This window comes from Dermacentor albipictus, chromosome 10, assembly GCF_038994185.2.
Source record: "Dermacentor albipictus isolate Rhodes 1998 colony chromosome 10, USDA_Dalb.pri_finalv2, whole genome shotgun sequence".
Taxonomy (NCBI): domain Eukaryota; kingdom Metazoa; phylum Arthropoda; class Arachnida; order Ixodida; family Ixodidae; genus Dermacentor; species Dermacentor albipictus.
Window position 1 is genome coordinate 16383976 of NC_091830.1, and position 924294 is coordinate 17308269.

The 924294-nt window shown below is 46.0% G+C and overlaps 14 protein-coding genes, 1 long non-coding RNA gene and 2 other non-coding genes across 38 annotated transcripts in view; 8 read left to right on the forward strand and 9 right to left on the reverse strand.

Moving 5' to 3' along the window:
* Positions 1-10068, reverse strand: part of LOC135911496 (eye-specific diacylglycerol kinase-like) — a 655226-nt gene extending 645158 nt beyond the window's left edge. Inside the window, exon 1 of the mRNA XM_065443827.2 lies at positions 9691-10068. Coding sequence (XP_065299899.1) covers positions 9691-9710 — 20 coding nt within the window. The 5' untranslated portion in view covers positions 9711-10068. The remainder of the gene's footprint in view (positions 1-9690) is intronic.
* A 30451-nt stretch (positions 10069-40519) lies between these two features.
* LOC135911495 (achaete-scute homolog 1a-like) lies at positions 40520-505874 on the reverse strand. Of its 8 annotated transcripts, XR_010567361.2 has the most exons (7): positions 505745-505874; positions 489554-489723; positions 363652-363899; positions 239868-240099; positions 132540-132782; positions 74670-74919; positions 40520-40952 (listed from the first exon to the last, which is right to left on the reverse strand). XR_010567361.2 is itself a non-coding variant. In XM_070527835.1 (3 exons), the coding sequence occupies exon 3, from the start codon at positions 498396-498398 to the stop codon at positions 497733-497735; it is 666 nt and encodes a 221-aa protein (XP_070383936.1). In that variant the 5' UTR covers positions 498399-498595; positions 498961-499207; positions 505745-505861; the 3' UTR covers positions 496222-497732. The 8 variants fall into 8 exon arrangements, 2 of the variants coding, with proteins under 2 accessions (XP_070383936.1, XP_065299889.1); XR_010567366.2 differs by lacking the exons at positions 40520-40952; positions 74670-74919; positions 132540-132782; positions 239868-240099; positions 363652-363899 and adding an exon at positions 369706-369850; XR_010567364.1 differs by lacking the exons at positions 40520-40952; positions 74670-74919; positions 132540-132782; positions 239868-240099; positions 363652-363899 and adding an exon at positions 384824-384915.
* Positions 505875-531783: 25909 nt separating this feature from the next.
* Positions 531784-570695, reverse strand: LOC139050691 (RNA-binding protein Unr-like). Of its 2 annotated transcripts, XM_070527307.1 has the most exons (15): positions 570584-570695; positions 567195-567682; positions 564213-564332; positions 562290-562386; positions 561358-561512; positions 560215-560526; positions 559475-559734; positions 555452-555617; positions 552911-553054; positions 548364-548516; positions 547310-547443; positions 545098-545333; positions 542064-542227; positions 541431-541621; positions 531784-535197 (listed from the first exon to the last, which is right to left on the reverse strand). In XM_070527307.1, exons 2-15 carry the CDS (start codon positions 567213-567215, stop codon positions 534873-534875), a joined length of 2478 nt encoding a protein of 825 aa, XP_070383408.1. In that variant the 5' UTR covers positions 567216-567682; positions 570584-570695; the 3' UTR covers positions 531784-534872. The 2 variants fall into 2 exon arrangements, with proteins under 2 accessions (XP_070383408.1, XP_070383409.1); XM_070527308.1 differs by lacking the exon at positions 552911-553054.
* LOC135911494 (NADH dehydrogenase [ubiquinone] 1 beta subcomplex subunit 8, mitochondrial-like) lies at positions 570129-582346 on the forward strand. Its single transcript, XM_065443816.2, has 6 exons — positions 570129-570188; positions 570652-570814; positions 574808-575031; positions 577370-577434; positions 579235-579334; positions 582229-582346. Exons 1-6 carry the CDS (start codon positions 570144-570146, stop codon positions 582286-582288), a joined length of 657 nt encoding a protein of 218 aa, XP_065299888.1. The 5' UTR covers positions 570129-570143; the 3' UTR covers positions 582289-582346.
* A 3438-nt stretch (positions 582347-585784) lies between these two features.
* Positions 585785-681942, reverse strand: LOC139046710 (serine-threonine kinase receptor-associated protein-like). 2 transcript variants are annotated; one of them, XM_070527932.1, is made up of 7 exons: positions 681760-681942; positions 604657-604796; positions 603279-603429; positions 600080-600179; positions 596292-596429; positions 589227-589363; positions 585785-589098 (listed from the first exon to the last, which is right to left on the reverse strand). In XM_070527932.1, exons 1-7 carry the CDS (start codon positions 681818-681820, stop codon positions 588830-588832), a joined length of 996 nt encoding a protein of 331 aa, XP_070384033.1. In that variant the 5' UTR covers positions 681821-681942; the 3' UTR covers positions 585785-588829. The 2 variants fall into 2 exon arrangements, with proteins under 2 accessions (XP_070384033.1, XP_070384032.1); XM_070527931.1 differs by lacking the exon at positions 681760-681942 and adding an exon at positions 607361-607518.
* Positions 607941-608013, forward strand: TRNAF-GAA (transfer RNA phenylalanine (anticodon GAA)). The gene has a single exon. It is a non-coding gene; the product is annotated as a tRNA-Phe (tRNA).
* On the forward strand, positions 631524-644225 carry LOC135911471 (transmembrane protein 45B-like). 2 transcript variants are annotated; one of them, XM_065443777.2, is made up of 2 exons: positions 631524-631699; positions 642752-644225. In XM_065443777.2, the coding sequence occupies exon 2, from the start codon at positions 642804-642806 to the stop codon at positions 643614-643616; it is 813 nt and encodes a 270-aa protein (XP_065299849.1). In that variant the 5' UTR covers positions 631524-631699; positions 642752-642803; the 3' UTR covers positions 643617-644225. The 2 variants fall into 2 exon arrangements, with proteins under 2 accessions (XP_065299849.1, XP_065299850.1); XM_065443778.2 differs by lacking the exon at positions 631524-631699 and adding an exon at positions 637039-637138.
* LOC135911491 (transmembrane protein 45B-like) lies at positions 663149-679569 on the forward strand. 2 transcript variants are annotated; one of them, XM_065443809.2, is made up of 2 exons: positions 663149-663364; positions 678388-679569. In XM_065443809.2, the coding sequence occupies exon 2, from the start codon at positions 678440-678442 to the stop codon at positions 679334-679336; it is 897 nt and encodes a 298-aa protein (XP_065299881.1). In that variant the 5' UTR covers positions 663149-663364; positions 678388-678439; the 3' UTR covers positions 679337-679569. The 2 variants fall into 2 exon arrangements, with proteins under 2 accessions (XP_065299881.1, XP_065299880.1); XM_065443808.2 differs by lacking the exon at positions 663149-663364 and adding an exon at positions 676743-676942.
* Positions 681943-682838: 896 nt separating the features above from the next.
* LOC135911490 (4-galactosyl-N-acetylglucosaminide 3-alpha-L-fucosyltransferase FUT6-like) lies at positions 682839-751510 on the reverse strand. 6 transcript variants are annotated; one of them, XM_065443804.2, is made up of 3 exons: positions 750650-751510; positions 686338-686488; positions 682839-684563 (listed from the first exon to the last, which is right to left on the reverse strand). In XM_065443804.2, the coding sequence occupies exon 3, from the start codon at positions 684535-684537 to the stop codon at positions 683347-683349; it is 1191 nt and encodes a 396-aa protein (XP_065299876.1). In that variant the 5' UTR covers positions 684538-684563; positions 686338-686488; positions 750650-751510; the 3' UTR covers positions 682839-683346. The 6 variants fall into 6 exon arrangements, with proteins under 6 accessions (XP_065299876.1, XP_065299879.1, XP_065299877.1 ...); XM_065443807.2 differs by lacking the exon at positions 750650-751510 and adding an exon at positions 714555-714782; XM_065443805.2 differs by lacking the exon at positions 750650-751510 and adding an exon at positions 706904-707797.
* Positions 751511-755180: 3670 nt separating this feature from the next.
* Positions 755181-832259, reverse strand: LOC135911487 (uncharacterized). Of its 3 annotated transcripts, none has more exons than XM_070526501.1 (7): positions 830887-832259; positions 763540-763692; positions 760599-760916; positions 759414-759533; positions 757981-758208; positions 756569-756703; positions 755181-755724 (listed from the first exon to the last, which is right to left on the reverse strand). In XM_070526501.1, the coding sequence occupies exons 1-7, from the start codon at positions 831824-831826 to the stop codon at positions 755630-755632; spliced, it is 1989 nt and encodes a 662-aa protein (XP_070382602.1). In that variant the 5' UTR covers positions 831827-832259; the 3' UTR covers positions 755181-755629. The 3 variants fall into 3 exon arrangements, with proteins under 3 accessions (XP_070382602.1, XP_065299872.1, XP_065299871.1); XM_065443800.1 differs by lacking the exon at positions 830887-832259 and adding an exon at positions 788422-788543; XM_065443799.2 differs by lacking the exon at positions 830887-832259 and adding an exon at positions 780025-780177.
* TRNAF-GAA (transfer RNA phenylalanine (anticodon GAA)) lies at positions 772756-772828 on the reverse strand. The gene has a single exon. It is a non-coding gene; the product is annotated as a tRNA-Phe (tRNA).
* On the forward strand, positions 784338-794542 carry LOC139050287 (uncharacterized). Of its 2 annotated transcripts, XM_070526510.1 has the most exons (8): positions 784338-784509; positions 785547-785628; positions 786232-786381; positions 788360-788623; positions 790460-790585; positions 791916-792239; positions 793639-793787; positions 794402-794542. In XM_070526510.1, exons 2-7 carry the CDS (start codon positions 785547-785549, stop codon positions 793752-793754), a joined length of 1062 nt encoding a protein of 353 aa, XP_070382611.1. In that variant the 5' UTR covers positions 784338-784509; the 3' UTR covers positions 793755-793787; positions 794402-794542. The 2 variants fall into 2 exon arrangements, with proteins under 2 accessions (XP_070382611.1, XP_070382613.1); XM_070526512.1 differs by lacking the exons at positions 784338-784509; positions 785547-785628; positions 786232-786381 and adding an exon at positions 786528-786600.
* On the forward strand, positions 806827-820103 carry LOC135911504 (uncharacterized). Of its 2 annotated transcripts, none has more exons than XM_070526508.1 (8): positions 806827-807193; positions 809420-809553; positions 809988-810137; positions 811304-811567; positions 812840-812965; positions 814443-814772; positions 815943-816114; positions 818879-820103. In XM_070526508.1, the coding sequence occupies exons 2-7, from the start codon at positions 809430-809432 to the stop codon at positions 816056-816058; spliced, it is 1110 nt and encodes a 369-aa protein (XP_070382609.1). In that variant the 5' UTR covers positions 806827-807193; positions 809420-809429; the 3' UTR covers positions 816059-816114; positions 818879-820103. The 2 variants fall into 2 exon arrangements, with proteins under 2 accessions (XP_070382609.1, XP_070382610.1); XM_070526509.1 differs by lacking the exon at positions 806827-807193 and adding an exon at positions 807672-807800.
* On the reverse strand, positions 821254-829265 carry LOC139050288 (uncharacterized). Its single transcript, XR_011508839.1, has 2 exons — positions 827120-829265; positions 821254-821829 (listed from the first exon to the last, which is right to left on the reverse strand). It is a non-coding gene; the product is annotated as an uncharacterized lncRNA (long non-coding RNA).
* A 137-nt stretch (positions 832260-832396) lies between the features above and the next one.
* Positions 832397-843914, forward strand: LOC135911489 (deoxyribose-phosphate aldolase-like). The gene is made up of 7 exons (XM_065443801.2): positions 832397-832602; positions 832669-832766; positions 832827-832974; positions 833966-834202; positions 835752-835880; positions 841026-841138; positions 843123-843914. Exons 1-7 carry the CDS (start codon positions 832572-832574, stop codon positions 843327-843329), a joined length of 963 nt encoding a protein of 320 aa, XP_065299873.1. The 5' UTR covers positions 832397-832571; the 3' UTR covers positions 843330-843914.
* Positions 843915-850313: 6399 nt separating this feature from the next.
* Positions 850314-865057, forward strand: LOC135911486 (uncharacterized). Its single transcript, XM_065443798.2, has 6 exons — positions 850314-850423; positions 852022-852236; positions 854082-854244; positions 855982-856119; positions 857632-857741; positions 859877-865057. The coding sequence occupies exons 1-6, from the start codon at positions 850318-850320 to the stop codon at positions 860201-860203; spliced, it is 1059 nt and encodes a 352-aa protein (XP_065299870.1). The 5' UTR covers positions 850314-850317; the 3' UTR covers positions 860204-865057.
* Positions 865058-866590: 1533 nt separating this feature from the next.
* LOC135911485 (spondin-1-like) lies at positions 866591-912654 on the reverse strand. 2 transcript variants are annotated; one of them, XM_070527383.1, is made up of 15 exons: positions 912537-912654; positions 910637-910770; positions 908737-908810; positions 907558-907683; positions 904392-904543; positions 903159-903416; positions 898266-898488; positions 892278-892437; positions 888927-889113; positions 887356-887557; positions 879726-879899; positions 874147-874239; positions 871513-871758; positions 867677-867916; positions 866591-866901 (listed from the first exon to the last, which is right to left on the reverse strand). In XM_070527383.1, exons 1-14 carry the CDS (start codon positions 912594-912596, stop codon positions 867732-867734), a joined length of 2274 nt encoding a protein of 757 aa, XP_070383484.1. In that variant the 5' UTR covers positions 912597-912654; the 3' UTR covers positions 866591-866901; positions 867677-867731. The 2 variants fall into 2 exon arrangements, with proteins under 2 accessions (XP_070383484.1, XP_070383485.1); XM_070527384.1 differs by lacking the exon at positions 874147-874239.
* Between the last annotated feature and the right edge of the window lie 11640 nt (positions 912655-924294).

A 924294-nucleotide genomic window follows, 5' to 3' on the forward strand; every position in this document is an offset into this window, starting at 1 on the left:
GGGGGAGGCGCTGTAAAAAGTCGGTTATTTCTTATTTAGCAAACATGCACCTATGCATATTAGGAAATTTTCTAACAGCGCCCTCTGGCATTACATCGAAGGTCGACCCACAAGGTATTATTCGGCATTTATGTCTCCAATGATAATGTAGGGCTTTTGAAGGTGTACGATTGAGCTTTCAAATTCTACTTTGAAAAGATGATAGCTGAGCAGGGTGTATGAAGGAGTAATTGTCAACAGCTTACCAAAAAGCACCACTCTGATTGCAACTACCTCAAGGGGCGTTTGAAGCCGTAAATGCTGGCAGGCGACACCCTCATCAACTATTATGGCGACACCGCCCCATGAGGCGAAAGCGTTGCTATGGTCTTTGCGGTAACTAACCATGTTGGCTTGCCATCTTAGTTTATAAGCAGAGTCGATTGCTTATGTCAGACGTTTTGCGACAACAAATGGGGATATCGTGCGAACAGACTTGCTTTCATGTTGACTGTGTATAACAAGGCACTTGGGAAATGTGTCTTTGGGTTTCATGAAGAAGTTGAATGTCTCTTCGGTGCACCTCCTCTTCAGGGAGCAATCAGGGAGTGGGCGGAAACTTGGACCGTAACAAATGGGGATATCGTGCGAACAGTCTTGCTTTCATGTTGACTATGTATTACAAGGTACGTGGTAAATAAGTCTTTGGGTTTAATGAAGAAGCTGAATGTTTCTTCGGTGCACCGCCTCTTCGGGGAGCAATCAGGGAGTGGGGGAAACTTCAAACCATATGTCGCATCGCTGTATTCGGTAGGAATGCTCGCTGTCCACCTTGGAGCTCAACGTCGGGACGTCACAGGAGCAGAAATATTATATTCTGCATACGCCAGCTGTACGTAGCTACTATTACCAAATAATACCTAATATAACCTAACCTACTATATCCTAATTGAACCTAACCTAATATAAAATACCCAAGGTTGGATAACTACACCAGGTTAACCCTTGCCGCCCAGAGATTCGAATGTGAGAAGTGATAAGAAGACAGGAAAGAAGAAACAGCGAGAGAGAAAGCAAAAGAATCAATAAGGGTACAGTGAAAGGCGACTGCCGATTTCCTCCAGGTGGGTCAGTCTGGAGGTTGTGCGCATGTGAAGAGGAGGGCGAAAAGGTGCGTTGCCTCTGCCGAGGGGCCCTAAAGGTACACATGGCATCGGCTCAACTCCCAGGATCCTACTTTCCCCAGCCACGGCTAAGATGTGCATGACTACAAGCGGGATGGTCCAACCCTCGTGTGTTCGGGTACATAGTGCCGTAACATACTAAACGCCGGCTGACGCAGACGCCCCTGCGGGTATGAAAATACCTTAGCTGGATATCGGTTAAAAGCAAAAAGATAGGTAGCTATAAGAACAGAAGGTGGGCTTTGGTAACTGGCATGTATTTTAGGTTACAACATAGTAAGACAAGATCTAACCGAAAATATTAAGCGCAAGTAGCAAAAAAAGGCACTTCAGCAGCTTTCGCCTTGTAGCATCCGGAAAATGCTTTCACAGGCGCCATTAAAATGAAGATTGATTGATGACGAGCAAACCGAGAACAAGGTAAAAGCAGGAGCCAGCGTTTCAACGAGTGGACTGAAAAAGTGAAAAACACACATCCATTCGTCGAAACGTTGGCTCCCGCTTTTACCGTGTTCTCGTTCTGCTCAGTCTTGAATTTCCATCTCCCGCCTTCCCAGTGTTCTCACAAGATTGATTGATGTAACGCATAGCGGAAACTGGTTTGATTGCACGTAGTTGAATTTCCTTCAACATCTTTATAAGATACAAATAGAACAATATCTTCGAGGAAGACTTCATCTACAATATATGTTTACAAACTACGCCTACCTTCTGCTGAACTACGAGCAGGAAACATATTGCACATCTACGTAAATGCGGTACAAACAGTTTGCGAATACGTATAGACGCTATCGAAAATATACCAAGTGTCAATAAGTGCGTGTATTTACGGAAAAGGCAACATCAGTTTTCCTATGCCCTCGGAAGCTTCTTTTCCCAAACGACTAACTTTCCGCAGACATCTCTATTCATGAAAGAGCTTCGCAACAAGCTCTGACGAAGAGATAAGGAAGCACAATTACTGAAGGCTGGAATATTTTCCCAGTCTTGGCCTGTATGACCATATATCTAGCAAGACATTTAGCGAGCAATCCGTTCATTGCGATCATCCAACTTAGTCTCGCAGTATTGACGCAAACTGATCGTCATAGTTATCCTCTAAGTGCTTCCGGCGGATGTTCTTTAGTTTAAAGCAGTTTCTTCAATTAGACGAATTGCATAAACCACGTGTGTATAATTAGTACACCGAAAATGCGACACGTAGTGTCTTCCATGGCCACCTCTCTGTCTAATTCCAAAAGGTTCAATGGAAACCAAACTTCAAGTGCTTCTTTATGAACAAAACTGTGTTACGCACATCAAGCACTCGTCGTGTGCCACCAAAAATATTTCTTGGTAGTCTAGAAAGTCTAATGGTGCTTTATGAGAAAGCCTAGAGAACTTCCATTAAAGATTGTCATAGACAATGCAACAAAATAAAAGAAGATTCTCCGTCGCAAGCATTCTGCTTACTATAAGTGACAAAACGTTCTCTCGTTAAGACGGCAGTGACTTTGTCGTAAGAGCGATCCATCAGATTAATGACAGAAATTGCTGACGCTACAAGTTTGTTGCGACAACATGACGACAGCTCAGATTACGCAGTTTTTACGGCTGAGTTTTAAGATGCCTCCGTTTCGACAACTCTACATAAAAAGGCGCAATACATTCCTGTCGCCAGCAAAAAAAAAAAAAATGGTTCTGCTGCGTTTCGCGACTACGATGCCCAAAAACAACATGTAACCCTGTACTTTTTGTCCTTTAATATCTGCAGAGTTTCACAAAAGAACCCAGCGCTTAGATGCATGTGCGCCACATTAGACAAACGGCGCAATTCTTGAGGCCATCTGCCTAAATAAAGCACGTGAACCTCATGTAGCTTTTAAAGTACATTACCCTCTATGAATAAAACAATTTACGAGAAGTGCACATGCCAATAACAGATCATGCAAATTTATATTTATATGACCCAATGCTCGATGAGCTGCGTAGACGTTTAGGTCATTTTATAACAATGAAATGGAAAGAAAAGAAAAAGTCATGACATCAACATCTACAAGCCATTAGACGCAGGTCTATGTACCACTGGAGATGATAAATTGGAAGAACCTTTTTACACGGAGAGAATATGCGCACTTAATCCAACACTTCTATTCTGGGTTAAGTTTCCTGGACTACAGGCTTTGGCTTAACAGGAATTTCATTCTCCATTTTGTTTCCCACATTTCTATTTGTAACCCCGCAGTGCAGGTACCTTTCTCCTTCCTCTCGGCAAAGAGAACATCCTTCCCCAGAGTAAGGGATACATTCGCAGTGGTAAGAAGAAAACTTCTCTGTTTTGCCACATGCCCTACTGACAGGCATCATGTCGCCATAATTAAGCCACTCTTCTTATCGCTTTCGAATCCAGGGTGTTCGGGATGTTCCCTCGGTTGTATTATATTTGATGTCTGCAACTGCAACAAAAGCTTTTACTTCATTTGCTAATTCCTCGCATTTCTGTAACAAGTGCAACTGCCTGTGGCATGCGCCTTTAGAGTGATTTTTTTTCGAGATCATTCTCTTGTTACCACTTGACGTTCATGTAGGCCTGACAATATTTTAATACTAGGGATCGCCTTACTACGCCCGTCTTCTGCATATTCGTTGCGTTCACTTTCGCGTGCCGCACACATCAACAATGGGTACGGGCTTCGATGTAAGTAAAATGAGAGGCATTACAAATTCGAAATGACACAGTCAGAGGCCTCGATGCTCATTTTATCGTTCCTATTCAAGGAGCGAGAGCGGCTCACCGAGGGGGAAAGACATTGATTACAGGACGTATTCACCGAAGGACCGAAGCAAGAAAACCGAAGCGTTAAAGAAAAGGGGGACGCGAAGCGGCTCTCTCTCGTAGCAGAGACACGTGACAGCAGATAAAGGAAACATCCGGGCATTTGAGAAGGGGGGGACCGAATGGCCGGGCGGAAATTAAGAGCTTTGTTCGCACGGAAAACCGAAGCACGCATAATCACAGGGCCATGGCGCAGAACACAAGGCGTTGCCAGGGGCAACATCTCTTGTTCCGTGAACTTATTACGAGATTTGTATTACGATTTGTCGTCCGCGCGATGCGTTGACACGGGCACTGGAACTCGGACCAAGAAGCAAATGGATATTCCCGAATACGCGGGTCGTTAAGATTCCTGGCCCAGAAGAGCATTGAACGTACTTGGTCCAAAATAGCCTGACGGCTGCGTACGAACCGCATTGTGGGACACAATGGCACTGAGAACTTCGAATATGGATAAATAACTGCACATTAGCAGGTGATTTTCACAATGAATGCTTTCACCGAGAAAGTACTAAACACCCCATTCGAGAAAAGTGCGTATAATCGAAAACACAGCACTTTCCGTTTGGCCTTTGTTATTGAGAAAGCCTCATCGCCCTTTCAATTCCAAGTTGAAGATGCCAAAGACAATAAATTTCTTGCCATTCGCGATCAATAGCGAGAACAACAAGAGACAACTGGAGGGGCTCGACCTTTAGAAGCAACAATATGAAGTCAACAGAAGATTAAGCCAAGTAAATTGCAGGTGAAAAAATTTTTATTTTAAGGGAAATGTACGATTAATGGGACAATGGCCGCATTTGCAATCACTTCATATATTTCAGAGAAACAAGTGAAAAAAAAAGAAAGTACGGTCTTACGCGCCCTAACCCCACTCTGATCATGAAACCCGCCGTAGTGGAGGACGCGGGAATAATTTTGACTACCTGGGGTTCTTCACGGGGCACGAAAATCTAAGTACACGCGGGTGTTTTCGCATTTCGCGCCCATTGAAATTAAGATAACTAAGTGACTTTGGGGGTTTCACGTGCCAAAAACCACGATATGATTATGTGTCCTGCCGTAGTTTGAGACTCCAGATTAATTTTGAAGACGTGGGATTCTGTAACGTGCTTACTACGCACGGTACACGATCGTTTTTGCATTCTGCCCTCACCAACATGGCGCCGTGGTGGCCGGGATTGCACCCGCGACGTCGAGCTTATCAACCTAGTGTCACAGCCAGCAAGCTCGTGTTCTATACGAGCGTACAGATCAATGAATGTAGAATAAACCACAGGTGCCACAATTTCATACTGCCAGAGGCGTCATTATCAAATGATTGCGTCACTTATGACACTGGAAACGGAAGCCCGTCAGGTTAGTAAGTTCTTGATGAGGGCTAGTTGGTTCATGCTCAGAATTGAGGTGAAGAAGTTTATTTGGCAGTCAGCGCTTTTCTGTGGTCTTTGTTTCCTTGTGTCCTCGTCTTTTTCGCGCTGTTTCACCTCAGTTCTCGTCAGGTTGTACGTTGAAGACGTAGTTATCACCAGTGTTCGATACGCATGAATTAAGCAGGAACATTACAGTTATTTGAAATACATCTAGAGCTTAATTAATGACTACATCCGAGGCATTAGAATGGCTGCCACTTCCAGGCTCTCGTTATTCATACATGAGATTCAACTGAAGCACAATGAATAGTTCAGGAGATATAGAGAAATTAAAGAAATAGGCAAGAACACAGAACAATAGTTTTTACATACACGCAAATGCGCTCTAGAATCTGTAAAAACACACCCAAGCACGAAACAGCGGCTAATATTTTTTTTTTATTTACACAGTACTGCAGGCCAGTAATTTGGCCCTAGCAGGAGGGGCTACAGAGGGTACATACAATGTAACGAAGATCAACAACAACAAAAATCAAGAGAACACGAAGACCGTAGCAATGTTCAACCATTGAAGTTCACAATGTGAGACTCGAGTACCTTCATAAAGTCGGCAGATTCAAAAATCTTTTGGGGCGAAGAATTACATTCAGACACTGTTCGGGGGAAAAAAGCGGACTTGTGTGCGTGCGTCGGTTCTAGCGAAAATTGGCGGTGTTCTAATCGCAGTCAGTGCTTCTTCTCAAGCTAGTCGCAAAGGAATTTGCCATATACCTGGTGCGAATCGTAAGCATCAGGGCCGCAGAGAAGTTGCCATGTACCGCCTCTTTTCCTATTTAGCCCGCTTCCCGGAATACCAGAGTGAATATTAAGCCGAGTGAGACCCGACGTGTCGTCAACCCGCGGTCCTCCTCATAATGAGGCACTCGACGCAATTCTCGTGCTGCCTGTTGGTTGCCCCGTTGTATGTGTTCGCATCTGCGTTGCTTCACCAAAAGTGCAGATAAGCACGAAACATTCTTTTGTTCACTGCGCGAGAGGTGGCATTCATAACAACCTTCATTACGTGAGGTCTAGAGTCTGAAAAAGAAAAAAAAAAGAAGTATCGCGCATGGTCGGGAACGATCGCGACCAGACGAGATACTTCTTTTTTTTTTCTTTTTCCGCGAAGAGAATTAGGCAGACAACGACCAGGATAATGAGGGAAAAAATGTCGTGAATGTGACCTGTGTTGTGAACGAGATTACCGTACAAGGGGGGGGGGGAGGGGGCGGAGGTAACCTTTTTAATAATTTCGTCATCTTGGTCGGAGTCGGCTTACGTATTCGGGTAGAAAACTTCACGGGTCCCACGTACGAGCTAGGAAGGACTTGCAACAATAATTACGCATCATGCCGAGGCTCAAGACAGGCTAACCTTTCCCAGACTTTGGATCTGGGATCCTTTCGTCAAAACAAAAGCAAGATGGGCTTCGTCTGCTGTAGAAAGAAACTCGCTGACGCAACGTTAAGACATGAGAGTATAGTTCATAGCTGGAGGCCTTTGTCCTAATGATGCCGGTAAGAACGAGGACGAGAGGAGAATTGCAGGTTGTACAAGGAATCACAATCTACCGCCGGATAAGTTACAAGAGAACCTCGTGAGGAAAACAAATGTAGAAATAGCAAGGGCTAGCCAAGGTACGCCAAGATGGCTTTGCAGCGTGGTACATCTCAGGAAAAGGCTAGGAGAGATAAGGAGATAAAGCACGGAGCGTCAGGGTAGGTATATGACGGGCCCGTTAATTACACACACATGCAAGACAGAAATCAGTTACATTCCTGACATCCCCCCCGCCCCTTGTCTTTTTACCTCATATTGGGAAACAAGAGTAGAACACTCAACTAGATAGAGATATAGCATTTTCTCAAAAATATACTTAGCCGGCTCACCGATTTCTTTTAGATTTCGTTCTTCTGTGTGTAACGTTAATGCTTTAGAGACACTTGTTATCCTCCTTGTTAAATTTGTTAAACTTATTAGCGGGCACTATATACTTCTGTTAAATGGTAAGGTGTTCTCAAAAGTGAACCAGACGCTGAATTGGTATACTTCGTTTTTTTTTTTCTACTACTACATCCATGATCACCGATAATGCCTATTCCTCTCCGCACTTCGGTGTTCAGGTCCTTGCTCATTGCCAAAAATGCAAGGTTTCTGGCAGCCCATTACCGCATCGTTAATTTTATGATGTATTTCGAAATCGTGATCACAAAATCAATGAAGGATACAATCAGCGCTGTCGGGAGGCATGTGCGCTTAAATTTGCTACGAGAAATTTCCTGGTTACGCATCAGGCTATTTTGAGGTGTATTTTCTTTGACGACGGAAGCAAAATTCGATCGTCGGGCCTATATACTTCGAAAATACACCTGCGTTGTCAATTTGTTGAGCTGGTGTAAAACATCGGCGCCTCTGGAATCCATGGCGCGCTGATTTATCGATCAATCAGTCAATCGGTCAATCAATCGCGTTTAATTCTCGAAGCTACAAAAGGAGATTAGTCGATGTGTACGCTGAAGCACCCGTGTTTCTGTGAGAAGGAATGTACCGGAAGCTCTAAAAAATTCTTAACATGTCCAATTGTTCATTGTGCACTGAAATCTGTGTAAGTTAGATTTTTTCGTATATTACAGTACGCACACTACCGAGGCCACATTCAACACTGAGTAGATAGATAGATAGATAGATAGATAGATAGATAGATAGATAGATAGATAGATAGATAGATAGATAGATAGATAGATAGATAGATAGATAGATAGATAGATAGATAGATAGATAGATAGATAGATAGATAGATAGATAGATAGATAGATAGATAGATAGATAGATAGATAGATAGATAGATAGATAGATAGATAGATAGATAGAAAGACGGACGGACGGACAGACAGACAGACAGACAGACAGACAGACAGACAGACAGACAGACAGACAGACAGACGGACGGACAGACGGACGGACGGACGGACAGACAGACAGACAGACAGACAGACAGACAGACAGACAGACAGACGGACGGACGGACGGACGGACGGACGGACGGACGGACAGACAGACAGACAGACAGACAGACAGACAGACAGACAGACAGACAGACAGACAGAGACAGACAGACAGACACAGACAGACAGACAGACACAGAGAGACAGACAGACAGACAGACAGACAGACAGACAGACAGACAGACAGACAGACAGACAGACAGACACAGACAGAGACAGACAGACAGACACAGACAGAGACAGACACAGACAGACAGACACAGACAGACACAGACAGACAGACACAGACAGACACAGACAGACAGACAGACAGACACAGACAGACAGACAGACAGACAGACAGACAGACAGACACAGACAGACAGACAGACAGACAGACAGACAGACACAGACAGACAGACACAGACAGACAGACAGACAGACAAACAGATAGATAGATAGATAGATAGATAGATAGATAGATAGATAGATAGATAGATAGATAGATAGATAGATAGATAGATAGATAGATAGATAGATAGATAGATAGATAGATAGATAGATAGATAGATAGATAGATAGATAGACAGACAGACAGACAGACAGACAGATAGATAGATAGATAGATAGATAGATAGATAGATAGATAGATAGATAGATAGATAGATAGATAGATAGATAGATAGATAGATAGATAGTACAAGACAGACCGATTTTGTTGAAGGTTCAGGTGGAGAGGTTGGAAGTCCTGCTCATCCATTTCACTCTTGCATGGGCTCAGGCCCACTTTGAGTAACAAACATTTATAAAAAAAGCGCTGACAATTATAAAAAGTTGACGTAAAGGAATTTAACACGCCATTGCTGCTCCACCATTGCGGCTGCCTCACAGGATCTCTTGATCTGACCTTCACCGCCCCCACCTTGAGTCGCTTGTGTAACAAGCCGAGAGCTAGCAAGTGGTTTAACTTAAAGAATTGAGCTGTAGCACTCCTGTCAATCTCTCTTCTTGCCTTTCTTTTCATCGTTGTTTTGTGTTTTTGTTTTAGTCTTTGATTTCCGTCCTCAATTGTGAAATCCTTTAGTTGAGCCCTGATCGTCATTTTACATAATCTTTCTTTCTTCTTCTTTTTTTATGCCCCCCTTTTCTTGCCCACTGTGTAGGTTACCAAACCAGACCGGTCAATCCCCACGCCTTTCCTCTCCTTGTTTTTTCTTTATCTGCCCAACAATTAGTGACCTGCTAAAAAACCTGCATCCCTACGTAAAACACAGGGCTGTTCCAAACAAAACGAAGTCTGCTTGCTCAAGTCTTACCTGGCATAACAGCAGCCCATGACGTCATGAAATTTCGTACAGTTCCATAGCAAGCTCACCCGCAGGTGCACGTCGCATTGGACAAGCGTGAACGATTCGCAGCTGGCTGATGGGAATCGAAGCACAACACCCCTTCCGGAAACACGCGGAAGACCACATCCAAATCACCGCACTCAAGCCGGCACGCGCGCTTCAACAGCAACACGGTATTGAAATCACAGCGTATGTACGTCGCTGACACCAGAGACCCGCCATTGGTGGCCCTTGGGCCTCATTAAGCGGTCAAGAAGCAGCGCCATCTCGCGGATAGAAGCTACACCCCGGAAAATGACTCATCCGTCCGGACGGGCTGTAGAACCGGCCGACGCATACACGGAAGGTGGAACAAAACCGAGCGGCCCGAATAAACGAGGAGATAACGCGCGTATCGGCGAAGAAGACAAGCAACAGTCGAGCCCCCAGGTTGCGTCACGTTTTCGAAGGAACGAACGTCGGCGGGCAACGGGGAGGCGCCAGGTGTGTGGGTGTCACGATCCGTCTGCCTCGCGTATACGTGCACTCGTCTACGGCACACAGCTGTGCAGCGCGTATTTACACGGCGTCTGGGACGGCGAGGGGGGGGGGGGGGAGGGGTTTGAGAGTGCGAAATGAAATAACGCAAGCACACAGGCGAATCCGTTGTGTCCGCCGCGGGGATCGTGGATCGAGCCAGCTTTCAGAACAAACGAGAAGCGGTCGGCCATCGCGATTGAATTTGACACGGACGTACGCGTCCTGTCACGAGGACGCGGCACCGAAGGCAGGCGTGTCATATGCGGCGATTGTCCCCAATGTCGAGCGTTTCAAGAATTGTCGCGGCACGCGTAGGCAAACAAGCAAAATGAACGGAGGCCCTGAAGTTTAATTTAGTTGTCACGTTCGACGTAGCAAGACATTGCCACTGACGGACTAGGAAAGGCGCCGTGGAGTGGGTGGCTGCGGATTAACCTCGGCCGCCTACGGTACGCGTTGGATGGATGTTCTTGCACTCCGACCCAATAGGAATGGGCCTGCTGCGACCGGAGATCGAAACCGTGGCCTCTGGATCGGCACCAACAAAAAGTTGCAGCCACTAGGTACTACGCCAAGTAATGCAGCCCACCACCATATGTCGTCATAAAAGCGCATTTTGTAAAAGATCCACCGAAATTTCGGCTTGCCTGGCAACTAGCGCTTAATACAACGGGTACCGCAGTTCTTGAGAATGTGTAGTGTTAAAAAATGCCCCGCATAATTTTTTAGCGGGCATAAAGTACGCGAAAAGAATCACCCGATCCACGCGAACTTTGAATATTTGCACGGGCACGGGTATGAGAGAGCAGTCGTAACGCTGATCGCTGTTACTCTACATGCAGTGTTGCTCTTGGATTGCAGAGGGCGCAGCACCTGACGCCTAAACAAATGCACGCGATGACCTGGCGTGATGAAATGCTTCCGCATAGATATAGGACAAGGGCAACAGCTATATTATAAATTTGTTCTCCACAAATAAAACAGTAAAAAGGCAAAAGTTCCTTCTGATGTCTTCTTGTGGAGAAAAATGGCGAACGTTTGATTTGGGAAAGCGTCTAACCTGCACAACATTATGCCATAAAAAGGGAGCCTTCCCCAAAGCCTAAAAAGGCCCGCAAAATGAGTACGACATGCGTAGAGAAAACAAACCGCACGGTTAAATAACAAAAATGCTTTAAAATAATGATAAGCCACCATTAAAGGGATTTGATTCTTTAAGCGTTATACAGAAATAATATATATCCTCTTTTCGCTATCAAACTAGTTGACTTGTCATCTAATCAAGAAGGAAGTCCATGAGATATTGTGCAACAGTTTACATTCGCCAAAATCACATCCCAAGCTCATTCGTAGAAAAAAACAATCAATCAATCATTTTATTTCCGTCTATGTCAAGAAAGAGACAAGGCAGCGGTGGATTAAGAGAAATAGATGAGGACAGCGATGGTGGCATTTCTGAGAAGTTCCGCAGCCCTGGTTAATATCGAGCTTCGTGATTCTCCGAAAGGTTCTCATAGGTAACTCGACCTGCTTAATTATGCAACGACACGTACCCATTGTTTAAAGCCGACAAAGCGCGTGGTAAAGCAAGTGAAGCCCTAAGAGAGGAATTCGTGCATGTGGCGTCGTACAATAGATCCCCTCTCATTTCAATCGCATTAATCAACCTTGTCCCGCAGTGTATAAACCGGTCGTCGTTTCCAACAAACATACGACACTCCCATCAGTAGTGTGGTTGTGAACATTCTCTTTGAAGTTGCGATCAACACTTCACGGAATTTTGAATACACCGGCTCAGTCAAACTAGAGAGAGACAAATTATGCGCTGACAATTGCATTAAAGTACACGTGCCTCTGATTCTTGTAATTCCAGATATAATTAGATTCCACACTTCGATCCTGTGACAATACATTGAGTGTCGCTTCGTTCGCACGTGCACATCGAAACTACGGTGGCTCATTTTGGGTGGAACGGTGTCACATAATGTAAACAAAGCTGGATGAAGTACGCACCGTGGACCAACACTTGCACCCATGGTGTCTACATTTACCGCCTTCATTTACAGTATGCGGCACCATTACAGCAGACGTGAACCCTTACTAAGTAGTTCAGATATGCGAACCCCCGTATTGTCAAACAATTCTCGACCGGAAGCTCTTCCTTCACTTCATGATGTTGATGAAGATTTATTGGCATCCCCTTTAAAACGTGGCCTTCACAAATCATCAGCTAGCCTGCTCGATTTTATCGGTATACTGCACTGTACAGATCTCCGTAACCTTTCTTTATTCATAGCCTTCCTTCTTTTGGGGGGGGGAGGGGGGGGGGGAGAGGATGTGCTGAGTGGTCTCGAATTTTCGTCGCAGCATTCACATTGCTCATCTTGTGAATATTTGCTTCGGTATGTTCGTGTCTTTAAATAATCATCTCGAGCTTCAATAGCAGCAAGGCACTGCCATTTGTGTTATCGTACATATTTTGCCTTCTAAATTGCTTCCTTTCTTTCTTGTAAATATCCGCGGTGGTTCTTGTTCCGTTTTTTTTTCACTCTTCGCATTCCATTCCCAGTCCCGGTCTCTGCTTCTGTCGCGTTACTTCTGAAGACCCCTGGTTGTCTATGTAGGCTTTCAGTTACCATGTATTTGATTGCCAACTTTCTCGACCTCTTCCTCCTTTCTGCGTCCACGCCATTCAGGTACATTTACTTGTAGACTTCAGCCACCCATTTTTTTTAACCCTGTTCCTAAGTATTTCTTCAAAACTAATTTTGGCATTGCGTTTCTCTCACGGCACTGCACTACCTCATTCGTGCTTTTAGCGTGGGCTCCCAAAGACAACCAGCCTACTGATATTTGGTTAACTTCAAAACCCGACAAGATATCCGATTCTAAGCACAGAATGGAATTTTCAAATGTCAGCGCTGGCACCATTACTCCTTTCCAGATTTCACGCACCACCTCATACTTATTTGGGGCCCCAAAGTGTTTGATGTTGCATTTATGTCGCTTGACTGTAGGTATGACTTGCTGCCTAATTGACAGGATGTAATTACTAATATTTTCATTAAAGACCATAACTGTGTCATCTGGAAACATCAGCCCGGGACATTCTGTTGCATCATTTATCCATTACGCATGTGTGATAAATCAAACCCTAATTCGCTGTTTTGCAGTCCTCTTTCTATGCCCTTAACATAAAGCGTGAACAACAACCGAGACAGAGAACTTCCTTGATTTAGTCCTTGGAGAATTTCTGCCACTCCTTTACATTTCCAGCCTTCCCATACAATTTGTACAGCGCTGTCTATATGTATATTACTCAGCAGCTGCATGATATTCTCATCTATGGCTTCATGCTTGAGAATATCACGTAACAGTTCCCTGTCTACGTTTTCATAGGCTCCTTTAATATCTAGAAATGCTATAGATCGAAGCATATTCTGAGCTACAGATATCTTTATGCACTGATTCAGCTACAAACACATTATGCTCTAAGCGTCTGCCTGGTCTGAACCAATTTCGTAGTGCCTCCAGTACATCATTTTTTTCCCCTCGTTTTGGAAGTTCACATTTTATGGCTTGCATTGTCATTCTGTATATCAACGACATTACTGTAACTGACCTCTACGAGCTCATCTTATCATTTTTACCTTTGCCTTTGTAGGTAAGTCCCCCTCCCTTTCCCGCCGTCCAACCAGAATTTCCTTAGTTCTAATCACTTGTTCTATGGTAGGAGTGTCATGCTCTTTGGACCGAGGCTTTTCTTTAGCTTTACTGGTATTTTATCAGGTCCTGCGGCCTTGTTATTAGGGACATTTTCTGTTTGTCTGAGCAAACGTTTTCTACACTAAATTTTCATCTCTCAGGCTTCTCTTTTGCTGCTGGATCTGTCTGAGTCTGAACTACGCTTTCTTTCATGCAGAAGTTATCCCCAATAATATCGCTGGTGTACTGCAACGCTAAGAAGGTGTCACCGTCTTCATTCCTGATGGCCGTTTGAGAATATTTATTTGGAACACCGAGTGCTCTTACACAGTTTCAAAGTCTTACTGGTGCCCCTTCGTCTCCTTGACGAATGCGTTCGCTTGAGCATTTAATTTTCTCGTCCAACGAGCTCACTCACCAGCGTTTTATCTTCTCGGTATTGGCTCCATTCACTCACCGAGTTGGGCACAGTGCCGCCTCTCGGCTGAATAAGACATTATGCTTCCCGAGAATCGCCGTGGGGTGCCAGTGAAGCGCAGTAACCACTTTTGTCGACGTGCGGCACTGCCATTCACTTTTTTTAGTGGAGGCGGAGTGCTCAGCGCAGGAAACATTCTAGCACACGGGAGTTGCAGTCGCTCTCTAAGGCATGTCGATTTAAGGAATTTCATAATAACGCTGGCATCATTTTGTCGGCTATTCACACATGTGGACACTGTCCAAGCCTTCTTGTAACCCAGAATGATCTTGAAGCTAGGTAATCTAATAGGTTGGTGCGGAGGTTCCTTCCTCAAATGCCTTCCACTTGTGTATTGTAGCAAACCGGAGGTGCATCTTGTTGCGTGTGGTCTTTCCTTCCCGATTCTTTGCATACTGGGACGTAAATAAAGGAAAAAGAAGCTATGAAGGTCTTCGTAATTGAGAGTGAACGAGGTGTTAGGGTGACAAGTAAAGGTTACTCCGGCTGAATTCTCCTAACAAATGTTTTCGTCCAAATGTTGCACAAGAACGATTTGTGTCACCTACAAATTTTTGATGACGCACTGCGAATTTTGGGGGATGATGATTCAGTGACATTTCCTATAACGAGTTCACTGTAATGCTTGTGTAATGTGTAATGCTATGTTTCTGGGAATTATAGTAGATATATTAGTGTGTCTGGCATAAAACAGGAATTAGAATGGGAACGCCTTGAAGTAAAAAGAAGAAAGCTAGGGCGTAAATTTTTTGGTAACATATATTACGATAAGATTGCTATTCCTAGGGAGAAGTACATTTTTCATCCACACTACTGATCCGAGAGGGTTGATCATAACCATGAAGTGCGTGAATTCAGGTCAAGAACCGATATGTTCAAGATGTCGTTTTTTCCTCACACTGTTCGAGAATGGAATGCTTTATCTTCATTTCTTGTTAATATTACCGACAATGAAGTGTTTGCATTGTCATTGTGACTGCCCTCGTAATATTTTTTTTTCTTTTGTGCAACCCCCCCCCCCTGTAATTTTTTATTTACCCACAGCGCCACTGTGGCGCTGTGGGTAAATAAATAAAAAAATACAAGGCGTCAGTCCTCCAAGAAGAACGGGCTAAATTCAGCACGCACATATCTGTGGGTGTGCCAAGATAAACAACCCGAAGCCCTGAAGCGCTTGTATTTATCTTTCAGTGTTCGTGCACGATGTCTCTAAAGTCGCGCTGCCGCTACAACAAACTCGATTCTTAGTTATCCAATTTAGCCCCAGCAAGCCAAAGCAGAAAGCATTGTTTTCCCGAAGATGCATCTCTCGTATAAGCACATAGATCCTTTCTGCTTTGCGTACGCAAACCGAAAACTTACACTTGGCGTTGGCTTTTACAATATCGATTACAACATGAACCACGTTCCGAGGCAAGTATAGTGAACTTGTCGCGTAACCACTGCAATAATTTCATAGTCAGAGTGAAGGATGAATGCGAAAAAGAGCACGTCCTCTGCACGTAGCAGGTCGAGCACATGCTGACTGAAAAGAAAACCTGCTCTTAAGGAAGTTTCAAGATGAATAATTTTTGCAGCGATCACAGGAAACAGGAAAACAAGGAAGCAAATGCTACAAACGTAGCCGCTCAAGAAATAGATTCGTGCTAGCGTTGAAACACCATAGCGCTCGCAACCTTGACGAGGAAAAGGGACGTGGACATTGAGCAGGGCGTGACGAACTTTGTAGGCATATGGAGGACAGCTGCCAGTTGGACAGAGGTGAAATAAGGCGTAATTGAAAGAACAAGGCTGTTAGTAACCGAAAACAGAGATTGCCCTGTGGCGTACTTTAGATTTCAGTTTTCAATTTGGGAAGTCAAAACAACAGATGTTCCATATCGCTTGTGTTATTTCTGTAGGATGCCGGCCTAATTTGAGACTCTAATGTTTTCTTAACCGCTTTGCTTCCTTTTTTTTTATTTAAACCAACCATTTCGCTATATAAAGCTGATATATTTTATACGAAAAAATATATTGATCAGGCTTCAGGCAGGGCTGGTCCTGACACCTGAAGCCACCTAGGCCTGGAGATGTACAACCGACTACCATGGAACTTGTTTGTCCTAAGTGTCCAGTTCGAGGCTTTGCTGGCGGACACTCATAACTATCTCTGGCTGTGCGGTGGCGCTCGGGATATTAAGGCAAACGACGCCCAGGCAGACTAACGTCGAGCCTAACGTTCAACAGGACTACAGCAGTTGGACAACCGACAGCAAATGCGCGAACTCATTGCTGCAGTACCTGCATCACACAGGGCTGCATGCGTGTACTTGACGTCAGTCTTTCGTTCACTTATTGAACGCCATATGTCTTGCAGCAGCTACCCTGTATAAAAATAAACGGAAATATTTTCTTCTGGTGGTCTACAGTCTTCTAGAACCAGCCAACATTATCAAAGAAGCTGTACGTCAGTAAAAATATTGAATTGAATTCTGGCGTCTTACGTGCTAAAACCACTATTTGAATATGAGGCACGCCATAGTGGCGCACCTGGGATTAATTTTGACTGCAAGGGGATACTTAACGTGCCCCCCAATGCACGGGACACGGGTGTTTTTGCATTTGGCCCCCACCAAATGCGGTCGCCGCGGGTGGGATTAGATCTTACGACCTCGTGCTTAGCATCGCAATATCATAGCCGCTATGCCACCGTGATGGGTGGAAAGAGAATGACATTTAATTTTCTCATCCACTAGTTATTTTGCTTTCAAATAGAACGTTTAGGTCACTGAAGAACAATCTTTATAGACCAGGGCAATTACCTCCACGAGGCTTCAACTGTCCCCGATGCATTGTGACAGGAGCGCCAGCATCGCCATCTGGAACCACTGTTTGAAAAACCAATTCGCCATGATGGCCTCCAAGCATGCTGCGAGACTATTGGCATAGATAGGTTATTTCAATTTCATAATCTTCTATGAGCGTAGGTGTTACAGGCATCATAGCAGCTGCATCGCTTTTACACCGTACATGTGGAAAAAAGTTTTGCCAAGCGATGTACAATGAGATTGCTGCGAGGAATTGTGACGTAATCAACTCATCAGCGTGTGTGGTTGCGACAGATGATGATGATGATGATAATGAGGTGGAGGAGGAGGAGGAGGAAGAGGATATCCTGGTATGCATTGCAAGCTGCACGACATAATAAATTGAGGACGTTAAGATTGAGTACGAAGTGCGTGATTTGCGATCAGCTTCAACAGATTTATTGAGATATTATGCGGGCGTGAAATGCTGGACGTAGCAATGCGCCACCGTTTCACCACGAACAATACAGTCGGTCTTCTGCGAGTCCGATCCGTCGAGCGCACAGATTTTGTTAGCGACCGTTGATGTAAGAATGTTGACATAATGAGCAAAATGTCGTCACAGAAACGGATTCGTTCTTAAAGTTCTAAAGGTTCTTCAAGTTCTTAAACTTAGAACTAGTTCTTAAAGAAATGTCCAGATAAATGAAGTTGTGATCATCTACCAAGTGAAGCTGAAAAAGCAGATGTTTTGGAGCCCCTAAGGGCTCCTTGGAGGCCGCACGATTCCGAAACGTCTGGGCTTTTGTACTCCTCCTTTGTCATCGGCCTCTCCCTTGTAGGGTAGCCAGCCTGCTTCCCTACAGATGGGAAGTTACACATTGGTCAATAAACCTAGCAGGATATGTATTGACCAGTTACCCTCACCACAAAGATTCACGTACTACGTGTTCACGCGTGCGGTAGATACGATACGTCACGCCTGCAAGGCCATGTGTGGTGGTGCTGGTGACACTCCCAGGGTTAGTTCTTGTAGACAGGCGTAAATACCCCAGAAAGTGAACGCGAAACCAGCGCCGCGGTAGCTCAACTGTTCAGAGCACCATATGCGCATTGCGAAAACGTGAGTTCGTATTCCGTCTGCGGCCGGTTGTTTTTTCTTTCACTCACTTTGATTTCATTTATTATTCATTTATTTAATTCAATTAAGAGCTACAAATAGTTTCCCCTGTGCTGTCCTTGGTGTTATAGTTTGTTGGCTCCTGATAATTTCACTAATATATATATAAATAGACCACGCGACCGGCTTCCCATAGTTCACATAGACTTTTTTTCTATTTTGACATTCCTGTGCGAACGCATAAAGTAAACGCGAAAAGCTGCATGTGTGGGTGCGTGACATATAACGGGTTTTCTTCTACTATTCTTGAGAATAATAATTTGCCCGAGGCTAGCTTCTAAGTTGTCTAGTTGTTTCTAAGAACACTGCACGCGTAATAGCTTATGTTTTTCTATAGCAACAATGGCCAAATTTCAGGAGAGGAGAAAACTCAACCGAAAAATTCAACATTTTCAATCTGTCCTGGAGCTATCTGTGCTATATGATGTTTAAGGACGCAGGGAAAGTGGTGAAACTGAACCTCCGGGACAAATAACCATAACAGCACCAAAAAAAAAGTTATCAAACTCTGACGGCGTAACTAAACATTCCATCTTATCTACCATGCTACAGTAATACCTAACGTAACCCGTTTTTATTGTCTCCTGCAAAATGAATAACTTGTTTCGCCTCGCTACGCAATCGCCACTTCCTCATAACAAGCGCAGCAAGCTAGACACAGCAAAAGTCATTTGGAGCCCTTCCTTCGCTCGAACGGCGGGTGAGGGAGTGACCGTTTGTGATTGTTATCGCATCCGGAAGTCAGTTCGTTACACATCGGTCGATTACTCATCCACGTGCCTCTCGAATCGGCCGCCTTATTATGGCGGCGGCCGACTCTGCACCGCTGTCCTGCCATTTGTTTCCTAACAATGGTAACGTTAACACTACTGCAAAGCAAAAGAAACCTCGCTGCCGACGTTCGCTGTTTACGACAGTTACGCTCAACATGTTGCCTTGGTGAATGCTCCATCAATGCTCCATCAATGCAGTTCTGCCAATGTGTGTGGTGCCAACGCGCATCTTGATATCAAGATCGTAAACACACACACACACACACACACACGCACACACACACACACACACACACACACACACACACACACATACACACACACACACACACACACACACACAGTAAGTGAAAAAGAAACGCGGATGCCGCGCAGCTTGCACAGCGATTTTCGTTAACTAAGTTACTTCAGATTCTTGTGCAACTGTGTGTTTTCCATGGGAGCGATGCCAAAGGTTGCCACATGCCCCCCGCCCCCGAAGTTGCTGTGAATGAAGCCTTTCACGAGGAAAATAGTGGACGCCAGCAGGAAGGCACTTATTTGGACTGCACTTGCTGATTCCTAGCTTAGAGTTTGGCCACGTCGCAGATCGCTTTCAAGATACGGCGCCCGCACGGCCGCGCCTTGAGGAGCTGCCACCGAAAAAGAATGCCCCCCCCCACCCCCCACTCGACCCCTCTCTCGCCTCACCACCGCGTCTCGCGCGCGACAGGAGACGGCGCGCTTACGGCCCGCCTTCCTTGCTCGCACACGCGAAACTGAGCCGTGTTCGCCGGCTCACTCTCATACCCTTTCACTCGCACATACAGCATACGTCATTAAAACTTCTTTCTGGGCGAGTTGGTGCATACTTGACATGAAAACTGTTTACAGCGCAAACACATGCAACCACAAAGTATAAGGGAATAATGATAAAATAATAACAAAATAGATAATAATAAAATAATAATAAAAGTTAGTTGACAGTCAGCGCTTGTGTCCTGTCCCTTATACCTTGTGGTTGCATGTGTTTGCGCTGTAAACAGTTTTTATGACAAATACAGCATACGGCGCGCGGCGACGACTTTATCGGCCTTGGACTTTATGCAGAACATCACGGCGACGGCGACGGCAGAAATGCGCCTGCAGTGTTCATGCGATTGCTATCGCAATAAAAAATCAGCCCATACCACGCAGGTTTACCATAGATCTTTGATCTTGTTTTGAACAGTACAGTGTCCTCCGCGTTATCGAACAATCCCTATCTTGGAAGCTCTTCCTCCTCCCGACGGATTTGAGCACACTCCTGCACTGAAGAAGACACTAGCCTCTCAAGAATTGTCGGGGAGTTTCAATTTCTGTCGACAAGCGGCGCTACCATCCGCTTTATTTTCTTGATGGAGAGAAAGTTGACTTCTATGGAGATCATATCTACACATCGAGAGAGCTTACGACAACGCAGACAGGAAATTTCTATGGAATATTCTCGAAGCACGAACGCATATAGCTGACAATTTAGAGGAGCGGTTGGGGTAGTTGTCTAGGGACAACCGAGTACACGTCGAATGGGAAGGCCGGAAATGCAATGGAGTTGTGGAAGTCGACTGAGCACTCGATCAAACAAGTCCTCTGTCTACATTGTTCTCGCTTTATGTGTAGGGCCCAGAAATATTTCCTGCAAAGCAGGAAATGAGGTTTTGACAGATCTTACATCCAAAATTGACATGAGATACCAGAGAAGGCCCCTTGGTTTACTCATGTGATAGTGCTACTTGTGGACAATGCAAGGAATTTACAGAAAGTTGAGGACATAAGTGACAGTAGATTCACAAATGTAGCCCTTAAGTTTAGCACATAATATATTTAGCAAATAATTAGGTTTTAACGGAGACAACTACTGATGCTGTATCAATCTAACACGAAGTCGTAACCACAGTCAAGTAATATATAGATACCTGGAGTTACGCATAAACGAAGAAAAATCCTACTCAAGCGTCCACCAAAATAATCTAAAAATGAAAGTGAAGCGGAATGCAGCACTAATGAAACAGAACACTTTGTACCTGCAATACATATGAGGTGGAGAGAGCAATTTGCAATAGTGCAATGGTGTCAGCGCAAACTTTCACGGATGCGACTCCGTGCTATAATTCAGAAATCTCGTTGGGGTTGGAGATAAACGAGAGTGCGGTGGGACGACTGGCCTTGCGGCGACACAAGGTGACACAGTGCAAGGTGACATAGGTTGGGCTTCTTCTGAAGGCCGAGAAGCGGCGGGCAAGATCAGTTTTGAAAAAAGGCTAAGAAACATGGTATGAGAACAAGTGGCCAGCTAGAGTGCCCACCTACTTGCACCTCAAGAGCATGCACATGGAATGCAGGAACAGGACCAGAAGGTTGGCAACCAATGACAGGGTAACTGAAAATGTAAATAGAGAACGAGTTGTCGTCAAAAGAAAAGGAGAGAAACAGAGGCAGTAAACGGCATGCAAAGGATAAAAACAAAAAAAAACACGGAGGCAACGAACAGCAAGACAGAAATGAAGTGGGAAAATCTGTATGAAAACTGAAAGGGGAGGGCTTTGCTATTTAAGGCTCAAGCTGTCTGCCTAAAGACAACAACATATCGGAGTGAATATGTGCCACAGGTTGGGGCATGTGGGTGCTGCAAGAAAAAGCCCGGAAGTGACTCGGCACGTTGTAATGAAATGCTAAGATACTGGCCCGGATTGACCCATAGAGAATGTCCACCTTTCAGACGCGTTCGAATTCAAAGAATATGGAAATAATAACTGCTCAGCAGTATAAATAACTAAGAAACGGTTAGAGTATAGGTGGAAGAAACGCAGGGAAGGTATTGATAAAACCGGGGTCATTGCAAGCGTAGGTAATGGATAGTATAGTGATAGAAGTCTTAAATACGGAAGATAAGAGCGAGATCGAATAGGCAAGTGGATAGCTAACGATATATGGAGTAAAACCCGTTTAAGTGAAGCAGGCTAGACGACTATTTGTACCCGCCGCGTTTTAAAGGGGATGCCAATAATAACAATCATCATTGAATCAAGGTCGAGTGCGAGTGGAGGAACATTTCGGGATACAGAGGTTAGTTTACACGGCGGTCTACTGTAAATAATAGGATGTGGCTGCTGCTGTTGATGATGATGACGATGATAATAATAGGAGTACGTGCGAAAAATGAACCAAGAAAGCCTTCCTCCTAGTGACATGCATCCGCTGTCAAGCCGTGAGGACGTCAAAATACTTGAAAAGTAAAGTCACGGAGCAAAAAGAATGACAATGGTATTCTCAAACGAAACTCGACTCGAAGCTGCAACTGGAGACGAACACAGCACCTACCCTAGACTAGAGGAGACGCTACGCTTTTCAAGAATTTCCCGTGGGATTCAACGAAGTACATTGACCAACTCTTCCAAGGAATGGCATGGCTATCAAGTTTTTGTTGTTGTTGTTTTAGTCGAGGTGACATACTTGAGTGGAGGAACGTTTCAGAATACGCGGGTAAGAGATATACTGGAGGCTCGAGATTTCTATCAACCACGAAGGCAGCACACATTCAAACTAAGGAAATCGTATAGCGGATATTACCAGCTCTTTTTAGTTAAACGCAGCGTACTGAAGGCACTGGGCAGTGGGCATGGTGCTGGTGTGCTGGTGCAAGAGAAGAAGACGACGAGGAGTGCTGGCTTCCCGTCAGGATATAGCGACGACCTGTTTAGGCCTAGCGCTACAACCTGTAACTAGTGCTGCTAGGCGAACACACCCGTTGCAGTGTAATTATTATTGTAAATAGAAACGACAGTGCAGAAAGGGACAGCATGCCAGTGGCGGGAATCAAGCCCACATTATTCAGCATCATGACGCGTGCGACGCACAGTCGTTGCTCTAAGCAGATGCCGTTCCTCCGGCGACTTTATTTCTGGGGTAGTTTTTTTTTTTACAGCGAAAGCTGTATATGACTAACCTCCCGTCGTTCTTTCGGCGTCCGTCAACAGTAAAAAACATCATGTTTGCCGATCCTGGTGATGGTGCAGAAAGGGTCCAAGCTCAATGGCACATACCCCGGTGGGCTCAGGAACCTGTAACGCGCCCTTGAACTATTCTTGCCGCACGTGTGACCCAAAGGTCCCAGGCACACGGGTAAGAACAAATGTTTTTGTTCTCCATGAACCAAACTATCATCCTCAATGGCTGATACCCCGTAAGCTGCATAAAATGCAATGGCTCATAGCCTCGTAAGACAGAGGCTACAAGCATTTAGCAAAGTAAAGCGAACAGTGCTTAACCTTTTGAGACACTGTCTACACAATTGTGCACAGCAGGATAGGGCATCAATAGCAAAAGCACTGATGAAAGTAATGATATTTAAAATGGTTGTAATACTTCTTGAAACACTTACTATTGGAACTTTGCTGCAATTTGGAATAATGTGCAGAATGTTTTAGCAAAATTAGTGGGAAGGTCGACGGCTGGATGTTTTTACACTTTGTCAGTAAGTTATATGTAGTGGGCTCACTTTCATTGTTTTTCACAATGTCATGCACCAGGCGTAATTTTCAAGTGGCTGGAATAGGGCTTTTGAAGCTTTTCAAAACATGAAATAGTATGTGTTCTCATATTTGATGTTCCTGTAGTGAGCTTTTGCATGGAGTCGAAATTTTGTAAACTTGACAAAACTCGCTAAACAATTGAAAATTCTTTATCTTTTCTGCAGTTGTACACTTTCTATGATTCTGCAGATACATGAAATGTGGTGAAAACAAGTTTTCAATAAACACGATAAAGTGTCGTCTGAAAGGGTTAAGTTCTTTCTAATCAGACATACAACCAATTGAACAGCATGTTGAAAACTGTCATCATCAATGGCTCATACCCTCGTAAACAAGCAAAAAATGCAATGATTTATAGTCCCGTAAGGTCCATGGCTACTTAGCGTGAATTAGCTTCAAGGACACTTCCCCTATTGTCGTTGTCGGTGATTTAAATGTGGGTGTGTCGGTTCCGAAAAGAGAGAGTTTACGTGTTCCGCGTTGCAGACGTATGCCCTGCGATGCCACACCGATCCGGAGCAGCCGACTAGCCGGTGTCGTACGAGCATCGATTTGACATCAAATAATGCGATTGCAGTTGCGAGTAATGACCGATAAAGATAATAAATGAGTGCGCGTACTTTTCGTCATGATGACCACGCATCAAGACAATAAATGAGTTCGTACCATTGTTGAAAATATGGTGTCACCTCCGTGTCGTGTGCTAAACAGCTTCGCTGGTCAACCACCTTTACAGAGTGAAATGGCTCATGATTTTTTTTTCTAAAGTTTGCCCTGTGGAATAAAACGTGTTGTGCGTGGAAGTTATATGTATATAGGTAGTTTGTTATGCACGATGAAATCTCACAAGGTCTTCCTGCAGCATTGGGATGGTAAGCCAGCGCCACTAATTGGGTGGACCACGAGAAGTTCAGAAAACGTAACAATAGTGATTCATTTAAAGAGACTACATCTAAGAATGTCCCCTATAGTTAATTAATTCTGAAGTTTTAAGTGCGAAAGCCACGACATGATTATGAGGGACGCCGTAACGATGGACTCAGGAATAATATCTGAAGTTCTCTCACGGGCACCCAAGGCAGGCCACAAGGGCGCTTCTGCATTTCGGGATTTCGCCCCCGTCCAAATTTGGCCGACGCAGCCGGAATTCGATCCCACGACCTCGTGCTTCTCAACTCAATGCCAAAGCGACTGCGCCACCACGGCGGGAAGAATGTTCCCTGGCACAGCGGACCATCGTCAATTTTCGTTGAGTCTGTGCCGTCAGTCCTCGAACTCGCTTTACGCTAAACAAAAATGACCGGGCAACGTTCCTTACTCCGTGTGGTCAAAGGCTGTTCCTGCGTGTCGCGTTATGGCAACTTTCTCATTAACGTTCGCGAGTCTCACGAAAGAGCTAAGACCAAACGAACGAACAAACTAAAAGAGAAAGCGCAGAAGCGAGCCTCTTCTCGACGTCGTGAACAGGGCGCACATCCGATGACCGACGCCACATCCGCGGGCCAGCCGCTTCATTACACACCGGTACGTGTCTCTCCACGTGCACCCAAGAAGCATCGGCCCTATTATCGACCGAGCCGCCCGGAACGCAGGCCACAGTGCTCTCAGGACAGCAGTCCGCCAAACGGGCGTAGTGTTCCCGGTTTCCTCTCTGCCGTCATACGGGGCCACCCATGACGGTCCCGGAGAGAACCTTTCTGGCAGCGCGATCACCGACTCCGTCATACCTTCTTTTTTTCCCCCTCGTCCTTGTCCTAGACGGTTTCTGTTTCTAATCCATCTAGTCCTACTTCTTTTTCTTTCTTTCTGCTGTAGGTCATGCAGTGCACGAGCCAGAAATGATGTGGGATAATCGATGTCGGGAGAAGCGATGCGTAGTATGCCACGAAAAGACCCCACCCATCCACAAGGCCTGTCACTGATGTTATCCCGACGCTAACGTTAGCGGAGCGTCCGTTCACGTCGGGCCGGGAACTGGCGGGAAAGCGTGAATTCGTGGCTAAAGGACGGGCGACAGAGGAGAGACAGGGGCCCAGACGAGGCGGAATTCGCCTCTCGCGTATGTGGTACGAGCTTAACGTGTAAACAATACGCGGCCATACTTTACCAGCTTAGCGAGGCCCAGCTTGACGCGCTTGATAAGAGATGTGTGCGCAGGCCAGGAACGTTTACAGCCGTGCGGCATGGCATTATAGTTTGTTTGTGCCGAGATACAAAGGATGACGCAAAAATGCGTTTCATTTAGCAGGATAAGAACACGATACAATGAAGTGCTAACTAACGGCGAACAGTTAACAGTAATTAAATGAGCATGAGATCATTTACCGGTGACAACGAAGAAAAAGCAGGGGAGGAAAAAACAGACGATACAAAGAAAGAGCTGTTCTGTCGTCTGCTTTTTCCTTTCATCCCACTTCTGCGATGTCGCCGTTGAGATAGTAACACAACGAGCCCATATATTCCAGCTTCTCAAATATACGGAAGCTCTGTAGATAGGCACTGTGCTTCTCATTTTATGATCGCCTTTTCTTATATACCCAAAATAAAAACATATTCTCCACAACAAACTGCCTCCAAGAACGAATAAGATGTATGTCAGCGCAAAAATCTGTGGACACTTCGCATCGTATAGAAGTGTACATTTTATTGGAATGGCAGGATGAAAAAAAAACAATACTAAAGGCACTTCGCATAAAATTGCGACTGAAAGGGCTTTCTATAGCAAGTAGAGGTCTCTTTTGCACAAGGTGCGGCTGATGTGCAGGCTTTTGCTCATGAGTTGCCCTTTCAGGTACGCGTTAACGAACTATGCGCTAACAAGTGGCAGGTGCAACACCGCATCAGGAAACCGCTTAATTAAACTATATGGTTTTATGTGCCGAAACCACGGTCTGATTATGAGGCACGCCGTTGTGCGGGACTCCACAAATGTGAACCTCCTGGGGAACGTGCACCTAAATCTAAGTACACGGGCGTCGTGCGGCCGTCGTGGCTGGGATTCGATCCCGTGGCCTGGTCCTAAGCAGCCCAATACCATATGCAGTAAGCAACCACGGCGGGTATGATGAAATCACCAAGTTTTGTGCTGCTGATGATGATGACGATTTGTTGGCATCCTTTTTGAAACAGGGCGTTATTGCGGTGCGTTGTCGTGGCGCCATCTAGTATGCATTAGGCGAATGTCAGCTATTGCATCCGTCATTTCAGTTCCCAAGTTTGGTTTTTTTACGGCGTTTTTGCATGTTCTCATTTTTTTTTTTGCTGAGTAGACACGTGAAACAAAACAGGCTTCTGAGGAGATGATAGGAACTAGTGCAAACGTTAAGCATAACTTGCTGTCGCAAGTAAAAGTTCATGTAAACACACATCTCAGAGGCACATATGACGCGCAAGAGGCTTCAGACAAAAGGGGTTTATTTATTTATTTATTTATTTATTTATTTATTTATTTATTTATTTATTTATTTATTTCACAATACAACAGGCCAGGAGGGGCATGAAAACACAAATCATAACACATACATGAAAAAAATGCATTGCATGTGACATACAACCGAACAAAAAATTAAAGGATGACAGAGCAGAAACAAAAAGCAATGACTATTCAAATTTCTCAGAGGATAATTGTTTCTTTCTACTGAAAAAAAAGTTTGAAGGACCTGTTCCACGTCAGGAGAGCGAAAAATCGATTCAGGAATCGAGTTCCAAAGAGCTGTTGTTTGATGGAAGAAACTGTGCTTAAATGAGTTCGTTTTAGCAAAAATAGGCTGTAATGAGTGTTCCCTATTATGACGGGTGCTTCGAGTAGTGGAGTACCTGAGGAATGAGGGTGGAGCAATGCTAAGCTTTCATGTCAAAATTTTGTGAAGGAAGAAAATGCGGTTCAGTTTTCAACGTGTACTAAGCAATGGGATACTATTGTCCTTTATAAGCTGTGTTAGGGAGTCTGACCTTCTGTATTTATGAAAAATGAAACGTACTGCCTTTCTCTGAACGAGCTCTAATTGATAAATATCTTTCTTAATGTGCGGGTCCCAACTTACGGTTGAGTATTCTAGTTTGGACTTAATGAAAGTTTTATAAGCCATAAGCTTAATATAGCTAGGCGTATGCCTTAATTTTCGCCTGAAGAAACAGTTTCGAGAATGCAGTTAAACATATCTCAGAGATATGAGTGCACCAGGCTAATCGGTTGTTAAGAGTTATTCCTAGATATTTATATTGTGAAACCTCGCTAATGTCACCGTTGTGGAGGCAATATTGGTAAAAGCTAACATTTTGTTTCGCGTAACTCGGAGATGCACACTCTTTTCAATGCTTAAATCCATATTCGATTCTTCACACCAGTGACATATTTTGAGCAAAGATTCTAGAAGCAATTGATGGTGTGCTATTGATGCTATTTCTTTATATACAACGCAGTCATCTGCGAACAATCTTATTGACACTGACCATGGGATGACATTTGTTAAATCGTTTATGTATATTAAACACAGCAAAGCTCCTAACACACTACTTTGAGCTACACCGAAAGTAACAGCAAGCGATTCATAAAAGGCGCCATTCACATCAACAGACTCCGTTCCACCACTTAAGTATGCTCGGAACCTTTCTATAAGGTACAGCGGAGGACCAATCAGCTGCAATTCATAAAGCAGCTTTGAATGCGATACCGTGTCAAAAGCTTTCTCCATATCCAGAAAAAGAACATCGATCTGTCCCGAGTTATCCAGCACGCTGAGAAAGTCATGAACCGTCGTAACTTGTTAGGTAGTGGTTCACATTACGTTCCTCAATCCATACTGAAAAGGTGATAGCATGTCCTTTTCTTTCAAAAAGTCATTTATAAAGCGGGCTACGCTGTGCTCTGGAAGTTTACAGGATGTAGAAATAATTGATACCAGTCGGTAATTATTCATGGGTTATTTATCCCCTTTTTTCTGGATGGGTACAACACGAGCCTTCCTGCAATTCTTAGGCAACTCACTGGTTTGTTGAGATGAAGTGAAAAGTTTGGCAAGATGCTCCTACATCTGGACCGCATAACGCTTTCAAAAAGCACTTGGAATGCCGTCAAGACCATGACCTTTCCGAATATTTATTAAATATTAAATATAACTTGCATTAAATGTAGCCTAAATATAACTTGCTGTTGTGCCAAAGATTGCTGTGCGTTATTAGATATCTTCACTGTTGTGTGATTACGAGCTCTCTTCACTCCTCTAGGGAAAACTTCGAATTAGGGCACTTGATGAACGTGGGTGTTCGCCCTGAGGGAAAAAGTCACGTGTTGGAGGATGCACTTTGAGATTTTCATTTTTTTTCCCTCGGTGCACGTACTAACTTGGTGCTCAATAAAAATAATCAAATCATGCTGTTTCCCGTCTATAAATTGCACAGGGAGTTATGAGGCAAGGTATAGTGGAGGGATCCGGATCATTTTCGGCCCAATTTGGGCTGCTTTGCCACATGCATATGAAGCTAAGTACGCAGTTGTTATTGTGTTTCTTCTGCACCAAAATGCGGCCGCTGTGCGATGCAACTGAATGCCCGACCTCGTGCTCAGCTACGGAGCGGCCGCATACGAACTTGGTTGTACCTCCGCATAAAGCGTTACAAAAAAATTTAAATTGTTGAGAAAAAAAAGGTCTGCAAGGTGGTAAGCCAACGTTTGAAAATGAGTGGTGCAGCGAACTTCTTTTTCTTCGTTACCTGCACAAGCCCACTGAAGTCAACTGGTAGAGCTATATGTGCGTGTCTATGATCGATGAAGTGCATAAACCGATTCCACGTTTGGAGCTAGGCGAAAAAAAAAATTTTTTTTTCTACTGCTGTTGTCTCGAGATGGTTGCTCGTTAATCTGCATCCTTCAACGGCAAATATCTGTTTATCAAACTTACTCTTGCCAAACTTGTCTTCAATTTTGAGACGGACTCGTTAAAGAGGATATTTCTTGACACTAGTGAATAAATTCTACCCCAGTGTGCGGCAGCAACCGTTTTATTTTGGGCCCCATTAGAGCAGGAGATTTCTACGCAGCGTCTAAGCGTACCGATAACCAGGGAATAAACCTTAGTTTGAGTGAGCAGAATCGTAATCAATGGACCCGCCGGTGTGCCCGGCTGCTAACGGGCATAATTATGCCAGCAAGTACGCCGTATAAGCGCGTCCGGCATTGTGATTAGGAAACCCGAAATGCTAATGTGCTGTCCCGATGGCACTCGAATCAGAGAAGCGCTATAAACTACAGAGCTGATCGCACATAATAATGCTTCCCCAGCTGTAGCACTGCCTTCCAGTGGGAAGCTTTGCCATGCACGTGACATTCAACGCCCTAATTATTTCAACATGACAATCGTTCTTACTAAAGAATGATTGTTACGTTCCAGGTTACTCTACTGTGACAGCCGAATAATGAATTTTCATGTTAACCTAAACAGTACAGTTATACTGAAATGTTAACTTGCATGAGGAAACAAGGGGGTTTCTCGCGCCAGTTATTTGCGATCGAAATGTCTGCAGAGACAAATACGTGCATATACGTACAAACACTGATATGGTACGTCTTCGCTATCTTTGAAACATGTAGGGGCAATAAAAAAATTCAGTGCATAATTTTTTTTTACTCGAGTATAGTTTGTGAGTTGGCAATAGCTTGTTTGTTTTCTTGTTTTACGTTATGTCGTTTCTATTTTGCGAATGATTTTCAACGCAGGTAGCACTCAATCTGCATTCCATTTATTTCCAACTTGTGCCCGGCAACACGTGCGATGCAAATTGCATGGGCTCCACCACAGATCACGAACAGAGAATAGTCCGAAGAGGGGCAATTCCCTGTATGAAAGTAAAAAAAACCTCTACTTAAAGCTCCAATGAATACATTGTTGCGAAAAAAAAAAGGAAAATAAAGACTTGGGAGGGGGAGTACGAAACCACAGATTGAGCGCTGATTGTCGTTTTGTACTCTCCCTCCCAAGTCTTTATTTTCCTTTTTTGGCGCAACAATGTATTCATGAGATCCCAACCAACTCGGCCAGCAACAAGTTCTACTCAATTAAAGCTCCGCACCCGTGCCGGGGTTTCCTTTCATCGTGAAGTCAGTTTTAGTACTTTCAATACCTACATTAAAGCTCAACAACAGCCAATAATTTCAAGTGGTATGGCATTCACAAAAGCCTTTTACTTAATAAAAAACTCACAGCACTGTGGCACGCGGGAAAGCTGTGATTTAAAGTGGACGAATATTTAAAACTTTACGATCGAAACACGCTCTTGTTGTTGTTGTTGTTGTTGTTGTTGTTGTTGTTGTTGTTGTTGTTGTTGTTGTTGTTGTTGTTGTTGTTGTTGTTGTTGTTGTTGTTGTTGCTGTTGCTGTTGCTGTTGCTGTTGCTGTTGCTGTTGCTGTTGCTGTTGCTGTTGCTGTTGTTGTTGTTGTTGTTGTTGTTGTTGTTGTTGTTGTTGTTGTTGTTGTTGTTGTTGTTGTTGTTGTTGTTGTTGTTGTTGTTGTTGTAAACTTACGTGTGGAGTGGCGGGCAGAACAAAATATTGAGCAACAAGTATACCCAGACCTATCACTTAAACGTAATTATCTCCACACGTTAGGTTTCGTGCATCTCTAAGAGAACAGTTAGCATTTCCACAAAGCTATCTTAATTCCGTTTCTCACTAACTCAAAGTCAAAGGGACTAATGCTGCTTTCTAGCTGCTGAAAAAAAATGAAAAATTGTTGAAGTACTGAGATGTACGCATGCGTGACCCCACAACAACTCACTAACCCCCCCCCCCCCCCCTGATAACTTACCAAACCACACACGTAGATTCTCACGTACAAGCACACACACAAACAGTATCTCTCCCTTTGATGCGCCTAGCAACCACAGCTAGCCGTGGAACAGGAATACGAGAAAAAACCTTTCACTTCCGCAAAGTGCCTCTACCGTTGAGTGAGCATTGAGCACGGATTTTCTTTCAGCAGGAAAAGGTATATTTAATTTTATCGGACGCGTCCGAGTTCCGAGGTTCATTAAAGTCTTCAAACAGCACATTGTTTGTTTGTTTTTTTGCCCCGTCTTCTTTCGCGCCTCGTTAAGCAGTAATCGTAACGAGAAAGAGACGACAAGTATTTGCCCTGGTCCTCCCTCATCTATATTATTCAGTTAAGTACCCCCCCCCCAAGTATTGCTTAAGTTCAGGGGTGTCGAGACGAGGTGACCTAGTTTCACAGTAAGAGCTGCTTTGAAGCTCAAACAAGCTCGAACAGACCTCGGCAGACTGCATGTGTATAAAGGAAAAAGAAATTTGTTGCGCTCAAGAAACGGAAGGAAGCTCGATACAAGCTGGAAATTACTTTGCCCGAAGAATTTTGAGCGCTCTTCATTTGGAAGTTAAAGAAGCAAGAAGTTGCTCAAACAATGAATTCGAACCAGCAAGACTTGAGTGCAACACAATTTCATAATACAGACAAAAAAAGACATATTGCACAAGACCTTGACCCACAATATTAATAAATCGCCAGAAAAATTAGGCGGAAGTGTTACGTTGATTATCCACATAACTCAGCAAGCACAGCACAATCAAGTTATCATTTCAGGGGGACAGAACAAGCTTTTGAACTTAGCGGTGCTTACTCTGCTAATTTAAACGTTACATGTATGTAGTACTTTTCTAACGCAGCGGACAGCGACTGATCATTTGGTCCCCAAATGTCATATAAGAAAACGGGATTGATTGGGACACTGATTGAAACGGGACACTGATTTATATAATCTGGTAGCATTTCGACTACTTTTAATCACGTACACAAGAACGGCGTCTGGCGATATTCGTACTGCGCGTTTTCTGTCATAGGAGGTAACAGAAGTTCTTAGAGATACAAAAAAAAAAGATATGGTTTATCCCTCTTTCATCGGAATCTGTAGAACACAAAAGTGAAACGTGTCTTCACAGTGGGAATGTATATATAAGCCACCGAACATAAACGTGCACATGATAATGACCTCCCTCAGGAAGCCTTGGGAGGCCGTCCTCCCTCGAGCTGACTTGGGAGATCCAGAAGGGTCTCTTAGACCAGGCTGAGCGTACAGCAACGGCCAGTGGAGTCCTGGACTAAGGACCCACCCTTCCCGCTCCCTTGTCTTTCCTAGCTATTAGGTAAAATTTTTCAATCAAAAACAGAAGCCGTTGAATATTTGCTTCGCGAACTCACGGTCCACTGCTGCGAAAGGCGCATGACTGTGGGTCGGCGAGCGTGTTGCAGGTTTGCTCGGCGTGCGGAGTTCTGTTGCCGAGTCACTTCGGCGAAGCACGAGCATTCTAGTACGGTTACGTAGTGTCTTGGGCAGACAGTTGAGTTGTGACACACTCAGCTTCAGGAGTGCGAGTATTACGTTGCACGACAGCTTATGGCTAGGGGTGGCTTTCACGAAATCTTACTCCTTCCGCAGTGGAATGGCCGACAACGCTCTCTGTAATGCCTGTCTTTGCGAGGAGACGCTGGAACATATTCTGTGTGACTGTCCTGAATATAATGTTCAGCGACAGTCCCTGGCATCTGTTCTAGTGGACCTTGACAGTAGACCATTGTCCCTCGACACGATTTTCACATGCCGCCGACAGAAGACATCGCAGGTGAAGGCGACGAAGGGACTTCTTCGGTTTTTGAAAGAGACGGGATTGGACAAGCGGCTGTGAGAGTGATGTCACGTACCATGCCAGATTGATGGACTCCAACGGACGATGTGTGTGTGCTGTGCTATGTGCTCTCTCTTCCTTTCCCCCTTCCCCATCTTTAATCTCCCCCATCCCTCTCCCACGTGTAGGGTTAAGCTAGACTGGTTAACCACCCTACCTTTCCTTCTCCACTTTTTCCTTCCTTCCTTCCTACCTTGCACGACAGCTGGTAGAGTGGTAGAGTCCGTAGCGTGCACCGCGAACGTGCGAAGGCGTTCTGCTTCACGATGGCGTGTCTCTCGCCGGACCGAAGCGAGGTTCGCCCGTCGACGTCGTTGCCCTTCTGCGCCGCTTCGGGCAGCACTTTTGTTAGTTGGTGCCATCGCAAGCGAAGCAGTAGGTGGCGTGTAAGCACCGCTGATGTATGAAGAAGCTGCACTCCGTAGGCGACGAGGTGTCACAGGCTAATCGAACGCGGAAAACAAACCATGTGCGGAAACTACGTCGTCACCGCAGCGGAAGGCCTACACCGCCTACACCAAACTACACCGCGTTGGAGCCTCCGCCACGCTGGGACTACTAAAGCGCTCACTATCGGCGCTCGTTAGTCTCATGATGCGGTACTTCGCTCCACCACTCCCAGACGGGGTCGCCATCCCTGTCAAGAGAGAGCATATTTTACGAGTTCGAGCCGACGTCACCTTCGTAACAGGAAGTTCATGGTGGACCCCGTCGTAAAACACTTTCATGTTAAAATAAAATATATTTATCAACCCCTATGTACACTTTATGCAACACTTTTTACAAACTTGTTGCCCTAGCCACATCAAGCACTTCTCCTGGGTCTAACACTAATGGAGTTCCTACGCACGTGCTGTGACGTGCTTCAGTGTGTTGGTTGTTTCGTGCCGTGGTAAGCAAATTTCGTAATACGGACACCGCAGGCTGAAAAGCCAGATACCGGAACAAGGGACTTCCAACACGGTTCCCATTCAGCCAGCCAAGAATTAAACTCAAAGCGGAGTCCTTCCCGACTCGGCAACGCTCGTTTGAGACAAAGAAAACGGAGTTCATTTAAGTCGATGCAACTGGAGCCAGTAAAATTAAACTGCATTTTTTAAAGATTTAGGATAAAAGGCTTGCTGTGTGTACGAAATGTTCATAAAGATTTGTTCGCGCGGTCTAATACTCGAGTATTCTAGTCGAAATATTATAAATTGGTGTGAGCAACTCCGGCGCTTGAATGGTATGTGACCTACCTTGCATACACGGAACAGATAAACGTGTCACATACTTGAACAAAAAGAATAACTGTCCCAGAAAAGCTGTCAGATACTGCGTAGGCATTATTTCCAGTCACTCATCTTGCACTTGTCGAACAAATGATTGATTCATTCACCGAGGCATGCCAACAGGGTCTGACTGTGTTCAGGATCAAGTTGCAACGATTGCAAATGGTGGATGCTGAAAGTATTGCAATGACCTGTTGCAATTACCTAATGGGTGAACCGAAATAGACAGAATTAATCATATTGGACGAAATTAAGGTAATCGTATTTATTCTGAGTTTGGCTTAAGTAATCTAATACGAATTCATAATGCGATTATTATTCTTGATAGGGCCTAAGTAATGTAATCAAAACAATTGTTAATTAGTCTATGCCATCTTAATCACCCTAATTATTCCTAATTATTCTTATATATTTATTATTTACCAGTCGACATTGTGTTTCATTAACCTTGAGTACCCTTAGTTAATATTGATTAGACTAAGTGGTTTAAACATAATATAATTCTAATAAACCTCACTATATTATTAGCCCTCAATTATTCGCCATTCGACTTAAGTAATCTCATCGTAATTACCCTTAATACCTCTTCAGTACTCACTATATATAGTCATAATCATAAATCTCAGTAGTCATACATAACCTATGCATTAATGTATTAAAGTATTAATGTATTCATTTATTTTTATTTATTTATTTTATTACCCTAAAGGCTATAGTACGCATTATATAGGGGGCATTTCAGGAGAGTGAATATATATAATTTATAAACAATAAAAGTCGAAGAATACAGACAACAAAACAAGAAAAAAAGAAACAGCAAGTTGACTTGAACCAAGGTGCCCAGAATAGCATAGTTTAAAAAATCAACCAAATACATCGAAGACAAGTATAGAACATTTTGTTAACTAACCTTTAAAACACCGATCATAAACACATTAGAAAGAATACTGCATACGTATAGCGTACAAAGACCGTATATGAAAAGAAGACATGCAGATACGGGTTGGCAATGTTTCTCATTCTGTAAATACCCCAGAGCTCTGAGTGAAATATCGAAGGATATTTGCGACGTTGGACGGCAGGGAGTTTCATTCGCCTATACATGAACAGAAAATCACAGTGATGGCGAAGATTCACCTGGCTTGTCCATATAATTGATGTCGCAATAAAGGTGTTTTGGAGACGCACAAAGAGGGTTCTGTTTCCTCTAGCATTGGCTAAGCGTTGAGATGGTTTGAGAACCTCAAAGTACCCAATTTGTTGCGCGGTGATGATGCATTTAGAAACAAAACTTGCCGCAGCAGGCGAACTGACTTCCTATTGTGTCCTTGCATATCTGCGGAGCCTGGTTGGAGGCACCTTGCAAAGTTTGGTATGCGAAATAGGACGCATTCGCATGAAGTTTATTTATTTATTTATTTATTTATTTATTTGTTTATTTATTTAACTTTAATGCGCAAAGGCCTTTACAAAATGGAGTTGGGCGAAATGTGCACCCACTATATCAAGAGAAATGGCAATAATTAATAAGTAAAATAAAAAGAAACCCATCAAAATATGCATACATCAAGCTCTAAGTAACATGGCAAAATGTAAGCAATATATTACAGCACGTGATCATCAAGTGCGAATTTATATGCATCAAGCTGGTCGATCGAAACGATGAAGCTGTGCACAGTGTTCCAATTTCGAGTTGACCGGAGAACAAATGACTAAGTACTTGTATTATTGGTAAGAATAGAACAACGTAATGAAACAATGTGGTGAAGTTCTGCTAGGCGTTCTTTTTCATTAGTTGGGTGATGTAGGAGTCGCAAAGCAACTTAATGCCCACCCGCCGTGGTTGCTCAGTGGCTATGGTGTTAGGCTGCTGAGCACGAGGTCGCGGGATCGAATCCCGGCCACGGCGGCCGCATTTCGATGGGGGCGAAATGCGAAAACACCCGTGTACTTAGATTTAGGTGCACGTTAAAGAACCCCAGGTGGTCGAAATTTCCGGAGTCCCCCACTACGGCGTGCCTCATAATCAGAAAGTGGTTTTGGCACGTAAACCCCATATATTATTATTATTATTAACTTAATGCCCGGTGGTTCTCGCATCTTAGAGCATGCGATTTACTGAAATTTTCGTATGCAAGTGGAATTCAGGTCCTCTTTACTTCATATGATTAAAAAATTGAGAAACAAACTCACGCTGGCCTATAGCCACATCTGCTGTTAATCTTTCATTTCTAGTGTTCCATGAAAGACAAGTAATGAACTACTTCTCAAGAACGGAAAGATATATCGATAAAATTTCTGTATTAATGAAGATCAGCCGTTCTCTGTTGAAGCAATCATTCACCCGATTCGGCTTGGTACGTTCTACGTTTATTTATTCGTACACAGCATGGAAAATAATGGCAGTGCTATGACCTTTTCTGTAAAGGCTGATGGTAGCATGGAGCCCTTTCCTTTAAACTGCAAGAAAATGGGACAGGTGCTGCTAACCATACACCTGTAACCTGTAAAAGAGCACCACGCACTAGATAGCCAGCAAATAAAATTACGAAAAATGTTGAGTGCGTTGTCAGGATAATGACAACCCAGTGCTATACTGACATTAGGATGCCATGGTATACTGGAAGTATCAGGCATCTCTATATGTCACTAAATGTGATTACCGCACGTTTCAACACCTTGAAATATTGCATCTGTGCGTGTGCATTTCTCTTTCTTAGATTATGCATACCGGGTTTAAAACTTTACTAATATGCTTACGACAGCGTTCTTAGCTTCAGTGATTTCTTTTCCACGAAACGTGCCGTATTTTTCTTTAATCTTTACGTCACACTGTTGCTTATGCAGTGAAGATCCAATGCTTAACATGCTTCTGTGTACGGGAGCGATGTTTATGGCATGACGCACTTGAGACTTCAGCACGTGTTCTGGAGTGTTGTGTTTGTAATGTTGGGACGGAGAGGGCTTTCTATTAGATGTACCCGCGGGCAGTTGTATTTGTTGAACTCTCGTTCAGTCGCACTGTATTTTTTCTTGTTACCTGTTGCATTTGCGGCGTTACCTGCAAAAATATTGTGTAACGAAAACGAAGTGACCTGCGTTGTGTACACGCTCTCACGTGTCTTGAAACACCGCTAATAAAAAAATTGTGTTTTCACAAAAACAAAGAGATGCGAATCATTTCAAAGTAGAAGCAACTTTCTTTGACATATCCGTAATCCAGATTCCAGCACTTGAACAACAATATATTTTTTTTTCAGAATGAATGAATAACACATACATAAAGGCAACGATCACATTTTTAAGGCCACTTGTGTCGGAAACAGGCTCTGTACATGGACGGTCGACCTTTTTGTTTTATTACACTTTGCAACATACAAAATCTCCTGCGCACTACTCCGTTCTACAAGAAGTTTGAAACGCTGTCATACGCACGCTATCCGTTAGTTCGTTAGATCAAAGATCAAGAGGTTAATCACGGATAGAGAAGACAAATACCTCATTAGTGGAAGTATCCCGTGAAAGAAGATTATTCCATTTTGTGAACATTAATTTCTGTATTATTTTTTCAGTGTTTTCTTATGACTTATTCGCTTGTACGTTATTCTTGTGTGTGTTAAACATTTTCCTTAGTCTTTTTCTGCATACACAGAGTTGTGTTAATAGTGCATTGAGATTCCGTTAACTCTCTTCGTAGTCCTGGCTAATATTTCAAGAAATCTAGCCCTTGAAGTGGTCGAACATTACTTCATTCAGGGGTAATGAGGATGACAAAATAACATGCACCAAAAAGAGGGCGTGTGGCGTAAAACAATATTAACTTATTCTTATTTGTTTATGTGTGCACGAAGTCATGACACAGCAGAAAGATAACGTGTGCCGCAATACAGAGAAAATAGGTGCTTTGAAAACGGAAGACGCGCCGATGAGTAAACTGAGACACATCGCTGACAGTAATCACGGTAAAAATAAGCGTACTTCAATTCTTATTCGTTCGCTACGGCTTAATTTTGTGTTCTTTGTTCATGACGGCTACACAGACTTTGCTTAGATATGCGAATCACGAAAAACGGAAGCGGAATCAGCAGGACACCAGTAAATGCTTGGATTAATTTTCAAACACGGAAAATCAACGTGCATATTTTTTTCTAGCATCGCGTTCGTGGCCTCCTCGTCATGCAGGACTGAAATGCGACAGTTTGCGAACAATATTTGTTTAAGTACAATAAGCGTTAATACGAGATTTCTTTATGCTTGGAGCAGTGGGGAGAGGAGACTGTGAGCTATATGTATTAAATTCACAACTGCCTCAACTATCGATCACAAGTTAGCTTACATTTTTATGCGCTGACATCCAAACATCACTTCAAATTTATTAGAAAGAAAGGCTAGAAAGAAAATTCTTCTGCCATTATTTTTGGAGTGGACAATTCAATTTATTGTCACTGGATTGTTCAGACATTAACTGCAACGGTCAGTCACGTGACGTTTTCCCTTATATAGCGTGTAGCGCAAGAATGTTGAGGCAGCGATATCACAGAATGCTACACACAAACACAGGGCGTTGCCGGAGTGCCTGTGCCTGTTAAGGTTTTTTTTTTTCGCTTGACACTGCACTTTAAAAACATTTTACATGCTTTGCGCGTGTCTTGTCCACCAGCAATAGTCGCTGTCTGTCTGGCTTGCGCTTCGCTTCTTGAAAACTCGGGGTTCGCTACTTTCCTTTCAAGAATGCTATACAGAGTAACTTCGTAGAGCGGGAGCAAAGGACGATAACGAAGGGCAAATACATAAATATCTTAGAGAGGAAACGACTTCGGTTTAGTTCTTTCGTTTTCGCGCTACGAAGTTGCGTCGTGAAATGCAAACTAGCCCGATCTATAGCACTGTTAAGAAAGCTGTGTCACAATGACAACGTGCATGCCATAGGCAACCTGGAAGTACAGGGCGGGCAAGCGTTAAAGAAAAGAAATTGGCACGTAACTTAGATGACGGTTATTCTTTAGGGACAACGGGATGTAAACTGTTTTAGATTGTGGAAAACACGTATCAGGAAGGTCGAAACTGTACTTCTGCTGCACTCTTAAACAAATGTACTACACCTTTTGAGGGGTATACGACTATTTGCCCCTCAATGGTAATCGTCATCTGTCTTGCTTGCGTTTCCTTTCTTGAAAACTCTGCGCTCACTACTTTCCCGTCGATAATGTTCTGTCATGCTGATAACGCGCATGCCGTTCGTGACTTGGAACTACGAGGCTCGCATCATTAAAGAAATGCGGACAAGACAGATGACAATTATTCTTGTGTGACAAGATACGACCCAAAGCGTGTAAATTTGTTTAAGAGTGTACTCTTAAACAAAGTTTACACCATTTCCGGCTTATCTTGTTCAACAACGGTAATCGTAATATATTTTTCCCGCTTGTTCTTTAACGTTGCGAGCCCGGTAGTTTCAAGTCACGAACGCAATAGGTGCTGTTAGCGTGGCAGAGCATTCTCGTCAGGGTGACAAAGCCTTAGTTCTGTCGCTGTGAGACGGATGCCTATGTCGACCTGGTAGGCTTCCCATGTGCAGGAAGTTAACCATTCTGGCTCTGTAGTCTGGTTGGCTGACGCAATCAATAGTTTTCGCTTGACAGCCCGAATTTCGTTAGATTAAATGTAATCGACTGTTTGAGTTCTAATGCGGACATGCGCCTGGCCCACATCGTCGCAACCTTCTGGATGTACTTGAGAAGTCGGGGTTCTACCTTTATCTTTTGACTTGCTATCATCTTTTTTCTCATACGCCACCTGGTCAATTAATGCAGTATGACATATTCATATTGAAACCTGTCGTTGAAAGGGGATATCTTCCGTTTTGATTTTCCACGTAAACACCTTTCGGGGACTCCAGCGACACGCCCACTTTGCATCCACGTGCGAAAAGGTGAAACAGCCCTCGGCGTCGCCTACCGATGAAAGGGTGCGTATCAGAGACACACCGAAACAGCACGCGCTTACCTGTACGACCGCCTGACGCGACGAGGTGGGTGTTCGAGCCAGGCGCCGTCCACGGTGAGCAAGCGGTCGCAAGACGGTGCCTCGCCTACGTCCTCGTACTGGTCGTCTCCGGAGAGCTCCTCGACGATGATCTGCGGAGGTGGCAATCGCGGAGCCATGGTGAGACCCACTTCCGGCGCGGTTGGGGCCGAAGTGGCGGCCGGTTCCGGAGACTCCGTCATGCTGTGGGCTCCGAGTAGGCGCTCCGCTCAGGTCATTCGTCGCGGTCCTGCAGTTGTACAGAAAGAACGAGATGTAAGCCTGTCAGCTGCTGCAGCCAGATACGCAAAACTATAACGTTGTCCGGAGTGCCAGGATAGAACCTGCAAAATCATCTGCCGTGGAAAATTTCGGCTACGAGCAAAAATTCGGATGGATGGACGGATAGACAGAAAGATTCGGCAAGGGGATAACAGGCTAGAATTTATAGAAATAGAAACAGAAAATATACGTTTGTAAATTGCATTTGAAGGCCAAGAGTTTGAAATTTGTCGGGAATGTGCCCGCGCTGTCTGGAAGAGCTGATTTCAGGAAGTGCTTAAAAAGGTGACCGGTACTTGTTGGCAGAGCTGTAGGGCAATTCGGTCAAGTATGCAGAAAGCTAAGTGCACATATGGCTCCATGTATCACAAGGTATTAACAACTCAAATACCTAAGGTACATGAGTGCTCATTCCATCAGGTTCCATTCCTTTCTAAGGTGAAGTCTTTCCCAGTGAGTTACTACCACTTTTTCGTACCACTTTTTTCCCACAACGGCGTGCCTCATTATCAGATCGTAGTTTTGGAATGTAAAACCCCAGAAATTACTTACACTTCTTAAGACATCACCATACGTCCGAATGTGGGCCGATCCCGAATATAAGGATGCCAAAACATTTAATTGAAGAGTCCGTCGCTCCTCCAACTGCCCTCACGCGAAGGTTGAAGCGGTAGAGTGCCGTGACCAGTGAATCCGCAGCATTCTCTCCCCGTAGACTCTCAGAAAAATGTTCTGTCTCACCAATTTCGATTGAGCTTTGGATCGCCTTCCAACTATTTCTTTTTCGACTTCTGCACATGGGACATCAAACTGACATTTGCCTTCGGGAATCTGTTCACGCGTTTACATGGTTTGCATTGTAATGTTCGAATTTGGGACTTAAGACACAACCGCAACGATATCCCACGTGAGCTCAATTTATTATAGACTAATTGTAGGAGGAAGAAGAAACAAACAGAATAGGCAGGGATGTTAAGCAGAAATGCGGCTTGTCGGTTACCCTACTCTGGGGGACGGGAAAGAGGGAATAGAAAGATAAGGTAGAGAGAGAGGGAAGGGAGAGGAAAGACAAATTGTAGGAGTCATAAAAGCAATCATGGCAACGTGGAAAAGCTGCCAACTACCGACACACATACACACACACAAACATAATATATATATATATATATATATATATATATATATATATATATATATATATATATATATATCGAACATACAATTACAATACTGAAACAGCATTGAGAGTGACCGGTAAAAGGCCTGTGCTACCACCAGTGGGCTGCTGAGATGCTACACAGTAGCGAATATATGGCGTAAATCTCAAAATAACACCCCGCTCAGGTTGGTTCCCGTAGTGATCCTCACATAGAGTTTGCTTCAAACCTTAAAAAGCTCCGAGTGCCCAAGAAAGAAAGAAAAAGAAATCATTTCTTGCGCAGCTGTGTGGTTCTCATGATTCCGATCGAACATTCAGAAAATGGGACATTACTAAATTTGCAATGGAGGGAATTAACTAGTACCGTCAGGGGAATACAAGCAGTTTCGCCGAGCGGAGGCGTTATCTCCAGACTGCACCATAGTTCCCATCGATCGATGCAACAAAGTCCCGCCGCGTCGTTCCTCAATATTGCGTATTCATAGCGGCAAAGCGGCCGTTCGGGCTTTTCTTTTTTCTGCCTCGAGTCACCAAACGCAACCGTAAAGCCCGTTATGCCGCACAACCACGAAGATAAAATATGCAGCCTAAGCCATAACGGTCGATCATTAATAGTTTACGGCAACAACCCGACTCGGACACAAGGATGCCGTTATGTAGGGCTCCCTCAATTCACATCTCGAAGTGCTTGCATTAGAATGGTCTTAATGTTCGCTACATTCCTTCCATACATTACTTAGCGGAACGCGTACGACATAACATCAATAAGAGCGCGTTTGTTCTGAGAACTGGCACATACGATTGTTGAAGAATGGGTATTGGCAGTGCATGAGGAAGTAGGGGCACGGTTTATTATTAGCTACAGTGATTAATTCAGAAACTGGCACAGTATCTACTTTTTTTTTTTAGTCACAGGTTTCGTACGTCAAAGTTGGAACCACCATTTAAAGGAGTGGTAGAAACATACAAAAGAAGTACTAAGCGCGCGTAGCAGCATGAAGTTTACTGGATACGATCGTCTAAATCTACAACACAATATGTTCGACGCTAATGATGTAGTAATCTGGAAATAGTGTTAGAAACTATCACAGTAAGTCAAGTTACACTAATATAAAACCAATAACGCAATTACACAGACTGAACAAATACAACATCAATATCTTCAATGAGGCTGCGCATTTTTGATTGTGCGATCTATTTTTGCCAGTTTTGGCCAGTGGTGACACACACAAAAAAAACAACATGCACATAAAGCTGCAAGTACAGTGAAGATCCTGTTGGCACGATGTGGCTCCATTTCACATTAGGGTGCGGATTATTAGCACACACGTGACCAAATTGCTTGAAGTTCTACCATGTTTGCCAGGATATTGGACGTCGAGCTACTATGAATGAATAGCTGCCCCTTCCTCGTGATGCCTGCTGCCAGTGATTATCGGATGCATGCGCTTTGAGACGGTCAGTCAATTCTTTATTTTTTATGAGAAAAAGCGACGTGACTGACTCCGGAATAAATTATGATTTTTTTAGTCTGTAATTACGAGAGTCACTAATGAAAATGCTCGAACTATCATCCTTCCAATTTCAATTTCTCTTTGGTTAATAGGATATGCTGTGCCTTCGAGAACAATTATTACGACGTTTGGACAATCATTCGCCATCCATCATAATTCATATCTGAGGCGGTTAGACCACAACACAATAAAAATAGCATAAAACTATTAAATCACTGTAGCGGTCGAGACGCATCGCATGACAGTACACGATTACAGAACATCGAGCTGGAGCAATACTATAATCAAAAACTAAGACAGACAACGCTATTCGCTAAACGTGGCGACAGTGTATCAGATCAAGCGCCATGTTCTTATACACTTCTCTTCTATTTTGTAAAAGTTCTACCTTGAAACTGTTACTTTAATTAATTCCAACCAACCAGCCCAAACGTGGACCTTCCTAAATGGAAATGAGGAAATGAGACGGTAAACAGATTCATGACTGCGGCACGTAATTTGTATACCTTGACCTACACTGAATATCGAGTCTCGAAACACAAGCGTTTTTCAACTAGCGTGAGACAAAGACTTCGCCAAACTGCGTGGTCTTACGACCAGGCAAGGTGCATGGTTCCTCTTCAGGACTGACCTGCTCTTGCGCTTCATAACACGCCAGTGCATTGATAGCAATTTCGATGCGCTCATACACCGACTGTGCCTGGAGGTGGCCTACACATTTCACTTCTTGCATAGCATTAAGAAGAGGCCGTTCTCTGCTTGCGCCCGCTGTAACATCGCGGATGCGTCTCTGTAGCACCACCTCATCGAGTGTCCGCTATGCTAACGGCAAGGAGACACCCGAGGCAGCAGCTTGGACCAGCTGGGTAGGCGGGATGTGGATGGGGCTACCCAAGAGAATATATATATATATATATATATATATATATATATATATATATATATATATATATATATATATATATATATATATATATATATATATATATATATATATATATATATATATATATATATATATATATATACCAGAAAAAAAGCAGTTCTGGGTCCGGGTAAATATTCACAGTGAAGTAGACGCGCGTCTACTTCACTGTGATATATATATATATATATATATATATATATATATATATATATATATATCGTATTTAATAGAAACTGGCTGCTCTTGGAAAAACAAAACTATTGTCTCGTACATCACGCTGTTCTCTGAGTGCTCGAATAAAGCGTTTTTGGTCCTCCAACTAAGCGTGTTCTCGGTGTCGTTCTACGCATTCAAAAAATAGCTTCAACAAGTAAGCGAAGATGTCATGTGCCTTGGAGAATTGCAAAAAAACTTCTTCAAAGAGGGGGAATGCTACGACCACCACAGTTGCCCCCACTAAAATTCGTTCACACCAAACTGTGAACAATCACGTATCTTCCAGATATTATATACACCTCAACGTCGGTGCTACGGGCTAGCCATTTCTGGTCAAGGGCACTGACCAAAGCCCATGCTCGCTTCAATGAAATATTTGTAATAATTGCCGGGAATTTTCGAATGAACGTTACTAGTTAATTTTGGTTCATTAATACGTTTACTCAGCGCAATGGTAGACTTGACCACGTCCGAATCTCAATGCGTTCTTTAAAGAACTCCCGTCAATCTCCGTTTAATGCATTTCGTAACTTTTTTCGGCGCTTTTGGAGGCGATAGTTGGAACAGCAGTGTGCAACGACTTTCAGAGACTAGCTCTTCAATCGGCTTATTCCGAGCACGCACAGAAATGTTCTCATCACTCATAAAGTGACTTTTTAGAGCTGAATTTGCACCTTTTATTTCTTGCTTCCTACAATCGATCGGAGATAACATAAGCTTCAGCTTTCGGACTTCAATATATCGGATGTGATGTGAACGAAACCTAGGGATAAATATATGGTTCATCTCTCTCCATATCATCATTCACTTGACAAATATCTGGCTCAAGTTGTTACCTCAATTACTGAATAAAGATCCTTCAAAGCTTTGTGAGATGATTGAAGGCAAAGCTCAGACCCTAAACATATTTGCTTCAATTGACTCTCCTATTTCTTTTACTGTTTCTTGCTAACTCAACAAATTTTTCGTCAGAGTTCGCTGTAAGTACCACCTGACATTACTTTACAGCGACAGCAGCTAGAACTTCTAAACAAAGGTTTAACTGTGTCCGCCCGTTCTTTCCACGACGCTGATGACGTCAATCTCACTATTGTGTCATCGCCATTAGGCCACTCCCTCGTCCCAACCTTTGCCATAGGGCTAGGGAGATACTAGGCCAGGTTAACTCTCCAGTTATACGATAGGAAGACTTGAATTATGATGTCTAAATAGCTGCGGGAGTGCGTGCATCTCGGACGGCCTTTTGCACAGTCTCGTTTGTCAAAGTGAATTTCGCATATCTCGTATCTCTCACAAACTTGCGATTTCAAGAACGCTGTGACGCACACGCTGTCTCTCAGCACATGCCGAGTTTTCTTTTAGATATTTCTAAAGTGGAGTAAGTCCACCTGTAACTCTATCAAGTAAGGCGTGACCAATGATGGGTTTCGAGCTTCTGTCTTCCAGCACAGCTGCCTAAGGGTGTAACCATCACGCCATGATCGCACACATGCTTGTTTCATGTCAAAGTCGCTCTTTCAAAAGACTTCGACAGTTTCTCACCTTCTACTCTCCTGATAGCTATCACTTTGAGATACGGTGTTAGACTGTATTGCCTTCGGTAGCGGCCAGTAATTTCTGCTATATACCTACAAAGCGAGCGGAGGTCGCCTATAATGCTATCGCATTAAAGAACTAAACATCGCTCACTTCCTACATTTGGGATTGACCACCTGCCCCTGATTCAATGAAGAGTCGAGAGCTCGACACTCTAGTTGCTGTGTGCTGTCACGCAATTTTGCATCTAGTCAGTTAGTGCGGGCTTTTGAGACTAACGCGGAGCTTCGGATTGGCGGGGTCTGTGCATGCATTCCGAATGTCACAGCAGGCGTTACTGAAGTGGAAGAGGACGCCGCTGCCGTGGATCGCAAACAAGTTTTTTTTTTTTTTCAAGAGATGGCAGCATCTCCGTTGGGAGAGGCGGCTACGGCCGCAGGGAATGAGGTCAAAGCCATGGCAATCGCTGCAGTCTGCTTCTATATTTTTGTTGATGTTCCTGTCGTATAACACCAGGTCTCATATACATGCAGATTTCGAGGAACTCGATAAACCTTTCATATAGATCGACTTACCGGGGCGGGTAGCTATTCGCACGTATTTTTGCACAGCCTCAGCCGCCGCTTAACTCATCGTACGACCGCGACGGCATGGCCCCCGGCTGTGGAATCTGCGCTTGGCGACACTAAAATAAACGATGCCATTGGCAATTCACGCCGCGTCATCGCCCTGCGGTGATTCGTTCCCAGTTGGGAATGCAAGCGTTCCTCGAAAACTTTGACGCTTGGAGACGGCGCGAGCGAGGACGCGACAGAAACGGAAAAGTGCGTGCGACACAACCCCCGGAGGAACGACAGTAAAGCACTGTGAACGAGCCAGCTAGCAATTTAGCAGCGCCCGAAGGCAAAATTGCTGTCGCGGGAGCTGACGCCGTAGGAAACGGGCGAAGGTGTGTGGGCGTTTTGTGTGCGTGTGGGTGTTGTGTGGGTTGCGTGGGCGTGTGCGAGTATCTGTTATGCGTGTTGTGTGCGTTGTGTGTGTTGTGTGCGCTGTGTGTTGTGTGTATGTTACTTGTGTGTCCGTGCATGTGTGTTGTGTGTACGTTTGTGTGTTGTGTGCTGCGTGTTCTGAGTGTGCGTTTGTTGTGTGTATGTGTTCTGTGTTTTGTATATGAGTTGTGTCTGTGCGTGTGTGTTGTGTGTGCGTGTGTGTGTTGTGTGTACGCGTGTGTGTTGTGTGTGTATGCGTTGTGTGCTGCGTGTTGTGAGTGCGCGTGTGTTGTGTGTGGATTGCGTGTGCGTGTGTTGTGTGTATGTGTTTTGTGTGTTTGCGTGTGTGTTCTGTTCGGGCGTGTGTGTATTGTGTGCGTAGGTGTCATGTGCTGTGTGCTGTGAGTGTGCGTGTTATATGTGCGTGTGTGTATGTTGCGTGCGCTGCGTGTGCGTATTGTGTGCGTTCTGTGGGTGTGTTGTGTGTGTGCGTGTTGTGTGTTGTGTATCCGTATGTTGCGTGTGGGCGTGTGTGTTATGTGTTCTGTGTGTTGTGTGTACACGTGTGTTTGTGTGTGTGTGTTTGTGTATGCGTGTTGTGTGCTTTGTGTTGTGACTGTTGTGTATGTGCGTGTGTTTTGTGTGTGGTGAGTGTGCGTGTCGTATGGGCGTGTGTGTTGTGTGTGCGAGTGTTGTGTGTGTGTGTGCGTGTGTAGTGTGTTGTGTGTGTGTGTGCCTTCGTGCGTGTGTGCGTGAGTGTGCGTAACGCATATCATAGGGTCGTGGAGGCGTATTTGCCAGTGGGTGGAAAAACGCTGTACATTAGAAGGCGGAGGCGTATAATAACTAAATTACGTATCATATACTGCGTTCGAGCAATCTCGAGCAAGCTCCGACGCAGACATAAGCTAGAGACCATCGACAGGACATCCTGGAGTTCATGAGGCGAAAACAGATATTGGAGCAAGGAGGAACTATGTGTTGCTTGAAGTTGGGCCGTCATTCAAGTCACGCTAAGGTTCGTAACAAATGTGTGTCATGATGTTACTCGTGGTAAGCGGGGGGGCATTACGCAGAGACATCATGATGCTGGTTACATGCTTCAGACTTCAACACTGCAGATTCTTTTGTCGCGTAATATCAGACTCAGTTTGCGACTGTACCTTCGATTTAGATACATAAAACTGTGCGTGCCCGAAACGAACTCCTAACTATTATCAGGCTGAATATTCATTGTTAGAGTTACAGTCGTTTATATTTATTGAGAACAACTCATAATGGTGCCTGCATTCGCGACCTAAAAACGTAATGCTTTAGCGACTCGGGGCAGTATTAAGTCCGTGCGTTTTATTTGCAATGTAGGAATAGGTTCTTCCACGGAGGACTACGCCCATACCAACGACTTCGCCTCGAAAATAGCAGCGCGATACATTTTAATCGTCATAGTACTTGCCTACAGCTTCCACAGAGTTGTCTGAAGCAAATTAAACCGGATTATGTTGAAGTGAACCAAGCCGATCCTTATACCGGGAACCAGCAGAAGAGTTGCTAAATACGAGTCCCTGCGTAATTCCTGCGTCTTGCAATGCTCTACGGAAAGTGAGCAATACGACATGTAAAAACCCTAGCAGAGATAAACCACTGTTACTCATTATCCATAACACTTGCTCTGTTTCTCTTGGAATACACTTTTAAGATGCGCGCGACAAGTACTATGCCTCGGGTGCAGTTTGTTCACTAGTCTAATGGTTCGATTTCGCCATGTGGTAAATGTGCCGGCTTAACTTTCATCGCTTTGACACCTAAGCTTTCGTGCTATTACATGTTTCTTCACGGGGGCCGGGGTGGGGGAGTAGGGAGTGAGGGCAGAGATAAACACGGAAAGATTCGAAAACTTTATGTTCATTTATCTGCACATAATGTAATATGATTATTTCTTTATTTAAATTGAGAGACTGGCTGCCACCAAACCAGTTCACATTCCGAGTTCCAAGCTCTCATGCGAGGATGTACCAAAATAGTGCTGTTTTCGTTACTGCGCAGAAGTTGTATCGAGAGTATTCAGTAAAAAATGCGTCAGGGTTTCTTCATAATACGCTTCTACAATTTAATATGTGGGTTTTAGATAAACGTTTAGTATTTTCTCCATTAGGTTGCTACACAATTTCTAATCTGACTTATCAGTACAAATGCTCCGCATACGATCTCATCAGTGCCTGAAAGACGGATATAATCTGATCTAAAGCCTGCCTTGCTGATTTGGTCTTATGCCTAGCTGCCTATACCTGTTCACCAGCTGGCCCTGCAGAACAGTGCAAGTCAGGCGGCCATGTTACATGTCTCTCTCGACTGAAGGGACTGAACTCGGCTCTCGCTAAAGTCCAGTCATCCGCAAAAGATCATTGCATAAAACGATATAGTTTTCATACCACTGCTCACGTAACATTTACTCAAGCGCTACAGCAACATTACCATTATTATAAGTCTTTCGGGATTCATATTGAGTCTCTCCGTTAAAGAGTGAATATAGAGCACGAACATAAAAAAAATTTACAGGTCTTTTGATGATTGGACCCTTGGAGCCCGATTTTGACACTTCCTGTTGAGTTTTTGATGCTATTCGCAAAGCCGAGATAAATTTCACATTCATTTTTTCATTTCTCGCGCGTAGCTTTCTTAGTAGTGCACCGCTCTACACATACCACACACAGCCGCTTTAATAGCCGGAGGCAGTCGGCCAGCTTTTTCCTCATAGACGCCGCGACACGACAGGGCGTATTTGCCCATCGTAAACACTGGCGCGCATGGCTGGGACAACCTTAAGCATACTGTTTGTGCTCGCGATTCGCGAACTCGTCCGCTCGCTCAGCTGGCTTTCCAAGTGGATGACAGTGAAAAGTAACCGAATGCTACCACGTCAGCGCTATGGCATGCCCGAATTCCGCGCTTGCTTAAGACTGAAACGGGCGACTCCCGCTGCGTCTACGGAAAGTTGCGCGGGCAGCTCGCGCTGAGCATTCCCCGGAATGACTAAGTGGATTTGCTGCCGTCTCATTTACCCGTGATTGGTTGCCCGCGGGCTTCTCACTAGCGAGTTTGCACAAAGTTGCAGCGACCGGGTTTAATGGCCAATTCCGGAGAGCGAACTACTAGGAGAAAGGCAAAAGCACGAGAAGAGAGAACACACAGCGCCGACTGGCAACGCCCTCGCTCCTGCGAGCGCAACAGCGCCATCTATCTTGGAGTGCGACAGGCTCGTGGGGATCAGGGCAGTCTCGGACGCCAGCAGTAGGGGGGTGGGGGGGAGGTGTTCGTTGCCTTAGTACGTATACCTCCCCTGCGAAACAAACGGGCCCACTAAAAATAGGGAGTGGGCACAATTGCAAAATTAGACCGTAACCTGCCCACTCCATAACTGTAACCTATGTATAGTCCTGCATGCTTCCTAACGCGTGAATAAACATAACTTACGTATTAGATAACGTCATTTCTGTGGCCCAGTGCACATATACCGTCTGCTGCACACACAAGACGTTTCACGTACCCGCTGCCGCTGCGTCTCCAATACAGACCTCTATCCCCTTTTTTCTTTTTCTTTGCGTATCAGGTGTACGCGGGGCACTTGGGTGCTTTGTTGCGCCCCGTAGAATGACCGCCTCATCTGTGGGACATTAAAATGTGAGAAAGAAGGAGCGGCAATTGATATCCTCGCACTCCTTCAGCCTAAACATCGTTAGCGTCCCTCTTCAGGCGCTGATTAACTTAGTATCGGCACATTTCTTGCAAATTCAGAATAACGAAAAACATCCACCTGCTAAGCGGATTAAGAATTTCCAATTCTTCAGTGTGCTTCCTCAAGCCTAGAGAATGTAGATTGCATGCCAGATTATCAAGTATTTCACGTCTAGCATGCGTGCAGAGAACTTACCCACGCACCCGAAAAAGAAATTATGCCTAACGGTAAACATTGCGAAAAACCATGAAATCAATAACACCCACCACATCACGACATACTCACACCGCGAACAAACACCCGGCCATCTGCGTTCCAGCTCGCCTTACTAAACCACTTTGCATACATTATTCAAACTTGCAGCCATGTTGAAATCATAAGGGATTCAAGTTGCTGGCGACACATTTTGAATATAATTATTTTCGTCACTAATCTTGGTCTTGGTGCACTATCTTGGCGCGAACAGTTGTGCAAACAGTGCACAGAGGGGATATGCCTGCATATGCAAGAACAAAAATAACAAGACATACAGAATAAAAAAAAAACGATTCACGAGTTGAAGATGTTGCTGCAACACCGCCCAGGCAGCATCGTCAGCAGAGCTCACCGATTGAAACTGAATGCAAACACTTGCGGGTTTAAAAGAAGTGCATGCTCGTTGAGGTCAGCTCGGTTTCTGTTGCATCAGGGAAAAGTTTGTTCCCGATATGCTTGCGACAGTAACGACGACACATGGATTAATTAAGCTGGCCGCGGAACAAATCTGAGCTCGTCGATGCGAAGCGGGTGAGTGATTAAGCCGTTAGGGGCTATGCGGCGGCTTTGAGGCGTACAGAATGTTGCAAGATACCCGTTTGCGTGTTGTGGTAACATCAGAACTAAAGAACAGCTAAAGTACATCACTGCAACTTTGCCTTAACAGCTAAAGCACTGAACTGCTGCTGACGAAGTTGTTGGTTTGGTTTCCACTTACCGTTATCTAATAAGGAAACTGCGTGCAGGCATAATCGCGTACATTTAAGTTACTCTCGTTTGGTTGAGATGAACCTATAATGCCGTATACAATACGCGAAAGTTGTTGTGACGTTGCAGCCACCATTTCTCGCTGAGTAAATGCTGTGGGTTCATGTGAAACATCTTCACTTTATGGTAGATGCAAAAAAAAAAGAAATTGTATAGAAACCATCGACGATCATTGTCAATGTAAGCTAACTGCACGACCGATCGATCAATCGAGCAAACGAACGAACGAGCGAACGAACGAACCAATGAGTGAGCCAATAAGTGTAAGTTGGCGAGTGCTAATGCGAGCGGACGAACGAGCGAATTAGGAAGAGGTAGCGAAAAAACGAGAGAGAGCGAGGGATGGAACGTTTCCTTCCTTGGTGAAACCGACCATCGACCATTGCCAGAACATCGACCACCAACCGACCATCGACCGACCATTGAAAACCGACCTCCGACCAATCACGAAAACGACTGAAAAGGCCTAAGACGGTTATTCGCTTTGAAGAGCGACGACCATTACCATCGTTCTACTGTACTCAAACGCGCCGAAATTACGCAAGAGATATAGACATTTCTGACATGCCAGGCTCCAGCGAAGTTATATTTCATGTACGTGCATTATGAAAACTAACTGTGGTATCATAACGCCCCAGTGTTAACATGTCTACGGAGAAGGTTGTAGCACTTGAAGAATATTCAACGGCAGCTACGTGGAATATTACATTCGAAGAGATCTTTCTGAGGCAGTAAAGGGTAACCTACAGAGGTTGAGCTTCGATCCCGCATATCTCTACTGCTCCAAATATTCCCACAGTGTTTGACAGCGCTAACTGCGCTTTTTTCTTTGTCGACAGAGAAAGTGAATCAGCGTAGCTTGTTAACTAAGCAGTAGTACTGACGCTTGGGCTAGTTGGTGCACAATTAATCTCGATGCAATGGCACGGTATAGACAAGTACGCGAAGACACATGAAGAGTACACCGTGTAGCGCTTGTGGTGTAGATTTCAAATGTCTTCGTGTCATCGTCTTTATCGTGCTATTCCATCAAGTTTGCTACGTCATACGCGTACATGCTTTTGCACTTACGGAAGCATGCAAGAGAAAAGAGGAAAATAAAGTTCAGACATACTGCACAGTTGTCAACAGTTTGTCGAACAAGAAACGCCGCTGTGCGGCCTTCGATGCCTTGTGCAGGTATTTTTCATCATCATCATCATCATCATCATCACCATCAGCCTGGTTACGCCCACTGCAGGGCAAGGGCCTCTCCCATACTTCTCCAACAACCCCGGTCATGTACTAATTGTGGCCATGCCGTGCCTGCAAACTTCTTAATCTCATCCGCCCACCTAACTTTCTGCCGCCCTCTGCTACGCTTCCCTTCCCTTGGAATCCATTCTGTAACTCTTAATGACCATTGGTTATCTTCCCTCCTCATTACATGTCCTGTCCATGCCCATTTCTTTTTCTTGATTTAAACTAAGATGTCATTAACTTGCGTTTGTTCCCTCACCCAATCTGCTCTTTTCTTATCCCTTAACGTTACACCTATCATTCTTCTTTCCATAGCTCGTTGCGTCGTCCTCAATTTGAGTAGAACCCTTTTCGTAAGCCTCCAGGTTTCTGCCCCGTATGTGAGTACTGGTAAGACCCAGCTACTATACACTTTTCTATTATATATTTTTCATGCTTGCGTGTTAAATGCCGTCGCCGCACAGAGGGAGAGCACGCTTGTGTTGAAGGTCTACATGGTAACTACTCATCAACGCCATTGCTGCACAAGCTCGCCTTCTAGGTTGGACATCAACTGAACAGGAGAGTGATTTGCAACTAACAGTGCGCACGTACGAAAACGAAATGAACAAGGGCGCCGTCCCAGTCACAGCTAACAAGATGGTTGGAGAAGACGCTCCCCAATGACAAGCAGCTCTTACGAAAAGAAAGCGCCTGGATTCCGAAGTAGGATTGATAAGTGGGACAGTTCGCACATACTATGATATGGGAAACGCGAAGGGCTACTTTAATTGACGCCATCTGCCCCAACTCGAAGACCTTGGCACAAGGCAACCGACGTGTACAATCTTCTGCAGACGTGCTAAGACACGCGACGAATCCGCGAGCCCTTTTACAGACAGTCTGGCTACCTCAGTGACTGGCACGCTGACTTAAGCACGTGGATTGATGATGGCTCAGTACAGATCTTTACTGGAGTGCCTGCGCTATGAAGGGCAGCCCCCATTTATACGAGTTTTGTTTTAATTATTGTATCATAAGGCAAAACTATTTGTAGTGTGAAACGTACAGCAATTAGAGTGACTTGCACTTGTGAATGAACAATTCAATCGTTTCGAAGAAGGAACACTGGAAGTTGATGTTGCTCACTATTACTTTGAAAATGGGATAACCCTGAACCGAATTTTCACCTATGGCTTTTGAGGAAATCTTCATGTCTGCGAACAATACATCATACCTACACCCTCGGCTCATGCCAGTGCAACAAGCGGGTCCATTGATTTTGCCCGGCGTAGCTCGCACTCTGAAAGAGCAGTATGCACCACATCACCGGTCGTTACACTCCCGCGAGTGTAACACAAGAGCTGTTTGAAAAAACTTAGGGCAGGCTTTCAACTCCAGTCATCCCACTCCCGCGAGTGAAACACAAAACCTGTTGAGGGAAAAATATCAGGGTGGGCTTTCCACTAGACAGATGGTCGCGGCAACGGGCGGCAGCAAAATCAATTCATCCCGTCTTGTTTAGAGCCTCTGAGACCTTGCACGCTGTCGCTGCGTTGGCTCTTTTACAGGGCTCGGAGGCTATAGCGGGCCTCGCCTCGTTCAGCCTTGTTTCCAGAGGTGGCGCGACTATACTTGCAAGGGGCACTGTATTGTTCATAGCTTTGCCGCCTTGCTGTTGGATGCACGTGCTGGCTGTGAACACACAGGAGCTATTTAATGTTATGAATGAGATGAGACATGTGTCTCCTGCCGCAAAATTCGAGAGAAGACGCAGTACACGTTAGTGGAACGTGTTGGTGGAGCATTGGCTGGTCAGTGGTGGAGATAAGCAAGGTGTATTTCGATTATTCGTGGGGAAGAATGCAAGCAATGATGAAGCCAAAATTCTTAAAGGCACAAGGAACTTTACACTGTTTTCAATATAGATATAGAGGCAATAATGAAGTGAAAGAATATAAAGCACATATTTGTAAAGTGCTAGACAACAAAAAAATGTAGTAAAGCTTCATAAGCTGACGCAGGCTAACTAATTATTTGTCGCCGTTCCGTTTCAAGGAGGATCCCAATAGACATCATCATCACCGTAACAATGGTGGCCCCGGCCAGTCACTTAGTCGATATCCTGTTTGTAATGACACAGTCCACAGGATGAGAAATTTTAAGTTTTACGGAATTTTTAAAGATAACCTGTTGCAGATAAAATAATTCTATTCCTTGGGCTGGATTATTTGGAGCGGCGGACATGCACGAGAACTTTAAACATCAATTCAACCAATTAACAAAGATTCACTATCTTCTCAATTATTTACTTTACGGCAGCTAGTGCAATTTACGAATTGTACCCGCGATTGCGATTGCAATTTACGAATTGTGTGTGTGCGTGTGCGTGTTTCTTTTCTTATTTTCTTATTTTTTCTTGATTTTCTTATTTCTATAAGTGCACGTTAGCTACTTGTTCCTCTATTGCATATGTATTTCTTGTGTTACGTTTGCTCTCTTACTAGACAAGATTTAATTCTGCAGAAATAGTCCTCAAGCTCTTCGTTAGCCTTTACGTACTTTGTTGCGTTTTCTTTTTCCTCCGAAGTCGTTGTGTGTTGAATGTATGCTGTGGTGCCTACAGTCGGGTTACGGTTGATGTCACCTTTCATATCCAGCATCATATATTATTTTTTCAGATAAAGTCGATTCGTGCATAGCGTGTGGAAATACTGAGCATATTCTTACAGAGTGTGAAAATATCCAGCCAGCGATAAATGTAGAAGCAGTAGGCTTTACAGAAGCGTTAAGATTTAAGGACTATAGGGAAGCCATAAATGAGACTGCCTGTAGTCACTAGTAAACACGACAGGACGATTGGTGGCACTGTAAGGGTTGTGGTCGGCCATGAAATAGATGGTAGCTGGCCCATGCCGTCGTCCGACTCATCCACGCTGAGAACGTTGTTGCAGGGGAGGACTTGTTCTCATGGAGAACGAGGAACATGGGATTTATTTACAGTATCTACATGAGAACGTTACAGTTCATAGGTCTAGCATGACCGAAAGAGAATGCACACTGAATCAGCCAACAACGGCTGCTCAAATACAGTTTGTCCACCCTAGATCCTTAGGTGAGGGAAAACGGCCTTCAACGTTCGACCAATGGCAGCGTCCAAAGTCATCGCAGCCGACTTGCCTTTGAGGGGGAGGGTTTACACAGTCACTTGCGCACAGGTTTCACTAAACATACCGAGGTGAATGGGTTACATGATGCATTCCAATGCTACTATAGGGCACTATTCATTTTGCCTAGCAGCAATTGCCTTGCGAGCTGCGTTGCGCAAACATGTTGCATTCGCGTTTTGTTAGAACACCGTCCGAAGAGTTCAAGCGTAACTCAATACCTTGCTCGCGCTGTCACTGCATAGCCCCTTCGAAAGAAGCTACCAAACGTTTTGTGGAGGGAGTGTAGAAAAAAAGTTCGTACGAGAGAAACTGTCACTGTACAAACATTCATAGAGCGTAACTTACACAAAAGTGCGCTGCACAATGAGTAGTCGCCGTTTAGTGCTGCAGTAACGGTCGTGCAAGTAGGGGATAGCTCCGCACTATATAAGTGAGCAGTCAAAGTTGCTCTACTATTCAAGAAGCTCGTAACAAAATATTTATTTCGTTCGCAGACAAAAATTTTCGTGCAGACTGCTGAGATACGCATTCGGACGCGCACGTGAGTTTCTTTAAACAGTAGGCGGCGTTAAACAACTATTACGTGAGCAAAGGCATTTAGGGTGAGCACAATCTTAATGCTGTCGCAATCCATAGGGTGGCATGGCTTGATTACAGCAAGGAGGTTGCAAGCCCAACTCTACTCGCAACGCGCCATTTCATCACCCCATATTTTAAACCGATAGCGTTGAGGACCCCGTGTCACACAAAATCCGGCGTCGGCACCGGCGTCGGCGGCGTTGTCCTCGTGGCAAAACTCGTAGCTCAGTGGCAACGTCTCCGTCTCACACTCCGGAGACCCTGGTTCGATTCCCACCCAGCCCATCTTGCAAGTTGTTTTTTTATTCATGAAGTGCCTGCTGGGATTTATCGCTCATGGCCAACGCCGCCGACGCCGACACCGACACCGGCTTTTCTGCGACACGAGCTCCTTAGTGCTGTCGCGTTAAAATTCATACCGAACCGCGCATCCCGATAAACGCAGGACCTCCGCGTGACGCATAGGCTTTACTGAACCAATTGAATTTCCCAAGCTAAAATGAGTCAGAAAATTCGTAAAGTATGGCTTACACACAACTTACAGACATGATAGAGAGGAAACATTATTTATTATGCGAAGCATATTACTAGAGCTCAACCCAGCTCCTCAGGCGCGGCGGTGTCCCCTTCAATGACCTTTGACCCCATGCCATACCACGTGTACCATGACGTCACGACAGAGGAGAAACGGGGCTCCAACTCGCGCCGTCGCTCGCGGCGTCGCGGCGGTATATAAGCAGCTGCGCTTGTTTCTAGGTGGCTTTGGCTCAACTCTTGCAAGATGGGCTGGGTGGGAATCGAACCAGGGTCTCCGGAGTGTGAGACGGAGGGGCTACCCCTGAGCCACGAGTTTTTTTTTCTTTATTCACAAAATGACATACATAAAAACACGTTGGACTACTTGGACCAACGTGACAAGCTAAAATTTCTTGAAGTTCACTAATTCATCAAGATTACCCAACCAGTCAGGCGGATCTGCCTGTACACGATATATCTCACGTATGAAAATAATGCTTTCAACAAAATTTTCTCGCGCTGGGCGCGCATTCACATCGGCGTGCGTTACCGCCATCCGTGTCTTCCAAAGACTATGGAGGCCCAGGAGCATTATCATGTCATACGGAAAGCCCTGATGGCTGTCTACCGGCAGGAAACGTATACCCTGTGCTGTTATCGGCAGTTGCTTTTTAAGAGTTCTTTGCAAGACATCCCAATAAAAAATTGCATCCCAGCACTCAATGAAAGCGTGCTCAATGGTCTCCGGCTTGTTACATAGCGCACAGTTGGTCGTCCATGGTACAGATATTCCTTTGTCGGCTATCCATGTTTTGACCGGAAGGGTAGATGTATGCAATTTAAAGAAGAATGACTTTACGCTTGCTCTCACTGGCATCTTTTTAACTCTTTTTAAAACATCTTGTCCTGGGCCTCCATAGTATTTCATTTGGTACAATGGCACTGGCATCATAACGTCAACTAAATCCTTGTAAAGTTTCTTTCTTGCTACTGTGCTCAGGTACTGAAGGGAAAACCGAGCTTTTAATATTCGAAGGGAGTCGACTACCTCTCGCAAGTAGCCTTTAAGCCGGTAGTTTACAGGCTGTGCACTAGACACAATAAATTCAGGCAAAACGCTTTTCAAACGGGTCTGGATCATCGTACGCAAGAATGAATCACTTTGATCTCGTAAGAAGACAAAACGAGAAACAATCTGTCGTAAGAACAAATGCGACAATCCAAGACCACCATGTCGAACAGGACGAAACAAGTTGGTACGGCTGACCCTTTCCCAAGTGGAACCCCAGATAAAAACAGCAAAGACTCTGTGTATTTTCTGTACATTCACACGGGTCATCGACAAAAATTGGAGGACATACCACACTTTGGCAATTAAAAACAAATTACAAACAGTTGCCCTTGCAAACATTGACAAATCACGACCCTGCCATCCTCCGGTTTTCTCTTTTACGCGCGACGTCTCATCCTCCCAGTACTGCGCGGCACTCTCGTAGTGCTCAAGCGGCACCCCCAAATATTTCGGAGGAGACACGGTCCATTGTAACTCCGCAAAGACAGACGGTGTGTTGTCCCAACTTCCATGCCAAAATCCGATGCTCTTGTTCCAATTGATCTCGCATCCGGTTTGCCTGCAATATCTTTTAGCACCGCTTATCGCCTCTAGTACACTTTGGCGATCTGTACAAAAGATTGCGACGTCGTCAGCATATGCAAGCACTTTAACATGGGACGATTCAAGCTTATAACCATTGATTTTTTCGTTACTTATTAGAGATAAACAGAAAGGCTCTAAATAAATTGCAAAGAGCAGCGGTGACAATGGACAACCTTGCCTCACTGATGATCTGAGTTTAATGTTCTCAGTTAGTGTCTTATTCAGCACGATGTTTACTATGCAGTCATTGTATATCATTTTTAGACCATCGAGTATAACTGTGCCTATGTTAACGTGTTCAAGGATACAAAAAAGAGCTTCATCCCTGAGCCACGAGTACGATGCTTCAAAGCGGTACAAAAGTGCCTCTAGTGAATGCGGTGTTGCCTTAGAAACGAGCTGTTTCTAAGGCTCAGGCGTGCGTCGCTTGCTCAGGCGCACATTTCGTTGCCGCGCCGAACGCTGCGTTGCTCGACGCTCACCGCGTCCAATGCGCGGCGCGTAGTCGCTGCGCCGTAGCCCATTGTCTGACACCCCTTGGCGGGTCGACGGGAACGCTGTCGCGTTTCACTCTTGAAGGTGAAGTAGAGTAACGCATGAGTTGTTTCTTCGTCTAGCCGAACCAAATATAGCCAAGCAACAGCAGTTCACCAGGCTAAACAGTGGTTCAACAACTAAAATAAAGGCTAGTATGCTTCGCATCCTGGGTTTAACCTTAACTAAGCCACAGCCATTTTTTTATCAGTCATGAGATTGGGCGACTTCCTCGCAGGGTGGAGCCCTTAGTTCAGGGCCCCATTGGCTCGCGCCACTCTGCGTGCCCGTCGGATCAGCCGTCGCTGCTCCTCCTGGGAGACTGCGCCGCACGCAGTCTCCCAGGAGGAAGGTGAAAGTGAAAGAATAAGGTAGTAGCCCGGAGTGTGTGGGCACTCCCAGGTGCAATGATATACTGTGGGCTTTGCTCCACAATAGGGACAGCATGAGGGATATTGTGTGAGGTGGAAGAGGTGAAGATAAAAGAGGCAGGGATGTGAATTAGTTTGAAGCTGTCGCCACGCGACGGCACCTTCTCGATTAAGGGAATTAAGAGAATGTAGTGGAGGGAAGTGTCTCCTGGTATCTCTGCAATAGTGTAGAGTTTCGGTGTTGTTCAGTGGTTCTGTCGGTGCGTCGAGTGGGTTGGACACCTCTTCCAAAGGCGCCCGGTTAGCGAGCTCTCTGGCTACGGCATTAGCGCGTTCATTACCATGGAGAGAGGCGTGTCCTGGTGTCCAGACGATACGCACCCTGTGTAGCGCTGTGGGGTGTAATGATGTAAGGATGCGGTGTGTGTAGGGTGTCACACTCCCTTGTGCCAAAGTGCTGCAAGCGGCCTGAGAATCAGTGACCACTGTGATAGGTCCATCCGGCGCCGGCATGGTTGAAGCGTGTACGATGGCTAGGGCGATAGCAGCCTCTTCCGCCGTGCCACTGTCCACAGTGTTGAGCGTGGCCGAAGCCCTAGGAATGCCTGCACTATCTAATACGACTAGACATAGGGCACGCCTGTGGGTAGCGAGCGGGCGACGTCGGTTTGTAGGACTGGTGCGTTTGATGTGTCATCGCCAAAGAGTCGAGCCAGGGCTTGTGTTCTTGCCTTTGTTCGACCTTTATGACGGTCAGGGTGCACATTCCTGGGAATTGAGGTCACGTGAATTTTGTTGCGAATGCTAAGCGGAAGAAGTGCGCGGTTTTCCTGTTGCGGTTTTCTCGGCGTTTGGTATCTTAGCCGGGATAGAATGTGGCACCCTTGCATTGTTCGTTGCAGACGTTGCAATTGGCTGTTCAGATTACCTTCAACTAGTTCGCGGATGGTGTTGTACACCCCCAGTCGTAGTAGGAGCTGCGTAGACGCATGTTGAGGTAGTCCCAGCGCTGCCTTTAGTGCCGTATGGAGGAGGGTGTCCATGGAAAGGCACGCCCTGCTCGTTTCCTTGCAACACCGTCCAGAGAGTACTCGCCGTGGGGGGGATGCTGGCTGTCCCATAACCGAAAGTAAATGCAAACATGAGATTACTGCCGGCAAAGCAGATTCGTTGGATTACTCACAACCATCTCACACTCTTAAGCAAAGTTACGCCCTTTGGGGTGTATCTCTGCCACACAACAATAATCGCCATCTGCCTTGCTTGCGTTTCCTTTCTTGAAAACGCCGCGCCCGCTACTTTCCTGTCGGGAATGCAATGTCATGCTGATAACGCGCATGCCGTTCGCTACTGGAAAGTACCGGGCTCGCCGCGTTAAAGAAAGGAAATGCGGACAAGACAGATGACGTTTATTGTTGTTTGGCAAAAGGGTGTACTTTTGCTTAAGAGTGCTCAACCTTCTCACAGCCATTCGCGGCACGCCGGACGCTACCGGCCTGGTCACGCAGCGTGGCGCCATCTCTCGGAAGTGGCGCGAAACCCGCGCCGCGGAACTCACGGACCGCTGGCATTTAAAAAAAAGCACAGGCAACCTTACCTCAGCGCCAAAAGATAGTCGAGCATATGGTGCCATATATCTGTCTTTTAAACGTCGCCACTGGAAATGACAAATTCAACTTCAGCGGACTAGAAGTTGCAGCTTGTATGATATAGTAAACAATTATAAGAAAGAAATCAGACGCAATATTTTTTTGTAATTTGCTGGGCAGTAACTAGAGTATTAATGCGGTCCCGTACAAGGGGTTGGGGGCCAGAGACGGCATTATCTTAAGTTTTGACTGGTTGCATGCACGATCTCATTTTGCGCTCGCAACAATACCGGGATGTACTCGTTTCGTTCTCGCCCCATTCTCGTCTTGAGTGCTCGGATAACTTCTCTGGATTTTGGGTCAAGGTCTCTTGAAGGTCGCCGACGATGGGAGCTAAAGGTAATCCATGTTTAAAAAAAAGAACCAGAAAGCTCACCTTCATGCATAGCGTTCACCGGCAGCGCTTCCAGGAAAACATTACGATTACCTAAGCTGCAGTAATGCGGGAGTGTCGCGGCGACACTTTGGCGTCGCAGGAAGCGTCACCGCCGCTGATAGCTCACCCCCGATATCGTCGCTAGGCCTTTTACGGTTCACTTCGAGTATGTCGCTGATGGCGCTTTGCGCTCCAGAATGAACTAACGGCGCTCCCAAACAGCAATGTCTTGTTAGACGCCTCACCCACTCTTCGCAATAATTTCGTACGAAGAATACCTGCTCGTATTTGCGGCGCTGGCAGCTGAAATACGAAATATTTGAAATGGCGTGCGATCGCACCTGCCTGAATCTGACGTCACTCATGCTCGTAGTTTTCACAAAAATAATAGATTGATGAGGTTATATTACACGGCTTATTTAGTTATCGCAATTACCCACGTAGGAATAACGATAGCCTTCAAACTTTTTTTCAAGGATCTTGCACGTGCCACACCTTACTGCCACGGACAATTTTCTTCTGTTTGTATGACTAAGCAATGCGCGCGACGTCCGTATGGGGGCGCTGTGCATCAACTCAAAACTTATTTATGATAACTCAAAGGGAAGCTCCTTACTTTTCAATGCGAGATCAGGATGCCTTAGAAGACGCACTTATGAAGCGAGATATAAGAAGGACGAAGAAGCATGTGCTTGCTGAGGTAAAGCTTGGGAAACGATGGAGAATGTTTTATTAGAATATGAAGATATCTGCCCAGTGGTCGATTTAGGCACCACTGACCTCCTTGAAGCCCTTGGGTTCAAAGAGAGCAGGGGGAAGCAAACATGTCCGAACTAGAGATTAGTAAGCGGCGATTGGTAGGCTAGTGGAAGAAAAGTATGGAAACGACTAACAATGGAGGCGTGCAGAAACAAAGTTTACAATAGGGGTTCAGAAAGTTTGGTTATGTGAATTCGTCGTTTTTGTTTCTTTATTTAACATAGCGAGGACACTAGGTGATGTAATGACAAGAGCTTGGTGGCGCAACCCAATACCCGTTCCAAAGGGGACGCTCACAACATCTATCCATTCATCCATCTCGCATCCATCCATCCATCCATCGATCCAAACTCCAGCGCTGGTTCTCCGTAGGAAGTAAAGTGTTTTTATAGCGTAGTTTCGAACTAACCTGCTTAAAAGAACCAAATTAAGATTTTGTGAGCATCGGGGGATGTTCAGTGCTGTTGTTTTTTGCTTTCATTGCTGCAGTGCGTTGTTTTGTAGCAGTTGTTTTGCGTTTTCAAGCTCCTCAGTTGAGCAGGCGTCCAGTTCTTAACGGCATTACATCTTGGTACCAAATAGAGCAAATACGCCTTTTTGTTTATTTTGTGATCCCACACAAACATGATATTCACTTTCCTTGAGAAATAGAAGATATTCAGCGTTTGTTTCGATAGTAGACTGTTCTTGCTTAAATATTAGCATTAGATTAAAAAACGATCCTGGTACTACATGCGTAGTAACAATCCATCAAGAAAATAAAAATGGAGGAGAGTGCCTCTGGAATCCGAACATCGAAGGTGCCATGCTGCACCACTACAACAGCATGTGACGGCATCGAGCGGCAGTATATTGAACTGCAAATGTATAGCCTCTGAGATGGCGCATACGCGGGTTTCGGAGGCAACAACGAGAATGCAGCCTTGATCGACCGGTGGTCAGGAGATGGCAGCACCCTGTCAGCTACGGCACAACTTGGCATCGCAATGTTTTATAGCAAAGCACAAAAATGTTGGTGAAGTACAGATTTTTAGATACCTTTAAAATGTGTCGAACCCAATTTTTAACGCCATTTATTCTACTTCTGCGCTTTCAAGCTTTTTTAAAGACGTTAGCACATTTCAACACCTCAATAACGTTGTTTACACACGTTTACAAAGGTCATAAATCCAAATTCAATTTTATTCTCATCTGAAGGATGAGGGCAGGCTCGGGTGAAACATGGAAACGAGCTCATTTATAGACGCGAGAAACAATTATTTTAAAACTAAAAGAAAGAAAAAAATAATGGCTAAGTTATGCGAGTTCATCATCACAAATTTGGACTGGAAGTATAAAAGCTTTCCAAAGACGACATTTTGCCGAAGAATACCAGTGTAGGCAATTAATCCTCATAAAGAAGAGAAAACAGTTATTTGAAATTTACTTTCATACTTTAATTTTTTCTTACTTAATTTACTTTAACTACATATAGCTAATCTAGCCTTCCCACACCAATGAAAAGCTAAAAACATCCCAGAATGATCTTCTAAACGTGACACATTGTCTCGATACGTCCAGCGCTTTGCATGTTCACTTCCTTTATGTCCATTGTCCTTCTGTCACGCTGCAATTTTCTTTCGTGAAATAGCTAATGCAGAGGATGCTAACCATCTTCAGTCTAGTGTATCAAACTGGTGCAAACGTTGGCTAATGGAACTAAACGTTGGCAAATGTAAAGTTGCGAGGGAATCCCGAATAACTAAAAGCATCCGTACATATTAGCTAAATAATTTTCGCTAAGAATTCCATTACGGCACTCACTGCCGCTAATGTGGCTGCATCCCGCTTCTTGCTTGATCAATGCGTTGTAGTGGCAAGGCAGGGATAATTGAAGGATAAGCGATTTCTAAGCTTCGTGTCTGCTGCGTGAGCACCTCTTCTATCGAACTATCACGGCTTCGGCGTGATTGTCTGGCCGGGTTGTAGGATAACTGCAGCCGCCTGCTACAAGCGATTTGCCTCGTCTCCGTTATCACCGGTTCTTGTCTTTTTCAGACACCTGTATATATGCTGCTCTTATTCTGGTAATAAAGATATGGTGGAAGTCCTGCAGTGCTCTTTTTTCTCTGTGCTCTGTTCATACCCTAAACCATTCGTACATTTCGCAGAACGCCGTCATTAACAATCACCAATTAACCCGCCGTGGTTGCTCAGTGGCTATGGTGTTGGGCTGCTGAGCACGAGGTCGCGGGATCGAATCCCGGCCACGGCGGCCGCATTTCGATGGGGGAGAAATGCGAAAACACCCGTGTGCTTAGATTTAGGTGCACGTTAAAGAACCCCAGGTGGTCAAAATTTCCGGAGTCCTCCACTACGGCGTGCCTCATAATCAGAAAGTGGTTTTGGCACGTAAAACCCCAAATATTATTATTATTTTAACAATCACCAACTCACCCTTAGCTTCCACGCTTGTATCGTAGCAACGACAGCTTCCTCAATTTTTTTTTTTTTTTGCATACAAGCGCGACATGCGTGAAAGTTATCAAATGGCATCGATTACGATTAGGAAAGGGCAATCACCCAAAGAAACGAAAAAGAACACAGCTCACACTTGGCGGTGATTTCGCTGCAAGGCTTTGCTGACGTCGACGGAGAAGACTAATCGCTGCAGAGAAGACGATCGTGAGGGCGTTGCCAAAGAGCGCGCGAACTGTCCACAACTTTGTTCGGAGCCTTGCCTCAGAGCATAAACGCATTCTGTCGACAGTCGCAGCTGGCGTTTTCTCTACGTTTTACGTAAGATATAATTGTCTGAGCAAACAAACAGAGCCTTACGCTGCTGGTTACCCCTCGTCCTGTCCACTCCCTCATCACGTCCCGTTTGAAGTCGGGGTTCTTTTCCTCTTTAAACATGTCGGACGAACTGGCCCAAAGTTCCCCCCTCTAGAGCCTTACGTAGTGAGGCTAAAGCAAGGGTAATGGAAACGGTAAGAGTCGAGCCTATTAACCAACCGCACCATTGAAGTCCGGCATACGAAATGCGCGTCCGGGAAGAAAGAACTCTGGCCAAAAGACTCGACGCTCCACGCTTTTGTTGCCGAGAAACACGTTCTATGGAAGGGGACATACACAGAGATTGATACGGACGGAATATATGGGACAGGCGTAAGCAGACAGGCAAAGGAACATCGTTCAAGCACACGTACATGAAAGCATAAAGACATACGCTGCACAACTGAGACTCGCGCCAGCCAACTGCCTTCCCCGAGAAGAGCCCGAAGCCGTAAGCGAAAAAGACCCGGACATCTGGAAAGGAACAAAGAACATCCACAACAGGCTCCAAAAAGCGCAGCCGCGTAAATCTCTCCTCAAAGGGAACGCCAGTCGCATTACCCGAACAACAACAACAACACCGGGAACAGCAGCCACTGGCCGTGGCCGGTACGAAAAATAGCTCCGGGGGAAAATTGGGAGGCCCTCTGTCCAATACAGATGGGAAGCAGATTGCGCCGCGGAAATAAAAAAAAAGAAAGACAGAGCGCGATACATTTGGCGTCTCAGTCTTTTCTGCACCGCCCGGAAAAGGAGGCGACAGACATCGGAGAAACAAGCACACTGGTGGCTTATACAACCTTCAAAGCAAACCTGGTTCCCATATGAGAAGCGAAAATTCGGCACAGGCGCTTAAGACTGCTTGCGTGTAGTAATGCGAAAGCATTATACCGTTTAGCAAAGTGGAAAGTTGGGCTAGTTGGTGAGTGATCATCATACCTTGCTGGTGAAGCAGCGCACTGACACGGACACAGTGAAGACAAACAGGAAAAGACGACACTCGCTGCACTCGCAACTATTTTATTTCTTATAGTATTATATAATTATTATTATTAATATATAATTATTATTGTTATATTATATTATTATTATTATTATTATTATTATTATTATTATTATTATTATTATTATTATTATAAAATATAAACTTATTATATAAATAATTATTATATTATAAATATATAAAATATTATAAAATTATAAATGATGATTATACCGTTTGTATAACTCGGAACGTCGTGAACGTTCTCGTTTTATACGCTCGTGACGTGGCTCCACCTCCTCTCCATTCGCTGCGCCGTCACGTGTCCAATGTCGCACGCTCTAGGCCACGCCTTTAGTCAGCCCAATGGCTGCGACATGACCTGTGCAATGACGCAGGTACTAGGCACTTCTTTAGTCAGCCAGAACAGTGGAGCCACCGAGGCGTCTGTGATATCCTGTTTGAGGGCCTTTTAAATATGTACAGTCTCTGCAAATGATGCAATATTATTTTTCTGCACCAACTGACTTGCTTTGTACGCGTTTACGCGGTGCTGTAATGAAGGCAATATAGAAAAAAAATGCCACCGAGGCGTCAGGGAAGCGCGCATCGTCTCCCACCCCGGCGGGCACGGGTTCGATTACCACCGAGGCCGAAATTTACCAAATTTTCTTTTCAATGCCGTTAATTTACTTTGCTTACGGGAAATTCCCTGAGAAATTTGACCTCCATCCGAGAATTCTGTTATGACTTTTTACTCTTTTTTCGTGCAGTAAGACGTTTTTTGGTACGATCTTTTAGTCACGCCGACACCGGCTGATTTTAGCGGGATGGGGAATATAATGCCTTCGCGTTAAAAGCGTGAGGGCAACCGATGGGCTCGATTTTATCTTAATAACAACTACATGCGAAGCCAATACATGATGGAGACAATTAGTAAATGATAGCCAAATATTACTGCGTTGATTGATTGTAGTGTAAAAGTAATATGGAAAAGAAAAGTGAAAATGGACGAAACGACGACTCGCTGCCGGTTGCGAGCCGAACGGACATCATGCGTATTGCCCGTGCGGCGCTCTACTACATTTTTAAAAAAAATTATTACGTTATGGTATCAATATTGCTAAACTTTAGTAACACTAGAGTGATGTTCATGGTCGGTATTCATGTAACCAGTATGTGTTGTTGTAATGTAACCTCTTATTTCCTACATTTGCTTAGATATTTGATTGTTTCGCAAACGTTTCACGTATTGAATTGCCCTCCTGCTATGGCCTCAGCTGAGAGCAGCAGTATTGAAAAATAAATAAATAAATAAATAAATAAATAAATAAATAAATAAATAAATAAATAAATAAATAAATAAGTAAATAAATAAATAAATAAATAAATTTATTAAAATACTTTCAGGGCTCAAACGAACTACATAAAGGAGTGGGAGGAGAATGGCACGACGTGCAGCTAACAAAAAAAAAAGAAGACGTCTCAGCATTGCTTGTGCTGAGATGGCAGCTGTACGCCCGTCCACCTTTTTGTGCTTTTCCGCAAGTGTACGATATTAGTCGAGCGAGTTCGGAGGCGGCTATGGGGCGGGTCCAGAATGTGCTCGCCAACTGTAAGCCTCACGTTGTGCGCCAGCTTAGGAGCAGGTAACTGGCCAATAAACCCTCCAAATGCTATCCAAGCGGCGTACACAGCTTAGATGTTTACCCGAGCAACGAGCAATAATCAGGAAAATCGAGCGCCTCGACTTTCTGTTCAGTAGCACTGACACGAAACCTTTCGAGATGTTCTTCGATTTCATTTAAGGACCAACGCCAGATGTGAACGCAGCGGTAGTTGCCTTCGTGAAGCTTTTTTCACCTTTTTCTTGGCGCCCATTATCGCTTACCGAGAGAAAGTCGAACACCGACAGTGACATGGGAGCGCGTGACTGTCACGACCTCTGAGGTAGGTGCGCCGACTCTCCAAACTCAGAGTCTGTGTGAGGCGTAAAACTCCGAAGGAATTTCCAAGCAGTAACGCTGCGCGAATCCGCGCCAAAACAGCACAGCGGCTAACACATCCCGCTTCCAACAGCGCAATGCCACAGGGGGGATGGATTTGAATCTTAGCGGCGGTGGAGCCTGAAGCTGCACCTTTCTCCGGCCTATGGAGAAGGGTGAGAGGGTGATGAAGAGTTGTCCTGCACCACACTTGTAGAAGTTTGAAATGGGAGCAGTGAATAACAGTGAGAGTGTGGACTCATATTTGCGCAGCTGGGAAACGGACCGCATTGTGGTCTGGATGCATGTGTGTTGTGTAATGCGCGAATAACAGTGCATCTCGTTTGCGAAAATGTTGACTCGCAGTACTTGCAATAGGGGCAGCTCGCAGCGACTGGACGTCGACAAAACCTAAGCGCCCGTCATTTTTCAACAGGAAGGAATGAATGAGACGCCATCATTGGTGTGCGCGTATATTATCAGTGCCGTCTATGCTGTGTGGAGAAAACAATTGAGCTGGAGCATAATCTATCGGCTTACCGGTGATAACTGTAAACGACCTCCTAGCATTTTCTTATACCATTGGCGGGACAACCTATGCTTCCCCACAAGGATATTGCATGCGCTAATAGCACGCTTTTACCATTTCCGAAGCTGCGTAGTGTCTAAGCTTGGCCACGGGATTGCTCAAAAAGCGTCCCACTAAAATTGTCGCGCCTTATAGCAGATCTCACGGGTCTTAACTAAAACACTGAACTTCGTTGTTTTATTTCTCGTTCTTATAGTTACCTTTACGGTACGAAATTTATGCTGTGATAATGAACATAAACCCGCAAAACTGAGTCTATCTACAGCTAACGCAGCATAGGGAGGCCACAAGCCCAGATAAATTAACGCGCAATAAATTATGCGGAATTCATATCCACTTCGTGCAGTCACATCTGGATGACTAATACGCGTAAAATGAATTAAAATAAGGTTATCAACATCCTTAACCAACAGAGTCACTTATGAAGAACGCTGTAAGGAAGAACTCGGAATTGACCACCGCGTTTTTTTTTTTGCTTTGCTCCTAAAGCGGGGTAATGACTCTTCTTGCATTTTTTCTTTCACAACTTGATATGGCTGACAGTTGTAGACGAAGTTATTCTTGTATGTAATTTAATATTGCAACGTAAATGGAGGCAAATTAAATACATTCACGTCAAAGCTGTGGAAATTAGGGAAAGTGCGGTTTCGGCTCCAGAAAGACGTCCATCTGCTCTGGTAAAATATTTGCTTTCAGAAATGAATGTTTTCATGACTGTTACAACTATGGCAGAGTCATTCTTAAGAAATCGCGATATGGCTGACCTAAACTATAAGGCACCATGCACTTGACAAGAACACTACGTCATTGCGCCAGTATATCGAGCACAGTTACTTTCAAAGCACAATTCGTAGAAGCTGTCGGTAAAAAAAAAAATCGACATGCAAGAATTCTGACACAAGCAGTGCTCCTATGCAGCGACATGCAACAAGCTGATCGTCTTTTTTTTTTTTTTGCAAACGGGTGTCAATTTCGGAGGTGCGGCAGATAGAAGGGGCACTTGGAGTGACGTCACACTGTTTGCAGACAGGGAGAAGTCTATATCACACTGGTTGTCGAGCACGCGTTTACTACTAGCATATTGAAAGTATCGATTCGTAAAACTCACGGTGGTTTCCTTTCACAAACTCAGCGAGATTTGTCTCGTGGTAGCAGTCACAGCCGCGGACAAATGAAACGGCAACAAAAATTACCAAGCAACAGACGTTTCGGAAGTAGTAACTCACGAATTACAATCTGGCACCACCATTTATGTGGTCACAAAGATGGTGCTTGCGATAAGTGCGCAATCCGACGCCATGCCTCGATACATAAATTCGCAAAAGCGAAAGCAAAATAACGAGATTTAGTCAGCCCTGAACTGTTTGTATTTGAAATATACGCAACAATACATGATCCTAAAATAACATAGTACCCGCAGAGCTGCGTCAGAGCACGTATGGGTTAAAAGAAGGTTAATGGCAAGCCCGTAAAGGAACCCCATTTGATTGGTCAGATTTCGTACGAGAACCACAGGACTAATGCGCGAATGGAAAGCCGCGATTTCAATTTATTTCTTTCTATTTAATGCATTATACTGCCACAAACTGTTCTCAAAGCCTGTTACAACTAGTCTTTTGTTCCTTGAAATGTAATGCTATCATTTTTACGTAAAGACGATCATGTTACATTAAATGAAAGTGCTGTGAGTTTGTACAAAGCCTGCTGCAAGCGCAAGCAAAATGTGATACAGAGTGGCACAAAGCGAGTTGGCGCTAATGACACAGATTTACATGAAAGCAACGCAATTTCAACGTGGGCCAACTTTGCCTAGAAAATTAAAGAAAACACTCACGCTGGAACGTTGGCACGGTCACCTTTATGGCCACATTCCCACGACATTAGCGAGGGATGACAGCTTACGCATAGTTGCCGTCGCTTAAAGCGCTTGGAATGCAGACTTCGCAGCAGACTACGTATGTCGGCCAAAATATATGATCTGCGATGCAATGTTTTGTTTCATTATCCCGGATAGTAGCTTCTCGCGATAACTGCAAGTTAGCTCCACAGCGCTGGGTAACTTCCCGCTCTTTCCTCACAGACCACAAAGTACGCGGGTGCCCAGAGCTTGCGGTTCGGTGGGAAAATAAAGGGAAATAGAGCGCATAGCAAGCATAGCGCCACTGTACGGTTTTGGAAAGAAAACACTTAACTTTAGGAGGAAGGGGGGGGGGGGTGCATATTTCCATTCTCGGTTCCATACAAAGAAGCAGGTATGTATAGAAGGAATAAATACACGTACGATAGTGTCCTTATTTAATCGTATTTCGTCACAATATCCCGAAATGACCACATTTGATCCTTCTCGCTTTAATGCTTTCATAGCGATAATGCTATGCTTTTTGTCGTTACTCCTCGCATTTATTCATCTTGTAATAAAAGCAAACATAAACTTAATCGGAAGCCCATTGATATTTTTTTGTGGACCACGAAGTTAGGACACCACAAATTTTATAAGCGACACCTGCACAAGAAGTATTCGCGAAATATTGCTTGATAGAAAAATCCTGTATAATATTCAGTCGAAAGTCAACAGAAACCTTATTGAAGAAAACGACAGTCAAGGAAAGGTAACGGATTTCTCTAACTGTTACAAAATGGAAGGACCACAATGTACACTACAGCAATACTTATCATCGATAATTGTTAAACCTAGTCTGTATTCCCTAGTGAATGCCTGATCTAAAGACCATGCTGGAACCCATCTTCACTTCACTAATAAGGCATCAGGGATAAAGCCTTCATGATTTTCATCAAGAGAAACGTCATGTTCATTGTCAAAAAAGTTCATGCTGTGAAAATAATACTGAAACACTTGAAAGAATTTCCTGATGGATTTATCATTACTCCCGTAATACGGAATTGCAAACAGGAGCTCAACGAAAATTTCAAAAATACACTTTTATAAAAGCATGCACCATAGCCCACCTATTGCGCATGAGCATTTTCTGTTGCAGGCTATCTTACACCACCTAAGCGACCGCAAGGATACTTTTCTCTTTTTCCCCAGAATACTTTTATGCCCCGTTGAAAAGAGCGATTAAGTTGCATGGTATGCGACTAAAAGTGCTCACGACAGCTTTTTCGTTTATGATTAGTGTTGCATTGACTTCAGTCACGCGTGTAGCAAGGTAAATATACCTGGTGGTGAAGCTACCATACCTGTAGAAGCCCATACGTTAAAAACTATGCGGCTCCACGGCAGCCGATGGAGCTTAGCGCCATCTTCGTGACATGGGAACACTTCCGGCGGAAGAAAGAAATAATGTGACGTCATATACGTTAAAACAGAAGCGACGCGTTTTGTTCTCAAAGGCACATGATTTGCTTCGCTGGCCTGCCGCAAGAGCTGCATTTTCAAGTTCCCCCCAAGTCGACACGATGGGGGTCTCGAGTCTTCAGCGCGGAAAGCGATGGTGCAAAAGGTCAGCCGTACGGGTGTCGAAATTGCACCCCTGCATGAAACATACTTTATTTGGAGACCGACGAAAGCTTCGAGTGCTTGGCTCTATCGTCGTACGCCAAGCCCGTTGGCCAGCGCAGCCGCACGAATACAGCTAAGTAAACAATCTGGCGTTCGTAACAGACTGCTTTTGACTGAACAGGCTAAAAAATGACGAAGCCAGCCGCGCCACCAAAGTCAGACAAACGTTGACAAGCAAAACAACAGAACGTATGAGTGGGGTCGTATTGTAACAGGCGAACTTTACAAGTGCGCCTTTCTGCGCGCTTCAAGAGCTGCATTGCATCGCAGGTGGCAGCGGCGTCAACATTTATAGTGGGCGCAATAAAAGAGCTAGTTATTGTTATTTCTTGAGCGAATAAGAGTTGCCCTTTTCTTTCCTCGCCATATGCGTATATAAAATTGATTAGGAAATATATTTTCGTTGAATGAATCAATGCTTGGACTTGTTTTATTTAAAGATCGATCGCTTTTTTCCCCTAATGTTTGTTCCCTCCACACATAGTCGAGCCTCAATCGCAGCTCCCATAACCGCACTTGCTTATGTCGGTTACAGTTGGTTCTGAATGACTTTTCGCCCGAAGCTTCGCGACGTATTCGCATCGACCTCGTGTGTTCTTTGGAAAGCAATTAAGGTCAATGACCGCCATAATCTATAAGCTATGGAAACTCTGTCAACACTGGTCGCTCACACTCCAAGCGCTTCATATACACAGGTAAGTTGACCGGCGCTCTTTTAGGCGAAAGTGCATGATAGGCTCGGCTTAAGTTTGGTCTATGAAACCCAACCTTTATGGAGCGCAAGGGCGTTAAAGTGAACAAGAAAAAACTTGGGCGGGAATGACAGGTACACGTAAAAAAAAGTAAGATCAACATTGCAGATATATACTCAGCTTTTTTTTTTTTTTCAAAAAATAATATGAACCAGTGTAACCTAGCAGCAGCTTATGCAGCATTTCCACGCACATCTTTGCTAAACCGCAAATCATTGCAGAGCAGGTTTCGTGTTCATTTAAATGTGTTTTGTTGGAAAATGCGCAAAACGATTCCCGCATCAAACTCCTGAGTAGTTGAGCACACCTCATTTGCGCGCAGAGTTGTCTTATTTTATTTTTTGGCAACATTTAAATCTCGGTTGAGCATTATATTAACAATCATGAAGAAACGAATTTTTACAAGAAGTAAAAAAATAACTGCAACCTCAAAATCACGAAAACCGGTAGGCCCATCGCTGTGAGTTACACGATTCACGCAAGTGCACATCAACAACACGTTGAAATATTTTTTTGTTATCTGAGGGGAGTTTGTCGTTGTACTTGACGATAGTTTTAGAGAAGTGTGCGGGGTGCCTGTCTTAGATAACAAAAAACTAAACAAAAATAAACACAGGATAGAAAACCGGTTAGGCTAAACTGGTTAACTTCCCTGCCTTTCCTTCTCCCCTTTTTCCTTCCTTCCTTTTTGTTATCTGTATGACGAAACGCACCGACATGATTCAATACAAAAACAGCGTTCCTTCCGACATTTCAGCGACATACTGTTAGAATTCGCAGTGAATTGCGTTCCTTGTGGAATCTGTGGCGCAAAATAATATAATTATGGTTGGTTCCCTGATTTCTTTTACCGCGAGTGCGCAGGTGTTTATGCTTACCAATTTGAACTTGCCTTAAAGTGGTAGGAAGACGTTTAATCAATTTTTATTTCGCGCGTTTCTTAAAAGTGGCTGTTTGGTCTACCTACCCAGGTCAGTTAGCATGTTATTTGTTGCCTTTCTAATGCTTTGCGCAAGTTTCTCGCAATCGTAGCTTGCGTGCGGCACCTTGCTCCCTCTTCAATAACTGGAACACGCAGGCCGAATGCAAAAAAAGATCAAGCATCCAACTCACCGAAAAGCTGACTGTTCTTCACCGGTGAGCTGGAGCCGTCGCACATCGCGGCCCACGACGAAGTTTGTGTTAATTCAGTTTTTCCTTCCAACACACTCAGCACTGAGAATTACGTAGCGTTACCGCCCACCGACAGGAGCAGTTTTCTTGGCGGGAAGGACGCTCTTTACGCCAAGATACACCCGCGTATATCTGTCCTTGATCTGCGGGGAAGACCGCGTGCGCTGGTTTTGGATTGGCTTGCTTCGACCTGCACAATCAATCAATCAATCAATCAATCCATCAATGAATGAATGAATGAATGAATGAATGAATGAATGAATGAATGAAACCTTCATTATTCAAGCAATGCACATGATTTAATGCCGTTAGGATGACAGCTACCAGAAGCGGCGACTTGGTTAGTGATAACGACCAAGAGAAACCAGAAAGAGGGCAGAAAGGCAATTTTTGGGGTATAAAGACCACAAGCTTGGGTTGATTCCACAAGACACCGACTACCACTGCTAGCTGCGACCTTTCGCGTGAGCGGCCTGCTACTCTGAGGGAAACTATGAGCGTCTTGACTCGTTTCAGTCACTGCTGTCAGGGGCCAAGTGGAGGCTTCCAATTCTTCGACAGCACTGCACGATTGTCAGCTGACCGGCGTGTCAGTGCGTTGTAAACATGTGGGGTGAAGAAGTTTGCGAGAAACAGTGCGTGTGCCCAAAGCCTAAGCCGAACATAAGTGCTGTCTGCTGGCCTTTTTCTCACAGAAGCAAGACAGCCGATCAAAGATTGCAAGAACCTGCGCAGCAGGTTCAAGTTTAGTTGCGTCGCAGAATTGTCGTTTATGTTCAATAGATTCCAATGGACGCGACATATATTAGGAAAACGTATTAGGAAAACGACATGTATTAAAAAAAACGTAGCTCAACACAGATACGATCGCTACAAAGGAGCTCCCTTAGAAAGCAATGTCTCGGGGATAAAGGCGGCACCCCTACAACTTCGCTCACGAAATTGAAGAGAGATCTTGTAAAGCAATTGTTAGTTGTCATTACCGGCAAAAAATAATTTTGAGTATTGTAGATGCGAATGTTACGTTTGCAAGAGTGCAGCGACGTTGATATCGATTATGTGTACAAGCAAGAAAATGATTACTCTGTTGAATAAAGAAAAAAGACAGTGCTGGTATTATACCTTATTTATTTGGCAACGTACTCTTTGAGATTTCTTCGATTATTATATTTGCAATGTATTCCGCATGCAACGTTTCTTTTTCAACTTAAGATATTATATAAAAATTACTCTAATAGACGCTTGTGCCGTCACTTCCAAGACTCTTGTGCTTGTCCATCGGTCGGCGCTACAAGTAGCTACACAATTACTAAAGCAACAGTAGGGATGCTTAGAATCTTCTATTATATTTTTTGATGACCCGGAGGCATTGAATATATTTACTCCTGTAAAGACAGTCTGAATCAGATGCACGAAAATGGAATAAGCAGACGGAGGAGAAAATTACGTCCGCTTATAATCGTATTTCTTGCTGCCTTGAAATTGCTGAAGAGATGAGAACGAGGTAAAGGAGAACATAACTGAAACGAACTACATAGTAGGGCTGTCTCTAGTCTCAGGAACTCAACGGAATTCAGGTGCATTCATATAGAAAAATGAAGATATGCGTCGAGACACGCATTGAGAGATGAACATTCAATTTTGAAACTACGCTTCGCCAAGCGCTTCTTGCTTTGTCGATAAGCTAAGCTATGCAGATCGCCTTTCAAGTGCGGATAATAGCTGCAATGTTCCCATTCTTTCCGCTTCCTGTTTCGCAAGACACCGAGAGACTCGACAGTAAACGGAAGGTGAATACTACTGCAAAGTAAAAGAAACTTCCATGCATAATTTCAAAGGCAGAAAAAGTGCAGATATTGAAACCCACAAATGTTTTGCACGCAGCCCAATACGTTTATGGCTTTTTAAAGCCTTCTTGCGCAAGTAAGATAAAATTTCTTCCGAATCATCCTTGCTTCAGCAAGAAGTGCATACATACATACATACATACATACATACATACATACATACATACATACATACATACATACATACATACATACATACATACATACATACATACATACATACATACATACATACATACATACATACATACATACATACATACATACATACATACATACATACATACATACATACATACCGTATTTTCGCGATTCTAAGCACCCCCCTCTATTTTCGCGAAAAAATTGGGGGAAAAATTTGCATGCGAATCTCAGCACCCCCTATTTGTTAGGAAGAGCGCGTAGCCAAGACCACCAAGGGCCCTTCCTCGCTCTGTCATTGAGCAGGAGCTCGAAGACAAATGGCCACGTTTAAACCAAAAATAAAACAGTCATTACGATATTTCTCCGTGAACAGTATGAATGTTTTCTCTAGAGAAAAAAAAAAGAGCGAGTCTATAAAAAGGTAGAAGAGCCTACTTGAAATCTGTAGAGAATATCTAAATTGTCTTAATTATTTTTCCTAAGATATCCACCCCGCAGTTAGTTATAAACAATATACTGCCATAATTGTGTGACCTTCATCGTTGCTACTTGAGAGAGAGGGGCTTTATATTTAAAAGCAGAGAGTGTTCCCGGCGTATTATTTGCCAGCAAGCTACTCTGCGAGGAAGAGGGGAGAGAAAGGCCCTAGAAGAAGGAAGGGAAGAAACTAAAATTAAAATTAACCCGACTTGATGTCTTCACTCTTAGTCCACTAGCCGGATTATACATGTGTCATATTCTTAGCGCTCTAAGCCTAAGAAACTAAAATAAAAATTACCAAAACTTGATAACTCCACTTTTGAATCCAACTTGGCCGAACATAGATGTGTCATTTCTTAGCACTCTAAGCCTATCTGAAGAAAATGAAAATAAGATAAGCCGCTGTCTCTCAATACAAGCGTGCAGACTAATCTCTGTGCAAGCTTTGTGATGCAAAAGTGAAGCGTCGCAAGCATCGCCAGCTCCAACTCCTCCCTCCATCTCATCAATCCTCCCTGGTCGTCATTGATGGAAATGCGACCCACTTTTCAAGGCGACTAATATCGAAACCTTGCCATTATCTAAGCAGAATAAGGCTCTTCCATCTTTCTTGTCACTGGCACGCAGTAAGGTGAAAAAAAAAAACTTGTTGCCAAGGGGCACCGATACAAAAAGAAGAAATCCCACATTTTGCTCAAACCACTTCAACTCCACGACACTGCTTCGCGAAGCTACACTTCGTGTTCGTTCACGCTAAGTGCACCGAGATGCTAAATATATTTGGAGCTCAAGTTGGTGAGTGCGTGGGAGGCCTGATGGTGAAATCGTTGGCGATGCTTTTTTCTTACTTCTTTTTCTTTTTCGCAACAACGCTCCAAGTTTGCCGTGCTTCAGGGCAGCTGAAAAATTACACGTGGCTGATAACGAAATACTTTCGAGCGCGCCAAGCTGTAAAAATGATCCGATCCGATTATTCATGACCTATTGCTTGACGTTCATTTGGTTCATGCTAATCAACTACATACACAAGCGGTAGCACATGTTAGCCAGGAAAGCTATCGCTTGAAATATGGCTGCTGATAGAATATGGATGAATCAACAGAGCTAGCTGAGCACCAGCTTAATGGGAGGGGTGGACGCAGTGCAGCGCAAGTTTTCCCTAGGCCAGCTGACTAGACAGCGTGAAAGCTAATGGAATCTTGGGGTGTGTCCCCAGCTGGTGGTGTGCCTTCAGCTACGGTATTTTGCTTACAATGAACAGTTGCGTTTGCCTATTGCAACTAGCCATTAAACACCGTGATAAATGATTCGCATCTCGAAGGGCAAAGTAAACACTAAGCAAAAAATGATGAAGACAAAGGTGAGCGAATGCTCGAGCGATTGAAGGACACAGTACACAGCAATACGGTTCTGAGCTGAGTAAGCAAACATGTTCCTAGTTAGTGGAAATTTGCTGGGTGTAACAAGCTCGTGTTGTTCTGCTTTCGAAAAAGATAATAGCTTGAGTCGAAAGAAATCTGCAAATTCAGCACTTATGCAGCTAATCCTACATTGTTGCACCATGAGATAGAGAGGAGTGGTTCTTTATGAAGAACGGAAAGGTTGGGACTGTATTCTGCAGCCATTAAGGAAGCACGGCTCAGTGACAAAAAACCAGAGGTGCACAAATGGTCGTGATATACCGCACCTATGTTTGTACAATACGGAGAGTGAAAGAAAGGAAAAAAAGGTAGAAAAGAATGATTTGTAGAGATAGAGATAACGCAGGGAAATCAGCCAGAAAAGGAGCTAGCTGTTTCTACGGCGCTCGAAAGGGAAACAATACGTGGCGAATATGATCGAGATCGTGCGGACAGCGCTATGCCGTCGAAGACGTTCCTAAAGAGCGGTGGCCCTCAAAAAGTACAAAAGTCTTAACTGCACCGGGGCCAAATGATTAGCGGAGACAGTATCCCACAAGAATCAACAAAGTGGACGATATTTCCAATCGTTTCAATTGCACAGGACAATGATTGCCTTTGCGTGTAAAATTGAAGACGTAGGTGCAATGGGCCAATGTTTTTTTAGCCCCTGTAGAAATCGAATGCCGCAACGTCAGCCATTTCAGTTTGTGCTTAATCAGCTTTCGTCAAAGAAACACCAACCACATAAGGGGTGCCTTGCGTCGGTGCAGTCAGGTCGAGATTAAATTTACAGAGTAGACTTCAGACTGTGCCGTCGGGTGTGCCTTATATTTAAGGTATTGCATTCGAATAATGAATTCTGTACAAGTACATGCATACTGTACTGAACTACGGTGCATTGGCTCTAAGTACCACGCGCGCCCAAAGAACCTTAAGCGAGCCGTCGTCCGCATCAGAATCACTTGTTCGCAACCTGTAGGGGATATGATTGCCTTCAGACATGCTCTTGTCTACTGAAATCTGGATAGCGTCGTGCGTATTCAAATCAGAGGAAACGCAAAAAAAAGATATTCGCTTAGTTGAAAAACAACATTATTTAAGGTTACTATAGCGCCTAATATTGAGCAAGTACATGATCTGTCAAACGCATTGCTGAGTGATATATTAATAAATGTCTTAAAGAATAAGTGAACAAGAATAACAAAAGAAAACGTTATAGGTGATTTGTTTCGGCAACCCTGGTCGGCACTAAAAAAGTTTTCACGCGTATGTCACAGTGAATAAGCATGACACGTTTTTCTTTGTTCTGTAAGTGGCCGGCTGCATACATATATTTGAGCGATTTTAATTTGGTCTTTGGGGAACTACATATATTAAAGCCGTGTTTTCACTTATTAGTACCATCAATGTACAGGGTGTTTCAGCGAACACTTTGAAAAAATGTAAAGGTTTCCTGTGGCAGATAGATCAATTCTTGTTCACGAGTTCGTCTACTCGAAGAGGCGCACTTTACTCGCGCAAGAAAAACACTGAAATTACAATTATGGGGTTTTATGTGCGAAAGCAACTTTTTGATTATGAGACACGCCGTAGTGGAGGACTCCGGAAATTTCGACCACCTGGGGTCCATTAACGTGCACCTAAATCTAAGTACACGGGTGTTTTCGCATTTCGCCCACATCGAAATGCGGCCGCCGTGACCGGGATTCAATCCCGCGACCTCGTGCTCAGCATAACCCCACACCATAGCCACTGAGCAACCATGGCGGGTAAAAAAAACAACAACATTGGAATACATAATCTACTAAGTAATTTAAAAATTCACGCATTAAAAATTTAGCTAGTTACCTTATGGCCCATATTTCACTTTACAAATTCTAGTCGTAGAGCTCTCAGGCACTTGGAATAAATGCTCAGGATGACACCTGTTTCAAGATATTATTTCGCGAACTTTGCGGAGAAATCCAATGGCGGTTCATTTACTTTCTTAACAAAACGACAAAACGTCGTTTTGTCGACGTTTTGTCCAATGGCGGTTCATTTACTTTCTTAACAAAACGACAAAACGTCGTTTTACGCATTAAAGCACAAAAGTAACTGGAACGCTGTGATGCATTTCTCCGCAAAGTTCGGGAATTTATATCTCGAAACTGGCGCCACCCTAAGGATTCGCTCCAAGTGGATCGGCCTTGCGAACTCCACGGCTAGAATTTGTAAAATACAATATGACCATAAAGTTTTTAGTTAAAAATTTAATTAGTGAATTTTGCTAGGTACTTGATCGTGCGTTTCAATTTCGTGTGCGATTAATGCCCGCCTCTCCGAAAAGACCGGCTAATCAAATATAATTGTGCTATTTGCCACAGGCAACATTTAAAAAGTTTTCAAAGTGTTCGCTGAAACACCCTGTGTGTTTACATGAGCGAAAGCATAGGCACAAGAACTGGATGTATTCCCAGTTCGTATTATTTGAAAATAAATTCAGACGTTCACATGAAGATGCAAGCTTTAAATAATGAACAGTTGTCGAAGACGGGATGTCGGCACAACCATCAACAACAAGTGGAGATGCTTTGCCGAAAAAATTGTGTTACGGAAGAAAATTACAGCGTCTGAAAATACCCGCAGTGAAAAGCAGTCTGAACGAACATCAGCTTCACAAAGCAACGAAATGTATTTTTCTTAAACATATCTGACTCTCTCTCTCTCTCACTCTCTCTCTGCCATCTTTCTATTTCGTCTCCTGACTCTGCCCGGGCGAAAACTTCACTATAGAGGACGACTTCTAGACAGAATGCATGCGACAAAAAATATTTAAAAAAAATATTTCCCTCGCATAAGCAACGGTCCCAACAGCATTCAGCTATGAAGACGGTGGGAAGCCCTTCTGAAAGACACTGCACTGGAAGCCATTTCTCAAACAAAGCACAAGGGGCTCGTTCACCTCCATCGCGAGTAACCCCGAGATACAAAGCTCGATCAGCCCGTACTAAAATATTCAGACGTGCCGCACAGTCCAAGGACCTTAATGCGACCTGAAGTTAAGCCCCGCCCCGGCTATGCAGCTACACAGAATTGGTAATTCAAGCTCGAGAACGGAAGGCCTACAGCTGACATGTTCACAATGCCTGCAGGAAAATAAATGAAGGTAACGCTATCATGGCCGCAAGTCCTGAGAACCGAAGAAGCCGCTCGCACAGGTGCTCCCAGTGAGCCACACTCCGGTGCCCACCGCGGAAGAATTGGGGTGACCCACGTGAAATATACGTGGTGGACGGTTCAAGCATTCGTGTAACCTTGTTTTTGCGATACCTCTCGCACTGACAAGACAAATCACCAGTCTTCGGCCATTACTCTTGCTCCGAACTCATTTACGGAAAAAGGAGCAGGCTGACAAAAGTGGATGCCGCCGCCTAAATTCCGGAGAACTTATTTGAGATGCACAAAATTTCGTCTTGGCCCTCTCTACACCACTGCCAGCTCTGCCCTCCGAAATACGTTCACCGACGCTGTACTTCTAAGGAAAAATTGACGCCGTTTCTCCATGGGCCTTAGACGCCCAACTTTAAAAAATAATATGCAGTCAGGCAACATAAAGCGTTAATTTCGTTGCATATAAAGATGAAATTATATGCATTGTCGAAGCTGTTACTGAACTTTTTGTAAAAGAGGTTACTGATAGCATTACATAACATCTGTGTCTCTCTCGGTTGCCCTTGTGGGTTTGGGGCGCTTTCTCAGTGTGGGCCTCCGATTCAATCCAGATGTTAGGGCCTCGCGTAGCATGACCTCAGGGATAGGCGTCCCCGTTCATGGCAAGCCACCACCACTTGTCGTGGGCGATTCCCACTCCGAAACAGTGTGCCCCAATCCATGACAATTATGGCCTTGACTAAGCCATCTCTTGGCCTATAGCAAGCACCATCACGTGCCTAAAAGGCTTATGAACAGGGTGTCGCAGCTGAGTTGAGCCAGAGTTTTAAAAAAAATATGCGAAGACCACGCAGCTGGACAGAACCAAGATAGTGTTGCTTGCCGTTGCTCGGAGATACTCAAATTATGTTTTTTTTTCATGCAGCCTAATTCGATGACTAGTCTTAATTATTTATTCAAATTCTCACTGGTTATAGTTAGATGAAAAGTGTCAATGGGCAAATTGCAGAGCGACATCAGAAACTCCTGATACAGCTTTCTGTGGCTCAATGCGTGCTACAGTAAAATGTTTTTTTTTTCGAGCGTTAAATATGCCTGCAAATGCACGTGAAATTGCCGAGCGACTGGACACTCGAGGCAGTTTGCGTGTATTCGCGGGCTTCATTCGCACTGCGAAAACAGAACACTTTTATGTAGCACGTACTGAGCAATAGATAGCTGTATCGGGAGTTTTTCATGTCGCTCTGCAATGATTCCATTGACACTTTTCATCTAACTTTAAGATTTCAGAAATTGATGAATTATTTACGGCCGATTATGTAATTAGGTGGAATGAAGAAAATAATGTGAGTATGTCCAAGGCGACGGCAAACAACATTACCTTGGTTTCGGTCCAGCCACGTGGCATTCGCGTAATAATAAACTCTGGCTAAACTTATCTGGGGCACCCTGCACATACGCTCCTGGGTAACAAGAAGAGTTAATGATTCCCGACCAGCGTGAAGGTGCAGTTTCATACATGGCGACAGTGTCGTTTTTCCAGTCTTTGCAATCACTTCAGGTTGCTTCGATACGCGAAGCACAGCCTTAGAGATCAGTTTCCGTGTCTGTGAGGAGCCATCGCTTCTGGGGGTTGGGGGGAGGGCGGCACGTGGCCTTTACTTATTAGTTATGACTAGTTCGTAGACATTCACTGCATTCCAGTAGCAGGAGACACGAAAAAAAAGTAGACTATCAGCTTTCTTTTCTGTGAATTGCACGCCTTTTTTACTGATCGGTCATGCGCCTGGCTCCATTCAAATTAAGAGCGTTCGATTAGCGGTCGTTGTTCTTGCAAACCGATAATACTGCAATGCAAAAACTCGCAAGCAGTGTAGTTTGCCTGCACGTTAGAGGAGTCAGGTGGTCACAATTATTCAGGGCCTCTCTCCAACCTCTTCAGTCCCTAAGACGGTGTACACTAAAACGAATATTTATTTGTACTTTTTCTAATAATGGGGGTCTTTTCACAGGCAACTCTAAGTCGGTATGAGCTGCAAGTACAACTGGAAAGTTAGAAAAAAAAAGTGCTCAAGAGAAACGACGCATACATGATGAGGCGGCAACATAGCATGCATATGTGCAGCCACTGGTGCGACAGTAAACAGACCCTTGGCGCTGTCACGTGCCGACGACGACAGCGTAATTACAGCTTCTCTTCAGCGAGGACGGTGTGATACTTAGAAATAAATTGCTTTCTGTTGCAGTCTCTGCTGGACGTGACTCGCTCGACTATTTCCGCGCTAATTGGGCGGGCAGGAGAGCCATGAATATTTAAGACGGCAACAAGGCAGCATGCTATACGGGATCCCTGTGTGGACTTGGCGTATATAGGGTTCAAGTATATAGCTTCTTTCTAGAGAGAGAAGCGCAGTTAGCAGTGCACGACCCAGTTTGCGTGTGCGTTCGATAGTGCGCCTGGCATGACCTTGTTTCATTATTGTACAATGACATTCCATATAATGAGGCGAACGTACGTCGCCTCGCACATGTGTCGCCAGATTTTAGAGCCGAAAATGCAGGACGCAGCTTGGCTCGCTTGTTGCCAGCACAAGACGTGAATGGGGTCCTGTCCGGCCCCCAAGGGTGACATGTTTTGTTCACGAATTTCGCAACACGGCATCATTTTACGTTCGAATAAAACTGAAATAAATTGAATTTGGGATGCAAATACATTGCAACATGTCACTTTTGATCGCCCATTTTGCTGGGTTAACTTGATGAATAAACAAAACGTTCATATTATTTTTCCGTTATCCCCCTATTGTTTCCAGAGAGACTCAGATTATTCAATGATGCCACAGCGAATGCGTTGTGGAGCAGGCACGTGTTGGTGGTAAATGCGAAAATGCTTGTGAACGCGAATGATAGCACCTACATCACAGAAATTCTTAGTCACGGCTTCGGCAAAGGAGCAGTTGTGATAGAAAACGTATTAGTTTACCTTAGCAGCTGTCAAAGTAGTTTTGACGAACTCTCGAATGAAAACATAACGAACATGTTGATACAGGGAAAGGTAGCGTCAGGACTGAACGAAAAAAAAAGTACATAAACGGGCTTGAGCCCAAATTATGTTGAAAAAAATTATGCTGCCATTGGTGAGTCATACCAACACTAAAAAAATGGTGAACGACATTGGCAATACGTTGTGCCGGCAAAGTGTTTTGATATTGTGGTGATTATAATCAAGCGTTTTCAGCACGCGCAAAAAAGAACAAGTATTTCTCATTGTTCTCGCAGCACAGAGCTAATTGCTGTTTTAGTATTTTTTTTTCTTGCAGCATCGTTGACAGAAGGAACATGAGAGCAGCGTATTGAGCCTTGCGCAAAGAACCGCAGGGGACATTGCCACAAAATAGATTAAACTTTTTCAGAGACCTTACACAGTTTCTCAAGCAAAGTTATAGGTCACTCGAGCAAAGTCAAAGTGACTGGAGCAAACCTATCAGCTTCGCAGTGAGGATTCGTGTAAATGCTCCAGCCTCATAAGCTGTCGTCAATGGCGAGTAATTTTTCAAGGCGCGGGTTGTGACCAGTGTTACCCAATAACATAAGAATAAATGTTAGTCCAGCAGGAACAAGTCATTCGCCTTTTCCTTCTTCATTTCTTTTCGAAATAATTTGAAGTAGTAGCTAAGCGCAAATAAAACCACGGACACAAGGAAGACAGACAAGGACAAGCGCTACTCACAACTGTTTAATGGAAGGAAGGATAGCGCATATATATATATATCCTCTTGTCACGCATGCGCCTACCAAGCAGAAGAGAAGCCGGTACATGCACATCAAAGGCGGTTGCGCAAGAAGATAAATTCGGCATCCAGTAATGTGATGGAAGGCTCACTCACACATCTATCTCTATTCTTCTTGATAAAGAAGGCCTCAAGAGTGAGCCTGGAAGACGCGTTTAGCTCTTCGACTTCCTCTGTCGGCTGCGATTTTGATTAGGAAACGAGACATTTCTGCTTAGAACGTGATTGCGTAATCAAGTTCAAAGTGTCGTCTGCGTCGACAAGTAAGCTGGTGCTTCCAAAAAGCCACACGCCCTTGCAAAACCAACTTTGTGAGGTGCACTTGGCGTATGTTTTCTTTTTTATTTGTATTTTCATTAGTCTCTCCAGACGACCTACTTCTGGTACGGAGATATGTCTGGCCCAGGATTGCTTCATTTACGAGTACCTCCTAAAGTAACGGCTTCGGGATATAGCGCGAGGGGAGGAGGAAGGGGGAGAGAGGGTGGACTTGGGCGAGATGGTAATACCTTGAGCAGAAAGAAACATACCACTTAACAAAATAGGATTTTCTCGTTGAAAAGAAGCAGTGACCTTTCGCATGAGAATGGGTGGGTAGATAGAGTGTGGAGAAGAAATCTTTGAAATGAGATCGCATCGACTATAGATTACATCGCTTCTACGCTTATTGCTTGAAGAGCAAATTTTGATCTCAGTCAGAACCGAACATCGCTTTTGCCGATAGCCTTCCGCTATTCGTCGCTGTGGCCGAAGCTTACGCAATACTTTGAATTACTTGCCTGGTTTAGCGCTGTGAAGCCACCAAACATCCACAGTCGCCACGCTCCAGGATTTTATCTCATTTATGCAGACATGTCCTCACGTATATGAGAGCAAGTTCACGAATCTTGTCAGTATTTTCTTACCTGTCATAAGTAAACTATAGGGTGAAGTTCTAAGCGGAATGACATTGTGGAACTGAGCGGAAGTATACCTTGCGGATAGTGAACAAACAACACTATGTCAGTATATACTGACAACATATATTCTACATTACCGTTTAAGCGTATTTCATCTGGACGTAATAAGAAGAGTTCGATTGAAATGACATCACAAGTCGGCCGTTTCACTCATTTTTTTTTAAATTTTACTTAAACACGCTAGTACGACGACATACCTGCATCTGTATTCGCGAGCGGCCACTGATGCGATCACGAAGCGAAGACAGACGTCAACGCAAAAGGTTTCCCGCATAGCGTTGTACGCTCAGAAACGACGCTCTTTGTCTAGCTACTACGTCACTCGTAATTCAGGCTCCATCTGCGGAACGAAACCGGCACTCCCGGCGTCCATAACCGAGTATAGAACATGCAGAACATCGTTTCTCAGTTTAAAAAAAAAGTTGCTACAGACATTTAGTTATGTTTCTGTTGACTAATATTGCTTTCCATAAAGTTTATTATGAGATCCAATGAAATATAATATGAATAGTTTTTGGAGGGTACAGGGAAGTTCGTTTGCAAAGTCCACTTTCGGTGGCCTAGCTTCAGTGTCGTTCTGTCTTCTAGCCAATTGGTCGCTCACCGCTAAAAATTTTTCTATCGCCTACGGCGACTCTTGCGTCGATGTCTGTCTTCATCCTGAGTTTCCCACATGTTACTCAAGCGACCTTCCAAGCTAGCTCGATTTCGATATCTCGAAGCCATTCTTTTTTCGAAGGAGGTAGGCTTGTAAAAACCTTCAACCGACATGTTAGATTCGAGTACTAGCTGTGCCAAAATAATTCAGTTTTTCCTGCCTGAAATTAGATAATAGTACACTTTATCCAGAACCTGCCAGGCGTCCGTTCTGTTTCTCCGTTATTACGACGTACTCTTCCTTTCTCGGTTACTCCAGGCTTTCGCAATTGGAGAGTCCTTCCCTTTTCACAAGAACCAGAACAGTTCTTCTTCTTCTCTGTTACTTATTGAACAGTTTTTTCTCTATTCACGAGAACCAGAACAGTTCTTTTTTCCTATTCCCTGTTACAAAGTTATTTTCTATTCATGAAAACCAGAACCGATTTCCTCCCTGTTCTTCAGTGAACATTTATTTCCTACTCATGCGAACCAGAACAGTCCTTCCCTATTTCCTATTGCGCTGTTCTTCGATTCATCGTATGAAAATGATGTGGACTCAGAATTCCTTCCATGCGAATAAATCTCGAAACATATGGTCCAGTGGGAACGCCCAGGAAGTTCTTATGTAAAATCAAATTTACCTCAGATGTCAGAGAATATGTACAATGTCAGGACAGAGGCCTTATAAGCTTTACTGCCTTTAACTTTATTGGTTCTCTGCGTATTCGCGAAGGTAGTTCTGCATTTTTTTCTCTTCGCCGTCTTGTCGAATATCGTGCTCCTCGCGTGGTTTTGCGGTATGTTCACTTAGAATGGTTTTAATGAAAACTGTATTGCAAATCTATGACGGCTAGTCTATTGGTCGATAATACATTGAGGAGGTACACACGGTGTTTTCGTCTTCTGTTCTAGCTTTTGGCCTCATTAAATATTCAAAGCTCTCAGTACACTTCATCGCAACATTACATGTACGCATAATATAGCCCCGCAAGGTTTAATAAGAAAACTGATACTTCTTTTGCAAATCATCAAGTCCGAAGCCTCTAGAGCCACGCTTGGCTCGGTTAAAATTTCACTTATACTTCAGTGCAACCTAATGTTGAAAATCAACGTGGACAAAAGAGATAAGACACTGCTACAGTGTTCTCACTACGGTTCCTCAAGAGCCAATACGCAGCCTCGGAGGCTTCATACCTTCTTCCAGACGATTATAGCAAATTCGTTTATAAAGGTACATCACTCAGTTGAATGAGGTCACAACCCCGAAGTTTTATAACGTGCCAGATCGCTCCTACCTTCCAAACTAGTAGTTTAATACGCACTCTAAAACATGGTGAAAGGAATCGGCTTCTATAAAAACGGCATAAAGAAGTACCTTTACGAGCTGTGTTGCTCAAGTGATAAGGGACGGGTCATGCACAAAATAAGTCGGATGAAAATCGATGAGTACCCCGGTGAATATGTTTTTTCTTTAACTTCATACTTTTCTGTCTTTTTTTTTCGAATGCATATCATGACACTCTGGTCTGCCCTTTCATCGGCCTATCTCAGGAAATTCAGGAACTCAAAGTCTCGAAGTCGCTCACACACACTGGTACTGGACAAAGGAGCTGCAGCCTTCACTGAGAAAGAAATCCTTTTCTTGGATTCACATATCTGTAGCCCCCTTTCTTAATTCAATAGCTCTGCCTGCAAGCTATATATATATATATATATATATATATATATATATATATATATATATATATATATATATATATATATATATATATATATATATATATATATATATATATATATATATATATACATATATATATATATATATATATGCACTGTGTAACTGGTTTTGTTTAATAAAGTTATATACCAGTTTATGATATAGAGTGAAGAATAAGGTCACTGTTGGCGTAGCCCGCTAGATGGTTCGATTAGATTGCCTTGCACCATAAACCAATGGTTGATTCATCTGTTAGTCTATTATACAGCTGATTGTCTTCTGTGAAGTGCAGCAGGGATATATTCCGTGTTGGTCATAACACAGTTTAGTACTATGGCACGCACCGTATAGTACAACATAGTATATCGTGTAATAGTATAGCATATTGTACAGCATATGGCAATTCAGTTCTGCAAATGCCTTCAAGGTAGAGGAAAGTACACGAAAATGAAAAAAAAAAACTGCCATCCAACCGAAATTTACCCCGCAGACAAGGATAAAACCCGTAGCGCTTTTCTTTGTAGCTTCGTGCTGCAATTCGGGTAAATTACAGTTTATCCCGCTCGTTTAATATAGGATAGTACAAGGTAGTATAGTGGGCATCATAGTATAATTCTGGATATACGGACGACTCGGATGCGGCCCCACTTTGAAGAGGTATGGTCGAATTGAAGAGCACATTACTGCGGAAGATACCACAAGACGTTTGGTAAATGCGCAAAATCTGCTGGATGGAAGCAGATTGAAAAGTTACGCCTTGAAGCAGTCTCGCAAAGCGAAAAGGTTACTTCGAAAAAGCAAATATATACTTCAGCTTGCGTTTTATCTTATGAATCAGTCGAATATTTTTCTGAACGAAAGAAACGGAAACCGAAGTACCGATTTTTATTAGTCATATCATAAAAAGTCGACAAACAACAGCACCAACGACTGCATAGGGGACCTTACAAGTACTTGTTAGATGAATATAAAAATAATAATAAACAAATCAAAAGGAAATAATAAAAGACATCTGGCCGCAGTCGGGACACACGAACCCACGTCTTCAGATTGGGCGTGCGATGCTCTTACCACTTGAGCTACCGCGGTGCCACTTCACCATCCACTTTCTGGGTTACTTATATTTATCTCCTAGAACTAACTCTGGCAGTGTTAGCCAAAACCAGACCTTACGGCCTTGACGCCTGTTGTGGAACATCCTCTTTTTGTCGCAGGCGTCACGTGTACGCCATCTTTTTTTTTTTCGGTGAAAGCGACTGGTTAATAATCCCCACACATCGTACTTGAAGGCATCAATGCTGCATGATTCCAGGCCTCGGGTGAAGGGTGAAGGCCCCCGGTTTCCTTTCTCCTCGTTAAATAAATGGCGAGGCCTCGAATCCCTCAGCGTTGATGCCTTCAGCTAGCATGTGTGGCTTTATTAACCAGTTGCCTTCACCGAAAAAAAAATTACGTACATGTGACGCCCGCGACAATAAAGGATGTTCCAAATCATCCGCCAAGGCCGTAAGATGTGGCGTTGGCTAACACTCCCCGGTTTAGTTCAAGTAGATGAACATAAATACCCCAAAAAGTGGATGGGAAAACGGCGCCGCGGTAGTTGAATTGGTAAGAGCATCGCACACGTAATGCGAAGACCTGCATTCGTTCCCCACCTTTTGCCAGTTGTTCTTTCATCCGCCTTCACTTTCATTCATATATAATTTCTTTAATTAAATTATTAATGTTCATGTAAGTTACCCTATACATGTAGTTTCCTCAAAAGATAGAATTTTCCCCTTGGTGTCTTTGTTGGCTTCTTATGATATCATATTTCTGTGGTGTTTTGAAACCTAGAAACGTTCAAACATATGACAACACTTAAGTCACCTAAGCTTTTTTTGGACTCACGGTCAAAAAATAGGACTTTAGAAAAGGCGTACCGACTAATATTTATTATGCGCCTAGCGAAAAATGGAGCCTATAAAGGAGGGGTAGAGTAAAAATAGAAACGCACAAAAATATTTCGGATGATTGGAATGCAGCTTACCCATCTGCTAATTCTGTAGAGAGAGCAGCAAAGATTTATTGACGAAAATTTCTGGCTCCTTAAAATAAGAAAAGCAGCTCTAAAGGAATCGTTTGGGAAATGGGACTGATTCACTGTGCCGGTTAGACAATCTATTAATTGCCCAGGTGTGCTTAATATAGAGGAAAGCAACAACAATAGGAAAATAGGACAGAAACACCCTAACGTACACAAAATGATAAAGATAAAAATGACAAAGATAAAAACCGTGAAATATACAGCGCCGTTCCGCATAGACATAGTTACGATACGTTGACGGAGAAACTTGTGCTAATTTGGAATATGCCAAATTCGGAAAAATTTCGTCTAAGCAGAAACTGTCGTCCACCTCAGTGGAGCCAACACCATAAGATGGACGTTTCTTTTTTCAATTTTAAATTACGCGCCTTCTTTTGCTTTCTTTTTTTTCTGTCCGGAGTGCTGCCTTAACGCGTATTAGAAAAAGGAAAAAAAGAAAACTGAGTTTAAATGCCACCATGTATCTTTCAAGAATTCCAGTAAAACTTTGTAATTACAGCCAGACAACTCATTTCCTATGCTTACGCAAGAAGCACTCAGTGCGCAGCAGAGAGAATGAATTCGACTTAACTTGCTTTTCTTTTGTCTTAACAAGGTACCAGCTGCAATGCGGGAAGGCACTTACTGAGCTCTGCGAAATAGTGTTTCTATTTTTTTTTCATTCTTGTACTAACTGCAAAGATAAAGTGCAAAGTAAGTGCTATGTAATATTGGAAATAGCATAAGGACGTCAATTCCCCGGTTCTGGCGGACAAAAAGCTAATAACAAATAGGCGCTAGCGTAGTAGGCCTTGTCGCGTGTGTAGCTCTTTCACTTACTATTTTTTTCTCCTCGAAACGAAAGAAAGAAATTGAGTGATAATTTTCCGCTGATAACTTTCTGCTGTGCCAAAAACTCATTTCTTGTATTAGAGCACGATCCTGATGAATCCGTCTTGCTAGAAGGAATCTCGTCCCAAGTCCCATTGTTTTAATCTCCCAAATTGCGAGCCAGTCGGCACCAAAAGAAAATGACAGCTAGTAATTAAAACTTCCTTGGAATTCGTTTTCTGTTCTTCTGGTGTCCTGGTTTCGCTACAGAAGGTAATGTTTGGCAACTGCACTGGGTAACATCAAGAAATTGTGTTTCGAAATATAGCTTCTTTTCGTGACGACCAATCTCAGATAAATAAATAAGGCATGAAAACGTTTGCTGGTAGCTTCCTAGCAGAGGAGGACATCAGAATGTGGGTGACGAGCCAATACGATCGTTAGATCAAAGAGCAGAAATGATTAGATAACATTTGTGAGAGACAGAGATGTTAGAAGATTCAGGGATGTAAACTTGACTTTGTTCAGTTTACGAGGCTAAACGTGGGGAGGGGTTGGGGGGAAAAGAGTGGAAGAGAAGACATGAGTGTAGGTTATTCGCACGCACAAAGCATAGTGTATCTGCCGTTTAGCGCTCAGATCTACCGCCTCTATGTACCGTAGAAGCGCTAGCCTGGCTCTTAGGGAGATAGCTTTCAAATTCTTTACCCGTCGTGGTTCCTTAGTGGATATGGTGTTGGGCTGCTAAGCACGAGATCGCGGAACTCAAATCCCAGGGAGGGCGGCCAGATTTCGATGGGGGCGAAACGCGAGAACACCCGCGTATTTAGGTGCACGTTAAAAAACCACAGGTGGTCCAAGTTTCCGGAATCCCCAACTAACAGCATGCTTCTTCGTCATATCGTAGTTTCGTCACGTAAAACCCCATAATTTATTCTTTTCGCATCGTTTACCTCAGAGGGCATGTTGCAGTTGCCGTACACACAAACGCGATTTTTGCTCGATTTCATGTTAAAAATTAAATTATGGGGTTTTACGCGCCAAAACCACTTTCTGATTATGAGGCCCGCCGTAGTGGAGGACTCCGGAAATTTCGACCACCAGGGGTTCTTTAACGTGCACCTAAATCTAAGTACATGGGTGTTTTCGCATTTCGCCCCCATCGAAATGCGGCCGCCGTGGCCGGGATTCGATCCCGCGACCTCGTGCTCAGCAGCCTAACACCATAGCCACTGAGCAACCACGGCGGGTTCTCGATTTCGTGTTGCAGGTATGTGTCATCGTATGGATTATTAGTATTACTACTATTATCAGTAGTAGTTATGGAAACATACAATCCAGCAAAGGAAACAGGGAGGGAGCAAGCTAACAACTGCCACCGAGAGGGGCACAACGCCTGCGTACTCTTTCGGGAGGAGGGAATGAAAAAGGAGAAGCAGAGAAGAAGATGAAAACAGAGAAATAGGTCCAGAAAATAGGAAACAAACAATTGACAGAGACACGTATTGAAGCATTGCCATTTGTTGGGCGTGTTGGTAAATTGAAAGCATATTTAGCGCAGCAAACAAGGACGTAAGGGAGACGACAACACAGAGAAGTCTCTTGTCGTCTCCCTTACGTCCTTGTTTGCTGGCGCTAAATATGCTGACACGTATTGATATCGCAATAGGAAAGATAGTAAGAAAGTTGGGGTTGCGTGCTCGAAGGGGCCTCTTGAATCACAGTGTAATTTCGGCGCGATTCGTTGCGCCCACTTCGTCACCAGTCCTCCGTTGTGGGCATTGTGTGCCATAGTATGAACATCAGCATCGGAGTCAACACATGGGGACCATTTGACAGAGATGGCTGACATTTTCACGCGAAAGGCGTACGTGAGATAGCGAATTTATTACACATGGAGTTGATCAGGCAATCAAGAAGAAAAAAGGCATTGTTGTCCAAATGACAGAGCATCGCGCCTCTACGCTGCAGGACCGATATTCGAATTCCACCACCACATGCTTTTAGAGCGCACCTGTTAGGCGCCTGTGGAAAGAAGAATGATGGGTGTAACGTTAAGGGATAAGAAAAGAGCAGATTGGGTGAGGGAACAAACACGAGTTAATGACATCTTAGTTGAAATCAAGAAAAAGAAATGGGCATGGGCAGGACACGTAATGAGGAGGGAAGATAACCGATGGTCATTAAGGGTTACGGACTGGATTCCAAGAGAAGGGAAGCGTAGCAGGGGGCGGCAGAAAGTTAGGTGGGCGGATGAGATTAAGAAATTTGCAGGGACGACATGGCCACAATTACATTACAGAAGTATGGGAGAGGCCTTTGCCCTGCAGTGGGCGTAGTCAGGCTGATGATGGTGATGATCGTAGGCGTCCGTTCCTGGGTTGAGCGTCGGCGTCCCTCGGCGTAACCGCGCGAAGGCGCTCGTTCCTCTGCTCGAGCTTTCGTCGTCGCCTTCTTCCACAGCTGCCTCCGATGCCGTTCATCATATCATTGTTCCCAAACTGCCCCTCCCTCGGCGAAGGTGCTGACGGCACTGGCCCACTGAGAATCGGTGCGGTGATTTCGGTCTCAAATCCATTGCCTCAATATATTGCGACATGAAAACACGCATACAGCTGCACCGAAATTTCACATAAGGGTGTATCGGAATCTTTGGACACACTTTTCCTTTTTTATAGGAGTGAGGCAGAGTGTGCTATAGCGAGAACACTCCCCCAGCGACGGACCGTCGGACCGACCCACACGAAATCGTGCGACGGTAGGCAAAGAAACTTTCGCTTTAGCCAACACAAAACAACACATTGTGAGGCAGTGCGTGGTTGTTGCCAACTTTGGAGCGAGATTACGCATCCAACTGTTTGCACGCGTAGCTGCAAACTCCTTCTTTTTCGGTGCAACGTTTTGTCGTAAATATTTTGTAAGCAAACTACACATGGCAAACAGGCCTTTTCTCTAGGTAGCTTCCAAATGGCGCAATAGAAAACGTGCCTATTGTAATACATAACGACATACTTCGAAGAGGAACCGTAGCCATGATGCGTGCGGTTATGAACCCCGACTTGACGCATCGCAGTACACCGTTCATTCTCCACAAGGGAGTTCTCTTGAAGACAATGCTTTGCTTCGCGAGTTAGCCCCACTTAACTGTATCGGGTATGTCTGTTTCTAACCTACTTTTAGCATCTTTTGTGGGCTGGTCCAGAAGACAGTCCTGTCCAAACAGAAGCGCCACAGGTGCCGCTGGGTATGTCCCACAGTATGCGCCACAGTATGAGCCCACCGGGTGTGTGAAACTGGGCTCACTAGATATGTGCGACTGGGCCCCGCCTTTATGTGATGACTAGAATTTATAATATTGCCATTTGGATAATAAAGATGATGATGGTGATGACGTAGACGATAACTTATGAGAAAAATTTGGATGGCAATAGAACCTTGACATCGATGGAACGTTGTCACTGCAGCGTGGCCCAGAATAAAGTTCGTGATTCATACCATTTCTTATCATCCTTCTCACCCAAAGAAGGTTTTGTCTATCAGCGACATGAACCATATGTTTAATCGCGTTCTAATTTCTTTATTTCAACAGGCCATTTTCGTGACGCACAAGCAAGGTCTGCATTTAGCTGCAAATCATAGCTGCCATGGCTGAGACACTTCTGGAGGTCTCGATTGTAAATAGTATATATATATATAGTTCCGAGCGCCAGCTCTTAAACATTTTATACCCCTTCAGCCTCATTTATTATGTCCGAAATTCAGAGGCCGTTGTCCAGAGGGAATTAACCGAGAGAGTTGGAAGCCTGCATCGTGCTTCCGGGGCGAGGGGGGCATGCAATGAACGACGGAAAGCGAGAAGGGAAGAGTGTCCACATACGCACACGGCTGCATTCCACGGCGACACTATACTATATCGGGTGACATGCCATCCTTTCATTATACGCAGAGATATGACATCGCAGCGGTGAAGTGCCGTCCCATTTATTAAAGGAGGCACGGGCACAGGGACTCCCTTTATTGCGCTCACTCGAAAAACAATGCGGCGAGCTCAGTTTGCACGGCCTCGACGCCTTCCTCATGCCATACGGCCACGATGGTTCGAACGACTTAAGTACGCTCCTTAAAAAAGTAAGTAATGTAATGCAGGTGCGTTATCTCCCCCAGAAAAGATTACAAAGCATACGACAATAGTTTAATAAGTAGGATAAATTTTCCTGTGGTGGCACTAACATTACATATATATATATAAAGAAATATATATATATATATATATATATGTGCATAGATAGACACACGCTTAACGATAATCGATGCCAAGTAATTGTCTGCCTGAAGCATTGCTAAGTGTCCGCTCAAGAGCTGTTTGAGGTGGTCACGTCGGTATTGGTGAAGAGCACGGATCGAGATTAGTTTTGTGTAATGATTGAGTAGTTTTATTTGAAAAAAGTCTACCGTTGGCACTCATCAAAGCGGTGTTTGATAAAGCTTACGGAGCCACTGCAGCATCGTTACAAACTATTTAGTTTTACATTAACGATTTATGACGTGGCAGGACATCAACCAATGATAAAGCGTAGCTATGACGTCTAGTTGAGGTGAACACAGAGGAATCGGTTGACTTTACTGGAAAATAATCGAGTGACAGTAACGACATATCGAGTGACAGTAATGTAAAATAATCGAGTGACAGTAATGACATAGTGTCAGTAATGACATATAGCTGACATTTTAGGCAACTCTGTTTATAGCCTTAACGAAGAACTGAAAAGAAAGAAAGTTGATAAATTCGTGCACGATGATGGGTAGCGCCACACTGACTGTGGGACAAAAACGCATGCGCCTAGAAATTTCAAAAGAATGCTCGCCACTACTCAAGTGCAATGCGCAAGTCTTTTGGCGTCAATTTGTGACTGAGCACAATATTCGAATGGGCTATGCACACGGAACTAGAAACAGCAGTGAAGGCATGGCCAGCCCCCGGTTATAATGGCCTGATGAAGGCGAAGGCTATTTTGCCAGCCGGCCAGGCCGCTGCCATTGTTTTCCGAGATTCACAAGCAATAATTTTCATCGACTATTGGCAGCAGGGCCAGAGAGTCAGTGGAAAATATTACCCAACACTAGTTAATGGCTTCCGCGATGGGCTGCGAGAAAAACACACACAAACACAGATATGACTGACTCGCAAAAGTTCTCTTTCCTCAAGATAACCCACCAGTTCACACAACCTGCAGTTGCAATTGCTAAATTGCATGAATTAGGCTAGAAGTTCTGCCTTCTCCTCTCTGATCCCTTGATTTGGCTCCTTGGAACTGCCCCGATTTTTCGAATTCATTATTTTACTCAAGATCAAGAAATTATTCTAAGATACGGAAGTAGTAGTGGCTTTATACGAGTATTTTCAAGGCCTCGAGACAGATTATTTTCCCACGGGATTAAAAAATTGAAACACGACTAGAACAACCGTGCGGAACTCCAACGGGATTATGTTACGAAATAACAAAGAAACAAATAAAGGTGCCATGGAAGAATACCACTTCATTGATCTTTATTTTTTTTACGCCAACGGCCTTCGTATTTCACTGTCACTATTGCGGATCCGCGCTGCTCCGGGGCCGGTGAAGGCTTGGAACGCGGCGGTGCCTGATGTCGTCTCTTCAGCCACTGTTGACAACTCTTCATCCGCGGCGATTGCTCAGCTGGCGTTTTGCTGCTGAACACGAGGCCGTGGGTTCGATTCCCAGACGCGGCCGCCGCACTTCGATGGGGCTCGTGCCTTGAGCACTACGAGACCCTTAGAGGAACCCCGTGACGGACAAAATTATAATGGAGATTACCGCTGCTGTGTCTCTCAAGCCCCAGTGTTGACTTAAGGCGTTAAACATGACCAATCGATCGATCGATCGATCAATCAATCAATCAATCAATCAATCAATCAATCAATCAATCAATCAATCAATCAATCAATCAATCAATCAATCACCTTTTCTTACACAGGCATTGGGGGAGGACTTGATGATATCAGTGAACGTGAAGTAGAACCTGTAGTCAGGCAACCGACCACTGAACGGGGCACTTGCTGGGTCCAGAGAGAAGTGCCGATGAGTGACCGCCTGACGAAGAGAAGCTCGCGTCTATTCCATGTAATAGATTAGACAGACAGAGCGAGTCTTGTGTTGTTCTGAAATCACGCTGCTTTTCACGGATTCAGCCGCCCTTTGTAATATCCTCCTTTGTGGCCGCCGCGCTGGCTATGTGCAGTTAAATGTCTCCACCGTAGATAAGCGAAGCGCCAGGTCATAATCCGGACAGGACCAGCATAAGTTTAAACTTGTGCACGTTTCTGTGTCGCACACGCTTTCACCACTGTGTACAGAGTACACGATAAGATGGCCTGAGCACTATGCCTAGTTGTCTGCACCACAAAGCAGAATATAGGAAAAAAGAACAATTTCTTTCTTTTTTTTCCTATATGTGTGGGATGTACATCTGGTGATGGCGGAAAAACTGCCACGAAAGATGTTTTGCACATTTTATATCCTTTGCGTCGCTCCGGAGTCCTGGTTGAGCGGCGACGTATTTTCCTTTTGTGTCCCAGTGAAGGGTACGTACTGCATAGGCGCGGCTATTCTACGCATTGACTGTCAGGCTATAACGGTTTAAAGCAACGCCATAAATAGTTGGACTTGCCTCAATTGGTAAAGGTTTGTAATGGTAGGCATCGCAAAGCTACCGAACGAAAATGTACAACGTAGATTTCAATTTCTTTCGATGTATGCTACTATTAGCCAAAGTTACACAGAAACGCTTACCGTTTCGTAATCGCGTGTCTTCAATAGTATCTACCCCATCTTCCTCTATACAGTGAAGCTAAGTGCACTTTTCTAACCTCTCGAAGCCACTTTACCATGGCAGTGGGATGGTTTTAGCAGGTAGAAAGGCGACCCACAGGACAACTCTGTCCTGTGGGTCAGCGCTGTAGTACGTTTCTTTTTCTGAGTGGTCAAGTCTTTACCGGGTAGAACCAGCACACTGTCATCGTGCGGCAATTGGCCCAGAAAACCGCCCTACGCCACTGTACTATATATATATATATATATATATATATATATATATATATATATATATATATATATATATATATATATATATATATATATTTGGGTGACTGAGGCACTGGATTACCAGTCTAGTGGAAGATTGAAACGTGGGCGCCCAAAATACAATGTTAATTTTTTTTTCATTTCAAATAACTAAATTTTATCGAAAGCATCACATCAGTTCAAGGCGAACGCACACTGAAACGGTTGCCTCTCTACAGGTTCAGGTTCTCGAGATCCTGCAGGATGATTAAAATGTCGAGTCTACAAAAATTTTCAACCGAGAGGCTGCTTCAGCTTACAGTAATGTAAAATGTGCCCAAGCACATTCCGAGTATATCCAACGCGTATGCTTCAAGGGAGTGAAAAAAAGATGAATAAATTCTATTCTGGGGTCTATCTCATCAACACAACAATCTTGTTGTGAAGCATGCTGTAGCGGCAGACTTCGGATTGATCTGACCTCAAACCTAAATCCAAGTAATCAGGAGAAGCAAAAAAATCTTTTTGATTGTTGACGAAATGAAGCTCCGCAGTTCACGACAAACTTTCTGAAGAATATTCATAAACCAAGAATTGGAAAATAAAACTTAACAAATAGATTATAACTTACAAAAACGCAGTGCATAATAAGGAAGGCCATGGTGGAGGGCCATCGGGATAATTATGACCACCTGTTTTTTTTTTTACTGTGTACAGGAACTTCAGTACACGGGAATTTTTACAACATTTGAAAGCTCGCAACGCCTCCGATCATTATTATTAGTATCATCATCATCATATTTTATGTCCACTGCAAGGATTAAGGCCTCTGTACTGCGATTACCAGTTACACCTGTCCTGCGCCAACCGATTCCAACTAGCACCCGCATGTTTCCTAATTTCGTCACACCACTGAACGCCTCGGATATGAAAAAAAAAACTGCATGCTCGAGCTTCACGTGCCAAACCCACGGTATGATTATGAGACACGCCGCAGTGAGGAACTCCGGATTATTTTGACCACCTCGGTTTCTTTACCGTGCGCCCAATCGGTGGTACGCTCGACGTTTTTTTGCATTTCGCGCCAATTGAAACGTGTCCGCCACAGCCAGGATTCGATCCCGCGCCCTCGGGCTTCGCAACGCAGCGCCGTAGCAACTAGGCCAGCACGGCGAGTTGAAAAGAAAAAGAGACCAACATAAATATGTTGTCGCTCAGCAGTAATGCTCAGAGCATTGTCACGCACCTACTCTGGAGGCATCGTCGAAGCCGGCTAGATGTTCATGTTTTTTTTTTCTCGTTCTTCCCCTTTCCTGCCATTGACAGATCCATTTAGGGCTTCACTGCGAATAAAACCGTAATATAAGTGCACACGGAACTGACAGCTGAAAGAATCGATGTAGAATAGCAATGAAAGCAGGTAGGCGGATGCTCTCAACGAGCCTTCGTTCTTGTAAATGCCGTCGCTTGCAGATGCGGACCTTCGGAAGTGCCTCGAGCTTTATACAAGAATCCCGGAAATAACATGAAGCGCGAATGCGAGGACTTCCCATGACTGCTGCAGAGTGCGTTTGTATTTTCGTATATATATTTCCTTATGAAGCCAAGGAAAGCACGTAAGGGAAGTCAGTGCTTTTCGTTAGAAATAAGTAGAATTAGTTATGTAGAGAAGTAAACATTCGGTAATCTTGGCGCTGTCACTAAAGGAAAACGAGAAATGAAAGTTCAAGGTAACATAGCGCGGCGCCAGTTGTAGCATAAGCGATAGCATCGGCATGGCTCATGCGATTCTCTCAAACATGGCCACGGTGACGGTACCCTCGTTGTTACTTTATTGGGTGCTTTTGTTCCACGCACTAAACCTCGTCTTAGCAGTCATAGCAAGCACCACTCACAGTCATAGTGATATATGATAGAAATCCTTTGAACAGGCACTGCGTAGTTGATCTCAGGAGCAGAGGATAAAAAGAACTGTCATCTTGCAGTAACGACTGGCCGAAAAAAGTTATCTCTGAATTGGTCCGCTATTCCAGACGCTTTAAGGCAAGGATACCTCATCATCAATACAAGATCGAATGCCGTATGTATTCTATTGTACCACGATGCCTTTTTTTTCATAAGTATTGTGCGCAACTAGAGGATAGTACCTATAATCGTGGGTAAACAAGGTAATCACGAAACTCAACCTGGGAATTTACGTCGTCTATGCAACGCAGATTGCAATACCTCTTTTTGCTACTGACTAAATGCCCGACAAAGATTTCACCTTGCGTTACGATGAATGCGGCGCCCGCAATCGTGACTACATACATAATTTCAAGCGGAGGAACTGTCAAAGTATGTCGTATCTCTTTTTATTTCACATTTTCATCGATTACGTTTAAAAAAGTGTCGACTCATGTCTGAATACCTTCTTTAGGTTCACGTGACTTTGAACATATTGGATGAACCTACATTTGTGCCCGACATTTAATTGATGAAGTACTGTACTTGAAATTGGAATAAAGATTCGCTTGAACTGAAGGCACTTTGCCTCTGCCAGCTATGGTGGGAAGCCGATGACAGCCTGCTGTTTGAGCTTCCCCATTATCCTGTTCTTACACGCACAGTGACAGACCTTTGAGACAAGAAAACAAAAGGCGAGCATGAAAAAGACCCTCCGACAACGCGACTTGACATGTTAAAAGCTCCCGCAACCGTGTGCATTCCAGATGACTGCCGTGAAAGGAACAAATTCGTTTGCGACTTGGCGCTTCACAGGGACGTTCGACGCAGAAGCGAAAGTTAAACAAGCAGAGTAAAGCTATTTAACATTCACGAGTATTGACAGCATGCCAGATGCATCATGACCAAAGCGCGACCTTCCAACGTGACAATTGTTTTCATATCAAAGTGAGGTTGGAGCACATGGTTAGGAATGACAACTCAAGGAAAAATACACAGGCACCTCAATTCTGCCTCTCGCTGAGCGAAAAGCTCGAAGCATTGAAATACACAAGACTTACACAGAAAACGCTCAAGGGAAAACATTTTTGCATGACAAAGAAATATCCAGCCCTACAGTACTGCAAAAAGATGCAATAAAGCTATAAAAGTAGGAAATATGCATCGTCACATTCAAGGGCCATCATGAAGAGTTGTTCAACGGACGTTCTTGTTTATGAATTATATTGTCACAGAAAACATGCTGCGACCGAACGAAGATTAGCCACGAAGAAACGATATTAAAAATGTGGGACTCGTGAAACGCTTCTGCGTACAAATATTTGCAGCCATGCAGGTGTTTTTTCAACAAGGACTGAAACTGCTAAACCGCGAAGTGGATGAAAGAGCCAAAGAAAGTTGTCACTTTAATAAAATGCATAGCACCTCAAAGGAAGCTCAGACTAACTTTTAGTATCGGTGCGTCAGACACAAGCAACTGATTTGATGTTCTGTGGAAGGAGGCCTCTTGAACTTTGAATTATTATGCGCATTCAATTAGCAGAGTGCCGCACACGTTCGTGCTGTATGTTACGCCCATCTGCTGCTGACGCCTTAGAACTTCATACTTACATTACCGCTTAAAACCTCGTTATGTCACCTTGCGCCATAGTATATGTGTATTCAGGGGAATGTGGGCAGACGGGCTGATGTCGCCACATCCACTCACGTTTGCTTTGAGTTTACGTTGTCGAACGTTGAACTAAATGCTTTCAAGTTACGCAGACAATAACGTTTCGCTATGAATTTGCATTTAGCCTACGGAAACCCACGCAAGCTGCTATAGCATTCCATGTTTGATGAGCTATACGGCTGTTTACTCCTGAAAGGCTTTGCTGCAGAGGTCGACAAAAAGAAGGCTGAAGACGTAATGCAATGCTTTCCTGGAAAAGAAGCTCAACCTAACTGGGGAAGTTGGTGCGCATTTATCTTCAGGACAAGATGCCAAAAAAGAGGGGACGTAGAGAAGCAAACACCGACCGATGAGGGCTGAAGTTTGCCTCCTTTTCTCTGTTTTATGTTTGTTGGCGCTGTGTTCCGAGAATACCTGCCTGCATTTATCTGTCTCTTCGTTAGGCTGAACTTTCTCGAATTTGTGTTTGAGAAAAGCATTTCACAATTTTTTGACAAACGACATTCTTTTGCTTTTATTTCCGTTTCTTCACTAGATTGGGTACCTGAGTGTGAAGCTTTTCTCTAGCGAAATTAGCGCTGAATAATGCATTAAAGTGTTGACTGTTCTGCTAAAGCGAGGCCAGTCAAAATTTACCTAGCACAAACAATGGACTTCACCTGACGCTTTTCTAAAGAGCGCTAGTCATTGGCCTTTCGTCTTCTGGTTTATTGTTTCATCCAGATCGCCTCGACGACATCAAACTTTCAACTGGAACTTTTGTGTGTTCTCATTTCATGCAGTTTCAGTTGTCGGCAATTTCAAAGGAGTAACGCTGGTGCTACGAAGCTGCGTCGCAATAATAGCGTGTAACGTTTCTACACTTGGCCAAAAAAAGCGGGAAACGCACGACAGGCTTGTACACATGAAGCACGTTAATGAGGGTACAGTCAGTGTTCTGATTGCTTGCTACGCTAATGAACACAGTCATCTTTGTGAAGCTGCGCAAGCTATGGAAGGTGGACTTACAAAGCGTGCCGCCGAATGGAGCGTACACAGCACCATTCCTCACCAAAGAGGGCCGTGAAAACTTGCACCCAACAAACGTCCTCCCTTTTTACGATTCCGCTTTGTCGCGCAAGAAATGTGCGTGCGATCGTGACCTAACAGTCAGAGCATCGGTCTGCTGTGCTGCTAGTCAGAAGTTCGATCAGACGTTTGTATTTTCTTTCATAGCTTCGCACAGTAGTGTCACAATGACAAAAAAAAAAGGTGTAGGTCTGTGAAGTGTGGGAAGCCGGTGGCGTGATAAAGGTATCGCTTGATACACCTCAGTGCCAGTAACGGTGGTTTGCTCCGGACCACTGTCAGTTGCAGTTCAGAGACGCAGGACGTGAGCCGATTCAGCTCCTGAACCACAATAGTCAATGCGGTGAACGGGCTTTCACTCATGAATCGGGGACCTGAAAGAGTTGTGACGTAATGGCTAACACGTTTCTCTCGCATTTATCGCTACAGCGCCACTGAATCTTCATTGAGAGAGATAGAGAGAGAGAACTTAAGGAAGGCAGGGATTTTAACCAGTCAAGAGAGTAGTTGGCTAACCTGCGCTTCTCTCTCTTCCCCTTCTCTCCATTCCAGAGGACCGAAACGACGTGAGGCAGAAATCTGCCTACCTCTGAATACCCGGGATGAGCCAAAGACGGCGTCTCATTAAAAAAAAATTATATATTCAGGACCTCACTTAAAATGCATCTTTTTGTTCCAGGATTACTGACGTCACGCGCACTGACACAATGGCAACGAATTCGAGCAGATCATTTTACGCGTCCTGAGCCGGTGGATAGGAAGATCGTTTGTCTTTTGCGAGACTATAAGCTTGTCCAGATGCATTGTATATTCTATAGCGTCTATAGTAACATTCAATAGTAGAGTACCTGTAGTGCATATCTCAGCTGAAAGAAAAAGCAAGCCAGGCCAGTAAAAACTTGGAAATCTCGCGACGTTCACCACACTGCTGTGAAGTTGCTTCAAATTATTAATGTATGGCTAGCTAGCTAAATACCCACATTAGATAGATAGATAGATAGATAGATAGATAGATAGATATATAGATAGATAGATAGATAGATAGATAGATAGATAGATAGATAGATAGATAGATAGATAGATAGATAGATAGATAGATAGATAGATAGATAGATAGATAGATAGATAGATAGATAGATAGATAGATAGATAGATAGATAGATAGATAGATAGATAGATAGATAGATAGATAGATAGATAGATAGATAGATAGATAGATAGATAGATAGATAGATAGATAGATAGATAGATTGCTGCCGCAGCGGCCGGCATTTGATCCCGCGACCTCGTGCTTATCAGCGTAACGCCATAGCCGCTAAGCCATCGCGGCGGGTTTAGATAGACATGAGGAGAAGAAGGAAACGTAAGAATTTTAACAAGAGCAATCTTATTGTTCGCTCCCACTTACGGCGTGGGAGAAGAGTATTTAGAAAAATGGGAGCCAGAAATTGAAAGAAAAAGCGCCGCAGATAGCAATGTGTGCGATCACACGGGTCGGTGAATCATAAAAGGGTTAGTATACTGCTTGTACACCTTTCCTAAGTGAGGATGCGTCAGTGTTACAGAATTAGCTGGTTAATGTATAATTAGCGCATACCCGTCTGAGACTTATAACTGCTCCCTCTACCCTATCTACTTCTTGTGGAAGCTTCAACACCGTATTCGGCGAAAACTCCAAATTAGCAACAAACAAGTACTCCCAGGGTAATGACAATAACATTCAATTCGTTTCGGCCACTGTCCCTATTGTTTATTTTTTTATTACTAACCCTTCCAGCGCTTAACGAGTGGTGACATACGATACGAAGCACGCACCACAAATGTGTGTCAAGGTTGCGGTAATGCCAGAACAGCCGCCCCCCCCCCCCCCTTTTCTTTCCTGTCTCGCGATGCTCATAATTAGGCCAGCCGCAATTGCGGTATCGCGTCTCCGGTCACGTTAGCATTATTTATCCGAGAGACGCCAGCCAGCCCCCCCTCCCCATCTGTCCTTCATTCTCGGCCCATCGTTATACGTTGGACGTGCTGGGCATGGCATGCGGGCGCCGCGTTCCCCTAGCGCTACGACGAGTGGTCGCAGTGGCAGAGCGTCACGCTTACCGGATGAGTCTGTACGTGCCCCGGAATACGGTATCACACTGGCGTGCGATTTTCCAGTTCGGAGTGTTAGGTATAAGTGGCCCGCAGGTTTGTGTCTGGGTCGATCAATCTTTTTTATGAGGCTGCCTCCCCGTTATGGCCGGAATAAGTGCTCGTTATCTCGTTATCTACTGTGAGGTTGAATTCGTTCCTTCTTTATTGCCCGGAGAAAGACGGAGGGAGACGGAAACAAGAAAAGGAAGGACAGAGAGGTTATTCGGAGTACTTCGGATTATTCTCTAACCTGTGCTATAGGAAACGGGATAAAAGGAAGGAAAGACAACATCTAAGAGAGAACGAGGGAAGGAGGAACTGTATCCGGATATGTTAAAGTGCGGTTACCGGTTGACGTCGCGCAGAATCACACGCGGTGTCATAGCATTCAGGGGAGTAGAGGCGCTTAATCTGAAGTAACAATCCTACCTAGCAACCATTGGGGCCAAGAAAATTAGAACAGACAGTCACATCCTCATTAGTTATACCGTAGGACTAAATTCGAATGAACGCTATATCTGCGATGGACCATTTACGTGTATACGTAACTTTGAATATAGAAACACTCTTCGATAAAGTATCTATTGCATATTTACCCCCAAAATTAGCCTGTGGCCATATTAAGTGTGCCTTACACGTCCTTACAGGTGCGTTAGGTGGATCCAGTAGTGTTTGTCACTGAAGTACGTTCGGCGTATTTCTGCACTTATAGCACACAACTCAAGACAAGGACACAGTGAACATTAACCTCGGTTTTCACTATGCCCTTGTACTGTGTTGTGCGTACAGATGAAGTAATGGAACACCGACGTGCCCAAACTAACGTCGCGACGTATTTGGGTTGTTTTTTTGTATGCTTCACCTTACAATTCATCTGGCATGAGCACGCTGAACAGCCAAACGCACGTTTTACTCGCGTCAACAGTCCTTGTGTGTGAGTTGCGCTTCCAGCACACCCAAGACGGCACCGCCCGCGAAGATCGGCGTGTACAATATTCTGGTAACAGCCTCCGAATGTGCTTCCAGAGAATTGATCCGCGCTTTCGCAACAAGGAAAATACATTTCATTCAGTGCCCCTCGACATGGTACTACTAAAACGCAGGCTTCTCGCAGATGTTTAGAACAAACGATGCAATTACGGCCCGCTACCGATCCGCTAAAGAGAATGGCGCAAATGTGTCCATGTTGCAGCACTTCGCATTTACAAAAGACGTGAAAGTCGAAACTGCGATCCAAAAATTATGAGAAACGCTAACTACATAAACAAAGCCGGGAACGCCACCTTTTCTTCAAACAATTAGCTCCACTGACTGTTCTTCAAGTCCCCTTCAGTTATCGTAAGCGTGAACAGGCATGAACAGTTTACTTTATCGCTCGAAGCAGTCGTGTTTCGACGTTTCTTTGGGTGACTGCTTCAATCACACGGCTACGCAGACCATGCACTAACCGCAAACTTAAAGTTTGGTCGCACGAGTTGCGGCATCGTGTGAGACGTCATACCTCTGCATACGTTTAAAATCATTTTCGACCGTGTCAGTTTATACACACTTGTGCTGTGGTGCTGTTTGGTCTGCCTAAAGTGTAGTGTATGCTGCATAGATGGGGTTCTGCGCAAACGTGACACATATCATGCGTGCAAATGTAATAGCCCCCTTCTTTTGTAATCATGTGCCAACGTGGCTGAGGGCTCCATTTTCTAACGAGACGTGCAGTGACTATTTTTGTTGAATTCATTATAGACATAAGGTTGGAGTATAACGAAGGTAAAGCGCGAAAAAATAAGGGGGCTTCTAGAAAACGCCTAGGTCAACAAAAATCACGCGGCCGAAACATGTAATGTTGATAGCCAGTAGTTAATACCACATAAAGAGAAACGACCGAAAGTCGGTCGTTCAGGGATATAGCGTTGCGGCAAAAAAATAGAAAAAGTCAGTTGCTTCGTTTGGTAACTCGGTCGCATACCAATTCACTATTTTCTTTCTTTCAATTTCTTTTGTCTACGGTAGTTTGCCTGACATGGCGAAAATCTTTTTCGGCCACTTGGATATCGTGACCAAAAATTACCGCATGTATTGCGCCCCACCGCTGCCAGACAACCACACGTACGGTAGCGTCGGGTCACGCGTATAAGTAAATTTATTGCGCCGATATTACGTGCCCTACTGAGCACACGTAAAAGGAGCAAAAAATAAGCGTAGTGGTGGGACACCGCAATAAACGTACTGATACGCATGACCATAGAGAGCTTTGTACATTAATTACTAGAGGGACGAACTGTGGCGCTAGTGTTTACGGGAGATGCCAGCAGGCAAGTTCAGCAAGCATGGAAATGATGGGTAGTACATCGACAAACCAAAACTTCGTCCTTCTCGCTTTAAATGGCTTCGCGACTTTGCACAGTGATTTTTTTTTAAGAACGTACCATGTTATGAAAATAACTCAATAAACGTTATTAAAGGTGACTCACGGCAGGATTCGAACTCAGGACCTCTTGCAAAAAAGTGCTACACTGAAACCATTACGCCACGGACGCGCAGACAAACGGGACCACAGCAATTAGCAGCAATTAGACCTGCTTCCAGAGCCAAATTAGCTGCTGTATTAAAAAAATATAAGTTACTTTGAAGTTGAGTCCAATTTCGGTCTAGTAAAAGCGTAAGAGGTGAAGCCACAAGAACATCTGAAGCCCCTAGTTACAAAAAGCAAAGAAAAAAAGAAACGTTGCTGCGATTGCTGACGGCCATTGGATCGAGTGGCCGCCTGTGATAAGGTCTGAGTGAACCCTCTTTGATAACAGATAACAGAAAAAATATTTGCTTTCCCTTTCTGATTGACATTGTGCTAATTGGTTTTTTTTGTGTTTTATATACAATTATTTTAAATGCGTTTCATTTTGTGCTTGTATATAGATATAAAGCTTTTTTTTCGTGTTCATATTACTCTTTTGATCCTAAACTGTTTCTACTAAGAAAGTTGTATAGTGATTGTTGTATTTAATGCACGTATGTTTGCAATGTATGCTATGTATGTCTAATCCGCGCTATTGATATGTGTGTATACTATCTGTATGTTAGATGCTACCGCACTGTTGAGCAATGTATGGAGGACAGGGCCTTAGTCAGGCAGACAATGTACTACCTTTAGCCTTGCCATCCAAGACCTTCACTGTGTCTAAATCAATGCTGAATAAATAAAAATAAAATAAAAATAAATATAGGGCAAGAAAACGTTCCTATATCCGCGATATCCACAGCAGGCTTTCTTTTCGTCTTTTAATCAATTCCTCACCGTTTCCCCTAACCCAGCACAGGGTAGGCAACCTGGCTCAGTCCTGGCTAACCGCCTTGCCTTTCATTTATTCTTTTATCTCTCTCGCTCTCTCAATTCCCGAGAGAAAAGCACTGTGCAGTTCGAGAAGCGGAGTGGAGAGTGCTGCTCTGCGCACGTTAACATAAATGCACCCGCAAAGAATGAGCCTGATCCTTTTCCTGCATCAAAAAAAGAAGAAAAAAGCTGATTAATTGGCATGTCGGTCTTTCTGCTGCACAATCGCCAGTCATCACCATCATCATCCTAATACATGTCCATTGCAAGAACACGGTCTTTCCCAATTATCCTTGTCTTGTTTCAGCAGATTCCATTATACGTCGGCAAAGCTCCTGATTTTAATACACCATCTAACTCACTACCGTCTCGGCTTATCCTTTCCGTTGGAATCCATTCTGTCACTCTTATAAAGAACCCGCTTGTCTGCTCGAGGCATCACTTCAGCTGCCCAATTATATTTCCTCCTCTTACTCTAAACCGGGGTAACGGCTGCGCCCCGCTTGCTCTCTGAATCTCACCGCTTCTTTTCTGTGTCTTAACAGTATGAATTCGTGAATGCCATTCTAAACCATAGGCGCCCCACAATGCCTTAGTCAAACCTTGACAGGTCACACGTAGGCCGCATTTGAAGAGCAGGAGCCAGGAAGGCAAGGCGTGCGTTTCTAACGTCGGTTCAAACCTACTGGCTCACTCTTAGTTCATTCACAAGCACGTGATCCCCACAAAATAAAGGTGACCATGCGCCACATATTTTGAATGAAAGCACATGCTGCGTAGTGAAAGTGACGCCAGCCCTTCAGGTCATGGTTGATGCGCTCGTTGGTATAGATTGCACCAATGACTTGGTAACGACTAGCTTCATTTCCTTTCACAATGGTTGGCTGGAGTGATGCTTCGTTCCTTGTTTTTATCTGTAACCTAAGTGATAAGGCGCGTGCCATAATGTGATAATTCGTATAGCAACTGGAATCAATGCACTTTCGTAAGACAACGCAGGAAAAAGACTGTGACGAGTAAAAACAGAAATTATTTAAATATTGTCATCATCATCACTGTCATCACCCTAATCAAGTGCACTGGAGAAATGAGGCCTCTTACGGCGTTCTGCGCAGGTACCCATTTCCTGCATCAGCGGGCTCGATCTTACGCCAGGCCTTTTTCTAATGTTATCACTTCATCTTACAAATTTTGTGCAGACTGCCAGCCATACCGTGTGTCTTTCACCCTCGCCTATCTCTGCTACGTAATGCACGGCGAGGGCAGCACCACTTCCTCTCAGCAATTTCAACCAGGATTCTAGCTGCCCACATTCACTCTCTCTCATTCATTATTACTGAGAAACTAGTTCCTCTAAAACTTATCACTCAGCCCGATTAAGGTCACGCTGTCTTTCTGTGGAAAAAAGGATCATGACGAACCAGCAGATGTATACATTATACACCGTGTTTCCAAGCCGTTCAAGCACAGTGTGTTAAAAGCCTAGAGAAGAAATACCGAAACTTCAAGAAGGAAAGGAAAGACGCTCCTACCGTAAGATGGGCGCATGCACTCAAGATTGGATTGAAGCCAGCGATGATGGAATAGGGCCATCCATTACGGCCTTTGGTCCAAACCCATCCACGCCGCTTTGGTGGCCACGTCTAACGCAGCGTGTCCCTCCCTTTTAAGAAGGAGCATAGCGAACACCGAGAAAACTAGAAAAAGAAATAATTAGTTCAGAAAGAATTGGCCGGTTATCCTCGTGGGTATGACCCATGTTATTTAGGCAGCAACAGCAGTAAGACCAACAACAAAAACGACAACAATGCTGCTTGATCCGACATTGAAAATTACAAAGATAACGACATAGGGACATGAAGGAACCGATAACAGAAAGAGACATATCAACTGATATTTGTTTGGAAGATGACCAAACATCACAATAGGTAAACCCGTTATCAACTGAGGCTAAACGACAAGAAACAGAATTCCTCAATGCCTTGTCATGTAACTAAAGACACCAGTTCAGCCTTGGCGTTGCAAACATTCCAGTGCATTCAGGAGTTTCATAATGCGAAAAAGTTTCAGTTTTCTCGCTGAATTCCAGGTCTCCACAGTTTTGATGATGGGCGTACACGAATGCTAAATGGCCATGTGGCATGTGGCTGCTTACGCGGCACCCATCGCGTTATTGTGAAGCCCACTACGGGCAGAACCAGGTCAACAGAGATGAAGAGCCTCTGATATTCCACATTACTGAGTGAACGAGGAATAAAATCTGATATCACCTAGTAGACCGCTTCACCTCCCGATGTCTCTGAGATAGAGCGACAGGGAGACTCTTTGTAATCTAAATCGTTTAGTGGTTATTATTTCTCTACATTATTGGGTCAAACATGAGTGCTTTAGATTGGATGGTAATATCTTCGAAAGATCCCGACAACTTTCCTGTATTTTTCCTTTTTGTCTGAAGTTGGCTAGAGCGTCTCTCCCCCTTCCAAAAGGCTCTGGGAGGAAGCAGCGGAGCATTGCATCAAGCCTGGCAGAGCACAAACGTGCCAACAGGGTTCTCCAAAAGCGGCAAAGCAGCAAAGACCTTAATCACGCACGAGCCTGAGTTGGACGCTAATTGCTCGCTCGTCGAGAGGCTCCAGTTGCACGTGCCATGCTCCACCCGTACTACCACACGCCGGGCTTTCGCCCAAAAAGGTCTCTGGGGTCTTCATGCTATCCCGTCCCGTCTCCGCGCGAGCAACCCCATAACTCAGTTAGCAGGCTGGCGAGTCGTCGCTAGATGCATTTTCTTTTGTGAAAGAAATTGCGACTACACGAAGCGCACATGCACGTGAAAGCTACGTTTTGTGAAGGGACCGACCAACGGAATATGTGCTTCAGGATACAAAAGAAGCACAAAAACAGCAAACTAGTTTGGCGGGCGTATGGCAGTCTCAGGAGGTAAAATTAGCTTCAACTAGGTGGATGTTGCTGCAACTACATCGAGGACGCTTTGGCAGCTATTTAACGAAGTTTGGCAGCCTACTAACTGGGCTGTCCCAGGCCACTGAAGCGCAAAGTAAAACCAATAAGCCTAATTTGCACAACAGAATGTATTCAGGCTTGGATATTTCAAATTAGCATATAAAATTTCTGTATTTAGTTTCTGTTCCAGTTTATTGATCCATCAGGGACGTAAGTCTATTGCGGTGTTCTGAAATGAAAAGTACAGTACCAGATACGGAAATTCGAATTGAACTTCTTGTCAGTTACATCGACGTATATAAAGCCAGGGGCATGAATTAGATATAGAAAGACAAGAAAAATACCACGAATAATGAATCTAACACGAACACATTGTCACAAGAAAATTACACGTACTGATGTTACGGAAGACGCAGGATAATGAGAAAAATAGACCATTGTTTTGTTTAATTTGGAATGTTCTATCACAGTGAAGGCTCAGATTACACGAAATCAAATGAAATTTTACACAATTCCGTATGCTATGTTGGAATCGAGTCGCAAACATCAGCTGGAAGGGGTAATAACTGCAGTTCTCAGGAATTGGGGTAAAAGACTCGCAGCCATTGATGTCCGGGAGTATTATCTTTAGGTGGTGTTGTCGACGACACTGCGGATGTGTAACTTTTGTTTGTGTGTCAGATAGATGAAGTGTGCGTGTGGCCCATATTAGTCTGCACAATCGCGCGAAATGAACAAATAATATATATATATATATATATATATATATATATATATATATATATATATATATATATATATATATATATATATATATATATATGTAGGCCTCGTGGGTATTCAGCTTTATCGCAGACTAAGTATCGCGTGAAGTCTTTGAGTACAAAATTTCGACACTAAACGCTTATCTGCGCAGCTGCCACAAAATGGTTGGGTTCAAAGAGAGCGGGACGTGATATCTAAACAATGTATACTAAAGCCGTCAGTAGTGTGTGACATTCCGTTATCGCCACTCCGAGTTGACTGACCGGAAGTGGAACGCGGACCCGGAAGCTGACAATGCGAGAACGTGATGTCAGGTGCAGGCGTTCCAGTGCAGAGCCAACAGGCACGATACATACCACGTTCGGTACACGTTTTAAACCGTGCAATTGTGCTTCAGAAACTTGACTAGAAACTCACCGGGGAAATGGAGGCTGCGTTTTACGACGACAGAGAGATTGTTTCTGGCTGTCCGCTATAACTTGCGTTCACGATTAACGAGAGCTCGCAAGTGGCTTCAGGAATCAACGTCAATAGGAGCAGCATTGAAGCAGCTGCAGTCGTTGCTAGACAGCAGACATTGAAAACATGCTCGTGCGATACGCGTAAGCTTTCAAAAAGTGTGGCTCTGTCATTTAAGCTTGAAGAACGTATACTAGTGATTCGCGGGCGTATTTCGAAGTTCCAGTGCTGCAGTTCGTTCAGGATCTCCGTTGTCTTAGAGCAGAGCCATGAAGCAAGAATTCGGAGGACGTGATTGACTGAGGCCTGTATGCGTAAAGCCATCTTCATAAATGCAGGAAAAACAGCGGCTCAACATGGAAAACCTGACAAGAAAAAAAATTAGTGGCGATGATGTGCTTTTCTTTCTTAACATAATGTAAACCGCGCACTTACGCACTATCCTGTTATCATCTGACTCTTCACGGGTACATCGACGTGACACATGCAACTAAAAAATACTGGCTTCATCTAAAAAAAAGATTTGCATTTTCTGGAATGACGTGCTTAGTTGACACGGAAATGAGAAAACAGGGTGCGGCACATGTCTTATTCTTGTGTTTATCGTTGAGCACTTTTAGTGCTCTTTACTCCCTAAGGTATTCCGTTGGGTTTTACATACATTCTGTATAAATGCTCCTTTACACACTTCATTTCATTATGTGCTCACAAAGAGGCGGATGTTGACAGTGTTTCTGTAGAATTTAGTGCCCACCTTTGATTTATTTTTTAAATATTTTTTTTACTGATACTGCAATATCGATATCGGTATTATAGCTGGGTTTGGAAAGAGAACTAAGGAGTGTCACAACACAGGCAAAACATAAACGATAAAAAAGAAGGGTGCAAGTTGAAGCTCTGCAGCCAGCCTCAGTAATAAAGCATTTGAACAAGATTTCAAGCAGTAAAAATAAAATACAAAATATAGCAATGAAGTGAAACAAAATGCAGTAACACACACTGGGTATTATGTTGCACGAACAACGTCAGTGATGGTTGGAACATTTCATTGTTAGACAAGTTATTCCAATCGGTAATAGCCCGTGGAATAATTGAGTATGTAAAGCAGTCATTACGGACGCGAAAAGGAGTTAAAGTTAGCTGATGTCGTCAGGTCGCATACCCAGACGATAAAAACAAGTAAATGGGTGAGTTAAGTTCTGTAGCGTTCTTTAATTTATTAGTGCGTGAGCTCAGGTCGTGCAGAACGATTTTGCTCAGGTATTGTCGACAGGCCAGTTTTAATTAAGAGAGGTGTTACCGATGTACGTCAGTAATTGTTATATATGTATCCAGCAGCCCACCTTTGGATCCTCTCTACTTTGTTTATGTTAGTCTTAGTGAATGGCTTGAAAATGATAGTCGCATAATCTAAGGTAGGCGAAACAGCATATTTGTAAGCAAGGAGGTGGTCAGATAGAGAGGACAACCATAAAGCCCTTAAGAAAAATAATTTACGAAAAGCGCAACACGTTATGAAATCGCTATGTTTATTCCAGCTCAGACTCTTGGTGGCTCAGAGGCCAAGATATTTATATTCTGTTACTTATGTGTCACATCATTAGTACTGTAATCAAACGGTAAGGCATTCTTTTTGTGGGTGATCCTCACTAATACAGTTTTGTCAAGGTTGATGGACGTTTGCGTTCATAAAACATTTTGCGTGGGAATAGTGATGTGCTGCTGTCCAGCGTCAATCGTCTTGCTTTCGTGATATGTACAGATATTTTATTATATTACAGTGTGAGGCAAATAATGAAATTCCGCCACTTCACTTCTACAACTATAGGAGGTGGAGATAACTTGAATCTTAAATCAAAATGTCCATTGAACTAAATACATTGAGCAAGTTAACACCCTTATTATGCCCTTCTTAAAGGGACAACTTGCAGTTGCGAATTTGAAGCTGTGGAGGCATGTGGTCATCTTCATCAAGTGTATATCATAAGAATGTGACCGCTTTTGCAATGTCTATGTTTAGAATGTGTTCTGAAATTCACAAACACACACTGATTACAGTCATTATCAATTGCGCGCTGCAGGACAAAATTTGTGCGAACGATATGTTTTGCGGCACTTTTCTTGAGACACTGATAACTGAAAGGAAATTTGCAGAACAGTAAAAATGGGTTGGAGTGCATGCGGCAGGCACAACCAAATTATCACTGGAAGCTTACCACTGTCGTAGAAAAAAAAGTGCACAATCACTGCGTCCTATCGGTGCTATCATATGGGGCAGAAACTTGGAGGCTAACAAAGAAGCTCAAGAACAAGTTAAGGACTGCGCAAAGAGCGCTGGAGCGAAAAATGTTAGGCGTAACATTAAGAGACAGAAATAGAGCAATGTGACTCAAAGAGCAAATAGAGATAGCCGACATCTTAGTTGACATTAAGAGAACAAATAAACAGAGCAGGGCAGCCCATGTAATGCGTACGTCAGATAACCGGCGGACCATTCGAATTGCAGAGTGGGTGCCAAGGAAAAGGAAGCACAGTCGAGGATAACAGAAAATTAGGTGGGGTGATGAAATTAGGAAATTCGCAGGCGCAAGTTAGTTTGAGGGGGCGCAAGACATGGGTATTTGGAGGTTGATGGAAGAAAGCTTCCTCCTGCAGTGCACATAAAAATAAGCTGATGATGATGATGGCCTGGAAAAAGTGTTAGCTTCAGGACATCTAGGGTGCCATCGGCGTCAAATGCTCACAGACTACTGTATCTGAGAAACAACTGGACATGTCCACAAGTTTGATGCGTATGCAGTCTGGTATTTGGATTTCCAGACGGTACAAATGTATTAGAACAACACATCTATACGTTATGTTCTTTCTGTAGGGGAGTGTGGCTGGGACAAGGGAGGGGGGGGGGGGGCGGAGAGCTATAATATAAAGCTGCTGGCAAATACGTTTACTCGGAAAACACGATCCGTAAACATTTAACGCTGACTCAAAGCGAACGTGCCTCAAGCAATGGCCAGCCTCAGTACTGTCCATTCCATTGAAGCTCTCAGGTCAAGTACTGAAGAGTAATACCTGAACCTCACATTTCTAACTAGCTACTTTGGCACTAAGATTCGAACGCAATTATTGTGTGCGCCTTCTTCTATGATTCAGCCCACAATGCCAGAATAGAAGTTTCTACAACAGGCAATCTATACATAGCGCCTCAAGCGAATGTGCTTGCTTTCTACATACAGGCCGAAATCGAAAGACCCTATACGCGCGAATCCCCGCCATAGACGCCTCCAACTGATTTATGTATGCAGTTCGAAGTTATTTAGTGCTAGCAAGTAAAATACTCAAGTATGGAGCACCGACGGTTACAGGTTCGCTGCGGCCATCCTGAGCAGTCAGTACCGTAAACGGCAGGAGAGGAAACGCTCGCTCCTTCTTTCTGCGGGGTGAATGATAGTGCGGCATTATTCCCAAGTGCTCCGTCCTCGTTCTCCCGATTCTGCGAGTATATATGGCAAATGAGGCACTATACACGCCCTCCCAGTTCTAATTCTGTAAGAAATCGAGCTGCAGGCAGCAAAGCACCATCAATTTCCAATGGAGGCGGGCGAAATTCTCTGCACAAAGGCGTACTACGCCATGAGCCGACCGTATTTTTTTCACTGCTTTAGTACTTTACACTGCGGTAATGCGTTATTGCTGCCGAGATGGGTGCTCGGCTTCACAAATCGATTTTGGGCGCTCGGGGAAAGTGAGTCGTGCTACGGAGAGAAATATACGTATAAGTTTTGAGAGAAAATACGGTGCCCCGCACCTACGAGCGCAAAATTGTGTTGATTGTACGAGACCTTGGAGGCAACCCAGGCATAACTGCGTGTCGTGAACCCGCTTTAAACACAAGAATTTTCTTTTCTTTTTGCCTCTTTCCAGAAGTTGAGTGTTCGTTGTCGTTTTCTCGTCGGATGTATTTGCGGATATACATCCCAAATGGGACCCCTGGGAATGCGCCTTCGCAAACAGAAAACCTGCTTCTGGCTGCATACGGTCCAACCTAGATAACAATTGGGTCACCTTGTATGTGCCACCCTGTATGCGCCTCGAACAGCCAACTTTGTCACTGAGTGCGTACAATTTGGTATGGGTGCATCCCTGGCCAATTCCCCAATATGAATGCTCGATGCTGTATCAATTACGCCATGGACGCTTTGTTTTTTCCTCTCCGTTACACCATGGACGCATGCCTGGAAAGCTAGAATGAAAGCGTGCGCTATGTCCAAACACGCACGCTTGGCCCGTCGCATAGCAACGATTATAAAATGTGCAGCAAGCACATCTTCTAGATGACGATGAAGAAAGAAGTTCGGGGTCGTGGTCGTCCCAGCAATTGGGCTCTGATATGTAAAGTTTTAATTCGGTGACAATCTTCTTAGGCATACTTGTAAGACCGGTAATTTTTTGGTTGATTTCCCGTAGTGGGTTTGAGCAAGTTTTCGTCAAAAGCAAAAAAAAAAAAGACTGCGTCTCTACTACGCTTCCCACATAAAACTCTTCAAACCATACCAGTCTCTAATGTAGCATCAAATAGGCATCGCCAATATACGAAGATCCACTTCACATTGATTCTAATGTCTGTCTTGTATGTGCAAAAGCACCGGATTGAAGAAGTATCAGATGGAAATCGGTCGTGAGAAGGCATGGACATTTATTGAAAACTATTGTGAAAAAAAGGAAGTATGTAGCTATTTAAATGTGTAACCACGTATAAATCTGCGTGTATGCCTGTGTCCACACATCCGATGATATAAGGGACGCTGACAAACTATATATAGATATATATGATATATACACGCAATGCCTCATGACATGACCTCGAGCGTACCGGAATCTTGGAAGAACGCTAACATAATCCTAATCCATAAGAAAGGCGACGCCAAGGACTTGAAAAATTATAGACCGATCAGCTTACTGTCCGTTGCCTTCCAAGTATTTACTAAGGTAATCGCAAATAGCATCAGGAACACCTTAGACTGCTGTCACCCAAAGGACCAGGCAGGATTCCGTGATGATATATATACATATATATATATATATATATATATATATATATATATATACATATATATATATATATATATATATATATATATATATATATATATATATATATATATATATATATATATATTTGTGTGTGTGTGTGTGTGTGTGTGTGTGTAACAAATGTGCAATAGCTGGTTTCGTACGCGCTTTCCCCAGCAGGGATGCCCACCGCTCCAGCAACCAAGCCACCGGAAACACGTTTGAAAAGCCGGAACAAAACACACTTACGAATGTCCATGGTGCAAGACAGTGCCTTGAGACGCTTGACGCGTCAGCCGCGTCGCAGAACAGTACTTGTAAAATGTGAGCGTACGCATTTTATAGCTGACGAGAAATAGCAAAGTTACCGGACGCCTTCGTCGCTTATAACGCCTCTCACCACACTGTGCCTCTGCGGTGCTGTCCCCACAAATAAATGCTTTCTTCTTTTTCGATAAGGTCGAGGACATCGTGTCTGGTGGTCTAAACCTTTTTATACTTAATGAACCTTCTGCACGCTCTGCGAAGTCAACCGTGACGGGCTATAGACACTTCGTCACTAAAATATGCAGCGTGTCTCTCGTTGTAGTGTGCCATTTTCATCGCTAGCTCGCGAAAACTTCGCGCCCACTGGCTCCCACAGTGCATGGGATCTGCGTAATTGTGTAACGATACGATCATCCGGATATAGCAAAAACGCGCGGAATGGAAATGCGCGCATTCACTAGGAATGCAAGATAAATCATATCCGGAGAGCATTTTCGTATTAAGTTTGCCACGCCACTGCTAATGTTGCTAATAAATAAACAAACAAGCCACACTTACATTTTCGCTTTCGGGCAAGTGAGGTGTAATGTGTTTCGGCAATTAGCGAATGTTAATTGGCCCTTTCCACATCCTTAGCCATTCGCGGATGGAGCCCACAAGATAATCATTAGGCAGCTTTGTGTCACACATAAGGCTGCGACGTAAAAAAGGAAATTCATCTCTTTAATAACTCAGTACTCTTGCCAGCTCTTTCACCGCTCGTCCAACGCGACGACGTCTCTCAAGTAGAAATACGCATCCGCATCCAAGGTTTCGCAATCTAAATGATTCAACAGAGAGGCTGATCTAGGCCTTTGAGCTGTGACACGATAAATTTTTAACGTTGCTTGAACCTCGCAGTCGCTCAGTCAACGTGCAGGGAGGTAACCTTGTCCCAAAATACACTCTTGAACATTAAAAATTCACAGCTTCAATTACTCCGGGCAAAAACGAGGCATCGATTTTCAGCCACACTTGTAGTAACGTGGTAGACCTCATTCAACCATTCACTCCATTTTCTTGCGCTCTTTCGCATTTCAATGTAAACAGTCTATACACATTCAATATATTTCTTTATCAAAGCTCTAGTCGTCTATCATACTGATTATTTTTAGGCCATTTAATGTTATAGATTGTCTCAGTAAGTAAAAAACAAGGCTCTGAAAAGCTACTTCCTTTGGTCCGTTGTGGCTCATAAACTAGCCGCAACTGGCTATTTTCAGAAAGTGTGCAGTCATTAGTCGACAAAAGGCGTTGCACCATGTTTTTGGAAGGTGTACGAAAATAATCTATACAAAAAGAATAAAAAAAAACTAGTGATATCAAAGGGCGGAATGTAACGGCGACTTCGAGGATGACGTAGGCCCTCGTCGGGGCGCGCACGCGCCCAACTGCAGGCATAAATAAAGTTGTCTCCAATCCAATCCAATCACCCCGCATTCGAATAACACGTGATGCTTGTGATTTACTGTTGCCCGATGGATAATTCTAGTAGCATTACCATTAGGTGCTACACGCTCATAAAAGTCAGAGTGCAATCCCCTTTGCAGCAGATTTTCAAACTCGCACTTTTCGTGAACATTTTCTTATTTCTGATAACGCTAATCGACACGAAGATGATAAAACGAAATGTGACATACTCAGCATACTCGGTTCGGAACGATTGGCAAAGAATAAAAACCTTTGGAGCGGCATCAAGCAGAGTGCGCCAGTAATCACCGCTGTATCGCTTTTGTGCCGTAGTACATTATTAATGAACGAAGTTGGCAGCCAAGTGTGTGGTAATGTCAAGGCAACGTGGAAGAAAGAAATAGCGCGGACTTCGCGGCAGGCATTAATAAAACGCATTGCTTTCTCGTCACGTCCAGCATCGAGAGACGCGGCGCTTTTGCTGCAGCCCCGACTGCCCGTGGGCTCGTAACTGATTCATTTTGTTGCTGTTGTTCGAAAGCATTCACTCCACTGTGCTTCATGTTCTTCGGTTATTGGGCTATCCAGCAACATCGACCCCTTCCTCCTCCATATCTCTTGGTGAAGAAGCACAACACCAGAACCGCCACGGACTACCTTTCTCCCTGTACAGAGTGTTTCATTTCATAAAGCCTTTTCATCTTAGTAGTTCATTTATAATGCATTTCATGAGGTGCATTTGTTCCTTGTAGGTGGTGTACAGCATCCGACATCTGTGACGTATTTCCGGCTACCGCAGTCGCTTCCATCGCATGCAACCAGCACGAGCCGAGGCACAGCCTTCAAGATCTGTATCAGTTTGTACAGAGGGCGCCACCACTGCGATGTGGATTTGGACACCACCTATTGAGAATGGGAGCGATTCTTGGTTGCCACAAGTCGCAGGCGTCATCATCGACTTCACGTGACTACCAAAAGTATGAAATATCACTGCAAACATTTTGCATTCTTAAGAGAGCTGGTTTAAGAGCGAACTGTTGATGAGGGCCGGTAATTTGAATACATTTAATAGCTATCATTGTCATACTGTTCTTTTCTGGGTACATGTAGGTTCAATCATTTTAATAGTTTTCACTGTCAAACTCTCCTACCAGATATTTTTTTTCGAGCCTGGTGGCCACAATGACACAGCATTGAATTAGTGGTTTTCTCATTGCAGGTGTACTTCTAGCTCACTGTCATGCACATTCATTTTTTTTCCATTGCCTTAAAGGTAAGGGTGTTCCCATTGGACAACTCAGCACTCATAAGGGCGCAAAATGTTTTCTTCTGTGTACTGTCCAGCAGGAAAGGTGTGAGTAAAAGTATAATTTATTAATGGGTGCATTTGTACCTAGAAAGACAACTGACAGTCAAATCACAATGATATGGCTTGCATGGTCATCGGTCATGGAAATTGATCTCGCAGGTCAATAGCTTCCGGTATATGATACCAAAAATTTGGCAGGCAAACACAGACCCAACAAAAGGGAAACCTATAACACCAACATTGTTTTGTTGTCCGCTTCCACCTTCCTGTGTCCTTGCACGCCCACCTACCTATATTTCTTGGCACCTATCACAACCAACTAGCTAAGCATTTTGTGCTTTAACCTTCCGAATGTTTATATATGTGTCACTGTAGATTCCGGAATGATCACTGTATATAATGAAAAAAAAAAAACTGTGAAGAGGAGGATAGCCGAGTTGGCAGCAGAATTGACAACGCTGTGTGCGAGATGGACTAGCGCTCGTGCGTACATTCCAGGATGTTGTACAGCAGTGTTAGAGATACGCCGACAATCTCATAGAGTTCTGTGTCTTTCACCATTGAACGGGTGGCAGGATACACGTGGAAACGTGGCTAGAGTAGCCACCTCTTGCGCCGAGTGATAACTTGATCACTACTACAGCCTGGGGAAAATGAACGCCAACATAGAGTGAAAAAGTGACACTTGCTAGTACAGAGGCATACATAGAAATTGTTCCATTAGGGATAAATGCATTAAATCACTACTATAGCAGGTGCAAAGAAATTCCCGTTTAATCGGATTCTCTTGCACTACGTTTCACCTTTGTAAAGAAAGTGAAAACTTTCATCAATATGCCTGCAGCACGAAGCTACAAAGGAAACCTTTCCGGGGTGGTCGCCCTACTATCTGAGCTAACATGAGGCTATTAAATCGCAAAGCTCTGTAGCTTCGTGCTAAACTCATGTGGATGAATCTTCTTTCATTTTCGTAAACAGTTTTCCACCTTCCTTTAACCCAGTACTGCCCACTTCACAACAACAATTCCCTCTTCACTCTATACAATGGTAATTCACATGTGTTTATAACATTGATAGATTGTCTATTAACAAATTCTTTTTTCTTCTATAGAAGAATTCTAGACGTTGTGCATAGGCTAGTTTATAGACAGACTTATGGCCTTACAGTTCTCAAAAAGTAGTCTACAAAATGTCTATACACTGGTGTATGGCCAGTCTGTCTTACTGTCCTAAAATTTTTATGCAGTACCGTTTATTGAATGTTTATAGGCAAATGTCTATAGGATCTACTCTTTATATACAACATCGCACTTCTTATTTAATATTTCTTATAGAATGTCTATGAAAGATCCTCAGAGTAATATATACCGGGTCCATAGACTAATTCAACTTTTGTAAGGGTCTAAGACTTGCGCCGAACTGCTTTCCCTTGCTCAATTTTGTTTTGATATTATTAATGATCAGTGCTACCCTCACGTCACTCCAGTGTATGCGAAATGCGGCAAACAAAGTCACATGAAGGCCACTGATGCTCAAATAACAAAGGTAGCATTTCACTTGCTTTTGCCGTAAAAATTGATTGTGACGCATAAACCGTATTTTCTCTTGACCAGAGGATATTCTTCACAATAAAGTCCGTTCATTCTGACTCTGCACGAGGAAAGAAAACGTAATCTATCAGAAAGCACCTTTCGATGATGACGTAAAATACAGACCAATCACTTATTCCCGCGTAACGAAGCAACAAGCGCTACATTGTGTTTTAGTCGAACATTCATAGTTCTTACAAGTCATCTCACCCCTTTTGGAAGGCTGGAAGGTGTAATGCCCAGTCAAGAAACAAACTGTGACCTGTTTTTGTGCACTTCATATTGTTGGACAACCGGGCTAGCTGTATGTATTCAATGAATCGAAGCGCAATTAACGGCCCACGTAAGCCGGGACATGACAACAGCTGCATGACATTACGAGTAAATGCAAGTGTATGTATGTGACCCGTCTACACGATCGAGGGTATTTTAAGAGACTGATTCCTGTTTAATTTTGGTGTAATGAAGGCTTGTTCTTGCATATATAAAAGACATTGATTCCAAGTAAAAAGTAGTGAGCGCGATGTAATCAGGAAAACATTTCGTGAATGTTACGTACTTGGAAAAGAAGTCAGAATAGGGCATACTGGGGTAACAAATAAAAGCTTTTACGCACCAAAAAATCCAAAGTAAATTCGGGCATTGGCCTGCCAATGCCATGTATAAAAGCTTGATTTCTTCTTCATTCGGTGGTATATGACGTGTAAGACACATCCCAGCTGGTGTTTTGTCGGGACGGAATTTTTTTTACCGCGAAGCTGGTACGGGCCAGTTCCCCAGGATCATGTCCATGTGTAGACACAAAACTGCCATCATCGGGATTGGCTCCAGTGTCATTGTCTTCTACAGCTGGCTCGTGGAAGAAGACGACCGGTCCCAGCGGTGGCGGAGGCCCATGTTCGATATTACCAGGGGCCCACATACACAGCTTCGCTGGTCATCCTTCTTCACAGAGTGGAAGGGCACTGAGTTTTTTCGGTATGACTTCCTTCTTCCATGATGCAGAGAGTTTTCCTTGAACCCTCTCTTGTTCCGGCCATTCCCTCGCACCCGTCAGAGCCGACACCGATGTCCACTTGTCTCCCATCTTTTCACCTCTTCTACGCGCGTATCGATTCATCTTACAAGAGAGGCAATCAAGGAGGACGCGGTTTGTCGCGAGTCACCGTCAGCTTTGGTGAAACACAGTACTCAACAAATGACCGCTTGGAGACGTGGGCCGACAATTTATTTCTCCTAATCATTTTCTTGCTTTTTACGTTAAAATATGGTTGCAATGCTTTTCCTTACCCAGTGCCTGAGATAGAGACTTGTCAGTTACCCTGCATAAACTAGAACTTTCTATAAAGGGCCAATGAAAACTGCGCCGCCCTCCCAAAACTTTTATAGAACATTTGTCAGGTTTCTACAGCATTTCATGTCTTCTATTCGCTTTTTATAGATATTTCGATGAGTGGCGTGCATTATTTTTGCAATAGTACCGAAACAGAGTTCACCTTCGTGTGCAAGGCTTTACGTTTGTGCAATGCTTGTGGGGAAAAAGGTAATCTAATTCCCTACCAAAATTGGGCCCACTAAATACAAAAACTAGAGCATGACATTCGCAATTACCGCTGCTTTGTGCCAACCGTATGAACTATACATCTGAACATCTCCTATCTTATAACCCCCTGTAATTCCAAGCCACTGGAGGTTCTGTGCTTTTTTTTCGCAGCACCGTTTCTATTACTTTATGAGACCACTGTATATCGGCTATACACATTGAACAACCTGCTCGACTGTTCGTTTGAATACGTTCGAAAACAAGCTACATCCGTTCGTTCTCATGACATACTGGTGATTGTCAAGCATAAGTTATATGTAAACGTACACCACCTGTTTTGTGGTGCTAAAGGTTCAGGACTGCGCATCAGAGGAACTACAATTACCGGTGCGTTCACTATTAGAAGCGATATCACTGAGTTAAGGTAATCATGCTAGGTGACCTTTGTAGGAGATATGAGTGCGCTTATGCAGGATTTAGGTGAATATATTGAGAACAACAGTTCTCTACTGCCGGATATGTCAGAAAGTTGTAATTATTAACAAGGCGAACAATTGTCATGGAGAGGTAACGTGGTAATGTGGAAGTAGGCAGTCAAGTATCGACTACGCCTTAGTCTCAGAAGCCCTATGCGAAAGGCCATTCCAAATGACGTTAGATGAACATGTAAAAGGTAGCCTGGGTAGCAATCATAATTGTACAGCCTCAAAGTTTGTGGTAGACCCCGATGCATTACATGAACCAATAGCAGCAGAATGCTTAAACATTACTGAAAAGCGAACAGCAGAGATCGCACAGCGTACACAGAAGAAAATTGGGGCACTTCTTCGCACAGCCGCCTCTTAAGGCAAGGAAATGGTAGACGTCGCGCAGCAGGCAATCAGACAAACACGACACAATATGGTTGGAGTAGAAAGAGAAAACCACAGAAGGTGGTGTAACGAGGAAACAAAGTAAGTTACAGAAAAGCTTAAGTAGCCGCCGAGGCATCATAGAGAAGCCAAAAAGATTAGATTGCACGCAGTAGAGATGCTCCTTAGATGGAACAAGTACCGAGAAAAGAAAATGGTGACGGGAAGCTCGCGCAAGAAAAAAAAAATGCGCACAAGTGAATTAAGGGTGCATGACATTTGTAAAAGAGACAGAGGCGCAATAAAAAGTTTCTGGGACGCCGTACGGGCACTAGTAGTACGAACTAATTAGTTCTAAATGTTTATAAGGAAAGAAAATGGTAACGTCTTCAAAGGAGATGACATGCTGCAGTACATGATAAACTTTATTATTGATAACTTCGACAAGAAAGAAAAAGCATAGTTGAGGCTCCACCAGGTCCTGCAACAGAAAAGCCTGAAAGTCCAAAATTTACCATGAAAACTATGACCTAAAAAATCAGCAGAAGATTTCTTTATTAGTTCCGCAGCAGGACTACACATTATCTTATTACATCTAATTAAACAGCTGGGCATCAAGACGAAGGCACAGCTGACTTGTACCAAACATAAATCATGCGTTTAAAGAAAGAAAATCCCAATTGGGTGGCGTGAAAACAGGATTAACCTCATAAACAAGCGCAAAGGTGATAAGGATAAGACGAGCTATAGACTAGTTATAGCAGCACCGCTGATATATAGCATAGTAATGCAAGCCAGAAAACTTGAGGTGTCAAAATGGCAAGCAAAAAAAAATGGCTGTGGCTCAGCTAAGGTTAAGCCCAGGATGCGAAGCATACTAGCCTTTATTTTAACGCGACATCGTTAAGGAGCTCATGTCGCAGAAAAGCCGGTGTCGTCGGCGTCGGCTCAGGCGTGCGGCGCTTGCTCAGGCGCACATTTCGTTGTCGCGCCGAACGCTGCGTTGCTCGACGCTCACCGCGTCCGATGCGGGGGGCGACGCCGCGAGCGACGGCGCGAGTTGGAGCGCCATTTCTCCGCTGTCATGACGTCACGGTGTCACGTGGTATTGAAGGCGACACCGCCGCGCCTGAGGAGCTGGGTTGAGCTCTCGTAATATGCTTCGCATAAAAACATATCTTTTCAAAAGAGCAAAATAGCCTAAGACCAGGCAGACGCGCATAGAATAATATTTTTGCACTAACTCACTGTAGAGATATTTGGATAGGCCAATATTGACCTTTATGAATAGCATGTGCAGATAATAAGGGAGCTTGCAACAGCGGAGACAGGGAATTGCTATGTGATATCCTTTAGCACGAAGACATACATGACGATTTTGTGAATCAACTGAAGAATATATATAGGGACAACCGAGTACAATTTGTTTGGGAAGGTCGGAAATGCAATGAAGGTATGAAGATATGGAAACCATCCCAGGACTGATTTACTGTTCGTACTTTGTGTTAGGGGTGTAGAAAGATGACTGCAAATAAGTGAATTAAATTTTCATTTATCTTGCATCCATTATGAGCAAAGCGTGCAGCACAATTTACCGGGAACGATATATGTGGGCAACATAGTGCTACTGGCCGAAAATGCAAGGCATTTGCAAAGACTTGCAAATAAGTCTGGCAATGAAGCGACAAGTCTAGGTCTTAAGTTCAACACAAAGAAATCTATAGCTATTGTCTTGAACGGAGAGACAAGTGATGACGTCGTGTCAATCCAACAGCGAGTCATATGCATATGCGTAGTCAAGCAATATAACTGCGTTCGTGCATACATAAGCGAAGGAAAGGCCTACCGAAGCATCCACCAACATAATATAAGAATGATGGAGAAGCGGAATGCAGCAACATTGAAACGTAGAACACTTTGGAGATAGAAATTCCCAAATAGAGGAAAACTTCTTTGATATGTATAGAATATTAAAAAGCATTATTAAATATAGCTGGAAAGTGCACAATGTGTGTAAAAAATTAGAACATACTAGACACTGAGCAGACTTAAAAAATCACAAACTGAAAGTTTCTTTACAAACATGAAAGACTCCCTACTATTCAGGCAGTTGAAGCAAGCTACGCACAACTGGCATATTTCCAGTTACTAAATTCGATCAAAGCTTGGTTTTGACATTGTTCTCCTATTGCGTAATTGCAGTGTCACGTTAAGTTTTACTCGTGTCCTCGCCGTACCAATATTTTGAGTTTTGCAAGATGCGAGCTTCGGAAGCTCCTTGATTCGCGAAATTCTCGACAGTTTGGGAATTTACAGTTAATGGCGTTTCACGGTTGTTTGCAGTCAACTTGACCTGCAAAAAGAATTGCATCTAGCATTTTGGGATGCTTTTGAAAGTGCTTATCGCCGCGTTCATTCTACGGTCGCTCTTTTTTGACGCACTGCCCCATAAAAGAGAAGACTCATAAGCCCCCTTTACCATTTAAAACCATATTGGTATACACGGGGACATACGGGTGTTCGTACAAGATTATGGACACAGGGAATATGGTTCGTGCAAACGTTTAAATTGTGTACAAAAAGCGTGTAACTGTAAAGCAACAGAAGAACAGAAACAAAGCGTGTATCATACCTAAGGCTGCTGCAGTTCAAAGTAGCGGTTGTGTTTCTTTGTAATTATAACCATGTACAGCGTAGAAAGCACCTACTATTTAACAGTAGGCAAGCCACATCTCATGAAGTTCAATAGAAGTTCGAAATGTCGTCAGGGTAACTGGAAGAGTATAGGTGGCTTTTGTAGTTTTGTGTGCCATTGCACTCTTGAGATATTAGATTACCTTAGCTCTTTATCACTGCTGAGTGTTTCATCATTAACTTTAACTGAATTGCCGGCTGGGGAAGGAGCAGATCCTACAGTGATTCCATGGTGCTGAACTTTATCTTGTTTCTTTACTGTAACTCTGTAAGTCACAAGCCTGTGGGGATAGTACTGTGGAAAATATCAATCAGCTGAGTCCATTTCTATTTCTAGATGTGAAACGACGAAATAGGCTCAATATATCTAAAGGTGTTCTTTAGAAACGTCTGCCATAAGCTGAAACATATACTTTTGTCCAGTACCTACTTCGTCCTTGTGAAATCTCGCTTCTATTACAGGGGCATTCACTGAACTCAAACCCGGTCAGAACAATTTCCTCTGATCCTGTTGTTCAGGTCTCCTATACGGGAGAATTTAGTCAAAACGAAACGATAGGCGGCGAATATCAGTTGATTATGTAGCTTCTGGTGATTCCTTCACTTCAATAGTTTATACTTTTATATCTTAAGTAGCTTCTCAACCTGTTGTACTCCAACTCGACAATTTCATTACACGGAGCATTTCTCATATGTCCTAAATAATTACTGATTACGTATGCTACACTTCTATCGCAACTGTGAAACAATGCTCTTACAGTAGCAACTTTTTATTTAAGTTTGCTTTTGACACTCTAAACTAAACACATAAAAATACAAGCTGCTGCTGATTAGGTCTTCTATTTCTTTATTACTGTTCTTCAGAATTGCAAGAACCCTTTGCAGGGAAGTAAAATACACCTAAATTAGAAAGAAAGACATCAAAAGAAGAACGCTTCAACAGTAATCAATAATTAATTTCTCTTTTCCACGCATGCCGAAACATTTCTTTCGCGAAGTGCACCGGTGATTCCTCGCGGAAGTACAATCTTACCAAAAGGTCCCTTCTTCCCCTCTTATATTTTTTGTCCGTCCCACAGCGGAACTTTGTGCTGGGTTTTCGCTATTTATTTCGCCGCGAGTAGTGACCAGTAAGCGAATACATGTTTTTTTCTTTAGAGCTCAGCTCCTAGGCGCCCGTTCGTGCGGCGAGCGTCGGCGTAACCGAGCGAACGAGCACAGCGAAGGATGAAAGAGCGAACGCGAAGAGCAGCGGGGGATGAAAGACGCGAGGAGGAAAGTGCAGTGGAACAATGAGGCGGAAAGCGGAGGAGGAAGGTACGGCGAAAGCGCGAGAAGAAAAGCGTTGTGCGGCGACGACGGCTACGAGATGGCGCCAAAGTAATCATCATCATCATCAGCCTGGTTACGCCCACTGCAGGGCAAAGGCCTCTCCCATATTTCTCCAACAATCCCGGTCATGTATTAATTGTGGCCATGCCGTCCCTGCAAACTTCGTAATCTCATCCGCCCACCTGACTTTCTGCCGTCCCCTGCTACGCTTCCCCTCCCTTGGAATCCAGTCCGTAACCCTTAATGACCATCGGTTATCTTCCCTCCTCATTACATGTCCTACCCATGCCCATTTCTTTTTCTTGATTTCAACTAAGATGTCATTAACTCGCGTTTCTTCCCTCACCCAATCTGCTCTTTTCTTATCCCTTAACGTTACACCTATCATTCTTCTTTCCATAGCTCGTTGCGTCGTCCTCAATTTGAGTAGAACCCTTTTCGTAAGCCTCCAGGTTTCTGCCCCGTAGGTGAGTACTGGTAAGACGCAGCTATTATACACTTTCCTCTGGAGGGATAATGGCAACCTGCTGTTCATGATCTGAGAATGCCTGCCAAATGCACCAAAGATGCGCCAAAGTAGCGCCAAAGTAGCGGCTGTCATTTGGGGATGTGTCGGCGGCGGCTGCTGTGAATTGCGCCCACATGTAACCCACGCAGTGCCTCTCGCGAACTCCACATTGTACTCGCGGACAACTTTTTTATGCGAAGCATATTACGAGAGCTCAACCCAGCTCCTCAGGCGCGGCGGTGTCGCCTTGAAACCACGTGACACCGTGACGTCACGACAGAGGAGAAGTGGCTTTGGCTCAACTCTTGCAAGATGGGCTGGGTGGGAATCGAACCAGGGTCTCCGGAGTGTGAGACGGAGACGCTACCACTGAGCCACGAGTACGATGCTTCAAAGCGGTACAAAAGCGCCTCTAGTGAATGCGGTGTTGCCTTAGAAACGAGCTGTTTCTAAGGCTCAGGCGTGCGTCGCTTGCTCAGGCGCACATTTCTTTGCCGCGCCGAACGCTGCGTTGCTCGACGCTCACCGCGTCCAATGCGGGGCGTCCAAGGCGAAGCAGAGTAACGCATGAGTTGTTTCTTCGTCTAGCCGAACCAAATATAGCCAAGCAACAGCAGTTCACCAAGCTAAACAGTGGTTCAACAACTAAAATAAAGGCTAGTATGCTTCGCATCCTGGGCTTAACCTTACCTAAGCCACAGCCATTTTTTTTATTCGGCTATGAAGCGAAAGCCACGGCGGCGAAGCTTCTGCACATGACTGTATTCGTACGCAACGTAGTCCGGACGCGCTCGGCACCGGTGTCGGTTTCGCCAACCTCGCACAACTTCTCTGGGAAAGGCAGATACAATAACTCGGCGGGAATCAGTGTTTATTCCCATACGATATGTACCAAGATCTGAACAGCCTGCGTCGGAGCTCCGAAGCAGCCGTACGGCAACGAGCCACCGGCGCTGCCGTCGGTAGAGCCTGCACAGCAGTCGGCTCTCACTCGTTTCTACGTGCCGATGGTTGTGATTTCCAGTTGGGCTCGCTTGGGTTCTGCGCAGACGCTAGAAAAACTTTTTTTTATGTGCTTCAACAGTCTTTAGTTGCCAAAGTTAGTCAGCAGCCTGTCAGGGGAGTTGATTGTCGGGACAGCAAGCGACGAACACTCATCAGAAGACGCGGGCGACATTTTGCGTTTGATGAATGTGCAACGTGCGACGGTCTCGGGTGTGCCAAAACTCTAAAGAGCAAACTAAAAGATCAATAAAATACCAATAATTGACTGGTGAATGTTACGTATTGTTTCAAACTAGGTGCTGTAAAAGAACAAGTATTCCTTCCTATTTCCCACGTAAGAAACCGCGAGCAAAACTGCGGGACTACTTCCAGCAGCGGCGAAAGACTGCGCTTAGTTTTCGTAGCCTTTGCTTCATAGCCAAGAAAAATCTGCGAGTATAGTGAGGCAGTCTAGCCTCGTTTGGCTCCGTTTGCAACGTGCCGGACGAGAAAGACGGTCCCCACCAGCCAACATATCAAGAAATGAAAACAGGCGCATAGAGCTGCGCTCAAATTTCGCAGTAGGTAGTATCCTAATCCTGGATAATTTTTTTTTTCAATCTTAAACCATGATATCTAGAAATAAATTATTTCGCTATATTGGACACCGCCACTCCGCATTCTAAGCCACAAAAAATCCATATTCCGGCAAATCAGTACTCTGCCGTTATTTTGTTGAATCACGTAGTGCCCCCTTTACTGCCCATTATTTGTCAAAACGTCACCTCAGAGTACAAGCTTACCGCACACGTTTTTTTTTCTTCAACTTAGAAGTGTGAGATTGATACGTAAGAGGGCAAAAATAAAAAACCAGTGCAAGACTATATCATAATCAAGCCTACCTTTTTCGTCGTAAATATATTTTCCTCTGCGTGTACTTTGGAGGTCTTAGTGAGACCGTACGGAGAACCCATAAACTATTTAAAGTAGAATCCAAAACAGAATTTAGGAAACATTTAGGGAACTGTGTATGACGCTAAGGCCAGGTTAGAAAACATTTCCTTAGGAAAAATAAATGTAAAGAAAAGAAAATGTATTTAGAGAAAGAAAGAAATGAAGTGTTAAAAGAATAGGGGATGAGAATGAGTATAAGTGTCTACTTGTTGCCGGCTACGCGTAGAGATACATTTAAGCCTCGGTCAAATTTAGCAGCGAAATTCAGCGCTCTGGAATAAATCATTAACACAGTTTAATCAAGAGCCAACACTTCAGTTAAGGCATAAATCTGCACTAAATTTTACGAACATACCGACACATATCCTTACAGGCATGCACGTCAAAGCCAACACTCGTGTTATAGTTCATAGTTGATTGTATTTTTTTTGTATTTAGGAAAAGGTATTGTTGTCGCACAGCATGATTTTTTTCTTAATAAAACCACAGAAATATAATACTAATTCGCAGGCTTGCATGTGGAATGCTGAATACTTACGCGCAAGATGCCATTACGTAGTAGGTAATGGGGCAAAATGCGGTGTTTGTAACGTAACTTCAGTAGTCCCACAAGGTTTCGTGTTAGACATATTTATCAACGATATTAATCAAAACGTGCTATTCCGCATCAGAATGCTTGCGGACGATTGTACTCTGTATAATGACATAAGGTCAAACGACGGCTGCTGTCAGCTTCAAACCGATTTAAGAGACACAAGATAGAGAGTTCCAAGAAAAGAAAAAAAAACTCATGCTAATATTTTCGTGTAAGCCACTTACCGAATCAGAGATGCTTTTTCAAACCAAGTTTGTAGCCCTGGCTGGCAGGGTGTTTAGGGAGCGTCAGTGCAGCCCGATCCACTATACACTCACTCTCCTACGAACACACAGGGTGACACTTCTATCAGCACCATGACACAGCTACGGATGAATGTGAACACACAAATGAGACCATGTCTGCCACAATTTCAGGTCCCGTCACTGTGAACTTCAATGTTGGCATTGGTATCTTCGAGGTTAAACCTGGAGAGATAACAGAAAAAAAGAATTTGTTGCAATCAATGTGTGCTTCAATAAATGGGCAAGGCTTAGTCACTGCGATGAGAAAGTTGGCAAGTAGCAATCAGTTCTGACGGCATATTTAATGCAAATGTTAGATCATGGATGCAAGGTGTGTACCTAGATAATTCAATAGACAAAAGCTCTAAACTGTTTATCCTATGCACATACTATTATCCTATGCTGGCTTGCTACTTCCAATTTTTTAGAGTAATGTTGCAATACCGGTTTTCGTTCGTGAAGATTGAACATGCTCAATCAGACTATGCACTTGGACGCTTTATGTTTACTAGATAAAGAAGCGATACAAACTAGAGAATAAAATCGTCTATTGAGGAAACTGTTGTGACGGTAAAAGGATTGAATAGTAGCTTTCAAACGATAATATTTACTGATCCAGCACAAGTTGTATGCGATTAGCAGATTGAAGGTATTTTGAACAATCTTCACCGTAGCTGATAGAGCAGGTGTAATGGTAATAGAGTGATGTACCTGACATCATTGTCTACAACAGCAAAACGTTTTTACCCTGCTGGCGGTATAGTAGGTTTAATTCCACATACACTTTATGGTAAACTTAAGAAGAAAAAAAAAAACCCTGAAGAAAAAGTGGACAGCACACATCAGCGGCAAATTAATACAGGTAGTATATACAGTGATCTTGACAATGATCAATGATACGAGTACATTAAGAAGAACGCCCTCTCTATTTATACTTTTCAACTCTTTTTCTTGTGTTCTTGTCTTCGAGATTTTAGCAATATTTCTAGCACCGCACAGTCCTCCGCGTCCAAAGAGGTGAGCAATATTTTGTCTCGTATAGAGATGGGAAGCTCCTGTTCCCGTTACGTCCTGCATGTAGTTTGTCATATGCGCCAGCTTCTCACATGTGCCAAGAAATATGGCAGAGACACTCAAAATTTTGACCCTTGGAACAAGGATTACGTCACTGGGCAAAAAATAAAAGTTTCCTTGCATGAAGCCTTAAGCCAGATGGACTTCCAACAGCAACTTCTGGCTTCACCGGGACCGATGAGACGCCTTATTCGATTACTTCATCGGGTGCACGCTGAAAAACTCGTGCCAGCAAGGATGAGATGTGTTTCGTGACTATGTAAAGCATCTGTGTTTGATGCAACGTGATATCTTGTCTCGTCTTGCCTCGCCTCGTCTTGCCTTTCATTGCCTCATCTTGCCTGCCTACCCGCCTGTCAGTGTGTCTGTCTGTTTCCGTCAATTGCTTTCTATTTATCTTAACCTATGTATGTGCATCGGTCTCTATCTATTTTGCATGAATGTTTTTGTTTATGTAAACGTGTAAGTGTAAGTAAGCATGTCTGTCTGTCTTTTTGTATGTATCTACTTGGCACACCATTGCCGCAAATTTTCTGCACATCGCTACGTGGCTTTTTGTACACGTAGAATACTCAGTTGTAAAAATGTGAAACATAAAAAAGACAAACTCGATAAAACGAACGCAAGAACTGAGAACTGCCACTAAAAAAAAAATACTATTTTATTATGTTTTTTTCTTTCTTTTTGCTCCCCCGAAATCCATTATAGCAGCGTGACAGAGAAGCTAGTAGCCTTTCATGAAATCGATAAGTCTGCCAGTATAAATTAACGCAGAATATAACCCTACAAAGACCTGCGATGCATTTCCGTGGACAAATCGGAAAGAGCAATGATGAATCAATACCGTGTTCATTGCAGGTCAGATTACCTTGCTTGATAGACGCACACTGAGGCAATGCATATCAGGAGACTCTCTTACAAATGCGTTTCGTGTCTTTCTTCTATTTCTGGTTTGCAAGCGGAATCGATGACGTATAGTGGTACCGAAACGAGCACGTTGCTAAAGTAGGCGACGTCGCACCGCAAAGACGTAAAGAAAAAATAAACAAGCGGATAGAACATGCGCTTTGGCTCGAAGTTTCAATAATGAATCCAAGCCACGTATATAACCAATATAGTTCAGTTCTTCTTTGTTGATTTGTTTCTGCCCGGGCGTTCCCTCTCCTACAACAGAGCAAGAAAACTTTCTTTCTGACTCCATCATGACTTTGTATAAGTTGCCTGTCCTCATGCTGCTCTCTATAGAAAGAAAATTCAGAGGGTCTTGCAATAATAATAATCCTAGGTGACATCCTAAAAAGCCACAGCTGATGCGACGACAACGACAAGGACGACCACATAACGGCAGTCATCATCATCATCATCATCATCATCATCATCATCATCATCAGCCTGGTTACGCCCACTGCAGGGCAAAGGCCTCTCCCATATTTCTCCAACAACCCCGGTCATGTACTAATTGTGGCCATGCCGTCCCTGCAAACTTCTTAATCTCATCCGCCCACCCAGTACGATAGTACGGGTGGGCTGTAATGGCAGTGCGATAGGGCAATGGCCGGTACGAGCACCATGCTTATACTTCGCCGACGGGGTATGGAATGCGCAGGGAACGTGTCGTGTGACGCCTTCCTTACGCACGATCAAGTCTCTCGTGCAGTCAATAACAAACGGTATTTATGAAATGGCTGTACAGTGGCCTAGAATATACCCTATAAGTAGCACATACTATGTTGATGATGTATTAAACCTATGGCGAGGTCATGCGAGGTGAGTTAAGCGCATAAAAGTTGAGTTATTCAGGCTGATACACTAAGAGATGGTCGCCGTAGCACTAATGCTTAACCACCTCCCTTAAACGCATGAGCATGCAGGGAATGCTGCACAAAGTGGTAGTGTCGCAGCTGCATCCTCTGGTGACATGCCGTGCTAAGGAACTGATGGGCAGGCGATGCAGCAAATGAAGGTCACGTGGCAAGCTGCCTAGCACGTCACGCAGCCGCAACGGAGGCTGGACCGTTGCAGTCACTCAAGTGACGTTTGATGTCGTTTAATGTTAAGATAACATGATGACGTTTGATGGCTATATGTCTGTACACAACATGCAGCGATAGCCGATGCGCAGCAAGATGTAAACAAGCCCTTTATTTACCCGACGTAGTTTATAAAGAAGAAAATATTCCTTATTCGACTTGAACTTTTCGAATATTCGATTCGATTTGGAGCTTTTACTGTTAGAGCACTTCTAAAAATAATGTACAAAAGGACATATTTGCAGAGGCGAAAACACAGACTGTGCTTAAATGCGGCCCACACTTGCCTTCGACAGCAATGAACTGAAAATGTATTCCTACCAATGGCTGTACAGTTCGCCCTAAGCCATCGTTCTATTATTCTTTGCAGAAATTCCTCGCGTTCTTTCTTTTGTAATTGGCATATATTTTAAGCTTCTTTCACAAGGTGAAGTGTTTATTTATATGTTTACCTGACAGGCTACATCGTTGGAGCATTAAGTGAAGGGGGATGCAAGGTAGCTACAAAAGGAAAGAAAGCATCACCTGTAGTGGTTAACGCAACATAAACAAAATATTAACAAAACGAAGAAAGGCAGAAATGGGGCATCAAGGTAGATAATATTTAATGAAACAAGAAAGAACGAAAATAAAAAGAAACGAAAAAGGTTCGCGATTATTCATAAATAGATATTAATTCGTCCGTAAACTTCTCATAGTGCCGAATGCAAACAACTTCATCGGAAGGACGGTTTCGCTGTTCATTTTCACGCGAATGAATTGCAGGCTGATGAATTGAACGCAATAGTGCTACCAAAATGGAGCGTGGAGCTCCACCTGATTATGTAAACAATGCGATCTGTGAGCATGTCTCGAAAGGGGGAGAGTGGCCGCATTTTGGCTAGAACACATTTCGTGAAACGAGCAAATGGGGGCTGTGCTTGGGCGGTATTCTAAGAAAGGGAGGGCAAAAAATGATTTTGATCAAATCAACAATGGTTTCGTAAGAGCGACACTGGAACTTCTACTGTCATATCCATAGACAATAAAATTAGCGGCGGTGTGGTCCTGAATATATTAAAGAGATTACATTATATGTCTTTCGTCATGGCCTCTGCAGTAAAAAAAAACGGTCAACTAAGCATTGTAGATTTCATAACACTCCCAACATCATCATAGGCATTCAAAATAACGTCTTATCAGAAAATGTCAAATAGAGAAAAGTTCCCCTATGTCACCATATAGCCATCAGCACCTCATCTGCGCTTTCAACGCTGTTCACAGCCGTATCACGTCGAACATGCGATAACGAGGAACTCACGCCGCGAATGGCTGGGGAATGGTGCAGCAAAGTTTAACCACTAATGACGGAGGCTGCGACATTTAATGACGGCGAACCTTCCAAGAAAGAACGAAACAAGCAGGCGGGAGGTGGAAGGCTGTGTCCCCAATCGATTTACGGTAATTGTTGCTGCCGAAAAGCGAAAGTAACAAAAGGCGCATGGAAATCGAGGCGCAGGCGTAGAATACGGCGGTCGTTCGAGCGAAAATCACTTCCATCAGGCGTTGGCGCCTCACACCGCGCCTGTTGGCAAGTTGCACCAACCAGAAGGCGCTACGACCTTTTCATTCGCAGAACACAGCAACAAAGAAGGTCGAGCGGAAAGTCAGAGAAGCTGAATTAATCTCATGGGTGGCGGCAATGGAAAAGAAACCTGCCATGAGAAACTACTTAAGAGGAAAAAACGAAATCAGGAAAGAAAACAATTTATGATAACTCAAAGGGAAGCTCATTACTTTTCGAAGCCAAATCGGGATGCCTTAAAACACGCACCTATAAAGCGATATATAAGAAGGAAGAAGAAGCATGTGCTTGCTGCGGTAAAGCTAGGGAAACTACGGAGCATGGTTTATTAGAATGTGAAGACGTCTACCCAGCGGTCGATTTAGGCACCACTGGCCTCCTTGAAGCCCTTGGGTTCAGAGGGAGCAGTGGTAAAGCAAACATGTCCGCAATAGACATTAGTATGAGGCGACTGGAGGATTGGTGGAAGAAAAGTACGGAAACAACAAAAGTCGGCGACGTACAAAAGCACAGTTCGCAATAGGAGATCCGAAATTTTGGCCGTGGTAGTTCAGAGTGTGTTTTTTTTTCATCGTTTGGCCTAGGTGGGTTATTGGGCAATATGGTAGCAAGAGGAAGACGAAGTGATTCTCGTAGGGACCACTGTTCCTTCGCGCTGCAGTATTTTCGGCTTTTTCCCGTGTTTTACTGGGTGACGCCGTTCCCATTGCCACGGCAATGGAAGTGGAGTCGGCAGAATGCCGCCGCGACGTGACTGCTTCGGCAGGTACCGGCCCGAGGAAGAGAAATTGCCCACCGAGTCAAGCTGACAGCGAGGACACTGCGCTGTACTCCTGCTCAAGTGATGACGCCTCAGATGACGAAGGCTTCGAAAGAGTGGTACATCGCAAGGCCAAGAGAAGAAACATCAGCGGACGGTCTTCATCAAGTAAGTCTACCGTCATGCCACAGCGAAGGCCATCTGCGCACACTATTCTTTTTGTGCCGGACACACGCGCCGACAACCTCAACCGCCTTAATAGACAAGCGATTTCCGTTTCTCTGGAGGCTCTTGTCCCAGGAGAAATCAAGGATATCAGAATTAACACTCGAAAGAACGTCCTGGCTATTGATGTCCATAACCAAAGCGCAATCAATGCTTTGATGGCAGTAAAGCTTCTGGGCAACATCAACGTCCACTACCTCATTCCACAGGACAACGAAACTACGGCTGGTGTCGTTTATGATATTGACACATCGATTAGCGACAGCGACCTGCCAATTTTAATCAAACCTGCCACTGATGGTGTTGCCTTACTACAAGCTCGGCGCCTCGGCAAGTCGACCTGTGTAAGGCTCGTGTTTCAAGGTGACTGTCTACCGTCACATGTAAAGGTCGGACACTTTCGGCATGTGGTACGACCTTTCGTACCCAAACCACTTATGTGCAGAAGGTGTCAAAGAATTGGACATGTGAGCGCTGTCTGCCGAAATACAGCGACATGCCCACGATGTTCCAAACAACACGACACGGACACCTGCCGTGCAACAGAGCTCAAGTGCCCTAATTGTCAAGGCCCACACGTCGCATCCTCAAAAGACTGTCCACGCCTAAAGAAAGAGCAGAAAATCTTGCGGAAAATGGCCAGAGACGGATCATCACACAGAGATGCTTCTGCAGCGATAAGGCGACACCACTTTCGGAAACGAAAGTCTATGACATCCTCTTTCGGTTCAAGGGAAAAGTCTCGTCCGGCAACGCCACCTCCTGTTCCATCTGTCTCCAGTAACAGCACGAATGTCAACGATAAAAGCGGCCCTGCTATTCCTGCTTCATCAAGTGAGGTGTGGCCAGCACTGCCGAAGACATGCCACGCGCCAGAGCCACAGCACATGACTCGCCACTTAACGTCAAATGTCACTTCAGTTGACCAAGTGCGAGACAAGGATTCCCAGGTGATTGCTATGCTCAAATCCCTCACGAATGTCATGCGTCTACTACTGACAAACATGGACACTCCGGCTGCTCGTAGCGCACTGCAAGTGCTGGACGCGTTGACTCCAGTACTTGAAAGCATCGCATAGCACCATGGCCCGCCCCTCGCTGCCCTTCCACAAGGAAGTCAAGAAAGCATCTTTACTGCAGTGGAATGCCCGTGGTCTCAAATCGAGAATTTCAGATTTCAGACACTACGTTTTCGAAAACCGATTTCCCATACTTGTGATTTGCGAACCGAACGTGCAGAATGTTATACGCATTTCTGGCTATGAGGCATTCATGTCCTCTACCTGTGGTGATGTAAGCAAGGTAATCGTATATATTAGATGTGATCTGACATACGTGTTGCACCCAGTCCCGCCGCACGACGACAACCAGTACGTTTGTTTAATTGTGAAAACGAACAAGTTTACGTTCACACTCGTTGCTGTTTACCTTGCTCCTTCACGCGGATTCGACTCTAAACGACTGCACGACGTGCTATCAGCGACACCCCACCCTACGATTCTCACCGGAGATTTTAATGCTCACCATCCGCTTTGGGGGAGCTTGAAGATGGACTCCAGGGGAAGGAGACTAGCATCCTTTGCCACACAGCACGACCTTCACTGCCTCAATGATGGTAGCCCAACATATTTACGCGGGCTTACATACAGCAGCTGCCTAGACCTGACCCTGGTTTCTCGGCGTCTTGAAACAAACGTGCAATGGTTTCCAGACATCGAATCCCGTGGAAGCGACCACATTCCGACGTACCTGAAGATCAAGGGACTATTTAAATGCCCCTCCACGACACTCCGGAGAATTGACTGGTCGGCGTTTCGGTCGCACATGGAGGAAGTATGTCAGCGAGGGAACCATTCAAGTCTGGAAAACGAAATTCAAAAAGCCATGCAAGATACTACGCGTGCTTTTCAGCCTTTCCCGAAATACGAAGAATTTGAAGCCGAACTGCAGCGACTACGAGCAGTTCGCCGGCGGGCTGAAAGAAGATACAGGAGAACCAAATCCATCCATGATCTCAGAGAGGCAAGGCGGATGCAAAAGAAGATTCAACGCCGCATTGACGCACTTCAATCTCAAAGATGGAAACGTTTCTGCGAGTCGTTGGATCCACGTCAGCGATTATCTCAGATATGGAGAACTGTGCGTGGACTTCGTGTATCACCGCAACAGCGTGTTCCCTCGCTTTACAACAAGGTCGCAGCGAATTAGACATTGCCGAAGAATTTTGCTCAAGACTTGCCAGCTCGCAGCCTCAACGCGCCCTTACACCATGTGCCACTCCTGTGCCACGGGACTCCCGCATGGATGTAATGTTTTCGGTGGAGGAGCTTGAAGCGGCACTAGCGACTTGCAGGCGCTCTTCGTCACCTGGGCCGGACGGCATTACCTATGCGGCGCTCGCCAATCTTGGGCAGAATGCACGCCTCATGCTGCTAAACCTTTACAATGAGTCTTGGCGCAACGGTTTGGTTCCACGTGAATGGAAATGCAGCCGCTTGGTTCCACTTCTCAAACCTGGTGAATCACCGTTAAACTTGTCATCGTACCGCCCCATCGCTCTGGCCAGCTGCATAGGGAAAATAATGGAACGAATGATTTTGACGCACCTGGAATGGTACCTGGAAAGTTACAACGTGTACCCAGATGCTATGGCTGGCTTCCGGCGTGGGCGCTCATCCATAGATAATGTCATCGATTTGGTCGCGTATGTTCAACATCAAAAACGGATGAAACGACTCACTGCGGCATTATTCCTTGACATAAAAGGCGCCTATGACAATGTAGCACATTATGCCATTATAGAGGCTCTGATTAAAGCAGGAATCGGTGGCCGCACTTTTCAGTGGCTGTGCAGTTATTTGACTGACAGGCATTTCTTCGTGATGACCGAAGAAGGCGCCACGACTCAACACCAAACGTTCTGTGGAGTACCGCAAGGCGGAGTGTTGAGCCCGACGCTATTCAACCTAGTGCTCGTTGGCCTAGTCAGATGCTTGCCCAACACAGTTCAAGTATCAATCTATGCCGACGACATCTGCATTTGGGCGTCTGCTGTAACACGACTGCAGGTACGAGCACGACTACAAAAGGCAGCTACCTTAACATCACTGTACTTGCGAAAACAGAACCTAGAGCTGTCTTCAGAGAAATGCTGCCTTGTTTCTTTCACTCGGAAGGAAATGAAGCGTTATTCTGTAATTGTCAACGGCCAAGCAGTTGCACATGCACGTAAACACCGCTTTTTAGGGGTAATTATCGACCGCGACCTATCATGGAGCCCGCACGTTTCGTACCTAAAGAAGAGGTTGCTGACGATAATACATCTCCTCAAGTTTCTCGGCGGAAAGTCATGGGGCACATCGGTGCGATCAATGCTGCAGCTTTATAACGCCTTGTTCCTCGGCTTCGCAAGATACAGCCTCCCTGTGCTTGGAAACACCTGCAAAACAAACCTGCGTGTACTCCAGGGACTACAAGCTCAAGCCCTAAGGACGTGTCTCGGCCTTCCGAGGTGTGCGTCTACAGCGGCAACGATTGTCATAGCTCGAGATCACCCAATAACAACGTACTTGGTAACCGACGCTCTCAGAGCGCATATTCGCCACGTTGCCCGACTACCTTCTCACCACCTTGCCGCTCTACCCGCAGAAAGGCCACACGCAGCTATCAGTCGTATGATTGTTGCCAATCGCACCTCATTGCCAATGAACTACATGCCTGCAGCAAGACCATCCACACCTTTATGGCGCCTGCACAGACCTGAAGTACGCCTCACCATCCCAGGAATCACTAAAAAGGCTAACATGCCGTCGTTTGCCCTGAAGCAGGCCACATTACAACTTATACATGAGGTGCACAGCGGCCGCGTACACGTTTACATCGATGGCTCAGTCACATCTGCAAGTTCAGCTGCTGCTGTGTTGATACCAACAAGATCCATCGAAATACAGCTAAAAACGTCGCATGTATCATCAACGACAGCTGCTGAACTGGTAGCCTTGCGTGCGGCTCTCCATTTCATTCAGGAGGAACCACCGCATGCATGGTCAGTCTTCTGTGATTCCAAGGCAGCCCTACAGAGTGTACTCTCAGCACTGCGCCATGGATCCCATGAACAGCTCGTCGCAGAGATCAGAGAAGTACACCATCGCATAGTTGACGAAGCACACGATATCATATATCAGTGGTTGCCTAGTCACTGTGGCATACACGGCAATGATCGAGCAGACGCAGCTGCCCGATCTGCCCATGACGGCGTCAGGTGCGTTGCCATTCCTCTTTCGAGAGCCGACGCAGCGAAAAAACTTGCCGTACTGGCAAACGACCTGACATTAGCTCAGTGGAATTCATCCGATTTCAGAAGTGCACGACTTCATACCCTGGACCCTACTTTACAACTCCGTATTCCGCCCGAACTTCCACGACGCGACTGTACCCTTCTAGTTCGTCTATGGCTTGGAGTAGCATTTTCAAATGCGTACTCCTTTCTTATCGGAATGTCCGACAACCCACTTTGTGACTTCTGCGGGTGCAATGAAACAATCGCGCACCTTCTTTGTGAGTGCTCTCGTTTCAACCCGCAAAGAGCAGTCCTCTCAGCCACCCTAGACAAACTGGACAAGCGCCCACTGACAGAAAACAAGATCCTTGGACACTGGCCTACGCGAACATCAGCGCGATCGGCTATGAAGGCACTGCTGCGGTATTTAAAAGACCCTGGACTTTCTGACAGATTGTGACTTCACTGTGTGACTCAGGATTGTACGGTGCACTGCATCACAGTAGGAACGCCTTTGCGGGCTGCGTGACAGTGCCCACAGAAACAGTTTGTGTGTACGTGCGTGTGTGTGTAGTTTCTTTTTTTTTTAATTCTTCTCCCTCTCACCTATCGCTTCCCCTTTCCCCTCCCCCAGTACAGGGTAGCCAACCGGAGATAATCTCTGGTTAACCTCCCTGTCTTTCCTTTGCCTTTCTCTCTCTCTCTCTCTCTGGTAGCAAGAGCTTGGTGGCGCAACCCACCGCCCCGTTCCAAAGGGCACGCTCGTAATATCCATCCATCCATCCATCGTCGCCCTCGCACCACTAACGCTGTAAAGATTAAAAAATAATAGTAGAAGCAACTTTGCCTGCAGTGTCGACGGGCGCTTCAGGCGGGCTGGTTCAGCCGGCGCGAGCATAACGGGCAGTACAAGTGCTTCCTTACACTTCGTCCATGATGCTTCAGACTGCTTTGTGACATTGAAAATTGATTGTTTTCAGCGAAATATTAGTTTATAAGAGCAACAATTCTTCATGAATACGCTTGAGCGCCGATTGTTTGTCTTACTTTGTTCAGAAGGTGTTAGGGAATGTAGAAAGACAGAGTAATAAATGGTAGACGTTGCAAAAATGTTTCAAGCGCCAAGAACCAAGATTGAGTGAAGATTGTGTGATTGAGCGAAGTGTCCTAGGCATCATATATATGGTAGCCTAGTGATCGCAGCGTCGCAGTTCTCTCTAGTAATATTTGTAGGAAACTGTGTAGCTACCATACCGGCCGCTCGGGAAGCGAAGGAAATGAGAGGCCATTCTTCACCGCTCATCTGAATGTTACCGGGCTTTGCCGAGATCCTGCACACAAGTGCGCGCACTTCTAATACCGATCGCGAACATGCGCGAACATGTGGAAGCACTATTGCCTCGTAATACGCGATCGGAAGTGTCACGGCGAATGTTCGTCGCGTTGTTCGCATTTTGTCTCCCTCACTCGCGTTGCCTGGACGTTCTGGCACCGCTAGAAAGTATGGAAGAGGTAGTCTGCGTACCGATATAGGTGCAGGTGCAGACTAACGTGACTGGAACATCGAGCCGCATCCCAGTGCCCTCTAGTAGCATAGAGGAGAAGGGAGAAATTGAATCCCGCGTAGGTCGCATCCCTGCACTCACAGCGAGTACACACATCTCGCTCTGTTTCTTTACCCGTGCATGGGAGCATTGTTCGCAGCATCTGTGTCTGGACGCTCGCTAACGTGATGGCGCTGATAGTACAGCTGTTTCTATATATTGGGCGCGCTATAGAGGTCGCCGGGATAGATGCGAGGGCAGATGCGGTATTAGCGTCGTCTCACTGGCGAGTTATCAGCCGCGGAAACTGTGGAAATTGCTCCGGTCCACGGGCAAAGGAACATATCGAGAAGTTTGAACTGGCTGTGATCACCAGGCTGCGCGCATATGTGATCCTGTTTCTAGCTTCACCTCTAGGCTGCTAGAGGGTACTGGGATATGGTTCGAGCAGAGCTGCCATGTTGCAAAAGCAAAAAAAAAACGCTGTATCGCCCGAAAGGTGGAAGAGCGACGGATTCTAGTCATGCAGTCATAGTCATACCATTTCTCTCATGCCGTCGTCTCCACTCTGTGGCCTTGCCATCGTCATCACTTCAGAAACGTCAACCCGTGGTCGTCATGCCGTACTCATATACCATCCTCGCCGTCCCATTTAGCTCATTCCTTTTCGTCGTTTTATAGCAATGTTGTCGACATTGAATTGCGATTATGCAGCCGCTGTCATGAAATCGCCGTCATTGCGTTTTATCAAACAGTCGTCATCCTGCGTTCTCTGCTGTATGGTTGCCATGCCTTCATTGTGGCTCCACCACGGTCATCCCAGCTTCGCCAACCGGTTGTCGTCACAACCTTCGTAATCGCATTCTCTCCAAGCCGTTGTCATATTGTCGTCGTTATACCATGGTCATTATTTCACAATGAGCACGTATTTGTCGTCATACCAATGTCATCGTTCCATCAATGTCTTCCCTCTTTCGTCATTACATATTCGTCGTGTTCTCATGCTCGTGGCCATCCTCGGCAGGTGAGCGTCATACCAAAGCGGGGCCATGCCGGAGGCCTTGCCTTGCAGCAACAAAGAGTCTCAGCATGACCGCTACAATTTGGAAATAAGCTTCACATCAGCGATGCGGTGTGTAGCTACGTTGCCTTAATGCTAATCACATTACCGTCGAAAGCCATCGCCAGATGGTTCCTCCCAGAACTTGTTCTTGGGGTCTGTGGCGGTGGCTCATCGAACGCCTCAAAAAATAAAGCGTCGAGAACCCTTCCTGCATGTCACTTGCCGACCGGATCCCACAAATTCACAACCCCCACAACATGACGATGCTATGTTTACGAGCACGAGCAATTCAGTGGTTGTAGTTTTGGCGAAGCACTGCCCACGTGATATCGGCACGCTGACGTCATATAGCGCACTTCCAAAGAAAGCGGTGGCGTCGAGGCTTTATGGGCAGGCAATTTTTTTTTCCTTCCGAGGTAATTCACTGCTTTTCGTTTCCACGCTGCTGCCTGCCTGGTTGCTATAACGACCAGAAGTGCTCTATATAAATGCTCACACAAGGCGCCCCCAAAGTCCTTTGTGTTTGGCGAAACAACCACGACAAATGGACGCTGCGCGTCAAGCCTAACCAACTCTAACCTCGCAGCAGACAAGTCTGCAGGCTTGTTTACCTGGATGCATCACATATGCTGCCAGGTGTGTCCTACAAGTACGTAGGGCAAACGCAGACAAGAGATCATTGTTTTTACATAACATGCAGCCATTTTTACAGTCTATTCTTTGACACATACTTTTATTTATGTACGATTGAGGTAAACAGTGCGTAGGCACGTATAGAATGTGCGCATACATTGTGTTACTGATACACACACACAAAAAAAGTGGCGCTCCATCCCGGCCTTGCAAAAGTGGATGTCGAATGAAGCTCTTGAAAAACACCACTACAACTGCTGAGAGGGTATGCAATGCTTTATTGCTTTGATGTTATGGTAGTAATAGTCATATAAAGTAACGTTAGTATTGGTAATTTTGGTAACGTGGCACCACTGGTCGTATCGCCATTTCTGTTTCCCTTTTGCCACTCCTCGCACTCACGCTGCTCCTAGGGTGCCCTAACTATGCGTTGCCTACCCACAGCGGTGCTATAACAACAATGAGATCAGTTGCGAGGCTGGTTCTTTTATAAACGAAAGAGACGGCACTTCCCGCGTCGCAAGCTGCTGTCGCCACTGGCAGCTTGCGCAAAAGTAATCTTTACCAGGAAACGTATGCGGAGAGATCTACGTGCTTCGTATTGTTATCAGGGGTGCCTTATCATCAATGATGCGGTTCGGATGCTCGTTTCGGGCATCCAATATTTAAACGAATGCTGTACTGCATGCAATATGCGTGATACCATAGAATGCATGCACTTTCCTCTTCTATCGCTGAAATTTTTTTTTATCACTGAAAGCACTTTCTTTTTTTCGTGAGGACGCGCCGCGATAAATCCACACCAACCACAGGCTAACAGCTCCGCTGCAAAATCTTACTCCCAAAAATACTTCCACATTCGCTCCCTCTCAATTTCAGCGGAAGACCTCGGAAAATTGAGAAAAACTGGCCTTAGCGAATGAAAATCACTTGTTTATTCGTATTTCCAAGCACTGTGCAAACGCATCAAATAAGCAACGATTCTTCATTAGGCGCTTTACGCAGTACTCTCAAATAGCAAACAGCAATCTTGCTTGCAACACGGTTTATCGTGAGACGCTGCACTTTTTCTGTCTGCTGTGCCTCAGACGCTGCCCGCGGGAATCCTGTAATGCGTTTCAATTAATCCTCTTAAGCTGCCCAGTACAAATGCCTCGTCTGGGCGTCGTTTGTCCAGCTGCGTCCAGCCATCAGATTTCTCCTTTGCTGTCTTCAACTTGTTCCCCTTCTCTGCAGCAACTATTTTTGCACGCTCAGCCCTCGGTCACAAGGACGAATGTTCGTTCCCTCAATGTTCTCCCAGATACGAGGCTCACACTGCAGAGAACCCCCCCCCCTCCCTTCCTTCCTTCCTCCCCCTTCCCGACCAAAACACGCGCTCATCCAATTCCCTGGCTTTGTTTCTTCCAGACGCAGCGATGTAATTAAGCTGTCATTGCAGCAACCACGTTGGTTAGGGGCTAGCGGGTAAAGCGTACGCCTCGCTGCTAAGAATAGCTTCCCTGGACCTCGTCATTCACGCACTGACCCCAACGCTACATACCTCCTCCACCCCAGCCCTTCTCTCCCCACTCACTCCCTCCCCCGCGCTCCCGATTTGTCCCTAGTTGCTTTGGAAAACCACGTAGTGTGAGACCGGGCAGTGATTGCTCTGCGGCTTGTCTCTCGTTGTCTCTTTTTTGGAAGACTTCGCATCTTGATCCCATTAAGCCTCGAAGGCCGTGGCAACTATCGTCGTTATGTTTGCGTTGATGAAACGTTCCCTTCGGCGTACGACCAGACAATCAACTTGGGGCCTCCCTGTCTTTCTGTCTATGCCGTCGAGTGTTTCGGGTGCAAGACACGTCGCTCATATACCGAGTTAGCTAGGTCAGGTTAACTGGATGATCAGCGCAAAAGCGTGGAAGTGCTGCTTCTTACAATACCACACAAATATAAAGATCACTTCCTCGATGAATAAGGAGGTACTTTAGCACATAGAGAAAGTTGGTATCCAACTCGCACCCACGGAACCTCGCATGCAACACACTTTCCGACAAACAACGACCACGGGGCTCTGGCCCTGACTCTGAACGTTAGTTCTGCAAACGTCCGAAGCCAGCTTTTCCCTAACTATGCATTTTCCCTATATTTTAGTAGGTTTGTGCATAATATGGTTGCTAACTTCGTCATATGATTTCTGTAATTGTAGGTTTTTGTGCTATGCTAATGACTGCAAACATTATATAGCGTCGTCAAGCTAACGTTAGCCAAGCTATTCCGCAAAAAAAAAGAAATAAAGGAAAACGTGGTGCTAGCTACGATCTTAAGACTTTCGGTGCTGGGTCGTTATAAGTATAGTGACGGAACCCCGCATCTCTTAAGATCTACCGGGTTCTTGCGGTATATTTCTTTGTTTTCCGTCGGAGAGCTTCGTTAACGCCAGTGGGGACGCATGGTTGTTTAAATTCATTTCTAAGCTCATTTCAAAACACTCATACAATGAAATCCATGGAAACAAAGTGAAATGATTTTGCAGTGCTAGCTGTATATGCTAAAAACACCACCTTTTCCATGAAGCTATATTAACAGAAGAATGAATCAGCGCGTGTATACTTCCTTGTTCTCAAAGTTGTTTAGCCCCTTGAGCAAATTGCGAAGATTTCACGGAGCCTTATTTGCATAGTGAGGAACATGGGCGTCGGGTCTCCTTAGAGAAAGTAACGGTGTCAAAACTGTTCGCCACTTCACGACACCAATGTAAAAAAAAAGATTAAAGGGCGACCTAGTTAGCCCTACGTGAATGAATGCGAAAGCACTGAGACTACCGCACGAAGCCTATGCTCTTTCAGTCGTCTTAAAATCGCCCTAATTCACACCAAAGGTCGCGGGTATGAGTCCCAACAAAGGTACTGGATTCGAGCGTCTTAACTCTACAAGAATTAACTGTACTTCAATTAACTTCACTCTAATTAGCACCGAAGGCCGTAGGTTCGACTTCCACCAAAAGTCCAAGGCCGTAGATTCGAGTGCCTTAATTAACTCTACCTTAGTGAATTGTGTGTTGCTTAACTTCGCCTTGATTAACGCCAGTGATTGTGGTTGCGACTCAACCAAAGGTAACAGGTTAGAGTGCCTTACTAACTCTACCTTACTTACCTAAGCCTTAACACCAAAGGTCCTGGGTTCAACTCCCACCAAAGGCCGTGGGTCCTACTGCGTTAATTAACCCTATCTTAGTTAACTGGGCGATACTTAACTTTGCCTTAACACCACATGTCTGGAGTTCGGAGCCACCAAAGCTTGTTTGTTCGACTGCCTTAACTAAATATACCTTAATTAAGTGTGCCTGTATTAACTTCGCCTTAATTGACACCAAAGGTCAAGGGTTCGAGTGCCTTAACTAACTGTATCTTATTAACCTTGCCTTAACTAACTTCTCCTTAATTCAGACCAAAGGTCATTGCATCGATTCCTATCAGATGTCGAGGGTTCGTAGGCTTTCTCTGGCAAAGAGGCAAAGCCTTGGGAGGCAAGGAATTCACTTGGCCGTAAACTTTACCTTAATTCCTTTAGGAAGCTAGTAGGTTGCAGTCTACTTCGCAAGAAACGCTACCAGGGCAAAATAAACCGCGACAGATTACAACTTTTTCGTTCTTGAGCGGAGTGAAATAAATCTACGTTATCTTGACATCGCAAAGAAAGTAACGGAGTACTTTAAACCAAGGGGGCAAGAATTCGCGGTGAGAGTATCACTTGGTACACAGCGTTTGCCCAAATTAGCCTAGGGTCAAGTAAATGTCAGTAGTTGTTGAGTGTTTGCGTTCCCTCTTGTCTATAATATTTGTGCTCCGTTGTATCTTACGCTCGTGATATGTTTCACAGAAGTCAAATAATTATTCAACACTCCTGATTCGGGAGAAGACAAATAACGAAAGAAGGAAACAAGAGACAAGTAACTTTTGCAATCCCGGAGTTTAGGGAACGAGGCTCAATGACAGCTGGACCGTTAAATTTAATCAAACGAAACGAGTTCGGCAGGGCAGACGAGGCAAGGGAAAAGATGTGGCGCCATGGACACCAAAGGCAGCGATAAACGGTAAATCGCTTCGGCTTCACTTTCCGATCACGGCCGCTTCGTGTATCTTGCGGTGCTGCTTCGCGATGCCACGTCCCCTCGTCCGGTCAAGACAGCGATACAATTGCACAGGACAAGAGTCGAGCGGAACGTAATTCAATCGGCTCGGGTGATATTCCTTTTCAAGCTGCATCCGTAGCCAGTCCTCGAGGAGGGACGTGTACCGATTGCACTCTAGTTCTCTAGGGGGAAGCCACTGAACTATAGCAGAATCTCATGATACTAAGGAAACTTGCTGGGTGGGGTGCGAAAAGTTCTACTCTGTAATGCACAGGCACAAAAAAAGGAGCTAAACATAAACCCAGTGGACAAGCGCTTATCCGGATAGAGTAGACACTGCGAAAGGAGAGAGAGTGGAGGCTTCTATGAGAGTTGAACAGCTTAACTCTGAGAAATGCCTGGTGTGTTACTCCAGTGTGGAAAATGCAGTAAGAAATTCAGAAGATATCAGGAAACGCTAACTATAAAGAAACAAACCAGAAGCGATGGTAAGAAGAACGATTCATAGATAAATGAACGATAACTCGCCTGGCTGCTGTATGCTAGTGCTACGCTGCTTGCCGTGCGGGAATGCTCACTCCTACAGAAGACCATCTATATCGGCTGCTACTTATTGAGTGCCCCAAACCAAGCTTCGATGCTCAGTGCTTGACCTTTGTCACATGTGAAACTGATTGCTTGAATAACCATTTGTGGCAGCATCTCGAAACAGAACACGGCGCCTGTCGGATAATAGCTGTCATTGGGACAGTCCGCTTGTCGTCCCAAAATCAAGCAAGTGCAGAAGCCCTATTTTCGATCACCCACTTCCAGACACGAATTCACTTATGCACGGCTCAACAAAAATAAAGCATTACGAATCATAGTTGAACATTGCTTCTGATGTGGAACTTGGAAATAGGCTCGACATGTAAAGGACGTGAAAATAAGGGTGGCAGAGAAGTCTAGCCATCTATGATGCTACGTTAGAAACAAAATATAAGCACACGTTCTTCACTAAAGGAGCAAGTCGAACAAACCAAATCCTGCAGGACTTGATAAAGCACTGATCAAGCCGTGGGCGGACGAGGGCAGCACCAGCCTTGGGCGTGCATTTCGACAAAGGAACTTGACTTAGTCAGGGCTGAAGAAGACTATATTCCTGACATAGACAGATGCTCGCGTCAAAACATTGGCTCGAGCCTGAAGGTTTTCTTGTTCAACCGCTGTTGACCACAACGAGTAGCCATCTTCTTGCGACACATTCGTCTTATATTAAGTTCTGTTTCACGGGAAAAAGTGAGAGGAGGAAGAAAACGCTGTGATCACAATGAGTGCATTTCGATCGGCAAGGACGGTTTGATAGGGCCGTTTACTTTTTTCCCCCAGAAAGCGAGTTTGAAAGAATAGGTCACTGTAAAGCACGCTATCACTGCATTATTAATATCCAACTCACATTGATAGATATGATACAATCAGGAAAAAAACAAGAATAAAGCAATAGAGACGATTAGGACACTCCTCCAAATACTCACTGCATACGTGATTTAGTGCTTCACGAAATTAAATAGAGAAAAGGTATAAAGGCCAGTTGTCTATACAGAAATGGCTCCCTATGCTCTATCGCTCCATTCATAAAACTGTTGAAAGTGTTCCTCGTCACAGCAGGGACTATACTCCGTTCCGTACACAGCGGTCAACGCTGCGGAAGCTACGCAAGTAGTTCGGCGATGAAAAGTTATCACTCCGCGCGTTCCGTCTGTGCTTCGCAGCGCACAAGCAGCTTTCGCTCGCGCGAGCATGCGCATGCGGCTCCTAGCAAAAGGTTGAAAAGAACAACAAAAATTTTTTTAATGATCTAAAACAACGCATTAGCAGCCATGTACCACAGTGTGTGTTTTTCAAAGGATTAAATCTGGTTTCATTCAACAGTGAGCCTATATGAAAAAACAGTGGCGCACAATTGCGGTCAAAAAGCATCGAACTATATCCCAGTGCGGACGAAGCCACTGCAAGAAGTCTCTCTAGCCAGAACAGCGTTGACTGCTACGTGCGGAACGGAGTATATTTGTGCGCGAAATAAATTGCGAGATCAAGAACATCGAAGAAAGAGGGAGAGGAAGTTTAATGAAACTGGAAGACGTAAGCTAGGAGCTTGCTGCTCCAAAGCGGGAGACTAACCTTATATTCAGATAACAGGCAATATAAAAACAAGGACAATACAGGACAGAAAAACAAAAAAATCAAGCAAATGAAGTCCAGATCTCATAAATTAAGAAAGTTCAATTCTCATTTGCATGTGAGCTGTACCGACATTCATACACAATCTTTTGTGCGCAAATATGACAACAATAAGTTCTTTTTTATGGTTATACTAGAAAATTATTAGCTTGAAAATTTAACGGTTGAACGCTCACATCTTATTACAAGGCATTGTCAAGAAATCAAAGCCAAACAACAGAAAACAGGTGTCAGTGCCATGATTTCTATACTGAAAGAGCAAGTGTAACATCAGATTGTCCCCTAGTGGTCATAAATACAAATTGTATGGACAGTGTAATCCTACTACTGCGACAATACATGTGTACAGGTTCCGAGTGTGAGCATGGAAGTCATTAGATCGACTTGTGTTATTGCGAGCGTTTCTTTTATCTTGTTTGTTGAAATACTCCCACACGGCAACATTTAATTTATTTAGAGCCATAGCTGGAGTGTTGCTTTTTGCTCTCTCTTTCAAAACCTAGATGAAATATTTCACAAATATTTCGCGAATTTACCTCAGTTTAAAAGAAAATTGCTTTTTTTAATATATGTTCATGCAGCTTCATACATTATGCTGCGTAGGTCAAGGCATAGAGTTTCCTACAACAATCACTAGAGTGAACTCTGGCGCTGCAATCGTTGAGCCATCATGGGAGTGATGGGAAGTACACGAATTTGTCTGATCTTCTGGCTTGTGGATCCAGACGTTCTTGCGGATTCGTTTATTACGCTTTATATGCCTTCATTTTAGTAAATTTCAGCGCAATCTATGCTCTTCAAAATGCTGAAGACGCTGCGAGCACGCACAGTCGTTACTAATTGCAACGATTGAGCTTGTCGATGTAGCCAAATTGAAACGCACCAAGCGTCTCAAGGCACTGCATGCCCGCTATAAATTCACAAGGGCGTTTCACACGCATGTCGATTCATGCGTCCGTGGGGCAATGGTTTCAACGTCGGGCTTCAGTGGCAGAGGACTTGTGTGGGAGTCCTGCCATCGGACAACTTTAATAAAGTTTATGTTGTTTGCTTAAAATGAAGAGCTTACAAAGCCACAACGACGAAGTTTGGGCAAATCCACGTACTTCTGATAATTCCCACGCCGGCTCAACCACTCCCATTGCAGCTCTCGCGGACGCTATCACTAGAGTTCCCTCTGGTAATTTTTGTGTGAAACTGTGTGGCTCAGGGAGGCTGCTGAAAGAGACTGACGTCAACGCTTAGGCATGCAAAGAAAAATTCCCGCTGAAAGATTAAGCACCACGTGATATACGAGCTACGCAATAAGATTGTAAGTTGAACGCCATCCCACTGCGCTACCACACTTAGCCACGTTCTTAATTAGTGCTTGACAGAGAATAGACTTCCGCATGACTGGCAGGGACAAGTTGCCAAATATATATATATACACAACCGCCTTTCTGCTACTAAATCTTCTATCGCTTTATCTCTGGATCCAGTTCGCTTGAGGCTCTAGGAAGGAACGGACAATCGAGCAAAAACGTGGCAAGAAAGTAAACCGTTCCAACTCGCTCGTTCTTCCCTACACCCACACACAAGTGCACAGATACACACATACACTGCAGCAGTGTGTTGAATTGGGCTGGTCGGTTCATGACGTAGGTGGCAAAAACAGCGCGAAGGACAGGACGAAAGCAGAGACGACATAGACAGCACGGCTACGCTGTGTTACGCTGTCTACGTCGTTTCGGCTTTACTCTCGTCTTTCGCTCAGTTTTGACCCCCTTCGACGCACATACGCACACTCTTTGGGCTTCTGCGCAAAATCGCCACGTATTCATGCATTCGTTCCGTGGGATTTAAAAATAACGTCAAATCCAGAAAACAAACAGGAAGGAGTCCCTTCTTCGGCGCCATAAGACTTGTCGTTTTTATTTATTCTAATCGTCTGTCATATATATATTACAACTATGCGGTGAACATATTGAAATATGACATACGGCTGGCGGCACGTTATTCCATTAATTGTCCTGCTTCTTTTATTTTGGCCGTAAGAAGAAGAAAATACAAGCCCCTACTTAAATTATTCTTGCTTAACACGGTTTGCGACCCCTTCAACTTTTTTTCTTTTCAGGTCAATCGTGGCGGCAGAGGTTTGCTGAATTCGCACCATTCTCGCATATATTGAGGCTTACGACTTTAGAACACTGAAAAGACGACAAGGCCAAAGCATATTTCTCCAGAATATTTTTTTACTACTAAAACACCTGACGCTGCCAACTCATTAATTTTCCTAAATCGACAGACACTTTACCTTTTGATGACTACGCCATCTTATTCTCGTTGGCTGCTCCCCCTTCAGCTGTGGGTTCTTGTTTATCCTCCTTTTCCTTTTTTAACCGATCGCCTGATGAAGACAAACTATTTCTAACAAAACAATTCGTAGTCTCCGAAATAATTAATCACTCCGTAGTGCACCCTGTTGGGAAAAGGAATTAGTACGAGTGCTGCAGTGTTCGCCGGCTTCCATCGCAATGTCGTCTTAAAGCGGTAAGTCAAGAACGCGTTTTAAGTGGTAATCTTCATTAAACGAGAGAGCGAGAGAGAGAGAGAAAGAAAAGAAGAAGGAAATGCAGGGAGGTTAACCAGACCGAGTCCAGTTTGCTACCCTAGCCAATAAGCAGCGGTCGAAGTGGACAGCCCACTAGGTGGACTCTTACACAATACACCCCCCCCCCCCCCTTGAGAAAATCTAAATGGACATATTACAATCATGCAACATGTGATTCACACAATGAATAAACGAACTTGTCATAACTGATTTGGTCGCGGCCGCTAAAGCGGCATCGACCTAACCTCCCCCCCCCGCCCCCTCCACGCGCTGCTCACCGGGTCGCTCCACTCCCCTTGACAGGAACCCTGCGAATGTTAGGCTTAGCGCTAAAATAGGCGACAAGAAGAACACGCATACTGTGGAAGTCACAGGGGAAATTATACACGGGTTTAGAGCAGCGCAGCTCGCGTTGTTGGCCGGGCATCGGCGCCCGATAGGGTAGCGACGGCGGAGCGGGCCCCAGGGGGCACGTACTGTAAAGATCCCTTCCCAGCCGAGCTAGCACACGATGCACTCGGGTCGATAGCAGTTCCGGCGTGAGATAGGAGGTGTTCCATTTCCGATGCCAGCCGCGTCAAAGAAATCAAAGCGCGCTGAATGCAACTGGCCACGCTGACTGACTGAACCCGAGACGCTGGATTGTAGAGCGCCCACTTTTCGCCGGTGCACCACAAGTGCACCACGCGTGGTGCGCGTCCGTGCTGCGCCAGACTGTATGCGCACCTTTAGAAAGCACTAACGGCTGCGAACGTTTACAGAGGCTTGGCTTTTTTGAGAGAAAGTTGAATTACTGTCCCCCGCAAGAGCGAGAAACCGAAAGTTCAGAATCGCAACCTGGACTAGAATGCGCTACCGATCCAGTGTGGCGCTGATCTACAGACTACGGGCCCACACTAGACATTAAATTCGGCTTCTTCCCGGAACCTGACACCCCGTATACTTTTGCAGCCGAGTGCAGATGTGGTGGGCATGCGATGTTGAAGCCGGCGAAGAGCCTTCATAAAATCTCTAACAGACAATCATGTCAGGTTGGCATGATTGTCGACATTATTGACGTTGGTAGCCTTGGCACAGCTATGGAAGAGCTGGCGCTCCGTTCTGCCTTTTTTTTTTTCGTGGCCGGTACCTTTTCAGAAATATTCGGTCTTTAGCGACCATACCGAGAAAAAATACCAACTTTTGCGTCGCACGGTTATAGCGAAAAAGGATTTTCGGAGACGGTTAAGATTGGCCTTTAAGAATAGAAATCGATAACATTGAAGCGGCTCTGACTGCTTCTCATGCTCTCGTTCCTCACTACTAAGTAAAAAACCAGCGCATTCACTACGACCCCCTCTAAAAAGCTTGAACCAGCTATCCTTCGTAGCCATTTTGCATTCCGGAGGTCGTGGGTTCGATTTCTATCTAAACCCCAATAGTATTGTCAGCTAAATTGCCTTGTTTGGTTACAAGGACCTCCCTGAGAAATTTGACGTCAAGGCGAATATTCTTTGAAGTATTAACAAATTTTAGGAATTCTTTCCTTCCATCGGGAGTTTTCGCTTACATTCAACGCACGAACAACGCCGGCGACGCCGGATTTTCTGTGCTACAGAGCCCTTAACGCAACCGCTTTAATGCTTGGTAAAGTTTGCCTTGAATGTACTGAAACCCTCTAAAACGAAGAGCCCTCAAACGAGGCGCGCCTGTTGGTGAAGGGCTCCTTACCTGCCACAATTTATCAACAACCATTAGACTCAGCTATTCCGGTCTGATACGGCTCGTTTGTGCCGCTAGGACTGCGCACTTCATTTCATAGGCTTTAATTTTAACGAAGAACATGCAGCCTATACTCCATAAGGCGACATTAATTTTCTCGTGACGAAGTGAATATTTCGTCCGCAATATCGCCAATGTTATTAAGAACGTTCTTTTTTATCGCTTCATGTGTGTGTCACAGTTTCCCAGTTTGAGCAGGCAAAGTCAATACAGGAAGGCGGAGTAATTTATTTTCCTCCAAAACTTACATCAGCATTATTTGCACAATTTGTGCTTGGTGGGTACTTGCACACTTCTTTTATGTGCATTCGCAAACTCGTTTCGGATTCTAATTGATATACTTTATTTTTCAGTTTTTGTACGTTCCGGACTTTGAAAGCTCCACATTGTCAACATGTTTCAACGGAGAACCAATATTCATTTATCATCCGAACATGTACTGGTGTTCAGTTAGGACCAAGAAGAGTCTAAAGCAATGAGAAAAGCCAACCAAAATCATCCAACGCTGTCAATTTTACGAACCCTAACCACAAGCTCGTTTCTTGGAACACTCAGTATTAAGCATCTGTTCATTGTCTCTCTCTGTGGAAGACAATAGCTTGCTGAAAAATGCCTTGCTTTGACCGTCGCGGCAGGCGCTTGCTACGTAAGCAGCATACGCGCTAGCAAATGCAAGAATGACAGCGCCACGGCACCTGAAACCAAGTCGACGAAAAATAACCACCAACAATATAAAATGAGAGCGCTCTTCCAAGCTCGGTAAAGCAAACACCGAAACAATTTTCGCCCACGTCTTCCACAATACAACGGTTGTCTTCAGACTGGCGAAGCTAAGGGACACTGCAATCTGTCAAATATGTCACCTGGAAACACCGAAGTTCTCGCGGTCTCTCATCTGCAGCAAAATCCTTTCATGTGCCCGCGTGTTGGATTCGAAGGCTACAGCATCGTGACAGATGCCTTCATCCATTCATCGCCATCGTGGTCATTAGTCTTGTCATTGTTGTCATCCTCGTCATGACCACTATCACGATCATAAGCTTGCATGTGTACTATAATGCCCGTTGCAGAACGAGGGTCCTTTTAGCGATATTTAATTACACCTATCTGACGTCCACCCACTTCATTGTGCACTCCTAATCTCATTGCATGTAGATTCGACTAAATTAGTGGAAAATTTTGTTGAAAATATGTTGTTGGCGAATAACTAAGTTGGCGAATTCATGAAGGACATTGAGATGTTCCGCTTAGAGAAACCATTGTGCTACGATAAAGATAGCGATATATTGTGACAGTGGAAAGAATGTCGACCGACGGAAGAGGCTACGCTCATATTTTGTTATTTATCTATACAATACTGCGTACTCATGGTCCAAGCAGGGTTGTCGACGCAAATACAAGAAATACGAAGGAAACAGCAACGAAGAAAGCAACAATAACAGAGGCTCAGAAAGATTATTTGACAGTTTTACCACTTGTTTTGATAAGGCAGTTTCATTCACTAATGGTTCCCGAGAAATAAGAAAAGTTAAATAGGTCTTTGCGAGCAAAATATTGGGTTAGGGCGTTTTTATTGTGGTGTCATGTGGGCCTACTAGTTAAGGGTGACAAATATGTTCATACATCTAGCGCTAATTTGCTTTCCGAAAGTAGGGAAACAAATTCTAATCTAAATTTTTGTCTTCTTGCCTGTAATAGGAAATGCCGTTTGCTTGCATTAAATCAGAAGGTGAATCTAATGCTGAAAATTTGTTAAAATAAACCTTACGGCATTTCTCTGTATACGTTCAAGTCAATCAATGTTGCGCTTACTATGAGGATCCCAAACAATGCACGCATATTCCAGTCTTGGCCGCATTCGACGCATTGGCCGCACCATATATGGTGGCACCTAATCAGTGGAACAATTTTACAAATATTTTCGACTTACTTTACAGAACCCAAGTGAAACAAAATTAGGGATGTATGCCTTCAAATTTTCTCATCTAATCACACCATCAAATCTTGTGCCTTTCTCAACTACATTCTTCACAAAAATGCGCGAAGAATGAACGCGCGAAACAAACGACGGGTAAATAAGTGTTTAAAGGCGGCGCTAGTGTCGTATCCTTCTGGACACATAATGCAGGAAGAGGTCAAGAAAGTTGTCAACCAAGTACACAGTAATTGATAGTGTAAATACACAACCGGGAGTCATAAAAAAAAGGTAGTGAGAGAAACAGAGGCGAAAAATTGGACGCACAGGATGAAAACAAAAATTGCCCTAGAGATTTACAAGAACGGAAAGACAGAAATCACCAGGGAAAAATGAATATGATAATGCAAGAGTGAGATAGCGCAAAACCCAAACCTGAGGACAAGAACATACCAGACCAAATATGCGCTGCAGGATGAGGCACCTGTGTGCTGCAAAAAAGAGCCCTGATAACCCTCGGAACATCGCATTGGAATGCCAAGATATTCACTCAGTGAGACCCGTAGGGAATGCCCGCCTTCCAGAAGAGAAGCGTTGGAATTCAAAGAAGATGCAATGATTAACTCCTCAGCAGTCGAGATAGGAGTAACAGATGATTAGAGTATTGGGGGAAATAAAAGCAGGAAAGAAAGTGGTAGAACGAGAGCCATTGTAAGTACAGGGTAATGGCACAATAGTGCGACAGAGGTTTCAAATACGAAAGCTGAGATCCGGATCATATTGGCAAATAGCTAGCTGCCGATAAATGTAGCAAAACCTTAGCAACTCAAACACGGTAGGCGACTGTTTGTCTCTGCCCGGTTTCGAAGGACATGCCGAGAAACATCATCATCATCAACATTGTCATGATGTGATCATGTTCATTGTTTGCGCTGCTATGTTGTATAATACCGTTTAATAGGCGCACCCCGAATTTTTGCGGTTTTCATAACTTTCGGACGTACCCAAATTTAAGCGCACGCAAAGTTTTGAGGGGAGAAATCGGGCCATGCTGACAATTGTCATATATTTTCTTTGACGGGCTATAGCTCTGTTGGCTGTACCCCCTAAGCCGCGGCGCACTAAACTTACTTGGATGCTCAGACTTGTACTCTGCCAGTACTCTGAAACACTGTACAGGTAATCTGTGGCCTTGAAAAACAAACAATTGGGGGAAAATAAGAAGAAAACATGCACATGCAACGCACATGACGTAATCTATGTCAAGTGAAGCTATACTGAAGTAGTTACTTAAATGAAGTACAAACAGCGACAATGCTTACAATTTTGCCTACTTTCAGGTTACGCAATATGTAATCTCATGCAGTATACATGGTATTCCACTGCACAGGTCACAGCTTCATTTGTCACGCAATGCTTAAAATTTTGTTTGCTTTCCTACAGTGCAACGTGTACTCTCATCGAATGTCTGTTCTCATCGAATGTTCTCATCGAATGACACAGGTCACAGCTTTATTGTCTCGAAATTTTTATCTGTAGGCAGTTCACCACTCACAAGATATGAAGAAACACAAACTCTAAGTCAGGCTGATAGTCATTGCGAGGCATATACACAGCTATGTCACAAGTACCAAGGCAATGTGTGATGCTTGTCGAGTGAATCTGTGGTTCCTGTCCCCTCTCCGTCAGTTTTCATTCCTCTATTCCTTTCGGCCCAGTGCAAGGTAGCAAAGGGTAAGTGCGTCTGCTTCACCTCTCGGTCTTTCCTCTTTTTTATTTCTCGCTGGCCAACCGATGCAAGAGGGAACTCCGTGCGAGTGTGCCCTCAGACCCAGACCCACTTCCAGCGGGTCTTCCCAGGTCGGGGCAGGTGCTGCTGCATAGGCTCCGTTCCGGCTTCGTCCTCACACCGGATGTGCTGCAGCGGTGGCGACAGTACCGGCCACGCCGGGAAAGACGCCCTCCATCTCCATCTCCGTCTCCCAACTCCCTTCCATCACTGGAACCCGGCCATCCCACAGCCTCCGCGGACCAAGACGCGCTCCAGACGCCACACAGGTGCCCTGACTGCGACATGGCTACGCGGCCATCCGCAGCCCACCTGTTTGGGGAGTGCCAGTGACACGCTCAGCAGCGGGACCACCACCTGAGGGCGGTGCGAGTGTCGTCCTACGAGGAGTGAATTAGACCGGCAACTGGCTCGATGGATTCCGACAGGGTCATTCTGGACTCGCTCTTGGCTTTCGCCATGGACGCGCAGCTTCTAGGACGGCTCTGAATACGCCTCCCCCCTCCTCTTCCTATTCCCCATTATAGGCCTTCGCGCCATCCCTTAATAAATACATCGTGCCATCATCATTTCTCTCTGCATCTCTCTATCTCTCTCTCTCTCGCTCTCTGTTGAGGGAAGCATCATCACAACAGATGTATCCACAGAAAAGTGCAAGACTTAGCAGGTCATCTTTGAGTATCCTGTACCTCTTGTCTCACAGGAAAACATACCCATTCTGGGTGATTTACCAGGGTGGGGCACATACTCTGCGTCACATACTCAATGGCCAAATGAAAGAATCATTGAAAAAGTATTCACCATTTCATTAACAGATCGGTGTGCATAAGTGGTATTTGTGAGCTGACATTATAGTTCCTTTTGTATAGGAAGTGATTTTGCTCTCACGCAGAACATGGGTGCTCACACTAGGCCAGCATACACGGGTTGTATCAGTCGCGTTCGTTGATGCGTTCATTATAGGCACACATAACCTCTATGTTTATATATATGTGTGGTTTTCGCATTTCTTATATGTATATATATATATATATATATATATATATATATATATATATATATATATATATATATATATATATATATATATATATATATATAGATATATATATATAATAAATGCGAAAACCACACATCTATACAGTCAAAACAACGATGAAACATGCTAAACTGCTTGACGTCATGAAAATAAGCAAACCTAATTCAATGGTGCATTTAGCAAATACGTTTGAGCTCAACAGCATTAATGGAACTTCTTAATTTTAGATACGTGCTGACTAAAGTTAGTTCACTCAGAAGAAAAAACAAAAGCAAACGGCGGCTGTGGAACGCACACTTCGAAACAAAAAAAAAACACATTTACAATATTGTAGAACAATGGCTGCAAGTAAACTAATAAATTCATAAGAGGGCACTGCCGTTGAGGCGTGAAACATTGGAAATGCTCTTAAGTAAAAAGTTACAAGTGGCCGACTAGATTTGCCATGATAAGGCAAAGGTTCTATCATTTATTTTGAATTCACAAATTAATCTAGAGTCACTAACGACATGTGTATAGCAAATGGTGCGGCTTTGCTAAACGTGGGCCGCGATGTTTGAAAACGCTTTGACATACCTGCGCGACGGCTTTTATTTTTTGTTTTCAGCCTATAGCAACCGACAGCCGTTTCCCAACGTAAGCTGCTTACAACCATAGCACATCCAATTCGGGGAGCTTAGAGTTACCCTTGTGGGAGGTTTTACCTTCTACTTCCAGCTAGCTTACTGTGCGCTGCACCCTGGCGCCTCAAATAAACGAGCTGCCTCTAGTATGCCTAATTCTATTTCACAACGGCCGCAGACTCGGGCGGAAGCTCACATCATCCGCACGGTGACGCCTCGTGTCCCAGCACCGCCTTGCCTGCGCCGAGAGTTTCGTCGGCTCAGTCGCATAATCCGCAGAGCATCTTTCGTGACTTCCACTAGACTCTCATGCTATTATGAAGCGGAGTACTGGAGAGTTGTTAGCGCAGTGCTAAACCGTGGTAGGTAACTTGTTCGGCAAGCCTATGACCATCAAGAGCATCCCCCCCCCCCCCTCTTTGACGCTTTCAAAGGACTTTCGCCGTTGCTTCAAAGTTGCTTCTGCCACGTCATGAAAACCACAGCGCTAAACTTCGATGAAATGCCAAGAACAAAATAAAAAAAACGACAGGTACACGAGCTGAATGATATTCACTAAACAGGATAAAAATAGCAAGTTTTGAAATGAAAAATTGCAAGCCCCTTTACTGAATATTAGAATGGGTATGTAACGCAGGTCTAATTAACACGTGGAAGCAGGCGGAGGGGCACGAATGCAACACCAAGGATCTCTACGTTGAGCCAACAGAAGCTGAAGCCAGTACTCGGGCGGATCCAAAGCCACGAGCGAACGCCATGCTGTTTGAAAAGATGGGTGCGCATGCGCATACGTTGTTAGATTGACGGACTGACAGATTTCGTGATCGATTGTTGTTAATTGCTCAAAAGAACAGATTGGCTATGAAGGATGACTTTTACAAAAACCTTGGCCCGTTTGTAGGCATGTTAATTGACAAATACCGGTGACATTGATGGCTGTAGCGCTAATAGCGTCCTCTTAAGGCCATCTCTTCAATCACAAAGCACACCGCCAGATATACAATTTTCGGTTGGGTCATTGACACCGGGATTTAAATAAAAAAGCTAGTTCCACGTATGGCAAATTACCGTGGTTTCACACGACTTCGCGGCAGAAGATAGACAAGTATGTACAGAGTTAGATGGGCAGGAACAGCAAAGTGGTTACATGCGACAGAGCCAGCGATGGAAATGTATCAAACCGCGAAGAATGAAAACAATACCAGAATGCGTCAGGAGACTATAATGAAGAGTGCACTGCTATTCGAAGGCAGTTCAGGATGTCTCAGAAGACAGTGTTAGAGGATGAATTCTGCCATCGATGACTGTGCATTCGTAAGGTATGAAAATATCGCGTTGTACTCACTCAGAGGTCAACCAGAAAATAGTCACCCACGCAAGAGATAAAGCTTGGACATCAATAGAGGAAAAGTAAAGAAGCCTGCGGTGGGAAATAGTAAAATATGGCTGGAGTATTGTGGTGGATTAGCGCGGAATATAAAGTACAGGCTTTGAATCAAGTAGGTTCTGTCAGGTTCGAAGGTAATCTCAAGGGCCGAATAATATAATGTCGCAATATAGGCAAAAATCAAAGCGTTTGGTGGCCACCAGCACGCCTCAAAGGAGATCCCACAATAATCGTCCATCTATGGTACGCGTGATTCTTGGGCGTTTTCATATTCTTCGAAGTTATGTGCCCTTTACGGACAGACCAGAACTCTCTTATACTGAAAACCCGTCGACAATCAGTTTAACTCTCGCAGGTCTACATCTCAACTCTGAGTCTTCAGACTATTCGAAATGAGCATTTTGAAGATATGTACGCGGTCTCCACACACTTTTCTCTCTTTTGTTGTCCATTAGAAGCTGACAAATGGGAAATTAGGTTATAACAGAGCTGACTATTCCGAGGCGCAGCACCTTTTCTCATATTGCACACCACAGGCGGAAAAATATACTGTCTACGCAAAAAAAAAAATTGCAAGCGTCAACAAGAAAAAAATAAAGCCCATTACCAAAAGAAGACCCCCACACTCACACTCGTTAATCGAAGTTCAAGTCCTCAAAAACACTGTTATACGTGCAAACACAAATGTCACATTGTTCTACTAGTTCTTACAGCAAGACGCGGTACGTTGGCCTCACTACCTTCAGGGTGTTCTTGAATTCATTAAGCATAGCGCCGAAACCCAAATGCTGAAGGCACAGATGCACGACACATCGCGGCCACAATGGCAAGTACCAGCAACGGCACACCCTGTCTTTTACGACCACTCCCCGGCAGTGCAAGTTCACATCGTGCCGCTGTGAATAAGGGATGATCGTCCTGTTTACGGCTTCCCTAGTTACAGGAGGATAGGGCACGTACACGCCACTGGGAACCTCGTATTTTCGGAAGCCCATCTAGTGATTGCGGGGGGTAGGCGTACACCGAAGGAGAGAATGCCTTCTCGCGCCGCGTAGAAGCAACAAAAATAATCGAGCTGAGGCGGAGGTGTAATCGACCGAGCCTAAGGAGGAGGAGGAGGATGGAATACATGTTTTACTGCAGACGGGTCAGCTTTAGCATTGGTCTGCATAAGTCGGCCGAGCCTTCGACAGAAGTGTACACCAGGGTCCCAACCCTGGCTAGCTGGTCCCGACCAAATAGATAGAATAAACTTTACTGTCCAACGGATAAGGTGGTCTACCCAGCCCCCCGACACGCAGGTCAGGGGGCGGGTGCTGCGGCCTCAGATGCAGGCTGGAAGGTCTTGGGTCCCAGCAGCCTCTTAAGCCAGTTGGACGAGCCTGAGCTGGAGCTCAGAGTCCGAGCTGCGAAGCAGGGTCTCCCAGGTGTCTCTACTACCTATTTTGTGCGTTCCCCCGGGAGAGTACGGGCACTCCCATATTATGTGGTCGAGGGTTCTCCTCGCCCCACAAAGATTACACCTATCGCTACTGGCCTCGGGGAACATTGTATCATCACATTCGCTTATGGTTCGGACCAGTGCGCCGCTTAACCTCAGCTTTATGCCTCGTTCTCGGCTGCATTGTTGCGGCTGTCGTTAGGCGCGCCAGATGTGCGTGCAAGAGTGTCCGCCAGCTATTCATCGTCATCATCATCATCATCATCATCATCGTCATCATCGTCGTCGTCGTCGTCGTCGTCGTAATTGTCATCATCATTAGACTGTTTTTATGCCTACTGCGCAATGAAAGCCATCGATCTCTATAGTTACCTCTCTCTTACGCTGGCTGACGCCATCGTACAAATTTCTTTTTTATTTAAATTTCGTCACACCGCCTGATTATCTGCGCTTACTCGATAGCACTTCCCTCGTTTTCACACCCATTCTCTCACTGTGATAAGCAATCGGTTATTCACCCGTAGCCTGCCGAACACAACTTCCTCTTAACATCAGCCAGAATATGGGCTGCCCGTGTACGCCTAATCTATGCGCCTACCATTTATCTTTTCGCCATTGTTTGCGCGGTCTTTAACTTCTTCTCGAGCTTCTTTGTTAAGCTCCAACTTTCTGTCCCATACGTTAGGAGACGTAGAATTCAATGATCGTACGTTTCTTTCTTTTCAACAATAGCACTTATTAAGCTGCTCACCATGACTTTGTAAGGCTTGATGTATGCACTCCAAGTCGTTTATATTATTCTGGTGATTTTCGTCTCATCATCTTCATTCGCTGTGACCATCCGTTCTAGATTAACGCTTTATTTTACTGACTCCAGAAGCCAATCCCGAATGCTCGTTTTCTTACCAGGCTTGGAGTGGAGGCAGAGCGTCAGGTTCCTGCGCCCTTAAGTTTTGTAAAGTTTCTACATAGACATAGTGGCCCCATAAGTTTAATGATGCCTTCTTAGGCAAGCGTCTCCTATTCGTCTTCCTCTTTTCCTTTCTTGCAATTTGGGCACTGGCAATGTGGATCGCTACGAGTTTAAGACTACGAAATTTCGATAACAAGAACTTTTCCGCACAATCTGTAATGAGAAGAGTCATGCTCATTCAAATTACGCAAACCGTTACTCTACACAGAAAAACAACCTCCTCCTCTGAGCAGCAAAAGTTTCTAGACGCATCGATAATTTGTATTATTTTTTTAGCGCGTGTCTTCTCTGCAGAGTGCAAGAATGCAATGAGACTCTTATAATGTCATAAAGCATCAGACAACCCAGGTTGCATTCACTGTATTGAGCAAATTGGAAAACGTATTTGAAATATTTAGACGCAGGTTTCGGCACCCGAGAAAATGGTAGCCGGTAGGTTTTTGCCAAACAGGAGAACATGGCAGAATTGATATCACAGGAATCGGAAATGGTTGTGGAGGCGATAGCTGATTTATTCTTCGGCGTGACCTGTGTCTTTCTTGTTTTTTGATGCTAATAAATGGATGGAATCCTCGGTTTACTTAGGCAGCTCAATGTCCCAAAGGTATTTAGCCGTCATGAGGGACGCCATATTGGAAGTCTTCGCGCTAATTTCAGCAACCTGCCTTTGTTTACCATGCGGCTAGAACACAGTACACATTTCGCTTTTGCATTCTACACCCTATCGGCTAGCACCAGCCGCGGGTGGGAACCGAACCCATAAACCCGCGTTCTTCAGTATCGACCATTCAGCCATCACGGCGGTGTCCTTGTCTGTTCTCTATCTATCTATCTATCTATCTATCTATCTATCTATCTATCTATCTATCTATCTATCTATCTATCTATCTATCTATCTATCTATCTATCTATCTATCTATCTATCTATCTATCTATCTATCTATCTATCTATCTATCTATCTATCTATCTATCTATCTATCTATCTATCTATCTATCTATCTATCTATCTATCTATCTATCTATCTATCTATCTATCTATCTATCTATCTATCTATCTATCTATCTATCTATCTATCTATCTATCTATCTAAATATACATTGTCTGGGACGCATGGGCTAAAACCAAATGCAACTGGCTCATGAACGCCCCGCTACGCGTACGTTGGTCAGAGGCGGCGAACGACAAGAAACACAAGAAAACAAAAATAAACGGCACTCAGGCATTCATGCATGCACTCAGGCATGCATGAATGCGAAAGCATTGGGCATCTTTCCAATGACGCCTAGGCCTCGTTCGGATGCTTGCGCTGACGTCCAAAGGGGCCGGCCACAGCTACTGGCTGAGAAGTCGATGGTTCGTCCATCCGAGCCCACAGCAGAGCTCGCAGAAATCACCCCTCACCTATTGGCGTAGCCGCAACGCGCGGTGCTATATATATATATATATATATATATATATATATATATATATATATATATATATATATATATATATATATATATATATATATATATATATATACACAGAGCCCACATGGCGCACGCCTCCTGTTAATCAGCTGTGACCACGTGATCTTCTGTACCAACTGCGCGGACGCCGCCGGAGTTTCGGCTTCGTGAGCCATATAACGCTTTCGCATTAATAAACATAGTGAAAGTTGCCGCTCGGCTATAGTTGGTACGCGATAAGTTGTGCGAAATAGGGGCGCCGCAACGACGGAAGGAAGACGCGCTTTTCTTTCTCGCCTTAGTTCAGTGGTTCCTGCGCGTCTATTACACATCAGTAAACAATAAACTACACAGACGAGGACATCGAGAAAAGTAAACGTCAACGCAAAGTGGCAACTCCAAAAAAATCCCAACTCAACGTGTCCCTAAAGTTTCCTGACAGAACTTTATCAAAGGCTCCCTCAAACTTTCGCAGCTGTGGCAGTGTAAATTAATGAAGACACTTCAATCGCAGCTCGACTGGAAATTTCTGATTACGCGTCAGGGAACAAAACGAGAAAAAAAAAGAGGGAAAGAGGGAGGGATAAACTCGGGCACTCTAATGGCTTCGTCGTGCGTGCACTGAAGCAGGCGCCTCGCGTCTTGTCTCCTTCTGGTACAAAGGAAACGACATTCAAGAAGCGGCGATGAAAAGCCGTCATCCTCAATAACGAGAACGAGGCTTTTTTTCCCGCTCCGTTTATCGCACTTGCGGAGGAAACAAAGCTTGCGGAGCTCGAAAACGACGAGGTCGTCCCCCTCTTCCCACTCTCACTTCCCCTGCCCAGGCACTTTCACCCCGCTTAGCGAAACGTGGGTAACCTTTTAGGGAGAAGCTTTTTTTGGCGGTTGAATTTCTCAGCCTCTGTTTGGTATTGTTTCATTTTTTTTACTTATTTTCATTTTCGTGGGATTTTTGTACGAGACTTTCATGTGACTGTCTCAAGTAGCAAGCTCTGAGTGTAGCTTGGGTAACGTCTTTAGCTCTTCTCATGAAGCTTTATCTCTGCGGTAAAGCAACCTTCTGCTCTCATTACACCAGACTCGACCTTTGGTGCCTCTTCGGAATAACTCTTACATCAGCGATACTATTACATCTAACGCAAAGCCAGTCATTGTCGTAACGAAAGCATTATGACGTGAGAAGTACGCTGCAGTGAATATATTATTTAACATGTCCAGCAAAAACTGCAGGCGGGGTGTTCGATAACTGCTGTGACAAATATTGCTTATTGAGAAGACCCTGCTTGCGGAAACGGAAGTAACGGCCGAATAATATGAGGGAGAGAGTGACTTGTAGCATTGTCAAAAAATATCGAATTTCAAGATCGCCTGCACCAGCCCGTAACCTCTTTTGTCACCCGCCGTGGTTGCCCGCCTTAGTGGCTATAGTGTTGACACTGCTAAGCACGAGGTCGTGGGATCGAATCCCGTCCATGGCGGCCGCATTATGAGGCCGCACTACGGCATGCCTAATAATCAGAGAGTGGTTTGGTCACGTGAAACCTCAAAATATAATTTTTTAACCTCTTTTGTCACGCTCTCCATATCTTTCTGTTTTATCTTTCCCGTCCCCCCGAGAAGGATAGCCAACCAGATACATTTTTGGTTAATGTCCCTGCCTTCTCTGTTTCTTTCCTCCTCCTACTGCTGCCCATATATATGGCACAAAACATCCTTAGGACAGTTGTGTGCATTAGCGGAGAGGAATATGTATATGGGTGCGCATATGATTATGATTATTTCTGTTGGTTGTTAATTTCACGTAACCTATCGTTTATGAAAGTGAGAGTTCTCACATTTTATTGTTGTTTGCTACGGGCGCCTGGGTACATTAAGTTTGTGCACTTATAGCGTGGGCGCGAACTCTGAAATTACTAAGGGCTCGAATGCTTTTGTAACCCATTTTTGTATGTATCTGTCTTAAAGTAAATAAATTAAATTCAAAAATAAAATGTAATAGCGGACAAAAAAAATGATATGGAATACCTTATAACAGATGGAATACCGGTCAAGTATGACATAAGTAACAAACACGAAAAACGATAGAACAGAACCCTGAGAAGTGTGAAAATCATGCACGAATATTTCTAGCAACAAGAGTTAAAGTCGCACGCCTTCATTTCTAAACGGCGACTTCGTTTACCCGTGCGGTGTATGTGCGTGATAGATTAATAGCTCTCTCATGGCTGAACACCTGTCGTGTCATTATTGCTGGTGCGCGTGGGGTTGGTGTTTCGATAACCAGCTGCAGCGCCCGCAATTAGATGTGGTCGTAAATGCGAAGACACTCGCGCAGACACTCGCGCAGTCACACGTCAGTGAGCCTCAGGTGGTCAAAACTGATCTCTAGTCCCAAATTGCCGCCTAGGTCGGGATCGAATTGAGCGTATTGGCACTTTATTAAAACCGCAGAATTCATTTTTTTTTAACATTTCACAAGCTTCCTTGCATTATCTTCAAGTTTTCTTTTATTTACATGCAGAGACCCGGCAAGGTATACGCTACGCCAAAGGCGACTTTCGCTAAATCCCAAGCTCGTTGCATAAGAAACGATAAGGAAGCGAAAAAACCAAGATAATATTCAAAGGCACACGAACAAGAGCGCACAAAGATTGTCTCAACGGGCATCGAAAACACAATCGAGTAACTGTATGCGAACACCCATAACAGAGGAGGGAAATACTCCCCCAAAATTTCTTCATACATACGTAGGCACAACATTACCGCGCGATGAGCTCATTAAGAAGAGTCGCAGTTTCCCCCGACAGGTGAATCATGGATTGCGATAGCAAATTTGTAGAGAGCTATACCAAGTAAGCTTGGTAGTTTTACCGGCCGTATAGACTTGCAAACATTCGCGTCGTAAATATGCCCTGAATATAATGTTCAGAGACAGTCCCTGGCGTCCGTTCTAGCGCACCTTATTTGACAATCGATCATTGTCAGCGGCAATTCTTTTCACATATCGCCGACAGCAGACACCACAGCTGAAGGCGTCGAAGGGACTACTTCGGTTTTTGAAAGAGACGGACTTGGACAAGCGGCTGTGACAGTGATGTCACGTACCGCGCAAGAGTGACGGACTCTAACTGACGATGACGATGTGTGCACTGGGTTATGTGCTCTCTCTCTCTGTCTCCTCCCCATCCTTCATGCCCCCATCCCGCTTTCATGTGTATGGTAGGAAACCGGTTAAGTTTAACTGGTTAAGCTCCCTGCCTTTCCTTCTCCACTTTTCCTTCCTTCCTTCCTTCCTTCCTTCCTTCCTTCCTTCCTTCCTTCCTTCCTTCCTTCCTTCCTTCCTTCCTTCGTAAAGAAATTAACAAGTACACTGTCATGCGCGCACAGGCACACTTGAACTCATGTCACTCGATGACCGCGGAAACTCGCTGTCAAAACGCTGTAGCCAGGAAGCGCGGCAGAAGCGGCGAGCGAATTGCCCATAGTGCTGAGTCTCGCATCATCGCGAACTTAGCGTCGAAACCACAGCGCGTACGAAGCTATCAGCCCGCGGCGCAATTTGTCCACATCGCAGATCGTTTTCAAGATACGGCGCCCCTCGTAGCCTCTCCGTATACGCAGCCGCCGCCACAGTAGCACATTGCTTGTGGCTGGTAGCAATAGCGCCTTTATATACATGCGTGCGGTCCGCTGACAGAGCTTCAGCTCACAGTGGCAGCTCGAGCGGCACATAACGGCACTTTCTTTAACGGTGGATCGGGCGATGTATAGTATATATACATATATATATATATAACCGTCTTCGACACAATTCTGAAAGACGCCGTTAGATTGCAAATCTTATAGCAGTCGTACACAGCCCACTAAGCCTTCAAAAGATGCCAGGTTCAAAGCCAAGACATATTACATATACTTTACACAAAAGCGAGCTCCACCAGTCTTCAAGATTTTATTGGAAAAGAGCGGTATTCCTGGAATGTAAGTTGCCTGCAGTGTGCGTCATCCATTTGAAAGTGACTGTATGTTTTTATTTTACCCGGCAATGTTTCTTCATGCGCCGAACATCACGAGCTTTTTTCTTAGCTGACTTCACGTACATTTATGCGTCCTGTTTGCGGCGTATTGAAATGTCCTGATATTAGGTTCTACTCTCCCACCGGACGTTTCTTGGTGCGCCGTCTTTACTAAGCTTTAAGTAACGTGGTCTCAAGGTCGAACGTTATGTTCTTGTGACTGTCTTATTCCCATAGCATTCCTCATCTTCAATTATGTTTTAGAGCGCAGCTCTTTGGCGTCCGTTCCTGGGTTTCGCGTCGTCGTTGTCGTCGGCGTTGTCGTCGGCCTCGTAACCAGCTCCGCCCCCCTTCGCTGGAGTGGGAGACGAAGGACGCGAGCCGCGAATGGCGGAGACCAATGAGAGCGGCCCCTTCAGTGACGTGCGCGCGCGATGCTGGTGTCATGCGGACCCTCCTTACGGCTCGATGCGCACTCGTGTTTGGTCTCAGCCGATCCGCTCGTTTCGTACTATCGTCTGCTCGCGCCACAGCTCTCGCCCGCACCTGTTTGGTTCTGTTGGGTCGGTCTCGTTCGCGCTTGTTTTGGTTGTTATTTCGACAACAAACGGTTACAAATATCCCTCTAGGCCAGCGCACCTTCCACAACTTAATGCGGTGAGTGTAAGACTCGTATCTCCGCGAATCCCATTCATGCAAGTGCGACGACTGATGCACGGCGGAGGCCAATATGGCATTAAGGGCCCAGTTGTGAACGTCTTTGTGAACGTCTTTGAGAATCAAGCATTGGTGTACCAAGTCGAACATATATCAGTCTATTTCTCCGACCACAAAGCTTCCTTCATGACTGTCAAGAACTGTTAGTGGAGTCTTTGTTAAAGGAATACGTGTGAAAAATTTAAAAAAAATTCTGTGATAGCGCATACATGTGTTGCTCGATTTCTTTGCCTCAATCTATCGAAAAGGTGAAACAGCTTATTTGCTGCGCTCAAATTTCGCATTAGGAAGTAACGTAATCGTCGGTAATTTTTTTTCTTTCATTTTAGTATGTATTGTATTATATATGTTAAAACGCTCAGATGTCGTCACTTAAAGATGCCTGTATCTAAATATTTCGTAGTTGTACTCGTTCATTTAGTTTCACTTGTTCCACGTATGAGTGTCGCTACCGCTATGGTCTTATAAACTGATGCACAATGTTTGTTCAGAATAATAATTTTGTTGTAATTAACGCTTGGACAACTGTAATACCACATATACAAAAGCAACACAACTTTACGATGCAACTCTCAAGGCAACGGGATGAACGAAAGCGTATATAGCGAGTAACGACACTAACACATCTCCTTGATATATGGTGTCGAATCGGGAGTGCAAGCTTGCGTGAGTGTGGCAGTTGACCTATCTTTCGGGCGCGACACCAGTCTGTACGACAGTGGAAACAATTCAAATATTCTGTATGTCCAGGTTTCAGCTGACCGCCAACTATTATGACTTCCTGTCCCCTCCAAACGACTACGTCGGCAGCCAAAGTTCCAGCTGGCGGCACTTCCATAATGCCGACATTCATGTTGATTAGCCGGAAGCAACTCACTTTTCCCTAACCTCACACTACTTTAGCCCTTGTGTAGTTACGTTCTCTCAGCCGCATCCTGCACCTGATCAATTATGTGCAGTGCAGCATAGGCTAGGCCTCGTGTGAACAGCCAGTCATTAAGGACAGTCGACTGCGCGTTTCAGAGTAAGGGAGATCTGAGTCGACGCGCACTTCGCGTCACTAATCCCTTAACTGCCGATGACGAAGTAACTCTTCATTACAACGAGCGTCCTCTGATGCCAATGACGAGATAACTCGTCGTTAACTCCGGCGCGGACAGTCAAGAAGCCTCTATCTTTCCTGGATGGCTCCCGTGACCCTGACCCACACAGCTCGCGCTGCAATGCACGGAATTAGTGAGATGGCGTGAACAGACTCACGTGCCTCGCATTCCCGAAGAGCAAGCTTCGCAGACACTGGGTTCAGTGGTTGGCATCCAGAGCTCGTTACGCTTGGCATGTGGTCGGGCGTGATGCAGGATGCCTCAAAAGGACTGCCACGTATATTCCACGCTGGTGGGGGTTACATTACATGAATCCCAAAAATGCGTTGTTAGGTAGAAGTGCACCTGCGTTTATCATCGTTAAGAGTTTGTGCAAATACCTCCTAATGCCGGCCCCACTCCCGGCTTATAATTTCCGGTAATTATGATGAACATGAGCACATTTGGCATTCCTGCGGGGCCCCTAAAGTCAATAGCGCTGTCAAAAAAATGCGACACACGTTGCTGTCATAATTAGTGCACAGGCAAGTTGGCTTATGGTTATAACGCTCATAAGAGAAGTCGTGCGGATTCCATGTCAGCCTTTCATGGAAAAGAGATATCACTCCGCCCCGTATGCAGGGCCACAAGGATTTACTTAATCAGGGGAATGCTTCAGGCTGGCCGACCGCATTTGCATGCCGCTAATTGCAGCAAATCGCACACGCGCTGCCTCTTATGTACAGCTCACGTGTGGCGCAGCCTTCAAACAACGGGAGCCAATCCAATCCGATGCTTCGTCAGCACGCGATGCGTTGACGCCCCCCCCCCCCCCCCCTTATAAGTATTGTCGTGATTGCTGCGCGTCGGTGTGGCTGCTATGGCCGCCGACTGCGCAAAACAATCGATTGCCCTCGAGGCAGTCCAATCAGCGTTATACTTTCCTGCTTTGTTTTTTCAAAGCCCGTCTGGTAATTACTTTTTGCGCCCCCGCTATAGCAGACGACGCTGACTCAGCGCGAGTGTTTTTCCTCTCGAATGGATTAGAGTAACAATGAGCGTGCTCCAGTGGGGATGCCACTCTCAGTTTGACCTCGTTTCGGAGTAATTAAGCTGTCGAAGAAGACGCCGCGGTCCGGACAGTGCAGGCTTAGGAGAGCATGCCGGTGGTTTCCTGCTACGAAAAAAAAAGTGTGCACAAACCACTGACGATGACTGTGAAGACAAGCGAATAGCTGCAGCTTTTAGACAGAATTCGCTTTCACAGAGGGAAGGATACGCGTGAAAACGTATATTTCTTGCGGTAACGCCATTTAGATGGAATTCGTTGTTTCATTGCGCAATTCCGTAGAGATCAAACCCATTAGCCAGACCATGTGCAGTGGTAGTGGCGCGGGCATCGGCATGAAAATATACGAAAACGGTGGTATGCGACCGGCATCCTCCTCCTATCCGGTCGCAGCTCTTTCTCGCAGCAGCCACATGGAGAGATGGTGGCATAGAACGAGGAGGGCCTGTACTATCCGAGCACTCGACCATGAAGGCCACATGCAACATAACACGTGCACGTGTTCAGCACGTGCGTCTCAAAAGAGCCACTCGACGTCGAACGAAAAATGTGCTCCGTAGCTGTGTCTCTATGGAATGGGCTCTCACACAATCTAGTGCTGACGCGCAATCTATTGATGACGCACCTTCATCTTTGCGTCGGCACATTTGTATCGGGAATTAAGAATCTGGTCACCGAAATGTCAAGCTCGAGAAAGGGCAAACTCCTCAAAGTAAAGCTTTTTCGCTTCATTACATAGCCTCAACATCTGCAGGCGGGAGCTGGGCGTTCACCCTTCGCTATAGAGTGGTACGTATTAAAGAGCGCCAGCGGTAATATTAAGAGTGCAGAAGTGGCTGCCGGTTCCTGGCGAGGCAGGAAGCACATGTGCGCTGTATTTAGGGACTATACACACATCAACTTAAGACGGCTGACCAAAACATTTCCGCACCAGGCCCTGCCCAAGGTCGTCGTACCTCTCTCAGGGTATTATTTTGTCTCCCTTCCATGGCACTATAAACCAGCGCATACAACACAGAGCTGATCAACGTCGTAAATTTTTCCCTCATATATTGTGTAACAGATTTGACCAACCTGTGGCTGCATTTCTATTCAGCCGAAGTGCCTCCAAACTCCACTTATTGAAACTCTTTGGCAGTTTTGCATACGGCATCGCTTGTGTAATCGGTCTTTACGCTCCTCGTTCTCCGTGCTCTCCTCCGATTTGCGGCAAGGATTGTTTTTGGTCCTGCGCGGTCGTAAGATATGCTTTTTGCCAATACTACATCACAAGCATTTCTGATCTCAAAGCCTGGTCCACATTTACCAAATAAATTTATTCATGAAGGAGAAGAGTTAGCTTTAAAAGCTGATTTTATGCTTCTGGCATCCTTCCAATTTTCATTATTTCGATGTCGAATCTCACTCACTTTCTCCACGTGAATCAATTTCGAGAGTAGAGCCAGTTCAAGTTAGCGTCAAAAATTTGAGACTTCCTAACCGTGTTGCTTAAGGGACCTCGCCGGTTTCATTTCTGAGAGAATTACAAGCAGTTCGGCTACAACTTGGAAAATCATTTTTGTGAAGATTCTGTCTGCTACTTATTCTCTCATTATTCTCTTTTTGAGCCTCATCTTTGTTCATGGGCGGTATAATCTCCTATTGCTACGCAAGGGAACCCTGGTAGAATAGGAGGCCATTATAGATTGTTCTACGTGTCTTTATACGTTTTTCTCGGTGACAGTGCTTACGAGGTGGCGTAAACCTCTTTCGCCATACACACACCTGAGATGGGCAATACGACAGCAAGTAGTGCATACTCGCTACTACATGACAGCCCTGTTCATCGGACCGAAGGGTGATACCTATGTGGAAGTTTACCGAGCTGTTTTCACACGGGAACATAAAAAAAAAAGAACTCTGTGGATCCAACACACACGTTAGAATTTTACGTGGAGCGAATCCTTCGTGAAACGGATGACAAAATGCTACAATTTTGCCGATTTCGTTACTGTATCTTTAGCGTAAAGGAAAAGGGCTCGTGAACGTGCTAACGCGCACCCGTGTTACGTAACGTAGCAAAGCTTCTAATGGCTTGTATTGTATTCTTGTTATTGTATTGTATTGTATTGTATTGTATTGTATTGCATTGTATTGGCTTGTATTGTATTATATTCCTTATTTAACTTAGATGTACCAGCCACTTCTTGGCCATTTCTCCTTCGTGGGTGTGTTGCCGAATCGATGGAAATTTTCGACTCTCATAAAACGCGGGGATCGTCTCGAAAAGCTATAGCTGGCCGTTAGCACAATACCTACCGCCCCGCTTCCTGGCACATCCCCCGTTGTGGGCAGGTCCTATTGCACGAAAAATGCTCGTCACCGTCATTATAATCAACACGCCGACATCCTCCACAGATGCTCCTGCTTTCGGACTGAAAACGTGCCTCGATCAACGATGGTGCGCGTTGCTTCTACGTCATGCGCAAGAACAGTCAGGGGTAGGCAGCTCTAAGCTAATCTAACGGAAGAAGAGAGGCAAGAACGTTGAGCTCTCAAGCGGGCAAATAAGGAGACACTACATAATGCTTCGCACCATGAGAATTTACATTAAGAGACATTCGGCATTCTTAAATTTCTTGAGATCTAGCCTACGGCTGTTTTGGGCTATATGTACGTGCTGCATGCATGCGTAACTTTCTTTTTTTTTTCGTAACACATACCACGATATCATTCCTTGTGCACCGGATGCGATCGCGGCTGCCGCGGCCGGCATCGCACCCGCAACCTCGAGCTTGACATCGCAAGGCCACAGACGCTAAGTTACCGCGGCTTGTCAACACGATACCTGAGGCAAGATGACACAAAATCGAAGTGAGACACGGCGGCAGGCGCAAACGCTGACGTCCAAGCACGGGAACCAACTTTACCCGGTACAGTTGCATTATACAGAAGCGTTGCTATAGCACTCTAACGGCTTTTATTTATACGCGCTGTCCATTCGTCCATGTCGAATGCATCGGCTGTATACTGCGGGAGCACAACATGCGGGAAGGGGCCACAAAAACTGCTCCGCTGTACAACACCGGGGTCCGTATACGGCCGACACAAGTATATAGGCCTGTCGAGATGCAGCGAAGGGAGTGGTGCAGGTCCCCAGCGCAATACTCGCAGTCCGAATATAGGCCCCCCGTGGGAGTCTGCGAAGGCCAGGGAAAAGAGCAGAAATCACCTCCAACGTCTCTGCGGAATGCGCCCACACACCGCTTCCAGAGCGACCGTCTTTTGCGTCGTCGACCCCCCGAAGTATACGAAGTATAAAAAAATACTAGTTCACTTTAACCTTTTCTTCCTCCCGCTTCTGAATAAAACATAAATGACATTACCTTCTTTGTTCTGTTTTGCGACAAGTGTGCTGCTGCGGCGACATTCAGGCCGAAAATGCCTCGGCTAATAAATTCGTTTTTGTTCTGCTGCAAGACCAACAGATGTCGCGCTTCTCTTGTCGATACCTCGAAAATGGTTGCAGCATTTAGCTTGATAGCTACTAATGCCCGCACAAGGCATGTAACACACGCCACCTCCCCCCCACCCCCCAGCCGTTACAGACACAAGCTAAGTTACCAAAGTTACGCCTTACACAGTTACCAAAGTTCTTTGAAGCCCTCGTAATGAAAAGAAACGGTATGTCTACAGCAACATATCCTGTGCAATACAAAAGCCATGTGCCATCTAAGCAACGAAACACGAAAGTAGGGAAATAAAGACAGAAAAAAGAACTGTCACAAAAGCCAAAGAAAGACGTACAGGTCAAACATCGAGTGGTCTGCCCCGTTTTTTTTTTCCATTGCGGTCCATTTCGCGTTGACTTGCATTAAGTTTACTTTGGACAAACGAGGGCGGAGTCACACAGACGCCGTCGTCCCCGAAGTAGAACCTGGTGTACCACGATAAAAAACTTTGTGGACTCATAGCGTGTGGGAATGACGCCGAGGCAAATAGACAGTTGACCATAAAAGCGGCAGCGTGACGCGGTCGCATTCCCCAGTCATATTCGCGACGCTGTCAGCGCCGCCCATGCCAGGAGTTCACGTTCAAAAGCAGCACGGGCATTTTACGAGCGCTCCGAGCTATATTTCGTAGGCAGAGGGCGCTTAACTTGGGCCGAAGTGGCTGTCTCTGGTTCGCAGAACAATAATATAGAAAGAAGGGGAGGAGATTACTATGGTGACGGCTTTCAGGCGGCACAACAGAGTTTGCACAAAGACTCGCCGAAAAAGAAAAACAAGATGTTGACATTGTGCAATAAATTACGAATGATAGAACGGGCCCAGGATTTAGACAAAAAAACACAAGGTATCTGGCAGAAAGACGGTGAACGCCGCGGATGGAATGGCAACAAAAGAGCTGCAAAATTTTTGCAGGTTTTAGTCATTTCGTGTTATATACTCGGAGGGGATGGCTCATCTTTACCAAAGAAAGTTTGAAAGCCTTCTTGGTCTCGACAGCCGCAGATTTCGCTATGCAATAGAATCTCGACAAACGGAAATCCGCTAAACGCAACTGCCGCCTAAACGGGGAATAGAAGGAATCTCACGATTGGTTGCGTTTGCGTTAGGGATATGAGCTGAAAACTCCGTTAAGCGGAAACACAATAGTGTACTCCCCGCTTGACTCGAACGAAAGTGTGCGGGCAATCTCGGCGGCATTGCGATACGCACCATTACATGAGCCTTTCCTTGCCTTTCGGACGAGAACCGGCTTATTCAGCATGGTATGGCCGGTTATCTCTACTTTGTTATCACTTTGCCTCCCCTTCCCCTTTCTTCCCAGCGTAGGCTAGCCAAGCGGATTGCCCCATCTGGTTAACCTCCCTGCCTTTCTCCTACTGTCTCTCTATCTTCCTCATTCCTACCTTTCCTTTTCGATTTTTCTCGCCAGTTCTCCACTTTTCTCGCCACAGCGGCTTTTGCTAGACTTTATAGGTCCTCGAGGTTAGTCTGGTTCTGCTGTGGACGTGGCTGACGCTGTGGTTTCTTTGTGTTGGCGACGTCGGTGAGCTGTGAGTTTGTATAGCGTTTCTGATGGCGGCGCGCAAACGCCCTCACAATGCGCTTATACGCTGGCAATGAGTATTAAAGTTATCGATGACTAAAATGATTACTTTTTTTCTGTTCAGTAATTATCTACGGCGCTGCTAGTTCTGGTCAGCGGCTACCTCCAAGTAGAATCTTCGTAAGACGCAGCTTGCTAATCATATCTGCTGCGCCAGTCATTTGCTGCTGGCAATTCAGTATCTGTCCTCTTCAAAAGTACATCTTACGTGCCCTTGATTTTATTCTGTCAAAAAATAGAAGTCCTGATGAACGAAACTTAATTCAATGGTCATTTTAGTTTCTCAATAAGAGGAGGCAGCTGTATATATCGAAGTTTTATTTCATTACTTACTCGTACGCTTTTATTAGCACCTTCACAGAAGGCTAAGCACATCATTACAGATGCACCTTTTCAGACGCTTAACTTTGTCACGATGTCGTGAGCATTATGTTTAATTTCTATGTAATTTAGTTTTAGCAAGTATGGACATATTGTAAAATGTTCAGTGACTGAGAGCTAGTTTCTGCCGCTGCGGCACATATTGAGGCAACGTACTCTTGACTCTGTGAGAAGGTACAAAGAGCGATTTACATAGTACAACAAAAATAGTACTGTTTGCAGACGGTTTTTTCAGTTGTTATGTTTACATCCTCCTTGTTTGACAATTGAAGGGGTGGCCATGGATATCGACCGGCCCTACTGTGTGTGATCAGTGCTGTACCCTAACGCTTCTTCCTTCGAAGATGGGAGGTGGCGGGTTCAAACACCTTGTAGTGTATATTGTGAACCGGTGATTACGTGCAAGTGATTACGTGAAACGGTGATCACGTGCAGCTTTACTTGGCGTCTCATCGTAGAGAACACAATCAGCCGCATAGCGAACTAGCCATGGACGGGGTTTATAATTGTGGAGGCTGTTCGACGTGGCGTCACTTTAATTCCGGCTGCAGAGTTCAACTTTAGTCTTTAGATTTGTCCTGTTGCAGTGTCCTGTTGCTCTCCTTTCCTCTTTACTTTTTGCTCCCCTCCTTCCTATCTTCTATTTCTGTTTGCTGTCACCTCCCTTCCGAAGAGTAGGCAGGCGTTGTGCCCCTTCCGGTGGCAGTTGCCAACCTGCTCCTCGCTTTCCCTTTCCTGTTACCTGTGTATATGTGTTTATGTGTTCAAAACAAATAATAATAATAATGGATATCAACTATCTGCCTAAGAAACAACCGTGTGACGGGGCGCGAAATATAAAGGTCATTTACGCTTTTCTGCCGAATGCACAGATGTATAATTTTCTTCATTTTGAAGCTGCAAAGAAAATGTACTTGAATATTTGCAGATTTTTTTTTCATATTATTGTAATTCTTGGTGTTTTAGACAAGGCAGCCCTGGTTGAAAGTATCGCGATAGAAATTACAGTACCTCTCGAGGCCCGCTAACGCTTCGCGAATTGGCACTGCCGCCGACGTTGCTTGTCGGGCAAGCCTTCTGACACTGCTACAGCGCCACGCGAAGCTTTGATATTACTTTCAATGTTTTGTTTGAAGGCGAAACTGCAAGCGTGGATTTCTTTTTTCGCTTTGCAAGTACCAAATTATCCTATCAGAAGGATTTCTTTTTTCGCTTTGCAAGTACCAAATTATCCTATCAGAAAGTACAAACGAGGTTCCCCACCATTCAAGTTCAGATCGCCTGAAGTTCAGAAAGACCGTAAGTAATCTCCCGCAGACTATCTAACAGAGGGAAGGCTCGGCTGGAGGCAAGGGGAAATTTTTGCGGTGAGAGCCTGGTCGAGTTGCACGAAGTAGTCACGAAAGTTTACAAACATAACGTTTCGAGACAGAGATACTGACTTTAGTGAGCAGATGGAGATGTTAGGTTAAGTAAGGTTAGCTGAGAAGATATGTTGCTTAGGTTAAGCTAGATGATGGCCTGGCCTACTGCTCCACATACTGGGGGGAGAATGATGGGATACAAAGTGGTCACACAGACACATGTCGAAAGCTATCGAGCGGCCCTGAAACTGGTCGCAGGTGGTACGGATAGTAAACGTCAAGCTATAGCGCTATCTAGAATTTCACGGGGCGCTCAATGACGCCAGCGGTCTCCCGTCGGTCTCGTCTCGCGCATCACTGAGGCGCACGCGACGCCCGCCGCGCCGCTTGCGGCACTCATCATCGTGGCGTCGGTTTGAGACGCATGCTGGCTATCGGGGTGCTGTTTATGCTGCGCCGCAAAAGTTGCGTGTTGCGTCAGGCCAAATGTTGGCCGCCCAGATTTTCAGAATACTGTCCAGGACGTTGAGCGCAACGCTAAACCTCGCTACCGCTTACGATGCTTCACCTTCGTACGTAATTACTAAACTTGTTTTTACATAAGCGTTACTTGTAACGACTCCGATGGCAGGAGAGGAGGATGACAGTCAGAATGCACACCGGCGCCTGCGCTGCTCGAGACAATTTCACTTGTGATGTATGGGCTTGTATTTACGACCACCTGCACTACCGCTAGAGATGTACTGGATAACGGCTCTGCTGTGTACGGAATGACGCAACAAAACAACAAACGCCATGCAGATGACCTCAGGTCAACAAATATGCGCCGCGAAGCACATCAGTCCTTTAATAGAGCTAACAGCTTTCTAGAAGCGTTCGTCTATTCGTTTGCACTGACAATCATTGCTGACAGTTTCTGCACAATTTTATTGCGCTAGCAATTACATTGTCCTGCAGGAGCGTTGTTGTTTGCTTGAAAGCCTTTATTGAAAACAAAAAGAGAGGTGGAGCCCTTAAGGGGCTCCGCAATGGGTGGAGTCCCCATTCCGGGACCCCATTGGCATGAGCCGCCAGCTTAGCCCTCTGGACCAAGGCCTTCTGCGCCTGAAGGTCCGAGCAACCGAGCAGCGTTTCCTCCCATTCCCCTCGGGTTGGGTTAGGATTTAGGGAAAGAGCTGAATTTAGCCGACAAGCCCAAACTATGTGGTAGGTGTCAGCCACTTCCCCACAGTATTGGCACTTGTCAGTGAAAGAACAATCGAAATGTTTCAAGAGTGCCGGACGACGACGACGAAGTGTCTTTTCATACAGCGCTGTTCTTTCTAGCTCCGGGTTATTTCTGTGAAAACCTAAGTTCATCCGCTGGTCCTCGCTCCCTGCTCAGTCGTAATGGAAGTGGACGACCCCGCACGTCTGCCGGCGACGGCGGCGTCAGCGGCGGCCGCCTCCAGGAAGCGGATCGGTCAGCAGAGCGACACCGACAGCGAGGACACCCATGTCTACTCTCTCAGCAGTGAGGACACTTCCGATGACGACTTCCAGCTTGTACAGAGCCGCAGAGCGAAGCGACGGAACACCAGGACGTCCTCACCGTCAAGCACGCAAACAGTGAGACAGACACAGCGGCCGGACGCCAATACCATCATCTTTGTGCCCCTGCTTCCCAACGTCAACATGAAGCTACTTAACAGGCAATCTGTGTCGATGTCACTGGAAGCCTTGGTGCCAAATGAAATATCGGACATTCGAGTGAACACCCGAAAAAATCTTCTGGCGGTTGATGTCCAGCATGCGGCTGCTTTGACCACTCTACGCAGCGTAACGGACCTCGATGGCATTCAGGTGCGCTCTTACATCCCTCTGGGATCTGACGTAGTCACCGGCGTTATCTACGACGTAGACGCCGCCATCCTTAATAACGACTTGCCAATTCTTATCAAGCCAGCCAATGATGAGGTCATCGTTGATGTTAAGCGGCTAGGCAGTTCACGCTGCGTGAAAATAGCATTCAAGGGCAAACATATACCCTCGCATGTAAAGGTTGGACACTTCAGACATGCAGTGCGGCCTTTCATTGCGAAACCTCTCCAGTGCCGCAAATGCATGAAACTGGGACACGTGAGCAGCGTCTGCGAAAATCAGGCAGCATGCCCCCGCTGCGGAGAGCCCCACGCTGCAGATAATTGTGGCGCGACTGTGGTGAAGTGTTCAAACTGCGGAGGATCACATGAAGCTTCATCGAAGAAATGCCCACATATTAAGAAGGAAATGGCCATCTTGAAAGAGATGGCGAGAGATCATTCATCTCATCGCGAAGCCGCCGAAAAAATCAAGAAGCGACGTTCACGTCACCGGCGCTCCTCAAGACAGGCTTCTCAAGGAAGGCGCATGACACTTCCTACAACACCACCTCCTCCTCCACCGCCTAGGCCAGACAATGTGGAAAGGACCGCGAAGAGCAAGTCCACTGAGAAGGCCACGTCTGCCGAATCTTGGCCGGCTCTACCAAAACGACAACATTCACCAACAGAATCACAGCAAACTTTCGCTGGACAACCCCCGACGTCTACTGTCGGCGATGTGTGCGACCAAGACAGGCAGGTGGCTGATATGCTGCAATCGCTAATTAATACAATGCGCATTATACTGAACAAGCTGCAAACACCAGCAGCTCGAAGCGCTCTGCAAATACTGGATGCACTAAATCCAGTGCTTGCTAGCATCGTTTAAGCACCATGGCTCGACCAATAGTCCCCTTCCGCACTGAACTTAAAAGTGCGTCGATCTTTCAATGGAATGCCAGGGGTCTAAGGACCCGTATATCAGACTTTCGCCAGTTCATTTTCACAAATCGCTTCCCCATAATGGTCATTTGCGAACCAAATACATCAACTCCACTCAGACTGTCCGGTTATGAATCTTTCGTCTCGTCCACATGCGGTGCGAGCACGAAAGTGATCATCTACATTCGCACGGACTTCACATATGTCGCTAACTCAATAGAGCCTCATGACGACAACCAATATGTCTGCCTAAATGTCCAAAAGAAGAATGTGTCATTTACACTAATTGGTGCCTACATATCCCCAGCGGGTCACTTTGACGGCGAACGACTTAAGAAAATATTACTAATGAACGATGGTCCCTGGGTTATCACAGGTGACTTCAACGCGCATCACCAGCTATGGGGAAGCACTAAAATGAACTCCAAAGGCAGGAGCCTTGCCTCCTTTGCTGCCGACCATGATTTGTGCTGTGTGAATGACGGCAGCCCTACATTTCTGCGAGGCACGACCTACAGTAGCTGCTTGGACTTGACTTTGGTGTCACGGCGCTTTGCCTCGAGCGTCCAATGGTTTACAGACGTAGAAACACATGGAAGCGACCATATTCCAACATACATAACGATTAGAGGAATTGAGCAACGCTCCTCTACTGTGTTGCGTACAGTTGATTGGACAAAATTTAAGAAGGATATGGATGACACTTGTCGGGAAGGCCTCTCACACACTATCGAAGAAACAATCGCAGAGGCATTGAAAACGTCCATGTGCTCGCTTACAAGGTCAACAAGGCGAACATACTTGGACGTGGAACTGGATAGGCTGCGTGCGGCACGCCGACAGGCGGAGAGGAGGTATCGGCGCACGAAGTCCGTCTTGGATCTGAGGGCTTCACGACGCATACAAAAAAAAAATCCAGCGTCGCATGGATAAATTGGAAGATAAGCGATGGAAAACTTTCTGTCAGTCGCTTGATCCCCGAAAATCGCTCTCGCACATATGGAGAACGGTTAGGGGTCTTCGCTCATCTCCGCATCAAAGGAAGCCCTTCGCTGCTCTGGCCCTCTACCAACTTCGCTCGGAACTTCAATTGGCTGAAGAGTTCTGCGCACGGATTGCTGGGTCCATGGCCATCATTACTGACGCAGCATTGAATGACATCCCTGAAGCACGTGTACCAGAAATCAACGTGCTCTTTTCACTAGAAGAGCTAGATGCTGCGTTGGCGACTTGCAGGCGTTCTTCGTCACCAGGACCTGATGGCATCACGTATGCTGCCCTATGCCACCTTGGACATGACGCACGTGATGAGCTTCTCAACTACTACAATGAGTCTTGGCAGAGCGGTGCCGTTCCTAAACAATGGAAATCGAGCCGCTTGATCCCCATTCTGAAACCTGGAAAGTCACCGCTTGAGATCTCATCACATCGTCCGATTGCGCTTTCGAGCTGCGTCGGCAAAGTGATGGAAAGAATGATTCTTGCCCGATTGGAATGGTACCTAGAACGATTCAACATCTATCCGAACGCCATGACAGGCTTCCGTCGCGGTCGCACGTCCATAGACAACGTCATTGACATCGTAACATGGGTCCAAAATCAAAAAAGCCTCAAGCGCCTGTCTGCGGCACTTTTTCTGGATATAAAAGGAGCCTACGATAACGTCGCCCATGAGGCCATACTAAACTCACTTGAGGCTGTTGGAGTTGGTGGCCGGATGTATCAATGGATTCAAGACTATTTGACTGAAAGGCGTTTTTTCTTACAGACCGAAGACGGCCCAACTTCAGACCATTACATCTGCCGTGGTGTGCCGCAGGGTGGAGTGTTGAGCCCTATTTTGTTCAACCTCGTCCTGGTAGGACTAGCGGATTACCTACCGTAGACAGTACATGTCTCAATATACGCCGACGACATTTGCATCTGGGCCTCTGCGGTGACTCGCCCTCAGCTAAGAGCCAGGCTTCAGCGGGCGGCAACCATGACGGCTTCTTATCTCCGACAACAAGGCCTCAGTGTGTCTACTGAGAAGTGCGCATTACTTGGTTTTACGCGGAAACAAATGTCATCGTATCCTGTTACCATCAATGGTCAAGCTGTATTCTATGTTAAGACACATCGCTTTCTGGGCGTCATCATTGACCGCAACCTCTCGTGGAGCCCTCACTGCGTCTATCTGAAGAAGAAGCTAGTCGCCATTGCTCAGGTCTTCAAATTTCTATGCGGGAAAAACTGGGGTACACCAGTCCATTCTATGTTGCAGCTGTACAGGGTTTTGTTTCTCGGACTCCTACGTTACAGCCTACCAGTGTTGTCAAATGCATGCAAGACGAACTTTCGCACCTTGGAGAGCATACAAGGTCAAGCCCTACGCACGTGTTTGGGGCTGCCTCGGTGCACGTCAACAGCAGCAACAATTGCCATCGCAGGAGACCATACAATCCAGACACATGTAGCTGTCGACTCTCTCAGAGCGCACATTCGCCATCTGTCAAGGATCCCCGACCACCATTTGGCCTCCCTACCAGCCGAGAGACCTCAAGCGACCTTCTCACGAGTGATTAACGCTCATCAAGAGTACATACCAGCAAGTTTTACACCGGCGGCGAAGCCTTCCTCCCCCCTGTGGTGCCTGCGACAGCCTCAAGTGAATTTTGATATTCCTGGAATTACAAAAAAGTCCAATCATCCCTCGCCGGCTCTGAAGCAACTTACACTCCTATTACTGCACCAGACGTAGACTATCATGACCGCATACACATAAATACTGATGGTTCAACCTCACCTACCAGCTCAACTGCCGCATTCGTCGTTCCAGCCAAGAACGTTACAGTTAAATTCAAACTGTCGCACACGACTACATCTACATCGGCAGAACTTGCAGCTCTCCATGCCGCAATGATGTACATCACCGAAGAGCCTACAGAGAAATGGGTCGTATTTTGTGACTCTAAGGCAGCCCTTCATAGCATCAAGTCCACGTTACGTCACAGAACATACGAGCAAATGACATCGGAAATCAGGGAACTGCACCACCATGCTCTGGAAAGAGGACACCACATTGTATTTCAGTGGATTCCTGCTCACTGTGGCATCGTCGGCAACAACCTAGCTGACAAGGCTGCCCGGTGTGCCCACGAAGATACAAAGACGCGTCCAACACCTTTGGCGAGGTCGGACGCTGCCAGAGAACTTCGCCTACTTGCGCGCAAGAAGTCCCAGGATCTCTGGACATCAAGTGGCTTCAATTGCAGATTACGTCAACTGGATCCCACGCTACGGCTACAACTGCCACCTAGCCTTTCCCGCGGCGAAGCAACCTTGTTGTGTCGCTTGTGGTTGGGAGTGGCATTCACGAACGCATACTCCTACCGTATGGGAATGGCCGAGAGCCCGATGTGCGACTCCTGTGGGTGCGAGGAGTCCATCGAGCACGTATTGTGTACCTGCCGTCGCTACGATGTCCAACGCCTCTCTCTGCGGGAAACTTTACACAGACTAGACTCGAGACCATTCACCGAGTCAAAGATACTCGGACCGTGGCCACAACCGTCACTGGCTCGAAAAGCGATTCGTGCACTAGTGCGGTACTTGAAGTGCACGGGCTTAAGAGACCGCTTATAGTGTCATTGTGTAAGGTGTCCCTCCCACATGTACTCAGTGCTGACTCTCTCCCTTTCTTCCTCTTTCTATTCCCCTTTCCCCCACCCCCAGTGTAGGGTAGCAAACCGGATGCTGTTCTGGTTGACCTCCCTGCCTTCCCTACCCTTGCTTTCTCTCTCTCTCTTCAAGAGTGCCGGGCACAATAAAGTGTTAGTGAAAAGTCGGATCAAGATTCTTTCATTAGCCTTGCCAAGCCCTTTTGCATGAGTTGGGTATTGGCGATGCCTATCTTTGTAAAAGGTTATGATATCTTCGAATGTAACAAGATAGCTGCCTTCGGATTCCAGGTACTCATGGTCTAACTGGGACGCCTGGTAGATGAGTGTTCGGGCCGTCATGTTTGTGGCTTCATTCCCGGCTAGGCCCTGGTGGCTCGGGGTCCAGAGCGGGCAATGGGGGGTAGGACCAATTGTGCCGTTGCTATAGTTCTGCAATATTCGTTCCCCTAGTGGGGTGACCCAACAAGCTTCATAATTTCGACAAGCCCCACGCAAGTCGGTTATGATATATTGGGACCAGGGGTCAGAGGCAGCTATGGCAATAGCTACTTCTTCTGCATGTGATGAGCCCGAGGCTTTGAGAGTGAGCCCATCTATTTGCTTTTCCTCGTGGAAGACCGCTGCAGCATACCACCCCCCCGCGGCATGGACCGGCCACATCCACGTAGAAGATTCCGTGTTTGTTGGCGCGTTGTCGCCATCGTCGCCATCGTGCTGTCAAGCTCGGTGGCCGGCTCGCGCGTGAAGCATTAGAAAGTCTCTAGAAGTGCGACAGACGCGATGTGCGTTTATCTGCAAAAACAACGAAGCCAAGTGGAGGTACCGTCTCGTTCTCCTATGTTGATAGCATATAGGTGCATGCGCGACAGAGGTGCCGAACGTCCCTGCAAATGTGCAGTGTTTTGTAAAAAGCAGTGGAACTGTGCCTCCCTGTAAGTGTTTTCATCGCGTGCTTATTTTAATTTCACCCTAGTGTTTAATATTGAGCAAACCAAAATACTTTCGCGGGTTGCTACAAAGCTCAAAAAGAGAAGAAATATCACCGCAAACATTCAATGCTCTTCAAAGTCTGCTTCAAAATCCTCACCCTAACAAGGGTACGTGGACGCTGTGTTTCGATGAAGTGCTGAACCGAAAGTACAGATGATGGAACTAAAGAAACGCACCCTGACGTTTCCCAACCTAAGAGTTATGTGTTGCAGGGCAAATAGAACGCACACGCACGTTTACACACACTCACACTTGCAAACCCACTCACACAAACACGCACATACGCACACGCATATCCAAACGTGTCTGGGGGAAAGCAATTGAGCCAGCGTTCCCACACCTAGAACAAGCAACAAAAATTCAAACACCAATTTCCAAAGGGTTTCACCAAATTACCCCCCACCACTGCCTCCACCGCATACAATGGTGAACACCATCAATCACATTCCAGATGAAACAGCCATCACTGCCGGAACTTTCGCTTCGAAGCTCGGGCACATGTGCCGCGTTTAAGCAACAAAAAAGCTCCACGCTGCGGCAAACAGGAGCGATTGCCAACGTGTTCAGAGAGCGACTGCCACAACCTTGTGCTTTCGCGGCGTTCCTTAGGAGGCCGGAACGGCACTGTGAGTGAAGGCAGAAGGCCTGCAGGAAAGCGTAGTGCAGAGAGATAAACGAATGGAAGAAGGCAGGGATGTTAACACGAGAAGCGTTTGGCAGACTAACCTATGCTGCGGGAGGGGTATTACGAAGATAAAGGTGGGACAGGAAGGGAATACACAAGGCGAATGCGTGCACAAAGAACACCACTCAATCAAAGGCGCTCGAGAGGAAAGGTGCTTACAAGGCATGACGAATGCACTATAACCAACAGCGCAAGAAAAGGCGAAGCAAGAAGTGAGAAAATTTACAAGTTTCACCTTATATCTTGCCTTCGTGCGCATGTAATTTAGTAAGCTATATCCAATTAGCCCAAGAAGGTGCTACAGCGAAATATTGCAAAGATGAAAGTGTGCAATCCTGCACACTCTTTTAGGGAGGATGACGCCTTGCTCGCTGCGATGCATCGTCCAGACCACAGCCGCTCAAAGCCTGATTTCATCAAAAACTGCTCTTGAGTAGTCAAGGAACGTCTTGCAGCGTCGAGCAGCACAGTCAGCAGGCAATCTCTGAACAGAGACGTAGAAAGAAGCAGACACACAAAGACAGCACTGTCTCTGTTTGTCTGCTTCTTCCTACATCATCGTTCAGTCACACTTACACATACTATCATTGTTAATTTAGTTATTAATCGAATGTTTACATGTTTATACGGCCGCTAAAGCTACCATCCACACTTAGTACAGCTACCCACTAATTTGCTATCACAATCGGTGCTTCGCCTTTCCGGCGAAACTACGACTTTTTTTCTATAGCTTTGTTTTGTTTCTCAAGCTGGCCTGCGAAATCCAATGCTTGTGTTTCCTGGGCTGCACTTTCATGAGTAAGACACGGGGGCTTTCAGGAAGTTATTTGCATGTAATTACAGCAGCCGTTTATTAAGTGCAGTAAAGTAACGGTGCTCGCTTAATCAATCAGTAAGGTAATAGATTTTTTGAACCGCTTGTATTTTTCTCATTGTAACTGCAATGTTCAGCGCTGAACATTCCTTCGCAGATTCAGGTGCAAAGCGCGTTAAACGCAAAAGGTATGTCGCAGCATTTCACGGTTCAAATGGTATTTCGCAACCCTTGTCGTGCCTCGCCTGATCGAGTTAGCTTTAGCGTTAGTGTATTGTGCTTGAAGTACATAAGGACCTAATTAAACCATCATACGCTTTCTGCTGATAAGCTTTTACGTTAAACGTTCCTTTGAGACAGTTTTTTGTTTCTTCTTTAACACATTCAGGCTTCTCATTCGGAAGCGAAAATTATGAACGAAGGGGAGCACTGCTGCCTTGTGCAAGAGGACACGAGAACAGAAACACAAAAACAACATATAAAAACGCCTAAAGTACACGACATGAAGTCTTGGAATTTCATACTACAGCGGATAACAGTTCACGTTTGACAACGAGAGTTCCATTATTGCCACTTACCTTATTCTGTGAAATCAACTGCACAAGTTATTATGCAGAACGTCAGTGATTATAGAGTGAGTGATCTTTAGTACGGTCAACAGAAGGTAGAATTTCATCAGACCTGAAATGCCTCGCTTATGAAGTTTACGTACGTAACAACCTTTGGTGTTGAAATTTTCAGTTATACCAAGTTACAGTCAAGAAATTACGTGTATGCTTTACCGAATCATAGACGTCACCTTACAGGCTATTGTGGTGAAGGTTTCTGATTGACATTGTTCTCTGCAGACAATATTTGTTTTTCTGTTTTTTACACATTTCGGTTTGATCTGCATATTGTTCTGAATCAATCCTTACAATATTCCAAGTGGTTTGCTAATTTTACATTATTTTTGCGCATGATGTTCTGCTGATAACTTTTCCATGCTTTCCTCTGTACTCTTTCTGGAGCCTTTTATGTAACTTATTGTCTGGTATTACTCTCTGAATTTCTGTTCGCTATTTTCTAGAGATTTCTTTCTTCTTGTGAACATTTACGTTCTCAGAGCACTCTATTTACTCTTATTTCGGTGGAGATGGCTCGGTTGTAAGTCTATTCATTTAGGTGTAGAGGCTTATCCTTCACGTCGCTGTGAATGCAAAGGCCTATGGATTCCTCAAGCTGTTGCTTCCGACAGCTTTTACCGCTATTCTTCAGCCCCGTGTTTTCTTCCGTGAACTGGATAAATTTAATATTAAATTTAGGCCACGCCCTTGTGGGCTGGTGGAAAGGTAACCGCTTTTGCAATGCGTGACAGCTTCAAAGCGCTTCGCTTTGTCTGTTATGCTAATTCTCTTGGTGCAGCCGTTACAACGTACGAGGCTCAGAGTGGGCTGATAAGATTTTAATGAAAGATCCCGAAGTCCCTCATACCCTTTTGTTCTGCCTTATTCACTCGACAAAGTTAGAGGTGCTGGTGGGCTTAATTGTCTGAAGCCTACAGAGTACAATGAAAAAGTGGGATGAAAGCCAGGTCACGCCTATAGATTAAACTTCGTTTTGCTACCGCGGAAGCAAGGAGTGGCTAGGCGCCTTCACTTCTCTGCAGAGTGAAGTGCAGAATAGAAGAAGTTCGGCAGCGCAAATGATGGGGCTGAACCATCACGAAATAGTTAAGCCTACCGAAACAATTAGTCGATTACAGTATTGAACTGAATTGAATTTTATTCCGCAACAATAAAAAGTTACGAGGACAGGTAAAAGCTGTAAAAACAGCTTGAGCAGCCCTGACCCTTTATTACACGGGGAAGCATAAAAGCGTGCGGCTAAGGGAGTATGACTTACTAAGAGGAAAACACTTACAGTAGTTATAAAACGTTGTAGAACGTTATAGAACTACCATACCGAGAAAAAAATATTCTCAGGAACTTCGTATTAAAGTTGTGTTACGAAACAGAAGAATAAAACGATACACTTGAGAGATATTCAACCGAAGAGAGACGGCTTTGATGCACGGGTTTAAGGAACAGATAATCCTAGTACCGTTATAAACGTTTACGTACACAATAAATACACTTTCAAAAAAATTTACCAAATTCCGCTTTAATAACTCGCACAAAAATGAAGTTCAAATTTTTCTCCCGATGGAGGCGAGCTCCAAAGAAAAATCATCACCACAAAATTATCCGCGAAAAGAAAAAAATAGAGCATGCACATCAGCAGTATTATCTCTGCTTTTCTTTTGCTACCGTTAGGTCTCAGTGCCCTCAAGCTCAAACTCATTACAGAAACAGGACCCACGCGAAAGAAGGTTTGCGGCACTTGCGTCCTCAAATTCGTCATAACTCTTGCCGAGTTAGGGTTCAGGAAAATTTGCTCGCTGCATAACTTGAGAGAAGTTAGGGTTAGCAAGTGAAGAATCGATATACTGTGGAATTCTTTAACGTCTAGATTGCTTTCCTTTTTGTGCAAGAAAGTGTACTCAGCTATAGCCTTCTTATTCGTAATATTCATCACTGCGCATGACATAGCAGTTTTCAGTCAATCTTATCTTGCTGTCGCAATCGGACTCCAAAAGGCGGCGGAATGCGTTGGCTATGTCGCAACTCTCGGTTCCACGAAACGGCGATTCGAAAAGTTGGCGTTGATGTACAGAGATCCATTCAGAATCAGTTTCACGAAAAAAATTGGGATAAAACGGCATAAGTATATACAGAAGGAGGTCCTGTAATTGGAAACTGAAATGGGACCTCCTGTGAATGATGACTAGAATTAACATTACAAACAACAATGGCAACATCTAAATTCACGAATAAAGGTTTTAGGAGACAAGGCATAAATGAACAGAAAAACAGCAGATGAATATATTAAACAATAACAAGGCTTCGGATTAGTCAACAAAAGGTGGAACTACAGAAATAGCTTAACAAAAAAAAGTTTAAAAATATGCGGGAGACAAATAGAGAAACAAAGTGAAAGTTAATAATACAGCCCATACTATACTTGGTTGGGAGGTGATGATAATTTATATCCTAAAGCTCTCCAATTATCCCTCTAAGTGGCTCTGCAGCTTGGGCGTTATGCCACTGAATACGAGGTCGTGGGCTCAACTGCCAGTATAGGTGGGCGCATTAACCTGAGTGCAGCACACAAGAAACGACCTTGTACCGTGCCTTTGGTGCACTGTAAATAATTCCCGCAGCTCGTAGTCCTTAACGACGGATTGAATTGTGTAACATATCTGCAGCGCTGTAGAGACAGAAGGCCACATCAAATACACCAGACCGGTACTGGGCGCTTACAGTATCGTGCACATCTAACGAGAGACACATCCCCTCATTGCGCATGCGCAACATGCAGCGGTGCGCATGCAGGATGGCGGGCAATCACCCGAAAGCAAGTGGAATTGGTAACGACTTTGCTTTATAGACTGCATACAATGTGCAGAAGAACAAGTCTAAAGCTATAGCGTTCAAGAGTTGCTATCAGCCCGCAAATTTGACATGTAGGTGATAGGGACAACATAGAAAAAATCGCTAACTATATACAGTCGATGTTTTTTACTGTCTGCTCTCTAACACCCACGCTTCTTAGCACGCCAATAGCATTGGATAACTTCCCAATTGCTCGCTAGATCATCCGTCCACTAAAAACAGTCTACACGAAGTGTAAAAGCCATTAATAGACCATCCTTGATTTACCGTACAAACTCTACTACCTGCCCAGTGCTGCCAACCTATGAAGCCAGTTTTCCCTTTACCGCAACAAAAAATTTCACTACATTTTGCTGAATTGTTTTGCCGAATGTGGTGGTTCAGTTTGTCAAAAGGGCGTTTGTAACCATAGGCTTTCGCGGTAAATTTCATAGTTTGAATTCACTTCTGTGATATGGTTTTAAAATGTTGAACTACTCAAGCCGTTGCACTCAAACATTCGAAAAAATGTTACAGTGCAAGTTGTAGTGCATGAAACACAGCCCCCTGCTTGAAGCCACGCAGGGGGAAGACGTCAGCACCGTTTATGCGTTTCTCTACGTGCAAAACACGCTTAAACAACGAGAGCGCCAAGATTGACATATAAACTTATTGGAACTTTAAGGAAGATTGCAACTAGACCTCCTTTAATGAGTGTAGCAGTGTGAAAGCAATGTGCTACGTCACGACACCAATGTAAAATATGTGCAATAAATTTTCCTTGCATGCAGTGTCCTGGAGTAGCACCACCACTCTTACGCTTCAGAAAGTTATTTTCATAATTTGCGACGAAGCAGGCAAAGAAGCGGCCATGTTTTTTTCTTCCTCCCCACCAAAACTCACCTATACACGTGACCAGAGTTCTTCATACCATACCACTTATAGGCTCAACAACCTCGGACAAAACCTCAGTGGTCACGTGTATAGGTGAGTTTTGGTGGGGAGGAAGAAAAAAACATGGCCGCTTCTTTGCCTGCTTCGTCGCAAATTATGAAAATAACTTTCTAAAGCGTAAGAGTGGTGGTGCTACTCCAGGACACTGCATGCAAGGAAAATTTATTGCACATATTTTACATTGGTGTCGTGACGTAGCACATTGCTTTTACACTGCTACACTCATTAAAGGAGGTCTAGTTGCAATCTTCCTTAAAGTTCCAATACGTTTATACTGAGGTTTTGTCCGAGGTTGTTGAGCCTATAAGTGGTTCCTGGTAAAATTTTAGCGCACGCGTGCATATTCGGTTAATCAGAGCCACGACCTGCTCTGAGCAAGTTGTATGTGTCCACTATGGCGTACATTAGCCTGAGCGGTTTTGCTTGATGTTGTAGCACATTTCTGTTTCGCCGATTGCAGATAAACATTTCGTTCAGTGTAGACATAAATAAGCAGCCCAACTAGAGGTGTAGGACAGCAGCACAGAGGCAGTGCTTTCTTAATGAGCGTAGAACATTCAAACTTCGTCATTTGCTTAGCGAGATTCACTCACTGCATGCGCTGCTGTATGATTTCAAGTCATGTTCCCAAGTCTAATGCGAAGCCAATTTCCAGTAATTGAAATCAAAAGGCGCAATCACGCGAGACGTTGCGTGTTTCGGTCACTGCGACATCGCAGAGTGGTTTTTCAGGTCGCCGACTTTTTTTCTTCCTTCATGTCCTAGCGCAACATTTCCCAATAGATTTCGAGAAGATGTCCTTGTCCCCTAAACAACGTCTAAAATTCCTCGACATAGAGAAATTTCCCGAGGCTTGGCAGCACTGTGCCTAACACCATGTCAGGGATATTGTTTTTTGTAATGAACAAGTTTCCCGAGATCATTATTTTGCTCGTATTAAGAGCAACCGTAATCTTTCTGACACGCACTCGTCAAGAATTCTTTTATATGTACATGGCTTGCGCCTAAAAAAAGCTTTCGTTTGAATTTTTGTGCTCTAAACACTGAATTTTAGGCCGGAAACACTGAGCCGTGATTTTGTCACAAAGCATGTGACCGCGTCTTGGAATAAACCGAAGGATTGCGAATTACTTGGCAATTACGATGGCTCTCCTACTATGGGCACCAAAAAAAAAAATATCGCGATGTGGCTTGTGGGCTTTACGAAAATAACATCAGCGGGAGCTAAAAGGAGCCGTCATCAGTTTGAGCGGCAAAGGCTAGCGATGTGATCCGTTTATCGCACTTGCCGGGCAAACAAAGCGTGCGTAAGGGGCGTGCGCCGAGTCTCCTCGGCCGAAACAAGGATTGGTAGAAGTCAAGGAAGGTCTGAGCAGCGGTAAATGTTTCTGGTGCCAACGAGGTGGCAAAGATGGTGTAAGCTTTTGGGGGTGGCGTTAAGCAGTCATTCCCGAAAAAAAGAGGGGCCGATTAGGGTACGTCCAAAAACCGTAGCCTTGATGGAGCTTGGAATGGAGCAAAAACTGCTGCGCACAATACAAAAGATAAAAAAAAGCCTCTGTGTGGCTTTTTCTCAAGTACTGTCTGTGCACGTCTCTACACCTTCTCGTTTATTTCTCTCTCTTCCCCTTCTCCCTTCCCCCAGCGTAGGGTAGCCAACCAGACCCTTGACTGGTTAACATCTCTGTCTTCCTATATTCGATCCTCTCTCTCTATTTCTGTCTCTCTCTGTTTACTGCGATCTTGTCGCAGTTGTTGGAGAATGGTCTGTCCAGCTTTCGGGTTGAAAACATCGGCTCTTCCGTTATGTGGTTACTATGCGCGTACGAATAATTAAATCTTTGTAATCGAATTGCATACAAATATTTGACAAAAGGTTTATTCGAATATGTCGTTGAATACGGAATACAATGGAATTTCTAAACAAATCAAAATGTAAAATTTACGTGGAGGCAGTCGGTTAAAAAGGAGATTTTATACATTACTAGATGCACGTACGAAGTGCTATTACCAACTACGAGTCTGGTCTTTCTCTCTGGAAACACCAACATGCAGTGTTGTATGAGAGCAAAAAAAAAAGATATTAGAAATTTTGAAATTGTGAGTTCTTGAATCGAATACGAATCGATCACTAATGGCTGTTGCATTCGCATTATAAATTTAGAATATTCGCCCATCAATAACTCACTACTAGCGACAACCAGTTATAGTTGGTACTTAATTAAAGAAACACGTACTGAAATTATATGCCTCGTCGCCCATACAATTGTTTCAATAGAAGAGAGCTCTTTCTTTCCCGAAAAGCGTATGGTCTCTTCTAGAGTACGGCTGCATTTACTTTTGTATATTTAGCTAGTTGTTCTGTGCAATGTAAACAAAAGATTGCGTTATTTATGCATAATATAGTACAAAACTTTGAAGCCAACGACAACTCCTTTTCAAATCAAAGTTTTCTTTTCATAAAGCGTGCAAATTACTCCAAGCAATCTCTCTTCCTCTCTTCAACAAGCCGAGCAAAAAGAACCATTTCTCATGGCACAACTTTTTGTTGTTGTTGTTGGCAGATACAAAAGCGTTGGAGTGAAATGCATTGAGCGGCTAACACATTTGACGCGCTATTTTCGAAAATGTGTTCAACTGTTTCGTTCCGTGAGGTAAGAATCCTTGTCTGTGAACCGGGGCACGCTTTAGCGGGGGAAAAAACAATTTTCCATCTAATCCTTTCGCTACATTTCTTTTTTCGTCGGTATGGTATCTCAGTCTTATCGAATTTCCAAAACTACTTCAAAAAAAATATAGAAGACTGGCGTAAATTTACTTCAACAAAGAACAGGGTTAAAAAGTACGTACTCTTTTGGAGCGGAAAGCATGCTGGCGAAAAATGAGACAAACGTATCAGTTAGAACCGGCAGTAAAACAGCTCAGCTGGAAAAGTCATGAACAGGAATAAAGCAAACCTTCTCGAGGCAGTACTCCTGACGTGACGGGACATCGGCGCGATTTCGCAGTTCTCGTGTGAGATAAGGAAACAGTCTAATCAGGGATTGGCGCTATGCTTAGCCACTTTTGGGAAAGACGCCTATAGCAAGCTAGCAAGCATTTTTGGTTCTCAATACAGCAAATTTTTTCTTTTCTTTTTTTTTCTTTTTTGATTTGTTGGCCTACACCAAATAGCGGGAATGCCAGGCTTGAAGGTATTCTCCAGAGCTCTTCTAAGCCTTTTCGACGTAGAAAATCTCATTACTTTTGGAGCCGTGCAAGATACAGTATGGAAAGAACGTATGAGTTTGAGTGTGCTAACTGTTGTTTGTAATCTCGTTTCGCCTTTCTTTTTGTTCACTTTATTGACAATGTGATATGGAGGGTCTCCAGTATGTGCTGAAATATTTGGCTTTCAAAGACAGCGAATATGTGCCGGAAATGCACGTTAACAAAACGACCACTAATATTTTCATGGCTTTTCGCCCAACTAAAAGCTGTAGCTCGAGCCGTTATAAAGATAACTGCTGAAACATAATTGACATAATTCGGAAAATTGTTGACTCAATTATTTAACAACGGAGTTTCAACAATTTTCTTCATTCACTTTACAGTTATTCAACGTTGTTGTTGTTGATCAATTTCGCGATAATATCATCACTGACAATGTCGCACTGAAATAATATTTAGTAATTATTGAGCGACATTGTGCCAATAAAGTACTGCCATTAAACTAGATCATTAAATATGTATACATTTCATATGAGTTTGTGTGTCGACAGATATTGAACCTACTCAATAGTTCAACAATACTGATGTTGAGTATTTTCATTAGCAACGCCACTGACAGCTTTGTGTTGACATATCGCTGACCATTTACTGAGTCCCAATACGGCCCCACCTCACGGCTTTCAACTATTTTTATGTAACAGTATTTTTGAAGCATTTAAAACTGATGCGCAGGCTATTATTGAACCTTCGTCCCTTCAACGCCTGGTCGCTATATGATAGTTAACTTTAATTTGTCGATCTAGCGTCCCTGTTGCAAGCAGTATTGTAGAAGAGTGCCGCATGTGGTCGAAACAATTTACGCCATTTTCAAAGCGCCGTCAGTTGTGAAGCTGCTCATCGTTCCGCTTGGATTTCGAAAGATAAGAGTTTTACCAAGAGAACTGGTCTTGGAAAATCTGTAAAACAGCATAATTCATAAATTCTATGGCTCCCTTTCTTTCACTCATTGCGTTATGATGTAACACAAACGGCAGAAGATTTGGCAGGACAGAAAATGATTAAAAAATAAAAAAAATTTCGTGCCAGTCAATGCGTCTGCCTTCGACTCAAATCATGCAGCGGATGCCCTTCTCCATAAGAACGCCACACACCTCTCTTTCAAATTACTGTGCGCGATGCGAAGCATAGAGAAAAAGTTTTAACTACTTTAATTTCGTGATCTGTAACCTCTTGCGAACGTCTGCGTATGGAAAACTCAGAAGTGATCTCATGAGCCAGCCACAAACAAAATTTCTGAAGTTTGTTGCACCGCGCCAGTAGTAAAACTTTATTGACTGATCTTAGCAATACCTTAGGATATCGCCTCTAGTGTTTTAGATCTTCGTTGCAACAAAAAAACAATTTCTGTATAGCAGTTCAAAGCTTTGAAAGAACCCAAATCTAATTATTATCGTCATATACAAATTCCGGCCGATGGTGGTTGCATCTGAAGTACAACAACGGGATGTATTCGTCACATAAACAACCCAAATCAACAGTTTCTCCTTTCTTCTTGGCTAAATGAAATGATTAAAGTATTCCTTTATTAAACTAATGGGCTTCTGAGAAGGTTAAGGGTCTCGTAATTGGTTCCTAATTCATTCAAATTTCGGTCGGCTAATAGACCTACAGCGGCGTCTTTCGCTTACGAATAGTAGTCAAATTATAGACGACTTAGAACGGGACGACCTGTTGTTGCAACATAATTCGTTGTGTAACATAACAAATTATAGTAATAAAACCGCAAGTGCATAATTGCATAATTTGACTTCACGCACTTTCAGCGTATAAATCAATAATAAGGATCGGGTCACTGCTGTGTGAACGAGGCATAGAACTTTACAGACAGAATACTACGTCTAGATCCTTGGAAATTTTAAGGAACATTGCCATCAGCTCCTCCGTTTACCCCGTATGTGATGCCGTGAGTTCCAGCATTGCCTTCTGCATGGATACTCAGGCTACGTACTTTTCAAACTTCGTCGCCGTTTCTTTATATCGTTCACCAGGTTATGCTTTCAGCTGTGCTAGTCGTGAAGGAAGGAGAAAGTATAGAAGGGACCATTACGTCACGCTGCCAGCCTTGCGCAAGTTGCCCGGGCAAACAGACGAAGGTGTAGCCGAAGTGAAACACAGACGCACCCAAAATACAAGTTTCATGAAAAGAAGTAACCGTATATTTCTTGTTTCTTCTTTTGATAGCCATCATATAGGTCCATGCGACCAGCATTTCTTTTTATATTTACCTTAGACGCTTCGCAAAATCGTTGCTTGACGCGCTGTTCTCAGGAAAAGAAAAAACAATTATGCTCTTCCAGAGCCGAAGGAAAATACGCTGCTGCGCAAAGCAATCATGGCGAGTTGGTGGGAAGCATGCTGATATATTTCAGGAGGCAGTACTCTGAGGTCGTCATTATGGTGCCCTGCAATGTTAGTGCACCTGCGGAAGAGGACTGCGTTAACCACAAGGTGCGCACGCACGCACACACATACACACACAGAGAGAGAGAGAAAGAAAGAGAAAGAGAGAAAAAATTACCGACGATTACGTTACTTTCTAATGCGAAATTTGAGCGCAGCAAATTGCATGCATGAAGAACACAGTCTGAATTGACACAAGTCCGAGTTGGGAAACGCACACCGGAGATTCTCACGGCACGTATCCGGAAGCGGTTTCACGTCATTTTGGAACCAGAGCCGATCACACACTGAACACACACTTCCAAACGGATTGTCTGTAAACTGTCGCCGGAAAGCATTTGTTGCACCCTGACTGTTTGCGAGCCTTTGTTTGCGTTTGGCCTCGGCCTCGGCCGCGCGAACGGTAGAGTATTCTCTGCGACGGCGATGAGCTTCTGCTTCAGCCTCGCTTACTGCTGGTTGCTCTCGACGGCGGCGATGAGCCTCCGCTTCGGCGGTGCGAACGGCAGGGTCTTCTCGGCGGCGGCGATGAGCTTCTGCTTCAGCCTCGCTTACTGCTGGTTGCTCTCGACGGCGGCGATGAGCCTCCGCTTCGGCGGCGCGAACTGCAGGGTCTTCTCGGCGGCGGCGATGAGCTTCTGCTTCAGCCTCGCTTACTGCTGGTTGCTCTCGACGGCGGCGATGAGCCTCCGCTTCGGCGGTGCGAACGGCAGGGTCTTCTCGGCGGCGGCGATGAGCTTCTGCTTCAGCCTCGCTTACTGCTGGTTGCTCTCGACGGCGGCGATGAGCCTCCGCTTCGGCGGCGCGAACTGCAGGGTCTTCTCGGCGGCGGCGATGAGCTTCTGCTTCAGCCTCGCTTACTGCTGGTTGCTCTCGACGGCGGCGATGAGCCTCGGCTTCGGCGGCGCGAACGGCAGGGTCTTCTCGGCGGCGGCGCTTAGCCTCTGCTTCGGCGACGCGTACTCCTGGATCATCTCGACGGCGGCGACGGTAAGCTTCTGCTTCGGCGGCACGCACCTCTGGATTCTGACGGCGACGGCGCTGGGCCTCTGCTCTGGCAGCTCGTTTAGCAGCAGCAGCAGCAGCAGCAGCAGCAGACGGAGGACTTCCATCGGTTGTCTCGCTCATGGCTCAGAAAGAACTGGCAGAGAATTTCGCAGTGGCGAACGGCAGCGGCAATTTCGGCTCGGGTGGTGCACATATACAGATCCGCCGCCACCGATCTGGCTCTCTGATTGCCACCGCACAGGGCGAACGGCAGCGGCAATTTCGGCTCGGGCGGTGCACATATACAGATCCGCCGCCACCGATCTGGCTCTCTGATTGCCACCGCACAGGGGTTGCATTGGAGGAGGAGCGAAGAAAGGAATTAAGTTCGAGCCGGCGCTTTGACAACCGGAGACTCGCAGGAAGAGGGGGGAGGGGGGCGGCGTGTACACCCAGCGGCAAACGATGGGGGCTGAAGCGCGCGCAGCAAGCGGACAACACGATAAAGGGAGGAGGGAAGAGATAGCAGCGACTGACTGATGCCGCTGACGCCGATAGTGAGTCAACCCCAGCTGCGGAGTTGGTTTCAGGGACAACGCCGCCGATGCCGACACAAACAATATGATACCCTCGCTTCCGCAGCGCTAAGAACCAGGTCTAGCCGTGGGAAGGTGGTCACGTATTCGTCGTCGTGCCGGGGCCTACGTGAAATAACCGGCGCGTCGGCAACTGAAGAGCACCCCATCCGCCACACAAGAACAGGGGGGGGGGGACCCTTTCCTCCTCTTTCTGCATGGCGGCGACGGTGTTCTATGCAGTCACGTTATCTTGACTCTCTAGCGGCGTCAGCGGCATCCAGCGGTATCAGTCGGTCGCTGCTAGCGCTGGGGGGATGAAAGGGGGGCGGAGCTGGTTACGAGGCCGACGACAACGCCGACGACGACGCGAAACCCAGGAACGGACGCCAAAGAGCTGCGCTCTAAAACGACATCTCACGAGTTCTTGCTAATATAATGATGTAATGGTCCTAACTACACTTGCTGATACACCGAATTTCCCGAATGCGTGAGCGGACGCTAGGGATAGGAACATTCGTCTTCTTAAATAAATAAAAGCTTCTCCTGAGTTTCCTTAGTTCTATCAATGCGATAGCATTATATGCCCCAGGAAGCAGAAAATAAGGCGTCTATTGTTATTATATTGATCCCACGAACACCCTCGTGACCAAATCATGACGTCAAGTTCCAGGCGCTGGAGCTGTGAATTCCCTCGGTGAACAGCCACGGCGTCAAACCTGTACCACTGACAAAAATGAAATCAAGCTGCGTTTTTAATTTCAGGTGATTCCTTAGACAAGTCATAATGCTTTCGCATTCACATCACGTGAGGCTCCTGAGGCGACTGTCAAACCTTTTTTTTCCCGTGTGCGTTTTGTGAATAGCGCAGTCCTCTTTGTAACCGTCTCAACACTCGTCCCTATGCTCCCAGCACATTGCGAAGGAAAAACTTTGCCAACCTTCGGTTCTGGCGCACGAACTCCTCTTGCTGTTAATGTGCAGGTTGGAAACCGCAAGCGCGTATTAGTTGTGCATCATAGAAAGACGCTTATGACAAGGTTGCCAATGATCTTGCCCGTGAAAACAATACTTCCTACTAACTCCCCCCCCCCCCCTCCCTTCCCGCAAACATCCGCATTAATGACTTAGGTTTCTGTGATAAACGCAGTCGCTTAATTCAATAAAGCAACACTTCCTAAAGTTAAAGTAGATATCTTGAAAGCCAAAACGTGTCGAGGACATTCAGAACTCTTCAAATATGAACCGCCCTTAGGCAGATGTTTTTAGAAACTTCCACTGCAGGAAATGTGTGACTCATTTTAGAACGTACGGGAAATTTTCATTCCCTGGAAGGCATTCTCAGGTTTTGCTGCTGACGTTTCTCAAGCCTTGGGATTTCCGACTACCGTTTGAGCGCTAAAAAAATTCAAGTCTAGTCTGGAAAATAAAAACAAGTACCGTACGTCTTGTCTGTGAAGATGCAGCACTGTTTTAGTTTCACCAGTTACGTACTTATGCGAAGTATGTTATAATTTCACTTTGGTGCGCTTGTAAAAGAAAATACAAATAATTGACGCAGTGAATGGAAGCACATTGGTAAAGATTTGAAAAAAATATATTGCCTTAAAATGATGAATGCACGAGAAATACAGCAGCGCGTTTCGCCGCTCCACTCTCATATACTATTCACAATGTAATCCCTTTTACGCAGCCTCGCCATCTAAAGTATTTCCCGCCTGTCAGCTTCACATAAGCTGACAGCGCCCTGCCAGATAAGGCGACGTCTCAGCTTAATGTGACACTGACACATGACGCGAGTGAACGGTGGGTACGCGCATATTGTGCGGAGGCAGGATTTCTAGAAAAAGAAAACAAAAACGTGCTCGAAGAATGTATAGTCCCACACGAGGTATTAAAGCACTATCAAAGTTAACAAGTTGTTCTTGCGTTATAAATGATTATTTGATAGAAATGTTAATTTGTCGATTCCGTTAAAGATTGACGCGGCTGAATATGTGAATATTGGAAACTCCTGTGTTACCGGTTGTTCTAGAACCAATTATATGGCCAATGATTATCGATGATAAGATGAGGTGATGTAAGGGAATTCCAGCAATAAAGCACTTTTCGCAAACGTGCATGAATATGCACATGTGTACAACCTTCTCGAAGAAGTATGTGAAGAAATCAATATAGAAAAGTAATGCAGCAACGAAACAGCATGATTTGCGCTTTCTGCTATTGGGCACAAGTGAATAAACTAAATATATGCTAAACACACACACTAAAGAAAGAACGCGCTAAGTGGCAATACGCAGATAAACCGTCACTTTCATTCGAAACGTGCAGATCCTCCTTGTTAGAAATAATCAACAAAAATTGAGTCATTCAGAATAGATTGTTCTAATGAAGCATTACACCACGGAAAACGTTTCTTTGCTGTGCTGTAATGATAATTGTTAATTAGTTACTGTCGCCCACGCACCTTCTTGCACGTCACAGTTCGGAGAGTCAACATGTTATACGCTTCCCCGCGGATGACAGCACGCAGGACTACGCACGCAGTATACAGTGCTTAGCAAATACTTTGCGACATCTCTAACAGTCCTGTGCCGGACCTCACAGGAAGTCCCAACACATGCAGCTACGACACCTAAACCGACTGCAGCACTGAGATGGCGTGCCCGATACAGCCTATATACATGAAATTTTTCTTATTAACCACTGTGGGTTGCTCATTGGATTAGTATTGTACTGTGTAGCATGAAACAACTGGCTTTGTAAACGACAGAACAGTCAAAGAACACTCGGATGCACGTTAAAGAATCTCAGGCGGCAAAAATGGTCCTGTCGTGTCCGCTACCGCGTCGTCTCTCGTAGCGACGTGAAATCGCACCATTACGCGTTATTCAATTAGTCTTCCCGTCTTTCAGAAAGGGTGACCAACTTCTTAGAAACGCGGCGGAATAAATTTAGCGACACGTGCATGGCTTTCAAAACTTTCTGTTAGGTCTTTAAATGCCCTTCGGCCTCGTCATTCTACGAGGAATATTTGCGCAACGAAATGCGTTTTCCTAAATATTGTCGTGTCTTCCGTGCGTGTTCCAATTTGGCCGTGGTGGAAGGAAAGCGCAAAGTACCTCGGCATCATTCGAGGGTGTCCTAGCCAAAGCCTGAAATAGGTGCAAACATATTTTGTCCTTGTACTCACCCAAACAACGTACTTTCTCGTTTTTAGTTTTCAAACGAAATGTATTTCAAGCATCATCGACTATAATGGCTTCGTATACTACTCATCCTCACGCACACCTCTCGCTATTCTTTAGCATCTCCTTTCGAATCCTTCCCGAAGAGTAATTGCTTTTCGGGCAACCAATTGGTTTAAGCATAAACAAACATCTGCTTGCTGTTGTGAGCACACCTTTCTCGGCTGTCTTCTGCGAGAAATATGTCCTTGCAACAGCAACTGTGCACGGTAAACTCTTTTCACCCTCACGGGGTTATAATCGAGCCCGCAAATAATTACCATGCGGCAGCTGGCATCCTGAACACACAAGTAGACTGCTGCTAAGAAAATGGAGCGTACCTTTGCACACAAACTCACCAGCAGCTTTCAGCTCCTAAGCACGCCTTCATGGAAGAAAGCTTAGTAATTGATCCGTGTCGTGGGCTTGTTTAAGTGTACTCGACTGCTCTCGTCTTCAGCGAATCAAACAGGACCACATTTATTGGTTCTTGTTTACCCTTCTTACCCATTTACCCTTCTTGTAATAGCTAATAAACGTGAGCAGTCTGACAATTCCGAAGATTGCACGTGCTTGTGTGGGTCGTTTTTCCACCTTCTCTGTCTTCCTGTCGTCATCCCTCTTCCCCAGTACAGGGTAGCAAACCAGAAACCAGACGTACGCCTGCTCAATCTCACGGACTTTCCGCTCCTCTTTCTCTTATGTTGTTTAAAACATCACAAGGTTACAAGGTTCTACGTTAATTTTTGGTTGTTTTCAATTGAACTGGGTTCGCTTCAGAGCAGGGGAATGTGAGCATAGAGTGTTATCAGTTACTTACGATAACTTGCTATGCAGTATAGGATATTATCACCAGTGATGGCAGCACTTCCCTTTATTTAAGCTAAAGAATACATATCAAAGGTTGGCGTCCTCCAGAAAATCAATATAACCAAAAGCAATGTCAAAATAAAATAAACCAAGTCGAAAGAAATTCTTACATAATTCGCAAAGAATTTATATTATCAAATTCTGCAACCCAACGCATATAATTTGCACGCAATATAGTGCAGGTCAGCAAAAAGTAATCGATAAATAAGCCTTATTGGAACGCAAGGACCGATAAAGCACACAGTTGAAGTGGCCACGGTTCTACTCGTTCAAATACAGAAAGTATATTTCGCAAGAACACAGAAATATGCCAGTAAAAAAGTTATCCGCGCAACACATAGTTTCCAGTAGCTGTTTAGTTACCCGCAATTCCTGACACTTTCCAAATTACCTTTAGGCTATAGCTCCACTCTTTCGCATGAAAAAATTTTGCGGTAAGAACCTGCAGATAGAAGGACAACTAGAAAGTATAAATTATACAAATCGACAGAGGCGCACTATTTCTTCATCCGGTAACGTTGAAGAAAAACTAACAAGAGATTATCATTTACTACACTTCCATGATTTCTTCTACCCATATATCCGTTTACGGTGTTTTTTTTTTCTTTTTTGCACGCTGTCTTGCTTCCGTGCAGCTTACCATATAAGCCTACATACACTGAAAATCCTTACTTCCATTCGATCAAAAATAACTTTCTTTTTCATTCGTGCTTTTTTTTTGGCTAGCGCACTTGTTTTATCATGCCGAGTAAGTTTCGTAATCAATCATGTGACGAGTGGCAGCTTCACAAAACGAGGTTTATTATTATTATTTGTTTTGAACACATATACAGAATTAACAGGAAAGGGAACGCGAGGAGCAAGCTGGCGGCTGCCACCAGAAGGGGCACAACGCCTGCTTACTCTTCAGAAGGGAGGTGATAGCAACAAAGAAATCGAAGATAGGAAGGAGGGGAAAAAAGAGAAAAGGAAGAGCAACAGGACAAATCTAAAGAATAAAGTAGAACACAGTACAGATCACACATTACAACGAGTACAACGATGCTTCCATTGATTGATCCATGCACTCAGCGAATTAATTCTCTGTCTACTCCTGAGGAGATTGGAAACCGCAAAGCGTCATCCAGGGCTAACATTAGCATTGATCACGGCGCTGTAGCCTTTACGGTTTAGAAAAAAATGGCATTCGCGTTCGAATTTAAGTCACGCATGTAAGATTGAACGCGCGGACCATAATTAGCAGGCTTGTGCTATCACTCAACCAAATATGATTCGGGTAAGACGCCGAAACACTGTTGAAATATCAGCTAAATATAGACGAAAACCACGGATATGTTCTTTTTTCTCATGCAACGCTTTTCTTTCGAGCCCTCAATGATTCAGGCGACGGTGTTCTGCTTAATGCCTCAACACAGGCAACCGCGTGCACCGGATGTTTCTACGAAGACCAAGTAATATTTAAATATAGACCTGTACTGAAACAAAAGTATGTTCCTGCGGAGAAGTGTCGCCACCACTACGGGACCACTGGCACGTGGTAATTAGTCGGTAATTAACCAAAAATCAATCAATAATGTATAAACGTTGAGTTTCAGCAGGCTCTTCGTAATTGCGAAATTGAAGCAAATTCTCCGTTCCAGACATGTCAACTTCTGGGTCAAGAAAGAATGCGATTGCCCGCGTAACTGCGGCACGTGGAAGTTCGACCATCACAGTGCGCGAAACGGAAAGTGGGAAGCTGCAGCGAACGCAAAGCCGGGCCCCTCGAGGCGACGTACTGCTTACGGCACCCAGCAGGGGAAGTCATCGCGCTGGTCACCCGCTGCAGGCTAAAATTAAGATCGAGATCAGATAGGCGAAAGGCTAGATGGACAACATGTAGTAAAACCTGATTAAATCAAGCAGGCCGTGGGACTATTCTACCCTACCTCGTTTAAAGGGAGTGCCAATAAACACAATCATCATCGTTATCAATGAAGAGCTCGAAAGGCGTGCTACGGCAGCAGTATGTGCCTCATAGTGGGCGCTTCGGTGTTCGCTCTATGGTTTGTCTCACTACATCACTTCAATGCTAATCGCACTAACGCGATTTTGTGATTGCCAGATCTTCAGTAGGGGCACTTTCGAACTTGTAGCAGTTAACAACAAACAAACAAATGAAACTCCATGCATGCCCCTTTCTTTTTAATTTCACTTGTTTTTGTTTCGCACGCTATAGTGGCAAACCACTTTGGAGTACTGAAGGTCTCGCGATGACCAAGTGAGAGAGATTTATTCGAATTCCGATATTCATTACTTTCTGCCCATGCCCGCAGCAATGATAAACGTGACCGACGTAGTAATTGCTCACTGCTAAATGTTCACATTTGCACAAAGAAGGAAAAAAGAAGACGCTTGTTTGCACGTGGAAATTCCGCCACGCCGTGGAAGTAGCACTCGCGAAAATTAACGATCCCGCATCTGCAGATTCACTTTAAGAACTTCCATAACATTCAGCGTGCCGTCTGCACATTTGCATATTTAATGACGCGCACGTGTACATCGCTGATGCGTGTAGCGAAGAGAGCGCTGTGAATGCTGTTCTCAGCTCCAGGGTGGGTTGCCCTCTTAGGATTTTCTCGTGCAAATTAGCGTGCCAATGTTATTTGCTATGCATGACCATTACTTGACCGGACAAATGTTGCCCAAGAATATGCACAGTGCGCCAACTAAGCCAGGTTTTCCGCTCTCACACAGACCAGCTCATATAACTACGCCTCTCAAATATGTAGTTTTGAAAGTGCTGAACTTATCTACGAATGCATGGCCAGTGCAAGGGGATAATGCTGCTACAGCGCATACACATGGAGGGCTTTCTGATAACATTCTTTTAATAATATAACTGAAGAATTCAAAAGTGAAAGAAAGTACTTCTTTGCAGATGATAACTAAAATTTAATACACAAAGCGTCTTACCTTATTCATCAGTTATACCACATCACCACACTATATATCTAGGCGACTTGACCACTGTTTGAAGGTCAGGGAATTTTCTTGTAGGGGTGACGTCTTTCGTTATTCTTTTTTTGTTAGAACTGTTCGAGATTGGAACAGTTTGCCATCGACCATTGCATATATTACAGAAAATGATGCTTTTTACCACGCATTGAACTAATTTGTTGATGTATTGATTCAAGTTTGTAACCTCCCTGCTGTAATGCCCTACGGGGCGATGCAGGTAACTAATAAATAAATAAATTAATTAATTAATGACCTATTGAGGAAACGAAAAAAATGATACAATATTTCCTTTGCGCTGTTTTAATGCAATGCATACACAATAGCAATATCTCATTGTTGATAGCCTTTTCAATCCTGCCAAGCTGGAAATGAAAAAAAAAAATATTATTTTTCAATGTTTTAATACAACGTTTACGCAAAGCGTAATACACGTTATGTCGACATGAATCTACAAAACGTAATCTTGTACAAGTGGGAAACAGATACTTGCAGAATCTGCGAGCTCGTTCAAAAATTCACGATTGCGCCTTCCGACGAAGCAAACCGGTAATTACGCATACTGCTAAGCAAGTGGGCACAGAAAGGTCACGAATTCTCAGTGCCTCGCATCGACAAAAGACGCCTAAGACGCGCGCCGTGGGACTGAAGGGCAAAACTTTACCAACTACAAAAAAAAATAATAATAAACGCGAAAGTATCACTTTGAATGGAGTGGACATCTTGAAGGAGCAGCGCAAGACGACGACTACAAAAGGCAGGAAACTGACAGGACAGCGCTGAACTCTCAAATAACATCAATAACAAATCGCCCAATTGTCGGTTCATCTACAGAATGGAGTTACGTATGTACGAGTTTGACCAAGGATTGAGTCGAGAAATTTTGATCATCCACTCTATGCAGTGCAGCTTTCTCGCAAGTTTAGGAGAGTCGGGTTACCTGAGCGAGCCAGGAAGCCCAGGTGCACCTGTTCGGCACATGTGACATTCCGTACGACACGAAAAGAGTGAAGGGTAAATAACATATCTAGGCGAAAACTCACGGTACACCTGAGCTACCGTAACGCATAATTGTAATTTCCTATCTACGTTAGCGAGAATCTCCTTCACTATATGGGTACCCCATCTCCTGCTACATGCGGCTCCATTTGTACAGGGTGTCCCCACTAAGTCTAGCCAAAGTTTTGAAATATGCGAATGCCGCGTAGCTGGACAGAACCAAGGTAACGCTGTTTGGGGTTCCTTGCATATACTGAAATTATTTTTTTTCACACTACCTGCTTACATAATCATTCCTAATTAATTACTCAAATTCTGAAATGTTATAATTAGATAAGACAGCGTGAATGAGAAAATTTTACAGCAACGTGAAAAACTCCCGATACAGCTTTCCGTTGCTTGATAAAAATTTTTTTTTCCGAGCGTGAAAAGAACCCGTGAATACATGCAAAGTACCTCGAGCAACCACTCGCGTGGCAATTCAGGACATATATATATATATATATATATATATTGTTACGGTGAAGTGAAGGAAGACGTTGAGTTGGACTAGAAAAAGACGAAGTCTGGCGGTTGCCTGAACGCCATATCCATCATTTGTAAATATAAGTTATTTTACACTCGTGGGCCTGCTTTCTTCCCGCAACATTTTGGTGGAGGTGCGGGGCATTCCATCTCTCTGCTCAGTCCGCCATACCAACACCTACCAAATTTCTCCGACAGCTCGCTCCCGGACGCAAAGCTTTCCACCACTCCGTCGCAACCCAGCTGAATGGCGCACAGCGGATGATAAACCCATCTGTTTTAATTGTTCCGGTATTGGACACATCGCCCGTCATTGCCGCAACCACTGGTCGTCGCCTCCTCGGTGGTCGTCTCCGAGTCACTACAGCCAAGTACCCGACAATCGCACTTTCTCGCCCTATACGCCGACTAGGAACATCAACGCCGACAGTGCTCCACCAAGATCCAGCCGATCCCCGTCTCCGCAAGGTCGTAGGTCCCGTTCGCCTCTCGTTCACCGCTCTTCGTCCCCTTCTGCAACCGGTCGCTTCGCTTCGGGAAACTAGGCGGTGCAGCTCCCGGAGGTGAAGCTGCAACTCCGACCCGGCCCACAAATCCTCTATTGACCCTGCCTACATGTGGAAACCTGCTGGACATTGAAGTCGATGGCGTTCCTGTTAGATCTCTCGTTGATACAGGAGCGCAGCTTTCAGTTATGAGCGCTGCTCTCCGCCGCCGGCTCAAAAAGGTTCTGACCCCCGCCGTACCGTGCACCGTGCGAGTCGCCGATGGGAGTACGTCACCTGTCCTTGGAATGTGCACAGCACGTGTGACCATTGGGGGCCATTATACCGTTGTTCTATTTATCGTCCTTGAACACTGCCCACACGACCTAATTCTCGGCCTCGACTTCCTTTCGAAACACTCTGCCCAAATTGACTGCTCCGCAGGTGTTGTACAGTTGGACCTGCCGCTTCCTGCCGACGCAATCACTTGTGCTCCACACCGCTTATGTGCTGCTGAATTTGCAAGGCTGTCTCCACAGGCTGCTACAAATGTCCTGCTGACGCCCTGTCCTCCCGTACCTGATGGCGAGTACGTCCTGTCGCCGCTTACTGACGTGGTTTTGTCGCGTAATATTGCCCTACCGAGCACCTTAATTCGGATCCGCGAAAACTGCGCTCGCGTGCCCATCCTCAATTTTGGGTTCTCGTCACATGTTTTGCCACACGGTATCGCCATAGCGCATATCACTCCTTTGGAAGAATTTCAGATTTCTTTTTTGACCTCTGAATCCTTCCTCAGTACGAACGGACCTTTGTCATCCACTCCTTCGTACTCGACGCCTGCGGACGATGTTTCTAAGATGATCGCCCCCGACCTTCCTTCCGAGCAAACAACAGCTCTTCGTCATCTCCTGTCATCTTATCGGGACATCTTTAATTTGGACGACCGTCCACTTGGCCAGACATCTGTTGTCACGCATCGCATCAACACCGGTGACGCCAGCCCCATTCATAGGCGGCCATATCGTGTCTCGGCAACAGAAAGGGCCATCATACAGAAAGAAGTAGACAGGATGATGGACAAGGACATCATTGAACCCTCCAGTAGCCCGTGGGCATCACCGGTTGTCTTAGTAAAGAAAAAAGATAACTCGTGGCGCTTCTGCGTTGACTACCGTCACCTCAACCGGATAACAAAGAAGGATGTTTATCCCTTGCCTCGCATTGATGACGCTCTTGACTGCCTTCACGGATCCCAATACTTTTCATCAATTGACCTCCGCTCCGGCTATTGGCAGATTAGCGTCGATGAGATGGACCGCGAGAAAACCGCCTTTGTCACACCGGACGGTCTGTACCAATTTAAAGTCATGCCCTTTGGATTATGCAATGCGCCAGCTACATTCGAGCGCATGATGGACTCTCTCTTGCGCGGCTTGAAGTGGTCTACATGCCTGTGTTACCTCGACGATGTGATTGTGTTTTCGCCGAACTTTGAGAGCCACCTGCGGCGCCTCACAACCATACTCTCCGTGTTTCGCAGGGCTGGCCTTCAGCTAAACTCCTCCAAGTGCCATTTCGGTCGCCGTGAAATTAACATGCTTGGTCATCTCGTCAACGCCGCCGGAATCCAACCTGATCCACAGAAAGTTCACGCCGTGCGAAATTTTCCTGTACCTTGTTCAACGAACGATGTCCGTAGTTTTCTGGGCTTATGCTCTTATTTTCGGCGATTTGTGAAAAATTTTGCGGACATCGCTCACCCTCTCACTGACCTTCTTAAGAAAGACGCCTCTTTCTCTTGGGGACCGCTACAGGAGAAAGCCTTCTCTACCCTGATTGAGCGGCTTACCACTTCCCCGATTCTCTCCCACTTTGACCCTTCTGCGCCCACTGAAGTACGAACTGACGCGAGTGGTCATGGCATCGGCGCTGTCCTCGCTCAGCGTCAACAGGGCCAAGACCGTGTCATCGCTTACGCTAGCCGCCGCCTTTCCACGCCCGAGCGAAATTACTCCATTACTGAGAGAGAATGTCTCGCGCTCGTATGGGCGGTCGCGAAATTTCGCCCGTACCTTTTCGGTCGGAGCTTCTGCGTTGTCACCGACCATCACGCCCTCTGCTGGCTCTCCTCTTTGAAGGACCCAACTGGACGACTTGCACGTTGGGCATTGCGCCTACAAGAATATACATTTTCTATTATATATAAGTCAGGACGCCTGCATAAAGACGCTGACTGCCTGTCCCGCAATCCCGTGGATCAACCGGACGATACCGATGCAGACTCGGACATCAGTATTCTGTCCCTCTCCGGCTTCCTCCACATTGGCGACGAGCAGCGCAAGGATCCTGTTCTTCGAACACTTATGGACCGCCTAAGCTCCTCGCCCAATGACCCGTCCCTTCGGATGTTCACCTTGCGCGATGGAACTTTATACCGTCGTAGCGTTCGTCCTGACGGCCCGGAGCTCCTCCTAGTCGTCCCCAAGCACCTTCGACTCACCGTGCTCCAGCAACTTCATGACGCTCCTACTGCTGGACATCTGGGCGTCACTCGTACTTACGACCACCTACGGCGCCGCTTCTTCTGGCCTGGCATTTATCGCTCTGTGCGCCGTTATGTCGCTTCTTGCGACCTGTGTCAGCACCGGAAGACGCCTGCTTTGCCTCCCGCTGGTTTGCTTCAACCCATTGATATACCTACAGAGCCCTTCTTCCGTGTGGGCCTCGACCTCCTTGGTCCGTTTCCAATTTCCATCAAAGGAAACAAATGGATTGCTGTAGCAACCGATTATGCCACTAGATATGCCATCGCACGAGCCCTGCCAACCAGCTGCGCTACAGATGTCGCCGACTTCTTACTAAAAGACGTCATCCTGCACCACGGCGCCCCTCGCCAGTTGCTGACGGATCGCGGCCGCTACTTTCTATCGAAGGTCGTTGATGATCTGCTCCGCTCCTGTTCTACAGAACATCGGATTGCTACCGCGTACCACCCTCAAACGAACGGCCTCACCGAGCGACTCAACCGCACACTCACTGAAATGCTCGCCATGTACGTCTCCAACGATCACCGCGACTGGGACGTCGCTTTACCATACGTCACTTTCGCATACAACTCGTCCCGTCACGACACTGCCGGATTTTCACCATTTTTCCTTTTGTACGGCCGCGACCCCACCTTGCCTTTTGACACGTTGCTACCTTCCGCAGTACAGTCACCCAGCACTGCTTACGCTCGCGAGGCTATTGACTTAGCCGCCCAGGCCCGAGATGTCGCCCGTCATCGCCTCACAGTCTCGCAAGCTTCTCAAAAGCGACGCTACGACCTTCGGCACCGAGACCACCATTTTTCACCTGGTTCCCTTGTCCTTCTCTGGACGCCTTCACGTCGTGTCGGCTAGTCGGAAAAATTACTGTCCCGTTTTTCTGGTCCGTACCAGATCTTACGCCAACTGTCCGACGTGACCTACGAGATCGCCCCACTCGGTCAGCCTTCCGTGCCTCCCAACTTAACCAGTGATGTTGTTCACGTCACCAGGCTCAAGCCCTATGTCCCCCCAATAAGTGAGGCTGTTTAACTTGCACCGGGACGGAGCTCCCCCACCGGGAGGGTGATGTTACGGTGAAGTGAAGGAAGACGTTGAGTTGGACTAGAAAAAGACGAAGTCTGGCGGTTGCCTGAACGCCATATCCATCATTTGTAAATATAAGTTATTTTACACTCGTGGGCCTGCTTTCTTCCCGCAACAATATATATATATATATATATATATATATATATATATATATATATATATATATATATATATATATATATCCTGGTCCTTTGCTTGACTTCTGTCAAGCAAAGGACCAGGCAGGATTCCGTAAAGGCTACTCAACAATAGATCATATTCACACTATCAATCAGGTGATAGAGAAATGTGCGGAATATAACCAACCCTTATATATAGCTTTCATTGATTACAATAAAGAATTTGATTCTGTCGAAACCTCTGCAGTCATGGAGGCATTACGGAATCAGGGTGTAGACGAGCCATATGTAAAAATACTGAAAAATATCTATAGCGGCTCCACAGCCACCGTAGTCCTCCATAAAGCAAGCAACAAAATCCCAATAAAGAAAGGGGTCAGGCAGGGAGATACGATCTCTCCAATGCTATTCACAGCGTGTTTACAGGACGTATTCAGAGACCTGGATTGGGAAGAAATGGGGATAAAAGTTAATGGAGAATACCTTAGCAACTTGCGATTCGCTGATGATATTGCCTTGCTTAGTAACTCAGGGGACCAACTGCAATGCATGCTCACTGACCTGGAGAGGCAAAGCAGAAGAGTGGGTCTAAAAATTAATCTGCAGAAAACTAAAGTAATGTTTAACAGTCTCGGAAGAGAACAGCAGTTTACAATAGGCAGCGAGGCACTGGAAGTCGTAAGGGAATACATCTACTTAGGGCAGGTAGTGACTGCGGATCCGGATCATGAGACAGAAATAATCAGAAGAATAAGAATGGGCTGGGGTGCGTTTGGCAGGCATTCTCAGATCATGAACAGCAGGTTGCCATTATCCCTCAAGAGAAAAGTGTATAATAGCTGTGTCTTACCAGTACTCACCTACGGGGCAGAAACCTGGAGGCTTACGAAAAGGGTTCTACTCAAATTGAGGACGACGCAACGAGCTATGGAAAGAAGAATGATAGGTGTAACGTTAAGGGATAAGAAAAGAGCAGATTGGGTGAGGGAACAAACGCGAGTTAATGACATCTTAGTTGAAATCAAGAAAAAGAAATGGGCATGGGCAGGACATGTAATGAGGAGGGAAGATAACCGATGGTCATTAAGGGTTACGGACTGGATTCCAAGGGAAGGGAAGCGTAGCAGGGGACGGCAGAAAGTTAGGTGGGCGGATGAGGTTAAGAAATTTGCAGGGACGGCATGGCCACAATTAGTACATGACCGGGGTTGTTGGAGAAATATGGGAGAGGCCTTTGCCCTGCAGTGGGCGTAACCAGGCTGATGATGATGATGATATATATATATATATATATATATATATATATATATATATATATATATATATATATATATATATATATATTGTAACGACGTGGGATCGACGAGTATGCGTAGCAGCACCGCCAAGAAACGCACTTTATCAGTCGTCCAAGGGAACAACAACAACGTCTTCTTCGTTTCCCCTGCTTCAAAACCCGCGCTACTTCAGCGTTGTCCCCACTGGCGCATACCCGCTGAATTATGGTTCTGCCAAATATAGTCGTGTCACTTGCTCCCCCTTTAGAAAAGATCATCGTCCCGATGATAGACGCTTGGAAAGCAGCGGTAAAGAACTGCGCAGTCTTGGCAGTCCTCATAGTACGGCTTCATACGCAGCACGTGAACCACCTCGGGTAAATGCCGTCGGCGCTTTGAACAGTGCGAGCTGTCTGGAACGACTTCGTAGTTGACGTCACTGATGCGTCGGAGAACTATGTAGGGCCCGAAGTATTTGCGTAGGAGCTTTTCAGAGAGCCCACGCTGTCGAATAGGTGTCCACACCCACACTTTGTCGCCGATGTTGTATGTTACGGCTTTGTGCCGAAGATTGTAGCGTCGGGCGTCAATGTCCTGTTGCTCGTGGATTCGCAGACGCGCAAGCTGCCTAGCTGCCTCTGCTCGGTGTATTATCTCTTCAGCACCCGTCTCGTTGTCGTCAAATTCATGAGGGAGCATTGCATCTAATGTTGTTGTAACCTCACGGCCGTATACGAGACTGAAGGGCGTCTTGCGAGTGGTCTCTTGACGAGCCGTATTGTACGCGAAGGTGACATAAGGTAAAACCTCGTCCCAGTTCCTATGCTCTACATCTACGTACATGCTTATCATATCAGCCAATGTCCTATTGAGTCGTTCTGTCAGTCCATTCGTTTGGGGGTGATACGCTGTTGTCTTCCGGTGGGCGGTACCACTTAGACGTAGAACGATATCTAAAAACTGGGCCATGAACGCAGTACCTCTGTCGGTGACGACTACGGCGGGAGCGCCATGCCTTAAAACGATGGATTCCAGAAAAAATCGTGCCGCTTCATCTGCTGTTGCCCTTTGCAGGGCACTTGTCTCGGCATATCTAGTGAGATAATCCGTGGCAACGATTATCCACCTATTACCAGTAGTAGACGTAGGGAAGGGGCCCAGAAAGTCCATGCCTACTTGCGCAAATGGTGTGGCTGGTACGTCAACAGGGTGCAGTAAGCCGGCTGGTTTGACGGATGGCGGTTTACGACGTTGGCAATCCAGACATGTCTGAACGTAACGTTTAACGCCCGCAGTAAGTCTCGGCCAGTAGTAATTCTGCCGAATCCGTGCCAATGTGCGAGTATAGCCCAAGTGCCCAGCAGTCGGCTCGTTGTGGCAGGCGTGTAAGATTTCACGTCGAAGCGGTGATGGAACAACAAGTAAGTAGTTGCTGCCACTAGGCGAGAAGTTCTTCTTGTAGAGGACGTTGCGACGCAAGCAGTATGATGCCACCCCTCTTGCAAAGAGCCTCGGCACGCTGTTGGTTCGTCCTTCGAGGTAATCAATAAGCGGCAGCAATTCAATGTCATCCCGTTGCTGGCGTGAAAGATCGGCAGTATCCACGAGTCCCAGAAAAACGGTGTCGTCATCGTCTTGTGCTGCCGGCTCAACAGGAGACCGAGAAAGGCAGTCGGCGTCTGCGTGCCGTTTTCCCGACTTGTATGTAACAACAAAGTCGAACTCTTGGAGTCGAAGACTCCAGCGTGCGAGCCGGCCGGAAGGATCTTTCAAATTAATGAGCCAGCAGAGGGAATGGTGGTCACTTACGACGGTGAAAGACCGACCATACAAATACGGACGAAATTTCAGAACTGCCCATACCATTGCGAGGCATTCTTTTTCAGTGGTGGAGTAGTTAGCTTCGGCTCGGGATAGTGTCCTACTGGCGTAAGCAATCACTTTTTCGCTGTCGCCCTGCCATTGTACTAGCACCGCCCCTAGACCGACATTGCTAGCGTCTGTATGCAATATCGTCGGGGCTTCCTCATCGAAGTGTGCTAATACGGGAGGCGATTGCATGCGTTGCCGGAGCTCGTGGAATGCCCGCTCCTGGTCTTCGCCCCAAGTAAAAGGCATATCTTCGCGGGTGAGCTGTGTTAACGGCCATGCGATACGCGAGAAATTCGCAATAAATCGCCGGTAATATGCACAGAGTCCCAGAAAACGTCGCACGGCTTTTTTGTCTGATGGAATCGGGAAATTAGCGACGGCGGCAATTTTATCCGGATCAGGTCGGACTCCTTGGCTACTGACGACGTGACCGAGGAACTGAAGCTCATGAAAAGCAAAATGGCACTTCTCAGGCTTCAAAGTAAGACCGGCAGAGCGTATCGCTTCAAAAACAGTTTTCAGCCTTCGTAAGTGTTCGTCGAACGTTGCAGAAAAGACAATCACGTCATCCAAGTACACCAGGCATGTTTGCCATTTGAGTCCGGAGAGCACAGTGTCCATTAGACGCTGAAATGTTGCTGGCGCCGAACACAAACCGAAAGGAAGTACCTGAAATTCATAAAGTCCATCAGGCGTCACAAAGGCTGTTTTCTCACGGTCTCTCTCATCCACTTCGATCTGCCAATAACCGCTTTTCAAGTCCATTGAGGAAAAGTAGCACGAGTTTCGCAACCTATCCAAGGAATCATCAATACGTGGCAGTGGATAAACGTCCTTCTTTGTGACCTGATTGAGCTTCCGATAGTCGACGCAGAAGCGCAGGCTACCGTCCTTCTTCTTCACTAAAACCACAGGTGATGCCCACGGACTATTAGATGGTCGAATAACGCCATCTTCTAGCATCGTCTTCACTTGTTTTTGTATTGCTTCGCGTTCCTTTGGGGCCACACGATAAGGGTTTTGTCGGATGGGTCTGGCGTCGACATCAGTAATGATGCGGTGTTTGGTAAGTGGCGTTTGACCAACTCTTGACGCAGAGGAGAAACAGCCCTGGTACTGCTTGATGAGCTCAAACAGACGGTTCCGCTCAACGGCCGTTAACGTCGGATTAACGTCTACAATAGGTGCAGCTGTGTGGATTGTAGAGGCCGACTCCTGTGCTAAGTGGCAGTCTTGTATTTCTGTCACTTCGTCGAAATAGGCGACAGCAGTGCCTCTAACGATGTGTCGGCGCTCTCTACTAAAATTTGTCAGCAAGAGTTCGGCGCTTCCGTCGATTACATTGATAAGGGCTCTGGCAATGGACACACCGCAATTCAGTGCTAGCGCACTGATGTATTCAGCTACTCCAGTCCCACTTTGCAGGCTGTCACAGCGCACCTGTACGAGAGAGCAACTCCGCGGCAAAAGTATGACGTCGTCCGCGGCAATACGTAAGCGAGGTTGTTGTGGCTTCTCATCGGTGACATTATCCGAACTCGTGGCAAATGTGACGCTTCTGTCACGGATGTTAATCACGGCGCCGTACTCCCGTAGGAAATCCATGCCCAGTATAAGTTCTTTACAACACTCAGTAAGGATGACGAGGGTGACGACGAAGGTTGAACCGGCGATTAAGAGTCGGGCCGTGCATTTCCCGACAGGTGTCATCAACTGACCTCCGGCGGTTCTTATGTTGGGCCCGTGCCATGGTGTCTTCACCTTCCTCAGTTTGTCAGCGACCTGTAAGCTAAGGATAGAAAAATGGGAGCCAGTGTCAACCAGAGCGGCTATTTTGTGGCCGTCAATGTAAACGATAAGCTCGGCGCTGACGATGTCAGTTACGTCTTTCGTACTTCCATTCGTCGTATTCGTCGTTGTGCTGGGCGTCTTTTTCGTCAATGTAGTCTTCACGTCGTCGTTCGTCGATAACGGGGGATGTGGAGCAGTTAGAGTATTGGCAACCTCACCCCCGGAGGTCGCAGCGGCTAGTTTCCCCGTCGAGGGCTAGGCGACCTGCCCCTAGTGACGTCGGCAAAACTGCGACGAGTCGGCGAACTGTAGCGCGCCGGAGATGGAGAAGGAGAACGTGGTCGGGGCGTCGTCGTATTTGGTGGCTGACTGTTCACAGGGGCGTCGTTGTAAGCGCGTCGACCGTCGCACGGAGAGTAAGCATAGTTGGCAGGAAAGCTTGGGTGTTGAGCGGCGCGATAGTTATTCCATTTGCGGCAAACTCTATAGACATGTCCAGCTTCACCACAATGGTAGCACACTGGTCGACGATCGACGGTGCGCCACAAATCGGTTTTCCGACGCTGGTAGTTCGGCGGTAACTCTCCATGGAGCCAAGGAGTGGCGTGCGCATGTCCAAAATACGTCGTTGTTTGTGCTGGCATGATCGGCGGGGTCGGTAGAGTCGACGAGGGTGACGATGTCGGCTCTACTTGTGGCGTAGGTGGTGTTGTAGTTATCGGTGTCAACGGCGTTGAAGTTGCGTTGAGTGGACGGCGAACAGCTTCCGCATAAGTGAGGCGCCGCGGAACGTTGCCGCAGTCTGGCGCTGAAAAAGCTTGCCGGACTTCCTCCCGGACAACATCAGCAACAAAAGATAACGCTGGCGTCGGTTCCGTAGGCGCAACCACAAAGCCGAGCTGCCGAAGCTCTTCTCGCACCACTTCTCGGACAACTTCACGCAGAGACATGTCGTTACTCGCAGCCAGTACGGAAGTGTTCGCCGTCGAGTTGCCCATGTCATGCTGGCGGTATCGTTGATGCAGGGCCCGTTCAATGGCTGTAGCTTCTTTTGTGAACTGTGCCACTGTTGTCGGTGGATTTCTCACAAGGCCAGCAAACAGTTGCTCCTTCACTCCTCGCAGGAGATATCGCAGCTTTCTTTCCTCTGGCATGTCTGGGTCTGCCCTTCGGAAAAGACGGGCCATGTCTTCCGAGAACATAGCAACGCTCTCATTGGGCTTTTGAACGCGGATTTCGAGGAGACGCTGCGCGTTTTCCCTCCTGTCGATGCTTGAAAAGGTATCCAGCAGCTGTGCGCGGAAGTCGTCCCACGTGGCAAAGCTCCTCTCCCGGTTTACGTACCACGTACGAGCATTGTCCTTCAAATAGAAATATACACTCGAGAGTTTGTCCGCCGAGCTGGTCTTATGGTTATACTGGGCGACGCGCTCGAACTGGTCTAGCCAATCTTGGACGTCTTCAAAGGCATCACCATGAAAGCTCTCCGGGACCATAGGATTCTGTAGTGTTACTTGCGATGGAGCTGCGGTGGCCATGTTATTTGTAGGAGGCAAACGATTTCTCGAAGTTTCTTGCAGGGGACTGGACTCGGGCGCTAAGCCTAGCAGGCGACGACTGAAGCGGTGGACAGGTGTTTCGATGCGCGATGGTGATTCCGGGCTCGATCGTCGGCTCCGCGAAGGGGTGCCAAGCATGAAGAATACCCAGCACCTCCACCAGTGTAACGACGTGGGATCGACGAGTATGCGTAGCAGCACCGCCAAGAAACGCACTTTATCAGTCGTCCAAGGGAACAACAACAACGTCTTCTTCGTTTCCCCTGCTTCAAAACCCGCGCTACTTCAGCGTTGTCCCCACTGGCGCATACCCGCTGAATTATGGTTCTGCCAAATATAGTCGTGTCAATATATATATATATATATATATATATATAGTCATATCATCAGAAGTCAACAAACACTGACACCAAGGAAAACACAGGTGAAATTACTCGTGCCTAATAAATGACAGACAGAAACGATGAATTACTGGAAATGAAAGTGGATGAAAAAGCAGCTTACCGCAGTTGGGGAACAATCCCACAACCTTCGCATGACTAATAAAAATCGGGCACCTCGGTTAACCCCTCTCTTCTCGTTCACTATGTATATATATATATATATATATATATATATATATATATATATATATATATATATATATATATATATATATATATATATTATTTGCACCGCAATGGTCATTAGATAACACTGTCCTTAGTTTTAGTTCACCAAGAACAGAACTGTACGATGACTTCCAAATAGGACTCACTCTAGGCCTTTGAATAAAAAGCATCCGAGGACGTCCTGTCCGCAGCATTGATATGCCATGACTGGCGATCGCCAGTTGATTGTTCTTTACAATGCTACCACATCAAAAAGTTTTCTTCGGTAACTCGTCGTAGAGCACGGACACAGCAAACATCAAAGCAAAGCTTTATAGCCCGCGGACGCAGCGCCACGAAATCGGCGCGTTTCTGCAACTCCACGTAGTCCAGTTCATGCATTAGTTTTTTGTTATTACTTACTGTAAAGCTATCCCTCAGCCTACGTATAGCTCTTGCCAGTAAACGCAAATGTCACAAATCTCGAATGGTTGCCGTGTCTGCATTTTTATCTTTACCTTAGCGGGTCTATAAATCATCACTGAAAAGTACCAATGCCTGCTATTTCATTCGCAATTTTTGTCTCCCCAAGGAGTGAACACGATGTAAACGGACCTTTTTTTTCGGTTTGGTTGGGCGCCCAGACAGATGCATTTGGAACACCACAGCACTTTCGTTAATGGCGTTTTGCGCTTCGACTTGATTTATGGCGCCAAACCACGCGAGGCTATCCAGAGGCCAAAGAAACAGCGAAATATATTTTGAAACCATTGTTCGGGACATTTGTTCCCATTTCTCAATGCCTTTGTACCACGAGATCAAAAGTTGTTTTTGAAGCACGAAAAATCGCAGATGAAATATGTAGCTACTGCTGTCGGCTACAAGAATTTGTGTTGCGGTGAAACTTTTGTATTTTGTGTGGATGAAGGTGAAATAGAGCCACCAGCATTTACGTGAAACATAACACATATTGGTGCTTTGGCGTTATATAAATTTGGCCACTGAAGCGCTGCCATGCGAAGCAGCTGTATTTATTTTATAACACACCGTGTTACATTTGAAAGCCATCCCTCAGATCGCTGCATCGTATGCGTTTGGCAGAATGCCATCTTCACCACGCTTTGTTGGTCAAAACATGCTGAATTAGGCAACGAGCTTCGCGGCCGTCATAATCGCTTTTCTTTTTTTCTTTTTTTTTCGAACAAGCGCCCACAGTGTGATACGAGAATCACGGGTAAAAGTTGAAATTTCATGAAGCTTGCTATCAACGCCGTCGATGGTCCTTCAGCTTCGTTATCTTGAGCGGTGTTGATTTTGCAGACATTTTTGTGAGAGTTTCCACGAGTCCGCCAACACTGAAGGTCACACTGACACACCCTGTCATCAAGTCTGCATTACGTAACACTATGCCTTCGTTTACGCCATTGCCAGTGTTTTTGGCAGTTACAATCAGCTCGAGTTTACGTTTTCTTTTTTATGTGTAGCGTTCTTGGAGAGTTCAACCCAGTTTTCTGTCATGCCTATGCGGCAAGTATTTGTTCATCATCGTGGGCCTACCTAAAGATTGTGCAGTCTCAAAGTCTGTGGCAATACCGAAGATAGCGCAGTATAAAAATGTGGGGCGATCCCTAAGATAGTCAAGCCTGAAAATGTGGGCTGATACCAAGGAAGAGCCGTATAATAATGTGGCCCGATCGACAAGCGCACTGGATGTGTACAGCTCTTAAGTAGGTGAGCCTCTTTGATGTTCTAGCTTTGAGAACCAAAGTCAGACTCTCCAGTGTGCCTTGAATAGACTGGATTACAGGCGATTTACAGAAGCAAAGATCTTGGTAGGCTGGCCTTGAGTGCCCAGACTTGAGTGCCCGGCTATAAACATCCTACACCTAATTTAGTGCATGTTAAAGTGCGGTATTGGCTCATGTCGTCTCTCTCTCTTTCACTCCCCATTCCCCTCCCCACGTGCAGGGTAGCAAACTGGACCCAATCTGGTTAACCTCCCTGCTTTTCCTTCTTCCCTTTTCTCTCTCTCTCTCTATTGATGCCAGCATGGGTCACTGTGTGCCACAGTAACAACAAACACCGTGCGCTGCACTCCGCACCAGTTCGGAACACGCTGCATAGGCATTAAGCGTTCGCCGCACAACAATTACATCTTTCATAATAACCACTCTCTACCAAACCCTTGAAGACGTCACATTACGTAGATGTAAACTGGAGCCGAGTCATAATAAATGCTTGCAAGACAACCCCGAAGACACAACATATCCTTCGGCTTGGCCCTTCGCACAGCTCGATTAGGCTGGCAACGTACGGGGTTGGGGAAGCAAATAATAAATGTTCCCCTACCAGAAGTGCAGAACGGTTCTAAAATTTCTCCAAAAGAGTGCTTTAATAGCGAAATTCAAGCAGGCAACATATTTTTTTACAGTAAATAGTGCACTTCAAGACATCCATAGAAATTGAAGACACACGGCTTCTTTACCGACATCGACGTCAGGAACGCTGTAGTGATGGCGTGAACACGTGTTCCAGAAACGGGCAACACACAGCAGCCTTCCCTGAAACGCTGCTTTCTGCAGCTAACGGCAGGCGGCTACACAAGTTTATGGTTGCGCGGCAGCAACTTTCATCCCCATAAGCGCAGGCAAATTTGCATTTTTTTCATACAAACCAGGTATATGGGATACATGCTGCTCACACCACAAACGACATCAAACGAAGTTTCAAGCATGACCTGAACGCCCGCTACACGTACGCGGCCAAGTATCCGCATCGAAACGCGTACGCTCTCAGCGTCGTGGACTCCCGAGGTTGCGAGATAGCATAGGCAACCATCAAGGCACCCAACCCGGAAACGGCTGAAGAAGCGGCAATCGCTCACGCCACCACCACATGCACAGATGCAGCGGTTCTACTGACCGACTCCCAAGCCAATAGTACAAACTTCTTGAGGAGCCACATGTCGACCGATGCGCTCAAGATACTAAAGAGACAAAGCACTCCACTCATGTACACCTGCGTAACGTGGGTACCTGGAGACGAGGGACTAGAGGGGAACGAAGCGGCCCACGCCGCTGTCCGCGAGCACGTCAGCCGGGCTCCCCTCTCCCCACGTGCTCTCCGACCCAAGACAGAAGAGGCGGGCGCCGTACCCACCAACTATTCGGCCATATTGCAACATTACAGGCTCATTACAAGCAAGAGGGTTTCTGGACAAAGAAGCCTACCCACCTTTGGGTGATACCGGGCCTCGCTCCGGACACTGTTTCGTATAATAAACGCTTCTTCACCCTCTTTCTCTTACAAACCAGGCAACTGACTCTACAAATGTTATACTAAACAAAGTCGACGCCAAAATGCCATCCTTCTGCAAAATTTCGCGCAAGAACAGTGCCGCGGTGAGCGGAAAATTTATTTCGAACAGGCGCAGCGCAACATTCAGGAGTGTGTACGTCATGAACAGCAAGGTCCTGTAGTTTGAGCATGTCCGTGTTTCCTTCTCTTGAGGGTAACCGCAGTAAACACCAGTAGTAACCCAGCTCACCTCGTCAGAAATTCTTTATTTTCAAACGTCTGTTTCATTTTCCCTGCTTTATAGAAGCCTTGCATGGGATACCCAAGTTAATGCGCTTATTGCGCAGAAAATACTCTAAGCGATCACTCAAAGCAATAATTCCCCGTTACGAAAACAGGGCGAACGAATGAAACCCTTTGATAGTGCTAAAACAAAAATTCCATGTACCAATTTCCTAACGAGATCCTACATATCAACGGACAGAATTGTGAAAAGATTTTGCCACCCGCCCTTCCTGCGTTAAGCCTATTCATGGGAATAAACTCTGTACTCCGTAGAGCTGATCCATTGAGGGTTGACTGAAGCAAAATGTTTGCAGAATAGGTGCTTTCACTTCGTGAAATTTCGCTCACATCGGCAGCGTGGTGTCGAAGCAATGGGGAAAAAACTAACATTGAAAGGCGTTGAGGCAGCAGCAAGAAACACCTTTTTCTAAACGGCTCTGTTCAGGACATGTTCTTGAACCTGAAAATTGCTTGCTCCCTGAATACCTTGAGCCTTTAGTTAAACAAAATCTGTCTCTTGCTGTTCGATTCCGCGAAATCCTGTTCGTCATCGCTTTTTCGTCCTTTCAAATGAAATGTGTTCTTATTCCTGTGCTTCTTAAGCTCTATCTGAATAGTGCGTCGAGATTGCCGGGTGTTATTCACGGTTGGCCGGGTTTTGCCAGACTCGCAGATTTTCTTCTCCATGTATTTCTGAAGACCTGGAAAAAATAAACATCGCTAGCGAACAGTCATGCGGGTGGGCTCCTTACTTTCCTCGCTCTACGCTCATCGTGGTTAAGGTGTCTGTATTCACTGTCTTTTTTTCTTTTTCTGCTTTCCGCACCTTTGATTTCGACACCTGCCCCATTATGCGCGTCCGTGGATCCTTCATTTTGATCATCTCGTTTTTTTTCCCCCTCTTTCACTGAAACTGCACTTTGCATATCATTTTCTCAAATTCTTCTTTACGAACTTTTTTTAAGCCGATGAAATGAACGCAAAAAGGAATACTCCGTTAAAAGAAAGTACATCTTTTTTCTCTCCCATGTACGGCCACGTCCCCCTTTCGTCATGACAGTTATTTCCATAGCATGGTCTGTCCTTTTTTTGACGACAAACACAGAAATCGAGTTTGTCATAACAACATGCGAGTGAGGTGTCTCGTAATAATGAACGTCTTATTGTTCCACAAGGTGTTTCTGCATGACCGTACATGTTTAACAGACGTGACGGCTTACACATATTCATGAAATACAAGAAAGAACTATCCGTATCCGCAGTGGTTCAAGTAATAAGAATCATAGATATATTACACGGATTTCAATGCATGCTTGGTTTCAATAATTGGGCTTTTTAATTTGTTTTATTGCATAGTGGAAACATGGTACATATCAGGAAGTTGATCCAACTACACAAACGCAGAAAGCGTGCTCTATTGCTCTTTTTTCACACTGCCTGGAAGATGCAGAACGAACTGCACTCCACGCGACCGAAGGTAACCTTTGAAAAGCGAACGCCGACCATTTACGCCTGCGACTTGTTTCAATCTAATCAAGTTGACCTATTGTACGCTTTTCACACAGTCGAGACGGTAGAAAGTGCCTTGACTCAACATCAGGTTTTAAAAAAAAAATGTTCCAAGCTATTCTTAGACACGATGACGAAAACGCAAAATTCTGGAGGCTGCTTGGGAGACAGTGTTGCTCGACTGGAAATTATATCAGTAGGCTGCAGCTGCCCCGATAGTCTGTCTCGGAAACTAACGCTACTATACCATGGACCAAAATCGCACGAAATATGGCTGAAAGGTCAGGGAAACTGAAACCGTCCTTGAAGTGTTCTTGCTGCGAGAACACATGGGATACGAACGCCGTTTTGCCGGATCGAAAGCAAGCCCGGAATGCAGGTGTAAACTAAACGAGCATGTGGGTGAAAGAGTGACGCACGCAAGGTAACATAACGTATACTATACTATTCCCTAATGGTGCTCTCATTTGTATGAAAGGCCAAAACATCGTCCCAGAAATTCGGGTAGAAATAACCTTCGGTCACTGTCCAATTATGCGAATCGCCAAAACGTGTCGCGTATGAGGAATCAGCTGCAGCAGGGTGCGTCTGTCGCGCTTCCATCTGGACACACTTCCACATCCAGCGGCACAGCTGCGGAGTCGGTGGTGCCCGATACCGTGACAGCACGACGGTGACGGCGTTGACGCCCCTCCAGTGTCCACGTGATTGCTATCACAATAAAACTGAGTTTCCATGTGCGCACATGTGATAACTTTTGTGTAAATTTGGTGGTGTTCTCTATTGAAAAACATCAAAACACGGTAACAAGATCGTGTCAATTCGAAAAAAAATTTTAGTGATCACGCGCCGTGTATACAGGCCAGAGTTGATTGCATATGTTATCGTCCTGGTGGTATTGTGCCCCCATCGTCAGCTGAGTTCTGGTTAGTGCTTCTTATCTAGGCCTCTCTAATACTGACGTAACAATGGACTTCACCCAGGACTACGTTCAGCGCGGGCAGATATGTGCTGGCATTTTTCTCAGCTGCCTATCTATTTTGTTGATTTTCCTTCTTTAGTACTTCTTGAACATACATACATGTACATGCTGTCAATGCTGTCAATGTCAATACATACATACATGTCAATGCTGCTGCGCATACACAGAAACGTTGTTCATGTGGTGTGACTATAATAATATTAATACATACATACATACATACATACATACATACATACATACATACATACATACATACATACATACATACATACATACATACATACATACATACATACATACATACATACATACATACATACATACATACATACATACATACATACATACATACATACATACATACATACATACATACATACATACATACATACATACATACATACATACATACATACATACATACATACATACATACATACATACATACATACATACATACATACATACATACATACATACATACATACATACATACATACATACATACATACATACATACATACATACATACATACATACATACATACATACATACATACATACATACATACATACATACATACATACATACATACATACATACATACATACATACATACATACATACATACATACATACATACATACATACATACATACATACATACATACATACATACATACATACATACATACATACATACATACATACATACATACATAACTTTATTTCGAACCTTGCAGTCTTCTAGTTCCAAATCTTCAGAGTGGAGCGCTCTTAGGGCTATTTCTTCTTTCCGTTTAATATGTCTTTCAACTAACTTTCATTTCATATATTCTTTTTCGTGTGCGAATTTTTACGATTTTTTTTCGAAGTTTTTAGGAAATAACGTGAAGGACAAAAATAGTCGAAATATTTTAGGTGCACACGGGCATGCGCAACGCTCAGGCTTCCTTCACTGCCTTGCCGACCTTGCTTTGGCACTGCGCCAACTTCGCTGACTTCCATTTTTTCCCTTCCTTTACTCCCTTCCAGCCGACGTCTCCTTGTCCTCCTTAAAGACGCCCTCAGAAAGCCCTTTCTGATGACCGTGACCTGAGTGCGCTCGAAATGCTGCCCCTCCACCACCTGCCTCGAAAACAAGGTCCGATGCTAGAGTGCCCAACAAGCGTTTGGAGGTCGCTCCTCCGGCAATCTCGGGACCTGACGTCCCTAAATTGGAGGCCCATTCATGGCCGGCTGAGTTTGGCACAGCGTGCGGCACGTTCGTTAATCAACGCCTTACCTCAGCAGTCTGGACGGCGTTCCTTGGAACGAGCTAATAAGAGGAAGAACCGAGAGTCGTGGTTTACGACTACTCCTGAGAGGATGCAGGTACAGCTTTTGTTAGCACTCGACGCCGAAAGGCAAAGCGCGCCAACGCCAGCTTTATCTGACAGACGCCGGCTGCAACAAGGATGCATTTTTCAGAGGTATAAGAAAAATGGGAGAATCTAGTCTGTGTGGATGAAATACCATTCTTCGTGCTACGCACGGTGGATATTTTGGCCACATTAGGACGAATTCCTGGAGGAAAGGAAGTTGCACGATTCTACACGCTAGCTGTATAAGCATGCAGGCATTTTTGCTGCAAATGTTACTGGACACAGTCGCCATTTTCGCGCTCTTGTTTGCAACAATTTCAATGAAATTAACTGGGCAATTATGACATGCGAACAGCTACGCCATTCTGCAGATGAGCATGAGCTCGCAGATTTAATTATAGGTGCCGGACTCATTACCATAAAGGCTTAACGTAAAAACTGTAATGTACTATATATTTGTCTCTGTTCAAACACCCAGGCTGTAAAAACTTATTATGAGCCTTCAACTGCGGTGCATCTCAAAGTAGCAGTGTTGTTTTGTACGTTCCACCGTAAAAGGCGGAAAAAATGAGGAGCAGACGAAGATATGGAAAATGATTTGTCCCTACATCGCGACCAAGCACCAAGCAATAAATGCAGTATTTAATAGAGGTCCAATGCTTTTAGGAAACATGTCGGTGCTCTCAAAGCAGCTCGGTCTGATGGCGGCTGCGCCCAGGCTCCAAGAATTCTGCTTTTCGTGAAAGCGCTGCCGTCGAATTTGTGGAGCGTGGTCCAGCGTCCTGTCCTTTGCGCGACGAAATGAGAGGCATTGGCAGGGAAGGCGTGAAATTGGCTCTTCTCTCGCAGAAGCTGCTCATGTGGAACTTCCGGCCACTGTCGTGAGATGGTTGCTGGCCCACGTTCCCCCACACCGTTATATTTGCGGCTCCACTTTCTCTGTCCCGAACAGGAAGAGACTGGAACGACCTTCCTCGTGACTTCACGCCAATGAAATCTTCATCGGAATTTGTGGTTGCAGTTCCGGGCCGCATTTCACCGTAAATACATGTACAGGACTGTCCTTTTCCACCCAACCATTGCTTATGTAACACACCTAAACGGGTATTGAAGGAATGTGATGTGGTCTAACATGAACATACATTCCTAAATGCTACCCACAGTTATAGGCGATATGGTTGTAGAGCTAGTCCATTATGCCGTGGTAAGCTGCAAGCAAAGCCAAGCCTTATGTGATGATCCTGGGAAAAAAATATAAACGAGATGATTGTAATATGAGCTCAACATTATTGGGTTTATGTAAGCTAGCACTCAAGCGCTTTTTCAACGTGCCTGCTCTTGACAATCGTAACAGAGAGGCAGTCGGCATTCTCAAGGGTAGAGCGAATGGCCTAACATACTGAGTCATTTCAAATGTCCCCGTGATCATGCCATCCTAAAGAGACTGAAAGTGAATTTGTGTCAAGTCTCCGAGAAGTCGCTCGTGGAATCTAAGGCGAAATGTGCTAGAGCGTGCTCAGTATGCAATGTAACAATGATTTCGCAGCAGGATATTAAATTTGGTTTGGACTGGATAGGCCGCAATGATGAAGATAGCGAAGTAAAACCTCTACTTGAACACATATGACATTGTATATTTGCGGGGATGAAAAGAAAAAGCACACAAGAAACATACGTAATGTATTATTAAGTTTGTGCGAATATTGAAACTTTCGAATACTGAAACCAATAATGACAAATTTAATTCGGTAATCGAATCGAAGGTCCCAAATCTTAAATAAGATATTGGTCGAACAGTTGTTCTAATAGTTGTCGAATATTTTAGACAGTCAAGTTAGGGTGATCAATCATAAAAGTGGAGAAAAAATGCGATACGTATCATCCCGGTGGTCGCAGTAGCCACAAAGAACGAGGAGGGATATACTAGAACGCGCGATATGTAGCTCGTGTAACAACACTTTCCAGGATACACCGATGTCATTCGCACTGAGAAAAATCGTCAGTACTCGAACAAAATTGATATGTCCATAATCTTTTGTAAAAGAACACTTCCTAATTCAATTATTTTTAGTTCAACGAGGGAAACGTGTTCACACGGGGAATTTTCTCATTTTATATTACTGGCAACAGCGTCTGTTCATTGCTCAAAAGGTGTTGGGAAAGTGTTCTTACTCGATTCCAATCGCTTATGGCACCATTCCATTCGTATTCGATTCAGTCTCAAAAATAACTGGAAGGGTAGCGATGAGTAATAACAATGCTTTCCATTATAGAGAGCTGCGACTTAACGTAAACTTCATCTTACTTCCTTGTAAACTTGCTTGAGAAAGCACGTCTGAGTGCCATCTTTTGAAAGAGGTCTTCTGTGTAGGGTACCGACGCATAATGGGAAACGGCTCTCCACTGAAAGAAGTTCCAACTCGGAAGCTTTCAAGGCTGATAAGACTGCACTGTTCACACCGAGCTCACAAGCGGAGAAGGTCGGTGACAAAACGTCATCATAAGTTGTCGAGTGCTTGACTTTGCAGTATGGCTATGAGCATTCTTTTGCGATTAGGTCGCAAGTATAACCCATAGTGAGATTCCTAAAGTGTAGGCTTTTTTTTTCAAATGAACCAACTACCGGCAGCCCTCAGCATGAATTCCATTTAGTGATATTCCTGCGGAAAAAAATCTGGGGAGTGAAATATCTTTTAACGCGTATTGCCGAAGACTGATAAGACGGACTCCGTTAGTGGAGTCTTGCGTACACTTATCCTACATTTTTTTTTCACAGTTACTTTTTCAAGTTTTTATACCTACACGGCCTGCGTACGCCAGCAAACTAGATGAATATTTGGAATACCTCCCCTACTTTTCGTTTTGCTTAATTGCATCTATATTTGCGCAAGCAAAAGGATCTCGACATGCCAAAAAGCGGGCTAAACTTATCTGTTATTAGCATAGAGAGAGAGAGAGAGAGAGAAATAATAAAGAAAACACGGGGAAATTAGCCAGGTTGTACCTGGTTTGCTACCCTACACTCAATGAAGGGAAAGTGGACACAAAAGAGAAAAGGAAAGGCGGAACGCGAGGAAGAACAAGTGATGAGAACGCACACACAGAACAGTGTTCACCGCGCAATCAAAGGCGGTCGCAGAGTGCAGTCATCTTCAAAAAATGCAGCTGCGTTTTTGTGGCCCACGAAGAGGATGACTGTAGGAACCATGATGCCAGTATTTTTCTCTTCCATAAATAGCGTGTCAATAGTCGAGCTTAAATGCACGCAATATCTGTCCTTCATTGTCAAAACAAGGGCAGTAGATCAAAATATGTTGTATGGCTTCGTGTAAGTCATGAACACTGCCATGAGGCACTGTCCATATGGGCAATACGCTAGCATCAGCGGTCGCATGTCATTGGCGGACGGGCCTTTGACGGGCCCTTGAAAGCAGGCTGATTCTGAACAAAAGATGTATTCCTGAGTTTCCATCCTTTTATGCGGGGTTCATACAAATTTGCTCACATTTGTGCAATTTGCAAGACAAATTTATTCCACAGATGACTACAGAAATCCCTGCCCCTCTAGGGTCGCAAGTTAGAAAAGTAGTGCTTTCACTTTCAGCCCTTGAATTAACGAACAAACGGACTTCAAGGGCAAAAATATCAGCTTCACAGCAGGGTAAACGGGATAACTAACGAAAGACAGTGATTGTCAATTGGATTCAGCAAACGAAGAACGCCCGCACAACGTTCAAAAACGTAATATGTAGGATTCTAAACGCAATAGGTTTGTTACTTTATCTTATACCATCTGATATCTTTTAGTAAAGACAGACTTACAATAACAGTCTGTCAGATGGTCCAATTCTGCAATATTAGCTCTGGTTATTTGGAGTGCAAGGCATTATACTCACACGGCACATCACAGTGTACATTGAGGTGCTAGCTAAATTAAAATATTCTCACCGTATGAGCATTTAATTACGGATTACCTACTACAAAATTTACACCATGCCTTATTCAAGCCGTGCGCGTTTAGCAGAAATCTGGTATGCAGCCCATGTTTTAAAATGTTCATATCCAAAACAAAAAAAAAGATATTCAAATAAAACTAAGGTGTTGGACATCCCAAAGCCGCACACGCAGTGCGACAGGTTTTTAAAAATTCTTGAGTTTTAGGCGTCAAAATCACAATCCGTTCATGAGGCACCGCCAACCGTCCACAGCTTTTCAGTATAGTGGGCGACTCTCGATTAATTTCGACCAGCCTGAATTCCTTCAACGTGCACCAAAATATAAATACACAAACATTCTGCTTTTCGCAGTATACCGTAATGCGGCCACGAATATATGTGCCCGGTTTCGTCGTTTATGCTTTATTCAAATGTTACCTCTCAACAACTCATTCATCTTTTTGAACATTTCTTGTAGAGGATGCGCAGCGCGAGGCAAGAGGGTTTGACGGCAGCTAGGCGGTTGAAGTGAAAACCATCGCCACCTCGAGCTTCGCCAACACAGGATTAAGGCTTCGTGGAACAGAACCCGGCCTGAATGCGCCTTCGCCACTGACACGGCATACATGTCGCACAACGGGTGCGACGCGTCATTCAGGAGCAGGTAATGTTAAGTGCCCCCTGTGGTCGACATCCCCCAGCGCCTCTTCCCATTTCGTGTGTGAACGTTTCGTGGAAAGATATGGCGTGGGTATTGGAAGAGGCTCGCGTTCTGACGTTCTCGACAAAGTCCTAATTCGTCTTACAAGATGACTCCAGTGGTAATGTATCAGGCAGCCGTCTATCTTGTCACTTTCATCTTGTTTTACGGCGTACAGGAGAATGTGTAGCGACAAACACTGTCATGTCCCCGTGCCATGTACCAGCAGCCGAATGAAGTTGTTGGCGTGCTGTGATTTGTTGTGAGGTGATTTCAGAGGGTCAACCAAGGTTTTGGAACCAATCTTTAGACTCTATACGAGAGTCACTCGTAATTTTAGGCTCCTTACGTGTAAGAGCGGTGTACTCTGCACATTCGGCTCTGTCAAGTTTGATGGATGAGATCCAATGTTTACTTGTAACTGCTTATAAATATTCTATACATAGTGTATTATTTTCGAAATGTGGGGCGGTCTACGGTGTCCCATTTCTTCAGGCAAGAGGTAATGAACACGGTGGCACTACTTGAACAAAGGTTTCGCACGCAAGGAACCCGGCTATATCCGCTTCAGCAAGCAAGAAGAAGGGGTACAAAAAATTATTGGCGTTGCAATAAATGCTAACTGCAACGCATTACACCACAATAATTAAATTTGCATTTGTCAGAACAAGAGCTGAGCACGAGACTTCTGTTAAGTGCCAATGACTTCATTATCCCTTATTTTTTGCGGAGTTGGAACATGAACCTTAAAGTGTATAATAATAAAATTATCAAAAACGTTTCTTGAATTAGCTAACACCACAATGTTCTTTGTCGGGCTAGGTCCGTCTGTTTGAGTAATCGGTGCAGCTTATGCGACAAAAATACAATCTCTGTCACAGGCCAATTTCTGATATGTCTGCTTCGTGAAGAAGAAAATCAATTGGTTACACGGTAGTGGTGAGCGCTACTTATGAGAAAATATGTAAGTGCTTCACTGTTCGTTCACTAGATAGAGGTTAGTTACTGCTTACCTGTAATCACTAAACTGCAAAGTCTTCTACCGAATCTTTCAAAATTGCTCCATCTGTAAGCATTAATGCGGTAAGTTGTCCTAAATAAATAGATATGCCAATATATTTCGTCAATATAACCTGAATCTACCTTCACTACCACGCGGAAACAACGAGTAGAGGGAGGATAAGTGGCTTCTCTCTGAACCCGCCACGGAAAACACCATGAGCAAACATGAGGTAAAACTGGGATGCGCAATCCGTTTACGCGAAATCGATTTCTATTTCACAGGAAGACTACGACATCACCCGTGCCCATCCTAAAGCTCTTATTTCTTTCGTCTCCCTTTTCGTATACGAGCCTTCGTGGCACCATCTGTTCTGTCCTCCGTTCTCGGCTAAGATCAATACCACCGTGTCTCCTTGCTTCTGAGTCCGTGTTTTTATAACGAGCTCCTTGCAGAGGTTCCTCGGCAAAACGAGCCGGTGAAGCCCATCTACTTGCTGTCGTCTAGGTCTTCCGTAACCGTACCGCAGCTCAGCCTGCCTTTCTAACGACGCTTCGGCAGTTACATAGGTCGTTATACGGATTGACTTCCACCTCTGGGAAAGCCTTTGATCCACTTTTGTTTGCTTGTAGAGGCGGAGTCAGTGCCGGTGCTACTGGCGCAAAGTATCCATCGATCCACTGCTGCGAGTTATGCAACCTTTACTTCTGCTCTAAGCAAACATTTGCAGGGTTAACAATGATAACGAAGGCTGCGGCCTGAAGGGCACGTTTACTATCCGCATTTGCTGACACTGGCTTCCACGCTTCCACGTGGCTTCAAGGGAGAAAGCGGGTGCAGCCTATGCTGGAATAACTTTTTGCTGGGGTATTTAGGCCCAAATTTAGGGGTGCAGCCCTTCTTCGATATATTTTTTTTATTCTCCCTCAGCGTGTCGGTGCGACGTACTGAATTCGGCAGAGCATTGCACTTGTTGAGCGAGACGCCACTTCCAAAGACAAAGCGCGAAAAACCTATCGGTGGAATTTCGACGAAAGATCGCTGCGATTGCTGCGATCGGTCCAATGTGCGACCGACCGGTTGGTCGCAGTAGAAAAAAGGGGTGAGGGACAGTCTGCACATCTCCGTCGAATGCTACGGAAATCGCGCTTCTGGCGCTACGAAAATTGCATTATGTGAACCATGCTTCATGCGGCAATCGGGCTCGTCTCTCACGCTTTCTTTTAGACAAGCTGTGCCATCTAGTGACACTGTCAAGATGTTTGTGCATGGCCTCCGAGACCAGAAGTGTGGCGCGCCCATGCCTGCGAATGCTGAGAATTGTCCTTTCGCTTGACGCACACTGAGCGGCACATACTCAGCAAAACCAAGTTGACGAAATTTTAATTGAAGAGCGCACATATCCAGTACATTTAAGGCGCAGATTGTTAAATCTTTCGCGTGAACGTCGTTTATCGAAGAGCGCACATGCCAGCCCATTTTTGGCCCAGCATGCCGAAGTATCGGGTTTCTGTCCTTGAGAAACACTTGGGACGCAGGTTCGATTCGGTTCAACATCGAAGAAATTTAAGGGATCATTTGAGGCGTTTTCATTCTTAGGCTACTTCACGCACTTTGCGGCATTTATGTATGTATGTATGTATGTATGTATGTATGTATGTATGTATGTATGTATGTATGTATGTATGTATGTATGTATGTATGTATGTATGTATGTATGTATGTATGTATGTATGTATGTATGTATGTATGTATGTATGTATGTATGTATGTATGCATGCATCCATGCATGTATGTATGTATGTATGTATGTATTAATATTATTATAGTCACACCACATGAACAACTTTTCTGTGTATGCGCAGCAGCATTGACAAGCTCTGCCTAAATGCAAACACCAATTCAGGCGTAAAGACACTGGGAGGTGTCGACGCAGCAATGTCCCGATCATGAATGCGAAGGTTGTTGCTTGTCGAGGGAAAAATAGTGAGGAGAGCTTTACCACAGATACGTGCGACATATATCAAAATACGTTTAAGGATTGTATACCCTCTATGTCATAAGTGGCACATGCTTGTACTCAGACGATATGCCGAGAATTGTCACATGCCTTGTAACACATAACCACTGGCTCAGAAATTCGGTATCTCAAACTTAAAAAATAAGAAAATTGATGAAGCCATTTAATATCATACGTTAGTTTGTGTCTGTAAGCTTCAGAGTTAATTGTAGGCCGATATTTAAGGGCAGATTTTTTGTAGTGATTTACTGTTTGATAATGCAGAAAGCAGCAAACGCCCTTTTCTGCGCTATTACAACAATACAAAAAAAGCAGGTTGAGGCAGGTAACCATTGTCCCACAATTTATTCTTTTTCAAAGCTATTGCAAGTAACATTCACACGTTGTTAATTTTTTTATTATTCCAACAAAAGATAACGTTGTAAATCTAGGAAAGCAAGTCGTTTTGAAAATAGAATACTACGAGCCCTTACGCCAACAAAAGTCATTTTCCGGCACTTTAGTGTGCTGTTCATGTGTATGAAGGCAAAGCCTGCCTCATCGATTCGCCAGCTCCGCAGCGGTATCGATTCAGACTCCTTAGAAGGCAGTAAACACTGATTGCTCACCCTGTCGAGTACCGTTTGGCTCTCTTCAAGCATTGACTCGAGGGCCACAAGGGATTGAGCACCCAAGCACGTTTTTTTAGACAGCGCTCCCCAGTTCCATCCGCACACTAGCTGACCCAGTTGACGGTGACGTTGACTGTGACGGTGACCAGCTGACTGTGACGGTAACCAGTTGATGGTAACGGCCACTAGTTGACGGTGAGGGCCGCCGGGTGACGGCCACACTATCCAGCATGCCTTTTCAGCAGTTTCTTCCTTTCTACGCCGCCGCGCTTATGCACATTTATGATCCTTCCAGTAAGGCTACAGCTACAAGTGGAAAATTCTTTCAAATATTTTCTGCTTGCTTAAATGGGATGACGTTCCCTGTAGTATCGTGATATATAGAATGTCGTTCTGTTTATTTGGACATTTAATTTTAAGATCATATGACAATAAATACGCAAAATCAAATGGGCGCTGTTGTACGGAGCAATGTTTCATACATTGGTATTCATTATCCATAACATTCTTCCATACGCCTGTACCTGCGAAAATGTTTATGAGCGTAGGACATTGTTAGACATACTTGGCCATATATCAGTTGTGCCACCTACGCATGAGCATCGATTGCCATATTGTAGACAAAGGCGGACGTGCTTGCATATGGGATGGCTTCAGAGTGCGCCCCTCTCTGATATCGCACGGCTGGATGCCTGTATTCAATCTACATGACAAATGAGAACGCCGCAACGGCAACACCAGCAGAACTAGGTTGCTCCTCGTATGTCCATAATCAATCGCGATGGAGGCCGTGTTTGACAGGCAGGCGTTGTTGCTACCAGGAACCCCTGTTGTCGGAAGGCTTACGAGGGCATCAGTGAAACGAGAAATAGTGCTTAGTCTCTGACTTTGAAGATATTTTGCTGTCTAGTGTGTCACAACAGGAACGGACACACCTCTGGCACTTTCATTTCAAAGTGGGTCTAGCCTGCACATAACAGGCTGCAAGATTTATTTCGGCATTTCCGTACTCCGTTCATGACAGTACCACAGGAAGTAAGGCAGACGATAAATGTTTATGTAGTACTTTCTTTAAGTATGTCACAAATAGCTACAGCTTGCAAAACGTTTGAGTATTGTTGAGTTTTGAGTGTTTGAGTATGAATAGTATTGTTCTCAAATTTCTTTTTATTTGCAAGATGAAACAGCGAACTCAAGAAATTGTTTTATTATGTGTAAGCTTAAATAGCTCCGTTTACTAACGCTTCTTCAATATTACTCTGTGTTCCTTCTGTTTATTCTATTTTGATCGTAAACGATGTGGGCCCTCGAAGCGGATCAATTTAGCCGGGATAATGGTACTAGATACGCGATGATTTGCCACATGGGCAAATTCTTAACATGGGCAGTTCTGTTAAAACCCAAGCCCATAGCACGCGCTCTTTTTATATGAAACACGCAGACCAGAAGGAAATATTCACAAAATAATGTAAAGAAAGAACATTCCTCCACTTTTATTCGTATTGTCAAATATACTAAGGTTCCATTTGCTACGCTTCGGTACGAATGGAACTCTATAGCCATAATGATTACATCTATATGCTAGTGATTGTCCTATTGGTTGTGATTCACGGGTAACGTTTCATCGCGACGCAAACAGCCCTGCCCCAAAGCATTTCAACCATCGGCGTAAACCACCAGGTATCACGCCAAGAACTCATTACCAGAGCTGGGAGCCCGATACACCGCTGCCAGTGACGAGATGGAGCACACACGAGTCCCCCATATAGTAAGGATTCAACGTGCGTTTGCATATATTACGAATGCAACCAACCACTACGGGAGTACGTTTAGCCGCTGACCGCAATGAGGTTGTGACGGGATGAGCCGGCAGTTCTCTGGGACATCTTTAGGCCTATACGCTGCCTTCTTGGGAGCCTTTTAAAATGGGGGTTGCAAACGTGTGTCAAGAAACAAACGAAGGAAAGTTGAGTGCACTCCGCTGACGCAGAGCGTTTTCGTGTCCTAAAACGTGAGTGCCCAGATAGAGAAACGGCGTTGTTGGGCTTCGGCACCGTCCAAGAGATGGTGATTTCAAGTTATGAACGAAGCCAAAACGACACCTATAGAGAAATATAGTTTAAAAAGCCTTCAAGTGCAATGGAATCCTAAATACAATGACAAAAGTAAAGCCAAATGCTGGTTACAGCGATGCCAATAGTAAATAGCCTCTGAACATTGATAATAAAATAATAAAGTTGGTTTAGAGTCTTATTGCGTATTCTGTGAAGTGCTCCTATACTTCCCAGCAGTCTGTATGCAGGAACATTTGCAGCTCTGCGTAACAACATGGAGACATGGGTGTAAGATATCAAGTAACGCCTATAGCGGCCGCCTTCAGTTCTGTCGTTACTGTCACTTCATTTGTCGTTGCGCTCTTGAAAGCTCATACTAGTAAGCTTCGGGCTCAGCGCACTCAATAAATCAGCCTCACAAAAACGCGCTCTTTCATTGTGAGGTCGAGCGAGCTCGACGCTAATCTAACTTGCCAGCGGCCGGAGCTTTATGGACATTCGCCTCGCTATCTTCATTTCCAAATAGTTTTCGCAAGCGGGTTGCAACTGTGCGCATAACAAAATACACGACGAAAAAAAACATGGCCATATCTGCTAAACGGGAATGATGTCTCAGGTTATCGCATTCGCGAAAAAGCACGTGTTCCGCGCGCTGTTATACCTGCGTCGCATATCAAGTTTAATAGCATGCAGTGCAGCTGTGCGTTGGCTGTCCATCGTAATAAATTATAAGTGCACGATGTAGACGATGTGAAGAAGTGAACAAGGTGTAACACCGCTTACCGCAGAGTCGATTTCTTTTTCAACCTGCAGTCGAAGTCTTAAACAGCTTCGGCGCAGCACGCTTTCTACGGCACTCACTTCACTCTATGCACTGCAGAGGGCGCTTATTCACCACGGCAAGTGCACTGCCGCTGAGTAGACACGGCTGTGCGACGGCGAAGGCCGAAGTTTGAGGGCACTCTGGGTGGAGGCATATAGGGTCCCTTGGAAGTCTGCTTCTTCGCGCTGAAACCTGGAAAGATAAAGAAGAATAACCTTGTTTTGCCGATAAAAAATTATGGTATTAATGTTTCTACACGATTAGAGCTATCAAGCCACAAAGCAAGAGAAACCGCATAGCTCATCGCATAAAAGTGGGACTAAAATGACGTCATAGCAGGCTCAGGCGACCCTTCACACACGACGCCGCTGACTTACGCATTCTTGCTCATATACGCCGAAGTAGCATGCTATAGGGAAAGTGCCAAACAAATCGATCGAGCATGCTATAAAAGATGCCACCTTAAGCAATCGCCGTTTAGGTTCCCGCTGACAAATTTGTGCTAGCAGTACACAGATTCCGCGTAACCTTTGTGAACCCTCTAAGTCTGCTCTGGCACGGCATTAAGGTGCCATTTGGCTTGCACTTGTCGAATGGCGGCCACTTTCTTTTTTCTCAATTTCGGTGCACACACATACGCCTATTCTTTTTCATTTTCGGACGTAGGACACGAACTAATGCACACGTTACGTTTATGTACAACAAGTACATTTTTCCCTATTATAGGATTACCAGAGGAACATATGACATACAACTGAGGCTTCAGACAAGAGGCTATGCACACCAGTGCGAACAATGAAATATAATTGTCGCACCCAAAATCACGCATTTTCATGCGAGGACTACGCCCAAGTGATAAAAAAAGTCGAGAATACGCATGAGGCAACTCCTTATGGTATTGCGAAACAACCAGGTTATGCCTAGCAGCCCATTAACTTGACATAAAAGTTCACGATATGATTGCACTGTCCATACTAGTAAACAGACGCCGTACGGAGAAACTAGCAACAGCCGATAATTTCCCCTCTGTTGCAACCAGCGAATTCACAAAGCGTTCGAGCAGGCGTTGTGAGGGACGGGCCTGAAGTTTACTCTTGGAAAAACTTAAAGCGTAATAAACACACAGAGGCGTAGAAAAAGAACACACCACACGCGCTCGGTTTGTTCTTTTTCTACGTCCTGCGAGTTTATAGCGCTCTAAGTTCTTTTTTAATAATGCATTATCAACTAGCCCACGTATCCATTCTGTGCAAGTTGATAGTTTTCGAATTCTTTTTCTTTCTTCATTTTCGGGCCCACAGGATTCCTGGACTAGGGACGCCGCCCGCAGTCAGCTCATTTCTACAAATAAAGTTCACTCCTCCTCCTTGTCCTTTGTGACTCGTGGACGTTACGTGAACAAAGCAAAAGGAAGATAAGAAGGCGAACCGAGGGCAGGTGGCCCGGACGCTCGTGAGCTCGGGGCTAAGAGAGAAAAAAGAACGGAGAAGCAGGATTGCTTGGCGGAACGTGCGGGTGAGCTCGAGCTAGGAGGGCCAGAGACCCGCAGAACAAGTGGCACATGCTGTACTTGCTTTCCTATGCGGCAAAAATGCAGGAGACGGTATTTGGAGGTGGCGTGCTGCGCTGTGATAGTGTAAACATTACAATCATCCACAGCCCGAAGAGAGCGCTTGGGGATGGTGTCTCGACAGCCTGCTGGTCACGTATGCGGAAGGAGCACGAAAAAAATGTGCCAGCAAAAAACCTCCAACGCGTGCACTCGGCACCCCCTCCCCCCCCCCCCCCCAAAAAAAAAGAAAAATAAGTGTCGCTCGCGGGAGGAGCGTCTTCGCTACTCAGCGAAATGTGGTTCACACCGCAAATGCATGTACACAATGTATACATACAATTTTATAATAATATTTGTATTACTTACAGCCCCATAACTTAATTGAAGTTTAACACTTCTGTAACGATGCGATGTGCTCTGTGGGGCAATGATAACGCTCAACTCTCTCGGAGATTGTGAACGATGAGGCGCACCCATGCCTCAAGCAGACAAGTGTCGCTGTGTGTTCTGTGGATTACGCGAAGAAACAGCAGTGGTGCACGCAAGGTAACGTTTAATATCAACTCGCCAATCTCGTATTGGACTAAACGCCCAAGAAATTGCGCATTTGCCGCCACCATCGCTGCTTATTATCGTCAATCAAAGCAAACAGCAGACAAAGCTTCGCTTACATCGATTCCCATAGTGCGTGGGATCCGCCAGTTTTTTTTTTTTTTTGAAAGTCCCGTGCTCTGGACGTTTTGTTCGGTTTTTGACAATAGCCTCGAGTTTACCGTTCACGTTCAGCTAATGTATGGAGCGAACCCATCCCTTTGTTCTTTCCCTTACTTGCGCGAGATAACTTTTTTTTTATTGACGCGCTTCTCTCATGCGTCCTTTCTCTCATTACGGCACAAAAACGTGACAAACGTCCTCATCATCACATGGGTCGTCGAATAGAGAGAACTTTTATTCGAACCACATGCGAATAGTCGAGTAGAACGTCCTTCGAATGTCCAATCACATAACAGATATTTTCCTATTTCTAAACAAACCGAAACACAAACTGCTAAGGTCGTTCGAAAAAAACAATAGCCAAGGCTCACTTACGAAATCTCATATGTGAAATGACAATCATTATTGAACGTCCGGCCAATCGGTGGTTGATAAATTAGAAAGAACTGAACGGCAATCGTTTCCGGTGCATCATCACAACGAAAGGGGTGAAGCACAGAAACGGCATTTCATCGGATGCACGTAGAAAGACTTGTTCGTTGAGGGAGCACATTGTAGTATTCTGCAGCATTGAACATCAATTTTAAAGGCACGCAAATAGGGTAATACTGTCCAAATAATAGGTTTCTTTGATTAAATCTGTAAAGCAAATTCGTAAGCTCCGTATAAGAGGAATTCATTTTGAATGTCTCAACATTGCTTAGAAGGAGTTCGCTGCGCTATACTTTTGCTTAGGAACTGGTCTCTCTGCACAGCAGTCGTTGTTCCCCTGCGGCAGAATCGTTAAGAACAGCTACCACTTCGACCTGTCTTTCTCTCTGCAAGTGTCAATCATCGCTCTAAATGTCGAACAGAAATGAATGTTCCACAACCTTGAATAGTCAGTTCTTAAAGCGATTACGAGTAAAACAGCACAGACTCCATTCCATGAGTGGCATAAATTGCAAGTAATCGCACACCCCTCGTTTCGAGTCGACGCCTGCTGGCAAATACGGAAACCAGTTAGCGTCTTACTGTGCACACCCTGCAATGACGCCACTGGCAGGTCTCCTTCAGGTTTAGGTTTGCAATCCCAGTTCGATGTTGGTGTTGTTTCAAACGTTTATTAGGCAAAAGAGAAACCAGAGGCCTCTTGCCAGTGCATCAGGCCTCTTGGAAAGAGGGAAGGGAAAATGGTTTTGTGGTTTATGGGGCAAGAATCACAGACAAAGAAAAGTAAGAGGGTGAAACATCAAACGTAAAAGAGCGTCCCATACTCCATCTGCTATTTGGGGTGGACGTGGCGGATTTAGGAGATCCTTAAACGACTGAGGTTTTAAGTTAGTTGGGGGGGGGGGGGGGGGGTCCACCAGAATGTGTCGTTCCCTTGGAAACTGGGGACAGACCCAAAACAATGTGTTCAGTAGTACAGTAGTAATTGACCGTTGGAACACTTGCGCAGATTTGGTAGATCATGGAGGAAAGTCTGTCGTTTGGCCGGAGGAAGGTCAATAAGAGTCACAAGTTGCGTCAGGCGGACATGCTGGGTGCGTGATTAAGATCTGGGAAGGGGTGTATTATTATTAAGACAAGCTAAATACTCTCTTCGTCGCCTCTTAATAGCTTCCCAGCGCTCATCTTGGTGGTATGCAAAGCGCGAAGGGCATTGCGTACATTAGCGACCTAGGAGGGCATCCGCGGCCACAGGGCCACTGTATGTTCACTCTCTTACCGACCTTAATAGAAAACAATGCCGTTATAAGGGGAACTGATGCCCTCAGCACGCAGCAGCAGCTTTCGTTAAGGGAATTAATGCATGACATACACACTGTATTATATGACTCTGCACACGATCTATGACTGCAGGGTGGATTTAGTAATTATAGGCACAATATTCTGCATATCCTCCTCCTTGCTATTCCTCTTTCCTGTCTCCCTGGCCTTTTACACCTATTCTGCTTTAGCCGAGTCTTGTGCGTCATTGATGTGTCATCAGCTACAGCTAGACAGTTGCGGTGTGGAGAGGAGACAAAGTTATTCCTTTCAGTTTCAATTCTATGGCGAACAGCTTTCTGTCGCTCTTTCGTCCGCTTTCGTGGTGGTTCGCGGCCGGCCTTTCTTCCCCGATGCGAAGGTGCCAATAAATAAGGGCGCATTCGTTCTCTCGCGCAACTGATTTGCAGGGTGACTAAGGGAAGGTGGGCGAGGGTGCAGCGTGACTATGTGACTAAGGGAACGTGGGCGAGGCGTCGGAACTGGAGAAAGACAGAAGGCGTACAAACATTCCTCTCAGAGAACGTCATATATCGGCGGTAGGGTCACCGAATTCTCCCCTTATATTTATCTTTTTTATCTAGACAGAGAGCGATGCCTCTGGAGTGGTGGGCCAGCATCACATTTATTAACGGCGCCCCCACGAGAGGTCGCCATTTATCAAAATTACAGGAGAACAATGGGAAGTCAGCATGATTCCGTGGAAATCAGTCATATATACATAGCTCGGCTCTAATAATTGCTTGAAAGGAATATTGCAGGGTGAAAAAGTTGACGTCCACGTAATTGGTTGCCAAAGAAACGGGATATATTTGTGCTGCTTTTATGACACTGGGAGGGGAGTCGGCAAGGGAGCCGAAGAAAAAGGATTAATGACTGTCTGGAACACGAAGAAGACCAGACACGAGGGCTCTGCAGTCTCAGTGCGGTTCTTCGTTCGTTCGGCGATGACGTCGCTCGGTCATCTTGAAGATGTGTGTGTTGTTTCTGTCTCATCCCCCGTCTTCTCGCAGAGCGGCTTCTGACGAAAAGGCTTGCTTGCCCTCTTTATTTTCCTTCAGATAATTATCATGATCAGCACCGATATTGCCATCATGAGCCGAGTAAAGACCCAAGTTGTTCCCGGATATCTCAACCTACCCACTGAAGCTGTTGTTGATCATGTTATTGTTATGTTTACGACGACGAAATTATGACTGTGATGGAGGTGATGCTATTGTTGTTTTTTTTTTCTCGTCGTGGTCCCTGTTGTTGTTCTTCAAATGCTTTGAGGATGAGAAACTGTGCCAGCACAGGGCCGCTCATTTGAAAAGAAAGTTTCAGAGACTGAGGAACCCGTACCCAGCGCCAAAACGTGTGTGAACAATCGGCGGATATTTTGTAACCATTCTCTCCCCATAACCGTTCGCGTGCATATTTGGTGAAGTGCCTTTATTCATAAAACGCGTAACTAGTCAAGATAGGTGCGATCAAAAGATTTCGACAGGAAAATCGATAAAGAGAAAGGTACGCGGGTAATCACAACACATATGGTGGAATCACTTATTAGTTAAGCTTTCTTCCATGTTCCCTTAATTGCGCTCTCTCCCTCTGCCCCTTCCCCACCTTTCATCTCCCCCATCCCTCTCACATGTGAAGGGTAGCAAACCGGTTAAGCTATACTGGTTAACCTCCCTGCCTTTCCTTCTCCACTTTTCCCTTCCTTCCTTTCTTAATTGGCGTAATTTCTTCTCGGCTTCTATGTTGCTCGGCGCTCGTCACGCAATGCTGGCTCTCGTCCCACTCTGTTACTTTCACTTGCTTTTCCAGACTCGTCTGCTTTTGACGCCAGACTTATTTTCTTCTCTGCAGCTGACTTGTAAAATTTTTCTGCGGCCGACTTCTTCACTCCTTGTCTCTTATTCTGGATGTCTGTTCGGGCGCACATTCATTCTTGGGGACACTGGCGAAGAATGTTCACGTACCATGAGCCTAATGCCCTGCAGCACATAGTGTCCCGTGCAAAGCGTCTATTCAGAACCGCATGCAGTTGCACACGCAAAATTTGAAGTGTGCCATGTCCCTTGTCGTCTAGTCGGGCGCACGCCCAGTGTGACTAGCCCAGCGGTCCAAGTTATTGCGTAATCGGTAAGGCAGCAGCAGTGAGGACCCAAAAAGCGAGGAGAAGAGAAAAAGAGAGCTTTGCTTCAAGAGAGGAACCGCGGCCATGACAGGAGTGCCACTCGTTATCTTTTTCTTTTACTGCCAAAGCCGGAAACGAAGGCACGTTGTGGAGAAATCAGTAGTCAAAAATAAATAAATAAAAATGTAAAGGAAACAAAGTCGGAGGCAAGCGGGCATTAAGCGGGGAGCGTTAAACTACGGAGTAGTGGAGAAGTCAACAACAACAAATTTTAGTCGGCTACAAAGAACTGAAGAATAAGCCGGCAACTGAATTAGCACAGTGTGAACAAAGAAGTTAAGTGAACAAAAATTTGGGGGATAACCTGTGTTAAAATTTTTATGGCCAGAAGGCTGGTGTGGCGCCCTTTCCTCTGTGCCTGACCTGTGAAGAAGATCAGGCAATGCATCAATTTTTCTTGTTGTGTCGCCATATTAATTTTCTAAGATCACTTGGCTTACATTTGGCACTCTGGAACATTCTTTCCATAGGGGCCTCCTTAGTGGGAGTGTGAAATGGAATGTTTACTGAGCCTGGGAGGAAATTTGAATTGCTTCAGGGTGATTTTATTAACTTCTCCATACCTTATTTTTGGTTGATGTCTTCATGAAAACTTTTACTGATTTTATTGATAACTGCAATTTCCCAACACCATCTGAATCTTGACCAATACCATTCAGCGGGTATGCGTTATCATTGAAGGAAAACAAAACGAAACGAAAATAAGTTGACAGCATTCACTGAGCCAATAACATTCAACTACACAGAGAGGAAGGAGAACTGAAGTGACAACACTTCAACAAACCTGAAAGAAACCTTTGCTTATCACTGATTCCTTCGCATGCGCAATATCCGCCAATTTTCTTCGTTCTTAAGTGAAGCTTTCTTCGCTTACAGCCGGACACGCTTGCGTGCACAGATGCGGTTGCAATGTCAGAGTAAAACAATGCAGATATGAGGCGTACCGAAATACAAAGTCATAAGCAATCACAGCACTCAGCCTTTTTTCCTGCTCAAACACGCAAATAAACCATTGAACACGGGGGCAGCCGAATGTAGGTAGATGTGACATCAGCAAAAACTGCAACGCGAACAAGTCAAATCCAGTTAGAGAGATTCTTCGCGTTCTCAGGTAGATTACCATCATCGAGATAACCGTAAATCTGGCTCCGAAGCACAACACTGGAACTGGCCTACCTGTTGCGAAAACCACTGCAAAAGGATTGCGTGCTGTAGCCTGCAGTACTCAAGCACGCAAAAATGGTGGTGGTGGTAACACTTTTTTTTTTTAATCTGACAAATTCGTCGCCTGGGCCTAGGCCACCCCTGAGGAAGTCTACTCAGGTCTACTCGCCGCCTGAAATCGCGTGACAATTTTTTTATTGCAATAGTAAATTGCACTCAGTGATTGCACTGCTTCGTGAAACCTCTTGTATGAAGCTTGATGCATGTCATTAGAGCCTCCGAGACTCGTGATTACGCAAAACTTTACTTGCGATAGCACATTTTATAAAAAACTAGCCCAGTAGTCCATGACACCTCATGTGCCTACATGTTTGTCATATGTATCATGAAAAATTACTAAAAAGATTGCTGGAACAACTGGCAAGGTATCTAGAGCAAGTAGCAGCAAGCCCCGCGCATAAATGTACATGTAAACGCGAAATTATTCTAGATTTGAGGATCAACAGCGTAAACATATTATACTTCGTCCACAAACGAGAGATGCGCTTCATTGATTGAGAATTCCCTGGGAAAATCGCGTACAAAGCTCTTTTTATAATTTTACAAGAATTATCTGTGCCCGCCTCAGAAAAAAGGAGATATTTTTCATATTTCATGTGGTCTATTTGTCGAAAAATAGTAACCCGATACTTCTATGAACGCCCAGGTGAATTCAGAATGAGTCAAACGCTAGTGTTCGTCTTCTATGTAGCCAGTTATAATCGCTGTGTGATTACTTCATTATTTGAACACCAAGTAGCTTGAACATATTACATATGAACACATTACATACCAAGTGCGAACTGTAACAAAGAGCATTACAATGAAGGAAGATGACATCAATAAAATTTGCCCTCACATTATACTGGGCTAAACGAAAATCATTTGACCTACGGAAGTGTCAGCGGTAATGTGTTTTCTTTTACAAGCAAGGCTGCGCAAATGCACGGAAACTAACGGTAAACCATTTATCACTTTACAAGAACCCAAACACGAAATTAAAAAAAACGGGATAGCGGAGCCGAAAATTTGGCTGGATATCGTGAAAATACTTTCTTAGCATTTCTTGCACATTGTCTCCCAGTAGAAAGGCATCAGCGGGCTCCCCAACATTGGACCTTCCCATTTCCGCAAATCTATTTCCTGGAGTGCTTAGCGCAGCCAAGCTGAACTTCATTCACTGGACCGTATAATAAAAGAAAAGTGTAGGTGGAAAACTTCACCCTGCTTTGCTATCTTCTCTCCAACGGAGCCAAATGGTCTGTAACATCAGTGAATCGCCTGTCCCCTCATTTTTTATTCATTTTTTATTTATTTTTCTATTTATTTTTACTGCGCATGGTCCTGGCGGTGATGTCTTTAAAGTCATGGTTCATTCCCTGTGACAGGGAAAAATGTCAGCGCACTTCAGCGATCGCCGATGCTCTCAACTCACACACTTCGAGAGCAGCTTTACTTCCAGTAGACACCTCAACAACTCAAGAACTTCTCAAGAACTACTCTGTCTGCACGGTTCGGTAAACGTCACCCTTGTCCACTATAGTATTGTCTGCTGTGGCCTCCGAGATGCACGCGCAAACGTCCCGGCTCTCAGAGCCTGCGTGTGAAGCGCCAAACCACGTGCAAGTTGTAAAGCGCTGAAATTGCGCTACAACGCAGTCGCTAAACCGTCCAGCTCGCAGATGCACATTACAGCAGGGTCTTCAGTAATTTAGAGCGTTTCTTTTTTAGTTGAGTTCAGCCGCTTATAAAAAATGAGCTTGAATTACTTCGAGTCGACCGCGTCCTTTATAAAACACGAGTAATATTTTTGAATGAAGATATTCGCAAATACTCAGTTGCCAACTACGCCAGAAACAGTATATTGTTCAATGATCACAGGATGATAGCGTGTAGCGTGATGACAATGCGTGTGGCGATATGCATTGGTCCAAGAGAAAACGTCCCGGTTACAGCGCACGTCTCGTACACGGCCCTAAATTGTTTATCTAAAAGAAAGATAGCAGCAAAACTACTCATTCTTTTTTTGTTGATTAGAAACGAGCTAATCAATCAAGTATCCCATAAAGCGTCGTTTGTCCTACGATCACCGACAATACCGCCGCCATGACAACGGAGCCTGAATGCGAGCTAAAGGAGCGTCGTAAAAGAAGAAAGGTAAGCATTTGGTGACTTCTGTTGTCCCTTTCGCAGGAGCTTGGACTTCACCGGCAGCTGCTGCTTCTCTCCGTGTAAACGGAACGGAAGTCGCTGTCTTTGCCCACGGTCTCCTGTGCTCCACGGTAAACAAGATTGTTCAGTCAGCGTCCGCGGAAGACTCGGCTGTGGGCAGCAATGTACAAATGCGAAGGCACACGCTGTCAGATGCCCACGGCATGTTTGCGCCGCTGTCTATTTGCGTCGCCTGCAGACAGCTCCGAATGAGTGTCGGCCCTTTCCGGAAGACTTGTGCTAGTGCGTGCTCAGAAGGCGTGAAGATGCTGTGTATATGGAGACGTCCATTCCTATAAAAGCAGCATACAAATTGAACGCTGAGGAAATGGTATTGGACGTGAAAGCAAAAAGGCATCGGGTGTTTGGCAAGAGACCCAACTACTCTGGTGGCCTGCTCTCCATAAAGAAAGTTATTGCTGTAGAATTGTTGTCATGGGGCTATATGCCATTCAATCACAATGTCAGACATAGTGTTAGCGAGTTCGATCGGCCAACCACAAAAGGCATTTACGAACTGAAAAAAAGAAGCATTGCTCAGGATGGTTTGCTTTGGCGATGATAATATGGAAATGAGACAAAAACTCAATCTTTGGCCATCGGTAAAAGCCGTGGGCATGTCGAGAACAAATGGGAAAAAAATGAATTTGCGCTCTGAGCGTGCACATACCTGAGTTAACATAAGACGACTACTAAAAAATTTAAGAATTTGCTTTATCTCCTGTTTCGCGCAGGTTGCCATACAGCACTTTGTCGAAATTATTCTCTTATCAGCCACACAGTTGATTCATCAAAATTGAAATATAGATCCGTCAAGCAGACCCCATCGACTCCCTAGAATTACTTCAGATTCGTGTCACTAGGCTGAATCTGTTTTCTTTAATTTCCGCACTAGGCAGCGCTGTGTAAATGCAATGACAGCTTAATTATGATAAAGTGATATAATTTTACCACGTGCGCAGAAAAGCTGAGCAGCGTTGATTAGTTTCGTAAGACTTCCATTTATTATTGTCGTTTAAGAAAGGACTGCATTCGCGGAAATCGGGTGTTAGGCGATTTTATTCATTCTTGTGCGGGATGGAAAAATGGGTGGTTATCGTGTTTTACCAGCAAACAAAGGACGCTAACGGCATGTTACCTATATGTATGCTTAGAACCACCCGCCCACTTTCCATTTCCACATGGCAGCATGCGTCACCGCCGGGCATCCTTTGTTTGTCCTGCAAGCCTGTCTAAACAGCACCTGTATGGTGTAAACAAGTTTGTGTTCATTCTCGCGGTTATTTCGATGGCTCCAAGGAGGAGTGAGAAACGAAAATTCTGCCGCACGGGATATCAGCGTTTTCCGAGAACACATGAGACGACGTTACAAACTATGGTGCTTCATTTTATCTTTAAAAAAAATTAACGAACTCTGTTTGGAGAGCAACGGAATATCAAAAAAAAAATAATAGCGCCTTTTGCTGCTCACTATGTTGATACGGCAGATACATCATTTACACTGAAAACAAGCCTGTTGATAAAGCACATATGTGAGTGAAATGTTTCGCTGTCTATGCACTGTTAATCTTAATTCACATAGGTCTTACTAAGGAAGTGGAGCTTATCTGCAGAAATGTACCAGTTTCTTAGAATAGCCTAATAGGAACTTACGAGGAACAAATGAACTCGAACGTCGACTCTTCCTTTGCTTCTGCTTCTTATGGGTGTTACGGTATAGAAATCTTAATAGTTTTCCTCTATAATTTCATTTGGCGGAAGAATATCCCAAAGTGGTTATTGTTTTGCGTTGTGGAACTTGTTTGAAACAAAATTGAAATTTTAGTTATAGAAAGAAATGTAGCCTGCTCACCTAAAGGTATGCTATGTACAAGTATGACGTTAAACTGTATTAGCCAGCTACGCTTTTGAAATAGCCAACACGACAACGTTTACGACACCACACACACAACTGGCTGAAACATTTTCTTTGAGTTTACAGAATTATCTTCTGCTTTTGCTTTCATGTAGGAAGCGCTCTCAAGACGTCGGCGTTGTCAGCTTCATAATCTACCATTTTCAGGTGTTGCGCTGTGGTCTTCTTTCCTAGACGATGCATTCTCAGTCGAAGTAAAATATGTCCACGCGAGTTGACAGTTTTTCCGTGAGATTGACTTTAGTATATCGAAAAAAAAAACAATCTTTCGAACGCTCTTGGTGACGAAGGCACGCCAAAAAAAAAGCGCATAGCACGTCTTCCTTTTCTCCATATATTCGCTGTCAATCCGGATGGATAGTAGAGACGTTAAAAGCAAGTAATAAGGAATGGAAAACATGGGCATTATTTTGCAAGTGGTGACAGCGAAATGTGCGGATAAGTATCACGAGAAATATATTTTTATAAAAATAATGTTGCGAACACCCTTCTTATTCTGAATGCGCTCGACGGTACAAATATACAAATGAAGAGGCGGGATCAACGGTACAATAACATCACGAAATTGGCACCCTACGAGGGCCTATGTTCCCCCATGTAAAATAGCATATAGTGATATAAGGAGAATTTTTCGAGCAGCACCTATAAAAAACTGACAGAAAAAGAAACGAAAGAAAGACAACGGACAGCCCAGCATTGCAAGTTTTTAAAAAAATATCTGGCACTGAACACAAAAACACAAGTAAAGCTAAACATCGCCGTTCTCAATAGCCCATCGTTCAGAACGTTCCGGATCAATCTATAAGAAAAAAAATGTTTGGCTAGTGCTGACGAAGTGAACGATTTTGTTGCTCTTGCAGTTATCGTTGTTAGGTATTCACTATCAATGCTTTCCCTGCCCACCGAAGGTTAGCACGCGCAAAAAAAGGGGGAAACATTTAATAAAGAATGAATAACTAAGACAAGCCCCGTGGCGCGTCTAGCGAGGTGCCTGCTTTCCATGGATTATTTCACTCCACAGCGGGTAAAGCAGCAAGCCGTCCTATTTGTCTTTCCGGTGGGCAGTGGTCCTCGTGAAATGGTGTAGTCGTGAGACGTCATGGCTGAGCTCCTTAGCTCAGCAATGTACGCTTTTCGCAATGCAATAAGGCCGGGACGTGTCACACAGCAAATGTTGTGCTGTGACGCGGTCACCACACGTCGCAGGTGCCACACGTTGGGCCCCTTGGTTTGTCAAGACACTGAGCTGCCAACGAACACGTGACTTCCCCACCGGTGAGCAGACGGGCTCTTATGAAGGCGGAGGCAGACGTGCCGCTAACGCCTGCGTGCGCCGTCAGTAGTGAGGCAAAATAAACCCCATAAAATATCATGTGCAGTCCATGAACTCGTCGCAGCTTAATCCTTGCCGCTTAAATGTCGTTGAAGTTTTCTATAGCGACATTCTCGAAGCCCATCGGCCAAAAAAGCTTGTTCACGAAAAAAAACCATATCATTGGCCCTTTCTCTGCTACCATTGCGTTTATTTCGCAGCATTTTATCAATTTCTGTAACATTCGGCACTTTCCTCAGAGAACAAGGCGAGGTAAATCCGACAATGAATTCGAAGATAGCTCAATTTCCCAACGCAATAAACAAATTCAAACTCTCATTTATAAGGAGAGCACGTTGTTGGGCGAGTCGGTCGTACATACTTAAAGAAGGGAATTGCGCTAAAAAAGACACGGACGAGTAAGACGGTAAAGACGGTAAAACGGTAAGACGGTAAAACGCGCCATTGTTATGCTGTGTCTGAAGGAAGCCCTGCAGAAATCATGTGTTCACCTGGTAAATGACAGCCTCAACAATCAGATTGGCAGGTTGCAGAAGGCTGGTTTTCCCGTTTCCGTCGTGGCTGCTGTGGCAGAGAAGCTTCTGCAAAGCTTGAATCCTAGAACACCTCAAGATGGTGGCGGTCAACCGAAGACCAGACCGGCGGTTCTCCCCTATATTCATAGGGTCTCCCACAACCTGAAGAATGTAGCCAATCGCTACGGTGTGCCGGTGGTATTTTCTGCCCCGCGCAAGTTGGCCTCTTTGTGCCCCCGGATTGTCTCCGGCGAGGAATGCGTGCGAGACTGCACCAAACGTCACGCCACCCAGTTTGTCAGGTGTTCGGTCGGGGTTGTATATGAAATTCCCCTGACATGTGGAAAAGTTTACATTGGCCAGACGGGCCGTTGTATAAATGAACGACTAAGGGAACACAAGCTCTCCATGGTTAACGAAAAAGGGTCAAATTTGCCCTTACATTGCGGCGCATGCCCTTTGGCTACGCCTGATAAAGCATACCAGCCTTTGCTGGCTAGAACCAAAATCTTAAGGCGCAGTCGTAACCAGGTAGCACGTGAACTCGCAGAAGCTTTTTACATTGATAAGTCAGGTGATGATTGTGTAAGCGATTCCAGTATAAATTTGTATAAGAAAGAAAAAACGTTCTTGGCATGTGCGCTTAGGCAATGATTAGGCAATAAGAATCTAGGTATATATATTTGTGTTCCTTCTGAATAAAATCAGTCGCGAGTTTGCGCCCGTCCATGTCCTTACTCGTCCGTGTCTTTTTTAGCGCAATTCCCTTCTTTAAGTCTCATTTATAAAGCCGTTCCTTAAAAACATGGAAGATTAGTTTGCAAAATCCTCACTTATACTTTAAGTTAACCGGCTTTTTGTAGACTTTAGCCCTGTACTGAAATATAAGATTGCCCATAATGTAAAGTGGCGTAGTTGTGATGTGTGCGTGCGAATGCTGCTGCGGTAAATTAAAGAACGCGAACTCATGTTGTGGGCCTTTTTGCCCGCCTTCTGACATACATGCGTTTGCTAACACTTCAAACAGAGTTCAGTTCACGTTCCAGGACCCCACAATTATCAACTTTATAGAAGGTGTCACCACCAAAATATCGCTTACATTTTCCAAAAGTTTTTCTTACACTGAGAACTGCGTCCTAGTGATACGGTTGTGAAAGTAGTACATTTGCCCGTTCACACAATAAGTTATTAAAAATGAATGCCATACAACGGAAGAAAAGTATAATAGTGGGTGCAATGGTTCCTACCTATTAATCCATGGGATATCAATGAAATCTCACTGCACAATTAAACGCATGATTTTCTCGCAAATAAACGAGACTGTCATGCAAGAATTTTCTCTAGCGGTCTTAACCTGAAACAATGAGTGTAATACAAAAATCCTCCATACGAAGCTAACAACTAAAGCAAGTTTTATTTTCTTACCAATATCAAGCGAGTTGAAATACTGACGTTGTTGAGGAAAATATTCAAGGTCTTGATTTATAGTTGTCGCATGGCATGATTATTCTTTTGTTGCTGGCAAGAATCCTCCGTGCATAAGTTATATGTAGCTTCTACAAAGCTATGTACCACATTCTATGATTTTTGCAACGGCATTTTCACGTAACGAAAAACCCGTGTATCCGGCGATGGTAGTGCGGTTTGTTCCTCAGCACATGTGCAAATCACACGTTCGATCGCTTCTATAGCGCAAAAAAAAAGGAAGCTAATCCTGGAAATACGAAAACCATTGCTCATGTTCCAAATGCATGAACATATGAAAATATAATGCTCCTGGAAAAAGAAATATAGTGTTCATTATATTATATCGGAAACTTGCAAGTACAAACAAATAGGTGCGCGCTTACAGTCTTGCGTCTTGCAACAAAGTATTAGAAAGAAATTTAGTGAGCAGCCGCTCGAACCGCAGACGGAGCAACCGCAATCTTAAGCCGCCCCCCCCCCCCTCGCCCAACGTACGCCCACGCACACAATACTTTAGCTAAACAGAGTGGAGTAAAGTTCACTTCTTTTAAAGGCCACTAAGCCCTCACGCGAGTGGCATTCTAAGCAGGTTCTCTGTTTAAATCTCTCTAAGGCAAGGATTAGGCCGCGAAAAACTTTGGACTACAGCTCTCATGGTAAGTACAGCTTCGCAGGGGTAACTTTTTACCGCTCACACCAGCCTTTTAGAGCAAGCAAACATTCATACATGCAACAACGTAAGTGCCTCATTTTCTGAGGTTATTACTCTTGCGTTTCTTTTTGGCTGAGATTGGGCGCAATCTGTGTACTTGGACTCGCTTTTTGCCGTGCAGGCAAAAATAAGTCTCGGCTCAAAAGTGGGCGAATTTCCTAAGCCTAACGCTTTTGTCTCGCGTAATCACGAAACTTCGCGAACTATTAACATCGCCGCACGTCGCGCGCACGCCACCTGGTTCGAGATTTACTGCAAAATAAAATCTCCAGGCCGTGCTTTCGAGCTAAGCCGCTGCACACGACATGTAAAACGTTTTCGCGAGCAGGTCATCATCTCTCCAGCGCGCCGAAATAATTCGTTACCGGTGCTGATGAGGCACGTGTGTCCAAGTGTTTATGAAAGTGATCTGTGTCGTGCGTGCCGAAAGGAAAGAGCCACTGCAGCTCACATCCTTTGGGACTGTGCTAAGAATCCGCATGAAGCAGCAACAATAACAACGATCCCGCCGCGGTTCGAGGCCGCAACGAGATGCTATGACCAAGATGTCCAAACCCAGGCCGTCCAGCAGATCTCGGCGGCCCTCGAAAGGCAACGACCGAGCGAAACCAGAGGGAGGCTGCCACCCCAAAAGAGGGGTAGGCGCGGGCGACCAAAGGGAGTAGTGCGGCCGCGGCCGAATTAGAGGCGCCACACGCCGCGAAGACGTCATGGCCGCGTCACGGTAACGCCTCCCTAACAGGGGAACGCTAACCGTTCTGCAGGCATTCACAACAAAGTTTCTTCACTCACTCACTCACTCACCGCCCGAAACGAAAGCGTCGTGATAATAAATGCCAAAGCGTGTTAGTCTTTCCGTAAACTTATTTCACTTTACGGAAAACCGAAAGACCACGCGGGCTATGCCCAAGAGTCCTGGTGGCATCATTTTGTGACAGTGGCGGCGACTACAAGACACCGAAGTGCAATTGCAACAACCTTACATGTTGAGAATTCCTCAGCAACAGCAATCATCATATGCTTCATTTCTTTTTTTTTTTTTGCTTACCCGTCCGCCGAAACGAAGGTTTACCGCAACAGCATTTCTAACGGATTGTGGTTGCAGAAAGCTTCCTAAGGTGGCGCTTCGAACGCTGCAGCAGCCGTCCACGTCATCAGTGCTCTGCCATTCCCGTAAACTAGAGTACATTTACATACAGGCTAAACTATAGATTTTCACTTCTGTCTACAGTGAAGGCTGTGCGTTGTTGACGTTTTTCCCAGTGACCGTATTTCACCGGCAAACAAATGTTAGAAAGCTGCAGGTCGGTGCAGGACGCATGTTCCTCTATCGTAGCTTTCTCGAACGTTGTCGCCTATTGTAAATAGAAATAAGTCTTCGTCCAATCAGTTTGCGTGCGCGCAGCGAATATTGGTGTACGTTATGGAACTTAAGCGAGCACCAGCGATTACGGTGGAATGTAAGATAGGTAAAGTACGAATAGTCGACGCGCTTGAACTGTCGATCAGATCTCGATGATTGACTATCGCGTTTGCCGGTATCGTTGTGCTTTGAGTGTTGCTCGTTTTCCTGGGCCCGAGTTCTTCAAGTGAATAGCTAAATCCTAACCTCACTTTCTTGGCCCTGCCCTTTTCTTCACCGTCCCGTCAACGTGATAATATTTTGCTGTAAACTAAGGTTGCTTGAAATACAACGAAGACTTGCTGCTTTACTAATAAGGCGATGAAGGAAAGCAAACTGCTTTTCAGAGGCCAAGCAAATGAACCTCCATTAAAGGTATCAGTTTGGCCCACCTGCTTGACTTTCACGATTTCGAAGCACCCCGAAAAAAAAATGATTGGTAGTGGAAGCAAGAGCACACTCAGGAACATGAACTCAAACAGATTTTGAACTAACAGGCACTAGTCCTCATTAGCAAACATGACGATAGAATGGTGAATGTGGAAAATGGCCTCACGGCGAAAGAAGAAAGCGTCAAATTAATTTTTATCGCACTGCTCCAAAAACAACCATTAATAATCGATACTCTCACTAGCTCTCTTTGATGTATTAGAGAAAGAGGTTTGGATGTGTTGAAACATGGAGATGAATGTCAGTGTCATCAGATGTACCTCTCTATGCTCAAGTTGGGCTGTCAGTACATCATTTCTTTTACTTCATGCATGTGACGAGCCCTCACTGCTTTTATTCATTATTGTTGACAACATCAGGAGAGGAGGTTCATTTCACACATGTCTCTTTTAGCACGCAAAGGCCTCCTGGTATTGCTTCGAAAACTCATCAAGCCTGTAGATTCTGCCTGAACACAAAGAAGCAGAAAAGTATACGTTTCTGTTGAAACCAAATAAATAAGTAAAATGAACAAGCAAATGAAATGAACGTGCAGACTTCGAATGCCGTGAAAAAAAAATGCGAGGGGTTAAGCGCAAAATATATTTTGGGGAGGAGGGAATGGCTGAAAGAATGCTGGTGCCCGCATGAGTGCTACGACAACTTTGCAAAATCGTATGCGGGCCATTTCAGCACTTTTCACCATCAAAGCGAAGCAGGACAGGAAATCAATAGAAAGAAAAATCCACAACAACATCGTACACAAGGCAAGCCTTTCGCTTAGCCGGCAATACGAGGCTCTAGAAAGAAATTGTTTCAGGAAGACTGAAAAGTGCCTGCGGATTCCCGCGCTTTTAAGCCTAGCTTCCACAGAAAAGACAACGTATAAATGCCCACGTCGCCCATGCAACTTTTAAACCCCAACACGCCAGACTTCTAACACCAAATCCCAATGATGGAAAGCCCAACAAAACACTCCAAAAAGATAAAAGCAGTGCGGCACCATTGCCTTTCTGAGGCTTCAGGCTAAATGGCTAAAGCGAGCATTCAGATAACAACGGAAAAGTAAAACCGGAAGCTCTAGCACAAAAATCTTATAGGTTTCGCTGAATTCTCAACCACAGCACCAAGATGGCACTTTCAATCACGCCAGGATGCCTAGAAGCATCGGTAGCGCAACTTTTGTGGCCGAGCCCGTACTGTTCTTGCTGTGTTTTTGTCCCAAAAGGCGAAATGCCTGCAGCAGAGGCAATAAGTGACCGCATGGGCCATACGGGAGGCAAGCATTCTCACTAAAGTGTGGATTGCAAAAAGTGCACACGTCAACAGAACAGACGCAGAAGAGGAAGCACAGCTGTATTTCTGGAAGCTAAGTTACAAACAAAATACTTCCACAAACAATCGATCACCTGAACACTTGATTTTGATATTATTTATTTGATGGCGTTCCCAATGGTTGTCCCGTCAGCTTTTACACGAGGTTTCGTCGTGAAATTGAATTTGTTAGGCTATTCTGCAGTCGCTTCTTTTTTTCGCTATATATGCCAACTGAAGAAAGGGAATGAGAAAATTCACCGACGATTACGACACTTCCTAATGGAAAAGTTCGAGCGCAGCTGTTTAGGTTTGTTTAATTCATATGTTGCGGCAAAGAATGTGATTTTTAAAATCATCAGGGTCCTATCGGTTGCAGCGCTGGGCCTCTGCTCGGGCAACTCGTTTAGCCAGCAGCGGCGGACATAGGATTTCCACTGGTTGCGTCGCTCATTGTTCGGAGAGAAAGCGCGAACACGGGAACGCGTGGCATGCGAGGAGCGGATTCTCTACGCGGTGTCTGCGCCGTGGGTCCGAAGCCCACGCCAACGCTTTGTTTCCATAGCGCTCGCCGCATAGCTGGTCGCCGCCGTTGAGCGTATGGCATGGCCGCCATCTTGTACGCGTTCGTAAAGCCGGCGTTCGGTTTCACCTCACGCGATTGTCCGGGCCGCGATACCGGCGCGGCCTGGACAATCGCGGGAGGCTTTTCCGCGGGAGGCGCGGAAAGCCAACCAAACGTTGGCTTTCCGAACGCGTGCAATATAGCGGCCATCATATCTCGTGCGTCATTCCGTTTTCCTCCTCGCCCTTTTACCGTACTCTCTTCCATCGCTTTCCAGGATGAGTACCAAAGGAAGGAAAACACTGTGACGAATGGCAAGAAACTAGTTGCTATGATGAAATCCGGAAATTTTGCAGGCATAAGGTGCCATCAGCTTGCTCCAGGGAGGAGTAACTGTAAATCGACGTAAAAGGCTGAACATGAATGATGACGAATGACGTAGCTATTTCGCCTGTACAAATGAAATAGCGAGCTGTCGACGTAAAATGTCTGCGTAGTTTTGTCCCAGCTATTATTCTTGACAAATACACTGCCCAGACAGTATGTTACCTAATACACAATGCCTGCTTTTGGAGTGCACTCTCTACCATAAAGTTTTCACTTCGATCAAGTCGTCATCACTACTTTAATGCTTCCACAAAATTGTGTGAGCATGCGACCACGTACAACTTCAAAAGCGTGGTAGAAAAGTCATATCATTTGCAAAGACTGTTGGCGCGTTGCATGTGATTACTTCCTGACGACATTATATAGTTGGCGCCTTTAGCCCATTTCTCTTAGTCTTCTAATATCGTGAAGTTGCGGTAACGTGCTGCTCCACAGCAGTTTGTCAAGCGCATGATGTGCGTACTCTATGTGAAGATTGTGCGCCATGCGTCTTCATCGTCCGCATTTGCGATCGATTCAAACGCATCGACTCTAAATCCTCATCATTACGTGTATGTGTTCTATTTCCACATCTCGACTTATCATTTGTGTATCTTAATTTCGCCGTATCATGTGGAAAGGCAGCAAAAATGTTTTCTAACGTGTTCAATATTATCAACTACAATAGGCGAAGTTGGCGTTCAATAGCACGTTCATTTATTAACATGAGGAAAGGCCCCTGCGCAACAAAATATGAGGGGTGCTCTTAGACAAATGATTGGTGGCTCCTTCGTGAGGATTCTATCTGTGACCCACCGATGACAACGCCTAAAGAGGCTCTAAGGAAGTGCTGCCTGAGGTAGGGGTGGCTGCTCTCGGCAGTAGTGAAAACGGCTAGAACAGCTGTGCACTCATTATATGCATTCTACCCTCCCATAGTACAGAAGTGAAATAAATGCTCGAGACTTTAGAAAGATGAGTGTAACACGATATCTGAATCTACACTCATGGTTTCTTTCCTCGTTATCACTTTTCGTCACTCATTTTCGTCCCTCTTTCAGCTGCGTCTATGCAAAGTAGACGGCCAGAACATCCTTGTTCAGGCTCCCTTTTCCTATAATGGATTCTTCAGCCTCTGATGCGGTACATTTGGAGAAACGTTGTACAGTGGTCTCTCCACCTCTGCAGAGTCCTTCTCAGCGAACAATGTCACCGGGTTAAAGCGAACGTCGCGTATCCGACAGTTCTCGACATAACAAGGGAAACGAACTATGCATTTTACATTTCTTGTCAACTTCATGCACGACATGTAAAGTAAAAAAAAGCATAAACTCAAGCGAGTACGCGACTATAAGCTTCGTTAAAAATTGTATGAGCTCAAATAAGAAGACCGGCTGGCAGCCAACAAAATCTGCAATGTGAAAACGCAATTTTGGGAGCCAGGTTACGCGTACACCGACTATCTCTAATGGTTTTTATCCGAGGCGCATGTGCTCGAAAAACTTTCATCCTGTTACTCCGGATGTATCAAATGGCGACGCAGAAGCAAGCAATAAGCGAAATTTATATAGAAATACTGATACAAAGGACGGACGGTACAGGTTATATACAGGAGCCCACAGCCTCCACTCATGCGGGAACATTTCAACATCGCAAGTGAACTTCCTATCTTCGGGAGCGTCAAAAGCAGCTGCCGGTCTCCCCCTCTTCGCGTTGCGCGATACCAAATACCAGAAACACGTGTCTTACAAGCACGGTGAATGGCAATGTGCATGCCACACGGGCTCTCACTCCACCGAAGCCTCGCCGTTATTGTATTACGCATGCTTCACTTCTTTCCATACACTCTCTCGGTGCACTTTGTTCCTCGGGCTTCATTTCGAAAGTGGGCGTCGTCTTCTCTTGTAGGCTTCGATTTTATTGTCCAAAACCGCAGGTGAATTCGCTTTGCTCCGTGAAAGATTAAAATTCACGGAAGAACAGATGAGTGTTTTCCCTATATCCGCTTGTTTCTTTGCACGCACACTTGCAACAGACACAGTTGATGAAAAGCAGTGTCATCTTACAGTGGACAGTCATTTGCGCCGCGTCAGCGATATTTCTTTCAGTGTAATAGCAAATCACACTTGCTGCTTGAAGTGGTTCGAGAAGCATCTTACCTGAAGCCTCCTATGTGTCATATGCTCCCCCGAGATCCCTGTAGTGTTTCATTCTTTCGAACGTGGTTTGCTTGAGATGGCAGCTTAAACTTCGAGCATCCACTGGTTCGCGTCGCCGTATCTGAAGCCTATTGTGTGTCATGCGTAGCCATAAAAAAGTATTAAAATAGTTTTTTGAGAAACACCACCATGCACGCCAATATCTTGGAAGCAACATCTGTTATTATTCCAGTACATGTTGCATGAAGCCACGATATTGAACCGGCGCACATAGCACAATCTTCACCAAGGAGGCAGTGAGTGAGCAATGATTTGGCAAGTACGCCAACGTGAACCTCGAGCTTCCGCTGACGAACAAAGGCCCAAACATACGTGGAACTCCGTAAAAGAGAGACCTGTACTACGTACCGAAATCTCTTATAGCCGTATTCTTATGCGAGGAGCTATTAGTCTATTACTGTTCTAGTTTGTAGGTGGGAACGCACCTAACTGCATAATTTCAGCCGCGCTATTTACATAAGTTAACAGTCATGTACAGTCATGTACAGTGTACAGTCATGGCTTCTGCACCGATGGAACAGGAATCAAAACAAACTGTCGGAACAACTTGGTACAATGTGTATATTGCACTGGGTGTGTGCCACTGTTCAATAAGCCTCTTTTTTACCTTAGAGCGCAGGGTATGCAACACTTGGTTTGCACCTCTCTTCAAAGAACGCGACGCAAAATAGAAATATGTGTCGCTAGACATGTGCCACTCTTTCAATAAATCTTTCTGAGGCTAACTTGGGTCACTGTATAAGCCAATGGATATGTACCACATGTCAGTGAACTAGAGGGTATATTAAGGCGTAAGCCTTTAGTGGCTCATGAGTGTCCGGGCGCAGTCCCTGGTGTGGACGCAGGAAAGCGGAGATCACCGGCGAGGGGAGGAAGGAGGAGAGGCGCCATGGATGCCAGCAGCGCTGTGCGAGTGGGCGCGTGGGGGTCGCACATCGGCGACAAACCTTGCAGCCATGTGGCTGTGATTGCATCCCATGCTCGCGGCCACGGCGGTGTCCGTTCGCAACACAGTTCAGACAACAGCAACAGAGGCAGTCATAGGTAGGCTTTAGCCTATCGCACTTTAGCTCAGCAAAGTGCCCATAGACTTTTACACTGGGTATGCGTTACAATGTATGCACCGCTCTTCAATAGATCTATTTGAATCCGCGTTGGGTCTCTGGTATATTCCACTCTCTACGTTCCGCTCTTCACTGACCCTGTGATGCCAACTTGCGTCACTGGGTACGAGCCACCGGCTACCTCCTGCTCTTCAACTAATCTCTTTGACGTCACATCAGTAGCTATGTGACACCTAGTACGTAACGTTCTTCGGTGGCAAAAAAAGTTGTCCTTCAAATTTCTACCACTGTAGGTGGTATCAAACCTGCGTCATATATAACCAGACAAACTTGACTGAATGTGATATCCGCACAAGCGCCTCGCACGGACTTCACGGTGACCCCGCTGAATGACACAGCGTGTCCAAATGGAAGCGTCGGAGAAGGAGCCCAGCTGCACGCAAGCTCTGTACATGACGCGCCTCCGCGATGGCAACATGGCGTTGTCGCTACAATGCGTTATTGCTCATCGCATTAACGCCAGCATTCATCATCGTGAGATGGCTGCTGCCGCAATTTTCACGCCGAAATATATGAAGGAACATTTTCACACTTATCAAGGCTCTATAGTGTCTCTGTATACGAAACTCGGGCTACACACGTCCTTCGGTGAATGCACAGTATTGGTACAGATGTGTAGAGTAATCGCTAAACTTCCATAATGGCAGTAGGCTGGCGCCCATGAACTATCTTCAGCGTCACATAGCATTCGTACTCACCACAAGGAGAGTATATTGTGCGCTAAACTATTCTGTTCAGTACAGTGTATGTTTAGGCGAGCTCGCTAGGAACTGAAATCGTGAAAAGAAAGAAGATAATACGTTTGTTCTGAAATTAAATTGGTTAGCTTCAGCATTTTTATACATATTGTCCTTTGTGCCTGGTCTCGCTTCTCGTCGCTGAGGGGGGCGTTGGAAATTCCTCTGCGCCAGACTGGCATGGACTTGAATGTATCTGTGCTGTTACTTTTTGAAACACACTTGGATACTTCTGTACTGCTCTCTTTTGGGATCCACTTGAGTGTTTCTAACCTGTTATATTCCTGAAAATTCCCGTTTTGGCACAACGACAATAATGTGTGCCTTGGTACATAGAACTTCCACTATGACTCCCACCGACAAAAATTGGTATTGTTGTTGTTCTTTATTCGATTAATTCTCTGTCTCGTTCTCGTTGTTTAATTATTCCTTTTACTTGAAAGATACAAAAATTTCATCCTCATTTCAAGTCTGCTCACTAACCCTGTTTATTTTTAAAAATAATTTATTAGACTTTGAAAGCCTGATCAAATTGCATTTTACATGTGCCACCTCACGCTTGGCCAGAAATTACCTTAGAGGCCATGCGCCGCAGTGTGAGGTAATCACAACGAGCTTTGTCGTCGTCTCCTACAGCTATTTCATACGCTTGCACAATTCTCAGTATTCGGACGTCATGCGCAATTTTCGTTTCTGCAAATAGCTGCCTCCCCAGTCTTCAAGTCAATTTCAGTTAGCGGGTCATTCGAAGCTGATTCACTTGGGGAAAAGTATTCCATTTAAAAAAGTAGGAACACAGAGCACGTTCTCATTACAAACCAGATTAAAGACGCTTTCCTGCGCCTTCCGTAATGAAAGCAGTTCACAGGACTGAGTACCCGGAATGTCGGGACTAAATTAACGCTTCAGTTACTAATGCATGCTTCCACTCGTTAGTAGCAGAGAGGCCCCGATTCGACGACGGATATTAGAAACACCTTCCTTACGTTTTTATCCTTACCTGTACACTCTAATGAGAAGACGTGTTACCTTTGCCGAGAGCCAACTGGCTGCCCAAATGCATTCACGTTTTCTGAAATATTGTAAGGAAAGTACTATAACCAATGGGGAAAAAAGAATGTGGGGAATTTTTCTCAGTCAATCATGGTCTTTCAAAAGATATTATATTTGGGGTTTTTTTTCTCATCTTTTTGTTGTTATCTCTTCAAGGAGACGCTGAAGCCTATAGAGGGCGTCAGTTTCTCATCTTATGACGCCGGTTGCTCCTCTTTGGAAGTCAAAGAAGCGCAGAGCAAAATTAGCTTTGAAGAAAGACTCAGGAACATGAATGAAAATAAACGGATTGCTAACGTGCACAGGTATCCGTACCTGAAAAGCGTAGACTCGAAATAAAGGAAGAGGTCAAGAAATTTGGAAACCAACTACAGGGCAATTGAAAGTGTAAATCAAGGAGCCATAAGGAAAAAGGTGAAGGGAACAGAGAGAGCGAATTGGATGCAAAGAATGAAACAACACAGAGCATCAAGAGTTACAAAAATTATAAGGAAGAAATTATAAGGGAAAATCTGTACGATAACACAAACACTCAGAACTATTTCAGGCTCGAGCTTGTTGCTTAAGGACAAAAACGTACCGGAACAAATATTGCTAACAAGATGAAACATTCGTATACTACAGCAAAATTCCGCAGACAACGGACTCAGCACATCCTAATGGAATGCGAAGGGTTCCACCCAGCGAGACCCGCAAGTAACGTATACCTTCTTGAAGCGATTGAATTTACAGTGGATGGAAGCATCAACCAAACAGCAGTTCAGAAAAACAAGAAACCCTCAGGGTATTGGTGAAAAAAAGTTGGGAAGAGAATGATATAGCCGGACACGTTGCAGATATAGGTAGCGGTACAAGGTGGACAAAGAAGTTTCAAGAAAGAGAAACAAAGGTTAGGGAGAGGTACACATAAATGCTATACTAGGATGAAAAGCATGTATGGCATACTTGAATAAATCAAGCATGTATGGCATACTTGAATAAATCAAGCATGCTGCCGTAAAAACCGGAATATCGACCGAACTCTTCTTTTGAAATTCTCGGCAAGAAGTGGACCCCGGTGTTTTATATGGTTCATTTTTTTTTACCGGTACATGCCGGAATTCTCTTTTCTTTTCAGAATTAAAGTTTGGGGGCTTGACCTATATTCCGATTCCACCTATATACCGGTTCGTAAGGTAGGCGACTATTTATGATCGCCCCGTTTCAAATGGGACGCCAATAAATCATCATCATGTCTTCGCCAATGCACACAAAACGATGCAAATAAATAACTTCCAAAATAAGATAGAGAACCCAGCGACCACAGATGTGTTTTTCACGTATACATATCCACAAAGAAATACAACAAAATTTGAGTTTTGGGACACTTCATAAAATACAAATGTTGTTCATAAATAAAAATGTTGTACAAACGAGTGGGGGTTCACAAATGACGTCACTTGTGAGTGCTGCATTCGAAAGACAGCACTCGAAGACACTGGCACAAGAGCAACGCAAAAACGGGAAAATAGCGCCTAGCAGATAACACATTAACGTCACTTCTCCTTAGTTACTTGAAGCGCTGCCAGGAAATGCAGTGCACTGTAAGGCAATCGTCAACTTCCAGCTAATAACAATTTAGTCGATTACTTTATGGAAACGTAAAAGCCCGTGTGCAGATGAGTCATGGACATGTAGCAGTATTCCAGTTACGAGCCTACATATTCGTCGCGCAAATTGTCACGACTCAAAATCTTGGTATATCTCACGTACTACTCTCATAATAGTGCTGCTCAGTTCGGACGCATGCACGCACGCACGCAGACGCATGCACAAATCAGAAGACTTCTACATATTACAGAGAATAAGAGCTCAATTAAAGATAACAGTTACTTCATTCAAAGTTACAATTGATTACACCTACCACTGATTTCCTGCGTAACGAAATTTAATGAGTAAATAAAACATTATCGAATATTTTCGTCTTACTTTTCTCCATATTTTCAGGACATCACACGAATCCCGTCAGAACGGACTTACGTGGCTCCTTCATTGCGTCCTCTGCAGCCTTTCACACGTCGTTTACGTTCGCCAACAAATTTGCTTCGAAAACCTTTCATAGGTCATCTTCTCCTATTTCATTGGGAGCATCACTAGCAAGGACATTGAGAAGTCGATTCTTGAATGCGTATGAGAGAAAGGTGGCACTGTAACCTACGAACAATAGACGAGGAAATTTGCAAACAGAGGTCGGCAACTATCCAATCACAAGGGATGAGGCGAATTCAAATCTCACTAAGCATGAACGTCCTGAAGGGCTGGCGCTGGTACCACATATAGAAACGCAGAACCATCACGTGATGCCGAGCGTATACAGTGCCGACAATGCAGGACGCGCGACTTGCGTTTAGGACGAAGAGACAAATACGGAACAATGGGTCTGCCTGTCGGAACACACTCATCTACGAAGCTGCTGCGCGGTGTTGACTGCGTGCGTTAACTGTAATGCACCTCCCGCCCAATTCTGGAGCTCAAAGCTGCGTCGCCTCTTTCAGCTTGCTTCGTCAACAAAGCAGTGGCAAAATGTAATCGGTTACTGAAAAGGTAACTGAATTACAGTGAGCGTTACCGAGTAAAAAAAACGATTAATTTGCAAGCTGTCACTAAACGTATTATATTATAAGTCATTATTGATGTAATTCGTTATGTGCAAGTAGAAAACACACACAGACAAATGAACGCATATAGATACACACGCACACAAACACACAAACACACACACACACAGGCGCGCACTGTCACACAGGGAACGAGGCAGATGAAGAGACAGCCCCGACTGCATGCGTTGCGCGTGCCAATACGCAAATGAGGTACATAAATTTTACACAGCAATTCTAGGCGTGCCTTATAGCGTATACTCATGAAGGACGACGTTTCCCCAGTTGTATCAGTGTCCCTGCGCCTGCGCTGTTACATGTTGAATTCTCGGACTGTGGCCAGTAGGATGTTACCCTGAATACGTCCAAATCGACGGGAATAGCCAGCAAAAATGAGATCGCTGTGCCGTTGCGTTTCGGTCTACCATAGCTGACGTTTTTGCACTCGTGGACAGCAACAGGTACGCAGCAGTACTAGATGGGAGCACCGAATGGTAATGCCACAATTATCGACCAACGAGAACTACGTGAGGATGCCGAGGCATAGTAATGAAAAACTCAGAATCTACGTACAAATGCTATTGTGTTTCAATGACATTAGGGAAACGCGAGAGCCTGTGAGATTTTCCTCCTTGTTGTAGGTAAGAGAAAGTAATACAAACGAGAAAAATTTATATTCAGCTTACGTAAGAGTAAATTTAACTTATCTTGAAGTCCCCTGAGGTAGAGAAAGGAAAAAAAATGGCTGTGGCTTAGCTAAGGTTAAGCCCAGGTAGCGAAGCATACTAGCCTTTATTTTAACGCGACAGCGTTAAGGAGGTCGTGTCGCAGAAAAGCCGGTATCGTCGGCGTCGGCTCAGGCGTGCGGCGCTTGCTCAGGCGCACATTTCGTTGTCGCGCCGAACGCGGCGTTGCTCGACGCTCACCGCGTCCGATGCGGGGAGCGTAATCGCTGCGCCGTAGCAAAGCCACCTAGAAACAGTCTCTGTAGCACGCCACAACCTTCGCTTCTCATTCCAACGAGCAGCTCTGTCTCCAGGAGGCATCTCACCTCGTGAGTGTCTAGCAGAGGCAAGCGCAGCTGCTTATATACCGCCGCGATGCCGCGAGCGACGGCGCGAGTTGGAGCCCCGTTTCTCCTCTGTCGTGACGTCACGGTGTCACTAGGTCAGCCTTGAAGGCGACACCGCGAGCGACGGCGCGAGTTGGAGCCCCGCTTCTCCTCTGTCGTGACGTCACGGTGTCACGTGGTATTGAAGGCGACACCGCTGCGCCTGAGGAGCTGGGTTGAGCTCTAGCAATATGCTTCGCATAAAAAGACAGGGAGGAGAGCAAATGCAGAAAGGTGAATCAGAATAGCTTCCGGTTTGCAATACCCTGCGCATCACCTGAACTCTGATTATGAACATCTATGGAACAAAAGGTGGAAGCCCGTCTTATCCCTGCTGCCGAAAAAAGCATCTACTAAAGTGATAAGAAAAAGACGTTTTCCTACTATAATTATTCTAGCATACCGAGGTACACCATATGTTTCTCAGTAAGGCCGTATTGACGCATAAACACACAGTGGCAATGAAATCAGCAGCATTCAGAAAATATATCAGGGCAAAGCCTACGTCAGCACGCCAGTAAAAATGAAAGCGAGTGCATCATCGGACAGCTATAAATACGTGTAGTAACGTTACGGCACTGACGTTGCATTTTTGCCATTATAGCACAGCGCCGGTGTCCATTAGACAAAACCACGGTGAGATAAATCCAGCCTGGGACATAACGATCATTGACTATTGAACAAACCAGAATCAGCTCAGATGTTACGTGGCACCACATTCGCAGTGAGACATGAGAGGAAAATGCACAGACTCAATGGTGCCTTTACAAAGGCCCCATTTACACTACGCGTGTAGTGCAGTCCCATGGATTAAACACTAGGGGCCGTACAATTATAGTTACGCCACCCTTTCCCCTCCATTTTCGGTGCGAAAGCATCAAACGGCCTATAGAGCTAGAAAGCCGGCGCCTATGACAAGGAAGCGGCACCTCAATTCCCATTGACTGCGACGTCACGTGAGGTGTACGCCTCTACGGAGCACAGCGAACGAATCGGAACATTGAAGGCCGTGGTAGCGCGCCCGGTATTGCGTGAGGGGAAAGGGCATCGCCGCAACGCCACGTCACCGTCGCTCTCGGTAGCTTGCGTTATCTGCGCGCTCCTTGCCCGCTCAAGCTCTAGCCTGCATTCGAAGTTCGCCTGGGTAATCGCTACAAAGAAGGTAATGTACACCAAAAAAAACAGAATAAATTAGAAAGTAAAAACGTTCGTGGTAGTGAGTTTCGAACAGGGAAACGGCAGGGGCATTTCGGCATTTGCGGCATTTCCTAAGGAATATATAGTCATCTGATATATAAACTACTAAAGCAACATTTTTTCAAAACGAGTAAGCATTTTGGAATGACTACCAATTTATAATTGTGTTCTACATTGTGCTCTGTGCAAACTTGAATGTGATCCTTGTACAGCTGTAACCAGGTGTGTGCTACTGCGAAACTCACCTGTAAAAACGCAGGAAACATTTGAAATAGTATTGCAGCGTAACATTCGTGTTATAAATAGCTTTCAAATGTTATAACGTTAGTACAATATCTCTTTGTATCATTATTGTTTTGTTATGTGGCATGCTCTTTTTTCATAATTATACTTGAATGAATCCCAACTAGTCTCAGGCTAGGAATTCGGATGCATTATTGCAATTCCATTTTTTTGTGCATTGTATTATTTCGGTAAAATTCAATGCAATTCAACCTACGGCTCTACACGTTTAGAAACTGAGTACCTTACGCACTGAACTAAACCAGCGCCTCCTAGATTTCAGGCCTGTGCACTCCGCTTTACGACATCGTGCCACTCGGATCGAAATTTCCATTGCCAAGCCCGGCGTTACGAAAACGCTCACGTTAAACACACCGATGCTCCCTCGGGAGCGTTCCCATTAGCTTCTACGGCAGTCGGGCAAGGTATCATGACGTCACCGATCGAAGTGCACTGGCCTTGCCCTGCCTAGGAGGCGTCGGCCAAGCGACTCCACGCGCTCGCTTGCCCGCGAGGCGTTCATACTTGAAGGACCCCTCAACGGCGTTCAATTGAACATTAATCCTTTCGCATTCACAACTCGTAAGAAGTGCTTAGGTGTACTCGATTTTTTTTTATTTTTACTTGCATGCCATCAGGCATGCCCCACGACGTTACAAGAGACCCTAGTAAACAAACTTATTTTGCTATTTCGCTTTTCTTTCGTTTCGTTATTTTCGCAACACACACTCTATTTATTTTTCCTTCTGATACTAGTGATTAGTGGGCGACTTTTACAGGTAACATTATCTCAAAAGTCATCGGACAAAAGATGATGCGGGTGGTGCAGAAAAGCTTATCTATGCAGTCTATTGTCAGTCTATACGTCTTACCATATGACTCCTAGAATTCTGGAAGACATTCTGTGGGCTTACGGCTTTCCATTTGTGTGTGTGTGTGTGCTTGCGTGAAAATTTCCCTATTGACATTTGCAAGCAACCTTGTTCAAAGTCGATGAACGGCAATTCAAGTAATGTATATATACTTCACATCTATCTGATGGCAGTCCATAAGAGTTCTGTAGGAAAAGGGAAAGACCATCATTTAAGTTCAGGTCTATACAGACTGCAAAAATACAGACTACAAACTTATCTCTGTAGGACGTTCTCCGTCTGCCATTTTGTATCCTTGTTCACACCGACCCCGTCAGCAGAGATATCGTACAGCTGCTCTGGCAATTGTCCCTCTTGAGTATTACAAGGGTCAGCACTCATTTCGAGTTCTAGATAATGTCGATAGACTTTAGGTGCAGCCTTCCCACAATGTAGCACACAGAGGTTGCACAGATGATCGTAAAGATGGATTGCTTTTCGCTTACACATTACTTTTCATTTACATGCAGGGACTGCCAGCGACGTAAAAAACAATCTCACATGCACGCAGGTTGTGTCGTAACTGAAACGAGGTGAATTCCATTTACGCAAAAGCATTTAAGTAAACGCGAGTGGTTTCACTCAGATACAACTAACAATAATTATTTTACAGTAATGTAAAAATACAGAATTTCACTTGCACGCAGGTTGATGATTAACATAAGATCAGGCGATAGTTATCTGAATACGGCTATAAGCATTAAAGACATTTGGTGGCAGTACAGTTTACTCAGGAAGCTCGGCTTAAAACATCCAGAGTTCTGTGCCCAATGAAGGTGAAAGAAACATAAAGATGTCGAGAATTTCGCCTACCTCCGCATGCCACCAATAATCTTAGGCAATCCAAGAGGAATCTCCAGAAGCGACAACACTCGTCTATCTCCTACTCCCTACGGAGCTAGAAGTGCACAAATGAGTAATGAGCAACTAGTCCGGGGCTGTGTATACTTCGTGATTGCGAAAGATAAGCCGCAAAGAGGCGACTTTCGCTAATGGCTTTTCCCTCCGACTATGGAAATGACCCCGTCGCTCTTGTTTGCTTTCTGCCCGGGAAAATGACATCGACAATGGCGAGGGAAAGGCGGCTTCCTTATTAAGCACGTCGGCTGCCAAGCAGGGAAGCACGGCGTTTAGCGCCGGTCGCTGGCGAAACAAAGCGGGCGCGCAATTTGCGGGCGTCGCGTATCCTCCTCAACAAGAGCGCGAAACTTGACGGAAGGCGAGGACCGGTGTTTAGCGGCGGTTATTGTTTCCGGTTTCTGGGATGGGGGCGGAAGTAGGAAGCCCGGGGGAGGACGCCCCCCTATCGTCGGAGATGGAAGGACGCCGAATGGAGGCGTAAATTAGGGCAGAAGTGAAGCAGACGTTTCTCGCTTCTCCGAGGTTGGAATCGGGCCAGAAGTGTGCGACCGTACGGACAGACGACTCTGTAACCTCGAAACTTCCACGAAATGTTTATAAGATTCAAAATTCAAAAAGTTCAGCGTCTCCCTCTCTCTTCCACTCTCTCCCTCTCTCGTCGAGAAGCTGGTCGAATGGTTTGTACTGTTTCCAGAGAATGCCAAGAGACGCCATCAGTGGAAAATTTTTATTAGTCAGTTAGGTTAGCCTCGAACTTTAGTGACGAGAGAAGGTTTTCATACTCCAATTTTTGTATTTTCTAAGTTGCTTTTGTTATTTTTTTTTGTTCGTGATCATTCAACGGCCAGGTGCCTCCCAGGCAAATGTAATTCAGTGATTGGAGCCCTCCCCGATACACATTTCGCATTCTGTACGTCCTGCCAGTTAAGAACCAAGCGACGAAACAATTCTCAGCGCTCGCAGGCACCGGCGAGCCACGTTTCTGGTCTCAGAAGCCACGCGCGAACTTCTCGGCTGTGCCACTAGGTGGCGCAACGTGTCCAGAAAGAAGCGCGACAGAAGATCTCGGTTGTCGGGTGACGCGTTTCTCAGCGTCTGCCCGCACCGGCGCGCCAAGCATTTCGGAGTCCACGCGCAAGCTTCGAGGCGGTAGCGCTAGATGGCACCGACTGTTCTTAGGGAAATGCGGAAGTGCAATACAGTACGTGCCTCATACATAACTAGTTTCAACGGTGGCAACACGTTGTGTCGCTGTATTGATTCACTGCTAACGCATCACCGTGGACGGTCATCGCGGGAAGGGTTCTGCCGCAACTTTATGTCTTCCTGAGCATCTAAAATTTCTGAAATTCGGAAAATTTCTCCACAAAGACTTTTCAACTCCCCCGACAACGATTCAGCCTAAAGAATAGTTTATCTCTCAAAAGAGCATGCTGTAGACAAAAATGCACTGAAACAATCCATCTCCTCAACTGCTTTGCGTCTCCGCCAAAACTGGGACTATATGTCGTCTCTTTCAAATGCAGGCAGTTGCGAAAAGTGCCACCAAAAATAACTATGATGTCCAGAACGACGACAGAGCTGCACACGCCTCTCATAAACGGTGGGTGTTTCAGCCCGCGAGGCGCCCTAATCAGGTGGGTGGGCGGCGAGCGGTGGACAGCTCCGCGATGTCATCCACGATAGGCGAACTGACATGTCCTAATGACGTCTGCCGGTGGAGAGAAAAAAAATGGCGGGGCGTCAGGCGGAAATCGATTCGCCGCAAACATCGTGCTTTGCATAGGCGACAGAAATCAAACAAGGGTAAAATGAGCGCCCGTGAACCAAATTTTTCTTGGGCGCCGACGCCTCAGCGTTTGTACGTCAGTCGAGTCCCGTCTCCTCTTGGTAAAGGCGATGATCACGAGGGCGCAGAGCTGGTTAGTGTGCTGTTCTTATCGTTATTATTTTACAGCACTTATCAGCATCAGCAGCAGCCTATATTTATAAACACTACAGGGATCTCCAGCTACACCTGTCTTGCGCTACCTTATTCGTTCTTGTAACCGCCACTTTCCTAATTTCATTACAACGTCTAATTTTCTGCCGTCCTGGACTGCACTTCCCTGCCCTTGGCACCTATTCTGTAACTCTAGTGGTCGACCCATTATCTGTTGTATGGATTACATGGCCTGACCGGCTCCGCATTTTTCTGTTAATGTCAACTAGAACATCAACTCTCGCTGTTTGTTGTCCGACCCACAGCGTTCTCCCCCTTTCTACGAAGTTTAGGGCTCAAATTTTTCGTCCCATAGCTCTTTATGCGATCCTTAACTTGCTCTCGAGCATCGTGTTAGCCTTCAAGTTTCTGTCCCATGTTTTAGCGCCGGTAGAAGGCAATTATTGTACACTTTCCTTTTGAACTTCAGCCGTAAGCTTCCAGCGAGTATTTAGTTATGCCTTCCATAGGCACTCTAATAGATTTTTAGTCCTCTCTAAATTTCCTTCTCATGATCGGAGTAACCTGTGAGTAATTGACCTATATGAAATGACTACTGCACAGACTCTAGAGGCTACTTGGTGATCATGAATTCCTGTTCCCATGCCAGGCTATCGAACGTTACCTTTGTCTTCTGCACATGAATCTTCAACGTTACTTACACATTTTCTGAGATAACGTCGTCACTAATTTCTTGCGATTCGTCCCCGGTGTGCTCGAACAGGACAATGTCGTCTGCAAACCAAACGTTGTTGAGATATTCGCTATTTATCCTCCTACCTAAGTCTTCCTAGTCTAATAGCTTGAATATTTCTTCTAAGCACACAGTCAATGGCATTAGATACATTGTGTCTGCGTGCCTGACCACTTCTTTTTCTTTTTTGGTCGGACTGGGTATGTACCGCTGTTCTAAGAAACACTTTCACGCCAACTTGAAGCACTCTGTTCGTGCTAATCGATCTGTGCTGGTCTTCAATGAAACTCTTTGATGCCATCTTGGGTCATTGGATATTTGCCAGTAAGTGTGTGCCACTCTTCGATGAACGTTTTACACGCCAACTTCAGTCACTATGTAATTGCCACTGAGAATTGGACGCGCTGTAGTGACCAAAAATTAGGCACAACCCATCTCACGGTGGCAATCATTGAATGCGTTTACCATTGAATCAATGTAGCGACTCAACGCATAGCCACCAACGTGTTTACTGCAGTGGAGTTCCTCATTCGGGCTTCCCTAAGAACACAGCGCCATCTAGCGCCGCCACCGCCAAGGCTGCGCGTGGCCTCCGAGATGCATGGCCCGCCAGTTCGGTGCGCGCGAACGCTTAGAAAAGCGTCATGCGGCATCCGGGTTCCTCTCTCACACCTCTTTTTAGACGCGCTGGATATGTGTGACTAGCTATGTGCCACTGGGAACGGGCCGCTACAAGATAACGAAAAAGGTCCCTTCGATTTCTACGATGCTGATCGGAATCGAGTCCTTGTCACAAGGATTGCAAAAGGACAGCAAACAGACGCTTTAGCAGGCTGCACCACAAGTGCACTGGGCATGAGCCACTTTTCAATAAACGTCTCTGACACCAACGCTTCAGCGAGCTGCCCCATGAATGCACTAGGTATGTATCGCCTTTGATAAATCTCTCCCGAAGTGCGGTCACTGACGATGTGCCACTGGGTGTGCGGCTAGCCAGGGAACAATTTTCGGTGTTCCCAGGCACCGGCGCGCCAAGCTTCTAGTCTCGGAGGTCAGGTGCGGACTTCTGGTCATCGCCCCTAGGTGGCGCGTGGCGTCTAGATAGACGCGCGATTGAGGATCCCGGTTGCCGCATGACGCGTTTCTCAGCGCGCGCACGCACCGGCACGCCGCACATTACGGAGGCCACGCGCAGGCTTCGAGGTGGCGGCGACAGATGGCGCTGAGTTTTCTTAGGGAAGCGCAGAAAGATGAGTCCCGCTGCAGTACACGCCTCATACATGACTCGTTTCCACAATGGCACTATGTTGTGTAGCTATAGTAACTCAATGTGAATGAATCAGCGTCGACAGTTATCGGGAAATGGGCTGGGGCATTTTTTTTTTGAGTGAAGGTGTATGCTGTGCAACGCCAAAGAAAGCCTCCCATTGAAACTCATACAAATGTTAGTGGAAGAAGCATTGAAGACGCGCGTTTGCGAGGGCATGAAGGAGTGGCATTCGTTAGAGGCGCTAAATCAGTGTCCGTTATACCAACATTAAGAAGTTCACTGAGCTTCGTCTTCTTTTATCTTGTACTTGCTCTAGTACTACATTCGTAATATCGTCCCACGTATCTTACACGAAGTCGAAAATACGTGAAAAAAAATTCTGTTTACTAAAAAACCTACTTGGAAGGAGATTGTTCACTTCTTCCTTTCTTTTCTTTCGGTGCAAGGAAAGAAAGGCGGAATGGGAAGTCAAGGACAAAAGTCGCATGCCTTTCTTTCTTTGCCAGAAAAAAACGTGGTGTTGTATATACGAAAATACCAGACAAAAAAATCAAAATGGTTTAATGGATTTTCAGCGGAAGTGTCGATGAAATGAAACCTAAACTGTGCTTTTTGACTTGGTCACGCAAATGCCAAATGTCCTGTTTCTGGCGTATTCGTCACGGGTTGGAAATACTTACTCGATGTTTGAAACGCAAACACTAATAAAGAGTCCGTACGCTGCTCGGGAAGGGATAAATAAAGAAGCTGCCACTCCTAGTTTGGGAGCAGCATCCTAAGTTTCGCCCCACTCATGGGTCGTCCAAATTTGTTGCTTTCGCGCTAGTTCAGCATTTAGTTAAAAGCTTATAATGATCGTGATATCTGAGTGGCAAGACTAGTTGTAAAGGAATTTGCCGCGCCGATGAGCATTCTTGAAAAGGAGTTAACAGCAATGCAGTTACGTTTGGTCTCTCTTGGTCCGATAGATCCTCAACAATCACCCGTGAGGCGACAGTTATAAACAAGTGCGCGACTCAAGTAGGCTGATAGCTTTCAACCACATTTTATACTCGTGTTTGAATGGGAGCAGTTTCCTTCAGAAATTTCCTAGGGTTGAAGATTGGGCATACTTGATATTGCATTCTAAAACTGGTACAGTGCAACATAGAAAGGAAGAAACAAAAAGTTAAAAATTAAGCTATGGGGTTTTACGTGACAAAACCACTTTTTGATTATGAGGCACGCTGTATTGGAGGACTCCGGAAATTTCTATAACCCGGGGTTGTTTAACGTGCACCTAAATCTAAGCACACGGGTGTTTTCGCCCCCACCGAAATGCGGCCGCCATGGCTGAGATTCGATCCCGCGACCTCGTGCTCAGTAGCCCAACACCATAGCCACTGAGCAACCACGGCGGGTAAAGGAAGAAGCAAGCCGAGCCGGCCAGATAAAGGAACAGAGCACTGTAACCAGATGAAGGAACAAAGCGCTCTGTTCCTTGATCTGGCCGGTTCGTCTCGTTTCTTCCTTTCTATGTTGCGCTGTAGAAGTTTTGGAAGTCCTTCAGAAAGTTATAACGTGGTGAACCCTCTGGATATCTCGCTTTTTGTTGATGAAAGATACGTCTTCGGCAGATACTTCGATAGAGATTGAAACAACAGAACCTGCTTTATTCGCCAAATTAATAACCATATAACTTTAATGTTCTTTCCGTGCTACCATACTGTTTGCAGTCGCCTTTATATAGTGGGGAAGGCTTCCTTTTTTAACTTGACAAAGTTTTCCTTTTCTTTTCTTTTTAATTGGGGAACAAACCATCTTTGTTATTTCACAGTGTTGTTTCATAACAAAATCGTGGTGGATGTTCTGGTTAGCAAAAGAAAATTCAATTTTAATGCGCTAAACTACACCTGAAATTTTCATTAGCTGTTAAACCGACGCTAAAGGCAGCATTTATTCATACTACGCTGTGTAACTTCTATTTAAATGTATATTTCATTTCAATTATCAAGAAAATATTTACATACACGGCGCAAAGTAAGGGGATGAAACTTGCTTAAATTTGTTGCGCCTTAACCTCGGTGCTCGTACGTCAGTGTCCCCTCACGGTTTTCCTAGGATTTTCTTGTACGCAGGCCGTCCTAACACAAAAAAAAATTAATGATCAGTACTAGCCCTATTCAGTCATTGGTTCCTTTAGCATATACGTAAGTAGCTCTTGGACCTGAGTTGATGTGAAAATTCGTGACATCCCAGCCAGTTGATGAAGCAACTTACGGGTGGCGTAGCCACGTGTCTTTCCTTCCTCTCTTTCTTTTTTTTTTCGTGTGCTCTCTTTTGCCATTTTAGCATTAAAGGCGAGTGCTTTACTGATCCGGTTTAACCAAACACTCCTCGTTAGTGTCGTTTTAGGATTAACGGGCAGACGCGTCCGCGAAATGAGAAATTACCATATTGAAAAAGCATACACATTTCTCAAACTCTTTACGCGTTGATTGGCTTTTCGTGGCAGCAGCTTACGCACCTAATTGGCGTGTTGTGTTTCTCTGTTTTGAGTAATGGTGCGGCATACCATGACAAACGAATAACTAAAGCACGAACGAACTCAAATCTGCGTACGAGGATTCTGAAAAGCTTCTAATTTTAGCTGAAGTGCGCTGTGAAAAAGCCCAGCTGGACCTTCCAACCGTGAAAGCGTATTCAATGGTGGCCTTGTTTTCCATCTCCTTGGAAACAGAGAACCGTCTCGTGCTGAATTTCCATGTATGGCATTTCTCTCTTTCTTTCGTTTTTTATTTTGTTTCTTACTTTCATTCGTTTGCTTTGGGTATAGTGAGCACAGAGCTCACTGTTCAATTCATAGCGCGGTGGTTTGCCGTAATATATCCGCGAGCACACTACTACCGGCTTTCACGCAAGTTCGCTATCGCTACCAGAAGAAAAACAAGGAGGTTGTGTAACTATAACGGAAGCAACGACAAGTTCATAACTTGCTCACAGGCTTTTCGTCGGGGCACGAGGGAGCTAGACCGTGAAGTGAACGTTCTAATGAGAAAGCGCCTAATGCTCACTCAGGCGTTCTGGGAATATTTAACGATCGAGTCTTATTCTTTTCTTTCGTAGCGATGTGTTAAACGCGTGGTTCCTTCTATAAGTGTCTTGGTTATTATTTCTTTAATTCTTGTTCTTTTTGTTGTCCACCTTCGAATAATTTACACAAAGGCACATGGGATGTGAGTAATGGAAATCATGAAAAAATATCCATAAAAAATTCGCCACGGACATGAGTAAGCAGACGTCACTCGAGGCCTACGTTAAAAGAAAAACACTTTTTTTAGGCTAACTAGAAGAGTTTTGCAATGAAGACGTCAGCGTGGAAGTTTTGCATCAGTGCTTAAGGAACACGCTGAATGCTATCAGTATTATCATTATTATCATTAGAGATGATTTATTATCATCGTTATTATCATTATTGATGATTTAACATTATCGTTATTATCATTACTGACGATTTATTATTATCGTCATTATCGCTATTGACGATTTATTATTATCATTATTATCATTATTGATGATTTGTCGTTGTCGTTGTCGTCGTCGTCGTCGTCGTCGTTGTTGTTGTTGTTGTTGTTGTTGTTGTAAACACACAAACATACCACGTAGAAGAACGAGAAGCGTGTTGCAATTATCTGTTAAAGAAGGCTACGCCCACTCACTTGAAGAGGAGCGATAAAAAGAAAGACAGAATAGGAAGAAGATAATAAAATGTAAAAAGAAAGAAAGAGGAAGGTACAACACATCCCATCATATGCCGAGGGCGAGTCTTTTGTAGAAAAAAGTCCAGTCCCATGGTTGAGAAGAATTCGATTGTAGCTTTGTGAAGCTTCACATTGATTTTAAGCGCAACCTTCAGAAAGTAAGGAATCATTAGGTGCAGTTCGAACAAGATTGCGTTGCCAGAACTCGCACAGTAGCGCACACCGACACTTGTCTAAAGTTTGGCGTTTTAACAACTGCTCAAATGATTGATTCCTCAAGCTCAGTGGGAAGGATTCGGCGCAAATAGACGCTACCTTGTTAAGGCTTGCTTTCTGAATGACGAACACGTGTTCCTTCCCTGCGAGCACTCGTTTAATAAAGAGGTAAAAAAAACAAATAGGAAAGATAGGGGGCGACTCCGTATTCCCATCTGCACAACAACTGAGCGTAACTCATATCTCCAGTCTCTGCCTGGCGCTAGTTAATTGTTCACCGATAGAAATAGATTGTGCGGAATTGGAAAATGAACGGAGACTCAAGTTCGGTTGACTTTTTTTATCAAGAAAGTACCCACGTACACGAAAGCACTATGAAATTTGTGACGTCAGACCACAAACGTCAGCACTGTGGTTTAGGCGCCAAATTCAGGAACAGAAGTTCCCGAATATCACCTTCCTGAGTATTATCCGTAAATAAAGAAATAAAGTAGTAGTTTGAGTGGGCCAGTTTCTATTTGTGAAAGCATAATCTTTCTCTTAATGTACCACTACAGCCCTGCGTCCTTCAGATCCCCAAGGCTCCAGTAGATTGGTAAACGAAGGTAGTTGAGAGAGGGAGAGAGAGAAAGGGAAATAAAGCAAGTAGTGCCAAAGTGGGGATGTCAGCCAGACGTGGGTCCGGTTTGCTACACTATACTGGGGGGTAAGGGAAAGCGGGAATACAAAGATGGATGAAGCATAGCGCTAGCACAGAACGCACGAGGGAGGATCCACAAAAAGCACCATAAACTATCGCTGAGGTCGATCCGCATTCAAGTACTGTACTAGCGAACGAGCCACTTTTTGTGCCAGCGACATGTGTGGTCACGGTCCGAGTGTATTTCACTCGGAGAACAGGCTCGAGTCAAGTCGGTTTGAAAAAATAGTGAGGACATATATAAAACAGGTGCTCGAAACAGCCTAGCACTGACAGGAGTCGCACGCCCGGCTGCTGGCCATTCTACGTATGCGGTAGGAGCAATCTTTCGTAGAGGACACCCCCAGCAACCAGCGGCACAGCAAAGTCGCTTCACAGCGGGAGTGATTAAGGTGATTAAAGGTGATTAAAACTTTACGAGATATTAAATAAGTAGTGCCGAGGCACCATGACTTAGTCGCTTTAATGTATATTCACCCGGATGACGCTGCCAGATCGGCCCACGGTGGTGCCCATATATACCAGTACTACAGTCGAGAACAGATGCAGCCCCAAGGCTTCTCTCCCTCGCACGCGAGCTTACGCAGACTATGTGGAACACCCTGAAATTCACGAACGCACGTCTCCACAGATACGGTCCACGTCTGCAACTCCGTCTTCCACCAGGGTTACCACGAGAGGAAGCAACACTTTTCGGTGCCGCCTGTGGCTCAGCGTGACATTCACTAACGCTTTTCTTTTTGCATTGGAATGGCCGACAGCCCTGCTGGTGAAAACTACGGCTGAGAGAAGGCGATCAAGCCCCTCATCTGTGACTGTCTCTGTTACAACGTGTCAAGAAAAGTGCTCGCGACCACGCTCGAAAAACTGCACTATGGCCCCTTCGCAGAAGAAAAAAGCTCTAGGACACTGGTCAAGACGCGTTTCGGCACTCAAGGCCTTGCTCAAGTTCTCAAGGCCTTGCTTAAGTTCTCAAGGGCCCTGTTCAAGTTCTTATGGGCTTGTGAATTGTGCTACCGTCTTTGAAAGCTGTATCAGGCAGCATCGTGTTATTGTGTGAATTTTTCCTAACTTTTTTTCTCTCACCTTTTATTCCCTTCACCCCTTCCTATAGTACAGGGTAAACAGCCGGTACTTACACTGGCTAACCTCCCTGTCCTTCCTTCCCATTTTGCCTCTCTCTATCTCTCTTTCAAGCAAATAGTTTCCTCCAATCGCTCTATGCTTTCTGCTGCCGTCTCTCCCTGTACTTTTATCGATGCTCCAAAAGCTTTCCTTGTTTTCATTGTCCGTTGGTTTGACGTGACTCTTACTAAAAAATCATGATCGATTCCACTCTGTGAGGGTGGTGTACCATCGAAGCTGTTCAGCACACGACCCGGAGATGAGACATAATTTTGAACAAAGATACGAACTCATTTATTGTCTTGATCTGAGGTCATTATTTAATTCGCAACTGCAATCATATTCTTTGATGATGTCAAATTAATTCACGTACGCCGCTGGGTAATCGGTTGAGCCGGATCGGTGTGACATCGCAAGGGCCTGCAACACGGAACGTGTAAACCACTCCGTTTTCGTTACCGACACATCCAAACAGAAATCACTGAAAACGAAAACAGGGGTAATCTCATCGCAGCTAATTTACGCAAATAGAATAGCCACGAACCTTACGAGACTATGAGTGATTGCATTTTTTGCTTGCTTACGGGGGTATGAGCCATTGCTCACGGGGGCATGAACCATTGCTCATGGGGGTATGAGCCATTGATGATGACAGTTTTCGGCAAGCTGTTCTGTATGTTGTATGCGTGATAAGAAAGAATTTAAGCACTGTTCACTTCACTTTGCTGAGTGCTTGCAGCCTCTGCCTTACGGGGCTATGAGCCATTGCATATTTTGCTCGCTTACGGGATCATGAATGCTTATGGGGGCATTAGCCATTGATGATCATAGTTCTTATTGCACGGACCTATAGCTATATACAGCTTCGCTGTAAAATCAAACCCTAGGCCACCCCTGATCCTGCTCCCATCGTTAGGTATAATATACAGATTATTAAATACTTTATCACATCTTTAGAGCACATTAGACCCGACTAGAGTGTAGGGCATACATTGAAGCAAGGGGGCATGCCATAGAAACGATCATGATGTACGGTAACAAACGTTTCACCCTTAAGAGTCTACATACTTCTATACGTGTGTGTGTACCTAGGGGTGTTCACGTGGGCGGCATTGCTCCAGAAGATGTTTTTTTTTTTTTCAAACTCCTTCCGATAAATTGGGCGATTTGCCAGGATGCGGTAGAAGGTGGTTTCGCATGACCCGCACATTTTTTTTCTGTTCCTGCCGCCAAGCGAGACACCGAGAAAACTCGTATCGACAAACGCACGCTTTCAAAGTGCATGCTCTGTCGCCTGTCTCAAAAAACTTTACGCTCCTTGCTTCACAACGGCATGCTACATTGAGCTCATTTTTCCTTGGAGCGCTTTGTGTTTGGTCATTTTTTGCCCAACTCTGAATGATATATCTGGTGAAGTCTCGATGTGTATATTTGAGGAACTGTGTGCAATTTAACTTTCTTTCTTCTTTTCTCTCCTTGACAATTGTATGCAAGCGTGTTCAGCATTCTTTCGATAAATTTGTCGGTGTATTCACCGAAGCCGCATACACTGGTAATGCTCATTCAGCGAAAAAAAAGGTATTTACTGGCGGCTTTCAGAACTCATGCTTGTACTGCCGGAGGAGAACAAATTGGTGTGAGGCGCAAAACCGTTAGGAAACATTCAGCGACAGGAACAGAAAAAAAAGCGTAGTGGGAACTGCACGAGCCATATGTTCCTTCGCAGATGTTGTCCTTCTGGGATAGTGGAACGTTTTAATGAAATTCGACGAATAGAGAAAAGTTATGTTTCTTGCTCAAATATTTCTGCCTGGTCTCCATATTGCAGAAACCTTTATGTTAAACCTTTTCCTTCCGTGAAGTAAAAGAAATACGTGGATCTGGGAAAATTGATCACTGCTTTTTCGCAGAATCAATATTGACATTTTTCTTTGCTTGCTTGCTTCATCTTGTTTGTTCGTTTATTTGTTTGTTTATGTTTGTTTGTTTGTTTGTTTGTTTGTTTGTTTGTTTGTTTGTTTGTTTGTTTGTTTGTTTGTTTGTTTGTTTATTTATTTGCGTGTGTGTTCGCTTGTGCTCGCACGACTATGGTTCGACAATTCTTGAATAGTATATTTGAATGTGCCAGGCATCAGCCATTGAAGGCGTACTCAAATGGCAATTCCGACTTGTTCATTTTTTTTTCGTCTATCATGAACATAAGAACCATCGGAACCACTAAAAGAACACAGGCAAGCATCAGACCACCCGAAATATTTCTATAATACTCGTTTCTACGGACAGGCTTTAGTTCCGGCAGGCTAGAGAGATCCAAAGAAAGGCGTCAGACAGGGAGATACGATCTCTCCAATGTTATTCAACGCATGTTTACAGGAGGTATTCAGAGACCTGGAGTGGGAAGAATTGGGGATAAAAGTTGATGGAGAATACCTTAGCAACTTGCGATTCGCTGATGATATCGCCTTGCTTAGTAACTCAGGGGACCAATTGCAATGCATGCTCACTGACCTGGAGAGGCAAAGCAGAAGAGTGGGTCTAAAAATTAATCTGCAGAAAACTAAAGTAATGCTTAACAGTCTCGGAAGAGAGCAGCAATTCACAATAGGCAGCGAGGCACTGGAAGTCGTAAGGGAATACATCTACTTAGGGCAGGTAGTGACGGCGGATACAGGTCATGAGACGGAAATAATCAGAAGAATAAGAATGGGCTGGGGTGCGTTTGGCAGGCATTCTCAGATCATGAACAGCAGGTTACCATTATCCCTCAAGAGAAAAGTATATAATAGCTGTGTCTTACCAGTACTCACCTACGGGGCAGAAACCTGGAGGCTTACGAAAAGGGTTCTACTCAAATTGAGGACGACGCAACGAGCTATGGAAAGAAGAATGATAGGTGTAACGTTAAGGGATAAGAAAAGAGCCGATTGGGTGAGGGAACAAACGCGAGTTAATGACATCTTAGTTGAAATCAAGAAAAAGAAATGGGCATGGGCAGGACATGCAATGAGGAGGGAAGATAACCGATGGTCATTAAGGGTTACGGACTGGATTCCAAGGGACGGGAAGCGTAGCAGGGGGCGGCAGAAAGTTAGGTGGGCGGAAGAGATTAAGAAGTTTGCAGGGACGGCATGGCCACAATTAGTACATGACCGGGGTTGTTAATGAAGTATGAGAGAGGCCTTGGCCCTGCAGTGGGCGTAACCAGGCTGATAATGATGATGATGATGATATTCTCGTCCATTTTCTCCAATCGCTGTGGTTACTGCACGTTAAGCAGGCAGAAAACGGACCCGTGGCACCTTTCTATGAAATATTATGGGAACCTTCATCATACCTATCTTTATTGCTAGACGGCATCATCTAATTTTCCCCTCTATCATGACGTCACATTAGGGTCGATGACACCGTGACCGGCTTGAATAGTAGCTTTCGTACCTGCTGGATGTCTTCCCTTTACGTGCGAAAAGCGAGCAGTAGATTTTCTACAGCCTAAATCTTAAAATTTTTGTCACTGTTGCTTTAGGGCCACGTGCGCACACTAGTACGCAACGCCTAAAAATAGTGCCCAAACTACAGTTTCTCTCAGTAGCTGGTTGACGCCCCACACTGGACCCCCACACAGACCTGCTGTTCCGGTTTGTTCCATAGCTAAGCTTCTAAGTCGAGAGTTATTCCCGTGCGTCATAGCTTACAAAAGTACCTCAACACTGAGATATGAACGATATATGATGACAACTATGATAATTGATTGGCATCCTTTTCGCAAGAGGGCGGTGTCGAATAGTCACTTAGTTTTATTGAGCTAATTAAGTAAACTATACTTGCTTATCAGTCTAGCATTTCGCCTATATATAAGTATATTCTTTTGTATTTTGCCTAAAACAACCTTGTACAATTACCTATATTTGTAACTGATCGGACATTATCAGTATCTTCCCTGATTTTTTCCCGCAATTGCTCAACGTGTCTGCTGCTTATCTGGACGCCTAGTCGGTTAATGCTTCCATCCGCTTTGAATACCAGTGCTTCTGGAAGGTTGACGTTACCTACCGGTCTCCCTGTGTGAATACATTCGCATTCAACGAGGACGTGATTAGTTCCCGGGATTTTTGCCCCAGTAAACACGTGCCTTATCCGGTTGCGGAGGCAACCGGCTCTGGCCTCAAGCAGCAAGCACTCATATCTCTGTTACTGTGCAGATTTTTCCTTCCGATCTCTTTCTTGCCTTGTAACTCTCAATGGACATATTTGCTTCCTTCCATTGCATGTAATTTACTGTATCTGTTTCCCTCACTTTATCTTTAACGACTCCCGGTTATCTATTCACCCTTCCCATTACCCTGCACTAGTTTGGCAAATTTCTTGAACTCTTCCTCTATTTCCAGCCCCCGCTTTTTTTATAGTAGCAAATATGAGAGCATCATCTTGTGATGCTCACTTACGCCAACCGCAACACATTATAACTACTGTTGGGTTGCGTCATTATACTTGCAGAAAAGTAAAAAAAAATGGAGAATGCTTAAGCTTAGCTTTTAAGAGCGGAACGCGATAGCATTGAAAGATCCCTGACTGCTTCTCCCGCTTCCCGGCAACTGCAGCTTATGTAACCGCAATGTTTACCGGGAAATGCTGGCGACGAACGCTATCCACGAAGGCGAACTTTCTGGTAGAAACGCGGCCCCTTGCGTGGGCCTATTACACAGGTAGTAGACTGCCACGCCAAAAGAATTACATCCTCTTCAGGATTCAAGTTTTGTTTCGCACTTTTATTATTTCAGTCTGACGAGATTGTGACGGACGGTACCGCGGTAGACAGATGGCAACGTGGTAGCTCCATTCATAAGAGCAACGCACATGTAATGCGGAAACGTGCGATCGTGCCCCACCAGCGGCTAGTCGTATTTTCATCCATTTTCATTTGCATTAATTTATCATTTCTTTAATTCAGTTAGTAAGTACTACAAGTAATGTCTTCTATGTTTTCCTTTGTGTCTTTGTTTGTTGGCTTCTTAAGATATATAAATTAAAATGGGGCCCCTCCGTTCCCTTTCTTCTTTGTCAAGAATGTATGACAAGGTAGGAGGAACTTTAGTGACGGAGTGGTGTGGCATTATCGTCCACATTTATCGCATGCCATATAACAAGACGTGGCATATACATACACCTAAACATATAGGAGAATTTTCGCTCACGGGGACGCCGGCGCCGGATGCCGGATTTCTTGCGACATGGGGCCCTTCACGCTGTTGCATTAAAAGCAAGAAACAAGTTAACTATAGCGTAGGGATATCTTGTCCGATGTGCTTGCACCAGCACAAATGTTGAACAACGCCTTCTGAATCCAGCAAGGTCGCTTGCGCGTTTCTTAGGGCCACATATTCTTTAACGGTGACGTCATCCGTGACTAACGCGAAATGTTAATCACGTGTCGTTAGTTTCGTTCGGCGCAACGCCATGAACAGCCATCGATTCAAATTGCTATTTCAAGGCCCTTTTAAGTGGCTGCTCATTCCAGTGACAACGTCACAAAAAAGAAACTAAACGCCGCACGCACTCTAACACCCGCAAGCCGTGACTAACATCTACCATATGTCATGCCAAGTTCCAAGGACTAATGCAACAAGCTAACTGCAGACATGAAATGGACACCTGAAAAAGTTGGCTCCTCAACTTTCTTTGGCCATCCTTCTTCCGCGACAACACAATACCCCCTTGCACCTAACGCATGTGTAGTCATTGAAGAGGATCGCTTTCAGGCATCGTTCCAGGATTGTTTACGCCAGAGGGCAAGTATTAGACAAACAGACAGATATTCAAGTAAGGATTGGTGGTCTTGCTAATTGTTCTTTTCATTTCAAAATGCAAGATAACCTTTCAACAGCACGATACGCATTTCAAAGCGTATCATGCATAGTGGGGAAAATACGGCGATCCTTCTTGCTGCGAGAGCAAATCACGTTACATATGTCCTCCCGTGCATTGCGCGCAAAGCACGGTTATACTTCTATCCACCTAATTTAATACTCGAAGCATTTTCTCGTACTACCATTCATGGGAATGTGCAGTGCATGACATACACTGTCGCGTTTGTCAAGGCAACACGGCATTCGTAACTCGCAAATTGAGTCGTAACTGCCACAGTTCGACACTACAGCTCTGAAGCGATCAGGACAGCGCGGCACATTCAATAAAAGGTACTAAAAAAATTTCAGTAAGCTTGACAGTAGCTATCGCTTTCTCGAAAAGAATCGTTGCCAATTAGTGCCACAAGATTCTACCATCGATCAATTGCGTGTGACGCCGCTCTATACCACTGAATCTCTAAACATGCAGGCCACTGAAAGGAAGAGTACTCTGCCAACGGAGTCGTTACCAGGAGAGGCACGAACCGGCCATCAAACAAAGAGGACTGCGGCACCGTAACGATGCCATTGCCGTAAAAGAGGGTGGCATTTACGCCGCTCGTTGGTGCCCCTAGGGAGCCATGCATTGGGTTGGCAAGTGCTTCGTGAATGGCGCCCCTGTCGTGTGCATCGAATGCGTTTGTAGCGCTGTCCACTTCGTACGCCATGGTTTCACTTGCGGGTCCTCGCGCTTTTTGTCTTTCGTTTCGTCCGAACAACTGGCCATCGGACACGAGGGAAATTTTATCACTGCGTTTCCAGTAATAAGTACGTGTTACATGCACGAACGGTGAAAATTTTAGAATGTACAAGACAGAAGAGGGGCGAGGGAGGGGTGAGGAAAGGACGGAAATGTAACGATGTTAACTAGATGCTGTCCGGTTCGCTATACCTTATACAAGTGCGAAGAGGAGCGAAGAGTGAAGGAGTGAGGCATGAGAAGAAGTCAGATTACTGTCAGAGGTCACGTGCACAGGAAAAGTTACCGAATTTTCACAGTCGGGCAGGGATTTCGGTTGCTTTCAGAAACTCAATAAGCGCATATGTGCCTTTCTGGGCTGGCCTTTAAGTGGTAAGGCACCCAAGGCCTTAGCTTCGCTAAAAGGCCGATCGTCTATAGACTGTTCAAGACACACTGGTGAGTCTGACGTACTTTGTGGAAGCGAAAGTAGGTCGGTAAACTGCGGGAGTACAGGAAATCAGAACAGCATAACAGCACATCGACACAATTGTTCAGTATCCCGTAATTCTTAGTACGTTTCACTCCACGTTAATAAGGTGTCCAATTATACCGCATGGTTCCCCACAACCCAAGAAAAAACACACATCCTCATTGCTGTTAAGCATCCTGCTTGTTTGACTGAGAACGCGATTCCATCATCGTACAGTACACACTCGGAGGATCTTCTATCACTTCTCGTACATGATATCTTTCTTGGAGCTTCATCGTCATGCACTTCTATATTCCTATAAAAACACCATGGGCCCTCATTATTACAACTTTTCTACATTGCGTGATAGACGGTTGTCGTGCTAACCAATAGTCAACATCCAAGAAAAGAAAGACTTGATGGGAAAGCACAAAAAACGACGTATTACTAACTACCCCGAAATAAGTGAGAAAGGCTGTCGCAAAAACCATTTTGACACTATCGGCAGTAGCAGCAACTTTGCAGGGCAGTTACAAGGGCACAGCATTCATGGTAGCAGCCACTTGCAACCACCCTTTTCGAGGGCAAAGGGAGGGGGCGAGTGGGCATTTTGTTTTGTTATTGTAATTTCCTTTTGTTCCTGTTTGTTCTTTCTACACTTTTGTGTTTTTTTCTTGGTTTGTTTCCGGTGCAATCTCCTGCTGATTCGTATTGGGTTTGGGGATTTACCTTGCACTCAGTTTCGGTGTTCGACCATCAGCAATCCTGAATGTGTTTGCTGAGGCGGTACCACAATCGTTTTTCTTTATGTTGTTGTTTCGCTGTGCTTACCTCGAGTTGAACGCTAATGTTTGCAATGTGCTTCACTGCATGCCAATGTTTGACGGTATCTCCCTGTGTCGTTGGTTTCCATACATGGCACAATTTTACTTCTGACATCATGCTTGCAGAACGACATGCCTTGTCGTTCTGGGTATCTCTGTGTTTGTTCCGTGTTTTGCGTGCAAGTACTCTAGAAAGAATCAGTGTGCTCCTTGGCATCACACGACAATTTCGTGAGGCAGGTTCTTCGTCGGGATTGTGTTGACGCTCTTTTAGTTACTCGTTACGTTTATTGATTGCTTAAATAAGGAAGACGACGTATTCTCCGCTAGCCTATTCGTTATCTTATAATTGATACTGAAAACCGTGAACTTCGGCAGATGTCTGCTGCATTTATTCAGGCGCAATATTGCGAGGTCATTCTTATGAAGCCCTCTTCAAGAACGTGGCTGAAATTTCGGCTAAAATTTTCAAGAGACGTGTTTGCATCTGCAATGTCTATGACGGCTACGGGCCCCTCTATACAACGAAATTGCGAGAAAACATTAGCTAAGTATGTGAATTGAATGTGAATGTGAAGCTAAGTATGTATGTGATTGGAAGGTGGGGAAGGTGATTCCACTCTACAAAACAGGTACTAAACATTCCCCACTGAACTATCGGCCTATTTCCTTAACGAGTATACCATGCAAAATTATCGAGCATGTTCTGTCTTCTCATATCGCCAACTTAGAAGAAAACTCCTTTTTTTCTGAGTTTCAACACGGTTTCCGCAAAACATACTCATGTGACACCCAACTAGTATCATTCACGCATAAACTAAACCTATTGCTTGACCACTCTTCAGTTGCAGATCTAATTTTTTTGGACTTCGCAAAAGCGTTCGATAAAGTGTGCCATAGCTTATTAATCTACAAACTGCAACAACTAAACCTTGAGCCTAAAATTCTGTACTGGCTTGAAGTTTTCCTCACTAACCGTTCACAGTTCGTTTCAGCTAACGAAGCAACATCTAATCTGAGTCCTGTTTATTCAGGTGTACCACAAGGCTCCGTACTTGGACCCCTCCTATTTCTCATATATATTAACGACTTACCTTCCTGTGTTTCATCTCAAATTCACCTATTTGCTGACGACTGCGTAATTTACACCGAAATAACTCGCGACGAGGATGTTACCAGGCTTCAAGCTGACCTTAACGCCATTTCTGCATGGTGCAATTCATGGTTAATGGAACTAAACGTTAACAAGTGTAAATTCATGCGTGTATCTCGAACTACCAGTGAACCACCTGTGTACTCCCTTAATAACACTCCATTAGAATTGGTAACAACTTACAAGTACCTTGGCCTTCACATCACCTCTGATCTTACTTGGAATACTCACATCACCCATATAATAAGTAACGCTAACAGAATGCTAGGTTACTTACGACGCGACTTTTCCAAAGCACCTTCTTCCTTAAAATTAATCCTCTATAAAACTCTAATACGACCTAAACTTGAGTACGCTGTTTCAATCTGGGATCCAGGTCAAGTAAACCTAATACACTCACTAGAAATGGTTCAGAATAACTCTACTCGTTTCATTCTTTCTAACTATAATAGAACCGCGAGTATCAGTGCCATGAAATCTAGCCTCAACCTACCGTCCTTGTTATCACGTCGAAAATTGTTCCGTTTGTGCCTTTTTCATAAATTATTTCATCACCCGCTGCTACGCAACAAACTTATTTCTCCGCCTCCGTATGTATCACCCAGACTAGACCACATTCATAAGGTTGACATTTCATTTTGCAGATCGAACGCTTTTTTGCAGTCATTTGTACCACGCACTTCCAATGAGTGGAATCACCTCCCCGCCTCGATAGCCACTATCGCAGATCACCAATTATTCAAGAATGTCATAGCTAACATTGTATAACTAGGAACCTTTTTTTTCATATTGTTCAACCTGTACTCACAAATGCCTTAGCTAACATTGTATATCTAGGTGCCATTTGTTAAATAGTTTTGTTTATACATATTCATATACATAATTTTCTGCACTAATAACTCCTGTTTGTTGAATTTACCCGTTTTTGCTTGTAACCACTCCCCTCTATAATGCCGTAATGGCCCTGAGGGTATGATTAATAAGTAAATAAATAAATAAATAAATAAATAAATAAATGAGTTCCCTTAATCGCTCGTGCTTTGACCCGTTCATTCGAGGATATCGTTTGTTCGCCACGATTACTTATCAACTCATTTTTTCTCAACTAGGATTTCGTTCGGAATTCGCTACTTATAATTTCTTCGGGTGCATTTATAGGCTGCTTGCTTGAGGTACTTAAATCTTTTCAAATATTAGGTCTTTTGCACATGCAAGTTGCAGCGTCAACCTACTGCACACTGTTCCTTCAGAGCGAAGAGAAACTTCTTGCGTGGTAATGGAGGCAGTACTATAGGATACTAGACTCAAGGCTGTTTTTATTTATCTCTCCTTTTCTCTACACATCTTCTATCACTCCTTCTTCTAGGAGTTTAGGACGCCACTAGAAAAGCCCTGCCAAAGGAAGCATGTATTGCCCTTGCAAGAACACACTTGAAGAAATATTGGCTCCAGGCTTCCCTTGTTTTCAGCCTGCTGATCAACTCAAGCCTTCATGTTGATATGAGCACTTTGCCTTTTTTGTTATCTTTGAATAATATTTGGTGTATCCTTGAAATAATCGCTAGCACGGCTATTTGCTGCTTGCAATTCGCGACCCCCCGCCTTAGATTGTAATCACAGCCTTAGATAACATTGGCTTCAACCTCTGTCATAATGCGCTTCATCCTGTGTGCTGTTCTGTGTATTCAGTCTTCTAATGGTGAATATTATTACCTCTATCGGACACTCTTGCTGACTGCCAATAGCATAAACACTTTTTTTAATCTACGAAATCTTTAGGCAGTAGACTCAAACTCTGCCCTCCTTGAAAACGCAGTCACCTGCTGCTTAAAAATGATGCTTGGGCCCAAGTATTGGCAGAAATCACTCTAACAGGAACAACAGCCCCACCGAGGCAATCTTTGCATTCTTGCATGAAATTCAGTACAGTCGATATGTTTGTAAATACTAGTTGGTTTTCAACCAACGACTTTGCAGAAAGCAGCAGAATACTAGAGCCAGGAGGAACTGAATCTGGCACATCTGCCTAGGCCATTAAAAATGACCACTTAGCTAACACCCCTTTAATGTTGTTTGCATTACTCGAATTAGATTCTGAAAGTTTCCCCACAGAAGCTGGTCGGGTTATACGTGTAATGGGCCAGACACACTTTCTCTAAAAGCTCCACTTTTCTAAGATAAAATAAATACTTCGTACAGGGGTGAGTGACGACACAGAAGCTGAAGTCTGAGGCTAAACTCGAAGCACAACTGTATGACGCAAGGGCTTCATCGCCAAAGAAAAGCGACGGGTGAAATGCAATTATGTACCCGTAAGAAAATGAGGGGCTGCATACATCTGTACTTTATCTAATCAACATAAGTTATTGAATTGTGAATTACGCAGCCGAAAACTTACCACAGTGTCAGCATGCTGACCTCGGTCTACTTGTAAGGAGATTGCAGTAGAACCTTGTCAGAATCTTGTATACAAGGTGCTTAAGTGAAACGTGTAACCTAATAAAATATCTGTGGTGTCGACTGGATCATATTTGCAGCACATATTTTATCAGAATGTCTATATTAGTCCTTATATACTGCTCAATGGCCAGATATAAACCTAGAAAGCAGATATTTGCGCTAATGCGAGTGTTGATATTTTTTTTTTATTCTAACAGCAGCATGTCCGTGATCACAGAACCAAGTGACTGTATTTCATTTAGTTCTGGTTCTGACTGCTAATTTTTAAAGCATCAAAATGAATGCACAGCTTATCGTAATGGAAAGCCAAATGGACCATCGTCAGCGACAGGGAGTAGACCTTCAATTTTTTTAGTAGCAAGGTGTAGGTTCTCACAGCCCATTTTTTATGCGAAGCATATTACGAGGGCTCAACCCAGCTCCTCAGGCGCGGCGGTGACCATGAAATCACGTGACACCGTGACGTCACGACAGAGGAGAAGTGGCTTTGGCTCAACTCTTGCAAGACGGGCTGGGTGGGAATCGAACCAGGGTCTCCGGAGTGTGGGACGGAGACGCTACCACTGAGCCACGAGTATTTTTTTTTTTCTTTATTGCCTGTTTGCAGCACAAACCAAGAACACATTCAAACGCTAAAACATGTCAACCACACTTTGGCTAACATTATATATTAAAATCGCTTCAGCTTGATCAGTTCATCAAGAATAGCCACCCACTCGGGAGGCTCACTTTGGGCACGATATATTTCCCGAATATACGCGACACTTTCGATGAAGTTTATTCTCGCCGGACGGGCATCGACATCGGAGTGTCGCACTGCCATTCTCGTTTTCCACAGACTGTGGAGGCCAAGGAGCATAAACATATCGTACGGAACTCCTCCTTCGTTATCGGTTGGCAAATATCGAATACCAAGAGGTGTAATCGGTAGTTCTTTTTTAAGTGTACGTTGTAAGACATCCCAATGAAATATTGCATCCCAGCAATCGATGAAAACGTGTTCAATGGTCTCTGGCTTTTTACAAAGTAAGCAGTTTACTGTCCATGGCACATATATTCCTTTTTCGTCTAACCATGTTTTTACGGGTAGCGTGTTTGTGTGCAGCTTAAAGAAAAACGTTTTTTGAGAGGGTCTAACTGGCATTTTTTTCACCCGTTTCAGTACATCATCTCCTTGGCCTCCCCAGTTTACAGACCTGTACAATGGTATTGGCAACATTGTATCAACTAAGTCTTTATACAGTGTTTTTCTTGTCACAGAGCACAGATATTCCATGGAAAACCGCACACGCAACATACGAAGTGACTCAACCACTTCGCGCAGATATCCCCTAATACTTCCTCCCTTCACATCACTGGTCGTTACAACATATTGCGGCAGTGCTTTTCCCAAACGAACTTGAATTACTGTGCGTAGAAAATCATTTCTCTGATCCCGAAAAAAAAGAAAACGCGACACAATTTGTCTAATAAACAAATGCGACAGACCTAGCCCACCACTTCGAGCTGAACGAAACAAATTTGTTCTGCTTATCCTCTCCCAACTAGAAGCCCATATGAATACGGCAAAAACACGATGCATTTTTTGCACACTTGAACGACACATTGATAACACTTGCATAATATACCACACTTTCGCTACTAAAAAGAGATTGCACACAGAAGCACGTCCAAACATTGACAAATCTCGGCCAAGCCAACCCTTTGATTTTTCACTCATTCTATCAGCTTCATCGGACCAGTACTGTGCGGTATCATTATAGTGCTCGAGTGGCACACCCAAGTACTTAGTTGGCGTTGTTGACCACCGGATGTTTGCAAAGTGAGCTGGTATAATGTCCCAATGACCGTGCCATATGCCGATGCTTTTTTGCCAATTGATCTGGGATCCAGATTGTTCACAGTACTTCTTTGCAAGACGTACAACTTCAAGTACGCTATCACGATCCTCGCAGAAGACTGCGATGTCATCAGCGTATGCCAGTACCTTGACTTCAGAAAGCTGTAGCCGAAATCCTCGGACGTTGTCATTGCGTATCACTGCTAAACAGAAAGGCTCGAGGTACAATGCAAAAAGCAATGGACTTAGTGGACACCCTTGTCTAAGGGAAGATCTGACTGACAGCTTCTCGCTGAGGGACTTATTAATTATAATCTGTGTCGTGCATTGGTCGTAGGCCATTTTGACGCCATCTAAGATTACTTTCCCTACGTTAACATATTCCAAAACAAGAAGAAGAGCATCGTGGGACACACGGTCGAAGGCTTTCGCCAGGTCGAGTTGCAACAAAGCGACGCGTCTAGCGAAGACGTCGCAACACTCTAGAACGCTTCGCGCTACGTGGCTGTTTGTAGTAATAGTGCGGCCTTTTATGCCGCAAGTTTGATGCGGACCGACAAGATTTGTAATGACTGTTTGAAGCCTCTTTGCCAATACCTTCATGAGTATTTTATAATCGGTATTTGTAAGGCTAATTGGCCTGTATGCCCCAACCGATAAAAGCGCCTTGTGGTCATCTGTTTTCGGTATTAAGACCATGTGTGCACTTCTGAAAGAAGGTGGCAATCGCTTATATTTATGTGCCTCAGAGTATACATGCTCCAACACTTGAGCAAGCCCAGGGGCAAATGCCTTATAAAAGGCGGCTTCTAAGCCATCGGGACCCGGTGATTTGCCTAGAGGAAGTTCTTCGATCGCGTGTTCTATTTCTCGGACGCTTATCGGTTCCTCGAGACTGGCCTTTACGTCGTCATCAACGCGCGGCATAAAATTTACGAAACTTGCTTCAAATTCAGCACCCACGTGGATTGGGACGCCGAACAACTTGCGGTAGTGTTCAGTAAAGGCCTGTTGAATCATATTCGAGTCGGAAGTAACCTCATCCCGATAATTAATCTGTCTTATTTCATTTTTCCTTGCGTACCTCTTTTCATCGGCAATGGCGCGTTTGTTCGGCGTCCCATCAACCCACAGTCTTTCCATCCGTGCCCGAATAACTGCTGCTCTATATTTTTCCGTGTCAATAGCTTCCATCGCGTTTTTAACTGCTCTGATTTCATCACTAAATTTTCCAGGTTCCGCACTGTCCATAAAAATCAGAAAATTTAGTTCCTTCTGGAGCTCCTTTTCTTTCATTTTTTCATTGTGTCTTCTAACAGTTCCTACTTCAATCGCGACCATTTTCACGCGAACCTTAAAGTCTTCCCATACTTCTGCCCAAGGTACACTCTCATTACTCAACATGCTTTGAATTTCGTGCTTTACATCGTTTATAAATTTGTCATCACTTAGGTGTTTTTCGTTAAATTTCCAAAGTGCCCAATCAAAACGCGGCTTTTTTGCCTTGGCACCGAGTGCAAACCACACTATACTGTGATCGCTAAACGACACCGGCTTCACGACATAGTTATCGCATAGAGGCACAAGATCTAACGAGATGTAAGCTCTGTCAAGTCGTGCTTGGCTATCTCGTTGATAGTGTGTAAATTGCGGCTGCAAAGTACTGGCCAAAAGGCGACCAACATCTTCTAGGTTGTAGTCATTTACTAAGGTGTTCAATATCACTGCACTCTTGTCCTGCGGGTATTTACGTTTAGCACGATCTTCTGCATGACACACACAATTAAAGTCACCAAGCAAGATGATGTACTTGTCACAACGAAGGTACTCTTCTAGATTCGAGAAAAAACGACATCTTTCATTGATATCATTTGGCGCATACACACATATAATCCTCCATTGTGATCCATTAAAAGAAAAATCAAGAACAATAAAACGCCCACTTTCGCTCACAGTAACTATATCTTCATTTATACCAATACCCCTTCGAACCAAGACAGCGCATCCACCAGACGTGCCGATAGCGTGACATGTGCATATGTTATAATATGTTCTGAAAGGTGTTACCATTTTGTTGGTTTGCTCCTCGCTTTCAACTTTCGTCTCTTGTACAGCTATAATATCGAGTTCATTTTCAACGCATAGTCGGCTGAGCTGGTACTGCCTCCGTCTTGAAGCGAGGCCGCGTACATTAATAGTAGCAACTCGTATTCCCCTCTTCAAATCCATTGTTAATAAGCGGAAAAGGTACGCATAAAAGAAAACCGTATATAATCACACGTAGCACTTCCAGGTATATATACTTAAGTTACATCTACAAGTGCTGACGGACAGAGCAGCTGTTTCGCGACACATTAAAGTGCAGTCCACAAAATACCTTGCTTGAGCAGCGGTTGACCTCCCCGACCCTTCGGTAGCGTTGGGCTCTTGCAAGCTCGCGTCTGAGTGCCTTTGCAGGCACAAGTCCCGACGGCTACTTTGGCGTCGGCGCCGCCGGTCTTTTGTCCGGCGGGATATACGGCGTCGGCCGTAATGACGCCCGGCGCGTTACCACCGACTTTGGCGGCGGTTCCTCGCTGTTCGGTTTTCCAGTTTGCCCGCCGTCGCTTGTTGATTCTTCGTGTGTTCGCTTCCCGACCGCCACAACAGCATTGGTAACGTCCATCGCTTCGTTGTCAGATGATGCCATAGTCGAGACGGCAGGCATTCCTTTGGCCGCGATGTCTTGCTTATGAACGTCGACGGCCGAGACCTTGCTCACAGGTCGCGTAGGCGTTTCTGGCACACCTACCGCTCCGGCAGTCGTTTGCCCCTGCGGTTTCGGTGGTTGTGTCGCTGTGACCTTCACCTCGTTGGCGCTCCCGGCAGAGGCTTCCTCGGCATCCGCTTCGTCCATAAGAAGTTCAGCGCTTTCATCTGCAGCCGCCGGCCCCGTCACGTTTGCGTATGTCCTCACGCACTGCGACTCGTCATGGCCGTGACGACGACAACGGGCACAGCGCGGTACGTGGCAGTCGCGCCGGATGTGTCCTGTGTTGCGGCAACGAAGGCAGAGCGGTGCTCTTCCAGGAATCACCACGAGAGCTTCCTCACCGGCTATCCGTAACAGATGAGGCACGTCGTCCGCCCCCAAGCCCTGCCTCGGCATCAGGGTGACCAGGCGCGTTGAAGAACCTTTATCCTGGAGGCCATGCACCCGCCACCGCTCTCTTGCCACATCCGTGACTCGTCCGTAAGGCGCCAGGGCTTCACGAATGTCCTCGTCCGGCACGTTGTGTAACATCCAGTGTAGCTTGAGGTGCATTGCTTGATTTCCAGGGTCGACGACGATGCATGGTCTATCCTTCACCTTCAAGTCCTTTGCCCGCAGCAGTTCTTTCACTCCGTCACTACTTTTGAAAGTCACGGCCCACACATGACTCATTCGATAGGCCCCTAGGGCGACAACGTCAGACAGCAACTTCATGCTCGACAGCATGTCCCGGAAGTTTTCCGCCCGGTATGGCCTTGCACGCATATCAGCATGCAAAAATAAAGTATTCGTAACAAGTCGCCCTGTTGGTAGTTGAGGCAGTAGCAACTGATAATCAGGATCATCGTTGACAAAAAACCTAGAACCGCGGCCCTGCTGGGCCGCTGATGCCGCTCCGACGGAGCTCATGACAGCCACGTCCGTACACTACAGTGGCCGGAAGTCGACTCCCCCACTGAGCCACGAGTACAACGCTTCAAAGCGGTACAAAAGCGCCTCTAGTGAATGCGGTGTTGCCTTAGAAACGCGCTGTTTCTAAGGCGTGCGTCTCTTGCTCAGGCGCACATTTCGTTGCCGCGCCGAACGCTGCTTTGCTCGACGCTCACCGCGTCCAATGCGGGGCGCGTAGTCGCTGCCCTGTAGCCCATTGTCTTACACCCCTTGGCGGGTCGACGGGAACGCTGTCGCGTTCCACTCTTGAAGGCGAAGAAGTAATGCATGAGTTGTTTCTTCGTCTAGCCGAACCAAATATAGCCAAGCAACAGCAGTTCACCAGGCTAAACAGTGGTTCAACAACTAAAATAAAGGCTAGTATGCTTCGCATCCTGGGCTTAACCTTACCTAAGCCACAGCCATTTTTTTTTTATGTAGATGGTTCATCCTTGAGTAAGACGTCATTTTCCAGGATTTCAAATGAGCTACAGTATTTATTTATTTATGTATTTACTTATTTATTTATTTATTTATTTATTTATTTATTTATTTATTTATTTATTTATTCATGTAGTTATTTAGTTACCTTAAGGGTTTCCAAATTACACAGTGGAAGCGTATATTACAAGCGATAACTTGGAACAAAAAATTTTATGCCGTATTATACATACAACAATTAACACATTTCTGCAAAAACGTAGACGAAAAAAAAAAGAACAGAGCAGTACAAACGCAAGACCAAGAAAAAAACAAAAAACTCAAGCTAACCAGAAAAACAAATGAAGCATCAACAAAAGTACGCAACCAAAGTACGTTTCCATGTACTTGAAAAAATCCTTACAATACGATGGATCTGTGACAGCTGTAGCCCCTACTGAAAGCTTATTCCGTTCAGAGCGAACTATAGGCGAATATACAGGTTAATAGCCCACACTTCTGCTGAACAATCAATCCTAACCATAAAAAATCATATTTAACGAACAGTTCAAGAACATGATCGTTGTACTAGTAAATGTTTCCCATAAAGAGTGAGCCGGGATAATTGACTGCGAAACGGTAAATTCTGAAAAATGAAGCTTTTAATTAACTCTGGTAGTACTGACTTTGCGAGCACAATTGTATATGCTGTAGTGCGTCGAAAGATTCTGCACAGCTAATTCTTTATTAATGTATTGTGCAAACCAGGTGTCAGGAGCGTGATGCATACTCGAATGACAGACGAACGTAAAAGGCGCAAAGAAGCCTGTTAAGGGATCGGCGTGCAACATACATGTTTCTTCGAAGATACCCAAGCGCGCAGTAGGCTTTGTCAGTGATATCGTTCCCTAAACGATTGCATGACAGGCTGCTTAGGTGGAAATACCGAAGTGCTTATGAAATGAAACTGACTCAAGAGACGTGTTATCAAGATGATAGACTGAAAAATTAAATTAAATTATCGGGTTTTACGTGCCAAAACCACTTTCTGGTTATGAGGCACGCTGTAGTGGGGGACGTCGGAAATTTCTACCACCTGGGGTTCTTTAACGTGCACCTAAATCTAAGTACACGGGTGTTTTCGTATTTCGCCGCCATCGAAATGCGGCCGCCGTGGCCGTGATTCGATCCCGCGACCTCGTGCTCAGCAGCCCCACACCACAGCAAGATGATAGCCTGGTCGTTCTTAGTTCTTTCCTCTTAAATGCTCACATCAGCACTCAATGTACTCTCGCGCATGAATCATCGCCGATTATAGTGAGAACCGAGAAGATCAAAATTATCATCCTATAGATTACGTGGTTTATCTAGGCCAGTTGCTAATGGGAGTAATTTACAGAAGAATAATAAAAATGGGTTGGAGTGCGTACGACAAGCATCACCAAATCCTGACTGGGAGCTTACCACAGACGTTGAAAAGACAAGGGTACATTCATTGCATTCTACTGGCGCTAACAAATGAGGCAGAAACTTGGAGGTTAACAAAGGAGCTCGAGAACAAGTTAAGGACCGCGCGAAGAGCGGTAGAACGAAAAATGTTAGGTATTAGGTTAAGAAACAGGAAGAGAGCTCTGTGGATCAGATAGCAAACGTGGATAGCCGATATTCTAGGTCACATTAAGAGAAAAAAAATTTAGCTAGGCAGGACATGTGAGACGTAGGGCAGATAACCGGTGTACAGAATTACACTTACAGAATTGGTGCCAAGAAAAGGGAAGCACAGTCGAGTACGGCATAAAATTATGCGGAGTGACGAAATTAGGAAACTTGCAGGAGGTAGTGGGAATCAACTCACGCAAGGCAAGGGTAATGGGAGATCGCTGGGAGAAGCCTTCGTCCTGCAGTGGACGAAATATAATAGGCTGACGATGATGAAGAAATTACGTGGCACCACATACATCTGGCTAGAAGGAAGAGGGAGGGAATTATGCCGGTTACCTCTTCTCGTTCCGTCCTAAAGATAAGGCGGAAGCTGACAACCAAGAGTGTGGATGAGGGGTATAAAGAGTGTGAATTCAAATTATCACAAACGTCTTCTTGCTAACGCTTCCCGGGCACGTCGCTGGAGAAGTGATCTGCTCGATTAATGTGCGCAGTGGCTGAAGGTAAGAAAAAGAATAGGCAGTGAGCACCAGACAGTGCTCTAGCACCAATCAACCTTCGTCGCGTTCTGAGTGCCCCCCGGCACAAGAACGACATGTTTTATGGCTCCTTTCCCTCAGACCCTTCGCAGCCGACCACGCCCCCAGGCTAGCCTCACCTACTTTTGTTGAGACGAACGAACATTTCTCACTCGCATAGGGCCCTCACCCGATTGCACTCGCCGAGATTGCTGTCCTGCAGCGCCTCTTCTGGGCAATGACAGTCCGCGTGTTCGCCGAGTACGAAGCTATTGCGCTTTTGTGGGCGAAATTTCGAGAGACCATGGCTCTTAATTTGGCACCCATTCTCTTTCCCGCGAAAAAAGGAGCAAAGAAAAGAGGATAAAAGAACAAGCGTGATGAAGTCCACTTCGCTCCTTCACTGTCTCTGTCGTTTTTTTCGACCGAAAGCATAAAAACAAACTTCAGAACAATGACCTACAACTTCCCGTTAGTTTGTTTTCTTGTTAAGAATATTCTTGGTTTCGAAACAAAAAGACGATTTCAAAAGCCACTTCATCCTTTTGGACATGATTTAACCGTTCCTGTTAAGCTATCGTTGGGCTCATTGAGTCTACGGCCATCATGCACTCCCATATAATTTCTACGCGGCTGCATTAGTCAACTCAGACCTTTAGCTATATTTCTTTTTTATTTTATTCTGGTTTGTATTCGACTGTGTTGATTTTTTTTTTCAATGTTCACGGGAGGTCAGGACCACGTCAGGAATTATTGATTGCAAATAATCTTGGAGCTCCTATGCATATATATGCTGAAATAAAACCTGAATCTCAAATCTGACCGCACAGTTTGCAATATATTTTTTACATAGCTACTAGCCCACCTATACGGGGTTTCTTCAGTTTCCTGATTATGCAAATATACTCTAGTTTGTTTATATTCGTGCTACCTGATTCGTGGCCAATAAGGCAGAGTGGTTATGGGTCATCTGCCAGATCTCAGCTCCACTCTACTCTATTCTATTCTCGGTTCTATTCTTCGGTTGAACAAATATGCATTTTTAAAGCAAGTTTGACAGCGCACATATCGAAATCGTCGCCATCCTCAGAATTCGTTCTAAGGTGATATACATAGCATACTTACTAGCTACAATACGTAGAATAAAATATGCGCGTAAAGTAAAAAATAAAAAGGTAATTAGCTTGCATACCTGAATTATCGTAGTAAACATTTTCATCTCCCGCTGAAGTGATCCCCGCCTCATGAAGCTATTTAGATAAATCGTTAATGTTGTTCAATCTGCCACAGGCAATTTTTAAAAATTTGTTACAGCTAAGTAAAACATTCTGCATACGACCTCGGTTTCGTGGTATATTTGAAGCTTGCTGAGCCATTGGCTTGTGCCTCCTTTTCATGAAATAGTGTGAATTTGCTCCCCGTTCCGTCACCCAAGTTCATTTGCTTCCCTAAAGTCTATATGTGCAACGTTGGACAAGTCCTTCAGCATGCATATCACCTGGGCCAGCTACAAGTTCTATCCGCAACCAACAAATTTCGATGTGGAAACGGTTGACTGCATTTGGGGAAAGCAAACGCATTGCTTTCACGGTGCTAGACACCACATGTGGTGCAACTTAGGCTCAGATATGCAAGAAGTGTAAGTCTCTGTTTTTTTTTCTTGTTACCGCCATGTGAAGCATCATTACTAGTCGGTTAGTTACAGCCATGTTGCTGATGACGATGATAGTTTATTGGCATCCCCTTTCCGAGTACCTTATTCAGTTGCGCTCACTCATTCTGGAGTACTGGCCAAGAATGTTCCCGTACCCACTGGTGCTGGCCTTGTTGCACATACAAAATGTCTAAGTTATCTCTTTTGAAACTGTCTATTCGGTTACCCACCCGCTGGAACCTAAACACTGAAACATACCCTGTAACCCAAGTTGGCGTGAAAGACATTAGAAACAGAGATCATACCGAAAGTTACGTGGTCCTCAAATAATACGAATCGGTATAAATAACTAAATAAATAAACAAATAAACATTTAGAGGATGCTTAAGCTTCGCCTTTAAGAGTAGAAAACGATAGCATTCGAAGATCCATGATTACTTCTCACGGTTCTCGTCAACTGTAGCTTAAGTAGCCTTAATGCTTTCCCGGAAACTGTGGCGAAGAATGCTATGCACCCGGAAACTGTGGCGAAGAATGCTATGCACGAAGGCGAGCTTTCTGGTTAGCTCAAGCGGCAGCTGAAAGAGGCCTTTGTCCTTGAGTTTCCTCGTACTAGAATTATGTTTTCTCGTATAATCAAATTACAATCCGACGTTATCATGTCTGTAGGTTGTATGCAAGTCACATTCTACAAATTTTCCGACGCCTTTTCCTTTGACCAATTCGCTTAGTTCAGTAACGTTTATGCTCCACGCGGAGGGCGTCCATGGATCGGAATGATTTTTCTCTCGTGGACATCGCCGCCGGTGCCGACACCGGATTTTCTGTGACACGGGGCCCTTAACACTATCGCGCTAATAAATAAATCTCTAACGCAATTTTATGCTCATGTCCCGATGAGTCACGGAAAGAGTACCCAAAAGAGGAAGGATAGGACAGGACCCAAAAGAGGAACCATACACACACATTTCGCTAACAACTTACTATCTTGCTTACTATCTTGCTATCGCGCTTACTATCGTGCTGAGCCTTTTACGCAGAGCAGTAAGGGCAGTCTCAACAAACCACGAAAACAAGGCACACCTTGGTCAAAAGGAAAGAAGGAAAGAAGGGGAAAGTCCTCGCGCCCACTACATTGTTGTTACAATGCAGTTTTCAGAGAGTCGATTTCTTTCTTGCACAGCTTAAGAGGCGGGATGCTGACACAATCAACGCTCAAGCGGTTAATCTCAGAAGCCTCTAAGATTTCCCTGGTGAATTTATCAGGGTGTTAATGCAATGCTTCGCTCTGCGACAACACAGGGTTACATCCACACTCCCAACATTGCAAGGCAAAGTTTCCGCTGATTGATAGATATTTCACATTAATATTATGCTCTCTAAGCCTATTGTTGGTACGACGGCCTGACTTGCCGGTACATCGTCTTCCACATTTTAACGGCACCGAATACACTGAACCAACACTGAACAATACAATACAATGCAACAATGAACAGTACAAAACAATGAACCAACTAGCCCGTCAGTCAGGCCTTGCAAGCTCCCGATGAGTAGACCGGACGCTGTAGGATGCGCGCACCACACAAAGCAATAACAGCGCACCTTACGGTAACCTTTGCGGTTGCTCTACCACATAATACGAAGTAGCATGCCCAGGGAAAAGTCCAAACTTATGTTTCGCCAGATATCGCGTGTGGTTGGAGGATAAAGAATGAAATAAAGGCGCCTCAGAACTGCACTTGAGCATACGTTTTTGCTGGGTCACCTTGCTCTGCTTTCATGAGTCATTTTTCAATCCTATGATAAATGGTGCTCTGAACGATAAAACTGAAGTAGCTTGAGCCCCGTTTAATTCACTGAGATAAATGAATTTACCCTTCGCGATGACTCCAGCTGATGGAAAAAGCTCCACTGAAGCATTTTCGAACTTTCCATATAATACGGATAAAAGGCGCTTCTAGAAAGGAATTCTGCATTTTTATTTTTCCTTTTCAGGACTGACGCCGGCTAACTTTATCCCAGCAAAAAACGTATCGGAGTAAACCTCGATACTCTTTTCTTTTTGTTCGGGGAATAGTCTGTCTTCATGCAAGTATAATAAGTTGTTCTTAATGCAAGCAAGCAGTCGCTATACATTGGAAATGAGGGTGAATCAAGGCAACTCATTTCATTGAATTACTTTTTGTTACTACGTAGAGCATCAACATTTGAGAGCTCTGCTGCACTAACAATGCTTCATATCAGTTAATGTGCAATGAAGGTCAGAAATGGGAGCGCTCACGGTGTTACGAAATAAGGAAGAATAGGGTGGCTCCATAGAAGTCTCGGCAAGCGAGTTTGAGATCCTGGGAGTTCTGACAGGAAATAAAGTCCCATCATCAGCCATTTTTACCTCTTAACAGGAAGAAGGGGAAAGAAAACAGAAGCTTATGTCAAGCAGTTGGCTCAACTGAGGCCCACAATTTCCAACACAAAGCAGTCATGCGCGCTTTCCAATCCGGCAGATCAAAGTTGTGCAACTGGAGTGGACAAGAGACCGGCTGCTCCTTTTACATGTGAGCAGGTGCACAAATTAAGCATGCGCATTTGTGCAGTCAGATTCACGTATATTGTGGCGAAGAGTAAGCAGAGGAAAAGTTATTGTACACACTACGACATTACGACATTACACTCAAAGCAACACAACGACGTTACAAAGGAACTCTCAAAGCCACAGCTCGAAGGAAAAGTACTATACCTCACTTAATGTGAAAGGTGACCGTACAAATGAAAAAAACACCTGTAAGAATAAAACGCTTTCTATAGCCCTGAAAAGTTCGGTAGCACGTTTGAATCCTGCAACACGTGAAGGCGAAATCCTCCTGCACACTTCGTAATGCTCCGTCTCACATCGTCTCGTGGCTGCTTTCGCAGTTCGGTTTCTTGGGCTCGTTTTCGACGCTCAGCCACAGCTACGAGTTAGGCGGGGCCTGACTCGCGCCGACGACGTTTTTCTTTTACTTTACTTGCATCCTTTCAGCAGGGGACTGAAATGTGTGCTGTTCTGCTTGTCGTACGGGTGATTTCATTGAATGTACGCACCGTTGGCTTCACTTTGCTGAGCGCTTGTAGCCTCAGCGTTACGGGGGTGTGAGGCGTTGCATTTTTTGCTTTCTTACTGGGGTATGAGCGATTGAGAAGGTCACGCGTTATCGTTGTTGATGTTGTTATCGCTGTTGTCGTTATCGTCGTCGTTGTTGTTGTCGTTGCTGTTGCCGTGGTTGACGTTGTTGCCATCGTCGTTGTTGTTGTTGCCGTGGTTGACGTTGTTGTTGTCGTCGCCGTTGTTATTGTTATTGTTGATATTGTCCTCGTCGTTGTTGTTATTGTTATTGTTGATATTGTCGTCGTCGTCGTCATTGTTATTGTTATTGTTGATATTGTCGTCGTCGTCATTGATATTGTCGTCCTCGCTGTTGATATTGTTGTTGTTGATGTTGTCGTCGTCGTCGTCGCCGTCGTTGTTGTTGTTGTTGTTGTTAAGCTCGACCAGACGCCGTGTTTCTGTGCATTGCATGCGTGATTTCAACGGATTTATGCACTATAGGCTTCCCTTTACGCAATTTTTCTAGCCTCTGCATTACGAAAGGGACGAACCGTTGAATTTTTGCTTCCTTGGGGAGTATGATTCATTGCTGATGCTCTTTGTGCCATTGCACTGGACAAGGCGTCTTGTTTTAAGGCACTCGGGAGTACGAGCCACTTAAAGTTTTCTTCCTAATAGTGCATGCCCAACCGTGCCACTGTTCATCAGGAGGTCTGGTTGATCGATGTTAAAAAGGTTAATCAGTCACCCTACAATTGCAAGCGGTCTCTGAAAGATTTATAATAATAATAATAATATTTGGGGTTTTACGTGCCAAAACCACTTTCTGATTATGAGGCACGCCGTAGTGGAGGACTCCGGAAATTTTGACCACCTGGGGTTCTTTAACGTGCACCTAAATCTAAGCACACGGGTGTGTCTGAAAGATTTGACCTCCTTGTCAAAATACCACGATGAACGCGCACGTCTTATTTCTGAACCCTTTCCCATTCATAATAGTGGCGACACATGTATAAGCCTTCCTTCGATTTCTCTCCTTCAGAAAGAGATAGCTTTCCTATCTCATTGATTACAATTTATTGCCCCTGCGCATGCTGAATTTTGTTCCCTTTGTTGGTTTTGTTCGGTTCTTCGTGACAGTGGTAGAGTATATATATATATATATATATATATATATATATATATATATATATATATATATATATATATATATATGCGCTCAGTCCAACAAGCAATAAAAACACTTGGTAGTTAGCACAGTGGTCTGCGTCCTGCTCTTCGTCCTGTCGTTGAGCGCTGTTTGCTGGTCTCAGCCATGAAGCAACCACATACGCACATACCACATACGTACCCTTCTGCTGTCATCCTGCTAACGAGAAACGTAAAAAAAAGAATATCATATTACAACCGAATAGTTTTTCTATGCTATATACAGCAGACCGCCTTGATCAGACAAGCTCAACCCCTATTTGAAACTCCCAGTGAATTTCAACAACGCATAAGGGGAGGTTTAAAGTAGGGCTGGCCTTCGCAAAGCGTGGAATCAATTTCAGAGAAAGGAAACAAGAAGGCGCAGGCGACCTTCTAGACAGTCGTTTTTCAAACTTTTATTGTTTCTCTCCGCTAGCGCCTCGTATTGAACCAGGCGCCTTCTCAATATCAATTCGTCTGGCATGTGCCCCTGCCCATCCGAGATCAATATCACCTTGCATATTTCGCTCTGCCTCGGGTTTTCTATGATGAGGCTCAATTGATCTAGTTTGCAGTTTGACTCTACATTTCTCTGTCTTTTGCTCCACTATACGACTACGCAAAGTTTTCTCTCCTGGCTTCTCCAAAAGTGTATTATATTCCTTTCAGCCTACGTAGCGTAGCAAGGCAGACACAGGTCTTAAAGAAACACTACATGTTGGCTAGCAAATGGGGTAGCCGTCATTCGATTAGAGATTAAGATGGCAAAATATGGTTGGCCAAGCACTGTGTTGAGTTGAGCCGATAAGATGTACTACGAGAACAGCACAAATTAGTACCACGGGAAGGACAGCGCAGTCGAGAATGGCTGTTTGATGGAAGGTGAAGGATTGCAGGCACAGCAGCAGTCAGCTGACTACAGGCTGGGGCGAATTGCTATCACTATTGGAAGTCTCCGCTCTGAGGTGAACATAAATTAGCATCATAGTTATGTTGAAGGTTATGGTGACAAAACGACATTATATTAGGTTATGCTCGACATGTGGTTTCCTGAAGGCCAATTTTCTTTGCTTTTGCAGGAAAATGTCGAGTGTCATAGTCACAAATTGAACACCAAGCTTCTCTTCTTGAGTTATCATGAAAACGTATTTATTATATTTAATTTACCTACCACCTTTATTAGTGCCAGCAAGCGGTGACAAGGCTGGAGGGCTAGAATATTGCGTTACAAGTTAAGCACCACAACGGCAGAATATGACGTCACAGACTTCAGAGCATTTTCTAATATTTGGGCCGTAGTTTTTGGGACAGGAAAAGGCTTCGAAAGAGGCTAGGTTTAGTGTCGTCCTTCTTGTTATGCAATGGAGCCTTTCACTGATAAAGACTTGACTACATTCGAGCAGATACGCTCTCATCTCGTGACGTCACAACTACCTGGTGCGGATACTTCACGGCTGCCTCGTCCCAGTATTTTGTTTCCACGTCTTTTCTGGCTTAGCAAGCCTCTTCTATTCGCTAATTCCCATTCCACAAACATCATTTTTAATACAGCTTATAATCGTATATATGCTGATATGTTTAATGCTTCTATCCTCTCCATCTCTCCGCGCATTCCCGCAGCACAATTCTTGGGGAAGCAAGTCGGTAGACTCAAAACCTATCTATGCTACAAACCACCAAGTTTCAGATAGAGCACACACATTTTGCACTCATTGTTGAGAACCAGCATTGTCCAGGAGATGCTGGCGTAGTGTAAATTTGCAGCTTTAATTTGCTGACTGCGTCCTGTAAGCGGACAACGAAAATGGCAAAAAGAAAGACATTTTGAACGATAACAGGAGCGCGCCTGAAGCACCGGCTGCTTGTGCTCTGTCCATGGTCATGTACGCTGCGATGAACGCATGCGCTCCTGCTTTAACCCGCCGGTGCCCATTTAGATCTGCACGCACATGCCAAAAGAGAGGCGGTGTTTCCTGCTGGCGCAATGAGGGAGTACGCGACGCGGAAAACGGTTTCCAGCGCTCGCAAGGCTGCGTGTTACGGCGAAGTTGGTTGAAAGCGAACTTTGAGCGCTAGTTTCTAATAGTATTGTTTACGAATCCGCAGATTATCAGTCTGTTTCCGTTGCTTATGAAATGACGTGCGCCTGGAATGACATAGGTCGACAAAGGGTAGGCTATGCCACAAACAGAAGAAATAAAGCAATAGGCAAAAAAATGGACGCAACGTTATTGAAACGCTGGGCAAAAACTTGGCTCCGTAACCATGTAAATGAGGGCTGGCATAAATCCGATGGCTTCGTAGCGCCGCACGCTAGCGTCACGGGCGACCTTGCGCACTTCAAAATGCGAAAATGACGTTTCTATACCGTTTAACTTACAAACTTGAAATTTCGCCCACAGAACGAGGCTCTCTCCTTGGTCTAAATATTTCACTAGTTCGCTGTTAGATGCCACCAAAGTGGATGAAGTCCACGCGTAGAGCTCCAAAGAAATGCATGGTCGATGGCGGGATAGAACCTAATGAATGGAACCATAAATAGAATAGAATAGAATGGATAGAGATAGATAGATAGATTAGATAGAAAAGATAGATAGAGATATAATAGAAATAACATAGAATAGAATAGAATAGAATAGAATATAACCATAAATGAACGAGCCAGGGAACACGAACTAAACCTAATGAAAGGTGGCGTGGCACATTTGCCTGCGCACTGCAAGGCCTGCGTGTGCAAACCACGGTTATCTGAGATTAGGATTCTTGGCAGAAGTATATTTCAAACCGCACGTGAGCTGATGGAAGCCTACTATATAAAAAAGAAAGGAACAAATTGCATTAGTGATACATCTATCGTGCTCTATAAATCAGAAACTACATTGTTTGACCGCTGGGTAGCGTAGATCTGTGAACAGCCAGCACATGCGTGTATGTATAAATATATTCTTGGGTCACAGCCCAAAATAAATCAGTTGGAAGTGCCACCTGTGTTGTCTTGGTGTGTCTTTCTTTTGTGAGTGTTCAACTGCGGCAAAAAAACATGTCTTTTAGAGCCTCTTTCTTCAAGCACCACAGCGTGATTCTCTAACCATAAACCACGATCGTCATGCATGCTTCTTTCCGGTACTCTCTGACACATCTGGCGCGTACGACAACGCCACGTACATAGGTCACGTGCCTGTGTCTGGCATTGTTCCGTTATGAGAGGTAGAACTTTACGACGTTGCGTCAGACGGCCCTGACTTCGGGACAGGCCCTTATTTTTCGACATGCGGATACCGACAATGTGAATACAGTCAGCATATAATGCTATAGCATTAGAATGCGCACAGGTCACCACGAAATAAACGAACAAAAATGGGAGAAATCAAAAGATAACGGTTGACAAGCACAACCTGAAGTATTCTTTACCCCTAGGTGGTGACAACTTTTTGTCCGGCAAGTTAATAGGGTGGGCTCCACTCTGCCTGGGTGTCTGCCACGAGCCCTTGGGCTCTGGCGTCGTCGTCGGCCTGGTGGACTGTCCACAGTTGATCTTCTGAGGTTGAGCTAAGCAGCGCAGCCCACCAACAGGCGTGGAGGCTTTCGCTAGAGGCTGTCTCCCCGTTGCTACTCGTCAGCCCATAGCATTCCTCGAGCACATGCTCAAGAGTTTCTCTTGAGCCACATAACTAACATTCGTTTGTCTAATATATCTGGGTAACTTATATTCGACATTACTGGATTACTGTACGTCCTTGTTTGTAGCTGCTGCCACAGGACAGACTGCGACTTATTAAGTTTTTGATGAAGTGGTGAATAAACACACCGCTGCATTTTCTAATGTATTGTTATATCCTTGTATTTGGTCAATCTGTCTGCCCAAGCCCAATCTCCGCCCTCAACTTCTTCGGCGGCCCTTAAGTTGACGGTGCCACTGACTGTCCCAAGTCTGTCGGTTTGTCCTCGAGCCTGATTCTTTCGACCGTCCCCTGCTAAGGTCGGAGTATGGGCAGATATCCATAGTAATTGAACGTTTCTGTCTTTGTTTCTTGCCCCTTTCAATAATACGTGTAGTGCATCCGGGGAGATTCGGCCACTTACATAGTTGCGAATTGCTGCCTGCGATCCGCTGATCATTATGTATGCTACAGTTTGTGTTATTGCTAGTGCTACCACCGTTTCTTCTGCTGGTTCTGCATTTATAGCCGTTATTGTGGCGTTTGTTATACATTGTTTTTTGTGATTGACTACGGCTCCAGCGAATCCTTTCTTGCGTTTGAGTCTAGCTGCGTCTACAAGAACTGCTGCTTTATCTCCTCTAAATCTTTTCTCTATCTCCTTGGCCCTGCTTTATCTGCGTCCTTCATGTTGTGTGGGATGCATTTTGTTGGCGGAGGGGGGGGGGGGGGGGGGGAACGATTATCGTATATCTGATCTGCCTTGGCATGTCCTCTTTTATGCTTGTTGTGTATCGTAGCTACTTCCCAATCTTTCTAATATAGTTATTGCTGTCTTTGTCTTAGAGAATCTTTCATACTGTTATATGCGTTGAGCTTCTATGAGTTCATCCAATGTGCTATGTACTCCTAGTGCTAGCAGTCTTTCTGTACTAGTGCTCATCGGAAGTCCTAATGCCTGCGTATAGACTTTCCTTCTCAGACATTCTAGTTTTTTTTTTTTCTTTTCAGCGGCATACCCTCTGACGTATGATACCACATATACTAGTCTGCTTAGAACAAATGTCACTACCAGGCTTAATGTCTCTTTTTCTCTCATTCCGTTGTGTTTGCTTGTTATCCTTCTGATTAATCTTATTTCTTGAGAGATCGTGCCCTCTAACTTCCTGATTGTTTTCTCGTCGATACCTTTAGCCTCTATTATTAGTCCAAGGATTCCGCTCCCATCCACTTTACGTATTAGTGCTCCATCCGCAGTTCTTAGTTCTATTTCTGCTTCTTCTGGGTCATTCCCCTCTAGGCTATTATTCGGTTTGCCTCCTCTTCGTGTGGGCCTGTATAGCAATAATTCTTACTTTTTTGACAAGCAGCTCAGCTTGGTCCCTTTTACGCATCGTTCTAGTGTCTCTATCGCATTCTGAAGTGTTTCTTCTATTTGCTATCAATCCCAGTAATTGCCCATATGGTGATGCCACCGGCGGATAGGGCGTGATTTAGGCCTTGTATTTTGTTGAGTTTGGTTGCCAATCCGATTAGTGCTAGATTAAAGAGCATTGGCGACATCACTAATCCTTGTGGCGTGCCTGCGCTTCCCATATTTATTTCTTCCGATCCCTATTCTCCTATATTTATTTTTGTTATTCTCCAGTTAGGAAGCCTCGAACATAGTTTGGTGTTCAATCATCTAAATCTGACTCGTTCAACCTGTTGAGTATTGTTGTGTGCGTCATGCTGTCAATTGCCTTTTTATTAATCCCTATAATTTGAGAAACCATTCCCTTTAATTTCATGCTTGTTTCCCCGTTATTGCGCTTGGCCTCTATTGTTAGTCCTGCAACACATCAACGGCTAAATAAATATCACCTGTGCATTTGTGCACTCAGTGCAGGAAAGACTACATCAGTACGGGGGAAAATGATGCAGAAAATAATCTTGTTCACAACGAAGAGTAAAGGCACAACACCGCAGTTATCCTGCGCATCAAGTAATGCCAGCAGACCCAAAACGTATGAGAAAGGACCGGCACAAGCTCACATTTTGTCAGCACAGCAGAGAAGTACATTTAAAGGCTAAGATATAACACACATCGCACCAGGTATATCTTACGCTTGCACCACGCATCAACGGAAACTCCTTTTTCCGCTCTTGAGGCATACACATATAGTAAATAGAAACAAAAACAAAACCAATTGCTATATATATATCAACACTGTAACACATCCTTTCGCATGCAGTGATTTGATGCTTAGGACACGTTGCTGATTTTGCGTGTATTTATATTGTTTTTCTTAGTCTTTCTCATTTATTTTTTGTCTGTGGCATATCTTGCCTTTCAGTGGCCCATTTTCCAGGCTCCTACAAATTAAAAATTTGAGCGCAGCTCTATACGTGTTTCCATTTCGCGATATTTTGAAGCAAAGAATTTGAGAGAGACATGTAGCAGAGTCGGTAATGGTGGAAAATCTGATCTGCGGATCAAGCGAGCCGGCGTTTATACATGGCTCGTCAAAGGTTCCAGTGTGATCGCTGGTGCCGCATGGCTTCCAGAAAGTACTATACAATTCGCATAGCGCATACAATCAGATTAAGAAACAATCTCACACAATAACAACCAAAACAAGCGCGAACGAGACCGACCCAACAGAACCAAACAGGCGCGGGCGAGAGCTGTGGCGCGAGCAGACGATAGTACGAAACGAGCGGATCGGCTGAGACCAGACACGAGTGCGCATCGAGCCGTAAGGAGGGTCCGCATGACACCAGCATCGCGCGCGCACGTCACTGAAGGGGCCGCTCTCATTGGTCTCCGCCATTCGCGGCTCGCGTCCTTCGTCTCCCACTCCAGCGAAGGGGGGCGGAGCTGGTTACGAGGCCGACGACAACGCCGACGCGAAACCCAGGAACGGACGCCAATAATAATAATAATATTTGGGGTTTTACGTGCCAAAACCACTTTCTGATTATGAGGCACGCCGTAGTAGAGGACTCCGGAAATTTTGACCACCTGGGGTTCTTTAACGTGCACCTAAATCTAAGCACACGGGTGTTTTCCGGCCACGGCGGCCGCATTTCGATGGGGGCGAAATGCGAAAACACCCGTGTGCTTAGATTTAGGTGCACGTTAAAGAACCCCAGGTGGTCAAAATTTCCGGAGTCCTCCACTACGGCGTGCCTCATAATCAGAAAGTGGTTTTGGCACGTAAAACCCCAAATATTATATTATATTATATTACGGGTGTTTTCGCATTTCGCCCCCATCGAAATGCGGCCGCCGTGGCCGGGATTCGATCCCGCGACCTCGTGCTCAGCAGCCCAACACCATAGCCACTGAGCAACCACGGCGGGTGAACGGACGCCAAAGAGCTGCGCTCTAAAAACAATAACAGTCGCAGGAAGAAGAACTTTGCCCAGTGATAATACCATTGCCACCAACTCAACATGTAGTGAAACGCATGCCGACATGAATAGTCCGCAGTTACGGTCGAATTATGGAGGCTTCTGTGCGGTTGCACAAGTGGTTTGGCCCAACGCCATAGAGCCATCAATACACAAAAGAAGCTTAAAAAATCAACGGAGCCATTTTAGCCATCATAGTAACTTATAAGGTGCGTCAGGAGCTTTTTGCCGGTAGCCCGTTCGTGACTCTTTGAAAATACTAGTTTCTCGTTCATCTTGCCTCAGTTCCAGCTAGACCCACAATGCGAGTCATCGCTTCACTTCCTCGCTCACAATAACCTCGATTTTCTATAACCCTACAGTGCCACGACCGGCTGCGAACATATTAACGTTATGTTAAAACAAACGCTCCATCGGCTATCCTTTCCTGTGCCTGGCTTGTAACAATCATTCCAGGGACTGACAGAAGCGTGGAAGGTTCTCAGTGTTTATCGGTGCACGGGCAACGCTGCAAGCCCGTCGCTTCCGCCCCATTTTCGGCGTGGCTATTGTTCTCGGTTACTCAGGGGGAATTACGGTCCAAGAGAGGAGAGCGAAAATCCTGCCTCATCGATTCGCATTTCCTCGGGAGTATTGATTCCTCCTGCAAAGGCGGTAATCGGCGCCGGAGTCACATACAGTGTCCATGAAGCGCCCAACCGACAAAAGAAAGAGAGGGGGGGAGGGAGAGCAGGGAAGGGGACGCTTTCTCGGTATGTGGATCGGCACAGTGACTGTTGGTCCGATGGTCGCTGCGCGTTTCTATTGATTTATTTTCTTTTCGTCTTTCGCGGTTATGACCCGCTACATGGATGTGGGGATAAGGCGTTCATCTGCCCAGAATTAGGTCAAGGGTCCGATTGCCCTGACGGCATACTTGAGTTGGATGGATGGATGGATGCGAAACTTTAATAAGGTCCTGAGGCACGCGACTCTTTGCCGGCACCGACTCCATAATAAAAGGTTTGGTACTTGAGTACCAAACCTTTTATTAAATGAGTCGGCCTGCCTAGGTTCGCGTGTCCAAGCGCAACACCTGAGGGACATTATGGAAATTGGCAGTGCTGGCACGCAACGAAGACACTCCTCCATGTTTCCTTACACCTTCCGAGATTTCATGAGAAGTGCATAGAGTTGATGCAGGTGCCCTGTCTGTGTGTGCCTGCGCTGTTGTGCTTGTGTGACCATGGTTGGCGTCATTTCGTTTGTCACCCCGTACATCTTGATTAGCAAGCCAAGCAGCCAGCCAGCCAGGCTAACACCTCCAGGTTCTCACTAAAGTCAGAATTGCATGTGGTCTGCAGTGTGCAGTTGACGGCGCGCTGAGAAGCTAAATGGTCTATTGTTCAATCCCCATGGCCACTTGGTGACCTCTGTGAATTTAATTGTAAACGGTGTGTAATATATAAATGAAAAGAAACGGATTCATTGCGTGGCAGCAAGAGGAAAACTTACAACGCGATTACAACAAATAGAATGTTAAAAGTGTCAGAGAGAGAACTGGATAAACACGTAGACTATCCATAAACGTTTTGAGGCGCAAGTTCCCAGCGAGTCCATTTACTCACTAACAACTTCGCGATGCGAATGCGGCGTGTATATGACTTGCTATGCCTTGTCTGACTGCCAACTCCTGCTCGACGAATGGTCGTCAAATGTCTCACAAACAGTCACGTCTTCACGTCTTGGATAGCCCCAGCCTTCGTTCGAGCGAGCAGTGCAAGGAAACGCGTTTTTTAATAATAATATTTGGGGTTTTACGTGCCAAAACCACTTTCTGATTATGAGTCACGCCGTAGTGGAGGACTCCGGAAATTTTGACCACCTGGGGTTCTTTAACGTGCACCTAAATCTAAGCACATGGGTGTTTTCGCATTTCGCCTCCATCGAAATGCGGCCGCCGTGGCCGGGATTCGATCCCGCGACCTCGTGCTCAGCAGCCTAACACCATAGCCACTGAGCAACCACGGCGGTTGCTCAGTGGCTCAGTGGCTCGGCGGGTTAATATTTTTGTGTAATTAGAGTATAAACATAATAATCACAGTATGGTTAGAAAGCAAACGCCGTCAGCCGCTGTGCAGCTGCTATTGGCAAAACTATAATGGACAAAGCAAGCAGGCCGAGCGAATACTACTCTTCGGTCCTTCAGCAATGTCCTCAAAGTTATTATTGGTAACTTTCTCCCGGAAGAAGTCGCCTGGTTGTGGCCAAGGACCATTCCTTCTCTAGCGTAATCCCGGTAAGTGTTGACGATTGGGAATTGCAGAGAATTTGTTTTATACAAATGCTGATTTATGCAAATGCTGATTTACACGATGAAACGCGTTGCAGGAGGAAGCCATGGGGAATTGCCAGCCGGCACGGAGTACAACCAAGCTCAAGCATCCCTTTCTACTTCTTCCTCTGACTTAGTCTCGCAGTGCTGCCATATTATTCTCCATCGCAGGCGAATCTCGCTGGGCGAGTTCAATGGGGTCTGTGATGGTACTGTTTGAGATGGGCCACATGAACAACTTGCGTGAACACCGATTACTTGCCGCCACTTTGCCGACAACGTGGTTCACATCACTCAAAGCGAGGGAGTATAACGAAGGGTACAGAGCAAGTGGCGAGAAACTTGCGGCACAACCCCTTTTTTGCGGACAGGTGCCCACAACCAGACATAGGTGCAGTGGGAGTAAAGCTGACGGGGATATGCCGGCAATCGTAGCGATATTTGCTGTGGCCTTGTGAGAAAAAAATGGCTGTGGCTTAGGTAAGGTTAAGCCCAGGATGCGAAGCATACTAGCCTTTATTTTAGTTGTTGAACCACTGTTTAGCTTGGTGAACTGCTGTTGCTTGGCTATATTTGGTTCGGCTAGACGAAGAAACAACTCATGCGTTACTCTGCTTCGCCTTGGACGCCCCGCATTGGACGCGGTGAGCGTCGAGCAACGCAGCGTTCGGCGCGGCAACGAAATGTGTGCCTGAGCAAGCGACGCACGCCTGAGCCTTAGAAACAGCTCGTTTCTAAGGCAACACCGCATTCAGTAGAGGCGCTTTTGTACCGCTTTGAAGCATCGTACTTGTGGCTCAGTGGTAGCGTCTCCGTCTCACACTCCGGAGACCCTGGTTCGATTCCCACCCAGCCCATCTTGCAAGGGTTGAGCCAAAGCCACTTCTCCTCTGTCGTGACGTCACGGTGTCACGTGGTTTCAAGGCGACACCGCCGCGCCTGAGGAGCTGGGCTGAGCTCTCGTAATATGCTTCGCATAAAAATTCGAACATACGCCTGTCGATGTGCTTCCTGAGCATGACGCAGCATTTGGGCGATTACAGGGTCTTGACACGCGACAGGTAGAATGGTGTCTAGGAAGCTCTGGGGACTGCTTGCGTACAGCCGAAAGAACGGCGCTTATCCAGTGGCTTCATGCTTGGTACTATCGTACGCATACGTAACAAAAGGTAAGATGGCGTCTCACCTTTTAGGATCAGCGGCGACATACTTTGATATCATGTTGGCAAGGGTTCGATTCGTCCGCTCCGTGAGGTCGTTAGTTTAGTTTTAGTTGTTCTCTGTTTTTTGTTACTATTTCTACGTTTCCGCTTTAAATTAGATATTGAAGTGGACAGTCAGCGGTCAGATAGTTAAAAGGAAAAACCAACCTTATTTTGTAGAACGAGGTCTGATCTCAACATCCTTGTTTACCTACAAAGGTCAATCAAAGCTCTTCGGTATGCCTTTAGAACCAACATATGGCGGTTCAATTAACCCGCTTGTGGTAAAATGGCGACGAAGCATTGGTCATTCACGTAGCTAAAGATGTCCCTAAAATGTAATTGAGTCTCCGAAAAGGCATACTTGACGGGTGGTTAAAAAACTCGTTCAATTTACCAAATTTCTCTCTAAGTTACCCATAGCGCTTGCAGTAAAGTTTGTCAAACTCTGATTTAACACACCAATGCTCACATGTCAGGGATCCCAGTCACAATGTCACAGTAGACTTGATCAGAGGAGGCGTGCTGTAGGCATGGGACACTTAATAAGTTCAAGCTTCGTCCTAACAAGAGGAACAAGCTTAGGACCACCCTTAAGAGAGGCACCCCCACGCGAAAGCTAAAGGTTCCTCTTGAGGGTTTCTGAAAATGGTCTAGAATTCAGTCGCATCAGTGTGGTCTGCAAAGAGTTGCGCTGGCAGTCGTATTGAGGGCGGGTGCACAACACGTGCACGATAATTTCTTCGGACCCACAAATTTCGCACATTGGTGTATCGGCCATTCCGAGACGGAATGAATACGCGTACCTAAATGCCACAGAAACCCATAGGTAGTAGAACCACTTTGCGTCCCCATGAGAGAGGCTATCTGTCACTTTCCGCCATAACAGCGCGTCTAGGGTAAGTAGGCGGCAATCAGAGACACTCCAGAGACAAACTCCTGAAACCTTGTGCTGTTGTGCGAGCAAGCAAACGAAATTCTCTTGCAGCGTTCGTCCTCGTCAGTGGAAATAGAAATGTTCTTGGAACCTGATCACATCACTAGATCGTACAAAAAGGTATTCATGCGCTACTGCAGTTTCTCTTGCACGCCAGCTTCATTTACCGATTGTAGTAGTGTTGTGTATCTATATTGTGTGTGCACAGTACTCTCTCTCCCTTTCTTTTCTCTTTCTCTTCCCCTTTTTCTTACCCCCATTACAGAGTGTTAAACCACAGGCTCATCTGGTTGACCTCCCCTAGCTTTGTTCTTACTCATTTCTCTCTCTTTCTATCTTACCATAAGGGTGTCTACTTGTGATCCATTTCATTCCTTTGGCTTAAGCTAGCTTTATGTTAAGCTTTTTCATAAGACGATGCTGACGACGGCGTGAGCTTTGCGCGCATGCGAACGCACTTCCCTCTTTCGAGGGCAAGCTCCTCTACACAGCCACGGCTGGCCGGTCGGCATTCGTGTGGTCTGAAATAAAGAAATGTGAGGGTGTACAGGCAGCGTCAAAAGCTCGAGGGATCAAAAGCTTGAGGGCAGCATCAAAAGTTTCAGGTCAAAAGCTTGAGGAAGCGCGAAAAAAAGAAAATGAAATGTCATCCCACTTTTACCTTGCAGCCACGACAATACTATGTTGGTCGCGTACACTAGTATGGGCGTAGCGTATTTGAAATTCAGACAGCATGCCCACAAACGTGGCATACTTGAGTAAACTTTTCACCCGCACTCTACATGGATGCGTCGAAAATCAAAACGTGGGCGTTTCGCTTCCCCCACACCATGTGTCCTGGGCCCTGGCGAACTCGCATCGATCTCCCAGAACTGCTCTGCTCAAAGCGACACTGCACTCTTGTTTCTTTCCTTTTTTGTTTTTTACGCGAAGCTCCTCGTGCACTCTTGAGCCTGTGAGTACACGCGAACCTCTTCGAGCTCAAGGAAGCCCGCATCCCGTGTGTAACGAACCGAGCTTCCCGCCGCCGTATCTCTCGGGTCCGACTCGGGCGCCACTGAGACACCTGTCAGCGTCAGAGGCACTCTCCTGAAGAAAAAGCGCAGCTACGTTGCAGTGCTCCCTGTAGTATACACCGTGGGTTGTGTACATGTGCAGTGACTCCCAACCAAGCTTCGATGCAGTACTTTTACGAGGGTTTCTGAACTTGCGCGCGGCGGGAGATATATCCACGCTTCTTTTGCATGCTGGCATGATCGGAAGCTGAGTGCGGTTGGCGGTTTCCGTGTGGCTAGCGTGCTCGTTGGACGCCTGATTGAGTGGTTACTCTCGATAAGGCCCGGTGGGTCACTTTTCTTCTCTCATCGGCGAAAGGGTAGGGCTGAATAGGGAAATAGAAGACGCAGATAAAGACAAAAAACGCGCCGAATTCACGCACATACGCAAGTACTACTACGCAATCAATAACTTTCCCACTGGTCATTCGTTATCACGAAGCTAAAAAAAAGGAAAGGACTTCCCCAACTTCTGGAAGTACGATCGACGAAGAAGGTCTGTACGGACAATGGGTTGATCCTGCGGCAATCCCAATGCATTGGATAGTGACTGACTTTACAAATAAAATCAAGGGCAATGACCCCATAAGTGAAAGTTTATCAAGAGAACGAGGGAAAGATAGAAAGGCCGGAAACACCGTCACGCGATCAGAGTTTTTCACAATAACCACAAACTCTTACAGCAGATGATCACGTGGAGCACAAGACACACCTTTTCAGGCTACAGCCGCTTGTGCGGCTCTCTTGTCCACAAATACGGTAGTAGTGCCTTCGTGGCCATCCGTTGAAATGGATTGCGATGTCAGCATTCCAAAAATGGCTGTCCCTTGTATTGGTCTTAGATCAAAGCATGCTAGCCCTGTTGCGAGCGATCGTCTCGATGCGTTGTAACGAGATCATTCACACATGCCTGCAATGCCTTCTGGGCCCTGAGGGTATTCCAATAAATAAATAAATAAATAAATAAATACCGTTCCAAGGGCCTCCTCGCGACCACAGCCAGAAGAAGTATAGAGTTGTCGGGCATTCCGACCACATGTAGGTGTAAATTCGCTCTCGAAAAGATGACAGTCTTTCTTTACTCCATGGAAATCGTAGTAAGCGTCGTTGGCTGTATTGACCCCGCTCGTCACATTGGAATATGAATGAATGTCTTACTCTGTGACCTTTTCATTCAAAATGAATGATGTTAAGAATGACGCAACAAAAATTCAATCTCGAATGCCTCTGAATGCCCCTGTTTTGCGACTGTATTTAGGGCTCTTACGTTTTTCTGAGCTTCAGACTGCAATTCCTGTTCGCGGCACTGCTTACATTGTAAGCATGTCGTGTTATTTTTTCTTTAGTTTTTCATTTGTGGACGTCGTTATGTCAGCACTTCGGACACGAAGAGCTCAAGTACACATTATATCGGACGTCTGCTACCCACAAATCGGACACTTGTTATGTATTAAGCCTGTAGCAGCGTGCCAAGCCTTTTGTTCGGCTAAGCTCTCTACTTATGATTAACATTTTCCTTCTCTTCAGCGCTTACGTATATTCACGGCTGTTTGCTGAACATCGTTTTATTACGAAAGATTCTTGGACTATGCACATTCTGTACACTGTGGGTAGGCTATGCTTGGGGAATAAAGTACAATGGCCGTGTACGCGCTCAAGATACTATTGTCACTAAGCTAGCCGTTTCGTACAACGCAGTACCAACATTATGAACAGTTTACCTCACATAATCCAAATGCAAAATATCATATATCTTTGTTAATTATTATTTAAATTATGGGGTTTTACGTGCCAAAACCACTCTCTGATTATCAGGCACGCCGTAGTGGAGGACTCCGGAAATTTCGACCAGCTGGGGTTCCTTAACGTGCACCTAAAGCTAAGTACACGGGTGTTTTCGCATTTGGCCCCCATTGAAATGAGGCCGCCGTGGCCGGGATTCGATCCCGCGACCTCGTGCTCAGCAGCCTAACACCATAGCCACTGAGCAACCACGGTGGGTATATATCTTTGTTCACTACTGTACTCAGCAGTGAACAAACTTGTTATTCAAACTCAATAATATAGTCTTCGTAAATAACGTCGGCTTCCTTCGATAAGTTATTGTGAAAGGGTTTCTTTATTACTATATTTTTCAGTTTGTTTAGTGTTTTAGTATTAGCTGTGGACACTAGCGTGGTGGGCTCTGCAGTAGCCAAACTTCCTATTTTGTAGTACTTAATAAGGAATGCGAAATACTTCTGGATAATTCTAATACCCTTGTCCTGCATCGCCAATCTGTGCATCTTCTCACCATACAGAGGTCCCTCTACGGTGCAGCCGCCTTTCTCTAGTGCTGTTTTTCCTCAGTCGCTGGGCGCTATATACACGCCGAGAGTTAATATTTTTCACCTCCAGTTCAGTACACTATTGCTAAACAACTCACATTTGTATTGTAATAAAGTTAGCTTTTAAGTGCACTCCTATCAAACCAAAACATTCACACCCGCTTTTACAGCATCAAAAAAAATTTCAGGTCAGTCGCATTGCTTACCGCTCATAGCTAATGTAAGTACATCGTGCAAAAACCCTAAAAAAATGTTCAGGCAAAGCTGCATTTTGTGTACATAAGTGCTTTCTTTTTTTTTCACGTTATTCTGGTTAACCTCCCTGCCTTCTTTTTTTCTCTTCCCTCGCTTTACATATGAATGCTTCGCTGTCGCCAAGTGATAGTGCCGTAACCTATCATGCCAATATTTTCCATGTCTCACTGCTGCCTTAGTGAGGTGATGTCCATGCGCCAAGGTGTACGGAACCAAGCTTAATAGACCATTACGCACGCTCAACGTGACCATTTGGCAATTTAAAAGCTGATTTTATTTATCAGTAAAGCTAAAGTTGGCATGTATACATTCTATTTAAAAATATATTCTCAAATATTTGTCACATGGTACAAAAACCGCCCCTCGAACACATCCTGTAATTTATTTATTTTTTTTACCCCAAAGTTAATGAGCTGTAGAACAGCTGTCATGTATTCGCTTAAACGCCCTTCAGGAGGCCACATCAATCTTCGTCGCAAAATATTGCTGCAGAGCTTTTCTCCTAAGCTTAAATCTCAGGGGGCTTGATCCCTGGTGGCAGCATCGAGCATGTTAACTCAGCTATCCTTTTTTTATTGTTATTGTTCGGTGAATTTTGTGCGTAGACGTTCGATCCACTTGCGCATACCATTCCGTGTTCGACATCGACGTTGGGCAAGCTTTAAATTGTTTTTTTTTTCTTTTTTTCTTTTTACACAACTCCTGACATTATGCCGGAAACAGGCGAACATGCATTTTTATATCGCTCTGACACGGGGCGGTTTAGATCAAGAGATAATTGCCCGGCGTAAAAAAAAGTAATGAAAGAGAAATCGCAAGTGCTTCACATCGTTTCAAATAATAATGGACGTGCATGCAATAATCGAGGCGCTTGCGAATTTATTGGAGTGCTTAGAGGATATTCAACTTATTTTCTTTATCAGCAAGCCTAGGTAACACTCCCGCTAGAAAGCGATTTTTTCATATAGCTATAGGTCGTCCTAAGACGTTAGAAGAACTCACGTTTTCGAGCATTAATTTGATATTTATACAGACTAGTGAAGAAACAAGGAAAATCATCCTTGCCCAACAACTAGCCGCGCCTTACAGATTCTTGATGTTTTACCGGTTTACAGAAAGGCATAATTACATGAGGAGGGCTAAGGATACAAATCTAATAAGAGCTGCAGCTTCCCGGAAAAAGCGTAAACTAAATTACTGATCGGTCAAGAGAAAAGGCACAATTAATGGTTTGCACGAACCATTGATCAGAAGCAACCATGCCAGCAAAGGCTGCAGAGCAAGGTAATGAGTCGCAAAGTACGCGAAGGCGGTTTACCAGATCCCCAATATGCTTGGCATGCTTCCAAACCGCAGGCAAGCTAAAACCTCATACGACTATGTACACGTAAATCACGACAACTTATGGCTAATGAGCGTTGTAAACATGCGCAGTGAAAAGTAACAGCGCAGTCCTTGGTGCCATTAAGGTCGTCTATGCATAAACGTATATAATGAAGATGTATTTTGTGTCACGTATGCGGCCTCATCAACGAATTTACGGTGGTTTAATCTTTCTTGCTGCACCTTATTTGAATGTTTATTTTGATGCTGTTTAGCAAGAACCTGTTATTTTTTGTGACTGCGGCATCGCAGTGCTGACGCATGTAATTTAATGTCTGCTTCTTTGCTTTTATGACAAGAATGCTGACAAATTGCCGGAGCGACGTCGCAAAGATACCGTTAATTTATCTTCAGTCACTTGTACGATGTTTGTCCGTAATTTAAAGAAGAAACATTCAAATTTAAGTACACGAACAAGGCAAGAGCATGTCAAGTCGTCTTGTTGGGTTAAGGAATGCCTGCCTTGCTCGTGTAAGCACTGTACCCCGCAAGTGTGCAATCTTGAGCGAGATGGTACTCCTCCACGTCGATTACGTTCATAGCGCATGATTGGACTGACAAAAACAACGCACCGGCAGAGAATGCTGCAACATGCAAGTAATCTTATTTGCATGAAGAAACAAATTATTTGACTTTATAATTTTGCAATCAAGCAAAACAATCATCCATTCAGATACGTGGCTAGAGTTGATGTCTAAAATGGTCGATTGTTTCTTTTTTTTTTGCCTTGATTTTGTTTTTGTTGTATCTCGATACCAGTGTACATATTCCGTTTTTCATACAGATAATGATATCTTCGAAATGTCTGCCCGTTATTTTTCTTAAACGACTCGCGCAGTGTGATTACCATTGCCATCACTGGATTTACTTGGCTTGGCCCCATTTCTGCCTGATGGCTCGATATAGCCACGTGACTCGGCACGAACGACATGCCACGCCAAGAAAACGTGGTTCGGTCGGATCGCTTGTTCGCATCTAGCATTGATAAAGCAGACACGCTGTGGCATATCTCGTCTCGATGTCAGCTACAGCAGCCATCTCAGCCCAACCGATGCAATGTTATTTAAACACAGCCGGCTAAGACCGCCAGAGGCCAACCACACACTTTGATCCACTCATGTCGGGTTCATTAATGCTATCGTCTCACCTTCAAGTATATATTTGATTTCGGCTAAGCTGCCGTCCCGTTTACTGCTGAAACCTTCAGCGCCAATGTCGAAAATCTTGGTTGTTTTCGGAAAGCCGACAAGATCTGCCCCTATAAATTATTTTAAGAACAAGAAAGTGTATTCTGCATATTCAAGGATGTTTCAGCCATGCGTGAATGCCTGTCTATTTCAATATATGCAGCATGATATTCCCATGTATCGTGGTGTCAGTCGGGACCCTATTCCTGAAAGTCAGCAAATAGAAACGAAAGAATATAATGAACACGATGCGCGGCCCAACAGTACGGTTGTATGGTTGGTCAATACGGTTATCTGGTGGCCGGAAACAAACACTACCATTCTTGTTCAGGTTTCCTGAATGGTATCACCTAGTTACATGCATACAGATATAGTTGCGTTATAGCCCACTCGTCTACGAAACTGAATATTCTGAGCATGTTCTCCGAGTCTTTTCAGTAATTTAACTTGTTTGTAGATGTGTACACGTTCAGACGTGCTACGGCATTTTTGCAAGTGCTCTTCAAATCTTTATTTTGACTTTCTACCCTTGCAGACAGCTCTGGCACGTTCTTAGACCTTGCTGAGTGTTTCCGCATTTTTCTGTGACGTCTTCTTTCTTTCTTTTTTGTGAGCCCTACAATTAGAAGTTGTCGCTACCTCCCCAAGACGTTCAACCTGCCATTTAAATTCGTGCAGTAATAAAAAGTTCTACTTGTGCGTTGATCTTGCGAGCAGGACGGGGGAAATGCAAATACGGCATGGGAATAACTGCGTTCTTTAACGAAAGACAAATTGCACATGTTCAAACGAGCTGGTACGCAGAAACGAAAAAGAGACCAAATAAATGCCGCCAGTAAAATATGGGAAGCTTCTCTCGCATGCAAAAACTTCTACGTAAATTTAAGCTCCATGCGTGTCTCTAATGAGAACTATTTTCTCGCCCCGTGCTCATCCAGCCCGGAGAATAACCATATTGGAAACTAGAGTTGCCTCATGTGCTTATGCCAGAGCCAACGCTCAGAGCGCCGTTGTAGTGATACAAGGTTTACTTCATTACACCTAAGAGTTCACGGCACCTATACGTAGCGCTGGCTACTCATCATTAAACAAAGAAGTAAACAATAAAACTGAAAGAAGAATACGGCACTGAACAAACAAAAGGTCACAACCATGAAAAATTCACACAATGTGCATACACACTCGAAGTCGGGTCGCATAGGATCGTTGAAGGTAATTCACGACGAAACACCCAGTAAAACACAGTGAAACGTAAAACAAGGTAGTAAAATTCACTGAATAGACAGAGCACGCAAAGAAAGTGCGAGTTCGGGTCACAGAAAGGAATACGAAGTCGGGCGTACAGAAAAATTCAAAATTGGGTCAAACAATTACAGTCAGCTCACAATAGATTACTCAAAGTGTGCTAGGGAAACTTGTCAGAAAAGTAATATCTTCGGGGCAGAAATATCGCTCGCCTCCAGAAATACCTGGAAGTTGACTAGCGCTCACCTTTGTGTAATGTGCGTGTTGGTTTAGACGTACGGCACTTTCGTAACGCGGAACGGCTCACGTTTCAATGATATTAGATTGCATATAAAACGGCGTCTTTCAGTTCGTAGCGGCACGTACGTCTTATATTAAACGTTGTTAATCTTCTTCCGCCCACCCGCAAGTGCATTGCGTAATATAGCGCCAATGACAGAAAACAAGATCCTTGGTACCTGGCCTACGCGAACATCAGCGCGATCCGCTATGAAGGCGCTGCTGCGATACTTGAAAGACATGGGACTTTCTGACAAATTGTGACAGTACACTGTGTGGCATAGGACTGTACGATGAGACTGCGTAAGACTAGGAATGCCTTTGCGGGCTGCGTGACAGTGCCCACAGAAATAGTTCGTGTGTACGTCCGTGTGTGTGCTTAGGTTTTTTTTTCCTTTCTTTTTTATCCTTCTTCCTTTCTCATCTATTGCATCCCCTTTCTCCTCCCCCAGTACAGTGTAGCCAACCGGAAATAATCTCTGGTTAACCTCCCTGTCTTTCCTTTGCCTTTCTCTCTCTCTCTAGCGCGGAAAATTTGTTCGAGTTAGCGCTGTGCCCATAGGTGCATCTTTATGACTTATATTACATAGCGCTTCCTGTATAGTTACAATTTTAGGATCGCGAACTCTTCAGCAGGCACTTTTCCCATTTTGGAACGTTTACTTAACAAACATTACAACAACATGCTGTCTGTGTGATCACTAGGGGTACCTCACGTGTTTCGCTGCAAACCATTGCTTTAGAGCTTCCAAACATTAGATTCTCTATACACGGTTGGCCCTTAACTGCGACCAGGTGGAACGCAACCCCTGCCTGCTTTAGCCCGAAAAAGTGCATAGAAAAACGAAAGTCAGTAAGGAATAGCGGAGAGATTAACAGAAAATGAAGCGGATAAGGAGTTAACAATAGGACAGAGAATAAAAAGAGAAAGGATTATATTTAAAACGAAATCATGTGCAATCATCTGAAAACAGCACAAGAACGACACCCGTTTTGGTGTTAGCTCCAGCCCGGTATACTCATGGTCTGCCGTACTGGTCCCCAAGCTCGCACATAATTATTTCACATCGGCACTCAAAATATTCAGATTGCAGTCGGGAATCTAAACGCATTGCATCCAAAAACAAATCGCCATGGCCACGCTCGGCAGCTTAGGGGAGCGAGGGGCAAAAGCTGTTTGCTCGCTTGCGGAAGTGCGCTGCGGACATTCATGCATCGGCTGGCGCTAACAAAACTCGGGGTAAAATACTAATGAAAATATTTGAAGATGTTTCTTTTCGTTTTGCTCACACGTTGAATGACGATCATAAAAAAAACGAGGTTATTTTAAGCTGTCCGCTCTTGCGTTTGAACGAGAGCCTGAACTCAAGCGACACAAGTTGCACGAGCATGTAATTTGCATGTGCGTCCATCGCTGCTGTCTGCCACGTGCAGCGTGTTTCGCTAATACTTTAACGAGCCCGCGATGACCGTGCATTTCATTGACCGCTCATAGAAGGGAGCGCGGCATAAGCGTGATTCGTTTCATACTGCGCCGGCGTAATGGCTCGGCATCTGTCATTCGCAAATGCATTGTTTGTTTGTTTTGATACTCTTGTTACCATTTTCCAACGCATGCAGGGCGAGCGTTCTGAAATTCTTGTTGATAAAATGCAAATTAGGCCTGCAGCGTGCGCTGTGGGTCTGACGTTCCACAGTGCTTACTTACTAACGATAAAGAAAGCGATCACTGCTCGTGCACGGTGATCAGTTACCGCGGAAAGCCTGAGGTCGAACGATACCTCGGCTAGTCGAAATATTAACGCGATAGCGTTAAGGAGCTCGTGTCGCAGAAAAGCCGGTGTCGTCGGCGTCGGGTGTCGGCGTCGGCGGCGTTGACCGTGAGCGATAAATCACGGCACGCTCTTCATAAATAAAAAGCAACTTCCAAGATTGGCCCGGTGGGAATCGAACCCAGGTCTCCGGAGTGTGAGACAGAGACGCTACCACTCAGCCACGAGTTCGATGCTTCCAAGCGGTGCAAACGCGCCTCTAGTGAATGCGGTGTTGCCTTCGAAACCAGCCGTGGAAAGTTATACTGCGGTGTATATCGGTAATTATGAACATGTAACGTACAGAAGTCACAATTACACGAGTTGCGAAGTGCGTTTCCGCTGCATTTCTTTTGCGCTTTCCGCACACGCAGAGCCATCTTGCGGCAAACACAGAAGACCCCCTCCTCTCAATGTACGGCGCTGCCCCGACAGGAGGCGCGCCGCGCGCGCATTGGGACCGCTGCCAGGCGCGTCGCGGGACTCCCTCTCCCCTGACGACGCTTCGCCGTGCTTCCGGTTTAGATTACTATCTATCTCTCTGCCCGTGCCGATCACGGCGTAGATCGTTTTCCCTCCGAGACACCGAGTTCTTTGGTTCGTTTCGTTCGCTCAGGCGCACGTTTCGTTGTCGCGCCGAACGCTGCGTTGCTCGACGTTCACCGCGTGATAGGTGGGCGCATCGTAAGTGATTGCTGTGCCGTAGCGCATTGTCTTATACCCCTTGGCGGGTCGACGGGAACGCTGTCGCGTCCCACTCTTGAAGGCGAAGCTTAAGCGTCCTCCAATTTTTTCGTATGCCGAAAAAAAAACGCAGTGATTATGTACAAATAGCTGAAAAAAGTTACACTACTAAAAAAAATAATAAGAAGAATGCCAATGGAGAATTGAATCACAGCAAGAGTGTGGCAGCACCTGATCGATATTGCAGACGAAACCGCCCGTGCTGATGAACATTTTCTTAGCGACTCCCAAGGTCACCATACCTAACTTTTATGATACGCCGCCGATATAGCGGCATGAAAATACTAGTGAGATGCTGAAATCAACGAATACTAGAATATACAATTGAAAAAGTCGTCGTTGAAAAACATTTATCTTAAGACACAATTCCGAGCACCCTCTTCAAGCGCCAATAAATGTTGTCCGTTGAAAATTTCGTTTTGCCACATTTATTCCGCCTTCGGCATCAATAAAAACGTAGTGCTGCGGAACAGATTCAGAATTTCCAACACTTAAGTAAAAGCTTTTATGCTTACAGAATGTGGACTTTAATGCAACAAATATCCACAGAAACGTTAGATATGATAAAATCATCAATAGTTGGAAAGCGCCCACTCAACCACTTCAATTATACGCTGGATGTAAAACAATTACCAAAAAAAAACTACAATGAAATAAGTGGAACTGCTACATGATAACATGCTGACACCGAAAGCAAACACACGCAGACATTGCTTGCTCGGGTCATTTTCCAAGCTTTATTGAAGAACCGCGATTGAACTGGTCCGCCGGACAAGAGCTTTTGACAAATGACGTATATACCTTCAGGAAACAACACGAGTTAATGAACATTCGATGTACTGACAGTTTATTCGCTCGATAGCGACTTCCAAATGCCTGCCGATTTCTGATCGGTTGTACCACCTGCATACTAACTCGATTTCCTAGAACACTTTACACATCGTACTCAAATTTGCAGCACAGGTCCAATCACGAGCACTTTGAAATGCTTGCAAAACATTTTAACTGTTGCTACTTTGAACAGTGAATTTGCTTCTTGTGCGTTATTTTGGTGGGCACAATTGTGCAAAAAGTGCCTGGAGGTAGTGGAGGTTGCTAAATTGGTTAACATACGGGAAGCGCGTCAGAAAAAAAAAAGGTAATGGCCACTCGAATGAATGCATCTGGTACAAGAGATCTTAAATTGACAGGCATACTACAACCCGCTATCCAGCGAATAAACTGCTAGTACTCCTAATCTCGAAAGTTCATAAAGTGGTGTACTTTCTCGAAGGTGGATTCGTTATTTGTAGTTATGCGTTACTTTATACGTTATTCGCACAAAGCTTCTGTCCGACACACCCGTTGAAACGCGTTTTTTTTTATAGAGCTTGGTAAATGGGCCTGAGCAAGCAATTAGTCAAGCTGGAATAATTTCGTAGAACGAACCCCCACGTTTGTAAGGCTTGCACACATGCTCTAAAGCAACGCACCACATCCAAAGGATGCCGCCAGTGCAAGATTTCGACGCAATTTTCACAATATTGATTCTTCAATGTGCGCTCCGTGATTCGAAAACTGGGGGAGGGAGGGGGGGTTGCGTTCTGCCACATCGAAATTCGGATGCTGGGACCGGTATTCCAACCCGCGACTTCGTTCTCACCAATGCAACGCGACAGCCACTGAGAGAACACAGTGGGTACTTTCATATTGAACACAGAGGCAAGAGTACTGTGTAAGCAGCGCCACTTGATTCTCAAAAATCAATATGTTGCAATAAAAAAAAACATAGACAATCTCGCACAACGAGATAAGCATAACTAGAACAAGCATAACTAAGGCTGGCGGAACGGCCCCTACAAACTTGCAGCAACTACCTCGTCTTGCCTGAATACCAGTAAGAGCATTATTTCGCCATTTACTCAACTAATAACGCAAGCGCGTTATGAAGTGTGATTAGCTTAATAAAAATCACTGCTTTATACATTAGGTAAAAGTTACTTGCTCGTGGCATTCAAAGTCAGTGTACCGCAGGCTCCCTTGGAGCGACAAGTGAGTATAAAAGTTAAGGTATCTTTGAATCACGAGGCGGTAAAGCAAAAAAATTCCTACTTGTCATAAGTCAGAGTTCGCTTGTCAGTGCGTGGGGGGGGGGGATATTGAAACAACAAAACACACTATGGGCAGTAATTACAATGCAATAAATGCCACTAAAAGAAATCAAACATTGAAAATGGCACAGCGAAGGATCGTGCCGAGACTGATTTTATAATGCGGACCTCAGAGCACCAGAAATCTCAGCGAACTTGGACGTTTTGAATAACATTTGCTGCGAGCAAACAAGATTGGCAATGTCGCGATCGCGTGGCGGTTTTCCAGTCTTTCTGTTTGGCAAACAAATGTCATCTGTTTAACGACGGCTGTTTAGCCGAGCAGATAAGCTCGCATTTCCCTAACGGCCTTCAGCAACCGTGTCATGCAAATTTTGCGCAGTATCTCGGAAAAACTAGGCCGGAGCGTCCATATTTTGTAACATTTCATTTATGCAAGCTTTCATTTGTTTTGCTCTTTCCCGTGTATCATTGGCTTGAAAAAACCGCATGGACCCGCTATTTCGAAGATCGACCACTCTACGGGGCCGATGCAACATAGCGAATAGGATCAAAAATGTTCATTACAAAATACTACGGCCCAAGTCTAGAACAACAATCAAACCACACGGCTGCATCTCGTTCCTGAAATACGTATAGCATTTTTATTCAATTTTCCAGCCGAAAGCGAGTCATATCGTCTTACGGGCAACTCATGCCCGTTTTAAGGTTCTCGGTCGCCTATTGAAGGACGACTGGAGTTCCTAACGAAAGGCTAAGAGACATTGATTCTCTCTAGAATCGTCGAACTATCGACATTTTTTTTCTTTCCAGCAAGGTACGGAACACCGTACTGGCCCAACGCAAGCGCATCATAAAAATACGCATCCGAAACGGTCGACGGAGAATGCGATTTGTACGTAGACTTTTATTTGCTCTCTGCAGTATCTGCGAAGTGGGGGTTTCATTGGGTTTTCGTGTGTGATAGCCTGGGGAAGAAAAGGAATTCTGCTCATAAGCTAAAAAGAGCTTAAACACTGAGACTGGCGAGTTTCCCGAGGCGACTCCAAAAGCATGTCACCCATTGTGTCACACGCTGTAGGAATCATGTTCTCAGATGAACACGTACTTACATTCTGTTGGTTTCTTTACATTAAAGACTTAAAAAGGTACTCTATTTCCTTTTGCAGGCTAGACCCCATTGTATCATTACAGGACGACAATATTCAGCAACCATCGCTTCTCAGTACTGCAGCCCGTGCGCTTACATCTAATATAAGTTACGTAATTTATTCCAAGTACCAAGTGTATTTTTGTTCAGTTTTACGGAGCCAGACAATGTGAAAGACGAGAGTCACGAATGAAAACAACAATCGCAGAGGTTCTTCGTCCGTTTCACAGCTTTTCAGCTTGTGGCGCACGAAAATCACTTTCTCTTTAAAATTTTCGTTCACGCTCCGTGTCATCTGAGCGGGGTGTGGCGGATGAGGACATAGCCTACGTGTTCCTGAACTGACTTCTATATGTTCAGCAAATTCAATGGCTTAGTTTCAAACTTAGGGCCCGGAAAATCACTGATAGTCGCTTGGGACGATGACTGGACGACGGCTAGTGCGTGGCCATGGGAGGACAGATTTCAACGCAGTGATGGCACTTGCAAACAAGCGCAAGTGCCTTATCGAACTACATTAATGTTTAAATGTACATTGCGTCAGAAAATGCGTAAAGTACGACTTACACACAAGCTGCACTCATGCTAGCTACGTATTGTAATACGAATATTTGAGAAAACGTTGCCTGCTCACGCGGTAAGAGAAAGGTGAAGCCCTTTCACAGCTGCTGTTTCGAGGGCCATGCTCATCCTTGTAGGCCCTCCGTCTGACGCAAGTGCGCTGTTGAACTAACTAAATTTCTCGAAGTAAAATGTATCAGGAAATTCGCAAAGTATGACTCGCACACAACGTACAGACAAGATAGCATCGGATTGTAATTCGAATGTGCGAGAAAACACCATTCTGTTACAGGGAAACTCAAACACAAACCCCTTTTTCAGCGGCCATTTTTCAGGTAAGCAACAAACTAGAGACTAACAGCTTCGCTGCAAAACAGGAAATGGCGTTTGTAATATAGATTGGTGGTATGTACGTACCTATTTAGATTGCGGGATAGTCATGTCCGAGTGAAAATGTAATGGGAGCGGAATGATCTCTCTTCCGTGCGCGTTAATTTACTTTTTCTCAGGAGGCACCGCGTGCACGCTCGGGCATGCAAATGCGTTGAAGAAAACGCCACTTTGGCAAGCTCGTTATCGTACTGCACCCCCACCCCACTTTGTGCACCTTCCACGTGCAACGAAGAGTTAGCAAAGTCGATTTAACCACCTGCTCGGTACGTCTTTCCTGCGGTGAAGGCCGATGTGATAAGGCGGGATCAATACGAAATGCAAATTCAACTCAACGTGTGTCGGAGCCCCAACTTTGCTTTAAAACGTAATGATCATTGATTAAGAAATAACAGTTAGTTTGAGTATATTTCTTCAAACAGATAGTAAATTATAAGATTGCGCTTTTTTACCTAGTAATTCACAATTATTTATTCTTTCGTCGCCTTACACCGGCTCTACTTTGGAGGACAGATATGAATGCGTTCGGCTGTGGCGGTTAATGCTGACGCCATCAACGCTGCCACCAAAAGAGCTGTAAAGTTTTCCACATCGTAGATAACCTTCCGACTGAACTCCAAATAGTAGTCCAGAAGGTATTACAGTCGATGACAGCCTGAGGGTTTCAAGGAAGCTTCACCAACAAAAAGGCAGCGAACCTGACCTTCAGCTCTGAAAGAAAGCGGAGCCAGCTGGAGTTCGCTCACCGCTTAATGAATTTGCTGTACTAAAGTAAATGCTAGGCTAATCGGAGAAAGCTACCGGTTGCGGGCTCAATCATGCGTTATCTGTGGCAGAAGAAGCCATAGAATGTGCCTAAACGTTAGGTTTAACCCTGAAACGAGTGACGATAAAGTAAAGCCACTTCCGCGTATAGTGAAAGCTGTCAAAACAGCGAAACTAGTGGTCGTTTTCTCAAGTTTCAACTCGTGTTTAGCGCGAGTTTCATGAAAATGTTTGGTATCGTTGTCGTCGTTTTGCTAGATTCGAGCTTCGGTTCCGGATTGCGCACACCCTTCAGTTGCGTGAGGTTGTGATTAAACCACAGGCGGTCACACACGTTGCAGCTGTGGTCACACTCACGGTCGAGGAACTCTCTCTTGAACCGTTCATTGGCACCCTCTGTGGGAGGAATCTCTCTGCGGCGACGTCTTTGCTCAGCCTTATACCCTCGAATTTGGGGGTTAATTTCCTCTTCTGGCGCTTAGCTTGGGTTGCCTTTTCTTGGAAGGGGGTTTAGCTTACTTCCCCGAAGCTTGGCTCGAGTGGCCAGTCGCGCAGCAATTTCGAGTGCATTTTCGGGCTTCTTTCACGGTCCGAAAAACACTTTTATGCAGCACGTATTGCGCAACAGAAAGCTGTAACGTGAGTTTTTCATGTCACTCTACAATTTTCTCACTGACCCTTTTCATCTAACTATAATGTCGGAGAAGCTGAATACTTAATTAGGACTATATACCGAGTTAGGCTGAATGAAAAAAAAAATAGTTCGAGTATCTCTATGCGAAGGCAACCACATTACCTTTGTTCTTTCCGACTACGTGGCATTTGCATATCCTTAAACTCTGGCTAAAGTTAGCGGGGACACCCTGCATATCCGCCAGCCAATAGCACTCGGTCGTTTAAGTGAATTCAGGCTAGAGGCGTACTTCATCCAATATCGGCGTCCCTCGAGAGCTGCGTTTTTGAGTGTGGAAGTGGAAGGGCCGGGTATTGTGCGGTTTTGTTGGCGGAGGTTGTACTAAATATTTAAGTTAGCACGACGTATACGGCATTGTGGCACTTTGCATGAATTCGTTGCGCTAGACTGATTTGGCGATGCGCTAGTCTCGCATTCATCAAACTGCCGCTACACTCCTCACGGCGCTGTAATCGTATTTGTCTGTAATCGTATTTGGTAGCTAGCTACTAGTGTTTTTCCATGTTGCGAGAGGAATTCATCGGATCGGCCTTTTTCTTTTTTTCTTCACTATTCCAGATTTTCCTGTCCACTGTACAAACACTCCAAAGATGCTGGTCGGGATTTTTTTATTCAAATTAAAATATAAAAAAACGCTATTCTGCGCGGTGGTACTGCAACCGCCAAGTTCCGTGTGTTCTGGCGGTGACATATGGCGACGTTCGGCAAGCATGTCCGCGGTCTCCTAGGAAACGGCAGCGTGCCCAGGTCTACTCCTTTGCTTGTGTAGTTCCTTATATTTTATTTTCGTTCTTTTCTGTTTATTCTTTGTATTTCGGAGTTCCTGTTTTCATAGAGACCGCGCCAGCGCGCACGTTCTCAAGCGGCTCGGACCCCTGTACGCTGTTTGTCCTATTCGCGTGCCGTATTTTCTCGGTTACAGTCCCCTAGCCGATCGTGAATGCTCGCAAACGTTTTACGTCGAGTTGGAGGGTTGAAATTACAGCGCGAATACGCTTATTCCTTCAAGCACTATACATACGTTCGGTCACAAAATTTTAGAGAACACGACATTATTGAAAAATCTGAATTTTTGAAACACCTCGGCGCGTAGCCTCAAACCCGAGGTTTCAGTGTAGAGTAGTTCTGCCAACCCATATAGGGGTTAGATTAGAATTGCGAATGGTTTTCGAGGGCAGTAATTCATATGGTTACGGTGCATTTAGACAGGACCACGCACGCAAGAGGGAGACGACGAGTAAGTGGTAGACTGCCTCCTCGAGCTGTGACCTTTGTATCAGCCTGCGCTATTGCCACTAACTTTTCCCCGGGTAAATATATGTTGTGGAACCTACGCCCTCTAAACTTGCGACTGCACACTTGCGATCGAATGCGTTTCAACATGGCTACATGCGTTCCGTGTAGCCACGTAAACTGCGGAGCGTAAACTGAAGGAGCACAGTGTCCCTCAAACACGCGCGAATGAGAGACCTTTGAAGCGAGCCCCTTTTCTTTAGGCGAAATGTGACCCCCCCCCCCCCCTTCTCTTACCAAATGGACTTTCACCGATGGTACCCGGCACCGCGCGCTGTCTTTTTCATATTTTCAGTAAGTGACATGGCGAAGTACATGGCACTGCCTGTCTAAATTGAAACTAAAAAAAAAAAGCTTTTCAAAAGTTGTATCTTGTCCCTAGGGTTAGGGATTGGGCGAGTTGGTAGTGCATTCTAAAACTGGTACAGCAGAACATAGAAAGGAAGAAACAAGCCGAGCCGCACACTATTCATTCGTAACGTAGAGAATCATTGGGCCTTATGTTAGTCTTTGCGCTGTGATCAGATCTGTAACTGCACGTGAGGAACGCACGACGAGGCATCGTCACACCCTCAGTTCTATACAACAAATTTTGTCGCCGTATTTCATTTCAAGAACATCACAAAAAAAACACATTTGTCGTCGTTTTAAACAAATGAAGCGGTCGCATTCAGATGTGAATGCAGCACATCATCGAGTCCTTGTCACAATATGTTGATCATGCCGCAATCTTAAATTTCTGATACCATGAAACAGGAAAGAGGTGGCTTCAAGGTCGCACAACACTCGAAAAAGTACTCGTACGATTTAACAGGGTAATCCTTAGCGTAGAGGCGTGATCACAGACTACTGGTCACACACCCTGGTCACTTAGTGGCTCCGGCGTTGCGCTGATAAGCACGAGGTCACGAGATCGAATTCGGGCCAATGCGTACCATGCGTTGGTTGCACGTTAAAGATCCCCGGGTGGTCAAAATAATACGCAGTCCCTGACTGCAGCGTGGCTCATAATCAGATCGGGGTTTGGGCACGTATAAACCCAAAATCTCCTTTTTTTCACCGGCGAAGAGTGTAATAGCAGAAGAGTGTAATAAATTTCGCTACAGAGAAACAGTTTCACCTGACAAGTGCATTGTGGTACTTCTGTACATTGTTGTTGTTGTTGATGATGCTGATGCTGTCGTTGTTGTTGTTGTTGATGATGTTGATGCTGTCGTTGTTGTTGATGATGATGTTGATGCTATCGTTGTTGTTGATGATGATGTTGATGCTGTCGTTGTTGTTGATGATGATGATGTTGATGCTGTCGTTGTTGTTGATGATGATGTTGAGGCTGTCGTTGTTGTTGATGATGATGTTGAGGCTGTCGTTGTTGTTGATGATGATGTTGATGCTGTCGTCGTCGTCGTCGTTGATGTTGATGCTGTCGTCGTTGTTGTTGTTGCTGTCGTTGTTGCTGTTGTCGTTGTTGTCGTTGTTGTCGCTGTTGTTGTCGCTGTTGTTGTTGTTGTTGTTGTTGTTGTTGTTGTTGTTGTTGTTGTTGTTGTTGTTGTTGTTGTTGTTGTTGTTGTTGTTGTTGTTGTTGTTGTTGTTGTTGTTGTTGTTGTTGTTGTTGTTGTTGTTGTTGTTGTTGTTGTTGTTGTTGTTGTTGTTGTTGTTGTTGTTGTTGTTGTTGTTGTTGTTGTTGTTGTTGTTGTTGTTGTTGTTGTTGTTGTTGTTGTTGTTGTTGTTGTTGTTGTTGTTGTTGTTGTTGTTGTTGTTGTTGTTGTTGTTGTTGTTGTTGTTGTTGTTGTTGTTGTTGTTGTTGTTGTTGTTGTTGTTGTTGTTGTTGTTGTTGTTGTTGTTGTTGTTGTTGTTGTTGTTGTTGTTGTTGTTGTTGTTGTTGTTGTTGTTGTTGTTGTTGTTGTTGTTGTTGTTGTTGTTGTTGTTGTTGTTGTTGTTGTTGTTGTTGTTGTTGTTGTTGTTGTTGTTGTTGTTGTTGTTGTTGTTGTTGTTGTTGTTGTTGTTGTTGTTGTTGTTGTTGTTGTTGTTGTTGTTGTTGTTGTTGTTGTTGTTGTTGTTGTTGTTGTTAACATGTTACTTAATAACATGTTACTTTGCATTCAATGTACAAGAATACGGGCTTTTACATAATCAGAAACATAGCAGAAATTTCTGCATTAGTTCAGTTTCTCAACAGCAGTCTCAACAGAGTAGACAGAAGACAAGACAAGCATGCACGCACAAAGCGCCGAGACACAGAGTGGGGGACAGAGTGCCAGTACCGAATACCGTGAAAATACGGTACCTCTTCCTACCCTGCTTACCTAGTCGCGCACGTGAACACTCCTGCTCACTTGCAGGACAGGGTTTTAGTGAAGGTTGTTCCTGCCAATCACAAAATCAAGAGAGCTGTTCGTGCTAGTGTATTTGATTTCTCCTTTGTTCATTTGGCTGGGTTATATCGCTTCAAAAAAATTTCCTGCGGTTTCGCGCTCCGGAACCGCGATCCGAATTGTGTGGCACACCGTTGCAGGACTGCGAAATAACTTTCACCACCTGGAGTTCTTCAACGTGCGTGCAACCAATCCACTGCATAAGCGATGCTCTTATCAATTCACCCCCATGGGGGAATGCGGCCACCCTGGTCGGGGGTCGAACCAGCTACCTCGGGCTCAATACCGGCTCAAGGATCACATTTAGCACTGCCGCATCATATGTTTGCGAATGCCGTTTACTGGGAAACCAGTTGGATTCCAACTCTTGCGCGCAGAAGAGAACAAGTGCACCTTGGCCAGTTCCTCGTCATTAATAAAACCGCGACTAAAAAAAAGACTGTCCTTGCTTTGTTTGGAGCTTTCTAGGATCGCGAGTGATATTTCTTCACAAATGAATAGAACGTGTTTTCGACAGTAGAATAAGTGGGTGCTCGCAACATCTTCAGATGTGCATTTTTTTATCTTTCACCCCTCCTGCTCAAAATATTGATTGCAGAATTCTTTTTGAATCTTCAGATAGCAGGATCGTTCGATGCCCTCAGTTCAACCGGGAATATAGGTAAGAGAAAGAAAAGAAGGAAACATATGCCTATACGCACAGACACACACCACACACGCTCGACAGCCAGTGGTTCAGTCCTGCCAAAAGGAGAGGGGTAAAATATGAATGTCTGCTACGCGGATTGTCGGGGCGACAGCGCAGGTTACTGCAATGAATCGCATTTTGTGCGTATTTTTGCAGCATGTGTATATTTCTCGAATCATTGCACTTGATCTCAACGTTTGAGGACTGTATATTACAGACACTTCTCCTTCGAATAGCTTTTGCTTCCTTTACACGTTCTTTTTTTTCTGTCTTGAAAATGTGTTTTACAGTGTATAGAGAGCAAGTCATTTAAAGCGATGGCATCTTTGGCTCTCCACTGGCCCTCCACCGACACATTGCGGTTTGTATGTCTGTACTTTCTGTCTAGACGTTTAAGTTACCTTGAGGGTTACCTTGACATTTGCCTAGAAGTGACAATGTATGATGTCCGATGGCTGCTTTGGAGCCCTGTTCCCCAAACCCCGGGCGTCCGATGCTTTAACCTTAAGGTCATGTGACGCATGCCTAAACAGGTGGAATAATGCCGTGGTTTGAGAAGCTCGGCGGGCTAACCACCTCGCATAGCAACAATTTTTCTTATACAAAGTGAGCGTCTAGACACCGTCTACACCGTCTACACCGTCTAGTATCTGCACCGTCTAGACGACGATGTAGATACTAGTTACGGGATGCGTTCGTGGTTCAAAATCGCGGTGCGTCTCTCATCGCACTTTGGCGCTGTGGCACTTTTATAAAAGATCGAGCATGCCTTGTGTTCGGATCACACATGCTCTACTGCTCAATAAAACGTCTATAGTCACTCGCAACGTGATCTACAAACGAGCTCCTCCCTCAAGAACACAGTGCAGCTTCCCTTCGCCTCTGAAAGAAGGCCGAGCCTGTTAGAATCAGCTAAGGGCACTTTGCTCCACTAATGTAAATGCTACGCTTATTGGAAAACTTGAGCGAGTTGTTTCAAGCTAAAACGTTGGCTATGGCTGAGCAATGTGAGGTCAAAACCACACTTAAAATTTGACCTTGACATTCGGGTTTCAATCTGTAACCGGTGACATAAAGTGATATCTGTACAAAGAGAGAAGTTGCTTTAAACACGTATAAGCGTTTGACGTCAGGCAAATCAGTGAAGCTAATTGGCTGCTGCATCTATGCAAAAAGCGTTCGGGCTAGACATCGTGCATATCACCTAGTAATTGTTGTCACTGACTAGGGTTGCTCTGCAAGATCCACATGGTATGGCTGAGAGACGCGTTCGTCCCGGAAATCTGCGGTGCGTCTCTTGACGTAAGGCGTCGTTTTTCCTTGCTTGTTCACAAAAGCTTCGCGTACACCGACTCCCACACTTCGTGTAACCTGTGTTATATCTTCAGTGTACGCGCAGACTCGATGATTAGAGAGAAAATTTATTAACCCATAGGCCCACCTACAACAGTGGTATCTATCTAATACAATGTATGTTGTACTGCACCTGCAATTCATCACTCTTGATCTGAACGAAGCAAAAGAAACAATGAAAACCGCAAATGTTTTTAAGTGTGGAACGTTGATAGGCATTCATGTGCGGGAACATTTCTGAAAGCCTAATAATGCTATATAGCATAAGCCTATGCCCGATATCGTGAGCAATTATCGCTGCAGTAAACCTAATCCCAAAGGATCACAGGGAGGAGCCTGCAATGCTGCGGTACGCGGAAAGCGAATGGGAGTGTCTTGGGTGTAAACAACAGGACTACGTAATATAGGCCACTAGCGAGGCACGCGAGCTGTGCCGCTCAACTACATTGCATAATCAAAGGTTTAGCCTCCTTAGGCAGCTGCATACAGATAATGTACGCAAATTTAGGCGAAATATTCCTCAGCGAAGTTTTCTAGGTTTCCACTGAGTAGCACGTTACTTCTTTACTTTAGAATACCTATCTGATATTTGATTCAATGTTCGCATACGATTCGAAAATTTCGCTCTTCAATCACCACTAACCATTTGTGTGAAACGGAGGAAGCCGTGTGTGGCGATTGTGGCTATTTCAGTGTGCCAACACGTGCTACAGGTCTAGCTAGCTTGAATAACATCAGTGGTTGTTTTTGGCGCCAGGCAAAAATTAATGTGCAAATATATTTCTGTTAAGTACTTAAAACAGCTAACTTATTGCTGTATTCCATAATGACAAACATTATTCTCGAAGCAAGCGCAACCTCAAAATAGAGCCCATGAGATACTATAGTGAATGTACGCAAGAGTGGCATGCACCATGGCCTCCGAGAGCGGGCAACGCGCGCTCTCTACAGCGCGCCCCACCCCAATCTCTGAAGCCGTGTTTTAACGCAAGCGATTGTGCGTGCGTAAAAAATCGAGTCATTGGCGTTAACGTCTCAAAGCAGCACAGATTCCATGAGACACGTCGTAGAGTTGAATACATTGGTCTTCGACAACCCGGAATACTTTAAGCACGCACCTAAACAAAACTACACGACTGTTTTTCTTTTTTTTTTGCATTACGCCTCCAATGGAGTGCCACCGATATTCGAACATGTGAATTTATACGCTTGTGGTCCCATGCATGTAAGCACTAGAGTAAACCAAAGGATACACTAACAATGCCACCTATCGACAGTGAAACCACGTTGACACAATTCTGCATAATACGCTTTTATGCATAATACGTTTTTCTGCGTGATACATTCCCTCTCCCGGCCAACGTCCCACAGAAGCAATGTATTTTCATATGGTTATTGCGATCGCCTATTCACCTGAAATTGAAGAATACAACTGCAGAAGTGGGCGCTTACTCGTATATTTAAAACTCACAGCTTTATATTCCGGTGTGCTAGCTTAAATAACATTCCAACGACCCATGAATAGCGTGTTGGGATCCAGCCACACTGGAGGAAAACGCAGGCGGGTTGCCGGCGGTGGCGAAAAACTGCTACGGCAGTGCAACCACACCCACTGAGGGTGCGCGCTCCTCAGCTCAGTAAAGAAACGGTGGCTTCTTTTAAAATCGAAACTTCTCTTTGCGAACCTCACCGGGTTTCATGACCGTGGGCGCTGCGGCACGGGTGTTGCCTCGTCGAATAGGCCAACCCATCACAGCGGAACAAGAGCGGTTCCCTGCAGCACCACCAGATGGCGTTCGCGCCGGCATATCCGCTGAGGCGACAGGAAGATTGGTGAAAGAAAAGTAGGGAAACGACAAAAGACGGAGACGTACAAAAGCACAGTTCGCAAAAGGGGATCAGAAAATTTGGGCGTGGTAGTTCATAGTGTTTTTTTTTTGTCTTTTTTCGTTGTTTAACCTGGGTAGAATATTAGGCAGTACACTCTAAGAACAGTTTACACCCTTTGGCTTGCCCCTTCTGCCACACAACTATAATGGTCATCTGCCTTGATGCGTTTCCTTTCTTTATCGCTGCGAGCCCGGAACTTTCCAGTAACGAACGGCACGCGCGTTATCAGCATAGAACAGTTTACACCCTTTGGAGTGCCTCTTCTGATAACGCGCGTGCCGCTCGTCACTGGAAAGTTCCGGGCTTGCAGCGATAAAGAAAGGAAACGCATCAAGGCAGATGACGATTATTTTTGTGTGGCAGAAGGGGCAAGCCAAAGGGTGTAAACTGTTCTTAGAGTGTATAGTAGCAAGAGCTTGGTGGCGCAACCCACCGCCCCGTTCCAAAGGGGACGCTCATAAGATCCATCCATCCATCCATCCGCGGAAGCGGCGGCGCCGGCCGTGCGGGGGAAAGGGAAAAAAAAGCACCCGAAAACTCACCTTCGCGCATCCGTGGCTGCATGATAACGAGTTAGCAAACGCTTCTTGAGGATCGCGCTACGTACGCTACGTGCCTCTGAAACCGTGACGCGTTCAAGGCGTCTGTCGCACTCGCTGGCAGTCAACAACTCCGCTTGACAGGAGGCTCGGTATAATTTGTATGCGCCCGCGCTTGTGTATGTGTGCGCGTACTGGCGCGTGTTCGTGTTTCAACTCATTATGCATTCACACAAAGTTTCGCTGTATGCAGATTCCAACTCCTTGATTCTGCTGCAACGTTCTTTAACTTCAAGAAACAGTTCTTACGGACATTGAAAACAAGAAAGTTCGGCGCGATACTTCAAGTTATTTGAAGTTATGCAGTTATTTCAACCTCGCTGAAAAAATGTGCGTTGGCTGCGGTTCGTGTGGCGTCGAGTGATGCTGCCCCGCATATCTTGTTATGCGGGAAAGTATCTGTCGACGCCACACACAGCTTCGCTATGGCATTCGTTGCTGAGTACACCTGTTTTCATACGTTTTGGAGCTTGCTTTGCGTGATAATATTTTGGATATGTATTAGTTTAGGATAAGAGACTTAGATAAATATGTATCAAGGTCGCGTTGTGAGGTACAGAAAATCGGACTGCTCCTGCCACTGTTTGCACGTTCGTCGCCGTCATCTTTTTCTTCCACATCACTGCCACATCAGTGCCGCCAGCCACGCCAAAAAAAGCACATTTAATTAGGGCACTCGAACCCAGGAGCTTTAGTGGAAGAAAACGAGTAGTAAGAAGTAACAACCCCTTCGAAGGAGAATGTCAAGTAATTTAATGGATGTCTCCTGAGCGCGCAGGCTTACGACATCACCCTCTCTGGCGTATGCTAATGTGACTGCCAATTTTTTCTCTTCGCATGAAAATCCTATCAACTAGATTCAACTGTAGATAGATTCGTCAAGAATATCGCGTAATTATTCTACACAAAGAGAAGTTTATTAAAGAGACACTAAAGGCAAATATTAAGTCAAGCTAAAGTGATAAATTAGTGCTCCAGAATCTCTAAGGTGTCAATAATATCGCAAACAGAGCCTTAATAATCCAGATATTGAGGTAAATGCAGGACATGGTTATAGACTCCCCGGGACATTCAAGTACTTGCCTGATAACGAAAGCACTCCTTAGTTGAATTATGTCACTAGTACTCAACTACTTCTTTAAAAAGAACATCTTTGTATTGTAAGACGAAATACAATATTTTAGAAAAAAAACTAATTAAAGTTACCCTTGACAACGACGCGGGCGGTCGAAAGGTTTCATCTTCGCTCGACTCCGCGCCGCCCACGCTTTTACGTCTCATTAGTTTCGCTGTCCCGTAGTGCGGCGCTGGTTTTGCTGGCTCGCGAAACTCGCACAAACTGCAAGTAGCAGAAAATTCAACTTCCATGTGATGTCGTGAGATGCCCGAACGGTCTACGCCACCTGAACAAAACGCAGCTGCAGCGGCGAATCCTTCGCTCTGTCTTGGCTCGGTACCGCCCTCTGTCGGGCGCCGTTTTACTAATCCGATGGCAGCAAAAAAAGGTGGTGACGGCGTATGCAACGTCACCATGGACGTTGTGGACTATGGACGGTCACCGTCAACCAACCGGGAGACCTGAATTTCAAAAGGTATTCGAACCCTTCAGATGCAATTTTTTCGGAAACTAAGACTTTTCTTAGCACGAAACAAGCGTTGCGAGGTTTCTGAAATGGTATTTCAACAGTCCACGGTGACTTCGTATTTGCCTTTAGCGTCCCTTCAAACCATACGCACCATGTTCACAAGACAAACGTAGACAGAGGAACACTCAGTCAATTTAGTTCTAAATTAATTAAATTCCGGGTTTCCACCTGTCAGCAACACGATCTCATTATGAGGCGCACCGTAGCGTGGGGCTCCGGAATAATTTTGGACACCTGCAGTTTCTTAACTCAGATCTAAATGCACGAGCGTTTTTAATGCGGTAGCACCAAGGCCCCGTGTCGCGCAATATCTGGTGTCGGCGCCGTAGGCGTCCTGTGAGCGAAAATTGCAGTATATGCTTAGGTATACGTACACACCACGCCTTGCTATATGACATACTGTATTTGCGGGTTATATAGCCACACTATTCTATCACTAAGGTGGCTCTCACCTTGTCTTGCGTTCTTGACAAAGTTATTCCTCAAAATTTCTGGAATGACAGCCTACAAACAAATGTCATGAAACAAAACACCGATAGCGCATGCCTTTTATGTTAAATCTTCTCAGTCTGGGAAACAATAAGAGAAACCTGAAAATTATGTAAGTTTTTTGGCGTCGCTGTGAACTATCTCCGGGATCGGCCTACGCAACAGGCCGCGTTTCTACCAGAATGCTCACCCTCGTGCATAGCGTTCGACGCCAGCGTTTCCCGGTAAACATAACGGTTACATAAGCTGCAGTTGCTCGTAAGCGTGAGAAGCACTGAAGGATCTTCGAATGCTATCACGTTCCACTACTAAAGGCAAAGTTTAGGCGTCCTTCAACTTTTTTCAATTTCACCCCAGCCGAAATGTGGTCTCCGTAGCCCAGATCCAACTGGTGACCTCGACCTCAGCAGTGCGACGGCGCAGTCAATAACCTACAGCGGCACGTGTGCAAATGTTACTAAGCAGGATTTGTAACGCGACAGCGTTTGGAAAAATTTATTTCAACAAGAGACAATACGAACACTGAGTCCCAATCACGGCAAAATTCCGCCAGGACGATAACATACACCGAAGCATCAGACAGATTTAGCAGAGTGTTAGCGGCCCGCTCCGCTCAGACCGGCGCATCGTAACAATTTTGCACACGGTTGCCCAGCAGAAGCGCTAGCGGGAACACTGATGCGCTACAGATGCTCATAGCGGCAGCGGAACAAATGATGCCGTTATCGTACCCCACGACACACTTTTGCAGCGTGCGCGGTACGCTAGGGCGACTAGAAGAACTAGTAAGGCTGACGTTGTGTCCCCAACATGGTTTTCAAGAACGTCTACACGAATACATACGTGTCGTGCGTGGCGATAAAATGCCAGGGCCGTAGAGTAAAATGCAGGTGCGTTTAACACTTCTGGTCCACTATTTTGTAGCATGTAGGAAATTTTTTTGCCAATGAAACAGCAGGCGAGTACACACGCGAGACACTGATCACGCTGTATCACGCGGAGCAGAAATCGCATAGCGAGCAGCCGACAAGGGACCAACACGGATAGGAACGCGAACCCACCACAAGAGCGTGGTTGCCCAAGCGCCGCGCGACAGACCCTTTCTGAACTGCCCGACCAGGAGAAGGAAACGTGAAGGGACTGCAAGGACCTAGTAAGCCGTAATAGTGGATGTACAACATGACAAACGTACCATACACGGCCGCAAAATACAGACTGTGCTAAGTACCTTCTTTCTAATAAGGGTAAATCATAACCTTGAACATCTTGAATATTTCGCCTTACATTTTCAAGAATTGAGAGCCACGCCGTCTGATATGCCATCATAGGTGTAATAAAGGCTTAAAATACGAATAGAATCGTTGTCTTGAAGGCGGAAAAGGGGACTTAGGTGTGCCTGTACGAAACCAATGCAAAATTAACGAGATTTTGAAAAATTAGCTCAACATCTGAAATATTTCCGGACTGAGTGAAAATTAGGAGGCTACGGGATAAGCTGTCTTCATTCCTGAAATACACTGCGAAGTCATCGGTGAAGGCTGTAACCATCACAATACTGCTACCGGGCAGTGGGAGACAGCACACATAATGGCCTCTCAGTACTGAGCGCAAAAATGGCTCAAGGCTGAACGCAGAGTACTGGGGATAGAGGGCACCCTGTCGATTCTCATCTCATTATGTCACGCCTGACGAATGAGACACTGTGTTTCGCCCTGCCAGGGACTGAGAATCCCTGATAGTGTCCTATTAAGGCATCAGGCTTCCCAAACGTCGGGTGAGAAAAGCTGTGAAGGTTTTGTAGTCTACGTTGAGAAGCGTGATTGGCCTCAATTCTTCCGGAAGAACTGATGATAGATCGTGCTTAGGTATCAACACAATACGACCGTCACGAAAACTAGACGGGAATTCAAAGTTATCAAACGAGCTGCTGATAACAGACACAAAAGTGGCACCAATATCTTCCCAGAAGGTTAGATAAAACTCTACAGGTAACCCTACCGGCCCTGGGGCCGAGCGACTCTTCATGGAAATTAATGGTGCTTTCACTTTGTGAGCTGACGGTCGTGTACAAAGACCGCTTATACTGCCGGGAATAAACTCTGTGAACGATTATGGCGGCGTATGAGATAAATGCCGCGTGATGCCAAACCAGATAACAAATAGCATCCATAGTTGCCCTGATTTCCTACATGAAGCTTGGCTGGATATTTCGTCAATACTTACAAAAGACGCAGCGCATTAACAAACACAATGAAGGACTCGTTTGCGTTCGTATTTCTGTTAACTAAAGGTACCGCTACATGGAGGCAATGGTCAATATTGTGAGACATACGTAGACCAAGATGGAAGATTCCGCTTGTTGCCTCACTCAGCAATAGGAATCGCAAAACAGAGAGAATGCACTGAGGAAAGGTTTTTGTGTTACATTTTCCTTTCGTCCGCGTTTTCCCCTCTGCTTTAATATTCCTACATATATATAGCAATACGTAATCATAGAGGAGCGTGAACGGGAGACGCCATAGTGAAGACAGAAAATCGATACTTTAGTGGAAGCGAATGCGCACATTCATCCATGTAAACTATGCAACTACAGTGTGCTGCTGTAGATATACGATAATGCACAAGGGCAGACTTACTAACGGGGAATTTGAGAATTTAGGAAGGCTTGCCGTGGCATAGCCTCGCTTCCAGCGTTAACAGCCGAAGCTGTCTGCCCGCTTGCACTCAAGTTCCTCCTACAGTAACATTAGTGGCAAAGTAATCATAGCGACAAGTCATAGCTACGATCAATAAAACCAAGTTGTTGCGAAAGCGAAGCAGGGGATTAGCTGTCGTTGGTTTAGCGCTGGAACGAAGGTTCTGCTTCGGTGGTATACTTTGTAATTTTACTTGCTGTAGCAAATTATACTTGTAGCTGTACTTGTGGGTGTCGTCTTGTCTGAAGCCTCTTTTGTGTCATATGTCAGCAACAAAAAAAAGTGCAGATTCCACGCACTGTGGGGATCGATTGGTTGTTTTGAGAAGCATATTGCGGGTAGCAGGCTGTCGAGCATTGTTTGGGGTTCGGCACAGCACTGCCAGGTGTACGAACATGTTTGCTTAATCGAGCGCGTATGGAGAACGAAGTGGAAGCCTATAGCCGAAGGGTGCGTTGTAGGATATGCAGACTACTCGACGACCAGTCAGGATAGCAATAAGGAAACCAATGGTTTATTCGCGAGAACACGACACTCGAGGAGCCCAAGCGTAGCGCGGAATCCACGCCAAACTTAACTAAACTTGAATCACGGATAAAGAAGACGAGGGCGCCACTAGAGTGTTGTGTGTCGTCAACGGGCAAGTGTGTCGGCATCAGCACCGTGTGTATGTCTTACGTGATGCTTTAGTCACAGATTTATAAAAAGAGTTCTTTTCTTTTAAGCGACGATTTCTTTGTCTACCTTGCCAGTGTTTGGCATGTGGTCACCTGTCTGAACTCCCCCCCCCCCCGGAATAAATAAATATATCTTGTATACGATGGTGTATTTCTCAAGCATGTCCCCTAGCGCAGCAGCTCGACGCTCTACTCAGGAGTAAGCAGCCGCCGACCACTCATGTGGAGCGGAATGACGCGGAAAATGACGTTTTACTTCCAGTCCTGTATCTCCAGTGGCGTGCACGACCACTGTTCCTCCCTCACTAGGAAAATGTTTTACCAATTCCTTTTTTTCCTCCAGCCGTCGAAATCAGGAGGGATCCTATATTTCTTTTATTGCTCTTTCTTATTCATCATTGAGCAGACTGTTATGTTGCTTCAACAATCGCTGCTGAAAGGAACCACACGGACAGACCTGTATGCTTTCAGTCCTGTGTCATTTTTTTGCGCTAGAAGATTACTACGGACTTTAAACATGCCCAATCATACGCTCTTTCAGATCACTGCTGGCCTGCTATACTGGCGTAGAGGCATTAGTGCGAGACTCCCGGATGCTCCGGAGTTTAATTGCAATGACCAACCTGGTGAGTGATGAGGGGCTCTTTAATTGCAATATTCGAAGTTGCGACAAAGAGAGGTAAAAAACTTAACCTGCATAGTTTACACCTGTGGCCGATAGCGTCAGCTTTACCAAGATATAACTTTCGTCCAGATTTAATTTTTTTGCGGCAGCGTAATTATTCTCATAATATTATGCACCTACGAAAACATCGATAATTATGTCTATGCAGATGACATGGATTTCGCGCATTGACGACTGTTTCGACGCCTCATCGTTTGAAAATATTCTATAAACACGTTTACCTTCGATATTTGCCTCTGCGTAAGGATATCATAACACGTTTAAAAGATGTAAACAGGGTTATGACTTCCTGATTCAACGTGAAGCATCAACTTTTTTTTTCCTTTTTACAGCAATGGTTAAAAAATTTTTTTTCTGGTCGTGGTGGTTCCCCGAGCACAAGTCAGATAGAATCTTCAATTACCGATGCGCCGCAATGGCCTGTAAAAAACCAGAACTACCAATCAGTATATTTTACTTCGGTGAAAGAAAGGAAAAACAACAACAATAGGCTTAGGGTACTAATCCCTAAAGCTTGTTTCCACTATAAGCTCGGTTTCCACTATTACCGTCCTCGCAGGCCGTTTCAATCCGTTTCCTTTTAGTGGCTGCCAGTTCAGGTATAGAAAAACAGGAAACAAGGATTTTTCAATCAAAAGTTCCTTCTTTACTTCATTTGCAGTCCTTGGCGTTCCTTTAATTTCTCATATCATCTATGGATTTGCTTGCTTGCTTGCTTGCTTGTTGGCTTGCATGTTGGCTTGCTTGCTTTTCGTTTTTTGTTTGTTTGTTTGTGTTCGTGTTAAGCATAACAGTCGCTGCGCACAAGGGTGTGTTCCAATTATGTCCAGTATCGGAGACAGCCTATGCAGGCAGCCAAGACCGCTTCAAGCCCCGCAAATGGTGCGTATCTCAAGATGTCTGGAAGGCGCTTCTGCGGCGTGACGTCACCTCGCAGCGACAAGAAAAAGTTGCGAAACGCGCACATTGTCTATGTATCTTAACTCACTGCCTCTGAGAACCTATTAAAAACACGACGTAACTTGCGCATAGGAATGCGTGACTGGGTTTTCTTATGCGCAGACGATGTTCCCCTCGAGTTTCAAGGCGTCCTATTTGGACGCCATCTTCTCTGGACAGAAAAGTAGCCTGCGTCGATTTTGACTTTGATTCTGTCTTCGCGAAGCCGTCTTCTTTTACGTCTTCGTCAGAACTGGCACGAGATTTACGGTGACGGCCGTCCGCTTAGCCCTCCATACCATGCCTTCTATGGCGAGTGTTGGAGCACAGCCCACGTGCGTGTATCTGTGCATTATATCACTTACGTGCGCCTGTATGTTTGTGCGTGTGCGCGCGCGTGAGAGGGATAATTCATGAAATGAATATGCATCGCTTTCTAAAGCAAATTAAGCAACGACACAAATGTCGACACACTGAATGCGGGCAAACACACAGTTGGTGTAATTACTCATAACGGGGTCGAGTCGAGATCTGTGACCTCGCATGCCGCCACGAGAACCGACAAAGTGGCCTTTCGCCGCACGACCCACAGACACCTTCTGCAGCAGACAGCTCGATCGCTACGCCTAATAGCAGTCGTGATTAAAAAAAAGAAAAAGAATGGGCAGAAGGAAGACAAAAAACTGGCTGTGGCTTAGCTAAGGTTAAGACCAGGATGCGAAGCATACTAGCCTTTATTTTAACGCGACAGCGTTAAGGAGCTCGTGTCGCAGGAAAGCCGGTGTCGTCGGCGTCGGCTCAGGCGTGCGCCGCTTGCTCAGGCGCACATTTCGTTGTCGCGCCGAACGCTGCGTTGCTCGACGCTCACCGCGTCCGATGCGGGGCGCGTAGTCGCTGCGCCGTAGCAAAGCCACCTAGAAACAGTCTCTGTAGCACGTCGCAACCTTCGCTTCTCATTCCAACGAGCAGCTCTGTCTCCAGGAGGCATCTCACCTCGTGAGTGTCTAGCAGAGGCAAGCGCAGCTGCTTATATACCGCCGCGACGCGACAGCGCGAGATGGAGCCCCGTTTCTCCTCTGTCGTGACGTCACGGTGTCACGTGGTATTGAAGGCGACACCGCCGCGTCTGAGGAGCTGGGTTGAGCTCTAGTAATATGCTTCGCATAAAAATCAAAGTACGCCTAGGAACTGTTTGCTTTCCCGCTTCCGGCTAGTATCGCTAATAAGTCATTTGCGGGGTTACGAATGTCGGCTGCGCGCCACGCCCGCGAACGACAGCCCTCATGAATGTGGAATGAAATGTTTCATCGATCAATCTGCATCGCGTCAGTACTGGCCACCACCTGCCCCGCCAAGGCCCGACGTGAACGCTTTACGCCGGTCCGCAGCTCATAGCTGCTCACATGTGGCAACGCTAGGGCAGCTTGTCGAGACAGGGTATACTTGGGCGCAAAACAGATCGCAGCCTTCGTAGGACTTTAACGTCGTTGGCAATCTAACAATGCGGCCGCGATGTGCGCCGCTGTTCAATTCAAAGTTAATTTGCACACATGCGGCTGCCAATTACACTCGCCCATTTCCGTGTCATCACGGGCAAAGGTGAACTTCCTTCAGTGTCGGTAGAAATCCAGAGAAAAGACGGGGAATGCGGGAGATGGAAATTCAAGACGATGAGCAAAACGTGAACAAGCTCCTGCACGTGAACGAACGTGTACAAGCTCCTGCATTCCCCTTGTTCACGTTTTGCTCATCGTCTTCAGTGTCGGTGTCTCTCGAGAAGTATGTTGCCGAACGATGACACACAGGAGATAGATGCAGTGTTGTTCGGTGGACAGAGCTTCTACGGGACTCTGAAGTTGTTGCCGAGGTTTACAGTCGCACAAACAATCATATCCAAAGAGACTCAAAGCTCCCCCCCCCCCCCCCCCACCGCACTCAAGTCACATAGGAATCTTTGCTTGCGCACTGGAACTTGTACACTGATGTATGGACTGCGTTTTGCTGCGTGAATTTTTTCAAATTGGGTCATTACTGGGGGGGGATAAGCAGCAGTTAAATGTCGCGTTAGCGTGAGGCTAAAAATGCGAGCTGCACTACCAACAAACACTCTCTCCCATTGACTTGAGCAGCACCCCTTGATTGCCTTCTCTCATGCCGGAACCGAGGGACCGGGTCGAGTTCACGTCCTCAGCTTCACCTTCATTTTTGTCCATCTTCTTCTTCTTTTGATTTCTTAAAAGCGCGCCGTACTTCCAGTGGCGGTCTTGCGCTTTCTGAATTGGATGATTTATTGGATGATTTGCAGAAACCCGGTGCATACGGATACGGAAACCCGGTGCATACGAAATCCGATATTGACTCAGGTACAGAGGCACTCAAGGTACACTAATGCAAGAATCCCTTCTTTTGTGTGTGTGTGTGTAATGACTTCCAGCAATTCACGGGCCAGCACTTACCACATTCTTGCTATTACGGGCGCATCCTCAAACGCGGTACACGCAGCCCCACAAAGCTCAGTGGACTGGCAGATGTGATTCCCGTTCTCAATGTATAAGATGTGGGCCCTTACCCATTCGTTCACACAACGGCCGGTTCGGACCACGTACACGCTGCCACAGCTAACAGGAATCTCGTAGATAACACCTTTCTCGATGCAACGTATAGAGGTGTCCAGGCGTGTGTCGCTATTCGCAGAGAGGCTTAGCCATTCGAGACGAAATCCGGACACGAATCCTCGACAGCTCAATCGGTGCCGACAAAGCTGCTGGCACGTTAGCAGTAAGCTGTGGAGGCTTCGTGTCCGGATTTTGTCTCGAATCGCAAAGCCTCTTTCCGGAAAAGGAGCACGCGCTGCCAGTCCACCACCGCGTTGGATCGTGAAGGGGACTATCTAACGAGATTGCGTGCGAGCTCCGGCAAAGTGTAAGCGGGCCCAACCGGCCGCTTTGTTAATGACTGCACGAGGGAACACATTTTATCAATTAATAATTGAGCGGAAATCCCAGCCGCCAATCCAGTGTGCTTCGTGCGGCAGCGTGTGCAGAAGCTTGAGGACAGGCGCGTTATACCAAGAATACGGGATGTGCCTGTCTGGGCATTGCCGGAGGCCTGTTGAACAAGAAAAAAAAAGGAAGTTTCATTTACTAGCGTATTTTTCGTGTCTCTGCACTAGAGCGACTAGCGGTTTTTTGGATAACGGCTTCCTGATAGCTTGTCTGCGCGTTCTGAACCTGCATCGTTTATTATGTCCAGCTTCACTGAGATTATACGTACTCGGTGTCATCTCCTCAAATAAATTTAGTCGCAAGTACGGCGGCCTTTTCTGCTGCCCGTTTTCCTCGCCGCTCTTACCTCGCGTCGCAGCACATCGGATTAGCTGCGCACCGAATGCCCAACATAGTGCTACTCTGGTCCTCGTTAGTGGACCTCGGAGCCCCAACTCCTGAGACTTGGACACGTGCTGCGACGCGCGGTTGACAAAAGCCGGGAGATGGACTTCAACGGAAAGAAAGGGAGGCGCGTTAACTTCCTGCTTCAATTGCATCATCGGTGACAGCTTTAAAAAACTCGGTACACCTCCACCCACAAAACCACAACGCCTGTGCCTTCTTTGCCTCCGCGCTGGAGATCGTATTTCCCGTAAGACGCTGTTATTGAAAGGATTCGACCTACGCCGCGACGTCACTCAAGCAAGCGAACGTAACTGGCTGGCGCAGTAATACAAGTTGTGTTTGAGTTGAATTTCCTTAATTTTTTTTTCTCCTCTTCTTATTCTTTCTCCTTTTATTCCCTTTACCCCTTTCCCCAGCACAGGGTTGCCAGCCGGTACTTACACTGGCTAACCTCCCTGTCTTTCCTCCTTTTTGTCTCTCTCTCTCTCTCTCTGTACGGCAGGTATTTGCTTTTCTGTTTTCAAGTGTGAGCGGCTACATCAATGTAGAAAAATGAAACGCGGGGGAGGGGGCGAGCGGAATAAACAAGGCATGGTAAAGGGTTCTTTTTCCATAAATAATTTCTTTCAACAAGAAAAGCAGCTTCACATATTTTTTAATGTTTTTACGCTTAAAGACAGACCTTTTCTTGGTTTTAACAGAATTGGTCTGTATACGGTAAAGATAAAAAAGATTGTCGATAATACTACGTGAATGAAATGAGATTAGTTCGTCTTGTTACTATTATCTATCAAAAGTCATGCGTACCTACACAAGCACGCGCAAAATAATAGGCAGATAGACATTATATGCGCGACCTTATAAGTCCTAATTTCTGAAAGAAGTTACAGCCGCTCCGCGGCCGAATCATGCCACTCATCGCATTGATATATATCGGTAAAGCAATGCTTGCATGTGTTTTGTAGTGCCGGGTGTCTTGTCACATCTCGTTTGTGATGCATAGCTTGCTTATCTGCACTTGTATGATCGTTTCCAACCACATAGCAGCATTTCACTCTTTCGCACTGCATGTATGCTACAGTCACGAGAGTACGAAAAGTCACTCCTAATTCGACGGCTATGGGTTTGGTCACCGGCGGCGGCAAATTATTTTTTCGCCCACTTTCTTTTTTTTTCTTAATTATTTTCTGTATTTCAACTTCAAGCACAGATCGTTACCCCTATGCTTTCCTTGGCTTCATTGCCACTCGACTTAATACGGTCGTGATTAAAGAAAGTCGAGCCCGAAATGTTGTTCTGGCGCAAGGACAACAAAGCGAAAGGAAGAAGGAACAGAAAGAAGGCCACCGTGCTCTTTCTGTAGCTCCTTCTCTCCGCTTAGTTGTCATTGTGCCAGGACTACGTTTCAAGTATGAGCCATTCATACTAGCCTAACATCGCATTCTGCTGGACTAAAATATAGAGCCCCACTGTTTCCCGCCTCCTCGTTCCTTTTTAGCGATGTTCCCGAATCTGGCAGCCTTGATGTCATTAGGCAGAATATGAGGGTTTATTAGGCACGTGCCTGCTCCTCTAAGGTGACGTGTTACGTGGCGTCATCGCGCAAAAAAAAAAGAAGAAAGCGCTGTTCCACATCCGCCCCTATGACTGTGTAGTAGATCTAGCCCTGACGAGCTAGATCTACTACACATAGAATACCCAAGTTAGTGGACGAATTGATTGTCATCGCTGTCGCAGAACTGGTGCCACATCACACGCATAATGCGGAAGCTGTGGGCTCAGTCCCCACCATCGACAAGTTACGTTTTCTTCCACTTTCATTACTCTTCATTATTCTTTACATCTCAAGTTCAACCGCACTTAATTACTCTTACGCTTTCCTTAGCCCCATTGTCTGTTGGTTTTATGTGGTCCTTTTGGAGAAAAAGATAACATTTGTTTCGGTGCTTTGGCCGCATTCTCTACAAAAACATTTTCTTTTTCTATAAAGCGACGAAAAAAAGCAATCAAACTACGCAAAAAAAGATGAGAAACAGAAAAATGAGCTTATTTAAATTGGCTTTCTCACTAAAAAATGGCTGTGGCTTAGGTAAGGTTAAGCCCAGGATGCGAAGCATACTAGCCTTTATTTTAGTTGTTGAACCACTGTTTAGCCTGGTGAACTGCTGTTGCTTGGCTATATTTGGTTCGGCTATACGAAGAAACAACTCATGCATTACTTCTTCGCCTTCAAGAGTGGAACGCGACAGCGTTCCCGTCGACCCGCCAAGGGGTGTAAGACAATGGGCTACAGGGCAGCGACTACGCGCCCCGCATTGGACGCGGTGAGCGTCGAGCAAAGCAGCGTTCGGCGCGGCAACGAAATGTGCGCCTGAGCAAGAGACGCACGCCTTAGAAACAGCGCGTTTCTAAGGCAACACCGCATTCACTAGAGGCGCTTTTGTACCGCTTTGAAGCGTTGTACTCGTGGCTCAGTGGTAGCGTCTCCGTCCCACACTCCGGAGACCCTGGTTCGATTCCCACCCAGCCCGTCTTGCAAGAGTTGAGCCAAAGCCACTTCTCCTCTGTCGTGACGTCACGGTGTCACGTGATTTCATGGTCACCGCCGCGCCTGAGGAGCTGGGTTGAGCCCTCGTAATATGCTTCGCATAAAAAGAAGATATTCTAGAGTGCGTTACAGCAGCGTGTTGGCTGCAGTGTTACATAAGTCGTGTTCCCAGTTATGCCCTAAGAACTCCAAAAAAAAAGTTATAAGTTCTTTAAGTAATAACTTCAAGCAAATCTGCTGTTTTAGACAGAATACCACTCACTCTAAAACAGATATTTGGTCTATGGCCAACTGCGCGCCTTCAGAAAAGAGCACTTCTTGCTTTGGATAAATTTTTCGAGGACACCAACATTTTTGGAAAATGTTAAGTTTCAGTTTACCTCAATAAGCTAAATGTGGGTGTTGTTCTGGGTTAAAAATTGATTTATGTGGTGATCCTGATTTTTACGCAGTGTGCGATTGTGTCCTGTGATTGCTGTGTAATTACATGTGTTGTGTGTTTGGCTATTCAAAATATCGGTCTTTAATTATGCCATTGTGCACTGAACTCATGCACAAAACTTTGCGATTCATGTACTGTTGCACTGTGTGGTGTCTATTCATCTGGTGTTACTGAGTTCCCTATTTTGTGTCGTTATTCTCTCTTACTATGCAAATTTGTTTCCTGTGCTAAATGACAAGGAGAGGTGCAGCCACAAAGGCACCAACCTCTCCTACTATTCATTCCAATAAAAGAAAGCATAATGTGCTCAACTGCTAGAGCAATACAAATAAGCGCCAGCACCTTATTCTTTTCATTTGTGTTACTACAACGTTGATGTAACACCGCAAGCAACAGGCTATTCTATGACGAAACTTAGCCCGCCAAATAAAGTATCAAAGCCGTCGAAGAAGATACGAACTGTACTACATTGCACTCACTCCCAAAGACTGACGAGATACTTCCTGTGTAAGAGTACATTATACAGTGCGAAATATTTGCATAAGGACACCTGCATATAACCTACCCCGTATTTGTAGAAAAAAGTGCTAGTGAGTTCCCATGGCAACGCCGGTTCCTTGTTTGGAAAGCAACCATCATATATGTCTGGTGCGCTTGGTTAAAACAACTTTCCGGGTGCTTCTGTGTTAAACAGGGAGACAATGCAAATGAACCGCCCCAGCTGCGGTGTGTTCGCTGATGACGCATTACGAAACGGATCTACCTGGCACACGTAAACCCTCGCCTTCCGTACAGCTTTCGAAATTTCGCCTAGATGAAACACGAGACTTAACTCTGATGAATACCTCTCCAGCATGTCTGTTTACCCGGGCCCGTATTCACAAGAGCCTCTGACGCTAGTATAGCTTGAAGCGTAGAACGAGGCGGGGAAAACGTCGGTACACAGCGGTTACCGTTGTCGCACACTGCGACACAGACTCACAGGGGCTGATAAACGAAACAATACATGAGATTAAAGTTATTGTATTTTGTCGTAGATTGATGAAATGGTGTGATCGGGTGAGAATATCCTACCAAAATGACAAGGAAAGTCCCAAGAACAAAGCCAGAAAGGAGGGATATCCGAGGAACAAAACATAACTCAAGCATAGCCTTCTGTACTTATAGAGTCCATTGCTACATTCATAGCCTGAACGGGATATACAGGTAACACGTCAGCATCGGTTCAGTCTTTACGCGAATAACAAAGCACGAAGAAAAAACTTGCATACAGCAGTTCAGAAATCATGAAATCAGTTTCTAACGGAACATTCGAGTGTATGTATTTAGCACATGCCTTCATTTTGTTGAAAATATGCTGAAATACCCGCCGTGGTTGCTCAGCAGCTATGGTGTTAGGCTGCTCAGCACGAGGTCGCGGGATCGAATCCCGGCCAGGGCGGTCGCATTTTGATGGGAAGATATGCGAAAACACCCGTGTACTTAGATTTAAGTGCATGTTAAAGAACTCCTGGTGGTCAAAATTTCCGGAGTCCTCCAATACGGCGTGCCTCATAATCAGAAATTGGTTTTGGCACGTAAAAGCCCATAAAAAGTGCTGAAAACCTTTGCAAGCTCTCCGTCCATCCGGTCGTATATACGTGCTTGCGTGTGGGCCCATGCCTCTTAAGGGATCACCTTAAAGAAATTAGATTTGAAAAGATTGCCAATTACGCTGGTGGGCATTTCTTTATTTTCTGTAAATTTATACGCTTCGACTTCACCCGTGCAACTTCCGAGGATTCAAAACCACTGAAGTAGCTTCAATTTTCTCCAAGATACTTTGAATAAATGTCCGTTCAGTATGTGTACGTGAAGAACTACCCATCATGTCTGTTTTAGCGCGACGTAAAGCAAGACAGTGTATATTTTCCTTAACACCCGTTTCCTTCATGTTCAAAGGCATATATTCCCGCTACAATGTTTTCCTAAATATTAACATCGAGACAAAGAAAATAAAACGCATAAAACATTCATGCCCGGGTTCACATGCGTCATGATCGTTAAAAGTCAGCACTCTAGTAATGCAATCCTAGCCAATGTGCTTTTTAACGTATTTCCCAAAGAATGGCATTCTACGAAAATGAAGGGGCTCTTTAAAGGTCGGGACGTCGCACCGTTAAAGATACGCACCAGCTGCGGCTATAACGCCGGAAAACGGAAGCCTAACTGCTCGTAACGTCCTTACACGACGTATCGCATTAAGTGAGCACTCGTTACAGCCTCTCGCAAAAAACAGAAACAAATTCGTGATAAACCACCGCTGACTACTGATATCAAGAAGCGACTTCATGCAAAAGAACCACGCAGCGATCCAGCTCCGGCGGTAAAGCTTTTTACGTCGTCAAGTATTTGATATGGTCTTCGCCTTGAATGGCCCGCACTGCCGCTTCAGCGGCAACAGATAAGAAAATTTAATTGCGTCTGCTACCTCGCATCTCGTCGTTTGCAGCGGAGTCAATTGGAGCGAGAGATAAACGCCTTTGCCATCGCGGTGAGGCTCTTAAGAGGAAAAAATGTATGTATTTGAGACCCAAACAAGTTTAGTAATAGTGAGTGTAGACGCACGAGTCCTCAGTGCTGTGATGTCGTTTTTCTTCCTCGGTGGTGGCCTTGTTCTGATGATTTTGTCGATAGTTGCGGTTACGCTGGTGGCGGTAGTTGGTTATAGTTTCGGTAGTGGTGTTTTATTAGTGCGGTGGTTGCGGTTGTTGGGTATTTGGTTATGGCGGTTGGAGGGCTCGTGGTAGTACTAGTCGTGGCTGCGGCGAAACTTGCTATGCTGGTTGTACTGGTGGCTGTGGTTACGGTTGATAAAAAAATTATATTATGTAGTTTTACGTGCCAAAACTGCGGTATTATTATGGGGCACGCCGTAGTGGGGGAGTCCGGAAATTTGGACCGCCTGGAATTCTTCAGGGTACGGTGGTCGTGTACAAATAGAATTGTGGTAATAGCTTAGATGGCTCTGGTTACAATGGTTGCGGCGGTGGTATTTGTTTTGGTAGTTGTTGTGATGGTGCTGGCCATGGCGATGGTTGCGAGCTGGTGAAGTTTGTGGTTATGGTGCTTAGGGTGGTTATGCTGGGGTTAGGGCAGTGGTTGTGATAGTGGACGTTGTTGTGGTGCTCGGTGCTGACGTACTGGTGACTGTTGTGACAGCGGTTGTAGTGGAAGCGCGTGTTACCATCGCAGATGTACTGCAGGGATTGGCTTGTGGCTTGCTTACAAAATCAAAAAGTTCCCTGTCGGAGAAACTCGCTGCATTGTTCAGCCTGGTCCGTCGAGGGTGACAACGGCCAATTACCGAGTGCCCTCACTTTTGTACAGTGGCGATTTTTAGGAGCTGTTCACGAACTACGCCGAGTAAGTTGAATTATTCACCCCCATCCCATACCCCTGCATGCCCTGAGGCATTTACCTTCGCATTAACAAAAAAAAAGTTGAATCCGGCACTGAAACTCATATTTCTCGTTATTTTCCGACGTACAGGGCTGCAGTGTCAAATGTAGCACACAATCAGTGTCACCGAGAACGCCCCGTAGAATGCACTGTAAGGCCAAGGACAGCATAGGTTGCGTAAGCACAGCTCACGGCAGGTAAGGCAGGAAGCTGTCAAGTTGGCTGCTTGAATTTCGTCATGTATTTGCAGCAGTAAAGACAAGGCACAACGTAAAAACAACCAGCTCACGTGCTGTCCATTTGATGTTGTAGTAGCGCCTTTAGTGCTGAAAATACATTGAAATATTCACACGTTGTTCTTCGCTGTCACGCACGAGAGCTGTGGTTGCTAATGCAGTGCTAATCGCTGTCAATTGTTTGCACTTTCGAGCGTAATAGTGTCGCCACCTTCACCACATTGCACAACAAGCGTCTGGAAACACAAGAGAACTCAGCCAACATCTTGCTCGACAGCCACATTAAAACACGATTTCAATATGGCACTACTGTACCATGCATAAAATTAATTTATCCCTTTTACTTGCTTTGCAGAAAATCCGTCTAAAATCCGAAACCTGTCCAAAGAAATCAAGCAACGAATTGATAACTCCACAATGAAAAAAATATATATCTATCTCACTCCGTCAAGTGCATCAATTCCTAAGCGCAGATACTACAAACTCACAACGGAATTGAACATTGAAGCACATGGCATCTCAAATTTACAGTGAGCATAAAAGAGACGTCGTGATAAAGAACTCCGTATTAATTTTGACTATCTGGGGTTCCTTCACTAGCACTCAAATCACGATGCACTAATCATTGTTTGCTTTGGGGCAGCGAACGGCAGGGAGTCGAACGCACGACCTGGTGCACAGCATGAAAACGCAACAGTAAATGAGCCACTGCGGTGGTGTTCAATGCTAACAAAATTGATCGGTTGCACAGTGTGCTGAAATATGCCTTTGAATCGTGAGTAATACTTTGCGAAAATTACGTGAGCATGCGGTGCAACGATACAGCGCGCGCTTTAAATTTTATAGTGTCTCAATTTTATGCGCTTCCTACAATGTAAAGGATATATTATATAGAAACGCCTTCTTTTTCCTTTGTTGTCCACTTGGATATTTGTAAACTTGTTCCTCACAATCTCTTATTTGCTGATTCTGCAATTTCTTAAAGAATGTCGAGTCTGTAAGTCAAGATGTCATTTTTACCAGTTGTTAAATTGCCTTTCTCTTTTAAATGCAACAAATTTAATTGAATATGGTGGAATTATTGTTAATAAATTTTTTTCTTCACTCGACATGTTTTTTTTTCTAATAAGGAAATGGCTGTAGAGTTCGAGCAAACGAAATTAAGTGGTTATTATAACGGTAAATGCGACAAAAATGCGTTGGACATCACGTCGCACTACTTTGAGGTCCCGAATACATTATTTAAACCACGTTCACAAGATTACAAAGTTGTTCATGAGCTCACTCGACACCTCCTGCCTTTTCCAGGAACGAAGTGCAGCGTGTGTGTGTATGTGCATGTTTGTGTGAACGTGTGCATTTGTGTTTTGGCACTTGACACTCCTAATGCTCATACATTAAAAGAAACTCGACGCGGTGTAACTTTTCTCCAACAGGTAGAATAGAAGTGAGGCTTGAAACACCACCCCATTCCGGTCGGGGCACAATGCAGAAACAGTCATGTTACCGTGCCTCGTGTGCACACTGAAGGAAGTACTGAAGAAACACCGAATGTTCAAAATTATTCTGGAGCGCTCGCTGCGGCCAGAGGCGAGAGCTGGCCGCGTGTGTAAAGAAAGTGGCCCGAAGTTGAACGCGTGCCCAAAGTTTCCGCTCAATGGTACTTATGGAAGAAAGGTCCAATATAAACCTATAAGAACTTCTTCAACTGGAGGTTACCGCCGTCATTCAACATCAATGTCTTGCATTAGCTTCGGCAATGTGACTGTGGTTTGTTGTGGATCACACAAATCTCGGATGATACGAATATTTTTTTCCAGGTTGCCGCACACCTGTATTACAGGAATTTCACTGAAGAAATCTAAAGGGTCAATAAATTTGCCTCAGGCCGAGATAGAGCAAGTTTCTCTTGTTTCAGTTGTTTCCCTCACTTCCTTGCTGACGTTTGTAGCTTTCCGTTTTGTTTGATCAAAAACTATCACTGGAAAGCAATCAGCCTGTAATCGCTATATATCCTCTCATAAACCGTAACACTGGCTCTGCGCCCGGCTTCACCCCGATGCCATGAATTAATGTATCCTGCGCAGCTCTTTTATGTGCGTATACTTCATTATTTCTCCATTCCTTGCTACGGTAATAGACCACAATGTCTACGTCACATTTCTGCTTTGTCTCAAGCACCTACCCTAAACATTATATGCAGTTGTTAGAATTATTTATGTAGCCTTTGCATTCATTTCTTCACACCTTAATTCGGTGGCTGCACCTTGTAAAGGTGACTAGGGAAGAATTACGTTGCCCGCGTGCAGTTATCAGGCAAGACAACTATACGAAACTATCATGTGGAAAACAAGCCTAAGTGAAATACAGTTGCGTGGAAAACCTGCAGAGTACCACGTGACTGCGCAGCTAAGTGCCATCCCAGAAACTCAACATACCACATACTCAAAGATCTTCCATCTGTTAGGCCGTTAACCGGACGCGTCGCCCTCAGCCAAGTTCACTGACTATATAAGTTTATAAGTTCACTGACGTCGCCCTCAGCCAAGTTCACCACTTGATCACTGGTGTTTACCGTGCAAAAAAACGAATCTTGAATTCTGAGAGACGCTTTAGCGTTGAAGTCTCGAGAATAATTTGGCCGCCTGAGCTTCCTGAAGACTCGCACAACTAATGCTGGCCACACGAGAGTCTTTTCTACTTATCTTTCAAAATATGAAGCGCCAACAGAGACAGCACACTAAGAAAGAACAAAGACAGAACAAGGCGGCTCTAGCGGAAAAACAGGAAACGTCCTGTCCTGTCTTTGTTATTTCTAAGTGAGCTGTCTCTGTTGGCGCTTCAAATTTTGAAAGCTACGAAACAACTAGCCCCACAAGTGTTCTAATACAATACCGTTCTGTTCCCGTTTTTCTTCCCTTCTTTCTTTGTTTCTTTATTTTAATGCGATACGTTATATAGGAAGTTCTCGGCAAGAACAAGCGAGGTCATTTTCAATTTTTCAGTTCACCCTCAAACTGTATTTCCCGTTTAAAAACCTGGCAAAAGAATGTTCTAGTCCAGTACCAGACCTAACACCCGTCGCCGAGACTCGCGCGCATTGGTTCCAATGATTGGACACTGGATGCCATCACCACTCTCCCCAACTGCTCCTGCTCTCAGACTGCAAACGTGTCCCGACCAAAGAACGAGACCATTGCTTCTACGTCATATCGCACACCGTACATCGTTAATAAAATATATCCAGAGAGGGAGATTAAGATGGACTGCAACAATTGTAATGGCGTCATTGGAATCAGACATATGCTGGCGGGGTGTCCCGCGACTCTCCCCAACCTCGTTGAAGAATGGACACAGTGGGAGAAAAGGATTCAAAGCCCATTGTTTCAGGACCAACTAAGGGCCGTCCAGAGGGCCCATGATGTCGCTGAAAGGCTTGGCCTGACATTGCCAACGTGGGAGCGACCCGCCTTGGCTTAAGAAGCCGTGCCTCCGGACCTCATTACAATAAATGTTCTCACACACACACCAGAACAGTCAGTGAGTGTCAGGCAGCGCTGCCCTATTCCAACGGAACAAAAGAAGTAACAACGTTGTGATCGCAAACGCGCAAACACGGAGCCACAGTAAATCTTTTCGTGCCTAAATAGTTCCCCTCAAGTTACTTTCGGCCGTATTTATTTCAGTACGCAGTCATCCGGACATGGCCACTTCGGTGGCAAATTTAACCCTGAACCACGCGCTCTGTAGGCACGGTGGCTCAGCCACCAAACTGCCAAGGTTGTACACGGTGCCAGGTGAGGGAAATTAAACTCTTCGTTCTCCTTTCACGTGGACAAGCTGAAGAAACTAATCAAAAGCAGTCACGTGCTCCCTTACCTTACAGTGCATGCGCCGCAAACGTCTCCTGGACAAACTGTGTTGGAGAGTCTTGTAAACTTCCAGCCTCTTGTGTGTCAGCCTCTTGTGTGTATTCCGGCGTCCACTAACTCACCACAACGCACGCACACGCACACACTTCTTCAACGTAGAGAGGTGGCAAACTTATCCTTGCGAGAAACACTGGCCCTTGAAGTAGCACAGTGGCCTTTCGTATAAGTTCCCGGTGAAGCCGGTGACGTGTATTCCTGGAAGAACCAGAGAAAAGCGATTCGTCTAAGTTCGCGCCCAAGTCAATGAGGCGTTGATAAATTTTGCCGGAACACAGGGAACATTCCATATGAAAATATATGTGTGATTCGTGTTTATTATAGGCACATTTTACAATTAGTCAAGTACTTTCAATCCTTCGATGTTGTACACTTTCTATCACCAGGCTGTCGATGTCACTCACAAGGGACGCAAGAAATAAGGCTCTCATTTTGCAATTTGCCAGAAGCATCGCGGTGATTTCATGTGGCCTTAAAATATTCAGGCAGTGTCATTGCTCTTACAGCGACGCGTCCCCGTATTCAAGTACACGTAAAACTCTGCAATATTCTCATTTGACAATCAATCTGAGTAAAATTTGCGCACAGTTTGAAAATCTCTGACTCCGTATAAACAACAGATATCTCAGTTTTTTAAACAGAATCTTAAAGCATCGGAAAAGGCCAAATTTGACATACGACGGTATATGTTGCGGAACAACTTGCCAATGTTAACGACAGTTTTGCGAACGTTATACTCATAGATCAGTTTTATATTACGCAGTAGTGCATGTATAATACATCAATTGTTTGTCATTTAGTTGCCTCAGCTGGTGTGATTAACAGAATTGTGATGTATTTTTTGTTGCTTAGCTACAGCCTAAGAAATTTCATGTTGTAGTTCTTTATATGCGTAACATTCCCTCTTAAAAGACATACTGGCGATATGCATAGTGTCGGTAGATGTATTTCTTTGAAATGCTACAAACCTATTCGGATTCGGTGTATCCGACACGGAGAAAAACAATTACTTTCTCTTTTCTCGTGTATTTAGACTGCTGCTCATCAGATAAAGCTTCTTAAGCATAGCACTGCTCTACTTTCAAAGCGCGGCTTCACTAGCATAAACTGAAACGCTAAATGTAATGGATAAATTCGGGTACGCTTTTGCACGAGGCATTACTTCATTTTGCAGTGTAACAACGCAACGCTGCCACTCGTTAAGCATTCAGTTCTAGAAAACTCGACGCTTATATAGCATGAATATATAGCGTAAATATTACTCATTACATTATATATCATTAATATTAGATTAGCCTACGCCCTGGTGAAACCTCACACAATGAATAACTCAAGATCAAAGCGTTCACTGTACTTCCCTCTGCGATTAGGTCGACACATCCGCATCCGTATCTCATGCGGGCCTTACATTTCTTTTTTCTTGAGAATGAGCGTTCGATAAAACGGTAATGTTTTTTTTTCTAGTCGACGCCCCCCACTTCTTGCCTCGCGGATAGGCGAGAATTCGAGCGTCGGTAGTAGTCGCTTAGTAGCAGTGCCACGATACCCACCCTTCACGGAAGAAGTTGGGTGTGTGCTTGAAGCGAGGCTGCGATGTGCGAAGGTCCTGCTGGGTGAAGGAGCAATCCAGTAACAGGCGACGGGTAAAACGTTCCAGTCTCACACGACTGTCCCGCGCTACGTACGTTTCGACGCTACCGTTTCTGAAAGGCTAAACGCGAGACGCCACATACGTCTGACCACTGCGGCACCCCAACGATGTCGCTCGACTACGCCTGTCAGCTTACCCGCTCTCTGTCGCGAACGCCCCTCTGAACGAAACGAAGCAACTAAATGACAACAGGAAAAAGCAAACGAACGTGAAGAAACGAAATCGTTTCAGAGAGGATAGAGTGTCCACCCTGCAACAAAACTAAGAAAGCAACAAATGGCAACGGAAGTAATGAAACAAAAGTGTCTACGAAGGGTCGCGAAGTACTCCTTGCATGCAAGATAGCACAAAAGAGAACAAGGGTGCGTACGTCAAAGCAACTCGAGCTGGGAGCAAGAAGTGATCCAGACAAGTCACGCTGAGCTACAAAGGAAGCATCAATTTAGCCCCATTCAAACACCCCGCTAGCCTCTACCACGTGGTCGTCTCCCGTTTCGCCCAACACACACAGCACGCTCCGTGGATCAGCGGTGCCCTAGGTCACGTGACGGCGCGACTCGAGATGCACCAAGAGCTGTGCTTCGTCAATAAACGCTTGTCCTCTCACAAGCAAACGCTGGTCGCTCTCGGGCGTGTTACTAGCGCACGTCGGACGCGCGTGCGCACACACTGAGGAGGAGGGCAACGGTGTCAACAAAGCCCTCGGCCACGGCGAGCAACAGGAACGTCAACAATCCCGTAAGAAGGACACGCGGAACGAGCCGGGGCTTTCGGTCGCCACCGCCACACTGTGCAAGCCAAAGGCAAAACGCTAACGCAGGCCTGCGCGATTCTCGAAAAAAAACGAAAAGCGGAGCACGGGCCCGCGGTCCACAGACCCGGGGCTCGCCGGAGGCCGACTGACGGCCCGGCTCGCTCGAAACCGCGTGGTCGTCACGCGTCGCCGCCGGTCGCCGCGAGGGCGGCGCTGCGAGCGGTTGTTGCAGCGCCGCGCTGCCTCCCAGGTAAGAGGCGAGGAAGCGCGCACTTGCGCGGCCAGCGGGAAATTCGGACTCCCGTTGCGTGGTTCGGGTCTCGCGAATCGATAGCGTCGCTCCCCGAAACATTTACTTCATTTTCCGCGGGCCGTGCCAGTTTGCTTGTTTATAGGCCGCGAGGTGGGACACGGTCGACGGACGCTTGTTCTCTTTCTCGTAAACCGCGTGGATGTCACGCATCGCCGCCGGTCGCCGCGAGGGCGGCGCTGCGGGCGATAGCAGTGCGGCGCCCTTCGCAGGTGAGAGGAAGGGTTCCGCAAGCGCGCGGCTCAGACCCCATGCTGGCACTGCTTGTGAATCGACTCGGGAGTCTCCTCGCTTTCGCTGGCTTTGGTTTTCATTGCTGATTTTCCTTCTTTTTTTTGTGAGTAGGAAAGGAGGCCAGGTGCTGACTCTTTGCGCGTGGCGTTTAATGGAATGCCCTCTCACTGTATAGCAAGGTGGGCCAAGGCCGCATCTCTTGGTAACCGAGCGGGCCGCTGTGCTTCCGGCTGGGCGCGCTCGTTCGCGGCGATGGTGTGTAGATATACGTTGATGCGGCGCCTGTAGAAACTTATCGCTCAATGCATTTCGCAGTGGTTCAGCCTGACTGTTTCTGTCATATGTATTTTGTGCCCTCTCGGGCTTATTCTCCTGTGTTAACCGCACCCTTACTTGTGAGTGTAGCCTGCATCATGTACAGCGCGATGCGATTGATTCACGCATGGTGGCCACTCGTCTTTTCTCTTTAATGTGTCACATACCCTTTCCTATAGATCAGATTATATCAGCTCGAAAGGAATGAACCTCAAGTGAGCACAAATGTGGAAAGCATAGTATCGTGCTGACCCAATTTCAGCGAAAATTCGCGCTTGGTATTAGCAAGCTACATATTTCTTTCTAAACAACATTTTCTAATAGGTCGTTTATACGTCAGTGCCAATGAGTCAGAAAGTCGTAAGCAGAGTCATTGACATGCACATTGTGCGTGTCAACTACACGAACCAAAGGGCTCCGATTCCATCTTCCCGAAGCACACAACAAGCGGCTTAACTTATCGTCGAAGAACAAAGGGACGTCTTCTTGCTCTTTCAACGCGTCGGCTTCACTGGCCTGTATTTCAGTTGTCAAAGTGTACGTGCATGCTTAGGTTCCGAGTATTCTTTTGACATCCAACATTACACTACATTCACTCGATTTTTGATTATTTACACTGCAAGGTTTAAAAGAGTCTCTCTTTCTGCCTTTTCCACGTAGCGATACTGATGGATGCATGACATACACTGACTTGCGCAAGAAATACAAAGCAACCACAGGAAAATTGAGAGCTAAAGTGATTAACAATTGCGCAGCGGTTGTTGCCCGAGTGAAACTAAGTCCCGAAGTCTAAAACCTTAGCTGAAGTTGTGCATTGTTCGACCACTGGGTTGTCCACTATTTGTTTGTCGCCGTTTTAAAATTCAAACCGCTAAGAGGATAGTTTTGTAAGTGCATGGGGAAATAGAAAAATCTTTTTTTCAGGCAGCACTGCACCAATGTTTATGAGGTTTGTTGCATTCAGAAGTAATCTGGTGACGGTTCTGTAGCGAATTCTTGATTTAGGTCGTCAATTTTCTAATAAGAATTAAGAAACGAAGTAATCAACGTTAGAACACTGTAATTCAGCAATGCCAAGTGATATCGCAATTTTGTCAATTGCGTTTAACGGTACATATACAGGAGACAAAAGTGATGCATTATACATTGCTCTCAAATAGACCACTAAAATGTGAGTAGAAAATTTGCAAAACCCTTGTAACCAATTTAACTGACTAACATAAGGTATAAATTGACATATCATATCCGTACACATTGAACGCCCCAACAGATGCTGTTTACAGAACTGTGAGATCTGTTTTTGGTGCAGAGTTAAGAATTTGTAAAGTGCGTACTTCTATGCTTTCCTTTTCGAACTTACAAGTTTCTCAAAATTTTCAATAGGTGAAGCGCCAATAGAGACGGCACACAAGAAGGAATAGAGACAGGACAAGGCGCTAAGGGATTCAGACCTTAAATTATTATTCCGCTTGCAGCAGTCACTACAATTCACCTTTTGCTCTCAACTGCAAAGCTTCACTAAAATCAGCCCAGTATTTGTCCCAAGAAAGCGTTTCAGCGTTTTACATGTATTTGAATAGGCGGCATCGGAGTTGGACCCGAGCTAAAGCTTCCTCGTGAGAGAGAGAGAGGGGGGCAGGGAGGTTAACCAGATATCAGTATCCGGTTTTCTACCCTACACTGGGGATGGGAGATAGGGGATAGGTGAGAGTTTCACAACGGTTTTCGGGCGGCAGCGAAGGGTGCCCCGATGCAGTTCACATCAAATGTAAATGCAACGCAATATGTGTGTTGGAGCTGGGAATTTGCTTTAAAACGTAATAATATATGTTTATGCAAATATAAAGGACACCTTGTCTATATCTCATTTCGAACAGACAGCTTATAATAATTCGTTATTTCTTGTTTCTCGCGTCGCGTCATACCATATCCAAGTTGGAGGCCAGCTCGCAGTATATATTCAGCTATATGTCATCTAGGTCAGATATACCTTGTCCGAAACGTAATGTTGCTCTGATGTGGTGAAAGCTGGCGCCGCAATACGGCAACGTAGTCTGCAGTGGGGCTGTCACTACAGATTTGCCCTATAACGCAATTATTAATGATTACAGAATGAAAATCGCCTTGCGCATTTCTCTCTAGAGTATAAAACTCCATTGCACAGTTTGCTGTCGTTGTCATTGTGGTTGTCGCTGTTGTGGTTGTTTTGTGGTTGTCGTCGTCGTCATTGTCGTCGTTATCGTTGTTGTCGTCGTTGTTTTGCTAGTAAAACATACCTGTTGCTTCTCAGGTCGCATTTCACCGCCTCCACGTTGGAGGCCAGCTAGAAGTTAGTGAGGCAGCCGCGGTGAAAGCTGGTGGCGTGGTCCAGCAAAGCAGACTGCGTGTGTGGGTCGGCGAGGACGCGCGGATTGCATCGGTGAAGAATCACTAAGTTAGCCAGCAACAAGCAGATAGTCGGTGCTACGACAGGGTCTTAGAATTAAGCCGCTTATAAAGCTTCGCTGTTTTTTATGTATCAGTTGCTCAAATTGACATACATCTGCGAAGATCTATTTCTTTTTTCAATCCGCACATGTGGTTTCAATACACTCATTAACACTCGCATCCTTAAAAGTGTGTCGTTCTTTTTTCTTTCTTTTTTTTGTAACGGAGGCACTCTTCCCGCAAAGGTCTCAGTGTTACTATTTGACAGCTCTGTTTTATCGCCCAGAAGCTACAATTGGGCAATGATTGTGGTCTTATTGAAAGGACTCACATTGATTTCGACCAAATCGAGTTGCGTGCACAGATATGTCGGTACGCGGGCGATCTTGCATCCACTTTCACCATGCAGCCGGTGCCGACTTGTGCGCAGCACACAAGGGGTTGGAACCGCCTGGCAGCTGAAGGCAAAAGATGGGTGCGGCGTTGTGGTGGCAACAAGCAGGCCATTGCTTGCTGTGAAAAGCCATTCGATTGGCGAAAAAGCAGTTGCCGACACAGAGGAGTGGTCACGCGGTGCGACTCTATCGCAAAAAATTGGAGGACGCTTAAGCTTCGCCTTCAAGAGTGGAACGCGACAGCGTTCCCGTCGACCCGCCAAGGGGTGTAAGACAGTGGGCTACGGCGCAGCGACTACGCACCCCGCATCGGACGCGGTGAGCGTCGAGCAGCGCCGCGTTCGGCGCGGCAACTAAATGAGCGCCTGAGCAAGCGACGCACGCCTGAGCCTTAGAAACAGCTCGTTTCTAAGGCAACACCGCATTCACTAGAGACGCTTTTGTACCGCTTTGAAGCATCGAACTCGTGGCTAAGTGGTAGAGTCTCCGTCTCACACTCCGGAGACCCTGGTTCGATTCCCACCCAGCCCATGTTGCAAGCTGTTTTTTATTTATGAAGTGCCTGCTGGGATTTATCGCTCATGGCCAACGCCGACGACGCCGACACCGACGCCGACGACACCGGCTTTTCTGCGACATCAGCTCCCTAACGCTGTCGCGTTAAAATAAGTTTAAATAAATTGGGCAGACGCCATCGACGATGGCTGTCATTGTAAGTGAATAGAACATCTTTAAAAAGCCTTCAGCGTTGTCAGGGGAATGGTGCGCTCGAAGGCGCCTATTCGCTGCAACGGGGACCTTTAGTTAGCGTTGGTTGTTTCATTGCAAAATACTGCAGAAACCAAGTCATTAACCAGCACATTCTGTGGCGATGGTTGGGTATAGCTATACATATAAGCTGACAAGCCTCACGTGTATAGTTTCAAACGGCGCAAGCGTCGACACCGAAGGCAACTGTCATCCTCCTCTCCATACCGCGACTGCCACGGGGGAGAGGATCACGGAAGAAGAGAAAAAAAAACAGGCAGCGCTTTTTTTTTATTCGTGTAGGTTCCTTGCTCTCGCATACATATTGTTCCACGGCCTCCTCTCTGTCACTGGTTTGAGAAGGCAGCCTAAATGTCCTGCGAAATTTTGGAGCGCTCATCACGAATCAGCACGTCGCCGACGGCAATATTTTCGCAGCGAACCACGAGCTTTTATTCATCAGTAAGCCTGGACTTTACAATAAGTCCCTAAACGCAAATGAGCTGAGGGCGGAGTTCAGCTGTCACGGCCTTCTCTCAGAGGGGAAGTATGAGCGAGCTCGGGCTTCGCCTCTGCTAGCAAGAAACTGCGGGCTCTCCTTCTCGAGCGCTCTATCACAGTGCATAAACCTTCAGACGTCACAAAGCTCAGGCCCGAGAGCAGTTGTACCTCAAAATAGTTTTTATTTATTTATTTATTTGTACATACTGCAGCCCCATAGGAGGGCTATTGCAGGAGTGGGTAAAAACAGTGTTGAACAAAAATAAAGTGAAATCAACATTGACTCTTACAGCATCTTTACAATCATTTACAAAATCTTACAAATTGTTTTCAACGATTCATAAAAAGCAACGACACAGCAATACGCACACATAAAGTGTAAACTAAACCTGATTTAAATAGTTACATATACTGGTTTTTATAGACAGCAATTTCAAATTCGCCTATCGGGAGTGAACGAACGCAGCCAGGCAAGGAATTCCATACTTCTATTGTGCGGGGAAACAAGCTGTACTTGAAGGTATTTGTACGGGCATAGACAGGGTTAAGATTAAGCTCGTGGAAATTACGCGTGCAAGAAGGCTTGGTGAAAGATATGCAAGCTGTGTTTGAAGTTGAAGTTGCATTGCATTGCAGCACCACTAGAACTGGGGTGCGCGCCAAAGCATTTTGTCGGCCAGTTTGAGAACGCATGTCCCGATAGCGCTGTGCTGCTCAGAGTTAGCTTCAAGCGGATATTGTTTGCGAATTATTCGGCAATCATTAGTAAATTTCAGTATTTGTCTTACGGTAGTAATTTAATATTTGTTAGCCCAATGTTGGTAATTAGCCAATTGTATGAATTTCTACTTATCGAGCATGTCCGCCTCTTCAAGCAATTCAGCTGAGAAAGTATAGTTCTGTTCAGACTGAAATAAAACACTGTACTTTTTTCTGCAGTCGTATTCTGTAGACTACGAAGGCGATTTCGTCTAAGGGATTATTGACACATACTTTCGAAGTTGTAAATGCTTTATATCACGCGTGCGTATTATCATCACACCTAGCCAGTGTGGAGGTTTGGAAACACCTAAATTTTAGTGTGATACTAAAGTTCGTCTCGAAATGTGGGGCTTGGCACCATCGACATTACCATGACGTCACGATGCAGCCAGCAAAATTTGATGATGTCGTACAGTAATAAGACTGGATTTGATGGAGTAGTTGCTTATGAAAAAATTTAATGAATGTGATCCTGGGCCTTTTGGCTCCACTCGCGTGTGGCAGTAGCAGTGATCGTAAGAATGGTGGAGCCATTGTATCATGACGTCATCACCTATCCACCTTCTGGTCACCGGAACTGACTAGTTTTTACGCAAAGATACTTAGATAAATTATTTGAGGGCACTCTGATGCTTCCTAGCAGTTTTTATAAAGTTTAGAAGGCTTTCAGCTTCATTTCCTCAGAAAAAAAATAAACACACACACACTCACACACATGTTGAAAATTTCATTTCAATGCCCTCTTAACTCTTCCACAAAGCCTCCTGATTTTCAGACATTTTGAGGCAATTTCTTCTATCACGACACGGCACAGGTCGGAATATATTCTTGTTTGACAACTAGTATTCCTCGATCTGGCTATTGCTTTTATTTTTCTCGTTATATAATATAAGTAATCTAAAAATTAAATTATGGGGTTTTACGTGCCAAAACCACTTTCTGATTATGAGCCGCGCCATAGTGGGGGACTCCGGAAATTTCGACCACCTGGGGTTCGCACATAAACGTGCACCTAAATCTAAGTGCACGGGTGTTTTCGCATTTCGCCCCCATGGAAATGCGGCCGCCATGGCCGGGAGTTGATCCCGCGACCTCGTGCTTAGCAGCCCAACACTAATATTAGTAATTGCCAAAACCTTTCGCTGCATTTAGATTAATGAGAAATTTTTGTGAAGTAAGAACAACGAGTCACACGCGGGATCAAATTCATTTCTTGCACTAGAAAACTAGAAGATATGGGCTTGGTTGAGACATCGGCACAGACTGTACTTGATCGAAAACAGAAGTGTAGAAGACAACAGTTGAGAAAGCATGTTGTTTGTTCCTCGCAAGAAACGTACAAGACCGTTAATATTTTTGTTGTTGTTGTTGTTGTTGTTGTTGTTTTTGCTGTACATCTGCGCCGACCTTATATGTAAGAAAAGGACGTTACCTAAACGGCCGTGATTGACATTGCTAGCACCGCGCTTCCATACGAATGTGTTTTACTCCACAACTTTCCAGAAGTACGCTTAGGGGGTACATTTTTTACTTGGTACTCTTGGGTACTGGACATGTATGGACTAGAACTATAGCTTTTCGTAGTACACAGTCAAGAACAAAATGCGAAATTTTCTCAGCCCTTTAGCAACGTTGATGGGCTATGAGGCAGTATGAGGTAATAGTCCCCACGGCAGAGTAAGACTCTGAAAAACGAATTTCGGAACTAGTCGGCGCACCTAATCACGTTAAGTGCAGCTCAGTTAACATCACGGCAAAGCAAGGCTCTCTTCACAATCAGAGAACCGTCTCCTTTTTCCCTCACTCTTCATCCAATCAAAACTTAACCCTGTGCAAACAAGAAAAAAAGAAAGGAACGCAACTCTCCCTTCAAACTCCGTGCACAACTTCGGCAGAGACGGTGCAAATGCGGCCAAAATATTTTCCCGACCACGCGTTCCCCAGTTTCAATCCGAAGTTCAAGCCGAGTCAGGCTCACTGCTTTTACGGAGCAGCGCAAACCCCCCGCGGTCCCCGAGTACTGACAAAAAGAATAAGCAAAGAAAGGACGATACTAATTTAGAGTTCCACCAGGGCGGAATAGAAGATTGGAATTCCGGCGTTCCTTCCTTCGACAACGTTACACTCAGCCGCCGTCCTGCCCATTCTCCAGCGAAAACTCTCACCGAAATGCGTAACCTTTCTTTCTTTCTCTCTCTCTCTCTCATTCTATCTCGGTCCGTGTAGTGTGATTGCGATTACAGCCATCACACGATCACGCTCGAAGAGTCTGGTCTCTCTCAAGGTCGTTTCGCCATTATCTCTTAAGCCTCCGGAGTTTTACCGCGTCCTCCCCTAGGTCTCGGTTCATGGCGACTCCTGCGATCAATCACTCGAGACCGTCTCCCGCGTTCTTCTTGAATGCCCAAAGTAATCTGCGAAAGGAGGGACTTCAGGGAGACGCAACTAGGCAACCTGAGCGAGTACGCCCAAGTTTAACTAAATGCGGGTTTAAAAAAGCGAAACAGGAAAGTTTCAGCAGGCTGTGCACAGTTTCCGACCTAATAAACAACCGGGCATAGATGGGTTGGCTGTGGCCACACTAAGAAGAAATTTTGATACATTAGCAGACATAGTGCTTTTTATGATTAATGGTTTTATAAGCACCGCATCAATTCCGGAGACCTTAAAAACGGCGATTGTTAAGCCACTGTATAAATCAGGAAAAAAAGATGAAGTTGAAAACTATAGACCTATTTCTGTTTTGCCTATACTCTCTCAAATACTGGAAAAATTTCTGTTTGATTGCATGACTTCCTTCTTAAAGAAATTTTCAATCCTAACACCAAGACAGTTTGGATTTGTTGCTGAGCGAGGTACTATTACACTGTTAGAAGAATTCACAGATGAATTATATTCTGCTCTAGATAAGAACCTGTATAGTTGTGCCTTGTTTTTAGATTTAGCAAAAGCGTTCGAAACTGTAAATCACGATATTTTATTGGAAAAGTTGTTTCGTTTGGGTTTCAGGGGACCCTTTTTTGATATTATTTGCAATTATTTACAGGATAGATCACAGGTGGTCATGGGCAGTAAAGAAATTTTTAGCGCTCGAAAATATATTACAGCTGGTGTTCCACAGGGATCCGTGTTGTCCCCTCTTTTATTCAATTTATTTATGAACGACTTTCCCACGATAATTACAAAGGCCACTGTTTATCAATATGCAGATGATACAGTTCTACTCACTCGTCATATGCATTATGAAGAAGCAATTAGCGCCCTACAAAATGCAGTCCATAAGGCTATGCAATGGTTTGAAGAAAACTGTGTTTATATCAATGATAAGAAAAGCAAAATCATGTGTTTTCGTAGTCCATTAAAAACTCAAAAAATGAACTTGCCAATATTTCTGCATAATGAACATTGTATTTCATGTAAATGTACTGCTATAGAATATGTGGAGACATTCAAATACCTGGGTATAACGTTCAACAGCGGCATGTCTTGGCAACATCACATGGCGTTTTTGTGTGGGAAACTACGTAGTGTTGCATATTTACTTTTCAACATAAAGGGTTTAGTACCTCTACCAGTCAAGAAAATGATAGTGCATGCACTAGCATACAGTGTGCTGAGGTATGGGATAACGATCTTCGCCTTTTGTACAGAGCACTGGAAAAATCGGATTGATAAACTACTAAAAAATATATTAAGAAATGTGGCTTACGGTAGTACACTTAACGGCAATAATATTTTTCAGGAATTAGGATTTTGCACATTGGAGGGTTTATTTACCAGAACTGTTATTATGCGGCATAATTGGAGCGATGAATTCAAAGAGGCATACGATACACCTCGTTTGTTAAGAAATAAAAAACGTTTTAAGGTACCCTATTCCACTACTAAGTATGGTGAAGCGAGAAGAAGTGCATACATCCCAAAAATATTTAACGATTTGGCCGATGAATTCTTCTTGGCAACTTCGAAAAAACAGTTGAGGAAATTATTGATGAAAGGGTGAAATTTACTCCTGATCTTTACTGAAGTTGTTGATGTGTTTCTCTTTTATGTCATTATCTGTTAACGGGTAATACTACCAAACATCCGTGATCATGTCGTGCTAAGTTTGTGTGCTTTCCGCCTCGGCCATTGTCGCGCTCAGCGCACGCTTTATCAAATAGACAACAGGTGCGGAAGCAACAGGTGGCTGCCGCAGTGGCGACTCGAAATGAAGACGACAGATGTATATTTTGTCATAAACGACCGAAGTTGCACAGGCGTATAGGGAGACAGTGACCACATAGCAAAGTAACCCAACCTTGACGAGTCTACTAAAACCTACCGGAAACCAAGCTCACAGGGCCCAGCCCATCGAACACAGCGTCACGTGTTCAGCCGACTGACGCTGAAAAAAAATGCGGCGGAACTCATCTCCTGATGACTGTCGACGGTAATACGCTAACATTTAATCAACATGGTGACACTACGTATTGCCCCCGTCGAAATGAGTTGAGTATGAGGGACGTAATGCAGCGGGACTCCTCTTTAGCGCTTCTCTAAGAGCTCGCAGGCCATCTAGCGTCGCCGCCGCGAAGCCTGCCGGTGGCCTCCGCAATGCGTGACGCACCGGTGCGTGCGAACGCTGAGAAACCCGCAGAGAGGCAACCAGACTCCTCTCTCACGCTTCTTTCTGGAACTGCTGCGCCATCTGTTGGAACTGGCCAGAACCCCGCGCGTTGCCTCCGTGACGTAAGCATGGTGTGCCGGTGCCTGCGAGCGCTGAGAATTGTTACCTCGCTTGCCGCACACTCAGTGGCCCATACTCCGTGACCCGAATTGGCGAGAGCTTCATTCAAGAGCGTCCCATACCCAGTGTATTCATGACGCAGCTCGCTGAAACGTTGGCATGAAAGGAGTTCACCGAAAACCGGCACATACCCACTGCATTTGTGGCGCAGACTCCTAATGCGTCGCCTTGCCGCCCTTGAGGAAGCCTCGTAATGAGTGTTCTATTCCGCTAAGCATCAGATAAATTCACGGGATCTTGTCAGTGTAGAGGGGCGCATTTCCAGTGGCACATAGTTACCTAAGTTTGCGTCAAAGATGTTGATTGAAGAGCGGCACACGCCTACCCGGTGCATACCCAGTCACCCAAATTTGCATAAAACCTGTTCATTGAATGCCAGCACAGTCCCGTGTGGCATATACCCAGTGCTCGAAAGTCGGCGTAAAAAAGTTTCTTCGAACAGCCTATCCAGCGCCAGGGCTACAGTGATCCACGTCGGCATGAGAGAGCTTCGTGGAATAGAGGCACGTGTGTAAACAATGGCCCGCACTCAGTGACCCTGCTAACTCAGCACAGCAGAACCCATGGGCCAACCATTTAACCAATGACTATCCAGTCACCCAGGTAGGCGGGAAACGGCTAGATACAAACGCAAATACACAGATAGACACAGTTAGACAGGTCCCGGAATGTGCATGGAGTACCCAAACAATGCTAACATTTCAAAAGCGAAGTGGATGGCTTCACGGAGAGTTCGCCTGCCGATTAAGGCTCGCGGCATAACGTAATGCTCCCTCGTTTATTTATTTCCTCCATGATTACGCTGCTATTAAGGACCTTTTTCTTTCGTGAGGAAGCCCACCACTTGCTGTGCGATTCGCACACAGGTGCAGTCGGGTGGTGGACGCCGTAGTCGCTCTGCTATCGCGGGACTGTCCCGCTTGGCGATTCGTGTGGGGTTTCGTGCGTCATGCAGACTTTTAGAAGGGTGGCGTCCCTGATTGTATTTGCGAGGCCTCGGCAAGTAATGCTGCAGATGACGTTGCTCTTTGAAAAAGAAATAAGAAAACGGTTGTTTTGTTTTGACGGTGCACTCCGCTAATGTCACGGTGACTGAGTGCACAGCAGGCGGGTTCGTTCAACTCTTCACCTTGTTGACTCGTTCAAGCCTGCTGATTTCTTCTCTAATTTTTTTTTGGGGGGGGGGGGAGGGATGTCCCTTTTTATCACAGAGTGTCAACTGCAAGGGAAGAAGCAAGCAACTTTGCTTCCACCAAAGGATTTCAAGGTATCAGGTTTTTCCTCTGCATGAATTGAAAAATTCTGCCGCGTCCTAATCCGAATGCTTTTAGATCTTCCTTTGTCGGGTCTGCAAATATATTACAAGGGTTATGCTGGCATTTTAACAAGACATTAAGACGCTGCAGGTATCTAGAACAGAAATTCTTTATATTTCAGACTACACCGAGACATCGTTTAACCTACTTAACTTCGTACTTGGTTTTAAGAGCTTGACACCGTTTCTTGTAATGTTATATAAATAGTAATTTCCATTACCGTTTTCTGAAAAAAATGGTCTTCACATAGCTTGTGACTAAATGTCCCCTGTCGCTTCTGCTCTCAATAAAATTTCAAAAAGTATGTGTGCCTGTGTGCGTGTTGAGGCATCGGAATGAATATGTTAATGAATTCACGAGAACTAGCACATTTAACTTGTTAACGAAAGGCAGCCTTGAAGGCCAAAAGGTTACTTTGCTCAGAATAGTTGCAATACGGAGGCTGGAACTGCATTGGATAATTATGTTTTCGGCCGACTCTGCTCGGGAATGGTGAAACACTTTACGAAATAGTCGACTTAAAAAACCGAGAAGAAAGCTCTCCTGGGGCCTCGGTAATATGCGCCGGCTTAGAATAATTGTCGACCATCTGGAGCGGAACTTTAATTTCCGCCTAACAGAGTGCGAATGGACGTTTTCGTCACCATGCCAGCACATAATTACAGTGGGCTGATGAAACTTGTTCTGATTAAAAAAAAAGAAACATATTTTAGTCCAGACACAGTTAAGCATGCCTATCGTTAAGCTGACAAAGTACTGCTGCAAAGGCTTGATAAAAGTGCACGTGGTTGTTTTAAATGGTTCGTAAAACGCATCGAACTAAAGTCGCGAAAACCGAGGCAAATACGACTAAGGCCTAATGTGTGGAGACGTCTGGCAGGAAGAGAAAGTAACAATCAAACCACAATCTAAGCAAAGCGATGATGCCAAAGAAAAAATATTCGTTAAATCGAGAATTTCACAAAATTGAAAACAACTCAAAACACTCGTGCGAATAGCATAATAAAAATTTGAAGAGAGCTGTGCAATTTTTTTTCCCCGCATGCACAAACTTCAATTTAGTACTAAGGACGCACTGAGAAAACATTGGCTTCAACTCGGTTGCTACATAATAGCTTGCCCCATCTGGCAGAACTGACGTTGACTTTGTAAACAGGAGCGCTTGAAAAACGGGCACTTAAGTAAAAGGTAAGCGGTTCTCCTTAAACGAGCAAGGTACTGCGTTTGCTGTCGCAATACTGGAATCATTTTCGAGGGCATTTCGAACGCAACGGTTATCCTGTGATCTGTTTCTTGGCCTCATTGTTTCTCCTCACTTAGGTAAATCGAGCGATAACTTTCGTTCACTTAATTGCTTCAAAATTTTCAACGCATTAAAGCCCATATTTGTCGAGGAACTGAGAAAATTTTCTGTAAATTGAAAATTTTAGAGAAAGATCATTCGATTTAATTGAGGTAAACTTGAATGCACCTACATTGTTGTATCTGCTGAAGCTGAAGGGGCAAAAATAAGTATCAGTTCTCTTTCTTTTCTTTTCTGGTAGCAAAGCAAATCTAATGTAACTGAATGTAACTTCATAGAAATGCAGGATGCCCCGCGCTCGCCAAAGTGTTAAAATTCCCTCGAACAAAGAACAAGGCTTCGTGCATCGGTACGTCGAAATCTCAAAAGTTCCGTTTTGCGTGTTATGTCCATTCTGCCATGTTCAAATAATTCATATACGTGTCCTCAGTCTCTAGAATCCCGCACTTGGCCCTGGATTTTTTTTCCATAGAGATTGATTGACAGTGTTTCCATTTTAGTAACCTTATCATGAAATTTAGAGTCTTTGTCTGTTTAGTGACAATCTTCTTTTTCCATTTAGCATGCGGCGACATCTTTTTATCGACCCGACAGAAAAAATGGCGATATATTAGCGACTTCAAAGTTAGGAAAGTTGTTTTGGAAATTGTCTTCCACAACACAATTTGTTATTAAAACTTTACATGTTAGAAGCCAAAATTGACTTTATAATGCGAAGCCTCTTTGTCCATGGTGAAGCAATGGTAACTTTCACAGGATTTAGGAATGCGCTCACAAAATTCTTCATTTTTTTACTGAAGCGATTTCAATACGTCTTAGCATTCCTGGTTCTGGGACTTTCACTAAATGCGCTCAATTTGTGAAAATTTGCTAATTTTATGATGAGAATTAAAAGGCAGCAGGTGAAGAATAAGATACGCTGTAGAAGGCGTGCACATATATAAGAGCGACTAGGCTCGTTCGCATGAGTCTGGTCAAACTGCTTCCTTATCGCATGGGTCTCGGACAAATCAGCAGTGTGAAGAGCCTTCAGGTAAACCAAGGGGCGGAAGCGTAACGTTTGAGCGGCATAAAGGTCGCGTAATTTTCAGCTGTCACCGCCGTATTGACATGCGACCTTGTGCGTCTTGCAGAATTTCGCTATCCTGTCAGTAGCGCCGAGAACTAGAACACTTTCAGAGATAATGTGGACCAAGTGGCTTTGCGCGCTAGGAAGATCAAATTGCTCTTGTTATCTTTAATTGTGCTCCATTTGTAACCTCACAGTGAGAAGGTAAACACCGAATTTCAGCTGTCATTGTTCGTTGCTATGTAAGAATAGTAGTAAAGTGACAGACTGCTGGTAAACTCAATGTTTATTCATCTCTCACCTGGACTCTAGACGAACGTGAGACGCGTTGGTAAATGATATACGGCATGCAAGCTTATATAATGCTCTTCCAAAAAGCCTCCGTTATACAAAATTTGCTAGAAAGCGTCAGTGACAGTTTTAGTAACGTTGCAGGAAGCGCTTCTCGTAATTTAGACTTTTGCATCTCTTTAGCGACATGCTTCTAAAAATTGTGGCCGCCCTGATCGATCGATCGATCGATCGACCAATTGATTGATTGATTGATTGATTGATTGATTGATTGATTGATTGATTGATTGATTGATTGATTGATTGATTGATTGATTGATTGATTGATTGATTGATTGATTGATTGATTGATTGATTGATCGATCGATCGATCGATCGATCGATCGATCGATGCATGAGACAGACAGTAGTGGGCGATGTACGATTGATTGATTGATTGATTGATTGATTGATTGATTGATTGATTGATTGATTGATTGATTGATTGATTGATTGATTGATTGATTGATTGATTGATTGATTGATTGATTGATTGATTGATTGATTGAAAGTCTCAACGTGACAGAGAGCGCACCAGAGAATTGTTATTTTGACCACGGGAGGTATCTTAACGTACACCCAGAGCCAATATACACGAGCCCCTTCGTATTCTGTCGCACCCGTCTTCGTAATCTTCTTTCTTTTATATTAGTGCAGGCCAAAGTCTTCGGACCAGGGTCTCCTTCTCTTGAACAACGGAGCCCGACGAAGGCATTCTTGGAACCAACTCATCCAGAAACCGGTACAAGCCGGAAACCGAAAGACAGACCGGAGTTGCCTGCCATTCAATGCGCTTTGGTTATCGTGCAGAGGATATCCTTGCTCGTGGAAAGATGAGCAGTAGTGGGCGATGTACGATCGATTCGGGTAACAATGCCTTCAAATTACCGCCCATTGTCACGTCTGCACAAAGAGCGAGTAGTGGCATATCCCAGGGGCAATGTGCAGAAGCCACCCCAAAGCAATCCTGCAGGAGGTGGTGTTTAAGGAAGAAACACAACCGATTCCACCCGATTCAGCTTACTTGGTACCATCACATCTTGCTTTCCGCGATAGGGGAAGAGGCGAGTTGTATAGCGGAGGGAGACATTGAGTTTCATTTGTGTTTATTTCGTGTTATTCCAACAAAGCAGATGTTGCTACATGGCATTTTCTTTGGACATTGTTGTTGGTTTGCTAGTTTGTCTTGTTCTTTGTTCATTATTAATGTTTTTTTTCCCTATTTCACATATCCTGCTGCCCTTACATACTAATTAGATTGTATATTACACTCATAAACTTCTTGAGGTTTGTTCATTTTTACTTGTTGCTGGCAGGCTTCTTCGGTGTTCATGCCCGACTTTCATCTCAGCTGCCTTGGTTTCCTATGCACTGTGAACCAGAACTCGATAAATGAAAAGAGAGTGCTGTGAGCAAGTGCGTAGCTTCCAGCTCTCCCGAATTTTTAGTAAGGTTTGCGTAAAGTAGACTCTGCTCACGAAAAAGAAATGTATTGAAAAGGTGTCGTAATATGTGGTGGCGTAATGCAAAAATAATGGATACAAGAAAGAAACTGTATTGGTACCCATACCACCCTTTTGTGGCAGCGAAAGACGTCATATTCCAGAGGGGTGCTTGCATCGGGCAACTTTATTCAAGCTAGCTTCTGAAACGCTCAAAACTGCAAGTAGTAATGTCGCTGAAAATGAATGTGGTCAAAGAACAGCATAATCATTGCTTTTCAGTCTCGGTTGTGCCAAGTTCGTTGCTTCTAGTCGGCCGCGTCTAAAGGTAAATCGTCGCTAATAAAATGCACAGGTACCCCGCATAACATGCGTGTTCAGGGCAAACATTAAAAAAGGTATGCAACTGCTACCGACTCCACCCACCATCGCCCCTCGTGGTACACTTCACAAATTTCAAAGTTCACGGCTCGGCAGGTATGCAAGTACAAGCCGAAAAAACTTTATTGCGTAATTGACCAATTAACGAAATTTCTTTGATCAACGTTAGAACTAATCATTTGGGCACAGACTGACATTTGAAAGAAGGAATCGGTCAGTCCTCAGAGCCCGTGAACTCGGAAAATGTATTGATGCGAAAGCGTCAAAAAGCCTATTGAGTGAAAAAGCCGGAGTCTGTCATCCATGGGAGCGAAACGGCTCCTAATTGCCCATTGGAGCGAAACGGCACCTAATTGCCCATTGGCTTCGAAGCGACGTCACGAGCGCACCCAGATGGAGCAGCGCGCGCGAAAGGGCACACCTCCTGCCGGGCTAGCGCGCCAGGTGTTGCGTGAAGGGAGAGGGCATCACCGCGACGCCACGTCACCCTCCCTCTCACCTGTTTTCTAACTGTGCCTCGGTAAGGCCAAACGAAACCGCGCCAAGCGTCCCAACACACTCACTTGCGCGCGAGAAGTTCATGACCAGAAGGACCGCTCCGCGGCGTTCAAGTAGAAATTAATGCTTTCTCATTCACAACTCATAAGAAGTGCTAATGGGACCTCGGATTTTGAGGTTAGCACCAGCTCTGAGACAATAGCCGTCAAATATACGGTAAAATTGATTCTTTTTCCATTTATGTTTTTGACGAAAACCCTTTTTACGTATTACAGGGCAAGAAGAACTGGCAATTCAGCAATTCATTTCGTCGCACAGTTTGGAAACGCACATCTACAAACTGGTGCCGTCCGCAGAATTTGTTCCAAGTGGATGTGCTAGCAAGCTCGCCGGCTAGAATGCGCAGGTTCCTATATGTGCCACACAGTAATCAGCTAAAGAGCTTACTTCGCGAAATATTGTTTCAGTCAAATGTGATTTCGCTTTATCGCGCAAATAATTTCTGTGAAGTTACAATTCATCTGAAGGAATTGAATTGTGCTATTTCAAAGGCGTTTCTTTCAAATCGTGTTCGCATAAATACAGGCCCTATATACGTAACACGCGGCACATAACAATACATAGTGCATGTAAAGCAAACATAAGCACAGGATGAAGGCATAACACAATATCTCTTGAAATAGATAACATCCCTTGACCTGGACAAGTTCGATAGCATATGAAAGATGGCCCCGATTACTTTCTTCCATAAACTATATCACCGAGGTAACTACACAAAACACTAATTAAACTGGCGCTACGTATCCTTCTAAGTATTTGCCACGATTTTAGAGTTTTATAAACGTTTTAAAGCCTCCATTTGCGCCCACTGAACTCATGAAATTTCCTCTTTTGCATTTGGCAATTGACTCGCACACCCTTGCGTTAACTTGCGTTACTAACACTGAGCAGTTTATTCAAGAACTAGGGCAAGTTTGTTCAGGCTGTTACTTGAGAAAACCAGCTAAAAGAATGAGACGCAAACACATCGTGTTTCTTCTTTGCTTCGTGTTCTCGTCTCATCTTTCTTTCGCTGGTTTTATGAAGTTACAACTAAAGAACGTCGTAATAAGCAAGTGAGTGATAGATATGTGCCCACGTTCAGTGGGGTTAAATTTCATGCTTTTAGTGCATAAGATGGCGTGCTACGTTAAATTTTCAAGAGATCCGCATTCCATTTGTATCATGAATGCAGATTTCTTGCATGCACCTTTATGCCCTTATATACGTGTGCATAATTTTTTTGTTATGCTTACCACCTTGCACTGATATATATGTTCCGTGCTTCAATTTTCTTTTTCTTCATTACCTGAATTGGGCCCCCCCCCCCCTTATCTCTATGCGATGCCATATAGGCCTTTAGGGTAAGTACGTGAAACTAAAGAGACAAGCTGTATGCAAATACGCGCGTTCTTTCTGGTGCACTCAGCCGTTGCTTCCCATGCCATGTTCAGCGAGCCCCATTCTACATCGCAACAGTGAACGGAGTTGCCGGTATCGCTTTCAAGACAGATGCCTGGCTTTTCTGATATATATATTTTTTACCTTGCTTGAAACGCGGCTTTCTCCCATCGACGAAGAGAAAAACTAAACCAACATCATCCACGCCTAGGCACACCCGAGAAATGAGATTCATATATATATATATATATATATATATATATATATATATATATATATATATATATCTATATATATATATATATATATACATATATATATATATATATATATATATATATATATATATATATATATATATATATATATATATATATATATATATATATATATATATATATATACGCATTGCCGTGTTTTAGAAAGGGCGAACATATAGCCTATATATATGATGCGAACCTGATAAGATCCTCCCGGGAGGCAGCGCAGTAGCTTCCAGACCTCTACCAGAGCAAGCACGCAAGCACGCAAGAACCGGGAGGAGACGGGTCTGGCAGTACAAAACAAAACAGCACAGAAATGAGAAGGAAATAAACAATTTTGGCGCATTTACATTTCGTAGTAGTAGTTCGCCGCAGTACGGTGTACCCTACGAGGTGTCCGGAGGCTATGTAGTATAGCCCGGAGCGTATTGTGCGCCCAGCAAAAAACTTACATGTTCATCTTAGTGCGACCCCTTGTAAAATGTGATTCACATTGCCTTCAATCTTTTCCAAAATTTAACTCGGAAATGATTGCGTAAAATATACATCAGTATATGAAGTCGTGCTATTACTGTAATATGCATTTGAGTTGTACACTTAATTGGCGTGGTAATATTTGCGACTGTAATTGAAATACTGTCACGTGATTTAGCTTCTTATTATGCGGTCGTATTCTTCACATTGAAGAAAGGTATGTGTAACGTACCTTCTTAGCTTCTTATCGCAAGTACTTGTAACGACTTGTCTTATAAAACGAACTGCCTATTCTGTATTTATGTTTATTGTTCTTGTCATGAACGGGCGAAAAGTGGTGCCTACTGGTATCAGTCAAGCTACAGACCGCATCTCTTTTAGCCCTTGGTGATGTTTCTAGTGCACATCCGCAAAAAGAAAGATTGAATGGAACTGAGTTGGGACTGTATAGAAGTGGGGCTTGAGCATATTGTAACCTTTAGCCTTTGCTATAGTTCGCATTATTTTTACCTTGACCACCATATTGTCAAAACGACGAAAAGCACCGGTAAAGTGTGTTTCGAACAGTGCGAGTTAACACAGTAACCCAGTATATAGCATCCAAAGCATCGAAATGCCTCTCTACAACGCGTTGTTACACCATTATCTGCGATTTAACAAAGAAAAGTTGTCTTTACTAGAATCACGATGAGACGAGTACGCTGTTAGGCAGATCGGGATGATGCTTTCAGCATCTATACGCGGTGTATAAACAAAGAAGTATTTTTTCGCGTTGGTATACCATATAACCCGGGGAGAAAAAAACCTAAAAAGCAATTCCATCCCTAAACTGTCTTCGGGGCTGAATAAAATATAAATGGTGACAATGCCTGCCTTGACGTATATTATTAACACAAGACTAATATTTTATGAGCATGCAAAGAGCCATCCCTCGGATGCTGTCAGACAACCAGCTGACGGAAACAGGGTGCCAATAGACAAATTCTCGATAAGCATTCATCCCCATCGATTGGCCAGAAATGCTCGTAGCCTCCACAGAGCTGCACGCAACTAGCGAAGATAGATTATAGACTCGAAACGTATCGTTTTCCCAGGCAAAGAAAACGCTACCGGCGCTCGGCCCTCGAGGGATACAGACGGAAGCACGTATAAAGACAAGACAAGCCAGTGGCGGCGCCAAATAACACGAAGGCACTCATCTGGAAGCCACCGGAACACGATGCTTTACAAACGAAGATGGATAATAAAAAAACAAGAAGTGCAAGCGCGAGGTTTTGCGTAAAAGGTTGGAAGTCAAAAACAGTGTATACAAAAGCGTCACGCAAGGAATACCGGACCGTAACGACCGAGACGTCCTGACTCGGTGCGAGGAAGCTCACTTTCGCCGCGGGATCGTGTATCCGGCATTTCGGGGGAGTGGCAGGAGTTGTTTAACAGACGGGGATAGAAAGAGAGTCAATGGATAGAAAGAAGTGAAAAGAGTCGAGCGGTCCTGCAGAGGCCGAGTGAAGAGAAGCGTAGACGGTGTATGATATGTCGAATAATGGGAGGAACTGCGTGCAGGACGGACGCGTGTGCGGTTTTGCGAGTACAACGTGGGGTGGAGTATACTGTAGCAGCTGTCGCTTATTTGCACCTGAAACGACCGCTACAGGCCACAGAGCACTGACGAACAGAAACGCAGGAAAGTGACTCAACACTTATTGACCTATTCATTAAAAACAGGTCCGACAATGGGCGAAGCGTGGCTTCACGATAAATAATGTTTTCCTTGTATACGCAAAAGGTAAACGTGGTAAAAAACGTACGATTCATGTTAATATCTTGTTGCGCAATTTTCCCACCAAATACTACATAAGTATTTTGTAGTGTGACAAAAAAGATAGGGAGAGCCTAATGAACACACAAATCAGGACGTGACCCTCAACCAGCGTCCAAACACACTTCTATGGGACGGAGACACACTGTTCTATGTTCGTTTTGTGTATTCCTGCTCGTTTCCCTCGGTATCGAATCCCAACGGCGTAACCATTCACTTGAATATTATACTATGTCATCATGGATATCGAGGTACTTCTCTATCCATGTCTGAACGTCTGCTGGAAGTCCTCAAGACTCACTTAGTTGAGCCTTCAATTAGAAAGCGATGTAATACGTGTCTATCAATAATCTGTTACCTACATCTTCAGTCGAACAAGAAGCCAACAAGCAATAGACACAAAAAGCAAGAGAAAATGCCGGTACTACTGGCAACGATCCAACATTTAATGATTAAGAAGCCGTACATGTATGGTTGCGCAGGTACAACCGCATATCTGCTGTCGCTACATGTTTCTTTTTTTAAACTTAAACAGATAAAATGGCGTGACAGCTCATTATTTGCCTTCGAGAAAATTTCATCTATTTCGGCGTCAACGACAGAGAAATGCACCTAAGACATTTATTGACCTTTCCAATGATATGATAGGCTTCGATCACAACGCGTGTAGCTCTGCCGCTTGTGCGTAAGCAAAATGCAATGCATGCACGCTTAATACGGCGACCAGAGTGAGGTGGGTCCTCGCTTTCCTTTCGACATCGCTGGCGATGTCCTTTAACCGTCCCACGTACCATGACCACACGAAAACGAACGTACACTATATTTCCTAGGCTTAGACATTTTTTTTTCTAAACTAATACCTTGTTGCGAGCGTATCCGGAAATACGTTTTGAAATGCCCACTCTCCGCGGTTCTTCCTGCATTCCCGCTAAATGTTGCCGCCGATCAGCCAAACACTTCCATCTGTCGGTCGCCGGTTGTTCACCCTTCAAGCGGGTTGGTCACAATCAACAAACGAGCCTCGGCTGGATTTAGAAGACGTGACAGCCAACCCGCCGTGGTTTCTTAGTGGCTATATGATGTTGGGCTGCTAAGCACGAAGCACGGCGGTCGCATTTCGATGGGGGCGAAAGCACCCGTGTACATAGATTTAGCTGCACGTTAAACAACCCCAGGTGATCGAAATTTCCGGAATCCCCCACTACGGCGTGCCTCATAATAAGAAAATGGTTCTGGCTCGTAAAATACGATAATTTAATTTTTAAGAGGGTACTGCCTCTCCGTTGTCCCTTATGCATCCGCGAGGCATGCGCAAGCACCGGTAGCCGCCCCGTCCGTCAAGGGCGCGCAGCAGGACACGCGAAAGGGGGCGCCACCCACATGGACACGCGGCGCCCTCTGACGGTGAAGACTCCATTAGTACAGCAGCGACTGGCAAGAGAAGCACACTCTAGTGCTCTACAGGTCGCGTGTCGGGCGCGGCTTCCGTGCGAACTAAGCCAGCGGAAGCCGTCATTAGCCGCTCAGCTCGGAGACACCCCGCAGAGGACCCCCCGACGGGCCACCGTGCGCCTCAATGCCCTGCTCGCGTCTCTGCTGTCGTCGTGGAGCCATTTCCTTCTCGGCTACCTTGGTTTGTGTACGAGGCCTGGGAAAGGGCACCTAAATGCCCTGCAACTAAAAATTTGCGTCTCATTTATTTATTTATTTATTTACCTTGTTCTACCAGGACGACCAGGATTTACCAGGAGCGAATAGTTTTACGGGAAATATACCCTTCAATCACGGTCTGGACGTATGTGTAGGCGGCTCGTTCTTGCCACTTCTGTCCTGTGATGACAAACAAAATAAGAAAAAGCGCAGACACACTGAGCTTCAGGTAATTTGAACCCTACCCGCACGCAACGTGCATCAATTTTGCTTCGATGTTCCGAGGGCTGCAACGCAGGATCGCTTTGCTGAGGGCACTGCCCTGTTCGAAGAGACGTCCGACGTGCTGCTACCCGTCACTAACGACTGAATAAGTTTTCCTTCTTGTTGCGTAATCGCCTGCAGCCAGTATTTAAATTATTCATTAATTAAATTACGGGGTTTTAGATGCCAAAACCACGATCTGATTATGAGGCACGCCGTAGTGGGTGAGTGCGGTAATTTGGACCACCTGGGGACCTTTACCGTGCGCCTAAATCTAAGTACACGGTTGTTTTCGCATCTGGCCTCCATTGAAATGCGACCACCGTGGCCGGGATTTTGATACCGCGACTTTGTGCTTAAGGGTGGAAATGCCAGGAAAAAGAGGTGCGTCTGCTTTGCTAAGCGGCACCTGGGAGGGCGGAGCATGCGCAAAAGGGAACATTTCGGGAACATACTCGAAATAAGCGTCCTCACATTTCTAAGCATCTCCTGCATTCGCGGGTCTGCCAGTATGCTAGATTCACTAATTGCCGCATGATAGCGCAAACGGCGCGCTCCGAACTCATGCCTTCATGCGTAGCAAACACGGCAAGGGGGGTGTAGTACGAGGCATTGTGGGTAGCCATAGAATGCAGATTTGGATATGTGTGTTTGGAAGTAGCTTACTGCATTGACCTTTGAAATTCAATAACACGTCGGCACGCGCATTCGGCAACAGCCAATGGAGCCACCTGGAAGCAGGCCAGACTACATGTCTTACCCTGAAAAGCTCCCTTGCCTGCTCTGGTTAGTCTGCAAATATCGTCTGCAGATCTCATTAGCACTTCGAACAACTTAAACATAAATGTGCAAAATTAGAAATATTTAGGGCGCCTTGGCGTCCTTTAGTCCTGTGTGATACAGTGTTCATATGCTACCCAAATATGCCTGAAACTGCGATGTTGAAATGTTTGCTCCTAATGTATTTGAAAGAAGGGGGTGGGATGTCGAGATCCTCACTCAGTATATCTAAGAAAAAGTCATTGGCGATTACACGGTAAATGCCAAAGAAAGGCGCTATATAGGATTACACCGCCCCTCTTTGAGCTATAGGTCCGGCATCTATAACTTTAGCCGCTTTTCCCACATTGCAAAGTGTTGTTCAGGAACTCAGTCGACAGTTCGAACGAGCTAAACTAGGAGATCATTGGGACAGTTTTTATTTCAAAAAATGACGCCACAATGAACGTAGTCATAAAGGAAACCTTAAAATTCATTATACCAACAGTTTTCAAATGGGAACTCTTCGTGAAAGCGGTTTAAAATTATATATCATAGAAGCCAGCAAATACAGATACTAGGGTCAACGTAGGGGAAATGATTTGTGCTTACTAAGTGAAATAAGGAAACGACAAATTAATGGAAATGAAAGCGGAGGAAAAAAGACAACTGGCTACAGGCATAGGAACCCACGTCGTCCCATTAAGCGCGCGATGCTCTTTGAGAGAACGCGGCGCCGTTTTCTCATCCACTTTCTGGGGTATTTCTGTTTTACTACTAGAACTAAACCTGGGAGTGTTAACCAGCGCCACCACACACAAACCTTGGCGGCGGATGTGGAACATCCTTTCTGCCGCAGGCGTCACCAATACTTGATCTATTTGGGTGGCGGCAACTGGACAATAAACCCTCACATGCTACCTAAAGGTATCAATGCTTCCGGATTCGGGACCCTCGTAATGTAATTCGTCCGTGTTTGTTGGCTTCTTATGATAGGATTAGTAAAAATGGGGTCTCGGTTGCCTTATTTCACATTAATTTATATTGTCACATGGTAGTGACGTATAAAGAACACAGCAGGAATACTGTGAAAGAAACTAACTTTTATTGGGCGAACCTGTGCCCACAAAAACAGGCTACACTTAAAGAACGGCGACAACGGCGAACACAGTGGGCGATCGTCAAAATCTGATCAGTGGGTCAAGCACGTCGGCTTTTATACAGCAGTCGTCGAATGTTCCAGACTAATCGCTGGGACCCGCGTGTCTTCCACAATGCTCTACACCATTCACGTCACGGGTTGAAATCAGATAACACAAGGTTCGGCGACAACCGACAGCGGATAGAAGCATCGATAACATTCCAGGAACTTCCGATACATGCAGGCACGTCCCGCGCTGTGCGATAACATCTGTTAGGCGGCGAAACGTGGTCGCCCGATAAAGACAAGTATACGTGTCAATATATATATATATATATATACACGCCCGCATACCTATGCTCATTCGTTTCATTAGACACTCTTGATGATAATGTATGAAAAGTTATTTAACCGCGACCCCCGGTTGCCATGCAAATATACGTTTGAGAGGCGGTTTGGGAGGTGGCTACACGCGGCACTATGTTGCAATACATCGGTTACAGGTGGCCCTCCCTCCCCTTACCGCCCTGATACACGGGAGCCAGCCTATACTTCGGGAAGTGCTTCACCGGAGACCAGTTTAGAACCGCGCGAAGCGCCCTCGACTGTAGGCGTAGCGCCTCAACGACAGCGGCTCGAAACGGTAGCCCATTCAGGAGGGAAGGGAAGAATACGAGGACGCTCCCTTACCAGCGCTATCACGGCACAGTGGTAAAGTACTTCATTGAAGTTCTTAACGCTCTGCTAGACTGCACCACCTTCGGGAGTTGCAACCGCAAGACAGCGAGACAGTCACGAGAGAGAGAGAGAGAAAAAAAACATTTATTTGAACCATCGAGGTGGTTGCTCTTGAGGTCGAGTGGGTGGTGTCCTCATTCCAGGACTCCACTGGCCATGGCTGCTCGACGTACTTGCTGGACGAGAGCTTCTTGTCCCGCCAGGGTATCGCCGGTCAGCTGTACCTCCCACCGCTCAAATGACGTGCTAGGCGTCTTTAAGTGTTGAGGTTCGCCCGCACCCCCACGAGATGTGGGAGAGTGTAGGGCGTGTGTCGCCGCACCAGGGGCAGATGCCGCCATGTGTATGTGGGAACATTTTACTGTGTGTAGGTTTGGAAATGTGTTTGTCTGAGCCGACTTTCCAAAGAACGCTAAACATATTGCAAAAAGTGGCAGTTTCGTCCGAAGGGTGAAGCATCGACAGTGAGCCGAAGCGTTGTTTCAGTTCATTTATTTGCTATCGGGGCCAGACAGGTACTAGAGAGAGGAGTGGAAATAAAAATAAATAAACAAGACCAACGAAGCAGGAAACGGTCACAGAGAGGCAGCCGACTTGAACGCATCATTATCATCGATGCTGACAACGGAGGCAGGTAAGGTGACTCCAGTCTTGACTTGTTTGAGAAATGACAGCTTCGACGTGCAGGTTGTCCTTACACTGTGGCAAACCAGTTTTAGTTTAGTTTGGCTATCAGTTCGAGCTCACTACTGGCTAAAAATTGGAAAAGGAGACATTCTGAAGTCGGTATTAGCTTATTATATTTCATGGAACAGGTATAGGCGCAAAATATGCAACGTGTAGTACCTCGGACCCACAGATCGAGCTCTTGTTTCATGCGAGAAACATTAGTTCAGCAATGACAGAGGGTCAAAAACCTAGCAGAACGGTTTTGAGCAGATTCTAATGATGGTTCTGACAAGCTAGCGTAAGGGTCACACAAGTCTGAAGCGTATTCGGCCTTAGTCCTAACGAGTGTTGTAATTAGCAGAAACTTTAATTAGGCTAGAAGCAAGACGGAAATGCCTACGAACTGAAATGTTATTTATGCTCACAGTGAAATACTTCAGGTGCATGAAAGAGACTAGGACATAAAAAGTGCTGTTAACTTTCTTAACATGATGGTGAACATGCTTGAGCCACGAGAGATAACTAGTTATATAAAGGTATAAATATTTCAAGCTGCCGATGAACTCAGGAGGGCAAAGGTTAATATTATAACTATGAAATGTGAACTGGTTAATTTTACCAGACATCCGCATTGCTTTACATTTGTTATTTTCAGTTTCGCAGACCGCTTGTCGCACCAAGAGGAAGTATTATTAAAGCCAGATTAAACGACGGACATGTAAAAGTCATAAAAACTTCCCGGTAAAAAAACAGTAGTCAGGAAAGGACTTTATATTGGAGGTAGTGGAATAAGGTAGAGCATAAATACAAAAATAAAGGAGAGCCTCTCGTACAGTCCCCTGATGAGCAGACGATGTTGCACGACATAGTTTAAACTGATGATCATTAATTGACAAATATGAGTCCTAGTCTGCTAGGATAATCCAATTAACTTAAGCAGGCCACAATCGTGGTCAGGTGCACTAAGTTTCAATAAATGTAGAGGGAGTGAAACGGTGTCAGATGCCTTGGTGAAGTCATGAAAAATTCGCTCAATTACCGAGGATCTATATAAAGCGGAGGATAAAACGTTAGTGAAGGTTAGTAATAGGCTATCACGAGAATAATGTTTGCAAAAAAGAACACTGCTGAGGTGCACAAAAAATATATTAGATTCCAATAAAAATTCGCAATTTCCCAGAGGGCGAAGCATTAAGTGTGACAGCAAGGTTTGGCGTTGCGGTCGCATTTGACAGCAAATTGAATTTTATTTGATTTGAGAGAGAGAGAGAGAAACATCTTTATTATTAACATTTGAACGGCGAGAGCAGTGTGGGAGTAACCCTCAGTCCAGGGTCCCTAAGATGATTCCGGCGATGTTTCGAGCTCGTCGTATCACAGCTCGGAGGACCTCGGGAGGTCCGTCGCGGAGGGCATCGTCCCACAGCTCTTTGTTGCGTAGGGGACAAAGGAGAGTTGGCAAGGGAGGAAAGAGGTTTGCAGTGCACCCAATCGTGACGTGGAAGATTGTGGGCGAGCTGCCACAGCCAGGGCAACGATCTGCACAACAGTGTGGGTAGAATTGATTGAGAGAGACAGGATTTGGAAAAGTTGCGGTTTGTAACTGGCGTAATGCCACTGCTTCCTCTCGCGAGAAGGATTGTCGTGGTGCGGCGTGAGTGGGACGAATGCATGTATAATGACGGAGTGTGTCTTTGTAACGGAGCAAGGGATCCCCCCACTCTGAACTAGTCGCTGAAAAACACTTCTCGGACGGTGCTCTACCTAGACGCGGGTCGCACCGGCACCCTTGCAAGCTTCAACATTGGGCCCGCAATGACACCGCAGTTACTGCGCTGCCCTCGGGCAGTAAAATTACATCACTTTCAGGTGTGGATACTGATATTGTTTTGCACTTTTGATATTTAATAAACCGAGAAGATGTAAGATAGAAGGGGCGTCCTGGGAGTGTTCTATTTCATGAACTTTATTTACGCGCTGACATTCTCCAAATACTGAGCACTAATTAAGCAAAGAACGTAAGAGTTGCTATGAGCATCTTTAGTGTAAGATTTGTGTAGCAATAAAACCCGCATATACACCATGACATGGCACACAGCATGCCTCAATATGCACGGGGAGTGATGGCGATGCCAACAGCGTACACTGATTGGAGCGTCCATATAATTGCTAGCGCATTCGAAACAAATGAATACGCTTTATTAAGAAATTTGTAATATATGAAGTGCACAGGCCTGCCGACATGGAAAATTTAGCATTAGTTATAAATTTACAAATGCCATCTACCAATAGAAATCCCACCAGCACCAACCGCGAAAACGAGCTAAAAGGGGCGCAGAAAGCCTTCCACTTTAAAAAAAAAAATGTGTTGTAGAAGGCAAATAGGGAAAGTGGCATGAAGAAGAGCTGCCTCTCCGTTGCCAGGCAACACCCGCAAAGGGAGTTATTGCATGAACATACTCTAAATTAACTGTCGATGTTCGAAGCATCTCCAGAGTTCGCGGGTTCGTCACAATGGTTATTCACTAACTGCCGTATTGTGGCGCAAACTATAATACGGCATTGTGCGTAGCCATAGAACGCAGATTTAGAGGTTTTATCTGAATTGGAGATTAACCAACAGTGCAATGCACTGTGTACAAAGCACCGCTAATAAAGTTTTCTATCGCCAATGGAGCCATCTGATAGCAAGCTTCGAAATGTACGTTACCCTGAAAAGCTTCTTTGATTGCTCTCGTTAGACTGCAAATATCGGCTGCAGATCTAATTTGCATTACATACAACTTAAACATAAATAAGCAACGATAAAGATTGTTAGAATTCCTTCGCGTCCTTTAGTACCTTATGCAACAGTCTTCATATACGAGGAAAATATGCCTGAAACTATGATGTTGAAATTTCTGGTGCTAATGGATAATGAAGGGCTTTTTAGACTTGGAGATTACCATTAAATTTATGTAGGAAAAAACTCACAGCACCACCACTCTGTGAAGGTGGATAACCAGCTAAGCTGTATATAACTATAAAGAAAAGAAATTAAAACAATATAGCACTAATGTGCACGTTGCCATGTTTATTTGTACATACGTTTATCTCGGGACCACAGTAATAATGGCCTAATGTTAGCTATGGTAGACGGCCATGGGCCATGAAGATGTTCTTAGCGAACGTCAGGTTTAAGCACAACCGATGGCGCGTCGGGGAGACATTTGTATTGGTGCAACAATGGAGGCCGAACCTTTCCAAGATAAACGCCAAGAACCACTTTCTGTCGGGACGAGACACATCGACATTAAGGCCACCCACAACGCCGATGAGGCTGGGGAGCACCGGGAGGATCCACCCAAATGTGTTGGTCACAAAGTCGTCAGGGTCCCTCTTTGGCGTTCCTTGATGAACGTATGCGGTGGCGACAACGATTCCGCCTCCACTCTGTACGGCACACACGTCAACACATTCCACGGCGAGTTTCTCACCCGTATTCGGCAAGTCTCACCTGGGACACCTGTAGGACCCGGGTGCGACAAGGGTAGTTCAAGGGCGCGTCGCAGTTTCCCGAGCCCACAGGGCCATGGGCCATTGAGCTGGGACCCTTTCTGCACTATCACCAGGGTGGGCCAACACGATAGTTTTTGCCTACGCACGTCACGAAAGGCTGAAAACTACCTTAAAAGAGCTCCACTGTAAGAATCTGGAGGACGCCTTAGCTTCGCCTTTAAGAGTGCAACTCGATAGCATTCAAAGCTTCTCACGCTTCCTGGCAACTGCAGCTTATGTATTCGTAACGTTTACAGGGAAACGCTGGCGGCGAACAGTATGTAGGAAATCGAGCTTTCTGGTAGAAACGCGGCCTGTGTCCTGGGTCCCGTATGGTGTTGTTGCAAGGAACCGGGCCTGCTGCTTTATGAATGGCAGAAACTCTGAATGAAGGAGTTTGTTTCTGAGTTGTAACGTAGCAGAATTACGTTTTCTCCTATATTCAAATTACAGTCCGACGCTATCATGCATATAGGCTATGTGTGAGTCGTAATTTGTGACTCTGCCGTCGCAGTTTACTTTGAGAAATTCGTTTAGTTTAGCAACGCCTCTGCGCTACACGAAGGGGCTGCCTGGTTCGGAATGAATTTTCGCTCACAAGAGAGTCGGCGCCAGCCCCGGACGCCGGACACAGGACCCTTAACGCTACCTCGTTAAATTATAGATGACAATTTAGCGGTAAATTCCAGAGAAAGGCGCCAGCATTACACCGCACCTCTTTGAACTGCATCCCGGATCCATCATTTAAACCACTTTCCCCGCATTGCAATGTATTCTTCACGAGCTCACTCGAAAGTGAGCTCAAGGCCCACGAATGAGCCAGTTGTTCTTTTACCAAATTATGGCACCGCGGATGCCTTGTAGTAAACGAAACCTTCAAATTTATTTATAATAAATCATTATATGCCCCATTATGCAAAAATCCGTCGGCGGGACCGAAAGATCGTACCAAAAATGGTGGACGCCGCAAAAAGTGACAACACGCGACGAAACACTCCGGTTTACGTCACACTTCTCGGGCAAGTTTTTGTGAACAAAGTAAATTAATGCCTTTGAAAATAAGGTTTGGTAAGTTTCGGTCCGGACAGGAATGCAGTGCCCGAGGCGCCCGCATCCAGTGCTGCTCGTCCACTTCGACAGCATCGGAGATTTATGGGCGCTGGTGGACATGAGAGATGAGCGTAGGCAGCTTTTTCAGCGGCACGCACCCACCACTACTGATAGATGAACTGATCCTCCTCGGCGTAGCCGTGGGGGATACCAGAGGAAACTGTGGCGCCAGTGTCTATAGAAGCTGCCATCGGTGTGGTTCAGCCAGCATGGGAATGATGGGTGGTACATGGGATTTGCCAGAACTTCGTCCTTCTGGCTTCGAATGGCTTCCCGAGACTGCGCAAACTCATCGTTTTCAACAAAGTTCTCTGTTATAAGATAATAAATAAACATTAATAAAGTTCTCCCACGGCAGGATTCCAACAAAGAACCTATAGCCCAGACGTCCGATATTGAAACCATTAAGCCATGGACGCAAGCATCGGCAAGTACTATCGAACACCCTCAAGAATTTCTCCCGGGCAAGCGAGCGCGTTGAGATGCCCGGCGTATTCCGATTTGGCCACCTCGACAAGCTGAACCGTTGCTATTGGTAGCGATTATGCGTGTTCGCAGAATATTCCACATTACATAAAACTATAGATTGCTTTGACATTTGTTACAATGAAGGCAGATAAAGTACAGTAAACAAGCCACAACGTCTGAAATCACAATCACGAAAATCATACAAATCCTGCGTTAACCATCATGGCTATGGCAGCTAAACGATGGCAACGACAGCGTTCCCTCCAGTAATTATTGCAGGAAACTGCGCAGCAAGAGAGGGAAACTGCTCATGGCGGCATGAACAGCACACTGCCCGCTTCGAGACGTCTCACAACGCCGGCAAGATGAAGAGGCTTCAAGTACTCCGCCCCTAATAAAGATAATGATAATAATCATAGCTAATAAATGATATAAGTAAATCAGGACGCATCCTTTCAAGTCGACGTGTATACTGGAATCACTTGTAAACAGCACATGGACTCACGAGCAGGGGGCATCGCCATATACTCAAGGAACAAAGTGTATGTACAATCATAGACCGTTGAATCACAAGAGCACAATGTCACCGACTGTGGTGATGTCTGTGCCATACAAACGAAAGACAGAATTGTATATTCAACGTGTATATATCTGCAGGCACACCCAAGTGTGATATCGAGAAGTTCATGACCACGCACTTTGCATGGATAAGCCGTGGGGACACTAGCCCGTTTATCATGGTTGGAGACGTCCATGTAGACATTTCAAAACCATACAAAAAATGGTTTACTCAGTTTGTGGTATAAAAGTTCAGTTTGAAGTGCCACATCAATTCAGGTCACTCAGCTACTCAGCAACGGTGGTGTATAGATTTAACTTTGGCCAAGATTCTGCTTAAGGTTGTAACCGAATTAGTCGGTATATATGACAGTAATCACAAAGGTATCACCACTACCATTACCAGATTATGAAAATAAATACATGCACCCTGGTCTAACCCTGTGTGATCTGCTACGGCTTCCCTGGTCATTCACCTTCACAAAGTGGAATGGGTCCTCATATTTTTTCCTGCGCTCCTTTCCTTGCAGCAGTTGGGACCACTTTTCGCATCGACGAAACAGTGCTGTACAACAAGGCACTGGACATCACAGAGGCCCACCTGGTAAGCCCGAAGGAAAGGCTACAGCGCATGATGCCCGACTACCTTCTCACCACCTTGCCGCTCTACCCGCAGAAAGGCCACATGCAGCTATCAGTCGTATGATTGTTGCCAATCGCACCTCATTGCCAATGAACTTCCATTGAACTTCCATTCCAATTGAACTTCCAATGAACTTCCATTGCCAATGAAGACCATCCACACCTTTATGGTGCCTGCACAGACCTGAAGTACGCCTCACCATCCCAGGAATCACTAAAAAGGCTAACATGCCGTCGTTTGCCCTGAAGCAGGCCACATTACAACTTATACATGAGGTGCACAGCGGCCGCGTACACGTTTACATCGATGGCTCAGTCACATCTGCAAGTTTAGCTGCTGCTGTGGTGATACCAACAAGATCCATCGAAATACAGCTAAAAAATTACCGACGATTACGTTACTTCCTAATGCGAAATTTGAGCGCAGCAAATAAGCTGTTTCACCTTTTCGATAGATTGAGGCAAAGAAATCGAGCAACACATGTATGCGCTATCACAGAATTTTTTTTTCACACGTATTCCTTTAACAAAGACTCCACTAACAGTTCTTGACAGTCATGAAGGAAGCTTTGTGGTCGGAGAAATAGACTGATATATGTTCGACTTGGTACACCAATGCTTGATTCTCAAAGACGAGATCTATACAAGTGCCTCGCGAGGTTGTCACAGCCGTGGGACGCGTTACGAGCGAGAGGAACGGGATGTTCTCCCGCATAAGTGTTAGGAAATTGCTGTTTGTCTTTATGTCAACATTAAAGTCCCCCACTACTAACATCGGTGTGGATCGATGGACTGTTAATGCGAGTTGCAGGAAGTGCACGACGTCTTTCGTGAGTGCGGTAGCGGACTCACGAAAGCGGTATCAGTCGGTCGCTGCTAGCGCTGGGGGGATGAAAGGGGGGCGGAGCTGGTTACGAGGCCGACGACAACGCCGACGACGACGCGAAACCCAGGAACGGACGCCAAAGAGCCATTTGTGTAGCCAGCCCTCCTCCACAGTCTCTCCTCCTCCCTTCCATCATCCTCCCTCGCCCGGAGAACCGACAGCGCGCATGCGCGGCGGCGGAGCAGATTCGTCGGCGAGCTGGTTACGAGGCCGACGACGACGCCGACGACGACGCGAAACCCAGGAACGGACGCCAAAGAGCCATTTGTGTAGCCAGCCCTCCTCCACAGTCTCTCCTCCTCCCTTCCATCATCCTCCCTCGCCCGGAGAACCGACAGCGCGCATGCGCGGCGGCGGAGCAGATTCGTCGGTGAGCTGGTTACGAGGCCGACGACGACGCCGACGACGACGCGAAACCCAGGAACGGACGCCAAAGAGCCATTTGTGTAGCCAGCCCTCCTCCACAGTCTCTCCTCCTCCCTTCCATCATCCTCCCTCGCCCGGAGAGCCGACAGCGCGCATGCGCGGCGGCGGAGCAGCAGATTCGTCGGCGAGCTGGTTACGAGGCCGACGACAACGCCGACGACGACGACAACGCCGACGACGACGCGAAACCCAGGAACGGACGCCAAAGAGCTGCGCTCTAAAACGTCGCATGTATCATCAACGACAGCTGCTGAACTGGTAGCCTTGCGTGCGGCTCTCCATTTCATTCAGGAGGAACCACCGCATGCATGGTCAGTCTTCTGTGATTCCAAGGCAGCCCTACAGAGTATACTCTCAGCACTGCGCCATGGATCACATGAACAGCTCGTCGCAGAGATCAGAGAAGTACACCATCGCATAGTTGACGAAGGACACGATATCATATATCAGTGGTTGCCTAGTCACTGTGGCATACACGGCAATGATCGAGCAGACGCAGCTGCCCGATCTGCCCATGACGGCGTCAGGTGCGTTGCCATTCCTCTTTCGAGAGCCGACGCAGCGAAAAAACTTGCCGTACTGGCAAACGACCTGACATTAGCTCAGTGGAATTCATCCGATTTCACAAGTGCACGACTTCATACCCTGGACCCTACTTTACAACTCCGTATTCCGCCCGAGCTTCCACGACGCGACTGTACCCTTCTAGTTCGTCTATGGCTTGGAGTAACATTTTCAAATGCGTACTCCTTTCTTATCGGAATGTCCGACAACCCACTTTGTGATTTCTGCGGGTGCAATGAAACAATCGCGCACCTTCTTTGTGAGTGCTCTCGTTTCAACCCGCAAAGAGCAGTCCTCTCAGCCACCCTAGACAAACTGGACAAGCGCCCACTGTCAGAAAACAAGATCCTTGGACACTGGCCTACGCGAACATCAGCGCGATCGGCTATGAAGGCGCTGCTGCGGTATTTAAAAGACACTGGACTTTCTGACAGATTGTGACTTCACTGTGTGACTCTGGATTGTACGGTGCACTGCATCACAGTAGGAACGCCTTTGCGGGCTGCGTGACAGTGCCCACAGAAACAGTTTGTGTGTACGTGCGTGTGTGTGTAGTTTCTTTTTATTTTTTAATCCTTCTCCCTCTCACCTATCGCTTCCCCTTTCCCCTCCCCCAGTACAGGGTAGCCAACCGGAGATAATCTCTGCTTAACCTCCCTGTCTTTCCTTTGCCTTTCTCTCTCTCTCTCTCTCTACAGCGCATGATATCGGAACGCTGCTTCTTGAAACGTCTCGGATATTCCATGCGGAATACCAGTGCACCGTCAAAAAATCCCCACGTGAATACAAGAAACTATGCACGGCTCCCAGATTCCCAGGAACATTCAACCGACCTTCCGCATCGGACGGCGACAAGGAAGAGCGCAGGCGCTCGCGAGGAAGTATGATAATCACCCCAACGTCTTGCACGTAGACGCGGCCAGCGCGGCAAGATAGCAACGCATTCATAACCAGAGTGTTCGACAACCACTGAAACGATAATTAAATGACACTGATTCCGGTTCGAGTGCTGCGGAGGCAGAGGAACCAGCGATAATGTTGTCATCACAACGAGGCCGCACTGTAGCTACGTCATAGTCCTGATGGGCTCTCAGACGTCACGTAGAAATTTTTCCAGGGCAAAAACTTCTAGGAGTGCACATCACACTATCAGTGATGAGACACAATTCTATTCCGATATTCTATTCTAGGCAAGAGACCTTTCGCTGCAATCAGCAGGCCCGGGCCTGCGCCCGAGCGCATTCACATCGGTAGCCGCGAGGGGGATGTGCCTCCCTCCCTGCTGCCTCCCCGTCCCCCTCAACGAACAGATACCATTAACCTAAACGAACATCCTGCAACACAATCGCCTGTCAGAAAGAACACCCTCGACGCGCATAACGGACTCACGAGAGAGGAACCCATTGCGTGGCAAAAACTCCAAACAAACGCACATCCACACTTGAATCTGTACAATGCCACACACTCTCGCTTTATTCTTATAACTGCCCATACCGCAATGAATGCGCAACGCTCTAGCACATGGTATAGCCATGCGCAAGCCCACCAGAGCTCACATCCATCACACGCCCCACCACACGGCAGTGGGAGGCAGCGCCTTCCAGCCACAGCATGATGGACCTGCTCGGACTGTGTCAACCGAGCGAGAAGATCAGCTAAGGTTCTTGCCGGACTCCCACTGCGGAGTCCAGCAAAATGAAAGTCCCACCAACACCAGTAATGAAAACGAGCTAACCAGGGCAGAGAAAGCTTTCCGCCTGAAAAAAATGGCTGTGGCTTAGGTAAGGTTAAGCCCAGGATGCGAAGCATACTAGCCTTTATTTTAGTTGTTGAACCACTGTTTAGCCTGGTGAACTGCTGTTGCTTGGCTATATTTGGTTCGGCTAGACGAAGAAACAACTCATGCATTACTTCTTCGCCTTCAAGAGTGGAACGCGACAGCGTTCCCGTCGACCCGCCAAGGGGTGTAAGACAATGGGCTACAGGGCAGCGACTACGCGCCCCGCATTGGACGCGGTGAGCGTCGAGCAAAGCAGCGTTCGGCGCGGCAACGAAATGTGCGCCTGAGCAAGAGACGCACGCCTTAGAAACAGCGCGTTTCTAAGGCAACACCGCATTCACTAGAGGCGCTTTTGTACCGCTTTGAAGCGTTGTACTCGTGGCTCAGTGGTAGCGTCTCCGTCCCACACTCCGGAGACCCTGGTTCGATTCCCACCCAGCCCGTCTTGCAAGAGTTGAGCCAAAGCCACTTCTCCTCTGTCGTGACGTCACGGTGTCACGTGATTTCATGGTCACCGCCGCGCCTGAGGAGCTGGGTTGAGCCCTCGTAATATGCTTCGCATAAAAACTGGTTGTGGCTTAGCTAAGGTTAAGCCCAGGATGCGAAGCCTACTAGCCTTTATTTTAACGCGACAGCGTTAAGGAGCTCGGGTCGCAGAAAAGCCGGTGTCCTCGGCGTCGGCAAAGGCGTGCGGCGCTTGCTCAGGCGCACATTTCGTTGTCGCGCCGAACGCTGCGTTGCTCGACGCTCACCGCGTCCGATGCGGGGCGCGTAGTCACTGCGCCGTAGCAAAGCCACCTAGACTGTAGCACGCCGCAACCTTCGCTTCTCATTCCAACGAGCAGCTCTGTCTCCAGGAGGCATCTCACCTCGTGAGTGTCTAGCAGAAGCAAGCGCAGCTGCTTATACACCACCGCGACGCCGCGAGCGACGGCGCGAGTTGGAGCCCCGTTTCTCCTCTGTCGTAACGTCACGGTGTCACGTGGTCAGCCTTGAAGGCGACGCCGCGAGCGACGGCGCAAATTGGAGCCCCGTTTCTCCTCTGTCGTGACGTCACGGTGTCACGTGGTATTGAAGGCGACACCGCCGCGCCTGAGGAGCTGGGTTGAGCTCTAGTAATATGCTTCGCATAAAAAAAAACATGTGCTGTAGAATGCAAGGGAGGAAAATGGCGGGAAAAAGAGGTGAACCTCCATTGCCAGGCGACAGCTGGGAGAGCGGAGCACGCAGTATTCGTGCTTTCCTGCATGGTAAACCCGGTGAGGGCTGTATAATACGAGGTACTCTGGGTCGCCATAGTAACACAAATTCGGATGTGTGTATGTTTCGGAGTTATAAGCTTTGACGAATATGTGTCAGTGCCACTGGAGCCAGCTGTAAGCAGGCATCGCAATGCACGTCACCCTGAAAAGCTTCCTTGCTTGCTCTGGTTAATCTGCGAGTATCCTCTACAGTTCTAATTAGCATTACGCACAACTTAAACGCAAATACGATATGACAAAACTCTTACGAGTGCCATCATGTCCTTTAGTCGTCGATGCTACTGCCTTCATATGCCAGGAAAATATGCCTTATACTGTGATGTTGAAATGCTTGCTGGTATATACATTGAAAGAAGGTGTTGAGATGTCGACATTGCCACTCATGTAGGAAAAATCAGCGCCCATTCAGCGGCAAATGCCAGACAAAGGCCCTAGCATTACACTGCACCTCTTTGAGCTAGGTAGGTCCCCAATGCATGATTTAAACCACTTTCCTCACATTGCAAAGTGTTGTTCAGGAGCTCATTCGCCACTTCGAGTGACCTCAAGGTAAGGAATCAATGGGCGAGTTGTTGCTTCAAGAAATGATGGCACAATGTACGCGCTTTCTTAAACGAAACATTAAAATTTATTATGGCAACAGTTCAAATTATTTATACATATATATATATTGTTACGGGGAGAAAAGACGCTTGAGAATATATTTACAAGATGTATACAACCGGCATAAGAGAAGCATACAAGATGGAACGACTATCGGCATTCGCAGTCTTCGTCAGTCCCTCATCATAGCTCGCTCCTGCAGCACCTCATAGCAACATATATATATATATATATATATATATATATATATATATATATATATATATATATATATATATATATATATATATATATATATATATATATATACGCCCACACACCTATGCTTGTCCCTTTCACTAGACACTACTGATGCTAACGCATTAAAAATATTTAACCATCCCCGATTGCTATACAAAATTGCATTTGAGAGGCGGTTTGGGAGGTGACTACTTGTGGCACTATGTTGCAATATATCAGTATTACGTGGCCCTTCCTCCCTTTACCCCCTTGCCAAAGACGAGAGCCAGCCGATGCTTCGAGAGGTGCTTCTTCGGGGACCAGTTTGGAATCCCCTGAAGCACCTGGGACAATATAGAGTATTATAATAGGGGCCCCCAAAATTTTGGGCCCCGAAGAGCTTTGCGGGTGTAAGCGTTCGGGTACGTAAGAGTGACGAGTTTGGGACTAGAGCTTTGAGTTTGCGGATAGCGTCTTGCGCTTGCAGCGCCACTACGTCGTCAGAGAAAAGCTACTATAAATAATGAAATAAAATATATGCTTTTATGATAAGAACAGTAATTTTGACATTCGTGTTCCCACGTTTAACTGCAATTTAAAGGTTCTTCTATTAGCAGCAAGCAATAAGGTGCGCTTAGTTTTGAGCAGCCAACTTTACGTGCCTTCACCAGCCAAGCTAGGCAGTGTTAGGCCTGCGAGCCATTAAATATACAATCTAATTCGTAATCAGCGGCGTCTAATTAATCAATCTTCATAGCACACTCTTGCTGAAAGAAAGTTATAACCGCAGTCACTTCTCCTAGCTTGAGACTTCACGCGTAACCACGAATCAGGCAGGGTTGGTGCTATGTTAGAGCCTCTACTTTAATGAGAGCCGCCATTTTTGTTGACTTAAAGCTTTTGGGGCTCCCGCTAAATCACTTAAATAACATGCCCGATGCAAAACCGAAACACAGTTTGCATCTCGCGCATGCGCAGTTGCTTCGGCGCTATTTCATTGGGCCCCAAACGTTTGGGGCCCCTATTCTAAAGCTATATAATAGGCGCAGCGTCTCTCAACGGCGGTGTCTCAATGACAGCGGCTCGAAACGGTGGCCCATTCAGGAGCAAAGAATACGAGAACGCTCCCTTGCCAACGTTGTCACGGCACAGTACTTCCGTGCACTTCTTGACGCCCTGTTAGATTGCAGTGCCTTTGGTAGTTGCCCAGCAAGACAGTTAGACAGTCACGAGCATAGAGTTTCATACAGTAATTACTACAGGGAACTCTGGCGCATACAGGAGCTGCAACAAGAACGGTTGTAACAGCATAGTAATTATGGGAAGTACATGGATTCGCCTAAAGTTCGTCCTTTCGGCGTCAACCGGCTTTGTGACTTTCTAAACTAGTCATTTTCAACAGTGTGCTGCGTAATAACTAATTACATAAACATCAGTAAAATTTACCGACGGTAGAATTCGAACACAGGAACTCTAGAACAGAAGCCTGATATTGAAACCATTAAGCCATGGACGCATGAATCGACAAGCGAATGCAACGCCTTTATGAATTTATCGCGGGCATGCCGGTGCCTTGAGCCGCTTGGCGCGTTTCGATCTGGCCACCTGGACAAGCTCAATCGTTGCAATTAATAGCAATTGAACGTGTTCGCGGCGTCTGCTGCACTTCGAAGAGCATAGATTGGGCTGAAATTTACGACAATAAGATTTATATAGCATAATATAGAAAGCCGCAAGAACGTCTGAATCCACAAGCACGAAGATCAGCCAAATCCATGTATTTCCCATCATTCCCATGGTGGGCCAACGACTGCAGCGCCAGAGTTCCCTCTAGTAATTATTGTATGAAACTCCACGGCCACGAGAAATCGCATCGACTTTCCAAAGAAGGTTAAACACATTACAAAACGTGGGAGTTGCCCCCGTAGGGCGACGCACCAACATCCATGGATGGATGCAAAACTTTAATGAAGGTCCTGAGGTACGCGACTCAGCGCGCTGCGGGCCACTCCCACGTTGGGACAGTCAAGCCATGCACGACCGCCGCATCGTGGGCCCTCTGAACAGCCCATAGTTGCACCCCGGCATCGGGGCTCTTGATAGCGGATAGCCAGTTGTCCTCATTGATTTGTTCTGTGCCTCATAACGAGGGGCAACCCCAGAGCATATGGTCTAGGCTAGCGAAGTCATTGCAGTGCCTGCAAAAACTAGTGTCATAGGTGTCGGGATAAAGCTTGTGGAATAAAGCCGGGCTGGGATGCGAACCTGTTTGCAATAATCTGAGTGTCAATGCCTGGGCTCTATTTACCTTCTTGTGTGGAATGGGAAAGTCTCTCCTGCCGAGATAAAAGTGCTGCGTAATTTCGTTGTATGTGGTCGATTGATCTCTGTTCTCCATCATAGCACGCTTTATTTCAGCTCTTTTATTTACTCTCGGGGCCACACAGGCGTTAGAGCGAGGGGCGGAAATAAAATGAAACAAACAACACCATCGAAGCAGCACGTGGCCAGAGGCAGCAGACTTGTACGCGAAATTATCATCGACGCTAACAACAGAGGCAGTAAGGTGACTCCAGTGTTGACTTGTTTTAGGAATGACAGCTTCGAAGTGCACGTTGCTCTTACGCTGAGACAAACGAACCTCCATTCGGTTATCAGTTCGAGCTCACCAGTGAATAAAAAGTGAAAAACGAGACATTGCCAAATCCTTATTACTTTATTCCAATTTATGGAAGAGGTGCACGCGGAAAATATGCAACGTGTATTAACTCGGACCCGCCGGTCAAGTTCTTGTTTCATGCGAGAAACATCAGCTCAGCGATGATGGAAGGGATAAATCTAGCAGCTCGGTTTTGGGCAGATTCTAATGATCGTTTTGACGAGCTAGTGTAACGCTCGCAGAAGGTTGAAGAGTATTCGAGCTTAGTTCAAACAGGTGTTTTATATAGCAGAGGCTTTAATTAGGTGAGAATCAAGAAGAGAGTCTCTACGAAGTGAACTGTTAGTTATACTTACAGCGCAATGGCGTCACGTACACGAAATATACTATAGGAAACAAACAACGCTATGAGCTTTCTTAACAGTATGGCGAACACGCTTGCGCTTCGAGAAGTTATTCGTTATCAAAACGTCTAAATATTTGTAGCTGCCGACGAACTCAAGAAGGCAACCGTTAAGATTATAACTATGAGATGTGAACTGGTAATTTTACGGGACAGCCGCATTGCTTTACATGTGTTATTAGTTTCCTAGACCACTTGTCGCACCAAGAGGAAATATTGTTTCTGGAACCCTCAGAGCGTTAGAGGCTCTGAGGGGTTTCATAGGGAAGGCAGAGCCGGATCGGATCGGAAAACATTTATTGGGCTCTAGAAAAGAGATATTCGCGGCTTCAGACGGCCTCTTCCATCTTCTGATGGATTCTTCTGTCCGCAATCACAGGGTTGGTGCCCTAGTCCAAGGCTCCACTGAGTATGGCCAACCCGCGAGCTCGCTCTACTAGGCGCTTTTGGCCGTTCAAGCTTACGCTGGAAAGCATACTCTCCCACTGTTCCACACTCGGGTTTTTAATTTTATAGATAGTTGGGGACTCAATATTTTGACAGGCCCATGATATGTGGTACAGATCTGGTTTCTCTCCGCACCATGGGCACTTAGCCTCAAATTGTGTAGGGAAAATTTTATTCAGAAGGTTTAGATTCGGGAAAGTACCCTTCTGCAGTTGTCGCCATGCAACAGCACCCTCTCTGCTTAGATCCTTATCCGGGAGTGGTTACTTCAGTCTGACCCCTTTCTAATAATTTAGGATATCTGAGTAGCCCATGGGTACTGACTCGGGTTCCTCAAGGCTGGATGTGCCGGACGCCCGGTTGGTATGCCCTCGAGCTATCATATCCGCCTCTTGGTTCCCTGTTATGCCAGTGTGGCCTGGTACCCAGATTATGGTATGCAGAGTATGTGGCGTGCTCTGCGCCCAATTCTGCCGTTTGTATAATCATGGCATGCTGCTTGAGAGTCTGTTATTATTGTTAGGGACCTGCCAGATCAATAGCCCTCCAGTGCTGCCAGAGCCACAGCTGCCTCTTCGGCCTCGACTACCATGCAGTCCTGTAGTGATGCGCTGGTGATCTCCTTGAGGTCCGAATTAACCACCGACGCCACTGCTCTGCTGCTGTGTCTTCCGTCTTTGACAAACATTGCGCAGAGCCGAAATCAGTCGTCTGCGTTTGCACTTCGCCCTTGCAGTCTATTCTACGACCAGAAGGACTAAAAAAAAAGCCTTGGTTGTTTTATTCTTTCGTTTTGCTTTTCTATTGTACTCATTTTCGTTTCCTCGAAACAGGGCAAACCAACCCCAACTATGCTATGCTCGGCCTATCACATTGTATGTCTGCTTGAACGAATGAATAAATTTGAAAACTTGAATGCTGTCTTTTCTGTTCTTTTTTTCCCCTCTCTCCAGGTCTCACAGAGATGCGACGAGGGTCTGTGAGTGAGTACAACACATCGTGCGCCGCCAGCAGTGGCGTTCGTTCACACTCCCACGAACGGTGGGTGTGACTCCAATCGTAAACAACCGACGCCGCTCTCCGGACAAAAATTACTCACCCGCACTGAGGAAAGAAAGAAAGTGGAGAAAAACAACGAAGCCACTCCTGTGGCTTTCCCGCCAGCCCACAATCTCTTCAAAGCAGAACGGGAACGTTCGAATGCCTTTTCCTCCTTTTTGATCATGGTGCCTAGTTTCAGTTTCCCGGGAAGCGCTAGACAAGCTCCTGCGTGCTCTAGTTCGAGCACAACAAACAGGATCGTTCCTTGCCTAGCCCTGTTCGCTCGAGTCCAAATATACCTATACTTTCTGAGCTCGGCGATCGAAGAAGCTACCCTTTACAAAATTTAAGCTCTCTATAGCTTTAGATTGTCTGTATACGTTTTGCACATGACCTTACCTTCTTTCAACCTCGTGGTTTTCGATATATACTGTCTATATACTGCATACAGAGAAAGTACATGAAGAAAAGACTATTTCCTTTTCGATTATTGATGTTAATGACTTCGCAACCGGCTTCCTGCTGGGTTGGATGTCTATCGACTGGAATGTACCACAATCTACTTTTCAATCACTACACGTTTATAGTCATAAGACTAATGTCAACTGTTCGAGATATTATAGCACTCCAGGCTACATCACTATAGACTAATGTCTATAGATTAATGTCTATAGACTACAGCGTACATTCATTAGTATATTGCCACGTATCTGTATTAGGCCATTAGTTTATGGCCATGTGTATTGACTGTAGGCCAAGGTATATATACTTTAGTAGGTAAAACGTTTGAAAGGTAAGTCGATAGGTTATCTACAAATTGTATGCAAATTATACGTTTTATTTCCGCTAAACTGTTTGCTTTTTTTGCCTTATACAACAGATCCCTCACAGCCCATAGCTCGCGGACCTCGTATTGTACATCAAAGCGAAAAGGTTGTTTTGCCTCGTCCTCGCGGTTTGGCGTTCGTCGCCATGTCCTTGTCGGATACACTTGTTGACATATATAGAAAACTTGGGTCAGTGGTTTTGTTATGGCTACGTTCTTGCCGTATAGACCACTTCGCTCTGAGGGTATGTGCCCTAATAGACAACTTGCTGCTGGGGACTGGACTCAGGACCGTTCACCAAGTCAACCATGGTCTGGCCACGGTCCGAGTTGGCCACGGTCAACTCGGACCGTGGCCAGACCCCTCACTGGCACAAAAAGCGATTCGTGCACTAGTGCAATACTTGACCGGCTTAAGAGACCGTTTATAGTGTCCCTGTGTATAGTGCCCCCCCTCCCACTTGCACTCAGTGCTTACTCTATCTCTTTTTTCCTCTTTCTATTTCCCTTTCCCCCAGCCCCAGTGTAGGGTAGCAAATCGGGTGCTCTTCTGATTGACCTCCCTGCCTTTCCTCTCCTTGCTTTCTCTCTCTCTTTCTCTTGCTGCAGGGTGCCGTCTGACCCAGTAGAAAACTATGGGCACACTGGGTATGGGCAACTTGCTATGTTCCACGGGGGAATGTGCCGATTCTTGGCCGATCCCCCAGAATATACGGCTGGGCAAGTGTGACACTAGGGTACTAAAACTTAAATCTACGTAGCGTATTTCTGTGTGCAAACACCGCTCGTCGGCGTAGCCTGTGTACGACTGCAACGAACAGTTGACAAAATGTGCCGACCCACAGTTTCTTAAATTTGTCCGTAGTTCCTTAGCAGAGTTCACGTATTGCATGGGACCAGCAATGTACGAAACTATACGCACATGTGTACAAATTCCTATAGACTGTTTATAGATATCTGTAGACTTTAGAGATCGATAACGATAGTTGTACGCCGCCGACGACCCTGAGGCTCACTGACACGCAATCTCGATCGAAGTAACGACAGCGCTCGCTTTAAGAGTGCGGCGTGGTACCAGCGAATAAATTCATAATTCGTAGCTAAGGCACGCGACTGCATTTTCAAACAGGATTTTGGTTGCCCGGTTATGTTCTGCATATATATATATATATATATATATATATATATATATATATATATATATATATATATATATATATATATATATATATATATATATATATATATAACACTCTTCCAGGGCCGACGCTTTCCACAGCACGCCCTTTTCTCATTTTTTTTTCGACTAAGAAAAGAAATAAATGCCTCAAATCGCGGAATAAAGACAGAATGTATATCGCGAGGGAAGGCAATTCCAAGGTACGTGCGTGCCGCTCACGTCGAATCAATGCAAAGTAGGCTTGCATTAACCTTTCTCGTCAACGTGAGCTGATGTTGGCCCAGACTATGCTGTATAATCGGAAATCTAAACCAGACTTTTACCCAACCCAAACTAAGTACAACTCTAAGCCTTCGCCTTCGCCGAGAAACATGCAATATCATCAATCAACCTAATCGTCGTTCGGTGGGGTCCAATCGCTACATTCTGGCCTCAATGTTTATTTTTACTCCCTTCCAACAGAACTTAATTCTACTAAATTAGCTCGTTTTTTTAGTAATTTATACTGTAGAATCTGTTTCTTTCGATGATAACTTATCTATCCTCAAGCTGTTACTTCACTTGTTTTAGATGCAAATTCACTCTGCTTTCTTTATGTTAGAGGTCACATTCTTACCCAATCCACCATAGTAAGTATGCGCCACTCCCGCACAAGGATCTGCATCTGCATGCCCGTATGCGCCGAGTACTCTCTTTTGATTGGCGAAGAATCAACTCGGCGAGACGGGAAACTTGTCTCCAGAGAAAGTTCTTAACGCAATTCTCACTTCTCGCACAGGCTATCCAACTGCATACGACGCACGTTCAACGCTCGGTGTAAATCCGCCGCTTTTACGGCCCGACACACGTCGTAAAAGAAACCGCTTCCACCCGAATCGTGAAAAACACCACCGCTCACCTCTCCTTTCGAGAACTCCATGCCGCCGTCGAGCCCGAATGACTCCCTGTGGCTCCCAAAGAGACTTCACTACATAACACTTCATCACGTTCTCAGTGCTCTCGACGCTTTCTGCAATATTGTATTTCATTTCATTTTTATGCAAGAAACCAGGGCTCCGTTGCGTGGCAGTTTGGGCGAGTTGGTATGTCGTGACTGTTTTAGGCTTGTAGCGCAGCTCGGAAGAGCAAAAAAGGGAAGGAGGTAGGGAAAGGGATTCTCGGAAGGGAATTTTCACGCAAAAGCTGGTCTGGCAATTTCCGCCGTCTTTAAGCGTCAGGATACAGTGTCCTTAAGTAAGGTAAAAGCTAAGGCTAAGAAACTTTGCAGGGAATGCAACTTGGACAAAGTGTTAAGAAATATTGCCAGCAGCAAGCGAGATCACCTAGAGGTGTTCTTTAGCGCGAAAACGCACAAACCTGACGTAAAAAAAAAAAAAGCGCTCACTCCGTTGCATACACTCTGCCTCAGAGACAACCTGCAGTACAGAGAAGGCCAACGCTCGCGTTAGCCGGTGAGCAACATTGAGCTGGCTGTGTATTCTTACAAAGAAGGGGAACAAATATAGTTCTTTATATAAAATAAGTGAAGGTTTGTGGGCATAAAAGCGTTCAGTAGCATGCTACTCTGCAAGAAAGGGAGAGGTGAGAGAAAGGCATTCGAATAAAAAAAAGGGCAGAATAAATTTTAGAAGGAGTAAAGGAACGAAACTTGGTATTTTCAGTTATTAACATTTCAGTCTGGCTTGTCACCATGACTGCAACACTGCTGTATTTTTTTCACCATGTAGGTTAGAGTCCGAATGACACCTAGAGTTTAGACCGGCAGCCAATTTAGTTAAACTAATTTCGAGGTACGAAACTGTGCGCTTTACATTTGCATTCACGATAAGTGCAAGGTAGGAGGACTCGCCCAATGTGAGCTGCTAATACCTTCCGGGAAACTTCGGTTAAGTTGGCGTCCCGCGTAGGGCGCTTAGCGGCGGTCAACGGAGGAGCCTGTCTTCTTGCTCTCCATATCGGTTAGCTGGCGTTACTTGTAGCCTCAGCAGTGCTGCACGGTTTTGTTGAGACAGAGTGCATGAGAAGACGTTGTGAAGGCTGGACAAGCCTTAACACCAACCCCTTACCCCGCAAACTCATTCAACGTTTGAACACAGTTCAACGTCGACTGAAACGAAACGAAATTCGGAATGAGGTTCGAAAAATGTACGGGGCGATCATAGATACCGCAAATGAAGGAGCTACAGGTTTTAAAAGAAACGTACAAAATTATTCAGATATGGAAGGTTTAATGGAAGTGAAAAGTAACACCGAAAACAGGCTTGGATGTCAAATGAAACGAACGTGCGAAACAGACGCGATAGGTATATGACAGAGAAGAGAGAGAGAAAATAATGCAGAGAAAGGCAGGGAGGTTAACCAGAGGTAGTTCCGGTTGGCTACCCTGCGCAAGGGGGAAGGGTTCAGAGGGATAAAAAGAGAAACAGAGCAGAAGGGGGAGATAGAAAGAAAGGGAGACAGAGACAGACAGAGACAGAGAAAGCAGCAAAACAAGGCGGGACGTTGGCACGTACCCACAATGTATGGCAGATATGTAGCCACGAACTCGCCCATATGGAAGCGCTTCACGTACCTCTCTGTGCATCGAATGCAGGCGAAAGCAGTGGTAAGTGCGGTTGAGTCGCACTTTGCGGAGTTCTGGGTAAACAATCCTCGAATGCGTTAGCGCTCGCACGCGAGACGATGTGAGCGATAGAGCACGGTTCGTAAAAGCCGGCGGTTCGTAAAAGCCGGCAGCTACGCAGACAAAAACTGCGTCGTTCGAGAAAGTTGCGTCGCCTTTTTTACACCATGTGGGCAAATATTCGAATGCGAATGCAATAGTCTGTCATTCGCTGCGAGAACGTGACATTGAAAAGTATTCTGTTTACCCGCCGTGGTTGCTCAGTGGCAATGGTGTTCGGCTGCTGAGCACGCGGTCGCGGGATCGAATCCCGGCCACCGCGGCCGCATTTCGATGGGGGCGAAATGCGAAAACAACCGTGTACTTAGATTTAGGTGCACGTTAAAGAACCCCAGGTGGTCGAAATTTCCGGAGTCCTCCACTACGGCGTGCCTCATAATCAGAAAGTGGTTTCGGCACGTAAAACCCCGTAATTTAATTTAAGAGTATTCTCTTTTTTAATACTCGTGTGATGCCTAACGTTAGATAGACCTGCAAGGCCACCTGAGACATCGGTTGTCAATCCATCCCCATCAGCAATTCTGAGGCAGCAGTCAGAGACAACTGTTTCCTAGGTTACGCGAAGTGCACAGCTTTCTTTAATTTCTTGTGTTTCTTTTGTATAGCGATATCACGCAGTTACATGAATTAGTTTGTTTCGTCTTGAAACTGCCTGTCTAATTGTTATAATTTGTGCCAAATGTTTTATCTCTTTTCTTACTGAACTTGCCGATGTATGCACGCAGCCGTGTTTTTTTTCTTTTCTTTTTTGCACTATCTGTTTTTAAAGAATGAATTCAAATTTTGATTCGATGGTGTGTTAACTGTTATTTTTTGAAAATTTCTCTACAGTTGTACTTTCGCCATTTGAACGCCTCTGTGTGCTCTTTTCGGTGCGTGTGTGCGTGTGTGTGTGGGGGGGGGGGGATTAACGGGAAAAATGAGAAGTTAGCACAAGAAGGTCGTGCGGCCTCCACTTGTTTGACGCCAGAAACAGAAATACATCAGGAGAGACATAAGATCAGAAAAGTAAAAAAAAAAAGCATTATAGAATGGCATTGCGATAAATGCAGACAACAGGAAATGTCCCTCCAGAGAAATACAGCGTGAAGTGGTGCAAACAATGAAGATAAATCAGAGATGCACAAGATGTCACAAGAGATAAACTTGTCAGGAATCCGTCAAAAGTACACAGGCTACTTCGTGCCTTAACCAACGGGGGTGTTTTTATTTTAGACTATTCAAAACCCTAATATAATCGCATGCGGCAGATCGCATAATAGTAGCCCTTGATCTGGATTAGTCAAAGCGGAGGACATTACTTGCATTATACATCGATATACAAAATCGACTAATTAAAAAAACTAATATATCCTCCTAACTAATTATAATACGGCGCATATTGCAAGGTACGAATAGTACAGCCGGTAAGCTTGCAGATACATATCCACTTGGAATGAATTCTGAGGATATCACTTGTTTTTAGGTACGGGGACATCAAAGTTGGGGTAAAGAAAGAAAAATTGGTTTATCCTACACACTTTTAATAAGTGAACAGCGCTTTACGTATTCAAGCACAAGAATATGTGGAACACCCATGTGCTTCATTGCACACTTTTGGAATGAATATAGCGATGCTGACGTCAGACCGAAAATGTGTTGCAAGTAAATTCGCCTTCCGAACTCACCGGTTACAATTCATAAATTGCAACATGTACAATAAATTATTTATTTAAGAAGTTCATTAGTGAATCTTCGTTAACTAGTCGACAATACATTTTGATTCATCGCGCAAGCAATGTGCCCCTTTGAGTAATCCAGCTTGAAAGAAAATTTAATTTGTGTAATATGCCACAGGCAATTTTTAATACCGGCATATGCCTTTCGGTTATGTGGTACAGTTTCTGTGGCGCACAATCCTAAAGTCCAGAGCACGACAGTTCTTTTCCATCCGCAGGCTGTTAGAACTTCCGGCGTATCCTAGCAACTGTTCCAAAGAGCCAGTATGTCGGCGTGGAAGTCGCAGCAACGTACAGCTCTATAACTTTTCTCAAAGTCTGTATATCAAATATACGAACAATGTCATTACCCTCCACAAAAATGTAGTCGCATTTATTCCTATATATTTATCGACAGTATGGCTGACCTTCAAAAAAAACCTTAAGAGGAACGAGTACATATTTCTGAAGAGCAGCCATTGGACGGGGCCCGGACAGCTCTTGGGGTTCTTTACGCTTCACTAACGTGCACGAAAGACTGACAGTGCACAAACGCATGCGCACCAACACCTGCTAATGTTAGCTGCACTGATACAGGACAATTCATACAGAGTTGCATTTTAGGCGCATATCCCCGCTCCATTGGATCTCTCAATAAAGCAAAAAGCATTGAAAATATAAATGCAAGAAATATGCCCAACTATTAATTTATTTATTGACTATGTTTAACGTGTCATAGCAACGCAGGACTAGGGTGGCACTTGGGGTTCTTTCGCGTGGACCTGAATAGGAAATACACGAGTATATATATATATATATATATATATATATATATATATATATATATATATATATATATATATATATGCATTTCGCTTCTTTAAGAATGCGGCATCCCTGGGCCGGCATCACACCCGCAAGCTCAGGCTCTGCAGAGCAGGGCAGCGCCTTAGCCGCAGAGTTACCGCGGCAAGTTGTCTTGGACGCCAAATGCCCCACAGAAAGATTTTGCGAACTCCCGGTGCGACTGACTTCATTCGAGGCAGCGTACTCGTCCGGTAATTACAAGCGAGCCGTTATATGGTCAGAAGGCTCGGGCCTCGAAACCAAAACTATTTTTTTACTCTTACACCGACAACGTCAAAACGTAATCTCTCTCTCTCTCTCTCTCACACACACACACACAAAGAACACACACACTCTCTCTCTCACACACACAAACACTCACTCTCTCTCTCTCACACACACACAAACTCTCTCTCTACCTCTCCGAGGGACCAACAGGAGCTGAAACGGGAGCTGCTGAACGCTTACACGCTTTTCCCGCGCTGTCCAGCAAAAACCGGAACATAGGCACGCGGAAGGGGAGGAAGGAAGGAAGCGTCTCAGAAGCGCCGGTCCCGGAAACCGAGCCGCCCCGCAGTCTCGTATAAGCCTAATTAACGGAGCCCGTAATAACGTCAGCCGTGACGCCACATCGTTTATCAAAAATCCCAGGGGGGGGGGGGGGGGGGTTCTGTCTCGCGCCTGTCGCGCCGCTCGCTAGAATCGTTTGTTTCGGACACCGTGGGACGTCCCTCTTAACTCATCGTAAATCTTTTTTCTTTTCTTTTTTTTCGACCGTTGTTTCGACGCGGTGTGTGTGCCCGCCGTTGAACGAAACAGTCGCCATCTTTCCCGCAAAACGAAACCCATTTTTGCGGCTCGAGTCCGTCGTCGACAGGGCGTCGTTTTTCAAGCCGCGCCTCGAGACGGAACGCGGGCAATCACGGCCGCAAATGACGTCATTGAGACCGTAACGACGTCCGTCGAGGTTATATATGGGACTCGGCTTTGTCGTCCCATCTCTTTCGTATGTAGCCGTATGCGAAAGCTAAACCGTATCGGTGTTCAGCGCTATAAGACCCTCAAATTGGCTCAGCGTTGCGACGTTCTGGTAGTCAAAACGGCGTCGACATACGACACTGTATAGACCCTGCATGCGGAGCAGTTTTGCCCTAAAGGAACCAGACGACACTTTCAGCGGCGCGCCTTAAGTTGCCTAGGCGAAAGCGCAGGAATACGAAACCATTACCGCTTCTGTCCTGCGACTGTGCGATCAGCTGTCGGAAATGCAACTTGGTGTTGGCTAACGCACTGTGCTCAATTCATGTTGCAAAATGTGCAACGGTAGAGCAAAGACGTCTGCATTGGTTGGCTGCAAAAAAAAAAAAAGGGCTGACTGTCATCTTAAGAGGAAGCTTTATTTCGGGTGAACTTATCTGAGTACATGTAAAGAAAGAATCTTTTCTCGGCACCCACTGCACAAAATTAGGTGGATTCATTTAATTTAAAAGAAGAACTTAAAACCTAGTGACTGATGGCTTCGAATGTTTCAGTTAGGCTGCCAATTTTTTATTGAAAATTGGTAAATATCGAAAATTTTCTGAAAGCGAGATTATCAAGTTTACAACTGTGTAACTCAGCAATGAAAAATGGTATCAAAATTGTGAGAACTGCATCTTATAGTACTTCTAAAGCGGATAAAATTGGTAAGTTGCATGTGAATCTGAAAAAATTTACTAATGTGGAAATGGAGCTTTTGCACAACCCTTGCACACAATGTAAAAAATTCACGTAAAATACAAAAAGACACGTCGAATTTGTCAGCTTTCATTGACCTAATAGATGCCGTTTACAGAACCGCGATATCTGTTCTTGGTGCAGAGCTATTATTCTGTAAACTTCGTGCTTCTATATATTTCAAACCTTCAAATTTTTGAAAATCCTTTTAACAAAATTCAGGCCCTAAATCTAAGTCGTGTTTCCACTACACATAATGATTTAACTGTATCTGTCAAATGCAACAGATTTCATTAAAATTGGTTGGAAGTCATCACAGAAAAATCTTTTTTTGTGTTTTACATATTTTTGAATAGGCCGAGCCGCAGTTGGGCCCGAGCTAAAGCTTCGATCGTTTAAGGAATGGAATGAATCTGTGTGGCCAAGCTCCCAAACCTCTGCTACGTAGGGACTGCTTGTGTTGCCGGCCTTTCCCGATGATCAGCTTTCCTAGAGGATGAAAAAAATTCGGGGCATGGCTGATACAATTCTGTTCACGTCAGCTTCACAAAAGATAGCGTTACCCCGTTGTTCTATATGTACATCTCACTACTTGACACAAAGGTCCTTGTTCGTACGAACGGAAGATGGTCCGACTACCGACCACTACACATGCCGAGGCGTTCCCCAAGGTGGTGTTCTAAGCCCTATTCTTTTCAACCTCGCGCTTCTTGGGCTGGCCGAATCCCTACCGGAAACAGTGAGTGTTTCAATCTACACCGACGACATCTGCATCTGGACATCAGCGGTCACTCGCCTGCAGGTTCGCGCACGGCTACAGAAAGCAGCAACACAGGCATCTGACTACCTTCACGCACAAGGCCTTACCATCTCAACAGAAAAATGTGCGTTAGTCGCTTTTACGCGAAAAGCGATGACTCCTTATCCGGTATGCATCAATGGTCAGCCTATCTCCTACAAGAGAAGTCACCGGTTTTTGGGCGTCATTGTAGACCGAGACCTCACTTGGAGCCCTCATGTTGCCCACTTAAAGAAGAAGCTCACATCTATTGTTCACGTCTTCAAGTTCATCGCCGGCAAAACATGGGGATCGTCAGTGGGCTCCATGCTACAGTTATATCGAGCACTGTTCATCGGATTCCTACGCTACAGTTCTCCCGTGCTTGCTAAAACATGCAAGTCAAATCTTCGAGAACTTCAGAGCGTGCAGGCGCAGGCACTACGTGTTTGCCTAGGCCTTCCGCGCAGCGCCTCAACAGCTGGAACCATTGTCATGGCTCAAGACCATCCGATCACGACTTATATTAGTACCGAAACGCTTAGAGCCCATGTTCGTCATGTTTCACGGATGCAGTCAAGCTCTCTTGCGTGCCTGCCGGAACGACGACCACAGGCGTCCTTCTCCAACAAGGTCAGCATCCATCGTGCCTCCTTACCATCGGGTTTCACACCCTCTGCACGTTCAACCTCAGCTTTGTGGTGTTTAAAACAACCTCAAGTGCGTCTTACGGTTCCAGGAATAAGAAAGAAGACCGACCTGCCTACCTTGGCCTTGAAGCAAGCAGCTCTGGATTGTTTGCACACTTTCTACTTTGATCGAATACACATATATACGGATGGCTCTTCCACTCAGACCAGCTCCACCAGCGCAGTGGTTATACCATCACGATCACTAAGCATCCAATACAAGATTTCTCATTTGACAACATCGACTGGTTCGGAGCTTGTTGCCCTCCGAGGTGCCGTTGATTATATTAATAACCAACCGGCTAATCGGTGGGCTATATTCTGCGATTCCAAGGCGGCCTTACAATGTCTTCTGGCATCTCTTCGTCGCGGGTCATGTGAACAACTCGTGTCGGAGATACGAGAAATCCACCATCTCATGATCGAGAAGGGACACGACGTCGTATTTCAGTGGCTGCCTGGTCATTGCGGTATCTCCGGCAACGACCTCGCTGACGAAGCTGCTAGAAAAGCACACGAAGGAGCAACCCTTGTTTCAATACCTTTATCGCGGACCGACGCTGCCCAACACTTAGGCAAGCTAGCGCACTCTTTGACATTGGAGAAGTGGCACACATCTGAATTCACTCACCATCGCTTGCATTCCCTCGATCCCTCTATGCAACTGCGGCTGTTACCAGGTCTTCCGCGAAATGAGGAAACAGTGCTGTGCCGCTTACGTTTGGGAGTCGCATTCACAAATGCTTATGCATTTCTGATTGGAATGGCTGATAGCACGGAGTGCAATGCCTGCGGTGTCGGGGAAACCATAGAACACCTACTGTGCTACTGCCCATCTTATGAAAACGAAAGGCAAGACCTCTGCACAGCTCTCAATCAGCTGGATGGGAAGCCGTTAACCTTGAAGAAGATCTTGGGACCATGGCCTCGCATATCGCAGCTACAAAAGGCCACAAAAGCGCTGCTGCGATATTTGAAAGCGACCGGATTGAGTGAGCGCCTGTGATTCGGACTGAGTGACCGACTGATATCTCCAGTGGACTCTCTCTTCTTTTCATCTTTCCGTCCCCCTTTCCCTTTCCCCAGTGTAGGGTAGCCAACCGGGCTCAGTCCTGGTTAACCTCCCTACCTTTCTTTTATCATTTTCTCTCTCTCTCTCTCTGTCACTGGAGTTCCGCATTTCGTAAACTAAGAATGTGCCATCCACACGTACATCATCATCATTATCATGCTATTTTGATGTCCACTGCAAGACGAAGATCACTCCCAGTGATCTCCACTTAGAAACATAAACACTGTCCGGAGGCACATAAAGCCCCTTAAGTGGAAGGTGTGCGACAGTTCCAAACTTTGGAATAACGAATCGAATATTGTCAAATTCGATTCGGTCTTCGAAACAAATAGCCATAATTCGTAAATACGGATATTTATAGAGTAGTTTCCGAAAATATGAAATCTTTACTTGTGCGAGATCAAACATGAAACTGGAGCAAAGACCATACGTCGCTGAGAGAACCAGAAGTTCCCGGCTAACCCGGAAAAATCCTTAATACTCAAGCAAATGCTTATTTCCTCCCAATTCCCTATTCTAGCTTTTAATAAGCAGCGCGTCGCGGTATGCAATATAATGACAGAAGCTTGCTAACGTTTTAAGTATACTAAGTTGTGAATAGCGTGTTAGGATTAATGTTGAAAACGGCTGCTTGTTATTCGAATTTCGCACTCGAAAAGCTTACAATATTCGATTCGATTTCCACCCAGCACGATTCGATTCGTAATCAATTCGGCCGTGGAAATATATATTCGCGCAGGCCTAACCCCAAAGTCTCTGACGATAATTCAGCAAAACAAACGACTAAAATGAAAAGAAAGAGAAAAACACAAACGGAGTGGAAAGAGCCAGAGGCTAGACAGGAGAAGAAGCGTGACCCTGAAATTCGAAGCCTAAACGACGAGAAGCAATGCAGCCTCGCGTCCCATATAGTGGCGCAGTTTCCCTTCTTGTTTCGGGGGGGGGGGGGGGGGGGGGGAGGTGACTCGAGCACCTCCCCCCTCCCCCCCCCCCTAAAATCTGTACGCTTCTCAAGAGACAAAACGGAACGCGAGTTAATCACGACTCCTTTATGCACGCTGCCTCCCACGAGTGGGAGCGATGCCTTGCGTTCCACTGCACACACCAAAATGCAGCTTCACCGCCACGCCTCTGCGCACACCTACTGAATCACTCGCATCTCCCCCCCCTCCCCCACCCGCTTCCATCCAACCCGATTTAATTTTTTTTTCTAATCTTCATTCCGGAAGTCCTGCGGTCCACGCGCGTTCGGTACGACACATCCGCTGGGAACACCGCAGACAAGGTAGGCTTCTGCGACCACGGCTGCCGATTTCACACCGCAGGAACACACCCCCGTCTCACGGGTGAGCCATGGGAGAACAACGGCCGCGCACGCTATTGATGCGGCCTTTGCGAACGGACGGCTTTAGGATAGCGTTCATGAGCAAGCGCACTCATGAACGAACGTGTGTAGGAACCATGGATTCCGCGATAAGGTCGATGTCCTTCTCCGCCCACGAATGCACGTTCAAACTGAATTTTGTGGTCCAAACTGACCCGCATCGGTTTCTTAGTGGCTTTGGCATTGCGTTGCCGGCACACGAGAGTCGGGGGTCGAGTTCCGGCCGCGGCGGCCGCATTTCGATGGGGGCGAAAATGTAAAACTCCCCGTGTACCGTACATTGGATGCACGGTAGAGAACCCTAGGTGCATGGGCGAAATTAATCCGCAGTCCCCCACTATGCAGCGTTCCTCCAACCAATTCGCCAGCTGTGCAAACGCAAGTGTGAGTAGAAACAGTGCCGTAAATTTTGCGACCTACAGAATCGGTACTCTGGGTTGTTCGCGGTCGCGCATAGAGTCACCTTGCAAGATTTCGTGCGTATAGCAGCGGACGCGAGAGCGTCTACGGGCGAGAGCGTTCGTGGCACTTTGCGATGACAGCGCTCATCTTCCGGTGTGCAAACACCTTCGCAAAAAGTTTCGCCAGTAGCACCAGAGGCTTAAGCGTCCATTACACTGTTGACTCCTTTCCTTCCAAGCAAATCCGCAGCGACGAGCGCAACCATAGCTTCGTCGAGTGCACGGCGTACCGCGGGGGCCACGCCTTCTCCGCGGTCGTCGTCGACCTCAAACAGCATGTCACCAACTGCGTATCAGTCCGCACCGACGACCCGGCGATTGCCTAGCAAGTGGCCATCGCCCTGGCCATGCTCAACAGTGAAAGACGCGTCCTCTATACAGCGACTCGAGGTCCGCAATCAGAGGTTTTAGAGAGCGACATCGTCTCCTAGCAAGCCCTGCTCGTGCTCCGGAGTTGCGAGGGGGACGGTATCAAGCACCACGCGCTAATCTGGTTTCCCGCACACGTTCTACAGGTCGAGGGTGCTCCCCCAGAACCTCAAGGAGTCTCCCACGAGGCCGCGCGCGCGCTACCCGACCGCGCCGGTTCCGGGCAACCGCTTCGCGACAGCGAGGTCGCGGTGAACGAGGACGCTCCCACCACGTACAACCAAATTACCAAGCGTTTTCACCTCGCGCGAAGAGTGTACCCGCCCCCGTCACCACGAACTTAATAGGCCTCAGGCTCTTACCCTCAAACTACTGCAGGCGAAGGCGTACCCTAATCTCAGCACCCTGCAAGCAATTTATACCGAGGTACTTCCCCAACGACGCTCGCCCTGCATGCGGGGACGTAGCCACGCTAGCGCACATGTTCAGGAAGTGCAAGGCAACGTACACAAGCCCCGACACTGCCGCGGCCGCATGGGAGGCGGCCCTCCACAGCCCGTTCATGGCCGAGCAACTCCTGGCCGACCAACAGGCCCCGGGATTGGCCGACAGGCTTGGCCTGACGGTGCCTACGTGGGAGTCGCCCGCTGGGTGCTCACGCGCGTCTTGCAGGACTTCAATAAAGGTTTTCGACCAACCAACCATCCTCCTAGGAGTAACGAAGAAGACGACGATGGCCGGGAGCTTCCGCCTGTGCTTGTCCCGCACATGAGAACCACGTGCGACGTCGGTTGTTCTGGCCTGGTCTGTACCAATCTGTTCGACGCTACGTTGCGGCACGTGACCTTTGTCAGCGACATAAACGGTCCTCAGCGTTACCTGCAGGCGTTCTGCAGCCCCATTGACGTACCCTAGGAGCCGTTCTACCGCATCGGTCTCAACCTCGAGCTTTTTTGTCGCGTTTCACCGGACCTTACAAAGCTTTACTGCAACTTCGTGACGCGAACTATGAGATCATACCACTGGACAGTTTTCCACCGTCTACCCTGTCATCTATCACATATCCCGGTTGAAAACACTTTACCGTTGCCGCCTCCTTGTGTAATTAGTAGTGGGCTTATATAAAAACACTCACAAAAAACGTAAGAAAGAAAAGGAAAAAGGAAGGGCGATCAGGTGGCTGAACGCGTTCGCAAAAGTGATACCGAAACCGCCAACAACATGGCGGTGTAGCACACGGACAGAAGCTCCGTCCACGTATCTTTGGCTGCGCTGCCCCAACAGGTTGTCATGTGTGGACCCCTTTAACCGCGCTGCATGTGGCAGCAGTGCGTTCATGACCCCGGAAAGCTTCTGGTCACGCATGTTTGACATTCAAGCTAGCCAAGCAAAAAGAAGTCTTTTTTTTCTCTTGTATACAACAGGCTAATGTTCTTGATGTATTGAGGTATCAGGATAGTGCCCACGCGTCGAGCTTATTAATGCATCTTTCTTTTTGTGCTTATTAGTCCAAATCACTTGTGAAACGTCTTAAGTGTACAGCAAAACCAGTCAAAGGCTACTGTAACTTCCGTTGCTTTAGAGAACTTATATGGAAGTTTCTTGGAAACTTTCTTTAAATATATATGTTGACAGTCACTCAAGTATCCTCAATCAATTTGAATGCGAAAGCATTGATACTTCTCTAATGAATTGGTTACGTCCATGATACGCGATTGTCATGCATTGTCACGTGTCCTCCACAACTCTACCTTAAACCACCCTGCTCTAATTTGCACCAACCTTATTCCACCTTAATCAGCGCTGATGATAATTTTTGGTGGCACTCGTAGAGGACAACGCCGGATTTTTATGCCTCCTGGGACATTATAATGCTATCGCATTAAAATGGGTCGGATAGTGAGCTTATGGTGGCGTGCGCACAACGCTCGTGCCAGCGTTGGAAGGCAGAATGCTGGCGTGGCTGCGCCAGCGAGGCGACTGAACGCCACCGTTGAAGGTGCGTCGATTACCCTTCGTCTTTCTTGCATCCAAACGCACCCCGGCGTGTTATAGCACGGCCGCTCAATCGAACCTTTTCAAGCGCCTCACAATAACGATGTCATTGAGGAATAAGTTACGTTTAACAAGTGCGTTTCCATTGAGCGACCGTGGTTATAGAGACCTTTTCTACGCATGCGATCCGGGCATGCGCCTTCGAGTGGGACAACGCGACAATTAACGGCAGCGTCAAGGCCGACGGTGATGACGGCGTCTTTGCACCTTGTGCGTCCATGCATGTGATGTCGCTATAAAAGCATTCGAGGACGCCAGGGAAGAGGGTACCTTTAATGCGTTGGCATTAAAAGTGTCGAAGGGGAACCAAATGTATGTCTGTGAAGTGGGAGGGGGGAGGGGGAGAAGGGAAGAAGGAAAGGCAGGAAGGTTAACCAGACTGAGTCCAGTTTGCTGCCCTACACGTGGGGAGGGGAATGGGGAGTGAAACAGAGAGAGAACTTAGGTGTAGGATTTTACTAATTTGCTGATTTACTAAGTTTACTGATACTGATACAGGTACTGATAGCATACAGGAAAGAGGCAGGCGCACATATGCAAACGGATGTGTATTTACAGGAGATACAATAATGGCACCAAAGCAGCAGCCACCTTATATATATATATATATATATATATATATATATATATATATATATATATATATATATATATATATATATATATATATATCGTCACAAGCCCGCTTTTCTGCAAAATCATATTCCTAAGAATACCGATCGTGATACCGCCACTACCACGATACAAAAGTGTTTCGGAGTCGCTCACTATGCGGCGTTTCTGCACGAAGCCACTTTCACAGCCATGCTTGTCGCTCAAGTTGCAAGTACATTTTCGACGTAGATGTTTCTTCAGTGTTTTCTGTAAACACGAACAGTGAAGAGCAGCAGCATAGTATTTGAGTGCTCGAGTGTGCCTTTTAGTGCTGATCATTTCTTTACCTGTTCGCAGCAGCCCACAGGCTCCTCACTGGAGCACCGCGTAATGGTGGTTACATGAGTAATAATGCATATCACGGCAAGTACACTGAACAAGTACGGTGCATATGTCGAGCTAAGCGCAATTATAGCACAATGAGAATACAAGGCATTGAAACGTAAATAGCACATCGTCAACACACAAGAAAGAACTGTTACAAGTAAAACGTTGATGGCATTCTCTATGCCCAAGGATAAGCGAGATAACAAAGCGAAGAAAGGTAGAATTACGCATACAATTAAATTAATGAGAAGAAAAGCATTATGAATAAGTAAGTTCGCCAAGCGACGGTTTTAGAGAGTAATAAGCATATTTTTACACTTGGAATGCACGTGCAGACGGTCACTAAATGCATCGGAATCTGTGCTAGAGACGATTGTACCAGGATGGCTGTTCCATACACCATTTACATCTGTGAATAAAAAAATAAAAGATGCGGTGGCGTCCTTCTAGGAATAGGACTCTACTGAACCTAACGTATGATTTTTGCAATTTCCTTTCCCATTATTATTATACAACTATGTGATAAATATTGCTTTGTCATAGCCTAATTATATCCCGCTTGCTCTGCAATTCTATTGAGTATGTTTTACTGTGTGAAATTGTATTCTTGAATGAGCTGTCGCGTTCAAAAGCGTTCGGTTTGTTCCTTGTGTCTATTGTAACACTGTGTTACTCTGCATTGGCACAATTCTTACCCCGTGTTTTTGTATATGTATTCACGTACATGTATTCTAATTATTGTATGTTATAATCTTTCACTGTACCTTCGACCCCTCTTACATAATGCCTCTAGGGGCCTGTAAGGTATGTTTATTTCAATAAATAAAATAAATAAATGAATTTGTCAACGCTGATAAGAGAGAAATACACGTTAAAGCTTTAGTGATGAGCCGGAGATGTTAGCCTGGCTGTTCGGCTGGCATACTGCTCCAGGTGCTTGGTGAAAGTTATGATTTACAGAGTGATCTCATGAACAGGCAAACCTCATATGCAGTCACACACACACACGTACACATAATAAAAGAAGGCGTAAAAGGTGAAACGGATCGGTGAACATTAAGAGGCGGCGGTGAAATGTCAAGTTTCATTTTTGGTAACGCTGGAGTTGAGGTCATAAGTTCCAGAAATGAACCAGCCAGCCCGGTGTTCCAAAAGTGCGCCCGAATCAACGTTTGATAGACTAACATACGAATCTCAGATAGCAATTTACGCAAACTTCGACGACATTATACATTTAAATTTCTCGCGCAAGTAATGCCTGCCCCTTCGAGAAGACCAACTCATAAACTAGAATTGCGCTATCTGCCACAGGCAACATTTAAATATTTTTGAAACTGTTCGCAGAAACACTGTTTATATAGTAAAAGTGACGGTGCTCCGGAGTAGACCGCTTTCAGTTGCACTTCGCTCTTCGAAGAGGCCGGACATGTGCCGAGTGAGCTTATGAACCACGTTTCAGTGTGGTGTATGCGGTTTGAATCATGTATGGTGTGTGCGGTGACATAGAACATTACGTAATGTGCTGTACTGTGTATAACGCGGAAAGGAGGGTGTTATTCGGGTCCCTCAAGAACACAGGACTTCCTCACAGTTCTCTTCAGGACATTGTTTTTCCGCGCGGGAACCGGTTGTGTAGGAAGGAGGTCTCTCGCCTTCTGTTAAATTACCTACAGGACACGGATTTGGCTTCCACATGGTGAGCTGAGGAGTGCCCATTTGTAATTGCGAGGTCTGTGTCTGATTATGCGAGTTATTTATTTTAAGTGTCGCTACGGTGGAGCAATTGCCGCCAGCAACTGCAAGGCTAATCCCACCAGTAGCCTACAACAACTCAACTCAACTCAACTCTCCGGGACATCAAAGAGGTACGACGCAGTGCTAACGCACTTGTCTAGCGTATATTGCTAAATCACCACGGTACTTTTTTGCTGCCTTTGACACCCCTAATGCCAACGCATTAAAAGAAGCCGACCTGGTCGTTTGAAGTAGGAAAAGCGGAGCTAGCGAAATTCATCAACAGAAAGTAAATATAAACACGTCATAGCAATAAGACACTTCTAATAATAACGCATTTAAAAAAGCAGACATGGTCGTTTGAAGCAGGAAGAATGTAGTTCGGAAACTCCATCAACAGAAACTAAATAAAATGACGGCATGGCCATAAAACACTCTTAATGCTAACGCATTAAAAGAAAGCGGACATGGTTGTTTGAAGTAGGAAGAACGGAGTTAGGTAACTCCATCAACAGAAACTAAATATAATGTGGTCATGGCCATAAGACACTCCTAATGCTAACGCATTAAAAAAAATGGACATGATTGTTTGGAGTAGGAAGAACGGAGTTAGGGAACTCCATCAACAGAAACTAAATATAATGACGTCATGGTCATAAGACACTCCTAATACTAACGCATTAAAAAAAGCGGACATGATTGTTTGGAGTAGGAAGAACGGAGTTAGGGAACACCATCAACAGAAACTAAATATAATGACGTCAAAGCCTAAATTCTGGTACTGCCGGTAAACACTTTAACTTCACATTTCCATCGTGCAGGTTTCCTTTCTGCGCTCCTGGTACGAAAGTCTGTGCACCGGAGTTAACTGAGATTGGCCTCCACGATCACGATATCTCAAAACGTCGTTTCCTCCTGCACGCTAGTATTTGTGCGCATGTCGTCACTGCACAACCGGCCCTGAGCGCAAAATAAAAAAAAAGAGGAAGGGCTAATGAGGCGCGACTTCCCGAGGGCAATTTAGCACTGAGCGGAAGTGATTAGGGTTGGGCCATTTTGGCCGCCGTGCCGAAATCGGCGTTCTCATGCAGGTGCGTATTTGGTGGGACCGGTTAAAGCCAAGCTGAAAAAATATACCCAGTGAACTTAACATCGGAAGTGGGACCCAATCTACTTCGTCGGTATTTGTATCGATTGTGCAACAACGGCTTTGGTTGCAGCGTGATGTCATTTGTCCTGCGAAGTGTCTCTAAGACATACACACACACACAAACATTATATATATATATATATATATATATATATATATATATATATATAGAGAGAGAGAGAGAGAGAGACTGCCCGTTTTAGCTTTATGGTTCCCTGGCGGTGAAGATAATAACGGGGAGAAGTGGTTCATCAACCTAGAAAAAAACAAAAAAAAGCGTTATGGCCACCTCTTGATTGAAGTCCTAGAGTCGGGTGTAAAAGCAAAGTGATTTGTCGTGCAATCATGGCAAATAGTATAGTTCGCAGAAAATCCTCCGGTTGCACTTCAACGCTGTAATGTTCCACTCCTTGCAGAGGAATTCCGAATCCGACGCATGAAAATTCCACATGGTTGGCGTTCTCTCCCATAAGACCATAAGAAAGTCATTGTAAATTTTCCTGCACGTCGATACACACACATAATTGCAATGTACAGGCTGTTTCAGCGAACGCTTTCAATTTTTTTTTAAATCTTCTGTGACAGATAGCACAATGCTAGCCCATGAGCTGGTCTCCTCCAAGAGGTGGACATTACATGCACAAAGAATTTAAATTTATAAAGAAAATTTCGAGGATGCCTGAACTTCACCTTTAAAAGTGGAATACGATAGCATTCGAAGATCCCTGACTGCTACTCTCACTTCCCGGCAACAGCAGTTTGTGTAACCGCAATGCTTGCCGGCAAGCGCTGGCGACGAAGGCTATGCAAGAAGGCGAGCTTTCGGCGTGGTGCTCCTGCTAAGACATACCTCAAGCGGCAGCTGGAAAAGGGGTTTGCGTTTGAGTTTCCGCGTAACAGAATTATGTTTTCTCGCATATTCAAATTACAATCGGACGCTATCATGTCTGGAGGTTGTGTGTAAGTCGTACTTTACGAACTTTATGACGCATTTTGCTTTGAGAAATTCAAGTAGTTCAGCAAGGCTTGTGCGCCACGCAGAGGCCCTGCGTGGATAGAAATGCATGATTCGGGATGGTTATTCTCATACGGACAACGTCACCGACACCAACGCCGGATTCTTTTTTTTTAATCCGAATGCCCCTGAAGGCTCTCCCACTCACAGGAGGGTATTACTTAGGGGGGGGGGGGGGTGCAGTAACGCACACAGATGTAATGAGTATGTAAGTAATAAGTGAGGCCCCTCAACGTTGTCGCCTTAACATGCGGGAGTCTTTACAACGAGACTCCGCGTCGATTCCTGGGCGATAATTTTCTCAACAGATCGGCACGTTCGGTGTCCACTCGAATGCACTGCTGCGAAGGTGCGCGTCGCGATCATTCGTCGCCTCGTCGTACAAACAACCTAGGAACGTTATTTAAGCGTTGCGTTTTCTTCACTCGAGGGCTGCTGATGTACTTCACTTGGCGGAGCCGACGATGATCTTTGAGACGAGAAGAGTTTCGGGACACGGAGATAAGACAACTGCTTGACTTATAGGCGGGCCGTAACGCTGAACTTACAAGGACAATTAAAAATTCTACGGTGGTATAAGTCTTATGAAAGGGATAAGGTTCCTCAAAAATTCTCAGGCACCTTATCCCTGTTTATAACTCTTATACCACAGTGTGTGACTCCACCTGCCAGCCTCCTTGATTTTAAACAGCCCACGGTTATTGCCTAGGCACGAGCGCAACAATTACAACCGAGGAAAAATAGGTTTAATTCCATTATTTCTGCATTTCCAATTTCGTTCCACGAAAAAGCACCACTAAATGGACCATACAAGGACCTTGGAACATATTTTCAAAACCAAGTTCTACTTACTCAGTGGAGCTTATCTGGAACAAATGGCCTAGAGCGTCGGCTGTTCATTCGGTAAGGGTTCTTGCCGTTCTTGCTGTATATCCCTTTTAAAAGTCTTGCACCTAAGTTTCACTGAATGGAGGCTCTTGATCTCGTTACGAGGTTCCATTCACTAAACTAAACAGTTTACAAAATATGTCCCGCTGACGTGGTAGAACTTATGCACGAGGTTAGGAGTGTGCGGTCACTGAACGAACATTTCATCGAGCGTGTTTCCTCTGTATTTGCGCAAAACCCTTCGCTTTGACCGTTGTTGCCAGCGACGTATGACACCATAGAGTTTCCTGCAATTACTAGTAGAGAGAACTGTGGCGCTGCCATCGTTATATCACCATGGGAATGATGAGTAGTAGGTTCATTTCTCTAGTCTCTGTGCTTGTGACTTCAGACGTTCTTGTGGCGTTGCTCATTACGCTCCATCTTTCTAGGTTTTCAGACAATCATATTTTTTTAAACACAGCAAGGCAAAAGTTTCCACGTACATGCATAATCACTGCAAATCGTCCATACCGATATACCATGCCGCCATACCGATTCTGTATGTTCAATATTGAAAGTAGTCTCAAAGCCGTTCGAAGGTGGAAGGCCAACGTCTGGGAAAAATCAACGTACCTATACCCATCACTCAGATGCTGGCCAAAGTATCATCATTACAGCTCTCGCACACGTGAGCTCTGTGCGCGTAACTCTATGCACGACGCATCGCTCGTAGCACGTGCAAAATAAAAAAGGAGGTTTCTCAACCTCCGAGTGTGCCATTCATGCTCGTAACATCACTGTAAGCCAATATTTCACGCATTCAGGTCGGGGCGAACGGCACTCTCGTTACGCATGGACTACGCGTGAGCACACCAGCACTTTTCTTGTTTCTTTTGTTTGTGTGTGTGTTCGTGTGGCAAGGACGCAATGCTTCATGCGTCCATTCAAGAAAAACAACATCCGGGTTTTCCTCAATGGGTCCGCCGTCCTACGAATAAGGTCGCGCGTTTCGCATTATAGGTGTCCCATCGGAGACCAACCGAAGCTGCACGAGGAACCACACAATCGGTCAATTTCTCTTGCGGCGTCGTCATCATTATTATTATACTATACACGCCAGTTCCCACGCGTTGCGTTCGTGATCGCTCGACAAGTAACCACCCCTTCCTCCTGCCTTGGCGTAGACGACGGACCCCGTGACGTCACGCGGTGGAGGCGTATCCATCACACCAGGCCGCAACTCCTCGCAATTGGTCCATTCCGCGCGACACGACAAGGGTATCGACTGACCAATGAGGACAGGTCCCTCTGAGCGGGAGGACGTGCTAGCGGGGCGGAGCTTCGTACGATCTCCGAGACCTTAATGTCGGCCAAGGACGCACGAACGTCGCGGGCGAGAGTGCCGTTGGCGTCTTGAAGAACCCGCTTCCGCTTCCCGGACATGACAAGACAATCGCCGCGCGGGGCTCGTTCATAGGCAACCAGAAGGCTTCCAGCTCGCACGCGGAGAGGTCCGAAGGAGCAGTCAGTCAGCACGCTGCCTGAGCTGACGCATCTTTCAAACGGCCGATTCCGTATTCGGGGGAAAGGGGGGATCGTAATCGACAATTCGTGCGGTGATGAATGGGCCACGCACCGGAGGTCTTCGATGAGGGCGACCCCTGCAAGAGCGACGGCGAAGATGGGGAGGGGGAGTATTCTGTTGTGTTTTCCGATGTGTGCGTTGGGAAACAGAGTCGATTACGATGAGCAAACAATCTTTGATGCCTATCGCCACCGGTCACTTTGCTGAGGCACATTAATCGTGCGCCTCTTGAACACGGGCAAACCGACTTCGCGTGTCTTGCTGTTAAGACGAACTGCACAGTGGCTTTGAGTCTCGTGCGTAGAAGGCGTTTCATTTTTTTTTCGGTGAAAGGTGAAGGATAAGGTATAAAATCAGGGGCCAAATTCATAAAGATTTCTGCTGGTTATTTTCCCCATTGGTCGTCCTCCTCCGCTTACGGTATTGTCCAGCATCAAGATTGGCTAGAAGTTTTTCTTAAGAACAATTTTGGTGTAAGACGTATTTTTGAATACGGGCCCCCAAAATGCAGGCTGTGAGTAAGCAAAAAAGAACGTCACGTTGAGGGCAATTTCGCTTGTGTTTTCTCTCCCCTTTACAGTATTCTCTACAGTGTTTCAATGAGACTAATCCAGACCATGTTTTGAAACTTCACTTTCTTGCAACTTGCTTTACAACCTTTTTTCTCCAAAACACGAGACCTGTTCAGGAATGCTATCACATTTGTTAATTGACTGACTGCTTCTCTTGGAACAACGAAATAATATATTGATGAACAGCTCAAAAAAGCACGTTCGGCTTCGCATGGAATTCATCTGCGCTTCCGAGGCCAAATTTAAGAAGTTTCTCTTTCGTAAATTATTTTTGCTATTGACAAACCACCCCCAATAATTATATATCCAGCATCGGGATTGGCCAGAATTAGCTAGCTTTTACGAGCAAATCTAGATTAACAGGTTTTTGTTGACAAGGGCCACGATGGAGACAAATTAAAAGTCTGAAGAGTTGTTTGCGCAGTCTGAAGAGTTGTTTGCGCAGTCTGAAGAGTTGTTTGGGCACTACCAAACATTGTTTTCTCGTTTGTTTGGTTGTCGTATTGCTTTTGGGCATTAGAGGGGGTGTTGATAAGCACTAAGCCTTTCCTGAAATATATTGCCTAGGAAGGTGTAACTGTCACGCTATTCCACGTAATCCGCCGGGAATTAATTGCGCTTGCGAAATCTGTTCTGCGGCCTCTTTAAGTACGCGCAAATGAAATTCCTTCCGTTCGCTGCAGGTGTGACCACACATTTGCAGCATTAGTTGCCTCACCAAACATTCCCAAGTCATTGTATCTTCAAGTGTTCTCGTGAGATCGGGAGAAAGGGGATCTCAGAAGGAGCCTGATTGGACAAACATGTAGGAGAGAACATCACTTAAAAGCCTACGGAGCTACGTTTTGCCATTATTTCACCTGCAGGATGTGACGGTGCATTGTGATGCAACAGAATTACGATACTCGAGAGCTTTCCTCGACGTTTCTTTCTTTTCGTTTTGCCTGAACTTTCTGAATAAAGCACAGTATTATGCTGCAATGATTGTTGCATTCTGTTCAAGGTAGTCCAACAGCGGAACCCCCTCCTGTCGCCAAAACTTTTGCCAGTCTCCACCAACCTTTGCTCATGGAACTTCTTTGGCCCGAGAGAACGACTGTGCTTTCATCATTAGACTTCGGGTTTGTTTTGGGTTCATAACCATAGGTCACGCCAGCAGGATCGTAACAGTAACACACACCACTTAACAAGGCCCAAGAGTCACCACTCGACTTAAGTGTCTCACTGAGATTGGCGTCTATAACGAAACACCAAAGGGGCTTCGTTGCGACATTGGCGTGTGTGATTTATCTACACACATGTCTAGTCTCTCTCTCTCTCTCTCGCTCACTGCATCATCCTCTCCCCACACGTAGGATAGTAAACTAGACAAATTCTAGTTAGCTTCGCCTGCATTCCTTTCCTTCTCTCTCTCCGTCTTAGTGTGATCCGTTCACGCAACTTGGCTGGCGTGCTTTGTAGCCGCCACTCGCAGTGCTCCTCTCAGCACATCATTCATTCTTAAAGTTCCGCTTGCAATGACAGAACTTCGCTGTCTTAGACTTCACTCAAGAAAATGTCGTTTTCATGTCGCGACCGGCTTCGTAATTTACAGCGATCTCGTACCACCATCGTCGCTGTCATCGTGTCCTCTTCGTCGTTTCTTCATTCATCTGAGACAGTTTGCACAGGATCGCAGGAGGTCTGCACTTACGCATGGGGAAGAGGAAACTCGTGTTGTGTAGCGAATAAGTGCACAGCCGTAGGAATAGGGCAAGCGCGGTCTTTTTTGCTTTTCTCGTTTTTGTAAACCGATTTATCTTATCCTTGGCACGCCGATGGCCATCATATAGGAGCTACAACGAAAGCTCAGGACGCCACCACGAATGAAGCTGAGAGTTCCACATAGAACGTCGCTATCACTGGATAGCTTTACGGTGAGTTCCTTGCGCGGGAAGTACGATGAGTCTGCCCTTTCTGGATAGGCGCTGTCAAAGCGCACAATGCAAACCTGCCCTCCCGAAGTGCACTCTTCGAGGTATTTTCCAGGAAATGAAGCAACAAACAAAACGCTGCTCCAAATAAAGGAAGGGTCAACAACAAACCCGACGAGAGAGTAAGGTACGGTATACGCTCCATTCATATCGCCCACACGGGGCGGCGGCGTTCATCGACGAAGAAGTGCTCGGCAAACACCGATTCCCACACCGCTGCCGCCGATTGCGATATTGCGAAAGCGGAACACCCGGAAATGAGTCTGCACTACGAGGGAATAAGTACGAAGTGTTTAGCCTCGACGCGCGTGTCTTTGCGTCACCGGCTTCACGGGGAAAAAGAAAACGAAAGAAAAAACAAAGGAATCGATTACACTGAATGAGGCGCCCGTTGGAAGTGCGTGCTCCATATCGAATCTGGGCGGGGTGAAGTTCAAATTGAAAAGGAGCTCGAAAGTAATTACGCGCTCTTGTCAACCGGTAGGTGCGCTCGGTCAACACCACGGGCGGTCGGATACGTCTGCGTCCACGGGCAAAAGTTTCAATCTGAAAGGAGCGCAGAGATATAAATTTTTGGCCTCACCTTTTTCGTTTCATTTTTCTCTGATATATATATAGGACCGATCAGCACGTTGTTGCTACTGCAGAATTTTATATTAAACGTTAAAGGGACACTAAAGGCAAATATTAAGTCGAGCTAAATTCATAGTTTAGTGCTCGAGAATCTCTAAGGCATCAATATCATCGCGAACAGAGCCTTAATAATCGAGAAATTGAGCTAAATGCACGACAAGATTAGAGACTTACCCGATGATGAACTACCACTAGTAGTCAATCACTCATTGCACAAAACATCCTCGTATTGTATTATAAGACTAAAAAAATGCTAGCTTGTCCACTTCTATTTCATGTTTAGACAACGGAACTCATTGAAATTACCCTTGGCAACGACGCGGGTGGTCGAACGGTTTCGTTTGCTCTCGACTCCGCGCCATCACGCTTTCGCGTTTCAGTAGTCATCGCGTAGTGCTGCGCTGGTTTTGCTGGCTCGCGAAACTCGCACAAACTGCAAGTACCAGAGAACACAATTTCCATGTGACGTCGCGAGATCCCCCGAACGGTCTACACCACTTGGCCAAACAGCAGCTGCAGCGGTAAATCCGCCGCTCTGATGTTATCTGTCTTGGCTCTGTACTGCCGTGTGTCGTAAAGCCCCTTATACTTCGTAAAGTACTGCCACGCTTTGAAGAATGCCGTCTCCTCCTCGCGCTCTCTGGCCGAGGCCAATGCCGTTTCGCTATTGGCCTAATGGCATCACGTGGGCCCTCACGCCATGCATCAACGCCATTTTTGCTCGAGAAGCGTCTATGGAGTGGCGAGGAGCGCATGTTGGTGCCGTTACTGTGCTCGAGCAGTACAGGCGGCGCCATGGTCCAGGAGGGTGCGTTAAATAGAGAAACGAGGAGGAGTGGAGGCAGAGAAGGAAAGTGTCGCTACTCTACGAAGTTTAATGGGTTTTAGTCTGTCGGACACCGTTTCACTCACCGACGGCTGCAAAGGGCGGTGATGGCGTACGCAACGTCACCACTCCCCCGGCTGGGTGGCGGGAGATTAGAATTTCGAGAAAGGTGTACGGACTCTTCAGGTGCAATTTTTTCGTAAACTAAGTCTCTTCTTGGCACAAAACGAGCGTTGCGAAGTTTCTGGAATGGTGTTTAAACAGTCCACGTCGTCTTAGTATTTGCCTTCAGTGTCCCTTTAACGTATGCACCAAATACCGTAATAACCTTCCTCAACTTTTCACTTGATTAAGTTTCAGGTTTATTTGGCTTGGCTCAATGCAGCGCCCACAGACAAGTGAAGCTGGTGAAGTCGTGGGAAGCTCACAGACTGAAACCACAGCAACATATTAGCAAGTTAATCACAACAAGTGTCAAGATCATGGCTCATACCTATTGAAGTCATCATTCGTCGATGTTTACGTTAAGTGCTGCATATAATAAAGCGTGACTGCCAAAAGTACACTACACTTGTCTATTCTACAAATCAGGACAAAACGCGACGGTACATAACGAAAGCGTCAAACGCAAGAAACTAAGGCATAGATAAACTGCGAAAGCTTCAAAACTTTCGCCAATGATCAGTGAACGCGTGTAAAACTCACCGAATAGAGGTATACTTACGTTTGGCAGCAGTCAAAGAACACCGGTTAGCCATCCACACCATCAAGGCCTCATTTGAATGCGGTAATGCCACTTCACTCTGGTCGACATGTTTCCCAAAAATCTATCCACGGTTTCGTCAACATCTGTGCTGCTAAACGCATTGTCACAGTACACGACAGCGTTGGCTTGCAGAAACAATACCACGCGGTGCGACACTCTCGGCCATAATAAACGAGCGTCAGCCTATTTAGTACAATACTCGTGACTGCGTTCTTATACAGTTATATCTCCGTGAGGCATCTAGCGGAGCCTGCTATACCGGGCCTTGTTTTTTAGTGCCACCAATTTTTTTTAAAAAAGCGCCTGTTACGGCATTTGAAGTAGACTACTCGATGAGACGGACATTACTTCTATGAGAAATCAAAATACATAATCAACTAACTGACAAAAATATCACTAATTAGCTTATTAATTATTTACCTTACGGTATATGTTGCAATTTACAATAATATCTAGTGAATTTGCGAGGCATATCGATTTAGAACGGATTCCGAGTGTGACGCCAGTTTCGAGATATCAATTTTCAAAGTGTGCGACTAACTACATTGGTATTCCATTTACTTATGTGCTTAAATCAATAAAATTGCGTTTTCTTAAATAAAGTGAAGCACTGCAATTTCATCGAAGGTTTGACGACGCCTATTTCGAAGCCGCTGGCAGCCTCAGAATTTTTCCTATGTCGATTGGTGTTGCCAAATTAACTAGCTACATTTTGTAAGTTGCCATATCTGCTGTAAATTATTTGCTAAAAGCCTAATTATATAAATTTCTTATTACTCAATTACGCATTTAATTGCCCGTGGAATTAGTGTGCGGCTCAGCGATGAAATCAGTTTAAAAGTTAAAATTCTGCGGTGTGCCGCAAGTGTTTTTTTTTTCAATTTTGGTGAAGCTAAAAAAAAACATCATATTTACAGCACAAGCCAACATTTATTGAGGACCGATAATGCAGAATATCACACAAAAAAATCATGGGGGCTTTACGTGCCAAAACCACTTTCTGATTATGAGGCACGTCGTAGTGGAGGACTACGGAAATTTTGACCCCCCGGGGTTCTTAACATGCACCTAAATCTAAGTACACGGGTGTTTTCGCATTTCGCCCCCATCGAAATGCGGCCGCCGTGGCCGGGATTCGATCCCGCGACCTCGTGCTCAGCAACCGAACACCATAACCACTGAGCAACCACGGCGGGTAATATATTAAAGGCACTCACGATTATATGTGCAGGCGAGTAACACAGGAACACCTCGTAAATGAGGCGCCGTTTCAGTATATTATGCGCGAAAAACGAAACTTAAACGCATGAGTGCTCACTGCCGCGCGACTGGCCGCTCGAGGCACTTTGCGTGTATTCGCGGGCTTCTTTCACGCTCGGACAAACTTTAAAGTGGCGCGTATTGAGCAACAGAAAGCTGCATCCGGAGTTTTTTCATGTTGCTATACAATTTTCTCATTGACACTTTTCATCTGATTATGATATTTGAGAGGTTGACTAAATAAATAATTAAGGCTAATTATATAATTAGGCGGAATGAAAAGAATAATTTAAGCATCTCCAAGCGACGGCCAACAACATTACATTAGTTCTGTCCAGCTGCGTGAGATTCGCATATTTTTAAATTCTGGCTGATATTAACTGGGACACCCTGTAGGGTATAGACAGAGAACATAAGAACTCGCATAGAGGAGCAGGCTACGTCACTTAAGTAAGACTTTTCAAGCTGCAGAGCGACCTCATGCACCCTCTGAAGAGCCCTGTACATGCGAATAGACTACTTGTACCCACTTAATCCTCCATTTGTGTTTTTAATTAACAATGTTTCATAATATATAATGTAATGGTAGAAACTTGCTAACTCTAAGAATACTGCGATGTGATGTGAGCATCCTTTTATATTAATTATGATAACGGCTATTCATTATTCTAAAAGTATTCGATATTACATTCGCTTCTGGGACTGTTCGATTCCCATTCGATTCGGTCTCACAAATCTCTGTGCGTGCACGCCTAGACAGCTTCGCTTCATCTATGAAACGTCATTTATACATGTTGCGTCCATGTCATTGTCTATATAAATCAACGTCTATACAACTCAAGCTTGTGCCTTCGTGAGTCTTGCGGAACCATAGTGCACCAGACAAGCATCGTCCCGGAAAGCCATGGGTTTAGTATAGAGAGCTCTGAAATGTTACTGGATTGTAATCCTCTGTGACATGACAAGTGTATCCGAGCAACAACATGTATAACACTTTTCTTTCTGACCCCAGTATAGGGCTCCATGTCACGGAGCTCGGTTCGTGCCCAATATAAAAAAAAAGCTGTTAGGCTAGAAGTATCCGCAAGGCCTGGTGCCCGACGACCACGATGTTTGACGGGTATACCTTCGAAGAAGGCGGTAGGCCAACGGCAAAGAGCTCTCATAAACAGAAAGCTTTGTGTGTTCGCGGCCCGTAATCTCGGCCGTCGGTACAGAGCCCACCACCGCAAAAGTCGAGCTACCGCCATGAAAGTCGTGCTCCGCGGTAACAATAGAATATCGAGCACCGTCTTGCGCTCCTTTGTGTTTGCGCAGGCAATTAATAATTAGCTGTTGCTGCTGCTGCTGCTGGCGCTGCATGTCCAACGCCGAACATCTTCATCCGTGCCCGCAACGAGGCGGGGGGCAGAAAAGTGATGCTTATCCGATTCGCACGGGTCCGGGAACAAAACCGTTTTCAACGCTATATCTACAAGGCGTGCGCTACCTTAAATCAGATAAAAACGATGTCGGCGTTGTGGTTGTTACGCTTTATCCCATGGCTCACAGACACTGCTGGGGATGGGAACTGGGGCGAAATGGTTTCTTTCTTTCTTTCTTTCCTTCTTTCTTTCTTCCTTTCTTTCTTTCTTTCTTTCTTTCTTTCTTTCTTCCTTTCTCAGTAATATAGCTGTTTCGAATCTCAGTGTAACACGCCCGCGCAGGCTAGGCCCACATCGTTCGACGGGGAAGCCCCGGCCACGATAGAACGCGAACCATGCTGTAACGTAGCCCTTAATGAAGATATCGCGGCCGGTTGTAGACCGCTATGTGAACAATGCCTGAGCGGGAACCAACCAGAATGAACCAAGTAAAAATTACTTTCGAAGCATGCAGCAGAGCATGGGAGATTCGATGCCCCAGATACCGCGAGAAATGGCGTGTGCGTTTCATATTTCTTATACGCCCTGCATGTTTCTTGCTTGGCCAGGGGAAGAAGCCGCCAGTTTCGCGTTATGCGCTTCGACATGCGTGCCTGGTTGGGGTGCGTATACTGTCTCTATGTATAGTGGCGTACGATGGCGCGTGATTTCCACACAAAGATTTCTTCTCCGAAACAGGTAGTGTCTATACCTCGGCGCCCATGATGTGTTTACGGCTCCTGCAACACTTCCGGTGCTTGTAGTACACAAAAACATGACCTTCGAGATTGACTTCCGCCCCCCCCCCCCATGCAACCCTCGCTGGGTGTGATGTTTGGAGCCCATCTATTACTACAGGGAACTCAAGCGTCGCGATCGTTTACCTACCACGGGAACCACGTACAGTGTGCATGGCTTGGCTAATGGTGGTGTGTGTGATCTCCCGCCACAAGTGTTATTAATCATGCTTTACACACCTTTACATGCGCAGCCTGAAATCAATCAGAAGGAAACTTCACATAGGATAGACCAAGATGTATGCACTGATGTAAGCAGGGTAATATCATCAGCAATATCGAAGGTATAGGAAAAGCAGCGGAAGAATTCTGTACTGACCTGTACAGTAGCCAGAGGAGTCAGGATACCTCCATTAGAAACAGTAACGAACAGAATACAGAAACTCCTTCTTTAACTAGCGATGAGGTCAAAAGGGCTTTGCAAGACATGAAACGAGGAAGAGCGGGCAGGAGAAGATGGAACAACAGTCGATTTAATCAAAAATGGAGGAGACATACTGCTTGGAAAACTGGCGGCTCTATATACGAAGTGCCTATCGACTGCAAGCGCCCAAGAAAACTGGAATGATGCAAGCATTATGCTAATCCACAGAAAGGCATACGTTAAAGAATCGAAATATTATAGGCCCATTAGCTTACTTCCTTTATTATATAAAATATTCACCAAGATGATTTGCAATAAATAAAGGGCAACACTGGACTTTAGCCAACCAAGGGAACAGCCTGGCTTCAGGAAGGGATACTCTACCATGGATCACATCCATGTCGTTAATCAGGTTATCGAGAAATCCATAAAGTACAATAAGCCTCTCTATATGGCTTTCATAGATTACGAGAAGACAGTTCATTCAGTAGAGATACCAGCAGTCATAGAGGCATTACGTAATCAAGGAGTACAGGACGCTTACGTAATTACCTTGGAAAATATATACAGAGATTCCACAGCCACTTCAATTCTACACAAGTAGGAATATGCCTATAAAGAAAGGTACCAGACAGGGAGGCACTATCTCTCCAATGCTTTTCATTTCGTGCTTGGAAGAAGTATTCAAGCTACTAAACTGGGAATGCTTAGGAGTAAGGATCGACGGCGAATAACTCAGCAACCTTCGGTTTGCCGATGACATTGTTCTATTTAGCAACAATGCAGACGAGTCACAACAAATGATTGAGTACCTTAACAGAGAGAGTGTAAAAGGGGGTTGAAGATTAATGCACAGAAGACAAAGATAATGATGGATAGATTGCCAAGAGAACAAGAGTTCAGGATCGCCAGTCAGCCTATAGAGTCTGTGAAGGAATGCGTTTACCTAGGTCAACTAATCACAGGGAACCCTGATCAAGAGAAGGAAATCCATAGAAAAATAAGCATGGTTTGGGTCGCATGCGGCAAACATTGTCAACACGTGACTGGAACCTTACCATTATCATTGAAAATTAAGGTGTACAATCAGTGAATTTTACCGGTGCGGGCATACGGGGCAGAGACTTGGAGATTGAGAAAGAAGCTTGAGACCAAGTGAAGGACCGTGCAAAGAGCGATGGAACGAATAATGCCAGGTATAACGTTAAGAGACAAACGGGTATATATGATATTATAATTGACATCAAGAGGAATAAATGGAGTATTCAAGCTACTAAACTGGGAATGCTTAGGAGTAAGGATCGACGGCGAATATTTCAGCAACCTTCGGTTTGCCGATGACATTGTTCTATTTAGCAACAATGCAGACGAGTCACAACAAATGATTGAGTACCTTAACAGAGAGAGTGTAAAAGGGGGTTGAAGATTAATGCACAGAAGACAAAGATAATGATGGATAGATTGCCAAGAGAACAAGAGTTCAGGATCGCCAGTCAGCCTCTAGAGTCTGTGAAGGAATGCGTTTACCTAGGTCAACTAATCACAGGGAACCCTGATCAAGACAAGGAAATCCATAGAAAAATAAAAATGGTTGGGCAGGTCATGTAATGATCCGGTTAGATAACCGTTCAACCATTAGGGTTACAGAATGGTTACGAAGAGAAGGTAAACGCAGTCGAGGACGGTAGAAGACCAGGTGGAGCGATGAAATTAGGAAATTCATGGTCGCTAGTGGGAATCGGTTGACGCAGGGCAGGGGTGATTGGAGATCGCAGGGAGAGGCCTGCAATGATGGAAAATAAGTGGAGGATGATGATGATGGCATACTTTTCTAAAATTATAAGTAATCGTATTTCCCTAAGCGCATGAATGCCATAGGTTTCCGCGCGTATGCATAATCTTTTTCCATAGTTGCAGATAACGAACAAATTTGGTTGAAAATGACCAATTTCTAAAGTCACAAAGCCGTTTCAAGCCATAAGGCCGAAGTTTACGCAAGTTCCCCTTTCGCCGCCTGGCTGTGCCGACATAACTGCAGCACCCACAAATTCTATCGGCAGAATTCCCTGTACTAATTTTTCTAGAAACTTTCAAATGTGCACAGACGATTAAAGGCGAAATTCGATGGAACACCCGACTCACTACAAAGTTGACATTTACATTTACACTACGGGTTCACATTTTTTATGGCAGAGGGTGGCGACTGTAGTGCTGGGAGGTTGGGCTGGGAGCATGGGGGAACGAAAGATGGAGGGGGGGGGGGGGGGGAAGAGAGGGCACATATGGTGTCTGAAGAATTTTGCAGGCGAAACTAGGACAGCCACGGACCTTCCTCGCTCCGTTTACCCTGAAAATGAGATAGCGGGACCCAGCCGCTTTGTGCACGTAAGGAGACGTCCAAACATCGATGCCCGTGGCTTTCTATATACTAACGGCAAAGCCCTCCGAAGATGACATCCCATCATACGTGACGTTCTCATTGCCTTGCCAGACTTCCGAGAAAATTACATTAAGCAGAATAAAATAAATGAGAAACAATAAACTCGGTGTAAATACGAGAAGTTCTAAATTGATAATACATGTAACACACAACGCGGTTACAGGGAACAAAACAAGGAAAAAAGTAAGTACTAGGCCTCCTGGGCGGATAATGTATCGAGAGAATATAAGGAACGTTAAGTAATGAAGTCGGGGCAAAAGCGCGAAGATCTAGATGTGCTATGCGCGTGGCCTACAAGGCGTAAGTTACAGCAAATAAAAAGGAAATAAGGAAATATTTGAGCAAACAAGATGAGAGATTGTGATGAGTAGGAGTAACGTTGAAAGACGGCCGGGGTGTAGAGCATGAAGACTTCTTTTGCCGGCGGCCGAAATTAATTACGAAGCGGCCGGCCTATGTACCCACCATCGCACGCCTTGTATAGAGATTAAATCTGTAGGGCAACGCTGAGAGCAAAAAGTTCGCGGCTTTGAGGTCGGGAGCGCAAGTGCTGTTCCGGCAGGCCCGGTTGGACGAAGCGTGATCTTTTGCTTTGTTTCCACAGGCAGTGCGGGCGTGATATCATCATCGGGCTTTCGATGTTGGAGCGGGGAGCTATTCGTTAGCTGTTGCCGGGCTGCAGAAGAGACCATTCCTCGAGAAACTCTTGGACGGTAAAGCAGTTGCAGTAAGGGTACCTCTCTCTGGGTGAAAAAAAAAGCTAATTTCGAAGCTCAGGCTCTTCATGCAAAGTCATGCAAGCTCACGCCAGAAATACGTCATAGACATAGGTGCGCCTCCAAACAGCTTTTCCAGTGCATCAAACGACACGGCCGGCAAAGAAGCACACACGGACAGAGCTGTGCTTCTTTGTCATCAGTGTCCTTTCCTGTCCTGGAAACGCTAATGATCAATCAGTGAATCAAGACCAGCTAGCCCTACCTTCAGCTCCTTTATAGACATAGGTGGTGGCTAGAACCTGACATCATGACGTGTCTCCGGCTTACGCAATCGTTTGCACTCCATACAGTAATCAAAACCATCGTCTTCGAGATCAGTATTTGTTACACAGAGGGGGCCGTCAATTGGGACTTGGATTTGAACATCAGCTTTTACTCATTTCACCGGTCCTAAAACCATTTACAACGGCAGCAGCGACAAGCTCTTGTCGCCGACACCACCATTTTCTCAAGAACAACTTTCTCCAGCCGATGTCCAAAGCATAGCGACCATGACATGTTATCAGCTTCTAGAATCGCTTCTGGGGCTTGCAATAGACAAAAAATCATGTAAATCAGCGAAGGTCGAGGCATGGGATTGTTGGCCGCTCATCATGAAGTGGTGTATGGATAGCGCAGCAAAACATGAACATCAGAACATGACACAACAAACAAGGACACAGCGCTTGCCTTCGTTTCTTCTTGTGTCCGTATTTTGCTGCGCTGTCAAGGTACCATTCCATGTCTTTGAGATCAAAGTGTAGTACTCCGAAGGAGTTGTCGCTGTGTATTTTTGACACTGTCTCTTTCCGATGCGCGCAACACATTCATTCGCTACGGCAGTGCCCTGCTGTAGCCTCCAAGACACACACGCAGACGCCGCCACTCCCAGAGTTAGTGTGCACCCGAAACTCTGCACAAATTACCCAGTAAAAATACAGCACGGTTGCTCAGGGCACATCATCGATATGTATCGTTTTGTTTACTTTACAATAAATCCGCGTTTCGAGCGCATTTCCGTTCTGTTCTACTCTGTTTTGCTCTGCTCTGCTCTTTCTCTGCGCTGTTGTGTTGTGTTCTGCTCTGCTCCACTTTGTTCTGCTCTGTTCTGCTCTACTCTCATCTGATCTCTTCTACTCTCTGCTGTGCTGTGCTCTGTTCTGCTCTGCTCTCTCTTCTGATCTGCTCTGATCTCTCTTCTGTTCTGCTCTGCTCTGCCTTCTGTTCTATTCTGCTCTGCTCTCTGTTCTGGTCCACTCTCTGTTCTGTTCTGTTCTGCTCTGCTCTACTCTGCTCTGCTCTGCTCTGCACTGCTTCGATCTGTTCTGTTATGTTCTGCTCTGCTCTACTCTCTGTTCTGCTCTCCTCCACCCTCTTTTCTGTTCTGCTGTGGCTCTTCTGTTCTGCTCTCAGTTCTGTTCTACTTTGCTATGCTATGCTTTGCTGTGCCTTGTTTTGTTCTAATCTGCTCTGTAGTGCTCTTCTCTTTATTTTGCTTTGCTCTCTGTTCGGTCCTGTTCTGCTCTTTACTCCGTTCTGCTCTGCCTTTTGCTCTACTCTCTATTCTGCTTTGTTCTGTTCTCTGCTTTACTATGCTGTGTTCTGCTCTTTGTTCTGTTCTGCTTGGCTCTCTTTTCTGCTCTCCTTTGTTCTGATCGGCTCTCTGTTATGTTCTATTCTGCTCTGTTCTGCTTTGCTTTCGGTTCAGTTCCATTCTTCTCTGTTCCACTCTGTTCTGTTCTGTTGTTCTGCTCTGTTTTGCTCTGCTCACTGTTCTGTTCTCTCTGTTCTGCTCTGCTCTGCGTTTTGTTCTGCTCTCTGTTCTGTTCTGATCTCTGTGCTGCTCTGTTCTGCTCTGCTCTGTCTTCATTCTTCTCTGCTCTGCTACATGTTCTGTTCTGCTCTGCTCCACTCTTTGTTCTGTTCTGCTCAGCCTTCTGTTCTGTTCCGTTCTCTCTTCGCTCTTCTCTGCTCTGCTATGTGTTCTGTTCTGCTCTGCTCTTCTCTTTGTTCTGTTCTGCTCTGATGTGCTCTGTTCTGTTCTTTTGTGCTCTCTGTTCTGCTCTGGTCGGCTCTCTGCACTAGTCTATTCTGTTCTCTGCTCTCTGCTCTGTTCTGCTCTTTCTTCTGCTCGGCTCTCTGTTCCCCTCTGCCCTGCACTCTGTTCTGTTCTGCTCGACTCTCTGTTCTGCTCTGCTCTGTTCTGTTCTCTTGTTTGCTCTGCTCTCTGTTCTGTTCTATTCTGCCCTGTTTTGCTCTGCTCTTTTCTGCTCTGCTCTTCTCTGCTCGGCTCTGCTCTGCTCTGCTCTGCTCTGCTCTGTTCTGTTTGCTCTGTTCTGTTCTCTTTTCTCTGTGTTGATCTGTTTGCTCTGCTCTGTTCTGTTCTGTTCTGCTCTGTTCTGCTCTACTATGTTCTGCTCTGCTATGTTCTGTACTATGCTGTGTTGATCTGTCCTGTTCTTTTATATGGGGGTTGTTGTGCAGAGGTCGAGGTGAATAGTGCCTAGGCTATTCTGAACACTGAGTAATACTTGTTGGGGGGCTAGTTGGTGCATGTTTCCAGAAGAGGGTTGTAGCGCCGAAAAAGACAACACACAGCAAGCAGCGAGACGTCTCGCTTGCTGTGTGTTGTCTTTTCCGGCGCTACAACCCTCTTCTGGATTCTGAACACCCATATAGTTTTCCACAGACTGTGATGGCTTACGAGCACTAGTATATCATATAGTACACCGCCTTCGTTCTCAACTGAGAGACACCGGATCTATGAAGGTGTAACTGCTGGCCTTGATTTAATTGCTCTCTGGAGTATATCCCAATGGAAGGCGGCCACACAGAAGTCTTGAGGGAATTGCCTAATAAACAGGGTAACTCATCTGGCTGGCGGGCCTTACTGGATCACTTGGTGAACTTTACACAGATTTAGTCTAAACTCTACCTTTTCTTTACACGTACTTCACTCACTTGTTTTGCAATATGTTATTGTGTTTTACTTGAAATAAAGAAAGACTGCCCAAAGGTGCAGTGGTTAGTGCGACTGGCCCTCAGTTGCACATTGGCGCATGGGTGCGATACCTGGTGGCGGTAAGTTCCGTGTTCTCGTGCTCATATAGAAACTGGTATGGTAAGACTGGCTATTGAATGAACAAATATATAAAGAGAGGGAGAGAGAGAGAGAGATGACTAAATAGATGATAGCAACTTTCTGCAACGACTTCGAAGAGAAATCCTGCGTAGTGTAGAGCTATCGTATGTTTGTTTATACAAACATGCTGCTTGTCTGCAACGCTTGCAAGTCTAAAAACATGCGCTGCGTAAGCAGATCACTTTTGAGTCTTGCCTACCAATCAAAACCACAAGCTTGAAATTCCTCCATGTCCTATGACCCCCGGTAACCGCTGTACGGCCGTTCAATTTACCGCTGCTTCTTCACGAGCACTCGAAGTAGCAAAGGTTAATTGAAGAAAACGGGACCTGACGGCCTAGTACAATCTTTGTCCTTGATCTGACTTAGCGGAATGCGGTCACCGCTTGATTTGTTTGCCATACACTGCACGAACAATCATCCACACGCCCGGCACAACGACGAACAATCGAACGGCCCAATCGCGGGCGCACCGAACACTCCAGCGAGATTTTAAAAAGAAGCACCCATCGAAGATACGCCCCCACCATTCCTATGCCGAACTGTGTAGGAAACTGCTCGCGTGCCACATTTATTTCTTGAGGTCCTGTATACAAGCAGCAAAACCCACATCGGCACTATTAGTATAGAAGCACAATCCACATCGTGACATGCGAATGGTGGGTCCCCGTGCCGGAGCAATCGAGATGGCGAATGCGCAGAGTTTGTCGATCGTTCCTCTGATTCCGCGGTGATAAGCATCGAATTCGGGGACTTCCCCTTAGGACTAATCGTGCGCTGCTGCAGAAGGCAGGGCGTGGCGCACACGATGTTTTGGGAGGAAAAACAAATACCGCGAGATGAGGCAGGTGAAGAAGTAGGAGCGTGCCATTAAGAAAGGCACCTTGTACCTTTCATTTTATTTTATTTTTTCTGTATATTAGTCGGCCCCCGCGTATACCACGGGGTCACTTCGCTGGCCGCTAACAGGTATCGCGGCAACAGGCGCTTGCGACCTTTGACACCGGCCAATCCATCATAGGGGGAGGGAGGGGGATGGCGCCGCGTATGGCGGCAAAAGAAAAAAAAAGAAAAGAAAAAAGAACGTGACAAGTCTATGCAGTTTCTGGAAGGATAATACGCTGATAGAACCGAGATCACTAATGTCTGAAGCCGGGTGTGCGCTTGACTGACGAGGATTCGTATTTCAGTGCAGCGGGCTGCTGACACGTGCTTGAAGCGGGCAGCCCCTGCTGCCTGCAGAGCGAACGGAAGTAGGTACAGCGTTGCTATTAGTGGATTTATGCAGTTAGGGTAGGTGTAACATTAAGAGAGAGAAATACAAAGGAGGCGGTCAAGAGAGCAAACAGCGGTAGATGGTATACTATATACAGTTGAGGTTCAGAGGAAGTATGTAAGTTGAACAAGATAGGGGTAGGCGCTTCAATGGCGTGCTGGAGATGTTATCCTGGCTGTTCGCCTTTCATGCTACTCCAGGTACTGGATGATGATTACGATATATACAGTGGCGAACACAGAAGTTGAACAAGTCCCGCATTGGGGCAGACCAGAAAACACGTGGACAGTAAGATAATGCGTGCCGAAGGGAGGGAAACGCAGACGCGGACGGCAAATAGTTAGGTGGTGTGATGAATTGTGAAAAATTTGCCGGCGTAGCATGCAGTCACGTGAATCAAGACAGAGGCAACTGGAGATCTTTGGCAGAGACCTCCGTCCTACCAGCGGATAGGAAATAAGCTCACGATGATGATGAGCAATGCTATTATAACAATAGGTGGAAGTGTTCCGAGTCCTCAAGGCGCGAATGTGTCTTTCTAAACAGGCAAAAGAAGAAACTTCAATGCTTTCGGTGTCTATACTGTATGCGCAGACTGCGAAAAAGGTCCATGCAATAAGGTTATAAGTATTCAAATAAGCACACAATTACGAGCATAATTTTACGATAGATGCCACAGCATTACTCTCTTTGACGCTTAAGGTTTCACGTCGACGTAAAAAAAGCAAGTCCAGACAAAGATGGATACTTTATGTGATAAACGCTGGGAAAACAAGAAAAGCCTTAGGCCATAGAGCCAGCCTCAAGCTTCCCTTGTTAACGCATTGCTGATCAATGATTTATATTGGACACGTAAAGGGAGCAACGTATACTTCCGTGTAGCTACGTAGCACACAGTAACGCATCGCCTGAAATCTTGTTTATAAACAAGAGTTCCAGACACATTAGCTTGGATGTTGCCTGTAACATCCATTCAGTGAGCGGTCAATTTCACCCTGCATTCCATTCACGAATGTGCAACGACTCTCGTAAGTGAGAATGCAATGTAGGATACTTGGACCACTTGCAAGCGCAGTCGAAGGTTCCTGGTAGCCGTCAAAGGCTGCTGTATTGCACGCACTATGCCTCCGCTCTTTGGCTGACTTCCGAACTCTTCACTCACGCCAAAAGTACGAATAACGGCGTGATCTTAAACCTTTTTTGGAAGCGGAAGATGTACAATGTGACTGTGACCATGGTTCCAGCCCTCCAGCCAATGGCACAAGCAGCGACGTCATACGAGGACGACAGGGTAACAGAAAAAAATTACCGACGATTACGTTACTTCCTAATGCGAAATTTGAGCGCAGCAAATAAGCTGTTTCCCCTTTTCGATAGATTGAGGCAAAGAAGCATTTGTTGCACCCTGACTGTTTGCGAGCCTTTGTTTGCGTTTGGCCTCGGCCTCGGCCGCGCGAACGGTAGAGTCTTCTCTGCGACGGCGATGAGCTTCTGCTTCAGCCTCGCTTACTGCTGGTTGCTCTCGACGGCGGCGATGAGCCTCCGCTTCGGCGGCGCGAACTGCAGGGTCTTCTCGACGGCGGCGATGAGCCTCCGCTTCGGCGGCGCGAACGGCAGGGTATTCTCGGCGGCGGCGCTTAGCCTCTGCTTCGGCGACGCGTACTCCTGGATCATCTCGACGGCGGCGACGGTAAGCTTCTGCTTCGGCGGCACGCACCTCTGGATTCTGACGGCGACGGCGCTGGGCCTCTGCTCTGGCAGCTCGTTTAGCAGCAGCAGCAGCAGCAGCAGCAGCAGCAGACGGAGGACTTCCATCGGTCGTCTCGCTCATGGCTCAGAAAGAACTGGCAGATAATTTCGCAGTGGCGAACGGCAGCGGCAATTTCGGCTCGGGCGGTGCACATATACAGATCCGCCGCCACCGATCTGGCTCTCTGATTGCCACCGCACAGGGCGAACGGCAGCGGCAATTTCGGCTCGGGCGGTGCACATATACAGATCCGCCGCCACCGATCTGGCTCTCTGATTGCCACCGCACAGGGGTTGCATTGGAGGAGGAGCGAAGAAAGGAATTAAGTTCGAGCCGGCGCTTTGACAATCGGAGACTCGCAGGAAGAGGGGGGAGGGGGGCGGCGTGTACACCCAGCGGCAAACGATGGGGGCAGAAGCGCGCGCAGCAAGCGGACAACACGATAAAGGGAGGAGGGAAGAGATAGCAGCGACTGACTGATGCCGCTGACGCCGATAGTGAGTCAACCCCAGCTGCGGAGTTGGTTTCAGGGACAACGCCGCCGATGCCGACACAAACAATATGATACCCTCGCTTCCGCAGCGCTAAGAACCAGGTCTAGCCGTGGGAAGGTGGTCACGTATTCGTCGACGTGCCGGGGCCTACGTGAAATAACCGGCGCGTCGGCAACTGAAGAGCACCCTATCCGCCACACAAGAACAGGGGGGGGGGGACCCTTTCCTCCTCTTTCTGCATGGCGGCGACGGTGTTCTATGCAGTCACGTTATCTTGACTCTCTAGCGGCGTCAGCGGCATCCAGCGGTATCAGTCGGTCGCTGCTAGCGCTGGGGGGATGAAAGGGGGGCGGAGCTGGTTACGAGGCCGACGACAACGCCGACGACGACGCGAAACCCAGGAACGGACGCCAAAGAGCTGCGCTCTAAAATACGCTTGCCGTGCCGTGTACTGTTAAGAGAACCCATGAGTGCATAGAGTGCAAGTGCAAAATGTTTATTTTGGCGAGTGTACAACGGCCCGGCTTTGAAACAGATAACTTGCGCTTGACGGTGGCACTGGTACTTTTCTACACAACTGTGCAGTGCACAGACGTAGCTTAAGCTTGTTCTTGCAGCTACAAGGTCAGAAAAATGAGAGCCGCACGTTGGCGCTCCCTTTGACCGTCGACCACACTGTACATCTCTTTTTCACATGAGCTATGGCATGAGTCGGGTCATTATTTCTCTTAATCGCTGTTCTCATTTTACGTTCTTTGACGCCTAGCCTACAATCCTTGCACCATCGCATTTTCATTGCACCGCAGCAAGAATTTGCGAATGTTGAAACATTCCCGACACTTCCCATTTACTACCGTTTCGTTTCTAAACTTTCGGGGGGACAAGTATACATGCGGTAATGTTCATTTCTTTTCAGTTATACCGACAGATATAGGAACAGGGCAAACACTTCGGCAGACTACACTCGGTCAAACTTCCTGTCCCGACGAGCGTATCGTGATTTCCCCGTCTCCCATGCGAGTGAATTGATTTCGTAAATGAGCTCCTAATATACGCCGTTTCTCAAAGATCTTATTCTCATCTCTACGGGTGGCACCACGTTCACAAAAAAAAAAGGTTACATCGTCGTTCATTTCGCACTCACCTCTATTACATCCGGTAAATCAATATAGAAACTCGTGGTTGTCATACGAGAAGTGTAATGCTTTTTACCCATCCCCATCATAGGCCTCGGGGTCATGCCTGCGCAAATTAAGGCATCTTCACCATTAAGGATCTTATCATTCGCACATTATCGAAATATATTCAGTCAAAATGAAAAAAAAATACGTCTTCGGGGCTCAAACGTGTTTAAGGACGTTTTCCCCCGTTTTACGGATGAACCGATATCGTATATCTCGACGTGTCGCCGCAGGGCCTTCCAATAAAGCGTACTGCACGCAACTAAGTGCAGGCGTCGATATCCCAACGGCAACGAAACGTTGCGTCTTGCAAGCGCTTTCCGCTTCGCCGGAGATTCCCTCGCTCGGCGCAGTGATGTCCAGTCGATCCGGGCTTCTCGTACGATCGCTTTTGCGTGCATGCCACCGGAGGCTATTAGAAGGTGGCTTCGCGGGCGCGATCACCATCCGTCTTCCAGCCACCTTTTCCTAGTGCCCTGCGGTAATGCTTCTCGGGGGGTTTGCTTTTGCCTATGCGGGTCACCGCTGAGAGATCGCCCGCGGCGATAGAGAACGAAGGCAGGGTTTCGTGTAACTTTAGGGCAGTGCGTGCGACGTTTCTTTACTTTTCGTCTACGCTATACCCTCTTCGAAAGTTGCGGGAAAGCCTGACATTTATCGCGAGTCACGGCGAAGTTTGCTCTCTTCGATCAACGTCCGTCGGGGCTGAGTTGCAATTGGTCGTAATCGGCCATTAGCCGAGCGCGAAGCCGAAAGCGTGCCCCCTCGTGTTACGAATCCAGTTCCAAGCCGTCGTGGATCCTTGGATTTGCTTTCAGCAAATGTTCACGTTCCCGCCTCACGCGCTGCTTCTCATGCACGGAGACGGTGGGCTCCTGTTGGCGGACCCGTTGATGCTGGAGTTGTTCGTTTGACATCAAGCCCTCGGGACAAACAACGCGAGACTAGAAATTCTCTTTTGATATTTTTTTTATTTTCTTAAGCAATTTAAATTTCCTCAATTTTCAAAGAAAATGTTTATTTACATGAAAAACGCAAGTGCAAGATCGATGCAGCAGTATAACTAGTACGGAGGCCTGTAGTCCTACCTCTGGACGCGCAACTCATGTTACACCAGAGAAGCTCCTTCTGTTCCCCGCACGCCGACAAGAATCTTAGAAGCAATTCTTTCTTTCCAAATTACCAGTGTATTGGCAAGGCTACTGCTGATAGGTATCTCGCCGGATATGTTCCTAACTATATATGTGTAGTACAAAAAGACGGGCGCCGAATGCAAGCACAAGGAAGGAAGGAAGGAAAAAGTGGACAAGGAAAGGCAGGGAGGTTAACCAGTTTAACTTAACCGGTTTGCTACCCTGCACATGGGAGCGGGATGGGGTGGGTTGAAAGATGGGGAAGAGAGAGAGAGAGAGCACATAGCACAGCACACACACATCGTCCGTTACAGTCCATCATTCTGGAGTGGTACGTGATATCACCGCCACAGCCTCTTGTCCAATCCCGTCTCTTTCAAAAACCGAAGTAGCCCCTTCGACGAATGCAAGCACAAGCTGATAGGCTGACCGTTAAATTTAAATTTTACGTACAAGAGAGATACGCTTAGTTGGTAACGCGAGTAAGCGCATCTCTCTTGTACGTAAAATTTTACATACAATATTGGATCATACGTATCTTTAAAGTACACCGATCTCTTAATAAAAAGAGCTAAGGGGGCACCTAAGCAATTCTTATGATGCGTAAATGCAAGAGCATTACTTGTCGCTCACTGTGTCGTGGAGTTATGTCGTCGAGTTTTGCGTCGCGGCGAAATGTTGCCCAGTTTAGCGCTGCTGCGATATGTTTAGGAGCGTAATGTTGCTGCTTACGTGGTCGCAACAACGCAAGACCACAAATCCAGCATATTGCGGTCTCTCAGCTGAGCTTTATTTGCGGAGTTCTCATTAAAGTAAAGTTTGACGCACATTGCGCTGAGTTCTTTCTCGGTGACACCACTTTTCAGCACGATGACACCACTTTGCCAAGCGATGACAGTACTTTTCTGGGCGGCACCATGGTATTGACACCACATCTCTTCGTCGTGTTCGCAAGTGAACTACACTTCATACTCTGGCGGTTAGTCGTAGTCGCCGTCCAACGTCTGACCTGAAGCATGTTGCATCTTATTCGTCGTCGTCGGCCATGGGCTGCGGCGATGGCGTCTGCCGGTCCAAGTTAACCGACAATATAGCAGTGCCTTGTGATCGGAGCAGTATCGCTGCATTGCGATGGTCTCCTACTTGGTCAACGGTGAACTGGCGCCTCCATCCAAGCTTTGCCGTCTCGCCTTTTGATGTAGACGTGAAGGATTGAACTTTGGCCGAAGAACACTCCATAGCAGCGTACGACGGACGCCTTGAACCCATCGTGGTTTCAGAGGCAGCATGCGTTGTGTACGTAGCGCAATTCCAATTCATTCTAAACGCAAGAAGCATTTACTTCTTCATCACCGTGCAACCGCGGATACACGACGGTGGGCTTTCTGGTTATTTTCGTTTTCCTGTGTTCGCACAGCCGGTGCTGCCGCTGCAGCGGATGCGTGGAAACGAGTGCCATCTGGTGTTCTTTTTTTGGGGGGGGCGGGGGGGAGGGTTAGGTGAAGATGACGTAATTTGTGGACAGTTTTTATGTTGTGGCTTTTCTGCCATGGCTTTCTGATGGCGGCGTAGTGGCACGATAAGCCAAGTAATGCTCCCACAATAATAACGCATTATATTGATGCGAAGGCGTCAAATCACCCATTGAGGGGGAAAAGTCGGCGTCTGTCATCTGAAGCAACTCACATTACCATTGGTTTCGACGCCATGCCACGAGCCTGCTTCGACAGAATTCCCATTGGCTGCGAGGCCACGTCACAAGCTGAGCCTTAACGGAACAGAGCGGGCGAAAGGGGACACCTGGTGCCGTGCTAGCGCACCAGGTGCTGCGTGAGAGGAGAGTGAGGGCATGGCTGCGACGCCACGTCACCCTCGCTCTCAGCATGAGCGCACCTTGAAGAAGAGCCGGCAGAGCAGGCGAAAGGGAACGCCTGTCGCTGCGCTAGCAAGCGAGATGTTGCGGGGGGGGGGGGGGGGGGGGGAGGCGAGAGGGCATCGCCTCGACTTTTCGCCCGATGGACATCACCTGGTTGGTGGTGGATACGGCGTTGGCACCGCAGGCTGCTGCTGCTTGGTGGCTCTAGCAGCACGTGCCCCTATGGTACATTAGTCGCAGCGCAAAACTCGAAGGACAGCTCAGCAAGCACCATTCAATTGAACATTAATGCTTTCGCATTCACAACTCATAAGTACTTAGGTGTCCTCGGATTTTTGAACTAATTCTATGAATTACTTTATTTTTTATTTCTTTATCCATCGGTATGTGACACTGTGTGTGAAAATTCTTTGCCAATTGTCCGGAATGGTTATGTGCAGCATTGACACAAAATGTAGAGTCCTCAAATTCGCAGTAGTAGAGCATAGGGCTTCTAGCACAGAAGGCCGATATTGAAACCGTTGCACCAATGATGCATGTACGGACAGGTGGCATAGAACGCCCTCATGAATTTCTCGTGAGCAAGCCGGAGTGTTGAGAGGCTTGGCGTGTTTCGATTTGGCCACTTCGACAGGCTGAACCGCTGTAATTAGTAGCGATTAAGCGTGTTCGCAGAGTCTTCTGTACTTAGGAAAGTATAGCGTGCTCTGGAAGTTAAGACAATGAAGGCCGATAAGGCTAAATAAACGAAGCCACAAGAACACCTTAATCCTGAAGTACGACGAACAGACAAGTCCATCTACTAGCCATATCATTCCCATGGTGGCAGAACGATTGCAGCGCCAGAGTTCCTTCTAGTTATTGCAGGAAACTCTATGGCCGAACCTCTGCAGACGGCGCACTAACTGTACGCGGGTCCAACAAACTGGCGCACCGCAGCACGAAAGGCAACTCCTGTTGAGCACATGTAACCACGCCCGGCGGCGCTGGCGTGATGAAGAACACCTCCAGGTGGCGTGGCAGGCGCCGCACCTTTAAAGCCCCTCAATTTTCCAAAAGTAGCGCCATTCTTAGATCTTTCCGCCACCCCGCTCACCCAGGCGCTTCCTCCTCCACTCCTCCTGTCGCCCCAGCCTCCTCCGCTCCCCCATTGGCCAATCTGTGTCACGTGAAAGCAGGCCCGCGCTTTTGTATATTTTTTTCTTTCCGGCGCAGAGCAGGCGCCGCGCTTTTGTATATCTTTTCTTTCCAGCGCGCTGCGACCCCCATTCTTGGGCCTGCGCGACGAAACTACGGCAGGCGGTTTGAAGGAGCGCGGTAGTTTTATACAGTGTGTTAGGGCCGAGTGCTTAATTGCAATGCCGTGCTGCTGCGCCTACGGTTGCCACAACAGACCCAGTGACGGCAAAAAGCTTTTTGCTTTACCATCCGCCGGGCGCAACGCAAAACGAAGAAAAGTGTGGATTCACAAGATCGGGCGGGCTGACTTCGAGCAAGTGGCAAAGAACGCGCGGCTTTGTGAAGTGCCACGGCTCCTCCAACCTCTTCTTTTGACGCCCGTGTCAAAACGGGCCCGTGTCCAGTGCATTGGGGGCGCGTTAAAGAACCCCAGCTGGAAAAAAATTAATCTGGAGCCCCCATTATGGCGTGCCTTATGAGATCGTGGTGTTGGGTTGTAAAACCCAAGAATCAACTTTTTTTCTGTCGTGTGTGCCTTGACTGTTCCAGTTAACGCAACACTGCTTCCTTGTGAAAACTTACAACGCAAAAGAATACAGACGCACGTAGTATACAGGGATAAAATTAGTACTTCAACAAAAGTGTTGCTGGTGCCAATGAGGGGAGGGGGATAATTATTTTCTGAACCTCTTTCCAGTTGTCTCATCAAGTTGCTTCTTTTTTTTCTATCAAATTCTAACCATTTGCACTGTAATAAATAAATAACGATTTCATATGCTGGTACGTTGTTCAAATTATCTATACCTCCTATGTGTGGAAACGTTGCTCATGGCCACCACAACCTGTGCATGAGCTACGTACATCTGTAAAAGGCATTGAACAGAAACGGCCCTGCTGCCAGGCATTGCTGACCGCAGACAGTCGGAATCTCTCACGCGCCGGCCGAACAAAAGCATCCTGCAGGTACGTAAATTATCCTACGAAACCACGTGCACATACTTTCACGCTGTCAGAACCTGAAACTCTGGTAATTACTCGCGTGTCTGAGCACACCGCGTGCTTGTGTCGTGTTTCAGCAACACGAACTTTCAACGTGCGCGCGCTTTACGCCTTAAATACGCCTTGAGTAATGGTGCTTTTCTGTATTTCTTCCGCAAATCCGACACGACATTCTTAAGGCCAGTTACCGACTGACAAAGCAAGATCTAGATTGAAAAAACTGCTCCGCAGGACTCGAACGAACTTTTCCGCGGATTTCCTCCCGTAGCGTGTTAGCCGTCGTCTGCTACGGCAGGCCCGCCACCGGTGGCGCCACCGTCGAGGCCGCGCCGAGCGGAGGAGGAGGGAAGTGAATGGCGCTACTTTGGGAGATTGAGGGGCTTTACGCACCCTGACGGTGCACGAGATAAGAACGAGATGGGACCGACGGGAAAACTGTCAGTGCTAGCACTGCCAAACTGTGGACTAGCAGACATGTGGTGGTGGTGGTGGTGAATTGTAGCAACAGGCGGGTTTAGCCTGGCGAACAAGGCCGGCAATTGCTCCGCCCGAGCGTCTCGCACAATACCGCTGATGGGCTTCACCATATGTCCATCAACCCAGTCTCTCTTAAGAATTCGATCAGGAGACGTGAAGTTTCTTTGCGGGCCATCACTGATCCCTCGGGAAATATAAGGTGTTGCAGGCGCGCATGCGGAAGGTCCTTGTTTTGCAAATTCTTCAGGAGAGTGTCTCTTGCATCTTGGAATTGCTGGCAGGACCACAAAAAGTGCTCAATGTCTCCTGTCTCGTTGCATGCCGTACAGTTCGGAGAATTTATTCGCCCCGTTTTAAATAACCAGGCCGGTGTGTTAGCAGATCCTGTCCTTATACGATGTAGAAGTGAGGCTTCCTCTCGGTGCAATCTCTTGGTTACGCAGGGCATATGCGGTGGAACCCAAAGCGACGCAAAGTGATTTCGAATTTCAGATTTTTGCACTTGGTTACTCTTTGGAGCCTTGATTTTGGGAGGATGATATAGCGCTGCGTATGCAAGCGCATCAGCTTTTTCGTTTCCTGAGATACCAATGTGGGAGGGAATCCACTGAAACTTTACTGTGAAGCCTTTGTTGTTGAGGTCTTTCACGATGGCTAGGGATTTGCGTGGGAACTTGAGGGATGGCAAACCACGGTATACTTGTTGTAATGCGGCCTTTGAGTCCGTAAGGACAACCACATTCTGCGGAGGCAAAGTCTTTAATTTGCGCAGAGCAGAAGCTATCGCTACGCCTTCCACAACTGCCGACGAGGCTATACAGTCCATACGCCCAGACCACGTATATCTTAGAGAGGGAATGTAGTATGCCGCTGCACAGCGGCATACTACATTAGCAGACAACATTAGCTTGACGTTTGCAGGTCAGACCATTGGACACACGCACATCACCGCAGCAGGAATGTCACTGCCCTTTACAATGTGCTTGGGTACAACGCACACGCCAGCTTCGGTAGCCAGAACGGTGTCCACGGCTCCGCCGCCGAGCCGACGGGGTGGAGCGTCGAGGGTGCGTCCACGTCACCTCACCGTCGCGTTGACGTCACACAACACACACGCTCGCGTCACACACAAATTTGCTCACCCGACGGGGGTATGCTGCGCCTTCTGCTAACACTTCGCGGAACCACAAACCCGACGCTATATTGTTAGATACGTGCAAAAGGTTTGGCATAACATTGATTCCCGCAGTGCCTCAGATCTATGTATTTCGATCTTTTTTTTTTTATTTCCGTCGGGCCAAACCTCTTCGCATCGTTTTAGCTAGGGCAAACGTTGCTTCGGGCGCAACCCAATAAGGCGCCCCGGCGAGAAACCTGGCTGAGCCAACAAACCAAAACAGCCCGGTCGGAAGTCAAGCCGCGGCAGTGGTTCGAACGCCAAGATCGGCAAGCAGACGGCAAACTCCTTAAGCAAACAGAGAATGGAGAGCGTCGAACCGCAACGCAGGCGCATCATCGTGAGAGATGCGACGGCGATTAAGGCGCTAGAGCGCCGCGCCGCAAATCACGTGATCCGCGGGCGTGAAGTGAACCACCCCTTCCGCGCGCGCGTCCCCTGGGCGGCAAAAGCTCGCGCGATCGAGCCCAGAGAATAAATGAAGTCCTTGTGCTCAGAGCAGAAGCTCCCGCCGCGCTAACGGGTTCGCAAGAACACGCGTAAGGCCTCAACCGCGTGCACTATGTAAACACACCCCTTCCTGTACAGTGCGGAGCCGCTCGGGCTGAGGCGGCCCTTGGAAGGAGGTGAGATTCGCCCGGATGAAGATGAACAGAGCGTAAGATAGCGCGTGGTGTAGCATGCTATGGCTTCATGGTCCGAACAACTCCGTGCAGTACGACCAAAGTTGTAGGACTCCCAAGAATACACTGTGGGGGTAATTGGTTTACATGATGAATAAAGGAACACAACCGCAGTAGCAGCAAAACTGATATGTCCGGTAATCTCGCCTTACAATGTCGGTGAGTGTGATTAGTTGGTGCATGAGCATCCGGATAAGTTAACAAAAGGGATAGTAGAAGCTTTCGAAGTGCGACGGCGTAAAACTGATAGTGCATGTGCAGCCTTCAGGTGTGTGTGTGTGTATATTGAGTATCCTTACGCAATGTAATTTGTGATAACAAATCCTTGACAAAATGGCATGAATAGGCCGTTCTACGAATAAAGATTCAGTTGGAAATGAACGCTGTAGCTATGTTTGTGTCTCACTTAAGGTAGCGGTGGTGGGGAGTCCTGTCGCCTTGTACCGCAAATTATTATTATAGAAATCACGTCACCTGACCAGAAGAGGTAACAAGCCATTACTGCACTTGTCGTCTGCTGCATGCTGCTCGTCTTTCGTCGGAAACTACGCTGAACAAACACGCTACGCTAACACGGTACCGTTTTCTCCAGTACCGCACGTATACCACACTTCGGTACACTTCGCATAGCTTTTGGAACGCTGCACGGTAATTTAGTAAGAGCCGGTATAGCTCTCGGCGCGAATCGTGCCCACTTTCGCACGCTTCGGCCGAACGGCGCACTACAGCGAGCGAACCTAGCACCCGCTTTTCCAACGTGGCTTTCGTGGGTGCCTCCGGTGGGCGTTAATTGGAAGGTGCCCACCGAAGGAGATCACGCGGGAGGATAAGGTTCCCCGGGAGCCGGCAGCTGGAGGCGGCGACGACAACGAAACGAGACAAGCCAAGCCAAGCCGACGGGCTGCCTCGTAGAGGGCAGAAGCTAGAGCGTGCGAGCTTCCACGGGATCTATGCCCTATCCTGGACCGGATGTCTCGAGGAGGCCGGTTCTTCCTAGCTGTGTCCTTTCGTTTTTGGTTGCTCTCTTTATTTTCTTTTTCTAACTCACTGACAGCCATGACTTATCATCATCGTCATCACCACCAACATCATCCGATCTTAAGTTACCTGCCGATGGAGGCGTTATGACTTTCCTGCACAACTCAAACTACGTCCTATCCATCTGCGCCAACCGAACTCAACCAATGCCTACAAATTTCCTGATGCTATATGTGACTGGCTGCGTGACACTTGGCGACACAGTCCAGTTTGCGACGTTTGGCGACACAGTGCAGTTTGCGACGTTGTATGTCTGTGCGTGACACTGGCACTGTGTGGGTCTTCGTGGTGCCTTAAAAGACTGTCACGGTGTCTACACCGATGGGCATATCAATATATGTCTAAAGAAATACATTGTTCATTCTTTTCTGCTATCTTTCGTGGCCCTTTTCCACTTAGTCAATGCAGGGTTGCCAAACGGAGATACACTACATGGTCTTAGATACCCTCTACACTATAAGATTAACCTGCCTGTCTTATCTTTCACTTTAACTCCCTTACCCAATCTCAACGGTCATCCCTTTGTAATCATCTGCCGCCTTCTACCGCGCTTCCCAAAATGTCTCAATGCAGGAAGGAATTAAGTTCAAGGTGTCCCAAACGCTACAGATGTTTAGAACACAGAATTGAGGAAAACTATCACTGTTTTAAAAAAAAAGGTGACACATAACGTGTAGCTATAAAGAAGCGAACAACGCTGCTCTTAGGCTGGAGAAAGGCCAACGAGTTTTCCCTTATTCGCGCACTTCACTACTTCATTCATTTTCATTCACACTATTTTATTTGACTATGACCAAAATAAAGAATGTGACAGAACTGTTAGGCCACGGCTAATTGTGGAAGCCTATGATCATACACAATTCGCTACACACCGCACAAATTATTAGCATCGAGCTGAAATTATAGTGATTATTCGACATTTGACTATAGTGAGCAAAAAGAACCTAAAGCAGACAATCAAATTAGTCTCCATGCTCCTGCGAATATTTTGTCTTATTTAAGTACAACATACAATGCCCCTCCTCACCGGACAAGAACGTTACATTCACTACTTATTCACAGCATTGGCGGACTATACACTGGCCTCCAGGAAAGGTCTTTAGAGCAACGAGTAAGTGCTTTTTCAGGAATAGATGCCAGCGACATACCCAAGGGTTTTCGCTAACCTTATGGCCACTCTTTCACGAGCTTGCGTTGCCCAAGCTCCAAAGGACTCCGCCATCAGAAAACATCAATATTGAAGAAACAATGGTCGCACATTCCGTTCACGAACCCGGTAGCGTACCAGCCCCGCCCTACAAGGTTGCCTCGACGTTGTAAAACAACAGCTATAAATGTTTCAAGATGATATGCATCGTTACAGCGGACTTCTCGTTACAGGGTATCATGGTCAAAAGCAACTTCAGTCATAAAAGACGCACAGCTTCGCGAAGTGGCCGCTCAAGGTCATCAAATTGATCATTCCATATTGGTTCTCCCGCTCGTAAAGATGGTCGTAAAGTTTAAGTGAAAGCCGCACAAACTTTGATATATTGAGCATACGGCGCGCCCAAACGACCCACTTTTACAATAACTGATACCAGGCATTACGTCGGTGAAACTGAAAGCAAGAAAGTAAAAAAAAATGCGCTAGCTTAATAAACAGAAACGGTAGCATGACCACCACCGCCTTTCCTATTGATGCCCCACTCACAAGAAAGGTTGTAAAGTGTAGATGAAGTGGGCTGAACAAGCTTTATTAGCTTGTACTGCGTGTTCGAAGTAGGCCACGTTTACTTTAACTGATTCCAAGCTTGGTGCCCGCGAAACTGAATGCGAAACCGACTAAGGAGCTTCAGTTAATACAACCAAAGTCTTAGTATAACCACTCGTAACAGGAAAACTTTAGCGTCTCGCCGTATGGCGTTATTGCCTCGACATTGCCTCGACATTGCCTCAACATTGCCTCGATATTGCCCTGCTTTGTACATGACTATTCTTTCGATGTTCGTATTATTGTTTTGCCTCCCCCTTATCTAATACCCAACATGGGACCCTTAAGGGAATAATAAATTATGATGATGATGATGATTATCACACATTCTTTCACACCTTCCAGGTAGGTAACCACTCCACTCGACCAGCTCGCCACATCCACGGCTGTAGCCACGTCAAACACTGCACACCTTCAACATGGCAACATAACAACATTCCAGCACTCGTTCCCACTGCTCACAGACGAAAACTAGAACGATCTGCGCACCAACTTCGACTGATTGACTGGCCACCTGCACTTTCTAACTATCTTCGAAAAAAACAGTTCTTCACTCACGCGCGGCCGTCAGGGCTTTCGCTTCGGGAATGGTTGCGAGACAAGTGGAGGCGATTCGGAAAAACAAGTCCAGAACTAATTGTGACTCCGTGCATTATATTATATGGTTCCCCGCTCACATGGGCGACAACGTGCTGCCCGAACCCCAATGAGATTGCTCACCGCCGTGCGCGAGAATTAACGCGCCGCGACGGCGGTGGGCTACATTGGATCCGGAGGAGCTCGGCCACAGCGACCCCTTATTAACCTTTCATGAGATCGTCTTCCATTATAGAGAGGAACGCAGGCACTTCCCGCCTCCACATCCAAATCTATGCAGATCTCAATCGATCACGCTTAGGATGCTTCAGACGAGGTCATATCCCTCGCGAGGTTTCTTAAGCAGGATTTACTCAGAAATTGATCCACTGTGCCCGGATTGTGGGTAGAAGGTTAGCACTCTATCTCATATGCTCTGGCAGTGTCCTGCGTTACGGGATACGTCCTTCACCAGCGAACGGGACTGGGACGAGGCCATATCTAGTACGGAACTCAAGCTCCAGTCCATGGCCGTCCAGAGGGCCCGTGAAAGAGCGGAGAGGCTTGTCCTCCCGATTCCGACATGGGAGCAGCCAGCGGTGAGCCGGGGGCCCCAACGGGTCTCCGCCGGCTAGTCCCTCGGGACCTCAATAAAAGTTCATTGTCTGTCTGTCTGTCAGAAGGGATGTCCGTGTATAGGAGGGCTACGGATTGATTTTGACCTCGCGGAGTTCCTTACCGGGCATTTAAATCTTCGTAAATACGCGAACGTTTCCGCATTATGCCCCCAGCGAAGTGCGACAGTCGCGACTGAGAATCGAACCCGGCACCTCATGCTAAGCAGCAGAAAGTTACAACCACTAAGCCAATGCCGCTGGGTGAAGGTACAATGAAACGTCGTTGTTTTCAGACAGGCTTTCAACGTGTAACTATCCACACACTTCGGGGAGCGTATACAAATAGAATATCGCTCGCGGCAACAGTGCTACGACAGCTAGCTCAACGTCTGCCGGTGACACGTGGCCGAAAGAGCCAGCCGCGTAAGCGGGCAGAGCTCTGTAGCTTTTGTCCCATAAGCTTCCTAAGCCTTATTAGAGCCTCTCGCGAAGCCAGAGTCGCCGTCGACCTATATTTTGGAGTTCCGCGAAAGTCGTGTCCCCGGGCACGACGTCGACTGCCTCACAGTAACGAACCCGGCTTATAGTTGCGCAAAAACGGTTGACGTGGCGAACGTAACCCGCTAAAGATAAAGGGACAAGTGCGATCTAAAGCGACCAAACACGCCAGTGGTTTCTTCGTCAGTTTTCTAGCGTTTCGTGGACGCTTAGTTTTCTCGCACTCTGGGAACTCGGGATTATTTTGGGAATGTCACGTCGCGTGTACGTGAATCGCGCGTAGCCTGTTATAGTTGAGAGGAACATAAGCTATAATAAGTTCTCCTTGATTCCATAAGACTATCATCATCACCGCCATAAAAATCATCATTGTGTTTAGACTATATTAGGACCACTGCAGTTGAAAGCTTCTCCCAGCAAACCCCTATCACCCCTGTCTTGATTCAGCTGACTCAATTTTATGCCTGCAACTTTGGTAAATTCAAAAAAGGAGGCACCTAGTTATCTGCTTTACCTAGTTATCTGCAAAACCACACTTATTCGCACCAATGCATGGTGTAACTCCAATATATACCGCCGGTTATCTGCTCTGCTTATAACGGGACCTGACAAACTAATTCTTTCTCTGTTTCAACTACAATATCAAGTCGCCCCCTTTGCTTTCTAATATGAACAGCCATCTTTTTGTCTTTTAAAGGTACCGCTCTTATCGCGATAGCAGGCTTGATAAACCAGAAAGGACGCGAGCACCAAAGACAGGTGGCGACGCCACCGGGAAGTTCTCGCAGCAGCTTGCTGTGACGTTATTAATTGTTGCGGAGTCTCCTCGGGCCAAGGTCATTCTCTTTGTCGGTAATATCGTATTCTAAAAGAGCCATAGAATGAACTTAGCAAGCTTCGAAGACTCCTTCAGTGAGTCACAATATGCTATGTACGAAAAAAGCTACCGTGAAATTCGTGACGTCACACTGACGTACGGCGGCGGGGACTCCGCGCCATATTCAAGTTTTCAGAACTCTGACCGTTTCCTTTTCCAAAAAAGTTTTTTTTTTTGTTTCAGTGTTCCATTAACGGTACGACTACAATTTTTCGTTCCATTCTACGGCAGGCGTCAGTAAAAATGACAGATCTGCAGTCTCAGTAAACGAACGAGGTTTTGCGAAAGATCAGATACTCTTATAAAGAATGATTCCCATGTTGTACTCAAAAGCCGCATCAGAAAGTTCGATGCATAGACTGCACGGTCCCTATCCTATAATCTTGCTAGGGGTAGCACTGTACATAGTCCATAGGGTATGCTGCAAGATGCACGTGAGTGGGTGGACCAGTGGATCAGAGCTGCCCATGCAGAGGGCGCTATTATTTAACAAAGGCTTCGGCGGTGACGACTACATTTGATTTAGTCCCAGATAAATTACGACTCTTCTTAATCATCCAGACGATCTGAGCATCGCTCACTTCAGAGATGGAAAAAAGAAAAGGAACTCGGGGCACATAGCGGCACCAAACATCGCGCGCCGTTCTCAATACGCCTCCATGGCGCGGGCCTTATTCCCTGGCGAAATCGCGCGACGCAATCTTTCGAAGTCGTGACCCGTGAGTTCGCGGGCGCAGCTCTTGTTAGACGCCGGAGACGGCGGCGATAAGCGGTCAGGAAGTCGCCTGGGCAAACTAATTAGTTATCTTGAGCAAATGTGCGGCCTTGTCCGGCGTATAGAAGGGTCCGATTAAAAAACACCGCCGCGCAGTGCTCGAAAGATGCAGGTTAGCGTACATGATAAGGTTTCCAGATTAGACGCTCTCGCATCGGCATCTGACCTGTCGGGCTCTCAACGTGCAATGCTGTGAAGTTGTTTTTTTTTTGTTATAGATTTCATCATGTGGGTCCTTGAATGCTTCCGTGGAAATGTTGAAACAAGTAATGCAAAATAACACGCTTTCTCCTGTGGTTTCTTGAAGACGCCGCCTTTTTTTACCACTGGTGAAGCACTCGTTAACTAGCTTCCTTGTTAAATACTCTGTTTACTTAACTAGCACTGATTTGAATAAACGTTTATTGAAGCTGTTGGTGCATTTGTTGTGGCAGGCTTCCTCAGTCCAGGAACCCGCGGTCGACAGCTACTTAACTATACCACATACCACCACTAAATTATCACAAACTAGCATGTAATAATTATTTACCTATGGTATCTGTAACACAAGTATGACGATTATGATGATGACCATAACTGATAATGGCGTTCTCTTTGAATCGGGTTACCAATAGACACCCACATAGGCTGCTTGAACTAAAGCAAACATCTGAAATATTGCTTCTACGTTAGAACTCCATAAGATTGGGGTGGAATAAACGCAGTCATATTTACCCACTTCCCTCAAGACGTCTGGATGAAGCTGTTTGTTGCATAACCTGTTTTCCCAGACAATACCATCCCGCTATTTGTATTTCGTTTGCTTCTTCATTCCTTTAATTACTGTGTGACCCGCCCTGGGTGGCTGACTGGCTGCTCATCACGGGGTCATGGGTTCCATTTGCTGCCGCAGAAGACTGGACTGAAATGTGGTGAAAGTTGACGTAGGTTTGCGGGGGACGACATAATGGACGCCTCAGGATTGACTTGGACCTCTCGGCTTCGTAAACGTTACGCCTACGCGCACCAGCGTCTTCTCGCTCCACCCCCATCAAAGTGCGGTCGCTGCGGCACCTCAATGGGGGGCTTCTCAGCTTCCCTGTTTCACTGCTCGACCGACATGGTGGTTGAGTGCACACAGGGTTCCGCTGCTGAGCTCAAGGTTGCAGGTTCGATTCCCACACGTGGTACACGTATTTCAACACGGAGCGCGAATGTAAAAGCACTCAAGTGCCGTGCTTTGGGCGCGCGTTAAAGAGCCTCAAGTTCCAAGTGGTGAAAATTAAACTGGAGCCCTCCGCTATGGTAACTATCAGAGCCAAAACGTTGTCCTTAATTGATATGCTAAGCACCGCAACAACGATCGATGAGTCACTCAAGTCAGTCTCTGTTGTTGTAAAGGCGGCGCACATGTGGACGCTTGAACGAAGATCAGCGGTCGTGCTTGCTTTTTTTGTGTTCGTCCCCGCGTCTGCAAGTGTGCTGTTGTTCAAACAGCAATGGCAAACCGATCGGCCAATCAATGTCTCCTTGGCAAGTCCATGACTCATCAGCAGTGCTCATGCTATTCAATCTCTTCTTCTTTCCATGTCCTAAGTTTCTCACTGTTCTTTCCGCCATAAATTCATACCCAGTAACTCAGCTATCAGTCTCAATCAATGAATCACTTTGGGAATCCATCAGTCTTAGCCAGTCAGCGGTCACTCGAACAATCATTCTTGTTTGTTTTAGACAATCATTCAGTTAGCCAATTTGTCAGAAGTGAGTCAATCAATCACTCTGTCCGTCCATCCGTCCGTCCATTTGTCTGTCTGATAACAAATGAATCTCCCTGCCTTTTCTTTGTCACCTTAATCTTCATTTTTCTCTTACTTCGTTAACCTAACTCTGGAGTTGCTAATGCCGGCGAACGCTGCTCCAGCACCACCTATAAACATTTACACAACCACAAAGACTGTACTGCACGAGGAGCGATCCGGCACACCTTCTCAGACTGCTAATTGGGCTAGTTCGACCATCGTTCCAACTAGCCCAAGCTGATCTGCGCTCGCGTTGTGCACTTTCTCTCCTTTTGTCCCTCGTCCTTGCACTGAAGTATCGTAACGGTAACACCTTCTCATGCAAGAAGCGAAAGTTTTGTCCACGGATGCGGATAGCTTCTTTGGGAGGTTCGAAAGAGTTCCGCAACGTGACGACCCCTCGCAGTTGGCTGACGTCACGGTTCGCGTACACGCTGATGACGGAAGCGGATCTGACCTCCTTCAACGCTGAACGGGCTCGCACACCACCTGGGAGATTATTGATACGCATGCGCTGCGCGCATAAAGCACGCACGAATGCTCGCAGCCACAAACGCGTGAGGTTCACAACCCCTGACAAAACCGATATGGTTTCCCGAGAGCGTTTTTTTTATTTATTGGCTGACTGATTTCTTGTGTTTGTATATTTTGAGCATATTTACATGGTAGAATGATATACAGAAAGACGTCCCGAATTTTAATACTAAGAATGGGACCTCTTGTTATTAATTGCACGAAACTAATGAATATTAACAGCATACAAGAACATGTAGTAGTGGTGGTATCATATATGGCACAAAAAGTAAAAAACTAGGTGAATTGAAAATGTAATAAAAGGAAGTGATGCCAGTGAACGAATTACTTATGTTTTATATACCTCAGCAAGCAAGACCAAGAAAGGTCAGGATAACACTCGTTTGATATCAATAAGGAGCGATTAGGTGATTCTGACCTATAATAAACGATAGATTAGGGTTACATATTATCTAAAAGGTTAAAATGGCAAAGTTCTGTGTAGGGATATGTTTGATGGGTAATACATCGAGTTCTTAAGAAAACCCCTTCTGCGCCTCCTACACACACACACACACACACATACACACACCTGATGAAGCGCATGCTCATACTGCGCCCCGTATAACCCCGTATAATCACGCCTCTCAATTTCCGTGTACCGATTTTGCCAGCCGTAGAATAACCACACTACACCAGGGTGTTTTCGGCATTTTCGTAGCTTGGTAGGGCCATAGGACCATCCGAAATTTTTTTCAATGAAATTTACGGTATTTTTCCCCGACCTGGCCTTTCTTTATTGAACTCGGAAGTAAACCCCAGGGAAATATGAAAACGCACAAAATCTGGCGAATCGTACTCGCCGAAACTAAAATACGACGTTCAGGCAACACCTATGTAAAAGGATAGAAAGTTGGGTGAATTGGTAAGTGACACAGGCAGAGACGGGAAGCAGACAGGACAAACGCTAACTCTCAACTAATTATTTATTGAAACTATCAACATATATATATATATATATATATATATATATATATATATATATATATATATATTGCGGTCTATATATATAGACCGCAAACTTTATATCTAACCGACAAACTTTGCCGCTTGATCAGTATCAAGAGATCATAACTTCCGTAATAGTGTTACAAACATTAAACTAAAGTTGGGATGGAAGCGTTCATGTACTCGCTGAAGGAACATTCAGTCAGAAATATTGTATAAAATTTATCACGGTAAAATAAACATAGACAAAGATATTTATTTGCTTCCACCGGGTTTCAGGTCGAATAAACTTGGTCACGGATGGAAAATACGAGAAATTCAATGCAAAACTAAGGCTTATCAAAGCCCATTTTTTACTCTTACATTTCGTGAATGGAACCGGTTGCCCAAACAAGTTATCGAGTGCCGATCTGAACCAATATTTCGGGCCCTGTTATCACACGTATCAACGAGTGCAGTTGTCTTCATTTATTACTTTCTTCTCATGCCTTGTAGTTATTTTTTTAATCACCTTTTGCTTAGTTCTGTATCCCCACCACCCCTGCAATAATGCCTTCGGGTTGCTGCAGGTATTTGGAATAGAAAAATCGAAAGCAAATTTGTTGTACAAGACATTTCGTTGATATTTAGGAATTAGTTAACAAGTTTTCTGCTTTTGTGGTACGTTTGATCCTCACGATCATGCAAGACAGTACAATTTTTAAGACGAACAGCTAACAGGTATTAATCTCGTACTTGTCCTTCTTCTTTGTTACCACATACTCAAAAAAGTGATCGTCCGTATTTGTGCCACCACAATTCTCAAAGCCTTACCACCGAAGATATTTCACCTTTTCAGAGTCTAGTTTTCTTGCTGGTGGAAGCAACGCCCAACGCATGTTCTGAAATGCACGAAATTCAGCCCTAAAATATTGCTTGACATGTCGCGTAAGTTGCAAGAAGATTGATTTATTTAACAGTTGCGGTGATTTATTTCCACGTACTGCTGAATGTTATTAACATTCTTGTTCTTTTAAAGTATGAGTTAAGGCTTTGAACGAGAAGTCGATGTGTAGGATCAAGGCGAAGGACGCGTAAGGCCGTATAGTGGAGCATTTATGAAAAAAGTGTTGGCGACAATTCCGTGCACTGGCACAGAACTTGCATAATCGCCACGCGTATCGTGTGTTCTCATCAGTACGATGCAGTGCTTTGGACCCCGAACCTATGGACTAATGTACTCTGCATGTCGACAACGGACGTAAATAGTTCAATCGCATGGTCCATTTATCTAATTAGACTCGCGCGTACAACACAGCCGTTTTCATTCACAGAATGCTAACGGTGCAGGAGAACACGTGCAGAAACAAGACCCGCGCAGTGCGCGCAGGGAAGCAACATATTCTGTGCCATAGACGTGAACGTTCTGACCACCGCAAGCAGCGATGGGTGAAGAAAATTCCAGTAGTAATTATCGCCACACTAATCAAAGTGATCGATAGCTTTGCGGAATTTCGCTGTGTTACTCTGGCGTTACAAGGTTGAAAAAGAAAGTGTCGGGCTAGTGCAGGGTAATTCGAGCAAGCTGTCGCTGACTTCGATAATCCTCGCCCAAAATTTCTACGCGAATTCTTTGTAGTGGCACACTTTAAGAGCCGTAGCGCCTCCTGGCCAGCGATGGCCTACTGCAATAGCCATTCACTAACCACCATAAAAAAATGTTCGAAAGCGATTCCACCTCTTGCTGACGTCGATCAAAGACAATGTCTTCCTGAGCGAGTGGGGGCGAGAATGGGGCGGAGTGACTGGGCGCTGTACCACTCACGTGACCACTCACGTGATGGGAGTAGGAGGAGCGTCGGGAAGTCTCATATTTTTACCGGACCCTTTTGGGGAATCGGCCCGCACACTTAAATTGCACCTACCCAGGGGAACGGCCCACATTTTTAGACTGCACTACCTTTGGAATCGGCCCATGAAACAGGCTAGAAACACACGTACCTGGTACGAAAAAGAAAAAAAAGAATTACCTTTAAATTAAGAAGTCCTGCTGGAATATAAGGATGGACCAACAAGCCCTAAGTCGCAGCATTTTGCAGCTCCACGTATACTTCACACAATTTATCGCACTGATTGCGTCCAGTTGGTTGGTGGTTGGCACTTCTGACCGTATCGGATAAAGCATGCATAACTCGCAGGAAATTTCGGCCCACTGCAGCAAATTCAGCTCCTGTAATTAAATTTCTCAAGTAATACTTTGCTGAAACTCAAGCAGTACCTTGAGCAACAATGGCGGTTGCGGCATAAATTAGTGCTTTGGGGAGAACGAGCTGATGCGCAGTGGTATACGTGCTGTATTCTATTATCTTCTATAAAGCTTACCATTTTCTTATCTTATGACTGCCTGTATTGGTGCCTATGTTGATTGCTCCTGTAGGAGCACATAAATTGTATCCCCCCCCCCCGTATTTAATGCCCTGAAATGAGCCTGTAAGGTATCTGAAATATGTAATAAATAAGTGAACAAATAACAGGGAGAACCTTTGTGACTCATTGTGACTGCATTTCGCTCCTCATTTGAACCTTGTTCACTAGTGAACAAGGCTTCTGTGTGCAAGCCGAAATGTCAATCCGTTTGGCAACACCACTTTGGTTGGCTCTCTGTTTTTCTGTTCCTTCACAAGACGAAGTTAGTTTCAAATGCGATGAGGTCGAATTACATGTTCATAAGACAACGCTACGTTTAATCGAAAGAATTCCAAATGAAAGAAAACACTGATAGGCAGGAAAATCGACACAAAACAAAGAAACATAAAGCAGTGAGTGCAACGGTCGGCTACAAGCGCGAGGATGCATATAACGAAGGAAAAAAAAAGCTAAGTTCAAACATACACGGCAAGCCGAAGATGTCATGCCCTAGTCCAAGGACTTCGAGCCGCCACGTCATACCACCGCAACCAAAACTGCCGAACGATTCTTATCAATAAAGTTTATTTTCTTCTACTTCGAACGTGCACAAGTTAGCTGCTCGCACTTTGAGCCCATAGGCCACGCGTAAAAAAATTGTTTCTTTCTCAGTTCCTAGCTGCTACATAAATGATGTGATTCATAAGGAAAACGTGGAAAAACCTGAGCAGATTGTTTTCGTTCAAGCCCCCCCCCCCCCTCCCCTTCTGTTAGGGACTCTGTTGATGAGCCTAATTACGTTTTCCGTTTTCGTGGTGATTCTAGCCAACTTGAGGTTTTTGGACCCATTGGGTTCAATAAGCATGCCTAGTGCACGTATAGAGTCGACTGTTGGAATGAGGCTTCCATCACGTGTAACTAGATTGATATCAACGTCCGAGGCCGGCTTCCAACTCTCAGGCTTGGGGCACTTTCTGATTGGCTTGTAAAGGAGCGGCTTCTCGGGATCCTTTTAATAAAGTTCCTTCGATTCTCGATTTCTCGATTCATCTTCTCCGAAACCGTTCGGTTGTCGGCATGCAGTACATATTGCACGAAATTAGCGGCGCCCGCCACCAGATCGCGTGCGCAAGCACCGCGTATTCGGCGCAATCGGCGACGCGTGACGTCACGCCGATCACAGCGCCCTCTCGCACTGGCGCTGACGATCGACGCCAACGCGGCGTCGGCGAGTAAAGCACGTGCCCCGCGGAAGAACCTTAAGCCACACCGCGGCCCGATCGAGCACTACACGCCGCAGGAACGCCGCCGCCGCTGCCTCGTGACGACCCATTCTGAGCGGTGGTCGCCTAATTCGGCCGGCCCGACCGTGTCCGGTGTTGTGCCCCGCGATCCCGGTCCGGCCCGCGCCGCGTGTACGTTTCCCCGCATCGACGTTCGCCATGGTCGAAGGTTCGAAGCGCTATGCGCTGCCAGGCGGATCCTCTCGCCGATGAACGCGGATGTTGGCCCCAGCCGGGGAGGGCGCGTTTAATGGCGATCGCGATACTATATGCCGGAGAAAACGGTGAAGGGTAAAAGGCGGCGGTCGAGTGCGCGGGAGGTCCGATATATCTCCTCCCCCCACCCGCACACACGCAGACACACGCACACGCACCGCGACCCCCCCCCCCCCCCGCCTTTTGACAATCCGGCTACGATGGATGGATGGATCTTATGAGCGTCCCCTTTGGAACGGAGCGGTGGCTTGCGCCACCAAGCTCTTGCTATTAAACTGTTTAATGTCCTCTCATGCCCCCCTTTTTCGCCATCTACCCACTCGTGGTGTGCTGGCAGAAACGTACGAGGGGTACTGGTAAGTTTGATTTCAGAATCGACGCAGGTATAATGCATTTAGATAAGAGCTCCCACTCTAAAGGTTCATCTTAAAACTGGGTGTGTGGCCATGTGATTTTTCCATGGTCATGGCCTTGATTAGATTTCTATGTGAAAAAGAGCAGTCGGTCAGTATTAGAGTCGTTAACATCTCTAACATGAAATATTAAAAAAGGTACCTAACTGACCACAACCGCGCCACAAATTTACGGTAGGGCATGTAGACATTGGTAAGGAAAAAGAATATTAGAGACATAGAGAAAAATTTGTTTAAAAGGTGGAGAGGCTCGCCCCAATGATATGTTTCTGACTTAGTGCTCCACGCAAAGAAAAGAGCCAAGTTGAACAGATAGAAGCGGAAGAGGTAGATGATGCTAAAGTGTTAATGTGAATAAGCAGATGCACGACGTCACGCACATACAGTAACAATGATTTACGCTAACGGAGATCGAGTGACCAGCATTTTCTACACAGCATGTAATCGCTGCAAGGCGCTAATCGTTTACTTCGGCATCGTCTTAATGTGACAGTCCAACAATGAGCTCTGGCGGTGCTGTTGTTCACATTGAGGTCAAAAGCAGGAGTTCCGCGATAGAAAGAGCGTATGCAACGACACGAACGCTGATTTTTCACTTATCACTCTTTAACCAGTCATTTTTTTTCTTCAGCATGTGAGGAGCCAGCCATGGAATAGTTAGCAACACTCAATGCGGACGTTTAAAAGAAACTGTGCGAACTTGCCATTTCGTGATTCGTGGTCATGGGGCCGATCCGAGCATAAAGCAATCTGCAACTATACAGAAAATGCGCCTTTCACAAAACACACAAAAAAACTACTCCAGCGTTTCGGGGACAGTTTCGCAACGTCAATTTTTAGTGATCTTAACAAGCACGTAGTGATCAAAATAGATAACATTCAGCGACTATTTAGCGTTTAAAAACGAGAGAGCTGCGTTATCATTAGGTCGCACCCCTTGAGGTCACCTATGCATGATTCAAACCGCGCTCACCACACTGCAAGGTATAGTTGAAAAGCTCACTCAACACATACGCACACACGTTCTTCTAAGCTCTTCCATCCCCTGTTTACCTCTACCACGTGACCGGCTTCCCGCACTTCGTACACATACACTTTTCCCCACTTTGACGCTCCTACTGCGAAAGCATTAAAACGCTTCGAAAGCATTCAGATGAACCACGCACACGAAGCACAATAATTGTAAGCGCATACAGCTCGATTACGTGACACTGATGCTGACAATATCGCTTCTGATCTTTCACGTTCACATCAAGTTTCACCCAGCGCGTGAAATACTTATTTTCCTTTCCTATTCATATTATTTGCGATGTCGTCATAGCTTATTTATTTATTTATTTATTTATTTATTTATTTATTTATTTATTTATTTATTTATTTATTTATTTATTTATTTATTTATTTATTTATTTATTTATATCTACTGTCATCAGCCACCTAAGTCAACGCACTGCGGAACAAAAGCCTCTCCCAGAGGTCTTCAATTATGCTTTCTAGGCATCAGCCATACATGATTAATTTTTACACTAAAATTTCTTCATTTCAGCGAAGGCCCAATCGCTACTAGACATATTCAGCATCACTGCCATTTCCAGTTCAGGCAATGATGCATTCTACATGTTCCATGGTTCTTTTGTGCCGATCTTGAAAATCAATTCTTGCAACTTAATGTACACCCGGTCCCAAAATTTTGCGGACTACGGTATCTCAGAAAACATTTATTTTCCGAGCAGCCTGTAGCGGTAGCCAGTAAGACTGTATACTACAATGTTGTCAGCATATTCTAGTCGAGGCCCGAAATGCGAGTACCAGGCTGCGTTGTGACGTTGCGGAGATATTCAGCTTTTTCTCAGATTTTATGGCCTGTAACCTTCTGTGGCCGGGCGTGCGTTCACTTCGGCCACCGCCACTGCTTCATCGCAAGATGCAGTGGCATTTAAGCAAAAAAAATAAAGCATAATATTGATATCTCATCAATTTAAAAGTTAGCGTACATCCTAAAATAGTACAATGTTACAAAACCCGCTGTTGTTTCTCAGTGGCTATGGTATTGGGCTGCTGAGCAAGAGATCGCGGAATATAATTCCGGCCATGGCGGCCGCATTTCGATGGGGACGAAGTGCGAAAACACCCGTGCACTTAGATTTAGGTGCACGCTAAAGAACCCCAGGTGCTCCAAATTTCCGGAGTCCTCCACTACGGCGCGCCTCATAATCGGAAAGTGGTTTTGGCACGTAAAACCCCACAATTTATTTTTTTAACGATGTTACTAGGGAGTCATACAGGTTCCTGTAGGGTATGGGCTCCCAAAGGGTATGGCGACTCAAAAAATCATGAGCCCTTCTACTTTGTGAAGGTGCTTGACCAGCGAAGCTGTTTAGCACACGACCCGCAAGTGACACATAATTTTGAACAAAGGTACGAACTCATTTACTGTCTTGATGGGTGGTCATCGGGATGAAAGGTGCGCACACTCATTTGTTGTCTTGATCGGTGGTCATTATTCCACTCACAACTGCAATCACATTCTTTGATAATGTCAAATCGATGCAAGTACGCCGTTGGGTGGTCACTTGGGCCGGACTGGTGTGGCATCGCAAAGGATATGACTGGAACATGGAACGCGTAAACCGCTCCCTTTTCGGTACCTACGCATCCACAATGAAATCACGGTCAACGACAACAGCGGTAGTGCCATCGCAACTAATTCACGCGAAGTGAGTAGCCATGAACCAGACGGGACTATGGGCCATTGCAAATATTGCTTGCTTATGGGGCTATAAGCCATTGCTCACGGGGTATGAGCCACTGATGATGACAGTTTTCCACATGCTGTTTCTGCATGTTGTATGCTTGGTCAGAAAGACTTTAAACGCTGTTCGCTTCACTTTGCTGAGTGCTTGTAGCCTCTGCCTTACGGCGCTATGAGCCATTGCATTTTTTTTTTGCTTGCTTACGGAAGCATAAATGCTTGTCGGGGTATGAACCATTGATGATGATGGTTTTTGTTCACGCCGAACAAAAATGCACGGAACCCTAGCCACAGACAGCTTCGCTGTAAAAGTATTGTTTTCAATTGAACCCATAGTGCTCGCACATGGTATGGATTCCCAGAGGAACGTTTACATTTTTTCTAGGCTCATGCGGGTTCCTAAAGGCGTGGGTAAGAAACTCCTACGGGTTTCCATAAGGTGCGGAGTCCCTAAAGGAACCCCATACTTGTTCCTTAGAAAGAAAGATGCTTCGCAGTCGAACCGAACTTCGTCCTCACCCGAGGATTGGCCAGTCCCTCCATCACTTTAGTGTGCTGCTGCGCACCAGGCCCCGGGTTCGAGTCCCGGCGCCGGCGACCACCTTCCCATGACGGTGGAATGCAAAAATGACCACACACCATGCTTAGCGTCTGCGTCAAAAAACTCCAGGTAGCTGAAATTGATTCTTTTCTCCCTCCCCCCCCCTTCCCCACCACTTTTTTGATTTACCATAAAGCGTCTATCATTGAACGTGTGGCACTTTGAGAAGTTAAACCCAACAATTCAAATTTTTACCACCGAAAATAACTAAGAGTTTGGTAGGTATAGTGCATGCGAGTTTATTCGACGACAATAGGAAAGCTCTCGGGAACGTTGATATTGTCAAACAATTCGAGTTTACTTCACAGATCCTGGCTATACTGACATAGGGGAAGCTAAAGGTTTTGAAAAACAGGATGTCTGTATGGTGGCGCTGATTACTTCTGAAGCTAGTGACGTCCCAAACGCAAACTCCTTCTCCCCCTTATGCCCGTTCGTCAACCGTACAAGGTCGCGGGATCGAATCCCGGCCAAAGAGGCCGCATCTCGATGGGGGCGAAATGCGAAAACATTCGTGTACTTAGGTTGAGGCGCACGTTAAAGAAACCCAGATGATCTACTACGACGTGCCTCATAATGACGAAGTGGTTCTGGCACGTAATAGCCCATAATTTAATTGCTTTTTGTAACCGTAAATGAAAGGCAAGTCTACCAGCACATGTGACACCCCTATTTTTCATTATCGAGATGGTCCAGGCAGCTGCACTCCACCGCTATTGGTCGCTTTGCCCACTGAGGAAGGAATCAGCGCGCTTCGAAGCATGTAATTTAATACGTGCCGCGTCATTGATCGGTAGCGTTGATTATTAACTACAAAAAATACTGACACCTGCACCAACTCTTTTTCGCCTTCATAAAGCTTCCTCCAATTCGCAATATTTTCACAAAACTCGGTCGTTTTATGCTGATAATTGAATTGAATGCAAGCGTAACTATAACTCGAGAGGTACAGTGAAAGTGAATATTAAATTAGGCCAGATTCGCAAATTACACTTCTGGGACGCTGAAACCCTCTGATTTGTCGTATGCTGTGGCTCAGGGACCTGCACATACATTACCGAGCTTTCTTTCGAAAGTCGAGTTTGCACTCGCATGCGCTTGCAGTTTCCTCTCCCAGTTCGCCACCAGATGCAGATTTTTATTTTATATTGTTAACACGTTCACCGTGAATTCATACCTATAGTCTTTCAGCTGTCAGTCTCAGTAGCGGAAGCAACGCAGTGAGAACGGATGGCGCTGGCCGCGGACCACTGTCATCGGTCACGACGCATGCGCCGACCCCTCCCCCCCCCCCCCCCTCATAAGCCACGTCACGTCGTGAGCCCGTCGTAGAGACAAGCGAAGAATAAGAGGTGGTGCCTGCGCGGAGGAAGCTGAATTAATGGCCTCGAGGCCGCTTACTGTCCATTCATACGTCTATCTAGGTCGCGCGGTGGAGGGAGGGGGGCGAGTGGAGGGGTGGGGGGTCCCATTCATAGAGAGCCAGCGAGGCACAGTGCCAGGAGAAGGATACCCCTTTCTCGCGCTTCGACAAGCGAACGGGTGGCCGTTCATTGTGTGCGGGTACCCTACGCTGCCTGTGTCCCCTTCTGCACGATCCGCGTTCATTGATGAAGCCGGTGAGCACGGCCGTAGATGCGTGGTGGTCGCATAAGCGGGCCGATCGGGAAGTTTCGCACGGGTTCGAATGAAGCGCAGGCGCTCTCCGCCGACGACGACGAAGCAGGTGGAAATGGTGGAAACGGATGCGAGAAAAAGATGGTGCGCACGTGACCTGGCCGACGCCCGTCGGCTGAGTCTGAGAAAGCGTGGCAGAGAATAGAGAGTTCATTTAGCTGCTTGTCCCTAAACGTATCACACTCGCCGATCGTACTGCAGGGCCGCAGTTTCGTAGCGACGCCTTTCTCTGACGTCATTCCTGTTTCGCTCTTTTCGCGCTTCGTCAGTTGTCACGGCGACGGAGCTCCGCCTGGGTTGTCAAAGGGATCAGCCGACCATCAACGGTGGATGATAAGAGTGGCACGGAATCGAGATGAAGGCACTGCTGCATTATACCGGTCCGGAATTCTGAAGGCGACAGTGGCGACACCATCTGCCGACGTTGAGATCAACCAAAGCATACAAAGCTATTGCAATAACAGGCTACATGCTACCCATTTGCTTCGGTAGAGGCACCGGCCTCTACAGCAAGCAAAAAACCATATTGAGTTCCCTTTTTTTTTATGAGAACAGCATCGGCAGGTGCTTTAGAAAACCACGAGGTGGTGCTAGCCCTGCTTCTACCATTACAGGGTAATTGGAAGTGTAAATAGACAACCAGAACTTATCAGAAAGAAATTGAGACAAACAGAGACAGCGAATTTGATGCAAAAATGGAAAGAAAAGAAAACATGAACATTTACAACAGTGGGAAGAAGGAAATCGGACAGGAAAACCTGTACGATAAGAAAAAGGGCAGTACCTTCCTATTTGAGACTCCAGCGGGTTGCCTAAGGACAAAATCATACAGGGGAAAATACTCGCAACAAGATGACCCATGTGTACGCTGCAGCATAAATCCGGAGACTGCTCTGCACACCCTAATCAAATGCGAAGGGTTTCACCCAGGAAGACCCGTAGATAAGGTACACCTTCCAGAAGCACTTGGATTTAAAGTGGACGGAATCATCAACCGGTCAGCCGTCGAGATAAGCAAAAGACGTTTACAGTATCGGTGTAATAGAAACAGGGAAGAGATTGATACGACTGGATCCGTTACAGGCATAGGTAGCGGTACAAGGTAGATAACGAAGTTTTGAGCAAGAGAAAAGACATTAAGGAGGCGTATACAAAAACCCTAGCATTAAAGGTATGTATATCATACCTGATTAACTCGAGCAGGCTAGGTGACTATTTGTCACCGCCCCGTTCCAAAAGGGATACCAATAAATCATCTGTCATCATCGCCGTCTACATCTGTGGTTTTCTGGCATTCCGTAATCTGCTAAGGCCCCAAGACAAGATGAGGCCGTCTACTACTAGTAGACTGTCTGTAAAGGCTTTCTGTTTACGGAACAACGGGAAGACGTGTGCAGCAGCGGTTATGACGCCATATTTTGACGTTGGCGTCAACTAGAGCCCATAGAATTAAAATTGCAGAGACTTTATTCTGCCTGTCTGCTGGTGCAAAGGCGTCAGCAGCAATTATTAGCGCATAGCGTATTTACCTTTCTATCGTCTTTTCTCGTGCGAGAATTAAAGGACGCGATACAACAAAGACGTTTCTTGCGTGCTGTGGTTGAAGGAAGTGTCCCAACGTGCCGCGACCAACGCTGCTGCTGCCGTCAATTTATTCGACGTCCTGGTACTTTGCAAATTGTAATACGTTTACGGACAGACCGAAGCATTATATCCTCTCGAACGACTATTATCTTCGCCGCAAGAACTTACTGCCGTCGGAAGTGAGGGGCAGTTACAGCAGTACCAGCTCTGCAGACTCCTTGTAGACGCAATCTGCATCTAATTTTAACGCGACAGCATTAAGAAGCCCGTATCGCATAAAAGCCGGTGTCGGCGGCGTTGGCCGTGAGCGAAAAAATTCCGAAAGGCAATTCATATTGAAGCGAATATTGAACCACGCATACCCAATTAATTTTCTACCACCAAAGTTGCTCAGGCCTTGTCTCTCATTCTTTACAAAGCTATTTCTCGGAATTTTGAGAAGAGCAGCCCACAAACAAGTGTAATTGTAAAAAAACATCGACAGTGCATGTCCTTTATGTTAGCTCTTCTCAGACTGAAATATTAAATATGCGAAACAATAACAGGAGATCGATCCACGCAAGAGGCCGCGTTTCTACCAGGAAGCTCGCCTTCGTGCATAGCGTTCGCAGCCAGCGTTTCCCGATAAACGTTACGGTTACATAACCTGCAGTTGCCGGGAAACATTAAAAGCAGTAAATGGTCTTTGAACGCTGTCGCGTTCCGCCCTTAAAGGCGAAGCTTAAGCGTCTTCCAATTTCTTTCTTTTTTTTAATTCACGAAGCCGGCATCGGATAGTCTCCTTGTCTCCCCAAGAATTATTGTTTTGCGTTCTCATTTACTCTGTTATGCATACTCCCTAACACTCTTGAATATGTAACGCACACATACACTGTACTAATGCAGTATGCCCTGTACAATGCACACCGATTACAACGCAACAATCGGCCCGCATAGCGGCCGGCGCTTTTTGCACCACTGGTGAGAGCTATATGATGGTTGGGGGGCCAATGGCTTGCCAAAGGCACTCCCTGTCAATACATTAACTCGGTGCTTCCAGCGCCCAACGGCGACGCAAGAAGCGTCGGCTGCAACGCGGGCTAGTAATCGCTTGTGAATTGCTGAGCACTGTACATGTATGCTATACATGCACACTGTGTACATTGTGCAGACATGATATACGTATAAGATATATACTGCCAAAAAAAAACATCAACATCATAAGGATACAATGAAACTAAAATCAACAGTGCAAGCAAAACTTGCGATGGTATTGACAAACAATGCATGCAAAACCTCTCATGCAAAGATTGAGTGTATTTCTTTTTATCCACAAGCCTAATTGTGATGATAATATTATGCGAAGCATATTACGAGGGCTCAACCCAGCTCCTCAGGCGCGGCGGTGACCATGAAATCACGTGACACCGTGACGTCACGACAGAGGAGAAGTGGCTTTGGCTCAACTCTTGCAAGACGGGCTGGGTGGGAATCGAACCAGGGTCTCCGGAGTGTGGGACGGAGACGCTACCACTGAGCCACGAGTACAACGCTTCAAAGCGGTACAAAAGCGCCTCTAGTGAATGCGGTGTTGCCTTAGAAACGCGCTGTTTCTAAGGCGTGCGTCTCTTGCTCAGGCGCACATTTCGTTGCCGCGCCGAACGCTGCTTTGCTCGACGCTCACCGCGTCCAATGCGGGGCGCGTAGTCGCTGCCCTGTAGCCCATTGTCTTACACCCCTTGGCGGGTCGACGGGAACGCTGTCGCGTTCCACTCTTGAAGGCGAAGAAGTAATGCATGAGTTGTTTCTTCGTCTAGCCGAACCAAATATAGCCAAGCAACAGCAGTTCACCAGGCTAAACAGTGGTTCAACAACTAAAATAAAGGCTAGTATGCTTCGCATCCTGGGCTTAACCTTACCTAAGCCACAGCCATTTTTTGTGTATATTATTTTTTCTTTTCGAAGAGAGAGCTGTGCAGAGCGGCCCGCCAAGTTGGAACGGTAATTTGGGGACGATAAGGTCCGTGGGCGACCTGTGCGACTCTTCGTGCATGCATTCATTTAACCAAAGTATGCCATATCGCAGCCCTTGCAGTAAAAAAAATATATATATATAAGCAAACACCACGTGCGTGTTTATCGCGTTGCGGTCATTTACAACGCCACAAGAAGTAGCCGTCATCGATGCTAAGTCTACCCATATATGCCTGTCGTATGCCGGCACCATATCAGGCTTTCCCTCTTAAAATGAAAAGTGACGGCAATCGCAGGCCATCTGGAGGATGCGGCGATAAGTGCTAACTGGAACGCCAAAATACCAACGCATTTCGCGGCAAATTTAGAGGGCATATTTCTCGAAGCTGGACCAAAGCCCGTGATCTCTGGCAAACAAGCGTTCCTTCACAACAGCTCAGCTTCTGTTCCACGTTTGGTATATGCGCCATGAGGTGTCTAATTACAGAAGTAATTAGTGAAAATTTTGTTAATTTGACATCATATCACACTTTGATCTGTCCTGCAGTTAACGTCCGCCTCGTCTGTAGTAATCGAGCTGGTGCGACGAAATTCCATTCTCTGCAACGGGCGGTGTGCGTGTGTACGTGGTTTACGCGTGATGTTTATACACACTTCTATACATAGCCCACGGCATGCTCGGACTGCCGTCTCGGGTCACCCTTACGCATCCGCCAACGTGCATCCCCGACGGGGACTTGCAAATGAATGATCGCGCCGGCCCATCCGCGCAACAAGAACAAAAAGGAAGCCATATTCCTCCTTGTGCCCACACGGGCACGCGCGTCTAATACAAAGCAACACGCGTCGCATGTGCCGAGCCTTCGAGCAAGCGGTACGGCGCAACGGCCCCGTGGTGTGCGGGACGGCGAGGCGGTCATTTTCCAATAGCCCCGCGAAGCCACCCCCCGAGGGCTGCGGAGCGTGATGGCTGATGCTATGGTCCTCGAAGATGGCGCCCGGCCCCGACTGAAAACGCCTGTCCGTGACGAATAACCTTCCCCCCCCCCCCACCACCCCCCATCTACGACCCTCCGGATCCTTCTCCGATCGGGACCGCCTCGACCGCTTTGATTTTAGGCCCACCCCGATCGGTTACCTTCTCGTGTCGTACTGAGCCAGCGTCGCGGCGTCTTTTTGTTTGTTTTTTTTTCTAATTTTTGCCTGCGGCATGCCGGCGACCCGGTGGAGCCATGGCTATGCGTACAGCGCAACCCCATACGGGAACTGCCGCGTTATTATTTTATACAATTTTCTTTTCCGAACGCGTGCTTTCCAAGACTACACTCTTGGTCATCATAATCGCCTTCTACTTGGGTGCAAGCTATAAGCAGAAAATTTATGTAGGACAACGTTCTACATCCTTGATCGCTGTTCCTGTTACAGGGGCGTAAAGTAGTAGTAGTAGTAGTATGAAATTTTATTAAGGCCTTAAATGGTAAGGGATTGTTGGGTGGAGAGAGCTACGGTCTTGCTTCTTCACCCACCGGCGAGTAGGCTCTTCAGTCCGGAAGTCGAGCAACAGCACTGCCCGTCGAATCCCCTCCACCGGCCATCGAAGTGAAGGGAGGGGGGACACATTGTTTTGCATAATAGGCAGAAATATGCCAAACACTTTGTACACTAGCAGTACGTGGCTATTTAACTAGAACATAGTTCCAGATCTTTATTGTGATGTGAATTTAATGAGCAAGAAGCTAATGTATAAGGAACGCCGTTCCACATTTTGTTATTTATGTGGACCACCCTTACATTTAAACAGATATAAAATGTCTTTCTTTATATTAAGTCTAAGCGGATTGAGATTAAGATCAAAACTATACAGTGAAAGCTCGGCAATTCGAACTTCAATAATCCGAATTTATGGATAATTCGAACTGTACGATTTGGTCCGGCCAAGCTCCACAGAAATCTATGTATAAAAAAAGCCCGTTAATTCGAACGCGAAAAGGTTCCCTCACGGATAATTCGAACTACGCTCGCCTGGAACACGGCCAGAGAAACGCGCCTGCTGCCTACACACAAGGCTGTATTGCCTCCGAAACGGAGAGAACGGCGAGAGAAGGCAAAATCGGAAAAAAATCGAACCGACGCGGGGTCAGCCAGAAGGCAGCGGCAGCTGCCGCCTCTCCGTTCTACGTACCCTCCAAGACTTCTTGCCCATTGCGAATCTCGGAGGCTTTGCAAATCATGTACAGCTGCTAATGTTGTGCGGAGACGGCACGGCAAGCGCCAAAACACAGCGAATCAAGTACGTCGCAGCTGCGCTTGCAATCAAAAACCAACGAATCAGGGCCTTCGCCACCTTCACATGTTCAGCGTCTTTGTCTCGGCAGTCTTCATCGGTTGTGCCCCTCTGTTTTCAGCTTAGGAGGTATTGGCCGTCGCGATTCATTGTGATGGTGTTAAGCCTCGGCTAACGTTCCTTTCGGTGGACATCGGTGATGTGGCACAGTCGGACCCAGAGCTACGACTTGAAGATGGCGTGTGCCCGCGGCACACGCCATCACTTTCTGACACGCCAAATTTCTGACATGCCCTATTGCTTCCAAATCGCAGTGTACTGTTGCTCTCCACTTTCGTTAGTTCAAACTTTCGTTAATTCGAACTGACGCGGCTTCCCCTTGCGGTTCTAATTAACGAGCTTTTACTGTACTCGTTCTGCCCCCCACGCTAACTTCGTCTCGGCTAGAATTCCTAGCATTTCATTATCGTCATCATCAGCAGCAGCAGCCACCTACGTTTATGTCCCCTGCAAAACGAATAGCCCTCGCAGCGATCTCCAACTACGCCCGTCTTGCGCTAGCTGGTTCCAACTTGCGCCTGCGAATTTCTCAACTTCAACAGCCCGCCTAATTTTCTGCCGTCCTCGACTGCACTTGCCTTCCCTCGGCATCCATTCTGTAACTCTAATGGTTCACCGGTTGTCATTCCCTAAGCATTTGCGCATCAGTTCCAGCATTTGAGGCAGCTAACTTTGTTCGTGCAACTCATTTTCGGGACACTTCAAATTCAGATTTAAACACAAAAGTGTCTTCGAAATAGCTTTAAAAAATGAAAATATCTATCCTTACTAAAAATTAATCACATCTTGATTTATCCTATTTTTCACCTTGCATTGTTAAACTTCATTCTCTGAAATCGTCCACAACGTCTGCTGCTACACATCTCAAACGTACAGGAAGTCCCGCTCGCGGTAAATCGCCTAGAGCGAAACATCCTTCTGTATGTACATGTATATGTATTTATGATGCATCTTCTTTGAATAAATTTTAACCTGCAGAAGACGCACGGATATTAGCGTGACTTCTAAATCATTTCAATTAAAAGGATGCGTATGGTTTTGTTTCGTTTTCCTTAAATTGCACATATCCTGACACAACGGCAAGCGCATGACACACAGCACACAACACAAAGGAATGAAGTATAGTAAAAGGTATCGAAATACATGGTTGTCTCAGTGTTATAACATCAAAAGCACAATAAAATGAGCGAATAGTAGTAAACAGTCAAACAAAGTACCAGGCATTTGAAAACGAGCACTAAAAACAAAAACAGTAATACGATTTTCAGCATATCACACTGTGGCAAAGTCGAGAGCGGTTTGTACTTCTCAGAAACCTTTCTACACCACAGAAGAAAACAATTACTCCTTGGCAACTTGTGTTCCAAAGCCTAATTGCCGCTTGAAACGGTGAAAATTTGAAGAAGCTATCATGGGGAAATTAGTGGTGTTCGTTCACTTACGTTGTCTTTTCCCTTTCCCTATTTTTATTTCGAATACTTTGCGGACTTACCCCAGTTACGATATGTCTCGTAACTGGGTAAGTAACTGCGTATCTTTGTATCAATGTCCGTGCCTGACCTCTTTCTCGTCATCTTGGGTAACTAGGTAGTCTATGTTCGAATGGGCAATGCTTCAGGATGCTGGGCCGGGAGAGCCAGGTTTACAAACAACCGTCTGACCAACTGGTTCCCTGAGTACGTAACTATGGTTATGTGATGCTCTTCCATGAATATCTCTGACGTCAACTTGGGTCACTGGGTGTTTGCCATTTTGTGGGAGTGGCTCTGCAATGAACTTCTTCAACGACAGCTTGGGTCACTGTGTATGTAACTTGGTGCTCTTGATTGAACCGCTATGACGCTACATTGGGTCAACCAGCATGGGCCACTCGGTTTGTATTGCTCTACGATGGCATGTACCTGTGTGTACCCCGTCTTTCTGTGCCCTCTCCTTTCCTGCGCTATGAGCCTCATCTACAATGACCTTCTTCCACGAAAACTTGGGGCGCTGGGTAAGTGCCATAGCTTAGGTGGAACTCTTCGATGAAGCTGTCGTGGGCGCCAACTTGTGTAACATGGTATTTGCCACTGGGTATGTGTCATTCAGAGACATCTTCAGCGCTAAGTTGGGGCAATGAGTTCGTGTCACTGGCTATGTTCCGCTCCTTAACACACCTCTGTGGCGACAACTTGGGTCAGTGGGTACATGCCACTGCGTAGGTGCGCCACTCTTCATTGAAGCAGTCTTCGACACCAACTTAGGCCACATGGTAATTGCAACTGAGCATGTGCCGCTCTTCAGTAAAAATCTTTGATGCCAACTTGGGTCCCGGGTCTTTGGAATCGGGTCACTGGGTCTGTGGTAACTGGGTATGTGGCATAATCATCCTTATATCCAACCTACCATCAACAACTATTCATGAACCATAAGACAGGTTGCTAATAACATTAAAGTCGGCAATCATCTCTAAAGGGCGGATGCACCGCCAACTTTTTTTTTTACATTTCCGGTTAAAACACTGTTCCGTGCACCCGCGGTCGAAAAGGCAAAAGCACAATCATCAACTTTATAATAATAATCACTGGACCCTTCCGATCTATTCGATGTTGGTTTACAGCACATCTGGTACTTCTGTTCTACGGAGTGGGGTCATCCAGCGCAAATTTGCGAAAGTTGTACGAACCCTTCTTTTCACTACAATATGACCGGAAAGTTTTAGTTTCATGTCTATGATTGCTGTTTTGATACAAGCCTCCAAAGAAAACTCGTGTTCCATGCGCTGTGTACATGCTAAAAAAACGAAGTGTTCCGAATTATTCCGGCGTGCCCCACTAGGGTGTTTCGCATAATCATATGGGGATTTTGGCCCGTGACACCTTAAAATGTACTTTTTTAATCCTCAATTTGAGGTAAATTTCACGACGAGTTGTCTCTGGGAAATAGACGGGCTGATGACTCACATCGAAGTTATACGATACGAACTTTATGGCCATTTGCTAAGCTATTTGCCACGTTGTATCATCCGCCGAATCATGCGTAAATATAAATCGTTATTTCTGAACGAGCGGTCGTTTAGTCGGTAATATTTATCGTTCTAAAAACGCAGTGAGCATGTATTGTCAGTCGCAAGTAGAGTGAGAATTGTATTTGTCTGGAACGGTCAATCGGCCGATGTGGTCACTGTCATCAGTGAAAGAAAAAGCCTCCACAATAACAGCTGGCGCCGTCCGCAACCGGACAACTCGGCAGCTCTTAGAAAAGTTTGCACGCGAAGTCACGAACACAGCTTCTCATCGTGACGGTTTTCCACTATGGAGCCTACGATGAGGTCAGTCTGCCATCTTCATTGCCATGGGTAACCTGCTTCGATGGAGGATGGAAAGATTGGGAGAGGTCATCCTGCCTTACTATCTGTGTTGGAAAGTGTTGGAGCCGCGCGAGACGCCAACAGACTCATGCTGCTCACCGCGCTGGTTAACCAACATGTTGCCTAGGATGACGTCAGTGTGCCATGTTCACTGCCATGGGTAAGCTGCTTCGATGGAGGATGGAAAGATTGGGAGAGGTCATCCTGCCTTACTATCTGTGTTGGAATGTGTTGGAGCCGCGCGAGACGCCAAGGGACTCATGCTGCTCACTGCACTGGTTAACCAACATGTTGCCTAGGATGACGTCAGTTTGCCATGTTCACTGCCATGGGTAACCTGCTCTGATGGAGGACGGAAAGATTGGGAGAGGTCCTCCCGCCCTACCATCAGTGTTGGAGAGTGTTGGAGCCGCGCGAGACGCCAACAGACTCATACTGCCCACCGCGCTGGTTAACCAACATGGCGCCTAGGATGACGTCAGTGTGCCATGTTCACTGCCATGGGTAACCTGCTCTGATGGAGGACGGAAAGATTGGGAGAGGTCCTCCTGCCCTACCATCAGTGTTGGAGAGTGTTGGAGCCGCGCGAGACGCGAACGGACTCATGCTGTTCACCGGGCTGGTTAACCAACATGGCGCCTAGGATGACGTCAGTGTGCCATGTTCACTGCCATGGGTAACCTGCTCTGATGGAGGATGGAAAGATTGGGAGAGGTCATCCTGCCTTACTATCAGTGTTGGAGAGTGTTGAAGCCGCGCGAGACGCCAACGGACTCATGCTGGTCACCTCGATGCTAACCAAGATGTTGCCTAGGATGACGTCAGTGTGCCATGTTCACTGCCATAGGTAACCTGCTTCGATGGAGGATGGAAAGATTGGAAGAGGTCCTCGTGCCTTACCATCTGTGTTGGAGAGTGTTGGAGCCGCGCGAGACGCCAACAGACTCATACTGCTCACCGCGCTGGTTAACCAACATGGCGCCTAGGATGACGTCAGTGTGCCATGTTCACTGCCATGGGTAACCTGCTCTGATGGAGGACGGAAAGATTGGGAGAGGTCCTCCTGCCCTAACATCAGTGTTGGAGAGTGTTGGAGCCGCGCGAGACGCGAACGGACTCATGCTGCTCACCGGGCTGGTTAACCAACATGGCGCCTAGGATGACGTCAGTGTGCCATGTTCACTGCCATGGGTAACCTGCTCTGATGGAGGACGGAAAGATTGGGAGAGGTCCTCCTGCCCTACCATCAGTGTTGGAGAGTGTTGGAGCCGCGCGAGACGCGAACGGACTCATGCTGCTCACCGGGCTGGTTAACCAACATGGCGCCTAGGATGACGTCAGTGTGCCATGTTCACTGCCATGGGTAACCTGCTCTGATGGAGGACGGAAAGATTGGGAGAGGTCCTCCTGCCCTACCATCAGTGTTGGAGAGTGTTGGAGCCGCGCGAGACGCCAACGGACTCATACTGCTCACCGCGCTGGTTAACCAACATGGCGCCTAGGATGACGTCAGTGTGCCATGTTCACTGCCATGGGTAACCTGCTCTGATGGAGGACGGAAAGATTGGGAGAGGTCCTCCTGCCCTACCATCAAAGTTGGAGAGTGTCGGAGCCGCGCGAGACGCGAACGGACTCATGCTGCTCACCGCGCTGGTTAACCAACATAGCGCCTAGGATGACGTCAGTGTGCCATGTTCACTGCCATGGGTAACCTGCTCTGATGGAGGACGGAAAGATTGGGAGAGGTCCTCCTTCCCTACCATCAGTGTTGGAGACTGTCGGAGCCGCGCGAGACGCGAACGGACTCGTGCTGCTCACCGGGCTGGTTAACCAACATGGCGCCTAGAATGGCGTCAGTTCAAGCCAGCTATAGACAAGTGCGATTCACACTGGGCCTCATTTCTCCAAAGTGACCCCTTGTCCTTCTATTTTTCAACCTCATGCTGACGTGCGACATTACGTACATCGCTGTGTCCTTTTTTTTCTTTTTTACATGTCCGTTACCGTTTTTTCAAGTAATTTTAAACGCTTATAGCCAATTAGCCGATATGGAAGCCAAATAAAGTAGCAGGACCCATAGGCTTCCTAATAATCTATCAGATCACCCAGCAAAATTATCATCTATCTATCTATCTATCTATCTATCTATCTATCTATCTATCTATCTATCTATCTATCTATCTATCTATCTATCTATCTATCTATCTATCTATCTATCTGTGCTTTGATAGTCTAGACCTTGGCTTTCAAGGTGTTCAATATCGTTTATGCGTCAGCTTGTCTGCACTGAATGACCCTCATCTCTGACAAAATTTGAGCTCGACCACTATGTACAGTTCGCATTACATGGCGGTACATATGTGTATACATACCGCTATGCGCATTCGAGCGATGATTTCCACTCGAATCCGTATTCGAGTGGAAATCATCGCCACAACAGATACGAGAAGTAAGCATGAAGACGACTACGCTTGACAGATTGCAAAGCAACGCACACACTTCGACAACCCGAGGCCGCTGTCACACATACATTGTTATCTCGGTAAGTGAAAAACTTTAAACACACCTGTGAACTGGGGATGTACTTGTGATGTATTCTCTGAAGAGCGCCGTGCCTAACCTGCTGCCATCCCGGGGCCCGCTTACATACGCCCCGTCGTGGTGGCTGCTCCCGTGATAGTGATGATCCGGGTTGCCAGGCCAGATTCATATCAGAAGCTGGGGTTCACGAAGGAACTGCATGGAACGAGACTGTCCATAGTCGCTCATGCGCGATGATCCCAGTTGTCGCGTGCACGTAAACATGGACGCCATCAAGAAAGGACTAGCAAGCAGTGGACAGCAACCACGGCCCCCGACCTTCAGTAACAGCGTTGAAGCTAAATTATTTCAATTTATTTTTTACCGTTACTGAGAACAGCAGTCCTGTCCGAGCAGAAGAGCTTACATGAAAGGAAACAATAGGACATCCTCCAATGCAGGCACATTAAAAAAATTAAACAACAAATTCAGGCATACAATTCCATCGCTGATCAGCGTTAGGCAAAAAAATATGGACAGCTTCGTGTTAGTAACGAGCGCCCTCATGCAGGGTGGTTTCAATTGGCCTGATGTTTTTGACGATAAAAAGTTTTACATATATCAAGTGACGGATCGATTTCACCATTGAAAAGCAGACAGAATGGTTTAAATTTTGCCATCTGTCGCCGAGCATGAAGATCGAGTCTCTGTTGGAGCTGTTCAATGATCTTAGAATCAGAATTAAGCCTAAATTTCATTTCTGTGTTATGTAAAAAAAGAAAGGAAACAAAAGAAGAAAACTTATCAAATAGGTGACTTCCTTTACCGGACACGGTCAGGTGGCGTGGCATAAGAATAATACCTCTCCTTTGCTGCTTTCGTAGATATTTCCTAAGAAATTGTTGCTTCATAGGGAGGCTTTGAAGTTACCGAAGTCTTTTAGCTTGTACTATGGTTGTAGTCAGTGGTTTCCAGAGAAACCGGGAAGGAGACACGGGAACACATATACAATATACAGCACATTATCGGACCTCTACGAATGAATTATTGTGTTGTAGCGTGCGCTGGTGCGAATTCTTTTTTTTTCTGTGCATTTCATGTACTTTTCCTTCGGCCCATAAATTACCTGCGTGTCATTTTCACGTTCTCGCTCGTTTCATATGTCCTCGTATATATATATATATATATATATATATATATATATATATATATATATATATATATTGTGTGTGTGTGTTTATGTGTGTGTGTATGTGCATGTGCATGTGCGTGCGTGTGCGTGTGTGTGCGTGTATGTGCGTGCGTGTGTGCGTGCGTGTGCGTGTGTGTGTGACTTTAGACGTGGCTCCAGTGTCGCCATGCGCTTTGACTGTTTAACAAGCGAATTTTACTGCAAAGTACAACAAGCTGCATATATGAGCTCGGCACGCATGTTACACGTTCCTTATATCTTAACACATCAAGGCGTCCGACGAATACCGCGTTCAATGCTTCGCCTTCGGACGAAAGTGCCACTTTATTGCGATGGCAATTCCGCGCACGCTCGAGGTGCATTCCCGCCTCCGGCTTCGGCGTCGTCGTGCTGTCCTTCTATCGACGGCGCATGCGCGGCAAGCCCGCTGATGTTTAGACGGTCTTCGTACTAGGCGCTTCTGATTGCTATTATCCTAAACAGGCGACTTTCTTTTTATTATTCACTTGCGCAGTTAGCAGAAGTTCAATCTTTGAGCTCGATTACTCGAAGAGGTGGACAGTACTCGCGCTAGAACTGGAATGCGTATTTGACTAATTAACAAAATATCGCTAATTACTTCTGTGTTTCATTATCCTTTACAGATCTGTTGTGATCGCTGCTGGCATGTTGTACAATTCTACTGCTCTCCTAAAAGTGGGTTACTTAAAGAGGTGGACACTACACTTGCCCGGGTAATAAAATGCATAATTGAGTTAATAAAGAAGTATCACTAATAAACATTTTAAATGCATTTTTCTTGGGCACGTGTTGCAATCCGCGAATTGAAGCGGATGAGCCCTCACGTGACCTTCACGTTGAACGCATTTCGAAACTATAGCGCCAGTTTTGAAATGAGCGCCGCCAAACTTGCGAAAAAACGCACTGTTCCACTTGCTTCATCTGCAAGACTACTTTGAAGCAGTGCAGGACAAATTTAATCGGAACACCGGTGCACTTCGACCCACAATTTGTGAACGCATATCTGGAGACCGGTGCCAGCTTCACAAATCCTGCTAAGTGGATATGCCCGGCGAACTCATTATCTCCAGTTCGTAAACTACAACACGTGCTTAAAATTATTAGTTAAACGATTCAATATTAAAATCTGGTTAACCAGTCTTAATGCATTGCGATGCCTCGTGCAAGCAAAAAAACCATCCTTTCGAAAAGTCCAGCTCAAGGACCAGAACTGCGATACCTCCCACTGGAAATTTCTAAAAAAATCCTACTACGATTATTAAAAGAAAGAACACTTTGCATAAGCGTGGAAAATATATCGGATGGGCATCTAGCACTCTGGGAATAATGCGGTCCTTTTATGCGACAGCAATTATAACTTGTGAATTAAGTGTCAGTCCGTACGTTTGTAGCAACTGCGTCTGACGCGGCTACGATGCTCCGTGATGACAGATGCACGGAGATGAAACTTTTGTTCTGCCGAAAATAAAAATTAGGAGGACATGGCCGCATCTGCTTCTCCTTGGCTCGACGTATAGGTGGTCGTCCGTGATCCTTGATAAGCGAAGCATCCGATGAGTGCATTCCACTCATACTTACATATTGGGCTGAACCTCTAAAGATAACGAGGGAACTTAACAAGAAACTTTACCTTTGGGTCGATTCTGCGATTCCCCTACTCAAATGCACGTATAACGCGGATATAATTTTCTTTGGGCAATCGCTGAACCTATTTGAAATAAATTTGTTCAGTTAGAGAAAAAAAAACTGAATTTTACGGACTGTAGGAAACGTAACTGTAATTTGTGATTTCAAATTTGCTTACAGACATTTCTGAGACAATCTGAATGCAGTAGTACAGTATAAACTGGCATAGTAGTGACAATAACTTTAATACTGTCATTGGAGTCCGCTTGCACTTGCACCAAACTTATGCCCTGTATTACACAATCTTTGTGTGGGGGGATCGAATGTGTCGTTGGGGTAAAAGAATTCAGCGCCAAGGAAATGGAAGTGTAGGAGAGAACGGCGGAGAATTGGGTGGTGTCATGAGACTGGGAAACCTGTTTGGAGCTGCCTGTATCCGTGCAGGCTTTCTCCTTGAAAAAAAAATGAATTTTACGGACTGTAAGAAGAGTAACTGTAATTTGGGATTTCGAGAATTTTCTTACAGAATTTTCCGAAAATTGTTATCACAGTTTCGTAAAGAGAATCTCTTGAATATAAAAATTGGGCAGACGTGATACCCGAGTTTTCAGCTTCTGTGTCAGAGAGAGAGAAAGGAGAAAGGGAAGGCAGGGAGCTCGATTAGACTGTTCAGTTTGCTTCCCTACACGTGGGAAGAGGGATGGGCGAGCGAAAGAAAAAGAGAGAGTAGACAGGAGTCTTCATCGCACTTTCAAATGCACTAAGCCAGGTGCAGCGTATTTGAAGTCGGGCACCCATGTCTGTCGTCTTCAGGTGCCGTAGAAGCGCTCGAATGGGCTTATGTGAAGCTGGTACAATGCCTACGAAAGTTTTGCAAAATTCTGATTCACAATTTGTGGTATGCTTTAGACCGGTGCGTCATGCTACAGTTGTGTCTTGCATTTTATTTGTGCAAAAGGGGAGTTTACAGTATTGTGACATCCTTTTACTGCAGGGTTAACTGATATATTAGTCGTTTTCTTAAATTTTCCAATTTTCAAAACTTTCAGTATAAAGCTTGATGGGCCTTCATCAAAAAATATCCTGCCTGCAGTCGGTGGACTATAACGTGTCCTTTTAAATGCAATGAACCTCATCAAATTCGCTGTAGCGGATTTCGAGCAAAATGGTTTCTCCGTTCGCGTGTAGAACCATCCTTTCGAAAAGTTCGGCTCAAGGAGCAGACTTGCGATACCTCCCACTGGATGGGCATCTAGCACTCTGGGAATCATGTGGTCGCTTTATGCGACAGCAATTATGACTTGTGAATTAAGTGTGAGTCCGTGCGTTTGTAGCAACTGCGTCTGACGTAGATAGCAGCTCCTGAGGCAAGCCTTCTTCTGCACTAGTGATCGCAGAACTGAAATTGTTAGGCGTAAAATATCAGTATGGATTAAACAGACAAGAAATGAACCTGATATTTTAGTAATGGTTCGATGCGGCCTATAGTTGGTGGACCAACGCGCTCCTTCGTAGCCTAACAGATGACAGACTATACGAATATAACTGCAACAAGACGTTGGCTGTATCACTTTGTTCCTATTACCTGCAAATGAAATTGAAAGAAAGAAGTGAAGTTGGGGCAGTCCACGTAATTCGTAGAGCAGATGGGCCATCGTCCATCATGGCACATTCGAGTGGCCGTTTTAGAGTTATCAGGCCGTAATGCGAAGAAATTTAGGGACACTTTTAAATTTGAATGCAGTATTTTTTTAATTATGGGGTTTTACGTGCTAAAACCAATTTCTGATTATGAGGCACGCCGTAGGGGAGGACTCCGGAAATTCCGACCTCAATCTAAGTACACGGGTGTTTTCGCATTTCGCCCCCATCGAAATGAGGCCGCCGTGGCTGAATGCAGTAGTATAGTATAAACGGATATAGTAGCGACAATAACTTTAATAGTGTGGGAACTTATAAGCTATTCTTTGTCATCTGTACTTGATCATCATCATGTGGGGTTCGTATGGGGCACTTCATCATGGCTTGTGAGGCTGGCTCTCGAGTGTGTGATCCGTGCTGTGGGCGTGGTCGATTAACCCAATCTTTGACGCGGAATAAACGTCGTGATAACTGCTGCGTCACAATACTGTCATTGGAGTCCGCTTGCACTTGCACCAAACTTAGTCCCCTGTATTACACGATCTTTGTGTGCGGGGATCGAATGTGTCGTTGGGGTAAAAGAATTCAGCGCCAAGGAAATGGAAGCGTAGGTGAGGAGGGCGGAGAATTAGGTGGTGTCGAGAGACTGGGAAACCTAGTATACCTGCCTGTATACGTGCAGGCTTTCTCCTTGAATATGGAGATGGATCTGCTGCCCTGTGTTTTGCTAATGTGGTGAGGTTGGTGATGCCTAACCCTTCGTATGAGTGGGCGCGCCCCTTGACTTGGAAAGATGTACGCCGCTTGACAGCCTGCTGAAGAGGACTCGTTGCCATTCGAGTTTCCAAGCAGTACTGTTTTCTGCAGAGACCCAGGCAATCGAGAAAGAACAAGGCCTGTTGATTGTCACCGTTCGAGATATTGAGTTGACCGATGCTTAGAGAAACACCCGTATACTTGTCATCACAATGGATGCACGTTGCCTGTCATCACCCTGCCGCTCCGACATGTATTTCACCGTATCCACCCGAACGCTGTACACACAAAATACTTTCTGCTGTAAAGTTAAACGGGTAGAATCGACACAGTGCCCTATGTGCAATGTACGAGAGCACATAGTACACTTAATCTGAAATCGCAACCTCTTTGCAGTTTGAAGGAGGGTCCTATCGACCTCACTAAACGAACCTCAGGGCTCCCAACTTGATCTGAAACGCATGCTTGGGCCGTAAATTAGTGCCGCCTGTACGTACCGCACTATCAACGCGCTCTTGACTCTTCTGAAAAGTACTGGTCTCAAAGAAATAGTTTAATACTTTATGTTGTGATAAATATTCGTGCTAAGTGCCGTGTGTCAGGTGCGTGTGTCATTTCATATATCATCGCAATCATTGAGACATTATAAGAGCGTTTTGAGCCAATACCACACAAACAAGAAAGGAGACAACACGGGCGCTTTTCCCGGGTAGTCCGTGTTGGCTGCTTTCTTGTGTGTATGGTTTCGGCGAAAAACTCGTTTATTATGTCGGATAATCAACTAGCCCAGCAGTTAACTCTTCTAAAACCTTCAGAGTAGCATGCTAGGCATGCCGTGAGGCAAACACAGTTTTCATCATCCTTCATTCGCGCAAATCTTTAACGCTGTGGAGAAACTGGCGACATACTGCATTCATCAGAAACATTTAAAATCTGTCACATAATGAAATCAGTCAGGTGGGAGAAATTATTGTAAAGCAGCGTCACTACCACCAACGCCTGACGTATAAAGAGGTAATTAGAAATTGCTGGCAGAGGCATTCGTCCTGTAATGCACAAAAAACCAACAAACCTACCTTCTTACAGGAGGCAGCGGCTAGCTTCTGGGCTCCAACTTGCTGCAACTGCCAACGCATCTTTTTTTTTTTTTTTTTACCACAAACGGCTAACACACGAAGCCCTTTGACCGCGGCGTACATAGTGTCGCAGATATTAAGTTTAGATTCGCAATGTTGTTAGAAAGGGAAAAAAACACTTCGGCCTTTGTTAATCGCACTGATTCAAGCTTGTTGCAGGATGTTGCTGAAAATGTGTTGAAAATTTCATTAAGCATTCACCATGCGCTGAGATGTGAATGAATTTCTTATCCAAGTGAAATATCGCAAATGTTTGCCGAATATCTGTGATGGGTAGATTTTCTTCTTTTTTATCATCTCTATAGAGGAGTCTTAAACAAACAAACAAACAAATACACGAAATCACAAAAAAAAGATCGACTTTATTTATTTCTTCAAAATACGGCACTGTCACCAGACACTCTCGGTCTTTGGTCGACTTGTGTAAAGTGAATAAACTCTACAAACTCAAGTAATCAGACGAGATAGCTTGACAGAACCCCGAGTTTCTCATGTTGAGAACAAAGGCCTTTCACGAAAACGTAGATGTATTGTCATGTTTTATATATTTTAGACCTTTCAAACAGAAATAGTGATATCTAAGCTTCAGTTTGAGAATAAGTACAACGTGAAAGGTTGCGTGAACACACCTTGGTCCTAACATGTTATCGTAAGGCAGCAGGAACAGCCCACATGAACTTGTCCAGAGCTCTGCTTCGCAACGTGTACGATGTGGTTACTATGTTCCACGAAAGTTGAAAGATAGGCGATGACCTCAACAGGATACTAAGAGGACGACATTAACCTTTCTGCTATGCATATCAACAAAGAAACATCTCTGTAGTGGTTTCATTTGTGATGAAGAAAGGAAGCTGCGCAGTGACTTAAATAATTACAGACCCTCTTGTGACCACAGGCTCCAGTATAAGTTACTATAGCTAAGCTAGTCACATTTAGAGCTGTGATAACATGAAAATCTATGCTCTTATACCCGTACTGGCAAAGCCGGCAGAGCCATCGCCTGAGAAACTTGCTTCTGAACGGTGAGAAATAAAACGTTCGCAAATTTCCATGAGTCCTTTTTTTCGCTTTGATAAACGGATGCTTTGTATTACTGCCCACAAAAGTAATCAGTCAGCACCCACGAATTTTTTATCGTTGATTAGATAGAGAAGCAGCCAGCAATAATTTTAGTACGTTTAGTATGCAGATAACAAAGGTTGCACTTCCCGGCGTGTGGCATTGATTGCTATGAAGGCAGTATAACTCGATTCTGACATCTTGTTGCAGTGTGGTCACAGGACATGATCTCAGAAAACCACCCCTTATCATGGGAAACTGCCATGGACTGCGCTGGCTAGAATGAAGGAATTTCTTTTATCGGCAGTGTTTCTGAGCACAAGCGGGGTTTGTTACTTTGTGGCACCTCTGTAGATGTACCGATACATTCCGTTCAAAGCATTGGAAGAAAATATTCATGTACATCGAAGCATGCTCCACAGGCTGCGTCAGCTTTAAAATCGTCTCGCTTTATAACCCGTAGGAAGTCTGCAAAGAAGGAAAAAAACTTATAAGGATCTTGCACGGTGCGAAAAGCTCAACAGTTGTTTGAGACACTCGGTTTTCGCCGCTCCGAGTTATAAAACCCTAAAACATATATAAGTTGCAGTGTGAAAAGTTCAATGTCCTGCAATATGCAGCAACGCACGCCACAAGAACATTTCTGTAGACGTGTGACATATAACAAAAACGCGTCCTTGTGTACCGGGCATACTCAGCTTCTCTCCAGACAACTTGGAGCGGGCTCTGAGTTCCCGAAAATGGCAGTGTCTCACAGAACATAGAGTTGTCTCACAGAACCACGGTTTCAGCTATTACACAAGCCACGGCTGACAGAAGTCCATGAGCTCCGCATCGTCCGCACCGTAGCAGTCCAAGGCACTCGCCGAAGACTCGGACACGGTCGAGGTTGGAACGTCCGCCGGTGATGAAGCATTGTCTTCTCCGATGTGCGAGAAGTCGTAGTAGCCTTCCGTGTCTTCGAAAGAAGTGACCGCGTGCCGCTGCCGTTGCTCAGGGTTTCCTTCGTACGAAGTCTCATCGGCGTCGTCGTCTTCAGTGTCCCTCTCGGAACCACCGTGCCTCTGTTGGCTGGCACCTCGCTCCAGGAGCTCCTGGAGCGCCTTGATGTAGTCCACCGCCGAGCGTAGCGTGTCCACTTTGCTCATCTTCTTGTTCTGCGTGAAGTTGGGCACGTGCTGCCTGAGCGCCGCGAAACCCATGTTGACGAGTCGAACGCGGTTGCGCTCGCGTTCGTTCCTTCGGGCCACGGCCTGGGAGTAGCCGGAAGAGATGGCCGGCTGGTGGTAGGGCGTCCTCCGCGCGAACCGCAGCACCTCGCTCGCCTTGCAGTGCTGGTGGTTGTGGTGGTGAGCCGACGATGTGCTTCGTATCATCCTGTACGAACTCATGGCCTGCGCTCTTTCTCGTTCTGTCGCGGTGGAGAAACCGGCTGGTGAAGGCGAACTCGCCAGCGTCATGGAAGCTAAGCTGGCATATTGTTGGCACACCGTTACGCAGAGTTCAAGTAGTAAGAAAGCAAACCCGCCTGGTCTCGTTCTGTCTAATGCTCACGAGTTCTGGGGTCTTCGCTTGGTCCGTGGCGATCGGTTTGGACAGGTATGTTCTCGGAAATTCACCATGGGTCGTGACACTTTCTCGCCGGTTTCAGATCACACTGGAATGAACGACACGGAAGAAGACAAAACGACTCGGCGTCACATAAGTTGAAGTTCTAAACGAGTAATTGTATTTGGCAGCTCAAAGGTGTCCTTCTGCGCAGCAGCAGTTCCTCCCTTAAATTGTTCCTGACTTAAATGGTGTGCTGATAACGTCGGGCACAATTTCACGAGAACATGGCTATAAGCAACACGTTCTTAAGAAAGAAGATCGAAGGACAATCTCCTAATTTCAGCGCTCTTGAAGAAGCCTATAAATGTCACGTACCCGAGTTCATCAGTTCCGCAGTGAACGCTGTCAACGGCAAGTACAGTGGAAAGAGGGAGGCCCGTAAAAACGTGAAATGCGCACGCACACACACACCTCTCGCGAGACTTCAGGGCACGTGACAGGGGCACTGCGATGGTGGCACCGAAGTCCTCCTGCTCCGCGGTGCCGGAGCACGCAGGCTGGCACAGCGAGGTGGGGTCTGGGGGTGCAAGACGAGTCGGGCTTCTGTGCTGCCTCGAGGTCTACCGTTCCAGAGGCAAATGCCGCCGCGCTCCATACACACTCTCTCTCGGTGTAGCGGTGGCCACCAGGTGATTGCGCCTTGACTTCAGACCCCGATCTGCCAGAATCAGAGGAAGCACGCTGCCGAACTAAGCACATACACACACGTACGCACACCTAGGGATCCTCGGTGCTGTCGTGCTCGCGCTTACTACCACTGCACGTGGTTTTTGATTTTCTGGCTCCGCGCGCGTCTTCCCTCCCAGTTCCCAATGGGTGGCCAATGGAAGTCGATCACGGAGACGCGCGTGCAGAAGGAGGGGTCTGCCACGAAACATGCCCCCCCCCTCCAGCTGTGCCTTACTGCGTTCCCCCCTCGGCCCGCCCCCTAGTTGTTTGGTCCACCACCACCCCTCTTTACTCCCTTACCCCTCGCAACCAACCCTCCCGCCAACAGCCACCCATGGAACACCCCCCGCCGTGTTGCTGCCTTGTAGCCACGTTTTCACTCAAGTGATCGCGTGCCGCGTCCTTTTGTTTCTGCTGCCAGGCCACCGTGGGCTCTTCGTGCGCTGTACGTGTTTTCCCTCGTGACTCTCCGGCCGCATACTCTTCCCACCCCCCAACTTCCCCCCACCTACCACGTCACTCCCCCCCCCCCGTCCCTGCGTCTATGTAACTATGCTTCGCCACTGCTTGCTAGCGGGATGTGTGGTTGCCAGCCAAGTCGTGAGTGAAAGGAACGCCTGCGAAGTATGCAGGGGGGGGGGGGGGATTAAGGGGAGGAGGGTCACAGGTGGGTTGGAAGGGGGGGGGGGTCGCTCAGACTGGACATCAAACGGGCTGCTGCAGCTCCTGCTACGCCGCTATCATCCTGTTCGATGCGGACTGGAACGAAACAAACATGCGGCCGCGTTGATTGGGTCACGCTGGCTGGTTCGGCGGCGCGGAACGCGGATGGAACAGTCGCAAAAGGGTTGCCGTGGACTACATGTCGCATTGTCTTCTTTTTTTTCCTTTCCCTCAAAACTTTTCGTCCTGCTGCGCTTCCCGTTTATCCCAACAGGGCCGATAAAATACAACCCTTTCCTTTCTCAACGGAGACACGGTTTTGTGGATTCGGACCCACCTGTGCGTGCTTCAGGCAGTATTGATCATCTGTTGCCTTCCTGTAGACTGCTTGGCTTCCTCATAGACTGGCCCTTATTGGTTATACTCAGGGAGAGAGGGAGATTTATTATGAGAGAAAGGTTAAGAAGGCTCTAGTCTGCTACTCGGTGTTGGGGTGAAGCTGGAGGGAAACAAAAGGAAAGGAAGAAAGTCATTACCATGATGACAAGGATAGACAAAGAGATGCCCATAAATGAAACGAAGAAACAACGGAAAGTTTTTATTACAATCAGTTACTATATGGAGTCTATCCTCATCGTCTAGTTGGCCATAAGAAGCATATATACAGTCCATAGAGAGAAATTGAGAACAGATCTACGTTTCACATATTGGCGTCCACAAACTTATGATTCATTTAGTTATTTTGTAAAGGAGAAACAGAGACCACGCCCGTTCGCCTGGCTGCCTGTTCTACTCTGCCTCGTCTTCCTCCGCTTCTTCGCTCTCACCGAGCGGGCAACCCAGCCCGAGCTCCACTCTGTCTTCTTATACTTGGCCACACTGCGACTGGTTGTGCCACTGCAAGAAAAACACATCGCAGCACTTTCGGTTTGCCGGCGGAAACAGTTTCTTCATACGCGACACATGCGCGGGGGTGTTGTTTCGCTTTCTCCTGTCTGCATGCCACTCAGATGCCTAGGACCGCACACACCGAGGATTCTCGCCCACTCGTGCAGTATTAATGAAGGGCTCTTCGAACTTTGCGTCTAGTTTCGTTGAAGATAACGGTGCACCTCGTTGCCCCCGCACCTTGTCGCCGATATTGTATTCCGGTGCCAGACGGCGGCGACGGTGGTAGTACCGCTTTTGGGCATGCACAATCATCTTGTACGCCTCTGTTCTGATGTCGCGGCAAAGCGTCTAGCCCGCAATGGAACGCCCCACTTTTACAGGCATGTCCAAGATGAGTGTAGCGCCCAGCGTTGGAAGTTGGCCGCACACAATCTCGTGAGGGGACGTGCTAGTGTAGCTCTGTGTAATGCCGTGTGAACTGCGTATGCAGCCGCTCGAAGGTAATCTTCCCAGTCGGCTACACCTGGCCGCATCTACAACGGAGCAGGAGCCTCTGTCAGACCTCGATGCCTTTTGCTCTTGTCACCGTTTCTGTAAAGACACAGCAGAAAATCTTTCTTTCTTTCTTTTTCTCTTTTTTTCTTTCTTTCTTTCTTTCTGTTGCTACAATACGGTGCGAGTCCAGCTTGGATATTCTGGTTCGACCTGTCAGTCATACCATTCACTTGTGGGTGATACGCTGACGCAAAGTGGTGCTCAACTACAGATAGCTGTAGGTAAGTTCATGGTGAGTGCACGGCTGCTAAACATTGTCTACCTGTCGGAGATTAGCTTTTTAGGGAGGGTGTGTCTATCCGTAACGATCCCGTAGGAACTCTATGACGCAGCTGGCCGCAAGCGAAGGCACGGCAGCGACCTCTAAGAACTTTGACATGGTCCACGGCGAGTATATTGGTTAGCCGCTGCCGTCCTTGGAAAAGGACCAATGTGATCTATTCCTACAGTAGGGAAAATTGTCTCAGGAGGAGTGATAGGGGTAACGTATTCAGGTTGACACCCTGGACGCCATTTGTGCAGTTGGCACACCTCACTGCATGCCTCACCTCATCTCACAGCATGCGACACACGAACGCACATTTCTATCCATTCTCGGCCCACCAAAATCGTCCCTGTGTCTTGCGCAGGGTGGCTCGATATCCCACGTGGCCTCCATCAGGTGTATCATGGATTGCATAGAAAATGCTTGATCGTAAGAGGATTAGGAATGACCGGAATGTGGGATTCGTCTTCCTTATTGACACGATGACGACGACACGATGTACCTTCGCACAAAGTAAACTTGGAATTGCGCCCCGTGTCTGTTAGGGAATTCATAATCGGCACCAAGTCTTTGTCGAAATATGCACGGTTGCCCGCTCACCTTGGGAATCTTAAACCGGCGGAGTACTCGGAGTCAAGCAGCGGGCGTGGACCCCACAGCCGCCTACTTGTGAGCTGAACTTCACCAGAGAGAAGGTGCCCGGCTCCCATGGAGAATCATGTCAGCAGGTATACGTATAGGTCCCCGAAAGACGGGAACTGCGGCAAGCAACTTGCTCCCGGCTTTGGTTTGGAGCGGCAGGTCCAGCGCATTCGACAGGCAATACGCAATACGCCTTGGACCGAGACCCCGCAGAGGAGCCTCAGTCCAAGGCTGGAGTGTGACTGGGGCATGGCGTCGAAGCAACACCGTACGCAGAGTTCCAGCATCAACAAGAGCCGTAAGCTCTCCGTTGCCGTCGACGCAGATCTTAACTGTTCGAAGAGGTCGCGTTTGGTACTGGTGGCTTCACGGGGCGCTTGTGGGCAGGTCTTATATCTATGGCCGAAACGCCCGCAGGAGAAGCATCCGCGCCGCAATGTAGTGCGCTCCTGTGAGGAGCCAACACCCAGGCGCCGACTAGCAGTGCCCTGAAACTGTGCTGCCCATTCAACGAAAGTCTCCACATCATCCTGGACTGTTTGTCCCGAAAATATGGTCGCGTTCCTTGGGTCACGTACGCCGTCGACGACACACTGTCGGGCTGCCGGAGAGGTCCAGGCTATGTCGCAGGCTCCGTAGCTTGTCGTAGATGTAGGTGACGATGTCTTCTGTTGAGGCTCACCGGCATGACCACAACTTCGCGAACCGAGCTTCACAAGCACTCGAAAAAGCTTCAAATACGGACGCCAAAGCCCCAATCCAAGTTGGCCATGACGCATATTTGCATCCATGGAAGCGATGTCAGGGCCTCAGAAGCTCCTCGGAGACGCCCTTGTGCGATGGATTTCTTTATGCTCTGGCCAAAAGTGTTTTGCGACAACAGAGTGGGCGGTGCAGGCCCAAGTGGTGGGGTCGTTCTTAAACCCCGTGAAACTCTGAAATGGTATTCTCAGAGAGTGGGGTAAGTACGGTGCACCCAAAGCCGGAAGTAGAGCTGGTTGCCATGTTGTTCAGCTGTTGTGTCAGCATGGACACTCAGCATGGACAGAAGGTGACGCGAGAAGGCGAGGAAGCGTTACTGCTATAGACACGAGGGCGGTTGATGGTATTTTCATTGATGGTATTTTCTCTTGGGCGTGACCCATTTCCTTACCAATACACAATTAATAACATTCCCGTGTGTGCTGCGCAGTCTTACAAGTACCTAGGTGTTACTATACCTAACGACTTATCCTGGCGAACACACGTCAGTAACATCATTTCATCTTCTAATAAATCACTGGGTTTTCTCAAGCGTCATCTAAAACGTGCCCCCAAACTTGGTAAACTACTGGCCTACCAGTCATTGGTCCGACCGAAACTGGTACATGCATCCGCCATATGGAATCCACACCAAACATATCTCATCAACGCACTCGAAGCCGTTAAAAACCACGCCGCAAGGTTCATCCATTCTAATTATTCATATGACGTGAGCATATCTTACTTAAAGAAAGAATTGAATTTACTTCCCCTTTGTACGCGCCGGCGCACTGGTCGATGTGGTCGGACAAAGTGACACAAAATGTCGACATTGCCGGCCGGTGAAGCAGCCCGTCGAAGACCGGCGATCTGCGGCTCGGCAGCAAGATGTCTCGTACAAGGCGCGTGACTTATTCGTCCCCGTGTTTCGAGTATATAGGGTGTAGCTGCCTGTCTTGAACCAGCTCCCGATTAAGAGCCCACACGCACGCGTGCTGGTCCCGCACGCTCGCTTAGTCGCTCAGCAAACTTGAGCACAAAAGGGGACCTCCCGGATCACCGCGCCCCCTCGCGGGTGGCCGCGGCTCCATGAATAGACTAACGCCGGGGGAAAGGCAAAGGACAAACAGTAGTTGCAAGCTCTCAAAGCCCGCAGTACTGGTGGCGGTTGCGGTAGGGAGATATGGAGCGGGGGGAGAGATGCTCTCGGTTTTGTTGAAACTGCACGACCAGGAAGCGATCGGTGTCGTCTGTTACGCTCGCGGAGCCTTCCGACGAAGGAGACGAATCAATAGCTGCCTATTCGTGCCCTGTTCAGAGGAAAACCCGAGCCAACCAGTCTTCGTGCCCAGCGTGTGTATGGTAGACTGACTGCTGAAGGGCGCGTGCTTCTCATCCCTCTGCTTTTAAGCAAATTATTCGCGCGAAATATTAAATTCTAGCTTTAGTATTGCTCGTACTACAAACACTAATTACCCCCTCTCTCTCCCTCCTCGTTTATCCGCCCATAATTTGGCCGATTTCCCGTCCCCGGTACGTGTATTGGAAGTTTTCTACGCGGCACGTTTCCGCCACTATACCTGGAGTCAGGAGAAAAGTTGACATGACTGGGTCGAGTCTGGCATATTTTGCCTCAGATCAGGTCTGCCACTCACGCAGTGCTTTAGAAGTACTGACTTGTTGGTAATCTATACTCAAGGAAGAAAGGCGCATATAAACAAGGACGACATAGAAAACACGAGGGAGTGCAGACTAGCAGCAGTTCAGATTGAAAAACACACGCAAATTATACACCCTGACATAAACACGTGTGACGTATTAAATATTACTGGTTAACTAATCAATTTCTAGTTCGTACAGATACAACAATGGCCTCGCAAGGCACATGTCAATGGACCTGTGAGCAAAGAATGCTTCAGCTATCTCCCTCGCTATCCCATCTTTGCATCTTGACCGCACCTTGGTTTCATTCAGCAGCCCTTTGCACTTACATTCTTTGCAATGTAGGCACAGATTAGATGACGCCTGCCTTTCCAAGGAAGCTCTGCGGTCCACTAATTGGTTATTCAAACACAGTATTTTGTTGACCAATGTACTGCACTTCCCACAGGACAGGGGCATGTGATACGCTACACCGTTTTTACACTCAAACAACTTGTCACGGTGTTCGACATCGCAGTCACTCCACTTATGTGTATTGCCTTCGACCTTTCTTGATACCACTGCGCAGATGCGTCCCAGCTTGTTTTTTGTCAAAAAGACAACATTTACGCCGAATCTACTACCAACCTTTTTCATGCGGTGAGGCAAGGCGTGCACATATGGAATACTGGCCACTGGCTCATCATTAGCCTCTCTTGTCAAGACACCTTTTGCTTCCAATTTTAACTTCTTCAGCGCTCGTACGTGTTTTTTATCTCGTCCCTGTTTGTTTGCGCCGTTATTCCTTGAACACCGTGCTTGCTGTCACATTTTGCGCTGACAGTTCGGTCGTACCTGCATCTGCCCCAGGAGTGTCGATATCGGCAATCAAGGCCAGAATAAGAGAAAGACTCAGTCATAGGACATGTCTTCTAAGCCGGCTGCACTGCCAGCAGCTTCCACTTACATTTTGCGACAGCCAGCTCACGAGGGGGTAAACTTTATTGATTCAAGGGCACCTATCCAAATCCTGGTCGTGGATCAAATTTTCACCGTACTTTCACAATACAATGCCTAAAGTCACCCCGCCTGCAAAAGACCAGCTAGTCGCCGAAATAGATTACTTACGCTTAATTGCCCTGCAGGTGAATCCACGGTGTTGTGCCTCAGTGGTTGCCCCGCCCACTGTGGAACAGCAGGCGATGTCAGAGGTGACCGCGCGGCCGGGACTGCACACGGAAACTCACCTAAGCTGAGCCTGATAGCACTGATAGCATTTTCAAGATGTGACGCATTGGTGCTTGTGTCCGCCGTTGCACGGCGCTCTCGGCACAGCCTGCGAGTGACGAGAATATGGGCCGCATAACTGTTTCGACGCCAAGTGTAACTATCGTATGCCACGTGGTCTTGATGGTCGAACCTGCCTTCATCGCATTCGTCTGAACGTCACTTAGTTTTAAGACACTATTCTTGCGATAGCAATTACATGGTCACTCTGGACAAATTTTCACCGTACTTTCACAATTTTCACCATGCAATTGTGCCACAGCCGGGTTTGAACGAAGGTCTGTTGCACAGAAGCCTTTCTTCTTGCATTTTCTTGTTCTTTATTGCAGTGAAGCAAAACCGTCGCAGTTACGCTAAACGCATCATAAATCAATGACCACTGCAACCATGCTTAAACACAAGTCAAAGAGAAGGAACCAGTCAAGAGAGTCACCAGAATTCTCGTGTATCCCACGTATTTCAATTTTTTTTCCTGGAAGATATTCCTTGCTGCTCGGGATAGTTCGGCATGTATATCTACCATTCACGCTCTCCGGAGACTATGCAATCAGAAAAGGAAGATGAAATCGTATGGAGAAGTTCTGTCTTTTGTCGCCAGAAGCTGTTTGATGATGACAGGATTATCTTTCAGTGTTTATACAATTTTCACTGTAGAACATCCCCAAAAAATACTGCGTCACAACAATCAATGAAGCAATCATCAATAGTTTTCGGGGTTTTTTTACGAACTCTTCCATTTGTGCCGCAGGGAACAAGGAATACCACAACCCTCTGCGACGTCTTCACAGAAGGCGTCAATGTATGAATGACAGACAGACAACAGACAGTATGAGACAAACAGACCGACAGACACAGACAGACAGAGACAAACAGACATGTATACAGACACAGACAGAGACAAACAGACATGTATACAGACAGAGACAGAGAGAGACAAACAGACACGCATACAGACACAGACAGGCAGAGACAAACAGACATGTATACAGACACAGACAGACAGAGACAAACAGACATGTACACAGACACAGACAGACAGAGACAGACAGACAGGATCAAACGCGGGCACACATGAAGGTGTTGAGTGCATGCTCGGCATTGCTCGTTGCCGAACGAATCTAACGAAAACGCATACGTGCAACATAGGGGAAAAATTGTTCTCGGGCCGTTCTGCTGACTCAGCGCAATCGGCCGTGTGTATATTTGCCCGTACATCAGGTGCGAAGCGTGCTCGCCAGCGGTCCAATAAGGTGGAAGGCTTTCGCGAGAACACCTGATCAAAGTCTCCAGCGTTGCCGTCCGTGCAGCGCATCTCATGATGGAAAACGTCTGAGGCGCGCGAGCATACGCCTCGCGTGCACGGCTGGAAGAGGAGGAGGAGGAGGAGGAGGAGGCATCAGGCAAACACGGCCGGCACGAAACGTGGCCTGCATTATTCTCTCCTCCTTCGGCGCCTCGTTAGCTCGACGCGCCGGTGTTGCGAGAGTGGCGAAAAGCCCGGAAACTGCTTTGCCTAACGAGTTTGTGGACGTTCTTCGCGATGGATGCGTGGAGCCGACAAACCAAGAAGACAATAAGTGCAAAGAAACTTTCCTCTGGAGAGCGTCTAAAGGACGCAAGGGCTGCGACTCGGAGAGAATGTACCGTATCAACGCGAATATAGCCCTTAGCGCGTTTGCATATACGTTTCGAAACCCCGAACTACGAGACTCGGTAACCACACTGCGTGCAGCGTTAACTTAAGAAGGAGTACACTCATGATCATCAGTCCATTTGTGTAGATTGCCGAACGAAGGTCTTTCCCATTGATCTCCAATGACCCCTGCCTTGCGCCAGCTCACACCATCCCATGCCTGCAAATTCCGTATATATGTCCTCGCACCGTGTAGCTTTCTGCCGTCCTCGACAGCACTTCCCTTCCCTTGGCAACCATTCTGCAGCTCAAATAAACCGTCAGTTACCCGCCCCATGCATAACATATGGCCTTCCCAGAGTCCATTTCTTCCTCTTAATCTGAGCTATAAAATATCGGCTACCCCTGTTTGACTTTTAGTCCATATCGCCGGTCTTCCTATCCCTTAAAGTTACGCCTACAATTTTTCGTTTATTATCACCCGCTGTGTGGTCCATAGCTTCCTTTGAAGCTTCCGTTTTAGAGCACAGCTCCTAGCAGCCCTTTCCTGCGGCCATCGTCCGCGGCGTCGGCGTAACCGAACGACCGAGCGACGCGGAGAATGAAAGCGAACGCGGAGAATGAAAGCGAACGCGGAGCGCAGTGGTAGATGAAAGAAAGGGCATAGCGAAGTGCAAGAGGGGAGAATGCAGTGGAACCGTGATGCGGAAAGCGGAGGAGGAGTACAGGGGAGACGGCCTGCGCATGCGCTGAGTTGCCGGGGGCCACGGTATCCACAGCCGCATGGGCGATCTCATCTGCACTTCCCGAGGGTGGGGGGGGGGGGGGGGGTGAGGAGGCAGGCTGCTGTGTGGGGAGGGCCACGCTTGTCCACGGCGTCTGCTGCTGAGGTCAGTCCGCGGTACTAGCGTGTGAACGGGGATCACTGCTCCTGCAATGGGCGATGGCGAGCGGCTACGAGTAAGGCTCGATGTGGCGCTCCCTTGGGTGTTGTCGCCGCTGACGCTGGTGGCACGACTACCCCGCGACGAAAGGCCGCTCTCGTGGTTGGTGGAACTAAAGCGTCAGAAGAAAATCGTCGTGCCGCGCAAGACGGGCTGTGCGGCGACGATGGCTACGATATGGCGTCAGAATACAGTGCGCGTCGTCTGTATGGAAACAAAGCGCTGCATGAACGGAGGTCTGTCTGCGGCGGCTGCTGTGAATCGCACCCACGCGTCACCAAACCGCTGCCTCTCGTGTTCTCCCCTTTAGCGAGGCAGATGCGCCACACTTCGCTCCATTTGCAACGTGCCGCCCTGACCAGATTGTAAGCGCAAGCAAATATATCGTGAAATGAAAATACATGTAGAGCTGCGCTCAAATTTCGCATTGGGAGTATCGTAATCGTCGGCGAATTTTTTAGATTGCCGAGTATGCTGTAATGTTACTATCATATTGGCTGGTAGGGTTTAAGGACTGAAAGCAACGCGTGAGAGTTACCATAGTGGGAGCCCCACATTTATTTTTGGCCACCTGGGTTTCTTCAACGTGCACCAAATGTTCCGTGCACGCGCATTTTTTTTTTCACTTCGCTCCAAGCGCAAGCGGAAATCGATCCCGCAGCCTCATGCTCACCAACATAATGCCAACGCCAAACTAGTATGTATGTATGTATGTATGTATGTATGTATGTATGTATGTATGTATGTATGTATGTATGTATGTATGTATGTATGTATGTATGTATGTATGTATGTATGTATGTATGTATGTAAGTCACTGGATTTCGATGTATCTTTACCTTGTTAGGTGAGTGTTCCTTACAGTTTTATGTGTTCACTGCTGTTAGCCTTGTTGGCGTTATTTCAATAAAGACTCAGGATTCATTACATTTTATTCACTATTTTGCACATGCATGCTCATCCACGTGTCAGTGACCTATTTGTCCATGTCAGTACCCTATTTAATTACTTTTTCTATAGTTCTTTTTCTATGCCCACACATGGTGCAATCATTGTTTAAAATAAATAATTAAAACGCGTGTCCGTGTACACAAAGCTAAATTAGGAGATGGCGCTCCTCTACCTCAGTTACCTTCATCACGTAAAAATTAGGACTAAAGGAGACACTCAACTGAGTAACTCTTCATACCGCGTATACATAGTGCAGTAAATTATATAACGAAGTTATTAACGACACACCTACTGTTTATAAAGGCTTCAATTTTCTGACAGCCTGTGCAATTCTGCTTTAATTCTTACTCTGGTAGACGTGTCGTTCATGTTTCCCTCACCCTTGTTTACCTGTAGGAAGTATTTTGGGGGCTATTGGCCATGAATTTTGCGCGCTTGTCGTTCTCAGGCGGCAATAGCGCCAATGACTCGCACGATGTAAAGGAACATAAAAGGATGACAACGCACTGTATCGTTGTTGCACGTCGCCTTTTAAGTACGGCGTGGACCCTAGTCTGTCAACTTTTCGCGTGTTTTAATTTTGTCTTTATACTTCACACTTTTCCCACCTGAAAATGAATAACCAACTAGCCAACGCTTTCACGTTAATAGACGGTTTTCGTACGACTTGAATAACATAGCCGCAGACGGGCAAGTGGAATGCTTACAGCGGTGGTTGTCTCTTATTATTATTATTATTATTATTATTATTATTATTATTATTATTATTATTATTATTATTATTATTATTATTATTATTATTATTATTATTATTATTATTATTATTATTATTATTATTATTATTATTATTTGTAGTAGTAGTAGTAGTACGTATTTTCTCTAATATGTACACTACCAGTCCTATTATTTTTGTGCAATGCTTTAATGCTTGTTTAAGATGTGTATACGTTTTTCCACTGTAAGTGAATAATGTATGTACATTAGGTTTTGTTATATGCCCAATACATATACTCTTTTAGTCCTTCCGTGTCGCCCCCCTTACCCAATGCCTCATACGAGGCCTGTAAGGAGATTTGAAATTAATAAATAAGTAGTAGCAGTAAAGTAGTAGTAGTAGTCGTAGTAGTAGAAGTAGTAGTAGTAGTAGTAGTAGTAGTAGTATTAGTAGTATTAGTAGTAGTAGTAGTAGTAGTAGTAGTAGTAGTAGTAGTAGTAGTAGTAAGATGAAAATGCATAGTGGAGTTTTCTTCGTTTGGTGGCAGCAGCTACCTATATTGCACTCGATTATTAATATAAGACTAAAGAAATTTTAAAAAATGATAAATTTCATTAGGCGATACTTGAATAAAATAAAAAGGAAATGTATCCGCCCGTACGGTAAGAATCTCTCTCGAAAAGTTTCGGCTGAAACAAAGGCCGCGCAAGTCCTGGACGTACAAGTTTGTTTCAGACGCTCCCTAAGTTCGCGTGAATGCGGTAAGCACATTTCTGCGCGCAACCTAAAGCAGCGGGGGAAAGAAATGAATAAAAAAATAAACTAGGTTAAGAGTAATTCTGTATATGCGCTGATTCTCGAGCCTCCGGGCACAAAGAGAAAAACAGAAAAAAAGGGCGAATCGCAGACAAACTTGACAGCATTGTAACAAGCGCTTGCGCTGCACTGAATAGCGCGCGACGGCGGATTCTCGTCCGAGTGTGCTTATACGAACGTCCAAAGTGCGACCGCCTGCAAGAGCACAAAAAAAAGAGACAAATACGGCATATCCAACGCACTTGTTGGAATGTACGTTAGGCTTAGCTTTCGTAAAACGTTTCTATTAAATGTTGTGCAAAGAGACGGCTGATGTCCGTTGGAACATTTTACGTCCAAGTGCGTACAAGCAACTGTTCAATGCTTTTCTCTCATTGCAATAGATTTACCCGTTCATTTCTTGTGCAGAGTTTCGCAGCGTAGCACTTAGGCCCATAGAACACAGCGGTAGAAAGCTTCGCTTAAAAGGAAAAAGAAGAAAAGAAAGAGTGAGTCGTCTAACTTATACGCAAGGACGACATCAGGTGCAGCTAGGCACACTAATTTTTATGCGAAGCATATTACGAGAGCTCAACCCAGCTCCTCAGGCGCGGCGGTGTCGCCATGAAATCACGTGACACCGTGACGTCACGACATAGGAGAAGTGGCTTTGGCTCAACTCTTGCAAGACGGGCTGGGTGGGAATCGAACCAGGGTCTCCGGAGTGTGGGACGGAGACGCTACCACTGAGCCACGAGTACGATGCTTCAAAGCGGTACAAAAGCGCCTCTAGTGAATGCGGTGTTGCCTTAGAAACGAGCTGTTTCTAAGGCGTGCGTCTCTTGCTCAGGCGCACATTTCGTTGCCGCGCCGAACGCTGCTTTGCTCGACGCTCACCGCGTCCAATGCGGGGCGCGTAGTCGCTGCCCTGTAGCCCATTGTCTTACACCCCTTGGCGGGTCGACGGGAACGCTGTCGCGTTCCACTCTTGAAGGCGAAGCAGTAATGCATGAGTTGTTTCTTCGTCTAGCCGAACCAAATATAGCCAAGCAACAGCAGTTCACCAGGCTACACAGTGGTTCAACAACTAAAATAAAGGCTAGTATGCTTCGCATCCTGGGCTTAACCTTACCTAAGCCACAGCCATTTTTTTTAAAAGAAAGATCCGATAACTTGATCTCAACATGCACTCCCGACTACATATGCAACTGTCGGAGCAAGGCGCATCTTATTCGTAAGCCTATTATAGTTTACCGATCACCCGCCCGCGGAAGACGTCAACTGCGCCAGCAGCGATGGCAGCGCCAGGGTGCGGCGCTTTCTTCAACCACGGTGCACTATAGCAACGTTCTGTGTTGGTTCACTGTCCTTGCGAATACGGTACACTCTTAAAACGGTTGCACCCTTTGGGGTGTATATTTGTCCCACAACAATAATCGTCATCTGCCTCGCTTGCGTTTCCTTTTCTGGAAACTCGGCGCTCGCTACTTTCCTGTCGAGAATGCTGCGTCACACTGATAAGGCGCATGCCGTTCGTGACTGGAAAGTACCGGGCACGCAGCGTTAAAGAAAGGAAACCCGGGCAGCACGGATGACGATTATTGTTGTGGGACAAGATACGCCCCAAAGGGTGTAAATTTTTCTAAGAGTGTAAAGATTTCACGAAAACTACGCGAGAGAATTGCAAATGGCGTAATTAAGTGCCACCGACGGAGTAACTGAAGGCCGGCCGGGTGCATGCAGGAGGTATAGCTTCTTCCATTCAACCACGAATAATTATGGACTGTCGATATCTAAATGTGCTAGAGTCACATATTTTCTTTTTATTCAAACACGTTACAGACTCCATGCAAAGAAGTTAAAGGTGATAGGATGACTGCTTGAGGATCTTCTAGTTCGGTCCTCGTAATTGTGGAGTAGCTAAATCTCATTTAGTACAGTCAATCATGCTGCGTTTTCTATAAACTTGACTTAATTACCGACTCAAAAAGCGCAAGCTAATTATTGGCCGCGGTCATTACGATGTAGGAAAAAACCATTCTTTCACTTTGGCTGACGCAATGTCGTACGCCTAACGTCCCTTAAGACGTGGTAGTGCCTTCGGGGCTGGCAGTATATAAAGACCCCGTATATAAGGTACGCTTACCACATGACCGCCATTAACACCTCTTGCTCGCATTCTACCATTACTTTCGCGTTTCAATTTCTCCAGAATCCTTTCACTCAGGAAGGCCAAATAACATACAGGGTATCCCCGCCTCACCTTGTCTTCCCAATTGCCTAGTAAACCTTTCCTCCATCAAATTTGGGCAAGATTTCTTCAAGGACGCAGTCAAACAGGAGCAAGCCTTCTTAACAACCTTCGAGTGCCCTGAGCTAAAATCAAGAACTGGTTTAGCAGACCGGGTAGAATACATCCAGCAGGTGCGTGGTCCCCCGAACCTGATGTTCCAGTCCAAAAGCGTTCCTTATATGCATGGCCTTTCGCACCGCTTGAAGAAGGTTGGAGCATGGTACGGCATTAATGCCCTTTATTTTTACAGCGAAGAACAAGTTGGGGAGGATTTGTGCTGCCGTTCATAACCTGGCAGGGGGGAAGTGCAGATGCGGAACAACGAGTGTTCGGCATTCAGCACCGGCAAAAGCATGATCAATGCAAGAAAGGAGTGGTGTCTGAAATTCCCTTCTCGTGCGAGGCGCGGTACACTGGCCAGACGAGATGCGGCAATGTATACGCCTTAGGGGAACATATGGCTTCCCTGAGGAGTTAGCCATCTTCGAATCTTGCCTTGCACTGCAAGAAATGCGGCAGTGGCTGCGCTCCAGTGTCTTCAAAAAACCAAAGCACTATCGAGGTACGGGGACAAATTGGTCTGAGAGATAGTCGAAGCCTACTTCACTGACAAGGCAGGAGACACGTGTGTTGGGCGTCCGTCTGTTTCGCTCCATGAGACAGATTACCTTGACAAGTTTCCTTAGACCCGCCGTGGTTGCTCAGTGGCTATGGTGTTGGGCTGCTAAGCACGGAGGTCGTGGGATCGAATCCCGGCCACGGCGACCGCATTTCGATGGAGGCGAAATGCGAAAACACCCGTGTGCTTAGCTTGAGGTGCACGTTAAAGAACCCCAGGCGGTCGAAATTTCCGGAGCCCTCCACTACTGCGTGCCTCATAATCAGTAAGTGGTTTTGGCACGTAAAACCCCATATAACTGAACTGAATTGAAGTTTCTTTAGGGATTTTCTGATGCTGCCATTTCATGCCAAGTGCGCCTTTTACATGATCATTTTCGGTTGTTGTGGCCTGCATCATCGCTTATCTACGTGTGTGCTTTCAATAAAGTTGTCTGTTGATATATTAAGTTCTTGTCTGTGTATCTCCCTTGTGTACGTAGCTCGCGTAGTCTGGCGCTGTCAATAGTTTCATCATATCATTGAATACCAACCAGCCCAATGTATACCGTCCTTTTGATGCGTAATCTCTTCGCCTCTGCATGGAAGAAACTACACAGTACCGGATGTAGTGCTTCGTGTCTCCCACTTTGTTAAAGTCAGTGCGGATGGGAGAATGCGCGCGTACGTCAAGTCTTGAAAACGCAACGCCGGACTGAGAGCCAACGCTGCGCGGGTTCTATGCACGATAATTGGGATTCATTGCGATCGAGAATTTTCAAATGTATTTGTGTGATTTATGAATGTTATATTATGCATTGCGATCTGCATCTTTTTCATTTTTGTAACAGTGTATCTTAGTACTTTTCCTCTGCATTTTGTATAGCCGCTGCCATGTAACGGTTACCTGGGCCCCGTCAAGCCGTTTTTACGGCTTTTAGCCCAGCGGACCTTCCAGCATATTGTCTGGTAAATAAACTTGAATTTGAATTTGAATTTTAATAACGCATCGCTCGCGCGTCGAAATTCAGGGACAGCGGAAGTGGCGGCGAATGGCCTCCTCAGCGCGGAAATGTTGTAGGTATTCATTCGCAAAGGCTTACAGTGCTGTGCACGTCAGTCAAGTTGTTACGCCTGTACCAACACACAAACAAAAAAAGGCCTACAAAGACACCGCACGCGTAATGCGAAAGATGCGGGTTCCACTCCACCCAGCTGCGGCAAGTAATATTTTCGTCCACTTTCATTTTCCTTCACGTTATCATATATACCTACGTTTCAATTTTACATAACCATTCACTTCAACCCCCCCCCCCCCCCATGCCTTCTTCTGGCTTTATTGCCTGTTCGTATAGTTTTGACTCTTTGTCCTTTGGATCCCCTTATTCTTGTCGATTATCGCAAAAGCCCTACTTTGACGAGTTTCAGAATGGGCGTTTTAATTAAGAACACGTTCTTCGAATTTACTTACAGCGTCACCACTCTGGCGGTGAAGCACGGGCGCGCGTACACGAGCTCGAGAAGTACTGACGCGCACGTCATTGTTCCCATACCGAACTACACACCGCTCGGGTTCTCAAAGCGCGCGGTTTGAGAGCACGCACGCGTTCGGCTGCGCGATCACGTGAGCCACCGACCACTCCTCTCTCAACTTCTCAATTAAACTAGAAGACCGCTACATCGATGCCGCCGATACCGCCGCCGCAGCGCCGTACATGCAATTATCGGAAGGCAGCTTGACTACTAACGCGCGGCGCTGCATGGTTCGGACGCCTCCGCACCATCGCGCTCTCAACAGGGTCGACGCATGCGCGGTCACGGACGCGCGCGCCACATACGTACAGACACACCACGCGCGAGGGCACAGCGCATGCTTGCCGCGGTGATCGGCGGCTCCCTTTTATCTGCGGCGCCGATCAAAGGGCAATCGACCGACCGACCCGGGGTCACGTTCATCCGGGGTTACTCGGCGCCGGCCGAAGATCGGGGACCGGGGGGAGGGGGGGGTCGAGCGCCGCGATCTGTGCAAGACGTGCTTGCCGTGCCGGCGTCGTGAAACCGCGAAAGCAACGCACGCTGTTGCCTGGCGAAGAGATTCCGCGCTTTTATTTCCTAGCTCGCAAGACGCCCGTCGTTCCATTGAGTTTTCCCACCATAGATTCGCTCGGAGGGGACGCTGGCGGGGCGATCGAGCGGCTACCGTGGGAATGCAGGGATATCGAACATGCATTTGTCTAGTCTTCGCACTTGTGTCGGCTTCAGACGGTCTTGTGACGTTACTTATTACGCATTTCTAAATTTTATAATTTTCTATACACAGTGCGACAATAAATCGCTTAGCACGTACACACAAACACATCATATATATATATATATATATATATATATATATATATATATATATATATATATATATATATATATATATATATATTGTAATGGTGAAGATAGCGCAAGCGTCGCTCCAGTCGCATGGATCCAGACTATATGTATAAAGATGTTCCACCTTCGTCGTCAAGGGTTGTGAGTGGTGGCGCTGGCTAACAGTCCCACGGTTATTTCTAGCACATAAACATAAACACCTGAGAAAGTGGATGAAAAAACGGCACTGCAGTAGCTCAATTGGTAAGAGCATCGCAGGCGTAATGCGAAGACGTGGGTATGTATCCCACCTGCAGCCACTAGTTTCTTCATCCACTTTCATTTCCGTTAATTTATCATTTCTTTAATTCATATAATAAGTACAATTTCCCCTATGCTGTCCTTGGTGCCTTTGTCGACTTCTTATGCTATGACTTATATATATATATAGTGTAATTGATGGTGGTCTGCTGTTGAACAATGTCAGTTGCACTTCACTCCTCGAAAAGGTAGGAAATCTGTCTAGTTAGCTCCTAAACGACACTTTGCAATGTGGTGAACGCTGATCAAATCATGGATGGATCATGGATCCGGGACCTCAAAGCGCTGAAACCGCAATGCTGAGCATTTCTATCACATATACCGTTGCATCACCAGTGGTTGTTCTTTTGGTTGTCGTTGTTGTAGAAGCGTTATTTACTAACAGAGCGCACCTTATTTTTTGTCTTTAACGCCCCTTAAAATAACAATAATTGCTAGTGATTAGCAGTGCTAGAAGAAGCAATGTATAGTATATCCCTGAAGCCAACTTTCCAACGAGGTCCCTCGTCTTCCTTACACTCTCAGAACAGTTTACACCCTTTGCTTGCCCTCTGGACAGCCCATACACTCTAAGAACAGTTTACACCCTTTGGCTTGCCCCTTCTGCCACACAAAAATAATCGTCATCTGCCTTGATGCGTTTCCTTTCTTTATCGCTGCGAGCCCGGAACTTTCCAGTAACGAACGGCACGCGCGTTATCAGCGTAGAACAGTTTACACCCTTTGGAGTGCCTCTTCTGATAACGCGCGTGCCGTTCGTCACTGGAAAGTTCCGGGCTTGCAGCGATAAAGAAAGGAAACGCATCAAGGCAGATGACGATTATTTTTGTGTGGCAGAAGGGGCAAGCCAAAGGGTGTAAACTGTTCTTAGAGTGTAGTGCAAGCAAAGGGTGTAAACTGTTCTGAGAGTGTAAGGAAGACGAGGGACCTCGTCTTCCTTACATACGATGCGGCGGTCGGGCAAGGCCTGACTGTCCCAACGTGGGAGCGGCCCGCAGCGCGCTGAGTCGCGTACCTCAGGACCTTATTAAAGTTTCGCATCCATCCATCCACCCTTTGCTTGCCCCTTCTGTCACACAAAAATAATCGTCATCTGCCTTGATGCGTTTCCTTTCTTTATCGCTGCAAGCCCGGAACTTTCCAGTGACGAACGGCACGCGCGTTATCAGAAGAGGCACTCCAAAGGGTGTAAACTGTTCTATGCTGATAACGCGCGTGCCGTTCGTTACTGGAAAGTTCCGGGCTCGCAGCGATAAAGAAAGGAAACGCATCAAGGCAGATGACGATTATTTTTGTGTGGCAGAAGGGGCAAGCCAAAGGGTGTAAACTGTTCTTAGAGTGTACCGTGTTACCTGAATGCACCAACTTTCCAGGACGAAATCCAGTATCGTACAGCGCGCTGTGATTTTCGACTACGCACCACTCTCGTAGCTCGAGTTAAGTAAAGCGCCCTGCGTAGCCCCGGTGAGCGCGTGGGAAGCGCACCCGTCTACCACTTCCGCTCTGAACTTTGCCCTTTCCTCTCCGCTTCTTCTCTCGCTAATACTTGAAGCGGGCCTCGGGTAAGTTACTCAGGCGTCATACACTTCCCTTCACATGCAGCACCTGCATTGAACAGAATGGCTACGGTGTATACGCGGCAGAAGGGGATGGGGAGAGGGTGAGAAAGTGGAAAGGAGAAGTGAAGGAAGGGGGCGGCAAGGGGGGAGAGGCTCGCTGTTTTTACACGAAAAGCGGCTACTTGATTGCTTTTCTACGGTTGTTCTTTAGCAATGGCGAAGATGCCGCGGGTCTGTCTCGTGCTGGCTAGTTTTGAACGGCCGTCAAGACAATGTCATGGTTCGGATGCAGCAGTCGACGGGAAAGGAACGGCGGAGGATGGGAAAGCGCACGAGTGAGGAGGTTGCGTGTGCGCGCAGTCATTTTTTTTTTTTTTTTTGCGCTTCGGTGCGTGTGCGCGGGCGCGTCAGACCCGAGTGGAAAATTGAAAATGATCCCGCACGGTAGTAGCCGAACCGCACAGAGGGACCGCACGCTTGATAGACGGGAGCACTCCCCTCCTCCTCCTTCCTTCCCTCTACCCTCTTCTTGAGGGCAGCGGCAGCCGACACCCCGGAGAGGTCGGTTGAGATGTGTGTGCGTGTGTGTGCCCAAATATGAGAGATTAGCTTGAGGTCAATGAAGTCACACTGATGTACTAGGGGTGAAGCTCAACGAGGGAAATTCTCGCCGCCATTTTAATTCTCCACTGTTAACCAGCCTTTCTTCCTCCATACGGATGCAAATAGGGAGAAAGGGAGGGAGAATGCAAAGATAGGAAATGTAGGGAACATGGCGTCAAGAGCACGTGACCAGCATAAACTGATCTAACGACACTTTCTATAGCTTTTTCTTTCTAGGTACGATGACGTCAGCCGAAACCTGGTTAGCAAATGCCAGCTAATTTGGAATCCAGCTTTCCTTTTACGGACATCCACGGGAAACAAAAAGTAAGAAGAGGAGCAGTGGTCTAGGTACTGGTAGTTCTAGCCTTGCCAAAGCATGCCGACATTCGCTTCGCCTGAGGGTCTCCTTCTGTAGGAACAAACATATGCCCCAAAGTTAAACGCAGTGTAAGCAGCGTTTGGACTACGGCGCCAATACAGGTACGGATCACAGTTTGAATGTCAGGGCTACAATCTTATCTGTTGTCGTCGCGCCGGCATTCGCACTTGGGAGGTTTCTGATCGGCTGAGTACCTTGGTCACGCAGAGCTGGTGTGGTGGAGACCACACGGAGCAAGCAAAAATAAGAATACATCGTGTTGCTCCAAAGCTTCAAACGCCACTGCTTCGGCAACCTATTTATGTCGGCTACAGGACGAAGGCCTCTCCCACTGATCTCCAATCACCCCTGTCTTGAGCCGGCTGAAACCATCTATGCTTGCGAATTTCCTGACTTCGTCACACTACCTATAGTTACCTGCCGTCCGCAATGCGCTTGCCTCTTCTTGGTACATATTCTGCTACTCTGATAGACCACCGGTTACCTGCCCGACGATTTTCATGACATGTCTGACTCCGTTTCTTCACTTTAATCTACACTAGAATATCGGCTACACCCGTTTGCTCTCTAACAGACTCCGCTGTCTTCAGGGGCGTAGACAAGGGGAGGGCACCTTCAAGTTTCTGCCCCATATGCTAGTATCGGTAGAATGCTATGACTGTATGCATTTCTCTGTACGGATAGAGCTAGCTGCTGGTCCTGACGTGGTAATGCCTGCCGTATATGTCCTCCAACGCACTTTTATTCTTCTGCAAATTTTCTTCTCATGATCGCGGTCAAGAGTGACTACTTGGAGTATATGAACCTACTCTATTTATTTATTTGTTTAACAACACTGCCGGCTTCCTTTTGGAAGCCGAGGCAGGAGTGGTACATGCATGATTTTATACTCATTTCCTCCAAGGGAAACAAAATAAAAGTGTAGTAAACAAGGCAAACGTTTCCTAATACACAATTCATTACGAACAAATACTATGACGCCATCACATTTGCTGACAATAGGAAAGGCGTAAAAAAAAAAACTTGGGACCGAGCCCTTCACATGATGGCGGATTGGCCCGCGCAGCAGTCGATCGCAGATCGAGCCACTATAGCCAAACTACGCGTCCAGATACGCTCTCTTGAATTTGGAATTCGCCCCGGTGAGACTCGAAGGAGGTGGCAACTCACGATTCTGCCACTTTGACGCCGACTCGAACGACCTAGCTTGACGCTTGCCAAGCGGCCTCCAGCGCACGAACTTCGTCGCGGTGGCTTGCGCTCGACGCCAACGACCAGGCTCTCGCATCTGCTCCCGCTGACGTTGTTCGGAGGCAAAGTCACTGACCGCATTCTCCACTTTCGCACGGCCACGTTGTCGGTCGCGTCTCTGCTGTCGACACCTCTCCTCGTACTCGGCTTGTTCTTCAGCCGCGCGCACAATGCGTGGTCTTCCCACTTTTCCCGTTTTTGTTGGAGCTGCAACTGTTGCAATCCTCTACCCCTGCAATGCACAATGGGGTTCTTGCACACCGCGGCGGCTACCGCGGCACACGTCCTCGTGTTTTCTTGCCACAAGTGGCGCGCCGCCATATTGACGGGAGACGACAGCAGACGGCAGCAACGGCGGTCAGCGCGGGTGCGCTTCCCCACTGCGCAGATGCGCCGCGCGGAGAAATCACGTGCACTTCCTTTCTCCTGCGCCGTACTATCGCTCGGTATCTTTTTCGTTCACTTTACGGACGTTAGCCAGCCCAGATAACCCCCTCCCCGCTCAAAACGAGACCACGCAGCGCGGCCATCTTTTTTGTTCACATTACGGACGCTAGCCAGCCCGGATACCCCCGCCCCCCACCCACCTACGAGACCACGCATACGGCTCATTCATACAGGTTCGTCAGGTAAACAGCTTCGCTGTAAAATTAAACATCATAATATGTAACAGAAACAAAAGGAAACAATGAGCACGTGACATTGCAAGTACGCCTGCGCTGCTGATAACAAGGAACCGGGACTGGTCGAGTTTTCTTGATCGAGAACACTCTTTGCGGAAGGGCCTTCTATTCGCATACTGCCTTGGGCAAGAAGGAAGAAAGAGAGCGTTTGTTCTAGTATACGGCATTAAAATTGTTTATTTTGCTTACCTCTTGTCTGTCGCAATGCATTAAATTACATGTAGGTGCACCGATTGTACACATTGTTTATAGACGGCGTAGTTTGTGGCGAGTTTCTAGTGTCTGGAGCCCAGATTGCAATCTCACATCGGTGTCTGAAATGTGCCGGTCATATGCACTATAGATAAGTCTAAGTGCTTGCCTTTTCTATAATGTCTGTGCCATTATTTGTGTGCGGGTCCCAGACAGTACATGCATACTCAAGCCTAAGAAACCTTGTCTCTGTTACTGGCAAAAAAAAACAAGTGAAAATCTGGTTCTAAGTGGTCGAGAATACTTTCGTCTTCGGCGCTGTTGAAATCTAAGGATTCCTTCGTAGGTTCACCCGATCTTGTTATCGTGAAGTTTCATTTAAAAAAAAAAACATTTTCTGATCCCTTATTCCGGGTAGAAACATCCACAGAAAGGCCCCTTTATGAACGGTTTGAGAAACAAAAGCAAGGTCAAGTATGGTGCTGGCATGGGACGTGACACGCGTTGATGTCTGCACAAGCTGCGCGAGATTAAAACAGTACGCAATGTCGAGCAACACTTTTAGACTGAGCCCAAGGGAGTAGTGAGCACAGTTGTCCATCTATTGCGGGTAGGTTGAAGTCATCACATATGATAATCTTGTTGCAGAGTTTCGTGTTGTTTTGAAGGAATGCATGCTGTGAGTGAAGCACTGCACCGTCAGCGTTGGGAGGCCTACAGACTACACCGACTACACCGATTAGACTGGCAGGCTGCGTACGCACACATGATGAGCAAGGATCCAGACCATTTCAATACTCGTCTCGTGAGGAATATTAGTGAAGTCAATTCCCTTTCTTAGAATAATAGCAACGACATCCCCTCTTGCACCACGATCCCTCCTGACCACTATGGGAGAGCTTGGTACTATGTCCGTATCCCTTGCTGCTTTCGCTTATCCACGTTTCAGTTAGGAGCAATCGCATCCGAACGAAAGGCCAGAAGTGTGGCTTTCCAGTTTTATTCGTTATGCTCCTAGAACAAGCACGTGATACAGTAAGCTCCCGTGTAGGCAGGAGTACACCCGCTGATTTCATGTTCTGTTTTCGCTTTGATCTGTTGCTCGGTTTGTTCAGGGTGTCTGGTCATTTGCCATTCAAGAGGACGGTCTTGTTGGGTATCATCCCGCCTGAGTAGCCTGCCGTTAATCTTTACCTTGTGGTAAGTCAACACCCCTTTGTCGTGATTGTCCCCGTTGTCCTTTGTGTATTCCCATAATTTTTTTTTTCTCAATAACCGAACACGAGGCGAGAAACCCTAAAAAATACTGAAGGGTGTATTTTTTAAGACTGCCACAGCTACTTAGAATCTTTTCATCCCTACGATCAACTAGTTTAAGTATGACTAGTCGGGACTTATCCGACTTGGCAAGATAACGTTATCTTGCCAAGTTATTGAACAATAGCTCTGTTTTGCGTACTCATCTTCAATCTCATTCAAATGGTACCTTGTAGGCTAAGGTCCTCAACCATTTGTTGCAAGTCATTCCCAGCGTCGCTAAACAGGACGACGTCATCTGCAAACGGCAAGTTGCCGAAACGTTCCTCGTTGACCTTCACTTCCGCGCCTTCCCCGTCCAACAGTTCGAATGGTTCTAAGCGTACAACATTTGGAGAGACTGCGCCCGTACGACGTACCGGGCAGCTGCATGACTCTCTGGGTGGTCGAGACGGCATTCTGCGTCCTATAGGGCTCACTAATAAGCTTCCGGTCATTTATTTTATTTTTTATTTTTTTCGAGCGGATGGAACGCGCACTGTGGCTCCCCTGTGTGCACAAGCAATGGGACCAACGCAGTCCGCACTGGAGAGCTACGGAGGCGGGCCGAGTTTAATTGTACTCTCGCAATGTGGCGCTAGCCAAATAGAAGCGCACACTTAGCGCTCCGCGGCAGGTCTCTCGGGGAAGTCGTGAGACCACGTTTGGGCGCTCCCATAATCGTCACATGATGATTGCCGAAGCGGGAAAGCGCACCCCCACCACCCAGTGGCGTCTCCGTGTGCCCAGAGTACGAGTTCCGCGAGGGAACGTGGCGGCGTACACGCGGACGGACGTCGCAACCCCCGCCTCTCACGACTACAATTCTACAACCACGATACGAGACTACGTAAGAGGAATACACGCGTACGCGCGTATAGTAGAAACGGAGAGGAATTCATTCATGGGGAGCACGAGAGGGTGCTCCGGGCACCCTGGCCTTCGTGTAGAAGGGGATCGCAGCGATCGTAGGCAACCACACAAACGCTCGCCTATCTCTATCGCCAGATCATCGGGACTGATCCGGGCTACGGAATCGCGCGGCTAAATTGCCGGCCCCGTGTCACGTGCATGTACGTACGTGTCTCTCTCGCGATCAGTTCGGCTGGGAAGATAGATAGATCGTATGTGCTTTCGCACACCAGGCTTTCGTTTGCTTTCTTGGTTGCAGGAGCGATTTCGAGCATTCGAAGCACGATCTGCCCGCAAGCGATGAATTAGGATCGACAGTCGGGGGCCCAGCTGCCAGTTCAAATGCGCGCGCAAAGTGATTCTGCGAGCCGCGGGAAAGTCCCCGGTCATTTAGAGACCATTACTCGGGCGCTGCGGGAGGGGGGGGGGGGGGCACCCCGCGATCGCAGCGCCATCCTAAGGAAGAGCGGCGAGGAATTGATTTAAATGGAAAGTCGTGCCGCGCAACGGAACTATCCAGTGTAGGGGGGGTCGTTTGCTGTGGTCATCGCCAACGCACAACGCTCGGGGTGATGTTTCGAAGCGTTCTCGAAAATGCATGCGCACTTTTCGAAAACTAACCAATAGTGAACTAACCAAAGTAGTCTGCGGTGACGAGAAACGGAGAGAGGGAGCGGATTTTCTAGAGCAGTCAGTATACAGTCAAACCTCCATTTAGAGAAACTCGCGGTTGTCCGAAATCCTTGATTTAACGAAGTACTTACCATTCCCGACGCTATTGAACAATATCTCGACGTTTTCATAGACTGAAAACGTCGAAACCGCGAAATGAGCGTCTCGCCCGATTATACTAGGTTGAAATGGGGTGAAGGGGATGAGAGAATATGCCGGGTTTCAGTTCATGCGACGAAATCACACTGTGGACGGCAGTCATTTACCCCTTAAGATTTGTTGCTACCACGAAGGAACTCAGCAATGAAAAGTGCATACGCAGACGAAAATATTTTTTTTTAAACTGATATTGTCCCGTGGTCGTGACGTCAAAGAACACAGTAGCAATACTGTGAACGACAAAACTAACTTTTATTGGGCGAACCTGTGCCCACAAAACAGGCTACACTTATAGCACAACGATAGCGGCGAACAGCTCGGCGATCGTCGAAAATCTGATCAGCGGGTCAAGCGCATCGGCTTTTATAGAGCAGTCGTCGAATGTTCCAGACAAATCGTTCGGACCCGCGTGCCTTCCACAAAGTTCTACACCATTCGCGTTACGCGATGAAATCAGATAACACAAGGTTCGGCGACAACAGACAGCCAGGTAGAAGCATCAATAACTTTCTAGAAACGTCGGATACATGCAGGCGCGTCCCTCGCTGTGCGATTTCAGTTGTTAAGCGGCGAAACGTGGTCGCCCGATAAAGATAAGTACACGTGTCAATATTCAGTCGTAAATTGCGATGTATTTGTCAGCTAGCTCACCGGCTACTGAGTTAAAGGAGCCTTAACACTTTTTGAACATAGTAAAGAAACGTTTCTCATCATTTAACGAATCTCCTGTGAACATGTGAGCCAAGTATTGTTGCATTGCATGCAGCAGGGATTTTACAACCTCGTGTCATAAATCAGTGAACACTCGCTCGTTCTCGCATCCGTAATGTCGTCATCGAAAGCAGCTGGTCCACCAACGTTACTGATTCCGTGATCGCGAGAACATTCTCATTAAATCATGCTTGATAATGCTGAGTTAAACTGTGTGCATTTGTGTGTGTCCGAAACGTCAATAACTATTTTAAACCATTTTGGTCGGTGCCCCAACTTCTTCCATATAAGTATGCATCGCAGTTGGCGCCAACACCGATTACGCCTATTCAAATACATCAAGGGCGTTTTGTAAGTGCTGCACGTATGACGCCATTGTTAATCCTACCAATACAAATGTAGAGATGCGTGAGCGAATAAGCTGCGGCTACAACCACTTGAAGAGACAACCCTGCCACACCCTTCAGGAAGGAGGGGCAGGGAAATTTATTTCACAGTAAAGTACTGACATGTTTTATTGCAATGGCAATTATATAGACACCCCAGGCGCATTTCTGCCATCGCCATGCGGTTCCGTAAAAAGTACAAGGGCTGATTACAAAGACGGCGCCGAATAAAACAACACACGAAGAAGGGGAACACGAGACAGCACGTAGGCGCACTAACAACTGAGCGCTTTATTTCTTGACATAGTAATATATAGCTGCTGTCAAGGATCAAAACGACAAGAATAAACAGGGTGGTCATCTGTTAGTTGTTAGTCTTAGTGTTGTTGGTGTTGTTAGTGCGCCTACGTGCTGTCTCGTGTTCCCCTTCTTCGTGTGTTGTTTTATTCGGCGCCGTCTTTGTAATCATACTTAACCAACTAGCCCACCAACACATGCTCAGTACAAGGGCGATGAAACCGGCGCCGCGTGCTGTATGTGCGAGTGAGCAGGCGATCGCGGCTGAATTTCGCGCACGCAAGCGAGGAAAGCAGGGAGGAAGCGCGCAGTCTTCCGTCGCGCGCAAGGACCCGGGGGGAGGGAGGCGCGTTCTACTCCGGGCCTCTGTATCTTGAAAGCCATCCGCGACGGGGACAGAGCTTGCCGCGGGCTGTTTTCGCGGTTTAGTTCGCGTTGATGCGAAACTCGGCACGAAGGTCAATTCGCTCGCTGCTGCTGCCGCCCTTCCTCGCTCCAGCGTTTCGACAGCGAGTTTCTGCGGTCATCGAGTGAAGATGCGTTCATGTTTGCTTGTGCGCGTATAACACCATGCATGTTAATTTAGTGAGTATGCTATGTTTACAAGTTTTTATGGTCGATAAAGCTATCCTTACTTCGCATAGCTAGCTGTCCACCAATTCGCTATCGCAATCGATGCTTCCCCTTTCCCAGCCTGCATCTGAGGCGGCGGCACTCGCCCCCCGACCTGCGTGTCGAGGGGTGGGTGGATCACCTTATCCGTTGGACAATAAGGTTTATTCTATCTATCGGACGAAAGTGCTACTTTTTAAAACTATTTTTCTGTGTTATATCAAGGTTCAAGATGTCTAAATCTTAAAAAAACAGTGGCAAACAAACATCAGAGCACCCCAATAATTCCGTTTTTTTACAGCCAGTAGAAGTTTCATTTACAGGAGGTGGCTGTCTTGAAGTCACGATGCAGAATGTAGTCACGTGGGCAAAAACATCGTCATGTTTTGACTCGCTTCAGCTCGCCAATTGACTACGCTGCTACACTAGGCCTTGCAATATGTAGCATAGGGAACCAGCACTGCGTGCAGTGACTGAGCGAGCCAGTGTGTGTCAGTATGTCCTGATGTCCTGCTCCCACGTGACCACTTTCTGCGTCATGACATCACGACAAACACCTTTTGGGAAACAAAATCGAAACTGGCTGGAAACAAGATAATTGCTCAAAGCTGTGTCCCCTCTACTCGTGTCAGTGTTTTCTAGGGTTTAGAGGTCTTGTACCTTCATTTACCATAAATAAATGAAGGGCCAAAAATAACATGCCAGTACTACATGAAGAGAAAATAATACTGCAAATGTTTCAGTTCAGCCAGATTTCAAAACGAAGCGCCGCATCTGGGGGTGCAAGACAGCGACAGATTTCGGAGCGTTCATATGCATAGCAGGAGTGTGCCAGATAGAAAAGGCAACACGAGAAACTTGTTTGGACCTTGCCACTGCGTCGAATGCGCACAATGGCCTCAAGAGCGCCCTGGGCATCACCACAATACCCTCTTGACGGCTGTAATTATCCATGACACCCCACAAAAGCAATGCAGGAACTTCAGCGTTTAACTTCCTTCTAATGTGCAAGTCCAGAGGGGAGGTAGATAGAATGGTAGGGATGAGGCAGGGAGACTGGGCACAGAATGGGTAGAAGACGCAGTTGCGAAATGAATGAAACGTGTAAACTCGCAGTTCCCATGCAGGGGGGAAGGCCAGGAGAAGGAAAAGGTGACGTGAGAAGGCAATGAAACGCAACTAGTGAGTTGCCGGCAAACTGAATAAATTTAAGTTCAAGGTAGAGTAAGTTTCTGCTACCTCTGAAAAACTACCACCATTAAAATTTTTGGTGCAGACAGCTGATGCAGAGCGTGCGCTATAGGGTCTGCGTGCGCTATCGGGCGTTTGCGACACTGTGGAAGTGGTCGCACGTCAAATCATCACTTCTATGACAGCCGTAGTAGCTTTGCGGCTATGGCATTGCTCCAGGTCGCGGGTTCGAATCCCTACTGTGGAGGCCACATTTGGATGGGAGCGAAATACAAAAACGCGGGAGCCAGCTTAGATTTAGGTAGATGTTAAAGAACACCAAGGCGTCTAAATCAGGGTGTCTACCAAGTTGAAATTTCCAAATTCCCCGAGTTTTCCAGGTTTCCCCTCAGCGTCTTTGCAAAATTCCCTGAGTGATGAACTATTTTGTGTCAAGACGGAATGAAACCATATCGCCCGATGCTGTCACTCTCTAGTGAACATATGAAAAAAATATGAAAAAACGGCCTAATCCAATTTGAACACTAAGGAGTAGTGTTTATGTTATTCGAAAAGAGAATAGACGGGGGGGGGGGGGGGGTTAGTAAAATGCACAGCAAATAAAATCTCTTCTAAAAATATTGCAAATGGAGTCGGACATTCTCAAATACGAATAAAAAGGAGATGCATACAGAAGCAAATATTTTCGAATATGAACTATTTCCATCAACTGATAGCAAGCTCAGTGGCATGAGGCCCGAACTTTGTCACAATTGAGATTCTCTCTCAACAGCTCGTAAGGCAACCTCAACTGTCCTGACATATATGTCAGGACAGTTGAGGTATACTCTTAGCCCGCGCACACCACCTCAGTGTTGTTTTACTGCTTTAAAGAGCTTACTTTGGTTTGGATGAGGGACACCTGCATCTCGGCATCAGCCAACACTTTTTTGAGCTCAAGCTCCTTCAAAACGGCAGCAGCACGCTTCCTTGCCCGTTAATTCCTGAATGCGTAAATACTTTCTGTTCTTTTCCTCCTTCCGCCACTCGTTCGCCCCATTGACCATTGCAATAATCTTCTCGGTCAGTTGCACAGCGCACGGTCGATTTTTCAAACTCCCTAGGGGCCGCGAAAACGTTCGAAAAATCGGCCAGTTGGAAAAAATAAATGTGTGTCATTTACTGCCTTTAGGGGCTCAAACCGCCAAAGGCACATTCGAAAACGCCTGAAGGCCTGTCAGTACACGTATTAGGCATATCGGTGCTCATACTGACAGGCAATACCGGGTGCATGCGTTGTATACTTAAGGAATACACAGTGGCGTAGCTAGGTCGTCTGGAACCCGGGGCCCATAGGTCTTCTGACACCCCCCTCTCCGGGTGTAGCCGGCGGAAAGAGGGGTGTCTTCAGACTTATATGACACCCCCCCCCCCCCCCTCACTGGCCCCTCAATTGCACCCGGGGCCCACGGCCCCCCGGCACCCCCTGTTGCTACGCCACTGGGAATACATACTGTGACCCGTGGCAATAGCCCCTTCCCATGCGTGTTATGCTTCACTGCAATACTTTTGCGTATGGTTCACCAAGTAACATTTCTGTACAAAGGCGAAGCTGACTTTCGGGAACCGCCATTATGCAACGCACCGTGCTTTCTAAGCTTCTCAGTCAATCGCGAGGACCACATAGGCGGAGTACATGCCATTGCCGACAGCAGCAAATTCTTTCAGTAAAAAACACAGCACCCAACGGCAAGGAGCTTCATAGCGAATGTCGAAGCAGCCAGGTCTTGCGTAGCCACAGTGGTGGCTACGGCTGCCAGCGGATCTGCGTGCTAGAGGCGCCGGTTCAAGACGGCGAAATAATCAAAATGGCAGCGGTGGTGGCTTGATTATTGCTGTTTGACCTGCGGTCATGGCGAAACGTCCGGAAAATTGGACGGCGAAGACTTCTTGCGTCCGAAGTTTAAGACGTTCTGATACATTGACTCTATGGGGTACGTGGTGGTTCCGCGAAGCCGTCCAAGTTATCGGGAATCCGGGAAGTTGGTCGTCGACTCTACACTGGCAACTCCTCCAGCCGACGACAGGGCGTCAAAGACGATTACGATTCCTGTCCGTCACTCGAGCCTGCATTACCGCGACTTTCGACCCTTTCAATAATATTACAGCTAATTTTCCCTGATAGAGGCACTAATTCCCTGAGTTTTCCCCAAGTTTTTCCAGACTACTCAAAATCCCCAAGAATTCCCGGTTTTTCTGGTTGGTAGACACCCTGCTAAATTGATCCAGAGTCAGCCACTATGCTGTGCCTGATAATCCAATTGTGGTTAAGTACAGCCCCATAATTAAAATAATGTTTTAACACTTCTGTCATGATGTGATGTGCCATGCGAGGCAACGACACTGCCAAACCCTCCCAGAGGTTGAGAAATAGTGCCTCAAGCAAACAAATATCCCTCTGTGCTCTGGACACACAATCATCAGTGGAATGCACAAGGTAACGTTTAACATCAACTCTCATATTGCACTAAACGTTCAAGAAATTAACATTTGCCATCAACACCACCGCTAATTATCGACAATCAAAACAAGCAGCACCGAGAGCTTTGCTAACATAGATTCCCACAGTACGTGGGATCTGCATCACTTTTTTTGTATTTTGTTGATCAAACAATGTCATATTTGCAAGTCACTGCCAACTCTGAACCAGCTGTAACTTACAAACTTAAATAAATGCCTTTATTACCAGTGGAAATATAGGCCAATGAATCCCACTGCAATGCACCTTCCATAGTGCTGCCAGTCTAGATTACCAAAGCATCTTACTATACGCAATTTTTTTGTTTAAATGTAAATTTAAATCCAACATCATTTCTGCGAATTGATAAACACGCATAGACTTGGTGAGGGACAAATGGGGGGGGGGAGGTATTTGATATGACCCCTAATGACAATCAGGAATGTCACCTTGCTAACACAGATATCATGCAATATGCTATTAGAACCATCACGCAACAAGGTTGGCTAGAAACACTTCTTTAATGTCTTCCCATACAAAGACTCTTTCTGCATGCGATCTGACAAGACCACAGCATTTAGAAACACTGGACAAAGAATAAAGAGGGTTCCTTCAAAATTGGGAGGGACGAGACATCCTTGATCTAAACCACAGATGACCCCCCCCTTCCACGATTTCTCTGAGCTCCGTTAGACCAGATTTGTCTCGGATAAGTATGGGATGGAAAAAAAAAGCAGGACAAATTCATTAGTAATCCCCTCTCCTCAGCCCTTTATATAAAGTAGTCGCTTCTTTCACATCACACTCTGTGGCTGCTTGCGTTTGCTGGTACAATATGGCCATGCCTGCATTGACCAAGCGTTGGGAAAGGAACCTTACTGACACAGCAAGTTAACTGGCCACCAGTAATTCAATGACATTTTTTTTTTTATGAGACTGACTTTTCGCTACCAAAGGCAATCGTATCCAAGAAAAAGAAAAGACTCCTTCATTTGATTTTGAGCAGCACATATTTAAACACTCTCGCAACATGTGGGGAAAAAAGAACATTTAAAAGAAGAGAAGAGCATTTAGACAGTACACCTCCACACGGTGCCCATGCGGTACACGTGAACAGTCTTGACGGCAATGCACTGAGGAACAGTACGCGATTTTCCAGTTGCACAAACTCTTGGTGAAACTTTTTTCACATGTTCCCTTCAGACCATGCAAGTTTTTCAACACGTTCAAGTGATACTTTAGGCGCACAAAGCAGACAGCTCTTCATTCAAAATTTACAAGGCTTCGTTCAAGTGTGCATGTCGAACTACCAAAAATACGATTTCTGTACGCAATCGGGACAGACCTCTTTCTGAACACGCCTGCCCTTACCGACAAAATTCGATAGACGCTCCCTTAATTTCTTACTTCGCATGTTGCTCCTACAAAGAATGCCGGACTCTACAGTTAACTGTGCATTCTTTACATATAAGCAACACAAATTTTTTTTAGAATGCAAACGGATTTTTCAAAGCAGATGCTATGCTCTAAAAGTGGAAATTAATTTAGAGTATGAAGCGGAAGTACGAGAAATAAGGCAAAACTCAGCTACAATGATTCACTGCAGACAATCTTGGCTGCCAATGGCAGAAGTCTGCAGACTACAGCAAATGAATGACTAAGGCCCCCGCTGAAAAAGTTTGATATGAGTCTCATAATTCAGCAAGTTTTCCGCATTACTCATACAAAAAGTATGTGGAAGTCATATGGAGTCCGTATCACTTCCAATTGGAATGGGGAAAACGTAATTACAATGCATACATAACTTTTCCAGTAGGATAGAATACAAATATATATATATATATATAAAAAGAATCTGCTACACCGATACTGGAAAAAAATTTAAGGTCAGCAATAAAGTTAGAAGATACAGTCAGCACTGAAACTCGCAGCGCTTCTCCTAATGAGTGTACAATTGAAAATGCCAACTCGAAGAGCCAAGTACCACAACGTTCAAAGCAGCAACGTGAAAAAGAAAAAAGAAAAACAGACTGCACACACATACACACAATATACAGCTTTAGGAAGAAATGATATTTTCCACCAAAACTGAATACACTCCAATTCCAATACTATAGACATGATATCAACAAGGCAGTAATGGGTTGCTATTTCCAACACTGCCCTAGCAGCACAGAAGCAAGGCCAACAAATGTCCCACGTAAAGGCGTGTTGGCACAATACTGGGCATCACCAGTCCAACGTCATGTCAATACTGTCCCAACACTGCAACATTTGTGGCCCAGTTTCCAAAGCTACTTGGGCGCCCCCTATAATTTGCATAACGCCGTGCCACATTAAAAGACGGTACACACACTTTTAAACACTTCCATCCATCAACTCCACTCTGCAAACAGGCATTGCCGAGCGTCGACAGAGCTAAAATGTTCTACACAGACAAAAAGGTGGTAATAAAATCTGAAATGAGCGTTTGCTCGGCCCAGAATGTGAATGCCTCGAAGACTAAAAATGCCTTACGAAGAAACAATTCATAGCACAATATATAACAGTCATCAAACTAAGTTCAAATAGAGGATGCTGAAGAACCTGTCAAAATTCAGGCAAATATCAGAAGAAAAAAAAAATAAGAGTGACACAAACATCAATACATGCAGCAAACTCAGAAAATTGGAAAAAATTAATACAAGGACGTTTCCCTGACATTCCAGCATAGTACTGAGTAAATCCTAGGCTACAAAATAGTGCCTCAACACTCCTAAAGCGCCGGTAATTGAAAAATGTGCAGTTCTTCCTTCTATATTTCCGTTCCAATGGGGGAGGGTACAACACGACATATAGGTCCCAAAGCCACCTGTAACTTCAATATCAAAAATTTACCCCTAGCTCTACACCACCGCATCCAAGAGAACAAAAACTTCTCGAGGCAGCAAAGTGAACAGATAAATTTAACGAGAGCAGATAAAGCAAAAGATGTATAGCCAAAGGTCTTAATAGGAGGCTTTAATGCTGTAGCATGGTTAGAAGAAATTAATACAGAAATTAAAACACCTTGGTTCATGAAGCAATGCAGACAGAATCTAAACACGCAACAGCGCCATACTCTCAATAACTAAGCATCGAAACTGAAGCAAGAGGAGCACACAGACAGACACTGATCGGTGCACGAGACAGGCACCAGAAATATTTGGAAGTCAAGGTCATTCACCCCTCGGTTCTTGCTGCAAAATTTTCCCCCAAGACAACAACGGCATGGCACACAGCACATTGGATGGGTGTGCTCACACTCGGCAAGGTCTCACACCTCAATGCAACCAAGAAAACAACTTCTACGAAAGAGTGTCACACGATTGCTTAAGGGCACACAATATTAAAAATGCTACTCATACCGCTAAGTAAACCCAAACTTCAGTAGAGCGCTGCCAATTTCAAGGTTCTTGTTGCACGTTATCACATGAATAAAAAACAAACACACTGACCGGCGCAACACCTTTCTATGTTGATTTTTTTTCTTTCACTTTGAATCTGTTTCCCAAAAATGTTACAGAATGGCAACCCAAGATTGTGTGGCACTGCCTATAATTACACTGGGACCAAGGCAGTTAAACGTGGGCATGCCAAAAATCATCATCAGTGTAGTTGCCTTATATGTTCCTTATATTTCGCTTTAAATTTGTTGCCCGTACTCAACCTCGTTAATAATTGGCCAGAAGTTGGCAAGCCAATACTGTGCGGCTTTTCCAATTGATTACCATACTGGAACAGAGGCATTTAAATAGGGGCTTACCACAAGTCATTTATTCAGAAGAGAGAGAAAACTCTAACCATATTGGCAAAACAATAAAAGTTAGTGAAAACAGAGAAAAAAAAAGTCAGCTGTATTGCCATGAGTATTACCCCCAAAGGGCATTGCTTTCATGAGAAGGTATTGGGGTGGCATCGCAGTTGTGGAGGCAAGGAGTTTACGGGGTGGAAACCCCACGTTTTGATGAGGGGCGGGAATTGAAAGAAACATCGCGCTTGATCAAAACAAGCAGCACATTTTTTCAAACTTTTTTTATCGTTCGTTGCTTGGATACGCATGCACAGACACATAGAAAGACTTGGAATTGTTCTGCGACTCCTACAGACCACCACAGAAAAAGAAAGATTAACGAAGTCAACATTTAAGATGTGAAAGAACAAAAAATTGAAAGCTGACCAAAGAAAGAAGCGTGAAATCACGACCGAAAAAAAAATTCACATAGTTCAGGCACCCACAAGTCGGTACCGATTGTGCAGCTGAAATGAGAAAAAAAGGAAGAAACAGAACAAACTGCCTCGGCTCTCTCAAACTGGGCTACTTCAAAGTTTCAAAACAAGCATGCAGAACAGTTGTACCTTTGAAACAGGTGGAAGGGGGAAAAAATCTTTGATAAGACAGAATCCGAGCCGAGACAAGGCCTCAAACAAACAAGAATGGAGCCGTGGAGAAGAAAAATGCGCACATCATTTACACCATTGCTTTAAACACCACAAGACAGCAATCACACTGTTCTTTTTTTCTTCACGATTCTAACTTCAATTCCAAAGACTTCAAAAGTTTCACTGAAACTTGCGCCCCGTGAACCTTATCGAAGAAAAATGCAAACAAAAATAAAAGAAACACCCACACAAGCACACGCAACCATACATGCTCAACTCAACAAGAGAATACATAAGATTTGCCACTTCCTTTTTTCTTTTCATTTTCATAAACTGACAGAGGAAAGAAAAAAGGGCAAAAAAAACTTGCCAGGGATGCGCTCAAACGCAAAACCTAGAAATGGCGGCATGCAGAAGAAAATAATATGAAGTCTTGTTGCACCCACTGTTTGTTTTTTTGCACCAAAAGAGGCTGGTGCTGGCACCACAGCCAATAGGGAACACAAAAAGCGGAGAGAAAAAAATCTGTCGACTTCCTTCACTAAGCCTAAATCTTTAGGCCTGGACTTCGGCCTCCACTGCAGCCATAGCACCGAGCGTGTTGTCAGCAACTTCAGTTTCATCAGGCTTGGCCACGTCGTCGGCTTCGTCTTGAGAATTTCCATTCCCTCCTTCTTCAGACTCCACGGCCTCCTCGGACTCTTCAATGAGTGTTTCAGCTGCCGTTGAGTTTGCTTCCGTTCCACGGCTGGCAAACCCATTGGTGCCATCTGGACCGCGGGGTTGACGAACGATGATGATGCGTGGACCGGAGTCCTCAGTAGAGAGGGTCCGTAGCCGGCTCACGAGACGCTCCGGACGTTGTGTTGGCTGCGATTCACTGTAAAGATCAAGCCCAACATATGAAAAGATGTATTTTTGGCCATGTGCTTTAAGCCCATCTGTACGCTCAAGGCTATGCAAAGCGCTTTGAAAGGCTTTCTTGAAGACGTTAACACTAGTGATGTCATAGGCTTTCAAAAAGAATTGCATGCTTCCCTAAAAAAGTTTCACACAGTAAATTCTTGTTACTATGAACACAAACAAACTTTTTTCACAAGTCCCTTGATGACTGCTTATAGTTATAACAAAAATATTTCAGTAAAACAAACTTCAGAATACCGAACTTTTCTGAGTAACGACCGTTATTCAGTTTGTGTCACGTCAATGCCTCAGTACTACAAATTATATTCTGAAATACGTTTCGTGTATCCTCCGTGGCAGACGGCACAGTAGGCTAGCAGACACTGCGGCACATGGGTTCAGAAAACCTGAGACAGCGCCAGAAAAGTAAAGCATGCGAGGGGACTTTTTTTTTTTCTATTGTGGAGGTGACAATGGATCAGGTTTTGTGAGCACATGCTCCGCCCAGGTGAGTGTTGCCTAGCAACGGAGCTGCATGTTTGCCTTCTCTTGCCCTTCTTTTTGCACGTTTTCTTTCATGCTTCTTCCTGCAGCTGTACTACCGTACTTACTCGCATAATGATCACACTTTCTTGTCACAGAAACTGACGCAAATTCAGGGGTGCGATCATTATGCGGGTTAAATTTTCCTCGAAAAGAAACACGTTCTTTTTTCATCCAGCATTTGCTGCGGGATGACAGGCAGGCAGCTGCCGCTGTCAGTGCGAGTCACCAAACAAAAATGGCAGCCGGCGGAGCAAGCCGAACGCGTTTATTTTTCTTCTCGTGAGTACACTACGCACATCGAAACAGTTTCATCCATATCAGTAATGAATAATATCGTTAATATCGGCAAGTTTGCAACAATAACGTAGCCATGTCCACCTTGAGGGCACAGAAACAGAGATGGGCACACTTAGCTGCCAGTAATACAGAAACACATGGCAGGCATGCTGCAGAAACTGCGGCATTTGTCTTCATTGCTATCCTAATACGGCACGTTTCAGCTAAGGGTGGGCGAATATCTTAGCTGCGTTACAAGCACCGACGTACGAATAGGGTACACTTCAAACGTATCACTGTAAATGTGGCCACTATTGTTGCCGCTCGCAATTTGTTGCGTGCCCACGAGTGCAGGAGAGAAGAATTGAAAGGCGCCCTTTATGTTGTTGTTGTTGACCAAAACCATTATGAAGCCTACCAATAATAAAGCCAAGGCAAGTTTAATTGTAGCTTTTTTTTTTCTTCATGGAAGTGCGGAAAGTGATGAAAGGAATGAAATGGGGCATCTGGTTAAGAATGCTGCGTGCGTGCAGACCGCTTGGTACGTCTTCAAGAGTCACGCGCGTAGCATTTGACAGATGGTAAGTGCGATCATCATTAGCCAGACTTGGCACATGACATATCGATGCGACAAGTTCAGGGTGCGATCATTACATGGGAAAGAAAAAAATCTAATTATGACGACAAAATTCAGGGGTGCAATCATCACGCGAGCGCGATCATTATGCGAGTAAATACGGTAACTACATGCATGCCGAAATGTAACCTAACCTCCGTGCTTGTGTCGATGCTACTTTCCAGATGGTGTCATTTACACATGCTTGCGTTTTTGAATAGCTCAGGTGTCTGCCTCAAGCGAGACGGCTGTGGTGTCCACAAGAAATGTGAAAAAAAAATACATTAAGCTTTGGAGGCCTCATGCCGACAATTTTCCCAGCATCAGTGTCTGTTTTGCACGCTGCTCGTACTATACAGTGCTTCAGCGGTGCGAGCACCGGAATTATGGAATATAGCAGCAGCACGGGCCGAAAGCCAACTGATGAACCCATGGGCGGAATGGTTAATTTTGGGCTTCTCTATAATGAGATTTCAGAATAAGTTAACGAACAATTTGCTGTGGTCCTTTGAAGTTCGCTATATGAAGATTTCACTGCATGGTGAACTTCCATTCATTCAATCCTGACGGGAGCGATGAAACTGTTTGCACAAATGGCAGAAAAAAAAACGTCGAAACAAGCTGGTCACTCCATAATACAACGCTGTTATGCGGTGAAGCATATCAAGTAGGTAAAAATGACACTGTTACGGGACAAAGAACATGTGACGTCTCCACTCACAGTTAGAGCAGCAAGATTGCTGGCACATCCAAAAATACAACCACTCTTTTGTTGGGATTAAACGTACCCTCGACTTTCAGTTTTTCATCTTACTGCCTTCCTTCTCACTATCTGTCTTTTTTAAAAACATAAGATGGTGAATAGTGCAAGTGCGTGTGTATAATTAAGTAACATGTACTAAGCCCCATTAACGGTCTCACATATAACACACACATGGCGGGTGAAACACGGGCTCAAATCAAAAAAGCAATGTCAGAAAGAGCTCTGAAAGGCTGCCAGTATGCTTATTACATGTCTAGGTGCTCCGTACTGTGACTGGAGATGGTTCATGCGCGCCTGTGTAATTAAGGAACGCATGCTTTGTTCCGTGACAGTGGCCCCTTTCCATTCTTGGTATGTTTCACCACATAACACGGCTGTATTGCAGCGAAATTGGCCAGTTCAATTTAACCGATGAAGGCCAATGTTGCGATCAGAATAATTTAGGTGCGGACCAATAGAATTGTATGAGCGCCAGCCAGGACCTTTTCATAGCGATCAAATTAACTGGAGTCAATTAACAGATGTCTACTGTATCTGACAAGTCGTGTGTTCTGCCTTTTGGTGTCTAGTTTATGTTGTGCAGTTGATCTTGTATATATCAAACTCGGATATATCTCTCAATCGAACAACTGTAAAATCCCCCTTGGAAATCCCATGCAAAAAATAACTGACTTGCTATCCCTGCCCTGCAAAAGTGGATCTCCATCAAAGCTGTTGATAAACCACCACTATAACTGCAGAAAGGAGAGTACGCAATGCTTAATTTATGGTTCGGATGCTTCTTTAGAACTTGTTCTTTATTGTAGCATATGCTGTTCTGTGCGTTGTATGGGTGATTTCAATAAATGTATGCACTGCTTGCTTCACTTTGCTGTGCGCTTGTAGCCTTTGCCTTACGGGGGTATGAGCCATTGCATTTTTTAATGCAATAGCGTCAAAAGCCCCGTGTGGCAGAAAATCCGGTGCTGGTGTCAGCGTCAGCGAAGTTATCAGTGAACGAAAATTGCTGCATATATTTAGTACATGTTATGCCACACCTAGCTTTATGGCATGCGGTATATGCGGCTTATATTGCTGCACCATTATATCACTACAGTTACTCGTACCAGAGTCCTTCCATGTTTTCTGGACATGAAACTCCACCATCATGCTATGGGAGAGGTTCATACGGTGCTCAAAGCTGCCACGACGCAGCACCACTGTGTCTCAGATGGCATCGTTCGCATGCCGGAACGCACAACGCCCTCTGGCACAGCGCCAAAATGAATGCACAGGGCGCTTGGAGGCCGTTGTTCAGATCTGAGGCTTGTTTTTCTGCTGAACCACCCGATGGGGACGACGCACCACCATTATTACACGACAAAAAGTAAAAACGCTGCGTGTTAAGGGGGGACGCGGGTCTTGAAATCGCGAAAAATGGTCAAAAATGGCAATTTTCCAAAATTGCGTTTTCGAAGTCTTTAATGTCCCAACTATGCCTCTACAAAATATTATGGCTCAATTCCTACTCGAAGTATAAAAAAACGGCAATTTAGAAACGTCGGTGAGCCGAAATTGAACGCCAAGCGCGAAGGTTTGCCTCATTTTCAAGCTGCCGTAGCTCCGCGCGACGCGAACCGATCGGCGCCATCTTGGTCTTGTTTGAAAGCTGGTTTCCCGCTCTCCATTCTGGCGCCCCTCAGCACGCTGTAGACCCTCGTGCAGCGGAGCGATCGGCACCCCAGGCACCCGTTCTCAAGCGCGAAATCGTCACGAGACAGCCGCTGATTGGGTGAAACGGGCGCCTCCCCGAGGCGCAGCCCTCTGATTGGCCGTGACGCATGCTTCGCCTGCCGCGGCCCCGCGGCCGCGTTGTTCGACTCCTTCGCGTCGTCTGCTTTCGCCGGCGCGCACGTCATTTTTCGCATTCCTCTTTGTTTCCTAATATTTTTCGTTCTGCCATTTTCTTTATCGTTCATGTAGATATTTTGGCTATTGAGTCGCTTCTTTAAACCACAAATTTCTTGCTTTTGCGTGCCTGGTGTCTTTGTTCCGCGTGTCACGATGGCGCGAGACGCGCGCTTGAAAGCAAGCACGCGAAAAGCAGTCAGCAAAAAGAGGCGCGCATGAAATAAGAGCGCTACATCTTTGGCTACATCGTCGAGAACTACAGCTTCGGTGATGCCGCAAGCTGCTGTGCCCTTGGTGGATGCGGCTGGACTGAGCTCGCCAACAACAGCTTCGCCGGTGGACCCGGCTGGGCAGTGCCGATCGGTGTCAACTTCGGTGTTACCGCAAGTCTCTGCAGTGCCGGTGGATGCGCCTGGACTAAGCCCGTCGAAAATGCTAACTTTTGAGACGCTGCAAGTCGCTTCGGATTCCGTGTCGTCGGAAGCGGCCGAGCCGGCTGACCTAAGCCTAACGTCGACTTCGGCGTTTCCGCACGCCGCTACAGTGCCGACGGACGCGGCTGAACCGAGCTCGCGTGCTCAACGCTTCGACACGGTGTTTTGCGCGGAGTGCGCGGGGCGCGAAAAGTACGCAGACTACATTAAAACTTCATTGGCGAAGAAGTGCGCGACTTCCCGCAAGTTCGAGCTAATGAACGTCGGCGCAGCAAGTGAAGACGACTTTCTTAGCTTTTTTTTTTTTGTCAAGTGCCAATGCAATACAGAGGTTTTCACAATCTTTACATGAACAGATTTCTGTGAGTTTGGTGTTATTGTGTTCAGTAATGACTGGGCTGCATGCTAAAGCATTAAAGTTTTCCATGTGATAGGTAAACAAAAGTGGCAGAGTAAGCAAAACTTTGAATGCAATTTTCTCAGCTTTGCTTTTTTGATCAAATGCCTTTGGCTTACAGAACTTTTCAAAATGTTTGCATCAACTGATTTTATTGAATTAGGTATCATTTTTTTCAGTAAAACCTCAACTACATCCTAAAGCTTTCCATTTTTCATTAAACCCAATAGACTAGCAATTAGGTCAGATGTAAGCTAATTACTCCTGCATTGTTTTTTTCTTCATACTTTGTTATTCATTCATGACCTATATGATCACTTTTTAAAGATTTATTTAGCTTTAGGATGTGCAGTGGGCCCTTAGAAATGACAGCTATTCTTTGAAACTAGTTTTTTTAATTAAAAAATTATCATAATGGCCCGTAAGAAAAGACCTATGTGGGATAAATTATTTTGCAATATCTTCATTTGTAGATGAGATATATAAAATCTGAATATATATTTGGGATCAGCATTCAAAGATATATCTACATGCCAATTTTCAGGAAGATATGTTAAGAAATAAAAAAAAGTTTTCAAGACCCTCATCCCCCCTTAACTGAAATGTACGCAATAAGCTGGTATGGTTTATGCAGATACAAAACGCATTACGTTCAATAGCCACCGAGTCGGGGATCTGACTTTACTGCTTTTAAAAGGAATCTACTGTTTAAGTGGGTATGGCTTAACAAAGTTTTACTGTATCTGAAAGCAGTTTCAGTAGGCAAGGTTGGAAAATCATAAATGCACTGAAATGCAGTTGTTATAACGAACAGATCCTTATATCTGGCATCGTTATAAGTGGGTTCGACTGCAGTGTGCATAATTATGCTTCTACTCACGCTATTAAGCAGTATACGCTGTACTAGAACTGTGCTGTAATCAGTGCTGGCATAGTAATTTGGAGTTCCCTTTAATAAGATTAGACCAGACTATATATATTGATCTTTATTTAACTAAGTTACTTGTTACATTCTTGTTATGCAACGCGAAGAGACTTTAGAGCATGTGCAGCTCCATGTTTTCTTACGAAAATTTGAAAGCATTAATTAGCATTTGTGATAATGTTTTTATATTCAATATTTGATTTTATATTCTAAATTTTTTTCCTTGATTCAATTTGATCCGAAATCTACCATACAGTATTTGCATACCCCTAGTGAACACCAATTCGTGATCTTGAACTGAGGCAACAGAAGCTGCATGCGCAAAAGAGCCTGCACAAAGATAGTGTAGTGAGAGCAACATACCCAACTTTGATGACACTGCAGGCGGCGTACTTCTTGGTGCGCTGGTTGTAGACAACCACAAACTCGACACGGTCGCCCACCTGGAGGTGGTTACCAGACTTGACCTCGGATGTGTGGAAAAACAGCTTGCGCCCCTCCTCGGCCTCGTGAGAGAGGAAGCCGAACTGGCCCTTGATTGCTTCCACCGTAGCCTGCAAACAGATTTGTAGCAAAGTGATCCTCCGTGCAAAAGAAAAAAAGGCAAGAAAAATGACATTTCGAAGGGTCATGTGACGCAAGAGATTTCGGACAAGTGGCCTCACAGATCATTGCGAACATTAAGTGCATGTTTAAGTGAAACTTTCTATGATTACATGTTATAAGACACCATAATGCAAGAGGCTTCACAAACCAGTGCAAACACTAAGCATAAGTAACTGTCTCAAATAAAATTTTACGCAACTACAGATCTCGGAGGCACACATGACACACAAGAGGCTTCAGATAAGTGGCCGCGTAAAGCACTGCAAACACCGAGTACATCTTTTTATCGCAAGTGAAAAACAAAAGGAAAAGCTGGCACATTCAGAATGCATTTGTTGAAAATGGTATGCAGCGCTCACTCAACTAATGTGACAGAAACACAACGCTGACCTGAACCCGAGCTCGCACAGCCACAACGTTGACGGCACGTTCCACACCCGATCCAGTGGTGGCCACCTGGAACTGCACCACATCGTTCTTCTGGAGCAGCTCGTGTTTGTCCGTCAGGCTGGTGATGCCAAACGGGTAGGTGGGAGTGGGCTCGGCACTCTCCCCTGCACACAAGGAGCAAATTACAGCCTTGACCTTCTCTTCCTTCATTTTCAAATGAAATAACTTTGGCAACGCAATTTTCATTAATGTGGCCATCTGCCAGTGGGCACCTATCTTGTGGTCCCATTGGCGGCAGGAAGATCGTGCCTCGTGATTTTATAAACAAGTATGGGAACATCTTTCAAACAATAAATTACATAATCAATTTGCTGCACAAAGTTGCGAAAGCATTACACAAGTCAACACACAGCAGTGAAACATCATATGATTGTGACCTCAAGCATTCACTCCATTTCTCCCAGAATAAATTTTGTATCTTTAAAGCTGGTTTCCTGTACTTTATTTTGGCGTCTTTACACTCGACAAAGGCATTCTGTGAGCGATGGCATCGGTGACATTTTCTAAGGGTGAAATTCGGAAAGAGCGATGGTGATTGGGCGAAGCGCGCGCTTCTCCGAGGCGCAGCCCTCTGATTGGCCCTGGCGTGCACCTCCTCTCCTTCTTGTCGTCTGCGTGCGCCCGAGGGTCCTTTTGTTGTGCAGTGTTTCGCGCCCCACAGTCTCTTTTTGCATTGTTCATGTAAATATTTTCATCGTTAATTCGTTCCCTTTTAGCTCGCACTTTCGTTCTTACGTTTATAAGCCAGGCTGCCGTGCCTTGCGTACGTGCGTGTTTTTGTGCCGTTATTCTGGTGGGGCGGGACTCGCACTTGAAATCAAGCACGCAGAAAGTGATCCACAAAAGGAGACGTGCTTGGAACAAGAGAACTGCATCGTCAAAAGCTTCGGTGTCATTGCAAGCCGCAGTGCCACCTATCAACGGCGTCACTGCTCACCGGGAACAGCCACTTCAGTGTTGTCGCAAGCCATAGTACCGCGGTCCCCCGGGGCTGCTGCACCAAACTCACTCAGATCGTCAAGTTTGGTGTTACTGCAAGCCATCGTATTATGATTGACTCCGCTGTTCCAAGCTCCTCGAAAACTTTGGTATTGCCGCAAGCCATTGCACTGCGGGTCGACGCGGTTGCTTCAAGCTCCTCGAGACCGTCAACTTCGGCATTGCCCGTGGGTGCAGCTTGACCAAGCACGCGTGCGCATCACGTCAACACGTTGTTCCGTGCCTCAAATAACGTTTGGAGGCTTGCTTGGATTTGTGCAAGAGTGACGTTGTCTCTGTATACAGTCGACAAGAGCATCACCGTATTGGCGGTGGTGATATTTATGAAGTCGAGGGTTCAACGGAAGCCCATCTGGTCGGGATGAACCATGAAGCAATAAAACGACCAAGAGAATTTAAAAAAAAGGATTAAATATAACACAAAAAACACGTCACACTCAATCGAAATGAGGGAACCCTCCCCCCCGTCGTACGCGCGCTGCTTACATCTCGTTCTTAAGTATACGTTCATCTATATACGTTCATTCATCTCACTGTGAACAAAGCTTCCGCAGGGAAGCCGAAACGTCTTTTAAATTTAATCCTTTTTTTAGTACTTTTTTTTGGTCGGTGTCAGTCGCTTTATTGCTTCATGGTGATATTTATATGCTACATGTTGTGAGCCTGCTGGAGAATGTGGTACTTGGGGTGGCGAACTGCCACACCAAGCAATTCCGCATCAATGATTACTGTGTCTTTCTCGGGCATGGAAAATAAAGGCGATTTCTTCTTGAGACAAGTTCTTGCTTGTTTCCTTTCTTTTCTTCATTTCAGTTCATTCGAAAATCCGCTTAATTCAAAAAGTTTTCATGGTCCGCAGCCTTCAAATTATCGAGGTTCTACTGTATTCGTATTCGATTTGTATGAAAAATGTTGATATTCTCACACCCTTAGCTTTTGCACTCCTTAAAATTCAAGAACTAAAAAGCACCCTGCATTGTGATGATTCGAATTCCAGTCCACAGAAGGGCAGTCAGAGGTTTTACTCTCAGTGCCTGCACTGATGTTGCAGCAGAGAATATAGTGCCTGTAGAACTAGCCAGGCTTCTAGCTACCATGATTACTTGACACTATGCACTCTCAACTTATTCCTGAACCAGAACCAAAAGTGATAAACCTCAAATTAAGCAAGCAGTAAGAAGCAACATGCCAGACAGAATGCGCAAGAATTAAGGGCTATGTCTCTCCCCTTCTCCACCCACAGGCAGTCTACTAACAAAGATCACACAAAAATTCTAAATGCTGGAGTTTCATGTGTCAAAACTACACTTTGATTATGAGGCACGGCGTAGGGAGGGACTCCAGAATAATTCTGACCATCCGGGTTTCTTGGACTGTGGACTGAATGCACGATACAGAGGCATTTTTGCATTTCACTCCCACCGAATTGCGGTCGCTGCCGTAGGAATTCAATCCAGTGCCCATGGGCTTAATAGCACATTGCCATGAATGAATGAATGAATGAATGAATGAATGAATGAATGAATGAATGAATGAAGGGGTTTTAGGTGCCAGAACCACAATTTTATTATGAGGCGCAGCCTAGTGGGGGACTCTGGATTAATTATGACCACCAGGGGATCTTTAACGCACCGGACGTTGGCGTTCTTGCATTCCGCCCCATCGAAATGTGGCCGCTGAGGACAGGATTTGCACCCATGACCCTATGCTTAGCAGCGCAACACCATAGCTGCTAAGCCACCTTGGTAAGCCACTATGCCACTACGCCGAGTTCAAGACGACACAATAACATTGAATAAAATTTTCTTTTTCTTGAACAGAAGACTGCTTGCACAGATATGCAAAAGTTTACTCTGATACCACACGATATACAAGACTTACATTCCATAAGACTGATCCAGCTATACCGGCTCAGTGCTTCAGACCAAGGGTGAAGCAAACTTATTGCTTCGCCAACTGTCTCGTCGTGCCTCACCTGAGATGGTGAGGCGGATGAGTCCCGCGTACTGCTCCTGATCCGGGTTGAAGCAACGCACGGGCCGCTCGACGGTGCCGTTGAGAATTTCAGGCTTGACGACCTCCTCGGGATCGGCCAGTGTGCCTGCGGGAAGCTTGCGCACGCACTCGGCACTACGCTTAGTGCCCTTGAGCACCATGCCGTATTCCACTTCCTGGCCGGGCTCCAAGGTCTGCGGGTTGCCCTCGAAAACACTGCAGAGATGTAAAAGGCATGCGGGGTGTGGAGGGAGACAAGATGCCACCTTCATTGAAAAAAGAAAGAAAGCAACAAAAAAAAGCACCAGAAATTCAAGGAATCCAGCTACAAAGCGAAGTGTATATTAAGAGGAGGCTTCACCTCAGGGCTAACTCCGATTTCCCTATTAATGCAGGAAAGCTTTCATTACGCAGCAGCTGCACAGATTTGAATGAAGCTGGCTGCAATTAATAAAAGAAACCTCAATTCCATTGAACGCAGGAAGAGGAACTTACGTTTAAGACCTGGCAGTTTTCCCGAATATTGCCAAAGATCAACAGGTTCTCGAAACATGGGCACACAACGTTTGCACATCCACAACTGTGCCAAAAAACGAAAGTTCTGCAACTTGAACCTGTCGAGCCTCTGAAGTGAACAAATACCACGTACACGGGTTTGCAGCTTAAGCAATTCTCATGGGTGTTTCGAAAGAGGCCCAATAACAATTCGGCGGTATATTCGAGAGCAGCACGTACATATTCCGTAAACTTTGTCCACCTTAGATATCTCAATAGGTGGCACTCAATGGGGGACGTGGCCCTCGAAAACCGAAAAATTGTGAAAAAACTGATTTTTTAAAAACAATATTTTTAGGTTGTATGTCTCAAACTACCTATTCTGTAGTTATCGGCACCTAATTTAGCTGCATAGTACGAAAAAAGAAACAACACTACTTTTGAGGCCACCGCGGCCCACAAAACACGCGCAAATGCCGAAATGAGTCAAACTTCGCGCGTGTGCCATTCCCAGCCCATGCGATCTGCCCGCACCATCTTGGTTATCAATCTGACCGTGAATTCTTTGTCTCTGTTTCCCCGCTTGCTAAATGGTATCGTCTGCACAGTTGAGGCGTTATTGGTGTTTTTCCACGAAGCGATGCGCATCGCTGATTGGCCGGAGCGGTGCATTCAAATCCCGCAGGCTAAAGCGCGCCTGCCATCGGCTGCTGTGTGGGCAGCGACTGCTGCTCCCTTATATATGACACGCCCACCGCGCTCGCGTCGTTGTTGCCCCTTGCTCAGTCTGCCTCAACAGACGTCTGCTTGCAAGCTGCTCATGGCCTCGTGCTATCTTTTAGATTATTTTCTCGTCTTTTTTTTCACTGGTTCTTTGTTGCATGTGATGCCAGCAACGAAGCCCTAGACAGTGCAGGTGTTCGGTGCGCGGAAGCGAGATATGCCACTTGTACGAGCTTCGAACTTCCGATCTTCTACAGCGAGTGCCGACTGCATAGACGCTTGCAGCGGCAGAACTGCACTGACACACTGAGTGTGCCTGGAGCCGCAAGAGCTAATTAGAAGCTCTGCAGAAGCTTTATAATAAAAACACATGGGTTCCACTTTAAGGCCCGTTTTCTCAGAATGGATTTTTTCGCTTGTGTGGTGCTGGAGAAGGCGATATCTCAAGAACCACTCTTCAGATTTATGTGCAATTTTTTTCCCCTGTTCCTGAATGACTTTGCCTGGTTGTAACAAGCTTCTTTTTTTGAAAGCTGGTGCAGTTCATTTATAATTAGCAATTAATTTTTGATGAATGTGGTCATTACTGGCTACATCAAATTGAATGTTGGGTTAACATTTTTCGGACGGGAAATTAAAGAAAAGGGCTTTGTAGCCCACTGGGATATCTATCAAGGGATTACCACATTGAATTTCAGCTTCTTATGATGTCCTGGCATTTCTCCAGGCTCTTCCTCAGGCATACGCATGAACCACCTAGTTAGACCTCAGTAACTCTGGAACTAATAAACATATCTTCATGAAACTTTGCAGTTCCTCATAGTTCGGTGGTGTGAACGTACCCTGAAAGTTTCATCCAGATAGCTTAAAGAATGAAGTACGGTCTCCAGGGTAGCCTCCCTTCTTAAACAATTGTTTGCAGGCACCTCTACGTCACGCACATCTGTTACACACTTGCTGCAGCAGTGGGCTACCTGAAGTGGAAGAAGACGTCCTGGTTGTGCTCTTCGTTTTCAATGAAGCCGAAGCTCTCCTTCAGGGCTGCTATGTAGCCACGGTGCGTGTACCGGAAGCCATTTCGCCCACCGCGGGCTTTGCCAGACTCTCCCTGCAAAGCACAAGAAACAACACATGTGCTTAAGTGATACGTTACAAAGTTTTCCATACTTTTCTTTGTTCCGCATGTAAAAGTATGGCGACACTTAGCAAATGTGAAAGTTAGGAAACATTTTCTAAAATATTAATTTGACACTAACTAAAGTTAGTCGTGAAATAGCAAAACTGGCACCATTGATCATTAGCATGACGTCATGCGAGAGCAAAATTTCCTGAAGATTCAAATAATTCTTCAAGAAACACACTCCTCTTAGTGTCAACTTTGAAGTCTTACAATGCTTGTTCTAGGGCAGAAAGAACAATAAGGTTGGTTTTATACGATTCTTTCTAACCATGTTAGTGGCCACTTATATTCTGCTAAGCAAAATTGGAGGAACCAATTTTCAATCATTTTCCACGATTTTAAGTCTTCTTGAAGAACAGTTAAAATTGGACCCAAAGGGAGTAAATACAAACCATATTACGAAATAAGCATATCAAGTATGTCCAGTCCTTAGCACCATAACTTGACAAATGACGAATAAAGATATACAAATAGTTTTTGGTCTAGGGCCCAAACTCTTTTCTGAACTTTTTGAGAAAGGTCCAATCATGAAATACCTGAAGGAAACTATTTTCAATGAAGTGACCGAAATACAGGGAATAAGGTTATTCAACAACAGAAATATATTTAGCAAAATCTTTTCTTGCAATAAGTTGAACAACACAAGCCAGAACACCAGAAGCAAGCTTCACCCAAGGCCACCTATGACTGTGTGGAACTTGTACAGACACTTTTAAAATGTGAAGCAGAAGTGTACAAACTCTTTCCATACTGAAAACTGAAACTCAGCATGAGAACAATATTTTTCTAGTGCATTCCCTGCAGCCAAAAATTGTCCAGCAAGGGTTAGATTTGTCAGAGAACCTTACCCTGTTTCTCAAGTTCTTGGATTCATCCCCGTTGACAGCAGATCCGTCACCATTCGACAGCGAGCGCCTTGTGCGAGGACCGTCTTGGTCATCACACACGGACCACAGGCGCCGAATGCGTGTTGCCAAGAAGCGACTGGGAGATGCAGGATCCTAAATTAAGAGCAAAAAAGCGCCCAGTTTTAGTCTAACATGGATATATCAAACCCGGACATATGTTATTATTGTCTATATCAAACTGTTGTAACGCTTCCTTGGAAATCTTGTGCAAAAGTATAGCACTGTACTACACGTACCGTATTTACTCGAATCTAATTTGAACTTCCTTTCCGATAATACGGGTTCCGATAATACGGATAATTCGTACACTTTAGAATCGCGTACAACATTAAATCTGGGTCACCATATCGCTATTGGCATTTCAATATGGCCACCTCATACGTGCTTCGAGACTAGCTAGAAAGTCATCTTTCCAGTGAGACTAGAAGGAAAGTGATCTTGCGTGCACGGACAGAAGAAAAAATCGGGCCGCATCACGGGCGTTTGGAGTTCCCGAAACTTGCGCGCGGGACTGGTGCTAACATAAGGAGAGGCGTTCTACTCTGGCGGCTGCTACGTACAGCACGGCCACGCGGCCCCTATTTTGAAAGCAATCTGCAACGGGGACAGAGGCTATGTGTCTAGGCACAACATGCTGCGTTCTCATGGCTTAGCTCGCGTTGAAGCAAGAGGCAGCATGAAGGTCAATTCGCTCGCTCCTGCTACCGCACTTTCTCACTCCAGCGTTTCGATAGCAAGTTCCCGCGGTCATCGAGCGCGACATAGTATTCATGTTTGCTTGCGCACACGTGACACCACGCTTGTTAATTTAGTAAGCGAATGTTTACAAGTTTACACGGTCTATAAAAGTACTATCCTTACTTCGTATAGCTGTTTACTAATTTGCTATCTCAATCAATGCTTCACATTTCGGGCAAAATTGCAACTTTTTTTTACTAATCGCAAGTTTAGTGCATTGGCAGTAAATTTTTGCTTTTTCAAATGAGAGAAAGTTGTATTTTTGCATGAAAGAACGAGGTGTGCGGTACTGCAAAGGACTTTCCTTTTTTAGGTCAAGGCAAATGGGTACGCATTACAATCGAGTAAATACGGTACACCAAAATCCCGATTCTCGCCACATTCCATATATCAGACGCTGCGCGACGCTGACCTCCTGCAAGCACACTTGTTCTAACACACGGCGACCACTTCTCCGATCATCGGAAATAGTATTCACGTTGATGAAGCAGCACTGTAGTGGCAAATGCTGTCAAAGAAAGCATTGATATTCAATGTATTGACAGCACCTGAGCATAGGTTGTACTGGTCAATCATTCTTTTACCAGAAAATACAGCAGCTGGCACAGTGAATCAGCAGACAAAAGACAATCAGGCAGGTTAAATGAAAAAAAGCAGCAGCTTGGCCAGAAACGATGTCAAAAACAGCAGAATGAGTGGGCCAAGAAGAAAGCAATGGCAAGACAAGGATGCAATACATGCAAGTTTCTGCAACCACCACCAAGGCAAAATAAATGAATTGTGGCAATTTGAGCGCACAATTCGAGCCCCCAAGTCATAGAGCACGAATAAAATGGCATGTAGCACATTTATTGAATTTTAAGACTATCAGGGCTACAGGGCAAGTTGCAGAGGTACAGTATGCGCCAGTGTTAAAGGAAACATCCAGTTGATATTAGGCTATCAATGACAGCTAAATTGCATTATCCATACACAACAACCAGCCATACCACCAGCTCCTCCTCCCAAATGTCTCGAGCACCAAAACAGAAAGGTGCTCTTGTCTACACCAAGTAGCTCTTTGGCCTGCTCGCACAAAGTATAGGAAAACTGTAACCGTTTCCGGAGTCACATAAGCGTCATTGCTTTGTGAGGCTGCCATAAGTAAACAATGCCGGCCACAAGTCAGCTTTGCAAACCTTATCCGAAGAGCTCTCTGTGATTGGCAAGCACGGCAATACCACAGGCTGGCCTACACACATGGCTAATGAAGCAATAATGAGCCAATCACCAATGCACCAGCTAAAATCACACGCAAATCTTGCAGCTTGTTATGGCCACATGACAACCACCACCCGATGAAAGCAAGCAAATGTGCAGAAGCCTGTTTTACAGCAAATAACTGTTGAGGATACCTGGGCTTTCGTTAACATTGCATGCATGATCAATACCACCACCCTGACAACATGGCAAGATATTAGAAGCACCTGGCTACAAGCAAAAATTTTTTGCATCTTATGCAACCAAGCACTAATAAAAAAAGAAAAGCGTGCAGCAAGCAACTACAGCCGCAGTGGGTTTTATACATCATAGCAGCATACCAGAGCACTACCAATACAGCTAGCTTCCCAAACACGATGATGCAAAACGAGGTAAATGTTGGTCAAGATACAGCACGACTGTACGTAACTTAATCAGTCACATTTCAGAGTTCATGTGCACATGGTCTGCCAGTGCCGTGATACGAATAGTCCCCTCCATTTCCTCGCTGCACTTGAGTTCCAAGTAAACCATGAGGGTAGTGCTGAGGAGAATGCCACTGTCGATTGTTCAGGTGAATTATCAGGGGGATGCAGGTCGGGGCTAATTGACTCGACTTATCTTTCCCTTTCCACTTGTTAAACTCAAAGGTTAATCTGGTTTGTCACATTTAAAATACCATCAAGGACCGATTTTGCAGACGCCCGATTTTTTGGACGCCTTCGCGGCACCACCACGAATCTCAGAGTCAATGTATAAAAACGTCTGAAATTTCACATGCAAAAACCCTTCACCGTCCGATTTTCTGGACTTTTTGCCATCATTGCAGGTTCAAAGAGACATTATCAAAGCCACTGCCGCCGCCATTTTGATTATCTCACCGCCTCGAACAGCCACTCTCGCATGCAGACCTGCTGGCAGCCATAGCCACCACTGTGGCAATGCTAGGCCTACTTGCTTCGACATTTGCTACCAAACTTCTTGCTAATAAAGGGAAAATCAGACATCCACCCGTTCATAGCAATTGCTACAAAGGAAGCCCATACGGGTTCCTCGAAAGAAAAGCCTCATAGTTGAACAAAAATTCCTCCTGGTCCGAGACGTCAAATTACTTCAAACTTCTTGCTGTTCAGTGCTGTCTTTTACTGCGAAGCTGTATATCACTAGCCGTTTCATCCGTCCGTCCGCCCGTCCATCGCCTGTATGCCAAAAACTCCAACGCGATGAGAAGGAGAGGCACGCGATTAGCCAACACCACCTAGATAGCACAAAACCTGTTTGCTCCGATCCATGACGTCACGCTACCTGGCCCAAAATTTATACTGACAAGGCTGGCGTGTTGAAAGCCGGCATATCAAAATCACTGTTGCCTACTCAGGAGCATCCCCATCATATTCTGTAGCAGTCAGACCAGGTAACATGACGCCACTGATCGGAGTGGAAAGGCCCTGTGCTGTCTAGGTGGTGTTGGATTAGCTGTGCCAGTAGTGACGTCGTTGCTCTCCGTCACAGCCAAGCGCGGGTGCAGCAGTTTCTCTGCGGCTAAATGGGCAGGCCACGCGTCATATGCACTCCTGAGGAGCAGGCAGCTTTCGATCAGCAACGCCGCGAGCAGAACCGGGAACGAACTTGTCAACGCCGCGCCAATGCTGCAGCCTGGGCACAAGAACAGGCTCGTGCAGCCACACACAAGCAGGAACTGCATGCACAGAGAACTTGCACAGAGAACTGTGCAGAGAACTGTGCACAGAGAACTTGCTGCTGTCTGCAATGGCACTGACTCCGCCTTTCTAATCCTCGCCAATAGCTTTGAAGCTTGGAAAACACAATGCACTGCATAATGCTGGTTCCCTAAGTCAGCTTCGCCTTCATACAGCAGTGTTAAGCGGTGAAGCGTAGGCGAAGTACTGCGGTGAAGCATATCAAGAGTGGGAAGGATGCAATTGTCACAGGACACAGTACGCATTCTTTAAATATACATGCGTGCACCCTCTGTCTCCTGTCACACTACGAGCATCGATATGCTTAATAAGTGTATCAGCAGGCCTTCAGAGCCATTTCTGAAGTGCCTGCAGCAACGCGAGCCCTTGGGGGCAGCAAAAGGCATGCATTCACATTTTTTTCATGTTTTCGCGGCCCTTAGGGAGTCCGAAAAATCGGACGTTGACTGCATATGTGCTTCATATGACAGTTTCATTTTAAACAACTATGTACTACAACCTTTCTGGCAGCAGTGCTTGTCATAACAGTGCCCGCATTATTATGCACAAGACAAGGTAAAACAGCTGTTTGCTACGCATGGCTTTACAGGCACCAAGACGTGCAAAGGCCTGCCTGCATTTCATTGCAAGATTCCCCATAGCAGCAGCAAGCTTTGCAAGCAGTGTCGCTGAGAGCGAGCAAGCATGCATGTGCAGGTGCGTCAGCACAGAAGCACGTGCAAGTCGAGTGCAGCAACCTGGAGGAGGTGATGGGAACAGTGGCAGCAGTTGTTGGCGAGAGTCCCTTACTTGAGCCACCGTGAACTCCACCTCGTCACTCGGATGCAAGGTCATGTCCGGGTCAAGCAGCTCGCAGGTCTTGAAGTAGATCTGGCTGTCGCGATCCTGGCAGCTGATAAAGCCAAAGCTTTCCTTCACTGTGGCCACAACACCCTACGACACGCGCCAAGAGGGAGGGCACAAGGAAAAAAAAGTCCACTGCTTGCCAACGCTCTTGCCAAGAGACCAGTTTCTATGACAACACCCACAACCTTACCACACAGGGCTATGGCTAATGACTATGGCTAATGACAGGGCACTAAGCATGCCTCGTTGGCACTAAGGTTATTAAAACCCCAGCGGTGAGGATGTCTTTCGTCATACTAAGAGACTCCTTACGGCAACCAGTGCAGGACTGCGGAGCACGTGTACATCTAGACAAGACAAGTAGTGTGCATCTGGTCAAACGTCAATATGTAAAATGAAATGGTGGCCGCTGCTATCTTGAAGAGACCCAGAGCTAGTCAAACAAGGCTACAGCTAGAACAGACACTGAGAGGGCCTCCAGTGGCACTAAACCTCAATATGTCAAATACAAAGGTGCCCACTCATGATGAGACCATCATTCATGGCCACTCTTGTCCTGCCATGCTTGTCAGGACTATCGCAAATAACAGGGCACTATAGTAATACCTCAATACATCAAATGCAAATGCTTTCATGTTTCTTTCTACATCAGATATAAAGGTACAGTAAATTCCACTTATATTGATTTATCGGTTATGACGACCACATTTCACTGCATTTGCGATTTTCCGACCCTGCCCACTGAAACTGCACCCAGATATAATAAACCTTTTCAACAGCGTCGCATTACTACGAGCCCTTCAAAACCACTGCAGTGAAAGGAGAGTGCACACAAAGTTCCGAAGCGGAGCAGTGCATCTGCCACTTCATTCTAACTGCGACGGAAATACGGGCACCGAGATGAGCAAGTGCTGCATGTGGATCTCAGATGCCACGAGAAAACCCACTCGCTTTCAACCATGCCAGGGTAACCACGCATGCTTTCAAGGCACATCTCCAGCAAGCTTTCTGGGTGAGGCAGTATGGCGGCTGTGGCCTCAGAGATGATGGCACTGGTGCTATCTCAGGTGCGAAGACGGCGGCACTCTAGTTTTTGCGCAGTTCTCCGTGCAACTCCGTGTGCCATTTCGGAGGGCACAACAGTTCCACTGTCATTTCTGCACAGTTCTCTCTGCAGTAGCTTGTGCTATACGCCTTACTTCAATTATTTGAACCAATCTGGGCTAATAGCCCCTCAAGCGCTGCTTGTTTATCGTTGCTGTGAACATCAACGTGGCCAGAGTCCATGTGAACACAGTACAACGCGCCAATTTCACGCAAAACTGCTAAGAGCTGGCAGTTACTATGCCGTTACTGGGAGATTGCGGTTCGTGGACGCTTTGTTCACATAATCCCTGATGAGCGTTCACAATGGCATTCTAGTTTTGCAGGAGGAAATAACTTTATTGAGTCCCGAGGAACACCTCCTCACCCACTCTTGGTTTAGTGGTCGGCAGGGGTCGTGGGCCGCACTCACGTTGGGAAGGGAAGCCTGTGAGCCTCCGCCCTTTCGTGAGCCGTCTGGACGGCCCGGAGCTAGCTTTGCAGCTTCATACTTTTTCAACCGAAGCAACATACAAAACCTAACTTCCAGTTACCGCTGATGCTGCAGCCACCACAGCAGCTTTTGCTTCCAGCCAACTAAAACGCTTCACTATTGCATGCAGAATCCACTTGTGTCTTGCTGACAGTAAAATATATCAGAAGCTTTCGAAAAAAAAAAAAATGCTGGCAGCTGCGCTCGTAGTCGGAACCAGGAACGGAACCGGAACCAGGCAGGCGCCATTTTAAAAGAGCTATGGTGCCCCATTTCGTTCTTTAGATAAAGTTTTTAACAGAAACTTGCAGCTGGACACATGTCCGGAACAGAAATGACGAGACTAAAAATGCGACTTTTGGACCAAAGTGGCGTTGAATTGTAACTGCCAACACGAGCTACACTGTCGTCAATTTTTTTATGTTTTGAAGGCTGAGTCCACATCTAACGATCTACTGATACAATGATCACTTTTCGCAGAACTACAGAGTTCAAAATAAACAGGTTCAACTGTATTAAAAGAATGACTGCCTCCCCCCTGGTACTACTGTTGTAGCCAAAGGTCATCAGAATGGAGCTTTCTAGAAGCCTGTATTAGCTAGAAAGTTCTGATGGGATCACATGAAGCTATGCACAACTAAAACGTCTGCAGCGCTTCGTTCACTACTTCTGGTATGCCAGGCTGATGAATATCAAAAGCTTATGACAAGAGACCTCTCTTCTGTAACACTGCACCCAACAATGGTGCTTTGCTAGCTGCTCAGTAAGAACAAACATTTAAAAGTTGCTCCTGCGTGCCAAGTACAACATATGTGAATCCACAGAGCTCTTTCAATTCATGGTTTAAAGGACAGACAGCAAGACCGATGCCATTTGGTAACAAAACGGCACAGTCCAGGAAGGCTCACCACTTGTCGAGACTCGTTGGCAAACGTCTGGTCGAGCAATTCAATGTTGGTGGCCCGCTGGAGGCCGTCCCGGCGGTCGGTGGCGATGCTGAACTGGACTTGGTCGCCGACTTGGAGGGAGTACTCGCACTTTGGGTCGCGTTCACCATAAGGCATCTCCAGTTCTCTGCAGACACAACAGTGCGCAACGAATGAGTGAATGAAAGGCAGGCATGCAGTTCTCTGGCAAAATAACAAGGAACCTTGTTGATACATTCTCAGTTTTACATTACCACTGAAAATGGTCACTTTGGAGAACCTGTCATGTGGCAGAGAAAGATCACCATCACTGTGTTCAGATTGTCGCCTGTCGCCAATCTCAACACTACTCATGAAGTCTTGGGAAGTAGATGAAGGGACGTGAAGTCGATCCACACCAACATTTGCGATACTGTCTCCTGACCTTTGATACATTCCTTCAATGTACAAGGCTGCGTGTAAACTCAAATAGGGCTGCGAGTGCTTGAATAGAGGCTCTTATTATCAAAGATTCAAATTAAGCACTAAAAGAAGCTACAGCTACGACTACCCTAAAAAGCTTTTTAAACTTCAACTGAACCATCGGGCAGCGATAACTAGCTTTACGAAGCAAGATTTTAATACAGTTGACTTCCATTAATTTGGTCTCGAACGAAGGTCCTGGTCGGCACTCACGCATTTCTATAAGCCCAAACTTCATTTGGATTTTAAATTCCACCTTCACTGGAAAATTCGAACTTGACAAGTCAACGTGCACGCACCCGAACCCTATATGGTGACTCCAATACAGACTAACCCGTTTATAACCAATTTGGCAGCACTTTGGTCCAAAAACCAAATTTTTAATGTCATTTTTGTTCCCGGTGCATTCCCACACCTAACTGCAAACTTCCATTAGAAACGTCCATCCAAAGAACGAAATCAGTCATCGTGCAGTTGTTTCAAACCAGCGGCCGGTTCCGATCGCCTATCATTTCGAAACTGCAAGTGCAGCAGCCATTTTTTATTCGAGATCTCGTGATACATTTTACTACCAGCGGGACATGCCTGTATTCTGCACACGAGTGAAGTATTTCAGTCGGCCAGAAGCGTAAACTTTGGAAACTACTGCAGCATGCCGCCGTCCTGTGAAAGTCTCGGACATCGTGGAATCGGCATTACGACTGCGCATCAGCCACGCAAGAGCTGTAAAATTAATATTGAATTCCAATGGCGGAGTCGGAGCAGCCGACGGACTCTACAAGCAAGCACTCGACTCTGGCGCAGAGCAACGCCTCCAGATCCGTGAGTGGAACACAACCTGCGCGACCAGAGCAAGGTGGAAGCGGAAGTTCTATCACCAATTACCCAGCATACCTTGCGTGTTGTCATTTCCTTCCACTGTTTGCTCCCAGCACCGCCGCACCGGTCACTTGTCTCTTCAGCGCCGTTCACCTGTTTTTTTTTTTTTTTAAAGTGCGGAATGGATATCTCGCCAAGCGTGCAGCAGCTTTTGCTTCCTCGTGTGTCGTGACCAGTGGCGCCTCCCAGCAGAAAAACATGGTAAAGGAAATGCGTCACGCAGAGTTCCGGTCCACTCCGCCGATTTTGATAGAGCATCTTTTTCTGCTCCATGGAGTGACTCCCGCTTTGAATCCCCTCAGACTCTCTCATTGGAGCACCTTACTCCCGCCCTCACTCTGCCATTGGAACAAACTTGCTCCGAAACGAGCAGAAAAGCTTGCTCCGACTCCGCCATTGGAATTCAACATAAGTTATCTATGTTGCTTTGGGCGACAGAAATTAGACGTTTGAAAGATAAGATGTCAACGCAAACCGTTATCACTAATCGGCAATACGTAAGTTAACTGGCACCCAACCGGGATCTTTTGATAATGGTGTAGTAACCGCCGATCCTTTGCAAGCACTGTGTGGTGGCAGCGCGTGCTGCAGCGTTCTCGCCGGCTCTGGCCGCGTTGACAGGTACGCTTGAGTGGCCGTTGTTCGCGTGGTGGAAGGACATAGACGGTCGTTCCAAATGGTTGAATCAGGCACAATGCACATGGTGCTAAATGGACAATTGCACAAAAACGTGAGTCATGCCGTCACTGCACTGGCGCACGCCTAGCGCCCTGCTGTTTACGATGCGTGTGGCCTGCCTCCACAATGAAGGCGTGCCTTGAAAACGCGCTACCATTCGTGACCTTCGCAGCTTCCGAAATTGGCGCGAGGTGGCTGCTCACTCATCTTGCAGGCGGTATCATCATAGCAATTTGGACTGGAGCGGAGCGCCCAGTTTTGTTGTGCTTCCGCGCTTTGGCACTTCACGTGTGCCCTTTTTTTGCCATGACTGGGTTCGATACGTTCGTGATAGCAGTACGACGATTTAAAAAATGTTCGTTATATCTGGAGGCAGTTTCCATAGGAAGGGTCCGAAAATTGTAAATGCACTGAAATGCAGTCGTTATAACCGACAGATCGTTGCATCTGGGATCATTATAATTGGGCTCAACTGTAGCAGCTCCTTTATTGGCAGAGTCTGTCTGGGCAGAGGTTAGGGGACAGTGAATATATTCAAGTTTTATTCCATCGGAAACATTTATTTTTGGTGTGCCCTACAAAGATTTTAAGCAATAACAGTAGCTTGCCTATGTCTGGATCATGGTGTTAACCCGATTCTAATGCGCACCCCTTTTTTGCAAAGAAAATTGGGCGGAAAACTGCGTTCACAGTGGTGGTATGCTTTGCAACATAACGTTGCTGTATTGCAATGAAGCTGACTTTATATACAACCGTGCGGCAAAGCTAACTTTAGTAAACTGGCTGCCACTGTGCAAGACATATCCTTGCCCATTCTTCCCAAAAAAAAAAAAAAAATCCTTTCGGCTTTGCCTTCGTTTAGGAGCTTTAATATTATCTCTATATTAGTCACCTATTTTGGACACATTGTAAGTGGGCACACATTTGATTCAGGCCCGTTGGAATCCGGCAAATACTGCCAAATGAATCAGCATGTTCTGAGGGAGGGAGGGAAAACTTTTGAGTCTTTCGAGAGTTTCGCGGTTATGAGGTCTCCGTCGTCTTCATCTTCTTGGCGCTGGCGACTGGAGACTTCTCTTCAGCAAGGGTGGGCCCCTATTCCAGGGCTCCACTGAGTCGCGCTGCATCGTTCGCGTGCTGCACTAGGGCCCTTTGGGCCGTGAGCTCGCTGCTGGTGAGCCGACTCTCCCATTGCTCCGCACTCGGGTGTTCGTGTTTGTGGAATGCTTTGTTGCGTTCGCACTCCCAGGTGATGTGGTAAAGTGTAGGTTTGGCACCGCACCAAGGGCAGGTGGCCCTGTATTGTGTCGGAAACATCTTATTGAGCACGTGTAAGTTGGGGAAGGAGTTTGTCTGTAGTCTGCGCCAGCTGGTCGCTTCCTCCTTTGAGAGGTCTTTGTGTGGTGGCGGATATCTAATTCTAGTTCCTCTATGTAAGTTCAGGGTCTCTGCGTATCCCCCCTCGCAAGCCTGTAGGTGGGTCTCCGGGGCATTCGACCACCCAGCTCGGAACGCTTCACAGCATGTTCTGAGCTTTTTTTCTGCACTGTTTAATTACCCACCGGATAATTCCATGAATTTCGTCGGTCCCATCAGGGTCAAATTACTAAAAGTTGACTGTAATTTGTTTCCTTCATACAAGGTTTTGGGTGAGAACAGCCTTCAGTCTCATCAGTAGTGCAACAAGGGCCAGCATTATTGGATGTTGCAGTTTGCAGAGCATAGATTCTTTTGCCGCGGTCCCTTAAATGAAATATATCTCAGTGGGATTCTACTGTTTTCGCACCATACATTCAAAGCACACCAGTAGTGCTTGCGTAAGCTCATCAAGTCACAAAAGAGAAAAATACTCATCCATACAAGAGTAGTATAACGTATGAGCGAAAACCCGCACGAGCTTCTCCAAAAGAGAGCCTAACGTAGTTGCTTTCTCTCACGCCCCATGCCAACCAAAGCAAAAATATCAGATCCTTCTTCAACACTCACTCCTCGCCCTGTGTGTAGACAATGCGTCCCGGCAGAGGATCAGCGGCGGCTGCCTGTGACGGCCGACCCCTGTCGGCCACGACTGTCACACGGCCCTGGAGCAGCTCAGGGTCGACGTCCTCGAAGACCACTGTGCCGGGCGCCAGGCGTGTGATGTTGCATGCCACTTCCTTGCCATTGCGTAGTTGCACAGTGAACTCGACGTCCTCGCCCAGCGATAGGGCCCGAAAGTCGCCGCACTCGCTCGAGTGAAAGAAGATCTGGCAAAGTGGGAACAACGCGAGGCAACACACTTGACATTGGAACACAACATGGCTTCTCTGTGTCGCAAATAAAGTTCCCCATCAAGGTAAGCTAAAACAGCTTGTTAACTTTTATTTTTGGGCATGGAGAGTATATCTGTACAAAAACCAATACAAGGAAATGCTACTTAATTTATAACTTAATTACTAATTGATTTGCTGTACTATCTCCAATAGGAAAACTTGCTCCAATGTGCATATATATATATATATATATATATATATATAGAAAGGAACAGCATTGCTAAAAGCTATGCATCAAGTTTCTCGAGCTTAAATAAGGATTTAGTAGTATCAAACTCAGCGTAGCACGTATGATACTTTGGGCATTACATCAGTGATTGTGTCCCCAAGAGTGATCGCTCCGAGAATATCGCTCCGAGAATATCGCTCCTGGTCTGAGTAATGCTTTCGGGCAACAAGGAGTCACAGCCTTACCTCCTTGACGACGTCTCCCCTTTCGATAAAGCCAAACGTGTCCTTGAGGGCGCAGACGACGCCCTGCTTGCGCTGTCCAGACGGCGACGGTGACGGCAGGCTCTTGCGTGCCCCCCGGGCTGCTTCTGGAGTGCCCTTGGCGGGGGCATTCTCGGGGCGCACGCGCTTGGCACAGGGTGCGCCCGTCTCCTTGCAGGTGGCCAGATAGAACCGCACACTGTCGTTCTGCTGCAGCGTGTAGCCCTCCTCGACGTCCTCCTCCGTGTATGGCAGGAAGAAGCACTCGCCGCGACTCTCATATGCCACTCGGCCCTGGGCGCACATGAGAAAACGAGGCAGATGTACACCTTTGGTCTTCTTGATTTTGCTGCACTTTCCTGCAGCACAGTCGGTGACTCACTCCCCGATTAGTTTCCAGTAACTCCTTCAGTGTTAGGGTTTAGTTCCTTGCACTAACATGGTGGCTATGAGAGACGCTGTAGTCGAGAGCTCTATATAAATTTTGACTATCTTTGACACTAAATTTTGACAATAAATTTTGACACTCAACGAGAAACACTAAATCAGTTTAAGCAGATGAAATATATTCCTTCAGGACCCCAATTTTTTAAACCTTGATATAGAAGGTTTATCATTAGAAGAAATGAAGGCCAACATTACTTTTTTTCCAATTTCATACTAAAATCACAGCGGTGGTACGTCAGGGTAAGCACCACGAATTTCAAGGTTTTTTTCTCTTTTACATATGGGCTCTTGTGGCTCAGTGGAAGTTCTTGAAACTTGCCAAGCTTAGACTTTAGAATATTAAAATGTTGTCCATGTTTCAAAAAAAATTTAATGACGCCCAAGCAGACGGCGTCAAAATCTATGCCATCACGGCAAGCTGCTGCAGGCACTTATAAGGCCCCCCTACCCAATTTCTTCTCTCGTTGCTACCCATTCTCTTCTCTCATGGCAACAGTGGCTTCTTTATTATTGTTGAAAGTGCAATTTATTAGCAAAAATAACTCATGCTTCTGTTTAGTGTCCGCTTAAGGTGGCCACTATCTGCTTTGTTATCTATTTAGCCATCCATAGAAAGTACTGGAACTCACCCAGAATTGCAGCAAAATTTAACAGCTAAGGAGATGCTTTGTCACTCACCTCGGCACCGTCCTTGGCTTCGGTCGTGATGAAGCCCGTTGCCACCTCATCGCTAAGCACCTCGCTGGACAGGGCCTCGGACGATATCTTAACCACGGCGCTGGCTACGGGCTTTCCCGATTTTCGGTCATTGGTCATCTCGAACTCCACCGGGTCTGGGCAACGAGAGGTACAGGATTGACCAGTGTGACAAGCACAACACACTCAACCGCGTATTCCAGCAAGCCTAAAGCATAAAGGAAGGGCAACCGACAACCCTGATTTGTCATTTGTTTTTCCTGGTAGACTATAGACCCTTTCCACAGTCATCCCGTGGGTGCAGCCATGTTTGATCACATGGTGACAAGTCCATTTATTGCCTCAGCTGCCTCGGTGTTTACAATGGATGTGCATGGTGCCTAGTACGGCTCAGAGACCCTGTGCTTTGGCAGGTGTCGTAGGCGGAGACTGGGTGGACAACACGAAGCTTTGCTCACAGCTTCAGAGGACACGCGAGTGTTTTCAGAGCGCATTACACCTCGTCGAAATGGTGCGAGAAGCGTATATGGTGCCTGTACTAAAAGAGAGGCTAGAAATGTATACTAAGCTGTCCAAACTTTGAGCTTATTAATTAAATCAGGAGCCGTGTTTTACTCTTTGTTCTCTATTTGGCAAACACATTAAAGCAGAGGCTTGCCGTGTTACTGACTCAGTAAGGTTCCTCAGCGTGGTCACTCTGTTGCTTATTTTCTGCCTAATCTCTTGCACACGGCATGGGTATGACATCTGGTCAGGGTATATCTGGTTTCATAATACTTTTGCTCCGGTTCTGTTCATTTTGCATCTTCAACCATGGCAAGAGGCCAATCCCAGCTTATTACACTGTGGGGCATTACGAGGGGTGCTGAATAGGGGACAACATACAGCCCCTGAATTCCTCAGCGGTGACTCACCTCCTATGCGCAGGTGCTCAATGTTTCCCGTGAACTGGCTGTAGTGGAAGAACAGTCTCGCCGACCGCTCGCAGCACCGGATGAATCCATACGAGTGCTGCAGCCAAGCCAAAGCAAGATAAGTACCGTAGGGTTCACGTCACTGTACTGCCACAAGACGGCACCACAAATGCTCAGCAGACAGTGCTGCGCATCTTTACAGAGCAAAAAGAATTCTAATGTTTGATGGCCAATGTTGGAAGGGTGCTGTCATTATGTGAGTAAATATGGTAGCATCACATATTTTTTATGTATAGAGTCAACATTGACTCCTGACCCAAGCGTTAACCCTTCATCCCCGGTGTACACGTTTGCGCTTACCAACTAGCTTTTGTCAGTTCCCTTCTAGCATACCTGCCAACCTGTGAATATTAAAATTGGTAAATAACCCACGAATGCTGCACGAAACGGGAAGGAAAATAGGAGGGGGCAATAGCACAGTTTTATTTTGTTTGCCTTAAGCACCCACCTTTCGTGGGATATATACGCCGTGTATTAATGACATTCTACCTTTAGACTTGGCGCACCAACAGCAGCAAACTTGGAACAGCACAAATTGACAAGCAACACACTACAATGTTTTCGGCCACTTTGTTGTTGCTGATTTCGCCTGCTTCAGGAACTCGAATGACTATAAAGTTGTTCGAAGCAGGTATCCCCAAAGTGGACTTCCGACGTCAAAGGCTTGAAGGATACAGCTGGATACCAACAAGCGAAACTTTCCAACAAAGAGTACTTTTCGTCAAACTTTACAAAACATTCATAAGATCGTAGATTGGGACAGAATTCCTAAACTTTAAGGAATATATGGGAGAGTTGGCAGGTATGCACTAGTGGGGCACAGACAAAATCACCGTGAGTGCACTGTGGTTGAACACTGCACTGAACATCCTGCATACTCATGCATGGTTCCATTTGAGTCCGGCATGCTAAGTACCACTATGCACTATAACAGCGGAATCTCGATGATACGAATCTCTTGGGACAGCGTAAAAGTTTGAAGCGCCTGAAATTCATATTAGCCGAAAACGTTTAAAATTCAGAATTAAAGGGGGCATGTGGCAATGACGTGGCCGACTTAATCCAAATTTTAAATTTTTAATTAATTTTTCTTTTTCAATCCTAAACCACTTTTTATCTCATGGACAATTATTCAAAAGAAATACACAGTAGAATTTGAAAAAAAAATATTGACTTTCTTAGTGTGTTGTCTTCAAAAATCAGGCTTCGAGATAGTACAGCTGATCCCGCAAGTGCGGCATTCTGTTGACGCAGATTCAGACAGTCACAACACTGTATTTACCCATGCAGTAATAAAAGCAACAAAAGCAAGTGCGAAAAGGGATAACTAGCATTGCAATTCTTTACAGCAGTACAGCAGTCACGTGGCATACATCGAGTACTCCTATTGACTGACGCAAATTTAAATAAGTGACGCATTTGTTTTGTGCACATCTTGGCTGCAGCGAGCAGCACACCTCGCGTGTTTTCAAGACAGCATTTCAAGAGCTGGCTGGTTATCTTAAGTTTCTTCTGTCACTGTGTGCTAGCTGCTGCCTTACGGCGATAAGGACATGACTTGCACGAAGAAATCGAGTGGGGTCAAGCAAAAGTGACGCACGTCACCCTGGCAACAGGAATGCAGTCTGCGCGGCCCTGCTGCTGGCTCGAATTGTTCGCAACATCCGCCACGGCAAAAAAAGCAGCAGACAAGATTCGAGATGTAACACGTTGCTAGCTCATGGAATTGCAATGGGAGCAAGCAGACGGGGCTTGCAGATTTCCGATGCCTTCGGTTTGAACGCTCTTGTAATGTGTGCAAGTGACCAGGGTATTGGAGTAATAAGGTCCACATCAATCACAAGGAGGCACACAAGAGCTTACCAGGAGTTTTTCAACAATGCCGGCCTCCCTATGCGCGTTCCCTTGCTTTCCGTTTTGCCTGGGGGAACCGGATGACGCTTGGTCTCCGGCTTCGTCTTCCCCCTGCTGAGCGCCAGACGCCTGCAGAGCATGCAGAGATCGAGGAAGCGTCACAAAGCAGAATCACAGTTCTTTCCTTTCGACACTGGAATAATGTGCAGCTTCGGTACAGCTCGGAAATGGGGCAAGGTAAAACAATCATGTCAAAGCAAAATCCTCAAACAAAACAATCTTACTAGGCACAGGGTGCTATTCCGGAGCGATCTTCTCAAAGAATCATTTTCAGGGATGCTTCTACTTTCCCGAGACTTCCTGCGACTAGCAGAAGATGTGTGTGTTGGCGAGTGACAGTATTCCTGACCGACAATGATAGGGCGGTCAGCTTGGTACTGTACCAAGAATTCCGTTGCTAGTGGGCACTGGTGCATCTGGCATTAGTCCTGTGAAATCTCTAGAATGTGATCGTCCAAGATCAGAGCTCACGAACACTCAAACTCCGTCATGTTATACCCGATTGCCTTACAGGGCAGCTACGTCCTGTACAGTTGGCTCAACACTAAAACACGGCAGAATTTCGAAATGTGGTCGAATACAAGAGTCCAGAATAGCGCCGAAGCATCGCAGGCAGAATCACGGTTGCGTCTTTCTACCGCCGTGACTAATGTGCGATTTTAAGCATGGCAAGAAGTGGCATAACAAGAATGTTGCAGCAAAAGCTGCAACAGATCAATCCCACCAGACAAAGTTTGCCGATTCCAGACACAGTCCAATGTGCGCTGCACTGCCAAATTCACAGTGTTGTCAGCCCTGGCTGGCCCGCAGGGCAGTTACAGCCCTCTCCGATCAATTCAAATCGCAAACACAGCGAGATTTGACAACATGGAGGAATTTGAGCGTGTCCAACTGAACATCAAAATGCCACAGGCCACATTACAGTCCCAAACCTTTAAAAAAAAAAAGGTACTGAAATGAAATTTTCGACTCGTCACTTTTTTCTTGTTAATAAATATGCAAGCCTAAATAAACCCTCGAAGAAACAATGACAAACATTAGAGAATTGTGTATTATTTACTATATAATGTTTCTACAAACCAGTTTCAGTACTCAGGAGGAGGATACACAATGATGCATGGAGCCATTACATTCCTGCAATCACTGCAGTGGCCACACCCCAGCACAGTGTTAAGAAATGTGCACTTGACCTAATGGCTACGTGACATCAGAAAACTTTACAACTTTGCTCCGTGTCAAGAAGTTATCATAATGCTGACACCCAGTCAAGCCTTCCGAGACCAACTGTTACGTTTCCCAACTTTCACGCTTAGTTCCATTCTTTTATTGCATAACAGAACTTCTACAGCTTCGGAAATACTTCTCAGCACTCCTTTAAACTGTAGCAATAAATTATGTTCCTTCAATGAACAATGGGTGGTGACACAGTACTGAAGTTCCTGCACCAGCTCACCACGATTTGGAACGCACCACTTGGTGGTACCATGCCCAAGACCACCCCAACTTATGCCTACTTAAAATACCATTTCCTCTCATATCAATTCCCCATCCTACACTAAGTAACATAGGCTGGTAAGGTCCCTAAATAACAAGTTTCAAAATAGCACCATTTTTTCCATCTAATCACTGTCCTCCTCATCCTTATGCGCTCTCGCCATTGCCTGTACGTGATTGGCATAGTGTGATCAAGTGGCATTTCTATGCAGCCACACTGATCACTAGCATCCTCAAAAAGCTCCAAGGCTTTTTCACACAGCATGGTCTACACCAAAATATGTATGAATAAGGATTTACTGCACGGAATGCAGTTTCAGAATTACTATTGAGAACAAATGTGGTACAACACAATCTAGAAGCTATTTGCTTTTTCATGCATGTTGAGAGGTCTCAAATTTGGAAGATGCTAGCGGCATTCTATTTACGAAGAGTAGAGGAGCAGGAAAGGGAGAATGGCACTGCCTTGAAACTTATCTAGGGACATTACTGGGTGTTACCATGCCCAGCACTGCTCCCACTTATACCTACTCAAAGTACCACACTAAGTACCACTCGGTGCCAAGTTCAATGCCCCCCTTCCATTCCTAGTGAATGTCTGACACTAGACTGGTGGCTTGGGCAAGCTGGTTATCCATGATCTATGTACAGATCAAACAAGGACGAAACACAAAAAAAGAATGGCACAGTGCTTCGCACCCTTTCTTGGTTCCACCATCCTTGTGTGCACTGTGTGTAGAAGATCATATCCCGCACTAGGTACCACTTCCCCAATACCACCTCGACGTCTACTCAATGTGCCACACAATGACACTGCACCCAATAACAGTTCCGATCAACTCAAGCCCCACAGTAAGTACCACATTGTGGCACCATGTGCAATACTGCCTCCACATACCCAGTCTACCACATTACCTATACCCCATTACCACAAGTGCCCTTCAGTGGAACCAGGCACAATACCGCCTCACCATATCTACTCAGTGTACCACAGTAAGTGCCACTCAGTGGTACCGTATAGAACACCGTCTACTTATATCTACTCAAATGTATCACAATGACTGAGTAGTTCCACATCCAACACACGTCCCACAAATAGTACCACTCGGTGGTATCGTAACCAATACCACCTCCACATATTTTATCAATGGAACATCCAATGCTACCGCTCGTTACTACTGAAGTCCTACACTAAGTACTACTTTTTGGTACCACCGACAATGCTGGCTCCCCATGTGTACTCAGTGTACCTCAATAAGTACCACTTACAATAATGCCTGAACTCAGTGTACACCACTACCACTTGGTGGTACCATGGCCACTACAGCTTCCATTTACATCTACCTAACATATCACAAATGTAGCGCTCGGCGGTGCCACATGTCCCACACCTAGTACCACTTGATGGTACCAAGCCCGACGATGCCCCCTACTCACCTGCCACTTAGCGCTGGCCATGATGGCACCAGGAGGTGTGTGCGGAACCTGCCGGAGCTGACAAGACAGGCAACGGTGTTTGCTTTGTGCGGCTTAGCGATTACGATGCTGTAACGATGCTGGTTCGTGGACTTCTTGCCAGTGCGTATCTTCGTCTTCCTTTCCTTCTTTGAGAGAGAAAACTTCTTGATGGAAAAACTGGAGCACTGTTTAAACTTGCTTTTTTTTTCTTTTTTTGGCCGGAAAATTCGACAACTGATGCTGCTGCTGCTTGATGAGCTTTCCAATTGTGGACGACGCGGCAGCGTTTTTAACCTGTTCTTTTCCTCTTTTTTTTTTGGCAGCTTCTCAGACTAATGAAGGGTGAAATCGGTTTACTTTCTTTCCTTCCGTGGAATGTGGATCAATCGGACCAGATCTGTCGTGTGAGTGCCTTTCGGTGGTGGAGTTTTGCTTCAATTTTTGAATTATTTTAGTGGTGAGCTTTGCTGAAAAAAAAAAAAAAAAAGCCGCACGTCAGACTCAAGCAAGCTGCGCATGAATAATTTAGTTACACTGTAGATACTCTTGGCTACGATACGTTAGGGGCACATAAATGTGTATTCAAAGATCAAAGGTTGCCGAGTGAAAAGATATAACTTATTTTCTTGCATTAAGTGACGGACCAAACCTTCTAAACCCTAGAAAAGGTACTGGCATCGCCACAGCAACTTTAATAATTTACAATACTTTTTTCTAGAACTAGTTTTGAGTTACCAGCTGACAAATGAATGACAAATTGAAATTGGCTTGTTCAGTTTCTACAATCACTGCGGCCACTGCATGTGAGTGCACCCAAAAATAAATGCTTGCAGCGCTTTTTGTGCACGTGTGTGAGCAACGTCATAACACCTAGTCTTAATGCTACACGTCATCAAATTTCATCCTGTGTTATCATGCCACAAACAACAGAATGGCTATTCAAGATTGACTTTACTATCAAATTAAAATATGAGTATTCTGCAACCTTCACATATTCAAAGCATCATCCCTTTATGAGTGCAAAGCATATGGCATAGAATTGCTGCAACTTTTAAAGTACACATTAACACACCTTTCAATAAAGGCGCACGTCTTGTGGCTGTTGTACAGCAGAACCTTGCAAACGAAAATAGTCTGACCACTCACACTTTGCATAACCTTGTAATTAACTGTATCAATTCATGAACATTGGTCTAACTAGCTAATCACAACCCCCCTTCAATGTTTCAATTAGAGGGATGTCTCTTTTGGGGCCCTGACAAAGAAAAGCCTCTGCATTTAAGTTCCGGGCCCGTACTGAGCATTCTTTTTATCGGCACGAAACACAGAATGCCTTACAGAGAACATGGCCCCCACATTCAAGTTTCTTAAACATGTACACCTGATGAAGCTAGAAAAAAAAAAGACGTGCCACAATGTTTGCACTGTCTATTTAATGTGCTTGCACACACACACAAAAATATTAGTTGTTCTGATGTCTTCTTTTCATTAAGTCAATAGTGGTATTGTGTGCCATGCTCTCCTTGTGAAGTCACCTTCTTGCACCTTTCTAAGCAACACGTCCTGAACTAAGGCTTCCCTTGTTTGCCCCCTGTTGACGAGCCTTCATCTTTAGTCACTTCCCACCTTTTTTTTGTTTGTTGACATGTCAAACTGACAGCTGCATTAACCATTTTCATGCTATTAGGATCCTACTGTAGCTGCAGGTATCTATATAACTCACACATGCCTCATGACCTCATGCCTCGTGACCGCTTTCAATGCTACTATTAAACAAGCAATACCGAGTTCACTGACATTCCGAACATAAACTTACAGCGCAAACACCTAAGACGGACCCCAAAAGGAATGTACGACACACAATGGCGTTTCACTACATTCACCAGTATTTATGAACTAGGTGGGCAGCAGAGCGCAGACAAGCTTGGCTGCAGCAGCATGGCACTCTTCAAAACAGCAGCACACACACACAAATGCATGAACTGCATTGTTCAGTGCTCGAGGAAATGTCGTTGAACCATAACTTAAGAATAGTATTGAGCATTACCCACAAGTGTGATTGTTATTGTAACTAAAGATATGCCTATGTAAATGTATTTTTTGTTTACAACAACAAACTGCATCTTTTTCAACTTTGAGATACCAATATGCGCACACTAAGGCATCAGATTGCCAAAGTTCGTGAAATGCCCTGGGCTGGAGCAATGGTCCCGCAAAAAAAATCGCGATGCACCGACACCGTCTTCGTAATGGCTGTTTTTTCTGCGAAAAAAAAACCGTAAGGAGCAGAAAAATATGCCGACGAATAAAATCCCGCTTACGAGCTCCAAGACAGCAAACAGATAAAAAGCAAGAAAAAATGTTCGCAGCCACACTAAGCAATACGGCCTCGAGGAAAAAAAAAGTTTGGAAAAGAGGGTAAAAGTCACGACAGCCTTACAGTTCCCGATAACTACAAGTCTTACGGACAAGCGGCAGGACTCGCGAGTATTTTCGCAGGCTGACCCCCCACTATTAAAACCGAGGAATCACGCTGATGCGGATAATCGGGACGTCCGGCTTGTTGCTACGTCAGGCTGAAATCATGCCGCCAGAGAACTCCGCATCTACGAAGGAGCAGTGCAAGCCACTATCGCCTCAAAGTTCAAGCCTTTTTTGTTGTTGTTATAAAATTCCCAGGGCAAGTTCTCAAACGCCGCGAGATCGCAAGGAACCGCATGCATACAGCAACGACGGGTGCACGCACGGTAATGACTAATCAGCGCCGTGACGAGTGCGAAACAACGTAAATCGGAGAGGCCGCCGAAAAACGGTCCCGGTGCGGCCCGGTCAGTTTGTCGAGGTCCGAAAAGTGTGTCAAGGCGTCGGTGACAGTCGCGTAAAGGCATACACAGCGCTACAAAGTCAGCCAGACCTAGGCGGAATGCTATGGGACGGGCCCGACGTGAACACGATAAGCCTACCGGCGAGGTGGTGAGTCTACGGCGCACATGATTATTGTAGTACCCGGCCGTCGCTTCGTTCGGGCAACGTCGACGAATAGAACGCGAGCAAATTCCGGCGGTCTGCCGTTCTTGGTAACGGGACGTTCTCACCCTTTGCGAACGTATCGCGAAGCCTCTCGATTTTTCGACAGCAACCTCATTTCGACACATTTCTCAGCTGGCATGGGGAAAGAGACGAGAGAGTTCCTTTTGAACAAGGGAATGGCAAGGCACTACGCCGAAGAGCGGCGGCAGCAGGGCAGGAACAGCGAACTGCTGGTCACAGAGGGTCAGAAACGCGAGTCGGGATCGAAATGCGGCTCTTGACGTGGACTCGAGCAGGTTTTTAGCGGAGACAGAGCGCAAAGAAAATGCAGGAATTACCTCTCCACGGCACACCACGGACGACATGCCGCCATGTTGGCTCCCGAAGTTTACTTTTTATCCGCCAGGGCCCGTCTCGGCATTTCCGGTGGCTAGACCAGGCTGGACTTCCTTTACGTCACGGGCAAGGATCGAGAAAGATGGCCGCCCTCGTAGGTCGGTCCGGTCGTTTCGGGCAAATTGTTCGGTACCAGCTGAAGGTTCCACTGATCGCATCATGCCGATCAGCCCGTAAGTTTCTGTCATGTAGTTTATTTCACGCTATGCGTTGACCCGGCGTTCGCACGGAACGCAGGTATGCTAATAGGGAGGATTGAATTTTGCACGGGGATATTCGAAGTTCACTCTCTGCCGGCTGCTCGATCAAGCACACGAGTTTTAGTGAACAAATATGGGGTACTGTCTGCCAAACTCCACCAAAAGAAGCCGGCTGCTGGTTCCGAGCTTTTCACATGTTGAGCAGTGATTCGGAACTAAAGTAACTTTCGTCAATGAGGCCTTCACGGTTTCACATTCTGAAATTGTGTCGTACTGTATCATGCTTCAAACCCGCTTTTAGACGTTTTCGAACTTCTAGCACACAGCCAGAGAACGCTTGACATTAAAAATAATGTACATCTGGCGCATGTTTGCGAATTCTGCTTCCCGTTCTGTGGTTAGCCACAGTGATTCCCGTACTTCAGAGAATTCTCATTCCTAGACATGAAAGTTCCCTATTTCCAGCACTTTTCCCCGCCATGACTCGAATTAAGTTCCCACAAACTTCCCTGCTCATACATACAAACGCAGATATAATCTTTGATGAAGTATCTTGACAGCCACAAAAATTCGATAAAAAAAGAAAAACTCACGTTGAAAAACATTACATGATTCTACATTGGTTGGACAGTATGATGTGAGAACTTAATTTCTAATGTGGTGCCCTGTTCGCTTCCGGACATCTCTTCCGCGCATTTTGCTTTTTAGCATCGACTATTACTGACGCCATGAAGCATAGTTTCGATTCTTAGAGGTTTAACTTTTGTATTAACACAACAGCTTGAAGTACAGATTTAATTGTATGAAACAGCATATCGGCTGTTTGACAATGCAGAGCATAAGAATGAGAAAATGACCAACTCCCAGTTAAGCCCCTGCACTGACAATGATATGCTGTGGATCAACGAGATAATATTTCGTTCACTGGCATAATTTTAATATTTGCTCCATGAATCTAAAATTCCCTTTAATATCAGAAAGATTCCCTTTGGTCCTACATTATGGCTGAACATTTCTTGAAAAAGAGAAAATTCCCTACAGGGAACATCGCTGGTTAGCCACGGTGTTCCTGTTAGTCTAAGGAAGCCAAGTTAAAAGGTGACATTTGCAACCGCTTTCAAGGGAAAAGCCACAAGTAGAGCATGGAAATAGAAGGCCAGGGCACAGTAAGGCACACATGACACTGTGTTTTAACACTTTCCGCTCTTTCAGCACTCCGCTGTGCTTGTTGTGAGAAAATTGCTCCAAAATCTACTAAAGACACCGCATTTACAAAATGTCTGATTCATTTTGTTCTCTGATAGTTTCCATGTCAGATGTGGTAAAAAACTAGAAGGTGAGCATAACAGAAGTTTAAAACGAGCAGGAATGTGGAGTGCTCTTTTGCGTATTTTAGCACTCAGATTTTGCATATTTTTGCCTTTGAACTTGGCCCTCGAAAACTAAGCACAGCATTGAATGATTCTGCTTTTCAGTTTTCAGTGGTATGTGCAAAAAAAAAAAAAGGAGCCCACTTGGAAGCCTGTACGCTTCTTTTTGATCCTGGTACTCCGGTTGCAACGGCTACAGCAACAGAGGAGTCCGAAGAGCAAGAATCTTTCCATTGTTTTTCAAACTACTGCTGAAAATGTAGACAAATATGTCCATCTAGTATGTGAAATCCAAAACAATTAGAAAATAGCCTGATGTTTTTCATGAGCCTGATGTTTTTCATGAAACGTACACGGGGATGATTCAAAGGGCATCCTCAAAAATGTGGTTAAAGTTAATCCATCTTGTCAAAGAGACATGCTAACTGAAGGCTCTACTGACTGAATATAATGTACACGAAATTTTTGTAATGCACTCCTTTCAACTGTCTTTATTCGGCTTGTTTAGCTTCCTGGAATGGCTCACTACATAGCTTATTCCAAATTCTCCATTATGTTCTTTATTGTGAATGTGAGGGCGGCTAGAGCTAGAATGTTCCGCCAGATGAGGCAGCCAGTATTGAGCCAGAAACTGAACCGCCCACGAATTTCAGTTCAGTTTCAGCAAAATTACTACAGTCAGAAATGGGCAATGAAACCAGGGAAATCACAGGGACAATTGACTATTCTTTTCTAACAGAAGTGCTGAAATAAGAGAATAGTGTAATGAAATTGGACGTTCAATGGAGTTGCCACAGGTGTCTGAAAGCTGAACTGATCTTTTTTTATTTATTTATTTGTAAAAAACCTTACAAGGACCCTACATGAAAATTAATGTAGTTGTCTTCAAGTGTTCAAGTTGTCTTTTCATTCACTTTCATTTTCCTTGTTTTTTTTATGCAAGCTACTGTAAAAATGCACATATAATGTACAGACCTGCATATAATACAAAGTGAGATTTGGGAATAGCGAAAAGTGAAAAAATTTCTTAATCTGCATATTTGTGTCATTCATTTGGTATGTGGAATTTCTAACTTCGATGAACTGTATGTTGTTTTCTCTGCTGCTTCGATAATGGAGTCTGAAGCATTGTCAAGCTATTTGGGACAGCTTTTTCTACAGCTCATCTGTCATTGTTTTCATTTCAAGATGAAGATAAGCATTATTGATATTATTAATATATGTCATACAAGTCAGGAAAACTGAGCAAAAATATGTATCTACCTTGTACTTTGCAAATCAGTCATTGTTGCTATCAATCAAGTTGGTCATAGATATCCTGGTACGCTCAAGTCACAAAGTGACCAGTCGCAAATGGTCATTTTTGGTAGAAAAAGCAACTCTTTTGGTTCAGTCACTTGCTGCTCGATGTTGCAGTCAGTGCGACTGCTGTCACAAGCCTACAACCAGCTGAACCAATTGGCAGCGCAGGAATAGGACATCCATACATGAAGATGCTTATTTTGCTTGTTTTATGTGGTGATGGTGGTGCGAGCAAGTGCGGGCGGTACCGATTGCAAGACATTTCAGTGTATTCACAGGCATGTAACGCTTGCCACCATGCGTATTGGTCACCGTGAGTCGCTCCTTGGCCGGCAGTTGGGGTCAGTCACGCTACCACTGTCAGTCGCCGAGCTGAATGAGCCCTTCAGGAGGGTTGCAATGTGGGCTTGTTGGTAATGCATCTTACTCCATACTCCCCTTGAAGAGCCCTTCAGGTCCATTCGATTTGCCAGCGCTTCCAGAACTCCAACTTCAAGAGGTGCTGCACCTCATTTACACTGGTGCAGCATGTTGTAGTCTGTTTCACATAGCACTTGCTTTGCGCAGGACAAGTTCACAGCATCCCCCACATTTGTGGGAGAAACGTAGTGCAAGGCTTGTGCAGAAAGTACGGAGCAAGTTCTGCACACAACTGGCACCGAACTGCAATGAACTGGTTCATAAAGCGCAACCTTTATTTTGTGCATGCATTTTCTTCTGCAGAGGTGCCCGAGTCACTGTGCTCATGATGAAGTTGAAGCCATGCTGTGATACCTATGTTGAAGTGGTTGCATTTCTACGGGCGATAGGAGAGTGGGTACGCTACGCACTTGCTTGCTCCAAAGTGCTCTGTGCCATCCAGTGCAGTGCCGACTACCGGGTGGTCGCATGTGCGGCTGTCTAGGCCCTTTCACCCAGGAATGTACACGCTGTATTGCTACTATAGCTGCTGCTAATGTTTAATTGATGGGCCATCACCAGTGTTACCTACAGTGTTGTCAATTATGTAAAGTGTTTGTCCATACTCGTATGTTTTAATCCATGCGTATTGTGTACAAGTATGTAGATACATTTATGAGCAGGGAAGTCCATATGTGCCTAATGTACTAGATGAAGCTAACATTTCGGTGCACTCATTGTTCTGCACCAGTGCTCTCTGCTGCTGTTGTCTGTATGGTGGCCTCCTGGCCTTCCCAGGCTTACAACTTTCTTGCCAGGATGGCCTCCAACCCTGTACTTTGTCTTTGTTGTAAATGAATCTTGATCTTTTTGTGGCCTTTTTTTTTGCTTGCAGACTGGAACAAGGACTGGTGCCCCAAGCCGGCACCACAGACGGAGGAAGAGTTGAGAGCGGCCGCCAAGAAGTACAGGATGCTGCCCGAGGACTACAAGGTGCGTGACCAGAGTGAGGGCCTCACCTGGGGCGACTACCCCAAGATTCCCACGGTCCCGGCAGGAAGCAGGGACCCCGAGGAGGACTACGACTTTCCCTACTTGAGGCGGAATTACGGCGAGCCGGTAAGAGCAAGAGGATGTTCTTACGTTATCTGGAGTTAGCATAAGTTATAATTTGCGACTGAATTTTTCAGCACCTATATTTATTTAAATTCGGTAGGCATTTATCGGCACTTATTTTCCTTGAAAAATTCTGCATTTATAGGTACCTATTCTCTTACAATACTGCCTTGACTGCATTTTCGGCCCTTTGAAAAGCTGCTCGTGCATATTTATTTCGGGAAGGAAATAGAAAGCTTTATTGTTATAAATGCAGGAGGCAAATTATTACAAAAACATACAAATATATGTTAAGGTGGAATAAGGTTTGAGTGATCGCTGGCACAATCCGTCTCACGCGCTGCCAATCATGTGCAAGTAACACTTGAATCCTGCTGCCCTGCATCTGTTGCAGTAGCACTGCAAAGAAGCACAAGAGCATAGGATGGGCACGTAGGTCGGTGCACGCTGTGTATGACCATACGCACTTGTAGTGCGTCTATTTCAAGAATGCCTCGAAGCTGGCCTGTGAAAAAAGACGGGGACCCCTGCAAATTTCTAGAATGAAGAAATTGCGGCCACTGACCAAGTCAAGGTGAAAATAACACAGAGACGTTTCAGGACCCGTACGGGTTCCTTGATCACACTTACACGTACGGGTTCCTTGAGTGTGATCAAGGAACCCGTACGGGTCCCGAAACGTCTCTGTGTTATTTTCACCTTGATTTGGTCAGTGACCACAATTTCTTCATCATCACGTTACCTGACCAGACGAACTTTCGTCGAACTCTTGACTAAATTTCTAGAATCTTACTCTATCCACAATGGCCAGTTGGCTTTTGCCTCTTGAAATGGGCTGTCTCGTATTATCCTCACCCTGCTCGCGTCCACGAGTAGTCATGCACTAATGACGTCTCCTTGGTGTGCATAAATCCCCATTACCACATCCTACTCTCCTTTTTCACAGACGGACGCATAAGCCGACAACAATATGCAGGAAGAGTGGTCATGAATGGTTGCGGCACAAAGCTCTCCCACGCCCCGTTGGCGAGGCCCCCCATTATTCGCACGAGGTTCAAGTGAGGCTGGCAAAAAGAAAATCTGCTCCTCCAGTGAACCCCAGTGAAGCCTAAGCAATACTTTTTAGTGTCGGCGCCATTTGAGTGTGAATGTTATTAGTGGCGCATTGTATCCCAACATGCACTGGAGCTTTTGTACCACCCGAGCTTGAGTAAGGGGGCCTAAGCACCCAACTCGCTTAAGAGGGTCTGGTCACATTGCGCAGGCTCAGTGTTCTGAATCATGACGAATTCCTAAATTCAGATTTTTTTATGTATAGTTATTTAAACCGAATCCCTAAAACTAGTTTTTGGCATTTATCAGTAAAATCCAAAAAATCGAGTCTCTAGTTATTATGCAGGGATGGAAGTGCTGCTCTAATCGCACCATCTTGCGCCAAACCACCGAGCTGCATGAACCTTCGCCAGAACACTAATGGCGTTTTTCACTGGTCGATTCGGAGCAGGATTTTTTGCTCCGCGGCAACGAATCCGAATTTCACTGGTCGATCTGGAGCGGGTTCATGCGTTCCACTGGTCGTTTCGGATCAACTCGCTCCGCGCCGGATCGCTCTCACTTGCTCCGCCGCCGAGACGCGGATTCGGGCGGAAATAGAACGCATCACATGGCGTCACTTCCGTCTTCAAGCGAAATCGGTACCCGGTCGGTACGCACAACATTGTGTTGGGCATAGTTTGCGGAACCGGTTTGTGTCACGTGCACGCAGACTTCCTGTGTGATCTCCCGCTGAGCGTTCGTGTGCTCCACTGGCAGACTCGGATTGGTGAAAGCCGAGCGCTCGCTCGAGGATTCAGGCGGCTGCTCCAGATCGACCAGTGAAAAACGCCATAATTTTGAATGATGTCTCCAAATTTATAGAATTTAGTCATGCATTGGCTAGCATTCTTTTCCTGGAATCCAAGCCTAAGCAATAATTTTTAGTGTCGGCACCATTTGAGTGTAAATGTTATTAGTGGCGCATTGTAACTTGGTCGCAGGAAAATGAAAATGGTTTTGTGCAATGCATTATAAATGTTTTATGTAAGCCTTATGTGTTTGGGCATACTATGCCCAAACACATAAAAACATAATTGTCAGCCCTGGTAAAATGTTTGGTGCATCTGGGTTCAAGGGCATAATTGAAATTTCCAATGAGGCCCCAGCGAGAGGCTGTGGAATTCTTTTACGTAGCCTAAGCAAGCTTTGATAACTTGACTGCTGTTTAGCAGTGTCCCACAACTTGCTGCCAGCTATCAAAGTGCCGCAAAAGTTTAATTTGACCCCTTCCTTTCTTTCTGTCTAGATTAACATCTACATGGATGCGTACACCCTCGAAAGACTAGACTTGCAAAGGCAACGTACTCCAATGTAAGTACTAAAGTACTACAAGTTTGCAGCCCTGCTTCACAAATGCTAACGCATCCACTGGCAGCAAAGACATCGTTCAGTGGCATTTATGCCACCTGGTGACACATACGCTAATTAAAAATTACTGGTTTTACCATTCCAGAACTGCAAAATAGTTTATGAGAGACATTGTAGAGGTCTAGGGGGCAGGCAAGTTTAGTGCCACTATGAGCAAGCGCACTTTGGTGATGAGCTGCTGCACGAAGGATTGACGGCAGTAGCAATGGGTGAATTAGTATGCACAACATGAATTTCTTATTGTTTGCAGTGTCTGCAAAATAAAAGTGCATTGGAGCTAAAAACAGCACTTGGAAAACTTCAATCTGGCCACCAGGCAGTGATAATGAGCTTTGTTTAATGGGTTTTCACTGGTGCGTTGGCTTTCTATTCAACTTCGAATTAGGTTTTGTGTGGGAATTGCTTTCTGCTTTATCTATAGTGCTTGTGCACTGGAATCTTACATTTTCGCGGACCATGCACTCTCTTTTCTTCGTACCCTAAGAAACATACAAACGGACTTCTACTGTATAAAATGTGCCAGCTGATTTACCCATCTAGGTTGCCATAAGTTAGGAATGGCTGTTTCCTTTTCTGTGTAGCAGTACCGTAAAATCCCGAGACCCCCCCCAAGGTAATCCAAGAAAGTTTGCAGGGGTGCCTTTGCTTGGTCACAAAGTGAAATTCAAGGGCTGTCGGCACCAAATCCGGCAGCCAGCGAGGTAGGCCTATATACCGTCTCTCAGCGATCATAGGCTCGCCTGGCTTGCTCGTTTACTTCCACCGGCATCGGTAAAATCCAATGTATTGCAATTTAAGCATGACATAATTGTGTACACATTGTGCTGACCAACATAGGCACTTCATTACAAGCTGCATGCGGGTGCATCCCAAGCGCCACCGGACTCCCGATTTGACGGCCCAGCAAGCTAGACCTGCCGGCTCCTAGTCATCAGCGGCCATCAACGGAGCCAAAACTGCGGATGTGGCCTTGCGGAAACATGTCTACACTGCTCACATAGTCTTGTTTATATTGGCATTTTGTTGATGAGAGAGCTGTGCAAACATGTTTGTCTTCGCTTTATTTGCGAAGTCATTCCAAACGTCCATGCAGCGGCACCTGTTCTGGGCAGAGCTACCCGCCGCTCGCTTATTCGTACCTAGTGTCTCGAATCACCGTATGACAGCTTGCATGCAAAATTGCAGCTTGTGTCTCGTGCTTAATTCGCATGTGACACCTCGCACGTTTGACCAAAACGACGACTGACGACCGAGGTGTACTATCACCTCGGCAGAAGTGTGGCTAAACAATAAATTTCTTTCTCACTAAACTGCATCATGTTATGCAATTGAATATGCAATTTCGTAAAAAGAGTGCCAAAAGAACCATCCAAGTGGTCCGGTGAAAATGCATGGATTGGTGAACAGGGTGATGAAAGGGAGGGGGCGCTTGCTCTGTAATTGGCATCAATTTCAAATCACTCGAAAGTGGACAGGGGGTGCTTGCATGAGTAGGGGCACTTGCTTGGAATTTCACGGTATGCTGCTACACTGCAGTGAAGTGCGCTCATGGTAAGTGTCACTAAATTTGCCTGTATGAATGGGGTTTAAGAAATTCTATGGTGTCCAGTGTGTAGTAATTTGACAAGTAAAAACATCTGCTCTGCCATCGCACTTGCTACTGGTCATTCACTGTGCACCTGATTGTGTGTCTCTGGGTCAATGCTAACGAGCCCCCTCTTTTTTTTTTATATTGTTCATCAGGTGGAAGCAGATAGCCATGTTTCTGGGCACAGTGATTGGCTTTTGGTACCTCAGCAACCTCTTCAACCGCCCAGAGTTCCCAAAGATTGGTGTAGACCTGGTATGTAGTGCGCGCAGCTGCAAAGCATCATGGCTTGGCATTTAGCAGGGTGTATTAGAGCATAGAGTTCCTCACAGAAATGACTACAGGGAAGTCTGGCCTTGCGACCCTTCAGCCATCATGGAAAAGGTGGTTGGTGCGTGTACAGTTGAGTATTGTTATAACGAAGTGGGATCTGATATAAAAATACCTTCATAATAACCGATATTACACTAAATATCCACTATAGTAGCTATATATCCACGATATTACACTAAATAACCGGTAATACACTAAATATCGGCAAGGAAAGTTTTTAACATGGCAAGCTAGGGGAGTTGTGATTGAACATGTTCCTAGGGGTGGGCAGCGCTGCCCGGACGATCCATATCATGCATTTCCTTTTGTCTTTCATTCGGGTTGTGCTGCCCACCCCTGGGAAGAAACATGTTATATTTACTTTGTTATATCTGATAATTTGCTATGTCTGTGTTTGCTAAAATGAGGCTTGACTGTATTTGCCTGATCATAATGCTTGTGGCTTCAGGCATTCTTGGGACATTGTTTATTAAGCTTTATGTTTCTAAGTTCTCAAGATTTTTGTCATTTTCTAAACACAGCAAAGCAATCGCTCTTTGCACACATGCCCAATCACTTCTAATTGCTTCATATGCAGCGCAGTATGCTGTTGAAAAATGATCAATTTTAAAATGAGAAAGCTGTTTAAAGTCAGAAGGACAAAGTTTAGGCAAGTCATTCCTGTTTGCTGAACTGCAATATTTGCAGCTCCCATAGACAACTAGTGCTAGAGGTCCCTCAATTAACTTCTGTAACAAGGCCCATGTATTACAGGGCTGTTATACATGTACTAGTGTTTCATGGGCATTTGGAAGGCCGTTGAACCCATGGTCAATAGCATGGGGGCCGCTACATGGGCAGCTTCAACAGCTGTAGAGTCACAAGTCTACTGAATCAACAAAGTTGCACAAACTACATCAAAATCTTGAAATTCTGTGAGCGATGTAAATGAGCACCCTGGTCAACTGCTTGTTTATATTAGCACACTGTAAATGAAGCATTGCAAAGAAAAATTTCAGTGGCGATTTGAAATGCATTAGCATTACATCGCTCCTTTTTGATGTCCCGGATTGAAGGTTTAAGCTGCGTTCTTCAGGAACTCGCTCAACACACATCCTGCCTCTTCAAGGAGCGAAGTGCAACTGACTGTGTGCACATAATATATATTTATATATATATATATTAAGGGTGTGCGAATATTCATAAAAATTTTTGATATACAATTGGATATGCATATTTGAAACAAATTGAATATATTGCTGGCCCTGTGGAAGTAAGCATGGTTTTTGGCGTTTATTTCTATCTTATCTAAGAAACTGCCTGCTTTTGTGCTGAATTTTGCGACAATTTCATGCTGCTAATGAAATTTCGCCTGTAAAGCACACTTAGCCACTGAACGTCTAAGCTTTGCAGGAAATCCACTCTCAGTAGCAAGGGGCACGGGTTTGCAAACAGCGAGGGTGCACTCTTTTGCACATTCCACCCCAAATCCTGAGCTTATTGCTTGAAAGCAAATGCGATGAGTGACAGCTGATACAGGGTCAAACGCCTTTGAGTGTACGGGAAATTGATGCGCTATAATAAGGCTCAGGTTTGCGAGGACAGACAACCAGTGGAAATTACTCAACTTTTGAAAGCTAACATGAGCCAAATACACAATCTTTTAGTATAATGGCTTGCTAGTTTAATCTTTTTATCAATGACAAAGTAATTGCAGTGTTCCAACATGTTACAATAAACCAACTTGCTAATTTGATATTCGATGCTAACTATTAGAAAATTTTTATATTCCCACACCCCTAATGTGTGTGTAATATATATGTATGTGTGTGTGTGTGTATATATACCTCCACCACATGAACCACCCCTACCACGTGACCGGCTTTCCACACTTCACGCACATATACACTTTTTTCTACTTTGACACTCTTAATGCTAAAGCATAAAAAAAGAAGCAAGAAACTTGGGGGTGTTGAGATAGCAAAACTTCCAAATTAAATACGAAATATTATCAAATTTCTAAACAGCGTGAAATATAAAGCTTGCATACACTTAGCTTGGTAAAAAAAAAAGGCTTTTTTACACTTATTTGGTGCAACATAATGATGTTTAGAGCTAGATGCCTGGTCAACTCATGATCTTACAGAAGACAAACAAGTGAAAGGATACTCTATTACATCAGTGACGACGGCTGTTATCATTAAGGTCATCTATTTTATGTATTTGTTGACATGCCCTTAGGACCCATTGGGCATTATAGAGGGGGTGGGTATAATATGCATAAAAAAGAACTTTAGAAACAAAAACAAACATTGACATGAAAACTTCATTAAATGTTACAAAACTAGCACAGTAAAATTGCACTAAGAACAATATGCATAAAATGTAAAACAAACATCAAACAAATTATTGTGACAGTATGTTTGCAGAACATCTGTGAAGTGTGCAGTGTATGGTCACTGATGGCTGCTGTCATTGTCAGGCCACCACATTATGCTCAGCCTCAACCTTGCAAACTGTGTCCTGAACTTGTGTCCTGAACTGGCGGGGATCAAAATCATGCACATGCAGCAATGTGCACTTAAGAACTGGCAGGCGCATGACAGAGAGGGCGTTATCACAGCGAGATTTGGCTAGTGAGTGCTCAGCCACATTCATACATGCACTTGTTAGGCATACTTGAACCAAAGCGTCGGGATGAACAGAGAAAGCTCTTTTGAAAACTGTTAAATATTGTCCCTCTGATTGCCTCTGTTGTTGCCCATATTCTCGTTTTCGTAATTTGCCAAAAAATGTTCAAGGCTTCTGTAACAAACTGCTGTTTGATGCTTTTCCAGGGTCCACCACAACGGCCAAACGACGGAGTCGTCCACTATACCTTTGATCCGGTGGAGTAGAGTTGTTGATGTGCAGGTTCACTGCAGTTCGAACATTAAAGATAGGTTATTCATTGTTCTTGGCATCTGTCTCATTTATACACAGTTGTAGAAAGAAGTGTACTATTGGTCTTCACAGCTTCCGACATGCCCATACATCTGTCTATGGGCTGTGCCACAATACATTTGGGCTTTGCTCTAATAACGCAGTTGCATCCACCAAGAAAATACCTTCTTTGTCTGACAATCACTATTAGCGGCGAGAATTAGGAGTGGCGCCCTCTCGCGTGCGACGTCACGGCCAGGACGCCGCTCGCTCCGTCTCGCTCGGCGGCCGCGCGCGCTCGTTTCCTTCGTGTATGCTTGGGGTATGAGTGGCTCGAGCCGCACTTATTGAAGGGTATGTCGGCTTCTTTCTGCTGCCATGCCTGAACCAAAGTTCCTTCTCCTAAAGCACGTGAGTCAATAAAATTTCGGGCTTGGATATCGCAAGCTATGTAGCGTTGAACGGGGCTACTGGTCTTACAATGCATATATGCGCCATCTCTGTCCATAAATTTTGCGTAAAATAATGTCTGGATATTCAATACGCGAAGTTGCGTACGATGCTTGGCTAAACACTTAACATTCCGTTAGTATTTAGCTATGAGAGGCATTGCATTTTACATGAAAGAAACTTCTTGGTAATTGGCGTCAGGATGTTATCCGTGTTAGACATTGCCCAGCGAAGCTGTCATCATGATTCTTATTACTCTGGTGAGTTGTTCTAACAAAATATGGCCATTTATAATTGCATAAAAGAAAGAGTTAGGCGCCCATTTTTTATGAAAAAGTTTGCTATTAGTTTCACCCCTCCCTGAAACAGGCCTCCAAAAAAACGAAACGCTCATGGCTGCTAACACGACGGCGTGTCACATAGAGTATTTACATAGTTAATTCACAAATACTATAGTAGCAATCACCTGAGAGAAAAGTTTCGTTGTTAAGATCGAGAGGCAATAAATTGCAAGCGATAAAATGTTTCATAGTGGCGCTCAGTAGCCTTTATCGACAATCCATCACGCAACGGTAGCACGAAACGGTAGCAAGCGACTGTCAGTATGGCGAGGCACGCTTTGTTCGTGAAACCCGTCAGTTCACTATAATTTCGAATTGAAACCATAAAGCATTTTTTTACAGCTGCTATTGGAATGGCTAAAATATTCTCGAGCTACTACAGCGCAGCTTAGATTGCCTAGAAAAGGAAAATTCAAGCACTTTCTGTCTCACCATGTCTCAATCCAGCGTTGTTTAATTATGCAAACGGAGAACTATTCGCTTGGTCGGTACATAAAAAGAGGACCTCGCCCAACTGCAGGCAAAATAAAGTTTGCTCCAATCCAATCGCAAACACTCATAAAGAAAACACCACAAGACTTACATATATATTCACTTGATTTTTGACCCTTCACAGGGGAATTATATCTTCAATATGTCCCATACTACTAATGATTGACACTTTGACTTCTTTCTGGCTGCACCCATACGGCCCAAAAGGCAAATTTCTCTAAAAAATTCGGGCCGAGTAGCCTGTGTCAGTTCGTCAAACAAATTCGTCGTGTATATTCCTCAAGGAACAAGCACCAGTAAATTTCTCAAGTGAGTTGAACATGTAGCACAGAAAAGGGAATATATATTGGTATATTCCATTTTGTATTCTGTAAATAGACGTAAGCCTTCATTAGCTTTACTTCAAAATACCGCCGCTTAAAATAAACACGTGAAGAAGCGCCTAATTTTAAGAAGCAGTCAAAGAAGCAAGTTGTGCTTGTAGAACCTAACTGCAGTATTAGTTAAGTCCTCGTGTTACTGCCGAGCGTTTCTGTGAGGAAATGCAAAAATTCGATATTATACCATGAACTACTCGTCGTGAGCAAACCTATTTTAGCGGAATAAAATCAACGTAACTGCTGTAGAAGTCATATATAGCCAGCGTCTGTGACATACTCGTTGCACCGCGGCAGGTATGGTATCATAACTGGATTCTTATTTTCTATATGTTTGCGGTTGTCGATTGAAAAACCCGCAATGAGCTGGTCTGCGGTCCTTCGGCTGGCACTGTAGCGCTGCCTTCGAGAGCTGCATTGTCGTCTAAGAAATAAGCTCTTTCACTAAACTTTCGCGAATGAAGACATCGTAAAAAAAATGGCTGTGGCTTAGGTAAGGTTAAGCCCAGGATGCGAAGCATACTAGCCTTTATTTTAGTTGTTGAACCACTGTTTAGCCTGGTGAACTGCTGTTGCTTGGCTATATTTGGTTCGGCTAGACGAAGAAACAACTCATGCGTTACTCTGCTTCGCCTTGGACGCCCCGCATTGGACACGGTGAGCGTCGAGCAACGCAGCGTTCGGCGCGGCAACGAAATGTGCGCCTGAGCAAGCGACGCATTTCGCCTCCATCAAAATGCGGCCACCGTGACCAGGATTTCACCCCGCGCAACACCAAAGCCACTAAGCAACCATAGCGGCTCAATTACGACCACAATTTAACCGCTAAGGTTGACTAAATATGAAACCGACATCATCAGCTTGCATTCTGCGTCAGCAAGAGCCCGATTTTGTGTGGTGGGGCCGGGCAGAAAATAGTGTAGCCCGAGTGCCAATTTGAGTAACGACTGCAGTTGCCACAGTGCTGGCAAGAATGTAATACCGCAGGCACTGCTCTTGGTCAGAAGTAGCCCCGAGTGCCAAGGCTATTACACTGCATGCTTCACATCAACATGTGGTTCCTACTGATTAAAAAAGCTTAAAGCTTATAATCCGAGTCACTGATTTCTGATTAAGAGCCTGCAAAGCTTTAGAACTTCTGAATTAGGCGACCGGCAGCTGTCCTTTTAATTTCAATTTAAAACAATATAGTAGTCAACGATGTCATGTAATGGCCTTTTTAAGGGTAGCAAACCACCTCTCCAGAATTTTCCGGTCCTTCAGAAGTTGCGACATGAACGTCATGAACGCAATGTCAACAGTCTGCGAAATGTCAACTGGCCCACGTATAAGAAACAGTAGATTCGTCTGCTAGTATGCCTTTGCCATACAGTTGCACGCTCGCCCTCATGCACAGTTAAAGGATTTCATTTGGTGTTGAGTGTTTTGCACTGCGTGTGTGGTGGCAACAGTGTGGAGTCCTGATAAACTTGACATTTTCAAAACAAGCGCCAGCGAGACAATGGGTACTGCTGTAGCCATACATGTCTTCTAGAGAAGTATGCACTCTCTTTAGCAATTATAGGTTAACACACTTATAAAAAAGCAGCCAACCTGCACAGCTAGCCAAACAAAACTGTCAGTGCTGTGCCGTGTGATACAGAAAGGTCAGCTACACGCCCCCTGGTGGCTCTGCTGATGCAGCGCCATCTATAATCACAGCAGAGAAGGAAGCGCCTTTGGGGAGGGTAGCAACTGCGAAACTCTCAAATGGTTTAGGGGTCCTTTAAAACGCCACGGTTATATGCAAAAAGTTGGAAGCAACACTACTGTTAGCGTTCTTTAGCATGGCATGCCAAACTTTTATTTTGCAAAGTTCACAGTCATCAATATAATTCCGACTTGAGGCAAGCGTCGCTCCCATTGTAGAGGAAGAGGACAGGTCATTCTTGGAGAATCACAGTTGACTGTTTCGGAATAGAACTGGTAATACAATGTAACACAAACAAAATATAACATTTCTACTCGTCCAATAGCAGCCTGCCGTTGCTAGGGAAGGAATAGAAGGAAACCAAATGTCTAACACGGCAAAATCAAACACTTGGAATAAAGAAGGACATCAGGTGTGTCTACCGTTGAAAAAGCAGCATTCACTTAATTTCTGCTGCAGCTTCACAGATATTACGATGCGGGTGAGATGAGCACCAACATGACATATCCACGAGCAAAGCTGTGTCGAACTTTCTCATTAAGCAAACTAAAGTGAAGAACTCGTTACCAGAGATCTAGCAGCAAAGCTCCACTAATGCTGCCAAGCCACTGGCTTATCAGCTGCGGCTACTAGAGCACAAAACACGGATTCTGCTTTACTCAAGTGCACAGAGTTGCGAACAAAGGTTTATGAACCACGTAAGCAACTACCATGCCGCATAAACAACTCTTTTCTTCACAAGTCGGGCAACCTTGAAAATTCTGTTGAAGCATTCTTTTCCCCACCTATCATTGCTATACAGCGCACAAAAAGACGGGAAACCAGGTTTCATCAAAGTGTACAAAACTGTGGAAAAAAAGTTTACGAACCACAGAAACTGTTAAAGAATTTTTGTATGGCAGGAAAACTTTGTTGAAGGAAAGTTATCTTTATAGTCACTTGGCTACAAAGCACTTGAAAGGGATTCAATGTATTTCAAGTGTTGCCCAAAAGTTTTTTAACCTGTCAATTACCCTGCCAATGTAAACAACCCTGTTCTGCACAAGTTTCACAGGGGAAACCTGGAACAGTGTTAAATCAGAGCTTCTTGTCTTTGTGGGTACTAATGCATCCAAGAGGGATCAACATTAATGAAAAAGCATACCGTTCTGGATAAATGGTCGTGGACCAAAAGCCGCTAGCTTATGCAGAACATGGGTTCCAGATTTTTGCTTGAAAAATAGAAAATTTTCCAATGGAGAGCTTTCTTGTAACTGCATCTTCTTCGTAAGCGCTATAAAACTGCTACAGTGATGAGCATGTATTAAGAGAGTTGTACTGAAGCCTCATGCTTCATTCCCAAAACCTTTTATGCCAACTGCACATTTTAAAATGTCATCCCAACCTGCGTAAAATACTTGAAATGCTGAAACTGAACCATCCTTCCTTCTAGCCACAAAGTATTCATTGTAGACAGTTTTAGTTTTTCACTTCTACTTGTTCTTTGTCCGCACAAACTCAAAGTGCAGTACACCAAAAATGCATACATTTAAGCACATTGCCGGTAGGCAAGAAAGTTTACCTTCAGGTGCGGTTGATGTCAATTCAAGGTGCGCTGCCATGAAGCTAAACAAGGCAGATTCACACTAAATGTAGTCTGCATTGCTGGGAAACCACACTGCGCTTCAAGCAGGCAGCAGTTGTCAATTCTGTGATAAGCGAATAAGTAAACTGTGCCTTTGCTTCAAACCAGCAACTTCACAGAGTTCCTTATGTAAAGGTACGAATGTTGTAATGAATATGCAGTTGTTCCACAGTACTGATCTTGGAGTCTTTTTCTGAGAGTTGAAAGTGGGGGTGTAGGTTACATTAAGGAGTTGGCAATGCACGCGAATGTACAGTACACAGAGCCACAAGAACATATCTGCCAATGTTAAGTGATAACTGGAAAGTCTATGACACAGCAATCCAACTTGATCTACAATATCAAACTGCCATTTCACAGAAAAAAAAAATGGGTGAAAGCCCATGTAGTAGAAAGGCTGAAGCAAGAAATCTTGAAAAATTTTGCTCAACACACACCATTTGCCACATTTTAGCTAAATTCACAGCATTCCAAAAGCAATGCTTGTTGCAGGTTCATTTGCATACCAATCCTCCTCTAATGAATGTCAAGCACTGCATAATGTTAAACAGATATAAAAGCTGCACAGCACAAAGGTTCCTGCCTTAAGCTTAACAAAAGAGAAGGCTTTAATCGACCCCCAACAACACCAGACAGTGCTTTCCAGTTCACTTTTATCTCCTTTGTGATATAACACACTATAAACTAAACAGGAGAAAGAAAAAAGTCACCCAAACTTTGGGCACAGTAAACCTGCTTTTTCATTATGTAACAACAAAGAAAGCATCATTACATGTCCATCAATGCCAAACTATGGCCTTCACACATTCTCCTTTGCCAGCTAACAAACCAGACAAAAATAAAAGAAGTGAGAGAAAAGATGAGAATGCCCCAGCTTTCAGCATAGTAAAACTGTCACAATTGCAGAACACTGTATTAATATGCATAGCTTTGCTACCACGAGAGAATTTGAAGCAAACGACCCCCTTCTTCCTTGTAGTCAACTTGGTTTTCTCATAAGTAGACAGAGAAATGAAAAACAAAGAAGTTGAACGAAAAGAAACGGAAGCACGATCATTGTGCGTGCAATTGCAGTGACCACCACAATGCTAGGTTTCCAGCTATCTACTGACTTTTGGCAGACGAGCCCCGATGCTCCAAACGAACGTCAAAGGAAAATGCCCAAACTTTGGATAAAGCAAAGGCGGCAACCGCACTTCCACGATACCAGCATAACTGTGCATAACATGGTTGGCAGAACACAATCGGAACCGGAGGACTTTTTTCTCCCCTTAGTTATTCACCTCCTTCAAAAAAAAAAAAAAAAAAGTCAGGGGAAGAAAAAAAAAAAAAGACACGAACATTCTGCATGCAACTGTGGTGACAGCACACTTCTGGACTTTCAACCGTCTGCCGAACTTCAGCAAACGGCGCCACTTCTGCTATGCTGCAAGTTGCACAGCGGCATCATCCGCCTCTCATTTGTGCAGGATCCAAGATTGCCCCCAAACGCTTGCTGGATCTCAGTTCCAGGTTTCTTTTCGCACCAGCCCTGGGGGGAGATCATGCCTCTGCTTTGACGGCACTGTTGGCGGTCGGCGTCGTGGCAGCAGTGTCGGGGGGCGTGGGAATTTCGTTGTTATTGTTGTTGTTTGCCACGCCCTCGCCAGCGGGGCCTTCCGTTGGCTGTACGTACTTCCACAGGCCATACGTTTTGCCAACCGTTGTCTGCCAGAGCCTCAGGGTTCCATCTTCGCTGCCGCTCGCATACAGCTCGCCGTCGGGGGAAAATCTTACGCAGTGCACGGGTCCGAAGTGTCCCTTGAATGATTCTGAAATGTAAAGAGTATCACTGTCACGTTAACGCCTGCCACAATAAAGAAGGAAACTGCCAATTTACTGCCTTTTTTATCAGCAAAGATCGATCTTAGAGATTTCAGGACTAAAAAGCCTAGCTCACCAAGCTCTGTTCCAGTTTCATACTCGAACTTGTACATCTTGAAGTCCTCGCCTCCACAGACAAAGAAGGACTTGTCAGGCAGCAGGGATGCTGAGTTAACCTGGCTTGGAATCTGGAACTCCTTCAGTTTTTCCATGCTATTGTGCGAGAAAGACATGCCAGTCAGACAACCAAAATGCAAGTGCAAGCATCTACTAGTAAACAAAAGCGGTGACAACCATGCAAGCATGTATGCTACACTGTGTTTTTCAGCCCTGACTTAAAGCCGAGTGACTCCTATGTATTATGTTTACATTTGATACGTCGCCATTCTGTAATTTTCCTGCATTTGATGTTGCATTTCAATGCAGTGCTCTCATAAATGTAGCGGTGCAGTGGCAAATTCACAAGTATGAAATGCAGGAAGTATGCAATTGTCAAATTCAATAAACCTGTCACAACGCGACTGTAGTTTTTGTCGGCTCTTAAAAATCTGCTTCAGCGCAACACAACCATGTTATGTGGTGAAGCATGGTAATAAAAAGGGGTTATTGTCACATAACATAGTAGATGTCCCATAATTATACACATGTGCAGAGCTGTTCCTGACATTGCTGTGGTGATTTGGGGGTTCCCTCACTGTCACATTTTCCCAACTATTACATCTGTTTTCGATGGTACCCTGAAAAACATATCAATGGGGTTTTACTGCATAACAAGCCTTGTATAACACCGTATGTATCATGAATGAGGAGAAGGGAAACCGAGGGCCCAATTTTTATTAGTCACATCACAAGAAGCCAACATTGTCCTCACTGTCATTGGTTTGTTGGCTTCTGAGATATTACATATATCAAGAATTGAATCAACATATTAAATTTTTTGTTGCATTTTGCCAATGTACATCAATGAATAATTACCAGTGCTTTATTCTAATAGACATTATTTAAAAAAGCAGGAACTTCCAGTTGATGAAATCAATTGGAGGGGGAGGTACTCATATTTATACACTTGCAGTAAACAGACAAGAGGGAACAAGATGGAAAATGTCTGCATTGGCCACTATTTAGCATGCTGATTTTTGTATTTGCTCACACATTATCTAGTGTCAGAAAAAGTACAAGCCTAGCTTGTTGTTGGCATTGCAGTAGGAGGCCACCACAGAACATGGATGAAAGCAGCAGCTATATCTGTAGGTGTGGTGTCGAGAGAGGAGTTTTATTCTGCCATGCCTCCGACAAGACGGCAGATGGCACTTGACATATTGAATATCACCCACTGGCCACTCTATGCATTAAATGACAAGAACAGAACATGACATGGATTGTTACCAAAAAAGCCCCTGCATGACTCAATCCAAACAGGCAACATTCCGATACGTTCTGAAGCTGACAAACTAAAAATGGATGCTACAAAAAATTCCACCATTATACAAGGAGACTACTCAGACACTGTCAAACTCCTGGATACTGTAAAATTTGTGATCCAGTCATTTGCTTTGTCTCACATGGTGGCCACGATTTCACCGATAGGCTATATATGCCAACATCGCAGATGTTCGCAGTTCTCAGAATAACGCACCAGGACAGACTACTTGAACATAAAGCAGATGACAGACACAAGCTTTTGTGTTTGCTGCCAACATTATATTCTGCCCTGAACGGCATCAGCGACTTATCATGCACAAACAAAACCAAGTTAGTGCTGTGTACGCTACTACAGCCCGGAATCCTCAGACCGGCACTCCACACACAACCGTTGACCCCAAACTATGAGCAACCCATCAAATGTTCTGAACTGAACGTGCTGACAAGCAATCTAAAGATTTTAGTGAGATAAGATATTCTCAAAGCAGGTCCACATGAATCTTGGACTACGAAGGACAGGATCACGAACATGAGTGAACAAGACTGAATGAGTGACATGCATTTCACTCATTCAAATATTGTTTCTTAGCATGTTAGGCATGAAATGCTTTTAGCTCCTGTTGTCAGCGACCTTCAAGTGATCCTGAGCCAAAAGCCAGAGCCGTGATCCAGGTACTCAAACGAGAACAACCGGGCAAGTTGCGAGAATAAAATTTTATCATCTGGGCAACCAGTCAAAACTTGAGAAAATGTAGTCCCTGACCCACAACCCTTTGTACAGGACTGCATTACATACGCTAGCTATTGCCCAAACAAGCTATAAAAAAAAAAATATATTGCTACCAAGTTTTTCCTAATGGTAGTTTACAATATCACTCAAGCTGCAACATCTAGTAAGCTCAGTTTTGTCATTTCTTATGTTGACATTCAAAAGGCAGGTACAGGGCACCATACACTTTATTGTCATCTTTTGGCGCTGAGAGCACATTGCCTGTGCTCTCTTCAATGCCAGCGGTCCGCGAGTTCCGCGGCACGGGTATTGCACAGCATCGAGAGATGGCGCCACGATGGGTGGCACCTCCTTCAGGCGACTTTCTTCTAGCCGAGCAGTGTGCTTCATCTCCCTGGCGTCTTTTGCTGCCGGTTGTGCCGCCTTCAGCCTGTTTTCTTCTTCTAGCTGGGCAGCGTCCATATGGACCAGTGCACGGTATGGCGTGGTGCGGTGTGGTGTGCCATTGTGATCATGCGCTACACCCATTTTAAGATTGTAGCTAGTATTATCTCCAACCAACCTGCTTTGCAGGTTGCCATTTCACGGTTACATCTACTCTCAATCACAGGAGAGCCAGCAATTTTTTAACCCTGTCATTCATGTCTCTACGCTAGCACAAGAAGCATGAAACCTCACTAACCCAGTTTAAGCATAGTTACCGGAAGCACAGCCAGTCATAGCCCAGTAAGTTTAGGATTTGGTGAAATTTTTGGGCAAGGAAAAATGTCGTTTTGGAGCAGTTTAGGAGCAGCCACACCAGCATTCTATTTTGGAGCAAATTCGGAGCGCAATAATTCGTCTTTTTGGAACACCTGGAGTAGTACAGCAGTAATTTGCAACCATTTGGTGAAGCTTATTATTAGTGCGCAATCAGTAAGTGGTGCTCAAGTGTGAAGGAAGACACAAAGCCAACAGCGACCAATTAAGCTTGCCTTCCCACGGATGGTACAGCATGCATGGTATGATGCAAACATATTTATTTGGGTAGGCAAACATATTTATTTAAGTAACTTAACTTCGTAAACAAATAAAATTTTGCAGGCCAATGAGAACAAAGACACGCACTTGGGCACAAGATGGACATATAATTACAAATGTGCGAGAACAATTTGTGTGGTCAGGCACAAGACAAAAAGTGACGGCAAATGTCTTATGCGCATTCCAAATAACAGACGTGCTTTGATATGCTTTACCGAACTAGACAAAATGTGTATTATGCTCAATAATAATTCTAGAAGCTTGACAAGAAACTGTGTGTTTGTGAACAGCGCTAAGATGAGATGCCTCCTTATGGTGTGTCGCAAAGAAGATGCTGATGGCGGTGGAGAACACCATTGGTAGCATCCCGTACACGCTTTCATTGCGAGAGAATTTGTCAGCTTCCAGTGTGTGGTGTGGCCTCCTTGAATAGATACACATCGATTTGGCGCAATAAGTTTTGTTAGCGATACCTGACTGACCTTTCGAAGCACCACCTTTTACTGCCCCCAAGGGCTGAAATTGGCACAGGCACGCTAGAAACAGCTCTGAAGGCCTGCCAATACAATTATTAGGTGTATCAATGCTCGTACTGTGATAGCAGATGGTGGGTGCATGTGTGTATAATTAAGGAATACAGGGTGTCTACCAAGTTGACATTTCCAAATTCCCTGAGTTTTCCAGGTTTTCCCTGAGTGCCTTTGCGAAATTCCCTGAGTGATGCAGAACTATGTTTTATGTCAAGACGGGCTGGAACCATATCGCCCGATGCTCTCACTCTTTCGTAAGCATAAGAAATTTTTTTTAAAAGAACCGACTTAATCCAATTTGAATACTAAGGAGTAGTGTTTATGTTATTCAAAAAAAAAAGAATAGACGGGAGGGGTTAGTAAAATGCACAGCAAATAAAATGTCTTCGAAAGAAATTGCAAATCGAGTCAGAGATTCTCAAATACAAATAAAAAGGAGATGCATACAGAAGCAAATATTTTCGAATATGAGCTACTTATACCAACTCAGTAAGCTCAGTGGTATGAGGCCCGAATTTTGTCACAATTGAGTCTCTCTCAACAGCTCGTAAGTCAACCTCAACTGTCCTGACATACAGCTCGCGCACGACACCTCAGTGTTGTGTTTCACGGCTTTAAAGAGTTTATTTTGGTTTGTTTGAGGGACACCTGCATCTCGGCGTCAGCCAAGAGTGCTTTTTGAGCTCAGGCTCTTTCAAAGAAGCACTCACATACTTCATTCCCCGTTCATTCCTCAATGCGTTGGTCCTTTCTGTTCTCATGCTCCTTCTGTCGCACGTTCGCACTATGGACCATTTCAAGCATACTCTTGGTCAGTTTACAGTCAACGTCCAATTTTTCGGACCCCCTAGGGGCCGCGAAAACTTCCGAAAAGTCAGGCAGTCCGAAAAAATAAATGCATGTCTTTTACTGCTCTCAAGGGCTCAAATCGACGCAGGCACATCTGGAAAAGCTCTGAATGCCTGTCAGTACACTTATTAGGCATAGCGGGGCTCCTACTGTGACAGGAGAGGGCGGGTGCATGCGTGTAAAATTAAGGAATACATACTGTGTCCCGTGACAATTGCCCCTTCCTACGCTTGTTAAGCTTCACCACAATACTTTTGCTAGTGGTTCACTGCGTCACACAACTGCACTGAGACAAAACTAACTTTCAGGAACCAGCATTATGGAATGCGTCGTGCTTTTTGAGCTTCAAAGCTAAAATTATTGCTGACAGCGGAGAAATGAAGAAACGCGGCCCCAAACGGCAAGCAGCTTAATAGCGAACGTCGAAGCAGCTAGGCGTAGCGTTGCCGCAGTGGTGGCTATGGCTGCCTGCGGATCTGCGTGCGATAGCTAGCCAGTTCGAGGCGGTGAGGTAATCAATATGGCAGCGGTGGTGGCTTTGATTAATGCCGTTTCGGACCTGCGGTCATGCAGAACGTCCGGAAAATCGGACGCCAAAGAGTTCTTGCATCCGAAATTTCAGACATTCTGATAAATTGACTCTACGGGGTACGTGGTGGTGCCGCGAAGCCGTCCAAATTATCGGGAATCCGGAAAGTCGGTCGTTGACTCTACACTGGCAGCTCCTCCAGCCGACGACAGGGCGTCAATGACGATTCGTTACAAAGCCAGCATTACCGCGACTTTCGACCCTTTCAATAAAATTACAGCTAATTTTCCCTGATGGAGGTATAAATTTCCAGAGTTTTTCCAGACTACTAAAAATCCCTGAGAATTCCAGGTTTTCCCGGTTGGTAGACACCCTGGAATACACACTGTCTCTCGTGACAATTGCCCTCTTCCAACTCTTGGTATGCTTCATCGCAATGGTTAGCATATGCTTCCCCACCTATCTACGCGATATTGAGGCGAAGCTGACTTTCGGGAGCTGGTATTATGCGACGTGTTGTGCTTTCCGAACTTCGAACCCACTGGCAAGGTTTACGAAGGCGGAGTTGGCACCATTGCTAACAATGGCTAATTGTTTTATTGAAAAACATGGCACCAAACAGCAAGACGCTTGGTAGCGAACGTCAAAGTAGCTAAGCCTAACGTTGTTGAGGTGGTGGCTGTAACTGCCAGCGGACCTGCGTGCGAAAGTGACTGCTCTAGGCTGCGAGACAAAATGGCGGCGGTGATGGCTTTGATCAATGTCGTTTCGGAGCTAGGGTCATGACAAGACTGGAGAGTTGGACGGCAAAGGGTTTTCGCATTAGAAATTTCAGTGGTTCTTTACACTGACTTTATGGGGTACTGTGGCGATGCCGTGAAGGTATCTGAATTATCGGACATGTCCGAAAAATTGGGCGTCCGGAAAATCGGTCTTTGACTGTAGTTGCATAACCCTACTTTTTGAACATTGCATTATCGTGAAAAAGCAAAAATACCGCACTTTTGCCCAGTTGGCACAGATGGCACTTGAGTGGGCAAAGCCCGGAACTGGCAAGTCAAATTGTAGCAAGATGGCGCAAATGGCGCAGTTGGACCACCGCTGCCGATTGAAAACACCTATTTTTAGCCTGCCCTAGGATTTTTCAAACAGTAACCGGAGCTCACAATGCTTGCTTATGGTATTTACTGAATTCCAATCTGTGACTTTTTTTTTTTGCTGAAATTGTGCCGAATATTGCCTGCGCTTTGGAAATGGATACAAAACAAAACCAAAGCAGCTTTCACGACATTCATATACTTCACCGCACAACCTAAGTGTACTGCGGCAAAACTGACTTTAGAAAACTGGCTGTCATTGTGCAACACAATTTTCTCGCTAAAAAAATCAGGAGCACGTTAGATTTATACTTTTCGGAGTTTAATGCAATCTATAATTTTTTTTTTATTTGGACACATAGAAAGTGTGCGCATTTGATTTGGGGGCATGTAAGACTCTGGAAAATACTTCGAAATCGCAGTGTGTTTTGGCGTATTTTGTGCACCTTGTTTAATTAAACCAAATGGATAATTCAGTCAGTTTTGTTAGACCTGTCAGGGTCGCATTAACTGAAGTTTACTGTATTGCAGACTGAAAAAGTCATGGGTGCCCCGTTAATCGTCTTGTGAGGTACCACATCTTCACAACACACTTGCACCATGTGGACATACACGCCAAACACATGCTTATGAAATTTGCAACCACTCAGTGAATGCTTGGAAATGTTTCCTTCCTTCAATGTGAAATTGACAGGTATCAAAATCACAAAATCATTTCGCAATTCTTTATTTTGAAGCTTTATTTCGATATCTGTATTAACTTCCACTCCTTGTTTGCTAGTTGTACTGGTATAATGTGACTCGTATTTTCTTTTGTTAGTCTTGCACTTCCTTAATACAAATTTTGATTTCTTAATGTTTTTTGCCGATCTTGTCTTAGTGATGCCTCTCTCACTCAATGCCTTGAACAGAGTCTGTGAGGTATTTTCAAACAAATAAAACAAATGCATAAATGAACACTCACGTTTCGGTGCTCCACGTGCTGACCATGTGGCCGTGGGTGACCAAGAGCATGCTGCCGTCCGGGGTCAACTCCAGGTCGCTTGGGGCACTGGACAGATCCAGCTTGCCCACCTCCGACCCGCTCACGTAATCCCAGAACCTGAAGGTCAAATGTTTGCCATAGTCAAACAGGTGAAAATTTTGCTTCACTGCTGTCGCCACTCACGCACCATCCATTAAGAAACATCAAACTTGCGGCCCACTGTGCAGTTATTTGTTTCTTCAGTGTAAAGGATGGCAGCCCTCTTCAACGCTGCTGTGAACGAGCGCCGAATGTTTAGTGGACTCGGAGCACTCATGATGACTGAGGAAGCACGGAAGTAGCACGTGGCTGGCAGTCAAATCGAATGCACAAAACTAAAGAGCTACAGGGAAAGAGTAACATGCGAGCAATGTCTGCTCTTTCATGAACTACTGATATTTCCCACAAGCTGTTCTGAGGGTGCCGCCACAAATGGAACAGCGGCACTTCCAAGAGCTATTGACACCCTCACATGAGTGCTGTGTGCACTGTAAAACTCAAAAAAATGTTGAAAAACGCTTCCGAAAAGCGAACAAACATGCGGAATAGCGCAAAGCTACGGGTGGGGCCGTAGAGCAAACATAAATTTGTAACTATATTGTAGCTCCCCTGTTATCCCGTTGGTCTCGCTTTTCCTGCGGTGCCATGTTTTGGTTTTGATTGCAAGTTGAACCTCCAACTTCAGATTTTCAAATTTCAAAATACAGGTTGACTTACAATCGTGTAAATATAGTACTACAGTCGCCGACCGATTTTCCGGACTCCAAAAATTCGGACATGCCCGATTATTCGGTCAGCTTGGCGGCACCGCCATTCTCCCCATAGACCATAATGTATAACAACTGCCGAATGTTCGGACACCTTGCAACCTCTCGTCTGATTTTTTTTGGACACTCCTTGAGCCAACTCGGTCGAAAGCACCATGCACCGACTCTGACCGGTGCATGGCTCGACTTGCTGAACGCCATTTTTGTTTTGAACTGAGCTTCCTTGCTGCCCCACGAAGTGGCGCTACTGGAAATCCCCGCTCATCATCATCGTTTCTGCCTGGTTAGATGGAGTGGCTCTGCAGCAGTTCCGGTTTCAGCTTAGTAAGCCATGTCAAGACAATCCAGCAGCTGATTTGTATCTTCGCGCAAGACGCTGCGAGCAGGCCGCGTTTTTCGTTTGTGCGACTGGTGTCGGCACGGTGGTGTTTGCTTTGTGTGCTGTGTCGAGGTTTCGGTGATCCAACGCGGCGTACGGAAACATCGCGTCAAGTGTCTAATGGCGCCGACAGTGCCCGCGCAGACTGCGCTGGGGAATGCCGGCAAGCGGGTGCCGGGAGGCCTAGCATTTGTCGCCTTCCGATGTGCTCCCTACTGAAGCGGAAAATGTTCTGCCGAGACCTGCGCAGTGGTTGCATTGCGATTCCGGACACAGTCTCATTTGACAGTTTCATAGGTGCTGACACTGCTGTATTGACATGCGCAGAACTCGACGATGGCAAGATCATTCGTCAGGTTTCTGCTGCACCGCGGACGATGACTCTGAGTCGGAACATGACGCACCATGTGCTGTGCTGCCGTCGCATGCAGAGCGTGTACAAGCAGTGACTGTGCTTTCAGCCGCTAATAGTGACCGTACGACCCTCTCCGAGATTCAGGCTTATCTGATTGCGCGTAAACGGAACAGCGTGCAACGGCGCACTCACGATTTCTTCCAAGCCTACTGCCGAGCCCGAATAAGTGCGTGGAAATAAAGGATTTAATTTTTATTTCTTAATCTGCTTTTTCGGACACCTGTTTATTCGGACATTTTCGCAGTCCCCGTGAGGTCCGAATAAACGGTCGGCGACTGTATAGCTTTGTTCTCACTCAAATTTTGGAGAAAAAGAATTTTTTTCACCTGCATTGTTAACACAAAATGCTGCGTCATGGTTTGGCTGGACATTTAGTTTCCTACTAAATGTGCACCATCTACTAAATGTGGTAAAAATGTGTAGCAGCACACTTCTGCGGTGTAGAGATATGCACAAGATGGTGGTTCATTTTTTTTCTGTGCTAAATAAGCAAACATGTCAAACCTTGCACTGAATAATGCAGACAGGAAAATGTGATCTGGCTTCGAGACTTTGCCAAAAAGAAACAGAAAAGAAAGCAGCAGTGAGTGCAATATCCTCTATTAAAGCTGTTCAAGTAGAAACACAGGTCGATGAAGACTGGACGTTTCAGTGACTGTCCTTAAACTATGACGAGGTTCTAAACTGGTCATTTTCCTCAACAGCTGCAGCTCAAGTTAGAAATGGTAATTATACCACGAAGATCTGTGACTAAATTTTACTGATTAAGTGTGTAATACAATCAATGACCAATTTTTTAGGTATGCCTGATGATTCGGACACATTCCCGGCACCGTCATGTACCCCCCCCCCCATAGGACCCATGTATAAGAACATCTGAAATTTTGGGCGCTGAAGCCTTTGGCCGTTCGATATACCGGACTTTTTGCCGTGACCGCAGGTCCGAAACAGCACTAATGGAAGGCACTGCCGCTTCCATTTTTATTATCTTGTAGCCTTGAACCAGTGCTTCCACATGCAGATCCTCTGGCAGCCGTAGCCACCGTCGCAGCAGCGCAGGAAAAGTTGCTTCAACGTTTGCTACCAAGCTTCCTGCTATTCGGCGCCATATTTTTCATTGAAAGAATCCACCGCTGTCAGCAATGGCGCCGATTATGCCTTTGTCATTCTCGCCGACAGCTTCAAAGTGCGGAAAACACGGCAAGGGTCAAGGATTGCGTAATGGCAGTTCAAAAAAGTCAGCTTCGCCGCATTACAGCAATGTTAACCAGTGAAGCATAACTGATGGATTGCGGTGAAGCCCACTAACAGTGGAAAGGTGAATGTGGTCCTTATAGACGCTTGCACCTGCCTTCTCCTGTCACGTTACGAGCACCAATACGCCTAATATGCGTAGTTGCAGGCCTTTAAAGCTATTTCAGATGCGCCAGCAGCAATTTGAGCCCTTGGTGGGAGTTGTAAAAGGCGTGCATTCACTTTTTCAGACTGCCCACTTTTTCTGATGTTCTTGTGGCCCCTAAGCTGTATGAACAGTCAGACATTGACTGCAGTTCACTTTAGAGCATTATAAAATTAGGAGTGAGTCAATGTCAAACTTGCAATGATATGCACTAGTGCTCCTTGTCTCGTTTTCCCACAAAGCCCCTATGTAATACCCTCAGCTGTGAGGGCATTTAGGGGTATTTTGTATAAATAAATAAGGACTGACGTACTTGACTGACAAATATATTATACATGGTATTAGCCTCAGGATCCCTACTTAGTAGTCATGCCTTCAGCAGTGACCTGTTTTAATTGTGAGACTGCCATACGTGCACCAAACTTAGTGCACATATGGACAACAAAAAGAACTAGTGAAATTTCGCGAGGAGCATACTGGAAACAGTGTATCACGGATTATGCTTTCTGCCACTGCCAGCAAAAATTAACTTTGTCATAACTTCTTGCTTTTATTAACTGAAGACAAGTGCCAATAAGCGTCATGTCTGTTACGGAACTGTTAGCAACATTATAGGGCTCTTCCTACCATTCAGTTTGTGGGGTGGTTGCTTTGAAGGAAGTTACCATCCAAGTAAAAATGCACGGGAAACTTCACAAACATAACAGTTCTAATGATGCCTCATCAATGTCCTACGACTGTTCATAGTTTAGTCAAAACAGCAGTTACCTGACTGTCTTGTCATCCGATGCAGAAACAAAGCGCTTTTCGTCTTGCAGGAACAGCACTTTCTTGATGGCAGATGTATGTCCTTTCAGCACAGTGGGCTCTGGGATGGGAGACCGTCCAGTGGTCAACTCAACATCTGTCAACACTTGTTGCTGGGCTAGTTGATTCATACCTTTTACCGTGTGATAGGAAGCTTTGATAGGACAAGTGTTGATGTATTTCAAACCACATCTTCGTTACTTTTCTCCATTAGTGGGCCCTACTTTCTGTTCTCTATTTTCTACAGAGCCTGATCTGCTCGTAGCACATTTGCCTCTGCAAAAGATGCTCCATTCCTGTCCTGGTCTCACTTCACTTTCTTTCGCGTCCTGTTACATCATCGACATCTGACCTCGGCTACTTCCGCTTTGCCCCTCAGAGGGACAAAAAGAGGCGCACAAAACCCAGTCTCAAGTGGAACAATATTGCAGCCCCAGTGAGGCCAAATTAACAAAAATAGGCTATATTTATTATATTCTACTTTGTAGTTAACAAGCAATGCTGCAAAAGCTACACTAGTACTGTGGTCGCTGCATGCCTACAAGTATTCAAGCTATTAAGGTTAGGAGCACAGCACACAATATTTTGGTCACGAATGCAAGGTAGTGTGAAAAGTTGCTCCAACAATTCATAGCATTGCTTGCTATGCACGTAACAGAATGCAGTGTACTGAAGCAATGAAAACAGCAGTAGTGACCAGCGATTGAGGTGCTGAAAATGTGGGATGCTGTGCTGATGAAAAACTGAAAGCATGAGTACAAGGCTATTCCTACTCCTCGCTCTCAAGAGCAGTTCTTTACAAAGTTGCTGCTTGAAAAGAATAACTCCTGGCCAGCATACATACGCAAAATGGAAAGATTGGGATAAAGATTCACAATCGCTTGAAAGCTGCTGTATATCTGCCACATGGGCAGAGCTCCGCACCCCCACTATCAGCCGATTCCTACACAGTAACTACAAGCATCAAAATTTCACTGCTCCTGTCACTGATCGACTGAGCTAATTCCTTTTCGTCTCCAGTATACCTGAGGCAAGTCTACACCACACAGCACTTGAAGCGCGAGGTGAACCTGCTGTGCAATACAATAAATTCTGCTAACTAAGATGCAAAGTATGGTTAGCTTAGTCGCAAGCAAAATCGAATTGGTAACCAGAGACGGACTGAGCAACAGCCTCCCATTCATAATAAGAAGTCAAGACAAAGCAGGCAAAACAAAGTTAGGAAACTTCAAGGGACCCTGCAATACTTCAGTAACATGGAAAATAAACTGTATGGAGCGGTTCACAATGTTCTCACGAACAAATGTGACAAATGTTTTTCCAGTATACACAGCACAAAACTTAGGTTTTCACTGATGAGCTACTTACCTGTTACCATAATGTAATCTAGCATTGTGTCTATCTCTGCTTTGCAGTCACTGATAGATAACTTGGACAGCTTCGCAACACCATTACTGGCCCCGCAGACTTAACAATAAGAACGAACAAAATTCTGCATTCCTATAATAATAAGGACTCTGCCTGCGTGACTGACCGAGTGTCAATTTGGCCCCCCAAGTTCAGCAGAACGATATTGTTATGACATATCACCAGATTTTCTTTCTACATGATCACTGGCATGGCCGTCAGCCACGTTGCCAGTGCCTTTTACGAAGCTTAAACTAGCAAAGGCTAGTGAATCCTGTAGCCACCAAGGGCACCTAAATTTTTAGACAAGCTAAGCCAACTTATTATGTTGTAAAGGCTGCATTCACAAAGCTTCTGATTTGTTGTTTAAATTCCTGGTGCCCAGCATTTGTTGATTTACTGTTAAATGCTTATGCTGTCTCAGGCAATTTCTTTTTGTTTCATTTTGTACGCACTGCAACCCAACCTGCACTATAGCAGGAGTTGGTTAGAAAATAATAAAACAATAAATTGTACATACTAGTACAAGTGTTCGATGGTTGCTAGAAATTCATTTAAAGGCAATTCACAAACATTTCTAGGCAAGGCATTCCACCACTGAATGATATGGGGAAATAAACTCTATATAAATATGTTTGTATGAGAAGTATATGGTATATTATTGACATAATGGTACTGTCCAGTTCCTGAAGGGTGCAGAAAAAAAGTAATATAGTCAGGTGAAGTGCACTGTGGTGAATTTACAAAATTGTGCGAAAATTTCAAACATTCGATGTGATGATGTTCCCGAAGTATGGTTAAATACAAGTCTGGAAGATTTGAAGAAGGTGAGAAATTTGTTATGATAGCGGCAGATAAATCTAACTTCTTCTTGTACTGATTCCAACACCTTTATTTCATTTTTCTGATGAGGATTCCAGATGATTGAGGCATACTATTAAATTGGACGGATAAGAGTTTGTTGTGTTTTGGGGCAGAACTTAGCTGTAGATAACCAAGTAGTCGAAGATTGATTGCTTTGATTGATATAAAGAATTCTTGTCACTGATAATCGTCAAGAAGCTCTAAGTGGAGCCAAATCCACCCTCGATGTCCGCGCCAACAAGGGTGGCGATGAAGTGCTGGGCAATGACTGTCACAAAGAAACACACGAACATTCCGCTACTTGAACGCAGCTGACCTCTTTCTAGGTTGCCAGGAGATGGAAATTCAATGCATACATTGTTGACCCCACCTTGACTATCTGACCAGGTCAAACGCAAGCATACCTGCATAGGCGAGCAATGTAGTGACAAGCTTTTGTGACAATTTCTGGAATAATGTAATTTATTTTCTGGCAAATCGGATATTTCAGACATTTTAGCCACCTCAGTATGAATTATTGACCAGAGACTATTGTAAAAGGGCAATTAACACAGCTCAACTTACTAAAAAGCGACAGCTATCTTTTCTTCTTTTGTCCATTTTCGTGGTCGGTGGCGGTCGATGAGCAGAGGTCGAACTTGCAATACAAAGGTGCTGAGGGAAAGGGCATGTCTCTCACACCACTGAGTTGCAAGGGGAAGCAGGAGGGAGGAACTGTCACTCATACGTTAGTTGGTTCGTTCGCTTGTTCAGGCTAACAGCTTACACTGACAACCGTCATCGATGGTTTCTGCACAATTATTCCTCTTTAGTGTCCCTTTACTACCAGACACATTTTGCACCACTGTTATGGATTGTTGAAGCCCTTTCAGTGTTCTCAGAGGCTTACCAGCGTCCACCTTGTTGACGTCAAAGATCCGGAGTGACTTGTCATTGCTTCCCGTCAGCAGCTTGTTGCCGTCGGGGTCGAAGTCCACGGAACGCACTATGTGTGGATGAGAGAATGTGTGGAGCTCCTCCCCGGCCACTGCATTCCACAGCTGCGGAGCAAAATCGGTGAACCAGAGCTACCGTGAAACTGCCAACTTCTCCAACAAAAAGTCTAATCTTTCTTAGAGCAGCGTACAACATCTGCCAGTAAAAGCCTAGGTTCTATATAAAATCCAAGTGCACCGGGACTGTGCCTCATGCATTGTTCACTGTTGCGAGGGAAAACGTTCAAGAGGGGTCACTAATGCTGTCGCCACTGGGACACCATAGGTACATGCATGCTGACTGGTCAAGTACAAATTATCTGACAAAATTCAACTTCAGGTTCGAAATAAAATTTTGGGCCCACTGAAATGCGTAGGTGCTGGCTGGGACCTTTGATCCAGAACATTACCGAAAAAATTCTAATTAACCAGAGTCAAATTAACTGAAACCTACTGTATTCCGAGTGGTGCCACGCCACACGTTTCACAGTGTCATACAGAAATTATCTTCACAGGACAATGCAGTGCAGCACACAAGGTGGCCCTTTGCTTTCTTCTTATTAACCCACAGATGCGTAAACTGCTGCTAAGGCCACTTCACCACATGGCAACAGCTCCTTCGGATTAACTATTGCATAATAGCAAATAGGCAAGGCAGCTGTTCAAGGACGCCAGTGTGATCTCACCAATGGCGCTGAGAATTGAAGTGTTTAACTTTCTGTTTAACTTTTACGAGCTATCACACTGTTTGAATGCCTGCCCTGCTCTACTATGCTTCCTTTAGAGCACCTTTAATGCACCTTTAACACCTTGCACCTCTTCTGCACCTTTAACAAAGCACCACATATAATGAAACATATTTCCAGTCCCGATGTAATGAGAACGTACGGTATAATAACTTCAGAGGAAACTGTCTCTCTGGTTTTTCAAAGTAGAGGATTCAAAACAAAATTATCTAAATGTGCCTCCCGGACACAGCCAAGTATACTGACAAGTACAGAGACTCATACTTGCCCCCCACACATTTCACAGGTGTGAGACGGAGAATTGAATGAGTGACCAAGGGTGTCAATGGACATGAATATGAACCTGAATTTTACTGTCGGCGAGTGTGGAGTTATGTGCGAGAAACTTCAAATGGAAGCGATTATGAAGGCAAGCAAGAATTGACATGAGGAGGTGCGAGGGAGCACATAACCTGCAGAAATATTGATGAGTCAGTGTCCCCTTACTTTCCTGACTTAAAGCTTGCTCAAAATCAGCCTGCAGAACCAGGAGGGCAATGACACCTACCTTGGCAGTAAAGTCAGCTGCACCGGTGGCAGCCCTGGAGGCGTCCCTGTTGAGAGCAACGCCCCAGACGGCGCCTTTGTGCCCGACGAACGTCCCAATCCAGTCTCCAGTGTCTCCCTGCCTGAGCATTGGTTTCCCATCTGAGCAGCAGAAACAAACATATAGAATAAGTAAAGCTGTCAGCAAAGAATTGTAAGTGACCCTGATATACTCACAAATTAAAGTACTTTTACCCTCAGAATCCTTTAAGGCGCATCAAAAAGTTGTGAGTGGTGCCTTGTCTTGTCGTTTCTCATTTTTTCTGTTTTTCTTTAAAAGGGCAGAAGATAATAGTTGACCAACTAGCCTGCTCACCTGCCCATCTTATGACTTTTAGAATTATTAATGGCTCCATATCTGCACTAAAAGCTCACACTACTGCATTTAAGCATGTGACTAAACGCACCAGAGTATTCAATTTGTCAGCAGCTAGCATAGTAACATTGAGCTTTCCCTTATTTCAAGTGCAACTAAACCCACGAGATCAGTGTTTGCTAAGGTGGGTGACCTCATGAGGTTATGACCTGAAGCTCACAATGTGCGGTGAGGCTGAGGTAAAGTTAGAAACTGTCACGACATCCAGTGTTGTGGCCGAAGGTTTTCATGGCTGCTTCGAAGTATTACAGCTCCTCCTGAGCAAACTGAGTCAGCTGTGCTTAATAGAACTGAAAGTTGGGCCAGTTGGTAAGGTCTCGCTATCAAACTGCAAAGAGCACAAAAGACGAAGGACGTAGGCAAAGCGCTTGTTTGTTAACCCTGCTTGTGTCCTTTGTGCACACAGTAGCTCAACAGTGTTTAGTAGATTTTCTTTTGATGTAAACTCTTACATTGTTACAAAGACATTCAGGTCTAGTTTACATAAGCCACAAGATGCTTTAACAGAGAAAATTTTGCAGTTTTACCAAGAAAAAATGTTCGTGAACCAGTACTTTATTTTACTATATTAGGGCTTTGAGCCTCTTGCATCAGAGGCACTTGAACAGGTTTACATGGGTTTATGGACTGAAAATACAAACAGCTAGGTACATCCGACATTGACTACTCTACCTAAATAATGAGCTTGAGATGAGGCTAAGGTGAGGTATCCCAAGAGTACTTCGTCATGGAATGAGATTGAATGAGTTCGTTAAATCTGATTTGAGAATGATGTGAGGTCAAGCCTTGCAAGATTGTTTGCCCACCTTTGGTCAGTGGTGGGTCAATGCAACAATCATTGCATACTGCGATGCCAGCAGAGCACAAAATATACAAGTTAGTCTGAACACAGGTAAAACCACTAACGTTCATTGCTGCTGACAATTCCCAGCTGTACTTCTACTAGTGCCAGCAGTCAACCAAGCAACAAAGTTGCACATTTGAGGAAGCCATTGCAGCACAAATAAAACAAAACGCAAAGAACAGAAGGCTGGACACCACACGTGCTATTAGTCTAGTGTTCTTTGTTCTTGTTTTATTTCTGTTACAATGGCTTCACCAAATACCAACCAAGCTTGACCAAGAACAAGTCATCTTAAAGGTTGCATACAGTCCTCTCACAAGACACGAAACAATATGTTGCCTGAAAACTTGTGAAAGGCAAGGATAACCAGATAACTAGGCAGAAGGCCTGTTCAGCTTCGTCTACGAGGGCTGCGCAAGTTCTTAGCCTCCAGACGGAATGTATCGATTGAAATTATTCGAGCATAGTGCCCACTCAAGCTCTTCGATTAATGAAGTTCCGATACTAGCCTAGAATGTTACTCGAAACACAATCACAGGCGGTTAGCATTATGATGCAAACAGATGTGCATTGGCAAAGTGATGAATGCACCCAGGATGACAAGCATTTCCCTGTCTGCGGCTTGTAAATACTGCAACAGGAAAATGAGACAATTACTCAGCCTGGAAAAGAAAAATTGCCTCTCAATATGCCGCGATCAAGGATACAAGCCACCGGCTGGGTATGACATCTAAAGCAGTTTAACGGCGGCGAACCTGCTGCAAGTGCTCAATAACTAAACAGATTCTCAGATGACGATGCTGAGACCTACAGGACAAGAACGCCATCCGAACACTGTACTACGTCCATAAACACGTTTCGTAACAGAAAATGACAAAGACGCAGCAAACGTGGGCCGATACGGCTATGAAGATTACAAGCACCAAGGCAACGTGCCGTGAAATTTCCACAGCCGATTTCTTGCGCACCCTACGATCTGTCATGACTGTCACCCGTTAAACTACAGCCGCGACCAATTTTTTAACCATTGCAAGCACGGGCGACAGCCTCGGCTGCGGTTTGTTTGCTGGAGTGCACGAAATTCTTTTGTTTAGGCACCGAGTAGGAATGTTAACAGCAACCGTAATCCCTCCTCGGAGCCGGCATGCCGGTAGTAGGGTGGCAAATAGACGCACCGGACCTACGCAGCTACGACCACGAGACAGTGGACACCTACGTATGACCCCGACATCGCGATGGTCGCAGTGCGGCGTCCTCATTAGAAGAAAAATACAAATCCATTCATACGGTCTTAGCCAGCGAAGGCTCAACCGTGAAAGCAACGTTTCGAGGCGAGCACATGGAACCCCGAATGAAAGAATCGCGATACGCCTCGCATGTTGACACGTCGCTGCAAGCTGCCACTCGCTATATGGATACACTTCGCGGCACACCAGGCGCGCTCACCTTTGCATGCCGAGATTAGGTAGTAGGCGCCCGTCGAGGATAACTTTGAGAAACACAGGTCCACCACGGGCCGGGTATGACCCGAACAAGTGAGCGGCGTTTGCCTCAAGCCGGCCATTTTTCGAATGCCGCCGGAAGCTGAATGCACATCGTGCGAGCAGCTGACTTCCGCTACAGGGCAAAACATCACCACCATCCACTAGATGGAGACACCAACACAGATGTCGGCAGCGACGGTATCGCGTAGAAGTTGTGCCCCATTCCGCATGATTCACGTTGCATGCCGCTGTATTTTGGCTTGCGAGAATGGCGATGATATCAATAAACCTTGATTCATGCTCGTTAAACGCTTGCATTGGGCTAGGATGACGTCTCCTGGCTCTGTGAACGCCGCTAATCTAAGGGAGGTCGAAGCATCCAGTGCCGTTTTCGCATCGCTGAAATAATTGAGAGGAAATTTCAGTATTGTGCATTGCAAAATCTAGGCACACACAAAAAAAAACAATCGCCTACCTAATCATAATATAAAATTATTTTTGTTTATGATCTACAATATGTTTAATACCTCGCATGAGCAGTTGCCGAAATAGCTCAGTTGGGAGAGCGTTAGACTGAAGATCTAAAGGTCCCTGGTTCGATCCCGGGTTTCGGCAGAGCCTTATTTTGCATTCAACATTTTTTTTTTCTTCTATTTTGTAAATGATATGAACTTGAATTGCATTGTGTCCATTACCGTTGCAAAACTGCGCCCTGGATTATGAGACACACTGAAGTGGAGGGATCCGGATGCATTTTGGCGCCATAAAATACGGCCGCCGCCATACGCGTGAATTTAACCGGTGACTTTGTGCTCAGCAGGCCACGGCAGCCAGTGACGCACCAACTATTTCCCGAGTGTGTGTGTGTGTGTGTGTGTGTGTGTGTGTGTGTGTGTGTGTGTGTGTGTGTGTGTGTGTGTGTGTGTGTGTGTGTGTGTGTGTGTGTGTGTGTGTGTGTGTGTTAAGAAGCCAACAAATAAAGACAGCAAGGACAACACAGGGGAATTACTTGTACTTACTAATTGAACTACAGAAATGATAAATTAGAGGAAATGAAAGTGTATGAAAAGTTCGTAGTATTAAGACGAGCATAAATACCCCAGAAAGTGGATGGGAGAAAGAACGGCGCCGCGGTAGCTCAATTGGTAGGGCACCGCACGCGTAATGCGAAAACGTGGGATCGTTGCCCACCTGCGGCAAGTAGTTTCTTCATTCACTTTCATTTCCATGAATTTATAATTTATTTAATTAACTTATTAAGCACAAGTAATTTGCTCTGTGTTGTCCTTGATGTCTTTGTTTGTTGGCCCCTAATGCCCCTAAATAAATGTCGGGCCCCTCGATGCCCTTTGTTATCGTTCATTATATATATATATATATACCTATATATATATATATATGTGTGTGTGTGTGTGTGTGTGTGTGTGTGTGTGTGTGTGTGTGTGTAAAATGAAATGAGATGAGATGGCAACGTTACCACAGCCGATCGGCGACATAGTCAGACTTTAATCTTGTGGCACATATATCAGCCACCAAAGTGAACAAAGAGGGAAATTTTACGGTAAACGGTTATTCATGGGTGTTCGAAGATCGAAATTCCCGAATCGAATGCGAGTGTTAGAGAAAAAATGACCTCCGAATATCGAATCCAATATCGAAAACGGAGTGCCTGATGAAAGCGTGAGAGGTAGCGAGGGGTGACTTCTCCCTTTCTACATTCCTACACCGAGCGTGTTTAGCATTCGAAGTGCAGCCTTCGTCACAATATCAGCACCGAACACTCTTCTCCTGTCACCTGTCACCCTGTCACTAGAGACTTTTAGCGTGTCCGGTATTCGGGCAAGCCGGGCGGTTTTCTGGTTTAGCGGGGGCGTCAAGGTGAGCGGCCAGATTGGTGGCGCCAGCTGGTGGTGCAAAGCTCAACCACACAAACACAGAGCTAATTACTATATTCTGCTTATCTGCTTGCGTAAATTTTCGACAGTGGTGTAATCGTGTTGACAATTACGCCGCTGCCAAAAATTTGCACTAGTGGCGAAACAGGATATGGTGAGTTACTGCAGCTTTAGCTATGCATTTGTCTGGTTGAGCTCTACAACACCAGGCAGCTTCACCGCTCACGTTTACGCCCCGACCATCCGGTAATCCGCCCAAACCGCTCCAGTTTACCGGAATAGCGTACAAGCTAAAAGTCTCTACTGTCCGTTCATTCCCCACGTTGACCGACGTTCATCCCGCGCACATTGGAGGTGAACAAATTCTCTCGCTCTCTCGCTCTCTCGGTCAAACACTAGGGTTACTTGCAGCTGTATGCGTTACCGAACCTTTAGAAATGGATCAAGCTGTAGTCATTTTACTGAATTGTTCAACGAATACAGCTCAATGTCTGGCGCGCCACTAAATCAAGCAAGAACAATGGTTTAATTTTTGCGACAGAAATCCAAATAGCCCAAAAGGCGAAACTACTAGACGTTCTTTTGGTGCCAGGTAAAGTCTCGCTGCAAATGCGCCAAACAATCAAGAAAAGAATGGATAAAACACTCAGAGACGTAGCAACACCGAACCATCACAATAATCAAAATAACAGCATATGTATACTTACTTTTATTACCAAGATTAGCTATAATTTGCCGGTAAGCGGTAAATCGTACGACAACTATGGTAAATACCTATCTATGGGAAAACCAACCACCCTCTGTCAGAAAATAATTACTTCATTTACCTAGAGAGGGGACTAGATCGGCCAAACCCAGAAAAGAAGCTCGCGTATACTAATCATTAGAAGAACATCAAGCATAATTCCAGACAATATTCAAAATCGTAATCTTGTAGCATATTCTCTACGCACGCTCATGAAGTACTTCGGCATCGAACAGCACAAGTCCACAGGCAGAAGAAAAAAAAAACCATCGACATTCTGTGCAACTGAACTCTTATTTTTAGTCTTTATCAACGACCTTCCTACAAATATCTCCTCCACAATTCGCCTTTTCGCTGACGATTGCGTTCTTTATCGTCGCATAACTACCACCTCTGACCAGAGACTCCTCCAGAAAGACCTTGATATAATAGAAACTTGGTGCACCACCTGGCTGATGAATCTAAACATATCCAAATGCAAGAGCATGCAAGTATCTCGAAAGCTTTCCACCTTTAACTTTTCATACTCGTTAAACTCCACTGCCATATCACGTGTTGAATCGTATCGATACTTAGGTGTTGTTATCACTGACAAACTCAACTGGTCTGAACACATCACGAAATTAGTGGCAGAGACATCCAAAACACTTGGTTTCATTAAGCGTGCCCTTTCTTTATCCCCCAGTTATATCAGAAAACTCGCCTATGAGGCGTACGTTAGGCCGAAACTTGAATATGCCAGCTCAATATGGAGTCCTCACCAGCAATATCTAATCGAATCACTCGAAAGCATTCAGAATCGGGCTGCTCGTTTCATCGTTTCCGAATATAATAGACGGGTTAGCATTAGTGCCATTAAATCATCCATTAATCTTGAGTCGTTAGCTCATCGAAGGAAAATTTCACGGCTATGCCTGTTTCAAAATCTATACTATAATCGCCCTGACCTGAGAACCACCCTTTTAGTGCCACCCATACGGACATCACGACGTCTTTTCAATTCTATGAGTATACAACGCATAACTGGTTCGACAAACACATTTAATAAGTCTTTCTTACCATTGGCGATTGAAGAATGGAACTCGATTCCAGAACCATTAGTCAATGAACGTGACAACTCAAAATTCAGGCAGCTCATATCGGCTCACTTTGCCAAATAATCTCATAATCGGTAAACATTTCCTGCTTTTTTCATATATCCAACGCGTATTTCACTTTGTGGTTTCTTCCTTAAGATGGGACATAACATATGTCACATTTTCTGCTTTGACTTGTGTGTATATATATGTGTATTGAATTGCATTTTTGTATTGAATTGAATATTGTATTGAATTGAATTTTATATTGAATTGTATTGCAACCTTTTTATTCAATTGCAAACATATGCGGAGCTCAACTGCTTGTGTGTTCTTTGCGTCTTTGCCTTCAACCATGGTTCCATAACAATGTATAACGTTACTTTGCCTGTCTGTCTTTTTATTTCGCTTTATAATTATATGACCACGTGAATACTTCTCTTGTTAACCCCCCCCCCCCCCCTTATGTAATGCCCAATAGGGCCCTTAAGGGATAATAAATGATGATGATGATGATGAAAATTATAACAAACAAATGGGAGAGGTAAGATTGGGAGAGACAATGGGAAGTTCTCCCTTTAAAAAAAAGACTACAGAAGTTCCGCATAACTCCTACCAAAAAAAAATTCCCGAACTGCACCGCCCCCCCCCCCCAAAAAAAAACAGCTAGCCGTGCACTCTCCAAAGGCAGCTCAGCCAGGTCAGTCTGGAGGATGGTGCAACAGACATTTGATTAAGCACTGACATTAAATAATTATGTAAACAATTTTTTAGCGATTAGTTACTCTTATCGCAATGTTAGTCATTTGGAAAAGCAGGAATGTAGCAGTAGTAAGTAGAAAAGCCTGAAGGAGCAGCGCGTTCAAAAAACTAGACATTGTGGAACTTTCTGCATGCAAGCGAATCGTCGTTTTTCGACGCCGGCCAAAGGTTGGCACGCTAGTCTTTCCAAAATAAGGGAAGGTAAACTTCAAACGACAGGCATACCTTACTGAATAAAACAAAAACAAACACACTCACGAAAAGAATATGCATAGAATGAAAAAACAAATGTTATTTGCAAAGATTGCGGTACAGATGTTGGATCATTGCATAACGTGATATTGCATGCATACGATTACATGTGGTTGAAATGTGTTCACAAAAAGCTTTCATTTGTGAACTGTCATCTACATAATCATGTGATTTTTGCTGACTGATTTCGGTGGCATGTGTAGTTTTGTCATTGCAGCGGAAGAAATATGACGCTTCTAAAACACACTCATAGTGCTCCGGAGCATTTGGACACGGTAATTCATGGCAAATGCCGCATCTATTCCACGTATCTGGAACTTCGTCATTAGCCATCACCTTCCCCTTATTTTCACGAAATATAAGCATGGTGTCTTGTCCAGTTCCCCGGACACATTGGAGGAGCCAACCACGAGCAGGGTTTACGGTTTGCCGCATCCTAAACTAAACAGGGTTCAGGCACTTACATTACGCTTACTACAGACTGGTACTTATCCTTGCCCACGCAGACTGACCATGTTTTATCCGGAGACGTATAGAGAGCCTTATTGCCAAGGTTGTGGTGCTTTAGCCACGCTCGAACACATGCTCTGGTCTTGCGAAAGAATTGAAGACTCGGTCGGCGATCAAGGATGCGTCCAGGTGGGAGGCTGCACTTCGCAGCCCGGGCCTGGATGAACAATTCTGGGCTGTCCAGAAGGCTCACGACGTGGCCGTGGGGCTCGGCCTTCCGGTCCCGACGTGGGAGCGGCCCGCTTAGTGGTTAATTATCACTACTTGCAGGACCAAATAAAGTTTTCCATCCATCCATTCACGAGCCTTGTATATGACACACGAAAATCAGAAAACAACGACGGTTCAGCAATTATTTGCAACTCTTCTACTCAAACCAAGAACGCGAAAGTTTGCTCACATGTTAGGCTTAACGTGCTAAATATGTTAATCGAACTTGAAGTTGACGACGTTGCAGTTGTTTTGAGGACCTTCGGGAATGCTGCGAATTAGAGCAGTATGACATTCGGGAAGGCCCGAATCACTAACTTCATGCAAAGGCTGTAATTGAGCTACACACATGAAACGTTTATCGTTTGTCATGCACGGCATTCTTCCTTTTTCAAAAAACTGTAAAAGCAGTACCTCACATAGTTCTTCAAGGATATCGACGAACACCAACAACCCGCCGCGCAGAACGTATAAAAATTGCCAGAAGACGAATATTTAACAATTATTTTCAAAAAAGGTAATTAACATAGACACTTCAAACTTGCGGTACACGTCATCCATAAGGTGCCCCCCCCCCCTTCCCTCTCTCAATTCGCTATAGATGTGAAACCTCTGCCATTCCTGGTCTCCTAAGGTAAGCGGGCAAACTTTTTAAGCGTTTCGTATAGGGCATCTGAACAGGCCGGAAAGGAGCATTTGGAAATTTTCATTTAACCCCTAACACACTTGGACCGTTAAAATTTTGCCTGCCTATTGCCCACAACATTGCAAACATTTTGCTAAAATATAAAATTTGTGAAGCATTTAGGTTCTTTTTCTAGAAGGCCTTGAAAAGTGACATATAAGGTTTTCTAGCGTGACTATATAGTTGCTTTGACAGATGAGCTGTAAAAAAAAGTTACTAACACTGAATCTGACGGCGCAGATATGCCAAATCATCCGCTTAACATGGCTTCTCAGTGTTCTTGTGTTGAAACAACGGAGTGACCGTTATATAACGGAAACTTCGTAGCTAACGTAACTGTTTTATGTCCAATGTCTTGTTCTTTTTGTTCTATGACATAGCAAGAAATAGATGGTTAGAGAACCAGGGATGTCTCTCGGCGACGCAGTAACTCTTAATCGACGACGGCTGTCTGGAAAGAAGGCCACTTCCGGGTGCCATTATACAAGAGCTACGAAATGAAATTACAGGCACCGATGGATGAGAGCCCGACACTCGCTTAATAGGATGTTTGGCCCTGTCGTCCACTTCTGCCAGGCTTATGAACGGCAGGCCTTAAGGGTTGTGTGCGTCTGTATGTATGTATGTATGTATGTATGTATGTATGTATGTATGTATGTATGTATGTATGTATGTATGTATGTATGTATGTATGTATGTATGTATGTATGTATGTATGTATGTATGTATGTATGTATGTATGTATGTATGTATGTATGTATGTACATGTGTGTACGTATGTATGTACATGTGTGTGCATGCTTCTTGTGTTTGTGTGTGTGCTTTGTTTCTCTGCGCGTGCGCGATGGAGGCGGGCCGCCTGGCGGCCTTGGATGATCTCTGGGGCGTCTGCCCCACCCATGGGTCAGGACGACAAGGATTGTGGCCACATATAGTCGTTTGGCACGCAGCGCCGTGTAAAGCGTATGGCCCAAATCGCAAGGCCCGCTCATTCTACGGCGGAGCAACGGCGACGTTCACACGTCTGGACTGTTGGAGGAGCATCGCGGAAACGATTAAGGCAAGTGTAGAGTAATCTGCCCTCGGCTGTGGCAGCAGTGTTCGCGGCCTTATAAAACCGCCGGTGCCGCGTCTACGGCGCAGAAGTTTGCCAGGGAAGAAATCAAATATTGTGTGCCGTATAGATCGGTATACAACTACATGCTCTTGATGTGTTCTAATATATAAATAAAAACAAAGCACGTCTAATGTACCAAGATAACATGAAGCTTCCTTGTACGTTTATAGGTATTTTTTGAAATATAGAGAAACGTTCTAATTGGGAGCAAAACTTGTGACAACTGGAGGGTCCTATGCATGCATATATTTTAGCAGGCTATAGCGAGTTGCATGTTTGTAATTAACACTACCTTGCGATGTTTCCACAAAGTTAGTGGGGCTGGTTTTTGAAGGTGATGCTAGCGGTGTCTGTATTAGCGGCAGTTCCACTGATAACAGAAAAAAAATCCTCGCATACGAATACCAGATGATGTCTTGATTATTAGTCACCTATAATCTAAAATTAACAACGATACGTGACGTGTGAATAATTTGTAGACACTTAGAAAGTTAGATGTGTGACGAAAGCGCAGTGACGCTTGTGAAGCGTTCCGCAATAAATACGATCGACGCCACCGTCGATTGCTTCTGTTATTGCGGCTTCCTGCTTGCTCTGGTCAGGTGTCTCTTAAATTTTACATTTTACATATTTTTCTTATTTGGAATTCAGAAGTAGCTTGTGCATTTACCTTTGGAGGTTGGCGCATGCCGCAAAGGCCAAGCGAAATCAGAACACTAATCACACAAGCTCGCTGCAAGAAAGTGGCTTTATTATATATACAGCATCGATCTTTACATGAAATAAAAGTCACGTGAACGGCGTTTCAGCAGATATATCGATGCTTAACATGCATAACTGTTTATAAGCACAAAAAAAAGATACTACGTACAGTCCCACCACACACGTCGGCGAACACACAAGCACATCGCAGACACAATCTGTCCGCCGCTGAATGAAGAGATACGTCCAACCACAATATAGAGTCGTCGAAGTCTGGTATGGGGCTCCAGTTCCTACACTTTTGTAGCAGAAGATAGTAGAAGCAGAAGTAGATAGCAGAAGATGTAGCAGAAGACACCACTTCGTTCACAGTATTCAGCCAACCGCAGCTCAATTTGTGCATAACCACGTGACTTGCACAACCGTGAATTCTGTCGCGACAGTTCGTCTTCTGGTCCAGACCGTCCAGATTGCCTATACATACTGTCTCTCTGGCCGTTGCCCATTCAAGTGTGTCATGATGGAAAGCATTTCAGCGTTAAGCCAAATCTGCTTCCGAAAACTTTAAAGATGAAAAGAGCAACGTTTTTCTGCTGTACGCATTGATTCAAGCGTTAGAAAGAAAGCTTACAATGTAAAGGCTTAGATGCCGCTTCGTTTACCACTGCCGGCAGTGCACTGTCATCGTTTAAAAGTTGGCGACACCTCAAGGCTTGATCGCGAAACACGCCACAAGTCAAGGACTTGCTTGCGCATTCCGTTAAGAGCATACGACAGATCTTTCGAATGACGCGTGAACAATTCAGGCCGATCTGGAACATGCTCACGTTTTTGTTAATACATATTCACCCGATCTGATAGCCTCGAGTTATTTATGCGTCAAGGAGTGGATGATCAAGACTAATTAACATGAAGTACATAGCTGCCTGCGTGGCAATGATGTCGCATCGCCTCACTTGAGTAATAAAAGACGAAGAAAAACAACAACAAAGACTGTGTTTCATTCTGTCTGGTCACGACCTAACCTCACTCGAGGAGGGGTTGCCCAGGTAGTTTTCAATAACCCACAACCCTGCCGCATTGGCGTCTCTCCTGGACAGCTGATGAGCGTTAATCAGTCATTGTCACTGTGCTTCTTAACTGTGTGCGCGCATGTATGTGTTGTCTGTTCGCTACTTGCGATCTCCCCAAGAGGAACCGGCGGAAACACGAACGAGGGCAATTTAACTTTGATGATCGTGATGCACCTTCCATGCGTACATCTATACTTTAATATAATAGCGTCTTTGTCAGTGCTAGCGTGAATAAAAATGCGGTGGAAATTCCGCAATAATGGGCAAGATTAGACAGTAAAACAATTCCGGGTCGGTTTTACTCAGGTGGTACTCACGGATAATAAAGTGATTCGGGGTTGTGATTAGACGAGCAACCAATCGGACTAATTACCTTCCTATCGAAACAGCCTGACGATCGCTCCTGTAATGCGACACTTCAAGACCTGAAGAAAGCTGACGCAACGGTTGATTTCCTCAAAATAATAAATTCCAGTCAATTTCACAGAGCAAACCGAAACTAAAACGCCGAACCGTGGAACTGTCACTTCCGTAATGTAAGCGAGGTTTGCATTGTGCGAAGCTTGCTATACTTGTGCAATGCTTGAACTCGATCAGCGTGAAGCACCATAGTCACACGCATACCGTATCACCAACTGTCTAGACGCGTCATTTATGAGACGTGTATGCAGGCAGCTGCTCTCTCGCTCTTCCCTCTGGACACGCTGCTCCATCTGGTGGCGCCGCCTGGAAGTCCGCGTGTGACATGTATCTGAATATAGCTATATTCAGACAAGATTGTCGCGATGTACCATGTGTCCAACGTAACTTGTGCCAAAATTTAAAAAAAATACCCAAGTACGACGTAGCTGGCCAGAACCAAGGTAAAGTTGTTTGTTGACCGTCGCTTGGAGCAAGTGAGACAATATTTTCTTTTTATTTCGCCTAATTGTATAAATAATTCTTATTATCTATTCCACTTCATTAAAATGCTATAGTCAGAGCAAAAGCGTCGATGAGAAAATTGTAGACCATCCTGAAAATATATCGATCCAGCTTTTTGTCGCTCAATACGTGCCAAGTAAAGTTTTTTTTTTTGTTCCCAAGCACAAAACAAAGCCCGCGTAACCCGAAAAAAGTGGCGTCCGTGTTAGGTCCTTTGTTATTTTTGATTTTTATTAAAAATATCTGCAACGGCTTGTCCTCTTCTGTGCGATTATTCGCAGATGAGTGCGAATAATCAGTACTTGGTTTCTGGCGGCGAAATGCGAAACATTTCTTCACAGTAAGTAAGCAGCTTTTATGTCAATCTAGCGTTCAGGAGTCTATGCTGGAGTATACGCTTGTACAGTATGGTCTCCGCGTTAAAGAAAAGGTATAAATAACTATATAGAAAAAGAAGAATGCAAAATTTAGTGATAAGGTTTGTATTTAGCAATCGCAGAAGTAATTTTAGCGCGACTTTTGCGAAAGAAAGCCTTGGAAGGGGAACGCTCAAAAAGCGTAGAAAAGAAAAAAGAACAAGGCTAAAGATGCCTCACAGTGTTCCTTTTATTTTTAAGAACAGACCATGGAAAGAGACAAGTACATACATCTACAGTATTATGTTGCTGCACCAGTAGATCATACTAACAACGTTATAATGAATTCAAGTACAGAACTGACAAATTTAGAAATTCGTTTTTCATCACGCAATTTCACAATCGCTTAACGGACAATGTTGCCCACGCTAATTCCAACGCTTCCTTTTACCCTCCGCTGCAAGTTTCTTTCAAATCCAGTATTTGACGCTTGTTAATTGATGTGATATGATGTTTTATTTCTTAAATTCAATATTTGATGTTTACTACTGTGATACAGGTTGTATATTTTTCGAATCTGTATTTGATGCCTGTTATTTAACATTATGATACATACTTTCGTTTTTGGAATCCCATATTTGATGCTTCGTACTTGATGTATATGGCCTGAAGTATTTTTGTAAACAAATCCAGTATTGATGCTTGGTTTTGATATCCATGTGCCGCCTGCACATTTCCCATTATTACATATTGTGCAATTCGCGCAACCCTTCTCCCCTCCCCGCCTTCCTTCTATGTAATGCGCTATTGACGCTGAGGGCACTGCGATAAATAAATAAAAAACAAAAGTATCTAGATTTTATTATAACTTTCAACTTTCTTGGTTATGTGCATTTTGGGAAACCACTCGACAATGTACGACAATTATTTTTTTAAGAATAAACAATAAAACGAAACAAACTTTTTTTAGCTTTCTTGCAGTCTGTGCTCTATGTGTATTGCAACAGTGTAGGCTGCTTTATAAAACTATGCTAGTCTTGTTACGAAGCTCCAGACTTGCCCAAGAGACCACACTTTTTCCACTTGTCGAGGGGGAAGGGGGAAGTAACTATATAAAAAAGGCGTCGATAAACTTAAAACATCCATTTTGAACTTAACTTAAACATATTGAACTGAAAATTAGATTTCTGAGGCGTATCTTCCTGTAACTTGAAGTGCTTTCCTTTGGGAACCCTTCCACAGAATATCGATTGACGGACGTAACCGTAAAGACGCGTTGGATTTCTTTGTTATAGCCTGCCGTTATTTATCTATCTTTATGCTGTTTACTTGAGGGCATGTGTGTCTGTGGGAGGGGGGGGGTGGAGGTAAGAGAAGGGTACGGTGCATTGAAATCGTCGAAAGCTTTCCTTTTGCAGTCCGACACCTTGTCGTCTGTTTACGGAAGGGCGCCGTCTGTCTAAAAATAAGAGCAGCAGACGGACGCGGACGTTTCCCGAGCGCCCTCTTCCGGGCGACTACACGACGCCTCCCCGTCAAAGTAAAGGCTTAACGTCGAAGCAGACGACGCCTGGCGTAAATGCGCTGAAGCGTGTCGAGCAGAGCGTGGCATTAGGCTTGCCCCTTTCAGCGTAAAATTTCAAATCCGCAGCTGTGAGCCCGGCCCACGCGAAACGTCCAACTCGATATATGTATACTTCTTTTTTCTATCGACGCATATGGACAGGGCAAGCACTTTGCAAAGGTCGTTCATCGACGTTCTCTTTTGAACTTCCAGCGGCGAACCTTTGAAAGAAATAGTCGCGGAGGCGGGTGGGCGGTTTCGACAGCCTCCTGCTTTAAAGCAAGGAGTCATCAGCCCCTTTTATGGTTGGTCATGTTTCCGTGTGATGTGTTGAAGCGCCAAACATGCCCCGGTATGTTTCGTACTCCGTACTTACACCTCTGCCTCACAATTCTTCCTTCACCACTCGCAAAAGCCCGCCCACCGTGAAGTCATTGAACTTGTGTTTGCATTTAAACCGAAAGAGTGAACAATTTGACAAGTTGGAAATAAGGTACAGTTGCACGCATTGCGGGTTTGTTGCGTAAACTTCAGCGTAGACTTCAACGAGGGCGTTGGCTAAGCCGTACTTTTTTCCCTTGACAAGTCAAACATCAACCTATAGTACACACGATACTTGTACGCATTACAGAAAACAAAGTGACCCCGATTACAATTACAATTACTTAATCCAAAAATGTCATAAATTGCAATTACCAATTGCTGCCCCGCCAATGTAACTGAGGAATTCCTCAAAACTGATCGATTACTTCTACGTTTCTTTCCTCCGAACGTTCATTAACGATACAGTAAACAGAAAGAACTGGCCTGGCACTTTCGGTGCCTCCTCTGCAGTGGCTCCTTTTATACATTGCTTAGTTATCTGCACTAACAACTGGTTAAAAAAATTTATGTCATCATCCCTTGTTTTTGTTCTGAATACATCAGCAGCGACTCTGCAAACTCTCTCGAGAAGGAAAAACGGAGAGAGACACAGAAGGAGGGAAAGGAAGGGAAGGGCTGTTGAGGATGGCAGAAAATTTTGTGGAACGATGAAATTAGGAAATTTGCAGGCGCAAGTCAGAATCAGCTAGCGCAAGAAAGGGGTAATTAAAGATCCCTGGGAGAGGCCTTCATACTGCACTGGACGAACACACTGTTGCTGTTGCTGGTTCTGTATGTACAATGTTTATCTGCGCCGTGTGTGCAAGTTAGATGCATGCAGTATCCCACCGCCAGAGTTGTTCAGACCTGGTTTTAAGTTCTTGAATGTATTATTCCTTAAAACATTTTTTTTTGAGAATCGCATCGTGCAACCAAAACTCACGAAGCATGTTTTAATCACAGCGCACACCTTTTATCCCGAGTGCTGTCAGACTATTAAGAAGTGCTAAAATTTACTAGCGCTCACAATCTCAAGGGAATGTATAATTTCAGTGACATCGCGCTCTCTAGCGGTAGGACAGTGGCGCTTGTGCGATGTCACTAAACGCGAGCAGAGTCACCAGTTGGGCTCGTTGGTTGAACGACGGCTTTGGCTACAGTTTGGGTATACATTTGGCTACAGTGCGGGAACCGACGGAGACAAATCACGCACGCAGTGCCACGTCTGTGCGTATACTTAGTGTGCCTCCTTTGTCTCCGTTGGTTCCCCCGCTGTAAAGCCTCATACTATGTCATTACAGTCCCTACGCGAAATGTTAAAGCTTTTAAAGGTGCCAGAAATCTTGGTCCACCCGAATTCGCATGTTGCATTCGCATATAGTCGCACACCGTCCCGATGGGTTCAAACGCCACGCAATACTTTGCTATCGCAGTCAGTGTTCTTCGCCTTTCGGGCGAAACTGCCATTTTTTTTTTCTTACCCCCGTGTGTAGGGTGGTAAACCAGAAACTGGTCTGCATAATTGACCTCCCTGCCTTCTCTCCTTGATTTCGCTTCTCTCCCTTTACATGCAACGTACGTGTCTGAAATGTTTCCGCCCAAACAATACAAAGTGCCCGCGGGAAGACTGGAGGCTTGCGGTGACAGTATTAGAACGAGGGGGTGTCTTAGGTTTGAACCAACGCATTGACGAAGGGTCTTGTCTTCATCTTGACGAAGACAGGTCAAGCTGCAACCAATGTTACGACAACAGGAGTCCTCGTCACCGTGACGAGGGCAGGTTCCCTTGATGAAACGTTGACTTCAACCTGAGGCTGCCATTTAGGCCCGTTCTTGATTAAACTTCATATCTTTCGAGTCACTCAGGTAACTGGGTCTTCATTTTCTTTTTCGGTGTTCCAAACTTTGTAATCCTTTGGCGAAAATACCCATGGATAGGCGGTACAGTATGGTTCAATGTTAACGAGAACAAGAAACATGCAATTAGGAGCTTATTAAAGCTAAGTTTTGATTCTTTTGTCAATAATTGTTTACCATAATTAGATTATTGGTCTACGTAAGTGTCACGTCGAGCAGTCTTTTTTTTTTTTATTAAGCTGATGATGCATTCAAGCAACGTGTGTTCAAATACTAATTAGATAAAGAGAGAGCGACAGAAGCAAGGAAACGCCGGAAGATTCACCAGATGCACCTCCGGTTTGCTACCCTGCAATGGGGCAAAGGTTACAGAAATACTAAAAAAGTGTTTACTCCAATAACATACCACAAACACAATGAACGGAGCATAAACCGCACAATACGTGTGCACAGTCATGAGTACGGCGCGCATTTCCTTTTTCGAAGTTAATCACGTAGGCCCGTAGACTTCGGGAATTCGAGCATCGTATATATTGCCTTCTGCGAGGGGTCACTTGGGGTCACTGACCTATGGCTGTCTGCCCTGGTTGTCGACGATTGTCTACTCTGTCAAGCACTTCACGCGTCGCTGTGACGGCGGAAGACGCAGAGAAGGCGTGCGTTCAAAACTCTCGTCACAGCTGTACATGTGTCGCAGCTGTTGCAGTCGGCCATTCCGACGAGGCTAGCTGTCAAGGCGTGTTCGCGTGGCCAGCGCGAAGAAAAGAAGCCGTCTTCTTAACGTCAGTTTAGACATGTTTGCTTTCGAGAAGGAAGCGTGGAGCACACCCGCATGCTGAGCTTGACAACATGCTGTAAGTTTGCACTTTACACACAAACGGCGCGGGGCCTTTCTGTAGCGTAACGTCGTCTGCACGTACAGCTAAAAAATACTAAAAAAAAGAAACACGTTGCTTGAATGCATCATCGGCTTAATAAAAAAAGAGACTGCTCGACGTGACACTCACGTAGACCAATAATCTAATTATGGCAAACAATTATTGACAAAAGGGTCGACATAGCTTTAATAAACTTTAATTGCTTGTTTCTTGTTTTTTAGTTGGGTTGAGCGAGTATTCGAAATTTCCAGTACAAATCTTACATTATCTGCTGTTTTATCCGTACTTGATTCGAGGATTTCGACATTTTCGGATATTCGTTTCTGCTCGACTGCAACGAATAACTATTGCTTGTTGGAGTATCGAGGGAGAAATATCGAGGGAGAACGGTTGCGTACGATTGTGGTCGCAGGAGAGGCGTGATTGTTCCGCAGGGGCACCAGTTCTTGAGAGAAAGCGCGGTTAAAATGAGTTCCGATCAATAAGTTCTAGCAGTTCAATACGAATGTCTCGCGTTTAGGCAGCCCGGGATTCTACTGTCATGATTTAGCCAAATCAATTTGTTATTATGGGGAGTCTAACCACGGGCGCTATATAAAGTATAGCTATTCCAACCTGTTTCTGTTCCATTGCTGCCACTAGCCCTCCCCGATGGGTGGAATAAAAATTTCTGGCCATGCCCACTTCGCCTGTGTGTCACGTGACGTCACAATATCACGAAAACGCCCACGTCGAAGGCCTAAATGTGCTTTAACATGCCGAATCAAACCGAATTTTTTTGTTTTATCAGAAGAGACGGAGCTAGACTGCCCTTAAATATAAGCATGCAGGCCCGTTTCATAGAGATGCCGCAACAGTGACATGTAAAATGTGTTGCAAACATTTCACATGTGCTAGCAGCCATTATACACCCCCTCAGAAAGCACTACCAAATATTGATTTACTCCGACTGCATGGTTGCTGACAGTTCATTGCTGGCGGAGGGAGTTGTATTTAATGAAACGCTTACTTCTTGGTCAGCAGTACTTCTACCGAGCAAGTACAAAGGAGGACGTCAAAGCCAACCTACATCTATCACCACATGTACTTATGTTAACCCACAGGTGACTTTTTAGAGGTGGTAAGAGAGTACAATACGGACGCAGCTGGCAGCGGTGCCTCAAATCTGAAAAAAAAAAAAATTCTGTGCCTGTCAGGCCCAATTAATATATGGAGACAATAGATGAATGAACTAGAACAAATATATCAGAAAGACAATCTCATCAAAGTCGATTGTTCGTCGGGAAGCGGCGAACACCCAGAAAAAAAGAGAAACAGGACCAAAAACAAACGAACGCTTTGCCGATGTCAATGATGCGTGCCGTTATTTAAGTACACGTATTAGTACACGTACGCTCTGTGACCCTCACCTATTCTCTAATGCCCCATCGCGTATTGTCAGACTCGCAGTGTTGTTCACATGACATGCATTGCATAAGTGACCTCCCGGGAAGCCTGAGCGTACTGTGGTCCGTATGCTGTACTTGTACCGAGGGACGTTTATGTAAATTGTATTGGCGTGGAACCGTAGCAGACGGCGCCATAGAAAGGCATGTTGCCGCAGCGGACGACTCGCTTGCACTGTGTATGTCGTCTGCTGCACCTGCAGGCTGCACGCCCCCAACGTGTAGGCTCAGCACCTGTTGACCCAAATGTATAAATTAGCACATTTCGTGCGTGACTGCCAAAAATCGATGTGGCTCCGACAACTCTCCTGATCACAGTTGAAGAAAAAAAGTGTCCGGAAGGTAAGGGGAAGCATATACAGCGCGCATAGAATTTGTAATGAACCCAGCGTTCGTATCATGCGTAAAACCAAGTGTGCATATATACTGTAAACAATATGCACGCCTAGTTGCCATTACAGTGTTTTTTACTCGCGATAGCATAACAGTGAAATTTTCGTGTTGGTTGATGCAGCTCCCTTGTGTCATATGTGCCTCCGAGATGCGCGCTCAGCTGGCGTTTTAATCGCGACAGCAAGTTACGCCTAGTGTTCGCACAGGCAACCGCCGTGGTTGCTCAGTGGCTATGGTGTTGGGCTGCTGAGCGCGAGGTCGCGGGATCGAATCCCGGCCGCGGCGGCCGCATTTCGATGGGGGCGAAATGCGAATGCGCCCGTGTACTTAGATTTAGGTGCATGTTAAAGAACCCCAGGTAGTCAAAATTTCCGGAGTCCTCCACTACGGCGTGCCTCATAATCAGAAAGTGGTTTTGGCACGTAAAACCCTATAATTTATTTAGTGTTCGCACAGGCTCAGCCTTCTTGTCAGAGGCCTCTTGTATGTCATGTCTGATCACGATCAAAGTATAAAAACAAACAAAGAGGTCTGCCCTACAATCTTACGCCCCTCACAGTTTCTTTGTATAAAGAAGGCCTTTGGGGAAAATAGGTTATGCAAATCACACGCGCTGCGGGAGTCGGCGTTATGAGACGCATTATGCTGGTAGGTGGCTGTCGACCATCACGCGGGGTTCTGCAAAACGTTACCAGGTAGACCGGCGTGTTCGCGTAAGGCGAGTATGCGTGACGCGAGCGTGTGTATGTGTGACAACGACGGCAACGACGCGTCTACCCCGGCGCGTTCGACGCGAGTTTGCATGAACATGCTGACTGCACATACGGGCAGTACGCGCGTAAACTACCCGAACCTAACAGGTTTCAAAAACTCCTTCCCCGCAAGAACAGTTGAAGTACAAGGTGATATACACTTTGAAACTCATGACGTTGTCCGGACCTGCGTTGACGTCAATGATCTTGGGTGACATTTAAGAAAGTTGATCCTTGGCCTTTCGTTTCCTGCTGTAATAACGCACCATTTTTTTTCGTCGAGCAAATTGAGATAAAGAAGGTATGCATTACCAAAACACTTGCTTTGTTAACGAAATGTCGTTAAACAGCGCAGGACTAATTTAGGAGCAACGCGCCTTTCGTCGCACAGTTTAAGAACGCATGCATGTACATCGAAACTGGTGCCACCTTCAGAATTTCGGCCTAAGTGGCTATACCTTCCAAACTCACAGGCTCAATTTTTAATGACTTTCAAGGTATCTCAATAGCGACTAGTTAAAAAGTTAGTCACCTAAACCTTAGTTTTTAATTGGTCAGTTATGTGCTTACATTTCTCGAAGCAAGCAATGTCCTCACCTTCGAATAATCTAGCTCAAAGAGTACAATAGTGCTGGGTGCCACTTACGATTTAAAAAAAAAATTAAGATTAATATAGAACAAATGCAATGCGTTTAAAGAGGGCGCGGGCAAGCTGTCTGCGGGCAGTGCACGGAAGTCGCCGACCCACTTTCCCAGCCAGTAAAACAATGGGACGACCCCGTTCCGTTCGTGATTCACGTCTACACGAGAGCGCGCACTGTTCAATCAATGCCTGTTCTCGTCTATACACTCTTGATGCAAGCGGCGAGCATACACTGGTATGGGCCTGGCGTGCCTGACGCTCCCGCGCATTCGAGGCTCATGAGAACGTCGCAACGAAGAACACCCGTGGTGGTGGTGACTGACGCTGGGTGGCGTTGAAAGTCATGTGGTATGAATGGCTTCCATTTTGTCCGTCTCGGCCATGGATTTGCAAGGTAACGACGTGTATTCGACCGGGTCGCTTTGTTGTTCTGTGACAGTGCTGCGTACCAAAAGATATGAAAGACAGCTTAATTGCACGTGTTGTTGGGCTAGTTGGTTCGCGCTTTCTGGGACGCGATTTTGTAGCGATGCCTTTACTGATGCTATTCCTTTTCACGCTACGTCAGTGGTCAGTGCCGCGCTCTGCTGACGTCACCGTAAGACTGCGGATCAATGGGATAAAATCCCATTGTTCCGTAATACAATTTGATCAACTGGCAGTGAACGGTCTATAAGATAACAGTCGCACAGACGCGAGTGGGAGGAATGGTTACGAAAAAGAAAAAGAAAGCGTCCTCGGTATCACAATCCCAGAACAGTTCAACCACGCAATTGCTGACGAAGACAAGAAAGGTGACATGAAAGTGGACGTCCTGCCACCTTTCTTGTCTTCGTCGGGAATTGCGCTGTTAATGTGTTAATGTGTCTTACCGACTACCCCAAACTAGCAGGCTCATAACTAAAGACGAAACAAAAGGCAGACGTAGGATTAACTCTTATCTTGTGCCTAGGCTTAATTTGCGCCATTTGAGCAGTGCGCTTGTGAAACCTTAGAGTGAAGGACAACATTAAATCTATAATAAGAGAATGCGACTAGTGTATACGTTGCGATGGCATGGCTTCATTATCGTCATTAGAGTTTGCTCACACTTAGCAGCAGTGCTTAGTTACTGCTGCAATTAGGTGTGGTCTTGAACTACTGCTTAAGTAGCGGTCTCTGGGATATGCAACACTGCCAAGGCGCTCAGAAAAGACCTGGAATATGGACATGGTTGTACACTCCATGAAGAGCTGGGGCCGAATTCAGAAAGCTTTTCGTTCGTAAAGGCTCCATGTCATTGGCCAACCGCCTTCGCCAATAGCATGTCCAGCACAAGGATTGGTTGGACTTTGCTCCTACGGTGCCCGAAATCCGATGTCTATACCGCGCTTCCAGTAAACAACCTATGTCACCAATGATCACTTTTACAGAGTTAGATATCCCAGAATATATATGGCGGCATATTTCTACGTTCTAATCCCGTGATTGTCACATACCACGTCATTAAAAATGATCAATTATGGTAGTTTAATTTTTGAAAAAGAAAAAAGAAAGCCTCCATGGGTTAAAAGTCGAGCCCCACATCTAAAAAAGTATGACGAGGACGGTCTTTTTTTTTAATGCCCAACGATTTCTTCTGGTTCCTTTCAAAATTTTCCCTTCCGGACGTCCTACAGCCCTCAATAAATTTTCATTTGAGAACATTGAAATTTGGCGCTAGCAGGGCCGTGGTCGATAGAAAAGAGAGAAAAAAAGAAACACAGAGGGACAAATACATAAGACTGATTCGTAAACAAGTTAACAGTCCCCCCCTTTTTCTTTTTTTGTTCTGGACACCGCTCATACGACGGAAGAGCAATGCACCTTTCACAAAACAACATGGGTAATTATTCCCTCTTATCTGTCTATATAGGGTGTGCCACGTGACTTGAGCCAAACTTCAAAAATATGAAAATGCCACGAAGCTGTACAGAACCAAGGCAATGTTTTTGCCGTCGTCTGGAGATACTCAGACGATTTTTTACGTTTCGCCTAATTACATATTTAGTCCTCAATAATGAATCAACTTCTAAAATATGATAATTAGATTAAACATGTCATGAGAAAATTGTAGAGCAACATAAAAAAACTTCCGATACAGCTTTCTGCTGCTCAATACGTGCACAAAAAAGTGTTTTATTGCAATAGCAACTGTATGGACACTCCAGGCGCATTTTTGTTGTCGCCGTTGCCGTCATGTTCCGTATAAAGTCCAAGGGCGATAAACAACGTTGCCGCGCGTCGTGTGCTTTATCGCGACTCCAGCTGGCGCGTGTGAAGGAGAAAGCGGAGAGCAAACGCGCCGTCTTGCGTCGCGTGAAAGGCCGTGGGGGGATGAAAGAGAGGGAGGGGGTGCGTGAAGGAGAAAGCGGAGAGCAAACGCGCCGTCTTGCGTCGCGTGAAAGGCCTTGGGGAGATGAAAGAGAGAGAGGGGGGCGCGTGAAGGAGAAAGCGGAGAGCAAACGCGCCGTCTTGCGTCGCGTGGAAGGCCGTGGGGGTATGAAAGAGAGGGAGGGGGGTGGCGTTGTGCTGCGGCAGCAACTGCTCCTTTCGCGACCGGCCATAAGGGCAACTGTCGATCGCCGCTCAATCTCGCGCGCCATATATGGTGGAACGCGGGGAGGCAGTGCCTTTGACTCCACCAACAAGTGTGCACTTTTCACGGTCACGTGCGGTGACGCGCCCCGTATCTTGAAAGGGACCTGCAGACGGCTCATAGCTTTGTGCGCGCTGTGCTCTCGCCGCTCTTGCGTTGAAGCGATTGGCCGCGCGAACTTCGCTCGCTGCAGCTGCCGCGCTTGCTCACACTGGCGTCCAGCGTTTTCCAGCGAGTTTCCGCGCTCATCGAGTGTGATGTGTTCATGTTTGCTTGTGCGCGCTGACATCATGCTTGTTAATTCAGTTAGTAAGCGAATGTTTCCAAGTTTACACGCCCGATAAAACTGATACGCTTACTTCGTATAGCTGTCTACTAATTTGCTATCGCAATCGATGCTTAGCCTTTCGGGCAAAACTGTCCTTTTTTTCCAAGCATGAAATAAGCCCGCGAATACACGAATACACCCCGAATACACTTTAAAACACGGTCTTCACTGAGAAATTTGAAATAATAATAATAATAATAATAATAATAATAATAATAATAATAATAATAATAATAATAATAATAATAATAATAATGTTTATTTAACGGGCCAAGGAACAACCCTAAAGTATGAGTACTGGCGCACAAATACATTAAAATCCGAAAACAAAACCGAAAACACTGCAGGAAATATAATAAAAAAGCAATGAACAAAAATAACAATTGTCGAAAGAAGAGTAGATACAACAAAGTGCAATATAAAATCCAAACGCAAAATGAGAAGAATGCCAGTTTAACAATGCATGAAACTATGATAAAACAAGGCGAAGCTGGGAAAGGAATGATGGCAGCGAGTTAGGAAAAATATCAACATCCCGAAAATAAGCCTCATAACGACACCACATTCTGTGGACGGTTGTGTGCTCTTGAGGACAGGCAGGGACATAAAAATGTCTATGTTCTCTGGTGATCTTGCGCGGAATGCGAAGCATGACAAAACTGAGGAATTGTTGACAGGTGAGGAAACCGTGAAGGAGTTTGAAGAGAAACGGAAGGTCAGCGAGATAAAGAAAGCTAGACGAAAATGGCTTGACGCTGTCTGCAGCCCCTATGCCGAAAGGTGTAAAAAAATTTTCAAACAACAAAAAGTTACAAATACCACATCAAGGTATACATACGTAAGAATACAGCTAATGAATTGCAGTAATAAATAAAATCATGCCGGCATGAGTAAACGTACAAACCATGACAGCACAAGAAGTGCACAGGTACATGCATCACGGGCATCACGCCCAATCGAAACGACCATCAAAACCAACTGATACAGTAGCAGTAGAGCATCATACACAAACACACTAAAAGGCAAAAAAGGGTAACACTAAGACAAAGCTCTTTGTAGAGGAAAAACACTTACCCCAAAGTGATATACCGTCCGGCACGGTGTATCTGTGGAGCTGCAAGCGCAAATTTTCTTCCTTTTCGAAAACATTGGAGATTCTAAAGCTCTCAATGATTTTTCTATTCAAGATCTCTTGAAATTTGGTGCTAGTACCTTTAAGACAATTTTGTTAGAGCTAATTAAATTTTCGAGTGGCAGTTTTTCTTACTTTCTTTTTTGTTTTATGGGGGGATGGGGGGTGGAGAGAGTAGAAGGCGAATGGAGTTGGGGGGGGGGCAAGGGACTGTTGCCATGACCAATGAATAATGACTGTTTCCAAACCACAATAGGAGCTCCTTCGCTTCTTTTGTTTAGTTTCGCTTTCTTTTTTTGTCACCCGGCCAACCTAATATAAAGCCAAGCATGAATGCCGTGCCACACGGTCTGTCTCAGTCTATTTACGCGCGAGCGGGTGAGTAACGACTGCGCGTCACAGATGTACCCTATCCGTGCGTCAATAATACAGGCCCGAGAAAAGCACGCTGCGGAGTCCTTAGCCAGGGCTCCTCACGTATACAGCGGGTTGGTGCGTGCATCATGGTGCGTGTAGTATCATGGCCCACTGTGTGCCACGCATGCCTGTGCGTGATGGACCTCGGTCGCGCTTTGACATGGTTCGCGTGCGGATTCGCCGAGAGTTGTTGTACAAAAGAAAAAAAAACAGAGAGGGAAAGGTGCGGTGGCGTTGGCATACAACGCGGTTTACGTGATAGATCGTTTCGATGGGTTGCTCGAGCGTGCGCGGGAAACCATGCGGATGATGAGGCCTACGGGACGTTGTGGGGCTAAGAAGAATGTTTCGTTTCATTTACTGTCAGTGACTCTCAGTGTTACACAGAGAGGAGTGGACGCAACAACACAGGAAAGAGTTACAACAGATAATCGCGTAGCCATGATCTGAGCAATGAATAGCCTGTGATGGAGACGATGGCAAATTTTTTTCCCGCTAATTGACCTCCTCCATTATTCAGAAATGCATTTGAACTTGAAGCCCATGCTCGATTTGATCGAAATGATGCCTGGACTGCGTTTCATCCGGCGCGTTCAAGACAGGCGTCGAATAGATCAAGTGAAGCATGGACTATTCTGAATACGGTGGTAAGTGACTTGCTTGACTGAGCACCTCGGTTGGAGCACGTTTTGTCAGCCACGCCTCCATAACGCCCCATGATACTGAAGTAGCTTTTCTAGATGCGGCTTGACACGTGGCAGATATATTGGTGCGTGTAACACCAATAATCTTCCTTTTCTTCATCTGGTCTTCCCGATTACGTATAGGACATATCGCGTTTTTAAAGTTTTTAACCTCGTGAATTAACCTGCAGTTCAAACACCTCCCAGAATTGCGTATCGTGCATAGAATGTGGTGTCCCGGGTGCTTCTTGCGCACATACGTGCTACACCTGAGCACGAGACGACTTTCTGAACGTTTGTGTGTTTTTTGTTCACCAGGCAGATGACCTTTGTACAGATACAGCTGCGTGATCGGCACATGTTCATGTTTCCGCATATCTCCCCATACTGCGGCAGCATGTGCGGGTACTGGGCGACCCAGGAGGCAGTAGAGGCTTGATCAAAATATGTTCAAACGCGAACAATTCAGAAACCACGATAATGCGTCGTCACACTTTCCGGTTCACCTGCATTTGTAAAAGCATCTTAATCAAGATTACAAAACGTGTACTTGGGACTACTTCATACTGCAGAGCGGTTACACCTCACAATTCCATGTAATTACGTTCCTATCAGCTATTTCCTGTTTGTGTTTAAACTTAAGCCGATAGTATAACACACAGGTACGAGAGAAGGCGGGGGTGGGGGGTTGACACTGCGTGGCTTCAAGACAGGAGTGAAGGCATTTGGCTGCGATGAGCTGGATGCATGTGGGGAGAGCCACGTCGAAGAAGAATCCAGCGGTGTCTGAAGCAGTGCACGGTGTACATATTACCTGCTGTTCCTGCGTTTGCGAGTCCCGGACTGCGTGACGGACTTCAACGGAATGGCCAAGAGTGCGAGCCAAGCGGTGACCGGCTGGGAGAGCGGCTTCGTTCCACAGGTAAGACCAACCTTAACAATCTTGCATGCCCATGATTTAACATTGCACACCCATTACTCTTTGGTCCCACCTTTGGGCCCCTTTACCCACGCTGAAACCCGCGTCAACATTGAAACATGTTACCATGGCCACAGATCGAAATCTGCGGTGCGTGTTCGTGGAGAGTTTGTGATAAGGACGAGTTCAGTGACATGTGGCACTGCCCCGTTACATTGCAGATTTGTTCATGTTACACATCATCATCATAATCTTCATTTGTCAGTGTCTATCGTTTGTCAGCGTCCCGAGAGATGTTGCTATGGTAACACGTTTCGCGAGCCTTGCAGCAAATTAGCCTGTCCCACATCATCAGCACCCCCGCAGTTCCTTAGTGGCTATGGTGTTGGGCTGCTAAGCACGAGGTTGTGGGATCGAATCCCGGCCACGGCAGCCGCATTTAGATGGGGGCGAAATGCGAAAACACCCGTGTACTTAGATTTAGATGCACGTTCTGGAGTCTCCTACTACGGTGGGCCTCATAATCAATGAGATCGTCGTTTTGGCACGTAAAGCCCGATAATTTGATTTAATGTAACAGCTTCATCACTGCCCTCATTTCTCGTGTTTAACGTCAAATCTCCGAGTGGTCATTTTAATGTGCTCCGAAAGCTATGGACAGGCGGCTTAAGGTATCAGATACAAGCGACTGGGCTTTATCATTCGACTGAAGTGGCTGGAATGCAAATACTGAGATCTCAGTATCACATATCTAGAGTTGGCTTAATTATTAGCGACATGCAGCCCAAGTACAATCTCTTCAGTGCTGTCGCAGTGATCTGAAACGATCAATAAACAATACCATATTACCAGTTAGTGCGACGAGCGGCGGTCATTGGTGGTGCACCCCCTTATACGCACACTTATCGAACTCAAAAACCAATGTGCAGATAACACGAGCCACTAAACAAGACGCTCAGCTATCAACTGACTGCACAGCATGTCCAAATATATCACATTTCACTGTTTTGGTTTAAAGTTCTTGAATCCTGAAGTACGGTGACATTACAGTTCTGCCTGTGCCAGTAATTCGTCATGTTTTTTTTGTCACGTCGTGGTATATGCCGGTTCTCCGTTCGAGCTGAGCTAAGAATTTGTGCAGCTGTTGCACGGGAAGCTGACCTCGTGGTGTTGCAACGCCGCCTGCGCCAGTGCCACCGCTATAAAAAATTATGGGGTTTTACGTACCAAAACCACTTTCTGATTATGAGGCACGCCGTAGTGGGGGACTCCGGAAATTTCGACCACCTGGGGTTCTTTAACGTGCACCTAGATCTAAGTACACGGGTGTTTTCGCATTTCCCCCCATCGAATTGCGGCCGCCATGGCCGGGATTCGATCCCGCGACCTCGTGCTCAGCAGCCCAACACCATAGCCACTGAGCAACCACGGCGGGTTAGTGCCGCCGCTGAGATGTGCATCTAGGAAGCGGAAAGCTCCTGGAGGACCGAACAGATGGCTCTTGGGTTGCTGTGACGTTGTCTTCCAAGAGGGTTGTCTCGAAATGTCAAAATAGAGACATGACCGCAGTCGTTGTAATAAAAGAAAGAAATAAATAATGAAGTAGCTGTTGTTAAGTATGCATTTGGGGACTCTCTCAATTGTGGCGGAAATTGTGCCCGCCAAAGGGCACATAGACAGCTAGCATGCGCAAACAAATTATTTCACGTCACTTACGTAGCGTTTTCATTAAAATTACTATTAGACAAGCTTTGAAGAACCTGTATACGTAGTCGGACTCGGTCCAACTCAGTCGGAATCTTGACGCAGGTGGCCATACTTCTAAAACGGCGTGTGGCTTTGTCGGACGTCGGCCGAAGTATAACAAACAGCGCACTGGCTGAAGGCCAGAGTTCGCAAATTCTCGTCCGACGACAGTCTGTATAAATTTGATCGCTGGTACTGCAGTTCCGAAAGCGCGCCGAGGAAAAGATGGCGATCTTGAGCTGACATTTATACATAGTAATTGCAGTCTCAAGCAGCGGTCGAAGAATTCGCTTGACTAAGTCCGCATATAGGGCCTCTGACGCGGGTCACCTCGACGCAATCAAGTCGCGCCGAGGCACTGATTAATAGGGCGAAGGTGTGCTGGATTCCACGGCTCTTGACATACTTAAACCGAAAGCATTCCGCGATTCCTCAACAACTGTGGACACGTTGTCGCACACATGAGCATACATGTCGCGTCCTCATCGTAGCTGATGGACACCTTTTTTTTTTTCCTCCACCGTAGGACACAGATCCAACACTTCCTGAATGTAAGTACGCTTCTGTCGAAGTGTAGACGCGAGTAGGGCAAAATAATTTCGGCGGTGAGGTGGCAGGAGGGGGGGCTCAGGTATTCGCCGAAAAGGTCATGGACCTCCTCTGTAAAGGATTAACGATATAAGACGTTATCGGGTTCTCTTTCTGCGTATTCGTGTTTTGTTGCTGTCGTAAATTATTTGGTGAATTAATAGCTTGCAAAAAATAACAACAAAGCGTTAAAAAAAAGTTTTTGTTCTCTATTTTTTCCCTCACAGACAAGGAAAATCGGGGAGGAAAAACAAAGCGATGCTCCTTGTTATTTGAATTTCTAGCCCATGGTTAGAATAATGTCACGCGTACATACATCATAAACACGGCATACATCAAAACACCGGTGTCTAGACTTCTGCAGGGAAAAAACATTGCACCTGAAAACTCTCTGGATCTCAAGCACTGTTATTAAGAAGCAGCATGAACATTCAAAGTTAATTATCACAGTAAATATATATATATATATATATATATATATATATATATATATATATATATATATATATATATATATATATATATATATATATATATATATATATATATATATATATTGCTGGTGCGTGGTATACGTTCATACGTTCAGTATGTCGTGCAAAGCTGGATGGATGGATGCATGCTATAAGCGTAAACTCACCGCCCTTTGGAACGGGGCGGTGAGTTGCGCCACCAAGTTCTTGCTGTTATACTGCTTAATGTCCTACCTAGGTTAAAAAAGAAAAAAAAAACGAGAAAAAACGCACGATGAATTCCCATCACCAAATTTTCTGACCCGTATTGGGATCTTTGTTTTTGTACGTTTCCTTTTTGTCGTTTCCCTACTTTTCTTGCACTTTCAATCGCCTCTCACTAATCTCTATTGCAGACACGATTACTTTCCCCCTGCTCTCACTGAAGCCAAGTGCTTCAAGGAGCCCTGTGGCGCCTAAATCGACCGATGGGCAGATATCTTCACATGCTAATAAAACACGTTCCATCGTTTCCCTATAGTTTAACGCCGCAAGCACATGCTGCTTATTCCTTCTTATATATCGCTTTATAGGCGCGTGTTCATACTGCTCTCGCTTCGAAAAGTAATGAGCTTCCCTTTGAGTTACCATAACTTGTTTCTTTCCTGATTTCGTCTTTTTTTTTCCTCTTAAGTAGTTACTCATGGCAGGTTTCATTTCCATTGCCGCCACCCATGAGGTTATTTCAGCCTCTCTGACTTTCCGCTTGACGTTTTTTGTTGCTGTGTTGCTCACCCTACAGGCCGCGTACTTGCTGGTAAGCTGCCTATAGGTCTTTTCCTCCACTGTGAATCAGTGTTTTTCCTGTACAAATACATCAACACTCTCCCAGACCATTTACTTTCTTCCACATTCCTCAGTCGTTCTTCATAAACAATTTCACTGCGAGCTTGCAGAACCAAATAAAGTTTTCCATCCCTCCATCCATCCATTCCCTCACTTCCTTCACGCTCGAACCGTGGCTGTAGTGCCCTCTCCCGACCGAGTTGGTTGCTGCTTACGAGTCACACTCTTGAGAGCAAAATTTGAGATGGTTTTGCCATTCCAGCAACGCACATAGTACCGTGTTTTTCTTCGTCTAACCCCCGGCGGTAGAGCAGTGATAGCTCTAGCTCTGAGCGTTGCCCTGCTCAGAGCTATAGGTCACGGTTTGAATCGCGCCCGCGGTTGCCACCCTCGGACAAGACTGGACAGGAAAAAAAAAACAAAGCTGCCTGCTCCTCAGGAGTACGTATGACGCGTGGCCTACCCAATCGGGAGCGGGAGAAAAACTGCTACGCGCGCTCTCGGAGTCCCAGTGTTGCCAAGTTGGGCAAGCCGGCGTAGCCCAAAGCTAGAGAAATTGTAGCCCAAATGTAGCCAAAAAATAAAAAAGAGCAACAAAAAATTTGTAGCCAAACATGGCCATTTTTTATTTGCAGTTTCATCTGTACATATATTTTCACATTCGACTACACTCTTAAACAAAATTGCACCCTATTGGTCGTGTCTAGCCAGACAACGATAATCGTCATCTGTCTTGCCCGCATTTCCTTTCTTTAACGCTGCGAGCCCGGTACTTGCACGTCACGAACGGTACGCGCGTTATCAGCATGACACAGCATTTCTCGACAGGAAAGTAGCGAGCGCAGCGTTTTCAAGAGAGGAAACGCAAGCAAGACAGACGACCATTGTTGCTGTTTGTCAAATTTCCACCCCGAAGGGTGTACATTTGGCCACGTATAGCCCAAACAAAGCCAAGTCGCAGATCTTCAGTAGCCCAAATATAGCCACAAAGCCAACTCGCCCAAGTCGACGCCAAACATTTTTTTCTGTAGCGCAATTTGGCTGTATGTAGCCAAACCTGGCAACACTGCGCTCGGCTGCGGCGGAGAGGAACGACGTCACTACTGGCGCAGCCAATCACGCGCCTCTCTTTCTCTCTCTCTATTTTTTTTTTTTTCGTGCACGCGCATGAGATGGCGCCGGAGGAGTTCTAGGCTAGCCATGTACAGCTTCGCTGTAAAATGCCACATAAATTCTGAGAATCGTCTATTAATGCGTAGAGAGAGAGAGAAAAACGTTTATTAAACGAAACAGTGTCCCGGGCGAGGCCGGGTATTACCCTAAGGTGGGAAGGCTCCTTAGTCCAGGAACCCTCTGGCTTCGACTGCCCTCTTGGCCCTGGCGACGAGTTGTCGTTGGTCTTCCAGGTGTCCGTAAACATTTTTTTTTTGGCTCCGGAAGAAGCGCTGAGTAGACTAACATGAGCTAGCAACGCAAATACGCGAAAGCGAAGTAACAGCCGAGACAATGAATGCTCAAGCCTTAATCAAATTAAAAAAAAAAACATCACAGAATTTCTGCAGAATCCTTTCGACTGCTGTGGACGTGCGCGTTTGAGCTGCGGCATTTCATACGAACTTTCTCGAAGTCAGGTCATGATTCTTTCCTCACACCCCTTTTTTGCATTTATATTCGCTACGCAGCACGGAACATTGTTTAGTTGAAGATCAGCGCCTCGTCGTTCGTGTTTCTCCCTGTTTTTGCTGACCTTCGCTCTGCTATGAATCTTAAGCGTACCAACCGCAGCCAGCGTGAACGCCATAGTTTATGAGTAAGTCTGCTTATGTATTCCCATTTTATTAATTCAGTAATAAACCTTTCAGAATGTACCGATTTCCTTCGTGGTCAACGTGACGGATCGCTAAGTTTACTAACTTTATAAAAAGCAGATTTTTTTCGGCTACTTCTAGAAAATAACGCGCCGTGGTTGCTTAGTGGCTATGGTGTTGGGCTGCTAAGCACGAGGTCGCGGCATCGAATCCCGGCCACGGTGGCCGCATTTCGATGGGGGCGAAATGCGAAAAACACCCGTGTATACTTAGATTTAGGTGCACGTTAATGAACCCCAGGTGGTCCAAATTTCCGGAGTCCCCCCCTGCGGCGTGCCTCATAATCAGAAAGTGGTTTTGGCACGTAAAACCCCATATTTTTTTTTAATTTCTAGAAAATCTACCACCACTCTTTCAATAGATAAGGGCTAAAGCGCGATCAACGTTTACAGTGCACGAGCAACGAGCGATTCTTTGCGTGTTCTTTTGTTGTTATTTTTAGGCTGAAGCGAAATCTGAGGCACCACTTCAGTTATACCAAACGTCATGTGCTGGCTTTTCTGAAACTTCATTGACGATTCGGACTAGGGATCTTTCTACGTTTATTTCTACTTCGTGATTCCCCGTGAGGATATTTTTCAAGCCACATGCAGCGCGAGGAATACTTGAAGGTCATTGTGTTGGCGTCCCTGCTTCGCATATGGCACAATCTAGACATATAACGGCAACAACTGCATGCGCGCTGGCAAGAGAAAAAAAAAATCGTTTCAGTTCACATTTTGCCAGTATGAAGAAATCTACCGATTTCAACCGATTTTGCAAGCACGAATGTGCAGCAATCTTTTTTTGAAACGCTTTTTAACTTCGAGCGTGACACGTCGTGGCAGGTTAGCGCCACCAGCTTTAGCTGGGAGAGCACCCCATGCAAGGCAAGCGCGTTGTAGCTCATGCTAAGCACGATAGTACGTCTGGAAAAACGTGCAGCTCTGCCAATCAATGAAATGACGTTAAAGGACACAAAGTGATAAAAACAAGCAATTTTCGTATGTCGTAACTAATTCGTCGTGGGTTGAACGTTTAATTGACCGCATCGCGATAATGGCGGAATGGAAAAATAAAACGCTCGCGTGCCATGCTACGAGTGCGCCGTTAAAGACAGTGAGATGGCCAAAAAAAGGAATCTCGGAGACCCTCCTCTACTGCGTTTTTTGTAGCCATTGTGTTGCTTGGGGACCGATCCAGTCGTTTTGTACGGCCGGTCGGTTTCCAACCACTCGGTCAGTCGATCGATCGATCAATCAATCAATCAATCAATCAATCAATCAATCAATCAATCAATCAATCAATCAATCAATCAATCAATCAATCAATCAATCAATCAATCAATCAATCAATCAGTCTGTTAGTACATACCATTGGAAAGACTGTAATTGATACCACTGTCACAAATGGAGCAACCCTTAGTGACTTGCTTCGAAGTCCTCCCATACTACGGCTCGTACATGCCAAACTTCTTGCATCCAGCGCGAGTAAAAGAAAAAAAATAATTCTGGGATTTTACGTACGAAGACCTCCATCTGATTACGAGGCACACCATTAAGGGGGGGACTCCAGATTCATTCGGACTACCTGGGACTAAGGTGAAACAGCGCGAAAAAGACGAGGACACAAGGAAACAAATACCACAGACAAGCGCTGACTGGGACTCTCTTTACCATGACCCGCACACGAGCGTTCTTGCCTTTCACCCCCCTCCCCCCCCCCCCTCCATAGAAATGCGGCCGCCGCGGTCGAAAAGCGAACCCCCGACCTCGTGCTTAGCGTCTTACATCCTTAAGTAAACGAATAAAAAAACCTTTAATTCCCCCCAAAATATAGTGGCTACCATAGCCCTGACATTTACTATAACGCTTGCTTTTATAAACCAGTTTCAGCGCCCAGAAAGCGCCTGCCTAACGACGTCACGGCACATACACTCGCTTTGTTCCTGCGACTGCCACGACATCCACCCACGAGCATAGCCAGAAGAAACGAGAGCAGCACTCCTTTGTTTTTTTTATTTAGCGACACAATCGCAACAAGCCTTATAGTTTCACGACGTCAGCATCAAGTTAATACGTCCTGAACGCGGTCGTCAACCTTCACACTTGCTAAGCATCACCCCTTATTCGCGTGCTGAAAAAACGCGCGGTGTACAGCTTCTGTGCGGCTCCGAACACATGTGCACGATGGGGAGGAACCGGCAGCGTCTTCCTCGCGGGGTTCAAACCGCAGGCGTGACATTTCCGCCGTGATAAACGACGACGCTGGCTGACGTCAGAGCCTGGCCTCAGTGGTTGCCGGCATAGAGCGCCCTATTAAAACTACGTAAAGCAATTCTGTCTCGACAATCGTTCAACCATTCCACGGGAACGATGGGATTCGTGCTGTTGGCTTCGGACTCCTCTCACGACTTTTAATTTACGACGCTTTGTCGACGCTTATTGGCCTGAATTCCGAAGCAGCGCTATCTTTATAAACGCACAAGACATCGAGACTTTCCAATTTCTTATGCTTTTTATGCGAAGCATACTAGCCGCACAACCACGCTCTTCCATGCTGCGCCGCGCGCGGCCGCGTAGCTACCATATGACGTCATAACAGCTGCAAAAGCGGAGGCTCAACTCGTGCGCTCGCTTGCGGCCGCGTAGCTACATGGCCGGGTCTCAGCTCGTGCGCTCGCCTGCATGAGTTGTTTCTTCGTCTAGCCGAACCAAATATAGCCAAGCAACCGCAGTTCACCAGGCTAAACAGTGGTTCAACAACTAAACTAAAGGCTAGTACGCCTCGCATCCTGGGCTTAACCTTAGCTAAGCCACAGCCATGTTTTTTTTACCCATGTGCTAAGGTGAAGTGGTCAACTCGGCTTCCACGTTCTCGGTTTGGCTTCCACGATCCATTTCCTTATTGACATGAAAGAGCGTACATGTCATAATTTCTTCTTTCTCAAATTAAGACGCTCTTTTTCTCGTGGAATAATAGGAGCACGTCTCACAAATTGTGAGTATTATGAGAATCGTTTTATTTACAGGTCGAGGTGATCCCCAACGCAAATAGCTTTGCAGTACGTTATTAAAACATTTATATCTTACCTGTCGACTTCTTTGTTGAAGACCTTCGGCTTATAACAAAACACTACGCATTTATAACAGATTAATCTAAGTTATAAAATACACGAGGAGGGTCATATACCACGGGATGCGATCTCGGAACTCCGTTCAACAGTCACCGTTTATATTCCTACAACCCTTTTATGTTCCCTGCAAAATGCCGGCGTGGTGCCTTCAATATGGCGACTGTGACGTAAATTATCATCGAAATATTACGTTTCAGAAAAAGCGAACATTAGAGGAAAGCTGGGGGGGGGGGGGCACCTCGGCGTTGTCACTCCCTACGCAAAAGTTCGTAACTTTTAGGCCTATCACGAATAACGAATGGATTCTGCGCAATACTGGCTTGGTTCCGTCAATCTGAGTTTACTGGTGCCAACGTAATCAGAATATTCTAATTATAGATTGGATACTCTGCAAAGTTTACGTGGTTCCCAAAATATGAGCGCATCTGTGGCAACGCTTCTCTTCAGCAGATGCTGAGAACCAACCTCGGCAGGTGCACTTCGACGTGATTGTCTTCTATATCTATCACAGATTTATGCCTCTGTAATGCGCCGATTCTGTCCGTCGGAGCGCAAATTTTCATAAAGCTTTCATGACTTTCATGACTTCATGACACGTCGGACAAGGTCTTTCCGAAAACCGGAATCCATAGCTCCAGAGGAGCTGCTCGATTCACCGTGACCTTAGGACGAACATTTTTATGATCACGCAGCGGCCTGCTTTTGCGAGTCCAGCTGGCTTACAGTGTGCAGCCTCTCCGTTTCCGAGAAAGACAGGGTATGTCTAGTTCAAAATCAATTAACCCGCAACGCAGGTGCGATTTAAGGACGAATCAGACCGTGCCCGCAAAGTTTGTTTCTAATTCTCATTGCTCTCTCTATTCCACTACTGTCGCAATTTTTTTTTCCGAGAAGTCACTTGGTTGAATCTGGTGAAGCAATTTACTTGATGTCCTCATAAATCTGATATGCTAGGTCTTCTCTCCGCACCGCGGAAACTGCTTGAGTTGGAACTTTAATTACGCTCCATTACACTTGAACGTACGGGTAGAACAAACGCTTCATTTTTTTAAAGTTAAGTTTTCATTGTTGCAAAAGGCTTTACGCCTACTAGATGTATCGAAAGCGATATTTGCTGTTGTCGAATTAAACGCAAACGAGACAATCCCCATTGCGAGAAAACGCGAACGTACAGGCGCAAGAACGTGCATGGAAATACAAGAATATAATCGATGAACTTTCTTTAAAGGTGCAACTAATCTTTCATTATACAGATGAGTCTGTCCAGGATACAAGTTATAAACCAACAGGTAACACCTTACCACATCGAACACACTGTCCTTTATTGTGCTGCCATGATTTGAATTTTCCTGTGCAGTACTGCATTCGCCATCGGGGATTTTGTCAATTGCAAGTGTGGCTGCAATGTGGCTTAACCCACGCGGGACTTGACATTTTCCAGGATTATGCTGTCCATTGCCTTCTTACTGTGTTGAACAATTTTCGTAATCTTGGCCGATGTGGAGTAACGCGTGCATCACAGCACATAAGGAAGAAAAAGAAGCAGCAGACCTCGCACATGAACCCTTAAAAAGTCCGGTCCTGAGACCTCTAGGACCTACGGTGTATGCTACCGCTGAAAGTTTTAGAAAACTTTCTGTTCATGAGAAACCTGTTGTATCATCCTTCTTTAACGGCACTAATTTTTAGCGCCTTAGCTTCCCGTGGCAGAGCAGACGATGTTCCGCAAGAAAGTTTGAGCTACTGAGTGTCTTCCCTAATTAGAGTCATTCAGCCCTTCCTGAACTAATTACGTTCTTATTTAGCCACGTTAGAGCGCATGTCCCAATTGCGAAGGTGAAACTGAACAGGCAAGCCAATGATGTTCCTTTAGCGGAAATCATGTGTTTCGCATCGGTTTGGAGAAGTTATGCGCTCAAATTTTGTGCAAGAAGCATTGATGTTTCATTACCACTTATCAGCACTGTCGAAAATGTGGTGCTGATAAATATGACCTGGTAAACCGATGCATTGTGCCACGGATTTTGAAGACGTATGTCGTATTTGTAGAAACTGGAACTAAGGAAAGGACTTGTGCTAATAAAATACTGCTTCATTATCTGTTGGGTTTCGATTCCGCAATAGAAACACGTGCTCTGAAGTGAGTTACAACAATGATAATGACCAATTCTTACTTAGCTAACAGCGCTTTGTGATTGGTCTTGCAAGTGGTGTTCTCCTCAAGCTAACACAGCTGATATGAGACCTTTCAAAGTCGGTTTTCATTAAAACAGATTCTATATAGTATATTGGTGTTTAGATTTCACGTTACTGTAACTACCTGCTTCGTGGCTTGTCTGCTGTGGTTCGCAGAGGTGCCGTAGTCGAGAATCATTATGGCTTAATTTACGCACAGCCGTAATCATACTTATCGTACTCATTATCATTTTGCTTATCGCAGGTCAAGTGCAAAGTAGGAGTGCCTCGAACGTCACTGTCCAGCGGTCGGGACCATGGGAACCTTCTTTGGCCACGCCTTGCCCGGAACCTTCCTGTTCATTTTGGGAACTCTGTGGGCCTTTTTCGCCTGGCGCAACTACGTCCGCAGCAGGGAGCAAAAGCGGCCCTACGTCTGCCGTTGCTCGTACCCGATACCCGGTCTGTCTCAGCGCTTCAGCTTCGAAGGCATCGCTAAGATTGTCACCTGCTCTGTGGGTATTGCCAACGAGGTGGCCGCGGGCATAGAGAGCGGCTACTTCGTTCATATGGACAGCGCTCAGCACATCTCCATGTACTTTTTCTATCTGCTCAGCGGTGTCGTCGACGTCATGACCAACGTCCGCTTCCCTTTCCCGCCGTACACCGACTACGCGGTGCTCCTGCTGGCCGTCACCGTCGAGGGCCTGCTGTTCCACTTCCACCTGCACGGAAGAGCCCAGCTGGACGTTCTGGTCCACACGCTCCTGGTCTACATCACCGTGGCCGAGGCGGCCTGCATCCTCGCCGAGATGTGTCGACCCCGAAGCGTGCTGGCGTCCCTGGGTCGCGCGTGCTTTTGCCTGTTGCAGGCAACGTGGTTCTGGCAGATCGGATTCATCCTTTACAGCCCGCTACCCAAACATCCGCCATGGGATGTGCATAGCCACTCGGACATGATGCTGGCCGCCAGCGTGTTCACCTGGCACATCGTGGCTGTGCTGGCGTATCTCGGCGCTTTGGGCGCCGTGGCTTGGGCCGTGAACCGAACGTGCGGCAGGTGCTGCGAAGATGCCTCCGCGGTGCTTCAAGACGACGATGACCTCTGCCAAGCCCTTGTTAAAGAGTAGCCGATGAAGTCTGCCGGCCGGGAGCTGTCCGCGGGTCACGGCGCGCCGAAGCTCAGTCACAGGGGTAATTCTACGCATGGCTGCCAGTGGCTGTTTTCGAGCAGACGCTCTCTCGACGCTAGCGCCGAGGTCCCCTTCAGTTACGGCCCTAACGGCAGGGCGACGCAGAAGCAAAATGGCGGCACACGCGGTTGTTTACGTTGTCATGGCAACAGGAACAGCAGCCGCACGGTGCCTCCTCTCCCAAACGTTTTTCTTTTCTTTTTGTTTTTATTATGCCAACCCGCTCCGCTCCCTTTTGCCCATGCCGCGCACGCCGCTTACTTTGTTGTTTGCTTTTACCTGTGCGCGGCGCGTTGTGTTTTCTTTTTTCTCAATCGCGCGCGCTGCGCCGCGCATTGGCATTGCTAGCGAAATGGCGCGTAGTGCGTCTTGGGCTATGCGTTGGCACGCACGCAGTCTCGCCCATACTTATATTATACCAACATGTACCGGGACATTGGATTTGGATTGTAAAACTATATTTGAGCAACACATGTAGGGAAGGCTTTAAGCCTCCGCACCTAGACGACGGCCAGGAGTCCTTGGAACCTAGCGCCGGTTTCGGCCAGTCGGACGGTCTTCAGTTGAATCTCCGGATCGGAGCTGAGTAATAAGGTCTCCCATTGTTCTAAACACTTTATTCTTCCCTCAGAGGGAGCCTGCGGGCATTCCCACAGAATGTGATTAAGATTAGCCCTGGCTTTACATAAAAAAATTTCCACTTCCAACACAACACATCTTTGGCCTCGCTTTATTGACTTCATTACCGAAAACATTTTTCTTATAACGTGGTGTGATACACGCTCAAAAATGAGCAAAAGTGAAAGGTGCATGCCATATACAAGAGTACTAAACACAAAAGTTCACAGACGGTGAAATAACAAAAAAAGAAAGCGCTGGAAAACGCGAATGCCGTTTCATGTACACACACGTATAAAGAAACAAGATTTTGATATAATGCTCTCAACACCGGAATGTAGACGAGCTTCTGATATATGCACTAAAATATTGCACAAAACTGGACGACGTGTATGACATAGTCATGACAAGTTGACAACTATAGAAAGGGAAAACTCACTGGTAAGGACAAAAACAATGACACGCAAAATACCTAAAATGTAGAATAAAATGCTAACATTATTTGATTGACCGACATAGCAAAAAAATTACCGACGATTACGTTACTTCCTAATGCGAAATTTGAGCGCAGCAAATAAGCTGTTTCACCTTTTCGATAGATTGAGGCAAAGAAATCGAGCAACACATGTATGCGCTATCACATAATTTTTTTTTTATTTTTCACACGTATTCCTTTAACAAAGACTCCACTAACAGTTCTTGACAGTCATGAAGGAAGCTTTGTGGTCGGAGAAATAGACTGATATATGCGACGGCGATGAGCTTCTGCTTCAGCCTCGCTTACTGCTGGTTGCTCTCGACGGCGGCGATGAGCCTCCGCTTCGGCGGCGCGAACTGCAGGGTCTTCTCGGCGGCGGCGATGAGCTTCTGCTTCAGCCTCGCTTACTGCTGGTTGCTCTCGACGGCGGCGATGAGCCTCCGCTTCGGCGGCGCGAACGGCAGGGTCTTCTCGGTGGCGGCGCTTAGCCTCTGCTTCGGCGACGCGTACTCCTGGATCATCTCGACGGCGGCGACGGTAAGCTTCTGCTTCGGCGGCACGCACCTCTGGATTCTGACGGCTACGGCGCTGGGCCTCTGCTCTGGCAGCTCGTTTAGCAGCAGCAGCAGCAGCAGACGGAGGACTTCCATCGGTCGTCTCGCTCATGGCTCAGAAAGAACTGGCAGATAATTTCGCAGTGGCGAACGGCAGCGGCAATTTCGGCTCGGGCGGTGCACATATACAGATCCGCCGCCACCGATCTGGCTCTCTTATTGCCACCGCACAGGGCGAACGGCAGCGGCAATTTCGGCTCGGGCGGTGCACATATACAGATCCGCCGCCACCGATCTGGCTCTCTGATTGCCACCGCACAGGGGTTGCATTGGAGGAGGAGCGAAGAAAGGAATTAAGTTCGAGCCGGCGCTTTGACAACCGGAGACTCGCAGGAAGAGGGGGGAGGGGGGCGGCGTGTACACCCAGCGGCAAACGATGGGGGCAGAAGCGCGCGCAGCAAGCGGACAACACGATAAAGGGAGGAGGGAAGAGATAGCAGCGACTGACTGATGCCGCTGACGCCGATAGTGAGTCAACCCCAGCTGCGGAGTTGGTTTCAGGGACAACGCCGCCGATGCCGACACAAACAATATGATACCCTCGCTTCCGCAGCGCTAAGAACCAGGTCTAGCCGTGGGAAGGTGGTCACGTATTCGTCGACGTGCCGGCGCCTACGTGAAATAACCGGCGCGTCGGCAACTGAAGAGCACCCTATCCGCCACACAAGAACAGGGGGGGGGGGGACCCTTTCCTCCTCTTTCTGCATGGCGGCGACGGTGTTCTATGCAGTCACGTTATCTTGACTCTCTAGCGGCGTCAGCGGCATCCAGCGGTATCAGTCGGTCGCTGCTAGCGCTGGGGGGATGAAAGGGGGGCGGAGCTGGTTACGAGGCCGACGACAACGCCGACGACGACGCGAAACCCAGGAACGGACGCCAAAGAGCTGCGCTCTAAAAAAAAAAGCCTACTTATAAACCTGCACGAAAGTATATGAAATGCGGGACGTGTTCATTACTACTGAGCAAAATGAAAAAGACATGGCAGAACAAAAATAACATTGTACTAAAAACTGAAATACACATAATCACATTATTTTGCACTTGGCCACGACTTGAGCAACGGTGGCAAGGGGGAACAGAAGGCAGTCGGCTTTTGCAGCAGCACATAGAAAACATTCGCAGAAAGGCGTATTCCTCAATCAAAGACCTGGTAAAATAAGCCAACCACACGACTTTTTGTTCCCCCGTATGCTATGCTTAGCAGTAAAATCGCTTCACTTAAGTTGTACCTACTGGGCACTCCTTTGTATAATAAACACGAACTGCACAAATTTGCATGTAGGACACTTGCAATGCTCATGCTTTCCAGAAGAAAAAAAAGCGTATCATGCCTACACATGAAAGTTGTTCGCGTGGTTTTCCCATCGGCGATTACTGAGATAATACACAATTAAACACGAACAGTAATTTTTCAGCTGTTAGTACGTTTGTAGAACGTGACACACAGAGATTCCACTGAGCGCGCTCAGGTGAGCGCGCTCACCTGTTGTCTTTAGGCGCCCGGAACAACCTTGCAGGGCTTGTTCTTGAGGTATTCGTGCACCTCTGCACGATGCTCGAGCTGTACGAGTCATGAAACGGGTGAAACGTCGCGGAGCACAAGCACACGGCTACCGAGGACCACGAAACTGACGAAACTACCCACACCGGTCAACGCACAGGAGCGCACGCTTCCCGATAACACCAGATAACGAAACATGAAACGTCATGCAGCGGGCTAAGCTGGCGCCGGGCCGGTGGGGCCGCACGGCGCGCGCGCGGAGACAGCTGAAGGTGAGGGAGTTGCGAGGGAGTTACGAGGGTGGGCGAGGGGACAGGTGTTGTGGGAGGAAGGGATCGGTCACCTGGATCGGCGCTCATGCGCGCGGCGATCTACGAGGCCATGCAAGGGAAACGGATCTTCGGCTTCGCCCTCCTCATAGATGGCGCCAATTACCTCTGCCACCGAAGCCGGGGAGTTTCCCGACGCGGGCTCAGTGACAACGGTATGATGACGACGCTTTCGTATGTGCTACCCGGCTAGCTACAGGAGAGAACGATGAAGGCGTGCCTTTGTCGGTGGAGTCAAGAGCAGTATTTACCGAAACTTATGTGTCTTCCGGCCAGTAGCAGTAGTGGAATGAAGGGACAATAGAAGCGATGTCGTAGTGCGTGAAACAGAGCTGTATTTTTTTTCGCTTATTGTCGCTCTCTCTCTTTGCTGCAACGCTCTTTGTGGCAGGCTTATCATCTGTTGGATCGGGAAACTTGACGATTGGTGTGTAACGCCATATTGAACTTGTCATTGAATCGGTTGGTGTCCCGGTTTTATAGATTATCTGCTGCTGATACATTTAGTAGCATAAAACAGCCAAACAACTTTCTATGGGTGAAGGGACCAGAACTCGCTAGATTTAATAACAGGACAAACGTGGCACTTTCATTATCATCATCAGCCTGGTTACGCCCACTGCAGGGCAAAGGCCTCTCCCATATTTCTCCAACAACCCCAGTCATGTACTAATTGTGGCCACGCCGTCCCTGCAAACTTCTTAATCTCATCCGCCCACCTAACTTTCTGCCGCCCCCTGCTACGCTTCCCTTCCCCTGGAATCATCGCTCTGTGTTATATTGCAGGACCCCGTTGCGACGAGTCAGCCGGAATGGTTGGAGCTGAATGCTAACCATATTAGGGACTTAAAGGGGCCCCGAACCACTTTTTATCGAAGTCGAGAAATGCATTTAAGTTAGACTATTCCAATAATACTTTGCCGCAAAAAATTTCTTCAGTGCGTTCAGCAGAAGAGGAGTTATTGGCAATCAAACATGGCGCTCGCGGTGCTTCCCCTTCTTCTTCAATGACTTTCACTGCTAAGGCTACGGTGGAGCGGGGTGTGCGCAAGACGCTCCGTCTTCTCGTCACCGCGGCACGCTGTTCCAATTTTATTTCGCGTGTTTACGTAGACGCGGAAACTTCCGATTTTGGTGCCTACGACGCATCAAACGCGGTTGTCCTCAGCGAGACTGGCCTACGTGAACGCCTTTGACTCGCTCAGGCCCTGCGCGTACGTGCGCGAGCTGACTGCGGCTTTCCTCCCTCTCTCTATCTTATCTTTCTATTCCCTCTTTCCCATCCCCCAGATTAGGGTAGCCAACCAGACGCATTTCTTGTTAACGTCCCTGTCTAATTCTCTCTTTATTTCCTCCTCCACCTCCTATGACTTCCTTGCCCGCCTGCGAGGTGGACAACGAGGCACCCTTAAGCCAGTTAAAGCCCCTTAAACTTCGTAAAGTAGCGACCCTCTCCGCCTCCCCTCTTCCTCGTTTCTCCTCTCTTTACGCTCACTCCTCGACCGTGGCGCCGCCTACAATGCTCGAGCATAGCAACAGCGCCAACATGCGCTCCTCGCCACTCCGTAGACGCTTCTCGAGCGAAAATGGCGCTGACGCACGGCGCGAGGCCCCACGTGATACTATTAGGCCAATAGCGGCGCGGCATCGGCCTCGGCCAGAGCGCGCGAGGAGGAGGCGGCATTCTTCAAAGCGTGGCACTGCTTTACGAAGTTTAGGGGGTTTTAAAGCCAGTGGGCTCGTGGCGGCACCCCGCGGCGGCCGCGGTATTTACACTACGTAGCAGACCGCAGGTGCACCGAACATGCCACTGAAGCATTTGCTTTGTGCATGACTTGGCTTGAGTGCGCGCTCGCGTTCATACCCTCCTGTCTCGCTGTGCTACGTGGTGCAGAGGTGCGGACCGGCTTTGTCCTGCACTAGGTTCACCGACGGATAGTAGCCGCATACAACTTGCGCATTTTGAAAACGCTGTCAGTAACTCATCACGAAGCGAAGTGTGCCAAGACATCTAACGAGGACCGGCCAGGGGTGAGCGCGCCCTGGCAAGAGTGCGTGTGGCCTGACCTTAAGTTTTGCATGGGTGGAAGTTATAGTTGAGTGTTCAAAACGAGTCGAAATTGGCGAGACCGGACGGTTGCGACACCGATAACCAGCGTGGCCATAGTTTCTGCTCTTGCGGCCGCTGCCAAGCGCGAGCAGAGGATAGACGGCTTGTTCCGGAAGTACGCATAATTATCGAAATTCGAAAGCAGCCTCGCTTACTTCAGCCTGTTTACTAAACTGCGTCAACAAATATACGCAGTAACAGTAGGAAGAAGCCGGCTGACCCAAAAACCCTTCTTGGTTGACGTCAGCTATTGGCCAATAGCAGCCGCGTATGGGAGTCGGCTATGTTACGAAATAAAGCGTCCAGAAAAGCGTGAGCAGCAGCTTTCTGTTGAAAAGAGAGCGTTTGAGAGAAAGGTGACTTTGTGCTCCGCTTGCGAGCACCAAGAACGACTGCACAACATGGCTGAGATGTTCACAGCAGCGTATGCTATCCGCGGGTTGTTATTTGGCTCAGGGTCCTTTTAAGTGTAAGCGGAGTCACTCCGAACTGATATGCAAACCGACTAAATAGGTTTAAAAGCGAAAGGGAGGTTCATTAGCCAGTGACCAAACAGTGTCAAGCCAAAAAAAAAGAAAAAATAAACTTGGGAGAACCATCGATGATGAATGTCAATATAAGCGAATAACCAAATACTTATCTTGCAAATTTGCGATTTCGCGTACAGTGTGGTGTGAAGGGTACGCGATACAAATCTCGAGTGGATGAAGCCCACTTATAATACTATAAAGAAATGCTCGAATGATGATGAGATCGAAGGTGCTTTCCATCACAGCAGCCCAATTCTCTGACCAACAGGCAATGATTACACTCTTTTTTTATCTCTTTACTGCGTGAAAAAAAAGGACAGTAGCAGTCTACAAGCTTGATGTACACAAACATAATACTAGGAAGGAAACCACATGCATCTAACGGAAACATCCGCTCCGGCTGCGGCTTCCTGAGCCGCATGTACCCTAGTACATATTGTCACGTGGTAGTGACGTTAAAGAACACAGTAGCAGTACTGTGAAAGACAAAACTAGCTTTTATTGGGCGAACCTGTGCCCACAAAACAGGCTACACTTAAAGCGCAACGATGGCGGCGAACACGCTCGGCGATCGTCGAAAATCTGATCAGCGGGTCAAGCGCGTCGGCTTTTATAGAGCAGTCATCGAATGTTCCAGACTAATCGTTCGGACCCGCATGCCTTCCACAAAGTTCTACACCATTCGCGTCAAGTGATGCAATCAGATAACATAACGTTCAGCGACAACAGACAGCAGATAGAAGCATCGATAACGTTCCAGAAACTTCGGTACATACAGGCGCGTCCCACGCTGTGCGATTACTTTTGTTAGGCTGCGAAACGTGGTTGCCCGATAAAGATAAGTATACGTGTCAATACCCCCCTCTTAAAAAGCATCGACCCGATGCTGCAAATAAACGAAGGTAATGAACAAAAGCACTCGTAGCAAAGAAAAGAACAAAAATGGCGAAGTTTGTCAGCGTCCGTAAAAGGGTTTAAGGCGCACCACGTGGACCACTTCAGATCGTGCGCGGCGCCGCTGTGAATGCGAAATGCCGTCTGGCACGACCTCATAGTCCAGAGCGCCAATGCGTCGGATGACCTTGTAGGGTCCGAAATAGCGTCGGAGTAGTTTCTCACTGAGTCCTCGTCGGCGTATCGGGGTCCATACCCAAACACGGTCGCCGGGCTGGTACTCGACGAAGCGTCGTCGGAGGTTGTAGTATCGACTGTCGGTCCTCTGTTGGTCCTTGATCCGCAGGCGGGCGAGCTGTCGGGCTTCTTCGGCGCGCTGGAGATAGCTAGCGACGTCAACATTCTCTTCGTCAATGACGTGGGGCAGCATGGCGTCGAGCGTCGTCGTCGGGTTCCTGCCGTAAACCAGCTTAAACGGCGTGATCTGTGTTGTTTCTTGCACCGCCGTGTTGTAAGCGAAGGTTACATACGGCAGGACCGCGTCCCACGTCTTGTGCTCAACGTCGACGTACATCGCTAGCATGTCGGCGAGGGTCTTATTCAGGCGCTCCGTGAGACCATTCGTTTGCGGATGGTAGGCAGTTGTCCTCCTGTGGCTTGTCTGGCTATATTGCAGAATGGCTTGGGTGAGCTCTGCTGTAAAAGCCGTTCCTCTGTCGGTAATGAGGACTTTTGGGGCGCCATGTCGCAGCAGGATGTTCTCGACGAAAAATTTCGCCACCTCGGCTGCGCTGCCTTTCGGTAGAGCTTTTGTTTCAGCGAAGCGGGTGAGATAGTCCGTCGCCACGACGATCCACTTATTCCCGGATGTTGACGTCGGAAACGGCCCCAACAAATCCATCCCAATCTGCTCGAATGGTCGACGAGGAGGTTCGATCGGTTGTAGTAACCCTGCTGGCCTTGTCGGTGGTGTCTTGCGTCGTTGACAGTCTCGGCATGTCTTAACGTAACGGGCGACGTCGGCGGTCAGACGCGGCCAGTAATACCTTTCCTGTATTCGCGACAGCGTCCGGGAGAATCCGAGGTGCCCAGCGGTTGGATCGTCGTGTAAGGCGTGCAGTACTTCTGGACGCAGCGCCGACGGAACAACAAGAAGGTAGTTGGCGCGGACTGGTGAAAAGTTTTTCTTCACGAGTAGGTTGTTTTGAAGCGTGAACGAAGATAGTCCACGCTTAAATGCCCTAGGGACAACGTCGGTGTGCCCTTCCAAATACTCGACAAGGGCTTTTAGCTCCGGGTCCCCTCGTTGTTGATCAGCGAAGTCTTCCGCGCTTATTATTCCAAGGAAGGCGTCGTCATCCTCGTTATCTTGCGGCGGCGGGTCAATGGGGGCGCGTGATAGGCAATCGGCATCTGAGTGTTTTCGTCCGGACTTGTATGTTACAGTAATGTCGTATTCTTGTAGTCTGAGGCTCCACCGTGCCAGCCGTCCTGAAGGGTCCTTTAAGTTAGCTAGCCAACACAACGCGTGATGGTCGCTGACCACTCTGAATGGCCTGCCATATAGGTAGGGGCGAAATTTCGCTGTAGCCCAAACGATGGCGAGGCATTCCTTTTCCGTTGTGGAATAATTGCCTTCCGCTTTTGACAACGACCGGCTAGCGTAAGCTATCACGTGTTCATGTCCATCTTTTCTCTGGACTAGGACGGCACCGAGGCCTAGGCTACTGGCGTCAGTGTGAATTTCGGTATCGGCGTGCTCGTCGAAGTGCGCAAGTACGGGCGGAGTCTGCATGCGTCGTTTGAGTTCTTCAAATGCGTCGGCCTGCGGCGTTTCCCACTTGAACTCAATGTCACATTTAGTTAGCTGTGTCAGCGGCTCATCGATGCGTGAAAAGTCCTTGACAAATCGCCTGTAGTAGGCACACATGCCAAGAAATCTACGCACTGCCTTCTTGTCGGTGGGCTGCGGGAACTTTGCGATGGCAGCTGTCTTCTGCGGGTCGGGGCGGACTCCAGACTTGCTGATGACGTGGCCTAGGAACAGAAGCTCATCGTAGGCGAAGCGGCACTTTTCTGGCTTCAGAGTGAGCCCTGATGACTTGATGGCCTCGAGTACTGTTGCAAGCCGCCTAAGGTGATCGTTGAAATTTTCGGCGAAGACAACGACGTCATCCAAGTAAACGAGACAGGTCTGCCACTTCAATCCTGCTAAAACCGTGTCCATGACGCGCTGGAACGTTGCAGGTGCCGAGCACAGTCCAAATGGCATAACCTTGAACTCGTAGAGGCCGTCTGGGGTGATGAAGGCGGTCTTTTCGCGATCTCTTTCGTCGACTTCTATTTGCCAATAGCCAGACTTGAGGTCCATCGACGAGAAGTATTTAGCGTTGCAGAGCCGATCCAATGCGTCGTCTATCCGTGGGAGGGGGTATACATCCTTCTTCGTGATCTTGTTCAGTCGACGATAATCGACACAGAAACGTAGGCTTCCGTCCTTTTTCTTTACCAGGACAACAGGGGATGCCCACGGGCTTTTCGACGGCTGGATGATGTCGTCGCGCAGCATTTCGTCGACTTGTTCTCTTATAGCTTCACGTTCCCGCGTCGAAACTCGGTAAGGGCTCTGGCGTAGTGGTCGAGCGCATTCTTCGGTTAATATGCGATGCTTTGCGACTGGTGTTTGTCGAATCCTCGATGACGTCGAAAAGCAGCTTTTGTATCGTCGAAGCAGACTTCTGAGCTGTTGCTGCTTAATCACGGGGAGACTTGGACTTATGTCGAAGTCTGGCTCGGGAACTACAGTCGTCGGGGTACATGCGACAGAATCCGAGAGGACAAAGGCATCGCTGGTTTCCACAATTTCCTCGATGTATGCGATGGTCGTGCCCTTGTTGATGTGCTTGAACTCCTTGCTGAAGTTTGTCAGCAACACTTTCGTGTTTCCTCCGTGCAGTCGAGCGATCCCTCTTGCGACGCAAATTTCACGGTCGAGCAGAAGACGTTGGTCGCCTTCGATGACGCCTTCTACGTCAGCGGGTGTTTCGGTGCCGACCAAAATAACAATGCTGGAGTGAGGCGGGATGCTCACTTGATCTTCGAGCACACTCAAGGCATGGTGACTACGAGGGCTCTCCGGCGATATCGCTTTATCTTCCGACAGCGTTATTGACTGTGACTTCAGGTCGATGATTGCGCCGTGTTGGTTCAGGAAGTCCATACCGAGAATGACGTCTCGTGAACACTGTTGGAGGATAACGAAAGTGGCAGGGTAAGTTCGGTCATGAATGGTTATTCTTGCCGTGCAGATTCCAGTCGGCGTGATGAGGTGTCCTCCAGCGGTTCGAATCTGAGGGCCTTCCCATGCATCTTAACCTTCTTCAGCTGGGCGGCGATGTGTCCACTCATGACGGAGTAATCAGCCCCTGTGTCTACTAAGGCGGTAACCGCGTGTCCGTCGAGAAGCACGTCGAGGTCGGTGGTTCTTTGTCTGGCATTGCAGTTAGGTCTTGGCGTCGGATCACGGCTGCGTCGTGTTAAACTGAAGCTTGAACGTCGCGTCGTCAAGTCGTCTTTCGTCGGTGTAGTTTTGGCTTCCTGACTTCGTCGGGACGGCGGCGTGTCGTCATTAGGTCGTCGAGATGGTTGCTTCGTCGTCTTCGTCGGCGGCGGAGGATCTTCGTCAGTTCGACGAACAGCAACCGCACCTCCATCGGTTGCTGCTTTTAGTTTTCCGGATATGGGCTGACGGACCGGCCGCGGGCTGGGCCAGTGTATGGTCGGCGCTGCGGCGACAGGTAGCGGCCAGGTGACGGCGAACGGGAAGCTCGTCGATGGCTCCACTGAGTGGCGGCGAGGTAGTCGGCGATATCGCGAGGTCGTTCGCCAATCTGTGGCCGCGGCGCGTTAACGTCGAAACCTCGCAGTCCCATCTCCCGGTATGGGCATCGGCGGTACACATGGCCGGCTTCCCCGCAGTGGTAGCAGAGCGGGCGGTGGTCAGGAGCGCGCCAAACGTCTGTCTTCCTCGGGTAGGTGCGCTGGGCGACGGGTGGTCGTGCTGGCGGCGGCGGCGGCGGCGGACGACGAAACTACGGCGTGACAGGGCCCTGGCGCGGTCGCGGAGGGGGGCCTTGACGGCGTGCGACGGCGGCGTAGGTCATTGCTTGCGGCTCGGGCTGCGGCGATTCAGGGGCTACTCCAAGTTGTTGTTGGAGTTCCTCACGCACGACATCGGCAATCGAAGCCACCTGAGGGTGTGATGATGGGGACAGCTTTTGTAGCTCCTCCCGCACGACAGCTCGGATAGTCTCGCGCAGGTCGTCGGTGGCCAGTGACTGAAGTCCGGCGTAGTTTGTCGCGTTCGTGCGGCGGTCGAATTGCCGGTTTCGCATCTCGAGTGTCTTCTCGATGCTGGTTGCCTCGCGAAGGAACTCTTCTACGGTCTTCGGTGGGATTCGTACCATTGCGCCGAAAAGTTCTTCCTTCACACCACGCATGAGAAGGCGGACTTTCTTCTCCTCGGGCATATCCGGGTCGGCGTGGCGGAAGAGACGCTTCATTTCCTCCGTGAAGATGGCAACGTTCTCGTTCGGTAGTTGCACTCGGGCGTCCAGCATGGCTTCGGCCCTTTCCTTGCGCACGACGCTTGTAAAGGTGCGCATGAAGCCGGTACGGAACAGGTCCCATGTTGTCAATGTCGACTCCCTGTTCTCGAACCACGTTCTGGCGGCGTCTTCTAGGGCGAAGTATACGTGCCGCAACTTGTCGTCGGAGTCCCAGTTGTTGAAAGTCGCGATTCGCTCGTACGTCTCCAGCCAGTATTCCGGGTCCTCAGTTGCTGCTCCATGGAAAGTTGGTGGGTCCCGAGGTTGCTGTACGATAACGGGGGACACTGGGGCAGCCATTTGGGTTGTCTTGATCACTATCTTCTTTGTCGTTTCAGGCAGAAGTCCGTGCTCTGGGGGCAGTCTTTGCAGTCTGCGGCTAGCACGCTGGTCTTCGGCGATGTTAGTTTTGTCCTCGGGCTTTGGGCTTGGATCGCGACTTTGCGGGGGCGTTCGGTACATGAACGCACAAGCACCTCCACCAGATGTCACGTGGTAGTGACGTTAAAGAACACAGTAGCAGTACTGTGAAAGACAAAACTAGCTTTTATTGGGCGAACCTGTGCCCACAAAACAGGCTACACTTAAAGCGCAACGATGGCGGCGAACACGCTCGGCGATCGTCGAAAATCTGATCTGCGGGTCAAGCGCGTCGGCTTTTATAGAGCAGTCATCGAATGTTCCAGACTAATCGTTCGGACCCGCATGCCTTCTACAAAGTTCTACACCATTCGCGTCAAGTGATGCAATCAGATAACATAACGTTCAGCGACAACAGACAGCAGATAGAAGCATCGATAACGTTCCAGAAACTTCGGTACATACAGGCGCGTCCCACGCTGTGCGATTACTTTTGTTAGGCTGCGAAACGTGGTTGCCCGATAAAGATAAGTATACGTGTCAATATACCATAGTTTTTCGAAAACGATTGCCTTGATCGCGGAGCTTCCGCATGCCTATCGTATGTTCTGCTATAGATTACAGAGAGTGCATAAATCAACTAGCAATAACATGTCGTATGAGGCGTCCTCGGTATTTTCGAACGGCAATAGACGAACTTTGAAGACTGTTCTGCAGCTACGGCAGACGCGCTCTCTCCTGCACCCTTTTCTTGCGTTGCCTATACTTGAGATGTCGATACCAGGATGCTTTCAAACGCGTCCGCCAAATGTACTGTCGTGAGCTATATGAGGAGGGAACACGCGAACGCGTGGCAAATAGCCTCGAACCCGAAGTGGGGCGATTCGCAGCGGCCGCTGTCGGAAACGAAGTGGAAAGGGCGTCGCGGTTCCGCTAACTGTTTGCACCCTCGCCTCGCTAGCGTTGCTACGAAACGGTAGCTGATTGCTTGTCACCGGCCACTAGCGATGATATGAGTTCAAGTGAGCGCGCGCAGTCACATCCAATGACCCATCAGGTTACGTAACTACTGAGGGATCGGCCGTGACGTAGCCTCCCGTGATACACAGGATTTGCTTATATCTTGGTGGTGTTGGCTGAGCACTGATAGGTCTGTTTTACTTTCTTTTCTTCGGGAAATATGCTTATAAAGTAGACCACGGCTGTCCGTGCCTAGCAGTCATCTGTGTTTCAGCGCCTAATGACTTCGCGAGTGCATTTGCATAAGTGGGAAGAAGTCGCGAATTGTCAAAGAAAGGGCACACGCAGCGCGACATTGCTGCTTTGACACGCTACCAGTTGAAGACCATCAACAGGACAGTCCAAGCATAGCGATATGTGCGGCGCGTCCTTAATGCGTTCTTCAAGAGGTGACCCCGCGCCACGTCGATGGACCGAGACCTACAAATTGTTGCTGCAGTCAATGAGAAGCCATTTTAAAGTGCGAAGGACGTGCGCAGTATTTTCGACCTGGCATATGCAATTGACAGCACGGTACGGCGAAGGTTAAGGGAAGCCGCACTCTGAAGTCACATTGCCGCTGAGAAGCCCCTTCTCACAGCTGCCAACAAAACTGATCGCCTGAAGTTCGCTGTCGATCGCCGTAACCGGAGAGTGGCGGATTGGAAGTATGTCATCATCTCCGACGAATCTACTACCTCGAGCCGCTTGGTACCAGCAGAAAAGAGTGTGGCGCATGGAGAACACACCCTTCTGTCCGCAGAGCATCAAGGAGATAGCCGCAAGCGGATACACGTCGGTAAACGTGTGAGCGGCTATTTTGCCTGACGGCCTAAGTTCCGTTGTAAGAATCTCTGGGAGATTTACGAGTGCTACGCATTGCACTTTGCTGGAGCACGAGATGATCCCTTATGCATCGTATGGTCCACACGCGGATGGGTGCTATGTATTCCAAGAGAACTGGTCTCCTGCGCATACAGCAAAGGTCGGGACACGTCTTTTAGATGAACGAGGGTTAATGTGCCTTGAGTAGTGTGCGAAGGGTGGGGGACATGAACATAATGGAACATGTTTGGGCGCGTATGAAGACTAACCTTTCCATGCTCTCCTTCGACTTGGCGACCGGCGATGAACTGTGGGAAGCCACACAAGAAAAATGGAAACGTCTTCAAGTTGGCACAGCCTTCGTCGATGCTCTCTGCCAAAAATAATCGAAGCCGTCATTCAAGCCGGGCGAGCCATGACCCGTTATTAGCCCACTAATCGCGCAAGGGCAAGCTAATGCTGATGTAATGGGGTATTTTCTTTATGTACGTACGTTTGAGGTTTGCTACCAGTCGCAAGCGCCCAAAAACTTTTCAACCGACTGATGCGTGCAACTTCTCTCCGTTCACGGGAAGCAGGACACAGCAAAATAGGTATAAAAAACAACACGATCTTTTTTCCTTCGCGTGAACGCTATTACACGCGCTATACTATCAAGCCGGTATCGCTGCCAGATGTTCCGGGTGTGTCGTAGAGAGAAAGAGAGAGATAGTGTATTTTGCGCGCAACTAACTTCCTGCCGCCCCCTGCACGCTTCCCTGGATCCCAAGGGAAGGGAAGCGTAGCAGGGGGCGGCAGAAAGTTAGGTGGGCGGATGAGATTAAGAAGTTTGCAGGGACGGCATGGCCACAATTAGTACATGACCGGGGTAGTTGGAGAAGTATGGGAGAGGCCTTTGCCCTGCAGTGGGCGTAACCAGGCTGATGATGATGATGATGATGATGATGATGATGGTGGTGGTGGTGGTAAGGCAACACATTGCCGCGCTCTGTGTGCTGTAACCGCCTTATCATCGCTAGCAGCCGGTGAAACGCAATCGGTTTCCGTTTCGTAGCATAGCGAGGAGGGAGTGCAAACCGTTAGCGGAAGAGCGCCCCAGTTCCTCCTCTCTTTTCGACAACGCCATCCGCGTATCGTGCTAACTCGGTTTCGAGGCTATTCGCCACGCGTTCGCGTGTTCCCGCTCACATTGCTCACGATAGTACTTGCCACCAGACGTTAGAACGTCGTTTTTCTTTGAACGGCACACAGCAGCCCTCCCAGGTAAGGCATGGTTGCAGGCGAGAGATTCTCATTCTGATGCCATATCCAATGTCATCAGAATAAATCCCTCAGTGCTATGTGCCACGGTACACACATTCCCGCTTCATGTCCACGTGAGGATACCGTAGAAAACTGCTTCAGCGACTGCAGGGATGCTATCCGTTTTTTTTTCTAGGATGTCTTCCACAGAACCCTGAAGAAGGGTGTTCATGTAGGCTACAATTACGCGCATGCTTCTATGGTGCCAAAGTAGCGCTTTGATACGTCCGGCGTGTAGGTCACGTGTCCGTTTCTCGCATTCTACCCTCGTGGCAGCTACTGCTTTGAGAAGATGTGTTTGACTCCACTGCCTTCGAGATCGGCCCACATGAACGGTGACATAGAAGAAAATTGGTCTGATGAGCCGAAGAAAGCTATTCGCTTTGGAAGGCTAATCTAGCTCCATCTGCCGTCAAAGCAGTGCCCGTCCAATTTAGATCGGCTATCCTGATATATTTTTGAAATTGGATTTAAGGTCCCAAAGCAACACTGGGGCAAGAAATGTCGTAGCGCGGGATTCCAGAATATTGGGACAAGCTCCGCTGGTCGAACATTCACCTAAATCCGTGTCAGCAATCTGAATACTCGCATGTCGAACAGCACACACTGTGGCAGTGCCTCCTAACGCCGAGAAGGAAAGAGATCTGTGATATCACGCACGAAGCACTCTTCAGTGCAAGCGTCATCTGCCGCGTTCTTCTCTTCAGGAGTGCGCTGGTCCACCTTCTGTCCTGCTCGCGTAATATTGTCAAAAATGTGGCTGACATGCGCATCACAGTTTTCGCATTTCGGTCACTTCGAGATGCGTACGCTACGTTTTCTATTGCAGGCTTTCCAAAAGTCCCGTGCTATATATTTCCCCGAAAAGGAATAACACCCACCATGAAGTGAAGTTCTGTCCGCGTCGGTGTGTAGTTTAGTTCCAGCCGAATTTTTTTTTACTCTGCTAAACCCTTGCGCACTTCTATAGCTTTCAATAAGCGTTCTATTGAACATTGTATGGAAATTTCGTGCAGATTTTTTGCACGACAACGGTGTTTATGCGTCAAGCTCTAGTAGCAGCTTGTTTCACTTTCTCTTGACGGGCAAGGTAAGGCGGGTGAAAGGGAAAAACTGTTGTGACCAATGAGTAAATACTTTTTTTTTCCAACACACACTGTGTTCTTCGTTGCTTCCCTTCACTGTTTCTTTTTTTTCTTATTCGTTAAACCGAACAAAGCCGAATATGAATGTCCCACCGCACGAGACCGTATCGCGGTCTGTTTACTCTCCCGCGTGTGACTAACGATCGCGCATCGCAGATGTACCGTCTCCGCGAGTCAATAATCCATGCACGAAACAAGCGCCCTCGGGAGCCCCGACCCAAGGCTACTCACGTACACGGCGGGTCCAGCGTGCATGTATTTGCGTGGCCCACCACTCAGTGCCGAGCGTGTGTCGATCTGCGCTCCGCGTCTCAGTCACGCGTTGGCATGCGTGCGTGCTGGCGGATAGTTGTCTGAAAAAAAAGTGTAGTGGCGTGGCTTATGTGTCGAAGGTCTCGAAAGTTTTCTTCGTGAAGCGCTACGGCGCGTCACTCGAGCATGCGCCGGAAGCAGTGCGGACGATGAGGCCTGCGGCACGATGGGAGGGTAAGAAGGAAGTTTCGCACCACTGTAGTAATCGAGATCATTTTTATGAGTTGCATATTGCAATCACTCAGTTCAGCCCTTGGGCGCGGCCGGGCAGCCGCCATTGAGGGTGCGAGCCATTGTTCATTGCTGCGCGTCTCATATGTGGGTCTATTTCTATTCCCTCTTTCCGCGATGACGGTAGTGAAACGGCAAGTGTGTCTTTGCTCTTCGTTGTAATTGTCGTGGTACAAAGTACATTGCTCCGCTACATCACAGCTCCCACAAAACCTATGTACACAGTGTTTTTATGCGTTGCATATTGAAATCACTCAGTTCAGCCCCTGGGCGCGGCCGGGCAGCCACCATTGACCTTTAGCGCAACCACGTGACGTGACGTCACGACAGCCGGAAGAAAAGCTGGGCCCCAACTCGCGCAATATGCAACGCATTCTTGGCTTAACCAAGCTAAGCCTGGCCATTTTTTTTTTTCCAATCGCGAATTGAGTGCAGGGTCGTTCGGCGCTGATTTGTCGCTAGTAGTGTACAGGAACCTTGGAAACGGCATTGGCTGTGCGGTGCTTGATGACTGTGACGGTATATTTTGTTCACTATAGGTCTCGGACGATAGGTCGCGCTGGTACTTCAGTCTGCACTACGGTAGCTGCACCTATGGAGCACGCTTATGCGAGATTGCGGGACTGTTTACGTCAAATTCAAGGTTTGTTTGACAGCCGAATCGAATTATGGTGTTTTACGTGCAGAAACCACGATCTCATTATGACGAACGCCGTTGTAGGGGACTCCGGAAATATGTACCACCAGGGGTTCTTTAACGTGCACTTAAATGCAAGTACATGGGTGTTTCCGCATTTCGTCCCCCGTCGAAATGCGGCTGTCGTGGCCGGAATTCGATCCCGCGACCTCGTGCTTAGCAGCCCATGTTTGACAATCGCGCATATTTAAATATACGGTAGCCAGGATCGAGTGGCGACAGGAAACAGAAAAAAGATACTTGACGAGGTCTGTACCCCCTTACCAAAGGAAACTCACATTGGGAACAGGATGACAATAGCGTTTCTACAATACCTACGTAACAAAAAAAAATTACATCACATAAGAAAAGCAAAAAAAAGAAGCAATTGAATAATACTAGCCATCTACTTCGGAGAAATCATCAGCGGCTCATTTGGTCACCGGAATTTGTTCGTAAGCAAGAATGTGTCCGATTTCTTGGCTGCGGGTGTTTTACGGCATATCATGTTTAGTGAGTCACATGTTCCCGAAATAACGTGTTGGTGTAGTTCAACAGGGTCATTCGGACAGGCTCAGAAGTTCTCATTAGGGTATTTGTTAATTTTTGCTATTAGTACCGCGACATCAGTCAAACGGTCGAAACTCACTTGGATGTGCCCGTCTGTCCGTCTATTCAATTGCACCATCAACAAGCAATCCCCTCAACCTCAATGTTAAGCTCGTCATACGTCGAAGAAAAATAAATTTTGCCCAGCACCACCACAGGGGGACCGAACTCACGAACCTGCGATAATGAGACGCAAATTTATACTGAGCTCCCAAGTATGACAGAAAGCTTAAAAGTTAAAGCACAAAAGACAGCACGAGTGTGGAAAATTTTTCTTTGACAAGGCAATAACACTACAGTAATAATATTGGATTTCTCTGAGTGAATTACCAGTAGAAAGCCGTACTTGAGTTCAGGAACGGGGAATAAACTGCCGTTCACCGCTGAGTTGGTTAACTTTGTACAGATAACTGGAAATTGGGCGTTTGTTTACGTCCGTTTCCTTTGCCCGTACAGCTGCCTTTTAACTGGCTGTCATTCCGTTATCCCAGGTCGCCAGGTGGCCACGACGTTTCATTCCGGAAATCGGCGTTGCGACCTCGTACGCGTCGCCCCAAATGAGTGGGAGTTAACGCGTCTCGGTTCGTACGCCGGAGGTTATACGCTCCTTCGGTAGCAAAGAGTCTCTCTCAACCGCAAAGCACGCGCACTTCAAATTGTGCATATATTTCCTCGTACAGACCATTTGCCCAATGCGCGTCTCAGCGTCGTGATTCAGTGCTAACGAGCCCGAGGTACATACCATCATTCGACGTGCATTTTTTTCTGCTTCTCACGGATACTTTCCTCGCATCAAGCCGTATACATCAGCCTGCGAGATTTCCTTAGAGTGACAGCTGTTCATATCTGAGCCGTTGTGAGTGAACACAGAAGCACGCGCTGCACCAGCTTCTGTAGTGCTTTCGAGGGGAGTGGGGGGGTCTGTGTTGCCAACAATCCATGTGGCATTACGGAAGCTCAGGAAGCTCTCTCGCCGGAAAGGTGAGCGAAACAGCGCGTATACGCCCCTACACCTACCATCACGGATTGCGTATGGCGCATATAGAGTGCCTTGGTCCAGCGTGTTCGTGTGTGTACCTGTCGTACCTCTGCGCGGGACGGCCTCCTGCACTTTTGCGTGCTTTTTTTTGTTCACCAACCCGCATCATCTCTATATGTGCAGCTGCGTGAGCGGCGCATGCGCATGTCCATGTTTTCACGAGTACATCTCCCATGCTGCTGCAACAGGTGCGGATATTGGGCGACCCAGGAGGCCGCACAGGTACAACACATGGGGAGCCAGGGGGGGGGGGGAGGGGGGTCGACACTGCGTGGCCTCGAGACGAGCGAGGTCGCTTGACTCTGACGAGCTGGCTGGATCAGTGCATGCAGAGCCGCGTCGAAGAAGAAGCCAGCGGTGTTGTTTGAAGCCGCGGCGCGGTCTGCATAGCCGGCTGTCCCTGCGGACGTGCGTTTCAGTACTGCTTGACGGACGCCGACGGGATGCTCGAGAGTGCGAGCTAAGCCTCGATTTGGCTGGAAAGGGGGCGCGGCTTCGTTTCCCAGGTAAGAGGGGCGTACAAACAACCTCGCACTCGGATGGGCTCTCTGCGTCCGCGCCTCAATGGTTCATGAGCAACGCTGAATCTCGAACATCGTCGAAGCTGTAACCATGCCACAAACACTGACACCCCGAGCTGTGCGTGGTGCGCGTTTGCGGAGCGTTTTGCAACGAGAGCGAGCTGAATGGCACGTGCCATCGCACCGTTTCTAACGGGGGATTCGCATATCATCATCACCGCACCACTACCACAACGATCGTCATCATCATAATCCTCATTAACATCATCATCGCGAGGTGCAAGTGAGAAAAAGAAGCGTTGCTGTGAACACGTCCGTTTCGGTGGACTAAGAGTTCGATTTGGCCTCAGGATCCAGTCTTGTTTTGCGTTGGTTGTATATCTCAAATATTTACAAACGAGCCCGTCTAACAGCATCGCTCCTGCACTGATTCCTCTGTCTGGTTGTCACTCAGGTTGTCAAAATTAACCCGGAGTGCCCTCGCTACGGTGTGCCTCAGAACCATATCGTGGTTTTGGCTCGTAAATCAAACCACAGACTTCGTTTTCTTATTTTTTATTTTTGTTGATGCTTCCCTTGGCTGATTCGCTTGATGTTAATTGACTAAGCCCACCACTTAATTGATTGACTAAGTTGTTGATTGACGCCTACTCACTACCTCCTCCCGCCACACCTAGAGCAGAATATTCACCGGCACTTCGGCAGTGCAAAACATTTTGTGGCGCAGCGCGCAGAACAGAACTGGTAATATATATATATATATATATATATATATATATATATATATATATATATATATATATATATATATATATATATATATATATATATATATATATATCACAACAATTACAATGTGTATATATACTGGGCCTTTCAGCGAACACTTTAAAAAATTTATAAAGGTATCCTGTAGCAGATAGCTCAATTCTAGTTTCGGAGCCGGTCTACTCGAAGCGGCGGAATACTTGCAGAAAACATAAAATGCAAACTTGACTAATTAACAACAATTCGTTAATTAGCGTTTCAGCTAATTCTCTTATGACCCATATTGCAATTTACAAATTCCAGCAGTGGACTTCGCAAGGCGGATACAGTTGGAACGAATTCTCAGGACGACACCAGTTTCGAGATATAAATTCCCGAACTTTGCGGAGAAATGCATTGGCGTTCCAGTTTCTTGTGTGCTTCAGTGCATGAAACGGCGTTTTGTTAAATTAACTTGAACGCCAATGCATTTCTCCTCAAACTTCGGGAATTTATATCTCGAAGCTGGTGTCATCTTGTAAAGTCCTTCCAAGTGTATCCGCCTTACGAACTCCACGGCTATAATTTGTAAATCGCAATATCGGCCATAATGTAATTAGTTAGAAACTTAATTTGTGAATTTTTATTAATTATTCAATTTTGCATCTCAATTTTCGTTCAAGTATTGCCTGCCGCTTCGAGTAGACCAGCTCATGAACTAGAACTGTGATGTCTGCCACAAGCAACTTTTAAAGATTTTTGAAAGTGTGCGCTGAAGCACCCTGTATATATATATATATATATATATATATATATATATATATATATATATATATATATATATATATATATATATATATATATATATATATATATATATATATATATATATATATATATATATATATGTGTGTGTGTGTGTGTGTGTATGTATATATGTGTATATATATGAGGAGAAGAATAACGGCTATTTAATTACATTCAGTCAACATATTTGATGTCAGGGACTAAAATTACTTGTAGTTTCGCAACATCATTCCGCATGACATCCACTTTCGTGTTATTCTCGTACAATCATCCATGTTTTTTTTTTAATGCTTCATTCATGACGCCAACCTATACAAAATGATGGATCGTTCTACGAGAATAAAACAAAGTGGACGTTATTCGGAGTGTTGCCGAGAAACCTCAAGTGATTTTTAGTCCCTGACATGCAATTAGCTAAATATATGTAATTTGTCAACTTTTCAATGTTTCATCTAATTGGCGATGGCAATTGAATTAGATAGTTTGAGCGAATCGTTACAGGCCTCTTCCAAATGAGGCGTAAGGCACGCACACGCACGCACGCACGCACGCACGCACACACACACACACACACACACACACACACACACACACACACAAACACACACACAGACACACACACACTCGCATGAACGAGAAGATAGGGCAAATGACTTGCACTTATTTATTGAATTAAAGAAATGGGTAAAAATAATGCAAATGCAAGTGAATTAAAAAACAGCTGGCTGCAGGCGAGATACGATCCCAAGTCTTCGCATTACGAGTGCGATGCTCTTACTAATTGAGCTACTGCGGCGCCGTTTACCCATCCATTTTCTTGGTTATTTATGTTTATCTACTAGAATTAACTCTGGGAGTGTTAGCGCCACCACTCACAAGCCTTGGCAGCAGATGTGGAACGTACTTTCTACCGCAGGCGTTACGAGAGCACGTGAACTTTTTGGGTGAAAGCATTTGGTGGGTTTATTGACCCAGTTGCCTGACGGGTGGAGCCGGATTTCACTCTAGATGTTATAGTCACTAACTCTATGATAAAGTTATCCATTTGTTTATTTCAATAAATGAATGCAAGTAATTTCACCTTTGCTGTCCTTTGCGTCTTTGTTGGCTTGTTATGTCGTGGCATATTTATACAGAAGGGTAAGGAGCGCAACTTCGCTGTTATCTTTGCTATATGTGCCCAACAGCTCAGATCGGTGGACTGACCGAAACGCTTGGGCAAATAAACGAAAGATAATCGCGAAATGGTGCGTCTTATCTGTGTAAATTCGCTTGGCTCATTCAAAAACCTAGTCACTATATATACACACATATATATCTATATACACACGACATCAGCTTCGCCCATGCAAAGCGTATTCCCGAACGAATAATATTGAGATTAAGGGTGTCCCGTCCACCGATGGGGAGGACTGTGTCGCGATTCTCAAATTAATGGGCGACGTGATTGAATGTCCTGTTTCGCCCTCTGACCTAGACACCGTACATCGCGTGCCCACGAAGTCTGGCGAAAAAAACATAATTGCCCGCTTCTGCTGCCGTGACAAGAAAACCGAGTTTCTGCGCAAAGCGAGAAAGGCTCGCCTACAAACTAACCAAATTGGTTTCTCAGGCTCCACTCCACCCCCAGCTCCAGTCTTTGTAAATGACCATTTAACTCCCGACAACAAGAGGCTTTTCGCGAAGGCACTCGCGCTAAAGAAGGATAGCAACTGGCAGTTCCTGTGGACAGATAATTGTCTCATTAAAGCTCGTAAGACCAGTGACAGCAGAGTATTCCGCATTTCATCTGAAGCGGACCTGCGCATCTTCACCTAACCGTGTTTCATTCATCTTTTCCTTGCGCGTGCGCACCTTAATCTGCCATGTCTTTGATATCCCCACAAAGATTTAAGTATGAACTTTCAAATAATAATCGTTCATTGATCCATTTTAACGCTCGAAGCCTAAGGAGGAATCATGATAACATTAGTAACTTTATCAACAATCTTGATCACTCTTTCTCGTTTATTTGTGTTTCTGAGACCTGGCTTTCTGACAACGATTTCAATTTATACGGCTTTCCATCTTATAGTTCTGAGTACTGTCATCGTTTGTCTGATAATCATGGAGGTGCTGCCATTTTCATTGCTTCGGACATCACTTACACCCGTAGGCACGATCTATCAATAAATGTTAGTTCCTGTGAGGCTATTTGGATTGAGGCTGAACAACCTTCCTTTGCACATAATCGGAAAAATCTTATTCTTGGTTCCATCTATCGCTCCCCGTCATCTTCTGTCACTGATTTCCTACTTGCTCTCGACGTCATACTTAACAAATTATCGTTCGAAAACAAGAATGTTTTAATCGTGGGCGACATTAACATCAACTTACTCGACACAAATACCAGCGCATATTCTGCCTACTCGGACTGCTTTTTCGGATATGGCTACGAGTCGCTTATTAACTGCCATACCAGATGTAGCCATAACGGAACGCAAACACTTCTTGATCATGCATTATCTAACATAACACCGTCCCCTGTGTCGGGAGTAGTGCGTAGTGATATAACCGATCATTTTCCCATTTTCGTTACATTTAACAGTTTAGTGCCAACCCCCAACATCTCATTCAGTACATCAGTATTTAACCAAGAAACATTTATTGATACCATTAGCAATACTAATTGGACTCAGGTAAATCTGCTGGAAGATCCGGCAGCAGCAGTTGATAAATTCTCTGCGCTGTTTTTACATGCCGTATCAATAAGCACCCGGACAGTTAGGTGTAAGAATAAATATAAGTATGCCTGCAACCCGTGGATGACGTCCGCTTTACTGACCAGCTTAAGGAAAAAAGATAACCTATACAGGAAAACTAAGCGGCAACCTTTTAACTCCAAGTTGGCTCTGCGTTATAAAAAATATTGTTATGTTCTCAACACGCTACTTAAACAGGCTAAAAGGCGCTACTATGATAATGAATTTAATAAACACAGCAATAATCCAAAAAAGCAATGGAAGCTTCTGAACGAATTCATGAATAAATCTTCCACGCCTGAACAATGTTCTAAAATTAACCTGAATGGTACAACATACCGCGAGCCCACTCATGTTGCCAATGCCTTTAGCGACTATTTTGCTCTGACACAAATAACGAACAATCCAGTCACTCAGCCAACCTTGTCTAGGTTACCTCACTCATTTTTTCTTTTCCCTGTTACTGTTCCAGAGGTGCATTTAACAATCTGTAGCCTTAAAAACACAAGTCCAGGTTTAGATAACATTTGCGCACACCATTTAAAGTTAGTTGCTAATATTATTTCTGAACCAATATGTATCATAACTAACCGCATTTTCGAATCTGGCACTTTTCCTCTATGTCTAAAGAAGGCTAAGCTTATTCCCGTATTTAAGAAAGGTGCCAAAGACCTAATTTCTAACTACAGACCAATAGCTATTCTTTCGTCTCTAAGTAAGATTATTGAGCATTTATTAGTTAAACGTTTAAATAACTACCTTGAAAAATTTAGTTTAATTAATCCCTGTCAGTTCGGTTTCCGTTCCGGTAGTTCTACTTGCTTAGCATTGCTCTCTTTAACCGATTTTATTAAGAAATCTATAGACTGTGGTAAATTCGTTGGCTCTGTCTTTTTGGATTTCACCAAAGCTTTTGACACGATTAACCACAGCATTTTGTTCACTAAACTTGAAGCATACGGCATTACTGGTCCCGCCTTAAATCTATTAAAAAGCTATTTGTTGGATAGGCAGTACGTGGTTTCTGTAGCGGGTGCCCTTTCTCAAACTAAAATAATTAACTTAGGTGTACCCCAGGGGTCCATTCTCGGTCCATTACTATTTATTATTTACATTAATGACTTACCAAACCTTTTACATTCATCTCACTGCGTTTTATACGCCGATGACACCACCATATCATTATCAGACACGTCGTTAATCTCATTAACATCAAAGTTAAATGCTGCGCTAACTGACGTTATAGAATGGTGTCTCAGTCATTACCTAATTATTAATCCAGAGAAAACTAAATATATTATATTCAATAGTGGTCACAGGGTCCTAACATCTCCACAAGCATTAACACTTGGTGCTCATCAAATACCAGCCGGTGACCTGGTTCTATTCCTCGGTGTTCTCCTGGATGCTAACCTCAAATTTGACTCCCACGTTAACAACATTAAGAAAAAAACGGCATTTGGCATTCGCGCTCTAATAAAAGCACGCGCCTTCTTTTCTCGCAAGGCTCTTTTATCACTTTACTTTGCTTTTATCCATAGTCATATTAACTATGGAATCGCTGCCTGGGGCAACACATACAATTGCCACCTGTCATCAGTTCAGCATTTACAAAATCAAGCCATTCGTATCATTACTAGCAGTCCTCGTCAGTCAAATGCATCCATTTTGCTCCGTCAAAACCTCATTTTAACGACCGTGAACTTGTTTCAATATAATTTAACAATCTTATTTTTTAAGTTACTTAACAACCAATTGCTTTACGAATTCGTTGACCTAAATGATTTACATAACCACAATAGAACTAGGTTTGCCTTTAACAGAAATTTTTTACTGCCTCGTGTCCGTACCAACTATGGTAAACTAACATCATCTTTCGCTGGCATATCTTTATGGAATCACTTACCATCAAACATAAAATCACTCACATCATTCTATGCCTTCAAAAAATCCCTTAAAGAGTTCCTTTTGGCGCAGTGACGCAATTAAGGTTCCAAATGTATTATTTATTACCCTATTTCTCTTATGTTTTGCTGTTCACATGCTTGCTGTTGCCTTTAGTCGTTTTGCTCATAATGCTTTTTTATGTATTCTCATGTTTTTTGTGTCTGTTAAAATTTTGTATATGTATATTTCTAGCACACTTATATTTTTAGTTCATGTTCATCTCGGCCTGCCGATCATATTTTTCTCTATTTCGTTCTGTTCCTTCTTCACATAATTTAAAGGTTCTGTTGTACGCCAATATTATTTTTATTTTTTGTTAGTATTACGGTACATTGTAATCACTTTTCTGTTGTTGCACTACAGTTCTTCGTTTCTGTTAGTGTACATTGTATAAGTTTTATTTCTGTCCTGCCACCTATGTAATTTTTTTTCTTATAATTACCCACCGAGGGTCCCGGTTACAGTCTTCGACTTTGGGACCCTCGTCTGTAAAACAAAAATGTAACCGTTTCTTTGTTTGTAATGAATAAACTTGATTTGATTTGAAAAAAAAAAAAGCTAGACGGCAACTCAGTCGGCATCTCTTTCTGTGACTGGTGTCGAGCTCTCATTTGACGCCAGGCAGCTTGGATCAAATTAGGTCGCTGTCGCAGCTGTTTTGGAAAGCTGCAGAGAAAAGGATGACGGCGAGTAGGTCGAACGATGCGTTCGGCCTGAAACTCGCGTCGAACGATGCGTGTCACATAGTCGCCAGAGGGCGTCTTGTACGCGAAACATCACGCCACAGCTAGATTTAGGTAGTAAAGAGAACACGTGTGTGATTCTACCGAAACCGAGGACAATGATTTTACATCCTTGACCGCGGACGCGTTGCCATAAAGCATACATATAGTATGCTTAAAAGCGTCATCAGCAATGTTTTTCGACATATTTTCGTCCACCTTACGACCCAGAAACAACAAGCCCTGAATGGAAGCGAAGCACGGTTCTGTCGAAGTCTGGGCACTAATTGTGCGAGATCCTCTTCACGGCGACCTGGCGATCAACGGTGTTGCCCAAGGAGTGCCGTACCTTATCTTTAAAGGAGTGCTGACATTATATTTTCAACTTCTCTCTGTATATATTGTTTGGCGTAAATCGTACATCAACATAAAAGCTTGCAAAGAAAATGGCACGAAGACAGCTTTCGTTTTTTATTCGTGACAGAAAAGCCTGAAAAACAAAACAAAACATGTGCTATTTGTTACGGGAATTCCTAGCCTCACGCATCATTATGGCCTGTTAAAAACAGTGCATTATGTCTACGTGCGTACGTGCTGGAGCGGATGCTGCACCCGACAACTGGATGCTGCACCTTAACAGCTGCGCTATTAATAAACTGAGTTTAATAGCGAAATGAGTAAGCGCATTTGGTTGTCCGTTATTAAACCGGTACCGTGCTCAAGAATATTATATTTCATAGTTGACCTCCTTGATGCATCTTGAGCCTCATATCCTGATTGCCAGGGCATGGCCACAGAAATTGATGAATTCCCGCCGTAGGCGCCGGAGCCGTGTACTTCGGGCACGTTCGAGGGTTGTCTGTTGCAGAGCCCCAGGCCCACACGACAGAAGGTGTCTGGGCCACGGCAGCCCAAATCTTTCGAGGACTGATTTCGGCCACCCGGGAGAGGTTGCGGGGAACGAAAAAGGAGACGCACCGGCGTATTAGTGCACGTGTCAGTACGTTTTGAGCCATACCAACCACGCCAGCTACCGTGGCGAGTTTCCAGGACTGACTCCTGAACGGTCCCACCATTGTGACCAATGACTATTTTGTCACTTCTTTAAGGCCTAGATAAAGTCTTTGAAAAACGTATCCCATATGATCTCCGCGAACTAACTACCCTACGACAAGTTACTTCACGCATGGTACCAAGAAAACTTAAAGGGACAAAGGGACACGAAAGAAAAAATAGATTTTATCTAGTAAATTACCATTCCGGGCTATACCCAAACAAACACTCTTACCGCTAGGAGACGCTTGCTACGCCAGAAAAAAAACACCTAAGAAAAAAATATTGGTGCCAACGCCATTTTAACGCGATTTGAACGCGATCTGCTTGGACGTAGTTGAGTTTTCATAGGTAAATATGGAATACAACCTGTCATCATCGGTACATTCATCAACTGCAACCAGAAAACTGATTTATTCGTATTCTTTTACCATTGTTTAAAGTGAATAGTTTTCTTTGGCTTTGTCGGATGTTCTCATAGTGGTCGGCCGGTGGATGGTTTGGCGAGGGAAGGCGAGGAAACCCGTCGACGGAAAGGACCCTTGTTTTCAGGCAACCCAGTTGCAAAGAGAGGCGGGGTAGAACGTGGAGGGAGGGAGACCGTTGCTTGTGAGCTCTCGAGTAAGCGAGTGGCAAGGAGGGGTGGCAAGGCGTGTGGGGGGGGGGGGGGCACTATCGCCCCTTATCTCACTCAGGGCCAATCTACGCTCGAGCCCCTCGCCGCACCGCCCTCCTCCCGCAAGCGAGCGGTTATGCGAAAAAAACTGCACACGTCGGCCACTGGTGCACAAATTTCGGTTTACAACTGCATGTGCGGGCGCAGTGTAACGGAGTCAATTCGGCGAATCGGCCCTGAGTGAGATAACGAGCGACAGTGCGATCCATCCCCTCTCATCCCCACTCCTTCCCGCCCCTTCCGCCACTCGGTTATGCGAGAGCTCACGCACGATTGTCCCCCCTCCCTCCACGTCCTCCTCCCCCTCTCTTCGCAACTGGGTTGCCCGAGAGCAAGTGCCCTTTCCCTCGGCGTTTTTCCTCGCCTTCCCTAGCCGAAGGCCGAGCACCATCCACCGACCACCATGAAAACATCCTACAGAGCCAAGGAAAGCTACTCACATTAAAAGGAGGGGGAAAGAGCACGGATTAGTCATTTTCTTGGTTGCAATTGATGAGTGTACCAGAATAGCCGCCACAAAGCCAGGAAAAAAGGTTGTCGATGCTTTCATTTCTCTCATGCACAAACATGTCTTGAAGCCCACAAAAGTCATCGTCGCACACAATGGACCAATCTTTCCGAGTGAAAAATTAAAAGCTTCGGCGGAACAGCAAGGGATCACACTAAGATTTGCCACGCTGCACCACCCCGAAAGTGGTGCCTTAGCAAAATGTTTGATCCCCGATTCTTGCAAACGTGTGCGTAGGTTTGTAATCGAACTTCCAGGTCGTTTGAAAATGTGCCCTGCAGACAGCTGTACAGCACTAAAATTGCACACACAGAGCTGGTCTTGGTTGTACTTCCCGTTTTCTGCTTACGGAAACAGTACATTAGTACCATCGGATCATCTTCCTGGTTTAGCAGACAAAATATTGATTCATAAAACCTCGAAGGCGCACAGCAATGAGGCAAGTATAAGGTATCAATGAGGCAAAATGTAATAGTGCGACTTCGAATTGAATTTTTATTTACAGCTTACTTGCAGGAGATCGGGCAAAGAACTAATGAAACAGTTTGAGATCGCCTGACAACCCAACACACACGTCGGCATAGCGGTAGTTGAAACAAGTAAGACATTTTGCATCCTTGAATAAGCACGAAACAAATGAACAGACAAGGATAAGCGCTGTACTTGTCTGTTTGTCTAGTTTTGTCCTAGTTTAAGAAGTCATGATGTTATACCTTGAATGAAGCAGAACCAATTACCCCAATATTTGTCGTTAATAAGATAGAAGTTTTCATGGTAGGGGCTCTGTCAAAGTTCCAAATCTGAAGCCAGGCAACTTTTTCTTTTACTGAAGAAGCTCGAAAGCTCCAAGTCGCCATTGACTGGCCTTATATGGTCCTGAAGACGGTGAACCCACAACGTGTCCTGAAGACGCTATATGTATAAGGACTCGGGAGGAAGCTTGAGGTCAGCGCAATAGGGAAAGTTTTTCCATATTGCCTCAGGTGAGGTGAATCCAAAAGCCACGAATGATGTGAATTGTCTTGCACAAGATGGTTAGAACCACCGCAGCATAGACAATCAAGTACCAGCAACGACAAGATAACGTAGGGCAGACAACGAACATTATGACCCTGTATAACGCTGGCATGCTTACGTCAATTCAAATTTACTGTTATCAATGACATCGGAATATACCATCTCTGACAAGGTTGTTTTCTTGTTCAAGAAAAAGTGTGTATCAGCCTCGGTAGGCCTTCCCGACACGAGATTTGTTCTTGGTAAGCTTATCACAATTATAGATTGGACCCTGTAAGATGTGGACTTAGTTTCGTTAATCTGAGTCGAGTTGTCAGTTGTGTTGCGAATATTCATTTCTGACAATCGTTCCTTTCTTATTGGCAGAAACAAACTTCGACAGAGCTTTCACGCTTATCATCGTTAGGTATTGAACCCTGTGAATCACTGGGAATGTCCCGTTGTTTGAGTATTCCGTTGTCAATTGTCATTGGAAAAGTAGATCTCCAACAATGTTTTGTTTCAGCAGAACACCTTGACAGTGTCATTCCATTGCCAAAGTCGCCGTTCACGAGCTTATTATCTATATATTAGACCCTTTACAATGTTTTCATGGTTCTATAAGTCTGAGTGAATTGTTGTCAGCTGTCATACGAATAGTGCATCTCTGTCATCTGTGGCGAAGCAAAACTGTCGACCTCGACAAGGTCGTCCCCATGCAGTAGTAGTTGTTCTCTTCTACATTACCTTCAAATGAATTGGACGCTGTACAGTGCTGATGTGACTCCATAACTCAATCAATCTGAGCGAACTGCTTTCAATTGTTCTGGGAGTAGTGCGTCTCGGACAATGCCCTTATTCAGCCGCAATTGAAAATCAACGTCGTCATTCACATAACTATCTCTCTTACAGATTTAACACTGTAGAATGTTGTAGGTCTGTCAATAGGGGCGGAAATTTTCATGTTTATCATGTCTGACAAGTTCTTCTCTGAATATAATCGGAATATACCCTGACAGAAACCTCTCGATGAACCGCCAGCTCCCGATGAAAATGTTACTGACCACGCTGCGATCTAGTTTTGAGATTCATCTGTGCTACAAACAATGTTCCGCTTCTCCCGTCACTGAAAAGCCAGGGTATGCCTAGGTCAAAAAACAATTCACCCGCTGCACAGGTGTGATTTGAGGACGAGGCAGTCATTACGCGCAAAGTTTGTTTCCAGTTCTCGTTGACCTCTGCTTCAGTGCTGTCAGGTTGTCCTTCCGGGAATCCCTTGCTTGAATCGAGCGAAGCAAATTGCCTGCTGTCCTTCGCCGATCTGTTGGATCTTGTTGCGACCTCAACAAATACTTCATAGCCTCTGTCCGTACCGTGTGCACGTTCATGAGATTTTTTTACTGCTGAAACGCACTTTATTTGCGCGCTCCAGTACACTTCGTTGTACGTGCAGAACAAGCATTGATTTTTACGATTATAACTTCACTGTCGTAAAGGAGTCTAAACAAGGTGAACATTTGGAAAGCGTAGTTTGCTCGACCCAACATATACGGTGCTTCCCTATCATACATCGAGCTTCAACCTTTCTGTGGGACACCGACAGCATAGTCTAGCAGGAAACCAGTTCACTAATGCTGTTAACGTGTAGTCCGTAAGTATTAACTTTATAACCTTACTGTTTCGTTAGCCATCACGTTCATGTAAACTCAGCCTCCAGCTGAAGTTTCACGATAACCATGGTAATTATGGTGTGGTAACTTTACTGTCACTGAGCTGATCGCGCTCTGCTAAAGGGAGGGAGGGAGGGAGGCTAAAGGGAGGGAGGGATACGTCTGAAGACACTCGGAACTTGTTGATATCCTCGCGTTCCTTGACTACACCCGGGGGGGGAGGGGGGGTGACAGAAGACCTATGGGCCCCGGGTGCCAGAGGACCTGGCTACGCCACTGCTTTTCTCTCCTCTTGTCCACGCGTCTTCCATGGCTGGGTTCCGTTGTTTGTCAAGTTATGTACCAACAGGCACAGCACCAGACTCTTTTATATACTTAACAGAAGCTGTTATTATTTCGTTCGAGGCCTCTACTCTAGGATTCCATCACGAGGACCTTTGTTGTCCGGTCTCAGAATTTTTTATTGTGTCCAACAGAACATTCTGTTAAATTTGTATCTTCTCTTTTCTTTTTTGTGCATTTTCCAATTAATGATAACTGATTCTACCTGCTATTATCACTTTGATTTTCACATGTAATTTCCGCTTTGAATAGCACCTACTCTTGGGCGGGCCTGAAAATTTCCTTTTGAGTACAGCTTCGAATACCACATCGCCCACATGGGCAACGCTCAGCACGTCTTCATGCACATGTTCTGCGTGGACAGCGGCGTAATCGACGTGTGGCTCATAGCCTCATACCAAATGTGGGTGATATTGCGTACTAGCCGCCCGTTCGTTGGGCCGCTACAGCAGCAGCTCCATTTCCAGAATATGTTAAATAACTTGCGGGTTTAGTTAGACACGGATTGAAGGCAATGCCCCATGTCATGCGCAATGGATCTCTGGAGGTTAAATGTGCATGGCCAAGTGATACGTGAACTGGATAATCGCCACGACGAGCAAACACGCATACACGAACATGAACACATGCTCAAACATTCACGAAAATGCAGGAACCTCCTTGATCGATTCCTTTTCTTCTCACTCAACTAGCTATTACCTACTTACAGAGCTGAACGATTTTCCTAATCATGGCGGGTGGGAAGTTACGCGCGGATTCCATCATACGAGGAAGAAGGAGAAGAAGCAGACCTCGCATCCTTGGCCAATCCCCATGACTGATCGATTTCTCCTTCAATAAAATAGAAATTTTGGAAAATCAAAGTAAAAATACAAATTCAGTTACAACATTATTAATATTACTATTCAAAATGTGACTTGTTCATTTTCCCCTCTATCCTTTACTATTTACTATTCCTGTTAAGCAAGGCTGGCTACCTTATCATAGACTACTTTATTTCACTTATTATCGGTTTACTTCTCATCTTTGATCATCCATTTATTTTCCTTTATATTACTTAATTATTTATAATTTATTTCATTTCTCAGTCACATTAGCAGCCGGTTCGTGGCCTATCCCCCACAGTGGGTTTGTGCCATTAATTGAGGCATCGTCATCATCGTCATCATAGAGCGGGCACGTGCCACTGACTCTAGGCTCTAAACCTGCACCTGGCTCGCGGCCTGCGCCAGATAGCCCTGCCTGCGTAACACTGATTTCTCCAACGTATTCTCGATCCAACAGCTTCTTATTCTACCGCCAGCTTTAGACACACTTCTAGAACCTCCGCGGTGTCAGCTTGCGCAGGATATTGGTAAGTGTTCCAATGGTACTGTACGTTTGGGCTTGCAGCTCTGTGTTCTAACTATTACGTCAATTGCGCCGCATTTCATTTCCCGCAGTCCCCAACACGGTTGCCGTGTTATAAAAGAATCGTGGCGCATAACATCCCAAAACGGCACTGTAATTTAAGAAGAGCGCGGTGGTGTGAGCCCCCATTCATTTTGTCCCTCCGGGTTCCTTTGCTGTGCACCCAATACATGGCGGCACAAAGTGAATTCAGCCCCAATCGTAATGAGGCCAACACGTCCGTTATCGGACCCGTGAACTCGTACTCAGTAGCGCAACGTCAAAACCAGTGAGAGAGAGATAAAACGTTGTTATGTCCTTGACGGGGTTCAGGGGTGGCGGGGGTCGGGAGACTAACCCCCAATCCCCCCCTTCCTCAGACGGCGGCCAGCCCTTGCTTTCTGGCGGTGAGCCACCACACCGGGTAGCGTGTTAACTTTATTTTCGTCACTGTCTTCATTTCAAATAATTTCTACTTCCAATTCGTTAACGCCCTCTCTGTGCATTTCTCTGTTGATCTTAACGCTTCTGATTAAATATAGAAAGAAATGTTGCACATCAATTATAGGCATTATCAATCGGACAGTCTATATCACATAGTAAATATATCTTATCGTAAATATCACGTTTCTGTCACATTAGCTGGTTTACTTCATGAGGCATACAACATTTGCAAAAGCAATTGTACAGTGCAGTTAGATAACAAGTTTCAATAATTCACTTCGTATTTAGTCGCTTTCGAGCACAAGTCCCAATTTCGGCACAGAAGTTGAGCAGATAGTGAAATATTATTCGTTTAGCGAAAATCATGTACCTATAGCATCGATTTAGAGAAACGCGTACTCAAATAACGTTGCAAAACGCACTGATGTTCCTCTTAACATATATCAGCATTGCGGGAAATTGAGGATTGTTAATTGTAAAGTGACACACCAGTGTATTGCATCGCTGTTTTTGAGAACGCATTTCTCGAAACTGGTGTTAACCAGGGGATCCCTGCTAAGAAGACACTTGATTATTTATTCCGATTCAATTCCGCAATGCAGACACCTGTTCTCAAGTGATAATTATCAAGATAATCAGCGATACTTTTAATCAGGTAACATAACCAGCAGAACTTTCAATTAGCTAACACCAATTTCTTATTTATCTTGCAAGCAATGTCTGCCTCATCAAGTAACGCAGCTGATATTACAGAATTGCGAAGTCTACCACAGGATTTCTGTGCGTCAGTTATATGTGTGTGTCTGCCACTCTGTGCGTGTGTGCGGTGGTCCATGTCTAGACTCGGTTCTTGGCCTGCCTCCTAAGGGGCTTCCACTGTGAGCCGAGCATCACTGCCAACACCTAAGGACCCTCTTGGGGACAACTCCGTGGTCATGCTTGCTATCATTATTTCGCTCCTTGCAGGAAAGGTGAAAAGTAGCAGCGACTCAGGCGTCACTGCCTAGCAGCCAGGGCCATGGGGACTTTCGCGGGCCACGCCCTGCCCGGGACGTTCCTCTTTATTATGGGAACCTGGTGGGCCTTTAGCACCTGGCGCAACTACGTCCGTAGCAAGGAACGCAAGTGGCGTTACACCTGCCGCGCCTGGTACGTGATGCCCGGCCCGTGCCGGCACATCTGCATCGAGGGCATCGCCAAGATCATCACCTGCTCCATCGGTGTCACCGGCGAGGTGGCCACGGCCTTCGAGAACGGCCACTTCGTCTACATGGGCAACGCTCAGCACGTCTCCATGTACACGTTCTACCTCCTCAGCGGCGTAGTCGACGTCATGACCAACAGCCGGTTCCCGTTCCCGCTGGGCACCGACCACGTGGTGCTCCTGCTCGCCGTCACGGTCGAGGGCCTGCTGTTCCACTTCCACCTGCACGGAAGAGCCCACCTCGACGTTCTGGTCCACACGATCCTGGTCTACACTGTGGCGGCCGAGGCGGCCTGCATCATCGTCGAGATGTGTCGACCCCGAAGTTTTTTTGCGTCCCTGGGCCGCGCCTACTTCTGCTTGCTGCAGGCGACTTGGTTTTGGCAGGTCGGATTCATCCTTTACAGCCCGCTGCCCGCATATCCGCCATGGGATGTGCATAGCCACATGGACATGATGCTAGCCGCCAGCGTGTTCACCTGGCACATGATGGCTCTGCTGTTGTACCTTGGAGCGGTGGGCGTCCTGGCTTGGGCCGTGAACCGATCGTCTGGAAGATGCTTCGACGACTCCTCTTTCGAGGTGCAGGAAGGGGGTGACTCGCGCTATGCGCTCGTGAGTGGGTCTCCCGTGAAGTCGGCGGGCGATGGTGCGCCGAAGATGAACGCGGAGCTCGGTGACTACAGTGAGGATGACGCTGCTTTCATGTGAGCCACTCCGGAAGCTGCACGAGAGAACGATGACGATGTGCCTTTGTCGGCGGAGTCAAGAGCAGCACGTCCCAAAGCTTGAGTGTGCTACATCTAGCAATGAAGATGACATGGACAACTTAGCTGAAACGACAGCACAGTGTGTGAAGCACAACTGGGTGTGTGAAACTGAAAATGTTCTTCGTTGTGGACATTCACCTTTTATGTAAAACACTGATGTTCTTGCAGTTGCCATTGCTTGGTGTGGTGTCAATGTCTTTGGCAGACGGCGCATCAACAGATGCATTTAGGATCAGCCAATGCTAAGCAGCCTGCTAAATACGAAAGATGCACATTCTATAAGAATTAGCAACAAGACGAAAGCTACACTTACGTCGCCGTGGAGCATAAGAACCCAGTAGCACAGCTAAACCAGTGGTGATCAAGCTAAATTAAAATTGTTAATTGTGAACAGAACACGCAGCATTTCTGCTTCCGTCTTTGGCAGAGCCGACCATGCTATTTCAGGATTTTTCTAAATCCCAGGTGTCATACATTTGTTCGGATATAAATAGGACTTTGTTTTCTGCGGTTTTGAAGGCCCAAACAAAAGCTGCAATACTTGCGTTTGGGCCGCATACAAAGCTGAAATGCACCCAACCTCCAAAACTTACGTGGGCGGCCCACATTACACGGTTATGAATACGGTATTCCCCAAATCTGCACATTGGCCTTAGTTCCGAGCGTCATTTGCAAATACATCGTTGTACACAGTCGAGCTGTACAGTTGCTGCACTTCTCGTACATTCCAGTTTACACGATCAAAGCGGCGCACACGAAGTAAACACCGCAAGTGGTGTCCAAAGGAAGGAAGGAAATCAACTTTATTCAGGTCCTGCAGGCCACGAGAGCTTTGGGCTCTCATGGAGTGGGCGTCTCCCACGGCGGAACCGGGAGGTTGAGTTTCCTGGCGGCGTCGTGGACCTGCTGGACGGCCCAGAGTTGGGGAGCGAGTTCTTCGCTCCGGATTGCTTCTTCAAACTTGCGCTTGTCCTGTTCGTAGTTTACGTGAGCTTGCGAGCACGGCCAGAGTAAATGATATACGTTAAGGGATGTATTGCAATTGGTGCAATGAGACTTGTCGTAGAGCTCAGGCATGTAATGGTGTAATCTGTTTTGAGTGGGGTATGTGTCTGTTAGTAGCATTCTGAGTGTAACCCCTTGAGCTCGAGTGAGCGTGCGGTGTGACGTGCTATACTGTCTGCGTTGTAGGTAGTAGTGTTTAGTGATTTCATTGTATGTAGTGGGCGCGTCCTTATTCTCCGAGTGGTTCGTGTCCAAAATAATGGTGTTCATGACGTCACTGGCCGTTCTGACCATTCCTAAGCGCACCCAATACGGCCAAAGCATGGCCTTCGCGAGTCGCTCGCGCTAACCTGAGTGAGCCGTGGCTGTGTGGGTGCGATGTCGACGTCCGTCAATGAAACCTTCCAGTGACGTTTCCCTAGAGTACGGTATGGACAAGACTCGCATTGCGTCGAACCTCGCTGTCCATTTCCGAACCGCTACTGCCGTACACGCGACTAGCGATAAACCCTTGAGAGAAAGCCATGCGCACAGCCTCTCTCCTCATTCGTAGTGAACCATTCCCACTTTCCGAACGAGCACAAAAAAAAAACCCTTCGGGGTGCGTCTTGTCCCCGTAGAATAACCGTCATGTATCTTGCATTATGTTCTTTAACGCTGCGCGCGCAGCTACTTCAGCCTCACGAATGGCGTGCGCGTTATCAGCATGACAAAGCATTATTGATAGGCAAGTAGGGGGAGCAGAGTTTTCAAGGTAAGAAACACAAGCCATACATATGACGATTATTGTTTGGAGACATGGTACATCTCTAATGGCGTAAAACGTTTCTTTAGGGTGCAGAAGCGAGCACCTTGACGAAGCCCGATTAGCTCCTCTCTTTTCCGGTGAAGATTGTAATCCAAGATGAGTGAGCGGCCCAAGTTCGGTAACCGGCCCCGCACGCCAAGCGTGTTTCGGCGACGCATCACCAGATGCCGCGCATAGCGGAAGGTGGCCGAGACGTCACTCAACTCGAGTACGGGCTATAGGTGGCCGTGGCCCGGACTCTTGATGATGTGATTAACCTGTACATCACCATCTATCATCAGTACATAAACTGCGTGTATTCCTCGTAGTATGGCTTCCGCACGAGTAAGAATGTCTACAAAGGCGCCAATTAACCACCTCGAATTGCTGTTCGCGCCAAGTTTGCGCACATCAGTAACATTTGGCATCGAAACGGCGAGATCGCCAGCACACAAAAGTCAAGCACATATTTGGTGGAAAGCTGGGACTGTGTGCCAAAGATTTCAGCGCACGTAACTATGCATCTTCTCGAGTACAAGCTTGAGGTCATAAGCGAACACCTCACCACTTACCGATAAGCATTCCAGCAGGCTGCTGCGCCGCCCCCTTGTTTAGACAGCGAACAGTTTGCATCGTTCTTGACTTGGACGATGTCCTCGATCACGAAGGCGTCCTATGATTCGGGTTCGTTAGAAACGGTACAAATGCATGGATGGTCGCTGTCCACTGTTAAAACTCTGGGGCTCTACTTTAATTGGACGAGCGTTTTCGCACATCGCTCCCTATCAAAATGTGGCCAGCCCAGCCGGGATCAAGACCATGGCCTCGAGCTCAGCAGCGCAACGCTAGAGCCACTGGGTTACCGCGGCTGGCACTGATCGCTATCTACGGCGAGCATCAGAACAAGCTCGCAGAAATGCCAGAAACAGTTTCGGTGGCTACATCTGGAGGGCATCGCGCTTTGCGAAACCGGGGATCTTTAAAAGCAGTGAACCACCGCATTCCACTTATTTCCTGAAGACATCACCATTGCGGAAGTGTTTATGCTGTCTTTCTTTCAATAAGGATAGTTCTTTAGCACAAACATTGATTAATTAATTGAACGAAACTGATTGGGAAGGATGCTCGCCTCCTTAGCGAAGGACAGCAAGTTAATTCTTCTGGTGGCGCCTCCTTGCGGTGCGACCCAGTCGTCGTACGCGTGCCTTCGGGTGTGCTAGTCCCTAACGCTGGCTGTGGCAGGACAGGAGCAGATCATATGTTTGAGGTCGAGTTTGCATGATCGCTGAGCAGTTGGGGCATCCCACTGTTGTTCCTCTCCACTTGCACAGAACATCCGGTGTAATGGATGCCTTAACTCTTGCCTTTCTTAGCGTGTTCCACGTTTTACCACAACGCTGCCTGCAGACGCAACTAACGCTGCTCTAGCGGGAAATAAACGTTCTGTCAAGTTGTCGGACCCAACTGCTTTCACCTGACCATGCAAGTAGTGAAACAAACGTCAACAAGATGTCCTCAGGAGTACGAACAGGAACAGAGAAAATGAAGTATAAAAATTCACGTGAGCAGTGTACAAAAATGCTAACCGCTCCGCGACCGATTTTTCCGAGACCCAAACGCACTACGAGGCGCACGAATGACACACAGCACGAATGAAAAAATATCCACTTTAATGCATTTTGTGTACCCACTTTTACAGACATGAACGCGCTTGGAACATATAGCACTCTATATTCCATGCTATAATTAAGCGGGTGAATGCGCTATGCGGCTTAGAGGCACGATACACAATCGCCCATAAACGAAAACTGGTGACATCTTATGAACATATGTTAAGCGGAAACAAATTCTTTATGTAGGTGACCGTATACGGGGAAGGTGACTAGAACTGTCAACAAACAGGAACCGCGTTTGAACAAACATATCACGAACGGCTACACACGATCCCGTTCACAGCTTGGAAATTTAAGCCGCACAACTGAGTGTCTTTGCGCGGAAAACTTCAGTGCGCACGCAATCATCACGCAACAGTGCTTTGTCTCGTGACTAGACATTCGCCACGCGAAAGTCGAAATGTGAGCCCATGGGTATATCACCACTGAAAAAAAAAAACAATGCAATACCTAACGTACAAAAGCACATATTACATATCACACGCTTTAGTAAGTAGGCACCCACACGGGGGGCCGGCAGTCCGTCTTGGGATTCCAGAAGCTCTCGAGGTTGTTGTAGACCTTGGTCGTGCCCTGAAGGCTATTCACAGCCTCGCACATCCGACACAAATGAAGCGACGGGGAGCCAAAGTAGCCGTGCTCGTTTCTCACCGCGTACTTGCTCTTCCACGCGAAATACTCGTTGTAGGCACTCGCGTTGCCGTCCAAGTACAGCAGGTACCTGGCAAGGTCTTCGGGGTCCCTGAAGTCCTCCACGTGGATGAAGGAATGTGGCGGCGCCAGCCTGGCGTACTCCTGCTTGGACGCGCCCATGACGACGGGCACGACCTCCTTGTGGTAGGCGTTCCACCAGAGCTTCTCGGTTACGTACTCGCGGCAGTTGCTGTTCTCGAAGGCCAGGTAAAACTTGTACTCCTTAGTGACGTCACAGTCACGCGTGAAGTGTCCCGGGCAGACCCTGGTGCCGCAGCCGCCGTAGACGTCCACCTTGACGTGCTTGGCTAGCTCCTTGACGTACGGCCAGCGCAAGTTGGCCCCGCCGCAGTTGCTACCCAAGATGGCTACTAGCTTGTTCTTCGAGGCCGCGTAGTCTCGCGACACCGCGACGTCCTGGTCACCGGGAGCCTCGGACAGCTGGACCGTCCGGCCGTAAGGCACTGGCACGTCGGAGTCGCCGCGGTAAGTCATGCTCAGGTTGAACAGGCCGTTGTAGTGGCTCATGTTGTAGCGCCTGGTAAGCAGGAACGTGTGCAGCGGGGACTCGTCGGTGAAGAAGATCCAGAACTGGCCGGGCCTCCTGCGGGAGTTTGGCAGCGTGTGGGGCCCCTTGGTGAGGTGCAGGTGAAACATGACGGCGTCCGCGTCGGCGATCCTGTCGTTGGAGGTTTCCAGGACGCAGTTTCGCACGCTGCACGACGCGAACGGGTCCTTCTCGGTGTCGCCGAAGGAGCGCAGGAACCTTCTCGCCATGCGCTTGCCGACGTCCCAGACGAGGATCCTGTAAGACGGCGACAAGGCGTCCGCGTCGCCGTACGGCAGCGACGCGGGCGCGATCGCGTTGTCCTCGTTGCTCACACCGGTCTTCAGCAGGGACAGGAGGAGAAGACTGAGCGAAAAGATGGCGGCCGCGAAGTAGAAGTACTTGAAGTTCTTCTGCCGGAGCATGATCACCCGCATAGCATCGAGCGTCCCTTTCCCAGCACCTGAAAACACGAAAGCGAGAGAAAGAGATAGAAAATGTGAGCAACCCACAACGATCTCAGGACGCTGAAAAAAGGCGAGGTTAACAATATTAGCACTGAAATTTAACCTGCAAAAGAATTCCTACTCGTTCTGTGTTGCTTTAGTAAAGCTTAAGAAATTAAGGAAAATGTTTATTATATTCTGAGCACCACATCAGTATGACGTTGTTTCTAGCTTCTTCGCACATTTAAACTTTGGAAAACTTACGTGAGCATACCCAGGCAGTCGTTACTGCACGTGAAAGGCCTCTAAGCAATTTCTCGCAGTTAATTAGCATGGCCTACATTGCACTTCGACGATCTCCTGCTCCTCCATGGTCGCTACGGCAGCTTTACCATCGTGACAGGTAGCCGGTTCCTCTCTAGTGAGCCGCAATTGTTGTTGTTGTCCTGAGTGGCCGTGGCAAATACCCACAGTGGGGAATTGGCCAAGAATCGGGAGGTTCAATTAAGTGCATAAAACTGTCACCCACGCCTGCCAGAACAAGCTGTCCGTCCTACGCTTTAATCTAATCGTCTTCTACCTACGACACACACCGCTCGCGTAGTGCAGCGAGCATACTTGAGTGCATCATGCCCGAACATTTCTTTAGCGTAGTTTCCTTGTCATTGAGTAACATAATTTAGACTGAGTTCTCGCCGATGAAAAAACAATATAAACACACACACACACAAAAAAAAGGCCAGGCTTAGCTTGGTTAAGCCAAGAATGCGTTGCATACAATTGCGCGAGTTGGGGCCCAGCTTTTTCTCCGGCTGTCGTGACGTCACGTCACGTGGTTGCGCTAAAGGTCAATGGTGGCTGCCCGGCCGCGCCCAAGGGCTGAACTGAGTGATTGCAATATGCAACGCATAAAAATAGAAGCAACTTAATAACAAACATAGCAAACTTGAAAGAGAATAGACCCACATATGAGACGCGCAGCAATGAACAATCTCTCATACCCTCAATGGTGGCTGCCCGGCCGCGCCCAAGGGCTGAACTGAGTGATTGCAATAGGCAACGCATAACAAGAAATTTGAGGCTGCCACAAGCTACAGCATCAACCAACACAGAGCCCTTACAACCACTGAGCCCTGGTGTCCTATTATTTAGGTCGCACAGATCACCTGTGGGTAATGCGTTCATAGGAGTGAAACCTTCCCCAATATATTCAGAAGCGTTGAGCATCGCAGAAACAACATAAAATATTACAATTGCTAATATGGCAGCAGTATCAGAGTAAAAAAAAAAATATGACAGGGATGCGGTTGCCATCCCGGCGGCCAATTCTACCGTTTTCTGTGGAAGACAAGGACGAGGAAAATACTGCCTAAGCTGACGCAGACGCCTAGACAATAATTGCAGTTTTGAGACAACAACAACTGTAGTTCTTGTTTCAGTTTTTCAAGCATTTATGTCGGGATTTAGAACTATTTCTCGTGTCCCTTTTCTTTTTTTTTTTCAGGGCACCAGGGCCGACAAGTTTACTGAAGTATACTTGCCTTATAATTTCGTGTTCCGCTTGTTCCTGTGTCTTTTTGTGTGTGTGTGTGTTTTCTTCTTCTTCTTCTTATTTATTGCTTTTCTAGGTAGGTGCCCAGTCCGTAATGACTCGTTCGTAATCGCACCCACGACCTCGTGCCTTAGCAGTACAACAGCACAGTAGAAGCCATTGTGTCACTGCGGAAGGTGTCAATTAAGAGGCGCGAGAATAGGCTGTACACGTGAGAAAACGTCAGGCAGCGTAGTCACCTTGCTCCCCCTGTGTAACGATCGTCCGACGACGTCAGGTCGTGGCCGGAAAGGCACCCTCTGGCTTCTGCGCGTGCGCATCACCGTAACGCAATCCGGCGCAGTCCTCACATCCGGGCATTGTCTCTCCAGCCGCATGAACCGGGAGAACCTGCGCAAACCGGGCGACAAAAGAGAGACGCGTCAGTCAAACGCCCCACCGAAGAGTCCTTGGGGTTGGTGGCCGTCGTCATAATCAGGAGAACAGAGTCAGATAGCTTTAGCTTGTTCGTGTTTTTTTTTTACACTTAACGTGTTACCGCGTTACAGAAGCCAAGGACGGCTACGGCATACTATGATGATGATGATCATTTAACGGCATCCCCTTTGTAACGGGGCGGTGAAAAATAGTCACATATCTGTGACTACAGAGATTATGGGGTTTTACGTGCCAAAACCACTTTCTGATTATGAGGCACGCCGTAGTGGAGGACTCCGGAAATTTCGACCACCTGGGGTTCTTTACCGTGCACTTAAATCTAAGTACACGGGTGTTTTCGCATTTCGCCCCCATCGAAATGCGGCCGCCGTGGCCGGGATTCGATCCCGCGAGCTCGTGCTCAGCAGTCTAACACCATAGCCACTGAGCAACCGCGGCGGGTATCTGTGACTACAGCAAAGCTGGCAGCAAGACCTTGTGGCGCTTTGTTCAACTAGAACGGCTTCGAAAAATACGTCTCGCTTGAGTGTTCTCGTCGAAGGAAAATCATAAAGGTACCGCACGTTGACGACTATGTCCATACCAACGCTTTACACGGGCAATTAAGGATATGGAAGGTCGCTGAAGTATTAGCTTTGCGTGCTGTCTGGTTCGACTCTGCATCACAAGGTGTCGCTACAAGCGTTGTTGCTGGCGTTCATCACTCCGGAGACCCAGCGATTCCGCAAACGGTAATAACGTTCACGGACGAGCTGGGACTGTCTAACCACTGTTCCCATGTATGTCACCTCGCAACGATAAACAGAAGACAAGATACACACAACCGGCATTGTTTCTGATAAACTAGGCGTTATGCACGAAACCACTACAAAAACGACCTCAGAAGGCGACGAGATATGCGGATGCGCCCTGTTCCTTTATGAAGTGGTTTTGTATTGGTTTCAAGACGGCAAGTTGGGCCATTTGATCAGGATTCATTGTTGGTTCTGCGCAAAACAGCGTGTTTATCCGAACCAATGTCTAGCCGACTAGCTTGAACTGCAGCTTCATTACTATATGAGACAAGAGCAAACGTACTTCGTTAATTCGAGTTTGGGTCCATTTAGCACAGGAACTAGTAACATATACGCACCAATGCAACCACTGCAACGGCCACCCGGCCGATATAACAAGGCATATTCATAGAGAATGACGCCGCCGACGTCAAGCAAGCAACAGTGCGAAATATACGCTGTCGTTGCGATTGCCGTTACTGATTCGATTGTTGCTTGATTGATTCGAAGTTCGTCCAGTAAAGGAATTCGATTTTCAACTCGCACTTCTGGCAGCGTTTGGTTCTTCGTCGTCACTATACAACAACGGGACAATATCAAAGCTTTTTTTTTTCCTTCGCCATAGATCGGTAAAAGCGGTCGCCAACCACGGTTACATCACTGTCGCGTGCATTCATCAATGGTGCACGCCCGGTTATGTTCGCGTGGTTGGTCAGCCTCGTCGTTTCAAGCAAGAGGACACGGGACCTGTTTCGTCGTAACACCGGTGCCTATAGCGTTTGCGTGCGACCATGTAGAGGTGACATATCTCGCGACAACCGATACGGACCGGCTGTTGCCGCCCTGTGACATGTGTAGTGAGGTCACCAATCACGTGGACAACCTAGCCGCGCTCGCCAACGATTTCTCCAGCGGGCGCATTCGTGTGAGCCAGGACACGTGATCGTCTGGGACACGACGTATGCGATCGCCTGAATGACAAATGGCGGTGGCCTTGCGTGGTCTATTCAAGCGCACTCTATTCAAGCGCGCTCGAGCCTCTCAGAAGGCGTTACACAACAGGTTAGTTTAAAGTTTGTTTGTTTGTTTGCCGTGACAGGGCTCCGCTGCGCTGCTTTCTTGAATTACACGGGATGAAGTTTCCCGTCTCCATCACTTCTGTCTGCCTATTGTGTGCGCGGGTGTGCGTGAGATTGTGAGATACGAAACTGCGGCCCGGCGCACTTGGCATGTGACTCAGGTGGGCATGCCGATCTCGCTGCCAAGGAATGGCATTGAGAAAATTGAAAGATATGAACGGCCTAATTCAAAGATATGAACGAACACAGTGCTCGATCGCAGCGGCCATACAAAAGGGCGTTGCGATTTGTAAAAAATTACGAACCTACTTATGCGGGTGAAAATACAGGCAGACTCAATTGACATTTGCGTAATGCGGAGCAGTACGTATAGGTGTCAGTACGTAGGCGTTATTTATTGTGACCCCCAGTAATCCATGTTTGCGTCAAAGAGGTCGGAGAGCTTTGTTACGAAGTCACCAACCTGGCGACCAGGAGCGATGCGTGTGGACAATGCATTCCACAAGTCTGTCTCCCATAGTGGCTGCATTGAACATGCAGGGGTGCTTTTGAGTACATCATTTTCACCGCGTCGCAACCAATACGAGAAAAAATTCGGCAAAGATAGCAAGAAGTCGCTAAAGATTTGCGAACTTACAAGGAACCGCTAGCCTTCAGTTTCCTCCTTTTCTTGAAGGAGTACTGACGTATATTATTTCTTTTATTTGCACAGACTACTGTATACACTTTTCGCACGTAAAAGAACAGTTGGGAAATACTTAAAATATTTAACTTCTTACTAAAGCTCCTTTCGAAATGCCAGGCCTGCCGTTATAGAGGTTATCGTGACGTCATGACAGACGGCAATGTTTGCTGGAGTCGCGTATGCAAACAAGGTTAGGTAGGATCACGTAGCAATTATAGGACATACACAACAGTGATGTGCGCGTTTCTTATGGCTTGGCATGTGCAAGCCGCAGAGACTGCAGGAACGGAGGTTAGTCGGCGTATCATGACGTCGCGAGGCATACGTTTCCTCGGTAACGAAACCGAAACTGGTCCCCAGGAACAAGTATAACATAAGTTATTCAGGGTTCTCCAACGCGCACCTGCATTTTTTTTCATGGGTTTAAAGGGGGTTGATATTTCATTTAACGCAAGAAATGACAAGTCCAAAATACCACGTGACCAGTTCTATAATAGACACCGCGATAGCCCAATGGCTAGGACGGTTCGCCGCAAAGCCTGAGGCAGGAGGTTCGATTCTGTCCTTGGCGGCCGTGGTTCAATGAGGACGAAACAATAACAACATAATAAACGATCGTGTACTTAGAGCTAGGAGCACGTTACGGAACCCCCCAGGTGGTCAAGATAGGCGATACGTGTACTAACCGCCATTCCCCCACAGGCTGAACCAATCATATTTGCAGCTTCCGTATAGACTATAACAGCGCCAGAGTTCCCCTTTGCGGTGTTTATTGGAAACTCAACGTTCACGGAAGCAATATCGGCTACACATACCTCAAAGCCTATTCACGAAAGGACCGTTTGCGGGCCTGCCGAACACGCGAAAGAATATCAAATGACCCCTGCCTATAGGCGCCATTTGACAAGAACTTACTCAAACATTGCAGTCCTTCTACAATGCGGGGGAAAGCCCCGGCATTCGTGGCTCATTTGAATTTCCCCGTCATTATACGCGCCGATTCCCCGGCTATACCTTCTCGCTCGTTTGGTTTTTTTCTCGTTCACTCGTAGATGACACGTGAACGGACTCGTCCCAGGCAATGAGGCTTATTTGCGTCAAACCGCACGCCCTGACGCACGCACGCGGCTCGACATACCTCCGCGCCATTAACGGCCGTCACCCGCGCCGAGCGATCGCAATCGAGCACAACGATCGTCCTCAAACCGGTCAGGAGTTCCCGAACCAGTCGGGAAAGATTAACGCGCGCTATGAACGCGAGAGGTACACCGTAGCGACGGTTCCGCGGTGGTTGTGCTAACGAGTATACGCGTCCCGTACGAGGCACAATATCTTTTTTTGGCGACCAGCTAGCCTAATCTGGCGGCGACCCCGCGAAAGGCCTGCGGAAGAAGAAAATAACAGTAATTGGCGGAAAAGCATCGGGGAAATTGACAGACTTGTCAGTAATATATGATACATATATTACTCACAACGTTTATATGCATATGTATGCACTGAGACCATTTTTTTTTCATATTTTGTTCACTAGTGCTTTGCTGTGTGCCTTGTATCTTTGACTTGCGCACCCCCTTCTGCCTGTGTGTGTGGCACCCTAAATTTTGTACCCCACTCCTGCGATAACCCTTTTAGGCTTGCAGTATGTATAAATAAATAAATAAATAAATAAATAAATAAATAAATAAATAAATAAATAAGCGAAGCCGGACGATCGACCTATCCAATCAAATAATGTAGAGAAATGAAGAAGATGCAGGAACAACATGGCCACAATTAGCAGAAGACCGGGGTAGCTTGAGAAGTATGGGAGAGGTCTTTGCCCTTCAGTGGGCGTAACCAGGCTGCTGCTGCTGCTGACGATGATGAAAATAATTTTTTTAATTTATTCATTGATGAGGTTTAACGACTGAAAGGAACCAAAATCGTAACAAAATACGCCGTAGCAAGGACACCGGGATATATTTTGACGACGGTTTTTTTTAACATGGACTTAAGCATAGGAACGCTCCTAAGGTAATACGGCTGAGGCCGCTCGAATCGAGCCAGTGGCTTCACTCTGCGACAGAATGCTGCAGCCACTGAGCCACGTACAGAAAGAAAGAAAAACAAAAGAAGGACTGTCTCCCTCAGCCGTGCAGTCGGGCGGGGTCCGCTTAGCGACCGGAATGCCCGAAAAGGAAGTGGGTCAATTCTTGTCCTTCCCTGCTTGCCCTTTATCGAATCGTGCTTTCTGCCAACGAATAGCGAAGAGGCAACAGCATATACCGCCAAAGGTATTTTGCGGCCACAGGTCGACTTAATCGTCACGGGCGTTGCCTCCATCGAGCTTTCCAACTCATTCCCGGGGTCAACGAAGCAATTATAGGTGAACGGCAATTGTGAAGCGAAACACAAACGCAGACTGGGATCAGTACAGGCGGCGAACGACGTCTTGGTTCGAAGCGTTAAGAACGCGTCTATGCAACGGAAGGCAAACAAAAGAAATGAAACAAAGAAGAACAAGCAAGCAGCGATTAGATTAACAGTCCAGAAAGCTAATAGGAGCAGATACAATCGACGCTCGCAACCCTGCCCGTCCCCTTTACCACGACCTTTAACTCCTTACGTTTCTAAGCTCAACACGAATTAAACAAACTGCACTGTTCGGTCTAATCGCTCAGCCAAAGACGCCTAGCGTCTGACCGAGAACCTTCGTGTCCACAGAAATCTATATCAATCACCATCGAGAAATCATCAAGGGCGACGATGTCTGCACCGACTGCATACGACCCTGGCACAAGACACCTAGATGCCCCGAGCAGACGACACATACAGTATACTTTGCTAACATGGTCCGGCATTCGCAGTGAACGGCATACTCACTTCAGCCAGTGGGGTCAAGATGGAAGCCTATTTCACAGAGCCTCGTTCGAATTCTTGCTCGATGCTGGGTTGCTTCGATTTTGTGTTAGCTTTAGCTTTTTTTTTCTCTCTTTCCTTACGGCGTAAGACAGCGCACCTAAAAGTACAGGAAACAAGAAATGAGATCACGACGTGGCGTATGGCTTAAAGACACCTATGTTTTTTTTTTTTTTAACAAGGAAACCCCTGACAGAAACCAGACGCGTAAAACACAGCATGGACCAATCAGAATCACTCACAACTTCTTCCCTTTTATATATATATATATATATATATATATATATATATACACACACGAGCGAAGAAGAGAAACCAAGGTGCTATATTTTCTTAATCATGACCACATAAGCCAACAGAGAATGAAGCCAAGCAAAGCATCGGGGAAATAAGCTGTGGCTGAAATTGAAATGTAGAAAGTAATGAAATGAAAATGGACGAAAATATAACTTGCAGCCAGTGCTGCGACGACACCCATCAATCCGTCCACTGACTCGGATATTCATGTTTGGCAGATCTATATAGCTCTGGGAGTGTTAGCCAGCGTCACTTAGAGCCGCGGTGGGCGTACGTGGAAGATACTTTTTTTTCACCCGATGGTGTCACGTGACACACAAACTAAGGAAGGCAGGCACGTCGCTAAAAAAAAAAACCCTCGTATGCTACCCTAATGACATCAAGGCTGCCACGACAGACGAAGCGGGAAAGCTGGACCCACTGCATTTCACAGGCGCGCAAAACAACCTGAACGTAGAGGCCACAGCAACGGCCTGGACTGAGGGAGATCGCCAACTCGCCGACACTCCGAATACGATATCAGATTATAACACACCTGAGATAACATCTACTGCATATATAAGCAGGCGCCTGCGAACTACTCGCGGTGGCAAGTATATGCGTGTGACGCGCGCTATCCGACGAATGTACACAACCCTCCAGGCACTGCAGCAATCGCAGAGGCCACACCGAAAGAACGAAAAGCGGCTCACGAAGGGACCAAGGCCTTTCGTTGACTAATTACACAACACGAAACGAACAACATCTGCAAAACGAAGTAATTCTCGGAGATGAAGCCAGATGAAGCTTAAATACCTAAGACAATGAGATGACAGGACAGAGTGGATACCAGAAGTGACCAGGTCAGTGCATCACCAGCGCTGTTCCTGTCCTGTCGTCCTTCTGGTGCCGTTGAAAAGAGTTCCTTTCCCTGAACTCCCTGAATGGATCAAAGAAAATAATTCGTGGTGGAGAATTGTGGAGAGTTCAATAACAATTTCGTTGCATACTTATTTTTCACTTAACCACTAGTTATGTTTGCTCATAGATCCGTTCAGACAACCAGTTTTTAACAATACGTCAACAAAGGCTTACGTATGTAGCATTTTTGTACGTGATACAACGTACGTCGAGAAACAAGACTGCTGCTGGCTAAAAACACGGCTATTTTCACCGACGTCATAATACCACTTATATGGATGAATGATTGTTCCTATGGTCTACAGTTCCTCAGCTGTCCTGCGTATGAGCCAATACAGTTCTATACGCCGGCAGATTTTGTAATCTCGCCACTCAATTTAATCAGTTGCCGTCCTTGTCTTCCTTCCCTCGGCATTAAGATAACCGGTTATCTTTTTCTGTGGGTGCGATTACATGCCCATGAAACCTAGCTCCAGTTGTTAATATAAACTCTTATCACTTGCACACGCTTGCTTTCTCTAGGACTACTAGCAGCCGCATATACCTTATAATGTCGCACCACCCAGTAAGGGCAGCGGTTATCTGTTCTACGCATTATACGGCCTAACTGCCATCATATCATCTACCTGCATTGTGCACTGCGTAAGCACTATATAACGTCATATAACTCCAGAGTTTGCCCTTATCGCATTTTGCAATACGGCTCGTTGCGCGGTCCAATCTCCCTTTCTATGTTCCTCTGTAACCCAGCAAGTTTCAGCCCGACAAGCTATAGTACACTGGCAGAACGCACGGTTTAAACAAGGATACACATATATGCAGTGTATTTCTTTAACGTTGCCTGCATGATACTTTATTGCATCGCCAGTTACGCAGTATCTATACTTGCTTTCCAGTTTCTACGCTAGGCACGTAGTTCCGGCCCGTCAGGTTTGGCAAAGGCAGATGCAATGCACAGGTTATAGGCACGGGTATACGCGTACGCAAGCCAGAGGTAACTGCACGCCCTAGCCTGCAATCGCTGCAGATTGCAGCTACATCACGGAACCAACGCCGAGAGATGCGCAGGGTCGCTGTGCACAACCACACACTAAGGTCATTAACCCGGGCGCATTAATTAGGCGTAAGAAGAAGAAAACTGGCGTTACCAGACGGGGCGGGGCATTCGACGAGCACGCAACGAAAATTCCTGGGGCTCGCGCGCCGTCTCATCGAACTCGTTCTACAAGCTCGTGAGCAGAAGATAACAGAAAACAATCACGCCGATTCCTCGCAGCCGGTGCGCACTACATCTTTCGGCGGAAGCACGGCGCAACGGCGCGGTGGAACAGACGGCGGCCAATTAAATCGAAAGATTGGCGCACTACTTCTTTCGGCGGAAGCACACAGCAACGGCGCCGTGGAGCAGACGGCGGCCAAATCGAAAGATTGGCGCACTACTTCTTTCGGCGGAAGCACAGCGCAACGGCGCGATGGAACAGACGGCGGCCAATTAAATCGAAAGATTGGCGCACTACTTCTTTCGGCGGAAGCACAGCGCAACGGCGCGGTGGAGCAGACGGCGGCCAAATCGAAAGATTGTTTTTTTTTTTACTCCAGCACGATCCTGGCCGGACCCGCCCGGCCCATTTGCAGAGGGAGGTGCGCGCGTACGCGGATGTAACCGGTCGCTTTTACACCGTCGTCAATCTTTACATCTCGAAGAGCGCGCGCACGAGCAAAACAGGCTTAGCTAATCGAAGACCCCTATCCAGGAGATTAAGATGCCAGCGTGCGACTCGATTAAACCGTCTTAGCACAGCAGTTTCGGATAGTCTCTGAGAGACCGACGGCATGTGCCGAATCTTCCGACTTGCCTATAGAACGCGCCCAAAGCAAGAGAAACTAAGAAAATTAAAATAAACGAGGAAAGGGAGAAACCGATTCGTGCTGCAAATCGCTTCGCAGCCTGCCACACGATGCCAACGCCTTCTCACACACCGGCGCGCACAGAGCGCTGCGTTGCCAAAAAGTGTCAAGATTGCACTGCTTATACAGACAGGCCGACGGGTATCTTACCATTTCTGGCACGGGCCTGCGACCTCCAGCATCACAGAGACCGCGGTGCTCGTACGCATATTCCAAATGCGCACTGCAGTATAACCTCGGCGACCCACTTATCGAGGAGCGCTTGGCCGCAAAACACGGGAGTGTAGCCAGGCTGGCAAGCCAATCAGGCAAGCCCCGGCCGCTCCGTCAAGCAGATTGCATCCCAAAGAGAACGCCCGTCAAAGACGAGCAAGCCGGCTCCACTGGTCTATAGACCAGTCTACACGTCGCGCCAACGCTGACTGCCCGATCTATAAGGGGCGCGCTGCAGAAGAAAAAAAAGTTACAACAGACGCAAGGCGCACAAGCAAAACACCGAGGCCGTTAATGACAGGCAGTTATAAACGGCTACGCACGAGAACGTTTTTCCGCCGCGTCCGCGTTCCCTGATGATGGTGGCACGCTGGCGGTGATGCGGTGGCGGGGGGTGGAGGGGGTCACCGAGGGCTAAAATAAATACCCGCTCCGGCCAATGACGGCCCCCGAGCGCGGTTGCGAGCGGTTCTTTCACGGGCCCTGACCCGGTCACGTCGACGCTCGAAAAATTGGGGACGCGCGCCGTTAATCCGCGGGGTCACCGCGCCTGTCCGTGTTCGTGGCATGTGGTGTGTGTGCGTGTGAGTGTGTGCGTGCTACGTCCATGCGACGCGGCCGGTCATGGCATTTCCACGGTGTACGAAGCTTCCTAGACCGTCGCCACGGTCCGTTGGTTCTCATTAAGGCCAGCCACGGCAGAGAGCGCGGCGAGTTCGCGCACGTAGAGAGAGGTGCCGGGCCTTCGACTTGCCTGTTTGAAAAGGCACAGCATGTATACAGTTAGAACGAAGGGAGTGAAGAAATGAAGAAAGAAACGCGATTTTTTTTTCTTTGTTTCTATGACCATGGGGCAAGGTTTGCGTACCTCTGCATGTCAATAGTCTCTTCAGAATTTCAAATTTGGGGTTATTGGTTAAGTACTTATTTTTATTGTTGTAGTGGGTGACAGAGTGACGGAGACGACCCAAGAGCAACGCACAACAACCTTTATTTCAGTGACAGCAAACTATATATATATAGGCTGCTTGCCTATGACGTAACATAAAAGAACGAATCATGTTTGACACGTGTTAGCACAGCACTTCATATCATTTATCATCACCATTATTGATACAGACATATACAATTGTCTTTATCTTCATCCTGACTCATCTTGTCTTAGCACAGTTTCTCTCCCTCCTTGTGTACGTGTGCCCTGCCCAGCAACTGTGTAATATTGCCGTATTGTTTATTATGTAGCTGTTTGTGCAGTTTCTCTTTTTTTTCATCTAAGGTATTATCCTGTTACTTGTTAGTTCTATATTTTTTGTTTTTGCTTCTCAGTGCATCAGCACTCGTACGTCCGTGCTGTTTCTGGACATGTTAAATAATGTATTGTTTGATTGAATAACTTTATTATTATTATTATTATTATTATTGTTATTATTGAGAACAAAGCAAAGAAGCAGTCATTACGAAACCGTCGCAAAAGCTTTTTTCACTTACACGAAAAACAAAAACAAAAGGTAGAGGTGCCTCGTCAGAGCCGGCAATCCCAGAATCCCCGAGTACACCGCTTAGCAAAGAACATAAAAAAGAGGGAGGGAGAGAGCAAGAGCAAAATAATAGATGCGCCGAACGCTGACAGAAGCACACAACAGTATATGCGACAACGGCACGAATACCGGAAGCAAATAATTACGACCGATTACCTCCGCTTCCGCCCGTCGCTGCTACTTCCGTTCCCCTTTTATTTACAGCGCCGCAGAGTTCAGGCGCGATCCCGTCGTTTCATGTGCAATACAGCGCGCCATGTCTTTAGGCGCTTGGCACTTCAACCAAAGACAAAAATATCGTATTGTATCACAGGCCATCATCATCATCATCATCATCAGCCTAGTTACGCCCACTGCAGGGCAAAGGCCTCTCCCATACTTCTCCAACTACCCCGGTCATGTACTAATTGTGGCCATGTTGTCCCTGCAAACGTCTTAAAGGGAAGCTGAAACACTTTTCGAAAAAAATGAGTTCTCTGCGGCATTCTACAGTTTTGAGCCCCCTGAACACGAATATCTCGTTCAAAAAGGGCGGAAACAAGCGCAAGCGGCTGTTTTTTCATGAAAACGCGCACCAGCGCCTCAGGGTATCGCGCGAACGCCACTGTTGCCCGTGATTGGTCGGAGCCGCTGTGACGTCAGTGGCGGCAGTCGCCGGTCGGCGCCGCCGTTTGAGAGCGTAGCACGCTGTTCTGTTCTGGCTGCATAGCTGAGCCGTAAGCATTATGGAACGTTCTCGCTGTCTCGGACAGCTTGTATTTTCGCCTTACATGTTCGAACCGACAGCCGATACGGAAAACGATGGCGGCAACGGCGGCAACGACGATGTTGAGTGTGCCAAAAGCGAGAGCGATGTGTACACGTTCTCGCGCGCTGGAAATCTTAGCTGTTACGTATGCTTTTTTTTTTCATGTAGCTGCACGTTCCAATGACGGGAGAAAAAATGCGCTAAAGTGTCACTGGGAACTTGCTGCTGGAAGAATGCCGAAGCACTAACTTCTCATTAGATTGTAAACACGGGTACAATTCCGCGATGTCAAGCACCTTGCCGCTGCTTCTCTGAAGTCCCGTGGTTTTCTGAGCGTTGATACACGATCGCGAACATAAGTGCCGCGTTTCAAAGCGCGCACATGCAGTGCTGCGAGGTACAGTCATGGAAGTTGCTTATCATACACATCCAGATCGAGATGGTCAGGGGGATTATATGCGCAATATTCAGAATATGGTTCGACGACTTTGCGATTGTGGCTCGATCAAGAATCGGTATGCGCGCTCCATGCTAGTGTTGACATAAAGATATTAGGCAGTTTTAGCACCGCCGTGTGGTAAACATGATAACTGCAACCGTACGTCGAATGTCACTAGGCAAGTCTATACTCCAATTTATACCTCAGGTGCAACGCTGTGGAAGCTACGCACGAAGTCCGGTTACCAAAATTTATTACTGCGCGCGTTTCCGTCTATGGTTCGCAGCGTGCCAGCGGCATTTGCTCGCGCGAGCATGCACGTGAAGCTGCCGCGACGGGCTGCAATTAAAGAATGCCGAAAAGAAAATTGATTTAAAAGAACGTGTTAGCAGCCGTATAAGTACACGGATTGTTTCTATGGGTAAATTCTTTTTTTTTTTTCATTCAGAACTGAGCTTATATATGAGAAGTTTTCTCAAAAATCGGGTCAAGGAACACCGAACTTTTCCTAAGTGCGAACGCAGCCACTGCAAGAAGTATCTATCTCAAGCCTCCACAGCATTGCACCTGATGTATGAAACGGAGTATAGCAACGCTAGCAACAACGCGTTTCCGCATTTGTCGTAAGGCTATCCGGCTATCGCGGAAATGGTCCGAGCACAGCACAGTTGATTTCGTCGGCACGAACTTATCTCTCCTCACCGCACTGCGCTGCAAGCTTCTTGTGCTTCGGGAACCTGTGAAACACCACATCGTCTCGCCCGCGTGTGTTCGCGCAGCCGATTGCTGCACAGAACGAGGGCATGTTGGGCGCCCTTGGCTGTAGGCACTCACGCAGCACAGAAGGAAAGAACAGTTAACGAAAATCGCAAAACAAACGTGAGCGGCGGCGGCGGCAAATCTCTCGTAGCGTCGTTCAGTAAAGCGCAGGACGGAAAGAGGCATGCCAGCGCATGCCAGCACGCCGGTCCGGCAGCTCGGTCCCCGCCAGTGACGTCACTCTCGCCGGTTCTCTCCTCTGGTAACCTCCTCACCCGGCGCTCTGGGAAGCGATGGGGGCGTGTCCGCGGGGGTGATTTAGAAACCGATTTCCGCCCCTTATATTAACAAAACGAAGAAAAAAATTTCGGAACCGTAAATTATTAGGTCTGTTCTTCCCAATCCCAGCTATTCAAGGAAATTGAAAACCGCTTCAGCTTCCCTTTAATGTCATCCGCTCACCTAACTTTCTGCCGCCCCCTGCTACGCTTCCCTTCCCTTGGGATCCAGTCCGTAACCCTTAATGACCATCCGTTATCTTCCCTCCTCATTACATGTCCGGCCCATGCCCATTTCTTTTTCTTGATTTCAACTAAGATGTCATTTACCCGCGTTTGTTGCCTCACCCAATCTGCTCTTTTCTTATCCCTTAACGTTACACCCATCATTCTTCTTTCCACAGCTCATTGCGTCGTCCTCAATTTCAGCAGAACCCTTTTCGTAAGCCTTTCTGCCCCATATGTGAGTACTGGTAACGCACAGCTGTTATACACTTTCCTTTTGAGGGATAGTGGCAACCTGCTGTTCATGATTTCAGAATGCCTGCCAAACGCACCCCAGCCGATTCTTATTCTTCTGGTTATTTCAGTCTCATGATCCGGATCCGTGGTCACTACCTGCCCTAAGTATCAGCGCTCTCTAAAGACGACGCCTGGAAACGAACTTGGTTTAGACGTCACCTGATCGATGGAAAGAGAACAACTAAGTTCCGCGTGAATGGTGCTATACGCTAGCCTGTAGTACGCGAGTGAGTTCGCAAATGAGGCTCGTAGACATCGTTTCCACAGGCACAGTGAAGCCACCAAAATCATGTGTCAAAGAGTCTACGTGAAACAGCCCCCGCCGGCGCGGAATGCGACGAAAAGGCATTGACCGCCAGGGGAACAGTGCCACGGCCACTTCTGATTGATCGAATGAACCAATGAATGATTGATTAACCGATCGACTAACTGATACATGGAATTCTTTGTTAATTGTGACTTCTCGGGCTTGTTGGTCGTGATTCACCGGATTTGAGAAAGAGCGTTAAACTAGGCCGAAGAAACGAAAATTCAAGGGCCGACTTTTAAACGGTGTAAGGTTATCGGTTAAACGACGTGTCCACACAAGTTAGAACAACTAGTCGCTGTTTTGTTTTTGTCCAGTGTTGTACTTTCACACAAAACCAATTACATGTTAAATTTGACATTCCAAAATCGAGAAACTACGTGAGACGCCGCAAGGGGAGGACTTCAAGTATCTCTGACCTGTTGTCCTTTAACGTGCACCCAGAACAACGGAAAAGGTGTTTTTACGTCGCCGCCCCACTTCTGAATGTGGTCGTCCCTGTAAGGAATCGAACCCTCGGTATCGTACTCGGCAGCAGTGCGTCGTGCTCACTTGGCCAACGCGACCGGCAGCAATTAATTAAAAAAGAAAAGAAAGAAAGAAAGAAAGAAAGAAAGAAAGAAAGAAAGAAAGAAAGAAAGAAGGAAGCTTGATACTAATGCGCCAACCAAGCTTCCCGCTTACGGCATGTACATAGCCCGAGCCAGCGACTTCGATAATGTAATGCAGCAAAGAGCTAATCAAGGAAGCGCAAAAATGAAACACAGAAACGAAAGGAAATCGGGGGACATAACTCAAGCACTCGCACCACAAAATTATATGGGTCGGTCAAACGTCGCCGCATTCTAAACTTGCTTTCCAGCGAAGGCCGTGCAAGATAAGGGTTATATATAGTATGTAGCCAACTCCTGAACGTACATTCTTAACGCATACTGTCGACAGCGCGAAGTGTGAAACGATTGGCGACCAGGTTCAAGCAAGCTGGGCGGCCCGCGTGCGAGGAGCGACAAACAATTAAATAAAATAAAAATAAAATGAACACGCAAAAAAGAAAAATGGCTGTGGCTTAGCTAAGGTTAAGCCCAGGATGCGAAGCATACTAGCCTTTATTTTAGTTGTTGAACCACTGTTTAACCTGGTGAACTGCTGTTGCTTGGCTATATTTGGTTCGGCTAGACGAATAAACGACTCATGCAGGCGAGCGCACGAGCTGAGACCCGGCTATGTAGCTACGCGGCCGCAAGCGAGCGCACGAGTTGAGCCTCCGCTTTTGCAGCTGTTATGACGTCATATGGGAGCTACGCGGCCGCGCGCGGCGCAGCAAGGAAGAGCGTGGCTGTGCGGCTAGTACGCTTCGCATAAAAGATGCAAAGCGAGGAGACGGGGGTGTAACCGACGACCGCACTACAACGGTGCATTGAGGACACCACCGCGAAGCTGCACGGAGCGAGTGCAGAACTGCACCCCTTCCACTTCCGCTCTGCCAGCCGGAGAGATTACAGGAAGCTCGAGTATGCACACGGCCAGCTGCGACCGAAGTCGAGACGGGGCGTTCGATAGCCAGTTGGAGCCGGAGCCGGCCGGATTGCGCTGCCGGGTGTCCGCGTTCGTGCCGATATCGCGACAGTTCATCGCGGCACGGAAGCGCGGTCTCTCCCAAATAAACGGGCTCGCGAAGCATCGCACGGTACACGCGTGATAAGTGCGCGACTCCTTATAGCGACCGCCGCGAAATTTGCATTCCGCCTTGGGAGCTGGCACTGTATCTACGCCAAGCGAAGAGCGTAGCCAGTACACACTTCGTCGGATTAGTAAAGCGGATGTTCTTGGGACATGCACTGTGCCTTACGAACAACAAACCGTCTGTCTCTCTCTCTCGCATATATATCAACTATTTATTAAAATGACCTGTTAATCACCCTTCCTTTTTTTCTTATTCTAGGAATATTCCGCGACGTATGTGTACAAGAAATCGGTCATTTATTTTCCTCGTTCCGCGAGGCAGTCGACCTTTCTCAACGTCAGTCAAGGTTTTTCAATAAGTGCATCAATTATAACCTTGTGAAAGCCGTAGATACCTCTAATTTGAAGTCATAATATATATATATATATATATATAAAATGAGATGTTGATGCACTTGGAAAGCAACTGTATTGTCAACGTTTAGGAAAGAGATCCACTTTCCTCAAGGTGGGGGTGTGATGCGTATATGCATGCCTGTTGTGTGTGCGTACTGTCGACACTTATTTCTCGCTTTTAGGTCGGTTCAAAAAAAAAGGCTTGCCCCACAAACTTCACTCTTACAGAAGTCGTTATAAGATTCCGTTGTGTTTCTATAACTACTTGTTTTCAATGTATTTTCTGTTGAGATGCAATTCAATGTCACGAACGATTTTTGTACGGGAAGTCCCTTTCGAATACTTCGCGTGCGTTGACCCTGTATCGCGAGAAAAAAAAAAATGACGTCAGTATACTGCGCTCGTTTCTTTGTCTTATTCCCTTTACGGAAGTCACGGCAGCGCCGCCGTGTGTTGGTGACGTCACGCGTTTGAAACAAATCCCTATAGGCGGAAATGCGGCACTGGTGGCTGCGTTCTACGCCGTTATGCCGGTGCTCAGTCAGCAGGGGGAACTGTGGCCAATACGTCATCATCATCATCATCATCATCATCATCATCATCAGCTTGGTTATGCCCACTGCAGGGCAAAGGCATCTCCCATACTTCTCCAACTTCCCCGGTCATGTACTGATTATGGCCATGTTGTCCCTGCAAACTTCTTAATCTCATCCGCCCACCTAACTTTCTGTCGCCCCCCGCTACACTTCCCTTCCCTTGGAATCCAGTCCGTAACCCTTAATGACCACCGGTTATCTTCCCCCCTCATTACATGTCCTGCCCATGCCCATTTCTTTTTCTTGATTTCAACTGAGATGTCATTAACTCGCGTTTGTTCCCTCCCCCAATCTGCTTTTTTCCTATCTCTTAACGTTACACCTATCATTCTTCTTTCCATAGCTCGTTGCGTCGTCCTCAATTTAAGTAGAACCCTCTTCGTAAGCCAATACGTAAATTTGACTAATTTGTAAACCTTGTAAAAGGCATGCACGGTATTGTGTTGCCTTTCAACAGAATGACTTCAGATGTTCACAGAATAGACTGTCAAGCCAGTTGTTTCATCACGAATAACTTAATCGCAGCGAACAGGGGGGGAAAAGTGAGGCACACACGCACATACAGCAAGCGCTCTGTGGAATAACTTCGTGCCTCACTCTGTCTCGTTGTCGTGCCCTCGAAGTTATCCACCATTTATCTATTGAATTGAACAAAAAAGGAGAGCACACGGACACGTTTCCTACAACGGGTTTTGTCGGGGACCCAGGTTGGAACATTTCCTGCGCCTTCACAGATGAACCATATTGTAGTACGTATAAGGCATTGTTTGCTGTATGCTTTTCTCTTTCTTTTTCTTTGTTGGCCGATATCGATAGATTGAAAAGCAAAGGGCAGACACACCCAGGTGGAGCGGCGGCTTGCCGGCATGTTTGAAAGGAAAGGAGCCCAATCGGAAGAGTTCTAACAATGTTCAACTAAAGCGTCGCTGCTCGAAGTCAACAAAGCTTGAGAAGTTGAGGACCCCGCAACGCGCTGTGGAACAATGAAATCACAGACCTCCTAGCGTTTAGATACAGAAAGACAGCGATGTGAATTGGGAAGCACAGAGAGATAGGCTACATACTACAGATTGGCCTAAATAGAAGACGGAGTTTTCCAAGCGATCTATTGTGTAGAGTACAGCCATCCGGTGTTCTATCAGAGTTGCAGAACAGATGCTAAGAGGACAGAAGCGCAGTCGCGGACGACAGAGGATTAGGCGGTGGGTTGAGGTTAGTCAAATTTGCAGACCGTTAGTGGAGTTGGCTTACACAAAACAAGGGTTAATTGGAGATCGCTGGGAGAAGCCTTCGTGCTGCAGTGGACCTAAGATAGGCTGCTGCTGTTTGCGACGATATTAACCTTGTCGAAGTTCATTTGTCATCGAATATGACTTTTGCCGCAGCGATTACTGTCCTTAAGGCTCCACAATTTCAACCACTCGACAGCTTTCGGCACACTCCCGACAAGAAAGAAGAAAAAAAAGAAAACTGTTTTGAATAGGAAGAATAATGTTTTAAGAACGAATGCCTAATGTAATCTGAATTTAGTGACACTACTACGCTAAACTTTCGCGATTTCTACAGTCAATGGAAACCGCATAACAAAGTCTACGTATGATCGCGGGACCTTGCTTCAAACAAGTTTCGTGGCGCAGGCACACAGCAATAGTCCTTGCCAAATCACCGGCCACAATTCGTAATCTTCAAGATGTAGCGTAAAGCAAATAATTTAATAGCTAAGTAGTCATTTTTTGTTGTTGTTTGCTCGATTACGCGTTTCGATTTAACACGTAAGTAATGTCTACCTCTGTGAGTTATCCAGCTCAGTGACTAAAATTATTTATCTGCCACAGGCGATTTAAACAAAAAAAAGTTATGGTCTACAGAAAGTCAGCTGGCATATATAAAGAAAGCCCCACTTTAACAAAGAAAGAAACCAACCAATCACTTATGACCGCAGTGTGGTCATACCGATGTTTCGCTCTTCTTGATGACATTTATTATCCCTTAATTATTAAAATTAAGGATTCAAACGTCAAAGCGCTGCTTCAAGGTTTCTTACACTCCAAAGAATAAATTCAGCGCTTTGAATGGAACCCATTGTATGGACATGCCGATGATTCGTCGCCATTAAGTTCGTGGAAGTTGCTGTATGAAATAACCGCACTAGTGGCAATGGTCTTCGTCGTAGAGCGATGCCGACACCCTTTTGATAAAAACGCGACGCATAGCTCGATAATACTACTACAGGGCACAAGAGTTCCTCGCAAAGGTTATCAGGGGAAACTCTAGCGCTATTGGCAAACAGTAGATTTATGCACGACAGTTCATCCAACGTGGACGTGCTTGGCTAAGATTTGTCCTTCTGGCTTCAAACGGTTTATAGCTTTCCTAATTGATGCTATTCGATAGCAAATTGAGTAGTAAATGCAATAATAAGCAATAATAGGCAAGAGTGCCGATGCTTACTAGTAGTCTTGCAGTGTTAAGAAAACTATCACTGCTCCGAAATTTCAGTAGCGTGTAGTACATGCACAACGGCGTGTGAAGACATTGTACGAGCATATAGATTAGACGAATGCAGATGTATGTGCTACCCTCGCCATTTCAACCATGGAGTTTCATACATTAATTACTAGAGTGAAATCTGGCGCTAGTGTCTACGGGAGCTGCAGTGGTAGCGGCTGTACCAGCATGGGAATTATGGGAAGTACATGGATTTGCCTAAACGTCGTCCTTCTGGCCTCAAACGGCCTTGTGACCTAGTGCAGTCGTCATTTTCGACAACGTACAGCGTAATAAACGATTCGATAGACATTATGAAAATTGTCCGACGGCAGGATTCCTGCACAGGACCACTATACATGGTATACACAAACGTCATTCAAGGATACTCCGCGACTTCCGGTTTACGGCGGCGCCATGTTGGGGAACTTATAGGTTTATGCGCTTGCCTGTTGATAAGGTTCCCCAAGATGGCGGAATGTAGCGGAAGCAGACGACAGCAGCGGATGTGACGTCACGTGCATACTATGTATAGAAGAAACGGCCAATATTGAAACCATTACGCCACGGACGCATGAATCGACAGGCGATGCGAAATGCCCTTATGAATTTATTGGGGGCATGCAAGTGCCTTGAGACGCCTGGCGCGTTTCGATTTGGCCACCTCGACAAGCTCGATCGTTTGCAATTAGTAGCGATGTGCGCCTGTTCGCAGCGTCTTTTGCACTTCGAAGAGTATAGATTGCTCTGCAATTTACGGCAATGAAGATATACCAAGCGTAACAAACACAACCACAAGAACGTCTGAATCCACGAGCACGAAGATCAGACAAATCCACGCAATTCCCATCATTCCCATGGTAGGTCATGGCTCTAGTATATTGCAGGAAACTGATTTCTGCAGACCGCCGGAATTGTATCTGGTAATATTTGTCGGGAAATGCTGCGAGAAAGGCACCAGTCCCGCAGGCAACGCTATAGGGAGTATTCAAGTGACGTCACGTACACCATACCGTTACTATTCACAGCGTCCACTGTGCTGCTGGAGATAAGCGGAGTTAGAGAACACATAGGCTTTCACCGTGCTCGCTGTACTACAATATGGCGAACTCGATGACGTCAGTGCATACCTCGTATAGCCGGAACCTACGCGCTCTGTGGCGTTCGCGTTGCCGGTAGTCGAAGCCCCTACATTGTCCCCATTGTTGTACTCGCGTTTCACGGCCAGATAACGATCGATACACGATAAGAACGTGGCATGTTTCCCTCTCATTTCCTCATGCAATCTTTGTACCCTGTTATCTACGGTTATCGCTGCGTTGAGGGCTCACGTGCTAAGCGTAACCTTCATCTGAAGTTGCAAAGGAACGCGGAAATGTTAACACGAAGCCATGTCGCTCAATACTTCTAATATCTATTGTGGTCCCATTTCTTCTCCGTGTTCGTTTGTTTGCCAGCATTTTGTTGTCTTTCTTACTTTCTTAAATTTATTTTGTTGCAATGAAGCATGCAGGTCCTCCTTGAATGTGTAAATTGTATGCGCTGCGACATTTTAGTGGGCTTCTTATATACAACTTCAACACTTTTGGAATGATTCCGAGCTGTTTCACCTCTCATTCTTTCTTTCCCCGAAATGTTATCTCCAAAGTGATTAGCTTTAAGAGTTTAACAATCGAAATTCCGTTCTCAGTCAAAGTAAGCCTTTCGATTTCTACATCCAGCAATCACGATCAAAGAATGGAATACAGCGCAATCAGCCACAGGCGGCTGCTAAAGAACACCTGGCATATTAGGTCAACGGCAGTGAAGAAGACATGGGCAAAACAATGCCACTTCGAGCTGAGAAGCACGGGACACTTACCGGTTGAGCGGAGCCGCCCTTGAAAAGCCGCTCGCGCGACAATTGACAGCGAGGGACCGGGCAAAACGAGAAGGCGGCAAGCAGCTCAACGCTCCTTGAAGCACCACACGGGCGACGAAGCACGACGCCGGCGAAATGCGTTCAACTTGAAAACGGCAACTGGCGTAGCGAAACAGGCCCGCCTTGTCACGCTTTCCTCCGATGACTTGTAGTAGACGGCCGCGCGATTAGCAACGATCAGGAAAGCCGCGAAAAGCCCGGAGGTCACTGGTGACAACCGCCGATGAAAGAGCTGGTTTTTATACAAAGTGTGTAGCACAGGCCTTGATCGCCAACTGCCTTGCAAGAGCCAAGCTAAACGTGGCGTAATCACTGTTGCCGGGCTGCTGAAACTACGTAAAATCGATCTGCGTAGCTTCCAGGGGGTGGCCGCATCAGCTATCACGTGTTGCCGTTTCAAATCCGGAACCGCTCAGAAAGCCACGTCTGTTGCAGTGGGTCATCGCTGTCCCGTTCCTCGCGAGCTTGCCCTGTCCGGCAAGATACAGACGAGAAAGTGGAGACGATGGGGTGGCAGGAGTGGTGGGGTTATTCAGCTCGATCGTCCCAGTCTAGCAGCAACAGGGAGAAGAAAGCAGCTGCAGTGGCCGCCACTGTCATCAGCTGGGACGTTTCACATCGGGTAATCGAGAAACCAGGAAAGCTTGCGCCGTTCGAAACGAGAACGCTTGAACGCTTGGGGACCAGGGGCTGTATATAGCTGTAGTACGGTAGAACGTCGAAGCGGTATGAACACGGAGAGTTGGGCGCGCGGAAGCTTTGAGCCAGCACGCTGCTTGCACGGCTTCCGCGCCGCGCGCGTTCCAAGTAGGATTGTGGGACGCCGCAACGTGACTTCGGACGGTGTGTGAAAACGCGAGGAAGGGGGTGAGAGAGAGGGCGCTAGCGCTGCGGCTTGGCTTGGATAGTCGCGGCGCGCGTTGCCGCCACACGCGAGGCCAGACAACGGCCTTTCTCCCCTCTCGCCGAACCTCTGTTTCTTTCTCTCTTCACAGAACAGCCCTCCCGGCCGACAGCGGCGAGGAGACGGCGGTGCGAAGTACGTACGCGCACGGCGCACGTAGTGGACGTACAACCGTACATTGCCTCATTAGTTCCGTGCAGCGGGAACAATGCCGCGAGGCTTGCACAAACGCTTGCACGGGAAACAAAGCGCGGAAGGATACGCTTTAGCTGTGTCAGCCCTCCTGTTTCAGACGTTGAGTTCGTGAGGCTCGTCAAACAGTCGTCGAGACTTAATTTCTGTCTTGCCAACCTCAGATTCACTAGTACGGAAAGCGAAACAAAACCGACTGATCGATTGGCCGGGGGTCTCCGTAACTTCCGCAGTGGTGCACGGAACTACCGAGACATGAGTCTCGCCCTCGCCCCATAGCAAAGGGTAGTACGCGCTCCGTGCCTCGTGTCCTTCCTTGGCAGGCCCGCTTGTGTTGGCGGATCGCTTTCACAATCGCCGCAATCGCTCCTCGTCAAGCGGCTCGTCTGCTGTCATTTGCACACGCAGCTCTGTCTCCCGATCAGCACGTCGGTTAATGCGATAGCATTGACGTCGCTTAATCAAATCAACGTCGGCGCGCTCACCTCACAAGTACGCTCACTCTCATTTCTCGGGCGTGAGCGAGAAGTGAGGGGTGATTACGAGAAGTGAGGGGTGACTACGAGAAGTGAGGGGTGACTACGAGTGAGCGCTGCGCCGGACAAAAATACTAGCGTCTAAGCGTTCCCAAGTGCCCGCCTTTTTTGGCAGACCTAGCCAATCAACACACTACGCAACCAATTTGTAACACAATGACTTGAGCGATAAACTTAGTGCCCCTTTCTTCTCGCTTTTGTACGGGCACAGTGTCACCGGCAGGGGGCACACATGCCAAAATGGGCTTTCGCCTATACCTGAACTTGCGCTGCCAATGTGCGCTTGAGCCGGGGTAACATTAAGCCTATTCAAATCAGTTTATTTTAATTCCAAATACGCCATTATACCGTCATGAGAGGTCAGAATGGCTCGGACGTCGCCCATGTGGGATAAGCCCGAGGCATTTTCACCTATCTGGAAGGCTAATGAAGGACTCGGAACAAAATGAGATTGGCATAGCTTTACGTTATGCCAGTCCCCCAACCTCCTCCTCTAATCTCTTTAAAGGGACGCTACATAGAGACAGTACATCAGACTAGACTGATAAAGTATTATTTCAGAACTCTATCTGTGTTAATTTTGAGTTGAAAGGAGAAAATGGAGGTCAAACTTAAAACTTCGAACTTCCCGCCGAAACCCTGACGCCGGTTCGTTACACAAGGTCATAAATTTCAAACCGCTATTTCGTATTTTGGTCTCTGCGACCCCAGTGAAAGTTCTCAAAACTCACTATGTTCTGCCTTCGGCCCTTCTAAAATACAATGTAGTCCATTTTTATCTATAACAACTTAAGCAAGTTCCGTCCAATTTGATGACGTCACAGAGCACTGGCGCGAAAACTTCCGAGGCAGCGTCTGGCTTATTAAGCCAGACGTCAAGATAACACAGGCTTTTCTTGTATTGCAGAAGGATAGTTTGCTACTACAACTCAATTATTTTTTCCTCTTAATGGTCACTTTGTTGGAATAGAGTATCAACGAAACTAATACTTATTAACACGAACGAAATACAGGAAACGGCAGAGGGCTTACGTGCACCACTTCCGTGTATCCGTCCCGAGTTTTTTCCCGCGCCGGCAAAGAAAGGTAAAGTGGCCGTCACGCTTGACGTGAGCACACTTGATCACTACCCAAACGAATATAACTCGCGTATCGGCTCGTTTCCCTTCGATTAAGTTTCTCGGCACGACTCGTTAGGCTGGCGCCTATTAAGTAGACGCTGGCTCGCAAGGCATCTGCGCCCGCACTTGGTCTGTATTCCGAACCTCAAGGCTGACGTGATTCTGAATGCTATGCATGGCTGCTGCCTCTGTCGGCTGCATCGTCAACAGCGTCCTTCGCATTGATCCCATTCTCGTGCACGACCTACTTATTGTCTCCTTCCCTTCTTCCAAAACTGCACCGGCGTTTAAAACCAGCACATGACGTTACATTTTCGACTGGTCATTCTTTGTTACAGCGTAAGCTGTTATCGGCTCATTTCAGTAGCTGTTTCGGTAGGCGATGGTGTCCGCCTCAGCCGGTGTCCGTGGCAGCTATCGCCGGGAATGAGAAAAAAAAAAAAAAACTGTTCCCGCCGGGCATGAGCCCTGGTCCGCTAAGTGGGAGTCAGCTACTCTACTAATGAGTCAGGCCAGGGCTTTTTTTCTTCTTATTTATTGCACGGAATTATGAGTAGTGCCATTCCGACACTATGCCAGTGCTTGCTATAGCATGCAAGGGAAAAAGAAAAGCCCCATAAACGCGTCGTATATCGCGCGAGACGACACGCGATGTGACACGTACGCCGGGTATATCGAAACGTGCACATTTTGCATCGCAGTTGCATGTTAAAGGCACTCAAAGAAGTTCGAGGAAGAAGAATATATAATTTATTTATTCTTTAGGCGCCGTCATGAGTTCACGACACAGTGGGTTGCTCCGTTTCTAAACTTTGCGATTGCCGTACGCCAGAGCTGCCATAATACACGCGTATACAGCACCCTCGTTTATCTTCACTTGTTTTTACGGGCACCGCATTAATAGTTTTCGAAATAGCGCACTCCCTCACATAAAATGAATATTGAAATGTTGACAGATTGGCGAAAAAGTGTTGACTCAATATGCTTTCGATAATGTCTCAAGCGTTACTGAACGTACACAACAATAACTCAACAGTAACTTTGTGGAACACTTCACCGCAGTATAAAGTCACTGACTAAATGCTGTCGATTTGTTGTCGAATAATATTCAGTATTATTGAGCCCTATTGAGCAATATTGGAATTGAACATCTATGTGCAAAACAAACACACACACACACACATGCGTGCGTTTACATATGCGTTTACATGTGCGTGTACATATATATTATTTCATTGATCCCAATATTGATTGATTGAGGGGTGGTTACCCGCCCCAACAGGGGTCTTTAGGGCAAATAAAGTTAAGTGGCCAAGAATCTTGACGTGCCCAAAACCCCGCGCCCAGCTTCTGTTCTACTGCACTCCTTCCGAGTTCTTTTGTATACCCTTCTGCGTTGTTTTGTACGCCCGGCAGTTTGCGCGCCCATTAACTTCGGGCTAAAGAGGAACTAACTAAAGCTCCCTAATAGGGAGCTTCGCATTTCGCGCAACTAACATTTTGGAGACGCAAATCGCCGGGTTTACATACGAATGCAAGAAAAAGAAAGAAGAAAGGTATATTCAAAAGAAAGCAAACAGTAACGGATCGGTGCGTGGAGCTTAGGGTACGTAAAGTGCCCTTTCAGAGCCCAATGCGGTTTGGGAAGCGCAATATCTAAACGTCCCCATTATATACACTGACTGCTATCCACAACGCAAATAAAAAAAATTAAATTATGGGGTTTTACGTGCCAAAACCACTTTCTGGTTACGAGGCACGACGTAGTGGAGGACTCCGGAAATTTCGACCACCTGGGATACTTTAACATGCACCTAAGTGTAAGTACCCGGGTGTTTTCGCATTTGGCCCCCATCGAAATGCGGCCGCCGCGGCCGGGATTCGATCCCGCGACCTCGTGCTTAGCAGCCCAACACCACAGCAAACAAATTTTGCTTTGTGTCTTGACGTCACGATCTCGATGGGGCCAGATCCGGCACATTAGTATGAAATTGAAGTGTTTCTAACCGCTTTCCAACCTTGATACGCTTGCCAAGTGTCATTCTTTCACGTGCGAGGATCGTGTTAGCGAGTTTCCAAAACTACGAAAATATTTGTGCCACGTACTGCCTTTGTCGCGTTTTGGCCATCCTTCGTTGCTTTCACTATGCACGTAGGCGACGCTGGCATTGTGTAAACTAAGATCTCTCTCTCTCTTTCATCTCACTCATAAAATAAATAAAGAAAAGAGTGCGAGCCAAGCTCACGCATTCGCAACCACTCTTCGGCGCCAGCGCCAAGGCCACAGCGCACGTTTCTTACATATAGCCGTTGCGACTTGTCGAAAGAGGCTCGCGAGTCACTGTCTGCGTGGTCCGAGAAATACTCGATAAAGAAGAAGGAAGTAAGAAAGGCTCGGCTGCCACCAAGGAGGTTAAAGAAAAACTTTAACCTCCTTGGCTGCCACGGCCGTCTTCAAAGATCACGCGCGCTAAGCGAATGGCGAGGAAAAAACGCTGTGCCCGCAAGGTCCGGCTAGGTATGAGGTGTAGGCACATATTTATAGCAGTACGTGAGAATGACAAGAGAAATTATCTAACCTGTTAGCCATTTTCAACGGACATTTTTAGTACGGTGGACAAAGTGTACAATCACTGCACTCCACCGGGACGATAACGTATGCGGCAGAAAATTTAGAGGGTATCAAAGAAGTTCGAGAAGCTGGAGAACGTGCAACGAGTCACATGACGAAAAATTATCGGCGTAATATTGACACCGGAAGACTGAGATGTGCATTGCAGAGCACAAGGGGATAGCCGATATTATAGGTGACATTAAGAGAGATAAAATGGAGCTGGACAGGCCACGCAACGCGTACAGGGCAGATAACCGGTGGGCCATTACAGCTACAGGATGGCTGCTAAGGGGAAGGGAAGCGCAGTCGAGGAAGGCAGAAAACTGTGTGGTATGATCCAATCAGAAAATTCGCAGGCACAGAATGGGGGGTCAGCTCTCGCAGGCCAGGGGTGATTGGAGATCGTTGGAAGATATCTTCGCCCTGCAGTGGACATAAAGATCGGCTGACGATCACAACTCATGTCGCATCGCCAGCCGTCCTCAAACTGTTTTGGATGTGCGAAGACTGTCCACATCATCATCATCGTCATGATCATCATCATCAGCCTGGTTACGCCCACTTCAGGGCAAAGGCCTCTCCCATACTTCTCCAACTAGCCCGGTCATGTACTAATTGTGGCCATGTTGTCCCTGCAAACTTCTTAACTGCCCACATACACATACCGTCTTTGCGAAATGAACTCTTTCCATTAGTTCGTTTTCTCGATTGTGTAGTAAACATTTCAGACAGGAATACGAAAGCAGTGCCTACATAAATTTAAACGCGGCGAAAGCGCGATCCAATCCGGCACCACCTGCGTGACGAACTGCGGGTACACGGCGCGCTACCTATAAACAACCTGCAGAACGTGACGTCACGAAGTTGCGGCGGCACTGCCATCACATTCGTCGTCGTCATCATCATCCCGGCTATGCCCACTGCAGGGCAAATGCCTCTCCCCCACTTCTCCAACCACCCCGGTCATGTGCTAATTGTGGCCATGTTGTCCCTGCAAACGTCTTACTCATCTAACTGTCTGCCACCCCCTGCTTTGAATCCAGTCCGTAACCCTTAATGACCATCGGTTATCTTCCCTCCTCATTACATGTCCTGCCCATGCCCATTTCTTCTTGATTTCAACTAAGGTGTCATTAACTAGCGTTTGTTCAATCACCCAATCTGCTCTTTTCTTATCTCTTAACGTTACACTCATCATACTTCTTCTTTCTGTAGCTCATTGCGTCGTCCTCAATTTAAGTAGAACCCTTTTCGTAAGCCTCCATGTTTCTGCCCCGTAGGTGAGTACTGGTAAGACACAGTTGCTATACACTTTTCTCTTGAGGGATAATGGCAACCTGCTGTTCATGATCTGAGAATGCCTGCCAAACGCACCCCAGCCCATTCTTATTCTTCGGATTATTTCAGTCTCATGGTCCGGATCTGCGGTCACTACCTGCCCTAAGTAGGTGTATTCCCTTACCACTTCGAGTGCCTCGCTACCTATCGTAAACTGATGTTCTCTTCCGAGACTGTTAAACATTACTTTAGTTTTCTGCAGGTTAATTTTCAGACCCACCCTTCTGCTTTGCCTCTCCAGGTCAGTGAGCATGCATTGCAATTGGTCTCCTGATCGAGTTACTAAGCAAGGCAATACCATCAGCGAATCGCAAGTTGCTAAGGTATTCTCCATCAACTTTTATCCCCCATTCTTCCCACTCCAGGTCTCTGAATACCTCCTGTAAACATGCGGTGAATAGCATTGGAGAGATCGTATCTCCCTGTCTGACGCCTTTCTTTATTGGGATTTTATTGCTTTCTTTGTGGAGGACTACGGTGGCTGTCGAGCCGCCGCTATAGATATCTTCCAGTATTTTTACATATGGCTCATCTACACCCTGATTCCGTAATGCCTCCATGACTGCTGATGTTTCGACTGAATCAAACGCTTTCTCGTAATCAATGAAAGCTATATGTAAGGGTTGGTTATATTCCGCACATTTTCTCTATAAGTCGCTGAATCGCCTCGCAACGTAAGACCCCATCAGTCAAGCAGTGACAGCTTACGCCCGTCCCTGTACGTCGGGGTGTCACGCTGAGTCTTGAATCACGCAAAAGTGAAAAACCATTCCTCGAAAGTGATCGATTGATCAGGCGACCCCTGCTCACTAACCACCACTCTCACCAAGCGCTAAGTATATGACGGAAAGAGAACGCAAAAAAACATTCCGTCGCCAATTCTTACCACGAGCAGTTGCACTCCGCCGAGTCTGCTTCTCAGCACGCCGACGCCAACCAACCGCAAAAGACAACGGCGTTCCAACCCAGCACTCACACACAACCTGTCACTTCCAAGCCCACTGGCAGCGCAAGCACTTGAGCGAAGAAGACACCTGAAGCGGACGCCAAACCAGATCCAACCGCCCGTCGAGCGCCGCCGCCGTCGGCATCAATACGTCGATAGCGTTACAAGCACCTGTCAGGTGACTTGACGACGACCGAAGCCTGCCGTGGCACCTTCTTACAACGAGTAAGCGACCGAGCGAAGCGGCTCTTTCGCTTCTCAGTCGGGAGAGTAATGTGATCCGCCAAGCAGGCGCGCGCGCGCGAAAGCGCAGTTTCGATTTCCCCCTCCCGTCCTCTCCTCCTTTCACCATTTATTTCACTCTCTCCCTTCTCCCCCTTCACTTTAGTTTTCTCATCTACGTTCTGTGGGCGGCACGTTCACGACGCTCATTAAGAGTGAACAAACGACAGATGCAGCAAGAGAGCAAGGAGAACGTGAGGTGAGGAGGTTCAACACGCTCGGCCCCGATTGTCTACCCTACATTTGGGGAAAGGGAAATAACGATAACAAGAAAAGAGGGAGCCAGTGTGAACACACTCGCTGATACATGTTCGCCCACGCTGCCACTGCCGGTTGTGCCATGCAGTCGCCTTCAAGGAAGTCGTCAGCGCTTGTGGGGATCGCACGCGCGTCCCGATATCTCCGGAGCGGCCACGCGGTTATCACGCGATAATCACGTGCTCGCTCGCGGAGGGTAGCGGGGAGAGGGCACTTTCGTCGCTCCCGCTGCTCTTCGCGCCTGGCCGTGACGCTGCAGCCAAGGCACCCCGTTCCCTCCTTTCCCTTTCTTGGAACCGGGCAGACTCCTCTCCGCCGCTCGGGAGAAGCGCTATTCCCCCGACGCATCTTTGTCTCACGGCGGAAGAGCTAGCGAACGGCCGCATCTCAAATCAGCCGCTGAGACCGCCGCACGCCGTCCCCCTGTGGCGCCCGGACCTTGGTGTGCGACTCACCGCCCCAGGGCCCGAGCGCGGATCCACTTTTGGGTGAGCTGAACTCTTATCAGCCTCTTTTGTGGTTCCCACATTGTGCGGTTTGTTTCACCCCAGACGTGCGGAATTCTCCGCCGCTGCGGTTGTGTTTTGTGCTGTATTTGTGTGTGTTGTTGCTGTTGTTGTCTGTTGGAACATTTGTACTCTAAGGTGAATAAACACCTTAGGTCGAGACTCACCCTGTCCCCACTGGCCTGAACCCGCCGTGGTCGCAACTCACTGCGAACCGCGGGTTAGGGGTCACAGCTCTGACTGCTAGGGCTGCTGCGAAAGTGCTAGGGAGCGACTGCCGCTCCGTCGGCGCTGTGCGATCCAGAGAAGGGTCAGGTGCGCACGCGCGAGCCTGAGTAATACCCCTATATTTGGCGCCCAACGTGGGGCCAGAGGTGTGACAGGTTGAGTCTGTTTGTGTGAGTGATTGCCACTTCACGAACGAACCATGGCAGCATACAGGGCTGATTTACAGCCGTTGTATACGCTGTCGCAGGTTGCTACCAACAGGCAACAATTCGAAGCGGCGGTAACTGCTACCGCTCAGTCATGCCCGGCGGCGGACATTAGCCCTGGGAATTTGATAAGCTTCGAAGAGGGTAGCGCTACACACGAGGCGCTCTCTCCGGCAGGATGTACCCTTGAAGGCGTGAGGCACATTACGCCGAACCCTTCGCCAGTGTTTGCGGAGAGCATGGAGCCACTGCGGCATACTTGCTCGACGCGTTCTGCTCCTGTGCCAGGCATTACTGGCCAGAGCGAGCCTCGTACCCTTGAAGGCGTGAGGCACATTACGCCGAACCCTTCGCCAGTGTTTGCGGAGAGCATGGAGCCACTGCGGCATACTTGCTCGACGCGTTCTGCTCCTGTGCCAGGCATTACTGGCCAGAGCGAGCCTCAACAGGCGCTGTTGCAGGATGCGATGCGCTTGATTGAGAGGTTGACAGGTGCCGTGCAGAACACTCTGCTGACATCTGCCGCCGCTGCTAGACCGAGAGTGAGGGTGGACTTACCCACCTACAGCGGGTATCATGATTCAGTTAGCGTCAACGAATACCTCGATCGCGTGCTGACTTACCAGAGCGCAACGGGGCTGTCCGATGGCGAGATACTGGAACGCGTCGTACCAGTGTCGTTAACTGATCACGCTGCCCGCTGGTTCCGGCTTACTGGCTACCGGTCTAGCACGCTGGCTGAGTTCCGAGCGGGATTACGCGAGGAATTCCTGCCCGCAGATTACGAGCGTCGTCTGCGGCGCGAGTTGGAGCTACGTACTCAGCATCCGGACGAATCCTTGCTCGAGTACGTCAGGGCGATGGACGAACTTTATCGTACCGCTGACCCTACCGCTCCGAACTGCGATAAGGTGGAGAGAGTCACACGACAAGCTCATCCCACCTTCGCAGCGTACCTAAGAGGCAGCAAGTTCAGGGATTTGGATGAGCTGGCCTCGGAGGCAAAGCGCATACAGGCGGACATACTCGCCTTGCGCTCATACCGACCTCCACCCCCAGCGTCGAGGGCACTTGAGCCGCGATGCGCGTGGAACGGGGACACTTTTCGCACTCGTTCCGGTGGAGATGGTGTGGTTGCTTTCAGTGACGGACAACTGAGAAACGGTTGGGGCTTATCTGACCGGGCTCTCGATCCGTACACTTATGCCATGCGTGCAGCATGCGCTGCCGATGGCCGAGGTATGCAGAATCGTGGTCGATATGCCGGCTCGATGATGCGAGAGCAGAGCGTACCTGCAAGGGAGCAGTCGATACAGAGGAACAAAGGTCAAACGGCGCGAGGCACTGGACGCCAAGCCCGTCAAAGGCCGGCTCTCCTCTGTTATCGGTGCAACCAGCCGGGGCACTTCGCCCGGGATTGCAGACAGCCTGCGAACCGAGAGCACGCGCTTTCGGGAAACGAGCGGGGCCGCCGGTGAGCAATGCTGCATGGCCGGCGGCGGTTACAGCGGTGCGAAGTGAGACACACGAACTCCTTGCCCCGCTGGCTTGTCGTTTTGGATTGCCCAGCGACACGCCAGTCCCGCTCATAGAGGTTACAGTCGCCCGGCGCAGGTTTTTTGCGCTGTTAGACACAGGAGCAAGCGCTTCACTATTTGGCGACGAGGTGTGTGAACATCTCCGTCGGAGCACTATCCGACTGAGAGAGAGTAATGTGACCTTCCGACTGGCCAGCGGCACGGCACACGCGAGCTGTGCTGCTAGGCTTGTGGTGCGGTGGGAGAAACGAGTGAGGCGACAGCGCCTAGCTCACCTTCCCGGCCTGTCGGTTCCTATAATTCTTGGTAGAGATTTCCTCGCCAAGACGGGCATTGTTATTGACGTCTGCAACGGAGGATATAGGGAGCGAGCATGTGGCACCCTGAAACCTTTCGTTTCATTTCAAAAAGCGTCAGAGACAACTTCGTTCGATGATGCTTCGCGCGCAGACCGAACAAACGATTGCCCGAAAAGGTCCCTCAGAACGGTTGCGGCCGGGTCGAAATGCCGTCCGGCCAACCGCACTGAGAAAAGAGGCGCGGAGGGGAACTGCTCCCCTCCCGCAAAGCCCATAACCCCCGCTGCGGTGGCAGACTGTGCCGCAGTGAGGGGCGAACGATACCACCCGCTGCTGGACGACTCAAGCAGTTTGTCGGGGGAAGAAAAGGCTCGCCTCTCATCGCTTCTGACTGAATATGATGCCGTATTCACAGAGCGGCCTGGTTGCACTACGCTATACAGGCACAAAATTGAGACAGGTGACGCCTCTCCGTGGAAGTGCAATCCTCGGCCGGTGAGTTTGGCTAAGAGGAAAGCACTAGACAGCGCTCTGGACGAACTGCTCGATACAGGCGTTGTTGAAAGATCGGACAGCCCATGGGGTTTTCCTGTGGTGTTGGTTCCTAAAAAGGATGGGACGCCCCGCCTTTGTGTTGACTATCGCCGCCTGAACGAGGTGACACGCAAGGACGCATATCCGCTTCCTAGCATTCCCTCGATCGTATCCAACGTTGGCGGAGCGAAGTACTTCACTACGCTCGATGCAAGCAGAGGATACTTTCAGGTGGAGGTAGATCCCTGTGACCGAGAGAAGACTGCCTTCACTTGTCACAGGGGACTTTTCCAGTTTACCCGTATGCCATTCGGACTTGTCGGTGCGCCTGCGACTTACCAGCGCCTGATGGACCGTGTCTTGGGTGACGCAAGGTGGCACCACGCTCTTGCTTACCTGGACGATGTTGTGGTATACTCGCGTACCTTTGATGGGCACTTACGCCATCTCAGGGACGTGTTGGAGCGTCTGAGGTCTGCGGGGATAACGCTAAACCCGACCAAGACCCAGATTGCGGCAACCCGAGTAACGCTACTGGGGTTTAAACTGGATAACGGACGCCTTCTACCGTGTGATGACAAGGTTCAGGCATTATTGAACTACCCGTCACCGGAAGACATAGGCGGACTGAGACGCTTTTTGGGGCTGGCGAATTTCTATCGACAGTTCATCCCAAACTGCGCGGCACTGCAAGCCCCCTTGACAATGCTGTTGAGGAAAGGTGAGCAGTGGAGGTGGGGTCCCGAGCAAGAGGAGGCACTGCGCAACCTCGTAAACGCGCTCGTGGAAACCACCGAGTTAAGGCTACCTGATTTGAACAAAGAATTTGTCATTCATACGGACGCCAGCGACCTTGGCCTAGGAGCGGTTTTGCTCCAACAGCACGAAGGTAGCTTGCGCCCGGTAGCTTTTGCCAGCCGCTCTTTGACTGCCGCAGAGAAAAATTACTCCGTGACCGAAAAGGAATGTCTGGCGATCATTTTCGCTCTCAAAAAGTTTGATTACTATATTGATGGAGTCCCATTCATAATTGAGACCGATCATATGGCATTAACTTGGCTTATGCGCTTAGGAGAGCCGAGCGGCCGGCTCGCGCGATGGGCACTTCTCCTGCAGCGATACGATATTACCGTTCGCTACAGGAGAGGAAAGAACAACGTTGTGGCGGACGCACTTTCGCGCGCGCCCGTTGACTGTGAGAAGAGTGATATTACTACTCAACTCACCTCGCCCGAAACTGAGCTTGTGAGCGGACTAACCGCTGCGATGACTGAGGTTGTCAGGAGGGGTAATATTAATACCCATCGTGACCCCTCAGTGACTCAGCCGAAGAGCAGAGTAACTGCTACAATGCTCGACGGCGCTGGTCCCGAAGGAAGGGCGGATGAACCCCCTTCTCAGGACGAAAGCGTGAACCACTTGGACTGCGTCAGTTCAGTGGGGAGCGTGTTCGGCAGAAAGGAGCTGTTAGAGGCACAGCGGGAGGATCCATTTTGTAAGAAAGTGTTTGAGGGGCTCCGGGAGCCCGGCGGCGCGGCCGCGGCGCACATGGACGCAGCTGGTATTGCTGTGGGTGCGCGGCGCTCTGAAACAGCTGGTAATGCTGTGAGCGCGTTGGATTCCTACCTGCTAGACTCTGACGGCGTCCTGCTGAGATACATTGCCGCGGAGAAGGATACACACGAGTCCTTCAAAGCGGTGATTCCACGCACGCTGAGAGGAGCACTTTTACGCTACTTTCACGATACGTGCATCGCCGGGCATGCAAGTGGCCCTAAGACTTATCTAAAGTTGTGCCGCTTTGCTACCTGGCCTGGAATGAAGCGGGAGGTGATGCGCTACGCCCGCTCTTGTAACGTGTGCCAACGCGTGAAGCCGCGTGGTGGACGCCCACCCGGGCTCATGCAGCCGATCAATAGCCGAACACCGTGGCAAATTGCGGCATGTGACGTCATGGGGCCTTACCCCAGGACACCGAGCGGGAACCGATTCCTTCTCGTAGTCACAGACCATTTCAGCAAGTGGGCGGAATTGTTCCCCCTGCGGAAGCTGACGGCACGCGTTATCATGGGAAAGCTGATCGAGGTGTTTACACGATTCGGCTATCCTGAGCAGCTGATAACGGACAATGCGTCCTACTTCACTGCCAAACTCTTCGTGGACTCTTGTGCAGCTCTCGGCATTAAGCACAGGAGAACAACCACGTACCATGCCCAGGCGAATCCCACTGAGCGTGTGAACCGCAACATCAAGCACATGCTAGTTGCATTTGCGGGGACGCACAATGAGTGGGACGCTTGTCTTCCTGAAATTGGATTTGCTATCAGGTCGACAGTGAATCGATCGACTGGGTATACACCCGCCACCCTCAACCTTGGGAGGGAGCTGTTGAATCCGGTTGAACTTACTCTACAGGAACGAAGCAGCACGGAACTGGTTGTTTCGTCGGCACGCGCCGATTATGCGACTGGGCTGCGCGCGAAGGTAACGGAGGCTTTACGAAAAGCGCGACGGAACCTGAGCACTGCACGTGCCGAGCAGAAAGCGCAGTACGACCGCTCTCATCGGGAAGTTCAGTACAAAGTGGGCGACCTGGTGTTGAGACGGAATCACGTCCTGAGCGACGCCAGTAAGAAATTCTCAGCTTCTCTGGCGCCAAAATGGGCAGGACCGTACCGGGTGCGAGAGACTGTCTCTTCGCTCGTGTACAGGCTGGCGGACTTGAAGCTAAGACCGATCAGCCGACCGGTGCATGTCTGCGATCTCAAACCCTACTATGACAGAGGGAACGAGTGGCCCGAGGAGAATGCTCTCCCGCGCCCGCAGGCAGCGGCATCGGGTGGCACGGCTCGACGTTCGAGCCCGGTGCGGCATTATAACTTGCGATCTCGGCAGAACTAACTCTGTCCGGTTCGCGGAGGCTATTTTATTGTGCGTGATATCGGACGGAATGCTCCTCCGATGTCTAGCATGCAGGCTTCCAGAGCGAGCACGCGCTTTCTCTTTGGAAGAAGCGAGAGGGGCTAACAGAATTGTCGCAGCAGCAGACCGCCCGTCGGGAGCCGTGAAACAACCACCAAGCAAAAAGGAAAGACCATCTCCACTGCCGGTGGGGACGAGCAGGCCGCAAGCAGTCAGCAGCGCAGTGCAGGCAACAGGCGGCGAGAAAACATCCTCCGGCGGCTAACAGCGAGGTGAGAGGTGCAGCGGACGACTTCCGGTCCTGAATGGTCGCAGCGGCGCAGAATTCGCCGAACCGCGCCGCACAGCTCCGCGACCGAGTTGCGAGCCCCGCAACCAAGCATCCAGCCTCAAGGCCGAGCGAAAGACTTCGCCCGCAAGGACAGAGTGGACCCCTGCTGCGCAGCGAGGTGCAAGCCATCGTCAGGGGTGGGTCGGCGCGCCTTTGCCGACCTTGCGTGCCGAAACCCGCGAGGGAGGACAACGAACCCCGGGAACCCCAAAAGACAGCTGTCCTGCGCCATCTCGAGGCTGGTTCGGGGATCGCGTCAGCGTAATCGAGGCAGCCAAGAAAAATCCAGGGACCCTTTCGCCACCACGGACCCGGCACGTCCGACTGGGCAGGTGACGCCGCCGAGACGCAGGGTGACCCGGACCCAGCGCCCTTCTTGCCTCCCACTGCATCCCGCTGCTATCAAGCTGCTCCGTACCATCCTCCTACGTTCCGGCCTGGCTCGCGACCACCTCCACGGCGACAACGACGGTCTGCAGCTAGAGCTGCTCCCTCACCAACATGGACTCAAACCGTGTTGCTGTCGGAGTAGCATGTCCCTCTCGCAGGAAAGCCTCAGGTGACGGCGGCCTCTTAGCGGCTAAAGGGTTATTTTAAGGAGGGGGGGATGTGGGGATCGCACGCGCGTCCCGATATCTCCGGAGCGGCCACGCGGTTATCACGCGATAATCACGTGCTCGCTCGCGGAGGGTAGCGGGGAGAGGGCACTTTCGTCGCTCCCGCTGCTCTTCGCGCCTGGCCGTGACGCTGCAGCCAAGGCACCCCGTTCCCTCCTTTCCCTTTCTTGGAACCGGGCAGACTCCTCTCCGCCGCTCGGGAGAAGCGCTATTCCCCCGACGCATCTTTGTCTCACGGCGGAAGAGCTAGCGAACGGCCGCATCTCAAATCAGCCGCTGAGACCGCCGCACGCCGTCCCCCTGTGGCGCCCGGACCTTGGTGTGCGACTCACCGCCCCAGGGCCCGAGCGCGGATCCACTTTTGGGTGAGCTGAACTCTTATCAGCCTCTTTTGTGGTTCCCACATTGTGCGGTTTGTTTCACCCCAGACGTGCGGAATTCTCCGCCGCTGCGGTTGTGTTTTGTGCTGTATTTGTGTGTGTTGTTGCTGTTGTTGTCTGTTGGAACATTTGTACTCTAAGGTGAATAAACACCTTAGGTCGAGACTCACCCTGTCCCCACTGGCCTGAACCCGCCGTGGTCGCAACTCACTGCGAACCGCGGGTTAGGGGTCACAGCTCTGACTGCTAGGGCTGCTGCGAAAGTGCTAGGGAGCGACTGCCGCTCCGTCGGCGCTGTGCGATCCAGAGAAGGGTCAGGTGCGCACGCGCGAGCCTGAGTAATACCCCTATACGCTTTAGTAGCGTTGCGAATGTGCAGCGAATCCTCGATTGAATAAAAACTCGATTTAACAAAATTTTCGATGTAGCAAAGTTTCTTTCGATTCCCCGACACACGTTCACGGAGCATAATGCGTTGAAAACGTTCAAGCAGCGCAGTGAACTCACTGTCTCGCCCGATTTAACGAAGCTTTTTGGGGGGAAACGTGAGTAAAACAATGGAAAAGTGTACAGGTATGCCAGCTTTCAGTTCAGGTAACAGACGCCATTGACCTGTTAACAATTTTGCCGCTTCCCGAAGCTGCAACGGGTCGCGCTCAACGGGTTTGCAGTATAGTCTGCGATAAGTGCGTACGCAAGCACATATTTTTTTTTCTCTTGAAGAAATTACTTGTGCGTTCGATTTACCGAAGTTCTCGATTTAACGAAACAATTTCCAGGTCCCCGTCGGCTTTATTGAATGAAGGTTTAAGTCAAGGGTATACTTCGGCCAAGGTTCCATGATAATCTGAAAGCGCTCTGAACTCTAAGCGGCGGTTGAGACTAGCCCGCAGAGAACCTCGTCCGCCGTCGAAGCATGCACAGTGGCCGAAAAGGTGCTATATATACAGCAAATTCATGTCCCACGCGCAAGAACCGCATTTGGCGCTGTTGGCCGTTCCGATTAGAAACTAATCACCACCATGAGCCTATTTTGTGTCCACAGCACCATGAAAGCCACTCCCAGCTATCTCCTATTACCCTTAATTGCCTTGCGCCAGCTGACCCCATCTTACGACTGCGAATTCCCCGATTTCATCAAACTAATGGATTCGAAGGCCGCCTTCGACCGCGCTTTCCTTCCCTTGGCACCGGTTCTGCGACTCTATTAGTCCCCCTGTGACCTGCCTTATGCCTTACACGGCCTGCCCGGCTCAATTTCTCATTCTTCATGTCAACTAGGACGTCAGTGAGCCCCGCTTGCCCTTTTACCCACACCGTTGTGTTGCTGCCTCTTAATGTTGCGCGTACACAAGTGGAAAGCCACACACAAAGAATGCTAGAATAAGGCCACTTCTAACCCTATGTCATGTGCAACTTGGGAAACGGCCAGACATCCCAATCTATGATTACACCATTCTTAATAAATGCGATATGCAAGCGCGCGCAACCCGGACTTCCAGGTACCTCGTACCATCTCACCACAGATATTTTATTTAGTTGTTTTATGAAGCGACAGATTTCCACATAACTAAAGAAAGAAAAATGAGCCCGAGGGAACGCGAATGCAAGGCTGACATGCACATTTAGTAAAAGGAAGTGCTCGTTCTAATATTTTTTTTCTATGTCTGAACCACCATTATTGCGAAGGCTAAGAGAACTTGTTATTGAAGACATTAACAGCGCCAGATATAAAGTGACAAAAATGCCAAGGACACAGTTTCGAGGTCAAACGCCGGAAAACGAGCCGACGCCTTTCAACTCGTGATGAGGTTCCACCGCCTTGACCCAACACATAGGCAAGATAATAAGGAAGCCTGCCGGAGTTGTCTGTCAAGAGTTTCCAGTAATGGACGAGGTCACGTGGGCAGCCATCGCACAGACAGAGAACCCTGAACTGTCGACGCTTTTGAAAGACCTCTTCATAGCTTCTGATTACCGATTCACCGAATAAACCTGATCATCATTTTCATTTATTTATTTAAAGTATCTTACAGGCTCAAAGGACATTGAGTAAGGGGGGTTTAGTTATTACAATGAAAGTACAAGGAAACTAGTAAGGAACAGGGTTCATCTTCGTATTCTTCCTCTTCTTCTTATTACACGAATCCGACAAAGTCTAGGCAAGCCTATTTGTCGGGCACAAAGCCGTCTGGTTTATGGCAACGGGAGCGGGTTGAGCAGGGACCGTTACAACAATTTTTGTTGCATTCGCGACAACCCGTCTATGTCGTTTCTCGTCAGAGACATAAGCTGCTTTGCTGATCATGTGATGAGATTCTGATGAAGTCTTGATGATAGTTAATTGAAATTGGACACCGGGTTTATCACGAAGTCGTGTTATAGTTCACCTTAGTTGAGTCCGTGGTGCAATCATTGCGATGCGCACACAAAATTGAGAGAACGCCTTGATTGACTTCTGATTAATTGCAGCTATAACTCAGCCACCACGTTGTTCACCTACCACCGGCATAAACTGAAGCTCGAACGGGCTAAGCCACTTGGAACATGTGTTCATAGTAAGCACAAAGAAGTACAATGTAGCAGTATAGCTCCCTAGCCAGCTTTCAAGCATGCATGGCGTGTACCTAATTCTACATTATGGAGCCAGATTTACACCAGTGTTAAGAAAATTCAGGCAAAGTTGAAAAACGAGCTATTGCGTTCTAGTCGCTTTGCACTTGTACGCGTTTCAATGTATAGTGATGATACTTGTAACGTGCGCAGAACAGTGTAGTAGGCGCAGTGGAGAAAGAGCCAGAATTAGCGGCTTAAGCTCAACAATACGTTTGTATCACTGCCGCAGTGTGTCTCAATCCGCAGTTGCTGTAGACTTGAGCCTCCTTACAAGAAATTTTCGTCAGACACGAAAGGGCCTTCATTACATTCGATATTTGTTATAAGCACATATTCAGCACACGCTGATATCGGCCTTTAACATATCGCCCTAGCTCCGTTATATCCGAAGATTCGTTATATCCGTGGTCGTTACGTCAACGTTCGAGATAATCCCTTTTGTTTTTGTTTTTCCTCCAATACATATATGGTCGACGCATTTTGAAAAATAATACCCTCGACGGGTATGACTTCGAGGTTTCTAAATCTCCATTGTACGGCGCTCCGTATTGGTCGACACACTGCGTAAACCGAAGCGACAGGAAGGAGGTTAACATATTACACTAACTTCGTTATATCCGAAGAGTCGTTATATCCGTGATCATTACGTCAAGGTTCGACATAATTCCTTTCGTTTTTTTTCCTCCGACACATATAAAGTTGACGCATATTGGAAAATAATACCCGCGAGGGCTATGACTTGGAAGTTTCTAAATCTCGATTGTACGGCGCTCCGTATTGAGACGCCGCGTATACCGAAGCGACAGGCAGGAGGTTCCTTGTTCGCGCAGCCGGACGCTGGCACCATATTTACGCAAGCCCGCTCGCAGGCAGACGCATTTCCTAGAAGACGCACGCCGCTTGTGATACATGTGGCGATGCGGTCTCGCGTATAACTGTTCCGCTTGAAGGGCCTTGCGCGACGCGAGTAGAGAATTTATTGGCGTTCGGTCGCCGCACGCAACACGTCCTGTCACACGTATGCGTGCGTGTACTGCGCGCGCGCAAACTAAACAAGTACCAAACTCGCAGTTCGATCGTTCCATTTGAATTACGCATTGCCGCGTGTTTTCTTGTCTTGACACAGAGTCACGTCCGTCGCGCCATTCACCTGCACCGAACTCTCGCTTTCGAACCACTGAAAGCTCAGCAGAACGAGAAGAAAGCTCGGCGACGACACCGAGGCAATTAATCGCTTGGATGCTGCTTGTTTCCGAATGACTTCCTTTCAAAGAAGTTTCCGCATACAGTCGAACCCGGATCTATCGAATCTGAAGAGGGTCCAACTGTGAAGGCTGACTTGAAATGCGCAAGCTACGTTTACACGTCCGCGCAACGTCTTAATAAATCAAGTGGCGGGCTCCGAAGTGACTTCGACCACCTGCGGTTCTTCGACATGGGCCCGAAGCACGGTTGCGAGCGTTCCTGCATTCCGGCTCGATCTAAACGCGGCCGCGACGGGCGGGATTCGAAGCCGCGACATCGATGGTGCTCGGTAGCACGACGCCGTATACAGCCAACCAAGCCACCGCCGTGGTTGCGGAGGAAAGTTCAATTAAGGGGGAAATACCAGAGCCCTACTTAACATTCCTCAGCAGTTTCAGCGATTAACTTTTCCCTGGTCTGCACTCACGGTTACGCAAACGACCGGCCCGCAACAGCTCCGTCGCCTGAATACATACCGCGTTTAATTCGGGCCACGATGAGCGGTGGTTCTTGGTGTGTACAGGGTCTCAGTGGCGAGACCTTGAGTTACATATACTGCTTGCCATTAGCCTCCTTTCTTCTTTTCTGTGCCTTTCGGCATAGCCGTTTCTCTTTCTTCGTGGTTGCGGTTCATTGAGGAAAGATAAAGGAATAATAACGAAAAAAAAAAGTTTGCGTTGTGTCAATTCGTTCCGAGCGCTCTCTTCGGGGAGCGCGTCTTGGAACCAGTTTCCGACGAGAACGCCGCCGCCGAGACTGCGAGTGCAGTACGTCGCCCGCGGCCTTGGCGTCGCTAAAGGGAGTCGTGACCATTGACGCTTTCGCGCACGATTCGGGGCCTCCCGTGCCTTTCTCGTTACAAACGCCGCGTCTGGATAAAAAAAAATGGCTGTGGCTTAGGTAAGGTTAAGCCCAGGATGCGAAGCATACTAGCCTTTATTTTAGTTGTTGAACCACTGTTTAGCCTGGTGAACTGCTGTTGCTTGGCTATATTTGGTTCGGCTAGACGAAGAAACAACTCATGCATTACTTCTTCGCCTTCAAGAGTGGAACGCGACAGCGTTCCCGTCGACCCGCCAAGGGGTGTAAGACAATGGGCTACAGGGCAGCGACTACGCGCCCCGCATTGGACGCGGTGAGCGTCGAGCAAAGCAGCGTTCGGCGCGGCAACGAAATGTGCGCCTGAGCAAGAGACGCACGCCTTAGAAACAGCGCGTTTCTAAGGCAACACCGCATTCACTAGAGGCGCTTTTGTACCGCTTTGAAGCGTTGTACTCGTGGCTCAGTGGTAGCGTCTCCGTCCCACACTCCGGAGACCCTGGTTCGATTCCCACCCAGCCCGTCTTGCAAGAGTTGAGCCAAAGCCACTTCTCCTCTGTCGTGACGTCACGGTGTCACGTGATTTCATGGTCACCGCCGCGCCTGAGGAGCTGGGTTGAGCCCTCGTAATATGCTTCGCATAAAAAAGAACACACGGCCCTGCCTGCAGTCTCAAGGAAACCGGATGCCCACCTCTTAAACGGTCGGGATCCTCATCAACGCGGCATTGTGCCATGCCGGTGGCAGCTATAGGGGCTGGGCGTGACTGCTGACTGCGCTGTCCTGAAGAAAAGCGAAGACACCGTCGGCCTTCGAATGAACAGCGAGTGGCGTCATCCGCCGAGTTTATTCCCTTCAGTCATGGTGTGCGCGACCGTGTATGTACGCGACTTTGTTCAGTACCAGTCCTGTGCGTTGAAGGCAGTAGTGGCAGCATAGAAACGTTGAAAAAGTCACTGCACGTCGCACTGTATGATTACAAGAGTGTGAAATATACAAGAAATAACGTGGGCAATCTCGTCGTTCGCAAACATACGAAAAGAAAACAACCGACAAAACAGGAAGCCTATTCACTTTGTTCTAAATTAAGTAAGAAGGACGCGATGGAGGGCACGCAGCCATGGTAAATGCTGTTGATTGCTCCGTAGACGAGAGCCGAGAACACGTCAACGTTACGAGAAGACGGGATCCGAACGGATCTCTCTTTCAGTCAGTGAACAAGGAGTGTTTGCAACAGGAGATCCGCACTGATCTCTACGCATCAATTTGCTTTCACTAAGGTGAGTGACCGGCATCATATAACAAATTTACCTGCTAAGGGTGGCTGAAGGGCCCATTAGGAAGGTCAATTGAATGGCTAATGCCAGTGTGACAACAGGCCATTGCTTCATGCGCCACTTGTAGCACCCCGCTGCGTCAAGAGAAGTGACAGCGCTATGCTGGCCCTCGTATCATAAGCGCGAGAAGCACATTTAGTGGGACAAATTACCTATTGTTAGAGCGGCCCTTTTCTCTTATGTCCTCGTACGTCGCGTATAAGTACCTTACAAGATGTCTCCTCTACTGGTTCCTCTAACAGTCCTTGGGGGCTCTGTAAGCGACCGCCTATACGTTGTTTCGCATGTGGTCGTTGAGAGCCAAGTTCAGACCCTCATTCACAACAACCTCAGCCCTGCAGTTTATACGTTCTCCTCAGAAGGAAATCTTAATATCCCGCCTGCATGCGAGCTGCGCGGTTGGGTCTCAAGAAACTGCGGTTTTTTGCTTTGCATGTGCAAGGGCAGACAAGGATACAGTCATCATAATTATCATCATCACTACTACCACCACCATCATCATCATCATCATCACCATCACCATCATCAACCTACGAGAGCGAATCAGGAAGTCTTTGCCCGTATTTTTTTTAAAAGCCAAATTACGGCTGTAAATGCGAAGTCAACATATCCATTCCCAGCGGTGGACTTCTCTTGGACCTGCCCGGCCTTGCCTGGCGGTAGGTGCACGGCGCTGCGGTGCTGTCAGTTGTTGAAGATGTGCTTGTGCTTCACAGGTCCACGGCGTACGAGCAACGAAGTGTGATTCGTTTTCTGTGGCGCAAGGGACGAACACCCATCGAAATCCACAGGGAAATGTGAGAGAGGCATTTATTATGAGAGAACATCGGTGAGGTCGGCCTGAATCAGTGTTCTGACCTGCTACTCGGCGTTGGGGCACGGGGAAAGGGTGTAGCAAGACCGAATAGAGAATACGTTGATTACGAGGATGAAGATAGTGGTGAAAATATTGCACCCTCCGAGACACTTGAAAGTCTCTTGTCCAATCCGCTCTCATACAAAAATTTGTTGAGAGCCTTCAAACTATCAGGCGGATGACGAGGATGAGGCGAAGGTCCCAATAGAAACTTTTTAATCGATGATGCAAGGACAAGTTTTGACAATATGTCTGTCAGCGATTTTCTCTGTACATCAAATCCCAGCCCACGTATGGGGAGGATGTCTCGCTTTGAGATGTGTAAGGTGGTGGTGTTGTGAGTTCGCAAAAGGCCGTCAAGACTTCCATGACAATGAGCGTTCGGGGAGGCCGCGTACGTCACTGACTGACGACATTTAGTGCTGCGATGGGACGAATGGGGGGTCTGAACCGGTGTGGGGACTATGTGGATAAATAGTGTAAGATACGTAAAATAGTGCGTGTGTTTGTAATTACCCGCATGTACCTTATCTTGGCTAATAAAATATAGGTACCAAGACTTTCTGATCAGCCCTCACAATATACGTCAACTGCCAGACGAAGGATTCTCCCCAATTCCACACACACACACACACACACACAAAAAAAAAAAAAATTCTCGCAGAAACCCAAATGGGAGTTACACATCTAAGCATGCGTAAACATTGTGCCATTTGCTCATCTTCACGCGGCCCGGTGTCATTATCAATGTTATGAAACTTGATCCGACCAGTGTAAATGACAGGGCTGCGGCGACACCAACTGCTGCGGACGGCGGCGCAAGGTGAATTGAAGATGCAGCAAACTACTGCAGGTGGCGAAGCCAGGTGCGCTGATTACGTTCCGATCATTGTAAGCCATTAGCGATCGCGCCTGGTGCCACCTCGTCGAACCATTATCAAGCGTGATCGACCGTACTCCGGGCCTTATCTTGAAAGGGATCTCCGATGTGGACAGAGTGCGCCGAGAGCTGATAGCTTCGTGTGCATGCGCTGTGTTCTCGACGCTTTCGTCTACGTGACGGGAGGACGGACGGACGGACGGACGGACGGACGGACAGACAGACAGACAGACAGACAGACAGACAGACAGACAGACAGACAGACAGACAGACAGACAGACAGACAGACAGACAGACAGACAGACAGACAGACAGACAGACAGACAGACAGACAGACAGACAGACAGACAGACAGACAGACAGACAGACAGACAGACAGACAGACAGACAGACAGACAGACAGACAGACAGACAGACAGACAGACAGACAGACAGACAGACAGACAGACAGACAGACAGACAGACAGACAGACAGACAGACAGACAGACAGACAGACAGACAGACAGACAGACAGACAGACAGACAGACAGACAGACAGACAGACAGACAGACAGACAGACAGACAGACAGACAGACAGACAGACAGACAGACAGACAGACAGACGGATTTCCTCGTTGGGTAAGCGCAGAAAGGCTTACGCATTTAAAAGATAAAACATGTATAATCAAATTGAGTGCAAGTCGCGAATAGAGTTGCACATTCGAGCACCAGCGACTGCCCGTCGACTACTATATAATCAAAGGCAAGATGCACGTGTAAATACCAGATCGACTTGAGTCGTGAGATTAGATTTGATCGTTCCTGCACATAAGGTAATGAAACTGAAATGTCTGACTATCGTCCTATTTCTATTCTGTCGTCGATTAGTAAACTTGTTGAGAAGTTATTTTCTAAGCGTCTAAATATTTATACAAAAAATTTATTTGTTTCAATCTTGTCAATTTAGTCTTTTTCGCTGGAAGTTTGACTAACTTAGCTTTAATACCGCAAACCCACTACTTTCGGCCCTCGACTGATACTGTTAACTTCGTAGGTTCGGTATTTTTGAGTTTTACTAAAGCTCTTGCTACGATTTGTGATAACGTTTCTAGCAAACCTGGCAATAAACTGTCCAGTATTAAAACTGCTAAAACGTTACCTGCACGATAGAGAACACTCAGTTTTTTTTTTTCAGGACGTGCTTACTCTGGTACTAAAGTTACTTATGAAGGTGTATCGCAAGGCTCCATACTAGGTCCCTTACTATTCTCCACTTATTATTTACCCATGTGTCTTAATTATAGTGCGTACTATACGCTGACGATAGTGTCATCTCTCCTTTTATGACAAATCTTTAACAACCTTAATCTTCAAACTAAACAATTAACTTGAACAACTTGTTGCATGGCGTTTTTCCAATAATTTAATCATCAATCTTGCCAAAACTAAATTCATGATTTTCCGAACAAGCCAAACAGTACTGCACGGCATGCCTGATATGACTGTAGAAGGTCATCACATTTCCATGTCCGACTGCGTATAATTTTTGTACATCAAATTAGATTCTGAACTAGTTTTCCCAACCTACTGCCTTCATTAAGCAAAAGTGGACCTTCGGCATAAGAGCCTTAATCAAATCAAGATGATATTTTTCTGAGGACGCATTATTAGCGTTATAATTTGCTTTCATTCACGCTCACATCAATTACGGCACTGTTTCCATGGTAAATACATATTACTGTCCTATCTCGTCAGTTCAGCACTTACAAAACAAAGCAATACGTATCATCACTAACAGAGTTTTTCAATGCGATTGCTAGTGTTACTTCGCGAAAACAACTTCTTGTGCCGAGCTTGTTCAGCCATCATCTGACAATCTTGTTTTATAGATTACTTAACAGCTTTCACACGAATTCATTAATTCTAAGTATCTTATGAATAAGCATAATACCAAGTTTGCAGGTAACTACAATTGCCTACTGCCCGTATGATTCATTCTAACTATGGAAAAATGACATCGTCATTCACGGCTACAAAGCTATGGAATGGTTAACCTAACTCCAGCAAATCTTCCCCATCCTTTCATGTATGCAAACATGCCCTTAAGTATTTTTACATAAGTTTATATCGTTAATTATGTCTTATTTGCAATTTGTACATATTTACAGTATTTTAACTGCTACACTACTGCATACTGATAAGTGTGTTTCATATGTTAACTTTTTCTTACGCTGTATACTTCCCGCAATTTTGTGTGTTATTTGTTTTAACTAGCTAGCTGATCTTTCATATACGTCCCTATATTTTTTATTATTAAGCAAGGGTCCCGTTGCAGTGTTTGACAATGGGACCCACGTCTGCATGACATCTGTAACCAATTCTCTGTATGTAAACGTTAATAAACTAAAACTGAACGACGATCTTGCGCGCCGCTATCAGGGTGATTTGAGATTTCTCGGTATTTGTGGACAGAAGCTACCCCGAACTAAGACTCGGGAGTCAAATGGCATATCCGGGTGGTCGTTTCAGTGCTCTCTGGCAGCGCTATACAAAGAGCATGTAAAGGAGCAACTAGGATCAATTACTGCTTGCGTAAGCGGGCCCCTACTGATGATAAGGAAGCAGGATCACCACTTCCGCATACCCGGTCGTTCTCCTAAAGCCACTTTAAATCAGTTTCTCAACGCCTTTCGTAGGCCGACCATGCAGAGTGCTCCCAAACGACCACCCGAATATGCCGTAACTCAAACTTTTGGCAATATTTCTCATCTTGAAACGGAGCGGAAACGGAATGGAGCGGAAACGGAACGGAGCGGTACGGAGCAGAAATGAGCGGAATGGAGCGAAATTGAGCGGAGCAGAATGGAGCGGAGAGTCCAAATGCGTGTGTGTGCGCGACCAAGCTTACTTACGTGACATTAATTCCCCTTTAACAGGCATACAAAAAAAAAACAATAATGAGACGAGCTCGTGCGTCTAGATATAGCAACGCACGGTACTGCGTGCTTCCTTGCCTTCGTGTTTATACCTTCTCTCACTGCCTCACTCATAGCCGCGAACACACCGCAAGAAATCGGACCAGGAATTCTCAGGACGGGCACCAAGGTGCCGTAAAAGCAAACGAAATAAAAAAGAAAAGACTATAAACAATACAACGCCACGCGAAACGTCGCAAACTATACACGGGCACGCGTGGCACCTGCACGCTGGAGCAACCGCACACCCGGAAAAAGGAAGTGATGCCGGTGCCTCATGCGGCCCGACGCAGTCCCCGCTTCACTCTTGCCCTTCCACAATACACGATTTAAGAGGCTGCAGCCTGGCGCGTAATGACACAACGCTTGACCCGCGCTGATGGTCAGTGCTATAAGCGGCAGTGTGCGCAGCTGTATAAGCTGCGGAGCGACCCCCCGAAGGGAGCAACGTACTCCAGCAGTGGGGATGGCTAAAAGCGGAACAGCGCGTCTCGAGATATTTCTTTCAGTTATTAATTTTTTTGTTCTGTTTCGAGCACCCCGCTGATGCAGGGGAAAACGCTATACAGGAAGACCGCAGAGAGGACAATAACATCGCGCTCGGGCCTGCGTGAAGTTGCGCGGTCGTATACGGCCAGACGACGGAAGTGTCCACACGCTCCATGTAAATCGGAATGAAAAAGAAAAGAGGGGACCCCCGAATAAACGCCGAAGGAACGGCATTTTGACAGACGGGTTTGCGTTCCGCCCTGACGGGCCAACAACTCGTGCGCTAGTCGTTGTCGGCACGATAAACTACCTATTCACGCATACACCTTTAACTTTGCATTTTATGAGTTATTTGCAGTTATGTAGGTTAGCTCGAATGTTCCAGCGCTAACACGGCGTAGGAGAGGGTCCGTTTTCGTCAAGCCGTTCTCCGAGAAATAAACTAAATCTCGCTTACTTTTTTTCGTCCACCGAAGATAACAAATACGTACATAACGAATGCACCACAAGAGTTCGTTATGGGCGTGTTTGGGTATACAAAAGTACCCCATATATCAAACCACCTTTAGAGAGTAACCCACTTCGCCATGACCGAATTCCACTGTGTAACCGACTTCGTTCGACAGTTCTACATTTCTCGCTAAGCTGCGCGCCGGCAAGACTGCCACGCGCATGCGCGCGCACGTGTGTGCGCGCGAGCGGGGTGCGTGTTCTGAAGTATTTTTCACTTCCCTCGCTTGCTCGTTCGTTTTTTTTTTTTAAATAAAGACAGGCATTTTGAGTGTGGAGAGCCTTTATAATCGTACAAATAGCTATCGCTGTTAAAAAAAAAAAGACACCTTTAGCGAGAACGTTTCACACCCACCGTGGTAGTTCGGTGAAAAATGTCCCGGGTTTAATCCCTACCGCAGCTGCCGCATTTCGAATGGAGCGGAACGTAAGAAAACGCTCGCGTACTTATGTTGAATTCCAATGGCGGAGTCGCAGCAGCCGACGGACTCCGCGAGCGACCACTCGACTCTGGCGTAGAGCAACGCCTCCAAATCCGCGAGTGGAACACAACCTGCGCCGCCGGAGCAAGGCGGAAGCGGAAGTTCTATCACCGAGTTACCCAGGATGCCTTGCGTGTTGTCATTTTTTCCCGCTGTTTGCTCCCAGCACCGCCGCACCGGTCACTTGTCTCTTCAGCGGCGTTCACCTGTTGTTTTTTTTTTTTTAAAGTGCGGAATGGATATCTCGCCAAGCGCGCAGCAGCTTTTGCTTCCTCGCGAGTCGTGACCGGTGGCGCCTCCCAGCAGACAAACGTGGTAAAGGAAATACGTCACGCAGAGTTCCGGTCCACTCCGCCGATTTTGGCGGAGCATGTTTTTCTGCTCCACGGAGTGACTCCCGCTCTGAATCCCCTCCGACTCTCTCATTTGAACACCTTACTCACGCCCTCACTCTGTCATTGGAACAAACTTGCTCCGAAACGAGCAGAAAAACTTGCTCCGACTCCGCCATTGGAATTCAACATTAGATTTAGGTGCACGTTAAAGAATCTCAGGTGGCCAAATTAATCCCGAGTCCCGCACAACGGCGTGGTCACTAATCGTATCGTTGGTCTGACACGTAAATTTGACACCTAAGAAACCGGAATATAATGTTTTTTTCCTCGCAAGTTTCGAAGAAGACGTGCTTTTCGCGCTACGTTCGAAAAGTCAGTCGATATGTCCTCGAAGCTCAGAAAGCCGCAATTCCTTCGCTCGCGCTTTGTGGCCTGCAGCTGCGTCGGCTGGAGCGGCGAGTTTTCCTACTTCGAAGCAGCGTCGCGAGAAAGCGGAACAAAATTTAAAAAAAAAGAAGAGAGAGAGAGAGAGAATACGAAGAACGTCGAGCAAGCAACGCTTGGAGATTTACAACGCCCACGTTCAATTACGAAACGCTCCTGACTTCTCGGGGAAAACTCACGTAACACGTTCAACATATAAAGCCCTTACGCGCGGGTTTGTGAAAGTATATACACATATATCTTTCGTGCCCCCCTGTCTACATAATTCTTCGAGCTCCTATTCTACCTCGCCCCTATCGCCTGGGTACACACTTTTCGAGTTGAAAAAAGGCACTGGCGCGACAGTTCCGACTCGTTCTTTTTTTCTTCTTTCGTTTTCGTTAAACGAAGATCCACACGATCTAAACATTAGAAAAAAAGTAATGCAAGCGACGTAGCACCCTAAATATTTTTACTCGTTTTTATTTCCTCGTTTCTGCGCGGAAGTTTCGGTTTCGTTAACGTGGAGGTTGGACGCGTCATCGCGTACACCCGGCCACAAAAGTTTACGGACCACGGCATCTCAGAAAACGTTTAATTCCAAAGCAGCCTGCAGCAGTAGCCAGTAAAAAAACTGTATACGACAATGTTGTTGGCATATTATAGTCGAGGCCTGAAATGCAAATACTACGCTGCGTTGTGAGGTTGCCGAGATATTCGGCTTTTTTCTCACATTTCATGGTCCGTAATATTGTGTGGCCGGGTGTACGTCTCCCGTTGTCTCTCATCCCTAGCGCTGCTATCGCGTGACACGGTAAACCAGCAAGATCAACGCAACGTGTTAGCAATCGTACGACCAGCTAGCTCTCTCCACACGAGTCGACGCCCGTTGCCTGTTAATGAAAGTATGCGTTACTCTCTATGTGTGCCAAGAGTACTATGAAGCCCATGAAAGCGTAGTTAAAATTAAAGTGAGATTATTTAGAGACGAGGGCAGCACTGGCACAAGCTTTATAATTGTAATGCAGGAAGCGGGAAAATAAAAGCGCATGAAAAGACATACAACTTGGCCACCAGCGATGGGATGCGAACCCACGACCCCCGCATGGAGCGTTCGTTGCTCTACCACTTTAGTTACATATAAGCCACCTAAATATTTTGTCTATAATGGAGATTGGAAGTTAAAACAGCACGAAAAGAGTGGGATAAAGCTACACGTAAATAAAGGACCACAGATATTTAAAATCAAGTAATAGAGCGCTGTTGTTGTGCATAGGTGCACCAAGGAATCTTATTTCGGGGAGGGGGGGGGGGCACGTGCAACGGGGTGTGGCAAGTGCCAAGTGTGCCCACCCCCCTCCCCTTTTACACCCCGGTGATGTGTGTACGTGTCTCTGCGTTTGTCTTTTCGCGTTGTTCAATTTGCACCGTAGTTTCGCACCAACTTGCCCTAGAGCAGCACCCAGCAGGTTGACGCCAGTGAAAACACCTCTTGCTGTAGCAGGGGATAGAGAGCTCACGGGGGCTGATGACAGCCTGAGTGATCGTTTCCGGCGACCGGTTTCCATTACCAGGTGTCGCGCACCCAATCCCACAAGAGTCCCGTCAAAACAGCTTTGTTTTGGCGCCTATAAGTCGTCGTCTCGACGTCGTATCTCTGCTCTATGAAAAAAAAAAGAAAAATGTTCCAACAGCCAGGGGGAACTCATACTTCAACGTGTTGCTATCACTGGCTTTACTCAAGAATAAGATATAACAAAAACATAGGCGTTTCGCTACCTATGCGGATCGATGCCACGTCTATGTGCTCGTGGTGTGCCCTGAGCATGCGCGCGAAAGACTATCAATGTCATCTACCCTGAGACATTTATACGACAGACCACTGTCGGAGGACCTCTTGCAAGGCGCATGGCCAGATAGTTGACAGACGACGGAGACAATGCGTGCTCTTTCACATTCCTTAGGCGACACGGGCCTGGACTCACGCTTGTGATAACAGTTATGCAATGTGTCCTTCCCTTCGTTCCTTCCATTATCATTCATATTATGACCTTTTTTCTTCCGCTCTTCACCTGCCCTAACGTAGAGTGGCAGGCCAGATGCTCCATTTTCCGGCCGACCCCTCTACATTTTCCAACCATTAACCTACTTCTCTTATTATAGAGTAAAGCCAGCGATAACAACACGCTGCAGTATTTCTGCCCTATGATTATGTTTAAAAAGAAAACTGGTCACACGTTTTACGCATATCGAAGGAAGAGACACAGGAAGGGAAGGGCGTCTGCTCACAGGAAGGGAGGAGCAGACGACCGCCCGCAGCTTGCGACCGAGGAGGGAGCCACTCGCATACGACGACCGCTGGGTCGTTGCCGTTGGGTGACGGGCCCGTCGCCCAACGGAAATGCCTCGCGATTGATGTTCTTCCCGTCTCCACGCACCACCATCGCACCGTAAGTTAAGCACTGGCTTATACAGACGTCCTGCGCTGCTGATTGGTTCGGTATATTAGGCTTGAGACGGCAGTCACACGACTGAAAAAATCGAGAAGCCCCGAGCGATTGCGACTATATCGCACGACCTCTGCGAGTGGTCGGTTGTGAACAAGCCCTTAATTATTTCAAAAAAAAATTTTTAAATCCTCTCGCCCTCGCACCGTACGTTTCACCACAGGCAAGAAGAGCGCGTCGCACAGATCATTTTCATCAAGTGTCGCCTGCCCCAAACCGCGCACTGTCACTTTTTCTTCTTTTCCCCTCGTGTAGTTGACTGGAACGGCCTCCCTCACGACATCGCTGCCATCAACAGTTCATCTGCATTCACGGAAGAAATGTCAGCGATTCTCTCGCCTTAATGTTGTTTCAACTATTGTTGTAATACCGTCCCTTATGTAATACCCCCGTGTGGGGTCCTTACAGGGAAATAAACAAAGAAATAATATGACGAACAGTTGTCGAAGCAGCGATGTCATTGGGAAGTCAAAATTTCGACAAGGGTACTTCGTCAGGGCATTTGTCTACACCTGGCGATGGGAGTAGTCTGCTTGCCCAGACGTTGGCTCTGAGGGTACATCCCCTGTTCAACCGCTGTTGAGCTCTCACAAAGGCTTGCAAAATGCTTTCACGACCTAACATTCGCGTCGATTGGGGGATGCTATACTGCAAATAGTTCTGCGAAAGCCGTTTCTAACGCCTGCTTCCGCTTCAGACAGGCTTTCTCTTATGAGTTTAGTTCTTTTCGGTCCTTGCATGAAACCTCTTTTGTGCCAACAGGACAAAGGGCCTGCGTACTACATACTCTACGTATACTGCTGTGAGTTGCATCTCTTTCAGCTGCCTTGAGTCGCGCGTTTTCGACGAATTGATTTCAGTCCACGCTCGGCAAGTGAGATATATAGTTTGACCCACTCAGTCAAACGGCCTTTTGTCTTCTCAAACTGCGCGGGAATCAACGGCTGAACAAAATACTTTCCAAGATCAGGAGAAGACGCGCCTTGCCGTGTGCAGGCCGTGTTTCTGAATTGCCAGCCAACCTCGTTTGTGCAAAAAGGCGACAGGCTGTTTAAAACCTTTAGGCGAGAACAGCTGTCCGGACACAACTGCGTTGCTTAAGTGCGCGTATACAGTCGACGCGAGTGAATATGCCAATGCGTCCCAGATGGTGTATACATAAAGGCGAGGGAGGTATAAATGTTTCCTGATATGAATAATGTTATGCAGTTGCAACGATTGCGTTCACAAACCGTGGCGTATGAAGTTAGACAAAAAAAAAGATAGAAAAGGAAAACTAGGAAAAGGACGGCAGCGAAAAACGAAAGCGGAACAAATAAATGTCGAATACGGAACGGAGAATTACAAAGAAAAGTTACCCAAATGCCAGGTCGGGCGCCCAAGGGGGCATTAATGCGTAACGCTTGGTAATCTTGGTTACTTAAAGACAAGCGATTTTCACAGAGCTTCTGATATTCCGCAGTTTGACTGTAAAATGTTGCAACAAAAGAAAAAGAAAGAAAACCGCTTTGTCTTTACTCCACTGTTGAAAAAAAAAAAATGCCACAGGCCTGCGCGGCACACGCATCACAGTCACAGCGTATAAGCTGGAGGAGCGAATCCACTATAGGAGCTCTTATTTTCGCCACCACGCACTATACAGGGTCTCCGCGGCGAAGTCTCTTCGCGCCGTTTTCACGAGAACGATCTGAATTATCGTCCCGACATCGACGGCGAGCTGCGGCTTGTGCTGCTCTCTGCACAGCGGTCTACTGAGCCCGACGTTTCCTTGTTGCAGCCACACGCATAGCGCTACAATTCGCTTCTTCAGCAGCGGTTCGTACCTTGCGGAGAAGTCAGAACTCATTCGCCTCACAAAAACAAAAAAACTAAGAACTGACCCGAGACTCAAACTCGAGATCAGGCTGGATGGGAAACCGTAAGCCGTTGTCGTAAACCGTAAAGGGAAAATCACGGCCTGTGCTTCGGTTTCCCGAGCAACCATTTTAGAAGCCGAAGAGATAGCCATCGCCTTAGCTATACGAGAAGGCATGACTGACCCGAGAAGGCTACGTGCTCTCGCGACTCACTGGCAAGCGGTGAGGATTCTACGTTTCGTGCATTTGGAGCGTGATTGCCTGTACTGCGCTGTAAATTACACCCTTAAAGTGAAATAGAAGTTAACTCGGGGTTCTTTCGACGAAGTTCTTTCTACGAATAAAGTTTTGTTCTTCTTCTTCTTCTTGCGAGGAAGCGCCGTGACGTGTACCGAACAGCAAACACAGGTCTTGACTTGCGCCCAAATACTGGCGAAAACCCACCACGGGCGAATGGTCAAGAAGCAGGCGCTTTCAAGTACATCCAGACTGCATGGCATCATTCATGTCGCGTCCCTTGACCCGTGGCACGGTACGTTGCTGTTGATGATGATGCTAATGATGGTTTATTGGCCTATACCTTCCGAAACGGGGTGGTGACAAATAATCAACTAGCCGCTCGAGTTAACCAGGTCCAGCTAGATATGCAGCATGCAACTGCTACGTGTTGACACACTTGGTGGAATATGTCGGAACTGCAATGCAAATTTTGTACGTATCGACGCTATGCGGCGCGCATGTCATATCGCAAGGCAAGTGGCCCGATACGGTGGCAATGATGATCCTAATGATTTAATGGCAGTCCCTATGAAACGCGACAGCGACATGGTCACCTAGCCAGCTTGATATAACCAGGATTTTCGTAAGTGAGCTCCTTCGTTTCTTCAACTATACATATCTATATATATAGCATTATTGTATACATCTCCTATTGTATACATCTCTTCAATCTTTCTTTAACTGCCTTGTACCGCTAGCTGAGCATCTCGTACATGGCCGTCTACCTAGTGTAATAATATGTAACTGCAAAGCAAAATGTGCACATATAAACGCTACTCGGCGGGCATGTCCCGTCGAGTTCGTCCTCAAGCGCTATAGGACGCGTCTAGAGGGCATTTTTTTTTCCGCTGTATATAAAGAAGCCCAGGCGTGGTTCCCTTTTATTTTTGTCACGACAAACTTTGCTCAAGAACTGCCGTTATGGGGCTTCCTAAAAGAACTTATCGACACTACTTAATTTTTAAAAGCCAGATTCACTCCAGAATATTTGTGTACCGTTGATCGAACGTCGCTAAATACAGCACTTATACATAACGTTTTCCCTGAACCTATGTATCGAAAGCCCTATCTGTTTATTGGGTGAAGATGTTCTTAGCCGTGTACGTAGAATGTGTATTACGCCCGCAGCGAAAACATTTTCCTTTAAGCTGCACACTTCCACCGTGCCAGTTAAAACATGGCTTCAGGATAAAGGTTTATATGTACCCCGGAATACGAATTGTAGACTTTGCAATTTATCAGAGCCTCCCGCCTTTATTCTCTGCCGTGAGGAATTATTTTTTGGGAAATTTTGCAAATTATCCAAAAAAGACCTTCCCCTCACATCTTATGGTATCCGGTAACTTTTTTCAAGAAGACAGCCATTAATGCACGGTATGATTTGTTTACGTTATTAGGACTCTATTCGTTACATACATAACACCCTTAAAATGGAATAGGAGTTAACTCGGTGTAATGAGGGTGTAATAACGCCTTATTGGGGTGCAATCGTTACTTTACACCCTTAATATAGAATGGGAGTTAACTCGGTGCAGTGAGAGTCAGTTACACCTTTTACGGATGCAATTACACCCCGATTACACCAAGTTAACTCCGATTCCACTTTAGGGGTATAATTTACAGCGCAGCACAGGCAATCACGCTCCATATGCACGAAACGTAGAATCCTCACCGCTTGCCAGTGAGTCGCGAGAGCACGTAGCCTTCTCGACGTTTTCTTTTTCTCCTTTTCACTCACTCGCCGTCGGATACGGGGCACAAACACATTGTTATACGCGTTCTCCACGCGCGCTCAGGGAGACAAGATGAAACGGGCCAAAAGGACTTCTTCTTGAGCAAGTTGGTGCTTAGATTTCCTAGGTGTACTTTGTGGCGCAAAATACATTTCTTGAAAAGGGACAGAAGAAAGGGAGACAGTGAAGCGCCAAACTACCCACTGTATAATGACAGCTTGAACAAACGTATAGAAGAAAATACAACTTCCGCTCATGCGCAGGGAGCCAAGGTGTGACAGAACAACATGACCATGTCATGTCAGTCAAAGTATGTTATCATGACCATGTTCTGTCACACCTTGGCTCCCTGCGCATGAGCGGAAGTTGTATTTTCTTCTATGCGTTTGCTCAGGCTGTCATTACACAGTTGGTAGTTTGACGCTTCACTGTCTCCCTTTCTTCTGTCCCTTTTCAAGAAATGTGTTTTGCGCCACAAAAAAAAAAAATTCTGGGGTTCTCCGTGCCAAAACCACTTTCTGATTATGAGGCACGCCGTGGTGGGGGACTCCGGAAATTTCGACCGCCTGGGGTTCTTTAACGTGCACCTAAATCTAAGCACACGGGCGCTTTCGCATTTCGCCCCCATCGAAATGCGGCCGCCGTGGCCGGGATTCGATCCCGCGACCTCGTGCTCAGCAGCCTAACACCGCAATATTTGACCCCCATCAGTCTAACCTTATCTCAGCCCTTGAATCTGTTCAGAATCGTGCCACTCGCTTTATTCTTTCAAACTAATCTCGATACTCTAGCATATCCGCCTTGAAATTGCAACTAAAACTTCCTTCTCTCGCTTCCCGTCGCCAAATTTCACGTCTCTGCCTTTATCACAGGTTTTTCCATTGCTCGCCCCGTGACAGCAACCTCATCCTACCATTACGTCGAACACCCCGCACAGGCCATCCAAACAGCGTCATCCCGCATCGTTCCCGAACAACTACATTTCAGAAATCATTTTCTGTCCACACAGCTCGCGACTGGAATGACCTTCCCTGTCACTTAGCACAAATCCCTGATCCAGTCCATTTCAAGACTGCCATCGAGGAAGCCATGTCATCGTCATGATTCTCATGTAACTTTCATTGTTAACCGCCGTTCTTGCGCCCACCCCTCATGTAATGTCCCGCCAGGGACCCTTGAGGTTCAAATAAATAAATAAATAAATAGCCACTGAGCAGCCACGGCGGGTTTTGCGCCACAAAGTATACCTAGGAGATGAAAGGGGCCCTGCGACGATCGGTACGCGCACTCTTCCAATTCCGCGGCCTCAGGCGTGGAACAAGCGAGCCACTCTCCGGCTACAACCGTCATATGACTGCCCGGTGTCGCGCTTGACGAGTTTATTGGGCCTCGCAACGACGTCCCGTCGTGATCCAGTTAGCCCGCAAAAAAAAAAAAAAAAGTGATGGCACGTTGAGCGGCCCCGCCGGAGCTGACATCGCAGCTGCCGCCCCGGCGAAGCGCGGGCCACGACTCCGTCGTTATTGCGCGTGTGAAACCCATCAGGCGATGCGAAGGCGAACAACTAGATTGCCTTCAAGAGGCTGCTGCGGTGATTGAACGCGCGAGCGCCCCCCGCACGAAAGTGTTCCGCGGTGCTAAAGTTTCAAGGCAGAAAGCTGGGCTAGTTGGTGTGTCATCATTATTCAAAAGACTAGATCGCAAAATAGCAGGGACTAGCACACGTCCTGTCGTCTTCTCTGTCTTTGCCCCTGCTATTTTGCGCTAGTCTTTTGAATAATGCTAAAGTTTGAACGAGAAAGAGACCCGTCACGCATATAGTTAATTGCGTGAGAGGCACGGAGACGATTTACCAAGTGTTTGAGAGGAGGTGCAGGCCCGCTAGAGATGAAGATGGTGATCAGATTTTGCAGCGATGACTTCCGCTCGATTCTGTGCCACTCTCACCACCCACCGCTCGTGGCCGGCTGATCTCCGTTGATAACGCTATTAAATAGAATGTGCATTCCTCCTCCTCCTCCCCATGACAAAGCGGCCATGGGGAGTATCGCTCTAACCACTAGCGAATAGCTAAGAGTGACAAAACGAATAGCACCGGAAAAAGGAATCGCTACAAAATCTCGGCCACAAACCGGGATAATGGAACGATTAAATTCCAACGCTATTCCTTTTCGCGCTTGGTCAAGGGGATCGAGGGATGCCTACGCCAATATTATCACCGGTATCGATCAGCTGAAAGCTGTAGATGATAAGAAATGTAATCAAGCAACGGAAATCTTTACGTTACGCCCACCCGGTACACCTGTTCCTTATCACACGGCGCGCCGAGTGACCGATTCCAGCGATAACAGAGGTGTCGGAGGTGGATAACGGAGGTGGATAACGGTGCGGCGGTGAGAGAGTCGTTATGCGAGGCCATGACGAAGAGCAGGACAAAATAGAAAATGAAATGAAGTGCTACAAATTATGGGCCCAGCCTGCTCGAAGAGGAAACATTTCGTCGCGTTTTTTGCGGGGGACGGTCTCTTAAGCGTGACAATAATAGCATATGGGATTCCATTCCAGATATCTCAGTTCGTGCTCGCTTTCAGTAGACTGACATGGTCACAAATGTTTGACATTTGAAGGGTGTGTTCTATAATATATGCGCCAAGCCGGAAAGCGAACATGTTAAGTGGACACTTAGAGTAACAACTAAATCATTTTAAAGTGACAAAGTGTTCTCTTAAAGCACCATTTCCAATCATTTGCCCAGGAAGTGCTCACAGCAGAGAAAACGAAAGGCATTTTCTTGGTCTCTATCAAATATGCGGCTCGCCCACAGCGCCAGAAGATCTAGTGATGCCACGGATCTGAAAGGTGTAAAGCTTGACTGGCAGTTTGAGTTTTGATTTTGTTCCTGTAATGCAATATTTAATACTGTTTCGTTCGTAAGCAGTGAGCTGAGCATTGGACGACTGTACAAGTTCCACAGGGGGGAAAATTAAGGCATTTCTACGCATCGCATTTGCTTTCATACCGTTATACTAACCACCCTGCTTCACATACATTCCAATATGTGCGTTAGATCAACACAATCTTTCTTTATTTTTGCACATAAAGCTCTCGGTATACATATAGCCGAAGCCAAAAGCCAATGGAATGCAATGGAATGCATAACCTTCCACTTAATGACTCCCATATTGCTGTTTTATGCTGTGTATTTGGTCTAACGTGCATATTTACTGACAGGAGGTCCCCTTTCAGCCGCGTGCTCTTGGACCTCCTTCTGTATACTTGTGTAGGCATGTACATTTACTTATTAAAGAAATAAACTGGAACTTAAATGTTGCAAGATTTTACGACGTCGGTAGAAGCTGCTGCAAAACTTAAAAAGTGGCGTCATCGCCACACAAATTTTGCCGCGTGGTAGTGGAGCCCGGAACCTCGTGCTTTAGCAGCGCGACGGGACAAACGTCAAGTCGTGCGCCCTGCTGAATAGCTGCACGTACGCGCAAAGCGGGGCCCGGCCAGAGTCGCGTGGGGGCAACTCGTGACGTACAACGTCCCGGCAACAACAGGCCTCGGAACGGGCACGCGCGCACACTGACCAAGCTGCTCCAGAAAAGCCTCATTGTGGCCGCGCTCGTACAATCTGGAATCGTGCGTGTGCCCCGTGGCTTATGGTTCACACGCCCGCACGCACGCACACACGCGCAAGCACGCAAGCACACACACACACGCACACGCACACACACACACACACTCAAACTTCGCTCAACAGGAAAAACAGCAGCTGTTTTCCCACGGCTCCAAAAAGGTCAGCGCCGACAGCAACCGACATCAGAACGCGCGCGAGGGCTTGTCTATATACTTTGACCTGTTCTTAAAAAATAAAACGGAGATGTTTACCGTGGAGAAGAAGCATCGCCGTTCGACCAGATATGCAATTCGCGTTGGTACCGGAGACCGGTATTTATGAGCAGCACGACCAGTGGTTGATCTGAACTGTGATCATGCAGGTGGGGGTTTTATTGGGGCGTATACCAGCGAATTGGCATTCCCTTAATTTTGGACAGTGTATACCGCCCACTGTATTTACGCTTTTTTAACACACATCTGTTGTCTGGTCCAGAACGAAACAACGGTTAATTTGCACTACCTCTGCGTGTTCCTACGTCCTTCAACACCCCAAGGATCATTCTGAAGCACCTGGTATACCCGCCGGGGCGCTGTTTCTCCTGCACTACAGCAGTCGCCTTGCGTGATGCGTCTCGCCAACATGTCGCACCCGGGTATGGTCCAGAACACCATCTGAGGAGTTCGAGCGCAATGCTAAACTTAGCTATCGCTCTCAATGCGACAGTTGGCAAACACTGGCAACTTTCTTTCGTCGCTCGTTCCTTAGTCTCGTCTCAGGCGTCTTCGTCAACGTCGTTAACATTTAATTTCCTACCTCACGTGTTAGTACGGGTGAAATGCGTAATACAGTGTATAGCGAATACGATAATCTAGAAATGAAGACAAAAGCAAACGGAACCTCCACGGTGAAGCGATCGACCTTACGAGCGATCCGTGATCGGCGTACATACTACCACGTTGGTTGAGGAGACGGCTATATAGGGGCGTCTACCGTGCTGTGCCTATCACCCGCGACGCATCTGTATAGCTGCAGCGAATGCCCGGCACGTATGCGGCGAAGCTGCACACAAGGTGATTGCGTGCACGCACGAACGCGTGCGCATGCTGAGAGATCCGTCAAACGCGGCCGATCCGGTTCGCTGGAAGCAGAGCCCATACAGCTTGCAGCGAGTCGAAAAAGTAATTGCTCGCCCCCGACTGAGCACGATTCATATTCGACGAACGAGCGAGCAAATCGGCAAAGAACAACAACAACAAAAATGAACAAAGGAACCGCGGCACAGCGCGGCGAGAACAATTTCTCTGAAGTCTTAATTCGTTTGCGAGTGCTGTGGTTACAAGCTCGCAGGAGGTCGCATATCGCCGTACTGGATATATTTCGTGGTCGGGGACATGGCACAAACTTGATTGCGAAGGAAGCAACTGCAGCATTGATTTTCCTCACCCCCCCCCCTTTTTTTTTTGGTTTTCAAAGCAAGTTATATATAGTGTTTGCAGTGGTCTGCGCAGCCGCTTCGTCTGTACGGTACAGCGCGTGCCTCGCGAGCTTCTATTTGTCCTTCGTCTTCACACAGAGAGCTGCGCAGACAACTATTAACAGTTAATTGCCAACGCATACAGGCTTCAGTTTATTACTTTGTCGGAAAAATAAAAAACAAGAAGGAAAAGAAAGACTCAAGGGTGTGCATTGCACGTCCAGGAGGGAGGGGCAGGGCCGGATGAGAGCCGTAGTGGAGGGGTGATCATAGCAAAAAAATGTATCGCTTTAAGAAGGCAGGAATAAAGAAACGAAGGAGGGAAAGAAAAGAAGAACCCGTTGCATAACCCATCGGTGACTGTCAAGAGGGAGAGATATAGACTTTTATTGAAGAGAGAGAGAGAGATCGGCCTGAGACAGTGTGCTCTATAGCCTGCTACTTTGCACGGGGGAACACAAGGTGAATGAAAGACGTGATTGGCCGAAGTAATCGAATGCTTTATGGGGTCAGCCATCATCGAATCGACACACTAGCAATACTTCTGAAGTATTACTGCTGACGTCGACAATAGTGCTTGGGGTGATGGCCGGACAAATCATCGTGTGTTTTCTTGTGTGTGTGTGTGTGTGTGTGTGTGTGTGTGTGTGTGTGTGTGTGTGTGTGTGTGTGTGTGTGCGCGCGTGTGTGTGTGTGCGCGTGCGTGCGTGCGTGCGTGTGCGTGCGTGCGTTTGTGTGTGTGTGTGTGCGTGCGCGCGCGTTTGTGTGTGTGTGTGTTTGTGTGTGTGTGTTTGTGTGTTTGTGTGTGTGTGTGTTTGTGTGTGTGTGTGTGTTTGTGTGTGTTTGTGTGTGTGTGTGACGACGACGGAACGAAGACCGAGATGACAGCACGACGACAACGGTAGACAAAGACGGCTACGAAGCTGCGCTCGTCCTTCAAGTGGATAAATATACTCCTTCGAACCACTTGCTTTAGAAACATTCCGCGAAGCAGCTGGCCCTACAGAGTGAGACTTACTGTTGCATTCTGGTGCATAACGTGTGGGCATCGAGCACACGCGTTTTTATATTAATTTAGAGGTTTCGTGCATAGGATGAGTCGGAACCTGTGCCACCGCAAACTGTCGGCGCCCATGTACATAGTATATAAGGAGACGAACTGCACACATTCTGTGCTGCTTCGCGAACTTTCCGGGCATATAACGACCAAAATTCGCGTCCCGCAGAAATTGCACGAGGTTTTTTTGCGAAATTCCAATAGATGGCCATATTTTCAGTGCGACGTGTGAGAGTTGTGTGCAATGCGCACGTTTATTCTCGCTGCGCTCCGGTGTGGGCAACAGCAGCGTTGGCAGGACAGGAGCGAGCCAGTGTATATCACGACACCGCGACGCATCCACCTCCTGCGATCTACTCTGGACATCGTAAAACGTCGCCATATCGCCGAATTCACCATCTTGCCAGCTCCTACTGGACCAGACGTGTGCTACGGCCTCTCTGGAGATCGTAAAATGCCGCCATATTGTCTAATTCACCACCTTGCCAGCTCGTATTGGCCCAGACGGCTGCTACGGCCTCTCTGATTGGTTCAATACACCGCCATTGCAGCAATTAGACAATAATGGCGGAACCTGATCATGTCCAGAGCCAACGTTTGTCCAAAACGGCATCGCTGAACACCGAAACTTGTTCGTATAAACAAGTATTATAATATAATATAGAGGGTAATCTGGCGCTTACCAGTATTTTTGCTAAGGTTTATGGAGTTAAACTTCAATGTAACGCGAAATAACGTGACAAGTCCAAAATTGTCATGTCAGCTCTCTTTTAACTCCTCTGAAGCAGCCCACAAGCTTCACTAAAAAACACTGTGTAAATGGGTTTTGTGGGAGCTGTGATGTAGCGGAGCAATGTACTTTGTACCACGACAATTAGAACGAAGAACAAAGAAGCACTTTCCGTTTCACTACCGTCATAGCTAGCCGCGGAAGCCCATTGCTTACAGCTTACACGTAACACACGAACCGTAGCACCTACAGTGCAAAGATGGAAGTGATGGACAGCGTCCACGGAATCGCAATGAAAACAAATGTAACGCAGCAAACTACGGCTAGCCTTTGTAAAGTGAAGCTTCGCTTGTTGTGGTTTAGTCGTTCCTTGCTTCAACTTTTAACGCCACAGGAAATCGTTGTACCTGGAAACGCGATTTAAGATTAGCACAGCATCGCGATAGTACGACCACGGCTACATTCTCTACAGCTGCTAACAATTAGAACGTTAATAGGCTGAAGTTTCAACTTTGCTTCTTTTTTATCGCTTTATTTTTAAAATTTTGGTAACATCTTTGTAAGACAAATACGCAAACGCGTATTAGTGCTTGGTTTCTTGCTGACCATTGTTCTCGTCCAACATTGCCAAGCATCTATCTCATTTACACTGTTCAGAAAGCGACGTCAAACACTAGTTTCCAAGACTTACTTGAAAACGCATAGCTCGTGTTCTGACTGGCTTCTTTTCGAGCTTTCGACTGGCTTTTTTTCAAGCTTTCGCTGACAACAGTCAAGCGTTCTAGCACTACAATGACGTGAAAGAGCTTTTAAAGCGAAAGCTTTATTGGCCGCGAACTTGCGATTTCGCCGTGGCCGTGCTCCGAGGAGGCACATGACGTCACACCACGTTCCTCGTCACACCGCGTTCCTCGTTGTTGCGTTCGCCTCCGCTGGCTTAGCCAGCTGCGTCGCATGCCTGATAACGTGTCGGATGACTGAAAAGGAGTGCTCGCATGCGCCGCAACCACAGTTGAGGCGGCAGTATGGACGGCGACAATTCTGACAAGCAGGCGGAGGCCTGGAATCGACAGCGGAACGAGATGAAGAGGAAACGAATCGCCCAGGAAACAGACGAACAGCGCGCCGAACGACTGGCTAAACGCCGCAACATAGCTAGACAACCAGACTAACCTGGACTTGCAATCAAAATTAACCAAGGCTAACAATACTATGCCTTCGCTTTCGCTACGTATACCCTGGCATAGCCGAGCTAAGCCACAGCCAATTTTTCATTAATAGCCTACCGACAGGATCATCGTATCGCTCTAGCTGATACGACTTGCGTACATATCTAAAAAGGAAAAGGACGAAGCTTTGACAATGCGACAAGAATTCCTACTAGCACGCGCGGCTTGACGCTGTGCTTGACCATGCCACCATAGCTTGGAATAACTGCATCTCGCAAAAATCGAACAGAATATACAGCTTTTCCGGCACGACCTGTTGTGAACGTTTTAATTCGCAACTCGCCCGCTCAACGAGCTCGTGCGAACGCATAACTCGACAAATGACGTCTGCTGGCGGATGTTTTAACTCGTGGCGTGCATGTCAAGGGCACGAAGCGAAAATTAAAAAGAAAAGAAAAAGAAAGAAAGTTGCGTGACACTGCAAACACTGAGCCACAACTTCGCTCGATCTACGTGCCACATACAACGGCCGCTCCCAAACACGTTGGCATGCACTTACCCGCTTGGCGTGGTGCAGTCCCGCCCGCCGTGGTCGATATTTCCGGGAAACCAGTGTTGAAAGGCCGCCCGGCTCCACCGCAGTGTTGAAAGGCCGCCCGGCTCCACCCCACAAAAAAACGACGAACGAAAATCTTCGCCAAAGCCACTGTCAAACGCTCAGTACGCAGCTAGCTTTTTTTTTTTTTCATTTACCGAAGGTTGTTCATCGGCAGCCTCGCCACAACAAGACCACGTGCTTTTCTTTCACCAATGATGATAACGGGGTCAGTGATCACACACCGATGCCGTGGGGCCGTGTCCGTCACGCCGGCCGAAAGAGTCACGTGTAGCCAAACTTCAGATGCCTTGTTCTGTGGACCAACGCCTCCTAAAGGAGGCGTTGTGTGGACTCACATGTGCCCACGAAACGCAGATTCAGAAACTCCGGGCTCTCGGCCGAAGGCAGTCGCTCACTTTTTGACGATTTCTCGACGCAGTAGGGCGCTGTTTTCGAACTCCTCCACTGCCGCGCATTCCCAATGGTTCGACCGCTTCGCGCGTGCCGAAGTTGTGAGAAACAGTGCCGAGACGCTTTGTCTACGCTGCTTCCCGGCCGGAAAGCCGTCGCCCTTTTCTTGCCGAGACTTCGCAAGGGATCGCTTGCCAAACACACGACGGTCGCGTTTTCCTTTTTTGATTCGCTAACTGCGTCTTCGCGTATTGCTCCCCCGAGTTTTTCTGCTTGCTCTCCATGAATCGCGGTGCGGCGGCGGTGGGTGGAGGCAGCCCTGTGGAAAGGAGGACGAGCCGGAAAAAGAGATAAAAAAGAAAAAGGAAGAGACAAGAAACGCAGCGGCTTGAGAAGAACGGCTGGCACAAAACGGGCCAGCTCGCCACCAGGCACCGCCACCCCCCGTCGCCGATTGGCGGCACCACGGCGCCATTGTGGCGAGCAGGCGAACCGCGCAGATGCAATAAATACAGCGCGCGCCTTTTCGTTTGTTTGCGCGCGTACAATTAACCTTGGCGACGGTTGGGGATGGAGCCAGATAGCGGAAATGCTAGCAGACAATGCCAGATGCGTTTCGTTTGTGTTGCAACAATAGGACGGCCGAATGTGGGAGAGATATAGAGAGGAAGAAAAGACAGGTCCAACGCAAGCCTCGGAACCTAAGCTTTAATGAAGCGGCAATTTAAATGCTTTGCAACTATGGTAGGATTCAGTTAAGTTTAAAAAAAAATACCGCAGTTGGCAATGAAGGCACACGGACCGCACCAGGTTGGTACTCCGCCAGCCAATCACAGAAGCAGACGAAATCGTCGTCATGCGATCAGTTCAAAACGGCACCGCACTTGATACCTGCGGAGCATCTGCTGTTCTTGAAGAGTTTTTTTCGTTGGCGGAAGCGATGAGATGTGCAACAGACATGGACAAAGTGCATGAAGTCTGAGCATTTCACTCTTCAAAAGTCCGCGGTACAGTTCGATTCACTGCTGACCCCGTTTTCCTCATGAAACTTCACCGCCAACTGAAGTGTAACTTGTCAATAAATACTTTTAGCGCAGCAAGCGTTTTATTTATGTTCAATAAAGAATTAGGCTTTCACCTTGCAATAGACGAGTGAAAACTTACAAAATTACGCCCTTGTAATCTTATTTTTGTGGTTACCGCCTAATTAAGGTTACAGGGAAAGTTTGAAGTACGAACTATTTGCAGCCTCCCGGAGGAACAGTGGCTGCTGGTTATGAGAGCGTGGGCGGGGCTTTACTGAAGACTTGAGTTACATCCGACTACATAGACGATGAATATAATTTTATTTACTTTCATCGTATGTAACGTGTAATATCATGCAATGTTAGTGTTTGTCCCGGACAAAGGTCAAAACTTGACTCCCGCGCAGTTTTTTATGTTTATGCTCTTCACCGCCTCCAAGCTACGCCGAAATGCGACCTACTGTATAAAAAAAAACTAAACAAAATGCGAAACACGGATTAAACGTCTAGCAGCGATATCTACAAGGACGAAGGCAGTTTATGGCGTTTGCCGAGGGAAGAATGGTGATAACAAGTGTATGGTCAGAAAAGTACTGCACCTATCTGAGAAAAGTACGACGTGCGTCAAGGAACATTTATGGATTCTGTACTTCTTGCGTCACAGTGGAAGTTACCCATTCAGGAGCATTGGCCAAAAACGCGGGCACACCGATTGGCATATTGGCAAATAATTCGTTAAACGTAATCCATTATTCCTCGACTAGCCCACCGATGTAACGCGCTAAGTCAAAAGTTGTTTATGACAGTATTGATGATGATGCAAGAGAGAAACTATGATGATAGTGTCATAATCATGTCGTCAATAGCCATCTGAAGTCAATGTTTTGGACTTTGGCGTACTGCAACACTCCGGTGACAGCGAAACACTTTGGTCGTATGTGAGCTGACATCACGGTCTGCTGGTTGCTATAGGAGGCGCGGGACACAGCTTTTGCCCCTACAGACGATGCAAATGAGAAGGGAAACCACAGCCAGAGCGTAGTGTTTATGATTTGACAACAATGTAAGGAAAAAAAATATTGCGACTTATGCGCGCCACACTTTCCTGCTGCCATCCTCAGATGCATATTTTTTTTTCTTTTCTTGCATATGTGTATCAAATATGTGAATCCTTAACCCTAACACATGTACTGTGTACGTACTCTACAAATGTCGCCTTCAGGCGAGTAGGGCAGACACCGACAAGACTGGCGTATCTGGGTGCCAACCGAGAAAGGCGAATCGCTGAAGAGCGAACTTGACGCGCCAGTTCATATCAACACCATGGTAACAATCGCTCATATCTTGGCTCTTGCAGTTCTATGTCAGGTCTTTCAGCTTTACCCACCGATTCGCCGTTCTCGTGGGGCAAAGCTCACTGAGATTAGTAGGCTGTGAACCGTCACTTGCTCAGAGAGCCAGTGAAACTAACATGGAGTCAGGTTACATGGATAATTGTTTCGACTAGCTGATTCGTTTTTTTTTTGCCAACAAGCTAATGACAACAAAGAAGACATTAACAGAAGCGCCGAGCAGGGGCCAGCAACAAGGAGGTCTCTGGTTCGCGTAAAAATAAGCCATATAATTTACTAGTCATGCTACTTGCAGCGCTGCTCAGCACTGCATTAATTATTGCTTAAGCGAGAAAAGTCATATCTTACAGAAAAGTCCGTAGACTATGCTTCTATGCACAGACGTCTGCGAAGCGATGTAATGCAGGAAACTTTTTTTTCCGAGTATACTGAAGTATTGTATTTATGTTAGTTTTAGACTGTAGAGGTGTTTTCGTTAGAAGAATATTTGTTTCGAAAGATCCTGTCTGAATACATAGGAACGGAGAGATTGTCGTTCTCGGCCAACATGGACTACACCGATATTGATTAGGTTTGTGGCTTTTAAATGACGAAGCTGAAATATAGTAACTGTAGTAAGTGGATATTAAATTTATGCTATATATCTTTAGAAAAATAATTGACAAATGCAAAATAAAAAAAAGATAAGGTTTATGTCTATGTAACACAGAACACAAAAAACATATCAGCATTTGGTAATCTGTACCTAATAATTCACCCAAATCAGACATACTTGGTTAATAAATGTCTAATACATTACTCTGAAACATACACTCATTGGAGAGCAGGACCATTGCGAAACCGTTGCAAACATTTCGACAATTTCAGGTAAACTACAAATACGTAGGTATAACACATTTGTCTGTTTGAGATGCTGGAACAGATGCAGCTTACACTGCTGAGAAATCTCTTTATGGCGCAGAGTTACAGATTTGTAAACTTAGTGCTTCTATGTTCTCATTTAACTTAAAGTTGTTGGCTATATTTCAAAAAATAAATAAATAAATCTAAATCAACACTCTGCGACGCGGGGTTACTAGAACTTTCTCAAGTACAGCAGACTTTATTCAATAGATCCAGTAGTTGTCTCAGGAGGGCATTCCTGCGTTTTACACGTATTTCAATTGCGAAATCGGTGTTCGCCCACACTTAATGCTTCCTCTTAAGAGCTGGCAATAGGTACATCCATTAGGGTATAATAACTTGTATTATCCATATAATAAACTTGTGTGAGCCAATTGAGTTGTGTTATTGCTCACTTACAAGTCATGAAAAACGAGAGAAAGAGGGTAACGATACCCCCAACAGATCCGATCTGTCGTTGGTATTTCTTTTTAAATAAAAATGTAAAAACCGTCATACCTTAGGTAACGAAGAACACGATAACCTCGAGGAGCTGCACGATCGAAGTTGACATGCATCACATAAAATCCTTGCACGGTGTACGCCGAAACAGTCATAAATGGTTTTGCAGGAGTACCGGGTGGGGATTTATTTAGGAAAAGATAGCCAGGGCACACGTTTAGGAAATGAATGAACGTTTATTTTCACTGCTACAGTTACCCTTTGTATATATGAAGCCTGTGCTTTATACCATATATACGACTTAATGATCGCACAATGTATTTCGTTTACTGATGGATTAACAACCTCAAGCACGCAAAACTGTCTTTACTGTGTTGTTCATCCGCCCTGGAAAGAAATTGACGTTGGCATTTACTGGCCTCGAAATATTTTGTAGAACTGTAGGGTAATAATTAAGGCATTAATGTATATCTTCATAAAGTGAGATGGGCATACCTCGTTTTTCGTTGACATTCGCTTCGAAGAGGTGTCCCTAAGATAGTAAGCGCCTAAAAGTCCGATTTTTAAGTTTCATGAACGGTGAACAAAGCAACTTTCGTGACCTTGGATATGTCATGCTGCCTTTTTACAACCCTGCCCACTGTCAAGCTCAGCAGCAAACCTGAACAATGATCCTCATCCGCTTCCTTCACGCGTGTACTACTGACCCGCTGTCCGTAGACCTGTATAAATAAATATTATGATGAGTCACAGTTTCCCGAAAGTTGACTTGCATCTTTGCTGATGCGAGCTTGTGGTCCTCGCGCCCTTCAACAAGGGTTTTGCATGTAGTTAAGCAGAAAACCACGTGCGTTCAATGTTCCATCTGACACGAATCTTGCCGTGAAAGGGCCGGACGTCATATCTGCAAATAAAGAACAAATACACAAGTTGATATAGTTAAGAAATAGTGACAGAGGGCAGCTCAAGCTTCTAGCTCTGGCGAGATTGTAGGATGTCTTAATGCCTGCGCCGGTTCGTAAAGGCTCCTGTTGTAAGCCCTTGTGTCATATGTGCCTCCGAGATCTGTAATGACGCAAAATTTTACATGTGACAGCACAGTATACTTGCACTGGTGCGTCCTATTTTCGTTGAAACCTCAATCTTATATGTTTCATATATATGTTGTATCACCGAAATCACGGAGGCAGCAGGAGTCATTCGCCGAATGCAAGCTAGATGGCACCACAATACCGCGCCAACGCAAAGGCTTCATCGATGCCGTACCATTTTTGAGTATCATCGTAAACTTCAGATTTTCTACATTTTGGAAAGTTCTGAAACGAGGTTGCAGAATTGCTCAAGTCATTCTTTCTGCGCCTAAAAATGGCCTATTGTGATCCCTACACACTTCCCCCAGAGCTGGGGAGCCAATCGGACTCTTGACTGGTTAACATCCCTCCCTTCCTTTTCTCTCTCTCTCTAATACTCCCGCAGTTCTCTGACGCCACAGCCAAACCTTCTTTCAGAAAGCGTCACTTGAACAGAAAAAGAAGCCAACCGTGACAAGCGAAAACCTTTCTTTTGTTGGCCGGTCGGCGGTCGGGTAGCAGACGATCGGACTCAGCAGGGAAATCGCTCCCTGTCTCTGTCTTTCGTTCACTCGTTCGTTTGTTCGCGTACATTGACAATCATCGTGGATACTTTCCGCACACTTTTCAACATCAAACTGGTTATGAATCTTCACATCGCAGTCCAGCCTGCCTCACCTGTGACTGGTGCATTGACGACGGGATTGGGCATTTCCGTCGACGGGTTCAGCTTTGTGCCGCAGTACCTGACTCCTCCGAGAAGCAGGTAATCCATGGTGCACTCGGTTACTCCCATGCCCGCTTCGGTTTCATCTTCAAGGAGCAAGGATTGCGTACCGTCATGTGTCACGTTTTCTGGAGCAGGAGCTATTTATTGCTGAGGAGTACGCTCAGACATGCTTTCAGAGGCTCAGTGAAATGACGTCACGGGAAATCTGGATGGTTGGATCTTATGAGCGTCCCTTTTGAAGCGAGGTGACGTTTGGTGCCACAAGCCTGCAATTTCTATCTTCTTTAAGGTTTGTATTATGACACTTAAGTCTCATAAAACGTGTTATTCATCGCTATGCGCATTGGCAGGTTTCCCAAGTAAAAAAGAAAGGAATATTATCGATTCCTAAATAAATTTATTGAAGTAAGGTTTCAGCTGTCATTTCTTTTTGTGTTTCCTACGTTTACGGTGCCATACACAAGCCAAATTTTACTAATCCGGACCACAGAGTCATTCGCTTTTCTAATATTCTATATAGAGCCCAAGAAATCGTGCAGGGTAACTGCGTCTTCATTTACCTATGAGTGGTTGCTTCGACAAATTGACAAGACACCCTACGGGTTTTCTGCCATTTTCATGCGCTACGCGTACATAGTTGCAATAAGAAAAATTTATCCTATAAATTCATGTTATCACAAATTTTGACTTGACTTCGCACAGAAGGATGCGGCGCTTTGAATTACTGTGTGAGTTAGACACACACAAACCGAATACCTCCCTCCCCCCAGACCTCACTTCCCCCTTATTAAAAAAATTGAGGGGTCTGTATACTTTTGTTTATTTCTGTTATACGTGTGGATTTTAGCCTCCGATAGAACTCCTTTTAATAAAAAGAATTATCTCTGCAAACCTTCTGAAGTTTTGCAGAGAAAGTGCGCCTAAACATACATTGCCTCAAGTATCGAAGAATTTAATTCAAATAAATTTAATATATCTTGCCTGTCCAGCCGTCTCGTCAAATGGTCTAATGCAAACATGTCACGAACCTTCAAGACTGAGAGAATTGACTTCCAAATCGATTACCCTTCTGGGTAATTTACAAGGTCATTCATCACAGCTCTGACGAAGTTTTAGTAGGCTAAGCTCGAAATAACTTGGTGGGAGGACAATAAGGGTATAACAGTTTAGTACAAATCAAGTCTTCAGTTTCTCTCACGAACCTGCGGAAGCTGTGAAGATGCATGACCTCAAGTCCGCAGGACAAGCGAGGTAGACGATAACGCACTGTTTGAGCGGGCTTAAGTTATTCGTGGTAAATAAAAACGCAAAGCTTAAACACGTTTCTTCTCCATGCCCAATGTATGGATCGCATGCGTACTCGTTGTGGGTGCGTTGTCGGCACCAACGTTCTGTATGGAGAAGGGGACGTCCATTCCTGGCACGGAGTAGGTAATGGAACAGTAGCCCGCCTCCTTCCTGAAGCACACCGTGTAGTCTAGGTTGTTGAGGTAGCCGCGCCTTGGGGGTATCTCCTGCGCCTCGGCGTAGTCGAAGCTGCTGAAGTTGCCGCTCACCCCGGTATAGTACTGCAGGCAGTTGGACGGCGCTGCAACCAGTTATAAATGTCAGCACGTTTGTTCACATAAAATGTAATTTTATGCTTGAGAAACGAAAGAAAGGGGCACTAAACTGTGTATAGTCTAGAATGATGCATGAAACTTCTACTGTCAGCTGAGTTCATACGAACTAGAAGCTTGGGCGAAGAAATTGTATGTTTTGTTTGGTCGTTAGCGAGTGTACATTCCTCTGACCATTTGCCATGTTTCATTTACCGTTGTTTATAGTACATACTAAGTTAACCCAAGGGAAAGCGAGAGCAAAAACTTTATTGAATTGCACATGCCAAATACTTGTGCCACATTATCTCCGCTTTCGCGGTCGAACTGTGGCCTGTTCTATTTAGCAAATGCGTAGTATGAAGGCAGAAAGGTTCCAATGGGAATACGAGAAGGAACAGAGATAAATACTAAGGGTTCTGTAACGCCACATTTATTATGCTTTCATTACTTGTTTGCTTTTGTATGTTTTTACAATCAATCAATCAATCAATCAATCAATCAATCAATCAATCCATCAATCCATCATTTATTGATGTTTTTCAAAGCATGATTGCAACAAGGATTCATTATGCTATATCACCACAAATGTTTGACATTAAAGACCAACGCATCCATGAGCTGTGTCTATTGCAAAAACATATAAAAATCTTAGCAAGAGTTGCCAACACGACGATATGTAGGTTTGCATATAAAGGGGAAGGGCAAATTTTCGTATTGAAAAAAAAAAAGAATGAGAGTGTGGTGTGATATAGCATTACCTTTAATATTACTCGATTTTCAGTAAGCATAAGCTTATAATGTGCATCTGGGCGCTGCCATGCTTCAAGAGCAGTTGAACAAAATGATTGAAATTGTTAATATTTTTAACAATAAGTTGCGAAATCGCTTCCACTCTGTCCGTAAATTTTCAATAAATTCGCTCAATGATAACTTTTCTTAAGGCACAATAAGGACACAGGAGTGAAAGGAACAAGGCGGACAGTCCAGTACACAGTCCTTTAGGTCCTGTGTCCTTTTTTTTGTGCGCTAAAGAAGTTGTTACTATGGATTATCAACATGCCCAAGAATACGCTCTCTCAATGACCCACGTGGCATCTCGCCAGTTTCACAAATATCACTTAAAGCAGCGATTCATTTTGTAAATAAACTTATGCGGAACTCTAAAGGTTAATAGAGTGAAGTGAATTAGTACCTCTCGCGGGGCTGTCGCATTTGATCTGCGATATCTTGATGTTCCAGCGGCTGTTCCTCGTCCCATTCGTCTCCACGTAGAGGTTCACCGGTCCGGGGGACATGTCCACGTCGATGTACACTGCGGCCCCGATGAACCACACAGAGATGCATTAGTCATTCGTAGCATTTGTAAATTGCAATATGTGTCATACGGTAATTAGCTAAAACGTAATTAGAGGGCTCTTGTTAATTGGTCGATTATGCATTTCAATTTCTTGCGCATGTCCACCTTTTCGAGTCGACCAGCTCATGACTTCTAATTGTGTTATCTGCCACAGACAAAACAATTTAAGTGTTCGCTTAAAGACCCTGCATAGGAGTCCATCAATTCAAGATGAAAACACTTTGCGCTTCCAACGACAACGAGACAGCCTGGAATTTATTGTTGTCCTTTGATACTAAACGTGGCCAGCTGTTCAGGCGGACTTCCCGCCAAGAAAACACTCCATGCCTAAGATGCGCCACCGTCACACAACTAGCAAATTGAAGGAGTATTAACTTGGCATTTTCAACCTGACATCTTTAAGTAAAAGTCCAAGCACTCTAAAGCTACGAAAATACTTGTAGCTTTTCAGAGTACGCTAAATATCTTGATATTAATTCTTTCTACGATTCAGCTTCGCTTTCGGCAACCAGGTGCTGTGAATTCTTAATGACGTCATGATGCACTGGCTCGCTCTTTTCCATTAATCACCATGACTGCCACATGCGAATGTAGCCTTAATAAATACGCGTAGCAATCTTGTTTATTTTCTTTATGGCCAACACCATCATGGGTAGCCATTACTTCTACGCGACTTAAACAAATTTTTCTGTCTGTCAAGACAATTTTTGAGGCTAACGACCATAACGGCACACCAAGACAAGGACACAAGAACGTAGAAAACGTCGGGTCATTTTGTATACGCGTTTTTTGTCATCAGTGCAGTGTTAGATTCCGTAGGATGACTTTCGCATAATTGATACGTAGCCATTCTTGACTGTGAGCCAATGCCACGGTGGCTTCGGGAATATTAGGTCCGATGCACCCTGCGAAATTTTTTTCGGTCTCATAAATTTACTCTGCATTAACTGTGCGAAAACATGGTGCCCAACGTGGGGACACGTGTCGTATTCTTGCGAAAGAGTACGATCAACCACTGACGGTGCTGGCCGGTGTTCAGCCCGCACAACGGTGGCACCACGTTGTTCGCATTCTGTCCCGTCACAATCAGCTTCTCGCCGTCGCAGTTGCCGACCGTGGGCCGCTCCAGGTCGAACTCGTCGAAGTCGAGGCGTATCTGGCAGATGCGGTTGCTGAGCTTGAACACCTGCACGGCGCAAGTCGACTGTCCCCCAACGCCACTGGAGTCGCCGTCGCCGCCGCTAGGAGGCGTCTGGGTCGCACCGGGGGCAGCGTGGAAGCCGGGACTGCTGAAGTAGGTGCTGTTCAGCGTGATCATGGAGCTGCAGCTGGCGGTCACTGCGTTCACGCAAGCACAACAACGCTGCAGTTCTAGCCTCTCTGTGTACGTAATAGTGGACTTCATGGAATACCGGACCTCCGAAATACACATACCGGACGTACACACAACAGGATGGATGCTATGAGTGTGTCCTTTGGAACGGGGCGGTGGGTTGCACCACCTAGCTCTTGTTCTAATTTTGTCAAATTTCCTACCTGCCTTTTTTAACACTCAAAGAATTCCCACCATCAAACTTTCTGAACAACTATTGGGAACTTTGTTTCTGTACGCCTCTGTTGTTTGTGGTTTCTCTACTTTTCTGCCACCAATAAACCTCCAGTTGTCTTTTACTCATCTCTCTTGCGGACATAAGCAGCAGCAACGCTTGTAGCGACATCTTGTGACTGCTTGCTCAACGACAGAGCAATCCAACTGCTTTTAATGAGAGGGGTTTTCTTTTCCTCTTTCACACGTTTTCGTGGTAGGTTGCTAGTCGGACTCGGTAAGGAAAGCATTCGCTTGTTCGTTCGTTTTCATTCATTAGTTCGTTCGTTATAGCCATTTGCTTACATTGGCGATCGTCGTTTATGGTTCTTGCACATTTTTTGAATGTTTATTTTATGCTATATTCAAGCCGAAAAAGAAGAATTCACGATTCTTGGTCCAATCATTGTTTTACAAGTACCAAAAATACATTTTACGCAGCTGATCCAGAAAATGAAGAGAAAGAACAACAGTTCCCACAGCGGCATTTCGTGATATGCGAGAGCCGCACGTAACAAATGCACTATGCTGCGGGCTTACGCAGCTTTAAAATTTTATAGCGAACACGCGTGCAAGTTTGGGCGAGTTGGTAACAATTTATTTCTATAATGTTCACAGTGCATGCAGACTACGGGAACTAAGGAAGAGGTAGACAGTGAATAATAGCCAGTTTCAGGGGGACGTTGGTCGACCCTCTTTAATCTCACGCCTGTCTCTTACTTTCTTAACTCCGTGTGCACTGTCAAACCCATCGAACTTTGATATTTAGATTCCAAGATTGCTTTCTTGTCACATCTAAGAGTGTTTACATTGCTTAGGAAGCAGGCCTCAAACATGCAGCTCAGACGCCTAATCTCAGCGTATTGTGAAGTGTGTACTTTTTCTAAATTCCAGAGAGAATCAGTGGATCGCAGCACTAAGTCCACATAAGTTATGCAATTAGAGCTGCTTGAACTTTGATTTCTCAAGTTGATATCGGCGTTTCTTTTGGGGGGGGGGAGGGAGCGATATTATTGTAAAGTATCATATTTTTAGCTGGAATCACTGCACCAGAAAAAATTGTCAAAATCTGCGATTGTACATTTATGATTATGGTCTAGCCGATGCCTTTAGCAGCACCTGAGTTGCAAATAACCCGTCGTAGCAATAATTGATTTCTACGCTCTAGATGAACTCAACGTCATGTGGTGGCGCAACAGGTGCTGCTGGCAAAGTCTATGTATCCATATTTCAGTATTCTGTAAATAGTGATACCATGCGTACAAGCTAAAGCTCTGTCTCGATTATCCAGCAAACATTGTGTTTAAACGTAAATTCATACCTTCACTGCGAATACCATGATGCGTTGTGTGCCCGGCCATTGATTGAATTCTCTTTCCCATGTGTTTCAAGCCCACCAACGTAATGTAAAAATAGTAGAGAAAAAATTACATAGTGGCCGTAACTGCATCGAACGCTATTTCATTCTGCATGGGCTAGAATATTAAAGTCTGAAAGGAAGGAACCATGTAATGATAGGACCCATCCTCAAAATCCTAAACTAACAAAGCTTTCAAATTTACAGAAACAGGGAAAATATTAATTTTAAAATTACAACTCAGAGACCATTTTGCTTGTGCTCCGCCACATGACATTTCATGCTGACGGGGAAAACCCCTTAACGACCCGGAAGAAAGCCTGCTTCCAGGCAGCGCTCAAACTCGTATTTCCAGAATGCGACTGTCCGTTGAGACACCACCGGGGGATGGTCCGTGGTTTTAAATATGACCCTAGGAGCTCTATGCTGCCTAGTAACGCTTCCCGTACTGGTAGATTATCCAAATTGGCAGGACCTTAGTCATCGTAGCTAGGTGAAGCCACTTTTGTCGACGGGATGTTCGAAAATTGATTTCTAGGAAAGCGCGACTATTTCAAGAGTGGGTGGAGATACAATACTTTGTAAGGAATTCAAACAAATGACGCGAGAATTCGACATTCGTTTTCCTTGACTGTGCATGAATAACAGGGCAGCTGCAATTATTAAAGCCTCCCTGCCGTAAGAAAAGACCCATAATCATTGTTCATGGGCGGCCTCAAAATGCACACTGTAAGCGAAAAAAAATAAGAAAAAGAAACAAGAAGACAGAAACCATAGTGATCTGTCAATTTCGCTATATAAAAGCCGGTTGCCAGGACCGGGCTGCAGTAAATAAGTAAGCTTTTTTTTCTTTGTCACCTTTCACATTTCGTTTCTTTTTTCTAAATTTAGAAGCACAAATATCGTGTGTATTTGATTCGAATAAACTGCGGCTCGTACACGCGCATGGCGGAAAGTCCCCCATGTCCTGAGTGGGGCACAGACTAGAAAATGGTTCTAGACTAGAAAGTGTTCCTTACGGGAGCAGCAGACGCCGAATCCGAAGGCGCACTGGCCGTAGGCGGTTCCTCCCCTTTCCATGCACTCCTTGAAGGCGTAACAGGTGCCCTCCTGTCCCCAGGTGCCCGTGCACATCAGGTTGGGAAAACGCACCACATGCAGCAAGTGCAGAACTGCGAAAAGAATGCGGCCCAGCTGACGAGCTCGAAGCTGCCACGTAGCGCCCACTCGTCAAAAAGGGAAAGAAAGACGAATTGGCATCCACCCAGAATTATGACTCGAAACTACAAAGGAAACCCGTACGGGTTTCTCGCAAATAGAGTGTTCGCAATGGAAGGAAGAAAGGTTCGTCCTGGTACGAAGACGGAACCTGGCACGACATCCTTCTGAAGCGATTGCGCTGCACTTAGAGCTTAAAACCAGCAGGCGAGCAGAATGAATCTTGAGGCCTAAACACGTTGTTGGCCACCTCCACCCACGATATCTCGCAATGAGTAAGGACACAAGGGAACAAGGAAATTTATTTGCGCATTACTGATAAGACAAAGGCAGAGCAGCCAAGTTTCTGACGTCGTATTCTACAGAACCAAGCTAGAGTTTTCATGCCTCAGTGTTGCATGCAGCATTGTAACAGTATCAAAAACTTGACGCTAAAAGAAAATGAATCAACATGCGAAACGGCAAGATCGATCAATTCTTATGGTGAGGAAGAAGAGTCATCTACGTGAGATTAGCACTGTGAAACTTGCGTGCGTGACCCTACTTACGTACGTACCCACATACACACATACATTTCATACATACATACATACATACATACATACATACATACATACATACATACATACATACATACATACATACATACATACATACATACATACATACATACATACATACATACATACATACATGGATCACCACCACAACAATCATCGTCATCGCCATTGCCATATTCAATTCCACTGAAAGAAGAGAACCCCTTTCGTGGTTCTCAAATCACCCCTGCCCAGCATCAGCCAAGCGCCCGCCTTATCTGTGCCGGAAAATTTCCTCATTTTGTCCCTCTGCCTGATACTCCGCCGCTTTCAGCTACGTTTCCACTCCCTTCGCGCTCCATTCTGTCAACTCTGTCATACTCCATTAATTGCCTATTATACGCTGTGCGCCAGCTACCGAACTCTAATCTCCAATACACCTATCTTACTTCCATCACTATCAACGACGGCAAAACACCCAACTCTGCACTTCCGGCTGGCTCCCCCTCCGGGTCTTTGCAGTCGCCGACCAGGTCACGTGCCTCAGCTTTCCTTCTCTTGCCTGCACATCGATCGTGCGTGACTCCAGATTTGGTTTCCGTTCTAAACTGGGCTACCTCATTCGCCTACGATAGTCAGACGCCAGAAATGCATCCGTTACACTTACAGCAATAAAGCTAACTGCGCTTGCCACGTCCTAACTTCCTGGGCACGCCTTTCTCATAAGTGTCTTTTGTTTTGCGTTACACAGATTTCCTGGAAGTGCCATACGTGACACCCAGGCTCCTTAGACCCTCACGACAATGCCGTCCCAATATACATGTCGTAAGCGAGAGAGAGAGAGAGAGAGAGAGAGAGAGAGAACAAGAAGAAACACTGCCTTCGTATGACTTCCGCGTCAGATAACATTCAAAGTGAGTTCGCACAGTGTATGTCGTCGCGTCTTTCCCAGTGTTGTTTGCCGTTTGTAGTTTGGCTTTCTTATTCAGTTTGCTTATTTTGATCCAGGCGGCGAGCCACCGATGGCGATCGAGTCGCAAGGTTCTCACCTAACGGCTTCTGAATAGGATGCGTCGTTCGTCGCCCATGTCGCGTAACATCAAGACCATCGCTCCAGCACCGTTCGCACGTACACGCAGCGCTTAGCGATTCGCACGCGATACACTCGACCCGCGCGGTGGCGGGCGCCAGCACCGTTCACACGTACTCGCATTGCTTAGCGATTCGCACGCGATACACTCGGCCCACGCGGTGGCGGGCGGTAGCGGGCGGTAAAGCCCCTTGATGTTTGAAAGTAGCGACACTCTCCTCCTCACGGCGCTTTCCTCCTCGATTCTCCTCGCCCGCCGGCTGCGCACGGCACGCTATTCCTCCCTGGCTACCGCGGACGGGCCGCAGGATTCTATGGAGGCGTGTTATTTTGGGCCAGTTGCGCGCCCCAGTGGGGTTTAAAATTTTGAGAAATGCTAACAGCAGCATCGATAATGCTAGAGGCAACATTTATGACGAGGTTGGTTTTTTCCTAAAGCCGTATGAACGGGGTGTACCGATGTAAAAGGAGCTTTTGAGGCGAGTTCTATACTCCAGACAATTTTTCTGCCGCATGATGAGATGCTTTATTTCGTGCGTCTGATATAGTATTGCTTGTGACACATCCCTTTGTGTGTGGCTTATTAAGCGAAAGCCTTAGACCTCTGTATCAAGGTCCCGTTGTGGGCTACAGAAAATATCACGTGACCGAAGGAAGGCGGGAAGCGAACCAAAGCATGTGCAGCCGCGCATAGGAGATGATTAATGATTAGCAAAGTAATGATTGATTAGGATTGGATTAAGATGAATTCGGGTGTATTAAGAAGAGTTAAGGTGGATTAAAGTTGATGAAAGTGGATTAAGGTGCATAAAGGAGGACAAGGTTGGATTAAGTTCGATGAAGGTGGGTTAGGGTGGATGAAGATGTGTTGAGGTGCATTAAAGACGATTATAGTGGATTAGGGTGGATTAAAGTGCATGAAGAAGGATGAGGATGGATTAGGAAGGATTAAGGTGCATTAAGGAGGATTATGGTGGGCTAAAGTGAATTAAAGTGAATGAAGAAGGATAAGGGTGGACTAAAGTAGATGAATGTCGATTAAGGTGAATTAAGGACGATTATAGCGGATTAGGGTGGATTAAAGTGGATGAGGAAGCAGTAGCGTTGGTTAAGGAGGATTAAAGTGCATTAAGGAGAGTTAGAGCAGATTAAGGTCGATGACGTTGGATTAGTGTTCATTAAGGCGGACTCTCGTGGATTATGGTGGATTAAGGTCGATTAATGTGGATTCGGTGGATTATTGTGCATTAGGGGGATTATGGTTGACTAATCGGGCTTAATACTCGATGAACCCTTATTCACCTATGTCACCCTAATCCACCTTAATGCTCCTTCATCCACCTTAACCCAGCTTAATACTCCCAATCCACCTTAATACAACCTAATCAATCTACATCGCCCCTAATGAACCTTACCATATACGTTCTTAATCCTCCTTTATCAACCGCGATCCATTATAATCCGTCTTAATCCTCCATAATCCACCTTAATCCTGCTTAATAGTCCCAGTCTATCTTAATACACCCTAATCCACCTCTATCAAACCTAATCCAGCTCTATGGTGCCTAATCCACCTTAATCGGTCTTAATTCTCCTTTAGCAACCATAATTCACCTTAATCCACATTAATCGGCCTTAATCCTCCTCCACCCACCTTAATCCTTATTCATGCATCTTAATCCTTCTTAAGGCACTCTAATACACCTTAATCTTCTTTAATACACGCTAATCATTAATCCTCCCTAATCCATTTTATGTCAATCACTAATGATTCATTAATTACCTTGGGTAATCATTCTCTTATGCAGGCGCGGACATGATTTGGGTGACCTCTGGCCTTCCTTGGGTCACGTGATACTTCCAGTTTACAAGGCGACCTTGAAACAGAGATCTGAAGGCTTTCGCCTTAAAACTTAAAAAAAACTCAATGTTGACTAGCTAACGCTCATCACCTGCAATAACACGGGTATACTTGCCACTAATTTTTTCAGGGCGCAAAGCACAATCAATAAGGCTGCACTTCCGACTGAATAACAACAGTTCGCGACGTGTGAGGGGAATATTAAGCATACTGAGGACAACCGCAACAAAAACGCTGGTGAGCGTTTATGAGCGTGGTGGGCGTGGTGAGCGGAAGAATGAAAAAAAATGCAGCATACAAGTGGACGAAGATTTACAGCGATTCTAAGATGGCTATTAGACACTTTACCAATGGCTTTGTAACCAAAAGGGCTGCCCAGCTGATCGGTGAGTTGGACAGCCAAGAGATCGAAATCCGCTGGTTTCCTGCGCACATGGGGTCTGTCGATCCATCTCGGAAGAATTTAAACGAGATGGCTAACGCAGCTGCACGAGGGCTTACTATCCGTGCACTACGCGACCAGGACCTTAATAATATACAGGTGGAGAACAGGGACCAATTACTTACATATAATGAAATCACAAGGCATTACTACATGAACAGAAGGGAATTCCCAGTGCCACACGCTAAGCTCAATAGAGCTCAAGCGGTGACTCTGAGATTGCTGCAAACAAGAACTTATCCAAGTCCAAACTTTATTAACAAGATATATCCTGAAAGAGAGATACCAATCAATTGCGAGAAGTGTAATGGCATCATTACTCTGGATCACATGCTTTGGCAGTGTCCTGTGACTTTCACAGACTGTGACAAGGAGAGAGACTGGTGGCAGCGAGTCCTACACAGTGGAGTTCTTTCCGATCAAGTACAGGCCGTCCAGAAGGCCCATGATACGGCGGTAAGGTTAAACCTTACTGTCCCGACGTGGGAGCCGCCTGCGTCAACCTAAGGGTTGATCTTCAGGACATTAATAAAGTTCATCATACCATACCATTACGGGATGCTTTGCTACGAGCTATAAGAAAGACGCCTCAGCTCGCAAACAACGCTGTTCTTTGTCGGAACAAAGTTCTTTCGGCCATTGTCATGCAGCCACTGCTTCCTGCGCAAGCCGTCACGCTTTCCTTGTGGTATCATAAAAACGGCATAACCATCTTCAGGCTTCTTGCTGCAGTTATATGCGCAACAGCCCGGCATAGCGCTAGCACATATAGCAGGAAACACGGCGTACAACGTTCGCTACGCCGAACTAAAGCGCCGAGCCAGCCGTGCTGAGGAGGAAAATGGCGCGAACGAAAAAGAAAACCACAAGCAAAACTCAAGATCCGCGCGTTTCCAAGGGCAACGGCAGGGAGACCAATCGTCATGCAGAAAAACGGGGGCAAAATTGGTTACCGCGGGGGGAACGCACAAGGGGCGAGGAGGAGGCGAGGAGGTCGCGCGGCGGCGGCAGAGTTCAAAGAGTGTCGCTACTTTCAAATCATCAAGGGACTTTAGCGGGCGGGCCCTTCTTGCGCCACCTGCTGGGCGCTGTGGACACCAAGCGGTCGTGTTCACGGCCAGACTCGACTCACTCGACTCCTCCGCGCTGAGGAGTCGAGTCGAGTCCGGCCGTGACGTGTTGTGGTACACGACAAAAACGATAGCCTTTGTGACGCACTGTGACTGCGTCTGGCCGGGACCAGCGATCACCGAGCGCACGTCGGTGGAGCGAATAGCGTCGGCCGCCATGCGGGCCGATCGTCGTGTTTGAATCACTGAGCACATTATACCTGCACTGAAAATAAACAGGCATTCCAAAGAAAGTTTGTTGAAAACCAGGCGAAAAGTCAACACGGACTCAATACAAACTCAAAGAGGCGTCAGTATAGCGCCCCGTCGGGAAGGCGTGAAAATGAGGCAGGTCCCATCCATTGTGGGGGGCGATGCTACGAAAGGCATTGCGCACCTGTCGCTGGCTATCCAGCACGGTTTGCGAGTTCGGCAAAGCGTCGCTAGATGGATTAACATATTCGCGTAATGCGATCAATTGCGGTGTGTGACGTGAGAACGCGTGTGACGTCAGCAGCAAGGTGACGACGACGACGGCGAAGAAGCGATACCTGCTCCCTCGAGACAAGCACCGATCCCGAAGGTGGTGCAGTATGGTATCAAAGTGGCGCAACTCGCGCTTTCGTACGCATCCTGTTGCTATGCGACGTGGCGTACGCGAAGGACAAGGGGGGAAGGCTGGCGTCTGTGGCCTAATAGACACTGGCGTGAAAGCACGTGCTCTCGCTATTTAATGAGATTAGCATTAGTAGAATATTTGACGAGCTTTCCAGTATCATCTTACGGGGAGGCCATTTCTAAATTTTTAGAAATCGACTGTGGGAAATAGCGTGTTTCTAGTCCTTCAGCTGGATTATTCAAAGAGGTTGACATTACTACCACGAGAACCCTAAACACATAATCGACTAATTGACGAATATTTTCTAATGAACTTCATAAATTATTCACTTTACGGCAGACATTGCAATTTACTAATCGCACCCAAGTGAGTTTGCCAAGCATATCCACTTGACACGAATTTTGAGGATGGCATGGGTTTGCAGTTATGCGCCATTGAACTAACGGTAAAAATGCACTGTTCTGCGACTTACTAAAAAAAAACACGCTATTTTATGCTCTGGAGCACAAAAGTAACTGGAACGCCCATATCATCAGAAGACAACAAATACCCCAAGGATAGCATTGGGGAATTTACTTGTACGTACTAATTGAATTAAAGAAAATATAAATCAATGGGATTGAAAGTGGAAGAATAAGCAACTTGCTGCAGGTGGGGAACGATCCCACGTCTTCGCATTATGCGTGTGATGCATCGCATGCATAATGCGAGGACGTGGGATCGTTCCCCACCTGCGGCAAGTTGTTTTTTCATCCACTTTGAATCGCTATAATTTATCATTTCCTTATTCATTACATGGGACGCCCATGTATTTCCTCGCACACCTTGGCATGAATATCTCGAAATCATTGTCATTGTGAGAATTCATTCTAAGGTTCGCGGGCTCACCCACCACAATTAGTAAATTACAACATGTGCCGTAACGTAACTAATTTACAATGTAATCAGTACATTTTCATCAACTAGTTAATTACGAATTTAGATTTCTTGTGAGAGTACTGTCCGCTTTTTCGAGTAATCCAGCTCAAGGGGCAGAAATATGATATCTGCCGCAGGTGATTTTTAAAATTGTGTAACGCTTAAAGTTGATCACCAGATATACGAGGTGGTCATTTTAAGTTCTCTGGAATTGTCAAGAATGGCCTGTCGCAGATAACATAATTCTAGTCCTTGAGCTGGATTATTCAGTGAGGTGAGCATTAACGTATATTCAAATAATAATAAATATCGCTAATTAACTCCTTAGTTATTAAACTTACGGCAAATATTGGAATTTACAAATTGTAATCGGTGACTGATCCACTTGGAATGAATTCTCACGATGACACCAGTTTGGAGAAATGCGCCATCAAATTCACCGTAAAAGAATGCACTGTTCTTCCACTTGCTATTTAAACAAAAGACTCTTCTATGCAGTGAAGCACGAAAGTAACTGGAACGCCCTTGTATTTCGTCCCACAATTTGGGAAATAATATCTCGAAAGCTGTGTCATCCAGGATACCCATTCCTAGTGGACACGTCTTGCGACTCACCAGCTACAATTCGTAAATTGCAATATATGCCGTAAAGCATAATTGATGAAGAAGTTAATCAGTGATTTTTCGGTAATTAGTTGAATGAGTGTTTCGATTTCTCGAGCTAGTGATGTCCGCCTCTTCGAGTAATCCAGCGCAAGCTCAAGAATTACGGCCTCTGCCACAGGCGATATTTAAAAAAATCCGGAAAACCTAAATACGGTCACCTCGTATATATCTGTGCCCATCTCTAATCGTTTTTCCCAGTCACGCCGATTCGGACCACTTGATTCATGCAGCTAATATTGTACATATCACAGCTTTATCCCCGTCTCGTTACTGCCATCATTATAATAAAAATAACCATAGTAATAACAACCATAACATAAACAACATATAAAAAGAAGTCACCATTCACACACTGAACATAGGAAATAAAGCTAATCGAATTAGCATCGCCAATGACCTCCAAAGGGTGGATTCGCCATCATTCTTTTTATAAAAGTAAATTTGTGCTTTGCGACATAACCCATGCGCCAAAAGGTCTCAAAGCACTGTTTTGAGTCGGCAGAACATGTATGCTTGAGCCACTTGCCTTTTTACAGTTCTAGGAGCACCAGACGCAAACAGTTGCTGCGCATATATATATATATATATATATATATATATATATATATATATATATATATATATATATATATATATATATATATATATATATATATATTGTCACGTGGTGGTGACGTTAAGAACACAGTAGCAATACTGTGAAAGACAAAACTAACTTTTATTGGGCGAACCTGTGCCCACAAAACAGGCTACACTTATAGCACAACGATAGCGGCGAACACAGTCGGCGATCGTCGAAAATCTGATCAGCGGGTCAAGCGCGTCGGCTTTTATAGAGCAGTCATCGAATGTTCCAGACTAATCGTTCGGACCCGCGTGCCTTCCACAAAGTTCTACACCATTCGCGTTACGCGATGAATTCAGATAAAACAAGGTTCGGCGACAACAGACAGCCGGGTAGAAGCATCGATAACTTTCCAGAAACGTCGGATACATGCAGGCGCGTCCCTCGCTGTGCGATTACAGTTGTTAAGCGGCGAAACGTGGTCGCCCGATAAAGATAAGTACACGTGTCAATATATATATGCATATCGTAAGAAGCCAACAAACACTTGCACCAAGCAGAACATAGGGCAAATTACTTGTGCTTAATAAATGAAATAAAGAAAAGATAAATTAATGGAAATGAAAGTGAACGAAAAAACAACTTGCCGCAGGTGCAGAACGATCTCACAATATATAGCCATATATATAGCTACTGCGCAGGCATTTCTTTTTTTTTTTTGAAGAAAGCCCGAAACGAGGCGACAAGGAGCCTTTCTACCGCTATGTACCTGGAATGGGGCGCAAATTACTTTCCATTGAATATCTGGGCATTGTGACAGCAATTCATATTTCTGTCAATTCATGCATTCCAGTGTTTTTACACAAAGGAAAGAACATGCTATTTACTTTTGCGCGTACTAGTCACGACTACGTCATTAAGCCTACTTATCATCTCCCCCTCCGCAAACCCGGCTTTATTAATTTGTTTAACTATCATAAAGTTATGAACATCAAAAGCATTCAAATAAGTTCCCAGCTAACTTGCTTCAGAAGAGTTCGAGTGCTCCCATTCTAGAATGCACCTGGGCAGTGGCGGGTGAGGACTGCTTGATCGTGAAACGTCTTTACAGAATGATTCGAAGTTTGGTGTTAAATTTGCATGGACATCTCCCTACACAAAAAAAATTTAAAAGAAAAAGCTGAAGCGCAAAAAAAAAATAAATACACTGCCGAAACCCGGGATCGAACCAGGGACCTTTAGATCTTCAGTCTAACGCTCTCCCAACTGAGCTATTTCGGCACGGGTAGCTCGTGCTCTTAAAATAACACATTGTCAAAATGCAAGCGCACGTTGACTGCTTTCTGGATGGAGAGTTGCAACATTATGTCTCTTTATGGTGTCCGAATGGTCTTCTTATCATGCAATTCTTAAATTTCATTACAAGCACACTAATTTCATTCAGTTATATTGCTAGACTTAAAGAGGAATTGCAAGCAGGCGAGTGAAAACGTAAACTAAGCGACAGGAAAACATAGGTCACTGTGAGCTCAGAGACATTCGACGTCATTTCGGGGCTATTTAATCGTGCATCGATAAAAAAAAAACTACGTCGTAGTTGAAAGTAATTAAAGTAGTTGTGGTTTTTTTGTCGATGTAGTGCCACGATGTTTGCGGACTGTAGTCCTCCATAACATAACCCCTTCCCGTCGCCCCCAGAAAAAAGAAAGACCATTTGGAAATACCTCGAAATTTGTGAAGTCACCTTGACATGATGAGGAGCACTGTATGAGCGCGAAATTCAAAGAACGGAAATTTGGTGCTCGAGCTCTGCGCTAATAAGTACGTTCTCGCGAGAAAGTGTTACAGATGGGGGATTGGAAGGCCAGCGAAACTCATCTGCTGTTTCTCTTGGGCATCCCTTAAAGTAATAGTAACCACATTATTTATGCTTCTCAATGAACTCTGCCAGAACGGATATCACAAATGAGCGACTAGTGTTCCCAAAGGCAAATGTCTCAGCCCGCTCGCAAAGCTTACATGTGTCAAAAATAAGTTGTGTTACATTTTCGTACCAAATGGAGCTAGAAAATAAGCACCATGAACATTTGAATACTGCAACAACCATAATCGCCGAAATTCCGGATAACACTCGGGATAACTCGCGATAATCTCGTTATAACACTGGATTCATCATTTTATTAAAAAAAATTGATGGTTGCAGCATAATCAAATATGTATCTGCCGATATATGCGTCGTGCGCGTCACCACCTTCCAGCAGGTACATATGGTTCAGCATTTTTCATAGTGGCGTACGTTACATAAGACGCGGGATTACGCTCGTTCATCTTATCTAGATCAGGCGATTAAAGGGGCACAAAAGAGAAACGCTAAATCACGTTAGATTGATAAAATATTCTTCCAAAAGTCTATTGTTAATTTCACGTTTGTACGTTGGTTATTAGAAGAGAAGGCGAAAGTTAAAAGTTTCATTCTGAAGATGCACAAGCACCGGTATGTCAGTGTGGCGTCCCCAATCCCCAAGTACTTATTCTTTATTTGCGCTTTTGTGGCAGCCTCAATGGAAGTTCTTGAAACTTGCTAAGTTCAGATTTTGGCTGTTTCACAACAAATTGCTGGAAAAGGGTGCTTTCTGTCTATAATTAATTCACACCCTTGCACCCATGAGGGTGCAAATTAAGGGTGTGAGTCATAGACACAAAGCACTCTTGCGGGTGTATTGTTAGTTTACAGTATGGCTTAGCAAGCCTCTTCTCATTGTACCAGCGACCACTATTGTGCAAGGAAAGTGTGCTAGTACAGCTGAAATATTTTTTTTTTCGTTAGCGTCCCTTAAGGCTGCAGGGAAAGAGCACTCGGAGATGTACCGCTCTCTAGGCACACAAGACCCAGCATCGATTTTTCAAAACAAAATTTAAATTATGCCATTCTTGATTACCAGAGACTGCGAGAAAGCTGGTACTGTTCAGGACATATCCCAGGGCAATAATCCCGTAGCAAGTAACATGTTCATCTGGTCACTTAGGCACATGCAAAGGAAGCTTCGTTTCACAAAAGAACGTTTGGAAATTTAGCCTTATGGCCTAAAAAATAAACAATATTTCCCGAAAGAAAGTTTTTCACCTATTGAACAAGACGGCAATGATGTACGCTGTTGTAAGTGTTCGTCTTGAGTTTATCCATTGGCCATCTATTCATCGATGATGATTAGAACATGGACTTGTATAAATTTAATCATTCTCACATATGGGTAAAGATCGCGGAATCTTATATTAGATATTCTGAACCACATTTTTCGTCCCGGCATATTCAATGACAACAATTAGCTTAATTTATTATCCAAATTCTATCAATCGATTGACCCACCGCGGTGGTTCAGCGGCTGTGGCGTTGAGCTGCTAAGCACAAGGACCTGGGTTCGATTCCCTTTAGCGGCAGCCGCGTTTCTACGGAGGCAAATGCAAGAACGCTCGTGTATTCGTATTTAGGCGCATATTAAAAAATCCCCAGGTGGCCGAAAACCCCAGGTAGCCCTACGCGCATTGCATGACCTGCCCAGCTGCATTTTTTCCCCCTAATGACAACTAGAGCATCGGCTATCCCCGTTTTCTCTCTCTGATCGAAACGGCTCTCATCCTGTCTTTTACGGTCACGCCTAACAATTTTTCGTTATCGGCCATCGCTTACTCTCACCTCACGCTGAGGACAAAGTATTAAAGGTATTTTGCCGCTGTTATTGAAACCGGCTGCTAGTTCGGAGGCAGTTACATATACATCCGCAAAGTTTCGATTTCCGCCTGCAATAGTATCGTGGAAAAGTGACGCGCACGCAAACGGTAAATGACGCCATACTTGTTGAAAGTCATAAACGAAAAAAATAAACTGCGCAACATATTTCGAAAAAAATTGAAATCTGGATGTATTGCAGGCCTTTAAAAAATGCAGAATTCTTCTAAACAAACACTTCGAAGCACTAAACGAGACTACTTGTCTAACATGTTTGATGATATCAAGAGTAGTAAACAAATATGGCAGCAGATTTCTTCAGTTATCCTTTATCGGAATTCGACTGCCAATTTGAAAGAGTTGACTATCGAGAACAAAATTTTAAACGGATAAATGTTAGGAAACGTTTTAGAGCGATAGCTCGACTACTCCAGGTACAAACCCCAGAAAGAGCCTGGTTCCGTAAAACTGACCTTCAACCTCGGCCAAAGTCAAAGTGGGACTTCGCCTGTCCCTACCGTCGGCTGCTGCGTCCGCCACGTGGGCGCCCATATGTTCAAAGCGATCTGCGATGTTTACAAAGTGCGCCGAGTGCTGATATATTCGTATATACGCACTGTGCTTTCGACGCTTCGTTCGCGTTGAAGCGAGAGGCAGCACGAAAACTAAATTCGCCCGCTGCTGCTGCCGCGCCGAGCAGCGTCTGTGTGTTGTCTTGTGGTGCAATTATAGACGTCGTAGTTGCTGATGATGCCGAGTAGCGTGTGCATCCTTTCCCAAAACAAGCAAAACCATGCTATCGCTCTACAAGCTTAGTTAAACCGCGTTCAACCATGGCAATTTTTTAACGAGTATTTCACATCTCAGAGTTCCCACAATCCTGTTACATGACTATTTGAGGCCTCCTACCGAGTCATCAATTTTTTTTAGTTCCAACAGATAGTAGTAAAGTGTTTAAAATATTCACGGCACATGGAAAAAAAAGCAGATGCGAAGACATTGATGGTATAAAAATGCAACTGGTAATATTGGTCCTTGACATTATCGCTCCTTGTATAATCCATGTTTATAATATTGTTTAACGTACCGGCATACTTCCTCAGAAAATGAGGATAGCTAAAGCAGTAGTCTTGTTTAAAAGTGGTGACAGAAATAACCTAGGAAATGAGAGACCCATGTCTACTTTGCCGCTGTTTTCTAAGCCAATAGGAAAGTTAATTCACTCGCGACTCTTTACTTTTCTCGATAAACATCCACTTATTACAGAACTGGACTATCAACAAAAGTGCCTTTATTAGAAAAAAATAATACTACGCAACATTGAGAATAAACTGCTAACACTGGGTGTTTTTTATTTATGCGCAGTGGGCCTTACTGGTTAAGTATCATGGCAAGGTATCATGTACCCCGCAAAGCTAAAGCCACTACACGGTATGAACTCTCTATTAGCCCGAAAAATATATTGTTCGAAAATACGGCCCTAATGTGTATCTTTGGCTGCTGTGCACGTTCTTGCTGCCATTGCTGCTTGAAATTTTGAAAAGCGATGATCATTCACATGAATACTATGACGTTTGGGCTTGTCGGCGTCGCAGTGCTAAAATCGAGCTAGCAAGGAGATACGAAACCCCCCCCCCCCCCCCCCACACACACGGCTTGCTCTCAAAGCACTCATTTAAATGTTTCGTTTAGTGCTCTCTAAGTTGTATTGGCAAAATTTTGTGTGTCGTCAAATAGTAGGTTAAAGAACATGCGCGCGAAATAAAATTGTTGCTCATCTGCAGGACTGTTTCTATTTTTTTCATGCCAAAAAGTATATATGAAGAAAAAATTGCCATTTTGTCCTTGCGCAGAAGCGACGGTTGTGCAAGATAGTGTGTGGTAAACGTTGTGTTGAACGCTGCTTTGTAAGTTTTCTGTATCAGACCGTAGTGATGAGACGTCATTCGTTAGAAGATTAGTACTGGTGAACGATCCCAAATCTGTGATGCTCAGCGACCTAGTGTGGACGGAGTGAAAAATTCTTTTTACGGCAAAGTTGTTTACGGCTAGATTCTGGCGGCTCCGTGGACATACAGGCAAGCAATTGCTCATACTTAGGCTGATCCCGAAGATAGTGCAATGCCGGGCCAACCAGTGGCGGAGGTGAAGCAGGCGTTGAACACTCCTCAAACATAGGCTGATCCCGAAGAGAGTGCAATGCCGGACCGACCACTGCAGGGGCGGAGGTGAAGCAGGCGTTAAGCACTCCTTATACGTGGGCCGATCCCGTGGGACGATCCTGGCCGACCCGCGGTGGAAGTGCAGTTCGCCATTAAGCGGCCCACATTAACAGCTTCTCTGGTCATCCTTCTTCACAGAGTGGAAGGGCACTGAATTTTAAACCTGTAAATACTATTGCGAACGCTTTTCCAAGTTACGGTCATGTATGCCGCTGTTGCTAGTATACCAACAAAGTTCCCTTAGTAGACCTCTGTTTCGTAAATCTTGTATAGCTATACAGTGCACTGTATGCGCATATTTCAGGATGTACATATATAGAGGGCGCCGAACTGCAATCTGCTTTTATTTGTCTATGAAGTAATCATTCTTTCTAAAGAGATATCCCGTTTTCTCCCGCTAATTGGAGCTACAATCACCGCTAATGACGGCTTCTATTGGTGGATTCACGAATTATCAAGATCTTACGCGGGAAAGAGTGATGAATACTTGTAACCTACATGGTCAGAATGTGAGCATGCATGAAACTGATTTTTTTTTAATGTAGGAGTACTTATTTCATATTTAAATGAGCATCTGGGGTCGCTTTCTATTTCCTGATAGCACTGAGAAGATTGAGTTGCACCGTTTAGCATGTGACGTCATCTGGGTGACTGCCGTAACCCCGCGCACGGTCTGGCTAGGTCAGTGTTGCTTGACGCGTCGACAGGCCTTGCCCAGGTGGTTCAGTTTCTGTAACCACGTGAGTCGGACAGCTTGTACTATAGAGAATGTTCAGGAACCCTTCCACTGTGTACACCTTAAAAATCGAGCAGTATAAAGCTGCGCAAACTTGTTGCTTCTGCTGTGTTGAGGCAACTGCAGTAAAATTGCCGTAAAAACTGTGCGCTCTATTTCCTCCGCGGGGACTGGGGGGCACGAAGCTTCTCTGCGACTTCCATCACAATTTGAATAACAAAGTGCGTCTGGTCTCACAGTTGAGGTATAGTATATAGCAAGTACGGCTGCTGTGTATTGAAAAGTATGAAATGTGATGTTTGACGCATCTACACCATTTGAAATGACATGGCCTATTGCAACTTCCTATCGGGACGCTGGTAAGCGTTATTTAGGGTCGCTCTGAACTACACGAACATCATTTACAATGTATAAAGCAGTGGCGCTACACCGAGTGCTTTCTCTCCAAGCACCTTCAAGCTGACAAGGCTGTTCTTCGTATTTTCCCTCTCCGCACCTCAGTTGTTTAGGAGACCTTCCTCCCGAAGTCGCTATGCTATGTATAATAAGCGAAACACTGATGCCTTACCTGGCGGAGAGGCCAAGAAGCTAAGTCGTCGTACAACACCTGGACGACTGTAATGCTAATGCATCGTCGCGATCGCCCCCACGCCTTTGATGGCACTGATGGACCCTCGCTACAAACCACATTAAAGCCCTTGCTAGAGACCATATCGTGCATTGGTGTCAGAATCGGTAAACCAAGTCCCACATCTCTCTGGGACCAACCCAGTTTATTTAATACATAATGTATCGGGGATCGGCCTCGTTGACTCGATGTGACACACCACGACACGCCAAACCCAGGAGAATTACGCAGAGGAAACTTTCTTTAAAAAGAAAGAAACGGATTTGAATTCCACATTCTAGAGTTTTAGCATTTCATGGCCCACCGCGATGGCTTAGTGGCTATGGCGTTGCGCTGCTTACCACTATAGGTCGCGGGTTGGAATCCTGGCCACGGCGGCCGCATTTAGATCGGGGCAAAATGCAAAAACACCCGTGTACTTAGGTTTAGGCGCACGTTAAAGAACCTCAGTTGGTCGAAATTAATATGGAGGGCCCCACTACGGCCTATATATATATATATATATATATATATATATATATATATATATATATATATATATATATATATATATATATATATATATATATATATATATATATATATATAGCCCGAGCCTCTTCCAGCGTTTTCCGGGGGACAGAGCCCTGCCCCCCGGAAAACGCTGGAGGGGGCTCGGGCTATATATAGGCCAGAGCCATGTCCCCCGGAAAACGCTGGAGGAGGCTCGGGCCCCGTGGTCGGCGCCTATGTTCCGGGGTGTTTTACATTGCCTCTTCGGTGATCTGTAAAACTTCACTGCAATGCACCAGCGTTACTCCACATGGCAGCATTTTCTGGGAACCGGGTATCTTCCATCGTTCCCGGCATCGTACCCGGGACCAATGTTTCCCCGTGATTCTAGTTGTTCATTATTTCGGCGTTGATCCCGGGTTCGCTCAGGCGGAAAAGTGACACGGCCCGGAAAAGCGTTGATCCCGGGTTCATTCGCCGACCCAGGACAAATTTATCAACCGCCAAGCTTTCTTTCCGAAAAACACGTGTTGGGTTTCCCTTGTAGCTTCGCGCTCCTCCTGGAAGGCTGACATTCTTGCTTTATCTTTGGCCAGTACATTTGAGCAAACCACCTGTTTCACGCGGCAACGCTTATAACAAACGTGAAAGGCCCACGCAGCTTACGCTTACAGCGGCTATTCTTGCTCCAGGTCGGTGCACTGGTCCTCGGCTGATCATCACGCAGTCCGAGACTCATTCGGTAGGCATCCGAACACGAAGACAGAACCCACGCCGAAAATTCCACCAGTAGCACAATGTAGGAGCACCGAAACCACATGACAAAGAAAGGTCACTCGTTTAGGACGATGCGCGCTCAAAAGAACGGCGCGGCATCATAGCCACAGGGTATCTAGCCCTGGGGCCCAGAGATCTTAGAATAACGTCCTTCCTGGCGAGATGCCAGAGACCCAAGACCAAGCGGTACCCGAGGGTTTCCGACGACAGAACGCGCGAGCACGCGAAAGATGGCGAGAAGCGACGACGTGCCATTGTTCTCGTCAGGCGCGCGAAGTCCTCGTCTTTGCGGTCAGCCGTGCGCTGGTTGCAAGAACGCATGTTTTTTTCGCGCACGCTAGGTTCACGCCTGGCCACCGCCGCCACAATGACGGTTGGTGAAGAAGGCCAAGGTCTGGTCTGCCGGACACGACTTTAAGGACGGACAGAAAATTGAAAACAAGTAGAAAGACAGAATCTGGAGCAGTACATTTCTTCCGCGCGAGAGATCAGTTTTCTTCAACTAGCAAAAAGTTTGCGTGGTAACTTCCAGCCTTTTGAGAGCAGTGGAGGAGTACGCTTTATTTAGGCCAAGTAGTGGAAAGGAATAAAAAAAAGCAAAACATATGTGGCCCAAGAAAAATGAGTTGGAGACGTTGAGGAGATATTGATGCGCTAATTGGCTTGTCGTTCTTGCTGAAAAACTTGTAGATGCGTGAACAAACACCAAAGGGACAAACATATCAGAGCTCGTGTTAGACCGCAGTCGTGGTCCAACGGCGATAAGAAATGCAGTTGGAACGTATTCCTAAATTATTAACGACAGCTTACCGATAACCAAGAAATCTGCAAGTTCACTGTATTCAGCCCTAGCGCCGATCCAGTCTAGCCTTATGAGAGGGGGGAGTAAGGGTTGGGGGTGCCCATCCAAGCATCCAGAAAACCGAGAAGGAGAAGCCGAAGGCGCTGCATGCTCTATTTTGGCAGCGCTGAAGTGCCAGCATATATTATATAAGTACCGGCATGTGCTAACAGGCATGTCTAAAAAAGAAGCCTGGATATTCTTTCTTTTGGTATTTACCTGAGTACTTGCCACGGTATTCTCAAACCAGCCTCGGCTCGGAACTCTTCCTCGGCTCCTCCAACTGGATTTCGGTGTATGCTCTGAACTCTGCCATGGTGATGACGATGGTGATACGGGCATCTTCTTTGTAACGGGACTCACATATGCATTCAAGCTCTTTCTTTAAAACGTTCTGGTACATCTAAACTTTTACATATGTTCATGCACTAAGCTGCATTACTGCCAGTATAAAATTCGCTTGAGTGCGTGCTTTCACTTGCTTTGCGCCACCACTCTTGGATCCGCTTTTTTTTTTACTAGTCTCGACAGCAGTTCCGTTTATGTTTCCCGGACTGCGCATAAAGCCTAGCGCCTCGGTCAAGCCAACTGACTCCACATTTATCGCTGGGTGAATACTGCGACCTTCTAATTGAATATGCTCAATCGTTTCGGAACCATTTCCACACGCGATGCATGAATCGCGTTATCTACAGGCGTTTAATACACCCTGATCTGTCTCTGAACAGTAGAGGAATGAATTTTAAAGAAATGTGATAAAAATGTTTCCTTCCGATTTTCTAACAATGCGATTAGCATTTTTGGGGAACGTAACTCAGTTTGCGGTACTTAACTTCTTCACATACGCAGTGCACCAAGCTTTCTGCTAGCTTGGGCCACAAGGCAAGGGCCGGCCTTGCCGAGCAAACGTGGACCACTGGGTATACGGACCCGAACAGACAACCTTGGTACTACGTATGCGACAATGCTACGTGCCTATTTCTGGCCGACCTCCCAGGATGGATGTGACAAGGTGACACAATGTGTATGTAGCCTGAAATATGTTAAAGCGCTCGCGCCACAACCGCTACAGACGACTCCACGTCGAGGGTGGCCGCTTGATGGAAAGCCACTGCAACGAAGTTGCGGCTGTAGGAGAGTAGAGAAAGTGGGGTTTGCTACAGCAAACGGTTGCAAGCGGGGGCAGTGGTTACATCAATATGTACTGTGTCAAGGCATCATTCGGTGTTGGGGTCGGTAGCAATATTGTCAGTTCGTGCATCTGCTGGCGTGCCCATAATTAAGGTTTCATGAATCACGGATGTCATGAGGATATGGAGTGAGAATACAATATTCATCATAACATATAAGGCACATTATCGCCAATTCTACGCTCATCGCAGGAAAGATTGCTAATCGCATTACGTCGCCAATCATCTACATATGGATACGGCATCAATCTTCTTTCTTTGTTCGATACTGTTACATAGCTGGCTTCGTCTTTATTGCTCCCATCCAGTGTGCTCTTTCTGCATCGCTGATTTTGCACTGAACGCCTTTTTCTCTGGCACTGTCTACCCATTTAGAGCAATATTTGCCGTTGTCTTTCGAATCAGATTTTGCTCTGATCTCCCCGCCAAACTTTGTTTGGAGGACACCTAGGCCATGCCTTTCTGCACTGATTAATTTGTGATTTTCCATTCGCCCCAAGCGCTATCCTTCCAACAGCCCTCTGAATCCATTTCTGGGCTCGCCTGCACATCTGATTTGAAGTACAGCACCAATGAATAGTTAGAATCTGCTGAAAATATTCAACGTCATCTGGCAACAGCTAAATCGACAATAGAGACGCGGAAATGGCACCAAATGGTGCCGCAAGTCTCTGGTCATCCTTCATTTTTTCACTTACCTAATGTGGACATCTATATGGAATGCAGTGAAATACATCGTTGACACTGGTGCATAGCCGTCCAGCCATGATCATACAATCATGCACAGCTCACTGCGAAAGCATCATTGCTACTTGCTCAATCTCTCCCGGCATTTTCCTCAGCCGAAGAACGCGAGTTCAAGCTGTTCAACGGTATGCCGGCGCAATTCTACTGACAAAACGCACGTGGGGCCCTGTTGATAACCGTTCAGGTTGTGCTTGTTTCCAAAGCAAAATAGAAGGACCGTCATGTCAAAGCACTTTTGCCACAAGTGCTGCAGTCATTGGACAAAGTAATCGATTAAGTGATCGATTAGTAATCCATCATTCGTTACACGTTCATTCTCGAACGTGTGTCTGAGCAGAATGCTATCACTGCTTGTATTCCACACCTGTGCAACATATTAAACATAAACACCAACGGCTTCGGGAAATGCATATAGTGACACGGCCAAAGACGATTCAAACACCAACGCGGTTACCACAAATATTGCAAAATATTGCGCACAAATAATCCGTACAACAAAACTCAAACACCAACTCAACTAACATACAATTCCCGAGGAATGCACAAATAACCAGAGCAAATATTGCAGGAACTTTTTGGTGGGTTTCACTAAAAGGTATATATTAATGTTCCTCTTCAAAAGGGAGTTTACTTAATCTAAAACACCCATTTGCCCAATACACGCCATATTCATTAACACCGTATTGTTATACAGGTTTTGAATGACATCTCACACAATCTCCTGAAATTATTGGAAAGAGAGCACATGGGGAATGTGTTTCCCTTGTTCATCTGATCAATCACATTGCCGTCTTACGTACAATTAGCTCAATCTTCCAATATTCTTGTTCTGTGCGGAACTTTTTCTTTCGAATTTAGTATCTTTGCCATAGCCCGCGAATTTTAGAAACACTAGAATTACGCTAACCATAAAGTTTGTATTAAAATTTACATTTGAAAATAAGATAAAAAAATCTTCAACGTCTGTTGAACTTTGGATTTCTGTTTCCAGTATATTTAGTTTTGCTTTCTGCATCGCTGTGAAAGAAAAAAAGAATATTTATCAGTCTTCCAAGACGTAATCAACCGAATGTTTGTTGCCTCTGCTATTTGCTATTTCAGTATCTCTGATTGAATGTAATCAATGTTTTTCTTTATACAAAAAACGTTGTCTATAGCGAACAGGCGGGCTAATGGGGCAGGCTTGCCTAAGAAAAAAAAAAGGCGATCTTTAAACTGTGCCATAAAAAAACACCCAATAGAAAGCATACAAAACGCAAACAACAGACCAAAGCGAAACACCAAACCAAAACAGCACCCGGCGGCGCTGAGGGAGGAAGGAAGGAAGGAAATGGGAGGACGTGCAGGATCGTTGACCGTGAAATCTTCTTGCCCTCTGCGGCGGCAGCGGCGGCGAGAGGAAGAAGGCAAAAAAATAAAAAGAAAAGAAACGCAAGGCAAAGCGACGTTTCGGCTCTTTGACCTGCTCTCCTGCGGTTGGCTTCCGGGAGAAGGCAGTGCCAGAGAACGAAGCTGCGGCCTTAAAACGACCACCTTGACTCGCCGGCCGCCTCAGTCTGGTCTGCAGCGCCCAGACTGGATTCAGCCCACCCGACACGCAAGGTGAGACTTCTTTCACGGTGACTTGCTTTGCGTACGATGACGTGACACGTAGCTCGAGGGCTGTCACGGACCTACGGTGTCCGGTCTGAACGCGACGAGATACCATTAATTTTGTGGCATGGACTTAATCGCGGGCCTGCGGTGGGTCATTGTGAATCTAATAGGTCGCCGAGTGATCCGTGTATCACATAAACAGGTGTTCATATTAAAATGAGAAAAAAGAAGTGTTGCTGCATTCTGAAATCGTCCTCATGCAATATATTATGTAACTATCTTCCGCTTCAGTGTTGACCGTTAGGCGAGTAAATAATTGAGCTCGTGATGATGTCTCGCGTTTCCCTGAAGGTATAGTTGCGACTGGTATATGTTTGAGTAACGCTGAGGTATTCTCAGTCCAGTCATGTTAAATCTCATCAGGTACCTTGCACTACCGACTGCTTTCGTGTGCCAATCCGTCATGCATTACCTTCTTCGTTAAGGAGTATCAAATCCAGACCTACTTAATAGTAAAACTAGAACCAGATTTATCACATTATTTTCGTAATCCAAGTTATATAATTTCCTGGAAAATCAACAAATAAACCTACTCTACAGTGTGCCGAAGGAAAGCTTCTGCAAATACCTGTTTACATGGTCGTGTCGAATTGAGACAATATCTTCATGCTAATTAGAAACCAATAATCAGTGCTATTAAAACAACATCATTCAATTTCTTTTTTTAGCAAACTAATAGGAGCACTTTATCCCGTAGCAGCCAAACAAGCTTTGTAGTAGCAGCATACTTTCGAGGCTGAAGTTTGAAGTCACTGGTGCGGTAGTACTTCAACATAGCACTTCACGAGCACTCTAATATAGGACTACTTGTAGAGTATTTCGAGTTAGTAAACAAACATACTGTCTGGTTCTGAGTAATTTCCATCTGTTACTCAGCTGCACGCTGTAGTCATAGTCTGTGAGTGTTACAAGTTGTGAAGTATTGGTCCTTCATCATCATCTGTCACAACCCGTACGGATACGCAGTGACGTGTTATTTCCAGATGCCGAGAATTCTATGGGCACTCCTCGTGGGCATTGCGTTGCTGGGCCTCGCCGAGGCACAGACGTCAAGGCCACAGTTAAGTAAGTACCTCACGTAGTTGTACATGGACTTGCACTTCACGACATTCCAATATCATACTTACAAATATGCTCACTAAACCCGATCGATCAGCATACCTTTTACTAAATGCCGAAATCCACTCCTCTTGAGAAAAAAATAGCCACAAAATATTAAATTTTAAACATCCGATGCCAAACGGATACGTCTGCACTGGCCGTTGACTATATTAGGGAAACAATAAGGAGTGAAAAAAAAGTTTGAGAATAGAAAATTGAGGGCTGAATTCTCAAAGCTTTTCACTCGTAAGAGCTGCTTGTCGTTGTCCGGCCGCTCTTGTTAATAACATGTTGTAATTAATAGCTGGCATTTCTTCTTACGAACTGATCCAGCGTGGGAATCACTGCGTGAATGCGGCCTAGTTCCGGCTAGCACATTGCAGTTCCGGCCAATAAGTCAACCTAAACTGACTGTGTAGTCAACGTGACATCTTGACATTGACAGTGAAATGGTGCAAGACGATCACACTCAAAGCACAAATCGGAAGGGAGCGACTGCATTGTAACGTCCCTGTAACGTTCCTCACAGAGAGCCAATTCAAAATGGGTGAATATCGTTTTTCACAGGTGGTTATTTCACTTTCCTTCGGTACCGAAACCAAGCCTGTGAAGGTAAATACGGCCAAAACGGAACATGCGTCACAGAGCAGGAATGCGGCGCCAAACAGGGAACGGACATAGGACGCTGCGCCGAAGGCTACGGTGTCTGCTGCCGAGGTGAGTGCTGCATACCGTAGTACCGAAATATTTAGTTAGAAGTCCGGTTACAGTCACAAGCCTCGGGTGTCCCTGTTGCTTTTTTTAGAGCAAACGTTTCCTTTCGATAAATTTTGAAGTCTCGTGCATAGCTAAACTGGATGCAGGTTCGGTCGCCGGTGCAGTGGTGACTGCGTTTCGTTGGAAGAGGAATGCGAAAGCGAGTGAGCCGTGCTTTGGGTGAGCGTCAATGTATCACATGTGGTCAAAACTATTACGAAGTCCCTCGTTATGGTGCGGGTCGTTATAATCGCCGTGTGCAATCAATCAAAAGAAAGCTGAGAAAACTTACTTATAGCAAGGAGGAAAAAAAAGATCACACGCACGCAAAACGGTATACAAAAGGCAACACGACAAATTATCTACCTAGAACAGCGCAGTTTCCAAGTAAGCAGCTGGGTATCAAATATTTCCTTTTTATTTGGCAATATTAATTTCAGGCACTGCCAAAGCGTTGACGTTATCTGTAGACTTTGCGTGATGGCTGATTAAAAGACCATGATAGGTCAAGAAAGCAATATAAAATAAAATTACACGTTCAGTTATGCATCCATGCGAGCCAATTGGCAAGAAAAAAAAGCTGTCACTACAATGGTGATATATATTATGCATCTCATAATTTTCCAATCGCGCACAATTGGCGTTTATGGCACCCAATCTTGTACATAACTTACATACACTGATATTTATTATCTGAAATGTTTCTCACTAATATAAAAAAACCTGCATCTTCAGCGTTTCCACTTCACTGTTCTTTTTGTAGCTGTTTACCGTGTTCGTATTTGTTGTTTCGAGCTATAATTTCACGCATGACATATATTCTTGCTTTGTTGTTGCTATTTACAATTACGATCTGGTAGTTGGAGGAAAAATACTTGAATATCGACAAGCAGGATATTTCACAAGCCGAGTTAACGTCCCTTCAGCGGATGCTTAGGGAAATGTCAACTACAGAAGTACAGGGAAGGCACTTACGTCGGCAAAGGGTACGAACGGTCCCCATTAGAATAAAAGAATGCGGCAAGCAATTGACACGTCGAACACACAATGTTGGGGCGTGTTTGCCACTAATGCGTTGCAGCAAACATTATTAGCACATGGATAGCACTTCAACTTAGCGGTGCATACATTGAATTGGTCGAGGGTGTGGATAGCTCCGCAGTCCCAAGCGTAAGGCGAAGAAGGAAGGAGACTTTCTACAAAGTCTTATAGATAGCAAAGAGCCGAAAGTCAGGAGACATGAGATGACAAAAAGCTGAACGTCATGAGCCATGACGTCGATACAGTGGGCTGATGTCTTCATTGTGAAGCAGCCGCTGTCGAAAGGATTAACACGTGGGATAAAGGTCACTGCTTGTTTGCCAGCATCACCCACCCTTACTTTATGGCCTGCCGGTCCAATGGTGTGACATTATGGTTACGCACTTTTCAGACCATGTGTCATGTTGAAGGCATTGGTCCATTGGTGATAATAAATGCATGTGGTACGGGCCACTGCTTGTTTACCAGCGTCCTTCACTTTGATTTGATTGGCTGCTAGTTCACTGGTGTGACATCATGACTCTTCAGACTTGTGCTATTTCGAAGTCATTGGTTCAGTGGTAATCGGTACCGCCTCCTGTGATATCAAATGGGACACCCAAATTACTTTCAAAATGCCACGTGACTAAACATACAGATACCTGCAAGAAAGTGTTCAATGTGACCCAAATGTTCAACACGAAAGCTAATTGTTACGTGCTAACATGTGAGATTGTAAACTACGCACCACGAGCAATGAACGCTTAAATACGAGTTTGCTATTCCGTCAAATATTATTCATGGCTGCACAGATGGAAGAGCCGCTCACACAAGTCACTGGGAGTGGACTTGAACTAAACAGAGGCGGGCTCACGATCCTTGGCCCTGGCCTCACTTCTGCCCTCACTTGTTCCCACAGTGAGCTTCACGTGCAACATGGTGAGCAGTGTCAACGAGACTGAGTTCGTGAACCCAAGTTACCCTAGCGGCGAGGTTGGCACGGGCACCTGCGAGGTGACCATCACCAAGACGCCAGACATCTGCCAGCTGCGCTTGGACTTCCTCGAGTTCAGCCTGGCGCCTCCTGATGAGCAGGGTCTGTGCAACGTCGACTCATTCATGGTCCGCAGCACTGTGGGAGAGAATCTGCCCCAGCTCTGCGGGGAAAACAATGGCCAGCACCGTGAGTTGAACCAGCTGCTGTCATGAGTGTTTAAATGTGGTACCATTCTTTTCCACGCCCCTACCCGTTTGTTGAATATAGCTAGATATTTGGGCTAGAAGCTGTACCAAATTGAAAAAAAAAGGAATCATTGTGTATAGCTGGGATTAAACCAAGAGCCATACGGGTGTAATACGATGCTGTGCCGATACTCTACAACCACATTGCATTGTCGACACACACAAAAAAGGTTGTAACCTAGTGTTCTTCACGCAATGGTTTCAGCATGTCAGTCAGGTAGCATAAAATTTGCTTTTTATCACCTAAATTAAACCTCAGACATAATAGATTGGAGGTACAATTGTTCACGCATTAACAAGAGGTACACAGTTTTTTAATTTTGGAACGCACGTATCATCCCTCAATCACTGTCATGGACAATTAATCATCTAATGAGCGTCGGAATCGCCATTAAAATCGTAGATATAGTCACAATAAACACAAACTTCTGAATCGTGTCATTGCGCACTGCGACACTGAAAGGCTATAGAATACCCACAATAGTAATCAGACACGACTTCTGCAACAAATTTACTTGCGACTTCAAAGAACAATTCTACAATGAAACAAAAATAGCCAAGCATGTACATCCGATGCCCATGCTGAAGAGGAGGAGAAACGATGCATTGCTGAGTGGTAGTTCTATAGCGAGGACCTGCCACCAGAAATCGGCGCTTCTTTCACATTGTAACATTAAGGAATGAAAGCGGATCAAAACACACAACAACAGTTGTTACACACACACAACAGTTGTTAGTGCGCCTACGTGCTGTCTCGTGTCCGCCTTCTTCGTGTGTTGTTTTATTCGGCGCCGTCTTTGTAAACACAAGCATGTGTCATCAGCCTTTACTATTTTTGACAACTCTTGTAACGGCTGCTGATAATTGACGCCGACTTTCATGAAGATCTGCTGCCTCAAACAGTGCTTTGATGCACAATGCTTACAACGATGTGCAAATCTGTTCTAAAAATATGACTGACGGCGCTGTCATTAAGGTACCACTCACGGAACGGGGCAGTCTTGTCTACTTCGCTGCTAGTTTTCTACGAAGACAAGATTCTTCCAAGCCAGTCTGCAGATTTCAACAGTGTGAATTGTGCTTCATTTTTATTGTTAAGACTGCATATTGGGTCTAGAACAAGGCTAAGGACAGACTTAGATGAGAACAGACTTGTGCTTGCGTGACAGAGGCAGTGTCGCTTGCTGCAAGCCCCGTTCTTGTTGAGTAACCTCCTCACTTGTTGACAGGAAACAAAAGTGTGTGAGCACGTAGCCTTGATGTGACGATAAGACCCAATAAATAAAGTGAAAAAATGTAGCATATGTGCCAAAATGTATATAGATGTACCATATGTACCATATGAAATGCAATATATATATATATATATATATATATATATATATATATATATATATATATATATATATATATATAATGATAGCGCACTGCATTTCAGCCTGAGTTCTAGGAACACAATTATGTGCTTCTTTTTGTGACAGTTGTAGAACTTGCATTCGTTGAAAGGTCGAGCAAGACACTTTTTGTACAGCACAAATTCATCGCTGGCAATACTGAATACCATAAATACGAGGGACAATACCTTCGTTCCTCGCAGGGAACAAGCGTTTAAAAATTGCTTGAAATTGTTGGCCTTCATTTCGAAGCCGGTCTGTTTGATTCGCCAGTATAGTGGTATTCGCGAGAACTAGTTTCTGAACGTGCATAGTAGGTCAATTACGTACCGAATAAAATATAACAAGAAACATATAGAACTAATAAGTCTCCATTCCTGCAGTGTACGTTGACATGGGTCGACAGTCCGGCAACCCAGTCGTGCTCAGCGTTATTAGCCGAGGAGGCAAGCGCCCAAGGAGGTGGCGAATCAAGATCAGCATGATACAGTGTGGAAGCCTCGACATCGGTATGTCTCTTCAACTTTACTACATAGATGGTTTTCTTAATTATCAAAACCTATGCGTTGCTACTGAACCATGGCTAACAATAAGAAACCCATAGTTTTATTCTTTTCCTAGGGCGAGAGTTTCAGGCCTGCTGCAGTGACAAGTGCTTCGTTGTTTGATGGTACAGGCCAGAAAGCCGGGGCACGTGTTATGCCATGTTGCCTTGTACGCCCGTGAGCCGAATGCCTGCTTCTTTTTGGCCAACACGATGCAGGAAGTGCATGATGACTTTCAAGCATTCCTCTGACACACAAATGTCTGATATCGTTGGTCATTTCTAAGAGCAAAACGAATCAACTTTCAGAGTATCTGTAGCAGGCACCACAAGTTATTTTCCACAACCTTCGGTTCATCGCTGCGAGTAACGTTGCAACCACGTGAAGTGTAATAAACGCGCAGGCCTTGTTTACCATTACATAGAAACCGAGGTAATGCACAGGCTATGTTGTTCAGCAGTGCTTAATGTTTGAAGTTTTACGGCGTGCACAGCTTTACAAAAGTGAAGTGAGGCACCGTATGTCAATGCCTATCATGTGCAATATACAGTTCTCACCTTGTGTTTTCCGAGGAGTCTGCTATAACCCGCTAGGAAGCTTCACGTCTCCTCACTTTATTTAGAGATACCTGTTTGTGGGACGTGTGGTAATTGCCCCACCTATAGTGCAAGCGAAGCTAATGGGGAGTAATCGCCGGCCTCAATCAACAGGCTATAGACTCGTCTGCAACTACAGTACACCACCGCCAGCACCGCATCAAGTGCTATAACTAAACGAACGAGAACCCTTGCGGCTGCGAATAATATACTTGGTAACAAACTCATAAGCTGAGTCGAGAATTCAACATTTCACACTTTAACAGGATGTCAAACGAAAGAGAATTTAACACTCCATCAATCTAGGTAGCCAATGAAATTTATATTATTATGAGTATATTAAATCCAAACACGTTTCAATTCTAAGCACAGCAGTTTAAAGTTCCATGAATTAGATATAAGAGGAAGGGGGAGCGTGTCCAAAGGTATTATTTCAAGGTATGAAAAGCAAATATCTTAATGCTTCAGCCAATCCACTAATAAAGAAGGCATGACCCAGCAATTCCTTACGCATGCCTTGCTTGCATTGGCTCCAGGTATCCTCATCCCATGTAATTCCGATCACTTAACGCTTTGAAGGAAAAAAAGAGTTGTTCTAGAAAACAAGAGAAAGGGTGACTAGGGCAGGAAACCGCTGTACAGTCGGTAGAATATGAGATGGTGGGGAACCAACTATCATATGTAACTTTCTTTTACAGTATCGCCTGGATGCCTTCAGTATTTCCGGAGTCCAAGCGCTATCGTAAGAAGCTTCAACTACGGCCCACCGGTCGACAGCAAGGTCCGCTACTTGAGCGGACTTCGCTACTCCATATGCCTGCGTGTGGAAGAGAACTTCTGCTCCATTAAATGGGAGACGGAGACAAACTCTTCGTTCTCTTGGGGGCAGCCTACATACGAGGACAACGTTGTGGCGTGTCGCGACGACTTCATCACTGTTGACCAAGGGTCGTCGTACGGCATGGGCCCCGGAGAAGACAGGTTCTGCGGCACGAGACTCCACGAGAAGAATGTCCTCATATGTAAGTGTCTCACTCACTCACTCACTCACTCACTCACTCACTCACTCACTCACTCACTCACTCACTCACTCACTCACTCACTCACTCACTCACTCACTCACTCACTCACTCACTCACTCACTCACTCACTCACTCACTCACTCACTCACTCTCACTCACTCACTCACTCACTCACTCACTCACTCACTCACTCACTCACTCACTCACTCACTCACTCACTCACTCACTCACTCACTCACTCACTCACTCAGCCAGCTAGTTCATCAATCAATCTAGTGTCACTGTCCTTTCATACAAATAATAACTCAGGGCAGAGGGATTAGACTGACAATTGAGCTGAGAGCTCTGATTTTTTTGTACGGACGGTACATACACAAAATTTTCATTAAAGAAGTATGCTTCATGCCGGATGCTATTTTTCAAAAAATATCCTTCCAAAACACACAGTTACACGAAATCTGTTCTTGTATCCAAATTGCTTTTGAAGAGGCTCAAACATCACTTCATCAGGTGAACCCCCCTAATTACTTGTTTAGCATTATTATATGCACTTTCTCAGGTGATGACAAGGTAAATAGAATTCCAAGAAGTGTAGCCTTTGTTCACGCCCACCAGCTAGAAATGTGTGTGCGATGTACACATGTGAAAAGAAAGGCAGAAATAAAGGAAAGATTATTGGTTTCAATTTTTTTACCAAGAGCCACGAGACTATTCAGATTATAATCGGCTCTTGGGTGGCAAGGACGCACAGCGCGCCAACACGACTCCTTAACACAACCTCACACTCGTTAATAATGAGTCATTGGGCTGATGAAAACTAGGAAACCTTCCGTGAGAGATAAAACTGGACCGAAATGCTAGACTATTATAAATTAAATGACTTTCAAGTCTCATTGTATGAGCCGTGATGTGACTACAGATCGCTTAGTACAATTATTCATGTTGTGTTGGTGGCAACATTATAATGCAGAGACAATTCTACCGCTATCCACCCTACACAGAACTTGTGTCGATGCGCCAGCCAATTACGTTAGCTCGTTTCTGTGACGTCAAGACGAAGGCGTACTTCTTTCAACATCGGCGTATCTCGTAAAACTACATTTTGGACCACGGAGGCACAGATCAGCAGGTGAAACGTGGGTTTGTGGGTGAGGATTGCTTTGAATTCATAGGTTGTCATCAAATATAGGTCCATATCCATCAATAAAACGTGTAAATGTGTCATCTCACGGCAAGCTGGTGTACTTGATACAGGTGAAGTGACTTTTCATTTTGAAATGTGTGCCCCTTGAGTGTTACGATACTCAACTGCACTCTTACATTGACTGGACCTAACACAGAGCCTTGCTTTCAGCTAACCTCTCTGTCTTTCTTTCCCTTTTGTCTCTCTTGATTTCAGCGCACAGCAAACCATTCATGTTGAGAGTCAAGTCTAACATGGACGCCTTGGCCAATTCACAAGAAAATCAACACGGATTTTCGTTGCGGTACACCCAGCTACCATGCGTCGACTGACACGGAGAAACCTGGTCCGCAAAATCATCCCGTGTAAGTCTCCTTCTTCCATTTTCGTAGTCTGCAACAGATTACTGAATGTATCGGTTCATGAAGTAATGGGAAACATCGATTATAACGTTATTCAATATTCGTCATCAACCAGTTGGACGTGCATCTATCTGCATTGCACGAGTGTATTGGGCTTTATGTTTTCATTGTGCTTTCGATTTTTCTTTCGCACTGCTCACAACTCTGCCGATAAAGTCTAGGGCGAAAACATGGCAGTCGACGTGCTATCTTCATAAACGTAAAGAGTGACAGCATGTTAAGAAGCTGCTGGCCTTCAATCTCGGAGTGCTCTAGAGAAACCGATGTCCTCACAGTTATCTGGGGTCCTCCCCTACGACCTTCCTAATAGCACACGGAGCAGCTCCGTAGTACACTGAAACACAGTCAAGTAATCAAGCAAGCAAAAATGACCATTCAATGGCCTCAGCCGCAACAAACGTTTCTCGTACTTTTCGATAGCGCATTTACTTTTGTAAAGCGGTTCACGTGCAGTATTTCAGTCGACCGCCGATAATTCGCACCCCCGTACATACAGCTTGAAGTGCATGTGTTAATCAGCACGCAAGTGCCTCAACGTTCATTATTTTTTTATCCAGGTGGGCCAGGAAACAACGAAAGAAGTGGAAACAAAGTGACAAAGGAGACCATCGGACAACGTTATCGCCTTTCAGCCATCCAGCTTCAAGCCATAGCTTATTTATTTCTCACCACAGGAACACAATAAAGCAATTCTCCAGCTCAAGATGCGTGTCTTTTGTTTGTCTGTGATATTCTTCGCGTGTGCGGCACAACTGTGCTTCCACGTTTAAGAACCAAATAGCCTACACACGATCACTTACAACTATTTTCTTCGGGCTGATAATGATCTGGCCGAGTTTATTTACTGCATCTACTGCACTGCGTGAATCACAAAAAACAAACTTATTTCAACGGCCTCTAGTACTTGCACAGAAGTCATGAAAAATACTGCAATAAACAGACAAAGGCATACTGTTTTGTATGTTCACTGCTATTATCCGGGTGCTTGGGCGTGAAGGCTTATAGATATTGGACTTTATTTTCCCAGTGAAAATATTGGCGCGAAGTCATACAATTCGAAAACGAATCATGTGGTATCATATTTTGGTATGTAAGTAAATTCTCTGAAGAGTTTAACGTCTATCTGGAGCCCCCTCTTTCCTTCATGCCTTCTGAAATGAAAAAAAAAAGATTCTTGCACTCTACACTGTAGGCCTGAATACAACAAATTTTCTGACTTTCTGAGAAGATCGACACGTAGCAGAACTGTAGAATCTGCTATTGGTAGCATAATCATATCCGGCTGTGGTCTAATTTTGTTGATATAGACAAATTTCAAGCCGTAAACATATGTGTTCATGATAATTTGATTCATGTTAATTTGTTCATGATTTCGATTTGCAGGTCTGAACCTTAAGTCTACAGGCATACAGGCCTATTGATACTGCCGAATTTTTGTGCCACGCAGTAACACCCCCAGTATTTTCCTATCAACATCAATATACGCGATTCACCAGAAAAAAAAAGTACAGATTTCATGGCTTTCCCATAAAATAACAAAAATTAATAAAACATGCTTCCTAACTTACAAAGAATGTACGGTAAAATTAATCTATAGATTTCGGAGTAGTTTTGCCAGAGGCATCGAAAGTTTATGTAATGTTCCTTTTGAAGCCACCAAAAGAGGCATCGCATTTACTGTCAAAATTCATTCAAATGACTTCCTGAGATTTCTTTGCTCTGGACGATTACTGCTGCAGCAAGCAATGGCCCTGATTTAGGAGATCTAAGGTTTTCGAGACAACAGCAGGGGTTTGGAATTTCGAACGAAAGCAAAACATTCGTGGGCGCCTACTTCCACATCCATTTCTTGGCCGGCCTCAGAGCACGATGGGCTCCCGACCAGGGCATTTCCTTATTGGGACAGTCTGCTCTTGTTTTCTGTTGCAGTGCTAGAAGACGAAATGCCTTCTCAGGAAGAGATTTTTCTAAGCACATTTAAACAGCGGAATGCACGTGCTCCTTGGTAGCCATTGTTGTAAAATCACGAGCCTTGTATATCTTTGCGCCTGAGTAGAGACTCGGTAAACTCAAATCACCTAAATGGAGCCACAGCCTTTAGTTTGGCGGGTTTTATTTTGGCAGTAGGAAAAAAACCTTCGTTAATCGAAACCAAATCTTCACAACTCTCTGCAAACGGTACCACAGAAGGAAACTGTAAAAACTTTTTCAGGAAGTGTCGGGATCCTATATATTTTGCGACATGTGTCTTCTATGCAGAAGGATATCAGAAAGCGGTGGGTAAGACTCAAGCAGGCAAAATTTCGAGACAGTTTTACTGCCTAGCATGTACAGGCCTGGAGAGCTCCGCAGCAGTGCCACTCGGTCCTAGAAGAGCGAAATTAGGACCAGCGATATTTCGGACGACTTACAGCGCGCGTTCGATCATTCGGACTCCCCCTACACGGTCGTGGGTTATTCGGCCACCAACAGGAGAAGTAAGAGGTATGTTCTATTGCGAAAGCAGTTATGTGGACACTCCAAGCGTATTTCTGTCATCGGCGTCGGCGTCGCCGTGAGATTCCGCATAAAGTCCAAGGGCTATACAATCGTCGACGCCGGCTGCATACTCTACGTGCGAGTGAAAACATGCGAGGGTGAGCCGGCGATCGCGGCGCCATCTGGCGCCCACGAAGGAAGAATGCGGAGAGCAAACGCGCCGTCTTCTGTCGCGCGAAAGACCGTGGAGGTAGGGGAGGGAGGGAGGCAGGGAGGGAGGGGGGACGGCGTTGTGCTCAAAGTTTCAAAGTTTCAAAGTTTATTTGTCAATACAGCATACAAATACATAAATTCTGACCTGCCTAAGCATGTTGTGCTTGTTGGCTGGTCAGGCAGCAGGTGGAGAATCTTCTAAAAGAATAACTTCATATACATGCATTTCATGTTATACACGACATTGCCGATAAATCTGACAGCACAGGATAACATACAAAACAAGTAAAACTATACACAAGGCAATAAATTTACGCACCAATCTCGTAAACCAGTCATCATCTTTCTCTTGCTGCTTGCAAGACATATATCATCAGGAATTTCATTAAACACAGCTGGTACATAGTAATTGCGCATCTTTTTACCATAATTACTATAGACCCGTGGTTTAACAAAACGTTCTGTTTTCCTCAGTGTAACATCGTTTTTTACAGGAGTTTTATATTCATTTGAATAATGTAATGTATTTAATGTAATGTAATGTATTTAGTAATGTATTTCGCGACCGAGCTCTAGGGAACTGACGATAGCGGCTCATTCTCGGGCCCGATAGGGAGCAAAGCGGGCAAGTAGGGCGAGAGGGAGGGCAGGGGGCTTCGACTGCTCCAAGTGCTTACTTTGCACGGCCACGCACGCCGTATCTTGAACGGGATTTGCAGAGGGCACGGAGCTTTGTGCCTGCTGTGTTCTCGCCACTATTGCGCTTAAGCAATGTACAGCACGAACGTCACTTCACCCGCTGCTGCTGCCGCACTTGCTCAGCTTTTTCACAACGAGTGTCCGCGCTCATCGAGTGTGATGTGTTCATATTTGCTTGTGCGCGCTTACACCATGCTTTTTAATTCTGTTAGTAAGCGAATGTTCCCAAGTTTATACGGCCGGTAAAACTACTATCCCTGCTTCATATAGCTGTATACTAGTTCGCTGTCACAATCGATGCTTCATCTTTCGGGCGAAACTTTGACTTTTTCTGATTTGGTATGTCGACGGCTAATCCTCAAAATTAAATCTAGCGAAGCCTCGTCCATGTACAAGTGTGGACCACGCCCGAATCCCGCCACAAAGTTGCTGCTACATCCACTTCTTTATGCTTAACATATCTAACAGTGTTAAGAAGGTGTATTACTTATAATGCTACACATATGCACATCTCTCTCGGTAAGCGAAACTCCTGTTAATCGGAACACATTCCTCCGGTCCCTTGAGGCTCCGTTTAACGAAAGTCTGCTGCAGGTGGTCTGAGCGACCTGTGGTTATTCATTTTGTGATTGCTTCCGGAGGTTTTTGAAGCTACATAAGTTTACACGCTTTTGAAGCTGCATAAGTTTGCAATAGCACGCTTAAGGTGTGACTGTTGTAAAAAGGCCCACACGCAACATTGACTGTGCCATTTGCCTTCTATTTCGTCGTAAATGCCGCTTGTTGTATGGTCAGATATCAAGGATAAATTCGGCCAATACATTTAGTGGCTACCGAGATGTTTTGCGCTAATTGATTAAACATCAATACGGTGTTCAAACTCGTAATCTTTAAAGCGATTGAGGCGCTTTGTTCAAGAGTTCTTTTACGAGTTCGTTTCTTTTAAAAATCCAGTTTTCTTGTGCTTTTAATGTACCGTTACCCTCTAAAAACAGCTGCACCCTTTGGGGTGTATATTTGCCGCACAATAAACATCGTCTATCTCTCTTGCGCGCATTTCCTTTATTTAACGCTGCGAGCCGGGTACTTCCAATTCACGAACGGCATACGCTTATCAGCATGCAGAGTATTCTCGACAGAAGAGTAACGAGCGCAGCGTTTTCAAGAAAGGAAACGCAAGCAAGACAGATGACAAGTATTGTTGTGTAGCAAATATACACCCCAAAGGGTGCAGCTGTTTTTAGAGTGTACGCCAGAACGTCATCACTTGCGTAAGATCTTGTGATTTCTACGTAAACACTACTTTCTCTTCTTTTCATCTTTCCGTCCCCCTTTCCCTTTCCCCAGTGTAGGGTAGCCAACCGGGCTCAGTCCTGGTTAACCTCCCTACCTTCCTTTTATCATTTTCTCTCTCTCTCTTTTCTCTACGTAAACACTGTCGAATCCTACATGATTCCAAGTGGCCAGTGCTGCAGTTGTTCAGTATTGGTTTTTTCCAGTGTTGGAACATCACTTCGTACAGCAATGCACTTAAGTAATCGAGCTCAGGAAATTGCCGCAATTCAGTTTTGCGTATTTCTCAAAAGTGGTTGAAAGGTGAGAGTTTCGATGAAACGATTACACTGCTGGTTGACTCCAGCCCATAAAGTCAATATTTAAACAGTTAACAAGTGAAGTGCTGCTAATAATCATGCTCACACATCTTAAGACAAATTTCGGCCGCTGCTATGTAGCTTCCCTATTGAAAAAAACCCATTGGCCCATAACTTTCACATCCAATAGTCCGGTATGAAACATATAGGATCCCACAGAAAAACTCGGTCTTCCTATATGCCATGTGATGTTATTATACATAGGAGTTATGGTGAACACGGTTTCGTTTTCAGTAGGGCTGGCCAGTACAAGTGATTACTTTGCTTGTACTAATCTAATCTAATTCTGACACAGTCGTCGGAGAAACACGCTTTTAAAAATTACCCCGAGAACAACTTGTTCGAGCACTATATAAGAAAATTACGCATAAAGGAAATTGTGCCACGGAAGAAAAAGGACAGCGGATCATGTGAAGAATTAACAGTGACTTTGTTACAACGAAAACTTTACGATATAAGCTTTTACTCTTACGTTTGTCACATATTCTACTTTCTTTAATTAGCTATCAGCCAAGGCAACAATTTGCCATTTTTTACGTTTTTACGACGTGATAATATTGATCAGGTGAAAAGGGGTAGCCGACACCAGTAAACGGTGACAAACACCCCCTTTGTTTATTTTTATTTCAATAAAAACGTAGTTGAGCTTTGACTTTTTAGTAAGAATAACTTTAGAGAATCAGTTATTTTTAACGCTTTGAGCAAGAAAATTATTAAAACAATACTGAAATAGGCAACGGTATACAAAACCTAATATTATTTACCGTTGATATTGAACTGGGGCATGCGGTTCCTTGAGAGCGCGCAATTTCAATCTACATGGAACTTCCAGAGAATCCCCCAAGAGCAGGCCTGATCTTACGAGAGGCTTGGTGTTTCTTCTGTCAGCCTGCGTGGCTTCAGCTAAATTCAATGCCTTCGCTCATGTTTTCGGCATGTCACCAGCTTTCAAGCACCACTTGGCTCTACGAGCTCTGTTCCCCAATTCTACCCAACATCCAGAAGAATATTCAGTACCCTGACTCGGCCTAAAGGTGATCGCGGTGATTCCATTCGTTACGGTTACTTCAAATGTTTCGCCTACGCATACGCGCCAGATTACGTGCTATGCGACGCTAGAAGGTCACCATACCCGCCGTGGGAACTCAGTGGCTATGGCAGTGCGCTGCTGAACGCGAGGTCAGGGGTTCGATATCAACTGCGGCAGTAACATTCCGATGCAGATGAACGCGGCCAAAAAAAAAACAAGAAGAGGAGGAAGAAGAAGACGTCCGCGCAACATGAACTGGGTGCACGATGAAATACCGCAGGCAGTCAAAATTCGTTTGGACACTTCCACTACAGCGTCCGCTGTAACCTACTGTTGAATTACGGAACTTTAAATCCCGCAACGTAATTACTTATGTCATCTTAAGCGCACAAGCGTTGCCGAGCACAGGGCGCTCATCAGCCCCAGGCATTAAATTGGTTAAAAGCCTTGTCGTCGCTACTCGAGAAATGTCGCTCAAGATAGATTTCTATTTTTTTTTTCACAGAGAATACACGATCTGCCGTCGGGGCAGTAACAGTGGAAACGTGGTGAAAAATACAAGAAAACAGAAAAGAAAACAACGTATGAGATAAATCACATAAATATGGTAGCACTGTACGGAACCAGTCAGTACCGATGCTTCACACTGCACGCCGACTCCCCCCACCCCCCAAATAAACAAAGGAAAAGAAAAGACGACATTTCATCAGCGTATAAATGGGGCGAATACTCGCCCACTTTCTTTTCGCGTGCTGCAGGCAGAAATGAGTAAGTGAGCAAGATTTAACAGTCAAGACCGCTTCTAAAGTTCTGAAGAAACAGAGCGAACTGACTGCCTGCATTTTCGTTTATGTTGTAGTGAAGTTTGTTTCGTCCGTCACTGCCCAGTACCCTCGACGGACTTTAAGAAATGTCAGAACACGTAATAAATGCGCTCGTTACACAGACGATCTCCCATGTGGCCCGCATGGTTCGAACTTATCACAGCAGGCAGAACGACGCGAAATAACTCGACAAGAGTTCGACGGAGGATTTCGCTACTGTTGCGTTGCGTCCCACATACCGAAGAATTTCCTTTAGAGGGCAATAGGTCAGTCATTTGAACTCCACTAGAGGACGCCCGGATCAACACCGTATTCAGGCAATTGGCAATGCAGGTTGGCGGTATTGAAGGCCCATAAAGCTGCTTGAAAGTCTCGACTCTCGTAGTAGCCGGCCCAAGTGACCTGGTACCCGGCTAACAATGCGGGACGATCCCACCACGGCCGCTTTTCGTTTATCTGCGTTTTAAGCGTCGACAGCTTCAGAGGTCAGTCAAACTTCCGCCATGCGCGCTTACAAAGCGGGCCGACTAGCTTAAGCACACACGAAACACTTATGTAAAGCTGGTCGAGGCAGCAGCCCGGTCAGGCGAACATACAAAGTGTCTGAAAGACTCCGGAAGCGTATATATTTAAACGAAGCACAAGTCTCAGTTCATCCGCGTCTCGTCGAAGTAAGGACGACTAAACGAACAAAAGCTGCATTTCTTGTTTCGACGGGGCCAACACGAATCGATAAAAAAAAAGAAAGATGTGCGAGGAGGCTCTAAAACTTGGTCACCGTGCAGACGAAGTCAAACAGACGACGTCGACCGGCAGCGTGAAGGAAGTGTGGGGGACATTTTAACGGGTATTGAGATAAGAGAATGCGGGCCACGAAACAAGAATGTACATAAACGTTTGCCTGCTGTTGCTTTTATTTTTTTTAAAGCCATGGACTGTCGTTCCGGTGGCAGTAGAGGTCGATAGCATATCAGGCGGAGGTTTCCTTTACGAGCCGTCACGAAAACAAGGCGCCCCGTTTCGGAATGCGGACACGGATGCTTTAGACATGATTACGTGGAGAGAAATGCATTTCTTTTTTTAGTGACACAGCTCATTAATAATAGTTAGAAACCAAGATATGAACCCGCCTACTAATCTTTCTTCGATTAACATCGAAATGTATATAACATGTCACATAATTTATCAGAGAGAGGTCACAGAAGCACATTATCAGATGAAATAAACACGGGACTCCAAACACAAGATGCCACAACAAATAAAAAAGCACAGTATATTGCCGTACTCTTCGATGCGATAGTAACAAGGACTAATGTCCAGTCCATGCAGTCTGTATGCTTTCCTCTGAAACAAATCACACTGCGGTATGTGTCTTTACGACTACACTTATATCATCGGTAGGTAACAGACCATCACCAGCAGACCATCTCAAGGTAAACACAAAAGCAATTTATACTACCGATCTCATCAGTAATTAAGACATGCAGGGAGGGCACATAAAAATTGTGTATAGATAAATCATGATGACCACATAATGTAACCTGTGGATACGCAACCTCAATAAAACAATTTCAGCTGAAGACAGTAGTTTCAGTAACAATATCTACAGTAACGAAAATGACCCTGTAAATCAAATAACTTGTACAATTTTAGCAACCAAAGTAGCCTGCAACAAAAAGGAACGGAATACATGTTCATCTACAGATCATTCGTATGAGTCCTTGATGTAGCCATGGTGGCCAAACTGTTTTAATCATTGTTGTCAGAAAGGATCCAGAAAGGAATGTGAGAATAACCTAACAGCAAATACAAAATGAAAACTCCCCATGCAAAGCTATTTCTTTTAGCATCACAATGACATGTTTGCACGTTCTAAAATTACGCAAAATGAACTCTGGCGCCCGCGAACTCTCTCAATGCACACTGTAAAACAGGCAGTCACACGTGATGAAGACATGCTCGTTCTGCGCAAATATATACAAAGAGCTCAAAAAAATTTCTCCAGTAACTTTTACTGCAAGGTTTTGCATTATGACCGGGCATAACACCGAAGCTGGTGTATGCCAAGATGTTGGTTAGTTCGTTGGCTACTGGTTATGTTGGTTGAATAAACAAATAAGTGCTACGGACTCCACAAGGCAGTGGCAAGCTCATGAAAGAACAGCTTTTCTCCCACATTATGGTAGCTAACGCTACAAGTGAAGCTCAATGAATTTCTTTCTATCATGCTCCAAACACTTGGATGGCACTTATTCTTTTGCCTTTGTACTTACGCTTGGGTGCTTTCAAACAGAATCAAGGCTTATCTAGCTTCTGATAATTTGAGTATAGATCAGCGAGCGACATATTCTATTGCCCAGAGCTTGGTACTGAATAAATCCCAATTAGAATCAAATGACTACGTGCCAGCCACGTGACAGCGAAAGACTGGACAGCGTCCCCCTATGTTTAACGCAGAATCACCCGAGCGGAAGGGCCCGGACCAGGAAAACCTGTCGTGCGGCTTCAGAAAACTATTCATTACTATCCAGACAGCCGAAAACGCCGGCGCCGCATCGTCTGCTGCCCCGGAGCCAGACCATCATTCGTCTGCTACAGAAATAGTTCTTGTCTAGGCCTCCTCCTGCTCCTGGAGCTTTGAGAGGAAGTAAAAAAAAACAGAATGAAAGCAAGCGCAAGGTTGGGGAGGGTCCATAAAAAATGAGCGTGCAGGAAGCACGTTCAGGAAGTCGTTCGCCTCAGGGTCGTCTCGCGCTCACGTAATGACATGCAGTCGTCGCTGGCCGCGGCGGCGGCAAGCAGCAGGTGTTGCCTGGCTGGGAGCATGAGGAGAGAAATATTTCTGGGAGTGCAGAGTAAGGGCCGAAGCAGGACTGGCAAGAACACTGGCAGACGCCCACGGAACGCTTCCTGGGCGTGAGCCCCCGACGCAGCAATCACCCAGGCACGCCAAGCGTGACTCCCGAGTTCACAGAGTCCGTGACCCTGACGTGTACCTCCACGCTCAAGACCGCCGAGGACCCCGAGGCCCGGGCGCGGCGTCTTGCTTCTTTCGCTTCTTAATCCGTCGGCTTCCAGGCAGGAAGGAAATGCAAATTTGCCCACGGGTCGAGCGAGACGTGGTACGCTACGCGCTTGGCTTATTGGAATGTCCCGTCGCGCGATGAAACATAAAGAAGAGGAGCCACTTCCTTGGATCCTCACGCATAAGTTGTTCTCCGATTTGTGCCCGACACGTTGTCCTGGTATGTTCTGCCAACCTAGAAGCGTTTAGATTCCTTTCTGGGTTGTAAAATGCTGCTTTCGCAGAACAGGCCGCGAAAGGTTACACCGTGTCAAGCAAGCAGGAAGAGCTGCTGCTTCTGGAACGTGCTTTTCACGCGCTGGTGCATGGCTAACAAGGGGCGTGGCCTTACCTGAGATCTATTCTGAAGATACGACAAGCCTGAGAATGACTAAGATCACTCACCAACATCCCGTCTTGTTAAGCAGGCGTAGTATGAAAATATTTGCGTCCCAAGGGGCTATGTCATCTAGGAGTAACAAGAATTCGACGGTAACGTTGACCAGAATTTAGCAAACTTTATCTCTTTACAAGGCAAACATGATGTTTGGTCTCAGGCACCGAACGGTCCCTGGTTATCTTGTAAGCTTACACCATAAACAAGCAAAGAAGCTTATTTTGTGCCCGGAAGGTAACTAACCGACTGCGGAATGCTTCGAGAATCGTGAAAGGTGAACAAGCATTCATGTTTTTCTTTATAAGAAAATTTCTGAAAGTTGGCCAGGCGATGTACAGCAGCTTTGTACGCCAAGAAACTCTCAAAGCCGGTTAGATATAGCAGGTCCCATTCTGATGTGCCATCCGATTGCGATTTCATACACCCGAACTTCGAAGTAACAAGGGTCAGTTATCATCAATGATTCCAAATTGTCATCATTTTGCTGCAATCAATGCTGGCCAGTCAATTAAAACCAGTCATAAAGCATCGGGCCACATTTAATTCTTGTGTTGCATCTAGTCACTTTTTTTTCGTTTGCATTCTCCTTCTTTTTGCGTTCTTGCTCATTTAAACCGTACTACTTCGTTGCGGTGAGATTGAAGAACGTTAGAAAACCATGACAGGCACACGTAGATACAATGTACTACTAAGCAAGCCAGTACTGTGTTCCCCTTTCTATACACTATATTCCAAGCAAATAGCGAAAATTTGGTGCTTGCAACTATTTCAGCATCCTTAAAATCATCGAACCACGCTGTTCAAGAACATATAAGTAACTGAGAAGACTTTTCATTACCACGTGCATTTTCTTTCTTTTTTTCAAGACACACATGGTACACAAACAGCTGCTATGTAGCTGATACACAAACAGTAATCTTCCTGCCAAAGCTCCAGTGGAGGCCAGCTGTTCTTTGAAGACTTCCTCGCTGAAACCGTTATCTATCATTGTTTACCCGTGAGAAGCCACGTCGCTTCCAGCAGCACATAAGATATAGAGCAGCAGCACTATTCATACAAGAAACATTGTCCGTCTAACCAACTTCCCGCCAGGGAAGATGTGGTGATTCCAGACTAGCGGCCGCCAGGGCAACTCCCGAGAAGTGGCACGTACAAAAGAGTCATTCATGCCAACTCCAGCGTTACCCAGTCCGGAGGAACGGGAAAAATAGAACAGAGTATCACACTACAGCATCGAATTGGTCGGTGTACGATGCCCCAGCACCACTGTCGATTCATTTATCTTCCTCACTGGCTGCGCACTTCTCTGCGTCTCGTCCTTTTTTCCTCCTTCGCTCGTCCAGAAAAAAAGAAGAAGAAGAAGAAGCCAGATCCGTGGAGCACCGTTACCCAAAGTGTGACGCAAGCGGCCGGAAAAACGGCCCCGATTCCCGACTTGTCGCATTGTGTCAGACCGAAGAAGCATGCCAGTAGGAACGAACACAAACGGTCGGGTCCCCGCCGAATGCATTTTGTTTTTTTTTAGCTCCTTTTCGTAGAGAGGCTCTGGAGGACGGGGCGTTTTTGTGGCCGGTGGGCTGCCAGTCGCGTCCTTGCAAGCTGGTCATCCCACAAGAAGTTGTGTGCCGCTTTTTTTTTTGTTTGCTGCTCGCTCACCCTTGCTCCCTCTCCCGGCATCCCAGAGCTTCTTGCAGCTTCTATGTTAGAGAAGAAGGAGAGACCATTCTTTCTTTTTATCTATCTCTCTTTTTCTTCTTACAATCGAACGTTCAACTCCCACGGTTGTGATGGAAGACCCCTGCGGACACACGCACACAGCCGCCGCCCGTCCGTCCGCTCCGTGCTTCGTTCGTCATCGTCCACTGCGGGGGATCGGTCTGCACGTGTTCAGATGCCCTTCCCTCCCACCTTCTTTCCTCCACAAACGCCCCTCTTTTGGCAGTTTGGAGGGCGAAGCACTACCAGCGCGGACAGTGCAAGGCACCGTTAAACATAAACGAAGTAAACACACAAAAGTGCTAGTGTCTTCAGCAGAGCAAGAGGGGATGGGATGGTGGAGGTCGAAGTGGAAACGGCAACAATACACAAAAAGATGCTTGTCTGCCCCGACTAGCCGAGTCTGGGGGAAGAAAGAAGAAGGGGGCCCTTCCTCCGCTCTTCGATTACGCAGCAGCTCGTGGACCTACAAGCCTCCGCTTGAAGAAAAAAAGAGCGTTGCGCTTCCTCCTCTGCCATACAGCGGATGGTAGGAGAGACCGGCCTTCTGAGGAGGAAAGGACGTCTCAGGCATGAGCTGAACCAGACCTCGTTCCCCTCTGCGTGTGTGCGTCTGTGTGTACCTACCTGTTACCCCGCAACAAGGTCAATGTCCCCGTGACGTAAGATGTGGGGGGGGGGGGCGGAGGAGAGGAAACGGAACACCCAGAAACTATAGAGCCTCTTCTGCGAGGGGGTAGTCGGGAAGGGGGGTGAAAGAAAGGGGGGTGTCTGGAGAGTCACACCACCTCCCTCCCCAACCCCTCAACTCTCCCCCTCCCTCATCGAGCTTACTATCCACCGCGATGGTGTGACCCCTGCCGCCGACGCCTCTTCCTTCCAAGTTCAAGATGTTATGTAAGTGGGCGAGGAGGTAAGAGGAGCGATAGGACTGTTCCTGCCAACGGCCTGCTGCCCGGCGCTGCGGCTCCGTCACCCCGCCAACTGAAAGGAGGGGTGGCACTGCTCGCTTCCGGGTTCCTCCGGCGGCGGGTCTGGCAGGCAGGGCTGCTGCTCGTTCTGCACATGCACATCTTTTAAGGCATTGCCATCGGCTGACAGATCGCCAGTCCGGGATTCGCGAGAGCTGCCAGCGGTGTGTGCTTGTGTGTGGCGCACTGCGCTCCCTCTGCTCCTGCCGCCGACGCCAGTGCACGGCAGTGCACCGCGAACAAGACGGCGGTCCACAGGACTGAGCAGCACAAGCCGCCGCCATAGGACTACACTTTCGAGATAGGTGAGCACCTCGCCGGTTAGCCTCCTCCAGAGATAGGAGCGTGTCTGTTGAAGACACGTAAGAGTCGCCTTCCTTCACCCCATCGCTTCTCCTCATCCTCTGGCGTCCCCATCCACAATAACCGGCCCTTCGTCTCCAATGGGACATAGTGATGGTTCAGCTCTCACAACGCTTCTCATTAATGGGAGAGCGAGGAAAGGAAGGGCACTCATTGTTTGCTTAACGGTGAGCCTAGGCCCGCCCGGCGGCACAGCCGAACCGGCCGCTGGAGAGGAGCCCTTGGGGGTGGGGGGGGGGGGGGGGTACGTGTGGATGGCGGGTGACCCGAATTACGGGGAAGTCCGGTTCCCAGCGCGATGGCCAGATCGGCTCCGCTCGCCGATGGCCCGGAGAGGAAGCAGGTTCGGCAACAGGTATACCGGATGGCCACTCCTCCTCGCATCCGTATAGTGGCGGACCCGGCACCAGTCGCCCGCCAGCAGCACGCCGGCGATTCAACCTTGTCAGACGACGACGGTAGTAGAATCCTCGCTGCACGCGCTACCCAGGATATCGCGACGACACGACCTTGAGCGCTCCGGACGGTGCACTGCGCCCAAGGCCCTTGGTACGTTGCCCCTTACCGTTCTCTTCTTGACCAAAGCGCCTTGGTCATCCCCAGTCAACGATTCGGAGCTAGCGGTTGCGTTTTTGTTTTCATATTTTTTTCTCTCAGTCGAACGTCGTTGCAACACAAGGTCAGCTCCGGCCGTAGGGGGGCAAATTGCTCGTGTCTCATTAAGCAGTAGATTGCTTTCGGACGGAAGTCGTGCCAGAGGTGTCAAGGTCCCTCGCCAATGAGGCAGCGTCTGGCAAAGGCAGTCATTGGGGTCTCCACTCCCATGCGCAATTATCTTGGCATTTGCAATCTGGTGGACACTTATCATAACACGAGTGAAAGGCAGTTAACGGTTAGGCATTGGTATCGTGTTACGAAACCATGTCGGTGGTTCGGAAACATCTTAAGAGACCATTTGTCACGTAATGAGGAGACCGAGGAAGGTATTGGGTAGCCAAGTTCCGATTTCACGCTTTGATTTGCTAAACGTCGCGTAAGATCCAATGGGACCTCTATAGCAGAATCGTGTTTTGTCAAACTTTGTTCTTTGCCCGGTGTCTTCTTCTAGACGAGGTCGAATCTTTGGCAATGTGTCTAAAAATTACAAAACTTTCAAAAGAATGTTGGAAGGAACAGACACTTCCTCTTTTTCTCAGTTTTAACTTCCCTATATTCGCTAACAAATTGTCAAAATATCAGTTATCGGCAGTATGTACCACGAGGGAAGTCTTGGAGTGAAACTGTGCAGATGAAAAACAAAAATTAAGAAATTGTTAGCCAGTAGCCTCCTTTTTTAACACTTTCACCTCGTATTTCTTGACATGGAAATGCAGTAACTGCATCGAGCAGCTCTGATAATGTGACAGTATAACACACTTTTCTTGATTTTCAACAGCAAACTACCACTCAAATTGTCATTTAACTATGGTAAAATGACAAAATTTTAGTTCTTTTCGAGCGGAGCATGCTACCAAGTACTACGCTATTGTGGCGGAGTTCTCAAATATCATGCAAGTCACTGCACAGCCTCTACCCAAACTAAGGTGTTACAGCCGAGATGCAATTTGTGCGGCTAAAGAAGTGTGGTAACAGCGTGGTGCACTTGTACATTGGTAGTACGACATCAGTAATACCGATATTAGCCGGTGCCCCTCCAATGCTTCTGTCACAGCCATTATTGTTCTTCTAGACTCCTTCCAACCACATGTTGCGCTAAACATGCGTCTACGCTGACCAGCTTCGTCAGCACAAACTTCCCGATTACTAAACGGAAGAATACTCAAGCGCACACACTGTCACGTTCTATCTCTTCCGAGTTACACGTGCAGATACAGAGCCTTCATACTAGAGATAATGAAAATGTGATATTTTCTTTATCAGTACAGACTACACGCTGTTCCTTTTCCATGTAGGCTATAAAGCATTAGGTTTAGCTTCAGAAACAGTGAAACGTACACTGATTACTACAACGCCGATAGAAAACCAAATCACTTAGTACCGATTTGCGCTGAAACAGGCACCTCCTTAGTACAGTCATGTCATGGTCATCTCGTGGCTGTGAAATTTCGCGAAGACACAGTGCCTCCGTGATTTGTACAAGGGCTAGCAACTTTTTTTTTCCGTTCCAGGTGCCACACAATGAATTCTCGCAATGGCATAATTGTTCTCACAGTCCTGGCCACACTGCTGGCCTCAGCAGTTGGCCAGGGAATCTTCGGCGGGCAGCTGCCACCCAGTCGACCGGGAAGACCTCAAAGTATAAGTAAGAAGGATACTTTCTGAAGCTACGTCACTGTACGACTTAATAATGCAGAACAATGTGCTAAGAAATTAACAACTTGAGAAATTGGCATGATATTGCATAATGGAGATGACTTTCAAAATTTTTCCTATTGTTTTCGAATGTCCGCGATGACCAGATCTGAATTTTTTTCAAGTCCTCCACGCTACAGTAAATCAAAGATATTTAGACGTTTTTCATCTTGATAAACTTAATACACTGAGTGCTTGTTGAAAACAGAGTTGCCCTGGCTTCTTCAGTGTCTTGTCTAGCAATATTGACCCACCAAGCTGATCTTTATTGAAGCTCATGAGCTTACCACTGTTCTTTTTCACACGCGTGAACTGTGCACGATGAAAAATCTCTTCACAGAGTAGTATAAATTGAGCATTTTCCGTCGTACACGTTTTCTTTAGCTGGCATTATCAACCTGCTGCGTTACCAAAACCAGCCGTGTGAAGGTCGCAACAACCAGAATGGAACATGTGTCAGCGAACAGGACTGCATTGACCGGAAAGGAACGGAAGTCAACAGATGCGCCAACGGCTTCGGAGTTTGCTGTTACGGTAAGCGAAAGCCTATCCCTAGTACTTCTGTCATTAATAAATACAAAACTCATTGTAGGGTATCGGAAAAATATAGCAATGCAAAATGACGTACTCCTAAAAAAATAACTGCCATCCAACTTCAGCAACATTGCTTAAGCACGGCCAAATGTATCACGCATTCACATAGTGGCGACAAAAGATGTTAATTGAACTCTCCGTCGTGGAATCCTTGTATGGACTAAGATTATCTTCATTGTCGCATTTCAATGATTTATGTATTTTCATTACAGCGTTTACTTTCCCTATGGAACATAGAGAAATTGAGTTCTACATAAGTCTTTCCACATCAACGGATTTAAAACCGAAAATAATAGCAACGCGTAACCGAAAAGAGGAAAAACAGTTTACCATTTTGATCACTTGAGATGGCTGAACTTCTTTTGTATATGGCTACAACGGCGCGTGACTAAACAAGTGTAGTAAAGTTTGAAGCAAGCGTCGCCTTTCATAGTTGCTCCACGGGACCACAGGAACAAAAACTAGCCAAAATATGCTTGCGCGAACTGGCTGTTAGGACCATGAGAAGGTTCCGTGAAGCGTTACGAGCGACCCTATAGCCTGTGTTGGAACTCGCTTTAAAGTATTTACTGGAAAAATTCGGCAATATTTGAGCTTCTTTAAGATTAACAGTGTCCCTAGCCAGTACCGTAACGATTCCTTCCCACTTGTGTTTATCCGTGATTCGTCAACGATACTATTTGGTAGAGAGGTTTACTGCCCGTTTTCTTTGATATAATGTCCGGGTATATTTCAAGATAAACTTCGCACCTTTTTCCATACGTTACCACTCAACGTGTCGAAGGGGATCGGTAATGGTTAGGGTTTTATAAACTCTTCAGCATAACACTGTCAAACCGACGTTATAAGCGGCAAAACGTGAAGATTGAGAAAATTGGGCTGATCCAACACCCAGATTGGAATCTATATGAAGCGAAGCTTTAGTTAAGTATTTAATGAAATGCTATGCAAGTAACGGCGATGCGTACAATTCACCTTGTACACTTTGTCATTTCGAGCAACGTTAACTTTTCTTTAAGCACTAGACCGCTATCGACCTATGCCGAAATGTACGCGTGCACCATATTGGGCGTATCCACCTGACATTCTCGTTAAATTCTCCACAGTGAGCTTCACGTGCGGCAAGTCCACGAGCGACAACGAAACGGAGTTCGTGAACCCCAACTACCCGAACGGCGAGAACGGCACGGACACCTGCCAGGTGACAATCGAGAAGCAGAACAACGTGTGCCAGCTGCGGCTCGACTTCCTCGAGTTCAGCCTGGCCCAGCCCGACGAGAACGGACAGTGCATCACCGACTCGTTCATGGTCCGAACGACGGTCGGGGAGCGCCTGCCCATTCTCTGCGGAGAGAACGCGGGACTGCACTGTGAGTGGATTTCCTGAAAGACAAACGGTGACGTTCACGCTTCGAGCGCCCACGCGTTCTAATTTCTTCAAGCGTTTTCGAGTGACATCGCTTTCGGCCGGAGATCGAGAGATGCTTACTTAAAGGAACTGCTGGAGATCTTTGCCCGACTGACTGCCAGGCATACGGCTCCAAGTGTTACGTCAGAAACACTGTCATGTTGTGGTGACGGTGAGGAAGCAGATGCTGTAAAAATTGCGAGTTGAGAGTCTAACTTGCGTCCAAAACGACAAGCGACACACAGGTCACAATTACATCGCCGAGCATAGTCGTCGGTCAACGAATGTCGTCTCAGGGGTCATGTACTACGGCTGTACCAACGCACATTTCAAATTAATCGCTTTTGCTCGCGTACATTCGAGTGAATACCACAGTATTCGAATCACTCATGCAATTTCTTCAGACATGACTATTTCGCTTAGAGTCGACAACATTCAAGAAATTTTCATTCCTGTACCAAGCCATAACTCATTAACAGTAAAAAATCCGGTGAAAACAACGTGCGCTTAATAATATGACATGCAAAATAACCAGAAAGCACACAGAAGGCACGTGCAATTACGAAAGTGCCTGCATAATTTGTCTCATTCCTTCAGTTTTCAAAAATCAAACGCTTTCGTTTATCAAAAGCAGGAGGTGCTTCTCCAGTGGCCCAAAATGTGGTGCAGTATAATTTTCAATGACCTTGAATGAACTTGTGCTGGCTTAATTGGTGGTAATGTCATCCCATAAGGCCCTTTCGTAGTGCATTGTCACCGAAGCTGCAGGGCATCAGGTGTGCAACAGTTAAATGACTCAGTAAACTTTTCCATGACTTTACCTCTGCTGTTATATCATCAGCCGTGATTGGAATCATGCTCCTTCAATAGGAGATTGCTATCATCGCCACAAAACACGATAGACCGTTCTTGCTAACATTTTTTACGAACCACATAAGCGCACGCGAAGACTGATTCCATCTAAACTGGCTCAGAAATTAATGTCACAATAAAAAGGTACACTCACTCATTCGTACATGTTGCTTTGGTTTTGAATGTTCAGAACCACACAGACGAAACTTTGTGACAGTTACGCCCTCTTAGAAGGAAGTTGTAAAAAGCCTTTAAACGGGGGGAACTTAACCAGGCGTTATAACTGACCACTGGTTACAAATTAAGTGTAGACAAATTTATAACTGTCTTTCCTTTGGTGAATGCGTGTACGGTTAACAGAGCGTTTCACTCTTCCCTGCAGTGTACGTGGACATGGGCAGAAGTTCGGGGAATCCTGTCGTGCTAAGCGTAGTCAGTAATGGGGACAAGATGACTAGAAGATGGCGGATCAAGATCAGCATGGTACAGTGCAACAGCCTCGACATAGGTAAGTTGGTGAAGAGCAAGAATGCATAAACCCACATTTCCTTTTCATCCTTCCACCACTACTTTCTCAGCAGAAAACAATCACTGACACCCTAGAGGCATTTGAGTTTGGTTTCTGTGTCTCATTATTATTACTCTCATTTTTATGAACTATTTCAATTGTGGACAGCTTCGGATTGGGCAAAAACTTCTGTCATTGCCCTTCGGGTTTGATAACATTAAAAATCTCTTTCAATGATGAACAATGCAAAATATATGACAAAGTCGTATTGTAGCATCCAGATTACGGAACACATAGGCATTAGCACTGTGACGACAACATTACGCAAACCTTGTGCATCCTGTGTTTCGAGTTAAGAGTTTCCCTAAAAGCTCCAGTTCGATGCTCTGGAGCGTCGAGGTAATCAATCATCTGAAGTGATTTTTCATTTACCATTATGGATAGCCCATTGTATAGATCAGTGCTATACGATAAGAATTCGGTATCAAAAGCGCTCTAAGCAGCTTTACTCACTTTGCCAACTATCTTCCCGGCCTGACAGCAGTGTTCACAAACAGCCTGAGAGGGATTTCGGCTTGAATTCCATTGCTGCTCAACCAGGAAACTGAATACAGTCACTCACGGCAACAAAATTCCGGCAAACTTAGTTTAAAGACAGCTTCACAAAATGTCGATACCAGCGCTACTGCTCCCGCACTGGTAGCTGTTGGTAACGAGTGAAAATGCCAGAACAAATAACTCGTTCGAGAGTAAAGATCGTTACTGGTAGATTTCTTTGTTGATTTCTAATGTCGATGCAAGAACTACGCAACTGTTAGTCATGCATTTCGTGGGTATGATCGAGGTTCCCAGGACGATGTACTATTAATGTTTGTTCAGATCTATGTGCATAAAGAAAACACCGAGGTTGCTCTTTCAACCAACAGTGCTCGCAGAACGGGACAGTGTAGAAAAAGACAAGCACAATCAAATCGCCGACTTCTAAGTGATGGTGATGAATGAGGGCGACAAATGCATGAGCTGTCCGTTAATCACATTGTCCGGCAAAAAAAAAAATGTGCGCCTGCACGCACATGCTTTGACCTGCCGACAAAGTTACCTAGTTTTATTTAAATTGCCCCGCAGCAATGCCAAGGAAACACGCGTGTACATGACTTTCAGTTTTGGTCAAACAGCACCGAATGCAGAGAGCCCTTCACAGTTTCTGTTGCTTCTCTGTTTAACTTGAGCTCATATTGTGATGGTATCTGCGAAAATTCTAGCGTGAGCTAAAGAATGCGTTTTAGAATCCGTGAGGGGATTCAGGAGTCCTCTGTTAACAGCTGTCATTATTTCTGATGCATGCCTTTAAAGTATTTGCAGAGATCTACTAAGCTTGTTTCCCAGTGATCATGGCATATGGTCCTTCATAATTCAGCAATCACTGCGATCACTAGAAGCATCAGCCCTGGTATCGCTTTGGATTTCGTCCTTGCAGCTCCTGCCGGTTGCCTGCTGTACTACCGAAGTCCTAGCGCCATCGTGCGGAGCTTCAACTACGGACCCATGGTGGAGCACAGGGTCCGTTACTTGAGCAACCTCCGATACTCCATCTGTATCCGCATGGAGGAGAACTACTGCTCCATCAAGTGGGAGACCGAGTCCAACTCGTCCTTCTCGTGGGGCAAGCCAATCGACCGGGGTGCTAACGGCACCATCTGCAACATGGACGACTTCGTGGGCATTGACCAGGGTTCGACGCTGGGCCTTGGTCCGGGGCAGGATCGCTTCTGCGGCACTAGCCTCGGCGAAGAGAACGTCATCATATGTAAGTCGTATTACATGTATTCATTGCGTATAACCTACAATGTATGACCAAAATCTGACGTGTTAAATTTCAAGAAAATGATGTATGGAGACATCACGTACAATGCTAATAGTTTCGCTTGTGAAGTTTACGAACAATGTAGTTCGAACATATATATCAGTCTGCGTGTACTCTCATTCTGGCTGTAAGGGCAGCAACAACTTATGCCAGATGTTAAAGCCTCGATCTCTTGCTCAGCTTCCTGTAAAAAAAAAATAAGCAAGTTCTGCCACTTGTACACAATCAAATTACAGCTCGCGAGTGTGGCCACAGCGGAAAATTCACCTTAGGTTGTCTTTAAACAGCTCTAGAAAGGGGAAAAATGGTGAAGATGTGTAGCTTTGTGCAATGTTTAAACTTACCCAAACTGTTGAAGGCGATGAAGAAAGAAATAATTACATTAGGTGGACGCCGTAGAATTGTGTCTGAAGCAGGAAGAGTCGACACCCGCAAAGCTTCCGCATTGTTTTCTTGGTGAAATTGAGTTGTAGGTTCGTAAGCAACCTGTAGAAGGCAAACATTTCAAAAGGTCTTCGTGTTACTCTGGTCCCGTGTGCAGATGTCGCGCACGTAATTAAGCTTGTCGTAAAGGCGCTCGTTTTTACAAGCCCGGCACCACAGAGGTCAGAATGTGTGAAAAAAAAAATGAGCGTATGTTATACTTGTGGCTGCCAAGCTAAGCACAACACTCCTCTAACGCACTTAAATCAAGCGTTTTGAAACTGCGCCAAGTATAAATGGGTACAACCAAATCACCCATTTAAGAAGGTTCGGTGAGCTTGCGTTTTGCTGCCTAACAGTGAAACTTCTACAGCATAAAACATCCACTACAGCGAAATACCGGTCATTGTGGCTCAGTGAATGTGGCGTTCAGCTAATGAGCACAGGGTCGCGGGTTCGTTTCCAGATTGCAATCTGGTGGAGACGAAATGTAAAAACGCTCGTTTACTTAGGTTGGGGTTCACTTGAGCGAAACTCAGATTGTCAAGATTGATCTGTAGACCTATCCGGAGCTACTGCGTTCATCGTAGCCTCGGTATCGCTGTGGGGCGTTACAGATACGTTTATGAATTAAATGAATCATGAATGCACTGTGGGCCCTGATCAACATTTCGCTTGTACTTCTTGCAGCCAACAGCAAGCCCTTCACGTTGAAGGTGAAGAGCAACCACGCCTCAAGTGACAACGCCATGAACGGCCAGTACGGCTTCTCCTTACGATACACGCAGCTACCGTGTGTCGTCTAGCACGAAGCCGTGCCGAGCTCTTCGAGTCACCGCGTTTTCCTGTCATCCTTACACGGGTCAGTTGGCCTTCTCTCTCTCCGCCTGTTACCGCACGTGTGGCCTTGAAAAAGTAGCATTCGCCACCGATTGTGCTATGATGTTTGCTAGGGAAATTTAGCGTGTCCTCATAAACTGATTGACGGTTACGAAATACCAGAACACACGCGACGGAGATTGTAATCACAGAGCTGGCAGAGGCATCTTGTGGAGGTTCACTCAAGCCCAGGACGTCAGGAACACTTTTTGTCAGGCTGTTATCGCTGAAGGAAAAAAATTAATAAGGACATTGTTCATTCATAAGCTGAGGCCAACGGGTTCACACGAGCTACTGAGTAGCACATTGTCCTTTATTGCCAAAATAGTATTTCACGCTCTGGTTGAACTCAACTTCACAAAACAGCGCCACCAGTGCTGGTGCTGACATCCGTTCTTAGAGGCTGTTAGGAAAATTACTAGATGAAGTCTTGGAGCTACTGTCGGATGGTTCTGCTCATACGAGAATGATGAATATCGTGCGCGGATTCACTTAAACATCTTTCTTCTGGCTTCAAACACCGTGCGACAATGCGAATTGTTCGGCTTCTGCAAATATAGGTGGTGCCCAAATCCATGCTCCAGCGACTGTTGTATCCGAGTAATAGAAATAGATCTCAAAGGCTATGCTTCTGCCGGCTCTATATGCCAGAAGTGATTGCAGAGACGGAAACACGTCATAGACTCCATGTTTTAGACATCCCCTATTGCGTTATAAAGGTTCACAACAAAGTTTGCAATGATTGCGCATGTGCGCGGAGACTTTTCGCATTGCGTGTTTCGAAGACAAAAACTGTAATCATTACAGCGATTAAATTTCGCTGTCAAGGCGTTCTAATTGAACTTTTTGTGCTCAACTACACAATTGTGAAGGATGTGCCGGTTCGTAATGTTTTAAGCAAATTATTACACCATATATCTTTGAAAATTATTTTATGAGATATGAGCCCATTTTCTTATTTTCTTGTTGCTAAGAAGTGATCGTGGTACAGAGATCCTACATTTCCATTTTTGCTCAAATGAATCGTTGTTGTGGTTAAATGGAAATCCTCCGTCTTTAGCCGCTATGTTATTCAACAGCGAGTAAATTTTCTTAGGCTTGGCACAGAAAAAGACACTAAGGACGAATTTTAAATCATTGATACTTTGCAGCATCTGACTATCAAATAGGTTAGGGTTTCTGTGAGTGGAGAATTTCTAACCTATAATGGATGGAAAAAAGAAACCTAAGGGGAGACACCACCCGAAAATTCCCGCGCCAGCCCCTTATGTAACGTCATCGGTTTTGACAGGGATCTATTCCACGCTAGTTCAGTGTCTGCCGATGCAGAAATATCACATCACGTTTGACAGTGCTCAAAAAATCAACATTTTGCAGACTTAACACATGACGTCCCATTGACGTCACTGGAGTCGCTGTTGCGAAGTGAAACTCGATACGGAAAGCGTTACTACTGCAATACTCAAAACATTTTGGAATTTTTTTCGACAACTAAATGCAGATAATCTTTGAAAGAGGCCTTGATCGCATAAAAGCATTTGAGTGTTTCTGTTTTGCGTGTTTTTACGATTACCGAGTTTAGTTAACAAGGCTCTTTATATCAAAACATGTGCTTTGGTTTTTGATGTTTCATCTTTTACGGTTTAAAGGAGTAAATAGAAGTGCTCTCTTCTTTCAAGAAAATTCTGACGTTTGAAGATAAGAATTGTGGGTTGACCTCGCTCTAGCCCACTCTATGCATACCCTGCAGCTGATATATTCGTAGAACTCAAGGAAAACTTTAAAAAATATGCTGCCGTCTCCTAGTCTCCAAGATTTACCTCTGCTGTTCGCAAGGCGATATTATTAAATTTCACTCCCATTCGCTCTGTGCAATTAAGAACATTTGTTTTTGCTACGACTGTCTCATATTATAGAGATAGAGACTAAATGTTAATTGCCACTGATCAATTTCACAAAATAGACGGACACCACCATTTGCGCGGAAATCAACGTTAAATACGAAATTTTCACTATTAAACTGTGAGAATAAAGAATCAGTGAGACATGTAATTGCAGAATCGAAGTGATTCCGTGTTCAAAGCGTTGCATTTTGCTAAAGACATTGCGTTCGATACTAGTTTCGAGAAACATGTATTCGAAATATGCCATGAAGGGCATTGTAGTTGCAGATTACAGTTTTCCTTGTTGCGTTTTTACTTATTTAGAAAATGCTGAGTGGAAAAGCAGTGCGTTTCACTGCAGATTTTGATAACTTATTTTTAAAACCGGGTGCAAGGCAAAGAGCTTCTAAACAAAGAATGTCCTTAGGCCACTTAAATTATAGGGTTTTACGTGCCGAAACCCCGATCTGATAATGAGGCACACCGAAGTGGGTGAGTCACGAATAATTTGGACCCCCTGGAGTTCTTTAACGTGCACCTAAATCTAAGCGCGCGGGTGTTTTCGCATTTGAACCCCATTGAAATGCGGCTGCCATGGCCGGGATTCGGTCGCGCGACCTCATGTCCGACACCCACTAAGCAACAACGGCAGGTGCTTAGGCTACTCGCTGACGCATATTTTACAATTTAAACATGCTTCCTAAAGGATGTTAAAACGTCATTGAAAATTGCTAAACATAGCTATACCGGTGATCGACAGTAAATGCAACAGGTCACAAAGGTGCAATTAGGCATTGTCTTTGTCATTAGCAAGCGTTGCGGTTTGCGATGTACCTTGACCACGGTCTTGCGTGTCTATTGCAGATACCACACCTTTCTTTCGCCTCTTTTTATTCTCCCTACGGGACACCAATTGGACGGATGATCTGGCCCGGTGATCGTCTTGAGAAGCCGGCTGAGATTTACTCATTTACCAAGCCGACATCATTGATACCACTGCATATGAATGGTTGTATTTATTGCGCCAACATAACTCCACGTCTCCCCACCTCCCCCATACCCCGAGCGCTGAATGTGCAGTGATATGTCCTCCCTCACAAAATGTTGTCATTCTGTGGTGCCGCTCTACTTGCCATGTTCCTCTTAAAGATCACAATCGCACTGAAACAGGACCCAGGAAGAGAATGCCGAGTGTACGAAATTTTTTTTTAGTCAGATGCCCAGCTAACACTCAACGCTACTTGTGCTTTCGAAATCTGTGCTGTGTCTCAAATAGTAAAACTAAGATAATGCATACATCCAAACCATATGTACACCGTGACATATACACAATGCATCAAAGAACGTTACGTCCTTTAATACTTTGAACGATAAAACGACAAGGACCTGATTTTAAAAGACTGATACCATTTGAGTGTTAGAAACATGCGCGATACGCGGTGCTTTTGTTGTACTAAGCTCTATTTCCTGTGTCGTGTTCACCATCCATCATCAAGCGGTGCAGTATTTAAAAGCGTCAATTCCTTATTTAAAGCGCCATCATAGGGTGCCAAACGTTCCCAGGTATATGCGCTATGTGCGATGCATTCACCGGCTTTCATTTGCCGCGTCTGTTAGCGTCCTCGTTATATCAGAGGGCTTGCAAGCCTTACGCGTGCTGTACGGTGGCGACACCTATACCGTTCGAGCTTACTCCCACCGTAGTAACAGGGCTGGTCTCCGTCAGCCGGGACCGTCTGCTCAAGAAAGGCATGCCAACGCCACAGGCAACACAAATCACAAAGCGATGGACATATATGTATAATTGTACTGTGCCTTAGAAGAACGATAGATGTATTTAATGCTATAGCTTCGCATGTGATGAAATGCCGCTTTTTGCTTTGCTAACGCTGTATGCTTTTATCTTTTTTTGCCCTGCCTGGCGCACAAGTTGCTAAGTGTTCACAACGCCACGTTGCGGCGGATTTCACGAAAGCAACCATGTTGTTTTGTTGACGTGCAATGTCGCGTGTCCTCCACCTGCAAGCTGTTCTCATATGCCAGCAGCCTGCAGCCTCTCCTTTTGTGTACCTTTGTTGCCATTAACGCATAACACATGCAGCCAACCCGCCAAGTATATGTCGACGTGTATTTAATAAAGCTTTTTTTGAATGACTTTGCTTCCGTGATGACTTTCGAAGGTATAGTTCTTTGAAAAAACGCATGGTCGAACATTTCTCTCCCTTTTTTTTTGCAATCGTAAACATATACCTTAGCTAATCACGGATCACGCGCTGTAGTTACTAAACGAACAGCTTCGGGCGCCAACAGGGGAGTTTAGCGCAAGGAAGAATTATATGTGAGGGAGCGTTGGGAAGGGTGGCAGGGGGGAGAGAGGTGGCGGATTAAACAAGGCAAGGGGAAGACAGTTTCCGCCGTAGTTACGACTGCACTATAGACACGGTCATACTTGAAGGGTAACCTATTAAAGGTAATATTAAAGGTAACCAAGGGCCTTAAAAAGTGAGAAATAGTTTCCTTCGATTCTATTAATTTATCATCATCCGTCGCAGAAAGTGGTCGACACAGGCGATAACGAAAGCTTATGGTATCATTTAATTTACCTACTGCAGCCCTACAGAGGCCATAGCAGGAGTTTGAACAATAGAGTATTCACAGAAAAGAACATCAACACGAATGTTAAAAACCACTAGATAACGTAACATGACATAGAAGAATCAATTGCAGAAATAAGATCGTTAAGGGCCAGGGAACGCACATTACCAGGTAACAAACTTCAAAAATCCGTTGTTCAGGGGGTAAAAGCGGTGTTTAAATGTAATAATGCAGGTGTGGAACGGTTGCAGATTAAGCTTGTGGGAAACTTCTGTTCAAAAGATTCCGAGATGTCTGCTACGCGCCGCCAAATCTCGGAGGATACTACTAACTTTTTCCTTTCTTCCCCTCTCCCCATTCCGTTTTTTTTGCGACCAGTAACGTTGCATGCATCGATGACATCACTCAAGCGCTTGCGCCGCTGTTTATATGTTGCGACGACGAGCGCACAAAGCTGTGGTTTCACTGCGTTAGTTTTATCTAAATTAGCGCAACAACCATGCCAACTGTTAATGAGGAAATAGAACTTCATCGTTTGTGATATTGTACCTCTAATAATTCACACCAAAAGGAGTATTGCAGATAAATGTGCCATCTTCCTGCAATATCGATAATTCCACGCGCTGGTTCGCCAACAACACGAAAACAGCAGAGAAGAATTTATTGCAGAAAATTGTGAGAAAAGTGGCAGACACGGGAAAACGGGAAGAGACTGCGAAATGCAAACGTAATGGAGAATACTCGGAAATAGCGTGATTGCAATAAACTTTACACAAGCATAAGAACACACACAAGACGTGTTGAACATATGCAGATATTGTAAAAAAGAAACTACGCGAACAAAACAGCAATAATTTACTCACAATGGGATTGTTGCGAAGGAAAAAAAAATATGATTGTTTCTTGTACTTACGACTATGAAGGAGGGTGATTTAAGGTAGCAGAATTATGTGAATGGTTGCGTGCCAAAATAAAATGGCTGCAAAACAATTGGGCACGCACCGAGGTCACCATCTCCAATTCGACATACAGTGAGTCCCTCATTAAACACCTACAAGATATTGGCACGTCAGTAAGTTAAGCACTTCGACTGTACTGGGGGCTCTTCACCTGCTGTCTTCAAAGCCTTGCAATCGTCTTCTGATACTTGGAAATTCACCCTTGAATATGCCTGATGTCCTTTGGCTGTAGAGAATCTGGGGAAGGAATAGTGGAGATTCCTGCAATACATAGAACGACAGAGGCACAAGGTAAGCAATACTGGATCCTTCAACGTTTCTGAATGTGGATGTTCCTTCGTGTAATACATATTTTTTCTGATGTAACACAATGACTGTCTCTGGCATTAAAGTATGTCATCAAAAATATTAGCTGTGACGGAAGCTTGCACTCCAATAAATGCTAAGAAAGAAGTAACTTTCTACGGTAAGGACTCCATACACAATTAAAACATCAAAACACGTATATTCAGCCCAATGCAATACAGCTAATAACGCTCGAGCACACATGGCACAGAGGTTGAGAGAATGCGCATTATGGTCATAATTAACATGTTGCACGTGCACGACTTTACAAATAGCCATATTTCTTTTGCAAAACTGGAGCTCTATATTTTTTTTTATAAGTGGCTGCGCGCTACCTTCTTGAATAAATTAACATAAAGTACTCTGCACCGAACGGCATGCGTTTATAGGCCGCATTATTGCTTAACGAACCCTTTCATTACCATTTTTATTTTTTTGAACTTCGTCATTGTTTCGAGCGTGTCTCGCGGCTCGGACACTGCAGCAAAAAAAAAGAAAAAAAAAAGAAATATGGCTCGCCATTCCTGCCCTGCGAAAGTGGATGTCTGGCGAAGCTGTGGAAAACGACACCCTACAACTGCTGAGGGCGGTACACAATGCTTTATTGCTTTATAGTAATGGTAATTGTGCCAGCACGCCACCACTGGTCGTATTGCCCTTTCTTTTTTTTTCCTTAGCCACTCCTGGTATTCACGCTGCTCCTCAGGATTCCGAACTGTAACAATGAAATCAGTTGCTAGGCTTGTTCTTTTATATATGAAAGCTAGTGACGTCACTCTCCACGTCGTAAGCTGCCGTCGCCGTGGCAGCTTGCGCAGCAGTAACCTTTACCAGGAAACGGACGCGGGGGTGCGCTACGTGTTTCGCATTGTTATCAGAAGCACATCAATTATGTAATTCGGATGCTTGCTTTATGCTTGCTTGTTGAAACTAATGCTGTTCTATATGTGGTATTCGCGATTCTAAAGAATGTGCGCACTCTTCACTTTGCTGAGGGCTTCAAGCCTGCTTCACCACCGCCGCCGGTCGACCTGGTATGGCACTACCTCTGGGATCGGCCCACATTTTCGCCCACGGACATCGACACGAGAAATGTCGACCAGCAAGAGGCTGACAGCTTCGCTGTAAAATTTATGCAGAAACTCCTCTGCGAATTGTCTGAGTCAGCATTGTGCCACTTGCTCACCTTCACGCAGCCAGGTGTCATTATCAAAGTAATGAAACTTGATCCGACCAACACAAACGATAAGGCTCCGACGACATGGACTGCTGTAGACGGCGGCGCAAGGTGAATTGATGACGTAAGCAAGTACTACAGATGGCGGCGTCATGTGCGCTGGTGACGTTCAGATAATTATAAGCCATTATCGCTCTTTAGCGCCTTATCCCTGGGCATGTGTTTGCGTTTGGGCTATGCGTTTGGGCTCGGCGCCAAGTGGCAGCGGCCTCGCTTGTTGTCGGGTGTGGTGCAGCTGGTAGAGTAGTTTCTTGTTCATGCCATTCCTCTAATTTTAGGCGTCGCATATTTGAAGCTATTTGTTTTAACTCTGTAGAGCTGAGTGCGTCTGTCCACTGAAGAGGAGGTCCCGGAATATTTGCGCGGTATAGAGCGTGGACCTTTTCATTTCCCTCGATGTTACAGTGGCTAGGTACCCATTGAATAGTGATGTGGTGTGCCGGCTTATTCTTCGTATATCGATGCAGGGTATCGCGGATGGAGTTGGGCAGTTTTCTCGTGAGGAACGCTCGGCATGCTGCTTGACTGTCTGTGCGAATGAGGATGCTGTTGTGTGTGTGCTGTGGTGCTGTGACTGCTTCAGTTATTGCCACCATTTCAGCTGTTGCTTGGCTAGGGAAGCCTGTGTGCAGGCCTTGGGTATACGCATTGGTCGCGGCGTTGTATGTCGCCGTGCGGTGTGTTGTGGGGTCCGTACCCGGGGATGCGTCTGTGCAGTACACAGTTGTGTCCGGGGGATTATGTTGGGTGCGCTTTGCGCGCGGTTGTCTTCTTCCTTGGTTTGTTCGCGGGTCCATGTTGCGAGGAATTGGCAGCGTGTGAATGTTGTGAAGTGCTTGCCACAGTGGAGGTGGGAGCTTTATTTGAGGCATGTTGTCTTTAGAATGTCCAAGATCTTTAAGCAACGTTTGACATTGGTGTGATCGTTTCAATCTATTTGCGATTATGTGGGGACGTCCAATAGTCTGCTAAGATTTGGAAGTATGTCGGTTTGGCTTACTTTGTGATTTCGCGCGTATCTTGGAAGTCCTAAACTGATACTGGCGAGTTGCCTGTACAGGTTATCCAGTTTCGGCGCTGCGTTTTTGTGAGGTGAAGGTATGGCAGCAGGTATAGAATGGTGGGTACTGCAAATGTTGCGACTATTCTGCATAGATTGCGCTCGAGAATTCCTTTGTTTCTTCGTGTGGTGCGGTATAGCAGTCGTTTGAGTTGAAGTTCTTGTGTAGTTTTTTTGCATCCAAGTGTCGGCCTTGCCATCATCTTGGATGTGGAATCCAAGAATGCGAATTGTTGTGCGTCTTGGAATTGGTTTATTTTCAATTCGGAGATGGATGAGGTTGCGGAGTGGTGTGCTGAGCGACCTCTGGTTCGTAACTACGATATCTTCCGACTTTTACGGTGAGATGGAAAGACCAATTTCTTTGAGATGGGAGTGTGTGACGTTGATCGCTTGTTGTAGTGTGCTTTCAATGTCGCTTGGAGACCCTGCATGTGCCCACAGTGTAATGTCGTCTGCATAGATGCCGTATCCTAGGTCGGGTACGTTTTGCAGCTGCGCGCTGACACTGTTCAAGGTCATAGAGAAGAGGATCAGGGATAATATCGATCCCTGAGGTACTCCCGGCGTGAGATAACGCTTCTGATATTCCTCTCCAGTTACCTTGACGCTGATTGTGCGATCGTGAAGAAAGTTGTGTATGTATAAGGTCATGCGCTGGCCTGGTTTAAGTCTTCGGAGGCCTTCTTGTACAGCAGTGTGGGTGACACTGTCGAAGGCGCCCTTGACATCAACTCCTACCACTGCTCTGACTTGGCTGGTACTTTCTGTGGCATATACATCTTGGTATATCATATACATAGCGTCTTGTGTGTTTATGTGAGGGCGGAAGCCTATGACTCTCTGGTCTAATGTTTGGTGTCGTTCCTGGAGCCAGTGAAGGCGTGATACAACCATTTTTTCCATGGCTTTGCCTGCGCATGAAGTCAGTGATACAGGTCGGAAATGATTTGGGTTGTTGGGTGATTTGCCAGATTTAGGGATTGGTACAACAGAGGCGTGTTTCCAGCTTGGTGGAATCTCGCCTGTTTCCCAAACTGTGTTTATATATTCGAGAAGTCTTTTCTGTTGTTTCGCTGGCAGATTGGCCAGCATCGTGTTAGTGATGCCGTCTGTTCTTGGGGTTGTGTTGCGTTTGGTGTTGTTAACTGATGTAGGAAGCTCGTGCATTGTGAACGGTGCATCTGCCTCGTGTGGTAGGCTGCTTTGTTGGGTTTAAGTGTGGTTTTTGGCTGTGAGGTGGCCGTCGAAAAAAAAAAATAAACGTCTGCAAGCTGTTTGGCCAGCTCTTCATCTGTTATGTTGTGAGCGAGTTGGATTTCGGCAAGATGGTTTTTTTGCGGGAGTTGCCCCAGAAGCCTGCATAAAGTGTCCAGGGATTTTTCGTGTATAGTGATTCACCTGCGTGTCCTGTGTGTTCACATGTGTGTATCCAATTGGAGGCGGCAAGGCTATCGGCATATGTTTCAGCTTCTTTTGCGAGTTCCTGTATACGTTTTTGTAGTTGCTTGTTGCGTTTATTTCTTTTCCACTGTTTCGCTAATTTGTGTAGCTTGTCCAAGAGGGTCAGAAGATGACCATCAACTTCGGGGAGCTCTTCTGTCCGTTGTATGGCGGCGGTAGGTTTTGTGTAGGTTGAGGTTACATTCTGTGTCCACTCATCCCACATTGATGATGTAAGGTTTTCAAGAGTAGCTCGGGATTTTGTCCAGTACGTCAGAGCAGCAGGGCCAATTGGGCATCCTTTGTTGCTTGTGCGTTTGCGTTCCTTTTTTTGGTATTGTGATGCTTGTAGTGATGATTCAGTGGTCACTACTGAGTGTTTCCTGTTTGTTTTCCCATTTCGGTTCGTGTTATTCATGTCCAGGTGAGGTCTGGCTTGATGCCACGTTCTACCAAGTTTCCTGTGTGCTTGTGTTGGGTGATGTTTTAGAGTGGCTGAAGTATGATTCTTCAGAGAGAAGTAGTTGTTTTCCATTGGGTTTGTTAAAGGTATAGCCCCATTCTATGTGTTTGCTATTGAAGTCTCCCAACCAGATGGTATCACGTTTGCTGTAATTGTTGAGGTGTTTGTGACATTGTGAACTATACCTCAGTGCTTTTGAAGAGCGATAGGTAGTTATTACATCTAGGTTGTACGTTCTGTAAAAGCAGCTGCGTGTGTGTACAGTTTCTTCTGTGGCCGTGTTGATGGAGTCTAGAAATTTTGGTCGTAGTGTGCTTGCTCGTTATAAGTGTGGTTGTCATAGCAGGCGTGTGAGTCGACGGTGTTGTTTCCTTGCCGAGAGAGCATTTCCTTAGTTTTTGTGCAATGCTTGGGTTTCAGTAGGCAGTGTATCCTGGAAAGGTTATTGGGCCTACTGTTTCCTGCAAGGTGATAACATCTGGCTTGTGTGGTGCTGTGAGAATGAATTGAGCGAAGTTGTTCTTTTTACGAAGAATGATTCTACAGCTGGCCAGATTGTTATCAGGGGTGACGCGTGACTTGAGGTTGAGTTTAATGTGTTGGGGGTGTCCCTACTTTAAGGCTGGCCATATTCATGTGTAGATTCACTGTCAGTGTTGTGTGTGGCCTTCTTGCTGGGGCCTTTGGTTGGTGTAGTGTCTGTTCGCTTGCAAAGACGTCGTTGTTGTGTTTCGAGTGCATGTATAAATTGCTGCATGCTTTCTATCGTACGTCTGAGTACTAATGCTCTCTACTAGCATATTCATTTGTGTAGTTCAGCATAAGGTCGCTCAGAGTGCAAGGTGAATTGTTCTATGCTCACTGTGAGTTGGTTTGTGACGAGTTCATGCGTGTGGTCACGGTCACATTCTCATTTCTCTATGTTGTCGATTCTGTGCAAGATGTCAGTAATGTAGCTGGGAATATGGATGTCGTGTGGTGTCAGAGTGGCTGACTGACTTACCTGCGTGGGTTGTGGCCTTGATGGTTGGTTGGTCGGACGGTCCTCACTTCTGTCTTTGGATGGTCTTTCTTGCATGGCTATTTGGTGCGGTTGTCGAGCGGACGTCGGCCCTTTCTCGAAAGTCGGTAATGGTCCTGCGGTTTTCGGTGTTTGAGGCCGTACGATGTCCCCTTGCATGGGCTTGAGCTTTATGGTCCGGGCTGTCATGGCATAAGTTTGGTCGCATTGCTTTGTTCTTTCTGCTTGTTTTGGAATGTTACCCTGTGTCTGCACATCCACTTTGATGGATTTTTTATTTGCTCTATTTCTTCGAGCCCTGAAAAGCGATTGTGAGTGGTTATGTGGGGGAAATTATTTTTGGTATTGTCGGCGGCTGTTGTCCCTTCGCCTGCAATTGATTTCACTTGGGCTTTGGTCTAGAAGATTCTGGATGATCTCTCCTGTAGGCAGCTGTTTGAGTGGCCTTGTCGGCGGCTTGTTTTTTTGGGCAGGTGGGGACTCGGGAGCTGTGCGTGCCTTCGCAATTTATGCATTTCATGTCGCAGTCGTGGGGTGCTTATTTAGGGTTATATCCAGGGGTGAATTGGGTGTTGCATCCCTCACATGCAATGTAGTCTTGTGTTGTGGGGCAGACATCCGTTCAGTGTCCTATGATGTGGCATAATGCGCACTGTACCACATTGGGCCAGTAGGGAGCCACCGATGTGACTACCTGTCCCACTAGTGCAACATGCGGGGGTTTTGGGTCTTTTACTGTGATCAGGATGCATTTACTCTTGACGAGGCATCGTGTTCTGAGAAGTTCGGCACCCCTGACAGTGATGCATGTGCTAATTTTGTCGTCCGAAATCTCTATTGGTCCTTGAGCTACTCCACGAGCGTTCCCTGGCTCGCTGGCTTTGTAAGCTGTGGCTTGGTGTTCAGTGATGTTGTGAATGACTGTGTGCAAAGCGAGAACTTTCATCAATGTTGATTCTCGCTATGTGGAAGCGATTATGAAGTTCTGGGTGTGCCTGATGCGGATGTTGAGGTCCTGGGCTTCTGATGAAGTCAGTACGGTGGCCGTGACTACATCGTTTGTGAGGTGGAATGCCAATGCAGTAGCTAGGCTGATGTGGTTTCTGAGACGGAAGACATTGTCCTGTGATTCTTGTGTGCATCTGATCAAAGTGACCAGCGTGAATGGAGTTCCAGATTCTTCGGTGTTGCCTGCAGGCTTGTCTGTGTCCATGCTATGCACTGACTGGCCAGACCTACTGAGCTGTGGCATCGTTTGACCTAGCTGCTTTTTTGAACGCAGTGATCAGAGATGTGGCCACGTTGGTTAGAGTATGGTGCAAATCACCGAAGTACTCACTAAGGTGATGCTTTGGATTGTGCGGTGCCTGCTCCCGCGTTTTCAGCGGGGTCTCTTGGTTTGGTCCATTAATTTCTGATGAAAATGCACGGAGCTGGAGAACCGGAGCCGCCGGAGTCTCGGCGCCAGCTGTGCCACGTGCGGTACCTCGGGGATGCCCGGCTGGAAGCAGCGGTTGAGCCAAAGTACATGCCGTGGAGCAGCGGTTAGGCACATCTGACCTCAACAAGCATGTGTGGTGTTCTCCCAGCTGAAGGAGCGTATGTATGGCTGCGGCTATGGCATGCAATTCCGCTGTGCATGAGTCCATGGGAGGAAGAACGGCTGCGTGCATGACATGCGAATGTTGATCTGTGCCAGCTATGGCCGTATGTGTCCCAGACATGCTGGCACCTGTGTAAAGCTAAGATCGGTGTGGATTGAGGGCAGTGTAGCAGATGTAGTATGCAGTGCGTTTGGTGCGTCGGGCTGAATTTAGTAGTGGATGCATGTGCCGAGGCAGTCGCAATACGTGAAGTTGTGAGCGAGTAAGTACTGGGGAGTGTAGCTTCACGTAGAGGGGGGGCACGTGGAACAAAGTGGCTATAGTAGGAAGACGGCATTTGAAGTGCGCAGGCATCAAAATCAGTGCTTGTGCCAGTGTGCGGGGCCGAAAAGCATGTGTGCGTGTGATTGCAGCACGGGTGATGGGGCCGACAAGCGGAGCAGAGCAGGAGAGCAAAGGAGCTCTAGCCGGACACTGCAGATTGAGCGGAGGGCCACGTCCCAACAACCCTGGTCCTGCCTTGCTGAACCAGGCTTCGCCCCGGCTTACAGCGCTGTCCTTCGAGGCTAACTGGCAGGTCCTGCCATGGCCGGGTTTCGCCCCAGCTCCTGACGCTTCTGAGGCAGGCTGTGTTCCGGCGTTCACTGCCACGCTGCCGTCGAGCCCGAGCTGCGCCCCGGCTCCTGTGTTGCCGGGACAGGCGGCACTATGCCGTTCATCGCGGTTCCTCACCCGCTGAGGCCAGGCTGCACCCCAGCTCCCATCACTGTCGTAGCGACTTGCAGCTGAGCTATGCCCCATCGAACGCTACTCAACCTCTATGACTCAAATCGGCTACCAATGGAACTATGAGTGGCGCAGAACTGAACGGAGATTAGCGACAATAGTGTGGCACCCCTGTTTTATGTAGTATCTGTATTTAGTTTGTGTCTAGTCCCATGTCTGCTTTCTGTGTATAAATTCGTTCCTGTCTGTCTTGGATGATTGCTTAGTACATCTAGCTGACCTGCGGCCACACGTTTGTCCACAGTGGTCTAGTTGCGTCAGAATGTGCAGTCCTTGTCATGTGAGAAGGCGGATTTCCTGACGGCGTCTGTGGATAGCCACAAGTTCATCAACCAGGTTGCGACAGCCCAGTTAGAGCAGGCGCAGGTTGCTGGCATTAAGGGGAAGTCTCATAGCGAACTTGGTGGGTGCCTTTACATATCAAGGCATCCAACTTGGTTTTCTGCTGCTGTGCAAGTCAAGTGTACAGGAGATGGTAGCGGAGGCGGGATATTAATAGTGCGTCGCAGAGTCTGAACATATCTATTTTTTTCATTTCAGCCCATGTGAGGAATTGGAAATATGACGGAGCATGCCGAGAACTTGCTCGCCCTCTTTTAGGAGGTGATTGACAGTGGTAGAGCCACTACCATCTTGCTGGATGTGGAGTCACACAAGCCGATGTGGGTAGCAGCATGATGTATGCTCTTTAGAGCATGTTGCAGGGTGTCTTGTATGCGCCCTGCCGAGCCAAGATTTACCCACAGGGTGATATCATTGTTGCGTATAGTGTAGTGCAAGTCTGGGACAGTGACAAGTGCTTGATGTATATGGCACATGGTGAAGTTGAACAGAGTGGGCGACAGTACAGAGCCCTGTGGAATGCCACGTTGGGGATGGCCGTAGTTTGATGATGTGACACCGCCTAAGCTGAGACAGTATGTGCGGTTGCAAAGAAAGCAACCGATGTAGTTAAATAGCTTGGCTGAACAGTTTGTTGCTTGGAGCTCCTCTAGCATGCTGTCATGATGGACGTTATCAAAAGAATTTACGAGGTCGACTGCAACAATTGCCTTCAGCTGAGCGGTGCTGGGGATGGCAAATATTGCTTCCTGGGATCAAGGGTACATGTGAGAAAGGGGAAGAAAAGCAGTCATCAAGATGGGGTTGTTTGCGAGGAGGAGGATTGGACTCATCCATGTTTTCTGTTGGTGGCAGTAAGGTTACAGGGGCTGGCTTGATAATAAGTGTGCAGGATGCATTCGGGGGATACGGTACAATAGTTTTTATCAGGGCTTGGTGATAATCTTGTGCATTTTGTTTGGCTAGGGTACGGAGAGGGGTAGTTGGGAAGGGGGTAGGGAGGGGTGGCTGACTTACCGGCGAGTTCTTGAAGGCTGGGAGCGGAGTTGTTGTGGCTCCTGGGTTCCGCTTGTTTCTTCGTTTTGGACAGTGCGGTCGACTCCTGAAGGGGCTGTTGAGAATGTGGAGTTGATGTTGTCAGAGGAGCAGACAGTAGATAGGTTTTCACGTAGGCTGAGCCGTTTGAGGTAGGCGAGGCGGCCTTGCAGACAGCAAGATCAGCTTTTTCACCTACGTCGCACTCAGGGTCATCGGCAGCGTGATCTTTGCCACAATTTCGACAGCCAGGCTTGCACCCGTGTGGTATTTCAGGATCTGGGATGTCAGTGCCACAACTTTTGCAGCGGGGTAAGTCACGGCATGGACAAACATCTTGTCGGTGACCAATGACCAGATGTGTGACAGAACTGCACCTTGGGGGGTGAGGTGAACATCGCTGCGCCCCGTTCTTGTAGTACACTGTGTATGGGACATGGGATCCGCGAAATGTAATGAGGGCTGTGCTGGTCTTGCACATCATGCAAGCAGACAAGATGTCACAGGTGTGAGCGTTGAGGTGTTTGAGGAGGTCCATCGATGAAATGTGGTGTTTAACTTGATGTATGACGCGTTTGCAGGAGTCATGGGGAGGCAGTTCGTATATCTTAATATGGAAGAGTTCGTTGGAAATGTTCACTGATTCAATGACATACAGCTTGGGGAGGGTGTTTAAGTCCGTGACACGGAGGTTGGCAAGGTCCTTTGATGCGTGAATTATAGCAGAACCTGATAGGATTTCTGTGTCCGTGAGGCGGGCTGCACGACTCACGGCAAAGTGGAGCACAACGGGCCATAGTGTGGATAGTTGCAGACCGGAAGAGGGACGCAAAATTAGAAAAGTCTCCGTTGGCTTACATCTTAGTCGTCGAGGAGCCGCCGTAGACCAGCCTTCGTTGTCTGTCACGTAGCGTGGAGGCATGAACAGGCAGGAAGCCAGCGACTGCACCTTGGTGCGCTCCGTCGTCGTCAGCGGCTCGGGGCGGTGGTAGATTTAGCGGTCCGCAGCGGTGCAAACGGAGGGGATTTGTGCGTTTTCCGTGGTGACTAGCACACACAGCGCCCGGCGCCTCGGCAGGCCCGGGCCGACGCTTGCAGGAGAACCCAACAATCCTCAAGCGCATTTTAAAGCTGCTAGCCATGGCCGCAGCTCGGGTACTTGTAGGGCCACTTGCCGGAATCGACAGAGCTAGCTCGGCCGCGAACCGACGCGAGCGGCCACTCTCACCGTTTAATACTCCACGAAGACATTCGATGACGATACCGCGGGTATGGACCGCTGGCCCATGCATACTGTTTGACTTCATTATTCTATGGTTTGACTAAAGGCTTTAGGTTTGACGAGCTGCCAGCTGGTTTCACGTGTGTGATATCGGTAGTGCCCTCTGCAAGCGATTCTCCAAGTTTTCGTTACTGGGTCGTGTCGAGAGCGTGAGGTGGCGCCACATGCATACTTTTCAAACCGCAAAAGAAAGTTAATAAAGTCTTCTTGCATCTAGGCACTCCGGGCTGTTTCACTTCTTATCGCGTTGCCGGCGTCTGTTTGGACGTTTTGTGGTACAGCCGACGTGAAAAAAAAGGAGCATTCACACCGTTCCTTGTGATCACTTCCTCAATAAAAAAGAAACCGTAAGGAACGCGAAGTTTGAAATTTGTTTGGCGCCAAAATGAAAGCCCGGAATGACGGCCGCAAGTTCGGTAAGCAATACGTTTATTTTGCAGCAAGCTCTTTACGCTAAAAAAGCTGTACCACTGTCTGTTCAGACCCTGATTTGTTCGCCGGAGTGGAGGTCAATCTACCGGCTGCATTGCAGCGCGCCTCGCTTCTCAGCACACGCCGATGTGTGAAGAAGGAGTTTCAGGTAAACGCCAACATGCTTTTGGATCCGACTGCTTTTAATAACAAGTCTGTTGCATTTCAGGCGGGTTGGCTGTTGCGCGCGATTACGTGCATCGATTTGACCACGCTTTCGGGAGACGATACTTACAGCAACGTGTACCGACTTTGCTCAAAGGCTGCTCACCCCCTGAGGGAAGACATTCTAAAAGTTCTCGATGTACCCAAGGAAGGTATAACTACGTCTACAACGTTGTTTCTTTTTCTTTTTGCATGTGTAGCAGTTTCACGCAGGAAAGCTCGTTTCAGACAGCACTCTCCGAGCTTGGCGCTTATAGCACGGTCAACACATTCAAGTGAACACCTATATCATAATTAAGAGGGACGATAGATCAACAGTTATTTCCTTAATTTTTTATAGGCGGGAGGGAGGACCTTGATATGATGCGTAAGTCGAGCCCTCATAAATACATGGTCCATAAGATTTACTGTCGCATCTTGGCTGTAACCGACATCAGTGTATGTACTAATATTATAACATGTCTTCATTTTTAAAGTGAACCGTATCGTACACAGTTGCATGACATACACATGCCTTTAATCAACAGAGATCAAACGAGATCTTTTAGGCTGTAGCCAACATCTTGAGAAGTTAACTTGTCAGAACATTAGCTACAACCTAAGACATCTCTTCTTTGAAAACTGTTAATAATTTCAAGTATTAATCTTCCTGTGGGTGTCTTTCTTTGGTTGAATACATCTGTGCTTTATGGTAATGCACATGGTTGTTGATATGTGCAACACCTGTCAGTCTGCTTGTAACATGTCGAACCGCGTAGCTCAGCGCGAAGTTTCTGTGATTATGCTAAACCAATTGAAAACTATTGCTACATTGGTTTCCAGCAAGAACTGCTAGGGGGCTTTAAGGGAAGGGAAAAGTTGTGCCTTAATTAATATATTTCAGTTTATACCCACTATTGCTTAGGAAGCTGTGATTGGCACAGCAGCTGTTTTGTACCCAGTCTCACATGAAGGACACTTTTAATCGGGATCGAATTTCGGTATTTTGATTGACTTATTTTGCACAATCTTCAACAGGGAGCCACTTGTGGTCGAGACATTCAATCCTGATCGGGCTATATTGTGATCTTAAGGACCCCTGTGACAGCAATATCAGGAATATGGAGCTGACTAGCTTAACCTTTGCATACCTTATCTGCACAGATGTCACGACAGGAGCTGTTTGTGTCTACCCTGCGAGAGTAGCCGATTGTGTGAAAGCATTCCAGACCATTCGACCACCCAAGAAGATTCCAATAGCTGCCGTGGCCACAGGGTTTCCCACTGGCCAGTATGCCCTGCCATCTAGACTGCAGGAAATAGAGTACGCCGTTGAGTCTGGTGCCAGTGAAATAGACATTGTCATCAACCGCACAGCCGCGTTGACAGGAGACTGGGAAAGTAAGTGGAAACTGTTATGAATTGGTATGTGACATTACACGTTTCACGATAGCAGAAACGAGAATGTAGAGTTCATATGGCTTTTGACATTTGTTTTTGTCGCGTTATCTTTCCCTGGCTGTTAAACAGCACATAGTGCAGATTGTGATGTCTGGCTTTAATATGTTGGCCAAGGCATTTAGTGCCAAGCATTTTGTTAAAGGAACGGATGAAAGTAATAAGTCATAAACACCCTTTCATGCCTGAAAAATGCCCATCCAATGTTTTAATGCATGGAAGAATGTGGCACACTTTAGAACTTTGAGTGTTCATGGCAGGACTGGATAGTCCCTTGAATGCCTCATTTCGAATTGAATGTCATTGACTCGCCAAATTATTTATTTACTTGTCGCAGGAGGTGATGGTATCGACTCTGTCATTGTGCCAACATGCAGAAATGCACATCACGGCGGGAGTTGATTTACTGTGTCAATTCCATGTCTATGGCTTTCTAGTACTGCTGAGCAGGTGGATTTGGATACATTTCTGGCCGTGTAAATGTACCATGTGTAAATTTAGGTGCATGCTAAAAGACTTCACGTGGCCGAAACTAATGCAGCTTGGCTTGGTTCTGCTTATCGCCCAAGACAACACAATGAATCTTTATAGAATTACATTTTCAGCTCATAAAACAGTGGGCATACACGGGAAGCCTCAGCTTGGAGGTAATGTTTCAACAAGGGGCCTTGTCTTTGTTTGAGCGGCAGTTACTTTCCTTGGCAGTGTATATATGGGGCCTGCAAGGTGAAACCACATATTAGTAATCTTGATTAAAAAGGAAAAGGCTACGCTAGCTACACAAATGCTTCTTGCACAGGGGGTTTATGTCTTTCAGCAGGAATAATTTGTATAAACAAGTATACTGAACAAATGCACAATTAACAAAAGCTTGTTAATTCACCTTTTTATTTTGTGATAATACTATACTTTTGTATTAAAAATTTCAACAAGATCATATTCAAATGCACCCCTGTTTTGTTTAACACTCAAACACCGCATATTTGTTGAGATATTCATAATCAAATTTGACGAGTATGCTAATTTCGCAAGAAATATGCATAAATAAAAAAAAATTGCGGATGTACATGTGCTGCTCTCTTGTGGCTGTGCAAGATGTCATATGCCATACGTGTACTTGCTTCAAACGAGTTCATTAAAGCAAATTTCTGAAGCAGACAGAACCGGCAACAGCGAAGTTGCTGAAAAATGAATTGTGGTTTAAAAGGTATGTATTGCTTATGAGTCATTGCTGTTTCAAGTTTGTTGCTGCTTCAGATGGTAATAGTCGTTAATAATATGTATGTATGCTACAAAAGGTGTGTATTCATGGCAAACATAAAAAAGTACACTCTATTCTGCCCTCTCACCTGTTGTATCTACCTGATTTTGCTAATATTTAAGCTGACAAGTTCTCAACTATGCTAGTACAAAAGTCTGCATAAACGTTTGAGCATGACTTTACACATGTTAATTTCTATTTTGTAATTTCAAACTTTTTTTCCTTTTGCAGCTGTTTACAATGAAGTCCGTGCCATGAAGAAAGCTTGTGGTGAGGCCCACCTCAAAACAATTCTTGCCACTGGTGAGCTGGGATCGCTCCGAAATGTTTACGCTGCCAGCATGGTCTGCATGATGGCTGGTAAGTCCTTGGTACACTCTCCGGTACTATTTGACCGGATCTTGCCTTAGAGTGGGCAATGGTAGTTTCATCGTTCTCCAGTGTAACTCGTCGCATGCCTAACCAACCATCCATGCAATAGTCCACACAGCACTTGATTTTACCGACTGCGGGTGCAAGCTGCAGCACTAATGTGTAGCCTCTGGAAGCAGTCATGGTTAACGGGTGCACTAATGACATGCCTCACTATCACTTTTTTGTACGTAACCTGCTCTACTGACATTGCATACATCTGCATACAATAATGCAGTGGGTACACAGTATGCAACATATGCATGCAACGCTTCCACGGTTACTACTGGCCATGACTCAGCAGATGGTGTCCAGTAGAAAAAGAAAGCTGCTGATGGTATGGAAGGCGATTTCATTGACTGCAAAGATGTCAGGGTAAACTATCATTCTAATTGGCCACACTTGAAAGCAGGTGTCAGTCATATGCAGCAGTGCAAAGCCAAAATAGCCAGGAAGACTATACTCCATTTTGCAAGTCGCAGTGCTGTCGAGGCCAACGCTACTAGATACTTTTCAGTTGTAAAACTCTGCCTGGGAGCGGCGCGAGAAGGTGACCCTCTGCCGTCTCCTCTCACGAGGTGGCGCTGCCGCCATGGTTGGCCTGGTTGGCTGCGGAAGCTTCCCAAAGCAGCAGCGCGCCGTCGACTCAATGCCACAATTTTTTTTTTTGCTGCACTTCGTGGCGCTAAATATTCAAAGAATAGCCTTTTTACATTGTGCACTCTGTAAAAAGCAGCTAATAGGCGAATGAATAGGAGAGTGAGGATTTTCGTTAGTAGAATGTTTTATGTACACATGAAAAAAAGAATAGGACCAGTACAACGCCGGATTGATGAATCTAAGCATTATGCATCGATATTCACAAAAGACGCGCTTTCTTGGTTGCTACAGCTACCTTATGACTGCTTTCTAGTCGAAAGTTTGCATCCCTGAAGTAAAACTGCATCCGCATAACAATGAAGAAATTCAGTACTTCGCACGTGAACGCGAACATATGCGCTGCACAACCAAGAAGAGGGAGGCAGCACCCCTCTAGATAATCTAAAACCTTCCAAAATATCTCTCCGCAAAGGCCTGCCTCATCCAGGGAAGCCGACACACTTTTGTTAGCAGTCTTCATAGAGCCCAGTATCTTTGGCATCGGGTGCTTTAAGGAACCTTGCTTGAGACTTCTGCACTCAAGTAACTGTCACAGCCAACTGCTGGGGTTTCAAAGCTTATGTCCGTTATGCATAGATCCCATGGGACACCCTTTGTGACTTTACGAATAACATATCCACACAGATAATAAACAACATTGTCCCCCATGTTCATTGCTCATTGCTATGCTCATTGCAAGCACATTCTGGTGAGCTGCTTCGCTCCAGGCAACTTATCAACGTCGCCTCAATGGCATTGCGAAGACTACTTTTTTTACTTGCAGGCTTCTCTCGTCTGCTTGAATGTGTCATTGATGTTGACGAGCACAGGTCCTGGCACACCGTCCACACTACCACGTAGCGCTGTTTTAACAGGTGTATACAGGTTTAGAAGGCGGATTATCTGCGTGAAGTTGGTTATAGTAGGATGGGACTCATCTCAACCGAAGGAACGCACTAGTCTTATGGATTGCTGAAAGAAACGTGAGAGGGAATTTCCTAGCAAACAGTGCAATCTGAATGTAGTCACAACAAATGTGAACAGTGTGTCTTACCTCCAGTGGATCTTGATGTAACTTGGCTGTCGAAACATAGAGCACACCTGGACGCGGCAGATCATCGACAATGTCTAAAGTCTACATCAGAGCTACTCGCAGTGACTTTGTCGTTTGTTGTGGTGCAAAAACCTTCAGGTTCTTTTGAATTGCATTCTGTTCTGTCAAGTTCAGCTGTTCCGAAAAATCTTTGATGACCTGACATGATTAGTGTAACAATTTTATATCCCTTAGGAAATGCGCACGAAGTTCAAAGGCGGTGGTCTGATAAACTATGTTGACGTAGAATGCTCGCCGACATTTAATAACACAAAAAAAACAGGAGCGAGAACAGACAAAGTGATAGGAAGAGCGCTGCGCCCTCCCTAGCTATCACTTTGTCTCGTTCTCGTGTTTTTTCTTGTTTCATTGCCGTTTCATTGTTCCATTGCAGGTATGTTTGCTCACAAGGCGTGCAGCATTTTCCTGGCACACAAATAAGAAACACGAGCAAAACGTGGCACGCTTCTGCACGCATCGGCGTCTCTGTCCACCCGCACAAACGTTGTTCGCACCACCCGCCTTCGGGCTGACAGTGTCGCGCGCGCCACCCCGCGGGCGCGACAGAAAGGGGCCAGGTGCCGCGGCGGAGTTTGACGACTGAAAGTAATCCAGTAACGTTGGTCGAGGCTGCAGGGCTCACTAGCCAGTAGGAAGATTGAATGCGTCTCGAGATGCGTTCTTCCTCGCCGTGTCGTCTGCTCAGCGACTTGCTGAATTCGCGGTATACGACATGCACGCAGGAAGGTCGTAACATTTCACAGCTGTAGCATATCATCTACCAAGCAAAAGCACATCTCCATGATCCAGTCATTAATTGGACAGTTATGCCCAGAACTGTATTCTGCTCAGCAAGGATATTGCCTGTGATTGCCTCGCACCTTCGGCAGTGCTGCAGATAACTTGTGGGATGGCATATAGCCGTGAGGTGCTTCTGACACAACTTTCGGACACGAGAAGTGTTTGCACTCAACCAGAGCCGTGCCAACGTGGGCACAGTACTGAGGGAAAGCTGTACAGGCACATAGCACTTAGGGGCATTAGGCATCTCAAATGTGCCAACCTATCGTATGCGTAGCACTTATAGTTCGTCAGCAGATTTGCTAGGAGTATTGTACTGAGTTGTGTAGTTGCTGCAGTGCATTACTGCTGTGCTATAACACAGCAGTAGTTCGTTGCAGCAACTGCTTAACTTCCTGAGAATGGCATAAAATGATGCGTTCAGAAATATTCTCAAAGAGGTGGGAAACAACAGACATTAAATGCCTTAGTATAACAAAGCATGCATCTGACCATGCAGGAGGCACGAGACACAAACGTTGACTTTATTACAGTGCAGAGACAGCAGTGCAATGTCAAATACTGCTGATCATCGTCAGATAGTTGTGCAACAATTACAGATGGAAGTCTATGCAAGATAAACAAGCCGTACAAGCACATGTGCACACTGATGGCTAGCACAGAACTTGAGGTGTAATTTATATTTCCGACAATCTGCCAGGTGGTGACTCCCGCCATTCAGTTTTGCAGTGAATAGTGTACTATAATATGCCCTACCTTGGAGTGCAAACTTGAAAAGTCCATCAGGGGAGGTTAACAAACCGTGTCAAGCAACCTTCACATAGTGAGCATTTCCGTGGCATGACAGTGGAGTCCCCTAGGTAACGTTGCCCATGAGAGCATGCCATTAAAATTGCTTGGGCCTAATGCCTACATGTAGGCATGCTTTCCCAGGTGCAAAAGTCAACGTTTCGGGAAAACGGAATTGATACTGTGGGCTCATTCATTCAAGAAGAGCAGGCATGCATGTAAGCAGCTGCGGAACAGATTGACCTCAAAACCCAACCTCGCAAAGCATCTGACCTCACTCAACCTCAAACGAACGTCTGAAGTTGAGGTCAACAGTGCCAATTTCTCCTAGCTGGAACCTCTTCTAAACATCACTTCACTTTGGGAGGTTGAGGTCGACCTGATAAGGATGTCCCCCTCTGGCCACTACACAATTGCACCGCTTTGACACTGGGTAATTTGTGGGTGGTTGGGTGCACCCCACTGAGTGAGGGTAGTTGCATCTGCATGTGTATATTTCAGAGGCCACAGTAAGCTTCAGTGTAATGGACAAATACGACATGTGCATCACCTAAAAATAGTTGTTAGAACGAAAATAGTGTAACGCTATGAGAGTGTTGCTGTCACAGTAAGTGAGTTCATGTCTAGAGAACTTGCTGAAGTCTGTTGCTGTTGTCTTTTTTCGTTTACGTTGGTGCTATATTTTCTGGCACAGAGGTGTTGACCGCTGCCCCTTGCAAGGCCTCGGTCTGAACGCCCCAGCTACTGGGGTCAACTTTTGAAAGCATTTGGCCAGCATTAATTGAAAGCACTGTGTTGTATTTGCATAAAGTGTCTAGGGAATTGTGCTTTTGTGTGAAAGGTACCTAAATGACCAGAGCAGACACCATTCCAATGACTAGTTGCATGAGCATGGCAATAATTTGAGCCAGGAGTCACAAGAGCTTGTGACGTTCCGTAGGTAGAGTAAGTTCTTACATGTGGCCATGGCGATAATCAGCTGGTCAAGTGCTAATCAAGTTGACTTGTGGGAGAAAAGAGGTTGCAAGGGAACTTGGCAACAAGCACTAGTCTTTAATTGCCATTCTCCTCTATTTTGAACCCGCATTCTACATGCAATATGTCACAACATTTTGGCTGTACAGTGCAAAGAATGTAGGTGTGAACGCAATGTTGAGTGCAAAGAGTAGTGATAGAAATAAATGCCCTCCACCATGGTGGCATAGTGGCTATGGCGTTGTGCTACTAAATTCGAGCCTGGTGATTGCCACTTTTTGGTACTAAATATAATCAGTCATTTTGCCAGCTGCCACGTTTCAGCCGCAGTAACTGTATCTGCTGTCAGCAGGCATTGCATGCTGGCCTGGGCTGCTGTCTTGAGCCCAGCAGCCAATGCTCCATAGCTCTGGCTGCTATGTGAGTCGCATGTGTTCAGGTTAACTTTGACAGTGGCAATGCATCCAGTGTGAATGGTTGGAATAACGAGTCACGTGTAGCCGTCAGGTTGATTACAAGTGTGCCCGTGCGCAGGGAGAATGAAACATGTCTGTTTAAGCAGTTCACTCATTTTTGGTCTTGGTTCACTGAGTTCTGAGCTAGGTTCCATGGATCGCCTTGATTTGACTAGACTATGATTAGTGACAGTGTTTAAGAACACAGAAACACTTTGTTATTGGAAACTTGGGTGAATGGTGATGCAAAGAGCAGAAGTTCAGTGCGTGGGACTACATTTGCAGTGTTTACCTGTGGCTCAGATACAGTAATCCATATGAATTTCTTTACTGTCTGTTCAGGAGCCGATTTTATAAAGACTTCAACAGGAAAAGAAGGAGTCAATGCCATTCTGCCTGTTGGAATCACCATGGCAAGAGCAATATGGGATTACTACACTGACACCAAAATCAAGGTCTGTAACACCAAGAAAGTCTACAGCCTGTTTTTTTCCCCTTTCCTATACACAAAAGCAGTGGAAGATAAAAGGTGATTTGATTACTAATTGAGGTAAATTTATTTTTAGAACTTTGAGCACATGGAACTCCGTTGCTAACTCTAGGTGAAATACCAAGGAATGTTTTGTACTGCAAATTGTAGACCATGAAATGCGCTAACCACTGCTTGCTGGTGACTTTAGTTGAGGAAGAAATGTGCAGCCTTCAGTCATGATTTTCTTCGAGGGTAGGTCATGTTTTGGGCACGGGAGACAGCAAAAGATCTTAAGGTATGTAATCTGTTGCTCTAACTTGTCCTAAAGTAATGCTGACCCAAATTCTTGTACTGCTTCATTTGCTTTAGTAAATATAGTTGCCAACTCTGTAATCACAGTACGAAGCCTCGGTTCTTCCCATACAAAAAAGTTATGGCTGAAACTCTCGTAGGTGGCATTATCGTAGTGCGAAGCATTGTATAGTGGTTCCTTATTTGTGCCCTTGCGAACGAAACATTCTTGCTTCTCTTCCGTTAGACTAGGGTAGCGCTGCCTATCCCTGGCTGTTCTGGCGCATAACGTAAAAGCAACACTCACTTTCTTTGGTTGAGGCATGTTTGCAATCTGTGTGAGAGTAGAGGCAGCTGTGGAAAGTGGCATGCAGCACCCTGCGTACAATCATTGCATCAATGACCATGTGCCTCCATACCAATTACCTACGTAGTAGCTGCACCCCTAGTGCATGAAGTGGGTGGAGCTTCAGACTTGTTTTTGGGTGATGTGGCTTTCGTGCCCAGAAAACTCAGGACCCCAAAATTATTATATGGTCATGTGATTCACCTTAAATGGACTCTTACTACATAGGCAATGCAGATTGGCTAGTTTCAAACTCCAAAGTCAGCTTATCACATCACACTCTTCACAAAACCAAGAAATTAAGTTTTGGTTAACATTTCAAAATTTAACTACTCCATATATCCTCATGATTTTTCATCATTGTACACATTATTAGGTTTATATCAACATCGTAGCATTATTTTGCTGGATTTGTAAGTGAAAGATTAGTTATTTAATGTGAACTGAAAAATGTATGATGACCTTGTGTGACCTTGCTCAGCGCTCCTCATATAATGCTTTGCATTAAAAATAATGAATTGTGGCATCTTTTAGTACAACTAACTCAAAGTGCATGAGAAATCAAGCTTAGCATCAGATGTGTTGGACAGGATTTTGTGACAGGTGGAAAGAGTTGGAGGGTGGGGGTTATGTGATATGAACGTCGTGCGGGTTGGTCAGCTCCTGCATCTGTGTGGGTTGGTTGCAGGGGCCACTGTTGTGGTCTTGCAGAAAACTAAGCGATGGGATAACAGGCACACAAAGGAGGCAGGCTCACCAGAAGACCATGTTTATCCCGAATTGAGTGCTGAAAAGCACAAGTAAAAGAGGAAACGTTTGCCGATGCAGCTTGCACCTAGGTTTTGCTAACGTGGCCCGTGTGTGACTTGCAGTCAGTGCATCACACTGACTGACACATGCATTAGGGGATTTTGGAAGAAGCAGGGGAGTTGACCCCTGCTTCTGATTTTTATCATGTGTAGAGAGGCCCTTGTCAGCACACCCTGAGCCATAAAGCCACGCTGCACTTGGGGCGTATTTTGAACCAGTTGCATTAAAAAAGGATATCAGTATTGATGTTTTTGTACGTTTTAGTGATTGAGGCAGCATACATTCGTTATGGCGTAGAGAGATATTTAATGAGGGAAACAAAATCGAGATGCAAAATTGTTTCCCAGCACTCTAATGTGTGCCGTCTGTCTTTGATTGCTGCTGATTACAGTTTGTATTAGAGCTTCTGTTTTTCATATTCTCACCTTCTTTAATGCATTGGTGACATGTTTGTGCAACTTATTCCTGCCTTCTTTAATGCATTGGCAACATGTTTGTGCAACTTATTTGCCTTTTATAGGTTGGTTTCAAGCCGGCAGGTGGAATCAGAACAGCAAAAGATGCACTGCTGTGGCAGTTTCTCATGAAGGAGGAGCTGGGAGACGATTGGCTCTTCCCGGACTTGTTCCGCATTGGTGCAAGTGGACTGCTGGGTGACATAGAACGCCAGCTATTCCACTATGCAACAAAGCGTTATGCTTCACTCAGTGAAATGCCCGCATGTTAAGTTTTGCTTAGAAGACCTACATTGGCGGCGTTTGCTTTAGAGTTTTCCTCGCATGTGTAGTATGCAAAAACTTATATGTGCCTTGCATTCCTACTTGTTCATAGGATATGGGGCGGCGTTCCCATAGTGGAAAAGTTATATAGTGTAGTTTTCTGTGTACCATTGATGTCAAAAGATTGTGGGACACGGGTTGCCATGAGAAAGCTGAATTACAGTTAAGTATTCGCTCGCAGCCAGAAAATCAGCAGAAAATGGGAATTCCAGGCTTGGGAAACATTAATTTCCTTTAATTGTTTAGTTACTCGTCCCATAAGTTTTTGACACTAACTGTATAAAATGTGGTGCATTCTCAGTATTGCATTCATGCAGTTTTCTACTAGCTGTTATGTTGCATAAATGTGCATTATTTGTTTTAAGTTTCATTTCATAGTGAATTCCCTAAAACTGCCGACTCAAATCAAGTATGGTCTACACTGACTTTGCTTGGTCTACATGAAAATTGGTGCTACTAATATATTTAGCTAACGAGCCTGCACTTGTTCAAATACCTGAAATGTCAATAAAATATTTTAGTTTTGTGATGAACACTGTCACTGTTTTCTTGATTAGGCATCCTTGCGAGGTTCATGCATGCTTGTCTGCAAACTGTTGCATTTCTTTGTAAAGGCTCAGACCTCGATGTTCAGTTTATCATGGTGACAGTGACATTTTTGCAAGTTTTCATTAACACCTTAGATTAAAGTTTGTTTTTTGTTGTTGTCTTTAAGCTGTGTGATTCATTCAAGAGAAAAGTTTGTCAATAAGCGTTTTGCTCCCAGTGTTGTCTCACTGATTACTGAATTCTCTTGCTGAGCAAAGAGCCGCAAATGAATTTCAGAGATGGTGGCCATGTTCTAATGGGTGTACAATGTTAACATGCTCACGTACATTAATATAGGTGCATGTTAAAGAGACACTAAACGTGAATATTAAGTGAAGGTTTACTGGTATGTTGCACTCTTGGAATATCAAGGTCCGTCTTGACAATGCTGTAAACTGAGCAAGTTTGGATGAATTTATGGCAGATAGGCAGCACAATAAATCAAGCCATGGTGGAGCACAGGCAGCGCTTGTGGTCCAGTTCTGTCTTGTGTCCGTGTATTAAATTCTTGAACTGCTTTTCCATTAAAAGCACTATTTTGACTTTTATCATGACTTGCAGCTTTGGGAGCTAGAATACATGGTAAATTGGGATACAGGGGATGATGCCACATTGAACTTCGCCTGCACTAGCAGCTCAAGACATCTCAAGTTTTGACACTGTGTACTCAAGACCAGTTAAATGCTTATTAATAAACAAGGACTACATTGCAGGCGCACAGAACCAGGTTAAACACACCGAGTCTTGAGAACTGTGTGTTCAGATGTGGCCTAAGCATGCGAAAATGTTTGGAAATTCGTGACATTGCACTTGTGTACTGGTGCTGCAGTGTGGTTGAGAAATTCGAAGAGCTTAAGTTTAATACTGGTGGTTTGTGCAAGTAGTGCATGATAAACAGACAAAAAAAAATTTCACTTGTCATGCGTAGTGCTAAATTTCTAACCCTCTTTTACAGACGCAAACACTGCACCGTTTAGTAGTGCTGGCAGTACATGCTCAATGCATTTCTACAGCAGTCATCTCTGCTGCAGTGTGTGGTGTCAGCTAAATTTAGACAGAACCAGTTAAAAATTGTGAGATTATTAAAATAGAAATAGCAGCTATGCTTGGTGACCTACGTGTGTAAAGGCCTTCAATCACACTATCAAAAAACTATAAGTTATTAAAGCATGATGTCTGAATTCATTGAGCATGTGCTGGCCACCCTATGTAATGGTCTACGATATGCCTCAACAATAAAGCACATGAAAATTAGTGTTATATGTGTTACTCTCTCCTCTTGTGCTTTTTTATTGGTGCTACCTACATCAAAACTTTTGCATTTCTTGTCTTGGTTAGCAAACAACCTTTATGAGCCAATTGACTGAAAAGAAACACTTGAAGGAGTACTTCATCAGTCTAAACTGTCCTGATGTTCTCTATTAACCCTTCATAGAGCCTCATCTGGTCAGAATTGAGAGCACTTTGTTATGGCATCTCTAATCGCTCTGTGCAGCATCGGCAAGTTGGGCATGTGGACCAGGGCCCATATAGCAACATTTCTCTTATGTAGTTGACTGTCACCTGTACTTGGAAATGGCCGCACTGTTCACTGGAAGCAACACATCCTAAGTGTCCTTTCCAGTAAAGGAAGCAGGTGCCTGCCACATGACCGTGTACTGCCCAAACAATCAGTGACTAGTCACTCAAATCTTTATTTGACATTGTGGATAGACATCTCGGGAGCTCAGACCAAGTGACGAAAAAAAAGTCGGAAACCTGTGTAACACACAGTCTTAAGCTGCAGGAACAGCTCCATAGGAGCTCCATTTTCGGTACCACACACTAAACGGTTCTCGCAGCGACGTCTCTTCGCATTGTTTTCACAAGAACGATCTGAACTGTCCACCCGGTATCGACTGCGAGCTGCGGCTTGTGCTGTGACTTGTCCTGCTCCCTGCACAGCACTCTGCTGAGCCCGATGTTGCTTCGTTGCAGCCGCATGTGTAGCTCTGTGATTCGCTTGTTCAGCAGCGGTTTGTACCTTGCGAGTAGGCACCATAATGTGTACCGAAGAGTATACACTGGTCTTGTCTCCAAATACTGGTACGAACACACAACAGAGGATTGGCCAAGAAGCAGGCAGCTTCAAGTATATTCAGACCAGTGGTGTACATGTCGCATTTGACCAGTGTCACGGTATGTTGCTGTTGCTGATGATGATAACGATGGTTTATTGGCATCCCTTTCAAAACGGAGTGGTGACAAATAGCCACCTAGCCTGCTTGAGTTAGCCAGGTCCAGCTACATGCAGCATGCAACTGCTGTATGCAACTGCTACATGCGTGGACACCTGGTGGAATATAACAGAACTCTAATGCATAGCTTGTATGTATTGATGCTACGTGGCACACATGCCACATTGCATGTCATATGACAGGAGACTTTGCTAATGATGACAATTTAATGGCATTCCCTTTGAAATGGGACAGTGACAGTCACCTAGCCTGCTTCAATTAGGTATGCCATACATGTTTTTCATTAGATCAATGTTTATAGATCTCCACAGTATTTCTCTTTCTCGAGACTTGTCTGTCTACCTTGTACTGTGACCTATGCCACCTGGTGTAGTAATATGCAACTGTAATGAAAAAGGCGTATGTATAGACGCTATGTAGAGCGCATTCCGCATCGCAAGACAAGTGGCCCAATACGATGCTAATGATGATGATGATTTGGTGGCATCTCTGAAACGCGGCGGCGACATAGTCACTAATCAGGGGCCGAATCTTATAACGGTTCGGAATACGAACCGTCCGCTTCGCCGCTTACGTCACTAGATGTGCCACTCCCAAGCCGGTGGTGGAAGAAGGGGAGGACACGACCAATAGATGAGAGGGTGCCACCTCTGAAGTGTACGTCATTATATGACGAGTTAATCGAGGAATTGCAGAATGTTTCTGCTTGTCAAATAAACGTAAAATGTAAATTAAATATTATACGCCCAATTTTGAAGTATAAACTTGTGGTGCCGGGCGTTTACGCAATGCAGAAGTAATTTATTAATGTCATTCTTTTTTCATTCTCAGCCCACAGGCGGTATCGCAAGCGTAAATGAGTTGGCCGAGCGCAGCGTTATGTCGTCTGCTACCAGGAGCTCGCACGATGCACGCAACAGGAACGCACTGCCAGCACTTCTCAAGTAGCTAGCGCGACAAAACCATGACCTGGTTCTTAGGGACGCATTTGCTAGCCGACTATATCAATTTTCCTTCTTTTTTCGCCCTTCGTCATTGGTTCGGACATGACTCGCTCGCCGCCGCGCTGCCGCTATCTCTGCGATCTGCCCCACGGCGCGTGGCGTGATAGAAGCAAATGGATCTTGAAATCGAACATTACAGTATACGGGCCCTCCATTGCCTGCGTGAAGTCAAATCGAAGAGTGTGGTGCTGACGGTGCGCGCTGTGCCGTGAAATTGAGGAACAAAGTGCGGCACTCCCGAACTACAGAAAAAAAGGCAGCCAAATAAGAGATCTCCACAATATCTTCCCGTCCTGATTGCATAGTTTTATCAGCCGAACGAAGGAAGCGCTGAGCCAGCCTAGGTTGAACCCTTCTGACTGCTGAACGGCGATCTGCAAGCTATTCACTCTGGTGATAGCACTAGGAATTCGATGTCACCATGCAAATATCTCCTTGACATTGGCTTTGAAGCTGAGGTCACGGGAAAGTTGACCCGGTCCTTCAAACGGCCAACACAGTAATTGCGAGAGCAACTTTGTGGACAGTGTCGGCAGCAGAGATCGAGGCCATTCCGATGAATGCTTCACGTCTGACCGACCTCTGGGAGCTGCAGGCCGGTGGCGATTAACCGCAGCGCGCAATGTTGCTTCCTCTGCGTGGAATGGCCACACGTAAGCTTGCACCCGAGTCTCCTCCATATGATAGCGTAGCCTGCAAAAGGTCTACTTAGAAAGCCAGCAAGGGCGGTGCAAACTCATTATCCGTCAATTCATCGAACGCGTATCGCACTTCCAGCCGTGGTCGACACAGAAAGAGCAACGCCAAGCAGACGACGAAGGCAAGTAATAGCCTCCGAAGCAACCAACGCACGCGCGCGCGACGCCCGCGTGTCTCAGGGGTCGCGCGACCGGCGCGCGTGGCCAGAGTCGCAAGCCCACAGCCAAGCCACAGCAACGGAACCAAAAGCGGACTACCCCTTCGCCGGTTCCCACGACTGGTTCGCTTTGAAGATGATTGACAGATGCGTGACGTATTCAAAAATTGCGATACCGCCCCGCTGCCTCTGACGACCTGTGACGTAATCAAAATTTTGGCCAATCAGGTGAGGCCATAGGAATGGTTCCCCCAACCGAACCGGTATAAGATTCGGCCCCAGGTTGATTTGACAAGTGGCTCGATACCACGGTAGAAGCTCGATACGATGCTAATGATGATGATGATGATGAGGACGATTTAATGGCATCCCCTTTGAAACGCGGTGGTGACATGGTCACCTAGCCAGCTTAGATTTCATCAGATACATAACACGTATTTTTTCCGGCTTTCTCGTATACCTCACCTTAAACTTCTTTTTCTTCAAACCTTCTTTAACTGCGTTGTGCCGCTACCTGTGCATCTGCTACATGGCGTTCTACCTCGTGTAATATTATGCAACTGCAGTGCAAAATATGCACGTATCGACGCTATGCGGCGCGCATGACACATCGCGTGTCTCCCCGTGCGCTGGGGCGCGTTAACTCTTGCGTCGGTTAAATGTTAAGCATCTGCCCACGTGCGATGCGTACCGGAACGGATACGGTGAGACAAAGGATCATGGATGAACTCGAGAATAGTACAGTAAAGAACACGACAATCAAACCAGAAGAACAAGATGAACGAACATAACGACCAAGGGAAGCACTTTCAACTAGTAAAAGACCGCGGCTAGCGGATAACAGTTCGAGCCTTCCAGAAGGCAGCTTACTAAAAAAAAAGAAAGAAAATAATAATAAATGCTTAACGCAGTGCACACAAGAACAAAGAAAAGTTCGATCGTCTCCCGAGACGCCTCACCTTTGGAACAACACCAAAGCGCCAGGCACTTAATTGTCCACGACGCGCACACAATTTGATGTTGATTCCTTCAAAGGCAAGTGGCCCTTTGAAATACGGCACTCACCCACGACTATTGGGTTGGCTAGGGTTCGCCGTGGAAACGCTCGACGTACCATCGCATTGTAGCACTGGAACAAGGGAACAGAACGTACCGTACAAGATGGACGTATAGTGGAATACAACAGCACTGTGCATTGTTTTAAACAAGTGTAAACATTGTGAGACTGGAAAAGAACATTTTGCCATGCCTGAATTGAGGCAACAAATTCGTAGGCTGCCTAAGATCCAATCATTCTTACACGATGACTGGACATTATTCAGCCGGAGTTGTCTGTGTTTACCGATGCCTCTGCGTATTAACAGCGACTCTTTTTACGACATTTAATCGTAACTCTCCCCATTTGCATCGGACGTTTTTCCCTGAGGCTCCCTTAAGGGCTTTTATTCCTGATACTAGGAAGAAAAATGCATATTCCATGATCAAATAGTCAATTCTCGAATCGAAAACAAATCGAACAAATAAGACTATTTATATCCTATTCTAAATTTGAAATGCTCAGATGGGTGCATGGACACAACTTTCTTGTATACGTCCGGCAAGGTTTAACGCGACCCGGGCTCAGGTCTCCCACGGGGGAACGTCAAGGCCCTGCCTCAACGCCGCCTCACGGGCTTGCTGGACTGCCCACGTCTGGATTCCGAGGTCTGAGCCGCGCAGAGCGGCGGCCCACCTCGACGACAGGATCTCCGGAGCAACTGTCATCCTTCCTATAACTACATTGCACTCCCACAGCATGTGTTTGAGTGTTGCTGGTCCTTTCTGGCACAATTAGCACTTGCCGTCCTGAATGCTCAGACACTCCTAATAAAAAGAGCAAGGCGCATACCATCTGAAAAACTGCGCGAGACAAAAGGAATCGTTTTTTTTACTTCGTATGATCACGTAATTTTAATCTACATAGATAGTTGATCATTCATATCTGTACCAGTAGACATTTTAATTCACATTTACAAAACAATTCATTTCACTTTATTTTCATAAAAAAATTCATAATAGTTTTCTCACCTCCCGATTCATGGCCGATCCCACAGGGTGGGTTGCACCATTTCACCGCAGAACAAGAACAAGAATGAAGCAGGATGTTCGAAAAAGGAAAACCGCCTGCCTCTTGGCCAATCCCCCATAGTGGGTACGCGCCACTCTCAAGGCCACAAGACAAGACAAGAAGTCCAATGGGAAGACGAAGAAGATGAGAGTTGTTGTTTTCGTTAGCCTGCCTTTCTTCGCGCTCTGCACTGAACACGCTTTTTTGAAGCGCAGATCCCTCATGTCCCCAGAAAACGAATACATCAGAAGTAAGTGAATTTTACAGGATTTATAAATAATTGCGTCAGGCGTGCAGCAGGAAAGAGTAACTGTGGTGGATAGATAGTATGCGTCGTCACGTACAACTCCGTGCAACGATAGAAGAATTGTGCAACGTAACACTGCTTTGCAATGTTTTGTGCTTTTTTCCCCGCACACTTTCACTCCGGCACTTTATGTCCTTTTTTTTTTCGTTTGTCGTGTCACAGTCAGCATGCCCGTCTACAGCTCCGTTTCTAATTTGCGTACCCGCCGCTATCTATGGACTGATACATTCTGTAGAGACGGTGGCAACATATAAATGAATGTTCATAACGTCATTGTGTAGCAGCTACACCCACTTTGCCACAGAGGAAAGAAAACTAGAAGGGAACGTCACGTGATAGGATCGAAGCCCGAAAACAGTCGGTTCAGCAGATGATCATGTTGCGCAGGTTTAATTCGAAGCGGTCGACATCGGGATCTGTATGATAATCACATATGAACAAAGCAATTAACGAAAATTCCTAATTAGCTTACATGATCAACTTCATTAAATTGCGCTATTGCGAAATCGAAATTCAGCCGATACGAAAAGCATAACGATTTGCTAGAAATTTTCTGCCCTGCGTTTTTTTTTTTGCGCTATAAAAAAAAAAAACATTGCTTAGGGTTTCGTTCAGCCGCACAATATCAGTAACGCTTATTTCTTGAATCTGGTTCTAGCAACAGGATTTATAGGAAATGGGAATGCTGTGTTCTCTGAAGGGCGTCAATTTCGCACTTACGACATACCTCTTAATGTTTGGCAATTACAAAGTAATTGGTGAGCTTTAGTTACCTATTGCGTCGATTAGTGGCTGTCGCACGCATCCTGGCATCCGCCGGCGCGACTGAGGTCTCACCGAAGGTATTGTCTTCATCTCTACTGTGCAACAATCCAGACTGCAGTAGAACGTTTTATGTAGCACCGAGTGTTGACGGACAATGTATTGTAGCAGTGAACGCGTCTCTGTTCTGCGTTATTAATGAAACAGTAAATCACGACATAAAAGCTGTATACATAACATCGACTAGCGGGCACCTCTAAAGCACGCGTACTTCCTAATGGAATAGCTCACAATATCCAATGGCTTCTTTGATTTTCTGATATTATTTGGGCTACCCTATGCTCCCTGGTACGGACCCATTCTTTGCCGATCCTCCAGAATGGGTGTGTGCCTCAGTGACACAGAGAGTGTAGAATCCCTAAATGTAATAAGATGTGTGCAGTGCTTCTCTTATCAACATTATTCGCCCAACCATCATCACACATCGCCTTCGTCTACGTGACATCGCTGCGTTGATCTCTCTCTCTATACATTTGCATTTCACCATAACTGGGCAACGGTGTAGGGCATAAACATAAACATTGCTTGGTATTAAAGTTGGGACTTGTGCGGTGCATGCATATCGCGCGCGATTAAACGTTTCGTACGTAGTATAACCATGAAGACAATTGTACGCACCATCTACTTGTACATAGTACTTAAAGCACTTTACAAAACCTTCGCTTCACGTAGATTACATGTGCGTTGGACCTGCAAATCTTGTATTTTTTCCGACACAGAAGAGATTACGGATCTGTGTGGGAAGACCATGAAGCTGGCCGCTACCGAGATGAAGTCTGCAGTTCTGTTGGAATGCAACAGACTCGACGAGTCACTGCGAGATTGCAAGTGGACCGTGACCACCGCCGTGGCGAACCAGTCAGTCGTCGTCAGTTACATCTCTCACAGCCTTCGCACCAGCCTCTTTTCCGAGATATGCATCGACTATGTGAAGGTACAGTTGACTGAAGCCAACGCTGCGAGCGCTGCTCAAGTAGTGCGGTCACAGAAGTATTATGGCTAATTCACACCGGGGACTTGAGGAGGTCGCGCGACAATTTGCGACTCGCGATCAAAAAGGGACCGAAGGAGACTGATGTTCACACCGGGAAGCCCCGCTGAGCGCGACCCGCAAGTCGCAATCCCGTAGATTATCGTTCTCAGCGACAACTCTCGGAATCTACGCGGAATTTGCTGCGACGCGGTAGGACGCCAGATGTATAGACGCATGAAAGATCACTTCCCGTGCGCCGCTGATTGGTTTATCAGTTGTGCGACCACGGTCGCGCGACTGAAAAATTGCGCAGAGAGCGACTGGCCCAAAATGGTCGCTTTTCGAGAAAAGCGACCGTTTGCGACCATTTGCGACTGGTCGCTTTGCGACCAACTTGGTCGCGCTACTACTGTCAGTCGCCAGTGTGAATGAGCCCTTACTCCGCGCGTTCCGCAGTGCAGTTGTTTCTTTTGCACTTGGGAGGCTTTCTACAAAGCGAACAAACAAACAAATAAACAAACAAACAAGAAATACAACTCCATAGACTACAACTACAAGTTGTAAACGTATGGTTACGTCAAATCACTATTAACTTTATGCTCCTGTGGCTTCCAGTATGCGGCGTACTATGTTTTGGTCGCGAGCGTGAGCGGAGAGTGAGGCCGCTGGTCGCAGAAACGTGTCACTCCGCTCTTTCGGTGGTTAATAGGTTCATATGTGCGGTGATTCCAACGTAATAAATAACAACGTGTGAAATAGGTTCGATTTTCGCCACCACGAGATGTATTTCGATCGAGCCTTTTCTAATGATACATTCAGCAGGTCGCAATCTCCCATCTCAAAATCGGTTGGTCAGAATTCAGCCGGCCTTCCCTTTCTCAGCACTTCTGCTACTGCACGCTGATTTCCACTGCAAACGCCGCGCCCTCTGTGAACGCCGCCGCAAAGTTCGCGCTAGGCGCAGGCTCGATTCCACCGAGCGTCGAAGAAATTAAAAGGATCTTTTTTTTTTTGTCCTTTAGAGCGGCAGTCGGCCATGGAGTTACCGAAGGTGGCGTCAAATACGTTCGTCGAAGAGCGGGACGCACCTACTGGCAGATACCCGGTGACCTACGTTGGCCCGATACCGGGGTACAAACTCGGGGGCGTTGGTACAAACCCGTTGGTACATACCAGCTGGCACATACCCGGTCACCTACGTTGAAGTGCAGTACAGACAGAGTGGTACATACACAGTTCTTCAACTGAGCGCGAAAAAGATAATTTGGATGAAAGATACATTGAAGGACAGTACGTACCCGTGCCACATACCCAGACCCGCAGCGCCAGTGACCCATTTCGGCGTCAAAGAGTTCCGTTAAGAGCGGCACGTAGCTGTACACAGTGCCATGTGAACATTGACCCAAGTTGGTCCGACGGTTAGTTTTGAACCCTGTTCCCTCAGCACAGCGTCCTGACGCGCTACCCATTCAACCATGGACTACAAAGACCAAGGTTTACGAGAAAATGCGTAGATAGATAGATAGATAGATAGATAGATAGATAGATAGATAGATAGATAGATAGATAGATAGATAGATAGATAGATAGATAGATAGATAGATAGATAGATAGATAGATAGATAGATAGATAGATAGATAGATAGATAGATAGATAGATAGGCGGGCGGACGGAAGAATTGATGGATGGAACACACTAGTGTTCACACAACCTCAGCAGCACGCACAAGACACTTCATCTACTATACTGCGGCTGCGGGCCCGATACAACCCACCAATTTATTTTTCATTTGTACAAATGCGCAGGTCAGCCATAGAAATCACTCGTCTGTCACGGTCTGCGGCAACATGAAGAACGTTGAGGTGCACCAGAACAGCGTGAACTTCACGCTTCACCTGAATCCTACTTGGGCGATGGAGATGAGGGGCACTGCTGTGTCACTCTACGTTACAGCTGGCTCTCTCCCCAGTAAGCCTCCTCCTTTTTATAATGCCACTAATCCCTATTGCTTCTTTTCTTTTTGGAAAAGCTTGAACCAGGTAAACCTTTTTCCTCTTGTCATTAAGAAATGCTTAAGAGAAAATGGCACTGTAACTGAGTTTTTAGCATGCATTTCATACTTACCGTTTAAAAGCATAGCTTTAACTCGTACTTTAACTATTCTTAGTTGTCTGCCCTTTTGATATCGTTGCTTTACTTTTTCGTAAATTTGCCCATCCGAAGTTTTACAACGTACGCTTTGTGATTTCTTGAAGAATGACGCAGTTCGATTGCCTTGCTGTCGTTTATTTTTAAATCAATACAATTACGAAATATTACGATTGTTTAAAGACCTATGTTTCATGCTTCTTTTCTTTTTGTAAGCTTGATTGCAACGTGCACTGATACTTGTATTTAAAACTCCTACTATTGTTGATAATTGAGCAGTTTGTCTAGACATTAATCTGTGTGTTTTCTGCTTCGCAAAGCAAAAATAAAATAAAGAATGAAATAAAGACAGCACAATACAAGGAGGGCAGAATGGAGCTTGAAAAAACCTAACAATGTTCAACTATACTCGCTTGATAAGTGAGGTCATACACCACGCGCTGGCCTTGGTATCACTTACTATTCAAAATTGCGGTCTGACGATGTTTAACAAGGTGTTATTCTTATTAGTGCACTTAGCGAAAGTTGTATCCCCTACAGCGCTCACTAAATGTACCAATAAGAATTATATCTGCTTATTTAACTTTATCAGACTGCTATTTTATTCCTTCCTGACTTCAGTGAGGATTAAACGGACACTAGCAACAAATACTAATTTAGTTCACATTGATGAACTAGTATTTGAAAACTCAACTTTTTAAAATTTTGTGGTTAATGTTGATTGATAGAAGCGTAAAGGAAGGTCAAAGCTGTATTTTTGAAAAAAAATTTACACCGATAATCCAGTGCTGGAAGGTCAGTGTGACGTCATGGATTTTGAAACATTTTCTTGTAATTGGGCCGTTGCTGCTCAGTAAAATTTCTTAAACCTTGCTAAGTTAGGTCTTCGGCTTTTTTAGAATGAAGCATAGTTCATATTTGTTTATAAAAAAAAAGTTGGCGTGGGAGCTTCAAGGTGGCGCCGCCATCTGTCTTTTATTTTGCATTTTTTTAAAACCGAGGAGCATCGCAAAGGCTCTCTTTCTGATGTTCGCATATATGTTCACATGATTAATAATAATTAATTATAATAAGCCTCTTCTCACAGTAAGAGCAGTTAATTCTTTTAAGACAAGATCTTCTTTACCTATCTAACAGGAGTTTGGCGTATCTTGGATCTGGGTATCCTGTAACCACCTTCAGAAAAGGAAAAGCGGCGTTATCCCGCCTCCAGAGCGTCGTAGCAGACGCAAAATATATCAAAATGTAGCTCTCATCGGCACAAAAAGCTCAGAATTAGTCGCAGAGTAGGTAAAATTAACGGAATTAGCGCCAACATAGCCGAAATTAAACGCATTGCACCACAGACTGCGCCATCTCCGGGATCGGCACACCTGGCATCTTGGTCTAGAACAGGAAAAGGTCAGTTAAGTGCCTACGCTAAAGAAGTGAAGGTCGGCGTAATTGCGCCGAAACACGATACAAATAAGATGATGAAATGTCCGCTTAGATTATAGCCTTTCTCTGTCTCTCTTTCGACATATCACGTGTTTATTCGTGGCCATGTACGTTTCACAGGCTCCATGGGAAAATGCGCAAATGGCTCGTTCTTCTGCGCCACGTCCGGGATATGCATCTGGGAAGGCTTCATATGCGACAGCGTTGCCAACTGTCTGGACTACGACGACGAGCACTGGTTCTACGGAAGCACATGCGGTATAAGTGCAGAGAGCAACTCACTCTAGGGGCAAATTCGAGTGGTCGTTCTGGAGCGCTCCAGCAGCGCTCCGGAGTTTGTGTGAGACGTCAACTGAAGCTTCAATGCAAGCATACTAAGTGGATTCATACGGCGATAAAGTAGCCTGAATTCTAATGCTTATACTTATGTAGCTTTCATCGTTTGCTTAAATGTTCCTTTATGTTTACTTTGTGTAACTTTTTCCTCTTTAATACAATGTATACTGTCGTTTGGTGCGCCTAGTATCCGAACGCCCGAATAAACTGACATTTACCTATTGGATCCCATCTAGCCTATGACTAGGGATCTGGATACACTAAATGTAAGTTTGTCATTGATAATAAAATAAATAAATATGATGACGATGAATAACACTATTGGACCAGCTTAATATCAAAACAGAACGTTAAACCTACTTTGCATCCTTAGTAACAGTCCTAGAGCGATCCGAAACTGCCACTAGAATATGTCGCAAGAGCTGTTAGCACCCTTTGCGTAGAACTAAGGTGAAACAGCGCGAAAAAGACGAGGACACAAGGAAACAAATGCCACAGACAAGCGCTGACTGCCAACTGGAAGTTTATTTGAAAATCACCGGACATTTATAGCTTCATCAGCATAAGCATGCGCACATCATTCACAAAAACATCTGCAAAACATCATTTTAATCTTTCTTCCAAAAATGTTATTTCTTTTCCCGACAAGGCAAGAGAGGGAGTGCTCACACATTTATCGCCTTCCTTTCTTATATGAAAGGCCTCTATTCATTTTATTTATTTATTGTCTGTGGCATTTGTTTCCTTGTGTCCTCGTCTTTTTCGCGCTGTTTCACCTCAGTTCTAAGTATGAACCAACTAGCCCTCATCAAGATCCTACTAACACCCTTTGCGGTTCATATTGTCCCGACAAAAATGTCCTTCATCTATCTTTCCCGCTTTTCTCTTCTTTAACGATGCCTGCCCTGCAGCAATCTGAGTTCACGGACGGTATGCCTATATGTTCGTCACATTGCGTTTTTTGGCAGAAAGCGAGCGCCGAGTGTTAAAGAAAAGAAACGCGCGCAAGCAGATGATTATTGTCGGGGTACATATTTCAGAATGTTGTTAAACTAGAGTTATACGTATAATGGCAAATAATAAAGGTGTGGATTATACAGCGAACGACGCATGCTGGGTCTCATGATTTGTGTTTACGTCTTAAGACAGGGGTTCATTTTGTCTACGTCTCTCCGAAGTTTTTGAGCGACCATAGCTTTTTTATATCTTCATGATCGATAGTTTTGTTCCTTCGTGTGGTTTTTGAGTGATTTCTGAATCTAACATTATTTCTCAGTCAACCTAGTAAAGTGCTTGTCTTCCCTTTACATTGGATAGCATGTGCTCCTTTGTAAAAATGTCTATCAATATGGCTCACCCCTAAATAATTGACCTAACTATAATTACTTCATTAATTAATTAATTAAAGCACCCTATTTTATCATAACTTCGCAGTAATGCCAATGCTGGCGCTCGAGCTCATCATCTTCGGTCTGGTGCTGCTTTTCGTGACCATGCTGGCGTTTTGCGCGCTTCTTCGGGACATCATTAAGGACTACAAGCTGGTAAATTCCCTGCGTCCTATTCGTTTCCTCTTATTTCCGCTGTTGCCTAGTTTCATAACGGGCTTTACATTCACCAGTGGCGCCAGCTATACTGGTGACTATTATCGCAAGCCACCAGCTCCACGCATGCCGCGATCTACGTACGCCGCAGAGCATTTCCCATCGCGTTTCATGCTGCTCGTGTAATGCTGCTGATTCGAAGATTTTTTCTTTTAGAAAGATGAAAAATTTAGAAAAACCATCGACGATGATTTTCAACGTAATAAATGGAAATAGTCCGAACGGACGAACGAGCGAATGAGTGAGGGATCGTTTTCCTTGCCGAGTGCTTCACTTACCGCATCTAAACGTTCAGGCGCATCGAAACTCGTGCGCAATGACATGTGCGCATGAAAAAAGCCATAAAGTTGGCGTTCCGCGTGGAATGTGCCCAGCAACTTGGTTGCGCAAGAGGATGCACCCTTTCCACCGGCGCCTTATCGCAAGTCCGACCATCGACCGTAGACCGCAAACCACCGACCGTAGACCACAAACCACCGACCGTAGACCACAAACCACTGGCCGTAGACCACAAACCACAAACCACCGACCGTAGACCACAAACCACCGACCGTAGATCACAAACCACCTACCGTACACCACAAACCACCTACCGTAGACCACAAACCACCGACCGCAGGCCACAAACCACCGACCGTATACCACAAACCATCGACCGTAGACCACAAACCGCCGACCGTAGACCACAAACCACCGACCGTAGACCACAAACCACCGACCAACGACCACCGGCCACCGAAAATCACGAGAACGAGCGAAAGAGGCAAAGAAAGCTATTCTCTTTAGAACGATTCGGCATTAGCCCATGATGCTGCCACCTAGGTGGCTGTGAGGGGTCTAAATGAATTTGAGTGTAGCATGCAGCAGGCAATGCAATAGTCGCAGCACTCGCCGAAGCCGCCTGTAAGTTTGCCTTTGATAACCACAAAGCGTACGGCAACGTCAACGATACGAGCTGCGAACGTCAGTACCTCAAAGGCAGGAGAAGAAGAAAGGTGATGGTATGGTGCGGCGTAAGGGTTGTCGTCGTTTTACTGTAGTTTACGGAAGAAATCAATTTCATAGGCAAAACAATTCAAAGCAAAAAAAACACATCTTACGTCGCTTTGATGCACGTGAGTGACTTTAAGGCCATAGCGCTGTAGCCACCGGTCATTAAGTGACTGAATACTTAAGTTATTACTAAGTAGCGAAAAAATGAAATCAATGCGCTTTTTTTGCGTAATACGAGCGAGTGTAATCGTAACTATGAGTTGTCACTGCGAATCTAATTGTGGAAATTCAGAATAAATAAAACTTAACCGCTGTGTCTCTACTCTTCGAAGTTTTTTTTAAACGTTTGGTTTAGTATAGGGACTCCAGACTACACATGCATATTAAACTTAAGGCCGAATACATGACGCGTAGCTGAAACGTTTGACACTAGATGAGGCGTTTCGTATATTGTGTCTGAGTAAGCAGTGTTTAAGAAAGGCGGGTAAGTTATCAATGCGAATGTTCCAAGATAGATTATTAGTAATTGTAACTCTCCTGTATTTGTATTTTGTAACATTTTGCAACGGCGACGATCCTAGTTTATAAGTGTTATTTACAGTTAGCGATCCTAGTTACAGTAGACAAAGCACCCCTATTGGGGATATTATTATATTATATTATTAGGCTAATATTATTACTCCTCAACAACATTTGGCGAAGCTGTGCAGACCCTTTTATCCGCCCTGTGGCAGCAGCGTCTTCATCAACCCGAAAAATTTCAGGTTATGCATACTTTAGTCAAACTTAAGTTAGCCAAAGAAAGAAGAGCATTTTGTCCCATGAGAGGCTGTATGCACAGGTCCTTGGTGTGTTCGAATACAAGGAACGTATCCCATGCGTCGAACTGTACGCAGCTTTCCTGTGGTGCCTAATGCTCAGCAAAATTCACTTGTCAATCATTATAAGTGTCCAGCAGAACTAGCGCCATCTGGAGTATTACATATATTCGTAGGCTGCTGTAACTTGCGTTGTTTCGGAAGGCTTAACCAGAAGTGTCTCGGGAGCTGTTTGTAAACGTAAAAAGCAATCATTTCGTGCAGGCCTCTGTGCACATGGAACGGGACCCCATGTCCAAGCGCGACCTCATGCAAGCCAAGCGACTCGAGGCGGCCCAATTCGACCTGGTGGGGTCAGACGAAGTGGACCGCGCGTCCTCTGTGACGGCAGCACTGAAACCCAGAGGTCAATCAAGCGCTGCCTCTTCGATGGGGTCGCCGAGTCCCGCTCGTGGCAACGTCAGCTTTGCCGGAGGCGGCGATAAGTGCCCGGGTGAAGACACCGAGCCCGACAGGCGCTCGCTGTCTAAGTGCAAGCGTAGATTCTCCGTTGTCACCAGGTTGTCGCATGCGTCTCTGGCCGATGATTAACGGAATTGAGGGATAGGAAACTGCGTAGTAGGTGTACGGACGACCTCGGTGGTTGAACAGAACTCGTCGGTGTGGGATGTGGAATATGCTACGGTTTTGTTTGGTGATAGAGAAAGAATAAAGTTCGCAGGTGCAAAGTTCTAAGCAGTTACAGGCTCGGGCAAAACTGTGGAGGTTGTTACGACGGTTGTCGTAATATTTTTTAACCAAACGGGCCGCAAGTAACTTTTGTATCCTACTTCATTGGGAAGTAAAAAAAAAAATACGCGGTATTCGATTCGCTGTCGAAGTGTATTTTTCTAGATATTCGTCTTTGGAGTCAGAAAAGGGATACTTCGGTATGGGTATACACACACATACCGCAGAATTCATGGCACATACAACGCTCTTACCGACATCGTGTCGTTGCATGCGTGGTTGGTTGATGGAGTTTAATGACTCAAAACAACCCTGCGATTACAAAGAAGGCCATCGTGGAGGGCTACGGATTAATTTTGACCACGTGTGCGCGTTTACCGTGCGCTCAAACCGTAACAAACGCGCATTTTTTTTTTTTTTGCAATCCGCCTCTGCTGGAACGCGGCCACTGTTGGCGGGAATCGAACCATCGACCTCGTTCTCAGAAGCCGAATGCGAAGGTCACTTAGCTATTGCGACGGGTGGTGCGCTGGCCCGTCGGATACTTAACGCTCGCAAGGCTCAGCGTAGTCGTCACAGCTGAGCGAGATGGTGAACAGTCGTCTTAGAATGTGGGAATCGGTGCAATAATTTGTTTGAGAGGCGTTGACGGTACACGGCACAAACGGAGAAGAAACTGGCACGGCATGCACAGCGGTGTGCCTTGTCCATTTGTTCTCCGTTTGTGTCGTCTACTGTGAGCTGCTTGCCGCGTTCCGAGATGGTTGGCAAGGCTTCCTGTCTTTACTGGTGGTGTGGTTTTGCCCCAGTGCCGGCGATGACAAATATCGCTTGAGCGCTGGCGAGGAAGGCGTTTAGTGGGTGCGTGAGAGGGGGTGGGGTATAAAGATAAGGTTCCAATAGATAAAACTTATCTATTTATATATCTAGTGCAATGAAGAAAGAAACGGCACCTCGGCGTAGTCGCTCGCACGGCGGGCGCAAGAATACGTGAGAAGAAAGTAGGCGATCACAGGGACGCCCTCTTGTCTGCTTCTCTCGCTTACAATGGCGCAGTCGACAGGATTCGGAGCTGTGCGGTGATGTATGGGCCGCAGGGGATGTAAGGTCTATATCTAGAGACCTTAAATAAGGACAGACAGTATCCGGTTCCTTTACATATCTCTATCGCGTCGCTTTCGCTACTTCGTGGTTTCACGCGGCGAAAAGACTTTCACGCTACATATATTCAAGAGTGGTGACGATGTCGTGTCCGTCGACTGTCTGAAAGATGCTTTCCTGGAACCTATACCACCGCAAGCCGGATATCTGCCTGCTGCGTTTAAGTCCATTTCTTCCTGTTTACATTATTGTGTAGTGCTTCATCTGATCTTAGACTCGAGTTATACAGGCAGACAGGGCGAGAGAGAGATAGATAAAGAAAGAAACAAAAGAGGGAAAGGTAAGGAGGTTAACCAAGGACGTGCCATCTCCCCCTGCCTGTCCAACTCAGTCCTATAGGAGCAGATGAAGCCGTTGCGTTTCCAACGACACCATTCGCCAGCGTCCTGAATCATGTCTAATGATACGACTCCGCCTTTATAGGCAGGATACCTGTGGTGGCGCCCCAGTGCTATTGATGACTAGTACTGCCTGAGTGCTGGCGAGGATGAAGTTTAGAGAGTGCGCGTGCATGCGGTGAGAAGAATAACGACAGTCAGTGTCCGGTCTCTCTGCCTTGTACGTCGCGTGGTTCTCACTACAGTTCCAAACGCCTACTCTTCGTATCCGTCGTAAGTCACGTGCGTCGGCTACTAATGCACCCTAATGACTCCTTGGTAATTAACTCCTAATGGAGCGGAAGGTGTAGGTAAATGCACATTGCTTACCGTGATGGTGGTTCTCCAGTACATCCGCTACACTTACCGCCATGCACACTACAGACACTCATTAGAAAGAACTCACTGTAAGGATTGTGAATACATCAAATGACTTGATGTTATTTGATGATGATATGTTGATTATGAAACACAAGGACATCAAGGCGTATAGGCATCGGTATTGAGGCTCGGAGTTGGAGATCGGTGGCAGGAGACCCAGAAATGTCGACTTAAAGGCGATATATCGCGGTGCGTGCTGTGTTGGTGCTACGGGTGCAAAAAATTATCGAGTGATACCCGTAATATCCGCAACTCTTCAATAAATAAGCAAGCGAAGCAAGTCTCACGAGTTGCAACGCTAGTGAGCGTTACAAACTCGCTTTCCAGACCAGCGGTGCAAAAAAGTCGTCACACTTTCTTTCCTCGAAGAGAAATTTTATTTTATGAAATATTGCATCTGATTAACAATGATCTAACTGTACAGTCGCTCTGGCTAGGCATAGACAGGACGACAAGAAACAACGTAAGAAAAAAATTGGCACAACCACCAGTGTCAAGCGCTTGTTGCAACAGAAACTTCGGCATACTCGCTGTGTAACCCTGAGGTGATTTTTTTTTTCAAGTGACAACTTAGTCGTTATTTCTTTTGTGGGGCTGGTGCTTGTTTTTCTTCGAAAGTTTTTGCTGACGCAAGGAAGACGGCGTCGAGAGGAGGGTTACTTCAGTTCAACGTGTTAACCACGATTTCTGAAATTTTGTTGTGTGATTGACAAATCACGTCTGAGTTCCCGAAAATGTGATCTTGCAATGAACACAAGTTGAGTGGAGACATGGCATTTCAACCAAAAAAATTGCACCTATGTAAGTATGCATCGTAAACCACGCTAGTCGGTGGTGTTATTTTGGTGTTATTTTGACACTCACTTCTCCTAGCTAATGTTTGCAGGCAAATTTTACGCTGTGCCTCAATTCTACGCATGTTTCTGTGTTTCGGGCACCGTCCCGAGAAAACCGTTAGGACTCGGGAAAAAAATAACAAGACAGGAAGTTGCGCCTCAGCGCATCCGATGTCGTCGACAGTTGTGCGACAGGATATACAAGCTTCGAGCGCTGGGCAAACAGACAGGAAAATAATCATTTTGCTTCACAACAGGAGAACAGTGACACCACTTCGAAAGCTATGCGAAACCACGACACTCATCTGCTACGATCGTTCTGACTAAAGTTACTAAACACCACACACAGAAAAACAAGGCCTTCGCAGCAGCCACAAAAACCTCGGGAGATCGGCTTGATCCTAGGAACGCCAGGGGCTACTAGAGTGCAGGCAATGTTCAACTTTGCCGATAAAGAATTTGCAATTCAGCGTTGACCTAAGATGTCCAAGAGCATGAAACATAGTGTTAACGAAACTATACATCAGATATTTTCAACCTAAATAAGTGCTCTCGATTTTTGGCACATATTCACAACGCGTAATGCATTGGAAGCCTCGGAGGACTGAAGTAAAGTCGATGTTTCCTGATTTAACAAAATTTCCTGGGAAAATAAGGGTTATACGGTCATAGGTGATCTGTTGTGTTAAATACCTCAAGATTTTGTTCACGTTTTGTTAGAGTAAGCACATCATCTTGACAGCATGAGTCGGATTGCTTTTCTTTCACGATACCAGAAAGCCTGTTGATGTGTCTTAGCACAGCAATATTAACGCCGGCTCTACCAGACGGCGCCAGCTGCTCTGCTCTGGAATAAACATTATCTTATTCTTACGAATGTTTCAAATGTTGCCAATTTAACGATACAGTTCTGGCGTTCTGTCTACTTCGTTATATTTAACTTGGACTGGGTGTTGCGCAGACGAAGCTGACATTTGCCGTTGATAAAAGCTTTTTTGTTGTAGCCAACCACTCCGCAAACGAAAGTCACTTGCGCGTGCAAAATAATTACTATAATTTCGAGGATTGTTTTTTTTTTCTGGCTATGTCAAGCGATCTCCGTTGATTCTTTGCTTGATGCGAAACACGTCAGTGTACGCAGTTCGCTGTGCCCTCAGCCCGGAGGCCAAGTTGCACGATAGCTCTTCGCGCAACATAGCACCCCTGAGCGTCAAAAATCTGTCCAACCTTCATCGTTCTGAGAGGCCCTTGCGCGCAACTTCGACAACCCCAGCAAAGGGAAGAGAAAAGAAATTGAGGAACTGAAACGGGGCAACGAGGATGCGAATGATCTTTTTTTTTTCTCGTTTTCGTAAAGGCACCACCTATGTTTAGTTCAGTTGCGTTTACAGGATAAACATGTATACACACAGAAAGAGATAGATAAATGCTGAGATGCGAAAGGGCCGCTTGAAAAAGAAGCCTTCTTTTCTTAGCTGCCTCTAAGCAAGTCGAAAACAGCCGTGGTCACCTTCGAAGGCGAGTTCGGAAGACGTGGAAATGGCAATGACCGGGCAAAGCGGCCGGTGTTCGTTTTGGCTTGAGACATCCCGGGGTCATGCCATGAACGACGGGACTTAGAATACAGAGAACACCGGGAAACAGTGGGAGGACCTTTGCAGTGCTGCAAGTTCTACGACGGGTACGTCAGAGACAAAGGCTACCGGCACAAAGCTTAGATGTGGTCTGCGAAGCGTCCGACAGCGTCTCGTGAATTACGAATGAGCCGCAGGACGCATGTTTCTGAAAGTAATGCGGCACACCATCGGATAACCTTGCGGCAACTAAGTTCTTGCTTTTAGCCTCGTCGTTTTTGAATGGAGGCGCACGATATAAGCTTTCGATGAAACCGTTTCCGCGGGAGCTCTTGGGAAGTCGTGCACAAGCGTGTTATCTCGTACGGGTCGTTAATTTTTTCCCCCTTCACATTCTTTTCATGGCGAAAAGTTGAACAGTGAAAAAGTCGTTAATGCTGTCGCATGTCCCAGTGTGCTACAATTTCTTGAGAGGTCCTATAGTAAGACGTCGACTGAAGCGCAAATATTTTTTGTAAGGTAATAGTGGGATCGCACGATTTGAACTCACTAGTAATTTGCAATATAAAATGTATAGAATCGATTTGACTAATGGCCGGAAACACCAGATCATGAGCTCCAAGTAGGATGAGGATGTCAACCCGTATATCGTGCCTCCAGAGATTTGCTTCACGTGTCTCCAGAAAGGGCTAAAAAAAACCTTTTGACTACTGGCTCATTGAAGCCCAGTTGTTATTAGATGATGACAAAGTACTTTGACTTCAGCACACCTGTATATTCCACAGAGGCGTTCTCGTAGGAAGTGGGAAAACCTTAAGTTCTGAGCGTAGTAGCTAACAGGTTTGTGAAATGATCTTAGTCTTCCTCAACCATTCATCAACGTAAGAATTCTCATCAAACATAAACAATTGTGACGCCACTGGAGAGCATTTCTCAAGAAAAAGCCGGACGTGCGAACCTCGTGCGAAAGAGCATATGTAGTTTTGTGTTGAAGGTGCTTCAACGCTGAATATAGTGAAAACTTGCATGTCCAAAGGGTTCCTGCTTTATTTAGATGCTTCAAGAAGTGAGCCGTAAATATGTACTGTCATGTCAACAGTGCTAACAGCGATCAGATACCTATCTGACCAGTCCATCATAAACACTAAGCCTTGCGGTACTGCAACGTGCCGAGGTCATTCTTCTTTCCCGAAGCATTGGCACTGAGACAGTAGTTTAGGAGATATGCAGAAATTAGGGTAGGCGTTTCTCCGCGCCTTACTTTTTCCAACGGGAAGCTCACGTGACATACGCTTGTCGAGGAACTTATATCGGCCGTCAGCCTGTAACGATCTCCTTTTCGGACCAGCAAATTGCTGCAAGAAATATTTACAACGCACGCTCGAAGAGCTCGGAAAGCCTAACGACATAACGCACGAGCTATTAGTAAGCACACGAGGAGGTTTCTTAATGATCATAACACGTAACTTCACCGGGGCTCTCTTTGTACAACGGCGTACACTCTTTTATACGAACACTGGATTATTACTAACAATTACTTCGAACAAGAGCGTGCAGCGGCAGCAGCCCCGCTCGCTTATTATTGTTCTGGCCTCAGTTTTTGAGGCAGTTCTGCCGGGCTTTCGCCGAGCCTCGCATGTACATGGAAGCTCGTCGTTCTGTTCACACGTACACTCGACGTCGTTCTTTGGTAGACGCTATTCCACGATCAGTGAAACGCGATTGTGCCCTAAAAAGCAGCCTTACGTCTATCTACAGCATCGCGCCGACTTTGGCAAAAAGATTAAAGGAACAGCGAAATCAGCGAGCGCGCGGAACAGGAGTCACGTGGTGCGGTGACCTTGTGCAAAGTAGATGAGTAGCAGCAGCAGCAGTGTAGCAGTGCAAGTCGGCGAGAAGGAGCTTGATGCCATGGAGCAGGTTTTTCTCAGCACCGTTTTCTTCTTCTTTAGCTATCTTCGAAACAGCAAAACAGCGCTAACCAGCGTTGAGAGATGCATCTTCAAGGGAACAACTGAATTCGAGTAAGCCTACAGAGCTCTGCGGTCTAAGAGCAGCGTTCTATAGCAGCACTACGCAGCAGCGTGACAGCAGAAGCGGTAGTCGATTCGTGAAGTGTGCGTGGTGGTCGAGAGAGAAACTGGATAGAGATCGAAGGCCCAGGCGATATGTGTGCAGTCGTGTCGGGTGGCGTCTTGAAGTACTCGTACCAGGTAACTTTCGGTTTGGCACTGCGAACAGACAAGACACCGGTATCAGAAGGTCCAATCAACCGCTTTCACAGATTCCTCAACGTTCAACTTTGGCATAAATGGGCCTAATAAAACGTTACCTTGAAAACAGTATATGACGTCACGCTACTCACGAACGACTCTTATTGGCGGAACCGGTGGATACGGTAACTGTGTACAATGCCATGACAGTATTTAAAGCAATATACATGTTAGGCCATGCAAAGAACGACAAGCAGCACAACAATTCAGGATGACCGTGAGATCAAGCATCCTGCTTTGATTCTTCCGTTACCTCTTCTGCGCACTGTACACGAGCAAAGGCACAGCACAGCAACGACAACTAACGCCCTCTAAACGCAACGGAGGGAAACTGCCATCTGCTGCTCAAGCTGCCGTAGACACGGCGTACGCGGCGATTTCCATCGTATAATTGCAAATCTTAGTAGTGTCTCATGATGCCATTTGTGTGCATAAACCGTTTCCAGATGCTATAGGACTGTTTACTTTCCTTCTGTGTACATTTGGCGTTACGGTTCTTTTGTAAGGCACATGGTGCTTTTGAGTTGCGACATGATTGCTTAGAACAACAGAAAGCTGAGCTAGTTGGTAAGAATTCATAACGCAAAGAAGGGTTCAGGCGTGCAGACACGGACACAAGAGGAGAGAAATAGTGGACAGCACGAACGCCGACCATCAACTGAAGACTATGTCTTGTGTCCGTGTCTGGCACGCCTTACCCCTTCTTTGCGCTACGGGACATGATTGCACTGACCATGTTAGTGCGCCGTCCCGCTGCGTGGGGGATGGCCCAGCGGCCTTCCCGGTGGCTAGCGTCGGCGGTAGTCGCACGGTGGCAGCGTGCAATAGCGCCGTTCGAAAGTGGCGTCACAGCTGGATCCGCCGTTCTTCGGGTGCCGCTTGATGGTGCGATGTCGCTCCTGCACTGCACCTGGCCCACAAGTCTTGGAGCAGGGACGCCACTCGCTCCACGGCGTCAGCATGCAGTCCACCGCTGGAAGTTGAGAACAGAAAGTGGGGCCAAGAGTCAGTTCACGAACGAGCCAGTTCCTCAACGCAGCGAAAAAAAAAAATGTCGCAGTTTCGCCCGAAAGGCGAAGCATCGGTTACGATGGCAAATTATTGGACTATTATTTGGACTATTATTAATTAGCTATACGAAGTAGGTATGGTAGTTTTATCGGCCGTTTCGGTGTCAACATAGGCATGCTGACTGAATGAACAAGCATGGTGCCACGTGCGCACAAGCCAACATGAGCACATCTCACTCGATAACCGCCGAACCTCGCTGTCACAACGTTGAAGTGAGGAAACGCGGCAGCAGCAGTGAGCGAATCGACCTTCGTGCTGCCGCTCGCATCAACGCGAACTAAGCCGCGAAAACACAACGCCGCTTGAACTCTGTTCCCGTCGCAGACCGCTTTCAAGATACAGCGGTGCGGCCGAATGCGCGTGGGCGTTCGGGCCGCCCGGAGTAGATGGCGCCGCCTCCCCCCCCCCCCCCCTCTCCGTACCCTCCCCCAGAAGCCTTGCGCGCGACGTAAGGCGGCGCGCTTCCTCCCCGCTTTCCTCCGTTGCGTGCGCGAGACTAAGCCCCGATAGCAGGCTCACCCTCGCAAGCTTTCACTCGCACATACAGCATACGGCGCGCGGCGACGATTTTATTGTCCTTGGACTTTATATGAAACCTGACGGCGACGGCGACGGCAGAAATGCGCCTGGAGTGTGCATATATTTGCTATCGCAATAAAAAGGCATTGCGAAGGTAATTGTTTCTCACGGTTGCATAAAATGCAAATACGTTTAAGCGATTGAAAATAATGATCAATGATTAGAGATGTACCACACACAGTTGCGAAAGTGACTAAATGTCGTGCCAGAGAGAATATAGTCTCTTTTCCTTTCCTGTTAAAGTGGGTGCCGAGACGTAATGGGTGTACCTATTCCCCCTTTTGAAATCCGCCAATAGATTTCGTGTTGGAGAATTCTGCTCATAGAACTTTCTTTTTGTTTCAATGCGTGAACAAATGTAATTACCAGCTGAATAACGCGCATCCCGCGTTCTTTCTTATCTGAACACCTCTTGCGCTCGTCACCTTCAATGAATTCCGGTGGCGACGAATAAAAGCAGGACATCCAAATACTGACCAACAGTAATTGCAACCCTTGTGTGACACCGATATAAACGCTTAGGCGAGCGCAACTTATCAGCAGTGAAACGCGACAAAAGTAGTTTATGCAACAGGGATCTGAAGAAGGGCAGCTTCTAAAGGGGCTCACCTTTGTTGCGATCTTTTTTCCCTGAAGGCATGTCGGATAAATCGGCATTATAACAGAGAATAAGCTCTGGACACCACATCGACCACACAGGCATACCTTTTCTCGGTTCCTTTGTTTCCGCTGAGGCAGCGATGGAATCGAAATAAAAAGAGCATTCACTCAGTGACGTTTTCGCGAATGCAGAAAGAAAAGTCAGTCTTACTGTGATTTGGGGATCGTTAAGCTAGAAAACGGACATAAAGATTAGAGAGGGGTGGCAACGCCACATTCAATTTCTTGCACTAAAATGACGACATGCAGTATTCAACTGTGCCTCGGTTGTACTGGAAAATAACCAGACAATCGACGCAGGATATTTCGAAGAAATTTCGCGCACGTAAACTTCCCCAACAGAGCGAACAGATTTGGAAGCTTGTGAAGTCCGTACCAACGCTGCGTTTCTGGCAAGACGTTGAAGAACGGAAACACTTTGGCCTTTGTTTCCTGCGCTATAGCAAGCAAGTTCTTCAGGTCTAATAAGTGAAAAAGGAGGTATTTAAGCTGTTCTTTGAAGTAAAGTAATTAAGAAGGGTGTAGGATTGGGCTTGTTGGTAAAGCATGCTTTAAAGTTTGAAGAAGAGCTCAAGGAAAGGAGAAGGGACAGAAGAGAGAACAGAGCGCCCTGTTCTCTCTTCTGTCCACTCCACTATCCTTGAGCTGTTATTCAAACTTTAAAGAGTGTTCTTGAAATTGTTCTTGAAAGAACGACCCACTACTAATCTTTGGCTAAGGGGCTGTACAGTGTTTGCACACAATTTGTATTAACTTTCCTGAAGTAAACTTCACCACCAAGGTATGATGAATAAACTTGAAACTGAAAAAAAAATATTTGGTGCCACTCTTTATTGTCCCTTTAGGAATCCCGATAAGAACGAGTTTATAGGCGTGTTAACGGAAACGAAAGGCAGTGGTGTAAAATATTGCTGCAGACCATAATTAATTGAAACATCAATGCGCGCAATTAAAAGAAAATGTGGCGACCAATGTCGACGCGAAAGAAGGGCCGGTATAACGTCAAACTATTCGAATCTGTTTTTATTTGAAATCGGCCATTAGCCTTCCATGATACGTCAGAATGGTTCGAGTCCAGCCCATATTGGCAGGCGCTACGCCCAAATGGACAGAGTCCGAGCAATACGTTATACCTGCCAAGGTTAACGTACATGGTATATGTAGGTACTTAAATAGGGGCAATAAAGACGATGCAATTCTGCACAATTGCGCGATAATTTGGAATTATTCACATTATGTTCTCCGTTCTATTGTCAGATCTCACATTTCAAATTTTTTCCCCCGGAATCTCTATTTCTGTTACTCATGTCGGGTTTCTTTCATTCGGTTTCTTCTTCTTTTTTACGAGCATGTACGTCGAGATTGTCTTCTTCTGCGTCGACTTTGGTTGACACGCCTTTACTTTTTTTTGACCAGTAGATGCGACGGGTTGATCGCAGAGATAGCGCAGCTTACGATGTAATGTGGGTAATTTTTTACTGTAGTGACGCTAACTACGGCCGTGCGGTTAATTTCACCTGCTTTGCTATTGTTATCGCTTGTTGTCTCGTTGAGACCTACATTCTGATATCTTTTTCATGTTTGTACGGCACGCTACAGTAACGAAATCGACCGCTTTGTTAACAGGTTACAAGATAGCCAGATCCCAGGTACGCCAAATTCACGTGAAGTCAGCAAAGAAGACCCTGCCTTCAAAAAGTGCACCTGAAACTATCGAACATTATTTTCTCTCCTGTCGCCGCTTTATAAGACAAAGAAAATTATTAGTACACTCATTCACCAAACTTGGGCTACCGCTAACCTCACCAACCATTCTTTCTTTTGGTGCGACCTCACTGGGATCAAGCTACAGGGACGCTTTTCTTGCAATTTACAATTTTATTAGAGATACAAAAAGAGTACCTTGCTGACTTTCTAAAATTATCAATATTTTCTATTATTTCATTTATTTACGTTACCTTATATTATCAAAATTCTTCACAATATTTTCATCATACGTCTAAATTACAGTTCTAGTCTCACGCTCCACAATTCAAATCTAGTTTGGCTTTACTACTAAGCATACGAAAAACCGCCTGCTTCTTGGCCAATCCCCCATAGTGGGTATGCGCCACTGTCTGGGACACAAGACAAGACAAGACAAGAAAGCTCCACGTCAGCGTTGAGTCTCCCTATGGGAAGCTCAACTCCTTTGTGTCGAGAAAAGCGTCTGTCCGCGGCGAGTAATCGGGGCGAACAATTAACGAACGCGGTGCTTACGGCACGGCGGGTTCTCCTTGCACTTTCGTCTCTGGACCAGTCGCTTGGGACACGCCTTGCCCCCGTTCTGCGGGTTCAGCTTGATCATGCGCCGTCGCTCCCGACGGCCGTTGCCACACGTCTTGGAGCAGGGCCCCCACTGAGACCACGGCGTCAGCACGCAGTCGATGACCGGCGACGTGGGCTCGTCGCTCGTCGTCGGCAGCACGTTGACCGGCGCCATGCCGTTGAGCTTGCCGATGGGCGCTGCGTTGGCCGCGGGGGCACAAGGGGGCGACCGGTGAGCATGACAGTGCGGGACGGTGGCGGTGGTGAGAGAGAGAGGCAGAAAGCGAGCGATAGCCAGAGATCAAATATGTAGATATGTAGATATATGCTAAGGAAGGCTTGGGCAAAGCGAGACATAGTTAGATAGGTCAGATATATAGATATATGACGTTGGCCGCAGGGGCAAAGGGGGCGACCAGTGAGCATGACAGTGCCGGACGGTGGCGGCAGTGAGAGAGAGATAGAGAGAGGCAGAAAGCGAGCGATAGGCAGAGAGATCAGATGTGTAGAGATATAGCAAGGAAGGCTTGGGCAAAGCGAGATATAGGTAGATAGATCAAACAGATGTATAGATGTATGGACGAAGGCGTCGGAAAGCCTGTGTCGATAAGAAGTTACTTTCGTTAGGGCAACGAGTGCCGCGTGACGAAGGTGTCGCGGCGCTGATGTCACATTCCATGTTTCATGTCGACGCCATATATATATATATATATATATATATATATATATATATATATATATATATATATATATATTGGCGTTTCACTCTTTCTTGCTTAGTATCCAATCCATGTATGTACGTTTCAAATATTCAAATATTTTAAAGATGACCATTATTGCCTGTTGGTTAAGGTTACTCCCGACACCTTGTAATAACTAGTTCCTAACGCTATAGGCTATTTTAGGCTGACAATGCAACCCAACGCTACTAATTGCATACCTGCGTAGCTTTATTGTCATAAATTGTGCAGCCGTTGACATCCTACCCCCTGCTGTATGTAATATAGAGTTATCTGAGGGTTTTCGTGGGTATACTTGAATAATTGAATAGGTGATTTAAGCTGCGACGAGAACAAAGAAAAGAAGGGTCTTCAAGAGCGTCGCAACATGGAGTGGTTGGTGCAGGCATTTGGGAAACAGAACAAGCACAGTGCAAAAGCACAAAAGACAGTGAGGAAAGAGATACACAGCGGTGATGCGCGCATTTGTCCCTTAACTCTTTCCTTGCGTTTTTCCGTTGCATCATGAAGTAGCTAACGACGAAAATATTTTAAAGAAATTTGAATGTGAGCAACGATTACGGCGTAATTTGTCGACAACAAGCCGCAGATAAATGCGACTCTCATTGATATTTCACAAAATGTCCATGCGTTGCATCCCGCTGAGGTTAGGCCTTTGTGCTGTAGCTTTTGTATAGCCTGCTGCCTAATGCGTGTAACCTACCTTGAGGGACACGAAAATATTTTTTCAAATCTTCTGGGGCCACATTTCGCACCATTATGATTGTGCATTTCGAAGTCTTATAATCCACATGCTGCTTACAACACCTTGAGTTGTTGGCAGTTCATGAGAAAAAACATTCAATTCATTGCCAAAAACTCCAGGGTTAATTTTATTTTTTCTTTCTTTTTTTCCTGCAGAAATTATGTATTATGCGCACTTGATCGACAAAAGATCAGGTGCCCCTGCAAAATTTTTCGGTCATTAGGTAAAAAACTTAAACCAGAAAGGATTAATAGGCAATCTCTGTCCGTCAAATGAATGAAAGAATACGTAGAAGAATACTACGCCAGATCAACCTGTTTCGGTGCTGCTATTTAGTACTCATTTAAGAGTCTCCTTGTGTCTGCCTTCCGTGCGTTTGAGCACGTGCTCAAGTGTCAAGCGCGCGCCCAAGCGTCAAGCGTGCACTAAGCACGGAGTGCAAAAAAATGTGTCAGTCACTTTAGTATCCTTACGTGATTTGAATGCGAAAGCATTATGACATATCTAATTAGTTGGTTACGTCAACAATACGTGGCGTCGTACATTGTCACGTGTCATTGACAACTCTACCTGAATCCATCTTGCTCTATTTTGTACGAACCTTAATCCACCTTAATCCACTTTAATGCACCTTAGCCCACCTTAACCCACCTTAATCCACCTTGCTCTAATTTGTAGCAATCTTAATCCGCTTTAGTCCTTCTTGCTGTAATCTGCATTACCCTTAACCTACCTTGATCCACCTTCACTCACTTCACCTTAATTCACTGAACTCCACCTCAAGTCACCTTGCTCTAACTTGTTCTCACTTTAATTCTGTATTACTACTGAAATCATACAAAACGCTGATGTCGTCCCTGACGATGACTCTGTAGTACTACTCATTGACTACAACGCCGGCTTTTTTGCTCTAACTTGTTCTCACTTTAATTCTGTATTACTACTGACTTCATACAAGACGCTGATGTCGTCCCTGACGATGACTCCTTAGTACCACTCGTTGCCTGCAACGCCGGCTTTTCTGCCTCATGGGGTCGTATAATGCTTTCGCATGAAAAGCAACAAGCGGCGGCCGCGAGTGACGTAGGCGAGCAGACAGACCACAGACAAGGCCCTTTTCCACGTGCAGCGTGGTGTCTTTCATGGCGTAGCTTTGGCCCAGTGCCGAAGGCGACAGGAGTCCTTGCGTTATCTCTGCGACAGAGGCAGACGCCCACAAGAGGCAAGCGACAGACAATGAAAACAGCACGCGGCAGGGCACAAAGGGAGGTTGGCGACAGAGCGAGAAGCAACAGGTGGCAAACAGCGTTGACAAGAGATAAGATAAAAAATATGATAAGCAGCCCAGCAGGCGGCGGAGCGCATTGACTGCAAGCCACATGTAAGAAACGGGCGAGCACATTGAAAACGCTTTGTGAGCGAAAAAGAAAAATAGAGCACGTGAAACTGCGGTCAAGATAAGTTTATACTTTGTAGCGACCCATTTCATTTTACATTGTTTTTACCCTTCGCTATGGGCCCGGACTGTATCATTGAATTCGTTTAATAGAGTCGTTCATTTCGTCTATTATTTGGCCTTCGTCATCGGCTTGGGCGCCGCCAGTGATTCGGAGCAGTATTTTGTAGCGATTATTTCATTTATTATTATTGTCACCCATTCTCCACTAGCTTAATCGAGCGCCACCGTTATCGCTAGCATCGGTCGCTCAGCGCAACGGATGGCAATGACAGTGGAAAATGAAATGGATCGTTACAAATTAAGGCCCCAGAGCGCCTACACGCATTCGGAGTTGAGGACTGGTCAAGCTGGCGAAACGGCCAGTTTTCCCCCTCGTTTTCTCTTAATGTATACTTTCAAACGAGCATGAAATTTTCCTATTCGCCCAATGGAAATTCAACACTTCCTATAGCCTCTGCAAGAAACCACACGTTTAGATAGCTAGGAATTGGGCAGCGACTATACTCTCAGAATCCAGAGCGCATTGTACGAAGTGGAACCGGCGCAGCACACAGGAGCATGCATCCGATACAGAGGCGAGTATACAGAAGTGCTAAGCTATGATATAGTAAAGCGTCTGAAAGTAGCTCGGCTATATAGCGAAGCACTTGCATAAGATACGATGAAGTGTTTGCAAAACCTTAAAAGGACGTGCGCTTCATAAGATCAATTTTCGTTCATAATGAAGCTAACTGGATGAACCTTGTACAGAAATGTAGAGTTGAATCCCATATTTTAAATATTTTTCTCGTCTATCACTATCTTATCGGGACAGCGGTAAAAGTTCGGTCACTTGTGCAAGCCTGGGGCTATCACGTTAGGCCTACGAAAGTGTTATAATAAAACCGAAATCACTCCTTATAAATGATTGCAATGCAAGCAAGATAAAACATATTCTCTTCTTGCTTGATTAGTTGAAAACATATGGGTGATCTCGGTTTGTTTATTGAGAACATTGACGAATAGTTTATTATTCGTGGTAGCCACGTCATGTTTCCTGCTCCCATAGCTTCTAGCGCTTCAACGTCGTCGTCGCGGATGACGACTTGGATGACCGCCCTTCCGTATCCGACGCAGCCGGTGTGTTGACCATCATGAGGGCGTTCGAACATATGTGGGGCCTCATGGAGACATTGGCTCGCGGCCTTGCTAAGTTTGAGGATGCCGTCGTCGCTTGCTGCGGCAAGTGAATATCACAGATATTTTTTTGCTACCTGCTGGCAAATGAAACGCGTCTGCGTGTGTTTAACTGAGAATTAGCAGGTTACTTCCTTTTTTTTTCTCGACTGGTAAGTCTATAGCCGCTCATCTGCCATTGTCCGTTATATATACTACATCGCTCGGCGCGTACACTTGATCCACGTACCCCGCCAACAACGTTATAACGAGGTTTTGCTGTAGCGGGGGTGGTGTTTCTGCCACGTAGCCGCGGTAGCCTCGCGTGCGGACTGCTTCACGCCATCTTGTCGCCCCGAGGAATTGATAGAGCGCCGTCCAATGAGATTCAGCGAGTGTTAAGCCCTTGCTTTCGGTTTTAATGGTTTGGCGGTGAAACATACGTATTTACTGTTGGTGCAGAGGGAGCACATTTAGATCCTTGAATGTGCCAGCACCTACCCACTCCGGTGATTGGCGAAGAACCGGCTAGGTAAATGTAAAGTACAAAATAACGGGACAAATTTTTCTAATACGTAACTTAGAACCGAAAGCTAGAGCCCCCTACGTGTTAATTTTCTGCTCAACCACCTTTGCAATACCCACGGCGGAGCCGATAGTACTAATAAATGAAAACCTGTGGAATGTGAATTCTCTATCGCAGTGTGTGAGAGAGGGCGCTTCTGTGTACGGCGCTAAGCAGTGTCTTATATAAACGGTGCGCATTTGAGTTCATTCAACTCCCACAGGCAAGCCTTTATGCATGGAATTCCGAAAACTGTTTTAAACACGACGCTCGACAAAATGTTTTTCGCGTGAACCATTTCACATGATACTTCTGGAAGCGATGGCACATGGCAAATGTAACACTGGCGCTTTGTGCGGAAACACAACTAAGCAGGGTGCAGTTCATTATTCGACATTTTAACGCCGACGTTGAAATGATCATATCCAAGTTTAGCCAGTGGGCGAGAAAGACGCTGAAGTACATTGAATACTAATGCTCAGAAAACTATGTCTATGCGAAAACAAAAGTTTCATTTCGCAGTGTTAGTTTCTTACGCAGTTAGACTTAGGTGGCCACATTGTGTGATATTAGTTGTTGCACAAGAGCATTCTTGAAAGCCCACACAGAGGGTGCCACAGCCTGCTTCGCTAACATGCGTGTTCTGTTTATTACTTTGCACTTAAGTGCGTACTGTGTCATATTATATAACTTTAGGCTTGCGTGGTCTGACATTTTTTTATGCATTTTTTCTTGTATGTTTGTACTTTGTCGTTATGGGAGGGAAACTGTTTGTTTACTAGAGGATTTTACTGTTCTGTCTCTTTAACTTAACACTTGCGTCGAAGAATGTAACCTATTTTTGCTTTAGAAACTCCATATGCCTCTTGGTTATGGGTCCTAACAGGTGCTTGCATATTTGTAAGGCAAATTGTATTAGTAAAGCAAATAAACTTGAAAGTTGAATCTCGGTCCCTTGACGACTGCGTCACAGTCGAAAATATTTAAATAAACAAAGAAGGCAAAAAAGTATCTGCTTTACGCCACATAAGTAATGATGGAACAATACGTCGACTAGAGAATATGAAAAGAAGCTACAGAAGAGGAGAAAAAAGTGGAATTGCTTTGGTTAATGCTACGTGACCAGATCTCAAGAGCTGCGAGCGAGATTTTTCGGCTAAATCACTGCTAGTGTCTTCTTGTTGCGCCTGCTCTCCGAAATATTCTTTGTGACGTCGCCTAACGTCCTCCCGCTTGGGGACGTTCGTCTCTCACGCAGACGGCGTGCCTTCTGCCGGTGCTCTGAATGGAGGCGACTGTCGCATGAAAAAAAGAGCAGACGACTGTCACGTGAAATAAGAGCAGACGACTGTCGCATGAATTAAGAGCAGACGAAAAAAAGAGAGAGAAGAAACAGAAAAAAAATAACTGAGAGGACAGGAGCAACGGCAAGAAAAGAAAACAAAAAAAGGGATATCTGGGTCACGTGACCATAGACTTACGAGCATGAGCTTTGTCCGAAGAGATTGTAGTCATGCACAAAGGCAGCTGCGTGAACACTTAGAACGCTATGCTTCTTACATTTCCCCCTTCTTTTTAACACACCTAGCAGAAAGACCTACCTTTCTTCTGCAGCAACAAAGCGCGAAATGGATCTTTAAAACGCCGCTGGGTGCATTGTACGAGTCTTTTTCTTGAAATACGTTTCATTTCTTACCCCAAATCTTTGCTTCAAGTGTTCTTTAATGTTAACACCTTACGGGCATCGCCACTATACGGAGGCTTATAAAATTACACACACTGCACACGGCCTTGAGACATATCGCGTTAGACTGGCGCTTTTAGAGCTCGGAACAACAGGAGACTAAATGGAGCAGCTTGCGCAGAGTCGGTGTGGCGCTGGCTGAGAAAAGGTTTTCAGCGAGTTAACAATGTAGCTCTTTCTATGTGTTAGCTGATATATGACAGCTGGACTAGTGTCGCAATCTTAGCCATCAAAACCAAACATAGAGAACAGGTGGAATGTAGGTGTATAGCGTAAATGAAGCTGCGAAGGGATTTATGAACTTTCCCAATGCTACAAGCTCCATTATATATAGGGTGTCCCAGCTAACGTTAGCCTAGGTGTTCAATGAAAACAAATATGGTTAAGGAAACACGGTGCGGGATACAATTTCAAGACCTTAGGTGTTCAATTGTAACGCTGACGACCGAACATCGTAGCTCTCATAATTGTATCTTGCGCCATGTGTTCTAAATCTTCTTTTGTTCGTTGAACAGCTCGGCTGTAGGGTTAGCTGGGACACACGGTAAAGTGTTATTGATTGCCCTATACGGCGGCTCGGCTAAGTCAGGGCGCACTCAAACTAAGCTGCGCTGACATTTGGAAACGTCAGTTCAGGTTGCGCGTTGATTGCCGTTAGTAAGAGATTATTTTGGTACACAGATAAAGCAAACTGAAATAGCTGACCCTGATACGTTGCTTGATTTCTTTTGCACACTTGTAGCCACATATAGCAGTATATGCGTTTTTGTTCCTATTGAAACACTGAAAGCTATAGTCTCTCGAGTCAACGGCAGACGACGAAGTGCTTTCATTTGCTACTATAATATTGCCCTCTTAAACGCTATAAGAGAGTGCTTCTGATTACTGCATAATTAATAGTTTTTTTTGCGGTGTGACTAGTAATACCAACTGTAGACAGCAGAGGCAAGCAGAAAAGAGAGTTATCTAGGATGACAGATTACCACAAACTTCGCAACGTTTGTTTTCGGCCAAGAGATGGCTTATTTGCAGATAAAATGGCGACTGAAGAGGCCGCACAAACCTTTGACAATTCAAACCGCTCGCGATCGAATAGTATCTGACGTAGCGGGGCTGCTGGTATCGGAGGCCACATCTGCGATACACCGATACCTGATAATATCTGTAGAGCGTTACACTGCTTGCCCCGAGTCAGAAGTGACCACAGACGGGGCGTTCCCATAGGTTTGAACGTGTTGTTAGACGATGCTGTTTGAACACAGCTTGTCAACATCCAGTGTACAGATTCCGTGTTGCGGAACGAGCACTGCAACATTTGTTCACTCAAGATGTTAAAATACTTTAAATACTACACAGTTCTTTAAAATGATTTGTTTAGGTGACGCCTGTCACAGGGAAGCGCACTTTTTCATGCAGTTAATCCTTGCTCACAATCAGTGAAAGAGAATGCTACGAGAAAGACGTGATATATGGGAAAACGCGTATGGTCCATGGACATGAATCGAGTTGTGCTAAAACGCAGTATTAAATTCGCGCTGTTAAAACGTGTAAAACTAGACGACGGGTATGGACAGAGAACGTATGAAGCAGGATATGCTAATTATTAGCAAAATGTACATGCCGGTAAACACACTAAACTTATCAGCTACTAAACGGTAATCCAACAAGGAGGCAGAGAGAGTGAGAGAGAGAGAGAGAGGAGAGAAAAACAGCGAACGACAGAGTGGCGAAAAGGTGTTGTGCATGTGAGCGCTCACGTGATATTGTGACCTCGCACATTTTGTTGCACTCAGCATATCGCTCGAATCGGTTCCTGTTGCCGCGGCATCCTCCGTACACAAACTGCAGGCACATCCGCTTGGTGGAGTCGTAGTACCAACGCGGAAAGTAGCCCCGGCACGGTCCGATGTCCTTGGGCAGCAGGCAGATTTCTGCGAGGGACATGGCCAGCTTTACGGCAGCAGTAATCTAGTATACAAAGGCTCACAGGCACTCCACAGAGAACATACCACCTCACAGCCACCCTACAGCGTGTTGCCATTGTGAAACGTTTGCCAGCGTACTTGAGCGCATAGTATCTGTATACCGAAAAAGGAAAGGCCTCAGCTGGGACGGGTCGTCTACTGAGGCCGAAGGTGTGCTACACGTGTATGATGTCTACGGTCTTGTGTCCGGTTAAGCGGTGCTAGTAACATGTTTCAAAGCAAAATAACAACAAAAACAAAAAAACAAGTAAGGGCTCCGGAGACAGAAAGAAAGTCTGTTCTGTAGTTTGTTAGATGCGACAGTATGGGAAGTTTGGCTTCAGAAGTGCCCGCTCTACCAGAATCGTAGTTAAAGGCAAACAAAAAGCACTAAACGAAAGAAAAATTTACATGTAAAAGTGTAGAAATAATTAAAACATTTCAGAATTGCTTAGAGTAAAGGAAACTCGAACTGCAAAGGTGGTAAGAGCTTGACAAAGTTGCCGGTAGCTTTACGTAAAAAAGGTAATTCAGAGCCCGCGAAACGCGGTTCTCTTATCCCATGGTGCCCTTACGTTTTTGTTGCTACTGGAAACTAGTTCTTTGGTATCCACCAACTATAGAAATAGCACACCTTACTAAACATGCTTCAGAATGACAGCAACCAAATATAGCCCATCTAAGCAGGGCTGAAGAAGAGCGCAACTTTTCAAGGATGATCAAAATAAAACGAGCATTCGCATAAGTTTGAAAGACGCAAGGCATATAATTTCCACTCCGCAGGCGTAAGCACGACATAGAAGCGCTTGTCTTCAAGTCTGCTCTTAGAGTTATTATTTATCCAGCCGACAACGTACGCGATAATCCGGACGGGGGTTAACCTTATCCGGATATATACACCAGCACTCGGCGCCACATACACCTAACCCACAATTAGCAGGACATTTTCGCGTTGCTCTTCGTTTTGAACTAGGGACCCGTAGCGGCTTCGAAACGTTAATTGAACCTTGGGCTGGTGCTCTTGCAATGCTCATCATGCACCGACTTCACCAGACGGGCTCATTAGAAATTTAGAAATCTTTACAAATAGTAAGAAAGAACATCACCGTGGGTTAGCACTTCAATCTTCGTATTTGTCACACGGGGCAAATTCGACCCCGATCGGGCCCGATCTGGATCGAATCCCTCATCACCATCGACTCCCTTCCTCTGCCTGCACAGAGGAGCCACCCAGGCTCTATCGCGATCGAAAGTGCCCCGTGTGACGCAGATATAAAGTTGACGCTGCTCTTGCCGTTATGCATCTGTGCCGACTCGTGCAAAAGTGAGTTCTCTCATGCGTGCCTGGGGGCAGTGATTCTAGCCCGGCACAACTCGTGTTAAAACCCCTTAAACTTCGTAAAGTAGCGAAACTCTACTCCTCCGCCTTCACACCTCCTCGTTTCTCCTTTCTTTCACGCTCCCTCCGCTACCGTGGCGCCACCTACTGTCAGGATTGGGGGCTCAATCCCATCGTCCGTGGTCCTTTGCCAAGATTGGAGTACGGCATGAATTCGGAGGTAGCTGGCCCATGCCGTCGTCCAACTTATTTACGCTGAGATCGTTGATGAAGTGAAGAACTGCTTCTCATCGAGAACGAGGAAAAGGGGTTTATTTACAGAAATTAACTCAGTCTAACATGACTGCTTGAGAAAAAGAGTAACAGTCCAACATGACTGCATGAGAGAAGTGACTCAGTCTAACATGACTGCTCAAGAGAAGTGTGTCCTCAGCATTCGCACAACCACAGTTTTTATACACTCGATCCGCCGGTCCTACGACGCGGCGACTGTTCGTTTACACATCACCAACTCGCAGCTGCTCTGCAGACCAGTTTACGTACACAAAGGCAACCGCGCTCTGTACACAGAGGCAACCGCGCGGGGTGCCGTTCCGGGAAACTATCGGCGCTGATCGAGGGTCGCTCGTTGTTCCGTGCTAAGCCGAAGCGTGAGACGCTCAAAATACGTCGTCCCCACGGCAGCTTGTCCAGCGTTTCAAATCAGCTCCGCGTTGGGGAACTCCGGAATCATTGTTCACGCACCGAACTAGTCCCGTCACAATGTCGAAGGGGCTGGAGGAAGGCGGCGGATTCCAACGCAAAGGCCGCTTCTTTGAACGCCTCCCAGCTGCAGCGACGGAGAGGGAGAGGTGCGCGTCTTGCACCCCTTGTCGTAATCGGGTGGCAAGGTGGCAATCTTGTTGCACAACTCGCCATTCTTGACAGCGCCTCCATGGGCCGGAAAGTCTCGACTGTCTAGCGCTGACAACCGCTAGGCAGGAAGAGAACGGCTGCTGGTCAGGGGGGGATTGATGTCTTGGCTCGCAGCGACCACTTGTGCAATGATGTCACCGCCCCAAAACATCCAACAAGGACAGGCAACTGCAAAATGAACCCCACAACACGGCTCTGCGCCGAGATGACGTGCATTGGCTCTCACTTTAGACTCGCTAGGCTCCAAAAAAAAACAACAACAACATAAGTGCAGAAACAAAAAAAAATGCTACATTTCACTATGCCAATTTCTGAAGCAAATTCCTGCTGACCAATTCAGCAATCATGGAGGGAATTCTGCTGAATGAGAGGGGATTTTCTTCGCCTAAAGAAAAGCTAACACTAGTAACCCCAAAATTTAGGCGGGACCCTCAAACGCAGAATTCAAATTAGCCTGCTCAAACCATCCGTATTGCTATGCAACTTTCCCTTCTTATATCTAACGGAGAAGTTGTACTCTTGGAGAGTGAGGCTCCATCGGAGCAAGCGGCCGTTTTTGTGTGACATTTGATTGAGCCACGTCAGAGGACAGTGGTCGGTCTCGAAGATGAACTTCGCTCCGTACAAGTAACACGACAACTTCTGGGCGGCCCAAACCAAACAAGCGCATTCCTTCTCTGAAGCGCTGTAGGCTTCCTCTCTTACATTTAGTTTACGGCTGGCGTAGAGGATAGGATGCTCCTCGTTATCGTCGCCGACCTGACTAAGTACCACGCCCATACCTCTGTCGCTTGCGTCGCATTGAACTATGAATTCCTTTGTGTAGTCTGGCGCGCGAAGCACAGGGCGAGAAACCAATAGCGTTTTCAAACTTTGGAAAGCGTTCTCCTTGTCCTTATCCCAGTGTACGTTACTCGGTGCTCCCTTTCGGAGGGCGTCTGTTAATGGACTTGCCAATTGCGAGTAATTCGGAATGTACCGTTGATAGTACCCCACAAGTCCCAAAAATGAACGAAGGTCCGTTTTCGTGCGCGGCTGAGAAAATTCTCCAATCGTAGCTATTTTCAGCTCAGCCGGCCGTCTCATGTCCTGACCGACAACATGGCCCAGATAAGTAACCTGTGAACAACCGAACCTACACTTTTCCGCTTTCATCGTTAAGCCGGCTTCAAACGTACGAAGCCTCGCATTCTTGTCGTAATAGACTTTGGCGTTCTTTTGAGCTAGTGCCATGTTCTTTCCGACTAGTTCTTGGGTTGCGCTTAGCCGTTCCAGTAAATTTAGCACGTATTCAACCACTGTTGAACTCTCCCCTCTTTCTTCCCACATCTCTCTTAACATTCTCAGTGGAGAACGGAGTGTCCTCTCATACACTAGTTCTGCTGGTGAGAACCCTGTCGCCTCATGTGGAACCGTTCGCAAAGCAAACAAAGTTGCCGGCAGACAGTTCTCCCAGTCCTTGTGCTCGTAACAGAGCGCACGCAAAACTCGCTTAAGCACCGAATGCCACCTCTCTACACTGTTTGACTGAGGGTGATAGACAGAACTGTGTATTAACTTGACCCCGCACTTTTGCAAGAATGTGGAAGTCAGTGCGCTCGTGAATACTGACCCTTGATCTGCCTGAATTTCGGCTGGAAACCCAACTCGTGCAAACACTGTCAAAAGCGCGTCTACTACTTCAGTGGAGCTGAGCTCTTTCAAAGGGATTGCTTCTGGAAACTTGGTAGCCGGACACAGCATGGTAAACAAGTACCTGTAGCCTGATTTTGTTTTTGGAAGAGGCCCTACCGTGTCTATTACAAGCCGTCTGAAAGGCTCTGTTATTAAGGGCACTACCTTCAGTGGAGCTTTCCAAGTCTCTCCTGGTTTACCAGAACGCTGGCAGGCGTCGCATGATCTTACAAAGTTTTCTACATCTTTGAAACAGCCAGGCCAGTAGTATTCCATAAGCAATCTTTCCTTTGATTTGTTTATGCCTAGGTGGCCGGACCACCCATTTCCATGACAAAGACTCAAAAGGTCCTCCCTATACTTAGTAGGCATGACTAACTGATCTAAAATCTTACCCTTTCGATCTCTGTAATGCCGATACAACAATCCTCCTTTCTCATGTATCGTTACGTTGCGCCTAGCAATGCCTTCTTTAGCTGTGTGACGTAATTTAGCTAAGCTCTCATCATTCTTTTGCTCAGCTGCCAGTGACTCTCTATCCACGCGTAAGAGTTGATCGAAGTTCTTTGAGGCCGGTGATAATAACGACCCTGTCTCGCTTGTGAGCGCGTCTGCTTGCTCTTCCTGCAGGCTAGAACTCTGACACTCTAGTGCTACGCTCTCATTGAGCTGGTCAACTGGCAGGCTCTCCTCAACTGTTCTTTTGTCCCTCGGGCCTAGCTCGGATTCGGGTATTGAAGTTATTCCCTTTTCTGCTTCCGCTGGAGGAGCTTGAGCATTTTCAGCCGAAAGCGCCGCGATCTTACGAGCTTGGCCTCGGGTCAATGCCTGTACTATGCCCTCTCCAAGTTTGAGCCCTCTGTCACGCAGTAACTGATTCGAACGATTCGAAAAGATGTAGGGATACTGCAGTGACAAAAATTTGGAAACTGCAGCCTCAGTCTCTAGCTCCCCGAATGGTCCACTGATTTTGACTTTGGTCATGGGCAGACACACGCTGTGTTCTTCTACAACCTGTTTTATCCATGCTACTTCTCCGGTGAAGTCATCTACCATCACGTAAGACGGATGGACAATGTCCAGCGTGGCGGCACTGTCTCTTAGCACTCGGCATGGTTTTCCATTAACTTGCAGGTCGTGGAGATATGGACTTAAAAGTTCCATATTCTCATCTTTTTCCTCCACGTAGGAAAAAACTACGCTAGACTTCTCGCAGTTTACAGCTATATGTCCCAGTTTGTGGCATTTGTAACAGCGAATTGGTCTAAGAGATCCGAATTTTCTTTTCTGTTCTTTTTGTGCGGTTTCTCCGTTAAGTTTCTCCTCGCTCTTTTCTGAGGGCTTTTCCGCCATGTCTACAGGCTCGGATCGTCTAGTTTGCGCACCCTTTTTGAACGGAAATGGTTTCCGCGGTCCATTTCGACCGTCCCAGTTTCCCTCCTCGGCGTTCAACTTTCTACGGGTTGCGTACTCTTCGGCTAATTCAGCCGCCCTTTCCACAGTGTTTACATTACCTCTGCCTTGCACCCACAGTTTCACAGCTTGGGGGATGGTTTTGTAAAACTGCTCTAGACACATGCATTCAATGATCATGTCTCTGCTGTCGTACGCTTCCGCGCTTTTAAGCCACTCGACTAGGTTGGCCTTTAAGCTATATGCAAACTCCGGATAGCCCTCGCTATCTTTCTTGCCTGTGCTCCTAAACCTTTGCCGGAAAGCTTCGGCTGAAAGGCGGTATTTCTTCAGGAGACTAGCCTTAACTTTTGCATAATCATATGCATCCTGCACACTTAGTCTGGCGATTACTTCCGCCGCCTCACACGGCAACATAGACAGCAACCGCTGTGGCCATGTACTCGGACCGAAGTTCATCTTTTCGCAAGTCCTTTCAAAATTGTTTAGGAACAAGCCTATGTCGGTCCCGACCTCAAATGGCTTTAATAGCCTGTCCATGCGGTACGATTCTGCCTCACTTGATCGACCCAGAGCGCCTTCACTTCCTTGAGACAACTCCAAACGTCTGTTTTCAAGTTCAAGTTGCATTTTTCTTAGCTCGCGATCTTTATCGCGTTCCTCTCTCTCTCGTTTTTCTCTGTCCCGTTCTTCTCTTTCTCTTTCCCGTTTCTCTCTCTTTTTGAGAAGTTCCAATCCCATTTCAATATCTTGCTCACTGGCCTGATTGGAAATTAGCTCCAATAATTCCGATTTGAGCATTTCCTTGCGTACATCTAGGCCCAGTTCCTCACCAACAATCAACAACTCGTCTCTCAGCAGTGTCCTTAACTCCATGACTGCTGCTTTACTGCCTTGATTCTGCTCTCTAAATCTAGCTAGGAAGACACAACCTAGCTAACACACAACAATCTAGCTTCCCTACTGTTCTAAACAGAACAACCACAAAATGAAGCCTAGAGAGTCAAAGCAAAAACCAAGCACTCACCGCAGATACAGCACCATGTCGCAAAGTCCATCTCACCGCTGTCAGCCAGTTGTCAGGATTGGGGGCTCAATCCCATCGTCCGTGGTCCTTTGCCAAGATTGGAGTACGGCATGAATTCGGAGGTAGCTGGCCCATGCCGTCGTCCAACTTATTTACGCTGAGATCGTTGATGAAGTGAAGAACTGCTTCTCATCGAGAACGAGGAAAAGGGGTTTATTTACAGAAATTAACTCAGTCTAACATGACTGCTTGAGAAAAAGAGTAACAGTCCAACATGACTGCATGAGAGAAGTGACTCAGTCTAACATGACTGCTCAAGAGAAGTGTGTCCTCAGCATTCGCACAACCACAGTTTTTATACACTCGATCCGCCGGTCCTACGACGCGGCGACTGTTCGTTTACACATCACCAACTCGCAGCTGCTCTGCAGACCAGTTTACGTACACAAAGGCAACCGCGCTCTGTACACAGAGGCAACCGCGCGGGGTGCCGTTCCGGGAAACTATCGGCGCTGATCGAGGGTCGCTCGTTGTTCCGTGCTAAGCCGAAGCGTGAGACGCTCAAAATACGTCGTCCCCACGGCAGCTTGTCCAGCGTTTCAAATCAGCTCCGCGTTGGGGAACTCCGGAATCATTGTTCACGCACCGAACTAGTCCCGTCACAATGTCGAAGGGGCTGGAGGAAGGCGGCGGATTCCAACGCAAAGGCCGCTTCTTTGAACGCCTCCCAGCTGCAGCGACGGAGAGGGAGAGGTGCGCGTCTTGCACCCCTTGTCGTAATCGGGTGGCAAGGTGGCAATCTTGTTGCGCAACTCGCCATTCTTGACACTACACTGCTCGAGCGTAGCAAAGGCGCCTACATGCGCTCCTCGCCACTCTGTGAACGCTTCTCGAGCAAAAATGGCCCTGAAGCAAGGCGCGAGGGCCCACGTGATGCCATTAGGCCAATAGCGACGCGGCGTCGGCCTCGGCCATAGCGCGCGAGGAGGAGGCGGCATTCTTCAAAGCGTGGCGCTACTTTACGAAGTTTAAGGGGCTTTAATTCTTACACGTACCGTGCGCCTCCTGGCTGTCGATCTTGCAGTCAGCGTTCTCGGCCATGCAGGGGGCCTTCTGAATCTGCTCCACGTTGCACATGGCCATGGCGGCCGCCATGGCGTTCAGGTAGGCCCGCGTGCGGACCTTGATTCCCTTGCCGCAGGTGGCCGTGCACGGAGACCACTCCGCCCACTGGGTCACCGCGCAGTTTGGGTCCAGCTGCGAGAGTGTTTGGGCGCGGCCAGAAAAGGAACAAGTTGGGGGAATTGCACCTCAGCGGGAACGTGTTGGTGTCACTGATTCCTGCGTATTCGGGTTGAGCTCCGAGAGCATTATTTGTCGTCAACGATATATACGCAGCAGCGCGGTATACCATAGATGAATGGCGATTTATCGTTGTTGACTGGTGAACGTGGCAATGCTCTGCTCATACGTATTAGAGGTTAAGAATCGTTTGAAAAGAACCCTGCATGACCTTACGAGTGACGAAGTGATGCACTTCTTATGTTTCCCTTGCTTGAAGTGAGATACATATATATTTAATTATAACGTGGGACATATAGCCACGTTTGTACGCAATTTTTGCGTACTTTGGGAGGAGGCATGTGCCACCGCAGGAAGATATTGAGGCTGTTCATTCTGTGTTCGTAGAATGTGATTTCTGAGCATTATCTGTCTTCAAACGATTTATACACATCAATAGTCATCTATGAATAAATTGTGACTTAGTAATCTTTCCTTTCAGTAGAGTGATCGTGACAACGGTCTGCTTGCGCGATGTGGGAAGAGCATTGGTTTGGAGAACCCTGGGTCATCTTGTGAACATCAAAATGTAACACTTAATTCTTCGATCGATTCAAATTCGTGGGCGTTTGTGATAAAATAGTATACATTGGCTGTGTTGGGGCTCCTTCTGCCCGCTCAAGGTGCGTTTTAAAGATGTTAAATTAGGGTTGTATAGTATATTATGTTACTGCACACAGGTCAGTGCTTCTGCGCACTGGTTTGGCTTAGCAAAAAGGACGTGGTCCATTAAATTTATTCAGGCAGTACCTGTCTTTTCACAAGTCATAAGCAGAAGAAAAGACGTTGCATAGTTTCACTCCGTCCGTCTTATTCTGAAAGAGAATGCTTGGCTAGCGTCTAAGGCTAGAGTAAGATCATCTGAATCTGTCCTAAACCTAAAAGAAAAACCATACAGCCCTAGTCTAATGATCCTATATAAAAATTTGAATATATAAATGTTCGTAACCCGCATGAAGGACAAAATTAAGTGGACGTCCACTTCCTTTTGTCCGTCATCTGGGTTGTGCTGCCCACCGCTAGAAACATGTTCATTCACCAACTCGCCCAGCTTGCTGTGTTAATACGAGGCAAGTTACGTATGCCCTCCATAAGAACATTACGGGGGTCCCATTAAAAGAAAAGTACGTATACGTATTTTTAATCGAATAAAAAAAACATGTTCTTATGTGGGGCCCAGCATGTTCACGCGTAGTAAATATATACGGGGCCCATGTTTTCTTTTTTTCCCCACACGGTGTGAACGTGCTGCGACAGCAGCGATCGGCCAAGACACACCACGCACCACTTCGGGGGCGTCCTTGCAGGTGGGCATGTCGGCGACGCACATCTCCTTCTCCATGAGATCGAGCGTGCAGCGCTTCCTGGCCATGTGCTGCTTGTACTTTCGCTGCCGGATGCGCACGCCTTTGCCGCAGGTGACGCTGCACTCGCTCCACTCACTCCACGGCGTCGTCTCGCAGCTCACGCCCCTGGTAAGTCACGTGAGGGTGTGCACCGGTCACGTGAGAGTGCGCGCTCGTCGCACGAAAGGGGGCGCTCCCCGTCTATGCGCGCCCATTAATTTATTTATTTTGAAAAGACCCCGAAAGGCATTACATGGGGGGGGGGAGGCATACAATTCGCACATGATATGTCAACGCAATAAAAACCACTGAAGACAACGATCAAGCGCAGATTTCGGTAAAAGGTACAGTTTGTAAAAAAGAAGAAAAAGAACAGGAAGAATTTAGGGTGAAAGTACAGGGTACAATTCACATTTGCTATACATGGCACACTGATCACTCTCCACGTCCACTCTGACCACGATTACCTTTGTAAAGCTTCAGTGTCACATTCATCATCATCATCATCATCATCATGCTATTCGTATGCCCACTGGCAGGACGAAGGCCTCTTTCCGCGATCTCCAGTTATGCGCTTCCTTCCCTTGGTTCCCATTCTGTAAATCTAATGGTCCACCGGTTATCTACCCTACGCGGTAGATGGCTGGTACAGCTCCACTTTTTGTCTTAATGTCAACTAGAATATCGGCTATTCCAGTTTGTTTCATGATCCACATCGCTCTCTTCCTATGTCTTAACGTTATCCCTAATATTTTTCGTTCCATCGCTCTTTGCGCGATAGTAAACTTGTTCTCGAGCTTCTTTGTCAGTCTCCAAGTGTGTGCCTCATATGTTAGCACAAGTCGAATGCAATAAATGTGCACTTTTCAACCACAGTGGTGAGCTCCCAGCAAAGGTTTGGTAATGCCTGCTGTATGCACTCCAACCCACTTTTATCCTTCTGTAAGTTTTTGCCTTATGATCAGGGTCCTCCGTGAGTAATTGCGTCAGATTACTGGGCAGCAATATTAAATAGAAGTTACTTGTACGTTAAAATAATTTAGACATTAGGTAACTCTTCGCTCCTAAATGAAAACAATTTTTAATTAGAGTGAATGCAATATAGAAGCTGCTTTTATGTAAAAAGTGGCAGTTTCGAATATCGCATCTCGTTCTTCTTTTGCCCTGTCAAATGGTTGCATCGCAGTTGGAGCGAGTCCCTCACGTAACTCTAAATTTTAGGCGCACAGAAACGTGGAAGTTGCTTGTAAATAACAAATTTTGTAATAAAACGTTTGGTAAATAATACAATGCTGGAAGGCACAGAGGGTCGTGCAAATGACACGAAGCCTGCACGTGCCATTTGTGACGTCACACGCAAATTGTAGAAGCCCGCATAACGGTAAACTACGGAACAATGCAAGCTTCATTCAGCACATGTGGCGTTCGGACCTTCCAGCTAGCTTTTTCTCACATTGACAGTCATGTAGAACGACGAGCCAAACGAGAACAAGTTAAAAGCGGGAGCCAACGTTTGGACAAGTGGACTGTCAACTGGGACTTGAAAAAGACAAATCCACTTGTCGAAACGTTGACTCCTGCTTTTACCTTGTTCTGGTTTTGCTCACCGTCTTGAATTTCCATCTCCCGCCTTCCCCGTGTTTTCCCCGACAGTCATGTAACACACCTATGCACCCCTGATTGTTTTGGCCAAGCCTCCTGCTCGCAGCTGTGCCAAGCGTTTCTTTTCACTGACATACTTCGAGTTGTTGACTGCAACGATGTGTTTCCGCTGGCGGAACGGTATTCCGGTGAACACTACCATTGGACACTGTCTTATATCTTGCTTCGTGGAAGCTTAAATCGCGGAATAATCAAGTCGATGTTGTTCTATCCACACATATTGAGGGAATGCAGAGGCTCGCCAAAAAGAAAGAGAAAAAGTGAGTCTATCCTCTTGAGGAACTTCGAGCTGCCATTTATGTGGCAGACAGTGAATTCAGGGAATCAGGGCCCGTATTCACGAAATGTTCTTACGCTAGTAAAGCTCGTAAGAACAAAAATAATCGAATACGGACAGCCAATATATTCTTAGCGACGGCTGCAGACCAATCAGCAAAAGTTCTCACGAACAAAAGTATTTGTGAATACGGCCCCAGACTACTACATTACCACACACGTCTACAATAACAAAACATATGCGTCCGAAATAAAATGACACCGTGTTCCTATGTATACATTTGCAGTAGTAAGCCCAACTCTTACGTACACTAAATATCGTGTGACATATATACCGCAGTTTTTTCGCGCATGAAAAACAACATTATCTCTCGCCACAGTCACAATTCTAGTTTGCCAGAATTCCCAAAATAAGAAGAAAAAGACAAAGCTTACTAATCAGGTAGCGATGCTACTTTTCGAGAGCGCCACTGGACAAAAACTCAGGTGTACCTTATTTAAGTGGGAGGCTGTATAGTCACGTTAGATTAGCCCGCGTGGTTACGAGGAAGCCAACAGACTCACTAGGAATATGCGGAACAGAGAAACTCATTGTGCTATGCCACATTTTAGGTTATTTATTTGTAACGTTTTAAGGCAATTAAGTATTTCTCACTTTACTATGGGCAAGTTGTTCAATAGGGAAGCAATACTTGCGGTATAAAACTGATCACGTTCAAGTAATTCCTGCAGAACTGAAAGCAACGCAGTAGCCGAAACATTTCATGCCTCAATCTCTGCGCATGAACTAGCTTATGACAGAACAGAACAGTGGCATCTTTGGGACGTTGCGAAGGGACGTGCACAACGTAATTTTTAGAAGTCTTGATGGAACAAGGTTAAAACAGTGCGTGTTGAGGACAGGACACAGGAAGAATGCACACAGGACAGTCGCCGACGACTGTCCGGCGACTGTCCCGCGTGCATTCTTTGTGCGTCCTGTCCACAAAACGCGTCGTTATACAACAATGTTCCATCAAGCCAGCAACCAACTAGCCCATCAAAGTCTGTTAATCGCTTTGGGAAGTCACGCTGCGAAGGGGCGTACAGGCGCCCAAATCTTTAACTGGTGTGCGGGAGCGGCGACTTTTCCGTGCGTCAGCGCCGTTTGACGAGGCGAGGCTGGAAACAGTCTGAGGCAAAGCGCATGCGGACAAAGCGCGCTCAGCAGGGCCCATCGTCTACTAGGCTGTTTCCAGCCTCGCCGCGTCATACGGCGCTGACGCCCGGAAAAGTCGCCGCTCCCGCACACCAGCTAAAGATTTGGGCGCCTGTACGTCCGATAACGTCCGATAACGCAGGCCACCACTCACCCGGCGCAGTCCATCTCGCACACCTCCCGGTCGACCAGCTGCGTCTTGCAGTTGAACGCCTTGTCGCGCATGATGAAGTTGCGCGTCCGCGTCCTCACGCCCTGTCCGCAAGTCACGCTGCAGGGCCCGAAGCTGGACCACTCGGTGACGGCACACTCGGCTGTGCACCGTGACAATAGAAAAAAAAAAAAACAAAGAAATGAGAGCGTGCACGCGTGTTCGCTGATTGGCTGTCTGGGTGGGCCCTGCAGGGCTCATCCCTATCGCACCACAAATTGCGGCCCGTACACGTCTACACCGAGAAAGTACGCTACGCAATGGGCCGAGGATACAGCTATAGCTCTGGTACTCACAAACGTGCACGTTCTTCCTCGACGTCTTAATGATGATTATTATTGCAGTGGTAATGATATCACCGTGCTATCGCGCGGATACCATGGATTGGCAAGCGTTCCTGCTACATGCTCATCACAGGCATAGTGCCTATGAGGCAGATAATTTCCTACTAGAGTTACTACAGAGGGAACTCTGGCGCGGCGATCGTTCCGCTAACCGTGGCAATTGTGGCTAGGACACGGATTTGCCTGATCTTCGTGCTTGTGGCTTCGGACGTTCTTGCGGCTTTGTTATTTTTGCTGTATCTGCCGTTACGTAGCAATCCAATTCAATTTCGAAGCAATCCCATCTTCAAGACTAAACGCAAAAGGCAGTGAGGTGCCGCGCACATGCGTGATCGTTGCCGAACCGTGGCTTTTCTAACGCAACATTTTGTCGAAAATAAGCCAGTTTTCAAAGTCACAAAGCCCTTTGAAGCCCGAAGGACTAAGTTTAGACAAATCCACGTACTATAACCATCATTTCCACGCCGGCCGAGCCGCGAAGCTTCCAGATCCCGTAGACAGTGGCCGCCAGAGTTCCATCTAGTGATTTGTCTAGGAAACTCTATGCCCACAGGAGCGCATACAGTAACGCCGGCTGATTCATGCTGTCACGCAGCGCGATCTGGTGGCGGCCGCATGCGAACATGCGTGGCAGTAAGGGTAGCCGGCAGCAGGTAGTCGGAAGCAGCGTGCCTGTAACCCAGTGATGGCCGACACGTATCGAGCCTGTGGCTTCATCTAAAATGTGCATGTCGCCACGGGTTGGTCAGGCACTGATTGTGCGCGCTGATTGACCATATTGGTCGCCTGGTAACCAAACCGAAGAACGCCGCTTCCGATAAGCGACTGACTGATTATTAGGCCCTGAAATATCTAGCATGTTGGGAGGTGAGAAACTGTTATGGAGAGGTCACAGTATACGCGTGTACCTATGATGACCATAGGTTGCGACCTGCGTAAATACGGGCCGCAAATGCACCTCCTTGCCGGCCAATCGGGCCGCATTCATAGCTTTTCCTTCGCAGATATACTAATAACATTAGCGTCATTGGCATACTGTCTAATAACGTGCTAATAAAATCAGCGTCATCACGATTGGCCATTACATCTGCTCGTAACCTTTTAGTGAGTACGGGCCGTGAATGCTGTAGTATACCCCTTTCGCAAACGCACTGCAAGAAAAAGAAAATATTACATAACAGTGACAAGTTGTCCGATTATTCTATCAGGTCGCACAGGAGTAGTGATAACACTTGACTCAAGCGCATTCAGAAAAGCTGACGGGATATCGTCATGCTAATCGCTGAACCTTCGTTCGGCCGCGTACAATGTTACAAAAGTGTCAAGGAAAAGCCCCAATCGCAAGGTTGGAGCTGGCAGCAGAGTATTGAGGGGATCATAACATGACCGAGAAAAATACGGTGCTCGTAAACGGTATAAAGAAAGGTGGGGAGAAAAAAAGAAAAGAAAAGCGGATTCTTTTACAATTTGCTGCTTGCTCGCAATTACGATATTACCACCTATCCGGGCATGCTTGCCCACGTATATAGGCTCTGCGATGAATGGTGCGAAGCGTTCGCGGTACACGCTCCGTATTTCTCTTCCGGGAGCGCAAAATTTATGCGCGAGAATTAATCAACTCGAGGGAAAGAGATCAGGTACCCTGCAATCCACGTCAGGTAAGAAGCAAACAAAAATCAGACTAATGATATTCGTCGCTGTGCATTGAGAGCGACGTTCTGGATTGTGCTACATGGGAGCCTGAACGCAAGCAATCATCCGGGGGATTACGGCAGGGATTAAGGGACGCGTTGGCGCACCTGAGGCAGCAGCTGTGTTCCCCCCTAATCCCGTCTTTGTTGCGGTAGCCTAGAGACAACTCGCCGGCCCCCCGTGTATAATATAACGCGAGTCCCAACTTTCGGTGATTGAGGAACGCTGTAAGCTGAGCCTAAGCCAAGTGTTTCGTCTATTCGTTTGTTCGTTTCGTACGTCGCTCTGTTAGCGACCGTGGGATAGAGATGACAGACATTATTTTGTTTCTTTTTTTCTTCCATCTCTGTAATTGGGTCGAAATATGTTACAATCGTTCGTCCCGTTCCATTACAGACCTGTTTAAATCTGTGGTATACATTCTTTGCGCAGTAGGAAAGAAAGGGAGAACTTAAGCGTTTGCGTGCTATTGCCCGCTGTTAATGATCAAACAGTGACGCTTGTTGGCACTGCTTTTTGTTTGGTAGTATGACTTTTTTTAATTTCGATGAAATTGCTGATAAAAGGGCTGATCGAGTGAAGACGCGAAGCCATGTGAACGTATTAAAGCAATGAGGTAGATTACATAACACGTGTGGTGCACTTAAACGAATAAATAATGCACATCAAGGACCATACAAAACATAAGCACCATGTTGCAATGAGGTTGAGAGATAAAGTCGCCAACGGCATTACCAAAGGTTTTCAAGCCGTACTGTTCACAACCGTTACAGAGGAGTGCTTTACTGTCGGAATGCTCTCATGTCGTCTTTGATTATCACCGTTTGATCACTGCACAGTTCTGCGCAAGCGGGTTATCCGGTATCCGGTAACACCATGATTGCCAACATTTGGTATTTCATACGAATGAACGATTCGAAGAACTGGAGCCTCCAAATGCATAGTTATATATAAGGGTATGTGATCGAAGAATCCGTACGCCGAATATTCTTGGAGAAAACTTAATCCGTGTTTCGCATACTAACGAGCAGGCTAAATATACCGGTGTTGGCTGTGATATGGTCAAGTCTGCATAGTTGTTTAGTTCCTTCGGGTAGGTTTTCTAAGAACCTTGGCATGCCTTGCTACATACACGCAAGCGTATACTTAGCAAACACTAATTCAGTCAGCTGTTTAGGTTTTTTTTTTATTTAGCTTTCTGGCGTGCAATATCGACCTAGGGTAACATTATCCCCCCCCCCCCTTTCCTCCCCCATTAAAGAAATGTATATAGAGCGATACACGCAAGTTTACTTTTCAAGTGTTTCCATTCAAGAAATATTTTTGAAACACTTAAAAACTTAAAAACTTAAAAAACACTTTAAACGTCCGCTACACACACCGATGTTATTTTTTTCTCCACAAAGTGTTGACCGATGAACACCAGCTCGATTCGAGCTCTACGTCATCCATGATGTCAACATCGCTCAGTTTATTACCAAAGTTTTCACAAAAGAAAATACACAGGCCAGCACTCAGTAATGCAGAAATCAAGAAAGTGGTCAGAAATTCGTTGTCTTTTTCTTACCGGATATATTTTCCGAGGTCGCTTGAAAGAACACAAATAGAGGAAGGTCAACACCAGAATGCACACTTTAGAAACAAAACAACACTGATAACACTTCTGTACTCCATATTGCGATTCAATGGAGAAGAATAGATCGATATGATTGATGCGGCGCTCAGTATTGCAGTGGTTCATAATAGAGCCAGCGTTAGCGCGACTTGTTCTTTATTTCTTCCCCCGCAGTCGTTGGGTTTTCATTTTTTGTGTTCTTCAGGTCGAACACCTAGCTAGCCTTTAACAGTGAGAAGCTTTTCAATGAACTAAGTCGAAGTTTATCGGAATGAGTTTGTTATTTTTTTATTCTTCGAGCACACTTCTCGTTGTTGGACGGAATCACCACATCAGCAAGCATGGTGCAATCGCGTTCTCTGTACGCTGTAGCCGAGGCCGGGAATGCGAGGAAACTTATACTGGGGTCACGTGCGAGCTGAGGCCATTACTTTCCGTCCCCCAAACGCTCTTACCTCGCTTCGATATGCGAGCCAGTTCGGAGCTGTACATTACAGGAATATATTCTTTAAAAATGGGAAAAATCATCGCCTAAAACACTCAACGGAGTAGAACTGGCACAGTATTCCTCCAGAACTCTCACTGTGCTCATTTCGCACCCTGCGAAAGGCTTGATGATTACTTATTAAACTACAACGCGCTCGAATGACCAAGGGCGCAGGCAAGTTAACACGCAAGGTTTTAATATAGTACACTAAAATGAATTACGCTCTTAAAGGTGAATAAAGGTGCAAACCTGTCTATAACTGACACTCTTACACCCAAACATGTGCAACGGGTTTAGTTATAAAATGAATTTCGCCCTTATTCGCTTTCAAGAGTGCAAATTATTTGCCCTGTTGCGGAGAAAATGAAGGGCAAATAATTGTCTGTTCATTTTTGAATTGTTATCCAGCAGCTCAACGCCGGCATGGATGCCCCTTTGACGTCACGGATCTCAAGGTTTTCTCGCGCCTCGAACGGAATTTAGCAGTTATTTTTTTTTCGTTTCAGTGGAGCAGTTGTTGAAACCTGTCTTTACATTTTAGTTTTTTTTTTAAATTCAGTGTAGTCCTTTGTCAACAAACGAGCAGAACTAAACCCAAGTAGACACTGTCGAAATATGTCACGTCACGGAAATCGCCTGCGAGAACTTCATATCTCATACACATCGAGAGGTTGCAACAACATTCACAGCCGTAAAAAAAAAGACGAAACAAAGAAAGAAACAAAGAAAGAAAGAAAGAAAGAAAGAAAGGAAGAAATAAAGAAAGAAAGAAAGAAAGAAAGAAAGGAAGAAAGAAAGAAAGCCAGCGCGACTTACGCGTATGGCCACAAATGGTCGTACTACCAATGCTAGGTTTATAGTACACAAAAAAAGAAGACCTAAAAAAAGTTAACAAGGATGTCGAGAGCGGCGCTGGCTAACACTCCCAGGGCTCCAATCAAGCACATAGATTTTCTCCACAGGGGCTATGCACTGACGTCATCGAAGCCGCCATATTGTTGCACAGCCAGCACGGCGCAAAGCTGAACTTAGGCTCCATGCGTTGTCTCCAGCAGCACAGTGGAGGCTGTGAATAACACAAAAGTGGCCATACGGTGACGTCACATGCATACTCCCTACTATTTCCTTGGTATCACTGCTGGGTTCGTGTGGTTTGTTACAAAAAAAAAAAAAAACAACGAGTAATTCGATTGCTTGTTCTCGTCTAAGTCTGACTTTGATTAGTCATCTAACCCGTCTTGACAGTTTTTTAAAGCGCAGCGAAAGGGCGAGACCCAGAGAAACGACAGCACAATGCGCCTATACTTGTAGCACAATATTGTTATGGAAGGATGAAAAAAGAGAGAGGAAGAAGGATCACGAGACGCCGGCTGCTGCGTGTTGTTGTTAGTCAGCCATCTTAACCCTGTTGACTCTGCTTGTACATACATTTTAAGCACAGCCTGTCTATACTCCCAACATCCCCGTAACAATATTTACGAGTCAAGGGACGCTTTCCGTGGCCGCATAGCAGTTGGAGCCTATTGCGCGCGGCAAGCGCTGATATCACTCACCCGCCGTGGTTGCTCAGTGGCTATGGTGTTGGGCTGCTGAGCACGAGGTCGCGGAATCGAATCCCGGCCACGGCGGCCGCATTTCGATGGGGGCGAAATGCGAAAACACCCGTGTGCTTAGATTTAGGTGAAGAACCCCAGGTGGTCAAAATTTCCGGAGTCCTCCAATACGGCGTGCCTCATAATCAGAAAGTGGTTTTGGCACGTAAAACCCCAAATATTATTATTGATATCACTCACGCCTCAGGTCGACGGGAGAGGGCGTCTCCAGCGGCGCTGGCGTGTTGGGCTCGACGTCTTCGTCGCACGACTTCTCGTAGATACGCTGCCTCGTGACCGTCAGTCGGGCCACGGGCTTCATCGGGGCCCCGGTGGGGTCGTAGAAAGGAGAGTCCGGGTGGTGCGGGTGGCTCGACGAGATCTTCTGGATCCGCTGCTGGGGGGATGTGGCTTCGCGCTGACCCTGGAAGGCGCATGGGTATGCAGTCGAGGAGCGTTATCGTGTCGAATCGGACGAGCAAGAACTGTGCGCAAATTATCTACCGCCGCTAACTTTGATTGTACTTGGTAAAGGAAAGGTATGTTCGACTGCCATGAACTGTATACACGGTAGTTCAGCCTGACCTGCCAGCTTCTCTAGCGCAATAAATCTCTCTCTCTGTGTGTGTGTGTGTGTGTAGAGCTGACGATGCAGTAGGGCTTTGTGTTGGGCGTATGGGTATAAGCGAGCTTGGACAGCATCTTATCGCCTGCAGCTGCGCATCGCAACTATTTATTTATTTATTATACGTAATTTCGGCCCGTCGTCACTGCAGCAAGGAGTGGTAAGAAGGCAAGAAATGTGCACGAAAGCAAATTAAAATTTGTGCGAGTTTTTTTAGGAGATAGCGCAGTATGTTGCGCGCGCAGCTCTACCTCCGGCTCCCAACATCAACTAGGAATACATAACGCTGTCTTGCAGGTTCGCAATTGACCTGGTGTGCTCCATAAGCCTAAATGCCGCGAGAGTGTTCCCTTGTAAAGGCCTGCTGCATAAGCTTAAATGCCGCGAGAGTATTCCCTTGTAAAAGCCTGCTGCATAAGCTTAAATGCTGCGAGAGTATTCCTCTGTAAAGGCCTGCTGCATAAGCTTAAATGCCGCGAGAGTATTCCCCTGTAAAGGTCTGCTGCATAAGCTTAAATGCCGCGAGAGTATTCCCCTGTAAAGACCTGCTGCATAAGCTTAAATGCCGCGAGAGTATTCCCCTGTAAAGGCCTGCTGCATAAGCTTAAATGCCGCGAAAGTATTCCCCTGTAAAGGCCAAACTACATGTGCGCCTTCCGGCAACCGAGAGCTCGCGGCCGCGCGCCTTTAAAGCCCCTGAAACTTCGTAAAGTAGTGCCACTCTCCTCCTCCGCCTTCACTCCTCCTCGTTTCTCCTCTCTTTCACGCTCCCTCCTCGACCATGGCACCGCCTACTTGCTCGAGCGCAGCAGACGACCTTTCGCAGAGTGAATGCACGCATAGCAAGGTAGTGCTCTTTAGGCGTTCACGTTGGCTTTCCAGCTCCGCGTAACTTCGTGTACAGCATAGAATCTTTAGTCGGATGCTTATACAAATTCGGTAACGGCAGCTTTTGTTTTATTTTTGATAACTATTTCTTTAAAAAGTATCTGACGGAGTGTTAACGCTGTGCGTTGACGATTGCGAATGTATCGCGTGCCCTACAGTTAGGTACGCAACATTTGTCAAGGGCGTGTAGCAAGATCTTGTTGCGAATGGTTGTAAATAACACGGTTCCCATCGAATGACAACCTCTTGGCTTCCAGCAAGCCCTCAGCCTAAAGAATCCGCGCCTCCCTTACCATGTGAATTCGCGGCGCGTATCAGCTATTGGATTGGATTGGAAAAACTTTAATAGCGTATCAGCTATGACGTACAAAGGCTGCCGGAGATCACTGCTCTGGAGGCTCGAAAGTGTATTACAAGGACAGTGCCGCCAACGTGCGTGCTTGCCAATCTAAGCGCGCGCAAAGCCTCAGAGGTGGGCGCTGGTGCTATTATGTTTCTTGTGTCTCAACGCCGACAGAAATACCGCGGCCGATCATCGAGTCGGGACTGTGCGTACTAACTGTGCGACTGTGCAGACTGTGCGAAAATAAAATGAGTTTTTAGCATTCGTGCGCGAAGCGGGAGCGCGATAACAATGCTTGACCCATTCTCAAACAAGACTACTGTGGCCTTCAGTAATTTTTTGAGGTTAATGACTTATCACGAATAACACTTCATCGTGCGTTGGTTCGTCCGTTTACTAAGTGACGTACTTGTCGCGAACCGAGTTGCACTGAGGTGCATGCATTGAGGACGGTTGAACTCCCTTCGAAGTAACATTTGCGAGATATGACTTTATTAGTGAAGTCATGATCGCGCAAAGAATCCCCCCGCCATGACGCGGCCGAAATTGCGGCAAGTGAAATGGTTTTATCCATAGGTTAAAATGATATGAAACGGCATTCGAGTTGCAAGTTAACAGTTTATTTTCACATAGATGCATTACAGATTTGCCTTTGCAGTCACAAGTCCGTGGGCACCATTTATTGTCTCATTGCGTAAATAAACGCATCAGCCTAAGAGTCCTACAGCAAGCGCGTCTCAATAAGGCATAGTGACTGTAGAAACTAATAGTAGAATAGAAGAGCAAGCGAACGACTATATGAGCGCGCGAACTAACGAGCGAGCAAACGACTAAACGAGCGTGCGAACGAACGAGCAAACAACTAAGCACGAACGACGACTAAATCAGCCAGGGAACGAGCGGGCGACCGCACGTTTTCTTTGCGAGTGCTGCACCGCCGCATCTTCAGCTTCGCACACTTTAAAGCTCACGCGAATTAGCACATACGTCTCAATTACCTATGATGCGGTCGCTCGACGACGAACGCACCGCGTAACACTGTTTCGGGAAAGCACGCACGCTTTTCATCGGTGCCTCTGTATCGCAAATTCACCGGGCGACCGCCAACGAGGAACACGAACAAATGTGGCAAACAAAGCTAGTCTGTCTAAAGAAGGCTAGTAAGTAACCACAAAAGGCAGAGAGTTGCTCTCCTGAGGCGCTTTCATGATCGAGACTGAAATTTTATCAAAAGGACTGCGCTGAATCTTACAAATTTCGTAATCACGTTATCGCACGCAACCTCGCGTGCCCGCGAACTCAAGCCGGTTGGCGTTCAAAACGATCAAGCGCACCAAATATGACTAACACGACTACGTAGTGCGCATATAAGCAAAGCAGATGTTGCGTAAAAATCATGTTAAAGCGTGCGTACAAATGACAACATGCACAGTGAACTGTGCAATATCTACTACGTTATTGCCCGCAGCACAATACGCAAGCCTGGCACATACAATACTCTGAGAGAGTCACAGCTTACATCACATAGTCGCGCGGAGGAAGTTGGTCGGAAGTTCTCCCTCCCGATTCGGTGAAGCCATGTCTTTCTTCTTAACCCGTTGCGCTTACCGGACGGTATCGCGAACATATTCTTGCCTTTGCTAAAACTATATTGGCATCCAAACGCGCAGCAGGTCATGGTAACAGAAAATGACGTGAAGCGACGTCGCAGTTGCCACAAAACATCCTTCAAGGCGCTCACAAGATCAAAACAACACAGAATAGGAACGGAAAGAATGCCGCCAACAAGCGCCGCTTCTCGAGCAAAGATGGTACTGAAGCGCGACTGTAAACAAACAAAGCCGGCGCAAGGGGCCACGTGATGCCATTAGGCCAATAGCGACGCGGTGTCGGCTTCGGCCAGAGCGCTGGAGGAGGAGGCGGCATTCTTCAAAGCGTGGCACTACTTTACGAAGTTTAAGGGGTTTTACGCGCCTTGCGTTTGCAGCGCCTCGCGAGCAATGGCGGATTCAACCTACAAGACGCGCGCCAGCGCGCGCCCACTTCGCTCACTGCCTTTGCGTTAGTAGACATCGTTTCGTATTTTTGTGCTGCAGCCAGAGCACCGATATTTGTGAGGAGACGTTATCTCTGCTCGCGCCGCGCATCGACGTGTACGATCTGTCCCGCACCATCTGCGCATGCGTAGTAGAGGTGCGGGCCCGAGCTTTCCCGCGTCGGCATGCGTACGTGTAATTTGGCCTTAAGGGTGTAATGAGGATAAGGCTCGCCTTGAGATGGTTAGACAGGCTTGGGACTTCGTATGAAAGTGATCCCGTTACAAGTGATCTCCCGAACTACCGAATCTGTCATTTGGGTCATGCTACGATTTAGTGCCGCGTCGGAAAGCATAAATCCAGCTCACTTTAGGTAGAAACCAGTTCAACTGACAGTTTCACAAACAGTTCAACAAAACAGTTCAACTGGCAGTGAACCCGGGTATTATTAGTATTTCGAACTGTCGCTCATTGTACCATTGGTGCTTGAGCCACTACTGCCAATGATACTACTACAGCTACGACCATAGCGCTAGATCTGTCACCACGACTACAATAACAACTACTATAGTACCGCCAGTATTGTTATACAGCCAGTTAGATACTTAAATTCATGAATTTCTTGTTTTTCTGTCGTTCCTTGCCATCTGTTTAACCTCCTTATTCCGCTCTCTTGCAAGGCAGCAAACCGGAAATTACCGTCTGTTTATCCAACTCCACCTAAATATCACAAGACCTGTGCAATCTGCTTTATGACGTCATGCAACTAGGGCCAAAATTTCCATTGCCAGGCCCGGCGTGACGAAACAGGTGACGTCAAAAACACCACGGCTTACCCGACAGCATTCTCAGTAGATTCTATGACAGCCGGCCCTAGTAACATGGCGTCACAAAGCAGAGTCGACAGACCTCGTGCCATGTAAGCGATTTTGATTTACCTCATTTCTTATTTTATTTCTCTCTCTCTTCAACTTCTATAATAATGGCGGCGGCGAGTACGGCCGCAATACTAAGCATCAACACTGCTGACTTTCACTTCTTGGCATTCTCGCAACTATATTATTGCCAACTGTGCTATACTAAACAGTCACAAGAGGGCGCGGCGACCACTGATTTCGGTTAAGTAGGGTAACTTCCGGCAACGGGATATGCAATGATACTCGCGACTGCAGATATAGCACTGCAGCGCCACCTATACTCACAATGACGTATGTGACGCCCTCGCTGGTCCCTGCGTCCCATGGGTAGAGGTTCATGGTCTTCTCGGTGATCCAGGAGCAGTTCTTGAGGCATAGCTCGAGCGAGCTGACGCCCACGATCCAGTCCGGGCTCGGGCCCAGCATGGAGAGTACGGACATCACGTGGTGCTTCTTGTCCACGCGGAACACGGCGAACGTCTTCCCGTTCACGTTGGGGTACCACAGACCGCGGGCCTTGACGATGGTCCTGATCTTGCCCGACTGCGTGACGTCATGAAGCGACGGAACGAGGCAGATTAACCCCCGTATGCAGAAATGCAACTTAAGTCGAAGCACATGCTTGACTTGATTTCGATGACGCCTGGCGTTAACGTGCCCAAAGACGCTCACTGCGTTTCCTTCGGCGCGTTCCCGATAGGCGTCACTCAAATCAAGTCAAGCATGGGCTTGAACTTAAGTTGCATTTCTGCATACGGGGGTAAAGCTTGCAAAAGACACTTGGCTCGAATGATTGGTTGGCTGATTACGTTGTTGGAAATGTTGGGAATAAATATACATGTCGCTGGTTTCAACAACGTTAAATTCTTATACGAGTGAAGGATAATAGTTAAGTGAACTCTTGTAACTATTTAGCAGGTCACTGGAAGAAATGCGAGCCAGTGTGCCCTGTGCGTGTGTATGTGTGCGTTCCTTCTTCGCCCACCGTCGTTTTAGCGTCTTCACTTCAGATCATGAGAGCCAGTCACCCGCAGTTTAAATAAAGCGGCACAGAAGATCACATATAGCACTTTGCACATTGTCAGAAACAGTTACAGAGGAAAGTCTTCTAGTGTTTACAGATACTTTCACAGGTACTTCACGGACAGTCGCTTTCAAGAAGTCTTGCGATACTACACGAAGAATCCATATAAATGCTAACTAGCACAATACTTTAAGCAGTCGAGTTCCTCTACAACGAAATGACCTGTATAACGAATGATTTCGGAGGTCCCAAGCATTTCGTTATAAAGGCGTTCGACTGTATATTTATTTTTTGCTAAGCATTCTGTAAATTTACATTATTAAACAGCCCAACGAAAGGAAGTAGGCGTCACTAAACATAAGGCTAACACACGACGAGAAATAATTCTTCGTTTTTTTATCCCAATGAAGAAAGAAACACAAAGGAATAACGTTATCGGCAATGCGCTTAGGTGAGACTATAAAGGACCCCCTCTCGTCCCGGCTGCGCCTCACCTCGGCCTTGAGCTCCGACTCGAGCTTCTTGGTGGCACCGTGCTCGGCGACGCTCTTGACTCCCTCCGAGGCGAATCCCTCGTACTCCCACATCTTGAAGTCAGCCGCGTGCGAGGCACCGATTATGTCCGAAAAATGGGTCAGCCACTCGTCTGTAAGGACGCGAGGGGAACAGGAGAGAGAGAGAATGAAGGAGAGATACAACACACGCCAGGAGTGACAGCCCATAGCTCCCCCCTCCCATCGCTGGCGAGGTGGTGGCTTCGTTATTAATGACGCGCACGTGGCCCCGAGACAGACCGAGGGATACAGGCGCAGACATCGACGCACTCGCAGGGCGCATTTGCGAAACCATGTCGCTCTCCTGCGCAGCTCATTAAACACGGCGTGACGGATGGTTTTTAGAGCATCGTCCCCCTTCTTCCCCTGCACCCTTCCTCGAACCCTTTCACGAAACCTCGAATAGCTCGAGAAGGAGTGGAAGTGGAGGGGCGGGGGGAGGCGGAGGAGGGAGAGGGGGAAGCATCTCGAACCTGGCGTGTGTGCCGCCGGGAGCAACGCGGGGATGGCCCGGTGTTTTCCCTACCGGCTCGCACGCAATGACCGCTCTCATTACTGGATAGATAACTATGGGCTCCAGGCGGCGCTGCCAGCCTAGGGACTGCATCTGGCGTCGGTAATATTACGCTCGCCGCTCGTGGACTGCTGCGGCAGAGTAGGGAGTAGGGTGCAACGGCAGGCCGGATCGAGCTTTCGCAATTAAACCCGATTGCGAGCGAACTTTCGCGGCCAGAATGTGAGAAAATATAACAGAGCACGTAGGCTGGCGCGCGCGAATGAAACGCGGTTCAATGGGAACACAACACTTCGCCGTCCCGATAGTGGTGCTTTGATCTGTTCTTACTGTGGCTGCAGTAAGAAAGCTTTTTAGGAAATGAAGGAACATACGGACAAATCAGCGAATGGATTAATGAAGGAATACGGAAACGACTGCTGCGGGAATAATCTAGGTGGAGCGAGTTTAGTGAAAGTTGAGTTGGCACCTAATTTGAGAGCAGCACGAAGATACAGAGGAAACCCGTACTAGGTCCATTAGTAGAAAGCTTCGCCGTTGTAGAAAAGCTTGTAAGAAAAATTATTCGAAAATTTTCATATACTTATATTTTCATGTATTTCAATCTTATGGCCCTCTGATGCACCATGCCACAAAACAACGTCGTATACGAAGAACTAGGCTACCCCGAATGCACTGTACTAGTCGGCAATGCATTTGTCTCGGCGAAGCGAAAATTCTAGAGCTTGCCGCAATCATCTGTTGGCGCACCTACCGTGCATTTCACGAAATGTGTTCTAAATTTCATAAAAGGGGAAGCTGAGATAAATAAATGAGTTTCTCGTGGTTAAATTTACTCTAGATGAACACATCAGAAAGTAATGAGATGTAGTAATTAGGCAAGCAATTAGACAATCTCAATGAATTAACTTTCTGAACAAGAAGATGTCGTGCAATTGACCCCGTTGGAAGACCTGAAGTGTGCCATCCCAGCTCACACCCGTTTCCAGAAATGAAAAAAAAAGTTGAGGCTGTAATTTTTACAGCGTAATTTTTTTGGGCCAATTTCAAGCAGAAAAACGAAACTAAACAGCAGAAGATAGCTAGTAGAGAAGGACGCTCGCTTGATGTTCGCCCGACGGTGATGCGCAAGCAATCACGTGGGTGAACGTCTACAAAGCGGGTGACAGTATCGCTGTTTGGCTCTTCACTTCGGCTTTTCTATGTGAAACTGGCTGGAATAAATTACGCTGCAAGAACCACCAATGTCAACTTCTTCTTTTTTTTTAATTTCTGGAAACAGTTATGAGCTCCTCGGAAGGCGCGCTTCAAGTCTTCCAGTGGGACAAATTGCACGACCCTTTTGTTTAGAATGTTAATCAGTCTAGTTTGTATACCTACTACAGCGTATAATTTTCAAATGTGTACCGTCGCGGTAAAAGCAATTCAGTGGAAATCGTTGAGTGTTATTGCAGCGTCCCTAATATTAGAAAATTTAGAACGAATTTCGTGAGTGAGAAACACGATTCAGACCAGTAAATGATGGGTCCGGCTTCCTGGATATATATATATATATATATATATATATATATATATATATATATATATATATATATATATATATATATATATATATAATATGTCTTTGATGAAGACTACAGATAACCAACAAACTACCTGTGGAGTGATGGTCTTACAATTTATGTCGAGATATCTAAGTGCATTATATCGAAACAAACCACCCGGTAATCTAAGGACCACTATACATAGTATTGCAAAGAAAAAGATGCTTCTTCACGACTCTTGTCTACAGGAAGTCTAAGAATACAAGGAAGAAGAGATGTTGAGTGCTGTAGCCACATCGTCTACATATATTCAAAAACCCAGACGTCAAGTCTGCAAGAAGCCGGCTTCCCATCATTTATCTTCTTTTTTAAAAGCTTGCATTACTTGCTGGGCAAACTGTACATGTTACGCTAAACACGCTAACATGAAATTTCTCTGAAATATGCCTACTTTTAATTTAATTGTTTAATTTAGCTGATTTTCGAAGGCCTATCTTTGGATTTGTATTGGCCGCATCTAAACGTGAAGCAGCTGGAATCACCCGTCGTCCTAGTTTTTCCTACACACACATAAATTTAAAAAATCAGTCCGCAAGAAAAATAAAACGAGAGAAAATCTGTAGGCATTCAGACTGTCAAAAACTATTTTGTTGAAGTTTGTGTTGCCTATATCTACTTTTAGCTTGGTGCCGACTCCCCCCCACCTTTTCGATAGAGAATAAGCACTTAGTAGAGTGCGAACCTTTAGGAACTAGTCCTGATGTCAGGGATAAAGCACTCCATATGCATCTGGGTGCCAAGCAAACACCTTCGAACCTTGAGCTGTACAACATATTCACTCGAGCTCCAGCCTGCAGCTACCTTTGTGCTTTACTGACCACAAAACACGGCATTGTATTTATGCGCCCCGTAAACGTTGTGATCAACCTGGACTACCTTGAACACTTGGCGAAGGATAGCACCCTCTGCCTCCCAGCAGCGGCCCATCTATTTTCGATAGAGAACGGATAAATCAAACGGTGGGCCTCGTCGAGGCCCGTGCACTTACTGTCCGGGAATCCCTTGGGGTGCGTGTATCTCGACCAGAGTCCCTCGAAGGTCATCTCGTACTTGGCTTCGTCGCAGGCGCAACATTCGTCAAGCACTTCTGGTTGCTCGTCGTCGTTCTGCTGCTCTGTGCAGAGGCCCCGCGAAACAGACAGGGGTCCCCTTTCACTCTGGCCGTCCGTTGACAGCTCACTACGCACATTTTGAACCTCACCCTTTGCCAAAAGTTTCCAAGCCGTTCTATATATACGAATGACGTCTGCCGCAATCTGTCGTCCGCGACGTGACATCATCATTTCACGTCACGAGGCTCTCGTGATCGTTTAGTGTCTCAAGATGTTACCTGATGTCATGCTATCTGCGATGATGACACATGCCATCTCGACTTGCACACCCGAGGTGTGAGGAGCAATTTCCGAGTCTTTGGAGCAAGTTTTTAAGCTGCGAAGAGCAATCTCAAAGGCTTTGAAGCGAGGTTTTAAGCTGTGCGGAGCAATCTCCCAGGATTCGGGGCAAGTTATTAAGCTGTGTAGAGCAATCATCGAGGTTTCGAAGCAAGCTGTGAGGCCCAATCCTGAGAAGCAAACTGACCAATCTTGATGGCTATGGAGCCACGAAAGTTCGATAAGGACAATTTTGCGGGTGCCGATCGCAGGCCCGGTCCCGAAGACTCCAAAACTTTTTGGCAAAGCAGGTTCTCGCACGTACACTCTGCGCCAGTATGAAAGGGACCTAAGCTGCATTAAAATGTTCCTGAAACTTGCTTTCTCGTTCTCCTTGAAAAACAGAGTTGCTTCAGTTTCAAACGAGTATTTAACGCTGGAAGATGTGTTAAGCCGCAGCGCAATGTCCCTTCTTCGCGCTTTATGTTTAACAATATTCAACGATATTAAGTCACGCTGACTGTGCCTGCACTTCATGTCATTATGCCAATATTACGCAGTCAGGATAATGGTGTACCCGGCAACTGGTGTCAAAGCTTGCGAGACGTCAAGCTGATTGGCAGACTTCTTCGCATGACTAATGTTTGCCGAAGCCAGCTGAAACTTCGGGAGCTATACCAGGTGAAGCTTATCCCCTCACTTCCCTATCATAAATGAACTTCAAAATACTCTAAAGATACAGTATCGGCCTAAAGCAACATCGGACAGAAAAAGAAAGAAGCACAACTGGACCTTACCTTCTTGGCATAGCTCCTTAGTTAATTCTCCTTCGTCCATATACCATGCGTCGCGATTTTCCACTACTGTGGCTCTGAAAACGTCAACGTATTTAATACAGCACACTTCACAGACAGAGAACTCGGAAACAGTCAAATTGTTTCGGCTAAATGTGTAACATTTCGTTACTGCCCAGCTTGGATTCCGCAATAGCTGTACGTGTGCACCTACATGAATGATGTAAAAAGAAAGTTAGTGTAATTCTGTTACTTACGGAAATAAATAATTCGACTTATGCTAGCAATCTCCTGAATCTAAAGCAATTCGCTTACACAGGCTGGTTGAACATCCTGAAGGAGCAGCGCAAGATGACAAAGACAAAAGGCAGGAAACGCACAGGAAAGCGCTGAACCCACAACTAACGTTATTAGAAGGTATACACACACTTATGTACTATAAGCCATACCCACGTGATTTCCCATCGATGGCGTCATTATCAGTGCAGAGGCAAAAATGCAAAACCCTGTTATCTAATGTTACAGTATGAGGCGGTTTAAAACTTCAAATGAATCTCATAGAAATTTAATGATGGCATGGTCACACAACGCGATCCTTTTTTCCTGATATAGTAGGCCTCAATAATCTCTCTCGTAGTCTGATTGCTATGCGAGCATTCGAGGAAAGTATTGTGGTGTCTTCATAGATTGGAGTGCACCCATGACGGGTAATGCCTACTCACATCTCGCACGGCATTGCTCTGAGCATATATATATATATATATATATATATATATATATATATATATATATACATATGTATATCGAGAGAGAGAGAGAAAGAGGGTGAGGGAGAGAGGGTGTGTGCTTCAGGCGCATCATCAACGCCTCACTCGAGAACAGAGCTCGCGCTCGGTGCCTGACGATCGATCAACAGACTTGCCTGATCGTTCTCGCTTGTTAATTAAACCGCGTTACAATATAACTGCTTGAGGAATAACCTCTTCCTACACAAAGAATAACTGCTACTAGCAACGAGTGTTTTAAGATACGGCTACAATGAGTAACTCTTACATAGAATACCAATTACGGCAAAATTTTAACTAATGCGAAGGACTGTTACACGGAAATGTCAAAACAACTTTATGAGAATGTAGTTGTGCACGTGGAAGCAGTTAGTAATTCTTTCTTTCATTCTTTGTTGCTTTGTACTTGTGCTTTGCTTATTTTCGTACTTTTCGCAGACGTGATGATACGCTCGTGCTCACTTTAGCTGCGAAATTTTCTTTATTAGTAATACGTAGCTGCGCAGACATGCCTAAAGCCATTAGGGTTGGTACAACTTTATACTTCAGTAGCACTGACTTTCAGGTTACGCATACGCGTTACACAATGAGAACCTCTTCATTATGGCATTCTAAGCATTTTACATCTTCCTCACACAAATTATTCCTTTTTCTTAATTTTTTTTTAGTTTTCACTAGGTTCCGTGCTGCCGTGCATATGAAAGAGTGGTGTAGCCAGAAATGTTTTTCGGGAGGGGCAAGCACATGAAAGGTGAAAGGAGAGAGAAAGAGAGAGAGAGTGAGAGGTGAGAGGAGGGGGAAGGGGCTTTGCAGGCCGCATACAAACACAGATATTTCGGTAGGGGCACGAGCCGGGGAGAGAGAGAGAGAGGGGTGTGGGAGGAAGGGGAACGGGCTTTGCAGGCCGCATACAAACAGAAATTTCGGGAGGGGCACGAGCCCGTGTGCTATCACTTTCGCTACGCTATACTGCTGTAATCGTGCCCTTCCAGCCTGTAGGTCTCGCAATGAGCTGGGCGGTATCGTTATAAATAAACGAACAAATAAACTGCTACAATAGACCTGTCGGCCGGGCGAGTTTATATATATATCCATATATATACACATATAATACGTACTTGAATAGCACGCATCCTGAGCCCGCCGGCGGTGCGACCCAGAGCACGCTGACCTCGGCCTTGTGCACGAGGGAAGTCTGCACCACCGCGTGCGGGCAGTCTTCTGAAAATTTAGACAACGCATCGCCGAATAACTAGAAGGGAAAAAAAAGAAGAAGAGAAAAGGGAACGAAGGGTCAATCACAGTTCTGCGCACCGTCGCTATACACTACGGCGTGCACAAACACACACAACCCGCGAAGTTAAAGCGTGTGATCGGCGACAACTCATAAGAATGCAGTACTAGTTTCCCCGGCGAAATCCACTGTGCCAGTTGCACCGCGCGCTTCAAGAACATGGTTCCCAAGAGAGGCCCGATATAAAAAATAGCTCCTCCTCCATCGTGACGTCACGGAAATGAGCGAACGTAATTGGCTGGTGCCAATTACGAATTACCTTTTAGTGAGGCAGCGGTGTATCTGTTTTCTAAACTTGTCACCGACAATAAAACACATGACACTGTAACATCTGCCCTTACCAAAAAATAATTTACAGTCTGTCTATGGAGTTGTTATTTAGATTGCATCCCCACTCCCTTTCTTTTACAACGTGTATTTTATACCTTATAATGAAACAGCGTTCACGTTGTTTCTTCTTTAAATTATGAACTGATTATTTAAACATCGCATAAAGCCCGCGCAGCTAGCTTACTAAACTGATGCAATGATTGGCCTTTTTATTTTTCCATTTTAGGATACACGTTGAAGTAGCAATAATGAATTCGAGTGGTTGTGAAGTCACGCATTTTAAGAAGATATCGTATATATATCACCACTGTCGAGATATGTCCCTAAAATCTGCTAAAATATCTGTAATAAAATTCCAGTTAACAGTGCCCTAAAAAAGCTTCCCTCTACAGCTTGAGATGTTGCTAACTGCCACGCCAATGAAATTTGATAAATTTGGGGGACGGATATCTCAACAGTAGTGCTATAGCCTCAGTATATCTGTACAAGATGTCTGCCTTTACTACTGCCTGGCTTCAACTTCACAAGGTGAACATGTCTGCCAAAATGAAAATTAGACGTTAATCAGAGAATCTTCTCAAGTGCGCGCCCGTTGCAATTTCTCATGCAGGTAATTTATGCCGCTACCAGAAGTTCTAAAACTGAAACTTCTGAAAGAAATGAAACTGAAACTGAAACTAAAACTGAAAAGTTCTAAAAGCGCTATCTCTCAGATGTCCCATTTCTAAACACCGTATCCAATTAAAAATAAAAAGAATATACATGATTTATAGACAAATGCCGTCAACTGCTCTTTCTTTTCAGCCCTTTTGTTCTCAGAGACTTCTGATCTGAATGTTATCGCAAAATTTATTGACCTTACTCGACTAAAAAAGTAAGGCCACAAGTTCACAGTATTAGAATTTTTTTGAGAGGTGGTGCCGAGGGACCTCCGCCGCACTGACCGCCAAGCTGTATTTAAAAGTTTGAACAACTTTAACACATTTTCATTCTTTGAGGCTCAGACCGCAGAGCTAGGCTTTAATCGCTTACGATATCTTTTCCATATCACTTAGCACTTTGTTCCTGGGAAAGAGCTTGTAACTACAGCTAGTTGTCACTGCCTCCAGAGACAATCAATAACCGCTCAAGTTGCGCTGCGCAGGAAGTTTGTATATCGAGGCTGTTCTTCGACTCTAACAACCTTTTCCTTTCTTTCTTTCTTTCTTTCTTTCTTTCTTTCTTTCTTTCTTTCTTTCTTTCTTTCTTTCTTTCTTTCTTTCTTTCTTTCTTTCTTTCTTTCTTTCTTTCTTTCTTTCTTTCTTTCTTTCCAAGACGAGTGTCACATCAGCATAGTGCCAGACAACGGAATACTGCTTGACAGTGTTTCTGTCGGGAAAGGGAGTAGTACTCACCTGAAAACTTCCCACATCTTGGGTGATTCTATTTTGATCCTGGGATTCAACTACTAGCATGAATCCTATAAACTTCTGTGACGTGGCTCCTCCAAGCGCCTCTTTGCGCCCTTGTATGGATACTGATAACAGAGAGAGAGGAAAAGAAAAAGCAAGAGAAACAGCTTATTATGGACAGACAGATTGAAGGACATCTAGAAAAGAAGATGCCGCACATCGGCTTAGCTGTGAAAGAAGTACAAAGCATTCTTTAGGTAGCGCATCCTAGGCCGATCAAAAATGTTGTTATTCAGTGATCGTCATTTCTGTTAATATTTACCCCAGTTGTATCGTTCGCGCTGCTTTTTTTTTTAGAACGTACAACACATACCAACTCACTTTATTTTCGCTTCAACTCAATCGAAAAAGTCATCCGTGCCGTACGACCTGAACTTAGCGCCCGATTTACATTAATCAAAAAGTCCACCAGCGTTGCCGACGACTGTACGAGAAAGTCACTGTCGGCGGACCTCTCACACTTGGGTACAACAAATTCTAGCACATACACGTTGCTGGCGAATTGAGCGACAGTTTGTCAACACTCTGTCACCTCAAAAAAAAAGGAAAAAAAGAAAAAAAAAAGTAACTGTGTTGCGCAACATTATTGCGCAACACTCTCGATGCCAGTATGCACAACTGTATACAACGTTTTAAATGCCGAGAAAGAAAAGAAGGTTTTGAATTAAAACGTTTGTTGAGCACAGCATGAACAATGCAACCTCTATTCAATTAAGTACAGAGATACAAATCAGTGCTTGCAAAAGCAAGATTCAAGTGATGCGCAACTCTCCGCTGCGAAGCGATCCGCGGTTCCACTGCCAACGTCAGCCAGTCCACACTATAGGCGGTATCTAAGAATACGGCAACCTTTGCGTCGCCTGTCGCTCATTTGGCACGGAGAACGCCAAAAACATGGCCTTCGAGAGGACGAGGCGCAGCTTTGTTGTGACAGCGGAACGCACCAATTTTGGAGGTCATGCAAAGCTTTAGGCGCTTTCAGGACATTGTCTCGGTATCATGAATTAGGACAAGGCTTCATAAAAAAATGTATAATGATTAGCTGTCACTTGATATATGCAACCGCGAGGGAATCATGGCGCGAGCTCATGGCCGTTGCCGCGTTTGCTTTGATTACATGTGATAGCTATTATACGGACACTTCAAGCGCATTTTTGCCGTCGCCGTGAGGTTTCGCATGAAGTTCAAGGGCGATAAAATCATCACCGCGTGCCGTGTGATATATGTGCAAGTGAAAGCGTGTGAAGGTGAGCCTGCGATCGCGGCTCAACCTGCTCGCGGGGCTCCGGGGGGAGGGTATGGAGGGGGAGGGCGTTCTATTCTGAGTAGCCCGGGCGGCCGCACACGCCCGCCCGCCCATGCCACTGTATCTTGCAAGCTATCAGCAACGGGAACACAGTCCACTGTGCGGTGTTCTCGCGGCTTCGCGTTGATGCGAGAATCTGCACGAAGGTCAGTTCGCTCGCTGCTGCTGCCGCGCTTCCTCACCCCAGCGTTCTGACAGCGAATTTCCGCGGTCATCGAGTGAAATCTTATTTATTTAACAATGTCCTTACAGGCCTCGTATGAGGCATTGGGTAAGGGGGGGCGTTACAACAAGATTACCAGAGTATATAGAACATATAAAAACATAATGGATATACATTATTAATTGACAGTGAAAAAATATATGCCTATCTTATACAAGTATTAAAAGCATTGTACAACATAACAAGGTCAGGAGTGTACATATTAGAAAAAAACAAACGATACAGTTTCTTCAATAAACAATGAAAAATAATGTTGCCACTCCAGTACAAATACTAAACAATACTAAAGACTTATGTCTTATGTTTGGTTTTATCTTCTCATGTTTGGTCGTGCGCGTGTGACGCCATGCTTGTTAATTTAGTCAGTACGCCTATGTTTACAAGTTTGTACGGCCGATAAAACTGCTATCCTTACTTCGTATAGCCGTCCACTAATTTGTTATCGCAATCGATCCTTCGCATTTCGGGTGAAACTGCGCTTTTTTTTTTTATTTCACGATTGCTCCTTTCGACGTTACGCCACATTAGCTTCTGTTGCTCCGAGACAGTCACCCACAGTGGTGTGGGAGGGCGCGAATGTAGTAAGAGGCGCGATGTGCGCGCCCCCTGTACTATACTGGCACATCAGTTCGCGCTTGCGCCCACGCGACGTTTCAAAGCGCTGTCGTGAGAACGTCGAAGCCAGAGGTTTTCAAGGACGCAGCCGTCATAACGGGATGGCCGGTGGGTAAAACTCTGGTTTTCAATTCCGAGTGAAATATGAAAGAGAGAGAGGGAGTGGGCATGGAGCCGTCCGAGTGCGCGGTTGGGTTTGCGCGACGTTAGCCATACAAGAGACCCAGAGGAGATCGTCGCATCACGTGAGCGGAGGTTCGGGGTAGCGTGGGAAAACGCGCGGGAGACATTCCGCACTCGAATGGCACCCCTTCTGCATACGTTATATAGTACTGCTCACTTTAACAGCCTTTTTTTTTTTTCACTCTGTGTTATGCTATCATGGCGCGAGGAAGCACACATAGGCGTTTCCCGGACACCGGCCGCGCAGGGGTGGCGCGGGCCGGCCCCGAAAGCCTGCCTAAGATATTCCGCCGCACCGCCTGGTCGCGAGGCGCTGGCGAACTGGAAGGAGGGCTAAGCCGAGCGAGCGAATACGAATTTCATCCCGAGTTGGCCGAGCGGGCGACTCGGAAGCACCTCTTCTTCCGCCTGCAGGTCGGCGCACGGCTCAGGAGCGGTGCTTGTTCGGGTGCCCGTGTGCGTGCGTGCGCGTGCGTGTGTGAGCTCGCCTGTTTTTACGTGTGCGCTCCCGCACTTGTATGTGCGTGAATGCGTGAGTGTGTGCGTGTGGAAGGTACAACGGGAGCATGCGACGGTTCCACTGCAACGGGGTTCTCTGCTCGGAGCCGAGATCGGTGGTGTCCACGTTATACCTCTTTTTCTGCAGTCTCCCCATTTCGCCGAGCCTTCTATTGCATCGATTGGCACGCTCACTCAAGCGCACGAACACACGCACGCACGGGCGGAGGGGTGGGGGGGGGCAGCAGTGGCTGCAGAAGTGGGAAGCGTACGGCGGGGCGAAATATTCAATAGTGATATGCAAATAACCGAGGCCTCAGCAGCGGCTCGTGGCTCTGGAGCTGCAGTCTGGAGGCGGCGATCCCTTACCGTTTCTCCGGTCGAGAGCCGCCTTATATATATGGACGCGCGCGCGCTTCTTCGATAGCCTCGGTCGTTCGTCGTCGTCCGTGGCGGCGGCGTTTATGCATGCGTCGTGCCGGATCTCTGTTTCGCGCCGATTTTCTATCGCCGCAGTATAGGTATTTCTTGCGGGGCGAGAGGGGGGGGGGGGTCTTCGGGCAACGGTGCTGTTCTGGTTAGTCTGATCGCGGGGCGAGCGTTGGCATTTATATACGTTGATTAACCTCACGCAGAAACGTGAACGGTCCTCCTTCACGGTTACGTTTTCGAACAGAGTCGGTCTTTTAGATATAAACGAAATTATGTGGTCTTACGTGCCAGAACCGCGTTCTGATCACGAGGCATGGCGTTGTGGAGGACTGCGGAACAATTCCGACCACTTGGGGTTCTGAACGGTGCGCGAGCGTTCTTGCGTTTCGCCGTACATCGGAATGCAGCCGCCGCGATCGGGTTCCAACCCTTAACCTTGCGTGCTCACCATCGTATTTCTCCATGTAGCCACTGAGCGACCGCGCGCGCAGGTATAAGCAACCGCATTGTACCAGTGTTTTCGCACTCGTTCGCGAAGCGTTTTGTCTGAAGACTGTTAAGTGTCATATGTAGCTCCGAGATGGGTAGTTTCGCAATTCCTTGCTCCTAGTAGCCAGCTAATAAGTTATTATTATTATTATTTGTTATTTATTATTTGTACAAAACGCAAGAAGACACAGTGGTGTGGACGTGAAGCACCCCAATCTGACAGTCGCCGAGTTCGTCGTACAGATGGCGCCCCGGTAGCCACCCGAGAAAATTTGGCCGGTTTCCCCACCCGCTATCAGGAAACGTCTAATCACCATCCAAATCATCAGCTATTCAATACGAAAGGCGCTATGAAGGATAATACAAAAGCCGGAGGGATGGCAAGCATAATATAGAAACGTGAGCGCGATATTCAGAGCACACACCGAAATACGGGCAAGTAAAAATGTGTTTTACGAAACAGTTTTCTTTTTCAAACGCCTATAACTTTCTTTGGGAGCAGGGCGCGTTTTTCCCTGAGCGGCTGCCCACGTGCTGGCTCGGTAATCGCCGTTTACACACTACTGTGCCGGCATGGCCGCGTTTAGCGTTACGATGGGCCTCGGGGAGGCGTCGATCGCTTGCAGTGGCCTCTCGGATAAGTGGGAGTTGTTGCTTTTCGATAGCAGCTAAACCACAACCACATAAAAGCTCTTAAACAAAAAGAAGAAGAAAAGTAAATTTTCGATTGACCGGCCAGGAATCTCCGCCTGCACTCGTACGCAAGCATGTACACACCACTACATCGCGCTGGAATTACGGCTCGAACTACGACACAGAATTTACTCTCAGCCTTCGCAGCAGTATTATATATATACATATATATATATATATATATATATATATATATATATATATATATATATATATATATATATATATATATATATATATATATATATATATATATAAAGGCAACAAATGTTGCAAACATTCGTTTTCTGCAAGCCACGGGAACCTTCGAGTCAAACGAAAAGCCCCTTTATTTCATTTCAGGGCAAAACGATTTCATAACCAAATCGCGCTCTTAGCCGAAGCACCGAAGTCGTATCCGAGAAGGCGATTTGCATAATGGTCACCGACGTCACCGCGACGCTCTCGCCACGCCTTCTCTTTCAGTGGACGGCTTGCGCAGGGAGACATTGCCGCTCGCACTACGGGGAGCAATCAGGCCGACGACACAACCGTAAGAGCATTTGCGGAGCAGCGTCGAAGACGTCTCCCGGTGGCACGCCGCCCCTAGGGGGCATACATGTAGAGCTGCTCGCAGACGCCCAGAGGCGATCAAAGCGGCTAAGCAGTGATGTAGACGAAGGTTGTGCCGACCTTAATGCAACGTGGGACGGCTATGTACCGCTCCATTAGTTAGGCTCGGTGCAACTACAGCCACGACGAACTCGACGAATGCACGCTCGGAGACGGTGACAGAGAGAGAGAGAGAGAGACAGAGGAAAGGGGAAAGGCAGGGAGGTTAACCAGAGGGGAAGACCCGGTTTGCCGCCCTACGCTGGGGAGAGAGGGCAAGGGGAGGTAAAGTGATAACAAAGTAAAGATAAAGAAAGAAAGGAGCGTAGTTTTTTGCTGACTGTGATTGTAGGAGACGGTAACAGAGAGAGAGACGGAGGAATAAGGGGAACGGCAGGGATGTTAACCAGAGGGGAAGATCCGGTTTGCTACCCTACGCTGGGGAAAGAGGGGAAGGGGAGCTAAAGTGATAACAAAGTAGAGATGAAGAAGGAAAGGAGCGTAGGTTTTTGCTGACTGTGATTGTAGGAGACGGTAACAGAGAGAGAGACGGAGGAATAAGGGGAACGGCAGGGATGTTAACCAGAGGGGAAGATCCGGTTTGCTACCCTACGCTGGGGAAAGAGGGGAGGGGGAGGTAGAGTGATAACGAAGTAGAGATACAGAAAGAAAGGAGAGTAGGTTTTTGCTGACTGTGATTGTAGGAGACGGTAACAGAGAGTTCTAGCGTGTCTGGTATATTTCACTCATATTTATTAATTTTTTTTTAATACTGCAGGCCAGAAGGCCCAAGCAGGAGGGGCTAGAATTCAGAAGTACGGTGACAGGTTCAACATTTCGAAATGCCGGAAATAGAAAAAAAAAGCGCAGAACACAAATTAAGAAAGTGAAAAGAAAAAAGACGATGTACAACCACACACAAAGCTAGAGAAAAGACGGTGAATGCAGGAGCCAACGTTTCGACAAGTGGACTTGTCTTCTTCAAGGCGACATATGCTTTCCTCGCAACAGTATAAAGCACAACAAACAAAGCTGTTAGATAACACACAAACACACACAAAGCTGTTACACTAACACACAAACACACAACACTACACACTAACACACAACATACACACACACACTATACACTAACACACAAAGCTGTGAGATAAACAACAGTCAGGTGACATAGGCACTGATTACTTCTAAAGACGTTACGCAATGTCCTGTCAAGCCGTTTCACTCGGCAATCGCCCGAGTATAGAATAAGGGCATACAACGCGGGGCACGAGCGCACCCCGACGGAGCCCAGCTGGTGAAAGGGAACACTAGGTGCTGCAGCAGTGCGTGAGGCGTTGCATGAGGGGAGAGTGCATCGCTGCGACGCCACGTCACCATAGCTAGTGTTATGCCACGTCACGTCACGACGTCACGACGCCACGTCACCATAGTGTTATGCGCGTGTTCCTTGTCCGCGCAATCTTTCGCCTGCGTTCTAGCTACGCCTCTGTAAGGTCCAATGAAGGCGCGCCAAGCGCCTCAACGTGCCGGTCTGCCCGCAAGGTGTTGATAACTGGCAGGATGCTCAGCAGCGTTCAAACAGATAATTGCGCCACTTCAAATATAAAGTTAGCCCACACCCAAAGTAGATCCACCCCCAAATTTACAGTTGGCCCAAGCCCGCATTTTAGTTGTGCCAACCCCTCATTTCAAGTTGGCCCACCCTCAAATTTCAGTTGCCCCCCCCCCCCCCCCACCACAAACTTCACGTGGACCCACCCCGAAATTTAAGTTGTTTTACATGCAAATTTCAAGTCAGTTCGCCCTCAAATTTCAAGCAGGTCCCCTCCCAAATTGAAGTTTTCCCACTTGCGAATTACAACTTCGCCCACCCCCAAGTTTCATTCTGCCCACCTCCAAAGTTCCATTTGCCTACCCCAAATGTAATTTTGCCCACGCGAAAATTTCGAGTTGACCCGCCCTCAAATTTAACTTGGCTCACGTCCAAATTTAATTTACGATCGTCCGGTCTGGTGTTCCTTTGCTCTGCCCGCGCGTTTTCTGCGCTGCATGCCCACCGCCAAATTTCAAGTTGGCCCACCCCCAAATTTCATTTGGCCTACCCCTACCACAACCTTCCCAACGTATTTTCAATGGAACCCTATGTATCTATATGAGTATACTCGTTCTCGTTTTTAGTTTTTGTTTAACATATTCCTTATCGCTTATAAATCAACCAATCATTTAATTTACGTTATTATAACGATTAAATGTCTTAACTTTGCAAAATACGTATTTTTGTGCAAATAAGAGGCGTTAACCAGTCGCGTGAGAGGCGTGGGGAGCTGGCGAAAGAATACTTACGCATTAAAAAGCATCGCCTGGCCTAGTCACCCACGGCCACACAGCTCGTTCTCACTCACACCTATTTTCCGGTGAGCGTGATTGGACGTGAGTGTCAAGGGGGGGGGGGGGGCGCCAATGACCAGGACAAAGAATTCTGGTGCGGTGGTGCGTATAATTACATCGCCAACCAATGTAATTGAAATGTATACGTCCAATAGCCTCCTCCTTTCTCAGTAGAACAGCGTCAGCTGCGCAGAACGAGACACTGCGCCCAACTCCTTCCACGAGGCACGCGTCTCCCACGAGAGTTCGCTATAGCTGCAGGGACGCTAAATACGTGCACACAGTCTCCCTCGTTCTTCCGCTTTGAGCGCCCAGCGTATAGCTGCCGCCTCTATCGAAGGGTAAGCACCATAGCCCGCGGAGAGGCAACCAAGTCGAGTGCTCTCGTATACAGTCGACCGCCCGCTCAATGCCCCGCCGCCGTCCAGAGACTCCCAAGCCATCGTCGACGGCACTTTTGCAAGCGTTTGCTTGGGCATGGATTCGCCGGAGGTGTACATGGGCGGCGTCATTGATGTCGGCGCGTCTGAGAGCCTGCATGTACTAAGCACCAAGAAAGGACGTCGCGACGGCGCCTGGGGTCGTTAACCCCGGGTACGTGCTTTATTCTTTCATCCACTCGTCTACACTTGTACGCTTGAACAAAGCTCTAAAGACTCGGACGATATATACGTGCGGACGGTTAGAATTTGCCTACTTCTTCTGTGTGGCTTGTCTATAACTCCGTCTCACTAGATCGATGCAGTGCAGCGAATACTAAGGTTCGTGGCAGCCAATCAGTAAACGAGAACCGACTGCGTGTTCCTGAGAAAGGGACGATTAATCCGCCCATTGCGCGCTGCTAAGCCTTTTTTTGTTGTTGTTGTCCTAATTATTGATGTGAGCTTAAAGAGAGGTTGGCGTTTTTAGTGCATCCGGATGCCCTTCGTTGCAGGGTAAGCAACTAAGAATAAATGAATAAAATAAATGCGCTTAGAACACTGAGACACACTGAACGTCCTCTAAGAGCACGAACACTTGCATTGTTAACACACTATAATAAAGGAAGACACAGTAGTGGCCCGGCTGCAAGAACACTCCTAAGCTTGGTTTACATGAACTTGATGCGAACGGGTCGAGTCGGAAGTGTAGTTGACCAAGGCCAACCCGACCGCGTTTGCATGCATACTGCCACGAGGTTTAAACGAGTCAACCCACGCGTTGCAGGCAAGTTGAGAGAGCATCGCCTCGATGTTCGCTCAACGCGACCCGCTAACGTTTACATGAACCTGCGACGGCAGGATTTCAGCCCGACGAACCGATTCGACCCGACTTCATGGGGTTCACGCAAACGTAGCTAGTCAAACCAAGCTTCGTGAATAAGAGAAAGCACGTAAAAGAGTCCTAGAACACGAATAGACGGTCGCATTTTCGCAAGACGCGACGCATAACGTATGAACGTTTAACTACATAACACAACACGTAACTACATATATTCGTACAACAAACTCCAATTGTGCATGACAGATATATCCATGAGGCTTCGATTCAGTCGGCGTCGCACAATATGTGCGACCAGAAGGTGGCGATGCAGGTAAGACTTACTTTTTTTTCTATTCGGCTGACCCAAGCCCTATAGCTTTGGCGTCACTGCACGCTTTAAGTCAGACGCAGTACCGTAGTTACATGTGGCTCCGGCGTTGTTCGCCAAATTATAGACGCTGCCTCATCGAAGCTCCGAATAAATGAGCTGCGGGCTTGAGCGCCAAGTTACCTTCTGAAAGTAGAAATGTGAAGGGTGGAAGGTAAAACGTCCGCTTCACCGGAGACGTTGGCGGTAGCGTGCAAGATCCAAGTATGCGAAGGTGCGCGGCGACTTCAAAGAAGAGAGGCCCTCTTGTAATTCGCCCTTACAGCGCGTCCGTCGCTTATGTTAACCCAAGCTCTTCTGCGAGCGCGTACTAAGAAGTGCATCTTTCCTCGTAACTAGGTTGAAGAGTCCGCGGAGGGTTAGTATTGCTAAGAAAGTGTGTCCTCCAGGATGTTTAATTAAACATGAAAGAGTCAAGGGTAAAAAAAAAGAGAAATGAAAAAAAAATTGATAGTCAAGTAAGCAACAAAACGAACGAACAAAGGAACAAGCAAACGATGTATTTAGTGCAGGGAAGTTCTGCACGCAAAGTGGCACGCGCAAGTGCTCCCACTTTTCTTGCGCGTCAGGTGCAATGGTGGGGGCAGCAGATCGTAGCGGAATTATTGGAAGGATATAACAGTAATAAATTCCGCAGAACCCATCTCACGATGTCTGTCGACGGCGAAGCATTCAGTACTGAATCAATATCAATATCAATCAACGTATTGCCACCGTCGAATTATGTATGCACTGTTGCGGCACTCTTCTTACGCGCTTCGAAAGAACACTCGGCGCCACCTAGCGACGCCGCATCGAAGCCTGCGCGTTGCCTCCGAAATGCACGGCGCCCCGGGGCGTGCGAGCGCCGAGAAACTCGTCACGCGGCAACCGGGCTCTTTTCTCACGCTTCTCTCTGGACGCGCTGCGCTATCTAGTGGCGCTGCCTAGAACTTCTAGCGTGGCCTCCGAGATTAGAAGCGTGGCGCGCCGGTGCCTCCGAACGCCGATAATTGTGCCCTCGATTGGCGCCCATTCAGTGGAACATACTGAGTGACCCGTTCTCGGCGAGAGGTCCTTTGAAGAGCGTCACAGAACCCAGAAACCTGGAGGCTTACGAAAAGGGTTCTACTCAAATTGAGGACGACGCAACGAGCTATGGAAAGAAGAATGATAAGTGTAACGTTAAGGGATAAGAAAGAGCAGATTGGGTGAGGGAACAAACGCGAGTTAATGACATCTTAGTTGAAATCAAGAAAAAGAAAATGGGCATGGCAGGACATGTAAGAGGAGGGAAGATAACCGATGGTCATTAAGGGTTACGCACTGGGTTCCAAGGGAAGGGAAGCGTAGCAGGGGACGGCAGAAGTTAGGTGGGCGGATGAGATTAAGAAGTTTGCAGGGACGGGCATGGCCACAATTAGTACATGACCGGGTTGTTGGAGAAATATGGGAGAGGCCTTTGCCCTGCAGTGGGCGTAACCAAGCTAATGATGATGATGATGATGACAGAACCCGTCCATTCATGGCACAGGCTCGCTAAAGCGCTAGCCTGAAAGGCGTTCACTGGAAAGTGGCACATAGCCAACGAAATTGTGGTACAGCCTGCATAAGCGTCGGACTGCTGCATATCCTTCAGGAACCTCTGTGACGTGAGTTTCATTCCGCTAAGCATGGAATAGATTTTAACGGATCGTTTTCGTCGCTGTAGAGCTGCACGTTCCCAGAGGCACATATACCTAGTCACCTAGTTGGCTTCAGAGATGTTCATTTGAGAGCGGCACACAATTACTGGCCCTAGTGGTTAATTGAAGACCAGCACAGACTGAGTGCAAGAAACCCAGTGGCTCCAAGTCGTGTGTATCATAAGTTATGTGGTTCGGATACTCGTTTTGAGCTTTTTCTTTATTGAAACGTATGCAGTTCTGTATGTTAGTACAACATCTATGTAGTACAACATCTAGCTTGTACATACGGCATAGATAAAGTATAGAATACACACAGATAAATATATGCTAAACATCACGGTGACGGCGAAACTTTGCCTGGAGTGTCTATATAATTTCTTTCGCAAAAAAAAAAAACAGGCTGCTACATCAGAAAGTTCGCAAGCGCGACTGTATAGGTAGGGCTCAATACATTTTCCCCACAGTGAGCTTACCGCAACACTCATTTCACAGTGACCGCAGCATTTAGCAATTAAATGTCGAATGGTTGCCGAAGGGATAAAACAACAACAAAAAACAAGCATTCTTCGTAGCCTCGGAAAAGAACTGAGGTGCATGGGGGGGGGGGGGGGGGGGTGCTTTAATATACTCCAACTTTACGGGCACCTAAACGTCTAGAGTTTTGCAATGTTATCTTGGCGAAGCATTTTCCGCCGGAGCTCGCTTTCAGAGCGGCCGCCGAGATAACAATGGGCGCCAAGGCATGCGAGGGAAGAATGGCATTCTTCGAGGCACTTTCGCGAGCACCGCGTTGCAGTGTTGCTACTACTTTTTTTTTCTCTCTCTCTCTCATTCTCCTGCTTGTTTTATTCGTTAGAGCTTTTGTGCGAGCCTCCTGCATTCAATGCAGCTGTAAGTTTGTCGAGTAACGTATAGAAATGCAGACGTACAGAATTAAAAAGAAAAAAAAAGGAGACGAGTACGCGAAGGGCTGCTCTTCAGGG

Excerpts from the sequence above, each read along its gene's own strand:
- LOC135911471 (XM_065443777.2), top strand. The coding sequence starts at position 642,804 with ATGGGAACCTTCTTTGGCCACGCCTTGCCCGGAACCTTCCTGTTCATT.
- LOC135911489 (XM_065443801.2), top strand. The coding sequence starts at position 832,572 with ATGAAAGCCCGGAATGACGGCCGCAAGTTCG. Across the intron at positions 834,203-835,751 it reads GTTGACAGGAGACTGGGAAA|CTGTTTACAATGAAGTCCGT; the intron begins GTAAGTGGAAAC and ends TTCCTTTTGCAG. Across the intron at positions 835,881-841,025 it reads CATGGTCTGCATGATGGCTG|GAGCCGATTTTATAAAGACT; the intron begins GTAAGTCCTTGG and ends CTGTCTGTTCAG.
- LOC135911494 (XM_065443816.2), top strand. The coding sequence starts at position 570,144 with ATGGGACGGGCCCGACGTGAACACGATAAGCCTACCGGCGAGGTG. Across the intron at positions 570,815-574,807 it reads CGCATCATGCCGATCAGCCC|ACTGGAACAAGGACTGGTGC; the intron begins GTAAGTTTCTGT and ends TTTTGCTTGCAG. Across the intron at positions 575,032-577,369 it reads GGCGGAATTACGGCGAGCCG|ATTAACATCTACATGGATGC; the intron begins GTAAGAGCAAGA and ends CTTTCTGTCTAG.
- LOC135911487 (XM_070526501.1), bottom strand. The coding sequence starts at position 831,826 with ATGCCTCCACGCTACGTGACAGACAACGAAGGCTGGTCTACGGCGGCT. Across the intron at positions 760,917-763,539 it reads ATTCGGCGTCTGCTGCTCCC|TGACCGCCAGCTGCAGCTCC; the intron begins GTAAGGAACACT and ends GCGTGAACGCAG. Across the intron at positions 755,725-756,568 it reads CGTCAATGCACCAGTCACAG|ATATGACGTCCGGCCCTTTC; the intron begins GTGAGGCAGGCT and ends CTTTATTTGCAG.
- LOC135911491 (XM_065443809.2), top strand. The coding sequence starts at position 678,440 with ATGGGGACTTTCGCGGGCCACGCCCTGCCCGGGACGTTCCTCTTTATT.
- LOC135911485 (XM_070527383.1), bottom strand. The coding sequence starts at position 912,596 with ATGCTAGTAGTTGAATCCCAGGATCAAAATAGAATCACCCAAGATGTG. Across the intron at positions 903,417-904,391 it reads AGTCGGAGCTCAAGGCCGAG|TCGGGCAAGATCAGGACCAT; the intron begins GTGAGGCGCAGC and ends GACGTCACGCAG. Across the intron at positions 898,489-903,158 it reads AGGGCGTCACATACGTCATT|GGTCAGCGCGAAGCCACATC; the intron begins GTGAGTATAGGT and ends TGCGCCTTCCAG.
- LOC139050691 (XM_070527307.1), bottom strand. The coding sequence starts at position 567,215 with ATGGCCAGCGCTAAGTGGCAG. Across the intron at positions 547,444-548,363 it reads CCAAGAACTTGAGAAACAGG|GGAGAGTCTGGCAAAGCCCG; the intron begins GTAAGGTTCTCT and ends TGTGCTTTGCAG. Across the intron at positions 535,198-541,430 it reads TGCAGTGTCATCAAAGTTGG|TGAATCGCAGCCAACACAAC; the intron begins GTATGTTGCTCT and ends TGATCTTTACAG.
- LOC135911495 (XM_065443817.1), bottom strand. The coding sequence starts at position 498,398 with ATGACGCTGGCGAGTTCGCCTTCACCAGCCGGTTTCTCCACCGCGACA.
- LOC135911490 (XM_065443802.2), bottom strand. The coding sequence starts at position 684,880 with ATGCTAATTAACTGCGAGAAATTGCTTAGAGGCCTTTCACGTGCAGTA. Across the intron at positions 684,564-684,810 it reads GACTGCCTGGGTATGCTCAC|GTGCTGGGAAAGGGACGCTC; the intron begins GTAAGTTTTCCA and ends TCGTGTTTTCAG.
- LOC139050287 (XM_070526510.1), top strand. The coding sequence starts at position 785,547 with ATGCCGAGAATTCTATGGGCACTCCTCGTGGGCATTGCGTTGCTGGGC. Across the intron at positions 785,629-786,231 it reads GACGTCAAGGCCACAGTTAA|GTGGTTATTTCACTTTCCTT; the intron begins GTAAGTACCTCA and ends CGTTTTTCACAG. Across the intron at positions 788,624-790,459 it reads GGAAAACAATGGCCAGCACC|TGTACGTTGACATGGGTCGA; the intron begins GTGAGTTGAACC and ends CCATTCCTGCAG.
- LOC139046710 (XM_070527931.1), bottom strand. The coding sequence starts at position 607,478 with ATGGCCGGCTTGAGGCAAACGCCGCTCACTTGTTCGGGTCATACCCGG. Across the intron at positions 604,797-607,360 it reads CCTAATCTCGGCATGCAAAG|ATGGGAAACCAATGCTCAGG; the intron begins GTGAGCGCGCCT and ends TCTGCTGCTCAG. Across the intron at positions 603,430-604,656 it reads CAGCTGACTTTACTGCCAAG|CTGTGGAATGCAGTGGCCGG; the intron begins GTAGGTGTCATT and ends TTTGCTCCGCAG.
- LOC135911504 (XM_070526508.1), top strand. The coding sequence starts at position 809,430 with ATGAATTCTCGCAATGGCATAATTGTTCTCACAGTCCTGGCCACACTG. Across the intron at positions 809,554-809,987 it reads GGGAAGACCTCAAAGTATAA|CTGGCATTATCAACCTGCTG; the intron begins GTAAGAAGGATA and ends CGTTTTCTTTAG. Across the intron at positions 812,966-814,442 it reads GTGCAACAGCCTCGACATAG|CTCCTGCCGGTTGCCTGCTG; the intron begins GTAAGTTGGTGA and ends TCGTCCTTGCAG.
- LOC135911486 (XM_065443798.2), top strand. The coding sequence starts at position 850,318 with ATGAGAGTTGTTGTTTTCGTTAGCCTGCCTTTCTTCGCGCTCTGCACT. Across the intron at positions 854,245-855,981 it reads TACAGCTGGCTCTCTCCCCA|GCTCCATGGGAAAATGCGCA; the intron begins GTAAGCCTCCTC and ends TACGTTTCACAG. Across the intron at positions 857,742-859,876 it reads TCATTAAGGACTACAAGCTG|GCCTCTGTGCACATGGAACG; the intron begins GTAAATTCCCTG and ends CATTTCGTGCAG.